The sequence below is a fragment of the Hyla sarda genome, chromosome 3, assembly GCF_029499605.1.
Source record: "Hyla sarda isolate aHylSar1 chromosome 3, aHylSar1.hap1, whole genome shotgun sequence".
Classification (NCBI taxonomy): Eukaryota; Metazoa; Chordata; class Amphibia; order Anura; family Hylidae; genus Hyla; species Hyla sarda.
Window position 1 is genome coordinate 27,499,545 of NC_079191.1, and position 1,123,625 is coordinate 28,623,169.

General features: G+C 43.7%; 13 protein-coding genes and 1 long non-coding RNA gene across 27 annotated transcripts; 4 read left to right on the plus strand and 10 right to left on the minus strand.

Annotated features, from left to right (window-relative positions):
- Positions 1-18,829: 18,829 nt before the first annotated feature.
- Positions 18,830-20,611, minus strand: LOC130360955 (protein kinase C delta type-like). The gene is made up of 2 exons (XM_056563511.1): positions 20,458-20,611; positions 18,830-20,100 (listed from the first exon to the last, which is right to left on the minus strand). The coding sequence occupies exons 1-2, from the start codon at positions 20,609-20,611 to the stop codon at positions 19,136-19,138; spliced, it is 1,119 nt and encodes a 372-aa protein (XP_056419486.1). The 3' UTR covers positions 18,830-19,135.
- A 6,782-nt stretch (positions 20,612-27,393) lies between these two features.
- On the minus strand, positions 27,394-28,366 carry LOC130361216 (uncharacterized). 2 transcript variants are annotated; one of them, XR_008890912.1, is made up of 3 exons: positions 27,829-28,296; positions 27,670-27,734; positions 27,394-27,568 (listed from the first exon to the last, which is right to left on the minus strand). It is a non-coding gene; the product is annotated as an uncharacterized LOC130361216 (long non-coding RNA). The 2 variants fall into 2 exon arrangements; XR_008890911.1 differs by having other exon boundaries at positions 27,670-28,366.
- Positions 28,367-42,188: 13,822 nt separating this feature from the next.
- On the minus strand, positions 42,189-131,316 carry LOC130360956 (cytochrome P450 2C5-like). The gene is made up of 9 exons (XM_056563512.1): positions 131,140-131,316; positions 130,528-130,684; positions 103,588-103,737; positions 75,982-76,142; positions 70,663-70,839; positions 48,346-48,487; positions 44,739-44,923; positions 42,520-42,661; positions 42,189-42,403 (listed from the first exon to the last, which is right to left on the minus strand). Exons 1-9 carry the CDS (start codon positions 131,314-131,316, stop codon positions 42,189-42,191), a joined length of 1,506 nt encoding a protein of 501 aa, XP_056419487.1.
- A 31,362-nt stretch (positions 131,317-162,678) lies between these two features.
- Positions 162,679-241,195, minus strand: LOC130360516 (cytochrome P450 2C5-like). Its single transcript, XM_056563017.1, has 9 exons — positions 241,019-241,195; positions 238,872-239,028; positions 224,103-224,252; positions 204,092-204,252; positions 195,686-195,862; positions 172,001-172,142; positions 170,159-170,343; positions 163,080-163,221; positions 162,679-162,963 (listed from the first exon to the last, which is right to left on the minus strand). Exons 1-9 carry the CDS (start codon positions 241,193-241,195, stop codon positions 162,785-162,787), a joined length of 1,470 nt encoding a protein of 489 aa, XP_056418992.1. The 3' UTR covers positions 162,679-162,784.
- Positions 241,196-265,309: 24,114 nt separating this feature from the next.
- Positions 265,310-486,572, minus strand: LOC130361218 (cytochrome P450 2K1-like). The gene is made up of 13 exons (XM_056563949.1): positions 486,458-486,572; positions 485,853-486,052; positions 484,582-484,744; positions 457,379-457,528; positions 456,055-456,215; positions 310,239-310,401; positions 307,661-307,810; positions 289,726-289,886; positions 284,682-284,858; positions 277,114-277,255; positions 268,868-269,052; positions 266,843-266,984; positions 265,310-265,489 (listed from the first exon to the last, which is right to left on the minus strand). Exons 2-13 carry the CDS (start codon positions 486,033-486,035, stop codon positions 265,311-265,313), a joined length of 1,956 nt encoding a protein of 651 aa, XP_056419924.1. The 5' UTR covers positions 486,036-486,052; positions 486,458-486,572; the 3' UTR covers position 265,310.
- LOC130361223 (cytochrome P450 2C31-like) lies at positions 349,683-372,115 on the minus strand. Of its 3 annotated transcripts, none has more exons than XM_056563965.1 (7): positions 371,803-372,115; positions 371,459-371,653; positions 362,539-362,715; positions 360,720-360,861; positions 356,335-356,519; positions 353,344-353,485; positions 349,683-350,142 (listed from the first exon to the last, which is right to left on the minus strand). In XM_056563965.1, exons 2-7 carry the CDS (start codon positions 371,639-371,641, stop codon positions 350,051-350,053), a joined length of 921 nt encoding a protein of 306 aa, XP_056419940.1. In that variant the 5' UTR covers positions 371,642-371,653; positions 371,803-372,115; the 3' UTR covers positions 349,683-350,050. The 3 variants fall into 3 exon arrangements, with proteins under 3 accessions (XP_056419940.1, XP_056419939.1, XP_056419941.1); XM_056563964.1 differs by having other exon boundaries at positions 349,683-350,204; XM_056563966.1 differs by lacking the exon at positions 353,344-353,485 and having other exon boundaries at positions 349,683-350,204.
- Positions 350,278-963,993, plus strand: LOC130361225 (serine/threonine-protein kinase SBK1-like). 8 transcript variants are annotated; one of them, XM_056563971.1, is made up of 8 exons: positions 350,291-350,387; positions 913,244-913,392; positions 923,384-923,561; positions 935,811-936,052; positions 942,604-942,806; positions 943,100-943,274; positions 963,572-963,709; positions 963,919-963,993. In XM_056563971.1, the coding sequence occupies exons 4-7, from the start codon at positions 936,043-936,045 to the stop codon at positions 963,583-963,585; spliced, it is 402 nt and encodes a 133-aa protein (XP_056419946.1). In that variant the 5' UTR covers positions 350,291-350,387; positions 913,244-913,392; positions 923,384-923,561; positions 935,811-936,042; the 3' UTR covers positions 963,586-963,709; positions 963,919-963,993. The 8 variants fall into 8 exon arrangements, with proteins under 8 accessions (XP_056419947.1, XP_056419946.1, XP_056419948.1 ...); XM_056563972.1 differs by lacking the exon at positions 913,244-913,392 and having other exon boundaries at positions 350,278-350,387; XM_056563973.1 differs by lacking the exons at positions 942,604-942,806; positions 943,100-943,274; positions 963,572-963,709; positions 963,919-963,993 and adding exons at positions 919,900-920,075; positions 921,132-921,165 and having other exon boundaries at positions 935,811-936,037.
- On the minus strand, positions 492,734-587,839 carry LOC130360957 (uncharacterized). Its single transcript, XM_056563513.1, has 20 exons — positions 587,719-587,839; positions 587,318-587,514; positions 583,400-583,562; positions 582,701-582,850; positions 579,272-579,432; positions 561,856-562,032; positions 559,123-559,264; positions 558,345-558,529; positions 553,468-553,609; positions 551,778-551,954; positions 538,140-538,259; positions 535,284-535,483; positions 532,132-532,294; positions 522,794-522,943; positions 517,535-517,695; positions 516,348-516,524; positions 513,163-513,304; positions 508,337-508,521; positions 506,878-507,019; positions 492,734-494,507 (listed from the first exon to the last, which is right to left on the minus strand). Exons 2-20 carry the CDS (start codon positions 587,498-587,500, stop codon positions 494,329-494,331), a joined length of 3,099 nt encoding a protein of 1,032 aa, XP_056419488.1. The 5' UTR covers positions 587,501-587,514; positions 587,719-587,839; the 3' UTR covers positions 492,734-494,328.
- On the minus strand, positions 522,506-535,923 carry LOC130361224 (cytochrome P450 2H2-like). Its single transcript, XM_056563967.1, has 4 exons — positions 535,841-535,923; positions 535,284-535,483; positions 532,132-532,294; positions 522,506-522,943 (listed from the first exon to the last, which is right to left on the minus strand). The coding sequence occupies exons 2-4, from the start codon at positions 535,464-535,466 to the stop codon at positions 522,786-522,788; spliced, it is 504 nt and encodes a 167-aa protein (XP_056419942.1). The 5' UTR covers positions 535,467-535,483; positions 535,841-535,923; the 3' UTR covers positions 522,506-522,785.
- LOC130361228 (cytochrome P450 2K6-like) lies at positions 631,998-723,649 on the minus strand. Its single transcript, XM_056563979.1, has 13 exons — positions 723,329-723,649; positions 722,893-723,089; positions 721,516-721,678; positions 719,633-719,782; positions 718,974-719,134; positions 653,550-653,712; positions 651,544-651,693; positions 647,109-647,269; positions 644,527-644,703; positions 643,245-643,386; positions 640,019-640,203; positions 637,908-638,049; positions 631,998-632,190 (listed from the first exon to the last, which is right to left on the minus strand). The coding sequence occupies exons 2-13, from the start codon at positions 723,064-723,066 to the stop codon at positions 632,012-632,014; spliced, it is 1,947 nt and encodes a 648-aa protein (XP_056419954.1). The 5' UTR covers positions 723,067-723,089; positions 723,329-723,649; the 3' UTR covers positions 631,998-632,011.
- Positions 733,309-778,559, minus strand: LOC130361219 (cytochrome P450 2B4-like). Of its 3 annotated transcripts, none has more exons than XM_056563952.1 (11): positions 778,497-778,559; positions 774,706-774,895; positions 770,687-770,874; positions 768,845-769,007; positions 754,909-755,058; positions 753,696-753,856; positions 752,305-752,481; positions 749,818-749,959; positions 749,184-749,368; positions 734,225-734,366; positions 733,309-733,573 (listed from the first exon to the last, which is right to left on the minus strand). In XM_056563952.1, exons 1-11 carry the CDS (start codon positions 778,542-778,544, stop codon positions 733,395-733,397), a joined length of 1,725 nt encoding a protein of 574 aa, XP_056419927.1. In that variant the 5' UTR covers positions 778,545-778,559; the 3' UTR covers positions 733,309-733,394. The 3 variants fall into 3 exon arrangements, with proteins under 3 accessions (XP_056419927.1, XP_056419925.1, XP_056419928.1); XM_056563950.1 differs by lacking the exon at positions 778,497-778,559 and adding an exon at positions 774,986-775,093; XM_056563953.1 differs by lacking the exon at positions 778,497-778,559 and adding an exon at positions 776,640-776,663 and having other exon boundaries at positions 733,310-733,573.
- LOC130360958 (uncharacterized) lies at positions 810,702-901,476 on the plus strand. The gene is made up of 20 exons (XM_056563514.1): positions 810,702-810,794; positions 813,732-813,919; positions 814,769-814,931; positions 817,736-817,885; positions 825,250-825,410; positions 832,280-832,456; positions 841,535-841,676; positions 843,767-843,951; positions 844,182-844,323; positions 845,802-845,969; positions 850,671-852,125; positions 865,355-865,542; positions 874,724-874,886; positions 876,225-876,374; positions 880,282-880,442; positions 882,610-882,786; positions 884,428-884,569; positions 884,921-885,105; positions 892,315-892,456; positions 901,232-901,476. The coding sequence occupies exons 2-20, from the start codon at positions 813,746-813,748 to the stop codon at positions 901,408-901,410; spliced, it is 4,404 nt and encodes a 1,467-aa protein (XP_056419489.1). The 5' UTR covers positions 810,702-810,794; positions 813,732-813,745; the 3' UTR covers positions 901,411-901,476.
- A 28,811-nt stretch (positions 963,994-992,804) lies between the features above and the next one.
- Positions 992,805-1,043,755, plus strand: LOC130361221 (cytochrome P450 2K4-like). Of its 2 annotated transcripts, none has more exons than XM_056563962.1 (10): positions 992,805-992,861; positions 1,005,216-1,005,403; positions 1,006,947-1,007,109; positions 1,010,138-1,010,287; positions 1,030,469-1,030,629; positions 1,031,340-1,031,516; positions 1,040,074-1,040,215; positions 1,040,585-1,040,769; positions 1,041,273-1,041,414; positions 1,043,471-1,043,755. In XM_056563962.1, exons 2-10 carry the CDS (start codon positions 1,005,230-1,005,232, stop codon positions 1,043,647-1,043,649), a joined length of 1,473 nt encoding a protein of 490 aa, XP_056419937.1. In that variant the 5' UTR covers positions 992,805-992,861; positions 1,005,216-1,005,229; the 3' UTR covers positions 1,043,650-1,043,755. The 2 variants fall into 2 exon arrangements, with proteins under 2 accessions (XP_056419937.1, XP_056419935.1); XM_056563960.1 differs by lacking the exon at positions 992,805-992,861 and adding an exon at positions 1,000,975-1,001,063.
- Positions 1,043,756-1,094,484: 50,729 nt separating this feature from the next.
- On the plus strand, positions 1,094,485-1,106,629 carry LOC130361222 (cytochrome P450 2K4-like). The gene is made up of 9 exons (XM_056563963.1): positions 1,094,485-1,094,658; positions 1,095,853-1,096,015; positions 1,099,369-1,099,518; positions 1,100,173-1,100,333; positions 1,101,001-1,101,178; positions 1,102,924-1,103,103; positions 1,103,472-1,103,656; positions 1,104,159-1,104,300; positions 1,106,451-1,106,629. The coding sequence occupies exons 1-9, from the start codon at positions 1,094,485-1,094,487 to the stop codon at positions 1,106,627-1,106,629; spliced, it is 1,512 nt and encodes a 503-aa protein (XP_056419938.1).
- Positions 1,106,630-1,123,625: the final 16,996 nt, after the last annotated feature.

Here is a 1,123,625-nt window from a genome sequence, read left to right on the forward strand (position 1 = left end):
ATACTACTACTCCTATGTCTGTCACCAGTATACTACTACTCCTATGTCAGTCACCAATATACTTCTACTCCTATGTCAGTCACCAGTATACTACTACTCCTATGTCAGTCACCAGTATACTACTACTCCTATGTCAGTCACCAGTATACTACTACTCCTATGTCAGTCTCCAGTATACTACTACTCCTATGTCAGTCACCAGTATACTACTACTCCTCTGTCAGTCACCAGTATACTACTACTCCTATGTCAGTCACCAGTATACTACTACTCCTATGTCTGTCACCAGTATACTACTACTCCTATGTCTGTCACCAGTATACTACTACTCCTATGTCAGTCACCAGTATACTACTACTCCTATGTCAGTCACCAGTATACTACTACTCCTATGTCAGTCACCAGTATACTACTACTCCTATGTCAGTCACCAGTATACTACTACTCCTATGTCAGTCTCCAGTATACTACTACTCCTATGTTAGTCACCAGTATACTACTACTCCTCTGTCAGTCACCAGTATACTACTACTCCTATGTCAGTCACCAGTATACTACTACTCCTATGTCTGTCACCAGTATACTACTACTCCTATGTCTGTCACCAGTATACTACTACTCCTATGTCAGTCACCAGTATACTACTACTACTATGTCTGTCACCAGCATACTACTACTCCTATGTCTGTCACCAGTATACTACTACTACTCCTATGTCAGTCACCAGTATACTACTACTCCTATGTCTGTCACCAGTATACTACTACTCCTATGTCTGTCACCAGTATACTACTACTCCTATGTCAGTCCCCAGTATACTACTACCCCTATGTCAGTCACCAGTATACTACTACTCCTATGTCAGTCACCAGTATACTACTACTCCTATGTCAGTCACCAGTATACTACTACTCCTATGTCTGTCACCAGTATACTACTACTCCTATGTCAGTCACCAGTATACTACTACTCCTCTGTCAGTCTCCAGTATACTACTACTCCTATGTCAGTCACCAGTATACTACTACTCCTATGTCAGTCACCAGTATACTACTACTCCTATGTCAGTCACCAGTATACTACTACTCCTATGTCTGTCACCAGTATACTACTACTCCTATGTCTGTCACCAGTATACTACTACTCCTATGTCAGTCACCAGTATACTACTACTCCTATGTCAGTCACCAGTATACTACTACTCCTATGTCTGTCACCAATATACTACGACTCCTATGTCAGTCACCAGTATACTACTACTCCTATGTCTGTCACCAGTATACTACTACTCCTATGTCAGTCACCAGTATACTACTACTCCTATGTCTGTCACCAGTATACTACTACTCCTATGTCAGTCACCAGTATACTACTACTCCTATGTCAGTCACCAGTATACTACTACTCCTATGTCAGTCACCAGTATACTACTACTCCTATGTCAGTCACCAGTATACTACTACTCCTATGTCAGTCTCCAGTATACTACTACTCCTATGTCAGTCACCAGTATACTACTACTCCTATGTCAATCACCAGTATACTACTAATCCTATGTCAGTCACCAGTATACTACTACTCCTATGTCAGTCATCAGTATACTACTATTCCTATGTCAGTCACCAGTATACTACTACTCCTCTGTCAGTCACCAGTATACTACTACTACTACTATGTCAGTCATCAGTATACTACTATTCCTATGTCAGTCTCCAGTATACTACTACTCCTATGTCAGTCACCAGTATACTACTACTCCTCTGTCAGTCACCAGTATACTACTACTCCTATGTCAGTCATCTGTATACTACTACTCCTATGTCAGTCACCAGTATACTACTACTTCTATGTCAGTCACTAGTATACTACTACTCCTATGTCAGTCACCAGTATATAACTACTCCTATGTCAGTCACCAGTATACTACTACTCCTATGTCAGTCACCAGTATACTAGTACTCCTATGTCAGTCCCCAGTATACTACTACTTCTATGTCAGTCATCAGTATATTACTACTCCTATGTCTGTCACCAGTATACTACTACTCCTATGTCAGTCACCAGTATACTACTACTCCTATGTCAGTCACCAGTATACTACTACTCCTATGTCTGTCACCAGTATACTACTACTCCTATGTCTGTCACCAGTATACTACTACTCCTATGTCTGTCACCAGTATACTACTACTCCTATGTCAGTCACCAGTATACTACTACTACTCCTATGTCAGTCACCAGTATACTACTACTTCTATGTCTGTCACCAGTATACTACTACTCCTATGTCTGTCACCAGTATACTACTACTCCTATGTCAGTCACCAGTATACTACTACTCCTATGTCAGTCACCAGTATTCTACTACTTCTATGTCAGTCACTAGTATACTACTACTCCTATGTCAGTCACCAGTATACTACTACTCCTATGTCAGTCACCAGAATACTACTAATCCTATGTCAGTCATGAAAGGAAAGAAGCAATCTGATTGGTTGCTATGGGCAACTGGACAACTTCTCCTCTACACAGGTTTTGATAAATCTCCCTCATTGTGTGCAATTTATACTGTCCCACTGTATCTGCTGCATTAAGCTACTGACTATAGCGCCATCTCACTGGTCTCTTGTGTCAGTCACCTAACAGTACAAGTCTTATGCCATGAACTAGTATACTACTACTACTCCTATCAGTCACCAGTATACTACTACTCCTATGTCAGTCACCAGTATACTACAACTCCTATATCAGTCACCAGTATACTACAACTCCTATGTCAGTCACCAGTATACTACAACTCCTATGTCAGTCACCAGTATACTACTACTCCTATGTCAGTCACCAGTATACTACTACTCCTATGTCAGTCACCAGTATACTACTATTCCTATGTCAGTCACCAGTATACTACTACTCCTATGTCAGTCGCCAGTATACTACTACTCCTATGTCAGTCACCAGTATACTACTACTCCTATGTCAGTCGCCAGTATACTACTACTCCTATGTCAGTCACCAGTATACTACTACTTCTATGTCAGTCATCATTATACTACTACTCCTATGTCAGTCACCAGTAAACTACTACTTCTATGTCAGTCACTAGTATACTCCTCCTCCTATGTTAGTCACCAGTATACTTCTACTCCTATGTCAGTCACCAGTATACTACTAATCCTATGTCAGTCACCAGTATACTACTACTCCTATGTTAGTCACCAGTATACTACTACTCCTATGTCAGTCACCAGTATACTACTACTACTCCTATGTCAGTCCCCAGTATACTTCTACTCCTATGTCAGTCACCAGTATACTACTAATCCTATGTCAGTCACCAGTATACTACTAATCCTATGTCAGTCACCAGTATACTACTAATCCTATGTCAGTCACCAGTATACTACTACTCCTATGTCAGTCACCAGTATACTACTACTCCTCTGTCAGTCACAGTATACTTCTACTCCTATGTCAGTCACCAGTATACTACTAATCCTATGTCTGTCACCAGTATACTACTACTCCTAGGTCAGTCATCAGTATACTACTACTCCTATGTCAGTCACCAGTATACTACTACTCCTATGTCTGTCACCAGTAAACTACTACTCCTATGTCAGTCACCAATATACTACTACTTCTATGTCAGTCACCAGTATGCTACTACTCCTATGTCAGTCACCAGTATACTACTACTCCTATGTCAGTCACCAGTATACTACTACTCCTATGTCAGTCACCAGTATACTACTACTCCTATGTCAGTCACCAATATACTACTACTCCTATGTCAGTCACCAGTATACTACTACTCCTATGTCAGTCACCAGTATATTACTACTCCTATATCAGTCACCAGTATACAACTACGGGACCCAACAAGGTTGAATCAAGGACCTGGCATCCTTCAGCTGCTTCCAGCACTTAATAAAGCAATGAGTTTTTGGAGACAGGGATCATTTTCTGTCCAACCCTTTGGGATTGTGATTCCACTTGCCCAGAACCTCTTCTTGAAGAGGACAGAGGTGCCATAGTGCCCACAGAACCTCATTTTTGGTTGTTGACATGTGCCCCAACATCTTTATCAGAGTTCTAGCTAATAATACTTTTTATGGCTTACCGACAAAGACTCTGCAACTCTTATAATGGTCTCAGTATATTAGGATCCAGTCTCTATAGGGATAAATGGAGAGTCATTTGTGCAGAGTCTTAGGTGGTTGCAGGCCCACAATTTTTTTTTTGGCCTTACCATAGATTTTGTGGTCAAATGAGTGATTTCATTACAAAGTACAATTTGAAATATTGGTAACGCTAAAATAAAAACCGTCCCAGTCATTAACACAAAAAAAACTCTGCGTTAATAAAGGGTAAAGGATGCCTTGAGAAGCCAATCACCCAGATGAGGGATGATCTCGAGACCTTAGATTTCTAGAGTTGTTACAACAGCCACCATTACTTTTGAGAAGGTTTGGGAGAAGATGATATTTCAAAGGGGAGTACAGCAAATAGCAAATGTTTGGCAACCCCTCTGACATAGACAGTGATTGGTAAGTACTTTCTGGGCTCTGGACACACAGCAACATGCAGATAGGCATTCTTCAGATACAGCGTCACCATGAAGTCTCTAGATCTAAGGATATTTATAACAGACTGAATGGTCTTCAGTGTTTTTTTTTTTATAAATCAGTTAAGATTGCACAGTTCTATAACCATCCTCCGGTCTCCCGAAGCCTTTGGCACAAGGAAAACTGGAGAATAACTGCTGATCCTCACCCTGCAGAAGGAACCTCTTCTAGAGCTTTCTCGAGAAGATACTTTAGGTTAGATGTCTCCAGAATGTTTTGCTTTTCAAGAGGGAGAAGGCTTTGTGATGTCCCAGTACGGGATAAGCATCCCAAAGTCCTTTAAGCTTGAGTCCCTGCACGTCCACAGGGTTCACCTGCAGTGTTCCCCCATAATATTTATAATTTTATATTATGTGTGAAGGACCTTTGATATGGTCACATGGTTATTGATCACATGATAATGGTTGTCACATGTTAAAGTCACATGTTTTGGTACCCAGAGAGCACCAGGTGACCAGATGACCCGCAGCTAGCCTATGGGCTTCTTCCTCAGCCCCCCTTCATAAGAGGGGGAGGTACAACAATCTCTCTCTTCCACCACACTTTCTGCTGAGGTCAAGTCCAGTCCAGACATCTCAGAGCCAATGTCCAGCATATCTGGAGGCCTCAAGCCTACATTGCAGCCACAAGTCAGTAAGTGAAGTCATCTCTGTCTGCTGTCACTACCTTCAGTCAAGTTAAGTCTATTATAGTCAGCGTGGCTGCCCTAATGTCTGTCAAAGTCACTGCAAGTCCCTTCAAGCTGCGAGGTCCCCTGTGTTACTGGTCACCTCTCTGGGATCCTGGCCTAGCTGTAAAGACTATACTATCTGTCTACCTCATGTCACGATTCGGCTGGCTGGAGGTGGATCCTCTGTGCCAGAGAGGGATTGGCGTGGACCGTGTCGGTGGACCGGTTCTAAGTTGCTACTGGTATTCACCAGAGCCCGCCGCAAAGCGGGATGGTCTTGCAGCGGCGGTAGCAACCAGGTCGTATCCACTCAACCTCTCTGACTGCTGAGATAAGCGCGGTACAAGGGAGTAGACAAGAGCAAGGTCGGACGTAGCAGAAGGTCAGGGCAGGCAGCAAGGATCGTATTCAGGGGCAACGGCAGGAGGTCTGGAACACAGGCTAGGAACACACAAGGAAACACTTTCACTGGCACATTGGCAACAAGATCCGGCGAGGGAGTGCAGGGGAAGTGAGGTATAAGTAGGGAAGTGCACAGGTGAAGGTACTGATTAAAACCTGATGCGCCAATCAGTGGCGCACCGGCCCTTTAAATCGCAAAGACTCGGTGCACGCACGCCCTAAGGAGCGGGGCCGCGCGCGCCGGGACAGCACAGACGGGGAACGGGTCTGGTAAGGGAATCGAGATGCGCATCGCGAGCGGGCACGTCCCGCATCGCGAATCGCATCCCGGCTGGGAACATTATCGCAGCGCACCCGGTCGGCAGGTCTGACCGGGGCGCTGTGAATAAGAGAACGCTGTGAGCGCTCCGGGGAGGAGCGGGGACCCGGAGCGCACGGCGTAACAGTACCCCCCCTTGGGTCTCCCCCTCTTCTTGGGCCCTGAGAACCTGAGGATGAGACTCTTGTCCAGGATGTTGTCCTCAGGTTCCCATGATCTCTCCTCTGGGCCGCAATTCTCCCAGTCAACCAAAAATAATTTTTTACCTCTGACCGTTTTGGATGCCAGAATCTCCTTCACCGAAAAAACGTCAGAGGACCCGGAAACTGGAGTGGGAGAAACAACTTTGGGAGAGAAGCGGTTAAGGATGAGTGGTTTAAGGAGAGAGACATGGAAGGCATTGGGGATACGGAGAGAAGGAGGAAGAAGGAGTTTGTAAGAGACAGGATTGATCTGGCACTTGACTTTGAAAGGACCAAGATAACGTGGTCCCAGTTTATAACTGGGGACACGAAAGCGGACATACTTGGCGGAGAGCCATACCTTGTCTCCGGGAGAAAAAATGGGGGGAATTCTTCTTTTCTTATCAACATATTTTTTCATCCGGGAAGAAGCCTGTAAAAGAGAATTTTGAGTCTCTTTCCATATGGTGGAGAAGTCCCGAGTCACTTCATCAACAGCGGGCAAACCAGAGGGCATGGGAGTGGGAAGGGGGGGAAGAGGGTGACGGCCGTACACCACGAAGAATGGGGATTTAGCAGAGGATTCGGAGACTCTGAAATTGTACGAGAATTCGGCCCATGGTAGAAGATCTGCCCAGTCATCCTGGCGGGAGGAAACAAAATGTTGCAAATAGTCACCCAGAACTTGATTGATTCTTTCCACTTGCCCATTAGATTGGGGATGATAAGAAGATGAGAAGTTTAATTTGATTTTGAGCTGATTACAGAGGGCCCTCCAGAATTTAGACACAAATTGAACGCCTCTATCCGAGACGATATGCGTGGGCAACCCGTGAAGGCGAAAAATATGTATAAAAAATTGCTTCGCCAACTGAGGCGCCGAAGGAAGATCTGGAAGAGGGATAAAATGTGCCATCTTGGAGAATCGATCAACGACCACCCAAACAACTGTGTTGCCATGGGATAAAGGTAAGTCAGTAATAAAGTCCATACCAATCTGAGACCAAGGTCGTTCAGGAACAGGCAGAGGATGGAGGAGACCAGCAGGCTTCTGGCGAGGGGTCTTGTCCCGGGCACAGACTGTACAAGCCCGCACAAAATCAACAAAATCAGTTTCCAGGGTAGGCCACCAATAAAATCGAGAGATGAGTTGGATGGATTTTTTGATGCCAGCATGGCCTGCGAGGTGAGAGGAGTGTCCCTACTTGAGAATCCTGAGGCGCTGGCGTGGAGAGGCGAAGGTCTTCCCTGGAGGAGTTTGTCTGATGGAAGCTGGAGAAGTGGAGATCAGACAGTCCGGAGGAATAATGTGTTGCGGGGAAGCTTCCACTTCAGAGGCATCTGATGAACGAGAGAGGGCATCAGCCCTAATGTTCTTGTCAGCAGGGCGAAAATGAATTTCAAAGTTAAAACGGGCAAAGAACAACGACCACCTAGCCTGGCGAGGGTTCAGTCGTTGGGCAGACTGAAGATACGAGAGATTCTTGTGGTCAGTGTATATAATAACTGGATATTTGGATCCCTCCAGCAGGTGCCTCCATTCCTCAAGCGACAATTTTATGGCCAGTAGTTCTCGATCACCAATGGAGTAGTTTTTCTCCGCCGGAGAGAAGGTCCTAGAAAAAAACCCACAAGTAACAGCATGCCCGGAAGAATTTTTTTGTAGGAGAACTGCTCCAGCTCCCACCGAGGAGGCGTCTACCTCCAATGAGAAGGGTTTAGATGGGTCAGGTCTGGTGAGTACAGGAGCAGAAGAAAAGGCAGTCTTGAGATGCTTGAATGCGTCTTCCGCTTGAGGAGGCCAGGACTTAGGGTTGGCGTTTTTCTTGGTTAGGGCCACGATAGGAGCCACAATAGTGGAAAAGTGTGGGATAAATTGTCTGTAATAATTGGCGAACCCCAAAAAACGTTGGATAGCACGGAGTCCGGAGGGGCATGGCCAATCCAATACGGCAGATAGTTTATCTGGGTCCATTTGTAGTCCCTGGCCAGAGACTAAGTATCCTAGGAAGGGAAGAGACTGACATTCAAAGAGACATTTTTCCATTTTGGCATATAATTGATTGTCCCGAAGTCGCTGAAGAACCATGCGGACATGCTGGCGGTGTTCTTCTAGGTTAGCAGAAAAAATCAGAATATCGTCTAGGTAAACCACAACACAGGTATATAGAAGATCACGAAAAATTTCATTTACAAAGTCTTGGAAGACGGCAGGGGCATTGCAAAGGCCAAAGGGCATAACCAAATATTCCAAGTGTCCATCTCTGGTGTTAAATGCAGTCTTCCACTCGTCCCCCTCCCTGATGCGGATGAGATTATAAGCACCTCTTAAGTCCAGCTTGGTAAAGATGTGGGCGCCTCGTAGGCGGTCAAAGAGTTCCGAGATAAGAGGTAGGGGATAGCGGTTTTTCACAGTGATTTTATTAAGTCCGCGGTAATCAATGCAAGGGCGTAGGGAGCCGTCTTTTTTGGAAACGAAAAAAAATCCAGCTCCGGCAGGGGAGGAGGACTTGCGGATAAACCCCTTTTTTAAATTCTCTTGGATGTACTCCGACATGTCTTGAGTTTCCGGAGCAGACAGAGGATAGATTCTGCCCCGGGGTGGAGTAGTCCCAGGGAGGAGGTCAATAGGACAGTCATAAGGCCTGTGAGGAGGCAAAGTCTCGGCTTGTTTTTTGCAAAAAACATCAGCATAGTCCAGATAGGCCTTGGGGAGGCCAGATAACGGAGGAACCACAGGGTCTTGACTGACAGTACAGGGGGAAGGCTTAAGACAGTCCTTGTGGCAAGAAGTACCCCAGTTCTTGATTTCCCCGGTGGTCCAATCAAGGGTTGGGGAATGGCGTTGAAGCCACGGTAATCCAAGAAGAATTTCTGAAGTGCAGTTAGAGAGGACCAGAAATTCAATTTTTTCATGATGGGGTCCGATGCACATTAAGAGGGGTTCCGTGCAGTAACGCACAGTACAGTCCAATCTTTCATTATTAACAGAGTCGATGTAGAGGGGTCTGGCGAGACTGGTCACCGGGATGTTGAACCTGTTGATGAAAGAGGCCAAAATAAATTTTTTCTGCAGATCCGGAATCCAAGAAGGCCATAGCTGAGAAGGAGAAGGTAGAAGAAGAAATCCACACAGACACAGTAAGACGTGGAGAAGCAGAATTCACATCAAGAGCTGTCTCACCTTTGTGCGGAGTCAGCGTGCGTCTTTCCTGGCGTGGAGGTCGGATAGGACAATCCTTCAAGAAATGTTCGGTACTGGCACAGTACAGGCAAAGGTTCTCCATGCGGCGTCGTGTCCTCTCTTGAGGTGTCAAGCAAGACCGGTCAACTTGCATAGCCTCCACGGCGGAAGGCACAGGAACGGATTGCAGTGGACCAGAGGAGAGAGGAACCGGGGAGAGAAACCGCCTCGTGCGAACAAAGTCCATATCCTGGTGGAGCTCCTGATGCCTTTCGGAAAAACGCATGTCAATGCGGGTGGCAAGATGAATAAGTTCATGCAGGTTAGCAGGGATTTCTTGTGCGGCCAGCACATCTTTAATGTTACTGGATAGGCCTTTTTTAAAGGTCGCGCAGAGGGCCTCGTTATTCCAGGACAATTCGGAGGCGAGAGTACGGAATTGGATGGCGTACTCGCCAACAGAAGAATTACCCTGGACCAGGTTCAGCAGGGCAGTCTCGGCAGAAGAGGCTCGGGCAGGTTCCTCAAAGACACTTCGAATCTCCGTGAAGAAAGAGTGTACTGAGGCAGTGACAGGATCATTGCGGTCCCAGAGCGGTGTGGCCCATGAGAGGGCTTTCCCAGACAGAAGGCTGACTACGAAAGCCACCTTTGACCTTTCAGTTGGAAACTGGTCCGACATCATCTCCAAATGCAGGGAACATTGCGAAAGAAAAACATGGCAAAATTTAGAGTCCCCATCAAATTTATCCGGCAAAGATAATCGGAGGCTGGATGCGGCCACTCGCTGCGGAGTGTCACGATTCGGCTTCCAGGTAGTGGATCCTCTGTGTCAGCAAGGGGTTGGCGTGGACCGTGCTAGTGGACCGGTTCTAAGAGGCTACTGGTTTTCACCAGAGCCCGCCGCAAAGCGGGATGGTCTTGCTGCGGCAGTAGCAACCAGGTCGTATCCACTAGCAACGGCTCTACCTCGCTGACTGCTGAGAAGGCGTGGGACAGAAGGACTAGGCAGAGGCAAGGTCAGACGTAGCAGAAGGTCGGGGGCAGGCGGCAAGGTTCGTAGTCAGGATGGGTAGCAGAAGTTCAGGTACACAGGCTTTGGACACACTAAACGCTTTCACTGGCACAAGGCAACAAGATCCGGCAAGGGAGTGCAAGGGAGGAGACCAGATATAGCCAGGGAGCAGGTGGAAGCCAATTAAGCTAATTGGGCCAGGCACCAATCATTGGTGCACTGGCCCTTTAAGTCTCAGAGAGCTGGCGCGCGCGCGCCCTAGAGAGCGGAGCCGCGCGCGCCAGCACATGACAGCAGGGGACCGGGACGGGTAAGTGACCTGGGATGCGATTCGCGAGCGGGCGCGTCCCGCTGTGCGAATCGCATCCCCAACGGCCATGACAGTGCGGCGCTCCCGGTCAGCGGGACTGACCGGGGCGCTGCAGGGAGAAAGACGCCGTGAGCGCTCCGGGGAGGAGCGGGGACCCGGAGCGCTAGGCGTAACACGGAGGAGGTGCAGGAGCTGGCGGAGGAGATGATTGTTGAAGCTGTGGTAGTAGCTGCTGTAGCATCACGGTCAGTTGAGACAGCTGGTGGCCTTGTTGCGCTATCTGTTGCGATTGCTGGGCGACCACTGTGGTGAGGTCGGCGACAACTGGCAGCGGGACCTCAGCGGCCGGATCTACTGTCACGATTCGACTGGCTGGAGGTGGATCCTCTGTGCCAGAGAGGGATTGGCGTGGACCGTGTCGGTGGACCGGTTCTAAGTTGCTACTGGTTTTCACCAGAGCCCGCCGCAAAGCGGGATGGTCTTGCAGCGGCGGTAGCAACCAGGTCGTATCCACCGGCAACGGCTCAACCTCTCTGACTGCTGAGATAAGCGCGGTACAAGGGAGTAGACAAGAGCAAGGTCGGACATAGCAGAAGGTCAGGGCAGGCAGCAAGGATCGTAGTCAGGGGCAACGGCAGGAGGTCTGGAACACAGGCTAGGAACACACAAGGAAACACTTTCACTGGCACAATGGCAACAAGATCCGGCAAGGGAGTGCAGGGGAAGTGAGGTATAAGTAGGGAAGTGCACAGGTGAAGGTACTCATTAAAACCTGATGCGCCAATCAGTGGCGCACTGGCCCTTTAAATCGCAAAGACCCGAAGCGCACGCCCTAAGGAGCGGGGCCGCGCGCGCCGGGACAGCACAGACGGGGAACGGGTCTGGTAAGGAAATCGAGATGCGCATCGCGAGCAGGCGTGTCCCGCATCGCGAATCGCATCCCGGCTGGGAACATTATCGCAGCGCACCCGGTCGGCAGGTCTGACCGGGGCGCTGTGAATAAGAGAACGCTGTGAGCGCTCCGGGGAGGAGTGGGCATCCTGAGCGCACGGTGTAACACCTCAGTAAAGCTACCGTTAACCCTGACCTGACCTTGGAGTCTTTTTTTCCCTGCCCAACTAGCACTAGCGGTGCTACCGTTCGGGTGGTTCTCAGTTAAAACCACGCCCTGGCGTCACGAACATTTAGGGGTTAACACCATCTGCCCCTGGGCTACAACATCTGCCCCATACACCTCATCACACCCTGTGGTTCGCCACAGCTTGTCTGTACAAATCTTTCTGGAGGTAAGGTGAGGAAATGGATGAAGAAATGTAAGGTAACAATGTTCAAGACCCAAGGATCCTGGATGGAGCTGGACGAGGTATCTTGAAAATGCTAAAGACAGCCACCCACTGGAATGTCTAGAGTTCCTACGCTTAGGAGACACCAAAACGGGAAAGAAAGCGTGCTTCGTAAACCTCAAGTCATAAATCCGTCTTCTCTTCGGTGCCCCAGGGTCACCTCGCACCCCTATGCCTCGCACCTGAGCTATGGAATCTCAACTGGGACTGGGAAGATCTTCATTCTGTAAAAAAAAAAAACACTTCTAATGTGATCATGGAGTAGAAGCAGAACAAAGGATACCAGCTTCCAGACAGAAACAAAAGCATCATAAGCATAAATATATCTTTATAATTACATATTCTAGTTGTATTCAAGGGTTAATGCATTCTAGTTAATATTTACAGCGATTATAAAAAGGGAAACTATGAAAGGCAGCAATAGGTGACTCGAGTTCTTGAGTGGAGCAGGCATTGTGTAATCCTGGTAGGGAAAGGTGAGTCGAGTTTTCTTTCTAAGAGGAGAAACCTGTTAATTTTATGTCAGAATGAACCGAGTTATTTCAGCGTAAGTGAATTATTGAAGATAATTCCTCCTCTGACTATTCAGACATAAATATTCATCTGCACTTAGATCTGAAGTTAATAAAAGGGGTTATCCTACAGTCAGAAGCAGAGGCATAGCTTGTAGCTTCTGGGCACCAATGCAAAATCTGCAAAAGGGCCATATATTAATACTAGGGGAACAAGTGTTCAGCATGTGCCTAAAACATAATTTTTAATAAATCACAATAAAAGTTATCAAACAATGTGATGTGTCCAAGTGGTAATGTGTATACAGACTCGGTCTTAGTTACAAATGTACAAGGCACAATCTGGATTTTGCAGGGACCAGCCAGCCCAGAAGTTCCCAAATTCAGGGGTGCAGGAATACCGCACCAGGTTTACATCCAGAGTATGTAGACGAAAATGAACCGCTGACACGTTTCTACCACCCAGTTTATGGCGGCGTCATCAGGGAGGTATATAATCATAGAGTATTCAGACCGACAATGCCAACGATGTCAGCAAAATGACAATAAAATACATAGCAATGTTTATAAAGTGACCATAGAGCCCTGCAAGAAAAGACTCCTCCTAGGTAGCCTGCAAAAGAATAAGTATACAGCTCAGTTTAGAGCAATCATGCAAAGAGCGAAGAGGCAAAACTGTTCCTAATGGTCACAAAATAATCCCACAAGATCAGGTCATATATATCCCCACAGAAAGGGCCATATAATGGTATCTAATGGGAAAGATGTGCTTTGGGGCCCCCTTAGGCATCAGGGCCCCAGTGCGAATGCTACCTCTGCTACCTCTGCAGCTGCGCCCCTGGTAAAAAGTTATCCGCTCTCTATAGGATTGAGGATAGCTAGCTGATCGGTGGAGGTCAAACCTCTGGGACATCCACTGATCAAGAGAGAGTGCTTCGTTCATTCTCTATGGGGATTCCAAACATTGCCAATGAAAATCTGCTGTGCAAGCAAAGTATGCAAGTGTGAGCATACCCTATGTGTGAACATACCCTTACAAAGTGTGTTTTTTATTCAGTAACAGGAAGATGGTTTTATTTAGTCCCTATGGGGGAGATTTATCAAATCCTATCCAGAGGAAAAGTTGCTGAGTTTTCCATAGCAACCAATCAAATCGCTAGTTTCATTTTTAACAAGGCCTTTGAAAAATGAAAGAAGCGATCTGATTTTGATAGATCTCCCCCTATGTGCTGGTAATATGTGGTCATGGTGGGGTGGTATTATTTAGTCAATATGTGCTGGTAATATGTGGTCATGGTGGGGTTGTATTATTTAGTCACTATGTGCTGGTGATATGTGGTCATGGTGTGGTGGTATCATTCAGTCGCTATGTGCTGGTAATATGTGGTCATGGTGGGGTTGTATTATTTAGTCACTATGTGCTGGTGATATGTGGTCATGGTGGGGTGGTATTATTCAGACACTATGTGCTGGTAATATGTGGTCATGGTGGGGTGGTATTATTCAGTCGCTATATGCTGGTAATATGTGGTCATGGTGGGGTGGTATTATTCAGTCGCTATATGCTGGTAATATGTGGTCATGGTGGGGTGGTATTATTCAGCCACTATGTGCTGGTAATATGTGGTCATAGTGGGGTGGTATTATTCAGTCGCTATATGCTGGTAATATGTGGTCATGGTGGGGTGGTATTATTCAGTCACTATGTGCTGGTAATATGTGGTCATGGTGTGGTGGTATTATTCAGTCACTATGTGCTGGTAATATGTGGTCATGGTGTTGTGGTATTATTCAGTCAATATGTGCTGGTAATATTTGGTCATGGTGTGGTGGTATTATTCAGTCACTATGTGTTGGTAATATGTGGTCATGGTGGGGGTGTATTATTCAGTCACTATGTGCTGGTAATATGTGGTCATGGTGGCGTGGTATTATTCAGTCACAATGTGCTGGTATTATGTGGTCATTGTGGGGTGGTATTATTTAGTCACTATGTGCTGGTAATATGTGGTCATGGTGTGGTGGTATTATTCAGTCACAATGTGCTGGTAATATGTGGTTATGGTGTGGTGGTATTGTATAGTGTGTTTTCTTCAGTGAGGGCCATTCACATGGCAGAATATCCGCCCAGAGACATTCCGGGCAAACATTCTGTGTAATGTGTATCCGAGCGGAATCCACCAAAATAATTTTTCCTTCTTTTTTCGGAATCCGGATTGAAGAATTTTCCGCTGCAGAAAATCTGTTGTGTGAATATGTCTGAGGAAATCCCATTCAGCACAATGTTAACTCCATGTACCGGGGTGGACTGATAACCCCGGTAGCAAGGGCTCCCTGAGATGCTCTGCCGCTGGTCACACGTCTGCCCCTATTCTACCCAAATCCTTCCACCATGCTTACACACAAAATAAACTACATTTTATATATAAGAAACACTTTAACGTAGGTAAAATAATTTTCCATGACCAATAATACCAGTATATAAGGAGTAAATATATACCACCACTCAATAACTGAATAATACCGCCATACTGTACTGAATAAAGCCACTATACACAGACCAGTATACTATACATGATCTGTATACTATATAAGTGATTATATACCGGACCATATGGCTGTAGATATCAGCTGTACACAGGATGTTTATACCATATAAATGATTATACACAGGACCATATGGCAGTATATATCAGCTGTACACAGGATCTGTACACAATATAAGTGATTTCATTTACATAAAGGGACTCAAAATTACGTATTTTCTGATCAGCGGCGTCCTCTTTCCTTTTCTTTTCCATCTGGATCAGACCGCCACGTGGATCTCATCTGCAGTACAAACATGTTAGATTCTGCATTTTTCCAGTGCTCTTCCCCTCCTCTACACAATCTTTCCATCTATAGGCCCACAAACTGTAATAATGCCCTCATTTGTGTACTGCACAGTAAAAGGGCAGGTAGGTAGGTAGCCAGGTAAATAGGCACTATTGTCCCCATATTAGCTAGGCAGGAACATAGTAGATAGTCCCTCACATTAGGTGTAGGCAACAGAGTTCCCTAACATTAGGTGTAGGCAGCAGTGTTCCCTCACATTAGGTGTAGGCAGCAGAGTTCCCCCACAGTAACTGTAGGCAGCGGGGTCCCCCCACAGTAGGTGTAGGCAACGGGGTCTCCCCACAGTAGAAGTAGGCAGCGGGGTCCCCCCACAGTAGGTGTAGGCAGCGGCATCCCCCCACAGTAGGTGTAGGCAGTGGCGTCCCCCCACAGTAGGTGTAGGCAGCGGGGTCCCCCCACTGTATGTGTAGGCAGCGGGTTCCCTCACAGTAGGTGTAGGCAACGGTGTCCCCCACAGTAGGTGTAGGCAGTGGGGTCCCCCCACAGTAGGTGTAGGCAGCGGGGTCCCCCCACAGTAGGTGTAGGCAACGGGGTCTCCCCACAGTAGAAGTAGGCAGCGGGGTCCCCCCACAGTAGGTGTAGGCAGCGGCATCCCCCCACAGTAGGTGTAGGCAGTGGCGTCCCCCCACAGTAGGTGTAGGCAGCGGGGTCCCCCCACTGTATGTGTAGGCAGCGGGTTCCCTCACAGTAGGTGTAGGCAACGGTGTCCCCCACAGTAGGTGTAGGCAGTGGGGTCCCCCCACAGTAGGTGTAGGCAGCGGAGTCCCCCCACAGTAGGTGTAGGCTGTGGGGTCCCCCCACAGTAGATATAGGCAGCGGGGTCCCCCACAGTACGTGTCGGCAACAGAGTTTTTCCCTCCCCCCCCCCCCCCAAATCCCAGGTTAAAAAAAAAAATTAAATATGCTCACCTGATGTCCCACACAGCAATTTCCTCGGAGCGCTACAGGGCCCGTGTCTCCCTACCTCCACAGTGCAGGCGTCGATGAGTGACGTCATCGGTGCCTGCACTGCGCAGTGAGGGTGGAGGCCACGTCTCCACATTGTAGGAGCAAACGCGGCTCACACAGAGGGGATGCCTTCTCCTTTATGTGGTGTACCGCACATACAGGAGAAGGCAGAGCTGTCTGCTGGGGATCTGTGACAAGTGTCCTGGATCCTCAGTAGCGGCGGCAGCTGCGGGCCCTTTACAAAGCCACACTAAGACTAAAACGAATTCCTGTAAACTAATTCCTACAGGAATTTGTATGATGCAGCTGTGTAACAACACGTGTACAACTCTCTGACACGCTTAATTTCCATATTACAGAAATTAAATGGGCGAGGACAGCAGTGGACTGACCGGCCGGTCAGTTCGGACATCGTCAGAGGGCCCGGCCGGGTTAAGGGTCTGTTGCCGCCACTGCTACTGGGGATCCGGGACACTCGTCCCAGATCCCAAGCAGACAGCGCTGCCTTCTCCGGTATGTGCAATACACGCACATGCAGGAGAAGGCGTCCACTCTGTGTGAGCCGCATCTGCAGCTTACACAGAGTAGATGTGACCTCTGCCCCCACGCTGCATGCAGTACAGGCACCGATGGCGCCACTGATGCCTATACCTATGGGGAAAGTGTAAAAGGGGATGGGGGGTAACTGCCTATACCTATGGGGAAGACGGGGGGTGTAACTCTGCCTATACCTATGGGGAAAGTGTGTGTGTGTGGGGGGGGGGGGGGGGGATAACTCTGCCTATACCTATGGGGAAAAGGGGGTTTAACTCTGCCTATACCTATGGGGAATAGTGGGGTTAACTCTGCCTATACCTACGGGGAAAGGTGGGGGGAATCTGCTGTCTATACCTAAGGAGAAAGGGGGGTTAACTCTGTTCCTAAGTCTATTGGGAAGGGTGGTTAACTCTGCTGCCTATACCTACGGGGATGGGGGGCTAACTCTGTTGCCTATACCTACAGGGAAGGGGGGCTATCTAACTTCATACCTGGATTCCTAACTACTTACCTACATACCAGGATAACTACCTACATATCCAGCTACCTAACTATGTACATAACTGGCCTTCATACATTGCTGCCTAACAACCTAGCTAGCCCTCTACCTACCTGGCTTGTCACCTACCTACATATCTGGCTTCCTGATCTACCTACCTAGTTACCAATTTACCTGGCTACCTACCTACCTTCCCTTTTACTGTGCAGGACACCAAGGAGAGCATTATTACAGTTTGTGGGCCAGTAGATGGAAAGATTGTGTAGAGGAGTGCACTGGAAAAATGCAGAGTCTGACATGTTAGTCCTGCAGATGTTAAGAGATCCACGTGGCGGTCTTATCCGGATGGAGAAGAAAAGGAAAGTGGACGCAGCTGATCAGAAAATACGTAATTGTGAGTCCCAAATGTAACTGTAATCACTTATTTGGTATACACATCCTGTGTACAGCTGTTATCTACCGCCATATGGTCCTGTATATAATCACTTATATTGTATACAGATCCTGTGTAGTATACTGGTCTGTGTGTAGTGGTTTTATTCAGTATAGTGGTTTTATTCAGTACAGTATGGGGGTATTATCCAGTTATTGTGTGGTGGTATATATTTACTCCTTGTATACCAGTATTATTGGTCATGGAAATTTACCTACGTTAAAGTGTTTCTTACATATATAAATTTTAGTTTATTGTGTGTGGGATTTGGGTGGAGTAGGGGCGTGACAGAAGATTGATGAGCTGCAGAGACTCTTGAGCATTTTTCCTTACAACACTGCATTGCACCATTCTCCTTCGATTCCTCCTGAGGATGTATGAAATAATTGACAACTGGATGTTACCATTTCTATTGTCAAAAGGTCACGGTCAGCTCTGATTGGACAGTTTTAGATTGTGTTGGGACATGACCCCTATGAGTTACAACCTATTGTTAGGTTGTTTGTACATTTCTAGAAGGAATAACAGTAATGGCAGAGCTCTAAAAATAGAAGCTCCATAATTGGTCTTTCATAAAGAATAGAAACATTTTCAACAAGACATATTAGGAGAGTTGAATAAAGGGACATCATACCTGTTAGAGTACCTATCATGAACTAAACTGTCCCTAATCCCCCCCCCCCAAATGTGTCCCTGACTCTACTAGACACTAATCCTGCATTTATTTTTTTTCTAAAATAAAACCCTTTGTACCTTTTCTCTTCTTCTCTTCTCTGCTCACTCTGCAGTCCGTGTGGAGGGAGGAAGGGGGCGTGGCCTAGTGGTCATATTTTAGAATGAAAAATAAATATATAAATAAACATTTTAGATAATGACATGCAATTAGAAAGTTGTTAGGGACACAATAATGAACAATATATTAAAAGTTTTTTTAATGATAGGTACTCTTTAATGTAAAATTGTCAAATCCTTGGATGTCCAGCACACCGATAACTGTATTGCCTTGCAGAGCATCATCTTCTTTTTCTCAGTGAGCTATTTGTCTTTCATGTCTCTGTCAGTAGCGGTATTGTCATCCTCATCCACAGGAGCTTCCAGAGAGATGATCCACTTCTCCCAGCCCTTGGACAGTCAAGTAAGTGCCTTGCAGCCTCCAAGATAATGGCCTCGTGCCGACCTGTTATTTTCCCTGTCGGCAGGCATAGAATGTCGATGTTTAGCTGGGCATTGATGGTTTTCCTGGTATGAACGGTGGTGGTCATTTCAGTTCTTCCAGTTTTGCCCAGTCAATATCTCTAAAAAAAAAGGGGTGCGATCGTATGCAGCCCTGATATCCCAGTCTTTCTTTTGGATCTTCATTCAGCAGCTCCTTTAAAATGGCTTCAACACTGCTGTCAAGTTGATATTTTGGCAGTGCAGAGATTGTACACTTGAAGCATTCTCTTCCTGTTGTTAACTGAAAAAGCACGACCCCAAAGGAGTACCAATCTGCTGCAGTGTTGTATATTTTTCCTGCTTTAACCTCCGGGGCTACATATCCACGGGTTCCGGTATATCCTCTGACACCCTCTGTCTGTTTTAGGGCAAGGCCAAAGTCGGTGATGCGTAAGTGGCCAGCGCTGTCTATGAGTATGTTTTCCGGTTTAATGTCCCTGTGAATAAAGCCTTTGCCGTGAAGAAATTGCAGGCCAGATGTAATTTCGGCTTCGTAGAATGTGGCTTCGGCAGTAGGGAGACATACTTTCTTTTTCAGGTGGCCATGTAGATCTCCCCCAGAGGCAAAGTCCATAAAAAAGTACCATTTTTTTTCAATTGGAAATGACAAATAAGAGTGAATTAAGAAAGGGCTACCTGCAGCAAGTTGTAAAACTTCTTTTTCTATATCAGTCCTTGTTCTTGCTGATGATGAGGAGCCTTCTTCCACAATTTTAACCGCTAGAGTCTTATTTAAGACTTTATCCTTGACTTTTAAAACGTGTACAAAGCCGCCCTTTCCGATGTAGGACTCATAGGTAAACCTCCACTTGTTGATGGGATCATTGCCTGCAGAGTAGTTACCGCTGGGTCCTGGTCTGGGCTCTTTGTTCTGTACTTCATCAGCCTTTGACCCACATTTTCGGATCTTCTGGGCTGGTCCATCCAAGCCGTTGTCTGGCCTTTTCCTCTTTATTCTGCCATCCTTTAAGTCCAGATGTGGCTTCTTTTTCAACTCATTTTGGTAATCTAAGTAAATAAAAAAATGTTGTTGCTCAAAAATAGCCTTTTTTATACCTGTATCCTGGTGTAAGCATTGATAAATTCCCTCAATAATAAGCTTATCATGACTGGGCTTCTGCATAAGCTTCAGTGTCCTATTCTGAAACCAATGGATATTGGGAGGATCAACAGCTTCTAAGTCAGTGGTCTCAAAATGTGGCCCTCTAGATGTTGCAAAACTTCAACCCCCAGCATGCCCGGACAGCCGTTGAAGTTTTGCAACGCCTGGAGGGCCACAGTCTGAGACCACTGATCTAAGTAAATGTCAGTATTACTGGTTATTACAGTATTACTAGTTACAGGCCAGGTCCGACAGTCACTGACTGGTAACCGGCATGCGCTCATCCATCAGCATCAGTGGGATCATCCATTGTACATTTCTCATATTGTCATGATTGGCCGGCACAGTCTGGCCAGTCACAACCCTCAGCGGCAAATATGAATCAACCAAGTAATAGATGTATACCAAACAGAACATATCGTCCTGTAACACCAAATGTTGTTGCATTTTTTTTGTTTTTTTTATTGCCAGAAAAACTGTGATTAGACATGCCTACATAAAACCAAGTAGTTAGTAGTAAATATCAGGGTAAAACATATACAAAATAACCTCACAACATAAAGTACACTATTACCTTTCTGCATACAACCTAACAGGGTTATTTACATAGCATGTATGAATCAAAAAAAAGCCCCTTCTTCTTAATGATAACATTATAGTTATTGCCCCAAGACTGTTGAGACCCAATTAGCTCCTAGCAGGCTATAACTACCCCTCCCCCTTATTACAATAATTAATTAAATAATAACTGACACAACAACAATTCAACTTTTCATAGGTGGAGATCGGCCACAGCTTTATTTATAAAATTACATATATAAATAACAATTTAACTGTAACAAAGACACCGATTGGCTTCTTACCAACCCGAGAGGTGCTGCCACACTGTCCTGTGTGGAGGTCTACCCCGGGTTGACCCGCTTTCACCGTCTTCTTACCGCCAAGCTGTGACTTACAACAAACAGAGATCCAAAAAGGGAGGGAGGGCAAAACTCCGGGTCCTGGGCAGATTGAGGGGGGAAGGGAGACACCAAAGCTATAAATACCCAGGGGAGGGCCCCTGAAAGCCCGGGAAACTATCACTCCCCTGATTGGTGTACTCCTTCCCCCCCACCCATGGGACATACCACTATAGTTACCGACAAGTCTTACAGGTGGGGGAGGGGGCTAAAAACCTTGCCTGTATATTTCTTAACCCCTTAACTGCTCACCAGTCAGGGGGCAAGCTAGTTATGCACAGCTTGCCGCTCCATATCGCTTGACATGAACAATCTGTAATGGTGCATTGGTGCCTCACTGTCCCTGCCCTATCTAAGCTTGCCCTATATTAGTATGCGAGTCACGTCCAACAGGTACACTCACCCCAGACAAGGGACTCACCCTGATTGTGTTTCACGTGATTCGGGCCTCTGTCCTAGAAAGGGCAACCTTAGTTTCTCTGGTACGTTCCCCCTAGCCTCAGATGTCCCTAAAATATAAAATGTTTAGAGATAAAGTGCTACAGGGGTTAAAGGGGTACTCAGGTGGAAAACATTTTTTGTTAAATCAACTGGCTTCAGAAAGTTAAAGAGGTTTGTAAATTACCTCTATTAAAAAATCTTAATCCTTCCAGTACTTATCAGCTGCTGTATACTACAGAGGAAGTTCTTTTTGAATTTATTTTCTGTCTGACCACAGTGCTCTCTGCTGACACCTCTGTCTGTTTCATAAACTCTCCAGAGTTTCTAACATGTTCCTCACATGGACAGAGGTGTCAGCAGAGAGCACTGTGGTCAGGCTGAAAAGAAATTCAAAAAAGAAAAGAACTTCCTCTGTAGTATACAGCAGATGATAAGTACTGAAAGGATTAAGATTTTTAAATAGAAGTAATTTAAAGATCTGTTAAACTTTCTGCAGCCAGTTAATTTAAATAAAATTGTTTTCCACCCGAGTACCCCTTTTATCCCTCTGGGTCACTCCCATGAGCAGTTTGCATATGCATAATAAATCGATTGTCACCTTTGCCAGTTTTTAAAGAATATAGGTGTTCTCTTTTGCGCTTATACAAGTTGAGTTTCGTTTTTCCGATGAAGAAAAAAAAAAACACATGATCATGTCAAATAATAAACAACATAGGTGGTACAGCGAGTTATGCATTGTTCTACATTTATCCATGTGTCCCCTAATCTAAATGACGATCTACCTAAATTATATTTACAAAAAGAGCAATTCTTACATGAATAGTTCCCATTCCCTACTCTGTGTAACCAAATTTTTTTTTCTCGTTCTTGCATTTCTGTTTTTTTCTCTTTTTATATAATCTCCTACTGTGCCTGGTCATATATATATATATATATATATATATATATATATATATATAATTGCACTATGGATTATTTCATTCATTGGAGTATGAATTGTACCTACTACCCCGGTACCAGCTAAATGGTACCAAAAATTCATAAACTCTATCATGCTAGGCCAAGGGTTGATCACACTGGCTATGGAAATGTTAGGTCCCACCCTATTCCCCAGGTGGGAATAGGGTGGGACAGGATCCTGTATTCAATGGTCAGGAGTCAAGATAAAGTTGAGAAGTTCCAGGGACCCCCATATTCTACCTCAGTTCCAGAAAAGTGGCCTGTTTTCCCAGCCATTTTTGCTGCTGGAGACTATACCTTCCATATTAACCCCTTAAGGACGCAGGACGTAAATGTACGTCCTGGTGAGGTGGTACTTAACGCACCAGGACGTACATTTACGTCCTAAGCATAACCGCGGGCATCGGAGCGATGCCCGTGTCATGCGCGGCTGATCCCGGCTGCTGATCGCAGCCAGGGACCCGCCGGCAATGGCCGACGCCCGCGATCTCGCGGGCGTCCGCCATTAACCCCTCAGGTGCCGGGATCAATACAGATCCCGGCATCTGCGGGAGTTCGCGATTAAAATGAACGATCGGATCGCCCGCAGCGCTGCTGCGGGGATCCGATCATTCATAACGCCGCACGGAGGTCCCCTCTCCTTCCTCCGTGCGGCTCCCGGCGTCTCCTGCTCTGGTCTGTGATCGAGCAGACCAGAGCAGGAGATGACCGATAATACTGATCTGTTCTATGTCCTATACATAGAACAGATCAGTATTAGCAATCATGGTATTGCTATGAATAGTCCCCTATGGGGACTATTCAAGTGTAAAAAAAAATGTAAAAAAATGTAAAAGTAAAAGTAAAAAAAAAGTGAAAAATCCCCTCCCCCAATAAAAAAGTAAAACGTCCGTTTTTTCCTATTTTACCCCCAAAAAGCGTAAAAAACATTTTTTATAGACATATTTGGTATCGCCGCGTGCGTAAATGTCCGAACTATTAAAATAAAATGTTAATGATCCCGTACGGTGAACGGCGTGAACGAAAAAAATTTTAAAAAGTCCAAAATTCCTACTTTTTTAATACATTTTATTAAAAAAAAATTATAAAAAATGTATTAAAAGTTTTTTATATACAAATGTGGTATCAAAAAAAAGTACAGATCATGGCGCATAAAATGAGCCCCCATACCGCTGCTTATAGGGAAAAATAAAAAAGTTATAGGTCATCAAAATAAAGGGATTATAAACGTACTAATTTGGTTAAAAAGTTTGTGATTTTTTTTAAGCGCAACAATAATATAAAAGTATATAATAATGGGTATCATTTTAATCGTATTGACCCTCAGAATAAAGAACACATGTCATTTTTACCAGAAATTGTACGGCGTGAAAACAAAACCTTCCAAAATTAGCAAAATTGCGTTTTTCGTTTTAATTTCCCCACAAAAATAGTGTTTTTTGGTTGCGCCATACATTTTATGATATAATGAGTGATGTCATTACAAAGGACAACTGGTCGCACAAAAAACAAGCCCTCATACTAGTCTGTGGATGAAAATATAAAAGAGTTATGATTTTTAGAAGGCGAGGAGGAAAAAATGAAAACGTAAAAATTAAATTGTCTGAGTCCTTAAGGCCAAAATGGGCTGAGTCCTTAAGGGGTTAAAAGGGGTACTCTGCTGCTCAGCGTTTGGAACAAACTGTTCCAAATGCTGGAGCCGAGAGCTTGTGATGTCATAACCCCGCCCCCATAAGGGACGGGGCTATGACGTCACAAGCTTATGGCGTCGGCTCCAGCGTTCAGAACAGTTTGTTCCAAACACTGAGCATCGGAGAACCCCACCCCATGAGGGGCAGGGCTATGATGTCACAAGCTCCCGATGCCGGCTCCAGCGTTCAGAACACTTTGTTCCAGACGCTGAGCAGCGGAGTACCCCACCCCATGAGGGGCAGGGCTATGACGTCATAAGCTCCCGATACCGGCTCCAGCGTTCAGAACAGTTTGTTGCAAACGCTGAGCATCGGAGAACCCCACCCCATGAGGGGAAGGCTATGACGTCATAAGCTCCCGACGCCGGCTCCAGCGTTCAGAACAGTTTGTTCCAGACGCTGAGCAGAGGAGAACCCCACCCCATGAAGGGCTGGGTTATGACGTCACAAGCTCCCAGCGCCGGCTCCAGCATTCGGAACAGTTTGTTCTAAACGTTGAGCAGCAGAGTACCCCTTTAAGGAAGAAGCAGACTGTCAGCTGCTCCATGATATCTGCAATACAGCACCAAAATCACCCCACATACTGGCTGGCAGACACTTAGGGTGCTCCCTTGTAGAAATTATCACCATCTACCCCCTTTTACTGTGTCAGCCCTTGGAGCATGGGGCAACCTCCTGGAAGCCTCTATACCTGTGTGATGGCATGTGTGACCGTAATTGAATGAGAGGCCCCAGTCACCCCACAGGTTCTCCCCTCCTGTTATCACTCCAAGATATAAAAAACAATGATATGCAGGTCTTTTCTGACAGAAAGAAATAAAAAGGATGGCACGCTCTGTAGCATTCTGTAGTATGTTCATAGCTGGGGGTAGTACGGGGCCTCTCAGACGATTTGCAGTGTACATGACCCCAAGGTGTTTATTCCAGTTATCACAAAAAGGACAAACATGAAAGATAGCGACAGGTGAGTCGAGTTCTTGAGTGGAGCGGACATTGTGCAATCCTTGTAGGGAAAGGTGTGCCCAGTTTTCTTTCTAAGAGGTGAAACCAGTTTATTGGTATCAGAAGGTGAACCGAGTTCTTTCAGTGTTTATTGTAGGGGAGTTCATAAAAAAAAAAAAAAACACTCCCAAATTTTTCCACTAATATGTCAACTTTTTGCATTTATGTCACTTTTCTTGTCATTTGTCACAAGTGATAATAAAGGAGGCAACAGTGTCTAAGAAGATGGGCTTAAATAGATTTAAAGGGGTATTCCAGGAAAAAAAACTTTTTTTATTTAGATCAACTGGCTCCAGAAAGTTAACCCCTTAAGGACACAGCCCTTTTTCACCTTAAGGACTGAACCCTTTTTCGCAATTATGACCACCGTCGCTTTATGAATTAATAACGCGAGAACGCTTTTACCGAAAATTCTGATTCTGAGATTGTTTTTTCGTGACATATTCTACTTTATTTTGGTGGTAAATTTCCGGCGTTACTTGCATCCTTTTTTGGTGAAAAATCCCAAAATGTCATGAAAATTTTGAAAATTTAGCATTTTTCTAATTTTGAAGCTCTCTACTTGTAAGCAAAATGGATATTCACAATAAATTGTATTTTTCTTCACAAATAAAATATGTCCACTTTATGTTGGCATCATAAAATGGACATATTTTTGCTTTTTGAAAAAATTAGAAGGCTTCAAAGTAGAGCAGCAATTTTCAAAAAATTCATGAAAATTGCGAAATCTGAAGGGACAGATGTTACAGAACTACAACTCCCAGCATGCCTGGGCAGTTCGGGCATGCTGAGAGTTGTAGTTTGGCAACATCTGGAGGGCTACCATTTGGGCACCACTGTAACTGTGGTCTCCAAACTGTGACCCTCCAGATGTTGCCAAACTACAACTCCCAGCATGCCCAAGACAGCCTTTGGCTGTCTGGGCATGCTGGGAGTTGCAGTTTGGCCTTCCTAGTGGTTGCCACAGTAAAGATCGTTTTACTTTCACTTTCAATCCCCCTCCCCCAACGATTCCCTATCTGAGCCAGGATCCAGCAGTCTCCAGCGAAGATCCCGGGTCCCCAGGCATCTTTTCCTGCAGGTACAGCCTCCATCTTCTTCCCACGATCCCCTCGACATTTAGGGGCGGGCAGAACGGGGGGTTGCCATGGCAGAATGGGGGGTTGCCATGGCAACCCCCTGTCCTGCGCTGCCATTTGTCAGAACTCCGTTCTGCTAATGGCAGGGGATAGGAGGAGATCGCAGCTCTGCGACCTCACTCCTATCCCTTAGGCTGATCGGGGCTTTCACTGAGAACTCCGATCAGCCCTATTTTCCGGCTGATCGGGTCTCCAGACCCGATCAGCCCGGAATTGGAGAAAATCGCATGTCTGAATTGACATGCGATTTTCTTCGATCGCCGACATGGGGGGGTCTCAGGACCCCCCTGGGCGATGTGCCGGGATGCCTGCTGAATGACTTCAGCAGGCATCCCGATCCGGTCCCCAACCGGCTAGCAGCGGGGACCGGAATTCCCATGGGCGTATCCATACGCTCTCAGTCCTTAAGGACTCAGGATGCAGGGCGTATGCTTATGCCCTGTGTCCTGAACAGGTTAAACAGATTTGTAAATTATTTCTATTAAAAAATCTTAATCCTTCCAATAGTTATCAGCTGCTGAAGTTGAGTTGTTCTTTTCTGTCTGACAAAAGTGCTCTCTGCTGACACCTCTGTCTGTCTCAGGAATTAATTGTCCAGAGCATAAGAGGTTTGCTATGGGGATTCGCTCCTACTCTGGACAAGTCCTGAGACAGGTGTCATCAGAGAGCAGTTAGAAAAAGGCTCGTGCACGGATTTTGCCGGGTGTCCTACGGTTGCCTCCCAGCATCAGCTGCCTCTCTCCGCACTGCATTGTGCAGATCGCGCAGGAAAGCAGCTTTAGACACCTAAAATAAAAATAAAAAACTCATGTCATCCATTTTGCTTACACTATTTTTCACACACAGAAATAAAATAAATGAATCAAACAAGTCAAAAATCAGTTTAAAAAAGGGGAACTTTATAATTTATTAAAATGTTTGTGTCGGGATTTTATGTAACCTCCCATCACTCACAAAGAGCGGACAGTAACTAACTCAGGACAGGAAAAACCTCCAGAGGGGAGGAAACCTGTAGGGAATCCATGGCTACTGTATTGCCTTTCCTCTGGGCATACTAAAGGAGGTTACCTCTAGAATTTGGGCAAAGTGTCTGTGTATGTGCGTGATTCGAGGGGCAGTGCCTTCATGCAACTTCTTGCTGTAAGTCCGGTAATGCGACTCCACATCCTGAAAATAGTGCATCTAAGATAGGAAAACAAAAGATAGATTATCTACATGTTTATTATAGAAATGCACATGGAACTGCACTAAAGACCTTTTGGACCCAACAAGGGGACACTTACCAGTCACAGTCATGTGTATGAATCTGCATTCTCAGGTCCCAACAGTGTCCAGCATTGGCCCCTCACTGATGAACAATGAGCAGGAGCCGTGTTATTTCTGCTCAGTGCTGCTCTCTGGTGGACAATGGTTATGACATCACATGTATGACACGCTGTTACCTCCTCATCAGTGCTGCTCCGGGAGGCTCAATGAGCATCGCTGGCTGCCGGGAAGTCTGACGAGTGACGCCCCTGACGTTGCTAGTTCAAGATCAGGCAGCATAGGCTGAGTTTGACATAGAACATCAGTGATCCCCTGTGGCTGTCCAGTTGTTGCAAATGGGCAGGGCATGCTGGTAGTTGTTGATTTGCAACAGCTGGACAGACATCTGTCAGAACGAGGGGGGGGGGGGGATGCCAAGGGTAAAGCAATGTGGGCTTTGAAAAGCGTCACACATAAGTTGTGTTTAATCCCAGCCCAAGCCTAGGAACAGACACAATGAGGCTTTTTTGGCCAAAAATAAAAAAACACCACAAAAAAACAGCTCCCTCCTTTTTTTTTTTCTCCCAAAGATGCCATCTTTGTGGCATTTTTGACAAAAACACCGGGGAAGATTTATCAAAACCTGTGAAGAGGAAAAGTTGCTAAGTTGCCCATGACAACCAATCAGATTGCTTCTTTCATATTTAAAAAGCCTCTGAAAAGTGAAAGAAGCGATCTGATTGGTTGCTAAGGGCAACTGGTCAACTTTTCCTCTTCACAGGTTTTAATACATCTTCTCCAATGTGTATTATTATAAAAAAAAATGTAATAAAAATGATTTCTCCCCTCGGCTTTTCTCAAGTCATGTGATCACAAGTCAGGTTTAACTGGCTTGCTTTACTGAGGTTGGAAAGATGGTACAATCCATTACAGCTCAGATTAGCATGAAGCATAGTTGATTGTGCTGTAGATGACTGACTTGACTTGTATGCAGCCCACGCTATACTGGAGTTACTTTGGACTTGACTAATTGCTGACTTGACTGGAATTGTACCCCCGGACTGTAGGCTTACTGCAAGGCTTTGACTTTAACCTGGGTAGTGGGGTTAACTGGTAGTTGATGTGTGGTTGCTGGACTAGGCCTCAGGCCTCCTTTCACATCCACCTCACAGACTTCACTCCTCCCCAAACCGTACCTCAGAACAAGACTGAACCCTGAACTCTAGCTACAGTATAGTATGTACTATATATATTCCCATTGGCCAGATAAGTCACATGTTCACCTCTGCATACTCCCCTTAACAACAAGGTCCTTAGCAACAAGAGATTTAAGGCAACAAGTGCATAGAAAATACAAATACATTAACCCTTATATAACAGAACATTATATAAGAAAATATAGAGAGTTCTAAGGGCAGTGGGCCCATGACTGACATTGAAGCCGCATCTGCTACACAGGATGGGCAGGAGTACAGAAGAGCACGTGATTCTGTACTGAGTCACCACATTAATAAAAATAAAAAAACATACCCTTGGTATCCCACAAATTTGATAGCCTAAAAATGCCATAAAAGGATGAAGAAAACCTCATTAGTGTATGGCGTTTCATATTACCCTATTTTTACAAACACGCCAAGTGTAATCCCAGCCTAAATGAATGTTTTCACAATAGTTTGGAACAGGCTGCAGGCTGTCTATATATTTGCATAGTCGTGACGTACAGCTGTGGCAGCTTTCCAATGGCATATATGGCTTTCCAAAGGATAGGGGAAAAGATGGCTGACCATGGAAGTCCTGCCGCTGTGACCCCCACGGTCTCCGTGCAGCTGGGTTGTAACGGCGTGGTCAACACGTCACCCCACGCTCCTTCCATTCATGTCTATGGGTGGTGGCGTGATGTCACGACCCCCACCATGGGAACCTAGCGCTCGTGTGCTTAGGGTCATTGGGGACTTGTGCAGAGGAGGAGTGGTGCATTTGCCTTTAGCAATCAATCAGATCACTTCTTTCATTTTTCACAGGTCTTTTTAAAATTGAAAGACGCAATCTGATTGGTTGCCATGGGCAACTGCACCATTCTTCCCATACACAGGTTTTGATTAATCACTCCCTTGTCTTGTTGATCAGGATTTCATTAAGAATTGCTCCTTTCTGCTTTCCCCTATCCCTGACTAGTCCCTGTCCCAACAGCATAATGCTGCCTCCACCATTCTTCACTGTAGGGGAGGTATTGGGCAGGTGAGGAACAGTGCCTGGTAGAATAGAGGCCATTACATTCAATTTTGTTTATCAGACTAAAGAATCTTTTTTCTCGAACCTTAGGGTGCTTTTTTGGAAACTCCAGGTGATTTCATGTGTCTTTTACAGAGGAGAGGCCTCTTTCTGGCTACTCTGCCATTAAAGGGGTACTCCAACTGATGCCAGAAAGATAAAAAGATTTGTAAATTACTTCTCTTAACAAATCTTAATCCTTACAGTAGTTATTAGTGGCTGTATACTACAGAGGAAATTCTTTTCTTTTTGGATTTCTTTTCTGTCTGACCACAGTGCTCTCTGCTGACACCTCTGTCCATGTCAGGAACTGTCCAGAGCATGAGAAAATCCCCATAGCTAATCTATCCTGCTCTGGACAGTTCCTAAAATGGACAGAGGTGTCAGCAGAGAGCACTTTAGTCATGACAGATAAGAAATCCCAAAAGAAAATAATTTTCTCTGTAGTATAGAGCCGCTAATAAGTACTGGAAGGATTAAGAATTTTTAATAGAAGTAATTTACAAATCTTTTTAACTTTCTGGCACCAGTTGATTTAAAAAAAAAAAAAAAGTTTCCCATTGGAGTACCCCTTTAAGCCCAGATTGTGGAGGCTGCACTGATGGTTGACCTTCTAAAAGTTTTTCTCATCTGCACACAGGATCTTTGGAGCTCAGCCAGAGTGACCATTGGGTTAATGGCCACTTTTCTTAGCATGGTTCTTCTCTTACGATTACTTAGTTTGATGTGGTGGCCAGCTCTAGAAAGATGCCTGTTGTTCGAAAGTTCTTCCATTGAAGAATTACGGAGGCCACCGTGTTACGTCACACCCCGCCCCCTCAATGCAAGTCTATGGGAGGGGGCGTGACTTGCATTGAGGGGGAGGGGTGTGATGTCACATGGGGGCGAAGTCGTGATGTCACGATACTCCGTCCCCGTGGACGGGAGGCATAACACTGGGAGGCTCTAGCGCTACCTGCAGTGCTCACAGGGGGGTGCTGCATGCTAGATTGCGGGGGTCCCCAGTGGCGGGACCCCGACATTCAGACATCTTATCCCCTATCCTTTGGATAGGGGATAAGATGTCTTTGGGCCGGAGTACCCCTTTAATAAAGTTTTTTTCCCCCTATTGATTTGGTTTTTGGTCTGATATACACTGTCACCTTATGTGGATGGGGCTTTGTTTTTCCAAATCCTGTCCAATCACTTGTAATTTCCCCAGGTGACTGTCAATTAAGATGAGGGAAAATGCGGCTTTGGCGCAATGGGGGGAAGATGATAAGTTGTCCTTATATGCCGATGACATCTTATACTCACCGTATAAAACTACCCCTCTACCTACGAGTTCCCTCACACTAGGTAGGCAGCATAGTTCCAGCTACATTAGGTTGTCAGCATAATTCCCCCCACATTAGGTTGTAAGCATAGTTCCCCCACATTAGGTTGTCAGCATAGTTCCCCCACATTAGGTTGGCAATATAGTTCCCCCCACATTAGGTTGGCAGTAAAGTTCCCCCCACATTAGGTTGGCAGTATAGTTCCCCCACATTAGGTTGGCAGTATAGTTCCCCCACATTAGGTTGGCTGTATAGTTCCCCCACATTAGGTTGGCAGTATAGTTCTCCCACATTAGGTTGGCAGTATAGTTCCCCCACATTAGGTTGTAGTTCCCCCACATTAGGTTGGCAGTATAGTTCCCCCACATTAGATTGGCAGTATATTTCTCCTACATTTGGTTGGCAGTATAGTTCCCCCACATTAGGTTGGCAGTATAGTTCCCCCACATTAGGTTGTAGTTCCCCACATTAGGATGGCAGTATAGTTCCCCCACATTAGGTTGGCAGTATAGTTCCCCCACATTAGGTTGGCAGTATAGTTCCCCCACATTAGGTTGTAGTTCCCCCACATTAGGTTGGCAGTATAGTTCCCCCACATTAGGTTGGCAGTATATTTCTCCCACATTAGGTCGGCAGTATAGTTTCCCCACATTAGGTTGGCAGTATAGTTCCCCCATATTAGGTTGACAGTATAGTTCCCCCACATTAGGTTGTAGTTCCCCCACATTAGGTTGGCAGTATAGGCCCACCCACATTAGGTTGTAGTTCCCTCACATTAGGTAGGCAGTGTCCCCCCACAGACATACAGCCTTCAGCCATACACAGTGTATGGCTGGAGGCTGTATGCCCTTGTACTGCCTCACCTCAGTGCTCCGACCACCGCTCCTCCGATCTGGGGTCACAATCTACTGCTATGGCCTAGGAGCGGTGGTCAGAGCACGGAAGATGACGTGCTGGTAAGTTACCATACCAACGGGTCCCCGCTGCTCCGCTCTGTCGTTTCTATGGGCACGCCCACGAGACGTCAGTGACGTTCCTTCGTACGCTCCCTTCCGGCGACACCTGCGTTTCTAGAGTTAACATGGGGCTGCAGAAAGGTGACTGGGACATGCTTGTCTCCAGAAAAGATATTTCGGGACACAGGGATGTCCCGAATGTGACAGGGGGGATATTAATCTCAGCCAGGATGCCCGGGGTATGGATAATACTTTCTGAATACATTATATATACAACATGAGTACCACAGGTCTGGTTTTCACAGCTTAGCGCTGCCTCTTAGAAGCCCATGAATTTGAGAGTATCATAGTGATAGTTTGACAAGATCATGAACATACAGCAACAACAATGCAATGTACAAGGGCCCCAATGTTGTATGTGATCTGGTGACACAGATCTGATCTAGAAACTGGTGATTACATTGCCTTTTGCCAGGGGAAAATAAGGTGGAGCAGCCTATGCTACATTAGATCCTGGGCAGTGCCAGCTTTGTCAAATAGAAACTAGGATACCCTGCATGGGAGTTTCTCTGGAGGATAATGCATAGATTTGGCTTTGGGGAGGAATTAATAAAAATGGTTAAATTATTGTACACCAACCTGGTAGCAAGAAGCTCAATAGATGGGGGAGCGTTTCTTACTCTCAAGGGGTACCAGGCAAGATTGTCCTCTCCTCCCCTTGCTTTTTGCCTTGGCCATCGAGCCTCTGGCTATTAAGATAAGAGAAAATGCATCTTTGGAGCAATGGTGGGAAGATGATAAGTTGTCCTTATATGCCCATGACATCTTATACTCACCGTATAAAACTACCCCTCTACCTACGAGTACCCTCACACTAGGTAGGCAGCATAGTTCCAGCTACATTAGGTTGTCAGCATAATTCCCCCTACATTAGGTTGCAAGCATAGTTCCCCCACATAAGGTTGTCAGCATAGTTCCCCCCACATTAGGAACTATACTGCCAACCTAATGTGGGGGAACTACAACCTAATGTGGGGGAACTATACTGCCAATCCAATGTGGGGGAACTATACTGCCAACCTAATGCGGGATAACTATAGTTCCCCCACATTAGGTTAGCAGTATAGTAGTTCTCCCACATTAGGTTGGCAGTATAGTTCCCCCACATTAGGTTGTAGTTCCCCCCCCACATTAGGTTAGCAGTATAGTTCTCCCACATTAGGTTGGCAGTATAGTTCCCCCACATTAGATTGGCAGTATAGCTCCCCCACATTAGGTTGTAGTTCCCCCCACATTAGGTTGGCAGTATAGTTTCCCCACATTAGGTTGGCAGTATAGTTTCCCCCACATTAGGTTGGCAGTATAGTTCACCCACATTAGGTTGCCAGTATATTTCTCCCACATTAGGTTGGCAGTATAGTTCCCCCACATTAGGTTGGCAGTATAGTTCCCACACATTAGGTTGTAGTTCCCCCACATTAGGTTGGCAGTATAGTTCCACCACATTGGGTTAGCAGTATAGTTCCCTCACATTAGGTTGGCAGTATAGTTCCCCCCCCACATTAGGTTGTAGTTCCCCCACATTAGGTAGGCAGTCCCCCCCCCCCACAGACATACAGCCTTCAGCCATACACAGTGTATGGCTGGAGGATGTATGCCCGTGTACTGCCTCACCTCAGTGCTCCGACCACCGCTCCTCCGATCTGGGGTCATAATCTACTGCTATAGCAGTAGGTCCAGGGACTGGAGGAGCGGTGGGCAGAGCACCGAAGATGATGTTCTGGTAACTTACAATACCCACACGTCCCTGCTGCTCCGCTTCTCTGCTGCACCGTTTCTATGGGCACGTCAGTGACGTTCCTGCGTGTGCTACCTTCCAGCAGCACCTGCGTTTCTAAAGTTAATGCGGGGCCGCAGAAAGGTAACTGGGACATCCTTGTGTCCCGAAAAGATATTTCGGAACACAGGGATGTCCCGAATGTGACAGGGGGGAAATTAATCTCAGCCGGGATGCCCGGTGTATGTATAATCAATACCCCGGGCGTCACGGCCGACTGCAGCACCCGGCGTATAAGACGATCCCCGACATTTGAGAACAATTTACCGGGTTTAAATGTCGTCTTATATGCCGGAATATACGGTAGTCAAAATATATTATGCTCCCTCTAGGACCAGGAGAGGTCATATCTAATCGTGGGGTGATGATACTGAGTAGAGAGGAAGAGTTTAACTACGTCAGTATTCAAATATCAGGAAAATAAATGACCATCATAATGTAAATTTGAAACCTCAGATAAGAAAGCTAAGGTGTGGAGCGAACTTAAGATATCATGATAAAATTGTGTTAATTAATCCCTTTACTCAACAGCCTGTTTTGACCTTAAAGGGGTACTCCGCCCCTAGATATCTTATCCCCTATCCAAAGGATAGGGGATAAGATGTCAGATCGCAGGGGTCCCGCTGCTGGGGACCCCCGGGATCGCCGATGTGGCACTGCGAGTTCGTTCTGCACGTAATGACAGGCAATACAGGGGCCGGAGCATCGTAACGTCACGGCTCCGCCACTCGTGACATCACGGTCCGTCCCCTCATTGGATGTTTATGGGAGGGAGCGTGGCGGTCGTCACGCGCCCTGCTATAGACTTGCATTATGGGGGCGGGCCGTGATGTCATGAGGGGCGGAGCCATGATGTCACGCTGCTCCGTCCCCTGTATCGCCCGTCATTACGCACAGAGCGAACTCGCTCTTTGCAGTAATGATAGCGCGGTGCCGCAGCGGCGATCGAAGGGGTCCCCAGCAGCAGGACCCCGGCGATCTGACATCTTATCCCCTATCCTTTGGATAGGGGATAAGATGTCTAGGGGCGGAGTACCCCTTTAATGACCAAGGCAAATTTTCTAAATCTGAAATGCGTCCACTTATTTGGTAATAACTTTGGAACGCTTTTACTTATGAAAGCGATTCTGAGAGTTTTTTCATAACATATTGTACTTTACATTAACGGTAAATTTTTATTGATATATTTAGCGGTTTTTGTAAAAAAAAATAGCAAAATAAAATGAAAAATTAGCATTTTTCTAGAATTGATATTTTCTGCTCGTACGATAAATAGTCATGCTGCACCAAATTATTCAAGAAATTAGCAAAATCAGATTTTTCAGGGACCAGTTCAGCTCTGAAGGGGAATTGAGGGGCCTGTATGTTAGATAGCCCCATAAATCACCCCATTTTATAAACTGCACCCCTTAAAGTAGTCAGAATGACATTAAAGAAGTTTATTAACCCTTTAGGTGTTTCACGAAAATAAAAGCAAAGTGGAGGAAGAATTAAAACATTTTTTTTTTTTTGTACATTTTTCATTTTAATCCATTTTTTTTCTGTAACACAGTAGGTGTTGACAAAGAAAAACAGCTCAATATTTATTCCCCGAATTCTGACATAGTTAGAAATATGCCATACGTGGCCTTTGCACGCTACATGTCTCTCACACAGGCCCCAGACATGAAGGCGTGCTGTGTGGATTCTGGGGCGTCCTTTTAGTTTAGGATATTTTGTTTGCATCATATAAAATTACAGGGGCCTTGGGGTGCAAAAATATTTTTGGGAGACAAGTTGACGCTTTCATTGGTACCATTCTGTGTGCATATGACACTGATCGTTTTTTATTACATTTTTTATGAGGTGGTATACATAAAATGTTTTTTCTTTTTAGGTTGTTCATTATCCAGCATAAATGACTTGTTAACGTTACACTGCAGGTTGATGTGATTACGGCGATACCAAATTTATTTACTTTAAAAAAACATTTTAGTTCATTTATGGCATAAAAACTTTTTTTTTTTTTTTTAAATCATGTTTGTAAGTCGCCGCATTCTGTGAGCTGTAACTTTTTTATTTTTTCACTGACACAATTGTGTGAGGACTCTTTATTTTGCGGGACATGTTCATGTATTTGGGGGGACTATTTTTGGGGGTGTATTATACACTTATATAAGTTATTTTATAATTTTTTATATTTTTTCACTTTTTTTCTATTTTTCACATTTTTTTATTTTAGTTTTTTTTTCAAAATGTTTTCACTTTTTTTATAGTTTCCACGTTTCTCACACTTATTATTATTTTTTTTTTACTATTATACACATAATTCAATGGAGTACACATCTGTACTCCATTGAATTATGCCTATGTCTGTCAGTACTGACAGGCATAGGATAGATCAGTCCCTACCTTAGGTAGGGATTGATCACTCATGTTGCCATGACAACAGAGGCCACTTTCAGTCCTCGGGTTGCCATGGCAACCATCGGCACTCTGCTTTCTCTTTGCAGAGCGCCAATCAGTGACAGAGGGAGCTCCCTCCCTCTGTTGCCCTAATAGATGCTGCGGTCTTAGTGACCACAACGTCTACATGGTTAACCCAGGATTGGAGCGCAGCTCCGATCCTGAGTGGCGGCGGGTGGCCTCCTCCAATGGTGCCCCCCTCATCACTGATCGCTTCACACAGTGAAGCCACGGAGGAGAAGGGGAAGGAGGAGACCTGCACCAGATCCCTGCTATTGGTCCATCTGTACTGACGGACTAATAGCAGCGATTGGTCCCTGGCTGGCTTCAGAAATGCTTGGCTGTGCAGCACAGCCGAGCTCAATAAACTGTCACAGCGCCCAGCGGCACTGTGGCAGTTTATTCTCATCAGGTACATGTATGTGGTGTTGTAGGAAGTCGTGCCTAATCACCACGTACATGTACCTGATTTTGTGGGAAGGGGTTAAAACTATTATACTCCCACTTTGCTTTATATTTTTGGTGCATCCCCCATTTGGTGTGAAAATAGTCTCTGTGAAAAATTATTCCCGAATAAAATTGGATTATTTATGTTTCCCACGTGAAAAAGGGGGATTAGCACTCCCAGATACAAAAACATACTTCTTAGCAGCGCAGATATATTTTATAAGTCAATGGAAAAAGTTTTCCTCCTTCGACTTTTTTATAAAGAGCGGTAGGGGGAATAATGTAGACATGTATCAAGTCTTGGAGTTGGGGCAACTTAGTGGAGAAAGGCGGAATGGAAACACAGTAGTTGAGAGCTTAGTTAGGGGTTTTGGGCACTCTAGATACTGTATCACTTTGGTGTCATTCACATTTTGTAGAGGTATTGAAATTGTCAGATATGAAAACACTGAGTATTGGATGTACGATGATAACAAATGTTTGGCAGGAAGGGCAATTTGTAGACTGGGGAGAAATTCAAGATTGAAGGGGTATAGGTGTTGGATCGTCGTTTGAATATATTAGGATAAAAAGTATTTTATTCACAATAGAAAAGGGATTAGTAATTTGTCCCCCATCTGAGTTTTTAACGCAGCTCTTTTTCACCTTAAGGAGTGAGCCCTTTTTCGGAATTCTGACCACCGTCGCTTTACGCATTAATAATTCTAAAACGCTTTTACCGAATATTCTGATTCTGAGATTGTTTTTTCGTGACATATTCTACTTTATTTTGGTGGTAAATTTTCGTCGTTGCTTGCATCCTTTTTTGGTGAAAAATCCCAAAATTTCATGAAAATTTTGAAAATTTTGCATCTTTCTAACTTTGAAGCTCTCTGCTTGTAAGGAAAATGGATATTCCAGATACATTTTATTTTTATTCACAAATACAATATGTCCACTTTATGTTGGCATCATAAAATAGACATATTTTTACATTTTGAAAAAATTAGAGGGCTTCAAAGTAGAGCAGCAATTTTCAAAAATGTAATGAAAATTGCTAAATCTGAAGGGACAAATGTTACAGTACTACAAATCCCAGCATGCCTGGGCAGTCTAGGCATGCTGAGAGTTGTAGTTTGGCAACATCTGGAGGGCTAGCATTTGGGCACCACTGTAACAGTGGTCTCCAAACTGTGACCCTCCAGATGTTACAAAACTACAACTCCCAGCAGGCCCAGACAGCCTTTGGCTTACTGGGCATGCTGGGAGTTGCAGTTTGGCACCCACTAGGAAGGGCAGCAGTAAATATTGCTTACTGCCCCCTTCCTTCCCCCCCCACCATCATTTCCCTACCTCCACCGTGATCTCCGCTGTCTCCAGGGACGATCGGCGGTCCCCACGCATCTTCTTTGTAGGTACCGGCCTCCATCTTCTCCCCCCGTTCTGCCCAACATCCAGGGGTGGGCAGAAAGGGGGTTGCCATGGCAACCCACTGTCCTGCACTGCCATTGGTCAGAATCATTTCTGACCAATGGCAGGGGATAGGAGGAGATCGCAGCACTGCGACCTCGCTCCTATCCCTCAGGATGATCGGGGCTGTCACTGACAGCTCCGATCATCGCTATTTTCCGGGTGATCGGGTCACCAGAGACCCGATCAGCCCGGAATAGCAGAAAATGGCATGTCTGAATCGACATGCGATTTTCTGCGATCGCCGACATGGGGGGGGGGTCTCAGGACCCCCCTCGGCGGTGTGCCGGGATGCCTGCTGAATGATTTCAGCAGGCATCTAGGTCCGGTCCCCAACCGGCTGGCAGCGGGGACTGGAATTCCCACGGGTGTAGGCATACGCCCCACGTCCTTAAGGACTCGGGATGCAGGGCGTATGCATACGCCCGGCGTCCTGAAGAGGTTAAGGAGATTGATAGATGGTCAGAAAATTGAAAGGATTTTGGCTCACATATTTAAGGCACCTAAACAAACTTTGAGACAGGACCTAATACATGGAATTACCCGAGTGTGGCAAGAAGATCTGTGACCTATGGACGATAGAAAGTGGGAAGGAATTCATAAAGGGTTCATAATAATAAAAATACAATTATACAGTTTAACATTGTTTATAGATTGTATTATACCTCTCATTTTTGTACAAAATAGGTAAAAGACAATATAGCAGCTGCCCTAAATGCAGAAGAGAAGAGGCAGGGTTTTTCCATATGCTTTGGGCTTGTGGCAATATTCAAGAATTCTGGACCCAAGTTTATTCTGAAATAGTGAAAAGGCTGAAAGTTAAAATCTCTCCTTCCCCCCGGCTTTGAATATTGTGGGATGACTCAGAAATAAAGCTAGTTGGGGCAAGAACAAAAGTTTTTATAGATTATTGTTTTGTGCTCATCTCATGATCGTTAGAAGGTGGATTTCCCCGACTCCTCCAAACATACACGAATGGCTGGAGGTAATAAAGAAGGATGATTAAATGTAGGAAATGTAATGTCAATTTCTGTGTTCTTGCATTTTTCAGTTTTCGGTCCTGTTTAGACTTTGTTTTTATGTCTGAACAGTTTCTGTGCAATTTCTTCTTTGGGTTGGAAGAGTTAATGCTCTCAGCCTATGACAGCTTGGGTGTGGTTTTAAAACCTGAGCTCTGCTGGTACTCTGGGATTGTGATTAGTTCAGCTCTGACTATTTTGTGATTTACCTTTGCTATATCTGTCTGTCTGAGTTTTTACCATGGTTGTTTCCTGTTATGATATAGATTTTAGCATGCTTGGTTTTAATACATCCGTCGGCTTTTAGTATTGTGTATGTCCGTTCTGCTTTAACCTTGTTATATCTAAGTCTGTGTTCACACTGTTAGTTCTTGTTCCCGTGCTCAGTATTTAGTATTCCTGTTTAGAATCCTGACCTGTATTCCTCCATGTTATGGAGTTTGGTTTTGTAATCTGTTTGTTATCTTGAACCGTATTCCTTCATGTTTTTGTGTTTGGATTTTGTGGAGTCTGTTCAGACTCATCCGGTTCTCAGTCCAGTGCTCCATGTATTATATTTCTGTTTATTCTGCCTTGTTTGTATATTGATATCTGTTCTGGTTTTTGTATTCCTGTTACGTTTTTGGCCTGTCCCCAACTATGTACTGTATTTTTTGTGTACCTTTATGCCAATTGCACTTTAGCGTAAGCTGGAAGTGGATCCTCCACCTGTGTGGCGGATGGCTCGGACCGCATCGGGGAGCGGAGTCTAAGGTGCCGCTGGTCTTCACCAGAGCCCGCTGCAAGGATGGGCTTGCTGCAGCAGGTGACACCCAGGTCACTACCCCCGATACGGCTTGACCACACAGGTAACTGGGCAAGGCAAGGAACCGAAGGATGAGGCTGTGGCGTAGTCAAACTTAGCAGAAGGTCTGGATACACAGGAATGACAAACAGGCAATAGGAACGCTTTCTCTAAGGCAAATTGCACTGAAGAATCGGCAGAGTAGTGGGGGAGGTGCAGAGACTTTAAAGAATAGTGTCAGGTATGAGTGATAATTTTGGGCACACTGGCCCTTTAAACTTTAAAGCTCCGGCACGCTTGCGCCCTATGGGATGGGGACGCGTGCTGGAGCTGAAACACACTAGCAGAGGAGTCAGAGGAATCATGTAAGTGATGGGCCGGGACTCGCACGCAGGTGCGTTCCGCAATGCGAATCCCGGCCCCGCCGGGAGCAGGGACAATACGCTCGCGGTCAACATGTGCGGACGGAGCGCAAACTGTAACAAGATCTTGGGTAGTTTCAGCATTGTCAAAACATGGTGCATCATCCTTACAACTATAAATCCTTATAAATCCTTACAACTGCAGTGTACCCCTGCAGATAGAAGATATGTGTCTAATCGTATGGGATCTGATTGCTGGGACCCCTTGCAATCACCTATGTGATGCCCCAGCTCTGCTCAGGGTAATGCATGTGTTTACCCCAGCACAAAGCTGTGACCAACACACCCCCTCCATGTGTCTATATGGGAGAACCGAAGATACACAAACCCGGCGGTCAGATCCCTCCGTGATCAAACACTTATCCCCTATGCTGCAAATAGGGGATACATTTTCTTACACTGGATAACTCCTTTAAGTCATTCTGATGATTGCATAGAGCTGCAGGTAGCTCATTTATTGTGGGACTTATCTGTATGTGATTATGGGTATATATTAAAGGGACGCTATATATCGGAAAACCTTCGGGACTTAAACTTTTTCACAATGTCCATTAACCCCTTAAGGACACAGCGTTTTTCAGTTTTTGCATTTTCGTTTTTTCCTTATCACCTTCTAAAAAGAATAACACTTTCAATTTTTCACCTAAAAAATCCATCCATATGATGGCTTATTCTTGCGCCACCAATTTTACTTTGTAATGACATCAATCATTTTACCCCAAAATCTACGGCAAAACGGAAAAAAAAAATCATTGTGCGACAAAAAAGGAAGAAAAAACGCCATTTTGTAAATTTTGGGGGCTTCCGTTTCTACGCCGTACATTTTTCTGTAAAAATGACACATTATCTTCATTCTGTAGGTCCATAAGGTTAAAATGATACCCTAATTATATAGGTTTGATTTTGAATTACTTCTGAAAAAAATCACAACTACATGCAGGAAAATTTTAATGTTTAAAATTGTCATATTCTCACCCCTATAACTTTTTTATTTTTCCACTTACGAGGCGGTATGAGGGCAAATCTTTTGCAACATGACCTGAAGTTTTTATTGGTACCAGTTTTGTTTTGATCAGACTTTTTGATCGCTTTTTATTCATTTTGTTATGGTATCATTTTTTTTATGATAAAAAGTTTTTTTTTTATTGGGGAAAAGGGGGGTGATTCAAACTTTTATTAGGGAAGGGGTTAAACTTTTTTTTTTCACTTTTTTTTCACTTTTTTTTTTCACTTTTTTTTTCACTTTTTTTTCGCAATGTTATAGCCCTCATAGGGGACTATAATATGCAGTACATTGATTCAAAACACTGATCACTGCCATTGCATTGCAATGGCAGGGAACAGTGTTATTGGCGGTTGTTTGCTCAAGCCTGGATTTCAGGCTTAGAGCAATCAATTGCCAATCGGACACGCAGAAGGCAGGTAAGGCACCCTCCTGTTCTAGCTGATTGGGACATCGCAATTTTACCGCCGGGAAGTTTTTACTTTCACTTTTGACGTGGCGATCAACTTTGATTGCCGTGTCTAAAGAGTTAATGCCAAACATCAGCCCGATCGGGACGCACTGGGTATGATGCGCGCTCACCTGCTGCGTCATTCCTCGGGAGCAGCTTATGGACGTTTATAAACGTCCATATGCTTTAGGGGTTTATTGCAAGGAATTGCACAGATCTCATGCTTCTGTGGGTGTAAGACTAAGCCAACGGCAGCGGTGAGATCCAACTTTGCTTCAGGAGGAGCCTTGAATGTGAAGTTCTGTAGCAGCTTAGTAAAGACGAGGAAAAGCTCCATTTTACCCAAGTTCTCCCCAACACAACTTCTCTTCCCTACAAAAAGGAGCAGAGAGAAAACATTAAAGTATTAGTCCATCACGGAGTGTGGTAGCAATTGGCCATTTTAAGTCGTTGAGGTGTTTACCTTCCTTTTCATTGATATAACTCACCTGTAGAAAATGGTATGCAGGCCTCATTTTTGACAAAATTTCCATCAGAGTCCAGAAAATGTTGAGGGTAAAATTCATCGGGTTTCTTGAAATATTTGGTGTCTCGTAAGACGGATGTCAGTGATGGAATGATGTGAGTTCCCTACAAAGATTGGGGAATTCATGAATGATTTTTCCTGCTAAAATCCAGCACAAGATCGGTAGTCTTTAGGGCAGGGCCATCATCTATTGTATCTTGGTCACATATGAGAAATGGTCAGCGCTCCTGAACTCCCTACTATGTTCCTCGACTGTCATCTTTTGCCCTATTGCATACACTTTAGGTGCACCTGATCTTTATCTAGCCTCCAAGGCTTATACTGTATGTTTAGTTGCACCATTCAAGAGGGAAGACAAAATAGTAATTGGATCCTTTGAATTTATTGAATTTACAGTTAGGTGAAAGCAAAAGCGCCATGATGGGAACTAGTCTGCCCATTATTACCTATCAAATAATACCCTTATATTTTATACTTTGTTTTTCTATATTTTTTCCCCTCAACCGCCTGTGCAGTACATAATTATACTAATGTACTGTTATTTTTTTACTAATAAGGCCTTCAGTAGCCCCAGATACCATGATGACTCAACAGCATCCCTAGAGGTGACTGAAGGCCCCTCCTGTGTAAATGTCTTACTGCCGCAGTCCCTATTGACTATGCCATCTAGGTGGTTAAATGTCTGGGAGTTGTCAGAGTTGTTTTTGGTTCAGGTTAATGTTGTTGGTGGGTAAACAACTAAAGGAATGGAGGGCTCAATCTAATATCTAGTATACAATTGGGTGCTACTCAGTCAAGAATCAAAACACATCCCATGAAGAAAAAGCTACACTGAGATATAATAGCACACCAAAAATATAATGTCAATAACAAATAATCTTTATTGCACAATTGTTTACATACACTTAAGAGTCACCGGCATAGAGGGTGTTAAAAACAATTAAAAACTGGCCCACAAGAGCCAAAAAGCTGATTGATTTCTCAAAACTCCTTTAAAGGGGTACTCCACTGGAAAACATTTAAATCAACTGGTGCCAGAAAGTTTAACGGATTTATAATTTACTTCTGTTTAAAAATATTAATCCATCCAGGACTTATCAGCTGTTATACACTCCACAGGAAGTTATTTTCTTTTTCTGTCTGGCCACAGTGCTCTTTGCTGACACCTTTGTCCATTTTAGGAACTGTCCAGAGTACAATCATGCTGCTTTTTACATTTCCTGACATGGACAGAGGTGTCAAGAGAGAGCACTGTGGTCAGACAAAGGAAATTCGAAAAGAAAAGAACTTCCTGTGGAGTATACAACAGCTGATAAATCCTGGATGGATTAAGATTTTTAAATAGAAATAAATACAAATCTGTTTAACTTTCTGGCACCAGTTGATTTTAATTTTTTTTTCCAGTGGAGTACCCCTTTAAGCTTCCACTTTTTAGTCGTATTTTCTCTACCTTGCCCTCCCAAACACCTTGGTGACCCGCGGCTAATACAGGACATCACAGATCGCGGTGATGCCCTGTATTAACCCTTCAGACGCGGCGATCAAAGCTGACCGCCGCGTCTGAAGTGAAAGTGACACTAACCCGGCTGTTCAGTCGGGCTGTTCGGGACCGCCGCGGTGAAATCCTGAACAGCCCAACTGAATAGCCGGGTTAGTGCTTACAGGACACCGGGAGGGACCTTACCTGTCTCCTCGGTGTCTTCTCCGTTCAGGGATCCCCTGTATGGCCGGCGCTCTCCTTCCTCGTCATCACGTCGTCGCGTACGTGCGTCGGCGTGCGTAACGACGTGATGGCGGCGACGGAGAGCGAGGATACCCGGCCGGCAGCAGAGACGTTCCGGAGCGACGGGGACGCAGCGACAGCGATGGAGCAACATCCAGGGCAGTGGTGACGGGTCCGGAGCGGCAGGGACACGTGAGTATTACCTCCTATGCAGTGGTCTTCAATCTGCGGACCTCCAGATGTTGCAAAACTACAACTCCCAGCATGCCCGGACAGCCAACGGCTGTCCGGGCATGCTGGGAGTTGTAGTTTTGCAACATATGGAGGTCCGCAGGTTGAAGACCACTATTGGGTTCAAAACCTTTATTGTTTTAGATTTTGCACCTATAAATTGGGTGTGTCTTATACGCCGATGCGTCCTATAGGACGAAAAATACGGTATATTTTTTAACTTTTACCTTTGGTAGGAAGAAGCCCTTCAGGGTGACATCTTGAGTAGTCATATGTGGCACATTAGTTGGCACAACATTGGCGAATCTCTGAATCTCATGGATAACAGCGTCCGTGTATGGCATTTGTGGGCGGTGCACCATCTGAGGCTCGGCTGAACCAATGACTTCTTTAATTTCTTTTTGAACATTTTCTTATATTGAAGTAAAAATATCCCTTAAATGGGCACTGACACATTCACAAAGTTTTCATATGTTGTACATATTGGCAAAACATTAAAGGGGTTTTACAGGAAAAAAACTTTTTTATTTATACATCAACTGGCTCCAGAAAGTTAAACATATTTGTAAATTTTTTCTATAAAAAATCTTAATCCTTTAAGTACTTATAAGCTGCTGAAGTTGAGTTTTTCTTTCCTGTCAAAGTGCTCTCTGATGACACCTGTCTCGGGAACTGTCCAGAGTAGAAGCAAATCCCCTTAGCAAACCTCTTCTACTCTGTGCAGTTCCCGAGACAAGCAGAGATGTCAGCAGAGAGCACTGTTGTCATACAGAAAAGAACAACTCAACTTCATCAGCTGATAATTATTGGAAGGATTAAGATTTTTCATTAGAAGTTATTTACAAATTTGTTTAACTTTCTGGAGCCAGTTGATATAAAAAAATAAAAAAAAAGGTTTTTCCTGGAATACCCCTTTAATATTTCTAAAATACTTCATAAGATTTGGAAATCATGGCTTATAAAAAACACCCCATACCACCAGAACACAATCCTGTCTGGAGCATCATCTTTGTCCTAGCTGAAGCACAGGCATGGACAAAGTCCAGTAAGTGATTGTGGGACTAGCACTCCTCTGTGCTCTCTCTCCTGTCCTTTCAGACTGCAGCATGAAAGGGGGTTACAGAGAAGCCTGCAGTGATTGAATGAAGAAACCCAGCACAGCACAGCAGACTCAGGGATGAAGATGAGTGATGCAGAGTGAGGGACATGCCCAAAAGCACAGAATGACAAAGCAAGTGAGCAACAGATAAAAGGTATTTGTAAGAGAAATATAGGTGCTTGACACATAAAAGGTACATGTTACAGTACATGATCAAGATTAGGTACTGAGAAACATATACTATAATTTTTTTGAGTAGAATATGACAGGTACGCTTTAATGTCCTCACATCTGAGCTAAAATAAGACAAAAATATTTCCAATATTCTATTACTGATAAATTCTATTAATAATCCAATCCAATATTTTTAAGACCCTCCCCCATACCAAAGACTGTGCGCCATTTATACTACAGATGTCTTCATAGGCCTTTGGGTCCCCTCAAGCACCAACTGTTATCTCTGCACCCCCTAAACCTACAGTTGCCCAACCCTTAATTATAAAATGTAGAATGACTCTTGGTCCAGTTAACCTTTTTGGTAGCCAGTGTGGTGCTTATGGGGTGGGAGTTCTGTCCAATTCTATATCACTGTACCTGAGCTGCCTCTTATCTCTGCTGCACCAAAGTCTGCATTTAAACCAAATACAACTCAAAATGTGCATTTCCTTAGTACATGGTGTATATAGCTGTAATATCCACCTTGGAACACCACATACTTTATGCTCCAGTGTTGTGCAATCATTATTTCATACTAAAGCTTTATAGGGGTCAGAACTCTATTTTTATATCTATCTATGTCATATCTATCTCATATCTATCTATCTCATATCTATCTATCTATCTCATATCTATCTATCTATCTATCTATCTATCTCATATCTATCTATCTATCTCATATCTATCTATCTCATATCTATCTATCTCATATCTATCTATCTATCTAGAATGTAGAAAAGCAGCACATCCACAGAAAAGCAGCAGTAACTTTAGGTGCACGCAGCCATAGGAGACTTGGTTAAGGACTCCGACTTCAAGATAAACATATATAACTGCAGCACACAAGGTGTCTTAGTGCAAAAAAAAATGTGGTTTTATTTTTGCTGAAGATGGAATAAAACCACATTTTTTTTTTTTTGCACCGAGACACCGTGTGTGCTGCGGTTATATGTTTTATCTATCAATCTATCCATCTATCTCATATCTATCTATCTAATATCTATATCTATCTCAAATCTATCACTTTATCTATCTCATATCTATCTCACATCTATCTCACATCTATCTATCTATCTGTCTGTCTGTCTGTCTGTCTATCTATCCCATATCTATCTCATATCTATCTATCTCATATCTATCTATCTATCTATCTATCTATCTATCTATCTATCTATCATCTCATATCTATCTATCTCATATCTATCTATCTCATATCTATCTATCTATCTATCTATCTATCTATCTATCTATCTATCTAACCAAAGAATAAGTTGGCCAGCACTATTAATTCCAAACTATTGTAAAAACCTGGCTTGCAGGTACAGGCTGCTGGGCTAAATACACAGCAACAGGAGAATACAGCAGCACACTGCTAGCACAAAGATATAGATGAAACATGAGTATATAGATAAAACATGATTATATAGATAGAACATGAAAATTATACAGCTGTAATGCAATAAATGAAGATATGAAACTATGAAATTATGCGTGGACCGTCCCACCACGGAAAGGTGACCTTATTCTGGGACGGACCCTACACTGTGAATATGCCTCTGTGTGAACAGTACAGCAGGCATGCAAGGTCTGAAACATCCAAGGCACCTTATATACACCTAATAGAGGTGGGTGCGGTGCAGGAGACAACATGGAGGTAGCCACTCCCCTGTGTGTGTAATACAACCAAAGAATAAGTTGGCCAGTACTATTAATTCCAAACTATTGTAAAAACCTGGCTTGCAGGTGCAGGCTGCTGGGCTAAATATACAGCAACAGGAGACTACAGCAGCACACTGCTAGCACAAAGATATAGATGAAACATGAGTATATAGATCAAACATGTTTTATCTATATACTCATGTTTCATCTATATCTTTGTGCTAGAAGTGTGCTGCTGTATTCTCCTGTTGTTGTATATTTAGCGCAGCAGCCTGCACCTGCAAGCCAGGTTTTTACAATAGTTTGGAATTAATAGTGCTGGCCAACTTATTCTTTGGTTGTATTACACACACGGGGGAGTGGCTACCTCCATGTTGTCTCTTGCACCCCACCCACCTCTATTAGGTGTATATAAGGTGCCTTGGATGTTTCAGACCTTGCATGCCTGCTGTACTGTTCACACAGAGGCATATTCACAGTGTAGGGCCCGTCCCAGAATGAGGTCACCTTACCGCGGTGGGACGGTCCACCCTATTTGGCGCCAAATTTGCAAGCTAAGTACCTCATAATTTCATAGTTTCATATCTTCATTTGTTGCATTACAGCTGTATAGCTTTTCATGTTCTATCTATTATATACTCATGTTTTATCTATATACTCATGTTTCATCTATATCTTTGTGCTAGCAGTGTGCTGCTGTATTCTCCTGTTGCTATCTATCTATCTATCTCATATCTATCTATCTATCTCATATCTATCTATCTATATGTCTATCTCATATCTATCTATCTCATATCAATCTATATATCTACTGTATCCATCTATCTGTCAAACAACAAACCATTGTAATATCCTCTTACTTTGAACTTCAGGATACTTCATCATTAATAGAAGGCTCCATCGCAACGTGGTAGAAGTCGTCTCCATTCCAGCAGTGAACAAGTCCACTACCAGAGAGGTTAGGTTTTCATCATGAAAGTATAACTCGGGATTAGGTTTCTCCTGAAATATGCACAATATTGTATACAGTGGTCACTCAACTTACAACGGCCTCACGTTACAATATATATTTTTCCTATTTTTTGATGATATTTTGGGGGTGGTGAGTGATGGTCTCAACATCCAATGGTTTCAACATACAATGGTCCTTCTGGAACCCATTAATATTGAGGGACCACTGTATATGTATTAGATAAAACTATGGACACATATGTTAAAAAGAACATTTATACTGGAACTCAGTAAATCATGTATTTTTTAGGCCTAAGATTATTTGCTGATTAATTTTTTAAATATAACTTTATTATGGTTTGAGGTTTATTTTGTTGATACGGAGCCCCAAATCCTTTGGGTAGACTCTTTCAAAAGGTAAGGAAGAGCGTTGGCAGGAGGAGCGCATCATCACGCACGATAGGGCTATTCCGAACCTTCTCCAGCTTTCTGTTTCTGCTCCCTGTTCTGTCTGTCTTATGCAATGAAGATGAAGATTAATGTCATGTAATTCTGCTATATTGTGAGTGTTTTCTTTATTCTACCATCTACTGTTCCATTGTGTCAATTTTCTGAGACTAAGCTACATCCGGAGCAGGCAATAAATGCAGATCTGGTGCAGTGTCTACCCACTCATCCTAGTGTGTTTTAAGACTTAAAGGGATACCCCAGTGAAAAATATGTTTTTATATAAACTGGTGACAGCTGCTGTATGCTGCAGAGAAATGTCTTTTCTTTTTGATTTTTTTTCCAGTCTGACCACAGTGCTCTCTTCTGACACCTCTGTCCATGTCAGGAACTGACCAGAGCAGGAAAGGTTTGCTATGGGGATTTGTTCCTACTCTGGACAGTTCCTGACATGGACAGAGGTGTCAGCAGAGAGCACTGTGGTCAGACAGAAAAGAAACTCAAAAGGATAAGAACTTCCCCTGGTGCATACAGCAGCTGATAAGTACTGGAAAGATTAAGATTTTTAAATAGAAGTAATTGACAAATCTGTTTAACTTTCTGGTACCAGTTGATTTAAAAAAAACATTATTTTCTACTGGAGTACCCATTTAAACTCCTAACCCCCCTCTCCCCTAAAGGTGGCTGCAGGTAACCAGCATACTGTCACGATGCCGGCTGGCAGGTAGTGGATCCTCTGTGCCAGAGAGGGATTGGCGTGGACCGTGCTAGTGGATCGGTTCTAAGTCACTACTGGTTTTCACCAGAGCCCGCCGCAAAGCGGGATGGTCTTGCTGCGGCGGTAGTGACCAGGTCGTATCCACTAGCAACGGCTCAACCTCTCTGGCTGCTGAAGATAGGCGCGGTACAAGGGAGTAGACAGAGGCAAGGTTGGACGTAGCAGAAGGTCGGGGCAGGCAGCAAGGATCGTAGTCAGGGGCAACGGCAGGAGGTCTGGAACACAGGCTAGGAACACACAAGGAAACGCTTTCACTGGCACGATGGCAACAAGATCCGGCAAGGAAGTGCAGGGGAAGTGAGGTGATATAGGGAAGTGCACAGGTGATAACACTAATTGGAACCACTGCGCCAATCAGCGGCGCAGTGGCCCTTTAAATCGCAAAGACCCGGCGCGCGCGCGCCCTAGGGAGCGGGGCCGCGCGCGCCGGGACAGGACTGACGGGGAGCGAGTCAGGTACGGGAGCCGGGGTGCGCATCGCGAGCGGGCGCTACCCGCATCGCGAATCGCATCCCGGCTGGAGGCGGTATCGCAGCGCCCCGGGTCAGTGGATCTGACCGGAGCGCTGCAGTGAGGAGAGTGTAGCGAGCGCTCCGGGGAGGAGCGGGGACCCGGAGCGCTCGGCGTAACAGTACCCCCCCCCTTGGGTCTCCCCCTCTTCTTAGAGCCTGAGAACCTGAGGAGCAGACTTTTGTCTAGGATATTGTCCTCAGGTTCCCAGGATCTCTCTTCTGGACCACAACCCTCCCAATCCACTAAAAAAAAGGTTTTTCCTCTGACCTTTTTGGATGCCAGAATCTCTTTGACGGAGAAGATGTCCGAGGAGCCGGAAACAGGAGTGGGAGGAACAGATTTGGGAGAGAAACGGTTAATGATAAGTGGTTTAAGAAGAGAAACGTGAAAGGCATTAGGAATACGAAGAGAAGGAGGAAGAAGAAGTTTGTAAGAGACAGGATTAATCTGGCACAAAATTTTGAAAGGACCAAGATAGCGTGGTCCCAACTTATAGCTAGGGACACGGAAGCGGACATATTTAGCGGAGAGCCATACCTTGTCTCCAGGGGAAAAAATGGGAGGAGCTCTTCTTTTCTTATCCGCGAACTTCTTCATGCGTGATGAAGCCTGTAAGAGAGAATTTTGGGTCTCTCTCCATATGATGGAAAGATCACGAGAAATTTCATCCACAGCGGGCAGACCAGAGGGCAAGGGGGTAGGGAGGGGGGGAAGAGGGTGACGGCCGTACACCACGAAAAATGGGGATTTGGAGGAAGATTCAGAGACTCTGAAGTTATACGAGAATTCGGCCCATGGTAGAAGATCTGCCCAGTCATCCTGGCGGGAGGAAACAAAATGTCGTAAATAATCACCCAAGACCTGGTTAATTCTTTCTACTTGTCCATTGGATTGAGGATGATATGCAGAAGAAAAATTTAATTTAATCTTGAGTTGTTTACAGAGAGCCCTCCAGAATTTAGACACGAATTGGACGCCTCTATCCGAGACGATCTGCGTGGGCAACCCGTGAAGACGAAAAATGTGTATAAAAAATTGTTTAGCCAACTGAGGCGCTGAAGGAAGACCAGGAAGAGGGATGAAATGTGCCATTTTGGAGAATCGATCAACGACCACCCAAATAACAGTGTTGCCATGGGATGGGGGTAAGTCTGTAATAAAATCCATACCAATCAGAGACCAAGGCTGTTCGGGGACAGGCAGAGGATGAAGAAAAGCAGCGGGCTTCTGGCGAGGAGTCTTATCCCGGGCACAGATAGTGCAGGCTCGCACAAAGTCCACAACATCCGTCTCCAGAGTCGGCCACCAATAGAAGCGAGAGATGAGTTGCACAGATTTCTTGATGCCCGCATGACCTGCGAGATGGGAGGAGTGACCCCATTTGAGGATTCCGAGGCGTTGGCGTGGAGAAACAAAGGTCTTTCCTGGAGGAGTTTGCCTGATGGAGGCTGGAGAAGTGGAAATCAGGCAGTCAGGAGGAATGATGTGTTGCGGAGAGAGTTCAACTTCAGAAGCATCCGAGGAACGAGAGAGAGCATCGGCCCTAATGTTCTTATCGGCAGGCCGAAAGTGAATTTCAAAATTAAATCGGGCAAAGAACAGAGACCACCTGGCCTGGCGAGGATTCAGCCGTTGGGCAGACTGGAGGTAGGAGAGGTTCTTGTGATCGGTGTAAATAATAACTGGAAATCTTGATCCCTCCAGCAGATGCCTCCATTCCTCAAGTGCTAATTTAATGGCTAGAAGCTCTCGATCCCCGATGGAGTAGTTCCTCTCCGCCGGAGAGAAGGTCCTAGAAAAAAAACCACAAGTAACAGCATGCCCGGAAGAATTTTTTTGTAGAAGGACAGCTCCAGCTCCCACAGAGGAGGCATCAACCTCCAATAGGAAGGGTTTAGATGGGTCAGGTCTGGAGAGCACGGGAGCCGAAGAAAAGGCAGACTTGAGCCGTTTAAAGGCGTCTTCCGCTTGAGGAGGCCAAGACTTGGGATCGGCATTTTTTTTGGTTAAAGCCACGATAGGAGCCACAACGGTAGAAAAATGTGGAATAAATTGTCTGTAATAATTGGCGAACCCCAAAAAACGTTGGATAGCACGGAGTCCGGAGGGGCGTGGCCAATCTAAGACGGCAGAGAGTTTGTCTGGATCCATTTGTAGTCCCTGGCCAGAGACCAAGTATCCTAGGAAAGGAAGAGATTGGCATTCAAACAGACATTTCTCTATTTTGGCATAGAGTTGATTGTCACGAAGTCTCTGAAGAACCATACGGACATGCTGGCGGTGTTCTTCTAGATTGGCAGAAAAAATCAGGATATCGTCCAGATATACAACAACACAGGAGTATAAGAGATCACGGAAAATTTCATTAACAAAGTCTTGGAAGACGGCAGGGGCGTTGCACAGGCCAAAGGGCATGACCAAATACTCAAAGTGTCCATCTCTGGTGTTAAATGCCGTTTTCCATTCATCCCCCTCTCTGATGCGGATGAGATTATAAGCACCTCTTAAGTCCAGTTTGGTAAAGATGTGGGCACCTTGGAGGCGATCAAAGAGTTCAGAGATGAGGGGTAGGGGGTAGCGGTTCTTAACCGTGATTTTATTAAGACCGCGGTAGTCAATGCAAGGGCGTAGAGAGCCATCTTTTTTGGACACAAAGAAAAATCCGGCTCCAGCAGGAGAGGAGGATTTACGGATAAAGCCCTTTTTTAAATTTTCCTGGACGTATTCAGACATGGCAAGAGTCTCTGGGGCGGACAGAGGATAAATTCTGCCCCGGGGTGGAGTAGTGCCCGGGAGGAGGTCGATAGGACAATCATAAGGCCTGTGAGGAGGTAGAGTCTCAGCTTGTTTTTTGCAAAAAACATCCGCAAAGTCCATATAGGCCTTAGGGAGACCGGTTACAGGAGGAAGCACAGAGTCACGGCAAGGGTTACTGGGAACCGGTTTTAGGCAGTCCTTGGAACAAGAGGGCCCCCAACTCTTGATCTCCCCAGTGGACCAATCCAGGGTTGGGGAATGAAGTTGAAGCCAGGGAAGTCCAAGGAGAATTTCAGAAGTGCAATTGGGGAGGACCAAAAGTTCAATCCTCTCGTGATGAGGTCCGATGCGCATTAGAAGGGGCTCCGTGCGGAAACGTATGGTACAGTCCAATCTTTCATTGTTTACACAATTGATGTAGAGGGGTCTGGCGAGACTGGTCACCGGGATGTTGAACCTGTTGACGAGTGAGGCCAAAATAAAATTTCCTGCAGATCCGGAGTCCAAGAAGGCCACAGCAGAGAAGGAGAAGGCAGAGGCAGACATCCGCACAGGCACAGTAAGACGTGGAGAAGCAGAGTAGACATCAAGGACTGTCTCACCTTTGTGCGGAGTCAGCGTACGTCTTTCCAGGCGGGGAGGACGGATAGGACAATCCTTCAGGAAGTGTTCGGTACTAGCACAGTACAGGCAGAGATTCTCCATGCGGCGTCATGTCCTCTCTTGAGGTGTCAGGCGAGACCGGTCGACCTGCATAGCCTCCACGGCGGGAGGCACAGGAACAGATTGCAGGGGACCAGAGGAGAGAGGAGCCGGGGAGAAGAAACGCCTCGTGCGAACAGAGTCCATATCCTGGCGGAGCTCCTGACGCCTTTCGGAAAAACGCATGTCAATGCGAGTGGCTAGGTGAATGAGTTCATGTAGATTAGCAGGGATTTCTCGTGCGGCCAGAACATCTTTAATGTTGCTGGATAGGCCTTTTTTAAAGGTCGCGCAGAGGGCCTCATTATTCCAGGATAATTCTGAAGCAAGAGTACGGAATTGTACGGCATACTCGCCAACGGAAGAATTACCCTGGACCAGGTTCAACAGGGCAGTCTCAGCAGAAGAGGCTCGGGCAGGTTCCTCAAAGACACTTCGAATTTCCGAGAAGAAGGAGTGTACAGAGGCAGTGACGGGGTCATTGCGGTCCCAGAGCGGTGTGGCCCAAGACAGGGCTTTTCCAGACAGAAGGCTGACTACGAAAGCCACCTTAGACCTTTCAGTGGGAAACTGGTCCGACATCATCTCCAGGTGCAGGGAACATTGGGAAAGAAAGCCACGGCAAAACTTAGAGTCCCCATCAAATTTATCCGGCAAGGATAGTCGTAGACCAGAAGCGGCCACTCGCTGCGGAGGAGGTGCAGGAGCTGGCGGAGGAGATGATTGCTGAAGCTGTGGTAGTAACTGCTGAAGCATAACGGTCAGTTGAGACAGCTGTTGGCCTTGTTGCGCTATCTGTTGCGACTGCTGGGCGACCACCGTGGTGAGGTCAGCGACAACTGGCAGAGGAACTTCAGCGGGATCCATGGCCGGATCTACTGTCACGATGCCGGCTGGCAGGTAGTGGATCCTCTGTGCCAGAGAGGGATTGGCGTGGACCGTGCTAGTGGATCGGTTCTAAGTCACTACTGGTTTTCACCAGAGCCCGCCGCAAAGCGGGATGGTCTTGCTGCGGCGGTAGTGACCAGGTCGTATCCACTAGCAACGGCTCAACCTCTCTGGCTGCTGAAGATAGGCGCGGTACAAGGGAGTAGACAGAGGCAAGGTCGGACGTAGCAGAAGGTCGGGGCAGGCAGCAAGGATCGTAGTCAGGGGCAACGGCAGGAGGTCTGGAACACAGGCTAGGAACACACAAGGAAACGCTTTCACTGGCACGATGGCAACAAGATCCGGCAAGGAAGTGCAGGGGAAGTGAGGTGATATAGGGAAGTGCACAGGTGATAACACTAATTGGAACCACTGCGCCAATCAGCGGCGCAGTGGCCCTTTAAATCGCAAAGACCCGGCGCGCGCGCGCCCTAGGGAGCGGGGCCGCGCGCGCCGGGACAGGACTGACGGGGAGCGAGTCAGGTACGGGAGCCGGGGTGCGCATCGCGAGCGGGCGCTACCCGCATCGCGAATCGCATCCCGGCTGGAGGCGGTATCGCAGCGCCCCGGGTCAGTGGATCTGACCGGAGCGCTGCAGTGAGGAGAGTGTAGCGAGCGCTCCGGGGAGGAGCGGGGACCCGGAGCGCTCGGCGTAACACATACTATTTACCGTATGGGGAGATTCATCAAAACTTGTGCAAAGGAAAATTTGACTAGTTGCCAATAGCAAACATTCAGATCGCTTCTTTCATTTTTGAAAAGACCTCTATAATAAAATAAGTGATCTGATTGGCTACTATGGGCAACTAGTCATATATGTACAAAATTATTTGGACACCCACACATTGCACACATGGAGTTGGTTTCCACCCACTATCCCCATGTAGTTATAACAGCTTCCACTCTTCTGGGAAAACATTCTACAATATAGAAACCTAGAAACATAGAATTTGTCAGCAGATAAGACCCGTTCGGCCCATCTAGTCAGCCCAATATTCTGAATACTATTAATAGTCCTTGGCTCTATCTTATATGAAAGATAGCTTTATTCCTATGCATGCTTAAACTCCTCTGTATTTGCAGCTACCACTTCTGCAGGAAGGCTATTTCATGCATCCACTACTCTCTCAGTAAAGAAGTGCTCATGGGTACACTCAATAATAGAGATGAGCAAATTTTTGAAAAATTAGATTCGGCTGATTCGTCAAATTTTCTGAAAAAAATTGGTTTGATCCAAATTTAATTGCAGCGAATCACTCAATAGGGGTGTAGAACACTTTGCCTTGTTGTAACACGCATAGGGAGTGTGCTGTGTTAGTGAAATAAAACTGTTATTCAGTATGACATGCAGATTACAGGGGTCATTATTAGAATCACTTCCGCACAGCGGCACAATGACAGAGCCTGGTAATTGGAATGAGCAAACTTTAAATCCTTTTTTGGGGACCCATTGGAGGGCAAGTCTGTTGCCAGCAGCCGCGGTAATTCCAGCTCGTATAGTGTATAATTGCTGCGGTGTAAAAGTTGCTGCAGTGAAAAAGCTTGTACTTGTATCCTAAAATCGAGCTGGCAGTCCGCCGCGAGGCCAGCTACCGCCTGTCCAGCCCCTGCCTCTCAGCGCACCCCCATGCTCATGACTGAGTCTCTCCTTGAAAAGGGAGGGACTGCAGCACCAGCAACTTGGACAGGAGCACATTCAGCTTCTGTGCTGTTGGATGAGTGGTTGCATACAGCTATAAGTTGCTGCAGTGAAAAAGCTCGTACTTGTATCTTAAAATTGAGCTGGCGGTCCACTGCAAGGCCAGGTACTACTTGTCCCAGCCCCTGCCTCACGGTGCCCCCCCCATCCCCCTTCCTCAGGGTGTCCCGGGTGCCCAAAGCATTTACTTTGAAAAAATGCTGTCAAACTACAAGATCAATATAACAAGGAGATCACATGGGGGCACAATGACAGAGCATAGAGCTCGCAGCAGCATGAGAAGACCATAGGGCGGCACTATGATAGAGCCTGGATGTGGCAGCAGTATGAGGAGACCAAATGGTGGCACAATGACACAGTTTGGAGGTGGTGGCAGCCTATGTAGGCCGCAGAACGGCACAATTTCAGAGTAGTGTGTCAGTTTCTACACCCTCTCAGTGGTGCAGGCCTGACCCAGGAGGGCGACTGGGTAGATCCTGCCAGTATGAAATGCTTGTAGAAAAGATCAAGCCATGCACGTGTAAGTAAACACAACTGGTACTGCAAAACTGCATATGAAACTTTGAATGATTCATTTAATCAGTTATGGTTTAATTTTCTCGCTCCAACCTGTTTCTTTGGATTCTTGTGGTAATTCCAGAGATAACATATGAGGACTAGTGATGATCGAATTTTATTAAAAAATTAATTTGTCCCATTAGCCGAATTTTCAGAAATAATTTAGTTTGATATGAATTAATTTGGGTCGAAGAGCTATAAAAAACTGACATAAGCCAGTGGATACCAAATGGCCGCAGAATGACACAGCCTGAAGGTGGCAGCAGCAGCCACGTTAATTCCAGCTCCAATAGTGTAACTACTACTACAAGATCAATATAACAAAGATATCACATGGTGGCACAATGACAGAGCCTAGAGGTGGCAGCAGCCTGACGAGACCATAGGGCCTCACCATTGAAAACTATTTTTTTTAAATGTAAATTGAAGATTTGAAATAGATGATGAACAGAAAAATGTAAATTAAATGTGCCAGCAGCAGCAGTTGGCGGAAGCATGAGTAGACCATATAGTGGCTAAATGACACAGCCTGGAGGTGGTGAAAGCATGAGGAGACCATATAGGGACTGAATGACACAGCCTGGAGGTGGCGGCAGCATAAGGAGACCATAAAGTGGCTGAATGACACAGCCTGGAGGTGGCGGAAGCGTGAGGAAACCATATAATGGCTGAATGACACAGCCTGGAGGTGGCGGAAGCATGAGGAGACCATATAGTGGCAGAATGACACAGCCTGGAGTTGGCGGAAGCATGAGGAGACCATATAGTTGCTGAATGACAAAGCCTGGAGGAGGCGACAGCATGAGAAGACCATATAGTGGCTGAATGACACAGCCTGGAGGTGGCGGAAGCATGAGGAGAACATATGGTGGCAGAATGACTTAGCCTGGAGGTGGCATCAGCATGAGGAGAACATATGGTGGCAGAATGATACAGCCTGGAGGTGGCGGCAGCAAGAAGAGAACATATGGTGGCATAATGACACAGGCTGGAGGTGGCATCAGCATGAGTAGAACATATAGTGGCTGAATGACCCAGCCTTGAGTTGGCGGAAGCATGAGACCATATAGTGGCTGAATGATAAAGTCTGGAGGAGGCGACAGCATGAGGAGATCATATAGTGGCTGAATGAAACAGCCTGGAGGTGGTGGAAGCATGGGGAGACCCTATAGTGGCTGTATGACACAGCCTGGAGGTTGCAGCAGCATGAGGAGAACATATGGTGCCATATGAGACCGCTTGGAGCTGGCATCAGCATGAGGAGAACATATGGTGGCAGAATGACTCAGCCTGGAGGTGGTGGCAGCATGAGGAGAACATATAGTGGCTGAATGACCCAGCTTGGAGTTGGCGGAAGCATGAGACCATATAGTGGCTGAATGATAAAGTCTGGAGGAGGCGACAGCATGAGGAGATCATATAATGGCTGAATGACACAGCCTGGAGGTGGTGGAAGCATGGGGAGACCCTATAGTGGCTGAATGAAGCAGCATGAGGAGAACATATGGGGCCATATGAGACCGCTTGGAGCTGGCATCAGCATGAGGAGAACATATGGTGGCAGAATGAATCAGCCTGGAGGTGGTGGCAGCATGAGGAGAACATATAGTGGCTGAATGACCCAGCCTGGAGTTGGCGGAAGCATGAGACCATATAGTGGCTGAATGACCCAGCCTGGAGTTGGCGGAAGCATGAGACCATATAGTGGCTGAATGACAAAGTCTGGAGGAGGCAGCAGCATGAGGAGACCATATAGTAGCTGAATGACACAGCCTGGAGGTGGCGGAAGCATGATGAGACCATGTAGTGGCTGAATTACAAAGTCTGGAGGTGGCAGCAGCAAGAGGAGAACATATGGTGGCAGAAGGACACAGCCTGGAGGTGGCATCAGTATAAGTAGTGCATATGGTAGCAGAAAGACACAGCCTTGAGGTGGCGGCAGCATGAGTAAACACTATAGTGGCAGAATGACACAGCCTGGAGGTGGCATCAGCATGAGCAGAACATATGGTGGCAGAATGGCACAACCTGGAAGTGGCGGCAGCAAGAGAACATATGGGGGCAGAATGACACAGCCTCGAGGAGGCATCAGCATGAGTAGAACATATGGTGGCAGAATGACACAGTCTGGAGGTGGCGGCAGCAAGAGGAGAACATATGGTGGCAGAATAACACAGCCTGGAGGTGGCTTCAGCATGAGGAGAACATATAGTGGCAGAATTACACAGCCTGAAGTTGGCGGCAGCATGACAAGACCATATAGTGGCTGAATGACACAGCCTGGAGGTGGCAGCAGCATGAGGAGAACATATGGTGGCAGAATGACACAGCCTGGAGGTGGCATCAGCATGAGTAGAACACTTGGTGGCAGAAAGACACCGCCGGGAGGCGGTGGCGGCAAGAAGTGAACATATGGTGGCAGAATGACACAGCCTGGAGGTGACATCAGCATGAGGAGAACATATGGTGGCAGGATGACACAGCCTGAAGGTGGCATCAGCATGAGTAGAACATATATACAAAAAATGTGAGAGCTCTGCGTAAAATAAAACAGACCTAAACTGAGGATACTGTGTTACACATACCCATGTGCCAAATAAATACTAATACAAAAAAGGAAAACAAAATGGCAGTCCTACTAGGCTCGGATGATAATTAGAATAAGTCAGAATATAAATAAGAAGAAAAGTAGTGTCTAAAGCATAGATATAAATAAGATTACATTTATTAAATGGTACTGTGAGGTCTGAGGCAGGGCCCTTGACGCAGACTACTCGCTATAATACAATATTAAAAGTTAGTTGCATAACATTTAAAAAATGATGGTAAAATGATATTGCACTTAGTGAATCGGACAATGGTAGGGGTCTGTGTTTCATTGCACGTGATAGAGCAGTTTTAATTGGACTCATCCGATGGAAAAGAAGTGTATGGGTTCTAGATAGGTGGATTGGTATGTCTAATAAACAGTTTTTGATAGCGCTTCTGGGCCCACTAAGATTACTTATGTGCGCAGTAGCACATACCCTGACGGCACAGGGACAAAGTACAAGAGGGTAATAGATGAAAGTCAGGCACTTAGTGCCTCTTACTGGCTCCGGCGAAAACAGTTATATGCGCATGGCAGTGCTTGTAGATATTCCGGATCGGTGCCTCTCTGCCCCAGCAGCACGGGGAAGGAGTGAGAGAGGTGAAGAGGTCCGACACTGTTGATTGATGCCGGGTCCGCTGAGAGGGTAGTGGTAATCTGTAGCGTGTGGCAGCACTGGAGGTCCCTAGTATTAGATCCCTCTCTACCCCGACGGCGCGGTGAGAAGATGAGAGGGCAGTGGAAGACCAATACTGTGGTGGCAAGATGTCCCAAATAGTCCCAACTTCTTTGGTCCAAGACTGCCTGTTGCACAACGCATTTCTGGGAGCCACGTCCCCTTTTTCAACGGTGGAGATGCAAAGACTGTGTGAACTGGGCTGGAAATTGCAGCCTTATATAACCATTTTTTTTAGATATGTCATTCTGGTAAGATACAAGAACTGGTCTTGGATCCTTACTGGTGAGTGTTAGGGCTAATTCAGCCTGATAAAGTTATTAAACACAATAGAAAAAAAGAAAAGCATGGAAAAAAGAAAGGAAAACATGTATAAATGAAAAGAAGAAAAGTATAGAAATAGAGATGGTGATTGTGAACTAGCGGTGTTGTATAGGAGTTGCGATTATATAACTGTACGAGATGTGAATAATTTAATGTTGCGATCCGGGTTTAACTTTGCACAATACATATTATACAATGTTGCAAATCAGATGTTCATGACGTGGTGTGAGATATGTTAAATCTTTTGTAGTAGATGTATTACAAGATGCGGGTGCAAAATATGGATCTGAATAAAATATGAAACCTATTGTGATGAAAACGAAAATATATGGTTTAGGTTAGTTTTAACTGAATATTCCGAAAAGGATGATAAAATAGAGAAATAAATGGTGGTGTCATGTATATATAAAAGGTTGGTGTGTAGCGAAATTGACAATGGAATGGGGCAAATAAAAATAAATATATAAAGATGAAGATGATAATGAAAAATAGAGAAATAGAAAATAACATAAAAGAGATAAAAAATAAACGAAAAAATAACTAAAAAATATGAAAATGGATGGAAAGAAATGTATGTTGGTTTAGTAGTCTAGGTACTTACACTCTAGTGTGAAGTTCAAGTTATAAAGTCTTGGAGGAGGGAAGAACACGGAAATGTACTAAATGTAGAAACAGATTGTGTATATGGATGCACAAAATTCACTAATGGGATCTAATATGTACTAAAATATATAAAAATATAGAAATATACCAAAAAAAATAAAATAAAAGAATATATTTGGATAGGGGATAAGATGTCTAAGCGCCGGAGTACACCTTTAAGGCCTTCTAGTTCAAGGCTACCAAACTCATAGATTTTTCTCGTTTCTGCTTGGGACATTTGTAGGACATAGTTACCCCCTCTCCAATTTCTTTTGACTGTCTGAATAGCTGCAAAGGTTAGATCTGATGGGTCTGAGTTGTGATACTTGTGGAAGTGGGCCAACAGGGGGTGTTTATCACTACTATATCTTATGTTACATACATAGTTAGTACGGTTGAAAAAAGACATACGTCCATCAAGTTCAACCATGTTGCATATATGCTCGGCGATACAAGTTTTTAGGGAGCATTTGGTCCTACCAATGTACTGTTTATGGCAGTTACATTTGATAATATAAATGACACCTTTGGAATTGCATGTTAAAAGCTGTTTGATCTCCCACTGGAAGGTAGAAATTAGTTTTTCAATTTTTTTAGGGAATTTCATGGCTTAAGAACAAGTGCCACATCGATGGAAGCCTCTAGTAGACAACCATGTGTTTAGCTTCCCCTCCCTTGTGTTGCATATGGTGTATATTAAGTATTTGGATACTTAAATTAGGTGCTCTTGTAAAAACAATAGGTGGTGCATTGGGTAAAGATGATCCTATGAGTTTATCTTGTAGCAATAAATGCCAATTCTTGGAGCAGATTTGTCTGAGTTTTTTGTAGTCTTGGTTGAACAGGAGAATCAAGTGGATTTTATTGTCAGTATTTGGTGATCGGGTATCTTTTAAAAAAAAAAATCCTTTCTGTAATTTTTCGACTTTTTCTTTTGAGGTTATGAGGGTTTTAGAGGGATAGTTTTTAGCTTCACATTTTTTTCAGGAGGTCTTGTGTCTCTAACTGGTACTGGCCCTCGTTAGTACAATTCCTTTTCAACCTCCTGTATTGATTGATGGGAATATTGAGTAGCCATCTAGGTAAGTGACAGCTTGAAAAATGTATTAAGCTGTTACGTGCTGTTGGTTTGATGAAGGTGCTACAGACTAATTTAGTTGGAGTGGAGGTGACTAGGAGGTCTAAAAATTCAATGCATGTGTTACTTGTGGCGGTATGTGGGATAAAATTTAAGTTCCAGGTATTAATATTAAAATTTCCAATAAATGAGTTGAGTTCTTCCATTAGATCCATTCCAAATAAATAAAACATTTGTCTGTATAACAACGCCAGAGTACCAGGCCCGCACCAAGCTTAGGGGTTATATTGCTCTGTTCCCAATGGGACATGAATAAGTTGGCATAGCTTGGTGCAAACCTGGTACCGCTGGCCGTGCCATTGGTTTGCAGGTAAAAGTCTCCCTCAAAATGAATATCTGTTCAGGTAAAACATTTGCTTTAAAAAGGTGGTGCTCAACTGCAGACAGCTCTAAGTTATGTTTGATGACCATATAAAGGGAGCTAACATCTAAAGTGGCTAACATGTATTTTGGGTCCGAGGGAAACTTTTCAATTAATTGTACAATCTGGGTTGTGTCCTTTAAATAATATGGGGTAGTTTGTACATGGGGTTGGAGGAACTTATCTATGTACTGGGACAAAGTGGATGTTAATGAACCTATACCAGATATAATCGATCGAACTGGGGTGTGTGTTGGGTTCTTGTGAATTTTGGGAATGCAGTAAAAAACTGGTAATCGCTCCTGAGTGCCCAAGATAAACCTGGCTTCTTTCTCTGTTAGGATCACTTTCTCTTGGGCACGGCAACAAATTATTTTAAGTTCACTGGAAAAAAGGGGTAGTGCTTAGCTTTCTATATGTATTGGGATCTGATAGTTGTTTTAAACATTCTGAGTTATAGTCGTATGTATTTAGTAACACTATTCCTCCCCCTTTGTCAGCTGGTCGGATGGTAATCTGTGCATTCTTTTGTAACTCAGAAATGGCTATTCTTTCTTTATATGTTAAATTAGATTTGTTTATCTGTCTGGTTGGGAGTTGAGATAATTTGCTTTCAACAGCATGTTTGAAGGAAATCAAAGCTGGGCAAGCTTCCTGCCTGGGATAAAAATTGGATTTAAGGGAGCAATCGGTATGTGTGTAGGGATCTATACCTGGTACTTTAGGTAGAAGGGGATGCTTAATAAAATATTTTTTAAGACATAATTGTCTGATATATTTATCGATCCCAATGTAAGCACTAAATTTATCCAATGGATGTGTTGGAGCAAATTTTAGGCCTTTGAGTAGAACATATGAAGTCAGAATGACACAGCCTGGATGCGGCAGCGGCAGCAAGAGGAGAACATATGGTGGAAGAATGAGACAGCCTTAAGCTGGCATCAGCATGAGGAGAACATATGGTGGCAGAATGAGACAGCCAGGAGGTGGCATCAGCATGAGGGGAACAGATGGTGGCAGAATGAGACAGCCTGGAGGTGGCAGCAGCAGCATCAAGAGTCCTGAAAGTGACCCAGTGACAGAGTGATGCGGTGGGTGGCAATACCAGTACCCGGTGACGAAGGTGATCAGAATAGTAGCTGAGGCAGATAGGAAGAAGAAAACAGTCTCTTTTGTAAAAGTGTTAGTGTGCACAAATAAGTATTGAGGATATGCAGTACGTAAAACTTAGCTTTTAATAATATGATCAGGATTAAAAATATATGGACTCAAATTTTTTTTTCTAAATCAAAGAAAAGGAAAGGTGTGCAAAAAACACTATGCGCCACCTCCACCACCAAGTATTGATGTGATGCAAAGACCTTTTAAAATATATGTGTCCAAATTTTTTGGGAAATCAAACAAAAGGAAACGTGTGCAAAAAACACCATGTGCCACCTACACCACTATGTATTGATGTGATGCAAAGACCTCTAAAAGGTGGAAGGGAACAACGTATGGTCCATTGTAACTGGTGGGGGTGAAAACCTCCCCTGTAAGGCCCTACTCTCGCATTATTAATTCCTTTCTTGGCAAGTTTTACTTGCCCCAAAAAGGGCGACCCCACACAGGAACCTCTCCCTATTTTCCACTACAATCACTGCCATTTCCCAGGGCTTTTAGGTGGAAATAAAGAGAGTTTCCTGTGTGAGGCCTGTGCGAGTAACACTTGTCAAGAAGGGAATTAATAATGAGAGAGTAAGGCCTTACAGGGGAAGTTTTTACCCCCACCGGTTACAATGGACCATACATTGTTCCATTCCACCTTTCAGAGGTCTTTCCATCACATCAATACTTGGTGGTGTAGGTGAAACTCGCTGTGTTACTCGCACAGGTGGGGGTAATTGCTATTGCCACCCACCGCACACCTTTCCTTTTGTTTGTTTAAAAAAAAAAATTGGGTACATATATTTTCTTTTTATCCTAAGAATATTATTAAAAGTTAAGCTTTACGTAATGCATATCATCAATACTTACTTGTGGTCTGATGCGGAGGAATGTCTGTAACTGGAGAGCAGCGCCTTAAATATGTTTAGCACTATCCATATTTGTGAAGTGTTGGTGTGGCACCATGGTCAATCTACTCTGATGAATCTGGCATTGGTGGGTGGAAATCCTGGCTGAGTCAAGCCAGATTCAACTTCACAAAGGTCAGTCTCTCCACATTTTTTGTGGACAGATGAGTTCTCATATGGGTTACTATGACCCCCGTCGCACTAAACACCCGCTCTGATGACACAATACTGGGCGGGCAAACAGCTTTTCCAGGCCAAACTCTGCTAGTTGTGGCCACAAATCAAGTTTGGCTGCCCAAAAACCCAGCGGATCTTCAAGGTTGGCATGGTGATGTCAAGGTATGCCACCACCTGCTGGTTCAGGTCCTGCTCCAGGTCTACCTGCTGCTAAAGAGTTGCTTCACTATGCGGGTGAAGAAATGTACTCATCAGCGACTGTAGACTCAGGCTGCTACTGATGGAGCTGGAATTCCTCCTGCCACCCCTCCCCAGCAGCCATGACATTGGAAGGTGAGTGCAATGGGCCCCCTGAGTCAGACCTGCAAGAGGATGGACATCGGCCAACTGACTATGTAGAATATCTATGTAGTAGGTCAGTTTGTCCTCCCTCTCAGTGAGTGTTAAAAAGTCCCCCATTTTGTGCTGGTAGCGAGGGTCCAATAAGGTGGAGAGCCAGAAGTCATCCCGCTGCCGAATGGTGACAGTTTGGCGGTCACTATTGGTGGACAATTTGGTGGTCACTACGCAAGCAAGTGAGCATGCATCATGCCATTTGTGCAAGTGACTCGGAGGAACTCCACTGCATACTACCATGGTGTGTCTGGATCCTCTGTCTAACCTTCCTCATAACCCCCTAGCTCCTCTTACTGCTCCTGCTCCTCGTCTCCTGTCAGATGACTAGAAAAACCACCCATTTCGCGAAACCTAAACTGTGCTCCACTGTGCTCCTACCCCTCCTCCTCCTCCAGTTCAGCCCCCACAGGGCTCATGTGGCCGTGAGATGTAGGCACCATGTCTCCAGTGCCCTGACCAACCATTGTTTCCAACACAAGTTGTAGTAGATGAAGCAGTGGAATGACGTTGTTCATCCCATAATCCTGGCGACTGACTAATAATGTGGCATCCTCAAAGGGCCTGAGCAAACGGCAGGTGTCACGTATGAGCTGCCACTGGTTCACATTGAAGTTACACAGGGGAGTCCCCCTATCCACTTGGATCATCAAGAAATTGGTGATGGCTTTTCTCTGTTAGTATAAGTCGGTCAAACATATGGATGCAAAGTTTCCTTCCCATTGTTATGATGTCTTGCAGATGGGGGGGGACACTTCAGGAAACGCTTGACTACCAAATTGAACACGTGTGCCGGTCTCAGGCTTCCTTGTCGCAGCTCAGACCAGATGTTTTTCCCGTTGTCGGTCACCATGGTTCCCATTTCCAGTTTTCGTGGCGTAAGCCTTGATTTGATTTCTTTATGAAGAACTTTTAGCAGTTCCTCCCCTGTGTGTCTCCGTTTGCCAAGGCAAACTATGTGAAGAACAGCATGACACTGCCGTGCCCTGCACACCTGGTATGCTGAAGGGTCACTGAGATTTGTCCGGCAGTGGAGGCTGAGGACACGCTGAGGAGGACGAGGCAGAGTCGCACACTGTCACAGAACCAACGGCCTAGCGTGGAGGTGGAAGCGGCGGGACCTGTCCAAGTTGCTGTTGTGGCTGTGCAGAAACCACATTGGGCCGTAAAGGACATGTATTGTCCCTGACCGTAGTTACAGCTCCACACGTCAGCACTGCCGTGCACTTTGGCACACCTGGAGAGGCTCAAGGACTGGCCCACCTTCTGTTCCACAAAATTTAGCATTGCTGGTACTGCCTTCTTCGCAAAGAAATGACTGCTCGGGACTCTCCACCTCGGATCAGTAAAGTCTATCAATTCTCTGAAAGGTGCAGACTCCACCACTTGAAAAGGGAGGGACTGCAGCTTCTGCGCCGTTGGATGAGTGGGCACACACTGTTGTCTCTTGAACATGGCTTTGTCGATGGACTGCTGGCGGAATGACTAACTCGAAATAGGAGGAGCCGGAGCATCTGGAGCAACAGAAGATGGGTATGACACACAGCTCCCTTTGGCAGGCTGAAACAGGGAGCGACCTGCCACTGGGTGATGAAGCAGGCAGTACCACCACTTCAGAGCCATGGTTCTCCCAGGCTGCTTTATGGTGATGCTGCATATGTTGATGCAGGGCCGTGGTGCCAACATTGGGACCCTTGCCACGCTTCACCTTCTGCCAACGTCTCTTGCATGTGGCCAGGTTAACATCCTCCGGATGCTTGATGAAAAACTGCCACACCGCCGAGTAGCTGATTTCCCCCCCAACAGTCTGCACTGATTGACTGCTACTGCCGCCAACTCCAGGAACCCCTGTTCCACTACCTCCCGGGAAGGTAGACTGCCGCGAAGAAGGCGATCTACCACAGGCACATTTGGTTTGCGACTTTCCATGTTTGCCACCACGCTGACTGCAAACCATGCTACCACCTTGCTGGCTCAGCTGCTGCCTCACAGGCAACCTGCAACCCTCTTCTGATGATGATGATGATGAAGCCCCTTCTGCACCCGGCTCCGAATTGCGATCGGCTTCATCATCATCGAGTTGTGTCTGCACGTCACTGATGTCCTCCTCAGGTTCCTCAACAGTGTCTGCTTCAGGAGCTCACAACACCACCTCCCACTCTCCTCATCACTACTTGCCCGCTTAGTGGAGAAATCAGCGAATGTCTCCTCCACTTCTTGGCTGGGCAGTAGCTGCTGACTGTCCTCTAGTAGATCGTCCTCACTAAATAGTTGAGCTGAGGGGTGACACTTGTTATGAAGTGGATGTCCGTGTTACCCAATCGATGACGGCAGATGGGTTGCTGGTCGAGACACGACCTCTAGCTAATACCGGGAGCTCAGGCCTCTTGCTATGACTGCCTCTTGCTATGGCTGCCACTGGCCCCTAGTCTGCTCTGACCTCTGCCTGATGAATTTAGGCCTCTGCCACTCCTCTGTGCACGTCCTCTCACTTCTCTGCCTGACATACTTGGTGAGTATATGAGGGGAGTACAATACGCTCCACAATGCTTAAAACAGTATTTGTCTACAACACCAGCGGCAGTGGTACACCACTTAGATGTACGTATGTGGTATGCACTTATGAGGGGAGGACAATGCGCTCCAGTACACTTAAAAAGTATTTGTCTACTACACCAGCAGATAGGTTCTTTTGGCTGGCCTTTCACAGTATCTAGGCCCTTAATAATTTTACAGGAACAAAATGGTATTCCACTTAGATGTTCGTATGTGGTATGCACTTATGAGGGGAGGACAATGCACTCCAGTACACTGAAAACAGTATTTGTCTACAACACCAGCAGGTGTGAACTTTTGGTTGGCCTTTCACAGTATCTAGGCACTTAAAACTTTAACAGGAACAAAATGGTACCCCACTTAGATGCACGTATCTGGTATGTACTTATGAGGGGAGGACAATGCACTCCAGTATGCTTAAAACAGTATTAGTCTACAACACCAGCAGGTGTGTACTTTTGGCTTGCCTTTCACAGTATCTAGGCCATTAAGATTTTAACAGGAACAAAATTGTACACCACTTAGATGTACGTATGTGGTATGCACTTATGAGGGGAGAACAGTGCGCTCCAGTATGCTTAAAACAGTATTTGTCTACTACACCAGCAGGTGTGTACTTTTGCCAGGCCTTTCACTTTATCTAGCCACTTGAGATTTTAACAGGAACAAAATTTTACACCGCTTAGATGTACATAATGTAGTATGCACTTATGAGAGAAGGACAATGCACTTCAGTATGCTTAAAACAGTATTTGTCTACAACACCAGCAGATGTGTACTTTTGGCTGGCCTTTCACAGTATCCAGGCCCTTAAAACTTTAACTGGAACAAAATGGTACACCACTTAGATGCATGCACAGGTTACACTTAATAGAGGGCAATATGCTTTTAGTGCTCTAACTGACTGGCTACTATTAGCTTTTCGGTTGTTGTACACACCAGTGCTGCATCACACAGTCGCCGTGTACTACATCCAAAATTTAACTTTTTCTCTCAAGCTTACTCCCTTCTCTATCAGTGCTTCTAGGCTGGATTTGGGCTTGAGGTGAATCGCTGCTGTAAAAATACTTTTCTGTGCTACACACACTGCTCTGTCCCTTACTCTCTCTCGCAATAGAACGCTGATGTGACTGGGAGGTGAATCGCTTCTATAAAAATGCTTTTCTGTGCAATACACACTGCTGTCTATCCCTCTCTCTCTCTCTCTCTCTCTCTCTCTCTCTCTCTCTCTTTGCAATAAAAGGCAAAGATGGCTGCCGATTATATAGAGCTGAGACTTCACAGAGGTGGCTGGCTGCTGATAGGCTGCATGCTGCATGTGATTCAGGGTCATCCTGCCGACCCTTGTCCCCGCCTTCCCAGGATTCCTTGCCCCATGTCCTCACATGTGGATCCACCATTTTAGATGCCCTGGAGCCTGGACCGCACTATATGGAGTTTAATGAAGTGATTACCCCGATCTATTAGTCATAGCAACAGATCAACACTATTTGCACCACAGTAAGGTAAGCTTTTTATCCTTGATAACACTGACTTTAAAGGGGTACTCCCGTGGAAAACGTTTTTTTTTTTAAATCAACTGGGGCCAGAAAGTTAAACAGATTTGTAAGTTACTTCTATTAAAAAAATCTTAATCCTTCCACTTTTTAGGGGCTGTGTACTACAGAGAAAATGCTTTACTTTTTAGATTTCTCTGATGTCATGACCACAGTGCTCTCTGCTGACCTCTGCTGTCCATTTTAGGAACTGTCCAGAGCAGCATATGTTTGCTATGGGGATTTTCTCCTGCTCTGGACAGTTCCTAAAATGGACAGCAGAGGTCAGCAGAGAGCACTGTGGTCATGACATCAGAGAAATCTAAAAAGTAAAGCATTTCCTCTGTAGTATATAGACCCTAAAAAGTACTGGAAGGACTAAGATTTTTTAATAGAAGTAATTTACAAATCTGGCAATGTAGAAGAAATGATGGCACTCACCCGAAAATGGACTTGCATGGATGACTTTTATATTGTGCTTGTTAACCGAAGTGCATGTGCATAGCAGCATTCAGCGTTCAGACAGGTAGGAGCGGGCAAGGACGCCGGGAGACCCAGCGAGCCGGTTGGGTCCTACCTGCCTGAACGCTGAACGCTGCTATGCACATGCACTTTTGTTGACAAGCAAGAAATAAAAGTCATCCATGCAAGTCCATTTTCGGGCGAGTGCCATCATTTCTTCTACATTGCCATATTGTAAGAATTCTTCTATTTTCTGCAAGATTGAGCACCACCCTTAGGACTATATCCACACTTGCACCTTAATTGTGGACTTACGTTCACTCCCTGTGCAGCAGTGCTGGATAGTGTTTCTATTTGGTTAATTTACAAATCTGTTTAACTTTCTGGCACCAGTTGATTTAAAGGCATTGTCCCTCATTTACTAACAGCATTCCAACTCTTTTTGTCGGGTTGTGCGCCTAAATTCTGTGTAAATTCTGTATGTGCGACAGAAAAAAAGCAGACAGAATCACAAACACTCAGAGTAAAAAATAAACCCTACAAAATGGGCGTGGTTTTCAGGAAAAGAGGCGTGTTCCCTACATTTCACCCAAAATCACTCGTCTTTTCGGAAAACCACTCTGAAAATTATCTTACTTTTCTGGGAAGAAAACCCTACACGTTAAAGCATGTATAAAGTTTCCAAAAACGGAGTAAGTTAGTAAACACCATGGAAAAAAAAGGTCGGAACAGCAAAAAACACGACAAAACCTACACTCCACTCTGAGTAAATCAGGGCCATTGTCTCAACGCAGCTCAAGTGAACTATAACATGAAGGGTGGATGCCCAAGCCTTGAGCACTCTTAGTCTACCCTTGCTCCATGCCCAGGAAAATTAACCCTCTCTTTATCCTTTCCAAACAACCACTATTGTCAGATGTCTATCAAATTACTTTACCTCTTTCTGTTTGACAAGAAAACAATCTATGAGATTCCTCTGGTCATTAACATCCAGTTCATCCCTTTGTTTTGTGAAGACCTCTCTAATAAATGAGCGTAATTCATCAATGTTTGATTTAATAGTATGGTGAATTCCTGGAATCCAGCGCATCAGGGATGGAAACGCGTTGTACAACTGTGGAGGAGAATATAATACATCATTATTGCTGATATATGCTTAGAAGGTCTGGGTGGCAGGGGAAAGATAGAGCTCTAAAACAAGACAAAACCATTAACCCAGATTTAGCTATCTGTCTAAGGACAAAATCTATCTGGTTTTGCCCTTTGTAACCAGTCAGAGTGCTGGTATTTGCCCATAGCAACCAATCATGTCTTAATGAACTCTGCTAATATGAAATCTCAGCTTTGATTGGTTGTTATGGTAAAAACCTGACAGTTTATGTGTTGTGTGTCCATGGTACTGAGATGACTTTTTAACCCTTAGAGGGCATGTGACATACATGTATGTCACTGTTCCCTGGTACTTAATGCACAGTGACATACATGTATGTTGTGAGGTTTTGCAATCATTGTGTCTTTGACAAAGCCGGCTGCTGTTATGAGCAGCCGGGACCTCATTTATAATGGCGGATATTAGTGATCACACCAATGTCCACCATTAGTTAACCCTCAATACCGATGAGGACATCTAAAGCATTAGGGGGGCTTTGTTAGACTCATCGGACCACCTACAGCATGATTTCGGGGTGGGATGAGTCAAGATGGTGGCCGGAGCTCTCCTTACCTGCTCCAAGCTGCTTTGCTGCCATCCGCTGGTATGGTATGCAGACTTTACAAGTGGATTACAGATTTTACTGATCAGTGTTATGCCTATGCATAGCAATGAACAGTACTAGCAATAAATAGATTGCTATAAATAGTTCGATGTGGGGACTTAAAAAATGTTTTAAAAAAGTAATACGTTTTTTTTTTTAAGTGAATAACCCCTCCCTCAATAAATAAGGAAATCACAAATTTTTGCCATTTTTCAAATAAAAATACCGTATTTATCGGCGTATAAAACGCATTTTTTAAACTAAAATTTTAAGCTAAAGTCTATCTGCACAGAAGCCGCTGTGGTTCAAAGATTTAAAGCGGCATTAAATAATGTAACTGCAGCAGCTTCTGCAGGGCCAAAGTCCCGCTGCCGCCCGATTCCCATGTCCCTCTCCATCCCCAGCTTTCATATTTACCTGTCCGCGTACTCCTGCAGGCTCAAATGGTTTTTAGCGCTGTCACTGCGCACTGACGAGTGACATCCTTAACGAATTAGCTCAGGACACCACCAAAGCCTGCAGGAGCGAACCGACAAGTAAATATGAAATCCAGGGAGGGACATGGGAATCAGGTGGCAGCGGTACTCTGGCCCCGCAGAAGCCGCTGCAGTTACAAAATTTAAAGTGGTCACTTTAAATCATTAAACCGCAGCGGCTTTTGTGGGGTCATTATACCATATGGAGAGTGGCGTAAATGTAAAAAAAATACCAAAGTTAAAATTCGCTGATTTTGCTCACATCACATACCAGAAAAAAATGAAATAAAAAGTGATCAAGTCAAATATACAAAAAAGGTGGCACCAATAAAAACTACAGATCACGCTGAATAAATTACCCTTAAAGTGTAGTGACATTTTTAATTTTACTTAATTTGTTAATGGAGAACTCCAAGATGTAACAACTAATCACCTATCCTACGGATAGGAGATGAGAGTCAGATCGCGGGGAGTCCAACCTCTGGGACCGCCCGAGATCTCTCGCACAGCAAACTAGCTCTTTGTAGGAAAAGAGCCATTTCGACCACAGCGCAAAGCTGTGGCTGACATGCCCCCTCTCAAGGCTGAGCCGGAGGTAGCCAAGGAAACATGTCAGTTTTGCAATAAAGGGCACTGTAAAAATGAACCCCCCAAAAGTTGAAAAATTGTAGCTCTCTTTTTAATTTCCTGCCACAAAAAATTATTTTTTTGGTCGTGTCTTACATTTAAGGCTATGTTCACACAATGGAATTTCATGGAGATTCCGCAGCAGCCGAGTCCCATTCATATCAATGGGATTTTGCAGCGCTGTTCACATAGCAGAATTTTTGCACCAGGAACATCTGGCGCAGAAATTCAAAATCCTTTGTCCGTAGAAAGAACAGATATGTCCATTCTTACTGCAGACTCCCCCCGTGTGAACATAGCCGTATGGTAAAATGAAAGGGGTCATGACAAAGTACAATTAGTGGTCCTCAGTAGTCCTCATATGGGTCTGTGGATGGAATAATAAGTGTTATGTATTGTAGAAAACGAAGAGGAAAAACTAAAAGGCAAAAATGAAAATTGGCCAAGGCCAAAATGGGCTGTGTCGTTAACCCCTTAAGGATGCAGGACGTAAATGTACGTCCTGGTGCTGTGTTACTTAACGCACCAGGACGTACATTTACGTCCTGTGCATAACCGCGGGCATCGGAGCGATGCCCGTGTCATGTGCGGCTGATCCCGGCTGCTGATCGCAGCCAGGGACCCGCCGGCAATGGCCGACGCCCGCGATCTCGCGGGCGTCCGCCATTAACCCCTCAGATGCTGGGATCAATACAGATCCCGGCATCTGCGGCAGTACGCGATTTCAATGAATGATCAGATCGCCCGCAGCACTGCTGCGGAGATCCGATCATTCAGAACGCCGCACGGAGGTCCCTTCACCTGCCTCTGTCCGGCTCCCGTCGTCTTCTGCTCTGGTCTGAGATCGAGCAGACCAGAGCAGAAGATAACCGATAACACTGATCTGTTCTGTGTCCTATACATAGAACAGATCAGTATTAGCAATCATGGTATTACTATGAATAGTCCCCTATGGGGACTATTCAAGTGTAAAAAAAATGTAAAAGTAAAAAAAAAGTGAAAAATCCCCTCCCCCAATAAAAAAGTAAAACGTCTGTTTTTTCCTATTTTACCCCCAAAAAGCGTAAAAAAAAATTAATTTAATAGACATATTTGGTATCGCCGTGTGCGTAAATGTCCGAACTATTAAAATAAAATGTTAATGATCCCGTACGGTGAATGGCGTGAACGTAAAAAAAAAAAATGTCCAAAATTGCTACTTTTTTAATACATTTTATTAAAAAAAAATTTTAAAAAATTATTAAAAGTTTTTTATACGCAAATGTGGTATATAAAATGTACAGATTATGGCGCAAAATGAGCCCTCATACTGCCGTTTATACGGAAAAATAAAAAAGGTCATCAAAATAAAGGGATTATAAACGTACTAATTTGGTTAAAAAGTTTGTGATTTTTTTTAAGCACAACAATAATATAAAAGTACGTAATAATGGGTATCATTTTAATTGTACTGACCCTCAGAATAAAGAACACACATAATTTTTACGTGAAAACCAAACCTTCCAAAATTAGCAAAATTGCGTTTTTTCTTTTTAATTTCCCCACAAAAATGGTGTTTTTTGGTTGCGCCATACATTTTATGATATAATGAGTTATGTCATTACAAAGTACAAATGGTCGCGCAAAAAACAAGCCCTTATACTAGTCTGTGGATGAAAATATAAAATAGTTATGATTTTTAGAAGGCGAGGAGGAAAAAATGAAAACTTAAAAATTAAATTGTCTGAGTCCTTAAGGCCAAAATGGGCTGAGTCCTTAAGGGGTTAAAGGGGTACTCCGCCCCTAAAATTCATATAAGATAAGATGTCTGATCGAGGGGGTCCGGCCACACCGCGGCCTTCTGAACATGGAGGGATGGAGCTTCTGAGTTCATGACATCACACCATCTCTCCTAGTACATAGCCGTCATGCCTTCTATGGACATGAATGGAGGAGGCATGACGGCTGTGGTTTGCCATCATCCGGCATGGAGTGGAGTTTTCCTCTTGTACCGGATGACTGGGATATCACGTCGGAGATCGCAGGGATCCCCTTTGGATAGATGTTACGATTTTTAGCGGCGGAATGCCTATTTAAGGGGTTATTGTTATGTAGAAAGAATTCAAACAGATAAACGAGACAATACGAGCTATTATCCTGAACGTGATCCCCAGCAACATACATTTAAAAAAAAAAAATGAAACTGGGGTAATTGACATAAGATATAAACCAGAGATTTTATTCTATATTTTAAAGACATACAGTACAGACCAAAAGTTTGGACACACCTTCTCATTCAGAGTTTTCTTTATTTTCATGACTATGAAATTGTAGATTCACACTGAAGGCATCAAAACTATGAATTAACACATGTGGCATTATATACATAACAAAAAAGTGTGAAACAACTGAAAATATGTCATATTCTAGGTTCTTCAAAGTAGCCACCTTTTGCTTTGATTACTGCTTTGCACACTCTTGGCATTCTCTTGTTGAGATTCAAGAGGTAGTCACCTGAAATGGTTTTCACTTCACAGGTGTGCTGGTGTGGAGGAGGAGGTGTGATGGTGTGGGGGTGCTGTGCTTCAAAATTGAAGGCATTCTGAACCAGCATGGCTACCACACCGTCTTGCAGCGGCATGCTATTCCATCCGGTTTGCGTTTAATTGGACCATCATTTATTTTTCAACAGGACAATGACCCCAAACATCTCCAGGCTGTGTAAGGGCTATTTGACCAAGAAGGAGAGTGATGGGGTGCTGCACCAGATGACCTGGCCTCCACAGTTACTGGACCTGAACCCAATCGAGATGGTTTGGGGTGAGCTGGACCGCAGAGTGAAGGCAAAAAGGGCCAACAAGTGCTAAGCATCTCTGGGAGCTCCTTCAAGACTGTTGGAAAACCATTTCAGGTGACTACCTCTTGAATCTCATCAAGAAAATGGCAAGAGTGTGCAAAGCAGTAATCAAAGTAAAAAGTGGCTAGAACCTAGAATATGACATATTTTCACACTTTTTTGTTATGTATATAATTCCACGTGTTAATTCATAGTTTTGATGCCTTCAGTGTGAATTTACAATTTTCATAGTCATGAAAATAAAGAAAACTCTGAATGAGATGGTGTGTCCAAACTTTTGGTCTGTACTGTATGTCGGCCTGTGTGGCAGCTTTGGGACATTTGGAGTTCGGAGACCCACTGGGGTTATTATGTTGGTAAGAACTTGTGCAGGGATGCGGCCTCCACGTGTGCAAACAATAGAGTGGAAAATGTACTAGAAAGGAGAACAATCAGAGTTTAGGGGTTTAATAGTGTCAGGCAGGTACTGGAGTACTATTACTGTCTCTTTAACCCATTCACCGACCAACTACTGAATCATTAACTATATTACAATTAAAATATTTTAAAAACAATCAACTTACCAAGGCCATTGAGCTATCACCAATCATCGTGGTATCCATCATTATGGTCAAAAGCCTATGAAGTTTTGGATCATCATAGTCAAATCGCTGGCCAAGTAATATGGAGGCAATGTTATTAGCGACAGCAGCGTTTATTATCATGGTGTTGTCAAAGGGTTCACCTGAAGGAAGAGCAAAATGTATATTGTCAAATATAATAAAACAAGGAAAAGGGGATTATAGTAATCATATTCTAATACTTAGGGGGTAGTATAATTGTAGTTATATTCTTGTATATAGGAGCAGTATTATAGTAGTTATATTCTTGTATATAGGAGGCAGTATTATAGTAGTTATATTCTTGTATATAGGAGGCAGTATTATAGTAGTTCTATTCTTGTATATAGGAGGCAGTATTATAGTAGTTCTATTCTTGTATATAGGAGGCAGTATTATAGTAGTTATATTCTTGTATATAGGAGGCAGTATTATAGTAGTTCTATTCTTGTACATAGGAGGCAGTATTATAGTAGTTATATTCTTGTATATAGGAGGCAGTATTATAGTAGTTGTTACGCCTAGCGCTCCGGGCCCCCGCTCCTCCCCGGAGCGCTCACGGCGTCTTTCCACCTGCAGCTCCCCGGTCAGTCCCGCTGACCGGGAGCGCTGCTCTGTCATGGCCGTTGGGGATGCGATTCGCACAGCGGGACGCGCCCGCTCGCGAATCGCATCCCAGGTCACTTACCCGTTCCCGTCCCCTGCTGTCATGTGCTGGCGCGCGCGGCTCCGCTCTCTAGGGCGCGCGCGCGCCAGCTCCCTGAGACTTAAAGGGCCAGTGCACCAATGATTGGTGCCTGGCCCAATTAGCTTAATTGGCTTCCACCTGGTCCCTGACTATATCTAACCTCCTCCCATGCACTTCCTGGCCGGATCTTGTTGCCCTTGTGCCTAGTGAAAGCGTTTTGTGTGTTGAAAGCCTGTGTACCAGAACTTCTGCTATCTCCCCTGACTACGAACCTTGCCGCCTGCCCCCGACCTTCTGCTACGTCCGACTTTGCTTCTGCCTACTCCCTTGTACCTCGCCTATCTTCAGCAGTCAGAGAGGTGACCCGTTGCTAGTGGATACGACCTGGTCACTACCGCCGCAGCAAGACCATCCCGCTTTGCGGCGGGCTCTGGTGAAAACCAGTAGTGGCTTAGAACCGGTCCACTAGCGCGGTCCTCGCCATCCCTCTCTGACACAGAGGATCCACTACCTGCCAGCCGGCATCGTGACAGTAGATCCGGCCATGGATCCCGCTGACGTCCCTCTGCCTTACATCTCTGATATCACCACGGTGGTCGCCCAGCAATCCCGACAGATCGCCCATCTAACCCACCAGCTGTCGGAAGTATTCACCATTGTGTCGCAACTTCAGCAGCAATCATCTCCTCCGCCAGCTCCTGCACCCCTTCCGCAGCGAGTGGCCACTCCTAGCCTCCGCCTGTCCTTGCCGGACAAATTTAATGGGGACTCTAAGTTTTGCCGTGGCTTCCTTTCGCAATGTTCTCTGCACTTGGAGATGATGTCGGACCAGTTTCCTACTGAAAGGTCTAAGGTGGCTTTCGTAGTCAGCCTTCTGTCTGGAAAAGCTCTGTCATGGGCCACACCGCTCTGGGACCGCAATGACCCCGTCACTGCCTCTGTACACTCCTTCTTCTCGGAAATTCGAAGTGTCTTTGAGGAACCTGCCCGAGCCTCTTCTGCTGAGACTGCCCTGCTGAACCTGGTCCAGGGTAATTCTTCCGTTGGCGAGTACGCCATACAATTCCGTACTCTTGCTTCTGAACTATCCTGGAATAATGAGGCTCTCTGCGCGACCTTTAAAAAAGGCCTATCCAGCAACATTAAAGATGTTCTGGCCGCACGAGAGACTCCTGCTAACCTGCATGAACTCATTCATCTAGCCACTCGCATTGACATGCGTTTTTCTGAGAGGCATCAAGAACTCCGCCAGGAAAAAGACTTACCGTATATACTCGAGTATAGGCCGAGTTTTTCAGCACGATTTTTCGTGCTGAAAACACCCCCCTCGGCTTATACTCGAGTGAACTCCCCCACCCGCAGTGGTCTTCAACCTGCGGACCTCCAGAGGTTTCAAAACTACAACTCCCAGCAAGCCCGGGCAGCCATCGGCTGTCCGGGCTTGCTGGGAGTTGTAGTTTTGAAACCTCCGGAGGTCCGCAGGTTGAAGACCACTGCGGCCTTCAACATCATCCAGCCCCCTCTCACCCCCTTTAGTTCTGAGTACTCACCTCCGCTCGGCGCTGGTTCGGTCCTGAAGGGCTGTCCGGTGAGGAGGTGGTCCGGTGAGGAGGTGGTCCGGGCTGCTATCTTCACCGGGGAGGCCTCTTCTAAGCGCTTCGGGCCCGGCCTCAGAATAGTCACGTTGCCTTGACAACGACGCAGATACGTCGTTGTTAAGGCAACGGCTCTATTCCGGGCCGGAAGCGCGGAGAAGAGGCGCCCCCGGTGAAGATAGCAGCCCGGACCACCTCCTCACCGGACCACCTCCTCACCGGACAGTCCTGCAGGACCGGACCAGCGCCGAGCGGAGGTGAGTACTCAGAACTAAAGGGGGTGAGAGGGGGCTGGATGATGTTGAAGGCCGCAGTGGTCTTCAACCTGCGGACCTCCGGAGGTTTCAAAACTACAACTCCCAGCAAGCCCGGACAGCCGATGGCTGCCCGGGCTTGCTGGGAGTTGTAGTTTTGAAACCTCTGGAGGTCCTCATGTTGAAGGCCGCAGTGGTCTTCAACCTGCGGACCTCCGGAGGTTTCAAAACTACAACTCCCAGCAAGCCCGGACAGCCGATGGCTGCCCGGGCTTGCTGGGAGTTGTAGTTTTGAAACCTCTGGAGGTCCGCATGTTGAAGGCCGCAGTGGTCTTCAACCTGCGGACCTCCGGAGGTTTCAAAACTACAACTCCCAGCAAGCCCGGACAGCCGATGGCTGCCCGGGCTTGCTGGGAGTTGTAGTTTTGAAACCTCTGGAGGTCCGCAGGTTGAAGACCACTGAGGGCGAATGATGAGAAGAGGATGATGAAGGGGGGGGGGTGTGGGGATGATGAAGGGGGGTGTGTGGGATGATTACAAGGGGATGATGAAGGGGGGATGTGTGGGATGATAAGGGGATGTGTGGGATGATGACAAGGGGATGATGAAGGGGGGATGTGTGGGATGATAAGGGGATGTGTGGGATGATGACAAGGGGATGATGAAGGGGGGATGTGTGGGATAAGGGGATGTGTGGGATGATGACAAGGGGATGATGAAGGGGGGATGTGTGGGATAAGGGGATGTGTGGGATGATGACAAGGGGATGATGAAGGGGGGATGTGTGGGATAAGGGGATGTGTGGGATGATGACAAGGGGATGATGAAGGGGGGATGTGTGGGATGATGATGAAGGGGGGATGTGTGGGATGATAAGGGGATGTGTGGGATGATGACAAGGGGATGATGAAGGGGGGATGTGTGGGATGATGACAAGGGGATGATGAGGATGTTAATGACGGGTCTGGATGATGACAGGGGGGGATGAGGTATTTCCCACCCTAGGCTTATACTCGAGTCAATAACTTTTCCTGGGATTTTGGGTTGAAATTAGGGGTCTCGGCTTATACTCGGGTCGGCTTATACTCGAGTATATACGGTAGATCTCTGGACACCTCTCCCACAGTCTCCACTGCAATCTGCGTCTAGGCCTCCCGCCGAGGAGGCCATGCAAGTGGATCGGTCTCGCCTGACCCTGGAAGAGAGGAATCGCCGTAAGGAAGAGAATCTTTGTCTGTACTGTGCCAGTACTGAACATTTTTTGGTGGATTGCCCAATCCGTCCTCCACGTCTGGGAAACGCACGCTCGCACCCAGCTCTCGTGGGTGTGGCGTCTCTTGATGCTAAGTCGGCTTCTCCACGTCTCACGGTGCCTGTTCGGATTTCTACTTCAGTCAGCTCTCCCCTCTCAGCTGTGGCCTGCCTGGACTCTGGAGCTTCTGGGAATTTTATTCGGGAGTCCTTAGTGAATAAATTCCGCATTCCGGTGACCCGTCTTGCCAAGCCACTCCACATTTCCGCGGTCAACGGAGCCAGGTTGGATTGCACCGTGCGTTACCGCACGGAACCCCTCCTAATGTGCATCGGACCTCATCACGAGGAAATTGTATTTTTTGTCCTTCCTAATTGCACTTCTGAAGTTCTCCTTGGTCTACCCTGGCTTCAACACCATTCCCCAACCCTGGATTGGTCCACTGGGGAGATCAAGAGTTGGGGTCCCTCTTGTTCCAAGGACTGCCTTCAACCGGTTCCCAGTACTCCCTGCCGTGATCCTGTGGTTCCTCCTGTATCCGGTCCCCTTAAGGTCATTAAGGACTCTGCCTGCCACAGGAAATGCCTCTCCCCCCCTCCCAGTCCCATCAGGCAAGCCTCTGTGTCCCCTCATGGCCCTCGTCCTGGTGTCACACTGCCCCGTGCCAGGTCTCGCCCTCTGCCCTCTCTCCCCATTTCTACTCCTGCTGTTCTGCCTGCCGTTGAGGAATCCCTCCATCCTTTCCCGGTGTCCTCATCCCAGGGGAGGCAGTTACCGGACAAAGAGAAGGGGAGACCTAAGGGGGGGGGGTACTGTTACGCCTAGCGCTCCGGGCCCCCGCTCCTCCCCGGAGCGCTCACGGCGTCTTTCCACCTGCAGCTCCCCGGTCAGTCCCGCTGACCGGGAGCGCTGCTCTGTCATGGCCGTTGGGGATGCGATTCGCACAGCGGGACGCGCCCGCTCGCGAATCGCATCCCAGGTCACTTACCCGTTCCCGTCCCCTGCTGTCATGTGCTGGCGCGCGCGGCTCCGCTCTCTAGGGCGCGCGCGCGCCAGCTCCCTGAGACTTAAAGGGCCAGTGCACCAATGATTGGTGCCTGGCCCAATTAGCTTAATTGGCTTCCACCTGGTCCCTGACTATATCTAACCTCCTCCCATGCACTTCCTGGCCGGATCTTGTTGCCCTTGTGCCTAGTGAAAGCGTTTTGTGTGTTTAAAGCCTGTGTACCAGAACTTCTGCTATCTCCCCTGACTACGAACCTTGCCGCCTGCCCCCGACCTTCTGCTACGTCCGACTTTGCTTCTGCCTACTCCCTTGTACCTCGCCTATCTTCAGCAGTCAGAGAGGTGACCCGTTGCTAGTGGATACGACCTGGTCACTACCGCCGCAGCAAGACCATCCCGCTTTGCGGCGGGCTCTGGTGAAAACCAGTAGTGGCTTAGAACCGGTCCACTAGCGCGGTCCTCGCCATCCCTCTCTGACACAGAGGATCCACTACCTGCCAGCCGGCATCGTGACAGTAGTTATATTCTTGTATATAGGAGGCAGTATTATAGTAGTTCTATTCTTATACATAGGAGCAGTATTATAGTAGTTCTATGTGATAGAAGATTGATAGATGAATCGCACTCACCGTCTGTAGTTGCAAAAATGAAGATTTATTTCCAAGGTGTACAACTGGAAAAAATAGGCATTAGGTGTGGAGGGTTCCGAGACAAACAACAAGTTTCACACCTGACGGTGCTTCCTCTGGTTTGAGAAAGACGCTGGGAAGAAAGGAGCTGGATTTAAACTCCCCGCGTCAGATGATGTAATCGGTCAACTGGTACTGTGTATGCCTAAAACTAGACTTATAAGTTAGTGTTATAAAATGTCTAATTATAAAGCAGAAAACAAGTATGAAAATAATAACAATGGTAAATAAGACAAGAAGTGGGGAAAAATAGAAAAAAGAGCAAAAAAATTAGTTCACTTGAAAAAACCGCAAACAGGGATTAGCGAGCGGAGGAAAAAACTAAAATCAGCGAGCAGAGGAAAAAACAAAAAACAGTGAGCGGAGGAAAAAACTAAAAACCGGAACTGGAATGAAGCACGGGTTATACAAAAACACTTAAGTTCTGTCGGTCATTCAGACCTAATTTGTTCATGGCTTCGGTGCGCATTATCCATTTTTCTTCACAGCAGAGCAATGTACGGTGACTGTCAATTCCCGGTGCGTGTTTTTTCTTTCTTTGAAGTCCAAAAAAGGTAAGGGATTCCCCTTTCCCTTGTCTCGGAACTCTCCACACCTCATGCCTATTTTTTCCAGTTGTACACCTTGGAAATAAATCTTCATTTTTGCAACTACAGAGGGTGAGTGTGATTAATCTATCAATCTTCTATCACATATTATTGTCTGCAAATTCACCAATGTATCTGCACCCCCTGGTATTGCTTTATTTTTGAACTGCCTCCCCTGAATCAGATACTCATCTTTCAAGTATTGCACCTATATGCTGTGTCACCATCTGTCTACTACTGTGTTATAGTAGTTCTATTCTTGTACATAGGAGCAGTATTATAGTAGTTATATTCTTGTATATAGGAGCAGTATTATAGTATTTATAATCTTGTATATAGGAATAGTATTATAGTAGTTATATTCTTGTATATAGGAATAGTATTATAGAAGTTATATTCTTGTATATAGGAACTGTATTATAGTAGTTATATTCTTGTATATAGGAGCAGTATTATAGTGGTTATATTCTTGTACATAGGAGGCAATATTATAGTAGTTATATTCTTGTATATAGGAGCAGTATTACAGTAGTTAGGAGTAGCCGTATTAGTCCAGATACTGCAACTACCGATGATTTTGCTTTTTGGAGCAGTATTACAGTAGTTATATTCTTGTATATAGGAGCAGTATTATAGTAGTTATATTCTTGTATATAGGAGCAGTATTATAGTAGTTATATTCTTGTATATAGGAGGCAGTATTATAGTAGTTATATTCTTGTACATAGGAGCAGTATTACAGTAGTTATATTCTTTTACATAGGAGCAATATTATAGTAGTTATATTCTTGTATATAGGTGCAGTATTATAGTAGTTATATTCTTGTATATAGGAGGCAGTATTATAGTACGTCCAAGGAGGAAGACAGCACTAGTCCCTGCTCTTATGCCCGTGACCATCCGGATAACCAGTCCAGACACAGAACATCCAATTGGTATAGGTCACAGCAAAAAGTATGCAGACTCCCAGTTTCAAAAAGGCTGTGGTCTTTATTTAGGTCATCAGCAATGCAACGTTTCGGCTATGGTGTAGCCTTTGTCAAGCATTATAGTAGTTATATTCTTGTAAATAGGAGCAGTATTATAGTGGGTATTTTACTTACCATAATTCTACTTTCCTCAAGTCCCGAAGCCAGCACAGAAGGGATTACCTTAGTTTCCCGAGCTCATCTCAGGACCGTCACGTAGAATAATATTAATAATGAATTAGTTAATTGCTGGGTTTGGCCAGTGGCCCTATAAAGGTACCCAACTACCAGATCACCTTGTGTAATAAAATAGACCGATTCAATGCAAAAAACAATTTTATTGAGTGGATATTGTGCTGCCTTTGGGACTCGAGGAAAGTATAATTACGGTAAGTAAAATACCCACTTTCCTCATCGTCCCTACAGCATCACAGAAGGGATCTAACATAGAACACAAAGGGGGGGATTAATTCTTGGTTACAGCCAACAACACTCCGGTACTGAAGGCTGAGTTCAAGGTCTGCAAATCCAGTCTGTAATGCCTGGCGAATGTAGAAGAAGAGAACCAAGAAGCGGCGTTGCATATTTCCACCAATGAGACCTGTTCTCTCTCCGCCCAAGATGTGGAAGTAGCGAAGATCTATAATGAGACGCCATTTGTGATCGGGTTTGGGGACGGGAAAAACGTGGGAGTATACTCCCTGAAACTCTTCCCCAGAAGGTACAGGTTCCAGAGCTCCCTTGAGGATAAATTCCGATAGCAGAGACAGAACCCTGCAATCCTGATCTTGATTGATGAGGAATCTGTCCCTTGGCTGATGAAGAAATTCCAGTGAATAACCTCTTTGGATTATGCGGAGGATTCATGGATCCGATGTGACTTTTTGCCATTGTGGAAAGAACTTTAATAATCTTGCTCCCACGGGATATATGCAGCTGGCATCAGAACTCGCCTTAGGATTTGAGGGACAGGATTGCTTCTTCTTCCCTTTATCCTGGTATCTCGACTGGAATTTTTTGTCTCTTTCTTGAAATTGACGTCTACGGCCACCACCTCTGAGCCTCTGGCTACGCCCGCTTCTGAAGGGTTTCCGAAAGGATTGTGGAAGGGAAAGCTCTTTATCCTTCTTATTTTGTTTGAGGACCTTATACAGCTTTTTCCCAATCAACTTTCCAGGCTCAAATGGAAGGGAACAAAAATTACCCTTTGAAGAAGCGTCTCCAGTCCAGGGCTTCAGCCAGATGGCTCTACGTGTGGAGTTGCCTACCGCCATATTCTTTGCTGCCACCTTCAAGACATCAACCAAAAAATCACAGACATAGTTGGCTGCTGACTTCATGGAAGCAAGATGACGAGTCAACTTCTTTCTTGAAACTCCCGATTTGATATCTTGAGAAAGTTTCCCAAGCCAGAGTCTCAAGGCCCTAGATACAGGAACGCATGACAGAGCAGCTTTGGCCAGCAGAGCCAGATTTAAGTGTGACCTGTTGAGGAAAGTGTCTGCCTTCCTATTCATGCTATCTCAGAGCAAGTTAGATTCATCTGCTGGAAAGAATGATTTTTTTGACAGCTTCGCCACAGCTTGATCCACAGTAGCGGGTTGATCCCAAGAAGCAGACACTGATGGGTCTAAGTGGTACATTAATTTGAATCTGGACCCAAGATCCAAATGCTTGTCTGGTCTACCCCATTCTCTCTCCATGATGCTCTTCAGGACATGATGACCAGGGAGACTTCTGGACTTCTTTTTTGGAAAGTAGAATAAACTACCTTTATCCTGTTTAGTGCGCTCATGACTCACAGATTCAACGCAGCGTTTGACCTTCTTTATTAATCCATCCGCTGTATCTTTTTTGAAAAGATAAAAATCCTCAGTGATGACCTCAGAATCTGAAGATGACTCAGAAGAAGAGTCTGAGGAAGAGGAAGAAGACTTCTTTCTGTGGCGCTTCTTTTTATCAGAAGAATCCGATGAGGATGAGGAGGAGGAAGATGAAGACTCTGAATCCGAGGAGTCAGACTGAATCACTGCTCTCCTTTGTCTTTTAACTGGCTGCACTGGCTCAGATGATTCAGAAGATGAAGAAACGGCCTTGCGCTTCTTTGTTCCCCCTAAGGTGAGGAGGACTAAAAAAAAACACAAGGTGATCTGGTAGTTGGGTACCTTCATAGGGCCACTGGCCCCACACAGCCATTAACTAATTAATTATTAGTATTATTCTAGGTGACGGTCCTGAGATGAGCACAGCAAAATAAGGTAATCCCTTCTGTGCTGCTGTAGGGACGATGAGAAAAGTAGTTATATTCTTTTACATAGGAGCAGTATTATAGTAGTTATATAGGGGCAGTATTATAGTAGTTCTATTCTTGTACATATGAGAGGACAGTGTGCTGGTGAGCTCCCTGTAGGGAGGAGGCATGACTTCTGAACCAGGAGAAGGGAAGCTGAGCAGCGGATTCTGGGAGAGGCCAGGGTCTGGAGCGCTGCCGGCAGCATGGATCTGGTGGTGGTGAAGATCTGGAGATGGTGGCTGGGGAGTCGTATGAATCTTGTAATGTTGCTGGTTTTAGCACAAACATGACAAATAAATGTTTATTTATGAAGGAAATGCAAATATGTTGGCTAAGAGAAGAAATTAAGAAAGAGACTGATCCAAAAGTAAAGCTGATGAAGTGTGAGAGGCTTGATGACTGCATGAGAGAGCTAGCCATACTGCAGAAGAGGCTGGAGAGACTTTGCATAGGGGATACGATGTCTTAGGGCCGGAGTACCCCTTTAAGCTGCAGTACAGTCTGGACTTATTCTGGAACATCTATAATAACACAAAAGGACATAAGATTTGGGGGAACCTGCAGGTGATCCAGCTGTCTAAGCCCCAGGTAGTAACCGTCACCATCTTGTTCCAGTCTGAGGTGGTGACTAGTGATGAGCGGCATATGCCATATTAGAATTCGCGATATTTCGCGAATATGAGGATGAATATTTGTCCCATATTCGTGAAATTCAAATATTCGTGATATTCGTGAGGTTTTTGTTTCATTGCGAAATTTCGCCATTGCGAAATTTCGCTCAACTGCGCATGCTCGCTATGACATCATGCGAGAACGGAGATCATTTCCTGGATCTTTGCCAGTTGCTTTTCGCGTCGCGATTTTCTGCTGCCCTGCGAAGCGAAGATGGTGGGGAGTAACTTTTCACCAAGTGAGGAAAAACTGCTGATTTGTGTAGGTAATTTCACCACTGTTATTTCACTATATTTAACTGCATTTTAGACTAGTTTAAAAGTTATGATACAAGATCAGATAGCAGTGTTTCCCAAACAGTGTGTCTCCAGCTGTTGCAAAACTACAACTTCCAGCATGCACTGGCAGACCATGCTGGGAGTTGTAGTTTTGCAACAGCTGGAGGCACACTGGTTGTGAAACACTGAGTTAGGTAACAAACCCTGCATGCAACTCTCTGCATCCCCCCCTCTCCCCCACTGTGTTATATGTGGTGTTACATAGGACTGCAGGTCACATCTACTACATTATCTGTAGTCAGAGAGTTATCACTGTGTTATCAGTTGTACTTCTTCTGCTTTTAAAAAAGCAATTGGTTGTCACAGGATACAAGGCACAAAGGACGCAAGCAAAAGCACAGAAACACTCTCCTCTCTAAACCACCATGTGAATCTGCAAAGGAATGCTGCTGGGGAGTGATGTTATATACTGTTCATGCCAGCAAGTTTCTATTGGCTGCTAGGGACGTTGCTAAACTCTGACAACTGTGCGTGCAGAAATCTCATTGGCTCACAAGCATAAGTAGGGCGGAATTTCAAAGAATATTCACATGCATAAACCTTTCACCTCACAGTCTCATCCCTGGGTCTTTAATGAAATGATACAAGCATTGCATTTATCAGTCGAAGGAGATCCCTACAATGTGTTCAGTTTTTAAAACAGTTTGAAGAAAAGGCGAATATTCGTAATAGCGAATTTTTTGCGCAAAATTCGTAATATTATCAAATTCGGGAATATACGATATTTGCTGTGAATATTCATAATGCGAATGTTCGTGAGCAACACTAGTGGTGACTGGCAGATCTGATGCTCTGGTTGAGCAGACAATGGGGGGGTGAAGAGACAACCAGCCAAGATATATATGATGAGGAGGATATATGGACTGGAGAATGCACTGTGAAGGTCCAACTCCTGCAGGAGAATAATATGATGAGACACCTGCCGCCTCAGAGCTGGGGATATGTTATTACCCTGGTCAGCCCTGTCTGTGCCATAGATGTGGGGGCCGACACCTGGCCATAAACTGCTCTTGGGTAAAGTGCTCTCTCTGTGGACAGTTCGGCCATTTAAAGGATGACTGTATGGCACCTGTGATCTGTAACTTGTGCTTATGACCAGGACATACATTCAGAGGGTGACCACATGCGGAGCACAATAAATGTTGAGAGACTGTCAACAGAGGCCATGAAGGAAGATCAGGAGGACATTACCACATGTGTGGATACAGCCCCAGAAGCTGCCCATCCCCCTGCAGATCTCCATCAGAGGGCTGGGAGAATGGTAGGAGGAAACCCTTATGCAGTTTCCTGCTAATTAAAAATGAGGTGGCCTTGACGTGGCAAATGGGCTTGTACTTTTTGATCAAAATGTATACTAACAACCTGTTAGTTTTTGAAATTATGCAGAGAAGCAAGTAGATCAAATAACAAATGGTGGATTTGTGGCTGGTGTTTCTCTTTTTGTGTTGTACATTTGTAGTCTCTCCCTTCTCCCATAGCCAGCACTCCGCCCCACCCATTTGGCCCAGGCATTTTTAATTAGCAGGAAACTGCATGAGGGTTTCCTCCTACCATTCTCTCAGCCCTCTGGCAGTGAGCACATGGTAGGTTTCATACTGGTGTGGTTCTCTGTGGCGGCCATTGCTTCTGTGATGCTTTGTCTGTGGGGTGGAGTGGCCCAGAGCCTGGGGCTTGGTTGGGCAGTAGTGGGGCTGCCTGGCCACTGGGTCGCTCCCCCATTTGGCATGGGGTCTCGGAGGCAGTGGTCGCCGCCGGGGGCTATGCCAGTGTTAGGTTATGGACCCACTCTAATGAGGAGGCCTTGACGTGGCCAGTGGGCTTGTACTTTTTGATCAAAATGTATAAAACAACCTGTTAGTTTTTGATAGGTCAAATACAAATGGTAGATGTGCGGCTGTGTTTCTCTTTTTGTGTTGCACAATTATAGTAGCTATATTCCTGTACATAGGAGCAGTATTATAGTAGTTATATTCTTGTATATAGGAGCAGTATTATAGTAGTTATATTATTGTATATAGGAGCAGTATTATAGTAGTTATATTCTTGTATATAGGAGCAGTATTATAGTAGTTATATCCGTGTACATAGGAGCAGTATTATAGCAGTTATATTCTTGTATATAGGAGGCAGTATTATAGTAGATATATTCTTGTATATAAGAGCAGTATTATAGTAGTTATATTCTTGTACAAAGGAGGCAGTATTATAGTAGTTATATTCTTGTATATAGGAGCAGCATTATAGTAGTTATATTCTTGTATATAGGAGCAGCATTATAGTAGTTATATTCTTGTACATAGGAGCAGTATTATAGTAGTTATATTCTTGTATATAGGAGCAGTATTATAGTAGTTATCAATGATAAAGAAATAACGGGGACGTCACTCACCGGGATGCAGTGTAAACTTCTTTATTTCAACAGTGCAGACATGCGGGCAGCACAGACATCCAGAGCCACAGCTGAACAGCCGTGAGCTGGATTACAGCTGTAACGCGTTTGTTCACACACTTCTTCAGACCCTACCTGTTCCGGTTACACGTCACCATTATAGCTATTCCTACCTGGTGACGTTTATGGAACAGGTGTACAATTAAAGACATAAAATACAAATTCTAAAAACAAATACAAAAAGCATTAGGCTGTAGCAATGCAACACAGATCTTTATAAAAATACACTATAATCCAGTCTTTCATTCAGTCCCAGGTTCCCCGCTGCATCCAATCTAATTATCCATTTGGCTTCTGTTTGAAGCAAAATTTTCTTTCTATCTTGATTTTTATTGCAGCGGACAACCTCCAGACCCTGAAAGACTAGAGTGTCATGATTACCTTTATGAACTTGATTCATATGTTCAATGAATCTAGGGACTCCTTTCCTGGATCTGATAGAGTAAACGTGTTCCCTGAAGCGAGTGTTCATCGCTCGCTTTGTACTCCCTACATAGAATCTCCCACAGGTACAGATCATTGCATAAGCTACCCACTGAGTTCTGCAGGTTATTAACATTTTAATAGGGATTTCTTCTCCTCCTACAAAGGCTGTTTTGCCTGTTTTAAGGTGTGGGCACCAAATGCAAGATTCGCACCTGTGGTTACCCACAGGGCCAGCTCCAGTTAACCAATCTTTCTTTACAGATTTTGAAGTAAAGTTGCTACTAGTGACAACTTCTTTAAAATTTTTGCAACGTCTGAATGTTACCAATGGTTTCTCATTTGGATCAGAAAAAACTAATTTGGTTTCGAATGCAGCAACATACAGATTTGCAAAGGTACAAACTGAATTTTGAATATGGATTCAGATGATTCCACAAGCAGTCTAATAGATAGATCGGACAGTGCAGTGGGAGCCGGACGGAAAGATGCCATCAGCTTTTTTAGTCAATGCAACACAAAAGATAAGCTACAAGTTATCAGTGTTAAAAATCTAGAATTTAAAGTGACATCTTTAGCCGAGAAAGAAACAAGGCTTTTTTGGACTGTGAATTCCCTGAGATTGTACAATGAGTGTGAATGTGTCCCTAGGGGACTGAGAACTACAAGGAACCCTCGCAGTTCGCAGACGATCCAGATTTTGTACAAACGTGGAAAAATATACACCAAGAATACTCCCTACAAATGCTCAGGGCCATCATTGATAAAAATGAACATGAATATTCAAAAACTAACGAGGACTTAATGAGAGCTAAAGCCGAACTTCGGGCACGTCTGACCGAAGACCAATATCAGTCTTTCACAAAGAAATTTGAGAAAAAGATTGTGGGATTGCAAGCTATATTAATTAAAGATCAAGATAAAGATCAAAAGAAAGATACATTTATTTGTGACAAACTTGATTACGATACAGACAGAGTGTTTCAAATGAGTAGTCAGAGGAGACAGTGGATAAGATGCAATCGCAACAATTATTTTAAACAAAAAGTAATGGACTATTGGACAACAGAGTCCGATTCTAGTGGAAATGATGAACAGCAGCCAAAGAGATCTGAAGAGAACGTTAATAATCAAGGAGTTACAACGAGATTTAAAAATAAAAACAAAAATGATGATAAACAACAAGCAGGATACCCTTTAGGAGGAAACCCCGGCGGGGATCAAGAAGAAAGAAGAGAGGAAAACCAACAAAAGAAGTCGAAAGTAAAGAAGGACAAGACGAAGGTGACATGGCACAAGTAGAGCGACATTCAAGTGATATGTGTGCAGTAATTAATTTAACAGATAAAATTTTGGACAGTGACACCATTACACTTTTGTCAAGAGGCCTTTATTTCTGCATGACAGAGAACTTTGACGTGGTGGACTTTGAAGTTGATCTTTTCAAATCCATTAAAAAGTTGAATCTTAAGAAAATGTATGCTAGTAAAAACACCCCTCAGAGTCAACTGGAGGGAGAAATTCCCGCAGTCATAGGACCGTTAGGTTTCAGCGTTTTGCAGAATGCCACCACTACAGAATTGGAATGTTTAGACAACTTAATTGATTTGCAGGAAGGACATGAGAACAACCCAGAGGGTGATGGGGGATGTTATAATGTTAGAGGAATTTAAGGGAGGGATAAAATCCACATTCTGTCCCCAGGTTACTCCCGGTAGCAATTTGGATATGTTCCATAACAGAATGTTAAATGATGTAAAATCACTGATTTACAAAAGATGTTTGCAATCTCGGATATGGTGAAAGGACTGCTCTTGAACTCCTTAAAAAAATGAATGATGTCGTGATTAAAAAATCCGACAAAGGCGGTAATGTAGTCGTAATGTCCAGTGAATATTATCAAAAAGAAGCTTTGCGCCAGCTGAGCGATCCCCTCACATATCAGAGATTGTAGACAAATCCCATCCCCAAAATTAAGACAAACTTACAAACTTTGTTAAGGAAAAATGTAGAAAAAGGGATTCTTTCAAAAAGGAGAGCAGAGAATCTTATACCATCTTTTCCATCCTACCCGCGATGGTACTTCTTGCAGAAGGTGCAAAAGACCTTGCAGAACTCCCCCCCCCCCCCGGGCGCCCCATTGGGGTTGGTCACAGAGCCACTCTCCAAATATTTGGAGTGGCTGCTGCAACCCCTTCTGCAAGAAGTGCCATCGCTGGTGAAGGATACAAATCAGTTCCTCGTATGCATTCAAGATTTACCCTGTTCTGAGAATATCATTTTAGCCTCGATCGATATAGAGAGCTTATATACTAGTATACCACAAAAAAGAGGGGTAGAATGCATACTTGAGATACTGAGACACACACGAATAAAACAGAAAGTACCATTGATTTCATATGTGAATCCCTTTCCTTTATTTTGGAGAACAACACATTCCAGTTTGATGAAGTGTGGTACAGGCAGATTGGGGGTGTGGCCATGGGCACCCCCTTCGCCTGTACCTTTGCAAATCTGTATGTTGCTGCATTCGAAAACAAATTTGTTTTTTCTGATCAGAATCCCTTCCTGAAGTCCGTCAGGTGCTATCTTAGGTTCGTTGACGACGTCTTCATAGCCTGGGATGGCACACTGGCGGACTTCGGGAAGTTTGTGGATTATTTAAGCACAAGCAATGACATGAATCTCAAATTTACTAGTAAGGCTGACAAAAAAGAAATGGAATTTTTAGATGTATTGGTGGAATTGAAAGATGGTAATATTTGCACCTCTGGATTTAGAAAGCCCACAGCCTCCAACTCCCTTCTTCAGTTCTCCAGCTATCATGCTAAACATGTAAAAACTTCATTGCCGTACGGGCAATTCTTGCACCTACGGAGAATTAATAATACTGATGACAAATTTTTCCAACAAGCTGGAGATCTGAAGAGGAGACTGGAGGCTAGTGGGTATCCTGAGAAATTGTTGAATGAAGCCCTCGAGAGAGCCTTCGCCCAGGATAGGAGAAATCTCTTTTTCAAAAAACGTAAAAAAGGTAGAATACAAAAAGAATTACCTCGCTTTTCTTTTTCATTTAAATTTAGCCTCCTTGAGAAAATCATCAGATCTGCTGTGCATAAGAACTGGCCACTTATTATGAATGATAATGATCTGTGTAAAATTATGAATGAGAAACCATTGGTAACATTCAGACATTGCAAAAATTTGAAAGATGTTGTTACTAGTAGCAACTTTACTTCAAAATCTGTAAAGAAAGATTGGTTGACTGGAGCTGGCCCTGTGGGTAACCACAGGTGCGGATCTTGCATTTGGTGCCCACACCTTAAGACAGGCAAAACAGCCTTTTGTAGGAGAAGGAATCCCTATTAACATGTTAATAACCTGCAGAACTCAGTGGGTAGCTTATGCAATGATCTGTACCTGTGAGAGATTCTATGTAGGGAGTACAAAGCGAGCGATGAACACTCGCTTCAGGGAACACGTTTACTCTATCAGATCCAGGAAAGGAGTCCCTAGATTCATTGAACATATGAATCTAGTTCATAAAGGTAATCATGACACTCTAGTCTTTCAGGGTCTGGAGGTTGTCCGCTGCAAAGAAAATCAAGATAGAAAGAAAATTTTGCTTCAAACAGAAGCCAAATGGATAATTAGATTGGATGCAGCGGGGAACCTGGGACTGAATGAAAGACTGGATTATAGTGCATTTTTATAAAGATCTGTGTTGCATTGCTACAGCCTAATGCTTTTTGTATTTATTTTTAGATTTTGTATTTTATGTCTTTAATTGTACACCTGTTCCATAAACATCACCAGGTAGGAATAGCTATAATGGTGACGTGTAACTGGAGCAGGTAGGGTCTGAAGAAGCATGTGAACACACGCAATACAGCTGTAACCCAGCTCACGGCTGTTCAGCTGTGGCTCTGGATGTCCGTGCTGCCCGCATGTCTGCACTGTTGAAATAATGAAGTTTACACTGCATCCCGGTAAGTGACGTCCCCGTTATTTCTTTATCATTGATGATTGAAAGTCTTGCTCCGAGGGACTGGGAACCCAGAGGATTGCAGTATTCATTGTTGCCTAAGACTGCTTTATAATTTAACTCCATGCGTGCCAGCTATAGGAGTTACCCATTTGAGAGGCTCTTTAGAGGTAGTAGTGCCGACCAATCTGTTTTCTTGCACCTGTATTATAGTAGTTATAGTTTTGCATATAGGGGCAGTATTATAGTAGTTATATTCTTGTATATAGGAGCAGTATTATAGTAGTTATATTCTTGTTTATAGGAGGCAGTATTATAGTAGTTGTAGTCTTGTATATAGGAGCAGTATTATAGTAGTTATATTCTTGTATATAGGAGGCAGTATTATAGTAGTTATATTCTTGTATATAGGGGCAGTATTATAGTAGTTATATTCTTGTATATAGGAGCAGTATTATAGTAGTTATATTCTTGTATATAGGAAGCAGTATTATAGTAGTTATAGTCATGTATATAGGAGCAGTATTATAGTAGTTATGTGGAGGGTAGATAGAGAGATAGGACCGCACCGCGGTCACCCACAATATCTGGGAGTGTATACACTGTGACGTCAGTGGTATTGTGCGGGGTGGTGCAAAAAAGTAGGAGAGAACAATGTCCAAAAATAGCAAAATGAGAAAAAGGTAGCTTCTGCACTCACCCTTCTTGCGCTGCTTCACTGTGTCACTGAGTTAGTCCATGCACGGCCGGCCGCTGTGCGGGAGATGATACGGAGAGATCGCTACAGCCGGAGCTGAGCGGTGACAGCTACGAGCTCGTTTCGCGGTTAAACCGCTTCTTCGGGCCTCACCTCGTGTCTGTCCGAGCGCATCCTTTATCTGGGCGCTCCTATGACGTCATCCTCGGTAGGAGGAGACTAGTGTTACCTGTTCAGGTACGTGATTGACATTCACAAAAATATTTTCAAAGTGAATAAAAACAATGAAGATGCAATATGAATATAGCAGTGTACAAGGGGGGAGTGAGATAAATGCAAAAAAAGGGGGAAATTTTATGTACACGGGATTGCAGAATTAGTTCATGTCAGTGTACGGGGCATCATACACTGGAGCTCACAGAAATACTGTAAGCTCATTGCGATCATTAAGCCCCAAAATGCCCATAGCATCGGTCTTAATGATCCAATGTGCCTCTCGCTGTCGGAGGACTTTCTCTCTGGCTGTTACCCCGGTGGCTATTTTTTCTAAGCCGCAGAAAATCAGTGTTTTTTCATCACTGTTGTGGTGAGCCTTCATATGCTCGATTAATCTGGCCGAGCCGATCCCTGTTTTTAGGGACCGTTTGTGCTCCCTGAATCTAGAAAAAAGGCAGCGTTTAGTAGACCCTATGTAGTCTCTTTTACAGGGACATAGGATCCCATATATGACCCATTCTGATCTGCTGAAAATAAAGTCATGTATAGAGATGTCACAGTTTTCCAATTTGATGTAGGCGCCTCTGTACATCTGGGGGCAGTGAATACATGTCCCACATTTGTAGTTTCCTTTTAATTCGTTTTTCGCCATCCAGTTCTCACCAGGTTTTTTGCTGGAGAAAGAGGAGGAGACTAATTGGTTTTTCAGACTTTCGCTCCTGCGGAAAGTGACCAGCGTTTTTTTCATTGCGGCTTTTTGTAAGACAGGATCTCTTTCGAGAATGTGCCAATTATTGAGAAGAGCTTTTCTGATGACAGTGGCAAGAGGATTGTATTGAAAGGAAAAAACGAATCTTTGCTCTTCAATGTTTTTATCCGTTTTTGCAGACGTGGCATGTTTATTATTTTTCTTATATTTTTTTGTTGATCAAGTCACTGCGGGGGATCTTTTTCACTCTCTCCAGAGCTTCTTTTAGTAACCTGGGAGGATAGCCTCTCTCTTGGAATCTGCTGGTAAGTTCATCAGCTTGTTTTATGAAACCATCTTCTGTACTGTTAATCTTCTTTATCCGGAGATATTGGCTGTATGGTAGTGCATTTTTTGTGTGCTGAGGATGATAACTTTGGTAGTGGAGATACAAGTTGGTGGCTGTCTCCTTTCTGTATCCTGTAGTTGTTACGTTGCCATCTCCAATGTGGATCTCTACGTCCAGAAATTCAATTTTTTCAGCTGAAAATTTACTGGTGAAGAACATGTTCATCCTGTTATGATTATTTAGGTACTGCACAAACTCATTGAATTCGGATTCTTCGCCTTCCCATGCAATAAAAACATCATCCACAAAACGACTGTACAATTATATATGCCTGATATAAGGATTTTGTGTACTGTGGATAATCCTCTGTTCAAGTGCTGCCAAAAAAAGGTTTGCGAAGTTACATGCGACCGGGGTTCCCATCGCCGTACCTGTACGCTGGGAGTACCAAACCCCATCAAATGTGAAGCAATTGTTGGTGAGAATTAACTCCAATCCTTCTTTCACAAAATTAGTGTAAGCTTCACTTTTTCTGGAATATAAAATTGTACAGTCGTTTTGTGGATGATGTTTTTATTGCATGGGAAGGCGAAGAATCCGAATTCAATGAGTTTGTGCAGTACCTAAATAATCATAACAGGATGAACATGTTCTTCACCAGTAAATTTTCAGCTGAAAAAATTGAATTTCTGGACGTAGAGATCCACATTGGAGATGGCAACGTAACAACTACAGGATACAGAAAGGAGACAGCCACCAACTTGTATCTCCACTACCAAAGTTATCATCCTCAGCACACAAAAAATGCACTACCATACAGCCAATATCTCCGGATAAAGAAGATTAACAGTACAGAAGATGGTTTCATAAAACAAGCTGATGAACTTACCAGCAGATTCCAAGAGAGAGGCTATCCTCCCAGGTTACTAAAAGAAGCTCTGGAGAGAGTGAAAAAGATCCCCCGCAGTGACTTGATCAACAAAAAATATAAGAAAAATAATAAACATGCCACGTCTGCAAAAACGGATAAAAACATTGAAGAGCAAAGATTCGTTTTTTCCTTTCAATACAATCCTCTTGCCACTGTCATCAGAAAAGCTCTTCTCAATAATTGGCACATTCTCGAAAGAGATCCTGTCTTACAAAAAGCCGCAATGAAAAAACCGCTGGTCACTTTCTGCAGGAGCGAAAGTCTGAAAAACCAATTAGTCTCCTCCTCTTTCTCCAGCAAAAAACCTGGTGAGAACTGGATGGCGAAAAACGAATTAAAAGGAAACTACAAATGTGGGACATGTATTCACTGCCCCCAGATGTACAGAGGCGCCTACATCAAATTGGGAAACTGTGACATCTCTATACATGACTTTATTTTCTGCAGATCAGAATGGGTCATATATGGGATCCTATGTCCCTGTAAAAAGTACTACATAGGGTCTACTAGACGCTGCCTTTTTTCTAGATTCAGGGAGCACAAACGGTCCCTAAAAACAGGGATCGTCTCGGCCAGATTAATCGAGCATATGAAGGCTCACCACAACAGTGATGAAAAAACACTGATTTTCTGCGGCTTAGAAAAAATAGCCACCGGGGGTACAGCCAGAGAGAAAGTCCTCCGACAGCGAGAGGCACATTGGCTCATTAAGACCGATGCTATGGGCATTTTGGGGCTTAATGATCGCAATGAGCTTACAGTATTTCTGTGAGCTCCAGTGTATGATGCCCCGTACACTCACATGAACTAATTCTGCAATCCCGTGTACATAAAATTTCCCCCAGACAGACACGAGGTGAGGCCCGAAGAAGCGGTTTTAACCGTGAAACGAGCTCGTAGCTGTCACCGCTCAGCTCCGGCTATAGCGATCTCTCTGTATCATCTCCCGCACAGCGGCCGGCCGTGCATGGACTAACTCAGTGACACAGTGAAGCAGCGCAAGAAGGGTGAGTGCAGAAGCTACCTTTTTCTCATTTTGCTATTATAGTAGTTATATTCTTGTATATAGGAGCAGTATTACAGTAGTTATATTCTTGTATATAGGAGCAGTATTACAGTAGTTATATTCTTTTATATAGGAGCAGTATTATAGTAGTTATATTCTTATGTATAGGAGCAGTATTATAGTAGTTATATTCTTGTATATAGGAGCAATATTATAATAGTTATTTCTCTATCTATCCATTGGGGGACACAGACCGTGGGTGTATGCTGCTGTCTCTAGGAGGTTTGACACTATGGCAACAAGAAAGTCGTCTCCTCCCAGCAGGATATACCCGCCTCCAGGCCCTAAGCTAATCAGTTTTAGTTTAGTGTCTGAAGGAGGTGGACATGGTCTGGATTTCTCCAGACCAGGTCTTATGTTTTATTATTTTCCTAGTTAGGGAATGTGTTGGTTTTTTATTCCGTTTTCTTTCATGTTTTCAGGTGGGGACTCAGGAACTGCAAAACTCACTGTTTCCCCATTGCGAGTAAGGGGGCACAGACATTGTGTATATGCGATGTTCACCCCCTCTCGCCAACGGTCAGCGCCTGGGGTTGTACCTCATGGGTCCGGGTCCCCCTATTCCCTGCTCGCCTCGCTCGCACATGGTATGGTGATGCAGGTAACAGAAAGCTGACTGAAGACCTCACAGAAGACTTCAAGAGGTAAGTTCTTCTGACTGAGGTGAGTATATATTCTTCTCCCTTTAGGTGCTGACTTGCAACATCTGGAGACCCTCATTTTGTGGCCCACCTTTCAGGGTCCAAGGGGCTGACCTGTGTTAGGGGCTCTATTTTTTATGCTAAAAAAGGGGGAGCAATGGCATATTGGGGAATGTAGGGTTTACTTTATTATGAACATGTGTGTGTGAGTGTGTGTTATACTATGCGGCTTACAGCCCCGGCGCTTATTATGCGGCTGACAGCCGCGGCGCTTGTACTGTTCGTATTAACCTATAGGTTCCCCTGGGGGAACCCCAAAAAATACCCTATTTTCCCATATATCTATTTTCTTTATGGTATTCCCACAAGCTTTATTAAATTAATGAAAAATGTGCATTAAAGAAAAACAGAACTTCACACCATTAAAAGTATGGCTCAGCTGCAGCTCGGTCTTACTACTATTTATGTTTGTTCTATATGTAGAGGCTTTATAACTTGTCCTCTATTGTTCGATGATCCCTGCCTAGTTTGCTGACCGTGCCTGCAGTGCACGTCTTACAAACAGAGCTGCTGCTGAGCTGTTGGCTAAAATCTTCCCTACTCTGCCCCCCTGTTTCGCTGCTCCCGCAGTTTTGTCAAGAGTTGGCGGGCATTTGAGCGCAGGCGTTCTAAGTGTCATATTTATAGACTCCCCTTACAAAGTTTGATGTCCTGCTGTCCAATCCTATGAGACTTTCTCCAATATCCATAATGTGATTGGATGTGACCCTGATTGGCATTCCATCTGCCCAATCCAACTGTGCGGTCTCATCATCCAATCATTTCTTATCACCCCTCGTATCCTAATTGGGTAAAGATGTTACTAAGTCACTTGCGTGATCTCATCTGCGCTGTGACTTATACTTTTCACATCACGACCTCTCGCGAGACTACGGACATGCGTAGAATCATCTGCGCTCTCAGTTAGTCTCAATTTCATTAATTTCTTCTATGACCTAACCCTCCTGGACCAGACGTCATCTGCGCCGACTCATATGCGCAGGGACTTAGACTCCAGAGCGTTTTCGTTCCCCTTTAGTACTCAGAGGGTTCAAGTGTGTTACCCATTCGCCAAGGACCTTGCCTCTAAGGTGGTTTCCCCTCTCTCGGTGGATCCACCAATTTCCCGCCTCTCTAGGCTACTACACTGCTGCTAGCAGATGTGGCTGCCTTCAAGGACTCGACAGACAAGAAGGTGGGGTCCTTGGCGAAGTTTGCCTCTGAAGCAGCAGGCTCTTCTCTGCTTCCCACCTTCGCCTCTGCATGGGGGTCCAAGGCCCTTTCGTGTGGTGCTCAAAACTCAGTCAGGGTATCCTGGCAGGATTCCCCCCCAGAGGATCTATTTTGCTTTGGTTCTCCAATGCTCTAAAGCTGCTGATTTTTTGTGCACAGCTTCCATGCAGTCAGTCCATTGTGCTACCTTTGCTGTGGGTCTCCTAGCAGCCCTCAGCCGCTCCATGTGGCTTAGGGCGTGGGATGCGGATGCCGCCTCCAAAAGGTCTCTTACCAAGTTTCCTTTTACTGGTACCCGTCTTTTTGACAAGTGCCTTCACGAGATTTTCTCTGAGGCGACGGGGGGTAAGAGTTACTTGTTGCCTCAAAATAAGGCTTGCTTTTCTTCCCAGGGGAAGTCCTCTTCCTTTCGGACCTTTCGGACCTTTGTCCCCAATAAGGGGTCTAGGCAGGTGCCTTCGTGGGACAAGAGGTCTCCCTCGTTCCGGGCGTGTCCGTCTTGGAAGTCGGACACCAACAGTTCCGGACGTTTTGCGGCCAAATCGGGTAACCACAATACCACTTCCACATGGAGTGAAGCCACCACCCGCAGGTTTTTCTCGGGTGGGAGGTCGTCTCTTACTTTTTCAAGACAGCTGGACCACACACATTCAGGAAGTCCCGAGCCCCCCGGTCTCCTTCTCTGGCGAGAAGTCCCTCCAGTCCCTGCCCAGGGAGTCATTGTCCGTTCCTCCAGGGGAATGTTTTCGGGGTTTTTTATTCCAATTTTTTGTGGTCCCCAAGGAAGGCGTTTCTGTGCGACCGATTCTGGACCTCAAGCGTCTCACCGTCATCTTCTCCGCCACTTCCAAGTGGAATCTCTCCGTTCGGTAGTGGCATCCATGGAACAAGGGGAGTTTCTTTCTTCGTTGGTCATCAAGGATGCCTACCTCCATGTTCCAACATTTCCCGGCCATCAGCGGTACCTCCGCTTTGCGGTTCCGGAGAGGCATTTTCAATTCATAGCCCTCCCCTTTGATCTGGCCTCGGCTCCTCGAGTCTTTACCAAGATCCTTGCGCCAGTAATGGCCCTGTTGCGGTCGAGAGTAGCCTCAATGATCCCTTACCTGGACGACCTTCTCATCAAGGTTCCCACCAGAGTCCAGACTCTAGAGAATGTGGATCTCACTCTCTAGACCCTGAATCGTTTCAGGTGGATGGTCAACCGGGACAAGTCTGTCCTCTCTCCAGCCCAGTCTCTGATTTTTCTTGGGACTTAAATTCAATTTGGCCTCTGCCCGGACTTGCCTTACGTCGGACAAACATCTGACGCTCCTGTCAGGAGTTCGCTCTCTTCGGGCCCAGGCCCCAGTTTTCATCCGCAATTGCATGGAAGTCTTGGGTCGGATGGTAGCGGCCATGGAAGCCGTACCCTTTGCCCAATTTCATTACCGTCCCCTTCAACTGGCGATTTTCTCTCGATGGGACAGATCTCCTCTGTCTCTCGATCGCAAGATTACTCTCCCTCGTCGGATCCGTCACTCTCTGCTCTGGTGGCTCCGCTCCCCCCTTCTTCTTCAAGGGCGATAATTTCTTCCCCTCCACTGGCAGGTAGTTACAACAGATGCCAGTCTGTCGGGCTGGGGCGATGTGTTCAGGGACTGGACGGTTCAAGGCCTCTGGTCTCCCCGGGAAGCCCTTCTTCCGATAAACTTCTTGGAACTGAGGGCGATTCTTCTTTGTCTTCTTCTTTGGGAGTCCCTGCTTCAGTCCCGCCCTGTCCGCGTCCAGTTGGACAACGCCACGGCCGTAGCGTACATAAATTGGCAAGGCGGCACTCGCTGCTCAGCAGCCATGGCCAAGGTGACAAAGGTTTTTCATCTGGGCGGAAAACAAGGTTCCGGCCATTTGGCGATTCACATTCCGGGTGTGCTCTTCTGGGAAGCCAACCCCGGAGAGTGGTCCCTGCATCCAGAGGTCTTCGCGCAGATCTGCGACCTCTGGGGCATTCCAGACGTGGACCTCTTCGCGTCGGCCCAATCGGAAGATCCTTACATTTGTGTCAAAGTTCCTGGACCCCCTGGCTCTAGCCGTGGACTCCCTAGTGATTCCTTGGGCGGGGTTTGCTTTGCCCTATCTGTTCCCTCCCCTTCCGATCCTTCCCAGGGTTCTGAGGAAGCTCAAAGCGGAGGTCGTTCCTGCCATACTGATAGCTCCAGTTTGTCCCCGTAGGTCGTGGTACGCCGACGTGGTCAGGCTCCTGGACGACACTCCACTGCGCCTTCCACTTCGTTCGGACCTGCTGTCACAGGGTCCTCTTTGCCACGCCATTTTACAGTTGCTGCATTTGACGGCGTGGCGGTGGTGGTTTTGAGAACCCGTGGTTTCTCTTCCCAAGTCATTCGTACCATGTTCAGGGCTCGCAAGCCCTCCTCAGCGAAAATTTACCACCGTACCTGGCGGTCTTATTTTCGTTGGTGTGAAGCTCAGGTCTTGTCTCCTGTTACCTTTTCTGTCCCCCGTCTTCTTGCAGCCGGGATTGGGACTGGGGTTGTCTTTCAGTTCCCTTAAGGGTCAGGTTTCGGCCTTTTCTATTCTTTTCCAGCGTCCTCTGGCTTCTAATTCTCATGTCCGGACCTTCCTTCAAGGAGTGGGGCATGCTGCCCCTCCTTATCGGTCACCTTCTCCCCCTTGGGACTTGAATCTGGCTCTGGGTGTCCTCCAAAGTGAACCTTTTGAACCCCTTAGGGAAGGTGTCCCTGCGCCTCTTTTCTTGGAAAGTGGCGTTTCTTGTTGCTATCATCTCCATTCAGAGGGTGTCTGAATTGGCAGCTCTCTTCTGCCGTTCTCCGTTTCTGGTGATTCACCAGGACAAGGTTGTCTTCCGACCAGATCCTTCCTTTTTGTCTAAGGTTGTTCTTCCGTCCTTTTGTCCCGCTCCTTCTCATCCTAAGGAGCATTTACTTCACAAACTGGATGTGGTTCGGGCTGTTAGGTATTACCTCTCTATCTCCTCTTCGTTTCGTCAGTGCGATTCCTTTTTTGTCCTCACGGAAGGTCGTCGTAAGGGACAACCTGCTTCCAAGGCCACCACTTCTCGGTGGATCTGGTCTGCCATTTCGGAAGCCTATCGCTGTAGGGGGAAGATTCCTCCCTTCAGGGTTGTGGCTCATTCTACCCGTTTCTGTTGGGGCATCCTGGGCTCTCCAGAACAAAGCCTCGGCCTCGCAGATTTGCAAGGCAGCTACTGGGTTGTCTTTGCACACTTTCTCGAGGTTCTACCGGGTTCATACCTTCGCATCGGCTGATGCTAGTCTGGGCCATAAACTGCTGCAGGCGGCAGTGGAACAGCCGTCTGCCTGACTGATTATCTGCCCACCCAAGGGACGGCTTTGGTACGTCCCACGGTCTGTGTCCCCCAATGGAGCCGATAGAGAAAAGGAGATTTTTTAACACTCACCGTAAAATCTCTTTCTCGGAGGATCCATTGGGGGACACAGCTCCCACCCTTTTGGGTTTCTCTTTGGTTCTCTGTCCGAGGGTGTGTTCAGTTATATCTTTTCTTCTGGTTCTCGGCCAGTTCGTGTTTTTTCCTTGACCTTTCGGTCCTCTCCTATTGCTCTGGTACTAAAACTGATTAGCTCAGGGCCTGGAGGCGGGTATATCCTGCTGGGAGGAGCCAACTTTCTTGTTGCCATAGTGTCACACCTCCTAGAGACAGCAGCATACACCCACGGTCTGTGTCCCCCAATGGATCCTTCGAGAAAGAGATTTTATGGTAAGTGTTAAAAAATCTCCTTATCCTTGTATATAGGAGCAGTATTATAATAGTTATATTCTTGTATATAGGAGACAGTATTATAGTAGTTATATTCTTGTATATAGGAGCAGTATTATAGTAGTTATATTCTTGTATATAGGAGCAGTATTATAATAGTTATATTCTTGTATATAGGAGGCAGTATTTTAGTAGTTATATTCTTGTATATAGGAACAGTATTATAGTAGTTATATTCTTGTATATAGGAGGCAGTATTATAGTAGTTATATTCTTGTATATAGGAGGCGGTATTATAGTAGTTATATTCTTGTACATAGGAGCAGTATTATAGTAGTTATATTCTTGTATATAGGAGGCAGTATTATAGTAGTTATATTCTTGTATATAGGAACAGTATTATAGTAGTTATATTCTTGTATATAGGAGGCAGTATTATAGTAGTTATATTCTTGTATATAGGAGGCAGGATTATAGTAGTTATATTCTTGTATATAGTAGCAGTATTATAGTAGTTATATTCTTGTATATAGGAGGCAGGATTATAGTAGTTATATTCTTGTATAAAGTAGCAGTGTTATAGTAGTTATTTTTCTGTACATAAGAGGCATGTGCGGCATATAGTTTCAGATCCGTAGTGTGCAGTGCCCATACCTGTTGCTCTGCTCACTTCTTTTATCTCACATGACTGGCTTATGAATTTATTAAAGCTCTGTACACACATAAGCTTCAGTTTAAGAAGAATATTTTCTTACCGTTATGGGATTTGAATGCCTGAACTAAACAACTGGATTCCTCATTGATCTTGTCTTCTGTGGTCCTTTTCCCCATACCGAACTCACGTAATGTAGAAAGAGAGAAACGTCTCATAGCTTTAGCGTTATGTCCACTTGAGAAGACAAGACCTGAAGAATATATGGACAGAGTAAAACCTGTGCTTTTCATCATCTGTTTATTCTGTATAAAACATTATTCTAAAGGGGCCACAATTAAATATATGATGATATTCTGGCATTGGAAAATATACACTATAATTGAAGGGGTGTCCCAATGTTTTAGCATCACGTATTAGAGATGAGCAAATTTTGATATGGCCGATTCGCCAAATTTTCCGAAAAAAATTGTTTCGATCCGAATTAATTTGCGGCTAATCGCTATTAAAAACGTCTATTCCCGGGCTACAGAGAGCCTCAATAGGGGTGTAGAACACTTTGCCTTGCCGTACCACGCATAGGGTGTGTGCTGTGTTAGTGAAATAATACTGTTATTCAGTATGAGATGCAGATTCTTTTGGAAATGTCCTTCATGCCATGAGAATGTAGGAGCAAGAGTTACTTTCCATTCTGGACTTCTTACCTGGCTTTTATCTATAGCAATTATTTATTTAAATGATATTAAATACTATTTTAAAATTTACAAGTCACTTTTCATAAATTATAAAACGTCTTTAGGGTACGTTCAGACGAGCGTATTTCCGCAGCGTATTTCGCTGCGGATCCGCTATGAGCAGACACACTGCAATGTGCAGCGCACATGCACAGTATACTCGCGCATCACGGCAGCTCTCGGCCTAGCTCATTGAGCAGGATGAGCGGCCGCGATGTGTGTGAGTACACCGCGCATGTGCAGCGCAATGTGTATGCTTGCAGCGGCGCATTGCCGCTCCGAACAGGCACATTTAAGGGCACCATACAGAGGGTCCTTCATTGGCGGATCTGCAGCATAAGATACGCTGTAAATCCGCATGAGTGAACCTACCCTTAAACAAAGTCTTCAAACTACTAAAGTTTTCGAAAACTGAAGCCTGAAGGAAACACAATAAAATGGTTTGGACACTTTCACATAATAAACAAAAACCTTACTTAGAGTCAAATCAGAACTTTAATTAAATTAATTAATGGCTATGGACACCTATGATGGCTTTGTAAGAATTTCTTCACATTAGTGTTACTTCTACAGCCCTTTTATCCAAGCTGTCCTACGAATCTTCCACATTCACACTACAATCCAGACAGTTGTGTAGCTTTTTATTTATGTAAATAAGTGTTTATCTATAGCTTATTAGATTGTTAAATTATGATTCTGAAATTTACAAGTCACTTCATCAATTATAAAATGTCTTTAACCTCTTAAGGACCAAGCGTTTTTCCATTTTTGCACTTTCGTTTTTTCCTCCTTTTAAAAATCATAACCCTTTCAATTTTGCACCAAAAAATCCATATTATGGCTTATTTTTTTGCACCACCAATTCTACTTTCTAATGACATCAGTCATTTTACCCAAAAATCTACAGCGAAACGGAAAAAAAAAAATCATTGTGCAACAAAATTGAAGAAAAAATGCCATTTTGTCATTTTGGGGGCTTCCGTTTCTTCACAGTACATTTTTCAGTGAAAATTACACCTTATATTTATTCTGTAGGTCAATACAATTAAAATGATACCTTACTTATATAGGTTTGATTTTGTCGTACTTCGGGAAAAAATCATGACTACATGCATAAAAATGTATACGTTTACAATTGTCATCTTCTTATCCCTATAACTTATTTATTTTTCCACATATGGGGCGATATGAGGGCTCATTTTTTATTGGAACCATTTTTGTTTTGATCTGACATTTTGATTGCCTTTTATTAATTTTTTATGGTATAAAAAGTGACCAAAAATACGCTATTTTGGACTTTGTAATTATTTTGCATGTACGCCATTGACCATGCGGTTTAATTAATTATATATATTTATGGTTTGGACATTTACACATGCGGCGACACCACATATGTTTGTTTTTATTCTTATCTACACACTTTTTTTTATGGGAAAAAGGGGGTGATTCTGATTTTTATTAGGAAAGGGGTTAAATCACATTCATTAACTTTTTTTTAATGCAGTGTTATAGCCCCCTCTAGTGGATATAAAACCGCATGCACTGATCTCTTACACAGTTCAATGCATTGCCATAGGAATGCATTGATCAGTGTTTTCTGCGCTAAATTGCTCAAGCCTGGATTTTAGGCTTGGAGCAATCAAACGCAGATCGGACAGCCGGGAGCAAGGTAAGACACCTCCCGCAGTCCTGTCAGCTGTTAGGGATGCCGCGATTTCACCGCGGCGATCCCGAACAGCTCCTCTGAGCTAACCGGCAGTGTATTCTCCCATTTAGACGCCACAATCAATTTTGATCGTGCCGTCTAAAGGGTTAATTCCGGACATCTGCCCTATCGGCGATGTCCGGTATTAGCCGCGGGTCCCGGTTGCTGATAGCAACTGGGACCCTGCAGATACTTAGCATACTCAGCTTCTGAGCGCACTTCACAGATCAGGAGCCGGCCACAGGATGTAAATATACGTCCGTGGTCATTAAGAGGTTAACAAAGTCTGCAGACTACAGGGCTCTTATAACAGCGATCAGAGAAGTGTGAAACATTGTTACGTGATGTGCATTACAGACAGAGCTATAGCTAGCTATTTTTGCTCCTAAGGCAAGAACAGAAAATTGCTCTCTCCCCATTTTGGCTTCAGGCACCACTTGGAAAAAAAAATTTGTGGACACCCGTACCGAATAATTTTTTAATATGTTTTTTTATGTAGATTACAGTACGGTTTTATGTAGCGACTCACAAATGACATTCACTGATCAGAGTCATTCTCTTTTCTTTTTTTTTTTTTTCCATCTTGCCCAGGACATCATGATAATCCATTCCAGACAAAAATCTTCAGGGGAGAATCTGCAACACAAACATATTAGTATTACGCTCTGCCCTTTCCCAGCATTACCCTGCACTTTTCCCCACAAATGACTCCAGCCACTTCCAAACACAATGCCACCAGCCTTCCCAAAACACACAAGGGGGAAAATTATCAATACCTATGCAGAGGAACAGTTGCCAAGTTGCCCATAACAACCAATCAGAAAGCTTCTTTGTTTTTAACAAGGCCTCTGCAAAATGAAATAAGCGATCTGATTGGTTGCTATTTTGATAAATTTCCCCCAAAGTTTCCTGCCACACTCAAATGCCTCCAGCCCCACCCCCCCCCAAGCACACACAATTCCTCCTGCCTTGCCTATTTTTTTCCAGCCTTCCCCACACATAATGCCTCCAGCCTTACTCCACACAGTGACAGAGGGGTGTACATGGGAGACAGGGTGTAGAGGGGTGTACATGGGTGACAGAGGGGCATACAGGGGTGACAGAGGGGTGTAGAGGGGTGACAGAGGGGTGTACGGAATAAAAGAGGGGTGTCCAGGGGTTACAGAGAGGTTACAAGGGGGTGACAGAGAGGTATAGTGGAGTGAAAGAAGGATGGGGGTGCACTACCTGAAGCTGAGTAGGCCTCTGTCAGCGCAGCCCTTGCTCCTTCCCTCCATCCACATAATTCTGCTGAGGGACCAGGGAGAAATCAGAGTCCAGAGCTGCTCCACAGGAGAGGGAGGATACACGAGGATTGGAACTGCAGCATCACCCGTCCCGGTGTGAGGTGGTTTTTTGCGCCCCCGTAGATCCATGCGTCCGCTCCTCCCCCAGCTCTCCGAACATTTCCGAAGCTAGAACTGGGGGAGGGCAGAGCAAGGGGAGAGAGAAGGTCCACGCACCCTCCCTCATCTCCCCTCCCTGAGCTCGGCTGGACGCAGATCTCTACGGCACGCCCCCTCCCTGAGGACATAGATCTCCACGGCAGGTCCCCTCCCTCATCTCCCCGAGCTGAGGACGTAAATCTCCACGGCAGGTCCCCTCCCCCATCTCCCCTCCCCGAGGACATAGAGCAGTGCTCCCAATGAGCTCTATGTGTAAAGGGGGACATACTGTATGGGCTGAAGGAGGACATACTGCATGGGCTAAAGAGCCCGTGCAGTATGTCCCCCTTTACACATAGAGCTCATTGGGAGCACTGCTCTATGTCCTCAGGGAGGGGAGATGAGGGAGGGGACCTGCCGTGGAGATCTATGTCCTCAGGGAGGGGACGTGCCGTGGAGATCTGCGTCCAGCCGAGCTCAGGGAGGGGGCGTGTACCTCCTTCCTCCCCTTGCCCTAGCTCTAGCTTCAGCTCTATGTTCGGAGAGCTGGGGGAGGAGCGGACGCATGGATCTATGGGGGCGCAAAAAAACACCTCACACCGGCACTACACACAGACTTCCCTCCCTCCTAGCCTGCACAGCTGTGACTCACAGGTGTGCAGGCCTGGGCAGGAAAATCGAAACATTTTTGTGCCATATTTCCCACCAGAGTGTCCTGGCACCCCGGTTGGAAATCAATGCGTCAGTGTAATGTGTGCTGGACCCCCTGTGCAAGCAGGTGCAGCGGCCAGGGCCAGTGCTGCTCCCCTCGCCTCATGGGAGCTACAGCCCTGATAACAGAACATGCAATTGCAAAAAATACAAACTTCAAAAAACACTGAAATCTGTGATAAAAGTGCTATAAAAAAGTGGTAGTATTATATGTGTTAAAGGGGTATTCCAGGCCAAAACTTTTTTTTTATATATCAACTGGCTGCAGAAAGTTAAACAGATTTGTAAATTACTTCTTTTAAAAAATCTTAATCCTTCCAATAGTTATTAGCTTCTGAAGTTGAGTTGTTGTTTTCTGTCTAACAGCTCTCTGATGACTCACGTCCCGGGAGCTGTGCAGTTCCTATGGGGATATTCTCCCATCATGCACAGCTCCCGGGACGTGACATAATCATTGAGCAGTTAGACTGAAAATTTCGGAAGCTAATAACTATTGGAAGGATTAAGATTTTTTAATAGTAGTAATTTACAAATCTGTTTAACTTTCCGGAGCCAGTTGATATATATAAAAAAAGGTTTTGCCTGGAATACCCCTTTAAGGTTATCAAGAGTGGATTTAAAAGGGGGGCGTTTTAAGTTGTAGAAATTTCTGCAACAGTCCGTTTCTTAAACCTGAGTGAGGTTGTTTAACAAGGGGAATTCTGAGATCAATTTTTTGCCACCGGTTGGTTTCAAAACAATTTTATCCAGATTTGTAATTTTCTTCTACTTTAAAAATCTTAAAGGGATTATCCAGGAAAAAAACAACTTTTTGTTACATATCAACTGGCTCCAGAAAGTTAAACAGATTTGTAAATTACTTCTAGAGATGAGAAAACTTTTCAAAAATTCGATTCGGCTGATTCACCGAATTTTCCGGAAAAGTTATTTTTGATCCGAATTTTTTCGCGGCAAATCTATATTAAAAAGGGCTATTTCTAGCCTATAACAGCCTCTATAGGGGTATAGAACACTATGCTGTGTTCTAAAATGCATATGGAGTGTGCTGGGTTAGAGAAATAATACTGTTATTCAGAATAACATGCAGATTACCGGCATCACTTTTAGAATCACTGCCGCAGAGCAGCACAATGACAGAGCCTGGTGGTGGCGTCAGTGTCAGGAGACCACATAGTGACTGGATGACAGCGTGGAGGTGTTGGCAGCATGAGGAGACCATTTAGTGGCTGAATGGCACAGCGTTGAGGTGTTCGCAGCATGAGGACACCATATAGTGGCTGAATGACACAGCTTGGATGAGGCTGAAGCATGAGGACACCATATAGTGGCTGAATGACACAGAGTGGAGGTGTTGGCAGCATGAGGAGACCATATAGTGGCTGAATGGCACAGTGTGGAGGTGTTGGCAGCATGAGGACACCATATAGTGGCTGAATGACACAGCTTGGATGAAGCTGAAGCATGAGGACACCATATAGTGGCTGAATGACACAGCATGGAGGTGTTGTCAGCATGAGGAGATCATATAGTGGCTTAATGACACAGCATGGACATGTTGGCAGCATGAGGAGACCATATAGTGGCTGAATGACACAGCATGGACATGTTGTCAACATGAGGACACCATATAGTGGCTGAATGACACAGCTTGGATGAGGCTGAAGCATGAGGACACCATATAGTGGCTGAATGACACAGCATGGAGGTGTTGGCAGCATGAGGACACCATATAGTGGATGAATGGCACAGCCCGGAGTTGCCAGCAGCATGAGTAGACACTAGGCCTTCACAATCCCTAAGATTAAAAGATGAATTAAGAAATTTAAACTGAAGATTTTGGATAGCGGGTGCTACCTATGAGAAAATGTGAAATTCCCAGATCCAGGCCCAACAGCAGCATCAGTAACCCATATATTGCCTGAATGACAAAGCCTGGAGTTGGTTGATGCACGAGTACACACCAGGTCCAGGGCTTCACAATCCTTCCAAAAAAACACCACAATTTTAGAAATTTTTGAGAAAGATTTTGGATAGCGTGTGCTACCTATGAGAAAATTATAAATTACCAGACCCAGGCCCCACAGCGGCATCAGTAACCCATATATTGCCTGAATGACAGCCTGGAGTTGGCTGATGCACAAGTACACACCAGGGCTTCACAAACCCTCAACAAAAAAAACACAATTTTAGAAATTTTTGAAAAAGATTTTGGATAGCGGGTGCTACCTATGAGAAAATTTGAAATTACCAGACCCAGGCCCAACAGCGGCATCAGTAACCCAAATATTGCCTCAATGACACAGCCTGGAGTTGGCTGATGCACGAGTACACACCAGGCCTTCACAATCCCTCCAAAAAAACACCTCAATTTTAGAATTTTTTTTAAAAGATTTTTGATAGCGGGTTCTACCTATGAGAAAATTTGAAATTACCAGACCCAGGCCCCACAGCGGCATCAGCAACCCATATATTGCCTGAATGACACAGCCTGAAGTTGGCTGATGCACGAGTACACACCAGGGCTTCACAATCCCGCCAGGAAAACACCACAATTTTAGAAATTTTTGAAAAAGATTTTGGATAGCGGGTGCTACCTATGAGAAAATTTGAAATTAACAGACCCAGGCCCCACAGCGGCATCAGCAACCCATATATTGCCTGAATGACACAGCCTGGAGTTGGCTGATACACGAGTACACACCAGAGCTTTACAATCCCTCCAAAAAAACACCACAATTTTAGAAATTTTTGAAAAAGATTTTGGATAGCGGGTACTACCCATGAGAAAATTTGAAATTAACAGACCCAGGCCCAGCAGCCTTTTTTATTTGAAATTTAAAACAACCTTTGCATGTCCCGGACCCCAGCGTGTGGGTACAAAGGACCAAATCCAACAAGCCCCCACAGGGCTCATGTGGCCGTGAGATTTAGGCAAAACGTCTCCATTGCCCTGACCGGCCATGGTTTCCAAGACTTCTCACCAAGGCAAACCATGTGAAGAACAGCGTGACACCGCCGTGACCTGCCCACATGGAAGGGCCACTGAGACTTGTCAGGGCAGTGGAGGCTTAAGACACAGAGGAGTGTGGTGTCCCAGTACTGCATTCTATACGGTACTTGTTTATTTATGAGTCCCCATAGCCAGAGTCCCTAGGACGTAGGGATTCCTATTAATCCAGTCTACCCCTAGTCGCCTCTATTCTAGTATATAATTAGTAATTTATGCATAGATTAATGTAAATAGCCTAAAATATGTAAATAAATGGTTAATTACTTGTTACTATGGCGTCGCAGGGCCTTCGGGTCATGTGATGCGTTCCAAGCCTCACTCTGGATGCGTTCCAGGCCTCACTTTGGTATTTCTAGCCTCGTTTTGATATTATTATGTGTATAGGAAGTCAGATGATCACCCAGAAGCCTGTGCGACGGTGAGTGACAGCTGACCTTGGACCTATCAAATTAGGCTCCGCCCCATGTCCATATAAGGGATGCGGCAGCCAATTTAGTTCTCTTGTTCCAGGGATAGCAAGCAAGCAAGACCTGTATAGCAGTAATCGCAGTGAGTTAGGCCTGAGCCCTGCGGCAACGGCTGATTGATCTAAATTATAGAGTGTGTCATCCGCTAAGCACTCTGCAGTATCACCGGACACAATATTTCCCCTAAATACGGACGGATCTGCACATCACTCCCTAAATTCAGACACTATAAGTTTAATGCAAGGTCCACAACTTCTGCCAGTCGCTAAGCAACCTAAGAACTGTTATATGAGACTGTTACTACGCATTGGATATTGCAAGCACTGCAGTAAAGTTGTTCAAGTTCGAGTTGGATCTGCTTGTGGACCTTCAGTCATTTCATTGCACCTATCGCTTCTGTGACGAGCGGCGATATGCCGGAACATAGATTCAGCATACCAGCCCTCACCCTGGCGTCACGAGTGACTGGGTTAATATTAACCCCTCATATACCAACATCATACCATCCCTACCATACACCCACCAAGGGCTACCACAGGAGGATGTGGAGGCGGAGTAGTACACTGTCGCAGGACCAACAGGCTGACTGAGTGTAGCAGGAAGCAGCATTGAGTACACACCAGGGCTTCAGAATCCCAAAGAAAAAAATTTTTAAAAAATAATTTAAAGAATATTTAGGACAGTGTGTGCTACCTATATGTTGCATGAATGACACACCCTGGAGTTGGCTGATGCATGAGTACAGACTAGGGCTTCACAATCCCTCAAAAATAACACAACAATTGTGGAAATTTATGAAGAAGACTTATGGATAGCGAGTGCTACCTATGAGAAAATTTGAAATTCCCAGACCCAGGCCCAGCAGCGCCATCAGTAAACCATATATTGCCTGAATGACACAGGCTGGAGTTGGCTGATGCATGAGTACGCACCAAAGCTTCACAATCCCTAATAAAAAAGACAAACATTTTTGCCGAAAAATTTTAACGAAAATTTAGGACAGCGAGTGCTCTCTATATGTTACCAGAATGACGCAGCCTGGAGTTGGCTGCAGCATGAGGAGACCATTGAAATGTGTGATTTTTTTATTTGAAATTTAAATCAAAATTTGTGTCCCGGACCCAGCCGTGTGGGTACAAAGGACCTAATCTCGCAAGCACCCACAGGGCTCATGTGGCCGTAAGATGTAGGCGCAACGTCTCCATAGCCCTGACCGGCCATTTTTGGTTTTTGTACCTTTGTTTAAGAACAAGCGCATATCCAAGAGTCCAGAAGACTCTATAATACAGGACGGTGGATCACCAAAAGAAATTCTTCTATTAAAGAATTTTTTTATGAAATAAAGAAGCAGAGTTCATACCTCTGCGAATTTATTTTTGAAAATGTTACTTAAAAAATCCCACGCAACAATCGTTCAATGGTGTAATGGTTATTATTGTGGAAAATTCAAGTTTATTACTGTGATAATTATCAGAAAATTTGAAAAAAGCACTACCCAAGAGTGTTTAATAACCCCATACATTGCACCATAAATGTTGAAATTTTAATTTAGCATGTATGTATGTATTTCAAAAATCCTAAAATTAAAGGCCCAAGCCCAGAAGCATCAGGAAGTCAAGTACATCCTGAAAGACACAGGAGCAGTCAGGAGTAGGCATCAGCAGTACCCAAGAGGCTTTAATAACCCCTTACATTGCACGATCACTCGTGAGATTGAGCAATAACAGGTGTGTTATGCCCTCAGATATCCGGGGCTGCACGCGCGCTACACTGAACGGACCAGCGTGTGTCTATCTTTCACAGACAGGTGCGGGTAACCCGCTGAACCCCCTTCGCGATAGGGATCAGGGATTGCAATTATTTGCCAGGAAAGAAGAATCACAACTAAGCGCCGGTCATAAGCTCGGATTCATTAAGTCCCTGCCCTTTGTACACACCGCATGTCTCTACTACCGATTGGATGGTTTAGTGAGGTCCTCGGATCGGCCCCGGTGGGGTAGGAGAAGGCCCTAGCAGAGTGCCGAGAATTTAAAGATCATTGTTGAAATTAGCATTAAGTATGTATTAGCTACTGCTAAACTTCCAAAAATTTAAGGCCCAAGGCCTGAGGCAGCAGGGAGGCAATTATTTCCTGAAAGACACAGAATGAGTCAGGAGCAGTCAGGAGCAGTACCCAAGAGGGTTTCATAACCAACCCCTTTCATTTAAAGATCAATGTTGAAATTTGCATTAAGCATGTATTTAGCTACTGCAAAACATCCAAAAATTGAAGGCCCAAGACCTGTAGTTCCCGAAAGACACAGAATGAGTCAGGAGCAGTCAGGAGCAGTACCCAAGAGGGTTTCATAACCATCCCCTTACATTTAAAAGTCTATGTTGAAATTTGCATTAAGCATGTATTTAGCTACTGCTAAACATCCAAAAATTGAAGGCCCAAGGCTTGAGGGCAGGGAGGCAAGTAGTTCCTGAAAGACACAGAATGAGTATGGAGCAGGCATTCGCAGTACCCAAGAGGGTTTCATAACCCCTTACATTTAAAGATCAATGTTGACATTTGCATTAAGCATATATTTAGCTACTGCTAAACATCCAAAAATTAAAGGCCCAAGGCCAGAAGCATCAGTGTCAGGATCTGGACAGGTATGCGAAGAGAATACGGGTGGTGGATCCTCTGTGTCAGTGAGGTGATGGCGTGGGCCGTACCAGGGGAACGGAATCTAAGAGGTTACTGGTTTTCACCAGAGCCCACCGCAAAGCGGGATGGACTTGCAGCGGCAGGAAACCCCCAGGTCGTTCCACCTGATAGCGACTCAACCTCACTGACAGCTGAGACAGGCGCGGTACACAAGGACAAGGCAAGAGCAAGGTCGTACGTAGCAGAAGATCTGAGCGGGCAGCAATGGTTCGTAGTCAGGGGCAACGGCAAGGGTCTGGATACACAGGCAATGGAACACACAAACACACAGAAACGCTTTCTCAGGGCACAAGGCAACAAGATCCGGCAGGGACAGGAAGGGGAAGTGGGTTTATAGTGTAGGGAGTGTTAGGAACTAATTGGGCCAGGCACCAATTAATGGTGCACTGGCCCGTTAAATCTGAGAGACCCGGCGCGCTCGCGCCCTAGAGAGCGGGGCCGCGGCGCACCTGGACTGAGCAGAAGGACGGGGCCGGTGAGTAACACGGGATGCGACCCGCGGGCATGCACGTCCCGCCACGGGGATCGCATCCCCGCCGAGGGACACAGAGCAGTTCTCCCGGTCAAACTTGCTGACCGGGGCGCTGCAAGCAGGGAAGTGACGCCGCGAGCGCTCCAGAGGGGAAGCGGGGCCCAGAGCTCTCAGCGTTACAGTACCCCCCCCTTTGGTCTCCCCCTCTTTTTGGAGCCAAGGAACCTATGGATGAGCTCCTTGTCGAGGATATTGTCCTAGGGCTCCTAAGACCTCTCTTCGGGGCCACAATTCCCCCAGTCAACAAGAATTTTTTTTTTTTTTTACCTCTGACGACCTTGGAGGCGAGGATTTCTTTTACCGAGATGACGTCAGAAGACGCAGTGACAGGAGCAGGAATGGTGACCTTGGAGGAAAAGCGGTTAAGAACGAGAGGTTTAAGAAGGGATGCATGAAAGAAGTTAGGAATACGAAGAGAAGGAGGAAGATGGAGCTTGTAGGAGACAGGGTTGATTTGACTTTTGACTCTAAATGGCCCGAGGTAACGAGGACCCAGCTTGTAGCTAGGGACACGAAACCGAATATATTTGGCAGAGAGCCACACTTTGTCACCAGGGGCAAAGACAGGAGGAGTTCTTCTCTTCTTATCCGCATGTTCCTTCATGCAAGAAGAGGCCAATAAGATTGACTTTTGAGTCTCCTTCCAGATAGTGGAGAAGTCCCTGGTCAATTCATCTATGGCAGGAACTCCAGATGAAGTGGGGATGGGAGGGGGGGAAGCGGGTGACGGCCGTACACCGCAAAGAATGGAGACTTGGTGGATGACTCAGAGTTTTTGAAATTGTACGAGAATTCGGCCCAGGGTAACAGGTCGACCCAATCATCTTGGCGGGAGGAGACAAAATGTAGCAGGTATTCACCAAGGATCTGGTTCCCTCTCTCCACTTGTCCATTGAACTGCGAGTGGTAGGAGGACGAGAAATTTAATTTGATCTTTAATTGATTACAGAAAGCTCTCCAAAACTTAGACACAAATTGAACCCCTCTATCCGAGACGATATGCGTGGGAAGCCCGCGAAGACAGAAAATCTGCAGAAAAAATTGTTTTGCCAACTGTGGCGCAGAAGGAAGGCCTGGAAGCGGAATAAAGTGAGCCATTTTGGAAAAACGATCAACGACCACCCAGATGACAGTGTTGCCATGGGATACAGGAAGATCAGTGATGAAGTCCATGGCTATGTTGGACCAAGGCTGTTCAGGCACCGGCAGCGGATGGAGAAGACCAGAAGGCTTCTGACGAGGGGTCTTGTCACGTGCACATACTGTACAGGCTCGTACCAAATCGTCACATCCTTTTCCAAGGAAGACCACCAATAGTGCCTGGCAATCAACTGTAAAGTCTTTTTGATTCCAGCGTGACCAGCCAGAAGGGAGGAATGGCCCCATTTGAGGATCCGGAGGCGAAGACGGGGAGGAACATAAGTCTTTCCTGGAGGGGTAGGCACCAGAGAAGCAGGAGCAGAAGAGATCAGACACTCAGGGGGAATGATGTGTGGAAGGGTCTCGGCTTCAGAGGCATCGGTGGTACGAGATAGAGCATCAGCTCTGACATTCTTGTCTGTGAGACGAAAATGGATCTGAAAGTTAAAACGGGCAAAAATCAACGACCACCTAGCCTGGCGAGGATTTAGCCGCTGGGCGGATTGGAGATAAGACAGATTTTTGTGATCAGTATAAATGGTGATGGGGTGAAGGGATCCTTCCAGAAGATGTCTCCACTCCTCAAGGGCCAACTTAATCGCCAATAGTTCACGATCTCCAATGGAATAGTTTTTTTCTGGAGGAGAAAAAGTTTTGGAGAAAAATCCGCAAGTGACATTTTTTCCTTTAGCGGATTTTTGAAGGAGAACAGCTCCGGCTCCAACAGAGGAGGCGTCAACCTCGAGGAAGAAGGGCTTCTGAGGATCTGGTCTGGACAAGACAGGAGCAGAGGAGAAGGTGGCTTTAAGGTGGTTAAAGGCTTTCTCTGCCTGTGGCTGCCAGGATTTCGGATTAGCATTTTTCTTAGTCAGTGCTACAATAGGAGCAACGATGGTGGAGAAGTGGGGAATGAATTGACGATAATAATTTGCAAATCCGAGAAATCTTTGGATTGCTCGCAGACCAGTCTCTCTCCATTGACGGATTAAATGAAGAGAGGTTTGACAAGACGGGTGACTGGAATGTTGAATCTGTTGACTAGGAAGGCTTCAATGGAACTCCCTGCTTAACCCGAGTCCAAGAAGGCCACAGCGGAGAAGGAAGTAGCATAAGCAGGTATAGCAATCCACACAGGTAAAGTCAATCGTGGAGAGGTAGAATTCACTCCTAGCAACGACTCTCCTACGTTGACTAGGTGAGTGGGTGCATTTCTCAGACGCGGAGGACGAATAGGACAGTCTTTTAGGAAATGTTCGGTGCTTGCACAGTATAGACACAGGTTTCCATTCCTACGGCGAGTCCTCTCTTGCTGGGTCAGGCGAGACCGATCCACTTGCATAGCCTCCTGGGCAGGAGGCACAGTAACAGATTGTAAAGGACATTGGAGGAGAGGAGCCTGGGAGGAAAACCGCCTGGTGTGAACAAGATCCTTTTCCTGACAAAGCTCCTGGCGTCTTTCCGAGAAACGCATGTAGATGCGGGTGGCCAAATGGATGAGTTCAGACAGGTTAGCAGGAATTTCTGGTGTGGCCAGGACATCTTTGATGTGACTGGATAAGCCTTTCTTCAAGGTCGCGCAGAGGGCCTCATTATTCCAGGAAAGCTCAAAGGCGAGGGTGCGGAACAGGATGGCGTATTCGCCCACTGAAGAACTCCCTTGGACAAGATTCAGCAAAGCAGTCTCGGCTGAGGAAGCCCAGGCTGGCTCCTTAAAGACACTACGTACTTCTGAGAAGAAGCACTGGATTGTAGCAGTGGCAGGATCGTTGCGGTCCCAAAGCGGTGTGGCCTATGGCAAGGCCTTTCCAGAAAGGAGGCTGACCACGAACGCCACCTTAGACCGTTCTGTAGGAAATTGGTCTGACATAATCTCCAGGTGTAGGGAACACTGGGACAGGAATCCAAGGCACAGTTTAGAGTCCCCATCAAACTTGTCTGGAAGAGACAGTCGGAAACTGGGAGCAGCCACTCGCTGCGGAGGAGATGCAGGAGCTGGCGGAGGAGTAGGTTGCTGTTGTTGCGACAGAAGCTGTTGCAGCATAGCGGTTAACTGAGTCAGCTGTTGTCCTTGTTGCGCGATCTGCTGTGATTGCTGGGCGACCACGGAGGTTAGGTCAGCGACATTGAGCAGCGGGACCTCAGCGGGATCCATGGCCGGATCTACTGTCAGGATCTGAACTGGTATGCGGAGAGGACACAGGTGGTGGATCCTCTGTGTCAGTGAGGTGATGGCGTAGGCCGTACCAGGGGAACGGAATCTAAGGGGTTACTGGTTTTCACCAGAGCCCGCCGCAAAGCGGGATGGACTTGCAGCGGCAGGTAACCCCCAGGTCGTTCCACCTGATAGCGACTCCACCTCACTGACAGCTGAGACAGGCGCGGTACACAAGGACAAGGCAAGAGCAAAATCGGACGTAGCAGAAGGTCTGGGCAGACAGCAATGGTTCGTAGTCAGGGGCAACGGCAAGGGTCTGGATACACAGGCAATGGAACACACAGAAACGCTTTCTCAGGGCACAAGGCAACAAAATCCGGCAGGGAAAGGAAGGGTAAGTGGGTTTATAGTGTAGGGAGTGTTAGGAACTAATTGGGCCAGGCACCAATTAATGGTGCACTGACCCTTTAAATCTGAGAGACCCGGCTCGCGCGCTCCCTAGAGAGCGGGGCCGCACTTGCCGGGACTGAGCAGAAGAACGGGGCCGGTGAGTGTCACGGGATGTGACCCACGGGCGGGCACGTCCCGCCACGGGCATCGCATCCCCGCCGAGGGACACAGATCAACGCTCCCGGTCAGAGTCGCTGACCGGGGCGCTGCAAGCAGGGAAGTGACGCCGCGAGCGCTCCGGAGGGGAAGCGGGGCCTGGAGCGCTCGGCGTTACAATCAGTGAGGCAAGTAGTTCCTGAAAGACACAGGATGAGCCAGGAGCAGGCAATCGCAATACCCAAGAGGGTTTCCTAACCAACCCCTTACATTTAAAGATGAATGTTGAAATTTGCATTAAGCATGTATTTAGCTACTGCTAAACATCCAAAAATTAAAGGCCCAAGGCCAGAAGCATTAGTGAGGCAAGTAGTTCCTGAAAGACACAGGATGAGCCAGGAGCAGGCAATCGCAGTACCAAAGAGGGTTCCATAACCCTAATTGATAACCCAAGAGGGTTTCATAACCAACCATAATTGGGAAATGTTGGTGTAGCAGCTTGGTCAATCTACTCTGAGGCATCTGGCATGGTGGATTGGGTGGCTGGGAAAGGATCCTGAAAAAAAAAAAAAAAAATCGGCGGTGATCCATCCCTGATTCATCTTGACAAACGTCAGTCTCTCCACATTTTTAGTGGACAGACAAGTTCGCCTTGGGGTGACTATGGCTCCGGCCGCACTAACCACCCGCTCTGATGGCACACTACTGGCCGGCAGGACAGCTTTTCCAGGGCAAACTCTGCTAGTTGCGGCCATAAATCAAGTTTGGCTGCCCAGAGGTCCAGCGGATCTTCAATAGTTGTTGGCATGGCCATTTCAAGGTATGCCACCACCTGCTGGTTCAGGTCCTGCTCCATGTCTACCTGCTGCTGATGAGTTGCTTCACTATGCGGGTGAAGAAAGCTACTCATCAGCGACTGTAGACTCAGGCTGTGGAAGGTGAGTGCAGAGGGCCCCCCGAGTCAGACCTGCGAGTGGATGGACCATGTGGCCGATAGGAATCAGCCAACTAACTACGTAGAATCTCTCTGTAGTAGGTCAGTTTGTCCTCCCTCTCAGTGGGTGTAAAAAAGGCCCCCATTTTGGGACGGTAGCGAGGGTGTAATAAGGTGGAGATCCAGAAGTCAGTGCGCTGACGAATTTTGACAAATCGGGGGTCACTACGCAAGCAACTGAGCATTCATCGTGCCATTTGCGCCAGTGACTCGGAGGGACTACCTGCCTCCATCTCCACTGCATATTGCCACAGTGTGTCTGGGTCCTCTGTCTCAACTTCCTCATAACCCTCCAGCTCCTCTGGCTGCTCCTGCTCCTCCTCTCCTGTCCGAAGACTAGAAACACCGGCCATCTCATCCAACCTAAACTGTGCTCCGCTCTGCCCCTCATCATCCTCCTCCTCCAGTTCAGCCCCCACAGGGCTCATGTAGCCTTTAGATGTAGGCGCAACGTCTCCATTGCCGAGACCAGCCATGGTTTCAATCATTTATTGTAGGAAATGTAGGAGTGGAATTACGTCGTTCATGGTGTGATCCAGGCGACTCACAAATAATGTGGCTTCCTCAAAGGGCCTCAGCAAACGGCAGGTGTCACGTATGAGCTGCCACTGGTTCACATAGAAGTTACACAGGGGCAAACCATGTGAAGAACAGCTTGACACCGCCGTGCCCTACACACATGTTACGATGAATGGCCACCGAGATTTGGACGTGTAGTGGAGGCCGAGGACACGGTGGAGCATGAGGAGGCGGCGTCGCACACTGTAACAGGACCAACTGCCTGGGAGCGAGAGTGTGGAGGAGGAAGCGGTGTGACCTGTCCAAGTTGCTGTTGTGGCTGTGACGGCTTGGGAAATGACGGCTTGGGACTCTCCACCTCGGCTCGGCACAAGCCATCAATTCTCTGAAAGGTGCAGAGTCCACCACTTGAAATGGGAGGGACTGCAACACCAGCAACTTGGACAGGAGCACATTCAACTTCTGCGCCGTTGGATGAGTGGGCGCATACAGTTTTTTTTTTTTTTTTAAACAGTAAAAGTTTATTGTAAATATTCAGTATAAACAGTACGAACACTGTGTAAGGCACATGTATAGTCTAACACACAGGGTAAGATAAGCAGGAAATACGTGCGTGCCAAGAACCGTAAAAATAATCCTAATCATATGTAATGAAATGAAAGCTCCACCGTAAAGGTAGCGAGGGACTGTCCCAGCTAGATCTCAACTGAGTAGGTATGGTGGAGCGCTGCATCAAAGAGTTAAAGAGGAGGACAGAAAGAAAAGGAAGGTGGGGTAGGAAGAAAGATAGACAAATGAGAAGAAAGCGAGAGTAGAAGGCAGCAGATGAGAGCGAAGAACAAAGGTATAGGAAGGAGAAGGCTTACCTCACAACAGGGTGCACAGGCCAAGACTCTCTGACATGGCGTGTCGATTTCAGGTAGGTATTAGATATTGAGGAAGGGCGTGAGTATCCCTCGAGTTTGCAGTTAACTTGGGGGGCCCGGATGTTCCAGGTTTATAGACCTATATTCAGGTGAGGACATGAAAGAGACCCAAGGTCTCCAGATCAGATGGTGTCTGTCCATTGATCGTCTGGAATCAGCTATTAACTCCTCCATCCTATGGAGAGGCGAGAGTTCTCGCAGCCACGATGAGAAAGAGGGTGGGGAAGTGGATTTCCACAGTCTAGGAATGACTGTCCTAGCCGCTAGTAGCATGATGGGCGCATACTGTTGTCTCTAGCACATTGCTTCGCCGATGGATTGTTGGCGGAATGGCTGACTAAAAGCGGGAGAAGCAGGAGCGACAGAAGGAGGGTTTGACACACAGCTCCCTTCGGCTGAGGTGGTGGAGCCTTGGCTGGATGAAGGAGGGAGTGGATTGCCACTGGGTGATGCAGCAGGCTGGACCACTACATCGAAGCAACGGTTCTCCCAGGCCGCTTTATGGTGACGAAGCATGTGTTGATGCAGGGCCGTGGTGCCGACATTGGGACCCTGGCCACACTTCACCTTCTGCCGACAGATCTTGCATGTAGCTACGTGAACCTCCTCCAGATGCCTTATGAAAAACTTCCACACCGCGGAGTAGCTGATTTTCCCACCCGCAGTCCGCACTGATTGACTGCTACTGGCGCCATCTCCAGGAACCCCTGTTCCACTACCTCCCGGAAAGGTAGGCTGCCGTGAAGCAGGTGGTCTCCCCCGGGCACGTTTGGCTCCTGAATTTCCACTACTGCCACCACGCTGACTGCCAACCGTGCTACCGCCTTGCTGCCTCAAGGGCAACCTGCAACTCTCTTCTCCTGATGATGATGAAGCCCCTTCTGCACCCGGCTCCCAATTGCGATCGGCTTCATCATCATCAACAGTTGTGTGCACGTCACTGATATCCTCCTCAGGTTCCCCAACAGTGTTTGCTTTAGGACCCTGAACACTTGCAACACCGCCTCCCACGTCACTCTCCGCATCACTACTTGGCCGCCTAGCGGAGCAAGCGGCACATGACTGTCCTCTATTAGATCATCCTCAGTAAATAGTGGAGCTGAACCCACAGCATAAGATACTTCTTTAGGAGAGGGAACAGCATAGGACAAAGGCAATAGGAGGACACAGACTGCTCCCGGGCCATGCCAACTGAGGGTTGTGTCTGAGGAACCCACCAACTGTTGACTGGGGGTGTCAGATGTCACTTGTGATGATGTGGATGAGCGTGTTAACCAATCGACGACGGCAGATGGGTTGCTGGTGGAGACACGACCGCTGGCTGATAACGGGAGCTCAGGCCTCTCGCTGCGACTCCTGCTGCCACTCGCCCCAAGTCTGCTGCCAACTCTGGCTGAAGTATTTAGGCCTCTGCCACTCCTCTGTCCACATCCTGGCATGTCTCTGCCTGACATACTTAATCCGTTTATGAGGGTATTACAATACGCTACACTACTCTTTAAACAGTATTTGTCTAGAACAGCAGCAGGTGATTACTTACGGCTGTCCTTGAACAGTATGTAGGCCCTTGACAGATTAACAGGTACTAGATGGTACAATACTTGGATGTACCTATGCGGTATGCACTGATGAGGGCAGTAATATGCCTAACTATTAGCAGAAAAAACTTTGTATTTTTGTAAAACACCAGCCGGTGGATACTATTGTTTGGACTTTGACGGTTTGGAGCACCTTGACAGATTAACAGGTACTAAATGGTACAATACTTGGATGTACGTATGCGGTATGCACTGATGAGGGCAGTAATATGCCTATTAGCAGAAAAAACTCTGTATTTTTGTAAAACACCAGCCGGTGGATACTATTGTTTGGACTTTGACGGTATGGAGCACCTTGACAGCTTAACAGGTACTAGATGGTACAATACTTGGATGTACCTATGCGGTATGCACTGATGAGGGCAGTAATATGCCTATTAGCAGAAAAAACTCTGTATTTTTGTAATACACCAGCCGGTGGATACTATTGTTTGGACTTTGACGGTTTGGAGCACCTTGACAGATTAACACGTACTAAATGGCACAATAAATGGATGCACATATGCGGTATGCACTGATGAGGGCAGTAATATGCCTAACTATTAGCAGAAAAACTCTGTATCTTTGTAAAACACCAGCCGGTGGATACTATTGTTTGGACTTTGACGGTTTGGAGCACCTTGACAGCTACTAAATGGTACAATACTTGGATGCGGTATGCACTGATGAGGAAACTCTATTTTTGTAATACACCAGCCGGTGGATACTATTGTTTGGACTTTAACGGTATGGAGCATCTTGACAGCTTAACAGGTACTAAACGGTACAATACTTGGATGTACGGATGAGGTATGCACTGATGAGGGCAGTAATATGCCTATTAGCAGAAAAAACTCTGTATTTTTGTAAAACACCAGCCGGTGGATACTATTGTTTGGACTTTGACGGTTTGGAGCACCTTGACAGTTTAACAGGTACTAAATGGTACAACACTTGGATGTACGTATGCGGTATGCACTGATGAGGGCAGTAATATGCCTATTAGCAGAAAAAGCTCTGTAAGTTTGTTAAACACCAGCCGGTGGATACTATTGTTTGGACTTTGACGGTATGGAGCACCTTGACAGCTTAACAGGTACTAAATGGTACAATACTTGGATGTACCTATGCGGTATGCACTGATGAGGGCCTATTAGCAGAAAAAACTCTGTATTTTTGTAGTACACCAGCCGGTGGATACTATTGTTTGGACTTTGACGGTATGGAGCACCTTGACAGCTTAATAGGTACTAAATGGTACAATACTTGCATGTACCTATGCGGTATGCACTGATGAGGGCAGTTATATATGCGTAACTATACGCAGAAAACACTGTTTAAAAAAAACAGCCGGTGAATACTATTGTTTGGACTTGCACAGTATGTAGCCAGCCCCTTGACAGATTAACAGGTACAAAATATTACAAATGCACTACAGTCCACTGAACAATCACGTATTTCTGAACAGCAGCAGGACCGAACAGTGCAGCACCACCAAAAAAATAAAAATCCAGGGATTAAACCCTAAATTGCACTCTGTCACACAATTCTGAGGAGCAGAAGTTTTGTGGAGCAAATAAAAGTAAACTCTATTGGGCTGAAAAATGAGGAGATAAGATGCCTCAGAAAGTTCAGGCAGCTTGGAGATCTGTATGAGGCAGCTGACAGCTATCTGCCCCTCTCTGCTGCAATGCTCAATAACGTGAATAGGAGGTTTAGCAATCAATGATCCTTCTCAGAGTAACAGCACAGCACTCTGCACTCCTGCCTTTCCCTAATGCTGATGTGACTAGCAGTTGCAGTGTAATGCTGTGGTATGAGCTATTCACACACACACAGTCTCGTCCTCTCCATCTGAGTGCATAGATTAAATGAAGAGAGGCAAGATGGCTGCCGATTATATAGGGGATGTGAAATCACAGGGGTCAGTGAACACTGATAGGCTGCATCTCACATGTGACTCAGGGTCAGCCCGCCTACCTTCATTCCCGCCGCTGTTTCCCGCCCTGCCATAATCCCCTGCCCCATGTACTCACATGTGGATCCGCCATCTTAGGTCCCCAATAGCCTGGAACGCTGTAAAATGGAATTTAATGAAGCGATTCGTGCGATAGAATTGCGGCAATATTCATATTCATTTGGATTCGCTCATCTCTAATTACTTCTATTAAAAAATAGAAGTAATTTACAAATCTGTTTAACTTTCTGGAGCCAGTGACATAAAATTTTTTTTTTTTTTCCTGGAATAACCCTTTAACACTTCCACCACTTGGAGCTGGAATTACCGCGGCTGCTGGCACCAGACCTGCCCTCCAATGGGTCCTCAAAAATAAAAAAATGTAATAAAAATTAAATAAAAAATCTCTTCAATTGTGCCGCCATATGGTCTTCCAACCCTGCTGCCACATCCAGACGCTCTGCAGCAGTGATTCTAATGGCAACACCTCTAATCCGCATGTGACTTGTAAATTTTTTAATAATATTTTATATAATTTAACAAATAATTGCTATACAACCCACTGAGTGTTGACTGGGGGTGTCAGATGTCACTTGGGATGAAGTGGATGACCGAGTTAACCAATCAATGACGGCAGATGGTTTGCTGGTTGAGACGCGACCGCTATCTGATACCGGGAGCTCAGGCCTCTCGCTGCGACTCGTGCTGGCATGCGCCCCTAATTTTCTGTGACCTCTGCCTGGGCCTGATGAATTTAGCCCTCTGCCTCTCCTCTGTGCACATCCTGACACTGTGTATACATTACACTTATTATAAGAAAAATCACCCAAGTACGATTACACCTGAATTAGGGATTGAAAGAAGGTGTGTAGGTATTCATGGCCTTTAACAAACACTGGCCCCAATGAGTTTAACAGCAAAAAATGTAAAAGCACTGAGTGCGTATATATTACACTTAGGATAGCAAAATACGCCCCAGTACGGTTACGCCTGAATTAGGCATTAAAAGCAGGTGACTAGGTCTTTAGTGCTCACACTAACTGTCCCCTATTAGCTTTAGAGTAATACACCCCAGTACACTTGCAACATTAAGTGTACCTCTCTCTCTCTCTCACTCTCTCTCTCTCTCTCTCTCTCTCTCTCAACTGTCCCTGCCTATCTGCCTGCCTGTAGTGAGGTGGGCTTCAGGTGAATTGATTCGCCGCTGTAAAGATCTTTTTTCTCAGTATCAAACACAGACAGACACTGTCTGCTCTCTCAGGAAAAAATCCCAGCAATGACTGTCTGAAGCGATGGCTGCTGAATATATAGGGCTGTGACATCCCAGGGCTGGCTGGCTGCTGATAGGCTGCATGCCGCATATGATTCAGGGTTATCCCGCCTACCCACCTTCCCAGAGTTCTTTGCCCCATGTCCTCACACGTGTAGCTACCATTTTAGATCCCCTGGAGCCTGGACCGCTCTAAATGGACCTAATGAAGCGATTAGTTTTATCCAATCGTGGTGATATTCAGATTCCTTACAAATTGAATTTTTCAGGAAATTCGTAACGAATTCGGATTCATTCTATTCACTCATCTCTATCACCTATTCACAGGTAGGAGACAAATACCTGATTGATAGGGGTTCGACCACTGGGACTCTCACCGATCAGAAGGATAGAGGTCTATTATCTCTTGAGTGAATGAAGTGGCAGTACGCATTATTGACTACTGTTCTATTCACTGACCATGGGACTGCAAAAGATTTCCTATGAATAGGAGATAACTGATAATCTTGAAATAACCCCTTAGTTATGGCAGATTTACTAATATTGTCTACAGTCTGGATTAGGCAGTTTCTCCTACGTTTGATGCATTGGTACGTAATAAGTTAAGTGGGAATGTATGGCACGGGCTCAGGAACTTAGGGGGGACATTTATCAAAATCTGTTTAGAGGAAGAGTTGGGCAGTTGCTCATAGCAACCAGTCAGATTGTAACATTTATTTAAAAAAAAAATGAAAGAAGCAAGCTGATTGGTTGCTATGGGCAACTGCACCACTCTTCCTCTACATAGGTTTTGATAAATCTTTCCCTTCCTGTCTAGTGGGTACCAGGTGTTATACGTATCTGATATCTGCCATCAGCGACCAGCACCATGACCTATGCCATTTAAGGGTGTATGGGGTGAGTTTGATAATGCAAATGAAAAAGGGATGATCTTATGGTGGTGCGGGCCGATGAAGGGGGTAGTATTGTGGTACAATATATGGATGAATGTAAAGAAGAAGCCACAAGACAATTGGCCGATTCTACCACATACACCCCCCTGTCGACCGAACCCACACCTAAGATCCTTAGTAATTTAAAGACACTTATGTAAATACGTGACTAAGGGAGTATTGTCTGAAAGTAATGCAGAAAAACTTTATCCTGAAAGTGTGAAACCCGCACGTATGTACCACCTACCCAAAGTGCATAAGTCGCTGAGCTGATTCCCGGGCAGACCAATCATCGCGGGGATCGGCTCAGCAACGGAATTTTTATCACAATATCTGGATTGGATTCTTAATCCAGTCCAGAGCTCAACATTATCCTATGTCAAGGACACCAAACTTTTGCTCCAGATTACGGAAGACATACACTGGGAGCAGGGATACAGTTTGTGTTCTGTTGATGTCATCAGCCTGTACACCCGCATTCCACACAATGCGGGTGTGCAGGCTGTAAAAGAATCCCTTTCGCACATGGGTACCCCCCAACTAGTTGTGGATTTTGTTACTGAAGGTCTTCTGTTTGTTCTCAATAATAATACTTTTCAGGTGGATGATAAATGGTACAAACAGGAGACGGAGACCCCCTATGGGGACCCCCGTCTCTTGCACCTATGCCAAAGTTTTTTTGGTCCACTTCGAAAACTATTATGTTTACAATGAGAGAAACCCCTTCTTAAAGTACATAAAAACATACCATCGTTATGTAGACGATATTTTGGTCATATGGTCTGGTTCACAAAACATGTTTGAGGACTTTGTCCTGTATCTAAACAGGAATACAGTCAACATGCAGTTTATGAGTCAATTTGGAGGTAACACTCTCGAATTCCTAGACATAAAACTCATAGCAGAACATGACAGAATAGTCACAGAAGGCTTTATTAAGTCAGTAGCCAGAAAAACGCTCTTGCATTATAACAGCTCACATAGGACAACTGTCAAACAAGGGATCCCATATGGACAATTTGTCCGTTTAAAACGAAATAACAGTAAAGAAACTACATACACACAGCAAGCAGATCAGCTAGAGAACAGATTAAGAGAGAGAGAGTGTACCCAGAGAGAGTAATAAGAAACGGTAGAGAAAAAGCAGATAAAATTAATAGAAGAGACCTATTAAATGATAAAGAACAGAGAAAAAAGGTTCACGTTTATCCTACAAAACTCACCAATGAATTCGACAGTGCAAAGGTGAACGAATTGACCACAAACTCCTCCGCGCTGAAACTCCCCCTCCTTCCCATGTTATCGGGTCACATGACCCGGATTCAGAGGAATGATTTGAAGCGCACCTTCACTTACCTGTATATAGTCACAGTCTAAGGTTTGGTTAACATGGCCGGAGGAAGCACGATCACCGTGCGAAACGGAGCTTGGTCGCCATCCTGTGTCCCCCCACTACCCTCTTCCCATAAAGATTTTGAACCCAATAGTGGTCTTCAACCTGCGGACCTCCAGATGTTGCAAAACTACAACTCCCAGCATGCCCGGACAGCCGTTGGCTGTCCGGGCATGCTGGGAGTTGTAGTTTTGCAACATCTGGAGGTCCGCAGATTGAAGACCACTGCATAGGAGGTAATACTCACGTGTCCCCGCCGCTCCGGACCCGTCACCGCTGCCCTGAATGTTGCTCCATCGCTGTCGCCGTGTCCCCGTCGCTCCGGAACATCTCTGCTGCCGGCCGGGTATCTTCGCTCTCCGTCGCCGCCATCACGTCGTTATGCACGCCGACGCACGTACGCGACGACGTGATGACGAGAAGAGCGCCGGCCATACAGGGGATCCCTGAACGGAGAAGACACCGAGGAGGCAGGTAAGGTCCCTCCCGGTGTCCTGTAAGCACTAACCCGGCTATTCATTTGATCGCCGCGTCTGAAGGGTTTATACAGGGCATCACCGCGATCGGTGATGTCCTGTATTAGCCGCGGGTCCCGGCCGTTGATGGCCGTAGGGACCGCCGCGATAGGGGTGTATTCGCCGTATAAGACGCACCGACTTTTTCCCCCCAGTTTAGGGGAGGAAAAAGTGCGTCTTATACGGTGAAAAATACGGTAGATCTGAGCAAGTTTCAAAGTGGGGTTAGTGCTGGAGTTAAAAATTAGTAAACTTTTCGAAAGTTTGGCTTGCTGGGCTTGCTGATCTTTCTTAAAGTGTTCACTGCGAACCGGCAATAAAAAAGAGTCAAGTTATGCTGCTGTGATGTGCAGCACAACCTAACTCTTGTCACAGTAAATCATTGATCAATTGCTCTCTAGTTCAGTGGAGCACTTTGCTGGGCTGAACACTATGCAATGGCCCAAAAAAGAAAGAGTTAACTAGCGCTGCTGAGCAGCACTAATTAACACATTGGTGGTGCAATGCAGTTACAGTGTAAAATACTATGGAAAACAGCGTATTTTCTTTCAAGAGTAAGGGAACATTACACGTGGGCGTTGTTGTATACAGTATGCTGCCTTGCCTGTATACTGAAGAAGATCCACTTATAAACCTTGTTCCTGCTGCGGACTCTTCTTCTGTGACCATGCCATTAAAGGACAAGTATCATGATTAAAAACGCATCCCCTATCCAACGGATAGGGGATAAGTTTTAGATCGGGGGGGGGGGGGGGTCCGAGTGCTGGGGCCCCGTGATTTTCTGTTTAGAGCCCGGGGTCTCCAGCACAGGAACGCGTCACGACCCCTGCCCAAAGTGGGAGCCCCCTCCATAAAGCTTTATGGGAGAGCCGACAATTGCCGAACGGTTCTCCCATAGAGCTGTATGGAGGGGGCATGGCAACTCCCGCTTCGGGCAGGGGTTGGGACACGCTCCTGTGCTGGAGACCCAGGGCTCTAAACAGGAGATCATGGGGGCTCCTGAACTCAGATCCACCGCGATCTAAAACTTATCCCCTATCCTTTGGATATAGGATGAGTTTTTAATCATGATACTTGTCCCTTAATTATGACATCACCAGAGGCGGAGCTACAGAAGAAAAAGGTCACAGACAGGAAAGAGGTTGATAATTGTGGGTTTGTTCACATTATGCATTTTTAGCATGCATTTTTGTTTTAAAAATATTAAATATGTATATAGTGAACAGATCCTTCCTGGCAGTGTGTTCCCAAACAGGGAGCCTCCAGTTGTTGCAAAACTACAACTCCAATCATTCCCAGACAACCAAAGGCTCTTTCCTTGCTAGGCCGGCACATAGAGCCCAACCCAGCAAGATGGTAAATGAGCAAACCTGGCAATGTTCAAAAGTCCAGTGAGCTGCATTTACCCTAATTTTGTGTTGAAACCAGGTTTGCCAGACACGGATTGCTCAACTCTAGCTGGAAAAAGATTGAGCAAAAATTTGTGACAATTTTAAATTGTCTTATTTGATAAATCAATTACCTCTTCAAAATTGAAAGCTTTTTTGACTTCAACCACAATACTTATTGAAAAAGAATTAACATCCAAAAACCAGGGTTAACACTAATAATGAATTCCCCCCAAAACTGTAAATTTAATAAATATAAATCAATAGCTTAAAAACACAGCATCGGATCTGCAGCTTGAAACCCACAGCGCATTAGGGACGTGTGATGTTCCCTTTGTCTTGGTAGAAAATAAGCATCATTTATGAAACTTAGAAACCAGCTCATCTGTCCTAATTATTTATGTGTGTAACCAGAAACGCTAAACTTTCCATCCTATAACATAGAAATATTACCATATCCTCTAGAATAGTCCATCAAAACAGGCACGAACGGTCTGTCAGAGAACTCCTCTGCATGAAGAGCTTCTTTCACGGTGTCATATCCCCACAGCACAACCATCTTCTGGACTCCTATCTTTATACTGAACACTGGGCCGTACTTCTTAGCAAGCTGCAAAATACAAGTCATAATAGGAGTATAAAGCTTCGGGCTGGATTCAGGTTGGTTGAGGCCCCTGGGGGAAATATCTAATATTTTATATTCAAAGTAGTAACCCTAGCTGCCATAGTTGTAAGGTAGCTTTTCCAAGCTGGATGTCTGCTGCTACTGCATTACAGGTTCACAATCCACAGTCTAGTGTAAACACTGTCACATGTCAGTCCGCAGTCTAGTGTAAACAGTCACAAGTCAGTCCGTAGTCTAGTGTAAACACTGTCACAAGTCAGTCTACAGTCTAGTGTTATAGTGTTATAATATTATATTCATGCTAGGAGGTCAAACAATGGTTGAAAATAGTCTCCCAATTACTAGACAGTCTAAAGCAGGAATAGCTCCAGCCTTGCAATCAATAACTCTATAAATGTATCAATAACTCTAAGGGTAGGTTATTCACCTTTGGATCTTACCTCTTTGAATGATAAGTAAGATTTTTGGGCGTTCAGGGGGAGAAAATTTCCGATTATCGGCCATGGCTTAGGACCAGGAGGATAATTCTCATGTACCTTCTCTTTGCGTAAAACAGTTGCCAAGAAAATACATGTTATGATGGACAAAAGAACTATGACTGGATCAAGGGGCAACATGTCTTCTGAGGAGCCTGTGGTGGAGAAAAGAGAGTCTAAATCATGGTCAAATGTTTATTGCTAAAGGTCATGAAACCCTCATACGATATGTGAATGTTGGATTTATATGGAAAGAGCAACAACCCTTAAGATACAAAGAATCATCACATTGCAAAAACACATTGGGGGAGATATCCAAAAACTATATATTAATGACACTTTTTTTTTCTCCTTACTTTTGAAAAGGTCTCTTGTGCAGCTGTGAAAATATGTGATAGTTCATTTTCGTGCCACTTTAGCTTTTTTTCGTGCCAAAATTGCCAAGTTTGGCATAAAAAAACATTTTGTTGCCACCATATTGGATTTTTTTGCGCCAATTTGGAGTTTGGTGCCAAATTTTACATTCAGGAAAATTCTGCCAGAAGCATTTCACGTAATATTCCATGATTACTAGTGCCCAGACAAGTGATAACTGTATAAATAAAACATTTCTAGGGCTAAAATGTAAGTTCAGGTGCAGTGACAATGAAGAAAAAAAAAAAAAAAAAACATTTTTAAATAACATTTTCCAATAATAATTATTTACTTTTTCAAAATTGATTAAAGAACACTTTTTTCCCAAAAAACTGAAGAAAAGAGAAAAAAAACTACAACAATTTCTGTGATATCAGAAAGCTGGTGTGATATTTTTGATGTAAAATGTCTTGTAAAAAGTGAAGTTTACATAGTCACTCCCACTTATACAAAACTGATGTGACTAGTGTAAACCTTGGATAATTCTAATGTAAAACACTTTGAATAACTGATATAAACTTTTTTGAATATGATCCCCATTGAGAATAGAATAGAATAGAAGGATAGAAGGATTAAGAAAATGATGTCTTACTTGTAGTCGTGCAGTGTCATCTGTACAGGGGACACTTTTCTCTTCTCCGCACTTGGTTGACTTTTATACCTGTGTAGCAGTCAACAATACCAAAGGGCTCAACCCCATTTTTAACCCTTTAACCCCATTTTTAACCCTTTGCAGGTCAGTCCCTAAGCTGGCAGTAGGGGGCAGTGTCAGGGCTCAGTACAGCTCCACTTTCTTTTCGGGGCTCTGCATTCAGCTACCCCTTTGCATAGTCTCCCAGCATTGTCCTACGAAGAGTAAAGGAAGCTCTCCTAAGACTCCGGCTGCTTCACACCACTGATAGGAGAAGAGGCTGCCGACTGCCCCAGGCTGCAGAAATGAGGATCAAATACAATAACAGGAGATGTTAGTGTTAATATGTGTCTGCTGTCACTATGCATATGTCTGAGGTGTGTGTACAGTGGGGAGAACAAGTATTTGATATACTGCTGATTTTTGCAGGTTTTCCTACTTACATAGCATGTAGAAGTCTGTATTTTTATTATAGGTACTCTTCAACTGTGAGACTGAATCTAAAACAAAAATACAGAAAATTATGTATGTTTTTTTTATTAATTTGCATTTTATTGCATGAGATAAGTATTTGATACATCATAAAAGCATAACATAATAATTTGTACAGAAACCTTTGTTTGCAATTACAGAGATCAAATGTTTCTTGTAGTTCTTGACCAGGTTTGCACACACTGCAGCAGGGATTTTGGCCCTATCCTCCAGACAGACTTTCACCAGATACTTCAGGTTTCGGGGCTGTCGTTGGGCAATAAGGTCTTTTAGCTCCCTCCAAAGATTTTCTATTGGGTTCAGGTCCAGAGACTGGCTAGGCCACTCCAGGACCTTGAGATGCTTCTTACAGAGCCACTCCTTAGCTGCCATGGCTGTGTGTTTCGGGTCGTTGTCATGCTGCAAGACCCAGCCACGATCCATCTTCACTGCTCTTACTGAGGGAAGGAGGTTGTTGGTCTAGATCTCGTAGTTCATGGCCCCATCCATCTTCCCATTAATACTTCCTGTCCCCTTTGCAGAAAAGAAGAAATTATGTTTCCACCTCCATGCTTCATGGTTGGAATGGTGTTCTTGGGGTTGTACTCATTCTTCTTCTTCCTCTAAACTCGGCAAGTGGAGTTTAGACCAAAAAGCTCTATTTTTTCTCATCAGACAACATGACCTTCTCCCATTCCTCCTCTGGATCATTCAGATGGTCACTGGCAAATAGAGATGAGCGAACTTTTCAAAAATTCGGTCCGGCCGATTCGCCGAATTTTCCGAAAAAGTTTGTTTCAATCCAAATTTAATTGCGGCAAATCTATATAAAAAAAGAAGTCTATTTCTAGCCTACAGAGAGCCTCAATAGGGGTGTAGAACACTTTGCTGTGTTCTAACACGCATATGGAGTGTGCTGGGGTAGTGAAATAATACTGGTATTCAGAATAACATGCAGATTACTGACATCACTTTTAGAATCACTGCACGCAGAGCGGCACAATGACAGGGCCTGGAGGTGACATCAGTATGAGGAGGGCCATATAGTGGCTGAATGACACAGCGTGGAGGTTTTGGCAGTATGAGGAGACCATATAGTGGCTGAATGAAACAGCGTGGAGGTGTTGGCAGCATGAGGAGACCATATAGTGGCTGAATGACACAGCATGGAGGTGTTGGCAGCATGAGGAGACCACATAGTGGGTGAATGACACAGCATGGAGGTGTTGGCAGTATGAGGAGACCATATAGTGACTGAATGACACAGCTTGGATGAGGCTGAAGCATGAGGACACCATATAATGGATGCATGACACAGTGTGGAGATGTTGGCAGCATGAGGAGACCATATAGTGGCTGAATGACACAGCATGGAGGTGTTGGCAGCATGAGGAGACCACATAGTGGGTGAATGACACAGCATGGAGGTGTTGGCAGTATGAGGAGACCATATAGTGACTGAATGACACAGCTTGGATGAGGCTGAAGCATGAGGACACCATATAATGGATGCATGACACAGTGTGGAGATGTTGGCAGTATGAGGAGACCATATAGTGACTGAATGACAGCTTGGATGAGGCTGAAGCATGAGGAGACCATATAGTGGCTTAATGACACAGTGTGGAGGTGTTGGCAGCATGAGGAGACCATATAGTGGCTGAATGACACAGCGTGAAGGTGTTGGCAGCATGAGGAGACCATATAGTGGTTGAATGACACAGCTTGGATGAGGCTGAAGCATGAGGGCACCATATAGTGGCTGAATGACACAGCATGGAGGTGTTGGCCGCATGAGGAGATCATATAGTGGCTGATTGACACAGCGTGGAGGTGGTGGCAGCATGAGGAGACCATATAGTGTCTGAATGACACAGCGTGGAGGTGTTGGCAGCATGAGGACACTATATAGTGGATGAATGGCACAGCGTGGAGGTGTTGGCAGCATGAGGAGACCATATAGTGGCTGAATGGCACAGCCAGAAGTTGCCAGCAGCATGAGTAGGCACTAGGCCTTCACAATCCCTAAGATTAAAAGATGAATTTAGAAATTTAAACTGAAGATTTTGGATAGCTGATGCTACCTACCATAACAAAATCTTTATTCCCAGACTCAGGCACAACAGCGGCATCAGTAAAGCATATATTGCCGGATGACACAGTCTGGAGTTGGCTGAAGCATGAGTACACACAAGAGGGCTTCACAATCCCCAAGAAAAAACACAAGACTTTTTGAATTTTAAATGAAGATTTTGCATAGCTGGTGCTACCTATCATAAAATTGTAATTCCCAGACCCAGGCTCAGCAGCGGCATCAGTAAACCATATATTGCCTAAATGACAGCCTGGAGCTGGCTGAAGCATGAGTACACACCAGGGCTTCACAATCCCTAAGAAAAAACACAAGAATTTTTGAAATTTTAAATGAAGATTTTGCATAGCTGGTGCTACCTATCATAAAATTCTAATTCCCAGACCCAGGCCCAGCAGCGGCATCAGTAAACCATATATTGCCTGAATGACACAGCCTGAAGTTGGGTGAAGCATGAGGAGACCATTGAAATGTCTGATTTTTTTATTTGAAATTTAATTCAAACTTTGAGTGTCCCGGACCCCGGCATGAAGGTGCAAAGGACCAAATCTAACAAGCCCCCACAGGGCTCATGTGGCCATTAAAAGGTGACCATTGAAATCTCTATTGAAGATGCATGTTAGGTAGTGCTACCATCCAAAATTTTAAGGCCCAAGCCCAGAAGCATCAGTAAGCTAAGTAACTCTTGAAACACACAGGAGCAGTCAGGACCAGGCATCAGCAGTACACCCGAGGGTTTCATAACCCCTTACATTTAAAGATCAATGTTGAAATTTGCATTAAGCATGTATTTAGCTACTGCTAAACATCCAAAAATTAAAGGCCCAAGGACCGAAGGTCCTGAAAGACACAGGATGAGTCAGGAGCAGGCATTCGCAGTACCCAAGAGGGTTTCATAACCCTAATTGATAACCCAAGAGGATTTATAACCATAATTGTGAAGTGTTGGTGTAGCAGCATGGTCAATCTACTCTGAGGCATCTGGCATTGGTGCCTGGAAATCCTGGCTGATCCATGCCTGATTCATCTTCACAAAGGTCAGTCTCTCCACATTTTTCGTGGACAGACGAGTTCGCCTTGGCGTGACTATGGCCCCGGCCCCACTAAACACCCACTCTGATGGCACCCTACTGGCCGGGCAGGACAGCTTTTCCAGGGCAAACTCTGCTAGTTGCGGCCATAAATTAAGTTTGGCTGCCCAGAAGTCCAGCGGATCTTCAAGGTTTGTTGGCAGGGTCATGTCAAGGTATGCCACCACCTGCTGGTTCAGGTCCTGCTCCATGTCTACCTGCTGCTGATGAGATGCTTCACTATGCGGGTGAAGAAAGCTACTCATCACCGACTATAGACTTCGGCTGTTGATAATGGAGCTGGTACTGCCCCTGCCACCCCTCCCCAGCAGCCATGGCAGTGGAAGGTGAGCGCAAAGGGCATCCCGAGTCAGATCTGCGAGTGGATGGACCATGTTGCCGATAGGCATCGGACAACTGACTATGTAGGATCTCTCTTTAGTAGTTCAGTTTGTCCTCCCTCTCAGTGGGTGTAAAAAAGACCCCCATTCTGTGATGGTAGCGAGGGTCCAATAAGGTGAAGAGCCAGAAGTCATCCCGCTGACGAATTTTGACAATTCGGGGGTCACTACGCAAGCAACTGAGCATGCATCGTGCCATTTCCGCCAGTGACTCGGTGGGACTACCTGCCTCCATCTCCACTGCATACTGCCAGGGTGTGTCTGGGTCCTCTGTCTCACCTTCTTCATAACCCTCTAGCTCCTCTGGCTGCTACTGCTTCTCCTCCTCTCCTCTCTGATGACTAGAAACACCGCCCATCTCATCTAACCTAAACTGTGCTCCACTCTGCCCCTCATCCTCCTCCTCCTGTTCAGCCCCCACATGACTCATGTAGCCGTGAGATGTAGACGCAACGTCTCCATTGCCGTGACCAGCCATCGTTTCAATCATTTGTTGTAGGCAATGTAGGAGTGGAATTACGTTGTTCATTGCATAATCCAGGCGACTTACAAATAATGTGGCTTCCTCAAAGGGCCTCAGCAAACGGCAGCTGTCACGTATGAGCTGCCACTGGTTCACATTGAAGTTACACACAGGAGTACCCCTTATCTGCTTGGATCATCAAGAAATAAATCGGTGATGGCTTTTCTTTGTTCATATAGTAGACTTGTGCACTGGAAAAATTTTCCTTTTGTTTTTTCATTTTTGAAAAATTTTTCGGTTCGGCAATATTTTCGGTTTTGATTTTTCGGATACATTCGGTATTCGGGTGGTCGGTTTGATTTTTTTTCCGGATACATTCAGTATTCTGGTACATTCGGTAAATCTTTTTATTCATTTTTGGACTTTAGCAAACCTAAGAAATTATGGAGATACCTTTTTTATTAAAATTTCGTAGGATACCATAAAAAAATCATAATAAAAAAGATACAGTAGTGATGGAAAAAATAGTATCAAAGGAAATGTACCTTTTTTATTATGAAATGTTCATTAGTTTTTAAACAGGGATCAATTTATGTGAGCGGGTAAAGGACTAAAAATGTAGCCGACAATAATAAAAAATGTATTGTGTGCGTGTTTATCACTTTTTTTTTTTTTTTTTTTACATTTTTTAGGTAGTACTACTACTCCCAGCATGGAACACACTCTTCCATGATGGGAGTAGTAGTTACCTGTACTAATTGACAGATCGCCGGGGTCCCTTGCGATCCTATTGTATAATGTATGGATGCGGCGGCAGCTCTTGTATGGTCCGCTGCACTCACGTATATATACATATTCATATTTCCCGCAGAGCTGTGATTGGCCAGATGGTTCCAGCCAATCACATCTCTCTGTGTGAAATAGGAATATGTGTATATATACGGCCGTGCAGGGGACCATAGGAGAGCGGCCGCCGCATCCATACATTATACTGGAGGATCACAGCGGCTGTCAGGAGTGATACCCGCAGTGATCATTCCTTTACTACAAGTACTACTACTCCCAACATGGAGTACACTCTGCTCCATGCTGGGAGCTGTAGTACCTGCATTAATAGACAAATCGCAGCGGGTGTCAGAAGTTATACTCGCTGCGATATGTCTATTAATGCAGGTACTACAGCTCCCAGCATGGAGCAGAGTGTGCTCCATGTTGGGAGTATTAGTAGCTGCAGTAAGGGACAGATCCCAGCGGATGTCACTCCTCCTGACACCTGCTGCAATCGTCCTTATGTGAATGTCGGGATCAGCTGTTCTCAGGGCTACAGAGCCGGGAGAACAGCTGATGCTGAGCCGTAGGTATACATCGTATATCTACTGCCCAGCAAGAACTTACAGTGAGCCTGCAATGTGTATACAGTATACACATTGCTGGCTCACTTAACCCCTTGCTGAGCTGTGCGCTATGCACAAGCCCAGCAAGGAAGGAGTTAACTTACACTGCTGGACAGTGTAGGTTAACCCTTTGGGCGGTATACACTATATACCGCTATCTATAGATTACTTCCCTCGAGTATCGGGCAGGTCTGTGTAGCTCCGCCCCCTAGTGATGACGTCATTAGGGGGCGGAGTTACAGAAGGGAACAAGGCTAGTTAATCTGAAGCTCTGTTCACATTGTCCGTTTTGTATAATGTGAACAGACCCTTGTGGCAGTGTCTACCCAGACAGGGAGACTCCAGCTGTTGCTAAACTACAACTCCCAGCATGCCCAGACAGCCAAAGGCTGTCGGCATGCTGGGAGTTTTAGTTTTGCACCCATTGGTGGCTCCCTGTTTGGGTAGACATTGCATCATCGGTGCTCTCCCCAGCGGACAGCGCCAAAAATGTCATAACCATTTTTTTGTGTTTTTTTTTCTTCTCGTTTCAGATCTGTGTATACAGAGGATTACTGCGGATTCGATGGATTACGGCAGATTTTATTTTTTTTTTTTATAAAATGGTTAATGAGGGCTGTGGGGGAGTGTTTTTTTTAAATACAAAAATTTTTCCAATGTGTTGTGTTTTTTTTTTTTTATTGAATTTTCAGGGTTAGTAGTGGAAGCTGGTCTTATTGACTGAATCCATTACTAAGCCAGGGCTTAGTGCTAGTCCCAAAAAAGGCTAGCGCTAACCCCCAATTATTACCCCGGTACCCACCGCCACAGGGATGTCGGGAAGAGACGGTACCAACAGGCCTGGAGCGTCAAAAATGGCGCTCCTGGGCCTAGGCGGTAGCAGGCTGGTGTTATTTAGGCTGGGGAGGGCCAGTAACAATGGTCCTCGCCCACCCTGGTAACGTCAGGCTGTTGCTGTTTCGTTGGTATCTGGCTGAGAATGAAAAAATTTAAATAAAAAATAAAAACGCATAGGGTTCCCCGTATTTTCATTCTCAGCACAATACCAACCAAACAGCAACAGCCTGACGTTACCAGGGTGGGCGAGGACCATTGTTACTGGCCCTCCCCAGCCTAAATAACACCAGCCTGTTATCGCCTAGGCCCAGGAGCTCCATTTTTGACGCTCCAGGCCTGTTGGTACCGGCTCTTCCCGGCACCCCTGTGGCGGTGGGTACCGGGGTAATAATTGGGGGTTAGCGCTAGCTGTTTTTGGGGCTAGCACTAAGCCCTGGCTTAGTAATGGATTCAGTCAATAAGACCAGCTTCCACTACTAACCCTGAAAATTAAATAAAAAAGAAAAAACACAACACATTGGAAAAATTATTTTATTTAAAAAAAACACTCCCCCACAGCCCTCGTTAACCATTTTATTAAAAGAAAAAAAACATAATCCGCCGTAATCCATCGAATCCGCAGTAATTCTCTGCATACACGGATCTGAAACGAGAAGAAAAAAAACACAAAAAATTGGTTATGACATTTTTGGCGCTGTCCGCTGGGGAGAGCACCCATGATGCAATGTCTACCCAAACAGGGAGCCACCAATTGGTGTAAAACTACAACTCCCAGCATGCCCAGACAGCCTTTGGCTGTCTGGGCATGCTGGGAGTTGTAGTTTAGCAACAGCTGGAGTCTCCCTGTCTGGGTAGACACTGCCAGATTATACAAAACGGACATACAAAACGGACAATGTGAACAGAGCTTCAGATTAACTAGCCTTGTTCCCTTCTGTAGCTCTGCCCCCTTATGACGTCATCGCTAGGTACTGCCCGGTACTCGAGGGAAGTGAGCGGACTTCGTCTTCTGTATACACTATATACCGCTATCTATAGATAGCGGTATATAGTGTATTCTGCCCAAAGGGTTAACCTACACTGTCCAGCAGTGTAAGTTAACTCTTCCCTTGCTGGGCTTGCGCATAGCGCACAGCTCAGCAAGGGGTTAAGTGAGCCAGCAATGTGCATACTGTATACACATTGCAGGCTCACTGTAAGTTCTTGCTGGGCAGTAGATATACGATGTATACCTAAGGCTCAGCGTCAGCTGTTCTCCCGGCTCTGTAGCCCTGAGAACAGCTGATCTCGACATTCACATCAGGACGATCGCAGCGGGTGTCAGGAGGAGTGACATCCCTGGGATCTGTCCCTTACTGCAGGTACTAATACTCCCAACATGGAGCACACTCTGCTTCATGCTGGGAGCTGTAGTACCTGCATTAATAGACATATCGCAGCGAGTATAACTTCTGACACCCGCTGCGATTTGTCTATTAATGCAGGTACTACAGCTCCCAGCATAGAGCAGAGTGTACTCCATGTTGGGAGTAGTAGTACTTGTAGTAAAGGAATGATCACTGCGGGTATCACTCCTGACAGCCGCTGTGATCCTCCAGTATAATGTATGGATGCGGCGGCCGCTCTCCTATGGTCCCCTGCACGGCCGTATATATACACATATTCCTATTTCACACAGAGAGATGTGATTGGCTGGAACCATCTGTCCAATCACAGCTCTGCGGGAAATATGAATATGTGTATATATACGTGAGTACAGCGGACCATAGAAGAGCGGCCGCCGCATCTATACATTATACAAGAGGATCGCAAGGACCCCGGAGATCTGTCAATTAGTACAGGTAACTACTACTCCCATCATGGAAGAGTGTGTTCCATGCTGGGAGTAGAAGTACTACCTAACAAATGTAAAAAAAAAAGTGAGAAAAACGCACACACTACATTTTTATTATTGTCGGCTACACTTTTAGTGCTTTACCCGCTCAAATAAATTGATCCCTGTTTAAAAATTTATAAACATTTCATTATAAAAAAAGATACATTTCGTTAGATACAATGTTTTCCATCACAACTGTATCTTTTTTTATTATTATTTTTTATGGTACCCTACAAAATTTTAATAAAAAAGGTATCTCCATAATTATTTAGGATCGCTAAAGTCCAAAAAAGAATAAAAAGATTTACCAAATGTACCCGAATACCGAATGTATCTGAAAAATCAAACTGCATCTGCATCCTTCTTACTATCTTTGAGGGGCATTTACTAATCTTTTACTATGTAGTCTGGTTTTTACCCTGTTTTTTTCTACTTCATTTTTGACTATGTGCGACAAATTTACTAAATTGTTGCACGGCGTTAATAAATTTGGCACACATAGGCAAAAGTGGGAAATTTACTTCATGTAGTAGAAAAAATAGGCTGTTCATTTTTCCTGCTTACTGAATAGGTTTGGCTGCTAGGTTTCCTTCTGGATCTTTTGTTTTTGAGTTTTTTTTTAGCTTTTTCACCACATCTAAATAATTCAATAACTAAATTGTAGTCATGGCTCAGAATAGTGGTAAACGGCGTTTTGTGTGTGTGTGTTTATTACATTTTTTTAACACTGTTTTTTCTTCCTAAATGTACTTACTCTTTTTTTTTTTTGTTACTTCTTCTTTCCATCCAAGTATCCTGTGGACTCCTTCGGATTCGGTGGACTACTTCGACGACCAGCGTTTTTCTTTGCTTGATTTTAATAAAATGGTTAACGAGGGCTTGTGGGGGAGTGTTTTTTTTTGTAATAAATTTTTTTTAAAACCTGTTGTGTTTTACTAGACTAGACAGGCTTAGTAGTGGAAGCTGTCTTACACACGGACGGAGTCCATTACTAAGCCGGGCTTAGCGTTAGCCACAAAAACAGCTAGTGCTAACCCCCAATTATTACCGTCAAGCTGTTACTGTTTGGTTGATATTTGGCTGAGAATAAAAATAGGGGGGACCCTATGTGTTTTTTTTTTAAATATTTGATTATTTATTTTAAAAAAAAGAACGCATAGGGTCCCCCCTATTTTCATTCTCAGCCAAATACCAACCAAACAGTAATAGCCTGATGTTACCAGGGTGGGCGAGGACCATTGTTGCTGGCCCTCCCCAGCCTAAATAACGCCAGCCTGTTACCGCCTAGGCCCAGGAGCACCATTTTTGACGCTCTAGGCCTGCTGGTACCGGCTCTTCCCAGAACCCCTGTGGCGTTGTGTACCGGGGTAATAATTGGGGGCTAGCGCTAGCTGTTTTTGTGGCTAACGCTAAGCCCAGCTTAGTAATGGACTCCGTTTATAAGAAAGCTTCCACTACTAAGCCTCTCTAGTAAAGTAAGGAAAAAACACAACAGGTTTTGAAAAAATTTTATTACAAAAAACACTCACCCACAAGCCCTCGTTAACCATTTTATTAAAATCAAACAAAGAAAAATGCTGGTCATCGAAGTAGTCCACCAAATCCGAAGGAGTCCACAGGATACACGGATCTGAAATGAGAAGAAAAAAAAATGGGTTTAGTACATTTATTATCACCTGCTCACACATCTCCTGCCCCACACGACTACAACTGCCAGCATGCCCTTACAGTAAGGACATGCTGGGAGTTGTAGTTGTGTGGTGCAGGAGATGTGTGGGCAAGTGACAAGCTTGTCCCCTGCCCCCAGCTGCAGGACTACAACTCCCAGCATGCCCTTACAGTAAGGTGGGGTGGAGGCCGGGCACAGTGTTTACCAACCTGGGAGTTGTAGTTTTGCAGCATCTGGAGGCACCCTGGTTGGGAAACACTGTTTTAGGCCAGTGTTTCCCAATCAGGGTGCCTCCAGATGTTGCAAAACTACAACTCCCAGCATGCCTGGACAGCCAAAGGCTTTCCAGGCATGCTGGGAGTTATAGTCTTGCAACATCTGGAGGCACCCTGGTTGGGAAACACTGTTTTAGGCCAGTGTTTCCCAACAAGGGTGCCTCCAGATGTTGCAAAACTACAACTCCCAGCATGACTGGACAGCCAAAGGCTGTCCAGGCATGCTGGGAGTTGTAGTCTTGCAACATCTGGAGGCACCCTGGTTGGGAAACACTGTTTTAGGGCTTGGGCAACTTACCGGCTTCCATAGGATCCAGCGCCGCACGACGATCTCCGTCACCGATCGTCGCTGGAGCCTCGGAAGGGTAAGTGAACGTCTTCGCCGGTCCCCTTCAGCTGTTTAGTTTTGCAACAGCTGGAGGACTACAGTTTACTGACCACAAACCAGTGGTCTGCAAACTGTGGCCCTCCAACTGTTGCAAAACTATAACACCCAACATGCCCTGACAGCCAAAGCCTTTGGCTCTCAGGGCAGGAGCCCGGGCTGACATTACAGTGCAGCCGCCCGGGCTCCTCATACTGCCTCCCCGCTACCCTCACTTATGGGGACACTGATATCCCCCCCCCCCTTGTCTCCCGCCTGCGCCACTCAGCTCCCGCTGCTACAAGACTACAACTCCCAGCGTGTCCTCACTGTAAGGGCATGCTGGGACTTGTAGTCTTGCAACAGTTAGCAGACAGATGGGAGTTGTGTGGCGCTGGCAGGTGAGAGGGGTGGGATGTAAATCACTGCAGTGTCCCTGTAGCGAAGTGAGGGTAGCGGGGAGAAAGTATGTCGGAGCCCGGGCGGCAGTAGCTTTTCCTGCTCCATGTTGGAGCTGGAGTAAATTTAGTAAATTTTTACGGCCATTGCGACAGTTTATTGTGCAACTGCGACTGTCTCAGTTAATAAATATCTGACCACTGCAAGTCAAAAATGAAAACTTGCGTAAATCTAGCGAGAAAATATTTGACTTTCTTGCTCTGGCTAGAGAAAGTTGCCCGAAAAATAGGTTAGGCGCAATTACGACAATTTTGCGCCAAAAATAGTCCGAAAAAAATGACTAAACCCCTTAGTAAATGCCCTTCTTTGTTATTAGAATGAATTCTTTACGGTCGTTTACGGAAAACGAATGCATTCATTATTTACCGCACGCATTCGGGAAATAACTAATGCATTCATTATTTTGCAATTCATATTATCGTGGCTATTCGGGAATGTTCAAAATATGTTTTCGTGCATTCGGATCGGTCCAAATGCCCGAAAACGGTAAAATTTGGTAAATTAGACATTCGTGCCGAACCGAATTGCACATGTCTATCATATAGTCTGTCCAACATGTGGAGGATGGATTTCCAACGTGTGGCAATGTAAAAATAAGATTATGTTGGGGGATACCGTTCTGACGCTGCAGCTCAAGGAGGGTGTGCTTTGCGGTGTACGAGTGGCTGAAGTGCATACGCAGTTTCCTCCCCATTGTAAGGATGTCTTGCAAATGGGGTGACAACCAAATTGAACACTTGTGCTATGCAGGGCGCATGTTTCACACTTGTCGGTCACCATGGTTTCCATTTCCAGATATCGTGGAGTAAGCCATTCTCAGATTTTTTGACGAATGAATTTTAGCAGTTCCTTCCCTGTGTGACTCCGTTCGCCAAGGCAAACCATGTGAAGAACAGCGTGACACCGCCGTGCCCTAAACAAATGGTATGATGAAGGGCCACTGAGATTTGTACGTGCAATGGAGGCCAAGGACACAGTGGAGGATGAGGAGGCGGAGTCGCACACTGTCACAGAACCAACTGCCTGCTGTTGTGGCTGTGCAGGAACCACATTTACCCAGTGGGCCGTAAAAGACAAGTATTGTCCCTGCCCGTAGTTACAGCTCCACACGTCGGCGCTGCCATGCACTTTTGAACACACCGACAGGCTCAAGGACTGGCCCACCTTCTCTTGTACAAACTTGTGCAGGGCTGGTACTGCCTTCTTTGCAAAGAAATTACAGCTTGGGACTCTCCACCTGGGCTCGGCACAAGCCATCAATTCTCTGAAAGGTGCAGAGTCCACCACTTGAAAAGGGAGGGACTGCAGCACCAGCAACTTAGACAGGAGCACATTCAACTTCTGCGCCGTTGGATGAGTGGTTGCATACTGTTTTCTCTTGGACATGGCTTCTCTGATGGATTGTTGGCGGAATGGCTGACTAAAAGTGGGAGAAGCACGAGCATCTGGAGCGTATGAAGGAAGGTTTGACACACAGCTCCCTTCGGCTGATGTGGTGGAGCCTTGGCTGGCTGAAGGAGAGAGTGGCTGGCCACTGGGAGATGCAGCAGGCGGGACCACTACATCGGAGCAACGGTTCTCCCAGGCACCTTTATGGTGGCGAAGCATGTGTTGATGCAGGGCCGTGGTGCCGACATTGGGACCCTCTGCTGCCAACTCTGCCTGAAGTATTTAGGCCTCTGCCACTCCTCTGTGCACGTCCTGGCACTTCTCTGCCTGACATGCTTAGTGGGTATATGAGGGTATTACAATACGCTACACTACTCTTTAAACAGTATTTGTCTAGAACAGCAGCAGGTGACTACTTATGGCTGTCCTTTCACAGTATGTATGCCCTTGACAGATTAACAGTTACAAAATGGTACACTAATTAGATGTACCTATGCGGTATGCACTGATGAGGGCAGAAAAATGTGCTAGAATGAGCATAAAAACTCTGTAATTTTTGTAAAACACCAGCCGGTGAGTACTATTGTTTGGACTTTCACAGTATGTAGGCCCTTAACAGATTAACAGGTACAAAATGGTACACTAATTAGAAGTACGTATGTGGTATGAACTGATGAGGGCAGAAAAATGCGCTACAATGAGCATAAAAATTCTGTATTTTTTGTAAAACACCAGCTGGTGAGTACTATTGTTTGGACTTTCACAATATGTAGGCCCTTGACAGATTAATAGGTACAAAATGGTACACTTATTAGATGTATGTATGTGGTATGCACGTAAGAGGGCAAAAAAATGTGCAACAATATACAAATAAAACTCTGTATTGTTGTTAAACAACAGCCAGGGATTACTTTTACTAGAACTTTCCCTGTATCTAGATTTGGTACAGATACAGAATAGTAGACTGCTTTGATGTAGGTATGTGGTATGCACATATGAGGGCAGATGAATGCACTACAGTCTTCTGAAAAAAACGTATCTTTGCACAGCAGCAGGACACAACAGTGCAGCACCACTAAAAAGAAAGCAGGGATTAAACCCTAAATTGCACTCTGTCACAGAGTGTCAAGAATGGTGTGAACTGGTTTTAATACAGTCTACACACAATTATAAGCAGCAGATGATTTCTGGTGAAAAAAAAGCACAAAATTGCGCTGAAAAATAAAGTAATAAGATGGTTCATAAAGTTCAGGCAGCTTGTTAATATGCATGAGGAAACGAAAAGGTATCTGCCCATCTCTGATGAAATGCTCAATAACGTGAATAGGAGGTTTACGGTGTAAAATCCTTCTCAGTGAGAAGAACAAGCAAAGCACTGCACTTCTGTCTGTCCGCAATGCTGACGTGACTAGCAGTTGCAATGGTATGCTGTGGTATAAGCAATAGTGTTGCTCGCGAATATTCGCAATTCGAATATTATTCGCGAATATCGCATATTCGCGAATTCGCGAATTTCGCGAATATAGCGCTATATATTCGTAATTACGAATATTCGTTTTTTATTTATTTTTTTCTTCACAGTACACATCACAGTGATCACCCTTCTCTGCTTCCAGCTTGTGTGGTGTAAAGAAGGCTGTAATACTTCTGTGTGAGACTGGCGTGCAAAAATTCGCATATGCGAAAATTCGCTACGCGAAAATTAGCATATGTTAATTTTCGCATATGCGAATTTTCACATATGTTAATTTTAGCATACGCGTATTTTCGCATACGCGAAAATAAAGCGAGGGTATAACGAATATGCGAATATTCGCGAATATATTACGAATATTCGTCCATATATTCGCGAATATTCGCGAATTCGAATATGGCCTATGCCGCTCAACACTAATAAGCAATTCACACATGCGCAGTCCGTCCTCTCTCTCTGAGTGCATGGATGAAATGAACAGCCGTAAGATGGCTGCCGATTATATAGGGCTGTGACATCACAGGGGTCCATGAATGCTGTTGGCTTCATCTCGCATGTGATTTAGGGTCATCCCGCCTACCTCCCTTCCCACCGTACTTTCCCGCCCTCCCATAATCCCCTGCGCCATGTAATGACATGTGGATCCGCCATTTTAGGTGGGAACGCTGTAAAATGGAATATGATGAAGCAATTTGCACAATAGAATCGCGGCGATATTCGCATTCATTGAAATCGAATATTTCATGAAATTCGTAAGTAATTTGGGTTTGTCAGCTTCGATTCGCTCATCTCTAGTAGCTAGTGCTACCATAAAAATTCGTAGGTAATTTCCCAGGCCCAGAAGCATCAGTAAACCATATAGTGACTGAATGACACAGCCTGCAGCTAGCGGCAGCGTGAGGAGACCATAGGGCCTCACAATACCTAAGATTAAAAGATGAATTTAAATTGAAGATTTATGGTAGCTAGTGCTACCATAAAATTTGTAGAAAATGTCCCAGGCACACAGCATCGATAAACCATATAGTGGCTGAATGACACAGCCTGCAGCTCACGGCAGCATGAGGAGACCATAGGGCCTCACAATCCCTAAGGTTAAAATTAATTTTAACATTTGAATTGAAGATTTATGGTAGCTAGTGCTACCATAAACATTTTTAGGTAATGTCCCAGCCTGGAGTTGGCGGCAGCATGAGTAGAACATGTAGTGGATGAATGGCACAGCCTGGAGTTGGCGGCCGATGAGGAGACAATATAGTGGCTGAATGGCACAGCCTGGAGTTGGAGGCAGCATGAGTAGAACATATAGTGGCTGAATGGCAAAGCCTGGAGTTGGCAGCATATGAGGAGACCATATGGTGGCTGAATGCCAAAGCCTTGAGTTGACTGAAGATGAGGAGAATATATAGTTGCTGAATGGCAAAGCCTGAAGTTGGCAGCAGCATGAGTAGAACATATAGTGGCTGAATGGCACAGCCTGGAGTTAGCGGCAGATGAGGAAACCATATAGTGGCTGAACGGCACAGCCTGGAGTTGGCGGCAGCATGAGTAGAACATATGGTGGCTGAATGGCACAGCCTGGAGTTGGCCGCATATGAGGAGACCATATAGTGGCTGAATGGCACAGCCTGGAGTTGGCCGCAGCACAAGACCATATAGTGGCTGAATGGCACAGCCTGGAGTTGGCAGCAGATGAGAAGACAAAAGGGCTTCACAAACCATAAGATTAAAAGATGAATTTTCAAATTTAAATAGAAAATTTATGGTATTTTATGGAGTAGAACATATAGTGGCTGATAGAGTTGAGCGGCATAGGTCATATTCAAATTTGCGATATTTCGCGAATTTATGAACGAATATTCGTCATATTTTAGCTAAATTAGCATATTCGTAATATTCACGTTTTATTTTCGCATATGCAAAAATTTGCATATGCGAAAATTTGCATATACAAATGTTCGCATCTGCGAAAATTCGCACGCCAGTCTCACACAGTAGTATTAGAGCCTTCTTTACACCACACAAGCTGGAAGCAGAGAGGGATGATCACTGTTATGTGTACTGTGAAAAAATAATTGCGAATATATAGTGCTATATTGACGAATATTCGTGAATTCGTGAATATGCGATATTTGCGAATAAAATTTGCATTGCGAATATAGTGGCTGAATGGCACAGCCTGGAGTTGGTGGCAGATGAGAAGACGATATAGTGGCTGAATGGCACAGTCTGGAGTTGGCGGCATATGAGGAGACCATATAGTGGCTGAATGGCACAGCCTGGAGTTGTCAGAAGCATATGGAGACCATAGGGTGGCAGAATGAGACAGCCTGGAGGTGGCAGCAGCGTCAGGAGACTTGAAAGTGACCCAGTGACAGAGTGGTGCGGTGGGTGGCAATACCAGTACCCATTGATGAAGGTGGGTGAAAAAAGGTCTGTTTATAACTGAGGAGCAGCGACTTAAATCTGTTTGGCACTATAAATATTTGTGAAGTGTTGGTGTGGCACCATGGTCAATCTACTCTAATGCATCAGGTATTGGTGGGTGGAAATCCTGGCTGATCCATGCCTGATTCATCTTCACAAAGGTCAGTCTCTCCACATTTTTCGTGGACGGACGAGTTCTCCTTGGGTGACTTTGGCCCCCACCGCACTAAACCCCCGCTCTGATGGCACACTACTGGCAAGGCAGGACAGCTTTTCCGGGGCAAACTCTGCTAGTTGCGGTCACAAATCAAGTTTGGCTGCCCAGAAGTCCAGCGGATCTTCGAGGTGTGTTGGCATGGGCATGTCAAGGTATGCCACCACCTGCTGGTTCAGGTCCTGCTCAAGGTCTACCTGCTGCTGATGCGTTGCTTCACTACAATTGTTACGCCGAGCGCTCCGGGTCCCCGCTCCTCCCCGGAGCGCTCACTGCGTTCTCTTATTCACAGCGCCCCAGTCAGACCTGCCGACCGGGTGCGCTGCGATAATGTTCCCAGCCGGGATACGATTCGCGATGCGGGACGCGCCCGCTCGCGATGCGCATCCCGATTCACTTACCAGACCCGTTCCCCGTCTGTGCTGTCCCGGCGCGCGCGGCCCCGCTCCTTAGGCCGCGCGCGCGCCGGGTCTTTGCGATTTAAAGGGCCGGTGCGCCACTGATTGGAGCATGAGGTTTTAATCAGCACCTTCACCTGTGCACTTCCATACTTATACCTCACTTCCTCTGCACTCCCTCGCCGGATCTTGTTGCCATTGTGCCAGTGAAAGCGTTTCCTTGTGTGTTCCTAGCCTGTGTTCCAGACCTCCTGCCGTTGCCCCTGACTACGATCCTTGCTGCCTGCCCTGACCTTCTGCTACGTCCGACCTTGCTCTTGTCTACTCCCTTGTACCGCGCTTATCTCAGCAGTCAGAGAGGTTGAGCCGTTGCCGGTGGATATGACCTGGTTGCTACCGCCGCTGCAAGACCATCCCGCTTTGCGGCGGGCTCTGGTGAATATCAGTAGCAACTTAGAACCGGTCCACCGACACGGTCCACACCAATCCCTCTCTGGCACAGAGGATCCACCTCCAGCCAGCCAAATCGTGACAGTAGATCCGGCCATGGATCCCGCTGAGGTCCCGCTGCCAGTTGTCGCCGACCTCACCACGGTGGTCGCCCAGCAGTCGCAACAGATAGCGCAACAAGGCCACCAGCTGTCTCAACTGACCGTGATGCTACAGCAGCTACTACCACAGCTTCAACAATCATCTCCTCCGCCAGCTCCTGCACCTCCTACGCAGCGAGTGGCCACATCCAGCCTCCGTTTAACTTTGCCAGACAAATTTGATGGGGACTCTAAATTTTGCCGTGGTTTTCTTTCGCAATGTTCCCTGCATTTGGAGATGATGTCGGACCAGTTTCCAACTGAAAGGTCAAAGGTGGCTTTCGTAGTCTGGGAAAGCCCTGTCATGGGCCACACCGCTCTGGGACCGCAATGATCCTGTCACTGCCTCTGTACACTCTTTCTTCACGGAGACTCGAAGTGTCTTTGAGGAACCTGCCCGAGCCTCTTCTGCCGAGACTGCCCTGCTGAACCTGGTCCAGGGTAATTCTTCTGTTGGCGAGTACGCCATCCAATTTCGTACTCTTGCCTCCGAATTGTCCTGGAATAACGAGGCCCTCTGCGCGACCTTTAAAAAAGGCCTATCCAGTAACATCAAAGATGTGCTGGCCGCACGAGAAATCCCTGCTAACCTGCATGAACTTATTCATCTTGCCACCCGCATTGACATGCGTTTTTCCGAAAGGCGTCAGAAGCTCCGCCAGGATATGGACTTTGTTCGCACGAGGCAGTTTCTCTCCCCGGCTCCTCTCTCCTCTGGTCCACTGCAATCCGTTCCTGTGGAGGCTATGCAAGTTGACCGGTCTCGCTTGACATCTCAAGAGAGGACACGACGCCGCATGGAGAACCTTTGCCTGTACTGTGCCAGTACCGAACATTTCTTGAAGGATTGTCCTATCCGACCTCCACGCCAGGAAAGACACACGCTGAGACAGCTCTTGATGTGAACTCTGCTTCTCCACGTCTTACTGTGCCTGTGCGGATTTCTTCTTCTACCTTCTCCTTCTCAGCTATGGCCTTCTTGGATTCCGGATCTGCAGGAAATTTTATTTTGGCCTCTTTCATCAACAGGTTCAACATCCCGGTGACCAGTCTCGCCAGACCCCTCTACATCGCCTCTGTTAATAATGAAAGATTGGACTGTACTGTGCGTTACCGCACGGAACCCCTCTTAATGTGCATCGGACCCCATCACGAAAAAATTTAATTTCTGGTCCTCTCTAACTGCACTTCAGAAATTCTTCTCGGATTACCGTGGCTTCAACGCCATTCCCCAACCCTTGATTGGACCACCGGGGAAATGAAGAACTGGGGTACTTCTTGCCACAAGGACTGTCTTAAGCCTGCTCCCTGTACTGTCAGTCAAGACCCTGTGATTCCCCCGTTATCTGGTCTTCCCAAGGCCTATCTGGATTATGCTGATGTTTTTTGCAAAAAACAAGCAGAGACTTTGCCTCCTCACAGGCCTTTTGACTGTCCTATTGACCTCCTCCCTGGTATTACTCCACCCCGGGGCAGAATCTATCCTCTGTCTGCTCCGGAAACTCAAGCCATGTCGGAGTACATCAAAGAGAATTTAAAAAAGGGGTTTATCCGCAAGTCCTCCTCCCCTGCCGGAGCTGGATTTTTTTTCGTTTCCAAAAAAGACGGCTCCCTACGCCCTTGCATTGATTACCGCGGACTTAATAAAATCACTGTAAAAAACCGCTATCCCCTACCTCTTATCTCGGAACTCTTTGACCGCCTACATCTTTACCAAGCTGGACTTAAGAGGTGCATATAATCTCATCCGCATCGGGGAGGGGGACGAGTGGAAGACCGCATTTAACACCAGAGATGGACACTTTGAATATCTGGTTATGCCCTTTGGCCTTTGCAACGCCCCTGCCGTCTTCCAAGACTTTGTAAATGACATTTTTAGTGATCTTCAATATACCTGTGTTGTGGTTTACCTAGACGATATTCTGATTTTTTCTGCTAACCTAGAAGAACACCGCCAGCATGTCCGCATGGTTCTTCAGAGACTTCGGGACAATCAATTATATGCCAAAATGGAAAAATGTCTCTTTGAATGTCAATCTCTTCCCTTCCTAGGATACTTAGTCTCTGGCCAGGGACTACAAATAGACCTATATAAACTATCAGCCGTATTGGATTGGCCACGCCCCCTCCGGACTCCGTGCTATCCAACGTTTTTTGGAGTTTGCCAATTATTACAGACAATTTATTCCGCACTTTTCCACTATTGTGGCTCCTATCGTGGCCCTAACCAAGAAAAACGCCAACCCTAAGTCCTGGCCTCCTCAAGCGGAAGACGCATTCAATCATCTCAAGACTGCCTTTTCTTCTGCTCCCGTACTCTCCAGACCTGATCCATCTAAACCCTTTTCATTGGAGGTAGACGCCTCCTCGGTGGGAGCTGGAGCAGTACTCCTACAAAAAAATTCTTCCGGGCATGCTGTTACTTGTGGTTTCTTTTCTAGGACCTTCTCTCCGGCGGAGAAAAACTACTCCATTGGTGATCGAGAACTACTGGCCATAAACTTGTCGCTTGAGGAATGGAGGCACCTGCTGGAGGGATCCAAATATCCAGTTATTATATACACTGATCACAAGAATCTCTCTTATCTTCAGTCTGCCCAACGGCTAGGTGGTCGTTGTTCTTTGCCCGTTTTAACTTTGAAATTCATTTTCGCCCTGCTGACAAGAACATTAGGGCTGATGCCCTCTCTCGTTCATCGGATGCCTCTGAAGTGGAAGCTTCCCCGCAACACGTTATTCCTCCGGACTGTTTGATCTCCACTTCTCCAGCTTCCATCAGACAAACTCCTCCAGGGAAGACCTTCGTCTCTCCACGCCAGTGCCTCAGGATTCTCAAGTGGGGACACTCCTCACACCTCGCAGGCAATGCTGGCATAAAAAAATCCATCCATCTCATCTCTCGATTTTATTGGTGGCCTACCCTGGAAGCTGATGTTGTTGATTTTGTGCGGGCTTGTACAGTCTGTGCCCGGGACAAGACCCCTCGCCAGAAGCCTGCTGGTCTCCTTCATCCTCTGCCTGTTCCTGAACAACAATGGTCTCAAATTGGTATGGACTTTATTACTGACTTACCTTTATCCCATGGCAACACAGTTGTTTGGGTGGTCGTTGATCGATTCTCCAAGATGGCACATTTTATCCCTCTTCCAGGTCTTCCTTCTGCGCCTCAGTTGGGGAAGCAATTTTTTATACACATTTTTCGCCTTCACGGGCTGCCCACGCATATCGTCTCGGATAGAGGCTTTCAATTTGTGTCTAAATTCTGGAGGGCCCTCTGTAATCAGCTCAAAATCAAATTAAACTGGCTCATCTTCTTATCATCCCCAATCCAATGGGCAAGTAGAAAGAATTAATCAGGTTCTGGGTGACTATTTGCGACATTTTGTTTCCTCCCGCCAGGATGACTGGGCAGATCTTCTACCATGGGCCGAATTCTCGTACAATTTCAGAGTCTCCGAATCCTCCGCTAAATCCCCATTCTTCGTGGTATACTGCCGTCACCCTCTTCCCCCCCTCCCCACTCCCATGCCCTCTGGTTTGCCCGCTGTTGATGAAGTGACTCGGGACCTCTCCACCATATGGAAAGAGACTCAAAATTCTCTCTTACAGGCTTCATCCCGGATGAAAAAACATGCCGATAGGAAAAGAAGAATTCCCCCCATTTTTTCTCCCGGAGACAAAGTATGGCTCTCCGCCAAATATGTCCGCTTTCATGTCCCCAGTTATAAACTGGGTCCACGTTATATTTGTCCTTTCAAAATCAAGTGCCAAATCAACCCTGTCTCTTACAAACTCCTTCTTCCTCCTTCTCTCCGTATTCCCAATGCTTTCCATGTCTCTCTCCTTAAACCACTCATCCTTAACCGCTTCTCTCCCAAAGTTGTTTCTCCCACTCCAGTTTCCGGGTCCTCTGACGTTTTTTCGGTGAAGGAAATTCTGGCATCCAAGACGGTCAGAGGTAAAAAATTATTTTTGGTTGATTGGGAGAATTGCGGCCCAGAGGAAAGATCATGGGAACCTGAGGACAACATCCTGTATAAGAGTCTTATCCTCAGGTTCCAAAAAGAGGGGGAGACCCAAGGGGGGGGTACTGTTACGCCGAGCGCTCCGGGTCCCCGCTCCTCCCCGGAGCGCTCACAGCGTTCTCTTATTCACAGCGCACTGGGTGCGCTGCGATAATGTTCCCAGCCGGGATGCGATTCGCGATGCGGGACGCGCCCGCTCGCGATGCGCATCCCGATTCACTTACCAGACCCGTTCCCCATCTGTGCTGTCCCGGCGCGCACGGCCCCCGCTCCTTAGGGCGCGCGCGTGCCGGGTCTTTGCAATTTAAAGGGCCACTGCGCCACTGATTGGCGCATGAGGTTTTAATCAGTACCTTCACCTGTGCACTTCCCTACTTATACCTCACTTCCCCTGCACTCCCTCACCGGATCTTGTTGCCACTGTGCCAGTGAAAGCGTTTCCTTGTGTGTTCCTAGCCTGTGTTCCAGACCTCCTGCCGTTGCCCCTGACTACGATCCTTGCTGCCTGCCCTGACCTTCTGCTACGTCCGACCTTGCTCTTGTCTACTCCCTTGTACCGCGCTTATCTCAGCAGTCAGAGAGGTTGAGCCGTTGCCGGTGGATACGACCTGGTCGCTACTTCCGCTGCAAGACCATCCCGCTTTGCGGCGGGCTCTGGTGAATACCAGTAGCAACTTAGAACCGGTCCACCGACACGGTCCACGCCAATCCCTCTCTGGCACAGAGGATCCACCTCCAGCCAGCTGAATCGTGACAACAATCAGCGACTGTAGACTCAGGCTGCTGCTGATTGAGCTGATTCTTCTCCTGCCACCCACCCCTCCCCAGCAGCCATGGCAGTGTAAGGTGAGCGCAGGGGGCCCCCTGAGTCAGACCTGCGAGAGGATGGACGATGGCGCCGATAGGCATCAGCCAACTGACTACGAAGGAAGTTTGTCCTTCCTCTCAGTGGGTGTAAAAAAGGCCCCTATTTTGTTGCGGGAGCGAGTGTCCAATAAGGTGTAGAGCCAGAAGACATCCCGCTGCCGAATGGTGACAATTCTGCGGTCCCTACGTAAGCAAGTGCAAGTGACTTGGAGGGACTCCCTGACTCCATCTCCACTGCATACTGCCACGGTGTGACTGGGTCCTCTGTCTCGCCTTCCTCATAACCCTCTAGCTACTCTGGCTCCTCCTGCTCCTCCTCTCCTGTCAGATGACTAGAAAAACTGCCCATTTCGGGAAACCTAAACTGTGCTCCACTAAGACTTGTCAGGGCAGTGGAGGCTGAGGACACGGTGGAGGATGAGGAGGAAGAATCGCACACTGTCACAGGACCAACAGCCTGATAGCGTGGAGGAGGAAGTGGCGTGACCTGTCCAAGTTGGTGTTGTGGCTGTGCAGGAACCACATTCACCAAGTGGGCCGTAAAGGACATGCATTGTCCCTCATCATAGTTACAGCTACAGACGTCAGCGCTGCCGTGCACTTTGGCTCAAGGACTTGCCCACCTTCTCTTCCACAAAATTGTGCAGGTCTGGTACTGCCTTCTTTGCAAAGAAATGATGGCTTGGCACTCTCCACCTCGGCTCGGCACAAGCCATCAGTTCTCTGAAAGGCGAACCACTTGAAAAGGGTGGGACTGCAGCACCAGCAACTTGGGCAGGAGCACATTCAGCTTCTGCACCGTTGGATGAGTGGGCGCATACTGATGGACATGGCTTCGCCAATGGATTGTTGGTGGAATGACTGACTAAAAGGAGGAGCAGCACCGCCCTCCCCCACCAGGTGATAACCACTATAAGGGCCAGATGGATCTGAGTATACCTCAGCACGATTAAGGCGACTAAGGATGCTGAAACGCGTCACTCTACTCCATGATCCATGTTGCTGTTCGCTGTGTGAATTCACAATAAATCATCTTCTTGCATCGTTCTTTTGTGCTGGACATTCTTCAATTTTCTACTTACCTGTCTTTGTGGTGTCCGCACGAGTCCGTGCACTGAGGCGGCGGTGGTGAGCTGGACGACTTCCCTTTATTTATCACATATCGGACTGTTCGTGCACCCATGGTACTGTCCCGGAGATACGTGTTCAGAAGCGAAATGGCTACAAGTGCCTGCCTGAAACCCGTGGACGATGACCGCCAAGCACGCATTGCAAAGATGTCCCTGATGTTCAACACGCAAGACACAGGTACGAAAGCAACAGTGGACCTTAAGATCCTCATGGAGGAATTGGAGAGGGCTCTTACCAATGAGGTTCGAATTTGGTGGGATGTTTCCAACTTGAAGAAGTATGTCGAAGACAACATGGTTCCTAGAGGACTACGAGGACTACGTTGTTTGGGGACCAATTTAAGGCCGAGTGGGAACGACTTATGACTGAATTGTCACTTAAATTTATGAACTTAATTATTGCCTATGAAGAGCAAGCTTTGTTGGAAGCTGGTGAAAACATCACAAAACTACAACTATCACTGCAACAATATGAGAATCATCCTGCTTTCGTGGAACATGATAGTAAGATCAAAGACAACATTGCCAAAGCCGAATCAGTCATCACAGAGGTCAAACAAAAAAAGTTCATAAGGGATTTGCAGGATTATCAAACCAGTGCGGTTTATCAGTGGCCAACAACGGACAACAGATCCAACCCCAAATCCATTTTAAAGAATGGGCGGGGATGCAAACATACCTCCAAGAATAAAGCATCTATTTCCATTAAAGATTTCAAAGTCAGTTTTACATGCATTGACGGTGATTCCATGGACTGGAGACCAAACAGATGTATCTGGACCTGTCACTCCGGCGGCTTCCTCCTCCCCCTTACCAACGTCATCTAAGGTACCGGCGAATCACTCTACGTCATCAAAAAACGCAGAGCGGGGAGGAAGCACCGGACGTCCAAGAAGGAGCCCACGGTCTTACAGGAGAAGGTGAGCACAATACCTGTTTTCATCCTATCGGCAAAGACTTTGTCTTCTTATGAACTGAGTGTCCTTTCAAAAGGGCTTACTTTTGCTCCTTCCTGCCGTTTCAACCTATTCAATACTCTATTGGACATAAACAAACTAGTAAGAGACATTACGATAAAAAACATTTTCTTAATATGTCCGATAGTCATGTCGATGTCGATACAAGTAGTAACCTGAATATAACTAATTTGCATGAAAATGTGGCTACGTCTGTTGATTGTATTACAGGTACAAGTGCGGCTCCTTCTAGGGACAATATTCGCCAGCATATGTATACATTCAGTGACCAGTGTATTGTTTCTGAATTACAACAACTGTATAATATGTCTTATGTTGGTGGGGTACCTGAATTTGCTACCTCTAACCCGGATTTCTATCCGGTTATGTCGAGGACTCCCGTTCTCTACTCCCACGAGTTGTTGACATTATCGAGTTGTTGATGTTATCGAAAAAGAAAAACAGAAAATTTGTTGGTGATTTATCCCCCCAGGAAAAGATAGCTCTGGACCATCTCAGTGAATCGGACGATATCATCGTCCGGCAAGCTGATAAAGGGGGGGCGGTCGTAGTCCTCGATAAAGGACTATACCGCAAATTGAATATGACCATGCTGCAAGATACCAACACCTACAAAACACTGTCTGGCGTTCCCACGTGTACTTTTAGACCGATGTTGGAAAACCTTGTGGACCTTGGGGTAGCCAATGGATTTATTGACCAGCGACAAGCTGAGTACATTAAAATTAAACATCCGGTTATTGCCATATTCCATTCGCTCCCCAAGGTCCATAAGGATGTGTTTCCCCCACCCATGAGACCAATTGTGGCAGGGATATCCTCCCTTAATGAAAGATTGTGCTCATGGGTGGATAACCTGCTACAACCATTGATTGGCCAAATTCCGGGTTATATTAAAGGGTACCTCTCATCAAATAAACTTTTGATATATTTTATATTAATGAATGTTGAATAACTTTCCAATTGCATGTTAATGAAAAATATGCTCCTTTCTATTGTATTTTTCCTGATCAGTCCTGTCAGCAAGCATTTCTGATTCATGCTGGAGTCCTAAACACTCAGAGCTGCCAGCCTGCTTTGTTCACAGCCAAACAGGCTGTGAACAAAGCAGGCTGGCAGCTCTGAGTGTTCTCCTTTGTGAACAAAGCAGACTGGCGGCTCGTAGTGTTTAGGACTCCAGCATGAGTCTGAAATATTTGCTGCCAGGACTGGTAGGGAGACCCCTAGTGGTTATTTCTTCAAAGTGGAAAATTAAATAGAAAGAAACATATTTTTTTAATAACATGCAATTGTGAAGTTATTCTGCATACATTAATCTATAATATATCAAAAGTTTTTTTGATGAGAGGTACCCTTTAAAGACACCGGACATATTTTGACTATGTGTGAGGACATAACCTGGCAGGATAATTATATATGGATAACTGCAGATGTCACCTCCCTTTATTCAGTTATACCTCACACATTAGCCAAACCCGCATTGAACTGGTTTTTGAATACATACTCACAATACTCTGCGGATTTATGTGAGTATATCATCCTAGTGGTAGAGTTCTTACTTACACATAATTTCTTTAAATTTGACCAGCATTTTTTCCTTCAAACAACTGGAGCATCGATGGGGGCGAAGTTCTCCCCCTCTCTCGCCAACATTTACATGTGTTGGTGGGAGAGGGAGATTATCTTCGCCCCCAGTAACCCTCATTCTTCCTCCATCCTATTGTATGGCCACTACATCGTTGATCTCATATTTATATGGGGCTCGGGTGTAGCGGCCTTGGAACAATTCTCAGATTATTTAAATGATAATGATTTCAATTTGAGATTTACCGTGTCATCTCATGTCCCCACTGTCTCCTTCCTGGACCTTTATTTGACTGGTGATATTATCACCAAAAAGATTGTAACGTCTACATACAGAAAGGAGACTAGTGTGAACTCCATCCTACGGGCTGACTCGTGTCATCCCGCCCACGTGACGAAAAACTTACCCGTGGGAGAGATGATACATGCCAGACGTAACTGTTCGAGACAGAAGGATTTCGATCGCGAGATCGGGGTCATTTCATCTCGATTGAGATCTAGGGGCTATCACGACCGACATATTCAGCGTGCGATTAATATTGCCCACGATCGTGATCGCACAGAACTTCTATCTGGTGGGTGGAAATATTCCCGTCCCACCAGTAATGAAGACATGGAGACTCAAGGGCATTGGGTTTAGATGTATACCTAAAAAAGCCAGAACCATCTCCAACAAGGTGTCTCCTAGCCTTTTCTTGAGCACCAAGAGTCACAAGACTAATTGGTTGCGACATCAAGGCTCGTTCGGATGTGGTCACAATAGGTTCACTTGCTGCTCTGTTATGTTCAATAGCACAACCTTTCTGTCAGCATCCAATGGAGAGCAATTCAACATGGCACACTTTGTAAATTGCAACACGCACCATGTTGTATACCTTATTACGTGCCGGGAGTGTAACATCTAAAATGTGGGGTGTACGACGGGTGCCCTGAAAGTGAGAGTTCGGAGGCACCTGTCGGACATCCCCTATTTCAACTCCCAGCACGTATCCATGGTGAGCCGACACTGTGCAGAGAAACACTCAGGTTCATTTCGTAGCCTGTATGTACAGGGCATAGAAAAAGTCACTGTACCTCTGCTAGGCGGAGACCACAGAAGAAAGTTACTTGACCGCGAGGTCTATTGGATCTTAAAACATGATACTAGGTCTCAGAAGGGTTTGAACAAGAGGCAGGACACTATGTTGTACTATTAGATACATATATGATAGAGTACAATAGCTAGTAGTTCATATCAATACTTGATTTGTTACATGGTGTCCTACTCTTGTTCCTACCCCCCTGTAGAGTACAGAAACATAGGTACTTCCCTCACGATAGAAATTATTTGCTCCTTATATAGTGTAGCATTTTTTGATGTTCCCACATGAAAGTAATAACAAATAATTCTTTGCCAAAGTTTTCCACAGTCAGTAGTCCTCTCTTCTTCTCATTTGGTATATTCCTCAGTCATATATCGACCTCAACATGTTTTTTAATTTAACAAAACAAGTTTACAATATCCCATAGTATGTGGTTTTTGATATATATATATATATATATTCTTTGGATTAGTGGCCCTCGTTTTTTCCTCATTGTGTTTTTTCTATAGAACCTACATTATTTCTCACGCGTTGTCCTGCATCCATTCAGATTTATCTTTATTATTTATATTTAGAATAACATCAGTATATGAATTCTCTTCCATTTTCTGTATGTTCAGATGTCGGTCCAATCCATGAGAATAGATTTTATTTTATATATTTTTTAGCATTTTTACCAGTGATTTGTATCAGGTTCTTTTTCCTCAATATATTAATGTCACACATAAGTACTTTGTGACCTGGCATAATTCCTTATCACTGCTGGTATTGGTTCTATGCTGTGTGCAGCATTGATAAACTAGAACATATAAAGGGTGTGACTGACATTGTATATTATTGTGTAAACTTAAGTTATTGAGTTATTACCATGTTTTTTACACAAACTTGTCTTTCTTTATCCCTGGTAAAATTTATTGTATTATGGCTCTTCTGCTCTTATGGCTCTTTTAGATTTTATCTATGATCAGTCTTGTCCATTGTGCTCTTTTTTGTCTAGTGTGAACACAAATGTAAATCTGTTCCTTGTGTGTGGAGATGCGCCGCCCTGGCCCACTCAGGTGTTTTCACCTGGTGGGGGAGGGCGGTGCTAACCACTATAAGGGCCAGACGGATCTGAGTATACCTCAGTACGACTAAGGCGACTATGGTTGCTGAAATGTGTCACTCTACTCCATGATCCATGTTGCTGTTTTCTGTGTGAATTCACAATAAATCATCTTCTTGCATCGTGCTTTCGTGCTGGATATTCTTCAATTTTCAACAATAGAAAAGGGATTAGTAATTTGTCCCCCATCTGAGTTTTTAAGGAGATTGATAGATGGTCAGAAAAATAAAAGGATTTTGGCTCACATATATAAGGCACCTAAACAAACTTTGAGACAGGACATGCTACATGGAAGTACCCGAGCGTGGCAAGAAGATCTGGGACCTATAGACGAAAGTGGGGAGGAATTCATAAAGGGTTCATAATAATAATCATAAAATTATACAGTTTAACATTGTTTATAGATTGTATTATAACTTTCATTTTTGTACAAAATAGGTAATAGGTAGCAGATGCCCTAAATGCGGAAGAGAAGAGGCAGGGTTTTTACATATGCTGTGGGCTTGTGGCAATATTCAAGAATTCTGGACCAAAGTTTATTCTGAAATATCGTTAGGAGGTGGACTCTTGAATTTTTCTTTTTTCGGTCTGGTTTAGACTTTGTTTTTATGTCTGAACTGTTTCTGTGCTAATTCTTTCTCTGGTTGGAAGAGTTAATGCTCTCAGCCTATGACAGCTTGGGTGTGGTTTTAAAACCCGAGCTCAGCTGGTACTCTGGGCTGGTGATTAGTTCAACTCTGACTATTTTGTTATTCACCTTTGATATATCTGTCTGTCTGAGTTTTTACCATGGTGGTTTCCTGTTATGATATAGATTTTAGCATGCTTGGTTTTAGTTCATTTGTCAGCTTTTAGTATTGTGTATGTCCGTTCTCCCTTAAACTTGTTATATCTTAGTCTATGTTCACACTGTTAGTCTTGTTCTTGTACCCGTGCTCAGTATTTAGTTTTCTTGTTTAGAGTCCTGACCTGTATTCCTCCATGTTATGGAATTTGGTTTTGTAATATTCCTGTTTGTTATCTTGATCCGTATTCCTCCATATTTTGGGGTTTGGTTTTGGTGGAGTCTCACCCGGTTCTCAGACCGATGTTCCATGTATTATATTTCAGTTTATTCTGCCTTGTTTGTATATTGATATCTGTTCTGGTTTTTGTATTCCCGTTACGTTTCTGGCCTGTCCCCGACTATGTACTGTATTTTCGGTGTACCTTTAAGCCTATTGCACATTAGCGTAGGAAGGGACCAGTGCCCAGTTTTCAATCCATCATTTTGGGTGGATGGGCAAGTAGGCAGGGAGAGTGTTTCTTGGCACAGCTTAGGACTCACTCTCCCTGTCCACTCCCGATCATGACAGGAAAAGTATTTTCGAGAACGAGGGAGAATAAAGCGAGAGTTTATTAGTATTAATAATGTATATTTATTAGATTTATGAATTATTGTTCAAAGGGGGAAAATTAGTTGGTATTATATAATTTTTTATATTTCTTTGGGGGGGGGGGGGTAGGAAAATAAACTGAATATATCATTGTTGTGATACTAAGGTGATTAAATAAAAGGGGGGGAGAAAAGAAACTATGATACCCAGAAAGGGACCCCTTGCGATCACCTATATGATGCCCCAGCTCTGCTCAGGGTAATGAGTGTGTTTACCATAGCACAAACTTCCATGGGTCTCTATTGGAGAACCGAAGATACACAAACCTGGCGGTCATACCCCCGTGATCAAACACTTATCCCCTATCCTGCAAATAGGGGATACATTTTCTTACACTGGATAACTCCTTTAAGTCATTCTGATGATTGCATAGAGCTGCAGGTATCTCATTTATTGTGGGTCTTATCTGTATGTTGGTAATGTGATTACTGGTATATGTTAAAGGTACACTATATATCGGAAACCTTCGGGACTTAAACCTTTTCACAATGTCCATTAATTGCAAGGAATTGCACAGATCTCATGCTTCTGTGGGTGTAAGACTAAGCCAACGGCAGCGGTGAGATCCAACTTTGCTTCAGGAGGAGCCTTGAATGTGAAGTTCTGTAGCAGCTTAGTAAAGACGAGGAAAAGCTCCATTTTACCCAAGTTCTCCCCAACACAACTTCTCTTCCCTACAAAAAGGAGCAGAGAGAAAACATTACAGTATTAGTTTATCACGGAGTGTGGTAGCAGGCGGCCATTTTAAGTCGTTGAGGTGTTTACCTTCCTTTTCATTGATATAACTCACCTGTAGAAAATGGTATGCAGGCCTCATTTTTGACAAAGTTTCCATCAGAGTCCAGAAAATGTTGAGGGTAAAATTCATCAGGTTTTTTGAAGTATTTGGTGTCTCGTAAGACTGATGTCAGTGATGGAATGATGTAAGTTCCCTGCAAAGATTGGGGAATTTATGAATGATTCTTCTTACTAAAATCCAGCACAAGATCAGTATTCTTTAGGGCAGGGCCATCATCTATTGTATCTTGGTGACATATGGGAAATGGTCAGGGCTCCTGAACTCCCTACTATGTTCATCAACTGTCATCTTATGCCCTATTGCATACACTTTGGGCGCACCTGATCTTTACTAGCCTCCAAGGCTTATACTGTATGTTTAGTTGCACCATTCAAGAGGGAAGACAAAATAGTAATTGGATCCTTTGAATTTACAGTTAGGTGAAAGCAAAAGCGCCATGATGGGAACTAGTCTTCCCATTATTACCTATGAAATAATACCCTGACATTTTATACTTTTTTTTCTATATTTTCTTCCTCAACCACCTGTACAGTACATAATTATACTAATGTACTGTTATTTTTTACTAATAAAGCCTCAACAGCATCCCTAGAGGTGACTGAAGGCCCCTCCTGTGTAAATGTCTAACTGCCGCGGTCCCTATTGACTATGCCATCTAGGTGGTTAAATGTCTGGGAGTTGTCAGAGTTGGTAATTTTGGCCCAAGCTAATGTTGTTGGGGGCTAAACAACTAAAGGAATGGGGGCTCAATCTAATATCTAGTATACAATTGGGTGCTACTCAGTGAAAGAATCACAACACATCCCATAAAGAAAAAGCTACACTGAGATATAATAGCACACCAGAAATATAATGTCAATAACACATAATCTTTATCACACAATTGTTTACATACACTGAAGAGTCACAGGCATGGAGGGTGTTAAAAACAATTAAAAACTGGCCCACAAGAGCCAAAGGCACTACTATATAATGGCTTCCAGTCCCCTTTACTGTGTAGTACGGGGCATGGATCAGCGAGGGTGCTGAATATCGTCAACTCACCAATTGATTTCCAGAAACTCCTTTAACCTCTTCAGGACCCATGACGTATGCATACGTCTTCACACCCTGGGTCTTAAGGACCCATGACGTATGCATATGTCATGTCTTTTCCTGGTCTCCGCCGCTCACCCGGCGGAGATCGGAAGCGGATCCCTGCTGAAATCCTTCAGCAGGGATCCAGGGCAAACGCCGAGGTGGGCCATGTATGCCCCCCATGTCGGCGATCGCCGCAAATCGCAAGGGAAATCGCCCTTGCGATCTGCGGCGATACCGGGCTGATCGGGTCTCTGGGACCCGACCGCCCGGTAATTTTGCATGATCCCGGCTGTCACAGACAGCCAGGATCATGCTGAAGACTAGGAGCGAGGTGGCAAACCTGCCACCTCCTCCTATTCCCTGCGATCTGTCGGTTAGTTAACCAACCAATCGCAGGAGGGGGGGCGGTTACTTCCTCCCGTCCTGCCCGGCCCATGAAAGTCCGGAGAGGACGGGAGGAAGACCGGAGGACGCGGCTGGGGACGGGGGAGTGCTGGGGACCGGCCACGGTACTTACCTCGTCCCTGAAGACCCGGATCCCGGCGAGGAAGATGGCGGCGGCGGCGACAGGTGAGTAGATCTTCAGCCGCGGTTGGGCCCTTTACAGCAATGCACGTCGCCGTAAAGCGACATGCATTGCTGTATTGGGACCCTATATACTACAACTCCCAGCATGCCCAGACAACCCTTGGCGTCTGGGCATGCTGGGAGTTGCAGTTTTGCAACATCTGGAGGTCCACAGTTTGGAGACCACTGTGCCCTTCCAGATGTTGCAAAACTACACATCCTCAGCATGCCCTTAGTGTCCAGGCATGCTGGGAGTTGTAGTTCTGTAACATCTGGCCCTTCAGATGTTGCAGAACTACAACTCCCAGCATGCCTGGACAGTTTTGGCATACTGGGAGTTGTAGTTTTGCAACATCTGGAAGGGCACAGATTGGGAACCACTGTATTAGTGGTCTGCAAACTGTAGTCCTCCAGATGTTGCAAACTACAACTCCAAGCATGCTGGGAGTTGTAGTTCGGCAACATCTGGCTCTAAAGATGTTGCCGAACTACTACTCCCAGCATGCCTGAGAATGTTTGGGAGTTATGGTTTTGCAACAACAGGAGGCACACTGGTTGGGAAACATTGTCTGTTTCCTAACTCAGTGTTTCCCAACCCGTGTGCCTCCAGCTGTTGCAAAACTATAACTACCAGCATGCACTGATAGACTGTGCATGCTGGGAGTTGTAGTTTTGCAACAGCTGGAGGTCCCCCCCTTGTGAATGTACAGGGTACATTCACATGGGCAGGGGGCTTACAGTGAGTACCAGGCTGCAGTTTGCGATGCAGCTAATTTTGCGCGGCAGCTCAAACTCGCAGCGGGAAAATCGCTGTAACCCCCCCGCCCGTGTGACTGTACCCTAAAAACACTACACTACACTAACACAAAATAAAATAAAAAGTAAAAAACAGTACATATACACATACCCCTACACAGCCCCCCTCCCCAATAAAAATGAAAAACGTCTGGTACGCCACTGTTTTCAAAATGGAGCCTCCAGCTGTTGCAAAACAACAACTCCCAGTATTGCCGGACAGCCGTTGACTGTCCAAGCATGCTGGGAGTTTTGCAACAGCTGGAGGAACCCTGTTTGGGAATCACTGGCGTAGAATACCCCTATGTCCACCCCAATGCAAATCCCTAATTCAGGCCTCAAATGCGCATGGCGCTCTCACTTTGGAGCCATGTCGTATTTCAAGGCAACAGTTTAGGGCCACATATGGGGTATCGCCGTACTCGGGAGAAATTGCCTTACAAATTTTGGGGGGCTTTTTCTCCTTTCACCCCTTATGAAAAGGTGAAATTGTGGTCTACACCAGCATGTTAGTGTAAAAAAATAATTTTTTTACACTAACATGCTGGTGTTGCCCCATACTTTTCATTTTGACAAGAGGTAAAAGGGAAAAAAGCCCCCCACAATTTGTAATGCAACTTCTCCCGACTACGGAGATACCCCATATGTGAGCGCAAAGTGCTCTGGGGGCGCACAACAAGGCTCAGATGGAAGAGTGCACCATGTACATTTGAGGTGATTTGCACAGGGGTGGCTGATTGTTACAGCGGTTTTGACAAACGCAAAAAAAAAAAAAAACACATGTGACCCCATTTCGGAAACTACATCCCTCATGGAATGTAATGAGGGGTGCAGTGAGAATTTACACCCCACTGGTGTCTGACAGATCTTTGGAACAGTGGGCTGCGCAAATTAAAAATGTTGTACAGCCCACTGTTCCAAAGATCTGACAGACACCAGTGGGGGGTAAATGCTCACTGTACCCCTTATTACATTCCTAAAGGGGTCTAGTTTCCAAAATGGTATGCCATGTGGGAGTTATTTTGCTGTCCTGGCACCATAGGGGCTTCCTAAATGCGACATGCCCCCCGAGCAAAATTTGCTCTCAAAAAGCCAAATATGACTCCTTCTCTTCTGAGCATTGTAGTTCGCCCGTAGTGCGCTTCAGGTCAACTTATGGGGTACCTCCATACTCGGAAGAGATGAGGTTACAAATTTTGGGGGGTATTTTCTGCTATTAACCCTTGCAAAAATGTGAAATTTGGGGGGGAAACACACATTTTAGTGAAAATTTTTTTTTTCTTCGTATGCAAAAGTCGTGAAACCCCTGTGGGGTATTAAGGCTCACTTTATTCCTTGTTAAGTTCCTCAAGGGGTCTAGTTTCCAAAATGGTATGGCATGTGGGTATTTTTTGTTGTCCTGGCACCATAGGGGCTTCCTAAATGCGACATGCCCACGAGCAAAATTTGCTCTCAAAAAGCCAAATATGACTCCTTCTCTTCTGAGCATTGTAGTTCGCCCATAGTTCACTTCATGTCAACTTATGGGGTACCTCAATACTCAGAAGAGATGGGGTTACAAATTTTGGGGGCTATTTTCTGCTATTAACCCTTGCAAAAATGTGAAATTTGGGGGGAAGCACACATTTTATTGAAATTTAAAAAAATTTTTTTTACATATGCAAAAGTTGTGAAACACCTGTGGGGTATTAAGGCTCACTTTATTCCTTGTTACATTCCTTAAGGGGTCTAGTTTCCAAAATGCAGTGCCATGTGTTTTTTTTTTTGCTTTTCTGGCACCATAGGGGCTTCCTAAATGCAACATGCTCCCCAAAAACCATTTCAGAAAAACGTACACTCCAAAATCCCCTTGTCGCTCCTTCCTTTCTGAGCCCTCTACTGCGCCCGCCGAACACTTTACATAGACATATGAGGTATGTGCTTAGTCGAGAGAAATTGGGCTACAAATAGAAGTATACATTTTTTCCTTTTAACCCTTGTAAAAATTCAAAAATTGGGTCTACAAGAACATGCGAGTGTAAAAAATGGAAATTGTGAATTTTCTCCTTCACTTTGCTGCTATTCCTGTGAAACACCTAAAGGGTTAAAATGCTGTCTGAATGTCATTTTGAATATTTTGGGGGGTGCAGTTTTTATAATGGGGTCATTTGTGGGGTATTTCTAAGATGAAGACCCTTCAAATCCACTTCAAACCTGAACTGGTCCCTGAAAAATTGTGAAAAATTGGAAAATTGCTGCTGAACTTTGAAGCCCTCTGATGTCTTCCAAAAGTAAAAACTCGTCAATTTTATGATGCAAATATAAAGTAGACATATTGTATATGTGAATAAAATAAAATAATATTTGGAATATCCATTTTCATTACAAGCAGAGAGCTTCAAAGTTAGTAAAATGCAAAATTTTCAAATATTTCATCAAATTTGGGGATTTTTCACCAAGAAAGGATGCAAGTTACCAAAAAATTTTACCACTAAGTTAAAGTAGAATATGTCACGAAAAAACAATCTTGGAATCAGAATGATAACTAAAAGCATTCCAGAGTTAGTAATGTTTAAAGTGACAGTGGTCAGATGTGCAAAAAATGGCCGGGTCCTAAGGTGTAAAATGGCTGGGTCCTTAACCCCTTAAGGACCAAGGACGTACCGGTACGTCCTTGGTCCTGCTCTTCTGATATAACGCGGGGTTACACAGTAACCCCGCGTCATATCATGGCGGGTCCGGCGTCATAGTGAAGCCGGGACCCGCCTCTAATAGCGCGCAGCGCCGATCGCGGCGCCGCGCGCTATTAACCCTTTAGCCGCGCGCTCAAAGCTGAGCCGCGCGGCTAAAAGTGAAAGTGAAAGTTCCCGGCTAGCTCAGTCGGGCTGTTCGGGATAGCCGCGGCTAATCGCGGCATCCCGAACAGCTGACAGGACAGCGGGAGGGCCCCTTCCTGCCTCCTCGCTGTCCGATCGCCGAATGACTGCTCAGTGCCTGAGATCCAGGCATGAGCAGTCATGCGGCAGAATCGCTGATCACTGGTTTCTTATGAGAAACCAGTGATCAACATAGAAGATCAGTGTGTGCAGTGTTATAGGTCCCTATGGGACCTATAACACTGCACAAAAAAAGTGAAAAAAAAAAGTGAATAAAGATCATTTAACTCCTCCCCTATTAAAAGTTTGAATCACCCCCCTTTTCCAATAAAAAAAAAAACACAGTGTAAATAAAAATTAAAATAAACATATGTGGTATCACCGCGTGCGGAAATGTCCGAATTATAAAAATATATCATTAATTAAACCGCTCGGTCAATGGCGTGCGCGCAAAAAAATTCCAAAGTCCAAAATAGTGCATTTTTGGTCACTTTTTATATCATTTAAAAATGAATAAAAAGTGATCAATAAGTCCTATCAATGCAAAAATGGTACCGTTAAAAACTTCAGATCACGGCGCAAAAAATGAGCCCTCATACCGCCCCATACACGGAAAAATAAAAAAGTTATAGGGGTCAAAAGATGACAATTTTAAACGTATTAATTTTCCTGCATGTAGTTATGATTTTTTCCAGAAGTCCGACAAAATCAAACCTATATAAGTAGGGGATCATTTTAATCATATGGACCTACAGAATACATATCAGGTGTCATTTTTACCGAAAAATGTACTACGTAGAAACGGAAGCCCCCAAAAGTTACAAAACAGCGTTTTTTTTTTCAATTTTGTCGCACAATGATTTTTTTTCCCGCTTCACCATAGATTTTTGGGCAAAATGACTGACGTCATTACAAAGTAGAATTGGTGGCGCAAAAAATAAGCCATCATATGGATTTTTAGGTGTAAATTTGAAAGAGTTATGATTTTTTAAAGGCAAGGAGCAAAAAACGAAAATGCAAAAACGGAAAAACCTCCGGTCCTTAAGGGGTTAAGGGGTTAAAGGGGTACTCTGGTGGAAAACTTTTTTTTTTTTTAAATGAACTGGTGCCAGAAAGTTACACAGATTTGTAAATTACTTCTATTAAAAAATCTTAATCCTTCCTGTACTTTTTAGCAGCTGTTTTCAACAGAGGAAAATCTTTATTTTTTGGATTTCTTTTTCATGTTGTCCACAGTGCTCTCTGCTGACACCTGATGCCCATATCAGGAACTATCCAGAGCAGGAGAAAATCCCCATAGCAAACCTATGCTGCTCTGGACAGTGCATATTAATTAAGTATTTAATATACCGTAATGTCCCCCTATATAATATATGTGCTTAGTGACCTCCCAAATACAATATGCATACAGAAGAAAAACTGGAGTCACTTGTTAATTTTTATAAGAAATATTAACTTTCTGGCACCAGTTCATTTAAAAATAAAAAAAGTTTTCCACCGTAGTACCCCTTTATGCTTTCACTTTTTAGTTGCATTTTCTCTACCTTGCCCCCCCCCCCAAACACCTTGGTAACACTCTCCACCACACATGTTTCGTGGACAAACAATAATTTCAATAGATGACTGCAATCTTTCAAATATAGACCAGCCCCGTTAATTGAGAGGTCTGACTAAGTGATATCTTCAATTATTGCTAAAGACTTCTATAGGTTTTATGGACCTCATTCTCCTAGAATCAAGACAATGCCAGGCAATACATTTTTTTACTTTTACCTTTGGTAGGAAGAAGCCCTTCAGGGTGACATCTTGAGTAGTCATATGTGCGACATTAGTTGGCACAACATTGGCGAATCTCTGAATCTCATGGATAACAGCGTCCGTGTATGGCATTTGTGGGCGGTGCACCATCTGAGGCTCGGCTGAACCGATGATTTCTTTAATTTCTTTTCGAACATTTTCTAATATTGAAGTAAAAATATCCCTTAAATGGGCACTGACACATTCACTAACTTTTTATATGTTGTACATATTAGCAAGACATTAACCTTTCTAAAATACTTCATGAGAAAAGTTTATTTACTTTTTTGGAAATCATAACTCATAAAAAAACACCCCTTACCATCCAGAACACAATCCTGTCTGGAGCATCATCTTTGTCCCAGCTGAAGCACAGGCATGGGCAAAATCCAGTAAGTGATTGTGGGACTAGCACTCCTCTGTGCTCTCTCTCCTGTCCTTTCAGACTGCAGCATGAAAGGGGGTTACAGAGAAGCCTGCAGTGATTGAATGAAGGGACCCAGCACAGCACAGCAGACTCAGGGAGGAAGATGAGTGATGCAGAGTGAGGGACATGCCCAAAAGCACAGAATGACAAAGCAAGTGAGCAACAGATAAAAGGTATTTGTAAGAGAAATATAGGTGCTTGACACATAAAAGGTACATGTTACAGTACCTGATCAAGATTAGGTACTGAGAAACATATACTGTAATTTTTTTTTTTGTGTAGAATATGACAGGTACGCTTTAATGTCTTCACATCTGAGCTAAAATAAGACAAAAATATTTCCAATATTCCATTACTGATAAATTATTTTAATAATCCAATCCAATATTTTTAAGACCCTCCCCCATACCAAAGACTGTGCGCCATTTATACTACAGGTGTCTTCATAGGCCTTTGGGTCCCCTCAAGCACCAAGACCCTGTTTCAACTGTTATCTCTGCACTTCCTAACCTACAGTTCCCCAACCCTTAATTATAAAATGTAGAATGACTCTTGGACCAGTTGACCTTTTTTGTAGACATTGTGGTGCTTATTGGGTGGGAGTTCTGTCCAATTCTATATCACCGTACCTGAGCTGCCTCTTGTCTCTGCTGCACCAAAGTCTGCATTTAAACCAAATACAACTCCAAATGTGCATTTCCTTAGTACATGGTGTATATAGCTGTAATATCCACCATGGAACACCGCATATTTTTAGCTCCAGTGTTGTGCAATCATTATTTCATACTAAAGCTTTATAGGGGTCAGAACTATTTTTCTTTCTTTCTTTCTATCTATCTATCTAGCTTGAGAAAGGCTGCAAGCAGGCAGCTGAAACGTCGATTTGATGTCAGGTCAATAAACTTTCTTCATGTTTACCTATACTGGAGTGCTGCGCGACCTTCTTTTGGTGTGGACATCTATCTATCAGTAGAGATGGTAGCACTCCTTATTGATTGTGAGAGGGTGCCTCCCGCTGTTGATCTTGGTCAGGGATCCAAGGAATATACTTGAAGAAAAGTCGGTGGCACTCCAAAATTGGTGAAGAAAAGTGATGTTTATTCACTCCCGAATGAAGCTACATTTCGGCAACCTCACGTTGCCATTTTCAAGCCTTTCAAGGCTTGAAAATGGCAACGTGAGGTTGCCGAAATGTAGCTTCATTGGGGAGTGAATAAACGTCCTTTTTTCTTCACCAATTTTGGAGTGCCACCGACTTTTCTTCAAGTATCTATCTCTTATCTATCTCATATCTATCTATCTATCTATCTATCTATCCATCTATCTCATATTTATCCATCTACTGTATCCATCTATCTGTCTAACAATAAGCCATTGTAATATCCTCTTACTTTGAACTTCAGGATACTTCATCATTAATAGAAGGCCCCAACTTAATGTGCTCGACGTTGTCTCCATTCCAGCACTGAACATGTCCGATACCAGAGAGGTTAAGTTTTCATCATGAAAGTATAACTCGGGATTAGGTTCCTCCTGAAATATGCACAATATTGTATACAGTGGTCACTCAACTTATAATGGCCTCAGGTTACAGTATTTATTTTCCCTATTTTTGGATGATATTTTGGGGTTTCAGAACCAATTACCAGGTTTGTATAGAGTGATAGTCTCAAGATACAATGGTTTCAATGGTTTTATATAACTTTATTATGGTTGCAGCCTTATTTTGTTGATACGGAGCCCCAAATTATCTGGGTAGACTATTCAGACTACTCAGAAGAGATAGGGTTAAAAATTTTGGGAGGCATTTTCTCCTATTACCCCTTGCAAAAATGTTTAGGGAAAACCCAGCATTTTAGTGAAAAAAACCCCCATTAATTTACACATCCAATTTTAATGAAAAGTCGTCAAACACCTGTGAAACGTTAAGGCTCACTGTACCCCTTGTTATGTTCCTTGAGGGCTGTAGTTTCCAAAATAGTATGCTATGTGGTTTTTTTTTTTCTTTTTTTTTGCTGTTCTGGCACCAGGGGCTTCCCAAAAAAAAACATTTCAGAAAAACTCACTCTCTAAAATCCCATTGTCGCTCCTTCCCTTCTGAGCCCTCTAGTGCACCCACAGAGCACTTAACATTCACATATGAGGTATTTCCTTACAAATTTTAGAAAGATTTATCCCCTTTTACCCCTTGTAAAAATTCAAAAACTGGGTCTACAAGAACATGCAAGTGTAAAAAATGAAGATTTAGAATTTTGTCCTTTACTTTGCTGCTATTCCTGTGAAACACCTAAAGGATTAACAAACTTTCTGAATATCATTTTGAATACTTTGATGGGTGCCGTTTTTATAATTGGGTCATTTATGGGGTATCTCTAATATGAAGGCCCCTCAAATCCACTTCAAAACTGAACTGGTCCCTGAAAAATTACGATTTTGACAATTTTGTGAAAATTTGGAAAATTGCTGCTGAACTTTGAAGCCCTCTGATGTTTTCCAAAAGTAAAAACATTCATGTCAACGTTATGATGCAAATATAAAGTAGACATACTGTATATGTGAATCAATATATCATTTATTTGGGATGTCCATTTTCCTTCTAAGCAGAGTCTTCAAAAGGGAAAAAAAATGCAAAATTTTCATCAAATTTCGACGAAAATTTTCCACTAACATAAAGTAGAATATGTAATGAAAAATCATTCTTGGAATCAGAATGAAAAGTAAAAGCATCCCAGAGTTATTAATGCTTAAAGTGACAGTGGTCAGATGTGCAAAAAAGCTCGGGTCCATAAGGCGAAAATGGGCTTGGTCCTTAAGGGGTTAAGCTCCTAACTCCCCTCTCCCCTAAAGCTAAGTTTTCTACTTGTTTTTTTGTCCTCATTCTTTGGTTTGAAAAAAACGCCTGAAAAAACGCCAGTGCAATTTCCTGCGTCTTTTTATTTTTATTTTTTTATTTGTGTGGAAATTGCATTTTTGGCCCCTTTGGCGTTTTTTTATTTTTTAATTTTTTTTGGTACCCAAAATTTGTTGGGTACCAAAAAAAATTTAATAAATGATGCAGTAGTGATGGAAATAAAACATTTTTTAACGAAAATTATATTTTTTATAACAAATTTTTTATTAATTTTTTATAAAGTGTGTGTTTCCCTTTTTTTCCTCTCTTTTTTGACATTTTTTTAGGTAGTACTACTCCCAGCATGGAACACACTATTCCATGATGGGAGTAGTAGTACCTGTACTAAAAGACATATCGCCCAATGCGATCGTCCATAATATAGTAGAGATGCGGAGTGGCTCTATACTGTCATATAATGTATGCACGAAGAAGATAAAGTAATAAACGTTATCTCTCAAAAATAAAAATATGAGGACCGCGGATACATTTTATTTAAACAAGTGAGATCCTCAGAGGCCGACACAATAAATACTTCTATTATTCGTCAATATTTGGAAGATAGGAATATCGTTGCACAAATAAGACCTCAACAATAAAATATGTAAAAAATAGATATACAATTTATTAAATAAAATATAGAAATATAAAATAAGATAAAATATGCAGATCAATATAATGTCATTATACCATACTAAGTCACAGTAATACCTACATTTGCCCACTAGATGGGAGTATACCGCCCTAGTTCACAATGGTATTCAAAATTGACCACCAGATGGCAGCATAGATATCAACAGTATATAGCATATATGCAGTTGGTATACATAAGAAATGAGTATATTAAATACAAGATATGTTAATACATGCAACAATGATTTTCCCGCTTAGAGATATTATGAATGAAACTTTACCTTGATAAATTATAACATATAAATTATTGATGGTTATGCAGAGGGGAATGTCCCTTACTAATTCTATAATTTGGAACTATTTCTTTTGGAAGATATGAAACACAAGTACAATTAAAATTATTATTCTGTTCAGATAGATGTCAGTGTCTGCAGATTCACCAAAGTTGTACCTGGACAGAAATCTATAAATTCATCCACAAGTTGTGGGTAGGAAGATATAAATTACCTTAAGTACGAACTCTCGCTGCTATAGAATAGCCAACAATCCAAATTGGATAGGATCAGCCTGTTCACTCAGCAGAAAAATAATTAGTGTTGCTCGCGAATATTCGCAATTCGAATATTATTCGCGAATATCGCATATTCGCGAATTTGCGAATTTCGCGAATATAGCGCTATATATTCGTAATTAGGAATATTCGTTTTTATTATTATTTTTTTTTTTTCTTCACAGTACACATCACAGTGATCACCCCTCTCTGCTTCCAGCTTGTGTGGTGTAAAGAAGGCTCTAATACTACTGTGTGAGACTGGCGTGCGAAAATTTGCATATGCGAAAATTAGCATATGCTAATTTTCGCATATGCTCATATTCACATATGTTAATTTTCGGATACGCGAGTATTCGCATATGCGAAAATAAAACGAGAATATAACGAATATGCGAATATTCGCGAATATATGACGAATATTCGTCCATATATTCGCGAATATTCGCGAATTCGAATATGGCCTATGCCGCTCAACACTAAAAATAATCCAGGATACTCTCCAAAGAAGGAACAAAGAATTGCCCATCCTCCCTTGCCACTACAGTTTAACACAAGGTTCCGTTATCTTGATCAGATAAGAAACTAACCAATCATATCTCTAGAACAAAAACATGCTAGGCCCTTGTCTTGCCCAGATGTAACTATTTCACTGACCAGAGAGGGCACTCTTGTCCATGAGTTGCTAAAATATTTTCTTAAAAATTTGCAGACATTACCTAAGATATAGATAAATCATGCCAAGTCATCTGTCCAACTAATGCCTAATAAATATAGTTAGCTGGATTAGATTTCGACATCTAGCATACGCACACAGCAGACATCTCGGGATTTCTCAAGTCTTCAATCTGAATCTGACATTAATGGTCCCTCCCAAGTTGAAACTAATGAATAGATCCTCAGTTCTGTCTATTCTTACAGTTATAAATCTATCAGATAAGAAATAACTGTAGACTCTATTCATGGAACGAAATGAGACCACCAGATTACATTCATACTAACTTATAGATGCAGGAAAACTAAATAGGTTATAAATGGTATACTGACCACATAACAGAAACATGCCACTAATAATAATCATAATAATAATGATAGATAATGCATATATAACTACTATCAAGAATATAAGGAAAAGTATTTCCTTATAAAGTGATTTGAATTCCAATGCCATAAAGTAGTTTATATAAACACAGACAAAGGGATGTTTCCCACTTGCAGACACCATGTGACATTCTGAAATTGAACACTGAGAATCAACTTTACACAACATGGAGTTTTTGGCTTCAACAATTAAAATGGATGCCACACAGTATGATTGTTTGAAATAATTCTGTCCCATATAGTCTGACAATACAGCGCTTGCATCTCTGCTCTGTACTCCAGCCAGTGATGTGAATAGAACATCACTCATTCACATTTTCCGCTCAGAGTGGAGATTGGCCGGATAGTTGTAGCCAATCACAGCTCTCAAAGGGAAATATGAATGAGTGATGTTCTATTCACATCACTGGTCGGAGTATTGTGCAGAGATGCGAGCGCTGTATAGAGCCGCTCTGCATCTCTGCAATAGATAGGACGATCACAGCGGATGTCAGGAGAGACACTCGCTGTGATCTGTCCATAACTGCAGGTACTACTTCTCCCATCATGGAACACACTCTGCTCCATGTTGGGATCTGTAGTACCTGCATTAATAGGCAGATTGCAGCGAGTGTAACTTCTGACACCTGTTGCGATCTGTCTATTAATGCAGGTACTATAGCTCCCAGCATGGAACAGAGTGTGCTACATGTTGGGAGCTGTAGTACCTGCAGTTAAGGACAGATCACAGCGGATGTCACTCCTGACACCCGCTGTGATCCTCCTGTATAATGTATAGATGCGGCCAGCCACTCTTCTATGGTCCCCTGCACTGCCGTGTATATACACCAATTCATATTTCCCACAGAGAGTTGTGATTGGCTGGAACTATCTGGCCAATCACAGCTCTCTGCAGGAAATATGAATAGGTGTATATATACGGCAGTGCAGGGGACTATAGAAGAGTGGCTGGCCGCATCTATAAATTATACAGGAATTATCCTCTGTGGGAATATCTGCTTATTCATCTAGAAGATCATTTGTGAGGTCAAACACTGTTGTTGTATGAGAAGGCCTGGCTTGTGATGTTAAAGGGGTACTCCGCCCCTAGACATCTTATCCCCTTTCCAAAGGATAGGGGATAAGATGTCAGATCGCCGCGTTGCCGCTGCTGGGGAGCCCCGGGATCCCCGCAGCGGCACTGCACTATCATAACAACACAGAGAGAGTTCGCTCTGCACGTAATGACACGCAATACAGGGGCCGGAGCATCGTTACGTCACGGCTCTGCCCCTCGTGACGTCACGGCCTGTCCCTTTCAATACAAGTCTATGGGAGGGGGCGCGGCGGTCATCCCGTCCCCTGCCATAGACTTGCATTAAGGGGACGGGCCGTGATGTCACGAGGGGCGGAGCCATGACGTCACGCAGCTCCGTCCCCTATATCGCCTGTCATTACGCACAGAGCGAACTCGCTCTGTGCTGTAATGATAGCGCAGTGCCGCACCGGGGATCCCGGGGCTCCCCAGCAGCGGCACTGCGGCGATCTGACATCTTATCCCCTATCCTTTGGATAGGGGATAAGATGTCTTGGGGCGGAGTACCCCTTTAAAGTGGCACTCCGCCCCTAGACATCTTATTTCCTATCCAAAGGATAGGGGATAAGATATCTGATCGTGGGGGTCCCGCCGCTGGGGACCCCCGCATTCTAGCATGCGGCACCCACCTGTAACGGCTTCCGGAACCGCTGGAGGCCCTCAGGCTAATACCATCCCAACCATGGGGACTGAAGATCGTGATGACATCACCGCCCGCCCCCTCAATGCAAGTCTATGGGAGGGGGCGTGACAGCTGGTACTGTGAAACTGTGAATGGAAGATTGAATGTTTCATTTAATCAGCTATGATAAAATTTTCTGGCTCAAACCTGTTTCTTTGGATACTTGTGGTAATTCCAGAGATAACATATAAGGACTAGCGATGATCAAATTTTATTAAAAATTTTATTTGTCCCTTTAGCAGAATTTTCAGAAAAAATTTAGTTCGATATGAATTTATTTGGGTTAACCCCTTAAGGACTGAGCCCTTTTTCACCTTAAGGACTCGTTTTTTGCAATTCTGACCACTGTAACTTTAAACATTAATAACTCTGGAATGCTTTTACTTATTCTGATTCCGAGATTGTTTTTTCGTGACATATTCTACTTTAACTTAGTGGTAAAATTTTATGGTAACTTGCATCCTTTCTTGGTGAAAAATCCCCAAATTTGATGAAAAAATTTAAAATTTTGCATTTTTCTAACTTTGAAGCTCTCTGCTTGTAAGGAAAATGGATATTCAAAATAAAAAACTATTTGGGTTCACATATGTTACTTTATGTTTGCATCATAAAATTTATGAATTTTTACTTTTGGAAGACACCAGAAGGCTTCAAAGTTCAGCAGCAATTTTCAAATTTTTCACAACATTTTCAAACTCGATATTTTTCAGGGACCAGTTCAGTTTTGAAGAGGATTTGAAGGGTCTTCATATTAGAAATACCCCACAAATGACCCCATTATAAAAACTGCACACCCCAAAGTATTCAAAATGACATTCAATCAGTGTTTTAACCCTTTAGGTGTTTCACAGGAATAGCAGCAAAGTGAAGGAGAAAATTCAAAATCTTCATTTTTTACACTCGTATGTTCTTGTAGACCCAATTTTAGAATTTTTGCATGTGGTAAAAGGAGAATATTTTTACTTGTACTTGTAGCCCAATTTTTCTCGAGTAAGCACATACCTCATATGTCTATGTAAAGTGTTCGGCGGGCGCAGTAGAGGGCTCAGAAGGGAAGGCGCGACAAGGGGATTTTGGAGAGAAGATTTTTCTGAAATGGTTTTTGGGGGCATGTCACCTTTAGGAAGCCCCTAGAATGTCAAAACAGCAAAAAAAAAAAAAAAAAAACACATGGCATACCATTTTGGAAACTAGACCCCTTGAGGAACGTAACAAGGAATTAAGTGAGCCTTAATACCCCACAGGTGTTTCATGACTTGCAAATGTAAAAAAAAAAAAAAAAAGTACCTAAAATGCTTGGTTTCCCAAAAATTTAACATTTTTACAAAGGGTCAAAGCACAAAATACCCCCCAAAATTTGAAGCCCAATTTCTCCCAATTCAGAAAACACCCCATATGGGGGTGAAAAGTGCTCTGCTGGCGCACTACAGGTCTCAAAAAGGGAAGTAGTCACATTTGGCTTTTTGGAAGCAAATTTTGCTCTGGAGGCATGCCGCATTTGGAAGCCCCTGTGGTGCCAGGACAGCAAAAAAAAAAAACACATGGCATACCATTTTGGAAACTAGAACCCTTGGGGAACGTAACAAGGGGTAAAGTGAACCTTAATACCCCACAGGGGTTTCACGACTTTTGCTTGTGTAAAAAAAAAAAAAAAAAAAAATTTTTACCTAAAATGTTTGGTTTCCCAAAATGTTTACATTTTTACAAAGGGTTAAAGCAGAAAATACCCCCCAAAATTTGAAGCCCAATTTCTCCTGATTCAGAAAACACTCCATATGGGGGTGAAAAGGGCTCTGCTGACGCACTACAGGTCTCAGAAGAGGAGTAGTCAGATTTGGAAGCAAATTTTGCTCTGGGGGCATGCCGCATTTAGGAAGCCCCTATAGTGCCAGGACAGCAAATAATAACCACATGGCATATCATTTTGAAAACTAGACCCATTGGGGAATGTAACAAGGGGTAAAGTGAACCTTAATACCCCACAGGGGTTTCACGACTTTTGCTTATGTAAAAAAAAAAAAAATGTACCTAAAATGCTTGGTTTCCCAAAAATTTCAAATTTTTACAAAGGGTTAAAGCAGAAAATACACCCCAAAATTTGAAGCCCAATTTCTCCCGATTCAGAAAACACCCCATATGGGGGTGAAAAGTGCTCTGCTGGCGCACTAGAGGGCTCATAAGAGGAGTAGTCACATTTGGCTTTTTGGAAGCAAATTTTGCTCTGGGGGCATGCCGCATTTAGGAAGCCCCTATGGTGCCAGGACAGCAAAAAAAAACACATGGCATTACATTTTGGAAACTAGACCCCTCGGGGAATGTAACAGTGTTACAGTGAGTACTTACACCTCACAGGTTTTTTGAACAGTGGGCAGTAAAAGTGAAATTTTTTTTTGAAAAATGGGCCATAAATTGAAAAATAAGATGTTTTTACACTAAAATGCTGGGGTTACCCAATTTTTTACATTTTCGCAAGGGGTAATATGAAATATTGGGTTACAAATTTTTGAGGGCTTTTCCCCCTGACTATAAAAATACATCCACATATGGGGTAATGTCCTGGACGGGCGCACAACAAGGCTCAGAAGTCATAGAGATCACTTTGTATTTGTGACCTATGGCATATCAGTAGCTGACGGTTACATACATTTCAAGGAAAATACAAAAATGAAACACCCAAATGTGACACCATTACAGAAAGTACCCACCCTGAGGAATGGGTATAGGGGTAAAAAGGACATTTCTAACGCACAGGTGTTTCTTAAATTTTTTTTCCAGGAATGGATGAAGGGTAGCTTTTGAAAATTGCAATTTTCAACCTATACTCTGCTTCATCTTTCTGGGAACAACTAACATGTGACTCCGAATTGTCGCCTGGAAATACGACAGAGCTCAGCAAGAACTCTTCATATTTGAGGCGGATGTTTGTTACGGACCTAACAGTTACATATATTCAGAGGAAAATACAAGAAAGGAACACCCACATGTGAGAATACTACAAACAGTACACCCCCTAGGGAAGGTGTATAGGGTGAAGTGGAGATTTGGAACAGACAGGTGTTCCCTTCATTTATTTTCCAGGAATGGATGAAGTGTACTACGGGGGGAAGAAAATTGCAATTTTAGTACTGATATGCCAATTATGCCAGAATGATGACCCAGAGTACAGCCAAAAGTAAAAAGGATGCCCGCCCCAAACCCTATACTCTGAATCATCATTCTGGGAAGGGGATGTGTGGGGCCGTCCCTATTCTGTTACCTCAAATGCGCAACCCACTCAGGTAGGGTATTTTGGTATAAAATTTGGAAGTCAATGTACCATGGACTGGTACATTGGAGCAGAATTCTGGGGAATGAAAATTAGGGCAAAGGATGGAAAATTTAGTACTCCATTCAAGTGTGATACTCCCTGAAGCAGCCTATGCAGAGGCCCGGATTATCTGGACAAGTGTCACACTGAATGGTGGTGTCCCTCCGTCTCCCCTTCTTGTGACACACTCTGCATTTCTTCTGGGTCCCGACCTTCTAGTGTTGGGGATCACACCAGGAAAGTGTTGGCCCGGGACGATCCGGGAACCTAAAGTTCCAGAGGTGCTCTGACCCGCTCCTTGGCGGTCACCAAAGATGAGGGCCCTTAGAACTACCTCTTGGAACTGCAGGTATGTCCCTGTGTTGCCAGCGTACTTGTACAGTATAAAAGAGTTGTACATGGTAACCTGTACCATGTAGACCGCAACCTTTTTATACCATACACGTGTTTTCCGCATGGCATTATATGGCTTGAGGACTTGATCAGAAAGATCAACTCCCCCCATATACCGATTGTAGTTCAGAATACAATCGGGCTTGAGGACCGGTCCCGCGGTACCTCACACAGGGACAGGGGTGCTGCCATTCCCATGAATTGTGGTGAGCATAAGAACATCCCTCTTGTCCTTATACCGGACCAACAACAGGTTCTCATGGGAAAAGGCACGGGACTCACCCCGGGGGATAGGAGCATGTAGGGGATGGGGCGGAAGGCCTCTTTGATTCTTCCGGACTGTCCCACAAGCGACCGTGGATCTGGCCGCGAGGGATGTGAAGAGAGGGATATTAGTATAAAAGTTATCCAAGTAAAGGTGGTAACCTAACCTTTATCTAGCAATGGGTGCAAAAGGCCCCAAACGATTTTCCCGCTGACACCCAGAGTGGGGGGACATTCTGGGGGTTCAAAACGGGAATCTCGTCCCTCATACACTATAAACTTGCAAGTGTACCCGGAGGTAGTTTATACATCTTCACGCCATACTGCGCTCGCTTGGTCGGGATGTATTGCCGGAAGCTGAGTCTCCACTTGAAGCTGATGAGCGACTCATCAATAGAGAACTCCCGCCCCGGGACATAGGCCTCCCAAAATCTGGCCCCGAAGTGATTGATGACCGGCCTGATTTTATACAGGCGGTCATACGCAGGATCAGTTTGGGGGGGACATGCTGCATTATCAGCATAATGCAAACATCTCCGAATGGCCTCGAACCGCGGACGTGTCATGGCCCTACTGTAGAGGATGTCTGGTAAAGGACGTCCCCACTCCAATATTGCCTGACACTGGGTTTTTTAACTAGACCCATATGCAGCACGAGGCCCAAAAAGGTCCTCATTTTGGCTGCATCGACTGGAGTCCAGCCGCCGGGTCTAGCTAAAAATGAGCCCGGGTTAGCGGCGACGAACTGTTGGCGTACAGATTCGTCTGTGTAACCATCAAATTAACAAAGTCGTCCCCAAACTGAACCCCCAAAAAAACGCTGATCAGTGATAAATCACCGACAGCGGTGGGACAGGCTGCACACACAGGTACGGTCCGTCCACACAGTACACGCCTGCTACTGGTGGCACGGAACGCCTATGGGTGCAAAAAAAGAACGCGGTAACCGAAAAAAGTGCCTTTACCACAAAAAAAACGCTGATCAGTGATAAATTAGGTCCGGCCACACAGTACACGCCTGCTACTGGTGGCACGGACCACCTATGGGTGCAAAAACACGCTAGAAAACCCTAAAAAAAGCGCCGGCACCACAAAAAAAACCGCTGATCAGTACTATGGGACTGATCAGCGGCGGGTGGGCTTTAACAAACGATGGTGGACCGCTCTTTTATAACTAAGAGGGTCCGCACACAAGCTTAGGAAAAAAAAATGATCTGCGCCCCAAAAAAACGCTGGCGGCAGACCGCAGCGACCCAGCAGGGCCGGGGTCACGCAGCTAAAGGTGCTACGGACCGACGGACACCCATTCCTGGGAATTTCTGTGCCAAGGGGCCACAGAAAGGGGGCAAGGGGCACTTTTTGAGGGGATGGTGGGCGGGGCTCCATCCTGCACACCAGATCTCTCTGAAATGGCGGGCAGAACGGAGCAACATGCTCCTAGCCCACCCAATCCCCTCCCATTACATTGTGATTGGTGTGGCCACTTTGGCCACCCAATCACAACTGTACTGAGGGGGGTGGCCACAATGCCAGCCCCCAGTACAGCATGGATGGTGATTGGTGGTGTATACTACACCACCAGTCACCATCTATATCCAGGTCACAGGGTCACACGTTACCCTGATGACCCGGAACCGCTGCAGAATGCCGGTAAGTAGTTACCGGTGTCCTGCAGCGATCGCCAGTATAGGAGGTCCTCCGGACCTCCTGCGGCACACTGCCGGGATGTCTGCTGATAGAAATCAGCAGACATCCGGCTCCGATCCCCGCCCGGCGAGCGGCGGGGAACGGAATCGCAGCGCATTGCTCGTCTGAATTGGCGAGCGATGCGCTGCGATCGCCGACATGGGGGGTCATCATGACCCCTCTGGGCGATATGCCGGGATGCCTGCTGAACGATTTCAGCAGGCATCCGGCTCCGGCGCACCTCCGGCTAGCGGCGGGGGGCCGGGATTTGACAGGACGTACTCAAACGTCCTGAGTCATTAAGGACTCGGAAAAGGGGCCGTTTGAGTACGTCCTGCGCCCTTAAGGGATTAAATAGCTATAGAAAACTGACATGAGCCAGTGGAGACCAAATGGTGGCAGAATGACACAGCTTGGAGGTGGCAGCAGCAGTTGCGGTAACTCCAGCTCCAATAGTGTATAAATTACTATAACAAGATCAATTTAACAGGGATATCATATGGTGGCACAATGACAGAGCCTAGAGGTGGCAGCAGCCTGACGAGACCATAGGGCCACACAATTGAAAAGGTTAAAGATATTTTTTTTTATGTAAATTGAAGATTTTAAATAGATGATGAACAGAAATTGTTTTATTCAATGTGCCAGCAGCATGAGGAAACCACATGGCAGCAGGACAAAGCATGGAGGTGGCAGAAGCACGAGGAGACCATAAAGTTGCTGATTTACACAGGCTGGAGGTGGCGGAAGCATGAGAAGACCACAGTGGCTGAATGAAACAGACTTGAGGTGTCAGAAGTATGAAGAGACCATATAGTGGCTGAATGACACAGGCTGGAGGTGGCTGAAGCATGAGGATACCGTATAGTGGCAGAATGACAAAGCCTGGAGGTGGCTGAAGCATGAGGATACCATATAGTGACAGAATGACACAGCCTGGAGGTGGCTGAAGCATGAGGAGAACATATAGTGGTTGAATGACAATGCCTGGAGGTGGCGGAAGCATGAGGAGACCATATAGTGGCAAAATGACACGGCCTGGAGTGGCAGCAGCAAGAGGAGAACATATGGTGGCAGAATGATACAGCCTGGAGGTGGCGGCAGCATGAGGAGAACATATGGTGGCAGAATGATACAGCCTGGAGGTGGCGGCAGCAAGAGGAGAACACATGGTGACAGAATGATACAGCTTGGAGGTGGCATCAGCACAAGTGGAACATATAGTGGCAGAATGACACAGTCTGGAGGTGGCGGCAGCAAGAGGAGAACATATGGTGGCAGAATAACACAGCCTGGAGGTGGCATCAGCATGTGTAGAACATATGGTGGCAGAATGAGACAGCCTGGAGGTGGCAGCAGCAAGAGGAGAATATATAATGGCAGAATGACAAAGCCTGGAGGTGGCAGGAGCAGCAAGAGGAGGACATATGGTGGAAGAATGGCACAGCCTGTAGGTGGCATAAGCAGCATCAGGAGTCCTGAAAGTGACCCGGTGACAGAGTGGTGCGGTAGGTGGTAATACCAGTAGCCTGTGACGAAGGTGGGTGAAAGAAGGAGAACTTGGCAACAGGCAGGATCAGAATAGTAGTAGAGGCAGGTAGGCAGAAGTAAACGGTCTCTTTTGTCAAAGTGTTGGTGTGCACAGGTAAGTATTGAGGATATGCATTACGTAAAACTTAACTTTTAATACTATTCTTAGGATAAAATATATGGACCCAAACATTTTTTTTTAATCAAACAAAAGGAAAGGTGTGCAAAAAACACCATGTGCCACCTACACCACCAAGTATTGATGTGATGCAAAGGCCTCAATAAGGTGGAAAAGAACAATGTATGGTCCGTTGTAACAGGTGGGGGTAAAAACTGCCCCTGTAAGGCCCTACTCTCGCATTATTAATTCCCTTCTTGGCAAGTGTTAGGGATGTAAGAAAAAAATCGATTCGCGCGATTATCGCAATTTTTTCATTTGGCGATACTGAATCGATTCAAAATATTTTTGAATCAATTCTTTTAGGGATGTGGAATTTGTATCTCCTGACGCCCGGAACAGCATGTCCCGGGCATCAGGAGATACAAGTTCCACATTTGTGGAGCCGGGCAGGCCGGATCTGATGCGGCGGCGCTCTGGGTGTATGGAGCGGGCTACGACTCGTGCACGCTCCGTACTCTGCAACCCCGGCTGATTTCAGTAGCCGGGGGCCGCTGATGCATCACCACCACTAGTATCCAGCATGCGATGCTCTGCATTGTGTATGGAGCGGGCTCCGGACTCGTGCCCGCTCCATACTTTGCAGCCCCCGGCTGTTCTCAGTAGCCGGGGGCCGCCGCTAATAGAAATACTATTAAAGGAGTACTCCGGCGCGCACTTTTCTCGTTTTATCCCGTCCGGGCTGCAAAATAAAAGAAAACGCACTCTCTCTTACCTGCCAACGAGCCCCTGGAGCTCCAATACAGGTGTTCGGTCCCCGGGCTGTATTCTTCTTACTTCCTGTTAGCCCGGCACGTCACACGGGGCTTCAGCCTATCACCGGCCGCAGCGATGTCCCGCCTCTGCTGGTGATAGGCTGAAGCTCCGTGTGACGTGCCGGGCTAACAGGAAGTAAGAAGAATACAGCCCGGGGACCGAACACCTGTACCGAAGTGTACCGGAGCTCCGGGGGCTCGTTGGCAGGTAAGAGAAAGTGCGTTTTCTTTTATTTTGCAGTCCGGACGGGATAAAATGAGAAAAGTGCGCGTTGGACTACTAGATCGCCGCTGTCAAAGCTGACAACGGCGTCTATTGAGATCTATGAATGATCCCAGGTGGGCGATGTATCCAGATATATCGTGATGTATCGTCACCTAGACGGTATCGCGATATATCGGGATATATTGAATCGCCACACTGGTATCGCGATTCGAATCGTATCGCCAAATTCTTGGCGATTCACACCCCTAGCAAGTGTTACTCACCCTAAAAAGGGTAGCCCAACACAGGAATCTCTCCCTTTTTCCATCTAAAAACCCTGGTAAATGGCAGTGTTTTTAGGTGGAAATAGGGAGAGGTCCTGTGTGGGGATGCCCTTTTTAGGGCAAGTAACACTTGCAATGATGGGAGTTAATAATGCGAGAGTAGGTCCTTACAAGGGAAGTTTTTACCTCCACCGGTTACAATGGACCAAACATTGTTCCCTTCCACCTTTTAGAGGTCTTTGTATCACATTAATACTTGGTGGTGTAGGTGGCATAAGGTGTTTTTTGCACACCTTTCCTTTTGTTAGATTTAAAAAAAAATTGGGCCCATATATTTTATCCTAAAAAAAGTTAAGTTTTAGCTAATGCATATCCTCAAAACTTACCTGTGGTCTGATGCAAATGAATGTCTGTAACTGCGGAGCAGCACCTTAAATATTTATTGCAGTATCCATATTTGTGAAGTGTTGGTGTGGCACCATGGTCAATCTACTCTGATACATCAGGAATTGGTGGGTGAAAATCCTGGCTGATCCATTACTGATTCATCTTGACAAACGTCAGTCTCTACACATTTTTTGTGGACAGGCAAGTTTTCCTTGGGGTTAATATGGCCCGCACCGCTCTAAACACCTGCTCTGATCGCACACTACTTGGCGGGCAGGACAGCTTTTCCAGGGCAAACTGCTAGTTGTGGCCACAAATCCAGTTTGGCTGCCCAGAAGTCCAGCAGATATTCAAGGTGTGTTGGCATGGTCATGTCAAGGTATGCCACCACCTGCTGGTTCAGGTCCTGCCCAAGGTCAACCTGCTGCTGATGAGTTGCTTCACTATGCGGGTGAAGAAAGCTACTCCTCAGCGACTGTAGACTCAGGCTGCTGATGGAGCTGGTACTACTCCTGCTACTCCACCCCTCCCCAGCAGCCTTGGCAGTGGAGTGTGGGCGCAGAGGGCCCCCCAGAGTAAGACCTGCTAGTGGATGGACGATGGCACAGATCTGACTACGTAGGATGTCTCTGTAGTAGGTCAGTTTGTCCTCCCTCTCAGTGGGTGTAAAACAGGCCCCCACTTTGCGCCAGTAGCGAGGGTCCAACAGGGAGGAGAGCCAGAAGTCATCTCGCTGCTGAATGGTGACAACTTGGTGGTCACTACGCAAGCAAGTGAGCATGCATCATGCCATTTGTGCAAGTGACTCAAAGGGACTTCCTGTAGCCATCTGCACTGCCTACTGCCACGGTGTGTCTGGGTCCTCTTTCTCGCCTTCCTCATAACCCTCTAGCTCCTCTGGCAGCTCCTGCTCATCTTCTCCCGTCAGATGACTATAAAAACCACCCCTTTTATTAAACATTGCCTGTGCTCCATGCCCCCCCCCACCCCATCTTCCTCCTGTTCCAGTTCAGCTAAAACAGGGCTCATGTGGCCGTGAGATGTAGGCGCCATGTCTCCAGTGCCCTGACCATCCATCGTTTCCACCATCTGTTGTAGGAAATTAAGCAGTGGAATGACGTAGTTCATTCTGTAATCCTGGCGAATGACTAATAATGTGGTTTCCTCAAAGGGCCTGAGCAAATGTCAGGTGTCACGTATGAGCTGCCACTGGTTTACATTGAAGTTACACATAGGAATCCCCTATCCGCTTGGATCATCGAGTAATCAGTGATGGCCTTTCTCTGTTCATAGAGTCGGTCCAACATATGGAGGGTGGAATTGTTGCATATCAGAGGTGTACGAGTGGCTGAAGTGCATGCAAAGTTTCCTTCCCATTGTTAGGATGTCTTGCAGATGGGGGGGAACACTTCAGGAACCACTTGACAACCAGATTGAACACGTGTGCCATGCAGGGCGCATGGCTCAGGCTTCCTTGACGCAGCGCAGACAAGATGTTTTCCCGTTGTTGGTCAACATGGTTTCCATTTCCGGTTTGATGGAGAAAGCCATGATTCGATTTCTTGACTAATCACTTTTAGCAGTTCCTCCCCTGTGTGACTCCGTTCGCCAAGGCAAACCATGTGAAGAACAGTGTGACACCACCATGCCCTGCACACATGGTATGCTGGAGGGGCACTGAGACTTGTTCGTGCAGTGGAGGCTGAGGACACGATGGAGGATGAGGAGGCAGAGTCGCACACTGTTGCAGGACCAACGGACTAAGAGTGTAGAGGCGAAAGCAGCATGACCTGTCCAAGTTGCTGGTGTGGCTGTGCAGGAACCACAATCACCCAGTGGGCCGTAAAGGACATGTATTGTCCCTGACCATAGTTACAGCTTCACACGTCGGCGATGCCGTGCACTTTAGTACCCACCAACAGGCTCAAGGACTGACCACATAATTGTGGTTGGCTGGTACTGCCTTTTTCACAAAGAAATTACTGCTTGGGACTCTCCACCTCGGCTCGACACAAGCCATCAGTTCTCTGAAAGGTGCAGAATCCATCATTTGAAAAAGGGAGGGACTGCAGCACCAGCAACATGGACAGGAGCATATTCAGCTTCTGCGCAGTTGGATGGGTTGAGTGGGTGCATACTGTTATCTCCTGGACATGGCTTCGCTGATGGATTGATGCCGGAATGACTGACTTGAAGTAGGAGCAGCAGAAGCATCTGGACCGACAGAAGAAGATGGCACACAGCTCCCTTCAGCTCAGCTGGTGGAGCCTTGGCTTGCTGAAACGGAGCGGCTTGCCACTGGGTGATGCAGCAGGCTGGACCACCGCATTGGAGCCATGGTTCTCCCAAGCCGCTTTATGGTAATGCTGCATATGTTGACACAGGGCAGTGGTGCCAACATTGGGACCCAGGCCACGCTTCACCTTCTGCCGACATATCTTGCATGTGGCCAGGTTAACATCCTCCGGATGCTAGATAAAAAAAACTGCCACACCGCCGAGTAGCTGATTTTCCCCCCAACAGTCCGCACTGACTGACTGCTACTGCCGCCGACTCCAGGATCCCCAGTTTAACTTCTTCCCAGGCATGTAGGCTGCTGAAAAGCAAGTGGTCTACCCCAGGCACGTTTGGCTCCAGACTTTCCATTTCTGCCACCATGCTGACTGCCAACCATGCTACCACCTTGCTGGCTCACCTGCTGCCTCATGGGCAACCTGCAACCCTCTTCTCCTGATGATGATGAAGCCCATTCTGTACCCAGCTCCCAATTGTGATCGGCTTCATCATCATCGAGTTGTGTCTGCACATCACTGATGTTCTCCTCCGATTCCTCAACTATGTCTGCTTCAGGAGCCTGAAGGCTAGCAACACCACCTCCCACACCACTTCTCCTCATCACTACTTGCCCGCCTAGCGGAGGAAGCGGCAGAGGTGGCTCCACTTCTTAGCTGGGCAGTAGTTGCTGACTGTTGTCTAGTAGATCGTCCCCACTAAGTAGTGGAGCTTCTGTGGGGGAGGGAACAGCATAGGAAATAGGCAATTGGATTACAGGGACTCCTCCCAGGCCATGCCAACTGATGGTTGTGTCTGAGGAACCCACTGACTGTTGACTGGGGGTGTCAGATGTCACTTGGGATGAAGTGGATGACCGAGTTAACCAATCAATGACGGCAGATGGGTTGCTGGTCGAGATACGACCGCTAGCTGATACCAGGAGCTCAGGTCTCTGCAGCAACTCCTGCTGCCACTCGCCCCTAGTCTTCTGCGACCTCTGCCTGCGCCTGATGAATTTAGACCTCTGCCACTCCTCTGTGAACATCCTGGCACTTCTTTGCATATATGTTACACTTATGAGGCGAGGACAATACACCCCACTACGCCTTAAGCTTTATTAGGCTACAAACACAAGTGTGTAGCTTTGGCTGGCCTTTCACTGTAACTGGCCAAAATTAGTTTAACAGGAAAAAAAAATCGTACACAACATAGATGTAGGTACAGTTTACACTTATGAGAGGTGGACAATACACTCCACTATATCTAAAACTGTATTAGGCTACAAAACCAAGAGTGTAGCTTTGGCTGGCCTTTCAAAATAACTGGCCAAATTTAGTTTAACAGGAAAAAAAAACATACACCATGTAGGTGTACTTACAGGTTACACTTATGAGAGGAGGACAATACACTCCAGTACGCCTAACACTGTATTAGGCTACAAAAACAAGCGTGTAGCTTTGGCTGGCCTTTCACAGTAACTGGCAAAAATTAGTTTAACAGGAACAAAAACATACACCACATACGTGTACGTACAGTTCACACTAATGAGAGGATGACAATGCACTCCACTACACAACCTGTATTAGGCACTAAAAGCATGTGACTACGGCTTTTAGTGCTCACCCTAACGTCCACCTATTAGCTTGAGAGTTGAAGCACACACCAGTGCTGCAGTACAGAGTCACTTTGTAGTACCGCCCAGTACAGTATTACTGTATTAAGCACTAAAAGCAGGTAACTATGTATTTTAGTGCTCACCCTAACTGGCCACTATAAGCTTTAGAGTTGTTGTACACCCCAGTGCAACAGTACAGAGTCACTGAGTAGTACAGCCAAAAGTGTACTCTCTCTCTCTTCCTTCCCTGTTACTGCTTTTCTGCAGTGATTTGGGCTGGTGGTGAATCACTGCTGTAAAGCTGTTTCTCTGTGGAACACACACACACTCTCTCTGTAATAAAATGATTGAATGACTTGCTGCAGCAATGGCTGCCAATTATATAGGGCTGTGACATCACAGGGTTGGCTGCTGATAGGCTGCATGTGATTCTTGGTGATCTCGCCTTGTCAGCGTTCCTTGCCCCATGTCCTCACACGTGGAGCCGCCATTTTAGATGCCCTGGAGCCTGGACCACACTAAATGGAGTTTTATCGAATCGCGATGATATTCGGATTCATTACTAATAAAATTTTTCAGGAAATTCGTAACGAAGTTGGATTCGTCAGATTCGATTCACTCATCTCTACTCAATAACATAAATAACATTGGTGGAACAGCAATTGGGAAACTGTTTTATTTTGAATTGTCCATCATCTGATGAATTAGAGAATGAATCCCCAATTTTAACATAATTGTAAGTACGGCAAGGTGATCTGCCACATTTGTACTAACCACGGCATCCCAACCACCTAATCGACTTGTGTGAATAATCACCAATCACACTGGGTGCAATGTAGTCACCCAATGAACTGGTCTTTTTGAATATAATCATGCAACCATTGGAAAGTATTTCAGCCAAAGTGGGATCTTGTTTTAACAGGTGTAAGTGTCTCATAACAATGTTCCGTGTGGTTTTAAACTGTTGGGAATATGCTAAGGCTAGTACTGTTTTTATTTTTTTATTTTATTTTTTACCCATATTATGTTTGTTCGCAGTTGTATATGAGAACTCATTTCTATTTTTTGCTACTAACTTACAGGTGGAGTGTACTTGAAAACGATTTCAGGGACTTAGGCCGCAAGCTTAAGGCAAGGACCTCCAAGGTAATATTTTCTGAAATATTACCTGTACCACGAGCCACACCAGAGAGGCAGCGGGAGATTAGGGAGGTAAACAAGTGGCTCAGAAGCTGGTGTAGGAAGGAGGGGTTTGGGTTCATGGAGAACTGGGCTGACTCAATGGGGAGGGTGCAGCTGTGCTTGGGGAGAAGATGGCTAGAAGGGGGGAGGAGTGTTTAATCTAGGGACTGGGGGGGGGAGGGAATCTACAACATAGAGGGGGAAGATAGTGTAGATAGAGAGGGGGGACTTATTAAAGTACCTGGGGGTGGAGTGGAGGGAAGGGTTAGAATAGTTAATAGGGATAGGCTTCAAAGGAAGAAAAAACATATGCCATTAAATTGCATGTTGACTAATGCCAGAAGTCTAAAAAAATAAAACTGATGAACTGGAGTGGTTGATGTCTGAGGAGGATTATGACATAGTGGGTATAACAGAGAATTGGTTGGATGATACCTGTGACTGGGCGGTTAACATACAGGGATATAGTCTATTCAGGAAGATTCAGACAAAACAGAAAGGGGGAGGAGTCTGTCTTTATGTAAAGTCCAGTCTGAAGGCCACACTGCGGGAGGATATATGGGAGGGAAACTATATTGTGGAGTCATTATGGGTAGAAATATATGGAGATAAAAATAATAAAATCCTGATAGGGCTTTACTATAAGCCACCAAACATAATGGAAGAGGCATAAGATCAATTAATGAGGCAAATAAACAAGGCAGCAAATTATAATGAGGTGATAATAATGGGGGACTTTAACTATCCTGATATAAATTGGGAGACTGAGACCTGTGAATCTCATAAAGGAAACAGGTTTCTGACTATAGCTAAAGCCAATTATCTGTCCCAAATGGTGCAGAGCCCGACCAGAGGGGGCGCCTTACTAGACTTAATATTAATCAACAGACCTGACAGAGTAACTAATGTGCAAGTTGAAGAACACCTAGGAAATAATGATCATAATATAATACATTATAACTTGTTCTTCAATAAGGGAATCTCTCGAGGGGCCACAAAAACAATGAACTTTAGGAAGGCAAAGTTTGACCAACTCAGAGAATCCCTTAACAATATAAAATGGGATAATGTCCTCAAAAACAAGAATACTGACACTAAATGGGAGACTTTTAAAAATATCTTAAAAACTCTCACTGTAATAAATATATACCTTATGGGAATACAAGGGTCAGAAATAGAAGAAAACCAATATGGATGAATACAAATGTTAAGGGGCAATAAATGACAAAAATAAAGCATTTAAACTAAAACAGGACATCAGTGAAGAAGCATTAAAAAGCTATAGAGAAAAAAGTAAAATATGTTAAAAAAAAAACAGATAAAAGCAGAAAAAATAAAGACAGAAAGACTCATTGCCAAAGAGAGTAAAACTAACCCCAAAATGTTTTTTAACTATATAAATAGCAAAAAGGAAAAAAATGAAAGTGTAGTGAAAATTATAAAAGGGGATCAGGAAAAAGCAAATATATTAAACAAATTCTTCTCCATTGTATTCACCGAGGAAAATGAAATGCCAGGTGAAATACAGCGAGATAAGGTAAACTCCCCTTTACAGGTCACCTGTCTAATCCAGGAAGAAGTACAGGGCCGCCTACAAAAAAACAAAACAGACAAATCACCAGGTCCAGATGGCATTCACCCCCGTGTTCTAAAGGAATTAAGTAGTGTAATAGACAGACCTCTATTTTTAATATTCATGGACTCTATAGTAACAGGGACTGTTCCCCAGGATTGGCGCATGGCAAATGTGGTGCCAATTTTTAAAAAGGGGACAAAAGGTAACCCCGTAAATTATAGGCCTGTTAGTTTAACCACGGTTGTATGTAAATTGTTTGAGGGTTTTCTAAGGGATACTATTTTGGAATATCTTGATACAAATAAATGTATGACCCCATATCAGCATGGATTTATGAGGGATCGGTCCTGTCAAACTAACCTGATCAGCTTTTATGAGGAGGTGAGCTCCAGACTGGACCAGGAGGAATCGCTGGATGTGATATATCTGGATTTTTTCAAAGCATTTGATACGATTCCACATAAACGGTTGGTGCATAAAATGAGAAGGATGGGGCTGGGGGAGAATGTGTGTAAGTGGGTAAGTAACTGGCTCAGTGATAGGAAACAGAGGGTGGTTTTTACTGGTACTTATTCTGATTGGGTGACTGTAACTAGTGGGGTACCACATGGGTCAGTATTGGGTCCTTTCCTATTTAATATATTCATTAATGACCTTGAAGAGGGGTTGAATAGTAAAGTAGCAATCTTTGCAGATGATACTAAACTCTGTAAAGCGGTAAACACAATAGAGGACAGTGCACTGTTACAAATGGATCTGGATAGGTTGGAGGCTTGGGCTGGGAAGTGGCAGATGAGGTTCAACACTGATAAATGTAAGGTAATGAACATGGGGAGGAAAAATCCGGCCTGTGATTATGTATTAAATGGGGGCAGACTAGGGACGACTGACATGGAAAAGGACATGATAGTTTTAGTTAACAGTAAATTTAGCTGTAGTGACCAGAGTCGGGCAGCTGCTGCCAAGGCAAATAAACTCATGGGGTGCATCAATAGTGGCATAGATGCCCACGACAAGGAAATCATTCTTCCGCTGTACAAATCACTAGTCAGACCACACATAGAATACTGTGTACAGAACTGGGCACCAGTGTACAAGAAAGATATATTGGAGCTGGAGAGGGTTCAAAGATGGGCAACCAGGGTAATACGAGGAATGGGAGGACTACAGTACCCAGAAAGATTATCAGAATTAGTGTTATTTAGTTTAAAAAAAAGACGTAGTGGAGACCTAATAACTATGTATAAATATATCAGGGGGCAGTACAGAGATCTCTCCTGTGATCTGTTTATACCCAGGTCTGTATCTATAACAAGGGGGCATTCTCTCCATTTAGAGGAAAGAAGGTTTCTACACCAGCACAGACGGGGGTTCTTTACTGTAAGAGCAGTGAGACTGTGGAATTCTCTGCCTGAGGAGGTGGTCATGGTGAACTCTGTAAAATAATTTAAAAGGGGTCTGGATGCATTTTTGGAGAGTAATAACATCGCTGGTTATGTATACTAGATTTATAGGGACAGAACGTTGATCCAGGAATTTATTCTGACTGCCATATTTGGAGTCGCGAAGGAGGTTTTTACCTCTAGTATGAGTTTTTTTTTTACTTCCTCTGGATAAACTCAGTAGGGTCTCATTAGGGATATAGGTTGAACGTGATGGACTCAAAGGTCCCTAACCTTCAATTAGCATGGACAGAGGTGTCAGCAGAGAGCACTGTGGTCAGACTAGAAAGAACTACACAACTTCCTCTGGAGCATACAGCAGCTGATAAGTACTGGAAGGTTTAAGATTTTTAAATAGAAGTCATTTACAAATCTGTTTAACTTTATGGCTCCAGTAGATTAGAAAACATTTGTTTTCCACCGGAGTACTCCTTTAAACCTGGTGCCCTCAGTCAGCGTGGAACTCCATTGCCATGCTTGATTAGCCCGTTACCTAGTAGGGTAACTAGCCCCACTGTCAGCAGGTCTATCAGCCATAACAACAGATCAACACTATTTGCACCAGAGTAAGGTTCTTTTTTTTTTTATCCTTGAGCCAATGCCTTAGCATATCACACGAGCCGATCCCCAGCACGTATTATGCTGCAGATCCGCCGCTGAAGGACCGCTGTATGTTGCCTTTACAGGTACTGAAGCGATGTGCAACACATCGTGGCCACTCCCCCTTCTCTATGAGCTGGGCCGAGAGCAGTAGCGATGTGCGAGTATATCGCACATAACAGTGTGTCTGCTCATAGCGGAGTATTGCCACTACGAGCAGGCACCTGTAAAGGCACATACAGCCGTCCGTCAGCGGCGGATCCGCAGGGTAATACGTGCTGGGGATCCGCTCATGTCATCCACTAAGGCATAGGCTCAACCTAGATCAAGTGAACTATAACATGAAGGTTGGATGCCCAAGCCTTGAGCACTCTTAGTCTACCCTTGCTCCATGCCCAGGAAAATTAACCCTCTCTTTATCCCTTCCAGACAACCACTATTGTCAGATGTCTATCCCATTACTTTACCTCTTTCTGTTTGACAAGAAAACGATCTATGAGATTCCTCTGGTCATTGACATCCAGTTCATCCCTTCGTTTTCTGAAAACCTCTCTAATAAATGAACGTAATTCATCACTGTTTGATTTAATAGTATGGTGAATTCCTGGAATCCAGCGCATCAGGGATGGAAACGCGTTGTACCACTGTGGAGGAGAATATAATACATCATTATTTCTGATATATGCTTCGAAGCTCTGGGTGGCAGGGGAAAGATAGAGCTCTAAAACAATACAAAACCATTAACCCAGATTTAGCTATCTGTCTGTCTGGTTTTGCCCATAGTAACCAGTCAGAGCGTTGGTATTTGCCCATAGCAACCAATCGCAGCTTAGTCTTTATATCTTAATGAACTCTGCTAATATGAAAGCTCAGCTGTGATTGGTTGTGATGGTAAAAACCCGACAGTTTATGTCTTGTGTGTCCATGGTACTGAGATGACTTTTTAACCCCTAGAGGGCATGTGACATACATGTACGTCACTGTTCCCTGGTACTTAATGCACAGTGACATACATGTATGTTGTGAGGTTTTGCTATCATTGTGTCTTCCGACAAAGCTGGCTGCTGTTATGAGCAGCTGGGACCTCATTTATAATGGCGGACATTAGTGATCACACCAATGTCCACCATTAACCCTCAATACTGATCAGGACATCTAAAGCATTAGGGCGGCTTTGTTAGACTCATCGGACCACCTACAGCATTATTTCGGGTTGGGGCGAGTCAAGATGGAGGCCGGAGCCCTCCTTACCTGCTCCAAGCTGCTTTGCTGCCATCCGCTGGTATGATATCAGACTTTACAAGTGGATTACAGATATTACTGATCAGTGTTATGCCTATGCATTGCAATGAACAGTAATAGCAATAAAGAAGTTTCTATAAAATGTTCAATGTGGGGACTTAAAATATGTTAAAAAAAAAGTAATACTTTTTTTTTTAAGTGAATAACCCCTCCCTCAATAAATAGTGAAATCACAAATTTTTCCCATTTTACAAATAAAAATACCGTATTTATTGGCGTATAACACACACTTTTTAAACAAAAATTTTAAGCTAAAGTCTAACTGAGTGGTATACGCCGATAAACTCTTTCTGGCCCCGCAGAAGCCGCTGTGGTTCAATGATTTAAAGCGGCCACTTTAAATCATGTAACTGCAGCGACTTCTGCGGGGCCAAAGTCCCGCCACTGGCCGAACCCCATGTCCCTCCCCATCCCCGGCTTTCATGTTTACCTGTCGGTGCGCTTCTGCAGGCTCCGGCGGCATCCTGCGCTGTCACTGCACACTGATGAGTGACATCCTCAACGCCAGAGCCTGCAGGAGCTCACCGACAGGTAAATATGAAATCCAGGAAGGGACATGGGAGTGGGATGGCGGCGGGACTCTGGCCCTGCAGAAGCCACTGCAGTTACATGATTTAAAGTGGGCACTTTAAATCATTGAACCACAGCGGCTTCTGGGGGGCCAGAAATATTTTTCGGGGTATACACGTACCCTCATTTTAACAAAGTTATTTGGGGAAAAAACTTTTTTTTAACCCAAATTTCCTTGACAAAATGAGGGTGCGTGTTATCCCCCATAAATATGGTAGGTAAGATAAATGAATACATAAACATACTGTATTTGGTATCACCTCATGTGGAAATGTCCTAACTATTAAAATATAATGTTAATTATACCGTGTGGAGAGCGGCGTAAATGTAAAAAAATACTAAAATTCAAATTCGCTGATTTATGGTCGCGTTACATCCCAGGAAAAAATGGAATAAAAAGTGATCAAGAAGTCAAATGTACGAAAAAGGTGGTACCAATAAAAACTACAGATCTCACTGAATAAATTACCCTTATATTTGTAGTGACATTTTTTGTTTTACTTAATTTGTTAAAGGAGAACTCAGAGATGTAACAACTAATCCCCTATGCTAAGGATAAGAGACAAGTGTTAGATTGCAGAAAGTCCCGCTGGGTTGACATGCCCCATTCATGCAGAGAGCCGGTGCATTGTGCGGGAGATTGGGGGGTCCCAGCGGTCAGACCCTTCGCGATCTGAAACTCATCCCCTATCCTTAGGATAGGGGATAAGTTGTTACATCCTAGAGTATCATTTTAATCACATTGACCCACAGATTAAAGGGAACATGTCAGTTTTACAGAAAGGCTAGGTTCAGACTATGGAATTTCCGCCTGCAATTCCGCTTTGAAATTTCAGGCGGAAATTCTGCTTGCTAAAATGTACTGTGTAGTGAATGGGTTTCCGTTCACAAATACACACTTCGGAATTTGTGAACGGAAAATCTGCTTGGAAATTTCTGCCTGAAGAATGGCAGTGCTCTTTCTTCAGGCAGAAATCCATGCGGAACACATTGCAGTCTATTGGAGACCGCAGTGTCCGCGCGGTCCTAGAGCTGACTTAGTCAGTGCTGGCCGCCCTCGGAATCTTCGGGCGGAAATTTTCTGCCCGGAGATTCCGTAGTCTGAACCTAGCCTAAAGGGCACTATGTAAAAATGAACCCCCCAAAAGTTGAAAATTGTAGTTCTCTTTTTAATTTCCTGCCACAAATAATTATTTTCTTGGTTGTGTCGTACAATTTGTTCACAGGATGGAATTTCCGTGTGGACTTCTGCATTGGAATTTTGCATGGAGATTCCGCAGCAGCAGCAGCAGCATTCATTTCAAAGGGATTTTGCAGCGCTTTTCACATCTGGTGCGGAAATTCAAAATCCTTTGTCAATAGAAAGAATAGATATGTCTATTCTTACTGCGGACTCCCCCGTGTGAACATAGCCTCATGGTAAAATGAAAGGAGTCATTACAAAGTACAATTAGTGGTGAAAAAAACACGTCCTCATAGGGGTCTGTGGATGGAATAATAAAAGTGTTATCTATTGTAGAAACCGAGGAGGAAAAACTAAAAAGCAAAAATGAAAATTGGCCAAAATGGTCTGTGTACTTAAAGGGGTACTCCACCCATAGACTTCTTATAAAATAAGATGCCTGATCACAGGGGTCAGGCCACTTGGACCCCCTGCAATCTCCCTGACAGCACCGTGGCCTTCTGAAAATGGAGAATTGGAGCTTCCGTGTTCGTGACATCACACCATCTCCCCTTTATTCATATGTATGGGAGGGGGCATGACGGCTAGTACATAGCCGTCACGCCTCCTTCCATAGACATGAATGGAGGGGGCATGACAGCTGTGGTTGCCCATCATCCGGCATGGAGTGGAGTTCGCCCCTTGCACCGGATGACTGGGATGCCGCACCGGAGATCGCGGGGATCCCCTTTAGATAGGGGATAAAATGTTTAGGGCGGAGTACCCATTTAAGGGGCAATGGTTATGTAGAAAGAATTCAAACAGATAAACGAGACAATACGAGCTATTATCCTGAACGTGATACATTAAAAAAAAAAATATTGAAACTGGAGCAATTGACATAATAGAAATAAACCATAGCTTTTATTATATATTTTAAAGACATATAGCCCCTTATCAAAATTATGTATACTGCCCTTGTGCATTACACAAACAGTAAGGACATAGAGGGAGATTTATCAAAACCTGTGCAGAGGAACTGCAAAGCTCCACAGGCAAAGATTATAAAGGGAAAGGGAAAAATGTGTGTGTTTTTTTATTTTTTTATTTTCTCCCCTCTTCTCTCCTTGGTTACCGTTTTTATTACACATGTTCAGAAAATGGCATGCCAGAAGAACAATCTAAGATAAAAGGATGAACACTAGGATAACAGTTTGGAATATAAGGGGTTTGGGGGACACTCACAAAAGGATAGCTATATTTGATATTATAAAAAAAACAGTTACCAGGAATTACCGTATATGTTTCTTGGAGACACACTTAACAAAGGACACTCAGGGTCGGGTTAAAAAGAAATATTTCTCACAATGTTATCATTATTTTTTTACTAATAACTCTAGGGGAGTGTCGGTTATGATCCATCAAAGGGTCGATTGGGAGTTATTAGACAAAGTTATAGACACAGAAGGGAGATTTGTAATACTTTATGGGCGATTAGGTAAATTTGTTTGTATGTTAGGTTTTGTGTATATACCACCACCATACTCATCCTTTGTTCTACAAATGGTATTGAGATTCTGGCACACCAAAGAGAAATGTCCATTATATATAACAGGGGATATGAACTGCGTATTTGATGAAAAAAAAGATCGTTTGAGGTTAGACAATAGAATGGTCGGAAATACCTATACCCCTCTTAGTAAATTCTGTGAGGAAACGGGCCTAATGGATATTTGGCGGGCTCGTAACCCAGATAGAAAAATATATTCCTGTTGGAATAAAACTAGTAAAACAATGTCTCGTATAGATTTGTGCCTGAGCGACGAGCTCGCCTGTAATAAAGTAAAAAGAATCTATTATGGCCCAAGATATATTTCTGACCACTCTCCACTTCATTTAGAAATAGATACTGGAAGGATCAATTATCCGAATCAGGGTAAAATTAATGCACACTGGTTAAAATTAATAGATAATATTATTAAGCAAAATTTAACAGAATTTTTTCAAAGAAACTGGGACTCAGCCCCTGATCATATAGTTTGGGATACTGCCAAAGCTTTTTTAAGAGGAGAAATTATGTATGCTATTGGGGAAAAAAAAAAAAAAAAAGAGTTTATAAAAAGGGAAAAAGAGTTAATAGAAGAAACGAATGGAGCAGAAAGTAAATTCATATATGAACAGAGTGAAGATAATAAGAAGGACTGGGAAGATAAGCAAACTAAATTAGAAAATTACCTAATTGAAAAGAGTCGTAATAAAGCATTTTTCAAAGGACAAGAAAGATACATGGAGGTGGGTAAGCCAAATAAAAGATGAATGGCTTTAATAAAAAATCAGCAGGGAAGTAAGTCTATCCAAGCAATAAAAAACCACAAGGGGAAAATTAAAAACGACCTGGAAGAGATACTAAGTGAATTTGAAGGCTACTTCAGTAAACTACATAGATCTGAATTAGTAGAGAACCAGGGTGAAATAGTTAATTATTTGAAGGATATAGAACTACCAAGTATCCCAGAACACGAACTAGGAATAATTAATGGCCAAAGAAATAACAACCAAATAAATATTTACAGCCTTGGATAGAATTAAAGGGAACACCTCACCAGGGCTAGACGGAATACCATTTGAAATATACCGAGTATATGGTGAAATTTTAATACCGGCCCTGGTAAGAGTAATTAATAGTTCATTGTTAAATGGCAAGCTGCCGGGTTCCATGAAGGAGGCCAAAATAATACTTATATTAAAACCGGATAAAAACAAATTAGATTTGGAATCATATAGACCCATATCATTATTAACAACTGACATTTAAGGGTACCTTTCATCCAAAAAAACGTTTGATACATTATAGATTAATGTATGCAAAATAACTTTCCAATAACATGTCATTAAAAAATATGCTTCTTTCTATTTAATTTTCCACTTTGAAAAAAATGACCACTAGGGGTCTCTCTACTAGTCCTCTTTTTATAGATTTCAGACTCATGCTGGAGTCCTAAATCTCAGACTGCAGCCGGGACACAGACAAGCTCAGCACTGCTCCCTGGCAGGGAGCAGTGCTGAGCTTGTCTGTGTCCCGGCTGCAGTCTGAGATTTAGGACTCCAGCATGAGTCTGAAATCTATCAAAAAGGCTTGCGGCCAGGACTGGTAGGTAGACCTCTAGTGGTCATTTTTTCAAAGTGGAAAATTAAATAGAAAGAAGCATATTTTTTAATAAAATGCAAATGGAAAGTTATTCTGCATACATTAATCTATAATATATCAAAAGTTTTTTTGATGAAAGGTACCCTTTAAGATAATAGCCAAGACCCTAGCCAATATATTAAAAAACATCATATCAGAGATCATACACATAGACCAATGTGGATTTATCCCGGATAGATCTACCAAACAAAATATACATAGAGTTAGATCCAACATTGAGTTGATTGAGGAGAGAGGGTCCCGCTCCATCCTGTCTTTGGACGTGTTCAGGCTTTCGACAGGGTGGAGTGGGAATACCTCTGGGAGTTGCTGAAAAAATTTGGAGTCGGGGGTGTAATGATTAAACTGATTAGATTAATGTATTCAGATGCTACTGCAAAGGTTAGTATAGATGGTTGTAACTCTGGCAGTTTTAACCTGTCAAGAGGAACAAGACAGGGTTGTCCCCCCTCCCCCCCTGCTGTTCGCAATGGCGGTAGAACCACTGGTCACGCGTATAAGAGGGGAGGATGCCGTAACCGGATTTGGTGCGGGGGGGAAAGGGGACAAAATTACTTTATATGCGGACGATATGCTGCTCTTCTTAGAAGACCCCTCAAAATCCCTCCCTATAATAATAGACATAATAAAAGAAAATGGTAAATTATCGGGACTAGCAATAAACTGGCAGAAGTCCGTGCTCATGCCGTTAGGTAATGACAAAATGGAACCACTTTATGGTTTAAGGATAGTAAAACCAGAAGAGGGTTTTAACTGCTTGGGAGTGGTGATCTCTGGAGATACAAATAGATTTAATCAGATAAATTCTTCAAAAGTACTTAGAGTTATGGAAAAAAAGGAAAAAATATGGAATGAGATGAATCTGGCAAGAACAGATAAGATAGTGCTGATTAAGTCAGTACTTATGCCAAAAATGATGTACTTCCTCAGCTCTGTATCTATCTGGTGTGAATTGAAGCTATTTAAAAAAGTCATAGCAATTTTTAAAGCCCTGCTCTGGGGCAGAAAGAGGGTCAGGATTAAATTGGATTATCTATGTCAATCTAGGGAAAAAGGTGGTATTGAATTACCGGATATATACAGATACTTCCTATCCAGTCAGATCTACTTATCAGAATGGAGGAAATTTCCCCTCTTTAGCTATTTGCTGTTGAACAGTGAGGGGGATTTTGAGGATTTATATCAATTGCTGGAATCCAGGAAATTGGAAGAAGGCATATGGAAAAAAAAATAACATGGTAAGGGGGGTAGTTAAAACATGGAAAATATTAAAAAAAGAATTGAATATAGTAGGTATGATAGGAGTCGTCCCACTGTTTGACAATAAGCTCAATAAAATCAATCTACTAAATAAACTGGGTACAATTGGCCCTAGAAATAATATTAGGATTAAGGAAATCTGGGAGAATGATAATATAATAGATTGGGGGGGTATTTAGAGAGAGACTAAAAGTAATAGAAGGTGGGTGGCTCAATTACAGGAGTCTACAAAAAATACTTATAGAATATAAAAAGAACGGAGGCAAGATACACACTGTATACCCCAACTTAATGGACAAGATATTAACTAAAGGGATAAAAAAAAAATCACATATCTAATATATATAAATTATTAATCTGTACAAAGAAGGGACTCAAGGTACATAGGTCAGAGTGGGATTTGGTGTTAAGAAATATTGGAAAATGCACAACTAACTTAAACCACAAGTTAATACAATTTAACATAGTCCATAGAACTTACTACACTCCTCTAATATTAGAAAAAATAGGATTAAGAAACTACAGCAATTGTAACCGATGTAAACAGGAGGGGGCTGGAGAGCTCCACATGTTTTGGGGATGCCCAGAACTGTCCAAATTCTGGAGAGAAGTTTATGAGGTAATTAACAAAGAAACAGGAGCCCAAATTGATTTTTCACCAAAAGTAGCAATACTAGGGGCTCTCCCGGAGAAATCTGGGGAAAAAAGGAAAGTATGTATGAGGATGCTCTTTTATGCAAGACTAATGATTGTTAGAAATTGGAAATCAGTAAAATGTCCTAGCAGTATAGAGTGGTATAGAAACATGTGTAAGGTCGAGTCATTTATAAGAAGAGAGGGGACCTAGGAAGGAGAGGGAGAAAAGAGGAGTAAGGTAAAGGAAATAGGTAATGGGGACATTTTTTTTTTTTTTTTTTTTTATCAGTAGTTGCTATTCCCTTTGAAGATTGTAAAAGGTTTTGGGAGGCTGGGGGACGGGCCACTCCAAATTTTAGGTATCTAGTTGGGTGCTGGATCATTGATGGCATGTCCGAGTGTTAGTAAACTTACAGAACTGGTATTTTTTTGGAGGGGGGTATTATATCTGGAGTACATCAATAGAGGATTAGAGATAGATAATGGCCTGGCACCCTCGCTTCCCATAACCTAAAGAAAGAGCTTGTTGTGCCTGTGGAGGAGGTGGGTGGAGTGGAGCAGGTGGGTGGATGGGAGGGGGGGGGGGGGCTAGAATATTTATGGAATTGTTGTATGTTTTTATCTGCTTATTAATTGTTTGTATGCAATAGATAAATAATAATAAAAAAAAAAACATTCACCGACCAACTACTGTATCATATTACAATTGAAATATTTTAAAAACAATCAACATACCAAGGCCATGGAGCTATCACCAACCCTCGTGGTATCCATCATTATTGTCAAAAGCCTATGAAGATTTGGATCATCATAGTCAAATCGATGGCCAAGTAATATGGAGGCAATGTTATTAGCGACAGCAGCGTTTATTATCATGGTGTTGTCAAAGGGTTCACCTGAAGGAAGAGCAAAATGTATATTGTCAAATATAATAAAACAAGAAAAATGGGATAAGAGTAATTAAATTCTTATATACATGGGGCAGTATAATTGTAATTATATTCTTGTACATAGGGGGCAGTATAATTGTAGTTGTATTCTTGTACATAGGGGGAAGTATTATAGTAGTTATATTCTTGTACATAGGAGGCAGTATTATAGTACTTATATTCTTCTATAAAGAAGGCAGTATTATAGTACTTATATTCTTGTATATAGGAGCAGTATTATAGTAGTTATATTCTTGTATATAGGAGCAGTGTTATAGTAGTTATATTCTTGTACATAGGGGGCAGTATTATAGTAATTGTATTCTTATACACAGGGGGCAGTATAATTGTAGTTATATTCTTGTATATAGCAGCAGTATTATAGTAGTTATATTCTTTTATATAGGAGCAGTATTATAGTAGTTTTATTCTTTTATATAGAAGCAGTATTATAGTAGTCATATTCTTGTATATAGGAGCAGTATTATAGTAGTTATATTCTTGTATATAGGAGCAGTATTATAGTAGTTATATAGTCCAACAAGATGAGTGGCACTATTGTGTGGTCTCCCTTAGTAACAGGTAAAGTTCTTAGCATACAATGCGAGGCTGTGCAGGTGGACTGATAATCCAGGCTAGACCTGGAGGTGCAGGTAACGGTATAGTATTCATATAAATCCAAAAAGGGAGTAAAGAAAGAAGTACCGCACTCACCCACTGTCAAAATCCGGGAACGGGAGAGGTTTATTTCAGATCATAAGATCGGAATAACAGGTGCAGGACGTGGAGGAGAGAAAAAAGCCACACACGACTAGTTTCACGCCGGACGGCGCTTTCTCTGGCTGACTTGGCTACATCCTGGATGTAGCCAAGTCAGCCAGAGAAAGCGCCGTCCGGCGTGAAACTAGTCGTGTGTGGCTTTTTTTTCTCCTCCAAGTCCTGCACCTGTTATTCCGATCTTATGATCTGAAATAAACCTCTCCCGTTCCCGGCTTTTGACAGTGGGTGAGTGCGGTACTTCTTTCTTTACTCGCTTTTTGGATTTATAGTAGTTATATTCTTGTACATAGGAGCAGTATCATAGTGGTTATGTTCTTTTATATAGGAGCAGTATTATAGTAGCTATATTTTTATACATAAGAGGTAGCATTATAGTAGTTACAGTATGAATTCGGGTAGAAAAACAGACATGGTGCACATCTACAATCTTGTATAATGATCTGATTGCTTCTCAGCATAATATCAAAAACTAACAGGTTGTTAGTATACATTTTTGATCAAAAAGTACAAGCCCACTCGCCACGTCAAGGCCACCTATTTAGAGTGGGTCCCTAACGTCCCTAGCATAAAATGGCGCAGCACCGGTCGGCGACCACCACCGCCGCGACACCAATGCCCACAGGGGGGGGAACGACCCACCGGCAGAGCGGCCCCAATTCCACTCAAACCAGTCTATGGACCGCACCCCCCCGCAGACACGGCGCCACGGCAGCAACGGACACCGCACAGCACCACACCAGTGTGAACAAGGTGTAATGGCTCACTTACCATGCTCTCCCAGTCAGACTGGGAGGCTGTTAAGAAAGAAATGACCCATGTGTAGCTAACTACTACTTATATAGGGTTGGGCTGAGGGGGTGGGGAAGAGTGCAGCACATGTTCAAACAAAAAAAAGAGGGGATAGAAATCACAGGGTGAATTCGGGTAGAAAAACAGACATGGTACACATCTACAATCTTGTATAATGATCTGATTGCTTCTCAGCATAATATCAAAAACTAACAGGTTATTAGTATACATTTTGAAGTAGTTAGTAGTTACAGTATATTCTTGTAAATAGGGGCAGTATTATAGTAGTTATATTGTTGTATAGGAGACAGTATTATAGTGGTTATATTCTTGTATATAGGAGCAGTATTATGGTAGTTATATTCTTGTATATAGGAGCAGTATTATAGTAGTTATATTCTTGTACATAGGAAACAGTATTTATAGTAGTTGTATTCTTGCACAATGGAGCAGTATTATAGTAGTTATATTCTTGTACATAGGAGCAGTATTAAAATAGTTATATTCTTGTACATAGGAGCAGTATTATAGTAGTTATATTCTTGTATATAGGAGCTGTATTATAATAGTTATATTCTTGTTTATAGGAGCAGTATTATAGTAGATATATTCTTGTATATAGGAGCAGTATTATAGTAGTTCTATTCTTGTACATAGGGACAGTATTATAGTAGTTATGTTCTTTTATATAGGAGCAGTATTATAGTAGCTATATTTTTATACAAAAGAGGTAGCATTATAGTAGTTATAGTATATTCTTGTATATAGGGGCAGTATTATAGTAGTCATATTCTTGTATATAGGAGCAGTATTATAGTAGTTATATTCTTGTATATAGGAGCAGTATTATAGTAGTTATATTCTTGTATATAGGAGGCAGTATTATAGTAGGTATATTCTTGTATATAGGAGCAGTATTATAGTAGTTATATTCTTGTATATAGGAACAGTATTATAGTAGTTATATTCTTGTATATAGGAGCAGTATTATAGTAGTTATATTCTTGTATATAGGAGCAGTATTATAGTAGTTATATTCTTGTACATAGGGGCAGTATTATAGTAGTTATGTTCTTGTACGGAGCAGTATTATCGTAGTTCTATTCTCGTACATAGGAGCAGTATTATAGTAGTTATATTCTTGTACATATGAGAGGATAGACGGGTGCTGGTGAGCTCCCTGTAGGGAGGAGGCATGGCTTCTGACCAAGGAGGAGGGAAGCTGGGCAGCGGATTCTGGGAGAGGCCAGGGTCTGGAGCGCGGTCGGCAGCATGGAGCTGGTGGTGGTGAAGATCTGGAGATGGTGGCTGGTGAGTCGTATGAATCTTGTAATCTTGCTGGATTTAGCACAAAAGTGACAAAGAAAGGTTTATTTATGAAGGAAATGCAAATATGTTAGCTAAGAGAAGAAATTAAGAAAGAGACTGATCCAAAAGTAAAGCTGATGAAGTGTGGGAGGCTTGATGACGTCATGAGAGAGCTAGCCATACTGCAGGAGAGGCTGTAGGGGGGCAAAAAGATGGTGCCCAAAGTGAAAAACTGGAGGATAGAGTGAAAGAGAGAGACCAGAGTGTGAGGAGGAGAGAAACCTTTGGAAACAAAGGTATTGACATTGTTAAAGGGGTACACCACTGGAAATGTTTTTTCTTACCAACTGGTGCCAGAACGTTAAACTGGTCTGAAAATTACTTTTATTAAAAAAATCTTAATCCTTCCAGTACTTGTGAGCTGCTGTATGATCCACAGGAAGTTCTTTTCTTTTTTAATTTCCTTTCTGTCTGACCCCAGTGCTCTCTGCTGACACCTCTGTCCAGAGCAGGATAGGTTTGCTATCGGGATTTGCTTCTACTCTGGACAGTCCATAAAATGGACAGAGGTGTCAGCAGAGAGCACTGTAGTCAGACAGAAAGGAAATTCAAAAAGAAAATAAATTCTTGCAGATCATACAGCAGCTAATAAGTACAGGAAGGATTAAGATTTTTTAATAAAGTAATTTACAAATGTGTTTAACTTTCTGGCACCAGTTGATTTAAAAAAAATGTTTTCCAGTAGAGTACCCAGGAAAAACCTGTAAGATATAGGGATGCAGATACTGAGGGATCACTGCACCCAGATACAGCTTGTTAGGGGTCTGAGAGCTCTGGTGACTCTGCAGAGGACTATGTGCCAGCCAACAAGGGGTTAACTTATATGGACTTTGATGTGAATGTAAATGGTACTACATCTACTTATATTGTGTATGATACCGCACTGGAACCAACTACACAGACTGCAGTAGACAGTATACAGAATTCTGAGCAGCCTGCAGTGAATAGAGTGCAGGGTGCAGAGCCGTCTGTAGTGTCAGTGAATGGCATACAAGGTGCAGAGCCGTCAGCAGTGAATGTAGAACAAGATGCAGAGCTGTCAGTAGTACACGCAGGTGCAGGATCTGCAGAACAACCAGGTGCAGCTGAGGAGATCCACAGGACTGTGCCCCCTGCTGACAGACCTCAGAACAGGAGACTGTTCTCTAGTGTCAGGGTCAGCCAACCCCACATCACAGAGGAAGAATACCGCTATACAGGCCCAGAAGAATCCATCTCCTCCGGACTGTTTATCTGGAAAGTTCTCCTTAAAGAGTTCATGCATTTGGAGGCCTCTGAGGTGTCCGTCCTGATCCATATCCCCTCCAGTCAGATCTATGACATCAGCTTTAAGCTGCATTACAGTCTGGACTTATTTTGGAACATTTATAATGACACCAAAGGACATAAGATCTGGGAGAACTGCAGGTGATCCAGCTGTCTAAGCCCCAGATAGTGACGGTAACCATCTTGTTCCAGTCTGAGGTGGAGGCTCTGGTGGATCTGACGATCTGATTGAACAGACAGTGTGAGGTGAAGAGACAACCAGAGAGTAATAGGGGATATACTATGAAGGTCCAACTCCTGCAGGAGAATAATATCACCAGACACTTGGCACACGCCTTCTACCTGGGCTCAGAACGGGGAATAGGTTATTACCCTGGTCATCCCCATCTGTGCCATAGATGTGGGGGCTGACGCCTCGCCAAAAACTGCTCTTGGGTTAAGTGCTCTCTATGTGGACAGTTCGGCCATTTAAAGGATGACTGCATGGGACCTGTCATCTGTAACCTGTGCTTAGGACCGGGACATACATTCAGAGGATGTCCACATACGGAGCATAATAAATGTGGAGAGACTGTCACAGAGGCCATGAAGGAAGACCAGGAGGACATTACCACATGTGTGGATACAGCCCCAGAAGCTGCCCATCCCCCTGCAGATCTCCATCAGAGTAACAGTGACCCTGCTGCAGAGCCAGATCTAATACCTACTGCACTAAAAGTACCAGCAGCCAGTGCAAATCCTAGTGTAACATCTTTGGTTACAGTTGAAGAAGAATCTCCAGTCACTAAAGAGACTGATGTACTACTGATGGAGGCTGCACTACATGTTCCAGCAGTCAGTGCAGAGTCTAATTTAACGCCTGTGAATACTGCACAACAGGTATCAGCAGCCACTGAAGAGACCAGTCATCAAACAGGTATAGGATCCATAATACCTGTCTCCAAATCTCCCAAAAAACAGCCAAGCCCCTCTCAGAACCAGAGGACCCGACTGCATGGACAAGTGTGGAGGAGAACAGGGTCCAGAGTGTAAAAAGGAAAATGACCAGAGGAGAACGTGTCGGAAAGTTTATTGCTGCAACTAAACCAGCTGAGTGGCCATCCCTGAAGATACCTTCTGGACAATACATTGTGATGGGAGAAGAGGTCCAGAGATACAGATGGAGCAAGTTCCCTCAAACTTCCCTGGTAATGACTCTCAAGAAGATGACCCAGAACTTTCAGTGTCCACTAAGAGATGGGGCACTACACATCACAGCAGTGCATAAAGGAAAAGGACTAAAAAGCCTAAATGACCTGGATGAGGCTGAAAACTAACAGTGTGAGGACTAGGAGGACACAATGCTACCCGGTCAAAAGAGGACACAATGCTGCCCGGTCATTATTAAAGAGAACACAATGCTGCCTGGTAGAGATGAGTGAATATTTAAAAAACTCGATTAGGCTGATTCGCTGAATTCTCCACCAAATTTGTTTTGGTCGGAATTTATTTGCGGCAAATTGCTATTAAAAATGGCTATTTCTGGCCTACAGAGCCTCAATAGGGGACTAGAACACTTTGCCATGCTGTAACAAGCATATGGAGTGTGCTGGGTTAGTGAAATAATACTGTAATTCAGTATGACATGCAGATCAGAGGTGTCGCTATTAGAATCACTATTGCAGAGCGGAACAATGACAGAGCCTGGAGGTGGCATCAGTATGAGGAGATCATATAGTGGCTGAATGACACAGCGTGGAGGTGGCAGCAGCATGAGGAGACCATATGGTGGCTGAATGACAGCGTGAAGGTGGTGGCAGCATAAGGAGACCATATAGTGGCTGAATGACACAGCGTGGAGGTGTCGGCAGCATGAAGAGAACATATAGTGCCTGAATGACACAGCCTGGAGTTGGCGTCAGCATGAGGAGACCACATAGTGATTGAATGACACAGCCTGGAGTTGGCAGCTGCATTTAGTTGCTAAATAACACCGCCTGGAGTTTGTGGCAGCATGAGTAGACCATATAGTGGCTGAATGACACAGCCTGGAGGTAGCTGAAGCATGAGGAGAACATATGGTGGCAGTATGAGACATCCTGGAGCTGGCATCAGCATGAGGAGAACATATGGTGGGAGAATGAGAAAGCCTGGAGGAGGATTCAGCATGAGGAGAACATATGGTGGCAGAATAAGACAACCTGGAGGTGGCATCAGCGTGAGCTGAACATATGTTGGCAGAATGAGACAGCCTGGAGGTGGTGGCAGCAGCAGCATCAGGAGTCCTGAAAGTAACCCGGTGACAGAGTGGTGCGGTAGGTGGCAATACCAGTACCTGGTAATAAAGGTGGGTGAAAAAAGGAGAACTTGGAATCAGATATGTGGCATCAAGCAGGTGGAAGGAACAGAATAGTAGCTGAGGCAGGTAGGCAGAAGAAAACATCCATTGTAACCGATGGGGGTAAAAACTTCCCCTGTAAGGCTCTACTCTCGAATTATTAATTCCCTTCTTGGCAAGTGTTACTCCCCCTAAAAAGGGTGGCCCCACACATGCACCTCTTCCTATTTCCACCTACAAACACTGCCATTTCCCACGGTTTTTAGGTGGAAATATGGATTGGTTCCTGTGTGGGACCGCCCTTTTTAAGACAAGTAACACTTTCCTCGAAAAGTTAAAAGGGAACAACGTATTGTCCATTGTAGCAGGTGGGGGTAAAAACTTACCCTGTAAGACCCTACTCTCGCCCTATTAATTCCCTACTTGGCAAGTGTTACTTACCTTAAAAAAGGGTGGCCCCACACAGGAAACTCTCTCTATTTCCACCTAAAAAACCCTGGGAAATGGCAGTGCTTTTAGGAGAAATAGGGAGAAGTTCCTGTGTGGGGCTGCCCTTTTTAGGGTGAGTAACACTTACCAAGAAGGGAATTAATAATGCAAGAGTAGGGCCTTACATGGGAAGTTTTAACCCCCACTAGTTACAATGGACCATACGTTTTTCCCTTCCACCTTTTAGAGGTCTTTGCATCACATCAATACATAGTGGTGTATGTGGCACATGGTGTTTTTTGCACACGTTTCCTTTTGTTTGGTTGCAAAAAAAAATTTGGACACATATATTTTATCCTAAGAATATTATTAAAAGGTAAGTTTTATGTAATGCATATCCTCAATACTTACCTGTGGTCTTATGTGGAGGAATGTATGTAACTGGGAAGCAGTGCCTTAAATATGTTTAGCACCATCCATATTTGTGAAGTGTTGGTGTGGCACCATGGTCAATCTACTCTGATGCATCAGGCATTGGTGGGTGGAAATCTTGCTGTTCCATGCCTGATTCATCTTGACAAAGGTCAGTTTCTCCACATTTTTCATGGACAGACGAGTTCACCTTGGGGTTACTATGGCCCCCGCCGCACTAAACACCGGCTCTGATGGCACACTACTGGCCGGGCAGGACAGCTTTTCCAGGGCAAACTCTGCTAGTTGTGGCCACAAATCAAGTTTGGCCTCCCAGTAGCCGAGCAGATTTTCAAGGTTTGTTGGCATGGTCATGTCAAGATATGCCTCCACCTGCTGGTTCAGGTCCTGCTCCAGGTCTACTTGCTGCTGATGAGTTGCTTCACTATGCGGGTGAAGAAAGCTACTTATCAGTGACTGTAGACTCAGGCTGCTGCTGATTGAGCTGGTTCTGCTCCTGCCACTCCACCCCTCCCAAGCAGCCATGGCAGTTGAAGGTGAGCGCAGAGGGCCCCCTGAGTCAGACCTGCGAGAGGATGGACGATGGCATCAGCCAACTGACTAAGTAAGATGTCTCTGTAGTAGGTCAGTTTGTCCTCCCCCTCAGTGGGTGTAAAAAAGGCACCCATTTTGTGCCAGTAGCTAGGGTCCAATAAGGTGGAGAGCCAGAAGTCATCCCGTGCCGAATGGTGACAATTCGGCAATCACTACACAAGCAAGTGAGCATGCATCGTGCCATTTGTGCAAGTGACTTGGAAAGACTCCCTGCCTCCATCTCCACTGCATACTGCCACGGTGTGTCTGGGTCTTGTGTCTCACCTTCCTCATAACCCTCTAGCTCTTCTAGCTGCTCCTGCTCCTCCTCTCCTGTCAGATGACTAGAAAAACTGCCCATCTCGGGAAACCTAAACTGTGCTTCACTGTCCCCCTCCTCCTCCTCCTCCTCCAGTTCAGCCCCCACAGGGATCATGTGGCCATGAGATGTAGGCACTAGTGTTGCTCACGAATATTCGCAATTCGAATATTATTCGCGAATATCGCATATTCGCGAATTCGCGAATTTCGCGAATATAGCGCTATATATTCGCAATTACGAATATTCGTTTTTTTTTTTGTTTTTTTTTTCACAGTACACATCACAGTGATCACCCCTCTCTGCTTCCAGCTTGTGTGGTGTAAAGAAGGCTGTAATACTACTGTGTGAGACTGGCGTACGAAAATTCGCATATGCTAATTTTCGCATATGCGCATTTTTGCGTATGCTAATTTTGTATATGCTAATATTCACATATGTTAATTTTCGCATGCGCGAATTTTCATATATGCGAAAATAAAACGAGAATATAACGAATATGCGAATATTCGCGAATATATGACGAATATTCGTCCATATATTCGCGAATATTCACGAATTCGAATATGGCCTATGCCGCTCAACACTAGTAGGCACCACATCTCCTGTGCCTTGACCAGCCATTGTTTCCAACTCATGTTGTAGTAGATGAAACAGTGGAATGACGATGTTCATCCCTTAATCCTGGAAGCTGACTAATAATGTGGCTTCCTCAAAGGGCCTGAGCAAACAGCAGGTGTCACGTATGAGCTGCCACTGGTTGACATTGAAGTTACACAGGGGAGTCTCCCTCTCCGCTTGGATCATCGAGAAATCGGTGATGACTTTTCTCTGTTCGTATAGTGGGTCCATGATATGGAGGGTGGAATTCCAATGTGTGGCAACTTCGCAAATCATTGTATGCCGTTCTTATGCTGCAGTGCGAGGAGGGTCTACTTTGCAGTGTACGAGTAGCTGAAGTGCATGCAACATTTCCTTCCCATTGTTAAGATGTCTCACAGATGGGGGGCGGGGGGGGGGGACACTTCAGGACCCGATTGACAACCAGATTGAACACTTGTGCCATGCAAGGTTCATGTCTCAGGCCTCCTTGTCAAAGCGCAGATAAGATGTTCTTCCCATTGTCGGTCACCATGGTTCCCATTTCTAGTTTTTGTGAAGTAAGCCATTATTCGATATCTTGATGAATTACTTTTAGCGGTTCCTCCACTGTGTGACTCCATTGCCAAGACAAACCCTGTGAAGAACAGCGTGACACATGGTATTCTGGAGGGTAACTGAGACTTGTTTGTGCAGTGGAGGCTGAGGACAGCCAGAGAAAGTGGAGGCGGAAGCAGCATGACCTGTCCAAGTTGCTGTTGTGGCTGTGCAGGAACCACATTCACCCAGTGGGCCATAAAGGACATGTATTATCCCTGACCGTGGTTACAGCTCCAGATGTTGGCACTGCTGTGCTCCTTGGTACACACCAACAGGCTCAAGGACTGGCCCACCTTCTGTTCCACAAAATTGTGCAGGGCTGATACTGCCTTCTTCGCAAAGAAATGACGGCTTGGGACTCTCCACCTCGGCTCGGCACAAGCCATCAGTTCTCTGAGTCCACCACTTGAAAAGGGAGGGACTGCAGCACCAGCAACATGGACAGGAGCACATTCAGCTTCTGCGCCGTTGGATGAGTGGGCACATACTGTTGTCTCTTGGACATGACTTCGCCGATGCATTGCTGGCGGAATGACTGACTCGAAGTAGGAGGAGAAGGAGCATTTGGAGCCACAGAAACAGGAAGCGGCGTGTTGCTGGGAGATGCAGGAGGCTGGACCACCATATCGGAGCCACGGTTCTCCCAGGCTGCTTTATGGTGACGCTGCATATGTTGACGCAGGGCTGTGGTGCCAACATTGGGACCCTGGCCACGCTTCCCCTTCTGCAAACACATCTTGCGTGTGGCCAGGTTAACATTCTCCGGATGCTCGATGAAAAACTGCTACACCGCCGAGTAGCTGATTTTCCCTCCAACAGTCCACACTGTTTTGACTGCTACTGCCGCCAACTCCAGGAACCCCTGTTCCACTACCTCCTTGGAAAGTATTCTGCTGCGAAGCAGGTGGTCTACCCCGGGCACGTTTGGCTCCAGACTTATGCCACCATGCTGACTGCCAATCATGCTACCACCTTGCTGGCTCAGCTGCAGCCTCACGGGCAACCTGCAACCCTATTCTCCTGATGATGATGAAACCCCTTCTGCACCCAGCTCCCAAGTGTGATCGGCTTCATCATCATCATCATCATCATCATCATCATCATTATCATCATCGAGTTGTGTCTGCACGTCACTGATGTTCTCCTCAGGTTCCTCAATAGTGTCTGCTTCGGGAGCCTGAACGCTCGCAACACCACCTCCCACGCCACACACCTCATCAATACTTGCCCGCCTAGCGGAGGAAGTGACGGATGTCTCCTCCACTTCTTGGCTGGGCAGTAGCTGCTGACTGTCCTTTAACAGATCGTCCTCACTAAATAGTGGAGCTGAACCCACAGCAGAAGATACTTCTGTGGGGGATGGAACAGCATAGGACAGAGGCAATGGGAGGACAGGGACTGCTCCCGGGTCATGACAACTGAGGGTTGTGTCTGAGGAGCCCACCGACTGTTGACTAGACGTGTCAGATGTCACTTGTGATGAAGAGGATGACCGTGTTAACCAATCAATGGCGGCAGATGGGTTGCTGGTCGCGACACCACTACTAGCTGATACCGGGAGCTCAGGCCTCTCATTGCAACTCCTGCTGCCACTTGCCCCTAGTCTGCTGTTACCGCTGCCTGATGAATTTAGGCCTCTGCCACTCCTCTGTGCACTTCCTGGCACTTATCTGCATGACATCCTTAGTGCGTATATGATGGGAGTACAATACGCTCCACTACGCTTAAAACAGTATTTGTCTACAACACCAGCAGGTGTGTACTTTTGCCTGACCTTTGTATCTAGGCCCTTAAGACTTTAACAGGAAGAAAATGTCACAACACTTAGAGGTACGCACAGGTTACACTTAATAGAGGACAATATGCTTTTAGTGCTCTGCTCACCCTAACTGACTGGCTACTATTAGCTTTTCAGTTGTTGTACACCAGTGCTGCAGCACACAGTCACTGTGTACTACACCCAAAATTGCACTTTCGCTTTCAATCTCACTCCCTTACCTATCATTGCTTCTAGGCTGGATTTGGGCTTGAGGTGAATCGCTGCTGTATAAAAGCTTTCCTGTGCAACACACTGCTCTCTGTCCCTCTCTGCAATAGAACGCTGATGTGACTGGGAGTTGAATCGCTGCTGTAAAAATGCTTTTCTGTGCAACACACACTGCTGTCTGTCCCTCTCTCTCTCTCTCTGCAATAAAAGGCTGAAGTGGCTGGCAGCAAGATGGCTGCTGATTATGTAGGGCTGTGACATCGCAGGGGTTGCTGGCTGCTGATAGGCTGCATGCTGCATATGATTCAGGGTCATCCCACCGACCCTTGTTCCCACCTTCCCAATATTCCTTGCCCAATGTCCTTACATGGGGATCCACCATTTTAGATGCCCTGGAGCCTGGACTTTTCATGACATTCGTAACGAATTTGGATTTGTCAGATTCGATTCCCTCATCCCTACTGCCCTGTCATTATTAAAGAGAACATCCCCTGGCATGAGAAAACTAGTAATGTGAACAGGAGGAAGATTGCTGTGTTCTGTTTTGTTTGTAATGTTAAAAAGTGTAGAAACTACATTTTCTTAATTTTTTTCCTATGGTTTTATTAGAAATATATATTGTATTATTTTGTTGCATGTTATTAAATAAAAAAAAAACATTATAGTAGTTACATTCTTGCATATAGGAGCAGTATTACAGTAGTTATATTCTTGTATATAGGAGCAGTACAGCTATTATAGTAGAAAGAAATGGGATTGTCCAGCGCAGGATATCAAGCAATGCGGTTTTTATTCAGCAGTAACAGTGGGTGATGACCAGGTGACGCGTTTCAGCCGCACTCAGCGGCCTTAGTCATACAAGACAATAGTGCAAGTGAGTTGCTTTTATGGAGGGGAAAATTGGGATCCGCCCTCATGGGAACCTTCCCAGGGCTTAACCCTTTATTCACCTCCACCTAGCATACATAGTAAAAACGCATATATAATGTGAACAACAGTCAAAAATATTAAAACACTTGATTCACAAGTGATAATATAGAAAAAGACATTAGTTCTTACTAAAAATACAAAAGCAAATTACAAAATGTCAGATTAAATATGGATATGTGCGATCTTGTTACAATAAAGTGAAATGGGCAACCTATGTTTAACTTAATACCACGTTATACATATCAAAATAGGTTTTGACAACCAATATGGTTGTATGTCCGTTCAAAAAACATCGGAAGTATCTAATAATCATACAATAGGATCGCACATAAACATATGGATGTATATGGGACAATTTAACTGTCTCAAATATCCCACATATAATATGCATATTATTCAATATTCTTTTGTATATATATATATATATTATTTATTGCATGTGGAGAAAAAAAATAGACTTCCTCCCCCAATCCAACTACCTATACAAAAACAGTACATTGGGAATGAAAAGTGACATCCTATGGGGAAACAATAAATTAATAATGGAGAATGACATCTTGTCTTAAGTTTAAACCAGAAGACTTCTCTGTCCAGTAATTTTTGTTTAATGTTACCTCCTCTAATATTTTGGGTGACCCTCTCAATCCCCTGAAGGCTAAGACCAGAAAAATCACCCTCATGCTTTTCGGCAAAATGCTTACTAACCATGGAAAGGTGTCGAAACTGGAAATGTGGAATGTCTGACAGGTGTTTTCTGGTCCTAGTCTTCAGGGGGTTGGAGGTGCACCCCACATACTGTAGTTGGCAGATATTGCATGTCATCAAATAAACTACATGGCTCGTATTACAGTTGATATATTCTGATATACCAAATGTTTCTCTAGTAACTGTGGACATGAAAGTTTTAGAATTCTTCATGATTTTACAACAGATACACTTTTAATGTCCACATTTAAAGTTACCCTTGGTATTGAGCCAAGTAGGTTTCTTTTCCATACCGGAACTGAATAAACTGGGGGAGACATATTGGCCAATAGTTTTAGCCCTCCGTGACACAAATTAATACCCATGTTCAAAAATTTTTATATATTGATTATATTGGCTACCATCGGTAGATATTTTTCAATTATTTTACATATTGGTTTGAAATCATGACTATAAGTTGTGGAAAAGACAAGGGGTTTAACCTCCCTGTCTCTCTTGGTAACCTGGGATGATGATTTTGTGCCATATATCAAATCAGACCTATTATTTCTCCTGGCAATATCCTTAGCTCGACCCAATGACCAAGTCCGATATCCTCTCTGTCTCAATCTTACTGATATGTCCTCCGCTTCATTTTCAAACAACTCCAATGTAGAGTTGTTCCTCCTAGCTCTGATCATTTCTCCCACCGGGAGGTTTTTGACCACGTGTGGTGGATGGCACGATCCTGCTTGCAGTATCGAATTTGTGGCCAGTTCCTTACGATAAGTAAAGGTGGTGACAATGAAATTCAATGGATCACACCTCAATTTCAGATCCAAAAAGCTAACCTCAGACTCATCACAATGTAGTGTGAATCTGAGGTTACAAGGATTCTGATTGAGGTATAGGCCAAACTGCTTTATGGTCGGCATAGACGACCCCCCGATAAACAGGAGGTCGTCTATGTAACGACCATACCACAGGATGTGCTCCCAAAGGGATTGTCATGTGAGAAAAGAAAATTATTTTTCCACCAGCACATGTAGATGTTTGCCAATGAAGGCGAGAATTTGGCACCCATAGATGCTCCGGTGATCTACAGAAAATAGTCACCATCAAACATAAGAAAAATTATGAGTGAGTAAATACTCTACCACCAAAATAATAAAATTCTGCAGATCACCGGAGTATGGGGCATAAATGGACAAAAACCACTTAAGGACAATTAACCCCTTAAGGACTCAGCCCATTTTGGCCTTAAGGACTCAGACAATTTAATTTTTACGTTTTCATTTTTTCCTCCTCGCCTTCTAAAAATCATAACTCTTTTATATTTTCATCCACAGACTAGTATGAGGGCTTGTTTTTTGCGTGACCAGTTGTCCTTTGTAATGACATAACTCATTATATCATAAAATGTATGGCGCAACCAAAAAACACTATTTTTGTGGGGAAATTAAAACGAAAAACGCAATTTTGCTAATTTTGGAAGGTTTTGTTTTCACGCCGTACAATTTATGGTAAAAGTGACATGTGTTCTTTATTATGAGGGTCAATACGATTAAAATGATACCCATTATTATATACTTTTATATTATTGTTGCGCTTAAAAAAAATCACAAACTTTTTAACCAAATTAGTACGTTTATAATCCCTTTATTTTGATGACCTCTAACTTTTTTATTTTTCCGTATAAGTGGCGGTATGGGGGCTCATTTTTTGCGCCATGATCTGTACTTTTTTTTATACCACATTTGCATATAAAAAACTTTTAATACATTTTTTATAATTTTTTTTAATAAAATGTATTAAAAAAGTAGGAATTTTGGACTTTTTTTATTTTTTTTCGTTCACGCCGTTCACCGTACGGGATCATTAACATTTTATTTTAATAGTTCGGACATTACATTTTTTTTTACACTTGAATAGTCCCCATAGGGGACTATTCATAGCAATACCATGATTGCTAATACTGATCTGTTCTATGTATAGGACATAGAACAGATCAGTATTATCGGTCATCTCCTGCTCTGGTCTGCTCGATCACAGACCAGAGCAGGAGACGCCGGGAGCCGCACGGAGGAAGGAGAGGGGACCTCCGTGCGGCGTTATGAATGATCGGATCCCCGCAGCAGCGCTGCGGGCGATCCGATCGTTCATTTAAATCGCGAACCGCCGCAGATGCCGGGATCTGTATTGATTCCGGCACCTGAGGGGTTAATGGCGGACGCCCGCGAGATCGCGGGCGTCGGCCATTGCCGGCGGGTCCCTGGCTGCGATTAGCAGCCGGGATCAGCTGCGCATGACACGGGCATCGCTCCGATGCCCGCGGTTATGCTTAGGACGTAAATGTACGTCCTGGTGCGTTAAGAACCACCTCACCAGGACGTACATTTACGTCCTGCGTCCTTAAGGGGTTAATGCCTCCTTATGTGGGATCACAGAGTATAGAGCAGTGACATTAGCCGTTATCCATCTCATCCCGGGCTCCCACCGGATGTTGTAAATGGCAACCAGGACATCCCTGGTATCTTGGAGGAAACCCGGGATGAGAGGGACTAACGGCTGAAGTCTGGAATCAACCCACTCACAGAGTCTCTCATTGAGAGAGCCAATTCCAGCCACAATGGGACGCATCTGAGGAGGGAATACGTTTTTGTGGACTTTAGGGAGCGAATGAAATATTGCCATAACTGGATTAGCTATTTTAATATAGTCTGCCTCTTTGGACATTAAATGGCCGTCATTCACTCCCAAGTCCGCCAAGCTGTATAATTTCTGTTTGAATTGAGGTGTTGGATTCACTTTTAACATTCTATACATTTTTGTATCAGATAAAATATCCATATTTAATTGTCTATAAAGTTTGGAATCCAACACCACAACTCCCCCGCCCTTGTCTGCTCCACGAATCACTATATCTCTAATTTCAGAAAGCTCTTTCAAGGCCATTTTCTCACATTTTGTTAAATTATATTTCACTGATGTAACATTTTGTGATAATTTGTATAAATCTCTTTTGACTAAATTCTGAAATTGTTTCAGTATAGGTGTGCGTGACATTATAGGATAAAATTCTGGGTTAGGGGTTAGGAAGGAGGGTTCTACCTGTTTTTTTAGATGTTGCTAATTGCTGTAACTCCGAGAGAGTGGAGAGGTCCCGGAAGGAGAATCCCTCCACTCTATCGGATGTCTCATGATCAGTGGTGTACTGGGATGCTGTGGAAGGAACATCATAACCAACAGTCATAGCAGGTGCAAATTCTGTATTCAAATCAAGAAAATCATCAGAAAAAAAACATAATCACCCGTGCCCAGACCCACACTACCTCCCCCCTCCCCAAGTCCTGTACAGGTTCTTGAGTGGATCTTTGCTCCTGAATTTTAGCAAAATGTTTCCGCACCGTGATGGAGCAAACAAAGCGATTAACGTCCAGCATTGTTTTGTAAAAATCAAAAGAACATGATGGAGAAAAGGACAGTCCTTTAGAAAGTACCTTTAGTTGCGGTTCGGACAGGATCCATGCAGAGAGATTGAAGACCGGGATGCAGGTTAGGTCTGTTTGGCTTGTTGTCTCCGGGTTCTCTTTACGGCCATGATGTTTACGGCCCCGGCGTCGTTTTTTGCAGACTTTGCTTTACGGGTCTGTGGAAGAGGAGAAGAAGCTGCTTCTGGAGTATGTGGAACGGACATCTCACCCGGCTCCATTCCTGACATGGAATCCACGTCCGTCTCACTGAAGCTGACCCTTGTTGGTTTGTTGTTTTTATTGTATTTTTTATAGTTCCTGTGATTTTTAAGGGTTAAGCCCTGGGAAGGTTCCCATGAGGGCGGATCCCAATTTTCCCCTCCATAAAAGCAACTCACTTGCACTATTGTTTTGTATGACTAAGGCCGCTGAGTGCGGCTGAAACGCGTCACCTTGTCATCAACCACTGTTACTGCTGAATAAAAACCGCATTGCTTGATATCCGACGCTGGACAATCCCATTTCTTTCCACGATTATATGGACTGAGGTCCGTTCCTGTCCGTAAGCGGGGGGGGGGGGGGGGGGGCGACCGAGTGAGCTGTGCCGCACCTGTTGCATCTACAGTTTTATAGTAGTTATATTCTTGTTTATAGCAGACAGTATTATAGTAGTTATATTCTTGTATATAGGAGCAGTATTATAGTAGTTATAATCTTGTATATAGGAGGCAGTATTATAGTAGTTATATTCTTGTATATAGGAGCAGTATTATAGTAGTTATAATCTTGTATATAGGTGGCAGTATTATAGTAGTTATATTCTTGTATATAGGGGCAGTATTATAGTAGTTATATTCTTGTACATAGGAGCAGTATTATAGTAGTTATAGTAGTTATATTCTTGTATATAGGAGCAGTATTATAGTAGTTATATTCTTGTATATAGGAGCAGTATTATAGTAGTTATATTCTTGTATATAGGAGCAGTATTATAGTAGTTATATTCTTGTATATAGGGGCAGTATTATAGTAGTTATATTCTTGTATATAGGAGGCAGTATTATAGTAGTTATATTCTTGTACATAGGAGACAGTATTATAGTAGTTATATTCTTGTATATAGGAACAGTATTATAGTAGTCATATTCTTGTACATAGGAGCAGCATCATAGTAGTTATATTCTTGTATATGGGAGCAGTATTATAGTAGTTATATTCCTGTATATAGGAGGCAGTATTATAGTAGTTACTGTCTTGTACATAGGAGCAGTATTACAGTAGTTATATTCTTGTATATAGGAGCAGTATAATAGTAGTTATATTTTTGTATATAGGAGCAATATTATAGTAGTTATATTCTTTTATATAGGAGCAGTATTATAGTAGTTATAGTGTTATATATAGGAGCAGTATTATAGTAGTTATATTCTTGCATATAGGAGCAGTATTATAGTAGTTATATTCTTGTATATAGGAGCAGTATTATAGTAGTTACATTCTTGTATATAGGAGCAGTATTATAGTAGCTATATTCCTGTATATAGGAGGCAGTATTATAGTAGTTATATTCTTGTATAAAGGAGCAGTATTATAGTAGTTACATTCTTGTATATAGGAGCAGTATTATAGTAGCTATATTCCTGTATATAGGAGGCAGTATTATAGTAGCTATATTCTTGTATATAGGAGCAGTATTATAGTAGTTATAGTCCTGTACATAGGAAAAGTATTATAGTAGTTATAGTCTTGTACATAGGAGCAGTATTATAGTAGCTATATTGTTGTAAAGAGGAGGCAGAAAGAAACTCGACACAGAAATCGGGGTAGGAACGAGCACTACTGCTGTTAAGGAAAGAAATCAGGATGCCACAGTAGCACAGGACAGTTTATGGAAGTTCAAGTTAAAGGACAATGCATTTTGGCACTAGCAAGTGCCTTTCTCAGGTCCACAAAACAATTAAAGCATAACGTCCTGTAGCCTGTGTAGTGCCAGGGGGGCATCCTGATTTCTTTCCTTATCAGCAGTAGCGCTCGTTCCTACCCCCATTTTTGCGTTCACTTTTCTTTCTGCCTCCATTATTTCCGTACCCTTGCGGATATGGATAGGGGAATTCGAGCTGCACAACTGCATTTACCGCTCTCCACACCGCACCCAACCCAAGTGAAGTGCTGTCTTTGCTGACCACCCCAGCAGGTCATCACATCACTCCAGGTGCAGTGGGTGCTTTGTTGTCCATCAGCTTTTTTTTATTCTACACGAGAGAGCACCCCTCCTTTTTGCTTTTTCCTCACACTTGTAAAGAGGAGGCAGTATTATAGTAGTTATATTCTTGTATATATGAGGCAGTATTATATTAGTTATATTCTTGTATATAGGAGCAGTATTACAGTAGTTATATTCTTGTATATAAGAGACAGTATTATAGTAGTTATATTCTTGTATACATGAGGCAGTATTATAGTAGTTATATTCTTGTATATAGGAGCAGTATCATAGTAGTTATATTCTTGTATATATGAGGCAGTATTATAGTTGTTATATTCTTGGAAATAGGAGCTGTATTATAGTGCTTATATTCTTATACATAGGAGCAGTATTATAGTAGTTATATTCTTGTACATAGGATCAGTATTATAGTAGTTATATTCCTGTACATAGTGGCAGTATAATATTAGTTATATTCTTGTGTATGGGAGGCAGTATTATAGTAATTATATTCTTGTACATATGGGGGCAGTGTTATAGTAATTATATTCTTGCACATAGAAGCAGTATTATAGTAGTTATATTCTTGTATATAGGAGCAGTATTATAGTAGTTATATTCTTGTATATAGGAGCAGTATTATAGTAGTTCTATTCTTGTACATAGAAGCAGTATTATAGTAGTTATATTCTTGTATGTAGGAACAGTATTATGGTAGTTATATTCTTGTACATAGGGGCAGATTTATAGCAGTTATGCTCTTGTATATACGAGCAGTATTATAATAGTTATATATCTTGTACATAGAAGTAAGTGTTATAGTAGGTCTATATATTTTTTTTTACATGGGAGGCAGCGTTATTGTATTTACTTTTCTGCACATAAGAGGCATGGGGGGGGGGGGGCGTATAGCTTCAGGAGTGGGGCATATAGCTTCAGATCCACAGTGTGCAGTGTCCATACCGGTTACTCTACTCACTTCTTTTATCTCACATGACTGGCTTATGAATTTATTACAGCTCTGTACACACATAAGTGTCAGTTTAATAAGAATATTTTCTTACCGTTATGGGATTTGAATGCCTGCACTAAACAACTGGATTCCTCATTGATCTTGTCTTCTATGGTTTTTTTCCCCATACCGAACTCACGTAATGTAGAAAGAGAGAAACGTCTCATGACTTTAGCGTTATGTCCACTAGAGAAAATAAGACCTGAAAAATATATGGAAAGAGTAAAACCTGTGCTTTTTATCATCTGTTTATTCTGTATAAAACAACATTATTCTAAAGGGGCCACAACACTAAAATTTGAGAATGTAGTGACAAGAGTTACCTTCCATTCTGGACTTCGTACCTGGCTTTTATGTAAAGCACTTAATTATTGAAATTATATAAAATATTATTTAAAAATTTAAAAGTCCCTTTTCATAAATTATAAAACGTCTTTAAACAAGTCTGCAAACTGCAAAAGTTCTTGAAAACTGAAGCCTGAATGAAACATGAAAATTTTTTTAGACACTTTCACATTATAAACACAAACCTTACTTAGAGTCAAATCAGCACTTTATTTAAATGCTTTAATAGCTATAAATACCTATGATGTTTTTCTAGGAATTTCTTCATTTTATTGTCACTTCTAAATCACTCTTCATATCCTATATACCCTACAAAGCTTTTTATTTATGTGAATAAGTGTTTATCTATAGCCTATTAGAATGTTAAATCATGATTGTGATTATGAAATTTACAAGTCCCTTTTCATAAATTGTAAAATGTCTGTAAACAAAGTCTGCAAACTACAAGGCTCTTATAACAGCGATCAGAGAAGTGCTAAACATTGTTACATGATGTGCATGACAGACAGAGCTGTAGCTTGCTCTTTTGCTCCTGAGGCAAGAAGAGAAAATTGCGCACTCCCCATTTTGGCTTGGGGCACCAGTTAGAAAATAAAAATTGCAGACACCCTTACCGAATATTTAAAAAATATATATGTTTCTTATGTAGATTGCAGAACGGTTTTATGCAGCGACTCACAAATGACATTCACTGATCAGAGTAATTCTCTTTTTCTTTTTTTTTATCCCCTTCTGGCCCAGGACATCATGATAATCTGTTCCAGACAAAACTTGTCAGGGCAGAACCGGCAACACAAACATATTAATATTAGGCTCTGCACTTTCCCAGCATTATCCTCCCCTTTTCCCCACAAATGACTCCAAGCTCTTCCAAACACAACGCACAAGGGGGGGAGATTTATCAAAACCTGTGCCGATGAAAAGTTGCCCAGTTACCTATAGCTTGCTTCTTTCATTTTTAACAAGGCCTCTGCAAAATGAAATAAGTAATCTGATTGGTTGCTATGGGCAACTTTTCCTTTGCACAGGTTTTGATAAATCTCCTCGAATGTTTACAGCCTCAGTCAAATGCCTCCAGCACCCCCCCCCCACAAGCACACACAATGCCTCCTGTCTTACCCATATTCCTCCAGCCTTCCCCACACACAATGCCTCCTACCTTACAACACACAGTGACAGAGGGGTGTACATGGGAGATAAGGGTGTAGAGGGGTGTACATTGGTGACAGAGGGGCATACAGGGGTGACAGGGGTGTAGGGGGGTTATAGAGGGGTATACGGAGTAACCATGGGGTGTACAGGGGTGACAGAGGGGTTTAAAGGCATGACAGAAGGGTATAGATGGGTGACAGAGGGGTGTACGGGTTAACAGAGGGGTGTCCAGGGGTTACAGAGAGGTTATGAGGGGTGACAGAGAGGTGTAGAGGAGTGAAAGAAGAAGGGTGGGGGTGCACTACCTGAAGCTGAGTAGGCCTCTGTCAGCGCCGCCCCTGCTCCTTCCCTACATCCACAGCATTCTGCTGAGGGATTAGGGAGAAATCAGAGTCCAGAGCTGCTCCACAGGAGAGGGAGGATACACGAGGATTGGAGCTGCAGCACCACCCGTCCCGACACTGCATACAGACTTCCCTCCCGCCTAGCCTGCATGCCTGTGACTTACAGGTGCGCAGGCCTGGGCAGGAAAAATAAAATAAAAATTGCACCATATTTCCCCAGTTGGCACCCGGTTGGGACTCAATGCTTCAGTGTATTGTGCACTGGACTCCCTGTGCAATCAGGTGCAGTGGCCAGGGCAAATTCAGCCCCAGCTGCTGCTCCCCCTTCAACAGGGCACTGGAGGCAATCACCTCACTCACCTCATGGAAGCTACAGCCCTGATTACAAAACATGCAAGAACAAAAAATACAAACTTCAAAAAAACACTAAATTCTGTGATAAAAGTGCTATAAAAAAAAAGAGGTAGTATTATATGTGACAAGGTCATCAAGGGTGGATTTAAATGGGGGCAATTTAAGTTGTAGAAATTTCTGCAACAGTCCATTCCATAAACCTGAGTGAGGTTGTTTAACAAGGAAAACTCTGAGATACCACCAGTTGGTTTCAAAACAATTTTTTCCAGATTTGTAATTGTCTTCTATTTAAAAATCTTAACACTTCCACTACTTGGAGCTGTAATTACTGTGGCTGCTGGCACCAGATATGCCCTCCAATGGGTCCTCATAAAAGGATTTAAAGAAATTAAATTAAAATTAAATTAAAAAAAACTCTTTAATCTCTTCAATTGTGACGCCAAATGATCTCCCGACCCTGCTGCCATATTCAGATGCTCTGCGGCAGTGATTCTAATAGAAACGCCTGTAATCTGCATGTGACTTGTACATTTTTAAATAATATTTAATATAATTTAACCCCTTGCCGCATATGGATGTTTATAAACATCCATAAGCAGCTCCTGAGGTATGACGCTCGCTCAGCAGGTGAGCGCGCATCATACTAGGTCGGTCCCCATAGCTATAAGCAACCAGGACCCACGGCTAATGCCGGACATCACCGATCGGGCTGATATCCAGCATTAACTCTTTGATCGCCACATCTAAAGTGAAAGTAAAAGCTTCCCGGCACCTCAATCAGGCTGATCGGGACCAACGCGATAAAACTGTGATGTCCCAATCAACTAGAACGCAACAGGAGAGTGTCTTACCTCTTTCCTGTATGTCCAATTGGAGATTGATTGCTCCAAGCCTGAAATCCAGGCTTGAGCAATCAACTGCCAATAAAACCGATCCCTGCCATTGCATTGCAATGGCAGTGATCATTGTATTGAATCAATGTACTGCATGTTATAGTCCCCTATGGGGGCTATAACATTGCAAAAAAAGTGAAAACAAAGTTAATAAAGATTATTTAAAGGGGTACTCCCGTGGAAAACATTTTTTTTTTTAAGATCAACTGGTGCCAGAAAGTTAAACAGACTTGTAAATGACTCAAAGTAGAGAAAGTAGTCAGCTCACTCGGCCACCGCACGGCAATGTAATACTCCAAGGATATGAAGAAAGTAGGTAGATGCCAGCGATTAAGATACTTCACCTTTATTGGAACCACGTAAAGTCTTCAACATGGAGAGACTTCAGTAAGACAAACATTTAAAATTCCAGGAATCAGCGCCAAGCATGACGCGTTTCAGGTCATGTGACCTTTCATCAGATGGATGGTGGGAAGCAGAGGGGTGAGGGAATAAATCCCAACCTACTAATTGAACAGGTGAGTAGAGTAATTTTAGCTCACGAGCCAGGGATTAACCCTATATGTTCCAAAAGTAGAAATACCCGTCTGCTAAACATAACAGGTACAAACTCATAAATCATTAAACACCTATAACATTAGTTACAAAATAAGTGCAAACAATATAAATGAAACCTGTATATTTTAAGGAGACACAAAATGTATGTTTAGAGGAACAAAGGTTGCCAAAACATTAAAAAATATAGTGAATAATAATATGTACAAAGCATCAATGGTAGCCTAAAATTAGTTAGTAGTGGAGAATGACATCAGATTTTAAATTTAACCCGTGTGGTTGAAACGTGCGCAAAGAGTAAATCCAAAAGATTTCCCTATTGCGTAATGATTTGATGCGGTTTCCACCTCTGTCATGTGAACAAACTATCTCAATACCTGAAAAAGAAAAATGGGCTACATTACCATCGTGAACATTTTTAAAGTGTTTGGAGACATTTGATGCGTTAGTGTAAGAACTGCTGCCGATAGCTCTAAGATGTTCCTGGATATGTTTTTTCAAAGTTCTTTTGGTGCTGCCAATGTAAGATACATTGCAGCTATTGCAGTCTATTTTATATATAACGTGAGTGGATTCACAATTGATAAATTGTTTAATCGGCACAGAATTCGAATCGGGAATTGAAATCGTAGAGGTCTTGGCAGCATGTACACACACAACGCATCTAGGTAAACCGCATTTAAAAAATCCATTTAACTTGATCCATGAACGAGAACCGGCAGTAGAAACAAGTGGCAAAGCACTCGGAGATAAAAGATTACCTAAATTAGGGGCCCGTCTACTCGAAAAATGTATGCCATTTTTTAAATATTTATTAAGTATAGTGTCCTGACATAGGATAGGTAAAAATTTGTTGATAATGGACTTAATGCTATTAAATTCTAAACTGTAAGTAGTGGTAAACGTAGGCTTCGATAACCTGTTCGAAAATGTTGGATTGGGTTTGGGTGTAAGAAGGCTGTCTCTAGATTTTTGTAAAACTTTCCGTTAGACTTGTAAATGACTTCTATTAAAAAATCTTAATCCTTCCAGTACTTTTTAGGGGCTGTATACTACAGAAGAAATGTTTTTCTTTTTGGATATCTCTTATGTCACGACCACGGTGCTCTCTGCTGACCTCTGCTGTCCATTTTAGGAACTGTCCAGAGCAGGAGAAAATCCCCATAGCAAACATATCCTGCTCTGGACAGTTCCTAAAATGGACAGCAGAGGTCAGCAGAGAGCACTGTGGTCATAACATAAGAGGAATCCAAAAAGAAAAACATTTCCTCTGTAGTATACAGCCCCTAAATACAGCAGCTGATAAGTACTGGAAGGATTAAGGTTTTTTAATAGAAGTAATTTACAGATCTGTTTAACTTTCTGGCACCGTTGATTAAAAAAAAGGTTTTCCACGGGAGTACCCCTTTAAGCTTTTCCCTAATAAAAATTTGAATCACCCCCCTTTTCCTATAAAAAAAAAATGTGTAAATAAAAATAAATATAAACATATATGGTGTACGTGTAACAAAATTCCAAAGTCCAAAATAGCGTAGTTTTGGTCACTTTTTATGCCATAACAGTTTTTTATAAAAAGCGATCAAAAAGTCCGATCAAAACAAGCATGGTACTGATAAAAACTTCAGATCATGGCGTATGAAATGAGCCCTCATACCTCCCCGTACATGGAAAAATTAAAAAGTTATAGGGGTCAAAAGAGGACAATTTAAACCTGTAAATTTTCCTGCATGTAGTTATGATTTTTTCAGAAGTAATACAAAATCAAACCTATTTAAGTAGGGTATCATTTTAATCGTATGGACCTACAGAATAAAGATAAGATGTAATTATTACCGAAAAATCGAGAAATGGAAGCCCCCAAAAATTACAAAATGGCATTTTTTTCTTCCATTTTGTCACACGATGATTTTTTTTTCCGTTTCACCTTAGATTTTTTGGTAAAATGACTGATGTCACTACATGGATTTTTAGGTGCAAAATTGAAAGGGTTATGATTTTTAAAGGTGATGAGGAAAAAACAAAAGTGCGAAAATGAAAAATCGCCAAAGAGGAAAGGGGTTAAACAAATAATTGCTATGCAACCCACCAACTGTTGAATGGGGGTGTCAGATGTCACTTGGGATGAAGTGGATGATCGAGTTAACCAATCAATGATGACAGATTGGTTGCTGGTCGAGACACGACCACTAGCTGATACTGGCAGCTCAGGCCTCTCGCTGCTGGCAAGCATCCCTAACTACTAAGCTCTGACTACTAACTGGTGAGCTCCCCTCATCCAGTTAAAACATGTGCCACCTGCAACCTGATTTCTCACAGTTCCCACTGTCACTTGGGCCACTCACAGCTCCTGCTGTGTGCTTCCAACAGAACCCGCTGTCTCCCCCCTTACATCGACCTACTGTTTCCAAGGGAGAGCCCAGATCAGACTGAATCTCTCCCTTATAAACACCTCCCTTCTCTGCTGCCTCATTCATTAGGCCACAGGTGAGGGTTGCTCCAGAGTGAGCAAATGAAATCCACCCTTTCCTTGCAACTATATCACATATCCCCCCCCCCTTTGCTCAGACCACTGGGATAGAGCACCTGTGCCTGAAAGGCAGAGTTCACCTGCCTTTCCTTCCTGTTGGACAACTCTTGTCCCACAGTCACAGAAGACCTTGACACTTTTCTTTCTCACTCTCACCAGCCACCACGTACACGTCTTGGCTTCAGGGGATTCACCACTGGGTTTCACCTCAGACTTCACATCAGAGGATTTCCCACATGGTTTCAGCTCAGTCTTAGCTTCAGGGGACTTCTCATACAGCTTCACCTCCATCTTAGCTTCAGAGGACTTTTACAAAACTTCACCTTAATCTTAGCTTCAGAGGACTTTTTACATGGCTTCACCTCAATCTTAGCTTCAGAGGACTTTTTACCGAGTTTCACCTCAATCTTAGCTTCAGAGGGCTTCTTACAGGGCTTTACCTCAATTTTAGCTTCAGAGGACTTTTTTACATTCAGAGAAATCATCCCTGTATCCAGTAACGTCTGCCCCAGAAGCCTTTCGTGAGCCAATTCCAACATAACTTGTTCTCTGGTCTCTTTTAGGACTTTCCGGTCCTCTTCAATTTTTTTTATATTTTCGCTGCTTACGCTGGAGCTTAACGGACTTCATCCTCTCACTATTAAGCAACTCTGTAAAGTCCCTGATAGTGTCTTCCGAAGACATCAATTGTTTCCTCAACTGCTCATTGTCTGCCAGCACAGACTCTTGCAAGTAGAGTTGCGCTCCCAGCAAAACCAAGGCAGCTACGTGGGACCTTCTGCACGTTTTGTTCTGCACTTCCAGGCTCTGCACATTGTGCATTTTCAACACTTTCTCTCCCTCCAGTTCCTCCATGGCAACCAGCCTAGCCTTTTAGTCACACCGTAGAGCATGATATGCACTGTGCAGAAGACTCACTTCTTCGGTCAGAAAGGTAACCTGCTTGGCCAGACTCTCCACTTTATTCTTCTGGCAGGTCACCAGACTCTGGAAGCGGGACAGTGCACCCTTCAGAGCCACAATGTCACTTTTGTGCAGCTCCGTGACTTTTTCCAGTTGAGGCTTCTGTTCCTGCTCATTCTGGAAGTCTGCAAGCACTTTGTCCCTTTCTTCTGTCATACATTGTACCTTTTCTTCGGTTTCTGACAGCTTCTTCCAGTTGACGCTTCTGTTCCTGCTCATTCTGGAAGTCTGCAAGCACTTTGTCCCTTTCTTCTGTCATACATTGTACCTTTTCTTCGGTTTCTGACAACTTCTGCCAGTTGACGCTTCTGTTCCTGCTCTTTCTGGAAGTCTGCAAGCACTTTGTCCCTTTCTTCTGTCATACACTGTACCTTTTCTTCGGTTTCTGACAACTTCATAGAAACCAACTGCAGTGTTTCGTCCAAAACCTGGATCTGCTCCAGTTCCTTCCCCATGCCAGCTCGTCGTTTCCGAGACCTTTTACGGACAGCGGTCTCCTCACTCTCGCCGTCGGGCCCTGAGTCATTCTCAGATCCTCTATCAGACACTTGAGGCGACTCTTCTCCATCTTGTTTACTTAGGTCCCCGTCTGTGACTGTAAATTCAGCTTCCAGCTCCACTGGACCTTTCTTCCACAACTTTGGCTTTTCCATAGCCCTCTCTGTAGCTTGACTTGCGGAGTGCTCTTCAGCTCCCCTAGTGGTCTGGCACACTCCCACCTGACATAAACCTAGGATTTGCTTAAACTCCCTGTCCTCAGCCTCTGCTGAGTTACTTTCCACTGCTGTGTGGTGCAAGTTAAGTGCTGTGAGCCTATCAGCTGTGCCTGCTCTAGTCACATGACTATCTTCCCACAACTGTCTGAAAAATGGAAAATCCTTCCCCAGTACTACTTCATACTCCATGGAAGGATCTATTGCAACCTTGTGAACTACAGAACCATAAGGAGAAGTAATACATACATCAACTTTTTATAACCCCAAATTCCAGCTTGTTAGAGACTTTAGCAGGGTATGGCTTTCTGCAGCTGGTCTTTACCAGACTTACACTTTTATGGTCTAACAAAACCATCACCTTGTTACCATCTATTGCCAGCTCAAACAGGTTTTCTTTTCTCCTGCTAGAGGTGGGAATATAATTTTTACCTCTGGACACATCATCATACATTTTTCTACAAAAACCTTATTATCATGCATAGGTACACAATATACGAGATCATTCACACAGTCCTGCAAAGACACCTCAGTCTTTACTACTTCCGGAATCATTGGGTGCAATATTTCTGGCGCACTCTCGGCCTCCCACAACTCCCAAAAGTATGGAAAGTCTCTGCCCAGAACAATTTTCCCCGTAAGTCCCACACAAACCTCTAACGACCTTACGACCATCCAAGTCCACCCACAGTGGGATTCTTCCCACCAACTCACGAGACCTGGCAACCACCGGTTGTGGCCCACATAGGTTGCCCCCCAGCAATGGCCTGCCAATGTCATCTCTTTTCCCCCAAAAAAATATTAATCTGTTGCCCCTAGCAACATTCCTCCACAGACTCTGTTCTGTGCTTGGACTCCTATGTTGGACTCATCCAATTTGCAATCTTGAAGGGGGTTGCTCCTAGCAACGGCTCCTCTTCAACTCGCCCATGGGTTGCCCTTGTCAACATGATATCCTTATCAACGTGATGTCCTTATCAGGGATAGCTCTGGGATCGTCCTGGTGACTTGCCAAGGGATAGGTTTCCTCACAATAACTCGCCAGACAACAGTTCAGCATACAAGCCTGACACCCCACCAGCTTTATTTACACTGGTTGCCAATAAAACAAAACGTAAATCAGGAACAAGACAAAGGCCTGGACCGTCTGGTCACTGACTACACATGTAAGCACGCCCTGACTACTAACTGGTGAGCTTCCCTCATCCAGTTAAAACATGTGCCACCTGCAACCTGATTTCTCACAGTTCCCATTGTCACTTGGGCCACTTACAGCTCCTGCTGTGTGCTTCCAACAGAGCCCTCTGTCTCCCCCTTACATCGACCTACTGTTTCCAAGGGAGAGCCCAGATCAGACTGAATCCCTCCCTTATAAACTCCTCCCTTCTCTGCTGCCTCATTCATTAGGCCGCAGGGGAGGGTTGCTCCAGAGTGAGCAAAGGAAATCCCCCCTTTCTGTGCCACTTTATCGCAGTAGGTATTTCTGGCCTTTATCACTAGCTGGCCCCTATGAGTTTAACAGGATAAAAAAAACAACGTACAACAGCTGAGTGAACTTATTATAGGAAAATAGGCCCCAGTACAGTTACTCCTGAATTAGACATTAAAAGCAGGTGTGTAGGTATTTATGACCTTTAACAAACACTGGCCCCTATGAGTTTAACAGGAAAAAACGTAAAAGCGCTGAGTGTGTATATATTACACTTAGGATAGCAAAATACGCCCAGTACGGTTATGCCTGAATTAGGCATTAAAAGCAAGTTACTAGGTCTTTTAGTGCTCACACTAACTGTCCCCTATTAGCTTTAGAGTAATACACCCCAGTACACTTGCAACATAAAGTGCACTCTCTCTCTCTCTCTACTGTCCCTGTCTATCTGCCTGCCTGCAGTGATGTGGACTTCAGGTGAATTGATTTTCTGCTGTAAAGATCTTTTTTCTTAGTAACACACACAGGCAGACACTGTCTGCACTCTCAGGAAAAAATCCCAGCAATGGCTGTCTGAAGCGATGGCTGCCAAATATATAGGTCTGTGACATAACAGGACTGGCTGGCTGCTGATAGGCTGCATGCCACATGTGATTCAGAGTAATCCTGCCTACCCAACTTCCCGCCTTCCCAGAGTTCCTTGCCCCATGTCCTCACACGTGTAGCCACCATTTTAGATACCCCCAAGCCTGGACTGCACTAAATGGAGTTTAATTCAGTAATCTGTTTTATTGAATCGCGGTGATATTCGGATTCATTACAAATCACATTTTTCAGGAAATTTGTAACAAATTTGGATTCATTCTATTCAATTCACTCATCTCTATCAAATACCTGATTGATAGGGGTTCGACCACTGGGACTCTCACCGATCAGGAGGATAGAGGTTCATCTTGAGTGAATGAAGGAGCAGCATGCATTATTGATTACTGCTCTAGTCACTGACTATAGGACTGCAGAAGATTTCCTATGAATAGGAGATAACTGATAATCTTGGAATAACCCCTTATGGCAGATTTACTAACATTGTCTACAGTCTGGATTAGGCAGTTTCTCCTACATTTGGTGCATTTGTATGTAATATGTTAAGTGGCAAGGTATGGCATGGGCTCAGGAACTTAGGGGGGGGCATTTATCAAAATCTGTGTAGAGGAAGAGTTGGGCAGTTGCTCATAACAACCAATCAGATTGTTACATTTGTTTTTTTTTTTTAAATGAAAAAATGAAAGAAGCAAGCTTATTGGTTGCTATGGGCAACTGCACCACTCTTCCTCTACACAGATTTGGATAAATCTTCCCCTTCCTGTCTGGTGGGTGCCAGGTGTTATACGCATCTGATATCTGCCATCAGCGACCAGCACCAGACATCACTCCGATACAACTAATTAATGACCTATGCCATTTAAGGGTGTATGGGGTGGGTTTGATAATGCAAATGAAAATGTTCCCTGTTGACTTTGTCTCATGTTGTCCCTGACAACCAGTCCTGCTTGGTGCAGGACCACTCTTCACTTTCCTCCCTGACCTATTTGGAGATGGGAGCACTGGGACAATCAGCAGAGGCATTCACACCTCCTGGCAGCAGCAGTTTTAAACTGGTCAGCTGCTCAGCTAACTGTGATTGCGAATTGATCCCTTCATTATTGTTTCTATACTCTGTGCTTTTCTGTGACCTGTTCTCCCCTCTCACCATCTAGTTTTGTACTTTGCTTGACCTTTGTTTGTTGTTGCTTCTGATTTTGTACTGTGCTGCCATTGTCGTTTTTTGGCCTTCTGGCTTGTCCCTATTTTGTACACACACAGTCTGCCTGTGTCTTGTGACTTGGACACTCTGACTTCCCTGAGCCCTTATTCAAGTGTAGGGTCCAAGGAACAGTGGTTTGTGGCATTCTCAGATCTGCACTGATTCCTGCCCTTATATGACTAATGATTACACTTCCTTACTCCAAGTAGAGAAGAAGCTCCTTTCTTCCCCCAAGTGGACCCCTGTTAAGTGCATGTACATGTCAATATAGTTACATAGTTTGTAAGGTTGAAAAATAGACAAGAGTCCATAAAGTTCAAACCAAACCCCCTACTGCTCGCAGTCATTTCTGGAACAATGCAGTTACAGTGTAAAATACAACAGAAAACAGCACAAATGTGTAAAACACATATTAAATAAGGCATTGTCTGTCTGACACACACACACAATCACGAGGTGTCAAGTATCATGGATGGTTCAACAGAATCCCATGAGAACAATGGGAGACTGCTGCACCATACTTTCCAAGCTGAAATATTCGGAGGAATTTTGCTCGGAAAATACGTAGCGTGATTGGGCCCTTAATGTCTCAGTTTTAATACAGGGCAAGCAGATAAAAAAATTAAGCCCCCCAAAACTGCAGGGTCACGGTTATTTTTTATTTCATCCTGCAAATCATTTTTTCACAGTACAGTAAAATAAAGGATGTCATGAAGAAGAATAACTGGTCCTACAAAAACCAAACTCCATTTCTGAAAAATGAAGGCTCTTGAAAGCAGACGGGGGAAAAAAAATGTAAATGAAGGAGTTAATATCTTCTTTTTTTTTTTTTTTTTTTTTGTGCTAAGACACATGATCACTTGAAACTTCAGTTAATAAGCCAGAGGCTTCGCTGCTGGGAGGATCTGATGATCCCATGGTTGATATTGGCAGGAAGTGCCAGGAGTCAGATGATTCCAGTATGACAGGGATTGTCGTTGATGAGAAACTTTTTAGATAATATTCAATTTATCATTGTTTGTGTAAATCAAGTTATTTTACCTGCCATTTCCTGGGCATATGTCATACGTACTACCATAAAATTTATCAAAAAAGATATCCATTCTCTTATAAATGACTTAGATCTAAGCAAGTTTCAAAGAGGGGTTAGGGCTGGAGTTAAAAATGAGTAAACTTTTCGAAAGTTTGGCTCACTGGGCTTGCTGATCTTTCAGAAAGTGTTCACCACAAATAGGCAATAAAAAAGAGTTAAGTTGTGCTGATGTGATGTGCAGCGCAACCTAACTCTTGTCACAGTAAATCATTGAACTAAATAGCTCTCTAGTTTAGTGTAGCACTTTGCTGGGTGAGTACTTTGTGGTGTCCCAACAAAGAAAGAGTTAACAAGCACTACTGAGCAGCACTAATTAACACCTTGGTGGTGCAATACAGTTACAGTGTAAAATACAATGGAAAACAGCATATTTTCTATCAAGAGGGATAAGAAGGGAACATTACACGTGGGTGTATACAGTATGCTGCCTTGCCTGTATACTGAAGAAGATCCACTTATAAACCTTGTTCCTGCTGTGGCCTTTCCTTCTGTAACCCTGCCATGAAAGGACAAGTATCATCAATAAAAAAGTATAAGCTTTAAATTGTGTGGGGGGGGTCCGAGCGCTGGGGCCCCCACGGTCTCCTGTTTGGTGCCCCGGGTCTCCAGTACAGGAGTGTGTCATGACCCCTGCCCGAAGCGGGAGCCACCATGCCCCCTCCATAAAGCTTTATGGGTGAGCCAAGGATTGCCGAATGGTTCTCCCATAGAGCTGTATGGAGGGGGTGTGACGGCTCCCGCATTAGGCGTTGGTCGGGACATCACTCCTGTGCTGGAGACCCGGGGCTCCAAACAGGAGATCACGGGGGACCCCTGTGCTCGGACCCAGCCACGATCTAGAAAACTTAAGTTTTTTATTATGATACTTGTCCTTTTATGATGATATCACCAGAGGCGGAGCTACAGAAGAAGAAGGAAAGAGGTTGGTAATTGTGGGTCTGTTCACATTATGCATTTTTAGCATGCATTTTTGTTTAAAAAATGTAAAAAATTTATAATGTGAACAGATTCTTTCTGGCAGTGTGTTCCCAAACAGGGAGGCTCCAGTTGTTGCAAAACTACAACTCCCATAATTCCGAGACAACCAAAGGCTCTTTCCTTGCTAGGCCGGCACATAGAGCCCAACCCAGGAAGATGGTAAGTTTGTGTGAGCAAACCTGACAATGTTCAAAAGTCCAGTGAGCTGCATTTTCCCTAATTTTGTGTTGAAACCAGATTTGCCGGATGCGGCTTGCTCAACTCTAGCTGGAAAAAGATTGAGCAAAAATGTGTGGCAATTTTAAATTGTCTTATTTGGTTAACCAATTACCTCTGCAAAAGTGACAGCTTTTTTTTACTTCAACCACAATATTTATTGAAAAAGAATGAACACCCAAAAACCAGGGTTAACACCAATAATGAATTCCCCCCAAATACTGTAAATTTAATAAATATAAATAAATAGCTTAAAGGGTAGCTCCCACCATCACTTTTTTTCTTTTTTCTGTCCCTGCCTATTACCCATGTATCCCTAACCCCCTCCCTGTCTTTATTTTTTTTTACATATTAAAAATGCCTTTCTGTCTGCCTGGTAGTGTGCTCACTACCAGGCAGACTTCCCCAGCAGGCACCACGTCACTGATGCCTGCTGGGGCCGACACTTCCGCCCGTAGTTCACCTATACAAGGCGCCTCCAGCTGTTTCCCCACTGCAACTCCCAGCTTGCCCTGACATCTATTGGCTGTCAGGGCATGCTGGGAGTTGTAGTGGGGAAACAACTGGAGGCATACTGTATAGGTGAACACCGTGATGGCCGCACATCCCGCTCCCCGCCGCGCAGCCCGAAATCCCCCCCCCCCCGGCCCCGTCGTGCCACTCAACTCACTCCCCCTCCCCCTTAGTTCACCTATTCAGTGTCCCTCCAGCTGTTTCCCCACTACAACTCCCAGCTTGCCCTGACATCTATTGGCTGTCAGGGCATGCTGGGAGTTGTAGTGGGGAAACAACTGGAGGCATACTGTACAGGTGAACACTGTGATGGCCACACATCCCGCTCCCGCCGTGCAGCCCGCAACCCCCCTGGCCCCACTGCGCCGCTAAACCCACTACCCCCCCTCCCCCCGCAAAAGCATAAGCATTGAGAACATTAATTTTACCGGGAGCCGGGGCCGGCGTGCGAGGCCAGGGAACCTGGGCACGTCCACTTCCTTCAAAGCACTTGCTCCCGCCTGTCTGATTGACAGGCGGGAGCGAGCACCGCAGTGAATGAATTCTGACTCATTGCCAGGCTTCAATGAGTTGAAATTCATTAGTGACGTCACTGCAGAATACATTCGGCCACTAGGAGGGCGACCCCTAATGGACGAATTTAAAAGTGATTTTAAACTGTTTTAAAATCACTTTTTTTTTATGAAAGTATATTAGAGATATGTTGTAGTACTTAAGTACTACAACATATCAATTTTTTGATTTCATGACAGTGCCCATTTAAAAACACAACATCAGATCGGCAGCTTGAAACCCACAGCGCATTAGGGACGTATGATGTTCCCTTTGTCTTGGTAGAAAATAAGCAAAATTTATGAAACTTAGAAACCAGCTCATCTGTCCTAATTATTTATGTGTGTAACCAGAAACGCTAAACTTTCCATCCTATAACAGAAATATTACCATATCCTCTAGAATAGTCCATCAAAACAGGCACAAACGGTCTGTCAGAGAACTCCTCTGCATGAAGAGCTTCTTTCACGGTGTCATATCCCCACAGCACAACCATCTTCTGGACTCCTATCTTTATACTGAACACTTGGCCGTACTTCTTAGCAAGCTGCAAAATACAAGTCATAATAGGAGTATAAAGCTCCGGGCTGGATTCAGGTTGGTTGAGGCCCCTGGGTGAAATATCTAATACTTTATATTCAAAGTAGTAACCCTAGCTGCCATAGTTGTAAGGTAGCTTTTCCAAGCTGGATGTCTGCTGCTACTGCATTACAGGTTCACAATCCATAGTCTAGTGTAAACACTGTCACATGTCAGTCCGCAGTCTAGTGTAAACAGTCACAAGTCAGTCCGCAGTCTAGTGTAAACACTGTCACAAGTCAGTCCACAGTCTAGTGTAAACACTGTCACAAGTCAGTCTACAGTCTAGTGTAAACACTCACAAGTCAGTCTACAGTCTAGTGTAAACACTGTCACAAGTCAGTCTACAGTCTAGTGTAAACACTGTCACAAGTCAGTCTACAGTCTAGTGTAAACACTACCCCCAGTCAGTTTGGGGCAGTTGGGGTAGATTTCTGGCTACATTGCCTGGGCTGCCACAGACATGGCACGACTGAATTTTACAATCATCTACATTCACTATGGCTATCTCCAGAAAGTCTGCTGGTCTGTGGGAGTAGTCTGTCCAATCTTGATGTTCCTGTTGGATGACCAGGGCAGTGCGTAAACCTGAGACTATGGCTAAATCCATCTAGGGCTGTAATATCAGTCAATACCGTGAGAGACACAGCCATATTAAGAGATTTGGTTCCTTCTCTAAGAAATAAGCCACACCTGTGGATTAAATGCATAATGGGGGTCCAGAGTTAGTTGGGTCTAGGGCACATCATTGACCAGTTAGTCACTTTTCATGTTAATCAGGAGGGTAGAGGAGGGCACAGCGCACAGAGGGGACTGACTAACTGGTGAAGAGACCGAACTGTGCTGGGCTCTAGAAATGCCCTGTGAGCTCCAAAGCCTAATTTGCATATTATTTTCAGAATTTAGAGAGGTGAATTAATAGAGGTAAATACAGATTCAATGTCAAACGCCCTATGCAGCTATGGGCTTACATTGCATCCTAAAAACCTGCTGACAGGTCCACTTTAACACATACAATCTGAAAAGATAAAAAGAAAACAGAGCTTCTCATAGGACAAAATTTTATGGACACTGGGCTTGTAGGCTGGGGAGGGGAACCCTCTAAGGGTAACTTGCTCACCTTGTGGGGTTGTGCAGAAAGACACAACCACTTAGCAGGCATTTATTAGACCGTGCGGCCTTCAAGGGATTGGCGTGGAGCATGCTGGCCAAAAGATACAAAAAGTCCGAAGCAGAAGAAAAAAATTTATTGGATTGGCGCGATCCACCAGACCATAGGTGGTGCGATAAAACGCAGTTAAACTTTATTCAGTAGCCAAATACATAACTTGTTACAGGGTTTTGGAACCCCTACGTCAGATGGACAGGCATGTTACATGCCTGTTCTTCTGATGAATGGGTTCCAACCCCCCCCCCCCCCTGAATCGCATTTGTATTTGGTTACCGAGTGAAGTTTTTTTTCTTTTACTTCGGACTTTAAAGGGGTACTCTGCTGCTCAGTGTTTGGAACAAACTGTTCCAAAAGCTGGAGCTGATTTCGGGAGCTCATGACCTCTTAGCCCCGCCCCTCAGGATGTCACACCTCGCCCACTCAATGCAAGTCTATGGGAGGGGGCGTGACGGCCGTCACGCCACTCCCATAGACTTGCATTGAGGGGCGGGGCATGACATAATGAGGGGGCGGGGCTATGAGGTCAAGAGCTCCCAACACCGGCTCCAGCGCTCGAAACAGTTTGTTCCAAATGCTGAGCAGCAGAGTACCCCTTTAATAACATGACCGATACAATTCAAGTATTATATTCATGCTAAGTGGTCAATGCTAAGTGGTCAAACAATGGTTGAAAATAGTCTCCCAATTACTAGACAGTCTAAAGCAGGAATAGCTCCAGCCTTGCAATCAATAACTCTATAAATTTATCAATAACTCTAAGGGTAGGTTATTCACCTTTGGATCTTACCTCTTTGAATGATAAGTAAGATTCTTGGCCGTTCAGGGGGAGAAAATTTCCGATTATGGGCCATGGCTTAGGACCAGGAGGATAATTCTTATGTTTCTTCTCTTTGCGTAAAACAGTTGCCAAGAAAATGCATGTTATGATGGACAAAAGAACTGTAACTGGATCGAGGGGCAACATGTCTTCTGAGGAGCCTGTGGTGGAGAAAAGAGAGTCTAAATTATGGTCAAATGTTTATTGCTAAAGGTCATGAAAACCTCATAGGATATGTGAATGTTGGATTTATATGGAAAGAGCAACAACCCTTAAAGGGGTATTCCGGCCAAAAACATCTTATCCCCTATCCAAAGAATAGGGGATATGATGTCTGATCGCAGGGTCCCCCGCGATCTCCATGCAACACCCACATTCTATGCGGGGCTGCGTCTCCAGTTTCGGAAACCTCCAGGTTTCCGGACTGGGGAAGTGATGTAATGCCACGCCCCCTCCATTCATGTCTATGGGATGGGGTGTGATGGCTGCCACGCCCCCTCCCATACACATGAATGGAGGGGGCGTGATATCACCCGGAGGTTTCCGAAACTGGAGACACAGCCCTGCATAGAATGCGCGTGCTGCAGGGAGATCGTGGGGGGTCCCAGCAGTGGGCCCCCATGACCAGACATGTTATTTCGGGGGTCCCGCCGCTGAGGAACCCCGCAATATAGCATGTAGCACCCACCTGTATCTGCTTCCGGCAGCGCTGGAGGTTCTGGCTCCCAACCACGGGAATGGAAGATCGTGACGTCACGACTCCGCCCCGTGTGATGTTAAGCCCCACTCCTTCAATTCAAGCATATGAGATGGGGTGTGACAGCTGTCACGCCCCCTCTCATAGGCTTGCATTGAGGGGCAGAGTGTGACGTCACACAGGGGCGGAGCCGTGCGTCACAATGCTCTGGGGTGCAGCGTGCAAGAACACGGGGGTCCCCAACGGCGGGACCCCTGCGATCAGGCATCTTATCCCCTATCGTTTGAATAGGGGATAAGATGTCTAAGCGACGGAGTACCCCTTTAACATACATATTTTCTAGCACATAGTCCATATGGGGCCTCTAGCTCCAAGTAAATAGTAAACCTTGTACTTTAATGAATCATCACATTGTAAAAACACATTGGGGAGATATTCAAAAACTACTGTAATTTCTGTTACAGTGATATTAATTATACTTTTTTTTTCTCCTTACTTTTTAAAAAGTCTCTTGTGCAGCTGTGAAAATATGAAAATATGTGATAGTTCATTTTCGTGCCGCCATTTTGGATTTTGTTGCCGCCATATTGGATTTTTTTGCGTCAAAATTGCCAAGTTTGGTGCCAAATTTTACATCCAGGTAAATTCTGGCAGAAGCATTTCACGTAATATTCCGTGACTACTAGTGCCCAGACAAGTGATAACTGTATAAATAAAACACTTCTAGGGCTAAAATGTGAGTTCAGGTGCAGTGACAATGGGAAAAAACAAATTTAGTTTTTTTTAAATAACATTTTCCAATAATAATTATTCACTTTTTCAAAAATGTGTTAAATAACACCTTTTTCCAAAAAAACAAAGAAAAATAAATAAATACAAACATTTCTGTGATTTCTACATCAAAAAGCTGGTGTGAAATTTCAGATGTAAAATAGACTCTCACCCCTTTGAAGATGTCATGTAAAACGTGAACTTTACATAGTCACTCCCACTTTTGCAAAACTGATGTGACTAGTGTAAACCTTGGATAATTCTCATGTAAAACACTTTGAATATCTGATATAAACTTTTTTTGAATATGACCCCCATTGACTGATAGAATAGAATAGAAGGATAGAAGGATTTAGAAAATGATGTCTTACTTGTAGTCCTGCAGTATCATCTGTACAGGGGACACTTTTCTGTACTCCGCACTTGGTTGACTTTTATACATGTGTAGCAGTCAACAACACCAGAGGCTCAACCCCATTTTTAACCCTTGGCATTGCAGGTCAGTCCCTAAGCTGCCAGTAGGGGCAGTGTCAGGGCTCAGTACAGCTCCACCTTTTTTCGGGGCTTTGCATTCAGCTACCCCTTTGCATTGTCTCCTAGCGTCGTCCTACGAAGAGTAAAGGAAGCTCTCCTAAGACTCCAGCTGCTTCCCATCACTCATAGGGGAAGAGGATGTCGACTACACCAGACATTAGAAATGAGGATCAAGCACAATAACAGGAGACTTTAGTGTTAATATATGTCTGCTGTCACTATGCATATGTCTGAGGGGTGTGTGTACAGTGGGGCGAACAAGTATTTGATATACTGCCGATATTTGCAGGTTTTCCTACTTACATAACATGTAGAGGTCTATAATTTTTATCATAGGTACTCTTACATAGTTACATAGTTAGTATGGTTGAAAAAGACATACGTCCATCAAGTCCAACCAAGGGATTGAAGGGAAGGATGTAAGGGGATAAGGGAAAGGGATGTAGTTTTATAATTCTGCATAAGCATTAATGTTATTTTGTTCCAGGAATGTATCTAACCCTGTTTTAAAGCTGTTAATTGTTCCTGCTGTGACCAGTTCCTGAGTTAGACCGTTCCATAAATTCACAGTCCTCACGGTAAAGAAGGCGTGCCGCCCCTTTAGACTAAACCTTTTCAACAGTGAAACTGAATCTAAAACAAAAATACAGAAAATATGTTGTTTTTTTAAATTCATTTGCATTTTGTTGCTTGGCATAAGTATCTGAAATTACAGAGATCAAATGTTTCCTGTAGTTCTTGATCAGTTTGCCCAGCAGGGATTTTGGCCCACTCCTTCATACAGACCTTCACCAGATCCTTCAGGTATCAGAGCTGTTCCTGGGCAATAAGGACTTTTAGCTCCCTCCAAATATTTTCTATTGGGTTCAGGTCTGGAGACTGGCTGGGCCACTCCAGGACCTGGAGATGCTTCTTACAGAGCCACTCCTTAGTTGCCCTGGCTGGTTGTTGTCATGCTGGAAGACCCAGCCATGATCCATCTTCAATGCTCTTACTGAGGTAAGGAGGTTGTTGGCCTAGATCTCAGGAAACATGGTCTCATCCATTTTCCCCTTAATTCATCCTGTCCCCTTTGCAGAAAAGAAGAAATTATGTTTCCACCTCCATGCTTCATGGTTTGGATGGTGTTCTTCGGGTTGTACTCATTCTTCTTCTTCCTCTAAACTAGGCAAGTGGAGTTTAGACCAAAAAGCTCTATTTTTTCTCATCAGACAACATGACCTTCTCCCATTCCTCCCCTGGATCATTCAGATGGTCACTGGCAAACTTCAGACAGGACTGGACATCCGCTGACTTGAGCAGGGGAACCTTGCGTGCGCTGCAGGATTTTAATCCATGATGGCGTAGTGTGTTACTTATGGTTTTCTTGGAGACTGTGGTCCCAGCTCTCTTCAAGTCATTGACCAGGTCCCTGCCATGTAGTTCTCGGTTGATCCCTCACATTCCTCATGATTATTGATGCCCCATGAGGTTAGATCTTGCACAGAGCCACATACCGAGGGAGATGGACCGTCATCTTGATCGTCTTACATTTTCTAATAATTGCACCAACATTTGTTGCCTTTTCACAAAGCTGCTTGCCTATTGTCCTGTAGCCTATCCCAGCCTTGTACAGGTCTACAATTTTATCCCTGATGTCCTTACATAGCTCTCTGGTCTTGGCCATTGTGGAGAGGTTGGAGTCTGTTAGATTGAGTGTGTGGACAGGTGTCTTTTATACAGGTAATGAGTTCAAAAAGATGCAGTTAATACAAGTAATGAGTGGAGAAAAGGAGGGCTTCTTAAAGAGAAAAAAATAACAGGTCTGTGAGAGACGGAATTCTTGATTAAATACTTATGTCATGGAATAAAATGAAAATTATTATTTTTTTTAATCATACCATGTGATTTCCTGGATTTTTGTCTTAGATTTCATCTGTCACAGTCGGAGAGTACCCACAAATCTTACATGCTTAGTAAGTAGAAAAACTGCAAAATCGGCAGTGTATCAAATACTTGTATTCTCCCCTCTGCAGTCCCTCCTAAATGCCGCAGCCAGACTTATCTTCCTCTTTAGACATTACACCGATTCCTCTCCACCCTGTGTCAGTCACTACACTGGTTACCCATTCAGTCCAGAATACAGTACAAAATCTTCAAACTCACCCACAGATCTCCCCAGTGCTGCACCTCCCTACATCTCCTCCCTCACCTCTGTCTACCATCCTACACGTGTTCTCCGCTCTGCTAATGATCTAAAACTAGCATCTTCTGTAATCTGGACCTCTCCTTCCTGTCTCCAAGACTTTGCTCATGCTGCACCAGTTCTCTGGAACCCTCAGACTTATACACCACATCCAAAAAATATATAAACCTATTGGTATCAGGGTAAAGTGTGAGTCATATGGAGCCTCAAAAAAACTGCATGTCCAATGCACATTAATTATAATAGATTCACACAGCACACCTTATCGTTCTCTTATGCAATTTTTAGCAGTTTCTTCAGCAAAGACATCCATAGTCCAATCGTTTTAAAAGAGTATAAAAAAAGGTACACAATTATGTTCACCCATGGTGCACAACTAGATGTACTCGACAGTCCTCAGTTACCTGATCATCTCTGCTGTGCTCTCTGCTGACACCTCTGTCCATGTCAGGAACTGTCCAGAGCAGGAGACGTTTGCTATGGAGACTTTTTCCTGCTCTGGACAGTTCCTGAAATGGACACAAATGTCAGCAGAGAGCACTGTGGTCTGATAGAAAAGAAATTCAAAAAGAAAAGAACTTCCTCTGTAGTATACAGCAGCTGATAAAGCTGCTGATAATACTGGAAAGATTAATTAGAAGTAATTTACAAATCGGTTTAACTTTCAGACACCAGTTGATTTAAAAAACCGGGCTCTATTTTTCGAATCAGACATGTGTCTCTTTAAATGGTAATAATTTTGGATTGCTTTTACTGAGTAAAGTGATTCTGAGACTGTTTGTTTTTTTTTGGACAAATTGTAATTTATATTAATGGTATTTTTGTTTTTTTTATTACTATTTTTATTTTGTTCAATATTAAAAGGAATTTTACATATAAATGGTCCACTTCAAACATATAAATCTGTCTGCCGACTACACAGAGGAGCACCAGTCTGCAGAAATGAGGATCAAGCACAATAACAGGAGATGTTAGTGTTAATATGTGTCTGCTGTCACTATGCCTATGTCTGAGGGGTGTGTGTACAGTGGGGAGAACAAGTATTTGATATACTGCCGATTTTTGCAGCTTTTCCTACTTATATAGCATGTAGAGGTCTGTAATTGTTATCATAGGGACTCTCCAACTGTGAGACTGAATCTAAAACAAAAATACAGAAAATGATGTATGATTTTTTTTCAATTAATTTGCATTTTATTGCATGACATAAGTATCTGAAATTACAGAGATTAAACATTTCCTGTGGTTCTTGACCTGTTTGCACACACTGCAGCAGGGATTTTGGCCCATTCCTTCATACAGACCTTCACCAGATCCTTCAGGTTTCAGAGCTGTCCCTGAGCAATAAGGACTTTTAGCTCCCTCCAAAGATTTTCTATTGGGTTCAGGTCTGGAGACTGGCTGGGCCACTCCAGGACCTGGAGACGCTTCTTACAGAGCCACTCCTTAGTTGCCCTGGCTGGTTGTTGTCATGCTGGAAGACCCAGCCATGATCCATCTTCAATGCTCTTACTGAGGTAAGGAGGTTGTTGGCCTAGATCTCAGGAAACAGACCTTCACCAGATCCTTCAGGTTTCAGAGCTGTCCCTGAGCAATAAGGACTTTTAGCTCCCTCCAAAGATTTTCTATTGAGTTCAGGTCTGGAGACTGGCTAGGCCACTCCAGGACCTTGAGATGCTTCTTACAGAGCCACTCCTTAGTTGCCCTGGCTGTGTGTTTCACTTCAAACATATAAATCCTCCAACCCTCCTCCCTTTACAATCACCTATTTTAGGCTTGGTACCATGTCCAACCACATGTCTCTCCAAATCACACCCTGAACTACCTATAACAATTAGGGTCAAATTACTTCCCTCTTTAACTTTTCCCCTCCCTTAAAGGGGTACTTCGGTGATAAACATCTTATCCGCTGGGGACCCCTGCGATCTCGGGGCCTGCAGCTGCGGCATTCCGGAACACAGAAGTTTGGAGTTCCCATGTTTGTCACATTACGCCATGCCCCCTCTATTCATGTATATGGGAGGGGGCGTGAAGGCTAGTACGTAGCCTTCACGCCTCCTCCTATAGACATGAATGGAAGAACGTAGTGGCTGTAGTCGTCAGTCATCCGGCATGAAGAGAGAGCTCATTCCATGCACAGATGACCGGGGTGCCGTGACAGAGATCGCGGGGATCCCCAGCCGCAGGACCCCTGCGATCAGACATCTTAAGATCTTTATTGCCGGAGTAACCAGAATAAAAGAGGGGGAGAAAGAAGAAATAAGAGAAAGAGAAAAAAAAAATCAAAATCTCCTTTTTCTTTTTCCTCTTCTACCTCCTACCCTTTTTTCTCATTTATTATTAATCTACTCATTATCAGAATCATTTATATTTGTGGTAATTGTTAAAAGTTTTAATATTTTTGCATTTTTTAAATAATTTTTTTAATGGTGTTCACTGCGCAGTAAAAATTTCATTATTTTTGTTCTGTGGGTCAGTACCAGAGATGAGTGAATTTTTGAAAAATTAGATGAGTCCGATTTGCCGAATTTTCCCCAATAATTTGGTTTGGTCCGAATTTATTTGCAGCGAATGACTATTAAAAACAGCTATTTCTGGCCTATAGAGAGCCTCAATAGGGGTGTAGAACACTTTTCTTTGTCCTAACATGCATAAAGAGTGTGCTGTGTTAGTGAAATAATACTGTTATTCAGTATGACATTCAGATTACAGGCATCACTATTACAATCACTGCCGCAGAGCGTCTGAATGTGGCAGATTTTTTATATCATTTTTACTTAATTTAATTTGACTTAATTTAAATTTGTTGAGGACCCATTCTGGTGAGCATCGAGCTGGCGGTGCGCCACGAGGCAAGCTACCACCTTCCAGCCTCCGCCTCCCAGGGCCCCCCTGACTCTGAAAGTGTGAATATTTCATTTAATTAGTTATGGTTCATTGTTATCGCTCCAAGCTGTTTCATTGGATTTACCCTGTAGTAGATAAAGTCTGTTAGTCCGTTACAGGGCTTTCTAACCAGGTAGTAAAGTTAAATGCCTGTGCAGGAGCTGTATGGGGGGGGTGCTTAATCAGAGAAAGCACACAGCGGTATATTCAAATGCACATAGATAGACAAAAGGATAGCACTCACCACCTCTGGAGATCGTTGAATATTTTCTTTATTACATGTGAATCATAAAGTGACGGCGTGCAGTGGAATACATGACTCGCAGTGGGCGAGATGATCTGAAGAAGTAGGAGTTTCCTACGTAACAGCTGTTATCAGTGCCTGGAGCGCCCCGGCATCCTCACCCGCTGCGAATCATGTCTTCCACTGCATGCCGTCACTTTATGTTTCACATGTAATAAAGAAAATATTCAACAATCTCCAGAGGTGGTGAGTGCTATCCTTTCATCTATCTATATGCATGTTTCATTGGCTTCTTGTGATAATTCCAAAGGTAATATGACGGTGATTACCAAAGGGCCTCAGTCTTGAAAAGATTACAATTTTTTTCCCAAGTTTAATGTCCCGATGTTTACTTTGAACTAATACTGTATGACCACAAAACAAGAAACCTAACAAGGAGTCACATGGCGGCACAATGAAAGAGCCTAGAGGTGGCAGTAGCATGAGGAGACCATTATCTGGCAGAATGACACAGCCTGAAATTGGTGGCAGCAAGAGGAGACCATATAGTGGCTGAATGACACAGCCTGCAGCTCGCGACAGCATGAGGAGACCATAGGGCCTCACAATCCCTAAGATTAAAAGATTAAATTTAACATATAAATTGAAAATTTATGGTAGCTAGTACTACCATAAAAATTTGTAGGTACTGTCCCAGGCCCAGCAGCATCAGTAAACCATTTAATGGCTGAATGACACAGCCTGCAGCTCGTGGCAGCATGAGAAGACCATTGGGCCTCACAATCCCTAAGATTAAAAGATTAATTTTAAAATTTAAATTGAAGATTTATGGTAGCTAGTGCTACCATGAAATTTGTAGATAATGTCCCAGGCCCAGCAGCATCAGTAAACCATATAGTGGCTGAACAACATAGCCTGCAGCTAGTGCCAGCATGAGGAGACCATAGGGCCTCACAATCCCTAAGATTAAGATGAATTTTAACATTTTAATTGAAGATTTATGGTAGCTAGTACTACATAAACATTTTTAGGTAATGTCCCAGGCCCAGCAGCATAAGCAAACCATATGGTGGCTGAATGGCACAGCCTGGAGTTGCCAGCAGATGAGGAGACCATATGGTGGCTGAATGGGACAGCCTGGAGTTGGTGGCAGCATGCGTAGAACATATAGTGACTGAATGGCACAGCCAGGAGTTAGTGGCAGATGAGGAGACGATATAGTGGCTGAATGGCACAGCCTGGAGTTGGCGGCAGAATTAGAAGAACATATAGTGGCTGAATGGCAATGCCTGGAGTTGGCGAAAGATGAGGAGAACATATAGTGGCTGAATGGCACAGCCTGGAGTTGACGGCAGCATAAGTAGAACATGTAGTGGCTGAATGGCACAGCCTGGAATTGGCCGCATGTGAGGAAGCCATATAGTGGCTGAATGGCACAGCCTGGAGTTGGCGGCAGATGAGGAGACCATATAGTGGCTGAACGGCACAGCCTGGAGTTGGCGGCAAATGAGGAGACAAAAGGACTTCACAAACTCTAAGATTAAAAGATGAATTTTCAAATTTAAAATGAATGGTAGCTAGTACTTTTTTTACATTACATTTTACATTTTTGGGTAATGTTCCAGGCCCAGTAGCATCAGTAAACAATATTGTGGCTGGATGGCACAGCCTGGAGTTGGCGGCAGATGAGGAGACCATATAGTGGCTGAATGGCACAGCCTGGAGTTGTCAGAAGCATGTGGAGACTAGTGTTGAGCGGCATAGGCCATATTCGAATTCGCGATATTTAGCGAATATATGGACGAATATTCGTCATATATTCGCTAAATTCGCTTATTCGTAATATTCGCGTTTATTTTCGCATATGCGAAAATTCACATATGTGAAAATTTGCATATGCGAAAATTAGCACATGTGAAAATTTGCATATGTGAAAATTAGCATAAGCGAAAATTCGCATATGCGAAAATTCGTATGCCAGCCTCACACAGTAGTATTAGAGCCTTCTTTACACCACACAAGCTGGAAGCAGAGAGGGAGGATCACTGTGATGTGTACTGTGAAAAAAAACAAAAAAAACGAATATTCGTAAATGCGAATATATAGCGCTATATTCATGAATATTCGTATTCGTGAATATGTGATATTCGCGAATAAAATTTGCATTGCAAATATTCGCGAGCAACACCATATAGTGGCAGAATGAGACAGCCTGGAGGTGGCAGAAGCAGCATCAGGAGTCCTGAAAGTGACCCAGTGACAGAGTGGTGCGGTGGGTGGCTACACCAGTACCCGGTGATGAAGGTGGGTGAAAAGAGGTCTGATGGGGAGGAATGTTTGTAACTGGGTAGCAGTGACTTAAATCTGTTTGGCGCTATACATATTTGTGAAGTGTTTGTGTGGCACCATGGTCAAGCTACTCATATGCATCAGGCAGTGGTGGGTGGAAATCCTGGTTGATCCATGCCTGATTCATCTTCACAAAGGTCAGTCTCTCCACATTTTTTCGTGGACAGACGAGTTCTCCTTGGGTGACTATGGCCTCCGCCGCACTAAACACCCGCTCTGATGGCACACTACTGGCCAGGCAGGGCAGCTTTTCCAGGGCAAACTCTGCTAGTTGCAGTCACAAATGAAGCTTGGCTGCTCAGAAGTCCAGCAGATTTTCAAGGTGTGTTGGCATGGGCATGTCAAGGTATGCCACCACCTGCTGGTTCATGTCCTGCTCCAGGTCTACCTGCTGCTGATGAGTTGCTTCACTACAGTCAGTGACTGTAGACTCAGGCTGCTGCTGATTGAGCTGATACTGGTCCTGCCACCCCTCCCCAGCAGCCATGGCTGTGGAAGGTGAACGCCGGGGGCCCCCTAAGTCATACCTGCGAGAGGATGGACAATGGCGCCGATAGGCATCAGCCAACTGACTACGTGGGATGTCTCTGTAGTGGGTCAGTTTTTCCTCCCTCTCAGTGGGTATAAGAAAGGCCCCCATTTTGTGGTGGTAGCGAGGGTCCAATAAGGTGGAGAGCCAGAAGTCATCCCACTGCCGAATGGTGACAATTCTGCGGTCACTACGCAAGCAAGTGAGCATGCATCATGCCATTTGTGCAAGTGACTTGGAGGGACTATCACTCCATCTCCACTGTATACTGCCACGGTGTGTCTCGGTCCTCAGTCTCGCCTTCCTCATAACCCTCTATCTCCTCTGGCTGATCCTGCTCCTCCTCTCCTGTCAGATGTCTAAAACAACTGCCCATTTCGCGAAACCTAAACTGTGCTCTCTGTGTCCCTCCCCTCCTCCTCCAGTTCAGCCCCCACAGGGTTCATGTGGCCGTGAGATGTAGGCACCATGTCTCCATTGCGCTGGCCAGCCATAGTTTGTAGGAAATGAAGCAGTGGAATGATGTCGTTCATCCTGTAATCCTGACTAATAATGTGGCTTCCTCAAAGGGCCTGAGCAAACGGCAGGTGTCACATATGAGCTGCCACTGGTTGACATTGAAGTTACACAGCCCCCCATCCACTTGGCTTTTTTCTGTTCGTATAGTCGGTCCAACATAGGGAGAGTGGAATTCCAACGTGTGGCAACATCGCAAATAAGAGTATGTTGAGGGATACCGTTCTGACGCTGCAGCTCAAGGAGGGTGTCCTTTACGGTGTACGTGTGGCTGAAGTGCATGCAAAGTTTCCTTCCCATTGTTAGGATTTCTTGCAAATGGGCGGAACATTTCAGGAACTGCTTGACAACCGGATTGAACATGTGTGCCATACAGGGCGCATAGCTCAGCCTTCCTAGTCGCAGCACAGACAAGATGTTCTTCCTGTTGTCAGTAACCATGGTTCCCTTTTCCAGTTTTTGTGGAGTATGCCAGGCACCGAATACTTTATGATTACTTTAAGTATTACTTTTAGCAGTTCCTCGCCTGTGTGACTCCCTTCGCCAAGGTGAAGAACAGTGTGACACTGCCGTGCCCTGCACACATGGTATGCTGAAGGGGCACTGAGACTTGTCTGGACAGTGGAGGACATGGTGGAGGATGAGGAGGCAGAGTAGCACACTGTCACAGGACCAATGGCCTGAGGAGGAGGCGGTCCGACCTGTCCAAGTTGGTGTTATGGCTGTGCAGGAACCACATTCACCCAGAGGGCTGTAAAGGACATGTATTGTCCCTGACCATAGTTACAGCTCCAGATGTCGGCACTGCCGTGCACTTTGGCTCAAGGACTGACCCACCTACTCTGTCATAAAATTTTGCAGAGCTGGTACTACCTTCATCGCAAAGAAATGATGGCTATGCACTCTCCACCTCGGCTCAGCACAAGCCATCAGTTCTCTGAAAGGTGCAGAGTCCACCACTTGAAAAGGGTGGAACTGCATACCAGCAACTTGGGCAGGAGCACATTCAGCTTCTGCGCTGTTGGATGTGTGGGCGCATACTGTTGTCTCTTGGACATGGCTTCACCAATGGATTGTTGGCGGAATGACTGACTAAAAGGAAGAGCAGGAGCATTTGGAGCGAAAGAAGGAGGGTATGACACACAGCTCCCTTCAGCTGAGGTGGTGAAGCCTTGGCTGGCTGAAAGAAGGAGCAGCGAGCCACTGGGTGATACCGTAGGCTGGACCACTACATCGGAGCCACGATTTTACCTGGCTGCTTTATGGTGATGCAGCATATGTTGATGTAGGGCCGTGGTGCCAACATTGAGACTAGAAATGAGCAAACTTTTGAAAAATTTGTTTTGGCCGATTTGCTGAATTTTTCAAAAAAATTTGGTTCGATCTGAATTTATTCGTGGCAAATCTAAATTAAAAATGACTATTTCTGACCTACAGAGAGCCTCAATAGGGGGTGTATAACACTTTGCTGTGTCCTAACACGCATATGTAGTGTGCTGGGGTAGTGAAATAGTGCTATTATTCAGTAGGACATTAAGTTCACAGGCATCGCTCTTAGAATCACTGCCACAGAGCGGGACAATGACAGAGCCTGGAGGTGGCATCAGTATGAGTAGACCATATAGTGGTTGAATGACACAGCGTGGAGGTGTTGGCAGCATGATGAGACAATATAGTGGCTGAATGACACAGCTAGGATGTGGCTGAAGCATGAGGAGACCATATATTGGCTGAATGACACAGCGTGGAGGTGTTGGCATCATAAGGAGACCATATAGTGGCTGAATTACACAGTGTGGAGGTGTTGGCAGCATGAGGAGACCATATAGTGGTTGAATGACACAGCGTGGAGGTGTTCGCAGTATGAGGAGACCATATAGGGGCTGAATGACACAGCCTTGAGCTGGCAGCAGCATTCACAATCCCTAAGATTAAATGATGAATTGTAATTTGAATGGAAGATTTATGGTAGCTAGTCCTCCCATAAAAAAATTTCAGGTACAGGCCCAGGCCCAGCAGCATCAGTAAACCATATATTGGCTGAATGACACAACCTGGAGGTGGCTGAAGAATGAGGAGACTGTATAGTGTCTGAATGACACAGCCTGGAGTTGGCAGCAGCATGAGTAAACACTAGGGCTACACAATCCCTAAGAATAAAATATTAATTTTGCAATTTAAATTCAAGATTTAGTGTAGCTAGTGCTACCATAAAACATTTTTAGGCCCAGACCCAGGCCCAGCAGCATCATTAAACCATATATTGGCTGAATGGCACAGCCTTGAGTTGGCAGCAGCAAGAGGATACACTAGGGCTTCACAATCCCTAGGATTAAAAGATGCATTTTGAAATTGTAATCGAAGATTAAGGGTAGATAGTGCTACCATAAAAAAAATTTAGGCCCAGACCCAGCAGCATCAGTAAACCATATATTGGCTGAATGACACAACCTGAAGTTGACTGAAGCATGAGGAGACCATATAGTGTCTGAATGGCACAGCCTGGAGTTGGCAGTAGCATGATAACACACTGGGGCTTCACAATTCCTAACATTAAAAGATTTATTCTGAAATTTAAACTGAAGATTTTGGGTAGCTAGTGCTACGATAACAAATGTTTTATTCCCAGACCCAGGCCCAGCAGCATCAGTAAATCACATATTGCCTGATGGTCACAGCCTGGAGTTGGCAGAAGCATGAAGAGACCATGGAAATTTATGATTTTTAAATTTAAGATTTTTAAATTGAAATTAAGGATTTTGAATTTGAAATGTCACTACTCTGCCTGACATACTTATTGTGTATATTAGGGGAGTACAATACGCTTCACTCCACTTAAACAGTATTTGTCTAGAACAGCAGCAGGTGTGTACTATTGGCTGTCCTTTCACAGTATATAGACCCTTGACAGATTAAAAGGTACAAAATAGTACACTACTTAGATGTAGGTATGTGGTGTGCACTGATGAGGGCAGAAAAATGTGCTACAGTACGCTTAAAAAAAACTTTTTTTTACCTGTGTCCCAGATCCCAAAATTCCTTTATAATTAGAAAATGTCAGAATACCACCTGATATTCAAAATAAGAAAATGAGAGCTACGTTCTCTGAAGAAAAGGATCCTTCATTAGATGACAATATGATTATTGTGTGTTCCAGTGACATTAGCTCATCGGAGGAACAGGAAAACATGATACAACTTAATTTTGCAACTGAAGAACCACAACAAAGAATGAACGACTTAAAGCCTACTGGAACTGATGAGCTTCAGAATAGTAAATCTACCACCTGGGATAGTCAGTCAATTCCAACAGCCGATTTTCAGTATCCACAGTTCCCTGTTTCTGCTAGTTCTTGGCAATATTCCTTTTATTACTGGTCTGGTATCAACATGGCAGTAATGCTGGGAGAGTAACTCAAGGATACCCATATGTTTCCTACAATACACAGTCAATATATGGAGCCCATAAATGGCGAATTTTGAAATTTCCATTGCAGATGTATGGTACCTAGTGCTACCATAAACATATATAGGTAATAGGTTCAGCAGCATCACTAAGCCATGTAGTTGCTGAATGACACAGACTGGAGTTGGCTGAAGCATCAGTAAAACATGTATTTGATTAATGGCACAGCCTGGAGGTGGCTGAAGCATGAGGATACCATATAGTGTCTGAATGGCACAGCCTGGAGTTGGCAGAAGCATGAGGAGACCATTGAAATTTAAGATTTTTACATTTAAATTTATGATTTTGAAATTGAAATTGAGGATTTGGAAATTGAAATTTTAACTCCCAAATTTTAGTGTCCCAGGCCCCGGTGTGTGGGTACAAAGGACCAAATCTAACATTGAATCACATGTCACATGGCAGCACTATGACAAAGCTTGGAGGTTGCATCAATATGAGGGACCATATAGTGGCTGAATGACTGCATGGAGTTTGTGGCAACATAGGGAGACCATATAGTGTCTGAATGGCACAGCCTGGAGGTGGTTGAAGAATGATGAGACCATATAGTGGCTGAATGGCACAGCCTGGAGGTGGCATTAGGAGTCCTGAAAGTGACCTAATGCAAGGAATTTCTGAAACTGGGGACCAACACCTTAATTATGTTTTGCAGTATCCATGGCAGCACAATTAGAGAGCCTGGAGGTGAGAGCATCAGCAAGAGGAGACCATAGAGCAGCAGAATGAGAGAGCCTGGAGGTGGCAGCATCAGCATGAGGAGACCATAGAGCAGCAGAATGAGAGAGCCTGGAGGTGGCAGCATCAGCATGAGGAGACCATATGGCGGAACAATGACAGATCCAGGAGGTGGAAGCATTAGCATGAGGAGACCATAGAGCAGCACAATGATAGAGCCTGGAGGTGATAGCATTAGCATGAGGAGACCGTAGAGCAGCACAGTGACAGAGCCTGGAGGTGGCTGCCGCAGCATGAGGAGACCATATGGCGGAACAATGACAGAGCCAGGAAGTGGTAGCATTAGCATGAGGAGACCATAGAGCAGCACAATGATAGAGCCTGGAGGTGATAGCATTAGCATGAGGAGACCATAGAGCCGCACAGTGACAGAGCCTGGAGGTGGCTGCAGCAGCATGAGGGCTATGCCAACTGAGGGTTGAGTATGAGGAACCCACCGACTGTTGACTGGGGGTGTCGGATGTCACTTGTGATGAAGTGGATTACCGAGTGAACTACTTAGACGTAGGTATGTAGTATGCACTTAAAAATGTGCTACAGTACACTTAAAAAACTATCACTACCACCAGCCGGTGAGTACTTTTGCCTGGACATTCACAGTATCTAGGCCCTTGACAGATTAACAGGTTTAAAATAGTACAATACTTAGATGTAGGTTTGTGGTGTGCACTTATGAGGGCAGAGAAATGCACTACTGTAAGCTTAATAAACGTATTGGAGTAAAACACCAATCGGTGATTACTTTTTGGCTGTCCTTTCACAGTATGTAAGCCCTTGACAGATTAACAGGTATAAAATAGTACACTACTTAGATGTACGTATGTGGTATGCACTTATGAGGGCAGAAAAATGCGGAACAGTATGCTTAAAAAAATGTATTTTAGTAAAACACCAGCCGGTGATTACTTTTGGCTGTCCTTTCACAGTATGTAGGCCCTTGACAGATTAACAGGTACAAAGTAGTACACTACTTAGATATACCTATGTGGTATGCACTTAAGAGGGCAGAAATATGCTATACAGTATGCTTAAAAAAAACATTTTTGCACAACACCAGCAGAACACAACAGTGCTGCAGCACAACAAAGCTGTGTACTAAACACAAAATTTCACTCTGTCAAAGACTATTAGGAATGTACTTCTGGGTATTATACCGTCTATAGACTAGTATAACCAGCTGATGAGTTTTTGTGAAACAAAGACACAGAATTGCGCTGAAACATTCTTCCTGCCTCCTCTGGTTTATGAAGTTGAGGCAGCTTGTTGAAACGTATGAGGCAACACACAGCTCTCTGCCCCTCTCTGTATTACAATGCTGAAGAAAGTAACTGGGAGGTTAAAGGGGTTATCCAGGAAAAAAACTTTTTTTTTAAGATATCAACTGGCTCCAGAAAGTTAAACAGATTTGTAAATTACTTCTATTAAAAAATCTTAATCCTTTCAGTACTTATGAGATTCTGAAGTTAAGGTTGTTCTTTTCTGTCTAAGTGATCTCTGATGACACGTGTCTCGGGAACCGCCCAGTTTAGAACAAAATCCCCATAGCAAACCTCTTCTAAACTGGGCTGTTCCTGAGGCACGTGTCATCAGAGAGCACTTAGACAGAAAAGAACAACCTTAACTTCAGAAGCTCATAAGTACTGAAAGGATTAAGATTTTTTTGATAGAAGTAATTTACAAATCTGTTTAACTTTCTGGAGCCAGTTGATATATTAAAAAAAAGTTTTTTCCTGGATAACCCCTTTAATGGCTACAGTAAAAAAAAAAAATGTCAGTGAAAAAAACACTGCTCTCTGTCCACCAGAATGCTGATGTGACTAGGAGGATGTGAAACACTGCTGGAATGAGCTTTTCTGTGTAACACACACACAAAGCTATGTCCATCTTATCTGTATGCAATGTAATGAATGATATGACAAGCAGCAAAATGGCTGCCGATTATATAGGGCTGTGACATCACAGGGGTGACTGGCTGCTGAGAGGCTGCATCCTGCATGTTATTCAGGGTCATCCCGCACACTTCTCTTCACGCCTTGCCTTCCCATCGTTCCTTGCCCCATGTACTTACATGTGGATCCACCATTTTAGATGCCATGGAGCCTGGACCGCAGTAAATGGAGTGTAATGAAGCGATTTGCGCAATAGAATCGCGGCAATATTCGCAGTGAATCGAATATTTCATGAAATTCGTAAAGAATATGAGTTTGTCAGCTTCATTTCGCTCATCTCTAATTGGGACCCTGGCCATGCTTCACCTTCTGCCGAAACATCTTGCATGTGGCCATGTTAACCTCCTCTGGATGTTTGATGAAAAACTGCCACATTGTTGAGTAGCTGATTTTCCCACCAACAGTCCGCACTAATTAGCTGCTACTGCTGCCGTCTCCAGCAACCCATTTTCCACTACCTTCCAAGAAGGTAGGCTGCCGCAAAGCAGGTGGTCTCCCCCGGGCACTTTTGGTTCCAGAATTTCCACTTCTGCCACCATGCTGACTGCCAACCATGCCGCCACCTTGCTGGCTCAGCTGCTGCCTCACGGGCATCCTGCAACCCTCTTCTCCTCATGATGAGGAAGCCCTTTCTGCACCGGCTCCCAATTGCAATCGACTTCATCATCATCAACACGTGTCTGCACGTCACTGATGTCCTCCTCAGGTTCCTCAACAATGTCTGCTTCTGGACCCTGAACGCTGGCAACACCGCCTCCCATGTCACTCTCCTCATCACTACTTGCCCGCCTAGCGGAGGAAGCGGCAGATGTCTCCTCCACTTCTTGGCTGGGCAGTAGCTGCTGACTGACCTCTATTAGATCGTCCTCACTAAATAGTGGAGCTGAACCCACAGCATAAGATACTTCTTTAGGGGAGGGAACAGGGCAGAGGCAATGGGAGGACAGGGACTGCTCCCGGGCCAGGCCAACTGAGGGTTGTGTCTGAGGAACCTATTGACTGGGGGTATCAGATGTCACTTGTGATTAAAGGAGTACTCCGGCGCACACTTTTCATGTTATCCCGTCCGGGCTGCAAAATAAAAGAAAACGCACTTTATCTTACCTGCCAACGAGCCCCCGGAGCTCCGGTACAGGTGTTCGGTCCCCGGGCTGTATTCTTCTTACTTCCTGTTAGCCCGGCACGTCACACAGAGCTTCAGCCTGTCACTGGCCGCAGCGATGTCCCGCCGCGGCCGGTGATAGGCTGACGCTCCGTGTGACGTGCCGGGCTAACCGGAAGTAAGAAGAATACAACCCGGGGACCGAACACCGGTACCGGAGCTCCGGGGGCTCATTGGCAGGTAAGATAAAGTGCGTTTTCTTTTATTTTGCAGCCCGGACGGGATAACATGGAAAAAGTGTGCACCGGAGTACTCCTTTAAGTGGATGACCGTGTTAACCAATCGATGATCTTCAATAGAAATTGCACTCAAACAACCAAATTTGTGTTGCAATCTCAATACTTTTACTTCACATGTTGGTCTTCATACGAACAACTTTCTCATACATGGAAACAGTTTACATGAACACAATTGATATTCACCCAGTGCTTTAGTCGCTGATTCGGATATGCAGCTTTGGTTCAACTTCTTATGCCCCAGCCGGAGCTCTGTGTTGGAATGTCCATAATAGCTGCACACCTGGCTTTACTCTGGAAACAGCGTCTGAGAGCTCACCGGCAGGTGAGCTTGATTGGCAACGTTTCAGGATCTCTCCCTTTCTCAAGCCAGGGGAGAGATCCTGAAATGTCGCCAATCAAGCTCACCTGCCGGTGAGCTCTCAGACACTGTTTCCAGAGTAAAGCAAGGTGTGCAAGGTGTGCAAGTGTACAAATTAGTATGCTACATAGATGTAGGTATGTGATATGCACTTATAAGGGCAAAAAAATGCTTTACAAAACGCTTAAAATAGTATTGAAATAAAACACCAGCCGGTGATTACTTTTGCCTGGACTTTCACAGTATGTAACGCTCACACCTAGGACATGTGGAAGAGGCTTCCCTAGGTGTGAATACTACCTCTCCACGATTAATTCCTGTTCAAGTCTTTACTTCTGCTAAGTCTTCATTCATCGTGTCAACATTTTTGGACTCTGGTTCTGCTGGCGACTTCACTGATGCTTCCTTGGTTCATAAACATCAACTTCCTGTGACTCGGCTTGCTAAGTCTTTGTATATTTCTTCTGTTAATGGACAAAATCTGGATGCAAGGTGCTATTCTGCACAGTGCCTCTTGACATGCAAGTAGGAGTCTTGAACAAGGAAAAGATTGAGTTCTATTTGCTTCCATATTATACTTTGGAGTTTCTTCTCGGTCTTTAATGGCTCCACAACTTGACTGGAAATTTTGTGAAATCATATGCTGGGGACAGTTTGTCAAAATCACTGTCTTATGCCAGTCCAGTTAAAGCCTGTCTCTTCTCTTCCTCTTTTGCCTGGTCTGCCTCTTCCATACCAAGACTATTCAGATTTATTCTGCGAAAAGCAGGCCGAGGCCTTACCACCACATCGTCCCTACGACTGCCCCTTTGATTTACTGTTACGATTCGGCAGGCTGGATGTGGATCCTCTGTGTCAGCGAGGGATTGGCGTGGACCGTGTCGGTGGACCGGTTTTAAGTTGCTACTGGTATTCACCAGAGCCCGCGCAAAGCGGGATGGTCTTGCTGCGGCGGTAGCAACCAGGTTGTATCCACCGGCAACGGCTCAACCTCGCTGACTGCTGAGAAGGCGTGGGACAGAAGGACTAGGCAGAGGCAAGGTCAGACGTAGCAGAAGGTCGGGGCAGGCGGCAAGGTTCGTAGTCAAATAGGAATAGCAGAAGGTCTGGAACACAGGCTTTGGACAACACTAAACGCTTTCACTGGCACAAGGCAACAAGATTCGGCAAGGAAGTGCAGGGGAAGTGAGGTAATATAGCCAGGGAGCAGGTGGAAGCTAATTAAGCTGATTGGGCCAGGCACCAATGATTGGTGCACTGGCCCTTTAAATCTCAGAGAGCTGGCGTGCGCGCCCTAGAGAGCGGAGCCGCGTGCGCCAGAACATGACAGCCGGGGACCGGGACGAGTAAGTGACTTGGGATGCGAATCGCATCCCCGCCGGCAATGTCAGTGCAGCGCTCCCGGTCAGCGGGTCTGACTGGGGCGCTGCAGAGAGAGAGACGCCGCGAGCGCTCCGGGGAGGAGCAGGGACCCGGAGCGCTCGGCGTAACAGTACCCCCCCCCTTAGGTCTCCCCCTCTTTTTGTCTCCTTGTCCATTCAAAAGAGACGAAAACATAGGAGACGCCTCTTGAGTCTCCTTCTGAAAAAAGAAGTCCTGGGTAGCTATACCAGCGGCAGGTAGTTCAGAAGAAGTGGGAATGGGGAGGGGGGGCAGAGTGTCACCAGGAGGCACGGCACAGTCCAGATAGGCCTTGGGGAGACCAGGCACAGGAGGAGACACTGAGGCCCGACAGACGGGACTGGGAGCAGATGTGAGGCATTTCTTACGGCAAGCAGAACCCCAATTCTTGATCTCCCCGGTGGTCCAGTCAAGGGTGGGAGAATGATGCTGGAGCCATGGCAGACCGAGGAGGACTTCAGAGGTGCAGGCTGTGTCTTTCAGCCTCTATATGCTGCCGTTAACTCCAGGCTGTGTCATTCAGCCACTATGAGGTCTCCTCATGCTTCCGCCAACTCCAGGCTGTGTCATTCAGCCACTATATGGTCTCCTCATACTGATGCCACCTTCAGGCTCTGTCATTGTGGGCTCTGTGACAATAATTCTATAGCGACGCCTTTGATCTGCATGTCATACTGAATAACAGTATTATTTCACTAAGCCAGCACACACCCTATGCGTATTACAGCAAGGCAAAGTGTTCTACAACCCTACTGAGGCTCCCTGCAGGCAAGAAATAGCCATTTTTAATAGCAATTTGCTGCAAATAAATTCGGACCAAACCAAATTTTTTATTAACCCCTTTTTAAACTTTTTTTTACACCATTTTATAGTCTCCATAGGGGACTATAACATTCAATCTGCATATTGCATACACTGCTCAATGCTATGCCATAGCATTGATCAGTGTTATCCATGCTCAATTGATCCAGGCTGCTGAGGCTAACTAGAGCATTGGAGCACCAATCACATGGCGAGAAGGCAGGTAAGGGTCCTCCCATTGTCCTCTCAGCTGAGCAGCTGGGAAGTGTTTTAAAAAAAAAAAAAATTAGAAGCTGTGTCTAAGGGTTTAACCCTTCTGGGGGCAATGGTCCCGGCAGCTATTGGCCACTGGGACCCATGTCTAATGCTAGACATCATCGATTGCTGTGATCTCCAGCATTGACGCCTTAATGCCATGATCAAAGTTGATTGCAGCATCTAAAATGTAAAAAAAAAGTCCCTGCATCTCATCGGAGGCGATCAGGACAATCGCTGTGAAATCACGATGTCCCAATCAGTTGAGGGGATTGTGGGAGGGTCCTTACCTGCCTCCTCGCCGTCCAATCGGTGGCCTGATGCTTCAGGAAGCCTTGGCAGCCTGGAGCAATCGAGCACCCATAACACTGATCAATGCTATGGTATTGCATAGCATTGAACACTGTATGCAATCTAATGATTGCATGTTATAGTCCCCTATGGGGACTGAAAAATAGTGTACATTTTTTTTAAATTTTAATAAATGTGATTTAATCCCTTCTTTAATAAAAGTTTGAATCACCCTCCCCCCTTTTTCCCATAAAAAAATAAAAATAATAAAAATAAACATAAATATATGTGGTATCGCCCCATGCTTAAATGTCCTAACTATAAAAATTTTAACATAACATTGTTTTCTAACCAAGGTGCCTCTTGCAATATAATCTCCCTTCCACCCAGCGGTCACTACACCCATTGAAGCAGACAGGCTCCCTCTGGACACCTTAATAGTGACGTAATGTCTCGGGCTGCACGGCAACCTGGGAAAACGTGAGACAACAGTAATTTTGAATGCTGTTAAAAATAAACATTGGGGCAAAAATCCCAAAAGAATTGCAAGACCACAATGAAACACAGATACAGACACTTTATTGTGAACTACAATAACTTTACAGCCTCTGTAGCATAGTCAGATAAAAAAAAAAACTGAATACCTCTTTAGAGGTGCAATATTACTATGTAGGGGCAGTAAGGGGGCACTGTTACTAAAAGGAGGGCACTCAGGGACCACTACTAATACAAGAAAGGCATTAGAATAGGGCTAAGCACTGTAGGAGCACAAAGCGGCTATTAATGTGTAGAGCGCTTTTACCATTTGGGACACTGCCTGTTTGGCATTGCTTTTCTGTCGATAACTTTAGTTATGTGGGTACCCGGGGCAGCAGCTGGCACAGTTTGCGAAGAAATGGTAGGATGGGACATTTGATTAGGGGGTTATCAAAAGGCAGAGAGGGTGCTGGACAAGTGAGGAGCCAAAGATGTTTAGATGAAAAACTCTGCAGAGACAAGTTGTGGCCACATGGTCTGGTTTAAACAGAGAAGAAGAGGAAATGATTCCATTCAAGGAAGACGTCACCTGTAGTCACTGGATGCCACTGTGTTGCATAAATGTATACATTCTGCAGATCATTTGGGTTTTACTTATTAGGATGGGTCTGCTGCAATGATGCAGCAATGCTTAGGGCCGGACTAACTATGGGCCCCATTAGATTTAATGAAACCAGGCAGCATCTTGACAGGGGGCAGCAATTTGCCACCCAAGAAATTTTTTATTTAATTATTTTTTTCTTTTTTATCCACGCCTGAACCCACCTTTGGCCACCACAGGCTCTTGCTTGATAATGGGGAATCTAACACAATTGCCCAGGATCCCCATGTGAGCAAATCTGAGTTCAGCTGTATGCACACATGCGCATACAGATGAGAGCTGCCTGTCAGCAAGGGAAGGTCATGACCTCTGCCCTGACATAGGTGCCGTTGATGTCACTCATCAATGCCTGTTCTGTGGAAGAGGAAAGGTCAAATTTAATTGTACTGTGCTGGACAAAGGTGAGTGATTATTTAATTACATTTTTTCTTTCATACTGGGGAACATATCTGGCTACTTAGTGGGGGAGGGGGGGATTTACTTACCTACCTAGCAACCCACCTAGTCAGCTACCAGGTTAACTACCTACCTCCATCTCTGGCTACCTACCTACCTTCTGGGCTACCTACCTAGCTACCTACCTGGATACCTACCTACCAAATGGGCTTCCTAGTTAACTACTCACCAACCTGGCTACCTACAAATTCAGCTAACTAACTGACTAACTACCCATCTATTTACCAAATTGGCTACATAGATAACTACCTGCATGGCTACCTAACTACCTGGCTACCTATCTACTTACCTGGCTATCTATCTACTAGGTTACCTACCTAGCTACCTAAAAACCTACCTATATAGATACAGTCCTACCTAGCTTCCTGGCTACCTGCCTAGCAAGCAACCTACCTACCTAGTTACCTACCACTCTATCAGTGGGGGTCTACCTATTTAAAGACATAACTGCCTATGAGTGACTATGTAATAATGGTACAATCTAACTACTGTGGGACATACCTACCTAATGCAAATATTACCTGCCCACTTTTACTGTGTGGGACACCAAAGGGGGCACTTAATATCTTTTGGGGGCCTATAGATGGGGAGTTTGTGTAAAGTTGACGTGAACACTGGAAAAATGTGGCGTCTAAAATGTTTGTACTGCAGATTCTGAAGAGATGATTTTTGTTTCAAAGAATACATCATGTTGGTCTGAGCCCGAGGGAAAATAAAAGGGAAAAGGATGACTGACGATTAGAGAAGACATCACCTGTGATGTTATTGTATTTTATAAGTAAAAGTATGTGCATTAGTCAGTCACAGTGTAATGCATAGAGTGTTCCTGATATGTTGGTATCATCCACAGTACATTCTGGTATTATTGTTATTGTATAGTGGTTTTTACTCAGTATAGTGATATTATCCGTCTTCAAAGTATGGTATACATTGTTCCATTTATAATAGCATTATTGGTCTCGGTATACAGTGTTTGGTCAGAAACAGCATGATAACAGTAATATGTATAGTGACAATATTCCTCCTTGTATATTGAAATTATTGGTAATATTGGACTTAATATACAGGATTTGGTCAGAAACAGTATGATGGTAATATGTTAGGTGATAATATAATATAGATAACAGAGATCCTTTGTAAAGATTTGAGAAACTTCCACAAGGTAGTCCAAAGACACAAGAAAGCCGCCTGTTGTTTGAAAAAAAATAAACTATAGTCTCAAATTTTTTTATATGTAAGTTGATGGACTACTGTATATGTTGAACCTTTGAAGAATTCAAAACTTTCCAGGCTGCAAATTAATTTTGAGGAATTGCACACATCTCATGCTCCTGTGGGTATGAGACAAAGCCAACTGCACCATTGAGATCCAGCTTGGCCCCAGGAGGAGCATCGAATGTAAAGTTCTGTAGCAGCTTTGTGAAGAAGAGGAAAATCTCCATTTTAGCCATGTTCTCTCCAACACAACTTCTCTTCCCTACAAAAAGGAGAAAAAGCAGAGAAAAAAGATTATAGTATTAGTCCCTCATGGAGTGTGACAGCAGGACCCAGTATTGTCTGAAAGACTAAAGCTCTTTGTTCATGCCTCTGTACTTAAGGAACCAATAGACTTCTTTGTATTCTTTGTCTGCTCAAATGTCCTTATTAGAGGTGCTTAATGTTTATCACTACTTAATGTATGCACATATTCAGAATCTACTAACCTTAAAGGAGTACTGCGGTGAAAATGATCTTATCCCCTTATGCGACCACTGTCAGTGAGGTATGTGTGTCGTCTACCGACACACACTCCATTCCTTTCTGTGGGAGCGCCAATAATGCCTGAGAGCTGTACACGGGTCTTTTCGGCACTCCCATAAAAAATTTATGAAGTGCATGCTGCAGCCGGCATGCACTCTATTCATTTTTTATGGGAATGCACAAAAAAGCCCCAAGGCCCGTTCTGGGGATCGCGGTGGGTCCCAGAGGTTGAACCCCCATGATCAGCTACTTATCTCCTATCTCCCTTAATGGTTTAACTTCATATTACAGTTATATTGTCTACACCCAAAGAACTTGTGTCTATAAATATGTGTGTGCCCTAATAAACGATTAAACACTTTCTAACATCACCTCATTGTAGTGTGACATTCATAAGCTCAAGTCGATTGCAAAATATTAAGTTTAGAATTCTTAATTAGTTAACACTTTCTCCGGACAACACCACTTGTAACACAAGAGCTACTCTATCAGGGGTCTGCTAGTAGTGTTGAGCGGCATAGGCCATATTCGAATTTGTGATATTTCATGAATATATGGACGAATATTCGTCATATATTCGCTAAATTCACATATTCAAATTCGCGATTATGCGATATTCGCGAATAAAATTCGCATTGCAAATATTCGCGAGCAACACTATCTGCTAGCAGACAGCCCCTTTAAGTTTTGGAGTTGTCCACCTATCTTTAGACAAGGGCTACACTAAGACTTTTTGTATTGCTACTGATTGCCTTTAGCTATTTAGTGACAACTACAGTCTACAATATAACATCCAACTCAAGGGATTACTTTTGGGATTGCTTTGCCATTTTAGCGCAATAGATTACAACATTCAGTAGCACTACAATAATTCTCATCCTAGCCCTAACCTTACTTTGAAGTTAGTAAATTAAATAAATAGTGTTTGCCACAGTAGTCAACAAGAGTACTCACAACAGTACGGAATTGGCTTTAGACCTCTGAAGCATTGACTTTAACTGGCACAAAGAGCAAACAAACAATGTCGCAAGTAAAGACGAAGAGTGGCACTCTTCATCTTTACTTGCAATATAATTTTGAAGTTACTCACCAGCAGAAAATGGTATAAAGGCCTCATTTTTAACAAAGTTTCCATCGGAGTCCAGAAAATGTTGAGGGTAAAACTCATCGGGTTTCTTGAAGTACTTGTTGTCTCGTAGGACAGATGTTAGTGATGGAATTACTTGAGTCCCCTGCAAAGATTTTTTACATTCATAAATTGTTCTCTATGCTGAGATCTACCAGAAAGTGGAGTCTTTAGGGCCGGTCCACCATCAATAATATCTGGGCCCCATATGGGCAAATACTCTATTATATTTATTAGTCTTCCATCTTGTACCCTATTGTGTGCATTTGTTGACCCTTGGGAGGAAAGTTCTTTTCAAGCATAATGAATGATCTACTAATTGATTTCTATTTCCCAATTTTTTTGGTGCCTGCCTAAAGGTGGTGGAGTCTTATCAGTGTACTTCCCAAATTAGATCAGCTGGCAGGCCTCCATAAGCCAGAAGCTATATTGAAATTGCTATGAGGTAAAAGTGATTTGACTTTTAATGACAATTAAAGTATTTTATGAAGATTCTAAGTCTTCGGCTATGTTCACATGTTGTGTTTTACTACACTACTGTTTTATTACACCATTGTTTTATTACACTACTGTTTTTACTTTAGAATTTTTACTGTGTTTTGGTCATCTCTTGTGATCTTCTATGATCTGCCTTTTTTGGCAGATCATAGATGTAGATTGCAGATATAACTTGCAAGTGCTATTTCTATTTGGACTATTTATAGCAATCATTAGATTGTTAAAAAGAGAGAAAAAAGTCCCTTGCTCTATTAAAATGAAATCATCCACTTTTCCCATTTTACACAAAAAAAAGTAAAATAACATGAACATATTTAATATGAGCGCATGCAGAAAGGTGCAATCTATTAAAATATATTATTAATGATTCTGTACGGTCAACAGTGTAAATGTAAAAAAAATACCAAAGTCCAATAACATCACATCACATCTCAGAAAAAAAGGAATACAAAGTGATCAGAGTCACAAATACACAAGTAGTAGTGATAAAAACTAAAGATCACAGCAGTCCTGCTTCAATACAAAACTTTGTTATCTGACAGAAGAAATAAAAACTCTCACTAGTGCCACCTAGAGTGATGTGATGTATTTAGAGAAAAGTATAGGTATACTATACAACTAAATATGAAAATCCCTACATCTCACAAACAGTAAGGCATAGCAACAAAATGAATAACAGTACTGAATCATGGCACCAGAGGCTATAAAACTATGAATTTTTTTATTTCATTTTTATTGGCCATATGTCCTCTTTAGCAGATTGATTCAACAACATGATTTTTGTGCTTACTTGGGTTATGTTTGTCTAATATTAAACTGGTCCCACTGGGCTCCAACAACTGGAGAGTCCAGAGCAAGCTCCTATCTAGCAGTTTAACCCTGTAGATGCTGTGGCCTATAGGGCTATAGGGTTCGCAGAAGGTGATGCCCTGTGGCCCACTGGAACCTCCATGAAGCGTTTGTGGAGTTTGCCCTGCCAGTCGGAGGCAAAACCATTGCCTCTGGGTCTGCCATGTATGTAAGCCTGTGAGACCTAGTAAAACTCCCAAGAAAGACAAAAAGAAGTTAAAAAAGGTAAAAAAAAAGAAAAAAAAAGTTTAAGAAAATAAAAGAAAAAAGTGAAAAGGGATTGCCCCTAAATTGCCATGCCTATACGAGGCAGCTGAAATCTAGCAAATATCCCAGCAACAAGCTCAAGTGTCATAAGAGCCCGGCTAAGCTGCAGCATGCATGCCTTCTCCTTCCCTTCCCCTCTTAGCTTCCAGTATTGAGCAATGTAAATATATAGGGCAGGGAGGAATGGGGAGGTAGGAGACGTGCATACTACAGCTCAGCCTCTATGACACTTGGGATTGGCAAAGTTTCCTAACATTCTAAACAGCCATTAGTTAAAAGACAGGTATAATTTGTTTTATTTCCCTATTATCTACATGCTCACATCTCTGCGCATGATATAGAGCTGACGTATTAACTTTAAATCAAGACACTTACTTTTGGTATGAAGAAGCCCTTCAGGGTGACATCTTGTTTAGTCTGATGCGGCAAATTGCTTGGCAGAATATTGGCAAATCTCTGAATCTCTTGAATAACAGCGTCCGTGTATGGCATTTGTTGGCGGTGCACCATACGAGGCTTGGCTGAACCGATAACCATTCCAATTTCTGTTTGAACTTTTTCTGTTATCAAAGCAAAAATTATCCATAATGTCTTTTCTGAAATCAAACATTGCTGTTTTTTTTTTTTTTTTTTGCTTGTATGGTGCAGTATGAGCTATTATGTGAAAATAATGTGGAGGCAGTTTTATGTTTCCACAATATGTGTGTATTGGTTTTAGTTGATGTGCCATTTTTCGGTTGTCTTCCATGTTGATTTCTTCTTGGCATATGATATGACTAGAGATGAGCGAAATTAGATTTGAGTGATTAGATTTGTCACAAACTTCTCGGCTCGGCAGTTGATGACTTTAGCCTGCATAAATTAGTTTAGCTTTCGGGTGCTCCAGTGGGCTGGAAAAGGTGGATACAGTCCTAGGAGACTCTCCCAGGACTGTATCCACCTTTTCCAGCCCACCAGATCACCTGAAAACTCAACTAATTTATGCAGGCCAAAGTCATCAACCGCCTAGCCGCAAAGTTTGTGACAAATCTAATCACTGTAACTTCGCTCATCTCTAGATATGGCCTTCCTAATATTGACTAACTTTCATCATATTCTGAGGGTTCTAAATACGCTGCCATCTTTTACCTTTCTCCTGTGCCACAACCACCTTGTATTAGTAGTCCTCCTCCCTTCTCATTGAGTGATATCCCTGACTTATTTCTGCCACAATATGCAGACATTTATTCATATATGTATAAGTAATAATATTGTGTGGCTCTGTGTATATTTCTCAGATAAATGGCCGCTCCCCGTTTGTGTTTTTCCTCCTATAGAACCCTGGGTATTAATATCCTTTTGTGTGCCGTGCCGAACTCTTGTTGGCTTAATAACATGGTATAACCCTGATCTCGTGGCATTATTATCATGGTATCGACATGGTGCATTTAATAAGATTTTATTACTTTTATCAGTGATTTAAAATATATATATATTTTTCCTTTTCTTTTTCTTTTATATATATATATTTATACTGTGTACAACTTAGGTTGTGGTTTGGTATAATCGATTATCACTGACAATGTGTTTTTTTTTTCTGTTTTTCACATAGGTAGATTAGAATATATAAGGAGATTTGTTAGATTCTATATATTTGTGTTGGTACAAGTTGTATTTAGTTATCAAGATTTATTTTGTATTACCACACCTTTCTCTGTCTCCGGCATTGTATTTCTTTGCAGTTATTTTTTGGTTTGCGATCAGTACTAATAAATGTGTTCGTTTTATCTAGTGGGAATCCGATTGTAAATCTGCCTCTTTGGTGTGGGGATGCACCGCCCTAGTCCACCTAGGTGCACGCACCTGGTGGGGGAGGGCGGGGCGGACCACTATAAGGGGCAGATGGATCTGGACATATCTCAGTACGACTAAGGCGACTAAGGTCGTTGAAACGCGTCACTTCATGATCCCTGTTGCCGTTTGCTGTGTGATTTTACAATAAACCATCTTTTGCATCATGCTTACAGTGCTTGACAATTTTGTTCTAATATAGACTATGTTACATTACACAGCATTAACTTTACTCTAATTTCAGCCAGTGATAGGTCAGTAACATAGAACTTGTGTCCCTTAAATCAAACATAAAGTCTCAGTGTTTTTCAATGAGGCGCAGATTCAGCCTGTCATGTGACATTTCCTATTTACCTCTTACAAGTAAAGGTGCAGGGGAGAACAGTGTAAAGCTGCATCTCTTTGGATACAGTATAGATGAAATGTCTAACCCTGCAGCCTATTAATATATCACTGCACTCCTGCTTCCTTAGATAAGACAGAAATAATATATTGAAAAACACAATATAAACGTAGGGATATGCAGATTAATAAATAGCATGGTGGAAAAAGAAGGCGTCTGAGCACTTTCACAGCTCCAAATCCCCATCTTCTCTTCATACAACTATAGAGGTAAACGGAGTTGCAGTCAAACTTATTCAACCCTCCATAACAAGTTAGGTTTATTTGTAAAATTTACAATCTTCCAGCTGTTTGGAAAAACAAATAAAAAGCAAACTGTAAATTACTCAACATAGCTAATATAAGGCGGCTTTCACACTATTAAAACACTTCCGTTACGAACGCCTGTTAGGAAATCGGCAGTTATACGGCCGGTACAAAATCACTAATGGCCGTTAGAAAATCCCATTATAGTCTATGGGATTTTTCTAATAGCCGCTTTAACTTGTTATCAACCATTATTAATAACGGCCGTTATTTTGTGACGAGCGAATGAACAGGAGAAATAGTGCATGTACTATTTCTCCCGTTACTATCACGCGTCACAAAATTACAGCCGTTATTAATAACGGGCGATAAATGGCCTTTAGGTTATTGATATTCTTATGCTTGTATGCTACAACCACCTTCTTTACATCTCGACAAAGTTTTTTATGGGGTTTAAGTCCAGAATCTCCCAGGATATCTTCTGAAACCAAGCCTTGAGGTATGCATGGGATCTTTGTTCTATTAGAAAGTCCAATGAAACAAAAGCTTAACCCCTTAAGGACCAAGGGTTTTTCCGTTTTTGCACTTTCGTTTTTTTCTCCTTACCTTTAAAAAATCATAACTCTTTCAATTTTGCAGCTAAAAATCTGTATAATGGCTTATTTTTTGCGCCAACAATTCTACTTTGTAATGACATCATTCATTTTACCCAAAAATGTACGGCGAAACGAAAAAAAATCATTGTGAGAAAAAATAGAAAAAAAAAAAAAGCCGTTTTGAAAATTTTGGGGGCTTCTGCTTCTACACCGTACATTTTCGGTAAAATTGACACCTTATCTTTTTTCTGTAGGTCCATACGATTAAAATGATACCCTACTTTTATAGGTTTGATTTTGGCGTACTTCTGAAAAAAATCATAACTACATGCAGGGAAATGTATACATTTAAAACTGTCATTTTCTGACCCCTATAACTTTTTAAATTTTCCGCATATGGGGCGGTATGAGGACTCATTTTTTGCGCCATGATCTGAAGTTTTTAGCGGTACCATTTTAGTAATGATCGGACTTGTTGATTGCTTTTTATTCATTTTTTCATTATGTAAAAAGTGACCAAAAATACGCAATCTTGGACTTTGGAATTTTTTTGCACGCACGCCATTGACTGTGCGGTTTAATTAACCCCTTCAGGACCAAGCCCATTTTGGCCTTAAGGACCGGAGCGTTTTTTGCACATCTGACCACTGTCACTTTAAACATTAATAACTCTGGAATACTTTTAGTTGTCATTCTGATTCCGAGATTGTTTTTTCGTGACATATTCTACTTTAACATAGTGGTAAAATTTTTTGGTAACTTGCATCCTTTCTTGGTGAAAAATCCGTAAATTTGATGAAAAATTTGAAAATTTTGCATTTTTCTAACTTTGAAGCTTTCTGCTTATGAGGAAAATGGATATTACAAATACATTTTTTTTGGTTCACATATACATTATGTCTACTTTATGTTTGCATCCTAAAATTGATGAGTTTTTACTTTTGGAAGACACCAGAGGGCTTCAAAGTTCAGCAGCAATTTTCCGATTTTTCGCAAAATTTTCAAACTCAATATTTTTCAGGGACCAGTTCAGGTTTGAAGTGGATTTGAAGGGTCTTCATATTAGAAATACCCCATAAATGACCCCATTATAAAAACTACACCCCCCAAAGTATTCAAAATGACAATCAATCAGCGTTTTAACCCTTTAGGTGTTTCACAGGAATAGCAGCAAAGTGAAGGAGAAAATTCACAATCTTCATTTTTTACACTCACATGTTCTTGTAGACCCAATTTTTGAATTTTTACAAGGGGTAAAAGGAGAAAATTTTTACTTGTATTTGTAGCCCAATTTCTCTCAAGTAAGCACACACCTCATATGTCTATGTAAATTGTTCGGTGGGCGCAGTAGAGGGCTCAGAATGGAAGGAGCGACAAGAGGATTTTGGAGAGTAAGTTTTTCTGAAATGGTTTTTGGGGGGCATGTTGCATTTAGGAAGCCCTTATGGTGCCAGAACAGCAAAAAAAAAAAACACATGGCATACCATTTTGGAAACTAGACCCCTTGGGGAATGTAACATGGGATAAAGTGAGCCTTTATACCCCACAGGTGTTTCACGACTTTTGCAAATGTAAAAAAAAAAATGCTTGTTTTCCCAAAAATTTTACATTTTTAAAAAGGGTAATAGCAGAAAATTCCCCTAAAAATTTGAAGCCCAATTTCTCCCGATTCAGAAAACACGCCATATGGGGGTTAAAAGTGCTCTGCTGGCGCACTACAGGTCTCAGAAGAGAAGGAGTCACATTTGGCTTTTTGAAAGCAAATTTTGCTCTGGGGGCATGCCGCATTTAGGAAGCCCCTATGGTGCCAGGACAGCAAAAAAAAAAACCCACATAGCATACCATTTTGGAAACTAGACCCCTCGGGGAACGTAACAAGGGGTTAAGTGAACCTTTATACCCCACAACTGTTTTACGACTTTTGCATATGTAAAAAAAATAAAAGAAATTTTACCTAAAATGCTTGTTTTGCCAAAAAATTTTCATTTTTTAAAAGGATAAAAGCAGAAAATACCCCCCACAATTTGTAACACAATTTCTCCCGAGTACGGCGATACCCCATATGTGACCCTTAACTGTTGCTTTGAAATATGACAGGGCTCCAAAGTGAGAGTGCCATGCGCATTTGAGGCCTAAATTAGGGACTTACATAGGGGTGGACATAGGGGAATTCTTCGCCAGTGATTCCAAACAGGGTGCCTCCAGCTGTTGCAAAACTCCCAGCATGCCTTGGAGTAGTTGTTTTTCAACAGCTGGAGGCTCCGTTTTGGAAACAGTGGCGTACCAGACGCTTTCATTTTATTGGGGAGGGGAGGGGGCTGTATAGGGGTATGTGTATATGTAGTGTTTTTTAAATTTTTATTTTATTTTGTGTTAGTGTAGTGTAGTGTTTTTAGGGTACAGTCGCACGTGCGGGGGTTCACAGTAGTTTCTCGCGGGCAGTTTGAGCTGCGGCAGAAAACTTGCCGCAGCTCAAACTTGCAGCCAGATACTTGCTGTAAACCTCCGCCCATGTGAGTTTACCCTGTACGTTCACAATGGGGGGGGGCATCCAGCTGTTGCAAAACTTCAACTCCCAGCATGCGCTGACAGACTGTACATGCTGAGAGTTTTAGTTTTGCAACAGCTGTTGGCACACTGGTTATGTATTACTGAGTTTGTGACCTAACTCGGTGTTTCACAACTAGTGTGCCTCCAGCTGTTGCAAAACTACAACTCCCATCATGTACGGTGCATGGAGTACATTGACTGCTGAGAGTTGGAGTTTGCAACAGCTGGAGGCACACCGGTCGTGAAACACTGAGTTAGGTAAAAAAAAAACTCTAAGTTTTACAACCAGTGTGCCTTCAGCTGTTGCAAAACTACAACTCTCAGCAGTCACCGACAGCCAACGGGCATGCTGGGAGTTGTAGTTATGCAACCAACAGATGCACCACTACAACTCCCAGCATGCACTTTAGCTGTTTGTGCAAGCTGGGAGTTGTAGTTATACAACAGCTGAAGGTACACTTTTCCATTGAAAAACTGTGCCTCCAGCTGTTGCAAAACATAAGTCCCAGCATGCCCATAAGGGAATGCTGGGAGTTGTGGTGGTCTGCCTCCTGCTGTTGCATAACTACGGCTCCCAGCATGCCCTTTTTGCATGCTGGGAGCTGTTGCTAAGCAACAGCAGGAGGCTGTCACTCACCTCCAATGATCCACGCCGCGCAGGTCAGTCCCTCGTCGTCGCCGCCGCTGCTCCTGGGGCCCCGATCCCAACAGGGACGCCGGGGATCGGGGTCCCCAGCACCCAGGGTGCACGTCCCGCACCTGCTCACGTCCTCCGGAAGAGGGGCGGAGCGGGTTGCGGGAGTGACACCCGCAGTAGGCGCCCTGATTGGTCGGCCGGTAATCCGGCCGACGAATCAGGGCGATCGTGAGGTGGCACCAGTGCCACCTCACCCCTGCAGGCTCTGGCTGTTCGGGGCCGTCTCTGACAGTAATTCCGGGTCTGAACGATTTCAGCAGGCATCCGGCTCCGGTCCCCAACCGGCTAGCGGTGGGGACCGGAATTCCACGGGCGTATGGATACGCCCTCGGTCCTTAAGGACTCGGAATGCAGGGCGTATCCATATGCCCTATGTCCTGAAGAGGTTAATGATATATTTTTATATTTTGGAAATTTCTGTACGCGCGATACCACATATGTTTATTTTTATAATTATTTACACAGTTTTTTTTTTTTATGGGAAAAGGGGGGTGATTCAAACTTTCATTAGGGGAGGTGTTAATTGATTTTTATTCACTTTTTTTTTCACTTTTTTTTTTGCAGTGTTATAGCTCTTTTTCATTGATCAGTGGTTTCTCATTGGAAACCAGTGATCAATGATTCTGCCCCTTGACTGCTCATGCCTGGATCTCAAGCACTGAGCAGTCATTCGGTGATCGGACACCAGGAGGCAGGAAGGGGCCCTCCTGCTGTGTCTCAGCTGTTTGGGATGCAGTGATTTCACCACGGCGATCCCGAACAGCCCCCTGAGCTAGCCGGCAACATTTTAGTTTCACTTTAGACGTGGCGTTCAAAGTTGAGAGTTAATGGCGCAGCACCGCGATCAGTGCCACGCACTATTAGCCACGGGTCCTGGCCGTTGTTAGAGGCCGGGCCCGACTCGCTATGACGGGGGGCCATGCCATGGCCCCGCGTTATAGAATGGGAGCAGACTCAGAACGTACCGGTACATCCTTGGTCCTTAAGAGGTTAAATGGGTACTCCACTGCTCAGCATTTAGAACAAACTGTTCCGAACGCTGGAGCCAGCACCGGTAGCTTGTGACGTCATAGCCCTACCCTTCATGATGTCATGCCCCACCCCCTCAATGCAAGTCTGAGGGAGGGGGTGTGATGGCTGTCATGCACCCTCGCATGGACTTGCATTGAGGGGGCAGGGCATGATGTCATGATGGGGCGGGGGTATGACGTCACGAGCTACCGGTGCTGGCTCCAGCGTTCGGAACAGTTTAACCCTTTCTCATTGACTTTAGAATGTTTTATTCTGTGATTTCCTTATACATGATTGAATCCATCTTGCCCTCCACACATTGCAGATTTTCTGTGCCAGAGGTAGCAACGCAGCCCCAGAGCATCGCTGAACCACCACCATGCTTCAGTGTAGGCATGATGTTCTTTAAAGTGTATGCATCCCTCCAGATATACTGTATGCATCCCTCCAGATATACTGATGGTATATTTGCTATTCATGTCAGGAACTGTTCAAAGACGGATACATTTGCTAGGGGGATTTGTTCCTGCTCTGGACAGTTCCTGACATGGACAGAACTTCCTCTGGAGCATACAGCAGCTAATAAGTACTGGAAGGATTAAGATTTTTAAATAGAAGTAATATACACATCTTTTTAACTTTCTAGCACCAGTTGATTTGAAAACATATGGGGGAGATTTATCAAAACCTGTCCAGACTAAAAGTTATTGAGTTGCCCATAGCAAGCAATCAGATTTCTTCTTTCATTTTTAACAAGGCCTATGCAAAATGAAAGAAGCCATCTGATTGGTTGCTATGGGCCACTCAGCAACTTTTCCTCTGGACAGGTTTTGATAAATCTCCCCCATATTCTCCTCATGCGTACCCCTTTAACTTAAAGGGGTACTCAGCTGCTCAGCGTTTGGAACAAACTATTCCAAAAGCTGGAGCTGGTGCCGGGAGCTCGTGACATCATAGACCCACCCCCTCCCATAGACTTGCACTGAGGGGACGGGGCGTAATGTCATGAGGGGGTGGGGCCATAAGGTCACAAGCTCCCGACTCCAGCGTTCGGTACAGTTTGTTCCAAACGCTGAGCAGCGCACTACCCCTTTAAGCACTATTGACTTAGGCTATGTTCCAAAAAAACAGATGAAATTTTGAGCTGTTTATTGAGCCTTTTTATGCTTCTGCTTTTTGACTTGCATAAACCCAATTTGCTAAGGGGGTCAAGTAACGTTGATTGGAATTGTGGTTCTAATGTTGGTTTTTATTTTATTTACTAACCACAAGTAGTGATACCCTCTTACTTTGAACTTCAGGATACTTCATCATTAATAGAAGGCCCCATCTCAACGTGGCAGAAGTCGTCTCCATTCCAGCAGCAAACAAGTCCGATACCAGAGAGGTTAGGTTTTCATCATGAAAGTATAACTCAGGATTTGGTTTCTCCTAAAATTACATAAATACAGAACATACTTTAGATATGGACACATCAGTAGAAAAATAACACTTTATTCTTCCACTAAAGGGTGAAAAAGGGCAACAATGAAAACACTCTGGGGTTTTGGGGTTTCATATTTCCCTTTTCACTCCCTGCTTAAATTTGGCTGCAGCATGTGTGACCTAAAAGCCTAAAAAACACCATGTGGCATGTCTAATGTTTTTTTTTCCAAAAACTTTGGCTCTGCATCAAGTCAGAACACTAAAAATTGTCAGAAATTAATCAAAACTGGTTAGTAAGGCACTGAAATGGTTCAAAGCAATTAGAGATGAGCGAATCGAAGCTGACGAACCCAAATTCGTTACGAATTTCATGAAATATTCGATTTGAAACGAATGCGAATATCGCCGCGATTCTATTGCACAAATCGCTTCATTAAATTCCATTTTACAGCGTTCCCGGCTAAAGGAGACCTAAAATGGCGGATCCACATGTGAGTACATGGGCCAGGGGATTATGGGAGAGCGGGAAGGTATGGCGGGAATGAAGGTAGGCGGGATGACCCAGAACCACATGTGAGATGCAGCCTATCAGTGTTCACTGTCCCCTGTGATGTCACAGCCCCTATATAATCGGCGGCCATCTTGCCTCTCTTCATTTCATCTATGTACTCAGATGGAGAGGACGGGACGGCGTGTGTGTGAATAGCTCATACCACAGCGTTACACTGCAACTGCTAGTCACATCAGCATTAGGGACAGACAGGAGTGCAGAGCTCTTTGGTGTTCTCACTGAGAAGGATCTTACGATATATAAACCCCTTATTCACGTTATTGAGCATTTCATCAGAGAGGGGTAGAAAGCTTTTCGTTGCTTCATACATATCAACAAGCTGCCTGAACTTTATGAACCATCTCATCACCTTATTTTTCAGCGTAATTCTGTGCTTTTTTTTGCTCCAGAAATCATCTGCTGCTTAGAATTGTATGTAGACGGTATAAAAACCAGTGCTCACCATTCCTAACACTCTGTGACATAGTGCAATTTAGGGTTTAATCCCTGTTTTTTTTTTTTGTGGTGCTGCACTGTTGTGTCCTGCTGCTGCTCACAAATACGTTTTGACTTTAGTGCATTTGTCTGCCCTCATACGTGCATACCACATACCTACATCAAAGCAGTCTACTATTCTGTATCTGTAACAAGTCTAGATACAGGGAAAGTCCAAGCAACAGTACTCACAGGCTGGTGTTTTACAAAAATACAGATTTTTTCTGCGTATTGTTGCACATTTTCTGCCCTCATCAGTGCATACCGCATACGTACATCCAAGTAGTGTGCCATTTTGTACCTGTTAATCTGTCAAGGGCCTACATACTGTGAAAGTCCAAACAATAGTACTCACCGGCTGATGTTTTACAAAAATTACAGAGTTTTTCTGAGTATTATTGCGCATTTTTTTGCCCTCATCAGTGCATACCGCATATGTGCATCCAATTAGTGTACAATTTTGTACCTGTTAATCTGTCAAGGGCCTATATACTGTGAAAGTCCAAACAATAGTACTCACCGCTAGGCGGCCAAGTAGTGATGTGGAGAGTGACGTGGGAGGCGGTGATGCAAGGGTTCAGGGTCCTGAAGCAGACACTGTTGGGGAACCTGAGGAGGACATCAGTGACGTGCAGACACCTGTTGATGATGATGAAGCCGATCGCAATTTGGAGCCGGGTGCTGAAGGGGCTTCATCATCATCAGGAGAAGAGAGTTGCAGGTTGCCCTTGAGGCAGCAGATGAGCCAGCAACGCGGTAGCACGGTTGGCAGTCAGCATGGTGGCAAGAGTGGAAATTCTGGAGCCAAACGTTGCCAGGGGAGACCACCTGCTTTGCGGCAGCCTACCTTTCCGGGAGTTAATGGAACAGGGGTTCCTGGAGACGGCGCCAGTAGCAGTCAATTAGTGCGGACTGTAGGTGGGAAAATCAGCTACTCGGTGGTGTGACAGTTTTTCATCAGGCATCCGGAAGAGGTTCACGTAGCCACATGCAAGATATGTCGGCAGAAGGTGAAGCGTGGCCAGGGTCCCAATGTCGGCACCACGGCCCTGCGTCAACACATGCTTTGCCACCATAAAGCGGCCTGGGAGAACCGTGGCGCCGATGTAGTGGTCCAGCCTGCTGCATCACCCAGTGGCCATCCGCTCCCTCCTTCATCCAGCCAAGGCTCCAGCACCTCAGCCGAAGGGAGCTGTGTGTCAAACCCTCCTTCTGTCACTCCAGATGCTCCTGCTTCTCCCGCTTTTAGTCAGCCATTCCGCCAACAATCCATCGGCGAAGCCATGTCCAAGAGACAACAGTATGCCCCCACTCATCCAACGGCGCAGAAGTTGAATGTGCTCCTGTCTAAGTTGCTGATGCTGCAGTCCCTCCCTTTTCAAGTGTTGGACTCCGCACCTTTCAGAGAATTGATGGCTTGTGCCGAGCCGAGGTGGAGAATCCAGAGCCGTCATTTATTTGCTAATAAGTTTGTACAAGCCCTGCATAAGTTTGTACAAGAGAAGGTGGGCCAGTCCATGAGCCTGTCGGTGTGTTCAAAAGTGCACGGCAGCGCCAACGTGTGGAGCTGTAACTACGGGCAGGGACAATACTTGTCTTTTATGGCTAACTGGGTAAATGTGGTTCCTGCAAAGCCACAAAAGCAACTTGGACAGGTCACACCGCTTCCTCCGCCATGCTCTCGCTCTCAGGCAGTTGGTCCTGTGACAGTGTGCGACTCTGCCTCCTCATCCTCCACCGTGTCCTCGGCCTCCACTGCACGTACAAATCTCGATGGCCCTTCATAGTACCATGTATGTTGGGCATGGTGGTGTCATGCTGTTCTTCACATGGTGGAACTGCTAAAATTCATTTGTCAAGAAATCCGAGTATGGCTTACTCCACGAAATCTGGAAATGGGAACCATAGTGACCGACAACGGGAAGAACATCATGTCCGCGCTGCGACATGGAAGTGTGAAACATGCCCCCTGCATGGCACACGTGTTGAATTTGGTTGTCAAGCACTTCCTGAAGTCTTCACCCCATTTGCAAAACATTCTGACAATGGCAAGGAAACTGTGCATGCACTTCAGCCACTCGTACACCACAAAGCACACCTTCCTTGAGCTGCAGTATCAGAACGGTATCCCACAACATAGTCTTATTTGTGACTTTGCCACATGTTGGAATTCCACCCTCCATATGTTTGACAGACTATACGAACAAAGAAAAGCCGTCACTGATTTCTTGATGATCCAAGCAGATAGGAGTACTCCCCTGTGTAACTTCAATGTGAACCAGTGGCAGCTCATACGGACACCTGCCGTTTGCTGAGGCCCTTTGAGGAAGCCACATTATTTGTGAGTAGCCTGGATTATGCCATGAATGATGTAATTCCACTCCTACATTTCCTACAATAAATGATTGAAACCATGGCTGGTCAAGGCCATGGAGATGTTGCGCCTACATCTCCAGGCTACATGGGCCCTGTGGGGGCTGAACTGGAGGAGGAGGATGAGGGGCAGAGTGGAGAACAGTTTAGGTTGGATGAAATGGCTGGGGTTTCTAGTCATCAGACAGGAGAGGAGGAGCAGGAGCAGCCAGAGGAGCTAGAGGGTTATGAGGAAGGGGATACAGAGGACCCAGACACACCATGGCAGTATGCAGTTGAGAGGGAGGCAGGTATTTCCTCCGAGCCACTGGTGCAAATGGCACGATGCATGCTCAGTTGATTGCGTAGTAACCCCCGAATTGTCAAAATTAATCAGCGGGATGACTTCTGGCTCTCCACCTTATTGGACCCTCGCTACCGTCCCAGAATGGGGGCCTTTTTTACACCCACAGAGAGGGAGGACCTACTACAGAGAGATCCTACGTAGTCAGTTGGCCGATGCCTATCGGTGACATGGTCCATCCACTCGCAGGTCTGACTCTGCACTCACCTTCCACTGCCATGGCTGCTTGGGAGGGGAGGGGTGGCAGGAGCAGTACCAGCTCCATCAGCAGCAGCCTGAGTCTACAGTCGCTGATGAGTAGCTTTCTTCACCCGCATAGTGAAGCAACTCATCAGCAGCAGGTAGACATGGAGCAGGACCTTAACCAGCAGGTGGTGGCATACCTTGACATGGCCATGCCAACAAACATTGAAGATCCACTGGACTTCTGGGCAGCCAAACTTGATTTATGGCCATAACTAGCAGAGTTAGCCCTGGAAAAGCTGTCCTGTCCGGCCAGTAGTGTGCCATCAGAGTGGGTGTTTAATGCGGCCGGGGCCATAGTCACCCCAAGGCGAACCTGTCTGTCCACGAAAAATGTGGAGAGACTGACCTTTGTGAAGATGAATCAGGGATGAATCAGCCAGGATTTCCTGCCACCAATGCCAGATGCCTCAGAGTAGATTGACCATGCTGCTACACCAACACTGCACAATTATTGTTATGAAACCCTCTTGGGTTATATATTAGGGTTATGAAACCCTCTTGGCTACTGCGAATGCCTGCTCCTGACTCATCCTGTGTCTCTTTCAGGAACTACTTGCCTCACTGATGCTTCAGGCCTTGGGCCTTTAATTTTTGGATGTTTAGCAGTAGCTAAATACATGCTTAATGCTAATTTCAACATTGATCTTGCAATATAAAGGGGTTGTGAAACCCTCGGGTGTGCTGCTGATGCCTGCACCTGTGTTTTTCAGGAATTACTTGGCTTACTGATGCTTCTGGGCTTGGGCCTTACATTTTTGGATGGTGGCACTACCTAACATGCATCTTCAATAGAGATTTCAAAGTTCACCTTTTAATTTTAGGGGTTGTGAACCCCTCTTGTGTACTCATGCTGCTTCCTACTCCACTCTGTCAGCCCGTTGGTCCTGTGACAGTGTGCGACTTCGCCTCCCCATCCTCCACTGTGTCCTAAGCCTCCACTGCCCGGACAAGTCTCAGTGGCCCTTCAGCATACCATGTATGCAGGGCACGGTGGTGTCACGCTGTTCTTCACATGGATTGCCTTGGCGAAATGTCTTGGAAACAATGGCCGGTCAGGGCAATGGAGACGTTGCGCCTACATCTCACGGCCACATGAGCCTTGTGGGGGCTTGTTCGATTTGGTCCTTTGTACCCACATGCTGGGGTCCAGGACACTCAAACTTTGATATGAATTTCAAATAAAGAAATCAGACATTTCAATGGTCTCCTCATGTATCAGCCAACTCCAGGCTGTGTCATTCAGGAAATATAAGGTTTACTGATGCCGCTGCTGGGCCTGGGTCTGGGAAATTAAATTTTTATCATAGGTAGCACCCGCTATCCTAAATCTTCTTCCTCAAAAATTTCAAAAATTGTTGTGTTTTTTTTTAGCGATTGTGAAGCCCTGGTGTGTACTCATGCATCAACCAACTCCAGGCTATGTCATTCAGGCAATATATGATTTACTGATGCCGCTGTTGGGCCTGGGTCTGGTAAATTAAAATGTTATCATAGGTAGAACCCGCTATCCAAAATCTTCGGTTTAAATTTCTAAATTCCTCTTTTAATCTTAGGGATTGTGAAGGCCTAGTGCCTACTCACGCTGTTGGCAACTCTGGGCTGTGCCATTCATCCACTTTATGGTCTTCTCATGCTGCCAACACCTCCAGGCTGTGCCATTCAGCCACTATATGGTGTTCTCATGCTGCCAACACCACCACGCTGTGCCATTCAGCCACTATATGGTGTCCTCATGCTGCCAACACCTCAACGCTTTGTCATTCAGCCACTATATGGTGTCCTCATGCTGCCAACACCTCCACATTGTGTCATTCAGTCACTATATGGTCTCCTCATGCTTCAGGCTCATCCAAGCTGTGTCATTCAGCCACTATATGGTCTCCTCATGCTTCAGCCTCATCCAAGCTGTGTCATTCAGTCACTGTATGGTCTCCTCATGCTGCCAACACCTCCACGCTGTGTCATGCAGCCACTATATGGTCTCCTCACACTGATGCCACCTCCAAGCTCTGTCATTGCGCCGCTCTGGGGCAGTGATTCTAAAAGCGATGCCGGTAATCTGCATGTTATTCTGAATAACAGTATTATTTCCCTACCCCAGCACACTACATATGCGTTTAAGAAAACAGCAAACTATTCTATACCCCTATTCAGGCTGTCTGTAGGCTAGAAATAGCCTTTTTTAATATAGATTCACCGTGAAAAAATTTGTATAGAAACAAACTTTCAGAAAATTCGTCGAATCGGCCGAATCGAATTTTTGAAAAGTTCGCTCATCTCTAAAAGCAATGATAAATATAGCAAAGTAAAAATGGCAATGAAAAATGGTGCAAATTACAAAATACAGGAGAAAGAACAATGCAAAATTCACCACAAAGACCTACAGAGTAATCCTATAGATATCAGCTGAAGGATGAAATCATTGCAAAATATGCAGTACATGTACTATCTGCCAGTGGATGGACCATCCAAGCTCTATGGCAGAGATCAAAGGCATTGGGCTTCATATACTGTTGGACTTCCCTTCAAATTTTAGTAAAAAAACAACACATAAGGAAATGGATTTCCTTCTATTTATTGTAAGCGTATGCCAAAGTTTAGCTATTTTTATTACCAATCTACTAATTCCTGCTCATTTCCAACATTTGGGAGTCGTTTTATTTTTTTATTTACAATCCAAATAATTTATACATTTTTAATTCTGTTTTTGGCGTCTTTTCATGCTTTTCACTTTAAACAGAGAGGTTCAAAACTTTAGGGCACTTTGGTGCGCCAAAGTTTAATGACATGTGGAACACTATTCATGATAATGATGAAAAACTAAATAAAAAGTCACTATAAAAAGCAAAATAAAAGGGGAAACATAGTAAATGAGGCCTACCGTCTTTATCGAGCTCCATTGTATGGGAACATTGAGATGGGTAAGGGCCCAATGACCATTATTGTCCAAGAACCTGGGCCACTTCCAGTTCTGTGCACAATTGAAGGGGCTATCCAGCTTAGAAAAATGTATTCCCTATCCAAAGGATAGGGGATAATTGTCAGATTGCAGGGGGTCCAACCTCTGGGACTCCCCTATCTCCTTCTTGCCACCTTAACTCTCCTCCTACATAGAGCAGGGGTTGGCTCGTGCCCTTCATTTATCTCTATGGGATAACTGAAGCAATGTACTTTGGTATCTCTGGCTCTCCTATAGAGATGCATGGAGGGGGCATGTTGACCACCACTTTGTGCCGTGGTCGTCACATCTCCATACAGGAGAAGAGCGAGGGCGCCGGACAGGAGATCGCAAGGTCCCATCGTTTGAGGCTACTGTGATCTGAAACTTATTATTTACTTTTTCGTAAGCTGGACTACTACTTTAACCCTCTCTGCCCCCCTCCCCCACCAAACAAGCACTAGCGTCAAATATCTCATTACTTTACCTCTTTCTGTTTGACCAGGAAACAATCTATGAGATTTCTCTGGTCATTGACATCCAGTTCATCCCTTTGTTTGGTGAAGACCTCTCTAATAAATGAATGTAATTCATCAACGTATGGTGGAATGGATTTGTGGCTTCCTGGAATCCAGCGCATCAAAGATGGAAATGCGTTGTACAACTATGGAGGAGAATACAAATTAAGTCATGACATATATAGCCTTGAGTAAATGTTTTAAATAGGTATGAAAAAAATGTTGCAAAATGAGAATGCTTTAAAAAACTGAAGAGTTTAACCTGTTAAGGAGGCAGGGCGTACCTGTACGGCCTGGTCCAATTACTGTGGTTTAAAGCGTTTTCACAAGCTGAGCGTGTTTCAAACCCAGTGGCTATCAGCAGCCAGGACCCAGAGTTAATGCTGGGCACTGCCAATCAGGCCTATGCCTGGCATTAACCCTTTAGACACTGTGATTAAAGTTTATAGCTGCATCTAAACTGAAAAGGGTACTCCACTGGTAAACATTTTTTTTTTAAATCAACTGGTTAACAGCTGATGTATGATCCACAGGAAGTTCTTTTCTTTTTGAATTTCCTTTCTGTCTGATCACAGTGCTCTCTGCTGACACTTCTGTCCATTTTAGGAACTGTCCACAGTAGGAGCAAATCCCCATAGAAAACCTATCCTACTCTTAACAGTTCCTAAAATGGACAAAGGTGTCAGCAGAGAGCACTGTGGTCAGACAGAAAGGAAATTCAAAAAGAAAAGAACTTCCTCTGGATCATAGCAGCTGATAAATACTGGCAGGATTAAGATTTTTTAATAGATGTAATTTACAAATCTGTTTGACTTTCTGGCACCAGTTGATAAAAAAAAAAAAAATGTTTTCCAGCGGAGTAGCCCTTGAAAATAAAATGATCCAGGCAGCTCAGCGGAGCTGATTGGTACCATTATGGTGAAAATGCGATCTCCCGATCAGCTGAAAGGATGGCGGGGGGGGGGGGGGGGACGACGACCCTTACCTGCCTTCTCGCTTCGCGATCGGTCCTCTGCTTCTCCCAGTCAGCCAGGCAAGCTGGAGAAGCAGAGCACCGATAACACTGATCACTGATCAGTGCCATGCTATGGCATAGCATTGAACAGTATATGCAGACAAAAGATTGCATGGTATAGCCCCCTATGGGGACTATAAAAAATATAAAAAATAAAGTGTTAAAAAAAGAAAGTTTATTAACCCCTTCCATAATAAAAGTGTGAATAACTCCCTTTTCCTATTTTTTTTATAAATTAATGTAATAATAAATAAAAATAGTCATATGTGGTACTGCCGCGTGTATAAATGTCAAAACTATTAATATACAGTGACCCCTCAACATACAATAGTTTCAACATACAATGGTCTTTTCTGGACCATTGTAGCTTGAAACCAGACTCCACATACAATGTTATGGACAGTCCAGATCTGTGAAACGTGTCAATTGCTGGAAGAACTGACCAATCTGAATAGGCATTTTACTGGTAAAACACCTGTATTACTGCACCTGTTTTACTGAAGTGCCTGCACTCACTGGTTATCTGGTAGCGCCTCCCTACAATACAGGGTGGTACTACATTTTTTGTACTATTCACCTGTGACAGGATTAGCTGCTCCTTTGGACACCAGGTAAGGGTGGCTCCATTTAACTTTTTTTTTACGACCCTGTGTGTACTTTACAGGACCCTGAAGAAGCTCCTGTCCTCTACATAGACAGTGATTACAGCTCCCAGCAGATCTTTCTTACTTTTATATGTAAGGATTTGCTTTATCTATATTAGTTGTCTACTTATTTTTCTTTAATCCTCACTTTTTCCTATTTTTTAATTACATTTTGGGGCTTCAGAACCAATTACCAGGTTTCCATAGAGTTATGGTGTCAACATACAATGGTTGTCCTGGAACAAATTAATATTGTAACTTGAGGGACCACTGTATACGTTTAGCTAAACCCTATCTATAAGCCTTGACAGAGGAATGGCTGTGGATATAGTGTTTCTGGATTTTGCCAAAGCGTTTGATACTGTCCCTCACAGACGTCTGACAGGTAAGTTAAGGTCTTTGGGCTTGGAAACTTTAGTTTGTAACTGGATTGAACACTGGCTCATGGATCGTACCCAGAGAGTGGTGGTCAATGATTCGTACTCTGATTGGTCCCCGGTAATTAGTGGTGTACCCCAAGGTTCAGTACTGGGCCCGCTGTTGTTTAATTTATTTATCAATGATATAGAGGATGGTATTAACAGCTCTGTTTCAATCTTTGCAGATGACACCAAGCTTTGTAGCACGGTACAGTCTATAGAGGATGTGCATAAGTTACAAGATGACTTGGATAGACTAAGTGTCTGGGCATCCACTTGGCAAATGAGGTTCAATGTGGATAAATGTAAAGTTATGCATCTGGGTACAAATAAAATGCATGCATTGTATGTCTTAGGGGGGATTAAACTGGCAGAGTCACTGGTAGAGAAGGATCTGGGTGTACTTGTAGATTACAGACTACAGAATAGCATGCAATGTCAGGCTGCTGCTTCCAAAGCCGGCAGGATATTGTCATGTATAAAAAGAGGAATGGACTCAAGGGACAGGGACATATTACTCTCCCTTTATAAAGCAATGGTACGGCCTCACCTGGAATATGCTGTTCAGTTTTGGTCGCCTGTCCATAAAAGGGACACTGTGGAGCTGGAGAGGGTGCAGAGACGCGCGACTAAACTAATATGGGGCATGGAACATCTTAGCTATGAGGAGCGATTAAAGGAGTTACAATTGTTTAGTCTTGAGAAGAGACGTTTAAGGGGGGATATGATAAACGTATATAAGTATATAAATGGCCCATACAAAAAATATGGAGAAAAACTGTTCCAGGTTAAACCCCCCCAAAGGCCGAGGAGGCACTCCCTCCGTCTGGAGAAGAAAAGGTTTAGTCTAAAGGGGTGACACGCCTTCTTTACCGTGAGGACTGTGAATTTATGGAACGGTCTACCTCAGGAACTGGTCACAGCAGGAACAATTAACAGCTTTAGGGTTAGATACATTCCTGGAACAAAATAACATTAATGCTTATGCAGAATTATAAAACTACATCCCTTCCCCTTATCCCCTTACACCCTTCACTTCAATACCCTGGTTGGACTTGATGGACGTATGTCTTTTTTCAACCATACTATGTAACTATGTAACCGCATGGTTGACGGCATACATGTTAAAAAAAATACCAAAGTCCCAAAAAATAATTTTTTTTATCACTTCATATACAAAAAGTTACAAAATGGCACTTTTTTGTTCAAATTTGACCCCAATTTTATTTTTAGTTTCGCCACAGATTATGTTATGAAATAAGCTGTTTTGGGGTCCTTGACTCTTGTCACTACAGAGCTGGGAAAAGAGTATGCACAGTAACTCATTTACAGAAGCAAAAGAACTTCCTCTACAGTGCCACCTGCTGGAAGTAACTTCCCTTTAAATCAGGGGTCTCAAACTCCCGGCCCGAAAGGAACGAAAGTTTGTGGCCCGCACCAGGTATGTGTAATTTGTATTGTCCGATGCCCGGACATGCATCACATATTTATTATTTGCGACTTTTGTCAAAAGTTGCTATTTTGTGCGCAGAGGTACTTTTTTTAGGTACAAAGCTACACCACCTACCAGTAGGCGTGATAATCACTTATACCTTTCCGCAATTCAACATTTAGCCTTTTGTGGATGACATCATTCCACTCCCCTTCTATGACACACGTTCAGGAGCTGAGCGCGGGTCATAGCGTGGTGGTCCTGGCGGCTATCTGCAGCCAGGACCCATCTCTAATGCCAGACATCACCGATCACTGTGATGCCCAGCTTTAACCCCTTAGACACCGCAATCAAATTTGATTGTAGCATCTAAAATGCAAGTAAAAATGTCCAGGCAGCTCTGTCAAAGTAAGTAAAAACACCTAACTTGCCAAATGCAGGACCCGGGAAAGTGTCTACTTCCCTCCCTCACAAGTGTCTAGAAAAAGTGTATGTGGTAGAGCTTTTCCCTCCACAGCAGAGCTGCGCAAAATTCATCATCCTACTGCACCTTCTTGATAAATAAAATGCACGCTAGTCAAACCCACCACCCAAATAAACGTGTTAAAATAGCTCTACCATAGACATTCTTTGATAAATCTGGGCCTGTATGCCTAAAATAGAAGTGTTAATAGTTAATTTTTATCAATAGATAAACGGTAAAGGGAATGAACAGAGGAGAAATCTAAATCAAGTCCATGTTTGGTGTGACCGCTCTTTGCCTTCAAAACAGCATCAGAACATTTAACCACACATGTATGATTGCTCGAATCTTTCTGTCTCTTCATGTAATACCAGGAAGACTCGATGATGTATTGTAGGCCATATAATCACTTCTGCTGTGTGGACTGGCTGGCTCTGCCAATCACTGGCCGCAGCAGTGTCCCATCTTAGCCAGTGATTGGCTGAGTGGGCAGGTCCTGCTCTGAGGATTCATCTCGGAAGCAGTAAGAAGATTTAAGGATTTGGTGAAGATGTAGGGAACCAGCAAGGTAGGCAAGTATGATTCACCCAAGCTACCCCCCTGCTCCAGCAACATATTGACTTTCAAGAAAGGCTGGAAATTCTATTTTAAGGCTATGTACAGATTGGTGGAATTTCTACAATTTCACACAATTTCCATCCCACAAAGGTTTCTGAATGGCATTGCTGAATTACAGGGGAATTTCTGCGGAATTTCCACGTAACCCAACACTTCTGGAGAATAAACAGTCCTGCTTGTAGAGATGTGGGTTTAGGGCACATTTATAACTGTGGATGTTGGGTGTAAGTCTGAGGGCATTTTTTTTTCCAGGGAACTGGTGCAGCACGAGCAAAGTCTTAGAGATGGGAGTGAAATGTTTGGATTATAGGAGATGTTAGTTTTAAATCATTACTATGGTGCCAGCACCTCAACCGCTGACCTCTGAATCGTGGACTACATTACAGTAAAAACATTATGAACAAAAAAAACAATAAACTTACCAAGGCCATGGGGGAACCCATAGTTCTGACAGCTTTAATTATTATGGTCAAAAGCCTATGAAGTTTTGGATCATCAAAGTCAAAGCGATGACCAAGTAATGTAGATACAATGATATTAGCGACGGCAGCGTTCACTATCATGGTGTTGTGAAAAGGTTTACCTAAAGGAAGAGCAAACAGCAAGATAAAGCTGTTTAGAAAATGAAAAGCTTGATTTATTATTCAGAATCATGAAGAAATACAGTCAATGCACTCAAACAAGGGGGTGATGGTAGTACTATAGTTATCTAAATAGGAGGCAGTATTGTACTAATTATATTCTTGTACAAATTATATTATAGTAGTTATATTCTTGTACATGGGAGCAGTATTATAGTAGTTATATTCTTGTACATGGGAGCAGTATTATAGTAGTTATATTCTTGTATATAGGAGGCAGTATTATAGTAGTTATATTCTTGTACATAGGAGCAGTATTATAGAAGTTATATCCTTGTATATAGGAGCAGTGTTATAGTAGTTATATTCTTGTACATAGGAGCAGTATTATAGAAGTTATATCCTTGTATATAGGAGCAGTATTATAGTAGTTATATTCTTGTATATAGGAGCAGTATCATAGTAGTTCTATTCTTGTATATAGGAGCGGTATTATAGTAGTTATATTCTTGTACATAGGAGCAGTATTATAGTAGTAATATTCTTGTATATAGGAGCAGTATTATAGTAGTTATATTCTTGTAGATAGGAGGAGTATTATAGTAGTTATATTCTTGTATATAGGAGGCAGGATTATAGTAGTTATGTTCTTGTATATAGGAGGCAGTATTATAGTAGTTATATTCTTGTAGATAGGAGGAGTATTATAGTAGTTATATTCTTGTATATAGGAGGCATGATTATAGTAGTTATATTCGTGTATATACGAGCAGTATTATAGTAGCTATATTCTTGTTTATAGGAGACAGTATTATAGTAGTTATATTCTGGTACATAGGAGGTAGTATTATAGTAGTTATATTCTTGTTATATAGGAGTAGAGATGAGCGAACTTTTCAAAAATTCGATTTGGCCGATTCGCCGAATTTTCCCGAAAAGTTAGTTTTGATCCGAATTTATTTGCGGCGAATCGATGTTAAAAAAAGGCTATTTCTAGCCTACATACAGCCTCTATAGGGGTATATAACACTTTGCTGTTTCCTAAAACGCATATGGAGTGTGCTGGGGTAGTGAAATAATACTGTTATTCAGAATAACATTCAGATTACCAGCATCGCTCTTAGAATCACTGCCGCACAGCAGCACAATGACAGAGCCTGGTGGTGGCATCAGTGTCAGGAGACCATATAGTGACTGAATGACATAGCGTGGACATGTTGGCAGCAAGAGGAGACCATTTAGTGGCTGAATGGCACAGCGTGGAGTTGGCTGATGCACTAGTACACTACACACCAGGGCTTCACAATCCCCCCCAAAAAAACAACACAATATATGAAATTTTTGACAAAAATTTCTCATTGGTAGCACCCACTATCCAAAAATTAGAAATTTCCAGACCCAGGCCCCACTACCGCTGCATCAGTAACCCATATATTGCCTGCAGGACACAGCCTGGAGTTGGATGCAAGAGTACACACCAGGGCTTCACAACCCCCCCCCAAAAAACAACACAATATATGACATTTTTGACAAAAATTTCTCATTGGTAGCACCCACTATCCAAAAATTAGAAATTTCCAGACCCAGGCCCCACTACCGCTGCATCAGTAACCCATATATTGCCTGCATGACACAGCCTGGAGTTGGCTTATGCAAGAGTACACATCAGGGCTTCACAATCCCCCCCCAATAAAATAACACAATATATGACATTTTTGTCAAACATTTCTCATTGGTAGCACCCGCTATCCAAAAATCTGAAATTTACAGACCCAGCCCCCTCCTCTGCGGCATCAGGAACCCATATATTGCTTGAAGGACACAGCCTGGAGTTGGCTGATGCACCAGTACACACCCGGGCTTCACAATCCCCTCCAAAAAACAACAACATTTTAGAAATGTTTTAAAGAAATACCTTTGTGTAAGAACAAGTGCATATCCAACAGTTCACAAGACTCTATAATGCAGGACGGTGGACCACCCAAAGACATTCTTCTCAAAAATAATAAAACCACACAATGTTTGAAATTTTTTTACTAAAACTAATTCAATATGTTTGTAAGCGCATCTGTCTCCAAAAGATCAGCTCACCAAAGGACTTTTTTCGCCCAAAATGATGAATCAGAGTTAATCCCTGTCCGTATTTATTTATTTTTTTTAATTTTCACTAAAAAATCACACGCAACAAGTGTTCCGATTCTGGAAAATTAAATTTTATTACTGATAAAATTATCAGTAAATAAAAAAAAAACACTACCCAAGAGTGTTTAATTACCCCATACATTGCACCAGGAGCAGTCAAGAGTAGGCCTCAGCAGTACCCAAGAGGCTTTAATAACCCCCTACCTTTGCACGATGAATTGCGAGATCGAGCAATGCCAGGTGTGTTATGCCCTATGACTTCCAGGGCCGCAGGCGCGCTCCACTGAACGGAATAGCGTGTCTCTATCTTTCATCGACCGGTGCTGGTAACCCGCTAACTCCCGGAAAGGTAAGCTGCCGCTAAGCAGGTGGTCTCCCCCGGGCACGTTTGGCTCCAGAATTTCCACTACTGCCACATCACGCTGACTGCCAACCGTGCTACCGCCTTGCTGACTCAAGGGCAACCTGCAACTCTCTTCTCCCGGTGATGAACCCCCTTCTCCTGAGATCGAGCAATAACAGGTGTGTTATGCCCTCAGATGTTCGGGGCCACAGGCGCGCTCCACTGAACGGATTAGGGTGTGTCCATCTTTTTTGTAGCACCCGCAATCCAAAAATGTTTAATTCCCAGACCCAGGCCCCACCTCTGCGGCATCAGGAACCCATTTATTGCCTGAAGGACACCTGGAGTTGGCTGATGCACCAGTACACACAGGGCTTCACAATCCGCCCCAAAATCAACAAAATTGTATACATTTTTTTTTTTATTTACAACTTTGTGTAAGCACAAGCGCATATCCAACATTTCAGAAGACTCTATAAGGCAGGACAGAGGACCACCCAAAGACTTTCTTCTCAAAAATTATGAACCACACAATTCTTGAATTTTTTTTTTTAAATTGAAATTCCTAGACCCAGGCCCCACCTCAGCTGCATCAGTAACCCATAGATTGCCTGAAAGACACAGCCTGGAGTTGACTGATGCACGAGTACACACCCGGGCTTCACAATCCACCCAAAAAAAACGCTTTTTTTTTTAAAATTGTTTGACAAAATACCTTTTTGTTAAAACAAGCGCATATACAGCAGTTCAGAAGACTCTATAATGCAGGACGGTGGACCACACAAAGACAGTCTTCTATAATATAATAAACCACACAATATGTTCAATTTTTTTTAAATAATTGAAATTCCAAGACCAAGGCCCCACCTCTGCTGCATCAGTAACCCATATATTGCCTAATGGACACAGACTGGAGTTGACTGATGCATGAGTACACACCCATCACCCGGGCTTCACAATCCACCCCAAAAAAATGCAAAATGTTAACGAAATTGTCGGACAAAATAACAAGCGCATATACAGCAGTTCAGAAGACTCTATAATGCAGGATGGTGGACCACCCAAAGACATTCTTCTCAAAAGTAATAAACCACACAATGTTTGAAATTTGGTTAAAAAAATGATTACATGTGTGTATGTGCATCTGTCTCCAAAAAATCAGATGGCAAAAGGATTCTATTCGCCAAAAATGATTAAGCAGAGTTAATCCCTCTCCATTAATTTTTTTTTCATTAAAAAATCACACGCAACAAGCGTTCCGTTGTATAACCGTTAGCATTCTGCAAAATTCAATTTTATTACTGATAAAATTGCGAGATCGAGCAATAACAGGTGTGTTATGGCCTCAGATGTCCTGGGCCGCACTAGCGCTCCACTGAACGGATTAGCGTCTCTCTATCTTTCAAGGACAGATGCGTGTTGCACGCTGAAACCAGTTTGTGATAGGGATCTGTGATTGCAATTATTTAATCTTAAAATGAGGAATTACCAGTAAATGAGGGTCATAAACTGGCGTTTATTAAGTCCCTGCCCTTCGTACACACAGCCCGTCGCTATAAGCGATTGGATTAGTTAGTGAGTTGGTTAGTGAGGTCCTCGGATCGGCCCAGGTGGGGTAGGAGAAGGCCCTGGCAGAGCACCGAGAATTTAACGATCATTGTTGAAATTAGCATTAAGCATGTGTTTAGCTTTTGCTAAACATCCAAAAATTTAAGGCTCAAGGCCAGAGGCACCAGGGAGGCAAGTAGTTTGTGAAAGACACAGAATGAGTGTGGAGCAGTCATTCGCAGTACCCAAGAGGGTTTCATAGCCCCTTACATTTAAAGATCAATGTTGACATTTGCATTAAGCATGTATTTAGCTACTGCTAAACTTCAAAAAATTATAGGCCCAAGGCCAGAAGCTTCAATTTTCCCCATATTAGGAGCATAGTTGTCCCCCAGATTAGGCAGCATAGATGTCCCCCAGATTAGTACCATAGTTGTCTCCCAGATTAGGCAGCATAGATGTCACCCAGATTAGGCAGCATAGATGTCACCCAGATTAGGCAGCATAGATGTCCCACAGATTAGGAGCATACTTGTCCCCCAGATTAGGCAGCATAGATGTCCCTCAGATTAGGCAGCATAGTTGTCCCCCAATCAGCGCGGGACGGTCAGAGCCAATCAAAGGGCCGAATGTGTCTAGCGGGCCGTACAATCCCCAGGTCTGCCCCAGAGGGTTTCATAACAAACCACAATAGATAAAATTTTGTTGTAGGAGCATGGTCAATCTACTCAGACCCATCTGTCATTGGTGGCTGGAAATCCTGGCTGATCCATCCCTGATTCATCTTGACAAACGTCAGTCTCGCCACATTTTTAGTGGACAGACGAGTTCGCCTTGGGGTGACTATGGCCCCGGCCGCACTAAACACCCGCTCTGATGGCACACTACTGGCCGGGCAGGACAGCTTTTCCAGGGCAAACTCCGCTAGTTGCGGCCATAAATCGAGTTTGGCTGCCCAGAAGTCCAGGGTCATGTCGAGGTAAGCAATCACCTGCTGGTTCAGGTCTTGCTCCATGTCCACCTGCTGCTGATGAGTAGCTTCACTATGCGGCTGAAGGAAGCTACTCATCAGTGACTGTAGACTTTGGCTGCTGCTGATTGAGCCGGTGCTGCTCCTGCCACCCCTCCCCTCCCCAGCAGCCATGGCAGAGGGCCCCCCGAGTCAGACCTGTGAGTGGATGGACCATGTGGCCAACCGACTACGTAGAAGCTCCCTGAATTAGGTCAGCTTGTCCTCCCTCTCAGTGGGTGTAAAAAAGGCTCCTGTCCAATGACCAGAAACACCGGCCATCTCATCCACCGTAAACTGTGCTCCGCTCTGCCCCTCATCATCCTCCTCCAGTTCATCCCCCACAGGACTCATGTAGCCTTCTGATGTAGGTGCAACATCTCCATTGCCGTGACCAGCCATGTTTTCAATAATTTTTTGGAGTAAATGTAGGAGTGGAATTACGTCGTTCATGGCGTAATTCGAGTGACTAACAAAAAATGTGGCATCCTCAAAGGGCCTCAGCAAACGGCAGGTGTCACGTATGAGCTGCCACTCATTCACATTGAAGTTACACAGGGGAGTACTCCTATCTGCTTGTATCATCAAAAAATCTGTGATGGCTTTTCTTTGTTCGTATAGTCTGTCCAACATATGGAGGGTGGAATTCCAACGTGTGGCAATGTCACAAATGAGACTATGTTGTGGGATACCGTTCTGACGCTGCAGCTCAAGCAAAGTGTGCTTGGCGGTGTATGAGTGGCTGAAGTGCATGCACAGTTTACTTGCCATTGTCAGGACGTCTTGCAAATGGGGTGAAGACTTGATGAACTTCTTGACAACCAGATTCAACACGTGTGCCATGCAGGGCCACAATGTTCTTCCCATTGTCGGTCACCATGGTTCCCATTTCCAGATTTCGTGGAGTAAGCCATACTCGGATTTCTTCCCTAATGAACTTCAGCAGTTCCTCCCCTGTGTGACTCCGTTCGCCAAGGCAAACCATGTGAAGGACGACTTGACACCGCTGTGCCCTACACACGTGGTACGATGAAGGGCCACCGAGATTTGGATGTGCAGTGGAGGCCGAGGACACAGGGGAGGAGGAGGAGTAGGCACACACTGTAAAAGGACCAACTGCCTGGGAGCGAGAGCGTGGAGGAGGAAGCGGTGTGACCTGTCCAAGTTGCTGTTGTGGCTGTGCAGGAACAACATTTACCCAGTGGGTCGTAAAAGACATGTATTGTCCCTGCCCGTAGTTACAGCTCCACACGTTGGCGCTGCCGTGCACTTTTGAACTCACCGACACTCTCAAGGACTGGCCCACCTTCTCTTGTACAAACTTATGCAGGGCTGGTACTGCCTTCTTCGCAAACAAATGACAGCTTGGGACTCTCCACCTCGGCTCGGCACAAGCCATCAATTCCCTGAAAGCTGCAGAGTCCACCAGTTGGAAAGGGAGGGACTGCAACACCAGCAACTTGGAAAGGAGCACATTCAACTTCTGCACCGTTGGATGAGTGGGTACTTACTGTTGTCTCTTGGATATGGCTTCGCCGATCGATTGTTGGCGGAATGACTGACTACGAGCGGAGGAAGCAGGAGCGCAAGAAGGATGGTTTGACACAATGCTCCCTTTGGCTGAGGTGGTGGAGCCTTGGCTGGATGACAGAGGGAGCGGATGGCCACTGGGTGATGCGGCAGGCTGGACCACTACCACAGAGCCACGGTTATCCCAGGCCGCTTTATGGTGGCGAATCATGTGTTGATGCAGGGCCATGGTGCCGAGATTGGGACCCTGGCCATGCTTCACTTTCTGCCGACAGATTTTGCATGTGACTACGCTAAGGTCCTCCGGATTCTTTATGAAGAACAACCACACCGCAGAGTAGCTGATTTTCCCACCTGTAGTTCACTCTATTTCACTGCTATTGGCGCCGTCTCCAGGAACCAATGTTCCACTACCTCCCTGAATGGTAGCTTGCCGCGAAGCAGGTGGTCTCCCCCTGGCACGTTTGGCTCCTGAATTTCCACTACTGCCACCACCACGCTGATTGCCAACCGTGCTACCGCCTTGCTGCCTCATAGACATAGAGCAAATCTCTTCTCCTGATGATGATGATGAAGCCCCGGCTTCTGCACCCGGCTCCCAATTGCGATCGGCTTCATCATCATCAAAAGATGTGTGCACGTCACTGATGTCCTCCTCGTGTTCCACTACAGTGTCTGCCTCAGGACCCTGAGCAATTGAAACACCGCCTCCCACGTCACTCTCCACATCACTACTTGGCCGCCTTGCGGAGCAAGGGACGCATGTCTCCTCACATTCTTGGCTGCCCATTAGATGCTGAATGTCCTCTATTACATCGTCCTCACTAAATAGTGGCGCTGAACCCAAAGCATGAGATACTTCTTGTGGAGAGGGAACAGCATAGAACAAAGGCAATGGGATTACAGGGACTGCTCCCGGGCCATGCCAACTGAGGGTTGTGTCTGAGGAATCCACCGACTCTTGACTGGGGTTGTCAGATGTCGCTTGTGATGATGGGGATGAGTGTGCAAACCAATTGACGAGGAGAGATGGGTCGACGACACGACCGCTGGGTGTTAACGGGAGCTCAGGCCTATTGCTGCGACTCCTGCTGCCACTCGCCCCAAGTCTGCTGCCAACGCTGCGTGACGTATGTAGGCCTCTGCCCCTTCTCTGTGCACGTCCTGGCACTTCCCTGCCTGACATACTTACTGCGTTTATGAGGGTATAGAACAGCAGCAGGCGATTACTTACGGCTGTCCTTTCAAAGTATATAGGCCCTAGACAGAATAACAGTTACTAAATAGTACACTCCTTTGTTGTATGTATGCCCTTTGCACTGATGAGCGCACTGTTAAGCGTATTTATACGCAGAAAAAAACTATTTTTTTGTTGTATACACCAGCCAGTGTATACTAATGCGTGGAGTAGCACTGAATAAAGCACCGAGACAGAAATACAGGTACTAAATAGTACACTACTTGGTTGTATGTAGGCCCTTTGCAATGATGAGCGCACTGTTAAGTGTATTTTTACGCAGGAAAACCTTTTTTTTTCTTTAATACACCGGCAAGTGTATAACGTGTGGTATAACACTGAATTTAGCACAGAGACAGAAAAAAAGGTGGTATATGGTACGCTATTTGCTTGTATTTAGGCCCTTTGCAATGATAAGGCCACTGAAAAAGCGTATTTGTACTCAGGAAAAAAAAAATTATTTAATACACCGGCAGGTGTATAACGTGTGGTATAACACTGAATTTAGCACAGAGACAAAGTAACAGGTGAAAAATGGTAAAAAGGCACTAAAGTCCACACTAACATGACTTATTTCTGAACAGCAGCAGGACCCAACAGTGCAGCACCACCCAAAAAAAATAATCCAGGGATTAAACCCTAAATTGCACTCTGTCACACAATTCTGAGCAGCAGAAGATTTGTGGAGCAAATAAAAATAAACTCAATTGGGCTGAGAAATGAGGAGATAAGATGGTTGATAAAGTTCAGGCAGCTTGGAGATCTGTATGAGGCAGCTGACAGCTATCTGCCCCTCTCTGCTGCAATGCTCAATAACGTGAATAGGAGGTTTAGCAATCAATGATCCTTCTCAGAGTAACAGCACAGCACTCTGCACTCCTGCCTTTCCCTAATGCTGATGTGACTAGCAGTTGCAGTGTAACGCTGTGGTATGAGCTATTCACACACACACGCAGTCCCGTCCTCTCCATCTGAGTGCATAGATGAAATGAAGTGAGACAAGATGGCCGCCGATTATAAAGGGGCTGTGACATCACAGGGGTCAGTGAACACTGATAGGCTGCATCTCACATGTGGTTCTGGGTCAGCCTGCCTACCTTCATTCCCGCCGCTTTTTCCCGCCCTCCCACAATCCCCTGCCCCATGTACTCACATGTGGATCCGCCATCTTAGCTCTACAATAGCCTGGAATGCTGTAAAATGGAGTTTAATGAAGCGATTCGTGCGATAGAATCACAATCACGGCGATATTTGTATTCGTTGTGAATCGAATTTTTCATGAAATTCCTAACGAATTCGGGTTCGTCAAGTTAGATTCGCTCATCTCTAATTGTGTGCAATCCTCTAGATGGCATTCATCAAAAAACTCCTTCACTTCCTCTCTACCTGTTTTGAAGAGGTTAATTTCAGTGTCTCCTGATCCTGAAGCCTCCATGTCCTCAATTTATTGGGGAATGGATTGAGGTCGGTACAGCTGCAAATGTATTACCTTTTTGATTCTGTAAATGTGCTCAACTCAAATAAATAGTCATGCAAGTAAACCAAACAGAAGGAGGAATGGCACTGTTATATGCAATCCCACCAGGTAATGGTATACAAGTATATGTGAGACCGGGCTATGGAGAGCTGGCTGTGTCCATGTGCAAATATTGGGAGGTGCTGGTATTAGAAAGTAAATTATAAGTCCATGGAGGTATCAGAAAAAACTGCAGTCACTCGCTGTAGATGCTGAAAACTTGTACTTTTATTCCATGATCTTCCATACGATCAGGGCAGGTGGGGGACGTGGAGGAGCAAATAAAGAGGATGCAACTAGTTTCGGGCCCTAAAGCGCTTTTTCAAACTAACACACTGCGCCTGGGAGGAGGGAGGAGGAATTTCACATATCCAGCGCTGCTGACATAACAAGTGCAAATTAGGTATGATTAAAACACATGAGTAAATGTCGAAAGCTTCTGAAAAAAATAACGAGAAAAAAATAAGAGAAAAAAGCAAGAAAAGGTTGAGAGAGAGAGAGAGAGAGAGAGAGAGAGAGAGAGAGAGAGAGAGAGAGAGAGAGAGAGAGGGAGAGAAGAAAAAGAGCAAAGAATAACAGCATATTTTTGTAATGGACATGTATTATATCACCACACAGAAAAAGAAAAGAACATTTTTTGGTAAATTTTTTCTGTCCCATTTTTACCCTTCATTCAGACCCAAGTCTTTGAGCGCTCGGATTATCCAACATTCTTCACAGCAAAACAGGGTTCTGTGGTGATCAAAGCCTGGTAGGTTTTCTTTCACTCTTTGTATTCCGGAGAATTGTAGGACTTCTACGTTACCTCCATGAACTGATCTAACATGTTCAATAAGATTCATGCATCCATGGCCAGTGTGAATGGATCGCCGATGCTCGCAGAAGATTTTTAAGGGGACGTATAATGAATCCAATAAAAAAGTTCTTACAGGGGCAGACTACCGCATAGACAACGTACTCTGTCCGACAGCAGACAAAATCTTTTACCTGGACATCAGTACCCCCAAGGGAATAGTATTTTTTGGGGGTATGAAGAACTTGCAGTGTGAACAGTGGCCGCATCTAAAATTGCCAACTGGGACAGAGGAGGACAGCCAGTGTGTTATGGTAATTTTTCATATGGTCTATTAATTTTGCCGAACTCAGTCCTGTTTTTAGTGATTGCTTATGTTCTCTAAATCTTTAAAAAAAAATACACTTTTTTGTAGAGCCAATATAGTTTTTAACTACTATAATATTGCCACCTGTGTAGAAGAATAAAGCTATTATAATACTGCTACTATGTACAAGAATATAACCAATATAATATTGCTCTCTATGTACAAGAATATAACTACTAGAATACTGCAAGAGTGAGTCCCTAACTTAACTCTGGCTTAACACCTCCGTGACACCAAGCCCCCAGCTCAGGGCCACACCACCCCAATGACAAAGTATCACAGCAACAATGGCCGCCACATAGAACCACACTAGTGGGAACACCTACCATGTGCTTCCTGCCAGAGGGCTAGGAGAATGCTAGGAGGAAACCCATAAGCATTCTGCTGCTAATTAAAAATGCCTCGCCCCTAGGCGAGTGGGCTTGTACTTTTTGATCAAAATGTATACTAACAATTTGTTAGTTTTTGAAATTATGCTGAGAAGCAAGTAGATCAAAATACAAATGGTGGATTTGCGGCTGTGTTTCTGTATCTCTATAACTACTGTCACGATTCGGCTGGCAGGAGGTGGATCCTCTGTGCCAGAGAGGTATTGGCGTGGACCGTGCTAGTGGACCGGTTCTAAGTTACTACTGGTATTCACCAGAGCCCGCCGCAAAGCGGGATGGTCTTGCAGCGGCGGTAGTAACCAGGTCGTATCCACTAGCAACGGCTCAACCTCTCTGACTGCTGAAGATAGGCGCGGTACAAGGGAGTAGACAAGAGCAAGGTCGGACGTAGCAGAAGGTCGGGGCAGGCAGCAAGGATCGTAGTCAGGGGCAACGGCAGGAGGTCTGGAACACAGGCTAGGAACACACAAGGAAACGCTTTCACTGGCACAATGGCAACAAGATCCGGCGAGGGAGTGCAGGGGAAGTGAGGTATACATAGGGAGTGCACAGGTGAACACACTAATTAGGCCAACTGCGCCAATCAGTGGCGCAGTGGCCCTTTAAATCGCAGAGACCCGGCGCGCGCGCGCCCTAGGGAGCGGGGCCGCGCGCGCCGGGACAGGACCGACAGAGAGCGAGTCAGGTACGGGAGCCGGGGTGCGCATCGCGAGCGGGCGCCACCCGCATTGCGAATCGCATCCCGGCTGGGGGCGGTATCGCAGCGCACCCGGTCAGTAGATCTGACCGGGGCGCTGCAGTTGTGAGGATGTTGCGAGCGCTCCGGGGAGGAGCGGGGACCCGGAGCGCTCGGCGTAACAGTACCCCCCCCTTGGGTCTCCCCCTCTTCTTGGAGCCTGAGAACCTGAGGACCAGACTTTTGTCTAAGATGTTGTCCTCAGGTTCCCAGGATCTCTCTTCAGGACCACAGCCCTCCCAATCAACCAAAAAATTTTTTTTCCCTCTGACCGTCTTGGAGGCCAGTATCTCCTTCACGGAGAAGATGTCAGAAGAACCGGAAACAGGAGTGGGAGAAACAAGTTTGGGAGAGAAACGGTTGATGATGAGTGGTTTAAGGAGAGAGACATGAAAGGCATTGGGAATACGAAGAGAAGGAGGAAGAAGAAGTTTGTAAGAGACAGGATTAATCTGGCACAAGACTTTGAAAGGACCAAGATAGCGTGGTCCCAGTTTGTAACTGGGGACACGAAAGCGGACATACCTTGTCTCCGGGAGCAAAAATGGGGGAAGCTCTCCTTTTCTTATCGACAAACCTTTTCATGCGAAATGAAGCCTGTAAAAGAGAATTTTGGGTCTCTTTCCATATGGTGGAAAGATCACGAGTCACTTCATCCACAGCGGGCAAACCAGAGGGCAAGGGAATAGGGAGGGGGGGAAGAGGGTGACGGCCGTACACCACGAAAAATGGGGATTTAGCAGAAGATTCAGAGACTCTGAAGTTGTACGAGAATTCGGCCCATGGTAGAAGATCTGCCCAGTCATCCTGGCGGGAGGAAACAAAATGCCGTAAATAGTCACCCAGGACCTGGTTAATTCTTTCTACTTGCCCATTGGATTGAGGATGATAAGCAGAAGAGAAGTTTAATTTAATCTTGAGTTGTTTACAGAGAGCCCTCCAGAATTTTGACACGAATTGGACGCCTCTATCCGAGAAGATCTGCGTGGGCAAACCGTGAAGACGAAAAATGTGTACAAAAAATTGTTTTGCCAACTGAGGCGCTGAAGGAAGACCAGGAAGAGGAATAAAATGTGCCATCTTGGAAAATCGATCAACGACCACCCAAACAACAGTGTTGCCACGGGATGGGGGTAGGTCTGTAATAAAGTCCATACCAATCAGAGACCAAGGCTGTTCGGGGACAGGCAGAGGATGAAGGAGACCAGCAGGCTTCTGGCGAGGAGTCTTATCCCGGGCACAGACAGTACAGGCCCGCACAAAATCAACGACATCCGTCTCCAGAGTCGGCCACCAATAGAAACGAGAGATGAGTTGCAAGGACTTTTTGATGCCCGCATGGCCTGCGAGGTGGGAGGAGTGACCCCATTTGAGAATCCCGAGACGTTGGCGTGGAGAAACGAAGGTCTTCCCTGGAGGAGTTTGCCTGATGGAGGCTGGAGAAGTGGAGATCAGACAGTCAGGAGGAATGATGTGTTGCGGAGAGACCTCTACTTCCGAGGCATCCGAGGAACGAGAGAGAGCATCGGCCCTAATGTTCTTGTCGGCAGGGCGAAAATGAATTTCAAAGTTAAAACGGGCAAAGAACAACGACCACCTGGCCTGGCGAGGATTCAGCCGTTGGGCAGACTGGAGATAGGAGAGATTCTTGTGATCGGTGTAAATGATAACTGGAAATTTTGATCCCTCCAGCAGATGCCTCCATTCCTCAAGTGCCAATTTAATGGCCAGTAGTTCTCGATCCCCGATGGAGTAGTTCCTCTCTGCCGGAGAGAAGGTCCTAGAAAAAAACCCACAAGTAACAGCATGCCCGGAAGAATTTTTTTGTAGAAGGACCGCTCCAGCTCCCACTGAGGAGGCATCAACCTCCAATAGGAAGGGTTTAGATGGGTCAGGTCTGGAGAGCACGGGAGCAGAAGAAAAGGCAGACTTGAGCCGTTTAAATGCGTCTTCCGCTTGGGGAGACCAGGACTTAGGATTGGCATTCTTCTTGGTTAAAGCCACGATAGGAGCCACAATAGTGGAAAAATGTGGAATAAATTGTCTGTAATAATTGGCGAACCCCAAAAAACGTTGGATAGCACGGAGTCCGGAGGGGCGTGGCCAATCTAAAACGGCAGAGAGTTTATCTGGGTCCATTTGTAGTCCCTGGCCAGAGACCAAGTATCCTAGGAAAGGAAGAGATTGACATTCAAACAGACATTTCTCCATTTTGCCATAAAGTTGATTGTCTCGAAGTCTCTGAAGAACCATGCGGACATGCTGGCGGTGTTCTTCTAAGTTGGCAGAAAAAATCAGAATATCGTCCAGATACACAACAACACAGGAATATAAGAGATCACGAAAAATTTCATTAACAAAGTCTTGGAAGACGGCAGGGGCGTTGCACAGGCCAAAGGGCATGACCAGATACTCAAAGTGTCCATCTCTGGTGTTAAATGCAGTTTTCCATTCGTCCCCCTCCCTGATGCGGATGAGATTATAAGCACCTCTTAAGTCCAGTTTGGTAAAGATGTGGGCACCTTGAAGGCGATCAAAGAGTTCTGAGATAAGAGGTAGGGGGTAGCGGTTCTTTACCGTGATTTTATTAAGTCCGCGGTAATCAATCAAAGGACGTAGGGAGCCATCTTTTTTGGACACAAAGAAAAATCCAGCTCCGGCAGGAGAGGAGGATTTGCGGATAAACCCCTTTTTTAAATTTTCCTGGATGTATTCAGACATAGCAAGAGTCTCTGGGGCGGACAGAGGATAAATTCTGCCCCGGGGTGGAGTAGTGCCCGGGAGGAGGTCAATAGGACAGTCATAAGGCCTGTGAGGAGGTAAAGTCTCAGCTTGCTTTTTGCAAAATACGTCAGCATAGTCCATATAAGCCTTAGGGAGACCGGTTACAGGGGGAACCACAGGGTCACGGCAGGGAGTACTGGGAACTGGTTTAAGACAGTCCTTGAAACAAGAAGTACCCCAGCTCTTGATCTCTTTTGTGGACCAATCAAGGGTTGGGGAATGGCGTTGAAGCCACGGTAGTCCAAGGAGAATTTCGGAAGTGCAATTGGAGAGGACCAAAAACTCAATTTTTTCGTGATGAGGTCCGATGCACATTAGGAGGGGTTCCGTGCGGTAACGCACGGTACAGTCCAATCTTTCATTGTTAACACAATTGATGTAGAGGGGTCTGGCGAGACTGGTCACCGGGATGTTGAACCTTTTGATGAGAGAGGCCAAAATAAAATTTCCTGCAGATCCGGAATCCAAGAAGGCCATAGTAGAGAAGGAGAAGGTAGAGGCAGATATCCGCACAGGCACAGTAAGGCGTGGAGAAGCAGAGTTGACATCAAGAACTGTCTCACCTTTGTGCGGAGTCAGCGTACGTCTTTCCAGGCGGGGAGGACGGATAGAAAAATCCTTCAGGAAGTGTTCGGTACCGGCACAGTACAGGAAAAGATTCTCCATGCGGCGTCGTGTCCTCTCTTGAGGTGTCAAGCGAGACCGGTCAACTTGCATAGCCTCCACGGCGGGAGGCACAGGAACGGATTGCAGAGGAGCAGAGGAGAGAGGAGCCGAGGAGAAAAAACGCCTCGTGCGAACAAAGTCCATATCCTGGCGGAGCTCCTGACGCCTTTCGGAAAAACGCATGTCAATGCGAGTGGCTAGATGAATGAGTTCATGCAGGTTAGCAGGAGTTTCTCGTGCGGCCAGAACATCTTTAATGTTGCTGGATAGGCCTTTTTTAAAGGTCGCGCAGAGGGCCTCATTATTCCAGGATAATTCAGAAGCAAGAGTACGGAATTGGATGGCGTACTCGCCAACGGAAGAATTACCCTGGACCAGGTTCAGCAGGGCAGTCTCAGCAGAAGAGGCTCGGGCAGGTTCCTCAAAGACACTTCGAATTTCCGAGAAGAAGGAGTGTACAGAGGCAGTGACGGGGTCATTGCGGTCCCAGAGCGGTGTGGCCCATGACAGAGCTTTCCCAGACAGAAGGCTGACTATGAAAGCCACCTTAGACCTTTCAGTAGGAAACTGGTCCGACATCATCTCCAAGTGCAGGGAACATTGTGAAAGAAAGCCACGGCAAAACTTAGAGTCCCCATCAAATTTATCCGGCAAGGATAGTCGTAGGCCGGAAGCGGCCACTCGCTGCGGAGGAGGTGCAGGAGCTGGCGGAGGAGATGATTGCTGAAGCTGTGGTAGTAGCTGCTGTAGCATCACGGTCAGTTGAGACAGCTGGTGGCCTTGTTGCGCTATCTGTTGCGACTGCTGGGCGACCACCGTGGTGAGGTCGGCGACAACTGGCAGTGGAACTTCAGCGGGATCCATGGCCGGATCTACTGTCACGATTCGGCTGGCAGGAGGTGGATCCTCTGTGCCAGAGAGGGATTGGCGTGGACCGTGCTAGTGGACCGGTTCTAAGTTACTACTGGTATTCACCAGAGCCCGCCGCAAAGCGGGATGGTCTTGCAGCGGCGGTAGTAACCAGGTCGTATCCACTAGCAACGGCTCAACCTCTCTGACTGCTGAAGATAGGCGCGGTACAAGGGAGTAGACAAGAGCAAGGTCGGACGTAGCAGAAGGTCGGGGCAGGCAGCAAGGATCGTAGTCAGGTGCAACGGCAGGAGGTCTGGAACACAGGCTAGGAACACACAAGGAAACGCTTTCACTGGCACAATGGCAACAAGATCCGGCGAGGGAGTGCAGGGGAAGTGAGGTATACATAGGGAGTGCACAGGTGAACACACTAATTAGGCCAACTGCGCCAATCAATGGCGCAGTGGCCCTTTAAATCGCAGAGACCCGGCGCGCGCGCGCCCTAGGGAGCGGGGCCGCGCGCAACGGGACAGGACCGACGGAGAGCGAGTCAGGTACGGGAGCCGGGGTGCGCATCGCGAGCGGGCGCCACCCGCATCGCGAATCGCATCCCGGCTGGGGGCGGTATCGCAGCGCACCCGGTCAGTAGATCTGACCGGGGCGCTGCAGTTGTGAGGATGTTGCGAGCGCTCCGGGGAGGAGCGGGGACCCGGAGCGCTCAGCGTAACAACTACTATATTATTGCTTTCTATGTACAAGAATACAACTATTATAATACTGCTCCTATTTACAACAATATAACCCCATAATTACCCCACAAATTCAAGATGATGTACTCCAACTAGTTTCTTTGTTCTTTTTGTTTCTTTTTTAACTTTTTTCTTTTTTGTTGTTCCAAACGCTGAGCAGCGAAGTGCCCCTTTAAAAGTCTTAGTCTTAGTCTCTTTTAGGTTCACAACTAAGACACATTCAGATAACTGACTAGTAAAAAATTATTTGAAAGGTAGATGTGGTAAATGTTTACACTGTGCCCACCTGCCGAAAGGTGCATTTCTTAGTTATATTCTTGTACATAGAGAGCAATATTATATTGGTTATATTCTTGTACATAGTAGCAGTATTATAATAGCTTTATTCTTCTACACAGGTGGCAATATTATAGTAGTTATGCTCTTGCACTGCAAATGCAGCTGCTATATATATAGGGTCCCAAGTAACAAGTAAGAAGTCCCATATTCCATAAGCTTAGATGCCACTCATTATGCATATCAGAAAAATAGTCATTAAAGGGGGATTCTGGTGAAAAAAATATTTTTTTTTCATCTCAACTGGCTCCAGAAAGTTAAACAGATTTGTAAATCACTTCTATTAAAAAATCGTAATCCTACCAGTACTCAGCTCAGTATCAGCTGCGGAAGTTGAGTTGTTCTTTTCTCTCTGACCACAGTGCTCTCTGCCGACACTTATGTCTGTCTCAGGAAATGTCCAGCGCAGGAGAGGTTTTCTATGGGGATTTGCTCCTACTCTGGACAGTTCCTGAGACAGACAGAGGTGTCAGTAGAGAGCACTGTTGTCAGACAGAAAAGAACAACTCAACTTCAGGAGCTGATAAGCACAGTTAATATGAAAAAAAAAAGTTTTTCACTGGAATACCCCTTTAAATAATCAAGTTTTTAATTTTTTTTCAAATGAATTAATAAATGTTATTTATTTTATGGAGATGATTATTATGGCCCTTTAGTCCTATAGGTGATATCTATATTGTATTGTTCAACGTGAGATGTCTTTGTATTTTGAGCCCCTCTTTGGAGTCTCTCATCAGTCTATATACATAAGCTGTAGTATAATAAGACTTGTTTCTTGCCTTTGTAGGATTTGAATGTCTCCACTAAAAAAATGGATTCCTCAGCAATTTTGTCTTCTATGGTTCTTTTGCCCATACCCAAATCGCGTAGTGTAGAAATACTGAAACGCCGCATGGTTTTCCAGCTTTGTCCAGAAGTAAAGATAACACCTGAGGAATAGACAGTGAATAAGTTCTCTGCTTTTCATCATGAAGCCAACCTAGATCCAAACTGGTTAAAATTACATTGTTTTAAAGACAACAAAATTAATTACAGTATATGATATATTAAATGGGCACTGTCAACATTTTAAGCTTTTTAAATGTTGTGCATCATGGCAAAACATTAAAGGGGTACTCCGCTGCTCAGTCTTTGGAAGAAACTGTTCCGAAGCTGGCACCGGGAGCTCATGACGTCATAGCCCCGCCCCCTCATGATGTCACACCCCGCGCCCTCAATGCAAGTCTATGGGAGGGGGCGTGACAGCCATCACACCTCCCATAGACTTGCATTGAAGGGGCGGGACATGAGGCTATGACTTCATGAGCTCCCAGTGCCAGCTCCAGTGTTCGGAACAGTTTGTTCCAAACGCGTAGCAGCGGAGTACCCCTTTAACCTTTCTAATATACTTAAAAAAAATGTATTTCCTTTTTATAGAAATCATGGCTTATAAAAAAAAAAAAAAAAAAAAAAGACCACTAGGTGTTTCCATACTCTCCAGAACATAATACTGTCCAGCTGCAGTATCATCTTTGTCCCAGCTGAAGCACAGGGGCAAAGTCCAGGAGGTGAGGGCGGGACTTGCTCTTCTCTGTGCTCACTCCTGTCCTATCAGATTACAGCATGAAAACAGAGAGGAGGAGGTTACAGAGCAGCTTGCAGTGATTAGATGAAGAGGCTGAGCACAACACAGCAGACACAGGGAGGAAGTGAATGCATTGTGAGTGATGGCGGGCTCAGTGCTTGTCTAGGACAGGCCCCTTCCTGAACAGTGGATGGCAGAATAAGTAAGCAGCAGAACAGAGGGCTTTGTGAGCCAAATACAGAAGATTGACACATAAAAAAGACACATAAAGCATGAGCATGACCTAGTGAGTAACATATAGAAGCATTTTTTTCTGTGATATCACTGGTACCTTTTAATCCAGGAGATTTGGTGGGAAATGTAAGCCCTGAATTATACAGCTAGCATTGTTCATATTAAATGAAATACTGTTTTTTTCCAAATTTCCAAACAGCTGTTTTTTCATGTTAACTATATTTGTAAATTTTGGCAATATTGTTTAAGAAAACACATACTGTAAGTTAGCATTTGCCTATTGATTTAAGTTAAAGGTGTTCCTTAGAACTTAAAGGAGTACTCCACTGCTCAGCGTTTGGAACAAACTGTTCCAAACGGTGGAGCCGTTGCCGGCAGCTCGTGACGTCCTAGCCCCGCCCCCTCATGATGTCACACACCCCCCTCAATGCAAGTCTATGAGAGGGGGCGTGACAGCCGTCACGCCCCCTCCCATAGACTTGCATTGAGGGTGCAGGGCGGGACATCATGAGGGGGCGGGGCTATGATGTCAGAAACTGCCAGCTCCAGCGTTTGGAACAGTTTGTTCCAAATGCTGAGCAGCGGAGTACCCCTTTAAATGATGAAGGTTTTTCATTACAATAGGCAGCAATATTTGATTGATGGGGATATAACCCCCAGGGACATTGTTGGTCAGGACAATGAGAAGACATGGCTCTCTTGTGGCTTTTGTGCCCCATTTGTCACTTACACAGGCCTATTGCCATGTTGATGGTGAGTGTCTGTGTCTGGTTCCACAGTTCCATCTCTTTCCCAGGTATGGGGTCCTGAAGGTTGTTCCTCCGCTGATGAAATATTTGTACCATGTCCTAAGGATATCCACTTTAGTGAAATGGAAAGCTTTTTTTTTTTTTCTAATGAAAGTACTGAATAATCAGTTTGCCCATTTTCTTTTTATTTGTTTTCTATGTAGTTTACTTTAAAAGGGAACATTTTTATTGTATTATTTTCCATTTGAAGAAGCAAGACACCTACCATAAACATCTGATCAACATTCTACAATGTGTTATTTGTATTCACCTTTCACATGATGTCCATGCATACAGTGTATTCAGAAATTTTTTAGGCCCTTTAATTTTTTCACATTTTGTTGTTGTGGCCAAAAAAAAAAAAAATTAATCTAGCTTAACCCATCATTCTGCTCTACCCCATAATGACAAATGTAAAACAGAATGTTACAAATATTCACTAACTTATTTAATAGAAAAAAATTATGTCTTAAATCGATATAAGTATTTATACCCTTTACTCTGGACAAAGTTGAAGGCATGAGGCCACAAGGTTTACACTCTTGAATTATTTTTTTTTCCCCTCCTTCTCATAAAAAAAAAAAAAAAAAATGCACCCAAAAGGTCTATTGTGATCTTATAAGGGGAGACACAATATGTAAAATAAAAAATGGAAAATAAAGGGACTAAAAAAGTAAAAATTAATGGACTGCACAGATCACATCCTTATTTATTAATTGTTTTCTGTATAACCTAATACATAACATTTTCTATCACATCATATATAATTACCATATCCTTTTGTTGCATCTAATAGAACAGGCAATGTGGGTCTGTCAGAGAACTCCTCTGCCTGGTTGACAAGAGCTTCTTTCACGGTGTCATATCCGCTCAGCACAACCATCTTCTGGACTCCTATCTTTATACTGAACACTGGGCCGTACTTCTTAGCAAGCTGCAAAATAAAATAACAAGTCAGTATGACCCTGAGGAGGTGGAAGTCAGTGTATGCAGTGCACCAGATGAAGGGCTGGACATGGACATGTCGTTTTTGGGGACCACAGGGTATTATCGTAGATTTGTCACAGACTATAGTAAATCATACACAAAGAAAAGTCCCCAAGGATTAGTGACCCAACACTAGATTAGCAAAACACCAAAAGAACAAATTAATTTATGTGGATCAAATATTCAAACTTTATTACAGCTAAATTGAGACAAAGAATAAACAAATCACTGTAAAAACTATTAAAATCATGACAACGAAAACGGTTAAAGCGATAAGCGGAACGTTGGGTCTGGCGGTTGGCTAGGATTACTTACCAGGTTGTATAGCGTATTTTTTATCATGCTGAAATATATGTTCTCCATAGCATGCATTACTAACTATTGTGCTCTAGGTCTCCTGTTGTATTTTACTATGCACTTGTTGAATGACTGCACTTTACTACTTATTTATTAACCTTTGGTAACTCATATGGAGACCAGTGTTATTTAATATGTACTGTTATTATTGCACTATATTTATCTATATTGTCTCCAACAAAGGAGCCCTTCCTTATACACTTTTTGATGATTGCACTTTACTATAGTGATCTGTAGCTCCCTGGTGCCCTATATGGAGATCAGTATTTGATCCATTTACCCTATACAATTACTTCCTTATCCTAGCCACCACCATTTGGTTCTTGTCCACTGGACTACTATTTTTGGAATATTTTTGCGGTCATAGAGAAGGAATGTCTAGCTGTGGTCTGGGCTTTGCAAAAATTACAGCCATACCTGTATGGCAGGGATTTTACTGTCGTAACTGATCAAAACCCTCTACATTGGTTGGACAGAGTGTCAGATAACAATGGCAAACTGCTTCGCTGGAGTCTTATCCTCCAACAATATAATTTCACTGTCCAACACAGGAAAGGAAGCCTGCATCAAAATTAAGATGGATTAATGCCTTATGGAGAAATAGACAGTTAATGGAGACAGATCTATCAGCCTGGAGAAGCAAGATCTCTATCTCCAGCTTAAGGGGGAGGTGTCAGGCCCAAGGCCTGATTATGGAATCATACATGAGTATTATAATTGTATTTGTGTATAATGTATAATCTAAGACATGGGTGAGGGTTCATTCGGACTGTGTTATACCTCCTTTGAAGTCAGGCACTCTGGTCATCATAAAACAAACTAAGATAAGGGACCAGGAAAGAGGGATGGCAGCTTGCCCCACCACCTTGTGGGGTCAGATGAATTCCCTTTTCCCTCCTAAAAAGCCACTATAAAACTGAGATGCTGGACAAAAGCTGACAAGACATCCTAAGAAACAGCTGGACTCTCACTCACAAGGACTGCTATACCATTATGCTGTAAGGACTTTCTTTTTGTTTTCTGAACTTGTCTTGCTGAACTCTTTTATATATGTTTCTACCTGTATGTCACTTGCTTATTTTTTACGTAGCACTGTGATACCTTTTTTCAGATTAAATGTTTAATTGGTCAGCTCTGGTTTTTTATTTCTAAATATAGGAGATTGTCTTTCTGAAGGAAGCTCTGGTGAAACACGTTTGTGAAAGGGTTAATTTGGTGACTTGCTGGGACTAGTATGGGATACCCAGAGGCACACTCTCTCTAGCGTCTTGGCTGGACTGATAGGGTGGGATCATGACAGTGTTCATATTCCATTATTTTGCAATGTGGAAAAGGTTCTGACTTAATACTGAACAGTTTGAGACTTTGTTCATATTATGCAAAATCAGAAGACTATAACAAAATACAGCATAGCTAGGAAGGGTTGGGAAAATATGACTATTATCTATAGCTAATCACACTCACCACTCTGATTCCCTTCCAGGTCAGTACATAAAGACTGATATCCGATTATATCCAATAAGTTACAATGCAGGAATGCACAGGGTGGAGTGATTTTCATACCAATACATAATATAATCTGCGTCGCTACATAACTCTGGTGAGAGCAAATGTGCTAAGTCTGTGGTCCTGGCCATGTATATAATTATACTGCTCAGGACATGTTGGAATTGCCCCTGACATCAACCATTAGGGCGATGATGGCTTACCAGCCAGCCCCTAATCTATGCCCTTTAATGAGGGGGAACAACTTGGTTTAAACATTTCCCACTGACTCACAATAACTCAAAAATGTTATTGTTGTTGAAAGTCAATAATAAATCATAGTGATATTTTCAGGTAAGGCCAGATTTTGGTTCCAAATGAAAATGGTGGACCTAACACAAGGCTGACAGTCATTACATGGAGTTCGTGGTTTACTTACCAAACTCTTTGCCTCTAAAGGTCTTAGCTGCTATGTTGTCTGCCAGGGCGTAGTTCGCTGTAATACCAGATGGTGCTTAGGTTGTACGCTCAGTGATTTTCAAATCTCTCGTGTTTTCTGCTGGTGCCAGTTATAGTAGATCACACTCGACACCTTGTAGAGTGTGGTGCCTTGCATTCCTGCCAATATTAAGTATTTTGGTTCCTTGTCTTTGTTAGCTTGTTAACCTTGCATATCCTGACATGTTTACCTGACCTAATACTGTTCTGTTTATTATTTTGACCATGTTGTCCCTGTACTTTAGTTCAAAGGTGGGACTGGCAATCAATTGTAGAGCCGCTGCTTAGGGCAGCTATGCAAGCAGGCAGGGGTTCTGGGTAAGCCCAGGACACATTCTTCCCTGCCCTACATGACATGACTATACCATTTTAATACATTACACCACATTTCCGTGTTGCAGACATTTGTGCCCAATTAATAAATTCAGAGGAAAAACTGTCAGCTTCAAAACAAAGAACTAAAGCAAAACCAGCATTACTTATAAATTCCCACCAATATGAAGTACAGTAGAACCATCTTGTAGATATTATAAGTAGATGGTCTTTGTCATAGATTTTTGAATCTTACCTCTTGAAATGATAAATGAGGCTTTTCCATATTCAAGCTGAGAATGTTTCCGATTATTGGCAATGGCTTTGGACCAGGAGGATAATTTTGATGAACATGTTCCTTCTCTTTGTATACAATAATAGCTAGGAAAATACATGTAAGGATATAGCAACAAACTGTGACTGGATCAAGGGGCAACATCTTCAGAAGAGCCTGTGGTGGAGAAAAGACAGCCTTAAATTCTAGAAAAATGTTTATACCTAAAGGGCATGTATCTTCTCTTAAAGGGGTACTCCGACCCTAGACATCTTATCCCCTATCCAAAGGGTAGGGGATAAGATGTCAGATCGCTGTGGTCCCACTGCTGGGGAGCCCCGGGATCGCTGCTGCGGCACCCCGCTATCATTACTGCGCAGAGCGAGTTCATTCTGCACGTAATGACGGGCAATACAGGGGCCGGAGCATCGTGACATCACGGCCCGCCCCCCTCAATACAAGTCTATGGGAGGGGGCGTGGCGGTCGTCACGCCCCCTGCCATAGACTTTCATTAAGGGGACGGGCCGTGATGTCATGAGGGGCGGAGCCACGACGTCACGCTGCTCCGTCCCCTGTATCGCCCGTCATTACGCACAGTGCCACAGCGGCGATCCCGGGGGTCCCTAGCAGGCGATCCCGGGGGTCCCTAGCAGGACCGCGGCGATCTGACATCTTATCCCCTATCCTTTGGATAGGGGATAAGATGTCTAGGGGCGGAGTACTCCTTTAACTGATGATCACATATTTTGTAGGTAGGATTGAGGATTGGCGATTCAGACATATCTTTCCTTCTACCAAAGTTTTGCACAAATTGTGGATCCCTGGGGACCGAGCAACAAGCATTTACATCAATATTTTTAAAAATCTTAAAAAAGTTCCAGCTAAATCTTGTTGTCTTTCAGTGAATGGAACACTTTAAAAACTAAATAAGCGTGGCTGTTTCTTGTACAGACCAAATGTTATCCGTTGCCAGCTATGTTATGAATAAGAGACTGTCTACTATTAAGAATGTTCTACATTTCAACATACATAGGGGTTTTATATTAGAAATAACTCAGCCTCAAGTTGCATTAGCATCATTACCTTAGCAATAGCCAACCTAAAATAACATCAGCATGGAGTTTGTATGTTCTCCCTATGTTATGGGGATTTTCCTCGGGATACTTTGGTTTCCTTCCACACTCCTAAACATACTGATAGGTTAATGTGGGGACAGTAAGTGATGACTAAATAATTTGTAAAGTGTTGTGGAATATGTCAGCCTTATATATTATTATTGATTACTAATAAATTGTAGTTTGTTTTATAGTCCAAATTATAGACAAACGTAATCTAAGTAAGCTAATAACTTATGAGTAAACATTCACAGTGCAGGGAGCAAAAGTAAATGAATTCAAACCATTCCTTCCTGCAAATGGGATGCCTCACATACACGGCCCTCTCAAAGTCCTGCCACAGCATCTCAATTCTAGGATCTTTTTTAATGGTTCTTTAGTTTAGTTGTGTGCTTGTGGACAGTGAATCGATGTAAACCAGACCTGCAACCTCATATCCTTAGTTGAAACACTTTTACTCTAAATATTAGCACAATGGTTTACTTACTTTTTCTTCCTGCACTGTGATTGTTTACTCAGTGTGTTCAGTAACAGACATGTACATAAATTGTAGCTGAAACTTACACCAGCTGCTGGCTAGTATAGATTTTATTCTGAAGCACACAAGTAGCCACAGATGCGCCTGTTTTATTAAGTGGCCTGTGCTTTAAAATACATTAGAAGCTAAGTTCTGGTCTGCTCATAATTTTGCCCCTGGTCAGTAAGAGTTACAGTCTTTGACCAGTTGGCAGCTAGGAGGGAATATTCATATAGGCCTATATTCATAATAGGCCTCATGAGCCTCTCATTAGTGCTGCTGATTTAAAGGGGTACTCCACTGAAAATATCTTATCCTCTATCCAAAGGATAGGGGATAAGATGTTAGATCGCGGGGGTCCCGCCGCTGGGGACTCCCGTGATCTCCGCTGCGGCACCCCTGTCATGCGGGACAGGAAGCAAAATCCACTCCGCCCGATGACTGGCGATGTCAGCCGCCACGCCTCCTTCATTCACATCTATGGGAGGAGGCGTGATGGCTATGTACTAGCTGTCACGCCCCCTCCCATAGACATGAATGGAGGGGGCGTGGTGTGACGTCACGAACGCGGAAGCGGCAAGCTGTATTGCAGGTGACAGGAGGTATCTCTGAGGTCAGCCCACTGAACAATGCTTTGCTCTGCTTGTAACATGATAGATTTTATGGGTTTGCTCACTGCTGGCTGGAATTTGTAGTGCATCAACTGTACAACACAGGACTGCCTGAGATCACTGTCTGAGGTCCACCCACTGAACATATGCTGTGCTCAGCTTGCTTTTGAATTTTAGATCTTTCTTTCTCTCTCCAAAATGGTAGCCACAGTGCAGTGCATAGGGCTTTATAAGCCTCTCAAACCTACTCCTATGCTGTGTTCTATTGGCCTGGAAGCTAAATGACTCATCAATGCAAGCAAATAGCTGCAAGGCACGCTTGGCTACCCTGATGCCATCTCAATGTTCCCAGTACTTCCTTCTTTTATTGGGCTTCAAAACACTATAAGGGAGATTCATCATTGTGGTCTTTTGAAAGTGTGTCTTCAATTAATTCATTTTTGCTTTGGTTTTGCTTCCATGCACCATTTAATTATAATACTATTACAAAGGGGTTGAAAATTTGGCGCACGTGAGCAAAAACAATATATCATTCAGAACACTACTTTGATTACTTCTTTTCTCTGCAACTTTTTTGCACAAAAAGTTGCAGTTATGGCTTTTTTTGTGACTTTTTAAAATTGCTCTCTAAAAAAAGTTTCATAGGCCAAGTCTGGACCGGTGTAGATTTGTGGTGTTTTGGAGGGATTTGTGACACAGCAGGACTTGCTACTTCACAAGATCAGGGAGCATTCAAGCTGCATAAATAGAGATCTCCAGCCTGCATGGTCCCTGATCTACTAACAGCTAATGCAGGAGCAGAGCAAGGAGTGACATGTGGCCTGGGAGCAGACAGGATGGAGGGAGGGGGGCATCATCATTATCTTACTAGAGTGCAGGAATGTCTCCCTTTCTTGATCTGTTTAGGAGAATGCTTAACCCCTAAATGATGCAGAACGTATATTTTCTGTACTTTCTGCGACAGCTCCCATAATAGAATTCGGGGTCACATGTACGCAGTACGCAGGGACAGTATTAACCCTTTAAAATTTAAAAAAGCATTCCCGGCAGCTCAGTCGGGCTGATCGGGACCACCAGGGTGAAACCGCGGTGTCCCAATCAGCTGCACAGACACGATGAGGGGCCCTATCTGCCTCTTCGTTGTCCGATCGCCAAATGACTGATCTGTGCTTGAGATCCAGGCAGGAGCAGTCGAGCGCTGAAAACACTGATCAACGCTATGCTATGGAATAGCATTGATCAGTGTGGGCAATCAGTGTAATGCGTGTTATAGTCCTTTATGGGGGCTATAACATTGCAAAAAAAAAAAAGGGGGGGGGAAGTCAATAAAGATGATTTAACCCCTTCCCTAACAAAATTTGGAATCCCCTCTCTTCCCGTTTAAAAAAACAAACTTAAATAATAAAAATAAATATAAACATATGTGGTATCGCCGCATGTGTAAATGTCCGAACTATAAAAATATATCGTTAATTAAACCACGCGATTTATGGCGTACATGTAAAAAATAATTCAAAAGTCCAAAACAGCATATTTTTGGTCACTTTTTATACCATAAAAAAATGAATAAAAAGTGATCAAAAAGTCAAATCAAAACAAAAATGGTACAGATAAAAACATCAGATCATGGCGCAAAAATGAGCCCTCCTACATCCCCATATGCAGAAAAATAAAAAAGTTAAAGGGGTCAGAAGAGGACATTTTTAACCTGTTAAGGACCCAGGGCGTACGGGTACGTCCTGACACCCTTGTACTTAAGAACCCAGGACATACCTGTACGCCCATGGAAATTTCGGTCCCCGCCATGTGCCGGACCGGGCTGACTGCTGATATCGATCAGCAGGCACCCCACGCAAATGCCCAGGGGGGGTCATTAGACCCCCCCCCCCATGTCGGTGAATTCACACCGGCGATTTGCGGCTTTTGCAGGTCATACGGTCTATGGTGACCCGGAAAATAAAGGGGATCAGGGTTGTCCAAGACACCCACCAATACCCTGAAGGGATGGGAGTGAGGTGGCAGGAGTGCCACCCCTCCTATGCCTGCTATTGGTCGTCTAGAAGCGATGACCAATGGCAGATCAGGGGCGGGGGGGTTAACTTTCAGTTTCTCCGATATGCCCACCCACAATAGGTGGGGCAGAACTGGAAAACCCACAGAGGACTGGTGCCGAAGTCCACATACCGAATGTGGTCAGTGAAAATTAATTTAAAATGAATTTAATTTTTCATTTGCACAGCCCACTGTTCCAAAGATCTGTCAAATGCCAGTAGGGTGTAAATACTCACTGCACCCCTTATAAAAATTATGTGAGGGGTGTAGTTTCTAAAATGGGGTCACATGTGGGGGGGGGGGGGCACGGTTCTGGCAGCATGAGGGACTTTGTAAATGCACATAGCACCTGACTTCCATTCCAAACAAATTTTCTTTCCAAAAGCTCAAAGGCACTCCTTCTCTTCTGAGCATTGTAGTGCACCAGCAGAGCACTTGACGTCCACACATGGGGTATATTCATAATCAGAAGAAATGGGGTTACAAATTTTGGGGGTCATTTTCTACTATTACCCCTTGTAGAATTGTAAAATTTGGGGAAAAAACTGCATTTTAGTGAAATTTTTTTCTCATTTAAACATCCAACTTTAAAGGGGTTATCCACCATAAGGTGATTTTAGTACATATCTGGCAGACAGTAATGGACATGTTTAGGAAGGATCTGCGCTTGTCTTGGGGCTAAATGGCTATGTTGTGAGATTGCCATAACACTGTGGCTAGCTGTTTGTGAACTAGTACTTCCTGTTTGACTTTTCTTTTTTTGACTACAAATCCCACAAAGTCATCTTCTTCACTCCCACACATCAGCCTCCCCACCCATTGAAACATAAATGATTTGCATCCATTCAAATCAGTGTGGTTTTCAAACAGGGTGCCTCCAGCTGTTGCATTAGTTGCAGATTGATCCCTCCACCCATTGAAGCAGACAGGCTCCCTGTCATCAGCTGACTAGTGAGTCAGGTCTCAGCTGCATTGCAAGCTGGGAAAAATCTTAGACAACCGTCATTTTGTATGCTTGTAAAAATAAATATTGAAGTGAAAATCGCAGAAGAATTGTGAGAAAACCGTCACACACAGGTACAGACACTATATTATGAACTACACTAACTTTACAGCCCATGTAGCATAGTCAAATAAAAAAAAAAATCTGGAATACCCCTTTAACAAAAAGTCGTCAAACACCTGTGAGGTATTAAGGCTCACTGTACCCCTTATTACATTCCTTGAGGGGTGTAGTTTCCAAAATAGTATGCCATGTTTTTTGTTTTGTTTTGTTTAGTTTAGTTTATTTTGCTGTTCTAGCACCATATGGGCTTCCTAAATGCAACAAATTTGCTTTCCAAATGCCAAACGTGACTCCTTCTTTTCTGATCATTGTAGTGTGCCAGCAAAGCACTTGACGTCCACACATGGGGTATTTCCATACTCAGAAGAGATGAGGTTACAAATTTTGGGGGCATTTTCTCCTATTACCCCTTGTAAAAAAAATAATTTGGGGGAAAACTAGCATTTTAGTGGAAAAAAAAATCATTTACACATCCGACTTTAACGAAAAGTCGGCAAACACCTGTGGAATGTTAAGGTACCCCTTGTTACATTCCTTTAGGGGTGTAGTTTCCAAAATAGTATGCCATGTGTTTTTTTTTTTTTTTTTTTTTTGCTGTTCTGGCACCATAGGGTCTTCCTAAATGTGACATGCCCCCAAAAAACCATTTCGGAAAAACTCACTCTCCAAAATCCCACTGTCACTCCTTCCCTTCTGAGCCCTGTAGTGCACCGCCGAACACTTGACATACACATATGAGGTATTTCCTTACTGAAGAGAAATTGGGTTAGACTTTTTAGGAAGATTTCTCTCCTTTTACCCCTTGTAAAAATTCAAAAACTGGGTCTACAAGAACATGCAAGTGTAAAAAATGAAGATTTTGAATTTTCTCCTTCAATTTGCTGCTATTCCTGTGAAACACCTAAAGGGTTAACAAACCTTATGAATGTCACTTTGGATACTTTGAGGGGTTCAGTTTTTATAATGGGGTCATTTATGGGGTATTTCTAATAAGAAGGCCCTTCAAATCCACTTCAAAACTGAACTGGTCCCTGAAAAATTTCGATTTTGAAAATATGATGCAAAATTGGCAAATTGCTGCCATACTTTGAAGCCCTCTGATGTTTTCCAGCAGCAAAAACATGTCAACTTTATGATGCCAACATAAAGTAGACATCTTGTTTATGTGAATCAATATATCAATTTATTTGGAATATTCATTTTCCTTAGAAGCAGTGAACTTCAAAGTAAAAAAAATGCTAAATTTTCAATTTTTTCATCAAATTTTGGAATTTTTCACCAAGAAATTATGCAAGTATCGACAACATTTTACCACTAACATAAAGTAGACTATGTCACGAAAAAACATTCTCGGAATCAGAATGAAAGGTAAAAGCATCCCAGAGTTATTAATGCTTAAAGTGACAGTGGTCAGATATGCAAAAAAAGGCCGGGTTCTACACTGAAAATTGGCTGGGTCCTTAAGGGGTTAAACATATACATTTTCGTGCATGTAGTTAATTCTTTTTTGTAGAAGTAAGACAAAATCAAACCTATATAAAGTAGGGTATAATTTTAATCGTATGGACCTACAGAATAAAGAGAAGGTGTAATTTTTACCAAAAAATGCACTGCGTAGAAACTGAAGCCCCCAAAATTTACAAAATGGCGCTTTTTTCCTTTCAACTTTTGTTTCGCCATAAATTTTTGGGTAAAATGACTGATGTCAATACAAAGTAGAATTGGTGGCACAAAAAAAAAGCCATCATATGAGTCTGTAGGTGCAAAATTGAAAGGGTTATGATTTTTTATTTGTGAGGAGGAAAAAACAAAAGTGCAGTAACGGAAAACCCTGAGTCCTTAAGGTGTAAAGGACCTGAGTCACATGACCCACATGTCCTTAAGCCCTGCTGCACAGGAAGAAAACAGAGTGGAGTAAGGTGTGTGTGCTATCACTATTCACCTCCAAAGCTAAAGCCAGTATTCTAATCTTACATAATGCCTGATCCTCCAGTCCCCTCCAGAGCTGCAGCCACTATTTTGCTGTTACATCATGTCTTCTCCTCCAGTCACCTACAGAGCTGCACTCACTATTCTGCACTTGCATCATTTCTTATACTCTAGTCTCTTCCAAAGCTGGACTAACTATTTTGCTGCCTTATACTGCAGTGGCCTCCAGAGCTGTGTCGGCTTGACTACAGGTGATAGGAGTGTGATTGCTGTAATCACACTCCTATCACTCTCAGGCGGAGCTGTCTACAATAACTTACACTTACAGCCTTTACTTATTGCTGTGCTGCCCACACTTGCAGCCATAACTCACTGCTGTGCTGCCCACACTTACTGGGGGAGGGGGGTGGTTGAGGAGTCAGTGCAGCCAAGCTTCAAGTATTGGAGGAAGTCTTCCTCTCCAGTGCCTGAAGCCTGGCTGCTCTGACTCCACCTTCCTCATCAGTGTAAATCAGTGAGAAAAGCAGTACCAGCATTGCAAATCCCTTCTGGACAAATACCGTTGCAATGATTCTATCCCAATGGGAACGTGGTAGCCTCATTTCTGTCACTGTCAGACATCAGCATGTACAGGCTTCCTAAGAGTGACAGGAATGTGATAGAAGCTGTAGGGTTAGACACATATCTCCTCTCCTGTGTATAGGGGATAAGAACTTATGTACCACAGTTTGCCTTTAAGACAGTGCTAGAAAATAATGGCGGCCACACAAAATATTGGCACTTTGGGCCCAATTTGGATATTTCCACTTAGGGCTGTACTCACTTTTGTTGCCATGGGTTAGACATTAATGACTGTGTGTTGAGTTATTTAAAAGCGACAACAACATTAAACACTGTTATACAGGCTGTTCACTCACTACTTTACATTGTAGCAGAAGGTCATTTCTTCAGTGCTGTCCCATGAAAATATAGAAAAAAATATTTATAAAATGTGAGGGAAATACTGTATATTTCAGGAATTTAGGTGCACTACTGTGGTAGATGTAAACAATGACATTGGATAACCCTCAACACTGATGTTAAAATTGAGACATTAGCCAGTATATCCTTGTATGAAGGACATACCTGAGTCCGCACACCAGCACCAAGGTTTCTCAAGTGGCACAGGACCTAGCACTAACCTACCTGTGCGTGATAAGCAAAACCAAGGGTCAGTGGGCAATTACAGCAGCATTAGGCCGACTCACAGCCTCTTACACATCCACACCGTCTATCTGTTGTAGGATCTTATTGAGGCACTTGTAGTCTGTTGCAGGCATCCCCCATTGTATGCATTTTTATGCTGGGGATCGGCCTTAGCAACAGACCACAAGTGCAGGATCTGCTCCCCCAGCATAAATGCACAACCACATTTGGCGTTGAACACCTCCAGCCAGGGCCGGATCATCATTGGCGCTCATGGAGCACCTGCTCCGGGCCCCGTGCCCGCAGGTGGCCCCGTCACATTCGGAACATCCCTGCGGGCTGCTCAGTAGCGGATCGGGCCCCCCGATAGCCCGGCCGCGGCCACTTTAAAACAGTGACCAGCGGAGGCTCCTGTGGGCCCGCCCCGGACTCCTCCTGATTTTTCTATATTTCATATTTCCTTACCGTGCTGCGCTCGGCAGGCTCAGGTGATGCGTCGGGTCATGTGGGCTGTGACGAGTGACGTCTCCTGCGGCTCCTGCGCCTGCACAGCCTCAGGGGCGTCACTCATCATTTCCTGCAGGGCACAGTTTTCTTCATTACACCCCAGCGCTGCAGGAAATGACGAGTGACATCCCTGACGCCGTGCAGAGGAGCCGCAGGAGACATCACTCTCACAGCCCACAAGACCTGACGCATCACCTGAGCCTGCCGAGCGTGGCCAGGTAAGGAAATATGAAATATAGAAAAAGGAGGAAGAGGGGGGAGCAATGATGGGGGGAATGATTGGCAGGGGGGAATGATGAGTGGGGGGGGGAATGATGAGCGGGGGCGGGGAAATGATGAGCGGGGGGGAATGATGAGCGGGGGGGGGTAAGGATGAGCAGGGGGGGTTAATGATGAGCAGTGGGGGTTAATGATGAGCAAGTGGGGAATGATGAGCAGGGGGGAGAATAATGAGCAGGGGTGGTAATGATGAGCAGGGGTGGTAATAATGAGCAGGGGGGGTAATGAGGAGCAGGGGGGGTAATGATGAGCAGGGGGGAGAATGATGAGCAGGGGGGAGAATGATGAGTAAGGGGGAGAATGATGAGCAGGAGGGCGGGGGAATGATGAGCAGGGGAAAACATGGGAAAGGAGACGGGGGGGGGGTTAAATATGGCACAGAGGCTGATAAAAGGGGGAGGAAGGAGGGGGGGAGAAACTGAGGATCAAGGGGAATCAAAGTTGGGGTGATGATGAGGCATATAGTGAGCTATAGTCATTTATTTTACATAAATTTTTTCCCCTCAAATTTTCCTGTGAAAATGAGGGTACGTGTTATATGCCAGTGCGTGTTTTACGCAGATAAATACTGTAATTCCCCCTCCCCCCTTCACATTCAGCAGGACATCCCTGTGTCTTGAAGGATTTTTTCGGGACACAAGGATGTCCCGGTTACCTTTCTGTGGCCCCGCAATAACTTTAAAAACGCAGGGAGGTAGCGCATGCAGGGACATCACTGACGTCCCGTGCGCACGCCCATAGGAGCGGAGCAACGAGGATGCACGCATGGTAAGCTACCTGCACATCATCTTCAGTGCTCCGACCACCGCTCCTCCGGTCCCGGGACCTACTGCTATGGCCCCTAGGCCATTGCAGTAGATCATCACCCCGGACCAGAGGGGCGGTGGTCGGAGCTCTGAAGTGGGGCAGTAAACAGACATACAGTTCTCCAGCCATATACTGTATATGATCGGAGGCTGTATGTCTGTGGGGGACACTGCCAATGTAATGTGGGGGGACTACAACCTAATGCGGGGGAACTGCAACCTACTCTGGGGGAACTACAACCTAATGTGGGGGAACTGGGGGTGGGGTTGGTGAAGAAAAGTGTAGTGAAGAAGGACCAGGAGGGCATGGGGGGCTGAAGTGAGGTTGTTTGGGGGGTGGGGGGTGAGGTAAGGTAAGTGTGGGTTTGGTAAAGGGGGCAGAGGAGTATGAAGGGGACTGAGGGGGGTAGGGGGTGCAGAAAAGTGGAATAGTGGAGAAGGACCAGGAGTGTTGAAGGGGGGGACTTAAAGGGGTACTCCACCCCTAGACATCTTATCCCCTATCCTTTGGATAGGGATAAGATGTCTAGGGGTGGAGTACCCCTTTAAGGACCAGGGGAGGACTAAGGCTAAGTTTCCAGAGAAGCAGAATTTCGCTTGTTTTCAATGGGATGCTGCTGCTCTGTGCACACTACGGAAGACATGTGTGGTAGTATTGTTTTTAGAGGGCATGATGTTTGGCAGTATAATATACAGAGTACACAGGGTTTGGCAGTATAATATACAGGGTACACAGGGTTTGGCAGTATTATATTTAGGAAGCACAGTCTCTTGAAGGGTTTGATTGGCTGGCAGAGTGAGGAACCAATGATGTCCAGGCGTCAAACTTTACAGAGGAAGATGGAGCTGGAAGAAGACCTGGTGTCTGGACCAGATGAAGAAGAAAAGGAAAGAAAACAGAGAAGACGTCTCCTGTGAGTGATTTTATGTTTGTGAATTCTCCTGACTGTCCCATTAGATCTCTTGTCACTTCTAAGTTTTGCAGTAATAATGGATGACACTGTATATGAGGCTCCAGCTGTTACAAAACTACAACTTCTAAAAGGCCTGAAGCTCTCCAGACATAATGGGTGTTGTAGCTTTGCAACAGCTGGAAAGAGTGACTTGAACTGAAGTGATTTTAGACCATGCAGCCCATTTTATTTTAACGGGGGCCTGACTCCTGTGACAACTACCAAAACAAAAAAAAGGGGACATAGTCTAATATACCCGGGCCTATTTTTGATCTCAGTCTGTTCCTTACTTGACAGGCCCGCAACAGGTCTCAGTGGAAGGGAAGGGGGACTATCAGGGGGGTGGGGGGCCCATCATAATGAAGTGCTCCGTCTTACAGGCAGTCTTAATCTGGCCCTGCCTCCAGTCATTTGAGACCACGTCTTTGTTGTTGTTTAACCCCTTAACGACGGAGGATGTAAATGCACGTCCTGGTGAGGTGGTACTTTACTCACCAGTACGTACATTTACGTCCTAAGCATAACCGCGAGCATCGGAGCGATGCTCGGGTCATGCGCGGCGGGTCCCTGCTGCTATCAGCAGCCAGGGACCCGCCCGTAATGGTGGACACCCGTGATCCCGTGGATGTCCACCATTAACCACTTAGATGCCGTGATCAATACAGATCATGGCACCTGCAGCATTGCGGTCACTAAAATGGATGATCGGATCGCCCGCAGCGCTGCCGCGGCGATCCGATCATCCAGCACGGCAGACGGAGGTCCCCTCACCTGGCTCCGTTGTCTCCCGGGCGTCTTCTGCTCTGATCTGCCTTCCCGCAGACCAGAGCAGAAGATGACCGATAACCCTGATCAGTGCTATGTCCTATACATAGCACTGAACAGTATTAGCAATCGAATGATTGCTATAAATAGTCCCCTATGGGGACTATTAAAGTGTAAAAATTAAAGTAAAAAAAGTAAAAAAATAAAATAAAACAATGTGAAAAAACCCCTCCCCCAATAAAAACGTAAATTGTCCCATTTTCTCTATTTCACCCCCAAAAAGCGTTAAAAAAATATTTTATATACATATTTGGTATCTCCGTGTGCGCAAATATCTGAACTATTAAAATAAAATGTTAATGATACCGTACAGTGAACGGCGTGAACGTAAAAATAAAAAAGGGCCAAAATTTATTCCCAAAAAAATTAATAAAAAATTGATTAAAAGTTCTATATAAGCAAATATGGTATCATTAAAAAGTACAGTTCACGGCGCAAAAAATTAGACCTTATACCTCCGCTTATATGGAAAAATGAAAAAGTTATAGGTCTTCAAAATAGGGGGATTTTAAACGTACTAATTTGGTTAAAAAGTTAGCGATTTTTTTTAAGCGCAATGGTTATAGAAAAGTATGTTATCATGGGTATCATTTTAATCATATTGACCCAAAGAATAAATAACGTAAATTGTACGGAGTGAAAACAAAACCTTCCAAAATTGGCAAAATTGCTGTTTTCTTTTTAATTTCCCCACACAAATAGTATTTTTTGGTTGTGCCATACATTTTATGGTAAAGTGAGTGATGTCATTACAACGGACAACTGGTCATGCAAAAAACAAGCCCTCATACTAGTCTGTGGATGAAAATATAAAAGAGTTATGATTTTTTTGAAGGCGAGGAGGAAAAAACGAAAACTTAAAAATTCAATTGTCTGCATCCTTAAGGCCCAAATGGGCTGCGTCCTTAAGGGGTTAAATTTTATACTTGGAGGTGTGTATACTCCATATTTAATGCACCTGGGACACTTTCTAGGCAGCATTAAGGTCCACTTGTGAGGCCAGCAACCATATCAGCCAACTTAGGTGGGGCTTGTATTCTGCCTCCCTCCTCCCATTGTATGTGTGCTCACACTGGAGGGTACCTGGGAGGACGCTGTGAGTCGGCCTAATACTGCTGTAATTTCCCACTGGCCCCTGGTTTTGTTTATCATGCACAGGTAGGTTAGTGTTAGGTCCTGTGCCATTTGAGAAACCTTGGCGTTGGTGTGCGGGCTCAGGTATGTCCTTCATATAAGGATATACTGGCGAATGTCTCAACTTTAACATCAGTGTTGAGGGTTATCCAATGTCATTGTATACATCTCCCACAGTAGTGCACCTATATTCTTGTATTATTCTAATTGTTACACATCCACACCGTCTATCTGGTATAGGATTCTATTGTGGCATTTGTAGTCTGTTGCAGGCATCCCCCATTGTATGCATTTTTATGCTGGGGATCGCCCCTAGCAACGGACTACAAGGGCAGGATCTGCTCCCCCAGTATAAATGCACAACTGCATTTGGGGTTGAGCACCTCCAGCCATTTGAGACCACGTTGGTGTTGTTGATAATACTGTATATATAAAGTAATGTGAGGGGTGGACTCACTTATAGGAGAAACTATATATACAGTAATGAGATGGGTGGACTCACTTATGGGATATACTGTATATACAATGTGAGGGGTGGACTCACTTATGGGATATACTGTATATATAATGTGAGGGGTGGAGTCACTTATGGGATATACTGTATATAATATGAGGGGTGGAGTCACTTATGGGATATACTGTATATATAATGTGAGGGGTGGACTCACTTATGGGATATACTGTATATAATGTGAGGGGTGGACTCACTTATGGGATATACTGTATATAATGTGAGGGGTGGAGTCACTTATGGGATATACTGTATATAATGTGAGGGGTGGAGTCACTTATGGGATATACTGTATATATAATGTGAGGGGTGGACTCACTTATGGGATATACTGTATATAATGTGAGGGGTGGAGTCACTTATGGGAGATACTGTATATATAATGTGAGGGGTGGACTCTCTTATATGAGATACTGTATATTTAATGTGAGGGGTGGACTCACTTATGTAAAATACTGTACCTGTAAATATTTTTACTCACTCTCAATATGTCTTTAAGTACTGTTATACCTTACCACCTGTGTTTAATATGTATTTCTACAGAATTGCTGGAACTTAACCTCCTTCTTTTGCCGTCTTTGCACAATTCTGCTGGATATAGCAGTTGTTTTATTTGCCATCTTAAGCCCTTTGGGTTACTGTGGCAATACATAGTGACTTTCTAAATGTTTAATATAGCATATTAAGCGTGCAAAAACAAAAAAGACAGGTGGTGGCTGGGTATGAAGTGTGCAAAAATTGTTTTTTAAATAAATCTTAATAATGCTTCTTTCATACTGCGGCTGCACCCCATCAAGAACGCCCGTCAAACTTTGTTTTTTTTTCAGAGTTTGGCAGCCGTCATTTTGACGGAGTGGAAGTGTCAACAGCTGATCTCGATGGATCCTTTTATATTCAATGGGGTCTGTCGGGCGCCGCTGTTTTTCAGTAGGAATAGTGGAAGAAAAAGTCGGCGCAAGCTGTATTTTTTTCTCCCGCTATTTTCCCCGATGGCCACCACACTACCGAAAAACAAGGGTCGTGTGGAAGAAGCCTAAAGTGATGTTTTAAAGTCCCTTGGTAATATCAGTCATGTTTTGTTAACTCTTCAGCATTAGTTCTATTCAGTGCTACACATCTAAATGCTGTTAAACCAGTTCAGGAAAGATGGCGGTCCATATTATGATATACAAATAAAGTGAAAAAAAAATAAAATAAAACTAAAAAAAATGTAATTACAATTAGAAAATATAAACAGATTAGAAAAAAAGAACAGGTTTCAGTATATGGTTCTAATCAGACAATGCATTCTCTTTAAAGGGGTAGTCCAGTGGTGAAAAACTTATCCCCTATCCTAAGGATAGGGGATAAGTTTGAGATCGCGGGGGGTCCGACCGCTGGGGCCCCCTGCGATCTCTCTGTACGGGGCCCCGGCTCTCCGCCGAGATAGCGGGTGTCGACCCCCGCACGAGGCGGCGGCCGACACGCCCCCTCAATACATCTCTATGGCAGAGCCGGAGATTGCCGAAGGCAGCGCTTCGGCTCTGCCATAGAGTTGTATTGAGGGGGCGTGTCGGACGCCGCCTCGTGCGGAGGTCGACACGCCCCCTTCCAGCGGGCTGTCGGGGCTCCGTACAGGAGATCGCGGGGGGCCCCAGGGGTCGTGACCCCCCACGATCTGCAACTTATCCCCTATCCTTAGGATAGGGGATAAGTTGCTCACCACTGAATCACCACTGGACTACTCCTTTAATGAATATATCCTAATCTGCTGCCCCCAGATGGTCCACAACCTACTTTTTTGGTTATAAAGAGTGAGCAGACAGGAAACATAACTGACCTGAGCCGTGGTCCCGATTCTCCAGTGTCTGAAGCTCTAATACGATGGATTGCTCAAGGGCGAATAGGAAGGAGGCAAGTTTACTTTGTACACAGACGCCTTACTGATTTAAGTTGACAAACCTGTCTGGTGTCCCAGGAATTCTTATATGAAGTAATAGTTGTTAAAACAGGTGGGTTTCTTTCTCATTAACACATTGATCACTTGCTCCTCCCCTTGCACTATATATATAAATGTTTGTGTATTTTATGCAATGCATCTTCATTATTTGTTTTTATTGTTCTGCTCAGTTATAGGAGGCGAACAATGAAAATAATGGCGGTCCTGGATCCAATATATGCTGGACACGGATGTCGCCCAACACACCCAGTAGACCTAAATAAGGTCCATCAGGATTTCATCTTGATGTCTAGTATTTTGAATAGAGCTGTGCTGCACTATACAGTGATCCCTCAACATACGATGGTAATCCGTTCCAAATGGACCATCGTTTGTTGAAACCATCGTATGTTGAGGAATCCGTGCAATGTAAAGTATAGGACAGTGATCTACAACCTGCGGACCTCCAGATGGTGCAAAACTACAACACTCAGCATGCCCGGACAGCCAAAGGCTGTCCGGGCATGCTGGGTGTTGTAGTTTTGCAACATCTGGAGGTCCGCAGGTTGAAGACCACTGGTAGAGGAAGTTGTACTCACCTGTCCCCACCGCTCCGGACCGTCACCGCTGCCCTGGATGTCGCCTTCCATCGCTGTCGCCGCATCCCCGAGGTGTCCCGGTAACACTCCGGTAAGGCTCCGGTAAGGCCTCTGCTTCCCCGGCATCCTCGCTCTCCGTCGCCGCCATCATGTTGCTGAGCACGCCGCTCCTATTGGAGGACGGGACGGCGTGCGCAGCGACGTGATGACGACGATGGAGAGCGCCGACGATGCGGGGGATCCCGAAGAGGACACGCCGAAGCCCAGAGGACAGGTAAGTGATCGTCAGCGGACCACACAGGGCACTGTAAACGGCTATCCGGTGGCAGCCGAAACAGTCTGCGCTGCCGGATAGCCATTTATGCAATGGAACCGACATACAAATAGCCCATAGCACAAATACAGCATCAGAGTCATGTTCCTGAAATGAATACAGCACTAGAATCATGTTCATATAATAAATATAGCACCAAAACCAAGCTCATAATGTAAGTGTTGTTGTTCAGTGCTGTCTGAGGACAGATGAAGTGTTGATAGCTTCATATTTGTAGCAGCTGTGTCAAACTTGCGCATGGTAAGTCTTCCTTTCGTTTGATTTTGTTCTGTCTTTCCCAACATGATGTCTTTCTCTAACAACTCTAAGAAAGCATAGCTCCCTGCCCAGGGGACTACTTAGGGGGCGTCAGGGAAGACTTACAAACGTTATATCCTTACCATCCCTGCGGGCAGAAACATCCCCCGGGGATGGTGAGGATGAAGATTTTACCATATATAACGCGTTGCCAATTGTTATACTGTGTATGGTAAAATCTAATGCTTGGTTCCCTTTAACATTTTAAATGGAATCTTTGAATGCTAAACACTAGGATAAGATATATGGCTTATAATTTCTGGAAAAAATGGAACCTTAAAGGGGTACTCCGCTGCTCAGTGTTTGTAACAAACTGTTAAATGTTATGATTGAGAGGGGTGCTGAGACTCCAGCCAATCAAAAGAACAAGCAGGGATAAATGCTCGGTAGCATGCTTTACTCCTCAACTCTTAGCGAACTTTGTCTCCCTGCCCCATGGATTTCTAATAGAGCTAAGTGCTGGGAGATAAAGTGCGCTACCAAGTGCTTATCCTCTCTTGTTCTCCTTACAGGTGGGGGTCTCAGCACCGATTAAATTTTTGACATATTTCTGTACAGGTCAACAAAAAAAATATTAAGTGACAGGTATTGTATATTTTAAAAGAAATGAGAATACTGTAATAATGACAATGTTCCTTCCTCTTCCAGTGGTTTGTAAAATCCTCAAATCCTCATTTACATATAGTTTTTCTATCAACAATTTTCTTTTTTTTTTTTTTTCATTTGGAATTTTTAGTACCGTATATACTCAAGTATAAGCCGACCCGAATATAAGCCGAGGTCCCTGATTTCACCCCAAAAACCGAGCAAAAGTTATTGACTCGACTATAAGCCTAGGGTGGGAAATACATCATCTCCCCCTGTCATCATCCAGACCCTGTCATCATCCAGACCCCCGTCATCATCACCCTGTCATCATCCAGACCCCCGTCATCATCACCCTGTCATCACCCCCCCCCCCCCCCCCATCATCACCGCCTGTCAATCCCTTCAATCAGTGGTGTTCAACCTGCGGACCTCCAGATGTCACAAAACTACAACTCCCAGCATGCCCGGACCGGGCATGCTGGGATTTGTAGTTTTTAAACATCTGGAGGTCTGCACGTTGAAGACCACTGTCGGGCCTTCGTCATCATCCAGACCCCCCCCCCTTTAGTTTTCTACTCACCTCCCCTCGGTGGGAAGGAAGGGTGAGCTGGTCCAGGCCATCTATGCTGCAGGGACCGTCCAGTGGGGAGGGTTAGTCGTTCCGGGCTGTCCATCTTTACCGGGAGGCCTTTTCTCCGCTCCAGGCCCGGCCCTGGACTAGTGACGTTGCCTTGACGGAGTGGGAGTTGAGGATGATATTAATGTGAAACCCTTTGTAGACTATAATTTGTTAAATATACTAATTCATTTGTAAACTAGTGCTTTCCCAACATGATCTGACAGTGGTGGACTGGTGGGATTTGTAGTAGCCAGAAGACAGCAGGCTGTGGTAGACTGGTGGGATGGGTAGTAGCCAGTGTACAACAGGCAGTGGTGGTTGGAACAGTGCAAGTTATTTTAGGCAGCAGAAAGCAGGAGTGGTTGTAGTACTGTCTTATCTGGCACATACGTTTTTAACTTCAAGCTGATCCATGCCTGAGTTTTTCTGTGTTGCTGCCAGACAATCTTGTTTGTTGATGAACACTCTCTTTGATGCTATACTGGAGAATGCATAAAGAATTCCTGATTGTTGGCAGAGGCCTGTCAGCGTTAAGGTGCACACAAAGATATCGGACGTCCCAATGGCTTTTTCCAATCGTTATAAAAATGATCTCTTTTTATAAGTTGCAACAGGATTTTGTCTCAAAATAGCAAAGAACTTTACGACAATAAAGAAATCGCTTTTGTAAATTTTTACATTTTGACAGTTTCTTCCCTTTTTTCCTCTCTCTTTCCTTGCTTCTACAACTTAGGCTTTAGGTGGGGAGTTTGGGGTTCATTGTCATTGTATATTTTGATGAGATAATTTTATATACAATGTATGTGATAAGAAAATGAAAGGAAAAAAATTGAAAATGTAAAAAAATATACAAAATTCCTCTTTTGGGAGTTAGAACAAGAACCTGTACACAATTAAGAATTATATAAAATGATCCCTTTAGGGGAGTTGAAATAGGACATTGAGGAACCAGTAGACAATAAAAAAAAGTTGCATTTATTTATTGATTTTTTTATTTTTTTTTGCATAAAAAAAAATATGAAAGAATTGGAATTCTCCCAACAAGAGAACAAGTTTGTACACACTGAAGAATTGGCTGTAATGCTGAAGAATAGATTGCTGGCCCTTAGCCTTAACTACTACTCCAAGTATCTACTGTAACATGTAGGAAAAACAAAGGATCCCGACACTCTTGAATATTTTGCTTCTTTTCTATTTTTATTCAGGCATTCAAATTACAGCAAATAAACGCAGCACGAGTTCCGGCCACAAGCCTTTGACACACACACGCACATGATATATAAGCCTCAGAGGCACATAATTAACATGTCATTAGTAACCTTGACAACAATATAAACAAAAACAACAGAAGATCTACACAAACTTTTTTAAGTACAAAAAAATGTGCCACATTTCCATGTCTTAGCTGCGCACAGTGTAGTAATGTGATGAAGAGTGTCAAAATCATACACCTAATACAGGTAAAAGTGATCCGGTGAAAGGCTGTTTCACGTGTAAGTCCAAAAATGTGATTAATCTTATTACCGTAAGTACCCATGCGGTCTCCTGTACGTTGGAGAGACTTCCTAATGTATAGGAGACCACATTATTAGGCATAAATCCACGATCCACTGAAATAACTTGTTTTCTGTATCTGCCCATTTAAAGACCATGGGACATAATATTGCACAAATGAAATATGAAGTTATAGAGGAAATCCTCCCCCACGAACAGGTGGGAATATTAAAAAACTCATTTTGAGGCCGGAAGCATCTTGGATTCATAAGCTTGATACCTTGGATCTTCGAGGAATGAATCGTGATTATGAAATTAGTCAGTTGGGTTATTCATAGATGTTCCTTATTTTAATGTGATTTATTGTGATTTTTTAATTTTATTTTTTATTACAGAGACAAACCTGAATAGATATGATCCTCAGGAGGGCTCAGGAGTGAGAGAGCACCATGGACATTTGAGATGCTTTGCACAGGGGTAGCTGAGAGTTAGGCTAAGTTTCCACTTGTTTTTTTCTGGCAGTTTTTGGAATACTGCCACTGCAGTTTTTGAGCCAAAGTCAGAAGTGGATCCATAAGGGAGGGGAAGTATAAGTCCTTCCATTATATGTCCTATTCCTTTTGAATACACTTCAGGTTCCCCGAAACTGGATTTTTTTCCCCAGGGCCGGTGCTTCCGTGACAGCTCCGTCTACAAGCTATCGGGACCTCACAGGAACAGGGCGGTGAGTGGCGCTGTGCACCAACAATATACAAGACTATTTTACAATTTTTTCTACATGCATAAAAGATACAGAAACTACCACTGTATCCCCATCGAGTATCCTCAACGAGTGTCTAACGAACTTTGTTGCTTTATACTAACTATATACTTTGTTGCATTATATACTAACTGTATATCGATTCACTATTGTACTAAGAAGATACCAGTACCAAATCTCATTATTTTATTTTATTTTACTTTATTTTATAAATAGCCTATACTGCCCCGAGCAAGGGCACTGCAGAGGGTGCAGCAAGCTAATAACCAATATTTTTATATTATATATATATATATATATATATATATATATATATATATATATATATATATATATATTTATAAATAAAGACTAAGTAATATATACAGACCGAATCCTATTGTATTATTATTATTTTTACATTTTTCATATATACATATTGTACATATATATACACATATTTCTTTAATATTTATTTTTGATATACAAGCTTTTATAAAATATACTATAATCAAGCCCAGCCTTGAGGAATACATATTCTATATACACATGATTGTGTATATACCTACCTATATTATTGTTTAGGTTGTACGGAATACACAACCTCCACGTTAGTCCCCGCCTGGCACCCATAAGTCATTATTTTGGTTTTAGAGCTACCCAAATCTTTATTTTTCTTCCATATAATTTATTTTGTATATCTATTTTCCTTACAAGCAGAGAACTTCAAAGTTAGAAAAATGAAAAAGTTAAAATTTTTTCCTCAAATTTTGGAATTTTTCACCAAGAAATGATGCAAGTATCGACAAAATGTACCACTAACATAAAAAAAACTATCTCGGAATTGCTTAAAGTGACAGTGGTCAGATGTGCAAAAAAAAAAATGGCCGGGTCCCACACTGAAAATTGGCTGGGTCCTTAAGCAGTTTAAAAAAAAGATTTCCACAGGAGTACCTCTTTAATGTTCACCTTCATTCAGACCCCCAACAATGTTACAAAGTGGTGGTTTACAAATGTCACTATAATTCAGGTGTTGACCCCTACATGGCCAAGGAGAACATTTAGTACTGGAACATAAATCTTCACATGTCATAAAGAATTTGGTATATTGTTCCAGCATAATGATAACCAATTCATCTATAAAATTAACTCTTCAGGTAGTCAGAATACATTACGCATTGTTGTTGCTTTACGCCAATCCTACTATTGAAAGGCAGGGAGCACCACATCCAATGAGGTGGAGATGGGCATGTGTAGGAGGGATACCCCAGATAGACACACCTAGAATGGGATATAGCTAGATGGCCAAATGAGGGGTGTACATAAAAATGTAACTAGAGAACATTGGTGACTGATGTAAGGGTCACCATACTGAAATGTATGTCACATAGGTGAGTGGTTTTCACCCAATGTTCCTCTGTTTAGCCACACACCTTTTCAAATAAAAACTATTCGCACACACAAAGCCCAGGAAGCCAGGGCTCAGGGTCCAGTAAAAGACAGCAATGCCCTTGTTCAGTTTTATCCTTGCTTAAAGGGGAACTCCGGTGGAAAGAAGTAGAAAACAAATGTTTTCAAATCAACTGGTGCCTGAAAGTTAAACAGATTTGTAAATTACTTCTATTAAAAAATCTTAATCCTTCCAGTACTTATTAGCTGCTGTATAAAACAGAGAAATGTGTGAGTTTCTTTCCAGTTTGACAACAGTGCTCTCTGCTGACACCTTTGTCCGTGTCAGAACTGTCCAGATTAGAATCATATCCCCATAGAAAACCTCTCCTACTGGACAGTTCCTGACACGGACAGAGGTGTCAGTAGAGAGCACTGTTGTCAGACTGGAAAGAACTTCACAAATTTCTCTGTAGTATATCTGTAGTATATAGAAGCTGATAAGTACTAGAAGGGTTAAGATTTTAAAATAAAAGTGATCTACAAATCTGTTTAACTTTCTTGCACCAGTTGATTTGAAAAAACTTTTTTCCCACCGGAGTTTCCCTTTAACAAAATCCCTCTTGGGGCAGAAATATGTAAATGAGAACAATCCTAGCAGTGAAGATGAAACAGGGTTCAGGAAGGACTTAGTTGATGACAGGGCAAGTGACATGCCGCCTAAGGCTCACTAAGATTAGTTCTCCTCTGGAGTAGCAGGGCTGAGGGACAGACATGTGGCTCTAGCTATGGCCAGACCAGAACTAAATACCGCAAGATTAGCTCCACCACCTATGGGGTAGAGTAAGGACCTGCTCCTCCATTCATTCATGATATTTAAAACATGCAACCAAAAAGTAGCTAAAGGTTTCATATATACAGGTTCTTCTAAAAAAAATTAGCATATTGTGCTAAAGTTCATTATTTTCCATAATGTAATGCTAAAAATTAAACTTTCATATATTTTAGATTCATTGCACACCAACTGAAATATTTCAGGTCTTTTATTGTTTTAATACTGATGATTTTGGCCTACAGCTCATGAAAACCCCAAATTCCTATCTCAAAAAATTTGCATATCATGAAAAGGTTCTCTAAACGAGCTATTAACCTAATCATCTGAATCAACTAATTAACTCTAAACACCTGCAAAAGATTCCTGAGGCTTTTAAAAACTCCAAACCGCACTCATGGGTAAGACTGTTGACCTGACTGCTGTCCAGAAGGCCATCATTGACACCCTCAAGCAAGAGGGTAAGACACAGAAAGACATTTTGGAACAAATAGGCTGTTCCCAAGGCACCTCAGTGGGAAGTCTGTGGGAAGGAAAAAATGTGGCAGAAAACGCTCCACAACGAGAAGAGGTGACCGGACCCTGAGGAAGATTGTGGAGAAGGACCGATTCCAGACCTTGGGGGTCCTGCGGAAGCAGTGGACTGAGTCTGGAGTAGAAACATCCAGAGCCCCCGTGCACAGGCGTGTGCAGGAAATGGGCTACAGGTGCCGCATTCCCCAGGTCAAGCCACTTTTGAACCAGAAACAGCGGCAGAAGCGCCTGACCTGGGCTACAGAGAAGCAGCACTGGACTGTTGCTCAGTGGTCCAAAGTACTTTTTTTCGGATGAAAGCAAATTTTGCATGTCATTCGGAAATCAAGGTGCCAGAGTCTGGAGGAAGACTGTGGAGAAGAAAATGCAAAATGCCTGAAGTCCAGTGTCAAGTACCCACAGTCAGTGATGGTCTGGGGTGCCATGTCAGCTGCTGGTGTTGGTCCACTGTGTTTTATCAAGGGCAGGGTCAATGCAGCTAGCTCTCGGGAGATTTGGGAGCACTTCATGCTTCCATCTGCTGAAAATCTTTATGGAGATGAAGATTTCATTTTTCAGCACAACCTGGCACCTGCTCACAGTGCCAAAACCACTGGTAAATGGTTTACTGACCATGGTATTACTGGGCTCAATTGGCCTGCCAACTCTCCTGACCTGAACCCCATAGAGAATCTGTGGGATATTGTGGAGAGAAAGTTGAGAGACGCAAGACCCAACACTCTGGATGAGCTTAACCCCTTAAGGACCCAGCCATTTTACACCTCAGGACCCGGCCATTTTTTGCACATCTGCCCACTGTCACTTTAAACATTAATAACTCTGGAATGCTTTTAGTTATTCTGATTCCGAGATTGTTTTTTCGTGACATATTCTTCTTTAACTTAGTGGTAAAATTTTTTGGTAACTTGCATCCTTTCTTGGTGAAAAATCCCCAAATTTGATGAAAAATTAGAAAATGTTGCATTTTTCTAACTTTGAAGCTCTCTGCTTGTAAGGAAAATGGATATTCCAAATATTATTTTTTTTATTCACATATACAATATGTCTACTTTATATTTGCATCATAAAATTGACAAGTTTTTACTTTTGGAAGACACCAGAGGGCTTCAAAGTTCAGCAGCAATTTTCCAATTTTTCACAAAATTTCCAAAATCACGATTTTTCAGGGACCAATTCAGGTTTGAAGTGGATTTGAAGGGTCTTCATCTTAGAAATGCCCCACAAATGACCCCATTATAAAAACTACACCCCCCAAAGTATTCAAAATGACATTCAGTCAGCATTTTAACCCTTTAGGTGTTTCACAGGAATATAAAACATAACGTTTAATCGTGCTATTTAAAACAACAGAATCCCCACTGACATACAAACAACAAGGAGATAGGTCAAAGAGGCCCAGAAGCCACAACTAGCGATGATAGTTGGAGTCAAACAGTTCAGCCCCTGATGAACCCATTAACTTGGGGGAAACGCGTTGGGCGGGCTATACATTTGTTCTAGTTTAGGGGCTGACCAAGGGATAGACCGGGGCAGGGGTCGTCCTTTCAAGGACGAGTGCCCCGACAGCTCCCTGAGCGAGCAGGGCTAGTGGGCACAAAATCTCCCCTGGCAGGGTATACTAGGGTCTTAGTCCCACCCCACCTGGTCTTTATAATTTTCCCGGTCACCCCAATTTTTGTCTCTACTCAGGCCACTGAACTGTTTGACTCCAACTATCATCGCTAGTTGTGGTTCTGGGCCTCTTTGACCTATCTCCTTGTTGTTTGTATGTCAGTGGGGATTCTGTTGTTTTAAATAGCATGATTAAACGTTATGTTTTATATGTCTTTACCCCTTCTGTGAACCGATATTTCTAGCAGGGTATTGATTTTGCTTCATCTGTGAAGTTTCACAGGAATAGCAGCAAAGTGAAGGAGAAAATTCACAATCTTCATTTTTTACACTCACATGTTCTTGTAGACCCAATTTTTGAATTTTTACAAGGGGTAAAAGGAGAAAATGTATACTTATATTTGTAGCCCAATTTCTCTCGAGTAAGCACATACCTCATATGTCTATGTAAAGTGTTCGGCGGGCGCAGTAGAGGGCTCAGAAGCGAAGGAGCGACATGGGATTTTGGAGAGTACGTTTTTCTGAAATGGTTTTTGGGGGGCATATTGCATTTAGGAAGCCCCTATGGTGCCAGAACAGCAAAATAACCCCACATGGCATACCATTTTGGAAACTAGACCCCTTGAGGAACGTAACAAGGAATTAAGTGAGCCTTAATACCCCACAGGGGTTTCACGACTTTTCCATATGTCAATTTTTTTTATTTTTTTTTCACTAAAATGTGTGTTTCCCCCCAAATTTCACATTTTTGCAAGGGTTAATAGCAGAAAATACCCCCCAAAATTTGTAACCCCATCTCTTCTGTGTATGGAGGTACCCCATAAGTGGACGTCAAGTGCACTGCAGGAGTGCCACAATGCTCAGAAGAGAAGGAGTCACATTTGCAAACATTGTTGAAATGGGGGGGACATGTCGCATTTGGGAAGCCCCTATGGTGCCAGGACAGCAAAAAAAAAACACATGGCATCACATTTTGGAAACTAGACCCCTTGAGGAACGTAACAAGGGGTAAAGTAAGCCTTAATACCCCACAGGGGTTTCACGACTTTTGCATATGTAAAATAAAAAAATTAAAATTTCACTAAAATGTGGGTTTTCCCCCAAATTTTACATTTTTACATGGGTTAATAGCAGAAAAGACACCCCAAAATTTGTAAATACATTTCTTTGGAATAAGGACATACCTTAATTTTTTATGATTTTTGCTCCGCGGGTGCACACCAGATCTTGGAGTGGGAAGTCAGTCAGGGGCCTTGAGCTTATCATAGCAGCCAGGATGTGGGATCCCCCCTCAAGAAGCATTAATGGGGGGGAGCACTGAGCCCTAAAATAGGGGAACACTATGGGGGACAACGGGCCGTAACTGGGGTAGACAGGTGGGGTACAGAGGTCCGTAATATGGGGTACAGTGGGCCAGAAAACTATAAATCATAAAATAATAAAACAGGATATGTTCCCAGAATGATGACCCAGAGCATAGCCAAAACTAAAAAAAATATGCCCGCCCCAAACCCTATGCTCTGAATCATCATTCTGGGAATGTGATGTGTGTGGCCGTCCCTAACCTGTTGCCTCAAATGCGCACCCCGCTCAGGTGGAGAGAGAGCGCTGCGCATTTGAGGCAACATAAAAAGTCCCCGATGATCGTAACACAGTGACCTATGACCCATTTTTGAAAAAATACCCCCAGAGGTCTTATCAGGTTTTTTTTTTTTTTTAGTTTTTTTGGGGCAATTTAGTGATTTATGGGGGTTATATTTTGGAATGTACTCTGGACTTGCTACATTGGTCAAATTATGGAAAATTCAAATGAAAAGGGAAAATTTAGGGCTCCATGGAAGTGTGATACTCCCTGAAGCAGCCTATGCAGAGGCCCGGATTATCTGGGCAAGTGTCACATTGGTACCTGGTGTCCCTCCGAATCCCCCTCCTGTAACACACTCTGCATTTTTTCTGGGATCGTCCCTTCTTTCCACTGTGGGGTATCTCACCTGGAAAGTGTTGGCCTGGGACGATCCTGGCGCCTATAACTCCAGACCCTTGGGAAGTCCGGCCTGCTCTTTCCCAGTCAGCAAAGATTAGGAACATTAGGACTTCTTCTTGGTACTGGAGGAATGTCCCTGTGTTGCCAGCGTACTGGGATGGTACAAAAGCGTTGTACATGGCAACCTGTACCAAGTAGACCGCAACTTTTTTGTACCATGCCCGTGTTTTCCGCATGGCATTATATGGCTTAAGGACTTGATCTGAGAGATCAACTCCCCCCATATACCGATTGTAGTCCAGAATACAATCGGGCTTGAGGACCAGTCCCGCGGTACCTCGCACAGGGACAGGGGTGCTGCCATTCCCATGAATAGTGGTGAGTATAAGGACATCCCTCTTATCCTTATACCTGACCAACAACAGGTTATCATGGGTCAGGGCACGGGACTCACCCTTGGGGATAGGCGTCTTAACAAAATTTAGAGGGAGGCCTCTCTGATTCTTCCGCACGGTCCCACAAGCGGACGTGGATCTGGCGGAAAGGGATTTGAACAGAGGGATGCTGGTATAAAAGTTGTCCAAGTATACGTGGAAACCCTTATCCAGCAATGGGTGCATAAGGTCCCAAACGATTTTCCCGCTAACACCCAGAGTGGGGGAACAATCTGGGGGTTCAATACGGGAATCTCGTCCCTCATATACTCTAAATCTGCAAGTGTACCCGGAGGTACTCTTGCAGAGTTTATAGAGCTTCACGCCATACCGCGCCTGCTTTGAGGGAATATACTGGCGGAAGATGAGTCTCCCCTTAAAACTGATGAGAGACTCATCTACCGAGAGGTCCCTGAGCGGTACATAGGCCTCCAAAAATTTGGCCTCAAAGTGATCGATGACCGGCCTCACTTTGTAAAGTCGGTCATGGGTGGGATCACCTCGGGGCGGACATGCCTCATTATCTGCATAATGCAGGCATTTCCGAATCGCCTTGTACCGCTTCCGTGTCATCGCCACACTGTAAAGCGGGGTCTGGTATAGGAAGTCCCCACTCCAGTAATGACGGACACTTGGTTTTTTGTCCAGGCCCATATGCAGCATGAGGCCCCAAAATGTCCTCATTTCCGCTGCATCAATGGCACGCCATTCATTGGACCTGGCCAAAAAGGAATCGGGGTGGTGGGTAATGAACTGCTTGGCGTACAAGTTCGTTTGCTCCACCATTAGATTGACCAGGCTGTCACTGAAAAAAAAACTTTAAAAAGTCCAGATCAGTGAACCCAGCCGTGTCAATCCGGATTCCTGAGTCGCCAACATACTCAGGAATCCCTGGCTGATAATCCTCTGGGGGGCTCCGCTGCACTTGTCTGGGGGGCCAGACTCCTATTACGAGCGGCATTGCCACTCGTACTAGTGTCGGCCACTGGGTCACTCTCATGGGGGGTGCGTGGCCTCGCCTGGCGGCGTCTCCGCCGCCGTACAGGGGACTCATCATCACTACTTGATGATGAGGAGGGCAATGAAGAACACAAAAAAGTTGGATCTTCATCGTCCTCACTGGCAGATTCGGAGTCGGAGGCTAAAAAAGCGTAAGCCTCCGCTACCGAAAATGCCCGGCGGGCCATCGCCTTTTTTCTACGTTGGCGGGAGGGGGGGGGGTCAGTGGCAGGGGGGAGGGGGTGTGTGCGGGGGTGGGGTGGGGAAGTATGTACTGTGTGGTGCTTGGTGTAAATAAGTGTAATAACAGTAATATTAAAATAAAAGCTGTGGCCAAAAAAAAAAAAATGGGGTGGCACACACAGCTCCCTGAACCCCTAATAGGACCCGGGGTAAGGGATCAGACCCTAATAGGACCCTGGGGGACCTATTAGGGGGTCAGGGGGGGGATTTTTTTAAATAAAAAAATAGCTGCGGCCAAAATAAAAAAGGGGGTGGCACACGCAGCTCCCTGAACCCCTAATAGGACCCGGGGTCCGGGATCACACCCTAATATTACCCTTGGGGACCTATTAGGGGGTTGGGGGGGGGAGTACTTTTTTAAAAACTTTTTTAAACTTTTTTTTAACTTTTATTACACTGTGTTACTTATTTGCTCCTACCTGTCCCTGCACTCAGCTTTCCCTATTCTACAGCTCCTGAGGGGCTCCGGAGCTCTGAGGGGGGATCAACGGTCCTCTTCCTGCTGCTGCACCCGCTGACTGAACGAAAACAGCGGGTCCAGCAGCGGGAAGGGACCGTTAACCCCTCCTCTGCTGCTCTGCTATTGGCCGGACGATCGCCAGCCAATAGCAGCGTTGCTGGGGCGGTGACAGTATTGTCACCGCTCCCCAGCAACTGCAGGTGATTGGTAGTGTAATTGTACACCGCTGATCACCATTTATTTCCAGGTCATCGGGTCACAAGTGACCCGAATGACCCGAATCGCCGAAGATCGCTTGCGTGATTTCGCAAGCGATCTCCAGCAATCGCCGACATGCGACATTTGCACGGCATGCCTGCTGAAGGATATCAGCAGACATGCCGTTCCGATCTCTGCCCGGCGAACGGCAGGGATCGGAAAACGCCAGGACTTACGGGGACGTCCTGGGTCCTTAAAGCCCAGGGTGCGATGACGTCCCCGTACGTCCTGGGTCCTTAAGAGGTTAAAGGGGTACTCCGGTGAAAACCTTTTTTCTTTTAAATCAACTGGTGGCAGAAAGTTAAACATATTTGTAAATTACTTCTATTAAAAAATCTTAATCCTTCCAGTACTTATTAGCTGGTGAATGCTAGGGAAATTCCTTTCTTTTTGGAACACTGATGACATCATGAGCACAGTGCTCTCTGCTGACATCTCTGTCCATTTTAGCAACCATGCATAGCAGATGCATAGCAGATGTATGCTAAGGGCAGCATGGTGGCTCAGTGGTTAGCACTGCTGCCTTGCAGTGCTGGGGACTTGGGTTCAAATCCCACTAAGGACAACAATAAATATAGCAATATTATTATTATTATAATAATGTTAGCAGAGAGAACTGTGCTCGTGATGTCATCAGAGAGCATTCCAAAAAGAAAAGAATTTCCTCTGTAGTATTCAGCAGCTAATAAGTACAGGAAGGATTAAGATTTTTTATTAGAAGTAATTTACAAATATGTTTAACTTTCTGCCACCAGTTGATTTAAAAGAAAAAAGGTTTTCACCGGAGTACCCCTTTAAGGCCGCTATCGAAGCATCCTGGGCCTCCATAACACCTCAGCAGTGCGACAGGCTGATTGCCTCCATGCCACGCCGCATTGAAGCAGTCATTTCTGCAAAAGGATTCCCGACCAAGTATTGAGTGCATAACTGAACATAATTATTTGAAGGTTGACTATTCTTGTATTAAAAACACTTTTCTTTTATTGGTAGGATGAAATATGCTAATTTTTCCCAGAATAAGGGGGTGTTCCAGGAAAAACACTTATTTTTTTTTTTTTTTTATCAACTGGCCTCAGAAATGTAAACATATTTGTAAATTACTTCTATTAAAAAAATATTAATCCTACCTGTACTTATCAGCTGCTGAAGTTGAGTTGTTCTTTTCTTTCTGACAATAGTGCTCTCTGCTGACACCTCTGCTTGTCTCAGGAACTGTCGGAAGCATTAAAGGTTTGCTATGGGGATTTGCTCCTACTCTGGACAGTTCCTGAGACAAGCAGAGGTGTCAGCAGAGAGCACTGTTGTCAGACAGAAAAGAACAACTCAACTTCAGCAGCTGATAAGTACTGGAAGGATCAATATTTTTAAATAGAAGTAATTTACAAATCTGTTTAACTTTCTGGAGCGAGTTGATATAAAAAAAAAGTTTTTTTCCTGGATAACCCCTTTAACAAGCAGACTACAACATTAGATGTAATATCATAATTCACATTTGTTTCTAAAGGAACCTCCAGGTACTGGAGATGACAATCAAACATATTACCTCTATATTAAAGGGGCACTTTAGTGGACAAATCTGATATGGTTTGCTATGGGTTCATCCCTGCTGTGTTCAATGTTTAACAATCTACCAGCATCATTTCTTATGTGTTTTGCCCATGTAGAATAGAGAACATGAGCGAGACCCTAAGTAGATCACACTTGTGGTCTTACAATTGGAAAAGTCTATGTTCAAGAAGACTCACCCTCCGATGCTCACCTGAAAAGTCTTTGACACTATGATATATTTGCACACACTGCATTGCCCACATTTATAAGTACCCACCACTTTCCTGTCAAAACAGCTCATTTGCATATTAGCAACATGGCTCCATCTCACTAACGGGACCACGAAAACATTGTTTTACTCATGATATTATACATGAAGGTTGCAGATTTTCAGCTAAGCACCCACCCAATTTTCAATCTATTCTGGCACCCTCACATGTACAGGAGAAGAACACCAATAATACCCTGCTGAACATGAAGGGGTGTTTCAGATGTGGTGGCAATCGTTGCGGTTTCTGTGCGTTTATAAAACAAACTAAAGAACTCAATAAAACTATTGCGGGTCCATCGTACATCATTTCTTCTTTCATAAATTGCAATACCACTTGGGCTCTTTATTCTATACATTGTACTATTTGCAATTTAGGTTATGTGGGCTGCACAAATAGACGTATTAAAGGGGTACTCCACCCCTAGACATCTTATCCCCTATCCAAAGGATAGGGGATAAGATGTCTGATCGCGTGGGTCCTGCCGCTGGGGACCCACGCAATATAGCACACTGCACCCACCTGTTACTGCTCTGGAAGCGCTGGAGGGTCTGGCTCCCGACCATGGGGATGGAAGATCGTGACGTCACGACTCCATCCCGTGTGACGTCACGCCCCGCCCCCTCAATGCAAGTCTAATTTTAGTTACTTCCAATAGGGGTGGAGCTGTATGCTCCTTAAAGGGGTTATCCAGGAAAAAACTTATATATATATATATATATATATATATATATATATATATATATATATATATATATATATATATATATCTCATTTGGCTCCAGAAAGTTAAACAGATTTGTAAATTACTTCTATTAAAAAATCTTAATCCTTTCAGTACTTATGAGCTTCTTAAGTTAAGGTTGTTCTTTTCTGTCTAAGTACTCTCTGATGACACGTGTCTCGGGAACCGCCCAGTTTAGAAGCAAATCCCCATAGAAAATCTCTTCTAAACTGGGCGGTTCCCAAGACACGTGTCATCAGAGAGCACTTAGACAGAAAAGAACAACCTTAACTTCAGAAACTCATTAAGGATTTAGGATTAAGATTTTTTAATAGAAGTAATTTACAAATCTGTTTAACTTTCTGGAGCCAGTTGAAATATAAAAAAAAGTTTTTTCACGGATAACCCCTTTAACCCTCTAAGGACCCAGACAATTTTCACTGTAGGACCCGGCCATTTTTTGAACATCTGACCACTGTCACTTTAAACATTAATAACTCTGGAATGCTTTTAGTTATCATTCTGATTCGAAGATTGTTTTTTCGTGACATTTTCTACTTTAACATAGTGGTAAAATTTTATGGTAACTTGCATCATTTCTTGGTAAAAAATCCCAAAATTTGATGAAAAATTTGAAAAAATTGCATTTTTCTAACTTTGAAGCTCTCTGCTTGTAAGGAAAATGGATATTCCAAATAAAAAAAATTTTGATTCACATATACAATATGTCTACTTTATGTTTGCATCATAAAATTGACAAGTTTTTACTTTTGGAAGACATCAGAGGGCTTCAAAGTTCAGCAGCAATTTTCCAATTTTTCACAAAATTTTCAAACTCACTATTTTTCAGGGACCAGTTCAGGTTTGAAGTTGATTTGAAGGGTCTTCATATTAGAAATACCCCACAAATGACCCCATTATAAAAACTGCACCCCCTAAAGTATTCAAAATGACATTCAGTAAGTGTTTTAACCCTTTAGGTATTTCACAGGAATAGCAGCAAAGTGAAGGAGAAAATTCACAATCTTCATTTTTTACACTCGCATGTTCTTGTAGACCCAATTTTGAATTTTTACAAGGGGTAAAAGGAGCAAATTTATACTTATGTTTGTAGCCCAATTTCACTCGAGTAAGCAAATACCTCATATGCCTATGTTAATTGTTCGGCGGGCGCAGTAGAGGGCTCAGAAGCGAAGGAGCGACAAGGGGATTTTGGAGAGTACGTTTTTCTGAAATAGTTTTTGGGGGGCATGTTGCCTTTAGGAAGCCCCTATGGTGCCAGAACAGCAAAAAAAAACACATGCTATACCATTTTGGAAACTAGACCCCTTGAGGAACGTAACAAGGAATAAAGTGAGCCTTATTACCCCACAGGTGTTTCACGACTTTTGCATATGTAAAAAAAATAAATAAAAAGTTTCACTAAAATGTGTGTTTCCCCCCAAATTTTACTTTTTTTGCAAGGGTTAATAGCAGAAAAGACCTCCCAATATTTGTAACCCCATCTCTTCTGAGTATGGAGGTACCCCATAAGTTGACCTGAAGTGCACTACGGGTGAACTACAATGCTCAGAAGAGAAGGAGTCATATTTGGCTTTTTGAGAGCAAATTTTGCTCGGGGGGCATGTCGCATTTAGGAAGCCCCTATGGTGCCAGAACAGCAATAAAACCCCACATGGCATACCATTTTGGAAACTAGACCCCTTGAGGAACGTAACAAGGAATAAAGTGAGCCTTAATACCCCACAGGGGTTTCACGACTTTTGCATATGTAAAAAAAAATAATAATAATTTTCACTAAAATGTGCGCTTCCCATTTCACATTTTTGCAAGGGTTAATAGCAGAAAAGACCCACCAAAATTTGTAACCCCATCTCTTCTGAATATGGAAACACCCCATGTGTGGACTTCAAGTGCTCTGCTTTCGCACTACAATGCTCAGAAGAGAAGGAGCGCCATTGAGCTTTTGGGAAAAAACATTTTTGGAATGGAAGTCAGGGGCCATGTGCGTTTACAAAGCCCCCCGTGGTGCCAGAACAGTGGACCCCCCCCCAAATGTGACCCTATTTTGGAAACTACACCCCTCACAGAATGTAATAAGGGGTGCAGTGAGTATTTACACCCCACTGGCATTTGACAGATCTTTAGAACAGTGGGCTGTGCAAATGAAAAATTAAATTTTTCATTTTCACGGACCACTGTTCCAAAAATCTGTCAGACACCTGTGGGGCGTAAATGCTCATTGTACCCCTTATTACATTCCGTGAGGGGTGTAGTTTCCAAAATGGGTCACATGTGGGTATTTATATTTTTGCGTTTATGTCAGAACCGCTGTAAAATCATCCACCCCTGTGCAAATCACCAATTTAGGCCTCAAATGTACATAGTGCGCTCTCACTCCTGAGCCTTGTTATGCGCCCACAGAGCATTTTACGCCCACATATGGGGTATTTCTGTACTCAGGAGAAATTGCGTTACAAATTTTGGGGGTCTTTTTTTCCTTTTAACGCTTGTGAAAATAAAAAGTATAGGGCAACACCAGCATGTTAGTGTAAATTTTTTTTTTTTTTTTACACTAACAAGCTGGTGTAGCCCCAACTTTTCATTTTCATAAGGTGTAAAAGGAGAAAAAGCCCCCCAATATTTGTAGTGCAATTTCTCCCGAGTTCGGAGATACCCCATATGTGGCCCTAAACTGTTTCCTTGAAATACGACAGGGCTCTGAAGTGAGAGAGCGCCATGCGCATTTGAGGACTAATTTAGGGATCGCATAGGGGTGGACATAGGGGTATTCTATGCCAGTGATTCCCAAACAGGGTGCCTCCAGCTGTTGCTAAATTCCCAGCATGCCTGGACAGTCAGTGGCTGTCCGGAAATGCTGGGAGTTGTTGTTTTGCAACAGCTGGAGGCTCCGTTTTGGAAACACTGCCATACAATACGGTTTTCATTTTTATTGGGGGGGGACAGTGTAAGGGGGTGTTTATGTAGTGTTTTACTCTTTATTACGTGGTAGTGTAGTGTAGTGTTTTTAGGGTACGTTCACACTGGCGTGTTACGGTGAGTTTCCCGCTAGGAGTTTGAGCTGCGGCGAAAAATTTGCCACTGCCCAAACTTGAAGCAGGAAACTTACTGTAAGCCTGCCCATGTGAATGTACCCTGTACATTCACATGGGGGGGGGGGGGGGGGCAAACCTCCAGCTGTTTCAAAACTACAACTCCCAGCATGTACTGACAGACCGTACATGCTGGGAGTTGTACTTTTGCAACAGCTGGAGGCACACTGGTTGGAAAACCTTCAGTTAGGTTCTGTTACCTAACTCAGCATTTTCTAACCAGTGTGCCTCCAGCTGTTGCAAAACTACAACTCCCAGCATGTACTGATCGCCGACGGGCACGCTGGGAGATGTAGTTATGCAATAGCTGGAGGTACGCAACTACAACTCCCAGCATGCCAAGACAGCTGATTGCTGTTTGGACATGCTGGGATTTGCAGTTTTGCAACATCTGGAGGGCTACAGTTTTAGAGAACACTGCAAAGTGATCTCCAAACTGTGGTCCTCCAGCTGTTGCAAAACTACAATTCCCAGCATGCCCTGACAGCAAACAGTTGTTTGGGAATGCTAGGAGTTGTAGTTTTGCAAGATCTGGAGGGCTACAGTTTAGGGACCACTATATAGTGGTCTCGAACTGTAGCCCTCCAGCTGTTGCAAAACTACATATTCCAGCATGCCCAAACAGCTGTCTGGGCATGCTGGGAGTTGTAGTTTTGCAACATCTGGAGGGCTACAGTTAGAGACCACTGTATAATGGTCTCAAACTGTACCCTCCAGATGTTGCTAGGCAACTCACCGGCTTCCGTCAGATCCAGCCGCACGTCATCGCCGCCCGCCGATCTCCGTCGCCCGCCCGGATTGGTAAGTGGATCTTCGGCGCCGGTCCCCGTCGTTTCCCCGTCCTGCCCCGCCTATTGTGGGAGGGCAGGACGTGCAAAACCAAAATAAACCCCCCGGTCCCCAATCTGCTATTGGTTGTCGCGTCTAAACCACCAATAGCAGGGATAGGAGGGGTGGCACCCGTGCCACCTCACTCCTATCGCTACAGGGGGATCGTGGGTGTCTTAGACACCCGCCATCCCCCTTACATTCCGGGTCACCGGGTCACTATAGACCCGTAATGACCCGGAATCGCGCAAATCGCAAGTGTGAATTCACTTGCGATTTGTCGCGATCGCCGACATGGGGGGGTCTAATGACCCCCCTGGGCATTTGCACGGGATGCCTGCTGAATGATTTCAGCAGCCATCCCGCTCCGATCCCCGCCCGGCGCATGGCGGGGACCGGAACTGCCCATGAGGTAGCTATACGTCATGGGTCCTTAAGACCCAGGGTGTCGGGACGTACCGTTACGTCATGGGTCCTGAACGGGTTAAATACCTGGCAGTATTATCCCTTGTATCTATGACTAAGGCCCGGTAGAGCAGAAACGCATCAGAGGGGGAGGTTTTTTTTACCTCGAACATGCCGGTTTGCACTTTTTTTGTATCCTGTCGATTTTAATGGAATTTCAGTAAGCGAATGGTTTTACCAGTGCTGGGAACTCTTGGACTTTGATTGTTTTACTCATGTTCACCTGCCCTATAACTCTGTGTATGGGGTATAGTGCGGGTGAACAAGATGTCAAATTCATGGGGAATAATAATAGATCAGAGAAAACAGAAATGCTGTGTGGAGATTGGAGAAACTTCCAGAAGGTCAGCCATCACTGCAGCACTCCACAATCTCCTCAGTGAAAAACACATGAAAGCCGCCTGAAGTTAGTTTGCAAAATAAATAAAATAAAAAAATAAACACTGTAAACCAATTTAAGTAAAACCAAGATGATCGTCTGATAAAACCAATATTTATCTTTTTGGCCTCTGGGGGTTTCAGAACCAATTAAAGTTTTCCAAAAAAGTTAAGGTCCCAACATACAATGCTGATCCCGGAACCCATTTTTGGTTTTCTAGTTTTTATTAAGGTTTTCAAAATACAAATTACAAACAAAACATAAAGGGGGAATTCTCCCCAGAGAAAAATGGATGACACTTGGCAACAGTCCAGTTAAAGTAAGTAATATTAAAACAAGTAGTAGGAAAACATTAGGAATTATGATCAAGGTATGGGTAATCAGCGCTCATGAATATGGACATACCTAGGGGCCCGGAAACCATTTTTATTGTAAGTTAAAGGACCAATGTATTATGTGGAAACTTTGATGAAATCAAAACTTTCCAAGCTGCACATTAATTTCGAGGAATTGCACAGATCTCATGCTCCTGTGGGTGTGAGATAAAGCCAACTGTACCGGTGAGATCCAGCTTGGCCCCAGGAGGAGCCTCGAATGTAAAGTTCTGTAGCAGCTTTGTAAAGAAGAGAAAAAGCTCCATTTTAGCCAAGTTCTCTCCAACACAACTTCTCTTCCCTACAAAAAGGAGCAGAGAGAAAAGATTATAGTAATAGTCCTTCATGGAGTAACCTAGTTCATAACATAGTAACATAGTTCATAAGGTTGAAAAAAGACCAGAGTCCATCAAGTTCAACCTATATCCCTAATGAGTCCCTACTGAGTTGATCCAGAGGAAGGCAAAAAATCCTCATACTAGAGGTAAAAATTCCTTCCCGACTCCAAATATGGCATCAGAATAAATCCCTGGATCAACGTTCTGTCACTATAAATCTAGAATCCATAACCTGTAATGTTATTATTCTCCAAAAATGCATCCAGACCCCTTTTTGAACTCTTTTACAGAGTTCCCCATGATCACCTCCTCAGGCAGAGAATTCCACAATCTCACTGCTCTTACAGTAAAGAACCCCCGTCTGTGCTGGTGTAGAAACCTTCTTTCCTCTAAAAGTGTGACAGTAGGACCCAGCATTGTCTGGAAGACTAAAGCTCTTTACTCATTCCTCTGTACTTCTCATTATAAGGAACCAACAGACTTCTTTGTATTCTTTGTCTGCTCAAATGTCCTTACTAGACGTGCTTAACGTTGAATTTACATATTTATCATTACGTAATCTATGCATATATTCAGAATCTACCAACCTGAATATATGCATACATTACTGGTATGTAATAAAGGGGTACTCCCGTGGAAAACTTTTTTTTTTTTTTTTTAATTAACTGGTGCCAGAAAGTGAAACAGATTTGTAAATGACTTCTATTAAAAGATTTTAATCCTTCCAATATTTTTTAAGGGCCGTATACTACAGAGGAAATGTTTTTTTTTTTTATTTCTCTGCTGACCTCTGCTGTTCATTTTAGGAACTGTCCATAGCAGGAGAAAATCCCCAAAGCAAACATATGCTGCTTTGGACAGTTCCTAAAATGGACTGCAGAGGTCAGCAGAGAGCACTGTGGTAGTGACAGAAGAGAAATCCAAAAAGAAAAGCATTTCCTCTGTAGTATACAGCCCCTAAAAAGTACTGGAAGGTTTAAGATTTTTTAATAGAAGTCATTTACAAATCTGTTTCATTTTCTGGCACCGGTTGAGTTAAAAAAAAAAAAGGTTTCCATGGGAGTACCCCTTTTAATGGTTTAACATCATATGACACTCATTATCTACACCCAAAGAACTTGTGTCTATAAATATGTGTTTACCCTTATAAACATTGAAGCACTTTCTAACATCATCTCATTGTAGAGTGACATTATTATGCTCCAGTTGACTGTAAAATACTTAGCTTAGAATTCTAAGTTAATTAAGACTCTCAGGAGAACACCAATTGTAAAACAAGAGTTAACCTATCAGAAATCTGCTAACACTCTTTTTGGCAATGCTACACTAAGGCTAGGATTCCGCTTGGTTTTTTTTCCAGCGTTTTTTTTTCACTGAAAAAAATGCCAGAAAAAACGCCAGTGCAATTTCTTGCGTCTGATGTTTTTCTGGTGTTTTTTTTCTGGCGTTTTGACATTGCATTTTTGGCCCCTTTTGGCGTTTCTTTTTTTTTTTTTTTAATCTGTTGGGTACCAAAAAAAAAAAATTTAAATAAAAAAAAAATGCAATAGGGATGGAAAAACATTTTTAATAAAGTGTGTATGTGTGTTTACATTTTTTTTTCTTTCTTTTTTTTTTTTTGTTACATTTTAGGTAGTACTACTACTCCCAGCATGGAACAGACTGTTCCATGATGGGAAAAGTAGTACCTGTACTAATAGACATATTGCCCCGGGTGTCAATCCTGACACCCGATGCGATTTTCCATAATATAGCAGAGATGTGGAGCCGCTCTATACAGCACTCACATCTCTGCTCTGTACTCCGGCCAGTGATGTGAATAGAACATCACTCATTCATATTTTCCGCCCAGAGTGGGGATTGGCCGGATGGTGGCAGCCAATCACAGCTCTCAGCGGGAAATGTGAATAGGTGTATCTGTACGTCAGTGGAAGGGACCATAGAAGAGCGGCCAGCCGCATCTATACATTATACAGAAGGATTGCAACGGACCTGGGGCGATCTGTCATTTAGTACATGTACTACTACTCCTATTATGGAACATTGTGTTCCATGCTGGGAGTAGTAGTACCACCTAAAAAAATTTGAAAAAAAGTGAAAAACACACACACTACATTTTTATTATTGACGGCTAGATTTTTTTAGTGCCCTGCCCGCACACATGAATTGATCCCTGTTTAAAAATTCTTAAATATTGTTTAAATACAATTTTTTTTCCATCACTTCTGTATCTTTTTTATTATTATTTTTTTTAATGTTACCCTATGAAATTATATTATAAAATGTATCTCCATCACTTTTTTGGTGCGCTAAAGTCCAAAAGAGAATAAGAACCGCCTGCAAAAGCACCAAAGTTAAAATCCACATGGCGTTTTTCTTGGCATTTTTTTTACCCAAATAGACTTCTATGGGAGAAAAATGCCATGATTTCAGGGAAAAAAACGCCATAGGCTCAACATGCTTCGATTTAGCAAAACCGCCAAGGAGCTGAAAAACGCCAAAAAAGAGTGAAAAAATGCCAAAAGGATTAAAAAAAACTCCAAACTGAAAAATGGCAAGTGGAAAAAGAATTTTGCAATTTCTCATTGATTTACAGCTAACATCTGGCCGCAGGGTTTTTTGGCCGAAGAAACACCATGCGACAGAATTGCTGTTTTTCTTGACTTTTAAAAAAAATAAATAAAACAAGTGGAATTCCAGCCTAAGACTTTTTTCTTATCACTACTGATTGATTCTAGCTATTGAGTGACAACTACAGTCCAAAAGATTACATCCAATTTAAGGGATTACCTTTGACTACTATGGTAGCTCAATAGTTAAAGGGGTACTCCACTGGCCAGCGTAAGGAAGTAAATGTCCCATGTTATTGCGCTGCGGAGGTCGGCAACGCCCCTCTTGACATCACTACCATGCCCCCTCAATGCAAGTCTATGGGGGGGGGGGGCGTGGTCGTGATGTTGCAAGGGGCGTGGCCGGACCAGTGAAAACAGCATTCGGAACATCTACTTCCAAACGCTGGCCAAGGGAGTACCCCTTTAAACATTTTCAGTAGCACTACAAAAATTCTCATCATAGCCCTAACCTTACTTTGAAGTTACTTACCAGCAGAAAATGGTATAAAGGCCTCATTTTTAACAAAGTTTCCATCAGAGTCAAGAAAATGTTGAGGGTAAAACTCATCGGGTTTCTTGAAGTACTTGTTGTCTCGTAGGACAGATGTCAGTGATGGAATTATTTGAGTTCCCTGCAAAGATTTATGAATTCATGGATAATTCTCTAGGCTGAGATCTACCAGAGAGTAGAGTCTTTTGGGCAGGTCCACCATCAATAATATCTGGGCCCCATAAGGGGCAAATGACCATGGCCCTAAACACCCTATTATATTCATTACCCTCCCTCTTGTACCCTGTTGTGTGCATCTGAAGAGCACTTGTGGAGAAGGGGCATCACATTCTTTTTAAGCTTCTCAGCCCATTCCATATATTTAGTGGGTTAATAGTGGAGGACAAAATATAAATTAAGACTTGTGCATTTAGGTACAAGCAATATGTTCAGCTTTAAGTTTGCTCCTTATTGTCTAGTATTCAGTCCCTTTTCCCCCCTTGTAACTCAAAGAGTAATTGTCATGTGCTTGATAAATTTTAAAATCCTCCCAGTTCACTCCCCCATCATAAAAAAACACTAATTGCCTTTATTTTTAATTATTTTTTAGGTATCTAACTTGCTAATGTTCTGTACCTTCTCCTCAGTCTCAATGAGCTCCACAGACTGGGACTGGGAAGGGATGTTTCCAACAGGTGTGACATCTGGAGCCCTGCTGGGGAGAAATTCCTCACTCACTGCGCTACATACAGCCAAGAGAAGTTCAGTGTGAGATGGGCAGTGATTGGGCTGAGACTGCACAAAGCTCTCAGCACTGAACTCTACAGTGTGTCAGCTCTGCCTAGCAGCTTGCAAAGGGTGCAGAAATATTCAGCACAATTTTCAGCACAATATTCAGCACTATGCACTGGAGGCATCACAAAATATTCAGCTCTATACACTCTTAACCCCTTAAGCCCATTATAACCTTAAGGACCAGAGCATTTTTGCACATCTGACCACTGTCACTTTAAGCATTAATAACTCTGGGATGTTTTTCCTAATCATTCCAATTTTGAGAATTTTTTTCCATTACATATTCTTCTTTATGATAGTGGTAAATTTTCGTCGATACTTGCATCCTTTCTTGGTGAAAAATTCCCAAATTTCATGAAAAATTTGAAAATGCATTTCTAACTTTGAAGCTCTCTGCTTGTAAGGAAAATAGACATTCCAAATAAATGTAATATTGATTCACATATACAATATGTCTACTTTATATTTGTATCATAAAGTTGACATGTTTTTACTTTTGGAAGACATCAGAGGGCTTCAAAGTTCAGCAGCAATTTTCAAATTTTTCACAGAATTTTCAAAATCGGAAATTTTTCAGGGACCAGTTCAGTTTTGAAGTGGATTTGAAGGGCCTTCATAATAGAAATACCCCATAAATAACCCCATTATAGAAACTTCCCCCACCCATAGACTTGCATTGAGGTTCCGGGCTATGACGTCATGAGCTCCCGGCGCCGGCTCCAGCGTTCGAAACTGTTTGTTCCAAACACTGAGCAGCAGAGTACCCCTTTAAGATCTCTTATATAGCATATCTGTTATTACCACACTTTACTAGTACCCTTTTGGATGCCTGTATCTTCCTCTCTGTATGTTGTCATCCCTGAATGCCTATATCCTCTGTTTTTTAAAAGTCTTTTAAATGTATGTACATTTATTATACTAAAGATTATTTTTGTTGCATTACCTAGTATTAGGCTGGGTTCATACTACGTTTTGTACTTACGGTTCCCATATACGGCTGGGTGGAGGGGGGGCAGGGCTTAATTGCGGCGCCCGCACTCAGCCGTATAGGGGAACCATATTTAATGCATGTCTATGAGCCAACCGCAGTGAACCACAGCCTCCGGTCAGCTGCATTTTTGGCCGTATGCGGTTTCCCGACCGCAGGCAAAAACGTGGTGGACCGTGATTTTGCCTACGGTCGGGAAAGCGCATACGGCCAAAAACGCAGCCGACCGGAGGCTGTGGTTCACTCCGGTCGGCTCATAGACATGCATTAAATATGGTTCCGTGATTAAGCCCCGCCCCCCTCCTCCCAGCCGTATACGGGAACCGTAAGTACAAAACGTAGTGTGAACCCAGCCTTATAGTGTTATACTGGTACCTTCTTTTTTGGTCATATATTGCTCATGTGTTCCAGTACATGGCTGATTCTGTTTGCCGTTAATTTATGTTAATTATTTAGGGATGGTTGTCCTGGCAATTGAGAACCAAACCATTACCTCTGGGTCTGCCATGAATGTAAGCCTGTGAGACCCAGTCAAACCCCCAATATGAATGAAAAATGTAAGTAAAAAAAGAGAAAAAGGTTTTAGAAAAAATAATTGACCCTAAATTTCCACACCGACATGGGGCAGCTAAAATTTAGCAAATTTCCCAGCAACGTGCTCAGGTTTCATAAGAACCGGGCTGAGCTTCAGCATGCATGCCTCCTCCCTCCCTCACCCTTCTCTTCTTGGCTTTGATTACTGAGCCATGTATATATGTAGGGCAGAGAGATGTGAGGAGGGAGGAGGCGTGCATGTTACAACTCAGCTTCTATGACACTGGGGCCATGTTTACACGGCAGAATTTCCGTGCCTGTTTGTGCCTTGGAATTCGGCACAGAGATTCTGCTGGAGCAGAGTCCTGTTGAATTCAACGGGATTCTGCTGCTTAGTGCACATGGTGGAATTGCTGTGCCAGATGTTTCCGGCATGAAAATTCCAGTTTCCATGTTCGCCCAAAGAAGTTCAATTTTTTGTGCGGAATCTGCAAGGAATGTATAGCCATCTATAAGATGGTGCATTCCTGTGCTGTCCTAGTGTCGGCTTTCCAAACAGCCATTAGCTAAGAGACAGGTATCATTTGTTTTATCTCCCTATCATCTATCTGCTATGTTTGCAACTCTGAGCATGATATAGAGCTGACAGATTACCATTAAATCAAGATACTTACTTTTGGTATGAAGAATCCCTTCAGGATGACATCTTGTTTAGTCTGATGTGGCACATTATTTGGCACAATATTGGCGAATCTCTGAATCTCCTGGATAACAGCTTCCATGTATGGCATTTGTTGGCGGTGCACCATCTGAGGCTCGGCTGAACCGATAACCATTCCAATTTCTTTTTTAACTTTTTCTGTTATTAAAGCAAAAATTTATTTAGTTTCAGAAATACAACATTAAAGAATTGCTGGGCATGTCTTTGCTTGTATGGTGCAGTATAAGCTATAATTTGAAAATAATGTTGAGGCAGTTTTATATTTCTCTCCTTATGTGTGTATTGGTTTTAGTTGATGTGCCATTTTTGAGTTGTCTTTTATGTTGATTTCTTCTTGGCATATGACATGGCTTTCCTAATGCATCACACATCATTAACTTACTGGGTACTCCTGTGGAAACTATTTTTTTTTTTAAATCAACTGGTGCCAGAAAGTTAAACAGATATGTGAATTACTTTTTAAAAATCTTACTCCTTCCAGTAGTTAACAGCTGCTGTATGCTCCAGAGGAAGTTCTTTTCTGTATGAATTTCTTTTCTGTCTGAACACAGTGCTCTCTGCTGACACCTCTGTTCATGTCAGGAACTGTGCAGAGCAGGAGCATATCCCCATAGCAAACCTACCCTGCTCTGGACAGTTCCTGACATGGACAGAGGTGTCAGCAGAGAGCACTGTGGTAAGACAGCAAATAAAATTCTGAAGGAAAATAACTTCCTGTGGAGCATACAGCAGCTGTTAAGTACTGGAAGGATTAAGATTTTTAAATAGAAGTAATTTACAAATCTGTTTAACTTTCTGACACCAGTTGATTTTAAAAAAGAAAAAAAAATCCACCAGAGTATCCCTTTAACTCTAATTCGTGCCAGTGATAGGTCAGTAACATAGAACTTCTGCCCTATAAATCAAACATAAAGTCTCAGTGTATTCCAATGAGATGCAGCTTCAGCCTGTCATGTGATCTTTCTCCTTTATCTTTTACAAGTAAGGTGCAGGGGAGAACAGCGTGAAGCTGCATCTCTTTGGATACCGTAGAGATGGAATTACTAACCCTGCAGCCTTACTATATCACTTACCATATCACTGCAACCCTGCTCCCTTAGATAAGACAGAAATAATATATTGAGAAGCACAATATACATGGAGAGATATGCCAATTAACAAGGAGCATGGTGAGAAAGGAAGGTATCTGAGCACTGCCACACTTCCAAATTACCATATTCTCTATATACAACTATAAAAGGTAATCCATCTTATGCAACCCTCTACTAAAAGTTAGGTTTATTCATACAATTTACTGTTGAAAAACAACAAAGTTACTGTAAAAAATATAAACAACTCGACACAGCTAATATAACAAGTGGCTACTCCAAATTCCACGCAAAAAGCTAGTTTTGTATTAGAATTATTGATTTCCTTGATAAAGCCAGAGATTCAGTGAAATGTTGGTGGCAGCGTTTGAATGGTTTTAAATGCATGCTCTATCTCATGGCACTCACACGTTCTATCGAGTACTGACTATTACTACACGGTTAGGTACATGGTACAGGATTAGCCTGTAACCCTTAAACCACAATATTAGACAGTGTCTTATCCTGAAAGCAAACGTGGGACTCTACCAGTTTGTGAGGATGTGGTTCCAATAATGGACGAACAGTGTACACTCACCAGCTGATGGAATAGCTGAGGGTTACAGTAGCCGGATCGTTTAATACCGATTCACTTATGTACGGTGTGCATAATGTAAAAATACCTTCTCCTGGTCACTTCATGAATTTGAAGTCTCGCATCAGTAGGCGGTATTCACACAGCTACTAAAAGAGATTTCCATAACTTCAAAATACATACACTTCTGTTTACTTATTTCACTATATTGAGTTACTGTTATTTTTGCTATACAGCTTGGGAGCCAACCATAGTGTGAAGTCACTGGGTTTACCTCACCCGGCTGATCAGAATCAGTAGATAACAGTGTCGACCATCTGTTATTACTATTGGACCAATGACTCTATGTCATTTGTCACACTGTTATATCAATCACTATTGAGGCCCAAGTGACCTTTAAATTGGACACTGTCTGGTCGTACAGTGGGGCAAAAAAGTATTTAGTCAGCCACCAATTGTGCAAGTTCTCCCACTTTAAAAGATGAGAAATGCCTTTAATTTTCATCATAGGTATACCTCAACTATGAGAGACAGAATGGTGGGGAAAAGAATAAAGGAAATCACATTGTAGAATTTCTAATGAATTAATTGGTAAATTACTCAGTAAAATAAGTATTTGGTCACCTACAAACAATCAACGAATGTTAGAACAACTAAGAATGTGCACAAAAATAAGGTATACCTAATACTTTTATTAGTTCTTTTAAAACTACCAAAATGAGTGTCAGTGTAAACCAACACCATTTAAAGTCATGTACAAAATGGTAATCACCACTAGCAACAATCAGTATTATTTGCGTTTATATATATCACCTACAAACAAGCAAGATTTCTGGCTCTCACAGACCTGTAACCTCTTCTTTAAGAGTCTCCTCTATCCTCCACTTGTTACCTGTATTAATGGCTCCTGTTTGAACTTGTTATCAGTATAAAAGACACCTGTCCACAACCTCAAACCGTCACACTCCAAACTCCACTATGGCCAAGACCAAAAAGCTGCCGAAGGACACCAGAAACAAAATTGTAGACCTGCACCAGGCTGGGAAGACTAAATCTGCAACAGGCAAGCAGCTTGGTGTGAAGAAATCAACTGTGGGAGCAATTAGAAAATGGAAGACATACAAGACCACTGATAATCTCCCTCGATCTGGGGCTCCATGCAAGATCTCAGCCTGTGGTGTTAAAATGATCACAAGAACGGTGAGCAAAAACCCCATAACCCATAATCCCATGACCTGCAGAGAGCTGAGACCAAAGTAACAAAGGCTACCATCAGTAACACACTACATCGCCAGGGACTCAAGTCATGCAGTGCCAGACGTGTCCCCCTGCTTAAGCCAGTACATGTCCGGGCGGGTCTGAAGTTTGCTAGAGAACATTTGCATGATCCAAAAGATGATTGGGAGAATGTCATATGGTCAGATGAAACCAAAGTAGAACTTTTTGGTAAAAACTCAACTCGTCGTGTTTGGAAGAGAAAGAATGCTGAGTTGTATCTAAAGAACACCCTATCTACTGTGAAGCATGGGGGTGGAAACATCATGCTTTAGGGCTGTTTTTCTGCCAAGGGAACAGGACGACTGATCCATGTAAAGGAAAGAATGAATGGGGCCCTGTATCATGAGATTTTGAGTGAAAACCTCCTTTCATCAGCAAGGGCATTGAAGATGAAACGTGGCTGAGTCTTTAAGTACGACAATGATCCAAAAAATACCTTCTGGGCAATGTAGGAGTGGCTTCGTAAGAAGCATTTTGGGTCCTTGGGTGGCCTAGCCAGTCTCCAGATCTGAACCACATAGAAAAAATTTGGAGGGAGTTGAAAGACCGTGTTGCCCAGTCACAGCCCCAAAACATCACTGCTCTAGAGGAGAGCTGCATGGAGGAATGGTCCAAAATACCAGCAACAGTGTGTGAAAACCTTGTGAGGACTTACAGAAAATGTTTGACCTCTGTCATTGCTAACAAATGGTATATAACAAAGCAATAAGATGAACTTTTGTTGTTGACCAAATACTTATTTTCCACCATAATTTGCAAAAAAAATTCTTTAAAAATCAGACAATTTTATTTCATTAATTTTTTTTTCTCATTTTGTCCCTCATAGTTGAGGTATACCTATGATGAAAATTACAGGACTCTCTCATGTTTTTAAGTGGGAAAACTTGCAAAATTGGTAGCTGACTAAATATTTTTTTGCCCCACTGTGTGCTATCTGGTTGTGAGCACGGGTGGGAGTACATTTAGTTATTCTTACATTAGGCTGAGATCCTTACTGATAGCCTATAACCACAGTGGTGGGATATGTCATGTGTCAGGGGGTCTCAGCTATAATATATGAGATATAGAGCATGCTTATTGTACACTTACTATATGCATACCTCACATTATTAGTTGGTATTTTGTAATTAATAAAGGTTAAGTTTTACACGCAAATCAAATATCTTTTGTCACTATTGTCACTGAAAAATTGGTCTCGCTTGTCTGTCAATACAGATGTGTTGTATATAATTATATTTGGAGAAACCACTTGTTATAGCTGTGTAGATATATTTTTGTTTATCTTAACAGCTGAAAGTTGGCAGACAAATGCAATTTGCAATAGGGGTCAATTGAAACAGTGGTTTTAATGGTGGTTTGTATTTTATTTACAAACCAAAAGTAGTAATACCCTCTTACTTTGAACTTCAGGATACTTTATCATTAATAGAAGGCCCCATCTTAATGTGGCAGAAGTCGTGTCCATTCCAGCAGCGAACAAGTCCGCAACTAGAGAGGTTAAGTTTCCATCATGGAAGTATACGTCAGGATTTGGCTTTTCCTAAAATGACATAAATATAGAACATACTTTAGATACGGACATTTATGTAGATACAAAAAAACTCTGTTCTGTCAGGGCTTCCACTTAAGGGTGAAAAAGCCAAAAAATAAAAACACAATGTGGGGGTTTGGGGTTTCATATTTCCCTATTGACTCCCTGCTAACATCTGGCCCAAAAAACACCATGTGGTGAGTATGATTTTTTTTTTCTTTTTTGCAAACAGTTTGCATCTGCATCAATCAAAATGCAAAAAACTGGTGAAGGAACAAATGGGCCCCAAAATGGTACAAAGCAATAATAAATATAGAAAAGCGAAGATGACCATGAAACATGGTGCAAATTACAAAACTAGAGGTGGAAGAACAATGCTAAATTCTATAGATCTCAACTGAAGGATCAAATCATTACAAAATATCCAGTATATGTACTATGTGCCAGTGGATGGACTGACCTTCTAAGTGACCATATGCCTATTTACTATTGTTTAACACAGGAGGTATATACAGTCTGCACAGTGAAATGGAGAACATCCGAAAGTCTGTGGGATGATGCACCTGTATTAGAAAGTATGGCTGGTGTCTCGGGGTGCTCTTGCTTGGAACAAAACCCTGGGGGACATGTCCAAGTGGATCATCCACGAAACGGGACCATCACCCACGAGCTCTCTGGAGCTCTCTCCTTCCCTTCCCTGCTGTGTGCATTCTCTCTGGTGCATGGAACAAAGAGTTCCTTCTTGTTCACCAACAACTGGGTGAGTGTGTTACTTTATTCAACTAAATCTTTGCTATTTACTATTGTGCTTCCCTTTAAATTTAAAAAACAATACATAGGTAAATGTATTTCCTTCAATTTATTAATGCTATATGCCAAAGTTCAGCTATTTTTCTTAACAATTCGCCAGTTCCTGCTTAAATCCTAAATTTGTTAGTGGTTTTCAATCCTTTCCAGAATGGGGGTCATTACGTTTTTATTTTTTTTTACCCTGTTTTTGGCGTCTTCATGGAATCTCTTACCCTTTTTTTTGTGTCCTTTCATGCTGTAAACTTTCACTTTCAACAGAGAGGTTCAAAGCTTTAAAGCGCTTTGGCACAAGTTCAATGACATGACAATGATGAAAAAGTAAATAAAAATTCACTATAAAAAGCGGAAAAATAGGAGAAACATAGTAAAAGAGTCCCACAGTCTTAATCCAGCAGAAGTGTAGGGCATCATGGGAATTAGTAAGGGCCCAATTAAAGGAGTACTGCAGCCTAATACAACTTATGTATGTGTCTGACCGCGGGGGATCAGAACGTCCAAACCCCCTGGGATCTCCTGTACAGGGCCCCGGCTCTGCTGCCGTCTCCCCGTGCAAAAGGGATGACGTCCACGGCGGACATGCCTCCTCCGTGTATCTCTATGGGAGAGGCGGAGATGCAGCGTTCGTGCATGCCCTACCCCCTTATAGAGCTGAATGGAGGAGGTGTGTCTGTCGCCCTCTTAGTGAGGTCGACCACTGGCACATTAGCCGTGGTAGAGGAGATTGTGGGGGTCCCAGTGGTCGGGCCCCTTGCAATCAGACATTTATCCCCTATCCTGCGGATAGGGGATAAGTTGTCTTTGGCTGCAGTACTCCTTTAACCCTCTCTGCCCCTCCTAGACAAACACTAGCATCAAATATTTACCTCATTACTTTACCTTTTTCTGTTTGACCAAAAAAAAATCTATGAGATTCCTCTGGTCATTGACATCCAGTTCATCCCTTCGTTTTATGAAGACCTCTCTAATAAATGAATGTAATTCATCAGCATTTGGTAAAATGGTTTTGTGACTTCCTGGAATCCAGTGCATCAGAGATGGAAATGCATTGTACAACTGTGGAGGAAAACATATAAAAGAAGTCATTACATATACAGCCTTGTAAAAACATGTGCAAACAGGTATGAAAAGATAATGCAGAGTAATAATGCTTTGAAAAACTGAAGGAAAACTCCAGAATATAAAAATTGTCCCCCATACTGCCGGCAGAAAAAAAATAAAGATGTACATACCTTCCTTCGTTCCCCCAGGGCCTCCGGTAACCGGCTTCGGTCTCTGCCACGATCCTCTTCCTGGTTGCCGGTGGTCAGCGAGTCAAACTACGCTCAGCCAATCCCCGGCTGCAGTGAAGTCCCGGCTCGGCCGGCGATAGGCTGAGCGGCAGTGTGAGAACGCTTCAAGACACACAATTCTTCACTACACCGGCACCTGCTGCCGGGCCGAAAACGTCACACTGCCGCTCAGCCTATCGCCGGCCGAGCCAGGACTCCACTGCGGCCGGGGATTGGCTGAGCGTAGTATGACTCGCCAACCACCAGCAACCAGGAAGAAAATGTGAAAAATCCCCTCCCCCAATAAAAATGTAAATTGTCCCTTTTTTTCATTTTACCCCCAAAAGTGTAAAAAAATTTAATTAAAAAAGTATAAACATATTTGGTATCACCACGTGCGCAAATATCTGAACTATTAAAATATAATGTTAATGATCCAGTAAGGTGAACAGCGTAAACTTAAAAAAAAAAAAAAAAAATTGCTGCTTTTTTTTGTAACATTTTATTCCAATTTTTTTAAATTTTTTATAAAAAATGTAATCAAAGTTTTATATATGCAAATGTGGCATCAAAAAAATAGCCCTCATACTGCCGCTTAGATGGAAAAGTGAAAAAGTTATGTCAGCAAATTAGAGGGATTTTAAACATATTCATTTGGTTAAAAAGTAAACATGTCATTTTTACCGTAAATTGTACAGCGTGAATACCCAAATAGTATATTTTTTTTTTGGTTGCGCCATACATGTTATGGTAAAATGAGTGATGTCATTACAAAGGACAACTGGTTGGGCAAAAAATAAGCCCTCATACTCACCTGTGGATGAAAATATTATGATTTTTAGAAGGCGAGGGGGAAAAAAACAAAAATGTAAAAATTAAATTTGAGTCCTTAAGGCCAAAATGGGCTGAGTCCCTAAGAGGATAAGACAGCGGTGGCTAATGGGAAGTGGCTTGCCGCGTGCAACATGTCAGAAAACGCCGGCTGGCTCTGTCTGGGAGTTATAGTTTTTCAACAGCTGGAGGCATCCTGCTTGGGAAACATACCTGGCTACTTAGCTACATACCTCTCTACCTTACTACCTACCCTCATACCTGACTACCTAACAAAAACACAGAGAAAAGCAGCACAGCACTTAATTGCCCAAATAAATAACAGAGGAGCACACAGGTTAGGTAAAAATACAGTAAAAGTTAGGTGAAAAATCCATAAATATCTGGATTTTCCACCTAAACTGTGTGCTGCTGGGAGATTCCTTGTGCTTACTACCTAACTAGCTATCTAAATACCTTCCTACCTAACTAACTACCTGGCTACTTACCCACTTGCCTACAAAACTGGGTACCTACATACCTCGCTACCTAACTACCTAGCTACCTACCTGACTACCTAGCTAGCTACCTACATACCTGGCTACCTACCTACCTGGCTAGTTACCTACCTAAAAAACCGGACTACTTAACTACCTAGTTAGCTACTAACCTGGCTGCCTACCTGCCTGCTTTTACTGAGCATAACACCAAGGAGTGATTGTGAAGAGCAGGGCACTGGGGAAAAAAATTCTAACATGTTTTTCCTGCAGATGCCAAAGAGATGAAGTTTTGGCTGGAGAAAGTCGTTATGATGGTCTGAGTCACATGGAGACAAAAAGGAAAGAGGATGCTGCCGATAAGAACATATGTCACCTGTGAGTCCCAAGATGGAAATTTATGAGTACGTTCACATGTGTATTTTATACTGCACATCTGCAGAATATATGCGGAAGAAAATACATACGTGTAAACATGCCTTTAATCACTTTTATGTTATACAGATCCTGTGCACAGCTGGTATCTACTTCTATATGGTAAATGTATGTGAGAATATTGGTCTTTTGTACAGTTGATTTTATTCAGTAACAATTTAGTGTTGTTAGTCAATGGTAGTGGTAGTATCATTTGTCCCTACTGGTAACACAAAATTAGCAGAGTGCATCTGTGCTGGTAGTAGGGAGTATATTTAAAGGGGTACTCCGGTGGAAAACAATAATTTTTAAATCAACTGGTGCCAGACAAAATAATTGTAAATTACTTCTATTAAAAAATCGTAATCTTTACAGTACTTTTTAGCTACTGAATACTCCACAGGAAGTTCTTTTCTTTTTTAATTTCTTTTCTGTCTGAACCCAGTGCTCTCTGCTGACACCTCTGTCCATGTCAGGAACTGTCCAGAGCAGGAGAGGTTTGCTATGGGGATTTGCTTCTGCTCTGGACAGTTCCTTACATGGACAGAGGTGTCAGCAGAGAGCGCTGTGGTCAGACAGAAAAGACATTCAAAAAGAAAAGTACTTCGTCTGGAGCATACAGCAGCTGATAAGTACTGGAAGGATTAAGATTTTTAAATAGAAGTAATTTACAAATCTGGCACCAGTTAATTTAAAAAAGAAAAAGGAGGCTGTGTGTGATTGGACGTGAATGAGGGTGTGGTTAGTGGCGTAACTTGGGATGTGGTTAGGGGCATGGCTTGGTCTATGAGCCCTAGCCCCCGTGTTCTTGAGACTTAGCAATGCCCCGTCTACCACACACTGTTTTCTCTGGGTTTGGCTGAATCCATCCCCTATACTCTTTTCCAGACCTGACATCCAGCCGAGACCTGACATCACTAGTCAGCTGATGACAGGGAGCCTGTCTGCTTCAATGAGTGGAGGGATCGCTTGGTGGGAGAGAGATCAATCTGCAACTAATGCAACAGCTGTAGGCACCCTGATTGAAAACCACAGGTGTTTTGAATGGATGCAGCTCATTTATGTTTCAATGGGTGGGGTGGCTGATGTGTGGGAGGGAGGAAAATGGAATTATGGGATTTGTAGGCAAAGAAGAAACTCAAACAGGAAATACCAGTTCACAAAAACCCAGCCACAGTGTTATGGTAATCTCACAACACAGCCATTTAGCCCCAAGACTAGCGCAGATTCTTCCTATGCATGTCCATTACTGTCTGGCAGGTACTTACTAAAATCACCTTATGGGGGAGAACACCTTTAAAGAGGCTAACAGGTTGTCCTGCAAAGTTGGTTTAAAAGCCTTATGGTAGGAAACAGTTTACTGTCCGATCCAGGGGCTTTCCCCATTTTCATATCTTTCAGGGTTTTTGTTGACTCTATTTCTGAGATGTGCTTCTCTAAGAGAGAAACAACATCCTCTGGGAGGCGAGAGAGATCTGCTTCTTCTAGATATTCCCACATTTTTTGTGTGTGACTACTAGAGAGGTTTTGATTAGGGGATTTCCCCAAATTGTATAGTGTGGACCAATGTGAACGGAATGCTTCACCAATTTTAGTGGGAAGAACATTTTTTTCTCCATCTTGTGTTTGCACCCCTGAGACAAATGAGTGTGAGCATTGCATAAGAAGGGCTTTAGCTATGGTCTTGCTGGGTTTGTTTCCAAAATCATAAAAGTTCCATCTACATTTTGCAATGGCAGCTTTGGCTTTCTCGAGAACCAAGTGTCGGAGCTTAAGTATTAAAGCCAACAACTCATCTCTCACTAAGATTACCAAAGAGAGTTTGTGTATAGTCTCCTCTATTTCCTAAATTTTAGTTGTCAGAGTGGTCACTTGTACCATACGTTCTCATTTCTTAAAGGAGGCGATTTTGATAAATGTGTCCCTATTGTATCGGTATGAACCTCCTGCAGCCTTGGTAGCTTCCAAAATAGACTTAAGCATCCTTCGCATTGCAAGGTTCCATCGCGAAAGATCTGTCAATTAGTTAATCCAATAACCTTCCAGTTCTATTGGACCTTGTTGAGTAGAACTGGGCTTCAATGCACGCAACATGGGCATGGGCTAACTTCTGCTGAGCTCTGCCAGTAGTGAAGCGCACCGACCAGGGCTGTTTTCAGAACTGCGCTGGCTCCACCAAGTTCCACAGAACTGGCCTGACCACCTGGTCTATGCTTTCAAGCTCTGCCTGCACTCGGCACAGTTTATCCACAGACACCTTCATCCAGACCTTCTCACTCCCCCCCCGCACCATTTAGATGCCAATTCACCCTGATTCCAGTGCTCTCTTTGGCACCCCCTCCAAGCGCTGAACAGACCCTCAGCAGCAGGATACTGGCTATTGTTCAGCTGCAGATTCAAGCCACCTGGAGCTCCATGCACAGCCTCCTTCAAGCCACCATCAGTTTATCACACCTTCCACCAGCATACACCAAGCCTCCCACGTATTATGTATAGTGGTTTTTAGATAATAACAGTATGATGGTATTAGTCACTGCAGTAGTTATGTCATCCTAGTCATTATTTTATGTTTCTAAACCCCAACCTGTGAGAAAATCCTGCGTGTGCCCCTGGTGAGCAGCAATGCATATACTATATGCAACCCCAGGCCGGGGGGGGGGGGGGAGGGATGCACAATATTCTACCTTGCCTGGGTGCTTCCATCCTTCATTGAGTTAGTGTTGAGTGTGGGGTGGGGGGAGGTTGGCACCAAAATAAACCTTCGCCTTTGTAGACAAAATTTTTGCACCATCCCAGGTCTCTTACCTTACTCCTCATCATCTGATCGGTGCTCCAAAGGTTCAGTCAGCTATGGCAGGCTGGAGCAATAGAGCACCGATAACACTGATCAATGCTGTTCTATGGAGCACCATTGGTCAGTGTATGCAATCTAGAGATCACATGCCATAGTCCCCTATGGGGAATAAAAAAACTGTATTAATATATAATGTTAATTAAACCGTGCGGCGTCAGGGCCAATCAGCAGCTGAGGAGGGGTATTGGATCCTCCTTAGTCTTCTGGCAAGTGTTTCTGTTTCACTTTTTATGTTTTAATTTCAGTTTCACTTCTGTCTGTGTCTGTTTACACATGTTAAAGGGGTATTTCAGGAAAAAAACTTTTTTTTTATATATCAACTGGCTCCACAAAGTTAAACAGATTTGTAAATTACTTCTATAAAAAAATCTTAATCCTTTCAGTACTAAGTAATCTCTGATGACACGTATCTCGGGAAATGCCCAGTTTAGAAGAGGTTTGCTATGGGGATTTGCTTCTAAACTGGGCGGTTCCCGTATCCTCAGAGATCACTTAGACAGAAAAGAACAACCTTAACTTCAGAAGCTCATAACTACTGAAAGGATTAAGATTTTTTAATAGAAGTAATTTACAAATCTGTTTAACTTTCTGGAGCCAGTTGTTATATAAAAAAAAGTTTTTTCTTGGATAAGCCCTTTAATTTGTTTTAGCCATGGCCTTTGTAGTTTTGACTTGTTTGTGTACCTATTAGCTTAGTCGTGTTAGTTATCTACTGTACTTGGTTACTTGTGAATCCTGATCTGTTTAGAATCTTGAACAGTATTCAGACCAGTTTGGATTTTGAATTCCTCTATGTTTAAAGTTTTGTTTTGATGTTAGTCATGTTTAATCCAGTACCTGTCTATCCTGAGCTAAAAAGTGTTTGACTCCAGTTTACCTGTCTATTCCCTTCATCCCCGGTTAATCTCCCCAATATATATATATATATATATATATATATATATATATATATATATATATTTCCAGTAATCCTTTTTTTGTTCATATTCTTATACCTGTCGTTTATTGCTTTGGTTTTTCTGAGGCTGTTGTCTGTATAATAGACATATATGTATATACCTCCTGCTATATTTCCTGATATTTTTGCACTACTTTGCATTCCTGCCGTTATTTAGTATGCTGGTTCCCTGTCTTAGATAGCTTGTTAACCTTGTATATCCTGAGCTGTATCCCCGACCTTATACTGTTATACTGTTTATTGTTTTGACCATGTCGTATAATGACTTGTTCCAGTTTTGTCCATAGGGTTAAAGGGGTTGTGCGCTGCCCTAATTTTCGGAGCTCCGCTCACAGCGTCCGGAAGTTCATTACTCCGAACGCGTGACGTCACGCCTGGCCCCTCGCCCGCCCCCTCGTGACGCCACGCCCGCCCCCTCTACCAAAGTCTATGGGAAGGGGGCATGACAGCGGCCGTGCCCCCTTCCCATAGACTTTCGTTGAGGGGGCGGGCGAGACATCACGAGGGGGCGGGCGAGACCTCGCGAGGGGCCGGGCGTGACGTCACGCCCAGCGGCTGCGAACACGGAAGCCCGCACACAGTGTTCAAAGTAATGAACTTCCGGACGCTGTGAGCGGAGCTCCGAAAATTAGGGCAGCGCACAACCCCTTTAAACCTTTCTAGTCTCTAGCTTAGCTTGTGTTGCTGTGGTTACACCCTGGCCTATTCATGGTTTTTTCTTATTGGCCAATTGGCCTGGTACCTTGTGTGACCACACCTGGTCAGCTGCTTATTTAATCCCATATTGACAAAGGACATAAATGTTCCTCCTTGTGCCCTGGTACGTAACGCTTCAGGACGTTCATTTGCTTCCTATACATGAAGCAAGCACTGGAGCGGTGCTTATACCATGCACAGCAGGTCCCAGCTGCTATCAGCAGCAAAGGAGCCAAGGACCTGCCACTAATGGCGGTCATCAGCAATAACGCCAATGTCTGCAATTAACCCTTCTGATGCAGTGATCAATACTGATCATGGAATCTGTGGCAATGCGTCACTTGGAATGGATGATCGGATCGCTCGCAGGATCCAATTATCCAAGATGGCGGACAGAGGTCCCCTCACCTGCCTCATCCGTCCTCTCTGTGTCTTCTTTTCTTGTTTGCCTTCCAGCAGATCAGAGAAGTAGATCGCCGATAATACTGATCAGTGCTATGTGGGGACATAAAAAGTGATCGGTGATGTCCAGCATTAGCCACGAGTCCTGCCGGCAGATACACCCTTTGTCCTCAAGAAGTTAAAAGCAGTAAAATAAATAAATATGGCATAATTTGAATTGTATTAACCCACAAAAATAAAGAAAACATGTAATTTTTACCGTAAAGTGTGCAGCATGAAAACAAAAACTTAAAAATTTGCTAAATTACTTTTTTTTTTCAATTTCCCCACACAAATATATATATTTTTTTGTTTTACCATACATTTCATGGTAAATTGAGTGATGCCATGACAAAGTACAATTGGTAGCACAAAAAACAAGCCATCAAATGGGTCTGTGGATGGAAATATAAAAGAGTTATGATATTTAGATATTTATGCAAAAATAAAATTGTCTGTGTCCTTAAGGCCAAAATGGGCTGTGTCCTTAAAGGAGATCTATAGTGCTCTGAACTTATCCCCTATCTGAAGGATAGGGGATAAGTTATAGATCGCAGTGGGTCCGAGCCCTGGGGCCCCCTGAGATCTCCTGTATGGGCCCGCGGCAATGTACAGGAAAGGGGCTGTTTCATCCCCGCATGATGCGGCAGCTGGCACGCCCCTCCATGCATCTCTATGGGATTCATGGAGGGGTGTGCTGGCTGCTGCGTCATGTGGGAACAGAACGCCCCTTTTCCTGTACATTGCCGCGGGCCCATACAGGAGATCTCAGGGGGCCCTAGCGCTCGGACCCGCACAATCTATAACTTATCCCTTATCCTTCAGATAGGGGATAAGTTCAGAGCACTGCAGATCTCCTTTAAGGAGTTAAACCTGGAGTGTGCTATTACACTTGTTAATGAAGTTACTTGTATCCTGTATTCTGACTTTGGCTGTGTTTTCTGGTTAACCCTTCGCTTATTGATTCAGCATTTGTCTATTCCTCTCAGTTCTGACCTCTGCTTGTTCACTCGGATTTATCTGTTGGTTTGTCTCTTTCTGTATTAGTTAGTGTGTTTGTATAACTTGGCTACTCCTGATTGTGTCACCTGACCCTTTACTGTGTTATTTAGTTTTTTTTTTATAGTAGTTTGTTATTTTGACTTGATGTCCCAGCACTTTATTTAGGAAGGGACCATCTTCATGAGTTGTGGATCCGTCGCTTAGGGCAGATATGCAATAGGTAAGGACAGGGGCTGCGGGTGAGTGCAGGATTTCACTGATCCCATGTCCATACTAGTGTTGAGCGTGAATATTCGAAATGAAAATTTTTACAGCGAATATCGGAACTTCGCGATTTCATGAATATTTAGAATATAGTGATATATATTCGTAATGACGAATATTTGTTATTTTTTTGCCGAATACATGAAAATACATGAATATATGCGAATATTGCCACTTCCAGTCAGAGGACATAGGAGAAATATTTGTCCATATATTCGCGAAATATCGCAAATTCAAATATGGCCCCTGCCGCTCATCACTAGTCCATGTCCAGTACATGTCGACCTTGCACTTTAGTTCAGCGGAGGGACAGAGGTTCTGGGTAAGGTTCTGGGTAAGCTCAGGGCACACTCTTCCCTGCCCTACCTGACGTGACCTTTCCAATACTTTGCACCAGTGTTGCCAACATTTTTGCCCCAGTAACAAATTCACAGGGAAAACTGTCGGCTTCAAAACAAAGAACTAAAGCAAAACCAGCATTATTAATACATTCCCACCAATATGAAGTACAGTAGAACCATCTTGTAGATATTATAAGCTTTAAAATATATCAATAGACCATCGGTCTTTGTCATCGATTATTGTCTCTTACCTCTTGAAATGATAAGTAAGGCTTTTTCATATTCAAGTTGAAAATGTTTCCAATTATTGGCAATGGCTTTGGACCGGGAGGATAATTCTTAGGTACATGTTCCTTATCTTTATAAAAAATAGCCGCTATGACAACACATGTAAGTATATACAGAAGAACTGTGACTGGATCAAGGGCCAACATCTTCAGAAGAACCTGTGGTGGAGAAAAGACAGCCTTAAATTCTAGAAAAATATTCATACCTGTTGCCAGCTACAGTATGTTACAAATAAGAGTATTTCTATTATAAGACTTTTCTACATTACAACATTCATAGAGGGATTATATTAGAAATCACTCATCACCAAGTTACAGCCAAACTAGGATAACATCAACATGGAGTTTGTGTGTTCTCCCTATGTTTGTGTGATTTTCCTCTGGATACTCCGGTTTCCTTCCAAACTCCTAAACGTACTGATAGGTTAATGCGGAATCTAGATTGTGGGGACAGTAAATAATGACAAAAAGCTTTGTAAAGTGATGTGGAATATGTCATTCTTATATAAATAAGGCAATTATTATTATCGATTACAAAGAAAATTTTGTCTTTTTTTTCAAAGTTATAGACAAGTGCACTCTAAGTAGACTTATTACTTATGAACAGTTTTAACATTTGTGTATTTTTGTTAAAGGGGTACTCCGCTGCTCAGCGTCTGGAACAAACTGTTCCGAACGCTGAAGCCGGCTCCGAGAGCTTGTGACATCATAGCCCTGCCCTTCTCATGATATCATGCCCCGCCCCCGCAATGCAACTCTATGGGAGGGGGCGTGACGGCTGTCACGCCCCCTCTCATAGACTTGCATTGAGGGGACAGGGAGTGATATCATGAGGGGGCGGGGCTATGACATCACAAGCTCCTGGCACCGGCTCCAGCGTTCGGAACAGTTTGTTCCAAACGCTGAGAAGAGGAGTACCCCTTTAAGTGCACTAAGTAAACAGTAAGTGCAGGGATAAAGTGAAGTCAAACCATTCCTTCCTGCAAATGTGTTATTATTTCTGAGATGCTTCACATGCACTGCCCTCTCAAAATCCTGTCACAGCATTTTAATTCTAGAATATTTTCCAATTTTTTTTTAGTTTATTTTGTTGTGTTCTTGTGGACAGTGAATCGATGTGAACCAGACCTGCAACCTCATATCCTTGGTTGAAACACTTTTTGTCCTAAACATTAACACAGAGGTTTACTTACTTTTTCCCCTGCACTGTCATTGTTTACTCAGTGTGCTCAGTAAAACACATGAACATAAAGTGTAGCTGAAATTTACACCAGCTGCTGTGCTTTTTAATAAATTTTGAATGACTTGTAACTGTTTTTAGAAAGTCTGAGCACCAAGGACCACTTTTTTTTTAGTTTGGAAAGTAAACATGTGGATAAGTGGTTCCCGAATAAGGGTAAAGTCACACGTAGCGCATTTGACGCTGCGGATGCGCTACTGACCGCCCCTAGAGTTAGCCTACCTTGCCTGTGTGTCCCGGTTTGTCTGCACATAGATAGCGATGAGTAAACATTTAAAAAATTCTATTCAGACGATTCGCCGAATTTTTCGAAAAAATTTGGTTTGATCCGAATTTATTCACGGTGAAACTATATTAAAAATGGCTATTTCTAGCCTACATACAGCCTCAATAGGGGTGTAGAACGCTTTGCTGTGTTCTAACACGCATATGGAGTGTGCTGGGGTAGTGAAATAATACTGTTATTCAGAATAACATGCAGAGAACAGGCATCGCTTTTAGAATCACTGCCACACAGCAGCGCAATTACAGAGCCTGGCGGTGACATCAGTGTCAGGAGACCATATAGTGACTGGATGACATAGCGTGGAGGTGTTGGCAGCATGAGGAGACCATATAGTGGCTGAATGACACAGCATGGAGGTATTGGCAGCATGAGGAGACCATATAGTGGCTGAATGACACAGCGTGAGGGTGTTGGCAGCATGAGGAGACCATATAGTGGCTGAATGACACAGCGTGGAGGTGTTGGCAGCATGAGGAGACCATTTAGTGGCTGAATGACACATCCTGGAGCTGGCAGCAGCATGAGTAGGCACTAGGGCTTTACAATCCCTAAGATTAACCTCTTAAGGACCCAGGGTGTACCTGTATGTCCTGAGTCCGCTCCCATTCTATAACGCGGGGCCAATAGTGTGCGGCAATGATTGCGTTGCCGAGCACTATTAACCCTTTAGACAAGGCATTCAAAATTGATCGCCGCGTCTAAAGTGAAACTAAACTACCCCAGCTAGCTAAAAAAAAGTGAATAAAGATCATTTAACCCCTTCCCTAATAAAAGTTTGAATCACCCCCCTTTTCCCATAAAAAAAACCTGTATAAATAAAAATAAACATATGTGGTATTGCCGCGTGTGGAAATGTCTGAATTATAAAATTATATCATTAATTAAACCGCACGGTCAATGACATACGCGCAAAAAAATTCCAAAGTCCAAAATAGTGTATTTTTGGTCACTTTTTATATCATGAAAAAATGAATCAAAAGCGATCAATACAAAAATGGTACCGCTAAATACTTCAGATCACAGCACAAAAAAAATGAGCCCTCATACCGCCCCAAAATAAAAATGTTATAGGGGTCAGAAGATGACAATTTTAAAACGTAGAAATTTTCCTGCATGTAGTTATGATTTTTTTCAGAAGTACGACAAAATCAAACCTATATAAGTAGGGTATCATTTTAATCATATGGAACTACAGAATAAAGAGAAGGTGTCATTTTTACCGAAAAATTTACTATGTAGAAACGGAAGCCCCAAAAGATACAAAATTGCGTTTTTTCTTCAAGTATGTCTCGCAATGATTTTTTTTCCTTTTCGCCGTAGATTTTTGGGAAAATGATGTCATTACAAAGTAGAATTGGTGGCACAAAAAATAAGCCAGCATATGGATTTTTAGGTGCAAAATTGAAAGAGTTATGATTTTTTAAAGGTAAGGAGGAAAAAAAACGAAAGTGCAAAGACGGAAAAACCCTGGATCCTTAAGGGGTTAAAAGATGAATTTTGAAATTACAATTGATGATTTATGGTAGCTAGTGCTACCATAAAACATTTTTAGGCCCAGACCAAGGCCCAGCAGCATCATTAAACCATATATTGCCTGAGTGACACAGCCTGTAGTTGGCATGAGGAGACCATATAGTTGGTGAATGACACAGCATGGAGGTGTTGGCAGCATGAGGAGACCATATAGTGTCTGAATGGCACAGCCTGGAGTTGGCAGCTGCATAAGTAGACCCTAGGACTTCACAATCCCTAAGATTAAAAGATGAATTCAGAAATTTAAACCAAATATTTTGGGTAGCTGGTGCTACCATAACAAAAGTTTTTATTCCCAGACCCAACAGCATCAGTAAACCATATATTGGCTGAATGACACAGCCTGGAGTTTGCTGAAGCATGAGGAGACCCCAAGGCTTCACAATCCCTAAGAAAACAAGACAAAGTTTGAAATTTAAACAGAAGATTTTGGGTAGTTAGTGCTACCATAACAAAAATGTTCTTCACAGACCCAGGCCCAGCAGCATCAGTAAACCATATATTGGCTGAGTGACACAGCCTGTAGTTGGCTGAAGCATGAAGAGACTATTGAAATTCAAGAATTTTAAATAGAAATTTAAGATTTTTAAATTGAAATTTAGGGTTTTGAAATTGAACTCTTAACTTCCAAGTTTTAGTGTCACGGGCCCTGGCGTGTGGGTACAAAGGACCTAATCGAACAAGAAGTCACATGTCACATGGCAGCACAATCACAGAGCCTGGAGGTGGCATCAGTAGGAGGAGACCATATAGTGTCTGAACGGCACAGCCTGGAGTTGGCGGCAGAGAAGGAGACAATAGGGCCTCACAATCTCTAAGAATAAAAGATTATTTTAAATTTCCATTGAAGATGCATGGTACCTAGTACTACCATAAACATATATAGGTAATGTCCCAGGCCCAGCAGCATCACTAAACCATGAATGACACAGACTGGAGCTGGCTGAAACATCAGTAAACCATATATTGGCTAAATGACACAGCCTGGAGGTGGTTGAAGCATGAGGAGACCATATAGTGGCTGAATGACACAGTGTGGAGGTGTTGGCAGCATGAGGAGACCATATAGTGGCTGAATGACACAGCCTGGAGCTGGCAGCAGCATGAGTAGACACTAGGCCTTCACAATCCCTAAGATGAAAAGATGAATTTTGAAATTTAAACTGAAGATTTTTGGTTAGCTAGTGCTGCAATAACAAAAGGTTTTATTTCCAGGCCCAGCAGCATCAGTAAACCATATATTGGTTGAATGACACACCCTGGAGTTGGCTGAAGCATGAGGCGACCCCAGGGCTTCACAATCCCTAAGAAAAAAAGCCAAAGTTTGAAATTTAAACTCAATATTTTGGGTAGCTAGTGCTACCATAACAAAAGTTTTATTCACAGACCCAGGCCCAACAGCATCAGTTAACCATATATTGCCTGAATTACACAGCATGGAGTTGGCTGAAGCATGAAGAGACCCAGGGCTTTACAATACCTAAGAAAAAAAGACAAAGTTTGAAATTTACGACATTGTCGGTCCCTCACCTTGAATTCCTGTAGGGGATCAATTCCCCCTGTCCCTCCTGGTTTCTATGCCCCTGAGTGAATACAGTGCCAGAACTAAACTCACCTCATAAATCAGAAACAAGCTCATTACATTCATGCACTATTAGAACCAAGCACAGGACAGAAATGCAATTCCAGAACCAAGTTTGTAACAAAGCAGGTAAGTTAAAAGATGGAAGTTAACCCTTATAATGAAATATTTGAATGCTTAAAGGGGTACTCCGCTGGAAAACATTTTCTTTTAAATCCACTGGTGCCAGAAAGTTAAACAGATTTGTAAATGACTTCCATAAAAAAATCCCAATCCTTCCAGTACTTATCAGCTGCTGTATACTACAGAGGAAGTTCTTTTCTTTTTGAATTTCCTTTCTGTCTGACCACAGTGCTCTCTGCTGAAACCTCTGTCCATGTCAGGAACTGTCCAGAGCAAGAGAGGTTTTCTATTCCGGCGGTTTGTAAAATCCTCAAATCGTCATTTTATAGAAACAATTTTCTGTTTTTTTTTATTTATTGTAGATTTATTGAGCTGCAGTTTTTATTTTATTTTATCCTAGACGAGTGCTTGGTGCAGGACCTGTCCGCTTAACCAATCACTGGGTGAGATTTAACACCACTGTGGCCAGCGATTGGCTGAGCCAACAAGTCCTGCAGCAGAGAGAAATAAGAAGATCGGGGGACTGGACAGAAGCAAAAGTAAGCTGTATGGGACCAGTAGGGGGCTGGGGGTAGGTAGATATAGGGTGTTTTTTTTTTATCTAGTTCTCCAGTCTCCACACAATATGACATAAAGAGGTTCTCCGCTCATAGACATCTTATCCCCTATCCAAAGGATAGTAAATAAGATGTCTGATCACAGGAGTTCAGTCACTGGGACCCCCCACGATCTCCATGTAGCACCCGGCATTCTAAATAGTATGTTTAGAATGCTGGGTTCCCGCGGTGGGAGACGTGACGCCTAGCCCCCCTTTATTCATGTCTATGGGAAGGGGCTTGATGGCGGCGTGACCCCCGTGATCAGACATCTTATCCCCTATCCATTGGATAGGGGATAAGAATAAGATGTCTGTAGGCAGAGTACCCCTTTAGGGAAAAAAAGGTTAAATATATGTTTTTGTAGTTCTTTTTCTAAATTGTTGTATTCTGGAGCTGTTTGAAAAGTCTGGGTTTGATTTATTTCCATTTCTATCTGTACACTGGTTTTATTAAAAACAGGCCTCTTCTACTCCAGCATTCTCAAGGAATTTTCTGTCAAGAGTCGCTGCCACCCTTTAATGAATTCAATATCTTCTTGGTGGGAGTCAGGGACGATATTAACATGTAACCCTTTGTAGACTATAATTTGGTAAATAAACATCTCTAAACTGATAATTTCCCAACATTATCTGATACAATGCTCAAAAAAATAAAGGGAACACTTAACCCATTAAGGACCAGGCCATTTTACACCTTAAGGACCAGAGCGTTTTTTGCACATCTGACCACTGTCACTTTAAACATTAATAACTCTGGAATGCTTTTAGTTATCATTCTGATTCCGATATAGTTTTTTTCGTGACATATTCTACTTTAACTTAGTGGTAAAATTTTATGGTAACTTGCATCCTTTCTTGGGGAAAATCCCAAAATTTGATGAAAAAAATAAAAATTTTGCATTTTTCTAATTTTGAAGCTCTCTGCTTGTAAGGAAAATGGATATTCAAAATATATTTTTTGGGGGTTCACATATAAAATATGTCTACTTTAGGTTTGCATCATAAAATTTATGAGTTTTTACTTTTGGAAGACACCAGAGGGCTTCAAAGTGCAGCAGCAATTTTGAAATTTTTCACAAAATTTTCAAACTCACTATTTTTCAGGGACCAGTTCAGTTTTGAAGTGAACTTGAAGGGTCTTCACATTAGAAATACCCCATAAAAGACCCCATTATAAAAACTGCACCCCCAAAGTATTCAAAATGACATTTAGTAAGTGTATTAACCCTTTAGGTGTTTCACAGGAATAGCAGCAAAGTGAAGGAGAAAATTCAAAATCTTCATTTTTTACACTCGCATGTTCTTGCAAGGGGTAAAAAGGAGAAAATTTTTACTTGTATTTGAAACCCAATTTCTCTCGAGTAAGCACATACCGCATATGTCTATGTTAATTGTTCAGCGGGCGCAGTAGAGGGCTCAGAAGGGAAGGAGCGGCAAATGGTTTTTGGGGGGCATGTCCCCTTTAGGAAGCCCCTATGGTGCCAGGACAGCAAAAAAACACACATGGCATACCATTTTGGAAACTAGACCCCTCAGGGAACGTAATAAGTGGTAAAGTGAACCTTAATACCCCACAGGTGATTCACGACTTTTGCATATGCAAAAAAAATATATATTTTTTACCTAAAATGCTTGGTTTCCCAAAAATTTTACATTTTTAAAAAGGGTAATAACAGAAAATACCAACCAAAATTTGAAGCCCAATTTCTCCCGATACAGAAAACACCCCATATGTGGGTGAAAAGTGCTCTGCTAGCGCACTACAGGTCTCAGAAGAGAAGGAGTCACATTTGGCTTTTTGAAAGCAAATTTTGCTCTGGGGGCATTTAGGAAGCCCCTATGGTGCCAGAACAGCAAAAAAAAAAAAACACATGGCATACCATTTTGGAAACTAGACCCCTCGGGGAACGTAACAAGGGGTAACATGAACCTTAATACCCTACAGGTGTTTCACGACTTTTGCATATGTAAAAAAAATATATATTTTTTTTTACCTAAAATGCTTGTTTTCCCAAACATTTTACATTTTTAAAAAGGGTAATAGCAGAAAATACCCCCCAAAATTTGTTAGGCAATTTCTCCCGAGTACTGCGATACCCCATATGTGGCCCTAAACTGTTGCCTTGAAATACGACAGGGCTCCAAAGTGAGAGCGCCATGCGCATTTGAGGCCTAAATTAGGGACTTGCATAGGGGTGGACATAGGGGTATTCTACGCCAGTGATTCCCAAACAGGGGGCCTCCAGCTGTTGTAAAACTCCCAGCATGCCTAGACAGTCAACAGCTATCTGGCAATACTGGGAGTAGTTGTTTTGCAACAGCTGGAGGCTCCGTTTTGGAAACAGTGGCATACCAGACGTTTTTCATTTTTATTGGGGAGGGGAGGGGGGTTGTATAGGGGTATGTGTATATGTAGTGTTTTTTACTTTTTATTTTATTTTGTGTTAGTGTAGTGTAGTGTTTTTAGGGTACAGTCACACGGGCGGGGGTTCACAGTAGTTTCTCGCTGGCAGTTTGAGCTGCGGCAGAAAATTTGACGCAGCTCAAACTTGCAGCCGGATACTTACTGTAATCCTCCGCCCATGTGAGTGTACCCTGTACGTTCACATTGGGGGGGGGGACATCCAGCTGTTGCAAAACTACAACTCCCAGCATGTACGGTCTATCAGTACATGCTGGGAGTTGTAGTTTTGCAACAGCTGGAGGCACACTGGTTGTGAAACACCGAGTTTGGTAACAAACTCAGTGTTTTGCAAGCAGTGTGCCTTCAGCTGTTGCAAAAGCTACAACCCCCAGCATGTGCGGACAGCGGAAGGGCATGCTGGGTCTTGTAGTTATGCAACAGCTGGAGGCATACTACTTTGGCTGGGGATGCTGGGGATTGTAGTTATGCAACAGCTGGAGACACACTGGTTTGCTACTTAACTCAGTGTGCCTTCAGCTGTTGCAAAACTACAACTCTCAGCAGTCACCGACAGCCAACGGGCATGCTGGGAGTTGTAGTTATGCAACCACCAGATGCACCACTACAACTCCCAGCATGCACTTTAGCTGATTGTGCAAGCTGGGAGTTGTAGTTATACAACAGCTGAAGGTACACTTTTCCATAGAAAGAATGTACCTCCAGCTGTTGCAAAACTACAAGTCCCAGCATGCCCATGTGGTGGTCTGCCTCCTGCTGTTGCATAACTACAGCTCCCAGCATGCCCTTTTTGAATGCTTGGAGCTGTTGCTAAGCAACAGCAGGAGGCTGTCACTCACCTCCAACGATCCAGCCGCATCAGGTCAGTCCCTCGTCGTCGCCGCCGCCGCTGCTCCTGGGGCCCCGATCCAAACAGGGACGCCGGGGATTGGGGTCCCCAGCCCCCGGGGTGCACGTCCCGCACCCGCTCACGTCCTCCGGAAGAGGGGCGGAGCGGGTTGCGGGAGTGACACCTGCAGCAGGCGCCCTGATTGGTCGGCCGGTAATCCGGCCGACGAATCAGGGCGATCGTGAGGTGGCACCAGTGCCACCTCACTCCTGCTGGCTATGGCTGTTCGGGGCCGTCTCTGACGGCCCCGATCAGCCAATAATTCCGGGTCACCGGGTCACTGGAGACCCGATTGACCCGGAATCCGCCGCAGATCGCTGGACTGAATTGTCCAGCGATCTGCGGCCATCGCCAACATGGGGGGTCATCATGGTGGCTCTACCAGGAGACAGGCTAGTACATCAGGAGATGTAAAGGAGGCCGTAGGGGGATAACAACCCAGCAGCAGGACCGCTACCTCTGCCTTTGTGCAAGGAGGAGCAAGAGGAGCACTGCCAGAGCCCTGCAAAATGACCTCCAGCAGGCCACAAATGTGCATACGTCCACTAAAATGGTCAGAAACAGACTCCATGAGGGTGGTATGAGGGCCCAATGTCCACAGGTGGGGGTTGTGCTAATAGCCCAACACCTTGCAGGTTGTTTGGCATTTGCCAGAGAACACCAAGCTTGGCAAATTCGATACTGGTGCCCTGTGCTCTTCACAGATGAAAGCAGGTTCACACTGAGCACATGTGTGGTAGGCCTCTGGGGTAGTGGTAGTGTAGTCAGGGTTTTGCTTCAGTACATCAGGAGTTAAGGTTAACCCTATAGTTCGTGACGCCAGGCTGAGGGCTAGTATGCTGAGATAATTCTCCGACCTATCGCCACCCTTCCCAGTAACGACAGGTGTATATGAATAATGACTGAAGGTCCACAAGATAGTTGAACTTGAACTTGGATAAACTTTACTTAAAGGCTTGCGATACATCCAATGAACAGTAACAGTCTCATCAATACAGTCTCTATACACTTCAGTGACTGGCAGTTGTTGCGGACCTTGATTTCCATTGATAATTTTTGTGTGATTTTGTTGTCAGCACATTCAACTATATAAAGACGAAAGTATTTCATATGATTAGTTCATTCATTCAGATCTAGGATGTCTTATCTTAGTGTTCCCTCTATTTATTTTTTAGCAGTGTATATACTGCTCATAGGTTTTGAATGCGGTGTTGATGTCATCTAAGTTTATTGGAAAACCTATGGTGGAGAGCCCATGGGCAGGGTTAGGGTTTAAAGAGACAAAACCTTCCATAAATTTAGAATTTCAATACCATTTGGTAAAAAAAATATATAGTGATTATTCCATACACCTATCATTTAGTTAAAATGTTGTTTATATATATATATATATATATATATATATATATATATATATATATTGTATGTGTATACAGTGGTCCCTCAACATATGATGGTAATCCTTTCCAAATGAACCATGGTTTGTTGAAACCATCGTATGTTGAGGAATCCGTGCAATGTAAAGTATAGGACAGTGGTCTCCAACCTGCGGACCTCCAAATGTTGCAAAACTACAACTCCCAGCATGCTTCTTCTCCAGCTGGAGCTGGATTTTTCTTTGTTGCTAAAAAAGATGGATCTCTACGCCCCTGTATTGACTACCGCGGTCTCAATAAAATTACTGTAAAAAATTGCTATCCTCTGCCTCTCATCTCCGAACTCTTTGACCGACTGCATGGAGCTAAGATTTTCACCAAACTTGATCTAAGGGGCGCATATAACCTCATCCGTATTCGAGCAGGTGATGAATGGAAAACCGCCTTCAATACCAGAGATGGTCACTTTGAATACCTAGTCATGCCCTTTGGTCTATGCAACGCCCCAGCAGTCTTTCAGGACTTTGTTAATGAGATTTTTCGGGACATGCTGTACTCCTGTGTGGTAGTCTACCTTGACGACATCCTAATTTTTTCCTCCAACCTAGAGAAACATCGCCTTCATGTCCGTCAAGTGGTCCAGCGACTAAGCCAAAATAAACTTTACGCCAAAATTGAGAAGTGTCTATTCGAACGCAGCAGTCTTCCCTTCCTGGGATACATTATGTCCGGTCAAGGTCTTCAAATGGACCCTGATAAACTATCTGCGGTAATGGATTGGCCTTGTTCCATTGGCCTACGAGCTATTCAAAGATTTCTCAGATTTGCAAATTATTATCGTCAATTTATTCCCCACTTCTCCACCATCGTTGCTCCTATTGTAGCACTGACTAAGAAAAATGCTTATCCGAAATCCTGGCCGCCACAGGCGGAGGAAGCCTTTAACCACCTCAAAGCCGCCTTCTCCTCTGCTCCAGTCTTGTCCAGACCAGATCCTCAGAAGCCCTTCTTTCTCGAGGTTGACGCCTCCTCCGTTGGAGCCGGAGCTGTTCTCCTACAAAAATCCGCTAAAGGAAAAAATGTCACTTGCGGATTTTTCTCCAAAACCTTTTCTCCTCCAGAAAAAAACTATTCCATTGGAGATCGTGAACTATTGGCCATCAAGTTGGCCCTTGAGGAGTGGAGACATCTTCTGGAAGGATCCCTTCATCCCATCACCATCTATACAGATCACAAAAATCTGTCTTATCTTCAATCCGCCCAGCAGCTTAATCCTCGCCAGGCCAGATGGTCGTTGTTTTTTGCCCGTTTCAACTTTCAAATCCATTTTCGTCCCGCAGACAAGAATGTCAGGGCTGATGCTCTATCTCGTACCACTGATGCCTCTGAAGCCAAGACCCTTCCTCAGCACATCATCCCCCCTGAGTGTCTGATCTCTTCTGCTCCTGCTTCTCTGGTGCCTATCCCTCCAGGTAAGACTTATGTTCCTCCCCGTCTTCGCCTCCGGATCCTCAAATGGGGCCATTCCTCCCTTGTGGCTGGTCACGCTGGAATCAAAAAGACTTTACAGTTGATTGCTAGACACTATTGGTGGTCCTCCCTGGAAAAGGATGTGACCGATTTCGTACGAGCCTGTACTGTGTGTGCACGTGACAAGAACCCTCACCAGAAGCCTTCAGGTCTTCTCCTTCCGCTGCCGGTGCCTGTACAGCCTTGGTCCCACATAGCCATGTACTTCATCACTGATCTTCCTTTATTCCATGGCAAAACTGTCATATGGGTGGTCGTTGATCGTTTTTCCAAAATGGCTCACTTTATTCCGCTTCCTGGCCTTCCTTCTGCGCCACAGTTGGCGAAGCAATTTTTTTCTGCAGATTTTTCATCTTCACGCGCTTCCCACGCATATCGCCTCGGATAGAGGCGTTCAATTTGTGTCAAAATTTTGGAGAGCTCTCTGTAATCAATTAAAGATCAAATTAAATTTCTCGTCCTCCAATCACCCCCAATCCAATGGACAAGTGGAAAGAGAGAACCAGATTCTTGGTGATTAGTTGCGACATTTTGTCTCCTCCCGCCAAGATGATTGGTTCGACCTTCTGCCCTGGGCTGAATTCTCGTACAATTTCAAAAATTCTGAGTCTTCCACCAAATCTCCATTTTTTGAGGTGTACGGCCGTCACCCGCTGCCCCCCCTCCCCATTCCCACTTCTTCTGGAGTTCCTGCCGTGAATGAAGTAACCCGGGACTTCACCGCTATCTGGAAGGAGACTCAAAAATCGCTCTTACTGGCCTCTTCTTGGATGAAGAGACATGCAGATAAAAAGAAGAACTTCTCCTGTCTTTGTCCCAGGTGACAAAGTGTGGCTCTCTGCCAAATATATATGGTTTTGTGTCCCTAGCTACAAGTTGGGTCCTCGTTACCTCGGGCCTTTTAAAATCAAGAATCAAATCAATTCTGTCTCTTACAAGCTTAATCTTCCCTCTTCTCTTCACATTCCTAACTCTTTCCATGTGTCTCTCTTTTTTGGGTAGATTGGGATAATTGTGGCCCTGAGGAGAGATCATGGGAACCCGAGGTCAATATTTTAGACAAAGATCTCATCCACAGATTCCTCGGTTCTAAAAAGAGGGGGAGACCCAAGGGGGGGGAGGTACTGTCACGCCGCGAGCACTCCGGGGAGGCAGCGGGACCCGGAGCGCTCACAGCGTGCCTCTACACGCAGCGCTCCGGTCGGCACCGCTGACCGCGAGCGCTGCTCCCTTGTCAACGTAGGGGATGCGATCCGATCGCGCCCCATGTCACTCACCTGCCCCGTCCTCCTTCTGTCCCGTCCCAGCGCGTGCGGCCCCGCTCTCTAGGGCGCGCGCGTGCCGGATCTCTGAAATTTAAAGGGCCAGTGCACCACTAATTGGTGCCTGGCCCAATCAGTGCAATCACCTCCCTACACTATATTAACCCACTTCCCCTTCCTGTCCCTGCTGGATCTTGTTGCCTTGTGCCAGTGAAAGCGTTCCCGTGTGTCCTTTGCCTGTGTATCCAGACCCTTGCCGTTGCCCTTGACTACGAACCGTTGCTGCCTGCCCTGACCTTCTGCTACATCTGACCTTGCCTTTTGCCTAGTCCTTCTGTACCGCGCCTGACTCAGCAGTCAGTGAGGTTGAGTCGCTATTGGTTGGAACGACCTGGGGGTTACCTGCAAGTCCATCCCGCTTTGCGGCGGGCTCTGGTGAAAACCAGTAACCCCTTAGATTCCGTTCCCCTGGTACGGCCCACACCATCACCTCACTGACATAGAGGATCCACTACCTGTGTCTACCCTGCATACCACTCCGGATCCTGACAACAGACTGTCCAGGAGTTGGCGGATGCTTTAGTCCAGGTTTGGGAGGACATCCCTTAGGAGACCATCACCTCATCAGGAGCATGCCCAGGCCTTGTAGGGAGGTCATACAGGCACGTAGAGGCCACACACACTACTGAGCCTCATTGTGATTTGTTTTAAGGACATTACATAAAGTTGGATCAGCCTGTAGTGGGGTTATTCACTTTGATCTTGAGTGTGACTCCATATCCAGACATCCAGGGGCTGATAAATTTGATTTCCATTGATAATTTTTGTGTGATTTTGTTGTCAGCACATTCAACTATATAAAGACGAAAGTATTTCATACGATTAGTTCATTCATTCTGAACTAGGATGTCTTATCTTAGTGTTCCCTTTATTTATTTTTTAGCAGTGTATATACTGCTCATAGGTTTTGAATGCGGTGTTGATGTCATCTAAGTTTATTGGAAAACCTATGGTGGAGAGCCCATGGGCAGGGTTAGGGTTTAAAGAGACAAAACCTTCCATAAATTTAGAATTTCATAACCATCTGCCATTTGGTAAAAAATATAGTGATTATTCCATACACCTATCATTTAGTTAAAATGTTGTTTTTATATATATATATATATATATATATATATATATATATATATATATATATATATATATATATATATATATATATTGTATGTGTATACAGTGGTCCCTCAACATATGATGGTAATCCTTTCCAAATGAACCATGGTTTGTTGAAACCATCGTATGTTGAGGAATCCGTGCAATGTAAAGTATAGGACAGTGGTCTCCAACCTGCGGACCTCCAAATGTTGCAAAACTACAACTCCCAGCATGCTGGGAGTTGTAGTTTTGCAACATCTGGGGGTCCGCAGATTGAAGACCACTGGTATTGGAGGTTATACTCACGTGTCCCCGCCGCTCCAGACGATCACCGCTGCCCTGGATGTCGCCCTCCATCGCTGTCACCACGTCCCCAGGTTGTCCCCGACGCTCCGGGAAGGTCTCTGCTGCCCGGGATCCTAGCTCTCCGTCGTCGCCATCATGTCGCTACGCACGCCGCTCCTATTGGATGACGGGATGGCGTGCGCGCGCGACGTGATGACGACGAAGGAGAGCGCCGACGATGCAGGGGATCCCGAAGAGGACCTTTCCGGAGCCCCGAGGACAGGTAAGTGATCAGCAGACCACACGGGGCACCGTAAACGGCTATCCGGTGGCAGCTGAAGCAGTCTGCGCTGCAGGATAGCCGTTTATGCGATGGCCCCGACATACAAAAGCATCATATGTTGATGCTGCCTTCATATATATCTATATATATAGATATCTATATATATATATATATATATATATATATATATATATATATATATTAGAGCACTAGGAGTATTATGTATAGTCACTATACTATATATGACTGTATAACACGGTTTTTATACTTTGTTTATATTTTGGTTTTTATTGTGATGTCACTGATTATGCTAATGTGTGATGATGTCATTAATTGGGGAAGTGTGTATTTAAACCCCTCTGTATCATTTGTATGCACTTGAAAATGGTGGTGAGAGATCGCCGAAACGTTGTTTTCTACATCATAGAATAAATTCACAGTTTTTGGATTACATTATCGTGGTGTGCTGCCTTTATCCATTGCATATTCAGTAAGAACCGGAGCACCGAGGTTCAATAGGCTTGCACCCATTCCACTATTCTGGATGTGCTGCTTTTTATGGACTTTCTCCATAGTGGTGAACAACCGTGCACTCTCAAGTCAATATGGAAGTCAACAATAGCAACCAATCTGGTATGTCATCACATTACAACTCCAATGATGTTTTTTCTTATACCAACCTGGACGCTGATCGCATCTTGGGGAGTTTGCCAATGGATGCAGCCTTCCTTCATAATCCCTCAAGCACAGATCTTCGTAGAATGTACGAAATAGAGACCAAGAGACTACTCAGCCTAGAATTGCATATTACAACGATGAGTGAGTACTACCGTAATCGTAGGATCCCTGTTACGCCGAGCGCTCCGGGTCCCCGCTCCTCCCCGGAGCGCTCGCTTCACTCTCCCCGCGGCAGCGCTCCGGTCACGTCCTCTGACCCGGGGCGCTGCGATTCCGCTGCCAGCCGGGATGCGATTCGTGATGCGGGTTGCGCCCGCTCGCGATGCGCACCCCGGCTCCCCTACCTGACTCGCTCTCCGTCTGTTCTGTCCCGGCGCGCGCGGCCCCGCTCCCTAGGGCGCGTGCGCGCCGGGTCTCTGCGATTTAAAGGGCCACTGCGCCGCTGATTGGCGCAGTGGTTCCAATCAGTGTGTTCACCTGTGCACTTCCCTATATCACCTCACTTCCCCTGCACTCCCTTGCCGGATCTTGTTGCCTTAGTGCCAGTGAAAGCGTTCCTTGTGTGTTCCTTGCCTGTGTTTCCAGACCTTCTGCCGTTGCCCCTGACTACGATCCTTGCTGCCTGCCCCGACCTTCTGCTACGTCCGACCTTGCTTTTGCCTACTCCCTTGTACCGCGCCTATCTTCAGCAGCCAGAGAGGTGAGCCGTTGCTAGTGGATACGACCTGGTCACTACCGCCGCAGCAAGACCATCCCGCTTTGCGGCGGGCTCTGGTGAAAACCAGTAGTGGCTTAGAACCGGTCCACTAGCACGGTCCACGCCAATCCCTCTCTGGCACAGAGGATCCACTACCTGCCAGCCGGCATCGTGACAGTAGATCCGGCCATGGATCCCGCTGAAGTTCCTCTGCCAGTTGTCGCTGACCTCACCACGGTGGTCGCCCAGCAGTCACAACAGATAGCGCAACAAGGCCAACAGCTGTCTCAACTGACCGTTATGCTACAACAGTTACTACCACAGCTTCAGCAGTCATCTCCTCCGCCAGCTCCTGCACCTCCTCCGCAGCGAGTGGCCGCTCCTGGGATACGCTTATCCTTGCCGGATAAATTTGATGGGGACTCTAAGTTTTGCCGTGGCTTTCTTTCCCAATGTTCCCTGCATCTGGAGATGATGTCGGACCTGTTTCCCACTGAAAGGTCTAAGGTGGCTTTCGTAGTCAGCCTTCTGTCCGGAAAAGCCCTGTCATGGGCCACACCGCTCTGGGACCGCAATGACCCCGTCACTGCCTCTGTACACTCCTTCTTCTCGGAAATCCGAAGTGTCTTTGAGGAACCTGCCCGAGCCTCTTCTGCTGAGACTGCCCTGTTGAACCTGGTCCAGGGTAATTCTTCCGTTGGCGAGTATGCCGTACAATTCCGTACTCTTGCTTCAGAATTGTCCTGGAATAATGAGGCCCTCTGCGCGACCTTCAAAAAAGGCCTATCCAGCAACATTAAAGATGTTCTGGCCGCACGAGAAATTCCTGCTAATCTACATGAACTTATTCACCTAGCCACTCGCATTGACATGCGTTTTTCCGAAAGACGTCAGGAACTCCGCCAAGATATGGACTCTGTTCGCACGAGGCGTTTCTTCTCCTCGGCTCCTCTCTCCTCTGGTCCCCTGCAATCTGTTCCTGTGCCTCCCGCCGTGGAGGCTATGCAGGTCGACCGGTCTCGCCTGACACCTCAAGAGAGGACACGACGCCGTATGGAGAACCTCTACCTGTACTGTGCTAGTACCGAACACTTCCTGAGAGATTGTCCTATCCGTCCTCCCCGCCTGGAAAGACGTACGCTGACTCCGCACAAAGGTGAGACGGTCCTTGATGTCTACTCTGCTTCTCCACGTCTTACTGTGCCTGTGCGGATGTCTGCCTCTGCCTTCTCCTTCTCTACAGTGGCCTTCTTGGACTCTGGATCTGCAGGAAATTTTATTTTGGCCTCTCTCGTCAACAGGTTCAACATCCCGGTGACCAGTCTCGCCAGACCCCTCTACATCAATTGTGTAAATAATGAAAGATTGGACTGTACCATACGTTTCCGCACGGAGCCCCTTCTTATGAGCATCGGATCTCATCATGAGAGGATTGAACTTTTGGTCCTCCCCAATTGCACCTCGGAAATTCTCCTTGGACTTCCCTGGCTTCAACTTCATTCCCCTACCCTGGATTGGTCCACTGGGGAGATCAAGAGTTGGGGGTCCTCTTGTTCCAAGAACTGTCTAAAACCGGTTCCCAGTAACCCTTGCCGTAACTCTGTGGTTCCTCCAGTAACCGGTCTCCCTAAGGCCTATATGGACTTCGCGGATGTTTTCTGCAAAAAACAAGCTGAGACTCTACCTCCTCACAGGCCTTATGATTGCCCTATCGACCTCCTCCCGGGCACTACTCCACCCCGGGGCAGAATTTATCCTCTCTCTGCCCCAGAGACTCTTGCCATGTCCGAATACGTCCAGGAGAATCTAAAGAAGGGCTTTATCCGTAAATCCTCCTCTCCTGCCGGAGCCGGATTTTTCTTTGTGTCCAAAAAAGATGGCTCCCTACGTCCTTGCATTGACTACCGCGGTCTTAATAAAATCACGGTTAAGAACCGCTACCCCTTACCCCTCATCTCTGAACTCTTTGATCGCCTCCAAGGTGCCCACATCTTCACTAAATTGGACTTAAGAGGCGCCTATAACCTCATCCGCATCAGAGAGGGGGACGAGTGGAAAACGGCATTTAACACCAGAGATGGACACTTTGAGTATCTGGTCATGCCCTTTGGACTGTGCAACGCCCCTGCCGTCTTCCAAGACTTTGTCAATGAAATTTTTCGTGATCTGTTATACTCCTGTGTTGTTGTATATCTGGACGATATCCTAATTTTTTCTGCCAATCTAGAAGAACACCGCCAGCATGTCCGTATGGTTCTTCAGAGACTTCGTGACAACCAACTCTATGCCAAAATTGAGAAATGTCTGTTTGAATGCCAATCTCTTCCTTTTCTAGGATATTTGGTCTCTGGCCAGGGACTACAGATGGATCCAGACAAACTCTCTGCCGTCTTAGATTGGCCACGCCCCTCCGGACTCCGTGCTATCCAACGCTTTTTGGGGTTCGCCAATTATTACAGGCAATTTATTCCACATTTTTCTACCATTGTGGCTCCTATCGTGGCTTTAACCAAAAAAAATGCTGATCCCAAGTCCTGGCCTCCTCAAGCAGAAGACGCCTTTAAACGACTCAAGTCTGCCTTTTCTTCGGCTCCCGTCCTCTCCAGACCTGACCCTTCCAAACCCTTCCTATTGGAGGTTGATGCCTCCTCAGTGGGAGCTGGAGCTGTTCTTCTACAAAAAAATTCTTCCGGGCATGCTGTCACTTGTGGTTTTTTCTCTAGGACCTTCTCTCCAGCGGAGAGGAACTACTCCATCGGGGATCGAGAGCTTCTAGCCATTAAATTAGCACTTGAGGAATGGAGGCATCTGCTGGAGGGATCAAGTTCTCCTGTTATTATCTACACCGACCACAAGAACCTCTCCTACCTCCAGTCTGCCCAACGGCTGAATCCTCGCCAGGCCCGGTGGTCTCTGTTCTTTTCCCGATTTAATTTTGAGATTCACTTTCGTCCTGCCGATAAGAACATTAGGGCCGATGCTCTCTCTCGTTCCTCGGATGCCTCAGAAGTTGAACTCTCTCCGCAACACATCATTCCACCTGACTGCCTGATCTCCACTTCTCCTGCCTCCATCAGGCAGACTCCTCCAGGAAAGACCTTTGTTTCTCCTCGCCAACGCCTCGGAATCCTCAAATGGGGTCACTCCTCCCATCTCGCAGGTCATGCGGGTATCAAGAAATCTGTGCAACTCATCTCCCGCTTCTATTGGTGGCCGACTCTGGAGACGGATGTTGTGGACTTTGTGCGAGCCTGCACTATCTGTGCCCGGGATAAGACTCCTCGCCAGAAGCCCGCTGGTTTTCTTCATCCTCTGCCTGTCCCCGAACAGCCTTGGTCTCTGATTGGTATGGATTTTATTACTGATTTACCCCCTTCCCGTGGCAACACTGTTATTTGGGTGGTCGTTGATCGATTCTCCAAAATGGCACATTTCATCCCTCTTCCTGGTCTTCCTTCTGCGCCTCAGTTGGCTAAACAATTTTTTGTACACATTTTTCGTCTTCACGGGTTGCCTACGCAGATTGTCTCGGATAGAGGCGTCCAATTCGTGTCTAAATTCTGGAGGGCTCTCTGTAAACAACTCAAGATTAAATTAAATTTTTCTTCTGCATATCATCCCCAGTCCAATGGACAAGTAGAAAGGATTAACCAGATCTTGGGTGATTATTTGCGACATTTTGTTTCCTCCCGCCAGGATGACTGGGCAGATCTCCTCCCATGGGCCGAATTCTCGTATAACTTCAGGGTCTCTGAGTCTTCCTCCAAATCCCCATTTTTCGTGGTGTACGGCCGTCACCCTCTTCCCCCCCTCCCTACTCCCTTGCCCTCTGGTCTGCCCGCTGTGGATGAAATTTCTCGTGACCTTTCCATCATATGGAGAGAGACCCAAAATTCTCTCTTACAGGCTTCATCACGCATGAAGAAGTTCGCGGATAAGAAAAGAAGAGCTCCCCCCGTTTTTTCCCCTGGAGACAAGGTATGGCTCTCCGCTAAATATGTCCGCTTCCGTGTCCCTAGCTACAAGTTGGGACCACGCTATCTTGGTCCTTTCAAAATTTTGTGTCAAATTAATCCTGTCTCTTATAAACTTCTTCTTCCTCCCTCTCTTCGTATCCCTAATGCCTTTCACGTCTCTCTTCTCAAACCACTCATCCTCAACCGTTTTTCTCCCAAATCTGTTCCTCCCACTCCTGTTTCCGGCTCCTCGGACATCTTCTCGGTCAAAGAAATTTTAGCTGCCAAAAAGGTCAGAGGAAAAAATTTTTTTTTAGTGGACTGGGAGGGTTGTGGTCCTGAAGAGAGATCCTGGGAACCTGAGGACAACATCCTAGACAAAAGTCTGCTCCTCAGGTTCTCAGGCTCTAAGAAGAGGGGGAGACCCAAGGGGGGGGGTACTGTTACGCCGAGCGCTCCGGGTCCCCGCTCCTCCCCGGAGCGCTCGCTTCACTCTCCCCGCGGCAGCGCTCCGGTCACGTCCTCTGACCCGGGGCGCTGCGATTCCGCTGCCAGCCGGGATGCGATTCGCGATGCGGGTTGCGCCCGCTCGCGATGCGCACCCCGGCTCCCCTACCTGACTCGCTCTCCGTCTGTTCTGTCCCGGCGCGCGCGGCCCCGCTCCCTAGGGCGCGCGCGCGCCGGGTCTCTGCGATTTAAAGGGCCACTGCGCCGCTGATTGGCGCAGTGGTTCCAATCAGTGTGTTCACCTGTGCACTTCCCTATATCACCTCACTTCCCCTGCACTCCCTTGCCGGATCTTGTTGCCTTAGTGCCAGTGAAAGCGTTCCTTGTGTGTTCCTTGCCTGTGTTTCCAGACCTTCTGCCGTTGCCCCTGACTACGATCCTTGCTGCCTGCCCCGACCTTCTGCTACGTCCGACCTTGCTTTTGCCTACTCCCTTGTACCGCGCCTATCTTCAGCAGCCAGAGAGGTGAGCCGTTGCTAGTGGATACGACCTGGTCACTACCGCCGCAGCAAGACCATCCCGCTTTGCGGCGGGCTCTGGTGAAAACCAGTAGTGGCTTAGAACCGGTCCACTAGCACGGTCCACGCCAATCCCTCTCTGGCACAGAGGATCCACTACCTGCCAGCCGGCATCGTGACAATCCCTAGAGGCATGAGAAGCCAACCTCGTGCCAATTCCTTTACAAATGATATGGATTATAGATCACGTTTTGAAGCTATCTCGAATAAATACGCTCTGGACTTAATTCTATTAAATATTGAATTTCTTCAGTGGGATTTGGGACTGGCACAGAATAAAGTATTAGAACTTGAGAACTCTATAAAACAAACCTTGATTAAAGAAGATCAAGAAAAATTATTTGACAAACAAAAGACTTTTCTTTCCAATCAGCGAACCTAATAGAGGAGACGAAACGTAGAAAGTGGTTCCGGGACAGTCAAGACTACAGTGGTGGCAGAGTATATATGTGGGATAGCATTACAGCCGCTGGGAGACGAGTATCTAAAAAAGGCAACATAGAGATGGATGGAAATGAAATGTCTGAATTTCTGAAGAAAAGTGGATATAAAATCAAGGAACAAGCTACATCATCATCTTTTTAGGGGCACATGCCTCTCCGAGAGACGGAGAAGGGGAGGCCAGAAACACTCCCGCCAGCGTAAAAGACAGACCACAGAGGAATACAAGATACCAAGGTCAAACACCCACTATACAGAAGAAGAAATGAACTCTATGGATGTACGAACTGTGGTAAATATTTCCTCCTGTTCTTTATCGAATGATCAATTATTATTATTATCCAAGGGCCTTAATTTTTGTCCTAATCAATTCAATGATTGGTTCCAACTAGAGTTGGATTTGGTACAGTTTTTGCGAAAAATTAAATTGAAAATGTGGTTTTCTCAACAGGTTGTACAGGAATCAGTGGTAACCGACATAGTTACATAGTTACATAGTTAGTACGGTTGAAAAAAGACATATGTCCATCAAGTTCAGCCAGGGAATTAAGGGGTGGGGGTGTGGCGCGATATTGGGGAAGGGATGGGATTTTATATTTCTTCATAAGCATTAATGTTATTTTGTTCCAGGAATGTATCTAATCCTGTTTTAAACCAGCAATATTGGTTTTGAGTTTAAAAAATTACAATTACAGATGTCCAGTGATTTCCAACCAATGGTGGAATCACATGCACTAACCACATTTGCTGATTGTGTCAGAAGGGAACTTACTCAGATTAGACAAGTACAAACACAACTCAAACATCCTAATCTTACCCATGGGGAACTCACTGCCATTCAAGAACTTGTCCATGACCACAACCTCATCGTCAAACCGGCTGATAAGGGTGGTGGGGTTGTGGTCATAGACAGGAGCACATATTTGAGGGAGGCTTATAGACAATTGAATGACCATAATGTATATAAGGTGTTACCTAGAGATCCTAGGAAGGACATGGAAAGGTCTCTACAAGAGATCATTAATAACGCATACGAACAGGGTCTGATTGCTAGAAAATTAAGTGAATTTTTACTTGTACAGTATCCAATTACGCCTCTTTTATACCTTCTGCCAAAGATACATAAGTGCCTGCAGAATCCACCAGGCAGGCCTATTGTGTCTGGCAGAAGTTCTTTGTCCAGTAATGTATCCATCTTTCTGGACAAAGTTTTAAGAACATTTGCAATAAATACTAAGTCATATCTTAGAGATACAAGTGATTTTCTATCTAAAATTTCCTCTGTGGTTCTTCCACCTGATGTAATTATAGCCAGCTTTTATATTGTTAGCCTCTACACTTCAATCCAGCATGAACGGGGTGTAGAGGCGGTCAGAAAATGTCTGGTGAACGCCAATTTTGATCCCCAGCAAGTGTCCTTTGTCTTGACATTGCTTATGTTTGTATTACAGAATAATTATTTCCTTTTTGATGAGAAATACTATGTGCAGCTGCGTGGGACCGCCATGGGCAGTAACATGGCGCCCACGTATGCTAACATAGTAATGGCGGATTTTGAGGAGACACACATCTATGTAGCCCACCACTCCAGGAAGATCCTGGGGTGGTGGCGCTACATAGATGATATTTTTTTGATTTGGAAGGGCACAGAAAGTGACCTTATGGATTTTCAATCTTACTTGAATGGTATAGATAGTAATTTACAATTTACCCTATCTCATTCTAGACAGAAAATACAATTTTTGGATACGGAAATTATAGTGGAGAGTGATAGGTTATCAACAGACCTATTTTGCAAACCTACTGATTGCAATACCTTGTTGAAATTTGATTCATGTCATCCTAGGGCAATGATTAAATCATTACCTTACAGTCAATTTTTACATGCAAATAGGATTGTAGACACTGAGGAAAAGTTGGACAAGGCCTTGGATAAAATGACATCTCAGTTTATCTCTAGAGGTTACCCTATAGGGATAGTAGAACAACAAAAACAGAAAGTACAGGAGGAGAGACAGGGCTTGAGACAGCCTAGGAGGAAAAAGGACCAGACATCCCGGATCCCGTTCATCTCTACGTATAACGAGGTCTCGGGGATGATTGCCCAAAAAATAAAAAAAACACTGGCATCTCATAAGCGGTGGTTACCCTAATATACCTGAGCTACAAAATGTTCCATTAATGTCTTATCGTAGGGCTAGAAATTTAAGGGACCGCCTGGTAAAATCTGATGTAGCTAAATCAAGATCAGGTCCGCAGAAATTTCTCACTGTGCAATCCAAGGGATGCTTTCCCTGTTGGAGATGCATAAATTGTAAATACATCCAGAAAGGGGAGGAGTTTGTGCACCCCAAGACGGGGAAGACATTCCCTATTAAACATTACCTAACATGTGATAGTGAATTTGTAATTTACATTTTGTGGTGCCCCTGCAACCTTATATACATAGGGGAGACAAAATGTGAATTTAAAACTAGACTCAATCAGCACCGCTGTACAATTAGAAAAAAAAGGATTGACCTTCCGGTATCCAAGCATTTCTTGGATGCAGGCCACTCTGAACGTGATCTAAAATGTATGGTGGTAGACCACATCCCGCCACTCAAGAGAGGTGGGGACAGGGTCACCATCCTACAAAAAAGAGAATTAAGATGGATCTTTGAATTGAACTCACTCAAACCAAATGGTCTAAATGTCGAATTTGGGGTCCCCCCAAAAATGGTTTGATGAAGGATTGCTGCACCATGGGGCATAGCCACTTGATGCTGACAGTGTCCAGGTTGTGATAAATATGTACAAGTGATAACGTATACGAATATTGATTATACATTTTTTTTTCCTTTTTTTAGATTTTCAAGACTTTTGTCATGGTGCCACAGGATCACTGAACAGCCAAATATTGCGCCTGGGTCCGCAGTTTTCTATATATGTACATCTTTTTATAAAAAATTCTGTAATATACAATTGTTTATTCTTTTTTGATCGGGGATGTTTATGTCAGTACAGTGTGGTGCCATGGTTTTATATAAAAAAAATCTTCTCTTCATTCTTCATTATTCACATTAGAGGTACTCCCTTACATAACTCTACAGATACCCCCAATGAATGGCATGTGGATGACAGGGAGCCTGGGGACACTGTCTCCCATATAACAATAGTGTCCTGGTAAGAGACTCTATGGACCATAGAGGGAGGGATTCACTCCCAGTGGATCAGGAGTACTGTGGTACAGGGGGTACTTAATTGTATCCTTTGTTACACAGCCAGGTGCACAAATTAATGGGGAGACTGCTGTGTTGCGGCCCCGCGACTGTATTATTGCAAGTGATAATTGTATGTATGTAGGGGTTTATTGGGAGTCACCTAGTGTTCCTATGTTCACCTTGCAAGTTAGAACATTGGAATCGGCCATTTACTAGTTTGCCAGTATCGGCACTTCTATATTGCCCTTTTCTAAAATGGCGCCCGCAGCCTTGAAATAACTAACGAACATGCGCAATAGAATGCCATTGATTGGCTCCATACTACGATACACTTTAGCTAGACGCCTCCTGTTGGAGCCTAGCAACCATGACACCACACTGTTATTGGTTAATATTCTCCTTACCCGGAAGTCCACATCCGGCGATGTTAGCCGGGGCTCCGAGGTTGCGGACAATGGCGGCGCACACGAGGTCAGTAGCGTGGTTGGCACCATGACAATTAATGTTTTTAATCTCATACACCTGTACACTGTCACTGTTGACACTTATGTTACACTTTTTATGTCGATCCATATAAGTGTGTTGGTAGATCGACACATATAATAACGTGCCAAATGCATGTTTTAGAGCACTAGGAGTATTATGTATAGTCACTATACTATATATGACTGTATAACACGGTTTTTATACTTTGTTTATATTTTGGTTTTTATTGTGATGTCACTGATTATGCTAATGTGTGATGATGTCATTAATTGGGGAAGTGTGTATTTAAACCCCTCTGTATCACTTGTATGCACTTGAAAATGGCGGTGAGAGATCGCCGAAACGTTGTTTTCTACATCATGGAATAAATTCACAGTTTTTGGATTACATTATCGTGGTGTGCTGCCTTTATCCATTGCATATTCAGTAAGAACCGGAGCACCGAGGTTCAATAGGCTTGCACCCATTCCACTATTCTGGATGTGCTGCTTTTTATGGACTTTCTATATATATATATATATATATATATATATATATATATATATATATATATATATATATATATATATATACACACAGTACAGACCAAAAGTTTAGACACACCTTCTCATTCAGTTTTCTTTATTTTCATGACTATGAAAATTGTAGATGCACACTGAAGGCATCAAAACTATGAATTATATACATAACAAAAAAGTGTGAAAATATGTCATATTCTAGGTTCTAGGCACCTTTTGCTTTGATTAGTGCTTTGCACACTCTTGGCATTCTCTTGATGAGCTTCAAGAGGTAGTCACCTGAAATGGTCTTCCAACGGTCTTGAAGGTGTTCCCAGAGATGCTTAGCACTTGTTGGCCCTTTTTGCCTTCACTCTGCGGTCCAGCTCACCCCAAACCATTTCGATTAGGTTCAGGTCCGGTGACTGTGGAGGCCAGGTCATCTGGCGCAGCACCCCATCACTCTCCTTCTTGGTCAAATAGCCCTTACACAGCCTGGAGGTGTGTTTGGGGTCATTGTCCTGTTGAAAAATAAATGATGGTCCAACTAAACGCAAATAGCAGCCGCTGCAAGATGCTGTGGTAGCCATGCTGGTTCAGTATGCCTTCAATTTTGAATAAATCCCCAACAGTGTCACCAGTAAAGCACCCCCACACCATCACACCTCCTCCTCCACACCAGCACATCTGTGAAGTGAAAACCATTTCAGGTGACTACCTCTTGAAGCTGAACAAGAGAATGCCAAGAGTGTGCAAAGCAGTAATCAAAGCAAAAGGTGGCTACTTTGAAGAACCTAGAATATGACATATTTTCAGTTGTTTCACACTTTTTTGTTATGTCTATAATTCCACATGTGATAATTCATAGTTTTGATGCCTTCAGTGTGAATCTACAATTTTCATAGTCATGAAAATAAACAAAACTCTGAATGAGAAGGTGTGTCCAAACTTTGGTCTGTACTGTATATTACATTTATTTTTTTTGTTACTATTCCTATAGCTGAAACAAAGATATGCTTAAAAATCAAGTTCCTCACTTTCACATTTTTAGCTGCTCATTTGCCTCCGAAAAGATCTTTTATATAGAACAGTGTTGAGTACTGAGTTCTTGTTGACACAATATCATGTGTTTGATTTTATGAAACTATAATTATCAACTGAACAATTTACACAAGACAGTACTTTAAAGTGTACTTGAAATACAAAATGTCAATACTATACTGCTTCATAAGCATCAGCTACTACCTGATATAACCCTTTCTGCGGGTGCTATATATCACTGATTATCGGCAGCTAGTTCTAAATCTACAGAGTATTTTCTTATGCAATATACCATTTATTTTTTTTAGTCTGTTGTTTTGTAAAGCACTCCTATGATTTACTATGCTGAAGTGAAAAAAATTGTGACACTCACCGATAGGCTACAAAACTTCTTTTTTTGAGGATCCCCGGCAGGTAGTGCAAACAGCAGGCGAGCTACAGCAGTGTTCTCATGGCTCTTCTTCTGGCTGTGTGACACACAATGCAGCAGAAGCCATACCTATATGGGCAGGAACAAAACACATCATGATCACAGGACATTGTGAACAACAAAAACTATTTAAAAACATTAACCCCTTGGGGACCAAGCCCATGTTGACCTTAAAGGGGTACTCTGGTGGAAAACTTTTTTTTTTTTTTTTTTTTTAATAAACTGGTTCCAGAAAGTTAAACAGATTTGTAAATTACTTCTATTAAAAAAATCTAATTTTTCCAGCACTTATTGGCTGCTGAATACTACAGATTAAATAATTTTCTTTTTGGAACACACTGCTCTCTGCTGACATCTCTGTCCATTTCAGGAACTCTTAAGAGCAGCATATATTTGCTATGGGGATTTTCTCCTACTCTGGACAGTTCCTAAAAGGGACAGAGATGTCAGCAGAGAGCACTGCGGTCATGATGTCAGCAAAGAGCTCTGTGTTCCAAAAAGAAAATAATTTCCTCTGTAGTATTCACCAGCTAATAGATACTGGAAGGATTAAGATTTTTTAATAGAAGTAATTTACAAATCTGTTTAACTTTCTGGCACCAGTTAATTAAAAAAAAAGTTTCCCACTGGAGTATCCCTTTAAGGATTGGGCCAATTTTCCTTTTTGCACTTTCGTTTTTTTTTTCTCCCCTTCTAAAAATCATAACGATTTCAATTTTGCACCTATAGACCCATATAAGGCTTGTTTTTTTGTGTCACCAATTGTATTTTGTAATGGCATCACTTATTTTATAACATAATCTGCAGCGATAAAAAAAAATATTTGTGGGGTGAAAAAAAAAAAACACGCCATTTGGTAACTATTGGGGGCTTCCATTTCTACGCAGGGCACTTTTCAGTTAAAAAGACATCTTATCTTTATTCTGTAGGTCCATACGGTTACAAGAACAATTTATATAGGTTTTATTTAATTTTACTACCTTAACCCCTTAAAGACGCAGGACGTATATTTACGTCCTGCGCCGGCTCCCGCGATATGAACCAGGATCGCTCCGCGATCCCGCATCATATCGCGTCGGTCCCGGCGCTCATCAACGGCCGGGACCCGCGGCTAATACCACACATCGTCGATCGCGGCGATGTGCGGTATTAACCCTTTAGAAGCGGCGGTCAAAGCTGACCGCCGCTTCTAAAGTGAAAGTGAAAGTGACCCGGCTGCACAGTCGGGCTGTTCGGGACCGCCGCGGTGAAATCGCGGCGTCCCGAACTGCTTGCAGGACACCGGGAGGGCCCTTACCTGCCTCCTCGGTGTCCGATCGGCGAATGACTGCTCCGTGCCTGAGATCCAGGCAGAAGCAGTCAAGCTCCGATAACACTGATCACAGGAGTGTTAATACACGCCTGTGATCAGGATGAGAGATCAGTATGCGCAGTGTTATAGGTCCCTATGGGAGCTATAACACTGCAAAAAAAAAGTTACAAAAAAGTGTTAATAAAGGTAATTTAACCCCTTCCCTAATAAAAGTTTGAATCACCCCCCTTTTCCCATAAAAAAAAATAAAACAGTGTAAAAAAAATGAATAAATAAACATATGTAGTATCGCCGCGTGCATAAATGTCCGAACTATAAAAATATATCATTAATTAAACCGCACGGTCAATGGCATATGCGCAAAAAAAATTCCAAAGTCAAAAAAGTGCATTTTGGTCACTTTTTATACCATTAAAAAATGAATAAAAAGTGATCAAAAAGTCCAATCAAAACAAAAATCATACTGATAAAAACTTCTGATCACGGCGCAAAAAATGAGCCCTCATACCACCCTGTACATGGAAAAATAAAAAGTTATAGGGGTCAGAAGATGACATTTTTAAACGTATACATTTTCCTGCATGTAGTTAGGATTTTTTCCAGAAGTGCGACAAAATCAAACCTATATAAGTAGGGTATAATTTTAACCGTATGGACCTACAGAATAATGATAAGGTGTAATTTTTACCGAAATATGCACTGTGTAGAAACGGAAGCCCCCAAAAGTTACAAAATGGCGTTTTTTCTTTGATTTTGTCGCACAATGATTTTTTTTTCCCGTTTCGCCGTGCATTTTTGGGTAAAATGACTAATGTCGCCACAAAGTAGAATTGGCAACGCAAAAAATAAGCCATAATATGGATTTTTAAGTGGAAAATTGAAAGGGTTATGATTTTTAAAAGGTAAGGAGGAAAAAACGAAAGTGCAAAAACTGAAATACAGTGAGTCCTTAACCACTTAAGGACTCAGGGTTTTTCCGTTTTTGCACTTTCGTTTTTTCCTCCTTACCTTTTAAAAATCATAACCCTTTCAATTTTCCACTTAAAAATCCATATTATGGCTTATTTTTTGCACCGCCAATTCTACTTTGCAGTGACATTAGTCATTTTACCCAAAAATGCACAGCGAAACGAAAAAAAAAATCATTGTGCGACAAAATCGAAGAAAAAGCGCCATTTTGTAACTTTTGGGGGCTTCCGTTTCTACACAGTGCATATTTCGGTAAAAATTACGCCTTATCATTATTCATTAGGTCCATACGGTTAAAATGATACCCTACTTATATAGGTTTGATTTTGTTGCACTTCTGGAAAAAATCATAACTACATGCAGGAAAATTTATACGTTTAAAAATGTCATCTTCTGACCCCTATAACTTTTTTATTTTTCCATGTACGGGGTGGTATGAGGACTAATTTTTTGCGCCGTGATCTGAAGTTTTTATAGGTATGATTTTTGTTTTGATCGGACTTTTTGATCACTTTTTATTCATTTTTTAATGGTATAAAAAGTGACCAAAATACGCTTTTTTGGACTTTGGAATTTTTTTGCGCGTACGCCATTGACCGTACGGTTTAATTAATGATATATTTTTATAGTTCAGACATTTACGCATGTGGTGATACCACATATGTTCATTTATTTTTTTTTTTACACTGTTTTATTTTTTTATGGGAAAAGGGGGGTGATTCAAACTTTTATTAGGGAAGGGGTTAAATGACCTTTATTAACACTTTTTTTTTTGCAGTTATAGCTCCCATAGGGACCTATAACACTGCACACACTGATCTTCTACACAGATCACAGGCATGTATTAACACGCCTGTGATCAGTGTTATGGGCGCTTGACTGCTCCTGCCTGGATCTCAGGCACGGATTAGTCATTCGCCGATCGGACACCGAGGAGGCAGGTAAGGGCCTCCCGGTGTCCGGTCAGCTGTTCGGGACGCCGCGATTTCACCGCGGCGGTCTCTAACAGCCCGACTGAGCAGCCGGGTCACTTTCACTTTCGCTTTAGAAGCGGCGGTCAGCTTTGACCGCCGCTTCTAAAGGGTTAATACCGCACATCGCCGCGATCGGCGATGTGTGGTATTAGCCACGGGTCCCGGCCGTTGATGAGCGCCAGGACCGACGCGATATGATGCAGGATCGCGGCGCGATCCCGCTTCATATCGCGGGAGCCGGCGCAGGACGTAAATATACGTCCTGCGTCGTTAAGGGGTTAAGGGGTTAAAAAATTTTATAACTACATGCACCAAAATTAGTATGTTTAAAAATTTTTAATTGTCATCTTCTAACCCCTATAACTTTTTATTTTTCCACATACGGGGATGTATGAGGGCTCATTTTTTGCATTGTGATCTTTAGTTTTAATTAACTCCTTGGGGACCGAGTCCATTATAACCCTAAGAACGGGAGCATTTTTTGCAATTCTGACCACTGGCACTTTAAGCATTAATAACTCTGGGATGCTTTTACTTTTCATTCTGATTTCGAGATTGTTTTTTCGTGACATATTCTACTTTATGTTAGTGGTAAATTTTTGTCAATACTTGCATCATTTCTTGGTGAAAAGTTCCAAAATTTGATGAAAAAATTGAAAATTTTGCATTTTTCTAACTTTGAAGCTCTCTGCTTGTAAGGAAAACAGACATTCCAAATAAATTATATATTGATTTACAAACACAATGTCTACTTTATATTTTCATCATAAAGTTGACATGTTTTTACTTTTGGAAAACATCAGAGGGCTTCAAAGTTCAGCAGCAATTTTCCAATTTTTCACAAAATTTTCAAAATCGGAATTTTTCAGAGACCAGTTCACTTTTGAAGTGGATTTGAAGGGCCTTCATATTAGAAATACCACATAAATGACACCATTATAAAAACTGCCCCCCTCAAAGTATTCAAAATTACATTTAGAAAGTTTGTTAACACTTTAGGTGTTTCACAGGAATTCAAAATCAAAATTTTTTACACTCACATGTTCTTGTAGACCCAGTTTTTGAATTTTTTCAAGGGGTAATAGGAGAAAAAGCCCCCCAAAATTTGTAACCCAATTTCTCTCGAGTAAGGAAATACCTCATATGTGTATGTCAAGTGTTCGGCGGGCGCAGTAGAGGGCTCAGAAGGGAAGGAGCAACAATGGGATTTTGGAGAGTTAATTTTGATGAAATGGTTTTTAGGGGGCATGTCACATTTAAGAAGCCCCTATGGTGCCAGAACAGCAGAAACCCCCACACATGGCATACCATTTTGGAATGTACACCCCTCAAGGCACGTAAAAAGGGGTCCAGTGAGCCTTAACACCCCAAAGGTGTTTAACGACTTTTCGTTAAAGTCAAATGTGTAAATGAAAAAAAAAATATTTCACTAAAGTGCAGTTTTTTTCCCAAATTTACAATTTTTACAAAAGGTAATGGGAGAAAATGCCCCCCAAAAGTTGTAACCCCACCTCTTCTGAGTATGGAAATACCCCATATTAGGGTGTAAAATGCTCTGCGGGCGAACTACAATGCTCAGAAGAGAAGGAGTAACATTTGGCTTTAGGAAAGCAAATTTTGCTGAAATGGTTTTTGGGGGGCATGTCGCATTTATAAAGCCCCATGATGCCAGAACAGTAAAAAAACAAACAAACAAACACATGGCATACTATTTTGGAAATTAAACCCCTCACAGAATATAATAAGTGGTGCAGTGAGCATTTACACCCCACTGGCATTTGACAGATCTTTGGAACAGTGGGCTGTGAAAATGAAAAATAAAATTTTTCCTTTTTACGGATGACTGTTCAAAAAATCTGTCAGACACCTGTGGGGTGTAAATACTCACTGTACCCCTTGTTACATTCTGTGAGGGGTGTCTTTCCAAAATGGGGTCACATGGGGAGGGGGTCCACTGTTCTGGCACCATGGGGGCTTTGTAAACACACACAGCCTTTAATTCCAGCCTAATTCTCTCTCAAAATGCCCATTGGCACTCCTTTTCTTCTGAGCATTGTAGTTCGCCCGCAGAGCACTTTACATCCACATATGGGGTATTTATACATTCAGAAGAAATGGGGTCACAAATTTTGGGGGGCTTTTTTCCTATTACCCCTTGTGAAAATGAAAAATTTGGGGTAACGCCAGCATTTCAGGGGGAAATTTTTATTTTTTTTATTTTCATGTCCATCTTTAACGAAAATTTGTCAAAGACTTGTGGGGTGCTAAGGCTCACTATAACCCTTGTTACATTCCGTGAGGGGTGTAGTTTCCAAATTGGGGTCACAAAAGGTTTTTTGTTTTTTTTGCGTTCATGTCAGAACCGCTGTAACGATCAGCCACCCCTGTGCCAATCACCAATTTAGGCCTCAAATGAACATGGCGCTCTCACTCCTGAGCCATGTAGTTCATCCGCAGAGCATTTTACTTACACACATGGGGTTTTTCCATACTGAGAAGAAATTGCGTTAGAAATTTTGGGAGTCTTTTTCTCCTTTGACCTCTTGTGAAAATGTAAAGTATGGGGCAACACCAGCATGTTAGTGTAATTTTTTTTTTTAAACTAACATACTGGTGTAAACCCCAACTTTACCTTTTCATAAGGGGTAAAAAGAGAAAAATCCCCCCTAGAGTACAGAAATACCCCAAATGTGGCCCTAAACTGTTGCCTTGAAATATGACAGGACTCTGATGTGAGAGAGCGCTATGCACATTTAGGCCTAAATAAGGAATTTGCAAAAGGGGCGGACCCGGTTACCTACAGTAAAACCCTACAGCAGTGTTTCCCAAACAGGGTGCCTCCAGCTGTAGTAAGACTCCCAGCCTGCCAGGACAGTCTATGGCTGTCCGGCAATACTGGTAGTTGTGGTTTTAAAACAGCTGGAGGCTCAGTTTAGGAAACGCTGCCGTATGAGACGTTTTTCATTTTTATTGGGGGGGGGGGGGCGTGTAAGGGGGGGTGTATATGTAGTGTTTTACTTTTTATTATTTGTTAGTGTAGTGTAGTGTTTTTAGGGTACATTCACAAAGTGACGGAAAATTTGCCGCAGCTCAAACTTGTAGAAGGAAACCTACTGTAAACCCGCCCGTGTGAATGTACATTCAGATGGGGGGGGGGTGCCCCAAACCTTCAGCTATGGCAAAACTACAACTTACAAAATGCACTGACAGACTGTGCATGCTGAGAGTTGTAGTTTTACAACAGCTGTAGGCACACTGGTGGGGAACCACTGGGTTAGAAAACAGACTCTAGCTCAGTGATTCCAACCTGTGTGCCTCCAGCTGTTGCAAAACTACAACTCTCATCATATACGGTCTGTCAGTGCATTCTGGGAGTTGTAGTTTTGCAACAGCTTGAGGCACACGGGATGAAATCACTGAGTTAGGAAACAGACTCTAGCTCAGTGTTTCCCAACCAGTGTGCCTACAGCTGTTGCAAAACTACAATTCCCAGCATGGCCAGGCAGTCAGGGATGCTGGGCATGTAGTTCTGCAATATCTGGCCCTTAAGATGTTGCAGAACTACAACTCCCAGCATGCCTGGACAGTCTGGGCATGCTAGGAGTTGTAGTTATGCAAAGAACAGTTTGGAGACCCCTAAGTAGTGGTCTCCAAACTGTAGCCCTCCAGATGTTGCAAAACTACAACTCCAAGCATGCCCAGACTGTCCAGGCCTACTGGGAGTTGTAGTTCTGCAACATATGATGGGCCAGATATTGCAGAACTACATGCCCAGCATCCCTGACTGTCTGGCCATGCTGGGAATTGTACTTTTGCAACATCTGGAGGTCTACAGTTTGGAGACCACCGTATAGTGGTCTCCAAACTGTGACCCTCCAGATATTGCAAAACTTCAACTCCCAGCATGCCCAGACATCCTTTGGCTGTGTGGGCATGCTGGGAGTTGTAGTTTTGCAGCTTTTAGAAGGCCACAGAGAAGATCACTTACCGCAATCTTCACTGCAGCCTTCTCCACGTCGCACTTTGCGGCCGCTCCTCCTGTGTCGATGCCGCCACCGCCGCTGCTCCAGGATGCCGCCTCCACCGGTCCGGGTAAGCCGGACCATGCTCCCCCCTCGCCGCCCGTGTCTCCCCCCGCTCTGCCCCGACTTCGATCAATGGGCAGAGCGGGGGAAATGAACTCTAACCCCCCCCCCCCCCCCACCCGCAACTGCCATTGATCGTCAGCCTGATCGATCAATGGCAGGGGATAGGAGGGGGTGGCAACACTGCCACCTCACTCCTATACTTTAGGATGGTCGGAGCTGTCTCTAACAGCTCCGATCATTCTTATTTTTCACTGGTAACCCGATCGGCCTGGATCGCGGCAAATCGCTGGTCTGAATTGATCTGCGATTTGCCGCGATCGCCGACATAGGGGTGTCTCAGAACCCCCTAGGCATTGCCACGGGATGCCTGCTGATAGATATCAGCCCCGGTCCGATCACCGCCCGGCAAGCTGCGGTGATCGGGAATACAGAGGGCGTATTTATATGCCCTCTGTCCTTAAGTGAAGGGATGCGAGGGCGTATGCATACGCCCTTCATCCCCAAGGACTTAATATGATTTTTGTTTGCCTGGGACTTTTTGAGCGCTTTTTATAAATTTTTTATGGCACATGAAGTGACCAAACATGCACAATTTTGGACTTTGGTATTTTTTACGTGTACGCCATCGACCGTGCAGTTTAGCTACCCTTATATTTTAGTGGTTCAGACATTTATTTAAAATAGGAAAAAGGGGAGGGGATTCAAACTTTTATTAGGAAGGGGTAAATTCACTTTTGTAAAAATCTTTTAAACACTTTATTTTATTATTTTTGCCCCATAATGGGCTTTACCATGCAATCTTTTGATTGCATATACTGTTCAATGCTAGGCCATAGCATAGCATCGATCAGTGTTATTGGTGCTATGCTGATCAAGCCTGCTATGCAGGCTGGGAGCAGAAGACCGGCCGGAGGGCGAGGAGGCAGGTACGGGACCTCCCACCGTCCTTTTAGCTGATTGGGACATTGTGGTTTCACCGCAATGGTCCTGATCAGCTCTGCTGAGCTGCCGGAATACTTTCAGTTTTCTTTTAGACGCTACAATCAACTTTGATCGCAACGTTTAAAGGGTTAATGCCGGGCATCAGCCCGATCGGCGGTGCTTGGCATTAACCCTGGGTCCTGGCTGCTTATAGCAGTTGGGACCCACCAGGTTTGAAGATTGCTCAGCTCTTGAAAATGCTTCAAACCCCGGTAACGGGACCAGGGTGTACATGTACGCCCTTGCTCCTTAAGTACCAGAACGCAAGGGTGTACCTGCACGTCCTTTTTCCCCAACAGGTTAAAGGAATCACTATTTTTATTTCTATCATTTAAACCAAAGGGACCACTAGCTTTAAAGTGAGATATTACCTGCACTTCTTACTGCAATCTTCCTTAGTGACCATCTTCCCTCTCCATGGGTTTAAACTCTTTTGAGTCCTGCAAACCTAAGACCTTTTGGGTGATCACTATATGCTTGCCTGATATGCTTTATTAATCTTGGTGTGCAAAATGTGCAAATTACGACCTCAATAAAGACCATCTACATCTTCTTTCTAGGACTTAATTTCAGCATTACTTTACCATATTAGTTTAACATATTCGTTCAGAAAATAGACCAAACATAGTCACTAGTTTACTATGTTGGTACAATAATTCCTTAAGGACACAGGCCATTTTGGCCTTAAAGGGGTACTCCGCCCCTAGGCGCCTTATCCCCTTTTTACAAGATAGTGAATAAGTGTCTAATTGCTGGGGGTCCAGCCACTGGGACCCCCGTGATCTCCTGCCTGGCACTCCGGGAAAGTGCATGCATGGAGCAATCTCTGCTCCATGACAGTTTACAGGCAAATACAACATGAAGCTATGGCCTACATGCCGACTCCTTAGACCTCTATAGAAGATACAGAGATACCCGAACGTTGTATCTCCGTCTCTCCCATAGACTTGAATTGGGGGGTGCGATGACCACAGCTGCCCGAAGCCTAGCACAGCCAGAGTTCAGAAGATAAATGTTCAGAATGCCAGGGGGCCAGGCCGGAAATCAGTGGGGGCCCAGCAGCGGGATTCCCACGATCAGACATCTTATTCTCTATCTTTTGGAAAGGGGATAAGATGTCTAGCAACAGAGACACAGGCAATTTTCAATTTTGCTATTTAATTTTTCCTCTTTGCCTTTTAAGACTCGTAACTCATAACTTTTTTCACAGAATTGTATAAGTTTATTTTTTGTTTTTTTTGCACAACCATTGTATGGTGGGGTATTTCCGCAGGGCCCTCTGACTGCTGAACTCTGTTTCCATTGTTTATTAGGCCGTTCGGTAAAGCTCCCATCCCCCTCAGTTCCCCTGTGGTCCATGTTACCTTGGATGGCCGGACGCTCTCAGGGTTGGGTGTTTAGGATATCCTGCCAATTAGGGTTTTTTGTAGTTTTCCTTCCCGTTTTCCCTCCCATTAGCATACCTTATATGTTTATTTCCTCGTCACTCTTTCAGCAAGTTTAGCTGAAATTTAAGCTTGTGTAAAAAAAGAAAGGTAAAGGCTGGCTGACTTGGCTTCTGGCTGAGCTCTGCTCTCCTCCACCTTCTTTGCTGGGTCGCATAATGCAGGAGGCTGGCGAACCGGCGTACTGACAGGATAAGCTCTCCCTCTGGCTCTATAGTCAGGGGAGGACAGAGTACACATGGTGTAGCTGCTCCCTCCATTCTTTTACCTGTAGTCCTGGCCCACTCTGCTCCCCTGCTGCCGCAGTTGCACCCTCCCGCACTCTTAACTGACATGGATGCTCAGGCCAGCAATGTCTCCCCACTGCCCTTGCCATTTCTTCTTCTGAATTTCTACCCGCTCTGGCCCCAGTCAGAAGTGCTGCCCACTGCTGTGCATAGCCTTGCCTTTGGGGGGGGGGGGGGCTGTCTCCTCTCCTGCTCCTTTATTTGATCCCTGTGAGGGACAGGGAACAGTCCTTTATGAGTGCTAGATCTCATCCCTCTGTCTCTTCGGGGAGTCGTAGACGTAGTCATCGCCATTCCTCTAGTTGGCTCATCACTCTAGATCTTCCAGGCGGAGATGGCAGTCTCGCTCATCCTGTTGGCGGTCCCCATCTTAGTCTTCATCAAACTCTCCTGCAGTGCATTCTTATTATCTGGTGGTTACTCCCTCTAGTGAAGTAGAAAATGTGGTTCTAACAGACCTCTACAGGCTGCTAGTCTGAGTGCTGCCCACACATTTGATGGTGGTGTTGCTGTGCTATCTCCTGCAGTCACTTCTACCTCTAAAGGAATTGGTGAGCATGTTTATTCTAGGGGTTGGGGGGAGCATTTGGGGTCAGGTTTGACCCCTGTCCTTAAGGCGTTGGTGGGTCAGCTGTCTCAGCCTTCTTCTGTGTATTACCCCAAGCCATCCACTGTTTCTGACATTCAGGCTGGTATTCATAAGGGTTAATTTTATTGTGGTATTATTTGTACTCTAATTCATATGAGGAGACCATTAATGAAATGTTGAATTTGTTGCAGGCTTTTAGTGTATTGGGTTTTGTCATGGGACATAAGCCTTTGGAGTTGTGTTCCAAGCTTCTTGTGTATTAGGACATTATTTACTCTTTTTATAAGTCTCATGGCAGCACCTCATGGTAGCGCTATGATGAAGAGTCCCGACATCGTTTGGTGATGCACCCAGAGATGAAGTGGGGGTGAATGACAGTTTTTTGCCCTTTGAAGCATGAAAGCTCTTCCTGTGGTGGAGCCCATGTAGCAATCAGGTGTCTCAGACATCCCCTAAAAATTCTGGGCAAGTCCTGAACACCAGGTGATCAGAAAGACCCTGGTGAGCAAAGCCGTGATGGGCCTGTGGTTAGACCAGCTCTCCTTGCACATGGATGCAGATGGAATGGTGGGTTTTGATGTGATTTCACATTATTGTGCAGGTCTGTGGCCTGAGTTGTAGAGGAGTGTGTAATTGTGCAAAAATTTGGCTGAAACTTTTTCCCATTGCAGCTGTTGAGATTTGAAACCAGACGTTCCTTAACTGTTTTTGGTCTGGCAACCTGAGTGTTGTTCAGTGTACTAATCGGCTGTAGGCCAACCCCCCTCCAGTTCTCAACTTGCTCTTCCATTTTGTCCTTCGTTGTTTGGAATGGAACATATGGTTCAGGGTGCAACATGTTCCAGGAGTTAATAACCAGGTGGCTGATGCTTTGTCCCATTTCCATTGCCAGGAATTTGAGAACTTCCAACCCTTGGTGAATCCCTCGCCTGAGTGCCCTGTGGGATATTGTGGGGACCAGCTCTAATGCAGTCCTTTGTAGCATCTGCATCATGGAATATGCATGGTAAGACATGGACTGAGTGGCTGCAGTTGGTGGGATGCTGGGGGTGCAAAAGGAGGATTTTGTAAGACTTCAGTTGTGCAGCTGAAGTTGGAAGGAGTTGCTTTCATTTTCTGTCATTGGACTGTCCAGATGTCTAAGAAGTCTAAGAAGTTTGTTCTTCATCAGACCTTAAAAGGCTTGAAGAAGAAGTAAGCATCTGGTGTTCAACTCTCTTTAATGCCTTTAGCCTTTGAATCTTGCATTTTTGGGCCTTTGTAGATCAGGGAGTTTGTCCCTCCTTTCAAGCTCAAGGACAGGGGTCTGCAGGGTACTGATGGTTTTGCCCGGGAGATTTCTGTGTATTTTCTAGATTCCAAAATGGATCATGAGGGTTGTTCCTGAGTCCCCTTTATCCTGTTGCTGGGGCAGTTTGACCAGTGAGTATTGGTCATCATGGGGAAATGTAGGTATTAGAAGAGTCAAATCAGAGGGGCAATATGAATCGAGATGTGGCAGACTGACCATGCATGTCACATCAACTATACAAGGCATGCTCAAGACACAAGGCATACAAAAGGCCCTCTACTTTGTTACTTAATAAAAGTCTATGGGGGAGATTTATCAAAACCTGTGCAAAGGAAAAGTTGTCCAGCTGCCCATAGAAACCAATCTGATTTCTTCTTTCATTTTGCAGTGGCCTTGCTAAATATGAAAGAAGAGATCTGATTGGTTGCTATGGGCAACTGAGCAACTTTTCCTCTGAACAGGTTTTGATAAATCTCCCCCTATGTCTTTTATCTTTATATACCCATTTAACCTGTTAAGGACCCAGGGCGTACCTGTACGCCCTGAGTCCGCTCCAGATCCATAACGCGGGGCCACGGCGTGGTCCCGCGTCATAGCGGGTCGGGCCCGGCCTCTAACAATGGCTGGGATCAGTGGCTAATAGCGCGTGGCATTGATCGCGCTGCCGTGCACTATTAACCCTAAAATGAAAGTGAAACCATGCCGCTTAGCTCAGGGAGCTGTTCGGGATAGCCGCGGTGAAATTGCAGCATCCCGAACAGCTTACAGGACAGCAGGAGGGTCCCTCCCTGCCTCCTCGCTGTCCGATCGCCGAATGACTGCTCAGTGCCTGAGATCCAGGCATGAGCAGTCAAGCGACAGAATCAGTTTGAATCACCCCCCTTTTCCCATAAAAAAAACTGTGTAAATAAAAATAAACATATGTGGTATCGCCACGTGCGGAAATGTCCGAATTATAAAAATTTAATTAAACCGCACGGTCAATGGCGTGCGCGCAAAAAAATTCCAAAGTCCAAAATAGTGCATTTTTGGTAACTTTTTATTTCATGAAAAAATGAATAAGTCCTATCAATACAAAAATGGTACCGTTAAAAACTTCAGATCATGGAGCAAAAAATGAGCCCTCATACCGCCCCATACGTGGAAAAATAAAAAAGTTATAGGGGTCAGAAGATGACAATTTTAAACGTATAAATTTTCCTCCACGTAGTTTTGATTTTTTCCAGAAGTACGACAAAATCAAACCTATATAAGTAGGGTATCATTTTAACCGTATGGACCTACAGAATAAAAAGTAGGTGTCATTCTTACCGAAAAATGTACTGTGCAGAAACGGAAGCCCCCAAAAGTTACAAAATGGCGTTTTTTTTTTCAATTTTGTCTCACATTGATTTTTTTTCCGTTTTGCTGTAGATTTTTGGGTAAAAGTACTGATGTCACTGCAAAGTAGAATTGGTGGCGCAAAAAATAAGCCATCATATGGAATTTTAGGTTAAAGATTGAAAGAGTTATGATTTTTTAAAGGTAAGGAGGAAAAAACGAAAATGCAAAAAACGGAAAAACCCCGTGTCCTTAAGGGGTTAAAGCTCATCCATCTGTGCAAGTAGAATGTCAATCAATGATGATAAAAATTCCACAAAATACTTTCAACTACTGTAACTATGTACCATAGGTAAATAAAATAAAAATAGACATGAAGTCACTGCATTATGCTTTATTTTATTTGTTGCTGAAATTCAGTACATAAATATAAAGCTACCCAAAGGGCTTTCCCATCCGAAAAAATTATCCCCTACCCACAAAATAGGGAATGGCTTTCTGATCATAAGGGGGGGGGGGGGGTTGGTCGATCGCTAGAGTGGAGTGGCAAGTTACGCATGAGCGCTGCGGCTCCATTAATTTTCTATGAAAGCTGCCAAAGATAGCTGACTGTAGTATACGGCTGTTTCATAGAGAATAAATAGATCAGTGGCATGCATGCTTGACTCATCACTGAGGGGAGGAAGACTTGGGTTCCAATTCTGGAGTTCACAGGGGCCCCCAATGGTTGGACCCCTCCATGATCAGATAGTTATCCCCTATTCTGTGTCATCAAACTTCACAGCAATCCCCCATCGGTCTGGTCCATTATGTTTTATACTGTACTGCTGTTGTTGTCAGTGCAGCCACCACTTCCCCTACAGCTACTAACACTACCCACAGAGCCCCATCTCCTGCATTCTCCATCATGTTCCAAATTGTACTGTTGCTGATGAGAGCCCTATCTATAACAAATTTGAAACATCCAAAAAAGGGAAGCTTGTATGGCGCAGGTTTGTGCAAATAACTTTTTGCAGATCAGGGCTGGTGCAGAGGGGTTGTGGTTTTGTGTGAAATGGGCGTGCCTGCTAGTAGGTGTAGACATTTGAGGGTGCCACATGGGTGTGTGCCCCCCTAGATAAATCTGGCACAATCCTACACATTTGAAACACCAATCTTAGTAAATTCCCCCTTTGCTACTTATGCTCTAATCCAACCAAGTCTTAAAAGATAGGTTTCTGGCTCTGTCTAGTAATTCAGCTGAGCCCACCACTCTCCTCTGCAATATAACAGTCTTATGGAGGTGCTGTGCACATACAAGCAAACTCCAATATGCAAATCCATAACAGCAAAGAAATGCCACACTCACCGATAGATGTATTCAACTTCTTCTATTGATGTGCAGAAGCTGCAGCAGGACAGTAAGACAGAAGCATAGCGGGGGTGTATTGGATAGGCGAGAGCACTTACGTGTCAGCCGGCACTTCCTCAGGCCTAGGTAGATGTCATTACTTGCATTCACTCTTAAAATCTACTTTGCTTCTCTTCGTAGCAGCAAGTTGTTACTCTCTCCTCCTCTTTTTGGAAATTTAAAGGGGTTATCCAGGAAAAAACTTTTTTATATATATCAACTGGCTCCAAAAAGTTAAACAGCTTTATAAATTACTTCTATTAAAAAATCTTAATCCTTTCAGTACTCATGAGCTGCTGAAGTTGAGTTTTTCTGTCTAAGTGCTCTCTGATGATACCTGTCTCGGGAACTGTCCAGAGTAGAAGCAAATCCCCATAGCAAACCTCTTCTACTCTGTGCAGTACCCGAGGCAAGCAGAGATGTCAGCAGAGAGCACTGTTGCCAGACAGAAAAGAACAACTCATCTTCAGCAGATGATAATTATTGGAAGGATTAATATATATAGATATATTTTTTATAGAAGTAATTTACAAATCTGTTTAACTTTCTGGAGCCAGTTGAAAGTTCCAAATTCCAAAGTCCAGAAATGCATGTTTTTGGTCACATCATATACTAGAAAAAAATAATTAAAACACGATCAAAAAGTCCTATGAAAACAAAAAGGCTCTTGATAAAAACTACACGTCTTGGCACAAAAAAATAAGCCCTCGTAGATCCCTGTATGCATAAAAATAAAAAAGTTATAGGGGTCAGAAGTGGACAATTTTATGAATACTAGTTTTCATACAAAAAGTATTTTTTTTTTTTTAAGTAATAAAATAAAACATAACCTGTATAAATTTGGTATCATTTAAATCATATGGACCTACAGAATAAAGATAATGGGCCTCATTTACTAAGAGTGTCGAGTTTTTACTAGTGGGAAATGTTGTTTCAGACTTGCAGGATTCCTGTCTATTGACTAAGGGGAAAAGTCAGGAACATTTTCTGACCAGCTTTTTCTAGGTGGAAATTTCCAGCCATTTATCTACAGGTGTTTTTGTGAATTCAATAGTAAATCGGTCGGGTTGTGAAACCACGCCCCTTTGTGATAGACCACGCCCCTTTTTAGGCTTTTCACAGTGCAATGTCGGGTTTGTCGGATTTTCCAGGGGCACACTGGCGCAGATTGGCGTAGACATGTCGCAGACACCCTGCGCCAAAATAACCAGACAATAACTGGTCGGTTTCAGCTTAATAAATGAGGCCCAATGTGTCATCATTACTAAAATGTGCACTGGGTAGAAACGGATGCCTCAAAAAGTTGCAAAATGGTGTTGTTGTTTTTTTTTTTTGCCATACAAAGAATTTTTTATTTATTTCACTGCACATTAGGAGGTAAAATGAGTGATGTCATGACAAAGTACAATTGGTGACGCAAAAAAAAAAAAAAACCTCAAATGTGTCTGGCAGTGTAAAAATAAGAGTTATGTCTATTAGATGGTGAGGAGAAAAAAAAAAAAAATGGCTCATACTAAAAGGGTTAACAGTACAGTGGGGATCAAAAGTTTGGGCACCCCAGGTAAAAATTTGTATTAATGTGCATAAAGAAGCCAAGAAAAGATGGAAAAACCTCCAAAATCATCAAATTACAGATTAGACATTCTTATAATATGTCAACAAAATTTAGATTTTATTTCCATCATATACACTTTCAAAATAACAGAAAACTAAAAAATGGCGTCTGCAAAAGTTTGGGCACCCTGCACAATTTATAGCATGCACTGCCCCCTTTGGCAAGTATCACAGCTTGTAAACGCTTTTTGTAGCCAGCCAAGAGTCTTTCAACTCTTGTTTGAGGTATCTTTGCCCATTCTTCCTTACAAAAGTCTTCCAGTTCTTTGAGATTTCTGGGCTGTCTGTCACGCACTGCTCTTTTAAGGTCTATCCATAGATTTTCAATTATGTTGAGGTCAGGAGATTTTGAAGGCCATGGCAAAATCTTCAGTTTACGCCTCATGATGTAATCCCCATGGATTTTGAGGTGTATTTAGGATCATTATCCATTTGTAGAAGCCATCCTCTCTTTAACTTTTTCACAGATGGCATCAAGTTAGCATCCAAAATTTGCTGAAATTTTATTGAATCAATTTTTCCTTCTACTTGTGAGATGTTCCATGTGCCACTGGCTGCAATACAACCCCAAAACATGATTGATCCTACCCCATGCTTAACAGTTGGACAGAGGTTCTTTTCATTAAATTCTGTTTCCCTTCTTCTCCAAACGTACCTTTGCTCATTCTGGCCAAAAAGATGGTTGCAGCATGCCGGAGTTCAAAGTCAAATTGAAACAGTTAATAGATTTGGAGAAACAGGAGTAGCGAAAACATTTTTTGAATTTGGTCATCAAGCTAGTGAACTACGCTGGTTGGTCATTGAAGAGATAGAAAGGGGTTCAGAGGAAAAATATAAAAAGAGGGTAGCTGCAAAGAGAAGTATACTGGATAGAAACTTTAAACTCGCTGAGCCTGATGGACTCAATGAGATTTGCTAATTTTCAGTGTTTTTTTATAAACTCTGTAATTGTTGGTAAGATCTGGTGTAATATTGCTGCTAAGAAATGTCATATTATGTCTTGGTTTTAAATGTGAAGCATATATTCACTTCGATTTTAATATGAGATCTCTCTTTCAGAATTAAGTTATCACGAGAGATGAATGGCTATGTATTTGGAGATAGGTGAACGATAGGATCACTTGAGAAAGGGAGCGTGTCCTCCGAAACGTCAGAAGTGTGCGGCATACACTCACCTGTCTATCCCTTCTTGAGAGGAAGGAAGGTCAGCTCCATTATGTCCATGGAAGGGTAAAGCTACACCGGCTGCTGAACCAGGACTGTCTGGCGTTATTAGTGAGCATTGTGGGTGAAGTAATTTTTGTATCTTCTAAAAAGTGGAGATTTCTCCTTGTTTGTACTAAGAAGTTTAACTACTAAAGCATTAACAAAAGCGCACCTAGTTGTAAAGTGGGATTTACTTCTTTTGCTGGTTACTATTGGAGATGGAATGGAGCCTCCTGACACAGCTTGGATGAGGCTGAAGCATGAGGAGAACATATAATTGTTGCGCACCGGGGGGCTATCACGAACTGGATGTGGATCCTTCACCTCTGTGGCTGATGATTCCAACCGTATCGGGGAGCAGAGTCTAAGGTGCCGCTGGTCTTTACCAGAGCCCACCGCAAATCAGGATGGATTTGCAGCGGCAGGCGACATTCAGGTCTCTACCCCCGACACGGCACGACCGCACAGGTAACTGGGCAAGGCGAGGTACAGGAGAATGAGGCAGTGGCGAGTCAACATAGCAGTAGGTCAAGGCAGGCGGCAAAGGTTCGGAGTTAGTAAACGTAGCAGCAAGGTCTGGAACACGAGTATGGCAAAATCAGGCTATGGAAATGCTTTGTCATAGGCAATTAGCACTGAAGGCTGAGAGGAAGTAGCAGGAGCGGGGCAAGGTAATGGACGGGCTGGGACTCGCATGCGGGCACGTCCCGCGATGTGAATCCCGGCCCCGCCGGGAGACGGGGATACAGGGACTCTGCGCTCCCGGCTCCCAGCGCAGAGTGTAACAATAATGGCTTATTGACACAGTGTGGAGGTGTTGGCAGCATGAGGAGACCATATAGTGGCTGAATGACAACGCTTGGATGAGGCGAAGCATGAGGAGACCTTATAGAGGCTGAATGACACAGCCTGGAGGTGTTGGCACCATTAGAAGACCATATAGTGGTTGAATGACACAGCTTGGATGAGGCTGAAGCATGAGGAGACCATATAGTGGCTTAATGACACAGCCTGGAGGTGTTGGCAGCATAAAGAGACCATATAGTGGCTGAATGACTCCGCTTGGATGAGGCTGAAGCATGAGGAGACCATATAGTGGCTGAATGACACAGCGTGGAGGTGTTGGCAGCATGAGGAGACCATATAGTGGCTGAATGACACAGCCTGGTGGTGTTGGCAGCATGAGGAGACCATATAGTGACTGAATGACACAGAATGGAGGTGTTGCCAGCATGAGGAGACCATATAGTGGCCGAATGACACAGATTGGAGGTGTTGGCAGCATGAAGAGACCATATAGTGGCTGAATGACACAGTGTGGAAGTGTTAGCAGCATGAGGAGACCATTTAGTGGCTGATTGGCACAGCCAGGAGTTGGCAGCAGAATGAGTAGACACTAGGCCTTCACAATCCCTAAGATTATAAAATGAATTCTGAAATTTTTCCCGAAAATTTTGGGCAGATAGTACTACCATAACAACATTTTTATTCCCAGACCAAGTCCCAGCAGCATCAGTAACCATATAGTGCCTGAATGGCACAGCCTAGAGTTGGCAGCAGCATGAGGAGACACCAGGGCTTCACAATCCCTAAAACGAAGTTTGAAATTTAATCCGAAGATTTTAGGTAGCTAGGGCTACGATAACAACATTTTTATTCCCTGACCCAGGCCCAGCAGCATAAGTAAACCATATATTGCCTGAATGACACAGCCTGGAGTTGGCAAAAGCATGAAGAGACCATTGAAATAGTCACATGTCTCATGGTAGAACAATGACAGAGCCTTGAGGTGGCATCAGTAGTAGGAGACCATATAGTGTCTGAATGGCATAACCTGGAGTTGGCTGAAGCATGAGGAGACCCCAGGTCTTCACAATCCCTAAGAAAAAAAGACGAAGTTTGAAATTAAAACCGAAGATTTTGGGTAGCTAGCACTACCATAACAAAAGTTTTTATTCCCAGGCCCAGCAGCATCAGTAAACCATATATTGGCTGAATGACAGAGCCTGGAGTTGGCTAAAGCATGAGGAGACCATATAGTGTCTGAATGGCAGAATTGGCAGCAGCATCAGGAGACCATTGAAATTTATGATTTTTTTATTTAATATTTTGAAATTGAAATTAAGGATTTTGAAATTGAAATTTTACTACTCTGCCTGACATACTTATTGTGTATATGAGGGGACTACAATACTCTTCATTCAGCTTAAAACAGTATTTGTCAAGAACAGCATCAGTTGTGTACTATTGGCTGTCCTTTCACAGTATATAGACCCTTGACAGATTAACAGGTACAAAATAGTACAGTACTTAGGTGCAGTTATGTGGCATGCACTAATGAGGGCAGAAAGATTTGCTACAGTATGCTTAAAAATACTTATTTTTACCTGTGTCCCAGATTCCAAAATTCCTTTATAATCAGAAATTGTCAGAATACCACCTGACATTCAAAATAATAAAATGATAGATACGTTCTCTGAAGAAAAGAATCCTTCATTAGATGACAATATGAGTATTGTGTGTTCCAGTGACATTAGCTCATCGGAGAAACAGGAAGACATGATACAACTTAATTCTGCAACTGAAGAATCACAACAAAGAATGAACGACTTAAAGCCTACTGGAACTGAGGAACTTCAAAATGGTAAATCTACCACCTGGGATAGTTAGTCAATTCCAACAGCCGGTGGTCAGTATCCACAGTTCCCTGTTTCTGCTAGTTCTTGGCAATATTCCTTTAATTACTGGTCTGCTATCAACATGGCAATAATGCTGGGAGAGTAAGTCAAGAATACCCACATGTTTCCTACAATACACAGTCAATATATGGAGACCATATAGTGGCTGAATGACACAGCCTGGAGGTGGCTGAAGCATGAGGAGACCATAAAGTGTCTGAATAACACAGCCGGGAGTTGGCGGCAGATGAGAAGACAATAAGTCCTCATAATCTCTAATAATAAAAGATGAATTTTGAAATTTTAATTGAAGATGTATGGTACCTAGTGCTACCATAAACATATATAGGTAATGTCCTAGGCCCAGCAGCATCACTAAACCATATAGTTGCTATATGACACATACAGGAGCCGGCAGCAGCATGAATAAGCAAGGGGGGTTTACAACCCTTAACATTAAAAGGTGAATGTTGAAATCTCTATTCATCTATTGAAGATGCATGTTAGTTAGTGCTACCATCCAAAAATTTAGGGCCCAAGCCCAGCAGCATCACTAAACCATTTAGTTGCTGAACGACACAGACAGGAGCAGTCAGCAGCAGGAGTACACAAGAGGGTTTCATAACCCCTAAGTTTGAAAGATCAATGTTGAAATCTTTATCGAAGAGGTATGTTACCTCATGATATCATCAAACAATTTAAGGCCCAAGCCCAGCAGCATCACTAAGCACAGTAGTTCCTTAAACACACAGCCTGGAGCAGGCATATGCATGAGTTTACAAGAGGGCTTCACAACCCCTAACATTAAATGTTAATGTTGAAATCTGTATAGAAGATGTATGTTAGCTAGTGCTAACATCAAAAAAAAATTAGGCACAGGCCCAGCAGCATCACTAAACCATATAGTTGCTGAAACACACAGCCTGGATCAGGCAGAAGCAGAAGTACACAAGGGGCCTAATAACCCCTAACATGAAAAGGTGAATATTGAAATCTGTATAGAAGATGTATAATAGCTAGTGCTAACATTAAAAAACTATTTAGGCACAGGCCCAGCAACATCAGTAAGCCAAGTAGTTCCTGAAACACACAGCCTGGATCAGGCGGCAGGATGCGTTCATAAGAGGGCTTCACAACCCCTAACATTAAAAGATCAATGTTAAAATCTCTATTGAGCATGTATGTTTGCTAGTGCTTCCTTTAAAAAATTGTAGGTAATATCCAAGGCAGTCTCCGCAGCATCAGAAAACAATATATTGGCTGAATGACACAGCCTGGAGGTGGGGAAAGCATAAGGAGCCCATACAGTGTCTGAATGGTACAGCCTGGAGGTGGCCGAAACATGAGGAGACCATATAGTGGCTGAATGGCACAGCTCGGAGTTTGCAGAAGCATAAGGAGAGAAAATAGTAGCTGAATGAAACAGCCTGGAGGTGGCAGCAGCATCAGGAGTCCTGAAAGTGACAGAGTGGTGCGGTGGGTGGCAATACCAGTACCCGGTGATGAAGGTGGCTGGAATGTTTGTAAATGGGGAGCAGTGCCTTAAATCTGTTTGGCACTATCCATATTTGTGAAGTGTTGGTGTAGCAGCATGGTCAATCTACTCTGATGCATCTGGCATTGGTGGGTAGAAATCCTGGCTGATCCATACCTGATTCAGCTTCACAAAGGTCAGTCTCTCCACATTTTTCGTGGACAGAAGAGTTCTCCTTGGGGTGACTATGGCCCCCGCAGCACTAAACACCTGCTCTGGTGGAATACTACTGGCCGGGCAGGACAGCTTTTCCAGGGCAAACTCTGCTAGTTGAGGCTATAAATCAAGTTTGGCTGCCCAGAAGTACAGCGGATCTTCAAGGTTTGTTGGCATGGTCATGTCAAGGTATGCCACCACCTACTGGTTCAGGTCCTGCTCTATGTCCACCTGCTGCTGCTCCATGTCTACTGTAGACTCAGGCTGCTGCTGATGGAGCTGGTACTCCTTCTGCCACCCCACCCCTCCCCAGCAGCCATGGCCGTGGAAGGTGAGCGCAGAGGGCCCCCTGAGTCAGACCTGCTAGTGGATGGACGATGGCGCCGATAGGCATCGGCCAACTGACTACAAATTATCTCTCTGTAGTATGTCAGTTTGTCCTCACTCTCAGTGGGTGTGATAAAGGCCCCCATTTTGTGCCGGTAGCGAGGGTCCAATAAAGGTGAGAGCCAGAAGTCATCCCGCTGCCGAATGTTGACAATTTGACAGTCACTATGCAAGCAACTGAGCATGCATTGCGCCATTTGTGCAAGTGACTCGAAGGGACTCCCTGCCTCCATCTCCACTGCATATTGCCATGGTGTGTCTGGGTCCTCTGTCTCGCTTTCCTCATAACCCTCTAGCTCCTCCACTTGATCATGCTCCTCCTTTCCTGTCAGATGACTAGAAACACCGCCCATCTCATGAAACCTAAACTGTGCTGCAATGTTCCCCTACTCCTCCTCCAGTTCAACCCCCATAGGGCTCATGTTGCCGTGAGATGTAGGTGCAACGTCTCCATTGCCCTGACCAGCCATCGTTTCCAACACTTACTGTAGGAAATGAAGCAGTGGAATAACATTGAAGTTACACAGGAGAGTACCCCTATCCGCTTGGATCATCAAGAAATCGGTGACTGCCTTTCTCTGTTCGTACAGTCGGTCCAACATATGGAGGGTAACATTCCAAAGTGTGGCAACATCACGAATTAGACTATGTTGGGGGATAGTGATGTCGCGAACATAAAATTTTCGGTTTGCGAACGCGAACTTCCGCAAAAGTTCATGAACCGGGCGAACTGCCATTGACTTCATTGGGCAGGCGAATTTTAAAACCCACAGGGTTTAGGCAGCACATAGAGCCCCCCTTTAGGCATCACATAGTTAGATCCCCCCTTTAGGCAGCACATAGATTCCCCCATGTTATGCAGCACATAGTTAGAGCTCCCCTTTAGGCAGCACATAAGATTCCCCCAAATTAGGCAGCACATAGTAAGAGCCTCCCTTTAAGCAGCACATAGTTAGATCTTCCCTTTAGGCAGCACATAGATTCCCCCATGTTAGGCAGCACATAGTTAGAGCTCCCCTTTAGGCAGCACATAAGATTCCCCCAAATTAGGCAGCACATAGTTAGAGCTCCCTTTTAGGCAGCACATAAGATTCCTCCATATTAGGCAGCACATAGTGGGATTTGAACCCAAGGCCCCAGCGCTGCAAGGCAGCAGTGCTAACCTCTGAGCCACCATGCTACCCTTAGCATACATCTAATATCCACGGTTGCTAAAATGGACAGAGAGGTCAGCAGAGAGTACCAGAAAAATTAGGCATGTACACTTGGATGAAAAATTGGGTATTGTAGCAGCGGGCAGAAAAATTGCAGCACCATAACAAGTGCAGGAGACGAGGCCAGAAAAATTAGGCATGTACACATGGATGAAAAATTAGGTATTGTCGCAGCCACAGGTGTGGCAGCAGCCAGAAAAATTGCAGCACCATAACAAGTGCAGCAGCAGAGGCCAGAAAAATTAGGCATGTACACATGGATGAAAAATTGGGTATTGTCGCGGCCGCATCTGTAGCAGAAGCCAGAAAAATTGCAGCACCAGAAAAAGTGCAGCAGCAGAGGCCAGAAAAATTAGGCAAGTACACATGGTAGAAAATTTGGTATTGTCGCAGCTGCTGCTGTAGCAGCGTCCAGAAACATTTCTGTTTCTTTTGCCATGCAGAAAGTGCCCTAAAACATTGCGGCTTGAACCCTACTTGGTGGCGGATAAGTCACGCAAGTCATCAGAGTTCAAATACAGCAGCGTGTGGACCATTTTTAGCCCAAGGCAGCTCATCTGATCAGGCCTTGTTCAGTCAAATGTATCGCCCAGTGTCAGTCCCTTCGGGATCCATCCCTCATTCATCTTAATAAAGGTGAGGTAACCCAGACTTTTTTGATCAAGGCGACTCCTCTTCTCAGTGACAATACCTCCTGCTGCACTGAAGGTCTTTTCTGACAGGACACTTGAAGCGGGACAGGCCAGAAGTTCGAGCGCACATTGGGATAGCTCAGGCCACAGGTCAAGTCGGCACACCCAGTAGTCAAGGGGTTCATCGCTCCTCAGAGTGTCAATATCTGCGGTTAAGGCCAGGTAGTCTGTCGGTCAAATCGTTCTCTGATGGTGGACCCCGAAGGGCTGTGGCGATGCGTAGGACTTAAAAAGCTCCGCACGTCCTCCATCAACAGCATGTCTGTACAGCATCCTGTCCTTGCCGGCGTGTTTGTGGGAGGAGGAGGAGGATTACTTTCACCTCTTCCCCTGTTAGATCCCTGTTGTGCTGTGACATGACCCTTATACGCTGTGTACAGCATACTTCTTAATTTATTTTGGACCTGCTGAATCCTTTCCGCCTTGCTGTAATGCGGTAACATGTCAGGCACTTTATGTTTATACCGGGGGTCTAGTAGCGTGGACACCCAGTACAGGTCGTTCTCCTTCATCCTTTTTATACGAGGGTCCCTCAACAGGCACGACAGCGTGAAAGACCCCATTTGCACAAGGACAGATGCCGAGCTACTCATGTCCCGTTCCTTGTCCTCAGTGATGTCAGGGAAGGTATAATCTTCTTCCCCCCCAGCCACGTACAACACCACGGGAACCAGATAGGTGACAAGGAGCACCCTGGGATGCCTGCTGTGGTTGGTCTTCCTCCTCCTCTTCAAAGCCACATTCCTCCTCTGACTCCTCTTCCTCACAATCCTCTTCCAGCGTTGCCGCAGGTCCAGCAAGCCATGCTGATAAGGCTGTTTCTGGTGGGGATGGTGTCCACAACTCTTCCTCTTCACGCTCATCTACTGCCTGATCCAGCACTCTTCGCAGGGCACGCTCCAGGAAGAAAACAAACGTTATGATGTCGCTGATCGTGCCTTCGGTGTGACCAGGTTTGTCACCTCCTCAAAAGGATGCATGAGCCTACAGGCATTGCGCATGAGCCTCCAGTAACGTGGCAAAAAAATTCCCAGCTCCACAGATGATGGCCTAGCACCCCGGTCATGCAAATATTCGTTGATGGCTTTTTCTTATAGGAGCAGGCGGTCGAACATTGGGAGTGTTGAATTCCAACATGTCGGGCTGTCGCAAATCAAGCGCCTCACTGGCATGTTGTTTCGCCGCTGGATATCTGACAAGTGCGCCATGGCCGTGTAGGAAAGCCTGAAATGGCCACACACCTTCCTGGACTGCTTCAGGACATCCTGTAAGCCTGGTGACTTGAGCACAAAGCGTTGTACAATCAGACTACACACATTTGCCATGCACGGTACATGTGTCAACTTGCCCAACCTCAATGCCGCCAACAAATTTGTTCCGTTGTAACAAACCCCCTTACCGATCTCCAGTTGGTGCGGAGTCAGCCACTGGTCCACCTGTGCGTTCAGGGCCGACAGGAGCGCTGGTGCGGTGTGACTCTCGGCTTTGAGGCAAGTCAACCCCAAGATGGCGTGACACTGCCGTATCCATGATGTGAAATAGCACCTGGGGAGCTGGGGGGGGGGAGGTGCCGATGATGTGGAGCAAGGCGCAGCAGGGGAATGGACTCGAACGAGGATGTTATGGAAGAGGATTGAGTAGCAGGAGTAGAGGAGGTGGCAGCAGGCCTGCCTGCAAGTTGTGGCGGTGTTATCAACTCCTCTGCAGAGCCACGCATTCCATGCTTGACAGCCATCACCAGGTTTACCCAATGCACAGTGTAGGTGATATACCTGCCCTGACCATGCTTTGCAGACCAGGTATCAGTGGTCAGATGGACGCTTGCCCCTACACTGTGTGCCAGACATGCCATAATTTCCTTTTACACAATGGAGTAAAGGTTGGGGATTGCCTTTTGTGCAAAAAAAATTCGTCCGGGTACCTTCCACTGCGGTGTCCCAATGGCTACAAATTTTTTAAAGGCCTCAGACTCCACCAGCTTGTATGGTAAAAGCTGGCAGGCTAGCAGTTCCAACAAGCCAGCTGTCAGACGCTGGGCTAGGGGGTGACTTTGAGACATTTGAAAAGAGCAAAAGAAGGAAAGACCGACGGAAAGGCGCCTAGATGCGCGCATATTACCTACTGTTCACCAATGATTTTATTTAGAGTTTTTGTAATAGCTCCATTCCATCAGGCTGTTCTATGTGTCAGAATAGGTTTTCATGATTTGCATGTCTATTTTGATGTATTTATCATGCCTTTACAGTATGTGCCCCTGTTTACTGTAGCCCCTCCCCCTTATGTTTGGCGCCCATTTTAAGTGTATATATACCATGTAAGCACCACCAGTTGTTATCACTGATCTGAAGAAGGGGGCGCTGTCCCCCGAAACGCGTTATCTAGCCTGTATCCCTGCTTGCTATGATTCTACACCAATAAAGAAGCTATATCTTGCAAAATACTTCTGCCTCGGACTTTTCATCTTAATCTCACCAGGACAACAGCAGCGCCCTTTGAAAAGTTTTTTTTTCTTCCTTACCACTTTGAGACATTGGCTTCTTGTGCACCTTGACAGACACCCTATTGTGGGCAGATGAGCAGGAACTGCTCAAGGCGAGAGACGGAGAGGCGGATGGTTGAGAGGGTGCAAGGAGAGCAGCAGTGGTTGACCTGGTTGAAGATGCTGGACCAGGAGGAGGATGACGTCTTTGACTTTGTGTGCTGCTTGTACTGACGTGTTGATCCCCTAGGCGTTTGTGATGTGACATCATGTGCCTTCGCAAGGCAGTTGTGCCTAGGTGGGTGTTGGACTTCCCACGACTCAGTTTATTCTGGCACAGGTTGCAAATTGCCTTGCTGTTGTCAGAGGTAGACACAACAAAAAAATGCCACACTGCTGAGCTCTGCGATGACGGCATTCTGGTGGCGGCAACAGCATGCGTTGATTGGCGTCCCGTCTGGCTGACCCCAGGTGCCGATGCATGCTGTCTGACTGTGCCACTAGCTCCTTGCGACGAACTCCCCCTGCTTCCAACTCGTCTCCTCCTCCTCTCTGTCTCCCCATCTGAACTTTCCCCCTCTTCTTCTCTTCGAGCGGGTACCCACGTGGCATCCACGGACACATCGTCATCATCAACAGCTTCACCGCTATCTGACACCTCAAGAAAGGAAGCAGCAGCGGGTACAACATCATCATCACACCGTACATCCATGTGTGTAATGCTGCTTGACTGAGACATATCCCTGTTAACTACATCCTCTGGCAATAATGGTTGCGCATCACTCATGTCTTCAAACTGTTGTGTAAATAACTCCTGTGATGGATCAAGTAAAGCTGCTGTGGTGCTAGTGTTGGTGGTGGTCGGCAGGCGGGCAAGTGGTAGCATGAGAGGTGCCCGAAGCTAAGCTAGAGGAGGAGAAGGATGGTGCGTCAAGGTTCCGAGCGGAAGCTGTAATAGATTGGGTGTCTTGTGATAGCCAGTCAACTAAGTCCTCAGAACTTTGGGGGTTCAGGGTACGTGGCCTCTGAACACTGGCCATTCTAGGTCCAAAGGGAGTCCCAGCACCACGACGGGCCCTGCGGGGTGGCCTTCCTCTGCCTGTCATTTTTTTGGTTAAATTTGCACAAGTGTCACACCAAATGTGATTTGCACTAAGGTGACACAATTTGCCCTGCAGGCAAAAAAAACTGGCAATTGTGACGTGAACTGACAGTGACTGATTTTATTTAACAGCCAAAAAAGGTATTTTTTTTTTAATTTGCACAACTGTCACACCAAATGTGATTTGCACTAGGGTGACACAATTGGCCCTACAGGCAAAAAAAAAAACTGGCAACTGTGACGTGAACTGACAGTGACTGGTTTTAATTAACAGCCAAAAAAGGTTTTTTTTTTTTTCATTTGCTCAACTGTCACACCAAATGTGATATGCACTAGGGTGACACAATTTGCCCTGCAGGCAAAAAAAAACTGGCAACTGTGACATGAACTGACAGTGACTGGTTTTATTTAACATCCAAAAAATGTATATTTTTTTTCATTAGCACAACTGTCGCACCAAATATGATTTGCACTAGTGTGACAATGAGCAAAAAAGCTTGCCAGCGGAGTTCCCCTTTTAAGCAGTGGTCCCCAACCAGGGTGCCTCCAGCTGTCGCAAAACACACGGACTGATATATTTCAGCCATTAGAATACTGTAGTAGTTAGTTGCTTTAAAGAAAAAAAGCTTGCCAGCGGAGTTCCCCTTTTAAGCAGTGGTCCCCAACCAGGTTGCCTCCAGCTGTTGCAAAACACATGGACTGATATCTTTCAGCCCTTTGAATACTGTAGTAGTTAGTTGCTTGAAGGAACTTAGGTTTTATACTGGAGTACCCCTTTTAACCAGCGGTTCCCTCCCAACCAGGATGCCTCCAGCTGTTGCAAGACACACGGACTGATATCTTTCAGCCCTTTGATTACTCTAGTAGTTAGTTGCTTGAAGGAACTTAGGTTTTATTCTGGAGTACCCCTTTTAACCAGCGGTTCCCTCCCAACCAGGGTGCCTCCAGCTGTTGCAAGACACACAGACTGATATTTGAGCGCTAAAAAGGGCTTTTTTTGGGTGCTGTCCTTAAAGCAGATGTTACACTAGTGCTTTAGGAGTAAACTGGACCCTAAATACACCACCTAGCAGCAACCTAGCTATTGCTTTCCCTATACAGCAGGAGCAGCTTCTCTGACCCTCCACTTCCTAAGCCTGCATCATTCCTAATAAGGGTAAAATGGTGTTTGTGCAAGAGGTAGGAAGGTCTGGAAGGGAGGGACTGCTGCTGATTGGCTGTAATGTGTCTGCTGACTCTGACTCACAGGGTCAAAAATTACCGCAATGTTAAAGTATAGGGGGCGGATCGAACTTCACATATGTTTGCCCGGCGAGGGGAACGCTTACATGCTAAATTCGCCGGGAACTGTTCGCCGGCGAACAATTTGCTACATCTCTATTGGGGGATAACATTCTTACGCTGCAGCTCAAGGAGGTGTGCTTTGTGGTATACAAGTGGCTGAAGTGCATGCAAAGTTTCCTTCCCATTGTTAGGATGTCTTGCAAATGGGGGGAACACTTCAGCAACTGCTTGATAACCAGATTTAACACGTGTGCCATGCAGGGCGCATGGATCACCCTTCCTTGTCGCAGCACGACCAAGATGTTCTTCCCATTGTTGGTCCCAATGGTTCCCATTTACAGTTTTTGGGGAGTAAACCATGCTTCGATTTCTTTATGAATTACTTTTAGCAGTTCCTCTCCTATGTGACTCTTTTCGCCACGGCAAACCTTGTGAAGAACAGCTTGACACCGCCGTGCCCTGCACACATGGTATGCTGAAGGGCCACTAAGACTTGTCTGCGCAGTGGAGGCTGAGGACACGGTGGAGGATGAGGAGGCGGAGTTGCACACTGTCACAGGACCAACGGGCTGACAGCGTTGAGGAGGAAGCAGCGTGACCTGTCCAAGTTGGGGTTGTGGCTGTGCAGGAACCACATTCACCCAGTGAGCCTTAAAGGACATATATTGTCCCTGACTGTAGTTACAGCTCCAGATGTCGGCGCTGCCGTGCACTTTGGTACACACCGACGGGCTCAAGGACTGGACCACCTTCTCTTCCACAAAATTGTGCAGGGCTGGTATTGCCTTCTTCGCAAATAAATGACGGCTTGGCACTCTCCACCTCGGCTCGGCACAAGCCATCAGTTCTCTGATAGGTGCAGAGTCCACCACTTGAAAAGGGAGAGACTGCAGCACCAGCAACTTAGACAGGAGAAAATTCAGCTTCTAGGTCGTTGGATGAGTGGACGCATACTGTTGTCTCTTGGACATAGCTTTGTGGATGTATTGTTGGCGGAATGGCTGACTAAAAGTGGGAGGAGCAGGAGCATCTGGAGCGACAGAAGGAGGGTATGACACACAGCTCCCTCCGGCTGAGGTGGTGGAGCCTTGGCTGGCTAAAAGAGGGAGCGGTGTGCCACTGAGTGATGCAGCAGGCTGGACCACTACATGGGGGCCACAGTTCTCCCAGGCCGCTTTATGGTGGCAAAGCAAATATTGATGCAGCGCCGTGGTGCCAACATTGGGAACCTGGCCACGCTTCACCTTCTGCCGACATATCTTCCATGTGGCTACGTGAACCTCCTCCGGATGCTTGATGAAAAACTGCCACACCGCCGAGTAGCTGATTTTCCCACCAACAGTCCGCACTACTTGACTGCTGCTGCCGACGTCTCCAGGAACCCCTGTTTCTCTACCTCCCGGGTAGGTAGGTTGCCGCGAAGCAGGTGGTCTCCCCGGGCACGTTTGTCTCCAGAACTTCCACTTCTGCCTCCACGCTGACTGCCAACCATGCTACCGCGCCTTGCTGCCTCAAGGGCAACCTGCAACTCTCTTCTCCGGATGATGATGAAGCCCCTTCTGCACCCAGCTCCCAATTGCGATTGGCTTCATCATCCTCAACAGTGTCTGCTTCAGGACACTGAACCCTGGCAACACCACCTCCCACGTCACTCTCCTCATCTCCTCATCCTCATGTCTCCTCCACTTCTTGGCTGGACAGTAGCTGCTGACTGTCCTCTATTAGATCGTCCTCAGTGAATAGTGGAGCTGAACCCACAGCATAAGATACTTCTGTAGGAGAGGCAAAAGCATAGGACAGGAACTGCTCCCGGGCCATGCCAACTGAGGGTTGTGTCTGAGGAACCAATCGACTGTTGACTGGGGGTGTCAGATGTCACTTGTGATGAAGTGGATGACCATGTTAACCAATCGACGACGGCAGATGGGTTGCTGGTCGAGACACGACCGCTAGCTGATAACGGGAACTCAGGCCTCTTGCTTCAACTCCTGCTGTCAGTCGCCCCAAGGCTGCTGCGACCTCTGCCTGAAGGATTTAGGCCTCTGCCACTCCTCTGTGCACGTTCTAGCACTTTTCTGCCTGACATACTTAGTGCGTATATAAGGGGAGTACAATATGCTTCACTACGCTTAAAACAGTATTGGTCTAGAACATCAGCAGGTGTGCACTTTTGGCTGATCTTTCACAGTATCTAGGCCCTTGACAGATTAACAGGAACAAAATTGTACACTACTTATATGTGGTATGTGGTATGCACTGATGTGGGCAGAAAAATGCTCTACAGTACACTTAAAAAAGTATCTGAGTACAACACCAGCTGATGAGTACTTTTGTCTGTCCTTTCACAGTATGTAGGCCCTTGACATATTAACAGGTATAAAATAGTACACTACTTAGGTGTACGTATGTGTTATTCACTGATGAGGGCAGAAAAATGCACTACAGTACCCTTAAAAAATATATATTTTTGTAAAACACCAGCAGTACACAACAGTGCTGCAGCCAAAAAAAAGCTGTGCACTAAACACAAAATTGCACTCTGTCACAGACTATTAGGAATGGACTGTTGGGTATTATACTATCTACAGACTAGTATAACAGCAGATATTTTTTTTTTTTTGTGGAACAAAGACACTGAAATGCGCTTAAAAATTATAAACTTCTGCTAAGGTTTATGAAGTTGAGGCAGTGTCAGCACCAGCAGGGTTAACAGGTGCTGACAAGGTGTTGTTGCAAGGTTGCCGGGTTACGCCCTGCTGTCTGAGTGTCTAGCTACTGATTGACCACATGTGCATCTCCCTATATTACCAGGCATCAGACACTGGGAAGATGCCTGTGAAAGCGGTCATTACCTGAGTAGCTAGCATTCCCTTATTTTCTTGTATTCCCGGCAACTTGACTCCTGGCTTCATATCTGACTTCTCTTTGGTTGTAGCGATTTGGCACCTATTCCCACTCCTGGCTTGACTCGGTTTGACTGACATCGACTTTATGTGTGTATGTTTAGTTTGTCTTTGTTAGTCTTGTTTCCCTGTTGCTCCTGACAACTGACAGGATTGTATTTTATTGTGTTGACATTTGACTCCCCTCACTTATTTGCCGGTCTATCATTTAGGATAGGCGGACAAGTAGGCAGGGACAGGGGCACGGGTGAGCGTAGGGAGCACTCCTTCCCTGCCCGTACATGACAGGCAGCTTGTTGAAATGTATGTGGCAACACACAGCTATCTGCTTGTCTCTGTAATACTATGCCGAGAAAAGTGACTGGGAGGTTAATGTCTGCAGTTGCAGTAAAAATCCTTTTCAGTGAAAAAAAACTATGCTCTCCGTCTACGAGAACGCTAATCTGACTAGGAGGATGTTAAACGCCGCTGGACTGCTCTTTTCTCTGCTGTAACACACACAGCGATGTCCGTCCTATCTCTCTGCAGTGTAATGAATGAAGTGGCTGACCGCAATATGACTGCCGATTATATAGGGCTGTGGCATCACAGGGGTGACTGGCTGCTGAAAGGCTGCATCCTGCATGTGATTCAAGGTCATCCCGTCTACTTCCTTTCCCGCCTTCCCAGCGTCCCTTGCCCCATGTACTGACATGAGGATCCACCATTTTAGATGCCCTGGAGCCTGGAACTCTGTAAAATGGAGTATAATGAAGCAATTCGCACAATAGAATTGCTGCGATATTCACATTCCTTGTGAATCGAATATTTCCTGAAATTCGTAACGAATTCAGGTTCATCAGCTTCGATTCGCTCATCTCTAATCAGAACCACTTACTGTAGCTTCCCTAGATTATATGCCAATTATTCATTTTTTAATAAAAATTGAAATCTAGGTGGAATTTTGTTTATTCCTATTACTACTACTACTAGCCCTTCACAACAATCCCTCACAGGTCTTGTCCATTCTGTTTTATACTGTACTGCTGTTGTTGTCAGTGCAACCACTACTTCCCCTGCTGCCACTAACACCACCCACAGAGCCACATCTCCTGCCTTGTCTATCATGTTCCAAACTATACTTCTGCTGCTATAACAAACCTGAAACATGCCAAAAAAGGGAAGCCTGTCTGGTGTAGATTTGTGCAAAAATTGTACAACTTTATGCAGATCAGGGCTGGTGCAGAGGGGTTGTGGTTTTGTGTGAAGAGGGCGTTTGCCTGCTAGTAGGTGTAGACTTCTGAGGCTGCCACATAGGTGTGCACCCCCCCCCCCCCCAGATAAATCCGGCATGATCCCGCACATATGAAACACCAGTCTTAGTATATTCCCCCTTACTTCACTTCCCTGGACAATCAGCTTCAAATCCAACCAAGGGCTTTATCTTTATGATCTCTGTATGGTCTCTCCTGGTTTTTACGAGAGCTTTCTTCCATACTCCAAAACAAGCTTCTCTTGATCTTCTGCTGCTCTATTCCACTCTATTGTTCACATCTTCCATTATTCTCCTCTATTATCCAAACACAGGATGCCAAGTTTGTCTACATATTGTTTACTTAATCTGCCATAAACTGCGAAATGTTGAAGGAAGAGTCAGTCCAGTGACCATTTATAGTTAGGCTGGTCATAACTGATGGCAAAATATTTGTCTCTCCTAAGGTGCATGGGTGTCAGGCCACTTGAAGTAGTGGTAAATAGAATAAAATAATTATAATAAATTTGATTGTATACTGTATATATTTAAATTTGGTAATTTAAAATCGCATTTTGCTTCTAAATTGTTTAAGTTAGGTGCCAACAGCATCTAGGTATTTTCTTAGTCTGGAGCCCTGGTTCATGGTAACAGTCCTTCATCTTTACAAATGTTGTTTTACCACAAACCTATCTACACATTTATTCAATTATACTTCATTATACACGCGGTAAAGCACATATCTTATGGGGCAATGGAGCAGCGGTGAGTCCAACTGTAGAGGTGAGGTCTAGTGTAGCCCCAAGAGGAGCCTTGAATGTGAAATTCTGCAGCAGTTTTATGAAAAACATGAACAGTTCCATTTTGGCCAAACTTTCTCCAGCACAACTTCTCTTACCTACGGCAATGAAATATAAAGTAAAGTGTTAAAAGTTGGTATTCTTACAATAAAAATCACAAAAGACGCAGCCTTTTTTTGCAATTCTGACCGCTGTCACTTTATGCATTAATAACTCTGGGATGCTTTTACCAATTATTCTGATTCTGAGATAGTTTTTTCGTGACATATTCTACTTTATGATAGTGGTAAATTTTCATTGTTACTTGCATCCTTTCTTGGTGAAAAATCCCCAAATTTCTCGAAAATGTTTTAAATTTTGCATTTTTCTAACTTTGAAACTCTCTGCTTGTAAGGAAAATTGATATTGCAAATAAATTATATATTGATTCACATATACAATATGTCTACTTTATATATGCATCATGAAGTTGACATGTTTTTACTTTTGGAAGACATCAGAGGGCTTCAAAGTTCAGCAGCAATTTTCCAATTAATTTTCAAAATTGGAATTTTTCAGGGACCAGTTCAGTTTTGAAGTGGATTTGAGGGGTCTTCTTATTAGATATACCCCATAAATGACCCCATTATAAAAACTGCATCCCCCAAAGTATTCAAAATGACATTCAGAAAGTATGTTAACCCTTTAGGTGTTTCACAGGAATATCAGCAAGGTAAAGGAGAAAATTCAAAATTTTCATTTTTTACACTCGCATGTTCTTGTAGACCCAAAAGGGGTAAAAGGAGAAAAAGCCCTCCAAAATTTGTAACCCAATTTCTCTCGAGTAAGGAAATACCTCATATGTGGATGTCAAGTGCTCTGTGGGTGCACTACAAGGCTCAGAAGGGAAGGAGCGACAATGGGATTTTGGAGAAGGAGTTTTTCTGAAATGGTTTTTGGGGGGCATGTAAAATTGAGGAAGCCCCTATGGTGCCAGAACAGCAGAAAACACCCCACATGGCATACTATTTTGGAAACTACACCCCCCGACGAATGTAACAAGGAGTCCGCTGAGCCTTAACACCCAACAGGACTTTTCGTTAAAGTCAGATGTGTAAATTAATTTTTTTTTCACATTAATGCTGGTTTTCCCACAAATTTTACATTTTTACAAGGGGTTATAGGAGAAAATGCCCCCCAAAATTTGTAACCCCATCTCTTCTGAGCATGGAAATACCCCATGTGTAGACGTCAAGTGCACTACAATGCTCAGGAGAGAAGAAGTCACAATTGGCTTTTGGAAAGCAAATTTAGCTGAAATTGTTTTTCGGGGGCATGTCGCATTTAGGAAGCCCCTATGGTGCCAGAACAGCAAAAAAAAAAAAAAAAAACACATGGCATTACTATTTTGGAAACTACACCCCCCAAGGAACCTAACAAGGCGTACAATGAGCCTTAACACCCCACAGGTGCTTGACAAATTTCTGCTAAAGTTGCAAAACTCCCAGCATGCCTTGACAGTCAGTGGCTGTCTGGCAATACTGTGAGTTGTTGTTTTTCAACAGCTGGAGGCTCCATTTTGGAAACAGTGCCGTACAAGATTTTTTTAATTTTTTTTTATATTGGGGGGGGGGGGTCTGTGTAGGGGTATGTGTATATGTAGTGTTTTACTTTTTATCTTGTGTAGTGTAGTGTTTTTAGGATACATTCACACGGGCGGAGGTTTACAGTGAGTTTCTCGCTGGCAGTTTGAGCTGCGGCGGAAAATTTGCCGCATCTCAAACTTGCAGCAGAACTCGCTGTAAACCCGCCCGTGTACATTCACATGGGGGGGGGGGGCAAACCTCCAGCTGTTGCAAAACTACAACTCCAAGCAGGCACTCGCAGACCATACATGCTGGGAGTTGTAGTTATGCGACAGCTGGAGGCACATTGGTTGCGAAACACTGAGAATTTGTTAATTAACTCAGTGTTTCACAACCAGTGTGCCTCCAGCTGTTGCAAAACTAGAACTCCTAGCATGTACAGTCTCTCAGTGCATGCTGGGAGTTGTATTTTTGCAACAGCTGGAGGCACACTGGTTGCAAAACACTGAGTTAGGTAACAAACTCTGTTTCACAACCAATGTGTCTCCAGCTGTTGCAATACTGCAACAATCAGCATGCGTTGACAGCCAAAGGACATGCTGAGAGTTGTAGTTTTCCAACAGCTGGAGGCACACTGCTACAACTCCCAGCATACCCTTTGGTAGTCTGTGCATGCTGGGAGTTGTAGTTATGCAACAGCTGGCTGCAAACTTTTTCATAGAAAAAAAGTGCCTCCAGCTGTTGCATAACTGCAACCCCCAGCATTCACAGACTTCCAAAGGGCATGCTGGAAGTTGTAGTTGGAACTCCAGCTGTTGCAAAACTACAACTCCCAGCATGCCCTTTGGCTTTGCATGTCAAGAGTTGCTGCTAAGCAACAGCAGGAAGAGGCCTTACCTCCTGCTGTATCCTGCCCCGGGACGCCACCACTGCTGCAGCCAATCCTGCTGCTCCTGATCCTGAGGGGTCCCCCGCCGGACCAAGGAAAGGTAGGAGACCCCCGCCGGCGCCAATATCCGCTCCGATCGCCGTCCCCAGCAGGTCCGTAATTGATCTGTCGTTCCGACCGATCAATCATGTGATCGCAAGGCGGCACCCGTGCCACCTCACTCCTGCTGAGTAAGGGTGAATGGGGCTGTCTCAGACAGCCCCATTTACCCTTTTTTCCGGGTCACAAGAGACCCGATTGACCCGGAATAAACGCAAATCGCATGTCTGAATGGGGGGACCTCAGGACCCCCCTGGGCTATATGCCGGGATGCCCGCTGAACGAAATCAGCAGGCATCCCGGTCCGGTCCCTGTCCGGCGAGCGGCAGGGGATGAAAGAACGCAGGGCGTATCCATACGCCCTGAGTCCTTAAGGACTCGGAAACGGGGGCGTATGCATACGCCCTGCGTCATTAAGGGGTTAAAGTTCCATGCTAATCAATGGGAAATGTATGTTCCCACATAACTTCCGTACGGCTGGAGATATTTCAATACCTGGTACACATATTACGGGTCGGGATAGGAAGTCGGAATAGGAGGTCGGGATATAAGGACGGGATAGGAGGACTGAATAGGAGGTCGGGATAGGAGGACATGTTAGGAGGACGGGATAGGAGGACCGTGATAGGAGGACGGGATAGGAGGTTGGGATAGGAGATCGGGACAGGAGGTCGAGATAGGAGGATGGGATATGAGGACAGACTAGGAGGTCGGGATAGGAGGTCAAGATAGGAGGTTGAGATAGGAGGTCGGGATAGGAGGTCGAGATATGAGGACGGGATAGGAGGACGGGATAGGAGGTGGAGATAGGAGGTCGAGATATGAGGACGGGATATGAGGTCAGGATAGGAGGTCAGGATAGGAGGTCGAGATAGGAGGACGGGATATGAGGACAGGATAGGAGGTCGCAATAGGAGGTTGGGATAGGAGGTCAAGATAGGAGGTCAGGATAGGAGATCGGGATAGGAGGTCAAGATAGGAGGTTGGGATAGATGGACTGGATAGGAGGACGGGATAGGAGGTCGGGATAGGAGGTCGGGGTAGAAGGTCGAGATAGGAGGTCGAGATAGGAGGTTGAGATAGGAGGATGGGATAGGAGGTCGAGATAGGAGGACGGGATAGGAGGTCAGGATAGGAGGTCGAGATAGGAGGTCAAGGTAGGAGGACGAGATATGAGGACGGGATAGGAGGTCGGGATAGGAGGTTGAGATAGGAGGACGGGATAGGAGGTTGGGATAGGAGGTCAGGATAGGAGGTCGGGATAGGAGGTCGAGATAGGAGGTCAGGATAGGAGGTTGAGATAGGAGGACGGGATAGGAGGATGGGATAGGAGGTCGGGATAGGAGGTCGAGATAGGAGGACAGGATAGAAGGTCGGGATAAGAGGTTGAGATAGAAGGTCAAGATAGGAGGACGGGATAGGAGGATGGGATAGGAGGTCTGGATAGGAGGTCGAGACAGGAAAACAGCATAGGAGGTCGGGATATGAGGACGGGATATGGGGTTGGAATATGTCAACAATATATGAGGACGGGATATGAAGTAAAAAGCTTCCTCTGTTGATTTTCCTCCACAACAAGAATTAGGAAGGAAAACCAGGCAACGCCGGGTACTCCGCTGGTATATATATATATATATATATATATATATATATATATACCAGCAGAGTACCCGGCGTTGCCCGGTTTTTCCTTTTTCCTTCCTAATTCTTGTTGTGGAGGAAAATCAACAGAGGAAGCTTTTTACTTCATATCCCGTCCTCATATATTGTTGACATATTCCAACCCCATATCCCGTATATATATATATATATATATATATATATATATATATATATATATACACACTTTACTGGAGAGCAGCACAACCACTATATTTGTCCGGGTGCAGGCTGTTGGAGCTTGGATTAGAGGCCCTCCAGTATATAAAAAATCAGCAGCACTCCTTTCTTCAGATGAATCAGTGTGTAGCTTTATTCATCTTGTGTTACCTGTATGGGTAGTAGCAGCAGCCAGGAGCCTGGTGTAGTAGTAGCAGCCGAAGCAAAAAAAAGTTCTAACTGCTGTCCAGGGTATGTGTGATTTCAGAGGATAGAAAACTTGTTAAAATGTAAAAAAAATTTCATGTTTGTTAAAATGAATCAGGTATGGATCAGTGAGGAATTTAAACCTCCTGTGCCAAATGCCCCTGATTAGACACTACTACAACCACCCCTGCTGTATGCTGGTTACTGCTATTCCCACCAGTCTGCCACCTTCTGCTGTATGCTGGTTACTAGGGAAACCACCAGTCCACCAACCTTGCTGCTGCTACTTCCAGCCAGGCATACACAACCCATGATTCCCAAAAAAGGGATATTTTTTACAGATTTTTATACAAAAGCTAATTCTTCTTTACTCTTTTAGGATACCATTTCTGTTGCACCTCCCAAAAAGGGATCCTTTTTGGAAGCCATGGTGTCTTCACTTGCCAGACTCAAAACTTGTTGCAACTTTTGATATCTCAGTGTGCATTTTAAAACCGGCAGACATCTAACAACGACCAGGAATATTTTATGCAGCTTTATGTTAGTGTTATTAAGCATACAAAATCTGCCAGTGCATTAAACAAGCTGCTAGTTACCACAGGTTACCGTATGTCTTTATAACTTAGCCTTAAAACCCTTTTACAACTACTTGAATACATGTCTAGCTGTGTTATACAGAGCTTAAAGAGTACCTGTCAGCTAAAAAAAACTTTTTATATGTTGTTAATTAATGTATTAGAAACAAGTTTCTAATACCATGTCTTAAAAAAAATTATATTTAGATATTTATTTTGACTTAAAAAACTGACCACTAGGGGTCTCCCTACATGACCCTGCTGCAAGTCTCTCATAGAGTTCAGACTCATGCAGTCCTAATTCTCATAGTACAGCCTGGACACTGACGAGCACAGCACTGCTCCCTGCCCGTCAATCAAACATACGGGAGGGAGCACGCTGCATGGCGCACCTCAGCTACATTGAATACTGAGCCCCTGAGGAAGGAGCGAAAGCGCGCTTGGGGTGTTAGGAGAGCACGGACTTTCACAACATGGGTAAGCATGGATTTACTTTAAGCAGTCAAAATTACTTTTCTGCACTTTATGATTGTAGGTAAATGTCAGGTGTCAGGGCCTATTATGGCTATAGAGTTTTTCTGACTTATCCTGTCTTGCTGCTTTATGTTTACAACTAGCTCTTAGTATAATATAGGTACAACTACTACATTATTTATAGCATTATCACTGCCCTTTGGTGTGTGGTTGTATACCCTCACATCATTATGTAATTATTAGTGGGCACTGGCTCCCTGAACTTTTTTGTGACTCAGTGCATTACCCTAGCTATTTTTCAGTCTGTACTTTTATCTGAGCACCTTTTCTATATTCATTTGTATTAATAAAGACATTGTTTTTAATACTTTATATGGATTATTGTGGTAGCACTTGGGGGGTGTTGGTAGTGGGGGTATTGTTTTGGTAAATGAGGGGTTAATGTTAACCCTATAGTTTGTGATGCCAGGCTGAGGGCTAGTATGCTGAGGAAATTCTCCGGCCTATCGCCGCCCTTCCCAGTAGCGATAGATGCATGTATAAAAATAACTGAAGGTCCACAAGGTAGTTGAATTTGAACTTGCATAAACTTTACTTAACGGCTTGTGGTACATCCACAGAGTAGTAATAGTTTCAATAAAACAGTCTTTCTATACTTCAGTGACTGACAGATGTTGCGGACCTTTACTTTAGACAATAGTCTCGGAATTCAGGGTATATTGCAAAGATCCGTCTGGATTTAGGGTATAGATAAGGTCCGCTGGTCTTGCAGAGTGTTTAGAGATTCATACACTCACAATTTGGAATAGAACAGCTGTCGCCGCAAGGCTAAGGCCAAGACTCATTGATGACAGCAGCGCAGATCCTTTCTTGTCAACAGCCAGGAACCAAGAGAGAGATTAATGGCCGCCGCGCCCTTATATGGGCAGGGGCGGGGCCATTTTGATTTGTCCAGCCATCTGTCACTCACCGTCACAAAGGAAATGAGTGCATTACGTCACAAGGACCTCCAAAGGTCCTCAAGCAGAAATACCATAGAGTTCGCCTGATCACGTGACCCAAAGGTCCTGCACCGCTTCTCACAGGTAATTAACTATTTATATACATTTTATACAGTTAAAATTCCACAAATAAGGAGCATATGACTAGAGCAACGACTATAGGGGTGAGAGGTGACTAGGGGTGGACTATACAAAAGGACCCCGACGTCCTAGGGACTCTGGCTATGGGGACCTATAAACAGGTGCCGTATAGGATGCGGTACCGGGACACCACATTATCAACTGGTGTTTTTTCTTCTGTATACAGTATATATGTTATACAAGTTCATAGAGGATGTATTTCCTCATGATTTGTCCATTACTGCAGATTTTGGGTCATGGTGTTAGGCGTAGAAGCCTGATGGAACTTTTGGTGTATATTGAATACTGCCTGCAGTGAGCAAGCTTTGAAAGAGGATTATGAAGGAAATACTGGGCGAAAATGAAAAAGAAAAACTGTGGGGGACAGGTAATGAAGAGGGCAACATACAAGCAGCATAATAGAAAGCAATGGAGATGGTGGCAGGCACTCTTTAACCTCTTAAGGACCCAGGACGTACAGGGACGTCCCCGCACCCTGGGCTTTAAGGACCCAGGACGTCCCCGTACGTCCTGGCGTTTTCCGGTCCCTGCCGCGCGCCGGGCAGAGATCGGAACCGGATGTCTGCTGAAATGCTTCAGCAGGCATCCAGGCCAAACGCCGAGGGGGGCCATGTAGGCCCCCCCATGTCGGCGATCGCCGCAAATCGCAAGGGAAATCGCACTTGCGATCTGAGGCAATACCGGGCTGATCGGGTCTCTGGGACCCGACCGCCCGGTAATTTTGCATGATCCCGGCTGTCACAGACAGCCAGGACCATGCTAACGTATAGGAGCGAGGTGGAAAGCCTGCCACCTCCTCCGATCCCCTGCGATTCTTTGGTTAACTAACCGACCAATCACAGGGGGGGGGGGGGGGGGCGGTTACTTCTTCCCGCCCTGCCCGGCCCCTTGAAGTCCGGAGAGGACGGGAGGAAGACCGGAGGACGCGGCGGGGGACGGGGGAGTGCTGGGGACCGGCCCCGATACTTAGCTCGTCACTAAAGACCCGGATCCCGGCGTGAAGACGGCGGCGGCGGCGACAGGTGAGTAGATCTTTAGCCGCGGTCGGGCCCTTTACAGCAATACACGTTGCCGTAAAGCGACATGCATTGCTGTATTGGGACCCTGTATACTACAACTCCCAGCATGCCCAGACAGCCCTTGGCGTCTGGGCATGCTGGGAGTTGCAGTTTTGCAACTTCTGGAGGTCCACAGTTTTGGGACCACTGTGCCCTTCCAGATGTTGCAAAACTACACATCCTCAGCATGCCGTTACTGTCCAGGCATGCTGGGAGTTTTAGTTCTGTAACATCTGGCCCTTCAGATGTTGCAGAGCTACAACTCCCAGCATGCCTGGACAGTTTTGACATACTGGGAGTTGTAGTTTTGCAACAACTGGAAGGGCACAAATTGGGAACCACTGTATTAGTGGTCTGCAAACTGTAGTCCTCCAGATGTTGCAAAACTACAACTCCAAGCATGCTGGGAGTTGTAGTTCGGCAACATCTGGCTCTAAAGATGTTGCCGAACTACTACTCCCAGCATGCCTGAGAATGTTTGGGAGTTGTGGTTTTGCAACAGCTGGAGGCACACTGGTTGGGAAACATTGTCTGTTTCCTAACTCAGTGTTTCCCAACCCGTGTGCCTCCAGCTGTTGCAAAACTATAACTACCAGAATGCACTGATAGACTGTGCATGCTGGGAGTTGTAGTTTTGCAACAGCTGGAGGTCCCCCCCCCCCCCCTGTGAATGTACAGGGTACATTCACATGGGCAGGGGGCTCACAGTGAGTATCAGGCTTCAAGTTTGCGATGCAGCAAATTTTGCGCGGCAGCTCAAACTCGCAGCGGGAAACTCGCTGTAATCCCCCGTCCGTGTGACTGTACCCTAAAAACACTACACTACACTACCACAAAATAAAATAAAAAGTAAAAAACACTACATATACACATACCCCTACACAGCCCCCCTCCCCTCCCCAATAAAAATGAAAAACATCTGGTACGCCACTGTTTCCAAAATGGAGCCTCCAGCTGTTGCAAAACAACAACTCCCAGTATTGCCGGACAGCCATTGACTGTCCAGGCATGCTGGGAGTTTTGCAACAGCTGAAGGCACCCTGTTTGGGAATCACTGGCGTAGAATACCCCTATGTCCACCCCTATGCAAATCCCTAATTCAGGCCTCAAATGCGCATGGTGCTCTCACTTTGGAGCCCTGTCGTATTTCAAGGCAACAGTATAGGGTCACATATGGGGTATAGCCGTACTCGGGAGAAATTGCCTAACAAATTTTGGGGGGCTTTTTCTCCTTTCACCCCTTATGAAAATGTGAAGTTGGGGTCTACACCAGCATGTTAGTGTAAAAAAATAAATTGTTTACACTAACATGCTGGTGTTGCCCTAAACTTTTCATTTGGACAAGAGGTAAAAGGGAAAAAAGCCCCCCAAAATTTGTAATGCAATTTCTCCCGACTACGGAGATACCCCAAATCTGGGCGCAAAGTGCTCTGGGGGCGCACAACAAGGCCCAGAAGGGAGAGTGCGCCATGTACATTTGAGGTGATTTGCACAGGAGTAGCTAATTGTTACAGCGGTTTTGACAAACGCAAAAAAAAAAAAAACACATGTGACCCCATTTCGGAAACTACACCCCTCACGGAATGCAATGAGGGGTGCAGTGAGAATTTACACCCCACTGGTGTCTGATAGGTCTTTGGAACAGTGGGCTGTGCAAATTAAAAATTTTGTACAGCCCACTGTTCCAAAGATCTGACAGACACCAGTGGGGGTAAATGCTCACCGTACCCCTTGTTACGTTCCTCAAGGGGTCTAGTTTCCAAAATGGTATGCCATGTGTTTTTTTTTTTTTGCTGTTCTGGCCCCATAGTGGCTTCCTAAATGCGACATGCCCCCCGAGCAAAATTTGCTCTCAAAAAGCCAAATATGACTCCTTTTCTTCTGAGCATTGTAGTTCGCCTGTAGTGCACTTCAGGTCAACTTATGGGGTAACTCCATACTCAGAAGAGATGGGGTTTCAAATTTTGGGGGGGTATTTTTTGCTATTAACCCTTGCAAAAATGTGAAATTTGGGGGGAAACACCGATTTTAGGGAATTTCTTTTTCTTTTGTTACGTATGCAAAAGTCGTGAAACCCCTGTGGGGTATTAAGGCTTACTTTATTCCTTGTTACGTTCCTCAAGGGGTCTAGTTTCCAAAATGGTATGCCATGTGGGTTTTTTTTTGCTCTCCTGGCACCATAGGGGCTTCCTAAATGCGACATGCCCCCGAGCAAAATTTGCTCTCAAAAAGCCAAATATTACTCCTTCTACACTGCACTACAGGCCAACTTATGGGGTACCTTCATACTCAGAAGAGATGGGGTTACAAATTTTGGGGGTATTTTTTGCTATTAACCCTTGCAAAAATGTGAAATTTGGGGGGAAACACACATTTAAGTGAAATTTAATTTAATTTTTTTACATATGCAAAAGTCGTGAAACACATGTGGGGTATTAAGGCTCACTTAATTCCTTGTTACGTTCCTCAAGACGCCTTGTTTCCAAAATTGTATGGCATGTGGGGTTTTTTTGCTGTTCTGGCACCATAGGGGCTTCCTAAATGCACCATGCCCCCCAAAAACCATTTCAGAAAAACATACTCTCCAAAATCCCCTTGTCGCTCCTTCGCTTCTGAGCCCTCTACTGCGCCCACCGAACACTTTACATAGACATATGAGGTATCTGCTTACTCGAGAGAAATTGGGCTACAAATATAAGTATACATTTTCTCCTTTTATCCCTCGTAAAAATTCAAAAATTGGGTCTACAAGAACATGCGAGTGTAAAAAATGAAGATTGTGAATTTTCTCCTTCACTTTCCTGCTATTCCTGTGAAACACCTAAAGGGTTAAATGGCTGACCGAATATCATTTTGAATACTTTGGGGAGTGCAGTTTTTATAATGGGGTCATTTGTGGGGTGTTTCTAAGATGAAGACCCTTCAAATCCACTTCAAACCTAAACTGGTCCCTGAAAAATAGTGAGTTTGGAAATTTTGTGAAAAATTGGAAAATTGCTGCTGAACTTTGAAGCCCTCTGGTGTCTTTCAAAAGTAAAAACTTGTCAATTTTATGATGCAAACATAAAGTAGACATATTGTATATGTGAAAAAAAAATATTTAAAATATCCATTTTCCTTACAAGCAGAGAGCTTCAAAGTTAGAAAAATGCTAAATTTTCAAATTTTTCATAAAATTTTCAAATTTTTCACCAAGAAAGGATGCAAGTTACAATTTTTTTTTTACCACTATGATAAAGTAGAATATGTCACGAAAAAACAAGCTCGGAATCAGAATGATAACTAAAATCATTCCAGAGTTATTAATGTTTAAAGTGACAGTGGTCAGATGTTCAAAAAATGGCCGGGTCCTAAGGTGTAAAATGGCTGGGTCCTTAAGAGGTTAACCAGTGTAATACATGTGTTTTGTGGCTTATTCCATTGCCTGTATGTTGCAAACTAGTTCAACCAGAACCAAACATTTCCTGAAAGTTAGGAGAGCCCAGCAAATACATTTTTCTAAAGTTGGCTCATTACCAGTCCTAACATATTTAAATTGATTTTAACATTGGGAAAAATAAGCTCAAGTCATTCTCGATGAAAGCCCTAAAAGAAAGCACCTGAAAGGGTTACTCACCGGCTGAAAATGGTAGGAATGCTTCTTTCCTTAGGAAATTTCCACTTGAATCCAGAAAGTGCTCTGGGTAAAACTCATCGGCTTTTACAAAATGATCCTTGTCATATAGTACGGAGGTCAGCAGCGGGATCACGTGTGTTCCCTGGAGGGTTTAACATTTGCTTAAGTCATATTAATGGTGGAACATAACTTTGTAAGTCATTATCTATATCTCTCTAAGGTTCAATGTAATTTGGCACATCCTCCTGTCAGTCTCAGGATATATGAAGAAAAAATAGCATCGCTTTCTCACCATGAGAACAGCAGAAACTATGATGAAAGCTGATAAACCCCACTACTGGTGGTATCTGTTGTGGAAAGGATAATACTACATATGTGTCCTTTCTTAAATAGGCACTGTCATAAAAAAAAAAGGTTCATACCCCGACTAATCAAGAGAAAGAGCTGGAAGAAATGCGTGTGTAGTGGCTTTGTGTCACATGACTATGACGAACTCTTAATTTAAGTCAATTGGGCCATCCAGGTCTCATAGACACAGAGTGAAGAGAGGAGCATGAAGCTGTTCTCGCCATTGGTCATAAGTTTTTTTGCAATCAGTGGGGAAGTTTATCAATCAGGTCATGGGACATTCTAGATTTATATTGAGCATAACATGTGAGACATTTTTATTATATTTTTTGCCAGAAAAAAATGACCCAGTCTGACACTGTAAACACTTTTCGATATGTGTCCAAAAATGGAGTGTGTCACCGTAGTGTCTATATTTAAGACAGTTATTATCCAGTATATACTTCACTCTGTCTTAAATTTTTGTCCCAAAGTGGACAATAATGAAAAGGGGAATCGATTGATTAACTGAATAATAATAATAAAATATGCCCAGAAAGCAAGCGCAAAGGCAGACAAAAATCTGTGGATACTCAGTGGTTGTTAAAGGGGTACTACACTGGCCAGCGTGAAACTAAATGTTCTAAAAGCTGATTTCACGCCACGCCCCCTCGTGACATCATGGCCACACACCTTCAATGCAAGTCTATGGGAGGGGGCATGATGGCTGCCACGCCCCCTCCCATAGACTTGAATTGATGGGGCGTGGTTGTGACATCACAAGTCGACATGACCAACCCCCGCAGCGCGAAAACAGCATTTCGGAACATTTCATTCCACGTTGGCCAGTGGAGTACCTCTTTAAGTAAATTAAGCCTTTTGTGTGCTCAGGTAACGTCATGATATTGTGTTGAATTAGTTTGTGTCCTTGACTACACTGAAGAGAAGGTTAGATTGGACACGTGTATGTCAATACTTGTACAGTAGGTTTGTGACTGTGTACATTCATCTAGTTCAGGATGGGATCTCAGACTCTTAAGTACACGGAGCTGAGAAGAATACATTTCTGGCCTTTCTATGTGCATGGAACAATATACTTATGTATGAGCTGTACAATGGGTCTATCCCATCATATTGTGGCTACATGAAGCGACATATACTCTTTGAAACACAATGAGAAGTATATGCCTATAGAAGTTTATAGGTACTTTGTTTGGAAGCTGTGTCAGTGATGGATTGCCTGGCTACCCAAACCAGTGCTTCTGTATTGCATGCCAAAACTCATCGGCGTCACCAGTTCCTTGGATTATTTGACTACCCTCCATAGCACCAGTACAGTACCACAAACCCAACCCTGCTTTATCATTGTTTCTGATTCTTTATGTTCTCTAATTCCCATTCCTGATCTGTGTGATTGGAGTTTTGTGGCTGTTATTTTTAGCAATCAAAGAGCCAACCTCTCAACCATTCATCCTGTTCTCCAGGTGCTATCGGTGACATTGCACTTCCCTACATTACAACCATTACAACTATTAAGACTAAGCTTCAATATTTGTATTTAGTTTTTTTTTTTTAACCTACTTTGGGCAGGAGATATCCTCTGAAGTTAACGTCTTGAGTTGTTGCATGTGGCAAGTTGGTTGGAACAATGTTTCCAAAACGTTGAATCTCATGGATGACGGCGTCGGTATAGGGCATATCTTTACGATGACTCACTTGAGGCTCAGCTGACCCAATAACTTTCTCAATCTCACTTTGGACCTTCCCTATTTACAGCAAAAATATAACCAATATGTAATGTAATATTGAGGAATTTGATGACATTATGTATACAATTTATTTATCACTTATTTCAAAGCGTACCTGTCATTTCAATAAACTTTGCATAGATCAATATTTCAAGCTATAGGAAACTTTGTAATATATCATATTATACAGAAACAGTACTTTCTCTTCTGTAATCAAGTTTTGTTTCCTTCTCTCCATCAAAATGTATCCCACTCTTAAAATCAGACAATATGTGTCCTCTGTCTCTGTCCTTGTACACTCGGTGTACAAGCCAATGGAAGGTTGGGGAGGAGGAAGATGGTAGGGGAATTGCCTATGAATATACATAAGCTGCAGCGAGACAGAAAGAGGCAGAACAGAAAACATTGTAAGACTTCTCACCGAGCGCTTTATGCACAGTTTAGACTGCTCCTACTTCATCTGCTGATATATAGGCTGTGCACAGAGACATAGAAGTGCAGGATCTAATGTGTGTACAGTGTATAGAAACATAGAAGTGTAGGATCTCCTCCTCTGTGTGTACAGTGTATAGAGATATAAAAGTGCAGGATCTCCTCCTCTGTGTGTACACTGTATAGAGACATAGAAGTGCAGGATCTCCTCCTCTGTGTACAGTGTACATAGACATAGAAGGGCAGGATCTCCTCCTCTGTATACAGTGTATATAGACATAGAAGTGCAGGATCTCCTCCTCTGTGTGTTCAGTGTACATAGACATAGAAGTGCAGGATCTCCTCCTCTGTATACAGTGTATATAGACATAGAAGTGCAGGATCTCCTCCTCTGTGGGTTCAGTGTATATAGATATAGAAGTGCAGGATCTCCTCCTCTGTGTGTACATTGTATATAGAAATATAAGTGCAGGATCTCCTCCTCTGTGTGTACAGTGTGTGGTAGCCCTTGGGCGGGTGTATGGTGGTGGTGGCATGGTATCGGTATATGAGGGGTTAATATTAACCCTGTCATTCATGACGCCAGGGTAAGGGCTGGTATTACTGAGGTATAGTTTTGGGCTATCGCCGCCCTTCCCAGAAACAACAGGCGTATGCAGGTAATGACTGAAGATCCACACTGGAGTTAAACTTGAACTGAAGTAACCTTTACTCTTGAACTTGCAATACATTCAGAATACAGTAACAGTCTCTGCAATACAATTCTACACTTCTATGGACTTCAATGACTGACAGTTGCTGCGGACCTTGCGTCTTTTTCAGGTTAATAGAATCAATGTAATTGGTGTGTGGATCCGTCCGTATTTAGGTGTAGATTAGGTCCAGTGGTCCCGCAGAGTGTTTGGGGATTGATACACTCTATATTTGCTAAGGATCGGCCGTTGCTGCGAGGCTTGTGCCTAACTCACGTTTTTTTTTAGCAGCGCAGGTTCTATAGAGAGATGTTGCTCGCTTGGCAACCCAGGAACAAAGAGGTAAAATGGCCGCCGTGTCCCTTATATGGACAGGGGGCGGGGCCTAATTTGATAGGTCCAAGGTCAGCTGTCACTCACCGTCACACAGGCTTCTGGGTGATCATATGACTTTCTATCCAGGTCCTATACACATAATAAAACCAAAACGAGGCTAGAAATACCAAAGTGAGGCCTGGAACGCATCCATAGTGAGGCTTGGAATGCATCACATGATCCGAAGGCCCTGCGACGCCATGGAAACAGGTAATTAACCATTTATTTACAAATTCTATCCTATTTACATTAACCCATGCATAAATTAGAGATTGATACACTAGAATAGAGGCGACTAGGGGTAGACTGGCTGACAGGGATCCCTAAGTCCTAGGGACTCTGGCTATGGGGACCCATAAATAAACAAGTACCGTATAGAATGCGGTACTGGGACACCAAAAACCCCCTTACTAAAGATAAGTCGGCCTCTACATCTGTCCCCTGAGACAGAGGCACTAGGACTAGAACAGGATGCTATAGAACAGGATGATTTGTACATTTGCTATACATCCTAAGTAGACTAAACACATTTTGATGCTATCTAGATATTTGAATACTATCTAGACATTTAAATACTATCTAGACATTTAAAGAAAGCTATCTATCCTTTAGTTTCTAGCTTCTTGTTCAACTCTATAAAACTTATGATACATTTTGAAGCTTACTAGGCAATTAGGTCGCTCTAGACAATTAGATACCTGCCTAAGACATTTTTATTAGCTTTCTATACATTTTGATGAGGCTAAAACTGAACATTAGCACAGACTTCTGTACATAAGGCTAGCTAAACATTAGTTCAGCTCTATTTACCTTTTGCATCAAGCTGACTAGACATTTGTATTATGTCACACATTCTATATGCCAAACATTAAGTTACCTGTTAGTTGGTACACGAAAGGTATACTGGCTAGCCGGAAGCTAGGTCACTGTAAGGGGGGCTACTAGGGTCTATCAACTACACGCTACTTACCCCTAAAGCACTTTCAAAACAACCTATCCAGGTTATTCTAAGAATTATGTGTTTATTTTCCGTATTAGCAAGAGCATCTACTGGTCAGGCAGAGCATCTCACACAGGCAATGAATAAAGAAGAGAAGAAGTGTACCTAACAGTGGCAGGAATTGGGTATAAATATGCTACAATTCCTTAAGTGTTTTCTGAAGTGAGATATTTATTTGATTTATGTACTAGATAAATTTTGAGGTAGTACATTAAGTGAGTAATCTAGGGTACTGAAAAGTGATCGGCAGAGCATTGAAGTGGGTTATTAAAGGTACTATGTGTGCAGGTACTAAATGTTAATCCTGGTACCTGATGGGTAATTTGCCCTGTGTAGTCCTTTGAGACCACCGCAACACCACCTCCGAGTCATCAGGAGTTCCTACACTTGAGGATTCTTCAAGAACTTCAGTCCCCGAGGGACCAGCTGAAGGGCTGGAAACAGGAGCAACTTCTTCGGTAGAACTGAGGGGTTCTCTTAAGACAAATGGAGGAGTGGCTTCAATGTCCGGAGCAGTCACTGGAGCAGGACTGAGGTTGGGTGTAGCGACCAATGGTGGTTGACATGGGGCAACAGCTACTGGCAACTGACTGGTGGGTGTGACCAGTGTTGGCTGACTGGATGGAGCTGGGAATGATATGCCCCAATACATGGTGGGCTGCTGAGATGGGAACAAAGGAACGTCCATAGTGGGATGAATTCCTTCACCCGGCACATACTCTCTCACAGGCCTTGTTGGAGGTGGAGTAGAAGTAGCAGGAGGATCAGAAGGAGTAGGAGGAGATGGGCCAAGCATATCTTCTTTCCGGCACACTTTTATCCTATTCCGGTGAACCACCTGTGACTCGAATCCATCTTTTTGTATCTCATACACGTCCGTTTCAGGGTAAGGAACTGCAGTGATGGTGTATGGCTCCGTTTCCCAATTTATGGGCTCTAGGAAATTTTCTGAGCCACACCTTATCTCCAAGCTGCAAGGGCTGAGCCGAAGCATGTCGATTATAGTCTTTCTGCTGGCGCTCATGAACTTCACCCATTTTCTTCTCAATGATGTCCTTGGCTTCCTCAATTCTTCGTCGGTGCTCTGACACCCAACCTTGGGAAACCTGAGGAGAATTGTTGAAAGGTGCCTGTAGCCCAAAGGTTCGATCCTTTGGCAATTGGCCGTGTCGGCCCATCATCAAGAAAAAGGGCGTATACCCCGTAGAGCAGTGAACAGTGTTGTAGATTTCCAGAAGTTCTGGCAGCAGCTGAGGCCACTCTTCGTGCTTCGAGACCGAGGCTGCTCTGAGCATCTGGATGAACACTTGATTGATCCTCTCACTGAGTCCATTCCCTTGGGGATGGTAGGTTGTTGTCCGGAGCTTCTTGCAATCATGCAGCCGGCAAAGTTCCTGGAACAACTGGGCTTCAAAGGCGATTCCCCGATCCGTGAGGACTGACTCGGGACACCCCAACGGTTGGATCCAATGCCGATAGAAGAGTTGAGCAGCAGTTTTGGCAGTAAGATCCTTGATGGGGACCACGACCAACCACTTGGAGTAATGATCCACCATTGTTAGGGCATGACAATAGCCTGATCGAGTGGGGGCCAGCTTCACATGGTCCAAGGCAACAATTTGATTCGGTCTTTCTGTACAGATGGGATGCAAAGGGGCTCTTGCGTCCCTCCGAGGGTTCTTTATCACGTTGCACATGGAGCACTCGGCACACCATTTCTGGATGCCTCCCCGCATCCCAATCCAGTAGAATCTTCTTCTGACTGTGATCTCCGTCTTATGGACCCCGAAGTGTCCAGATTGGTCATGATAAGCATTCAGAACCATGGCTGCATCCCTCCTGGGAACCACAATCTGGTATATGCGGTCTCCAGAGACTGGGTCCAGGGAATTTTGGTAGACCAACCACTTGTGCAGGGACAGGCGGTTTCTCTGCCACCACAGCCGCTTCAATTCGAAGTCTCCATGGGCCTTGCGCACCCGAGTAGGCACTTTCTTGTGGAGGCAATAGTCGAGGAGGTCCCCGATAACTCTGCTCTCATCCTGAAGTGTCTTCCAGGTAGACAGATCTTCAGAGACCTTGGGAGATTCAGGTCAGTCACTGGCCTGGGCAGTTAGAGCATTCTGGCTCACGAACCTTCGGTAGAAGGGAGGCATTTCTACATCTTCCCACCCAGCAGGAGGTGCTTCTCCCGGGGCCATGCGAGAAAGTACATCCGCATTGACATTGGTTTTTCCGCTGCGGTACTTGATGTTAAAGTCATAGTTGGCCAACCGAGAGGCCCAACGCTGTTCAAGAGCTCCCAACTTGGCAGTGTTCAAATGGGCCAAGGGGTTGTTATCAGTGTAGACCGTGAAGGGAGTAGCAGCCAGATAGTCTTTAAACTTCTCAGTAACAGCCCAAACCAGGGCTATGTGTTCCAGCTTGAAGGAGCTGTAGTTAGCATCATTCTTCTCAGCATCTCGAAGATGCCGGCTGGCATAGGCAATCCCCCTCTCCTTGCCATCTTGCACTCGAGATAAGACCACCCCCAGACCTTCAAAGCTAGCGTCTGTGTATAAACGGAACGGCAGGCTGTAATGAGGATACGCCAATATGAGGGGTTCTGTGAGGAGATACTTCAGGGCTTGAAAGGCATCTTCTTGTTCTTCAGCCCACTGGATGGGAAGCCTCCCATTATAATTATCCTAGGTCCTAGGGACTCTGGCTATGGGGACCCATAAATAAACAAGTACCGTATAGAATGCGGTACTGGGACACCACAAGTGTATAAAGACATAGAAGTGCAGGATCTCCTCCTCTGTGTGTACAGTGTATAGAGATATAGAAGTGCAGGATCTCCTCCTCTGTGTTTACAGTGTACAGTATAGATATATAGAAGTGCAGAATCTCCTCCTCTGTGTGTACAGTGTATAGAGACATGGAAGTACAGGATCTCCTCCTCTGTGTGTACAGTGTTTAGAGATACAGAAGTGCAGGATCTCCTCCTCTGTGTGTACAGTGTATAGAGACATAGAAGTGCAGGATCTCCTCCTCTGTGTGTACAGTGTATAAAGACACAGAAGTGCAGGATCTACTCCTCTGCGTGTACAGTGTATAGAGACATAGAAGTTCTGGATCTCCTCTTCTGTGTGTACAGTGTATAGATACATAGAAGTGCAGGATCTCCTCCTCTGTGTGTACAGTGTATAGGGACATAGAAGTGCAGGATCTCTTCCTCTGTGTACAGTGTATAGAGACATAGAAGTGCAGGATCTCCTCATCTGTGTGTACAGTGTATAGAGACATAGAAATGCAGGATCTCCTCATCTGTGTGTACAGTGTATAGAGACAAAGAAGTGCAGGATCTCCTCCTCTGTGTACAGTATATAGAGACATAGAAGTGCAGGATCCCCTCCTCTGTGTACAGTGTATGGAGATATAGAAGTGCAAGATCTTCTCCTCTTTGTGTACAATGTATAGAGACATACAAGTACAGGATCTCCTTCTCTCTGTGTACAGTGGGTAAAGACATAGAAGTGCAGGATCTCCTCCTCTGTGTACAGTGTATAGAGATATAGAAGTGCAGGAGCTCCTCCTCTGTGTGTACAGTGAATAGAGACATAGAAGTGTCAGAATAACTGGGTCAATCATACCTTGGTCAATCATATTGTGTAATAAATATATAAATATATATATATATATATATATATATATATATATATATAATAGTTATCAATATTATTCATTACTATTTTTTAAACAGTAAAATGCATATAAGCAGGTCTCTTACTTTGGATATTTGGATACTTCATCATCAGCAAAAGACCCCATCTGAGAGTGGTTGAAGTTGTCTCCATGCCAGCGGCAAAGAGATCTGTAACAAGCATTGTTAGGTTTTCATTGGTAAAGAATAATTCAGGATTTGGTTTTTCCTGAAATATGAAAATGAAAAAAATATAATATAAAAAGCATCAATCTATTTCTAGCTCTTATTTCTAGAAAGTATGTAGATGTGAACAGAGCTTTAAAAAAGTAAAAAATATCAAAAATCGAAATATTCTTTGAAGGTTTTTTCCTGGGGAAAAATACATTTTGTTATATGCTTCTCGGTGCACTGTAAATAAAAAAGCCTGCACACTCACCTCCCCGCTCCCCCACTGCTGCCACGACTCAAGACTTCCAGTCCCCGCTGTTGTCATCTTCTTCTTTCTCGTAGAAGAACGTACTCTAATTCTTTAATCCCAATGTCAGATTTGTTATATGTACTGTATACCAAAACCCCCTTCTTACTATTCATTGGTGGACACAAACAGGAGAGGGCCCCTGTGCAAAGAATGTGCCCGCCCCCCTATCATACGTCAATTGTTCAGGAACCCCCCCTTCATATGTCAATTATTCAGGTTTACCCCATATGTCACTTACTCAGGTAGACTCCATATGTCACTTGCTCAGGGGGGCCAAACCTATTTCAGTTGCTCAGGGGGACACCCCCTAATATCAGTTAATTTTTTATTATGCTGGAGCTCATTCAGACCCCCCATTTTTATGCTCTGAGACAGTGACAGACAGTCCCATCAGACCTCAGATGAGACTAAAAATGAATAAAACTTAACTCTTCTGCTACGCTGCTCTCCATGACATTAGGTAGCAGTTTCCCCACATTAGGTAGCATAGTTTCCCCACATTAGGTAGCATATTTTCCCCACATTAGGTAGCATAGATTCCCCACATTAGATAGCATAGTTTTCCCACATTATGTAACATAGATTCCCCATATTAGGTAGCAGTTTCCCCACATTAGGTAGCATAGATTCCCCACACTCGGTAGCAGTTTCCCCACATTAGGTAGCCGTTTCCCCACAATAGGTGGCATAGATTCCCTACATTTGGTAGCAGTTTCCCCACATTAGGTAGCAGTTTCCCCACATTAGGTAGCATAGCCCCCCCAACACACAGACAGGCACACACAGTCACACTCACACAGACACACACAGAGACACATACACACACACACACACAGAGACAAACACACAGACACACTTATCTGGCCTGCACAGAGCTTCTCCTCTCGGGTGGTGGCCTAACGAGTGATGTCACTTGTGCGACGTCCCTCATCAGACCCGGGTCGGCTGGCTGCAGACTCACTGTCTAAAGTGCTAGCTGCGCTGTTATGCGCCGAGGCCGTTTTAGAACAGTGAGCAGCGGCGGCGCAGCGGCAGGTTTGGTCTAACCATGAACCTACTAGGGATAAAAAAGAAAAGGGGCGCAGCAAAGTGCCGCCCGTAAAAAGTGCCGGCTGAATCCAATGGTCCCACCAGGTCACATGGTAGGGTCGGCCCTGGAAAGGGCGGCAGGCCACCTCACATGCTGGGCCCCTGTGCAGCTGAACCAACTGCACAGGCGATATGTCCACCCCTGGTGTTATTTATAAAACTGGTGCTTTCTTATGGGGAAAATAAATTAGACCCTGTAAAGGGAATTAGTCTTCTGCAGACACTGTTGCATTTCTGGAGCTGATGATGGTCTCCAAACTTATAGAAGTGGAGAAAAGCTGCATTAGTGCCATAGCCACCCACACTTCCTCGCTCACCCTCACCTCCCAGTTTGGCCCCACCATCATCTCCAGGAAAGGTGCAGTTTCCTTTATACTCAACATCATTGGATAAAATGTATCCATCCATGTCTGCAGCTATTAGCAGCAAATATAGCTGACAGATTCCCTTTAAGAAAATGTAAGTTTACCTGAAGCCCTATGTAAAGATCTTATAACACATGATGAGGTCCCCTACTGGGCTAAAATACAAACTCAACTACACTATATCGGTATAATTTTCAGTACCTCTTGTTGTTTCACTAGAAATGAGTCGATAAGATTCCTTTGGTCATTTACATCCAAATTTTTCCTCTGGTTGGTGAAGGTTTCCCGAATAAACGCATGCATTTCATCCACATTCTTGGCCACAGTTCTTTGGACTCTCGAGCACCATCTCATGACAGATGGAAATGCATTATAAAGCTGCAGGTGGGAAAAAAACATAGAATAGATGTAGAACACCTATAAATGAATTATCCTTGGCCACCTCTTTCTGAGACTCCTGGACTATAGAAAAAAGAAAATAAAGCAACCAATTCTACTAAGAAAGGTATGTCTGGCATGTGCATGTTAATGAGGCTATCAAACAAAATAAACACCCTGTGTATGGTGTCAAAAAGTATAATAAAACAACTTACTAATATTATATTATTAGCTATAGTGCAAGGATCTACCATGTCACCAGTGCTATTTTCTTTGTAACCTGTGATGTCATGTCACCGACTCTGAATGCAGAGAATTTTAATTGCTCCTCCTCAACTCCCCTCCAGTCAGCATGGGCTGAGACCAATGATATGAAGGAGGGAGCTGGTATTACTGCTCAGCAGTGTAGCCTGTTTTGATGGAAAATACTGTAACTGAGAGACTCCCTGCTGCCTTATCTAATGAGTCATAAATCGAATGAGCAATAATACTACCTCCCCCTCACACATCACTGGTCTTCTACCATGCTGACAGGAGAAGAGGGGGATGGATGGACGGGAGCTTTGCATTTAGTGCCTGTGATGTCACATCACCAGTAAAAAGGGAAAGAACACAGCTTATAACATGATATTAGTAAGTTGCTGTATTTTTTCTGGTTTTCGCAGTGATTCTCCAACAATCATGGAAAATATGGTCTTCTTTTACCATAATTGTGCAAATCACATATAAAATGTAAATTTTACTGTGATTTTAAAAATTTAAAATGTTTAAAAACTGCTAAAATGCAGTAAAAAAAATCAAACACAGCCTTAAGACTTATCTCCTCATAAAACACCATAATTGTAATTATAGGTCAAATCATAGGTAAAAACTGCCCATGATCTGAACCGACACTTACAGAAACATAAAATGTGTCGGCACATAAGAACCCTTTGGCCCATCTTATTTTCCCAATATTCTAAATACTATGAACTGTTCGTGTTCTTATCTTATATATAAGGAATTATGTAGTGAAACATAACTTGTCCTGCATCCAAATGATAGGGGGATAAGCTATAGATTGCAGGGGGGGGGGGTCTGACCGCTGGGACCCCCGCAATCTCCTGAACGGGACCCCGGCAGTTTGCTGGAAGGGGGCGTGCTGACCCTCCACACGTAGCGGTGACCAACATGCCCCCTCCATGTATCCCATAGAGATACATGGAAGGGCGTGTCGACCTCGGCTTCCTGCGCGGGCCTTGTTCTGGAGATTGCGGGGGTCCCAGTGGTCAGACCCCCGTTATCTATAACTTATCCTCTATCCTTTGGATAGGGTATAAGTTATATTTCACTGCACTACTCCTTTAAATTAGAGTTCGCCCCCTCTCTCTCTCTCTCTGCAAAACCAAAGGGTTTATAGCAAATGTACGCAGCATTGGGAAAACAGTTCAGTGATGGAATTGCAAGCCTGCCACATCAGATAAAACAAGTAAGCAAAAGACATACATAAGAACCTCTTCCTTACTCTCTTATAATAGCTTATGCTGCACTATAAAAGTAAACAAATCCCAGAGTGCTTCTTTAAGACCCCTTTAAATATAATATGGAGTTGAGCTGCTCACCATGGCCCCCGGGCCTCCAATCAATTGGACGTTTTCATTAACAATCTTCAACAGCCTTAATAGTGTAGGATCCTCATAATCGAATCGATTACTCAGTAAGATGGAGACTATTATGTTGGCTACTGCGGCATTTATTATCCTTATGTTATCAAAGGGCTCCCCTGGAAATACAATGAGAAGACAATCCAAGGGTCATAGTATATTCCACAAATCCTTTGAAGGCTATTGTACAAGTGTATTTGGTGCCAGTAGAAACAAGAAAATGAATGTAATACACACCCTATCATTTTTAAAGGGAAGATGTGCATTGTTCACAAATTTTTTGTCAACTTTTTGTGGACTATATGTGGAAATGAATGGATCATAAGGAAAAAGATGAGTTTACTGAGAAAAAAAAACCCTTTAATAAAAATTTATATTTGCACTTGGGGTGCAGGATTGGTCATATTTGTTTGTTAACTTATCATCACTATAAGAAAACTCTTACATGAATCCCTTCCCCAACTGGATGTCACTAATGAATTATTGAATGATATGATCATAAAAAGCCACCTAAAAATATTCCTGGATCAGGCCGGGATCTCATCCTTATTCAGTTGAAGGCATATTTATTTTTTTGCTAATTCTGAACAAGGAGAACATACAAACATCCTGCGCAGGTGGTCCTTGGCAGATAAAGTGAAAAAAAACAGTTCCATAAGGCAATACGGTAGTACTAGCCACTAAAATGAATCTTGAATGTAATACTAACAAGGTTAGACTAGTAGACCAGAGGACCTGATGATTGTCTAGTGGCCATAGGTACTTACATGACCAAAATCTAGTCATAACAGGGCCCATAACGTCTAGTAGAAGACAACCCCATCAAAATGTGACCATTGAGCAGATCCTGAAAAGGTCCCCAAGCTACGTGAAGGGTGGATTTAGGCTGTATGATTGATCTCCTGAATCACCTCCTCTGGTGGGCTTCTTGTACTCTAGTCCAACATTAAAGGGGTACTCCGCTGCTCAGCATTTGGAACAAACTGTTCCGAATGCTGGAGCCGTCGCCGGGAGCTCGTAACGTCATATCCCCATCCCCTCATGACTGCTGTCACACCCCCTCCCATAGACTTGCATTGATGGGTGGGGCGGGGTGGGATGGCATGAGGGGGCGGAGCTATAACGTCACAAGCTCCGGGTGCCGGCTCCAGCGTTCGGAACAGTTTGTCCCAAACGCTGAGCAGCGGAGTACCCTGTTAATTACCACTAATATTTATAGCGATTGTAATTTCAATTCAAGAAGCAACACACACAACAAAGTATGACAGAACCATTCACCAACCTTTGTAGGATCTGATCCTCTTTACTAGAAAATCACTTTCTTCAGAAATCTTGTTTTCAATAGCTCCTTTCCCCATTCCAAAATCTCTTAGTGTTGACAGAGTGAACCGTCTCATCATTTTCCAGTTTTCATCGTAAGCAAAAATGACTCCTGAGAACATAATGAAGGTACAAAAATATATTATATGAAAACCGAGTGGGGGGCTCCCCCAAATTACAAAACCGAGGTGCAACACAGTGTGACTTTATATTGAACTTAAAAGAACACATAGGGGGAGATTTATCAAAACCTGTGCAGAGGAAGAGTGGTACAGTTGCCCATAGCAACCAATCAGATTGCTTCTTTCATTTTCCACAGGCCTCTAAACCAACCTCTTTCACGTTTTGATCAACCCTCAATGAAAACACATCGCTTATGCAACCGTTTTATCTGTCCTGAAATATAATTAATACAATTTTTATACCTTACGTAAATGAAGCGAGTGCTGGACTTCATTTTTGATAGGATTGGTTCAGAATTTTTTCAAAAAAGTTACATTCCAGTTTCTTGGATTATGGGCTTTTTTTTTTAAACTGATCCCTCAGTGGCCCAATTGGTGCTGTCTCCTATAGTAGTATTATGGAGTTAATAAATAAATAATAATAAAGAAATAAAATCTACAATGTATATGGGAAGCTGGTGTAATCTATTAGATTTTTTTATCTGAGAATCTTAGTCTAGCATGTGACCTTTTAGCACAAAATTAGAGGAAATAATGACGAGCTAAAGGGGTACTCTGGCGCAAAACATCTTATCCCCTATCAAACGGATGGGGGATAAGATGTTAGATTGGGGGAATCCCGCCGCTGGGGACCCCCGTGATTGCCAAACCGGCACCCCGGTCATCTGTGCACGGAGCGAACTCCGCTCCGTGCCAGATGACTGGTGACTGCAGCTGCCATACCCCCTCCATACAAGTATCTGGGAGGAGGCGAAACGGCTACGTACTAGCTGTCACGCCCCCTCCCATGGAGGGGGCAGGGCGTGACGTCACAAACACGGAAGCTCCACGCTTCCGTGTTCCGGAAGCCGCTGCAGACGGCCTGGAGATAGGGGGGGGGGACCCCAGCAGCGGGCCCCCTGCGATCTAACATCTTATCCCCTATCCTTTTGATAGGGGATAAGATGTTTTGCATTGGAGTACCCATTTAAAGGTAGACAATTCTTCTAGCCCAAAATAAGTGAAACACATCTTCATCTGTACCATTTTCTATTCCTATCTACATTCCCACTACACAGATTCATTACCCTTTTTTTTCTTCATTTTTTACCTATTTAACTTTTATCCTTAAATTTTTTTATTTTCTTCATTTTTGTTTTTATTCTGTTATACCTTTTTTTTCCCCATTATATCTATATTAATTTCCCGTCCAAGGAGGAAGACAGCACTAGTCCCTGCTCTTATGCCCGTGACCATCCGGATAACCAGTCCAGATATAGAACATCCAATTGGTATAGGTCACAGCAAAAAGTATGCAGACTCCCAATTTCAAAAAAGGCTGTGGTCTTTATTTAGGTCATCAGCAATGCAACGTTTCGGCTATAGTGTAGCCTTTGTCAAGCATCGTGCATCATGCTTGACAAAGGCTACACTATAGCCGAAACGTTGCATTGCTGATGACCTAAATAAAGACCACAGCCTTTTTTGAAATTGGGAGTCTGCATACTTTTTGCTGTGACCTATACCAATTGTATATTAATTTCCCATTATAGTTGTATTAATATACAGGGTGGGCCATTTATATGGATACACCTTAATAAAAGGGGAATGGTTGGTGATATTTCCTTCCTGTTTGTGGCACATTAGTATATGTGAGGGGGGAAACTTTTCAAGATGGGTGGTGACCATGGCGGCCATTTTGAAGCCAACTTTTGGGTCATGTGACACATCAAACTTATTGGGATTTCACAAGAAAAACAATGATGTGCTTGGTTTTAACGTAACTTTATTCTTTAATGAGTTATTTACAAGTTTCCGACCTCTTATAAAATGTTTTCAATGTGCTGCCCATTGTGTTGGATTGTCAATGCAACCCTCTTCTCCCACTCTTCACACACTGATAGAAACACCGCAGGAGAAATGCTAGCACAGGCTTCCAGTATCCGTATACATTGCTATATACTACTATATACACCGCAGGAGAAATGCTAGCACAGGCTTCCAGTATCCGTAGTTTCAGGTGCTACACATCTCGTATCTTCACAGCATAAACAATTGCCTTCAGATGACCCCAAAGATAAAAGTCTATGGGGGTCAGATTGGGAGACCTTGGGGGCCATTCAACCAATCCACTTTCCAGGAAACTGTTCATCTAGGAATGCTCAGACCTGTGTGCTCATAATGTGGTAGTGCACCATCTTGCTGGAAAAACTCAGGGAACGTGCCAGCTTCAGTGCATAAAGAGGGAAACACATCATCATGTTGAAATTTCGCATATCCAGTGGCCTTGAGGTTTCCATTGATAAAGAATGGCCCCGCTAGCTTTGTACCCTATATACCACACCATACCATCAATTTTTGTGTTCCAACAGTCTTGGAGGGATCTATCCAATGTGGGTTAGTGTCAGACCAATAGCAGTGGTTTTGTTTGTTAACTTCACCATTCACATAAAAGTTTGTCTCATCGCTGAACAAAATATTCTGCATAAACTGAGGGTCCTGTCCCAATTTTTGTTTTGCCCATTCTGCAGCACCTGAAACTACAGATACTGGAAGCCTGTGCTAGCATCTCTCCTGCGGTGTATATAGTAGTATATAGCAGTGTATACGGATACTGGAAGGCTGTGCTAGCATTTCTCCTGCGGTGTTGCTATCAGTGTGTGAAAAGTGGGAGAAGAGGGTTGCATTGACAATCCAACACAATGGGCAGCACATTCAAGACATTTTATAAGTGATCAGAAACTTGTAAATAACTCATGAAAGAATAAAGTTACGTTAAAACCAAGCACATCATTGTTTTTCTTGTGAAATTCCCAATAATTTTGATGTGTCACACGACCCTTTTCCTATTGAAAAAACAAAAATTGGATTCAAAATGTCCTACTTCAAAATGGCCGACATGGTCACCACCCATCTTGAAAAGTTTCCCCCTCACATATACTAATGTGCCACAAACAGTTAATATCACCAACCATTCCCATTTTATTAAGGTGTATCTATATAAATGGCCCACTCTGTATAATCACAATACATCATAAATACTATTTTTGTACTCACGTTTAATTTATTACTCTGTATTCATATATGGTTCTTATAACCCCACAATCCTAGAGAACTAGTCTACCTTTAACAAATTTGCTTAAAGAAATCACTTTTTTCATCTTGCTGTCATCTTGTGACAACCATAGCATACTGCAACAAAAGGTAAAAATGGACACATTTATGGAAATTACCATAAAAGACTATAGATGAGGGAACCGAAATTGTCCAACCCGAGTTTGGTTCTAACTTTGCTAAAAAATTTATTTAGGCCAGAACTTGAACTTTGGGCGGTTTGGTCAAGTATGAAGTATCTGTATGCTATAATACATGATGGTCTGTATGGGTGACATATAGAGAATCAGTTGCCTTTCAGGAATGGATTTTCTTCTTTTTTTCTTATTAGCTTTTACTTCTATGTCTTTATTTGATATTTACCTCTATAACCTTACCCCATACTACCATGTTTTCCTTTGTCTGTTCTGTCTGTTTGATTGGTCTTTCAAGAAATGTAGTATCTGTTTGAAAAGTTGTGTAGGGTACTGTTCATAACAAGCGGTAATGCGGCACTGCGTTAAGCGATGGATCTCGGAACAAGTGCTGGATATAGATGTAGCAAAGGTGCTGGTAGCGGTGCTCTGATGTAAATAGTTATATTCATATACGTTCATGCAGAGAAAGAAGAAACATCGGCAACTCACCAGATTTCAGCAAGAAGTATCATCTTTATTGAAGCATACTCACATACACATATTGATCGGAAGAGGGTAGTGGGGGGACAGTGGTAGACGACCAAGCTCTGTTTCGCACGACTTGCGTGCTTCCTCCGGCCATACTAATTCCTACCTGTGCACAGTATATATACAGGTGAGTGCAAATTATCTGCCTATCACGTCACTGAACGGGGAATCACGTGTCTATGTGACGTGGGGGCAGATAGGCGTGATTAAAATTTAGAAGCATGCTGTTAACTCTGTCCTGTCATTCAACCCAATATTGCCTGTTGCGTTAGTCTTTATGATCCATAATGTTTCTATACGCAATAATTTTTGGTCTATACGTTCATATTTATTATTATAAACTTTTTCCAGACCTACAAAAACGCAGGACTTCTGGGTTGCCGTTGTGCTTTTCTTTTACATGGGACAGCAAACGTGCTGCTCCTGGTTTACCTGTGGGTATAGCATACATATGCTCTCTAATTCGCACTTGTAATTGGCGTTGTGTTTGTCCAATGAAAAAGAAGCCGCAAGGGCACAAAATGGCATCTATTACATTCTTAGTGCGGCATGTAATAAGATCTTGTATCAAATGTTGTACTGGTCCTAGTCTCACACTCTTAGATTTCCAGCTGTATTTACACTGGTTGCAGTTCCTGCATTTATAATTTCCTTTAGGTGTTACACCTTCAAGCCATGTCTCTTTTTTTATAGCTGTTTTCTTTTTATTGTTTTTATTAATAGTCTCCCCTATAGTCAAATCCTTTCTATATGTAATACAGGGTTTTGTTTGTGCTACATCTTTTAGATCCTCGTCAGCTTCTAATAGGAACCAGTTTCTTCTGATCGCTTGCTCTATTTTGGAATTCATGGGTGAGTTCTGAAATACAAATGTAAACCTTTATCTTCCTGTTCCACTTGTATTCCATAATTTTTTCTCTTTAAGTAGATCTTTCCTATCTATTTTTTCTGCTCTCTCTCTGCCACATTTAATTATTCTGTCTGGATAAGCTTGTTCTTTAAGTCTTCTTTCTAATTCATTAGCCTGTTTTATGTATGTGTTGTTATTGCTGTTATTACGTTTGAGACGAATAAACTGTCCATATGGAATATTATGTTTCACTGTTTGCTTGTGAGAACTGTTGTAATGTAGCAAAGTGTTCCTAGCTGCTTCCTTTCTGTAATTTTCTGTAATTATGGATCCCTTCTCATTTATTAATCTCAAGTCTAGAAATTCCAATTTCTTACCTCCATATTGGCTAGTAAAATGCATGTTCACAGAATTATTGTTTAAATATTGGATAAACTGTTCAAACAATATCTCTGTGCCTGTCCAGGTGACAATGATAATGTCTACATACCTATGGTATGTTTTAATATATTTAAGAAAAGCCACCATTTATCCTAATGCAGTTTCTAATCTCACAGCCTCAGAGTTACAAGCATTGAAAGAATTAGGAGAAAGGGATGACCTGACAGTGGTACGTGCTGACAAGGGGGGCAGTGTTGTAGTACAATACACAAAATAATACAAGGAAGAAGCAGCTAGGCAATTAGCCGATGCGACTACCTACACCCCTTTGTCAGCAGATCCCACTTTTAACATTGTCAAAAAACTTAAATCTTTTTTACATAAATATGTTAGCAAAAATGTGATATCTAAAAAGAATGCAGAAAGGTTATTACCTGAAAATGTTAAAACTGCGCGATGGCACTACCTTCCCAAAGTACTTAAGTCGCTGAGCCGACCCCCAGGTAGACCGATCGTAGCCGTGATCGGCTCAGCGACCAAGTTTTTGGCACAGTATCTTGATTGGATTCTGAGCCCCCTACAGACCTCGTTGATGTCCTATGTCAAAGACACTAAACATCTTCTCCAGATTATGGAGGAAATGCAAATGGAGTAACATTATAGTTTATGCTCGATTGATGTCACTAGTCTGTACACCCGCATTCCACATGGTGCGGGTGTGCAGGCTATCAAGAGTACCTTACAATATGCCAATACATCAGAAGAATTGATAGAGTTCATTACAGAAGGTCTTGCATTCGTTCTCAATAATAATACCTTTCTATCAGGAGAACAGTGGTATAAGCAGGAGACTGGGACCCCGATGGGTACCCCGGTCTCCTGTACTTATGCAAATCTGTTCTTAGGGTTTTTTGAAAATTCATACGTCTACAGTACTAAGAATCCTTTTCACATTTTGGTGAAAAATTCCAAAATTTGATGAAAAATCTAAAAATTTAGCATTTTTCTAACTTTGAAGCTCTCTGCTTGTAAGGAAAATGGATATTCCAAATAATTTTTTTTATTCACATATACAATATGTCTACTTTATGTTTGCATCATAAAATTGATGAGTTTTTACTTTTGGAAGACATCAGAGGGCTTCAAAGTTCAGCAGCAATTTTCCAATTTTCCACAAATTTCACAAACTCACAATTTTTCAGGGACCAGTTCAGTTTTGAAGTAGATTTGAAGGGTCTTCATATTAGAAATACCCCACAAATTACCCCATTATAAAAACTACACCCCCAAAGTATTCAAAATGACATTCAGTCAGCATTTTAACCCTTTAGGTGTTTCACAGGAATAGCAGCAAAGTGAAGGAGAAAATTCACAATCTTCATTTTTTACACTCGCATGTTCTTGTAGACCCAATTTTTGAATTTTTACAAGGGGTAAAATGAGAAAATGTATACTTATATTTGTAACCCAATTCCTCTCGAGTAAGCACATACCTCATATGTCTATGTAAAGTGTTCGGCAGGTGCAGTAGAGGGCTCAGAAGGGAAGGAGCGACAAGGGGATTTTGGAGAGTACGTTTTTCTGAAATGGTTTTTGGGGGGCATGTTGCATTTAGGAAGCCCCTATGGTGCCAGAACAGCAAACAAAAACCACATGGCATACCATTTTGGAAACTAGACCCCTTGGGGAACGTAACAAGAAATAAAGTGAGCCTTAATACCCCACAGGTGTTTCACGACTTTTGCATATGTAAAAAAATGTTTACATTATTTCACTAAAATGTGTGTTTCCCCCAAAATTCAATTTTTTGCAAGGGTTAATAGCAGAAAATACCCCCCCAAAATTTGTAACCCCATCTCTCCTGAGTATGGAGGTACCCCATAAGTTGACCTGAAGTGCACTACAGGCAAGCTACAATGCTCAGAAGAGAAGGAGTCATATTTTGGCTTTTTGAGAGCAAATTTTACTCTGGGGGCATGTCGCATTTAGGAAGCCCCTATGGTGCAGCACAGCAAAAAATACCCACATGGCCTACCATTTTGGAAACTAGACCCCTTGAGGAACGTAACAAGGAATAAAGTGAGCCTTAATACCCCACAGGGGTTTCGCGACTTTTGCATAGGTAAAAAAAACTTGAGGAATGTAACAAGGGGTACAGTGAGCATTTACCCCCCACTGGTGTCTGTCAGATCTTTGGAACAGTGGGCTGTACAAAATTTTTAATTTGCACAGCCCACTGTTCCAAAGATCTGTCAGACACCAGTGGGGTGTAAATCCTCACTGCACTCCTCATTACATTCCGTGAGGGGTGTAGTTTCCGATATGGGGTCACATGTGTTTTTATTTTTTATTTTTGGCATTTGTCAAAACCGCTGTAACAATCAGCCACCCCTGTGCAAATCACCTCAAATGTACATGGTGCACTCTCCCTTCTGGGCCTTGTTGTGCGCCCCCAGAGAACTTTGCGCCCACATATGGGGTATCTCCGTAGTCGGGAGAAACTGCATTACAAATTTTGGGGGGCTTTCTTCCCTTTTACCTCTTGTCAAAATGAAAAGTATAGGGCAACACCAGCATGTTAGTGTAAAAAAATTATTTTTTTACTCTAACATGCTGGTGTAGACCCCAACTTCACCTTTTCGTGAGGGGTGAAAGGAGAAAAAGCCCCCCAAAATTTGTTAGGCAATTTCTCCCGAGTACGGCGATACCCCATATGTGGCCCTAAACTGTTGCCTTGAAATACGACAGGGCTCCGAAGTGAGAGCGCCATGTGCATTTGAGGCCTGAATTAGGGATTTGCATAGGGGTGGACATAGGGGTATTCTATGCCAGTGATTCCCAAACAGGGTGCCTCCAGCTGTTGCAAAACTCCCAGCATGCTTGGACAGTCAACGGCGGTCCGGCAATACTGGGAGTTGTTGTTTTGCAACAGCTGGAGGCTCCATTTTGGAAACAGTGGCGTACCGGATGTTTTCCATTTTTATTGGGGAGGGGGGCTGTGTAGGGGTATATGTAGTGTTTTTTACTTTTTATTTTATTTTGTGTTAGTGTAGTGTAATGTGTTTAGGGTACAGTCACACGGGCGGGGGATTACAGCGAATTTTCCGCTGCGAGTTTGAGCTACCGCGCAAAATTTGCTGGGGGGGTACCTCCAGCTGTTGCAAAACTACCACTCCCAGCATGCACAGTCTATCAGTGCATGCTGGTAGTTTTAGTTTTGCAACAGCTGGAGGCACCGGGGTTGGGAAACACTGAGTTTGGAAACAGACAATGTTTCCCAACCAGTGCGCCTCCAGTTGTTGCAAATCCACAACTCCCAAACATTCTCAGGCATGCTGAAAGTAGTAGTTCGGCAACATCTTTAGAGTCAGATGTTGCCGAACTATTATTTCCAGCATGCTTGGAGTTGTAGTTTTGCAACATCTGAAGGACTACAGTTTGCAGACGACTAATACAGTGGTTCCCAATCTGTTCCCTTCCAGATGTTGCAAAACTACAACTCCCAGTATGCCAAAACTGTCCAGGCATGCTGCGAGTTATAGTTCTGCAACATCTGAAGGGCCAGATGTCACAGAACTAAAACTCCCAGCATGCCTGGACAGTAAGGGCATGCTGAGGATGTGTAGTTTTGCAACATCTGGAAGGGCACAGTGGTCCCAAAACTGCGGACCTCCAGATGTTGCAAAACTGCAACTCCCAGCATGCCCGGATGCCAAGGGCTGTCTAGGCATGCTGGGAGTTGTAGTGTAAGGGGACCAGATGGGGCAGTCCAGATCGCTTTGCGGCGGTCTGGACTGCTGCAAAGGTCCCGCACCGCCGCCGAAGATCCACTCACCTGTCACCGCTGCCGCCGTCTCCGCTGCCGGGATCCGGGTCTTAAGGGACAAGGTAAGTACCGGGGCCGGTCCCCAGCACTCCCCCATCCCCCGCCGCATCCTCCGGTCATCCTCCGTTCTCTCTGGACTTCCAGGGGCCGGGCAGGGCGGGAGGAAGTAACCGCTCCCCCCCCTGTGATTGGTCGGTTAGCTAACCGAGAAATCGCAGGGGATAGGAGGAGGTGGCAGGCTTGCCACCTCGCTCCTATACTTCAGCATGGTCCTGGCTGTCTGTGACAACCGGAATAATGCAAAATTACCGGGCGATCGGGTCCCAGAGACCCGATCAGCCCGGTATCGCCGCAGACCGCAGGGGTGATTTCCCTCGCGATTTGCGACGATCGCCGATATGGGGGGCCTACATGGCGCGCGGCAGGGACCGGAAAACGCCATGACGTACTCATACGTCATGGGTCCTTAAAGCCCAGAGTGCGGAGACGTATGCATACGTCAAGGGTCCTTAAGGGGTTAAAGGGAAAAAATTATGGAATACAAGTGGAACAGGAAGATAAAGGTTTACATTTGTATTTCAGAACTCACCCATGAATTCCAAAATAGAGCAAGCGATCAGAAGAAACTGGTTCCTATTAGAAGCTGACGAGGATCTAAAAGATGTAGCACAGTCAAAACCCTCGTATTACATATAGAAATATTTGACTATAGGGGAGACTATTAATAAAAACAAGAAAAAGAAAACAGCTACAAAAAAAGAGACATGGCTTTAAGGTCTAACACCTAAAGGAAATTATAAATGCAGGAACTGCAACCAGTGTAAATACAGCTGGGAATCTAAGAGTGTGAGACTAGGACCAGTACAACATTTGATACAAGATCTTATTACATGCCGCACTAAGAATGTAATAGATGCCATTTTGTGCCCTTGCGGCTTCTTTTACATTGGACAAACACAACGCCAATTACAAGTGCGAATTAGAGAGCATATGTATGCTATACCCACAGGTAAACCAGGAGCAGCACGTTTGCAGTCCCATGTAAAAGAAAAGCACAACGGCAACCCAGAAGTCCTGCATTTTTTAGGTCTGGAAAAAGTTTATAATAATAAATATGAACGTATAGACCAAAAATTATTGCGTATAGAAACATTATGGATCATAAAGACTAACGCAACAGGCAATATTGGGTTGAATGACAGGACAGAGTTAACAGCATGCTTCTAAATTTTAATCACGCCTATCTGCCCCCACGTCACATAGACACGTGATTCCCCATTAAGTGACGTGATAGGCAGATAATTTGCACTCACCTGTATATATACTGTGCACAGGTAGGAATTCATATGGCCGGAGGAAGCACGCAAGTCGTGCGAAACAGAGCTCGGTCGTCTACCACTATCCCCCCACTACCCTCTTCCGATCAATATGTGTATGTGAGTATGCTTCAATAAAGATGATACTTCTTGCTGAAATCTGGTGAGTTGCCGATGTGTCCCCCCCCCCTGACTTTTTTCATATTTTGGTACATTTCAGCCTTAAGTTCAAGGTTTTGTTAATCTGAATGTTATGTGATGGATCAAAACACAATAGTCTGTTTGTGAAGTGAAATGAGATAAATATATAGAAATAAAACTATTGTTTAGAAATAGAAAACAGAAAATTGGCATGTGCATATGTTTTCACCCCCTTTGTTAGGAAGCCCATAAAAACTCCAGTGCAACCAATTACCTTCAGAAATCACATAATTAGTGAAATGATATCCACCTGTGTGCAATCTAAGTGTCACATGATCTGTCATTACATATACACACCTTTTTTGAAAGTCCCCAGAGGCGACAACACCTAAGCAAGAGGCATCAGTAACCAAATACTGCCATGAAGACCAAGGAACTCTCCAAACAAGTAAGGGACAATATAGTTGAGAAGTACAAGTCAGGGTTATGTTTTAAAAAAATATCCAAATCTTTGATACCCAGGAGCACCATCAAATCTATCATAACCAAGTGGACAGAACATGGCACAACAGCAAACCTGCCAAGAGACGGCCGCCCACCAAAACTCACGGACCAGCAAGGAGAGCATTAATCAGAGAGGCAACACAGAGACGTAAGGTAACCCTGGAGGAGCTGCAGAGTTCCACAGAAGAGACTGGAGTATATGTACATTGGACGACAATAAGCCATACGCTCCATAGAGTTGGGCTTTATGGTAGAGTGGCCAGAAGGAAGCCATTACTTTCAGCTAAAAACAAAAAGGCACATTTTGAGTTTGCGAAAGGCATGTGGAAGACTCCAAAAATGTATGGAGGAAGGTGCTCTGGTCTGATGAGACTAAAATTTTACTTTTCAGCCATCAAAGAAAACACTATGTCTGGCACAAACCAAACACATCACATCACCCAAAGAACATCATCCCCACAGTGAAAGATGGTGGTGGCAGCATCATGCCATCTTGATAAAAATAAATGTATGACTCCATATCAGCATGGCTTTACGAGAGATTGGTCCTGTCAAACTAATCTGATCAGCTTTTATGAGGAGGTGAGCTCCAGACTGGACCTGGGGCAATCGCTGGATGTCTTATTTTTGGATTTTTCCAAAGCATTTGATACGGTGCCACATCAAAGGTTAGTGCATAAAATGAAGATGCTTGGATGGGGGGGAAATGTGTACAAGTGGATAAGTACCTGGCTCAGTGATAGGAAACAGAGGGTGGTTATTAATGGTACTTATTCTAATTGGGTGACTGTTACTAGTGGGGACCACAGGGGTCAGTCTTGGGTCCTGTAATATTTAATATATTCATTAATGACCTTGTAGAGGGGTTGAATAGTAAAGTAGCAATCTTTGCAGATGATACTAAACTCTGTAAAGCGGTAAACACTATAGAGGACAGTGCACTGTTACAAATGGATCTGGATAGGTTGGAGGTTTGGGCTGGGGAGTGGCAGATGAGGTTCAAGACAGATAAATGTAAGGTTATGGGGAGGAATAATCCAGGCTGGGATTATGTATTAAATGGGAGAACACTTGGGATGACTGACATGGGAAAGGACTTGGGAGTCTTAGTTAACAATAAATGTAGCTGTAGTGACCAGTGTCTGACAGCTGCTGCCAAGGCAAATAAAATCATGGGGGGGGGGGGGGCATCAATTGGGGCATAGATGCCAATGACAAGGAAATAAATCTACCATGGTACAAATCACTAGTCAGTCTACACATAGAATACTGTGTACAGTACTGGGCACCAGTGTACAAGAAAGATATAGTGGAGCTGGAGAGGGGTCAAAGACGGGTAACCAGAGTAATACGGGTAATGGGAGGACTACAGTACCCAGAAAGATTATCAGAATTAGGGTTATTTAGTTTAGAAAAAAGAAGGCTTAGGGGAGACATAATAACTATTTGTGGTCAGGTTAACATGTGTGGATGTGAGATGAGAATACCATATCCTACTGAATAAAGAATATCCCAACCTACAAGAGTAACAGTAATTAACAACTAACTAGGCCTGAGGTGTGCCCGGGAGGCCGTAAAGGTAGCTGTTACGCCGAGCGCTCCGGGTCCCCGCTCCTCCCCGGAGCGCTCGCTACACTCTCCTCACTGCAGCGCTCCGGTCAGATCCACTCACCCGGGGCGCTGCGATACCGCCTCCAGCCGGGATGCGATTCGCGATGCGGGTAGCGCCCGCTCGCGATGCGCACCCCGGCTCCCGTACCTTACTCGCTCTCCGTCAGTCCTGTCCCGGCGCGCGCGGCCCCGCTCCCTAGGGCGCGCGCGCGCCGGGTCTTTGCGATTTAAAGGGCCACTGCGCCGCTGATTGGCGCAGTGGTTCCAATTAGTGTTATCACCTGTGCACTTCCCTATATCACCTCTCTTCCCCTGCACTTCCTTGCCGGATCTTGTTGCCATCGTGCCAGTGAAAGCGTTTCCTTGTGTGTTCCTAGCCTGTGTTCCAGACCTCCTGCCGTTGCCCCTGACTACGATCCTTGCTGCCTGCCCCGACCTTCTGCTACGTCCGACCTTGCTTCTGTCTACTCCCTTGTACCGCGCCTATCTTCAGCAGCCAGAGAGGTTGAGCCGTTGCTAGTGGATACGACCTGGTCACTACCGCCGCAGCAAGACCATCCCGCTTTGCGGCGGGCTCTGGTGAAAACCAGTAGTGACTTAGAACCGATCCACTAGCACGGTCCACGCCAATCCCTCTCTGGCACAGAGGATCCACTACCTGCCAGCCGGCATCGTGACAGTAGATCCGGCCATGGATCCCGCTGAAGTTCCTCTGCCAGTTGTCGCTGACCTCACCACGGTGGTCGCCCAGCAGTCACAACAGATAGCGCAACAAGGCCAACAGCTGTCTCAACTGACCGTTATGCTACAGCAGTTACTACCACAGCTTCAGCAATCATCTCCTCCGCCAGCTCCTGCACCTCCTCCGCAGCAAGTGGCCGCTTCTGGACTACGACTATCCTTGCCGGATAAATTTGATGGGGACTCTAAGTTTTGCCGTGGCTTTCTTTCCCAATGTTCATTGCACTTGGAGATGATGTCGGACCAGTTTCCCACTGAAAGGTCTAAGGTGGCTTTCGTAGTCAGCCTTCTGTCTGGAAAAGCCCTGTCTTGGGCCACACCGCTCTGGGACCGCAATGACCCCGTCACTGCCTCTGTACACTCCTTCTTCTCGGAAATTCGAAGTGTCTTTGAGGAACCTGCCCGAGCCTCTTCTGCTGAGACTACCCTGTTGAACCTGGTCCAGGGTAATTCTTCCGTTGGCGAGTATGCCGTACAATTCCGTACTCTTGCTTCAGAATTATCCTGGAATAATGAGGCCCTCTGCGCGACCTTTAAAAAAGGCCTATCCAGCAACATTAAAGATGTTCTGGCCGCACGAGAAATCCCTGCTAATCTACATGAACTCATTCACCTAGCCACTCGCATTGACATGCGTTTTTCCGAAAGGCGTCAGGAGCTCCGCCAGGATATGGACTCTGTTCGCACGAGGCGTTTTTTCTCCCCGGCTCCTCTCTCCTCTGGTCCCCTGCAATCTGTTCCTGTGCCTCCCGCCGTGGAGGCTATGCAGGTCGACCGGTCTCGCCTGACACCTCAAGAGAGGACACGACGCCGCATGGAGAATCTCTGCCTGTACTGTGCTAGTACCGAACACTTCCTGAAGGATTGTCCTATCCGTCCTCCCCGCCTGGAAAGACGTACGCTGACTCTGCACAAAGGTGAGACAGTCCTTGATGTCTACTCTGCTTCTCCACGTCTTACTGTGCCTGTGCGGATATCTGCCTCTGCCTTCTCCTTCTCTACTATGGCCTTCTTGGACTCCGGATCTGCAGGAAATTTTATTTTGGCCTCTCTCGTCAACAGGTTCAACATCCCAGTGACCAGTCTCGCCAGACCCCTCTACATCAATTGTGTAAACAATGAAAGATTGGACTGTACCATACGTTTCCGCACGGAGCCCCTTCTAATGTGCATCGGATCTCATCACGAGAGGATTGAACTTTTGGTCCTCCCCAATTGCACTTCTGAAATTCTCCTTGGACTTCCCTGGCTTCAACTTCATTCCCCAACCCTGGATTGGTCCACTGGGGAGATCAAGAGTTGGGGGCCCTCTTGTTCCAAGGACTGCCTAAAACCGGTTTCCAGTAACCCTTGCCGTGACTCTGTGGTTCCCCCTGTAACCGGCCTCCCTAAGGCCTATATGGACTTTGCGGATGTTTTTTGCAAAAAACAAGCTGAGACTCTACCTCCTCACAGGCCTTATGATTGTCCTATCGACCTCCTCCCAGGCACTACTCCACCCCGGGGCAGAATCTATCCTCTGTCCGTCCCAGAGACTCTTGCCATGTCTGAATACGTCCAGGAAAATTTAAAAAAGGGCTTTATCCGTAAATCCTCCTCTCCTGCCGGAGCCGGATTTTTCTTTGTGTCCAAAAAAGATGGCTCTCTACGTTCTTGCATTGACTACCGCGGTCTTAATAAAATCACGGTTAAGAACCGCTACCCCCTACCCCTCATCTCTGAACTCTTTGATCGCCTCCAAGGTGCCCACATCTTTACCAAACTGGACTTAAGAGGTGCTTATAATCTCATCCGCATCAGAGAGGGGGATGATTGGAAAACGGCATTTAACACCAGAGATGGACACTTTGAGTATCTGGTCATGCCCTTTGGCCTGTGCAACGCCCCTGCCGTCTTCCAAGACTTTGTTAATGAAATTTTTCGTGATCTCCTATACTCCTGTGTTGTTGTATATCTGGACGATATCCTGATTTTTTCTGCCAATCTAGAAGAACACCGCCAGCATGTCCGTATGGTTCTTCAGAGACTTCGTGACAATCAACTCTATGCCAAAATAGAGAAATGTCTGTTTGAATGCCAATCTCTTCCTTTCCTAGGATACTTGGTCTCTGGCCAGGGACTACAAATGGATCCAGACAAACTCTCTGCCGTCTTAGATTGGCCACGCCCCTCCGGACTCCGTGCCATCCAACGTTTTTTGGGGTTCGCCAATTATTACAGGCAATTTATTCCACATTTTTCTACCGTTGTGGCTCCTATCGTGGCTTTAACCAAAAAAAATGCCGATCCCAAGTCTTGGCCTCCTCAAGCGGAAGACGCCTTTAAACGGCTCAAGTCTGCCTTTTCTTCGGCTCCCGTGCTCTCCAGACCTGACCCATCTAAACCCTTCCTATTGGAGGTTGATGCCTCCTCAGTGGGAGCTGGAGCTGTCCTTCTACAAAAAAATTCTTCCGGGCATGCTGTTACTTGTGGTTTTTTTTCTAGGACCTTCTCTCCGGCGGAGAGGAACTACTCCATCGGGGATCGAGAGCTTCTAGCCATTAAATTAGCACTTGAGGAATGGAGGCATCTGCTGGAGGGATCAAGATTTCCAGTTATTATTTACACCGATCACAAGAACCTCTCCTACCTCCAGTCTGCCCAACGGCTGAATCCTCGCCAGGCCAGGTGGTCTCTGTTCTTTGCCCGATTTAATTTTGAAATTCACTTTCGGCCTGCCGATAAGAACATTAGGGCCGATGCTCTCTCTCGTTCCTCAGATGCTTCTGAAGTTGAACTCTCTCCTCAACACATCATTCCTCCTGACTGCCTGATTTCCACTTCTCCAGCCTCCATCAGGCAAACTCCTCCAGGAAAGACCTTTGTTTCTCCACGCCAACGCCTCGGAATCCTCAAATGGGGTCACTCCTCCCATCTCGCAGGTCATGCGGGCATCAAGAAATCTGTGCAACTCATCTCTCGCTTCTATTGGTGGCCGACTCTAGAGACAGATGTGGTGGACTTTGTGCGAGCCTGCACTATCTGTGCCCGGGATAAGACTCCTCGCCAGAAGCCCGCTGGTTTTCTTCATCCTCTGCCTGTCCCCGAACAGCCTTGGTCTCTGATTGGTATGGATTTTATTACTGACTTACCCCCATCCCGTGGCAACACTGTTATTTGGGTGGTCGTTGATCGATTCTCCAAAATGGCACATTTCATCCCTCTTCCTGGTCTTCCTTCAGCGCCTCAGTTGGCTAAACAATTTTTTGTACACATTTTTCGTCTTCACGGGTTGCCTACGCAGATCGTCTCGGATAGAGGCGTCCAATTCGTGTCTAAATTCTGGAGGGCTCTCTGTAAACAACTCAAGATTAAATTAAATTTTTCTTCTGCATATCATCCTCAATCCAATGGACAAGTAGAAAGAATTAACCAGGTCTTGGGTGATTATTTACGACATTTTGTTTCCTCCCGCCAGGATGACTGGGCAGATCTTCTACCTTGGGCCGAATTCTCGTATAATTTCAGAGTCTCTGAATCTTCCTCCAAATCCCCATTTTTCGTGGTGTACGGCCGTCACCCTCTTCCCCCCCTCCCTACCTCCTTGCCCTCTGGTCTGCCCGCTGTGGATGAAATTTCTCGTGATCTTTCCATCATATGGAGAGAGACCCAAAATTCTCTCTTACAGGCTTCATCACGCATGAAGAAGTTCGCGGATAAGAAAAGAAGAGCCCCTCCCATTTTTTCCCCTGGAGACAAGGTATGGCTCTCCGCTAAATATGTCCGCTTCCGTGTCCCTAGCTATAAGTTGGGACCACGCTATCTTGGTCCTTTCAAAATTTTGTGCCAGATTAATCCTGTCTCTTACAAACTTCTTCTTCCTCCTTCTCTTCGTATTCCTAATTCCTTTCACGTTTCTCTTCTTAAACCACTTATCATTAATCGTTTCTCTCCCAAATCTGTTCCTCCCACTCCTGTTTCCGGCTCCTCGGACATCTTCTCCGTCAAAGAGATTTTGGCATCCAAAAAGGTCAGAGGGAAAACCTTTTTTTTAGTGGATTGGGAGGGTTGTGGTCCAGAAGAGAGATCCTGGGAACCTGAGGACAATATCCTAGACAAAAGTCTGCTCCTCAGGTTCTCAGGCTCTAAGAAGAGGGGGAGACCCAAGGGGGGGGGTACTGTTACGCCGAGCGCTCCGGGTCCCCGCTCCTCCCCGGAGCGCTCGCTACACTCTCCTCACTGCAGCGCTCCGGTCAGATCCACTGACCCGGGGCGCTGCGATACCGCCTCCAGCCGGGATGCGATTCGCGATGCGGGTAGCGCCCGCTCGCGATGCGCACCCCGGCTCCCGTACCTTACTCGCTCTCCGTCAGTCCTGTCCCGGCGCGCGCGGCCCCGCTCCCTAGGGCGCGCGCGCGCCGGGTCTTTGCGATTTAAAGGGCCACTGCGCCGCTGATTGGCGCAGTGGTTCCAATTAGTGTTATCACCTGTGCACTTCCCTATATCACCTCTCTTCCCCTGCACTTCCTTGCCGGATCTTGTTGCCATCGTGCCAGTGAAAGCGTTTCCTTGTGTGTTCCTAGCCTGTGTTCCAGACCTCCTGCCGTTGCCCCTGACTACGATCCTTGCTGCCTGCCCCGACCTTCTGCTACGTCCGACCTTGCTTCTGTCTACTCCCTTGTACCGCGCCTATCTTCAGCAGCCAGAGAGGTTGAGCCGTTGCTAGTGGATACGACCTGGTCACTACCGCCGCAGCAAGACCATCCCGCTTTGCGGCGGGCTCTGGTGAAAACCAGTAGTGACTTAGAACCGATCCACTAGCACGGTCCACGCCAATCCCTCTCTGGCACAGAGGATCCACTACCTGCCAGCCGGCATCGTGACAGTAGCCTGAAAGAAGAGGGCTACCCAGAGGATGGTAGTTAAAATGAAACTTAAGAAAAAAGGGGTTGGGAGGGTGGGGAAACACTGCGGTGCTGTAGCAGAGACCCAAGCCTCGGGGTCCCTGCTTATGTAACGCCCAGACCCCTCCCACAAATTAGGTTAACTGTTACCAGCTAACCTTTACTTGTGGTCAGGTTAACATTTGTGTTGCTCGCGAATATTCGCAATTCGAATATTATTCGCGAATATCGCATATTCGCGAATTCGCGAATTTCGCGAATATAGCGCTATATATTCGTAATTACGAATATTCGTTTTTTATTTTATTATTATTTTTTTTTCTTCACAGTACACATCACAGTGATCACCCCTCTCTGCTTCCAGCTTGTGTGGTGTAAAGAAGGCTGTAATACTACTGTGTGAGACTGGCGTGCAAAAATACGCATATGCGAACATTAGCATATGCTAATTTTCGCATATGCAAATTTCCGCGTATGCTAATTTGGTATATGCTAATTTTCGCATGTTAATTTTCGCATACGCGAATGTTCATATATGCGAAAATAAAACGAGAATATAACGAATATGCGAATATTCGCGAATATATGACGAATATTCGTCCATATATTCGCGAATATTCGCGAATTCGAATATGGCCTATGCCGCTCAACACTAGTTAACATGTGTGGATGTGAGATGAGAATACCATATCCTACTGAATAAAGAATATCCCAACCTACAAGAGTAACAGTAATTAACAACTAACTAGGCCTGAGGAGTGCCCGGGAGGCCGTAAAGGTAGCCTGAAAGAAGAGGGCAAAAACCAGATAGTAGAGAAAAATAAATTTATTTAAGCAATTCTTCAAACATTGGCCAATTGGCTAAAGGCTCTAGCCATCTCTACTTGTGGATCAGGAATGTACCTCTGGAAGCAGGGTGAGCTCCACCGACCTAGCTTCTTAATGATGTGTGAAGGTATGGCGTGCTTTGAGGCTGAAGATGCTGCCCCGATCTGGAAAGAATGACCAGACACAGTGGCTGGATCCATACCTGTGTGGCGAGCTAAAATGCGTATATGCCTCACGAAGTCCTTAGTAGTTAATGGGGAGACTGGGAAGGGGAGCAAAGGACAATCCGGAGATTTATTGGCTAGTAGTTTTAACAGTTGCTGGAGAACATTAACTGGACACCACTGGTTGTGAGTGGGATAGTAGCTGATTTCAACCTGTTTTAATTGTTGCGTTTTTGTGGGACCTAGTGCCAGCTTGAAGCCTGACCCGGCAGGTGATAAGTGTTGAACTTGGAGTGCATTGGAGTTGTATGATGTTTTGGTGAATTCGCCTGGTCTAAGGAATCCATAGAAGGCCAAATAAATAGCCGCCTTGATGACCAAGCTAGCGGAGTGACCGAAAGGAGCACCATCCAGGATAGAACTGAAAACCTGGAATTTGGCAGCGGATACCGGGACCCTGGAAGGTGGCTTCGGTCCCTGCGCTTTCTCAATACCCTTCAATGGGGCTTTAATCGGGTGTGAGCCAAGGATGGATGGAAGACCAGGGAAACTGAGAGAACGACGGTGTTGTATTCCGGCTAGGTATAGTCTGATGGAGCTATGAGATAATTTGAGGGAGGAGTGGCAAAATGATACAAACGCTAATAAGTATTGAATATCAAAAGGGGAGGTGGTAGGATATTTGAGTAAGAATTTTTGAAAGGCATTCCATGCGACCTTGTATGATCTTGCCGTGTTGGGGGCTAAGGACTGATTAATTAAATTTAAGGCCCCTAACCAGTGACCATTTAGTCCAACATCAATGAGCTGAGAGGGGGTGCTGATGTGGCCGCTCTGTCTGCTTCTGGCATGATGTGATGGAACACCTGGAAATTAAAGCGGGAGAGAGCGTCAGCAGCTGTGTTCCAACTTCCTTCGATGTAGACACATTCTATGTAGAAATCCCTCATGAGGTCTGTGTGCACCAGTCTACGCAAAAAGGACATGATAGTGAGAGACCTGGATCTTCCTTTGCAAATAATGTCCCGAGTGGCGATGTTATCCATTTGAAACACTACTGACTTACCCTGCCATAGATGACCCCATGTTAAGGCAGCTGCCACAATTGGAACTATTTCAAAAAGGGCTGACGTGGTGGTGAAGTCAGGAAGGGCGAGAAAATCAGGGGACCACTGTTCGGCCAGCCAATGCGTGCCACAAATGGCTGCATAACCCACTGATGCGGCGGCGTCAGTGATGACCACGGGCGAACATCTGTCAGCTAATGGGATGAACATTGACACCCCATTCCATCCTGCCAAGAACTGATCCCACATGATTAAGTCGGCTCTGGCTGCTTGGTCCAGGATTACTAAAGAATCCATCTCGGGAGCTGAAGGCAGCAGGGCAAGCAACCTGGAAACAAAGGACCTGCCCTGAGGAACAATCCTCATGACAAAGTTCAGCATGCCCAGGAGGCTCAGGAGCTGATGTCTGTCTGTTGCCGGGGAGCGAGTTATGCCGTGTATCACCTCCCGGATGCGCCCCAATTTCTCACTGGGTAACCTGGCCACCATGTCCACCGAGTCTAGAGTTACTCCCAAAAACGTGAGAGAAGTAGCGGGGCCCTCTAGTTTCCTCTCTGCTACTGGGATGTTGAGGCAGGAAAAGACTGACAACAAGGTCTGTAAATCTTTAGGTACCCCTCCCGGACTTTCTAACAGTAGAAAATCATCCAAGTAATGTAGAACGTTGGCACAGGACCAATGGTTTATCAAAGCCCATTCCAAAGCCGAGGCAAAGGTATCAAACAGCCGGGGGCTGCTCTTGGCACCAAAGGTAAGGCGAGTGGCGAAATAATACAGCCCCCCCATTTGATACCGTGCCACTGCCATAACTCAGGGTGAATCGGCAATAACTTGAAGGCATCGGAAATATCCGCCTTTGACAGCCAGGTACCAATTATGAAACCTTTAGCAATTTCGTTCCTTAAAAGCTCTTCCACTACTTCCGGGTTCCTGGCTGCTGATTGTAGATTCTGACACTCAAATGTTCCTTCCGGAAGACTGACTAGCCCGGTTTGAAAACCCTCATTGAAACCCCTGTAGAGAAATTCTACCAAAACCGGATCAGGATGGCCCTGTAGATAAGCCCTAAGAACCTGGGTGTTGACCCCGCCTAGTCATGCCTCTGACCCAGCTTTTTTAGGGCACTGAGTCTTGGGGTGTGCTCTGTGGCACAAACTGCACACATGCAGCAAGCGGCATTGGCTGAATCTGCAAGATGAATAATTAAAGTTGTTGCAAATTTGAGCGTTTCCCATAAAATGCACAGGTCTGCCAAGCTTGTCTACAGCCGGACCTGGTTGAGGCTTGGTAACCGAGCTGCCCTCGGCCGCAGAAGTAGTGGCTTGAGTGTTAGGGCACCAGTTGGTGGCGTGGGTAGATGACTGGCAGACAGCGCAAAGTGGTGCCCTAAGCCCAGCGAAATGCCGACAGAATAACTCTGTGTCAAGGACAGCCCAATTAGTAGCCTGCTGGAACTGGAACAAAGTGGCGGCAGCCTTTGCGGAAAAGGAACGATGGTAATCGTAGAATGAAAAACCTCCGTACTTGTATCCCAGGTCTACCAGTTTGTGAAGATACTGGTCCAGTTCTATGCGCCTGTTGGGGCTGACTGCGCAAATCACATCCCTAAAGAGTCCAAATGCCAGAACGAACTCCGGGATATTGAGTTTCCTGCTAAGCCTAGGGTCTCTAGCTCTAACAGTGACTGAAACCTCGCCACATGCAAAAGTCCTGTTGTCCAGAACATCTTGCGAAGCCACCAGGAGAGAAGCCAAGTTGACATCTTTCCCCTCAAGGATGTCTCTCCTGATGGCTTCGGGTATAAAATGCGCTGGAATGAGACTGACAGATGGTGATGACGTACCTGAGGAGGCTGACCCTGAGGTTTGTTCGGTAAAGGCTGCAACGTTCCCTGAGCCAGATGAGGCTGGGGCGGTCGTAGAAATTACCGGCGTGGCAGAAGTAGCTGGTGTAGGATTAGGGATGGAGCCTGCGGCACCAGTCGCCGTAACCGATGCCACTGGTGTGGCAAGTGCAGAGGATGCCGACGGAATTGCCGGTGCGGAGACAGAACCGCGAGCCTCCAGTGCAACCATTCTATCTTGCATCTCCTGCATGGAGGTGGATAGAGTGTTTAAGATTGTGTGAATCTGAACTAGGGATGGGGAGTCACGGCTCGAGTGCCCTTGTGGATCCGGGGTCCCCTGGGAATGCAAAATCTTAAACAGTTCGGCTTTCCTCGCCGAGGCAGGGAAAGGGATCCCCCAACGACGGAGTTCAGCCGTGATTTTTGGGATGGTCCAAGCTCTGAGCGACATCGTACTTCCCGCGGCTGATGATCTAGCGGGTGAAGAGGGAGCCGCTGCCCCTTCCATGCTCTCAGAGACGTGAGACATCCCCTAGAAACCAATGAAGTGCTATCAGGAATTAACCTTGTACCCTAGGATCCCGCTGCGACACGACAGAAGACAGACGTGAGGTGCGTGGATTGAAATTCAATCTGCCTCTAGAAGTGCATACAGACAAGACAGGTGAGCTATAAATATACATATGCATAAACCAGAATACAAGGCGCGAGGATTGACGAGGGCAATCCACCTCTACTGGTGTAGTGAGCCTACCCCTCCTACTTGACCGCACCCGAAAGATAATAGAAAAGAGGACTCGAGGATTGGCCCGGCAATCCGCCTCAAAAAGACGTAAGAAAGAGTGCATAAGACTATTGACTAATTACAGGCCTGTCAGCCATGTTACTTACGATTCACACTTGACACACTAAGGAAGGAAAAAATAATGCTCAAAAAGAACTGTTGTACCAACCCCGTCAAGTAAAACAAGTTAATAACCAAAATGCTACCTTGCAACCCCGAAGCCAAAAAGGACCTCTTGGGTAGAGAGCGGAGACAGGAAAACGAGACCTATAAGTGACAGAAATATGAGAACCTATAATGACCTATCCACCATGAAACCTCGGGTGATAAGCTCCTAAGTTAACCATGAATACATACTCAAGCAACCCTAAAATGTAGCTGAAAAGTGAGAATTGAGTCCCTCGTGACACAAGATACCGATCGGGAAAATCTGAAATAAAGATAAGCTGAGTGTATAATACCACGGCAAAATCAAAGACGTATGCTGCTGTTATGACAATGCTGTGTAAAAGTGACCCCATTCATCTTGATCCATGCCAGTGCCGATTCCCCCACCCCCTCCATGTTCCTGCCAGAACCCGAGCAGGACCCGGTGATATTACATTGTCCATGTGCGTGGAGCCCAAAGCCAGTGTGAATCTGACCCCCCCCCCTCTATGTGACTGCCCCCCCCCAGTGTCTCCTCTGCTCCGCCCCCTAACCCTGGGATACAGCAGCCATGAGATTCTTCCGTGCTTGTAATTAAATTAATGTGTGTTTTACGCTTTCTCACCAAAGATATGGCCAAAGCACAAGGATGCTACCCAAGACAAACTGTATGTATTGTTATGTAATAACTGATAAAACTGGCTTGAGCTGAGGATAAAGCACACTTGACGCGTCCCTGAGGCCACCATGTGTGTCCCGCACTGCTCCGTGCACGTGATGTAGACATCACCATGCGCACGGACGCAAACATGGCCGCCCCCCTTTTTTTTTTCTTTCCCGTACGGCCAGCGCGACAAATGCTCGTGTACCAGGGACTGGAAGGTGGCCGTGTGAACAGCGGCGAGCACGGCCGCGAATGAGGGAGGAAACATCAAGACCCGGACAGAGCGATGTCCCCGACATGCGAGGCCCAGCGCCGCGCACGCGATGTAACCACACCACGTGCACGACGCCGGCCCCCCCGTGCCCGGTACACCGAGCGCCCATGCCGAAAAGAAAATCCCCTCCCCTCCCCCTCCAAAACCGCAACTGTACAGTGCATCCCGGAAGTGGCATAGCGAGGTCATGACACCCCGGTGCCACGTCCCCATCCTACCCCCCGGCTTGCTACAGGTGAGACGCCCGGCGTCGTGTATGTATGTGTGCGGCCGCCGTCAGCCATATAGCGTCCCGTGTGCTCATGCTCGGGGTAAAGTATGGCCGTGTAACGAGCAGCAACGTGGGCTACCGAGCCCCGAACACGTAAGTTCAAAAACAATAGTAATCGATAGGAGGCTTGGAAGGACGGAGCCCTTACCTGATTTCCTGAAGATAGGAATGTGAACTGGAATTGGGCCAGGAACCGGAACCGGAAACACTGCGGTGCTGTAGCAGAGACCCAAGCCTCGGGGTCCCTGCTTATGTAACGCCCAGACCCCTCCCACAAATTAGATTAACTGTTACCAGCTAACCTTTACGTATAAATATATCAGGGGACTGTACAGAGATCTCTCCCATGATCTATTTATACCCAGGACTGTATCTATAACAAGGGGGCATCGTCTACTTTTAGAGGAAAGAAGGTTTCTACACCAGCACAGACAGGGGTTCTTTACTGTAAGAGCAGTAAGACTGTGGAATTATCTGCCTGAGGAGGTAGTCATGGTTAAGGCCGTATTCACACTACGATTTATGCATCAAGTCGAGTTTATACGTTTCTTTGCTTGAAAATTATATAGAAATGTACATATGGGCATATCCAGTGACAAATCGTATCCAATACATTTTTCTCCCGTATGTGGTTTTCCCACCGGACATAAAACCGTAGTACACTACGATTTTAGGTCTGGTGGGAAAAACTGCAGACGGGGTAAAAATGAGCCAAGCGGAGTCAGCGTTTCACTCCGGTCGGCTCATTGAAATGAATTACATAAGGGGCCGCATATGGCTGAGATACGGGAGCTCCCGGTTTTCGCTCCCTCCAGCCGTATACGGTCCCATATTGCTGAAAACGTAACGTGAACCAGCCTAACTTGGTAAAATTATTTAAAAGGGGTCTGGATGCATTTTAGAAGAAGAACAACATTGCTGGTTATGTATACTAGATCTATAGGGATAGAAGGCTGATCCAGGGATCTATTCTGATGTCATATTTGGAGTCAGGAAGGAATTTTTACCTCTAGTATGAGGGTTTTTTGCCTTCTTCTGGATCAACTCAGTAGGGACTCATTAGGGTTATAGGTTGAACTTGATGGACTCTGGTCTTTTTTCAACCTTATGAACTATGTTAATATGTTACTATACTTTGGGGATGTTTTTCAGCAGCCGGGACTGGGAAACTGGTCAGAGTTGAGGGAAAGATGGATGGTGCTAAATACAGGGATATTCTTGAGCAAAACCTGTGACACTGCATGATTTGAGGCTAGGTCGGAGGTTCACCTTCGAGCAGAGCAATGACCCAAAACACACTGCTAAAGCAACACTTGAGTGGTTTAAGGGGAAACAGGTAAATTTGTTAAAATGGCCTAGTCAAAGCCCAGATCGCAATCCAATTGAAAATCTGTGGTCAGACTTAAAGATTGCTGTTCACAAGCGCAAACCATCCAACTTGAAGGAGCTTGAGGAGTTTTGCCAGGAGGAATGGACAAAAATCCCAGTGGTAAGATGTGGCAAGCTCATAGAGACTTATCCAAAGCCACTTGGAGCTGTGATTGCTGCAAAAGGTGGCTCTACAAAAGTATTGACTTTAGGAAGGTGAATAGTTATGCATATTTACTTTTTCTGTTATTTTGTCCTATTTGTTGTTTGCTTCACAATAAATACATTTAAAAAAAAACATCTTCAAAGCTGTAAATATGTTCTGTAAATTAAATGATCAAAATTCTCAAACAATTCATGTTAATTCCAGGCTGTAAGGCACCAAAATATGAAAAAAGTCAAGGGGGGGGGGGGGTGAATCTTTTGAAAGGCACTGTACTAAATGAAAAATGTTAAAAGAGTTGGAGTTTTGACATTCTTTTTCTATTTGTATTTTTTTTTTGTGTTACAGATATGCAATTCAAAATCTGTCTATTTTAATGTTAAAATTAAATATATATTGAACTGTAAAAAGCCTATGCACATAACTTCAGCAGGCATGTTAGAAATAGCAAGTGTTAGGTGCAGATCTCTTTGAGGGACAGTGAGCAGTGAACAACACTGATAGTAGGAGGACCACACATATATAATAATTATAGTTAAGCAGTAGAAAGTGTCCTGCATCTGTTCTATTGGTGCAAAATTTGTTTAATTGGAAGTTAAGGGTGACAGGTTATTTTTTGTTTTACATTAATTGTGAAAAGCCGCATAGAGGATTCTGTGACACTTCTGTGCACGTTCTAGGATGTCTATCCTGTTGGCACACCCCAAAATGGAAACAATTTTTTTTTTTTGGTTCTTCTCTCTTAGGTACAAAACCTGTTGCTACTCACAAACAGGGGTCATTTTAGACCACTTAAAATAAGTCATTGCTTTTCCCAATACTTGATGTGTGAATTTAAACTTTGGCAATCCTCAAAAATTTGATCATTTTTGAACATTGGTTTTAAAAAGCATAAACAAGCATAAAAAAGCATAAACAATCTGCTATTTCAGGTTGTTTTTAATCAACCTATTAGTTTGTCATCGGGCACCATCCGACCATCTGACCCATAGCTATACATGTCGCTATAAGGCTAGGTTTCCAAACAGGTTTTTTTCTGGCAATTTTTGGAAAACTGCCACTGCAGTTTTTAAGCCAAATCCAGAAGTTCATCCAGAATTAATAGGAAATATAGAGGAAGGACTTCTACTTCTTTCTTATGGATCCACTTCTGACTTTTGGCTCAAGAACTGCAGTGGCAGATATCCAAAAACTGCCAGAAAAAAACTGTGTGGAAACCTAGCCTAACAGAGTTAGATGAATCGGCAGAACAGAACTTTCAAAAAATGTACTCATCTCTTTGTTTTCATTCTTTATCTTTGGCTTGAAAATGTATGTATTTTTTTTTAATTCAGAATATAAATAAACAAGCAATAAAAATCAATTCATCTGTCAATGTTAATAATATAATATTTACCATGTCCTTTTATTATTTCGTGAAAAAGGGGCACCTTTGGTCTTCCAGAAAATTCCTCAGCATGATTGACAAGGGCTTCCTTCACTGCATCGTATCCGCAAAGCACAACAACTTTCTCTTCTCCTAGTTTTATTGTGTACACTGGTCCATACTTCTTAGAGAGCTGTAAAGAAGGGTGAAACACTGTTATACAGTAAGGTATATATTTTAATGATTTTTCTCTGGGTTTCTATGGTCCACGTACTGTGTTCTAATAAAAGACACTGGAAACAGCATTTGTTAAAGTACAAAGAATTTTGGGGGCAGAGACTGACCGCAGACAGAAATGGCAGCACAATCTCTCAGCTCCAGTCGGCAGCTGATAATGGTCAAGATTGGAAGAGACAAAAGCAGAGATCCTCTTGGGACTCACAAGTTCCAGTAAAGTCAGCCAGCATTCGTATTAATTGCCGAAATAGAAGAAGACTCAGGGCCCTGCTCAGCAAGCTAAGACGGCACCATGAGGACAACTCTGACACTGAGAGACTTATACTCAAGCTGACTGTGAAGACTCTAATTCTACCCTGGTGCCTCGCTTCTACCCAACTTATATAAACTTAAGGCGGAAGTCCACCATATAGGATGGCATATGGAGCATATGAAAGGGAATGTAATTTGTAAACCATTAGAACATTCCTTGCACTCTCTTGGCCCAACACAGTTCGGATACTTCTCTTTGTTTAAGGCAATATTGGTCACTCTGTATACACCCATGCCTGTTTATATTCTTCTAACAGATTAAAGATAAAGGTCCCTTTTTGAATTTTTGGCACCACATTTGCTATGCACCAGTCGTGGGGAACAGACTCTGTAAGAGTTCTTTATTGTTAGATCTGGCAATATTTCTCTAAATAATACAATGCATCTGAACTGCACATAATGTGACATGACCCCCAACACACTGATGAATTAACCTGTGTAATCTCCAGAATCGGTAACCTAATTAGATGTCCAGCTAGAGTGATCGAACACATGACACTCAGCTAGAGGATTTATGGGAAATAAAGGCTGCATTACAGAATCCACATCATTGTACAAATGTAAACCAAAGTGGAGCCTATCCCTTGCCTGCCCCATTAGCAAAAAGTGATAGGTACAAGGCACACATAAAAACCTCTACATTATTCTCTAATAAAATCCTATACTGCACTATATAAGCAAAAATGCCTTCTATAGGACAGAACAGGAACCCTTTAGGATTAAATACCGTAGTTGTACAATCTGAGTGTTACCTGATGAAATGTATGATATGGTTTCTTCAGGTCTAGAATGTGCAGATTTCCAATGATCGGTAAGGGTCTTGGTCCAGGCGGCAGATTATAATGAACATTTCTTTTTCGTCCATATAAAAATATGGCAACAAAAAGGCATAAAATAATAGATATAACCAATGTGATGGGATCAGAGATGTTCATGGTGCCAGGAAACGTTTCTATGGAAAGACCAATATGAGAATGATTGTGTGTATACGGAGGAGCTGAGTTTATCATACGGTATAACCCACTATGACGTTATGTGTTATTTTGGTTCTACATATTATGCTACATATAGAACTACAAAGTGAGTTACTACAATAAATTAACAATAATTTAACATGACATGTTGAGCTCTGCTTCATCTGTATATGAAGCCATGCAGAAATCATTGTTGTTGGACGTGTTACTCCACAATTGTGCACGGTCTGTTTAGCTATTGGTGGACTGACATGTTCTTCAACAACAACAACAGCAACAACAACAACAACAACAGCAACAACTACCCATCAATATTTAGTTGCTGAACTATCACCCTCACATAGTACATTGAGGGTAATATCTATAAATCTATTTTATCTCACCTTAAATCCTGCAGTGGTCACAGTTATATTTTGCTTTTAGCTCCCAGGAATGCTCAGGATGATCCAAGTCTTCTGCCTGACACGCACTTGTGATTTACACTGCATGACCCTCTGTTACCTATGAACCGGCAACTAGATCCTTGTAAGCCAGCCAGATAGTTAACCCATAAGGACCTTAGAAGTGAAGGTGTGGCAATGTTGTGCTAAGAACCGCAAACAAGATTAATAAATGATCAATGGCCACAGATTGCTGATATATACATCAGAGTCAGGTGTCAGAGTCAGATATCAAAGTCAAATATGCAGAAGATTCAAAAGTTATCCTGTATAATGGTGTATCAATCAGACCAAGGTGTAGGTATCAGGTAGATTTATTAATAAGAACAATACGGTTTGACCCTGGACTAGGGTCTTCATCAGGTTAACCTGATGAAGACCCTAGTCAAGGTTCGAAACACGTTGTTTTTATTAATAAATCTACCTGATACCTACACCTTGGTCTTATTGATGAACCATTATACAGGATAACTTTTGAATCTTCTGCATAGCTATCGTACCGGACATGGTGATCCCCGGAGCGGGTTGATTCTGTGGCTGCTCATTGGATTTATTCTCTCCCCATGCTACTGTAGGTGTTGTGCTCTTAGCGCAACACCATTCGATAAGGGCCAATATTCATACCTCATCCTGCTCTGCTTATCTCTGACGGGCATCACTAGGGGCGCACCCAGGTCTCTCACCTTTTTTCTCTACATTTTACAGATATCAAAGTCAGCTAATAGAGTCAGAAATCACAGTCAAGTATAAGAGTCAGGAATCAAAGTCATCGGTCAGTGTCAGGTAAGATTATGACATCAATGGCCAGACGTAGGTATCAGTCAGGAGTCAGAATCAGGTAATAAAGTCAGGGATCAGAGTCAGGTATCAGCATCAGCTAACAGAGTCGGGAGTCAGTCTATGGAAGAAACCTGTTTTTTATCATATACAAATCATCTTGGGACATGGGAAGTGTGGGAGAGCAGATTAAGCAACAGAAACTAAAAAGATAATTGAAGTATTTTGCAAAATTTGCCTGGATTCTTTTTAGATATAGCAACTCTTGTAGTAGTGTTCAACATCTTTAAAACGATCTTCAGAAGCCGCAAATCTGGAAACAATACATATTTCTACTTTGATGTGTTTATCATTTCCAAAAAAGTTAATAATTACTCTACAGTAGTTAATAATTTATCTACAGTATTTGTTCAAGTTGCAAAAACAAACGAACAAGAGATAAAAATACAAAAGTCCACAAAAGTGAAACACGGTTAGTTTCAAAACATGTGGTCAGGTATATGGGGTGATCATGTGACAGTATTAGGTAGGCCGCCAGGTCTGCTCTGCCCCCTATGTCAGCTCTTCATTCCTACTCCCAGGGTGCCTGATGAATCTGACGGGCCAACCTCTCAGACTTTCTCAGACCACAAGGTCCATTGCGGAACGGCCCTTTGGCGGCAGGGAAGGTGGTCAGTGTTGTTCTGCCGACGTGGAATACGCCACTGATCCATGGTGTGGGAAACAATTAGATGAAGCTTAAAGGAGTACTCCGGTGAAAACCTTTTTACTTTTAAATCAACTGGTGCCAGAAAGTTAAACATATTTGTAAATTACTTCTATTAAAAAATCTTAATCCTTCCAGTACTTATTAGCTGCTGAATGGTACAGAGGAAATTCCTTTCTTTTTGGAACACTGATGACATCACGAGCACAGTGCTCTCTGCTGACATCTCTGTCCATTTTAGCAACCGTGCATAGCAGATGTATGCTGCATGGTGGGCAGCATGGTGGCTTAGTGATTAGCAGTGATTGCAGTGCTGGGGCCTTGGGTTCAAATCCCACTAAGGACAACAATAAATAAATAAAGACTTATTATTACTATTATTATAATAACATCAGCAGAGAGCACTGTGCTCGTGATGTCATCAGAGAGCATTCCAAAAAGAAAATAATTTCCTCTAGTAGTATTCAGCAGCTAATAAGTACAGGAAGGATTAAGATTTTTTAATAGAAGTAATGTAAAAATCTGTTTAACTTTCCAGAGCCAGTTGATTTAAAAGAAAAAAAGTTTTCACCGGGGTACCCCTTCAAGAATTCATCATTGTCTAACTCTATTTATAACTCTATTCAAAGATAATTCAGACTGTTGCACAAAATCTGAGGGCATTTTGAATAAATGCTCAATGGACCGCATCCTTCCATCTCTGGAACTCCTAGATTAGGGCAACTGAGATATCAAAACTGAGACTTCAGATTCATACTCAAAACAAAAAAAAAGAAGCAAATTTCTCTGCAATATGGAAGATAACATAAGAAACCAGGCCTATACATAGCATGATACCTCGAGACCAGAAGCTCCAAAACTATTACTCTCCTTGAAAAACCTAGGGGGTTGGTATGTATTTAATAGGGGGTAATCTAGTAAAAAGATGGCAGTTCAGACAGGATTTATTAAGACTGGATAAAATAGAATATATGTGCAAGAAAGTATAATCAGTTTGATAATTATATAATTAATAATAGAAATGTATTATAATACACAATACTGCAATACACCACAAGGCCCTTGAGGTTATAGAATAGTATGCATAAGATAAGTGAAAAGTAGTAATATATATTGGTACTGGCCACATAAAAACCGTATTCAGAAAGTATAATGAATAGAGTATACTCTTCTGGCACCGGTAGTTCCCAGCTTCCTCCTCTAAAGCTACGGAAGAGAGAGTTTAGATCATAGATCAGTGCTGACATCGGGACCCACCAGAAGATTCTCCGGTGGGACAGTTTGATGCTTCTTCTACCTCCCCCTTATTTTATTCAATGACCTTCTCCCCTTCAGGGCTTGTGCAAGGATTTTTGTCATGCTAGGCAAAAGCAAATTTTGCTGTCCCCTTGACTCCACCCATTGGCCCACCCTTTGACACTCCCCAATTTACTACTGGGGTTACACACTGTAGCAAGCCCCCCTTCTCATGTAATTAGCTTACTACTGGGGTGACACACTGTAACAAACCTGCTCCTCATGCTGCTGGCTGAGCAAGTGGTTCAGATGCTGGTTGTCTAACTTTATTGCAGCAGGCAGAGCAGCCCCCCCCCCCCATCAAGAGGGTGCTCTGGGCAGCTGCCTGTTTTGCCTATAGGCAGAGAAGGCCCTGACCCCCCCCCCCCCCCCCAGATTGTTCCAGCACTCCCCAGGGTCTGTATTGCTCACTTTGGGAAACACTTCTCTAACAAAATAATAGACCCCAAAAGTTGAGCAGAAAAGCAGAAGACAACCCCAATTAGAGTTGCACAATATTAACAGCAAAGATTACGATGTAGTGAAAAGTGAGTGCATACATGTTCTGTATATAAAAGGTAGACCCCCGGAGTCCCCTCAGCATAACACTTCATATACTGTATTCAGGGCTGTGCACCCTTTATTTAGCAGAGCTTCAGCCAGATCTGTTTTCATTATATCATCTTCATTTATAAAATAATTAAGATATAATGTACCTACCAACCTTGTAGACTTTACAGAACCACACCTTAAACTGAATCTCATCTCATAACAGGTGGATTTGGATTGAATCCAAGACATAATAGTAAAACAAATGGTCACCTTTTAGTGAACTAGGGCTTGTGTAACATGAAATTATGTCCTCATATTACACGGATTCTTTAGGGCTGAACAAATCTCCACTCATCGGTTTTAGATAATATTGTTCACGACACCTGGATTATATTAGTAATTTTAGTGGTGGATATTGTGATGCGGAAATTCTGCCTCCAAAAGAATGAGCTTACTACAAAAGGGTATGGAGGGGGTGGGGGTCTGAGCACCCCCAAATCCAAGTGATTGCACTGACCTTGGAATGTTGCGTCAGTCACAATATCTATATTCAATATTGTATCAATCAATAGTAGGTCCTGCAGCTGATTTTGCCCTTCCCGGTGATGAAGCAGGGTACAGCACCATAGAGAGGGCATTAGTTGTCTGATCATGGGGAGCCCGCCACTGGGACCCCCCTACCCCGCGATCTCTGTGCAGTACCCGCATTATATGCCGGGCTGCTGTTCCAATCCCGGAAACCTATGTGTTTCCGGGACTGGAGACATGATGTCACGCCACACCCCCTCCATTCATGTCTATGGGAGGGGACATGACGGCCGTCACGCCCCCTCCCATTGACATGAATGGAGGGGGCATGGCGTGACGTCACAACGGGGCTTGGGGTGACGTCATGTCTCCAGCCCTGGAAACACAGAGGTTTCTGAGACTGGAGCAGCAAAGCAAGCTCAAGGAAGGGGATCTCCCGGGTTTTGATGCTTTTGTCTGGGATGGTTTTATTCTTGTGCATATTCTCCATTCCAAAACGTTTAGGTGGATAAGGGTTCCAAGGTCTCCCTTTATCATGATGCTTTTATTTGGGGATAGAATGTTTCTCAGGGAATTTAGAGTTAAAGAGGTACTCCGCTGCTCAGCGTTTGGAACAAACTGTTCCGAACGCTGGAGTCGGTGCCGGGAGCTTGTGACATCATAGTCCTGCCCCCTCTTGATGTCATGTCCCGCCCCCTCAATGCAAGTCTATGGGAGGAGGAGTGACAGCTGCCAAGCCCCCTCCCATAGACTTGCATTGAGGGGGAGGGGCATGATGGCATGAAGGGGCAGGGCTCTGATGTCACGAGCTCCCGGCGCCGTCTCCAGCGTTCAGAACTGTTTTTTCCAAATGCTGAGCAGCAGAGTACCCCTTTAAGTTTTAGTATTAGCAGTCTGGTGAAGCACAGTGGGGTATTTCAGTTGGGCCCTCTTCCTGCTCAGCACTTTTTTCCCTGATCATTAGCCTATTTTTTAGAGCTCCCCTTCTTTCTCCCTCAGCTCCCCTGTGGTCTGTGGTACCTTGGGTTGTTTGGACTCTCCCAGGGGTGGGTATTTGGAATGTCCTGCCAATTAGAGGGATTTTGTAAAGGTACACCCTGGAGTGTTAAGGCCCACACGGCGAGCGCGTTCAGATATGCCCTATGTTGTCTAGGAGTTAAACCTAATGGGTCCATCAGAAGTAAGCTGTGGAATATGCTGGTAACCTGTTCTAATAAAAAAAATTGGAAAGTTTCTTACATTTGCTTGATTTATGCAGACTTTGCTCAATGTGTCATGACTATTTATAGAGGCATATGCGTTTTTTTTCCCATATAATGCTAAGTCACCTTTAGTATTCTAGCAGTGTATTTTTATTTTTTTTATCTTAGCTGAACTGCATCCATACATTTTATTATGGCAACTGAGTCCCTTAAAGGGATAGGGGATAAGATGTCTGATCTCCGGGGTCCTGCCCCTGGAACCCCCACAATCTCTGTGCAGCACCTAGTGTTTGTTTAGAATGATGGGTGCGGGCAGCGGGGGTCATGATGCCACAGCCACGCCCCTTGTGATGTGACAGCCACCACGCCCCCTTCCATAGACTTGCATTGAGGGGGTAAGGTGTGATGTCACGATGGGCATGTCTGTGACGTCATGACCCCTGCCACCCGCTACAAGCGTGTGGAACAAAATTGTTCCAAACGCTGGGGCAGCGGAGTACCCCTTTAACTACAACTCATAAAACTAGGCCAACTCAGGCCATCAGAAAACGACATGCTTTCATGTGTAACAGAAAATGGTCTGTTCTATGTGGCTGACCTCATGGGAACATCTTTTGTCAGACTACTCTTTTCTGTGTGCAAATTCTATATCGTATCCTATGAAGTGCAGTTTCACATAACTACTATGTGTGCAAGAGCTGACAGAGATAAAAGGGGACTGGCTGAAGCTATATCTCATCTGATACTCTATAGTGTTAGTGCACGGATGTTTGTTGGCACTGATCTGTCATTTGCTTCACATAGGGCACAGAGCAGGGGAAGTGATGAGTCTTCCCACAAGTCATCATGGGAAATGTAGGCATTAGGAGGGACATATGAGAGGGCAATACGAATCAAGATACTGCAAGCGAGAGAAGAGCCAGTGTTCTGAAAACAAGGCTTCAGAACACCACGCAGTAGATAGCGGGGGTTCCATCGGTGGGATCCACCACAGTCAGACACTTATCCCCTATCACGTGATAAGATGTAATGTACCGGAGTTCCCCTTTTAAGCTCATCCATCTGTTCTCCAAGTAGTATATCAATTAGGGATGATAAAAATACCACAAAATCCTTTCAACTACTGTAGCTGTATACCATAGGTAATTAAAATAAAACATACATGAATGCACTGCATTTTTCTTTATTTTATTTGTTGCTGAATTTTAATACAATTATACCACATTATTATACATTTCTTCATACTGTACATTAGTCAAGGTTTCCTGATGGAGAAGAATGCTGAAGCTCCACTAATTTGCCAGAGATAGCTAAGAGCAGTGGATGTCTGTCTCAAAGAGAATGAATGGACCGGTGGCACAACTCAACACATCACCAGTGTTCCCATTCTGAAGATCGCAGGGGGAACCAGCGATTGTACCCCCCATGATCAGAACCGCTATTCTGTGTCATAAAACTTACTGAATGTTCCTCTAGATTGTATGCCAATGAATTCATTTTTTAATTAAAATTGTAATCTCGGTGGAAATTTGTTTACTCCTTCTATTACTACTACTAGCCCTTCACACCAATCCCCCACCGGTCTGGTCTATAATGTTTTATGCTGTACTGCTGCTGTTGTCAGTGCAACCCTACATCCCTGCTGCCGCTAACACCATCCACAGAGCCACATCTCCTGCCTTGTCTATCATGTTCCAAACTATACTTCTGCTGCTATAACAAACCTGAAACTTGCCAAAAAAGGGAAGCCTGCTTGGTGTAGATTTGTGTAAAAATTGTACAACTTTATGCAGATTAGGGCTGGTGCAGAGGGGTTGTGGTTGTGTGTGAAGTGGGCATGCCTGGTAGTATTTGTAGACTTCTGAGGCTGCCACATGGGTGTTTGCCCCCCTAGATAAATCCGGCATGATCCCACACATATGAAACACCAGACTTAGTACATTCCCCCTTACTTCACTTTCCAGGACAATTGGGTTCAAATCCAACCAAGGGCTTTATCTTTATGGCCTCTGTATGGTCTTTCCTGGTTTTTACGAGAGAGTTGTTCCATACTTCAAAAAATGTTTCTCTCGATCTTCTGCTGCTCTATTCCATGCTCACATCCTCCATTATTATCCTCTACTATCCAAACACAGGATGCCAAGTTTGTGTACTTATTGTTTACTTAATCTGCCAATGACTGGGAAATGTTGAAGGAAGAGTCAGTCCAGTGATCATAGTGATCAGTCCAGGATTATAGTTAGGCCGACCATGGCTGATGGCCAAATATTTGTCTCTCCTAACCCCCCCCCCCCTCTCCCCATACACATACATGTGGTCAGGAAGGTGAGTGGGGATAAAGCTGCTGCCATACAGGTCGAGAAGGGGCTTATCACCCCGTTAGAAGGATTGGGCATGTTAAAATCCAACATGACTGACTGTTCTCGCCCCAACTCCTGCTGTAAGGGGGCAGTCAGGGGGCCTCCATATACAGGCCCCCACATATCTAATGCGTATAGCCAGCTGTAGGAGTAGTAGGTGCATGGGTGTCAGGTGGCTTGAAGTAGTGGTAAATAAAATAAAATTATTATAATTATTATAAATTTGATTGTATACTGCATATATTTAAATTTGGTAATTTAAAATCATATTTTGCTCCTAAATTGTTTAAGTTTGGGGCCAACAGCATCTAGGTATTTTCTTAGTCTGGAGCCCTGGTTCATGGTAACCGTCCTTCATCTTTAAAATTTTGTTTTACCACAAACTTATCTACACATTTATTCAATTATACTTCGTTATACACGCGGTAAAGCACATATCTTATGGGGCACTGGAGCAGCGGTGAGTCCAACTGTAGGGGTGAGGTCTAGTGTAGCCCCAGGAGGAACCTTGAATGTGAAATTCTGCAGCAGTTTTGTGAAAAACATGAACAGTTCCATTTTGGCCAAACTTTCTCCAGCACAACTTCTCTTACCTACGGCAATAAAATATGAAGTAAAGTGTTAAAAGATGGTATGCGTACAATAAAAAAAAAATCACAAAATCACAACCTGCGCTGTTTTAATGCATTGACGGTCCCAGTGTTATATTAACATCAGTGGGTCAGCCCAATCTACCATAAGTAGATTGACATAAGTGGGTCAGCCCAATCTAAACATTTTTGCAATATCAAAAATAGAAAAAAATTAAAAAAGCACATCCGCCCCTTGCACAGTTGCACCAATGGTGCCCGCCAAAGATATGCCTTAAGGGTACATTCAGACGAGCTGATTTACAGTGCGTATTTTGCTGCGGATCCGCCACTGAAGGACCTCTGTATGCTGCCTTTACATGTGCCTGCTCGGAGCGGTAATACGCCGCTACGAGCAGACACTCTGCGATGTGCGAGTCGCCGCGGGCATTCGCAATATACTCGCACATCGTGGCAGCTCTCGGCCTAGAGCAGAGGGAGTGGCCGCGATGTGTGCGAGTACACCGTGCATGCGCGTCGACTTGCACATCACTCCGAGCAGGCACATGTAAAAGCAGCATAGAGAGGTCCTTCAGTGGCGGATCTGCAGCGTAAAGTATGCTGTAAATCCGCTCGTCTGAACGTACCTGTCACGATGCCGGCTGGCAGGTAGTGGATCCTCTGTGCCAGAGAGGGATTGGCGTGGACCGTGCTAGAGGATCGGTTCTAAGTCACTACTGGTTTTCACCAGAGCCCGCCGCAAAGCGGGATGGTCTTGCTGCGGCGGTAGTGACCAGGTCGTATCCCCTAGCAACGGCTCAACCTCTCTGGCTGCTGAAGATAGGCGCGGTACAAGGGAGTAGACAGAAGCAAGGTCGGACGTAGCAGAAGGTCGGGGCAGGCAGCAAGGATCGTAGTCAGGGGCAACGGCAGGAGGTCTGGAACACAGGCTAGGAACACACAAGGAAACGCTTTCACTGGCACTAAGGCAACAAGATCCGGCGAGGGAGTGAAGGGGAAGTGAGGTGATATAGGGAAGTGCACAGGTGTAAACACTAATTGGAACCACTGCGCCAATCAGCGGCGCAGTGGCCCTTTAAATCGCAAAGACCCGGCGCGCGCGCGCCCTAGGGAGCGGGGCCGCGCGCGCCGGGACAGAACTGACGGAGAGCGAGTCAGGTACAGGAGCCGGGGTGCGCATCGCGAGCGGGCGCTACCCGCATCGCGAATCGCATCCCGGCCAGAGGCGGTATCGCAGCGCCCCGGGTCCGTGGAACCGAGCGGAGCGCTGCAGTGAGAGGAGTGTAGCGAGCGCTCCGGGGAGGAGCGGGGACCCGGAGCGCTCGGCGTAACAGTACCCCCCCCTTGGGTCTCCCCCTCTTCTTGGAGCCTGAGAACCTGAGGACCAGACTTTTGTCCAGGATATTGTCCTCAGGTTCCCAGGACCTCTCTTCTGGACCACAACCCTCCCAATCCACTAAAAAGAAGGTTTTCCCTCTGACCTTTTTAGATGCTAAAATTTCTTTGACGGAGAAGATGTCCGAGGAGCCGGAGACAGGAGTGGGGGGAACAGATTTGGGAGAGAAACGGTTAATGATAAGTGGTTTAAGAAGAGAAACATGAAAGGCATTAGGAATACGAAGAGAAGGAGGAAGAAGAAGTTTGTAAGAGACAGGATTAATCTGGCGCAAAACCTTGAAAGGACCAAGATAGCGTGGTCCCAACTTATAGCTAGGGACACGGAAGCGGACATATTTGGCGGAGAGCCATACCTTGTCTCCAGGGGAAAAAATGGGAGGAGCTCTTCTTTTCTTATCCGCGAATCTCTTCATGCGTGAAGAAGCCTGTAAGAGAGAATTTTGGGTCTCTCTCCATATGATGGAAAGATCACGAGAAATTTCATCCACAGCGGGCAGACCAGAGGGCAAGGGGGTAGGGAGGGGGGGAAGAGGGTGACGGCCGTACACCACGAAAAACGGGGATTTGGAGGAAGATTCAGAGATTCTGAAATTATACGAGAATTCGGCCCAAGGTAGAAGATCTGCCCAGTCATCCTGGCGGGAGGAAACAAAATGTCGTAAATAGTCACCCAAGATCTGGTTAATTCTTTCTACTTGTCCATTGGATTGAGGATGGTATGCAGAAGAAAAATTTAATTTAATCTTGAGTTGTTTACAGAGAGCCCTCCAGAATTTAGACACAAATTGGACGCCTCTATCCGAGACGATCTGCGTAGGCAACCCGTGAAGACGAAAAATGTGTACAAAAAATTGTTTAGCCAACTGAGGCGCTGAAGGAAGACCAGGAAGAGGGATGAAATGCGCCATTTTGGAGAATCGATCAACGACCACCCAAATAACAGTGTTGCCATGGGATGGGGGTAAGTCAGTAATAAAATCCATACCAATCAGAGACCAAGGTTGTTCGGGGACAGGCAGAGGAAGAAGAAAACCAGCGGGCTTCTGGCGAGGAGTCTTATCCCGGGCACAGATAGTGCAGGCTCGCACAAAGTCCACCACATCAGTCTCTAGAGTCGGCCACCAATAGAAGCGAGAGATGAGTTGCACAGATTTCTTGATGCCCGCATGACCTGCGAGATGGGAGGAGTGACCCCATTTGAGGATTCCGAGACGTTGGCGTGGAGAAACAAAGGTCTTTCCTGGAGGAGTTTGCCTGATGGAGGCTAGAGAAGTGGAAATCAGGCAGTCAGGAGGAATGATGTGTTGCGGAGAGAGTTCAATTTCAGAAGCATCCGAGGAACGAGAGAGAGCATCGGCCCTAATGTTCTTATCAGCAGGCCGAAAGTGAATTTCAAAATTAAATCGGGCAAAGAACAGAGACCACCTGGCCTGACGAGGATTCAGCCGTTGGGCAGACTGGAGGTAGGAGAGGTTCTTGTGATCGGTGTAAATAATAACTGGGAATCTTGATCCCTCCAGCAGATGTCTCCATTCCTCAAGTGCTAATTTAATGGCTAGAAGCTCTTGATCCCCGATGGAGTAGTTCCTCTCCGCCGGAGAGAAGGTCCTAGAAAAAAAACCACAAGTAACAGCATGCCCGGAAGAGTTTTTTTGTAGAAGGACAGCTCCAGCTCCCACTGAGGAGGCATCAACCTCCAATAGGAAGGGTTTAGATGGGTCAGGCCTGGAGAGCACGGGAGCCGAAGAGAAGGCAGACTTGAGTCGTTTAAAGGCGTCTTCCGCTTGAGGAGGCCAAGACTTGGGATCGGCATTTTTTTTGGTTAAAGCCACAATAGGAGCCACAATGGTAGAAAAATGTGGAATAAATTGCCTGTAATAATTGGCGAACCCCAAAAAACGTTGGATGGCACGGAGTCCGGAGGGGCGTGGCCAATCTAAGACGGCAGAAAGTTTATCTGGGTCCATTTGTAGTCCCTGGCCAGAGACCAAGTATCCTAGAAAAGGAAGAGATTGGCATTCAAACAGACATTTCTCAATTTTAGCATAGAGTTGATTGTCACGAAGTCTCTGAAGAACCATACGGACATGCTGGCGGTGTTCTTCTAGATTGGCCGAAAAAATTAGGATATCATCAAGATATACAACAACACAGGAGTATAACAGATCACGAAAAATTTCATTAACAAAGTCTTGGAAGACAGCAGGGGCGTTGCACAGGCCAAAGGGCATGACCAGATACTCAAAGTGTCCATCTCTGGTGTTAAATGCTGTTTTCCACTCATCCCCCTCTCTGATGCGGATGAGGTTATAGGCGCCTCTTAAGTCCAATTTAGTAAAGATGTGGGCACCTTGGAGGCGATCAAAGAGTTCAGAGATGAGGGGTAAGGGGTAGCGGTTCTTAACCGTGATTTTATTAAGTCCGCGGTAGTCAATGCAAGGACGTAGAGAGCCATCTTTTTTGGACACAAAGAAAAATCCGGCTCCGGCAGGAGAGGAGGATTTACGGATAAAGCCCTTTTTTAGATTCTCCTGGACGTATTCAGACATGGCAAGAGTCTCTGGGGCAGAGAGAGGATAAATTCTGCCCCGGGGTGGAGTAGTGCCCAGGAGGAGGTCGATAGGACAATCATAAGGCCTGTGAGGAGGTAGAGTCTCCGCTTGTTTTTTGCAGAAAACATCCGCGAAGTCCATATAGGCCTTAGGGAGACCGGTTACTGGAGGAAGCACAGAGTCACGGCAAGGGTTACTGGGAACCGGTTTTAGACAGTCCTTGGAACAAGAGGGCCCCCAACTCTTGATCTCCCCAGTGGACCAATCCAGGGTTGGGGAATGAAGTTGAAGCCAGGGAAGTCCAAGGAGAATTTCCGAGGAGCAATTGGGGAGGACCAAAAGTTCAATCCTCTCTTGATGAGATCCGATGCTCATTAGAAGGGGCTCCGTGCGGAAACGTATGGAACAGTCCAACCTTTCATTGTTTATACAATTGATGTAAAGGGGTCTGGTGAGACTGGTCACTGGGATGTTGAACCTGTTGACGAGAGAGGCCAAAATAAAGTTTCCTGCAGATCCAGAGTCCAATAAGGCCACAGAAGAGAAGGAGAAGGCAGAGGCAGACATCCGCACAGGCACAGTAAGACGTGGAGAAGCAGAGTAGACATCAAGGATTGTCTCACCTTTGTGCGGAGTCAGCGTACGTTTTTCCAGGCGGGGAGGGCGGATAGGACAATCCCTCAGGAAGTGTTCGGTACTAGCACAGTACAGGCAGAGGTTCTCCATGCGGCGTCGTGTCCTCTCTTGAGATGTCAGGCGAGACCGGTCGACCTGCATAGCCTCCACGGCGGGAGGCACAGGAACAGATTGCAGGGAACCAGAGGAGAGAGGAGCCGAGGAGAAGAAACGCCTCGTGCGAACAGAGTCCATATCTTGGCGGAGCTCCTGACGCCTTTCGGAAAAACGCATGTCAATGCGAGTGGCTAGGTGAATAAGTTCATGAAGATTAGCAGGCATTTCTCGTGCGGCCAGAACATCTTTAATGTTGCTGGATAGGCCTTTTTTAAAGGTCGCGCAGAGGGCCTCATTGTTCCAGGATAATTCAGAAGCAAGTGTACGGAATTGTACGGCATACTCGCCAACGGAAGAATTACCCTGGACCAGGTTCAACAGGGCAGTCTCAGCAGAAGAGGCTCGGGCAGGTTCCTCAAAGACACTTCGAATTTCCGAGAAGAAGGAGTGTACAGAGGCAGTGACGGGGTCATTGCGGTCCCAGAGCGGCGTGGCCCAAGCTAGGGCTTTTCCAGACAGCAGGCTGACTACGAAAGCCACCTTAGACCTTTCAGTGGGGAACTGGTCCGACATCATCTCCAAGTGTAATGAACATTGGGAAAGGAAGCCACGGCAAAACTTAGAGTCCCCATCAAATTTATCCGGCAAGGATAGTCGTAGTCCAGAAGCGGCCACTCGCTGCGGAGGAGGTACAGGAGCTGGCGGAGGAGATGATTGCTGGAGCTGTGGTAGTAACTGTTGTAGCATAACAGTCAGTTGAGACAGCTGTTGGCCTTGTTGCGCTATCTGTTGTGACTGCTGGGCGACCACCGTGGTGAGGTCAGCGACAACTGGCAGAGGAACTTCAGCGGGATCCATGGCCGGATCTACTGTCACGATGCCGGCTGGCAGGTAGTGGATCCTCTGTGCCAGAGAGGGATTGGCGTGGACCGTGCTAGAGGATCGGTTCTAAGTCACTACTGGTTTTCACCAGAGCCCGCCGCAAAGCGGGATGGTCTTGCTGCGGCGGTAGTGACCAGGTCGTATCCCCTAGCAACGGCTCAACCTCTCTGGCTGCTGAAGATAGGCGCGGTACAAGGGAGTAGACAGAAGCAAGGTCGGACGTAGCAGAAGGTCGGGGCAGGCAGCAAGGATCGTAGTCAGGGGCAACGGCAGGAGGTCTGGAACACAGGCTAGGAACACACAAGGAAACGCTTTCACTGGCACTAAGGCAACAAGATCCGGCGAGGGAGTGAAGGGGAAGTGAGGTGATATAGGGAAGTGCACAGGTGTAAACACTAATTGGAACCACTGCGCCAATCAGCGGCGCAGTGGCCCTTTAAATCGCAAAGACCCGGCGCGCGCGCGCCCTAGGGAGCGGGGCCGCGCGCGCCGGGACAGAACTGACGGAGAGCGAGTCAGGTACGGGAGCCGGGGTGCGCATCGCGAGCGGGCGCTACCCGCATCGCGAATCGCATCCCGGCCAGAGGCGGTATCGCAGCGCCCCGGGTCCGTGGAACCGAGCGGAGCGCTGCAGTGAGAGGAGTGTAGCGAGCGCTCCGGGGAGGAGCGGGGACCCGGAGCGCTCGGCGTAACAGTACCCTTAAAATGCCATATATAGATGCCCTCATACAGTTCCCTTTATGATCCTCAGGGTTCTTATCTCGGATATTCAGGGCTGGACTTATGCAACTTATGCAACTTTATGCAACTTTTACCCTATGGTTAACCCCTTAACGAAGAGCGCCCTAAATGTACGTCCTGGTGAGGTGGTACTTAACGCACCAGGACGTACATTTACGTCCTAAGCATAACCACGGGCATCGGAGCGATGCCCGGATCATGCGGGGCAGGTCCCGGCTGTAAATCGCAGCCAGGGACCCGCCGGTAATGGCGGACATTCGCGATCCCGCAGATGTCTGCCATTAACCCCTCAGATGCCGTGATCAATACAGATCACGGCATCTGCAGCATCACGGTCACTTAATTGGATGATCGGATCGCCCGCAGCGCTGCTGCGGCGATCCGATAATCCAGCACAGCAGACAGAGGTCCCCTCACCTGCCTCCGCTGTCTTCCGGGAGTCTTTTGCTCTGATCTGCCTTCCCGCAGACCTGAGCAGAAGATGACCGATAACCCTGATCAGTGCTGTGTCCTATACATAGCACTGAACAGGATTAGCAATCGAATGATTGCTATAAATAGTCCCCAATGGGGACTATTAAAGTGTAAAAATAAAAGCGAAAAAAAAAGAAAAAAACAAAGGAGAAAAACCCCCTCCCCCAATAAAAACGTAAATTGCCCCATTTTCCCTATTGCACCCCCAAAAAGTGTTACAAAAATATTTTATACACATATTTGGTATCACCTCGTGCGTAAATATCTGAACTATTAAAATAAAATGTTAATGATACTGTACGGTGAGCGGTGTGAACGTAAAAAAAAAAAAAAAGGCCAAAATAGCTGCTTTTTATAACATTTTATTCCAAAAATGTTTTATAAAAAATTTATTAAATCGTCAGCTTTGTACTTGTTGGAAGGAATTCTGTAGTTGTGAGTGCCCTACAGGGTAAGTTCTTCTTTTTTTTACTAGATCACTCTTTTTCTTCCTCACCATCTGAGGAGTCATCCTGCTGCTGCTGTTCTTCTTCTTCTTTTCCTCTTGTTTCTTGTCCTCCCCCTCTTCTTCTCTCTCTTTCTCCTCTTACCCTATGGTTCCCTCCATTTCTCCCTGGCCTTTTTCGGCCTTCACTTCCCCCTCTTCTCCCTTTCTTGCTGTCTTTCTGCTCTACAATACTATTCTCCCCCACCCCCCTTTCCTCCCATTCCCCTTACCCTATTTCCCTCCCCCTTCCAACTTCCCCCACCTCGCTCCCCTACCACCCCTTCTCCTAGCCCTGTCCCTGAGATGCTTCCTGCTCCCCCACCCCCTATCTCTCATATGTTCTCTGATGGATGTGCACTGAGGTGTGATTATGCGACTGTCATTTTTCACTTGTGTTGCAATCCCTAGCTGTGATGCTGCGACCCTGTCTTGGGTTGACCACTACCGTGGTCCTCTGACGCTTACTTCTTCTTTCTGTTTGTATACATATCTTGACGTGTCGCTGAGACCCTTGGCTTGTATTTTCGTACGATCAATGTTGTCTTCGGAATAGCAGCTGAAGCCCTTATTTTCATTTACGATTATATGAGAATGGGGATAGGGCCCTGTTTATTTACTGTTATGTGCTTGTACACATTATTTTTTTTGCATCTCTTTTGTATTGTTATTATTTGCAAAACCTCAATAAACCTTTACTTAAAAAAAAAATGTATTAAAATTTTTATATAAGCAAATATGGTATCAATAAAAAGTACAGATCACGGCGCAAAATTGAACCCTCATACCGCCACTTATATAGAAAAAATAAAAAATATAGGTCTTCAAAATAGGGGGATCTAGGGGGAACAAAAGTATTTAGTCAACGTTTGGAACAAACTATTCCAAATGCTGGAGCCGGCGCCGAGAGCTTGTGACGTCATAGCCCCCTCCCATAGACTTGCATTGAGGGGGCGGGGCATGATATCATGAGGGGGTGGGGCTAAGATGTCACAAGCTCTCGGCACCGGTTCCAGCATTTGGAACAGTTTGTTCCAAACGCTGAGCAGCGGAGTACCCCTTTAAGAAGATGAGAGAGGCCTGTAGTTTTCATCATAGATACAGTATACCTCAACTATAGGAGACATAATGAGAAAAAAAAAATCCATAAAATCACATTGTCTGATTTTTAACCCCTTAAGGATCGGGGGTTTTTCCGTTTTTGCATTTTCGTTTTTTTTTTTTTGCTCCTTGCCTTTAAAAAATCATAACTCTTTCAATTTTGCACCTAAAAATACATATGGTGGCTTATTTTTTGCGCCACTAATTCTACTTTGTAATGACATCAGTCATTTTGCCCAAAAATCTACGGTGAAACGGAAAAAAAATCATTGTGCGACAAAATTGAAAATAAACGCTGTTTTGTAACTTTTGGGGGCTTCCGTTTCTATGTAGTACATTTTTCGGTAAAAATGACACCTGATATTTATTCTGTAGGTCCATACAGTTAAAATGAGATCAATGCCGCGCGCTATTAGCCACTGGTCCCGGTCGTTGTTAGAGGCCGGGCCCGACCCGCTATGACGCGGGGCCACGCCGTGGCCCTGCGTTATAGATCGGGAGCAGACACATGACGTTCCAGTACGTCATGTGTCCTTAAGGGGTTAAAGAATTTACTTGCACATTATGGGGGGAAACAAGTATTTGGTCACCTACAAACAAGGTGAGAGAGGCCTGTAATTTCATCATAGGTATACCTCAACTATGAGAGACAGAATGCGGGGAAAATACAGTAAATCACATTGTAGGATTTTTTATGAATTAACTGGAAAATTCCTCAGTAAAATAAGTATTTGGTCATCTACAAGCAAGATTTCTGTCTCTCACAGACCTGTAACGTCTTCTTTAAGAGTCTCCTCTGTCCTCCACTCGTTACCTGTATTAATGGACCCTGTTTGAACTTGTTATCAGTATAAAAGTCCTGTCCACAACCTCAAACAGTCACACTCCAAACTCCACTATGGCCAAGACCAAAATGCTGTCAAAGAACACCAGAAACAAAATTGTAGACCTGCACCAGGCTGGGAAGTCTGAATCTGCAATAGGCAAGCAGCTTGGTGTGAAGAAATCAACTGTGGGAGCAATTATTAGAGAATTGAAGACATACAAGATCACTGATAATCTCCTTCGATCTGGAGCTCCACGTAAGATCTCACCCCGTGGTGTCAAAATAATCACAAGAATGGCGAGCAAAAATTCCAGAACAACACAGGCAGACCTAGTGAATGGCCTGCAGAGAGCTGGGACCAAAGTAACAAAAGCTACAAGCAGTAACATACTACGCCACCAGGGACTCAAGTCATGCAGTGCCAGACGTGTCCCCTTAAGCCAGTACATGTCCGGGCCTGTCTGAAGTTTGCTAGAGAGCATTTGGATGATCCAGAAGAGTATTGGGAGAATCTCATATGGTTAGATGAAACCAAAGTAGAACTTTTTGGTAAAAACTCAACTCGTCGTGTTTGGAGGAGAAAGAATGCTGAGTTGCATCCAAAGAACACCATACCTACTGTGAAGCATGGGGTGTAAACATCATGCTTTGGGCTGTTTTTCTGCTAAGGGACCAGGACAACTGATTCGTGTAAAGGAAAGAATGAACGGAGCCATGTATCATCAGATTTTGAGTGAAAACCTCCTTCCATCAGCCAGGGCATTGAAGAAGTAACGTGGCTGGATCTTTCAGCATGACAATGATCCCAAACACATCGCCCGAGCAACAAAGGAGTGGCTTCATAAGAAGCATTTCAAGGTCCTTGAGTGGCCTAGCCAGTCTCCAGATCTCAACCCATAGAAAACCTTTGGAGGAAGTTGAAAGTCTGTGTTGCCCAGCGACAGCCCCAAAACATCACTGCTCTAGAGGAGATCTGCATGGAGGAATGGGCCAAAATACCAGCAACAGTGTGTGAAAACCTTGTGAAGACTTACCAAAAATATTTGACCTCTGTCATTGCCAACAAAAGGTATATAACAAAGTATTAAGATGAACTTTTGTTATAGACCAAATACTTACTTTCCACCATAATTTGCAAATAAATTCTGATGTGATTTTATGGATTCTTTTTTCTCATTATGTCTCTCATAGTTGAGATATACCTATGATGAGAATTACAGGCCTCTCTCTTACATATTTTAATGTATTAGAAACAACTTTCTAATACCATGTCATAATATATATATATATATATATATATATATATATATATATATATATATATATATATTTGACTTGTAAAAACTGACCACTAGGGGTCTCCCTACATGTCCTGGCTGTAAGTCTCTATCAGAGTTCAGACTCATGCATGAGTCCTAACTCTCATAGTGCAGCCTGGACACTGATGAGCACATGGCTCAGCGACATTGAATACTGCCTGCAGTGAGCAAGCTTTGAAAGAGGATTATGAAGGAAATACTGGACAAAAGTGAAAAAGAAAAACTGCGGGGGGCAGGTAATGAAGAGGGCAACATACCAGCAGCATAATATAAAGTAATGGAAATGGTGGCAGGTACTCTTTAAAGCTCTTAGACAGTGTAATACATGTGTTTGATTCCATTGCCTGTATGTTGCAAACTAGTTCAACCAGAACCAAACATTTCCTGAAAGTTAGGCGAGCCCAGCAAAATGAATTTTTCTAAAGTTCACTCATCACCAGTCCTAACATATTTAAATTGATTTTAACCCCTTAAGGACCCCTTAACCCATTTGGACCTTAAGGACTAAGACAATTTTATTTTTACGTTTTCGTTTTTTCCTCCTCCCCTTCAAAAAATCATAACTCTTTCATATTTTCATCCACAGACTAGTATGAGGGCTTGTTTTTTGCGCGACCAGTTGTCTGTTGTAATGCCATCACTCTCTTTACCATAAAATGTATGGCGCAACCAAAAAAATATTATTTGTGTGGGGAAATTAAAAAGAAAACCGCAATTTTTTCAAATTTTGGAAGGTTTTGTTTTCACGCCGTACAATTTATGGTGAAAATGACATGTGTTTTTTATTCTCTGGGTCAATATGATTAAAATGATACCCATGATTATACACTTTTCTATTACTGTTGCGCTTAAAAAAAATCGCAAACTTTTTAACCAAATTAGTGCCTTTAAGATCCCCCTATTTTGAAGACCTATAACTTTTTCATTTTTCCGTATAAGCGGCAGTATGAGGGCTCATTTTTTGCGCCGTGATCTGTAATTATTATTAACACCATATTTGCTTATGCAAAACTTTTTATGAAATTTTTTATTAATGTTTTTTAGAATAAAATGTTATAAAAAATCAGCTATTTTGTACTTTTTTTTTTTTTTTACGTTCACGCCGTTCACCGTACGGGATCATTTACATTTTATTTTAATAGTTCGGATATTTATGCACGCGTCGATGCCAAATATGTATATAAAATAATTTTTTTACACTTTTTGAGGGTAAAATAGGGAAAATTAGACAATTTACGTTTTTATTGGGGGAGGGGTTTTTCACTTTTTTTTTTCCTTTTTTTTTTACACTCTTATAGTCCCCATAGGGGACTATTTATAGCAACCATTCAATTGCTAATGCTGTTCAGTGCTATGTATAGGACACAACACTGATCAGCATTATCGGTCATCTTCTGCTCTGGTCTGCGGGAAGGCAGATCAGAGCAGAAGACTCCCGGAAGGCAGCGGAGCCAGGTGAGGGGACCTCCGTCTGCCGTGCAGGATGATAGGATCACCGCGGCAGCGCTGCGGGCGATCCGATCATCCTGTTAAGTGACCGCGATGCTGCAGATGCCGTGATCTGTATTGATCACGGCATCTGAGGGGTTAGTGGCGGACATCCGTGGGATCGCGGGTGTCTGCCATTACGGGCGGGTCCCTGGCTGCGATCCACAGCCGGGACCTGCCGCGCATGATGCCGGCATCGCTCCGATGCCCGCGGTTAAGCTCAGGAACGTAAATGTATGTCCTGGTGCGTTAAGTACCACATCACCAGGACGTACATTTACGTCCTGCGTCGTTAAGGGGTTAACATTCGGAAAAATAAGCTCAAGTCATTCTCGATGAAAGCCCTAAAAGAAAGCACCTTGAAAGGGTTACTCACCGGCTGAAAAGGGCAGGAATGCTTCTTTCCTTAGGAAATTTCCACTTGAATCCAAAAAGTGCTCTGGGTAAAACTCATCGGCTTTTACAAAATGATCCTTGTCATATAGTACAGAGGTCAGCAGCGGGATCACGTGTGTTCCCTGGAGGGTTTAACATTTGCTTAAGTCATATTAAGGGTGGAACATAACTTTGTACCCCTTTAAGTCAATTGGGCCAACCAGGTCTCATAGACATAGAGTGAAGAGAGGAGCATTAAGCTGTTCTCGCCATTGGTCATAAGTTTTTTTGCAATCAGTGGGGAAGTTTATCAATCAGGTCGTGGGACATTCTAGATGGATATTGTGCATAACATGTGAGACATTTTAATTATATTTTTTTAGTGTCTATATTTAAGACAGTTATTATCCAGTATATGCTTCACTCTGTCTTAAATATTTTCCCTGAAATAGACAATAATGAAAATGGGAAATATGTCCAGAAAGCCAGCGCAAAGGCAGACAAAAATCTGTGGACGCCCAGTGTCTAAATGTTCTGAAAGCTGTTTTATGCGCTGTGGGGGTCAGCCACGCCCCCTTGTGACATCATGGCCACATACCTCAATGCAAGTCTATGGGATGGAGCGTGATAGCTGTCACGCCCCCTCCCATAGACTTGCATTGAGGGGGCGTGGTTGTAACATTACGAGTGGGCGTGGCCGACCCCCCACAGTGCGAAATCAGCGTTGGGAACATTTAGTTCTGAGCTGGCAAGTGGAGTACCCCTTTAAGTAAGGTAAACCTTTTGTGTGCTCAGATAACATCATGATATTGTGTTGAATTAGTTTGTGTCCTTGACTACACTGAAGAGAAGGTTAGATTGGACATATTTATGACAATACTTGTACAGTAGGTTTGTGACTGTGTAAATTCATCTAGTTCAGGATGGGATCTCAGACTCTTAAGTACACAGATCTAAGAGGAATACATTTATGGCCTTTCTATGTGCATGGAACCATATACTTATGTATGAGCTGCACAATGGGTCTATCCCATCATATTGTGGCTACATGAAGCGACATATACTCTTTGAAACACAATGAGAAGTATATGTTTATAGAAGTTTATAGGTACAGAGTTTGGAAGCTGTGTGAGTGATGGATTGCCTGACTACCCAAACCAGTACTTCTGTATTGCATGCCAAAACTCATCAGTGTCACCAGTTCCTTGGATTGTTTGACTACCCTCCTGAGCACCAGTACTGTACCACAAACCTGCTTTATCATTGTTTCTGATTCCTTATGTTCTCTAATTCCCATCCCTGATCTTTGTGATTGGAGTTTTGTTGTTCTTACTTTTAGCAATCATAAAGCCAACCTCTATCGCCGCTATCGGTGACATTGCACTTCCCTACATTACAACCATTACAACAACTATTAAGACTAAGCCTCAATATTTGTATTTAGTTTTTTTTTAACCTACTTTGGGCAGGAGATATCCTCTGAAGTTAACGTCTTGAGTTGTTGCATGTGGCAAGTTGTTTGGCACAATGTTTCCAAAACGTTGAATCTCATGGATGACGGCGTCGGTATAGGGCATATCTTTACGATGACTCACTTGAGGCTCAGCTGACCCAATAACTTTGTCAATCTCACTTTGGACCTTTTCTATGTCAAGCAAAAATATAACCAATATGTAAAAAATGTGTAAAGTTGAGTAATTTGATGACATTATGTGTACTTTTTATTTATCACTTATGTCAACGTGTACCTGTTATTTCAATAAATTTTGCATAGATCAATAGTTGCAGCTATAGGAAACTTTGTAATATATCTTATTAGACAAAAACTGTACTTTCTCTCCTTTAATCAAGTTTTTTTTCTTCTCTCCATCAGAATGTATCCAACTCTAAAAATCAATCTGTGTCCTCTGTTTCTGTCCTTGTACACTCAGGGACTACTGAATGGGTTCTTTAGTTCTGTATATACTAGGGAAGAAGGAGGAGCTGACATTGGACAGGTCAGTGCTGGTAACACATCATGTAATGTACTGAACTGGCTTAATGTAGAGATGGTACAAGGTGAGTTAAATAATATAAATGTAAGCAAATCTCCAGGGCCAGATGGATTGAACCCAAGAGTTCTTAGAGAGGTAAGTTCAGTAATATCTGTACCCCTGTTCATGATATTTAGAGATTCTCTGGTGTCTGGTATTGTGCCAAGGGACTGGCGCAAGGCGAATGTGGTGCCAATCTTCAAAAAGGGCTCTAGGTCTTCGCCAGGAAACTATAGACCGGTAAGTTTAACGTGCATTGTGGGTAAAATTTTTGAACGACTTAAAAGGGATTACACACAGGAATACATAGGGGATAATTGTATTATAAGTGATAGCCAGCATGGGTTTACTAAGGATAGAAGTTGTCAAACCAATCTAATTTGCTTTTATGAAGAGGTGAGTAGAAGCCTTGACAGAGGAATGGCTGTGGATATAGTGTTTCTGGATTTTGCTAAAGCATTTGATACTGTCCCTCATAGATGTCTGACAGGTAAGTTAAGGTCTTTGGGTTTGGAAATTTTAGTTTGTAACTGGATTGAACACTGGCTCATGGATCGTACCCAGAGAGTGGTGGTCAATGATTCCTACTCTGATTGGTCCCCGGTAATCAGTGGTGTACCCCAAGGTTCAGTACTGGGACCGCTGTTGTTTAATTTATTTATCAATGATATAGAGGATGGTATTAACAGCTCTGTTTCTATCTTTGCAGATGACACCAAGCTTTGTAGCATGGTACAGTCTATAGAGGATGTGCATAAGTTACAAGATGACTTGGATAGACTAAGTGTCTGGGCATCCACTTGGCAAATGAGGTTCAATGTGGATAAATGTAAAGTTATGCATCTGGGTACTAATAACCTGCATGCGTCGCATGTCTTAGGGGGGATTAAACTGGCAGAGTCACTGGTAGAGAAGGATCTGGGTGTACTTGTAGATCACAGACTTCAGAATAGCATGCAATGTCAGGCTGCTGCTTCCAAAGCCAGCAGGATATTGTCATGTATAAAAAGAGGCATGGACTCGAGGGACAGGGACATAATACTCCCCCTTTATAAAGCATTGGTACGGCCTCACCTGGAATATGCTGTTCAGTTTTGGTCGCCTGTACATAAGAGGGACACTGCGGAGTTGGAAAGGGTGCAGAGACGCGCGACTAAACTAATATGGGGCATGGAACATCTTAGCTATGAGGAGCGATTAAAGGAGTTACAATTGTTTAGTCTTGAGAAGAGACGTTTAAGGGGGGGATATGATAAATGTATATAAGTATATTAATGGCCCATACAAAAAATATGGAGAAAAACTGTTCCAGGTTAAACCCCCCCAAAGGACAAGGGGGCACTCCCTCCGTCTGGAAAAGAAAAAGTTTAGTCTCAAGGGGCGACACACCTTCTTTACCATGAGAACTGTGAACTTATGGAACAGTCTACCTCAGGAACTGGTCACAGCAGGAAAAATTAATAGCTTTAAAACAGGATTAGATACATTCCTGGAACAAAATAACATTAATGCTTATGAAGAAATATAAAATCCCATCCCTTCCCCAATATCGCGCCACACCCCTACCCTTTAATTCCCTGGTTGAACTTGATGGACATATGTCTTTTTTCGACTGTACTAACTATGTAACTATGTAACATTCCAAGCAATACAAGCCAATGGAAGGTTGGGGAGGAGGAAGATGGTTGGGGAAGTGCCTATGAATTTACACAAGATGCAGCAAGACAGAGAGAGGCAGCACAGAAAACATTGTAAGATTTCTCACCTAGGGCCTTATGCACAGTTTAGACTGCTCATACTTCATCTGCTGATGTTTAGGCTGTGCACAGAGACATTGAAGTGCAGGATCTCCTCTATGTGTACAGTGTATAGAGACATAGAAGTACAGGATCTCCTCCTCTGTGTGTACAGTGTATAGAGATATAGAAGTGCAGGATCTCCTCCTCTGGGTACAGTGTATAGAGATATAGAAGTGCAGGATCTCCTCCTCTGTGTATACAGTGTATAGAGACATAGAAATGCAGGATCTCCTCCTCTGTGTGTATAGTGTATAGAGATATAGAAGTGCAGGATCTCCTCCTCTGTGTATACAGTGTATAGAGGCAGAGAAATGCAGGATCTCCTCCTCTGTGTGTACAGTGTATAGAGATATAGAAGTGCAGGATCTCCTTCTCTGTGTGTACAGTGTATAGAGATATAGAAGTGCAGGATCTCCTCCTCTGTGTCTACAGTGTATAGAGATATAGAAGTACAGGATCTCCTCCTCTGTGTACAGTGTATAGAGATATAGAAGTGCAGGATCTCCTCCTCTGTGTGTATAGTGTATAGAGATATAGAAGTGCAGGATCTACTCATCTGTGTATACAGTGTATAGAGGCATAGAAATGCAGGATCTCCTCCTCTGTGTGTACAGTGTATAGAGATATAGAAGTGCAGGATCTCCTTCTCTGTGTGTACAGTGTATAGAGATATAGAAGGGCAGGATCTCCTCCTTTGTGTGTACAGTATATAGAGACATAAAAGTGCAGCATCTCCTCCTCTGTGTACAGTGTATAGAGACATAGAAGTGCAGGATCTCCTCCTCTGTGTGTACAGTGTATATAGACATATAAGTACAGGATCTCCTCCTCTGTGTGTACAGTGTATAGAGACATAGAAGTGCAGAATCTCCTCCTCTGTGTGTACAGTGTATAGAGACATAGAAGTACAGGATCTCCTCCTCTGTGTGTACAGTGTATAGAGACATAGAAGTTCAGGATCTACTCCTCTGTGTGTACAGTTTATAGAGATATAGAAGTGCAGGATCTACTCCTCTGTGTACAGTGTATAGAGACATAGAAGTGCAGGATCTACTCCTCTGTGTACAGTGTATAGAGACATAGAAGTGCAGGATCTCCTCCTCTGTGTGTACAGTGTATAGAGACATAGAAGTGCAGGATCTACTCCTCTGTGTACAGTGTATAGAGACATAGACGTGCAGGATCTACTCCTCTGTATGTACAGTGTATAGAGACATAGAAGTGCAGGATCTCCTCCTCTGTGTGTGTGCTCTGCTGCTGGGGACACGACTAAATGCCCCATGACTTTAGACATTCAAAAATAAGTGGCACTCCAATAAACATGATAGCGTTGTTTATTCAACCATCTTGTCAATAGTGCTACATTTTGGTCTTCTCAATGAGACCTTTCTCAACTTGAGAAAAGTCTCATTGAGAAGACCGAAACAGAGCACTATTGACAAGATTGGTGAATAACCACGCTATCACGTTTATTAAACTGCTTCTTTTTGGATGTCATATATATATATATATATATATATATATATATATATGCAGAGATATGATGGAACAGCACTCCTAGAATGATGAGGAGACAGGAGGGTGCAAGCAGATTAAAAAAAAAAAACGGTCCCAGGTATTGGATACAGCGTAGAAAAGGATTATGCAGCACTCCAGATCATGCAGTGAAAAAAACGAGGTTTATTCCATCAAACAAATGCGACGTTTCGGTCGCCAGTTGCGACCATTTTCAAGCATACAAATGTGGTATAGTGCCAGGTATAAATGGAGTGGCCAATTAAAGTGCAATTACAAAGGAATATAATTAAGTAGCCAAGATAAATACAATGCATGATATAAAAATACATGAACTGACACAATATAATGAGTCCCATTGGTCCTTGCACATTTCCGGCTCCAGCATCACACACCGGCACACGTGGGGTGTTTACCTTACTTACTGTACCGAGCCTGTTATTCCTATGTGATTGGTGAGTGTACCTTGCCCCCGCCCCACTTCTGGAGGATCCTACCCACCTAATTATGTGCACATGATTGCACTTATGGATTTTTACACTTTATATATATTTACATGGCTCTTTTATGTTTATTATATGTATCATGTTGTTAAACACATTATATTGTGTCAGTTCATATTTGTATATCATGCACTGTATTTATCTTGGCTACTTTATTATATTCCTTTGTAATTGCACTTTAATTGGCCACTCCATTTATACCTGGCACTATACCACATTTGTATGCTTGAAAATGGTCGCAACTGGCGACCGAAACGTCGCATTTGTTTGATGGAATTAACCTCATTTTTTTCACCGCATGATCTGGAGTGCTGCATAATCCTTTTCTACGCTATATATATATATATATATATATATATATATATATATATATATAGTAGTTATTATTAGTTATTTCATTTTTTTACAGTAAAATGCATATAAGCAGGTTTCTTACTTTGGATGTTTGGATATTTCATCATCAGCAAAAGACCCCATCTGAGAGTGGTTGAAGTTGTCTCCATGCCAGCGCCAAAGAGATCTGTAACAAGCATTGTTAGGTTTTCATTGGTGAAGTATAATTCAGGATTTGGTTTTTCCTGAAATATAAAAATGAAAATGGAAAATATATAATATACAAAGCATCAATCTATTTCTAGCTCTTATTTCTAGAAACTATGTAAATGTGAACAGAGCTTAAAAAAGTAAAAAATATTCAAAAATCTAAATATTCTTTAAAGGAAATCAGTCATCAGAATCACCCGCACTAAACCTGTTACACAGACTTGTAGTGCGGGTGATCCTGATTAAAACGCTCCTTACCTGGTTAAAAATGGTTCAGCGCTTCTTAAGATATCTTTATTTTTAGTTTTCTGTTATTCCCTGGCTTGGGACTCAGTGGGAGGTGTTATCATCTGGGACTCGGCCACACGTCATTCTAGCTGGGCGGAGCTGCCGCCCGGCTCATGAATATTCATGAACTTATCCTCCTGGTCTAATTCTTCTTTCTCGGTCTGTTTGTGAATAAATACACCCTCCGTCCCTCCCTTCCTCCCACCCCCGGCTTTTCACTTATGCAGCCCTTCTTCTTACTTGTATAGGGCCACAGCTTGAGTGAAGCCGGGGAGAGAACGCCGCTTCCGGGTGTACGGAACGCGGCGCATGCGCGGCCCTCCACACCAGACCGAGAAAGAAGAATTAGACCAGGAGGATAAGTTCATGAATATTCATGAGCCGGGCGGCAGCTCCGCCCAGCTAGAATGACGTGTGGCCGAGTCCGAGATGATAACACCTCCCACTGAGTCCCAAGCCAGGGAATAACAGAAAACTAAAAATATAGATATCTTAAGAAGCGCTGAACCATTTTTAACCATGTAAGGAGCGTTTTAATCAGGATCACCCGCACTACAAGCCTGTGTAACAGGTTTAGTGCGGGTGATTCTGATGACAGATTTACTTTAAAGGTTTTTTTCTGGGGAAAAATACATTTTGTTATATGCTTGTCGGTGCACTGTAAATAAAAAAGCCTGCACACTCACCTCCCCGCTCCCCCATTGCTGCCACAACTCAAGACTTCCAGTCCCCGTTGTTGTCATCTTCTTCTTTCTCGTACAAAAACGTACTCAAATTCTTTAATCCTAATGTCAGATTTGTTATATGTACTGTATACCACAACACCCTTCTTACTATTCATTGGTGGACACAGACAGCAGAGGGCCCCTGTGCAAAGAATGTCCCTGCCCCCCCCCCATCATACGTCAATTGTTCAGGAACCCCCCCCATTCATACGTCACTTTCTCAGGTGGACACCATATGTCACTTGCTCATTGGGGCACCACCTATTTCAGTTGCTCAGGAGGACCCCCCTAATACCAGTTGTTAATTATTTATTAAGGCCCCCATATGTTGCAGCTCATTCAGGCCCCCCATTTCGATGCTCTGAGACAGTGACAGACAGTCCCATGAGACCCCAGATCAGACTAAAAATGAATAATTAAAACTTACCTCTCCTGCTCCGCTGCTCTCTATGTCCACTAGGGTGTCCTGAAGTGAGCGCCTTCCCTGCTGGTCTCCAGCATCCCACACTGCAGAGTCAAGTGACCTAACTGCGTACAGCATCAGGTCACAGTGCGTGCTGTACGCAGTCAGTCTGGAGTAGACCAGGGAGGAGTCAGAAGCTGGAGGGGTTAGTAGAGCTAAAAAAAAGCACTATGCCATAAAATTGCACTGCAGCATTAGGTAGCATAGTTTCCCCACATTAGGTAGCATAGTTTCCCCACATTAGGTAGCATAGTTTCCACACATTAGGTAGCATAGTTTCCTCACATTAGGTAGCCTAGTTTCCCCACATTAGGTAGCCTAGTTTCCCCACATCAGGTAGCATAGTTTTCCCACATTAGGTTGCATAGTTTCCCCACATTAGGTATCATAGTTAGCATTGTTTTCCCTCATTAGGTAGCATAGATTCCCAACATTAGGTAGCATAGTTTCCCCACATTAGGTAGCCGTTTCCCCACATTAGGTAGCAGGTTCCCCACATTAGTTAGCATAGTTTCCCCACATTAGGTAGCATAATTTCCCCACATTAGGTAGCTGTTTCCCCACATTAGGTAGCATATTTTCCCCACATTAGGTAGAATAGATTCCCCACATTAGGTAGCATAGATTCCCCATGTTAGGTAGCATAGATTCTCAACATTAGGTTGCATACATTCCCCACATTAAGTTGCATACATTCCCCACATTAGGTAGCCTAGCCCCCCCCCAAAACACAGACAGACACACACACAGACACACACAGAGACACACAGAGACACACACACATACACACTAACCTGGCCTGCGTAGCTCTTCTCCTCTCTGGTGGCGGCCTGACAAATGACACCACTGACATCCTCCTGCGCAGGTCTGGGGAGCTATGTCCCTCATCAGACCCGGGTCGGTCGGCTGCAGACTCACTGTCTAAATGCCCACTGCGCTGTTATGCGCCACGGCCGCTTTAGAACAGTGTGTGGTGGCAGCACAGTGGCAGGGCCGGCCCTACCATGAACCCACCAGGGACAAAAAAAGGGGGGCAGCAAACTGCTGCCCCTGAAAAGTGGCACCAAAGATCAATGGTCCACCGGGTCCCATGGTAGGGCTGGCCCTGGAAAGGGCGGCGGGCCCCCTCACATGTTGGGCCCCTGTCCAGCTGAACTGGCTGCACAGGCGATATGTCCACCCCTGGTCCTATTTATAAAACTTGTGCTTTCTTATGGGGAAAATAAATTAGACTCTATAAAGGGAATTAGTCTTCTGCAGACACGGTTGTATTTTTGGAGCTGATGGTGGTCTCCAAACTTATAGAAGTGGAGAAAAGCTGCTTTAGGGCCACCCACACTTCCTCACTCACCCTCACCTCCCAGTTTGGCCACACCATCCTCTCCAGGAAAGGTGCTGTTTCCTTTATACTCAACATCATTGGATAAAATCTATCCATCCATGTCTGCAGCTATTAGCAGCAAATATAGCTGACAGATTCCCTTTAAGAAAATGTAAGTTTTACTGAAGCTCTATGTAAAGATCTTATAACACATGATGATGTCCCCCTACTGGGCTAAAATACAAACTCAGCTACACTATATCAGTATAAGAGTTCAGTACCTCTTGTTGTTTCACTAGAAATGAGTCGATAAGATTTCTTTGGTCGTTTACATCCAGATGTTTCCTCTGGTTGGTGAAGGTTTCTCGAACAAACGCATGCATTTCGTCGACATTCTTGGCCACAGTTCTTTGGACTCTTGAGCACCATCTCATGACAGATGGAAATGCATTATAAAGCTGCAGGTGGGGAAAAAAAACATAGAATAGATATAGAACACCTATGAATGAATTATCCTTGGCCACCTCTTTCTGAGACTCCTGGACTATAGAAAAAAGAAAATAATGCAAGCAATTCTACTAAGAAAGGTATGTCTGGCATGTGCATGTTAATGAGGCTATCAAACAAAATAAACACCCTGTGTACGGTGTCAAAAAGTATAATAAAACAACTTACTAATATTATATTATTAGCTATAGTGCAAGGATCTTCCATGTCACCAGTGCTATTCATATTCTCCTCATCACAGTTTTTCTCTAAAAAAACACAGTAAAAACTGCCCATGAGCAACCGACAATTATGGAAACATAAAATGTGTCGGGACATAAGAACCATTTGGCCCATCTTATCTTCCCAATATTCTAAATACTATGAACTGTCCTTGTTCTTATCTTATATATTAAATTAGTTCTGTAGTGAAACATAACTAAAGGATAGTGGGACAAGCTATAGATTGCGGGGGGTGGGGGGGGGGGATATGACCGCTGGGACTCCACAAATTCCTGAAGGAGACCCCAGCAGTCTGCTGGAAGGGAGCGTGCTGACCCCCATATGGAGCAGCGACCAACACGGCCCCTCCATGTATCCCATAGAGGTACATGGAGGGGAGTGTCAGCCTTGGCTTCCTGCGCGGGCCTCATTCTGGAGATTGCGGGGGTCCGAACGGTCGAACCCCCGCGATCTATAACTTATCCTCTGTCCTTTGGATAGGGTATAAATTATGTTTCACTGCACTACTCCTTTAAATTAGATGGCCATGTGCAGTAATAAGACTTCGCCCCCTCTCTCTCTCTGCGTAACCAAAGGATTCATAGCAAATGTACGCAGCATTATGAAAACAGTTAAGTGATGGAATTGCATCTAGTATGGTTATGATCTCAAGCTATGAACCTCTACCTTACTCTCTTATTATAGCTTAGAGTGCTTCTTTAAGACCCCTTTAAATATAATATGGAGTTGAGCTGCTCACCATGGCCCCCGAGCCTCCAATTAATTGGACGTTTTCATTATTAATCTTCAACAGCCTTAATAGTGTAGGATCCTCATAATCGAATCGATTACTCAGTAAGATGGAGACTATAATGTTAGCTACTGCGGCAGTTATTAACATGATGTTATCAAAGGGCTCCCCTGGAAATACAATGAGAAGACAATACAAGGGTCATAATATATTCCACAAATCATTTGAAGGCTATTGTAAGTGTATTCAGTGCCAGCATAAACAAGAAAATTAATTTAAAAGGGTATTCCAGGAAAAGATTTTGAATGTGTGTGTATATATATATATATATATATATATATATATATATATATATATTATTTTTTTTTTTTCATTTAAATGTATATAAAGTTTTTTCCTGGATAACCCCTTTAACAAGTTAAGGACCCATGCCGTAACGGTACGCCATGACGCCCTGGTACTTAAGGACCCTTGACGTACCGGCACGTGCGTGTGGCGGAGACCAGACCGAAATGACTGCTGATATCAATCAGCAGGCACCCCCGCACAAATGCCCAGGGGGCGCATCAGACCCCCCCCCCCCCCCCCCCATGTTGGCGATCACCGCAAATCACCGGTGAATTCACACCGGCGATTTGTGGCGATTCCTGTGATGCGGGTCACATGTGACCCGCTGACCCGGAGATACATGGTGATGGGTCCCCCAATCCCCTACTGTATCTATGGGGAGGTGGCGATTTCGTCACCCCTCCCAGGAGCGCTGCTATTGGCCGGATCGTCTGGCCAATAGCAGCCGGCAGGGGAGGAGTTAAAGGGGTATTCCAGGCAAAAAAAAAAATTTTATATATCAACTGGCTCCGGAAAGTTAAACAGATTTGTAAATTACTTCTATTAAAAAAATCTTAATCCTTTCAATAGTTATTAGCTTCTGAAGTTTTCTGTCTAACTGCTCAATGATGATGTCACGTCCCGGGAGCTGTGCATGCTGGGAGAATATCCCCATAGGAACTGCACAGCTCCCGGGACGTGAGTCGTCAGAAAGCAGTTAGACAGAAAAAAAAAACTCAACTTCAGAAGCTAATAACTATTGCAAGGATTAAGATTTTTTAATCGAAGTAATTTACAAATCTGTTTAACTTTTTGGAGCCAGTTGATATATAAAAAAAAAAGTTTTGGCCTGGTATACCCCTTTAATGACCTCTTCTTGCCGCTCTGCCAGCTTACTGAGTTCAGTCAGCGGGCAGAGCTGCAATATGGAGCCAGGGACCCCCCCCCCCCCTCAGCCGTGATTGGAGCCCCTCAGGGCAGAAGACATCTGTGCAGTGCAGAGAAAGAATACACTAAAGGGACAGGTAGGAATGTAAAAAAAAAAAAAAGTTAAAAAAAAAAAAAAATCCCCTTCGACCCCCTAATAGGTCGTCAAGGGTGCGCTACAACAGTTTTTTCACAATGACCCAGGCCCTATTAGGGGTTCAGGGCACTGCGATTTGCCCCCCCCCCCCTCTGTTTTTTTTGGGGGGCCGCAACGTTCCCCCCCCCCCATATAACGGTGTGTGATTTATAAGCCACACACACACATAAAGTTATAGGTGCCAGGATCGCCACAGGCCAACACTTTCGAGGTGAGGAAAGAAGGGATGATCCCAGAAAAGATTCAAGAATGTGTTACAAAAGGGGGATACGGAAGGATACCACCACTCAATGTGACACTTGCCAAGATCATCCGGGCCTCTGCATTAAAAACTGCTTCAGAGAGTATCACACTTCCATTCAGTACAACATTTTCCTTTTTCATTTTCATTTTCCATAACTTGACCCCAATGTACCAAGTCTAGAGTACATTCCAAATGTTAATCCCATAAAACCACTAAATTGCCCAAAAAACTCTTTTTTTTATAAGACCTCTGGGGGTATTTTTTCAAAAAATGGGTCATGGGTCATTGAGTCACTATAATCGGGGACTTTTTTATGTTGCCTCAAATGTGCAGCGCTCTCTTTCCACCTGAGGGGGGTACATATTTGAGGCAACAGGTTAGGGATGGCCACACACATCACGTTCCCAGAATGATGATTCAGAGCATAGGGTTTGGGGTGGGCATATTTTTTAGTTTTGGCTATGCTCTGGGTCATCATTCTGGGAACATAACTTTTTTATGATTTTACGTTCCACTGTACCCCACTTTAGTAACTTAGTGCACCCCATGTAACGCTCCTTGAGGGGGGTCCTACTGTTCAGGATCCATAGGTAGCTATGTAGAAGCTCAAGGCCCCTGACTGCGCTTCTGCTCTTCCGTGATCGGTGTGCACCCGCAGAGCTGTTTACGCCCAGACATGAGGTATGTCCTTACACCAAAGAAATGTACTTACAAATTTATGGTGACATTTTCTCCTAATACCACTTGTGAAAATGAAAAATTTGGGGTAACCCCAGCATTTTGGTGTAATTTTTTTTACACTTCTAGCACCATAGGGGCTTCCTAAATGTGATATCCCCCCCCCCCATTTCAGCAAAATTTGCAAATGTGACTCCTTCTCTTCTGAGCATTGTAGTGCGCCCGCAGTGCACTTGACGTCCACACATGGGGTATTTCCATACTCAGAAGAGACGGGGTAACACATTTTGGGGGGCATTTTCCCCTATTACCCCTTGTAAAAATGTAAAATTTGGGGAAAACCAGCATTTTAGTGAAAAAATAAAATAAAAAATAATTTACACATCCAAAGTCGTCAAACACCTTTGGGGTGTTAAGACTCACTGTACCCCTTGTTACGTTGAGGGGTGTAGTTTCCAAAATAGTATGCCATGTGTTGCTCTTTTTTTTTTTTTTCTGTTCTGGCACCATAGGGGCTTCCTAACTGCGACATGCACCCAAAAAAACATTTCTGCAAAATTTGCTTTCCAAAAGCCAAATGTGACTCATTTTCTTCTGAGCATTGCAGTGTGCCAGCAGAGCACTTGACGTCCACATATAGGGTATTTCCATACTCAGAAGAGATGGGGTTACAAATTTTGGGGGGCCTTTTCTCCTTTAACCCCTTGTAAAAATGTAAAATTTGGGGGGGGAATTTAGTGAAGAAAAATTTTTTATTTACACATCCAACTTTAACTAAAAGTCGTCAAATACCTGTGGGGTGTTAAGGTCCACTGTACTCCTTTTTACATTCCTTGAGGGGTGTAGTTTCCAAAATAATATGCCATGTGTTTTTTTTTGTTGTTGCTGTACTGGCACCATAGGGGCTTCTTAAATGTGACATGCCCCCCAAAAACAATTTCAGAAAAACTCACTCTCCAAAATCCTACTGTTGCTCCTTCCCTTCTGAGCCCTCTAGTGCACCCACAGAGCCCTTGACATACACATATGAGGTATTTCCTTACTCGAGAGAAATTGGGTTACACATTTTAGGAAGATTTCTCTCCTTTTACCCCTTATAAAAATTCAAAAACTGGGTCTACAAGAACATGCCAGTGTAAAAAATAAAGATTTTGAATTTTCTCCTTCAATTTGTTGCTATTCCTCTGAGAAACCTAAAGGGTTAACAAACATTTTGAATGTCATTTTGAATACTTTGAGGGGTGCGGTTTTTATAATGGGGTCATTTATGGGGTATTTCTAATAAGAAGGCCCTTCAAATCCACTTCAAAACTGAACTGGTCCCTGAAAAATTTCGATTTTGAAAATGTGGAAAATTGCTGCTATACTTTGAAGCCCTCTGATGTCTTCCAAAAGTAAAAACATGTCAACTGTATGATGCAACCATAAAGTAGACATATTGTATATGTGAATCAATATATAATTTATTTGGAATATCCATTTTCCTTATAAGCAGAGAGCGTAAGGAGTTAATACACACCCTGTAATTTTTGGATGAGGTGATTCAGGAGGTCAATCATACAGCCTAAATCCACCTTTCACGTAGCTTGGGTACCTTTTCAGGATCTGCTCAATGGTCACATTTTGATGGGGTTGTCTTCTACTAGACCTTATGGGCCCTGTTATGACTACATTTTGGTCATGTAAGTACCTATGGCCATTAGACAATCATCAGGTCCTCTAGTCTACTAGTCTAACCTTGTTAGTATTACATTTAGGATTCAGTTTAGTGGCTAGTACTACCGTATTGCCTTATGGAACTGTATTTTTTCACTTTATCTGCCAAGTACCACCTGGGCAGGATGTTTGTATGTTCTCCTTGTCCAGAATTAGCAAAAAAATAAATATGCCTTCAATTGAATAGGGATGAGATCCCGGCCTGATCCAGAAATATGTTGAGGTGACTTTTATGATAATATCATTCAATAATTCAATAGTGACATCCAGTTGGGGAAGGGATTTATATGAGAGTGCTCTTATAGTGATTATAAGTTAACAAACAAACAAATAAGACCAAACCTGCCCCCCAAGTGCAAATATTACTTTTTATTAAAGTTTTTTTTTTTCTCAGTAAGGGTACATTCCCACACGGCGTATTTGCTGCGTATTTGCTGCTGCGTATTTTATTTTCTCTGTTGAAGTCAATGGGTAGGAAAATACGCAGCACCAAATACGCAGCAAATATGCAGCAAAATATGCCGTGTGGGAACGTACCCTTAAGCCGTCTTTTTCCTTATGATCCATTCATTTCCATTTTGCCTGACCACCTGCTGCATTTTCAATGGGAAATAAATGACGTCACTTATCCACATAGTCCTCAAAAGTTGACAAAAAAATGTGTGAACAATGCACATCTTCCCTGACTGCTGTCATGCCCCCTGTAATAGACTTGCATTGTTGGGTCGGGGCGTGATGGCATGAGGGGGCGGGGCTATGACATCACAAGCTCTCCCGGCGCCAGCGTTCGGAACAGTTTGTTCCAAACGCTGAGCAGCAGAGTACACCTTAAATTACTACTAATATTTATAGTGATTGCAATTTCAATTCAAGAAGCAACACACACAACAGAGTATGTACAAACAAAGAGATACTGGTCCGGCACTGGTATATAGCATGGACGGGTAAACAGGTGCGGCAACACCTTGTATAATGAAAGCGCTAGGAGGTGTGTGTCCTGGTGCGGTTGGTGCTCATACAAAAGGTAAAGTCCAGCATGTAAATACAATTTAAGAAGAAAGAGACGGGAGCAACTCACCCAGGACCCGTGAGGATTCAGCAAAGATAGCTCTTTATTGCAGAAAGTGCAGGTGCATACCACGGGAGGCAAAGATGGTATAGTGGGGGAGCAGTAGACAGCGGCGGGCTACAACAACGTATGAAAGAACCATTCACCAACCTTTGTAGCATCTGATCCTCTTTACTAGAAAATCACTTTCTTCAGAAATCTTTCTTTCAATAGCTCCTTTCCCCATTCCGAAATCTCTTAGTGCTGACAGAGTGAACCGTCTCATCATTTTCCAGTTTTCATCATAAGCAAAAATAACTCCTGAGAACATAATGAAGGTACAAAAATATATTATATGAAAATCGAGGGGGCTCAGCCAAGTAACTAAACTGGGGTGCCACACAGTGTGAATTTACAGTAAACCTCAAAAGAACACATAGGGGGAGATTTATCAAAACCTGTCTAGAGGAAAAGTTGCTGAGTTGCCCATAGCAACCAATCAGATCGCTTTTTTCTTTTTTGAAAAGGCCTCTGGAATATGAAAGAAGCGATCTGATTGGTTGCTATGGGCAACTCAGCAACTTTTCCTCTTGACAGGTTTTGATAAATCTACCCCAAGTGTTCTTTTGATGGCACAAAAATAGACATACAATATAGTTACAAAGATTTCTTTTTTCTGTAGTTAAAGGGGTACTCCGGTGGAAAACTTTTTTTTTTTTTTTTTTTTTATTAACTGGTGCAAGAAAGTTAAACAGATTTGTAAATTACTTCTATTAAAAAATCTTTACCCTTCCAGTACTTTTTAGCAGTTGTATGCTACAGAGGAAATTCTGCTCTTTTTCAATTTCTTTTTTGTCTTGTCCACAGTGCTCTCTGCTGACACCTGATGTCCGTATCAGGAACTGTCCAGAGCAGGAGAAAATCCCCAAAGCAAACCTATGCTACTCTGGACAGTTTCCGACACAGGCAGAGCTGTCAGCAGAGAGTACTGTGGACAAGACAAAAAAGAAATTCAAAAAGAACAGAATTTCCTCAGTAGCATACAGCTGTTAAAAAGTACTGGAACAGTAAATATTTTTTAATAGAAGTAATTTACAAATCTGTTTAACTTTCTGGCACCAGTTTACTAATAAAGACCAAAATAAAAATGTTTTCCACCGGAGTACCCCTTTAAAGAGGTACTTCGCTGAAAAAATCTTATCCCCTATCCAAAGGATAGGGGATAAGATGTCTAAACCCGGGTCCCACCGCTGGGGACCCCTGCGATCTCCACTGCGGCACTCATCATCCGGTGCATGGAGCGGACTCTGCTCCATGCCTGATGACTGGCGATGCCAGCCACCATGACCCCTCCATTCACGTCTATGGGAAGAGGCGTGACGGCTATGTACCAGCCATCATGCCCCCTCCCATAGACATGAATGGGGGGGGCATGGTGTGACTTCACGAACTCAGCGGCGGGGCCCCCTGCAATCTAATGTCTTATCCTCTATCATTTGGATAGGGGATAAGATATTTCAAGCAGAGTACCCCTTTAATTCAGAGCATCCTACAGATCCAATACACAAAAATGTGCTTGCCAGAGGTATCCTGACTGCCATTAGGTACCAAGATGAAATCCTCAGACCCCTTGTGAGACCATATGCTGGTGCTGTTGGCCCTGGGTTCCTCCTAATGCAAGACAATGCTAGACCTCATGTGGCTGGAGTGTGTCAGCAGTTCCTGCAAGAGGAAGGCATTGATGCTATGGACTGGCCCGCCCGTTCCCCAGACCTGAATTTGATTGGGCACATCTGGGACATCATGTCTCTCTCCATCCACCAACGCCACATTGCACCACAGACTGTCCACGAGTTGGCAGATGCTTTAGTCCAGGTCTGGGAGGACATCCCTCAGGAGACCATCCACCACCTCATCAGGAGCATGCCCAGGTGTTGTAGGGAGGTCATACGGGCACGTGGAGGCCACACACACTACTGAGCCTCATTGTGACTGGTTTTATGGACATTACGTGAAAGTTGGATAAGCCTGTAGTGTGGTTTTCCACTTTGATTTTGAGTGTGACTCCATATCCAGACCTCCATGGGTTGATAAATCTGATTTCCATTGATAATTTTTGTGTAATTTTGTTGTCAGCACATTCAACTATGTAAAGACTAAAGTATTTCATACGATTAGTTAATTCATTCAGATCAAGGATCTGTTATCTTAGTGTTCCCTTTATTTTTTTCAGCAGTGTAAATAAAATGTTTATACCTGATGTTATGAAGCGGGTGCTGTACTTTATTTATGATGGGATTGGTTCCGAAATTTTTCAAAAAAGTTAAAAAATTACATTCCAGTTTGTCGGATTATGGGCTTTTTTTTAAAACTGATCCATCAGTGGTCCAGTTGGTGCTTTCTCCTATAGTAATATTATAGAGTTAAAAGAAGTAAAATCTACAATGTACATGGGAAGCTGATTTAATTTATCTGATTTTTTCTATCTGAGAATCTTAGTCTAGTATGTGACCTTTTCGCACAAAATTAGAGGAAATATTGACAAGTTAATGGGTTACTCCGGCGCAAAACATCTTATCCCCTATCAAACAGATATGGGATAAGATGTTAGATCGCGGGAGTCCCGCCTCTGGGGACCCCCGCGATCGCCAGCGCGGCACCCCGGTCATCTGTGCATGGAACAAACTCTGCTCCATGCCGGATGACTGGCGACTACAGCCGCCACGCCCCCTCCATTCAAGTCTATTGGAGGAGACATGACGGCTACGTACTACTTTCCGTGTTCCAGATGCCGCTGCAGCTGGCCCGGAGATCCCGGGGTCCCCAGCAGCGCCCCCTCGTGATCTAACATCTTATCCCCTATCCTTTTGAAAGGGGATAAGATGTTTTGCACTGGAGTACCCCTTTAAAGGTAGACAATTCCTCTAGCCCAAAACAAGTGAAACACATCTTTATCTGTACTATTTTCTATTTCTATGTACATTCCCAATACACAGATTCTTTACTTTTTTTTTCATTTTTTACCTATTTATTTTAACTTTTTATCCTTTATTTTTTTCTTTTCTTCCTTTTTGTTTTTATTCTCTGTTATACCTTATTTTTTGTCCCATTATATCTATATTAATTTCCCATTATAGTTATAATATTATATAATCAAAATACATCATAAATACTATTTTTTTACTCACTTTTAATTTATTCCTCTGTATTCATATATGCTGTATTCATATATGCATATATGCATATATAGCCCCACAATCCCAGAGAACTAGTCTACCTTTACCTTGCCATTAAAATCTACAAAGTCCCAAAGCAAATTTGCTTATAGAAACCACTTTTTTCATCTTGCCGTCATCTTGTGACAACCATAGCATACTGCAACAAAAGGTAAAAATGGACAGATTTATAGAAATAACCATAAAAGACTATAGATGAGGGAACCGGACCCGTCCAACCCGAGTTTGGTTCTAAATTTGCTAAACATGAATTTAGGCCAGAACTCAGATTTTGGACGGTTTGGTCAAGTATGAAGTTTCTGTATGCTTTAATAAAAGATGGTCTGTATGGGTGACATTTAGAGAATAAGTTGCCTTTCAGGAATGGATTTTCTTCTTTTTTTCTCATATTAGCTTTTACTTTTATGTCTTTATTTGATATTTAAAGGGGTACTCCGGCGCTAAGACATTTTATCCCCTTGGGGGCGAGGCCGTGACGTCACAATGCTCCGGCCCCGTGATCTTCAGTATTCAGACCCGGAGCGAACATGCTCCTGGGACTAGTTGTAACGGGGTGCTGCATGCAAGATCATGGGGTCCCCAGCGGCGGGACCCCCTGCAATCAGGCATTTTATCCCCTATCCTTTGGATAGGGGATAAGATGTCTTAGCGCCGGAGTACCCCTTTAACTCTATAACCTTGCCCCATACTATCATGTTTTCCTTTGTCTGTTCTGTCTGTTTGTCTTTCAAGAAATGTAGTATCTGTTTGAAAATGCTTTGCAAATTAAATATATACAGTGCTTTACAAAAATATTCACCCCCCTTGACTTTTTTCGTATTTTGGTACATTACAGCCTTAAGTTCAAGGTTTTGGTAATCTGAATTTTATGTGATGGCTCAGAACACAATAGTGTTTGTGAATTGAAATGAGAAAAATATATAAATAAAACTATTGTTTAGAAATAGAAAACAGAAAATTGGCATGTGCATATGTTTTCGTGTTGTTATGTTTTATGTTGTTAGGAAGCCCATAAAAAGCTCTGGTGCAACCAATTACCTTCAGAAGTCACATAATTAGTGAAATTATGTCCACTTGTGTGCAATCTAAGGGTCACATGATCTGTCATTACATATACAAACTTTAGAGGCTGCAACACCTAAGCAAGAGGCATCAATTACCAAACAATTTCATGAAGACCAAGGAACTCTCCAAACAAGTAAGGGTCAATATTGTTGAGAAGTACAGTTATAAAAAAAGTAGGTTATAAAAAAATATCCAAATAATTGATGATCCCCAGCAGCACCATCAAATCTATCATAACCAAATGGAAAGAACATGGCACAACAGCAAACCTGCCAAGAGATGGCCACCCACCAAAACTCACGGACCAGCAAGGAGAGCATTAATCAGAGAGGCAGCACAGAGACCTAAGGTAACCCTGGAGGAGCTGCAGAATTCCACAGCAGAAACTGGAGTATCTGTACATAGGACGACAATAAGCCATACACTCTATAGAGATGGGATTTATGGCAGAGTGGCAAGAAAAAAGCCATTACTTTCAGCTAAAAACAAAAAAGGCACTTTTTGAGTTTGCGAAAGGCATGTTGGGGACTCCCAAGATGTATGGAGGAAGGTACTCTGGTCTGATGAGACTAAAATTGAACTTTTCGGCCATCAAAGAAAACTCTGTCTGGCGAAAACCCAACACATCACATCACCCGAAGATCACCATCCCCACAGTGAAACATTGTGGTGGCAGCATCATGCCATCTTGATAAAAATAAATGTATGACTCCATATCAGCATGGCTTTATGAGGGATCGGTCCTGTCAAACTAACCTGATCAGCTTTTATGAGGAGATGAGCACAAGACTGGACCAGGGGCAATCGCTGGATGTCGTATATCTGGGTTTTTCCAAAGCATTTGATACAGTTCCACATAAAAGGTTGGCACATAAAATGACAATGCTTGGACTGAGGAAAACGTGTGCAAGTGGGTAAGTACCTGGCTCAGTGATAGGAAACAGAGGGTGGTTATTAATGGTACTTATTCTAATTGGGTGACTGTTACTAGTGGGAACCACATGGGTCAGTCTTGGGTCCTGTTTTATTTATTATATTAATTAATGACCTTGTAGAGGAGTTGAAAAGTAAAGTAGCAATCTTTGCAGATGATACTAAACTCTGTAAAGCGGTAAACACTATAGAGGAAAGTGCACTGTTACAAATGGATCTGGATAGGTTGGAGGTTTGGGCTGGGAATTGGCAGATTAGGTTCAACACTGATAAATATAAGGTAATGCACAAGGGGGAGAAAAATCCGGGCTGGGATTATGTATTAAATGGGAGAACACTTGGGATGACTGACATGGAAAAGGACTTGGGAGTCTTAGTTAATAGTAAATTTAGTTGTAGTGACCAGTGTCGGTCAGCTGCTGCCAAGGCAAATAAAATCATGGGGTGCATCAATAGGGGCATAGATGCCCATGATAAGGAAATAATTCTACCGCTGTACAAATTACCAGTCAGACCACACATAGAATACTGTGTACAGTACTGGGCACCAGTGTACAAGAAAGATATAGTGGAGCTGGAGAGGGTTCAAAGATGGGCAACCAGGGTAATACAGGGAATGGGAGTACTACAGTACCCAGAAAGATTATCAGAATTAGGGTTATTTAGTTTAGAAAAAAGAAGGCTTAGAGGAGCCCTAATAACTATGTATAAATATATCAGGGGACCGTACAGAGATCTCTCCCATGATCTATTTATACCCAGGACTGTATCTATAACAAGGGGACATCCTCCACATTTAGAGGAAAGAAGGTTTCTACACCAGCACAGATGGGGGTTCTTTACTGTAAGAGCAGTGAAATTGTTGAATTCTCTGCCTGAGGAGGTGGTCATGGTTAACGCGGTAAAATAATTTAAAAAGGGGTCTGGATGCATTTTTGGAGTATAACATGATAGGTTATGAATTCTAGATCTATAGGGACAGACGTTGATCCAGGATATATTCTGATGCCATATTTGGAGTCTGGAAGTAATTTTTACCTCGACTATGAGTTTTTTTTTGCCTTCCTCTGGATCAGCTCAGTAGGGACTCTGGTCTTTTTTCAACCTTATGAACTATGTTACTATGTATGTTACTATGCTGTGGGAATGTTTTTCAGCAGCCGGGTCTGGGAAACTGATCTGAGTTGAGGGAAAGATGGATGGTGCTTAATACAGGGATATTCTTGAGCAAAACCTGTACCACTCTGTGCATGATTTGAGGCTAGGTCGGAGGTTCACCTTCCAGCAGGACAATGACCCCAAACACACTGCTAAAGCAACACTTGAGTGGTTAAAAGGAAAACATGTAAATGTGTTAAAATGGCCTAGTCAAAGCCCAGATCTCAATCCAATTGATAATCTATGGTCAGACTTAAAGATTGCTGTTCACAAGCGCAAACCATCCAACTTGAAGGAGCTGGAGCAGTTTTTCAAGGACGAATGGGCAAAAATCCTAGTGGTAAGATGTGGCAAGCTCATAGAGACTTATCCAAAGCAACTTGGAGCTGTGATTGCCACAGAAGGTGGCTCTACAAAGTGCGGTATTGACTTTAGTGGGGTGAATAGTTATGCACGTTGATTTTTTCTGTTTTGTCCTATTTGTTGTTTGCTTCACAATAAATAAATAAATAAAAACATCATCAAAGTTGTGAATATGTTCTGTAAATTAAATGATCAAAATCCTCAAACAATCCATGTTAATTCCAGGTTGTGAGGCACCATAATATGAAAAAAATTAAGGGGGGTGAATCTTTTGCAAGGCACTGAACTAAATGAAAAATGTTAAGAGAGTTGGAGATTTGTCATTCTTTCTTTTTCTATTTATCTTTATTTTTTTGTGTTATAGATATGAAATTAAAATTTTCTCTATTTCAATGTTAAAATAAAATAAATATTGAACTGTAAAAAGCCTATGCACATAGCTTCAGCCATGTTAGTAATAGCAAGTGTTAGGTGCAGATCTCTTTGAGGGACAGTGAACAGTGAATAACAGTAGGAGGACCACACATATATAATATATATTTATATATATATATATATATATATATACTAATTGTAGTTAAGCAGCAGAAAGTGTTCTGCATCTGTTCTATCAGTGCAAAATGTGTTTAATTGGAAGTTATGAGTGACATTAATTAATTGGGAAAAAGCCGCATAGAGGGTTCTGTGTCACTTCTGTGCCCTTTCTAGGATGTCTATCCTGTTGGCACACCCCAAAATGGGAATAATTTTTTGGGGGGTTCTTCTCTCTTAGGCAAAAAACCTGTTACTACTCAAAAACAGGAATCATTTTAGACCACTTGAAATAAGTCATTGCTTTTCCCAATACATATGTGTATATTTAAACTTTGGCAATTCTCAAAAATTTTATCATTTTTGAACATTTGTTTTTAAAAGCATAAACAAGCATAAAAATCTGCTTTTGCAGGTTGTTTTTAACCCCTTAACGACAATGGACCTAAATGTACGTCATAGTGCCGTGGTACTTAACGCACCATGACGTACATTTATGCTCCGCCATGACCGCAAGCATCGGACCGGTGCTCGCATCATGTGCCGCAGGTCCATGCTGCTATCAGCAGCCAGGGACCCGCCGGTAAGGGCAGACATCCGCGATCACATGGATGTCCGCCATTAACCCCTCAAATGCCGTGATCAATACAGATCACGGCATCTGCGGCAGTGCAGTACTTTAAATATATGATTGGATCGCCCGCATCGCTGCCGCAGGGATTCAATCATCCAGCATTGCAGCCTGAGGTCCCCTCACCTGGCTCCAGCCGTCTCCTCTGGGGTCTTATGCTCTGGTCTGAGATTGAGCAGACCAGAGCAGAAGATCACCGATAATACTGATCAGTGCTATGTCCTATACATAGCACTGAACAGTATTCGCAATCAAATGATTGCTATGAATAGTCCTCTATGGGGACATAAAATTGTAAAAGAAAAAGTAAAAAAAATTAAAATAAAAAAGTAAAAAAATTGAAAAATCCCCTCCCCCAATAAAAAAGTAAAATGTCCGTTTTTCCCATTTTACCCCCAAAAAAGCATAAACAACAATAATTAATACACATATTTGGTATTGCCGCTTGTGTAAAAGTCTGAACTATTAAAATATATAGTTAATTATCCCGTACTGTGAACAGCATAAACGTAAAAAATATAAAATGTTTAAAATTGCTGCTTTTTTGTCACATTTTATTAAAAAAAAATGTTATAAAAATGTATAAAAAGTAAAACCTATGCATAAGTGGTACTGATATAAACTACAGATCATGGTGTAAAAAATTTAGCCCCATACTGCCCCATATACAGAAAAATTAGAAAGTTATAGTTGGTCAAAACAGGGCAATTTCAAACATACTAATTTTATTAAAATGGTTTGAGATTTTTTTTAAGCGGTACAATTATAGAAAAGCATATAACATGGGTATCATTTTAATCCTATTGACCCACAGAATATAGAAAACATGTAATTTTTACCAGAAAGTGTACAGCGAGAAAACAAAACCTTCCAAAAATTACTAAATTGCAGTTTTCTTTTCAATTTTCCCACATAAATAATATTTGTTTGGTTGTGCTGTACATTTTATGGTAAACTAAGTGATGTAATTACAAAGTACAATTGGTGATGCAAAAACAAGCCCTCATATGGGTATGTGGATGGAAATATAAAAGAGTTATGATTTTTAGAAGGCAAGGAGGTAAAGACGGAAATGCAAAAGTAAAATTGGTCTGGTCCTTAGGCCAAAATGGGCCTGGTCCTTAAGGTGTTAATCAACCTATTAGTTTGTCATCGGGTACCATCCAACCATCTGACCATACCCATACATGTCACCATAAGGCTAGGTTCCCACACAGGTTTATTCTGGCAGTTTTTGGAAAACTGCCACTGCAATTTTTGAGCCAAATCCAGAAGTTTATCCAGAATTAATAGGAAAAATAGAGGAAGGACTTCTCCTTCTTTCTTATTGATTCACTTCTGACTTTTGGCTCAAGAACTGCAGTGGCAGATATCCAAAAACTGCCAGAAAAAAAAAACTGCGTGGAAACCTAGCCTAACAGAACAGAACTTTCTAAAAGTTTACTCATCTCTTTGTTTTCATTGAAAGGCTTGAAAGGGACATTGGGGCTGAGAGTACTTTTTGTTGCTTTTATGTATTTTTTTATTCAGAATTGAAATAAACAAGCAATAAAAATCAATTCATCTGTCAATGTTAATAGTGTGATATTTACCATGTCCTTTTATTATTTCATGAAAAAGTGGCACCTTTGGTCTTCCAGAAAATTCCTCAGCATGATTGACAAGGGCTTCCTTCACTGCATCGTATCCGCAAAGCACAACAACTTTCTCTTCTCCTAGTTTTATTGTGTACACTGGTCCATACTTCTTAGAGAGCTGTAAAGAAGGGTAAAACTGTGTTATACAGTAAGGTATATGGTTTAATGTTTTTCTCTGGGTTTCTATGGTCAACATACTGTGTTCTAATAAAAGACACTGGAAACAGCATTTGTTAAAGTGCAAAGAATTTTGGGGGCAGAGACTGACCGCAGACAGGATAATGGTCAAGATTGGAAGAGACAACAGCAGAGATCCTCTTGGGACTCACTTGATCTAGTAAAGTCAGGCAGCAGTCGGGATAAATTCTCGAAATAGAAGACTCAAGGCCCTGCTCAGCAAGCTAAGATGGCACCATGAGGACAACTCTGACACTGAGAGACTTATACTTAAGCTGACAGTGAGGACTCTAATTCTGCCCTGGTGCCTCGCTTCTACCCAACTTATACCATCCAGCAGGCCCTGAAGCAAGCCTTAAGCCCAGAGAAATCTTGCTAAACTAAAGGCAGAAGTCCACCATATTGGATGGCATATGGAGCATATGAAAGGGAATGTCATTTGCAAACCAATAGAATATTCCTTGCACTCTCTTGGCACAACACAGTTCTGATACTTCTCTTTGTTTAAGGTAATATTGGTCACTCTGTATACACCCATGCCTGTTTATATTCTTCTAACAGATTAAAGATTACTTGAGAACACTAGAGGAACTGAGGACATTTGCCGAGGATCCCTTGATCATCACTTGTGACCTTAATCTTACCCTCGACCACTAAAGGGATTTGTGTTAATGACCCTCCTGAATTCCTCAAATAGTTCTCCATAAACTCAAGAAATGTCTTTATAAAATGGGTTAAGTTGATTTATAGAGAGTGTTTTACCCCTCCATCTACCACTTCACATTTTTCTCTGCACCGTAGGAGCCTCACCAAAGCTGTTGGCCATCTGGTTGGGTACACTTCTCCTGAAACTCTCCAAGCAGGCTTTTTTGAAAAATAGGGAAGGCAAACATAATACCATTAGAGTCCTTATTTCCATTTTGTATGCCTGCGATTCCTCCACTACTTTAATTCCTATTGGCACATATTCCAAGAAGGATTTTGATAGCTTGGCCTCGGACTACATGTCCCTTACTCTACAAAAGTTTAGCTTCCTTCACAACTGATTTTTGCCATCTTTATTCTGCATTAATCCCCAGCCAAATAGTAAGAGTAAATTGTATTTTTTCTTAATCATTACCCATAAAAATGGGGTGCCCACTTGTTCTCACCTCTTTTTATTTTGGCTATGGACCAATGCCATGGGTGCTTTTCCAAGATGACATCAAGAAAGGCTTCACGTTCGGTTCTCATACACATGTCGACTTTGCCAGTGATCTTCTCGTCATGATAACTTATCAACAAGCTCTCCCTCAGGTTCTCTCTAGAAACCCCTTTTAATTTTAAAGTATGTTATTCCAAGTCTGAATTCCTCAACATTATCCCCCCCCCCTTTGTCTCTTAGAGCCATCTGCTCTTTAGAGAGTCATCTGATACTTTGCTATACAATCACTCTACAAAGTCATCAATAAATATCTTAAAAAGATACCCCATTAGAAACAGTCACTCACACACATTCTCCCCCAGCCCAAACATTCTCATTTTATGTCCCAATCTTTTATGTGGCACCATATCAAATGCTGTGGAAAAATCAAGATATAAAACATCCAGCGATTTCTCCCCCCAGTCCAGAGTCCAGGGTCCAGTCTTGAGCTCAGCTCCTCATAAAACTGATCAGGTTAGTTTGATATGACCGATCCCCCAAAAACCCATGTGATATGGAGTTATACACTTATTTTTATTGGGATACACCGAATAAGCACTTTTTGGTCCCCTTTTGAATTTTTGCCACCACATTTGCTATGAGCCAGTATTGGGGAACAGACTCTGTAAGAGTTCTTTATTGTTAGATTTGGCTATATTTCTCTAAATTATACAATGCACCTAAACTGCACATAATTTGACATGTCCCACAACCCACTGATGAATTAACCTGTGTAATCTCCAGCACCAGTAGCCTAATTGTCACGATTCGGCTTACAGGTGGTGGATCCTCTGTGTCAGCGAGGGATTGGCGTGGACCGTGCTGGTGGACCGGTTCTAAGAGGCTACTGGTGTTCACCAGAGCCCGCCGCAAAGCGGGATGGTCTTGCTGCGGCAGTAGCAACCAGGTCGTATCCACTAGCAACGGCTCAACCTCGCTGACTGCTGAGAAGGCGTGGGACAGAAGGACTAGGCAGAGGCAAGGTCAGACGTAGCAGAAGGTCGGGGCAGGCGGCAAGGTTCGTAGTCAAGATGGATAGCAGGAGTTCAGGTAACACAGGCTTTGGACAACACTAAACGCTTTCACTGGCACAAGGCAACAAGATCCGGCAAGGGAGTGCAGGGGAAGTGATGTGATATAGCCAGGAAGCAGGTGGAAGCCAATTAAGCTAATTGGGCCAGGCACCAATCATTGGTGCACTGGCCCTTTAAGTCTCAGAGAGCTGGCGCGCGCGCGCCCTAGAGAGCGGAGCCGCGCGCGCCAGCACATGACAGCAGGGGACCGGGACGGGTAAGTGACTTGGGATGCGATTCGTGAGCGGGCGCGTCCCGCTGTGCGAATCGCATCCCCGACGGCCATATCAGTGCAGCGCTCCCGGTCAGCGGGACCGACCGGGGCGCTGCAGGGAGAGAGACGCCGTGAGCGCTCCGGGGAGGAGCAGGGACCCGGAGCGCTCGGCGTAACACTAATTAGATGACCAGCTAGAGTGATCGAACGCCTGACCCTCAGATTTATTTGATATAAAAGCTGCATTACAGAACCCATATCATTGTACATATGTAAATCAAAGTGGAGCATATCCCTTGCCTGCCACATTAGCAAAAAGAGATGGGCACAAGGCACACATAAAAACCTCTACATTAGTCTCTAATAATATCCTATTCTGCACTATATAAGCAAAAAAGGCCATCCATAGGACAGAACAGGAACCCTTTAGGATAAAATAGTTGTACAATCTGAGTGTTACCTGATGAAATGTATGATGTGGTTTCTTCAGGTCTAGAATGTGCAGATTTCCAATGATTGGTAATGGTCTTGGTCCAGGCGGCAGATTATAATGCACATTTCTTTTTCGTCCATATAAAAATAGGGCAACAAAAAGGCATAAAATAATAGATATAACCAATGTGATGGGATCAGGGATGTTCATGGTGCCAGGAAATGTTTCTATGGAAAGACCAATATGAGAATGATTGTATGTATACGGAGGAGCTGAGTTTATCATACTGTATAACCCACAATGACATTATGATGTGTTATTTTGGTTCTACATATTATGCTACATATAGCATTAACAATAATTTGACATTACATATTGAGCTCTGCTTCATCTGTATGTGAAGCCATGCAGAAACCATTGTTGTTGGACGTGTTACTCCACAATTTTGCACGGTCTGTTTAGCTATAGGTGGACTGGCGTTCTTCAGCAGCAGCAGCAACAACTACCCGTCAATATTTAGTTGCTGAACTATCACCCTCATATAGTACATTGAGGGTAATATCCATAGACCTATTTTATCTCACCTTAAATCCTGCAGTGGTCACAGTTATATTTTGTTTTTAGCTCCCACGAATGTTCAGGATGATCCAACTCTTCTGCACTTGTGATTTACACTGCATAAACCAATGCCCTCTGTTACCTATGAAACTGTAACTAGATCCTTGTAAGCCGGCCAGATAGTTAACCCATAAGGACCTTAGAAGTGAAGGTGTGGCATTGTTGTAACAAGAACTGCAAACAAGGTAAATAAATGATCAATGGCCACAGGTTGCTGATATAAAAATCCGTCAGGTGTCAGGTGTCAGAGTCAGATATCAAAGTCAAATATGCAGAAGATTCAAAATTTATCTTCTATAATGGTGCATCAATCAGGTAGATTTATTAATAAGAACAACATGTTTTGACCCTGCACCAGGGTCTTCATCAGGTTATCCTGATGAAGACCCTAGTCCAGGGTCGAAACGCGTTGTTTTTATTAATAAATCTACCTGTTACCTACACCTTGGTCTGATTGATGCACCATTATACAGGATAACTTTGGAATCTTCTGCATAGCTATCATACCGGACATGGTGATCCCCGGACCGGGTTGATTCTGTGGCTGCTCATCAGACGTATTCTCTCCACATTCTACTGTAGGTGTTGTGCTCTTAGCGCAATACCATTCGGTAAGGGCAATGATTTATACCTCATCCTGCTCTGCTTATCTCTGACAGGCTTCACTAGGGGTGCAGCGGGGTCTCTCTATTTTTTTCTCTCTACATTTTACAGATATTAAAGTCAGGTAATAGAGTCAGATATCAAAGTCAAGTATTAGAGTCAGGAATCAAAGTCTATGGTCAGTGTCAGGTAAGATTCTGACATCAGTGGCAAGACATAGGTATCAGTCAGGAGTCAGAGTCAAGTAATAAAGTCAGGGATCATAGTCAGGTATCAGCATCAGCTAACAGAGTCGGGAGTCAGTCTACGGAAGAAACCAGTTTTTTCTCCTATACAAATAATCTTGGGACATAAGAAGTGTGGGAGAGCAGATTAAGCAACAGAAACCAAAAAGATAAATTGAAGTATTTTGCAAAATTTGCCTGGATTTTGCCTGGAACTCTTGTAGTAGTGTTCAACAACTTTAAAACTGTCTTCAGAAGCCACAAATCTGGAAACAATACATATTTCTACTTTGATGTGTTTATAATTTCCAAAAAAAGGTTAATAATTACTCATTGCTTAAGGTAATATGCTTTATCTACAGTATTTGTTCAAGTTGCAAAGACAAACGAACAGGAGATAAAAAGACAAAAGTCCACAAAAGTGAAACACGGTTAGTTTCAAAACTTGTGGTCAGGTATATGGGGTGATCATGTGACAGCATTAGGTAGGCTGCCAGGTCTACTCTGCCCCCAACCTCTGCTTTCCATTACTACTCCCAGGGTGCCTGATGAATCTGACAGGCCTACCTCTAAGACTTTCTCAGACCACAAGGTCCATTGCGGAACGGCCCTTTAGCGGCAGTGAAGGTGGTCAGTGTTGTTGTGCTGATGTGGAATACACCGCTGATCCATGGTGTGGGAAACGATTCCATGAAGCTTAAGAATTAATCTTTGTCTAACTCTATTCAAAGATAATGCAGACTATTGCACAAAATCTGAGGGCATTTTGAATAAATGCTTGATGGACCGCATCCTTCCATCTCTGGAATTCTTAGATAAGGGCCACTGAGATATCAAAACTAAGACCAACAAGTCTGTGGCCCACTTCAGATTCAGACTCGAAACCAAAAAAAGAAGCAAATTTCTCTGCAATATGGAAGATAACATAAGAAACCAGGCCTATACATAGCACAATACCTCGAGACCAGAAGCCCCAAAACTATTGCTCCCCTTGAAAAACCTAGGGGGTTGGTATGTATTTAATAGGGGTAATCTAGTAAAAAGATGGCAGTTCAGACAGGATTTATTAAGACTGGGTAAAATAGAATATATGTGCAAGAAAGTATAATGAGTTTAATAATTATATAATTAATAATAGAAATTTACTATAATATACAATAATATACAATACTGCAATACACCACAAGGCCCTTGAGGTTATAGAATAGTATGCATAAGATAAGTTAAAAGTAGTAAAACATATCTGTACTGGCCGCCTAAAAACCTTATTCAGAAAGTATTATGTATACTCTGCTGGCACCGGTAGTTCCCGGCTTCCTCATCTAAAGCTACTGTAGTGAAGACAATGTGAAGAAAAAAAGAGAACAGAGCTTCCCATAGAGTAGTATTGCAATGTGAAAGGTGATGCAGACGATGATTCAATGAATAAGCTGCTCACCTTTGGTTGTTGAGTTTCCCAAGACACAACAAGTTATATAGGCATTGAGGTGTGTCCGTAATGGTGGTGCTGCCTCCCGGTTGTCAGCATCACGGGTTCCCCAGGCCAATAGATAGAACTCTGGTTGGAGGGAATCATTTTGGATCTTCAAATTATGCACTTTATTTCCGAATGGATTAAACAAAACCATTGAGAACACCCGCTGATGTAATAATTTTTTAACAATTTTATGCATTTTATTGATATTGTCTCTAGTTTTTACTCATTTTGTGTGTGTTTTTTAATTTACTGTATGCTATTTATTGGACAGTGCAATTTTTGAGGTTTACAGCTAGTGCACTCTTGCACCTTTATAAGGTGCACTTTTTTTGCTGTTTTGGGGTTAGCCATTGGTTAACCAAGGACAGCTCAGGGTTAATCTTTGTTATTTCCTGTTATTCCCCGATTGGATGATTGTCCTGAAAATGAGGGGTTAATCCTTTGTCTTTTGTGTTTGGTGTGTATATAAGTGCTTCCTGTTTCCCTGTCCACATGCCTGATGAAGCGCACATGCGCGAAATGAGCTGCATACTGGGAATAAATGTTTTACTGTCTCCACATTGTCTGGTCCTTCAGTGCCTGGAGTCCACTTTCCATGGAGGTTTTTGTCTTGCAATTGCCCCACTCATGTAATTAGCTTACTACTGGGGTGACACACTGTAACAAACCTGCTCCTCATGCTGCGGGCTGAGCAAGTGGTTCAGATGCTGGTTGTCTAACTTTCCTGCAGCAAGCAGAGCAGCCCCCCCCCCCCACCTATCAAGAGGGCGCTCTGGGCAGCTGCCTGTCTTGCCTATAGGCAGAGCAAGCCCTGGCACCCCCTAGATTGTTCCAGCACTCCCCAGGGTCGGTATTGCCCACTTTGGCAAACACTGCTCTAACAAAATAATAGACCCCAAAAGTTGAGCAGAAAAGCAGAAAACAACCCCAATTAGAGTTGTACAATATTAACAGCAAAGATTATAATGTAGTGAAAAGTGAGTGCATACATGTTCTGTATATAAAAGGTAGACCCCCAGAGTCCCTTCAGCCTAACACTTCATATACTGTATTCATGGCTGTCCACCCTTTACTTAGCAGAGCTTCAGCCAGATCTGTTTTCATTACATCATCTTCATTTATAAAATAACTAGCTGAGTACCCGGTGTTGCCCGGTTTTTCCTTCATAATACTTGATGTGGAGGAAAATCAACATAGGAAGCTTTTGACTTCATATCCCATCCTCATATATTGTTGTCATATCCCAACCCCATATCCTGACCTCATATGCAGACCTCCTATCCCGACCTCCTATCCCATCCTCCTATCCCGACCTCCTATCCTGACCTCCTATCTGGTCCTCCTATCCCGTCCTCCTATCCCGTCCTCCTATCTCGACCCCCTATCCCGACTTCCTATCCCGTACTCCTATCCCTTCCTCCTATCTCGACCTCCTATCTCGACCTTGTTACGCCGAGCGCTCCGGCTCCCCGCTCCTCCCCGGAGCGCTCGCAGCACCCTCTCATTCGCAGCGCCCCGGTCAGACCTGCTGACCGGGTGCGCTGCAATATCACTCTCAGCCGGGATGCGATTCGCGATGCGGTAGGCGCCCGCTCGCGATGCGCATCCCGGCTCCCGTACCTGACCCGTTCCCTGTCTGTCTTGTCCCGGCGCGCGCGGCCCCGCTCCTTAGGGCGCGCGCGCGCCGGGTCTCTGCAATTTAAAGGCCCGCTGCGCCACTGATTGGCGCAGCAGGCTTAATCAGTATGTTCACCTGTGCACTCCCTACTTATACCTCACTTCCCCTGCACTCCCTCGCCGGATCTTGTTGCCTTTGTGCCAGTGAAAGCATTTCCCTGTGTGTTCCTAGCCTGTGTTCCAGACCTCCTGCCGTTGCCCCTGACTACGATCCTTGCTGCCTGCCCTGACCTTCTGCTACGTCCGACCTTGCTCTTGTCTACTCCCTTGTACCGCGCCTATCTTCAGCAGTCAGAGAGGTTGAGCCGTTGCTGGTGGATACGACCTGGTTGCTACCGCCGCTGCAAGACCATCCCGCTTTGCGGTGGGCTCTGGTGAATACCAGTAGCAACTTAGAACCAGTCCACCAACACGGTCCACGTCAATCCCTCTCTGGCACAGAGGATCCACCTCCAGCCAGCCGAATCGTGACAGACCTCCTATTCTGACTTCCTATCCCATTCTCCTATCCCGTCCTCCTATCTCAACCTCCTATCCCGACCTTCTATCCCGTCCTTCTATCTCATCCTCCTATCCCAACCTTCTATCACGACCTCCTATCGCGACCTCCTATCCCGTTATGCAGTAACATATATTTCCCATGGGACTTTAAACAAAATCCCTAACCCTGGCAAATGGGGGTGAGTAAGGGTTAAATCACCTATCTTATGTTTGTTGTAGTAACATGTGGCCAAGTAACATGTGGCTAAGATTCATGTTAATATCTTTAGCCGTTTGGACGTGATGCTGGAACATACACACACACACACACACACATACACACATTTAGCTATATATATATATATATATATATATATATATATATATATATATATATATATATATAGATTAAGATATAATGTATCTACCAACCTTGTAGACTTTACAGAACCACACCTTAAACTGAATCTCATCTCATAACACATGGATTTGGATCGAATCCAAGACATAATAGTAAAACAAATGGTCACCTTTTAGTGAACTAGGGCTTGTGTAACATGAAATTATGTCCTCATATTACACGGATTCTTTAGTGCTGAACAAATCTCCACTCATCGGTTTTAGATAATATTGTTCACGACACCTGGATTATATTAGTCATTTTAGTGGCGGATATTGTGATGCGGAAATTCTGCCTCCAAAAGAATGAGCTTACTACAAAAGGGTATGGAGGGGGGGGAGGGGGAGGGCTGAGCACCCCCAAATCCAAGTGATTGTGCTGACCTTGGAATGTTGCGTCAGTCACAATATCTATATTCAATATTGTATCAATCAATAGTAGGTCCTGCAGCTGATTTTGCCCTTCCCGTTGATGAAGCAGGGTACAGCACCATAGAGAGGGGATAAGATGTCTAATCATGGGGGGCCCCCCGTGATCTCTGTGCAGTACCTGCATTATATGCCGGGCTGCTGCTCCAGTCTCGGAAACCTATGTGTTTCCGTGACTGGAGACTTGATGTCACACCACACCCCCTCCATTCGTGTATATGGGAGGGGGCATGATGGCCGTCACAACGGGGCGTGGGGTGACGTCATGTCTCCAGCCCCGGAAACACAAAGGTTTCTGAGACTGGAGTAGCAGCCCAGCATAGAGTGCCGGGTGCTGTACTTATCTCCTATCTTTAGGAAAGGGATAAGATGTCTATGGCCGAAATACCTCTTTAATGTGCAAGTTACAGATACATTGGCTGAATTGGCAATAAAAAGTTGACCACTTTTTTTTTTTATACTCTTAATTTTTTTTGTAATACTGGGTTTTACATTGGAAAATTTACAAGTAGAATATTAGTTTCCAAACACTCAGGTCATGACAAACTGACGTATCCCCCATGTAAACAATACTCTTAATTTACATACAGTCTCTACCACTTATCCCTCACTGACTTCTATCTTGATATTTGATTCTACGTGTAGTTCCATATAAATGCAGTTGTTCCCTATTGATATTTATATATATAATACACTCCCCCAGTTGGTAGGTTCAGGTTTACACATACTGCTTTGCCAAACGCAACTTTTTTTTTAGCCAAAAACAAGATCTTGTGTGTAGAAAACCTCCTGAGCCCCCACGAGTGCAGTTGATCTTTTTTTTTTAATGTTTAAATGTTTTTTTAAATGATCTGCTGTTGATCAGAGGACAAAGGATAACCTTGACAATCTTATGGCAAACCAATCTGCAGAAGAACCCGGAGGTTCAGAGTTACTAAGCTCCACTGAACAACAAAATTTAAGAGTGTTTTATCAGTTAAACATCAGAACTCTGCTATGACAAAATCTGCCTTCTTCCTGGTGCCCGAGCCTGTTACATCACACTGCCACCCTTTCCCAGGCTGAGGTGGGACATACCTGAGGCAGGCAATAAGCTGAGCGCAGTGTGATGTGTTGGGTATCAAAAGCAGGAAGACGGGTCACAAATTCCAGCCGCATCGGGGGAGTGGTGTAAAGTAAGTCAAGGTTTTTTAAATTTTTATTCTGGCAGCCCAGGCATATAGGAGAAAAAAAAATTTAAAGGGGTACTCCGCCCGTAGACATATTATCCCCAATCCCAAGTATAGGGGATAAGATGTCTGATTTTGGATGTCTGGACGCTGGGACCCCCGCAATCTCCATGCGGGCACCCCGACGTTCTGAACATTCTGTTCAGAATGCTAGGTTCGGGTGCCCGTGATCATGATGTCTTGCCACGCCCCTCTATGCACGTCTATGGGAGGGGGCATGATGGCTGTCCCGCCCCCACCCGTAGACATGAATTGAGGGGCCGTGACTTGACATCATGAGGGAGCGTGGCATAATGTCATGACCATGGCCGCCTGAACCCAGCATTCTGAACATAATGTTAAGAATGTTGGGGAGCCCTCACAAAGATCGTGGGGCTCTCAGCGTCCAGACCCCCGTGATCAGACACCTTATCCTCTATCCTTTAGATAGGGAATAAGATGTCTAAGGGTGGAGTACCCCTTTATGATAGGTTTGATGTCATTCAAAACCATAAAGGACCAAGGACCATGTTACCTGAAAAAGCTATTATCACCCTACATACAAGCTCCCCCCTTGGTTCTACACATCTGTCTCTTCTTTCAGTACCCAGATTACAAACAAAATCAGTCTCCAGCGCTTTCTGTCATACTGCTCCAACATTCTGGAACTCTCTACCACTGAAAATAATACAGGCCCCCTCTTTTCTCATAATCCTTTAGATAACTCTCACTTTCTCCCCTAGTTTGTATTTACCTGTAAAGCGCTTTAGATCCCACTGGGAGAGAAGTGCTTTATAAATGCCTGTTATTGTTGTTTTTGTTGCTGTTATAACTGTAAAGTTCAGTGGTATTACTCATACGAGGTCCTTACTGACTCTTTAGTCTTTAATTGACTAGTGATTGTGGCCGTAGGGGAAGCCTTGGCTGTCCACCTTCCGACAAGCTCCTATAGCTAAAAACTCAACTCGTCGTGTTTGGAGGGGAAATAATGTTGAGTTGCATCCAAAGAAAACCATACCTACTGTGAAGCATGGGGGTGGAAACATCAAGTTTTGGGGTTGTTTTTCAGCAAAGGGACCAGGACGACTAATCCGTGTAAAGAAAAGAATGAATGGGGCAATGTATCATTAGATTTTGAGTCATAACCTCCTTCCATTAGCAAGGGCATTGAAGATGAAACGTGGCTGGGTCTTTCAGCATGACAATGATTAATACCTATAAACAGTCAACCAACAGCCAAAGTAATACAAAAATTAAATAAACCTTATTGAATGCATGTAAAAAAACTAATAAATAAAATGATTCAGCAGCACACAGAAAAAATGGCACAGAGTATGGATAATATAAATATCACAGCTAGAGATGAGCGAATAGAAGTTGACGAACACAAATTCGTTACGAATTTCATGAAAAATTCGATTCGCAACGATTGCGAATATCGCCGCGATTCGATCGCGGGAATCGCTTAATTAAACTCCATTTTACAGCATTCCAGGCTATTGGAGACCGAAGATGGCGTATCCACATGTGAGTACATGGGGCGGGGGATTATGGGAGGGCGGGAAATATCGGCGGGAATGAAGGTAGGCGGGCTGACCCTGAATCACATGTGAGATGCAGCCTATCAGTGTTCACTGACCCCTGTGATGTCACAGCCCCTATATAATCGGCGGCCATCTTCCCTCTCTTCATTTCATCTATGCACTCAGATGGAGAGGATAGGACTGCGTGTGTGTGAATAGCTCATACCACAGCGTTACACTGCAACTGCTAGTCACATCAGCATTAGGGAAAGACAGGAGTGCAGAGTGCTGTGCTGTTACACTGAGAAGGATCATTGATCGCTAAACCTCCTATTCACGTTATTGAGCATTGCAGCAGAGAGGGGCAGATAGCTGTCAGCTGCCTCATACAGATCTCCAAGCTGCCTGAACTCTCTGAAGCATCTTATCTCCTCATTTATCAGCCCAATTGAGTTTTTTTTTTTGTTTTGCTCCACAAATCTTCTACTGCTCAGAATTGTGTGACAGGGTGCAATTTAGGGTTTAATCCCTGGATTTTTTTTTTTTTGTGGTGCTGCACTGTTGGGTCCTGCTGCTGTTCAGAAATATGTGATTCTTCAGTGGACTGTAGTGCATTTGTACCATTTAGTACCTGTTAAGCTGTCAAGGTGCTCCATACCGTCAAAGTCCAAACAATAGCATTCACCGGCTGGTGTTTTACAAAAATACAGAGTTTTTTCTGCGTATAGTTAGGCATATTACTACCCTCATCAGTGCATACCGCATACGTACATCCAAGTATTGTACCATTTAGTACCTGTTAAGCTGTCAAGGTGCTCCATACCGTCAAAGTCCAAACAGTAGTATCCACCGGCTAGAGTTTTACAAAAATACAGAGTATTTTCTGCGTATAGTTAGGCATATTACTGCCCTCATCAGTGCATACCGCATACGTACATCCAATTATTGTACCATTTAGTACCTGTTAAGCTGTCAAGGTGCTCCATACCGTCAAAGTGCAAACAATAGTATCCACCGGCTGGTGTTTTACAAAAATACAGAATTTTTTCTGCGTATAATTAGGCATATTACTGCCCTTATCAGTGCATACCGCATACGTACATCCAAGTATTGTACCATTTAGTACCTGTTAAGCTGTCAAGGTGCTCCATACCGTCAAAGTCCAAGCAATAGCATTCACCGACTGGTGTTTTACAAAAATACTGAGGTTTTCTGCGTATAGTTACACATATTACTGCCCTCATCAGTGTATACCGCATAGGTACATCCAAGTATTGTACCATTTAGTACCTGTTAATCTGTCAAGGTGCTCCAAACCGTCAAAGTGCAAACAATAGTATTCACCGGCTGGTGTTATACAAAAATACAGAGTTTTTTCTGCTTATAGTTAGGCCTATTACTGCCCTCATCAGTGCATACTGCATAGGTACATCCAAGTATTGTACCATTTAGTACCTGTTAATCTGTCAAAGGCCTGCATACTGTGAAAGGACAGCCGTAAGTAATCACCTGCTGCTGTAAGACAAATACTGTTTCAAGAGTAGTGTAGCATATTGTAATACCCTCATAAACGCGCTAAGTATGTTAGGCTGAGAAGTGATAGGACGTGCATGGAGGAGTGGCAGAGGCCTAAATACTTCAGGCAGAGTTGGCAGCAGACTTGGGGCGAGTGGCAACAGGAGTCGCAGCGAGAGGCCTGAGCTCCCGTTATCAGCCAGCGGTCGTGTCTCCACCAGTAACCCATCTGCCGTCGTCGATTGGTTAACACGCTCATCCACATGATCACTAGTGACATCTGACACCCCCCAGTCAACAGTCGGTGGGCTCCTCAGACACAACCCTCAGTTGGCATGGCCCAGGAGCAGTCCCTGTCCTCCCATTGCCTTTGTCCTATGCTGTCCCCTCTCCTAGAGAAGTATCTTATGCTATGGGTTCAGCTCCACTATTTACTGAGGACGATCTAATAGAGGACAGTCAGCAACTACTGGACAGCCAAGAAGGGGAGGAGACGTGCGCCGCTTGCTCCGCTAGGCGGCCAAGTAGTGATGCGGAGAGTGACGTGGGAGGCGGTGTTGCAAGTGTTCAGGGTCCTGAAGCAGACACTGTTGGGGAACCTGAGGAGGACATCAGTGACATGCACACACCTGTTGAGGATGATGAAGCCGATCGCAATTGGGAGCCGGGTGCAGAAGGGGCTTCATCATCATCAGGAGAAGAGAGTTGCAGGTTGCCCTTGAGGCAGCAAGGCAGTAGCACGGTTGGCAGTCAGCGTGGTGACAGGAGTGGAAATTCAGGAGCCAAACATGCTCGGGGGAGACCTCCTGCTTTGCGGCAGCCTACCTTTCCGGGAGGTAGTGGAACAGGAGTTCCTGGAGACGGCGCCAGTAGCAGTAAATTAGTGCGGACTGCGGGTGGGAAAATCAGCTACTCAGTGGTGTGGAAGTTTTACATGAGGCATCCGGAGGAAGTTCACGTAGCCACATGCAAGATCTGTCGGCAGAAGGTGAAGCGTGACCAGGATCCCAATGTCGGCACCACGGCCCTGCGTCAACACATGCTTTGCCACCATTAAGTGGCCTGGGAGAACCGTGGCTCCGATGTAGTGGTTCAGCCTGCTGCATCACCCAGTGGCCATCCGCTCCCTCCTTCATCCAGACAAGGCTCCACCACCTCAGCTGAAGGGAGCTGTGTGTCAAACCCTCCTTCTGTAGCTCCTGCTTCTCCCACTTTTAGTCAGCCATTCCGCCAACAATCCATCGGCGAAGCTATGTCCAAGAGACAACAGTATGCGCCCACTCATCCAACTGCGCAGAAGTTGAATGTGCTCCTGTCCAAGTTGCTGGTGTTGCAGTCCCTCCCTTTTCAAGTGGTGGACTCTGCACCTTTCAGAGAATTGATGGCTTGTGCCGAGCCGAGGTGGAGAGTCCCAAGCCGTCATTTCTTTGCGAAGAAGGCAGTACCAGCCCTGCATAAGTTTGTACAAGAGAAGGTGGGCCAGTCCTTGAGCCTGTCGGTGTGTTCAAAAGTGCACGGCAGCGCCGACGTGTGGAGCTGTAACTACGAGCAGGGACAATACATGTCTTTTACGGCCCACTGGGTAAATGTGGTTTTTGCACAGCCACAACAGCAACTTGGACAGGTCACACCGCTTCCTCCTCCACGCTCTCGCTCCCAGGCAGTTGGTCCTGTTACAGTGTGCGATGCCGCCTCCTCACCTCCACCGTGTCCTCGGCCTCCACTGCATGTCCAAATCTCGGTGGCCCTTCATCGTACCATGTGTGTAGGGCACAGCGGTGTCAAGCTGTTCTTCACATGGTTTGCCTTGGCGAACGGAGTCACACAGGGGAGGAACTGCTAAAGTTCATTCGTAAAGAAATCCAAGTATGGCTTTCTCCACGAAATCTGGAAATGGGAACCATGGTGACCAACAACGGGAAGAACACCGTGTCCACGCTGCGACAAGGAAGTGTGAAACATGTGCCCTGCATGGCACACGTGTTGAATCTGGTTGTCAAGCACTTCCTCAAGTCTTCACCCCATTTGCAAAACATCCTGAAAATGGCAAGAAAACTGTGCATGCACTTCAGCCACTCGTACACCGCCAAGCACACCTTCCTTGAGCTGCAGCATCAGAACGGTATCCCACAACATAGTCTTATTTGTGACGTTGCCACACGTTGGAATTCCACCCTCCATATGTTGGACTGACTATACGAACAAAGAAAAGCCATCACCGATTTCTTAATGATCCAAGCAGATAGGAGTACTCCCCTGTGTAACTTCAATGTGAACCAGTGGCAGCTCATACGTGACACCTGCCGTTTGCTGAGGCCCTTTGAGGAAGCCACATTATTTGTGAGTCGCCTGGATTAGGCCATGAACGACGTAGTTCCACTCCTACATTTCCTACAACAAATGATTGAAACCATGGCTGATTCTACGTAGTCATTTGTCTGATGCCTATCGGCCACATGGTCCATCCACTCGCAAGTCTGACTCGGGGGGCCCTCTGCGCTCACCTTCCACTGCCATGGCTGCTGGGGAGGGGAGGGGTGGCAGGAGCAGTACCAGCTCAATCAGCAACAGCATGAGTCTACAGTCGCTGATGAGTAGCCAGTAGTGTGCCATCAGAGTGGGTGTTTAGTGCGGCCGGGGCCATAGTCACCCCAAGGCGAACTCATCTGTCCACTATAAATGTGGAGAGACTGACGTTTGTGAAGATGAATCAAGGATGGATCAGACAGGATTTCCAGCCACCAATGCCAGATGCCTCAGAGTAGAGTGACCATGCTGCTATACCAACATTTCCCAATTATGATTGGTTATGAAACCATCTTGGGTTATCAATTAGGGTTATGAAACCCTCTTTGGTACTGTGATTGCCTGCTCCTGGCTCATCCTGTGTCTTTCAGGAACTACTTGCCTCACTGATGCTTCTGGCCTTGGGCCTTTAATTTTTGGATGTTTAGCAGTAGCTAAATAAATGCTTAATGCAAATGTCAACATTGATCATTAAATGTAAGGGGTTATGAAACCCTCTTGGGTACTGCGGATGCCTGCTGCTGACTCATTTTGTGTCTTTCAGGAACTACCTGCCTCCCTGATGCATCAGGCCTTGGGCCTTCAAGTTTTGGATGTTTAGCAGTAGCTAAATACATGCTTAATACAAATTTCAACATTGATCCTTAAATGTAAGGGGTTGGTTATGAAACCCTCTTGGGTACTGCAAATGAATGCTCCTGACTCATTCTGTGTCTTTCAGGATTTACTTGCCTCCCTGATGAATCAGGCCTTGGACCTTCAATTTTTGGATGTTTAGCAGTAGCTAAATACATGCTTAATGCAAATTTCAACATTGATCTTTAAATGTAAGGGGTTGATAATGAAATCCTTTTGGGTACTGCGAATGTCTGCTCCTGACTCATTCTGTCTCTTTCAGGAAATAATTGCCTCCCTGATGCCTCAGGCCTTGGGCCTTCAATTTTTGGAAGTTTAGCAGTAGCTAATACATGCTTAATGCAAATTTCAACAATGATCTTTAAATTCTCGGCACTCTGCCAGGGCCTTCTCCTACCCCGCCGGGGCCGATCCGAGGACCTCACTAAACCATCCAATCGGTAGTAGAGACATGCAGTGTGTACAAAGGGAAGGGACTTATTGAACCCGATCTTATGACCCTCGCTTAGTTGTGATTCTTCTTTCCTGGCAAATAATTGCAATCCCTGATCCCTATCGCGAAAGATAGACACATGCTGGTCCGTTCAGTGTAGCGCACGTGCAGCCCCGGACATCTGAGAGTATAACACACCTGTTAATGCTCAATCTCGCGAGTGATCGTGCAATGTAAGGGGTTATTAAAGCCTCTTGGGTACTGCTGATGCCTACTCCTGACTGCTCCTGTGTCTTTCAGGAACTACTTGACTTCATGATGCTTCTGGGCTTGGGCCTTTAATTTTAGGATTTTTGAAATACATACATACATGCTTAATTTAAATTTCAACATTTATGGTGCAATGTATGGGGTTATTAAACACTCTTGGGTAGTGTTTTTTTCAAATTTTCTGATAATTATCACAGTATTAAACTTGAATTTTCCACAATAATAACCATTATACCATTGAACGCTTGTTGCGTTTGATTTTTTAAGTAAAATGTTAAAAAAAAAATACGCAGAGGGATGATTTCTGCTTCTTTATTTCATAAAAAATTCTTATATAGAAGAATGTCTTTTGGTGGTCCACCGTCCTGCATTATAGAGTCTTCTGGACTCTTGGATATGCGCTTGTTCTTAAACAAAGGTACAAAAAACAAAAATGGCCGGTCAGGGCTATGGAGACGTTGCGCCTACATCTTACGGGCACATGAGCCTGTGGGTGCTTGTGAGATTAGGTCCTTTGTACCCACACGGCGGGGTCCGGGACACAAATTTTGATTTAAATTTCAAATAAAAAATTCACACATTTCAATGGTCTCCTCATGCTGCAGCCAACTCCAGGCTGCGTCATTCTGGTAATATATAGAGAGCACTCGCTTTCCTAAATTTTTGCTTTGGTGCGTACTCATGCATCAGCCAACTCCAGGCTGTTTTATTCAGGCAATATATGGTTTACTGATGCCACTGTGGGGCCTGGGTCTGGGAATTTAAAATTTTCTCATAGGTAGCACCCGCTATCCAAAATCTTTTTCAAAAATTTATAAAATGATTGTGTTTTTTGGGGGGGATTGTGAAGCCCTGGTGTGTACTCATGCATCAGCCAACTCCAGGCTGCGTCATTTAGGCAATATATGGTTTACTGCTACCGCTGCTTGGCCTGGGTCTGGGAATTTCAAATTTTCTCATAGGTAGCACCCGCTATCCAAAAGTCTTCTTCATAAATTTCTACAATTGTTGTGTTTTTTGGGGGGGATTGTGAAGCCCTGGTGTGTACTCATGCATCAGCCAACACCAGGCTGTGTCATTCAGGCAATATATAGGTAGCACCCGCTGTCCTAAATATTCTTAATTTTTTTTTAAATGGTTGCTTTTTCTTTGGGATTCTGAAGCCCTGGTGTGTACTCAATGCTGCTTCCTGCCCATTGGTCCTGTGACAGTGTGCTACTCCGCCTCCACAATGCCTTAAGCCTCTATTTTATGGGATGGCTGTCATATTTTTATTATCCATACTCTGTGCCATTTTTTCTGTGTGCTGCTGATTCATTTTATTGCTTTGTTTTTTAACATGCATTCAATAAAGTTTATGTAATTTTTTATTACTTTGACTGTTGGGTGACTGTTTATATGTGTTAATCATTGTCATGCTGAAAGACCCAGCCACGTTACTTTTCAATGCCCTGTGTTTATAGGTATTATTCGTTGCTCTTGGTGTCACTCTCTCTTTCCTTTGGATAGTGGTGTAATCCCCATAGTAATCCCCACATGCCCTTCTATCGGCTAATAGCATAACAATGATCCCAAACACACCAGGCAACGAAGGAGTGGCTTTGTAAGAAGCATTTCAAGGTCCTGGAGTGGCCTAGCCAGTCTCCAGATCTCAACCCCATAGAAAACCTTTGGAGGGAGTTGAAAGTCCGTGTTGCCCAGCAACATCCCCCAAACATCACTGCTCTAGAGGAGATCTGAATGGAGCATTGGGCCAAAATTCCAGCAACAGTGTGTGAAAACCTTGTGAAGATTTACAGAAAACGTTTGACCTCATTGCCTCATTGCCAACAAAGGGTAAATAACAAAGTATTGAGATGAACTTTTGTTATTGACCAAATACTTATTTGCCACCATAATTTGCAAATACATTCTTTAAAAATCAGACATTGTGATTTTATGGATTTTTTTCTCATTATGTCTCTCATAGTTGAGGTATACCTATGATGACAATTACAGCCTCTCATTTTTTTAAGTGGGAGAACTTGCACAATTGGTGGCTGACTAAATACTTTTTTTTCCCCTACTGTATATTCTAACAAACCTTATACTCTAAGAGATATTAATGAGATCAAGTTCACACATCGTGGGTTTATCAAATGCAACTATAATAGCCAAAAGATTATTCCAATTAGTCATCAAGTCCACATTATATAGTGGGCAAAAGTGGTAATGGCTGGGGGCCCGCCATATTTGAGAACCTTGCAGCACTTGAGACCAAGGCATGGGTAATTTAAAAAATGTTTTAGTGACCCTCCAACTATAAAAATGTTTTTAATTCTATCTATACTACTAATTGGAATACATTTGGTAGCCAAGCATCCATGATTGTTGCCACACACATCACAGCAGTGGTCAGGTGCTATGGACGGGACATTATCCTGCAGAGCTGTAAACAAGGACAGAAGACACCAGGGCCAGAAGACACCGGCCAACACCCACCGGATGTGGCCTTGTTAGTCACTATGATGTGGCACGGCACACATTTTATAGGTCATGGGAGCACTGGTGAACCCAACCACGGGGGTAAGGTTGACCTCAATGCCAGGAGGAGCCTGGTAAGAAAAGTTCTGCAACAGCTTAGTAAAGAAGAGGAACAGCTCGGCTTTAGCCAGAATTTCTCCTGTGCAACGTCTTTTACCTAGAATAGAAAGAAAAACTGTGGTCATGATATTTGTGTTCTTACATGTCTACAATAATACCTGATTTCTTCCTTACCTTAATTTTTTTTTTTTTAAACATTTTATTATTTTTCAAGACTGGGTGCAGAAATATATTGTTACGGAGAGCGCTCCATCTGCTCACACTGGCCGGGAGTGCTCTCTCCATCTGTCATCCGGCGGGACGCGCCCGCATGTGAATCTTAGGCTGTCACTCTCCTTTTTATTCTGCGGTTTCTTTCGTACTCTCTCATCATTGGCGCGTGCCTCCCCTCCTCCTATGGTGCTCTGAGATTTAAAGGGCCAGTGTGCCCTTGAATATTGTTTGCACCTGTCCCTTCTCTATAAGTATGGGCACCTCCCACAACCCCTCTTTGGGTGCCCAGTGCCTGAGTGAAAGCATTTATTGTGTCCTGCCTTACCGTGTTCCTGACCTACCTGCCGCCTGTCTTCTGACCCCTTGCTACCCTGTTTTCGCTACCGTGCCACCTGCCCATACCTTCTGCTATCCTAACTACGAGTTGTCATATTCCTCCTGTGGACAAGTCATGTCAGGTGTAGTGACCTGTGTGCCGTTTGCCGCAGGAAGCCCATCCCGCTTTGTGGCAGGCTCAGGTGAAAACCAGCGGCATCTTATACTCCACTCCCTGAAACGGCCCAAGCCATCATCCACACAGGCTCAGCGGATCTACTTCCTCCTTGCAGCTGACATATACTGTATATCTAGCAAATGTACATATGATCCATAAACATACATAAAAGAAATATAAAACAGGGTAAGATAGGAACCATCGGATCAAAGTACAATTCCTGTATCCCAGCCATTAAACAAATGAATACAAAACACAACTGAACCTTGAGAAATAAAACATAGGCTGCACTCAACATGGTCTCACTTGAAGTGTAATGTAAGGTGAAAAATTCTCAAGTTTGCTAAAGCATGACCAGTACAATATTGAAGCGTCACATGGCCCGGAAAAGCTTCATGATGCTCTTTTCCCCATCTGTCAATGCTGACCTGGTCTCTATATGTATCAGTCTAGTGTTCAACTGCATAAGTTCCTGAGAAGTTGTCACATCTGGAAGCAACCATTTTCCTTACCTTTTTTACATGGCTTAACAAATCCCAAAATGGGATCAATAGCTTAGAAAAAAAAAAAAAAAACATTGATACTCTGTTAAGATATGTATTTACTATACACTTATAAGTGGTCACCCAGTGGTTGTCCTGTTAATTGCAGCCTGCTAAGAATTTTTCTGCATTTCAGTTGTGCTAAATTTGTGTAATAGGAAATGGGAATATTTAACTAAATTCAAGCAAAGGTAAAGATAGACTCATCTGTACACTGTAGCTTAGGATATCTTTTACAATGACCCAACCACTGACTGGGAAACACCTTGTCACGTCTGGATCCATCAGGTTCCAAACTACATGGCACAAGCGCGGGGTGAGCCATGTCTTCCCACAATGCTTCAATCCGCATGCTTCAATACCTGCTGAGAAAGGCAGAAAAGCCTCATTTTTCACAAAGTTTCCATCAGAATCGAGAAAATTTTCTGGATAAAATTCATCCGTTTTTTTAAAGTAAGTTTTATCCTTTAATACAGAAGTCAATATTGGAAGAACATGAGTGCCCTGGAAATATAAAGGAGTAGAATAGATAAGATATGATAAATAATATTATTATTAATAATATATTCCTAAGCACTCTACAATAGAGAATGGAAAGAACACTAGTCAATTTCATTTCGGGGGTATTTCTCCTCCATTCTATGCGCAAACCAGGAGCGACTACTATACTAGACTGTGCACCAACAATGGGCAGCATTTACACTAGGCCGTGTGGGGACCAGGGATGGTGTGTACACTAGACTGTGCTGTGGATTAGGCACTTTTAGCTAACAATGAGCTCTACAATACAAAAATAAGGAATACGTTATATATATATATATATATATATATATATATATATATATATACACACACACACACACACACATATATACACATATATGCACACAGTATATTCATATACATTTACATGTAAAGCAGAACTTGTCCTAGTCTGTATAATAGTCTTAGGGTACGTTCACACGAGTAGATCCATAGCATATATTACGCTGTGGATCCACTGCTGAAGGACCGCTGTATGGTGCCTTTACATGTGCCTGCTCGGAGCGGCAATACGCCGCTATGAGCAGACACAGTGAAGCGATGCGCAAGTCGCCGCGCATGCGCAGTGTACTCTCACACATCGCGGACGCTCCCCCTGTTCTATGAGCTAGGCCGAGAGCTGCCGCAATGTGCGAGTATACTAGTGTCTTCCATCAGCCCACTGGCTTACAGGACTGCTTTAGGTCTCAGGTAAACCAATCTCCTTCTATGTACAGGCCTCTAACATAAGTCTAAGACTGAAGGGTTCACAAAGTCCTCACAGGCCCCCTATGGCTTCCTTCAAGCCTGAAGATGTCACACAGTTCCTCCCCTTATATAGCATTGTGGCTATCTGCATCATAGTGGGAATAGGTGCCTAACCTGCCCTTGTACCAGTAACCAGTAAGTGTGGCCTATTTCCTGTGATTTTTTAAAACACACACTTCACAAGACTTCCTTGAGCTGGATATCTCCCCATTACGAAGATGTCACACCTGGTGTCTCAGAACTGGCCCCTCATAGGACAAAGTTTCACACAGCCCAACACTACACAACTTCCCCCCTAATTGAGCTTTTGACTGCTCCTCTGTGACAGAACAATCTCCAATTAGCGCCAAATATTTCCCTTAAATGGGCACTGCCAGATTAAAAAACATTTTATATGTTGTACATCTTGGCAAAACATTAACCTTTCTAATATACTTCATAAGCAAATTGTATTTCCTTTTTATAGAAAACATGGCTTTGTCCAAGCTGAAGAACAGGCATGGATAAAGTCCAATAAGTAAGGGTGGGCTAGCACTCCTCTGTGCTCCCTCCTGTCTGATAGTACTCCTTTGTGCTCTCTACTGTCTGATAGTAGTCCTCTGTGCTCTCTCCTGTCTGATAGCACTCTTCCTTGTTCTCTCCTGTCTGATAGTACTCCTCTGTGCTCTCTCCTGTCTGATAGGATTCCTCTGTGATCTCTGCTGTCTGATAGGACTCCTTTGTGCTCTTTCCTGTCTGATAGTACTCCTTTGTGCTCTCTCCTGTCTGATAGCACTCCACTGTGCTCTCTCATGTCTGATAGAACTCCTCTGTGCTCTTTCCTGTCTGATAGAACTCCTCTGTGCTCTCTCCTGTCTGATAGTACTCCTTTGTGCTCTCTCCTGTCTGATAACACTCCTCTGTGCTCTCTCCTGTCTTATAGCACTCCTCTGTGCTCTCTCTCCTGTCTGATAGCACTCCTCTGTGCTCTCTCCTGTCTGATAGTACTCCTCTGTGCTCTTTTCTGTCTGGTAGCACATCTCTGTGCTCTCACCTGTATGATAGTACTCCTCTGTGCTCTCTCTCGTCTGATAGGATTCCTCTGTGATTTCTGCTGTCTGATAGTACTCTTTTGTGCTCTCTTCTGTCTGATAGCACTCTTCCGTGTTCTCTCCTGTCTGATAGTACTCCTCTGTGCTCTCTCCTGTCTGATAGGATTCCTCTGTGATCTCTGCTGTCTGATAGGGCTCATTTGTGCTCTTTTCTGTCTGATAGTACTCCTCTGTGCTCTCTCCTGTCTGATAGCACTTCTCTGTGCTCTCTCCTGTCTGATAGCACTTCTCTGTGCTCTCTCCTGTCTGATAACACTCATCTGTGCTCTCTCCTGTCTGATAGTACTCCTCTGTGCTCTCTCCTGTCTGATAGTACTCCTTTGTGCTCTCTCTTGTCTGATAGTACTCCTCTGTGCTCTCTCCTGTCTGATAGGATTCCTCTGTGATTTCTGCTGTCTGATAGTACTCTTTTGTGCTCTCTCCTGTCTGATAGCACTCCACTGTGCTCTCTCCTGTCTGATAGAACTCCTTTGTGCTCTCTCCTGTCTGATAGCACTCCACTGTGCTCTCTCATGTCTGATAGAACTCCTCTGTGCTCTCTCCTGTCTGATAGAACTCCTTTGTGCTCTCTCCTGTCTGATAGCACTCCTCTGTGCTCTCTCCTGTCTGATAGCACTCCTCTGTGCTCTCTCCTGTCTTATAGCACTCCTCTGTGCTCTCTCTCCTGTCTGATAGCACTCCTCTGTGCTCTCTCCTGTCTTATAGCACTCCTCTGTGCTCTTTTCTGTCTGGTAGCACATCTCTGTTCTCTCTCCTGTATGATAGTACTCCTCTGTGCTCTCTCCCGTCTGATAGGATTCCTTTGTGATTTCTGCTGTCTGATAGTACTCTTTTGTGCTCTCTCCTGTCTGATAGAACTCCTTTGTGCTCTCTCCTGTCTGATAGCACTCCTCTGTGCTCTCTCCTGTCTTATAGCACTCCTCTGTGCTCTCTCTCCTGTCTGATAGCACTCCTCTGTGCTCTCTCCTGTCTGATAGTACTCCTCTGTGCTCTTTTCTGTCTGGTAGCACATCTCTGTGCTCTCACCTGTATGATAGTACTCCTCGGTGCTCTCTCCCGTCTGATAGGATTCCTCTGTGATTTCTGCTGTCTGATAGTACTCTTTTGTGCTCTCTTCTGTCTGACAGGACTCCTCTGTGTACTCTCTCCTGTCTGATAGCACAGAGGAGTACTATCGGACAGCAGAGAGCACAGAGGAGTGCTATCAGACAGGAGAGAGTACACAGAGGAGTCCTATCAGACAGAAGAGAGCACAAAAGAGTACTATAAGACAGCAGAAATCACAGAGGAATCCTATAAGACGGGAGAGAGCACCGAGGAGTACTATCATACAGGTGAGAGCACAGAGATGTGCTACCAGACAGAAAAGAGCACAGAGGAGTACTATCAGACAGGAGAGAGCACAGAGGAGTGCTATCAGACAGGAGAGAGAGCACAGAGGCGTGCTATAAGACAGGAGAGAGCACAGAGGAGTGCTATCAGACAGGAGAGAGCACAAAGGAGTACTATCAGACAGGAGAGAGCACAGAGAAGTTCTATCAGACAGGAGAGAGCACAAAAGAGTACTATCAGACAGCAGAAATCACAAAGGAATCCTATCAGATGGGAGAGAGCACAGAGGAGTACTATCATACAGGAGAGAGCACAGAGATGTGCTACCAGACAGAAAAGAGCACAGAGGAGTGCTATAAGACAGGAGAGAGCACAGAGGAGTGCTATCAGACAGGAGAGAGAGAGCACAGAGGAGTGCTATAAGACAGGAGAGAGCACAGAGGAGTGCTATAAGACAGGAGAGAGCACAGAGGAGTGCTATCAGACAGGAGAGAGCACAAAGGAGTTCTATCAGACAGGAGAGAGCACAGAGGAGTTCTATCAGACATGAGAGAGCACAGTGGAGTGCTATCAGACAGGAGAGAGCACAAAGGAGTTCTATCAGACAGGAGAGAGCACAGAGGAGTACTATCAGACAGGAGAGAGCACAGAGGAGTGCTATCAGACAGGAGAGAGCACAGAGGATTGCTATCAGACAGGAGAGAGCACAGAGGAGTGTTATCAGACAGGAGAGGGCACAGAGGAGTACTATCGGACAGCAGAGAGCACCATGGAGTGCTATCAGAAAGGAGAGAGCACAAAGGAGTGCTATCAGACAGGAGAGAGCACAGAAGAGTGTTATCAGACAGGAGAGGGCACAGAGGAGTACTATCAGACAGCAGAGAGCACAGAGGAGTGCTATCAGACAGGAGAGAGCACAGAGGAGTGCTATCAGACAGGAGAGAGCACAGAGGAGTGCTATCAGACAGGAGAGAGCACAGAGGAGTGCTATCAGACAGGAGAGAGCACAGAGGAGTGTTATAAGACAGGAGAGATTACAGAGGAGTACTATCGGACAGCAGAGAGCACAGAGGAGTGCTCTCTCCTGTCTTATAACACTCCTCTGTGCTCTCTCCTGTCTGATAGCACTCCTCTGTGCTCTCTCCTGTCTGATAGCACTCCTCTGTGCTCTCTCCTGTCTGATAGCACTCCTCTGTGCTCTCTGCTGTCCGATAGTACTCCTCTGTGCCCTCTCCTGTCTGATAACACTCCTCTGTGCTCTCTCCTGTCTGATAGCACTCCTCTGTGCTCTCTCCTTTCTGATAGCACTCCTCTGTGCTCTCTCCTGTCTGATAGCACTCCTCTGTGCTGAGTGTTGAGCATTGTGGAAAACTATTTCAGCCCAACAACAATCTTACCCATGTTAGCATTAGGCATCAAATGTTTCATTTGCCTTCAGCACCACCACTGGTGAAGTGTAGCATTACAAGTTTTCTAAGCCTAACAATCCTTTAAATAATTTAGAAACCATGACATTTCCATCTTACTTTCGGAATGAAGTATCCTCTGAACTCCACATCTTGGGTTGTCGCATGTGGAGCAGAGGCGGGTATAATATTCCCAAATCTTTGGATCTCATGTATGACGGCGTCCGTGTACGGCATTTGTTTGCGATATTCTATCTGAGGCTGGCGTAGTCCAATGACTTGTTCAATTTCTTTTTGAACATTTTCTAAAACAAAATGTATACATAGGATAATGATTTATGTAATAGCTTAAGAAATAATAGACTATTGAAATTTAAAGTGTCCAGCGTTGGTCTACCTCACATTCTTCAAAGATCGTAGATCGCTGGTTTGTACAGTTGTCGAGATAATCATACAATGCCCAGTAGATTCCATGTGCAATGCCTAACAACATCCACTTAGATATTTTAAATATGATTTCCTAGCAGTTAGACATGTTTTATATGCAAGAATGTACGGACACACTCTCATTAAAGAAGCAGCATCACTTTCGCCCTAGGACACAATAGAATTGCATTTACCCATTTCCATATTTATTTGCCATAATATATAATGACAGCACATACATATCCAACTGACCACTACAAACCCAGTGACAAGAACCAATGATGGTAACTCGTGACCCTCATATGGGTTGACCACCACTGCCACATACAGTTTACACATGTTCAAACTAGTATGAAAGTGCACCCATATGTGATGGCCCAGGGATTCAGATGTTTAAAGATACCCCTGGGGGTTGGGGTATTATCTGCGCATATTATCATCAACATTAAAACATACCCTAAAGGTTCCTTACTTTGGATCTCTGGGTATTTCATCATTAGCAGGAGGCCCCATCTCAAAGTTGTAGAAGTCGTCTCCATTCCGGCAACAAGCAAATCAGACACAAGTGTTGTCAAGTTATCATTGTGAAAATACTGCGCCAATTGAGGATTATTCTGGAATATCAATGAAGATGTTAGTGAATAACGATATTGGTTTGTGTAAGATTATATGTACTTATATACAAAGACGTAGCATAGTGAAGCTTGTTTTATGAAGGCGAGCCAATATTTATTAGCAATGCAGTTGCATTTTTGCTCCTGTCCTTTTCGTGCACATTGGTCGGGTTAGTTTGTACCTTATCATTGCTGCATTGGTGCAGAGGTTGTTAGGTCAGTTCCATTGTCCTGGCCACCCTTTTAACTCCGACCATTATGCTTTCTGTTTTCACCAAAGAAGAGCAGGGTTCGTTGTTTTTTTTTTTTTTTTTTTGTGGTCTACAAGGTGTATCAAAGATTGAAACCCTTTGAAGACCTTCAATACGAAAACAGTGTTTAGTCACAATATATAGTCTAAGAATCTTTAAAAAAAAAGTGGCAAAAGCAAAAGCCTGGAAAAGGAGCTGGATGTCTGTAAGGTATTGTGTTGTTGCATGACTATGCCCACCCCAATACTGCTAACTTGGCCCTTCATACTATCGCCTGTTTACTCAACTCAAGGAGACATTAAAGGGGTACTCCGGCCCCAAGACATCGTATCCCCTATCCAGGATATGGGATAACATGTCTGATGCAATCTAGCATGCAGCACCCACCTGTAAACACTGCAGGAAGTGCTGGAGGCTCTCAGTGTTATACCTCCCGACCACAGGGACGGAGTATCGTGATGTCACGACTCCGCCCCTGTGTGACCTCACACCCCGCCCCCTCAATGCAAGCCTTTGGATAGAGGATAAGATGTCTTGGGGCCAGAGTACCCCTTTAAAGGGGTTGTGCAGTGAAAAATTAGTCTGATCATAATGGCACCCTTTGCGATCTCCTGAACGGGTCCCGGCTCTCTGAGAGGAGCACTTGCCAGTGTCAGCATGCACTCAATTCATTCTCTATGAGACCACCAAGAGACTTGAGTGCTGAACTCGGGCATTTCCGGCTCTCCCATAGAAATTAATGGTGTGCGTGCCCACCACACACTCCTCTTACACAGCCGAGGCCCATTCAAAGGGGGTCCCTGCGAATAAGTTACTTTTCGCTACACAACTCAATTAACCTCGGAACAATTACTGAAAAAGTGGTACGCATGTAACAGATGGCCCAGCCAAAATCTTTTTCTGAGGGCATAAAGAAGCTTGTGTAAAAATGAAAAAAAGTACATTGAAAAGCAAGGGGTCTAGGTTTTTCCACTTTTGTTGTAATAAAATCCATAGCTGTATTGTGGAAAATTATTGACTAACCCTTGTACAGACGTGGCCAGAAGTTTTGAGTTTGAGACAAATTTTTGTTTTGATGCTTTAACATTTTTAGATCTTTTAGTCAGATGTTTCTATGGGTTTTGAAGTACAATTTTAAGCATTTCATAAGTATTTACAATTTTTATTGGCAAAAACATTAAGTTTATGACAAGACTCAATATTTATAGTGTTGACCCTTCCTCTTTTTTAAGACTTCTGCAATTTGTCCTGGCATGCTGGATATCAGCTTATGGGCCACATCATGACCAATGACATTCCATTATTACCTATTCACTGCTTGGACTTCATCACAATTTATGTGTTTTTGTTGTCCATCCTCTTTTTAAAGATTGATCACAGGTTATGGTCACCAATCCCCTTAGTTATCACTTTTTGCCTTGTGACATGGTCTCCATTACACTGGAAAATGCCTTGTCCATCATAAGATTGTTCCTTGAGTGTTGGGAAAAAGGTGCTTTTGGAGGATTTTAGATACTCTTGAATTTTTGGCCATTTTCTTAGGTAAAGTTGTGAGTGAGCTCACTACCTTGGACAAAAAAAGTCACCCCACACATAAATCTCAGGATGCCTTTTTATTGGCATTATCAACAAATTGGGGGGACAACAACCAAGGGGTACCCTAAACTAGAACCCCCCCCCCAAACAAATATAGTAAAATATAACCTTTATTAAATACTTAAAAATAATGGTGAAAGACAAATGTAGTAATTCACCTAAGCACCACTAGGTGTCAATATCTGACAAGATATTTAAAAACACAGCTAGTCATGCATTTGTTTGTAGTTGCTGTTCATATTACTGCCAAATTATCGGTGTGCCACTATATCTTTTGGGCCACTCGAATGGCTGATAAGTAATCAATCTAGGGCTGACAGCAAACATTTCTGATAAAAATGTCACATAAGCCTAAGTCCTGACGTTTCGCTGGAGATCCAGCTTCATCAGAGGACTGGCGGCTACTGAGAACCGAAAATACAGAGAGATAATAAGGAGAGAATATGTCTGTTTGCGGGGGTCCTGCTGCTGGGATCCCTTGCGATCTCTCCTGTAGCACCCCAGACATCTGCTGCACGGAGCGAACTTCGCTCCGCACAACAGATGACACAGGGTGCTGCTCTTTGTTGCTTTACGTTATAGAATATAGCACCATTTTTTGTCAGGTACATGCATGTTCACAAAAAACCCTCTGTGTTCCTCTAAATTATTTCTGATGAATACTGAATTATACTATTAGAAAGAAGTATGCATTATGGCCCCTGAGGGTTTATTGTAACATCTCATATAGGAATTCCAGGTTACCTCCAGTTGCTTTATCAGGAAGGCATCTACGAGGTTCCCCTGGTGATTGACATCCAGCCGACTCTTCTGTCTGGTGAACGTTTCCACTATAAACTTTTGTAACTCTGAATTGTTCTTGAAAACCGTCCTATGACCTCCGGGTAACCAGCGAATTAAGTTTGGATACATATTGTACAACTTGAAGAGGTAAAAAAAAGAATAGGGTCAATCACTGGACCAACAAGAAAAAAACATCACAAGGAGAGAATTATGAAGATTTCCCTCTCTGTGCTGTCATCCACCTTTTATCATCATATCATTTGAAGGGACAACATTCTCTGCTGGTTAATTATTTTAATACATCTTGATAGCGATCAGAGATAATTTTTTTCACAGAAAGACCGGGCACTGGATAGACCCTATTCAAGTCAATGGGATCCGTAAGGACCCAGCGGTGTCAGTTATGCTCCAACCGTTCAAGGTTTTTTGGCAAATAACAAACTAAAAAAAAATTAACCCAGCTGAACGGACCCTGAATAGGTCACAGCACAATGGTAGTGTGAACCAAGCCTGACTTGGGAGTTTGGTATCAAAACAACTCAAACGATACACTACAAAAATGATAAGTGATGAATAATCATTTACTTTAAAAGGGTACTCCGCCCCTAGATATCTTATCCCCTACCCCTCCCATAGACTTGCATTGAGGGGGATTTACCATGACATCATATGCGAGGTGTGACCATATGACATCACGAGCCTCTGCCCTGCTTTGCCAGTCATCCGGCACGGAGCAAAGTTCGCTCCGTGCACGGGATGTCTGGGGTGCCGCAGCCGAGATCGCAGGGGTCCTTTGGATAGGGGATAAGATGTCTAGGGGAGGAGTACCCCTTTAAGGGTACCCTATCAAAGAGTGGATATGCTGCTGATTTGCAGCAGAAGAAATTCTGCAGTGATCCTGCCCCAAAATCCATAGCAAATCTGCAACTCCGAATTTTGAACACTTATATTTTGTTGATGTTATGGTGCAGAAACTCTTGTGGTGTCCCAGTACCGCATTTCATACGGTACTTATTTATCTATGGGTCCCCGTAGCCAGAATCCCTAGGACTTAGTAATATCTGTTAGTCAGTCCGCCCCTAGTCGCCTCTATTGTATAGTGTATAGATTCCTAATTTATCCATAGAATAATGTATATAGTATTAATATAGCACTATTTATGCATATAAATGGTTAATTACTTGTTTTCATGGTGTCGCAGGGCCTTCGGGTCATGTGATGCGTTCCAAGCCTCATTCTGGATGCGTTCCAGGCCTCACTTTGGTATCTCTAGCCTCATTTTGGGTTTTTGCAATGTATATAGATCCTGTGATGTAAGCAATCCCATGATACCATGTAAAGTGAGTGGCAGACGTTCGGACCAATCAAAATCGCTACGCCCCCTGCCCATACAAGGGAGCGGCGGCAATCTTAGCTCTCTCTTTCTCCTGGCTCTTGATGAGAGAAGACCTATATCTCAGTAATCGCAGTGAGTTAGGCCTGAGCCTTGCGTCAATGGCTGAATGATCTAAATTATAGAGCGTCATCCCCTAAGCACTCTGCAGCATCACCGGACTCAATATTTCCCCTAAATCCGGACGGATCTGCACATCATTCCCTAAATTCAGAGACTATAAGTTTCATGCAAGGTCCGCAACTTCTGCCAGTTGCAAAGCAACCTAAGAACTGTTATATGAGACTGTTACTACGCATTAGATATTGCAAGCACTGCAGTAAAGTTATTCAAGTAAAATCTGCTTGTGGACCTTCAGTCATTCCATTGCACCTATCGCTTCTGGGAAGGGCGGCGATAGGCCGGAACATAGATTCAGCATACCAGCCCTCACCCTGGCGTCACGAGTGACTGGGTTAATATTAACCCCTCATATACCAACATCATACCATCCCTACCATACACCCCCCAAGGGCTACCATAAAGCCTTTTTGGTGTTGCACGAACAGGATTCGGGTGTGTGCCTACCATTGCCACTAGTGTACTCCCCCCTAACAAGTGAACTTTATTAATGTACTGTGACTTATACTCTGGAGTAAGGGGTTGCGCGCACGGTGCTGTGTGGAGGAAGTGCGCATGTAAAGTAAGGGGGTAGGCGAACAGTGCCACAGAGTTACAAGTCAGCGCGGGACATACCAACGCACGTGATCCAGAGACCCCGCCCACCGAAGCCCTCAATGCCGCGGCGGCCATTTTGTCGGAGCCTAAGGCCAGAAACCAGCAAAGAGAGACAACCCAGCGCGGGAAAAGGCGCAGAGTGCGCGAACAGGCTAGAAGCTGCGAAGAACCGGAGCAGTACGGAACTCTGAGACATCAGATTACCAAATTGAAGTCCTGCATAGAAATCGCTCCAGCTGCCTATCAACGCACTCAAAGTACAATTAAAAGCTTTTGAGTTTCAGTTCACCGCTCTCAAGTTTGAAATCTACGCTCTCAAGTTCCAGATTGAAGAACAATTGCATATTTCCATGGGACCTAGGAATCCGAGGTCTATTTAAAGGGCCAGTACAACAAATACGAAAATGTCAGATGCTGCAGTCCCACAGTCCCCACCTGAACAGCAAGGGGGCGATGCTCCAGCGGCCCAGCCAACAGGGTCTCCACCCTCAGCTAGAAGAACATTGCCGCCCTCACCAGCATTCTCGACCTCCCAAGGGCGTGCCCTGCCTGTGATGCCGGCAAGACCTCCAACACCGGCAGAACAGGACCCAATCAGTCCACCCTCAGTCTCTCCCTATGTGTTTGGAGCTCCAGTTGCTGCACCTGTCTTTTTGGGGAATACTGTACTTCCCACCTATAATGGTGACCCTTTTACACTAAGAGACTTTAAAGAAAAATTCTACAGCTTCTTTGGATTTTATGCACTTCCCCCTCATCAACAGGCACAACTGCTTCTAGGACAACTCCAGGGACCCGCCTTGGAAGAACTTCGCACCTGGCCAGTGGCCTATAAGGCCACAGTGGGACATATTTTTGAAGGACTTTCTCAAGTGTTTGAATCTCACGCCCCCTCAGAGGTACACCTCCGACTCTATGAACGGCGCCAGGAGCCAGGTGAGACCCTCCGAGCATATGCAGTGGCTTTGCAGAGCGCATTAGAGGCGGTACAGAAGTTGGACGGCATCACGCCCGATCAGGGCAATCGAGTACTGATGGACCGTTTTATAGAGGGGGCGCTAAGCAAATGAGACAAGGCCCAACTTAGAATGCTGGCCGTACAGAATCCCCACATGGCCTTCCCAGCCTTTAAGATACTAGTGGTGAAAGTAATAGAATCGGGGCCTCCGACAGAAGTAATTAGTGTCCCTACTACCGACTCTCAGGGTCCTTCGCCCCAACCGCCTGTCCCTTCTCAATCTGACCTACCAACATCTAATCCTAGCCATTGGACAGCTGACTTAAAAGACATTAAACAGGACATTGAACAGTTAGCCAAGGCTTTCAAAGAAATGGCAGTACGGCCAAACCCTTCCAGATCTGCAACACCGCCACCTAAGAAGGCTGACCCTCGCCCTGTCACTCCACCTAGTGTTCCTCCTGTGAGACCACCTGGAAGCCAAAGACCCGTTTGCAGTTATTGTAACAAGAATGGACACTGGAAGAGCCAATGCTGGGCTTTAAACGGGCGTCCCCTGGGGTCGAGGACCGCACCCCGGGAGTAGAGACTGAAGGTCCAGAATCAACCAGTGACAAGAAAGGACTATGTATGTAGCTGCTTGTCCCTATGTACAGGTGATGCTTGAAGGTGTCACGTTACAAGCTCTGATAGATAAGGGGTCTCAGGTATCCACTATCCCACAGGGGTTTTTCTATAAATACTGGGGCCCAGAAAGGTTGTGTGACCCTCAGGAAGCGGACTTCAGAGTAATTGCAAGGAACGGGAAACCAGTACCCAGACATGGCTACTGGGAGCCCACGGTGCAGGTGGGGAGACATATGTTAGGAAGGCAGGGTGTGATTGTCACCAATGTCAGAGATGAGGGAGCGGCCGATTTCATTTTAGGCATGACTGTTATGAGGCACTGTTTTGATGATGTTGTCTGTGCCCTGCATGCATCTCTCCCTCACTTGTCACCCACAGGCCGGCGAGCTGTCCAACACCACCTCAAAACCCTTCAAGCAGAACAGAAGTTAGTGAATCATCATGGAGAAATCTACCGAGTAAGGACTCAAGATGTCCGAGCCATTAGCCTACAGCTACAGACAGAGACAGTTATTTGGTGCCGTGCCCGACCCGGGGTGAAAAATCAAGATTACCAAGCGCTCTTGGAGCCCCTTCTGCTGGAAGACTGTCCTTTGGTGCGAGCTGCTCGGAACCTTGTGACCGTACGGAATTGGAAGGTCCCAGTGAGGCTTATCAACCTCTCTCAAGTTGCTGTCCAGCTACCCAAATACGCCCCAGTGGCTATGTTACACCATCTAGACGTCAGAGATGTAGTCTCGAAGTCACAGGTTGTCCAACAAGGACCTGACCAGAGCCCTGCAGAACCTTGGTGGAACCAGCTGCAGATAGGGGACGAAGACACCCCCGACGAACAGGTGGAAGGAGTCATCCAGGTGGCTAAGAAACATCAAGAGGCTTTCAGCAAATTTCCCACAGACTTTGGCAGGACCGCTGTGATCAAACATAGGATCCTCACCGGAGACAATCCACCCATTAAAGAGAGGCATCGCCCTGTGGCTCCTGGGATGTATCAGACTATAAAGAAAATGTTGGTAGAGATGAAAGAGGCTGATGTCATCCAAGAAAGCCAGAGTCCGTGGGCTGCATCTTTGGTCTTGGTGAAAAAGAAAGATGGCCCCATCCGCTTCTGCATAGACTACCGGAAGCTAAACAACATAACTCATAAGGATGCCTATCCTCTCCCACGCATTGAAGAATCCTTGACGGCATTGGGGTCTGCCACCTACTTTTCCACACTGGCCCTGACGAGCGGCTACTGGCAAGTGCCAATGGCAGAAGAGGACAGAGAGAAGACCGCATGTGTGACTCCCATGGGTCTCTTCGAGTTCAAAAGTATGCCCTTTGGACTGCAATGCACCAGCTACATTCCAATGCCTAATGGAGCGATGCTTAGGGCACCTTAACTTCCAGAGTGTTCTATTGTATCTAGATGACGTCATAGTCTACTCCCGAACATATCAGGAGCACCTGGATCATCTGAAAGAAGTTTCCCAAGTTCTTATCCGACATGGACTCAAGGTTAAGCCTTCTAAATGCCACTTGCTAAAGCCTCACGTGCACTACTTAGGACATGTTGTCAGTGCCCAAGGAGTCCAGCCTGATATAGACTAAGTGAGTGCTGTGAAAGAGTGGCCTACACCCAGGACGGTGCGAGACGTCCGAAGTTTCCTGGGGTTTGCTGGATATTACCGGCGTTTCATCCCTCATTTTGCTCAAATTGCCGGACCCTTGACCCAATTACTGAGAGGGACTGCCCGGGATAATTATAATGGAAGGCTTCCCATCCAGTGGGACGAAGAACAAGAGGATGCCTTTCGAGCCCTGAAGTATCTCCTCACGGAACCCCCCATATTGGCGTATCCTGACTACAGCCTGCCATTCCGTTTATACACAGACACTAGCTTTGAAGGTCTGGAGGCGGTCTTATCTCAAGTGCAAGATGGCAAGGAGAGGGTGATTGCCTATGCCAGACGGCATCTTCGAGGTGCTGAGAAGAATGATGCTAACTACAGCTTCTTCAAGCTGGAACTCCTGGCCCTAGTTTGGGCTATTACTGAAAAGTTTAAAGACTATCTGGCTGCTACTCCCTTCACGGTCTACACTGATAACAACCCCTTGGCCCATTTGAACACTGCTAAGTTGGGAGCTCTTGAACAGCGTTGGGCCTCTCAGTTGGCCAACTATGACTTTAACATCAAGTACCGCAGCAGAAAAAACAATGTCAATGCGGATGTACTTTCTCGCATGGCCCCGGGAGAAGCACCTCCTGCTGAAGATGAGTGGGAAGATGTAGAAATGCCTCCCTTCTACCGAAGGTTCATGAGCCAGAATGCTCTAACTACCCAGGCAGGTGACGGACCTGAATCTCCCAAGGTCTCTGAAGATCTGTCTACCTGGAAGACACTTCAGGATGAGAGCAGAGTTATCGGGGCTCTCCTCGACTATTGGCTCCACAAGAAAGTGCCTACTCGGGTGCGCAAGGCTCATGGAGACTTCGAATTGAAGCGGCTGTGGTGGCACAGAAACCGTCTGTTCCTGCACAAGGGGTTGGTCTACCGAAATTCCCTGGACCCAGTCTCTGGAGACCGCATACACCATATTGTGGTTCCCAGGAGGGATGCAGCCATGGTTCTGAATGCTTATCATGACCAATCCGGACACTTTGGGGTCCATAAGACGGAGATCACAGTCAGAAGGAGATTCTACTGGATGAGGATGTGGGGAGACATCGAGAAATGGTGTGCCGAGTGCTTTGTGTGCAACGTGATAAAGAACCCCCGGAGGGACGCAAGAGCCCCTTTGCATCCCATCTGTACAGAAAGACCAAATCAAATTGTTGCCTTGGACCACGTGAAGCTGGCCCCCACTCTATCTGGCTTTTGTCATGCCCTAACAATGGTGGATCACTACTCCAAGTGGGTGGTTGTGGTCCCCGTCAAGGATCTTACTGCCAAGACTGCTGCTCAACTATTCTATGGGCATTGGATCCAAACGTTGGGGTGTCCCGAATCGGTCCTCACGGATCGGGGAACCGCCTTTGAAGCTCAATTGTTTCAGGAACTTTGCCGGCTACATGATTGCAAGAAGCACCGGACAACAGCCTACCATCCCCAAGGGAACGGACTCTGTGAGAGGATCAATCAAGTGTTCATCCAGATGCTCAGAGCAGCCTCTGTCTTGAAACACGAAGAGTGGCCTCAGCTCCTGCCAGAACTCCTGGAAATCTACAACAACACTGTTCACTGCTCTACCGGGTATACGCCCTTTTTCTTGATGATGGGCCGACACTGCCAATTGCCAAAGGATTGAACCTTTGGGCTACAGGCACCTTTCAACAATTCTCCTCAGGCTTCCCAAGGTTGGGTGTCAGAGCATCGACGAAGAATTGAGGAAGCAAGGATATCGTCGAGAAGAAAATGGGTGAAGTTCATGAGCGCCAGCAGAAAGACTATAATCGACATGCTTCGGCTCAGCCCTTGCAGCTTGGAGATAAAGTGTGGCTCAGAAAATTTCCTAGAACCCATAAATTGGACTCCTTGTGGGAAACGGAGCCATATACCATTACTGCAGTTCCTTACCCCCAAAACGGACGTATATAAGATACAAAAAAATGGGTTCGAGCCACAGGTGGTTCACCGGAATAGGATAAAAGTGTGCCGGAAAGAAGATACGTTTATCCCATCCTACTCCTCCTGATCCACCTGCTATTTCTACTCCACCTCCGACAAGGCCTGTGAGAGAGTATGTGCCGGAAGAAGGAATTCATCCCACTATGGACGTTCCTTTGTTCCCATCTCAGCAGCCTACCATGTATTGGGGCATACCGTTCCCAGCTCCATCCAGTCAGCCGACCCTGGTCGCACGAACCAATCAGTTGCCAGTAGCTGTTGCCCCATGTCAACCAGCATTGATTGCTACACCCAATCTCAGTCCTGTTCCAGTGACTGCTCTGGACATTGAAGCCACCAGTCCATCTGTCTTGAGAGAGACCCTCAGTTCTACCGAAGAAGTTGCTCCCGTTTCCAGCCCTCCAGCTGGTCCCTCGGGGACTGAAGCTCTTGAAGAATCCTCAAGTGAAGGAACTCCTGATGACTCGGAGGTGGTGTTGCGACGGTCTCAAAGGAATACACAGGGCAAACTTCCCATCAGGTACCAGGACTCACATTTAGTACCTGCACACATGGTACCTCTGATAACACACTTCAATGCTCTGCCAATTACATAGCAGTACCCTACATTACTCACTTAATGTACTACTTCAAAATTTCTCTAGTACATACACCAAAACAAATAAATATCTCACTTAAGAAAACACTTAAGGAATTGTAGAATATTGATACCCAATTCCTGCCACTGTCAGGTACACTTCTTCTTTTCTTTATTCATTGCATGTGTGAGATGCTCTGCCTGGCCAGTAGATGCTCTTGCTAGTACAAAAGTAAACACGTAATTTTCAGAATAACCTGGATAGGTTGTTGAGAAAGTGTTCTAGGGGTTAGTAGCGTGTAGTCGATAGACCCTAGCAGCCACCCTTACTGTGACCTAGCTTAGGGTTAGCCAGTATACTTTTCGTGTACTAACTAACAGGTAACTTATTGTTGGCATAAAATGTGTGAGATAACAAAATGTCTAGTCAGCTTGAAGCTAACAGTATAGAGAGCAGAACTAATGTCTAGTAAGCTTAAAAAATGTATAATAGGTTTTATAAAGTTATATAAGAAGCTAGAAACTAAAGTATAGATAGCTCCTTTAAGTGTCTAGATAGCATTCAAATGTCTAGATAGCATTCAAATGTCTTGATAGCATTCAAATGTTTAAGTAGGATGTCTAGCTTAAATATAAATCATCCTGTTCTATAGCATCTTGTTCTAATTCTTATCCTAGTCCCTCTGTCTCAGGGGACAGACGTCGAGGCCGACTTATGTTTAGTAAGGGGGTTTGTGGTGTCCCAGTACCGCATTTCATACGGTACTTATTTATCTATGGGTCCCCGTAGCCAGAGTCCCTAGGACTTAGTAATATCTGTTAGTCAGTCTGCCCCTAGTCGCCTCTATTATAGTGTATAGATTCCTAATTTATCCATAGAATAGTGTATATAGTATTAATATAGTACTATTTCTGCATATAAATGGTTTATTACCTGTTTCTATGGTGTCACAGGGCCTTCGGGTCATTTGATGCGTTCCAAGCCTCATTCTGGATGCGTTCCAGGCCTCACTTTGGTATCTCTAGCCTCATTTTGGGTTTTTGCAATGTATATAGATCCTGTGATGTAAGCAATCCCATGATACCATGTAAAGTGAGTGGCAGACGTTCGGACCAATCAAAATCGCCACGGCCCCTGCCAATATAAGGAAGCGGCGGCCATCTTATCGCTCTCTTTCTCCTGGCTCTTGATGAGAGAAGACCTATATCTCAGTAATCGCAGTGAGTTAGGCCTGAGCCTTGTGGCAACAGCTGAATGATCTAAATTATAGAGTGTATCATCCCCTAAGCACTTTGCAGTATCACCGAACTCAATATTTCCCCTAAATCCGTATGGATCTGCACATCATTCCCTAAATTCAGAGACTATAAGTTTCATGCAATGTCCGCAACTTCTGCCAGTCGCTAAGCAACCTAAGAACTGTTATATGAGACTGTTCCTATGCATTGGATATTGCAAGCACTGCCGTAAAGTTATTCAAGTTCAAGTTAAATCTGCTTGTGGACCTTCAGTCATTTCTTTGCACCTATCGCTTCTGGGAAGGGCGGCGATAGGCCGGAACATAGATTCAGCATACCAGCACTCACCCTGGCGTCACGAGTGACTGGGTTAATATTAACCCCTCATATACCAAGATCATACCATCCCTACCATACACCCCCCAAGGGCTACCACACACTGCAGATTTCTCTTGTTTCAGTTTTATCCGGTGCCGTGTACAGTTGCAGTAGTGATACCCTACTTGTATAGGTTTGAATTTGTATCACTTCCGAAAAAAATCATGAATACATGCAGGAAAATGTATACGTTTAAAATGGTCATCTTTTGACCCCTATAACTTTTTTATTTTTCTGTGTTCAGGGCGCTTTGAGGACTCATTTTTTGCGCCGTCATCTGAGGTTTTTAGCAGTACCATTTTTGTTCTGATCAGACTTTTTGATCACTTTTTATTCACTTTTTTGTGGTATAAAAAGTGATCAAAAATGCGCTATTTTGGACTTTGGAATTTTTTGCGCGTACGCCATTGAACGAGCAGTTTAAAAAGCAAAATATTTTTATAATTTGGACATTTCCGCACGCGGTGATACCACATAGGTTTATTTTTATTATTATTTACATAATGTTTTTTTTATTTTTGGAAATGCCGGTTGATTCAAACTTTTATTAGGGGAAGGAATAATTGAAAGGGTTAATTTTTTTACACTTTTCTTATGCAATATTATAGCTCCTATAGGGGGCTATAACATTGCATGTACTGATCTTTTACACTGATTGATCCATCTCCATAGGAATGGATCAATCAGTGTTTTCGGCGATTGAATGCTCAAGCCTGGATCTCAGGCTTGAAGCATTCATTCGGCGATCGGACAGCACAGGAGAAGGTAAAAAGACCTCCTCCTGTGCTACAGCTGTTCGGGATGCCGCGATTATACCGCGGCAATCCCGAACAGCTCCCTGAGCTAACCAGCAACTTTCACTTTCGTTTTTAGCCGCGCGGCTCAGCTTTGAGCGCGCGGCTAAAGGGTTAATAGCGCGCGGCACAGCGATCAGTGCCGCGCGCTATTAGAGGCGGGTCCCGGCTTCACTATGACGCGGGGCCCGCCGCGATATGATCCGTGTAACCCCGCGTTATATCGCAGGACCGGGACCCAGGACGTACCCAGACGTCCTGGGTCCTTAAGAGGTTAAGGAACTTGCCATTTTTTGAACATCTGACCACTGTCACTTCAAGCATTAATAACTCTGGGATGCTTTTACCTTTCATTCTGATTCCGAGACAGTTTTTTCGTGACATTTTCTACTTTATGTTTGTGGTAAAATTGTCGATACTTGCATCATTTCTTGGTGAAAAATTCCAAAATTTGATGAAAAAATTTAAAATTTTGCATTTTTTTTTACTTTGAAGCTCTCTATATGGATATTCCAAATAAATTATACATTGATTCACATATACAATATGTCTTCTTTATGTTTCCATCATAAAGTTGACGTGTTTTTACTTTTGGAAGACATCAGAGGGCTTCAAAGTTCAGCAGCAATTTTCCAATTTTTCACAAAATTTTCAAAATTGGAATTTTTCAGGGACCAGTTCAGTTTTGAAGTGGTTTTGAAGGGCCTTCATATTAGAAATACAACACAAATGACCCCATTATAAAAACTGCACCCCTCAACGTATTCAAAATGACATTCAGGAAGTGTGGTAACCCTTTAGGTGTTTCACAGGAATAGCAGCAAAGTGAAGGAGAAAATTCAAAATCTTCATTTTTTACACTCGCATGTTCTTGTAGACCCAGTTTTTGAATTTTACAAGTGTTAATAGGAGAAAAAGCCCCCAAAATTTGTAACCCAATTTTCTTCCTGTAAGGAAATACCTCATATGTGTATGTCAAGTGTTCGGCGGGCGCAGTAGAGGGCTCAGAAGGGAAGGAGCGACAATGGGATTTTGGAGAGTGGATTTTTCTGAAATGGTTTTTGGGGGGCATGTCACATTTAGAAAGCCCCTATGGTGCCAGAACAGCAGAAAACACCACATGGCATACCATTTTGGAAACTACACCCCTCAAGGCACGTAACAAGGGGTCCAGTTAGCCTTAAAACCCCACAGGTGTTTGACAACTTTTCGTTAAAATCGGATGTGTAAATGGAAAAAAATTTCAAGTGCAGTTTTTCCCCCAAATTTACCATTTTTACAAAGGGTAATGGGAGAAAATGCCCCCCCAAATTTGTAACCCATCTAACCCATGTTAGGACGTAAAATGCTTTGTGGGCGAACTACAATGCTCAGAAGAGAAGGAGTCACATTTGGCTTTTTGAAAGCAACTTTTGCTGAAATGGTTTTTTGGGGGCATGTCACATTTAGGAAGCCGCTGGGGTGCCGGAACAGCCAAAAATACCCACATGGCATACTATTTTGGAAACTACATCCCTCAAGGAATGTAACAAGGGGTCCGCTGAGCCTTAACACCCCACAGGTGTTTGACGACTTTCCGTTAAAGTTGGATGTGTAAGTGAAAAAAATTTTTTTTTTACTAAAATGCAGTTTTCCCTTAAATTTTACATTTTTACAAGGGGTAATAGGAGAAAATGACCCCCAAAATTTGTAACCCCATTTCTTCCAAGTATGGAAATACCCCATGTTAGGACGTAAAATGCTCTACTGGTGAACTACAATGCTCAGATGAGGAGGAGCACCATTGAGATTTTGGAAAGAGAATTCGTTTGGAATGGTAGTCAGGGGGCATGCGCGTTTACAAAGCCCCCTGTGGTGCCAGAACAGTGGACCCACACATGTGACCCCATTTTGCAAACTACACCCATCACAGAATTTAATAAGGGGTGCAGTGAGTATTTACACCCCACTGGTGTTTGACAGATCTTTGGAACAGTGGGCTGTGAAAATGATAAATTTAATTTTTCATTTTTACGGACCACTGTTCCAAAAATCTGTCAGACACCTGTGGGGCATAAATTCTCACTGTACCTCTTATTACATGACATGAGGGGTGTAGTTTCCAAAATGGGGTCACATGTGTCGTTGGTCCATTGTTCTGGCACTATGGGGGCTTTGTAAACACATGTGGCCTTCAATTCCGGACAAATTTTCTCTTCAAAATCCCAATGGCGCTCCTTCTCTTCTGAGCATTGTAGTTCGCCCGCAGAGCACTTTAAATTCACATATGGGGTATGATCTTACTCAGAAGAGATGGGGTTACAAATTTGGGGGGCCTTTTTTCCTATTTTCCCTTGTGAAAATGAAAAATTTAGGGTAACACCAGCATTTTAGTGAAAAAATATAATTTTTTTCATTTTCGCATCCAACTTTAATGAAAATTCGTCAAACACCTGTGGGGTGTTCAGGCTCACTATACCCCTTGTCACGTTCCGTGAGGGGGGTAGTTTCCAAAATGGGGTCACATGTGGGTATTTATTTTTTTTGCGTTTGTCAGAACCGCTGTAAAATCAGCCACTCCTGTGCAAATCACCAATTTAGGCCTCAAATGTACATGGTGCGCTCTCATTCCTGAGCCTTGTTGTGCGTCCGCAGAGCATTTTACGCCTACATCTGGGGTATTTCCGTACTCAGCAGAAATTGTTACAAATTTTGGGGGTCTTTTTTTCCTTTTACCGCTTGTGAAAATAAAAAGTATGGGGCAACACCAGCATGTTAGTGTAAATTTTTTTATTTTTTTACACTAACAGGCTGGTGTAGCCCCTAACTTTTCCTTTTCACAAGCGGTAAAAGGAAAAAAAGACCCCCAAAATTTGTAGTGCAATTTCTCCCGAGTACGGAGATACCCCATATGTGGCCCTAAACTGTTTCCTTGAAATATGACAGGGCTCCGAAGTGAGAGAGCGCCATGCGCATTTGAGGACTAAATTAGGGATTGCATAGGGGTGGACATAGGGGTATTCTACACCAGTGATTCCCAAACAGGGTGCCTCCAGCTGTTGCTAAACTCCCAGCATGCCTGGACAGTCAGTGGCTGTCCAGAAATGCTGTGAGTTGTCGTTTTGCAACAGCTGGAGGCTCCGTTTTGGAAACACTGCCGTACAAGACGTTTTTAATTTTTATTGGGAGGGACAGTGTAAGGGGGTGTATATGTAGTGTTTTACTCTTTATTATGTGTTAGTGTAGTGTAGTGTTTTTAGGGTACATTCGCACTGGCGTGTTATGGTGAATTTCCCGCTAGGAGTTTGCGCTGCGGAAAAAAATTTGCCGCAGCCCAAACTTGAAGCAGGAAATTTACTGTAAACCTGTCCATGTGAATGTACCCTGTACATTCACATGGGGGGGGCAAACCTCCAGCTGTTTCAAAACTCCCAGCATGTACTGACAGACCGTGCATGCTGGGAGTTGTTCTTTAGCAACAGCTGGAGGCACACTGGTTGGAAAACCATCAGTCAGGTTCTGTTACCTAACTCAGTATTTTCCAATCAGTGTGCCCCCAGCTGTTGCAAAACTACAACTCCCAGCATGTACTAATCACCGTAGGGCATGCTGGGAGATGTAGTTATGCAACAGCTGGAGGTACCCAACTACAACTCTCAGCATGCCGAGACAGCTGTTTGCTTTCTGGGCATGCTGGGATTTGCAGTTTTGCAACATCTGGAGAGCTACAGTTCTTAGACCAGTGCACAGTGATCTCCAAACTGTGGTCCTCCAGATGTTGAAAAACTATAACTCCCAGCATGCCCAGAAAACAAACAGCTATGTGGGCATGCTAGGAGTTGTAGTTTTGCAAGATCTGGAGGGATATAGTTTAGAGACCACTGTATAGTGGTCTCAAACTGCAGGCCTCCAGCTGTTGCAAAACTACATATTCCAGCATGCCCAAACAGCTGTCTGGGCATGCTGGGAGTTGTAGTTGTGCAACATCTGGAGGGCTACAGTTTAGAGACCACAGTCTCAGACTGTAGCCCTCCAGATCAACTTACCAGTTTCCGTAGGATCCCGGGAGCCCTCCTCTTCTGATGCACGTCGCACCGCCCGCCAATCACCGTCGGCGCAGCCTCCGGATCTGTAGGTGGACGTCGGCGCCCGGTCCCCTTCGGTTCCCCGTTCTGCCCCACCTGGGTGAGCAGGACGGGGAAAACGAAAGTTAACCCCCCTGCCCCTGGTCTGCTATTGGTCGTCGCCTCTGACAATCAAAGCAGACCAATAGCAGGGATAGGAGGGGTGGCACCCCTGCCACCTCACTCCTATGCCTACAGGGGGATCGTGGGTGTCTTAGACAACCGCGACCCCCCTTATATTCCTGGTCACCGAGTCACCATAGACCCGTATGACCCGGAATCGGCGCAAATCGCAAGTGTGAATTCACTTGCGATTTGCGCCGATCGCTGACGGGGGGGGGGGGGGGCTGGGTCTGATGACCCCTCTGGACATTTGCGCGGGGTACCTGCTGATTGATATCAGCAGTCACCCCGGTCCGCTCCCCGCCCGCCGTGCGGCGGGGACCGAAATTCCCACTGGCGTATGGATACGCCCTGGGTCCTTAAGTCAAGGACGTCAGGACGTCAAGTGCCAGACGTGTCCCCCTGCTTAAGCCAGTACATGTCTGGGCTTGTTTGAAGTTTGTTAGAGAGCATTTGGATGATTTAGAAGAGTATTGGGAGAATCTCATATGGTCAGATGAAACCAATGTAGAACATTTTGGTAAAAACTCAACTCGTCCTGTTTGTAGGAGAAAGAATGCTGAGTTGCATCCAAAGAACACCATACCTACTGTGAAGCATGGGGTGGAAACATCATGCTCTGGGGCTGTTTTTCAGCAGAGGGACGAGGACGACTGATCCGTGTAAAGGAATGAATGAATGGGGCCATGTATCATGAGATTTTGAGTAAAAACCTCCTTCCATCAGCAAGGGCCTTGAAGATGAAATGTGGCTGGGTCTTTCAGCATGACAATGATCCCAAACACACCGCCCGGGCAACAAAGGAGTGGCTTCTTAAGAAACATTTCAAGGTCAACCCATAGAAAACCTTTGGAGGGAGTTGGAAGTCTGTGTTGCCCAGCAACAGCCCAAAAACATCACTGCTCTAGAGGAGATCGGCATGGAGGAATAGGCCAAAATACCAGCAATAGTGTGTGAAAACCTTGTGAAGACTTACAGAAAACGTTTGACCTCTGTCATTGCCAATAAAGGGTATATAACAAAGTATTGAGATTTTTTTATTGGCCAAATACTTATTTCCCACCATAATTTGCAAATGCATTCTTTTAAAATCAGACAATGTGATTTTATGGATTTTTTTTCTCATTATGTCTCTCATAGTTGAGGTATACCTATGATCAAAATTACAGGACTCTCTCATCTTTTTAAGTGGGAGAACTTGCCCAATTGGTGGCTGACTAAATACTTTTTTTCCCCACTGTATGCCTATGGGTAGAAAGGGATTCTCATCATGATGATGGACATTTTTTCACCCCAATCTCCATAGTAATTTCTAGTGGCAAGATAAAGGCTTTAATGGTAAAATGTAAATGAGGCTCAGGTGCCCAGGGGGTGTTCCCCAGCACAGCAAGAGCCCACATTAGCTAGACTATCTCCTCCTATTCATCATTTCAGCACCCACTTGATAATGCCTTCCTTCCTTTGACAGAGGGCATGGAGGGGGTGTATAAGAGGAGACAGACTGGCTAACCCTGGGCTTTTTCTGTGCTGGAGCTAGAGCCTCATTTACTTATGTGAATAATACAAATTACATAAGAAAGTTATGCCCGGAATCCTTATGAAAAGTATCATACTATCTAGCCATTTCCCTGAGTTCAAAGACAAGCTCTGGATTTGTGGTGGAAGTATTAGGAGCTCTTGTTTTTATACTATGCTTTAATATTGGGCAGAGGGTACATGGCACTTTTGGCCACAGGGACACTGTGACTAAAAATCTTTGTCTCACTTTAATGATCATGCTGTGTTGGGGCTTGGATAACTGAGTAGGGTTGTGTTGCAACCCACAAGTGGGCATTACCAAGTGCCAATTACAAAAAGTCAAAACATAGAGATCTTCGGTAGCATGAACCCTCTCATGGCCATAATTGCCATGTAGCCCCAGCCTTCTTCAGATTTGTTTCAAGTTTCTCAGTAAGGCTATGTTAACACAGCGAAATGTCCACATGGAAAATGTCTGAGCAGACATTCTACAGACAGTGAGCACAGGCAGAACATGCCGACGCTAGGGCTTCTCGGAAATGCGCCGTCTATTAGAGGGCAATGCCTTTCGAAACAAAATCAGACCAATTCTAATATATATCTTACCCAATACTAATGAATCAGAATGATTTACGAAGTTTCGGAAGAAAGGAGAGACAAGACGGCACTCACCAATAAGTTGGGTACTTTATTCTTCAGTTGTGAACATACAGCGGCAGGTCATGGAGTCAGACAGACATCGGGAGATGCATCGGGATGACCGTTTCGTGCAAGATGACACTTCCTCTAGCCGACGCTAGAGCGTCGGCAAGAGAAAGTGCGTCATCACGCACGAAACGGTTGTCCCGTTCTTCCGTAACCTTACCTTTGCATTCATCGGACTGAGCACCATCTCTCAGTTGTGTTGCCGGTGAGGCATTTGCCACTCCAGTTGGAGCGTGGTATCCCACTTATATATTGCAAGCCACAACAGTGCCAGATAGCTGTTTTCTCCTCTAAACTATACTATTTATGGCATTTCACTCATCTCTTTTTACTATGTTGCGGGAAACACTATAAGAAAGGCAGTATTTTTGGTTAATTTATATAGCTGGGGTATTTCAGGAATGTTGGTCGAAACATCTGGGGGGGGCGGGGGGGGGTTGATTTTCTAGGCTGCTTTTGTGTAGCAATTGAAAGTGATTACCACTTATTCCAGGGAAAGAAGAGCATTGGGGAAATGACCTCGGGCTCATGTATGTTACCAAGGCCTAATGATACCAATGGTGGATTGTATTTACTGCTGAAATATGTCTTGGAACTCATAGTTTGATTCTTCTGCCACTAATGTAGAACTTACCATGATCATTGGGCTTCCCAAAAGCTTAAAATTTTCATCAACTAAACTCATGAGTTTAAGGATTGTAGGATCTCCATATTCGTATCGATGGCCAAGTAATATAGAAACTATGACGTTGGTGACAGCAGTGTTAAGGATGGTAGTGTTCTCAAACGGCTTTCCTAGAAGAAGAACAGAGGGTTTCACTGTAATATTGCACATTACATTTAGACAACATGGTGGCTCTTCTACCAACAAATGGATCACCAATAGGACCTCAGAAACATTGAAAGCAATATGGTTTAGCATAGAGACATCCATTGCCCAATCAACAGTACAGGCAAGAAAAAATTGGCAAATGTCATCCTTCGTGTAATGTTTCTCTTTGGAAGTAATGTTAGGCCTTTTCTTGGTAAATATTGTCTGGGATAGCATACAGCCATAAATAATGTGATGAAAATGTTTACAAAATTGACGGCATTATTTATATACACAGTGTTACGGAGAATGTTTCACGGGACACACGGGACACGCACATATGATGCTCACCTACTGTAGAAGCAATGCTTAACGTGGACAATACAGTAGCTCCATGAAACAATGCACATCCAATGGAACATTCGAAAATTTTTGTACACATCCTTGTAAATTCACAGAAAGACCTCATGGGCTGATATGAAGGCAGACTTTATGGACAGTTCATCTATCACATCAAATGCTGTATATCCAGTGGAAGGAGCAGAGCACCCCCCATAGTCATCCCAGAGAAAAAAAATAAACCATACCTACTGCTGGCCTTCATTAAAGGGGTACTCCCCTGAAAATATTTTTTTTTAAATCAACTGGAGCCAGAAAGTTAAACAGATTTGTTTAAAAATTGTAATCCTTCCAGTACTTATCAGCTCACGTATGCTACACAGGAAGTTCTTTTGTTTTTGTATTTCTTTTCTAACTGACCACAGTGCTCTCTGCTGACACCTCTGTCCATTTTAGGAACTGTCCAGAGCAGTATAGGTTTTCTATGTGGATTTGCTCCTACTCTGGACAGTTCCTAAAATGGACAGAGGTGTCAGCAGAGAGCACTGTGGTCAGTCAGAAAGGAAATTCAAAAAGAAAATAACTTCCTCTGGAACATACAGCAGCTGATAAGTACTGGAAGGGTTAAGATTTTTAAATATAAGTAAGTTACAAATCTAAAATAAGGTGCAGCTCACAACAGAAGGACCGAGGTAATTAAAGCTATAGCCGGACCCCACCGGCAGCAAAATAGAAATATAGTCAGAGTAATAGCTTATACCTCTAGGACCTCACCAACCTTGGTGCATAATGGTGGAGGTGGAAATAAATTTAAATATAACAGCGTTACTCATAGCAAATTTTAATTAAATATAAATAAAACAAATTTACACATTAAATTGGCACTCCGACCCCTTCCTCAGAAATGTGTAACATATACACATTTCTACTGAGGAAGAGGTCGGAGGATCACAATTCCCAGCACCCCGAAATGCGTTTAGGTGTTTGGCACTGTTCATACAGCTATTACCAGTGTCCGTCGGCAAACCCACAAGTCTCAGCAACAGAGGAGTTAGTCCAGCATGTTCAGTCTATTCCGCCCTGCCTGGCGGTAACCTCACCTCCAATTACCTATCACAGCCTACATCTCCCGCAGTCAAAGTTTCCACGTGGGACGCTATCCCCGGACTGTCCACCGCTCCCGAACGCACAGCTGCCTCTAGAACCACTTACGCTCCCGTGCTGACTGACACTCTTGTCGGAGTGTCAGACCAATACCATCAAGAGACAGCCGGTGAGCAAGTGCAGCCTACAGCACGGAACATCACATCGCGCTCCCCTGCCATCGGAGCCTGCGGCACAGACCAACATTTTGCGCCCCCCTGCCATCGGGGCTGCAAGGGAGACGTGAGACTGCCGTGCCCCCTGCCATCGGAGCACGAGAGGAGTACGGGACTGTGATATACAATAAAAGACCATCGAGCCGCCAGAAACAGTGGTGAGAAACAGTTTAACACCATTTACATGTTTTATCTGGAAATTGACTTTATTATTTTCGAAGTGACTTACGGGCTTTTTTTTCGTTCGCTAATAACAGACTTTTTCCTTTATACACACTGGAATACTAGAATATTGGACACTATCCATCTGATTTTTTGTCACTATCCATCTCAATATTTTTTCCAATAATTGTTTGATACCCCACTAGGGCCCAGTGGGATCATCATCTAACAGTGCCAATTTAATGTGTAAAATTGTTTTATTTATATTTTATTTAAATTTTATATGAGTAACGCTGTTATATTTAAATTTATTTCCACCTCCACCATTATGCACCAAGGTTGGTGAGGTCCTAGAGGTATAAGCTATTACTCTGATTATAAGTTACAAATCTGTTTAACTTTCTGGAACCAGTTTATTTAAAAAAAAAAAAATGTTTTCCAGTGGAGTATCCCTTTAATGGTCTACTCGTCTACTCGTGGCATCAAAGCCACTAGTCAAAGCCATTATGTTGTCTTGAGACCACTACATCCCTACACTAAATCAAAAGCTTTAGTATATCTAAATAGTGTTTTCTAAGAAGGCATGGTGCAGGCTGGGAGTTGTAGTTTTGCAACATCTGTTGAGCCACAGTTTGGAGATCAATGTTCTAGAACATAATATCTCCTTACATACTGTACCTGATATTGTGTCCATGGTATAGCTCCATACTAGTGATGAGCGGCAGGGGCCATATTCGAATTTGCGATGTTTCGCGAATATAAGGGCGAATATTCATCCTATGTTCGAGAAATTTGCATATTCGCAATGTTCGTTCTCTTTTTTTATTTCCATACGAAAATTTGCGATGAAATTCGCATAGTGCGCATGTGCAATTATATCTTTCACCTAAAATAAGGGATACGTGTCCAGTCTGAAAGTGCCGATATTCGCAAAAAAATCACATAAAAATTTGCATATAAATATGCATAAATTTGCATAAGAAAAAAAAAAACAGATGTTCATCATTACGAATATATATCGTAATACACTGAGGTTGTTGTAGAGAACAGGAGCAAAGAGTATGGTTAAATGTCCTTCACTGAAAAACCCACCGATCCTTGGGTTGTCCATGGCCCTTTCCAGAACTATTGATGACTTTGGCTGAGAACAGTAATGCTTGCAAAGAGGCTGTACAGTGATCTAACCCCTGTGCTCCAAATTTACAGGTAACCTACCATTTATAGTGTGTGTATTTTAGGACTACAACTCCTAGCATGCTCATGGTAGGGGTTGTAGTCCGACAACAGCTGAAAAATGCAGGGAAAAAAGTTTATTTGATAATATAGTTGACCGACAGATACTGCACACGTTGCAGATCTCCCCCCTGATAAAAAAATAACTCCGCCCCCTCCTCCCGCCAGATTTTGAAACATTGTACATGGACCATCTTACCTCCATATGATCTAAATGTTTCTACCAAGGAGTCGCATTCTTCATTTATCCGATCTTCTAAAGATCTCTTCCCCATCCCCAAGTCTCTCAGCTTTGACAGTGTAAATCGTCGCATCACTTTCCAGTTTTCACCATTAGAAAAGACAATACCTTGAAAAAGAACAGTTTTAGTTAATAGTCCGGGACTGTTGGAGGTCATGTCATGTTTAAGTGGTTTTATTTAAGTCATGTACAAAGATTATAAAGATTATAAAGTAATATGTAAAATACAAAAAAGTAAGTTAACCCCTTAAAGGGGTACTCCGCTGCTCTCAGCGTTTGGAACAAACTGTTCCAAACGCTGGAGCGGGGAGCTCATGATATCATAGCCTCGCCTCCTCATGAAGTCACACCCCACACCCTCAATGCAAGTCTATGGGAGGGGGCTATGCCATCATGAGCTCACTCCCCCTCCCATAGACATGAATGGAGGGGGCATGGCGTGACGTCACGTCCCCAGTCCCGGGTGCTGCAAGGAGATCGTGGGGGATGTCAGCAGCGCCAACCCCCACCCCCCCCACACACGATCAGACATCATATCCCCTATCCTTTGGATAGGGGATAAAATGTTTTTACCCGGAATACCCCTTTAATGTTTTCTTGATACTAGCCATAGGAATATGGTTGTCAATGTACAGTTTAACCGTTTGCCTGTTTTACCATGTCCCTTTGAGGTCTCTTGGAATATCGGTATGTCGGCTCTATCAGCAAATTCTTCAGCGTGGTTGACGAAAGCGTCCTTCACTGCATCATATCCACACAGAACCACCACCTTCTGCATCCCTAACTGCACGCAGAACACTGGGCCAAACTTGTTGCTTAACTGTGAAATAAAATGAAAACATTATACTGTACAATGCAATATAGCAGTTTTTTTTATATTTGCTGGATGCAGGTTGCGGGAATCTCTGGCGGGGGGGGGGGGGGTGGTCCCAAATCTGAATTGCGGTATTGGCGCATCACCGGGGTGTAGAAGTAGTTCTTGCAGACAATTTACTGTGAAAACTTTTTATTCACCAAAGTATATGTTATACAAAGGCAATATCAGTTACAAAAGATTGCTGGGTGCTCAGGACAATGCGTTTCGAGAGGGGATCCCTCTCTTCTCCTCTCCCACAGACCCGGGCCCTCGGGCAGTGCACGAATGCCCGACCTATCAGTCTGTTCCTGGTTTCCACCAGATATCCAAAGTGTGGATGCAAGCAAAGGAAAGGACCAGCTCCACTAAGTCCTCCTCAATACACAAAACAAAATCCAATGCAGCATTTCCATATAGTGAAAAAATCCAAAAATATTTTATTCCATTATTATGTGTAGAGATGAGCAAACTTCCAGTAATTCGATTCGTCAAGAACTTCTCGGCTCGGCGTTTGCGGCTTTAGCCTGCATAAATTAGTTCAGCTTTCAGGTGCTCCAGTGAGCTGGAAAAGGTGGATTCAGTCCTATGAGACTCTCTTCTAGGACTGTATCCACCTTTTCCAGCGCACTGGAGCACCTGAAAGCTGAACTAATTTATGCAGGCTAAAGCCGCAAACGCCAAGCCGAGAAGTTCGTGACGAATTGAATTACTGTAAGTTCGCTCATCTCTAATTATGTGTAAAGAAGCAACGTTTCGACCCACTCCTGAGCTTGAAAAAGGATTTAGGAGTGGGTCAAAACATCGCTTCTTTGCACATAAGGATGGAATACATTTTTTTTGCATTTTTTCACTTTATGGAAGTGCTGCTACATACAAAGCTGTTAGTGGCCAAACCCCTTAAGGGTAGGGTTACACGTAAAGCATCTGTAGCGTATTTGACACTGCATATGCGCTACTGATCATCCCTGGAGTGTGCCTCCTGCTTTGTCCTGTGTTGTATACTCGCAGCAGCAATCCTCTGCTACGAGCAGACACACAGGGTACACGAGCAGACACACGCAGTGTACTCACAGACATTGTGTTCACTCCTCCTGCTCCCTGAGCTAGGCCGAAAGCGGCCACGATGTCTGTGAGTAAACTGCGCATGCGCACACAACTCTCAGATCCCTGTGTGTCAGATCCCTGTGTGTCTGCTATTGGCAGATTGCTGCTAGAAGCAGACAACGCAGGGCACAGCAGAAGGCTCACTGTAGGGATGGTCAGTAGTGCATCCGCAGCATCACATACACTGCAGATGTGCTATGTGTGACCCTACCCTAAAGGATGATTCAATATTGACTATAATGGCTCAGATCAGTCATTTAATCTATGTATATAAAACTCAACGTGTGTGTGTGTGTGTATGTGTGTATGTATGTTCCACAAAAACTTCCAAACGGCTAAAGATATTAAAATGAAACTTGGCACACATGTTACCTATATGTCAACAACAAACATAGGATAGGTGATTTAACCCTTACTCACCCCCATTTGCCAGGGGCGGGGTTTATGTTTAAAGTCCCATACAAGTCAATGGGAAATATATGTTACTGCATAACTTCCAAACGGCTTGAGATATTTCGATAATACTTGGTCACATGTTACTTATATGTCCACTTAAAATATAGGATAGTTAATTTAACCCTTAACTACCCACATTTGTGAGGGTCAGGGTTTTTGTTTAAAGTCCCATGCAAATCAATGGGAAATGTATGTTTTCACATAACTTCTGTACGGCTGGAGATATTTCAATACCTGATACACATATTACAGGTCGGGATATGAGGATGGGATGGGAGGTCGAGATAGGAGGTCGAGATAGGAGGTCAAGATAGGAGGACGGGATGGTCGGGATATGAGGACGGGATATGAGGACCGGATAGGAGGTGGAGATAGGAGGTCGGGATAGGAGGGTGGGATAGGAGGTCGAGATAGGAGGACGGGATAGGAGGTCGGAATAGGAGGTCGGGGTATGAGGACGGGATATGGGGTTGGGATATGACAACGATATGTGGGGATGAGATTTGAAGTCAAAAGCTTCCTCCTTTGTTGATTTTCCTCCCCAACAAGGATGAGGAAGGAAAAACCGGGCAACACCGGGTACTCAGCTAGTATATATATATATATATATATATATATATATATATATATATATATATATATATATATATATATAAAACTCAACGTGTGTGTGTGTATGTATGTATGTATGTATGTTCCACAAAAACGTCCAAACGGCTAAAGATATTAACATGAAACTTGGCACACATGTTACTTATATGTCAACAACAAACATAGGATAGGTAATTTAACCCTTTCTCACCCCCATTTGCCAGGGGCGGGGTTTATCTTTAAAGCTCCATACATCTCTATGGGAAATATATGTTACTGCATAACTTCCAAACGGCTGGAGATATTTCGATAATACTTGATCACATGTTACTTATATGTCCACTTAAAATATAGGATAGTTAATTTAACCCTTAACCACCCCCATTTGTGAGGGTCGGGGTTTTAGTTTAAAGTCCCATGAAAATCAATGGGAAATGTATGTTCTCACATAACTTCTGTACAGCTGGAGATATTTCAATACCTGGTACACATATACGGGTCGGGATATGAGGACGAGATAGGAGGTCGAGATAGGTCGAGTTAGGAGGTAAAGATAGGAGGAGGGGATAGGAGGTTGGGATAGGAGGTCGGGATATGAGGACGGGATAAGAGGATGGGATAGGAGGTTGAGTTAGGAGGTCAGGATATGAGGACTGGATAGAAGGTGGAGATAGGAGGACGGGATAGGAGGACGGGATAGGAGGACGGGATAGCAGGTCGAGATAGGAGGACGGGATAGGAGGTCGGGATAGGAGGTCGGGGTATGAGGATGGGATAAGAGGACGGGATAGGAGGTGGAGATAGGAGGTCGAGATAGTAGGTCGGGATAGGAGGACAGGATAGGAGGACGGGATAGGAGGTTGAGATAGGAGGGCGAGATGGGAGGAGGGGATAGGAGGTTGGGATAGGAGGGTGGGATAGGAGGGTGGGATAGGAGGGTGGGATAGGAGGTCGAGTTAGGAGGTCAGGATATGAGGTGGAGATAAGAGGACGGGATAGGAAGACGGGATAGGAGGACGGTATAGGAGGTCAGATAGGAGGTCGGGATAGGAGGATGGGATAGGAGGTCGGGACAGGAGGTCGAGATAGGAGGACGGGATAGGAGGTCAGAGTATGAGGACGGGATATGGGGTTGGGATATGACAACAATATATGGGGATGGGATATGAAGTCAAAAGCTTCCTCCTCTGTTGATTTTCCTCCACAACAAGGATGAGGAAGGAAAAACCGGGCAAAGCTGGGTACTCAGCTAGTAAATATATAAATCATGAAAACAATTTCTGGCAAGCTATAATAACCAGGGCAGGTTTGGGGTATATGTGGGATTCTAGATATCATATCCTACCCTTGGTTTGGCAATTAAAATAGAATTTTAACTTCCACTAAGGCTAATATGTAAAAGTTTACTCTGAGTGAAGATGCTGGTCTTGATTATAGCAATAGTAATCCATTTATTGTACCAATAACTACAGAACAGGTCACAATCCCAATTTCACTGTATATCCCTAGTTTGTAACTATATGGCTGCTTCAGATTTTATATATTTCATGGAAACGGCAGATCCTTACCTCGGTGAATGTTTTGGAAGGGTTCTTCATGTCAAATATATGCATATTCCCAATAATTGGCAAACAGTCGGGCCCTGGAGGTAAATTCTTGCTCTCATTTTTCTTCCGATTATAAAATAATTTGGTCAAAAGATAGGAAATGATAATGAGGAAGCCAATCGTGGTAAGAGCCGAGCTGAGCATGATGTTGGTCGAATCTACATGGAGGAAATTAGACTTTTTATTTATTTATTTATTTATTTATTGAACACGATATCAACACATGAGACATGATATGACCACACCGGCACCATGTATGGATTTAATTGTATACATACTCTACTTCTTCATATTTCCCAACCTCACTCGGCAGGGTACAACATTCTCCCAACTAATACTAGACCCCTTTCACCCATTCTTACTTGGAAAGAAGCCTCAAATAGCATATTGTGTGACATTATTGGATTGGCATGCCTTGGGCCCACTAAAGTCCATATGATCAGTTCATAAATAACATGGACATTAAAGGGGTACTCCGCCAATGCATATCTTATCCCCTATCCACGTGATCTCGGCTGCGGCACCCCAGACATCGCTCTGTGCCGGATGACTGGAGATGCGGGCGGAGGCTCGTGAAGTCTCGGTCACATCCCACTTGTGATGTCATGGCAGTCACGTCCCCTCCCATAGACTTGCATTGAGGGGGCTTGGCTGTGACGTCATGAGCAGGGTGTGGCCATGACGTCATGAGCCTCTGGAGCTGCACCTGATACTCTAAACGAATGCTGGGGCAGCAGGGAGATTGCGGGGGCCCCAGTGGTACATTAGGTAACATACTAAACGAATGCTGGGCACCCCCCCCCCCCCTTCCTCACAAAAAGCAATAGTCCAAAAACCTTTTTTTTTAATTGGGTCATATCTCTGGCTGTTTACAGTGCAAAATATGTGCAGCAATATAGGTCAAAATATGGATGAATTTTAGCAATTATACCTCAACTTTTATTTAATCTTAGACACTGAGCGTCTGGCTGCTGAGACCACACTGATCATTAGAACAAAGGAACAAAAGAGTTTTCTCGGTTATATTTTCAGCCAAAATACTGTATGTGACCAAAGAAATTTTAAATATATATATATACAGGCACATTTAAATATAGATTATATTCATGCATCAGTGGATTAAAGGAGTAGTCCAGTGGTGATTCAGTGGTTTACAACTTATCCCCTATCTTAAGGATAGGGGATAAGTTGCAGATCGCGGGGGGTACGACCACTGGGGCCCCCTGCGATCTCCTGTACGGAGACCCGACAGCCCGCGGGAAGGGGGCGTGACGACCTCCGCACGAAGCGGCGGCCGACACGCCCCCTCAATACAACTCTATGGCAGAGCCGAAGCGCTGCCTTCGGCAATCTCCGGCTCTGCCATAGAGATGTATTGAGGCCGCCGCCTCGTGCGGGGGTCGACACCCGCTATCTCGGCGGAGAGCCGGGGCCCCGTACAGAGAGATCGCAGGGGGCCCCAGCGGTCGGACCTCCGCGATCTCAAACTTATCCCCTATCCTTAGGATAGGGGATAAGTTTTTCACCACTGGACTACCCCTTTAACTACTATAGACTGGGCTGTTAACAAAACAAAACCAGTATACTAACACCAACATTATCAATAATAATACTACACAAAGGACAAAAATTACCGCCACCTCATTATCATACAGTTTCCCCACACAGTGACCGAATAATGTTGTTGTCATATATTGATACTAAAAAAAAAAAAATCAGTATTACCCAAGACCAATATTACTAATGATCCCTCTATACAGGGGACAAATAATCGGTTACACCCTGATCACATATTCCTACCCTCAATGACTGAATAATGCTCTCATACAGTTACTGTATACAAACATTATATACAAACCAACATTATTCCCATACAGTGACCATATCGTGCAGTTACATCCAAGTGACATAAAGGTGACGTCTTCTCTGATTCGTTTACTTTTTTTTTCCTTCCGGCCAAGATGGCGACTTATTCCAGCTGTGACTTGTTTCCGCAGAATCTGTCAGATAAGCATTGTAGGCTCTGCACTTAATGTTACACCTATACAAACGTTCTATGGTAGTATTACCCTACACAATAAAAGTGCTTCTTTAAAAGTGTGCCCCGTCCCCATACAGTAGATTGCCCCCAATAGTGGCCACACACAGATGTCTGCCCCCAATATTGCCCCCTTCACTGTAGTTTCCCTCATAATAGTGCTCTTACACAGTAGTTTGCCCCCTAATAGTGCCCCCACACAGTAAAGAAAAATTAACAAATGGCAGGTTCTCAAGGACTGCTTGTAAATGCCGCCGTGAATGGAAATGAGTGCATGGATGGCTGATGCGGGACTAAACATGTCAGTCAGTGATTTGTGTCAGATGGATATGTAATGGTGTGAAAAAAATTAATAAATAAATTATTGTGTTAGCTGAGAAGAGACGGTGGACTATATATATATATATATATATATATATATATATATATATATATATATTAACTTGAGGCAAACGTGTGAGTGTGAGGTGGTTGAGAATTATATACTGATTGTGTCTGATGGTTGAATGAAAGGTTAGGAGGTCATGAATGTGAAAGAAAAAATGGGGAAAAAAAATTAATAGATAAAAATAACAAAAAAAATGGTTGTGTTAGCTGAGATAAAAAAATAAACAAAAAAAAGGGGGATAGAGAAAAATGCTAGATGTCCAAGGTACAAATGTAGTTTATTCTAAATGGTCAAATACAATTATAACATACAAAAACAGAGAGGATATAGGATCCTTGCACGCCTCCCTGATTAATGAATTAAAAATATATATAATCAAATAAAGAGTAGTAGTGAAATTATAACAGTTGCTGCACCACTAAGTAACCACTGTCTATTGGTATGAACCAGCTGGAGGTAGAGGTATTGGAGCACTGTTCGTTCTCAAGCGCTGCAGTCCCCCAATTTTTGGCCCACTGTGCCGGTACAATGGTTTGTAGCTCAAAGTCTCTGATAGTGAGCGCTGTTTAGGCTGGGTGGCTGTGACAGCAGTACAGCCTGGGACCATATCCTTGGCTTGGGAGTATCACCTTAGTAATTCGCTGCAATATTAACGGCTCGGCGGCTGCAACAGTATGAATGAAGCGCTGGTACTATGTACCGCTTACCCGTCCTGGCAAAGGTCTTGGGTGAGTGTCCTGTGCTGTTCTGATGTTCGTCGGCTTCGTCCTGGTGTAGGTGACGGAGTCTGCCTGCCGACAGACAGGTCACCCTCGGTGGAGATGCCGGTTTGCAGAGTGGTGTCCACAGGTATCTCGTAGGAGCGCGCGCTCTAGTGATGGAAGCAGCTTCTTTTGATGACAGCGTAACTTGCCGGTATTAGGGTCGTCTATCCAGTGGTTGTGTAGTGGTCTTTGGGTATAAGTGAATAAGATTAGACACGTTTCGTACCCTTTAGGTCCTTCCTGTGATGAGTGGCTTGCAAATGCTCATGCTTTATATATGGTGATATAAGAGTGATTAGCAAAACCTGACGTACCCTGGACATGGGCTGATGTAAATTTCAAAATCCAGATTGGATTTCTGTTATATAACAAATTTAAAAAAACCGGATTAGATTTCTGTTATATAAGAAATTTAAAAAACCTGGATTGGATTTCTGTTATCTAAGAAATTTAAAAAAACTGGATTGGATTTCTGTTATATAAAAATAAAATAAATAAAAAGAAACGGATTGGATTTCTGTTATATAAGAAATGTATTTTATTGCGTGGAAGATGTATTGATAAGTACCGTATATATGGACATTGGAGGATTAAGGAAAGAATAAGATGTAAAAAAAAAAATATATATATATATATATATATATATATATATATTTAAAATAAAATAATATAATTGGAACAATTAGGAAAAGTAGGGTATGTTTGAGTGTGTATAAATGTTATATGTTGCTCAAATATGATATATAATCCATTAAATGGGCACTGTCACCAACTTTATTTTTTGATATGTTGTAGTACTTATGTACTACAACATATCTATAATATACTTTTATAATTTTTTTTTTCCATTAAAAAGGTTTAATTTACATTTAAAAACCGGCTACTGAAAACTGACTGATTTTGGAGTGGCAATCAGTCCTTTTTCAGTTAGGCTGCACTCGATCCCTGCCTGTCAATCAGACAGGCGGGAGCGAGTGCATTGGCTCCCCGGCCACTCCTCCCGCACATCGCCGCCGCCGCCTTGTTGCCGCTGCTGTTCCTGCACGCCCGCTGCCGGACTCTGCAGTAACTGCAAGTGTAATGAGGGAGCGGGGTATGCAGGGCAGGGGGGGGGGGGGGCGGGCTTCGGAGGATGAGGAAGGAACGGGCTAGTGCCGTAGCGGGGGGGGGGGGGGAACGGGCTAGCAAAAAAAAAAATAGGATGGTGGGAGCTACCCTTTAATGGTATAGTTGTAAGCATTTGACATTTTTTTCCCCTTTTTTTCCTTTTTCAAAAATGTTTTCTTCTATAGAACAATGGAATACATAGAGTAAAATATATAAAAAATGTATGTAAAACATATTTATAATAATAATAATTTAATTAAACAAAAAATAAATAAAAATATAAATAATAAATAAATAAATAAATAAATAAAAAAAAAAAAAAAATGATTAAGAAAGAAAGCCAAAAATCTCCAATTCTGATAAGGTGCCAGTGTCTGAAATTCATAAATATTGCGACTTTCGATCCGGGACATTTTTGCTATATGATTGTCACCACGCCTATCTTTCTTTACTGATTATATGGCCGCAAAAGTCAAACAGGTGGGATCTTGATCATGGCATTCTTTAAAATGTGACGATAAGGAATGGTTCCCCAATTCTTGTTTTTAAACTCCTTTTAGTGAGGCCAATTTACTGTTTTTGACAAGGACATTGTGTAGATATTATTAGATTATAATGTAGATAACTGAAGTGCTGTCGCAGGTAAGTAGTTCATCAATGCTTTCTGTCTTCTTTGGGAATTTCGTCTGCGGACAGTTCTTGCATCTTCCGCACCCTAAAACACCTATCAAGGATAGCCAAGTTTGCTGTGGGTTGGTGGTTACATATTGGCTGGGTTGTTTTGTGGTAGGCGATATCTTGATTTCTAGGTTTGGCACCTTAGTATAAATAATTGTGGCTTTATCTGTTAATAACAGTGCTTGGGTTTTATATTGTTTGAGTAGAAGCCAGTGTTTGTTTATAATGTGTTCTACTGTCTTGAACTGGTTGTTGTATGGAAGAATTATCTTCATTGTACGTTTTCATTCTGTTTTTTGTTCTTCAAAATATGATTTTCTATCTTGTCGTCTTATTTTCTGGAGTGCTTTCGTTATTATATTTTCTGGATAATTTTTTTCTATAAAGTCCTAGGCTAATTCTTTCGCTTCTTCTTCACATTTTTCTTTGTTTATGCAATTTCTTTTTAATCTTCTAAATTGTCCCTGAGGGACATTTAGGAGCCATCTAGGCAAATGACAACTTTCACATAAAATGTATGAATTCCTTGCCATTGTTTTTTTAAAAGTTTGGCATACCAATTTTTCACCTGCTACCATTATTTTTAGATCTAAAAATTCAACATATGTGCTGCTGGTTAGGGGGGTAAATGTCAGATTAAAATAATTGATGTTAATAAAAGATAAAAATCGTTGTAAGTTTTCATTCGTCCCTCGCCATACCATTAAAATGTCATCGATATACCTCCGCCATAGGAAAAGATCTGCGCCCAAGCATTGGGTAACAAACATGTTTTCCCAATAGCCCATGAATAGATTTGCATAGCTTGGCGCAAATCTGGTCCCTAAGGCGGTACCTACTTTTTGACGATAAAATTGTTTGTCAAAATAGAAATAGTTGTGGTTTAAAATGAATTTGATGCTTTCTGTTAAAAAGCCAATTTGGGTTGGCGGGAGATCTCCTGCTTCAGATACAAAATAGTAAGCAGCTTTCATTCCCTGTTCCAGGTTAATGCATGTATACTGGGAGATGACGTCTAGGGTTTCCAGTATCTAGCCCTCTCGCCAATGTAAATTTCCCACCACGTAAATTGTGTCTGTTGTATACTTCAAGCAATATGGTATTTTTTCCACATAGGGTTGGAGGTATTTGTCCACATATTGTGACAAATTGAAAGTAAAGGATTGGATCCCTGAGACAATGGTTCTGCCGGGTGGTTCTGTTGGGTGCTTGTGGACTTTAGGTAAGCAATAAAACAATGGCAACCTTTTGTCAGTGTTTAATAAAAAATCAAATTCAGTCTTTGTTAAAAAAAAAATTCTTTAAGTGCGTTAGTGCATATTACTTCCAATTGTTTTGTGTATTCCAATGTCGGATCTTTTGATAGATGTTCATATGTCTCGCGGTCCTCTAGTTGTCTATAATATTCTTTTATGTAATTAGTTGTGTCCCATACTATGATTGATCCACTTTTATCAGCAGGATGGATGGTGATCTGGTTGTTTTCTTGGAGTTGTTTAATTGCTGCAATTTCTTTCCGTGTCAGATTACTTTTTGACTTGTTGGTGGAGGTTTTTAAATTTCTGATTTAATTTGCTACTGCAAATCTTAAAGCATTAATTTCTCCACTTACTTCCTGAGTAGGATAGAATGTTTATTTCTTCTTCAAGTCAGAGTGTATGTAGTGGCTTTCCATTGCTTCTTTTCTTTCTATCAGATTATTTATGAAAAATGTCTTCAGAATTAAATTCCTTATGAACTTTTCTATACCCACATAGATATCGAACTTGTTGGCTTACGTGTGGGGGCAAATTTGAGTCCTTTGTTTAATAATTTTTGTTGATCTTCTGTTAGTTCTATTGGACTTAATTTAATTATTGCTGTGTTTTGTATTCATTGTTCTTCTCCATCCTTTTCTTGCGAATTGGAGTCTCGTCTAAGTCTATTAGTTCGTCTCTGGTGTCTAGTTCTCTTTTTCTGTTTCCTCTTGTTATATTCATAGCTGATAGTGTGTTTATATTTGTTATTGTTTCTAATGTGTTTCTTATTTCTTCCCGGCCTGTCTGGTGGATCTGAGCTGATACAATGATCTATTTTTTTCTTCGTTCCTGGGAAGGTTTTGTTTTCTGTAGTGCTGTCCCTTGTTTCTGAGGTAGTAGTGGTTGTTTCACTGTCCCTTCTGTTCTTCTTTGTTTCTCTTCTTTTTGTTGGTAATGCTTGTGTATGGTTTGTCCTTTTGTCCCATTTCTTTGGTTTTGTTGATCCTGATATGAATTCGGTGGTCGTCCCTGATGGTATGTTCCATGTCCTAAAAAAATCACTCCTATGGGTTTGTGGTGTCTGTAAGAGTGGAGCATATCTATTGTTGGTAGGTATGGTATAATTTATAACTGGTTTAAAAAATGTTCTTTTGTGTTATATGTTGGTTGGTTTGTTTCCTGATCTTTTATCTATAATTTCTTGTCCCAGTTTGTTGAGCGAATGTATAATTGTGGATTGATATTTGTAGTATTCCTCATTTTTATCAAATTTTTCCAACTCTATTTTGAGGGTGGTTAGTTCCTTTTCTTGTTGATTTACAACTTTCTTCCTTCTTTCAATGATAAGTTCGACTAATTTGATTGATTTGTTATTGAATTTTTTTTTCCATATTTCTTCAAATTCTTCATCATGTATATCTCTTGCTAGTTGTTTATGGATCGTTAGTCCCTTTGGTATTATGTTGAGTTGAAGATAGTGTGTCAGGGATTTTATTTCCCATTGATGCTTTAAGGTTCTTCTTAATCAGTTCCGAGATAGGATTCCCAAAGAAGACAGAAATTATATCCTCAACCACCAACTCTTATCAACATAGAATTGATGAACTACTTACCTGCAACAGCACTTCAGTTATCTACATAATAACATGTCCTTGGCAAAAACAGTACATTGGCCGCACTAAAAGGAGTTTAAAAACAAGAATTGTTGAACATATATATATATATATATATATATATATATATATATATATATATATATATATAATATAAAAACCAGTTACATGAACCATTCCTTATCGTCACATTTTAAAGAATGCCATGATCAAGATCCCACCTGTATGACTATTGCGGCCATACAATCAGTAAAGAAAGATTGGTGTGGTGGCAACCATATAGCAAAAATGTCCCGGATCAAAAGTCGAAATATTTATTAATTTCAAACACTGGCACCTTATGGCCTAAATTCAGAATTGGAGATTTTTGGCTTTCTTTCTTAACCCCTTTACGTCCTCCGCCGGCTCCCGTGATATGCCGCGGGATCACGCGGATCGGGCCCGGCGGCCATCAACGGCCGGGACCCGCGGCTAATGCAGGACATCACCGATCATCCGATAAGATGCCAGGGACGGAGTACCCCTTTAAGGGGTTAATCCTTTTTATTATTATTTTTCTTTTTCTTTATTTTTTCTTTATTTATTATTTCTATTTTTTATTTATTTATTTTAATTATTATTAACATAAATATTATGTTTTACTTACTTTTTTATACATTTTATATATTTTACTCTATGATTTCCAAAAAATTTTGAAAAAGAAAAAGATAAGGGGAAAAAAACAAATCAAATGTCATATGTTTACAACTATACCTCATTGCACTATAACATAAATATAGATTATACATTGTATACTTTTCCTAATTGTTCCAATTATATAATTTTATTTAAAATATATATTTTTTTTTTTACTTCTTATTCTCTCCTTAATCCTCCAATTTCTATATATATATACTTATCAATACATCTTCCATGAAATATATTTTTTATATAACAGAAATCCAATCAGTTTTTTTATTTATTTTTTATTTTTTATTTCTTATATAACAGAAATCCTATCCAGGTTTTTTTAATTTCTTAGATAACAGAAATCCAATCTGGTTTTGAAATTTACATCAGCCCATGTCCAGGGTACGTCAGGTTTTGCTAATCACTCTTACATCACCATATATAAAGCATGAGCATTTGCAAGCCACTCATCACTGAGGAAGGACCTAGAGGGTCCGAAATGCATCTGATCTGCTTCACTTATACCCAAAGACCACTACACAACCACTGGATAGACGACCCTAATACCGGCAAGTTAGGCTGTCATCAAAAGAAGCTGCTTCCATCACTAGAGCGCGCGCTCCTACGAGATACCTGTGGACACCACTCTGAAAGCCGGCATCTCCACCGAGGGTGACCTGTCTGTCAGCAGGCAGACTCCGTCACCTACACCAGGACGAAGCCGACAAACATCAGAACAGCACAGGACACTCACCCGAGACCTTTGCCAGGACAGGTAATCGGTACATAGTACCAGCGCTTCATTCATTCATTCATTCTGTGGCGGCCGCCGAGCCAATAATATTGCAGCGAATTACTAACGTGATACTCCCAAGCCAAGGATATGGTCCCAGGCTGTACTGCTGTCACAGCCACCCAGCCTAAACAGCGCTCACATCAGAAACTTTGAGCTACAAACCATTGTACCGGCACAGTGGAATGAAAATTGGGGGACTGCAGCGCTTGAGAACGGACAGCGCACCAATACCTCTACCTCCAGCTGGTTCATACCAATAGACAGTGGTTACTTAGTGGTGCAGCAACTGTTATAATTTCACTACTACTCTTTCTTTGATTTTATATATTTTTTATTCATTAAAGGATCCTGCATCCTCTCTGCTTTTGTATGTTATAATTGTATTTGACCATTTACACAACCATTTTTTTTTATTTTTTTTATCTATTTATTTATTTATTTTTTATTTTCCCCATTTTTTGTTTCTCATTCATGACCACCTAACCTTTCATCCATCAGACACAACCAGTAGATAATTCCCAACCACCTCACACTCACACGTTTGCCTCAAGTGAATATATATATATATATATATATATATATATATATATATAGTCCCCCATTTCCTCTCAGCTAACACAATCATTTATTTCTTTATTATTTATTAATTTTTTCACACCATTACATATCCATCTGACACATGTCACTGACTGACATCTATAGTCCCACATCATCCATCCATGCACTCATTTCCATTAATGGCGGCATTTACAAGCAGTCCTTGAGAACCTGCCATTTGTAAATTTTTCTTTAGATTTTAGTATTGGGTGGTAGGAGGATACCACCAGAGCAGAGTTCTCGGACAATATATACATTGAGTGCCTCCAACTATCTGATTTTCTAATATCGGTATCAGTGCCGTTACTTGACATTTGCATGAGTACTTGTACACGTGAGAATGTCCCTGATACCTATTTCAATACCTGCCAGCGGAATGGAGGAAGAAGGCATGACGAGTTAGTGTGAAGGGCGGAGGCAGGGAGAGGGCACAGCTTCCATACTCAGTGACAAGTAGAGATGAGCGAACTTACAGTAAATTTGATTCGTCCCGAACTTCTCGGCTCGGCGGTTGCTGACTTTTCCTGCATAAATTAGTTCAGCTTTCCGGTGCTCCGGTGGGCTGGAAAAGGTGGATACAGTCCTAGGAACGAGTCTCCTAGGACTGTATCCACCTTTTCCAGCCCACCGTGGCACCGGAAAGCTGAACTAATTTATGCAGGAAAAGTCATCAGCTGCCGAGCCGAGAAGTTCGTGACGAATCGAATTTACTGTAAGTTCGCTCATCTCTAGTGACAAGTAGAGGGAGGACAAGCAGTCCATCACTTCTGGGGCTTCAGGAGACTGGGAAAGTTGGGTGATAGTACACAGTGCAGGGCTCAGATTACTTTCCTAGCTTTATGTACTGCCTGTCACCCAGCTTTCCTAGCCTCCTGAAGAGAACATATGTCTGGTGAAGCAGCTATTTTGGAGACATTAATTATCAGATGTCACACTAGTATTCTGCTATTCAGGAGTCTTATAAAGCTGGGGAAGTACTATAAGTCCTGCACTAAGACTCCTTTAAAGGGGTACTCCACTGGCCAGCATTCAGAACATTTAGTTCTGAACGTTGTGTGTTCGCTACGGGGGTCGGCCATGCCCCCTCCCATAGACTTGCATGCGTGGCCGACAGGCGCAGCGCGTGCACAGCGTTCAGAACTAAATGTTCCGAACGCTGGCCAGTGGAGTACCCCTTTAACCTCTTAAGGACCGGGGTTTTTTTCCGTTTTTGCACTTTCGTTTTTTGCTCCTTGCCTTTAAAAATTCATTACTCTTTCAATTTTGCACCTAAAAATCCTTATGATGGCTTATTTTTTGCGCCACCAATTCTGCAATTTGTAATGACATCAGTCATTTAGCCCAAAAATCTACGGTGAAACGGAAAAAAAAATCATTGTGAGACAAAATTGAAAAAAAAAACCGCTGTTTTGTAACTTTTGGGGGCTTCCGTTTCTACGTAGTACATTTTTCGGTAAACATGACACCTTCTCTTTATTTTGAAGGTTCATACGATTAAAATGATACCCTACTTACCGTATATATGTATATAGGTTTGATTTTGTCGTACTTCTGGAAAAAATCATAACTACATGCAGGAAAATTAATAAGTGTAAAATTGTCCTCTTCTGACCCCTATAACTTTTTTATTTTTCCGCCTATGGGGCGGTATGAGGGCTAATTTTTTGCGCAGTGATCTGACGGTGCCATTTTTGCATTGATAGGATTTATTGATCGCTTTTTATTCATTTTTTTCATGAAATAAAAAGTGACCAAAAATGCACTATTTTGGACTTTGGAATTTTTTTGCGCGTAAGCCATTGACCGTGCGGTTTAATTAATGATATATTTTCATAATTCGGACATTTCCGCATGCGGACATTTTTTTATGGGAAAAGGGGGGTGATTCAAACTTTTAATAGGGAAGGGGTTAAATGATCTTTATTCACTTTTTTTCACTTTTTTTTTTTTGCAGTGTTATAGCTCCCATAGGGACCTATAACACTGCACACACTGATCTTTCACATTGATCACTGGTTTCTCATAGGAAACCATTGATCAATGATTCTGCCGCTTGACTGCTCATGCCTGGATCTCAGGCACTGAGCAGTCATTTGGCGATCGGACAGCGAGGAGGCAGGAAGGGACCCTCCGGCTGTCCTGTAAGCTGTTCGGGATGCCGTGATTTCGCCGCAGCTATCCCGAACAGCCCACTGAGCTAACCGGCACTTTTTACTTTTAGGGTTAATAGCGCATGGCACCGCGATCAGTGCCGCGCTATTAACGGTGGGTCCAGGCTTCACTATGACGCCGGGCCTGCCGTGATATGATGCGGGGTCACCGTGGGACCCCGCGTTATATCACGGGAGCGGGACCAAGGACATACTCATACGTCCTTGGTCCTTAAGAGGTTAAAAGTGCAGGACTTACAGTACTTCCCCAGCTTTATAAGACTCCTGAATAGCAGAATACTAGTGTATATAATGGCATCTAGTACTAGTGCGACATCTGTTATTTCACTCCATGTCACCTCTCCAATATGGCTGCTTCACCAGACAGATATTCCCTTCAGAAGAGTGGGAAAGCTGGGTGACAGGCATTACATAAAGCTGGGGAAGTAGTGTGAGCCCTATACTGTATACTGCCTGTCACACTGCTTTCCCAGTCTCCTGAAGAGAGCCCCATATACCCATGTAGTGTCCCACACTGTGAATATACACATAAACCCATACATAGACAACAATTGCACAGATACAAACACATGCACACATTACATATATACATTAATAATGCTAACAGTTATACACACATGACTAGGCTCCGTATATATATATATATATATATATATATATATACACATATACACACACACCTACTTTTTTGGCAGGATTCAGCAGCTTTAGGGGTGTCCACACCTTGTGTGACTTTCAGTTTCAGTTTCACTTCAGTTCCAGGCTTCAGATTGTGCACCTCCTCCTGTTAGCACAAATCTGTCAGCTCACCTCCCGCAGCGACTCTGCACGGATCCGCCTGGACCAGGTGCACAACGTGATAAAGAAGATAATCCAGCAGAGTCTGAGTATATCGATTTATTGCAGGTAAAAGCAATACATCCACGGCAGTGGCAGAGTACTGGACGCGTTTCGGACGGATTACCGTCCTTTGTCACAGCTGTGCACCTCCTCCTGTTCCCTGACTGCTGAGCTGTATACAGCAAGAGACCTGGGTGGGAGAGGGGCAGCAGCAGGCCCCTATATATAAGGCTTCTGGTCCAAGCCCCTGACTGCAGTACTGCCTGTACTGCCCTGATGGTGGCCCAGTTAGGTAGCATAGATTCCCCACATTAGGTAGCAGTCCCCCCTCCCCCCCCACACACACACATAGACACATTAACTGGCTTGCGCAGCGCTCCCCGCCAGCGACCTGACGCACGACATCCTTCGTCAGACCCTGGTCGGCCAGCTGCAGACTCACTGTCTAAAGTGCCAGCTGTGCTATTATGCGCCACGGCCACTGTAGAACAAAAATCTAAATGGAATAAAACCTGGAGCGGCGCCAATAAAGTAGCATCCAGGGGAGAAAAAAAAAGAAAGAAAGCAGTAAAGAGTGACTCTTCACGACCACATCTGCAATGAAGCCAGATGTGCATCTTAGGCTGGGTTCACATCACGTTTTAGGCAATACGGGACTGCATATGGCTGAGGGGAGCTAAAACCGGGCGCTCCTGTATCCCTGCCATATGCGGCACGTATGTAATTTATTTCAATGAACCGACCAGAGTGAAACGCTGACTCTGGTCGGCTCATATTTGCCCCGTATGCGGTTTTCCCACTGGACCTAAAACTGTGGAACACTAATGTTTTAGGTCTGGTGGGAAAACCGTATACGGGGCAAAAATGAGCCGACCGGAGTCAGTGTTTCACTACGTTAGGCTTATTGAAATACATTACATACGGGCCGCATACGGCAGGTATATGGGAGCGCCCGATTTTTGCTCCGCCCAGCATATGCGGTCCTGTATTGCCTAAAACATGATGTGAACCCAGCCTTACATCAGGACCCCTGCAGTGTCTCTTAAGGGGGGCCACCATGAACAATAGCTGATGTCCTCGTGCATGACCTCAAGACTCCATAACCGGCCATCTAAGTGGGCAATGCTCTGGAGCATAGTGAAATGGTAAGAGCAATGTGGCTCTATGGACGCCTCGCACCAATCTGAAGTCCATGTACAAGCATGTTGTTCATGGGTATGGTAAAGAAAGAAGCTGAGGGGGGGGGGCATGGGGGGCGTTGAGCAATTTGATAGCCAAAGGGGGAGGGTGGTGGTGGTGGGGATTGACTTTTCCTGGCTGGAAGGGGAGTTGAGTTTTTGTCCAAAAACCCAGGCATGGAATGGCCACTTACTATTTTTACTAGCAGGAGCCGTCCACATGAGGTATTGGACAGATGGATGCCCGCTCAAATATTGCCACTGGCCAAACAGTCCAAAGGTCTAGTAAAATATTTGTGAATTTTTCCTTTATGTGTGAAATCAGACTCCATTCAGACTCCATTTTATTATCTGCTACTCTATACATATTCTACAAAGCCGTTGGCTGTCCAGGCATGCTGGGAGTTGAAGTTCTGCAACATCATGAGGGTCATAGTTTGAGACCACTGGTCTAGTTTCAGCTACGGAAGATAAGGTTATGTTGTGAACAACACACTTTTTTTTTTTTTTTTTTTACTATGCTACAGGTGCTGTAGTCCATAATATACTGTCTGTACCTGTGTTTCATAGTTGTCTTGCAATTCTTCTGTAATTTTTGGCCCAAGGTTTATTTTTAACAGCATACAAAATGAGGGTTGTCTCAGGTTTTCCTATGTTGCACATTACATCACTAGTCAGGTGATCAGAGGGAGCCTGTGTTTGCTTTGATGGGTGGAGCGACCACTGGGTGGGAGAAAGATCATTCTGTGTTTGCAACAGTTGGAGACACCCTGGTCAGAAAACACTGGTCTATTGCATGGAAGAGATCACAGGTGTGTTTCAATGGGTGGGGTGGCTGAAGAAAAGTGACCTTACACTTACAAACAAGGAATGATGGGGTTTGTTGTTTAAGGGAACAAACTCCAACAGGAAATAGCCAGTTTACAAAAAGATAGCCACAGTGTTATGGTTATCTCACAACATAGCCATTTAGCTCCAATCCTTCCTAAGCATGTCCATTAATGTCTGGTAGGTAAGTAAAATCACCTTATGGTGGATAACCCCTTTAATATAGCTGTGGTGGTGATGATTTTCTTAAGTTCAAGAACTAAAGAAAACAGGAGTCCTGTTTTTTTACTACTTATTTTTCCTGTCTCAGACTTGTTGTGTCTGGGACATGAGTCAAGCTAAGTATATTATTTATTATTACTAGTGCTTTATACTTTATTCAGTAGACTTTTACTTTTTCTCATAGACATTAAGGGGAGATTTATCAAAACCTGTGCAGAGGAAAAGTTGCCCAGTTGCTCATAGCAACCAATCAGATCGCTTCTTTCATTTTCCAGAGGCCTTTTTGAAAATGAAAGAAGTGATCTGATTGGTTGCTATGGGAAACTGGTCAACTTTTCCTCTGCACAGGTTTTGATAAATCTCCCCGTAAAGGATTTTAAAAATTGCTGTTAACCCCTTAAGGATCGACCTATTTTTTACCTCAATGATCAGGCTCTTTTTTTAAAATTTGTATCACTTTAAATGGTAATAATTTTAGAACACTTTTTCTGAGCAGAGCGATTCTGAGATAGTTTTTCGTGACATATTGTACTTTATATAAGTGGTACATTTTTGTTGACACATGCAGTATTTTTTGTGAAAAACTTCAAAATATTGTGAAAAACTGGAAAATTTCTGGCATTTTTTTCTTTATTCTGTGGGTCAGTATGATTATGGTGATACCCATTTTATATGGATTTCTATGTTCTTTTTCCTTTTCTGAGCAAAATTATTTTTCTGCCATTCATTTTCCAACAGCCGTAACTTTTTTATTTTTCGTCCAACGCCATTGAGTAAGGGCTTATTTTTTTTGCGGGATGAGCTGTACTTTTTATTGGTATCATTTTTATGCTACATGCTACCTTTTGATAATTTTTTATTCCACTATTTGCACTTTTTTTGATGTTTTTTTTTTTACGGCGTTCACCCTGCGGGATAATTTACATGATAGTTTTATAGTACGTGGCAATACCTATTATGTATATGATTTGTGTTTTTGATGTTTTTTTGGTGATAATTGGGAAAGGGGCATTTATTTTTTTTAATTTATTTTTTTTACACTTCATACTTTTATTGAAGAACTTTTTATTTTCTTTTTTACACTTTTTACAGATTATACTATGCTGCAATACATTTGTACTGCAGCACAGTATAACCTGATGAGCTGCACACACTACAGCCTTTGTGATCCAGCCTCTGGCTGGATCTCACAGGCTTCCGTAGCAGGCAGACAGGAGGTCATGATCTGACCTCCTGCTGCCAGAGCAACCAATGGTGACCCGCGATCGTATCGCGGCACTGCCGTTGATAAACAGGGGGAGAACGCTCGGCTCCGGCAGCAGCCGGGTCCCGTCGCCGATTAACAGCCGGGTCCCGTCGCCGATCTCCTGCGCTGCCCGCAGCAGTGCCGGAAATCGCTAGGATGTATGCATACGTCCAATTGTGCCAACGTGTCGGATGCTTAGACGTATCCATACGTCTTATAGCAGGAAGGGGTTAATGCTAGAAAAAGCACAGAATTAAGCCATTTGATATAAAAATGTGGCCAAAAGGTGAGTGGTACCGCAAATTGGAAACAACAAAGCTCATCACAGCCCATTTACATAGTAAGGATATGAAATATATGTTTTTTAACCCCTTCCTGACATTTGATTTAAGTATATCATACAGATGAGGCCTCTGTCAAACATATGCATACACATCGCTGGCCTCTTACACAGTAGTCTATGTGGTGCCTTAAAGGGGTTGTCCACTGCCCTGCCTTTCGGAGCTCCGCTCGCAGCGTCCAGAAGTTCATTACTCTGAACACTGTGTGCGGGCTTCTGTGTTTGAGGCCGCCCCCTCGTGTAGTCACGCCTGTCCACTGGACGAAAGTCTATGGGAAGGGGGCGTGACCGCTGTCACGCCCCCTTCCCATAGACTTTCGTTCAGGGTGCGGGCATGATGTCATGAGGGGGCGGGCGCTATGTCACGAGGGGGCGGACTCGAACACGGAAGCCCGCACACAGCATTCGGAGTAATGAACTTCCGGACGCTGTGAGCAGTGCTCCGGAAGGCAGGGCAGCGGACAACCCCTTTAAGTGATCAGAATAGAGTGCAATACATACTTCTTAAGTGCAGGGACTCCTGTCACAAATAAGGAGTCCCTGCTCCTCTACAGACCAATAAGCCTGCAATGCTTTATATATCACCGTCCAACTGCAGAACACAGTCTATGCAGCTATGCATCATTCTCTTACACTCTTTGCTGTACTACAGATTTTGAGACTCCTGTTTTTTTCAGTCCTGTTTCCATGGTGCCCTATGCTGTACACAGAGTACTTTAAAGGGGTACTCCACCCCTAGACATCTTATCCCCTATTTTTGGCAAGGCACCCCAACCATCCAGTGCATGGAGCGAACTCCACTCCATGCCCGATGACGAGTGACCACAGCTGTCACACCCCCTCCCATAGACATGAATGGAGGGGGTGTGGTGTCACATCACGGACCGGGAAGCTCACAGCTTCCCGGTTCATTATGCTGCGGCGCTGGCCTGGAGATCGCAGGGGGTCCTGGGGTCCCTGCCATCAGACATCTTAGGGCGTACCTGTAAGCTCTGCGCCCACACCTGTGCTATAACGCGGGGTCACTCGCTGACCCAGCATCATAGCGGGTCGGTCCCAGCACCTAACAACAGCTGGGACCCCTGACTAATACTGGACATCACTGATCGCGATCCGCAGGAGATCCCGCAGGAGCGGCGCTAGGACCAAGCGGACTGCATTGCTGCCCCCAAAGACAGCAATGCATTTCTGGGTGGATCTGCTCAGAAATGCATTGCCATCTATTGGGATGGTAATGCAGTCTGCGCAGTCCTAGTGCCGCGGGCTTCATCTCCAGCAGAAATTCTGCCCGAAAATTCCGCAGTGTGAACCCAGCCTTAGACTCCTATTGCAATTGCTGTGTAGCTGTACTAGGAGATCACAGAACTAACCTTACATTGCAATATGAGTGTTGCATTGCACTGCACAAAGGATTAAAAGATAGTGTAAAAAAAAAAAAATGCACCTTATGTGAGAATTGAATTTAGTTTAATTGTTCTTATTTATTTTTATATGACAAAAAAATACAAAAATGTAAAGCATTTTTTGTATTTTATGTGGTCAAATACTTAAACTATATAATTTTGTTATTATAATTATATTGACCTACAGAATAAATACATGTTAGTATTATCACAAGGAGAAAAAACAAATGCCCTATAAAATTGCACAGTATTGCAAAATTGTCACATAAAATAACATCTCATACAAATCTGTAGATCAAAAAAAATGTTATAAATAATTAAGGTAAGAAGTAAAAAAAAAAATGCTGCAGTTGGAATGGATTAACGGTGTTATTATGAGATTATGTAACAATTTAAACTGACTTGGCAAGATTTGTTATGACAAAAAAAAAAAAAATAATTTATTCCAGCTTCATTTGTGGCAAAAAAAAATAACAAACAAAAAAAAAACTTGCATACAATTCATAACCTGCAGTACATATATTTTGTGCCTTGCTTTACATTTTGGTTTGACACAACAGAAAATGAACATGGCTTTCAATTTAATTATTTGTACAAAAAAAAAAAAAGTGACTACAGATGAACCAAATTAAAGGGGTATTCCAGTCAAAAACAATTTTTTTTAATATCAACTGGCTCCAGAAAGTTAAACAGATTTGTAAATTACTTCTAATAAGAAATCTTAATCCTACCAGTACTTATCAGCTGCTGAAGTTGAGTTTTTCTGACCACAGTGCTCTCTGCTGACACCTCTGTCCATGTCAGGAACTGTCCATAGTAGGAGCAAATACCCATAGCAAACGTATCCTGTTCTGGACGTATCCTGTTCTGTATCCTGTTGAGACAGACAGAGATGTCAGCAGAGAGCAGATTGTTTTTGGCCCGAATACCCCTTTAACTCCTTAAGGACGCAGGGCGTATCTGTACATCCTGCGCCCGCTCATGCGATATAACGCAGGGTCACACGGTGACCCCGCATTATATCGGGTCGGTCCTGGCGGCTAACAGTAGCTGGGACCCTTGGCTAATAGCGGACCTCACCGATTGCGGTGACGGCCATTATTAACCATTTAGACGCAGCGATCAAAATTGATCGTCACGTCTAAAGAAAAAAAAAAAGCATTCCTGGCTGCTCAGTTGGGCTGATCGGGACCACAGCGGTGAAACCGAGCTGCCCCGATCAGCTAGGAAGCATCAGGAGGGTCCCTTACCTACCTCCTGCGTGTCTGATCAGCGATTGATTGCTCCAATCCTGAGATCCAGGCTTGAGCATTCGACTGCCGATAACACTGATCAATGCAATGCTATGGCATAGCATTGATCAGTGCTGGCAATCAATGTACTGCATGTTATAGTCCCCTATGGGGGCTATTACATTGGGGGGGGAAGTAAAGCAAAAAAGTCGATAAAGATGATTTAACCCCTTCCCTAATAAAAGTTTGAATCATCCCCCCTTTTCCCATTAAAAAACAAACAAAAAACTATGCAAATTAAAATAAATATAAACATATCTGGTATCGCCGCATGCGTAAATGTTCAAACTATAAAAATATATCATTAATGAAACCGCACGGTCAATGGCGTACACGTAAAAAAAATCCCAAAGTCCAAAATAGCTAATTTTTTGTCACTTTTTGTACAATAAAAAGCGATCAAAAAGTCCAATCACAACAAAAATAGTACCGATAAAAACTCCAGATCACGGCGCAAAAAATGAGCCATCATACCGGCCCGTATGCTGAAAAACAAAAAAGTTATAGGGGTCAGAAGAGGACATTTTAAATGTATAAATTTTCCTGCATGTAGTTATGATTTTTTCCAGAAGTACAACAAAATCAAACCTATATAAGTAGGGGATCATTTTTATCATTTGGACCTACAGAATAAAGATAAGGTGTCATTTTTACTGAAAATTTTTCTGCGTAGAAACGGAAGCCTCCAAAAGTTACAATTTTGTCGTAGATTTTTGGGTAAAATGGCTGATGTCATTGCAAAGTAGAATTGGTGATGCAAAAAAAAAAAAAAAAAGCCCTCATATGGATTTTTAGGTCGAAAATTGAAAGGGTCATGAATTTTTAAGGTAAGGAGGAAAAAACGAAAATGCAAAAACTGAAAAACGCTATGTCCTTGTAATGTAATGTAATATTGTGTGTTCAACAAATCTGCAGGAAAATCTACAGCGGATTATGTACATGTGAACATACTTTTATGGCACACATTTACACATCCGCATTTTGCTGCAGATCTTTTGAAGATGATTTTGCTAGCCATTGACTTCAACAGAGGAGATCCTGCTGGCGAAAATCTGCTGTGGGTAGCACACGGAGACCACGCACCTTTTCAAACTTGCAGCGGGAGATCCGCTGCTAGTTTGAAAAGAGATCCGCTTGCATGAATGAGCCCTAAGGGTATGTTCACACAACAGAATGTCCATACGGAATTCCGCAGGAATATTCTGCACATTTTGCTCAAGAATGCATTGTTGTCTATGACACAGGGCATTTCCAAGTGCTGTTAGCACCCACCGGGCTATTTAAATGTACACACATTTTACGCCATGTATACATGGCCTCAGGGTATGTTCCCATACCTGCTGCAGATTTGCTTCAGCATATTTTGCTGCCCACTGACTTCAATAGGTAGGAAAATATGCAGTACTTATCAGCTGCTGTATGCCTCACAGGAAGTTGCATTTCTTTCTAAAGTTTTTTCAGTCTGACCACAGTGCTCTCTGCTGACACCTCTGTCCATGTCAGGAACTGTCCAGAGCAGGAGAGGTTTTCTATGGGGATTTTCTTGTACTCTGGACAGTTCCTGACATGGACAGAGGTGTCAGCAGAGAGCACTGTGGTCTGACAGAAAAGAACCCCAGAAAAACATACAACTTCCTCTGGAACATACAGCAGCTGATAAGTACTGGAAGGGTTAAACTTTTTTAATAGAAGTATTCTATTCTAATTTACAAATCTGTTTAACTTTCTGGCACCAGTTGATTTTTAGAAAATTTGGGTTCCACCGGAGTACAATACACCTTTAAACAGTATTCATATCTCCTAATTTCAGCTTCCCAGCCCCTCCAGCCTGTTTGCAGTCACTGCGAATGCAGCTGAAGCGGGGAAGATATGTAATTTGCACAACTCACATTGACTTTAAAGGGGACCTCTCATCAAATAAACTTTTGATATATTTTAGATTAATGAATGTTGAATAACTTTCCAATTGGATGTTAATGAAAAATATGCTTCTTTCTATTGTATTTTTCCCGATCAGTCCTGGCAGCAAGCATTTCTGACTCATGCTGGAGTCCTAAACACTCAGAGCTGCCAGCCTGCTTTGTTCACAGCCAAACAGGCTGTGGACAAAGCAGGCTGGCAGCTCTGAGTGTTCCCCTTTGTGAACAAAGCAGACTGGCAGCTCGTAGTGTTTAGGACTCCAGCATGAGTCTGAAATGCTTGCTGCCAGGACTGGTAGGGAGACCCCTAGTGGTCATTTCTTCAAAGTGGAAAATTAAATAGAAAGAAGCATATTTTTTAATAACATGCAATTGTAAAGTTATTCTGCATACATTAATCTATAATATATCAAAAGTTTTTTTGATGAGAGGTACCCTTTAATGAGAATTGTGCAGGAGGCGGCCACTTACTGAATGGATTGTGTACTTGTAATTACACATCTGTACTTCAAGATACTAAACAAACAAGCAAAACACGTACAGCTGCCAACATTTCCTGCCTTTGCCGAATACCGATCAAACACGGCTAGTCATGTGGATCTATCACATATATAGCGTACTGTATATTATCTACTCATTCCATGGACACATAGGGTTAAACTAAGTGCTGAACATATAAAAACACTGAAAGAAACATTTTTGTCTACTAAATGATTTTAAAAAGTTTCTTATATTTGCTTGTACTATTCATCTATGTAAAGTTTGTTGAAGCAACACGGTGCCCATATAAGGTGAACTCACCAGCTCGTGGTGCCTGGATCTCAGGCTGTAGAACTCTATCTCATTCCGCTCAATCTGTGAGTTATTAAAGCTGAAAACAATCTTTTTCCACCACCTTGATCTGCCCTTATATAACCCCGAGTCCTGTCAGCTGTTCCTCCTTTATTCTGGCTTAACTGGTTTCTGCTGTTATCCCGAACTGAATTGCAGATTGATTCAGGGTCTTATTACAATGTAGAGTTTTTCTTTTTAATTAGTTTTTGTAGGAAAATTCGTTTTTTTTTTATATAGCATATTAAATACACTCTTTAACATATTGAATGTATATACAGTGATCCCCCAACATACAATGGAAATCCGTTCCAAACGGACCGTCGTTTGTTGAAACCATCGCATTTTGAAGGATCCGTGCAATGTAAAGTATAGGACAGTGGTCTTTGACCTGCGGACCTCCAGATGTTGCAAAACTACAACACCCTGCTGTCCGGGCTGTCCGGGCATGCTGGGTGTTGTAGTTTTGCAACATCTGGAGGTCCGCAGGATGAAGACCACTGGCATAAGAAGTTGTACTCACCTGTCCCCGCCGCTCTGGACCGTCACCGCTGCCCGGGATGTCGCCATCCATCGCTGTCGCCGCTTCCCCGAGGTGTCCCCGACGCTCCAGCAAGGCCTCTGCTTCCCCGGCATCCTCGCTCTCCGTCGACACCATCACGTCGCTACGCAAGCCGCTCCTATTGGATGACGGGACGGCATGCGCAGCGTCGTGATGACGACGATGGAGAGCGCCGACAATGCAGGGGATCCCGAAGAGGACGCGCCCGGAGTCCCGAGGACAGGTAAGTGATCATCACCGGACCACACGGGGCACGGTAAACGGCTATCCGGAGGCAGCTGAAGCAGTCTGCGTTGCCGGATAGCCATTTATGCGATGGCCCCGACATACAAAAGCATTGAATGTTGATGCTGCCTTCAACATGCGATGGCCTCTGAGAGGCCATCGTATGTTGAAATGATCGTATGTCGGGGCCATCGTAAGTCGAGGGGTCACTGTGTATATATATATATATATATATATATATATATAAAAATATATAAATAAATATATATATATATATATATATATATATATATATATATATGCAGTATATATTTATTTATTTGTGGCGTGAAATGGGGAAGGGGGACCACAATTCAAGGAAACGAGAAAAGTTTACCCTGAGGCATCAGCGTGTTACCGCAATCACGTGAATGTTGGCTATATCTGTATTTTGATTTTCTAGTGAGAGGTTTATATATGACTGGCTGGAAGCTCTGGTGCCACCTATCTTTAGAGAGGTGAATGATGGTCCAGGTAAATCTAACTGTGTTGTGACTAGAGATGAGCGAACTTACAGTAAATTCGATTCATCACAAACTTCTCAGCTCGGCAGTTGATGACTTTTCCTGCGTAAATTAGTTCAGCCTCCAGGTGCTCCGGTTGGCTGGAAAAGGTGGATACAGTCCTGGGAAAGAGTCTCCTAGGACTGTATCCACCTTTTCCAACCCATCGGAGCACCTGAAAGCTGAACTAATTTATGCAGGAAAAGTCATCAACTGCCGAGCCGAGAATTTTGTGACGAATCAAATTTACTGTAAGTTCCCTCATCTCTAGTTGTGACTGTCAGATTGCTGTCACACCTGCAAAACAGGGAAATAAAAACTAAAGAGTGATCCCTTGACCTCCCTTCAGCAGTGAACACATTCAGGTATTTTGGACCATCCTCCCTGTGAATATTTTTTGGAATGATTGCTTGCACAGCCCTGTATAGTTCAATTTTGCGTACACGATTCCCAAAATGAGCTTCTAAAAGTTAAATACAGTTAAAACAAATTTAAAACATGAAACACATTTCATCACATTACAAACATTTTTATTCAATAAAAAATGTAAAAATGTAAATGTCACAAATACACGTACGTTGAATCCTAAAACTGTAACAACCTGACTTATAAAACAACGGCAGACGTGCAGATTTTTTGCCTCCCAAAATGGAATAAAAGTCATCAAAAAGACTATGTACCCCATATTGATAACAATTCAGAATGTCAACTCATCCTATAAAAAAACAATCCAACAGACAGCTCTTTAAACCTTTTAGCGTTTTTCATTTTTTTGCACCTTCATTTTTTACTCCTACCTTTCTAAAAATCACAACGCTTTGAGATTTCTACCAACAGATATGATGGCTTGTTTAATACGCTACCAATTTTACTTTGTAATGACATCAGTCATTTCACCACAAAATCTGTGGCAAAACAAAAAGAAAAAAAATTTGTGGGACAAAATAAAAAAAAAAAACGCCATTTTGAAAATTTTAGTGTCTTCCGTTTCTACGCAATGCACTTTTCGTTAAAAAAAAGGACACCTTATCTTTATTCTGTTGGTCCATACGGTTACAAAGATACCCAATTTATGTAGGTTTTATTTTACTACTTAAATGGGTTCTCCGGTGCTTACACATCTTATCCCCTATCCAAAGGATAGGGGATAAGATGCCTGATCGCGGGAGTCCTGCAGCTGGGGACGCCCGTGATCATGCACGCGGCACCCCGTTTGTAATCAGTCCCCGGAGCGTCCCCTCCCGTAGGCTTGCATTGAGGGGCGGAGCGTGACGTCACACGGGAGCGGAGGCGTGACGTCACACGCCGCCGGCCCTGTAGTCGCCCATAATCAGATTACAAACGGGGTGCCGCGTGCATGATCACGCGTGTCCCCAGCTGCTGGACTCCCGTGATCAGGCATCTTATCCCCTATCCTTTAGATAGGGGATAAGATGTGTAAGCACCAGAGAACCCCTTTAAGAAAATTATAATTTCATGCACCAAAAATTATTAGCATGTTTAAAACTGTCATCTTCTGTCATCTTCTATAAGATTTTTATTTTTCCACATACGGGGAAGTATGAGGGCTCATTTTTTGCACCGTGGTCTGTAGTTTTTATCGGTACCATTGTTACCTTTTTTTAGGGTATACCAAATGACAAAAAAATGCAATTTTGGAATTTGGATTTTTTTTTACGTATACGCCTTTGACCGTACAGTTGAATTAACATTATATTTTTATAGTTCAGACATTTATGCATGTGGCGATACCACATATGTTTATGTTTATTTTTGTTTACTTTTTTTTTAATGGGAAAAGAGGGGTGATTCAAACTTTTATTAGGGAAGGGGTTAAATCACATTTATTTACTTTTTTTACACCATTTTTTTTTTCAACAATGTTTTATTGCGTTTCAACAAACCGTATACAATAAAATAAGATACATCTGCACGTGGTAAGATACATTATAGAAGTGACAACAATATGGTAAGAGTTAGTAATATCGACATCGCTCCAAAAGCGTATACTAGTCCCCATTTATCTGATCCTGTCCCCGTGAATACCCACGGTTATAACAGAGGACCAAAATCAGTAATAGCTCAAAATGACAATGGTTCTGGTCCTCTAACCAGGGTGATGGATAGGCCATATTCGGGTCATCCTGAGCGTTATCTGATAAGGTAGACGTCCGCATAAACTCACAGACACATGTAGTTCCTAATGAAACACATCTTTCTACAGTGTTGGTACACCCTCCTCCCCCTACAATGGTACCCGGTATTTGCAGACATAGAGACATGGATATCTTAACAATGAACCCATCAGTATATATATGGGGGCCTTTCCCCCCAGACAACATTGGGACTCTCACCACTTGTTCAGAAACTCCGGATTGTGCTGCCTACGAGGTAAGGCACATGAATGATAAGAACAGCAGATATAGGTAAGTATAGAAAGGAAAGAAAGAGAAAAGGAGTAGGGTCAGAAACAGGATAGAAAGCACAAGTAGAAAGATGAACATATAGACAAAGACAAAGAAGAAGAAAAAAGAAAAAAAAAAGAAAAGAAACCTCCCGCGCTGGATTCCCCCCCCCCCCTCCACTAATCAACTCTCAAAACACCCAGCGAGCCTGCTAGTGTTGAGCGGCATAGGCCATATTCGAATTCGCGAATATTCGCGAATATATGGACGAATATTTGTCATATATTCGCGAATATTCGCATATTCGTTATATCCTCGTTTTATTTTCGCACACGCGAAAATTCGCGTATGCGAACATTTACAGATGTGAAAATTAGCATATACAAAATTAGCATAAGGTAAAATTCGCATATACGAAAATTCGCATATGCTAATTTTCGCATATGCGAATTTGCGCACGCCAGTCTCACACAGTAGTATTAGAGCCTTCTTTACACCACACAAGCTGGAAGCAGAGAGGGGTGATCACTGTGATGTGTACTGTGAAGAAAAAAAAAAAAATAAAAAACGAATATTCGTAATTACGAATATATAGCGCTATATTCGCTAAATTCGCGAATTCGCGAATATGCGATATTCGCGAATAATATTCGAATTGCGAATATTCACGAGCAACACTAGAGCCTGCAAGACTGGCCGTACAATACCATGAGGAGTCAACAAACTCCTTCATCAATCTATGTAGCTCACTGGGTGCATATGCATATTCCATAAATCTCCTCCAGGTCTTAAAAAATCTTGTAGCTTTCTTCTCCGTATCACGTAGGGTATCCAATCGATCTATGAATAATAGGTCCTTCATGACCTCTACCACTTGCCCACATGTAGGAGGTTCCTTCTGTAACCACTGTCGCAACAAACTTTTGACCGTGGCTAGCAACATGAGATGTACACCCTTAGATGCCACTACTGGACCCTCCGCACCTCCCGATAGGGAAAGGGGAATATAGTGAAATATCATCGCCAATGGGGACAGAGGAACCTTCACACCCCAAATCGTCTTGATGAGAGATTGCACCTCACTCCATAGTGATTCCAATCTCGGGCATTTCCACAGTGCATGAAGTAAATCGGCCTTAGGGAGATCACACTTAGGGCAACTCCTAAGATAGTGTGCTGGGGCATCCGCATATGAGAAGTTAAATGCATACGTCGCTTTATGTAAAATACGAAAATGCATTTCCCTCCACCTTTCACTCACTATGGATTTTCTGACGTGTTGTAACCCCACCAATAATTTGGCCCTCGCATCATTAATGTCCAATTCCTCTCCCCATGAATTGAAAAGTGATTCTCCCAGTACATGTAGCGTCGCCTGTTTAAGAGTAAGATACAAATCAGATAGAGACAGTCTACCCCTAGCCGGACCCAAGTGAGTGGTGAAGACCGCCTCCCTGGAAAGATATTCTTTACTCCTGGGAAGGCCCCTAACATAGGATCGTGCTGTCATATAGTGCAAGAAATGCCCCGGGGGCAGATTAAATGTGTTACGTAAGGTATCCCATTCCCATATGGCCCTGTCTTCCCCAGAAAACAACTGATGCACACTATGCAGCCCCTTAGCCTTCCATAACTGAGCAAAGTGATTATCAGTTCCCCGTGGAAATAGCGTGGAGTTCCAGAGAGGTAAGAAGCTCGACAAGATATAAGGTAAGCCATAAATTTTCCTGGTCGCTTTCCATGCGGCTATTGTATCTTTCAACAATAGGTTACATTTAACATGGGACGGGAGTGACGCATAGGGCACATGCAGCAAGGCCTTTAGATCCCTAGGTTCCGCAAGCGCGTTTTCCAACATCGTATTAGAGAACCAGGTGGCATCTAGACACCAGTCCCTAGCATGTCGCATGAGAGCAGCAAGATTATACAGGCGTAAATCAGGTAATTGAATTCCTCCATCATGCAGAGGCAGGCACAATTTTTTAAAGGCAATCCGAGGTCTTCTGCCATTCCACAAGAAGGCCGTGAATGCCGATTGCAACGCGGCTACATCTGAATGACGGAGCAACAACGGTATCATCTGCAAAGGGTAGAGCAACCTACCAAAGCTTACCATTTTGAGGAGATGTGCCCTACTGAACAGAGATAGTTGTTACGCCGAGCGCTCCGGGTCCCCGCTCCTCCCCGGAGCGCTCGCTTCACTCCCTTCGCTGCAGCGCTCCGGTCACGTCCTCTGACCCGGGGCGCTGCGATCCTGCTGCCAGCCGGGATGCGATTCGCGATGCGGGTAGCGCCCGCTCGCGATGCGCACCCCGGCTCCCCTACCTGACCCGCTCCCCGTCTGTTCTGTCCCGGCGCGCGCGGCCCCGCTCCCTAGGGCGCGCGCGCGCCGGGTCTCTGCGATTTAAAGGGCCACTGCGCCGCTGATTGGCGCAGTGGTTCCAATTAGGGTTTTCACCTGTGCACTTCCCTATATTACCTCACTTCCCTTGCACTCCCTTGCCGGATCTTGTTGCCTTAGTGCCAGTGAAAGCGTTCCTTGTGTGTTCCTTGCCTGTGTTTCCAGACCTTCTGCCGTTGCCCCTGACTACGATCCTTGCTGCCTGCCCCGACCTTCTGCTACGTCCGACCTTGCTTCTGCCTACTCCCTTGTACCGCGCCTATCTTCAGCAGCCAGAGAGGTGAGCCGTTGCTAGTGGATACGACCTGGTCACTACCGCCGCAGCAAGACCATCCCGCTTTGCGGCGGGCTCTGGTGAAAACCAGTAGTGGCTTAGAACCGGTCCACTAGCACGGTCCACGCCAATCCCTCTCTGGCACAGAGGGTCCACTACCTGCCAGCCGGCATCGTGACAGTAGATCCGGCCATGGATCCCGCTGAAGTTCCTCTGCCAGTTGTCGCTGATCTCACCACGGTGGTCGCCCAGCAGTCACAACAGATTGCGCAACAAGGCCAACAGCTGTCTCAACTGACCGTTATGCTACAACAGTTGCTACCACAGCTTCAGCAGTCATCTCCTCCGCCAGCTCCTGCACCTCCTCCGCAGCGAGTGGCCGCTCCTGGGATACGCTTATCCTTGCCGGATAAATTTGATGGGGACTCTAAGTTTTGCCGTGGCTTCCTTTCCCAATGTTCCCTGCATCTGGAGATGATGTCGGACCTGTTTCCCACTGAAAGGTCTAAGGTGGCTTTCGTAGTCAGTCTTCTGTCCGGAAAAGCCCTGTCATGGGCCACACCGCTCTGGGACCGCAATGACCCCGTCACTGCCTCTGTACACTCCTTCTTCTCGGAAATCCGAAGTGTCTTTGAGGAACCTGCCCGAGCCTCTTCTGCTGAGACTGCCCTGTTGAACCTGGTCCAGGGTAATTCTTCCGTTGGCGAGTATGCCGTACAATTCCGTACACTTGCTTCAGAATTGTCCTGGAATAATGAGGCCCTCTGCGCGACCTTCAAAAAAGGCCTATCCAGCAACATTAAAGATGTTCTGGCCGCACGAGAAATTCCTGCTAATCTACATGAACTTATTCACCTAGCCACTCGCATTGACATGCGTTTTTCTGAAAGGCGTCAGGAACTCCGCCAAGATATGGACTCTGTTCGCACGAGGCGTTTCGTCTCCTCGGCTCCTCTCTCCTCTGGTCCCCTGCAATCTGTTCCTGTGCCTCCCGCCGTGGAGGCTATGCAGGTCGACCGGTCTCGCCTGACACCTCAAGAGAGGACACGACGCCGTATGGAGAACCTCTGCCTGTACTGTGCTAGTACCGAACACTTCCTGAGGGATTGTCCTATCCGTCCTCCCCGCCTGGAAAGACGTACGCTGACTCCGCACAAAGGTGAGACAGTCCTTGATGTCTACTCTGCTTCTCCACGTCTTACTGTGCCTGTGCGGATGTCTGCCTCTGCCTTCTCCTTCTCTACAGTGGCCTTCTTGGACTCTGGTTCTGCAGGAAATTTTATTTTGGCCTCTCTCGTCAACAGGTTCAACATCCCAGTGACCAGTCTCGCCAGACCCCTCTACATCAATTGCGTAAATAATGAAAGATTGGACTGTACCATACGTTTCCGCACGGAGCCCCTTCTTATGAGCATCGGATCTCATCATGAGAGGATTGAACTTTTGGTCCTCCCCAACTGCACCTCGGAGATTCTCCTTGGACTTCCCTGGCTTCAACTTCATTCCCCAACCCTGGATTGGTCCACTGGGGAGATCAAGAGTTGGGGGTCCTCTTGTTCCAGGAACTGTCTAAAACCGGTTCCCAGTAACCCTTGCCGTGACTCTGTGGTTCCTCCAGTAACCGGTCTCCCTAAGGCCTATATGGACTTCGCGGATGTTTTCTGCAAAAAACAAGCTGAGACTCTACCTCCTCACAGGCCTTATGATTGCCCTATCGACCTCCTCCCGGGTACTACTCCACCCCGGGGCAGAATTTATCCTCTCTCTGCCCCAGAGACTCTTGCCATGTCCGAATACGTCCAGGAGAATCTAAAAAAGGGCTTTATCCGTAAATCCTCCTCTCCTGCCGGAGCCGGATTTTTCTTTGTGTCCAAAAAAGATGGCTCCCTTCGTCCTTGCATTGACTACCGCGGTCTTAATAAAATCACGGTTAAGAACCGCTACCCCTTACCCCTCATCTCTGAACTCTTTGATCGCCTCCAAGGTGCCCACATCTTCACTAAATTGGACTTAAGAGGCGCCTATAACCTCATCCGCATCAGAGAGGGGGACGAGTGGAAAACGGCATTTAACACCAGAGATGGACACTTTGAGTATCTGGTCATGCCCTTTGGACTGTGCAATGCCCCTGCCGTCTTCCAAGACTTTGTCAATGAAATCTTTCGTGATCTATTATACTCCTGTGTTGTGGTATATCTGGACGATATCCTAATTTTTTCTGCCAATCTAGAAGAACACCGCCAGCATGTCCGTATGGTTCTTCAGAGACTTCGTGACAACCAACTCTATGCCAAAATTGAGAAATGTCTGTTTGAATGCCAATCTCTTCCTTTTCTAGGATATTTGGTCTCTGGCCAGGGACTACAGATGGATCCAGACAAACTCTCTGCCGTCTTAAATTGGCCACGCCCCTCCGGACTCCGTGCTATCCAACGCTTTTTGGGGTTCGCCAATTATTACAGGCAATTTATTCCACATTTTTCTACCATTGTGGCTCCTATCGTGGCTTTAACCAAGAAAAATGCTGATCCCAAGTCCTGGCCTCCTCAAGCAGAAGACTCCTTTAAACGACTCAAGTCTGCCTTTTCTTCGGCTCCCGTGCTCTCCAGACCTGACCCTTCCAAACCCTTCCTATTGGAGGTTGATGCCTCCTCAGTAGGAGCTGGAGCTGTCCTTCTACAAAAAAATCCTTCCGGGCATGCTGTCACTTGTGGTTTTTTCTCTAGGACCTTCTCTCCAGCGGAGAGGAACTACTCCATCGGGGATCGAGAGCTTCTAGCCATTAAATTAGCACTTGAGGAATGGAGGCATCTGCTGGAGGGATCAAGATTTCCTGTTATTATCTACACCGACCACAAGAACCTCTCCTACCTCCAGTCGGCCCAACGGCTGAATCCTCGCCAGGCCCGGTGGTCTCTGTTCTTTGCCCGATTTAATTTTGAGATTCACTTTCGTCCTGCCGATAAGAACATTAGGGCCGATGCTCTCTCTCGTTCCTCGGATGCCTCAGAAGTTGATCTCCCTCCGCAACACATCATTCCACCTGACTGCCTGATCTCCACTTCTCCTGCCTCCATCAGGCAGACCCCTCCAGGAAAGACCTTTGTTTCTCCACGCCAACGCCTCGGAATCCTCAAATGGGGTCACTCCTCCCATCTCGCAGGTCATGCGGGCATCAAGAAATCTGTGCAACTCATCTCCCGCTTCTATTGGTGGCCGACTCTGGAGACGGATGTTGGGGACTTTGTGCGAGCCTGCACTATCTGTGCCCGGGATAAGACTCCTCGCCAGAAGCCCGCTGGTTTTCTTCATCCTCTGCCTGTCCCCGAACAGCCTTGGTCCCTGATTGGTATGGATTTTATTACTGATTTACCCCCTTCCCGTGGCAACACCGTTATTTGGGTGGTCGTTGATCGATTCTCCAAAATGGCACATTTCATCCCTCTTCCTGGTCTTCCTTCTGCGCCTCAGTTGGCCAAACAATTTTTTCTACACATTTTTCGTCTTCACGGGTTGCCTACGCAGATTGTCTCGGATAGAGGGGTCCAATTCGTGTCTAAATTCTGGAGGGCTCTCTGTAAACAACTCAAGATTAAATTAAATTTTTCCTCTGCATATCATCCCCAGTCCAATGGACAAGTAGAAAGAATTAACCAGATCCTGGGTGATTATTTGCGACATTTTGTTTCCTCCCGCCAGGATGACTGGGCAGATCTCCTTCCATGGGCCGAATTTTCGTATAACTTCAGGGTCTCTGAATCTTCCTCCAAATCCCCATTTTTCGTGGTGTACGGCCGTCACCCTCTTCCCCCCCTCCCTACCCCCTTGCCCTCTGGTCTGCCCGCTGTGGATGAAATTTCTCGTGACCTTTCCATTATATGGAGAGAGACCCAAAATTCTCTCTTACAGGCTTCTTCACGCATGAAGAGGTTCGCGGATAAGAAAAGAAGAGCTCCTCCCGTTTTTTCCCCTGGAGACAAGGTATGGCTCTCCGCTAAATATGTCCGCTTCCGTGTCCCTAGCTACAAGTTGGGACCACGCTATCTTGGTCCTTTCAAAATTTTGTGTCAAATTAATCCTGTCTCTTATAAACTTCTTCTTCCTCCTTCTCTTCGTATCCCTAATGCCTTTCACGTCTCTCTTCTCAAACCACTCATCCTCAACCGTTTTTCTCCCAAATCTGTTCCTCTCACTCCTGTTTCCGGCTCCTCGGACGTCTTCTCGGTCAAGGAAATTTTGGCTGCCAAAAAGGTCAGAGGAAAAAATTTTTTTTTAGTAGACTGGGAGGGTTGTGGTCCTGAAGAGAGATCCTGGGAACCTGAGGACAACATCCTTGACAAAAGTCTGCTCCTCAGGTTCTCAGGCTCCAAGAAGAGGGGGAGACCCAAGGGGGGGGGTACTGTTACGCCGAGCGCTCCGGGTCCCCGCTCCTCCCCGGAGCGCTCGCTTCACTCCCTTCGCTGCAGCGCTCCGGTCACGTCCTCTGACCCGGGGCGCTGCGATCCTGCTGCCAGCCGGGATGCGATTCGCGATGCGGGTAGCGCCCGCTCGCGATGCGCACCCCGGCTCCCCTACCTGACCCGCTCCCCGTCTGTTCTGTCCCGGCGCGCGCGGCCCCGCTCCCTAGGGCGCGCGCGCGCCGGGTCTCTGCGATTTAAAGGGCCACTGCGCCGCTGATTGGCGCAGTGGTTCCAATTAGGGTTTTCACCTGTGCACTTCCCTATATTACCTCACTTCCCTTGCACTCCCTTGCCGGATCTTGTTGCCTTAGTGCCAGTGAAAGCGTTCCTTGTGTGTTCCTTGCCTGTGTTTCCAGACCTTCTGCCGTTGCCCCTGACTACGATCCTTGCTGCCTGCCCCGACCTTCTGCTACGTCCGACCTTGCTTCTGCCTACTCCCTTGTACCGCGCCTATCTTCAGCAGCCAGAGAGGTGAGCCGTTGCTAGTGGATACGACCTGGTCACTACCGCCGCAGCAAGACCATCCCGCTTTGCGGCGGGCTCTGGTGAAAACCAGTAGTGGCTTAGAACCGGTCCACTAGCACGGTCCACGCCAATCCCTCTCTGGCACAGAGGGTCCACTACCTGCCAGCCGGCATCGTGACAATAGTGGTAAAGCCTGCCACCTGGTCAGTTCCTGGGTGATACGTTTGAAGAGAGGAGCGTAATTCAGGGTGTACAAGGAAGAAGGTGTGGTGCCAACCTTGATCCCCAAGTAAGTGATGGACTTGGGCGCGACCCCCACCCCCAGCTCTTGAGAAGTGCAATGCGGTCCTTGGCTCAGATAGAGCAACTGACATTTAGAAGCATTCACCTTGTAACCTGAGTAGCGGCCAAAAGTAGTTAGAGCATCCAGGACATCATGTAATTGTGAATTAGGAGATCCCATAAACAATAGCATGTCGTCTGCAAAACACGCCAACTTCACCTCCACGCTACCTACCCCTATACCCCTATACAGTGATGACCTCTTTAAGTGAACTGCCAATGGTTCCAAAGCTAGATCAAATAATAGTGGGGAAAGAGGGCACCCCTGGCGGGTCCCCTTCTGCAGATTAATACTATCAGATAAAAAACCTGGCGTATATATTCTAGCTCTAGGGTCAGAGTATAAAGCAGTAAGGAACGTTCTAAAAGCACCCCTCACCCCAAACTTGTCAAGGACACTGTCCAGCCACGCCCAATTGACCTTATCAAATGCCTTTTCCGCATCAATGGCCAAAAGGCCGGACGGGTCTGGACAGTAACCCTTCCTGTGCATGATCTCCAATGCGGCCAACACCGTTCTAATGTTGATTACTCCAGAGCGCCCCCTAACAAAACCAGTCTGGTGCGGGCCTAGTAGAGAAGGTAGAAAAGTAGCCAGTCTATCCGCCATTATTTTTGCAAGTAGCTTGAGGTCCTGATTAATCAGAGAGATGGGCCTATACGATCCCGGGTCCTCTGGTGGCTTGCCCTCCTTATACAACACCTTAATATAGGCCGTGTTACTAGATGGCATAATAGGCTCTCCTCCCAACACACTATTAAACAGTGAAGTCAGCGGCTGCGCCAATTCCACCATCAAGGCCTTGTAAAATTCCCCTCCAAATCCATCAGGACCTGGCGCCTTTCCATTTTTCAGGGACTTAATTCCAGCCATCACCTCCTCCTGTGTTATGGGCGCATTGAGTGTATCTCTATCTTCACTGGTCAACTGAGGCAAGTCTATGTCTGTAAGAAATGCTCGCCCCCCCGCATCATCAGTGTTGTCCTTTGTATAGAGATCAGTATAAAATTGGTGCAATACAGAATTTATGTCTCTAGGTCTAGTGTGAGAAACACCCCACCTGTCCGTTAGGGAACAAATGAACTCCCCTTTCCCCCTTGGTCTGGCCAGTCTAGCCAGCAACTTCCCAGCCTTGTTGCCAAACTTGAATAAATCCACTGATTTTTGATCCCTGTACATTACGTCCCAAGCTTCTACACAGGCTTCAAAATCTCTTTTGGCCGCCACCCAGGTCTCCATATTGGTTTGTGTAGGCGCATGCGCGAACTGGGTATAAGCAGTCCTCACCTTATCTGTCCTTGTTGCAAAGTCAGCCCTGCACTTCCTCTTCTTAGCTGCCACATAAGCAATAATCCTCCCCCGTATGACTGCTTTTGCCGCATCCCAGTAAAGGGACGGCCTATCAAGAACGTCTGAGTTAGTCTCCGCATACTCCAACCACCACCCCTTGAGTCTTGCCATAAAGTCTGCATCAGACACCAAATAATTAGGGAAGCGCCACAGTATGTCTGTGCCCTTCTGATATGTCTCCCGTATGGTCAGACACACTGGGGCGTGATCTGAGATCACCAGATCCCCTATGTGTACGTCCTCCACCCTCGCTAGAAGTCCCTGTACCAGGAAGAAATAATCTATGCGCGACCAGGCCTGCTGCGCATGCGAGAAGTGCGTAAACTCCCTTCCCATAGGATTAAAATATCTCCATACATCCACTAGAGACGTGGAGGTCATCAAATATTGCAATACATGTACCTCTCTGGAACCCACGGATGACAAGCTCCTAGTACGCTGCCTATCTTCGGCCGTACAAGACACCACATTGAAATCTCCTCCTACTACAGTGGCAGTCGGATCCTCCTGTAATAGCTGAGCTTCTAGAGACGAGGAAAAAGGCACATTAGACACATTAGGGGCGTAAACATTATATATTGTCAATGTCCCCGCTGGTGAATCTACCACAACCTTCAGCATTCTCCCCTGATCATCACTCTCCTGAGAGCGTATATGGTATTGCAGTCTCCTATGGAACAACATTAACACCCCCGCCTTACCTTGCACTGCTGGCGATCCCAGCACCTCCCCTACCCAGAACTGCCTCATACGCGGGAAATCCAAGTCTGACAGGTGCGTTTCTTGCAACAATGCCACATCTACATCCAGCTTTTTAAGATGTTTCAAGACCATCCTGCGCTTAGCAGGGGACCTAAGTCCCTTCACATTCCACGAGACTAATCTCATAATTGAGTTGGAAAAACAGTAGATATAGTAGCGCATGTAAAACAGGAGTGGCGAGGGCCCCCAGCGCGAGAGGTAAGAGGGAACAGAGAGAAAGGAGAAAAGAGGAAAGCACGGAAAGCAGTGAAAGACGTATAATAGAAGGCAAAAACAGACATAGGTCCAAATACATCAATTATTAACAATAGTACCTGCTTCTGGTCAAAGAGTGCCAGAAGATAACACAACTCCCCTAACAACCTAGTGCTAAATCCTCGCCCCAGACTTCTCTTCTTCCGCGTACGGCGAGGGGCACACTCACTCCCCTCTGAGGACTACTCTAACTAGCCCAACTCCCTCCCACCCACTCCCGCCCCCACCAATGACCATGACAGATATGTGTCCCCGACTCAACCCCCCCCCCACCTTGTCTCGTAGAAATATTTCGAACTCTCCCCCCTCCCCCCAGTACTGTACCCAAGATCAATATACCTTAGGACTCCTTGGAGCCATAATATAGAGAAGAGAGGGGTAATAACTCAGGCAAACCCCGCTAAAATAGAACAAAACAGGTCATAAAGATAAAGTATGCAGGTAGACACCTGCAACACATGGCACACTGTCCTGTAACCGTCCGGTATAACACGCAGCATCGGTGTGCAATAGTGAATACAGAACAGTGAGAGCATAATAGCCGTAACATTAAAACTTTAGGTAATGCACTCAAACAGCGGATCCTTAGTCTCCTACCAAATTCTCAATCTCCACCTAGAAGAACAATAATGACATAGTCTGCCACACACTGTCCCATTCCGTCAGATAGGAGGCGCAGGTATTACGCCGTCTTTCTCCATTCTGCGCCTTTTCTGCTGAGATCTCGAACCGTCATCCTGTAGCTTTAGAGAAGCCATCTTTGCTGCTGCCGCTTCAGGAGTCAAGAAGCTTTCTGAGTTACCATTGGGAAAGAAAATCTTCAATTTCGCCGGGTATTGCAGAACAAAGCGTATTTGTTGCTGTACCAGGGAGGAGCAGACTGCTGCATAAGCCTCTTAGCCACCTCTATCGAGTAATCACCAAAGAGTAACACTTTCACTCCTCTGATCTTCAAGGGTGCTTGTGCTTTTTTAAAGGTGCGCAATATAAGTTCTTTATCAGCATAGTTCAAGTACTTAACAATAACTTGACGAGGCTTAATATCATCCGTTGGTGACTGCGTTGATAAGTGTAACGGCGGCCCAATCCTATGAGCCCTCTCCGCTACACAGGGACCCGACAGTCCCAGAGCTTCAGGTAGCTCCCTGGCACAGATCTGTAAAAGCTGATTAGCCATTATGGACTCAGGTAATCCTACAATTCTCAAGTTGCTCCTCCTGGAGCGGTTTTCCAAATCTTCCACCTTCTCTTTTAACAGGAGATTAGCTCTGGTCAGTGCTTGGACCGTTGTAGTACTCGTGCCGACCCCATCTTCTAGGCTGCTGACCCGCTGCTCCAAATCAGTGAGCCTCGAGGTATGCACATTCACCTCAGCCTGTATCTGCTGGATAGAACTAGCAAAGGCCGCCTCCACCGAGGCCCTTATCTCCGGCAGGAGAATGCGTGCCACCACTGCTGCCATGTCCGTATAAGGGATTCCCCCACTGGCCCCATTATCAGGTGGGGAGGTCTGCTCCTCCATCTCCATAGCCCCGTCTCCCTGTTTGCTGACCTGCGTGGTGGCCTGGGGGTCCCTTGCTTCCTCTGTCACCGCCGCCATTTTGAGGGCCGCCTGGTGTTGCGAGGTGCGGGGAGAAGGCGCGTCAGGTCCCGAGTCTCCGCTGCGGCGGAGGAATTTCTCCATACGATGCGGGAAGTAAAGCTGTACCAGCAGGTAGTTATTACCCTCAGCTGGCGTCGGTCTGGAGGCAGGACGGAGATGTATCGGTGGAAGCGAGAGCGGAGCTCCTTCACTCACGTCCGCTCATACGCGCGCCGGAACCGGAAGTCAGCTACACCATTTTATAGTTCCCATAGGGGACTATAACATATAAATTCTTTGATTACTGTTAGGTTCGACCCCAAAGGTCGAGTCGTCTTCTGTCAGTGGATTCCCAATTAGTGCGCTGAAGGCTTGTAAGGGGCTGCAGTCACCCTATCCTCCCCCAGCGTCACCCTGCCACTCAAATCAAGACACAGACACAACTGCTGTGACCAGGCCGAGGGCAGTAACAAGACTGACCCTCTTCTCAAGTGTATTTTCTTATATACATGATTTTCAATATGACATGCGCAGTAAACTTTAAATTGTAACAAAGACAGGAAACCGTGAATCATTTGCATAGTCAGCAGAAAGTTAAATGCAAATATACATAGCTAAGCTGAAATCTAACAAGCCATTGTTTCAAGGACACATCTGTGGTAACAAAAGATAAGAGTTCTGTATCCCGTGTCCTGTAGCCTTGAATATAAAACACCAATTGTCTCAAATCCAAAAGGTCAGGAGTTATGTAGAAAAACAAGAATGATAAAATACAGTCATTAAAAAAAAAAATAAAAAAAACACAAAATGGAGTCTCCTCTAGTCCTATCCTATCAATTGCATACACTGATAAATACTATCCCATAGCATAGCATTGATCAGAGTTATCTGTGCTCTGCTGCTCCAGCCTGCTGAGCAGGCATGGAGCAACAGATCACCGATCGGACGGCAAGGAGGCAGGAAGTGACCCTCCCCCTGTCCTCTCAGCTGTTCAGGACCCCGTAATTTCACCGCAGCGATCCAGAACAGCCTGAATGAGCTGCCGGGAGCGGATTAACTTTAGACACGGCGATCAACTTTGATTGCCGCTAGAGATGAGTTAAGTTACAGTAATACAATTTGTCATGACCCTCGCGGCTCGGCGGTTGCTCCGGTGGGCTGGAAAAGGAGGATACAGTCCTAGGAGATTCTCCTAGGACTGTATCCACCTTTTCCAGCCCACTAGAGCACCTGAAAGCTGAACTAATTTATGCAGGATAAAGTCAGCAACCACCAAGCCGCAAGGGTCGTGACAAATTCTAAATGTAACTTCACTCATCTCTAATCGCCGCATCTAAGGGGTTATTGCACGAGTCTTGGTGGCTAATAGCCGCCGGGACCTCCCGGCTAATATGCGGGGTCAGCTTGTGAGCTTGCGTCATAGCAGGGGAGCGGGCGCAGAGCATACAGGTATGCCCTGTGCCCTTAAGAGGTTAAAGAAAAAAAATGGCATAAAAGCAGCACAAAAGTAGGAACACACATTGCAGATACTTGCAGAAAATGTGCAAAGGGCAGAAGTGGATCCAACTAGAAGAGGAGAAGTAGAACACCAACCCAGCTGGATCCACTTCTGCCTTTGGCACATTTTCTGCTGCAGAGAATCTGCAAAGTATCTGCAATGTGTGTCCCTACCGCAAATGCTTAAAATGTACCTGTCGTTAATAAAACCTTATACATAATACCATTATATGTTTATTTGTAATATACATTGGTTAAAAAATGTGTATATTTTTGTCCCTACAGCTATTGTCTGTGTGTCTCTGTGTGGAGACCAAATACAGGAAGTGTGGGTGGACAACAGGGCTCTGTACACTAAGGGCAAGCAGGGCTCTGTGCACTGAGGACAATCAGGGCTCTGTGCCCCGAGGACAATCAGGGCTCTGTGCCCCGAGGATAATCAGGGCTCTGTGCCCCGAGGACAAGCAGGGCTCTGTGCCCCGAGGACAAGCAGGGCTCTGTGCCCCGAGGACAAGCAGGGCTCTGTGCCCCGAGGACAAGCAGGGCTCTGTGCCCCGAGGACAAGCAGAGATCTGTGCCCCGAGTACAAGCAGGGCTCTGTGCCCCGAGGACAAGCAGGGTTCTGTGCCCCGAGGACAAGCAGGGTTCTGTACACTGAGGACAAGCAGGGTTCTGTGCCCCGAGGACAAGTAGGGCTCTGTACACTGAGGACAAGCAGGGATCTGTATACTGAGGACAAGCAGGGCTCCATACACTGAGGAGAAGCAGGGCTCTGTACACTGAGGACAAGCAGGGTTCTGTGCAGTGAGACTCTGACAGGCTACCGGCTCACACAGCAGGATGAGTGACAAGCCAGGAGCCTGCACAGAGCCCTACTTGTCCTCAGTGTACCCAGTCCTGCTTGTCCTCAGTATACAGAGCCCTGCTTGTCCTCAGTGTACAGAGCCCTGCTTGTCCTCAGTGTACAGAGCCCTGCTTGTCCTCAGTGTACAGAGCCCTGCTTGTCCTCAGTGTACAGAGCCCTGCTTGTCCTCATTGCACAGAGCCCTGTTTGTCCTCCATATACAGAGCCCTGCTTGTCCTCGGTGTACAGAGCCCTGCTTGTCCTCAGTGTACAGAGCCCTGCTTGTCCTGATTGCACAGAGCCCTGCTTGTCCTCAGTGTACAGAGCCCTGCTTGTCCTCAGTGTACAGAGCCCTGCTTGTCCTCAGTGTACAGAGCCCTGCTTGTCCTCAGTGTAAAGAGCCCTGCTTGTCCTCAGTGTACAGAGCCCTGCTTGTCCTCAGTGTACAGAGCCCTGCTTGTCCTCAGTGTACAGAGCCCTGATTGTCCTTAGTGCACAGAGTCCTGCTTGTCCTCAGGGTATAGAGCCCTGCTTGTCCTCAGTGAACAGTGCCTGGCTTGTCCTCACTGCACAGAGTCCTGCTTGTCCTCAGTGTACAGAGGCCTGCTTTTCCTCATTGTACAGAGCCCTGCTTCTCCTCAGTGTACAGAGCCCTTCTTGTCCTCAGTGTAAAGAGTTCTGCTGCTTGTCCTCAGTGTAGAGAACCCTGCTTGTCCTCAGTGTACAGAGCCCTGCTTGTCCTCATTGAACAGAGCCCTGCTTGTCCTCAGTGTACAGAGCCCTGCTTGTCCTCAGTGCACAGAGCCCTGCTTTTCCTCAGTGTACACGGCCCTGCTTGTCCTCAGTGTACAGAGCCCTGCTTGTCCTCAGTGTACAGAGCCCTGCTTGTCCTCAGTGTACAGAGCCCTGCACACTCCAAAAATATATTTAAAAAACTTTAAATCATTGTATATTACAAATATACATAATAGAATATAGTTTTTAATAACAACAGGAACACTTTAAAATCTAGCAACACTTAAACTGTATGAGTTGAGTATCACTTTTATCATACTGACCCTCAGAATAAAGTTAACATGTAATTTATACTGCAGGGTCAATGAGGGACATTTATTTTCTGCTCCATGTTTGAGCTGGAGTAAATTTAGTAAATTTTTAACCCTGTTGTGACTTTTTTTTTGCGCAGTTGAGACTATGGCAGTTAATAAATACCTGACTGCCCGTAGTCCATTTTAAAATTATTACTACGTAGTTAATTTTTGGAAAACTTGCTTTTCTCGCTTTCCAGTCAAAATGTCACAGGAACAATCACGTAGTCGCAGTTGCGACAATTTTGCGACAATTATAGTAAAGAAAACCTGACTAAACCCGTTGATAAATGTCCATAAATGTCTTTAAAACAAGACCTAAAAAATATTCTGTATTGTTTTCTAATTCAACCTACCGAATTAAGAAAAGACATTAGTCTAAGGCTGGATTTCCACTTGGCCAAAGCTAGAAAAGAAACCATTAGAAATAAGTAGTAAAAGTCCTCCCTTTATGTTTCCCATTCCTTTTGAATACACTTCTGGCTTTAAGGAGAACTCCGGCAAAAAATAACTTACACCTAGCCACAGAACATAGGTGTACAGAACAGAGCAGGGGGCTGACTGCTGGGATTTCCCAAGATCTCCAGTACAGTACCTGGCTCTCTCAGTGAGGAGCACGTATCGTCTACCATTAGAGCTGGACCTGCGCATGCGCTCCATTCATTTTTGTGGGAGCGCAGATGATGCCTGAGTACAACACTCAGGCATCATCGGCGCTCCCATGGAATTGCATAAAGCACTAGATAGGGGATAAGTTAATTTTAAAAACTGCAGTGACAGTATTCCCAAAAACAACCAAGTGGAAACATAGCCGCATGATGGTAACACTCATCCCTATTGCAGGCTCCCAGTCTGTGCAGGGGCCACTCCTCCCAGCTGCCGCTGTCAAGCTCCTTCCTCTGCTGCAGTTCTGGCGCTGGCCTCTAGGGTATGCGCTCATGCTCTTGAAGGGCCAGTAAGCAAACACCTAATTCATACCCTACCTATCTCAGCAGTCCTGCATCAATTAAAGGGGTATTCCAGGATTTTTTTTATATGACTATGCTACAGGGGCTGTAAAGTTAGTGTAGTTCATAATATGGTGTCTGTACTTGTGTGTAACAGTTTTCTCAAAATTCTTCTGTGATTTTCACCCCAATACTTATTTTTAACAGCATACAAAATGATTGTTGTCTCAGATTTTTCCCAGGATGCAATGCGGCCGAGACCTGACTCACTAGTCAGCTGATGACAGGGAGCCTGTCTGCTTCAATGGGTGGAGGGATCGCTTGGTGGGAGAGAGATCATTATGCAACAGCTGCAGGCACCCTGGATGAAAAGCACAGGTCTTTTGAATGGATGAAGCTCATTTATGTTTCAATGGGTGGGGTGGCTGAGGTGTGGGAGGGAGGGAGGAAAATGGAATTATGGGATTTGTAGGCAAAGAAGAAAACTCAAACAGGAAATACCAGTTCACAAAAAGCTAGCCACAGTGTTATGGTAATCTTACAACATAGCCATTTATCCCCAAGACAAGCGCAGATCCTTCCTAAGCATGTCCATTACTGTCTGCCAGGTATGTACTAAAATCACCTTATGGTGGATAACCCCTTTAAGGCCTAAACATTGTTAGTTCCTTGTGTCCATTGCAGAGCTATGCTTCCCTGATCCCTCTATCCTGTGTTTCCTGACACGTGCTTATTTCTTGTATATCTGTTCTGCCTGATCCCTCCTGTATCGTATTGACCCTCTTGCTGCTGACCTGAACCTATGCTGCCTGTATTTGGCTACTTCATTGCCTCACCCCTGGCCTGGCTGGCCGATTATGTTTTCTGCCTTACCCCATGGTGCCATGCACCAATACCATTTAGTCCACTAGGCCAACCTGGTATAGTAGCAGAAGTAAAACATTAAGTAGCAGAAGTAAACGGTTAAGACCTAAAGCAGTGTTTTCCAAACAGTGTGTCTCCAGCTGTTGCAAAACTACAACTCAAAGCATGCCCGGACAGCCAAAGGCTGTCCGGGCATGCTGGGAGTTGTAGTTTTGCAACAACTGAAGACTCACTGTTTGAAAAACACAGACCTAAAGCGTACTTCTGCTCCCAGGCATGGCCCAAAGTCAAACTGGTTTGGAAGCGCACTGGGTCCACACCCATTGCTTGTTATAATTTGATGTACTCCAAATGGTGCCATTATAAATCTCCACCCCCCCCCCCCCCCCCCCCCCCGCCAAAAAAAAAAGTGTATGGGTATAAAATATAAAAAATATATATATAAAATAAAAAATAAAAAAAAAAGAAGAAATAAATTGCCCTCAATGCCTAATATGCTTTTAATGGCGTAGTAAATTGAGTTTTTACTTCTCCAACCCATAGCATTTGAAGGTAAAAAATGTGCACATGCTTTATTAGGTGGAACTCATGGCGCCATATATACAAACAGAAAACTGTAGAGAGAAAAGGTGGCATCAAAACACAATATAAATATGGTTCATGTGATATATAAAAGACAGCTCCGAGGTTAGCATCGTTGCCTTGCAGTGCTGGGGTCCTGGCTTTAAATCCAACTAAGGATAAAATATTATAGTTATTATAACAATATTACTAATTATTATTATTGTATCCAACTAAGGATAAAATATTATCATTATTATAACAATATTATTAATTATTACCGGTTATTGTATCCAACTAAGGTTAAAATATTATCATTATTATAACAATATTAGTAAATATTATTTTTTATTATAATATTATTATATTATTATTATTATCATTATTATTATTATTATTATTATTATTTCATCCAACCAAGGATAAAATATTATTGCTAATAATAATAATAATAATAATAATAATAATAATAATAATGTATTTATGTTATGATTATTATTAGTTATGATGATTATTATTGTTATGATTATTATGATGATGATGATTATTATTATTATAGTTATTAATAATAGTAATAATAATCACAATAATAATCATAATGATTATATTATTATTACTATTATTATTATTATTATTATTATTAATTACAATAATAATTATCATTGTCATAACAATAATAATCATCATAACTAATAATAATAACATAAATCAATTCTAATCATTATTATCATTATTGATAACAATAATATTTTATCCTTGGTGTGATGAAATAATAATAATAATAATAATAATAATAATTATTATTATTATTATTATTATTATCAGTATTAATAATTATAACAACAACAACATCAACAAATATGGTAAATAAACAGGCTTGGGGCTTCTCTATATATTTGTGCGTTTTTTAAATTATTATTTTTATTTGTAAAATTTCACGTGGTCATACATGAATATTATGCACATTCTATACATTATTATGAGTACAAAAATAAGAAAATAATAAGCTTTCTAGATCAACATAAAAAAAAAAAAACAATTCCCCAGCTCTGGTATAGCAGTAGTTGGTCTCATCTGCGAGGGATTGCACAGATTTCATAGGGTAAGGGGGCATTAGTGAACCCTTCAGCAGGATGAAGGTCCAGCTTTGCGCCTGGTGGGGCCTGGAAGGTGAAGTTCTGGAGTAGGGTTGTAAAGAACAGGAAGAGCTCCATTTTTGCCAGGTTTTCCCCAGCACAGCTTCTTTTACCTGGATAAAATAGGAACAGACAGTATTAAGGCAAGGCTTGACGAATATTATAACATATTATAAATGGGTCATGAAAGGTGGGGCCTGGTATTCTCCACTGCAGCGGGGAAAGTAGTATTACTGGGTAGCCAGTCAGATGAAGGACTTTCCATTTAAAGGAAAACTGTCACATATTTTCTCCCGCACTATACACAGGTATTGGTGGATAGTGCGGGAGACGCTGATTAAAACGAGCCCTACCTTGGTCTGATCCGTGCCGCCGTTTGCCCGCAATTGTAGTTTTAATCTCTGTGTATTTCCTGCTGTAACTGGCAAAGGCGGGGCTTCTGCGGGCTAACGGAGACTGACGTCAACGCCACTCATGAATATTCATCTCTCCTGTTCTCCCTCTCTTCGCCGCTCCTAACCAAAGGGAGGGATGAATATTCATGAGCGGCGCTGACGTCAGTGTCCGTTAGCCCGCAGAAGCCCCGCCTTTGCCAGTTACAGCAGGAAATACACAGAGATTAAAACTACAATTGCGGGCCAACGGCAGCACGGATCAGACCAAGGTAGGGCTCGTTTTAATCAGCGTCTCCCGCACTATCCACCAATTTCTGTGGATAGTGCGGTAGAAAATATGTGTCAGTTTTCCTTTAAAGGGGTACTCCGGTGGAAAACATTTTTTTTTTTTTAAATAAACTGGTGCCAGAAAGTTAAACAGATTTGTAAATTATTTCTATAAAAAAAAATATTTACCCTTCCATTATTTTTTAGCAGCTGTATACTACAGTGGAAATTATTTTCTCTTTGAATTTCTTTGTACTCTTGTCCACAGAGCTCTCTGCTGACCCCTGATGCCCATATCAGGAACTGTCCAGAGGAGGATAATATCCCCATTGCAAACCTATGCCGCTCTGGACTGAGGTGTCAGCAGAGAGCACTGTGGACAAGACAAAAAAGAAATTCAAAAATAATAGATTTCTCTGTAGCATTCAGCTGCTAAAAAGTACTGGAAGGGTAAAGATTTTTTAATAGAAGTCAGTTACAAAACTGTTTAACTTTCTGGCACCAGTTGATTTAAAAAAAAAATAATGTTTTCCACCGGAGTACCCCTTCAAGCTGTTAAGGACCCATGACATACCGATACATCATGAGTCCGCTCCCGGTCTGTATCGTGGTGCCGCACGCTATTAACCCTTTAGATGCAGCGTTCAAGTGAAAGTGAAACCATGCCGGTTAGCTCAGGGAACTGTTCGGGTTAACCGCTGCGAAATCGCTGCATCCCAAACAACTTACAGGACAGCTGGATGATCCCTACCTGCCTCCTTGCTGTCCAATCGCCGAATGACTGCTCAGTGACTGAGATCCAGGCATGAGCAGTCAAGCGGCAGAATCATCGATCAAAGGTTTCCTATGAGAACCCATTGAACGATGTAAAAGATCAGTATGTGCAGTGTTATAGGTCCCTATGGGACCTATAACACTGCAAAAAAAAAGTGCAAAAAAAAAGTTAATAAAGATCATTTAACCCCTTCTCTAATAAAAGTTTGAATCACCCCCCTTTTCCCATAAAAAAAAACAAAAAACAGTGTAAATAAAAATAAACATATGTGGTATTGCCGCGTGCGGAAATGTCTGAATTATAAAAATATATAATTAATTAAACTGCACAGTCAATGGCGTACGCGCCCAAAAATTCCAAAGTCCAAAATAGTGTCTTTTTGGTCACTTTTTATATCATGAAAAAATTAATAAAAAGAGATCAATAAGTCTGATCAAAAATGGCACCGCTAAAAACTTCAGATCACGGTGCAAAAAATGAGCCCGCATACCGCCCCATACGCGGAAAAATAAAAATGTTATAGGGGTCAGAAGATGCCAATTTTAAACGTATACATTTTCCTGCATGTAGTTATGATTTTTTCCAGAAGTACGACAAAATCAAACCTATATAAGTAGGGGATCATTTTAATCATATGAACCTACAGAATAAGGTGTCATTTTTACCAAAAAATGTACTGTGACGTCATTACAAATTAGAATTGGTGGCACAAAAAATAAGCCAGCATATGGATTTTTAGGTGCAAAATTGAAAGAGTTTTGATTTTTTAAAGGTAAGGAGGAAAAAATGATAATGCAAAAAAGGAAATACCCCGGGTCCTTAAGGGGTTAAGACCGGGTTCACATGGTCAGAAAATGTGCAGAATTTTTCTTGTGGACATTCTGCACATTTTACTAACCGACGGGCGCTAGGACCGCCCATAAATGGCAATGCATTTTCTTGTGGTATCCGCAGAAAGAATAGACAAAACTATTCTTTCTGCGGACGCCGGAATCTGCATTTCTGTGCCAGAAATTCTCTTGGTGCGGAAATTCCACCATGTTGAACAGAGCAGCAGAATCTCATTGAAATCAAAGGAACTCGGAATGTCCATGCGGAATATTTATGGAGAATTTTGCACAGACCTTCTGCCATATTAACATGGCCATTCTCGTCGAGTCAGTCAAAATGAGATTCACTCTTATAGACCTGTTCTTCATTTTGGCTCAAAGGGGTCCTTAGATGCCTTCTAACGGTGCATTCCCACCTGGCGTATACGCAGCATATTTGGCGCTGCGCAAAATTTGCAGCAGCAGCATGAAATATGCTGCGTATCCCTTGCTCACTTGACACACAGGGCTTTCTGGTAGCAGCCCTATGAGTGTAGCGAGTTTTGGAGGCGGGGCCGTGTGTCGGCATGACTATGACGCGCGGCTCCGCCTCCAAAACTCACTGCACATAGTGAATAGTGAGCGAGGAATACGCAGTGTGTCCTGCTGCTGCTGCAAATTTTATACGCCAGGTCGGAACGCACCCTTTGAGACAATGGGGGAGATTTATCAAAACCTGTCCAGAGGAAAAGTTGACCAGTTGACCAGTTGCCCATAGCAACCAATCAGATCGCTTCTTTCATTTCTGAAAAGGCCTCTGAAAAATGAAAGAAGTGATCTGATTGGTTGCTATGAGCAACTTTTCCTCTGGACAGGTTTTGATAATTCTTCCCCAATTGTTTTCAATATAAGAGATCAGAAGAACAGGGATCAGACCATAGACAATACGTGGATCTCCACCATGTACTTCCATGTTTACAATGGCAGATAGAAACATTAGTGATGGTCTAGGATGTACAATCCTGTACAACACATAATGGTTGAAGGGGTACTCCACTGGAAAAAACTTTTTTTAAATCAACTGGTGCCAGAAAGTTATACAGATTTGTAAATTACTTCTATTTAAAAATCTTAGTCCTTCCAGTACTTATCATCTGCTGTATACTACAGAGGAAGTTCTTTTCTTTTTGAATTTCCTTTCTGTCTGACCACAGTGCTCTATGCTGACGCGTCTGTCCATGTCAGGAACTCTCCAGAACAGGAGCAAATCCCCATAGCAAACCTATCCTGCTCTGGACAGTTCCTGACCTGGACAGAGGTGTCAGCAGAGAGCACTGTGGTCAGACAGAAAGGAAATTCAAAAAGAAAATAACTTCCTCTGTAGTATACAGCAGCTGATAAGTACTGGAAGGACTAAGATATTTAAATAGAAGTAATTTACAAATCTGTTTAACTTTCTGGCACCAGTTGATTTATAAAAATATATATATATATATATATATATATATATATATATATATATATATATATATGATTTTTTTTTTTTTTATCTTTTTTTCAGTAGAGTACCCCTTTAATGTGTACCCTCAAATCTGATCTCCCACCTATTTCCCAAATCAGATGTGGAAAGATTCAGGTCCTTCCTTAGGCAACCTTGTGCTGCGCCCAAGCCCGTTTGAAATTAATAAGACGTGCTCATGGTGCCCGCTGGGCGTTATCTAATTGCCTCAATAACCCAACCGTTCAGCATTGACCCGCATCTCTCCATGCTGATTCTGAAGAACGGACGGGAGATCAGCTTTACATATATGATTTAAAATAAATCTGTCATCCGAAAATGACCTATTAAAATCAAGTTTTTATGTTAAACATATTTTTTGAAGAATTTTTGGTGATGTTATTTTAAAATAATTTTGAAATCTCACAGTTTTCATTCTGGCCAGTAGGTTTAAAACTAAGCTGAGACTTCCTGTTTTGTACAGATTAATTTCTATCAGTTTCCTCCTTATAATCATAGACAGTAGTGAAAGGTGACACCAATATATACCTAACAGTGATACACATAACTGCTTCTCATAGATTAGCCTCCCCCTCCCTGTAAAATGACCTCTACAAAGGCCATCGAGCAGGCTTAGATGCTTTCCCATTCATTCCAATGTCCGTGGGGCTTACCATAAAGCACATCTCTAAATACTGTTAAAAATAGCTCTGGCATGATGTCTGCCCCATAATAATGTCCAAAAAAAAAAAGATTTAATAAAAAAATTACATCCCTAAAATGGAAATAGATTAGAAAAAAGAACAAGTTTCAGTTTCTGGCCATAATTAGTAAAAAAAAAAAAAAACATGCAATTCAGCAAAAATTCAGTTCAGCGAAGCCTGGGCTTATATTTTTGCAGAATGCGGAACGCAGAATTTCCACGGCGGTATGCCCACTGCAGAGATTGTGCTGTCTGAATGGGACTAAGAAATCTAATTTAAATGGGTACTCGGGTGGAAAACATTTTTTTTTAAAATCAACTGGTGCCAGAATGTTGAACAGATTTGTAAATTACTTCTAAATAAAATTCTTAAAGGGTACCTTTCATCAAAAAAACTTTTGATATATTATAGATTAATGTATGCAGAATTACTTTCCAATAGCATGTTGTTAAAAAATATGCTTCTTTCTATTTAATTTTCCACTTTGAAAAAATGACCACTAGGGGTCTCCCTACCAGTCCTTTTTTATAGATTTCAGATTCATGCTGGAGTCCTAAATATCAGACTGCAGCCGGGACACAGACAAGCTCAACACTGCTCCCTGGCAGTGAGCAGTGGTGAGTTTGTCTGTGTTCCGAATGCAGTCCGAGATTTAGGACTCCTGCATGAGTCTGAAATCTATAAAAAGGACTGGTAGGGAGACCCCTAGTGGTCATTTTTTCAAAGTGGAAAATTAAATAGAAAGAAGCATATTTTTTAATAACATGCTATTTGGAAAGTTATTCTGCATACATTAATCTGATATATCAAAAGTTTTTTTGATGAAAGGTACCCTTTAATCTTTCCAGTACTTATCAGCTGCTGTATACTACAGAGGAAGTTGTATTTCTTTCTGGAATTATTTTCAATCTGACCATAGTGCTCTCTGCTGACACTTCTGTCTGTATCAGGAACTGACCCGAGTACAAGCAAATCTCCATAGCAAACCTATCCTGTTCTGGACAGTTTCTGACATGGACAGAGGTGTCAGCTGAGAGCACTGTGGTCAGACAGAAAATAACTCCAGAAAGAAATACAACTTCCTGTGGAGCATAGAGCAGCTGATAAGTACTGGAAGGGCTAAGATTTTTAAATAGAAGTAATTTACAAATCTGTTTAATTTTGTGGCACCAGTTGAATTTAAAAAAAAATGTTTTCCACCGGAGTACCCCTTTAAATCAATAAACAGCAAATTCCGCCAAGTGAACATTTGCTAAGAAAAAATATATACACATTACCACACTATTGCCACATGGATCAATTCCACGTAATACACTAAGACAATTTAAATTTCATTGCTTAGATACAAATCTTAGATACAAATCTCTCCAGATCCCTCTTACCCAGTGAGAATGGGACAAAAGCTTCATTCTTTTTGAAATTTCCTTTCGAATCAAGGAAGTGTTCCGGATAAAACTCTTCTGGCTTCTTAAAGCAAGCTCTATCTCTAAGCACAGAGTGCAGCAGCGGGATAACAGTTGTGCCCTTGAATAACAATACAGTGAGTGAAGGCAAATATAGTAGAAGTCCATTGCTACAAAGAATATCTTTCATGCCAGTGCATTAAAGGGGTACTCCATTGCCCCAGCGTTTGGAACATTTTGTTTCAAACAATGGGTTCGGGCTGCGGGTATCGTGATGTCACAGCCATGCCCCTCATGACGCCATGCCCCCCTCAATGTAAGTCTATGGGAGGGGGCGTGGCAGCCGCCACGCCCCCTCCCATAGACTTGCATTGAGGGGCATGGTGAGACATCACGAAGGTAATGGCGTCACGACTCCGCAGCTCGCACCCAGAGTTCGAAACAAAATGTTCAGAATGCTGGGGCAGTGGAGTACCCCTTTAAATAGACTACCCATTGATTTTAAGGGTCAGCATGTAATGCTTCATTTCTCCAGTAGTGGGCACTGTGGGGAAATGAAACGCTTGCTGCTGGGTTCGACTATAAATTAAAGATGATCACTAAAGTCTAAGTAACTTATTTCCAGGGAACCTTATTGTAAAAAAAAAAAAAAGAAAAGTGAATGCATGTGACCGAGACAGTAACATTATGTAAGTCTATTGAACCATCTTGGTCACATAGACACAGAGCGTGGATAGAAGAGTGTGGTGTTTAAAACCTGCCCAATCACTATGAGCTGTGAGAAGTGGGTGCTAATAACTAAATGTGCATGGGCATGCTGTCCAATAAAGTACTCTTGTAAAGTGCAAGTGGGTTCAAGTGGGTAATTAACTGGCTCAGTGATAGGAAACAGAGGGTGGTTATTAATGGTACTTATTCTGGTTGGGTGACTGTTACTAGTGGGGTACCACAGGGGTCAGTCTTGGATCCTGTTCTATGTAATATATTTATTAATGACCTTGTAGAGGAGTTGAATAGTAAAGTAACAATCTTTGCAGATGATACTAAACTCTGTAAAGCGTTAAACACTATAGAGGACAGTGCACTGTTAAAAATGGATCTGGATAGGTTGGAGGTTTGGGCTGGGAAGTGGCAGATGAGGTTCAACACTGATAAATGTAAGGTAATGCACATGGGGAGGAACAATCCGGGCTGGGATTATGTATTAAATGGGAGAACACTTGGGACGACTGACGTGGAAAAGGACTTGGGAGTCTTAGTTTATAGTACTAGTGACCAGTGTCGGACAGCTGCTGCCAAGGCAAATAATATCATGGGGTGCATCAATAGGGGCATAGATGTCCACGACAAGGAAATAATTCTACCACTGTACAAATCACTAGTCAGACCACACATAGAATACTGTGTACAAATCACTAGTCAGACCACACATAGAATACTGTGTACAGTACTGGTCAGACCACACATAGAATACTGTGTACAGTACTGGGCACCAGTGTACAAGAAAAATATAGTGGATCTGGAGAGGGTTCAAAGACGGGCAACCAGAGTAATACAGGGAATGGGAGGACTACAGTACCCAGAAAGATTATCAGAATTGTGGTTATTTAGTTTGGAAAAAAGAAGGCTTAGGGGCGACCTAATAACTATGTATAAATATATCAGGGGGCCGTACAGAGATCTCTCCCATGATCTATTTATACCCAGGACTGTATCTATAACAAGGGGGCACCCTCTGCGTTTAGAGGAAAGAAGGTTTCTACACCAGCACAGACGGGGATTCTTTACTGTAAGAGCAGTGAGACTGTGGAATTCTCTGCCTGAGGAGGTGGTCATGGGGAACTCTGTTATAGAGTTCAAAAGGGGTCTGGATGCATTTTCGGAGAATAACAACATTGCTGATTATGTATAATAGATTTATAGGGACAGAACGTTGATCCAGGGATTTATTCTGATGCCATATTTGGAGTCAGGAAGGAATTGTTACCTCTAGTATGAGGGTTTTTTGCCTTCATCTGGATCAACTCAGTAGGGACTCATTAGGGTTATATTCATGAACTATGTTACTATGTTACTCTTTTTCATATTACCTTTGGGATCAAATAGCCTTTAAATGTGAGGTCTTTGATTGTTGCATGAGGAAGATTCACAGGTACAATATCACCAAATCTTTGGATTTCATGGATTACGGCGTCAGTATACGGCATTTGTTTTCTATGTTCTGTTTGTGGTTGAGCCGTTCCAATAACATTTTCAATCTCATTTTGAACTTTTTCTGTTGATTAAAAAAGAGATACAGTAGATATTGAATAATATTGTAGACTCCAACCCAACTTGTAATAACATTAAGAAATGGCTTCCCGATAAAACCATAGATATTTTGGGGTACCTGTGGCTGTAATACCCATCATGGTACCACAAAAGAAAGATATTACAAAAGTATTTACTTTTACTGTATATGCATCATAGTTATAAACCGTGTAAAAATATTTCACCTCTATGTCATAGGGATGACATGGACTTTTCATTCTTGTTATTAAGACTCCTTATCAATTATATCTTTGTTCTCTTTTGACTGCCTATTATCTGAGCAGGGCCCTTGCCACAGATATAGTACATACACTATATAATAAAACGTGGTATAATATAGTTGGATAAAATTATGATATGATACATACACAGAGAATGCCACCTAGTTTTGTGCCAATTTATAGGGTACCCGTCAAATCCAACAACATTTTTTTTTTATATATCACTCAGTACCTAACCTTTATTTATTTTTATGACACTTTTAATTTAGCTCACTAGTCTTAAAGGGAGGGGGCGTGTCCTCACTGTGCAGGTCTCCGCCCCCTCCCTCAGTATGCTGTCTGATCACATCTCCCCTAGCATTAGCAAAACTACAACTCCCAACTTGTCCTCACTGACAGTAGCGGGACACAAGCTGACAGTGGGAGGATTTTTCCTCCAGCTATGAGCCCTGCGCTCACAGCTGTCAATCAAGGAAGTGTGTCCATGACGTAGGTGATGATGCATGGACACAGCAGAACTAGTATGTGTCCAAGCAGGCAGGGGGAGCAGTTGTTTGATTGGCTTTTTCAGTATGAAATACTGAAAATTTTGTAATGAAAGCAATTGCAAAACCTATTTGTTATACATGCTTTACAACATATCAAAAGTTTTTGTATCTGACAGTGCCAATTTAAATGTCCAGTGTAATGTGCATGTATAGGTTTTTAAAATCTTTTTAAATCCGTAAGTTGGGATACACAGTGTGAATCAAGATGTGAGCGTTGCAGGTATGGCACGGGTATTCGCCTGCAAGTTAGATGAATACTGCGATGTGAAGATGATATCGCTGGGACTTGCAGTCTTCATGGATGGTTGCAGTGAGATACCGACTCAGCACGGACGTGCGTCTGGCTCAGTAGGTGAGAAGATTCCGGCAGTAGGGGTGATGTGCTCTCCTTAGCAGCGGCGTCCTCATGTAGTGATCTGTATTTTGGGCACGTATCACACCACAGTGGTCCCCAAAAAGGGGGACTGCAGCGCTTGCGAAAGTCAAAGTAAAACCAATGTGGTTGGTTATTGCACTTGCAGTCAATGAAATAGATGGTGGTATACTGGAAAACAGGTGGAAATAGAGATACAGGTGAGGCTCGATGTTTTTTTTTTTTTTTTGGGGGGGGTCCTATATCAATGGCTGTATGCAACTGTATACAGATTAAGGGTGAATTAACACGTACAGTATCCTGCGCAGATTTGATGCACAGGATTTAAACTACTATGCTGCAGGGTTTAAAGAAGTATTCTGGGATAGTTGTTTATTTGACTATCCTACAGGGGCTGTAAAGTTACTGTAGTTTACAGAGTCTGTACCTGTGTGTGATGGTGATCTCGCACTTCTTCTGTGATTTTTGCCCCAATATTTACTTATAACAGCATACAAAATGAATATTGTCACATGTTTTCCCAGGTTGCAGTGGGGCCCGAGACATTACATCACTATTCAGGTGATCAGAGGGAGCCTGTCTTTGTTTCAATGGGTGGAGCGACGACTGGGTGGGAGGTAGATAATTCTGCAGTGAACTTTAGTTTTGCAACAGCTAGAGGCACCCTGGTTAGAAAACACTGGTCTATTGCATGAAAAGGATCACAGATGTGTTTCAATGGGTGAGGTTGCTGATATGTTGGAGGAAGAAAAGTGACCTCACACTTACAAACAAGGAATTATGGGACTTGTACTGGAATGGACTCAAACGGGTAATAGCCAGTTCACAAAAAGCTAGCCACAGTGTTATGGTAATCTCACAAAAAAGCCATTTAGCCCCAAGCCAAGCACAGATCCTTCCTATGCATGTCCATTACTGTCTGCCAGGTATGTACTAAAATCCCCTTATGGTGGATAACCCTTTTTATATAAAAAAAAAAATACTGAACACAGCTTTAAATCTGCAGCTTCAAATTCTGTGCACCAAATATGCTCAGGATACTGTATGTATGTATAATCACTTAAACTGAAAGACGGTGAGACTTCTGACAACTCCATATACTCCTTGCTTTGGCTTCCTGAGATATGCAAAGCAGAAAAGAAGGGGCACAGTGCACACATTATTATAGTGATCAGAGTTGGTCTTAGCACCTCGACCCCCAAAGATGCTAACTCTTGAAATGTCACTGAGAAAGAAGCATTACTTGATAACAGGAGAAAGAAGCATTTCTTGTCCAATAAGATATATTACAAAGTTTCTATATTTTATATGCACTTTTAATCTATGAAGTTTGTTGAAATGACACAGTGTCTATTTAAGTTAAAATATATATATATATATATATATATATATATATATATATATATATATATATATGTATATATATATATGTATACTGTCCATAAATATTAATTCCACAAATTTTGTGTTTCACCCAATAGTTGCATTTGAACAATATTATAGGTCTTTGCCCCAATAAAATTGCGTTTTCTGTATTACATTGGGGTATATATTCGCAACCTGTCAAAAAGGAATGCCGACATGTGCAGCAATGTGTTCCTAATGGGATTTTTCACTGTTTTCTTGCATTAATAAAAAACAGGGTTTACCTCATTGTTCCCCATGATTGATCAGCTCTTTCTATGGGGAGATCTATCTCTCTATGGGGATATTACAGGGGATGAGATGCAGATTGCCTAATGGGCTGCCGCCTTATGAGAAAAAACACACCAAAAAGAAAGAAAAAACAAACCATATAGCATTCATTTATAGGTTTAGACTCAAGGGAAAACATTTCTTTGTTAAGAATCTGATATTTCCTTACTTTGTACTTCAGGATATTTAATCATTAATAGTAGTCCCCATCGCAGGGTGGTTGAGGTGGTCTCCATTCCAGCAGCAAACAGGTCCATCATCAATATGCACAGGTTTTTGTTGTGAAAATATAATTCAGATTCAGACTTTCCCTTAATAAAATAATTATTGAGGTTATTGATAAAAGATACAGATCAATGTTATACGATAATATTATTATAAGGATGCTAAAAAGCTGTAGCCTTCTACTTTCTAGAAGATCATTCATGGCCGTCATCAGTGCCACTCAATCCTCCTTTTGAAACCCTTAAATAATGCCTATTTGTACCCCTAAAGAAACCAGGGCACAGTAGAAACATGTCGGGTCATGTATATAGATCGGGCTACTTACAGAGTGATATTCTCCTTAGCCGATAAGTGATTAAAGAATGCACATTGAATCCTAGCTGCTATCAATAGCCGACACTCACCATCACTGACTAGCATTGGAGATTGTGAAGACGCTGGGCTTTTAACCCACTAGATGCTGCAGTCAACAGTGATTGTAATATCTAGGTGAATAATTGACCACTGGCAATCCTGTTAGGGTTCTGTTCGGCACCTCCTTGACACATTGTTGGATGTCATGCTGTCATGGCAGTATTGGTACTATTACTGTACTAGTAAATCACAGATCTGCCAGTACATTGCAATACAATCGTTTTACAGTGTACTGTAAAAGCAATGAAAAGTGTATACATTTTGAAATAAGCAAATAATTCAGTGATATAGCAGATCAGTTAACCAATCTGCAATTTCTAATTCCCCTAAAAGTGTTTAAACCCTAAAAATATTGAGCATGACCCTAGTACTAGTAATACAAACAGGGAAGAAGATCCAACTTTACAAGAAAGTAGTCCCAAAATATAAAAAATATTTATTCAAAGCATACAGGATACAAGAAAGTAAGCAATTCTAATAAAACAACTGACGTGTTTTGGATAACAGGTCCTTAGTCATAGTGACTATTGTGACCATGACTAAGAACATGTTGTCTGAAACAAGTCAGTCATTTTCTTAGAATTGTTTCCCTTTCTTTTATCCTGTATGCTTTAAATAAATATTTTTTTATATTTTAGGACTACTTTCTTGTGAAGCTGAATCTGCTTTCCTTCTCCGAAGTGCAGTAAACTGCAATTGCCTGCAGGTGCAGTGAGCTGAGGAGTTTTCCTTGTATGGACTTGTAGTATCAGTAATTGTTTTTACAATGAAAGGAGGTGAGTATGGCCCTTATACAACAATGAAACATGTACCTCTTGTTGTTTAGCCAGGAAAGCGTCAATGAAGCTCCTCTGATTGTTGACATCTAATTCTCCTCTCTGCTCCACAAATGTGGCCATCATAAAGTCCCCCATCTCTTTGTAATTTTTTGCCACTTTTCTATGGCTCCCAGGTAGCCAGCCGACCAGATTGGGATAACTGTTATACAGCTTAATGGAAAAACATTAGTATTTTAGTATAATCTGACAATAAAATCTAAGAAAACCTAATAAATCAATCAAATATAAATTTTACTGAACACAATATAATAAATCCAGCTATTGTAATTATATAAGGCTTTGTTTATGTTGGGTAAAAGAAGGTCCCATCTATTTCACAAGTTTAGAACATACTAAGAAAGATTGCAATTTGCCCCCCCCCCCCCCCCCCCTCACTCCTAAAAGTCTAATATAGTGGAATAGGAGGTGCTAGACTAGGTATCACTTTTACACTTAGAGACCCAAACTTTAAAGGGGAACTCCGCCCCTTGACATCTTATCCCCTATCCATAGGGGATAAGATGTCTGATCGCGGAGGTCCCGCAGCTGGGCATCTCTGTGCAGCACCCAGAGTTTATTCAGAACGCAAAGTGTGTGGGTCACGATGTCATGGCCACCTTTCCGTGACATCACTCCATGCCCCCTCAATGCAAGTCTATGGGAGGGGGCATGGCAGCCACCACGCCCCCTCCCATAGACTTGCATTGAGGGGGCATGACGTGACGCCACGAGGAGCGTGGTCATGGGGCAGCGGAGTATCCCTTTAACAGCCAAGAGAACAAGTTCAAATGTAGCACTCACCCTTTTCTTGAGTCCTAGAAGCTTTATTTGGAAGACTGCATTACTGTACACAGATCCACATCATGAATAGAGAACAGAGAAACACCTCCCCCACCCCGACCCCAGGGGAGCAGTGACGGCTCCGTTTCGCGGGTTTACCTCTTGGTCACGCCTATGCTGTTGTGAACTTGGCACCAGGAAAAATAACCACAAGTTGCCATGGGAAACAAAACACCTGAGGATTCACAAGGTGAGGGGTGGTACACTGTATTCAGTGATGTACCTGGGCTTAATAGCCTCCTATAGGATGAACAACAATGAGTATACAAGTATACAAAATGAGTATACAAAAAACAAATAATACTAAAAGTAGCAAAATAATATAAAATCATTAGGGATGGAAGGAAAAAACGGCAAAACAGGCAAAAGGTAAAAAATTAGACAAAGATACTCAGTTCATTTCTTTCATTCAGGTCGATCGGGCCCGTGGCTTGTAACTTTGAGATCCACTGTGCCTCTTTTCTGGAGGAGGTTTCTTTATGCCTTTGGTCCCGAAGCATCAGAGGACCTCTGGCGAGCCTCCATGTGATTAGCTTACATGCATTGTCACTCTTGGGACACCTTTTCCTAATCTAGTGAGCCGGATATGTTCTCTCAACCTTTTGAAGAGCGGTCTGATCGTTGAGCCAAAATAATAGAAACCGCAGGGACAGGTAAGACAGTACACAACATTTGGTGTATGTCATGTGATTAAATCTTTCACGATGATGTCCTCACTTCCAATATGATAGTTTTTGCCAGTACTATTGTACTTACAATGGGTACATCTGCCACATTTGTAATTTCCCTCAGGAAGGGTCTTGTTAAGCAGGGGTCTTTTTTTAGCAAGTGATGGTGACTTGACTTTACTGTGCACTAATGTGTTTTTATTTGTTGTATTGCGCCTGTATGAAATTAAAGGTTTATTAATGGCAACAGTGTTTAGAACGGGATCGGTGCCAGTGGCGGAATATCGCTTTCCAAATTTCTGACGCCAGGCTGCTATATTTGAAAGAAAAAGTAAAACACCTCTTCCTGGATTTTTTATTCAGAGCATTTATGGACACTTGTCTTGTTTTCTCAAGAGCAGTCTGTAAAATGTCTTCTGGGTAGCCTCTCCTCTTCAAATGATGGCATAATTCATCTGACTGAGTTTAAAAGTCAGACGAGTTGCTGTTTACTTTTTTCAAACAGAGGTGCTGGCTGTAGGGAATTGCCTCTTTTGTGTAAGGCGGATGGAATTAATCGTAGTGGAGGTATAGCAGGGGGGTAGACTGTTTCCTATAAGTACCCCTTTAACTCCTGTTCCGCTAGTTTTTGAATCTTCTGTTCTATATTGCGTGTGCTGGTTAGTTGTATCCCGTCTTTGCTGTTACACACCTCGAAGAAATCCTATAGGAGGCTATTAAGCCCAGGTAAGTCACTGAATACAGCGTACCGCCCCTCTCCTTGTGAATCCTCAGGTGTTTTGTTTCCCATGGCAACTGTGGTTATTTTACCTGGTGTCGTGTGTACAGCGGCATCGGCGTGACCAAGCGGTAAACCCGTGAAACGGAGCCTGCTCGCAAGGGGCCATTTCTCTGTTGTGGATCTGTGTACAGTAATGCAGTCTTCTAAATAAAGCTTCTACTACTCAAGAAAAGGTGCTACGTTTGAACTTGTTCTCTTGGCAGCATATATACTTTATATACTCTGCTCCATATTTTGGAGTAGCCCTTTAAAGCTACAAATCTCATATCTTCTTTGAAGAACCTTACCCTGACCATACCACTTTCCAGCATCCTGATATTTTCATTGAGTAAACTCATGAGCTTCAGTACTATTGGGTCATCATATTCAAACCTATGATCCAGCAGTATGGATACGATTATGTTGGCTACAGCCGTATTTATGACAGTTTGGTTATCGAAGGGTTTTCCTAGAAATAAAATAAAATTGTGATCAAATTTTGGCTTTCGTGCTGCCACCCACATTGTGACTACCTCGAGATAGCAATTACTCAGAAATAGATAAACTCCTTGTTGCCTTATTAAAAGGATACTCCAGAGAACTAAAAACATAGCGGGAGTCCCGCCGCTGCGGACCCCCGTGATCTTGCACACGGCACCCCGTTTGTAATCAGTCCCCGGAGCGTGTTCGCTCCGGGTCTGATTACCCGCGATTACAGGGTGGGTGACATGTGACGTCACGCCTTCGCCCCCGTGTGATGTCATGCTCCGCCCCTCAATGCAAGTCTATGGGAGGGGGCGTGACAGCTATCACGCCCCCTCCCGTAGGCTTGCATTGAGGTGCGTAGTGTGGCGTCACACGGGCGCGGAGGTGTGACGTCCCACGCCGCCCGCCCTGTAGTCGCAGGTAATCAGACCCGGAGCTCCGGGGACTGATTGCAAATGGGGTGCCGCGTCCAAGATCACAGTGGTCCCCAGCGGCGGGACTCCCGCGATCAGGCATCTTATCCCCTATCCTTTGGATGGGGGATAAGATGTCTAAGCATCGGAGTACCCCTTTAACCTATTCAATTGTCTAAATGTATCATTCATTAGCTATATAGAGCAGTTTCTCCTTTTTGGTTGTCACTTGCATGCAGGAAGTGAGGGAATGACATCATCCAGCCATTCACTTTGTCTCTGTCCATATCCCATTCTGAAAGCAGCCCCCACCTTCCTAAGAGACACGGACCATTTGGTTTCTGCCCTGCACTGATGAATCATACTCTCTTTAGTGCTGAGAACTGGAAGGTGTGTGCAACCTTAGCCAATCAGACACTGACTCTCTCTGCTGCTCAGAGCGGAGGGAGGAAGGACTGCTCTCAGAGAGTGAGCTGGCTGGCAAAGTAGAGATGCAATAATTGCTGGGAGATGTAGGCAAAAGGAGGGAAGGATGGCAAAGAATATGAAGCAGCCAGAGAAGACAACAGGGGTCACAGGAGTCATGCATATTAGTTTGGAACATGTTCAGGTAGTTTGGTGGCTTTTGACATATACAGTATATTTCCCTAGAGTACCCTTTTTGTCATTTAGGTTAAAACACATGTTGTGCACACAAATCCATAGAGACATAGAAACCAACACGTTTCAAACTTCACATAGTTCTTGAAGTTTTGCATGATTTTAAAACCCTTTTACAAACAATAAGTTTTAACCCCTTAAGCACTCAGGGTTTTTTCTGTTTTTGCACTTTCATTTTTTACTCCTCACCTTTTAAAAATCATAACCCTTTTAATTTTGCACCTACAGACTCATATGATGGCTTTTTTTTTTTGCGCCACCAATTCTACTTTGTAATGACATCAGTTATTTTACCCAAAATTCTACAGTGAAACAAAAAAAAAAAAAAACCATTGTGCGACAAAAAACAAAACAAAACATTTTGTAATTTTGGGGGCTTCCGTTTCTACGCAGTGCCATTTTCGGTAAAAATGAAAAGGGTGCACATCTAATATATTGCAATAAATATTATATTTTATTCAGTATAAACAAAACACGTAATTAAAACCACTTAAAAAAAGGGGGCCTAAAACAACACATTGACCACCCCCCCAGACAAGGACACCCGGGTGGTATCAACTATTAGTGTGCTCTCTCAAGACTCACAGCCCCTATAAAGGTATACAATAATTTGAAGAAAATATATAACTAGCAGCTATAGAATCATATGTAGATACATGCCTAGGTTTAAAGGGCAAATTCCAGAACAAAGTAAACATATACATACACATAGCAATGTAAAAATAGCATCTTTCAAGTTTACAAATATATACAAGAATTACACAGTCAAGGGGTCACGTGCCTCTGAGGAAGTCACTGATAGTGATGGAACGCGTGAGGACCTGTGTTTTTTGGGGGGAAACCCGTTCATGATGACAGCGTGATGTATTTAAAACATCTCTCTCGTGTCAATGTGGTGTTTTAGGCCCCCCTTTTTAAGTGGTTTTAATTGTGTTTTTTTATACTGAATAAAATACAATATTTATTGCAATATATTAGGTGTGCACCCTTTTCTGGTCTTGCTTTTTTCTTGATTTGTTTTCATATGTTGCAATAAGACATTGGAAGTACCCGTATACATATTTTCAGGTTGAGCCTGCTATTTTTTGGTGTAAATTTTCGGTAAAAATGACACCTTCTCTTTATTCTGTAGGTCCATATGATTAAAATGATACCCTACTTATAAAGGTTTGATTTTGCCATACTTCTGGAAAAAAATATCATATGCACGAAAATGAATATGTTTAAAAATGTCCTGCTCTGACCCCTATAACTTTTTTATTTTACTGCATATAGGGATTTGTTAGGGCTTATTTTATGCGCCGTTATCTGAAGTTTTTATTGGTTCGATTTTTGTTTTGATCGGACTCTATGATTGCTTTTTTTCCCCATATTTTTATGGTATAAAAAGTGACCAAAAATACGCTATTTTTGCCATTGGAATTTCTTTAAGTGTACGCCATTGTATGTGCGGTTTAATTAACTATATATTTTTATATACCACATATGTTTATGTTTATTTTTATTTACATATTTTTTTATTTATTAGGGAAGGGGTTAAAGGAGTTGTCCAGTGCTGCAAAACGTATCCCCTATCCTAAGGATAGGGGATAAGTTTCAGATCGCGGGCAATCCAACCACTGGGGATAAGTTTTTCACATTGGACTACTCCTTTAAATCACATTTATTAACTATTTGTTTTTGTTTTTTTTGCAATGTTTTAGCCCTCATAGGGGACTATAACATGCAGTACATTGATTGCAGACACTGTTGTCAGACCGAAAAGAACAACTCAACTTCAGCAGCTGATAGGTACTGATAGGATTATTATAATTTTTTTTTTTAATAGACGTAATTTACAAATCTTTTCAACTTTCTGGAACCAGTTGATATGGAAAAGAAAGTTTTTTTTATACCAAAGTACCCCTTTAAATGTGTCCTTTTTTGTTAATATCGATACAGATTTCTATGCACAAGATGCTATAACTTAGAAGGATTTCATTTATTTGTTGTGGGATTTTGCTTCTACTGCTCATTCTGTGTCTTTGTATTCTGAGAAATAGACTTTTTTTTCTTTACTTTTTTATGGCTTGATTTTATTTATAAATTTTTTTTGCACTTGAGTTGTAGTATTTATTGATACCACTTTGGGGTATCTAAAACTGAAATTTAGAATATTGATTTGTTGTTTTTTTTTTTTTTTTTGCCTTCTGTGAGGGTATAAAAATTGGGCATGCAAGTAATATTTATTTGCTTTCTTTTCAGGCTCTGTTCTTTGTGGTAAAAGAAAATTCATTTTTATTCTATGGGGCACTGAGACTGGTAATGGTCCAAAAAACATATTTTTTTCCATTTATTCTAAATGAATCATTTATTCTGGGGATTTTTTCCCCCTGTTATAAGGATCACTGGCGGTTCCAATGGTCAAACCTGCACTGAACATCTTGTTCTCTTCTATCCATTGGACAGGGGATCCCAACTTGAGAAACTTAAAGGGGTATTCCGCCCCTAGACATCTTATCCCCTATCCAAAGGACAGGGGATAAGATGTCAGATCGCCGCGGTCCCGCTGCTGGGGAGCCCTGGGATCCCCGCTGCGGCACCGCGCTATCATTACAGCACAGAGCGAGATCGCTCTGTGCGTAATGACGGGCGATACGAGGGACGGAGAAGCGTGACGTCATGGCTCCGCCCCTCGTGACATCATGGCCCGTCCCCTTAATGCAAGTCTATGGGAGGGGGCGGCGCCACGATGTAACGATGCTCCGGGCCTTGTACCGCCCATCATTACGTGCACAGCGAACTCGCTCTGTGCTGTAATGAGAGCACGGTGCCGCGGCGGGGATCCCAGGGCTCCCCAGCAGCGGGACCGCGGCGATCTGACATCTTATCCCCTATCCTTTGGATAGGGGATAAGATGTCTAGGGGCGGAATACCCGTTTAAAAGGGAATACCCTTTAGCGGATGAACTGACGGCAATCAGAAGAGTGAGCTTCCTGCTTCAGCCGTGTCGCTCTGTGTATCCGTCCATTGACACATCCGCAAAGTGAAATACGCTTTTCGCGTGACCCTGCCGTTAAAGAGATATTTACTTCTCAATGTACCAATGGTAGCTAAACTAACCAGCACCGCTACCTTTAAGGATATTAGCTTTTGTAGTCAATATTTTCTTTCCTTTCTTCCTTAGATGGTGGTATGACCTCACCTTCATAAGATCTTATTGCCTGGATCAAATGTTCACATTCCTCTGCGATCTTATTTTCTGTGGTCTTTTTTCCCATCCCAAAATCTCTTAATGTGGATAGCGTAAATTTTCTCATCGCTTTCCAGTTATCTCCATGAGAAAAGAGAACACCTGAATAAAGTAAGAACACTCAAGATCAGCATTCGAGGACCAATTCAGTCTTTAAAGACATCATATAGCAGGTATACTGAAGACAATCCTATCTTCAAAACTTCTCTCATGCTGCACCAATACCCTACAATGGTCAACCTTAATCTCAAGACAATATGGCTGGGTTCATACTTTGGTCAGTACACCAGAAGTAGAAGTGACACAGAGAAATACTATAACAGAAATATTTGCATTTTTTTCTTCGTTTTGAAACCGCTCAGTTTTAAGAAGAAATACTGATCAAAATGAACTCCAAAGGGCTTGAAATGAGCAGTTCATTGGATGAAACCCACCAATATTTTGTACGATGGGGCTAAAATTTCTCCAAGACAATGTCCAGGACTGATCAACACAATTACTAGAAATGTTCAGATGCAGTTATTGCTTTGCAAAGGGGTCATACTTAAAGGGGTTCTCCAGTGCTTAGACATCTTATCCCCTATCCAAAGGATAGGGGATAAGATGCCTGATCGCGGGAGTCCCGCAGCTGGGGACCCCCATGATCTTGCACGCGGCACCCCGTTTGTAATCAGTCCCCGGAGCGTGTTCGCTCCGGGTCTGATTACCGACAACCACAGGGCCAGCGGCGTGTGACTTCACGCCTCCACCCCCGTGTGACGTCACGCTCCGTCCCTCAATGCAAGCCTACGGGAGGGGGCGTGATAGCTGCCACGCCCCCTACCATAGGCTTGCATTGAGGGGCGGAGCGTGATGTCACATGGGGGCGGAGGCATGACGTCACACGCTGCCGGCCCTGTGGTCACCGGTAATCAGACCCGGAGCGAACACGCTCCGGGGAATGATTACAAACGGTGTGCCGCGTGCAAAATCCTTTGGATAGGGGATAAGATGTCTAAGCACCGGAGTACCCCTTTAAAGCAAAGGCTCACATACATACTGTATTGAATTATTCTCAATAGATACATAACCAAGTATAATATTTTTGGACTTCTGAAAATATGATGTCGTTTTATTCAGAAATATAGAGCATTCTTTTTATGCTATATCTGTAAAGCCTTATTTTCTTTTACACAGTTACACTGTTAACAGCTGGCAATGTATAATAAAGCAACTTACTAATATGATGTTATTAGCTATAGTGCAAAGATCGTCCATATCAGCTATGCTCTCTCCCTTGTAAGCTGTGATGTCCCATCACAGGCTCTAAATGCAGAGAGCTGCTGTCCCTTCTCTGTCCTCCCCTTCTGTCGGCACAGGATGAGACCAGTGATGTGTAGGGGGAGTTGCTATTACAGCGCATTAGATTTATGACTCCTTAGATAAAACAGCAGAGAGGCCGTTCTGATGGAAACTACTCTGAGAAAGGTTTCCTGCTACCTTATCTAATGAGTCATAAATTTAATGAACAGAAATATCAGCTCCCCCATCCCCTTTATATCTTTGGTCCATCTTGTGCTGACAGGAAGGGGGTGGGGGAGAGGTATGGGAGCTCTCTGCATTCGGAGCCTGTGACGTGATAGCACAGCTTACAAGAGAAAGAGAGAGAGACAACCATAATAAATACCTCTGCACTATGGCTAATAATATTATATTGGTTAGTTGGTTTATTATACTTTTTGACACAAAACACAGGTTGTTTTTTTCACTGGACATCCCTTTTAACCTCATCATTGACTCTTGTGTACACCACTGTGCAGTATAACTTCTGGTTCCACACTCATTTAAAAAGGGACATGTTTGCCCCTTATAACCAACCAAAACATCTAATGTTTAAAAAAAAAAATACAAAAAAGTGACAAGTTGATAACATTAAAAAGTGATGGGTTGATAACCAACTAAAGAAAAGAAATACTAACCATATCCAGCAGAAGTTATATTGAATATTGGTGATTTTGGCCTTCCAGAAATTTCCTCACCGTAATTCATCAGAGCATCTTTCACTGTCTCATAACCACACAGGATAACAAACTTCTCCTGTCCTATCTGGAGACTGAAAATTGTGCCATACTTCTTTGATATCTAAAAGTCAAAAACAAACTGCATGAAAAAAAGATAAAACTTGTATATCTCATAAATGATCTACTAGTAAAAGCTGATCTTATTTTATACTAACCATACACATTTTGGTAAGGAGCCAATGGTGGACATTAGAGTTGAGCTGGCTTTTCAAAAGTTTGGTTTGCTGAGTTCTCAGAATTTTTTTTATAAAGTTTGGTTTGAAGCAAATAAATTAACTGTGAAACAGCAATGCAATAACCCTTAAAATAAGTGTATAACACCCCAAAGAGCTCTAAAGCACTGTATAAAACTGCTAGGAATTTATTCAAGTAGTTTTAAAAGGGTTTTTTAGTCTATGTTAATGTCAGAATTACAATGACATGTGTATCCTATGGTAACTAATAGGTTGTTTAAAAAATGACTGCACTAGCAGATTTTGTAGGCTTTTTAACAATAAAATACCGATTCATGAAGTATCCCTGGTTGTTGCCTGCCGGTGTTCAAATGCACATTGAGGTATCGGAAGACACAATGGCCCTCATTTACAAAGACTGGAGTGTCGGTTAGGTTTTTTTTTCAGTGTACTCGTGTTTTTTTTCCTTGTGATTTACTAATCTGTCGCATGTGTCGTTTTTTTTTTTTTCGTGTCGCACGATATTAAATTCTGTTGCACGGGAATAAAAAGTGTTGCACTGGAAAAATAAGAATTAAACCAAATAAATGAAGTAAAGTTACTCTGCACAAGGATGTAACTTTACATTCATGATTGTTAATGGGTTAACAACCCAAAAGTTTTTAAAAATATATATATATTAAAAAATATATATATACAGTATTTTTCGCCCTATAGGACGCACCGGCGTATAAGACGCACCCAATTTGTAGGTGCAAAATAAAAAAAAATAAAGATTTTTAACCCAATAGTGGTCTTCAACCTGTGGACCTCCAGATGTTGCAAAACCACAACTCCCAGCATGCCCGGACAGCTGTTGGCTGTCCGGGCATGCTGGGAGTTGTAGTTTTGCAACATCTGGAGGTCCGCAGATGGAAGACCACTGCATAGGAGGTAATACTCACGTGTCCCCGCCGCTCCGGACCCGTCACCGCCGTCCTGGATGTTGCTCTATCGCTGTCGCCGTGTCCCCGTCGCTCCGGAACGTCTCTGCTGCCGGCCGGGTATCATCGCTCTCCGTCGCCGCCATCACGTCGTTACGCATGTCGACGCACGTACGCGACAACGTGATGACGAGGAAGGAGAGCGCCGTCCATACAGGGGATCCCTGAATGGAGAAGACACCGAGGAGGCAGGTAAGGTCCCTCCCGGTGTCCTGTAAGCACTAACCCGGCTATTCAGTCGGGCTGTTCGGGACCACCGCGGTGAAAACGCGGCGGTCCCGAACAGCCTGACTGAACAGCCGGGTTAGTGTCACTTTCCCTTCAGATGCGGCTGTCAGCTTTGATCGCCGCGTCTAAAGGGTTAATACAGGGCATCACCGCGATCGGTGATGTCCTATATTAGCCGCGGGTCTTGGCCGTTGATGGCCGCAGGGACCGCCACGATAGGGGTGTATTCGCCGTAGAAAAAGAAAAAGAAGAAGAAAAAGTGCGTCTTATACGGCAAAAAATATGGTATATAAATTTAAAAAATCTATTACATAATTTAATCATAAAAGCGTTGAGGGGTTAAAAATGCTTTTAACGTATAAAACAAGTAATTTAATCATGAACCACAATGGTCAGCTGTCCCTTCCTCAAAAACACTCAATTTTTCCATTTTCACTTGACCCCTGGGCTGTCGGTTTTTCAGAGTTGAGAAATCACACTTTTTTCAGAGTGATTTCACAATTACTCCGAGTGATTTTTCCATTTTGTCGGGTTAACGCCCATTTTTGAGTAAACCACGCCCATTTTGTAGGTTAAATTAAACTCTCCGAGTATTTTTGAAAATGTAGGTTGTGCGCCTAAATTTTGGGCGCAGATTTGGTCGCACGCGGGATGCGACCAAATTTTGGGTGCAGTAACAGAGAAAAACCATCGGTTCTCCTTTAGTAAATGAGGGCCAATGGCTTTTTCCAAGCCTTAAATTATTATCCCTTTTTGGGAATAGCAACAAGTTTTGAGTCTGACAAGTGAAGGTGCAATGGATTTTTCCAAACTGTCCAAATATTATCCTTTTTGGGAGTTGAAACAGAATTCATGCACACAATATGCTTGTCAGTGTCAGCAGACAGTAGTGGTAGCTGTAGCCAGTGGACAACAGGCAGTGGTGGACTAGTTGTAGCTATAGCCAGTGTTGGCAGGCAGTGGTGGACTAGTGATTGGTAGCTAAAAAAAAAAAAGTTAAAAAAAAATAATTTTATGGAATCACAACGGACTGAATTTATCAAGTGCGACTTTTGTGCGACAAGTCGCATCTGCCCAAAATACGCTGAAATGTCAGACCATGTTAGAGCAGGTCTAAATGCAGTTTAAGCTGTAGACCCTGAAGTCTGAGCACAGAATTTATCAAGGGCTGCGAGACCTTTGATAAATTAGGAGCACAATAGACAGGAGACTACCACATACGCTGGTCTGTAAGCATTCCCAGAATAGACTAGATTAGTAAATGTCCCCCTATGTCCTTATGTAGAGCCATAGTTCCTAATCCGAGCATATCTGGCCACAACTATATAAACTGGCCGCAGTGATGTCTCACTTTGGCCAGTGATTGGCTGAGCAGCAGTATAACCCTTTTGGTGACAATGGGTCCAAGTGTCATGCTTTTTAACAGGAAAAGGATTGACAGAGGCACTGTGGCAGCGCTGGGGGTAATTCAAGGTTATTTTGTAATAATGTAAAACAGCCAGCTTAAATGTTTTTGGCTTCCCTACCTTCTCTGACATCAAGCAGGCTGAAGGAGGCAGGGTAGCCCTCATTCCGAAAATAAAATATTAATTTAATTACCTCAAAAAATCCTATGTGGGGCTTTCTTAGATTGAGCAGGTTCATATTCCCAATGATCGGTAAGGGTTTAGGCCCTGGAGGAAAATTTCGGTACTTGTTATTTTTCTTTCTGTTGAAAACATTGACTAAAAATAAGAAGACAACGACAGACAGTAGAATCAAGACCAGGTCCATGGTAAAACCTAGGAAAGGGAAAAAAGACTTGTGTGAGAAAACAGGTTAAAGGGGTACTCCACCCCAAGACATCTTATCCCCTATGCCAGCGGCCAGACACCCCGAGATCAGACATCTTTTTTCCTATCCTTTGGATTAACCAAATATACCAAACAAGTCATGATAAAAATTATTTTCATAAATTGATACACAATCATTAATCACCACAGAAACCCTGCAATCTCCGGGACCCCGGCTTTCTCAGTGAGGAGCATGTGTTGTCTACCAGTAGACAGCACATGCTCTATTCATTTCTATTGAAGCACCAACGATTCCCGAGTGCTGTACTCGGGTCTTTTCAGCACTTTCATAGAAATGAATGAAGTGCATGCCGTTCCGGAGATTTGGGGGGGGGGGGGGGTGGGACCCCCTGGGATCAGCTACTTATCCCCTATCCTGTGGATAATTAATTCTGGCAGGCAAAGATTTCAAAGCAGTTGCACCAATCTATTGTTCGGAGAAGTCTGGCCAGAAGTAGTCTTCATGGTAGAATTTAATCCAAAAAGCCATAACCTTCGACATAAAAGCAAGGCTGAGTGCCTTAACTATGCACAAAAACATAGGAGCTGGGGTAAATCTCAATGCTGGGTAATACTGGCAGATATGTATCCATCATCCAATACCATGAGGGAGTTGAGTTGTAGTTCTCCAGGCTTGAAGAATTCTTCTAAAAAGTTTGGTTTGTGGCCACTAAATACTAAGCAAACCTGAAATACAATAACATTTAAAACTCATGTAAAGCACTGCCTAAAGAGCTCAAAAACCCTGTAAAACACTACTAGGATCATTCAAGTAGTTTTTAAGTAGTTTTAAGGCAAGGTGACTGTCAACGTTATGGGGACATGGTAACCCATGGCAACAAACAGCTTGTTTAAAACACACTACACTAGCAAATTTTGTATGCTATTTAACACTGAAATACAGTAAGATAACGTATCCTTTTTTTTGTTGGCAAATGCTTGCAGATGTTAAAATGCACAAGGAGGTATCGGAAGATGCAATGGCTTTTTCCAAGCATTCCAAAAATGATTTTTTAAGAGTTGTAACAGGATTGGTGTCTCAAAATAGTGAAGAAGAAATAGCTTATGTAAACATTGAAAAGTTGAAAAACATTATCTCTTTTTTTGGGATCGTGGCAGGTTGTGTATGTGTAGACCAGGCTGGTAGTACATCCATCTAGTGACCATTCATGTCAAGTTGGAATACTAGATGCAAAACTTTGTCATTAATTACTCCAATGTGAAAATGCTGCTGCTCCTGCCTATTGCACGAGTTGTGCTGGCACAGGGAGTGGAGGATTCACACAGCAGGGAGGGAAGACTGGACCCCTGTTTGGAAGGTGTTTGCTAGCGGAAAGCCATGGCAAGCGGGCTGTGTAGCTTGTTCCTATAAAAATTAAATTTAGCCTCCTTCTCGGAAGATGAAAAAATTATACTAAGGGTTTAAGAGTGTGGCCATCCAGTACTCATCTCTTTCCTTCATGTGCACAATACGGTGGTAAACTAGTGGTAGCTGTAGCCAGGCCTTGTGATGTTACTTCATGTGGTTAAGTAGAGTCCTAAATTCCTAAACTCCGTCCTTGGTCATTCCTTACTTTCTGTTTGCAGAGTTGCAACAGGATTGGTGTTTTAACATCTTAAGGACGTAGGGCGTACCTGTACCTACGTCTGGCTGGTCCCGGTGTTTAAAACGGGTCACAACGTGACCCCGCATCACACCGTGACCCCGCATCACACCGGGTCGGTCCCGGCTGCTATTCATAGCCGGGACCCTGGGCTAACAGCGCACGGCACAGATCATTGTGCCATGCACTATTAACCCTTCAGACGCGGCGATCAAAGTTGACCGTCGCGTCTGAAAGTGAAAGTAAACGCTTCCTGGCAGCTCATTCGGCTGATCAGGACATTGCGATAAAATTGCGAAGTCCCGATTCGCTAGGACGCGAGTGGAGGTCCCCTTACCTGTCTCTGCCGCGTCCGATCGGGGTTTGATTGCTCCAAGCCTGAGCTACAGTTTGAATCACACTCTTTTCCCATAAAAAAAACTGTGTAAATAAAAATAAACATATAGGGTATCGCTGCGTGTGTAAATGTCCAAAATATACAAATATATTGTTATTTAAATTGCACGGTCAATGGCGTACACACAAAAAAATTCCAAAGTCCAAAATAGCGTATTTTTGGTCACTTTTTATATCATGAAAAAATGAATAAAAAGCGAATAAAAAGTCCAATCAATACAAAAATGGTACCGATAAAATCTTCAGAACACGGCACAAAAAATTAGTCATCATACCGGCCCGTACACAGAAAAATAAAAAGTTATAGGGGTTAGATGAGAATTTTAAACATATACATTTTCCTGCATGTAGTTATGATTTTTTTCCGAAGTACGACAAAATCAAACCTACATAAGTAGGGTATCATTTTAACCATATGGACCTACAGAATAAAGATAAGGTGTTATTTTTACCGAAAAATGCACTGCGCAGAAACGGAAGCCCTTAAAAGTTACAAAATGAAATTTTTTCTTCAATTTTGTTGCACAATTAATTTTTCACGTTTTTCCGTGGATTTTTGGGTAAATGACTAATGTCACTGCAAAGTAGAATTGGTGGCGCAAAAAAATAAGCCATCATATGGAATTTTATGTGCAAAATTGAAAGCATTATGGTTTTTAGAAGGTGATGAGGAAAAAATGAAAATGCAAAAACGGAAAAACCCTGTGTCCTTAAGGGGTTAAAATAGTGAAGAAGAAATAGATTTAGTAAATACTGAAAAGTTATAAAAGTTATCAAAAAATCTCCCTTTTTGGAAGTTGCAACAGGGTTGGTGTCTTAAAGTGTCAGGAGGAAGAGTCTGATGATATTATGGGGAGTCAGTTTTCAGTGGATCATCTACTGTTACATTGCCCGGTGGAAATGTTCCATCATCTCTGTCTTTGCTTTCCCCCACTAGTGCTAAGCAGAAAGATAGCATTAGCCACAAGAAGGAGTTGTGCAAGGACAGTCCACCTTTGTATGTTGCTGAGGTGGTGGAAGCAGTGGGCGAGTATAGCACTAATGGGACTGGTGGTGGTAGCAGATGTGGTGAGTTTGTCAGGCACCATGGAGGATATGCTGAGGGGCAGCAAGGAGCCCAAGATCAGACATCAGAAGTTCATACTGAGAGGAGCGGTGGGGATGATGAGGAGGAGTTTGAGAATGTCAGAAAGCCTGTTGGTCTGATCAGCTCAGGAGCAAGTGACTGCAATGCTCCTGCATCTGCAGGCTTGAGAAAAAAGCCTTACAGCGAGGGGAATAGTCGGGTTGTGGTTTACCTATCTCTTTACGGTATCCTGCTGTGTGGAAATTCTTTACTATCTTAGCCAGATGCAGGAAACCAGGCACAATGCCTTATCTGCAGAGCGAGTTTAGGAATTAGGCCCTACGTAAGCACATGGAGCAGCATCACAAGGCCTGGCTAGTATCACTAGTCCACCACTGCTTGCTTTTGCCAGCCACTACCAAATACCACCAGTCCACCACCTGCTGCTACTACCAGCCAGGCCTTCACACACACAACCCATGAGCCACAAAAAAGGGAACATTTTTTCAGCTTTTCATACAAAAGCTATTTCTTCTTCATTATTTTTGAACACCAATCCTGTTGCAAATCCCAAGAAAAGAACTTTTGGAATGGTTGGAAAACTCCATTGCGTCTTTACTTGCCATACTGTTGCAACTCCCAAAAAGGAAGATTTTTTTTTTCAATTTTTCAGTGTGTACAAAAGGGATTTATTGGGTTACTGCATGTCACCATAACTTTAACATTAACTTAGCCTTAAAGGGGTACTCCCGTGGAAAACTTTTTTTTATAATCAACTAGTGCCAGAAAGTTAAACAGATTTGTAAATTACTTCTATTAAAAAATCTTAATCCTTCCAGTACTATTTTGGGGCTGTATACTACAGAGGAAATGCTTTTCCTTTTGAAGTCTCTTCAACACCCCAGTGCTCTCTGCTGTCAATTTTAGGAACTGTACAGAGCAGAAGAAAATCCCCATAGCAAACATATGCTGCTCTGAACAGTTCCTAAACTTGACAGCAGAGGTCAGCAGAGAGCACTGTGATCGTGACAGAAGAGAAATCTAAAAAGAAAAGCATTTCCGCTGTAGTATACAGCCCCTAAAAAGTACTGGAAGGATTAAGATTTTTTAATAGAAGTAATTTACAAATCTGTTTAACTTTCTGGCACCAGTTGATAAAAAAAAAAAAGTTTTACATCGAAGTACCCCTTTAACCCCTTAAGGACCACGGACGTATGAGTATGTCCCTGCGCCCTGGGTCTTAAGGACCAGTGACATACTCATACGTCCCAGAGAATTTCACATCCTGCCGGGCGGGTTGCGAAACCTGACGCCTGCTGAAATCATTCAGCAGGCATTCCAGGCAAACGCCGAGGGGGGTCCCGGGATCCCCACATGTCGACGATCGCCGCAGATCGTCCGCTAAATCGCGTGGGCGATCTGCGGTGATTCAGGTCATTCGGGTCAGTGACGACCCGATGACCTGGAAAGAAATGGTGATCGGCGGTGTACAATACACCGCCAATCACCTACCGTTGCTGGGGAGCGGTGACAATACTGTCACCGCCCCAGCAACGCTGCTATTGGCCGGCGATCGTCCAGCCAATAGCAGAGCGGCAGAGGAGGGGTGAGCTCCTTCCCACTGCTGTACCCGCTCTCTGGGTTCAGTCAGCGGGTGCCACAGTGAGGAGAAGCCGTGAATCCCCCCTCGGAGCCCCCTCAGGAGCCGTTACAATAGGGAGAGCAGTGTATAGGGACAGGTAGGAGTAATAAAGTTACAAAAGTGAAAAAAAGTAAAAAAAAAGAAGAAAAAAAAAAAAGTACCCCCCCCCCCCGACCTCCTAATAGGTCCACAAGGGTCCTATTAGGGTCTGATCCCTGACCCCGGGTCCTATTAGGGGTTCAGGGAGCTGCGTGTGCCACCCCCTTTTTTTTTTGCCCGCAGCATTTTTTTGGTTTTTTTTTTTAACCCCCCCCCCTGACCCCCTAATAGGTCCCCAGGGTCCTGCGTGTGCCACCCTTTTTTTTTTGGCTGCAGCGTTTTCCCCCACCCAATTAGCACACACCGTTATATAAAGTAGTACACCAAGCACCACATACACACTTCCCCCCCCCCCCCCCCCCGCTCACACACTCTTCCCCCCCCCCTGCCACCATAGAAAAAAGGCGATGGCCTTTTTCGGCAGCGGAGGCTTACGCTTTTTTAGCCTCCGACTCCGAATCTGCCAGTGAGGACGATGAAGATCCTACATTTTTGTGTTCTTCATCGCCCTCTTCATCATCTAGCAGTGATGATGAGTCCCCTGTACGGCGGCGGACACGCCGCCAGGTGAGGCCACGCACCCCCCATGAGAGTGACCCAGTGGCCGACACTAGTACGAGTGGCATTGCCGCTCGTAATAGGAGTCCGACCCCCCAGACAAGTGCACCGGAGCCCCCTTCCGATGACCCTGTCTGGAGCCCCCCCAGAGGATTATCAGCCACGGATTCCTGAGTTTGTTGGCGACTCAGGAATCCGGATTGACCATGCTGGCTTCACTGATCTGAACTTTTTAAAGTTTTTTTCCAGTGACAGCCTGGTCAATCTAATGGTGGAGAAAACAAACTTGTATGCCCAGCAGTTCATTGCCCACCACCCAGATTCCTTTTTGGCCAGGTCCAATGAATGGTACGCCATTGATGCAGCGGAAATGAGGATATTTTGGGGCTTCACGCTGCATATGGGCCTGGACAAAAAACCAAGTGCTCGTCATTACTGGAGCGGGGACACTCTCTACCAGACCCCGCTTTACAGTATGGCGATTTTACGGAGGCGGTTCGAGGCTATTCGGAAATGCCTGCATTATGCAGATAATGCGGCATGTCCGCCACAAGGTAATCCCGCCTATGACCGGCTTTACAAAGTGAGGCCGGTCATCGATCACTTTGGGGCCAAATTTTTGTAGGCCTACGTACCGCTCAGGGACCTCTCGGTAGATGAGTATCTCATCAGTTTTAAGGGGAGACTCATCTTCCGCCAGTATATTCCGTCGAAGCTGGCGCGGTATGGCGTGAAGCTCTATAAACTCTGCGAGAGTACCTCCGGGTACACTTGCAAGTTTAGAGTATATGAGGGACGAGATTCCTGTATTGAACCCCCCAGAATGTCCCCCCACTCTGGGTGTTAGCGGGAAACTCGTTTGGGACCTTGTGCACCCATTGCTGGATAAGGGTTTCCACGTATACGGGGATAACTTTTATACCAGCATCCCTCTGTTCACATCCCTTTCTGCCAGATCCACGTCCGCTTGTGGGACTGTGCGGAAAAACCAGAGAGGCCTCCCTCTAAATTTGGTCAAGACGCCTATTTCCAAGGGTGAGTCCCGTGCCCTGACCCATGATAACCTGTTGTTGGTGAAGTATAAGGATAAGTCCTTATCCTCACCACTATTCATGGGAATGGCAGCACCCCTGTCCCTGTGCGAGGTACCGCGGGACTGGTCCTCAAGCCCGATTGTATTCTGGACTACAATCGGTATATGGGGGGAATTGATCTCTCAGATCAAGTCCTCAAGCCATACAACGCAATGCGGAAAACACGGGCATGATACAAAAAGGTTGAGGTCTACATGGTACAGGTTGCCATGTACAACGCTTTTGTACTATCCCAGTATGCTGGCAACACAGGGACATTCCTCCAGTACCAAGAAGAAGTCCTAAGGTTCCTGATCTTAGATCAGGCCGGACTTCCAAAGGGTCTGGAGTCATAGGCGCTAGGATCGTCCCCGGACAGCACTTTCCAAGTGTGACCCCCCCCCCCCCCCCCACTGGAAAGAAGGGACGAACCCAGAAAAAATGCAGAGTGTGTTTCAGGAAGGGGATGCGCAAGGACACCACATATCAATGCGACACTTGCCCAGATAATCCGGGCCTCTGCATAGGCTGCATCAGGGAGTATCACACTTCCATGAAGCACTAAATTTTCCCTTTTCATTTGAATTTTCCATAATTTGACCAATGTACCAAGTCCAGAGTACATTCCAAAATTTAACCCCCATAAAATCACTAAATTGCCCAAAAAAACCTGCAAAAAAAAAAACCAAAACCTGATAAGACCTCTGGGGGTGTTTTTTCAGAAATGTGTCATAGGTCACTTAGTCACTATCATCGGGGACTTTTTATGTTGCCTCAAATGCGCAATGCTCTCTCTCCACCTGAGCGGGTGCGCATTTGAGGCAACAGGTTAGGGACGGCCACACACATCACATTCCCAGAATGATGACTCAGAGCATAGGGTTTGGGGTGGGTATATTTTTTTTAGTTTTGGCTATGCTCTGGGTCAACATTCTGGGAACATATCCTGTTTTATTATGTTTTATAATTTTCTGGCCCACTGTACCCCATATTACGGGCCTCTGTACCCTACCTGTCTACCCCAGTTACGGCCCATTGTCCCCCATAGTGTTCCCCTATTTAGGGCTCAGTGCTCCCCCCATTAGCGCTCCTTGAGGGGGGGTTCCACATCCTGGCTCCATATCAAGCTCAAGGTCCCTGACTGCGCTCCCACTCAAGCAAGACCTGCTGTGCACTCGCCAACCTAAATCATCAAAAAATAAGGTATGTCCGTACTCCAAAGAAATGTATTTACAAATTGTGGGGTGTCTTTTCTGCTATCAACCCTTGTAAAAATGTAAAATTTGGGGGGAAACACACACTTTAGTCAAATAAAATATATATTTTTTTACATATGCAAAAGTGATTAAACCCCCCGTGGGGTAATAAGGCTTACTTTACCCCTTGTTACATTCCTTAAGGGGTCTAGTTTCCAAAATGGTATGGCATGTGGGGGGTATTTTGCTGTTCTGGCACCATAGGGGCTTCCTAAATGCGACATGTCCCCCCCATTTCAGCAAAGTTTACAAATATGACTCCTCCTCATCTGAGCATTGTAGTTCGCCCGTAGTGCACTTCAGGTCAACTTATGGGGTACCTCCATACTCAGAAGAGATGGGGTTACAAATTTTGGGGGGTCTTTTCTACTATTAACCCATGCAAAAATTTGAAATTTGTGGGAAAACCCACATTTTAGTGAAAAAAAATATATATTTTTTTACATATTCAAAAGTCGTGAAATCCCTGTGAGGTATTAAGGTTCACTTTACCCCTTGTTACGTTCCCCAAGGGGTCTAGTTTCCAAAATTTAATGCCATGTGGTTTTTTTTTTTTTGCTGTCCTGGCACCATAGGGGCTTCCGAAATGCGGCATGCCCCAGAGCAAAATTTGCTTCCAAAAAGCCAAATGTGACTACTCCTCTTCTGAGACCTGTAGTGCGTCAGCAGAGCACTTTTCGCCCTCATATGGGGTGTTTTCTGAATCGGAATAAATTGGGCTTCAAATTTGGGGGGTATTTTCTGCTTTAACCCTTTGTAAAAATGTTAAATTTTTGGGAAAAAAAGCATTTAAGGTAATTTTTTTTTTTTACATATGCAAAAGTCGTGAAACCCCTCTGGGGTCTAAAGGTTCACTTTACCCCTTGTTATGTTCACCAAGGGGACTAGTTTCCAAAATGTGATGCCATGTGTTTTTTTTTGCTTTCCTGGCACCATAGGGGCTTCCTAAATGCGGCATGCCCCCAGAGCAAAATTTGCTTCCAAAAAGCCAAATGTGACTACTCCTCTTCTGAGACCTGTTGTGCGACAGCAGAGCACTTTTCACCCCATATGGTTTTTTCTGAATCGGGAGAAATTGGGCTTCAAATTGTGGGGGTTTTTTTCTGCTTTAACCCTTTGTAAAAATGTAAAATTTTTGGGAAACCAAGCATTTTCGACATTTTTTTATTTTTATTTACATATGCAAAAGTTGTGAAACCCCTGTGGGGTATTAAGGTTCACTTTACCCATTGTTACATTCCCAAGGGGTCTAGTTTCCAAAATGGTATGCCATGTGTTTTTTTTTTGCTGTCCTGGCACCATAGGGGCTTCCTAAATGCGGCATGCCCCCAGAGCAAAATTTGGTTTCAAAAGGCCAAATGTGACTACTCCTCTTCTGAGACCTGTAGTGGGCCAGCAGAGCACTTTTCACCCCCATATGGGGTGTTTTCTGAATCGGGAGAAATTAGGCTTCAAATTTTGGGGGGGTATTTTCTGCTTTAACCCTTTGTAAAAATTTTTAATTTTTGGGAAAACAAGCATTTTTTTTTTTACATTTGCAAAAGTCATGAAACACCTGTGGGGTATTAAGGCTCACTTAATTCCTTGTTACATTCCCCGAGGGGTCTAGTTTCCAAAATGGTATGCCATGTGTTTTATTTTTTTTATTTTTATTTTTTGCTGTTTGGCACCCTAAGGGCTTCCTAAAGGTGACATGCCCCCCAAAAACCATTTCAGAAAAATGTTCTCTCCAAAATCCCCTTGTCGCTCCTTCCCTTCTGAGCCCTCTACTGCGCCCGCTGAACAATTTACATGGACATATGAGGTATTTGCTTACTCGAGAGAAATTGGGCTACAAACACCAGTAAAAATTTTCTCCTTTTACCCCTTGCAAAAATAAAAAAATTGGGTGTACAAGAACATGCGAGTGTAAAAAAATTAAGATTTTGAATTTTCTCCTTCACTTTGCTGCTATTCCTATGAAACACCTAAAGGGTTAAAACACTTACTGAATGTCATTTTGAATACTTTGGGGGGTGTAGTTTTTATAATGGGGTCATTTATGGGGTATTTCTAATATGAAGACCCTTCAAATCCACTTCAAAACTGAACTGGTCACTGAAAAATAGTGAGTTTGAAAATTTTGTGAAAAATTTGAAAATTGCTGCTGAACTTTGAAGCCCACTGGTGTCTTCCAAAAGTCAAAACTCATCAATTTTATGATGCAAACATAAAGTAGACATATTGAATATGTGATCTCAAAAAAAAAATTATTTTGAATATCCATTTTCCTTACAAGCAGAGAGCTTCAAAGTTAGAAAAATGCAACATTTTCATTTTTTTCATCAAATTTTGGGATTTTTCACCATGAAAGGATGCAAGTTGCCACAAAATGTTACCACTATGTTAAAGTAAAATATGTCCCGAAAAAACATTCTCGGAATCAGAATGATAACTAAAAGCATTCCAGAGTTATTAATGTTTAAAGTGACAGTGGTCAGATGTGCAAAAAACGCTCTGGTCCTAATGTGTAAAATGGCTTGGTCCTTAAGGGGTTAAAACCATCAGTGTTATACAGGACTTTAGAGCTCTTAGGCAGTGTTATACACAGGTTTGGGGCTTTTTTTATTGTCGGTTTGCCAAGAACCTGTTTGCTCCAAACCAGACTTTTTTTTTAAAGTTCACTCAACTCTACTATCAATATATTTTCATTTATAAAACAGTCGACAATAGGTTTCATCGTCAGACAGATAATATTCAGTTATCACACTGTACAAATATGTATTAGGGTGCATTCACACCACGTTTTGGACATAAAGGTGCCAGATCCGGTGGGGGGAAGGGGCAAACCGGGCGCTCCCGTACCCCGGCCGGATCAGCCCGTGACTCCATTTACTTTAAAGGGTACCTTTCATCAAAAAAACTTTTGATATATTATAGATTAATGTATGCAGAATAACTTTCCAATAGCATGTTATTAAAAAAATATGTTTCTTTCTATTAAATTTTCCACTTTGAAAAAATGACCACTAGGGGTCTCCCTACCAGTCCTTTTTTTTATAGATTTCAGACTCATGAAGGAGTCCTAAATCTCAGACTGCAGCTGGAACACAGACAAACTCAGCACTGCTCACTGCCAGGGAGTTTGCCTGTGTCCCGGCTGCAGTCTGAGATTTAGGACTCCTACGTGGGTCTGAAATCTATACAAAAGGACTGGTAGGGAGACCCCTAGTGGTCATTTTTTCAAAGTGGAAAATTAAATAGAAAGAAGTGTATTTTTTAATAACATGCTATTGGAAAGTTATTCTGCATACATTAAACTATAATATATCAAATTTTTTTTTTGATGAAACGTACCCTTTAACCCCTTAACGACGCAGGACGTATATTTACGTCCTGCGCCGCGATCCCGCATCATATCGCATCGGTCCCGGCGCTAATTAACGGCCGGGTCCCGCGGCTAATACCACACATCGCCGATCACGGCGATGTGCGGTATTAACCCTTTAGAAGCAAGTGAAACTGAAAGTATCCCGGCTGCTCAGTCGGGCTGTTCGGGACCGCCGCGGTGAAATCGCGGCGTCCCGAACAGCTGATCGGACACCGGGAGGGCTCTTACCTGCCTCCTCGGTGTCCGATCGACGAATGACTGCTCCGTGCCTGAGATCCAGGCAGGAGCAGTCAAGCGCCAATAATGCTGATCACAGGCGTGTTAATACACGCCTGTGATCAGGATGAGAGATCAGTGTGTGCAGTGTTATAGGTCCCTATGGGACCTATAACACTGCAAAAAAAAAGTAAAAAAAAAGTGTTAATAAAGGCCATTTAACCCCTTCCCTAATAAAAGTTTGAATCACCCCCCTTTTCCCATAAAAAAAAGAAAACAGTGTAAAAAAAATTAAAATAAATAAACATATGTGGTATCGCCGCGTGCGTAAATGTCCGATCTATAAAAATATATCATTAATTAAGCCGTACGGTCAATGACGTACGCGCAAAAAAATTCCAAAGTCCAAAAAAGCGTATTTTGGTCATTTTTTATAACATTAAAAAATGAATAAAAAGTGATCAAAAAGTCCGATCAAAACAAAAATCATACCGATAAAAACTTCAGATCACGGCGCAAAAAATGAGTCCTCATACCGCCCCTTATGTGGAAAAATAAAAAAGTTATAGGGGTCAGAAGATTACATTTTTAAACGTATACATTTTCCTGCATGCAGTTATGATTTTTTCCAGAAGTGCGACAAAATCAAACCTATATAAGTAGGGGATCATTTTAACCGTATGGACCTACAGAATAATGATAAGGTGTAATTTTTACCGAAATATGCACTGCGTAGAAACGGAAGCCCCCAAAAGTTACAAAATGGCGTTTTTTTTTTCGATTTTGTCGCACAATGATTTTTTTTTCCGTTTTGCCGTGCATTTTTGGGTAAAATGACTAATTTCACTGAAAAGTAGAATTGGCGACGCAAAAAATAAGCCATAATAGGTGGAAAATTGAAAGGGTTATGATTTTTAAAAGGTAAGGAGGAAAAAACGAAAGTGCAAAAACGGAAAAACCCTGAGTCCTTAAGGGGTTAATGATCCGACCGGAGTCAAACGGTGACTGCGGTCGGCTCAGTTTTGAACCATATGCGGTTTTGAACCGGACCTAAAACCGTAGTATACTACGGTTTTAGGTCCGGTCAGGAAACCGCATACGGCTCAAAACTGAGCCGACCGCAGTCACCGTTTGACTCCGGTCGGATCATTAAAGTAAATGGAGTCACGGGCTTATCCGGCCGGGGTACGGGAGCACCCGGTTTGCCCCTCCCCCCGCCGGATCCGACACCCGTATGTACAAAACGTGATGTGAATGCAGCCTTAACTGGAAACATGTTCAGTGAAATCTACTGCCAGAGATTTGTCCTTGTAACCTAAATCATCTTACTCATAGATATTATACATAACTGTAGTTGGTTACTAATATGTGTATGGGAGTGTGTAAAAGTCCTGATGGTTTATAGTATAAAGGTACAGTAGTCCCTCAAGTTACAATATTAATTGGTTCCAGGACGACCATTGTATGTTGAAACCATTGTATGTTGAGACCATAATTCTATGGAAACCTGGTAATTGGTTCTGAAGCCACCAAAATGTCATCCAAAAATAGGAAAAAGTGAGGGTTAACGAAAAATAAGTAGATAACTAATATAGATAAAGCAAATCCTTACATATAAAAGTAAGAAAGATCTGCTGGGAGCTGTAATCACTGTCTACAGCAATCAGAATGGACATTTCATTGGTAAAACCCCTGTATTCCTAAAGTGCACGCACTGACTTTACCTTTTTTAGGACACTGCATGTTCTGTACAGGACCCTGAAGAAGCTCCTGTCCTCTACATAGACCAGTGTTTCCCATCCACGGTGCCTCCAGCTGTTGCAAAACTACAACTCCCAGCATGCCCGGACAGCCTTTGGCTGTCCGGGCATGCTGGGAGTTGTAGTTTTTCAACAGCTGGAGGTGCCCTCTTTGGGAAACACTGGTCTATGTAGAGGACAGGAGCTTCTTCAGGGTCCTGTACAGAACACGCAATGTCTTAAATAAAAAGTTAAATGGAGCCGCAGGAGCTACAGGTAAAGAGTACAGAACATGTAATACCTCCCTGTACTGTAGGGGGCGCTACCAGACACCAGTCAGTGCATACACTTCAATAATACAGGTAGAGTACAGAACATGTAATACCTCCCTGTACTGTAGGGGGCGCTACCAGACACCAGTCAGTGCGTGCAATTTAGGAATACACGGGTTTTACCAATGAAATGTCCATTCTGATTGGTCGGTTCTTCCAGCCATTGACACGATTCACAGATTCCATAGCGTTGTATGTTGAGTCTGGTTTCAAGTTTCAATGGATGGTCCAGAAAAGACCATTGTATGTTGAAACTATTGTATGTTGAGGCCATTGTAAGTTGAGGGATCACTGTATTTTTATGCCTCCAGCACTTGGGGACTGGGTGAGAATATTTCTGGCAGTGTGGTCCATAGGATATGTATGTATGTCAGGTAGGGATCCCCCCTCCACATTGAAAATGTGTTGGAGGGGTACTCCAGTGAAAAACTTTTTTTTTTTTTTTAAATCAACTGGCGCCAGAAAGTTAAACAGATTTGTAAATGACTTCTATTAAAAAAAAAAAAAATCTTAATCCTTCCTGTACTTATTAGCTGCTGAATACTACAGCGGAAATTCTTTTCTTTTTGGAACCCAGAGCTCTCGGCTGACATCACGAGCACAGTGCTCTCTGCTGACATCTCTGTCCATTTTAGGAACTGTCCAGAACAGCATATGTTTGCTATGGGGATTTCCTTTTCCTCTGGACAGTTCCTAAAATGGACAGAGATGTCAGCAGAGAGCACTGTGCTCATGATGTCAGCAGGCAGCTCTGTGTTTCAAACGGAAAAGAATTTCCACTGTAGTATTCAGCAGCTAATAAGTGCAGGAAGGATTAAGATTTTTTTTAATAGAAGTAATTTACAAATCTGTTTAACTTTCTGGCAACAGTTGATTTAAAAAAAAAAAAAAAAGTTTTTCACCGGAGTACCCCTGGATTACAAAGAGTCTAAAAATCGCTTACCAGAGTGTGTTGAGAGCCCAACTGGTTCACTCTTCTTTCTCTCGCTCTATGAACTGGTTCACTCTTCTTTCTCTCGCTCTATGAACTGGTTCACTCTTCTTTCTCTCGCTTTATGAACTGGTTCATTCTTCTTTCTCTCGCTCTATGAACTTGTTGCTATCAACACTAAGACAGTATTTAAACCTTTTGGTGACGTCACCTGTGAAATATGACTTGGAGAGATAACACATTGCATGTGATTACATCCTGTATATAGTATAATAGTAACACAGCAAGAAACCTGCATTGCAGGCTTTTTATGGTGAACACTTATTTTTCTGTCCATTGCATCAGTTATTACTATAGCCTTTTTCATACTCTTTCCATGGGCACACAGGGTATTTAATGGGGAGGGGGGGGGGGTCCTAATTATTGGCCTCAGCAGTCATGTCCCTTGTATACAGGCATCACTCCTGAGGCCAATGACTGAATGCAGCGATCCAATGCTGGTATGGCACATCATTGTTCCTCGCAAGTACAGAAAGACCAGCAAAAGACCCCTGGAGCATTACAGTCCATATGGGCATTGTCATTTGCAATAACATTTTAATATAATGTGATGAACATTAGTCAAAAATATATGTATATTATTTGGTGGAAAAAATGCTCTATACTTCTTACCACTAGGGGTCCCTTCACTGTCTAGAACAGGCATAGGCCACCTTCGGCACTGCAGATGTTTTGGACTTCATCTCCCATGATGCTCTTACAGCCAAAATGCTGCAAAAGCATCATGGGAGATGTAGTCCAAAAAATCTGCAGTGCCGAAGGTGGCCTATGCCTGGTCTAGAAAACTGTCTTGCCCCTGCAGCTATTGCCGGTGTGTCTGTGCTAAGACAAAATTCAGGAAGTATTGGTAGGAATAGCAGGGCTCTGTGCAGACACCTGGCTTGTGAAGCAGTCTGCTGTGTGATCCGGGGCATGTTACAGAGCCTCAGTTCACAGAGTAGCCAGTTGTCAGCTCTGAAAAGTGAGGTGAGAAGTTCCCATATGAGATGTAAGGGTAAGCAGAAAAAAAACTCCTCCTCAGTGAACTGCATGCAGTGTGAGAAACATAAACAAGGGAATCAGGAGCCATAAAAGGCTGAAAACCAGGATTAAGGCACAGGACAAGATCAGCAAGGGTTAACCCCTTGAGGACCAGGCCATATTTCATTTTTTGCACTTTTGTATTTTCCACCTACAGACCCATATGAGGGCTTCTTTTTTGCACCACCAATTTTACTTTGTAATTACATCATCATTTCACCACAAAATCTACAGCAAAACAAAAAAAAAAGTATTTGTGGGGCAAAATGTAAAAAAAAAACTAACAAAAAAAAATGCCAATTTGTAACTTTTGGGGGCTTCCGATTCTATGCTGTGCACTTTTTGGTAAAATTACCCCCTTTCTTTATTCTGTAGGTTCATACGAATGCAATTATACCCAACCTATATAGGTTTTATTTTGTTTTACACCTTTTAAAAAATTATAACTTTTGTACGCAAAGTAGCAATTGTTTAAAAATTTCCACTTCTGACCCCTATAACGTTTACATTTTTCCATATTTGGGGATGTGTGCAGGCTAATTTTTTGCGCTGTGATCTGTAGTTTTAATCGGTACCATGTTTTGATGGGCCTTTTTGATTGCTTGTTATACTTTTTTTATTTATTTATTTTTTTTGGTACACAAAGTGACCAAAAATACGCAATTCCAGACTTTGGTATTTTTTAAGTATACACCATTCACTGTGTGGTTTAATTAATGATATTTTTTTTTTAGTTCAGACATTTACACACGTGGCGATACCACATATGTTTATTTTTGTTTACATTTTTTTTAAATGGGAAAACCGCATTGATTCAAACTTTTGAAGGGGTTAAATCACTTTTAATAATTTGTTTTACACTATTTTATAGTCCCCATAGGGGACTATTACATACACTCTTCAGATTGAATACACTGTTCAATGATATGCCTTAGCATAGCACTGATCAGTGTTATCAGTGCTCCATTGCTCCAGCCGGCCATGGCTGACTGGAGCTGATTATCGATCGCATAGCGAGGAAGTAGGTAAGATCCCTCCCGCCATCCTTTCAGCTGATCGAGACACCATGGCTTCACCGTGGTGGTCCCGATCAGCCCCACTGAGCAGCCTGGAAGTGTTTTTTTTTAATACTTTGATTGCGGCATCTAAGGGGTTAATGCCGGGCATCACTGAGATCAGCGATTTCTGATATAAGCCACGGGTCCTGTTAGCCACCGGTACTACCCTGTTATGACCCGCGCTCAGCTTCTAAGCACGTCATAGAAGGGGAGCCGGACAAGGGCGTACAGGTGCGCCCTTAGTCCTTAAGAGGTTAAATAGTATGCCTGAAGCATTTCTTTCCAAATTACAGAGAGATACATGAGAGATGCATGTTTTTTTTCCCTAATGTTTCTGTCTAATGTTTTCTAATTTCTGCATTACTTCTTTAAACAAATCTTCCCCATCATCTCTAATGATAATTCCTCTAAGACTGGACAACACTATTATTGAGCTAGGCTGAACTATAAGGCAAAAGCCAGAAAGTCAACTCTGTTTAAAAGATGCACAGATGTGTCCTTTTGTTACTCATCACTACACTTAATATATTTAAAAATGTATGGTATAAGGCAACCAGCTTTTCATAGCAACATAAATTCATGACCTTCTGTCACTGAGTGTATATAATGTGCTTGACTATGTGTGTGCACCCAGTGATTGTTATATTAGTGTCCTGATAGTATGGCAACATTGCAATGTTTACCTAAACTAAAAGAAAGGTAATAGGAGGGGGACGCATCTGTAACACTCACTAATTATAATGAAATTTCACAATTAATACACAAAAAAGTACTTCCATTGGCAAAAGAAAAAAACACCCACCTGAGAAGACAAAAGAAAAATTAATAGAATGGACATATTTCCCAAAGTAAAAGAAAGGTTGGATATTGGAGATTTACAATTATTTTATATTTGATTACAATGGGTTAACAAATAGTTTATAAGCGTTCCAAGATGCATGAAGCGAGTAGGCTGATCTCTAAACCTATCCACTAAATGGGTATCCAATGATTTTTGTTTTTTTAAATGTAAGTGCAATGTTAGTCTAGTTACTAAAATTCCTCACTAAAATGTGTTTGGTGGCTTATATTGAATGTCTTTGTGTTTCTTTTTCCTGAAGATGCATTTTTTGCAGCCTACAAAATTATTGTTGTCTCAGACCTTTCCCAACTTGCTGTGTGGCCCGAGACAATACATCACAAGTCAGGTGCTGAAAGGGTGCCTGGCTGCTTCCTCTCTTTTGTGTGAAGCTGGCCCCCTGATGACGTTACTAGCGCACATGTGCGTGCATTCATCATCACAAAGATCCACAGCTTGTGTGTCAGGTGGTGTCAGGCAATTCATATGATGAAAAAAAGGCAATGTGGCTGTGCATCAATAGGTGGAGTGACCGATGAGTGGGAGGAAAATAAGTAATCTCCTACCTTGAAACAAAGGATCCTTGGGATTGTAGCCTGAGGAAAGCCACAAGTAGCCGGGTCCCAAACACAAGTCAGCAGCGTGATGGGGGACACAGGACGCGGCAATTTACCACTAACACAAGCACAGATCCATTGTAAACATTTCCATTACTGTAAGACACTTAGTTACTAAAGTCACCTTATGTTGGGTAACCCCATTAACAAGATGCCCGATAATAATGATTAAGATTTGGAACCAATACAATTCCCAATATTTCATGAACATACACTGCATTTCAAGATTTTCTGGGAAATTTGTTGGCCTAAGTAAAACCACGTACTTTACTTTTATCTTCATGACTTGAAGAACTTTATCTGGTACTGGGATAAATAGTGTTCTTCAGAAATTGAATTGTCCTTACATTAGTAGTGATTTATTTATATTTATTTTATTGTTAACCTTATATGACATGTTACTATAAAAGTATTATTTAGAGATAAGCTGGCTGCAGTAGTCCTGTCTGATATAGTTCGTCACTTTTACATAATTTTACAAGTTGCGTCTTTTCCTGTCTTTAGTGTTGTACCTTTCTTATCACTATAAATGCAAAGTACTAAGTATTTTGCCTTTACTACTGCAAAATACATTCACATGACTTAACTGACTGTAATAATTGTATCTAACCTTTCCTCTACATAGTGTATCTTTACCTCTCCTCCCTTTACTAGCTCACCTTTACTCTATTGCATAATACTGAATCCTCAACCACACCTGTCCTTGTTCTCAATTACATAATACTCTGTCATAAGGGATTTGCTACATGAGAATACAAATACACACAAAGAAATAATGATAATGCTCTCGGATCTGCAGGTAAGAGAAATTACAAGCCGGACTGTGTGGGAGTAGTAGGTCAAATGAAAAAAATGAGACCTCAGGTAGGGTCCGCAGAAGGCCAGATTGTGGATGGGTGCAGGAAATAGTAAGAGCAGCCATTCATCTGAAATATAGAGCTGTCGACTGGTCACAGAGTCACCAGGAACCATATAAATAATTTTCTCAAGGGCCACATTACATTGGAAGGTACGTTGGTCCAGTGATTATACAGTGATGTGTATAAAGTGAATAAATAACAGTGCTGTACAATCTCTAAATAATAACGCTAAATTATTAGTGGTTTGGGATGTCCCAATACCAGTTTTTAAGACAGAGAACAAGTACTGATACTTTTATTCAAGTACTCACCAATACCAACTACCAATTTTTAACGTCATGTGACAGCAGAAATGACTCTAGACTTTGTAAAGCCTTAGGAAAAAGCTGGACATGAGGCCCTCAGTGATACTCATAATTAAGATATGCCCCCATTAGGTAGGGAGAGAATCCCCCCTGTTAGATAGAAGCCTGCAGTGGATTGAAAATGTCCCCTATTAAGTAGACGCTCCCAGTAGGTAGAAAATTCCCCCCTATCAGGTAGAAGCCCCCAGTAGGTAGAGAAAAACCCTATTAGATAGAATCCCCCAGTAGGTAGAGAATCCCTCTATTAAGTAGAAGCCCCCCCGTAGGAAAAGATTTCCTCTTCTTAGGAAGAAGCCCCCAGCAGGTAGAGAATCTCCTTCATAAGGTAGAAGGTACAAAGGTGATGAAGAATTCATCACCCCTCCCCCCCACCCCTCTTATTTCAATTTCATCTACGTATTTTTGATTCCATGGTCACTTATCCCATTTTGGTCTATAGACATTGCTAACGGCATAATGTGTCTGCACATTGGTCATTCTGTATTTTCAATCAAAATTAAGTTATAAAGAAAATGAAATCACTTTAATACAGTTTTATATAAAAAAAAAATGTGTTAACATTTGAAACCATAACATAACTGCAAGGAATTATACACTAAAATATTACAAAATGACATTGCCTCTGTACATCCAAATATACTTACAGAGGTATTTAGTTGTTTATTTATTTGTTTTTTTGATGAGTGAATAACAAAAACTTTGCTTCTACAGTGTTTCACCAATAGGAACTTACTACTACTATATTACTACTACTCTTCCACTCTCACTCTACCACCATCCTACCACCACTTTACCACTTTGTATTTTCCTCATATTAGACCAGTGTTTCCAACCAATATGCCTCCAGCTATGGCAAAACATCAACTCCCAACATGACTGGACAGCCTTTGGCTTTTTGAGCATGCTGAGAGTTAGAGTTTGGACAAAGCTGGAGGCATATTGGTTGGGAAACAATGCATTTTAACAATGGAGGCTGAAATGAGGATCTTTTTTAAACTATTTTTACTTCTACTTTTGGCAAACTTGCCTGCTGGAAAAATATCAGTGAAAACTAATTTTGACAGATTTGCTTATCTCTATTCCCAATATTTATAGAAAAAGCCTTCAAACGGGAGGGCTGCTTAAAAGGAGCTTTCCAGTAATAGATAAACAGAGCAGATTTTCGCCAAAAACAGCACCGCCTCATGTCTCCAGGTTGTGTGTGGTATTGCAGCTCAGTTCAATTTAAGGGAATTAAGCCATGTTGTAATTCCACACACAACCTAAGGACAGGGATGGCACTGTTTTTATTATTATTATTTTTTTTATAATTGTTTTCCATTCTTGTATAACCTATCTTTATTTAACATTTAAAACAGGAGAAAAAAAAGGATTGGTGGTATCTCAAGGAGCGAAAATGAGTACTTAGATTCCAAAAATATGCAAAAGAATGCTTTATTATGTATCATAAACGCGTTTTCAGAGGTATAGTCCTCCTTTTTCAGATGACTAGACAAAAAATGAGCTCTAAACTGAGAACAAGAGGCCCATATATATACACACACAACACAACACATCACTCAATCAGCAAATTAAAAACAGTGACCAATAAAACAATCCAAAACCTCTAAAAGCATATAAATACCTAAATAATCCATAGGGGTAAAATGAGGAAACCAAGGGCAACTTACTCTATTTGCATGTGTAGTATGCTCAGTGTTCATACCAATAGGACACCATGTGGACACATGGTGGGGTATCTATCAAAGGATTTATGTTTTTTTTTTTACTTAACTTTGGCGCAATGCTTTGGCGCAGTGTCTTTTTGTGCCAAAGTTTGGCGCATTTTCTCCACTGTCATTTTTCCAACTTTATCAAAATCACATGGTCCTGTGCGTGATTTTAACTTTAGTCAGTAATTCATCATTTGTGCCAATCGATCTTTGGCGCAATTTTGCACCTTTAGGGGGTTTTTTTTTGGCGTAAATCACCGCCAAGAAATTTTGCACATGGAAAACACACTTAGCAATGTCAGAAAATGTAAAGGCGTCAAAATACATACAAATTTTTTTTTGTGAAAGCAGCGACGCCTCCAAGGCTGCTCAATTCTATCCTGCGACAAAGTTGTCTCTGAGGGACCTTCACCCTCCGTTGAGCCAGCATTGGACATGGCCGCACAGGTTCAGGAAAGGTAAGCACTAAAACAGTGGTCTCCAACCTGCGGACCTCCAGATGTTGCAAAACTACAACTCCCAGCATACTCTGAATTGTAGTTTTGCAACATCTGGAGGTCTGCAGGTTGAAGACCACTGCACTAAAGTAACGGAAAAAAAAACACTCAAGTTGAAAATAAAATCCATTTCGCATGGTGGCTATAAATCCCACAAAAGAAAATAACTCATGTCGCTTGCTGATATACTGCAGGAGGGACTCCGAAATGGCCGCTCTACAGGGTAAAATACACCGTCCTCTGTGGTGGTAAGTTCTGTGTAAAAGGCGCTGTGAACAGCTGATTTCAACATTTGAGCCAAAATTACTAACAACTTGCACCAAATGATAAATTTGATGCATGTCCACGAAAACCAAAGTGAAAAAAAAGGGTAAAAAGAAACTGTCAACAGGCAAAATTGACAAATACCCCCCATGGAGAGTAAAGCCGGATATACAATCACCTCCGGTATGCGTATCACCACCGCTGGGTATGTGCATTCCACACTCGCAATGAATGATTGATGCAGTGCTGTACAGGTAAAGCCCACGTCTATCCAAACTGTATGTGTGGACCGCAGCACTGAAGGAGGATTACTCTCTATCATATTGTTTAGTCCCCTAGGTGTAAGTGTGCTTAGCTTAAAAATCCAATAGTTCTCTCTACGCCGTAGAAGCTCATGTCTATTGAAAATACTGACAGGAATAAACTCAGTAGGGGTGACTCTAAAATTAGTAAAATTACACTCACGAGATGACTTGTGTTACGCCGAGCGCTCCGGGTCCCCGCTCCTCCCCGGAGCGCTCGCTTCACTCTCCCCGCGGCAGCGCTCCGGTCACGTCCTCTGACCCGGGGCGCTGCGATTCCGCTGCCAGCCGGGATGCGATTCGCGATGCGGGTAGCGCCCGCTCGCGATGCGCACCCCGGCTCCCCTACCTGACTCGCTCTCCGTCTGTTCTGTCCCGGCGCGCGCGGCCCCGCTCCCTAGGGCGCGCGCGCGCCGGGTCTCTGCGATTTAAAGGGCCACTGCGCCGCTGATTGGCGCAGTGGTTCCAATCAGTGTGTTCACCTGTGCACTTCCCTATATCACCTCACTTCCCCTGCACTCCCTTGCCGGATCTTGTTGCCTTAGTGCCAGTGAAAGCGTTCCTTGTGTGTTCCTTGCCTGTGTTTCCAGACCTTCTGCCGTTGCCCCTGACTACGATCCTTGCTGCCTGCCCCGACCTTCTGCTACGTCCGACCTTGCTTTTGCCTACTCCCTTGTACCGCGCCTATCTTCAGCAGCCAGAGAGGTGAGCCGTTGCTAGTGGATACGACCTGGTCACTACCGCCGCAGCAAGACCATCCCGCTTTGCGGCGGGCTCTGGTGAAAACCAGTAGTGGCTTAGAACCGGTCCACTAGCACGGTCCACGCCAATCCCTCTCTGGCACAGAGGATCCACTACCTGCCAGCCGGCATCGTGACAGTAGATCCGGCCATGGATCCCGCTGAAGTTCCTCTGCCAGTTGTCGCTGACCTCACCACGGTGGTCGCCCAGCAGTCACAACAGATAGCGCAACAAGGCCAACAGCTGTCTCAACTGACCGTTATGCTACAACAGTTACTACCACAGCTTCAGCAGTCATCTCCTCCGCCAGCTCCTGCACCTCCTCCGCAGCGAGTGGCCGCTCCTGGGATACGCTTATCCTTGCCGGATAAATTTGATGGGGACTCTAAGTTTTGCCGTGGCTTTCTTTCCCAATGTTCCCTGCATCTGGAGATGATGTCGGACCTGTTTCCCACTGAAAGGTCTAAGGTGGCTTTCGTAGTCAGCCTTCTGTCCGGAAAAGCCCTGTCATGGGCCACACCGCTCTGGGACCGCAATGACCCCGTCACTGCCTCTGTACACTCCTTCTTCTCGGAAATCCGAAGTGTCTTTGAGGAACCTGCCCGAGCCTCTTCTGCTGAGACTGCCCTGTTGAACCTGGTCCAGGGTAATTCTTCCGTTGGCGAGTATGCCGTACAATTCCGTACTCTTGCTTCAGAATTGTCCTGGAATAATGAGGCCCTCTGCGCGACCTTCAAAAAAGGCCTATCCAGCAACATTAAAGATGTTCTGGCCGCACGAGAAATTCCTGCTAATCTACATGAACTTATTCACCTAGCCACTCGCATTGACATGCGTTTTTCCGAAAGGCGTCAGGAACTCCGCCAAGATATGGACTCTGTTCGCACGAGGCGTTTCTTCTCCTCGGCTCCTCTCTCCTCTGGTTCCCTGCAATCTGTTCCTGTGCCTCCCGCCGTGGAGGCTATGCAGGTCGACCGGTCTCGCCTGACACCTCAAGAGAGGACACGACGCCGTATGGAGAACCTCTGCCTGTACTGTGCTAGTACCGAACACTTCCTGAGAGATTGTCCTATCCGTCCTCCCCGCCTGGAAAGACGTACGCTGACTCCGCACAAAGGTGAGACAGTCCTTGATGTCTACTCTGCTTCTCCACGTCTTACTGTGCCTGTGCGGTAGTGTTGCTCGTGAATATTCGCAATTCGAATATTATTCGCGAATATCGCATATTCGCGAATTCGCGAATTTCGCGAATATAGCGCTATATATTCGTAATTACGAATATTCGTTTTTATTTTTTTTATTTTTATTTTTTTCTTCACAGTACACATCACAGTGATCATCCCTCTCTGCTTCCAGCTTGTGTGGTGTAAAGAAGGCTGTAATACTACTGTGTGAGACCGGCGTGCGAAAATTCGCATATGTTAATTTTCGCATATTCGAATTTTCGTGCATGCTAATTTTGTATATGCTAATATTCACATATGTTAATTTTCGCATACGCGAATATTCGCATATGCGAAAATAAATCGAGAGTATAACGAATATGCGAATATTCGCGAATATATGACGAATATTCGTCCATATATTCGCGAATATTCGCGAATTCGAATATGGCCTATGCCGCTCAACACTACTGTGCGGATGTCTGCCTCTGCCTTCTCCTTCTCTACAGTGGCCTTCTTGGACTCTGGATCTGCAGGAAATTTTATTTTGGCCTCTCTCGTCAACAAGTTCAACATCCCGGTGACCAGTCTCGCCAGACCCCTCTACATCAATTGTGTAAATAATGAAAGATTGGACTGTACCATACGTTTCCGCACGGAGCCCCTTCTTATGAGCATCGGATCTCATCATGAGAGGATTGAACTTTTGGTCCTCCCCAATTGCACCTCGGAAATTCTCCTTGGACTTCCCTGGCTTCAACTTCATTCCCCTACCCTGGATTGGTCCACTGGGGAGATCAAGAGTTGGGGGTCCTCTTGTTCCAAGAACTGTCTAAAACCGGTTCCCAGTAACCCTTGCCGTAACTCTGTGGTTCCTCCAGTAACCGGTCTCCCTAAGGCCTATATGGACTTCGCGGATGTTTTCTGCAAAAAACAAGCTGAGACTCTACCTCCTCACAGGCCTTATGATTGCCCTATCGACCTCCTCCCGGGCACTACTCCACCCCGGGGCAGAATTTATCCTCTCTCTGCCCCAGAGACTCTTGCCATGTCCGAATACGTCCAGGAGAATCTAAAAAAGGGCTTTATCCGTAAATCCTCCTCTCCTGCCGGAGCCGGATTTTTCTTTGTGTCCAAAAAAGATGGCTCCCTACGTCCATGCATTGACTACCGCGGTCTTAATAAAATCACGGTTAAGAACCGCTACCCCTTACCCCTCATCTCTGAACTCTTTGATCGCCTCCAAGGTGCCCACATCTTCACTAAATTGGACTTAAGAGGCGCCTATAACCTCATCCGCATCAGAGAGGGGGACGAGTGGAAAACGGCATTTAACACCAGAGATGGACACTTTGAGTATCTGGTCATGCCCTTTGGACTGTGCAACGCCCCTGCCGTCTTCCAAGACTTTGTCAATGAAATTTTTCGTGATCTGTTATACTCCTGTGTTGTTGTATATCTGGACGATATCCTAATTTTTTCTGCCAATCTAGAAGAACACCGCCAGCATGTCCGTATGGTTCTTCAGAGACTTCGTGACAACCAACTCTATGCCAAAATTGAGAAATGTCTGTTTGAATGCCAATCTCTTCCTTTTTTAGGATATTTGGTCTCTGGCCAGGGACTACAGATGGATCCAGACAAACTCTCTGCCGTCTTAGATTGGCCACGCCCCTCCGGACTCCGTGCTATCCAACGCTTTTTGGGGTTCGCCAATTATTACAGGCAATTTATTCCACATTTTTCTACCATTGTGGCTCCTATCGTGGCTTTAACCAAAAAAAATGCTGATCCCAAGTCCTGGCCTCCTCAAGCAGAAGACGCCTTTAAACGACTCAAGTCTGCCTTTTCTTCGGCTCCCGTCCTCTCCAGACCTGACCCTTCCAAACCCTTCCTATTGGAGGTTGATGCCTCCTCAGTGGGAGCTGGAGCTGTTCTTCTACAAAAAAATTCTTCCGGGCATGCTGTCACTTGTGGTTTTTTCTCTAGGACCTTCTCTCCAGCGGAGAGGAACTACTCCATCGGGGATCGAGAGCTTCTAGCCATTAAATTAGCACTTGAGGAATGGAGGCATCTGCTGGAGGGATCAAGTTCTCCTGTTATTATCTACACCGACCACAAGAACCTCTCCTACCTCCAGTCTGCCCAACGGCTGAATCCTCGCCAGGCCCGGTGGTCTCTGTTCTTTGCCCGATTTAATTTTGAGATTCACTTTCGTCCTGCCGATAAGAACATTAGGGCCGATGCTCTCTCTCGTTCCTCGGATGCCTCAGAAGTTGAACTCTCTCCGCAACACATCATTCCACCTGACTGCCTGATCTCCACTTCTCCTGCCTCCATCAGGCAGACTCCTCCAGGAAAGACCTTTGTTTCTCCTCGCCAACGCCTCGGAATCCTCAAATGGGGTCACTCCTCCCATCTCGCAGGTCATGCGGGTATCAAGAAATCTGTGCAACTCATCTCCCGCTTCTATTGGTGGCCGACTCTGGAGACGGATGTTGTGGTCCTGAAGAGAGATCCTGGGAACCTGAGGACAACATCCTAGACAAAAGTCTGCTCCTCAGGTTCTCAGGCTCTAAGAAGAGGGGGAGACCCAAGGGGGGGGGTACTGTTACGCCGAGCGCTCCGGGTCCCCGCTCCTCCCCGGAGCGCTCGCTTCACTCTCCCCGCGGCAGCGCTCCGGTCACGTCCTCTGACCCGGGGCGCTGCGATTCCGCTGCCAGCCGGGATGCGATTCGCGATGCGGGTAGCGCCCGCTCGCGATGCGCACCCCGGCTCCCCTACCTGACTCGCTCTCCGTCTGTTCTGTCCCGGCGCGCGCGGCCCCGCTCCCTAGTGCGCGCGCGCGCCGGGTCTCTGCGATTTAAAGGGCCACTGCGCCGCTGATTGGCGCAGTGGTTCCAATCAGTGTGTTCACCTGTGCACTTCCCTATATCACCTCACTTCCCCTGCACTCCCTTGCCGGATCTTGTTGCCTTAGTGCCAGTGAAAGCGTTCCTTGTGTGTTCCTTGCCTGTGTTTCCAGACCTTCTGCCGTTGCCCCTGACTACGATCCTTGCTGCCTGCCCCGACCTTCTGCTACGTCCGACCTTGCTTTTGCCTACTCCCTTGTACCGCGCCTATCTTCAGCAGCCAGAGAGGTGAGCCGTTGCTAGTGGATACGACCTGGTCACTACCGCCGCAGCAAGACCATCCCGCTTTGCGGCGGGCTCTGGTGAAAACCAGTAGTGGCTTAGAACCGGTCCACTAGCACGGTCCACGCCAATCCCTCTCTGGCACAGAGGATCCACTACCTGCCAGCCGGCATCGTGACAACTTGTCGTGTCATGACACGCTATGAAGGTCGTAACCTCTGGTGACATTGGACCGGTGGTTGTTGATCCTAGTTCTTAGACACATAGAGGTACAACCTACTTATTGAAAGGGACAGGTAGATTCTATCATGTAAATGACACATGATGATCCACAATTCATAAAGTGCCGAACGCTAAAAACCTCACCAGATGTTAAACTCATAAAATATTTTTTGACACGATTCAAAACTTCACAACACTTACATCTTGTGATATTGCAGCGAAAAGCCCCACATATATTAATCGAGATCACTGGACCATTGGGGGTAGTTTGAGCCGACTAGGGGTTTTGATGCTCTTAATATTTCTGGCTCTATGATAAAATACTTTTGGTTTATTGGGTAATACCTCCCCTAGAAAGGGATCATTACATAGTATGGGCCAATAGTGAGTAAGTACATCTTGTATGACTCTAAATGAGGGATTATACATCATAATAAAGCACAAATTAAAGTAATTTAGATATTTAGATCTAATTCTGGGGACCAAAAATTAGTGTTGGGTGCTATACAATTACCCTGGGACATGTTCCCAGCCCTTTCCCGTGCCCCTTTGATCAAGTCGAGAGGGTAGCTTTTATCCCAGAAATGCTTGGCCATCAACGGTCTTTGTTTATTGTAATCTTTGATATGTGTACAGTTCCTTCTCAACCTTCGGAATTGTCGATCTCATTATTTTTGGTCCCTAGAATTAGATCTAAATATTTGACTAATATATTGCTGGTAAAGCTCTCTGCTTGTAAGGAAAATAGACATTAGACATAGACATTCCAAATAAATTATATATTGATTCACATATACAATATGTCTACTTTATATTTCCATCATAAAGTTGACATGTTTTTACTTTTGGAAGACATTAGAGGGCTTCAAAGTTCAGCAGCAATTTTCTAATTTTTCAAAAAAAAATTCTAAATCAGAATTTTTCAGGGACCAGTTCAGTTTTGAAGTGGATTTGAAGGGCCTTCATATTAGAAATACCCCATAAATGAACCCATTTTAAAAACTGCACCCATCAAAGTATTCAAAATGACATTCAGAAAGATTGTTAACCCTTTAGTTGTTTCAAAGGAATAGCAGCAAAGTGAAGGAGAAAATTCAAAATCTTAATTTTTTACACTCGCATGTTCTTGTAAACCCAGTTTTTTTATTTTTACAAGGGGTAATAGGAGAAAAAGCCCCCCTAAATTTGTAACACAATTTCTCTTGAGTAAGGAAATACCTCATATGTGTATGGAAAGTGTTCAGCGAGCGAAGTAGAGGGCTCAGAAGGGAAGGAACGACAATGGGATTTTGGAGAGTGAGTTTTTCTGAAATGGTTTTTGAGGGGCATGTCACATTTAGGAAGCCCCTATGGTGCCAGAACAGCAAAAAAAAAACACATGGCATACTATTTTGGAAACTACACCCCTCAAGGAACATAAAAAGGGGTACAGTGAGCAGGTGTTTGGCGACTTTTCGTTAAAGTCTGATGTGTAAATGAACAAAAATCTTTTTTCACTAAAGTGCAGTTTTTTCCCCCAAATTTACCATGTTTACAAAGGATAATGGGAGAAAATGCCTGCCAAAATTTGTAACCCCATCTCTTCTGAGTATGGAAATACCCCATGTTAGGACGTAAAATTCTCTGCAGGCGAACTACAATGCTCTGAAGAGAAGGAGTCACATTTAGCTTTTGGAAAGCAAATTTAGCTGAAATGGTTTTTGGGGGGCATGTCACATTTAGGAAGCCCCTATACTGCCAGAACAGCAAAAAAAAAAAACACATGGCATACTATTTTGGAAACTACACCACTCAAGGAACGTAAAAAGGGGAACAGTGAGCCTTAACACCCCACAGGTGTTTGTGGACTTTTTGTTAAAGTCGGATGTGTAAATGAAAAAAAAAAATTTCACTAAAATGCTGGTTTTTCCCCAAATTTTACATTTTTACAATGGGTAATAGGAGAAAATGCCCCCCAAAATTTGTAACCCCCTTTCTTCTGAGTAGGGAAATACCCCATGTGTGGACGTCAAGTGCTCTGCTGGCGCTTTTGGAGAGAGAATTTGTTTGTAATGGAAGTCAGCGGCCATGCGCATTTACAAAGCCCCCGTGCTGCCAGAACAGTGGACATCCCCACATGTGACCATATTTTGAAAACTACACCCCTCACAGAATTTAATAAGGGGTGCAGTGAGTATTTACACCCCACTGGCGTTTGACAGATCTTTGGAACAGTGGGCTGTGCAAATGAAAAATTACATTTTTCATTTTCCCATCCAACTTTAATGAACATTTGTCAAACACCTCTGGGGTGTTAGGGCTCACTATACCCCTTGTTATGTTCCGTGAGAGGTGCAGTTTCCAAAATGGGGTCACATGTGGGTATTTATTTTTCTGCGTTTATGTCAGAACCGCTGTAAAATCAGCCACCCCTGTGCAAATCACCAATTTAGGCTTCAAATGTACATAGTGCGCTCTCACTCCTGAGCCTTGTTGTGCGTCCACAGAGCATTTTACGCCCACATAAGGGGTATTTCCATACTCAAGAGAAATTGCTTTACAAATTTCAGGGGTCTTTTTTTTCCTTTTACCACTTGTGAAAATAAAAAGTATGGGGCAACACCAGCATGTTAGTGCAACATTTTTTATTTTTTTACACTTACAGGCTGGTGAAGCCCCCAACTTTTCCTTTTCATAAGGGGTAAAAGGAGAAAAAGCCCCCCAAATTTGTAGTGCAATTTCTCCCGAGTACGGAAATACCCCATATGTGGCCCTAAACTGTTTCCTTGAAATACGACAGGGCTGCGAGAGCGCCATGTGCATTTGAGGACTAAATTAGGGATTGCATAGGGGTGGACTTGGGGGTATTCTATGCCAGTGATTCCCAAACAGGAGGCCTCCAGCTGTTGCTAAACTCCCAGCATGCCTGGACAGTCAGTGGCTGTCCGGAAATGCTGGGAGTTGTTGTTTTGCAACAGCTGGAGGCTCCGTTTTGGAAACACTGCCGTACGATATGTTTTTCATTTTTATTGGGGGGAGGGGCAGTGTAAGGGGGTGTATATGTAGTGTTTTACCCTTTAATATGTAGAGACTCAAATATGTAAAAAGAGAAACAGAAAAGAAAAGCGCACTAATGTGCCATGATTCTGTTGAACAAAATGTATATAGATGTATAAGAGGTATTGCGCTCACCTGAGCGTGTTGTGTCCCAGGCACAACACCGTTAGCTGCTTTAATCCTCGATCTCTGGGGGACGTATGGCTGGGGAAGGGCTGCTGGCACTTTGCCGTCACGGGAACCGGTCCTGGACGTCTGGTTGATAGAAATAGGTTTGGGAATCTGTGAATCACAGATTCCCAAACCTATTTCTATCACCCTTTAATATGTGTTAGTGTAGCGTAGTGTTTTTAGGGTACATTCGCACTGGCGGGTTTAAGGTGAGTTTTCCGCTAGGAGTTTGCTCTGCGGCCCTAAATTTGCCGCAGCTGAAACTTCAAGCAGGAAACTTACTGTAAACCCTGCCCGTGTGAATGTACCCTGTACATTCACTTGGGGGGCAACCCTCCAACTGTTGCAAAACTACAACTCCCAGCATGTACTGACAGACTGAGCATGCTGGGAGTTGTACTTTTGCAACAGTTGGAGGCACACTGGTTGGAAAACCTTCAGTTAGGTTCTGTTACCTAATTCAGTATTTTTCAACCAGTGTGCCTCCAGCTGTTGCAAAACTACAACTCCCAGCATGTACTGATCGCTGAAGGGCATGCTGGGAGATGTAGTTATGCAACAGCTGGAGGAACGCAACTACAACTCCCAGCATGCCGAGACAGCTGTTTGGGCATGCTGGGAGTTATAGTTTTGCAAGATCTGAAGGGCCACAATTTAGAAACCACTGCACAGTTATCTCCAAACTGGGGCCTTCCAGATGTTGCAAAACTACAAATCCCAGCATGCCCAGACAGCAAACTGCTGTGTGTGAATGCTGGGAGTTGTAGTTTTGCAAAATCTGGAGGGCCACAGTTCAGAGACCACTGTACAATGATCTCAAACTGTAGCCCTCCATATGTTGCTAGGCAACTCACCAGCTTCCGTAGTCTGCACGTCATCGCCGCACCAGGGAGCCGCCTGTCATCGCCGCCCACTGCTGCCCACTGCCACCGCTGCCGATCTTCGCCTGTTGCCACCGATGGTAAGTGACCTCCGGCGCCGGTCACCGTCTGTGGGGGCGGTTCCTGCACTGATGCTCCAGCTGTCGGCTCCTGCTCTGGTGATGAGGTCGGTAGTGTCGGCTCCTACTCCGGTGGTGGGGTCTGTTGTGTTGGCTCCTGCTCCGGTGGCGGGGTGTGTGGTGTCAGCATCTGCACCGGTGGTGGGGTCTGATAAGTCGGTGGATATTGTGCATTTGGCAGATTCAGTGAAAGGTGAGGTGTATGTGTATGTGGTGGGGGAGAAGGCACCGTCGCATTTCTTCGGCCCTGTTTTGCTATTTAGAATCAGTGGGTGAGGCATACAGGGTTTATGGCAGTAATGCGTGGCTATGCTACGATGCACAGTTCCGTCAGAGGAAGGCAGTGTGTACGGCCTTACGCTGGGACCATAAGGACATCTGTCTATGGATGCGCCTTATGTTCGGTCCTTGGACCGGGAGTGGGCAGCAGCCCTTTCGTGAATGGGCCGGTGGTTCAGGGCTCGGGCTCCGGGCAGTCGGCAGGGGGTGGGAAGGCCTGTTGCTGGCAGTTTATGAAGGACAGTGCCATTTTGGAGCGGACTGCCGCTTCAAACATGAAAGCTCCAGCTGTGGAGAAGCTCACAGTTTGTCACGCTGCTTCAGGAGTGGTAAGGAAAAAGGGTCTGGAGAGGCTGACCAGAAGAGGGGCGACGCCAGTGAGGTTGGCAGAGATGCTGCCGTTCCTTGTGCGGTACCCAAATAGTCACGCGGCGGCATTACTGAGGGAGGGGTTTTTGTGTGGTTTCTGGATCCCTTGTGTTTCGGGTGGCCGTAAAGGGAGTGTGCTCAATTTGACTACGACTTTGGCTCACCCTAAGGTGGTGTTGGAGAAGCTGTTCAAGGAGGTGGCGCTGGACAGAATGGCGGGTCCGTTTGCTTCTCGACCTCTGCCGGATTTGTGTTTATCAGCTTTGGGTCTGGTGCCTAAGAAAGAACCGAATGAGTTGCGCCTCATCCACCCCCTCTCGCACCCTGAGGGGTTGTCGGTGAATGACGGCATTGATCCAGAATTTTGTGCAGAGTTGTTGTCGTTGGGCTGGGTGAGGAAGTATGGTAGGCAATAGAGATGAGCGGACTTTTGAAGAATTAGATTCGGCCAATTCGCCGAATTTTTTGAAAAAAGATTTGTATCAGACTGAATTTATTTGCGGCAAATCGCTATTAAAAACGGCTATTTCTGGCCTACAGAGAGCCTCAATAGGGGCGTAGAGCACTTAGCCTTGTCCTAACACTCATAGGGAGTGTGGTGTGTTAGTGAAATAAAACTGTTATACAGTATGACATACAGATTACAGGCATTGCTATTAGAATCACTGATGCAGAGCGTTGCTGTGTTAAAGAAATAAAACTGTTATACAGTATGACATGCAGATTACAGGCATTGCTATTAGAATCACTGATGCAGAGTGTTAATGTAGCAGCAGGGAGACCATATGGTGTCAAAATTGAAGAGAATAAAGAGATTTTTTAATGTAATTTAAATTTAATTTAATTTGAATTTATTTACATTGCTTGAGTACCCATTCTGGTGAGCATTAAGCTGGCGGTCCTCCGCCAGGCGAGATACCGCCTGTTCCAGCCCCTGCCTCTCAGCGCCCCCCTAACAATGAAAGTGTGAATGTTTCATTTAATCAGTTATGGTTCATTGTTATCCCTCCAAGATGTTTCATTCGATTCTTGTGATAATTCCACAGGTAGTTTGATGTAGATGACCATAGGGCCTCAGTCTTGAAAAGAGTACATTGATTTTTTTTTTTTTATTTAAATGTAAGGTTTATATTAGATTCCCAAGTTTAATGTCCCGGTGTTTACTTTGAACTAATACTGTATGACCACAAAACCCAATCTAACAAGGAGTCACATGGCGGCACAATGATAGAGCCTAGAGGTGGCAGCAGCATGAGGAGACCGTAATCTGGCAGAATGACACAGCCTGCACTATAGAAAAGATTAAAGATATTTCTGATATATTATAATGTTCAAAGTTTAATTTACAGTGCCAGCAGCATAAGGAGACCATATGGTGGCACAATGACACAGCCTGGAGCTGGCGGCAGCATGAGTAGACAATAGGGCTTCACAATCGCTAAGATTAAAAGATGAATTTTCAAACTTAAATTGAAGATTTATGGTAGCTAGTGCTACCATAAAATATTTTTAGGTAATGTCCCAGGCCTAGCAGCATCAGTAAAACATATAGTGGGTGAATGGCATAGCCTGGAGCTGGCGACAGCATGAGTAGACAATATGGCTTCACAATCCCTAAGATTAAAATTGAAATTAAAGATTTTGAAATTGAAATTTAAGAATACATTCCCAAGTTTTAATGTCCAGGGCCCCGGTGTGTGGTTACAAAGGGCCAAATCTAACAAGGAGACGCATGTAACATGGCGGCACAATGACAGAGCCTGGAGGTGGCATCAGTATGAAGAGACCATAGCGTGGCTGAATGGAACAGCCTGGAGTTGGCTGAAACATGAGGAGACCATATAGTGGCTGAATGAGACAGCCTGGAGGTGGCAGCAGCAGGAGTCCTGAAAGTGACCCAGTGACATAGTGGTGCGGTGGGTGGCAATACCAGTACCCAGTGACAAAGGTGGTTGAAAAAAGGTCTGATGCAGAGGAATGTTTGTAACTGGGGAACCGTGCCGTAAATCTGTGAAGTGTTGGTGTGGCACCATGGTCAATCTATTCTGATACATCAGACATTGGTGGGCGGAAATCCTGGCTGATCTATGCCTGATTTATCTATACAAAGGTCAGTCTCTCCCCATTTTTCGTGGACAGACGAGTTCTCCTTGGGCTGACTATGGCCCCCGCCACACTAAACACCCGCTCTGATGGCACACTACTGGCCGGGCAGGACAGCTTTTCCAGTGCAAACTCTGCTAGTTGCATCCACAAATCAAGTTTGGCTGCCCAGAAGTCCAGCGGATCTTTAAGGTGTGTTGGCATGGTCATGTCAAGGTGCCCCACCACCTGCTGGTTCAGGTCCTGCTACCACCTGCTGCTGATGAGTTGCTTCACTATGCGGGTGAAGAAAGCTACTCATCAGCGACTGTAGACTCGTGCTGCTGCTGACGGGGCTGGTACTGATCCTGCCACCCCACCCCTCCCCAGCAGCCATGGCAGTGGAAGGTGAGCGCAGATGGCCCCCCTAGTCATACCAGCGAGAGGATGGATGATGGCGTCAATAGGCATCGGTCAACTGACTACGCAGGATGTCTCTGTAGTAGGTCAGTTTGTCCTCCCTCTCAGTGGGTGTGATAAAGGCCCCCATTTTGTGCCAGTAGCGAGGGTCCGATTAGGTGGAGGGTCAGAAGTCATCCCGCTGCCGAATGGTGACAATTCGGCTGTCACTACGCAAGCGAGCATGCATCGTGCCATTTGTGCAAGTGACTCAGAGGGACTCCTTGCCTCCATCTACACTCCATTCTGCCACAGTGTGTCTGGTTCCTCTGTCTCGCCTTCCTCATAACCCTCTAGCTCCTCTGGCTGCTCCTGCTCCTCCTCTCCTGTCAGATGACTAGAAAAACCTCCCATTTGGTGAAACCTAAACTGTGCTCCACTGTGCCCCTCCCCATCCTCCTCCTCCTCCAGTTCAGCCCCCACAGGGCTCATGTGGCTGTGAGATGTAGGCACCACTTCTCCATTGGCGACTTACTAATAATGTGGCTTCCTCAAAGGGCCTAAGCAAACGGCAGGTGTCACTTATGAGCTGCCACTGTTTGACATTGAAGTTACACAGGGGAGTCCCCCATCTGCTTGGATCATCAAGAAATCGGTGATGTATTTTCTCTGTTAATATAGTCGGTCCAACATATGCAGGGTGGAATTCCAATGCGTGGCAACGTCGAAAATCAGACTATGTTGTGGGATACCGTTCTGATGCTGCAGCTCAAGGAGGGTGTGCTTTGCGGTGTACGAGGGGATGAAGTCCATGCAAAGTTTCCTTCCCATTGTTAGAATGTCTTGCAAATGGGGGGAACACTTCAGGTACCGCTTGACAACAAGATTGAACATGTGTGCCATGCAGGGCGCATGGCTCAGCCGTCGCAGTACAGACAATATGTTCTTTCCGTTGTCAGTCACCATGGTTCCTATGACTGGTGTGTGAAGGAGCCCTAAACATATTCATTCTTTGGATGGAATTCAGCAGCAGAATGCCATAGAAGTCAATGAGACTTGTATTTTTTTCAAAATCAGTTGTGTGAACAGAATAGAGGCGGAATTACAGCGGAAATTCCGGACGCAATTTCAGGACTGAATTTATTAAAACAGCTCACTGTAGTTTGTACTAGCCCACAAATCACCCATTGCAAAAGTGCCCGGAATATGCAGCTGCACTCCCGCCTCTCAGACACACATGTGCCATGGACCCACCGGCACCACCCCAGCTTCCATGAACAAATCCAACCAAAGAAAACTGTTGCCCAGCTCAAGGTGACCCGATTAAACTTGCCTTTATTGAAAATACACATAAATTCCACAAGACATAGGAACAGGAAACCTCTGACGTGTTTCACGCAATATAGCGCTTAGTCCATGACTAAGCGCTGATTTGCTTGAAACGCGTCAGAAGTTACCTGTTGAGCTGGACAACAGTTTTTTTGGACAAATCACCCATTCTCCACATCTTCCTTTCTTTTTGGAACACTGATGACATCACGAGCAAAGTGCTCTCTGCTGACATCTCTGTCCCTTTTAGCAACCGTGCATAGCAGATGTATGCTAAGGGCAGCATGGTGGCTCAGTGGTTAGCACTGCTGCCTTGCAGTGCTGGGGCCTTGGGTTCATATCCCACTAAGGACAACAATAAATAAATAAAGACTTGTTATTATTATTATAATAACGTCAGCAGAGAGAACTGTGCTCGTGATGTCATCAGAGAGAATTCCAAAAAGAAAAGAATTTCCTCTGTAGTATTCAGCAGCTAATAAGTACAGGAAGGATTAAGATTTTTTAATGGAAATAATGTAAAAATCTGTTTAACTTTCCGGAGCCAGTTGATTTAAAAGAAAAAAGGTTTTCACCGGAGTACCCCTTTAAAAGGGCAGTACTCTATTTTTTTCTTGGACAAAACCAAAATTCTGTACTGAATTGAAAAATGCACACATGTCTGAAGAGAGCGCCAGATTCAGTTCATAGCGCACGAACCCTAACAGTCCAAAGAATAAAGACAAAGAGGGAAATGTATTAGTGTGTGCTGTGTGGATGCTTTTTGGCGCTGTCTTTAGTTGCTGTGAATTTGATGCACTTGCCCAAAATATATCAAACAGGTGCAATATGTATGATAAATTTGGCGCAGCCCACAAAACACCCGGGAAAATGACTTGAAGGGCTATCCCGGGATTTTTTTTTTTTTTTTATTTGATTATGCTACAGGGTCTGTAAAATCAGTGTAGTTCGTAATATAGTGTCAGTACCTGTGTTTCATGGTGGTCTCACAATTCGTATGTGATTTTTACCCCAATAATTATTTTTAACAGCATTCAAAATTATGTCTCAGGTTTTCTGAGTATGTCCATTACTGTCTGTCAGGTACGCACTAAAATCCCCTTATGGGGGAGAACCCCTTTAACTACAACCATTTCTCAGTCACTTCTTTGTTGGTGAAAAGTTCCAGGTATCTGGCAAATTTTTTTGTCTTTTTTATAACAGTTTAACCCATTAAGGACAGAGGGTTTTTCAGTTTTTGCATTTTAATTTTTTTCCTCATCACCTTCTAAAAATAATAACACTTTCAATTTTGCACCTAAAAAATCCATATTATGGCTTATTTTTTGTGCCACCAATTCTACTTTGCAGTGACATCAGTCATTTTACCCCAAAATCTACGGCGAAATGGAAAAAAAAATCATTGTGCGACATAATAGAAGGAAAAACGCCATTTTGTAATTTTTGGGGGCTTCCGTTTCTACGTAGTACATTTTTCGGTAAAAATGACACCTTCTCTTTATTCTGTAGGTCCATACGATTAAAATGATCCCCTACTTATATAGGTTTGATTTTTTTATTACTTTTGAAAAAATCATAACTACATGCAGGGAAATTTATATGTTTAAAAATGTCATCTTCTGACCCCTATAACTTTTTTATTTTCCCATATTCGGGGTGGTATGAGGGCTAATTTCTTGTGCCGTGATCTGAAGTTTTTATTGGTACCATTTCTGTTTTGATGGAACTTTTTGATCGCTTTTTATTCATTTTTTTATGGTATAAAAAGGGACCAAAAATACACTATTTTGGACTTTGGAATTTTTTTGCACGTACGCCATTGACCATGTGGTTTAATTAACAATATATTTTTATAGTTTGGACATTTACACACTCGGCGATACCACATTTGTTTATTTTTATATACAGAGTTTTTTTTATAGGGAAAAGGGAGGTGATTCAAACTTTTATTAGGGAAGGGGTTAAATGATCTTTATTACCTTTTTTTTTTCCACTTTTTTTTTGCAAAGTTATAGCTCCCATTGATTCAATGCACTGATCTCTGCCATTGCAATGGCAGGGATCAGTGTTATCGGAGGTTGAATGCTCAAGCTTAGATTTCAGGCTCAAGCTTGGATTTGGAGCAATCAGTCGCCGATTGGACACGCAGGAGGCAGGTGAGGCACCCTCCTGATGTGTTCTAGCTGATCGGTACTTCGCGATTTTACCGCGATGGTCCCGATCAGCCCGACTGAGCTGCTGGGAAGCTTTTACTTTCACTTTAGACGCGGCGATCAACTTTGATCGCCGCGTCTAAAGTGAAAGTAAAAGCTTCCCAGCAGCTCAGTCGGGCTGATCGGGACCATCGCGGTAAAATCGTGAAGTACCGATCAGCTAGAACACATCAGGAGGGTGCCTCACCTGCCTCCTGCGCGTCCAATCGTCTAAAGTGAAAGTAAAATCAGCCCGATCGGCAATGTTCGGCATTAGCACGGGTCCTGGTTGCTTATAGCAACCGGGTCCCACCGGGTATGATGCACGCTCACCTGCTGAGCGTGCATAATACCTCAGGAGACGTTTATGGACATATATAAACGTCCATATGCGTTAAGGGGTTAAAGCCCTCCAGTACTCACCCATACCCAATTTCAACTTAAAGGGGTACTCCACTGGAAAAAAAAAATGTTATCAACTGGTACCAGAAAGTTAAACAGATTTGTAAATTAATATATAGAAAATAGGAGAGGCTCCTATCTGCTAGTCACCTTAATCTGAGCAACTCAAATGGCACCTATTCCCACGGTGTCGTAAAGTTAAAGTGAATAAAAGGAAAATTGAGGTTCAGGATATTGAATACTGGATAGACATTTATTAATTAATTGTTTAAAATATGTAATGTGCTCCGTGACGCACAGGGCCCTTGTGGGACAGCGGGGACACAAAATACAACTTAATAAATTTTAAAATTACATAGATAGCATAGAATACATTATATAAAAATACAATATTGATTGTATTTTATTATATATTTTATATTTTTATATTATAATGATTTCTATGCTATCTATGTAATTTTATCATTTATTAAATTGTATTTTGTGTCCCCGCTGTCCCACAAGGGCCCTGTGCGTCACGGAGCACATTACATATTTTAAACAATTAATTAATAAATGTCTATCCAGTATTCAAGATCCTGAACCTCAATTTTTCTTTTAATCATAGATTTGTAAATTACTTCTATTAAAAAAAATCTTAATCCTTCCATTACTTATCAGTCACTGTATGCTCCACAGGAAGTTCTTTTCATTTTGAATTTCCTTTGTGTCTGACCACAGTGCTCTCTGCTGACACCTCTGTCCATGTCAGGAACTGTTCAGAGCAGGATAGGTTTGCTATGGGGATTTGCTCCTACTCTGGACAGTTTATAAAATGGACAGAGGTGTCAGCAGAGAGCACTGTGGTCAGGCAGAAAGGAAATTCAAAAATAAAAAAACTTCCTGTGGAACATACAGCAGCTGATAAGTACTGGAAGAATTAAGATTTTTAAATAGAAGTAATTTACAAATCTGTTTAACTTTCTGGCATCAGTTGATTATTTTTTTTTCAGTAGAGTACCGCTTTAATAGGTAAAGGTTTTTTTTTTTTTTTACTTTATTGAGAACTACTTTATTTACATTAAACATCTACATTACAAAAAAAATAAAATAAATAAAAATAAAAAAAACAACAAAAAAGTGTAGGTAAAGAAGTGTCTGTTAAATAGACAAGTTTGTGAGTGTGGTCCTTGGGTGGTGCAGCTTTGCACAAACAGTTTGTCTCTTGTGCAATTATCATTATTTATTTTTTTAAAAGGTGCGGATTATTATTTTTTTCCCCACAAAATGTAAATTCATGAAAAAAAAAAAAAAGTGCATTTTAAAGGAGATAAGTTTCAGATCGTGGGCAGGGGGGTCCGATCGGCAGGACCCCCCTATGATCTACCGTCTGGCATCCCGACTCTTCTACTGAATGGGGCGTGTAAACTACCCCATGAAGTGATGGCCGACACTCCCCCTCAATGCATCTCTATGGGAGAGCCGGCGCATTGCACTCAGGAATCTCTAACTTTCCCATAGGGATACTTGGAGAGGGCGTGACGGCCAATGCTTCACAGTGGTCGGACCCCCCGCGATCTGACACATCCCCTTTCCATAGGATAAGGGATGCATTTTTCTATCCCGGACTACTCCTTTAAAAAGAAAAACTACAAAAAAAAAGAAAAAAAAACTACTAAAATGCAACCTACAACAAATATGCAACTTTTCACAACACAAAAAGATTTTCAAATCCGATGATAAATTCCTCCCAGTACTATTACTGCATGGTAAACATAAAACAAAAAAATAACAATGGTTAAAAGTTTAGGCATTATAAAGGAACATTTCTTTGTTGTTTGTCCTGGCAGACTCAGTATGGTAAGTGAAAGGTTGCAGACTTTTTGGTGTCTGCACACGGGGGGTATGGAGTGAAGGTGAGCAATGCTTTACCTCCAGAGGAAAGGTGATGGGAGTATTACTGGATGGAATAAGGTCACAGTGAGAAAACAAGTGTGTGAACAGTGGGAACGGAACTGATATGTAATGGACTGTAGTGTCTTATACAGTGGTCCCTCAACATACGATGGTAAACCGTTCCAAATGGACCATCGTTTGTTGAAACCATCGTATGTTGAGGGATCCGTGCAATGTAAAGTATAGGACAGTGCTCTACAACCTGCAGACCTCCACATGTTGCAAAACTACAAAACCCAGCATGCCCGGACAGCCAAAGGCTGTAATACAGGCCAAACAGGCCAATTGGAGTGCCCATGACGTCAGGAAGCTATGTCATTTGCAGAAGGAGTCAATATAAAAGTTATTTAGATTTTAAGGTGGTTGTAAACTCTCAAACCAAAATATAAATACATAATAAGAAAAAATTAATGAATAAATAACCATATAGTAGTATACTGGGTGTTCTATTGCAGCAAACAGTCCTGACACATCAGCTTCTCTTTTCACATGATAACTTGGTCACTGCGACCTTTATTTCTTCCTGTAATCCTCTCATCTCTTTTCCTCAAGAGCAGTGTTTCCTAACCAGGGTTCCTCCAGCTTTTGTAAGACTACAACTCCCAGCAAGCCCGGACATGTTGGGAAAATTGCAGATTTCTTGTCACTTTTCCACCATAAACAAAAAAATGTTTGGTTGCGCTGTACATTTTATGGTAAAATTCAAGCTGTAATTAAAAACGACGATTGGTCTTGCAAAAAACAAGCCCTTATATGGGTCTGTGGATGGAAAAATAGGAGCTATGGCCCTTAGAAGGAGAGAAGGAAAAGCCAAAAACGCAAAAATGAAAATTTCCTGCGTCCTCAGGGCCAAAATGGGCCGTTTCCTTGAAGGAGTAGTCTCATGGAATAAAAGTTATCCTTATCCCCTATCCTGTATGGAGCCTGTGGAGCGGCGTATTATGACCCCTGTCCAAAGCGGGGGCCGCAAACTCCCCTCCATATATCTCTATGGGAGAGCCGTAGCTCTCCCATAGTGATATATTGAGGGGGCATGGCAGCCCCTGTTTCGGGTGGGGGTCGTGATGCTCCGCTTCACAGGAGGGCCGTGGCTCCCTACAGGAGATAGTGGAGGCCCCAGTGCTCGAATCCCCTGTGATCTAAAACTTATCTTATATAAGTTTTATTCCATGAGATATCTCCTTAAAGAGGTTAAAAAAGTTGTGGATTGTAAAAAAAAGTCACAACTTCCAAAAAAAGCTTACTACAAATGTGGATGTTGAAAAGTAGTATGGTGTCCCGGTACAGGACTTTGTCCTGTCCCTGTCTAAAGTCCCCTCAGCTAGAGTCCCTCCATTTCCTAGGGCTCTCTTGCAGGGCTTACCCCTGGTCGCCTCATATAATTGTTCATATGTATATATTTAATAAATAGGAAATATAAATGTATAGGACCTTTCCCAGGTCATGTGATGTACAGTTGTGATGTATAATTGTTTAAGGACCTTCCTGGATCATGTGATGTACCCAGAGTTCTCTGGGTTCAGGACTTACAGGTTTGCTGGCCAATGAGCTTAGTCCAGCCTCCTTATTATATAAGGGGCTGTAGTCAATCAATTCTCCATCTTGTTCCTGCACTACAAAGCCAAGCACATATCAGCATCAATCTCAATTCATCTAGGCCAAAGCCTAAGAACTAGAGAAGAACTTACAGCAAATTTGATTCATCACGAACTTATCGGCTCGGCAGTTGATGACTTATCCTGCATAAATTAGTTCAGCTTTCAGGTGCTCCGGTGGGCTTGAAAAGGTGGATACAGTCCTAGGAAAGAGTCTCCTAGGACTGTATCCACCTTTTCCAGCCCACCGGAGCACCTGAAAGCTGAACTAATTTATGCAGGAAAAGTCATCAACTGCCGAGCCGAGAAGTTCGTGACGAATCAAATTTACTGTAAATTCGCTCATCTCTACTAAGAACCAGCAGCCACTAAAACCGTGAGTTACAAAGCTCAACCTACCAAATCCTGTGTGACTACTACCAGCTAAAATCTTATAATTAGTAGCACAGTGGCCTGCATCAAAGCTCATTATTTCAAGTCCGGCAAAGCCTGTGAGGAACCTGCATCCCGGTTCTCTCTTAAAAGACTGCATAATTGTGAAGACTGTTGCATATCAGTTAAACTAAAGTTCCCCAGTTACTTCATTAAATCTGCTGTGGACATTCCGTTTATTATCCCTGCCGTTTGTGGGCCGGTTGGCGGCAGGAACATTAATACTAAGCAAACCGCACCCTGGCGTCATGACGTTCAAGGGTTAATATCACCAGAACCTGCAATACCATTGCAACACCTCTACACTACAAGTCTCCACAGTAGCAAAAAATAAATAAATAAAAAATAACCTTCTAAAACACAATCTCTGACAAATATGGGACTTTTAAAAACTCGAAAAGTTGTCCAGAAAAAAACAACAACAAATGAAAATAAAAAACAATCAATAGTTAAAAGTTTACGCATAATAATGGAAAATGTCTTTGTTGTTTGTCCTGGCAGACACCGTGCGGTAAGTGTGGTGTCTGCACACGGGGGTAGGGAGTAAAGGTGAGCCAGGTCCTACCTCTAGAGCAAAGGTGATGGGAGAATAACTGGACACAATAAGGTCACAGTGAGAAAGCAAGTGTGTGAACAGTGGGAAGGGAACTGATATGTAAAGGACTGTACTGGCTTATATACTAGAGTAGAATATCCAGTATACAACAATATTCCTAGAGTAAATTATTTATTTAATTACTTATTTATATAGTTAATTACTTAGTAATCTATTTATTTATTTACCGTATTTTCCGCCCTATAGGACGCACCGGCGTATAAGACGCACCCAATTTATAGGTGCAAAATCTAAAAAAATAAAGATTTTGAACCCAATAGTGGTCTTCAACCTGCGGACCTCCAGATGTTGCAAAACTACAACTCCCAGCATGCCCGGACAGCCGTTGGCTGTCCGGGCATGCTGGGAGTTTTAGTTATGCAACATCTGGAGGTCCGCAGATTGAAGACCACTGCATAGGAGGTAATACTCACGTGTCCCCGCCGCTCCGGACCCGTCACCGCTGCCCTGGATGTCGCTCCATCGCTGTCGCCGTGTCCCCGTCGCTCCGGAACGTCTCTGCTGCCGGCCGGGTATCCTCGCTCTCCGTCGCCGCCATCACGTCGTTACGCACGCCGACGCACGTACGCGACGATGTGATGACGAGGAAGGAGAGCGCCGGCCATACAGGGGATCCCTGAACGGAGAAGACACCGAGGAGGCAGGTAAGGTCCCTCCCGGTGTCCTGTAAGCACTAACCCAGCTATTCAGTCGGGCTGTTCAGGATCGGTGCGGTGAAATCGCGTTGGTCCCGAACAGCCCGACTGAACAGCCGGGTTAGTGACACTTTCACTTCAGACGCGGCAGTCAGCTTTGATCGCCGCGTCTGAAGGGTTAATACAGAGCATCACCACGATCGGTGATGTCCTGTATTAGCCGGAGGTCCCGGCCATTGATGGCCGCAGAGACCGCCGTGATAGGGGTGTATTCGCCGTATAAGACGCACCAACTTTCCCCCCCCCCCCCAGGGGAAGAAAAAGTGCGTCTCATACGGTGAAAAATACGGTATCTATCTATCTAATTGACAAAGAATAAGTCAGCCAGCACTTTAGTTGATACCAAAGTGCTGGCTGACTTATTCTTTGTCTGTATTGCACATACGGGGGAGTGGCTACCTCCATGTTGGCCTTGCACCCCACCCACCTCTATCAGGTGTATATAAGGTGTCTTGGATGTTCCAGACCCTGCCATGCTTACTGAACTGTTCACACAGAGGCATATTCACAGTGTAGGGTCCGTCCCAAGGAGGCCACCTTATCGCGGTGGGATGGTCCAAGCTATTTGACCGCCGGCGGAGACAAATTTGCGAGCTAAGTGCCTCACTATTTCATAGTTTCACATTTGCATCTATCACACCATAGCTGTATAGCTCTTCATGTTTTAACTGCATATTCATGTTGTACCTATATCCTTGTGCTGGCAGTGTGCTGCTGCATTCTTCTGTTGCTGTATATCTATCTAATTGATTATTCTTGTATTTAATTATTTTTTTATATAAGTATTTATTTATTTATTTAGTAGGTTAATATTTTGTCTTGGCCATTTACAGTCAACGAACATCTAAACAACGTATATGATATTGACTCTTGCTTCCTACTCAATACAGAATATTATGAGGGCTCAGGCACTCTGAGCGATTGTCATACAGTACGGCATCATATTACAGTGAAAATCTAGCATGGTGTTTCCCAACCAGGGTGCTTCCAGCTGTTGCAAACCTACAAATTCCAGAATTCCCAGACAACCAATGGCCATCTGGGCATGCTGGGAATTGTAGTTTTACAATAGCTGGAGGTGCCCTGGTTGGGAAACACTGATCTAGCGCCTCTAGGTATAATCATATCTGCCAGCATCTCATCAAAAACAGGATGCCAACATATACCGTTAATGGGAAGAACGGACCCGATTCACCTCTATGGCGGAACATAGTCTCCTAGTGACTCCTTTCTGGACGCATGCGCTATTTCAAAAGCACAACAGACCCTGCTATTGAGTATGCTTAACATAGCGGATGCACCCTGAACTGAGTCACTAGGTGACTAACTCACTAAGTTCAGCCACAGAAGTGAATTGGGTCCACTGCTCCCATTAACAGTATACGCCGGCACCCGTTTTCGTTGGGATGCCACGGGATAAAATTAATAGGGGTAGGAATTTAGTGTGAACCAAGCCTTAGAATACGACCACAATAATTCTATCCATTGGCATTCCACCGAAGACGGGATACCAATGTATACTGTTAATAAGAGTAGCGGACCCCCCATTAACCTCTATGGCCAAACAGAGTCACCTAGTGACTCCATTTGGGAAGTATGCTCTATTTTAAAAGCACAACAGCCCCCTTCATTAGTCAGCTTAAAGGGAACAATCAACAGATTTTAGCATACATAACGCTTGACAACCCATTATATAGGTTAAAATTGTTATCTTCACTTTCTCCGGGCGACGTTTTTGCACCCAGGGATGGTAAAGTTATTAAGTCCTCCCCGACCAACATGCAAGTAGCCCCCTGGGTGGGGACTTTGGCCGTGGTCCCGTCCGCTCGTCTTGATTGACGGCTCGCGTCACCGCTCTGCTCCATCTGCTCCATCTGCTCAGGGAATACAGTGATGACGCAAGCTGTCAATCAAGACAGTGTGATGGGTGTTGGTAAGAACAAGTCCCTGCTCAGGGGACTACTTGCGGGGCAGCACCGGGGGGGGGGGGGGGGGGGGGGGCACTTTATAACTTAATATCTTCACCATCCCTGGGGGCAAAAACATCTCCCGGGGATGGTTAGGATAACGATTTTAGTATATATAACGCAATGTTAAGCATTATACATGCTAAAATCTGCTGATAGGTTCTCTTCAGATTGGTTCCCTTCAAAATTGAGTGGTTGCCCATTTTAATCAAAGAAGGATCTGTCAAGGTCTGATCTTCATAGCACATGTTGTACACATGGAAGTGTATCATGGCATCAGCAAAAGAGATTTCCAAGGACTGGAGAAGAAGAGTTAGTTCTTGATACTCATTAGGTTGGAAAAGGTGAAAAAAACATCTCTAAAGGGTTTGACTGCATGAAACCAAAATACAGCTTTTTGTTCTCTAGTATTTAGAGAAGGGAAAAAATACTGCATTCCAGCATAAAAACCTCATACCCGCTGTGAAACATGGCAGTGGTTGTATAAAGGTTTCAGCCTGTTTTCTGCACCTGGACCAGGACGGCTCGCCATCGTTGATAAAACAGTTTCAGAGCTGAATCTCAAGACAGCGTAGGTCATGCATCAAGGCAATGGCCCTGGACACACAAGTCGTTCTACCACAGAATGGTTAAAGAAGAATAAAGTTAAAGGGGTACTCCGCCCCTAGACATCTTATCCCCTATCCAAAGGATAGGGGATAAGATGTCTGATTGTGGGGGTCCTGCCGCTGGGAACCCCGCGATCTCGGCTGTGGCACCCCAGACATCCTGTGCACAGAGCGAACTTCGCTCCATGCCGGATGACTGCTGACGCGAGGCAGAGGCTTATGATGTCACGATCACGTCCATGCCCCATGGTTTAGTACACAGCGACTGTGTGCTGCTGCACTGTTGTGTACTGCTGGTGTTGTGCACAACAAATTCTCTAAACGTACTGTAGCGCATTTTTCTGCCCTCATAAGTGCATACCACATACATCAGTGTACTATTTTGTTCCTATTAAAGTCTCAAAGGCCTAGATAGTGTAAAAAGACAACCAAAAGTACTCACCGGCTGCTGTTGTACACAAATAATTATTTAAGCGTACTCTAGCGGATTTTCAGCCCTCATAAGTGCATGCCACATACCTACATCAAAGTGGTGTACTATTTTGTACCTGATAATCTGTCAAGGGCCTAGATACTGTGAAAGTTTAGGCAAAAGTAGACACCGGCTGGTGTTTTACTCAAATAATTTTGTAAGCATACTGTAGCGCATTTCCCTGCCCTCATAAGTACATACAACATACCTACAACTAAGTGGTGTACTATTTTGTACCTGTTAATCTGTCAATGGCCTTCATACTTTGAAAGTTTAGGCAAAAGTAATCACTGTCTGGTGTTTTACTCAAATAATTTTTTAAGCATACTGTAGCGCATTTTTCTGCCCTCGTTGGTGCATACCACATATTTACATCTAAGCGGTGTACTATTTTGTTCCTGTTCCTGTATCAAGGGCCTAGTTACTGTAAAAGGCAAGTGAAAAGTACACACCTGCTGCTGTTCTAGACAAATATTGTTTTAAAAGTAGTGAAGCATATTGTACTCCCCTCATATACGCACTAAGTATGTCAGGCAGAGAAGTGCCAGGATGTGCACAGAGGAGTGGTAGAGGCCTTAATTCATCAGGCAGAGGTTGCAGCTTACTAGGAGCGAGTGGTGGCAGGAGTCGCAGTGAGAGGCCTGATCTCCCAATATCAGCTAGCGGTTGTGTCTCGACCAGCAACCCATCTGCCGTCATCAATTGGTTAACACGGTAATCCACTTCATCACAAGTGACATTTCATATCCCAGTCAATAGTCGGTGGGTTCCTCAGACACAACACTCAGTTGGCATGGCCAGGGAGCAGTCCCTGTTCTCCTATTGCCTCTGTCCTATGCTGTTCCCTCTGCTACAGAAGTATCTTATATTGTGGGTTCAGCTCCACTATTCACTGAGGATGATCTAATAGAGGACAGCCAGCAGCTACTGCCCAGCCAAGAAGGAGAGGAGACATGCAACGCTTCCTCCTCTAGGAGGGCAAGTAGTGATAAGGAGAGTGACATGGGAGGTGGTGTTGCCAGCGTTCAGGGTCCTGAAACAGACACTGTTGAGGAACCTGAGGAGGACATCAGTGACGTGCAGACACTTGTTGATGATGATGAAGCCGATCGCTATTGGGAGCCGGGTGCAGAAGGGGCTTCATCATCATCAGGAGAAGTGGGTTGCAGGTTGCCCGTGAGGCAGCAGCTGAGCCAGCAAGGTGGTAGCATGGTTGGCAGTCTGCATGGTGGCAGGAGTGGAAATTCTGGAGCCAAACTTGCCCGGGGGAGACTACCTGCTTTGCGGCAGCCTACCTTCCCGGGAGGTAGTATGGCATGGGTTCCTGCAGACGGCTGCAGTAGCAGTCAATTAGTGTGGACTGTTGGTGGGAAAATCAGCTACTTGGCGGTGGGGCAGTTTTTCATCAAGTATCCGGAGGGGGTTAACATAGCCATATGCAAGACGTGTCGTCAGAAGGTGAAGTGTGGCCAGGGTCCCAATGTTGGCACCACAGCCCTGCTTCAGCATATGCTGCGCCACCATAAAGCGGCCTGGGACAACCGTGGCTCAGATATGGTGGTCCAGCCTGCTGCATCATCCAGTGGCACACCGATCCCTCTTTCAGCCAGCCAGCTCAAAATGCTCCTGCTCCTCCTATTTGAGTCAGTCATTCCAACAGCAATCTATCGGCGAAGCCATGTCCAAGAGACAACAGTATGCGCCCACTCATCCAATGGTGCAGAAGCGGAATGTGCTCCTGTCCAAGTTGCTGGTGCTGCAGTCCGTCCCTTTTCAAGTGGTGGACTCTGCACCTTTCAGAGAATTGATGGCTTGTGCCGAGCCGAGGTGGAGAGTCCCAAGCCGTCATTTCTTTGCAAAGAAAGCAGTACCAGCCCTGCACAGTTTTGTGGAAGAGAAGGTGGGCCTGTCCTTTAGACTGTCGTTGTGTACCAAAGTGCATGGCAGCACCGACGTCTGGAACTGTAACTATTGTCAGGGACAATACATGTCCTTTACCGCCCACTGGGTTAATGTGGTTCCTGCATAGGCACAACAGCAAATTGGACAGGTAACGCCGCGTAGTCCTCCACGCTCTCAGGCCGTTGGTCCTGTGACAGTGTGCGACTCCGCCTCCTCATCCTCCACTGCACGGACAAGTCTTAGTGCCCCTTCAGCATACAATGTGTGCAGGGCACGGCGGTGTCACGCAGTTCTTCACATGGTTTGCCTTGGTGAACGGAGTCACACAGGAAAGGAACTGCTAAAAGGCATTCACAAAGACAATGGAGCATGGCTTACTCCACGAAAACTGGAAATGGGAACCATGGTGACTGACAACGAGAATATTATCTTGTATGCGCTGCGGCATGGCACACGTGTTCAATCTGGTTGTCAAGCGATTCCTGAAGTGTTCTCCCCATTTGCAAGACATCCTAACAATGGGAAATCTAGAGAGAGGGAGGAAGGCGCCTCATGTGCGGGATCAGTAGATCTTGTTGGTGGGGTTAGGGGACGGTAATTCCCAAGCCGCTTACCAAAGTTGGTTGTGTGCCCACACACAACAAGGTAAAGTGCAGAAGAAGTAAAGAAGAAGGTCCACTGCAGCCCTTCTGGGTAAGAGTAAAATCAAAACCGAAAGACCAGGGAGTCAGGAGTTTGTCTGGCGCAGAGAGGAACCATCAGGCAGCCAAGTAAAATCAATGGATTTATTAGATGCAACCTTGCATGCACTTCAGCCACTCGTACACCGCAAAGCACACCGTCCTTGAGCTGCAGCATCAGAACGGTATCCCCCAACATAGTCTGATTTGCGAAGTTGCCACACGTTGGAATTCCACCCTCCATATGTTGGACCGACTATACGAAAAGCCATCACCAATTTCTTGATGATACAAGCGGATTGGGGACTCCCCTGTGTAACTTCAATGTCAACCAGTGGCAGCTCATACGTGACACCTGCCATTTGCTCAGGCCCTTTAAGGAAGCCACATTAGTGACAGTGTCAGTGGCCAGGATTACGGGATGAACAATGTCTTTCCACTGCTTCATTATCTACAACACATGTTGGAAATGATAGCTTATCAGGGCATTGGAGACTTGACGCCTACATCTCATGGCCACATGAGCCCTGTGGGGGCTGAACTGGAGGAGGAGGAGGGGCACAGTGGAGCACAGTTTAGGTTTCACCAAATGGGAAGTTTTTCTAGTCCTCTGACAGGAGAGGAGGAGCAGTTAGAGGAGCTAGAGGATTACGAGGAAGGTGAGACAGAGGGCCCAGACACACCATGGCAGTATGAAGTTGAGATGGAGGCAGGGAGTCCCTCCGAGTCACTTTCACAAATGGCACGATGCATGCTCACTTGCTTGCGTAGTGACCGCCAAATTGTCACCATTCGGCAGCGGGATGACTTCTAACTCTCCACTTTATTGGACCCTCGCTACCACCACAAAATACGGGCCACTGAGAGGGAGGATAAACTGACCTACTACAGAGACATTCTACATAGTCAGTTGGCCGAAGCCTATTGGCACCATCGTCCATCCTCTCGCAGGTCTTACTCGGAGGGCCCTCTGCGCTCACCTTCCACTGCCATGGCTGCTGGGGAGGGGTGGGGTAGCAATAGCAGTACCAGCTCCATCAGCAGCCTGAGTCTACAGTCGCTGATGAGTACCTTTCTTCACCCGCATAGTGAAGCAACTCATCAGCAGCTGGTAGACATGGAGCAGGACCTGTATGCCCATGCCAACAAACCTTGAAGATCCGCTGGACTTGGCTGGGCAGCCAAACTTGATTTGTGGCCGCAGCTAGCAGAGTTTGCCCTGGAAAATCTGTCCTGCCAGTAGTGTGCCATCAGATCGGGTGTTTAGTGCGGCGTGGGCCATAGTCACCTCAAGGAGAACTCGTCTGTACACAAAAAATGTTGAGAGACTGACCTTTTGTGGAGATGAATCAGGCATGGATCAGCCAGGATTTCCACCCACCAATGCCTGATACATCAGAGTAGATTGACCATGGTGCTACACCAACACTTCACAAATATGGATAGTGCCAAACAGAGTTAAGGTGCTGCCCCCCAGTTACAAACATTCCTCCGCTTCAGACCTTTTTTCACCCACCTTCGTCACCGGGTACTAGTATTGCCACCCACCGCACCACTCTGTCACCGGGTCACTTTCAGGACTCTTGATGCTGCTGCTGCCACCTCCAGGCTGCACCATTCTGCCACCATATGTTCTCCTCATGCTGCCGATAACTCCAGGCGGTGCCATACAGCCACTATATGGTCTTGTCATGCTTCAGCCAACTCCAGGCTGTGCCATTCAGCCACTATATGGTCTCCTCATGCTTCATCCAACTCCAGGCTGTGCCATTCAGTCACTATATGGTTTTCTCATGCTTCAGCCACCTCCAGGCTGTGCCATTCATCCACTATATGGTCTCCTCATGCTTCACCCAACTCCAGGCTGTGCCATTCAGCCACTATATGGTCTCCTCATGCTGAAAACACCTCCACGCTGTGTAATTTAGCACTATATGGTCTCCTCATGCTGCTGGTCCATTACCTAAAAAATGTTATGGTACCACTAACTACCATAAATTTTCATTTGAAATTTGAAAATGAATCTTTTAATCTTAGTAATGATGAGGCCCTATGGGTTCCTTATGCTACTGGGAAATCCCCTTTAATAATTTTATGGTAGCACTAGCTACCATAAATCTTCAATTTCAATTTTAAAATGTATCTTTTAATCATAGGGATGGCGAGGCTCTATGGTCTTCTCATGCTGCCACAAACTCCAGACTGTGTCATTCAGCCACTATATGGTTTACTCATGCTGTTGGGCCTTGGACATTACCTAAAAAATATTTTATGGTAGCACTAGCTACCATAAATCTTCAATTTAAATTTTTAAATTCATCGTTTAACCCCTTAACGACAAAGGATGTATATTTTCGTCCTCCCGCGGCTCCCGCGATATGCCGCGGGGTGACGCGGTGTCCTCGCGTCATATCGGGTCGGTCCCGGCGGCTATCAACGGCCGGGACCCGCGGCTAATACAGGACATCACCGATCGTGGTGATGCCCTGTATTAACCTTTCAGAGGCGGCGATCAAAGCTGACCACCGCGTCTGAAGTGAAAGTGAAAGCAACCCAGCTGCTCAGTCGGGCTGTTCGGGACCGCCGCGGTGAAATTGCGGCGTCCCGAACAGCTTACAGGACACCGGGAGGGCCCTTACCTGCCTCCTCTATGTCCGATCGACGAATGACTGCTCTGTGCCTGAGATCCAGGCAGGAGCAGTCAAGCACCGATAACACTGATCACAGCCATGTTAATGCACGCCAGTGATCAGCATAAGAGATCAGTGTGTGCAGTGTTATAGGTCCCTTTTTCCCATAAAAAAAACTGTGTAAATAAAAATAAACATATGGGGAATCACCGCATGCATAAATGTCCGAACTATAAAAATATATCATTAATTAAACCGCATGGTCAATGGCGTACACGTAAAAATATTCCAAAGTCCAAAAAAGCGTATTTTGGTCACTTTTTATACCATTAAAAAAATGAATAAAAAGTGATCAAAAAGTCTGATCAAAACAAAAATGGTACCGATAAAAATTTCTGATCAAGGCGCAAAAAATGAGTCCCCATACCGCCCTGTACGTGGAAAAATAAAAAAGTTATAGGGGTCAGAAGAGGACAATTTTAAACGTATACATTTTTCTGCATGTAGTTATGATTTTTTCCAGAAGTATGACAAAATGAAACCAATATAAGTAGGGTATCATTTTAACCTACAGAATAATGATAAGGTGTCATTTTTACCGAAATATGAACTGCATAGAAACGGAAGCCCCCAAAAGTTACAAAATGGCGTTTTTTCTTCGATTTTGTCGCACAATGATTTTTTTTCCGTTTTGCCGGGAATTTTGGGGTAAAATGACTAATGTCATTGCAAAAGTATAATTGGTGACGCAAAAAATAAGCCATAATATGGATTTTTAGGTGGAAAATTTAAAGGGTTATGATTTTTAAAAGGTAAGGAGGAAAAAACGAAAGTGCAAAAACTGAAAAACCCTGAGTACTTAAGGGGTTAATCTTAGAGATTGTGAAGCCCTATTGTCTACTCATGCTGCCGCCAACTCCAGGATGTGCAATTCAGCCACTATATAGTCTCCTCTTGCTGCTGCAAATTCCAGGCTGTGTCATTCTGACAGATTATGGTCTTCTTATGCTTCTGCCACCTCTAGGCTCTGTCATTGTGCCGCCATGAGACTCCTTGTTAAATTGGATTTTGTGGTCATACAGTGTTAGTTCAATGTAAACATTTGGACATTAAACTTGGGAATCTAATATAAATCTTAAATTTAAATTAAAATAAATCAATGTAATTTTTTCAAGACTGAGGCCCTATGGTCGTCAACATCATATTACCTGCGGAATTATCACAAGAATCCAATTGAAACAGCTTCTAGCTATAACAATGAACCATTACTGATTAAATGAAACATTTGCACTTTCATAGTCAGGGGGGCGCTGAGAGGCAGCGGCTGGAATAGGTGGTATCTCGCCTGGCGGAGGACCGCCAGCTCGATGCTCACCAGAATGGGTACTCAATAAATTTAAATACATTCAAATTAAATTAAATATAAATTATATAAAAAATCTCTTTATTCTCTTCAATTTTGACGACATATGGTCTCCCTGCTGCCACATTCAGATGCTCTGCGTCAGTGATTCTAATAGCAATGCCTGTAATCGGCATGTCATACTGAATACCAGTATTATTTCACTAACACATCACACTCCCCATGCGTGCTAGGACAAGGCAAAGTGTTGTACAACCCTATTGAGGCTCTCTGTAGGCCAGAAATAGCCGTTTTTAATAGTGCTTTGCCGCAATAAATTCAGACTGAAACTAATTTTTTAAGAAAATTTGTCAAATTGGTCAAATTGAATATTTCAAAAGTTCGCTCATCTCTAGTTCTAATGCATCTAGATCAATTAAATCAAGTTATTTCTTGCTTCTCCTATGCAAAAACTTTGTTTCCATTGCTACAAACTACAAACAAACCCTATGTTTAGTTTGATCCAGTAGCCACAATCCCTTCCTACTTCATCTATAATATTAGGATATAGGAGACAAATGGAAGTCAGTGTAAATGCAGGATAAGACTACACAGGGTTTGTTTGTAGTGTGTAACTATGGAGACACAAAAGAGGATAAGAGCTCACGAGGTTGCAGTCCAAAAAATATCAAACACACAAGTGTGTACAAACAAAAGGAGATTTTTATATCAAGATTATTTGCTTCATTTTAATTTTATAGTAATTACAACAATCCAAAATATTTTAAAGGTGCCATGTATTGTGTTCATCTCCCACTGGCATGCTGCTTCTCCTGACAGGCACTGCTTCCATGGCCTTCCCACGCCTTCCCACTTCCATACTTGTGCTACCAATCCTGCATTGCTCCTGGCTTTGCAAGTAAGGTGTGAGTGCACTCTCTTCTTCCCTCCTAAAGGGCTAGATTATGCACTTAAATTGTTCCCCATGTTGTTGACTTTTCCTTGTCCCTTCTAAACCCTTGCTGCCCACCCTGACCAGTTGCCTAACCTGTGACCATGAATGAACTCTGTACTCGCCAGTTCTTCGCCTGTGTTAAAGGAGTACTCCAGAATAGAAAAGTTGTCCTCCATACTGCCAGCAGTTAAAAAATATAGAAATACATACCTTCCTTCCCCTGGTGCCTCCAGGAACCCTCTCCGGTCTCCGCCACGATCCTCAGGTGACGGGGCCGAAAACATCACACTGCCGCTCAGCTTATCGCCGGCCGAGTCGGGACTTCGCTGCGACCGGTGATTGGCTGAGTGTAGCATGACTCGCCAACCACTGGCAACCAAGAAGAGGATCCAGAGTGCGTTACCGGAGGCACCGGGGGGGCCAAGGAAGGTATGTATCTCTTTATTTTTTTACTGTCGGCAGTATGGAGGACAATTTTTCTATTCTGGAGTACTCCATTAAGACTCCTCTGTCTGACCCCTTGGTGATTCCCACTGTGTCACTTGGCCTCCAAGATCAGCTGCCAATGATGTAGAAACAAACAACAAATAGATCCAACAATTGCAAGTAAAAATGTCCTTACTTTATTTATCGTGTCCATGCACTACAAAAAAATCATGTTGCAGTCGGAACACCGACACATTTCTGGGGCCTAGGCACCCGTCATCATATCCTAGGCGATACCAATGATACCAGGGCCACTCCTAAAGGTAGCAACTTATTGGTTTCCTGCAGCAAAGGACAAATCCTTGTAGAGGAAGTGGAGAGTAAAAACCGGGGGGGTCACCATGACAATGTCCTCAAGGGTTGCTCAAAGCCAAGCTGGTTAGGTAGCACAGTGGGGTCACACTCGCTGTTCTTTACATGGACATATCCTGTCAGAGTTTAATTTGTAGGAAAAGCACATAAAAAGTATTTTCTATTAAGTTTATTATACTGAATACAATAGTTACATAATAGTTTTATTACTTTTTATTTATTTAATTTTTTTACAATATTGTAAAGTGTTTTAAAATCATAAAGAAATATGAATTCAGTAAAGTAAACAGCACTCCTTAGATGCTTGTTACCTTAAGATTTGTACAGACAGATGGTCAGGCACTCTTCTGCGATGTTGATAGAAATAGAAGTTTACAGAAGGTAAAACCAACGCATTTCAGCTAGTAGCTATTCTTACTCATGGTCATGGATGCTCTGAGCCATCCTGAAAATAACCACCCTCAATAAAACTACTAAACCATTACATACTAAATAGCTTATATATTAAATACCTATTCTGTGTTTGTAAACTGTGTTTTGGTAATGATTTAATGGGGTGGATCTAATCTTCGGGGGGGGGGGGCACCCATGAACATGAGTAAGGGCAACTTATGGCCAAAACACGTTGGTTTTACTTTTTCTGTCTTCTGACCTGTTTTGCTGCTATGATGATGGTTGTACCTGATTGTATGGGTTAATTATTTTATTACTTCTATTTTACAGAAAATAGAAAGAAATATACTTTATTTCTGCACTATAGAGCACTAGATCATAGGTCTCCAAACTGTGGCCTTCCAGATGTTGTAAAACTACCACTCCCAGCATGCCCAGACAGCCTTTGTTCTAGATCAACACAAAAGGACATCGGTTCTAGATCAACACAGTAGGATTATAGGTTGGACTTGATGGAAATGTCCATCCTAGCTTATAAACTATATCAGTAGCATAAGATGTCACTGATGTCCAATTTTGCAAATAATCAAACGGATCCAACAGCTCTCAACTCTCCTGCAAACACCTCATGCTCAAAATAGCTGGCAGGACCCCAGGTAGTAGGATTTAAAGAAAGTATGTCAGTGCAATAGATGTAGTAAAAGCAGGAACTCTTTATTGGAACATCACATAAGATACATCAACTAAAACAGTAACGCTGACGTGTTTCTTAACCTCCCAGATCCTTAATCATGGCATGATCCCTTGTATACTATGTGATGTTCCGATAGAGCGTTCCTGCTTCTACTAAACCTATTGCACTGGACATACTTGCTTTCAATCCTTTGCAAACATTGTTATACCAATAATGTGCACAAAACCAGGCATACCATTCATGGAATGCCATCCAACAGCAACTGTAATAGATAGATGGATAGATATTTTACTACGATTTCTATTGTACATTGAAGGGAACCTGTCAACACCTTCATATTGCCTAAACCATGCATGCCTGGTGAATTCTCCACACCCACACATCCTTAATAAATAGATATAATCTTTTTTGGGTAAACGGAGAGATCTATCATTCTAAGGGGGCAAGGAGAAGCCACTGGGGAGCGACCCAATGGCTCAAAGTTAAGGCAGCAGGAAAGTGATGACAGGTTCCCCATTAACATTAGTTATCAGGGGTCTAGATGCAAGCCTAGTCCCTAGTGGTATGATGACAGTTTCTAGTACTGAGTTGAGGAAGTAGCAGAATTAATCAGGCAGATGCATGTCCTTATGAAAGTCATGTACTATCCAAGATTTCCAAAACTATTTTCCTACCAGTGCATGGCTGGGGGTTCATTTACTTTGGTGACAAATATGCAAAATGTCTCATCTGCGAGGAATGGCACAGATCTCATGGGGCAATGGGGCATTAGTAAATCCAGGGGCCGGGTTAAGATCCAGCTCTGCACCTGGTGGGGCCTGAAATGTGAAATTTTGCAGCAGGGTTGTAAAGAACAGGAACATTTCCATTTTTGCCAAGTTCTCTCCAGCACAACTTCTTTTACCTGGACAGAGTATAAAAGAATATAAGTAAAACAAGGGTTTTACAGGTTAACAAAAACAAGGCTGCCTTCCTCCTAAAACAGCACTACACATGTCCACAGGTTGTGTGTAGGATTACATCTTGGCCCTGTTTACTTCAATGAAGCCCAGTTGCAATTCTGTTCACAACCCATAGACAGATGTGGCATTGTTTCTAGAGGAAAACAGGCATATTTTTCTAATTCTGTACAATTAATGAGAATATCCAGTAGACACCTCTTTCCAACCAAGGCCTAACATATTCAAATTATTACAGGACTTTTCAATCCTACATAAATTTAGGTGCACTACTGTGGTAGATGTAGACAGTAACATATGACTAACCCTCGAAATGATGTTAAAATTGAGACATTAGCCAGTATTTCCTTATATGAAGGACATACCTGAGCCCGCACACCAATGCCAAGGACTTTTCTATCCCCTCCAGGCCACCTCTAACTTGCTGTTTAGAAGAGCATAATAAGGCTTATGTCTGGTGAAATCACTATAGGAACGTATGAGCTCTGGTAATTACTTGTCCCATAATTCCTTGCAACAAGAAAATTTTTGCCAAGATGTACATCATATAAAAAGTTTTTGATTCTGACATTTGTCCATTGAAGGGGTGTTACCTCTCATGCAGACACCTGGTGCATACCTCCCCACAAGTGTTTTTAATGCCATGTGTTGCAATTTGTATTCTAACCATAACTCAGGGTGCAGTATAGCACCAGGGAACTTGTTGGTTTTCTGGGGTGTCTGTGTACACACTATATGCAAGTGTTATTTTTATGAGTCTTCAATAAACTATCAATATCTATAGATAGTGGAAAAGTAAGCAGTTGTGGCTGGAAGAAACTGTCCTAGTGCACTGGGCAAAACGGACACACCAATCGGAGAAGACGTCACCTGGATGTAACTGCACTGTAACAATTTATATGGTCCTCAGAGACTGTGTAGAGCTGGTATCTACCACTGTATGGGCACTCTAAAGGGGAATATTCCTCCTATCTTTTATCACATTTTAGCAGCTTAACTGAAAATATACATTGTTTAGTTATATTCTCATATATGATATTCTTTTCATTATAACTTAAAGGAGATGCTTTACCTAATGAGAAGGGGATGAAGGCCTCATTCTTCTTAAACTTTCCATGTGAGTCAAGAAAATGTTCTGGATAAAACTCTTCAGGCTTCTCAAAGTAAGCTTTGTCTCTCAGAGCAGAGTGCAGCAATGGGATGATGGTTGTTCCCTAAGGAAAAAAATATATAATATAGAAAGATGAAGAAAGATCACCAGCCATGTGTAACATGGGCATGCTTGACTATGTTATTTTAAATAATTGTCCCTAAATATGAAGTATAAGGACCTTTGGGCCCCTTCATAATCTAGAGCCCAGATATGACTGCAATCACTGCACCCCCTATAGCTATACACCTATGCCTCCATTTAAAATCACATGCATATTATTGGTACAGTAGGGCCCTAAAATAATATTGTCTAATTGTCTTTATCATGTCTGGAGAAGAGTCCTTGATCCAGTCCTAACAACACTTTATTTTTGTGAAGCCCACATATAGCAGCATAGATGACATTTTTTTTAAACATTGTTTTATATGGTGGGCAGAGCTTAACTGTATCATAACTGCTTACATGTGCCTACTGATGTATTCATAGGAAGTAGTTGTGACACTATACTTATAGTTACTGAATAATGTAGAAACCATCCTATAACAGACAAGACAGGCACATAAAAGCCTTAACAAAATAATGTTAAAGGGGTACTCCACTGCCCCAGTGTTTGGAACATTTAGTTCTGAACTCCGGGCGCATGCTGCGGGGATCATGATGTCACGGCCATGCCCCTCGTTACATCATGCCACGCCCCCTCAATGCAAGTCTATGGGAGGGGCGTGGTAACAACTGATTCTTAATTGTTAACCAGTGTTCCAAGTACACGACTAATTCTCAGTAAAACCAACAAAAAAAAAACAAAGCAACTAATCTCACCTTTGGTATAAAATATCCCTTGAATGTGATGTCCTTAGTTGTTGAATGTGGGAGGCTTCCAGGTACAATGTCACCAAATCTTTGAATTTCATGAATGACAGCGTCAGTATATGGCATTTCCCTTCTATGTTCTACCTGAGGTTGAGCCGTTCCAATAATATTTTCAATTTCACAATGCACTTTTTCTACAAAAAAAAAAAAGATATATATACACATATATATATATATATATATATATATATATATATATATTAGGAGTTACAATTTAGGAAAGTAGAAATAATAGGGGTAGTTGTAATAATATTGTAAGTTAGAACATTGACTACAATAATTACAAAGCATTCAGAAAATAGATTTAGATTGAGACGGTGCTGTTCTATTATGGGGCATCTGTGGTTACCATGACTGTACCAAAAAGTATTAAATAGTAGCATTTTGCTATCTATTTAAAAATGAATGTAAACATTCATAAAGTTTTGAAAATATGTTGTTGTTTTGGTTCCACCATGATATAAAATCCAAGATCTTTAAAGTACATGACAATAAAAAAAAAAATTTAAAAAACTTTTTAGAAACTGGACATTCTGATTGTTCAATCTTTATCTTCGTAAAGATGAAGAATATATATTATGCATACATTGCAATGAAAAAAAAATAAATAAAAAATAATATATATATATATATATATATATATATATATTATATATGTGTGCACATTTTAAATATCTTTATATTTATAGGACAAGGTGGGATTTAGTAGACCAGGATCTCATATATATTGCTTACTTTGGATTTCAGGATATTTCATCATTAACAATAGACCCCATCGCAGAGTGGTTGAGGTGGTCTCCATTCCAGCAACGAATAGGTTGCTGACCAAGTTGCCAAGATTTTTATTATGGTAATACAATGTAGATTCTGATTTTCCCTTTAAAAGAAAAATGTGAAATCCTTTTATAGTATAGGCATTTATCTCGATAACCCATCTCAGAGTTTTAGAAAGTCAGAACAGTGTCTATAATTTTAGCCAATATTGTGACAATAGCCCTAAACTGCTTTTATGATTTATGTGATATTTGGGTTATTAATCACTGTAACAACTCTTAAAGCCCTATATAACACATATAGGTCACCTAACTGTGTATCTATGGACTTCTGAGCTGTTTTAAAGCAAAAATAATAACAAAGTCATGGTAATTAGTATGGCTATGGGTAAATGGATAGTATCTAAAATGTTGGTAACTAATAGGTGAAATCTAATAACAGTGCACTAGCGTACTTTGTAGGCTTTCTAAAATTAATGTCCAAAAATTATCAATTTTTGAAGGCAGGTGCCTGCTGGTGTTAATATGCACATGGAAGTATCAAAAGAAGTGATTTTTTCTTCCATGTGGTCCAAAAATTATCCCTTTTGTGCCTGGAAATTGAAGAAGCAGTGGCTTTTTACAAACTGTGAAAAAATAATTCCCATTGTGGGGCATAGTAACAGGACTGGCAAGAAGTGTGACAATAGTGACACAAAACCCTCTATGAATGGCTTTTTCACAAAAAATAGTGTAAAATAAATAAAAATTTGCACACTTAACATATTCTGCATTGATCAAACAGATACAGAACTGCTGCTGTTTTACTACAATTATTATACAGTATATGTGTGGTCCTAATCCTATCTGTGTTGTTCACTGATCACTGTCCCTCACAGAGATCATCACCAAACATCTGCTATCTCTAAGGCTACTTTCCCACTATTTGAAAGGCTCTGTTACAAACGGACATTAAGGGCCTTCCCCCCCCCCCCTTTGACCACCATTAACTTCCGTTATTGTAACGGAGCCTAATGGGAGGCATAACAGGTACAGAGGATCTCATTCACTTGAATGGGATTCTCTGATGTCCGTTATTGTTGCTGTTATTCCACCAGAAGATAGCGGGAGAAAAAAACGGCACAAGCACCAATTTTTCTTGCGCTACTTTCTAATGGACATCACAATGCCGGGCACAAACGATAGTGTGAAAGTAGCCTAAAATGGCTGCTTAAGCTACTGTATGTGCATAGGCTTTTATATTGGCTGTGACACCACCCCTATACTGCCTCCTGATTGGCTGGGAGAGTTGTTTGAAAAGCATTACTCCTTCATCATTCCTTCTCCTTTCTCGCATATGGGTTATGTTATTTTAGCAGGTTCTGCCAAACTGAACCACCCAAAACTCAATTTCTTGCTGCATCAAACTTTTTAGCAAAGTTCTGATTGAATCCGGGTTTTACAGTTGCAGTTCACTCATCTCTAACAGATAGATAGAGATAGATAGTAGGTTGGTTGCTTGAATGTAAGATAAAATAAAATGTGAATAATGAACCTCTTGTTGTTTAGCAAGGAAGGCATCGATAAGGTTCCTCTGATTGTTGACGTCCAGCTCTTTCTCTTTCCTTGTGAATGTGTCTCTTACAAAGCTCTGCATCTCTTCATGATTATTAAAAATCTTATTATGTGTTCCAGGTAGCCAGCCGACCAGCCAGGGAAAACTGTTGTACAGCTTAATGGAATAGAAATGACAATATGAAGGAAAATGCAACACAACTAGCAATTGTCACAAAATAAAATGCTTTTTGAAGCTGTAGCCTTCTGGGGTACAAATCCCATTTGAGGGTCAGTTTCCTCTCACTCTCTAAACAGACTGACTCTCAGCTATTCTTTTTGACCAATTTTGCTGATCTTGTTTCATCTAAAAACCTGGTGTGGCCTAGGAAGCAGAGTGGAGAGCCCCACTGCCAATCCTGCCTTTCATTCCATAAAGATCCAGGCCCAAATATAAGACTTACCAAAAGTTCCTAGCATGCTAATACTTTCCAGAAATGTAAACATTTCTGGAGTTTTCACATCTTGCGCAGCTTTGCCTGGATAGGATATTCACCTCCTGAAACCTAGTGTTCACATATGACCGATACCTTGGAGAAATATAGTGATCCCCGACCACCACTTCTGTTACTGTTTCATACATAGTGCAGGGAGTTTTCATGATGATAGTCACTTTAAGATTCTTCTGCCAGTGATCGAAGTCTACTTACCCTGATCATAGTGCTTCCTGAAATTCTGATGTTTTCATTGACTAATCTCATGAGCTTCAGTATTGTAGGATCATTATATTCATATCTATGATCCATCAGTATGGACACAATTATGTTGGCCACCGCAGCATTTATGATAGTTTGATTATCAAAGGGTTTTCCTGAAAATAGAACAAATATATAGTAAGGGTATGATATAGTCATGAACAAATCTATAGTAAGTCTATGATGAAGTCATAAACAAATCTATAGTAAGGGTATGATATAGCCATGAACATATATAGGTTGTTGTTCTGTTCAAGACTATAAGGTTTATTTGCTAACCACAAGAACAAGGACCCAAGTCTCCCGTTGGAATGGAGCTTGCTATCTCTGGCCACTCACGTAGAAAATAACCACAACAGCAGTATACATGTACAACCTGCTGCTCCATTCTGGTGGTGACAGGGACAGGATAAAGGGCACTCTCTCCTGTTGTCCACACCATGATCAGTTCTGATCGCAGTGCTTCAGGAGGTTGAATCCAGCAGTGTGGCTCTCATTCGTGGACCATTCATCGTACGGGAACTACATCCCACTGGTAGCGTATACGTATGTCATTGGGCTAAGAGCCCATGTGACACAATTCCTCCAGGATCCCAGAATATGAACCTACTTACCTCGATAAGATCTAAAGGTCTCCATTAAGGATTCACACTCTTCAGTGATCTTCTCTTCTATTCCTTTTTTCCCCATTCCATAATCTCGTAATGTTGACAGGGTAAATCTTCTCATCACTTTCCAGTTCTCTCCATTTGAAAATAGTATACCTGCATGAAAAGAGCTCAGGTTACTGCACAGAGATTATGTTTTTATATGTATATTTCTGAGTAACCAAAATTACAAGCAATGTAGATTTCCCTGTAATACCATAGCCCAGCCCTATTTCACCATATTGTTTGAATCCTCTCTACCCTTCAGCAACAGTTTTGTTTATAACTATGTTCAGTTTCTCTAAATGAGGACTCAAGATATCCTGGACAGACATATAGTTAAATGCCATCCTACTTTACACTAAGCCCCACCCACTTAGTGAGCGTATAGCAAAGTTGTAAAAAGGTGCAAATGTTTGCGCAAAACAAAATCAATTATACTTTTTAACAAGAGTTAGTTGTCAACAGCATCTACTGATATGTCCGTAGTATTGTACAATCCAAATATCCTAAGAACTGAAGCCCTAGTTCCAAAATATAAAAAGAGACCAAACAATTTGGGGATAGAAAAAAAAAATTATACTTACCCAGCCCCAGTCCCCTGCAGTTCCTGTTAGCTTTATTTGCAATTTTCTCTCTGATTGCTGCTTATGGAACCCTTTTGCCGTATCCTGACATTCAGGCAATCACTGGCCAAGACAGGACACCACATCAGACAGTGATTAGCTAAGCAAAAGATTCTGCACTTATGTCTTGAAAGCAGAAAGAAGAGAGAAGATCGGGGGGACCAGACAAAGCTTAACAGCAGCTCCGGGAATAGGTAAATATGTTGGCTTTTTATGTCTTTTGTTTTCAAGCAAACATTGGATTACCCCTTTAACTTCCATGTTTTGTTAAATGTCCATAAGAGTGAGGGCAGACAACTTACAGAGCTGTTAATGCTCAGACATCACATGTTAATGTAGATGTGGTTGTAAATCTTAAAGCTCATGGGCCCTGGTGGAAAACCTTTAACAGGTATTATGTGTACTTAAAGGGGTACTCCGGGGAACTAAACCCATAGCTCATCCTTTTCCTCTCACCAAACTACGTATTTGTCTAAATTTAATTCATTAGCTATATAAAGCAGTTCCCCTCTTTTAGCTGTCACAGGAAGGAAATGAGAGAAAAATGTAATTCTCAAATCCACCATGTCTTGGTGTAAACCCCCCACTGAGACTAGCCCCCACCCTTCATGACAACACCACCTGATTTCTGTTTGGTCTAGAGCTCTGGCTGTACAGCCACACCTCCCCTTCATGTGTGAGGAGCTTGTGAGCTGTGAGAGAAAAGCAGTGGAGATTCTTAGTCACAACTGAGCACATAGCTGCTGTTTTTCTGCTCAATATCTCATCACTGACTTCTGCTATTCAGAGCACTGCAAAATTAATTGCTGGAGGAAGGATAGTCTGTACAGTGTGTGTGAGCTGCAGTGTAAGCATGCACACATATAGTGAAAGCAGTTGGCTGGCAGCCATTACACAGAGCTGGACTGACTTCTGGGAGTTGTTGTGTGTGCTGCAAACAAGGAAAAAGTATTTAGGAGATATCAGGGGCCAAAGGAGCTGCCAAAACCACATGGATAACTACAGCAGAAACAGAACAGGTATTGTGGTGGCTTTGGGGAATTTTTAATTTTTCTTAACTTCCCTGAAGTACCCCTTTAATAGAGTTGGCATCTTTGGGGTCATCTAAGGCCCAAGGGCCCAGTTATACCTATCACCCTATACTGTCACAGTCGTGTGGGTTAGAACTCAATCTATAATGTTTTCAGGTCTTTATCACTTTTATTTAATGCATCAAATGCTTACCACATCCTTGGGATGTTCTAGCCCCCATTGGTGTAACTGGCCTTCCAGAAAATTCTTCAGCATAGTTGATAAGAGCTTCTTTAACTGTGTCATAACCACACAGGACAACAAACTTTTTTGTGGCTGACTGGATGCTAAATATTGTGCCGTACTTCTTTGACATCTGAAAGCAGAATGCACAAGATTATCCTCCTTTATAACACCATGTTGTGATAGGGTTGAAATATATCTTTATAGGGAATACAACTCCTATTTCAGGTGCAGAGTGGCATATAATCTGCATAGACACTGTTCAAAGTTAAAATTCTGGTTGCCTGCAGTCAACAATAGGTAGAGCTCAGGGGGCTCACTGCATACTAGTTTATTATTGACCTCAATGTATAAACAGTTTGTAGCCCATTTTTACATTCCCTTTAGTGTCACCTGCAGACAACCAGAATCCTATTATATAAAACTATATCTTAACAAGACATATGAAGCTCTGTTTTGTAAATGGGCACTCTGGTTTGCAAAAACTTTTTATATAATATAGATAAAATATTTTTGGGTGAAGAAATTCTCTATGCTTCTTACTACTAAGGGTCCCACCACTGTGCAGAACCCTTCTTGTCCCTGCAGCTATTGCCTGTGTGTCTGTGCTGAGACAAAATGACTCCTTAGATAAGGCCGCGGTAAACCTGTTCTGACAGAAACTACTGTGACTGAGAAAGGCTTCCTGTTGCCTTATTTATGAGCAATAATATAAGCTTCATTCTTCACATCACAGGTCTTATTTAGAGCAGACAGTGGGGGGAGAGGTGGAGCAGAGCTGAAAATGGAAGATCTGTTCACTATAACTAATAGCATTATATTAGTAAGTTGTTTTATTATACTTTTTGACAACATTCATGGGTTGTTTCTTTTGCCAAACAACCAAATTTGATCTTACTTATGTTCCCTATGGACTCCATTCAGTTTACATTGTAAAATTATGTACAAAGGAAGGAAATAAATGACCTGTGGATCATGCCACCCTTTTCTGATACATGGGATGGAGAATTGTGGGACCTGGTGAGGAATGCTGCCCTGGGGGTGCCAACAAATGCCTTGTCAACTCTTTTGCCTTGTCAATGATATTTATATACACAGCTTGGGCACCAGTCTGGATATTTGGCTGAGGTGTAGGAAAACCTAGCTAGGACTCTGTGCTGGGGTGTGGGCAAATAAGAAAAGGGGTCCATCTACCCAGTAATATGGAGATATAGAAATAGGGACCACAACCATTAGTCGGCACTGTACTCTATGTATGCCCAAGTCACACATTATCCTGTCGATCAGCCTAGAGTTTTCAACCCTCTCAAAGAACTATTACAAGACACATTTTTATGCTCTTTTTACCTCCATAAAGGATTTTTGAGGCTTCAGTGTATCGATCATGTGTATGTTCCCGATAATTGGTAAAGGTTTAGGCCCAGGAGGAAAATTCTCATACTTGTACTTTTTTTGATTCTTATATACACCAGCCAGAAACAGAATGACCACAACAGATAAAATAATCGAGACGGGTTCCATTGTCAATGTGCTCTATGTCAAACCTAGAAGAAAAGCACAAAACATGTAGAGTAACAACATAGAAAACAACTATCACAAGCAATGACGGGTGATCATCTATGGTTCCTCCTATGGATCAGTCCATATGGAAGAAAAAGACTCATAGTCACCCATGTCTCTTTTCCTACATTTAAGAGATAGGCCACGTTTCATGTTTTTCCTATCCGAGATGAATCTAATATACATCTTATGAAAGCTGAGGCCAAGGGTTATATTCACTAACCTGTTGTATTTAGCTTCTTAGAGTAGTTAGTGACGTTATCGACCAGTCTCCTGAGTATTCCTGATGCTGCAGGATGTTATTTATTCTCCTCACTCTCTTAACAATGTTGTCTTTTCTTAGCAACCAAACAAAGCATTCCCCTTCAGTATGCACCACACGTGATTCTTGGCAGTGAGTACAAGGCCTCCTACTCTCCGGAGCAAAGGGATAATCTGTCTCTGTTCCTAAGAAGCTGAAAAGACTTCAAAAAAGTATTGCAAAACTACAACTCCCAGCATTCCTGGGTTGCAGTTTAGCAAGAGCTGAAGGTTCCTTGTTAGGGAGTTTGGCATCACTATGCTTTATGCACTTTATGGGCGCTCTTCCCAGAGAGTGCAATCTCTTTGATACGTATTCAAAGCAGAGAACAATCACCACTGCAACATTAACATAGCAGAGTCCAATCACTTTTGCTACATTAACTCCTTAACGACAGAGGACGTAAATGTACAGATCACGGAATCTGCAACATCGCGGTCACTAAAATGGATGATCGGATCGCCCACAGCGCTGCCGCAGTGATCCGATCATACAGCACAGCAGACGGAGGTCCCCTCACCTGGCTCTGCTGCCTTCCCGGCGTCTTCTGCTCTGATCTGCCTTCCTGCAGACCAGAGCAGAAGATGACCGATAACCCTGATCAGTGCTATGTCCTATACATAGCACTGAACAGGATTAGCAATCGAGTGATAAGTGTAAAAATAAAAGTAAAAAAAAAATAAAGTAAAAAAAATTTGAAAAACCCCCTCCCCAATAAAAACGTAAATTGTCCCATTTTCTCTATTTCCCCCCCAAATACATATTTGGTATTGCCGCATGCATAAATATCTGAACTATTAAAATAAAATGTTAATGATACCATACGGTGAGAAACGGCGAGAAACGTAAAAATAAAAAAAAAATCCAAAATAGATGCTTTTTTATAACAATTTATTCCCCAAAAAATGTATAAAAAATTGATTAAAAGTTCTATATAAGCAAATATGGTATCAATAAAAAGTAAAAATCATGGCACAAAAAATCTGTGTTATCGGCGCTTGACTGCTCCTGCCTGGATTTCAGGCATGGAGCAGTCATTCGTCGATCGGACACCGAGGAGGCAGGTAAGGGCCCTCCCAGTGCCCTGTAAGCTGTTCGGGATGCCACGATTTCACCGCGGTGGTCCCGAACAGCCCGACTGACTAGCTGGGATAGTTTCACTTTCACTTTAGAAGCAGCGGTCAGCTTTGACCGCCGCTTCTAAAGGGTTAATACCGCACATTGCCGCGATCGGTGATGTGTGGTATTAGCCGCAGGTCCCGGCCGTTGATGAGCGCCGGGACTGATGCGATGTGATGCGCGACCCCGCTTTTTTATAACATTTTATTCCCCAAAAAATGTATAAAAAATTTATTAAAAGTTCTATATAACCAAATATGGTATCAATAAAAAGAACAAATCATGGCACAAAAAATGAGCCCTCATACCGCCGCTTATATGGAAAAATGAAAAAGTTATAGGTCTTCAAAATAGAGGGATTTTAAACGTACTAATTTGGTTAAAAAGTTAGCGATTTTTTTTTAGCGCAACAGTAATAGAAAAGTATATTATCATGGGTATCATTTTAATCATATTGACACAAAGAATAAAGAACACGTCATTTTTACCGTAAATTGTACGGCGTGAAAACAAAACCTTCCAAAATTAGCAAAATTGCGTTTTTTCTTTTTAATTTCACCACAGAAATAGTTTTTTTTGGTTGCACCATACATTTTATGGTAAAGTGAGTGATGGCATTACAACGGACAACTGGTCATGCAAAAAACAAGCCCTCATACTAGTCTGTGGATGAAAATATAAAAGAGTTATGATTTTTTTGAAGGCGAGGAGGAAAAAACGAAAAAGTAAAAATTTAATTGTCTGCGTCCTTAAGGCCCAAATAGGCTGCGTCCTTAAGGGGTTAAAGGGGTACTCCGCTGCTTAGCATATTATCCCCTATCCAAATATATGGAATAAGATGTCTTATTGCGAGGGTCCTGCTGCTGGGGCCCCCCGTGATCTCCTGCAGCACCCGGCATTCTAAGCAAATGCCGGGTTCCAGCGGCAATGGTTGTGACATCACAGCCACGCCCCTACATTCCTGCCTCCTTCCATAGACATGAATGGAGGGGACGTGACGTGACATCTTGATCACGGACTGCAGCTCTGAGCATTCTGAACAAAATGTTCAGAGCGCTGGAGCACCGGAGTACCTATTTAACCCCTTAAGGACTCAGGGTTTTTCAGTTTTTGCACTTTCGTTTTTTCCTCCTTACCTTTTAAAAATCATAACCCTTTCAATTTTCCACCTAAAAATCCATATTATGGCTTATTTGTTGGCGTCACCAATTCAAATTTGCAGTGACATTAGTCATTTTACCCAAAAATTCACTGCAAAACGGAAAAAAAATTTCGGTAAAAATGACACCATATCATTATTCTGTAGTTCCATATGGTTAAAATGATCCCTTACTCATATAGGTTTGATTTTGTCGTACTTCTGGAAAATACCATAACTACATGCAGGAAAATTTATACATTTAAAAATGTCATCTTCTGACCCCTATAACTTTTTTGTTTTTCCACGTACAGGGCGGTATGCGGACAAATTTTTTGCGCCTTGATCTGAAGTTTTTTCGGTATGATTTTTGTTTTGATCAGACTTTTTGATCACTTTTTATTCATTTTTTAATGGTATAAAAAGTGACCAAAAATAAGCTTTTTTGGACTTTGGAATTTTTTTGCGCGTACGCCATTGACCGTGCTGTTTAATTAATTATATATTTTTATAAGTCGGACATTTACGCACGCGGCGATACCACATGTTTTTTTTTAAATTTATACTATATTTTTTTTTTTTATGGGAAAAGGGGGGTGATTCAAACTTTTATTAGAGAAGGGGTTAAATGACCTTTATTAACACTTTTTTTTACATTTTTTTTTGCAGTTTTATAGCTCCCATAGGGACCTATAACACTGCACACACTGATCTCCTATGCTGATCACTGGCGTGTATTAACACGCCTGTGATCAGTGTTATCGGCGCTTGACTGTTCCTGCCTGGATCTCAGGCATGGAGCAGTCATTCATCGATCGGACACCGAGGAGGCAGGAAGGGGCCCTCCCAGTGTCCTGTAAGCTGTTCGGGATGCCGCGATTTCACCGCGGCGGTCCCGAACAGCCCGACTCACTAGCCGGGATAGTTTCACTTTCATTTTAGAAGCGGCGGTCAGCTTTGACCGCCGCTTCTAAAGGGTTAATACCGTACATTGCTGCGATCGGCGATGTGTGGTATTAGCCGCGGGTCCCGGCCGTTGATGAGCGCCGGGACTGATGCGATGGGATGCACGACCCCGCTTCATATCGCGGGAGCCGGCGCAGGGCGTAAATATACATCCTGCGTCGTTAAGGGGTTAATATAGCAGAGTCCAATCGCCTTTGCTACATTAAAGGGGTACTCCGGTGGTCAACGTGTTTTTCCATTTTTGACTTACCCTATTTGTTTTGTTTCATTTCTATTCTTGTTGTTTAGGCTACTCTATTTCTGTTTTTTGTTGTCTTTTTATCCCCCACTTTGTTTTCCTATATTTGCTTCTATTTCCTGTTTCTCGCTGTGCTGAAAACTACAAATCCCAGCATGCCACATGCCTTGCAGGTTCGGGGCGGCTCCTTTTTTTTTTTTTTGTTCCGCCCTTTACCCACCCTATTATTTTTCTGGGTCGGCCCCCAGCACACTAATATAATCAGCCTTGGTTGGGTTACACTGTCATACACACACAAAAGGGACTACAACTCCCAGCATGTGTCATTCAGGAGTCTTCAGTCTGTGGTATAACACCAGCATGCTGCCTCTGTAGTCTCCTGGGGGTTGTAGTTGACCACACCTCTATAGGGCATACACCAGTGTTTCCCAGCCAGGGTGCCTCCAGGTGTTGCAAAACTACTACTACCAGCATGCCCAGACAGCCAAAATCTGTCCGGGCATGCTGGGAGTTGTAGTTTTGATACAGCTGAAGAAACCCTGGTTGGGAAACAATGCACTTTGCTTGTAATATACTGAATAGGCTAGGCCAGTGTTTCCCAATCAGTGTGCCTCCAGCTATTGCAAAACTACAACTCCCAGCATGCCCAAAGTCTGTCCAGGCATGCTGGGAGTTGTAGTTTTGCAACAGCTAGAGGCACACTGGTTTGTAAACACTAGTATACACACATATAACAGGGACTACAACTCCCAGAATGTGTCATTCAGGAGTCCCCCCCCCCGCTTCACACATAGAAATTGAGATGAGGGGGCGTGGCTTATTTCTCTCATGCAGTTCTGAAAGAACAGAGAGAAAAAAAAGCCCTGACATGTTGTCCACAGCCTAATCCTAACATGTGGACAATAGTCAGAGATCCAACACAGAACTACAGAACTTCCTGGCCCACAAACAGGTAAGGAAAGAATACACATGCTACACAAACATATAATACATGTCAATTACAAAAAACATGAATATTAAAAGATGCAATATAGCCAAAAATTTTAACCACCGAAGTACTCCTTTAACATAGCAGAGCACAATTGCCACTGCTACATTAACATAGAAAAGCGCAGTCACCTCTGCTACATTAACATAGCAGAATGTAACTAGCCTGAAAAAAGTGTCTGTCAGTACCCTCCTCCCTCCTCTTCTCTGGTCTGGTGCCTCCTCCTGTGAGACTGTTGTATACTACACTCGTGCTCATGCTTTCCCTGAGGCTCTCCGTGAGGTAGAGACCGGTTTACTGAAGAAAACCGCTCCCAGAAGAGAAATCAGCATAGTCACTGTGATTGGCTGAGATTCGCACACCAGTACAGTCCACCAGTACAGTCTCCCTCTGCTCACTATTTTGCAGCCTTGGTATGGGGCGGGTGTGCGCCAATCCCAGTGGCTTTGCTGACTCAGCATTTCTCTTCAGGGAACAGTTTTCTTCAGTACATCGGCTGCACAAGATCAGTCGGACCGAGAGGGTGTTTAGAGGGTCAGCTGGTCCAAGAGGGTGTGGAGGTGTGTGCGACCCAAGGGAGGCGCTGTCAAGTCTAGTTAACCCATGAGTGACTAGCTCATAAAAGTGCTGCAGAAAGAAAGCCTAATGCTGTTGTAAAACGTCAGTGGTCCGTACATGCCGGAAGTTGTAGTTTTGCAGCTGCTGGAGACACATTGGCTAAGGAACACTGCTGTATGTGTTGCCTCCATTGCTCCTCTACAGAACTACTAAAACATTGATGATTGCCTTTCCTTAAAAATAAATAAAATGAAAATGTAATCTAGCAAAATTAATGATTTTATGTGTTTCCTAATAATTGTAGTCACTTAACATAGGTTTTTGTTATAACAAGTGGAAGCGCTCACCGTGCAGTGTGGAGGACGCGGCCGGATCGCTCCTTTCTCTTCTGTCCCTGTGCAATGAACTGCAGGTTGTCAGACACTGAGAGAATATTTAACCCCTGTGCTGACTCACATGATGAAACCTGAGTCCTGTACATCTATAAACATTACATTGCTAAAGTTACCCAGGGAACTATTGACCTATTATTAAGTCATTTCATCCAAAACCGCAGTTATAAAGTTGTTAAATAGATGATGTACAAACTTATTACTTTTATGGAGAATGGTTAAAGAGTAACTCTGCTTTGCTTTTTTTATTCTATTAGCTTATTTTTACATAACCCCAAAACTTACCGTATTTTTCGCCCTATAGGACGCACCGGCATAAAAGACGCATCCAATTTTAAAGGTGCAAAACCTAGAAAAAATAAAAGATTCTGAACCCAACAGTGATCTTCAACCTGCGGACCTCCAGATGTTGCAAAACTACAACTCCCAGCATGCCCGGACAGCCAACGGTTGTCCGGGCATGCTGGGAGTTGTAGTTTTGCAACATCTGGAGGTCCGCAGGTTGAAGACCACTGGTATAGGAGGTAATACTCACGTATCCCCGCCGCTCCGGACCAGTCACCGCTCGTCACAGCTGCCCTGGATGTCGCTCTGCCGCTCCCGCCGCGTCCTCGGGGTGTCCCCGTCGCTCCGAACGTCTTCTTCCCCGGGATCCACGCTCTCTGTCGCTGTCATCATGTCGCTACGCACGCCGCCCCTATTGGATGATGGGACGGCGTGCGCGACGACGTGATGACGACGAAGGAGAGCGCCGGCCATGCAGGGGATCCCGGCACAGAGCAGACACCGAGGAGGCAGGTTAGGTCCCTCCCGGTATCCGGTAAGCTGTTCGGGTCGCCGCGATTTCACCGTGGCGGTCCCGAACAGCCCGACTGAGCAGCCGGGTTAGTGTCACTTTCGCTTCAGATGCGGCGGTCAGTTTTGATCACCGCGTCTGAAGGGTTAATACAGGGCATCACCGCGATCGGTGATGTCCTGTATTAGCCGCAGGTCCCGGCCGTTGATGGCCGCAGCGACCGCCTCGATAGGTGTGTGTATTCGCCGTATAAGACGCACCAACTCCCCCGCCCCAGTTTTGGGGAAGAAAAAGTGCGTCTTATACGGCGAAAAATACGGTATATTGAACTTAGAGCATCTTTTTAAATATTGCACTAGTTGACTACCCTGCGTTGTCCGGTCTTCCTACCTTTAAATTGTGAAAGAGAAAAAGCAGCAATGGCGCTCTTGTCCTCATAGGCCATTCTTATTTCCTGTCCTTATATCCTGACCACTACGTTTGCTTTTTAAAAATTTATTTTTGCTACATTAAAGAAAATTAAGAAAGGCAATAAAAAAAATTACATTTATACACGTGACTAAAGTTTGCAAACACAGGAGCTTTATGGTTCCTTTTATCTGACTAGCAGAATGAGTTGTTTACATTCCTATTAGATATAACCTGCAGGCTTCACCTTTACTCTACCAGCACTATCCCTCACTTACTTCCTACAACAAATCTCGTCTCCTCTTTTCTCTATATGCAGAAGGATTTCACGTTTTACCCGATTGTTTTTATTACGTAACGCAGCAGCCCTCCGCCTCCACGTGACCGCTCTGTAGTGTAACAGTACTGCTGCACATTCTTTTTATACACTGCAGTGCACACTAAATGGTGAGAACATTTCTCTATTATTATATCTAGGACTTATCCACCAGTCTGTTTTTGAGCATATTCTCTAGGATATATATAAAAAATAAAAATAAAAAATAAAAAATATCTCCTATGCATTTCAGGGAATGCCCACTATCAATAATTTGTACTTGGTAGAAGGGTTTCTTGACCAAATGGTGCTGAAAAAATGTATCCTCCTAGCCAGTGCTTCCCATACAGGGTGCCTCTGTTATAAAATTTTAACTCCCAGCGTGCCAAGACAGCCAAAGGCTCTGTCAATAATATTAATCCTGATGTTGGTAGCATGCAGCTGCTGAGCGTGTTTCATGGACATGATGTCACTTACTATTTTTTCATATATTCAAAGGAAATCTGTCACCAGTGTCACCTTCACTAACCTATCTAGGCAATGTGGATATTGGGTGCCAGCAATAAAAAAATAGGGACTTTGTCCAGGCGCTTCCCCTCAAAATCGGGACAAAGTCCCTATTTTTTATTGCTGGCACGCAATATCCACATTGCCTACATAAATTTTGGTTTGACAACTGTCGCCCAAAAGGGACTCTGGAGCAGCTGACCTCAACATCAGAACGAGTTTACATGCCTGCAGAGGTGTTGTGCTCTTAGCGCAACCCTTTCTGATAAGCCTGAATTTACCTTTGTGGGCCAAAGTCTAGTTAACAATATTGCACTAGGAGCGCACCTGTTTTTCTTTTTCTTCTCCTCACCTGCACTAACCTGTTGGTACCGACAGGTAGTGCAGGTGACACTGATGACCTCTGCACTCAACTTGTCCCTTTCCGTGCAGGGGGATTTCCGATAATCTTCTCTGTTAACTTCAGATCTGGGCCCAGCTTGGGGCACGGGCGGAGCTTAGTGACGTTACCATTGCTGTTCTCTAGCAGCAGGACCCAGCAAAGAGCAACAGCAGTGACGTGACTAAGCTCTGCCCATGCCCCAAGCCACTGCTGCTCTCTGCATTGTCCCGCTGCTAGAGAACAGCAGCGGTGATGTTACTAAGCTCCACCCATGTTCCAAGCAGTCCTAGGAGATTACTGGAGATCCCCTGCACGTAACGGGACAAGGTTAGTACCATTGTCATTAGTGTCATCTGCACTGTTGGTACGGACAGGTTAGTGCAGCTGAAACTGATGACAGATTTCCTTTAAAATGCCACAATATTATAATTTTTTTTCTGCTTCAAGCTTTTATACTGCATCGCTATACTTCAGCCTGTGTCCAAATGACAATTTTTTTCCCCAATTTAATTTACATGTAAATTGTGGTGTTGATGGAGTGTTACTGCATACAACCTGTCTAAACTTGTAAGAGATTATTATATATATCTAGAATGCGAATTGGATTTAAGTATATCAGGTAAGGTGTATTTGTGTAATGAGAGATTGTGTTGTCTAAAGAGATGAAGGTCCTATATAAAGGCATTATTATTTACACAATTAATGCCATAAGGATGTTATGGATGTGACAAAAGTAGTGCCACCACAGTACAGAGTATATGGAAAACACATGTGCCTTTTCATTCACCAGTAAGGCTAGGTTCACATTGCCATTTGCATCCGACTCGTTCAAAGTAGGTTTGGATCATTTTTTTCCTCTTGAGCTGAATGGACCCTGAAATGGGTTGGGTGCAAATGACTACTGCCAGGTCCCGACAGACCCCATTCACCTGCATGGGGTCTGTTTATGATTCAGTAAGTTTCGCAGAGTAAAAAAATAAAATAAAAATAGTGCTTGCACCTTTTTTTTTTTTTTCTTTACTAAAAACTTGACTGGAACTGCAAACGGAGCTCTACATAATGGAGCCAGAAGGCAGTGTGAATGAGAGCCCTAAGAATGTAAGTGGACATTAGTGGCAGAAGCAACAGCAGTACCATTAATATTAAGATAGTGTTCACACGGCAGAATTTCTGCACTTAATTCTGCATGGGGGGGGGGGGGGGGAGCTAAAACCTTGCGCTCCCGTATGCAATTCATTTCAATGAGCCGGCCAGAGTGAAACGTTCGGTCCGCTCATTGAAATGAATTACATACAGAAGTGCTTACGAAAGCATACGGGAGCGCAAGGTTTTAGCTCCCCCCTGCCGTATGCGCTAAAGTATGGGAGAAAACGTGATGCGAACCCAGCCTAAGTCAAATCAGCACAAAATAAAAAAAAGAAGTATTTTTAATCAGGATATTGAGAATTTTTTTTTTACCCAGAAGATATTTTGATTTATTATTTCTTTATTTGAATTTTTTTTTTTAAATGCAATTTATAATCATTTAAAAACATTTTTTGTTTTTTACAAATACCAAAATGGCTGGATAGACAATAGTTCAACAATGTAAAGTACCAACGAAGATCACAGCAATTACTATATGCAAAATGACATATGCAAGGGGGGACTGAAGCAAGATAAAGTATATTTTGGTGACAACATTCATTTGATATTATGCAACAACAGGCCTGCAGATAGAGATTGATCAGGTGTCCAGATATAAGCCCGGCCTCTGGTTTTATAATGATCCTTTCCAGTACCGAGTTGGGAAAGGAGCAGAAAGAGCCACCATGACAGTTATGGGTGGCCTGAGAGATGTAAAAGTTTCCTCCAGTTGTGTGTTGCCTTAAAGGGGTACTCCGCTGCTCAGTTTTTGGAAAAAAACTGTCCCGAACGCTGGAGTCGGGAGCTTGTGACGTCATAGCCCTGCCCCTCGTGACGTCACACCCGCCCCCTCAATGCAAGTCTATGGGAGGAGGAGGGACAGCCGCCACGCCCCCTCCCATAGACTTGCATTGGGGGGGGCATGACATTAGGAGGGGCGGGGCTATGACATCACAAACTCCTGGCTCCAGCGTTCGGAACAGTTTGTTCCAAACACTGAGCAGCGGAGTACCCCTTTAAGTTGGCACATTTAGCTTAAATGGTAAAAAATTCTCTCATCTGCGAGGGATAGCACAGATTTCATGAGGTAATGGGGAATTAGTTAACCCTGGGGTGGAGTTAAGATCCAGCTCTGCACCTGGTGGGGCTTGGAATGTGAAGTTCTGTAGCAGGGTTGTGAAGAACAGGAACAATTCAATTTTTGCTAAATTCTCTCCAGCACAACTTCTTTTACCTGGATAAAAAAAAATAAAAAAATAAAAAAAATAAAAAAAAGGGTTATAATAATCAGGTACAAATAAAAAGTACTAAAGAGGTTGTATAGGATAGGAACAAAATGGCTGCCTTCACCCTAAAACAAGGCTTCAACCTTACACAGGCCAGCAGGGCATGAGCAGAGATCTCTTTAAATAAGTTCTTTGAGTTTACAAGACAGACAGCCAGCTCACTGAGGGATCATGTTAAATGCTGGTGCGAGCTATAGCCAATGTATACACATTATGTCAACTGGTAAACTGATCTAAGCTTTACTATAACTGTCTGGATAAGTTTTAAGTATAGTCAGTGTCGCCTTTATCAGCTTTAACTATCATGATCGATCTTGAAGACTTTAGATAGAAAACAGACACCAGCTACATGTGTGTCCTCCTTTACCTTTCATTGAATTTAGTTATGAATATATCATATAAAAATATGTATCATGAGAAATTGGAATCCCTATCTACTATATCAACCATGATTGAAAACTAATGTCAGCATAAGCACGAAGGAATATGTTGTAGCATATTTCAGCATCCGTAGCCAATTTACTGAAATAAAATGGTTCAAGTATATTCTGATATAGGATATAATTTCCATGACACTTTGTTAGGGATGTTTTTTTTACCCAATGAGAAGGGGATGAAGGCCTCATTCTTCTTGAACTTTCCTTGCAAATCAAGAAAGTGTTCTGGATAAAACTCTTCCGGCTTCTCAAAGTAAGATTTATCTCGCAGAGCAGAGTGCAGCAATGGGATGATTGTTGTTCCCTAAGGATAATATAGATAAAAAGAGAAGATCACAAATTTCAGCAGCCATCCCATAGAGTCTGTAGTGCCTGGAACTATAGGAACTCTGTGTGCTGCTATATGGTGCCTTCATACAAATTGGTATTATGAAGAACTTGTATTCATATGCAATACAACCAACAGACATCTGCATGCCCCTCTAGAAGTGTATCTTGGAACTTCTAGGCCCCAGTGCAAAGTCTAACAGGGCTCCTATAATGATAACATGCGTTTTGTAGTAATGGATTCTGCATATGGGCTAGAGGGACCCTTTGGACAACCTTAAGCTCAAGTACCAGGTGAGACCCCTCTGTACATTCATATAAAGCAGTATATGAATAGGTTATAACGGAACAGATAAACACAGCTAGTTGTTTCTAAAAACAGCACCATACCTGTCCCCAGGTGGTGTGTGTAGCATTACATATTGACTCTATTCACGTCAATGGAACTAATAGGTAATAACTAGAGATGAGCGAACTTTTCAAAAAATTTGTTTCGGACGATTCGCTGAATTTTCCCGAAAAGTTTGTTTCGATCCGAATTTGTTCGCGGCAAATCAATATAAAAAAAAAGGCTATTTCTAGCCTACATACAGCCTCTATAGGGGTATAGAACACTTTGCTGTGTCCTAAAACGCATATGGAGTGTGCTGGGGTAGTGAAATAATACTGTTATTCAGAATAACATGCAGATTACTGGCATCGCTCTTAGAATCACTGCCGCACAGCAGCACAATGACAGAGCCTGGTGGTGGCATCAGTGTCAGGAGACCATATAGTGACTGAATGACATAGCGTGGACATTTTGGCAGCAAGAGGAGACCATTTAGTGGCTGAATGACACAGCGTGGAGGTGTTGGCAGCATGAGGAGACCATATAGTGGCTGAATGACAGCGTGGACATGTTGGCAGCAAGAGGAGACCATTTAGTGGCTGAATGGCACAGTGTGGAGTTGGCTGATGCACTAGTACACTACACACCAGGGCTTCACAATCCTCCCCCAAAAAACACCACAATACATGAAACTTTTGACAAAGATTTCTCATAGGTAGCACCCGCTATCCAAAAATTAGAAATTTCCAGACCCAGGCCCCACCTCTGCGGCATCAGGAACCCATATATATTGCCTGAAGGACACAGCCTGGAATTGGCTGATGCACCAGTACACACCCGGGCTTCACAATCCCCTCCAAAAAACAACATTTTAGAAATGTTTTAAAGAAATACCTTTGTGTAAGAACAAGCGCATATCCAACAGTTCACAAGACTCTATAATGCAGGACGGTGGACCACCCAAAGATATTCTTCTCAAAAATAATAAACCACACAATGTTTGAAATTTGGTTAAAAAAAATTACTACTACATGTGTGTAAGCGCATCTGTCCCCAAAAGATCAGATCACAAAAGGATTCTAAATCGCCAAAAATGATTAAGCAGAGTTAATCCCTCTCCACAGATTTTATATATAATATATATAATATATATATATATATATATATATATATATATATATATATATATATATATATATATATATATATATATATATATAATATATATATATATATTTATATTTATATATATATATATATTTATATAATATATATTTATATAATATATATTTATATAATATATATTTATATAATATATATTTATATAATATATATTTATATAATATATATTTATTTATATAATATATATTTATTTATATAATATATATTTATTTATATAATATATATTTATTTATATAATATATATTTATTTATATAATATACATATATTTATATAATATACATATATTTATATAATATACATATATTTATATAATATACATATATTTATATAATATACATATATTTATATAATATACATATATTTATATAATATACAATATACATATATTTATATAATATACATATATTTATATAATATACATATATTTATATAATATACATATATTTATATAATATACATATATTTATATAATATACATATATTTATATAATATACATATATTTATATAATATACATACTTATATAATATACATACATACACATACATACACATACACATACATACACATACATACACATACATACACATACACATACACATACACATACACATACATATACATACACATATACATATACATACACTTTTTTTTTCTCATTAAAATTCACACGCAACAAGCGTTCCGTTGTGTAACGGTTAGCATTCTTCAAAATTCAATTTTATTACTGATACAATTATCAGTAAATTTAACAATAACACTACCCAAGAGTGTTTAATTACCCCATACATTGCCCCAGAGGGTTTCATAACCAACCACAATAGAGAAAATTTTGTTGTAGGAGCATGGTCAATCTACTCAGACCCATCTGTCATTGGTGGCTGGAAATCCTGGCTGATCCATCCCTGATTCAGTTTCTCCACATTTTTAGTGGACAGACGAGTTCGCCTTGGTGTGACCATGACCCCGGCCGCACTAAACACCCGCTCTGATGGCACTTTACTTCCCCCCCCCCCCGAGTCAGACCTGCGAGTGGATGGACCATGTGGCCGACTACATAAAAGCTCCCTGAAGTAGGTCAGTTTGTCCTCCCTCTCAGCGGGTGTAAAAAAGGCCCCCATTCTGGGTCAGTAGCGAGGGTCTAACAAGATGGAGATCCAGAAGTCATCGCGCTGACGAATTTTGACAATTCGGGGGTCACTACGCAAGCAACTCAGCATGCATCGTGCCATTTTTGACAGTGACTCACTGGGACTACCTGCCTCCATCTCCACTGCATACTGCCACGGTGTGTCTAGATCCTCTGTCTCGCCTCCCTCGTAATAACCCTCCAGCTCCTCTGGCTGCTCCTGCTCCTCCTGTCCAATGACCAGAAACACCGGCCATTTCATCCACCGTAAACTGTGCTCCACTCTGCCCCTCATCATCCTCCTCCAGTTCATCCCCCACAGGACTCATGTAGCCTTCTGATGTAGGCGCAACGTCTTCATTGCTGTGACCAGCCAGGTTTTCAATAATTTTTTGGAGTAAATGTAGGAGTGGAATTAAGTCGTTCATTGTGTAATTCGAGCGACTAACAAAAAATGTGGCTTCCTCAAAGGGCCTCAGCAAACGGCAGGTGTCACGTATGAGCTGCCACTCGTTCACATTAAGGTTACACAGGGGAGTACTCCTATCTGCTTGTATCATCAAAAAATCCTTGATGGCTTTTTTTGTTCGTATAGTCTGTCCAACATATGGAGGGTGGAATTCCAATGTGTGGCAACGCCACAAATGAGACTATGTTGTGGGATACCGTTCTGACGCTGCAGCTCAAGCAAAGTGTGCTTGGTGGTGTACGAGTGGCTGAAGTGCATGCACAGTTTCTTTGCCATTGTCAGGAAGTCTTGCAAATGGGGTGAAGACTTGATGAACTTCTTGAAAACCAGATTCAACACGTGTGCCATGCACTTCCTTGTCGCAGCGCGGACACGATGTTCTTCCCGTTGTCGGTCACCCTGGGTCCCATTTCCAGATTGTGGAGTAAGCCATACTCTGATTTCTTCCCTAATTGACTTTAGCAGTTCCTCCCGTGTGACTCCGTTCGCCAAGGCAAACCATGTGAAGGACGGCTTGACACCGCTGTGCCCTACACACGTGGTACGATGAAGGGCCACCGAGATTTAGACATGCAATGGAGGCCGAGGACACGGGGGAGGAGGAGGAGGACTCTCCACCTCAGCTCGGCACAAGCAATCAATTCCCTGAAAGCTGCAGAGTCCACCAGTTGGAAAGGGAGGGACTGCAACACCAGCAACTTGGACAGGAGCACATTCAACTTCTGCGCCGTTGGATGAGTGGGCGCATACTGTTGTCTCTTGGACATGGCTTCGCTGATCGATTGAAGCAGGAGCACAAGAAGGAGGGTTTGACACAATGCTCCCTTCGGCTGAGGTGGTGGAGCCTTGGCTGGATGACGGAGGGATGGCCACTGGGTGATGCGGCAGGCTGGACCACTACATCGGAGCCACGGTTATCCCAGGCCGCTTTATAGTGGTGAATCATGTGTTGACGCAGGGCCGTGGTGTCGAGACTGGGACCCTGGCCACACTTCACTTTCTGCCGACAGATTTTGCATGCGACTACGCTAAGGTCCTCCGTATTCTTTATGAAGAACACCCACACCACAGAATAGCTGATTTTCCCACCCGCAGTTTGCACTATTTCACTGCTATTGGCGCCGTCTCCAGGAACCCCTGTTCCACTAACTCCCTGAATGGTAGCTTGCCGCGAAGCAGGTGGTCTCCCCCTGGCACGTTTGGCTCCTGAATTTCCTCTACTGCCACCACCACGCTGATTGCCAACCATGCTACCGCCTTGCTGCCTCATAGACAAAGAGCAAATCTCTTCTCCCGATGATCATGAAGCCCCGGCTTCTGCACCCGGCTCCCAATTGCGATCGGCTTCATCATCTCAAAAGATGTGTGCACGTCACTGATGTCCTCCTCGTGTTCCACAACAGTGTCTGCCTCAGGTCCCTGAACAATTGAAACACCGCCTCCCACGTCACTCTCCACATCACTACTTGCCCGCCTTGCAGAGCAAGGGACGCATGTCTCCTCACATTCTTGGCTGCCCATTAGCTGCTGACTGTCCTCTATTGGATCGTCCTCAGTAAATAGTGGAGCTGAGCCAAAAGCATGAGATACTTTGGGAGAGGGAACAGCATAGGACAAAGGCAATGGGATTACGGGGACTGTTCCCGGGCTATGCCAACTGAGGGTTGTGTCTGAGGAACCCACCGACTCTTGACTGGGGTTGTCAGATGTCGCTTGTGATGATGAGGATGAGTGTGTAAACCAATTGACGAGGAGAGATGGGTCGACGACACGACATCTGGGTGTTAACGGGAGCTCAGGCCTAATGCTGCGATTCCTGCTGCCACCCGCCCCAAGTCTGCTGCCAACTCTGCCTGACGTATGTAGGCCTCTGCCCCTTCTCTGTGCATGTCCTGGCACTTCCCTGCCTGACATACTTAGTGCGTTTATGAGGGTATAGAACAGCAGCAGGCGATTACTTACGGATGTCCTTTCAAAGTATATAGGCCCTAGGCAGAATAACAGTTACGAAATAGTACACTCCTTTGTTGTATGTATGCCCTTTGCAATGATGACCGCACTGGTATGCATATTTCTACGCAGAAAAAACACTTTTTTTTTTTAAATACACCAGCAGGTGTATACTAATGTGTGGAATAGCACCGAATTTAGCACAGAGACAGAATAACAGGTAGTAAATAGTACATTACTTGGTTCTATGTATGCCCTTTGCAATGATGAGCGCACTGTTAAGCGTATTTATATGCAGAAAAAAATTTTTTTTGTTGTATACATCAGCCGGTGTATACTAATGTGTGGAATAGCACTGAATTTAGCACCGAGACAGAAATACAGGTACTAAATAGTACACTACTTGGTTGTATGCATGCCCTTTGCAATGATGACTGAAATAAAAAAGCACAAACTGATGCGCTCTGTAGTGTAACACCAAAGGTGAGTTGATAACGCTAAGTGTGAATTGCGCTTACCACATGAAGTTGTACTCCAACCAATTACAACAATGGAACAGGGAGTATCATCAAAGGGTCTCTGCAGCTTTGTCCCGCTGAAATAGAATCACAATAAAAACAAGCAATCTCCAGGTAGCAGAGCAGGATCAATGGAAGCGCTGAGACCAGATAAGAAGTTAAAAGGATTTATTTCCCATAATGCAACGCGTTTCACGGTCACCCGCATCCTCAGGCATGTCTAAGGAAGCGGTTGACAGTGAAATGCTTTGCATTATGGGAAATAAATCCTTTTAACTTCTTATCTGGTCTCAGCACTTCCATTGATCCCGCTCTGCTACCTGGAGATTGCTTCTTTGCAATGATGAGCGCACTGTTAACCCCTTAAGGACCAAGGGCGTACCTGTACCTATATCAGCAGGCACCCCGCGCAAATGCCCAGGGGGGGGTCATCAGACCCCCCCCCCCCCCCCCCCCATGTCGGCGATCGCCGCAAATCGCAAGTGAATTCACACTTGCGATTTGCGGCTATTCCGGGTCATACGGGTCTATAGTGACCCGGTGACCCGGAAAATAAAGGGGATCGCGGATGTCCTAGACACCCACAATCCCCCTGTAGCAATAGGAGTGAGGTGGCAGAGGTGCCACCCCTCCTCTCTGCTATTGGTGGTCTAGACGCGACCACCAATAGCAGATCGGGGGCAGAGGGGTTTACTTTCGGTTTCCCCGTTCTGCCCACCTACAATAGGCGGGGCAGGACGGGGAAACAGACAGGGACTGGCGCCGAAGATCCACTTACCCATCGGTGATGATCAGCGGGGGCAGCGGGCGGCGATCGGCTGAAGAAGAGGACGGCGACGCAGCTCCCTGGATCTGACGGAAGCCGGTGAGTTACTTAGCAACATCTGGAGGGCTACAGTCTGAGACCACTATAGTGGTCTCTAAACTGTAACCCTCCAGATGTTGCAAAACTACAACTCCCAGCATGCCCAGAGAGCTGTTTAGGCTTACTCGGAGTTGCAGTTTTGCAACAGCGGGAGGTCTACAGTTTGAGACCACTGCACAGTGATCTCTATACTGTGCACCTCCAGATCTTGTAAAACTACAACTCCCAGCATGCCCACACAGCAGTTTGCTGTCTGGGCATTATGGGAGTTTTAGTTTTGCAACATCTGGAGGTCCACAGTTAGGAGACCACTGTGCAGTGGTCTCTAAACTATAGCTCTCCAGATGTTGCAAAACTGCAACTCCCAGCATGCCTAAACAGCAAACAGCTGTCTCTGCATGCTGGGAGTTGTAGTTGTGTACCTCCAGCTGTTGCATAACTACATCTCCCAGCATGTCTTTCAGCGATCAGTACATGCTGGGAGTTGAAGTTTTGCAACAGCTGGAGGCACATTGGTTGGAAAATACTGAGTTAGGTAACAGAACCTAACTGAAGGTTTTCCAACCAGTGTGCCTCCAGCTGTTGCAAAAGTACAACTCCCAGCATGCACGGTCTGTCAGTACATGCTGGGAGTTGTAGTTTTGAAACAGCTGGAGGTTTGCCCCCCCATGTGAACGTACAGGGTACATTGACACTGGCGGGTTTACAGTAAGTTTTCTGCTTCAAGTATGAGCTGCGGCAAACTTTTCGCCGCAGCGCAAACTCCTAGCGGTAAATTCACTGTAAACCTCCGCCAGTGTGAACGTACCCTAAAAACACTATACTACACTACCACATAATAAAGGGTAAAAACACTACATATACACCCCCTTACACTGCCCCCCCAATAAAAATAAAAAACGTATTGTACGGCAGCGTTTCCAAAACGGAGCCTCCAGCTCTTGCAAAACAACAACTCACAGCATTTCCGGACAGCCAATGACTGTCCAGGCATGCTGGGAGTTTAGCAACAGCTGGAGGCACCCTGTTTGGGAATCACTGGCGTAGAATACCCCTATGTCCACCCCTGTGCAATCCCTAATTTAGTCCTCAAATGCGCATGGAGCTCTCTCACTTCGGAGCCCTGTTGTATTTCAAGGAAACAGTTTGGTGCCACATATGGGGTATCTCTGTACTCGGGAGAAATTGCACTACTAATTTTGGGGGCTTTTTTCCCCTTTTACCCCTTATGAAAAAGAAAAGTTGGGGTCTACACCAGCCTGTTAGTGTAAAAAAAAATTTTTTTACACTAATATTCTGGTGTTGTCCTTTACTTTTTATTTTCACGGGAGGTAAAAGGAAAAAAAGACCCCCAAAATTTGTAACGAAATTTCTCCTGAGTACGGAACTACCCCATTTGTGGGCGTAAAATGCTCTGCGGACGCACAACAAGGCTCAGGAGTAAGAGCGCACCATGTACATTTGAGGCCTAAATTGGTGATTTGCACAGGGGTGGCTGATTTTATAGCGGTTCTGACATAAACCCAAAAAAATAAATACCCACATGTGACCCCATTTTGGAAACGACACCCCTCACGGAACGTAACAAGGGGTATAGTGAGCCTGAACACCCCACAAATTTTCATTAAAGTTGGATGGGAAAAGGAAAAAAAAAAAATTTTTCCACTAAAATGCTGGTGTCACCCTAAATTTTTCATTTTCACAAGGGGAAATAAAAAAAAAAGCCCCTCAAAATTTGTAACCCCATTTCTTCTGAGTAAGAACATACCCCATATGTGGATGTAAAGAGCTCTATGGGTGCACTACAATGCTCAGAAGAGAAGGAGCGCCATTGGGATTTTGAAGAGAAAATTTGTCCGGAATTGAAGGCCACTTGTGTTTACAAAGCCCCCATGGTACCAGAACAATGGACCCCCCCCCCATATGTGACCCAATTTTGGAAGCTACACCCCTCATGTAATGTAATAAGGGGTACAGTGAGCATTTACGCCCTACAGGTGTCCAACAGATTTTTGGAACAGTGATCCGTGAAAATGAAAAATTTAATTTTCCATTTGCACAGCCCACTGTTCCAAAGATCTGTCAAACGCCAGTGGGGTGTAAATGCTCTCTGCACCACTTATTAAATTCTGTGAGGGGTGTAGTTTCCAAAATAGGGTCACATGTGGGGGGTCCACTGTTCTGGCACTACGGGGGGCTTTGTAAATGCACATGGCCCCTGACTACCATTCCAAACGAATTCTCTTTCCAAAAGCTCAATGGTGCTCCTCCTCGTCTGAGCATTGTAGTTCGCCCATAGTGCACTTCAGGTCAACTTATGGGGTACCTCCATACTCAGAAGAGATTGGGTTACAAATTTTGGGGGGTATTTTCTGCTATTAACCCTTGCAAAAATGTGAAATTTGGGGGGGGAAACACATTTTAGTGAGAACATTTTTTTTTTTTTTTTTTACATATGCAAAAGTCGTGAAACACCTGTGGGGTATTAAGGCTCACTTTATTCCTTGTTACGTTCCCCAAGGGGTCTAGTTTCCAAAATGGTATGCCATGTGTTTTTTTTTTTTTTGCTGTTCTGGCACCATAGGGGCTTCCTAAATGTAACATGCCCCCCAAAACCATTTCTGAAAAACGTACTCTCCAAAATTCCCTTGTTGCTCCTTCGCTTCTGAGCCCTCTACTGCGCCCGCCGAACAATTTACATAGACATATGAGGTATGTCCTTACTCTAGAGAAATTTGGCTACAAATATAAGTATACATTTTCTCCTTTTACCCCTTATAAAAATTAAAAAATTGGGTTTACAAGGACATGCAAGTAAAAAATGAAGATTGTGAATTTTCTCCTTCACTTTGCTGCTATTCCTGTGAAACACCTAAAGGGTTAAAACACTTACTGATTGTCATTTTGAATAGTGTTGAGCGGCATAGGCCATATTCGAATTCGCGAATATTCGCGAATATATGGACGAATATTCGTCATATATTCGCGAATATTCGCATATTCGTTATATTCTCGTTTTATTTTCGCATATGCGTAAATTCGCGTATGCGAAAATTCACATGCGAATATTAGCATATACAAAATTAACATACGCGTAAATTCGCATATGCGAATATTCTCATATGCTAATTTTCGCATATGCGAATTCTCGCGCGCCAGTCTCACACAATTGTATTACAGCCTTCTTTACACCACACAAGCTGGAAGCAGAGAGGGGTGATCACTGTGATGTGTACTGTGAAAAAAAAAAAAAAAAAAAAACGACGAATATTCGTAATTACGAATACATAGCGCTATATTCGCAAAATTCGCGAATTCGCGAATATGCGATATTCGCAAATAATATTCGAATTGCGAATATTCGTGAGCAACACTAATTTTGAATACTTTGGTGGGTGTAGTTTTTATAATGGGGTCATTTGTGGGATATTTCTAATATGAAGACCCTTCAAATCCACTTCAAACCTGAACTGGTCCCTGAAAAAAAGAGTTTCAAAATTTTTTGAAAAATTGGAAAATTGCTGCTGAACTTTGAAGCCCTCTGGTGTCTTCCAAAATTTTATGATGCAAACATATTGGAAATGTGAAGAAAATATTATTTGGAATATCCATTTTCCTTACAAGCAGAAAGCTTTAAAGTTAGAAAAATGCTAAATTTTCGAATTTTCCATCAAATTTTGGGATTTTTCACCAAGAAAGGATGCAAGTTACCACAAAATTTTACCACTGTGTTAAAGCAGAATATGTCGCGAAGAAACAATCTCGGAATCAGAATGATAACTAAAAGCATTCCAGAGTTATTAATGTTTAAAGTGACAGTGGTCAGTTGTGCAAAAAACGCTCTGGTCCTAAGGTGTAAAATGGCCTGGTCCTTAACCCCTTAAGGACTGAGCCCTTTTTCACCTTAAGGACTCGGCCATTTTTTGCAAATCTGACCACTGTCACTTTAAACATTAATAACTCTGGAATGCTTTTAGTTATCATTCTGATTCCGAGATTGTTTTTTCGTGACATATTCTACTTTAACGTAGTGGTAACATTTTTTGGTAACTTGCATCCTTTCTTGGTGAAAAATCCTAAAATTTGATGAAAAATTAGAAAATTTAGCATTTTTCTAACTTTAAAGCTTTCTGCTTGTAAGGAAAATGGATATTCCAAATAATTATTATTTTCTTTATTCACATTTCCAATATGTCTACTTTATGTTTGCATCATAAAATTGACGTGTTTTTACTTTTGGAAGACACCAGAGGGCTTCAAAGTTCCGCAGCAATTTTCCAATTTTTCACAAAATTTTTAAACTCGCTTTTTTTCACAGACCAGTTCAGGTTTGAAGTGGATTTGAAGGGTCTTCATATTAGAAATACCCCACAAATGACCCCATTATAAAAACTGCATCCCCAAAAGTATTCAAAATGACATTCAGTAAGCGTTTTAACCCTTTACGGGTTTCACAGGAATAGCAGCAAAGTGAAGGAGAAAATTCACAATCTTCATTTTTTACACTCGCATGTTCTTGTAGACCCAATTTTTGAATTTTTGCAAGGGGTAAAAAGGAGAAAATTTTTACTTGTATTTGAAACCCAATTTCTCTCGAGTAAGCACATACCTCATATGTCTATGTAAAGTGTTCGGCGGGCGCAGTAGAGGGCTCAGAAGGGAAGGAGCGTCAAATGGTTTTTGGGGGGCATGTCACCTTTAGGAAGCCCCTATGGTGCCAGAACAGCAAAAAAAAAAAAAAAACACATGGCATACCATTTTGGAAACTAGACCCCTTGGGGGAACGTAACAAGGGGTAATGTGAACCTTAATACCCCACAGGTGATTCACGACTTTTGCATATGTAAAAAATATATATATATTTTTGCCTAAAATTCTAGGTTTCCCTAAAGTTTTAAATTTTTAAAAAGGGTAATAGCAGAAAATACCCCCCAAAATTTGAAGCCCAATTTCTCCCGAGTACGGCGATACCCCATATGTGACCCTTAACTGTTGCCTTGAAATACGACAGGGCTCCAAAGTGAGAGCGCCATGCGCATTTGAGGCCTAAATTAGGGATTGCATATGGGTGGACATAGGGGTATTCTACGCCAGTGATTCCCAAACAGGGTGCCTCCAGCTGTTGCAACACTCCCAGCATGCCTGGACAGTCAACGGCTGTCCGACAATACTGGGAGTTGTTGTTTTGCAACAGCTGGAGGCTCCGTTTTGGAAACCGTGGCGTACCAGACGTTTTTCATTTTTATTGGGGAGGGGAGGGGGGCTGTGTAGGGGTATGTGTATATGTAGTGTTTTTTACTTTTTATTTTATGTTTTGTTAGTGTAGTGTAGTGTTTTTAGGGTACAGTCGCACCGGAGGGGGTTCACAGTAGTTTCTCGCTGGCAGTTTGAGCTGTTGCAGAAAATTTGCTGCAGCTCAAACTTGCAGCCCGATACTTACTGTAATCCTCCGCCCATGTGAGTGTACCCTGTACATTCACATTGGGGGGGGGGGGGGACGGGACATCCAGCTGTTGCAAAACTACAACTCCCAGCATGCGCTGACAGACTGTACATGCTGAGAGTTTTAGTTTTGCAGCAGCTGTAGGCACACTGGTTATGTATCACGGAGTTTGTGACCTTACTCAGTGTTTCAATACCAGTGTGCCTCCAGCTGTTGCAAAACTAAAACTCCCAGCATGTACGGTGCATGGTGTAAGGTGACTGCTGGGAGTTGTAGTTTGCAACAGCTGGAGGCACACCGGTCGTGAAACACTGAGTTAGGTAAAAAAAAAAAAAACTAAGTTTCACAACCAGTGTGCCTTCAGCTGTTGCAAAACTACAACTCTCAGCAATCACCGACAGCCAACGGGCATGCTGGGAGTTGTAGTTATGCAACCAGCAGATGCACCACTACAACTCCCAGCATGCACTTTAGCTGTTTGTGCAAGCTGGGAGTTGTAGTTATACAACAGCTGAAGGTACACTTTTCCATTGAAATGTGCCTCCAGCTGTTGCAAAACATAAGTCCCAGCATGCCCATAAGGGAATGCTGGGAGTTGTGGTGGTCTGCCTCCTGCTGTTGCATAACTACAGCTCCCAGCATGCCCTTTTTGCATGCTGGGAGCTGTTGCTAAGCAACAGCAGGAGGCTGTAACTCACCTCCTGCTGCTGCTCCATCGCAGGAAAGTCCCTCGCTGCCGCCGTCGCTCCTGGGGCCCCGATCCCAACATAGACGCCGGGGGATCGGGGTCCCCAGCACCCAGGGTAGTCTTCCCGCACCCGCTCACGCCCTCCGCCACCCACAGCAGGCTCCCTGATTGGTCGGCCGGTAATCCGGCCGACGAATCAGGGCGATCGTGAAGTGGCACCAGTGCCACCTCACCCCTGCAGGCTCTGGCTGTTCGGGGCCGTCAGAGACGGCCCCGAACAGCCAGTAATTCCGGGTCACTGGAGACCCGATTGACCCGGAATCGCCGCAGATCGCTGGACTGAATTGTCCGGCGATCGCCGACATGGGGGGGCATAAAGACCCCCCCTGGGCGATATGCCGGGATGCCTGCTGAACGATTTCAGCAGGCATCCGGCTCCAGTCCCCAACCGGCTAGCGGTGGGGACCGGAATTCCCACGGGCGTATGGATACGCCCTGCGTCCTTAAGGACTCGGAATGCAGGTCGTATCCATACGCCCTGCGTCCTTAAGAGGTTAAAGGGGGTTAAGCGTATTTGTACGCAGGAAAAACTTTTCTCTTCTTTAATACACCGGCAGGTGTATAGCGTGTGGTATAACACTGAATTTAGCACAGAGACAGAGCAACAGGTGAAAAATGGTAAAAAGGCACTAAAGTCCACACTAATATGACTTATTTCTGAACAGCAGCAGGACCCAACAGTGCAGCACCACAAAAAAAAATCCAGGGATTAAACCCTGAATTGCACTCTGTCACACAATTCTGAGCAGCAGAAGATTTGTGGAGCAAATAAAAATAAACTCAATTGGGCTGAAAATGAGGAGATAAGATGGTTGATAAAGTTCAGGCAGCTTGGAGATCTGTATGAGGCAGCTGACAGCTATCTGCCCCTCTCTGCTGCAATGCTCAATAACGTGAATAGGAGGTTTAGCAATCAATGATCCTTCTCTGTTAGCACAGCACTTTGCACTCCTGCCTTTCCCTAATGCTGATTTGACTAGCAGTTGCAGTGTAACGCTGTGGTATGAGCTATTCACACACACGCAGGCCCGTCCTCTCCATCTGAGTGCATAGATGAAATGAAGTGAGGCAAGATGGCCGCCGATTATATAGGGGATGTGACATCACAGGGGTCAGTGAACACTGATCGGCTGCATCTCACATGTGGTTCAGGGTCAGCCCGCCTACCTTCATTCCCGCCGCTGTTTCCCGCCCTCCCATAATCCCCTGCCCCATGTACCCACATGTGGATCCGCCATCTTAGGTCTCCAATAGCCTGGAACGCTGTAAAATGGAGTTTAATGAAGCAATTCGTGCGATAGAATCGCGACGATATTCGTATTCGTTGCAAATCAAATTTTTCATGAAATTTGTAACGAATTCGGGTTCATCAACTTTGATTCACTCATCTCTAGTAATAACACACACATACGACCTCAGGACAGGCGTGGCACTGTTTTGAAAGAAATTAGCTCTGTTTATCTGTTCCTGGATAACCCCTTTATTGGTACCGTAGGGCCCCCTAGACTTCCATTTGAGCTGTATTATGGCTCCATACAACTTCGAACTTGAATAGAAGTGTATTGAAAAAAGGAAAAACGGGCACCTGTTCACCCTCACTATAACCCGATACACCGGGTTATAGTGCTGGTGAACAGGAGACCAATGAGGGGTCTCGGACCACTATACCTACCTGCAGTCCGGAACCCCGACCCTCCAAAAAGGTCCCCCTTCTTCCTGCGGTCACTTGTGCTCTGAGGCGGTCCCGCCAGGTAGATTAAAATATTCATAAGCGCTGGTGCATCACTGGTCACATGAGCGCTCGTGCCAGTAAACCGGGACTTGTGAATATTTTAATCTAGCTGGCAGGACTGCCTCAGTGTGCAAGTGAGCACAGGAAGAAGGGGGACCTTTGGAGGGTCGGGGGTTACCGGACTGCAGGTAGGTATAGTAGTTCGAGACCCCACATCGGTCTCCTGTTCACCCGCACTATAACCCTGTGTATCTAGTTATAGTGTGGGTAAACAGGTGACCGTTTTCCTTTAAGCTCATGCACACAAAGTTCATCTAAAGTAAAAGCAGTAACCATTGATTTTTAACCATAGTGTCCAGATTGCTAAACCCAGACTACTAGACTAATGCTTGGTAAAGACAACTAAAAACAGAACAACTTATCCCACCTTTGGAATAACAAAGCCCCTAAATGTGATGTCACTAGTTGCTCCATGTGGAACGTTTCCAGGCACGATGTCACCAAATCTTTGAATTTCATGAATAACAGCGTCAGTATATGGCATTTCCTTCCTATGTTCTACCTGAGGTTGAGCAGATCCAATAACATTTTCAATCTCGTATTGCACTTTTTCTATAAGGTAAAATGAGACATATTAAGAGTTATTATAATTCGGTCAAGTGGTACTTAGAAGTAATGATAATGCTAGAACATGATCAATTTCAGAAAATAGATTTGGACTTTATAGGGTGTCTGTGGTGCCCATTACTGTACCTCAAACTACAGAATCATTTTAGTTTTAATACATTAAGCAATTTATGTAAAATATTACATAAGCTACATAATGGGAGGAGATTTATCAATCTATGGAGAGGAAAAGTCGACCAGTTGCCCATAGCAACCAGATTTCTTCTTTCATTTTTAAACAATCCTTTGAAAAATGAAAGAAGCAATCTGATTGGTTGCTATGTGCAACTGGTCAACTTTTCCTCTGAACATGTGTTGATTAAACTCCCCTGTGTAGAAATAGGACAGTTATGACAAGTTGGGTAGTAGACCAGGTTCTTATACATATTGCTTACTTTGTATTTCAGGATATTTCATCATTAACAAAAGGCCCCATCGTAGAGTGGTTGAGGTGGTCTCCATTCCTGCAGCGAATAGGTTGATGACCAGTATGTTTAGGTTTTTATTGTGGTAATACAAAGTAGACTCTGGTTTTCCCTTTATAATACGAATAGAAAAACACATTTTAAGAATAGGATTTCTCTGTATAACCCAGCCCAGAGCTATAGATGGTTAACCCCTTAAGGACCAGGGGTTTTTCCGTTTATTTTTGCACACATTTTTTCCTCCTTACCTTTAAAAAAAATCATAACTTTCAAATTCTACTCTGTAATGACATCAGTCATTTTACCCAAAAATCTATGACGGAAACTACTTCTACGCAGTACATTTTTTGGTAAAAATTACACCTCTATTCTGTAGGTCCATACGATTAAAATTATATAGGCATGATTTTGTGGTACTTCTGGAAAAAAAAAAATTATAACTACATGCAGGAAAATTTATACGTTTAAAATGGTCATCTTCTGACCCCTATAAATTTTATTTTTCTTCATATGGGGTGGTATGAGGGCTCAATTTTTTGCGCCGTGATCTGAAGTTTTTAGCGGTACCATTTTTGTATTGATCTGACTTATTGATCGCTTTTTTTATTATTTTTTTCATGAAATAAAAAGTGATCAAAAATAAAAATTTTTGGACTTTGGCGCGTAAATCATTGACCGTGCGGTTTAATTAACAATATATTTTTATAATTTGGACATTTCTGCACCCGGTGATTGAACGATTATTTTTACACTGGTTATTTTTTTTTAATGGGAAAAGGGGGGGGGGGCGATTCAAACTTTTATTAGGGAAAGGGTTTAATGATCTTTATTCACTTTTTAGGGGGCTATAACACTGCACACACTGATCTTTTACATTGATCAGTGGTTTCTCATAGGAAACCATTGATCAGGGATTCTGCCGCTTGACTGCTCATGCCTGGATCTAAGGCACTGAGCAGTCATTCAGCGATCGGACACCAGGAAACAAGGTAAGGGACCCTCCTGCTGTGTCACAGCTGTTCGGGATGCCGCGATTTCGCAGCGGCCATCCTGAACAGCCCCCTGAGCTAACCGGCATAGTTTTACTTTCACTTTAGACGCAGCATTCAACTTTGAACGCTGTATCTAAAGGCTTAATAGCGCGCGGCACCGCGATCAATGCTGCGCGCTATTAGCCACGGGTCCCGGCCGGGCCCAACTCGCTATGACCCGTGGCCGCGCGTTATAGAAAGGGAAAAGACTCAGGATGTACCGGTACGTACTTGGTCCTTAACAGGTTAAAAGGAGGACTGTGGGATATAAATTCTTATCCCCTATCTTAATGATAGTGGATGCGTGTCAGATTGCTGGGGGTCCGACTGCTGTGACCCCTGCGGCTCTCCTAAATGAAGCGTGCCAGCCACTGCACGATGCATGCATCTCTATGGAAGAGACAGATTCTCAAGTGCAGTGCTTCAGCTCTCCAATAGAGCTGCACGGAGGTGGCGTGTTGGCCACCACTTTCTGTGGAAATTGACACGCCCCATTTAAGAGGAAAGCTGGGCACCACACATGAGATCGCGGGAGGTCCCAGTGGTTGGATCACGTGTGATCTGACACTTCTACCCTATCCTTCTGATAGTGGATAAGTTTTTATATCCCAGAGTACTCCTTTAATAGACATGTGCAATTCGTTTTGAATTGAAAACCAGACGAATCTCCGGAAAATACGAAAGTTAGAGCATCCGATTTCCGACTCGCAATGTGTCCGAAATCATACGAAACCAGAACACATTTACGATTTTGAAACGTACGAAACTTACGATCGCAAACTAACTGATTTTAAAAACGATCGTGCGTTCGAACGACCAAAGACACGATTAAAACACGTGACTGCTTTCTATCCAATCACATGTATTTTTCAGCTGCTGGGGGTTGGATTGTGGGTTATCATGTGACTGCTCTTTGTGGGTTAGAGAAGTGAATAGAGAGAGAAGTGTTGTTCAGATCTGTGGTGAAAACTTAAATTTATCTTTGCCATCCTTAGTTTATTTTGTGTTTTTTTCATTTATCTTAGTTGTAGTGAGTGAGAGGATCTTATTTTGTTTATTATTTTCAGTTTTTAATGAATTCATAACTAAATTCGTTATAAACAGAAAAAAAAGAAATCCGAAATTATATGAAACATAACTAAAAATATTTTTTGCCAGTGTACATGCCTTTCCTTTAATACAATGCCTATACTTTCAGTCATTATTGTGTTCCAAAACTGCTAATTGAATTTCATGTCTTGCAATTGGGAAAATAAGAGAGACAGAAAATATGTAAAAATTACAAATTTTTTGTGCATGGATAAATACATGTACATATCATAATTGTGTAACACTATTGTTGCCTGAACTTGGACAGCCCCTTTGAGGATCTGTCTAGTATAAAGGCTGCTTACTTTTAGAGTAATATATATAGTAAATGCTGTACCTCTTGTTGTTTAGCAAGGAAGGCATCAATGAGGTTCCTCTGATTGTTTACATCCAGCTCTTTCTCCTTTCGTGTGAATGTCTCTCTTACAAAGTCCTTAAGCTCTTTGAGGTTTTCAATAGTCTTTCTATGTGCCCCAGGTAGCCAGCCGACCAGCCAAGGAAAACTGTCATACAGCTTGATGAAAATATAATAAAAAAAAATACAAATATTAAAAAATACTGTAGTCGTTAAATGGCAACAAGGATTCCAGGATTTTTGTCTAGACGATAAATAGCACTTATTTCAAAGAAAATGGGGCCTTGGACGACAAGATACAGTAAGTAGGACCCGTGCTACCTTTTGTCAAAATGAATTGTCGTCTAGGGTAGTAAAAGATTAAATCACAAATTCCCTAAGACAGGGAAGGGGCTCGTTTTATATCCACTAGTGGTCTAGGGCAAATAAAGAGTCAATAGTAAGTTTGTTGTGCTTTGGGGGAAGTGCTGTTTTTAAGGGACCCCTTATTGCATGAGGGCCTTGGACATTTATCCAGCTTGCAGCTTCCTTAATGTGTACTTATCAATCAGGAAACAAGCTTTATACATGTCCCGTGTTGGAGTGTTGAAAAATTGACCAATGATGAGAATGAGTGCTAAGAGAGGCATGCTCCTCTCCTCTCTCTCTCTCTCTCTCTGTCTGTCTGTCTACTAGCCCTTGACGACCCTATAGGCTTTATATTCTAAGTTGTTCCAGGTCATGGGGCATAGAGCCGGGAGAGAACTCACCAAGCTCAAACTTCCTTCAACTCATTCTCGTGAACAGTTGGCCGACTGATAAAACCTATTTGTATGACTCTACGCCTTTTTAATTTTTTACATTTTTTAAATTTTTTTTATAACAGGTAACATTTAAAACTGAGTTTCCCTTGTCAACTCTTGAAATCCCTGTTTTAGTAGTAAAAAAAAAAAAAAAAAAAAAGTCTCATGAAACAAAACTTGCATTGCACTGTACCTTTTGCTATTCCTTCTAGAAACCTGTGAATAAACTGATAACTAGCTACCATTCTCCTTGTCCAACACAGTATGACACTAACGTCTCAGCACTGAAGAGAGTGTAACCAAACGCCCTACTAAGAACCACAGTAGAAACGTCCATTTGTCAATTATATTATACATCTCTAGATAGAAATACATAGGGAAAAATGTAGAGTAGTACAGAAGAAATTACAGATCTGCCACATTACAATACAAAGAACAAATCAGTTGCCGGATTACTGTCGAGCAATTAAAAGTGACCTCACAGATAATTATGAGTCTGATTATTCAGCCTCATAATTAATTCTAAAATTTTGGGGCTTCTGTAGTTTCGCAATGAGGAATTCTAAGACTCCTCTGCTAGGGAATACTTACCCTGATCATAATACTTCCTGCAACCTTGATATTTTCATTGATTAATCTCATGAGCTTCAGTATTGTAGGATCATCATAGTCATATCTGTAATCCAGCAGTATGGACACGATTACATTGGCTACAGCCGTATTTATGAGGGCTAGATTATTGAAAGGTTTTCCTGAAAACAAAATATTTTACACGGTTTAATAAATATGCTGGGGCCGACTGCAGAGACTCTGGTTGCCATCTTAGCTGACCAGGACCCCGCGATCACCCTGCAAAGGTCCCAATCAGCCACCCTAATGCAAAGATTCAAAAGAGTTTATGGCGGACATTAGCATGATCGCTGATGTCCAGCATTAGCAGTAAGTCCTGGCTGATCACAGCAGCAGTTACACACCAGGTATGAAGCTTCATCCCAATATAGCCCAACCAGGTTGCAGACTTATGCCCTGTGCCAATAAGGAGTTGAAGTGCTGTTTTCAGCTTGCTTTTGTGTATTGAAAGTATCAACTTACCGCTGTAATGTCCATTTTTGGGTTTTTGCTTTTATTCTTTTTTGGTCCTGTTCAGACATTAGGTTTATGCTTGAACAGATTCTGTGTTATTCTCCCTTGTTTGAAAAGAGTTAATGGTTCCAGCCTATGGCATCTCAGGTGTGGTTATTGAGACCCGAAACCTGCTGGATCTCTCTGCTGGTAATTGAATCTGTACTATGCCCCTTAGCTTTTGTCTGTTTGAGCATGTCCCGAGTTTTAACCATGGTTATCTGTCCTGTTTGATATATAGATTTTAGCCTGCTTTGTTTTAGTACATTTGTCATGCTTTTGTATTTTTGTATGTTCATTCTGCAATTGCTTTGTGTAGCCTTAGTCTGCATTCACACTGTTCGTTATGTCAGTCCTGTTTTGACCCTGCTACTCTGAGGATAGAATCCTGTTCTGAGCCTTGAGCTAATCCGTTTATCTAGGAGTGGGTGTATCTTGTGCCTGTACCTGTGTTTGCTTGTATTTAGTATATCTGTTTCCTCCTAGGCCAGTATCTTGATCACTCTGGAGAGTGCCCAGATTTTACCTTTGTTGTTTCTCCTCCCCCCCCCCCCTTTTTTTTTTTTTTTTTTTAGATTCCTACCAACTGGGATTTTTTTTTTTTTTACCTAATTTATGAATCTAGGATGCATTAATGGAAAATTTTGGCACACCAATAAGAAGTGGTACATTGTGGACATACCTCCATAAGATCTAAAGGTCTCCATTAAGCATTCACATTCTTCAGTAATCTTGTCTTCTATACTCTTTTTCCCCATTCCATAATCTCGTAACGTCGACAGAGTAAATCTTCTCATCACTTTCCAGTTTTCTCCATTTGCAAATATAACACCTGGATAAAAAGAGGCTCAGGTTTTAGTACCAGTATTACATTTGTATTAAATATTTCAGGAGAACAACAAACTTTTACATGCAATGTAGGCTTCCTCATCATACCATCCTCCAGCAATGTTTCACCATCTTTTAATTTTATGTGTATCTCCAATCATGGAGAATATTGTTTTTAAACTGTATATAGGTTAAAAAATAAATAAATAAAACACACACACACACACACTTAAAACAGATTTTGCACAGAACATATGCAGAACACTCTGCAGCTTTTCTACAATTATTATATATGAGACTTACTCCTATCTGTGTAGTTCACTGCTCAGTATCCCTCAGAGATCTTCAACCAACACCTGTAAAATGACTGCTAAAGCTATCTGAATAGGCTTTTATAAAAAAGGTTTTGACATCACTGCTATACCACTTCTTGAATGGCTGGGAGAGCTGTTTGAAAGGCATTATGGGATTCCCTAAGGTCATGTGATCCTCCTTTCTGCCATGTGGCTTATCTTATTTTAGCAGGTTCTGTCGAATCAAACCACCCAAAGTCTAAGTTCAAGCCCAACCAAATGTTTAATAAAGTTCTGATTGAACTCAGGTTTTACAGGTTCGATTCGCTCCTCACTATATATTGTTTTCTTTTGTTCAATAGTTTTAGCAGTCATTTTACAGATGTTAGTTGAAGATCTCTGAGGGATACCGAGCAGTGAACTACACAGATAGGAGTAAGTCACATATGTAGAAAAGCTGCAGAGTGTTCTGTGCAAAATCTGGTTTAATTTTTTGTTGTTTTTTTAAAACCTATATACAAATTAAAAACAATATTTTCCATGATTGGAGATACACGTAAAATTAAAAGATTGTGAAACATTGCTGGAGGAGGGTATGATGAGGAAGCCTACATTGCACGTAAAAGTTTGTTACTGTCACGCCCCCTCCCATAGGCTTGCAATGAGGGGCGGAGCATGACGTCACACACCGCCCGCCCTGTGGTTGCCGGTAATCAGACCTGGAGCGAACATCCTCCAGGGACTGATTTTAACTGGGATGCTGTGTGCAAGATCACGGGGGTACCCAGCGGCGGGACCCCTGCGATCGGGGATAAGCGCCGGAGTACCCTTTTAAGAATTCAGGTGCTCCGGTAGGCTGGAAAAGGTGGATACAGTCCTAGGAGACTCAATACTGTATCCACGTTGTCCAGCCCACCGGAGCACCTGAAAGCTGAACTAATTTATGCAGGCTTAAGACCGCAACCGCCGAGCCGAGAAGTTTGTAATGAATCAAATCACTGTAACCTAGCTCATCCCTACAAATAATCCCATGTGTTAATCATGAGTAGTGTTGCTCACGAATATTCGCAATTCGAATATTATTCGCGAATATCGCATATTCGCGAATTCGCGAATTTCGCGAATATAGCGCTATATATTCGTAATTACGAATATTCGTTTTTTTTTTTTTTTTTTTTTCACAGTACACATCACAATGATCCCCCCTCTCTGCTTCCAGCTTGTGTGGTGTAAAGAAGGCTCTAATACTACTGTGTGAGACTGGCGCGCGAAAATTCGCATATGCGCAAATTCGCATATGCGAAAATTAGCACATGCGAATTTTCACATATGCGAATTTTCGCGTATGTTAATTTTGTATATGCTAATATGCACATATAGTTTTCGCATACGCGAATGTTCGCATATGCGAAAATAAAACGGGAATATAACGAATATGCGAATATTCGCGAATATATGACGAATATTCGTCCATATATTCGCGAATATTCGCGAATTCGAATATGGCCTATGCCGCTCAACACTAATCATGAGCACCTGTCCTTCCCATCAAACACATTCCCCAACAATACCATTAATATCATTCACCTTTTCGGGGGTCATGATGGAGAAGACCGGAAGGATCTTTAAATGGGCACTGTCCGATACAAAAACTGTTCATATGTTGTAAAGCATGCAAAACCAATAGGTTTTGCAATTGCTTTCATTAGAAAATTCTGAGTATTTCATACTGCAAAAGCCAGTCAAACAACTGCCCCCCCCCCCTTCCTGCTTGGACACACTAGTCCTGCTGTGTCCATGCGTCATCACCTATGTCATGGACACTTCCTTGATTGACAGCTGTGAGCGCAGGGCTAACAGCTGGAGGGAAAATCCTCCCACTGTCAGCTTGTGTCCCGCTACTGTCAGTGAGGACAAACTGGGAGTTGTAGTTTTGCTAATGCTAGGGGAGATGGGAGGTTGGGGGCAGAGACCTGCACAGTGATGCCACGCCCCCTCTCTGAGAGGAATTCAGACTAGTGAGCTAAATTAAAAGTGTAATAAAAAACATTAAGGTGCTAGACAAAAATTAGATGTCCATGGTCAGGATTAGGTACTGAGTGATATTAAAAACTAAATACATTTTTTGGGGGGGATCTGACAGGTACGTTTTAAGGGCTGGGATATTAGCGCGGGGGGGGGGGGGGGGGGGGGAGCTCCCTTGGCAAATCTTGCCAACAAGAAAGAGGGAAGCCTCAAAATGAGACAGTTTCAAATTGTCACGTTTAGCCAGCCAAGTATCATAAGACACCTTGGCAGTAACCCAGGATTGTTTAGTATGCTCATTCGGCGTGGCAACAAAAAACGTTTACGCTCGCTGTAATGATGAGCCCAGGGCTTTGAGTTGTGTTGCTATTTTCTTCTTAAGAGAGTTCATATATGCCATAATGCATCCCCTTAAGATTGTCTTAGCAGTGTCCCAAAAGAGATAGATATCGCTGACGTGAGCTGCATTGTCCCCAGAGTACTCTAGCCATCACCCTTTGAGCACAGCCTGAAATTGCTCGTCCCTTACCAAGCTGGAAGGAAACCTCCAAAGAAAGTCTGTGCCATGAGCAACAGTCTCAGTAAGATGGAGTATCAGGGGGCATGGTCAGAAATAACAATCTTCAAGGGAGATTAGAGTCAGAGGAGACCAAATCCAATTGGTAGGAGGGAGATTTATGGAATAGAATTAGTACCCCTGCTTTTTGTCTACTGCCGGGGATCCCTAAACCCTGCCCACCCACCATTTGCACATGCGGTTAAAATCTTCTGCTTCAAGATGGGTCTCCTGTCTGGGAAGAGACGCCAAAAGGGGTACTCTACTGGGTACATAAGAGCAAACCGAGTCCCTTTATTGTGCAAGACAGAGCATATTGAGTCAAATAACTTGCGGCAGCCGGTCACCTACTGAAGTGTCCCCTAAGATAAGCAGTTTTGCACAGTCAATGACAAGGTCCTTGGGCCTGAGCTGAAAAACGAGCAAAATAGCTGACTTGTCTTGAAAGTCCAGATATTTGGTGATAACCTGGCGGGATGATTACGGGGAGACGGGCCAGCCGGAGCGCCCCGCTCAGAACCCCTCCAGAGATCTGTGCCCAGATGGTGACCTCACTCCACCTTACAAGGTAGTGGCAGGCCCAGTAGTTTAGGAATGAGGAACTCACATAGGTGGAACAGATCCGTGGCAGGGACAGATTCTGATACTCCGACAACATGGAGATGACTTAGTCGGTACCTGTTCTCCAGGTCCTCGACCCTGTCCCATAGACTATTACAGTCAGATTCTAAAGTGGCAATGCGGGAGCTTGCATCTTCACCTGCCTCCTCACTTGAGTTGCCCTCACTCGGTCCTCCACTGCTGAGAGGCGCTTCTCATGCTGAGACATCATTTGCTGGAGGTCCTGTAGCGTGGATTGTATAGTTGCTACGAGAGTCTCTCACCTGTTCAGCAATGCAGTCAGCCACCACCGCTGCCAGGGTGTCGTGAATAGATATTTGGGGGTTCTGAGTAGTCATCGCCACCGCCAAGCTGGAGAGTGAAGGAGCCAGAGACGCGGCCCTGCTGGAGGCCGGAGAACGACTGCTCCTACCACAAGGTGTGTGCCCGTGGTCTTTAGGTCCTTTTTTCTAGCTCATAGGGATAAGCAGGGCTCTGAATGTGGTGGAGGGTCGGGAGCTGGTGTGTCGTGCGACCTTAACTCCAAGTAAAAGACAGCTCACCCAGATCAGGCCAATACCTGTGCAAGGGCCCGCCGATCCCGCCTCTGGCTTCACGCACAGCAGAATCAAGAAAAGGAAATGTCCAGCATCCAGGTGAAGTCCAACAGGGTATATCTTTATTAAGAGGCTTGCAAATACACGTTAACACTGACGCATTTCACGCTTTCGCGCTTAAAGACATGACTAAGCGTAAAAGCGTGAAATGCGTCAGTTTTAACGTGTATTTGCAAGCCTCTTAATAAAGATATACCCTGTTGGACTTCACCTGGATGCTGGACATTTCCTTTTCTTGGTCGTGCGACCTTACTTCATGGCGCCGGAACCGGAAGGCTGCATTTTTTCACCCAAAAGTGTCCTGCAGTAACAAATGCTTTTCCTGGACGCATTGGATGCCACATTGAAGTATCATCGCTTCCTTCCATAAAAAAGGTTCTACATATAGGGCTGTTTAAATATAATATCAGTATAAACAACATTTAACCCCTTGGGGACGGAGCCCATTATAACCCTAAGGACGGGAGCATTTTTTGCAAATCTGACCACCGTCACTTTAAGCATTAATAACTCTGGGATGCTTTTACTTATAAATTTGATTCAGAGATTGTTTTTTCGTGACATTCCACTTTAGGTTAGTGGTAAATTTGTCGATACTTGTATCATTTCTTGGTGAAAAATTCAAACATTTCATTAAAAATTTTGCATTTTTCTAACTTTGAAGCTCTCTGCTTATAAGGAATATGGATATTCCAAATAAATTATATATTGATTCACATATACAATATGTCTACTTTATGTTTGCATCATAAAGTTAACATGTTTTTACTTTTGGAAAACATCAGAGAGCTTCAAAGTTCAGCAGCAATTTTCCAATGTTTCGCAATATTTTCAAAATCGAAATTTTTCAGGGACCAGTACAGGTTTGAAGTGGATTTGAAGGGTCTTCTGGTTAAAATTACCCCATATATGACCCCATTATAAAAACTGCACGCCTCAAAGTATTCAAAATGACATTCAGTAAGTGTGCTAACCCTTTAGGTGTTTCACAGGAATAGCAGCAAAGTGAAGGAGAAAATGCTAAATCTTCATTTTTTATTTTTTTTTAATTTTTTTTTACACTCGCATGTTGTTGTAGACCCAGTTTTTGAATTGTTACAAGGGGTAAAAGGAAAAAAATACTCTCAAAATTTGTAACCCAATTTCTCTCGAGTAACAAAATACCTCATATGTGTAGGTCAAGTGTTCGGCGGGTGCACTAGAGGGCTCAGAAGCGAAGGAGCAACAATTGGATTTAGGAGAGCGAGTTTTTCTGAAATGGTTTTTGGGGGGCATGTCCCATTTAGGAAGCCCCTATGGTGCCAGGACATCAACCCCCCCCCCCACATCGCACACTGTTATGGAAACTACACCCCCAAGGAATGTAACAAGGGGTACGGTGAGCCTTAACACCCCACAGGTGCTTGACAACTTTTTGTTAAAGTCGGATGTGTATTTATTTATATGCCAAAGGGGAACAAATATAAACGATTAAAACTAAAATCCTACATGGCTGACAAATGATGTTAAAAGAGCAACAAACAACAACAAAAATTGCCTTAAAAATATTCAAATCTGATGGGTCAGCTATAGCATTTAAACAGTACAAGGAGCTTAATAAAATCTGGAAAAATGTAATAAAAACAGCAAAAATTCTAAACGAGAGACAGGATTAGTTTAGCTTTCTTTGGCCACCTAAATATTTTTTTAGATATATAAATACAAAAAAAAAAAAAAAAAGGACAGAGCATGTAGGACCCCTTAATAATGATAATGGTGAGGTTGTCACGGGCGATCAAGAGAAGGCGGAGCTACTGAATGGGTTCTTTAGTTCTGTATATACTATGGAAGAAGGAGCTGACATTGGCCAGGTCAGTGCTGGTAACACATCATGTAATGTACTGAACTGGCTTAATGTAGAGATGATACAAGGTAAGTTAAGTAAAGTAAATGTAAGCAAATCTCCAGGGCCGGATGGACTACACCCAAGAGTTCTTAGAGAGGTAAGTTCAGTAATATCTGTACCCTTGTTCATGATATTTAGAGATTCTCTGGTGTCTGGTATTGTGCCAAGGGACTGGCACAAGGTGAATGTGGTGCCAATCTTCAAAAAGGGCTCTAGGTCTTCCCCAGGAAACTATAGACCGGTAAGTTTAACGTACTGTCCCTCATAGACGTCTGACAGGTAAGTTAAGGTCTTTAGGCTTGGAAACTTTAGTTTGTAACTGGATTGAACACTGGCTCATGGATCGTACCCAGAGTGTGGTGGTCAATGATTTGTACTCTGATTGGTCCCCGGTAATTAGTGGTGTACCCCAAGGTTCAGTACTGGGCCCGCTGTTTAATTTATTTATCAATGATATAGAGGATGGCATTAACAGCTCTGTTTCTATCTTTGCAGATGACACCAAGCTTTGTAGCACGGTACAGTCTATAGAGGATGTGCATAAGTTACAAGATGACTTGGATAGACTAAGTGTCTGGGCATCCACTTGACAAATGAGGTTCAATGTGGATAAATGTAAAGTTATGCATCTGGGTACTAATAACCTGCATGCATCGTATGTCTTAGGGGGGATTAAACTGGCAGAGTCACTGGTAGAGAAGGATCTGGGTGTACTTGTAGATCACAGACTACAGAATAGCATGCAATGTCAGGCTGCTGCTTCCAAAGCCAGCAGGATATTGTCATGTATAAAAAGAGGCATGGACTCGAGGGACAGGGACATAATACTCCCCCTTTATAAAGCATTGGTACGGCCTCACCTGGAATATGCTGTTCAGTGTTGGTCGCCTGTTCATAAAAGGGACACTGCAGAGTTGGAAAGGGTGCAGAGACGCGCGACTAAACTAATATGGGGCATGGAACATCTTAGCTATGAGGAGCGATTAAAGGAGTTACAATTGTTTAGTCTTGAGAAGAGGCGTTTAAAGGGGTACTCCGGTGAACACCTTTTTTCTTTTAAATCAACTGGTGGCAGAAAGTTAAACATATTTGTAAATTACTTCTATTAACCTCTTAAGGACCCAGGACGTATGGGTACGTCCTGGGTCCCGGTCCTGCGATATAACGCGGGGGTCACACGGTGACCCCGCATCATATCGCGGCGGGCCCGGCGTCATAGTGAAGCCGGGACCCGCCTCTAATAGCGCGCCACGTGCTATTAACCCTTTAGCTGCACGCTCAAAGCTGAGCCGCGTGGCTAAAAACGAAAGTGAAAGTTGCCAGTTAGCTCAGGGAGATGTTCGGGATCGCCGCGGTATAATCGCAGCATCCCGAACAGCTGTAGCACAAGAGGAGGTCTTCTTACCTTCTCCTGTGCTGTCCGATCACCGAATGAGATCCAGGCTTGAGCATTCAATCGCCGAAAACACTGATTGATCCATTCCTATGGAGATGGATCAATCAGTGTAAAAGACCAGTTAATGCAATGTTATAGCTCCCCCTATAGGAGCTATAATATTGCATAAGAAAAGTGTAAAAAAAATCATTAACCCTTTCAATTATCCCTTCCCCTAATAAAAGTTTGAATCACCCGGCATTTCCAAGAATAAAAAAAAAAAACAGTGTAAATAATAAAAATAAACATATGTGGTATCACCGCATGCGGAAATGTCCGAATCATAAAAATATACTGCTTTTTAAACCACTCGTTCAATGGCGTACGCGCAAAAAAAGTCCAAAATAGCGCATTTTTTATCACTTTTTATACCACAAAAAAGTGAATAAAAAGTGATCAAAAAGTCTGATCAGAACAAAACTGCTAAAAACTTCAGATGACGACGCAAAAAATGAGCCCTCATAGCACCCTGAACACAGAAAAATAAAAAAGTTGTAGGGGTCAGAAGATTACCATTTTAAATGTATAAATTTTCCTGCATGTATTCATGATTTTTTTCTGAAATGATACAAAATCAAACGTATACAAGTAGGGTATCATTCTAACTGTATGGACCTAGAGAATAAAGATAAGGTATCATTTTTGCCGAAAAATGTACTGCGTAAAAACGGAAGCCCCCAAAACTTACAATATATAGTGTTTTTTCATCAATTTTGTCGCACATTGATTTTTTTTTTCCCGTTTCACTGTAGATTTTTGGGTAAAATGACTAATGTCATTACAAATAAATCCAAAGAAAGGGCAAAATAATACCAATATATTTAAAGTCGAGTGTGTTAATGACTAACAATAAATCCTATATACACACACTAGAACACCAATTTTATACATAAATAGTAAACTTTATTGAGAACATCATTTGATAAAAACAGTTAAAAGGGACAGTTTAGCCAGACAAAAAGGAGTTGGTAAGGCAGGTAGTATATTGTTGGTTAGTATAAATGCGAAGATGCAAAACATGACAGTTATTCCTAACTACAGAGTAGGGCCACCAGTATAACAGTAATTATAAGTTACACATGACAGTCATGTAAAAAATTGCACCAAAAAACAAAGCTAACCTAAATAAGGAGGTCACTGCATGAATAGCCTCCAGCGAGTGGTCAGGAGAAAGGGGAAAGGCAAGTAATGGTGTGCAATTGGAGCACAAAATCTCAGCATTACCATAAGGCTTCCCCACTCACAAAGCACAGGCTGGGAGACATAGACAGTGTACCTACCTACACAACACCAGTACCCCAACGTCGTTTCGCCGTTTGGCTTCCTCAGGGAGTATGACCAAGTCTAGTTTGTGGGGATATATATACACAACATACCAGCCAATAGGGATTTATGAGTAAATAATTCATATACAATTCACCTGGTTCGGTGACATGGTCCCGGTACCTGGCGCCATCTTGGTGCGCATCGCGCATGCGCGATGACGTGGTGCGTCCACCATCGACATCCCGCGAGACAGAGTGAGTAATCCGCGCGTGCGCGGTGCGCACCAAGGATCGAGATATTAACATCAGAAAATACACGAGCGGATATCATAGCATATCCTACCCAGGATAATCAGGTAATAATAAATGCAAGAAAAGAGCGCCATTGAGAATAGAAGAAACAGGAGATAAAAGAAAGTAAAATGAAGAGAACAGAACACAGAAGAAAACGCACCGCACATCTATGAATGTGTCAGGCTACAAAATATATCCAAAAATATGTGTAAATATGTGTAAAAAATAAGTGTATAATGGATTATACACTTATTATATTTTTTACACATGCTAATCACTCACCATACACTAGAACCAACTACCCATGATTAATTTTCACCTTATATATGAATTGTTATCACACATACCACATACCCCTCTTTCTTTCTTTTTCGTTTTGTATTAGCGAGGGTTTCAGCCAGGAAAATAGCAATAATATGCTCATTATTTTGATTGTGTCACCTTTTTTGCACTATTTTTCACATTTTTTTATGCATGTTTCACCTATACTCACCTGCACCTTTAGTGGCACGTCTCACTATTTAATTGTAACAAAGAGAAAATATAAAAAAACTTTTGCTCCTGGAACGGGGTTTGAACCCCCAACGGGGTGTGCCTGGCCGTTACACTGCCTCTACTCTATGAATGGCCTGGATATATTTTGTAGCCTGACACATTCATAGATGTGCGGTGCGTTTTCTTCTGTGTTCTGTTCTCTTCATTTTACTTTCTTTTATCTCCTGTTTCTTCTATTCTCAATGGCGCTCTTTTCTTGCATTTATTATTACCCGATTATCCTGGGTAGGATATGCTATGATATCCGCTCGTGTATTTTCTGATGTTAATATCTCGATCCTTGGTGCGCACCGCGCACGCGCGGATTACTCACTCTGTCTCGCGGGATGTCGATGGTGGACGCACCACGTCATCGCGCATGCGCGATGCGCACCAAGATGGCGCCAGGTACCGGGACCATGTCACCGAACCAGGTGAATTGTATATGAATTATTTACTCATAAATCCCTATTGGCTGGTATGTTGTGTATATATATCCCCACAAACTAGACTTGGTCATACTCCCTGAGGAAGCCAAACGGCGAAACGACGTTGGGGTACTGGTGTTGTGTAGGTAGGTACACTGTCTATGTCTCCCAGCCTGTGCTTTGTGAGTGGGGAAGCCTTATGGTAATGCTGAGATTTTGTGCTCCAATTGCACACCATTACTTGCCTTTCCCCTTTCTCCTGACCACTCGCTGGAGGCTATTCATGCAGTGACCTCCTTATTTAGGTTAGCTTTGTTTTTTGGTGCAATTTTTTACATGACTATTATGTGTAACTTATAATTACTGTTATACTGGTGGCCCTACTCTGTAGTTAGGAATAACTATGTCATGTTTTGCATCTTCGCATTTATACTAACCAACAATATACTACCTGCCTTACCAACTCCTTTTTGTCTGGCTATACTGTCCCTTTTAACTGTTTTTATCAAATGATGTTCTCAATAAAGTTTACTATTTATGTATAAAATTGGTGTTCTAGTGTGTATATAGGATTTAATGTCATTACAAAGTAGAATTAGTGACGCAAAAAATAAATCATATAGAATTTTAGGTGAAAATTTTTAAGAGTTATGATTTTTTTAAAGTTAAGGAGGAAAAATTGAAAATGAAAAAACGGAAAAAGCCCGGGTTTTAAGGGATTAAAAAATCTTAATCCTTCCTGTACTTATTAGCTGCTGAATACTACAGAGGAAATTCATTTCTTTTTGGAATGCTCTCTGATGACATCACGAGCACAGTTCTCTCTGCTGACGTTATTATAATAAGAACGCTTAATTTATTGTTGTCCTTAGTGGGATTTGAACCTAAGTCTCAGGAGAAATTGGGTTACAAATTTTGGGGGTCTTTTTTCCCCTTTTACCTCTTGTGAAAATAAGAAGTAAAGGACAACACCAGCATGTTAGTGTAAAATGTGAAATTTTTTTTTTTTTTACACTGACAGGCTGGTGTAGCCCCCAACTTTTCCTTTTCATAAGGGGTAAAAGGAGAAAAAGCCCCCCGAAATTTGTAACGCAATTTCTCCTGAGTACAGATATGTGGCCTCAAACTGTTTCCTTGAAATACGACAGGGCTCTGAAGTGAGAGAGCGCCATGCGTATTTGAGGACTAAATTAGGGATTGCATAGGGGTGGACATAGGGGTATTCTACGCCAGTGATTCCCAAACAGGGCGTCTCCAGCTGTTGCTAAACTCCCAGCATGCCTGGACAGTCAGTGGCTGTCCGGAAATGCTGGGAGTTGTTGTTTTGCAAGAGCTGGAGGCTCCGTTTTGGAAACACTGCCGTACAAATATGTTTTACATTTTTATTTGGGGGGGGGGGGGGGGAGAGTGTAAGGGGGTGTATATGTAGTGTTTTACTCTTTATTAGATGTTAGTGTAGTGTTTTTAGGGTACATTCGCACTGGCGGGTTACGGTGAGTTTCCCGCTAGGAATTTGCACTGCAGCGAAAAATTTGCCGCAGCTCATACTTGAAGCAGGAAACTTGCTGTAAACCTGCCCGTGTGAATGTACCCTGTACGTTCACAGGGGGGGGGGGGGGGGCAAACCTCCAGCGGTTTCAAAACTACAACTCCCAGCATGAACTGACAGACCGTGCATGCTGGGAGTTGTAGTTTTGCAACAGCTGGAGGCACACAGGTAACAGAACCTAACTGGAGGTTTTCCAACCAAACTCCGTATTTTCCAACCAGTGTGCCTCCAGCTGTTGCAAAACTACAATTCCCAGCATATACTGATCACAGAAGGGCATGCTGGGAAATGTAGTTGCGTACCTCCAGCTGTTGCATAACTACAACTCCCAGAATGCCGCGGCAGCTGTTTGCTGTTCGGGCATGCTGCGATTTGCAGTTTTGCAACATCTGGAGTGATACAATTTAGAGACCACTGAACAGTTATTTCCAAACTGTTGACCTCCAGATGTTGCAAAACTACAACTCCCAGCATTCCTAGACAGCAAACAGCTGTGTGGGCATGCTAGGAGTTGTAGTTTTGCAAGATCTAGAGGGCAGTATAGAGATCACTGTGCAGTGGTCTCTAAACTGTAGACCTCCAGCTGTTACAAGACTACAAATTCCAGCATGCCCACACAGCAAACAGCTGTCTGGGCATGCTGGTAGTTGTAGTTTTGCAACATTTGGAGGGCTACAGTCTAGCGACCACTATCGTGGTCTCAGACTGTAGCCCTCTAGATGTTGCTAGGCAACTCACCGGCTTCAGTCGCATCCAGGGAGCCGTCCTCTTCAGTCGCACACCGCCCGCAGATCTCCGTCGCCGCCCGCCGTCGCTCCACTGCCTCCGGACGGGTAAGTCGGTCTTCGGCGCCGCTCCTCTTAATTTTCCCCGTTCTGGCCCACCTATTGTGGGTGGGCAGGACGGGGAAAACTAAAGTAAACCCGCCCGCCCCGGATCTGCTATTGGTGGTCGCGTCTAGACCACCAATAGCAGGGATAGGAGGGGTGGCACCCGTGCCACCTCACTCCTATCTCTTCAGGGGGATTGTGGGTGTCTTAGACACCCGCAATCCCCCTTAATATTCCGGGTCACCGGGTCACCATAGACCCGTAATGACCCGGAATCGGCGCAAATCACAAGTGTGAATTCACTTGCGATTTGCGCCGATCGCCGACATGGGGGGGGGGGGGGGGTCTAATGACCCCCCTGGGCATTTGCACGGGGTGCCTGCTGATAGATATCAGCAGTCAACACGGTCCGGTCTCCGCCCGGCGGGGACCGAAATTCCCATGGGCGTATGGATACGCATTTCGTCCTTAAGTACCAGGACGCAAGGGCGTATGCATACGCCCTTTGTCCCCAACAAGTTAAAGGGGGTTATCCAGGAATTTTTTTTTTTTTTTATTTAAATATCAACTGGCTCCAAAAGTTAGATTTGTAAATTACATCTATTAAAAAAAAAATCTTAATCCTTTCAGTACTTATGAGCTTCTGAAGTGGAGTTGTTCTTTTCTGTCTAAGTGCTCTATGATGACACGTCTCTTGGGAAGCGCCCAGTTTAGAAGAGGTTTGCTATGGGGATTTGCTTCTAAACTGGGTGGTTCCCCAGACACGTGTCATCAGAGAGCACTTAAACAGATTTGTATCAGTACTTTATGAGCTTCTGAAGTTGAGTTGTTCTTTTCTGTCTAACTTTCCGGAGCCAGTTGAATTTGAATGAATGAATATATATATTTTTCCTGGATAACCCTTTAAGTAAAATAGGTAAGTATGTAAGAAAAAGGACATAGGATACCTCCCAGCGAGGGCACCCGTGTAGCATGAAAAACAGATATACTTTGTATATTCTACAGCAGTACTGTCACCCAAAAACTAAGAAAAAAAGAAGAACAGAACATAAGATGCTATGCATAGGGATAGCATACAGATGCGAAATTGGAATATACTTCTATCAAACAGAGTGGGGTAAATGTTCATACCGTGGCCTAAGGTGTAATAAGGCATAGCAACCAGGATTGAGCAAGAATAGAGACTTGCACCACAGTACGGACAGAGCCGCTTGTCATACCAGCAGTCAAGTGGTTGTAGATCAGTTGATGCAGAGTTTGTTAGGTGGAGCAGTATTGGAGTCCTCCAGTGAGGGGGATCAAAATATATTGATTTCCTAATAATTTTTAATGAGGTTGGACCTACACAGGATTGTGGGCCTTATTTTTTGTTCACTTAGTTTTCCGAGCTTCAGACCTGTTCCTTTCAGCCCTTTATGGCTCAAAGAAACAGCCCAATATACAGTGTGTGAACATAGCCTGAAAGGATGAAACACCTACCATATCCCTCGGAAGTTTTCGAAGTCATTGCTGTGCGTGGCCTTCCAGAGAATTCTTCAGCGTGGTTGATAAGGGCATCTTTAATTGTGTCGTAACCACACAGGATAACAAACTTCTGTGTGCCAAGATGGACGCTGAATACTGTCCCATACTTCTTTGATAACTGAAAGCAGAATTTACAAAAGACCCAACTTTATAAAAGGCCATGTTGTGTTGACTGCAGGTTAAAGGAATACTGTAGTAGAATATAGCTTTATCCCCCAGCCTCCATTATTTTCAGTACAAGCACTATTTTTTCTCTGGCTATGCTCGATCCTAAAAAATAAAAAAATAAAAAAATAAAAAATTAATTAATAAAAAAACAGGCTTCACACTGCCGGAGAACACCGGCAGGTGTTCTCCGGCAGTGTGAAGTCTGTTTTTTTTTTTAGGATCGAGCATAGCCGGAGAAAAGTTAATGGATTTCCATATACTTATTTCAAAATGGATTTTAGGTCACAAAGAATAGAGAATATCAGGTATGGGCGCCAATCAACTGAAGGTTCCATTTACATTTATTCCAACGCTATTATTGTGGTACACAACGGAAAAACCAGCTGATCGGTATACAAATGTATACCGCCACATAACACGCCAGATCCACTGAATGCAGAGTAAGACTATGTTCACACTGCGGAATATCTGTGCAGAATTCTGACGCAGTTTTCTGCGCAGACAATCCATTTCAGCGGAGTCCTATTGATTTCAATAGGATTCTGCCACACTTAACATGGTGGGATTTCTGTAGCAGATGTTTCTGCCGTGGAAATCCCGATTCCTGCATCCACAGAAAGACTAGACATGTTGGAAATGCATTGCTGTCTTTGAAATGGCACATTTCCAAGTGATGTATTTCCCACCCTAGGCTTATACTTGAGTCAATAACTTTTCCTGGGATTTTGGGGTGAAATTAGGGGCCTCGGCTTATATTTTGGTCGGCTTATACGGTATGCTGAATGTCCGCCCATGTTTGCCAGGTGGACATTTCGCACATTTTTCCTGACGTGAACATACCCTAAGCGTACGTTCACACGCACGGATTTTTTTTGCGGGTTTTCCACTGCGTATTTGAAAGTGGGCGGGCTCTTCTTCGCTGTCCGTAGCAGATTTTCCGCGTTGGAATTTACGCTGCGGAAAATCTGCCACAGTCCCTACTGACGTCAATGGGGCTTGCGGCGGATTTTCCGCAGTGTACATTCCGCCGCGGAAAATCGGCTACGGACAGCCAAGAAGAGCGCGCCCATTTTCAAATACGCAGCGGAAAACCCGCTAAAAAATCTGCGCGTGTGAACGTACCCTAAGGGTGCGTTAATACGTGCGTATTGTTGCTACAGAAGATTTTGTTGTCCATTGACTTCAATGAGGAGAAAAATCTGCTACAGCAAATCTGCAGCAGAAAATATGCATGTGTGAACGCGCCCCAAGACTATATTCATATGGCAGAATTTTTTTGTGGAATCTGCTGAAAAAAAGTTCAGCTTTGAAATTCTGTAAAACTTACTGAACATTGGGGGAGATTTATCAAAACCTGTTCAGAGGTAAAGTGGTGAAGTTGCCCATAGCAACCAGTCAGATCGCTTCTTTCAAGAGGCCTGTGGAAAATGAAAGCAGTGATCTGATTGGTTGCTATGGACAACTACTCCACTTTCCTTTTGCACAGGTTTTGATAAATCTCCCCCATTGCGATCATAACCATAAGTGAGACCCCTTTTTGATATTTGCTAAGGGGGGTACACTGTATGCTATGGAGTCACACAGAAGTTTAAAGATCAGAACCTTCCTAAATGACCAAGTTCTTTTTACCTCCATGAATGATTTTTGAGGTTTCCGTGTATCGATCATGTGCAGGTTTCCAATAATCGGTAAAGGTTTGGGCCCAGGAGGAAGATTGGCATATTTGTTCTTCTTCTGACTCTTATATACACTGGCCACAAATAGGATGACCACAACAGACAGAAGAACCAAGATGGCTTCCATTGTGTAGGTCAAACCTAGAAGTAAAATATAAGATGTACAGGATGAGCAAACAAAGCAGCTAACACTTTACTCCTATCTATTAGTTCATCTGGAAATAAAAACAAACTTTGTAAATGGGAAGGATCTCCAAGTAACTGTTTTATTAATTACTAAGTTGTCATGTTATGATTTACTGTAAGTGCCCATGCACACTGTAGAAATCCAGTCAGGCAGCCTGCTATTATTTTCAATGGGGTTCTGCTGCACCATGCACACTGTAGAATTTCAGCAGAGGAAAAATCCACTGTGGGAATTTAAATTCCAGACTCCCCCCAAAAAAAATGAGCAGGTTTATTCTTTCAACGGAAATGTATTGCAATAAATGAAGATGGAGCATGTCCGAGCGGTCCTAGTGCTCACTGATTCTCTGGGCAAATATTCTCTAGTGTGCATGGATCTAAAACACATGGGTATATTTTTAGTAATTGCTGTTCTTTCTGCTTCTGGAGCCAAACATGTCACACTGCGCTCAGCTTATTGACGACCACAACAATGTCCCACCTCTGCTGGTGACAGGCTAAGCGGCAGTGTCAGGTGTATATCATTTTATTTATTTTCATTATTTTTTTATTAGTATTTTTTTTATATTACTTTAACAGTATATACACATACACACACACAGTGATCCCCCGACATACGATCATTTCAACATACAATGGCCTTTTAGAGGCCATCACATGTTAAAGGCAGCATCAACATGCGATGCTTTTATATGTCGGGGCCATCGCATAATCGGCTATCCGGCAGCGCTGACTGCTTCAGCTGCCACTGGATAGCCATTTACGGTGCCCCGTGTGCTGCGGTGACCATCACTTACATGTCCCCGATGTTCTGAGAGGCCATCGTATGTTGAAATTATCGTATGTCGGGGCCATCGTAGGTCGGGGTGGGGGGGGTCACTGTACACACAGTCATGGCTGTAAATGTTGGCACCCTTGAAATTTCTCAAGAAAATGAAGTATTTCTCACAGAAAAGGATTGCAGTTGTTACGCCGAGCGCTCCGGGTCCCCGCTCCTCCCCGGAGCGCTCGCTACACTCTCGCTACTGCAGCGCTCCGGTCAGATCCACTGACCCGGTGCGCTGCGATACCGCCTCCAGCCGGGATGCGATTCGCGATGCGGGTGGCGCCCGCTCGCGATGCGCATCCCGGCTCCCGTACCTGACTCGCTCTCCGTCGGTCCTGTCCCGGCGCGCTCGGCCCCGCTCCCTAGGGCGCGCGCGCGCGCCGGGTCTCTGCGATTTAAAGGGCCACTGCGCCGCTGATTGGCGCAAGTGGTTCTAATCAGTGTGTTCACCTGTGCACTCCCTATGTATACCCTGCACTCCCTCGCCGGATCTTGTTGCCATTGTGCCAGTGAAAGCGTTTCCTTGTGTGTTCCTAGCCTGTGTTCCAGACCTCCTGCCGTTGCCCCTGACTACGATCCTTGCTGCCTGCCCCGACCTTCTGCTACGTCCGACCTTGCTTCTGTCTACTCCCTTGTACCGCGCCTATCTTCAGCAGTCAGAGAGGTTGAGCCGTTGCTAGTGGATACGACCTGGTCACTACCGCCGCAGCAAGACCATCCCGCTTTGCGGCGGGCTCTGGTGAAAACCAGTAGTGACTTAGAACCGGTCCACTAGCACGGTCCACGCCAATCCCTCTCTGGCACAGAGGATCCACCTCCTGCCAGCCGGCATCGTGACAGCAGTAACACATGTTTTGCTATACACGTGTTTTTCCCTTTCTGTATATTGGGGAAAAATAAAAAATAAAAAGCAAATTGGACATGTCACACCAAACTCTGGGCTGGGCAAAATTATTGGCACCCTTAACTTAACCCCTTAAAAGGGCTCAGCGTTTTTCCGTTTTTTTGCATTTTCATTTTTTCCTCATCACCTTCTAAAAATCAAAAAAACAACGCTTTCAATTTTGCACATAAAATTCCAAATGATTGCTTGTTTTTTTGCGCCACCAATTCTACTTTGCAGTGGCATTAGTCATTTTACAAAAAAAAATTCATGGCGAAACGGAAAAAAAATTCATTGTGCGACAAAATTGAAGAAAAAAATGCCATTTTGTAATTTTGGGGGCTTCCGTTTCTACGTAGTGCATTTTTTCGGTGAAAATGACACCTTATCTTAATTCTGTAGGTCCATACGGTTAAAATGATACCCTACTTATATAAGTTTGATTTTGTCGTACTTCTGGAATAAAAAATTAAAATCATAACTACATGCAGGAAGATTTATACGTTAAAAAGTCTCATTCTGACCCCTATAACTTTCTGACACTGATGCTCCCTGAGTCTGCAGGACAGCTTGAATATCTTTGGAACTTGTTTGGGGTTGCTTATCCACCATCCGGACAATCCTGCTTTGACACCTTAAATTTTTCTCTTCCATCCACGCCCAGGGAGATTAGCTACAGTGCCATGGGTTGCACTTCTTGATAATGTTGCGCACTGTGGACAAAGGCAAATCTAGATCTCTGGAGATGGACTTGTAACCTTGAGATTGTTGATATTTTTCCACAATTTTGGTTCTCAAGTCCTCAGACAGTTCTCTTCTCTTTCTGTTGTCCATGCTTAGTGTGGCGCAAACAGACACACAATGCAAAGATTAAAGTGAACTTCTCTCATTTTTATCTGCTTTCTGGTGTGATTTTTTTATTGCCCACACCTGTTACTTGCCCCAGGTGAGTTTAAAGGAGCATCACATGCTTGAAACAATCTTATTTATCCACAATTTTGAAAGGGTGCAAATCATTTTGTCCAGACCATTTTTGGAGTGACATTATGTCAAATTTCCTTTTTTTTTTTTTTACCTCCCTACTTTTTGTTTAGTTCCAATACATAAATGGAATAAACACGTGTATAGTAAAACATGTGCATGTCACTGGAAGCCTTTTCAGTGAGAAACACTTCATTTTCTTAAAAAAAATTTGAAGTGTGTGTGTGTGCGTGTGCGTGTGCATGTGCGTGTGCGTGTATTCCCCCCCATTTAATTCTAAATGTAAACATATTTATATACCCCCCCTTTTTATTACACCAAGCCCCACATTAGTGTGAACAGATAACTAAACTCACCTCTCCATATGCTCCCTGCCAACAGACTGGGATAACTTGGGAATTAACTCTTAGCCTCCTGCTAATCAAAAACACCTGGACTAATTGGGACAAAACTCCCCCCAAAAACGAAAACACGATGCCAACGTATACTGTAATAGTGAGCAACGGGTGGCATTCATTTTAATAGTTGACTCTTTAAGCCGTATAGGCCATTTTAAAGCATAGTCAAAAGCATGGATTTGTGCTTTGTCCAGTCTGGCTTAAAATAGCATCTAAATGGCTCGGCATCCACTGCTCGCCGCCACGCTATACGTTGGTATCCCATTTTCTGCGACACCTGTGACAGAAGCACTAAACTGAGTGTGACCCTAGCTCAGTGTATGCTAACCAGGGTGCCTCCAGCTGTTGCAAAACTACAATTCCTAGCATGCCCAGACAGCCTTTGGCTGTCTGGGCATGCTGGGAATTGTAGTTTTGCAACAGCTGGAGGCACCCTGGTTTGGAAATACTGGCTTAGCTTAGTATAAATGTACTATAAAAGTTATAAAAAATAAATAAAAGTGCCCACACATCTACTTTATATATTGATTCATTTCATGATTTTTAAAGTAAACATCATTATATATATATATATATATATATATATATATATATATATATATATATATAATGATTTTACATTAGTCATAATATTTTGGAGTAATTTCAAGTAACTTATTTTTTTAGATTATTTTTGGTTCCAAACTAAGGTCGCTTACCGTGGAGGACGCGGCCAGATCCTTCCACTCTCTTCTGTCCCTGTGCGATGAACTGCAGGTTCTCGACCACTGAGAGAATATTTAACCCTTGTGTTGGTCCCGCCTGTTGAAATTGGACTCCAGTCTCTCTATAAACAATATACAGCTGCTCCGCAACCTCTGACCTATTATTGAGCATTTTCTTCTGGATCTACAATTATTAAGCAGTTACATAAGTGATGTGCAAACTTTTAGGTAGAAGGAAAGTAAAAGAGTAACTCCGCTTTGTTTTGTATCTTACATAGAATACTGAGCTACCGCTCGGTTTATACTGCAGAGCTGCATTCACAGTTCTGCTCATTGGTTAGAATTAGAGATGAGCGAACTTACAGTAAATTTGATTCGTCACGAACTTCTCGGCTCGGCAGTTGATGTCTTATCCTGCATAAATGAGTTCAGCTTTCAGGTGCTCCCGTGGGCTGGAAAAGGTGGATACAGTCCTAGGAGACTCTTTGCTAGGATTGTATCCCCCTTTTCCAGCCCACCGGAGCACCTGAAAGCTGAACTAATTTATGCAGGCAAAGTCATCAACTGCCGAGCCGAGAAGTTTGTGACGAATCGAATTTACTGTAAGTTCGCTCATCTCTAGTTACAATACTTATTCCCAGTTCAGAGGATAGGGGATCATTTTCACATCACCGGGGATCTGATCGCTGGGGCCCACAGCCTTAGAGGGAGATTTATCAAGACCCGTGTAGATGAAGAGTGGTGCAGTTGCCCATAGCAACCAATCAGATTGCTTCTTTCATTTTCCAGAGGCCTTATTATAAATAAAAGCATCGATCTGATTGGTTGCTATGGGCAACTGCATCTCTATTCCTCTACACAGATTATGATAAATCTCCTCCTTAGTTTTGAATGGAACGGCGAGTTGCGCACGTGTTGCCGTTCCATTCATTGTCTATAGAGCTGCTGGGGAAACAATACAGCCAAGAACAGCATTCAACTATCACTAGCAGCATTTTAAAGGGGTACTCCGGTGAAAACCTTTTTTCTTTTAAATCAACTGGTGGCAGAAAGTTAAACATATTTGTAAATTACTTCTATTAAAAAAATCTTAATCCTTCCAGTACTTATTAGCTGCTGAATGCTACAGAGGAAATTCCTTTCTTTTTGGAACACTGATGACATCACGAGCACAGTGCTCTCTGCTGACATCTCTGTCCATTTTAGCAACCATGCATAGCAGATGTATGCTAAGGGCAGCATGGTGGCTAAGTGGTTAGCGCTGCTGCCTTGCAGTGCTGGGGACTTGGGTTCAAATCCTACTAATAAATAAATAAATAATAAATCTTCCCAATAAATAAAGAGTTATTATTATAATAACATCAGCAGAGAGAACTGTGCTCCTGATGTCATCAGAGAGCATTCCAAAATGAAAAGAATTTCCTCTGTAGTATTCAGCAGCTAATAAGTACAGGAAGGATTAAGATTTTTTAATAGAAGTAATTTACAAATATGTTTAACTTTCTGCCACCAGTTGATTTAAAAGAAAAAAGGTTTTCACCGGAGTACCCCTTTAAGAAAAGTGTGCAGTCCCATCGGTCGGAGGCCCTATTATCTGATACATCTCCCCTATCCCATAAAAAAGTAATGGGGGAGATTTATCAAAACCTGTGCAGAGGAAAAGTTGCCCAGTTGCCCATAGCAACCAATCAGATTGTTTCTTTAATTTTTAACAAGGCCTCTGCAAAATGAAAGAAGCAATCTGATTGGTTGCTATGGGCAACTTTTCCTTTGCACAGGTTTTGATAAATCTCTCCCAATGTGCTTTAAATTTCAGCTGAATTTCCAGTGGAATTCTTCCACAGATTTCTGCATAGAAAATCCGCCATGTGAACATAGCCTAAGTGTGGTATTAAAAAAAAATAATTATGGGGGAGATTGATCAAAACCTGTCCAGAGGAAAAGTTGCTGAGTTTCCCATAGCAACCAATCAGATCGCTTCTTTCATTTTTGAAAAGGCCTCTGGAAAATGAAAGAAGCGATCTGATTGGTTACTATGGACAACTCAGCAACTTTTGCTTTGGGACCTAGAACACTGCAAAAAAATGTAAAAAAAAAGTGTTAATAAAGGACATTTAACCCCTTCCCTAATAAAAGTTTGAATCACCCCCCTTTTCCCATAAAAAAAATAAAACAGTGTAAAAAAAAATAAAAATAAACATATGTGGTATCGCCGCCTGCGTCAATGTCCGAACTATAAAAATATTTCATTAATTAAACCGTACGGTCAATGGCGTACGCTCAAAAAAATTCCAAAGTCAAAAAAAGCGCATTTTTGGTCACTTTTTATACCATTAAAAAATGAATAAAAAGTGATCAAAAAGTCCGATCAAAACAAAAATCATACCGATAAAAACTTCAGATCACGGCGCAAAAAATGAGTCCTCATACCGCCCTGTACGTGGAAAAATAAAAAAGTTATAGGGGTCAGAAGATGACATTTTTAAACGTATAAATTTTCCTGCATGTAGTTATGATTTTTTCCAGAAGTGCGACAAAATCAAACCTATAAAAGTAGGGTATCATTTTAACCGTATGGACCTACAGAATAATGATAAGGTGTAATTTTATCGAAATATGCACTGCGTAGAAACGGAAGCCCCCAAAAGTTACAAAATGGTGTTTTTTCTTCGATTTTGTCGCACAATGATTTTTTTTTCCATTTCGCCGTGCATTTTTTGGTAAAATGACTAATGTCACTGCAAAGTAGAATTGGCGGTGCAAAAAATAAGCCATAATATGGATTTTTAGGTGGAAAATTTAAAGGGTTATGATTTTTAAAAGGTAAGGAGGAAAAAACGAAAGTGCAAAAACGGAAAAACCCTGAGTCCTTAAGGGTTAAGTTTTCCCTGAGTTTTGTGAATCTTAGTCAGTATTTACATTATGCCTGTATATCAGTCCTGTTTGAACTTATTGGATCCTGGATCTCCTAGGATTGAATCCTGTGCTAATCCATCTATCTAGGAGTATGTTGGAGTCTGTGCCCATGTTTCATGTATTTTTATTCATTTCCTCCTTGGCTGGTATCCGTTCCACACTGTTGAGTGTGCCGCTAGCAAGGAGTCCATTTGGAGTTATTATTGCTGTCCACTCCTTTTATGGAGTAGGGTGTCTAGTGTGAATTGTGCTCCTGTTATTCTGTCCTGTTTTAGTTCATTATATCCTGCCTTCCTGTATTATCTGTTTGTTGCTTTGTAGCATACCTGTTATGTTCCTGACTTGTTCCCCAACATGTAAATATCTATTTGTTTTGTTTGACTTTATGCCCAGTCACTTTAGCTCAGTATAGGGACTGTCTTTGTGGTTGTCGATCCGTAGCATAGGGTGGATGGGCAATAGGAAGGGCCAACGGTTTTAGAGACAGTTGGGGTTCACTAATTCCATGCCCCCCCCTTCCATGACAGGTTTTTTTCTTTCTTTCTTTTGTGGTATCCCAGCACCAAATGCTGTCCTGGGGGCTAAAGATTGCCTTGGGCATCCCTGCTTTCTCTGTGTTGGGCCCACTGCTCCATAGTGTAAATTATTAAATTAGTGTCATTACTGTAAATTAAATTGTTCCCCAGACAATGCTAAGCAATAAAGTTCTATAATGCTATTGTTTTTTTTTGTATCCTTTTCCTTACTGTATTTGATCCGAACTTGTTTCCTGACCCCTTACCTCCTGCTGTTCTTAACCTCTCTCTGGACTTGTGTCTGACTTTTCCTTGTCCCTGACCTATATTATCCACCCTGACCAGTTGCCTTACCTGTGACCGTGAATGAACTCTGCACTCCCAATTCTTCGTCTTTTTCATGACTCCTCTCTGTCTGACCACTTGGTGCTTCACACTGGTGTCCCATGGACTCTAAGGTCAGCTGCCATTGATGTAGAAACAAACAACAAGTGAATCCAACAGGTGCAGTTTAAAAATGTCTTACTTTATTTATAGTGTCTATGCATTACAAAAAAAAAAAATGCTTAGCAGTCGGAACACCAGCGCTTTTCTGGTGCCTGGGCACCCGTCATCATTGCCTAGGCACTGCCATTGATGCCAGGGTCATTTCTAGAGGTAGTGACTTGGTGTTCCCTTGCAGCAAGGGCCAAATCCTTGTAGAGGAAGTGGAGAGTAAAAACCTGGGGGTCACTAGGACAATGCCCTTTTGGGTTGCCCAAAGTTAATCTGGTTAGATGGCACAGGGTGGTCACACCCACTGTTTCTTATATAAAACATATTTAACATTGTTTAATATACTGAATTCAGGCTCTGATTAATAGGATTATGGAAATAAGTGTAATGGATAATAACATATTGTAAGTAGCTTCCAGAAAATCTGGACAAAATTGGATGAATACATGGAGGTCCGAAATTCCACCTAATTGAAACTTTGGGGGCCGCGCAGGTACATTATCTTGTCTATTCTATCTGGTTTTCTCTTTCAAAGCTTTTTTCTCATCTACTTCTACTTACCTCTTCTTCTTTTTCCTTTATTATTAGGTGGCCAAGCACTTAAAACATGAATGACCGAGCATAAGGATGTAATCCTACTACACTCTACCCTGTGCTAGGTATAATAACCAAAAGGAGAGAGAGTCCCAATGCAATGCAAAAATAATAACAAAGAAATCCATCAATATAAAGTTAAAGAATACATACAAACAATAAGTAACAACTGATTCTTAATTTTTAACCATTGTTCCCAGTACATGACTAATTCTTAGTAAAACCGACAAAAACAAAACAATGTGTTTCACCTTTGGAATAAAATAGCCTCTAAATGTGAAGTGTGGTTGAGCAGATGTCATGTGAGGTTAAGGCGATCTAATAACATTTTCAATCTCGCAATGTACTTTTTCTACAAAAAAAAAAAAAGAAACTATATAAAAAGTAGGAGTTATAATTTAGTAAAGTGGAAATAATAGTGGTAATAGTAATAATAATGTAAGGTAAAACATTGACTATAATAACTGCAAAGCATTCAGAAAATAGATTAAGACGGAGACTGTGCTGCACAATTATGGGGCATCTGTAGTGCCCATGACTGTACCACAAACTATTACATAGTAGCATACAGATGTATCCAATAATTATCCCTCCTGTGCCCGGAAAGTGAAGAAGCAATGGCTTATTACAAGCTGTGAAAAAAATATTCCCATTTTGAGGTGAAACAGGATTTTTGAGGTGCCCAAAAGTGACAGAACAGATGCGGAGCACTCTCTTTTTCTTTTCTACAATTATATATATATATATATATATATATATAAATGAAGAAAGCAAACTCCAGCTCGGCTCAGGTAAGTGCGGCTTTATTCACATCAACGAGGCAACAGATACAGAGAGGAAGTGACGCGTTTCGGCCAGGTGCTGGCCTTAGTCGTACGTGGTACGTAGTGGTACGACTAAGGCCAGCACCTGGCTGAAACGCATCACTTCCTCTCTGTACCTGTTGCCTCGTTGATGTGAATAAAGCCGCACTTACCTGAGCCGAGCTGGAGTTTGCTTTCTTCATTTCCATTGTTCTGGGTGAGGTCCACACCCTCTCCTTGCTTGGGATCCAGACCAGGGATAGAGCCGGAAACTTTCTCTACTTTCACATATATATACATATATATATATATATATATATATATATATATATATATATATATATATGGCTCCTAGTCCTATCTGTGTTACCGTGTTGGTCACTTATTGTCCCTCAGAGATCTTCACCTAACATATGCTATCTCTAAAAGGACTGCTGAAGCTATGTGCATGGGCTTTTATACTGGCTGTAACCCCATAAACTGCCTTCAGATTGGCTAGAAGACATGTTTGAAAGGAATTATGGAATTATTTTTGGTTATGTTATCCTTGTTCTTTCTGCCATGTGGCTGATGTTATTTTATTAGGTTCTGCCAAACTGAACAGCCTGCCGCTCGAGTTCTAGCTGCACCAAACTTTTAGCAATGTTCTTATCGAATTCAGGTTCTACAGGTGCAGTTCACTCATCTCTAACAGGTATGAGATAGATAGTTGAGGCATAGATAAATGTGAATACTGTACCTCTTGTTGTTTAGCAAGGAAGGCATCCATAAGGTTCCTCTGATTGTTGACGTCCAGCTCTTTCTCTTTCCTTGTTAATGTGTCTCTTACAAAATTCTGCATCTCTTTGTGATTGTTCAAAAGGTAGCCAGCCGACCAGCCAGGGAAAACTGTTGTACAGCTTAATGGACTAGAAATGATAGTATGAAGGAATATACAACAATAAAAGGTTTAAAATGCAAAAAGGATCCCAGTTTTAGTCTAAAAGATGTCCAGGCCTTGTTTCATAGAAAATAAACCCTGGGCAATACGGTTAGCTGAGTACACCTTTTGCTTTTTAATGTCAGTTTTATGGTCATTTCAAAGTTCCTGCTGGTCTAGGGTATTGAAAGTCATTGGAACGTCCCTGGGGGTCTATAATAGTGAATGGGTTAATTTTGCATTTCCTGGTGGACTAGGGCAAATACTTATTTTCCCAAATACTTGTATTCTCAATAAAAAGATCATTCTGGATCATCTTTTCTTAGAACAATTGCATTATTTTGTTATCTCTTCTGGAAATGTATGAACAAAAAGATAGATGGCAGCTACCATTCCCTTTGTCAATAGGGTATTTACCTTAACTACATAGTCTGACACTATCAGCAATGATTGTACAGGGTCGATGAGGAAGAGAACACCCTACTAACAAATGGTAACACCTATTGGTCAATTTATTATATTTCCACTTAAAATAATCGAGGAGCTGCAAAATGTGGATTTCTAAGAAGAGTTTCTCCAACATTGTCAGTCACTTTCAGTAGATTTCCCTTGAACCAGTTGCAACTTGTATATAGGGAATCTGTCACCAACCATGATCCAGGAATCCAGACCAAATTATTAGCCAAACTTCCTATTGCAAAAAGAAGACACAGTTCAAACAATTAAAGCTTCAATTGTAGTTGTCCAGCTTGCACAAACAAAATGAGGAAAATTATTCTTCTGATGCTGACTCCCGTATCTCCAAAATTGCTGTTGAGCTCCACTCCCTGGACATGCATAGATATGACTTGCAGCTCCTTATATAGTTTTTTCAGATGATCAGGATTTAAATGGGAAAATAATATATATATATATATATATATATATATATATATATCAATAATAAGCAGCACATCAAGTAAAAAAAAAGTCCCAGGGGTGCACGCCAATTGGATCTCGGTGCTCCGATCCCACTTTAGATAGAGATGATAATAGGCAGCACACCAAAATTAGTGCAAAAGAAAGTGTTCTTTATTCCATATACGAGACAAAGTTTCAGCGATCTCTCATCGCCATTTTGAAAATGGCGAAGAGAGATCACTGAAACGTTATCTCGCATATGGAATAAAGAACACTTTCTTTTGCACTAATTTTGGTGTGCTGCCTATTATCATCTCTATCTCTCTCTCTCTCTCTCTCTCTCTCTCTCTCTCTCTCTCTCTCTCTCTCTCTCTCTCTCTCTCTCTCTCTATATATATATATATATATATTATTATAATTTTTTTAATTTTTTTGTTTTATGTAGCTACTGCTACATAAATGTTTCCCTTTGGTTGAATCCACATGGGTCAGAACTGCAGAAAAATTTACCTGCAGATTTGCAGCCAAGTCACTCATTATGTTGTGAATTGGTGATTGATTTTAAAGGGGTACTCCGGTGCTTAAACATCTTATCCCCTATCCAAAGAATAGGGGATAAGATGCCTGATCGTGGGAGTCCCGCCGCAGGGGACCCCCGGGATCATGCACGCGGCACCCCGTTTGTAATCAGTGCCCAGAGCGTGTTCGCTCCGGGTCTGATTATGATCGACTGCAGGGCGGGCGGCGTTTGACGCCATGCCTCCGCCCCCATGTGACGTCACGCTCCGCCCCTATATGCAAGCCTACGGGAGGGGGCGTGATAGCTATCATGCCCCCTCCTGTTGGCTTGCATTGAGGGGCAGAGCGTGACGTCACACGGGGGTGGAGGTGTGATGTCACACGCCGCCGGCCCTGCGGTCGCCGGTAATCAGTCCTGGAGCGAACACGCTCCGGGCACTGATTACAAACGGGGTGCCGCGTGCATGATCCCGGGGGTCCCCAGCAGCGGGACTCCCGCGATCAGGCATCTTGTCCCCTATCCTTTGGATAGGGGATAAGATGTTTAAGCACCGGAGTACCCCTTTAAGGCAAGACAAGATGCTTTGCGTTATGTTATAAACTTCTTTTACTGAACTCTGCAGCAAATAGATATTGTAAATATTAAAGAAAAAAATTTAACATGTAAGGTGTATATAAACATATTGGCCCTCATTTACTATTCTAAACCCGACCTCTTTTGTCGGGTTTTTTTGTCGCATCTTTGTCTGCGCCATGTCGCAGACATTGTGTGCCAGTCTGCGACAGGATGCGACATTTTTTTCCGACAGACTCGATGTGGATTCTCCCAAACCCGAAAAAGGGGCGTAACCCGACATTTCTGAGCTTTCCCACATATTTATAAAGATTTCCAACCCGAATTTGTTGAATTGTTGTGGATTTTTTCCCGACAGCTCAGAGGAGTTGGAAACCAAAACCAACAAAACCCACGTGTGACAAACAAGATGCAACATAATAATAAATATCAGGGGAAAAAAGCAATCGGGTTAGAAAGCAACATAGGCCCTCATTTACTAAGAAAATCAGGTTGTAAGTCTATGTTGCTTTCTTACCCGACTGCTTTTTTCCCCTGGTATTTATTATTATGTCGCATCCTGTTTGTCGCACTGGGTTTTGTTGGTTTTGGTTTCCAACTCCTCTGAGCTGTCGGGAAAAAATCCACAACAATTCAACAAATTCGAGTTGGAAACCTTAATAAATATGTGGGAAAGCTCAGAAATGTCGGGTTACGCCCCTTTTTCGGGTTTGGGAGAATCCACATCAGGTCCGTCGGGAAAAAATGTTGCATCGTGTCACAGACTGGCGCACGATGTCTGCGACATGGCGCAGACAAAGCTGCGCCAAAAAAACCCGACAAAAGAGGTCAGGTTTGGAATAGTAAATGAGGGCCATAGACTTACAACCCGATTTTCTTAGTAAATGAGGGCCATAGTCTAGGGTGAAACCTAGTGTGATATCCATAGCAGCAACCAATCAGGTAACAGTATAGGTGATATCAGTAACTGATGAACAGGTAACTTCCTTCTTCTTTGCTGCTCAGCAGAGTGTCTAGATGAGTACAGTTTTTCTCTCATATAAACCATTATTTATATATTAATGAATCTATATATATATATATATATATATATATATATATATATATTATTTTATATTTATTTATGAATTAATCCCCTTATTAAATCATATTTATTTACATTTATTTACAATTATATTTAATTTAATTAAATTTTTCTTCTTATTTATATTTCTCCTCCCTTATTGCGAATTTATCCCTTTCTTTTTGGCAAGATTTTTCCTCTATGATCATATCTATTAGTGAAATATTGTCCTATTTCACTATTCTGATTCATCCAATCCTATTCTGACTTACCCGTCTCTTTCCAGCTCTCCCCGACTTTTTTCTTCTTTATTTTCTTTCTATATCCCTATCTCTTTTCCAGCGTCATTAAATGCCATCTTCTCATCTCGAGCGCTCGTCTGCTGCGCTCGCGATATCTCTGACAGTGAGGTGATCTCCTGTCAGCTCTTTGCGGGCTTCAGACATTCACCTCAGAGTGTCAAAAGCCGGCGGACGCATTGCACTGTTACTGTGTTACATATCCTTCTACCAATATCTTCTGTCTCACATTTTTAAGTGTTATTTTCAATTTCTTAGCCTGTACTGCCACCCGGTGGCTATATATGTTTATATATATTTTATTTCCCTTAACTATTTTACACAGTATCTTATACTATCTTCCTACAGTATTCCCATATTATTTAAGGTTTGTCATGACAAGTTTATAGACCTCTTAGGACTCCTCACTAAAATCCTTGACTTGGCAGAGGAGGCCACTAATTCTAATACCTTAATTGACACAGCAACCCTCAGAGGCTGGGCTCAACGAGCCATTTGCCTTTTCGGAAACGCTAACTCTTTCCTACGAAACGAAAACGATCAATTTTGATTAAAATTGATCCTCAATTAACCAATTTAGCCACCGCAGAACCCCCTAACTCTACTAAGGGAATGCTATTCGGGGAAGACTTAAATAAAAGAAAGAATTAAATAAATATGTTGGCTTATTTTCATCCTTGAGCAAAGCTCAGGATTCTATGAAAAGAGTCTTTACACAGAAAATTTTTAGGAAGGCCGGAAGAGGAAGGAGCCGCTTTTCCGGCCGCTCCTCACAACCCAGATATCAGTTCAGAGGCTCCTTCCCCCATTCTCAAACAAAATTTGCAGGACCCTCCTCCATACCCCCTACCTTTTTTCCATACAGGGGCAGATTGTGGCGCGCACGAGGACAAAGAGGGTACCCCCGCTCCAGACCTCCATTAGATAAGTCTAACTTGGTCTTCTTCCCCACACATTCCATTAGGAGGCAGACTCCAAAATTTTTCCCAAAATTGGAAGATGATCACATCCTATTCATTGATTCTAAATACAGTCAATGGTTATTAGATAGAATTGTCTCCCCTCCTGTCCAACTCTATCTACCTCACCCAATACAATTTTCCCTAATAGACATAAATTTGATAAATCAAGAAATCAAGGAACTCATTTCCAAAAAGGCGATTATTCCTGTTCCTATCCATTCTCCAGGATTCTTAAGCAACCTATTCCTGGTAAAAAAAAGAAGGATGGAGGTCACAGACCAGTAATCAATTTGAGAAACCTAAACAACCTTGGGGTTTACCGACAATTCAAAATGGAGGGCATACAGCTATTGAGAGACATTCTTTTAAAACACGACTGGCTAATAAAAATAGACCTAAAAGACGCATACCTAACAATCCCAATTCACCCTTCATCTTAAACCTTCTTTCAATTTCACTGGAACGGTCAAAAATGGCAATTCCCATGTCTCCCATTTGGCCTCTCATCAGCACCTTGTTGCTTTACAAAACTACTGAAACCAGTAGTGGCCTCTCTCCGAAGTCGCGGGTTCCTACTTATAATTTACCTCGACGACATTCTTCTTATGGCCCAATCAAGAGACTTACTTTTAATCAACATGGATTGGACATTATCTCTCCTAACTTACTTGGGTTCATCATCAACTTCAAGAAATCCATTCTGATTCCGTCTCAAGAACTAGAATTTCTGGGCTTGATGATCAATACTCAATTGACCACTTTGAGCCTTCCTACCCAGAAAGTAAAAAATCATTCGGAAGGAGATTCTTCAAATTCTCTGCAAAGATCTAATATCTTTACGGATGATAGCTTGAGTTATGGGTCTACTTTCAGCTAGTGTTTAGCGGCATAGGCCATATTCGAATTCGCGAATATTCGTGAATATATGGACGAATATTCGTCATATATTCGCGAATATTCGTAATATTCTCGTTTTATTTTCGCATATTCGCAAATTTGCGTATGCGAAAATTATCATATGCGAAAATTAACATATACAAAAATTAGCATAAGTGAAAATTCGCATGTGCGAAAATTAGCATATGCTAATTTTCGCATATGCGAAAATGTGCACACCAGTCTCACACAGTAGTATTAGAGCCTTCTTTACACCACACAAGCTGGAAGCAGAGAGGGGTGATCACTGTGATGTGTACTGTGGAAAAAAAAACGAAAGAAAAACGAATATTACGATTACGAATAAATTACGAATATATAGTGCTATATTTGCGAATATTCACGAATTCGCGAATATGCGATATTCGTGAATAAAATTTGCATTGCGAATATTCGCGAGCAACACTACTTTCAGCTTCTATTCAGGCCATATTTCCCGCTCCTCTGCACTACAGAGCCCTCCAACGTTTGAAGATTCGCCATCTCAGGGTCGGTTATTCCATTGAAATTCCCCTCTCTTCAGAAGCCAAAGAAGAACTTCTTTGGTGGCTCGACCACATAGAATCCTGGAATGGGAAAGCAATCTTTCACCCAAATCCAGACATTGTTATAGAATCAGATGCGAGCCTTTCCGGATGGGGCGCTCATTGCGGTTCCCTTTCCACCGTAGGGAAATGGTCTCCATCATAATCTCATCTTCACATAAATTGCCTAGAATTACTAGCGGGATTATTTGCCTTAAAGAGTTTTGCAAAAAATTCCTCCCACTGTTGTATCCTCCTTCGCATGAACAACAACTCCGCTGTACAATACATCAATCATTTGGGAGGTAGGAATTCCAAACTTCTTGCAGACTTTGTCAAAGAATTTTTTGCATTTCTATCTAAACAGGAATATTGTCCTGAAAGACGAATACCTTCCAGGAATTTCCAATTCTATAGCAGATTGGTACTCTGGTTATCTAACAGAAACATCACCTTCCAACCTTTCAATCAATCAACCAACTATGGGGTCCTCTACATTTAGACCTCTTTGCTTCTCGACTCAACTGTTAACTCCCTCTTTTTCTCATCTGGTGTCCAAATCCAGAAGCTTTGGGTGTGGATGCCTTCCTTCAATTCTGGCCACAGAAGACTCTACACGCTTTTCCACCTTTCAATCTTATTCCATGGGTTCTTTTTCAGATTTCAATTCAGAAATCCACTATGGTTCTCATAACCCCACTATGGCCAACTCAACCTCGGTTTCTCCAAATCTTACACCTCCTTATAGATCTGCCACGCCTTCTTCTTTCTGTTCCGAATCTTCTTCTAGATCCTCTGGGGAATTATCATTCTTTAATTCTATCCAACCAATTACCTCTAGTCGCTTGGTTGATCTCAGGTCAAAAATAATTGACCATCAATTTTCTAAATCAACTTAAGACATCCTTTCAGATTATACAAAAAAAGGAAGGTTGCAGCAGCACACTTGGTCAAAAAATGGAGGCTCTTAGCGCACTTTTTGATCAAAACATGTCCCCCCATCCACCACACGGAGGTGGCCTCATTTCGGATAGGTCCCTAACATATATTATGAGTCTAAAACTCATAACACTCACCTCTGCTGTGCATATAGCCTCCTACTGGGTGATATGCTGGATCCATTATCAATTTAAAATACCTCCTGTGAAAAAGGGGAGGGGTGCACGGCTACAGAGGGTGCCATTCCCCCTAAGTTGCACAAAACAAAACAAACAAAAAAACACACAAATAACCAGCACAACTACCTGATACACAGGTGCACGCTGCTGTGGCAAATACAGAGTATACAAAAAAAGGAAGGTTGCATGTATCTGAAAGGAATGTATCCTTTCAGATACATGGGCCCCGGGTACCAAATCAGCTTACCGATCAGCCTGGGGACTTTGGCTTCTTTGGTGCGATCAATGGGATTTGGATCCCTTACAAGCACCTATATCTCATATCTTAAACTTCCTCTCAGCCTCTTTTTGATGCTGGTAAGGCCTATAGGACCATTTATTTCTATCATTCTGCTATTTCCTCAAAACACTTTCCTATCGGTAAACATTCTTTAGTTTACCAATTACTTAAAGGCATTCGTTTCCGTAGACCTCCTTTACCTAAATATACTTCCACTTGGAACGTAAATATTATTTTAGATATCTTCAATAGCAGAAGAGGTATGAAAAGAATCGCACTCACCACGAAGGAGGTCCCAGAAGTAATAACTTTAATTCATAAAGCAGGATGAAGCAGCAAACATAGGAATAAGCAATTCCAGACTAGCGGGGAAAAAGAGCAGCCGCTCTCAGGACACAGGGGCACACAGGGGCAGTGGCAACTAGTTTCACATCAGCCAACGCTTCCCCTGCGTCCTGAGAGCGGCTGCTCTCTCTCCCCGCTTGTCTGAAATTGCTTATTCCTATGTTTGCTGCTTCATCCTGCTTTATGGATTAAAGTTATTACTTCTGGCACCTCCTTCGTGGTGAGTGCGATTCTTTTCATGCCTCTTCTGCTATTGAAGTTACCTTTGTTGTTCGTTTGCACATGTCGTGCTGAAGCCGCACCTCCACCCACTATCCCTCCTGTCAGCAGCAGGTGTCCGATAATCAGACTTTCGCTTTTGAGACCATATTTACTCAGCAGTGCCTGGTAGCATTCTTTTTCTGCTTGTACACTTGTGGATTATTTTAGAGATGTTTATTTCCTGGGATGATAATGATTTATTATCATTGAAATTTCGCTCTTTCAAACTTACTAATCTCTATTCTTTATTTCAGTCAAACATTTTTCAGATGTCAGATCTCTTGGCATTTCTCGCAGACAATTTACTCCCCTAAGAGTTGTTTTTTCTGTCTATCGTCGTACTAAAACAAACCTTCACTCCATTTTCTATCCTTCTTTCCCACACCACAAAAAACTCTATGTGGTTCGTTGCCTTCGTTCTTATGAATCCAGAACAGAATCTTTCAGGATTCCTTCTTCCTCACAATTATTAATTTCCTTCTGCAAACCTCACGCTCCTGTCTCTTCACCTACTTTTGCTAGATGTGTTAGACAAACCATGCATCTAGCTGGCATTGATATCTCTAAATTTGGTGCCCATTCTACCAGGGGTGCTGTTTCCACCAAACTTTTTCAATCAGGGGCATCACTTTCAGACCTATTGAAAGCAGCTAATTGGTCTTCTGATTCTACTTTTGAAACCTTTTATTTTAGACCAGAATCTCATGTTTCTTTGCTATTGTTATAACCTCACATTTTATCTATTCTATATTGTCAATTAAATGTTATATTTATATGACTAGCTTTAAACTAGCATAATACAAAGTGTCTTGTCTTGCCTTAAAATTGGGAATTTTCCTATCATAGATGACGGAAAATTTAGATTTTAATAAATACAAGAAGTGAGTATTATCCCTCCCTGAACCCATCCCTGTAATTATTTATTTTTTCTTTACAGTTCAACAATGATCATCTCCTCTCAACTCCCTCTACCAATCCTTTATCGATGGGATGTCATGCATTATCTTCTCTCCACTTTTCTCATAAGTTCTTATCTACGGTTATTTAGTTCCGGTTGATCCTTTTCATCTGATATTTCATCGCAAAGAAGAAGGAAGTTACATGTTCGTCAGTTACTGATATCACTTATACTGTTACCTAATGGGTTGCTGCTACGGACATCACACTAGGCTGCACCCTAGGCTATATGTTTTTATATACATCTTACATGTTAAAAATATTTTCTTTACTACTTACAATATCTATTTGCTGCTGAGTTCAGTAAAAGAAGTTTATAGTATAATACTCGCGTCTTGTCTTAATTAAAATCTAAATTTTCCATCACCTAGGATAGGAAAATTCCCAATTTTTACCACATTCTATGTATAGAGGGAACTCCACTGTGAATTTACAATAAATTCAACATGCTAGTTGCTAGTTGTTTTCTACAAATCTGCATAAAAAATATTCTGAGACGGGGGCGTGGCCTGGAACGCTCGAGATGAGACGCAGGGACTGAGAGCTCCTGCCTGACCGCTGCCTTAGGAGCCAGATCTACTGCTATGGGAGGCAGATCCCATAAAAAAAAAGAAAAGGAATCGCCCTCAAGCACCCTGTGACGACCTTAAACCCATCACCGCTTACTTTCATCCCCGGGACCCTACAATCCCAGACCCGCGGCCTACCTCTCCTTCCTCGCCGCAGCCTGCGCCCGCTGCCAGGGACCCACGTAGCTGTGCTTCCGGCCCCGACAGTGAGAGCGTGCGTCCGGAGACCTTGCGCTCAGTGATAATGGCGACCACCTCATCCTCCTCACAGCCGGTGTCGCCAGGAACTCCAGCGTCTCTGACATCCTCCACCCTGCAAGCGCTACCACAGCGCAGGGGAGACCGAGACCGGAGCACTGCGCTCCTAAAGACAACGGGGAGCGAGGCCTCCTCCCTGGTCACTGATATGGCTGGTGGGAGTAGAGGCTCCCCCACGACGCTGGAGGGGACATCTAAAGGAGGGACAGGTATATCCTCACTGAAGGTACACCTTAACCAATTGCCCCCTCCGTCCAGCTCCATTACTCACCCGGATATGGACACCAGCTTTCCCCAAACTGAACATCAGCATCCCACCTGCGGCTCTGCATCTCCTCATGCAGGTACAGTAGACACAGCATGCCCCAGTCTCATGCCCCCTTCTGCTGACTTAAAGGGGGGAAATGGACACTCTAATACTCCAACACAAGTACCTACAATAAAGAGGTCCCATAATGCAGCACCTCGTTCTCAACCAACTGTGCCCACCATCCCTAGGGTTCACACACAGACCAATGACTTTAATGCGCATCATCCCTCACAACCAGAACAGGGTCCCCCAGCCCTTAATGTTGTTGATTGGACTGATGATATGGACTCGGATATATCACACTCTGAGGACGACTCACATGACTCTGCAGGGGAAAGTGACACACCCGAATACTGGGGAGCGAGTCCTCCTGCCAAAAAAAGACTGTTTAAAACCCCGCTGAAAACGCCACCAACCGCAACTGCGACATGTGACTATTCCTCGTTGGAAGAAACCCTAATTGACAAGGGCCATAATCTGAGGAGCACCCGAATTATTGACCGCTCACCTCACATGACCTCTCCCAGAGTGGATACCGCACTGACGACACCTGAAATGGCCTCTAACACTCTTAAGAATCATCCTGAACTACAGGCACTACTTGCTTTATTACCAACTAAATCTGATATCCAAGCTATGGCGACTGAACTGCGCCTAGCATGGAAGAAGGACTTGAGACCGGTACAGAAAGAAGTTACCCAATTAAAGGAGAGGGTGCAGTCTCTGAAAGAGTTCCGTGCTTCTTCTAAATCTCAGTTACAGTCACTACAGGAAGCCACTAAAAACCTGTCCTTACACCAGATGGCGGGAATAGACCACCTTGATGACTTAGACAACCGAAACCGTTGCAACAATATTAGAGTCAAGGGTCTGCCCGAGACTGTCCAACCGCAAGATATCCCAGCTACACTGCAAAAGATCTTTAACAAAATACTACAAAGACCTTTGGATACTACAATTGAACTAGACAGGGCCCACAGAGCTCTTAGAGCAAAAAACCCGGATCCAACTAAGCCAAGAGATATCATCTGTAGGGTGCATCACTTCATCCTAAAAGAAAAGATAATGAAGAAAGCTAGACCTCTCAAGCATCTCACCTATAATGGTCACAACATCTCACTGTTTCCAGATTTGTCTCTCCGAACCCTTAGATTACGAGCCTCACTGAAACCTCTGCTGCAAGTTCTCAATAATGCACAAATCTCCTATAGATGGGGCTTTCCGTTCTCCCTGATTGCTAAGCACGGGACTACTACTGCGACACTGAGACACCCTGTGGACCTACGCAATTTCTTGTTCACATTTCGACTACCTCAGATCCACCTACCGGATTGGGACAGACTTTTTCAACTTACCTCATTCCCACCGCAGACGCAACCCTCCTTGAGACGCAACGCATCTCCTCAGTCGAATGCCAGATGCCCCTGCAATCGACACCGATGAGACACAAGACCTGAACACAGAGCGGTCGATAGCTTCTCCCTGGCCCACCCATCCTGGGCTACCAACTGAAGTCTATCTACCCTGATGAATCAAACACTTGATGTCCTACAGCGGGGACCCTGTTGTATTTTATTTGACTTTGTTTGTTTTGTCCCTGCCTGATATATGGACGCTAGTGTAATCATTCTCAACCTCCCGCTGTTGTTATCTGTTTTGTAGCTATCTTATCGTTGAAATCCTCACTCAGCGGGTGTTACGCCGAGCGCTCCGGGTCCCCGCTCCTCCCCGGAGCGCTCGCTTCACTCTCGCTACCGCAGCGCTCCGGGCAGCTCCACTGACCCGGTGCGCTGCGATACCGTCTCCAGCCGGGATGCGATTCGCGATGCGGGTGGCGGCCGCTCGCGATGCGCGTCCCGGCTCCCGTACCTGACTCGCTCTCCGTCTGTCCTGTCCCGGCGCGCGCGGCCCCGCTCCCTAGGGCGCGCGCGCGCCGGGTCTCTGCGATTTAAAGGGCCACTGCGCCGCTGATTGGCGCAGTGGTTCCAATTAGTGTGTTCACCTGTGCACTCCCTATTTATACCTCACTTCCCCTTCACTCCCTCGCCGGATCTTGTTGCCATTGTGCCAGTGAAAGCGTTTCCTTGTGTGTTCCTAGCCTGTGTTCCAGACCTCCTGCCATTGCCCCTGACTACGATCCTTGCTGCCTGCCCCGACCTTCTGCTACGTCCGACCTTGCTTCTGTCTACTCCCTTGTACCGCGCCTATCTTCAGCAGCCAGAGAGGTTGAGCCGTTGCTAGTGGATACGACCTGGTCACTACCGCCGCAGCAAGACCATCCCGCTTTGCGGCGGGCTCTGGTGAAAACCAGTAGTGACTTAGAACCGGTCCACTAGCACGGTCCACGCCAATCCCTCTCTGGCACAGAGGATCCACCTCCTGCCAGCCGGCATCGTGACAGCGGGACTGGTATTTCAGTGGTTCATACTTGTACCCTTATACAGTCATTGTCACAGTACTAATTTCTGCCTCCCATATGCCTTTACCATTTGAGGACGCCTCTAAGGTGTCCTCTTAGTAGCCCATAGCTCCACTTCCTTATGACATGGGCACTTTGGACCACTCTGGAGTGCCTGCCTTTTACTGTCCAAGCGGTCAAGGTTTGACCCTCTTTAGTTCCACCTGAGGCCTCACTCTGGAGTACCTTTCACGTTACCCCATTAGCGTTACTATTGGACTGGTTCCAATACTTCCACTGGCCCTTATGGCCCTATCTCTCAGACCCCGTGTATTCATTCCCTTATGGATACTTTTCCTGCTCTACCCTATGTTTTCACCTTACTTACCCTCTTTCTTTACTTCTTCTTCTCCCTACAGGACCAAGTGTCTTCACCACATCGTGCGACAACCACGCGATCTGGACTGCTGGACGCCCCTCTCCTCTATGGGTAAGCGGAGTTCAACACATCTATCTGACCATGTCAACTGACTTGAAAGTAGTTTCCCTAAACATACAAGGGTTTAATACACCTGAGAAGAGAGCCCAAGTGCTCTACTCTTTACATAGACAAAGGGTTCATGTCACACTACTACAGGAGACACACTTTAAGACTGGACATGTTCCAAAGTTGAATACTCAATACTATCATAATTGGCTCCATAGTACTAACCCAGACTCCCGTACGAAAGGAACATCAATAGCATTTCACAAATCCCTCCCAATAAAAAATAATATCCTCCATGATTGACCCTGACGCACGGTACATATTTGCTAAACTGTGATATACTAGGACAGAAATACACATTGGCAAATATATACGCCCCGAACAGGAACCAAGTCGCCTTCCTGATCAAAATTCTGGATGAGCTATCCACGTTCGCGTCGGGCCCGATATTACTAGGTGGAGATTTTAATCTGTCCCTCTTCCCTCAAACAGACACCTCTACTGGAAAGTCAGTTATCTCTCACAACAAACTTAGAGCCCTGAGGAAAAAACTACACTCCCTTCAACTCAGTGACGCATGGAGGGCCTTGCATCCTCAGGAGAAAGATTTTACTTTCTTTTCCCACGCTAGGAACACATACAGTAGAATTGACTATGTTTTCTGCCCACACCATCTCCTTAGCTCTGTCTCCGGAGTTTTGATTGGTACGATGACGCTGTCGGACCACGCACCAGTGTTTTGCTCGTTCGTTTTGCCCTCCTTCACCAAGCCTCATGCCACGTGGCGACTCAACGAGACCCTCCTGTTAGACGAACCGTGTCTCCACGACCTTAAAGTTGCCATTTCAGACTTTGAGGCGGACCACGTTTCTGACGAGACGTCCCCGACTAATCGATGGGAAACATTGAAATGTGTCTTACGTGGTATCCTCATGAGACATGGGGCGCGGCTGAAGAGAGAGGCTGCTGCGAAATTCCTGGCGCTGTCGTCACAGTTGCAGACTCTTGAGCTATTGCACAAACGTACCCAACAAGATTTGGTCTATAGGGACCTCATTAAAACTCGCACCGAGTTACTCTCGCTCATGAATACCAAATACAGACAATACAAACAGATGATCAGGAAAACATTTTTATGAATGGGGTAACAAGGCTGGTAAACTCCTAGCCAGAGCTCTCAAACTTAAAAAGACATCCCTCTTTGTCCCAGCTATTAAATCACACAACGATATCCCATCATACCTGACTTCGGACATCCTAGACTCCTTTCGACAATACTATCATACGTTGTATAATCTTCCCAAACAAAACGCATCCCAGATGACTTTTAATCAAATGCCTTCTCTACAACAATTCATCTCTGACACAGCTTTGCCCAACTTACCAGGAGAGGCGATACAAGAAATGGAGACGCCCTTTTCGCAGGGAGAACTGTTATCAGCTATTAAGAGTTTGCCCTCGGGAAAGAGCCCAGGCCCTGATGGGTATACGGCCAAATTTTACAAAGTTCTCCAGGCGGAAATTGCTCCTTCGTTATTGGCAGCCTTCAATAATATTTCAGCTTCTCCCCCTCCTCCTACCTCCTTTTTGAGGGCTTTTATAACTGTGATCCCTAAAGAGGGAAAGGATCCCCTTCTTTGTCCAAGTTATAGACCAATCTCCCTATTGAACACAGACACCAAGTTATTTGCTAAATTAATCACCAATAGACTGTCCCCCTTCATGGGATCCCTAGTCCACCCGGACCAAGTTGGTTTTATCCAAGGCAGAGAAGCTAGAGATAACACCCTACGTACGTTCTCCATAATCCACCATGCACACAAAAGGAAATCTCCCATCTTTCTGTTTTCACTAGATGCGGAGAAGGCTTTTGACCGGGTGGACTGGGAGTTCATGAGGGCCACCCTGTCCCAGATAGGCAAAGGCTCCGTCATGCTTTCACACATAATGGCCCTCTATACATACCCACAGGCACAGATAAGGGTCAATGGTCGCTTATCCACACCGCTTGACATACGAAATGGCACAAGACAGGGATGTCCACTGTCTCCCTTGTTGTATGTCCTCTGTATGGAACATCTCTTAATTGCAATCCGACAAAACCCGGATATCAAGGGACTGTCCCTGCCTTTGGGCCATAGTAAGTGTGCAGCGTTTGCGGACGACTTGTTGCTTTATTTATCCTCACCACACACCTCACTCCCATCCTTGTTAGCCACGATACAGCAATTTTCATTTTTCAGCAACTATAAATTGAACATGGCTAAATGCGAGGCCCTAAATATTACACTACACCAGACAACAGTACAACACCTTAAGGACAACTACCCGTTTAAATGGCAACCCCAATCTCTTAAATACTTAGGTATACAGGTCCCTGCTGCACTCTCGGACATATATCAAAGTAATTTCCCCCCACTGCTACAAACACTTAAATCTGACCTATCTAAATGGGAAAGGAAAGACTTTTCCTGGCTGGGCAGGATTAATATTCTTAAAATGAATATCCTCCCCCGCATCTTGTACTTATTTACTATCACTCCTGTTATTCTCCCCCGAACTTTCCTCAAAGAACTGACTTCCTTACAGTCCAGGTTTGTCTGGGCGCAAAAACACCCTAGAATTGCGAGACACATCCTCATCAGACGAAAGAACGAGGGGGGTCTGGCACTGCCCGATCTCCAATCTTATTACCTAGCGGCCACGATGACTCGCGTTCTGGACTGTTTCCATCACCCTGTAGACAAACAATGGATTTGATTGGAACAGGATGCCCTAGGATTCGATCCGAGGACGTTACTATGGTGCCAAAAAGCCCCCCTTTCACCACCTAGAATCAGTCACTTACCCCCAATCGTAGCTTCTATTTACGTTTCCCTTAAAACTTACACCGCTAAAACCCCCATATTCACCAGGGATGGGCCCCTAACTCCGCTGTTCCACAATCCAGCATTCCCCCCAGCTCAATATACTGGCGATTATCTCTCACACAGCGACAAGACTTATACCACGTTTCAATCTCTCCTCTCTGCCAATGATATAAGACCCCTCTCAGACATTCTGGAAGGGAAACCACCCACCACTATTCAACATCTCCAATACGCTCAACTGAAACACTTTTATAAGATGTCCCGTAACACCTTGAAACTACATCGACCGTTGTCAGACTTTGAGCAACTATGCATAGCCGGACGGCCCGTTCAACACACGGTGAGCGCCCTCTACCCGCTACTGCTGGCATCGTCCATCAAAACACCCTTGTCTTATAGGGTTAGCTGGGAGAAAGATGTGGCACATTCCTTCTCCGACTCTAACTGGTCTCAAGCACTCCACAACTGTCACAAAACATCTATCTCCTGTAAGGCACAAGAAACAAACTACAAAATCCTAACTAGATGGTAGAGAGTCCCGGCGCTTCTGGCCAGCATGTATCCGGGGGCCTCAGATGTGTGTTGGAGGTGTCGTCAGGCAAAGGGTGACATGACCCATATTTGGCTCACATGCCCTAAACTCACGGCCTTCTGGTCTAGAGTGATAGACATTAACCACTGCGTGACGATGGTGACCCTCCGGCGCACACCTGATGTTATGTTACTCTCGATCTTTGAAGACCAGTTACCCAGGCCCACCCAGAGGTTGATTTCCTATATGCTGCTAGCAGCAAGATCAGTGATACCGCGGCTATGGAAATCACCTGTCCCCCCTACTGTCTCTAATTGGCTCTCAGAAGTGTCAAAAATTCATAAAATGGAAGAACTACTAGCAGACAACCCGAAACGACTCACGAAATATAGCGCCATCTGGTTGCCATGGCTGACCTTCATGGCCTCGTCAGAATATGACACCCTACACCTTGAACACTACACTACACACATTGTGTCCCCCACGAACCCCTAGCTGTACCTTTATCCCTATGCCCTCCAGATGGGCGAGTCCAGCGACATCCAGATCACTTGGTAAGTAGAACTCTTTTGACACTTGGTCCCTTGCTGTTTGTAATGAGCCACTACCTTCCTCGTCCTCATCCTGCTTTCTTCCCCTCTCCTCCTCCTCTCCTCTCTCTTCCTCTCCTCTTCTTCTTCCAAATTCTCGCCCAGTCTTCGCCTCTCCCATAGATATGTACAGAGGGGGCATATTTCGACCAGCTTACACTCTGGGAGCAAAACCTCATCACTGCAACAGAGCGGGGAGCAAGCTGTGGCACCGTATGGGAGATTGTGGGGTCCCAGCGGTTGGACCCCCCCCCGTGATCAGACACTTATCCTGTGGAAATGGGATGGTATTTTCTCCTGGACATCTTCTTTAATAACTTTATTGAGAGTATGCCAAGGCGTATCAATGTTTGTGTCTGACGCTCTTTCTTGACACTGAATAAACAGAGATGTTTTGAATATTTTTTCCATTTATTTATCTGTTACATATCATTGACATGTCTATAAATCCTGTGATTTCCAGAATTTCCCCACTCCCTTATAAAAGTTATGTACATGACGACTCCGCCCTCGTATGATGTCATGCCCCGTCCCCACTATGCAAGTCTATGGGAGGGGGCGTGACTGCCGTTACGCCCCCTCCCATAGTCTTGCATAGCCGGGGCGGGGCGTGACATCACACGGAGGCGGAGTCGTGGCTTCACGATACTCCGACCCCATGGTCGTCACACAGCCGATTCTGAGCTAGCAGCGCGGCGTGCAGCTCCCCCGAGGTGGGTGCTGAATGCAAAATTGCGGGGGACCCCAGTGGCTGGGCCCTCGCGGTCAGACATCTTATCCCCTATCCTTTAAATAGGCCAGAGTACCCCTTTAAAATTATGGAATTGCAATTTCATGGTTGAGGATGGTATATACATTTCTTATATGTCCCTTATCAATTTTATAAAGATATCCTATAAACCAAACAGTGAAAAAAATACAATTGTGGAATTATTTTCTCTATGCCCACAAGTTCACCCACCTTCCAAAAAAAAAAAAAGGAAGTTAATCATACATTTTATGTATTCCAAAGTGGTTATAGAAAAAAAAAAGGGGTATTGTCCTGCAAAAAAAAAAGCCATCATCTGGCTACATACAAAGATAAACTTTACGGCTGGAGAAATGAGAAAACATAAAACCAATTGTTTCCATAAAATGTGTTCTTATTATGCAAAAGTATTAAAACAAAAAAACATAAACATATTTGTATGTCCTGTGAAATGATACTATTGGGAAAAAATACAACTCATCCGGCATGTTACTGGTATAGGTGGCTATGATTTAAAAAACAGTCCCACTCAATATAGCTTGTTTTTGACATTTACACCAAGACCAAGCACAGTCTGTATAGTCAGCATTCTGTATATATTCGTAGTGAAAGAACTAGCTTCACCTTCTTATATCAGTTTAACTGGTTCTGTCTCTTACAAAGGAAACTCACCTCACCTTTACCCACTAGGATTACACAATGACCGACTTCACTAAAGAACTCAAGTCAACTATTGCTTGCTTTTATTACTAGTGGAATTACAGTATCTCCCATAAGTGAGTCCACCCCTCACATTATATATACAGTATCTCCCATAAGTGAGTACACCCCTCACATTATATACAGTATCTCACATAAGTGACTCCACCCCTCACATTATATACAGTATCTCCCATAAGTGAGTCCACCCCTCACATTATATATACAGTATATCCCATAAGTGAGTCCACCCCTCACATTATATATACAGTATCTCCCATAAGTGAGTCCACCCCTCACATTATATACAGTATCTCCCATAAGTGACTCCACCCCTCACATTATATATACAGTATATCCCATAAGTGAGTCCACCCCTCACATTATATATACAGTATATCCCATAAGTGAGTCCACCCCTCACATTATATATACAGTATATCCCATAAGTGAGTCCACCCCTCACATTATATATACAGTATCTCCCATAAGTGAGTCCACCCCTCACATTATATATGTAGTATCTCCCATAAGTGAGTCCACCCCTCACATTATATATACAGTATATCCCATAAGTGAGTCCACCCCTCACATTATATATGTAGTATCTCCCATAAGTGAGTCCACCCCTCACATTATATATACAGTATATCCCATAAGTGAGTCCACCCCTCACATTATATATTCAGTATCTCCCATAAGTGAGTCCACCCCTCACATTATATATACAGTATCTCCCATAAGTGAGTTCACCCCTCACATTATATATACAGTATCTCCCATAAGTGAGTCCACCCCTCACATTATATATACAGTATCTCCCATAAGTGAGTCCACCCCTCACATTATATATACAGTATATCCCATAAGTGACTCCACCCCTCACATTATATATACAGTATATCACATAAGTGAGTCCACCCCTCACATTATATATACAGTATATCCCATAAGTGAGTCCACCACTCACATTATATATACAGTATATCCCATAAATGACTCCACCCCTCACATTATATATTCAGTATCTCCCATAAGTGAGTCCACCCCTCACATTATATATACAGTATCTCCCATAAGTGACTCCACCCCTCACATTATATATACAGTATCTCCCATAAGTGAGTCCACCCCTCACATTATATATACAGTATCTCCCATAAGTGAGTCCACCCCTCACATTATATATACAGTATATCCCATAAGTGAGTCCACCACTCACATTATGTATACAGTATCTCCCATAAGTGAGTCCACCCCTCACATTATATACAGTATATCCCATAAGTGAGTCCACCCCTCACATTATATATACAATATCTACCATAAGAGAGTCCACCTCTCACATTATATATACAGTATCTCCCATAAGTGAGTCCACCCCTCACATTATATATACAGTATCTCCCATAACTGAGTCCACCCCTCACATTATATACAGTATCTCCCATAACTGAGTCCACCCCTCACATTATATACAGTATCTCCCATAAGTGAGTCCACCCCTCACATTATATATACAGTATCTCCCATAAGTGAGTCCACCCCTCACATTATATATACAGTATCTCCCATAAGTAAGTCCACCCCTCACATTATATATATATATATAGTATCTCCCATAAGTGAGTCCACCCCTCACATTATATATACAGTATCTCCCATAAGTGACTCCATCCCTCACATTATATACAGTATCTCCCATAAGTGAGTCCACTTCTCACATTATATACAGTATATCCCATAAGTGAGTCCACCCCTCACATTATATATACAGTATCTCCCATAAGTGAGTCCACCCCTCACATTAAATGTACAGTATATCCCATAAGTGAGTCCACCCCTCACATTATATATACAGTATCTCCCATAAGTGAGTCCACCCCTCACATTATATACAGTATATCCCGTAAGTGAGTCCATTCCTCACATTATATACAGTATCTCCCATAAGTGAGTCCACCCCTCACATTATATATACAGTATCTCCCATAAGTGAGTCCACCCCTCACATTATATATACAGTATCTCCCATAAGTGAGTCCACCCCTCACATTATATATACAGTATATCCCATAAGTGAGTCCACCCCTCACATTATATATACAGTATCTCCCATAAGTGAGTCCACCCCTCACATTATATACAGTATATCCCGTAAGTGAGTCCATTCCTCACATTATATACAGTATCTCCCATAATTGAGTCCACCCCTCACATTATATATACAGTATCTCCCATAAGTGAGTCCACCCCTCACATTATATACAGTATATCCCGTAAGTGAGTCCATTCCTCACATTATATACAGTATCTCCCATAAGTGAGTCCACCCCTCACATTATATATACAGTATCTCCCATAAGTGAGTCCACCCCTCACATTATATATACAGTATCTCCCATAAGTGAGTCCACCCCTCACATTATATATACAGTATATCCCATAAGTGAGTCCACCCCTCACATTATATATACAGTATCTCCCATAAGTGAGTCCACCCCTCACATTATATACAGTATATCCCGTAAGTGAGTCCATTCCTCACATTATATACAGTATCTCCCATAATTGAGTCCACCCCTCACATTATATATACAGTATCTCCCATAAGTGAGTCCACCCCTCACATTTTTGTAAATATTTTATTCTATCTTTTCATGTGCCAACACTGAAGAAATGACCCTCTGCTCCAATGTAAAGTAGTGACTGCACAGCCTGTATAACAGTGTGTAATGTTGTGTCTCCCCAGAATAACTCAATATACATCCATTAAAGGACAACTGCACCGGAATTACACTTATCTCCTATCCCCAGGATAGGGGATAAGTGTTTGATCGCGGGGGGTCTGACCGCTGGGACCCCTCTCGATCTCCCGTTAGATGGCATTAGCGCCCATGGTGACGCCCCATCTCCTCCCCGTCCCCATACAGTTCTATGGGGGATGCGGGGAGGCACGAATGCTGCCTCCCCGCCTCTACCATAGAGATGTATGGAGGAGGCGTGCCTGCCGGAACGTCATGCTGCGACTGGCACGCCCCCTGCACGGGAGAACCACGGCCCCGTACAGGAGATCGCCGGGGGCCCCAGCGTTCGGTCCTCCCGCAATCAAACACTTATCCCCTATCTTGAGGATAGGGGATAAGTGTTTGCACCGCTGCAGATGTCCTTTAATGTCTAAACTATGGCACCAAAGTAAGTACATCCCTAAGTGAAAATGTCCAAATAGGGCCCAAAGTTTCAATATTTTGTGTTGCCACCATTATTTTCATGCATTAAGTCTCTTGGTCATAGAGGTCACTAGAGCTTTACATGTTGTCTCTGGAGTCCTATTCCACTCCTCCATGATGACATCACAGAGCTCATGGATTTTATAGACCTTCCATATAAGGATGCCCCAGAGATGCTCAATAAAGTAAAAGGGGTACTCCGGCGAAAACCTTTTTTCTTTTAAATCAACTGGTGGCAGAAAGTTAAACATATTTTTAAATTACTTCTATTACAAAATGTTAATCCTTCCAGTACTTATTAGCTGCTGAATGCTACAGAGGAAATTCCTTTCTTTTTGGATCACTGATGACATCACGAGCAGAGTGCTCTCTGCTGACATCTCTGTCCATTTTAGCAGATGTATGCTAAGGGCAGCATGGTGGCTCAGTGGTTAGCCCTGCAGTGCTGTGGACTTGGGTTCAAATCCCACTAAGGACTACAATAAATAAAGCATTGTTATTATTATTATAATAACGTCAGCAGAGAGAACTGTGGTCGTGATGTCATCAGAGAGCATTCCAAAAAAAAAAGAATTTCCTCTGTAGTATTCAGCAGCTAAAAGTTCAGGAAGGATTAAGATTTTTTAATAGAAGTAATTTACAAATATGTTTAACTTCCTGCCACCAGTTAATTTAAAAGAAAAAAGGTTTTCACCGGAGTACCCCTTTAATGTCTGAATACATGCTTGGCCAGTCCATCACTTTTTTCTTAACTTTTTTGGTAAGGTAGTGGTGGTCATGGAGGTGTATGTGGTTGTTATCATGTGAATACTGACCTGCGGCCCAGTATCCGATGGAAGGGTTCATGCTCTGATTCAGTAGGTCACAGTACATGTTGGTATTCATGGTTTCTGTAATGAACTGTAGCTCCCCAGTGCCTGCAGCATTCATGCAGGCCCACACCATGACATTCCCACTAACATGCTTGACTGTAGGCAAGACACAATTGCCTTGATACTCCTCACCTAGTTGCCAACACACACGCTTGACACCATCTGAACCAAATAAGTTTATCTTAGTCTCATTGGATCAAAGGACATGGTTCCAGTAACGTCCTTGGTCTGTTTATCTTCACCAAACTGTTTGCAGGCTTTATTGTGCATCATGGAGCACATCATAGAGTATGTTTATTTCTTAAAGACAAATCTGGACAACTCTCGATATGACACTGAGCAAGTGCACTCAATTCCTTTGGTCAACCATAGCAAGGCCTTTTCTAAGTAATCTGTTTATCCACTGTATAGTGTTGAGAAGACTTGGTTCAGTTGGAAAGCTCGAACGGAGAGGTAAAAACGGGTTTTCCTAGGGGCGCACACCGTTACGGTAGGTTAAAACTGCGGACATCAATAGTAAAATAATAAAACCGCTTTAATGAGATATAGATGGCGCGTTTCTAGAGCGCATTTCTGTATGTCATTAAAGCACATCTCTCGAAACGTGTTGTCTATATGTCATTAGAGCCGATTTATTATTTTACTATTCATGACAGATTGCGGGGGTCCCCAGCGGTGACACCCCTGCGATCAGACATCGTATCCCTATCCTTTGGATAGAGGATAAGATGTATTAGGGCCGGAGTACCTCTTTAAAGCCTGGGTTGGGAACAACGGCCTTAGATGCTATAGTCAATAGAGGCCACAGCATCTAGATCGCTAGCCTGAAGAATGTCCCTCCAATATCAAAAAAGCCATCAATATTTCACCTTGGCATTGCTATATGCCTAAAAGACAGTGACAAAGACATGACCTAATAGGTATCCTGTCAGTTCATTATTCATTATCAATGATCAGAAGTATCATAATGCATCTAAAAAACATATTAAACTATATAAGAAAAATCCATAAATGTCATGCAATAATGCATGTATTGTATCTCTGCAACTGCTAAGCAGCTTCTGCTGTTATAGGGCTTCCCGGCCACCCTCGATGGCTGCAAAGAGGCTGAAGGGGGTCAGGAAGCCTAAATTACTAAATGGGCATACCCCTTTAATTTACACTACCCACTGAAAAAACTTGGCTCTCCCTGCTATATATTAGTCTAACTTGTTTCAATTCTAACAAAGAAACTCGTCTCACCTTTTCCCAGTATGGTACAATATCCGCCTTTACTGAAGAACTCGAGTCACCTATTGCTGCCTTTTACAATCAGTGAAGATAACATTATGAGTTATATATCCTCTATAAATGCTTATTTTCTTTGAGCCATCAAATACCCCTCCCCCCCCCCCCAAATGTCTGGGTAATAATGCAATAATTATTTATCAGGGGTTCTGTAAACATGGCAAAAAGATCTCCATATGCTTCTCTATAAAAGACACAAAAAAGGTAAAGCATGGACCCGTAAATCTCTGCGGGTGCCATATTACATGGATGGTACTATGTTGAAGGGGTACTCCGCCCTTAGACATCTTATCCCCTATCCAAAGGATCGAGGATAAGATGTCTGATCGTGGGGCTCCTGCCGCTGGGAACCCCAGTGTTCTTGGCTCCGGCACCCCAGACATCCGGTGCACAATGCGAGCTTTGGGGAGGAGTCTCGTGATGTCACCGCCACGCCCCCTCCCATAGACTTGCTCTAAATGAATGCCTGGTGCAGCAGGGAGATCGCAGGGGTCCCCAGGGGCGGGGCCCCCGTAATCACACATCTTATCCCCTATGCTTTGGATAGGGGATATGATGTCTAGGGACAGAGTACCCCTTTAAAGAGCTTTTCTAGGAAGTGATGAAATTGCACTGAATTTGTATCATGATAAAGTGGAGTCTTTAATTAAATGTAATATTATAATAAGATGTAAAAATAATATAATAGCAAAAAGAGATAATTTCGGCTCCCCTCGTATGCTGATAACGCCACCCGTGGAATTATTCCTCCTTTCTTTCATATTAAAACACTGGAAACTGGCGCAGTCATCCATATGCAAAATTCCTTTTTTTCTCTTACAAAAATATGAAATCAGGCAAAATGGTCTCCACCAAAAAGATGGAGAAAAAAAAGTCTGCAACAGAGAAACGACCATCACCTTTCAGACTACTTATTGTAAAATGTCTTACTAGTCAGGAACGTCTTGGTAGTTTCTTGTGTCAGACTTTCTAAAATATGCTTTTTTGCACTTCACATTTTTTTTTCTAACGGATGATGGAGATAGTGAAGTGTAGACACATCTGCATATTCCATGTTAAATGAACCGAAGGACAGGTGATTCATCCCTTGAAATAAAACTTCAGCTTTTATTCAGAATATTAATATTAAAGGATACAACACACTGTTGGTGCCCACAGGTCACATGCCGTTCTGGATGGGTTTCAAGTGTGGTTGCACAGAACATATGCCATGTTGTAAGGAGCACACCTGAAGAGTCTGTGTATTTTGCTCTCTGGTCAGGGAATAGTCTTGGACCAATAAGCAGCTAGGAGGAGATTTTTCAGACCTCTAGAGCCTTTCAGCCTTTGCTGCTGATTTTCACTTAGGCTTTTACCTTGCACTCTTGTCTGTGCACACATGTACTTTCTGTTTAGAATTTAACTTCTTGTGTTTCTCTAATTATTTGTCTGTAATGGTCGGTTTTATCCTGGCTAGTTTGTTATCTGTTTAGTGTCTTGTATTTTGGCTTGTTTTCATATCCATTTTTGTGTTATCCTGTATCTTGACCCGTGTTCAGATCTGTTTTGCATTTTGTATTCCTCCATGTTTGGAGTTTGGTTTTGAAATTATTCATGTTCCTCCTATGGTTAGTTCCGTTCTTGAGTTTCTCTATGTTCTTAACCTTGGAGTCTGTTTTGTCTGTGTTAGGACCTGTTGGTCTTTGTGCGTTTTTGTATCTGTTCTTGTTATCCAGTATTTTCCTTTCCTTGTTCTATATAGTGTCTGACTTCAGTTTGCCTGTTTATCCCTTGCATTCCTGGTTATTCTCCTGGTTATAATTCCTAGTATCCTGTCTCGTTCATATTTTCATATCTGCTGTCTATTTTGCTTTGGTCATTATGCTATATACCCGGCACCATTAATCCCTGATCTCTGTTTGTATTTACTTTGCATTCCTACCATTATTTGATCTTCTGGTTCCCTGTTTGTTGGTTATAGTTTATTAACCTTTTGTATCATGACTTGTGTCTCCGACCTTGTACAGCTCCTGTTTAATGTTTTGACCATGACATCCCTGCACTTTAGTTAGCATATGGACTGTCTTCAAGTTGTAGAGCCACTATTTAGGGTGGCTATGCAAGTAGGCAGGGAAAGTAGCCTTGGATTCCTGTTTGTCTCAAGTGGATCTGATGCATGCACCTTCTTGGCAAGTCCAGGACTTTGCGGAGGTGAAGATGTTATTTAGCTCCTGTACCAAGCACCTGTGTCCAGCTGGCCATTATACACTACTTTTGTGCTATGGTGTCACCTTTCACAAATACCAATCAGTTTCCTTTGATCTTAGGTAAGAGGAAACAAACTATTGGCATCAACAGTAGTGCCATCTCCCTCTTAGATGATGTCATCTGGGACAAAGTTTTTGGATGCCATTTTGCAGGAAGAGGAGGATTCAGATAGTGTGAACTATTGTCTTGGTGCCCTGCACTGCCTTGATGGAGAATGTTGCAGCACTGAGAGCATTGGGTGATGCCATTTGTAGGTGGGGTTAATGTTCATCCATGAAAATGTGTGTTTGGTGGCAATAGAATGAGTGAGGCAGATGGCAAGTAAAAACCTCGTGCAGTGTTCCCTGGCCAGGGTCATTGTATACAAGAGGCAGATACATGCAGGCAAAGCATGCATGGACAGGACAGGTGTCTGAAAACCACAGTATAAAGACAAAAAGAAAAAAAATGCATGTAGATCACCTATATGCAATTGAAAAAGGGTAATATAATTCCGGAAACGTGTCTTGCTTTCTGTTGTACCATTTTAATCAATTAATAAGCTTTTATTGATGAATTAGCCTCTTGCCTCTGACCTTCTTTGGATAGCGCCACACCAGAGCATTTTTTTCTTTTTCTCTTTTTCTTTTTTTATTTATGCTGATTTCAATGCTTTGGATACCAGTCAAGCCCCGGATGGCCTGCAATACTACTTGAGTTCACCATGTTTAGGGGTGATATGCATAACCTCAAGATTTACCTCAGCTGAGAGTCCAGCATACAGACCCTCACCACTTTCACCCTTTCATCCACAGAATTATATGAGACGCTGCCCTCACTTTTTTGTACCTTCTTTCTCCCTACTGAAACCCATAGTGGCACAGTTGGGCAAGGTGAGAGGTTTCAGCCATCTTGTCACAGCCCAACCTCTTGGGAAACTAGTGGTGTGGTGCAGCATCCTAAATCTAAAACCTGAAGCTGATGTTCTAAAACCATTTACTTACTTCAAATTATGCTTTGTACTTCACTCAAAGGGACAGAAACTTTTAAGATTGTTGTGTCTCTATGTGAAAAAAGTAAAGTGATTGTTTTTTTACATTCCAGAAGGGTTGTCAGACACCTCTTTACAAGTTTTTAAATAGAACAGGGTAAGTCCCGGGGGGCAGTTCTGCCACCACTTGCATTTAGTTAGTACTTTGTATTTGTTGCATGTTGTTTGTGATGGATTTTGCACTGTTCTATACTCAGCGATACTGTGCAGTGAACTCCACTGACTTCTTACAGCCATAATATATAATCTTGTACAGGTGGGGCCAGATTGGACTCTTTCCAAGTCACCTAGAAGATAAACACAATACAAACATGTGAAGGTGAACTGAGTTTTTCTTGACACAAGACATGACAGGTATCAATATGTTATAATAGTATATGAGGTAATGTAACAATAAAGTATTATTCAAGAAAAATATTTACTGTGCACAAAGAATTGTTTGCACTGATAGGAATAGAGAATAAATAATTTAGAAAAATGGGATGGAGGCCCCAAAACCTTCTGTTGGCGTTAAAGGGGCTGTCACGCTCCCATAGACATGATTGGAGAGGCGTGGCGTGACATCACGTCCCTGTCTCGGAGGCAGCGCCAGACACAGAATGCTGGGGGCTGCACCGAGATTGCGGGGATCCCCAGCGGCGGAATACCCCTTTAAGAAGAACTTGAAGGGGACCTCAGTTATTATTTATTAATCTTTAGTTTATTCCTGATTTATTTCTGATCCTTCTCTCGATTCATATCTTTTATGTCTCCTGCTGCATACAGAAGAATAGCTAAGTGAGGGGTTGAAATTGTGTTTTAAGCCAACATCCAGTAAAGAAATAGAGGTCGTCGTACATACCCAGTGATTTAGAATTGATATTCATTAGAATGCGTCAACGAGTGTCTTGCAGGTGAAGGAACAATTGACTAGTAAATTGGACCAATTCCAAACATGAGGCCTGGCTGCTCTTTTAGGGATAAGATACAAATAATTTACAAATCTGTTAAACTTTTTGGCACCAGCTGATTTTTAAAAATGTGTATTTTCTAATTTTACTTTACTTTTATTTTATAATAAGACTGAAATCTTGCAATTTTCATTTTGGCCATTAAGTATTCTTGATCTGTCTCTGCTGATAAGTAGGAGGCTAGTGAAAAGTGATCTGTACAGAATTACAACAAAAGGTGACACCAGTAGATTGATAAGACAGGATCTTAATAATAGATGAATCTCAGAGCTCAGCCTCCCCCTCCCTGTGCAATGTATATATTGTATATATTATCTGCTTAGCTCCTTCTGCTCTATAACATGATCCATACAGATTGTACTGTATTGTATATATCATCTGCCCAGCTCCTCCTGCTCTATAACATGATACCTCCAGATTGTACTGTATTGTATATATCATCTGTTCAGCTCCTCCTGCTCTATAACATGATACCTGCATATTGTACTGTATATATATATATATATATATATATATATATATATATATATATCATCTGCTCAGCTTCTCTGGCTCTTTAGCATGATGCCTGCAGATTGTACTGTATTGTATACATCATCTGTTCAGCTCTCCTGTTCTATAACATGATACCTGCAGATTGTACTGTATTGTATATATCATCTGCTCAGCTCCTCCTGCTCTATAACATGATACCTGCATATTGTACTGTAATATATATATATATATATATATATATATATATATATATATATATCATCTGCTCAGCTTCTCTGGCTCTTTAGCATGATGCCTGCAGATTGTACTGTATTGTACATATCATCTGCTCCGCGCCTCCTGTTCTATAGCATGTTACCTGCAGATTGTACTGTATTGTATATATCATCTGTTCAGCTCTCCTGTTCTATAACATGATACCTGCAGATTGTACTGTATTGTATATATCATCTGCACAGCTCCTCCTGCTCTATAACATAATACCTGCAGATTGTCCTGTGTTGTATATATCATCTGCTCAGCTCCTCCTGCTCTATAACATGATACCTGCAGATTGTACTGTACTGTATATATCATCTGCTCAGCTCCTCCCGCTCTATAACATGATACCTGCAGATTGTACTGTATTGTATATATCATCTGCTCAGCTCCTCCTGCACTATAACATGATCCCTACAGATTGTACTATATTGTATATATCATCTGCTCAGCTCCTCCTGCTCTATAACATGTTACCTCCAGATTGTACTGTATTGTATATATCATCTGCTCAGCTCCTCCTGCTCTATAACATGATACCTGCAGATTGTACTGTATTGTATATATCATCTGCTCAGCTCCTCCTGCTCTATAACATGATACCTGCAGATTGTTCCGTATTGTATATATGATTTGCTTAGCTCCTCCTGCTCTATAACATTATACCTGCGGATTGTACTGTCTTTTTATGTGACAGGTTCTCTTTAAGCATTTCTGGTGAAGGTAACTATTGGTTTGCTTTGATTATAGCACATATACTGCTGCTCTGCTTATTAGTCTGGAGGCTCCAGGAGAAGAGGGTGCAGGTTTACAGATTGAGGGAGGAATGTTTAGAGTTTCCTTTCTTTATATTATGTATTGGTATTATACATTTAGGAAGCCTTAAATTGATTACATAAAGATGTATCACAATACACAAAATAACTAAATATATAACACAATCAGCTCTGCTATACTGTATTACATCTGTAAAAGGAGGACATGAACTTCTCGACTAGGCAACTGTAAACATGTAAAGGCTAGTTATATTCCCCTGGCAGGTTTTACACTTAATTATGGACTCTTTTATTGTGCCAAGTTGGTGGAAGTGGATTTTGCTCCTCTCTTTAATGGGCTGTCAGAAAAATATAAAGAAGGGTTAATGGTAGGGTGGAGCTACTGGTGTTGTAATTCTTTCTATGCCTGAGTATATAAGTCAAGCGAGTGCAGAAGAAGAGAGGAGACGGGATCAGTGCGTTGTGCCCCTTGTACAGTCCACACTACAGGAGGAAAAGTAAGACAAGACTTTATTATACTTTCCTTAGGGTTAAACACATGATGAAGACGAGTTGAGGTTGTGGTGGGTTTGGCCTAATGCAGGTAATTCTTCTGAAGTGCTGCTGCCAGCTTCTGCTATTGAGCCATGAAGACGTCTTGACAGTCAGAGGCATCAGACCTGTATACATGTAATCCTCATCTAACATGAGAAGCTGATGATACAGTTGTGTCCTGGCTATGCACTATTCATAGGGGAAAAGTTATCAAAAACTATTAATGTTAATACTATTAATTTAGACTAGATATTGTGCCAGTGTTGCAGGCTATTTAAAAATCTGGGTCATCTTTAAAGGGAGTCTATGACCGATCTATGACATCATTAAAGAAAATCGAAGACCGACCTAATAAAGTGCTTTCATGGGTTAATAGGGCAGGTTCCAGTGAACAGAATGATACCTTTACTTCTGGTATCCGATCTTGGGTTGTCCAGTAATTGGAATGAAAATTAAAGAGGGCGCTCCCTGGGGCAAACTGCAGAGATCAATGGGCTAAATCAACCAACCACCATAAGTGCACTGACCGTTTAGAGTTGTGCAAGGAATAGGTGTATCACTATAGCAAGTACTAGCAAATCTATCATGGTCACTCCTCCCAGTATTATCTCTTGTCCCTCTGCCAGAGGACAGGGAATCAGGGTACTGCTGTGGTGTCCCGGTACCGTACCTTGTACTGTACCTTGTGTGCTAAGTCCCCAAAGTCAGAGTTCCTATGTACCGGTAGGATCCTCCTAGTGGGATAACCCCTAGTCACCTCTTCCTTCATTAATTCTATTGTGTTTGATGTATATAAAGTGTATATGTTTTATTAAATGTATAGTACTTCCAGGACCTTAGGTCACATGACTACTAAGTCTAAGGTTAAGTTAAGCTTAAGGACCTTGCAGGGCACGTGATGTGGTCACATGATGTACCATAATGCTTTGTGAAAGGACTGACAGCTGGTGGGAACCAACAAGCTCTAAGCCTGCCACCCTCTATATAAAGGTGCTGTCTCCAATGATTGCTCTCTTTCTCCTGATCATCTCTAGAGAAAGCATCACTCTGTACAATTCTACTAGAGGACTTAGGCCTGAAGCCTACCAATTCAGCAGCTTACTAACCGTGAGTCTACCAAATCTAAATCCTGTTAATCCTGCGTGACTGCTGGACCTAAATAATTCCCCTAAATCCAGCCGAACAGTTTAATTCCAGACTCAGAGATTATATACTACAAGGTCCCAACCAACTGTGAGGAACTTACAGACTACTCTGCTGTATTGTCGTTATCAACCTGCATAACAGCTGCAGTAAAGTTATCTACAGTTTACTAAACCTCCGGTTGTGGACAATCCTTTATTCCTCCCTATCATTCCTGGGACTGGTGGCGGTAGGATATATATATATATATATATATATATATATATACACTGAGGAAGAACCCGCACACTGGCGTCATGACAGTTAAGGGTTAACCCTTTAATCACTGCACAGCTACACCACCTACACCCTACACCCCCAAGCTACCACACTGCAGTAGGTTCAAACCAGGAGCAAGTTGTAGAGATTCTGGGACCAATTGGGCATATGTGGAATCCAAGGGCTATTAAAGAGATTATCTGGTAGGAGGGGGGGGGGGTTCAAAGCTATGCCCATTGGGTTCCTCCGTTGTCTCCCGGACAGAAGCCCGGGCCTCTGGTGTTCTACTCCGGTTCCTGAGTTGAAGCATGATTGTCGGGCCTTATCTCCAGCACTCCCACTGGATCTTCAGTGTCCTGCTTTGGTCCCCCAGTGTGATTGTCTTCCTGAGATGCAGTGTGACTGTCAGGCCCATACTGTCAGTATTGGCCAGTGATTAACTGATTGGCAGTATTACACATTACGTCTAAGTGCTTCCCGGGCCCGACAGTCACACTGCATCTCAGGAAGACATTCACACCAGTGGACGGAAGCAGGATGCTGGAGGTCCAATGGGAGTGCTGGAGATAAGTAGAGGTATAGTTTTTATATCCCACACAGTGGGCATAGTTTAAATCCCCCACCGTCCGCCGAATAACCCCTTTAATGTCTATTTCATGTGCTTTGCAAATACCACCATTCAATGATCACTAGTTAAAAGGTATTTTGCTGCCCAGGATATACTGACAGTAGAGTGGCTGCTTACATGTACAATCTGGATCTACTTGGACCAGTCATCGTATTTGTGGCCTTTATCTGCATTTGTTTAACTCTTTCTACCTTTGCTTGTTTTATATGCATGCACACCATTGTTTGGTGAAAATAGATTTTGCATAATTGAAAAATGTAAATAAAATGTGTTTCTCAAAAGCAAAACTATTTTTGGAAACTGTAAGAATAAAAAATGCAACGCTTTTTGGTACCAGGTTCAAATCTCACCGAGGAGAACATCTGCAAGAGAGCCTGCACACGCTAATCATGTTTATATGGCTGATAAGTGCAGTGCAATAGATGTTATCTGATTAATTTGGCACTAAACGAAGTATAAAATAATAATATTGTGCTTAATATGACAATCATCCAAGATAAGCGACAGTGACAACGATCAAATAAGTATATTACTGAAATATCTTGTAAAGAATATAAAGTATATATATATATATATATATATATATATATATATATATATATATATATCTTGTGGAAGTAAGGGGATCAGAATAGAGTGTGCAATCTGATTACACAGTCTGTGTTCACTTAATTTGGTAGGCATTTTTTAGCCCAAACCAGGAGATTATCCCTTATAGCTTGTTTCTGTTGTGGATCCACTCCTGTTTTTGGCTACAAAATTGTGATCAAAATAATATGGGAGAACCCAGCCTCAATGTCCCTTCATCTTCAATGATGACCAATTATTGTACTCTAACCATTCTTCATTATCTTATTTTTACATTTTATAGTACTTGCCTTCACCATGGACCTGGTGACAATTTTCCTCTCAATCATCGTTGTCCTATTTTTGGTCAACGCGTTCATGAACCAGAAGCAAGCAAATCCCAAAAATTTCCCACCTGGACCAAGACCTTTACCGATCATTGGAAATATTCACATAATGGACATACGAAAACCCCATAAAACATTTATGGAGGTAATATATATAAAAGACCACAAGGTTTTTAGTGTATTATGTACAGTAGGAGGAATCGGTTCTGAACTTTCCTTCATGACTAGTTTAATGTTATTGACATTGTCATATTACATTGTGTTCACATTCGTGCTGGAGTCCCGGTTAATAGGGTGGACACCACATACTCTGTAAGAAGCCATTGGGTTCCTTGTACACTGGTGATATCTATTATATAATGGATCCGACCGAACACGGTGGATAGAAGCACCAACACGTGTGAACAAAGCCTTGCATGGTATACAGTCCATGTGTAGTAGTCATTGTGTAGTAGGTGTCCTGTAAGTTGAAATCTAACAATTTTTGTATTGTTTGTAACTGACTATAAATGACCTAGTATTGATATATATGAAGCCTGATTCACTTCTCACAAATTGAACCTCAAACGTTTTCAGGAAGACCATGTGGATTTTGACGCAGAAAAGGTTTTTCTCTTGTGAACAAGCCTTTTCTCTTGTATTAAACAGTCATCTATACAGGTCTACATGGGCATTAAATAAGTTAAAGGGGTGCTCCGCTGCTCAGTGTTTGGAACAAACTGTTCCGAATGCTGGAGCCGGGAGCTCGGGATGTCATAGCCCTGCCCCCTCATGACGTCACACCCCACCTCCTCAATGCAAGTCTATGGGAGGGGGCGTCACACGCCCCCTCCCATAGACTTGCATTGAGGGGGGGTGACGTCATGAGGGAGCAGGGCTATGACGTCACAAGCACCCGTCTCCAGCGTTTGAAACAGTTTGTTTCAAATGCTCAGCAGCGGTGTACCCCTTTAAGTGGAATTTGGTAACCATAAACACATTCATGTATTCACAGTTGTCTAAACAGTATGGCTCAGTCTTCAGTGTCCAGATAGGAATGTCAAAGTCGATCATCCTATGTGGTTATGAAACTCTTAAAGATGCCCTACTCAACCATGCAGAAATATTTTCGGATAGACCACATACACCATTGTTTTCAGAGACATCAAAAGGCCACGGTAAGTCTTCACATTGATTCTAACAGTCTTCTTTTTTATTAAAGGGGTCACTCTTTGGGGGGGGGGGGGGTTCTTTAGCCATCTATTAGCAGAAAAGAAGAGCCACTAAAAAGAATATATTTGCTTTGAGACATTACACACATCCTTGTATTACATGAAAAGGCAATTGATAAGGCAGAGTGTAATACTTCTTTTTTCCTGTAGTAGTGCTGCAGAGTATTTTAGAGACCAGCCAATTGTGTGTAGACTTGGAGTCACTTTTTAATGTAACTTTGCTCATAGAGTCTCATAGAGTTACACTGGCAATACTTCCGCTCTTTCACATTATATTGTGAAAATGGAGTACCAGGTAAGAGAGGGAGCAGGGCAGTCGTTTACCTTCACCATGCTTATGTTGGGAGGGGAAAATAGTATTGTGCTGGAATGTCGCTTTAGTGGTGGCTTAGAGAGCAGTTCTAGACCATGGAGGAGTCATGGGTGGTGGGGTTAGGCCTTGCCTATGAAACATTTCAGTATTAGAGGAGCTTGATGAGTGATCCTAGTGTATACCAGAAGTGTTACATAGGGCTCCTGCACCCCAGTGTAAAATCTGTAACATGGCCTTGCACCTGCCATGTCCCATCCACTATACAAGTGTATTCTTATGTAGCAGAGAGGATTTTGGGATCACTCAGACACTAGAGCTTTGGTCCAACATCTACCTCTACACCTCCTATAGCTAATTCTCTGAACTTAAAAGGGTATTCCAAGTTAAAATACTTATCCACCTAGCCACATGATATGGGATAAGTGTCCATTCACGGGAGGACTGACCACTAGGAACCGCCAAATCACCACTCCATTAAGCTCCATTAAATAATATATATATATATATATATATATATATATATATATTGTGAGAAGGTGAAAGGCATCGTGGTGGATGGGCGAAATGTGTCACCAAGGCTCCTGGCCTTGGTGAAGTAAGAGCCGGTATTTATTCAGTGTCTGTGCTGTGATGCAGACTGACACTATGGCCGTAGCATGGCTGGAAGGCTAATCCGGGATGGCTCTTATTGGGAATGATCAAATGTACGGTGGGGGTCATTCCCCACAATCCAGGCCGCCTTTTGTTGGCCTTAAAGGCAGCCTGCTTCACCAGCTGAGGGGGATTTGCTAGTTGCAGCTCACACTGCCAGAGAGAGCTGAATGTGGAGTTCTTCCCTGCATTTGCTCCAAGTTTGGAAGCTGGTGAACAGGCTGCCTGGAGGCCTTGAAAAGACTTGCTTGATGCCGTATGGCATAGACTCAGGTGTGAACAAACATCTAAGGAATACAGGTGGACCATTGTTACGTTTTCCTTTGTTCTGCATTTAAAGACTGTTTTCTGTGTGCCAAGTGTGAATAAAACACTGAACTTTGATTTGAAAAGTATTGTTTCCTTGTCTCTATATTGCAACCACACCTATCTGCAAAAGCGAGTCATTACAATATATATATATATATATATATATATATATATATATATATATATAGCTGCTAAAGATAGAAAAGTTCCATAGACAATGAATAGAATGGTCCATGGCAGTACATGTATAGACATAGTCCCAATATTTAGCCAGAGAACAAGTAGACACATGCAAATAATGGGTTCTCAACTTAACACATATAAATATATTAAATATATCCAGTATACGTACACCAAATAGAGAGAGTGAGTGGCACTCACCAGTAGTTGAATGCACCAAAGCTTCGTTATTGAAATGCCATGGAAACAGCAAGTGAAGAACGACACAAAGAGGAAGCCAGGAGCGAAAGAGTAACAGCCATTTCATCACTACAGTGGTCTGCCGACGTGCGTGTATCGTGTGAAACGGCTGTAACCTGTTGGCTTCATAGAAGATGTCACATCCTTAACTTGCTGTTTCTATGGCTTTTCAATAAAGAAGCTTTGATACATTTAACTGCTTTGGTGAGTACCACTCACTTTCTCTCTATTTGGTGAATAAATGAAACAACATTCTAAAACAAGACCCCATTCTTGAGATCGCAGGGAGTCCCATCAGTTGGATGCCCCATGATCTGACACTTATCCCATATGTTGTGGATAAGGGAAACGTGTTTTAACTTGGAATATCCTATTAAATATTGGATAAAATTTGGGGGGAAAATTGCAAATTAAGAAAGTTAACTCATTAAAAAAAGATTTTTAGATTATAAAGTTAAATGGGCACTGTCATTAAAACTAATTCATGCTATTGCACTCCTTATGGTAAATAAAAAAATCTTCCTAATTTAAAAAAAAACTGCCACTAGGTGTCTCCCTACTTGTTCAGAGCACATTTCCCCCCGATCTCTTGCACAGATTTTGGACTCTTGCTGGCCTGGCAGAAGTCCAAAATCAGGAAATGCTGAGGGGGGGGGGGGGGGGTTACTGCAGCCTTATCCAGTCATAGCTCACCTCACACTGAACTGCTTTAGGCTGTGTGTAGCAGAGTAAAAAATAAAAGCAGGGGGTGGTTTATCATGTGAAAATTTAACAAGATCATGAGAGATACTCTTTAAAGATTAAATACTTTTTCTTGCAATTTTAGCCTGTGTCTTACAATTATTTATTGCCGAGATGATACTACCGTATAGTGTATAGTTCATATGCTACTACCATATAGAGCTCAAGCAAAATGCAGTATCTAAATAATTCTACATTAAAGTAGTTTGGTTTCTGTCCGTTAGTAAATGGAGCTCTGCCAGCCTCTCAAAATCAATTTTACTACACCATTCCTGTAGACACCAAACATCACATAACGCACATTCATCCCATTCAGGCATTGTTTTTGCCACCGGAGAAAACTGGAAAGTGATGAGAAGATTTTCACTCTCAACTTTACGAGATTATGGAATGGGGAAGAGAACAATAGAAGACAAGATCATTGAGGAATCTGACTGCTTAGTACAGAAGTTAAGGTCATATGAAGGTGAGTGGTAATACATTATTTCAAGAGTAAAGCAACACCCTTTAAAATATAATACTCTTACTGAATCTATCCACTGCAGGTTCCTATTGTAAGAACAGGGGTCCCTCTGCCCTTGTGGGGAGAGAAAAAAGCAGTAGGGCTCCTCATTGGAGTTTTTTTTATTTTTTTTATAGCAATGTATGTAACTCCTTACAGTGAGCTGCTTACCTTTAAGTGTTGTGTCACAAAAACTATATCAGTATTAACCCCTTAAGGACGCAAGGTGTACCTTTACGCCCTTTCTATAACGCAGGGCCACGCTGCTATTAACCCTTTAGACGCGGCGTTCAAAGTTGATCACCACTTCTAAAGTGAAAGTAAACTGCTCCCGGCTAGCTCAGTCGGCCCAAACAGCTGCTGGACACAAGGAGGGCCCTTACCTTCCTCCTGTGTGTCCAATTGCCAAATGACTGCTCAGTGCCTGAGATCCAGGCATGAGCAGTCAAGCAGCAGAATCATCGATCAATGTTATCCTATGAGATAACAAAGATCGATGTAAAAGATCAGTTAGTGCAGTATTATAGCCACTAGAGGGGGCTATAACACTGCAAAACAAAAGTGAAAAAAAGTTAATAAAGAGAATTTAACGCCTTCCCTTATAAAAGTTTGAATCACCCCCCTTTTCCCATTTAAAAAAAAAAACAGTGTAAATAAAAATAAACATATGTAGTATCAACTTATGCGGAAATGTCCAAATTATAAAAATATATAATTAATTAAACTGTAGAGTCAATGAAGTACACGCAAAAAAAATTCCAACATCCATAGCGTATTTTTGTATCATGAAAAAATAAATTAAAAGCGATCAAAAAGTCCGATCAATACAAAAATGGTACCGCTAAAAACTTCAGATCACTGCGAAAAAAATCAGGGTCAGAAGATGACAATTTTAAACGAATAAATTTCCGTGCATGAAGTTATGATTTTTTCCAGAAGAACGACAATATCAAACCTATATAAGTAGGGTATCATTTTAATCATATGGACCTACATAATAAAGAGAATGTGTAATTTTTACCAAAAAATTTACTGCATTGAAACGGAAGCCCCCAAAATTACAAAATGGCGTTTTTTCTTCAATTTTGTCGCACAATTATTATTTTTTTCCGTTTTGCCGTAGATTTTTGGGTAAATTGACTGATTTCATTACAAAGTAGAATTGGTGACACAAAAATAAGCCATCATAAGGATTTTAAGGTGCAAAATTTAAAGAATTATGATTTTTTTTAAGGTAAGGAGGAAAAAACTAAAAGTGCAAAAACGGAAAAACGCTCAGTCCTTAAGGGGTTAATGTAGTTGTTTCCATGGTGCAGCCTCCAGGAATCGAAAGGGATAGCCTTATCCACTGCTGTTCCTAATGTACTTCATTAAATAAAGGAGAAGTAGCTGATGTCTGGAGGCAACATAACGGCCAGCTTAGAGGATATACATACTACTCCCCCTCTCAATGTTCCTATACCGGCATAGACTGGATCTTAGCCCATTCTTCTCTGTTGCCGAGACTACTCTATGCTAGACACCTACAATTGGCTTGGTACTTCCATGATATAGTGCAGGTGGTTTTTAATTTGGTGGATCGTGCTACGGTCCCCTTTAGATGGACCCTCAATGAGTCCCTACTTACTATGCCATGAGTTAAGTCACAATTGGAGGCTGACCTGTCATCTTATTTTTCTACTTATGCTTGCCCTGATAGTGCCCCTAGTTGGGTGTGGTTGGTGCATAAATCTTTTACGAGGGGTCGTATCATCTCTATTGCTTCAGGGATTAAGAGGGACCGCAAGGCCACTAGGACCACTCCTTGAGACCAAGTTGGCTAGACTGATGTTTGTACACCAGCAGTCTCCCTCTCTATATCTCTATAAGTCTCTCAGTGACACCAGGGCGCAGCCGGATGCACTCCTTTCACATTCAGTGGAAAAAGCGGTGCGTTGGACGAATGCTACCTATTATTGCTATGCCAACAAGCCGGATTGCCTATTGGCATCCATGCTATGTGACACAGCATCCTTTAATAAGGTGCACACTCCCAAGCTCCACCCTGGTGTACGCACCACTAACCCCGATAAAGTCTATGATGCTTTTCATTCTTTTTATTCTGCCCTGTATTCTGCTCCTTCCCACCCCCCCTCGCTTTCGACTACCCTTTCTTCTTTCCTTTCTACCACACTTCCCATGCTTGGACCTGATGCCTTGAAAGTACTTAATGCCTCTATTACCCCAGACCAGGTGGAATGGGAAATTTCCCCGCCTGGTTGGGCTCACAGCAGCCTACTACAAGAAACTTGCCCCAATATTAATACCCCACTTTACTACTCTTTTTAACTCCATTCGCTCCTCTGATGCTCTCCCCTATGATTTTCTAAATGCTCATATTACAGTTATTCCTAAGCCCAATAGAGACCATCTCCATCCAGCTAATTATAGACCGATATCCTTACTCAACATTGACACTAAACTGCTAACTTCTATTCTAGCCTTTTGTCTTAATCGCTTTCTTCCTTCTTTAGTATATGCTGACAATGTGCGCAAGATTGTGAATCTGATCCAGTGGTCCAACACACCTAACACTCCTATGGTTGCTTTGGCGTTGGACATAGAGAAAGCTTTTGATAGCGTATCCTGGCCTTATATGTTTGCTGTTCTATGTAAATTTGGCTTTTGAGGCTCAATCATTAGCATTCTACGAAACCTGTACTCCTCCCCAAAAGCTTTTCTTAAATTACCTTCTACCAAGCCTCACCCTCTCTCTATACTTTAGGACACCTGTCATGGATTCCCACTCTCACCGGCCCTGTTTGCCCTTATGATGGAGCCGCTAGCGGCACAGATTCAGAATTCTCTGGATATCCAGGGGGTGAGAATGGGCGAGAATGACTACAAATGCAGTTTATTTGCTGATGACTTTCTACTCACTTTAACGACACTACTTACCACTTTACCCAATCTTGCGCACGTATTGGATGTCTTTGCAGAGGTCTCAGGACTTCGCAATCTGAAGCCATGTACTTCAATGTCCCCACTTCGGTTCAGCACCTTATTTCTTTAAACTTTGGTTTTCGAGATTCCTCCTCTGGCCTCTCCTACCTTGGGGTGAAACTCACCACCACCCTCCCAACTCTATATTCTGCTAATTACACTCCATTATATCGCACCCTGAGAGCTGACTTACTGAAATGGCATTTTTCGTACCTGTCCTGGATTGGGAGAATTAATGTAGTCAAAATGGTGTTATTACCCGCCTCTTATATTTATTTGCTCCCTTCCAATACCAGTTATAAAAAAAGACCTTCTTTCTTTGCAGAAGGAAATTTTTTTGCCTACATATGGTCTTATAAAAGGCCCAGGATAGGTAGAGCTGTCATGTACTATCACAAACGGATGGGGGGCCTGTCAATCCCCAATCTACTCAAATGTTATTATGATGTTTGCATTGCAAAGCTCTCTTTGATTAATTGTCGGAGGGGAACCCCAAGGAGGGTGGGTCTAGAGGAATCCTTGGTCTCTCCATATTCTCTTCTCGCCCTTATGTGGACGGCTTCTTCTATCTCCACTCTTCTTCCCTCTCCCGCACATGTCACTTTATATGCTCTCTCTCTTTTTGGCATCAGGTTCACTTTAAGTTTTCTTTGCAATCTTTACCCTCCCCTTTACTGCCCTTTCTATGTAATCCCTCTTTCACTCCTGGTATAACTGTCTTCTCTTAACGCTGGTGGCGAACGACTGGCCTACTTTGTCTACTTTGTTGACTTTTTAGAAGGAAAGACCTTGGTTTCCTTGGGGAATTTAATGTCTCGTCATACCATCCCTGTGGGAGAATTGTTTAGAGCCCGTCAAATTATGTCCTATTACACCTCTCTAGTACCTCCTGCAACTCAGGTTGCCATGACTCCTTATGAAAGGCACATGCTGTATTCTCCAGCCATGCAAGGGTTACTTTCTTTTTTTAAAGCTTCCTTTAACCTCTTAAGGACGCAGGGCGTATGGATACGCCCTGCATTCCGAGTCCTTAAGGACGCCCGTGGGAATTCCGGTCCCCACCGCTAGCCGGTTGGGGACCGGAGCCGGATGCCTGCTGAAATCATTCAGCAGGCACCCTGGCACATCGCCCAGGGGGGTCCTGAGACCCCCCCATGTCGGCGATCGGAGAAAATCGCATGTCAATTCAGACATGCGATTTTCTCCAATTCCGAGCTGATCGGGTCTCTGGTGACCCGATCACCCGGAAAATAGGGCTGATCGGAGTTGTCAGCAACAACCCCGATCAGCCTAAAGGATTGGAGTGAGATCGCAAAGCTGCGATCTACTCCTATCCCCTGCCATTACTCAGAACGGAGTTCTGACCAATGGCAGCGCAGGACAGGGGGTTGCCATGGCAACCCCCCGTTCTGCCCGCCCCTGGATGTCGAGGGGCTCTGGGAAGAAGATGGAGGCCGTACCTGCAGGAGAAGATGCCTGGGGACCTGGGATCTTCGCTGAAGCCTGCAGGATCCTGATCAGGTAGGGAATCGACAGTGGGGGGGGGGGGGGATTGAAAGTGAAAGTAAATCGATCTTTACTGTGGCAACCACTAGGGGGGCCAAACTGCAACTCCCAGCATGCCCAGAGAGCCAAAGGCTCTCTGGGCACGCTGGGAGTTGTAGTTTTGCAACATCTGGAGGGTCACAGTTTGGAGACCACTGTTACAGTGGTGCCCAAACAGTAGCCCTCCAGATGTTGCCAAACTACAACTCTCAGCATGCCTCGACTGCCCAGGCATGCTGGGAGTTGTAGTTCTGTAACATCTGTCCCTTCAGATTTAGCAATTTTCATGAAATTTTTGAAAATTGCTGCTCTACTTTGAAGCCTACTAATTTTTTCAAAAAGCAAAAGTATGTCCATTTTATGATGCCAACATAAAGTGGACATATTGTGTTTGTGAAGAAAAATAAAATTTATTTGGAATATCCATTTTCCTTACAAGTAGAGAGCTTCAAAGTTAGAAAAATGCAAAATTTTCAAAATTTTCATGAAATTTGGGGATTTTTCACCAAAAAAGGATGCAATTAACGTCAAAAATTTATCACCAAAATAAAGTAGAATATGTCACTAAAAACAATCTCAGAATCAGAATATTCTGCAAAAGCGTTTTCGCGTTATTAATTTGTAAAGTGACGGTGGTCAGAATTGCGAAAAAGGGCTCAGTCCTTAAGGTGAAAAAGGGCTGCGTCCTTAAGGGGTTAATGCACCTCCAGTGGATACTAAGCTTCCATTTATGTTGACCTGGGAGGGAGATTTGCGCTCCACACTCACCCTATGTCAATGGAGGGAATGTTGCACTATGGTTAGTAGAGGTGGTTGGCAGGTTTCCCTAATTGAGACCTCATTGCGAGTACTACATAGATCTAATAGGATGCCTGCCCTTCACCACAATATTTTCCCTACTGTTTCACCTCTTTGTTTTCGTGGATGTGAAGCGAGGGGAACTATGTATCATACATGGTGGAGCTGTCCGGTGGTAGTCACCTTCTACAGACAGGTGCTAGATATGCTCTCCACGATTCTACCTTTCCCTATACCAAGACTTCCCTCCTATTGCTTACTAGGACATAAACCTGCTAGAATGCCTTATTGAGTTTTTAAGTTGTTCCAGTTTATGTTAGCATCCCGTACCACATAGCTTCTAAGTGGAGAAAGCCTGAATTGCACCTGCAGAGAGTGATAGACTGAATTAATGTCATTATGTTGAACGAAAAACTGTCTGCCATAAGGGTAGACCAAGTGGACCGTTTTAACTTGGTTTGGGAACCATGGCTCCTGTCGACCTATTGTCTTGATATGCGCCATTGTTTCTCTTTATACTGATTATGCTTCCATACATGTATTTAGCCCTGGATGTGTAGATTATTTATTACTTCAATATTGTATGTAGCCTTCATTGACTATGTGATGCCGCACCAAATTTTGTATTTTATCTATGCTGTGTCTCTGTGAGTTAACTTATGTCTTTTGCCCGGTTGTACCTGGTTGTTCAGTTCCACCTGGGTCAATAGACCTTGTTTGGATATTCACTATGCATATTTTGTATGTGATTTGCTTTGCTTTTACAATAAAGCTTCTTTGTTTGATGGTTAAAAAAAGGAAAAAATTGAAGAGACCTAGATCCACAGCACAAACCACTAGTAGTCAATCTTATAGATATAATTTATTGGCATGAATAATTGCTGTGATTGGTAATAACGCGTTTCTAGGCCAAGCATTGCCTTGTCTTCAAATGAGATATTGCATTCAGCATTGTTTTATCTCTGTGAGTTCTGTTGGCTTACCTAAACCACTACTGAGTCAGGCCCTATGAAAAGAGAAATAAAGTAATATGCACGTCTATTAGCTGAGGTTATTTTGTGGATACACAAATCATTTAATAAAGAAACCAATAAGGTGTTTTAAACATATAGCAGTAAAACCTTAAAGGGTAACTATAACTTTGTTGAAGAAGGACACTTGTTTAAATGCTCCACAACTCCATAGCCTACTAAAGGTTGCAGTCTATGGAATTGCTGGAAGTTCTATAGGCTTGTATTTCATAGCAAACATATGCTGCTCAGCAACAGAGGTCAGCAGAGAGCACTGTGGTCATGACAGAAGAGAAATCCAAAAAGAAAAGCCTTTTCTCTGTAGTATACATTAGGATTTTTGTTATAGAAATAATTTACAAATCTGTTTAAAGGAGTTCTTCGTTGCTTAAACATCTTATCCCCTATCCAAAGGATAGGGGATAAGATGCCTGATCGCGGGAGTGCCGCAGCTGGGGACCCTCGGGATCATGCATGCGGCACCCCGTTTGAAATCAATCCCCGGAGCGTGTTCGCTCCGGGTCTGATTACGGGCGACTACAGGGCGGGCGGCTTGTGACATCACGCCTGCGCCGGCGTGCGACGTCACGCTCCGCCACTCAATGCAAGCCTACGGGAGGGGGCGTGATAGCTATCACGCCCCCTCCCATAGGCTTGCATTGAGGGGTGGAGCGTGACATCGCACGGGGGCGCAGGCGTGACGTCACACGCCGCCCGCCCTGTAGTCGCCCGTAATCAGACCCGGAGCGAACACGCTCCGGGGACTGATTATAAACGGGGTGCCGCGTGCATGATCCCGCGATCAGGCATCTTATCCCCTATCCTTTGGATAGGGGATAAGATGTTTAAGCACCGGAGAACCCCTTTATCTTTCTGGCACCAGTTGATAAAAAAAAAAAAAAAGTTTTCCACAGCAGCAGACTATGGAGTTGTATCCTGCCCAAAAAAATATTTAAAAAATAACCTTTCTTTTTGTTTGTTTCCTTTTTTCAGGAAAGCCCTTTGATAATGTCACCAGTATTTATGCTGCTGTAACCAATATAATTGTGTCTATACTGCTAAGTAAAAGATTCGATTATGATGATCCGACTATACTGAGGCTTATGGGCTTAACTAATGAAAATATAAAACTTCTAAGCAGCCCCTGGGTCTTTGTAAGTGACTATTATTATTATTATTATCATCATGATATTTTTATGGACAATATTTGTTGTTACTATTATTGTTATTTTTATTATTATTATTATTATTATTATTATTATTATTATTATTATATAATTATCTCCTATCTATCTATCTATCTATCTATCTATCATCTAGCATACGCATTTAATTTAAACAAATGAACATTTTTTTAAGTAGGTGGCTAGTATCTTGAAACACATTTTCTGATTCTTCAATTCATTGTGTAACAGTAATGTATTTTTGAAAAGTAGAGGAATGTCCAGCACAAAGCGCGATGCAAGATGGAAATTTATTGAAGATACACACAGCAAACAGCAACACGGATCATAGAGTAAAGTGACGCGTTTCAGCAACCTTGGTCGCCTTAGTCATACAATGGTATACTCAGATCAGTTCGGCTCTTATAGTAGGCGGCACCGCCCACCTCACCAGGTGAAAACACCTGAGTGGGACGGGGCGGCGCACACCCACACACAAGGGCCAGACTGACGTCTGCGTTCACACTAAACAAAAAAAGGGGGGAGGAAAAGAACACTAAATAGAATGTACATAGCTCACATATGAAATTAGCTGTGAAATATCATAAACGAAAAATAATAATGTACATAATCAAAATTTCCAGGGATAGGGACTAACCAACATATATGAAAGACATGATAATAAATCGAAAGTTTAAAACCACATGGTAATATAAACTGTCAGTCACATCCTAGGTGTGCTCAGATTTGTCAGTGTAAAACACAGTATAGAACCAATACCATAATCATTTTTGAGATATCAAAAACAAGTCACTTCAAGTATGGTAAATAATATTAATGTATTAGAAAAAGAAAGAAGGACTTGGTACAAATGTACTAAAAAATATAACATTAAATAAATTAAGATCCAATCCCCTGGATATATCCCACATCCGAAAGCAATAGCCACAGAAATAACAAAAAATAGAAATAGGCTAATATAGATATGATATAAACATTAGCTATCTGTATAGGTGGGTGTGGGACAATCCATAGGAAGATATCTAGGTTCTATAGAAGAAACAAAATGGAGGAAGGGAGAAGGGTCACACACCCAAAGTCTATAACACCACATATAATTGAATATGGTATATGTGAAAAATAAAAACATATATATAAAAACATATATAGTGGTAGATGTAGACCTATGGGAAATGTCAGCCAATGGGACAGGAAGACTAGACCAAGTTGTATGATATACTGTACGGGAAGGGGAATATGAAATAACTATATTATATATTAAGTTATAACAACCCTATACAAGTAGGTTTAGTACGGGGGTAGGGACAAAGGCAGGACATCAAGGAAGTTCGAAAAATAAAACGAACTAACAGGAAGTATATTACATTGTATACCAATCTAATAATATAACATGGTGTCTTGCCTTTTGTTCAAACCCCTAGGAGCCCTAGTATCAAGTTTCAAAATCCAAAACACCTCACGGTCAAGTAACTTTTTTCTATGGTCTCCACCGCGCAAAGGCATAGTCACTTTCTCTATGCCCTGAACATATAAGCTGCGAGTAGATCCAGAATGTTTCTCTGCACAATGTCGACTCACCATGGACACGTGCCGGGAGTTAAAATGGGGGATGTCCGACAGGTGCCTGCGAACTCTCACCTTCAGTGCACCCGTCGTGCATCCCACATATTGGATGTTACATTCCCAGCACGTGATGAGATAAACGACATGGTGTGTGCTACAATTGACAAATTGTGTCATGTTGAATTGTTCACCATTGGATGCTGACACGAAGCTCGTGCTGTTAAGCATAATAGAACAGCAAGTGCATCTGCTATGACCACATCTAAACGAGCCCCGGTGTTGCAACCAATTAGTCTTATGACATCTAGTGTTCAAAAAGAGACTGGGAGACACTTTATTAGATATAGTTTTGGCTTTCTTAGAAATACATCTGAAGCCGCCACTGAATATTTCAGAAAAAGACGGATCACCTGAAATCATAGGAATATATTTCTGTACTATATTGCGGATAGCATGAAAGTCATCACTATACTGGGTCACGAACGTAATGGGGTGATGTCTTTGCATCCCCGCGCTTTGTGCTGGACATTCCTCTACTTTTCTATTGTTCGTCTTCGTGGTGTCCGCACGAGTCCGTGCACTGAGGCGGCGGTGGAGAGCTGGATGACCTTTCTATTTCTACAATCTACCGGACTATCCGTGCACCCACCATATTATCCCGGAGATACGTGTTCAGGAGCGAAAATGGCTACAAGTGCCTGCCTGAAACCCGTGGATGACGACCGCCAAGCACGCATCGCAAAGATGTCTCTGATGTTCAACATGCAAGACACAGGTACGAAAGCAACAGTGGATCTTAAGATTTTAATGGAGGAATTGGAGAGGGCTCTTACCAAGGAGACCCGTATTTGGTGGGATGTTTCCACCCTCAAAAAATACGTTGAAAATAACATGGTTCCTAGAGGACTACGACTTAGAAAGTTTCCTACCACTGTGTTTGGGGAGCAGTTCAAAGCTGATTGGGAACAACTTATGACAGAATCATCACTTAAATTTATGAAGTTAATTATTGCATATGAAGAACAAGCTCTGTTGGAAGCTGATGAGAATATTACAAAATTGCAACTGTCATTACAACAATATGAAAATCACCCCGCTTTCATGGAGCAAGACAGTAAAATTAAAGAAAATATCGCTAAAGCTGAGTCAACCATCACAGAGATCAAACAGAAAAAGTTCATGAGGGATCTGCAGGATTATCAAACCAGTACAGTTTACCAGTGGCCAACAATGGATAACAGACCCATCCCCAAATCCATCCTAAAAAAGAGTCGCGGGCGCAAGCATACCTCTAAGAATAAGAATCCTGTTTCTGCTAAGGACTCTAGAGTCAGTTTTACATGCACGGATGGCGACTCTATAGATTCCGGAGATCAGACCAACGCCTCTGGACCTGTCACTCCGGCGGCTTCCTCCTCCCCGTTACCCACGTCATCCCAGGTATCGGTGAGTCGCTCTACGTCATCAAAAAACGCCGAGCGGGGAGGAAGCACCGGTCGTCCAAGAAGAAGCCCGCGGTCTTACAGGAGGAGGTGAGCTCAATACCCGTTTTCAACCTATCGGCAAAGATACTATCTTCTTATGAACTGAGTGTTCTCTCAAAAGGACTTACCTTTGCACCTTCTTGTCGTTTCAACTTATTCAACACTCTGTTGGACATTAACAAGTTAGTGAGAGACATTACGATCAAGAAGCACTTTCATAATATGTCTGATAGCTATGTTGATGCCGATACAAATAGTGATTTCAATACAAGTAATTTGCATGAAAATGTGGTCATGTCTGATAACTATGTTACAGATATTAGTACGTTCCCTCCCAGGTCTAATGTCAACCAACATACATACACTTTTAGTGATCAATGTATTGCCTCTGAGTTACAACAACTGTACAATATGTCTTACACTGATGGGGTACCTGAATTTGCTGTGTCCAACCCGGATTTTTATCCGATAATGTCAAGGACTCCCGTCCTTGATCACTTTCAAGAAGTGGTGGAACGGGAGTTGTTGATGCTATCCAAAAGGAAAAATTGCAAATTAGCTGGTAATCTATCCCCCCAGGAAAAGGTAGCGCTTGACCACCTCAGCAAGTCGGACGATATTATCGTCCGGCAAGCTGACAAAGGGGGGGCAGTTGTAGTCCTTGACAAAGGACTTTATCACAAATTGAATATGATTATGTTGCAAGATACTACCACCTACAAAGTATTATCTGGTGACCCCACCAGTTTCTTTAGACTCATTTTGGATAACCTTGTGGATCTTGGGGTAGCCAATGGATTCATTGACCAGCGTCAAGCTGAATATATTAAAATCAAACACCCTACGATTGCCATATTCCATTCGCTCCCCAAGATCCACAAGGGTGTATTTCCCCCACCTATGAGACCTATTGTGGCAGGGATATCTTCCCTTAATGAAAGAATGTGCTCATGGGTTGATAACCTGCTTCAACCTCTGATCGGTCAAATTCCGGGATATATCAAAGATACCGGACATATTTTGACTATGTGTGAGGATATAACCTGGCAAGATAATTATATATGGATAACTGCTGATGTCACCTCCCTTTATTCAGTTATACCTCACGCATTAGTCAGACCTGCTTTGAATTGGTTTCTGAAAACATATTCGCAGTATTCGGCTGATCTCTGCGAATATGTTATCTTAGTGGTAGAGTTTTTACTAACACATAATTTTTTCAAATTTGACCAACATTTCTTTTTACAAACGACTGGGGCGTCGATGGGGGCGAAGTTCTCCCCCTCTCTCGCCAACATTTATATGTGTTGGTGGGAGAGAGAGACTATCTTCGCCCCCACTAACCCTCACTCCTCATCCATTTTATTTTACGGCCGATACATCGATGACCTTATATTTATATGGAATTCGGATGTGGCGGCCGTTGATTTATTTTCAGATTATTTGAATGATAATGCTCTTAATTTGAAATTTACTACATTATCTCATGTCCCCACTGTCTCCTTCCTGGACCTCTATCTGACTGGTGATATTATCACCGGAAAGATAGTGACGTCCACATATAGGAAGGAGACCGATGTGAACTCTATCCTACGAGCCGACTCGTGCCACCCCACCCACGTGACAAAAAATTTGCCCGTGGGTGAGATGATTCGTGCGAGACGTAATTGTTCTAGAGAGGAGGACTTTGATCGTGAGATCGGAGTCATCTCATCTCGTTTGAAATCAAGAGGCTACCACGATCGGCACATTCAACGGGCGATAAATATTGCCCGCGACCGTGATCGCCTAAAACTTCTATCTGGTGGGAAGCGATTGTCCTGTCCCACCAATGACAACATTGCGGGGATGCAAAGACATCACCCCATTACGTTCGTGACCCAGTATAGTGATGACTTTCATGCTATCCGCAATATAGTACAGAAATATATTCCTATGATTTCAGGTGATCCGTCTTTTTCTGAAATATTCAGTGGCGGCTTCAGATGTATTTCTAAGAAAGCCAAAACTATATCTAATAAAGTGTCTCCCAGTCTCTTTTTGAACACTAGATGTCATAAGACTAATTGGTTGCAACACCGGGGCTCGTTTAGATGTGGTCATAGCAGATGCACTTGCTGTTCTATTATGCTTAACAGCACGAGCTTCGTGTCAGCATCCAATGGTGAACAATTCAACATGACACAATTTGTCAATTGTAGCACACACCATGTCGTTTATCTCATCACGTGCCGGGAATGTAACATCCAATATGTGGGATGCACGACGGGTGCACTGAAGGTGAGAGTTCGCAGGCACCTGTCGGACATCCCCCATTTTAACTCCCGGCACGTGTCCATGGTGAGTCGACATTGTGCAGAGAAACATTCTGGATCTACTCGCAGCTTATATGTTCAGGGCATAGAGAAAGTGACTATGCCTTTGCGCGGTGGAGACCATAGAAAAAAGTTACTTGACCGTGAGGTGTTTTGGATTTTGAAACTTGATACTAGGGCTCCTAGGGGTTTGAACAAAAGGCAAGACACCATGTTATATTATTAGATTGGTATACAATGTAATATACTTCCTGTTAGTTCGTTTTATTTTTCGAACTTCCTTGATGTCCTGCCTTTGTCCCTACCCCCGTACTAAACCTACTTGTATAGGGTTGTTATAACTTAATATATAATATAGTTATTTCATATTCCCCTTCCCGTACAGTATATCATACAACTTGGTCTAGTCTTCCTGTCCCATTGGCTGACATTTCCCATAGGTCTACATCTACCACTATATATGTTTTTATATATATGTTTTTATTTTTCACATATACCATATTCAATTATATGTGGTGTTATAGACTTTGGGTGTGTGACCCTTCTCCCTTCCTCCATTTTGTTTCTTCTATAGAACCTAGATATCTTCCTATGGATTGTCCCACACCCACCTATACAGATAGCTAATGTTTATATCATATCTATATTAGCCTATTTCTATTTTTTGTTATTTCTGTGGCTATTGCTTTCGGATGTGGGATATATCCAGGGGATTGGATCTTAATTTATTTAATGTTATATTTTTTAGTACATTTGTACCAAGTCCTTCTTTCTTTTTCTAATACATTAATATTATTTACCATACTTGAAGTGACTTGTTTTTGATATCTCAAAAATGATTATGGTATTGGTTCTATACTGTGTTTTACACTGACAAATCTGAGCACACCTAGGATGTGACTGACAGTTTATATTACCATGTGGTTTTAAACTTTCGATTTATTATCATGTCTTTCATATATGTTGGTTAGTCCCTATCCCTGGAAATTTTGATTATGTACATTATTATTTTTCGTTTATGATATTTCACAGCTAATTTCATATGTGAGCTATGTACATTCTATTTAGTGTTCTTTTCCTCCCCCCTTTTTTTGTTTAGTGTGAACGCAGACGTCAGTCTGGCCCTTGTGTGTGGGTGTGCGCCGCCCCGTCCCACTCAGGTGTTTTCACCTGGTGAGGTGGGCGGTGCCGCCTACTATAAGAGCCGAACTGATCTGAGTATACCATTGTATGACTAAGGCGACCAAGGTTGCTGAAACGCGTCACTTTACTCTATGATCCGTGTTGCTGTTTGCTGTGTGTATCTTCAATAAATTTCCATCTTGCATCGCGCTTTGTGCTGGACATTCCTCTACTTTTCTATTGTTCGTCTTCGTGGTGTCCGCACGAGTCCGTGCACTGAGGCGGCGGTGGAGAGCTGGATGACCTTTCTATTTCTACAGTAATGTATTTTTGTATTATTTCACCTATGCTGTAGCTATACAATACTTATCCATTTCTTGCAAAATGGCTGCCGGGAGCCCACAACAAAATTTTTGAAAATGTTAAGGAGTTTCTGGATTTTATAAGAAGAATCTTTACACAATATAAGAAGGAACTGGATGTAAATGACCAGAGGAACCTCATTGATGCCTTCTTAACAAAACAACAAGAGGTAGAATGAACATTTTATTTAATATTTAACGAAACAACATAATTAAATATTATATACAAAAAAATTCTAAAAAATTTATAAAATAATAGGGAACCTGTTATCACTGACCTAGAGAATTTTTCAGAGGTGGTAAATGTGACAAATTGGCTTGCTCTCCTTTTGTATCAATACATGAATACATCATATGGTTTACAAATGGCTATCCTCCCTCAAAATAAAATAAATAAATAAATAAATAAATAAATAAGCAAATAAATAAATAATGTATACACAATAGTTCTGACTGGGTATGGACCTATTTTTGTCAAAACTGTGCCTATATCATGTGTGTCCCTTCCCAGAATACCCTATTGCAATGTGCATGTATCTCTGTAATAACAGGTATACCAAGAAAAAAAGAAGAGGTTAACCTTGTATTTAGAACAATAAAAAAACAATGCTTTATTTATATTCCGTTAAAACATATGTACGCATACTTTTGGGTCTTTAGATTGCAACAATCCCAGTACATTTAAAGTGCATGAAGGGAGAGGGGTACACGTCACTGCATCATATATCTAGTACAAAACTTCAGTGCATATCACATATAAGATGGAATAACCATAATACTCCGTACAATAATGTACACTAGGGATGGGGAACAAATTGCTCGTTGTGGGGACCCTAATCCCTAAATTGTTTATTCATCTATCACAAATATGTACAACCATATGCAAAGTTCTGCCTACCCATTTCTAATGCAGTAAACTCCAGCACCTCCCCCGACCTCAACGCACGTTGTTGCAGTCTTTTTCAAGAGGTCATGCTATATGCGTGTCCCCCCGGGGCTTATATACTGTTACGCCGAGCGCTCCGGGTCCCCGCTCCTCCCCGGAGCGCTCGCTACACTCTCGTTTCTGCAGCGCCCCGGTCAGATCCACTGACCGGGTGCGCTGCGATACCGCCTCCAGCCGGGATGCGATTCGCGATGCGGGTGGCGCCCGCTCGCGATGCGCACCCCGGCTCCCGTACCTGACTCGCTCTCCGTCGGTCCTGTCCCGGCGCGCGCGGCCCCGCTCCCTAGGGCGCGCGCGCGCCGGGTCTCTGCGATTTAAAGGGCCACTGCGCCGCTGATTGGCGCAGTGGTTCTAATCAGTGTGTTCACCTGTGCACTCCCTATGTATACCTCACTTCCCCTGCACTTCCTTGCCGGATCTTGTTGCCATTGTGCCAGTGAAAGCGTTCCCTTGTGTGTTCCTAGCCTGTGTTCCAGACCTCCTGCCGTTGCCCCTGACTACGATCCTTGCTGCCTGCCCCGACCTTCTGCTACGTCCGACCTTGCTTCTGTCTACTCCCTTGTACCGCGCCTATCTTCAGCAGCCAGAGAGGTTGAGCCGTTGCTAGTGGATACGACCTGGTCACTACCGCCGCAGCAAGACCATCCCGCTTTGCGGCGGGCTCTGGTGAAAACCAGTAGTGACTTAGAACCGGTCCACTAGCACGGTCCACGCCAATCCCTCTCTGGCACAGAGGATCCACCTCCTGCCAGCCGGCATCGTGACAGTCCACTAGCACGGTCCACGCCAATCCCTCTCTGGCACAGAGGATCCACCTCCTGCCAGCCGGCATCGTGACAGTAGATCCGGCCATGGATCCCGCTGAAGTACCTCTGCCAGATGTCGCTGACCTCACTACGGTGGTCGCCCAGCACTCACAACAGATAGCGCAACAAGGCCACGAGCTGTCTCAACTGACCGTGATGCTACAGCAGCTACTACCACAGCTTCAGCAATCATCTCCTCCGCCAGCTCCTGCACCTCCTCCACAGCGAGTGGCCGCCTCAGGCATACGACTATCCTTGCCGGATAAATTTGATGGGGACTCTAAGTTTTGCCGTGGCTTCCTTTCTCAATGTTCCCTGCACTTGGAGATGATGTCGGACCAGTTTCCTACTGAAAGGTCTAAGGTGGCTTTCGTAGTCAGCCTTCTGTCTGGAAAAGCTCTGTCATGGGCCACACCGCTCTGGGACCGCAATGACCCTGTCACTGCCTCTGTACACTCCTTCTCGGAATTTCGTAGTGTCTTTGAGGAACCTGCCCGAGCCTCTTCTGCTGAGACTGCCCTGTTGAACCTGGTCCAGGGTAATTCTTCCGTTGGCGAGTACGCCGTACAATTCCGTACTCTTGCTTCAGAACTATCCTGGAATAATGAGGCCCTCTGCGCGACCTTTAAAAAAGGCCTATCCAGCAACATTAAAGATGTTCTGGCCGCACGAGAAATCCCTGCTAATCTACATGAACTCATTCATCTTGCCACTCGCATTGACATGCGTTTTTCCGAAAGGCGTCAGGAGCTCCGCCAGGATATGGACTTTGTTCGCACGAGGCGTTTTTTCTCCTCGGCTCCTCTCTCCTCTGGTCCTCTGCAATCCGTTCCTGGGCCTCCCGCCGTGGAGGCTATGCAAGTTGACCGGTCTCGCCTGACACCTCAAGAGAGGACACGACGCCGCATGGAGAATCTCTGCCTGTACTGTGCCAGTACCGAACACTTCCTGAAGGATTGTCCTATCCGTCCTCCCCGCCTGGAAAGACGTACGCTGACTCCGCACAAAGGTGAAACAGTCCTTGAAGTCAACTCCGCTTCTCCACGTCTTACTGTGCCTGTGCGGATATCTGCCTCTACCTTCTCCTTCTCCACTAAGGCCTTCTTGGACTCCGGATCTGCAGGAAACTTTATTTTGGCCTCTCTCATCAACAGGTTCAACATCCCAGTGACCAGTCTCGCCAGACCTCTCTACATCAATTGCGTTAACAATGAAAGATTGGACTGTGCCGTGCGTTACCGCACGGAACCCCTCCTAATGTGCATTGGACCTCACCACGAAAAAATTGAGTTTTTGGTCCTCTCCAATTGCACTTCCGAAATTCTCCTTGGACTACCCTGGCTTCAACACCATTCCCCAACCCTGGATTGGTCCACTGGGGAGATCAAGAGTTGGGGCCCCTCTTGTTCCAAGGACTGCCTTAAACCGGTTCCCAGTACTCCTTGCCGTGACCCTGTGGTTCCCCCTGTAACCGGTCTCCCTAAGGCCTATATGGACTTTGCGGATGTTTTTTGCAAAAAACAAGCTGAGACTTTACCTCCTCACAGGCCTTATGACTGTCCTATTGACCTCCTCCCGGGCACTACTCCACCCCGGGGCAGAATTTATCCTCTCTCTGTCCCAGAGACTCTTGCTATGTCTGAGTATATCCAGGAAAATTTAAAGAAGGGCTTTATCCGCAAATCCTCCTCTCCTGCCGGAGCCGGATTTTTCTTTGTGTCCAAAAAAGATGGCTCCCTACGTCCTTGCATTGACTACCGCGGTCTTAATAAAATCACTGTAAAAAACCGCTACCCCCTACCTCTCATCTCTGAACTCTTTGATCGCCTCCAAGGTGCCCACATCTTTACCAAACTGGACTTAAGAGGTGCCTATAATCTCATCCGCATCAGAGAGGGGGATGAATGGAAAACGGCATTTAACACTAGAGATGGACACTTTGAGTATCTGGTCATGCCCTTTGGCCTGTGCAACGCCCCTGCCGTCTTCCAAGACTTTGTTAATGAAATTTTTCGTGATCTCTTATATTCCTGTGTTGTTGTATATCTGGACGATATCCTGATTTTTTCTGCCAACTTAGAAGAACACCGCCAGCATGTCCGCATGGTTCTTCAGAGACTTCGTGACAATCAACTTTATGCCAAAATGGAGAAATGTCTCTTTGAATGTCAATCTCTTCCTTTCCTAGGATACTTGGTCTCTGGCCAGGGACTACAAATGGATCCAGACAAACTCTCTGCCGTCTTAGATTGGCCACGCCCCTCCGGACTCCGTGCTATCCAACGTTTTTTGGGGTTCGCCAATTATTACAGACAATTTATTCCACATTTTTCCACCATTGTGGCTTCTATTGTGGCTTTAACCAAAAAGAATGCCAATCCTAAGTCATGGCCTCCTCAAGCGGAAGACGCCTTTAAACAGCTCAAGTCTGCCTTTTCTTCGGCTCCCGTGCTCTCCAGACCTGACCCATCTAAACCCTTCCTATTGGAGGTTGATGCCTCCTCTGTAGGAGCTGGAGCGGTCCTTCTACAAAAAAATTCTTCCGGGCATGCTGTTACTTGTGGGTTTTTTTCTAGGACCTTCTCTCCGGCTGAGAGGAACTACTCCATCGGGGACCGAGAGCTTCTAGCCATTAAATTAGCACTTGAGGAATGGAGGCATCTGTTGGAGGGATCAAGATTTCCCGTTATTATTTACACCGATCACAAGAACCTCTCCTATCTCCAGTCTGCCCAACGGCTGAATCCTCGCCAGGCCAGGTGGTCTCTGTTCTTTGCCCGATTTAATTTTGAAATTCACTTTCGGCCTGCCGATAAGAACATTAGGGCCGATGCTCTCTCTCGTTCCTCGGATACCTCGGAAGTAGAGCTCTCTCCGCAACACATCATTCCCCCTGACTGCCTGATCTCCACTTCTCCAGCTTCCATCAGGCAAACTCCTCCAGGGAAGACCTTCGTTTCTCCACGCCAACGCCTCGGAATCCTCAAATGGGGTCACTCCTCCCATCTCGCAGGTCATGCGGGTATCAAGAAATCCGTGCAACTCATCTCTCGTTTCTATTGGTGGCCGACTCTGGAGACGGATGTTGTGGATTTTGTGCGAGCCTGCACTGTCTGTGCCCGGGATAAGACTCCTCGCCAGAAGCCCGCTGGCCTTCTTCATCCTCTGCCTGTCCCCGAACAGCCTTGGTCTCTGATTGGTATGGACTTTATTACAGACTTACCTCCATCCCGTGGCAACACTGTTGTTTGGGTGGTCGTTGATCGATTCTCCAAGATGGCACATTTCATTCCTCTTCCTGGTCTTCCTTCAGCGCCTCAGTTGGCAAAACAATTTTTTGTACACATTTTTCGTCTTCACGGCTTGCCCACGCAGATCGTCTCGGATAGAGGCGTCCAATTCGTGTCAAAATTCTGGAGGGCTCTCTGTAAACAACTCAAGATTAAATTAAACTTTTCCTCTGCATATCATCCTCAATCCAATGGGCAAGTGGAAAGAATTAACCAGGTCCTGGGTGATTATTTACGCCATTTTGTTTCCTCCCGCCAGGATGACTGGGCAGATCTTCTACCATGGGCCGAATTCTCGTATAACTTCAGAGTCTCTGAATCTTCCTCCAAATCCCCATTTTTTGTGGTGTACGGCCGTCACCCTCTTCCCCCCCTCCCTACTCCCTTGCCCTCTGGTTTGCCCGCTGTAGATGAAGTGACTCGTGATCTTTCCACCATATGGAAAGAGACCCAAAATTCTCTTTTACAGGCTTCATCTCGCATGAAAAAGTTTGCCGATAAGAAGAGAAGAGCTCCCCCCATTTTTGCTCCCGGAGACAAGGTATGGCTCTCCGCTAAATATGTCCGCTTTCGTGTCCCCAGTTACAAACTGGGACCACGCTATCTTGGTCCTTTCAAAGTCTTGTGCCAAATTAATCCTGTCTCTTACAAACTTCTTCTTCCTCCTTCTCTTCGTATTCCTAATGCCTTTCATGTCTCTCTTCTTAAACCTCTCATCATCAACCGTTTCTTTACCAAGTTTGTTTCTCCCACTCCTGTCTCCGGTTCTTCTGACGTCTTCTCAGTGAAAGAGATACTGGCCTCCAAGACGGTCAGAGGAAAAAGGTTCTTTTTGGTGGATTGGGAGGGCTGTGGACCTGAAGAGAGATCCTGGGAACCTGAGGACAACATCCTAGACAAAAGTCTGCTCCTCAGGTTCCCAGGCTCTAAGAAGAGGGGGAGACCCAAGGGGGGGGGGGTACTGTTACGCCGAGCGCTCCGGGTCCCCGCTCCTCCCCGGAGCGCTCGCTACACTCTCGTTTCTGCAGCGCCCCGGTCAGATCCACTGACCGGGTGCGCTGCGATACCGCCTCCAGCCGGGATGCGATTCGCGATGCGGGTGGCGCCCGCTCGCGATGCGCACCCCGGCTCCCGTACCTGACTCGCTCTCCGTCGGTCCTGTCCCGGCGCGCGCGGCCCCGCTCCCTAGGGCGCGCGCGCGCCGGGTCTCTGCGATTTAAAGGGCCACTGCGCCGCTGATTGGCGCAGTGGTTCTAATCAGTGTGTTCACCTGTGCACTCCCTATTTATACCTCACTTCCCCTGCACTCCCTCGCCGGATCTTGTTGCCATTGTGCCAGTGAAAGCGTTCCCTTGTGTGTTCCTAGCCTGTGTTCCAGACCTCCTGCCGTTGCCCCTGACTACGATCCTTGCTGCCTGCCCCGACCTTCTGCTACGTCCGACCTTGCTTCTGTCTACTCCCTTGTACCGCGCCTATCTTCAGCAGCCAGAGAGGTTGAGCCGTTGCTAGTGGATACGACCTGGTCACTACCGCCGCAGCAAGACCATCCCGCTTTGCGGCGGGCTCTGGTGAAAACCAGTAGTGACTTAGAACCGGTCCACTAGCACGGTCCACGCCAATCCCTCTCTGGCACAGAGGATCCACCTCCTGCCAGCCGGCATCGTGACAGTCCACTAGCACGGTCCACGCCAATCCCTCTCTGGCACAGAGGATCCACCTCCTGCCAGCCGGCATCGTGACATATACCTTTACTAATGAGCCTTACCAGGTGCGGAGTATCGGCGCGTGCGCAAGTATTTCCGGGTGTGACATCACGTCATGTTTTCGCACCGCATTGCTTATGCGCATGCCGGGGGTCGGCATATTCCAGACATGCGCATCGCGATTTTTCGGCATTTCAGCATGAGCTGTCAATCAACCCAATCTTGCGCATGCGCTCCTCCTCTCTGGTTCGGGAATGTAAGTATCTCAGCCACTATGAAACTATCTATATCGGAAATAGATTACAGGTATCCTCTCTTTTAAGAAACCTGCAATAAACTATTATACGGGGTATCGTGATACCATTCAGCCATTATTGCATATCAATACCACACTTTTAACATAGTATAAAATAATTTGCATAGAAGTGAACATAATATTGTGCCTATGAATACATAGAATACATTTATAATTAAAGTGTGTATTAATGGAAAAATCATTATTATAAAGTGCACGTGCTACATAGTTATATCTTTGCATATATTAATACATCATTTCATATATAATGTGCATAATGAAATCCAGAACCTCATATATTTATCAAATTATAGTTCCGGTAAAATGAAAAAGTGCATACATAAGCCTCCACCCCATAATACAAATCACCTATTTCATGTGCGACACACTAAAAATACCACATATAAAAAAATAATAATAATACTATATAAAATATATAATTTAGTAGAAATTAATCACCCCAGTGTAGCTACTCTAGTATCTGATCCCATCCATTTATATCCTATGTTGTTTATATATATATATATATATATATATATATATATATATATATATATACATATATATATTTCTTTTACAAGGTACTTCTCTTTTCCCATACATTAGATCTTGTGGCTTTACTTTTTCCAGGGGACAACATTTGTTTCCATCTTTTTCTGGTGATGTCATTATGCATATCAAGAAGAAATATCTAAAATCTCAAAAAAATAAAAACAAGAAAACATTAAAAATCATAGTAGAATAATCAACTCATAAATTGGGGGCAAAACTGAGATGTTCATTTAAACCTCTTGGGGTCATTGTGCCCAGGGTTACAATCCAGAGCGTTTCTTTTTGCGCCAATATATGTTTTATGTTGCCTCCTCTGATTCCACATTGTACCTGCTCAATGCCCTTTACCATAAATCCTGTTGGCTCACACTGGTGGTATATTTTGAAGTGACGAGGGATTGTTTTTAGACCTGCTATGTCCTGTATCTCTCTAGCCGCCGGTATATCTCTCACATGCTCTTGGACTCTTATTTTCAATTTTCTGGAGGTCAGTCCAATATAGATTTTATTGCACCCACAGGTTGCATAATAGATAACATTTGAGCTTGTGCAAGAGATATACTGGCGGATAGAGAGCTCCCGGGAGCCATCGGATGTTTTAAAGAATTTGTCACGGCTGATGTTTTTGCATGCGATGCAGTCACCGCATGGGCAGCACCCTGTTCTTGCAGACGTCATTCCAAAGTAGTTTGGTGTTTGTGCCACATAGTGACTCCTCACTAAGATGTCCTTTAAAATCCTACCCTGGCTAGCTGTCATGGGGAGTCTCTCAGGAAGTATAGGTCCCAGTGCTGGATCTACACATAACACATCCAAATGTTTTTCAATTGCCTCTGTCATATTTTTCCACTGATTATTAAATGTAGATATGTATCTAGGGCACCTATCATATTCTTGGGCATTTTTTAGTTTAAAGGGGTTCTCCGCTGCCCTGCCTTCCGGAGCTCCGCTCGCAGCGTCTGGAAGTTTATTACTCCGAACGCTGTGTGCGGGCTTCCGTGTTCGAGGCCGCCCCCTCATGACTTCACGCCCGCCTCCTCAACGAAAGTCTATGGGAAGGGGCTGAGACCGCGGAAGGGGGCGTAACGTCACGAGGGGGCGGCCACGAACACGGAAGCCCGTACACAGCGTTCAGAGTAATAAACTTCCGGACGCTGCGAGCGGAGCTCCGGAAGGCAGGGCAGCGGAGAACCCCTTTAACTTGTAGCAATTCTTTTCTTGGTGTATTATTTGCCCATCTGTATGCTTTTTATGTTCCTCCTACTATATCCACTTTCTAAAAATGTCTCAGTAAGCTCCTTACTTTGTTCCTCAAAAACGTTCTCTAATGAACAAATAAGTTTAATTAGTAAGAACTGACCTGCGGGCACAGCTTTTATTGTTGACTCCAAATGTGCAGATGTAGAATGAAGTAGAGAGTTAGTGGCCGTTTTGTTTTAATGGAATATAAATAAAGCTTTGTTTTTTTATTGTTCAAAATACATGGTTAAGCTCTTCTTCTTTTTTTCTTGGTAGATAAATAAATAAACCTAAATATTATAAATATTATTAATAAACATTCAATGAAAGAAAGTAAATATTATAAGTAGTTGGTATACTTTTTTGACACTTCACAATTTTTTAGGTTAAAGTATAATTTTGCTTTTGTTTTTCCAGGGAAAACCAGAGTCCACTGCGTATTTCCATGATGAAAATCTGACTGCTCTGGTTGCAGATTTGTTCGGTGCTGGAATGGAGACCACATCAACCACCCTGAGATGGGCCATTCTGCTCATGATGAAATACCCAGAGATTCAACGTAAGACATATAATTGAAAACAAATATACAGCTGTGCAATATAAGTTTCTCCAACTTCACATTGGTCCCCCAAGTTACAATATTAATTGGTTCCGAGATGACCATTGTATGTTAAAGGATTACTCCAGTGGAATTTTTCATTTATTTTTATTTTTTTAAATCAACTGTCCAGAGCAGAAGTAAATCCCCATAGCAAACCTCTCCTGCTCTGGACTGTTCATAACATGGACAAATGTGTCAGCAGAGAGCACTGTGGTCAGACTGGAAAGAACTACACAACTTCCTCTGGAGCATACAGCAGCTATGTTTTTAGGTCTGGTCAGAAAATCGGATACGGGTCAAAAATGAGCCGGCCGGAGTAAAACGGTGACACTGATTGGCTTATTAAAGTCAATGGATTTCAGCGCCGGTCCGGCTGGGGTATGGGAGTGCACGGTTTTCCCCTCCCACAGCCTGATCCGGCACCCGTACAGTGAAAACGTGGTGTGCATGCACCCCTACCACCCTGTACTGTAGGGGGCACTACCAGACACCAGTTGGTGCATGCACATCAGAAGTGGTCAGGGGTAAGGGGTAACTGGGGATGCTCGGTCCAGAGGGTACACTGATTGGTAACATTTCTATTTTTCTTCCGCTCTTCTTGAAGAACGTCTCTAAGAACTTTCTGGCCATATAAACCTTATGACATCATTGTGATATATAGAAGATAGCATGTATGAACATTCTCCCCCTTTCTCGAAATATTTTCTTAGACAAATGGACCCACAACATGTTAGAGTGAGGGGAGTCCTGTTGATGTTGATAGCTCCTCCTGTTGATGTTGATGGCTCCTCTTAATAATGTTGATGACTCCTCCTGTTGATGTTGATGACTCCTCCTGTTGATGTTGATAGCTCCTCCGGTTGATGTTGTTGACTCCCCCTGTTGATGTGGATGGCTACTCCTGTTGATGTTGATAGCTCTTCTTGTTGATGGCTCCTCCTGTTGAGGTTGATGGCTCCTCTTAATGATGTTGATGGCTCTTCTTGTTGATGTTGATGGCTACTCCTGTTGATGTTGATAGCTCCTCCTGTTGATGTTGATGACTCCTCCTGTTGATGTGGATGGCTACTCCGGTTGATGTTGATAGCTCTTCTTGTTGATGGCTCCTCCTGTTGATGTTGATGGCTCCTCTTAATGATGTTGATGGCTCTTCTTGTTGATGTTGATGGCTACTCCTGTTGATGTTGATGGCTCCTCCTGTTGATGTTGATGGCTCTTCTTGCTGATAGCTCCTTCTGCTGATGTTGATGGCTCCTCCTGTTGATGTTGATGGCTCTTCATGTTGATGGCTCCTCCTGTTGATGTTGATGGCTCCTCCTGTTGAAGTTGATGACTCCTCCTGTTGATGTTGATGGCACCTCCTGTTGATGTTGATGGCTCCTCCTATTGATGTTGATGGCTCCTCCAGCTCTTATTATTTTAGCTATTGGTTTAAGTGTAACCATACCCTTTCACATGTTGTTTCTATAGCTCCTCCAGCTCTATAACATGATTGCTGCAGGAAAGACTGTATTTTTTATGTGAAAAGTGTCCTTTAACTCCCTGGTCTTCTCTTAGCCATTGCGTTGCTGTTATTAAAGAGGACCTGTGTTAAAAACTAAAATATTGTTGTTTCTTTTTAGTCATTTGTATTTAGGGTTAGGGGGCTATGAATACAGGCCTTTTTATGGTCCCTTGCTTCCATGATATGGGGGGGTTTATTTTGTTTATACCGGTAGACTGTAAATCGGTCAGATGGGTGGCAATCTTATTAGAATACTGAGCGGCATCCAAGGTGTGGGTGGGCTTATTGTGACTTGGGCATCTATAGCACATACAATGTGGGAGTATACCATAGTACAGGTCATGCCATTTCGTGAAAGATGCCCCATGACTACTACGGTTGCAGCACAGGAACAAATCTCTTTGGCTATACTACACAGACTCTGCTCAAAAGGCGCTATCTTTGAAAGAGACATTTTCTAGGCTGGTTGCAACCATATTTTAAAAGACAAGGCAACTCCTTTTACCCCTCAAATTTATTTGTTTCTATATCCCTTTCCTAACAGAAAAAGTGCAAAATGAAATTGAACAAGTGGTCGGCTCAGCCCAACCTCAAATGGAGCATAGAAAACAGATGCCGTATACAGATGCCGTCATCCATGAAATCCTGAGGTTTGGAGATATCGCACCGGTTGGTCTTCCACATGCAACTACTCAAGATATCACATTCAGAGGGTATTTTATTCCCAAGGTAATTCTGCCATCTAGTATGTTGAAAAATCTTATTTTATAGTGATATTATAACGTCTGGAGCAACATTCCACCTCCAGAAATCTACTACTTATCCAGGCCTCACTTTGAACTTGTTCAATAAATCAGAACATTTGAGGGCAGAGATTTCCAAAGTCACTCTTCTCTTACAGTAAAGAATGCCAATCTGCGATGATAAGTATCTTATATATAGCCTATTATTTATTCCAGGGAGCAACTATAATCACATTGGTGCATTCAGCTCTCAGAGATAAAGATTACTTCGAGAAACCATATGAGTTTTATCCAGAACATTTCCTCGACTCTGCTGGAAACTTCAAGAAGAATGAAGCCTTCATCCCGTTCTCTCTAGGTAACATAAATGATAAATGGCTTTTTTTTAAGGAAACAGTTCAGTTTATTACAAATAACTCATCTCGTAAACTTTTCTTAAAGGGTACTCCGCCCCTAGACATCTTAGCCCCTATCCAAAGGCTTGTGGTGTCACGCCATGCCCCCTCCATTCATGAATATGGGAGGGGGCGGGACAGCACAACCCCTGCTGTGGGAAGCCAGCATTCTTAAAATGCTTTGGATAGGTGGTAAGATGTCTAGGGGTGTAGTATCCCTTTAAATTTTAAAATGTGTTCGCTCTCCCCATCCAGTATTTTGTTAACTACTTACCTTGCATATTATCAAGTGCAACTCCAGTTTTTGTTATCAAGTGTAAATCCAAAGTCACGTAGTTAGTAACTGATTAGTGACCCTGGTTGGCTGAGTGGGTCACTCCCTGTAGCGTTGGGACATCACAGAAACCAGGAGATAGCAATGACCATTAGGGGACCAGAGGAGGTAAGTATAACTTGATTATTATTTTTACACCACCTCCAGCTTTGGGCAAATTTTTTGCTTTCCCCCAGACAACCTCTTTAAATTAATAAACTGATTTATTTCTTTATCTATTTTTTTTTATTCATGCCGTTACGCCCCCTCCAATAGACATGAATGGAGGGGGCATGGCGTGATGAAACAAGGGGGCGCGGTGTGATGTCACAACCCCTGCCATGGGAACCCAGTGTTCTATACATACTGTTTAGAATGCCAGGTGCTGCACAGAGGATGCAGGGGTCCCAGCTGTGGGACCCCTGCAATCTGACATCTTATCCCCTATCCTTTGGATAGGGAATAAGATGTCTAGGGGTGGAGTTTCCCTTCAAATCCATGGTAGGGCGTGGCCATGACATCATGACCCCTACTGTCCACTCCAAGTGTTCGGAACAAAATGTTACAAACGCTGGAGCAGCAGAGTACTCCCCATCCAGTATTTTGCTAACTACTTACCTTGCTTGTTATCAAGTGTCATTCCAATTTAGGGATTGAATTATGTGATGTACAGTTTTGATTCTTTTTTTTTAGCTTACAGGGGTTGTCCAGGGGAAACTAAAAATTATTTATAGCTCGAGGAGATGTAAAATTAATAAAAAGCTTACTGTATACTCACCTCCTCCAACCCCACAGCTTCATCAGAGAAGCATTTTGCCCTCCTCTGATTTCTGCATCTTTATGATAACTGTAAAGTCCTAACCCCACAGGAACTTCCTCACTTAGATAGTAACTGATAGAGGTGGCCACTGGTTGGCTGAGTGGATCACTTCCTGTAGGGTTGGGATATCACGGAAACCAGGAAATAGCTGTGACCAGTAGGGGACCAGAGGAGGTGAGTATAACCAGCTTATTATTTTTACACCACCCCCAGCTATGGGCACATTTTTTTTCCCTTTCCCAAGACAACCTCTTTAAATTAGTAAAGTGATTTATTATTTATTATTTATTTATTATTTTACTTTCTAGGGAAAAGAAGTTGTGCTGGTGAGACTTTGGCTAAAATGGAGATATTTTTGTTCTTTACATCACTATTACAAAACTTCACATTCCAAGCACCACCTGGAACAAAACTGGACCTTACTCCATCCCTGGCATCTACAAATGCCCCAAAACCTCATGAAATATGTGCCATATATCGGAGATAGACTATGAAAACCGTCAAAAGTCTCAATGTGAATTATATTTCATTTTATAGAAAAAAATGGTTGCAAATGTCTTGATAAACGAATCATAGTTCTAAGGCAGATGTGAAGACACTTTTCTCAGTTTGGGGTCTTCTTGTTGGGGGTAATGACTGCAGTGATCTGTTATGGTAGCAGGGACAAGTACATTGCTGCTTTTATTTTCTTGTATATAACTTCAACAGAAGTTCCAGTTCCTTCATAATGTTCATAGCAGCCATGTTGGCCGTATTTAGTCTTACCCCACAGTCATGCCTTCTTGTTATATGTCTATGATGCTCCTTTCCTCTGCCCTCTTCTGGTCTGTAATAGCTTACATGGAGTGTAAGGCACAAAGATATAAGCTCGAGATACTACCATCATGAATGAGATATATGATCACAGATGCACCCAAAAAAATAAGCTTTTGAGAAGACAATTCTTCTACTGTTGTGTCAAAACCAGCAGGTCAACAGTCCAAGATCTCTTGGTCCTTATTCCAAAGACTCCAATAAAAACTAGATTTACTGTTTGGCTCCAACTTATGGTTTTATTGGTGTTATTGAACAGAGACCACAGAATGTTCTTAAAGGGAACGTGTCACCATTAAAAGGCTCTCTAATCTATTGGCATCATGTCAAAGAGCAGGAAGAGCTGATCAGAATAATATACATCTTATTGGGAAAAGATTCTGTATAACTTGTCATTTATTCATTGAAATCCCTCTTTTTTTGTCCTAGGAGTCTAGTGGACAGTGTCAGTCAACGATAGGACCACCACCCACTGGACTCCTTAGAAAGGAAATATTAGATCTCCCTCTCTATCTCTCACTCATACATATATCTAATAAATATATATACACATATACATACCCTAATAGTACTTTCATTATGACAGGTTCCTGACAATTAAACCTATTTCGATTGTCTAATAAATAACATACATTGGTGAATAAAGTTATTTTGCTACTGTCCTGTTGTCTTTCATGCTTTCCTTCCTGAAGTTCTGAGAGTCTCCACACGACCCACCACCGATAAACACCTCCGTGGGATGGACGAGCTCCGGAGGTGTGGGAGAAACAAGAATAGGGGAACGCTTAAATGTTGTCGCTCTTGGGGACTGAACATATTAACCGTAGGACACGGACTTGAAAATAAAAAAAGGTTTATTAAGGGTTAATCAGACAATGTGTTTCAAGTTACACATTTTTTGTCAGGTCCATCTGACCTGATGAAGAGTTTGTAACTCGAAATGCATTGTTCCCCTCATGCCCCCAAAGCTTGCCCGTCCCACGGAGGTGTTTACAGGCGGTGGATTGTGTTGAGATTCTCAGAACTGCATATCAAGATGCAACCTCCTCTGGATTTTGCTGTCTGAATGCTGCAGCTGAACCCTGGCTCTCGGTGGACACACCAGTTATTGTGTCAATGCCTATTACGGTAAGGTGAGCAGGACACATTTGTTTTATCTTTTCATGTTTAATATCCTCTGGATTAACGGCATGTACAGCACTTCTTTTCCCTTTTTGTTTTTTTCTTTTTAACCCTGATGCTTTTCTTCCTGTCCAATTTCCTGTCTGGTATAATTCCTGTAATGTTCTTCCTGTTCCTGTGTACACTCTAGCCAGGAATTCAGCCAACTCTATTCCCCCCCTTTATGTGGGAGGGGTTATAGTCCAGAAGGTGTAGCCATAGGGAGATAGAGTAACCTGAACTTCCAGCTAGAGTGTACACAGGAACAGGAAGTCTATTACAAGATGCTTCCCAGACAGGAAATGTGACTTATGAAGACAACAAAACAGGCAGTGTGCATTAAAAGAAGAAGGAAAGTACAAAATACCATGGGAAGATAGTAAAATAACTTTATTTACCAACATATGTTACTTTATGAGAAAATGTAAGGGTTAATTGATGGACAACTATTTTAAGTATGAGATACATGTTCCATCTTTTCAAGCAGCCTCACAGGATTATATCTAGGGCTGGGCAGTGTAGCAAACTTTTGAATGGTCCTTCTCCCAAGCATTCACCAAATTCATATAAAAAAAACTAAAGTCCAAGTCATAGTAAAAAAAATACAATACTTCTGAAAGATCAACAAGAGCAAGCTGTAACAATGGTAATATGGGGGAATTCAAGATGGGAACCCCATGCCAGATCCAAAATTTTTATCCAGACCCAAGAGCTGATGCCAAAATCAACATAGACCCCAGATCTTGCCAATGTTTAGTAAGTTGTGAAAGAAAATGTTGTAAATATTCTGTAGAATACATTTCTGATGACAATACTTACTTACTATTGGGCTTGTTTTGTATGGAAATAAATATGATGCATTTGAGAATGTGGGGGATGGGGAGGTTAATGTTACTGTCTGTGTGGAGAGATGAAGTTCTAGGGTTGAGGAATTTTGGTAAAATCACAGCAAAATTCAGAAAGAAACTGCACTGTGTGAATGCAGCCTTTTGTGGCAGAGGAGCTATTGAGCAGGTTCCCAGTAAGACAGCTGCCTCTGCTCCCTTAAGCTAGTTATTTGGGATGATATTTTTCACATATTATTTCCCCCTATATTAGTGTGCTCCAAACTGTGGACTTTCAGATGTTGCAATACTACAATTCCCAACATGCCCGGACAGCCAATGGCATGTTGTGAGTTGTAGTTTTGCAACATCCGGAGGTCCACAGTTTGGAGACCACTACCCCATTGTAACGGAGCTGGATGTAAATCCACTGACCTGTAAGGCAGATGACTTGGTCCGTATCGGGGAGCATAGTCTAAGGTGCCGCTGGTCTTCACCAGAGCCCGCCGCAAGGTAGGATGGATTTGTTGCAGCAGGCAGCACCCAGGTCGCTACCCCTGATATAACTCAACCACACAGGTAGCTGGGCGAAGCGAGGTACAGAAGGATGAAGCAGAGACGTAGTCAGACTTAGCAGAAGGTCAGGGCAGGTGGCAAGGTGGCGTAGTCAAGAAACGTAGCAGAAGGGTCTAATACAAGGGCAAACAACAGACTTGGGAATGCTTAATCTCAGGCTATGGGGCACTGAAGATCCGGCAGGGAAGTGTGGGAGGTGCAGGGACTTATAATGTGGTGTCAGGTGCAAACACTAATTATGGGAGCACTGGCCCTGTAAATTTCAGAGCTCCTGCGTATTTGACAGTATTATAATGATTATTGTTTTTATTTAGAGAAGCAAGATCTGCTGACAAAGTGAGGAATCAATGATGTCCGGGTGTCAGCCTCTGCAGAGAAGATGGAACTGGAAGAAGACCTAACATCTGGACCAGGTGTAGAAAAGAAAAGGAAAGAAAAGACATCACTCAGGTCACTGATATTATTGTGTATACTTCTGACTGTCCCATCAGAGCTGTAGTAACTTTTAGGTTCTGCAGTGTTGATGGGTAAAACTGTACCCCAATCTGTGGCTCTCTAGGCATGTTGGAAGTTGTAGCTTTGCAACAACTGGAGGGCTACTTGAACCAATGGGATTTTAGACTATACAGCCCATTTTATCTTGGCAGGGTCCCACTGTTGAGACCCCCACCCAAAAAATGGGCTGCATAGTCTAATATGTTGGGGCTTATTTTTAGTCCCAGTCCGGCCCTGTGTATAGGTGTCGAACTAGAAGAGGCCAGAGCAGCGCAGGACCTGGGATGGGAAGCCTAATTTTCAAGGTGAACAGTCATTCCCCCACCTGTGACTCTCCAGATGTTACAGAACTACAACTCCCATCATGGCTGTCTGTCTGTGCATGATGGGAGTTGTAGTTTGCAGAAGCTGAAGAGTCACAGCGGCATAGTTTATGTGGTAGCACAGTGACATCATGTATTCTAGGGGCACAGTGACATTATGTATTCTGGGGGCACAGTGACATTATGTATTCTGGAGGCACAGTGACATTATGTATTCTGGGGGCACAGTAACATCATGTATTCTAGGGGCACAGTGACATTATGTATTCTGGTGCGGTCTGGAATAATGTGAACCAACAGCCTAGGACACATAAAAGGAGGACTGGGTTCCGGGCGCTTCCCCTCCTAATAGAATTCTTAGTCTTAGGCAGGCAGTTCCACAGATTAAATAAAGGTTTATTTGCAACAATAGTTTCGAGTCTTGTGCCAGACTCTTTTTCAGGCATACGGCAAGGGGTTCAAACACATACATTTAAAATACCCGGGACCCAAAGTGGTGGTGGTGGGGATGAATGCAATGTGGGATGTCTAGTCCCCTTTCTGAAGAGCAGAAAATCCCACGAGGAAGAGGACCCGATAAAACTTATCAGCAATGAGGAGTGTCCAGGCGATCCCTTTGATGATACCCATAAGTCTCCTATCTCATTGCTCCTCCAAGAAATTGAGGAATAACATGGCCTGGCCAAGTCCAAAAATCCACCTCTCAATTCCATCATGCGCTCCCTGGATTTTTGTGTGGCATGTCCACAGAGGACTACGAAAATACCGGGCATGTTTACGAACAACAGGAGCAAAAAAAAAAATAGAAGAAGTAGAGGGAGGAGAGGAGGAGGAAAGAAAAGGAAAAGACGAACAAGTTTGTCAGCATCTGCAGCAGAACTAGCATCTAACAATGAACCAACAAATAGCAATACCACTACTATTAAAATTTTCAATATATCTGAGAACACATTAAATCCTCATGAAATGTCCTTACTCCACAAAGGCCTCTCCTTCTGTCCAACATCAAAAGGTGATGATTTCCAGCTTTTCCTGAACTTTAATCGTTTTATAAGGAAATTAACCCTTCAACGTTTCTTCGCTTTAAAAACAGAATCAAATAAACATTTGGATACCCATCATACTTCGGGACCTCCTACAGATGAAGTGAAACATCAAGATGTGAAAGCCCCTTCTAATTTTTACCCAATACATGCACAAGGGCCACATATACGGGTCTTTCAAGATCTGGTATTTGAGGAATTTAAATCAATGGGGAAAACTAAGACAAGAAACAAAAATAACTTGTCCTTCAAGGAGAGAGAAGCATTGGCAGGTTGGAAGAAGAATAATGACCTGGTGATTTGCCTGGCGGAAAAAGGAGGTGGGGTGGTCATCATGAGCCTGGAATATTATGAGGAAGAGTCCCTCCATATACTGTCGGATAAAAACTTTTACAGACAGATTGCAAAAGATCCATACAAAAGGATCTCAGAAGAATACAATAAACTTATAAACAGTGGTCTCTCAGATGGAATTCTAAATAAACAGGAGCACAAATTCTTACAGTACAACAATGACAATAAACCTTATTTCTATTTCTTGACAAAGATCCATAAGTCAATCACCAGACCACTGGGACGTCCGATCATATCTAACACAAATTGTCTGACCAGTAACTTGTCACATTACATTGATCTATATCTACAAAAACATGTTATATCATTATCCAGTTATCTCCGTGACTCGACCCAGCTCATAGAACAGCTGCTTACCATCGGATGGGAACCAGGGGTTTACCTGATAACCTGTGATGTCATGTCGCTATATACCAACATTGGCCATGAGATTGGGGTCCAATGTGTGGAAGAATTCTTGGAGAGTGATCCTGACATTACTGAAGATCATAGGAATTTCATCTTTAAAGGCCTTAAATTCATATTGGAGAATAATTACTTTATATACAATAAACAGGTTTACCATCAATGTAACGGTATGGCTATGGGGTCAAAGGTTGCCCCGGCCTATGCCAACCTATTTATGGGGGCATTCGAGAAAAAATTAATCCCTGGATCACTGGAATTTTCTACGTATACACAACTTTTTCGCCGCTATATCGACGATCTTTTTTTCTTATGGAGGGGTCCGGTGGAATCCATAGGGGTATTTATGGCCCACTTAAACTCCAATGATAGGGGGATTAAATTCACTATTGAGTACAATGAGGACAACATCAATTTCTTGGTCTTGAATATCGCACACAAAGGTACCAACTATATTACGTCTACTTACTTTAAGAAGGTAGACATCAATAGTTACCTGGAATACAACAGTGCTCACCAAAAACAATGGCTGAAAAATGTGCCATATGGACAGTTCAAGAGAATTAGGAAAAACTGTATGGAAGATAACACCTTTGCCATACAAGCAAAGATTCTATCTAAAAGATTTATAGAAAAGAGTACCCCAAATCCATTGTTCGCGACGCCTATAATAGAGTAAAGGATCAGACACAAGGAGACTGTATTAAACCAGGTAATACCAAGAATACGAGTGATATACAGAGGTTAAATTTTATCACTACTTTTTGTGATTCCGCAAGCATAATTAAGAAAACTAAACAAACATTGGCACATTTTGTAAAGTGATGCCACCCTCAGTGCAATTCTTCCCACCAAACCACCCATCACCTATCGAAGGGCACTCACCCTTAAAAATATACTGGCACCCAGTATTATAAAGCAGCACAAATCTATCACTAGAAAACCCACTTTGCCAATGGGGTCGTATAGGTGCAATGCCAAGAGATGCTTGTGAAATTCAAAACAAGCAGACGGAATTTGTATCCAATACCACCCAAGAAAGATTTAACATCAAATATAGACTTACATGTGATTCCTCTTATGTTATATATCTCCTGGAATGTAAGTGCCATTTGCGATATGTGGGTCGGACCATACAACCCCTCAGAAACCGTTTTAACAAGCACAGACAGAATGTCAAGAAAAAGTTTCTGCTCCATGGGGTCTCAAGACACTGTGCCCTGACTCACCCAGAAGAACAGGACGTTTACACGGTCACTCCAATTGACCATATTCCGGTGGAATGTGTTAACTGTTTTGACACCTTAAAGAAAAAAGAAATTTATTGGATGTACAAATTGTCAACGGTTGCACCAAAGGGGTTAAATGAGATAGTTGAAACAGTCTTATAATTTCGGGTGTCAATCACTTACCTCTGTCACCTAAATTCTGCTGGTCATTCAACTTGGTCACTTCCATCCCTGTATCTGCTATACCGGTCCATTTATACTCTTTTATATATTCCCCTTATTATAACAAAATCTTCCCATATTGTCATATACCATTATCACTAATTTCCAGGACAATTGTCCTGTTATATAATTTTATATTATCACTCATTAGTTCAATGTGGACTGTTGCATACGGTTCCCTGTAGCGTAACAACTGGTTATTTTTTTACAATTGTATGTCTATATAACCTGCACTGTGGGACTGGTTGTTATTAATTATAATAATCACCATTTGTCACCACAATTATAATATAGGTTTCAACTGTACATTATGAACTATCAATATTATACTGATGATTATCACCATTGGTTACCTTCAATACCAATTTATTTTCCAATTGTACATTACAATTGGCATATTGATATATCTCCCAATTGCATAATATGTCATAATTTAGCACAATATAGTCCCATAATTTATAGCCCCTCTACTTATGTTCCAATTGTATATTATAATTGGTCACAGCCCCATAATGTACCACTCTATATATCAGTCATGGTTTTATATATATACCTTCCCTCCTATATATATTCACATATGGCTTCAGATACACATTTTCCTTTTTATATTCTTTTTTTTATATTCATGGTTTCATTTACCTACCCTCCCTCTTATTGCATGATACCTGCCGTCCAGTCCCTCTTACTTAATGAGACCTTCTAGTCTTTTCCTTTATATGACCCTATACAGCGGAGCCCATACAGAATCAGATGCTCCTACTCCTAAATACCTCGGACAGACACCTCTATCACCATCAGGGTAATGTTCTTCATACACTCCTATTGACATCAGGGGATTGCCCTTTACTGAGAACGGTGAACTTACAGTGTCCCTGTGCATCAGGATAACATATAAGTTTTATACCAGACTCTGTCTAATTTTAAGTTAATCTTTTACATATGTATAATTTTTTATTATTTTATCACTTTTAATGTTGTATGTTATATTTTGTAATTCAAGTGTAATGTCATTGTGACCTTTCACCCGGAACCACTTTGGGTCCCGGGTATTTTAAATGTATGTGTTTGAACCCCTTGTCATATGCCTGAAGAAGAGTCTGGCACAAGACTCGAAACTATTGTTGCGAATAAACCTTTTTTTAATCTATGGAACTGCCTGCCTAAGACTAAGAATTATATCAGGAGGGGAAGCGCCGGAACCCAGTCCTCCTTTTATGTGTCCTAGGCTGTTGGTTCACATTATTCCAGACCGCATCAGAAATGCTGAGTGACTAGCTCACTCAGAGGGGACTTCGGAGCTGCTGACCTCATCTTCACCGAGCGATACTACTTGCAGATATAGGTGTTGTGCCCTTAGCACGACCATTTCTGGTAAGCCTACATAATTATCCTAAGGGGCTCACCTGTCTGAACCATCCGCACTAGGAGCGCACCTCTCTTTTGTCTTTTTCTCTATATTATGTATTCTCCGGACACAGTGACATCATGTATTCTAGGGGCACAGTGGCATCATGTATTCTGGGGGCACAGTGGCATCATGTATTCTGTGGGCACAGTGGCATCATGTATTCTGTGGGCACATTGGCATCTTGTATTCTGGAAGCACAGTGGCATCATGTATTCTGTGGGCACAGTGGCATCTTGTATTCTAGGGGCACAGTGGCATCATGTATTTTGGGAGCACAGTGGCATCATGTATTCTGGGAGCACAGTGGCATCATATATTCTGTTGGCACAGTGGCATCATGTATTTTGGGAGCACAGTGGCATCATGTATTTTGGGAGCACAGTGGCATCATGTATTTTGGGAGCACAGTGGCATAATGTATTCTAGGAGCACAGTGGCATCATGTATTCTGTGGGCACAGTGACATCATGTATTTTGGGGGCACAGTGGCATCATGTATTCTGGGGGCACAGCGGCATCATTTATTATGTGGGACAAAATGTGTGGCAGTAATATACCAGGGACATTGCATGTGGCAGTAATATACCAGGAATATAGCATGTGGCAGTAATATACCAGGGGTATACCAAGTAGCAGTACTACACCAGGGGCATACAGTGTGGTAGTAATATACAAGGAGGCACAACGTGTGGCAGGAATATACCAGGGGCACAGTGTGTGGTAGTAGTCAGGGCATGCTGATATGTGTAGTCAGTGACCAGACGGTCTAGGACTTTGGTTTGTTCCTGAGTTATGTTTTGTTTTACCTGCAACCTGTCTAAATAAAGCTGGCAAGGTGCCAGGCGTGCATGAATAACCGTTGTCTGCGGGTTTATTGAGTGGAAACGTGTCCCGTGGCAGTGTCCAGGACGATCCCGGAGCTAATCCCCAAGGAGCAATCCTTACAATATATATATATGTATATAATGACAGTCAGGGGCATAGCGTGTGGTAGTGATATATTCAGGGGCATAGTGTGTGGCAATAATATATTCAGGAGCATAGCGTGTGGCAGTAATATATTCAGGGGAATAGTGTGCGGTAGTAATATACCAGGAGCACAGCGTGCTGCAATAATATATTCAGGGTTATAGTATGTGGCAGTATTATATTCAAGGGGTATAGTGTGTGGCAGTAATATAGTCAGGGGCACAGTGTGCAGCAGTAATATAATCAGAAGCACACCATGTGGCAGTATGATATTCAGGGGTACAGCATGCGGCAGTATTATATTCAGGGGTACAGCATGTGGCCGTATGATATTCAGGGGTACAGCATGTGGCAGTATTATATTCAAGGGTACAGCATGTGGCAGTATTATATTCAAGGGTGCAGCATGTGGCAGTATTATATTTAGGGGTACAGCATGTGGCACTATTATATTTAGGGGTACAGCATGTGGCAGTATTATATTTAGGGGTACAGCATATGGCAATATTGTACTCAGGGGTACAGCATGTGGCAGTATTATATTCAGGGGTACAGAATGTGGCAGTATTATATTTAGGGGTACAGCATGTGGCAGTATTATATTCAGGGATACATAATGCAGCAGTATTTTATTCAGGAGTACAGTATGTGGCAGTATTATTTTCAGGGGTACAGTCTCTGGCAGTAATCAGAAAATACCTGAAACTTTAGGTTTACATCCTCCAGACTCCAGTTGTTTTCTTTCCTTCATGGCACTGCGGCCACTAAGTGTGAACAAGGCCTCAGAGCTTTGCTCGGACCTTTACCAATGGCAGACCTGGATAAGCGGACTCTCACTAAAAATAGATGAGTACCCCTGAGTACCACTCATATCAAGAACCTGGTGAAACTGTTCCGTATTGTATTTTGCTCCTAAAGAGTATTGGAAGGTGGAAGTCTATGTGTGCAAAAGGAAGGAGACCAACTAAAGCTTGACTCCTCTCCAGAGACTCCATAGCAGTTACATAGTCTGCCTCTATGGTATGTATGATATGATAGATACACTGATGTGATTGAGACTGTTAGAATATAATGGTTATTTGAAAACACATCAATCAATGACAATTTATAGTAAACAGAAGAAACAAAGAGATAAAGGCAGTAACAGGTGACAGCATTCCTGAGGACTGAGGTAACATGACATCATCTCTATATAAAGAGGTGAGCTCAGCTTTATTGTAGGAGGTGATCTCACGGAACTGGTAACTTTTGTGAACCATGGACTGCTGCAGTGTTTTTACTATATCTCTCTCATATCTATTTATCTATCTAAAAAGCTGTAGTTAGCAGCCCAACTCAACAATGCAGAGGTAAAAAAATGGGTGCCGACAGAGCCGACCCGGTTACGGTCTGTCCAGATAATGCATACACAGAAAATTCCGCAGCACTGGGACATGCGGTGAGTGTAGGACGTTCTCCATCTTCTGCTTCATCTGTAAATAAGAATAGACAATTATTAGACATCAAAGCATTTTTGCAAGGCAGGCCATGGCGAAAAAGACCTCAGATGCAAAATTTTTGACCATATACCAGTGCTAAAGAAAGGAGGAGACAGAATTAGTCTACTCAAAAAGCAAAAAGTTATTGGATTTATAAATTGGGGACATTGAAACCTAGGGGTCTAAACGTAGATTTTACCATTACTCCGGGTGTGAGTAAACTGAGATTATTTCTTTGTAAAAATATTGAATATGCTACTATTGTATATAGGTCCCCTTTAAATATGCCTTCTAGTTCTACAATACCTTACAATAGAGTATAGCTAAATGTGATGAAGTGTCTAATAATTGTCTATTCTTATTTATAGATCAAGCAGAAGATGGAGAACGTCCTACACTCACCGCGTGTCCCATGTGAAAATTGAACAATGAACAATACAGAGGTGGTTTGTTATCCCATGCAGAAAAAAGTGATACAACGTTTCACCGGTCTCTCACCGGCTTTCTCAAGCATACAATCAGTTAGAAGTGCCACATATTTATCTGGGAAAAAAAGCATTCAATTTAACAATCAAGTGTTACAATAATTAAGATAAAAACATTACAAGAAAGAGATAGTAGTGCAATAAAGTACAATTTATATAAGGTGCATTATGCTGTGCTCAATATGAACTACCATAACGAAAGTGCTGATCTTCATATGAAAAAAATTTGTACATGTGCAAAATTCGTAATACAGTGTGATTACATAATCGGTGTCATCTGGTATAGTGGTTAAAAACAATTAAAAGAAGAGGAGGGACGTCACACTCACCGCTGTTCGCCACCATTACGGCGTCTCCATGCATGCCTAACACTGTGTTGGCTTGGAAACCTGTGTGGCCAATGGCACGTCCACTCCCCAAACCACGTGATCGGCGCAAAATGGCACGGTGCTCGCAGCGGCCATCTTGGTGAAGGGAAAGAAGCGCCCACAACCCACAGCTACATTATAAGGAGGAATTTTAAACAAATGTACATGCGGGCATTATAATATGAAGAGAACAATGTAGTAAATGAATGTATTTGTAGATATTCAATTTTCACATGGGACATGGGGTGAATGTAGGACGTTCTCCATCTTCTGCTTGAACTGTAAATAAGAATAGACAATTATTAGACACTTCATCACATTTAACTATACTCTATTGTGAGTTATTGTAGAACTAGAAGGCATATTTAAAGTGGACCTATATACAATAGTAGCATATTCAATATTTTTACAAAGAAATGATCTCAGTTTACTCACACCCGGAGTAATGGTAAAATCTACGTTTAGACCCCTAGGTTTCAATGTCCCCAATTCATAAATCCAATAAAGTTCTCGTTTTTTGAGTAGACTAATTCTGTCTCCTCCTTTCTTTAGCACTGGTATATGGTCAATAATTTTGCATCTGAGGTCTTTTTCGCCATGGCCTGCCTTGCAAAAATGCTTTGATGTCTAATAGTTGTCTATTCTTATTTACAGATGAAGCAGAAGATTGAGAATGTCCTACACTCACCGCATATCCCATGTGAAAATTGAATATCTACAAATACATTCATTTACTACATTGTTCTCTTCATATTACAATGTCCGTATGTCATTTTGTTTAAAATTTCTCCTTATAATATAGCTGTGGCTTGTGGGCACTTCTTTCCCTTCACCAAGATGGCCGCCGCAAGCGCCATGCCGTTTTGCGCATACGTGTTTGCGTCGATCACGTGCTGTGGGGAGTGGATGCGCCATTGGCCACACAGGTTTCCAAGCCAGCACACAGTGCTAGGCATGCATGGAGACGCTGTAATGGTGGCGAACAGCAGTGAGTGATGTCCCTCCTCTTTTAATTGTTTTTAACCACTATACCAGATGACAACGATTATGTAATCACACTGTATTATGAATTTTGAACATCTACAAAGTTTTTATATGAAGATCGGCACTTTGGTTATGGTAGTTCATATGGAGCACAGCACAATGCACCTTATATAAATTGTACTGTATTGCACTACTATGTCTTTCTTGTAATGTTTTTATCTTAATTATTGTAACACTTGATTGTTAAATTGAATGCTTTTTTTTCCACATAAATATGTGGCACTTCTAACTGATTGTATGCTTGAGAAAGCCGGTGAGAGACCGGTGAAACGTTGTATCACTTTTTTCTGCATGGGATAATGAACCAAATTTGAATTGTTCTTGGAGTGCTGCGGAATTTTCTGTTTATCTATCTCATATCTATCTATCTATCTCTATCTCATATCTATCTATCTATCTATCTATCTATCTATCAATCTATCTATCTCATATCTATATATCTATCTATCTCCTATCTATCTATCTATCTATCTATCTCATATCTATCTATCTATCTCATATCTATTTATCTATCTATCTAAAAGAAGAAGAAGGTAGCAGCACTCCAGGAAAGTATTCAAAGTAGGTGGGTGCAAGTCAAAGCTGAATTCCTAGGTTACAGGTTTCCAAAAATAGATAGAAGCAGAAGATCACTGCAGCACTCCAACATAGTGAAAAGGGGATAGTGTTTATTCTATCAAGCATCACATGACAACGTTTCAGCTGCTACAATGCAGCCTTTCTCAAGCAAAGTACATAGTGCAAGTGATTCAATTTATATGATCAAGGAAGTGATGTCATCAGTTAATTAGACATAGGAGTGTAATTTACATACAGACCACAACAAAGGTTAACACAAATTATACAGCGATCATATAGTGAGCATAAGAATCAGACTAACAAAAATAATTTTCTCTGATGTGCGCAACTTCAATAGTGTGCAAGTGAATATGAAATACATTACTGTACAGTGATAAAATTATAAAAAAAATAACTTACAGAGGCGGGGACAAGGGCGGGCTCTGCATGCCGATGTAAACAGAATACGTCAGCGGTGGCTGCGTGGTGTATAGACGCCACACGCTGACCGGAAGCAGCGGGGATGCATTGCGTGCCTGGAAAGCGTGGATGAACGCGCGATAGGTGTGCGCAGGCACACATCAGGGATGTACGTTGTGCGGCCATATTAAGTCCGGGCAAAGAGTAAAAAGCAAGGTGCGCATGCGTCTAGATTCCCACGCAAGCACACTAATGTTATGCAATAATGCCAGGAAATAAATTAATGTAAAAGATAATTTTATGGGCAGCACATATAGAGGCCAGAACCTGATAGGTAATGCCTACTCTTAAAGGTCCTCACCCACACAGCACAGCTATACATCGGACAGAGTGATTACATTAACCCCTCGGGTCCTTGTTCCCTGCTCTGGAGACATCTCCGGAAAGATAATAGTGGTGCATCGGTATGTATCTCCAAGACTGGAGAGCAAACCGGGGACCACCTTATGGACCAGCTCATAGGGGAAGGGTCTGCTCAGCCCCTCCCCCTATGAGCTGGTCTCAGGATTAGTTACGCCAGTATTTGCACCCCCATAGAAGGTGTAGCCCTAGGTGTTTTTAAGGAGTTGTGGGGTTACTATACCATTACTTCAGTAAAGAGGTGTGTATGTATTAGTTGTTGGGTGGAGCAGAATACTATGCAAGGTAAATACCTGTTCCTCTGGTAAGGCGGTGCTTTCTATTGTCACTTAATCTATATAAGCGTTAGTTGTGGGGTGAGGCAGAATGCTATGTATGCAGGTTAAATATTAACCGGGGACTTAGTAAAAGCAGAAGACTTTCTGAGAGACATAAGAGACAAGAGAGAAGACTGGACAGGCGTGTTGTATCCCCACTGCTGTCCCAGCTAAAGAACCTCACGTGAGAACAAAGGGGGGATTTTTTAGATTTACAAATGGTGTTTTGTGCAAATTTGTCACAAATTTACAAGCAATTACTTCCTTGTCTTTAAAAAAATGCCACTTTTAGTTTCTTTACAAATAGTTACAAATGCTGAAGTAGGTGCCCCATATGTAAGTATTTTTCTTTTTGCTTTTAGAATCATTGCAAATTTTTGTGCAACCTAATGTCAGCTTTACGCTAGTGTTGCTCGCGAATATTCGCAATCCAATTTTTTTTACGTATATCGCATATTCGCGAATATTCGCTAATATAGCACTATATATTCGAAATTACGAATATTCGCTTTTTTTTTCACAGTACACATCACAGTGATCATCCCTCTCTGCTCCCAGCTTGTGTGGTCTAAAGAAGGCTCTAATACTACTGTGTGAGACCTCCGGGCGAATATGCGAATATTCGTGAATATTGATCCCTCCCTTCTTTTAGCTTGTGGGCCAATGAGAATGATGCAAATACAGTTGTCGGAGATTAGCAGCATACATATAAAATTCATAAATTTTCACATATGCAAATTTTCACATATGCGAATTTTCGCCTATGTGGAAAAAAACACGATTATTACGAATATCCGAATTTAGCAAATATATGACGAATATTCCTCCATATATTCGCGTAATATCACAAATTCGAATTTGGCCTATGCTGCTCAACACTACTTTACACACCAATAGAAATTCACACACTTGTTGCTCCTATAGGCTCTGACTTAGATACTACCACCAATTCACTAAACGTTTTTGATACATTTGTGGACTTAAATACATTACAATACTTACAAGCATGAGAACAACAAAGGCAAATAATAAATTCCTCCCATTGTTCTTAATGTTTTTAAGTAGTGTTGCTCGCGAATATTCACGATGCCAATTTTTTCGCGAATATTGCATATCCACGAATTTGCGAATATTCGCGAATATGGCACTATATATTCGCAATTACGAATATTCAGTATTTTCTTCACAGTACAGATCACAGTGATCACCCCTCTCTGCTTCCAGCTTGTGTGGTGTAAAGAAGGCTCTAATACTACTGTGCGAGACCGCCGGGCGAATTTTCGTATATGCGAACATCTGCATATGCGAATTTTTGCATATGCAAATTTTCGCTTATATGCTAATTTTTTATATGCTAATTTTCACATATGCAAATTTTCGCATACGCGAAACATACATCTCTAAATACATTTGACCTTGTCTAAAAGTTGGAAAATTTGCTTTGTTTTGTAGGGTTTCTGTCTAAAAAAAAAAGTGTACATAACTTGGGGTCTCCATTCAATTTTTACTTCTCTTTTTAAATTGAAACAGTCACAAGAAAATTACACTTACATGTTCCCTGTGTATTGTTTTATCGGGTTTTGCAGCTAAATTGTGTCACACAAAAAAATCAAAAAAACTAGACACACACTCCACTTTTCCACTGTGTGTTTTGTCAGACCTGTTTTGACCTTGTTTGATCCTGCTATTCCCGAGGATAGAATCCTGTTCTGAGCCTTGTACTATTCCGTCTATCTAGGAGTTAGTGAGTCTTGCACCCGTGTTTGCTTGTATTTAGGATTTTTGTTTCCTCCTTGGCCAGTATCCCAATCACTCGGTGAAGAGTGCCCACTGGCTAGGAGTCTATTCAGCTTTAGTATTGATGTCCCTTCATTCTAGGAGTGGGGTGTCTAGTGTGTTCCTTGTTCTGAGTCCAGTGTGAACAGTGCTCTTGATTTCCTGACCTGTTTAGAGTTCTGACATTCAGTTAACCTGTTCATCCCCTGCATCTCCTGGTTTTGTCTGCTGTAAACTTATCCCCATAACTAGTCTTGTTCATATTATCATATCTGGCATTAATCTTGATTGCGGTTTCTGAACTGTATGTTATTATTCTATATCTTGCCTTATTTGTATTTATATATCTGTTTGTTGGTTCAGTTATGTTCCTGACTTGTTTCCTGACTTTGAACAGTTCTGTTTGTTTTGTTTGACTCGTACACCCATGCACTTTAGCGCAGGGAGGGGCCAGCTCCAAGTAGTCGATCCGTCATTTAGGGCGGATGGGCAAGTAGGCAGGATGAATGGTCTTAGGGACAGCTTAGGGCTTACTTCTACCTGCTCTCCCCCTAAATCGTGACACCAACAGATCAGAACAGTTGTAAAAAAATAAAAAAAATAAGAAAAGCGTAAGAAAAGAATTACTAGATACTGTGGAAAAATAGTTGTAAGGGGAAAAAAAATCCACAAAGAAAACTCCACTCGACTCTTAGTAAATCAAGCCCAATACATTGGACACATTTGGCACATTGTGAATTGTAACTTTTTCAACAAGTGTAATCTACTTTGTATATGTGTGCCAAAGTTCTTAATCCCTTAAAGGGGGGGGGGGGTTGCTATATTCCTTTGTCATATATGAAACGATAGGGAGAGTTTTATCAAAATCAAGCTGTTAAGTTGCCCATAGCATTCAATCAGATCGCTTCTTTCATTTTTGAAAAGGCCTCTGAAAAATGAAAGAAGCGATTTGATTGGTTGCTATGGGCAACTCAATATATTTTGCTTTGGGGAACAATGCTATGCAAAGTTGGGCTAAGCCACAAGAGGACCAGATGTGATAACAAATTGATAGCTCATATACAACTTGACCCAAGGTATGAGCAATTGACCTCTCCAGTTTGTTCACAATGTCTTTTCATGTAAGACTACCACTGTATAGACCTTACGTTATAGTCCTTTTTGGATGGATAGTCCCTGCTTTGTCACCCAGATTCTTCTGCCCTCTGCATTTTCACATTGCTGCAAAAAGTCTGTATTTTTTTTTCTTCCTACATAATAGCTTTCACTTTACATATGATTGCGTAATTTATTGCTGTTTCATGCTTATCAGCTATAGAACATGAAACAAGTCTATACTTTGTACAATGAACTATACGACAAGGTTCACACAGGTCAGATTCAATACAATACAATACAATAATGTTTGGAAATGTACCTGTCATATATTAGAAAAAAAATATTGCTTATATTTGTTACTCACTAGATAATGCAGATTATTTTCATGTTTTTTATGTGTCTATCTTCTGTATTTGGCTCACAAATCGCTATGTTCTGCTGCTCACTCATTCTGACATGCACTGCTCATGAAGGGGTGTGTCCGAGGCAAGCACTGAGCCCGCCCTCAATCACCATGCATTCACTTCCTCCCTGAGTCTGCTGTTCTGTGCTGGGTCTCTTTATCCAGTCACTGCAGGCTGCTCTGTAACCCCCTCCTTTCTGTTTTCATGCTGCAGTCTGATAGGACAGGAGTGAACACAGAGAAGTGCTAGTCCTTCCCTCCCTTTTTGGGCTTTGTCCCAGCATGTGCTTTAGCTTAAACTAAGCTTAACAGGACTATGTTCGGGATGGTATGGGGACCCCTAGTGATCTTTTTTTATAAGCCATGATTTCTATAAAAAAAAGAGCTGAAGTATATTGGCAAGGTTAATGTTTTGCCAAGATTTACAACATCTAAAAAGTTTTGGATTCTGACAGTGCCTATTTAAGGCCTTTTTTGGGACGACATTCATTTAAAAGGAAGGCTACCACCAGTAATTGACATTTTAGTGCAAGTTCTTTCCTTCGGGAGGAGACCTATATAGCATTATTTATTTCCATAGAGCATTACATGCCTTGTATTACAATAAACACAAGAAAAAATGCACTTTGGGAGCGGTCTCTAGTTCAAAGCATATATGATGAAGACTCCAATTGATTTACTAGCAAAAGAACTTACACTTTGTGAGTGGCCAAAGGAAAAATGACCACTCACTGTTATAATCAAGCGTATCTCACTGGAGGTTATTGCGTATCCGCTTGTCTTTCTCCTGGGGAATCCACAGAATTCACCAGCTGGCAAAACTACAAAGAAAAAGAAAAAACTCCGACAGCGGACACACCTCCCTATTCAAACTTCCCTCCAGGACAATTCACGCATCAGCGTGTTCACACTTACTTCACCGAGGGGAGTTTTCCCTTTGTTTAGAACTCCCCTCGTGCCGGCAAGCTTGTCGTCCCACTCTGAGGTTCCAGCAGTTGCAAAGCAGGTAAGTTCTCTCTGTATATCCACCGTCCACCGACTGTAACAACTTTCCGCTACTGTCTAATACTTAAACAAACTGCAATCTCTCACAAGTTAAAAATAAGAGATTACATTTATTTTGGACAAGACATAAAAACAATAAAAGATCCGACGCGTTGCGGAGGGGCTCCTCCTTCCTCAGGGATTTGAAGTTTGAATAGGGAGGTGTGTCCGCTGTCGGAGTTTTTTCTTTTTCTTTGTACTTATGCCTTGTTTTACGCCATTTTCTAGTTTGCAAGTCTCCTCAAGGAGGAATACTGCTCCCTCAGTTAAAGGGGTATTCCAGCTTTGTACATCTTATCCCCTATCCTTTGGATAGGGGGTAAGATGTATAAAGCCGGAATACCCCTTTAAACAATGTCTCCCAATTGTTCCTTCTTTTTGCCAGATTGTAACATTGGGAATTCAAATTCAAACAAACAAGTGGAAAGGCAGATGGCGTGGAAGGGAGAGTGTTTTGTCAGTAGTCTGCAGAAGAGCTGAATACAAAAAGCATTAGGATGGTTTTAATTCAAGACGATTTGCATGGCTGCTTCTTTTATATTTTAGATGTGTTAAAGAAATTGTTTCAAAAGTCTATTGATTCTTATATATCAAAGTATTTTATGTGTTGTCTTCCTATATTATACAGATTATTTATCCTTCATGGATCTGGTCACTGTTCTCCTGTCCATCGTTGTCATCCTCTTTTTGACCAATGTCTTCAGAAATCAAAAACAAGGGAAATACAAAAAATTCCCTCCTGGGCCGAAGCCTTTACCAATCCTTGGAAATCTCCTAATGATCGACATGTCAAAGCCATATAAAACGTTTTATCAGGTAAGGAAACTTTTAAAGGGAACATATACTATTACTACAATCTATCTAAAGAAGTAACAATGTTTTAAATCCTTATTGGAATCATCTTACTCCCTTAAGGACCCTTGACGTACGCGTACGTCATGGAGAATTCAGGCCCCTGCCGCGCCGGGCGGGGATTGGACCAGGATGCCTGCTGAAATCATTCAGCAGGCATCACGTGCAAATGCCCAGGGGTGTCATCAGACCCCCCCATGTCGGTGATCGCGGCAAATTGCAAGTGAATTCACACTTGCGATTTGCGCGATTCCGGGTCATTATGGGTCTATGGTGACCCGGTGACCAGGAATATAAGGGGGATCGTGGTTGTCTAAGACACCCACGATCCCCCTGAAGGGATAGGAGTGAGGTGGCAGGAGTGCCAACCCTCCTATCCCTGCTATTGGTCGTCCAGACGCGACCACCAATAGCAGATCAGGCGCGGGGGGGGGAGTTTAACTTTCTTTTTCCCCATCCTGCCCACACACAATAGGCGGGGCAGAACGGGGAAATGACCGGCGCTGAAGATCCACTTACCGATACGGAGGCAGCGGGCGATGGAGATCGGCGGGCGACGATGACGTGCGGCTGGATCCTACGGAAGCCATGAGTTGCCTAGCAACATCTGGAGGGTACAGTTTGAGACCACTGTACAGTGGTCTCTAACTGTTGCCCTCCAGTTGTTGCAAGACTACAACTCCCAGCATGCCCAGACAGCTGTTTGGGCAGGCTGGAATATGTAGTTTTGCAACAGCTGGAGGGCTACAGTTTGAGACCACTATACAGTGGTCTCTAAACTGTATACCTCCAGATCTTGCAAAACTACAACTCCTAACATGCCCAAACAGCTGTTTGCTGTCTGGGCATGCTGGGATTTGTAGTTTTGCAACATCTGGAGGGCCACAGTTTGGAGATCACTGTGGCCCTCCAGATGTTGCAAAACTGCAAATCCCAGCATGCCCAAACAGCAAACAGCTGTCTCGGCATGCTGGGAGTTGTAGTTGCGTTCCTCCAGCTGCTGCATAACTACATCTCCCATCATGCCCTTCGGTGATCAGTACATGCTGGGAGTTGTAGTTTTGCAACAGCTGGAGGCACACTGGTTGGAAAATACTGAGTTAGGTAACAGAACCTAACTGAAGATTTTCCAACCAGTGTGCCTCCAGCTTATCCAAAAGTACAACTCCCAGCATGCAAAGTCTGCCCCCCCCCCCCCCCCCCATGTGAATGTACAGGGTACATTCACACAGGCAGGTTTACAGTAAGTTTCCTGCTTCATGTCTGGGCTGCGGCAAATTTTTCGCCGCAGCACAAACTCCTAGCGGGAAACTCACCGTAACACGCCAGTGCAAATGTACCCTAAAAACACTACACTACACTAACACATAATAAAGGGTAAAACACTACATAAACACTTACACTAACATGCTGGTGTTGCCCCATACTTTTTATTTTCACAAGCGTTAAAAGGAAAAAAAAGACCCAAAAAATTTGTAACATTTGAAACTACACCCCTCACGGAACATAACAAGGGGTGTAGTGAGCCTTTACACCCCACAGGTGTTTAATGAAAATTCTTCAAAGTTGGATGGAAAAATGGAAAAAAAATAAACATTTTCACTAAAATGCTGGTGTTACCCTAAATTTTTCATTTTCACAAGGCAAAATAGGAAAAAAGCCCCCCAAAATGTGTAACCCCATTTCTTCTGAGTAAGAATATACCCCATATGTGGATGTAAAGTGCTCTGCGAGCGAACTACAATGCTCAGAAGAGAAGGAGCGCCATTGGGCTTTTGAAGAGAAAATTTGTCCAGAATTGAAAGCCACGTGTGTTTATAAAGCCCCCATAGAGCCAGAACAATGGAACCCCCCCCCCCCCCCACATGTGACCCCATTTTCGAAACTATACCCCTCAGGTAATGTAATAAGGGGTACAGTGAGCATTTACGCCCCACAGCTGTCTGAGAGATTTTTGGAACAGTGGTCCGTGAAATTGAAAAATCTAATTTTTCATTTGCATAGCCCACTGTTCCAAAGATCTGTCAAATGCCAGTGGGGTGTAAATACTCACTGCACCCCTTATTACATTCTGTGAGGGGTGTAGTTTCCAAAATAGGGTCACATGTGGGGGGGGGGGGGTCCACTGTACTGGCAGCACGGGGGACTTTGTAAACGTACATGGCCCCTGACTTCCATTCCAATCAATTTTTTTCCCCAAAAGCTCAATGGCGCGCCTTCTCTTCTGAGCATTGTAGTGCGCCAGCAGAGCACTTGACATCCACACATGGGGTATTTCCATACTCAGAAGAGATGGGGTCACACATTTTAGGGGGCATTTTGTCCTATTATCCCTTGTAAAAAAATTATTTGAGAGAAAACTAGCATTTTAGGGGGAAAAAATCATTTACACATCCAACTTTAACAAAAAGTTGTCAAACACGTGTGGGGTGTTAAGGCTCACTGTTCCCCTTGTTACGTTTCTTGAGGGGTGTAGTTTCCAAAATAGTATGCCATGTGTTTTTTTGTTGTTGCTGTCCTGGCACCATAGGGGCTTCCTAAATGGGATATGACTCCCAAAAACCATTTCAGCTAAATTTGATTTGCAAAAGCCAAATGTGACTCCTTCTCTTGTAGTATTGTAGCTTTGTAGCATTGTAGCATTGTAGTGCGCTAGCAGTGCACTTGATGTCCACATATGTGGTGTTTCCATACTCATAAGAGATGGGGTTACAAATGTTGGGGAGCATTTTCTCCTATTACCCCTTGTAAAAATGTAAAATTTGGGGGAAAACTAGCATTTTTGTGAAAAAAAATAAAAATCATTTACACATCCAACTTTAACGAAAAATCATGAAACACCTGTGGGGTGTTAAGGCTCACTGTACCCCTTGTTACGTGCCTTGAGGGGTGTAGTTTCCAAAATGGTATGCCATGTGGGGTTTTCTGCTGTTCTGGCACCATATGGGCTTCCTAAATGTGACATGCCCTTCAAAAACCATTTCAGAAAAACTCACTCTCTAAAATCCCACTGTCGCTCCTTCCCTTCTGAGCCCTCTACTGCGCCCGCCGAACACTTGACATACACATATGAGGTATTTCCTTACTTGAGTGAAATTGGGTTACAAATATTAGGGGGATTTCTCTCCTTTTACCCCTTGTAAAAATTCTAAAACTGGGTCTACAAGAACATGCCAGTGTAAAAAATAAAGATTTTGAATTTTCTCATTCAATTTGCTGCTATTCCTGTGAAACACCTAAAGGGTTAACAAATATTTTGAATGTCATTTTGAATACTTTGCGGGGTGAAGTTTTTATAATGGGGTCATTTTTGGGTATTTCTAATATGAAGGCCCTTCAAATCCACTTCAAAACAGTACTGGCCGATTTAGAAAATGTTGTGAGAAATTCGAAAATTGCTGCTATACTTTGAAGCCCTCTGATGTCTTCCAAAAGTAAAAACATGTCAACTTCCTGATGCAAACATAAAGTAGACATGTTGTATATGTGAATCAATATAACATTTATTTGGAATATTAATTTTCCTTATAAGCAGAGAGCGTCAAAATAAAAAAAAATGCAAAATTTCATCAATTTTTTAAATTTTTCTCCAAGAAATGATGCAAGTATCGACAACATTTTACCACTAGCATAAAGTAGAATATGTCACGAAAAAACAATCTTGGAATCAGAATGAAAGGTAAAAGCATCCCAGAGTTATTAATGCTTAAAGTGAAAGTGGTCAGATGTGCAAAAAATGGCCGAGTCCTACATTGAAAATTGGCTGGGTCCTTAAAGGTTAAAGAGGCACTCCGGTGGAAAAAAAAATGTTTTAAATGAACTGGTGCCAGAAAGTTAAACAGATTTGTAAATTACTTCTATTTAAAAATTGTAATCCTTTCAGAACTTATTAGAAACTGTATGCTACAGAGAAAATTATTTTCTTTTTGAATTTATTTTTTTGTCTTGTCCACAGTGCTCTCTGCTGACACCTCTGTCCATGTCATGAACTGTCCAGAGCAGCATAGATTTGCAATGGGGATTTTCACCTGCTCTCAACAGTTCCTGATACGGGCATCAGGTGTCAGCAGAGAGCACTGTGGACAAGACAAAAAAGAAATTCCAAAAGAAAATAGTTTCCTCTGTAGCATACAGCTACTAATAAGTTCTGATGTCTTCTCACTGGGCAAATAAACATCCTTACTTTTTGCATGTCTCATTGGCATAATGGGATCTATGTGCTCCTTTTATCTGTCCGAGGGGTGCGTGCTCCTCCCTATCCCTATGCACAAAGTTACCAGTATTGATACTTTACCCTTTGTTCCCCTAGCTCTACACCCAACCCAACAATTCTCTGGTCATTTAACCTTAATGTTTAAAGATTGGCACCCACCTACACACATTGGCTAGGCCGGGCACTCTGCTCTCAGGCCACTGAATGTTAACTAATTGACGAGGCATACAGTGCATTCCTCCATTCCGGGCACTCTACACCCAGTCCACTGTATACAATGTAAACCTACCTTCTCATTGGACACAGAGTCTCCTGAGGGGTTCATGAAGGAGCCCACAACTGTGTAAGCACACACAGAAGACAGAGGTAGGAAAAAAATAGATTCCATAGGGACAATAAGACTCGCAAAAAGTAAGGACTTTTGCTGCAGTTTTACATTGTCCTGCTAGGAGCAGTCACAGATGACTGTTACTAGTTCCCTGGGGAATCTTTTAGGTTCTACAATTCCTTAAAGGGGTACTTTCCTGGAAAACATTTGTTTTTAAATCAACTGTTGCCAGAAAGTTAAACATATTTGTAAATTACTTCTTTTTAAAAATATTAACACTTCCAGGACTTATATGCTGCTGTATGTTCCACGGGTAGTTATTTTCTTTTTGAATGTCCTTCTTTGTCTGACCACAGTGCTCTCTGCTGACACCTCTGTCAATTTAGGAACTGTCTGGAGCAGGATAGGTTTGCTATGGGGATTTGCTCCTACTCTGGATAGTTCCTGACATGGATAGAGGTGTCAGCAGAGAGCACTGTGGTCAGACTGGAAAGAACTACACAACTTCCTCTGGAGCATACAGCAGCTGATAAATACTGGAAGGATTAAGATTTTCATATAGCAGTAATTTACAAATCTGTTTAACTTTCTGGCACCAGAATATAAAAAAAAAAATGTTTTCCAGTGGAGTACCCCTTTAACCCCTTGAGGACAGAGCCTTATGACAGAGCATTATGACCCTAAGGACGGGAGCATTTTTTGCAAATCTGACCACTGTCGCTTTAAGCATTAATAACTCTGGGATGCTTTTACTTATAAATGTGATTCTGAGATAGTTTTTTGTGACATATTCTTCTTTATGGTAGTGGTAAATTTTTATTGATACTTGCATCATTTCTAACTTTGAAGCTCTCTGCTTGTAAGGAAAATAGACATTTCAAATAAATTATATATAATTTCACATATACAATATGTCTAATTTTTATTTCATCATAAAGTTGACATGTTTTTACTTTTGGAAGACATCAGAGGGCTTCAAAATTCAGCAGCAATTTTCCAATTTTTCACATAATTTTCAAAATCGGAATTTTTCAGGGAACAGTTCAGTTTTGAAGTGGATTTGAAGGGTCTTCCTATTAGAAATACCCCACAAATGTCCCCATTATAAAAACTGCACCCCTCCAAGTATCCAAAATGACATTCAGTAAGTGTTAGGTGTTTCACAGGAATAGCAGCAAAGTGAAGGAGAAAATTCTAAATCTTCATTTTTTACACATGCATGTTCTTGTAGACCCAGTTTTTGAATTTTTACAAATGGTAATAGGAGAAAAAGCTCCCCAAAATGTGTAACCCAATTTCTCTTGAGTAAAGAAATACCTCATATGTGTAGGTCAAGTGTTCGGCGAGCGCAGTAGAGGACTCAGAAGGGAAGGAGCAACAATGGGATTTTGGAGAGTGAATTTTGCTGAAATGGTTTTTGGGGGGGCATGTCACATTTAGAAAGCCCCTATGGTGCCAGAACAGCAGAAAACCCCACATGGCATACCATTTTGGAAACTACACCCTTCAAGGCACCTAAAAAGGGGTCCAGTTGGCCTTAACAACCCACAGGTGTTTGATGACTTTTCGTTAAAATCGGATGTGTAAATAAAAAAATTTTTTTTTTCACTAAAATGCAGTTTTCCCCCCAAATTTACCATTTTAACAAAGGGTAGTGGGAGAAAATGCCCCCCAAAATTTGTAATCCCATCTCTTCTGAGTATGGAAATACCCCATGTTAGGACGTAAAATGCTCTGCGGCAATGCTCAGAAGAGAAGGAGCGCCATTGAGCTTTTGGAAAGAGAATTTGTTTGGTATGGAAGTCAGGGGCCATGTGCGTTTACAAAGCCCCCCGTGGTGCCAGAACAGTGGACCCACCCACATGTGACCCCATTTTGGAAACTATACCCCTCACAGAATTTAATAAGGGGTGCAGTGAGTATTTACACCCCACTGGCGTTTGACAGATCTTTGGAACAGTTGGCTGTGCAAATGAAAAATTTAATTTTTCATTTTCACGGACCACTGTTCCAAAAATCTGTCAGCCAAACCTGTGTGGTGTAAATGCTCACTGTACCCCTTAATACATTACATGAGGGGTGTAGTTTCCAAAATGGGGTCACATGTGTGTGGGGGGGGGTCCATTGTTCTTGCACTATGGGGGCTTTGTAAACACACGTGGCCTTCAATTCCGGACAAATTTTCTCTTCAAAATCTCAATGGCGCCCCTTCTCTTCTGAGCATTGTAGTTCGCCCGCAGAGCACTTTACATCCACATATGGGGTATTATCTTACTCAGAAGAAATGGGGTTACAAATTTTGGGGGGATTTTTTCCTATTTCCCCTTGTGAAAAGGAAAAATTTAGGGTAACACCAGCATTTTAGTGAAAAAATATTTTTTTTTCATTTTCCCATCCAAATTTAATGAAAATTCGTCAAACCCTGTGGGGTGTTAAGGCTCACTATACCCCTAAAATTTGTAGTGCAATTTCTCCTGAGTACACACAAGGCACACAACAAGGCTCATGAGTGAGAGCGCACTATGTACATTTGAGGCCTAAATTGGTGATTTGCACAGGGGTGGCTGATTTTACAGCGGTTCTGACATAAACACAAAAAAATAAATACCCACATGTGACCCCATTTTGGAAACTACACTCCTCACGGAATGTGACAAGGGGTATAGTGAGCCTTAACACCCCACAGGTGTTTGACAAATTTTCATAAAATTTGGATGGGAAAATGAAGAAAACATTTTTTTTCACTAAAATGCTGATGTTACCCTAAAATGCTGGTGTTACCCTAAACTCCCAGCATGCCTGGATAGTCAGTGGCTGTCCAGAAATGCTGGGAGTTGTTGTTTTGCAACAGCTGGAGGCTCAGTTTTGGAAACACTGCCGTACAATATTTTTTTCATTTTTATTGAGGGGGACAATGTAATGGGGTGTTTATGTAGTGTTTTACCCTTTATTTTGTGTTAGTGTAGTGTAGGGTTTTTAGGGTACATTCACACTGGCTGGTTACGGTGAGTTTCACGCGAAAAATTTGCTGCAGCCCAAACTTGAAGCAGGAAAATCCCTGTAAACGTGCCTGTGTGAATGTACCATGTACATTCACATGGGGGGGGTGGCAAACCTCCAGCCGTTTCAAAACTACAACTTCCAGCATATACTGACAGACCGTGCATGCTGGGAGTTGTAGTTTTGCAACAGCTGGAGGCCCACTGGTTGGAAAACCTTCAGTTAGGTTCTGTTACCTAACTCAGTATTTTCCGACCAGTGTGCCTCCAGCTGTTGCAAAACTACAACTCCCAGCATGTACTGATCGCCGAAGGGAGATGTAGTTATGCAACAGCTGGAGGAACGCAACTACAAATCCCAGCATGCCGAGACAGCTGTTTGCTGTTTGGGCATGCTGGGATTTGCAGTTTTGCAACATCTGGAGTGCTACAGTTTATAGACCACTGCACAGTGATCTCCAAACTGTGACCCTCCAGATGCTGCAAAACTACAAATCCCAGCATGCCCAGACAGCAAACAGCTGTTTGGGCATGCTAGGAGTTGTAGTTTTGCAAGATCTGGAGGGATACAGTTTAGAGACCACTGTATAGTGGTCTCAAACTGTAGCCCTCCAGATGTTGCTAGGCAACTTACTGGCTTCCATAGGATCCGGGGAGCTGTCCTCTTCTTCTGCACCACATCGCCGCCCGCCGATCACCATTGCCCGCTGCCTCCGGATGGTAAGAGGACTTCGGCGCCCAGTCCCTGTGTGTTTCCCTATCCTGCCCCACCTATTGTGGGTGGGCAGGTCCGGGAAAACGAAAGTTAACACCCCCCCGCCCCCGATCTGCTATTGGTCGTCGCTTTTGATGACGAATAGCAGGGATAGGAGGGGTGGCACCCCTGCCACCTCACTCCTATCCCTTCAGGGGGATCATAGGTGTCTTAGACAACCGCGATCCCCCTTATATTCCGGTTCACCGGGTCACCATAGATCCCGTATGATCTGGAATCGGTACAAATCACAAGTGTGAATTCATTTGCACAGGGTGCCTGCTGATCGATATCGCCCGGCGCGGCGGGGACCGAAATTCCCACGGGCGTATGCATACGCCCTTCGTCCCCAACAGGTTAAGGTAAGATCTTGGTGCCGATTCTTACATGCTGCACATCCATTGCTGTGTTTAGTGCAGGAAAGATAAAATGTCTGCTCCCATTCATCAGTGACAGGTAGGAGAATGTCTATATTTCTTATCTCTCATGTATATCCTCTATCTCCAATCTATCTATCTTTCTCATATATTTCTTTCTTTCTATATTATATGTATCTATGGAAAAGTTTGGGATACCTAAGTACAGCACTCAGGTACCTCTGGCTCACCCATAGAGAATGCATGGAGCATGTGCTGACACACACGATGAACGATTCTCCAAAATCTGGATTTGGGTGAATCTGTATTTTTGGGAATATTAGAATCAAATTACTCAACAATAGTATTGGTGCCAATAGAGTATGATGACCCTAACCTACGTTGCATGCAACGGAAGGAGTAAGTCAGGTGAAATTAAATAACTAAAACAAAAAAATAATGATTCTGGCTGATTCTTCCATTTTTTTTTTGCAGCTGTCTAAGCAGTATGGGTCAATCTTTAGTGTCCAGATGGGTAGGACAAAAATGGTGATCCTATGTGGTTATGACACCATTAAAGATGCTCTGATCAACAATGCTGAAGTCTTCTCTGACCGACCCCGTAATCCTTTATTCACAGATTCAAGGAAGGACCATGGTAACTGCTTTATTTTTCTCATTGCTTTAAATTTTTGATGTACTGTAGAAAATATACTAGACGGCCAAAGTATGTGGACAGATGACCATCACACCTATATTAGCTTGTTGGACATCCTTTTCCAAAACTAAATTATTGGTGTTAATATGAAAAAGGAAACTTTAAGTAGCTGTAAAATCCTCTTTATTTCTGAAGCCCCTTTCACACTGCCGTTGTGCCCCATCGAAGATCGTCCGTCAGGACATTTATTTTGTGTGCCTTTATTGGCCGTTAATCCGGACGGGGCACAATGGACAACAACGGATCCCAAACGGCTCCCATTTACTATTATGGGGTCCATTGGGCGCAGTTGTTTTCTGACGAGAGTTGCGGGAGAAAAATTAGTTTTCTCCCGCTTTTCTTCCCCGGGTTTCCCGACAGACGTCGCACTGCCTTTTCACAACGGCAGTGTGAAAGAAGCCTAAGAAGGTTTCAGTGGGATTTAGTGACCATTCAGGCATAAAAAGAATTTTTGAGCATGTTGAATTAAATGGGTAGATCAGGTAAATGCCTCTTTATTTAATGTTTTTTCATCCCTTTCTAAAAAAAAAAAAAAAACCCTCTACTCATCTACCTCTACTGCCCTGGTGCCTCCGGTATTGCTGCCCCAGCCTTGGCTGTAATCCTCTTCCCAATGCCATGGCTCGGCATGTCAGACTGTGGCAGTGTGACATATTGTGTGACATATTGAGCCCAGGAACCGGTCTTCATCCTGGTGCCAAGGCCTAATATGTCACAGTTGAGTTGCAGTTTGAAATGTCGTCCTTCGGCAATAGGAAGAGGATTGCATCAGAGGCCAGAGCAGCGAAGCAGGAGCCACAAGAGGAGCGGTAGGAGGTAAGTAAAGGTTTTGTATTTTTTTTTACAGCCTGGACAGGATTGGGAAAAAACTTTCAAACTCATATTTCGGCCACACACAAAATGGATTGCTAATCAAAAGAAGGACAATATATAGACTGTAATAGGTCACCCTGGGCAAAACCAGGCAGTTTTGGTTGGGAAAAGATTAATAAATCTGAACAATTGTATTGTTTAGCAGCTGTTTTGTCAGACATCTTTTATAAGGGTAAAATTACTGCATGTGAACATGGCCTGAAGGGTCACATACTTTTGCCGCTTAGAGACATGTAATGTCTGTATAATTTTTCTCAGTAAATAAATGACCAAGTTTTATTTGCTTGATTTAGTTCTCTTTATCTACTTTTAGGGCTTGTGTTAAAAAAGGGTTTAAAAACTTTTCAGCACTACTATAGTTATTTTTTTTTTTTTTTTATTAGAAATATTATTTCTTCTACTTAGGTATTCTTTTTGCTAATGGAGAGAACTGGAAAGTGATGAGAAGATTTACACTTTCAACACTACGAGATTATGGAATGGGAAAGAAAACCATTGAAAACAAGATCACAGAGGAGGCCGAGTGTTTAGTGCAGAAGTTGAGATCATATGAAGGTGAATGGTAGATAACACAATAAAGGACAGTGCACTGTTACAAATGGATTTGGATAGGTTGGTGGTTTGGGCTGGGAAGTGGCAGATGAGGTTCAACACTGATAAATTTAAGGTTGAGCACATGGGGAGGAAAAATCCAGGCTGGGAAAATGTATTAAATAGGAAAACACTGGGGACGACTGACATGTAAAAGGACTCAGGAGTCTTAGTTAATAGTAAATTTAGCTGTAGTGATCAGTGTCAGGCAACTGCTGCAAGGGCACATAAAATCATGGGGTGCATCAATAGGGGCATAGATGGCCACGACAAGGAAATAATTCTACCACTGGACAAATCACTAGTCAGACCACACATGGAATACTGGGTACAGTACTGGGCACCAGTGTACAAGAAAGCTATAGTGGAGCTGAAGAGGGTTCAAAGACAGGCAACCAGAGTAATCCGGGGAATGGAAGGACTACAGTACCCAGAAAGATTATCAAAATTAGGATTATTTAGTTTAGAAAGCAGTCGGTTCAGGGGCGGCCAAATAACTATGTATACAGGTGAAATTAGAAACATTTTAATATGGTGTAAAAGTTCATTTATTTCAGTTATGCCACTCGTCTGTGGAAGGAAACAGGAAGTGCTCCAAAATCTCCTGGTAGACGGATGCGTTGACCCTGGACTTAATGAAGTACATTGGACCAGCACCAGCAGATGACATGGTTCCCCAAATCATATAATATATTGGGGATTTGGGGTTTTTATGAGCTTTAAGCCATAATCATCAGAATTTTGGCAAATCACGGCTTGAACTATCTTGCTTTGCATGCAAGGAGTCTCTCTCATATATTATGAATTCAAATAGAGAAAACAGACATGGTCACACATCCACAACATGCACCTTGATCTAATGTTTCTCAGCAACATTTATTAAACTAACAGGTTGTTAGTGTACTTTATGATCATGAAGTGCAAGCCCGCTAGCCATGTCACGGCAACCTGTAAGTAGCGGGTCCCTCCTAACATCCCTAGCATAAAATGCACTTAGTGCCAACCACCACTGCCACAACACCAGTGCCCATAGGGGGAACGACCCACTGGCAGAGCAGCCCCAGCAGTCCCTGTGCCGCGCCTCCCCACAGACATGGCGCCGTGGCAGCAATGGACGCCACACAGCACCGCACCAGTGTGAACAGGTGTAAAAGCTCACTTACCATGTGCTCTCAGTCAAAGACAAGGAGACTGCCAGAAAGAATGGGGCCCTATGCAAATCCCTGCCAATTTATATAGGCCTGGGCCGAGGGGAAGGGGCAGAAAACACAATGCGAATTAAAATAGAGAAAACAGACAAGGTCGCACATACACAACATGCACCTTGATCTAATGCTTCTCAACACTCTGCACCACCCCCTCAGTCCAGGCCTATATATATTGGCAGGAAGCTCCATTGAGCCCTATTCTTTTTGGTAGCTTCCCAGTCTCTGACTGGGAGCATATGGTAAGTGAGCTTTTACACCTGTTCACACTGGTGCGGTGCTGTGCAGCGTCCATTGCTGCATGGCGCCGTGTCTGTGGGGAGGCGTAGCCCAGGGACTGGTTTAAGTGGCATTGGGGCTGCTCTGCCAGTGGGCCGTTCCCCCTGTGGGCACTGGGGTTGCGGCAGTGGTGGTCGCCACTCAGTGCTGCACCATTTTATGCTAGGGATATTAGGGACCCGCAACTTACAGGTGGCCGGGAGATGACTAGCTGGCTTGCACTTCATGATCATAAAGTACACTAATGACCTGTTAGTTTAACCCCTTAAGGACCGGAGGTTTTTCAGTTTTTGCATTTTCGTTTTTTGCTCCTTGCCTTTAAAAAATCATAACTCTTTCAAATTTACACCCAAAAATCCATATGATGGCTTATTTTTTGCGCCACCAATTCTACTTTGTAATGACGTCAGTCATTTTGCCCAAAAATTTATGGTGAAGCGGGAAAAAAAATCATTGTGCGACAAAATTGAAAAAAAAACGCTGTTTTGTAACTTTTGGGGGCTTCCGTTTCTACGTAGTACATTTTTCGGTAAAAATGACACCTTCTCTTTATTCTGTAGGTCCATACGATTAAAATGATATCCTACTTATATAGGTTTGATTTTGTCGGACTTCTGGAAAAAATCATAACTACATGCAGGAAAATTAATACGTTTAAAATTGTCATCTTCTGACCCCTATAACTTTTTTATTTTTCAGTGTATGGGGCGGTATGAGGGCTCATTTTTTGCGCCATGATCTGAAGTTTTTAACGGTACCATTTTTGCATTGATAGGACTTATTGATCGCTTTTTATTCATTTTTAAATTATATAAAAAGTGACCAAAAATGCACTATTTTGGACTTTGGAATTTTTTTGCGCGCACGCCATTGACCGAGCGGTTTAATTAATGATATATTTTTATAATTCGGACATTTCCGCACGCGGTGATACCACATATGTTTATTTTTATTTTTATTTACACTGTGTTTTTTTTTTTATTGGAAAAGGGGGGTGATTCAAACTTTTAATAGGGGAGGAGTTAAATGATATTTATTCACTTTTTTTTTTCACTTTTTTTTTGCAGTGTTATAGGTCCCATAGGGACCTATAACACTGCACACACTGATCTTCTATGTTGATCACTGGTTTCTCATAAGAAACCAGTGATCAACGATTCTGCCGCATGACTGCTCATGCCTGGATCTCAGGCACTGAGCAGTCATTCGGCGATCGGACAGCGAGGAGGCAGGAAGGGGCCCTCCCGCTGTCCTGTCAGCTGTTCGGGATGCCGCGATTAGCCGCGGCTATCCCGAACAGCCCGACTGAGCTAGCCGGGAACTTTCACTTTCACTTTTAGCCGTGCGGCTCAGCTCTGAGCGCGCGGCTAAAGGGTTAATAGCGCGCGGCGCCGCGATCGGCGCTGCGCGCTATTAGAGGCGGGTCCCGGCTTCACTATGACGCCGGGCCCGCCATGATATGACGCGGGGTTACTGTGTAACCCCGCGTTATATCAGAAGAGCAGGACCAAGGACGTACCGGTACGTCCTTGGTCCTTAAGGGGTTAATAAATGTTGCTGAGAAGCATTAGGTGCATGTTGTGGATGTGCGACCATGTCTGTTTTCTCTATATGAATTCACATCCCTCATATATTAGTTTCACCTTTTAAGTTGCATTACTGAAAGAAATTAACTTTTGCAAGAAGTTCTAATTTTTCGAGTTTCACCTATAAATACATCAGGGGGTAGTACAGAGATCTCTCCCATGACCTATTTATACCCAGAACTATACCAATAAAAAGGGGCATCATCTACATCTAGCGAAAGAAGGTTTCTACACAGAACGGATGGGGGTTCTTTACTGTAAGAGCAGTGAGACTATGGAACACTCTCCCAGATGAAGTGGTCATGGTGAACACAAGAGATCAGAAGGGGCCTGGATACATTTCTGGAGAGTAATAACATTGCTGGTTATGTATACTAGATTTATAGGGACAGAACATTCATCCAGGGATTCATTTTGATGCCATGTTGGAGTCATATGGGGCAATTGGTATGAGTTTCATGAGGGTTTTTTGCCTTCCAGTCGATCATTTCTGTAGGGCTACAACAGGGATATAGGTTAAACTTTATAGACTTTTTTTTAACCTTATGAATGATGTAATTATGTAACTAGAACAATAGTGTACTTCATATTTTTATCTGAACAAAAACATCTGAAAAAACAACAACCCTATTCTGACAAGGGAGTTCTGACAAGGGAGTTATTCTTAAACATATATATATATATATATATATATATATATATATATATATATATATATATTGTACCTGCAATCATTTTTATATTTATTTGTAATTTACTTTTATTACAAAATGTGATTTATTATTTTTTTTTTTTTTTAAGGAAAGCCCTTTGGTGATTTCTCATGTATAGGAGCTGCTGTCACCAATATTATTGTGGCCATACTGCTCAGTAAAAGATATGACTATGAGGATCAGACCATCTTGAGGCTTATAGCCTTAGTCACTGAGAATTTAAGACTCATAGGAAGCCCGTGGGTCAGAGTAAGTCAGAACATAAGAAATTTATTTTCCAAACAAGTAATAAGTGCCATTTTTTAAATAAATCTTGTAACAAAACTTTTTGAATTAAAAAAAAAATGTATTTCATAGTTTTTGGGGAAATCCGTTGCATCTGTTGTCTAGCTGAAATAACATTTATGAAGGGTTTTAGAACTTGGTTAGGTGTTTCTTCATCAAAATAATCACAATTTACATTCGGAAATTTTATACCGTTTCTTATCTCTACACATGAAAAACATAGCAAATAGTTTCTACATACATTCATTCCTAAACCAAAATAGAACAAAGATTCTTCACTGTAAGAGCAGTGAGATTGCTTTCCGCCAGGAGACATTGCTATTGGGAAGTCACTTAAGGAGTTCAAAAACAGCCTGGACACAGGCTGAGTCAACACTGCAGAATGATGAATGAACTGGATGAACAAGTCTTTTTTAGCATTACAAACAATGTTATCAAGTATTAATAGTAAGTGTGTATTTATTAGCTTGGACATTTTGAAGGTAAATGTTTTGGGGTTACTATATTCTTTGTGCCAGTTCTCTTTGCGGGGATCCAGTTGATAGGGAACATTTACAGTGGGGATCAAAAGTTTGGGCACCCCAGGTAAAAATTTGTATTAATGTGCATAAAGAAGCCAAGGAAAGATGAAAAAAAATCACCTAAAGGCATCAAATTACAGATTAGACATTCTTATAATATGTCAACAAAAGTTAGATTTTATTTCCATCATTTACACTTTCAAAATAACAGAAAACTAAGAAAATAGTGTCTGCAAAAGTTTGGGCACCCTGCAGAATTTATAGCAAACACTGCCCCCTTTGCAAAGATGAGACCTGCCAGTGTCATGGATTGTTCTCAATCATCATCTGGGAAGACCAGGTGATGTCAATCTCAAAGGTTTTAAATGCCCAGACTCATCTGACCTTGCCTAAACAATCAGCACCATGGGTTATTATAAGCAGTTGTCTAGAAATCTGAAGCTGAAAATAGTTGACGCTCACAAAGCTGGAGAAGGCTATAAGAAGATAGCAAAACATTTTCAGATGTCAATATCCTCTGTTTGGAATGTAATTAAGAAATGGCAGTCATCAGGAACAGTGGAAGTTAAAGCAAGATCTGGAAGACCAAGAAAAATATCAGACAGAACAGCTCGTAGAATTGTGAGAAAAACAATTCAAAACCCACGTTTGACTGCACAATCCCTCCAGAAAGATCTGGCAGACACTGGAGTTGTGGTACACTATTGCACTATAAAGAGATACTTGTACAAATATGGTCTTCATGGAAGAGTCATCAGAAGAAAACCTCTTCTATGTCCTCACCACAAAAATCAACATTTGAACATATAGACAAGCCTGATGCATTTTGGAAACAAGTTCTGTGGACCAATGAGGTTAAAATTTAACTTTTTGGCCGGAATGAGCAAAGGTACATTTGGAGAAGAAGGGGAACAGAATTTAATGAAAAGAACCTCTGTCCAACTGTTAAGCATGGGGGTGGATCAATCATGCTTTTGGTTGTATTGCAGCCAGTGGCACAGGGAACATCTCACGAGTAGAAGGAAAAATGGATTCAATAAAATTTCAGCAAATTTTGGATGCTAACTTGATGCCATCTGTAAAAAAGCTGAAGTTAAAGAGAGGATGGCTTCTACAAATGGATAATGATCCTAAACACACCTCGAAATCCACGGGGGATTACATCAAGAGGCGTAAACTGAAGGTTTTGCCATGGCCTTCACAATCTCCTGACCTCAACATAATTTTAAAAAAAAATAGTTTTCTGTTATTTTGAAAGTGTAAATGATGGAAATAAAATCTAACTTTTGTTGACATATTATAAGAATGTCTAATCTGTAATTTGATGCCTTTTGGAGATTTTTCCATCTTTCCTTGGCTTCTTTTAGCACATTAATAGAAATCTTTACCTGAGGTGCCCAAACTTTTGATCCCCACTGTAAAGGAAACGTATACAGTATACTTTTTCTTTCCTCCTGCAGTTATTTTGCATGAATTGCATAATAGCATTTTACAAGTTTTGTCAAAGTTTTTTAAAATATTTTTTTTTTGTAATCTATTTAAAATAGGTTATTAAATTTACATCAAATGATCCAATTGTTTAGTTCAATGTTTTATTTATTTATTTCAAGCTGTACAACATCTTTCCAGCCCTGATGGACCGGTTGCCAGGACCTCACAGGACAGTTTTTAAAAATCTCAGAGAGTTTCATAGTTTTATCAGAGCGACCTTTACAAAATATAAGAAAGACCTTGATATCAATGACCAGAGGAACCTTATTGATGCTTTCTTAGCAAAGCAAAAAGAGGTAAAATGAACTATTCATTATGAGTTTGGTATTTAAAATACATTGTGATTTCTAAGGTCACATGAAATTACAAAAAAAAACTAACATATAAATTTAGATACATAGTACAATTACATTGTGTACATGGCTACATATAGATTGTGAGAGGATTGAGAGAAGAAGCTTTTGGACCTACAACTTAACCCCACTAATCAGGACCATGTAGTATCATATTCGTTGTTTTTATTTTAAATACATAAGTAAAATTTTTCTTTGCCATATTCTGACCCTTATAATTTTTGTTTCTGTCTACAGAGATTTGGGATGGTTTCTTTTTTTTGTTTGCGTGATGAATTTTAGCTTTTATTTGAACCACTTTGGGGTAGACAGGACACTGTGCGGGATTAATAACTTTACATTTTATTAGTTCAGGCATTTTTGCATGCAGTAATACCAATTATGATAATTTTGGGTGTGTTTAAAGGGGTACTCCGGCGTTTAGACTTCTAATCCACTATCCAAAGGGGATAAGATGCCTGATCGCGGGGGTCCCGCCACTGGGGACCCCCGTGATCATGCACGCAGCACCCCAGTTAAAATCAGTCCCTGGAGCATGTTCACTCCGGGTCTGATTACCGGCGACCACGGGGCAGGCGGCATGTGATTTCATGCCTCCGCCCCGTGTGACGTCACGCCCCGCCCCATGTGATGTCACGCTCCGCCCCTCAATGCAAGCCTATGGGAGGGGGCGTGACAGCTGTCACGCCCCCTCCCATAGGCTTGCATTGAGGGGAGGAGCGTGACGTCACACGGGGGCGGAGGCGTGATGTCACACGCCGCCTGCACCGTAGTCCCCGGTAATCAGACCCGGAGCGAACATGCTCCGGGGACTGATTTTAACTGGGGTGCTGCGTGCAAGATCACGGGGGTCCCCAGCGGCAGGACCCCCACGTTCAGGCATCTTATCCCCTATCCTTTGGATAGGAGATAAGAAGTCTAAACGCCGGAGTACCCCTTTAAGCCTTTTTGTTCTTCAAAAATTGGAAAAAGGAGGGGATTTCAACATTTATCATAGGATATATATATATATTATTATTTTTTTTTTTTTTTTTTTTTTTTACATTTTTTTATTACTTTTGACCCTCTTCCCCAGTGGATTCTACCATGCAGTGGTTTCATCACTTGTGGAGTTCACTGCAAGACTGATGTATTGCAGTGTACAGACATTTTACTGTTCTGCTATTACAACTTGCCTCTTGCAGGCTGCAATATAAATCCTGTCATGAAGCCTCAGAGTCCTTAAGAGAGTCCCTGTCTGCCTTTGCAACTTACTAACACTCTTGGACTGCATTGTGGGGTTGCTAATCAAATTGCTAATCAGGGGTAGCATTTGGCATGTAACCTCTTAGATGCTGTGGTCCCTTTTGACCATGGCTTCTAGGGGGTTACTTCCTTCCTGACCACTAATGGCTGGTGCTATCTGCCAACAGCAGCTGGCACCCTATGGGTATGGGGCAAACTCCGTTCTTGAGCTTGATCTATGCTTTGATAATGCCTTATATTATATATGCCTTACACATGTAGTAGAGGACAGACCTATATATTTAGATGTGTTTAATTATTTATGTATTTATTTATTTATATAACATTTATTTTGAACAGGAAAAGCAGGAATCCACTCAGTATTACCACAATGAGAACCTGACTGTGCTCGTGGGAGATCTGTTTGGTGCTGGAATGGAGACCACATCAACCACATTGAGATGGAGTATTCTTCTGATGATGAAATATCATGAGATTCAAGGTAAGACTTAAAAAAAAATCAAAATTATAGGGGATGTCTCTTCCCGCTATGGTAGATGCACCCTATCCATGCATTGTGTGGTCAACCATTCATTTTATCAACATGTACTGTTAGCATTTGCTGTCATAGTTGAAATGTATAGACAGACAGAGCCCCCCCCTCCTCCTAGGACTATCTCCAACATATCTCCTACCATATATATTAAAAGTATCTTTCCCTCATTGCGTCCCTATTTAATCAAATGTAACCGCAATACCAGGAATAGCCTATTGACAAGAGTGGTGCTGTTTACTTTTTTGATCTAAGTGATAGATGCTCATTAATTGTTATCTTTATATTTTGTCCTGTCAGAAAAAGTGCAAAATGAAATTGAAAGAGTGATCGGATCGGCCCAACCTCAAATGGAACATAGGAAAGAAATGCCATATACTGATGCCGTCGTACATGAAATTCAAAGATTTGGGGACATTGCACCAACTACTGTGCCACATTTAGCTTCTCAAGATGTTACATTTAGAGGATATTTTATTCCAAAGGTGAGAACAACCAGCAATAATACTGGCAGCAAAAAAAAAAAACAGTATAGAGCAAAAGTAAGGATACATGTACACTAGAGATGAGCAGATCGGATCGGATGAAGTCGAATTAGTTTAGAATTACATTTTACAATTACAATTTCTTCATTAGCGACACCTGCTGCAATCGTCCTGTATAATGTATTGAGGCGAGCAGCTTTCTCCTGCGCTTACATCTCTGCAATAGATAGAACAATCGCAGCGGGTGTCAGGAGTGACATCCGCTGTGATCTGTCCTTAACTGCAGGGACTACTGCTCCCAACATGGAGCACACTCCACTCTATGCTGGGAGCTGTAGTACCTGCATTAATAGACAGATCGCAGCTGGTGTTACTTCTGACAAATTTAGCAAATAGTCTATTAATGCAGGTACTGCAGCTCCCAAAATGGAGCAGAGTGTGCTCCATGTTGGGAGCAGTAGTACCTGCAGGTAAGGAAAGATCACAGTGGGTGTCACTTCTATAATGTATAGATGCGGCCTGCCGCTCTTCTCTGGTCCCACTGTAGTATGAGTATATGTCGTATACATACCTATTACTCATATTTCCAGCAGAGAGCTGTGATTGGCTGGAACCATCTGGCCAATCACAGCTCTCTGTGGGAAATAGGAATAAGTGATGTGAATTATATTCACATCACTGGCTGGCCGGAGTATAGTGCAGACATGCGGGCGCAGGAGAAAGCCGCTCCATCTCTGCAATAGATAGAATGATCGCATCAGGTGTCAGGAGTGACACCCGGGGCAATCTGTCTATTAGTACAGGTAATACAGCTCCCATCATGGAACAGTCTGTTCCATGCTGGGAGTAGTAAGTACTACCTAAAAAATGTAAAAAATAGAGGAAAAAAAGTGAAACAAACACACACACACAAACTTTATTAAACATAAGATTAAAATACATTAATAATAAAAAAAATTATTATAAAAAAATACATAATTTTTACATTTAAATGGCCCCTTTCTACATTTTTTATTATTGTTGGCAAATTTTTAGGTCCCTGCCCGCCCACATAAATTGATTAACATAAAAAAAAAATGTGTCTTTTTTTTGTCTTTCAATTTTCGGGAGAGGGCAGGGACCAAAAAAATCAGCGTTCAATATTAATTATGAATGAGGAGTGCATTTCATTTTTTTTTTCTATTTTTTGTTCTAAATCATGATTTCTTTTATTTTCACTTTACTTTTTTAGCCCCGTTTATAAAAATTTTCGGGCATTTAGATGTGCTGCCATGAATAATTGCGGGGGTCAGAGAGGAGCCGAGGACAGGGACATCAGTAATATGTATAATACAGTAGGCAAAAAAAGGCTGAGTTTCCCTAATTTACAAAAAATCCATAAATTTACAGATGTCTTCTATCAGAAATCAAAGATTCTTCAAATTGTAATTTGCGGGGGCAGATGGCCGGGACAATATTGCATGTATGTATTTCATGTAATTGTGAAGGATGATGTAATTGTAATTATACAGTATGAGCTGGTTCTTCTTCTTGTAATTCCAATGTCTCTGCATATGCAAGAAGACATGGATGGCAGCTATAATTTCAGTAGGATGGAAAGGACTTTTTCGTTGCTGTAAGCTGTAGAAGGGAATATGTAACCATGAAGGTGAGATGTCGGATTACCTTTTAATATTTGTGAAAAATCCTTTATTTTTTATGTGGGGGATGATGGGATTTGTAATTCTTGTATTCCAGTTGTCCCCATTTGCAATCACAGTGGTTGCAGCGGGGACCAGCAGAGTCACTGGGAAATTATGATTTAGAATGAAAACAAGAAAAAAAAATTTGAAATGCACTCCTCATTCATTTTTTAATACTGAGCGCTGAATTTTCTGAATTTTTGCTCCCAAAAATTGAAAGACAAAAAAAAAAAAAAAAGTTATGTAAATTTTTAAACAGGGATCAATTTATGTGGGCAGGCAGGGACCTAAAAATGTAGCCAACAATAATAAAAATGTAGAAAGGGGCCATTTAAATGTAAAAATAATATATTTTTTAGAATTAATTTTTAATTTTTTTATTAGTAATGTATTAAAATATTGTGTTTAATAAAGTGTGTGTATGTGTGTTTCACATTTTTTTCTAAATTTTTTAAATTTTTTAAGTAGTACTACTATTCCCAGCATGGAACAGACTGTTCCATGACGGGAGCTGTAGTACCTGTACTAATAGACAGATCACCCCGGGTGTCACTCCTGACACCCGATGCGATTGTCCTTTCTATTGCAGAGATGGAGCGGCTTTCTCCTGTGCTCGCATCTTTTCACTATACTCCGGCCAGCCAGTGATGGGAATAGAATTCACATCACTTATTTTTTTTTCCGCAGAGAGCTGTGATTGGCCAGATGGTTCCAGCCAATCACAGCTCTCTGCGGGAAATATGAATATTAGGTATATATATACGGCATATACTCATACTACAGTGGGACCAGAGAAGAACGGCCACCCACCCACATCTATACATTATACAGGACGATTGTCAGGAATGACACCCACTGTGATCTTTCCTTACCTGCAGGTACTACTGCTCCCATCATGGAGCACACTCTGCTCCATTCTGGGTGCTGTAGAGCCTGCATTAATAGACAGATCACAACAGGTGTCAGAAGTGAAACCCGCTGCGATCTGTCTATTAATGCAGGTACTACAGCTCCCAGCATGGAGCAGAGTGTGCTCCATGTTGGCAGCAGTAGTACCTGCAGTTGAGGACAGCAGGAGTTGAGGACACACAGCTGGTGTGACTCCTGATACCTGATGCAATCGTCCTTTCTATAGGAGTAATGTGAAAAAGTCGCCTGCATCTATACATTGTACTGAACGATCGCAGCGGGTGTCAGGAGTGACACCCGGGGCGATCTGTCTATTAGCACAGGTACTACTACTCCCATCATGGAACAGTCTGTTCCATGCTGGGAGTAGTAGTATTACTACCTAAAAAATGTAAAAAATAGAGAGAAAAAAAGTGAAACACACACACACTTTATTAAACACATTATTAAAATACATCACTAATAAAAAATTGCCGCACATTTATTCGGATCTAATCAATTTTTTTGGAAAACTTCAGAGAATTGGCCAAATTAAATTTTTCAAAAATTTGCTCATCTCTAATGTACCGTATATACTCGAGTATAGGCCGAGTTTTTCAGCACGATTTTTCGTGCTGAAAACACCCCCCTCGGCTTATACTCGAGTGAACTCCCCCACCCGCAGTGGTCTTCAACCTGCGGACCTCCAGTGGTTTCAAAACTACAACTCCCAGCAAGCCCGGGCAGCCATCGGCTGTCCGGGCTTGCTGGGAGTTGTAGTTTTGAAACCTCCGGAGGTCCGCAGGTTGAAGACCACTGCGGCCTTCAACATCATCCAGCCCCCTCTCACCCCCTTTAGTTCTGAGTACTCACCTCCGCTCGGCGCTGGTCCGGTCCTGCAGGACTGTCCGGTGAGGAGGTGGTCCGGTGGGATACTGGTTCCGGGCTGCTATCTTCACCGGGGAGGCCTCTTCTAAGCGCTTCGGGCCCGGCCTCAGAATAGTCACGTTGCCGTGACAACGACGCAGAGGTGCGTTCATTGCCAACGTACTTCTGCGTCATTGTCAAGGCAACGCCTCTATTCCGGGCCGGAAGCGCGGAGAAGAGGCGCCCCCGGTGAAGATAGCAGCCCGGACCACCTCCCCACCGGACAGCCCTGCAGGACCGGACCAGCGCCGAACGGAGGTGAGTACTCAGAACTAAAGGGGGTGAGAGGGGGGCTGGATGATGTTGAAGGCCGCAGTGGTCTTCAACCTGCGGACCTCCGGAGGTTTCAAAACTACAACTCCCAGCAAGCCCGGACAGCCGATGGCTGCCCGGGCTTGCTGGGAGTTGTAGTTTTGAAACCTCTGGAGGTCCGCAGGTTGAAGACCACTGAGGGCGAATGATGAGAAGAGGATGATGAAGGGGGGGTGTGGGGATGATGAAGGGGGGTGGGGATGATGAAGGGGGGGGGGTGGGATGATAAGGGGATGATGAAGGGGGGATGTGCGGGATGATAAGGGGATGATGAAGGGGGGATGTGTGGGATGATAAGGGGATGATGAAGGGGGGATGTGCGGGATGATAAGGGGATGATGAAGGGGGGGATGTGTGGGATGATGACAAGGGGATGATGAAGGGGGATGTGTGGGATGATAAGGGGATGATGAAGGGGGGATGTGTGGGATGATAAGGGGATGATGAAGGGGGGATGTGTGGGATGATGACAAGGGGATGATGATGAGGATGTTAATGACGGGTCTGGATGATGACAGGGGGGGATGAGGTATTTCCCACCCTAGGCTTATACTCGAGTCAATAACTTTTCCTGGGATTTTGGGTTGAAATTAGGGGTCTCGGCTTATACTCGGGTCGGCTTATACTCGAGTATATACGGTACACTACAGAATTCCACTCAGGAGCTCTGATGCAGCAGCCTTCTATTGTTTTATGGTTTTCAATGGAATTCTGCTGCATTGTTCACATCACAAAAACTTCAGACTCCGTACCCCCAATAGAATAAGCATGTTTTATTTTTAAGCAGAAATCTGCACAGAATGCATGCCTCTCAATGGTGAAGGCACAAGTCTGTGCTAAATTTAGCAGTGCCCATACTGTAGCAGACGGAAACTCCCCCCCCCCCCCCCCCAGAATATCTCTGGGCAGATATTCTATAGTGTAAACATAACCATAAAAACTGATCAGCTAAAAATTCCATATGATGGCTTATTTTTTGCGCCACCAATTCTACTTTGCAGTGACATTAATCATTTTACCAAAAAGAAATTCATTGTGCAACCAAATTGAAGAAAAAATTTCATTTTGTAACTTTGTTGCTTCTGTTTCTACGCAGCAGTGCATTGATTTTGTCACACTTCTGAAAAAAATCATAACTACATTTACGTTTAAAATTGTCATCTTCTGACCCCTATACATTTTTTTATTTTTCCGTGTACGGGCCGGTATGAGGGCTAATTTTTTGTGCCGTGTTCTGAAGTTTTTATCGGTACCATTTTTGCATTGATCAAACTTTTTGATAGCTTTTTATTCATTTTTTTATAATATAAAAAGTCACCAAAAATATGCTATGTTGGACTTTGGAATTTTTCTTGTGCGTATGCCATTGACCGTGTGGTTTAATTAACAATATATTGTTATGGTTCGGACATTTACGCACGCGTCGATACCACATATGTTTATTTTTATTTACACATTTTTTTTATGGGAAAGGGGGTGATTCAAACTTTTATTAGGGAAGGGGTTAAATGACCTTTGTTAACTTTTTTTTTGCAGTGTTATAGCTCCCATAGGGACCTATAACACTGCACACACTGATCTTTTACCCTGATCCCTGCAAAGCCATAGCTTTGCATGGATCAGCGAGATAGGGTCTCGATTGCTCAAGCCTGTAGCTCAGGCTTGGAGCAATCAAACGCCGATCGGACGCGACGGAGCAAGGTAAGGGGGGTCTCCGCTCGCGTCCTAGCTGATCGGAACATCGCGATTTTATCGCGATGTCCCGATCAGCCCGACTGAGTTGCTGGGAAGCATTTACTTTCACTATCAGACGCAGCGGTCAACTTTAATCGCCGCGTCTGAAGGGTTAATAGCACGCGGCACAACGATTGGTGCCGCGCGCTAATAGTCCAGGGTCCCGGCCATTCATAGCCGGGACCGACCCGGTGTGATGCAGGGTCACGGTGTGACCCCGTTTTAAACACCGGGACCGGGTTCAGGGCGTACAGGTACGCCCTGAATCCTGAAGAGGTTAAGTCCCCTAACAGTCCAGGATTTGCATTTTTCCCTATTCATTTCCAATGGAGTAACTGAAAAAGCCCAAAATGTTGGTGGCCTTAAAGGGGTACTCTGCCCCTAGACATCTTAGACAAGATGTCTGATCATCCTTAGGGTCCCCAGTGGCGGGACCCCTGCGATCTTGACTGCCGCACCCCAGACATCCGATGCACAGAGTGAACTTTGCTCCGTGCCAGATGACTGGTGATGTTGGTTGCATGATGGCTGTCACAGCCCTCCCATAGACTTGCATTGAGGGGGCAGGGCCGTGATGTTACGGACAGCGCGTGGCCGTGATGTCACAAGCCTTGCGTGCTCTAAATGAACACCGGGTGCCACAGGGAAATCACAGGGGTCCCCAGCGGCGGGCCCCCCGGCAATCAGACATCTAATCCCCTATCCTTTGGATAGGGGATAAGATGTCTAGGGACGGAGTAAATCACTGTCTATGTAGAGGACATGAGCTTCTTCAGGGTCCTGTACAGTGCACACAGTGTCCCAAAAAAGTAACATGGAGCTGCCTCCACCTGGTGTGCACCGAAGCAGCTATTTATGTGTCAAGAACCTTTATATCACTACCAAATAGCATTTGCTCACTTGCCTTTTGTTCTTGCCTTATGGAGGGGCGTGTCCATCTCTTTCCCTCACTGTGATGACTCATCTGCTCTGAGTCTGGGAGCAGCCTGGCAGTCTGTAAATCACTGCACAGTAGTTTTTATGATTACATTTTCTATTTGTTCCCAGTAAAGCTGGATGCTAATCAACATAGCCCTTACTATAAGTGTCATTGAGCTTTTACAGACTCCTGAATGTCTGATCAGTTTCTTTGTCATTCAGGAGTCAAAGATAGCTTTGGCTGTTCAAGCATGCTGGGAGTTGTAGTTTTGCCACAGCTGGAGCTGCAGTGTTTATAAAGCACTGTATTAGAGCAGTGTTGCCATTAGCTGTTGCAAAACTACAACAACCAGCATGCCCACATATCCTTTGTCTGTAGTTTTGCTAGAGCTGGAGGCACACAGCTGGAGAATATACAGCTCGAACACAGATTGTACCCCCAGCTGTTGCAAAACTACAACTCCCATCATGGGAGTTGTAGTATAGGAACAGGTGAAGGCTGTAGTGGTGCAATGGTGATCTCCTATACTGGATACCAACACACTTTACGGCCAGTATCCAGTATGTTGAAAAATAGGGAGTAGTCTATCTGCATAAAGAGATGACCCCTAGTGGCAGCTATTTTCATTTTAGATTTTTTGGTAAAATTGACATTGACAAATGTATATTTAAAAAAGTCACCTTATCAGTAGTAATAGAAAATACAAAAAGTTTTTTTTTACAATGACAGTGCCTCTTTAACCCCTAGGGAACTATTATCCTCCCTGTGCTTCATTCTTTACACAAAGACAAAGAATACTTTAAGAAACCGGATGAGTTTTATCCAGAACATTTTCTTGACTCAGAAGGAAATTTCAAAAAGAATGAGGCCTTCATCCCCTTCTCAATAGGTAACACTCTTAATGAAAACATCTATTGTAGGAGTCATAAGGTTATGAATGGACAATAGATTTCTGAAATTAATTCTCTATACAAGACCTTTCTATTTTACCCAGAATTGGGAGCTACAACTAAGTGGTCTCTCGCTCTGGAAAATGTGTAATGGTGTAATGCCAAATTTGGAGGCACTGCAGAGATATTGAACATTTGCCGTCCGGTTGTCCAGTTGATTACAGCTGAGGACCCCCAGTTACAAGCTTTTCATCATGATCATCTAACAGAAAGAGATTGTCCATAGAGTGGACACTCCCTTTCTAACTCTTTTAGGCTGCATTAACATCACAATTCTTACATACGGGGACCGGATCTGGCTGGGAGATGTGAAAACCGGGTGCTCCTGTATCCCTCATTTTATTCATTTTAATGAGCCGACCGGAGACAGATGGTGACTCAGGTCGGCTCATTTTTGCCCCGTATCCGGTTTTGTGACCGGACTAAAAACTGTGGTATGCTACAATTTTAAGTCTGGTCACAAAACCGGATATGGGGCAAAAATTTGCCAACCGGAGTCACTATCTGACTCCAGTACGCTCATTCAAATGAATGAGATGGGGTTCGGCTGGGATATGGGAGCGCCCAGTTTTCACATCTCCCAGCCGGATCCGGTCCCCGTATGTAAGAATCGTGATGTGAATGCAGCCTAATTAGATGCTAGTCTGAACCATGATGTAATGGGTAGTAGATGGGGCTCAAAAACACAACCCAGAAGGTTTACTCTGTGCAGTTCCCGAGACAAGCAGAGATGTCAGCAGAGAGCACTGTTGCCAGACAGAAAAGAACAACTCAACTTCAGCAGCTGATAATTATTGGAAGGATAAAGATTTTTTAATAGAATTAATTTACAAATCTGTTTAACTTTCTGGAGCCAGATGACATATAAAAAAAAAAGTATTTTCCTGGAATACCCCTTTAAACAGATTTGTAAATTACTTCTTGTTAAAAATCTTAATCCTTCCAGTACTTCTCAGCTTCTATATGCTCCAGAGGAAGATCTTTTCTTTTTGAATTTCTTTTCAGTCTGACCACAGTGCTCTCTGCTGACACCTCTGTCCATGTCAGGAACTATCCAGAGCAGAAGCAAATCCCCATAGCAAACCTCTCCTGCTCTGGACAGTTCCAGACATGAACAGATTGCGGAAATGTTAATTTTACCAAGAATTTTGTTAAAGAATATATTTGTACTGTGTTAGCCTTTAGATAACAATTGTGTTGAGTTCTCATTAGTTGATACCTTTTAATGGTGAAGAGGGGAGCAAACAGCTATGGCTGTAAATTAAATTATAGACCAAATAAATAAATAACTAAATAAATGAATATTGCACCAAGAAGTTTTTGGAATAGAATGGAACATTCTACAGTATGTGTGGATGTAATGATGATCTATGTAAGTGATTACAATATTAGACTGAAAAGATATGTTTATTATGGAACACTGTACTGTGGGCCCCATCTACCTTAGATACAAGGTAAGATACAGTATGGATATATGGAGGTGTACAAGTTCCATATGGCATCCTGCAGCACATTTGCCCATAGATGTTACAGCTGGGCCTGTAGATCCTGCACCCCCATAGGTTGATGAAGCTGTCAGGCAACTATACTGTATGTGGGTGAGCATTATTGTGCTGAAAATGCCAGCGGGAAGCCATGAGAGGTGACTCATTTGGCCGCAGGATGTTCTGCACATTTCGCTGAGCTGTAAGTGTCGCTCATATCACTACTAGGGGTGACCAACCATCGTATGAGATGGCTCTGCAGATCATCACACCGGCAGTTAGGGCACCTTGTGGCTCCACTACAAAGGCAGGATTATAGCACTCAACACAGGACGTTCAAACTTGAGCCCAACCATTGTAGGATCCCAAACAGAACCTGGATCCATGTTTAAGACAATATGGTTCCAGTTCGTAGCAGTCCAGGTTTCTGGTTCACATCACTGCTGAAAACAAAGGCAATGGTTGCTGGCTGTAAATGGCAGGACCCCTGAAAATGGTCCGGGCAGAGTCAGGTTATGAAATGAAGGTGCCACCAGTGTCTGGATGGTGGCCAAGTAAACTGTGGGAGCAACTTGTGATTGTCAATTACCAAATGATTCTTTCTATGGGTGACATCACTTGGGATGGGCCTTAAACCCGGAGTCAAGATCCAGCCAAGCCTCCTGAGACTGCATAAGATCATGTTGTCACGATGCCGGCTGGCAGGTAGTGGATCCTCTGTGCCAGAGAGGGATTGGCGTGGACCGTGCTAGAGGATCGGTTCTAAGTCACTACTGGTTTTCACCAGAGCCCGCCGCAAAGCGGGATGGTCTTGCTGCGGCGGTAGTGACCAGGTCGTATCCCCTAGCAACGGCTCAACCTCTCTGGCTGCTGAAGATAGGCGCGGTACAAGGGAGTAGACAGAAGCAAGGTCGGACGTAGCAGAAGGTCGGGGCAGGCAGCAAGGATCGTAGTCAGGGGCAACGGCAGAAGGTCTGGAATCACAGGCAAGGAACACACAAGGAACGCTTTCACTGGCACTAGGGCAACAAGATCCGGCGAGGGAGTGAAGGGGAAGTGAGGTGATATAGGGAAGTGCACAGGTGTAAACACTAATTGGAACCACTGCACCAATCAGCGGTGCAGTGGCCCTTTAAATCGCAAAGACCCGGCGCGCGCGCGCCCTAGGGAGCGGGGCCGCGCGCGCCGGGACAGAACTGACGGGGAGCGAGTAAGGTACGGGAGCCGGGGTGCGCATCGCGAGCGGGCGCTACCCGCATCGCGAATCGCATCCCGGCCGGAGGTGGTAACGCAGCGCCCCGGGTCCGTGGAACCGACCGGGGCGCTGCAGTGAGGGAAGTGTAGCGAGCGCTCCGGGGAGGAGCGGGGACCCGGAGCGCTCGGCGTAACAGTACCCCCCCCCTTGGGTCTCCCCCTCTTCTTGGGGCCTGAGAACCTGAGGATCAGACTTTTGTCCAGGATATTGTCCTCAGGTTCCCAGGACCTCTCTTCTGGACCACAACCCTCCCAATCCACTAAAAAAAAAGTTCTTCCCCTGACCTTTTTAGAGGCCAAAATCTCTTTGACAGAGAAGATGTCCGAGGAGCCGGAAACAGGAGTGGGAGGAACAGATTTAGGAGAAAAACGGTTGAGGATGAGAGGTTTAAGAAGAGAGACGTGAAAGGCATTAGGGATACGAAGAGAAGGAGGAAGAAGAAGTTTGTAAGAGACAGGATTAATTTGACACAAAACTTTAAAAGGACCAAGATAGCGTGGTCCCAACTTATAGCTCGGGACACGGAAACGGACATATTTAGCGGAGAGCCATACCTTGTCTCCAGGGGAAAAAATGGGAGGAGCTCTTCTTTTCTTATCTGCGAATCTCTTCATGCGAGAAGAAGCCTGTAAGAGAGAATTTTGGGTCTCTTTCCATATGGTGGAAAGATCACGAGAAATTTCATCCACAGCGGGCAGACCAGAGGGCAAGGGGGTAGGGAGGGGGGGAAGAGGGTGACGGCCGTACACCACGAAAAACGGAGATTTGGAGGAAGATTCAGAGATTCTGAAATTATACGAGAATTCGGCCCAAGGTAGAAGATCTGCCCAGTCATCCTGGCGGGAGGAAACAAAATGTCGTAAATAGTCACCCAAGATCTGGTTAATTCTCTCTACTTGTCCATTGGATTGAGGATGGTATGCAGAAGAAAAATTTAATTTAATCTTGAGTTGTTTACAGAGAGCCCTCCAGAATTTAGACACAAATTGGACGCCTCTATCCGAGACGATCTGTGTAGGCAACCCGTGAAGACGAAAAATGTGTACAAAAAATTGTTTAGCCAACTGAGGCGCTGAAGGAAGACCAGGAAGAGGGATGAAATGTGCCATTTTGGAGAATCGATCAACGACCACCCAAATAACAGTGTTGCCATGGGATGGGGGTAAGTCAGTAATAAAATCCATACCAATCAGAGACCAAGGTTGTTCGGGGACAGGTAGAGGATGAAGAAAACCAGCGGGCTTCTGGCGAGGAGTCTTATCCCGGGCACAGATAGTGCAGGCTCGCACAAAGTCCACCACATCAGTCTCTAGAGTCGGCCACCAATAGAAGCGAGAGATGAGTTGCACAGATTTCTTGATGCCCGCATGACCTGCGAGATGGGAGGAGTGACCCCATTTGAGGATCCCAAGGCGTTGGCGTGGAGAAACAAAGGTCTTTCCTGGAGGAGTTTGCCTGATGGAGGCTGGAGAAGTGGAAATCAGGCAGTCAGGAGGAATGATGTGTTGAGGAGAGAGTTCAATTTCAGAGGCATCTGAGGAACGAGAGAGAGCATCGGCCCTAATGTTTTTATCAGCAGGCCGAAAGTGAATTTCAAAATTAAATCGGGCAAAGAACAGAGACCACCTGGCCTGACGAGGATTCAGCCGTTGGGCAGACTGGAGGTAGGAGAGGTTCTTGTGATCGGTGTAAATAATAACTGGAAATCTTGATCCCTCCAGCAGATGCCTCCATTCCTCAAGTGCTAATTTAATGGCTAGAAGCTCTCGATCCCCGATGGAGTAGTTCCTCTCCGCCGGAGAGAAGGTCCTGGAAAAAAAACCACAAGTAACAGCATGCCCGGAAGAGTTTTTTTGTAGAAGGACAGCTCCAGCTCCCACTGAGGAGGCATCAACCTCCAATAGGAAGGGTTTAGATGGGTCAGGTCTGGAGAGCACGGGAGCCGAAGAAAAGGCAGACTTGAGTCGTTTAAAGGCGTCTTCCGCTTGAGGAGGCCAAGACTTGGGATCGGCATTTTTTTTTGTTAAAGCCACAATAGGAGCCACAATGGTAGAAAAATGTGGAATAAATTGCCTGTAATAATTGGCGAACCCCAAAAAACGTTGGATGGCACGGAGTCCGGAGGGGCGTGGCCAATCTAAGACGGCAGAGAGTTTATCTGGGTCCATTTGTAGTCCCTGGCCAGAGACCAAGTATCCTAGAAAAGGAAGAGATTGGCATTCAAACAGACATTTCTCTATTTTGGCATAGAGTTGATTATCACGAAGTCTCTGAAGAACCATACGGACATGCTGGCGGTGTTCTTCAAGATTGGCAGAAAAAATCAGGATATCGTCCAGATATACAACAACACAGGAGTATAGTAGATCACGAAAAATTTCATTAACAAAGTCTTGGAAGACGGCAGGGGCGTTGCATAGACCAAAGGGCATGACCAGATACTCAAAGTGTCCATCTCTGGTGTTAAATGCCGTTTTCCATTCATCCCCCTCTCTGATGCGGATGAGATTATAAGCACCTCTTAAGTCCAGTTTGGTAAAAATATGGGCACCTTGGAGACGATCAAAGAGTTCAGAGATGAGGGGTAGGGGGTAGCGGTTCTTAACCGTGATTTTATTAAGACCGCGGTAGTCAATGCAAGGACGTAGAGAGCCATCTTTTTTGGACACAAAGAAAAATCCGGCTCCGGCAGGAGAGGAGGATTTACGGATAAAGCCCTTTTTTAAATTTTCTTGGACGTATTCAGACATGGCAAGAGTCTCTGGGACGGACAGAGGATAGATTCTGCCCCGGGGTGGAGTAGTGCCCGGGAGGAGGTCAATGGGACAATCATAAGGCCTGTGAGGAGGTAGAGTCTCAGCTTGTTTTTTGCAAAAAACGTCCGCAAAGTCCATATAGGCCTTAGGGAGACCGGTTACATGAGGAAGCACAGGGACACGGCAAGGTTTACTGGGAACCGGTTTTAAGCAGTCCTTGGAACAAGAGGGCCCCCAACTCTTGATCTCCCCAGTGGACCAATCCAGGATTGGGGAATGGAGTTGAAGCCAGGGAAGTCCAAGAAGGATTTCAGAAGTGCAATTGGGGAGGACCAACAGTTCAATCCTCTCGTGATGAGATCCGATGCACATTAGAAGGGGCTCCGTGCGGAAACGTATAGTACAGTCCAATCTTTCATTGTTTACACAATTGATGTAGAGGGGTCTGGCGAGACTGGTCACCGGGATGTTGAACCTGTTGACGAGAGAGGCTAAGATGAAATTTCCTGCAGATCCAGAGTCCAAGAAGGCCACAGCAGAGAAGGAGAAGGCAGAGGCAGACATCCGCACAGGCACAGTAAGACGTGGAGAAGCAGAGTAGACATCAAGGACTGTCTCACTTTTGTGCGGAGTCAGCGGACGTCTTTCCAGGCGGGGAGGACGGATAGGACAATCCTTCAGGAAGTGTTCGGTACTAGCACAGTACAGGCAGAGATTCTCCATGCGGCGTCGTGTCCTCTCTTGGGGTGTCAGGCGAGACCGGTCGACCTGCATAGCCTCCACGGCGGGAGGCACAGGAACAGATTGCAGGGGACCAGAGGAGAGAGGAGCCGGGGAGAAGAAACGCCTCGTGCGAACAGAGTCCATATCCTGGCGGAGCTCCTGACGCCGTTCGGAAAAACGCATGTCAATGCGAGTGGCAAGATGGATGAGTTCATGTAGGTTAGCAGGGATTTCTCGTGCGGCCAGAACATCTTTAATGTTGCTGGATAGGCCTTTTTTAAAGGTCGCGCAGAGTGCCTCATTATTCCAGGATAATTCTGAAGCAAGGGTACGGAACTGTACGGCATACTCGCCAACGGAAGAATTACCCTGGACCAGGTTCAACAGGGCAGTCTCAGCAGAAGAGGCTCGGGCAGGTTCCTCAAAGACACTTCGAATTTCCGAGAAGAAGGAGTGTACAGAGGCAGTGACGGGGTCATTGCGGTCCCAGAGCGGTGTGGCCCAAGCCAGGGCTTTTCCAGACAGCAGGCTGACTACGAAAGCCACCTTAGACCTTTCAGTGGGGAACTGGTCCGACATCATCTCCAAGTGTAATGAACATTGGGAAAGAAAGCCACGGCAAAACTTAGAGTCCCCATCAAATTTATCCGGCAAGGATAGTCGTATTCCAGAAGCGGCCACTCGCTGCGGAGGAGGTACAGGAGCTGGCGGAGGAGATGATTGCTGGAGCTGTGGTAGTAACTGTTGTAGCATAACAGTCAGTTGAGACAGCTGTTGGCCTTGTTGCGCAATCTGTTGTGACTGCTGGGCGACCACCGTGGTGAGGTCAGCGACAACTGGCAGAGGAACTTCAGCGGGATCCATGGCCGGATCTACTGTCACGATGCCGGCTGGCAGGTAGTGGATCCTCTGTGCCAGAGAGGGATTGGCGTGGACCGTGCTAGAGGATCGGTTCTAAGTCACTACTGGTTTTCACCAGAGCCCGCCGCAAAGCGGGATGGTCTTGCTGCGGCGGTAGTGACCAGGTCGTATCCCCTAGCAACGGCTCAACCTCTCTGGCTGCTGAAGATAGGCGCGGTACAAGGGAGTAGACAGAAGCAAGGTCGGACGTAGCAGAAGGTCGGGGCAGGCAGCAAGGATCGTAGTCAGGGGCAACGGCAGAAGGTCTGGAATCACAGGCAAGGAACACACAAGGAACGCTTTCACTGGCACTAGGGCAACAAGATCCGGCGAGGGAGTGAAGGGGAAGTGAGGTGATATAGGGAAGTGCACAGGTGTAAACACTAATTGGAACCACTGCACCAATCAGCGGTGCAGTGGCCCTTTAAATCGCAAAGACCCGGCGCGCGCGCGCCCTAGGGAGCGGGGCCGCGCGCGCCGGGACAGAACTGACGGGGAGCGAGTAAGGTACGGGAGCCGGGGTGCGCATCGCGAGCGGGCGCTACCCGCATCGCGAATCGCATCCCGGCCGGAGGTGGTAACGCAGCGCCCCGGGTCCGTGGAACCGACCGGGGCGCTGCAGTGAGGGAAGTGTAGCGAGCGCTCCGGGGAGGAGCGGGGACCCGGAGCGCTCGGCGTAACACATGTGTTGTCTCGGGAGAGAAGGAGGAGGCCGGGTAGATGCTGAGACAATACTATATTTAAAAAAAAAAGGCTACACAACTTCCTGACAGGAGTAAGTCAAGCATAAGTATGCCGAAGCCAGTACAATTTGTGATAACAGTATACTAGTAATGTATATGCCCTGGGGTGATAATTTTATTGAAATGCAATTTTTTATACTGGAATAACCCTTTAAAGGGGTACTCCGCCCCTAGACATCTTCTCCCCTATCCAAAGAAGAGGGCACAAGGTGTCTGACCCCCACGATCTCGGCTGTGGCACCCCAGACATGCATGGAGCGAACTTTGCTCCGTGCAGGATGACTGGTGATGTGGGGAGGAAGCTCGTGACGTCATGGTCACGCCCCACTTGTGATGTCATGGCCATGCCCCCTCAATGCAAGTCTATGGGAGGCGGTGTTATGCCCCCTACCATCGAGTTGCATTGAGGGTGTGCGGCTGTGACGTCATGTGCAGGGTATGGCCGTGACGTCATGAGCATCCGGCGCTGCACCCAGCACTCTAAACGAACACATGGTGCAGCAGGGAGATGGTGGGGGTCCCCAGCGGTGGGATCCCCGCGAGCAGACATCTTATCCCCTATCCTTTGGATAAGGGATAAGATGTCTAGGGGTGGATTACCCCTTTAAACATGCTGGAGCATTTGTTTTTCTCTGACGCCTGATGAAGAGTCCTAGATAGTCTCAGAAGCATGCTATTTGCTACCTTCTTTTCCAGATAGCTTTAAAGAGGTATTATTACTGAGAAACATAAATTGTACCATGTTACCAAGCAGCAGCACTATGAGTGATTAACATTAAACGTTTTTTTTTTTTTACTAGATGCATTCACTAAAATATTATGTTTTTGTTTTGTTTTTTATTATAATTTTTAGGTAAGAGAAGTTGCGCTGGTGAGACCTTGGCTAAAATGGAGCTTTTTTTGTTTTTCACGACACTTTTACAAAATTTTACATTCAAGGCTCCACTGGGAGCTAAATTAGACCTTACTCCTGCATTGGGGTCTACGAATTCCCCCAAACCTTTTGAAGTCTGTGCCGTACCTCGCAGTTAGGATATGGAGGGTGGACCTATTTCTTTCCTGGCTTTACTGGGTCACATTAAAATTAAAATGTTTCAACTTCTTGGTATTATGGTATGTTTGGTATTATGTGTTTTTTTTTTTTATATAGTAAAATTTACCTAAAAACATATTTTCAGATATTTATTTGAATACTCTCTGTAGGATGCATACTTCAATGTGTAAATGCTATTTCTGTGCATTTTTTTTTTTTTTTTTTTTACTTAATTCACTTGCAGGTTGGATACACCATTAACTTTATTTGTAAGGGGCTGTGTAGGAGGAAACTTGTCTTACTGCAGTCATTTACTTTCTCCCTGCCAATGTCAACTACATGGATAGATAGATAAATATAAGATAGATAGATAGATAAATATAAGATAGGTAGATAGATAGTAGAGATGAGTGAATCGAAGCTGACGAACCCAAATTCGTTAAGAATTTCATGAAATATTCGAATCACAACAAATGTGAATATCTCCGTGATTCTATTGTGCAAATCGCTTCATTAAACTCCATTTACTGCGGTCCAGGCTCCAGGGCATCTAAAATGGTGGATCCACATGTCAGTACATGGGGCAAGGAATTCTGGGAAGGCAAGGGGGGAAGGGAAGTAGGTGGGATGACCCTGAATCACATGCAGGATGCAGCCTATCAGCAGCCAGTCACCCCTGAGAAGTCACAGCCCTATATATTTGGCAGCCATTTTGTGACTCGTCATATCCTTCATTACACTGCATAGAGATAGGATGGACATCGCTGTCTGTGTGTTACACAGAAAAGCTCATTCCAGCAGCGTTTCACCGCTTAGCCACCTCAAACTTCCGTAGGACACAGAGCACAGCATATTTGCACAGAAATTAATTCTTTCTGCAGCGATTAACCCCTCAGTCACTGTGAACAGCATTGAATTACAGAGAGGGGCAGAGAGCTGTGTGTAGCCGAAACGTTTTGACAGGAGGGAGAAATAATTTTTTAGGTACTTGTCTGCTGATTATACTAGTCTGTAGACGGTATAATCTATATCCAGCAGTCCATTCCTAATAGTATTTGAGAGAAAGTCTTTTTGCAATTTTTGGTTTAGTATACAGTGACTGTGTTGTGTGTACTGCTGGTGCTGTGGGCAAATATAATTTTTTTTTTTTGCGTACTGTAGCACATTTTTCTGGCCTCATAAGTGCATATCACATTCCTACATCTAAGTGGTGTACTATTTTGTACCTCTTAATCTGTCAAGGGCCTAGATACTGTGAACGGACAGCCAAAAGTAATCACCGGCTGGTGTTTTACTCTAATACTTTTTTTTTTTAAGCGTACCATAGTGCATTTTTCTACCCTGCTTGTTCCACCACAAATGGTCTGCTGGTTATACTAGTCTATAGACTGTATAATACATACCCAGCAGTCCATTCCTAATAGTCTTTTAAAGAGTGCAATCTTTGAAAGAGTGCAATTTTGTGTTTAGTACACAGCGACTGTGTGCTGCAGCACTGTTGCGTTGTGCAAAAATAAGTTTTTTAAGCATACTGAAGTGCATTTTTCTTCCCTCAAAAGTGCATACCACATACCTACATCTAAGTAGTGTACTATTTTGTACCTTTTACAAACTTGGGAATTGTAGTTTTGCAACAGCTGGAGGGCCACAGTTTGAAGACCACTGGCGACGATACTGTGAAAATCCAGGCAAAAATTCTCACCGGCTGGTGTTTTTACTCAGATACTTTTTTAAGTGTATGGTAACGCATTTTTCTGCCCTCTTAAGTGCATACCACATACGTACTTTTAAGTAGCATGCTATTGTGTACTTGTTAATCAGTCAAGGGCCTAGATCAATGTTTCCCAAACGCGGTCCTCAAGCACCCCCAACGGATCATGTTTTCTAGATTTCCTTGTAACACTCACGTTTCTGAAGACAGGAACTCCGGTGTATGTGGATCCGCTGGACCTGTGTGGCAGATGACTCGGACCGTGCCAGGGAACGGAGTCTAAGGTGCCGCTGGTCTTCACCAGAGCCCGCCGCAAAGCTGGATGGGCTTGCTGCTGCAGGCGACACCCAGGTCGTAACCCCCGGCAACGACTCGACCACACAGGCGGCCGAGGAGATGCGAAGCACAGAAGGGATGAGACAACTCATAGTCAGGATAGCTGTAGATAAGGGCAGGCAGCACAGTAGCGTAGTCGGGATGTAGCAGAAGTTCAGTAGGCAGGCGGCAGAGAAGCAAGGTCAAGGTCACAAGAGCAGGAGATCTGGTACACGGCAAGGCAATACAAAGGAACGCTTTCTCTAGGGCACAAGGCAACAAAGATCCGGCAGAGAACTGAGGAGGGTGGAGGAATTTATCAACAAGACACAGGTGGTTACATTAATGAGTGTACTGGCCCTTTAAATCTTAAAGCTCCGGCGCGTGCACGCCCTAAGGGACGGGAACACTCGCGCCGGAGCAGAGAGGCGGAAGCAGAGGCAGGGGAAACACCCGGAGAGTGACGGACTGGGGCTCACATGCGGGTGAGTCCCGCAATGCAATTCCCAGCCCCGTTGGCAGCAGAAGGTAAGGGGACCATGCTCTCACGGCCAGCGTGTGAGGCAGGAGCGCATAGCGTAACATTCCTTAGTCTTTCACAGGTGATATAACTGTGGTGATTCCTGATTCACTGTCCATAATTATATCACTTGTGAAAGACTAATTTACTCCAGAAAAAATGAACTGTTGGTGGTGCTTGAAGACCACATTTGGGAAACACTGGTCTAGATACTGTGAAAGTCCAGGCAAAAGTAATCACTGGCTGGTGTTTTACTAAAATAAGTTTTTTTAAGCATGATGTACTGCATTTTTCTGCCCTCATAAGCAGGCCCGTTGCTACAAGATAGGCAAACCAAGCTATTTCTTGGGGCCCCGAGCTGGCCCGGGGCCCCGAGCAGAGCCGGTGCTTGCCCGTCCTGTAGCGACAGGGAAATTCCCCCCATCACTATTAAGGACATCCCTGTGTCCCGAAAGATGTTTTCGGGACACAGGGATGCCCCCGTTAACTCTCTGCGGTCCCGCGTTAAGTTTAAAAACGTAGGGGCCGCCGGGAGATAGCGCACGCCGGGATGTCACTGACGTTCCGTGCGTGCGCCCGTAGCAACGAAGGCACAGAAGACCGGAGCATCGAGGGGGAGGAAGACATGCGCTGGCCAGCTTGGTAAGTGACCAGCGGGACGTCATCTTCGGTGCTCCGACCACCGCTTCTCTGGTCCCAGGAACTAATGCTATGGCCGGACCGGAGGAGCGGTGGTTGGAGCACTGAAGTGGGGCAGTACACCGGCATACAGCTTCCAGCCATAAACAGTATATGGCTGGAGGCTGTATGTCTGTGGGGGAACACTGCCAGCCCAATGTGGGGGAACACTGCCAGCCCAATGTGGGGGAACACTGCCAGCCCAATGTGGGGGGAACACTGCCAACCCAATGTGGGGGGAACACTGCCAGCCTAATGTGGGGGGAACACTGCCAGCCTAATGTGGGGGGAACACTGCCAGCCTAATGTGGGGGGAACACTGCTGTTGTCCAGCGACATAAGTTCAGAGTTAAAATACTTGTATTTATTGTTTTCATACACTTTCTGCACCCGGTCGACTTTCTGTGCACAATACACATTTTTGCACATGGTCTACCTTTTGCACACTGTCCACCTCCTTTACACAATACACCTTTTGCACATGGTTCACATTATGCACACGGTCCACTTTGGCACACGGTTCACCTTTTGTACAATACACTTATTCTACACATGCTTCTCCTTTTTGATGACAAGCCCCAGCAGATCACAGGCAATATCCCCAGGCAGAACTAGAGATTATTGTATCCTTGTACCCAAAGAACCAGGCAACACCAGTCTTCAGGTATAAAATCAGAACTCTTTATTGTGGAACAAGTGTCTTATTTTATAGGAAGGACATCACAGGGGGAAGGGTCAGTAAAGACAATACAGGTGACAGCGAGTCTGGAAGATAATCCAATAAAGTTGATTAGCTCTACCTATACAGTGCCTTGAGTGCAAAAGGTGGTGGTGTGCAGAAGTTGGACTGTGTGCAAAAAGAAGAAGCATGTGTAGAATAAGTGTATTGTACAAAAGGTGAACCGTGTGCAAAAGGTGTATTGTGTAAAGGAGGTGGACAGTGTGCAAAATGTAGACCATGTGCAAAAAGGTGTATTGTGCACAGAAAGTGGACCGTGTGCAGAAAGTGTATGAAAACAGTAAATAAAAGTATTTTAACTCTGAACTTTATGTCACTGGACAATATCAACTTAGGGGTACAAATAGTGATGTCCTAAAGTCCATCCAGGTAGATAGGGTGACGCTAGGATCCATCACAACTGCCTACCTAATGTGGGGGGAACACTGCCTACCTAATGTGGGGGAACACTGCATACCTAATGTGGGGGGGAACACTGCCAACCTAATGTGGGGGAAACACTGCCAACCTAATGTGAGGGGGAACACTGCCTACCTAATGTGGGGGGGGGGACACTGCCTACCTAATGTGGGGGGGAACACTGCCAGCCTAATGTGAGGGGAAAACTGCCTATCTAATGTGGGGGGAACACTGCCAGCCTAATGTGGGGGAACACTTCCAGCCTAATGTGGGGGGAACACTGCCAGCCTAATGTGGGGGGAACACTGCCTACCTAATGTTGGGGGAACACTGCCCACCTAATGTGGGGGGGGCACTGCCTACCTAATGTGGTGGGGGGGGGCACTGCCTACCTAATGTGGGGGGAACACTGCCAACCTAATGTGGAGGAACACTGCCAACCTAATGTGGAGGAAAACTGCCAACCTAATGTGGAGGAAAACTGCCAGCCTAATGTGGGGGTAACACTGCCAGCCTAATGTGGGGGTAACACTGCCAGCCTATTGTGGGGGGAACACTGCCAGCCTATTGTGGGGGGAACACTGCCTAGCTAATGTGAGGGAAGACTTCCTAGCTAATTTGGGGGGGAACACTGCAAACCTAATGTGGGGGGAACTATGCTGCACCTAATGTGGGGGGGAACTTTGCTGCACCTAATGTGGGGGGAACTCTGCTGCACCTAATGTGGGGGCCCCATTTCGACGTTCGCTCACATCGTGCTCCCAGAATTCAAGGGTCGGCTTTACTACGTCCTTACGCCGGCCCTAGAGCGTGACGTGCATGAACATCAAGGGGGGGCTCCATGTCCATTTTGCTTCGGGCCCCCAAATTCCTTCAAACGGCCCTGGCTGCAGGGTATGCTGCATTTCTTTAACATTGGCAAAATCTGTGTAAAGTATGTCAGTTTTTTTGTGTAGTACACTCGGGAAAAAGAGTTTTGTGTCACATTTGCACACATTTGTTTAACCCCTTATTTATTAATTTTTTTAATCAGCTAGTGCCAAAAAGTTAAACAGATTTGTAAATTCCTTTAAATCTTAACCCTTCCAGTACTTATCAGCTGCTTTATGCTCCAGAGAAAGTTCCTTTCTTTTTGAATTTATTTTCTGTCTGACCACAGTGCTCTCTGCTGCCACCTCTGTCCATGTCAGGAACTGTCCAGAGTAGGATAAGTTTGCTATGGGGATTTGCTCCTGCTCTGGACAGTCCCTGACATGGACAGAGATGGCAGCGAAAAGCACTTTGGTCAAACAGAAAATAAATGTAAAAAGTAAAGAACTTCCTCTGCAGCATACAGTAGGTGATAAGTACTGGAAAGATTAAAATTTTTAACCCATTAAGGACCACAGTTTTTTTCATTTTTGCACTATTGTATTTTACATGCTTTGAATTTTGCATTTGGAGAACCATATGAGGGCTTGTTTTTGCACCACCAATTGTACTTTCTAAAGACATTAATCATTTCACCACAAAATTTATGGCAGGTGTCCTCAAACTTGTTAAACGGGGGGCCAGTTCACAGTCCCTCAGACCGTTGGAGGGCCGGACTATAGATAAAAAAAAACATGATTAAATTCCTATGCACATATATATCTTATTAGTGGACTACCCACTTAAGTACGCAACACAGTTCCCCCCACATTAGGTAGGCAGTATAGATCACCTCACATTAGGTTGTAGTTCCCACACATTAGGGTTGGCAGTACAGTTCCCCCACATTAGGTGCGGTAGTTCCCCCACATTAGGTGCAGTACAGTTCCCCCACATTCGGTGCCATTAGGTTGGCAGTACAATTCCCCCACATTAGGTGCAGTACAATTCCCTCACATTAGGTGCAGTACAATTCCCCCACATTAGGTGCAGTACAATTCCCCCAAATTAGGTGCAGCACAATTCCCCCACATTAGGTGCAGTACAATTCCCCCACATTAGGTGCAGTACAATTCCCCCACATTAGGTGCAGTACAATTCCCCCACATTAGGTGCAATATGTTCCCCCACATTAGGTGCAGTATAGTTCCCCCACATTAGGTGCAGTATAGTTCCCTCACATTAGGTGCAGTATAGTTCACCCACATTAGGTGCAGTATAGCTCCCCACATTAGGTGCAGTATAGTTCCCCCACATTGGGTGCAGTATATTCCCCCACATTAGGTGCAGTATAGCTCCCCACATTAGGTGCAGTATGTTCCTCCACAGACATACAGCTTCCAGCCATACAGTGTATGGCTGGAGGCTGTATGCCTGTGTTCTGCCCCACTTCAGTGCTCCGACCACCGGTCCTCCGGTCCGGACATAGCATTAAGTCCCGGGACCGAAGGAGAGGTGGTCAGAGCACCGAAGCTGACGTGCCGCTGGTAACACTTACCAAGCTGGCCAGCACACGTCCTCATCGCTGCTCCGCTCCTCCGCGCTCCGTTGCTATGGGCGCACGGGACTCCCTGCGTCAGTGACGTCCCTGCGTGCGCCACCTTCCCGGCGGCCCCTGCGTTTTAAAAGTAAACTCGGGGCCGCCGAGAGCGCATCCCTGTGTCCCGAAAACGTCTTTAGGGACACAGGGATGTCCTTAGGCAGCGGCCGGCAGGATAAATGTCCTCGGCGGGCCACATGTGGCCCGCGGACCGTAGTTTGAGGACCCCTCATTTATGGCTTCTGATTCTACGCAGTGCACTTTCCGGTAGTATTGGGGCGCAAATATTCGCATTTCAAATTTTTAGCACGAATATCGCAAATTTGCGAATATTGCAAATGTATTCGCTATATATTCGAAATTACGAATATTCACTTTTTTCCACACATGCGCATATTCGCATATGCACGTTTTCGCATATGTGAGTATTCGCATATTCGCATATGTGAATATTTGAAAATTCCTTCTTTTCACTTGTGGGCCAATTAGAATGATGCAAATACACTTGTTAGCGGTTATCAACAACATCCCTAGCAACCAATAGTAAAGTTGCCCACCCACTCACGGTTTTCTTCCTCAAATATGTGAATATAATGAATACTCGAAATTCGCGAATATTGGACGAATATTCGTCTATATATTCACGAAATATCGCAAATTTGAATATGGGCAATGCCGCTCATCACTACTTTTCGGTAAAAATGACACCATATCTTAAAAGGGTTATCCAGCATAAGGTGATTTTAGTACGTACCTGGCAGACAGTAATGGACATGCTTAGGAAGGATCTGCGCTTGTCTTGGGGATAAATGGCTATGCTGTGAGATTACCAGAACACTGTGGCTAGCTTTCTGTGAACTTGTATTTTCTGTTTTCAGTTTTCTTGTTTGCCTACAAATCCCATGATACCATTTTCCTCCTTTCCACACATCAGCCACCCCACCCTTTGAAACATAAATGAGCTGCAGACCTGTTGTTTTCAATCAGGGTGCCTCCATCTGTTGCATTACTTGCAGATTACTTGTCATCAGCTGACTAGTGAGTCAGGTTTCGAACCGCATTGCAAGCTGGGAAAAATCCGAGACAGCAGTCTATTGGGGTTAAAATCACATAAGAATTGTGTGAAAACCGTCACACACAGGTACAGACACTATATTATGAACTATACTAACTTTACAGCCCCTGTAGCATAGTCAAATAAAAAAAATTCCTGGAATACCCCTTTATCCTGTAGGTTCAAATGGTTACAAGGATACCTAATTTATATAGGTTTTATTCTATTTTACTTCCTAAGAAAATTATAACTACGTGCACCAAAATTTGAATGCTTAAATTGTCATCTTCTGACCCCTATAAGTTTTTTATTTTTCTGCGTATGTGAATGTATGAGGGCTCATTTTTTATCGGTACCATTTTTGTTTTGATCTGACTTTCTGATCACTTTTTATTCATTTTTTTAGGGTATACAAAGTAACCAAAATCTCACAATTTTGGACTTTGGAATTTTTTTTTACGTGTACGTCATTGACTGTGCAGTTTAATTAACATTATATTTTTATAGTTCAGACATTTATGCATGTGAAGATACCACATATGTTTATTTTTATTTACATATATATATTTTTTTTAAATGAGAAAAGGGGGGTGATTTAAACTTTTGATTACTGAAGGGGTTAAATCACATTTATTAACTTTTTTTTTTTACAGCTTTTTTTTTAGTCCCCATAGGGAACTATTACATGCAATTCTTAGATCACATACACTGATCAATCCTATGCCGTAGCATAGCATTGATCAGTGTTATCGGTGCTCTGCTGTGACAGGCTTAGAACAATAGAACACAGATCAGATTTCAAGGAGGAAGGTAAACGCACTCCTGCTGTCCTCTCAGCTGTTCGGGATGCTGTGATTTTACAGTGGCTGTCCCGAACAGCCCGCTGAGCTAACCAGCAAGTGTTTTTCCCATTTTAGATGCCGCAATCAAGGCACTGTGATCAAAGAGGACTCACTTGCCTCTGCTCCCCTGCTATCATGGTATCTCGTTCCGCTCCTCCGTCAACGTCTCTTTTAATTTTTGCAAAAATAAATTTTTGCATTTTCACAGACTGCTGTTCCAAAAATCTGTCAGACACCTGTGGGGTGTAAATGCTCACTGTACCCCCTATAACATTTCTTGAGGGGTGTAGTTTCCAAATCACATGTGGGGGGGGGTTCGCTGTTCTGGCACCATGGGGGCTTTGTAAACGCACATGGCCTTCAAGTCCAGCCAAATTCTCTCTCCAAAAGCCCAATGGCGCCCTCTCTCTTCTGAGCCATGCAGTGTGCAGTTTACATCCATATATGGGGTGTTTATATACTCAAAAGAAATGGTGTTACAAATTTTGGGGGGGCTTTTTTCCTATTACCCCTTGTAAAAAAAAAAGGATACATTTGGGATAACACCAGAATTTTTGTGAAAAAAAAGAATTTAATTTTCAACGAAAATTCTTCAAACTACTGTAAGTAGTTAAGGCTCACCATACCCCTTGTTACGTTCCTTAAGGGGTTTAGATTCCAAAATGGGGTCACATGTGAGTGTTTTTTTTTGTGTGTTTATGTCAGAACCATTGTAACGATCAGCCACCCCTGTGCCAATCACCTCAAATGCACATGGCGCTCTCACTCATGTGCCTTGTTGTGCGCCCGCAGTGCATTTTACGCCCACATATGGGGTATTTCCGTACTTAGGAGAAGTTGCGTTACAAATTTTGTGGGTCTTTTTTTCCTTTTAACTCTTGTGAAAATAAATAGTATGGGGCAACACCAGCAAGTTAGTGTAAAAAATTAAATTTTTTTACAATAGCATGCAGGAGTAGTCCCCAACTTTACCTTTTCATAAGGGGTAAAAGGAGAGAAAGCTCCCAAAATTTGTTAGGCAATTTCTCCCGAGTACGGAAATACCCCATATGTGGCCCTAAACTGTTGCTTTGAAATACGACAGGGCTCCGAAGTGAGAGAGCGCCATGCACATTTGAAGCCTAAATTAGGGATTTGCATAGGGGTGGACATAGGAGTATTATACGCCAGTGATTCCCATACAGGGTGCCTCCAGCTGTTGCAAAACTCCCAGCATGCCTGGACAGTCAGTGGCTGTCCGGCAATACTGGGAGTTGTTGTTTTGCAACATCTGAATGTTTTTCATTGGGGGGGGGGGGGGGGGGTGTACATGTAGTGTTTCACTTTTCATTTTGTGTAGTTTAGTGTAGTGTTTTTAGGGTACATTCACACGGGGCGAGGGTTTGCAGCGAGTTTCCCGCTGGCGGTTTGAGCTGCAGCGGAATTTTTGCTGCATCTCAAACTTGTAGCGAGAAACCCTCTGTAAACCCTCGCCCATGTGAATATATCCTGTACATTCACATGGGGGGGCAAACCTCTAGCTTTTGCAAAAGTACAACTCTCAGCATGCAGTGACAGCAGAAGGGCATGCTGAGACTTGTAGTTATGCAACAGCTGGAGGCATGCTACTACAACTTCCAGCATGCCCTGTCCGTACATGCTGGGGGTTGTAGTTATGCAACAGCTGGAGGCACACTGGTTGGGAAACATTGTCTGTTTCCTTACTCAGTGTTTCCGAACCCGTGTGCCTCCAGCTGTTGCAAAACTATAACTCCCAGCATGCACTGACAGACCATGTATGCTGAGGGTTGTAGTTATGCAACAAATGGAGGCACACTGGTTGCAAAACACTGAGAGTTTGTTACTTAACTCAATGTTTCCCAACCTCTGTGCTTCCAGCTGTTGCAAAACTACAACTCCCAGCATGCCCAGACTGCCCAGGCATGCTGGGAGTTGTAGTTCGGCAACATCTGAAGGGCTAGATGCTACAGAACTACAACTTCCAGCATTCCTGGACTGTCTGGGCATGTTGAAAGTTGTAGTTTTGCAACATCTGGAAGAGCACAGATTGCAGACCACTGCACAGTGGTCTCCAAACTGTGGCCCTCCAGATGTTGCAAAACTAAAACTGCCAACATGACCGGGCAGCCAAAGGCTGTCTGGGCATGCTGGGAGTTGTAGTTTTGAAACTCCTAGAAGCAGCAGTGAAGATCACTTTACAGCGATCTTCAGTGCTGCTTTTGATGACGACATCATCGCTGCCTCCTCCACTTGCTTGCCGCCAGTCCCCACTGTTTGCGCCGGTCCTGCGGTATGTCCCCACTGCAGCTCTCGGGGTCATCTTCCCCGCTCTGCCCAGACTTCTGGATACAATTAACTTTCACCCCCCCAAATCAGCTGAGACACTGTGGTTGGTCCACAGGGACCAATCACAGTGATCGCTGACCAGGACCATTCACAGATGGTCCTGGGGGACTTGCAGAAGTTGTCTCCCGCTAGTAACAGCGGGACATCTGCCGGTTAACCTGTGCAATGCCGCGCATCGCTGGGTTAACTGAATTACTTATATAAACGTCATGATGCGCGAACTACCAGCATAACATGATGTTTATATAAGTCATTCTGCGGGAAGGGGTTAATGGAGATTTATCAAAACCTGTCAAGAGGAAAAGTTCCTGAGTTGCCCATAGCCTTGTTAAAAATGAAAGAAGTGATCTGATTGGTTGCTATGGGCAACTTAGCAACTTTTCCTCTGGACAGGTTTTGATGAATCTCCCCCTAATTAGTAACATAGTAACATAGGGGGAGATTTATCCAAACCTGTGCAGAGTAAGAGTGGTGCAGTTGCCCATAGCAACCAATCAGATTGCTTCTTTCATTTTCCACAGGCCTCTTTAGAGGACAAGCAGAGGCCTCTTTAGAGGCCTGTGGAAAATGAAAGAAGCAATCTGATTGGTTGCTATGGGCAACTGCACCACTCTTCCTCTGCACAGGTTTGGATAAATCTCCCCCACAGTTCACAAGGTTAAAAAAAAAAAAAACGGAGTCCATCAAGTTCAACCTATAACCCTAATGAGTCCCTACTGAGTTGATCCAGCGGAAGGCAAAAAACCCTCATACTAGAGGTAAAAACCCTCATACTAGAGGTAACAATTCCTTCCCGACTCCAAATATGGCAATTAAATTGCTATGTTGCCCTGGTGGATAGTGGGTGGAGTAGTAACTAATAAGAGGTGATATATTGCAGCCTGCTTGCTCCCTGTAAACAGAGCATTCACCCGCAGCAGTACCGGAGGTGAGAGGAAAAACTTTAGTATGCAAACAATTGGGGACATTAATCGAGCTTTTTACAGTGCTTTTTTATGTAAATTTGTCGCACTTGCACAAAAAAAAAAAAGTGTGCAACTTTTTGCTAAAGGGATTTTTACTAAAATGTATTAAGTACACACTATAGGGGAGATTTAGGCCTCGATCCGTCAAGTTTAGCGGGGAAAAAATGGTGCAAACACCATTTTTTTTCTCTGCAAAAATCCTGTAAAACTTCTGGCTCACTGACTGACCCCATGCAAGTGAATGGGGCCGTTGGGACCTGGCAATAGCCGTTTGCATCCGACCCATTTCAGGGTCCGATCGGCTCAAAAAAATAAAAATAAACAAAGCCAATCAGATGCGAGCGGCTGTGTGAACCTAGCCTTATCAAAGTCAGTGTGGATGCGCGGATGTTATACACAGGTTTTGATGGTGTAGTTGGAGTCTACGTGCACCAGATCTATTAAATGGTGCAGGGCCTGGGATAAATATGGGTCTAGTATTTTTGTGAAATTTTACTTCAGTGCCACCACTATGTATGATTGCCTTTCAGCAACTTTTATTGTGACTTTTTTTTAATTTTTATTTTTTTTACCTATATAACTTTCTAAAGCAAGTTTTGTAATCCAGGTCTGAGCTGGTGTACGTTTTGTGGTGTATTTGAGGGCTGTGCGACAGATTTGCGACTTTTTTTTTTTGTAGAAAAGTCGCGTGTCATTTCTTTCCGCTGCAAAGTGAAAATGCAAAAGTGTGTACCAGTCATTTTAGCCAAAATCCCTTGGGCAAAAGGGTTTTTGCACTTTAATTTTTGCCTCCTCACCTTCCAAAAATCATAACGCTCTGTTTTCCACCTACAGACCTCTGAGGGCTAATTTTATACACTATCAATTTTACTTTGTAATGACATGCGTCAATTCACCACACACAAAAAAAAAACTAAAAAAAAAAATTGTGGGAGAAAATTGAAGTGCACTTTCCGGTATAAAAGACACCTTCTCTTTATTCTAATGGTCCATGTGGTTACACAAGGATTCACAATTTATATAACTACGGTACATGCACGAAAATTTGTGTTTAAAATTGTCATTCTGACACCTATAACTTTTTTTTATTTTTATGCATATGTGGTGACTAGGTGGTGCAGGTAATAGTGTAGGGTATGTTGGTATTAACCCTATGTTGTCGTGACGCCAGGATGAAGTTTCCTTAGATTAATGGTCCTACCGCCAACTGTCCCAGAAACGGTAGAGAGAAATAATTGAATGTCCAAAGCAGATATTTGATGAAACCGGAATAAACTTTACTGCATATTTTATGCAACTACAGTTAACAAAACCAGTCTTTGCATAGAGGACCATAGTTCAGGCTCCTCACAGGTTTGCTGGGACTTCAGAATACAATGAGCTTTGGTTTGCTAGCCACTGTGCTACTGATTTGAAGATAATTGAGTTGCAGTAGTCACACAGGATTTTAGTAGTTTTGAGCTGGATAACTCACGGTTTAGTGGCTGCTGAAGATAAGGCTTCAGGCCTAGCTTGAATTGGTGATTTGTGCTGAGATGTGCTTTCTCTGATAATCCGGAACTAAGAGAATGAATTTAGTGGCAGCAGCCCCTTATATATTAAGAGGCTCATTGGTCAGCCAAACCTGTCAGTTCTGACCTAAGGAACTATGGGTATTGTCACATGACCCAAAGGTCCTTAAACCATAGCATAACCTAAATTAAAGGCACGTGACCTCTAAGGTCCTATACATAGGTATCCTAGACTAATTACATATATAATTGTATACATTGAATATTACATATTAACCCCTTAAGGACGCAGGGTTTTTCAGTTTTTGCATTTTCGTTTTTACCTCCTTACCTTTTAAAAATCATAACCCTTTAAATTTTCCACATAAAGATCCATATTATGTCTTATTTATTGCATCACCAATTCTACTTTGCAGTGACATAAGTCATTTTACCCGAAAATCCACGGTGAAACGGAGAAAAAAATAATTGTGCAAACTTTTTGGGGGCTTCCGATTCTACGCAGTGCATATTTCGGTAAAAATTACACCTTATCATTATTCTGTAGGTCCATACGGTTAAAATGATTCCCTACTTATATAGGTTTAATTTTGTCGCACTTCTGGAAAAAATCATAACTACATGCAGGAAAATGTATACGTTTAAAATTGTCATCTTCTGACCCCTATAACTTTATTTTTCCACATATAGGGCGGTATGAGTGCTAATTTTTTGCCCCGGGATCTGAAGTTTTTAGCAGTATCATTTTTGTTTTGATCGAACTTTTTGATCACTTTTTATTCATTTTTTTAATGGTATAAAAAGTGACCAAAAATACACTTTTTTGGACTTTGGATTTTTTTTACGTTTACGCCATTGACTGGGCGGTTTAATTAACAATATCTTTTTATAGTTCGGACACTTATGCACGCGGCGATACCACATATGTTTATTTTTATTTACACTGTTTTATTTTTTCAATGGGAAAAGGGGGGTGATTCAAACTTTTATTAGGGGAGGGGTTAAATGATCTTTATTAACACTTTTTTATTTTTTTAACTTTTTTTTGCAGTGTTATAGCTCCCATAGGGGTCTATAACATTACATACACTGATCTTTTACACAGATCATTGGCATGTATTAACATGCCTGTGATCAGTGTTATCGGCGCTTGACTGCTCCTGCCTGGATCTCAGGCACGGAGCAGTCATTCGCCGATCGGACACCAAGGAGGCAGGTAGGGTCCCTCCTGGTGTCCTGTAAGATTTCACGGCGGCGGTCCCGAACAGCCCGACTGAGCAGCGGGGATAGTTTCACTTTCGCTTCAGAGGCGGCGGTCAGCTTTGATCGCTGCATCTGAAGGGTTAATACAGGGCATCACCGCGATCGTATTAGCCGCGGGTCCCAGCCGTTGATGGCCGATGGGACAGCCGCAATATGAGGCATATCACGGGAGCCGGCGCAGGAATATAAATATACGTCCTTCGTCGTTAAGAGACCTTCAGGAGAGCTCATTATCATAGAGGGACTCTGGCTGAGGGGACTCCAGGCAAAAGGGACAGGACATGTCCTGTACCGGGACACCACACATATGGGCCCATTTTTTGTGCCGTGATCTGAAGTTTACCATTTATGTTTGATGGGACCTTTTGATCGCTTTTTATAAAAAAATTTAGGGTATCCAAAATGACCAAAAATAAGCAATTTTTTTTTTTTTTTATGCATACACCATCATTGACCATGCGGTTTAGTTAATGTTATTTTATAGTTCGTACATTTACGGACGTGGCAATACCACATATGTATGTTTATTTTTGTTTACATACTTATTTTTTTAATTGGAAAAGGGGGGTGACTTTAACTTTTAGTATGGAAGGGGTTAATTCATTTATGAACTTTTTTTTTTTTACTATCTTTACACCTTTTTTTAGTCCCCATAGTTGACTATTACATGCAATCCTTTGATTTCATACACTGTTCAATGCTATGCCATAGGATAGCATTGATTAGTGTTATCTGTGCGCGACTCCTCTAGCCTGCTGAGGCTGCCTGCAGCATCGAGGAACAGATTGGATGGCGAGGAGGCAGGTAAAGGCCCTCCCGACGTCTTTTCAGCTTATCGGGACACTGCGGTTTAACCGTGGTGGTTCCGATCAGCTCTGCTGAGCTGCTGGGAATGCCTTTAAAAAAAAAATAAAAAAATTTAGATGCCGCAATCAACTTTGATCACGTTCTCTAATGGGTTAATTCTGGCCCTGCGTCCTTAACAGGTTTAAAAGCTTTGATAAATCTCCCCCTTTTGCATTTTCACTTTGCAGTGGTCACAGATTTGTTGCATAGCCCTCACTTACACTACAAACATATGCCAGCCAAGACCTGTCTTTCAAAACTAGCTGTAGAAAATGTCTTGGGTGAAAAAATGTCTCAAAAGTCACAAAAAATCAGTTATACAAAGTTGTGTTCTGAAATAAAATTTGACAAAAATGTGAACTAGTCCCATATTTATCACTGGCCCTGCACCATTTAACCCCTTAAGGACGCAGGACGTAAATGTACGTCCTGGTGCGGTGGTACGTAATGCACCAGGACGTACATTTACGTCCTAAGCAGAACCGCGGGCATCGGAGCGATGCCTGTGTCATGCGCGGCTGATCCCGGCTGCGGGCGTCCACCATTAACCCCTCAGGTGCCGGGATCAATACAGATCCCGGCATCTGCGGCAGTTTGCGATTTAAATGAACGATCGGATCGCCCGCAGCGCTGCTGTGGGGATCCGATCATTCAGAACGCCGGACGGAGGTCCCCTCTCCTTCCTCCGTCCGGCTCCTGGCATCTCCTGCTCTGGTCTGTGATCGAGCAGACCAGAGCAGGAGATGACCGATAATACTGATCTGTTCTATGTCCTATACATAGAACAGATCAGTATTAGCAATCATGGTATTGCTATGAATAGTCCCCTATGGGGACTATTCAAGTGTAAAAAAAAATGTTACAAAATGTAAAAGTAAAAAAAAAGTGAAAAATCCCCTCCCCCAATAAAAAAGTAAAACGTCCGTTTTTTCCAATTTTACCCCCAAAAAGCGTAAAAAACATTTTTTATAGACATATTTGGTATCGCCGCGTGCGTAAATGTCCGAACTATTAAAATAAAATGTTAATGATCCCGTACGGTGAACGGCGTGAACGAAAAAAAAAAGTCAAAAATTTCTACTTTTTTAATACATTTTATTAAAAAAAAAATTATAAAAAATGTATTAAAAGTTTTTTATATGCAAATGTGGTATCAAAAAAAAGTACAGATCATGGCGCAAAAAATGAGCCCCCATACCGCCACTTATACGGAAAAATAAAAAGTTAGAGGTCATCAAAATAAAGGGATTATAAACGTACTAATTTGGTTAAAAAGTTTGTGATTTTTTTTAAGCGCAACAATAATATAAAAATATATAATAATGGGTATCATTTTAATCATATTGACCCTCAGAATAAAGAACACATGTCATTTTTACCATAAATTGTACGGCGTGAAAACAAAACCTTCCAAAATCAGCAAAATTGCGTTTTTGGTTTTAATTTCCCCACAAAAATAGTGTTTTTTGGTTGTGCCATACATTTTATGATATAATGAGTGATGTCATTACAAAGGACAACTGGTCGCGCAAAAAACAAGCCCTCATACTAGTCTGTGGATGAAAATATAAAAGAGTTATGATTTTTAGAAGGCGAGGAGGAAAAAATGAAAACGTAAAAATTTAATTGTCTGAGTTCTTAAGGCCAAAATAGTCTGAGTCCTTAAGGGGTTAAAGGGGTACTCCAGTGGAAATTTTTTTTTTACAAATCCGCTGGTGCCAGAAAGTTAAACAGATTTGTAAATACAGTTCCTGACACAGACAGAGGTGGCAGCAGAGAGCACTGTGGTCAGACTGGAAAGAACTACACAACTTCCTCTGTAGTATACAGCAGCTTATAAGTACTACCCCCATTTGGGAGGGTCGGGGTTTTTGTTTAAAGTCCCATGCAAATCAATGGGAAATGTATGTTGCCACATAACTTCCGTACGGCTGGACATATTTCAATACCTGGTACACACATTACGGGTGGGGATAGGAGGACGGGGATAGGAGGACGGGGATTTGGAAACAATATATGAGGATGGGTTATGAAGTCAAAAGCTTCTTCCTTTGTTTCTTTTCCTCCCCAACAAGGATTAGGAAGGAAAAACTGGGCAACGCCGGGTACTCAGCTAGTGTATAAATATATTCTGTGTCCCAGTACCATGAGAAGCTTCCATTCATTAGAACTTTGCTTTCTTGTTTGTTTAATGTATATCATATTACCTGTGCAAGAAGATGTTTATTACTTGTAGCGCTTTCATTATATTTTTGCATAAATGTATTAAATGATATAAAATTATGAAGAATATAACGTTAAAAAAAATATTCACCGCAAAAGTCATTGCTTGTGAGAAAAAAAACACACAAGCCCATAAATAAATCAGATACATTTTATGGAATTGTCCATCTAAGAGTAGGATCACATGTCTTATTTTGCTGCATATTTTCTGCAGCTAATTTTGCTGCCCATTGACGTCAGAGTAGGAAAATAAGCAGCAGCAAAATATGGCAAGTGTGACTCTCTCCTAAAAAAAAGTAACTATACTTATTTGATTCTTAGTTTTTCTCATTCTTTTTCTTTATTTTTATATTATAACGTTTTAGAAATTTGGAGCTTTTTTTTAATCTCACGGTGTAAAAGGTAACAGGGATTTATTTATTTACAGAACTGTTCTTTCCAGAAACTAGTGGTGGCCCAAGATATGAGATGTCACAATGGGATATTTTTACATGTATCAATCACCATTGTAACAAGATATCCCTATTTAGGTTTATTATTAGAAGGCTCATTCTCTGCAAAGTGTTTGAGTTTTTTTTTGTACTTATCCTTTATAATGTCTTCTAATCAGGCATCATTTTTGCCCAGAAACTGAGGAAGGTCAAACAAAGTGTGAAGACTTGCTCTATGAGCGTTTTGTTTTAATCTATCTATTAAGCTGCTGAGGCATCATCTTTAGTCATTTGTTTGACTTTGTGGACCACTACGTTCTGAACCAGGATTCGGCTTCTGCAGGATCACTCAACTCTCTCATGGAGCCTGGTGTAAGTATTTCTAAATACAATATTTATACATTACTGGGTTTTTATGGCTAAAAATGTAAATATCCTATCTGAAGGATAGTGGTCAGGAATGGTGGTCAGCTCTAGGCTGAACTGAACTCAACAGGAACTAGCACTGAACTCAACTGGGGCAGCTCCTCCCCCACGACTCTATATAGCTTACAATTTAGGGGTTCCCATTGGGCAGGCAGAGTCACATGGGTTTACACTGCTCCTCACTCTTAAAGGTATAACACGTATAAATAACCTATCACACAGTGGTTATGAAAAATATAATAAACATTTGATAAAGTGCTTGAACCATTGATACACAGCAGTCAGTCACTTCGGGGGCCCAACACCCATGCTACAGGTCTGCCCGAGGAAGTCCGCAGCCCACAGGACAGCCTTTGGTGCTGGGATACCACATTTAGCTTTAAAAATGCATTTGAAGGATAGTGGTCAGGAATGGTGGTGTTTGTTTTTACAGATATTTTATATTCTCATTGCTTTCCAACCTATGGCTTTCTAGCTGTTCCAAAACTAGTTTGTTATACAACAACTAGACTGCCGATGGCTCAAGGCTAACTATACATTTGCTACTAATATATATATATATATATATATATATATATATATATATATATATATATATATATACACTTATTTTCTGGTCCAGATAAAACAAATATTTACAGCGATATTCTGGCCTTACACATTGTATCCCCTATCCAGTGGCGGTACCCCCCGCGATCTTGGTGCAGCCCCCAGCATTCTGTGCCAGGCGTTGCCTCCGAGACGTCACAGCCATACCCCCTTGTCACTTCACACCCCCTCCATTCAGGTCTATAGGAGGGGGTGTGGCATGATGTCATATTTTGGTCTCAGAGGCAGCGTCCAGCACAGAATATCGGGGGCGGCACAGAGATTGCATGGGTCCCAATGGCGGGACACCTGCGATTAGGCATCTTATCCCCTATCCTTTGGATAAGGGATAAGATGTATAAGGCAGGAATACCCCTTTTTAAGGATCTTTTTTTTTTTTTTTTTTTTTTCCAGATTGGAGTTACAGAAGTTATGGTAAACCGTAGACGTAAGGAGAGCCGTTTTACAGTATGTTGAATCCTCTCATTCCTGGAGGAAAGACAAGAAACCTTTTTCTCCAATTTGCAGGTTTCAGCAAGGGGAAAAGGGCTTCCAAAAGTTCTATTGCAAGATGGATCTGCATGGCAATCTCAGAAGCTTATTCAGGAATAGAGATGTTGTGAATTGTTCGCCGGCGAACGGTTCCCGGCGAACTTCGCTTGTTCGCCTCGGTGGGTGAACATATGTGAAGTTCGATTCGCCCCCTATTCAATAACATTGCGGTAAACTTTGACCCTCTGTGCCCAGTCAGCAGACACATTACAGCCAATCACTAGCAGACCCTCCCTTCCGGACCCTCCTACCTCCTGCACGGACGCCATTTTACTTTCATTCGGCATGCTGTAGGCTTAGAGAGAGGAAGGAAAGTGAAGCTGCTCTTGCTGTAATAGGGAAAGTGATAGCTAGGTGGTTCATTCAGGGTCCACTACACTCCTAAACCACTAATATAACATCTGCTTTAAGGACAGCATCCAAAAAAGCCCTTTTTAGGGCTCAAATATCAGTCCGTGTGTCTTGCAACAGCTGGAGGCACCCTGGTTGGGAGGGAACCACAGGTTAAAAGGGGTACTCCTGTTGAAAACTTGTTTTCTTTCAAGCAGCTACAGTATTAGAAGGGCTCAAAGATCAGTCCGTGTGTTTTGCAACAGCTGGAGGCACCCTGGTTGGGTAACCACTATTTTAAAGGGGTACTCCGCTGGCAAACTTTTTTTTTCTTTCCAGCAACTAGTGCAAATCATCTTTGGGGTGACCTTAGTGTAAATTTGAAAAAAATAAATACCTTTTATGGCTGTAAAATAAAATCAGTCACTTCACTTCACACTTGGGAGTCTTTTGGCCTTCAGGGCTCATTGTCACACTAGTGCAAACCATCTTTGGGGTGACCGTAGTGCAAATTTGAAAAAAATATATCTTTTGTGCTGCCTAAAGGGGGGATCTAACTATGTGCTGCCTAAAGGGAGGCTCTAACTATGTGCTGCCTAAAGGGGGGCTCTAACTATGTGCTGCCTAATATGGGGGAATCTATGTGCTGCGAAACTCAGCAGCCGCTCCTGGCAACACGAAGTGAAGCAAAGACAGATCCCTCCAGGACAGCACAGGATAGATCTGGCACACAAGCCTTCAAGGTAAAAACAGATTTATTTTACCCGGCATGCAACGCGTTTCGCTGGATATACAGCTTCATCAGGCATGTGTGACATGCCTGATTAAGCTGGATATCCAGCAAAACGCGTTGCATGCCGGGTAAAAAAAATCTGTTTTTACCTTGAAGTCTTGTGCGCCAGCTCTATCCTGTGCTGTCCTGGAGGGATCTGTCTTTGCTGTTACCTAATTCGGTCTTTCCCCACCAGGGTGCCTCCAGCTGTGGCAAAACTACAAGCCCCAGCATGTACGGTGTGTAAGTGCATGCTGGGAGTTGTAGTTTTGCAACAGCTGGAGGTTTGCGCACCCCATAAAGTGCACTGTATAAAAACCAAACCCGGCAAAATTTGTGATATTTCCAAAATCTCCACCTGCAAATACTTTTTTTCGTTGCAGCGGACATTTTATGGTAAAATGAAAGATGTCATTACAAAGTGAAATTGTTTGCGCAAAAATCAAGCCCTCCCATTAGTCTGTAAGGCTGCAATGTTTATTACTTGTAGCTCTTTCAGTATATTTTTGTATGTATGCATGAAATAAGAAATAATGAAGAAAAAACGAAAATAAAAATTCATTGCTTGTCAATCAGAGATACATTTTATGGAATCATCAGTCTAAAAGTAGGATCACATGTGCCGTATTTTGCTGCATATTTTCTGCAGCTGATTTTGCCACCCATTGACTTCAATGGGTAGGAAAACATGCAGCAGCAAAATGACACGTGTGATACTTGTGTTTTTCTTTTTCTTTCTTTTTTTTATTTTTCTTGAATTTTTGAGTATTTTTTTTTTGTAACTGGGACTTATCTATTCACATAGCTATTCTTTCCAGAAACTAGTGGTGGCCCAAGATATGTCACAATGGAATATTTACATGTAACTATCACCATTGCAACAAGATATCCCTATTTATGTTTATTATTGGAAGGCTCATTCTCTGCAGTGTTTGAGGTTTTTTTTTTTTTTTTTTTTTTTTTTGTACTTGCCCTTTATAATGTCTTCTAATCAGGTATCATTGTTGCCCAGAAACCGAGGAAGGTCGAACAAAGTGTGAAGACTTGCTCTATGAGCGTTTTGTTTTAATCTACCTATCAAGCTGCGGAGGCATAGCCTTTAGTCAATTGTTTGACTCTGTGGACCACTACGTTCTGAACCGGAATTTGGCTTCTGCAGGATCACTCAACTCTCTCTCATGGAGCCTGGTGTAAGTATTTCTAAATACAATATTTATACATTAAATTTGTGGGGGTGTTTATGTGGTACCACGGGTGGTGTGAGGAAATACCTGATCCCTTCGTGACGTCAGGGCACCATTAGCCTATACACGGTCTGAGGTTGGAGACAGTTTCTCCTGGGCCAGACACAGGGAGTAAAGAGACACACCGACGTTGGGTTACGGATAACTGTCTTTGACTGAGCAGGGTGTATATGTTATTACACTCACACAGTAAGGTGGAGAGGATGCAGTGTTACCCATTTACCCATTGGGAGCCCTGTTGCCTCGTTGGGACTTATGGTGCTTTTCACCCAATTGATTAATACTGACTTTATGAGACTGAAGATTTTCCAGGCCTCTAGGGTTCTGACAAGGTCCTGTAGCTTTCTCTGCCAGGCTTGAATCTTCTCTGTGTGGGGGATCCTTGTAGAGTGACTGCAGATGACTTGAGAAAAGATTTGTTCAGGACTTTCCTCAGAGCTTCTCCACACACAAATCACTAATTTACCCCACTAGAGCTCAGAACACAGCTCTAGGCTGAACTGGGCTCAACAGTAACTAGCATTGAACTCAACTGGAGCAGCTCATCCCCCACTACTCTATATAGCTTACAATTTAGGGGTTCCCATTGGGCAGGCAGAGTCACATGGGTTTGCACTGCCTCTCACTCTTAAAGGGGTACTACCATGGAAAACTATATATTTTTTTAATCAACTGGTGCCAGAAAGTTACAGATTTGTAAATTATTCCTATTAAAAAATCTTTATCCTTCAAGTACTTTTTAGGGGCTGTATACTGAAGAGGAAATGTTTATCTTTTTGGATTTCTCTTATTTCACGACCACAGTGCTGACCTCTGCTGTCCATTTTAGGAACTGTCCAGAGCAGCATATGTTTGCTATGGGGATTTTCTCCTGCTCTGGACAGTTCCTAAAAAGAACAGCAGAGGTCAGCAGAGAGCACCGTGGTCGTGAAGAGAAATTCAAAAAGAGAAACATTTCCTCTGTAGTATACAGCCCCTAAAAAGTACTGGAAGAATTATGATTTTTTTTTTTCAACTGTAAATTTTTATATTTGCACAGAAAAATACAAACAAGTAGGCATAAATGGGGTGACATACCCCATAGAATCAAAGAAGTGTTAACAAGTGATAATCTAAAACATTACATGCATGCCAGGTAATCACAGCTGTGATACATTAAAATAATAAACAACAAACTGCACATTCGGATCAATTAGTCTTGGACAAGAGGGGGGAAGGGTAGGGGGGGATGACAATGACAACAACAACAAACAGCAGGGCAAGGAAACATAAAAGGAAATGTACAGAAAAGGAAAGAAGGGGGGGGTGAGAGAAGCAAGAAGAGAAGAAAAGGTCCAAGAGAAGTGTAGAGATCAAGGAGGTTGCCGAATCGGTCCCAAGAGTCCCATACGGAAATAAATTGTGGGATGGTGTTATGCAAAGAGGCAGTAATAGATTCCATAGAGCTAATTTCACAGACCCGGGCCATTAGTTCACCCTCAGATGGGGGGGGGGGGGATCGTTTCCAATATTTCGCAATGAGAGTTTTTGCTGCTAGAACAATATGTAGAAACAACTTAAATGGCCGTCCAGTAAAAGCCTTAGTAGACAAATGTTAAAGATAGACTAAGGGGTCTAAGGGCACTCTAACTCCAAATACGTCATAGATAAACCGCTGTACCATCATCCAATATGGAATGATCAGTGGGCAGGACCAGAATATATGGTAAGTGTCCCCCAATCCTACACCACATCTCCAGCATTGTGCCGGAATATCGGGATTCAATTTATTGAGGAGGACAGGGGTGTGGTACCAACCCATGAGCAATTTGTATTGTCTCTTTATAAGCTGTACATATTGAGGCCCGAGAAGCCCTGTCCCAAACTACCCGCCACTGAGGAATCGAAATAGAAGTGTTAAGGGCTTCCTCCCAGCGCCCCATATATCGGTGAGAGGGGTGGGCCCCGTCCACAGGGGAGATCAAAAGGGAGTAAATACTGGAGAGCAATCCCTTCGTCTGTGGCCCACTCCTACACAACCCCTCAAAGCTTGTAGGGAGCGACACCATCAGCGAGCCCCGCTGCGAGGACAGGCAATGTCGGTGCTGCGTATAGTGAGTGAGTGTTACGCCGAGCGCTCCGGCTCCTCCTCCTCCTCCGGAGCGCTCGCGGCGTCTTCTGCCCTGCAGCGCTCCGGTCGGCAGTGCTGACCTGAGACGCTGCTCTGTTGTGCCCGGTGGAGATGCGATCCACCTAGCGGGACGTGCCCGCTCACAGATCGCACCCCGTTCCACTCACTTGTCCCGATCTCCTGCTGGGTCCCGATGCGTGCGGCTCTGCTCTCTAGGGCGCGCGTGCGCCGGGGCTCTCAGATTTAAAGGGCCAGCGCACCGCTAATTGGTGCCTGGCCCAATCTTCCTAATTAGCTCCCACCTGCTCCTTGTGAATAAATACCCACTTCCCCTTCCTGTCCTTCCTGTCCTTCCCCTTCCTGTCTTGTTGCCTTAGTGCCCTGTGAAAGCGTTTAGTGTGTTCCCAAGCCTGTGTACCCAGACCTTCTGCTGTTGCCTCTGACTACGACTCTTGTTGCCTGCCCTGACCTTCTGCTATGTCCGACCTTGCTCTTGCCTTGTCCCTGTGTACCGCGCCGGGATGAGTTGCTATCGGGTGGAACGACCTGGGGGTTACCTGCCGCTGCAAGTCCATCCCGCTTTGCGGCGTGCTCTGGGGAAAACCAGTAACCCCTTAGACTCCGTTCCCTTGGTACGGCCCATGCCATCACCCTACTGACACAGAGGATCCACCTCCAGTGTCCTCGCTGCATATCACTCCGGATCCTAACAGTGAGTTCAGAGGAAGGGAGTTCCCAACGAGACTTCAAAAGGTAGAAGAGTCGGAGTGACAGGGTTCACCCCATCAGCCCAACAGAATAAACCTCTCGAGCCCCATTCCCAGACCATTTGTGAGGTGCCTCCCGGAGGAAAGTCAGGGTGATAGAGAAAAGACTGCATTGGGGAGAAATAGGAGAGGAGTCTGAATCGTCTGGGACAATAAGTCCAGACGTATCGCGTGAAAGACATAGGGCCTAAAAGCGTGTGCGTAGGGGACGGAAGCGGGAAGGACCACAGGAAAGAGTTAGGGGGGACGGGTGCCAACCATAGCTTTTCAAGCTCCATCCATTTACTATAAGCAAGGTGAGTAGACCACGCAGCTAGGTGACGAAGATGCGCCGCCCAATAATATTTCGTAACATCTGGAAATAGAAGTAATTTACAAATCTGTTTAACTTTCTGGCACCAGTTGATTTAAAAAAAAAAAAATTCGGAGGTAGTACACACATAAATAACATATAACAGAGTGCTTATGAAAAATATAATAAACATTTGATAAAATGCTTGAACCATTGATACGCAGCAGTCAGTCACTTCAGGGGCCTGACACCCGTGCCGCAGGTCTGCCTGAAGTCCACAGCCCACAGGACAGCCTTTGGTGCTGGGACACCACATTTAGCCATAAAAATGCATTTGAAGGATAGTGGTCAGGAATGGTGGTGTTTGTTTTTACAGATATTTTATATTCTCATTGCTTTCCAACCTATGGCTTTCTAGCTGTTCCAAAACAAGTTTTAGTTATACAACAACTAGACTGCCGAAGGTTGGCGATCACTGTTCAAGACTAAACATTTGTTACTAATATATACATATATATTTAGTAGCTAATGTATAGTTAGTCTTGAACAGTGATCGCCAACCTGTTTAAGGATCATTTATTTTATTTTTTTCCCCAGCCCAGATTGGAATTCCAGAAGTTATGGTAAAGCGTTGTGTGGTACGGTTGACCAAAGCACAGTAATGTATTACTGATGGACAAGTAATGCCGCCTAATCAAACTGAGCATCTTTGGAATGACACAGGTCGCAGATAGCCTTGTTCCAGCTGTGTCACCTATGATACCTCACATGTCTTTGGATCTTTGTGAACTGAAACGGCACTAATCTCTAGTCTCGGATACTAGTGTTGATATTTGGGCCTTTGGTGTACTTCTTTTTGTAGCATTCACTGATTATTTTTCATGAAAAAGAGCTACTGAAGAAGATCAACGATTCCAAGTATTTGTCAACTGGTAAAGCTTTGTAGACTATGTTCCAGCCCAAAGACGTTAGCAAACTTTTTTATGTCCTGCTTTCCTAAGATTAAGCCCTTGCTCCTGCTTTCTGTCTGAAATTACATATGTCATGTTCATTGTTGCCCTGTTTGTATTATGTATTTTGACCTTTATCAAATGTAAAGTGCCCTGGAACCAAGAGTGCTGTATAAATTAAATCAATAAAATTAATGATCCCATACCTGCTGTCCTGAACAATATTCGGGGACATTTATCATTGTTACTTTGGTAAGTGAGTTCTGTAGGCATTTTTTTCTTGCTTTTGGTTTTGCTTATGTCTGCCATATTTGTCATACTATCACAGGGGGTTGATAAATTTGGCTTGCATAAGCAAAAAACAATAAATCGCTTTTGCATACCATTTATTTATCACACATAAGCAAAAACTATTAAAGGGCTACTCCACTGGAAAACATTTTTTTTTAAATCAACTGGTGCCAGAAAGTTAAACAGATTTGTAAATTTACTTTCATAAAAAAAATCTTAATCCTTCCAGTATTTATCAGCTGCTATGAGCCACAGGAAGTTATTTTCTTTTTGAATTACCTCTCTGCCTGACCACAGTGCTCTCTGTTGACACCTCTCTCCATTTTAGGAACTGTACATAGCAAGATAGGTTTTCTATGGGGATTTGCTCCTACTCTGGACAGTTCCTAAAATGGACAGAGGTGTCAGCAATGAGCATTGTAGTCAGGCAGAAAGGAAATTCAAAAAGAAAAGAACTTCCTGTGTATCATACAGCAGCTGAAGGATTAAGATTTTTTAATAGTAATTTACAAATCTGTTTCTTTCTGGCACCAATTGATTAGATTTTTTCTTTTTCCAGTGGAGTACCCCTTTAAATGACTTCAGAACAACACTTTAACAACACCTCCTCTCTGACTTTTCTGCTTTAAAATCAGTTGTGAAAAAAATTTGTGAAATATAAAAAAAATTTAACCCCCTTTTGGACACAGGTTTTTATTTTTGCACTTTCGTTTTTTTTCTCCTCACCTTCTAAAAATCATAACACCACCTTACATAAAAAGACTTGTTTTTTGCACCAACAATTTTACTTTGTAATGACACTTATAATTTCACCACAAGATATACTTGTATTGGATAATAGCAGGAGGAACAATACATCATGCAACGTTTTTTCCTCCCATTACTCCTGTCAAAAAACATCACCCGACAGACCCCATATTAGTGAATGGCATCTGTTGGGACCCTTTGTTTCCTGTTGAGCCCGGTCGAAAATAACGTCCGTTAAGGCACATAAACAGTGGCTGACGTTTGCGGCAGTGTGAAATGGGCCTTATATAGGTTTCATTTTGTTAAGCTTTTTCCTCTTCTGACCCCTCTAACTTTTTTAAATTTTTCTATATACAGGGATGTGGGAGGGCTCATTTTTTCATCATGGGAGTTGTAGTTTAGAAACATCGAGACTCCAGATGTTGCTAAATTACAACTTGTATCTTTCCCAGACAGCCAAAGGCTGTTTGAAAATGATGAGGTTGTAGCTTAGCAACAGCTGGAGGCTCCCTGTTAGGGAAAAGGCCCATAAACAGCTTTTCCTAAGGGAGGGCACTATAAATGTACTAACCAATTTTCTGTGTTTTCAGGATTTCAGATCCGTGTATGCAATAGACTTCTTTGGATTGGGTGAACTACGTCGATGCCCAACTTTTTTTTAGTTTTGTTTAGTATTAATAAAATGGTTAATGAGGGCTTGTTGGGGGAGTGTTTTTTTGGCATCAGTTTTTAAAAAGTGTTGTTTTTTTTGTTTTGATTAAACTTGCTTTACAGGCTTAGTAATGGAAGCTGTCTTATAGACTGAATCCATTACTAAACCGGGGCTTAGCATTATCCACAAAAACCTAGCACTAACCCCCAATTATTACTCTGGTACCCACCGCCACAGAGGTGCCGGAAAGAGCTAGTACCAACAGGCCTGGAGGGTAAAAAAAAATAGCGCACCGGGCCTAGGCAGTGACGGGTTGGTGTTATTTAAGCTGGGGAGGGCCAGTAACAATGGTCCTTGCCCACCCTGATAACGTCAGGCTGTTGCTGCTTGGTTGGTATGTGGCTGAGAATGAAAAAAAGAATAACCCCCACATGTTTTTTTGCATAAAGAAAAAACATGTGGGGTTCCCCCTATTTTCATTCTCAGCCAGATTCCAACTAAATAGCAACAGCCTGACGTTACCAGGGTGTGCAATGAGCATTGTTACTGGCCCTCCCCAGCCTAAATAATGCCAGCCTGTTACCGCCTAGGCCCAGGAACGCCATTTTTGATGCTCTGGGCGTGTTGGTACTGGCTCTTCCCAGCACCCCTGTGGCGGTGGGTACCGGGGTAGTAATTGGGGGTTAGTGCTAGCTGTTTTTGTTGCTAGCGCAAAGCCCTGGCTTAGTACTGGATTCTGTCTATAAGGCAGCTTCCATTACTAAGCCTGTAAAATGTAAACAAAAAAACCCACAGCACTTTTTAAAAACTTTTATTCCAAAAAACACTCCCCTATACCGAATCCGAAGAAGTCCTCTGCATACACAGATCTGAAATTATAAGAAAAAAACATGAAAGATAGGTTAGTACATTTATAGTGCCCATAAACCAGCATTTCCTAACAGAGAGCCTCCAGCTGTTTCTAAACTACAACCCTATTTATTTCCAGACAGCCTTTGGTTGTCTAGAAAAGATATAAGTTGTAATTTAGCAACAGCTGTAGGCACCCCGTTCCTAAACTACAACTTCCGTCATGGAAGTTGTAGTTTAGCAACAGCGGGATAAACCGGCTGCTAGCTGTTGCAAGACTACAACTCCCAGCATGCTCCGCCTGCTTATTGCTAACACCCCTCTCCCCGGCCACTCTCCCCTCGTGTGTGTAACGTCCACCTCACCGCCCCCTACCTTTGCCTCGCCACCGCCGCTCGCAGCAGCCCCCGCTCCAGATCTCCCACCCACCGGCTAGCCATTGCAGGACTAAACTCCCAGCATGCCCTGTCAGTGAGGACATGCTGGGAGCTGTAGTTGCAACAGCTGGTAATTGTAGGTGGGTGGCCAGGGAGCGGCGCTGGCCGGCTGCACGGAATATGAAACTACACTGTGATTTCAGATTTCCCAGCCTGAGCTGTAATTGGCTGGTCGAGTTCAGCTACCACAGCACGAGGATGACTTTTGCTGTGATAGCCGAAGCACTGCTGCTGCAATGTTATTCGCGCTGAGGCTGTAATGTAATTAATGCCCCGCTATGGGGACCATGTGCCTGCAGGAGTCATCTCATACAGATCCCCCTGCGGGCGCACGGTCCCCATAGCGGGGAATTAATTACATTACAGCTGAGACAGCATATTTGTGATCATATGACACGTGCACTTGCCCCAGCCCCCCCCCCCCCAGGAACCAATGGTAGGGGGCGGGGTGTGCGCATGTCAGCCAATGGAGCTGTCTTAGTCCAGCACTGGAAAGTGCTGAGTCATGTAACGCATTCCACGGCAAAACACAAGATATGGCACTACACAGGCTCAGTTTGTTGCCGAACAGAATCGGAGATAAAGATCCTCAATGGAGCCTCTGATGCAGATGTAAAATGCCAAAGGCTGCCTGGGCTTGCTGGGAGTTGTAGTTTTGCAAAAGTCAGATGCACCCTGGTTGGGAAACCCTAGGCTATGGAGTGGCACACAGACATAACGTGTAACGTTAAATTATCCTAATAAAATACACTTTTTGTAACAGTCATCTTTGTACATTTCTCAACAGATGGATTGTCCTGCCATTGACCACTGCATTCGGCATGATTTTGCTCACATGTGATCAGGGTTTAAAGGGGTACTCCGCCCCTAGACATCTTATCCCCTATACAATGGATAGGGGATAAGATGTCTGATCGCTGGGGACCCCCCGTGATCTCGGCTGAGGGACACCACTGTCATCACTGCACAGAGCAAAGTCGCCACGACGACCCCTGTATCGCTCGTCATTATGCACAGTGCGAGTTTGCTCTGTGCAGTCATGACAGCGGGGTGCCGCAGCCGAGATCACTGGGGTCCCCAGCAGCGGAACCCCCGCAGTCAGACATCTTATACCCTATCCTTTGGATAGGGGATAAGATGTCTAGGGGTGGAGTACCCCTTTAAGTCCTGGAGAAAAAGATTACCACTCAAGGGCTGGTCCTACAGGACTTATAATACTGAGAACAGTGGAGATTTATCAAAACTTGTCCAGAGGAAAAGTTGCTTAGTTGCCCATAGCAACCAATTAGATCTCCACTTTCATTTTTCAGAGGCCTTGTTAAAAATGAGAGGCAATCTGGTTGCTATGGGCAACTTTTTCTCTGGACAGGTTTTGATAAATCTCCCCCAGTGTTCCTGCTGTGGAAAAAGTGCAGAATCTCTATTCCCTTGCATTCCTGCAGGACTTTAGCCATGATTTATGATCATAATGAAGTACCTGCCCCCATGTTGACACTGACACAGAAGTGGAGATTTGGGGAGCGAGGGAGGCTAATACCTTACCTTCTCCCCAGATACCCACCCTGCCTGCTTATCAAAATAATAGCTTGTCTTCTGCCCAGTGTTCCCTTAATCCTTAGTAGGGGTCTTATTCATACTTCTCACTTACCTCAAACTCAATTATTTGTACCTATTTTTCTACCGTTGCATTGTGCTCTAGGAAGCCTTTAACTATGGTTAACCCTTGTCCCCAACCTACTGAACCGGCCAACATCTATTTCTCCTAACTTGCTATAAAAATGCATATTTTGCTTGGACGAGTGCGTATGTTTATTTAAATGGACAAAGGTAATCTCCCCACTGCCAGGGATCATCCATAGCAGCAACTTGGACCAAAGGATCAAACATATTAAAATCAAAATTCTCAATCAGGAGGTGCTTCATCGGGGACCCTGTTGGGCAATTCCACTTGGAGCCAGGAATGAAAAAAAAATGTAATATCATATTCTACTTCTGGTGAATCCCATCAGAAGTAGTATAAGTAACCCATGTATCTTTAGGTTTTGAATAATTTGTGTTTGTGATCATCTGTCTATGACCCATTGTTTTAAACAAACAGAAAACCCCTTAGGGGAGATTTATCAAAATCTATCCAGAGGAAAAGTTTATAAGTCTCCCATAGCAACCAATCAGATCACTTCTTTCATTTTTTCTAAGTTTTTTTTTAAATTTAAATAAAGGAAAGAAGTGATCTGATCAGTTGCTATGAGCAACTCAGCAACTTTTTCGCTGGAAAGGTTTTGAAAAATGCTTCCCCCCACCCTCCATTGTGTTCAAAAGGGGTTTTCTGTTTTAGGCAACATTTACAGAAGGGGAGGGGAGGAAGGCGGGGCTGGTTGTGGATAATAGAATTACCAAATATATTACATTAACAATGTACTTACAATACAGAGGTGGGCACCTCCCTGATACCCATAAGGATTGACCAGCTCCTGGTAGAGAGTCCAGTCCAGTAATTGAATAACAATAGAGTGTACATGAATGGTCATGGTTTAGGTCATATCTTTATTTGCAATTACATAAAGATTTGTTGACATCCATTAGCAATGGAAGGAAAGTGACTTAACTCATTGTAGCTTCTTCTCTACACAACATGGTGGTGAATCATGGATTTTATTGATTTAATAATGGGTGTACACATGGACCTTTTGTTAACAATTATGAAAAACAATGCCAAGTGTGTTTTTATTGATTTTTTTTCACCCAGTTAATGGCGTTTTCCTCCCATGAATTAGAATTTTTTTTTTCTCTGCTTGGTTCAAAAAACACAAATTAAAGGGGTTATCAAGGAAAAAACTTTTTTTTTTTTTTATATATATATCAACTGGCTCCAGAAAGTTAAACAGATTTGTAAATTAAATATAAATATAATAGGAGCACACACTGGGAAATAGCTGGGAGAAATGACAATAGATAAAAAACAGAAATGGTGTCCTACCTTAAGATACATAGGTTTCTGAAATATGGATGAGGATTGAAAAAAATGAATGGAGGACAATGATATAGTGCAATAAGTAAATGGTATGGTATATGCTAGTTGGATACCTGGAAATGTTGAATGAATAGTATGGCAGCCAAGAATAAAATAGATCCTTCCGTGGTGGGCCCGTTAATGGGTTACTCCAGCGCTGCAAAATGTAGTGTAATGGTATCTGCACTTCCTTAACAGAGATGTGATATAATTTCCTGATGTGATTAAGTACCTGGAGTCTGTAGATGGTGGAACAATCCCCTTCCAGGATAGAGGTCTTTATCCTGGAAGGTGATTGTTCTGACCATCTACAGACTCCAAGTACTTAATCACATCAGGAAATTATATCTCTGTTAAGGTAGTGCAGATACCATTACACTACATTTTGCAGCGCTGGAGCAACCCATTAAAGTACTGAAAGGATTAAGATTTTTTAATAGAAGTAATTTACAAATCTGTTTAACTTTCTGGAGCCAGTTGATATATAAAAAAAAGTTGTTGTTTTTTTCCTGGATAATCCCCTTTAAATATTTTAAAAAATCCATGTTCAATAAAAAATAGTATATATAAATGTTATTGGCAAATAACATCAAATATATCAAAATTCAAATTCCCTTTACCCCTAAGATCTACTGTGGGAGTTAATCAGGACATGGTTCTTCAGGGGACTTTGTCTGTGTGATCACCTGTATATGACCCATTCGTCAAACAAGCTAAAAAAGCCCTAGAATGAAAACCAGAAGGAGCCACAACTTATACGTATCAGGTTTCAGATCTATAGCACAGGAAGGAAAATTTATTGTATTGAAAATACAAAGGAACAATACAAAAACAAGTATGGAAAAGGACATGCAGAATGGTGCAAAACAGCATTAAAATAAAAAGGGGAAAACAGAAAAGTCGTATACTTAACAGTGGTTTGGGTCTTGATCTGTCCAGAGACATGGAAGAAAATAAGGCTCCACAAGTCTGATTCGACTGGAGTTCCACCTTTAGTCACAGATTTTGGAGCTGGGCCATGATTTTTATACCTTTCATCAGGGAGTGGGTTGGAAGAAGTGTCCACCTCCTTGTTGTTCAGCCTACAGGGAGGGCACTGTTTTATTCTGGCCTGATGTCACCCTCCCCCCCCCCTTCCTCCACAGAGTGTTCCATTTCATAAAACATTTCCCGCATCGCACATGGAAGGTATTACACAGATGGGAGTCCTTTTACTTATGTCTAGGTGAACATTTTGAGCAGGAAATATGAGGGGTTTTGAGTAACATGAAGGCAGGTGAACAAACTACTATCTATAGGTAAAACTGGGCCATGTTTGTACTCTATAGAAAATCTAATATAATGTCCCCTTCTGGTGATTACATAAATATGACTCTGAAGGGGAACCACGAAAAACACATTTTTTAAATAAAATACATTTTGTTCATTTGTTCAAACTAGGATCAGACAGGATATCCCTGACAACATGTATACAACACGATTAACACAAGGGATAGCTGTCTGGGTGCCTATTCACAGTATACTACTAACCCCTAGTAGTGGTCTTACTCATTCTTCACTTCCCTCCAACTCAACTTTCTTAACCTATTTTTTTACAGTAACATTGTGCTCTAGGCAGCCATTAACCCTGTCTACCCCTTGTCCCCACCCTACTTCTATTTCCCCTGACATGCTATAAAAGTGCATATTTAGTTTGAACAAGTGTGTACATTTATTTTAATGGGCAAAGGTAAAATTTTGTATGCCAGGGATCACTCCTTGCTGCAACTTGGACCAAAGGATAAAATATCTTATAGTCCAACATACCCCTGAGGGAGGAAATCAGGACGTGGTTCTTCGGGTGAGTTATTGGCTAATCCTCCTGAGATACAGTAATTAACAAATTATATCATAGTCTACTTTTAGGGAATGCTATTAGAAGTAGTTAAAGTAACCCATAAATTAGACTGCAGGTATCTATTTTACTGAAGAAGGTATCTATGGAGGTTCCGAAACGCGTCTAATATAGATTTAGCATGGACACCACTTTGGTACTACTATACTACATTTTATCTTATATCGCTCTCTGCTAGTTTTTCTTTCTTTTGAAGTCCAGACCCGGCGCGCAGACTTTACACAAGGCAGACGCCGGCTCGCAGACTTCATCTGCCATACTTGCACGCTGCCATATGTGCCGTCCAGCGCAAGAAGAACTACACAGCCAGTACCGTGGACCCAGCGAGATACCCCCGCTTCACCACATCCAGGTCTGCATACTAAGAGGGCTCGTAGAACTCCGCTAGCAGCCGCTCTCCCTGCAAGAACCAGGGAGGACTCGCTTAAATGGCTAAGGGTGAGCAGTACCGTGTACCAGTATCTATTACAGGATCATCTCTTATTTCATTTGCGCATTATTGATGAACATTGTTAACAATCGCCACAATCTTCGCATACATACCATATGATTTAAATCATTCCGCATTATGCACAGGACTCATCTCCCCCCTTCATATTGGAACATTATTATCATCATTGTTTTCACTGAAGTTGAGTGGTGCCCACCACCCTCTTTTTTTCCCCCAGCTTTTTAAGGTTTTATATATTTTTTTATACTGCTATCCTTATTTGTTTATTATTTTATATATATATAGCAGTCCAAATATAATAGAATAAGATAGGCTGGTCCAAAAAGTTTGAAAGAATGAGAAATGGCGTATTGGCAACTCCAAAAAAGGTTTAAATAAACATAGAGCGATCTGGGCAGAGTGGGAAAAGTAGAACAGTGGATAGGGAAATTCTGTAATGTACTTTTTTTTTTTTTCCCTTGCGACGGGAGGGGGGGGGGGGGGTGACGGGGGGCGGACGGTTGTATAATGTTTATGGGATAACATGATATTTTGTCTTGCATTTATATGTGCAATTTGTAATAAAAATGTATCATAATAAAACAAAAAAAATTAAAAATAAATATATATATATATCATCTTTTCATTTTTTTTCATTGCATCATTTGTACATTTATCTTACCATAACCACCCACAAGGGCCCTGTGGGTGGACTGTGTATATGCATTTGACTACTTCTTTTATTTAAAACAATAAATTAATCGTTTTTTAACTCATCGTTATCCATATATTTTTTAGACCTTGAGCTCCAAATTCCTTTCTCGTATTTCTGTTTATCTTATTGTACCTAGGGTATTGGTGCAACATTTGGCCAGCTCGGTCTATCTCTAATCTTGGTCTTGATCTGTGAGCTATCCCATTTATTCTTCTTTTTAACCCATAAATTATTTGTCTTTGTGATCATCTGCCTATGACCCATTGTTCTGAACAAACTAAAAAAGGGCAAAAACTGTTGGCGCGCTCAAGTTCTCGCATTCCAGAGATTATTTAAAGGGGTACTCTGCTGCTCATCGTTTGGAACAAACTGTTCCGAACGCTGGAGCTGGCGCCAGGAGCTTTTGACGTCATAGCCCCACCCCCTCATGACATCACACTCTGCCCCCTCAATGTTCCAAACACTGAGCAGCAGAGTACCCCTTTGATGTCTTTGTATTAAAAAGCAGACAGAGAAAACTTCCAAAATGCACTGCACAAATTATCTGAAGACCCTGCTGAAGCTAGTTGTTATCCATTAAAATTTGCCGATACACATTAGATGACTCATTCGGCCGACAGCTATTTCCCTCCAAATACTGATCTACCGTATATACTTGAGTATAAGCCGAGTTTTTCAGCACAATTTTTTGTACTGAAAACGCCCCCCTCGGCTTATACTCGAGTGAACTCTCCGCCTGTCAATCCCTTCTCAGTGGTCTTCAACCTGCGGACCTCCAGATGTTGCAAAACTACAACTCTCAGCATGCCCGGACAGCCATCGGCTGTCCGGGCATGCTGAGTGTTGTAGTTTTGAAACCTCTGGAGGTCCACAGGTTGAAGACTACTGTGGCCTTCATCATCATCCAGAACCCCCCCCCCCCAGTCCCCCCAGTGAAAAAAATGGACAGTCCGCAATGACTAACCTTCCCCACCGGATGGTCCCTGTAGCATCGATGGCCCGGACCAGCTCACCCGCCGAGGGGAGGTGAGTGCAAAACAAAAGGGGAGGGGGCTGGATGATGAAGAAGGCCGCAGTGGTCTTCAACCTTCGGACCTCCAGAGGTTTCAAAACTATAACTCCCAGCATGCCTGGACAGCCGATGGCTGTCCGGGCATGCTGGGAGTTGTAGCTTTGCGACATCTGGAGGTCCGCAGGTTGAAGACCACTGATGAAGGGATTGACAAGTGGTCATGATGAAGGGGGGGATGATGAAGGGGGTCTGGATGATGACATGGGGGGGGGATGATGTATTTCCCACCCTAGGCTTATAGTCGAGTCAATAACCTTTCCTGGGTTTTTGGGGTGAAATTAGGGGCCTCGGCTTATATTCGGGTCGGCTTATACTCGAGTATATACGGTAGATAATTTAATACATTTAAAAAAAAAAGTTAATCTCTAAGAAAACATTTGCACGTGGGGCAAATAAAGATAAATTATTGCTTAGAGCATAATTTACTATTAGAAATTGGCTGGATAGGTTTAGAGCTCTCATCAAAAGGCGTTTTCTGTTTAGGCAACATCAAAAGAAGGGGTGGGGAAGAAGTTGGGACCTGACTGTGGGTGATAGGATTTTGAAATATATTACATTAACGATTTACTAACATTACAGACAATACAAAGGTGGGAACCTCCCCAATGCCCCTAAGGATTGACCAGCTCCTTGTAGATAATTGAATAACAATAGATTCTTCATGAAATGGTCACGTTCTAGGTGATGCCTTTTATTTGTGATTACGTAAAGATTTGTTGACATCCATTAGCAATGGAAGGAAAGTGACTCGACTCATTGTAGCTTCTTCTCTACACAACATGGCGGTAACTCATGGTTTTATTGGTTGAGGTTTACACATGGTGACTTTCCGAAGAAACAATTAAGGAAAACAATGCCAAGTGTGTTTTTTGTTGTTGTTGTTGTTGTTTATTGAGCCAAAAACCCACCATGCTCTAAATGTGACCCTTTTTTCACCCAGTAAATGGTGTCTTCCTCTCAGAGATTGACATTATAATTTTTCTGATTAATTAAAAAACACGAATTAATGAAAAATAAAAAAATAGGATGAATTAATTAGAAAAGGTTTTTGGTACTCATCTATATTAAAAATTCACTTTATAACATCCATTAAAAAAATAAAAAATAAAATAAAACTTGCTGCCGGCAGTACAGCTATGGAACTGTTTTGTGGTCTTAGGCTGGGTTCACACTACGGTTTGTAACTACGGTTCCCGTATACGGCTTGGAGGAGGGGTGGGCGGGGCTTAATCGCGGCGCCTGCAATCAGCCGTATTCGGGAACCGTAGTTAATGCATGTCTATGAGCCGACCGGAGTGAACCGCAGCCTCCTGTCGGCTGCGTTTTCGGCTGTATGCGGTTTCCCGACCGCAGGCAAAAACGTGGTCGACCACATTTTTGCCTGCGGTCAGGATACCGCATACGGCCGAAAAAGCAGCCGACCGGAGGCTGTGGTTCACTCCGGTTGGCTCATAGACATACATTAACTACGGTTCCCGAATACGGCTGCTTGCAGGCGAGGCGATTAAGCCCCGCCCACCCCTCCTCCCAGCCGTATACGGGAACCGTAGTTACAAACCGTAGTGTGAACCCAGCCTTACACTTCCTCTGGTCTCCCTAAAAAATAGGATATTCTTAATTATTCATCTCACAAATATTCCCTGAAAACAACCACTCTTCAGACTGTAGATGTGAAGCATAGTAACTTACATTACTCCTATGCTTACTAGAAATGTAAGTATGAGTGTTCCTTAGTGTATGCAGACTGTTGCTTTAAAGGGGTACTCCGGTGGAATTATTATTATTTTTTTAATCAACTGGTGCCAGAAAGTTAAACAGATTAGTAAATGACTTCAATTAAAAAATCTTAATCCTTCCAGTACTTATTAGCTGCTGAATACTACAGAGGACATTATTTTCTTTTTGGAACACAGAGCTGTCTGCTGACATCACGAGAACAGTGCTCTCTGCTGACAACTCTGTCCCTTTTAGGAACTGTCCAGAGCAGTTTGCGTTTGCTATGGGGATTTTCTTCTACTCTGGACAGTTATTAAAATAAACATTGATGTCAGCAGAGAGCACTGTGTTCCAAAAAGAAAAGAATGTCCTCTGTAGTTTTCAGCAGCTAATGAGTACTGGAAAGTTTAAGATTTTTTTTTTTATAGAAATCATTTACTCATCTGTTAAACTTTCTGGCACCAGTTGATTTAAAAAAAAAAAGTTTTCCAACGGAGTACCCCTTTAACTTCGCCTGCACATTTGTCTATCTTCATTGTATTAATGGAGGTGCTGATTATTTCATTTTTTTTTTTTTTTTTTTTGTAGAAGAATTAAATATATCAATGAAGAAAAAATGAATAAATCAATAAAAATAAATTCCTACATATACAGTATCTCCCATAAGTGAGTCCACCCCTCACATTATATACAGTATATCCCATAAGTGAGTCCACCCCTCACATTATATACAGTATCTCCCATAAGTGAGTCCACCCCTCACATAATATACAGTATCCCCCATAAGTGAGTCCACCCCTCACATTATATATACAGTATTTCCCATAAGTGAGTCCACCCCTTCACATTATATATACAGTATATCCTATAAGTGAGTCCACCCCTCACATTATATATACAGTATCTCCCATAAGAGAGTCCACCCCTCACATTATATATACAGTATTTCCCATAAGTGAGTCCACCCCTCACATTATATACAGTATCTCCCATAAGTGAGTCCACCCCTCACATTATATACAGTATATCCCATAAGTGAGTCCACCCCTCACATTATATACAGTATCTCCCATAAGTGAGTCCACCCCTCACATTATATACAGTATCTACTATTAGTGAGTCCACCCCTCACATTATATATACAGTATATCCCATAAGTGAGTCCGCCCCTCACATTATATATACAGTATATCCCATAAGTGACTCCACCCCTCACATTATATATACAGTATCTCCCATAAGTGAGTCCACCCCTCACATTATATATACAGTATCACCCATAAGTGAGTCCACCCCTCACATTATATATACAGCAGTATCTCCCATAAGTGAGTCCACCCCTCACATTATATATACAGTATCTACTATTAGTGAGTCCACCCCTCACATTATATACAGTATCTCCCATAAGTGAGTCCACCCCTCACATTATATACAGTATCTCCCATAAGTGAGTCCACCCCTCACATTATATATACAGTATCTCCTATAAGTGAGTCCACCCCTCACATTATATATACAGTATCTCCCATAAGTGAGTCCACACCTCACATTATATACAGTATCTCCCATAAGTGAGTACAACCCTCACATTATATACTGTATCTCCCATAAGTGAGTCCACCCCTCACATTATATATACAGTATCTCCCATAAGTGAGTATAATATATATGTGCAATGGCATCCAACACACCTTTGGTGTGAGTACAATGTAAACAGGTATTGCAAAGTATACATAAAAGATCACAGTACAAGTGTAAAATGTATTAAGACAAACAAACATAAGCAACCCCCGGAAGAAGGAACTATAAACGCTCCAACCTAAGGTGTGTTGGATACCATTGCACATATATTTAGAATTTTTTTTACTCTGCACATCCTCAGTAGACCCTATTTTTCAGTTGCTACCATCTCTTATACTGTATATACCATTTATGTGTGAATATATATATATATATATATATATATATATATATATATATATATTTGGAATTTTTATATTTAGGTTTATACAATGTAAAGTAGTGAGTCTGAGTCTGTATAACAGTGTTTAATTTTGTGTCTCCTCAAAGTAACTCAACACACAGGCCTTAATGTCTAAACTTGACAACCAAAGTTATATAGAGTATGTAATTGTTTAAAAACATTCAAATCTCTTGGATAAATTACACAAAACAACTAGCAAGCACTAAGGACAATAGAGCACAGACTCCTCCCTGGTATCCTTTATGACCTGAGCTACTGACATATTAACATACTGTCCAGTCACAATAGAGTCTTTATGTAAGGTCAAGTTTTAGGTGAGATCTTCATTTCCATATGACAAGATGGTCATTTACACTTCATTATCTATATAAGTGGGAGGGATCTCGAGCTCTTGGCCATGTTCTACTTATAAAAGACCACTGGACCTCTCATTGCAGTCACTTCTTGGGTGTCTTTGAACCCCTAGAGAACTGACCTCTCTGCTTTTAGGGCTGAAGCTCCTGTTATCTACAGGAACAAATTCATCTTATAGGGAACCAAGTAAATGTTCATTGGCCATTGTGTTCATAGATTAGGAAAATATTTTTAAAGCTACAATGGAATCCGTTAGAGAAGTTAACATCCAGACTGTCGATTCAAAGGATTTCCAACTGCTTAAGAATTTGGGCAAGGGGACCTATGGTCAAGTTTTCATGGCTCGAGAGAAGAAAACAGGTAAGTCCACATAAAAACAAAATACCATATAGAGAAACTTTTTATTACTTATGTTTTTGAAGTTTCAATACTTTGGAATTTTGAGTCATGTTTATGGCTTTAATGGTGTAAAATGTTAAATGTGCATCCGTAGTAATGCACATAGGGATTGAATTATCTTCATAGCCATTAAGTTCAGAAACTAGTGGTGGCCCGAGACATGAGATGTCACCAATAGAATCCTTTCACTTGTATCTATGACCATCACAACTATATTTCCCTATTTACAGTATGTTTAATATTAGAAGTAAGTCTCCTTTCTTGCCATGTGTTTGTTTTTTGTGTGTATTAACCCTATGTTATATCTCCTCATCAGGTAAAATTGTCGCCCAAAAACTAATGAAGAAAGACAGAACAAAGTTGGATGATTACCTTCATGAGCTTTTCATTTCAATCTACCTATCCAGCCATGAAGTCATCATCTTTAGTTATCCCCTCTTTATTGAATCTGTGGACCATTACATTTTGACCCAGGATTTGGCTCCTGCCGGATCACTCCATTCTATCATAGAGCCTCGTGTAAGTATTTTTAAATACATATTTCATGTAAGTATTTTTAAATATATGTTCCATATTTGGGGGTATTCAGACATAAAATGTAGTAAATATTACTGTAGATATCTGAAGGGATGCAGTCAGGTATAGTGTTTTTTGCCTTTACTGATGTTTTTTTAATCCCGAATCATTTGGCTCTCCAGTAGTTGCATTGGTTGGTGACCACTGTTTAAGACTAACTCCACATTTGCCTATATTGTACACATATTTTTGATCCAGATAAATCAAATATTTAAGTTTTTTTTCCATTTTTCCAGGTTGGGATTCCAGAAGTAATAGTGAAGCGTTGTGCATTACAGTTGACAAACGCCCTAGAATACATGCACAGTAAAGGACTGGTGCATAGAGACTTGAAACCAGACAATGTTTTACTAATGGACAAGGAATGCCACCAAATCAAGCTGAGCGATTTTGGCATGACACAGGTCGCAGGTAGCCTTGCTCCAGTTATGTCAACTCTTATACCTTACATGTCTCCTGAGCTTTGTGAACTGAAACGCCATGAAACTCTAGTCTTGGATCCTAGTGTTGACATTTGGGCCTTTGGTGTACTTCTTTATGTGGCATTTACTGGATATTTTCCATGGAAAAGAGCTTCGGAAAATGATCAACTATTCCAAGAATTTGTTAACTGGCAAAACTTTGGAGACCATGTTCCACCACCAAAACATTGGAACAAATTTAACACAAAGATTCAGGCTTTGTTTCATGCCCTGCTTTCTCAAGATCCAAAGAGCAGGAATCCCATAACTTCTGTCCTAAACTATCTTGACTGTACTTGGGGAATAGAGGATATTCCAGAAGAGACCATAGAGATTGTTATTGAAGAAGATGATGTTCAGATGAGTAACCATGAGCATGAGGTCATTGTCATTGAAGGAGAAGAGGAGTTTATTGTGGTGGAGAACCATGGAGATCTGGATTGCATAATTTTTTGTGAAACCACAGATGAATCTCTTTCTGGATCCAGTGACCCCACAATGCTCTTTTTGATCGATAGCACTGACCTTGCATTGGGATCTGAAGTAGAGATCATTCAGACCTCACAAGTTGAAATGGTAACTTAAAAATCTCCCTGGTTGAACATACAATGTAGAGGCCAGTACACACTAACTAGTAAGTATATAGCTGCTTCCAAGTGAAAATTGTGAAAATGCTCATTGGATTTGAGGTTTTCATACAACTGTGGATGTGAGAAGTGGCGGAAGGGTCTGGACATCTGAAGTGACTACACAGATAAAACCCCCCTACCCAATTCAGTTTTTTTTCTTCGTGTGAATAATAACCATGAAGTGGAAAATTGGAAAGGGTAGAGGAAGTTATTTTCACCATAGTCATCAGCAGTACTTTTAATATTTGATCTCCAGGGGGTGCCTGTGTGGTGGCTTAAAGAGTACCTGTCATGATCTTGTTACATTTTATAATCCTCCCAGTTCACTGTGCCTATCATGATAAACCACCCCCTGCCCTTATCTGTTTTATTTTTTATTTTTCTACTTTGAAATTGCTCTGTATTTTCTGCTCCGTCTCAGTCAGATTCACAGACTGGGAAGGGGCGTTCCCCAGCAGGTGTGATATCATCTGAAGCCCTACAGGGGATAACTTCCTCCCTTGCTCTGCTACACACAGCCCAGAGCAGTTCAGTTTGAGATGAGCTATGATTGGCTAAGGCTGCACACCCCCCCCAGCACTCCAGACTGCATTTCCTGATTTTGGACTTCTGCCAGGCCAGCAGGAGTCCAATGTCTGTGCAAGAGATGGGGGAAAATGTGCTCTGGACCAATAGGGAGACACCTAGTGGCAGCTTTTTTAAACACCAATAAAACATAGAAAACCTATTACTTTTTTTTTTTTTTTTAAACAAACAAAGTACATTAGAAAGATGTTTTATTAATCATAAGGAGTGCAATAGCAAAAATTTGATTTAATGACAGTGCCCATTTAAGCAGACATCAAAGCACATACAGGTCTCCCTAAATTTTTGAAGGGACTTCTTGTTTAGAGGCTTGGGGAATAAGTTCAGGACCTTTATCTTTGCAAGGTTTATCTATTAAGTGTTTAGTTTTTTGGCACAGGATGATAAAATTTATTGGGGGACCTCCATCCATCATTTTAGGCGATTGTGATTATGCAATCAGCCCCTAATGGACCGGGCACTATATTTTAAAAATTTTCAACATTGATCATAGCATCTAAATTAACCCAAATTTACCAAATTACTGGAATTAGCAGTGAGTCCCAGCTACTGATAGCAGCTTTTACTCAAAGGATATAAACCATACTAAGTTAATGAGCAAACTTTATATACCAGAATCTCAATAAAATTATTTCAAATTTCATGATTTTGCTAATTTAATTATTTTGAAATCGATTTTAATTATTTTGAAATTCATTTAGATTTAATTTTTTTATTTTTATTTTATTTTTTATGATTTTGATGAAATTTTTTTCCAGTTTTGATGATTTTAATTATCTTTTTGATAATTTAGATTTTCATAATTTCAATTTAAATTTTGATGATTTCGAATTCCATTATAATTTTGATGATTTTGAGTAAGATGATTGTGATTTTCATGATTTTCATTTTGATTTAAATGCTTTTGTTTTGTGATATAAATTCTGATTTTTTATTCATTTCTATTTGGATTATCTCAATTTTTATTTTGATAATTTAAATTTGAGCTTTGCTTTTGATTTAATTTTGATGATTTTTATAATGATTATTTCAATTTTCTTTTTGATTATTTTGATTTCAATGGTTTTAAGTTTGTTTAAAATTTTGATGATTTTAATATAACTTTTTTGATGATTTTCATTTTTATTTTGATTTAGCTGACTTTGATTAATTCCATTTTCATTTTATTTTCAATTTTGATAATATTAATTTAGAATTTTATTTATTTATTTATTTTAGTTTTGATTATTTTGATTTTGAACGAGATGATTTTATTTTATTTTGATGATTTAGATTATTTCAATTATTTCAATTTGCATTTTCTTTTTGATGATTTTGATCAGCTTTTTCACAATTTTGATGTTTCGAATGTTTAAGTTATAGTATTGATGATTTTGAGTTCATTGATTTTAATTTATACTTATATTTTAATTATTTTAATTTCATTTTGATCATTTTGATTTTGTTTTAATTTTGATGATTTATATTTTCATTTTGATTTTAATCATTTCAATTATTTTGATTATCCTATTTTCATTTTCACTTTGATAATTTTGATTTGAATGCTTTTGATTTCGATTTTGATTATAATATTGTTGATTTTTATTTTATTTTTTATTATTTTGAGGATTTTGATTTTAATGATTTTGAAGATTTTTCATGATTTCTATTTTAAGGATTTTTATGATTTTAATTTTCACTTTGATTATTTAGATTTTAATGATTTCTTTTTTTTTTACATTTTATTTTATTATTCCTTTATATCTCAATTACAAACATTTTTACTTCATCATTTAGTTACAACCAGTATTATCATTAATGTCTTCACACATTATTAAAGAACTTAACCCCCCCTTTGCAATTTCCATTTTTGGGTCCAGTGCCCTGGCCAACCCATATCACCCACATTCATATTAATAGGCTCCCCTATTTCTCTTCCCTCTTTTTCCTTCATTTCCTTCCCTTAATTAAAGGGGTACTCTCGGGGCATGGCCTGGCTGCCGTGGTAAATGGCCGCTTGAGAGGAGAGCTCCGTATCCACAGCTCCTACTAACGTCTCATCCTAGCAGTTACCGCCATTAGAATCTGCCAGCAACTCTCCTGCATCTCCCTGAACCCTCACCAAAGATGTCAGTGCGGAGAAAGAATGCCACCAGACAGGAGAAACTCTCTAAATTCTACTTTTCTTGTGTGGCCCGGAGCTCCCAAGATGGCGCTGACTACCCTGATCGCCCTCAATCTCCTGCTACACAGCCTGCCGGGGCTCGCAGACCGTCGCAGCTTACCTCCCAGCTGCCGTGCCGCTCCACTTCAGACCCGGAGCTCCACAGAAGGACGGCTGATGAATATGGAGATCCCTGCTCCCTGGCTGCCTTTGTGTCCCCAGCGAGAAGCGCGAGTGCACTGCAGCAAGCCCAGCACTCTCCATTACCTCCTTCCGCAGCTTGGGACTCCCCTGCTGGGACTCCTCTGTACAGCCCTGCTAAACAGAAACCTCAGATGACGGAATCCGCAAGCTCTCTGAAGGTATGTGACTGGGGCTTACAAGAACCTTCTGACACACAGGGGGTGGAGGAGCTAGCCACCATATCAGTATCTGATAAGTCCCTAACAGATCCCACTATGAAAGAGATGCTACTAGTGCTCTATAAGGCATCCCTCGCTGACTTTGCTGAATCCCATAATACCCTCATTAATGCCACGAATGATACGTCTAACAATGTGGTGGCTCTTAAAGCAAAAGTTGCATATCTGGAAGACAGGAGCCGTCACAATAATATTAAGTTACGGGTGGGTACCAGAAACTGTCCTCCCTGATATCCCCAACTATGTGAGATCCCTCCTGAAAGCTACTTTACCCTCTTGCTCTGATCAGGAACTAGAAGTGGACAGGGGACATAGAATCCTGAAGCCACGGAATATGGATGACTCTGTACCCCGGAACATTCTGGCTGGGATCCACTTTTTTACTATTAAGTAAAAGGTGATGGAGTTCTCCAGAAAAAATAACGGATTACCTGCACCCTTCCATAGAATTTCCATCTATTCTGATCTATTGGCTGCCACACTACAAGCCAGAAGAGATCTCCAACCAATTACTATGGCACTCTAAGATTGCATATCGTTGGGGTTCCCTGTTCGCCTCTTAGTTAAGAGGGGTGAAACTATTCATGTTATCAGCTCCCTTGCAGAAGGACAGCAGATCTTATTCTCCTGGAACATCCCCATGCAATCGGACTCTGACCAACTGAATACATATTCCCGCTTTCGTCCTCACAAACCCTGACTGCCTTACCTATTGCCTTATACTTATACCTTATCTTTTTTAACATCCCGTCCAACAGTTATCCCCAAATACTTAAATGTTTCTCCCTCTCCTATTATTTTCAATTTTTTTGTGAGATATTTGTCAATCTAGTGGCATCAATACAGTTTTGTTCCAGTTAATACTTAATCCTGATTTTTCTCCAAACTCCTCTATTTCTTCTATAACACCTTCCAATGCCTGTTGCATATTTCGAATATATAACAAGATGTCATCTGCGAATAATTATATTCTGTCCCCTGCCCCCTGACATCCAAACCCCTCCATTGTCTCCATAGTTCTTATTCTCATTGCTAATGGTCCGATATAGAGGGTAAAGACATGGGGGACAGGGGACAGCCCTGTCTTGCTCCCCTTGTTAATTGAAATCCCTCTGACTGAACCCCATTAACCAGGACCGCTGCCCTTGAAGAGACATATCAAATTCCCAACCACTTCATAAACCCTTCTCCAAACCCATATCCCTTCATAACAGTCCAAAGGAAAGACCACTCCACCCTTTCAAAGGCCTTAACTGCATCCAATGACAGGATGGAGCAGTCCCCCCCTTCCCTTCCACCTGCAGATTACCGAATAGTCTCCTCACATTATCTGCCGTTGTCCTATTGCTCATAAATCCACATTGATCATTTGATATTAGTAAAGGCATTACCTTCACCAGTCTCACTACTAAGATTTTTGCCAGTACCTTCATATCTGTGTTTAGCAGCGACATTGGCCTATATGCATCAGGTTCATGTTCATCCTTCCCAGGCTTCAAGATGAGCATTATCACTGCCTCTCTCATTGAGGGGGGCAGAGTTCCACTCCTAAAAATATCTATAAACAGTTGCAGTAATCTTGGAACAAGAATGCCACCATATTTTTTATATAATTTGTATGGCAACCCTTCTGGGCCTGGGTCTCTTAATCTAGATGCTTCTCTGACCACCTTCCACACCTCACTTTCCAGGATTTCACTGTCTAGTGTTTCTGTGACTTTCTTTGTTAATTTTGGTAACTCCCATTTTCCACATATCTTTGCATTTCCTCCTGTTCTATTGTCAATTGTGAGGTATATAAGTTTTTATAAGAAGTAAGAAAAGACCTTGATAATTTCTTCCTGTTCTCTTACTATCCGTCCCTCTTTATCTTTGACAGCTGCTATTAACATTTTATCTTTTACTTCTTTTGTCAACTTGACTAACCATCTTCCCGGCTTTCCTCCTTCTAAGTACCTTATCTGTTCAGACTGGAATATTACCTTTTTTGCCTTTGCTGCCAATAACTCTTAATACCTTTTTATTGCCTCCTCCCACTCTCTTCAGTTTTTTTTCAAGTCTTGTTTCTATGAAATTAAGTTCTGCTTTCTCCACTTCCCTTCTCAACTCTTCTTCTATTTTTGCTTTTTTCTTCATTTTCACATTTTTTTCTTTTCAAATACCTCACAGTACCGCCTTAAAGGCATCGCAGACAATCCCCTCTGAGGCTGATCCATTATTAATCTCAAAGTATGCCTGTATTTTATCAATTATTTCACTATCTTCTCCCCATACCTCTACCCAAAAGGGGTCTATTCTCGTATTTATCTGCCTTATTTTTTTAGTTATCATTTGTAACATCAATTCATATTTTATATCTTTTATCCATAGCATGATCTCCTTATCTCCCACAACCATATCTATAAAGGATAATGTTTTCTTGGATTTATTATAACATGAATATACCTTAAATTCTGGGTTTCTCTCCCTCCAGTAATCTACACATCCTAATTCTTTCACCATTTCCTTGAGACCTGTTGTTCCACCATTAAAACTCTGTTTCCCTAACCTTAACCTATCCTTTTCTTTACTCATTGATGCATTGATATCACCACCAATCACCATAATATGAATACCTCCTTTATCTTTAGCACACCCACACAATTCCTTAAATACTCCTGGTGAGAAAGGGGGTGGCACATAGATTAAGGTGAACAGCAGTCTTCTTCCATCCCAATTCAATACCAGAAATACATATCTGCCTTCTTTATCTAGTTTTGAATTCAACACCTCTACCTCTAACCCTTTATGTATTAACACTCTTACTCCTCTTGAGTAGCAAGTGTGTGTTGAGTGAAATTGCTTCACGATCCATTTTCTCTGTAAGATCTGAGTTTTTCCAACCGTTAAATGTGTCTCCAATAAACAGATGATACCTGGTAAGTGTTTGTCTATTATTTTATAGACCACCGTCCGTATCACCCTATCTGCCAACCCCCTCACATTCCATATTAATACTCTCATTCAAGTAGTAGGAGAGAGAGAAAGAGAAAGAAAAAAAGAGAGAACCCCCAACTCCCTTCTGCCATCCCACCCCCCCCTTTGAAATTGTCAAAACCATTTTCCAACAATTCCTCTATCTTGAGCCCCTGACCCGGCCAGCCAGCTTATTCCTTCCTACATATCAACTTCACTACATGTCATTATTTATTTAGAAGGAGAAAATTGGAAACTTCTCATGTTTACTTGATCCCTTATTTTTCCAACCATTCATTTACCACCTCTGCTGAGGTGAAAAAAACATGACTTCTCTTTAATATCACTCTGAGTTGGCCAGAAATAATAGTGGATACCTAATATTTGCTTCTCTTAACCTTTTTTTTTTTTTACTTGTAAAAAATTTAACCTAGCCTGCTACGTTGACCTTGGAAAATCTGGATACAGCATTATTTTATTGCCATCTCTCTCTTTATCCACTCCTCTGGCTGGCCTCAAAATCAAATCTCTGTCTACCGCCGATAACAACCTGACTAGAATTGTTCTTGGGTGAGCACCTGGTGGGGGAGACTTTGAAGGGACCTTGTGTGCCCTCTCTACTTCAAATAAAGTGGAGAGGCATTGTTTGTCAAAAATTTTTAATATTCATTTTTTTTACAAATTCCCGACAATAATTACCTTCCATTTTTCTGGAATCCCAACTTTTCTTATATTTGGTCGTCTCTTTCTATCTTTTAGGTTCCACACTTTAGCGCACATTTCCTGACACATCCTTGTTAGCTTACCCCCCTTTTTCTTTGTCTCGCCCATTTTTTGTTCCATCCCTTTAGCTTTTTCTTCCACCTCAGTCAGCCTTTCTCTAATTTTTTAAAATCCTGTCTTAATATTACAGTATCCTGTCTTACCTCTCCTATGTGACTTTGTACCTCCCTTATTGCTTCATTTGTTTTTCCTACGTCCTCCAGTATTCTATTTAACATTACTTTTGTCCCTTCTTCTTCCTGATTATCTTCTTCTATCTCATCCTCAGAGTATTCCACTATTTTCTTTTTTTCCCCCATCTCTTATTGGCTCGCCTTTCCACCTTTTAATCCCTGGGGATCTAAAAAAAAATTCCATTGAGCTTCCACCCACCACTCCATCTCCCTTCTCCTTTTGATGAGTAGATGTCCAACCTCCTGACATAAGGTTGGGTGCCGAGTCATCTTTCCCTGCATTCTTTTTGCCCCCCATTACTCTGCTCTCCACAACCAGTTGTTATTAAAAAGTTGATTTTATGGCACCAAAGTCTAGTATTAGATATTAGAGCGTGGAATAAAAATGTAGTTGTTAAGAATTAGAACACAGCAGTTCCAAGGTTAGTAGATGACTGAGGCACTTAAATAAGTATTTGATATTATATTATAGCCAAGTAATAACAGATGGATGTTTGGACATAAGAGTCTGATATTATATATTAGGTATTAACCCCTTAAGGACCCAGCCAATTTTCACTGTAGGACCCGGCCATTCTTTGCACATCTGACCACTGTCACCTTAAACATTAATAACTCTGGGATGCTTTTACCTTTCATTCTGATTCCGAGACAGTTTTTTCGTGACATATTCTACTTTATGTTAGTGGTAAAATTTTGTCGATACTTGCATCATTTCTTGGTGAAAAATTCCAAATTTTTTTTTACTTTGAAGCTCTCTCCTTATAAGTAGAGATGAGGGAACTTTTAAAAAATTTGATTTGGCCGATTCGCCGAATTTTCCGACAAAGTTAGTTTTGATCCGAATTTCGTCGCAGAAAATCTATATTAAAAAAGGCTATTTCTAGCCTACATACAGTCTCTATAGGGGTATAGAACACTTTGCTGTGTTCTAAAATGCATATGGAGTGTGCTGGGGTAGTGAAATAATACTGTTATTCAGAATAACATGCAGATTACCGGCATTGCTTTTAGAATCACTGCCGCACAGCAGCACAATGACAGAGCCTGGTGGTGGCATCAGTGTCAGGAGACCATTATAGTGACTGAATAACATTAGTCTGGAGGTGTTGGCAGCATGAGGAGACCATTTAGTGGCTGAATGACACAGCATGGACATGTTGTCAGCATGAGGAGACCATATAGTAGCTGAATGACACAGTGTGGAGGTGTTGGCAGCATGAGGACACCATATAGTGGCTGAATGACACAGCTTGAATGAGGCTGAAGCATGAGGATACCATATAGTGGCTGAATGACACAGAATGTAGGTGTTGGCAGCATGAGGACACCATATAGTGGCTGAATGACACAGCTTGGATGAGGCTGAAGCATGAGGACACCATATAGTGGCTGAATGACACAGCATGGACATGTTGTCAGCATGAGGAAACCATATAGTGGCTGAATGACACAGCGTGGAGGTGTTGGCAGCATGAGGACATCATATAGTGGCTGAATGACACAGCATAGACATGTTGTCAGCATGAGGAGACCATATAGTGGCTGATTAGCACAGCGTGGAGGTGTTGGCAGCATGAGGAAACCATATAGAGGCTGAATGACACGGCTTGGATGAGGCTGAAGCATGAGGACACCATTTAGTGGCTGAATGACACAGAATGGAGGTGTTGGCAGCATGAGGACACCATATAGTGGCTGAATGACACAGCATGGACGTGTTGTCAGCATGAGGAGACTATATAGTGGCTGAATGGCACAGCGTGGAGGTGTTGGCAGCATGAGGAGACCATATAGTGGATGAATGGCACAGCCCAGAGTTGCCAGCAGCATGAGTAGGCACTGGACCTTCACAATCCCTAAGATTAAAAGATGAATTAAGAAATTTAAACCAAAGATTTTAGATAGAGGGTGCTACCTATGAGAAAATTTGAAATTACCAGTCCCAGGCCCCACAGCGCCATCAGTAACCCATATATTCCCTGAATGACACAGCCTGGAGTTGGCTGATGCACAAGTTCACACCAGGGCTTCACAATCCACCCCAAAAAACACCACAATTTTAGAAATTTTTGAAAAATATTTTGGATAGCGGGTGCTACCTATGAGAAAATGTGAAATTACCAGACCCAGGCCCCACAGCGGCATCAGTAATCCATATATTGCCTGAATGACACAGCCTGGAGTTGGCTGATGCACAAGTTCACACCAGGGCTTCACAATCCACCCCACAAAAAAAACATAATTTTAGAATTTTTTTAAAAAAGATTTTGGATAGTGGGTGCTACCCATGAGAAAATTTGAAATTCCCAGACCCAAGCCCAGCAGCGCCATCATTTTTTGATTTGAAATTTAAAACAACCTTTGCGTGTCCCGGACCCCAGCGTGTGGGTACGAAGGACCAAATCCAACAAGCCCCCACAGGGCTCATGGGGCCGTGAGATTTAGGCAAAACGTCTCCATTGCTCTGACCGGCCATTGTTTCCAAGACTTCTCGCCAAGGCAAACCATGTGAAGAACAGCGTGACACCGCCGTGACCTGCACACAAGGGCCATTTCTTTCCTAGCAGCCTCCCAGTCTGACTGGGAGAGCAAGGTAAGTGAGAGTTTGCATCCTGTTCACACTGGTGTGGTGCTGTGCGGTGTCTGTTGCTGCCGTGGCGCCGTGTCTGTGGGGGGGGATGCGACCCATAGACTGGTTTGAGTGGAATTGGGGCCGCTCTGCCAGTGGGTCATTCCCCCCCGTGGGCACTGGTGTCGCGGCGGTGGTGGTCGCCGCCCAGTGCTACGCCATTTTATGCTAGGGACGTTAGGGACCCACTCTAAATAGGTGGCCTTGACGTGGCGAGTGGGCATGGTACTTTTTCTGATATTATGCTGAGAAGCAATTAGATCATCATACAAGATTGTAGATGTGCAACCATGTCTGTTTCTTCTACCTGACTGCACACATGGTTTGCTGAAGGGCCACACTGTCGCAGGACCAATGGGCTGACAGAGTGTAGCAGTAAGCAGCATTGAGTACACACCAGGGCTTCAGAATCCCAAAGTAAAAACAAGGATTTTTAAAATAATTTTAAGAATATTTAAGACAGCGGGTGCTACCTATATGTTGCATGAATGACACACCCTGGAGTTGGCTGATGCATGAGTACACACTAGGGCTTCACAATCCCTCCAAAAAAACACAACTATTGTAGAAATTTAAGAAGACTTATGGATGCTACCTATGAGAAAATTTGAAATTCCCAGACCCAGGCCCAGCAGCGCCATCAGTAAACCATATATTGCCTGAATGACACAGGCTAGACTTGGCTGATGCATGAGTACGCACCAAAGCTTCACAATCCCTAATACAAAAGACAAAAAATTTTTACGAAAAATTTTAACGAAAATTTAGGACAGCGAGTGCTCTCTATATATTGCCAGAATGACGCAGCCTGGAGTTGGCTGCAGAATGAGGAGACCATTGAAATGTGTTATTTTTTTATTTGAAATTTAAATCAAAATTTGTGTCCCGGACCCCGCCGTGTGGGTACAAAGGACCTAATCTCACAAGCACCAAGATCAGATCACCAAAGGAGTTTTTTCGCCAAAAAGTATTAAGCAGAGTTAATCCCTCTCCGTATTTTTTTTATTTTATTTTCATTAAAAAATCACACGCAACAAGCGTTCCGTTGTGTAACGGTTAGCATTCTGCAAAATTCAATTTTATTACTGATAAAATTATCAGTAAATTTAAAAATAACACTACCCAAGAGTGTTTAATTACCCCATACATTGCACCAGGAACAGTCAGGAGTAGACCTCAGCAGTACCCAAGAGGCTTTAATAACCCCTTACATTGCACAATCAATTGCGAGATCGAGCAATAACAGGTGTGTTATGGCCTCAGATGTCTGGGCCGCACTAGCGCTCCACTGAACGGATTAGCGTGTCTCTATCTTTCACCGACAGGTGCAGGTAACCCACTACCTCTCTGAAAGGTAAGCTGCCTCGAAGCAGGTGGTCTCCCCCGGGCACGTTTGTCTCCTGAATTTCCACTATTGCCACACCACGCTGACTGCCAACCATGCTACCGCCTTGCTGACTCAAGGGCAACCTGCAACTCTCTTCTCCTGATGATGATTAAGCCCCTTGTACACCTGGCTCCCATTGGCGATAGGGATCATTTTTGCCAGGAAAGAAGAATCACAACTAAGTGCGGGTCATAAGCTAGGGTTCATTAAAACCCTGCCCCTTGTACACACCGCATGTCTCTACTAACAATTGGATGGTTTAGTGAGGTCCTCGGATCGGCCCCCTGCGGGGTAGGAGAAGGCCCTGGCAGAGCGCCGAGAATTTAACGATCATTGTTGAAATTTGCATTAAGCATGTATTTAGCTACCGCTAAACTTCAAAAAATTATAGGCCCAAGACCTGAGGCACCAGGGAGGCAAGTAGATCCTGAAAGACACAGAATGATTCTGGAGCAGTCATTCGCAGTACCCAAGAGGGTTTCATAACCCCTTACATTTAAAGATCAATGTTGACATTTGCATTAAGTATGTATTTAGCTACTGCTAAACTTCAAAAAATTATAGGCCCAAGGCCTGAGGCACCAGGGAGGCAAGTAGTTCCTGAAAGACACAGAATGATTCTGGAGCAGTCATTCACAGTACCCAAGAGGGTTTCATAACCCCTTACATTTAAAGATCAATGTTGACATTTGCATTAAGCATGTATTTAGCTACTGCTAAACTTCAAAAAATTATAGGCCCAAGGCCAGAAGCATCAGTTTCCCCCATATTAGGAGCATAATTGTCCCCCAGATTAGGAGCATAGCTGTCCCCCAGATTAGGAGCATAGTTGTCCCCCAGATAAAGCAGCATAGATGTCCCCCAGATTAGGCAGCATAGATGTCCCCCAGATTAGGAGCATATTTGTCCCCCAGATTAGGCAGCATAGTTGTCCCCCAGATTAGGAACATAGCTGTCCCCTAGATTAGGAGCATCGTTGTCCCCCAGATTAGGCAGCATCAATGTACCACAGATTAGGAGCATAGTTGTCCCCCAGATTTGGAGCATAGTTGTCCCCCAGATTAGGCAGCATAGATGTCCCCCAGATTAGGCAGCATAGTTGTCCCCCAGTCAGCGCGGGCCGGTCAGAGCCAATAAAAGGGCCGTAAATGGCAAGCGGGCCATACAATGCCCAGGTCTGCCCAAGAGGGTTTCATAACCAACCATAATTGAGAAATTTTTGTTGTAGAAGCATGGTCAATCTACTCCGAGCCATCTGGCATTGGTGGCTGTAAATCCTGGCTGATCCATCCCTGATTCATCTTGACAAACGTCAGTGTCTCCACATTTTTAGTGGACAGACGAGTTCGCCTTGGGGTGACTATGGCCCCGGCCGCACTAAACACCCGCTCTGATGGCACACTACTGGCCGTGCAGGACAGCTTTTCCAGGGCAAACTCTGCTAGTTGTGGCCATAAATCAAGTTTGGCTGCCCAAAAGTCCAGCGGATCTTCAATGGTTGTTGGCATGGCCATGTCAAGGTATGTCATCACCTGCTGGTTCAGGTCCTGCTCCATGTCTACCTGCTGCTGATGAGTTGCTTCACTATGCAGGTGAAGAAAGCTATTCATCAGCGACTGTAGACTCAGGCTGCTGCTGATTGAGCTGGTACTGCTCTTCCCACCCCTCCCCTCCCCAGCAGCCATGGTAGTGGAAGGTGAGCGCAGAGGGCCTCCCGAGTCAGACCTGCGAGTGGATGGACCATGTGGCCGATAGGCATCAGCCAACTGACTACGTAGAATCTCTCTGTAGTAGGTCAGTTTGTCCTCCCTCTCAGTGGGTGTAAAAAAGGCCCCCATTTTGGGACGGTAGCGAGGGTATAATAATGTGGAGATCCAGAAGTCCTCCCACTGACGATTTTTGACAATTCGGGGTCACTACACAAGCAACTGAGCATGCATCGTGCCATTTGCGCCAGTGACTCGGAGGGACTACCTGCCTCCATCTCCACTGCATACTGCCACGGTGTGTCTGGGTCCTCTGTCTCAACTTCCTCATAACCCTCCAGCTCCTCTGGCTGCTCCTGCTCCTCCTCTCCTGTCCGAAGACTAGAAACACCGGCCATCTCATCCAACCTACACTGTGCTCCGCTCTGCCCCTCATCATCCTCCTCCTCCAGTTCAGCCCCCACAGGGCTCATGTAGCCTTAAGATATAGGCGCAACATCTCCATTGCCGTGACCAGCCATGGTTTCAATCATTTGTTGTAGGAAATGTAGAAGTGGAATTACGTCGTTCATGGCGTAATCCAGGCGACTCACAAATAATGTGGCTTCCTCAAAGGGCCTCAGCAAACGGCAGGTGTCACGTAGCGGCCACTGGTTCACATTGAAGTTACACAGGGGAGTACTCCTATCTGCTTGGATCATCAAGAAATCGATGATGGCTTTTCTTTGTTCGTATAGTCTGTCCAACATATGGAGGGTGGAATTCCAACGTGTGGCAACGTCACAAATAAGACTATATTGTGGGATACCGTTCTGACGCTGCAGATCAAGGAAGGTGTGCTTGGCGGTGTACGAGTGGCTGAAGTGCATGCACAGTTTCCTTGCCATTTTCAGGATGTTTTGCAAATGGGGTGAAGACTTGAGGAAGTGCTTGCAACCAGATTCAACACTTGTGTCATGCAGGGAGCATGTTTCACACTTCCTTGTCGCAGCGCGGACACAATGTTCTTCCCGTTGTCGGTTACCATGGTTCCCATTTCCAGATTTCGTGGAGTAAGATATACTCGGATTTCTTTACGAATGAACTTTAGCAGTTCCTCCCCTGTGTGACTCCGTTCGCCAAGGAAAACCATGTGAAGAACAGCATGACACCGCCGTGCCCTACACACATGGTACGATGATGGGCCACCGAGATTTGGACATGCAGTGGAGGCCGAGGACACGGTGGAGGATAAGGAGGCGGCGTCGCACACTGTAACAGGACCAACTGCCTGTGAGCGAGAGAGTGGAGGAGGAAGCGGTGTGACCTTTCCAAGTTGCTGTTGTGGCTGTGCAGGAACCACATTTACCCAGTGAGCCGTAAAAGACAAGTATTGTCCCTGCCCGTAGTTACAGCTCCACACGTCGGCGCTGCCGTGCACTTTTGAACACACCGACAGGCTCAAGGACTGGCCCACCTTCTCTTGCACAAACATATGCAGTGCTGATACTGCCTCCTTCGCAAAGAAATGACGGCTTGGGACTCTCCACCTCGGCTCGGCACAAGCCATCAATTCTCTGAAAGGTGCAGAGTCCACCACTTGAAAAGGGAGGGACTGCAACACCAGCAACTTGGAAAGGAGCACATTCAACTTCTGCGCCGTTGGATGAGTGGGCGCATACTGTTGTCTCTTGGACATGGCTTCGCCGATGGATTGTTGGCGGAATGGCTGACTAAAAGCGGGAGAAGCAGGAGCGACAGAAGGTGGGTTTGACACACAGCTCCCTTCGGCTGAGTTGGTGGAGCCTTGGCTGGATGAAGGAGGGAGCGGATGGCCACTGGGTGATGCAGCAGGCTGGACCACTACATCGGAGCCACGGTTCTCCCAGGCCGCTTTATGGTGGCGAAGCATGTGTTGATGCAGGGCTGCGTGCCCACATTGGGACCCTGGCCACGCTTCACCTTCTGCCGACAGATCTTGCATGTGGCTACGTGAACCTCCTCCGGATGCCTTATGAAAAACTTCCACACCGCCGAGTAGCTGATTTTCCCACCCGCAGTCCGCACTAATGGACTGCTACTGGCGCCGTCACCAGGAACCCCTGTTCCACTACCTATCCGGAAAGGTAGGCTGGTGGTCTCCCCCGGGCCCGTTTGGCTCCTGAATTTCCACTACTGCCACCATGCTGACTGCCAACCGTGCTAACGCTTGCTGTCTCAAGGGCAACCTGCAACTCTCTTCTCCTGATGATGATGAAGCCCCTTCTGCACCCGGCTCCCAATTGCGATCGGCTTCATCATCATCAACAGTTGTGTGCACGTCACTGATGTTCTCCTCAGGTTCCCCAACAGTGTCTGCTTCAGGACCCTGAACACTTGCAACACCGCCTCCCACGTCACTCTCCGCATCACTACTTGGCCGCCTAGCGGAGCAAGCGGCACATGTCTCCTCCCCTTCTTGGTTGTCCAGTAGCTGCTGACTGTCCTCTATTGACTGGGGGTGTCAGATGTCACTTGTGATGATGTGGATGAGCGTGTTAACCAATCCACGATGGCAGATGGGTTGCTGGTGGAGACACGACCGCTGGCTGATAAAGGGAGCTCAGGCCTCTCGCTGCGACTCCTCCTGCCACTCGCTCCAAGTCTGCTGCCAACTCTGCTTGAAGTATTTAGGCCTCTGCCACTCCTCTGTGCACATCCTGGAACTCCTCTGCCTGACATACTTAGTGCATTTATGAGGGTATTACAATACGCTACACTTCTCTTTAAACAGTATTTGTCTAGAACAGCAGCAGGTGATTACTTATGGCTGTCCTAACAGTATGTAGGCCCTTGACAGATTAACAGGTACCAGATGGTACAATACTTGGATGTACCTATGCGCTATGCACTGATGAGGGCAGTAATATGCCTAACTATTAGCAGAAAAAACTCTGTGTTTTTGTAAAACACCAGCCGGTGGATACTACGGTTTGGACTTTGACGGTGTGGAGCACCTTGACAGCTTAACAGGTACTAAATGGTACAATACTTGCATGTACCTATGCGGTATGCACTGATGAGGGCAGTAATATGCTTAACTATACGCAGAAAAAGCTATTTAAAAAAAAAAAACAGCCAGTGAATAGTATTGATTGGACTTGCACAGTATGTAGCCAGCCCCTTGACAGATTAACAGGTACAAAATGGTACAAATGCACTACAGTCCACTGAACAATCACGTATTTCTGAACAGCAGCAGGACCCAACAGTGCAGCACCACAAAAAAAAAAAATCCAGGGATTAAACTCTAAATTGCACTCTGTCACCACAATTCTGAGCTGCAGAAGATTTGTGGAGCAAATAAAAATAAACTCAATTGGGCTGAAAAATGAGGAGATAAGATGCTTCAGAAAGTTCAGGCAGCTTGGAGATCTGTATGAGGCAGCTGACAGCTATCTGCCCCTCTCTGCTGCAATGCTCAATAACGTGAATAGGAGGTTTAGCTATCAATGATCCTTCTCAGTGTAACAGCACAGCACTCTGCACTCCTGCCTTTCCCTAATGATGATGTGACTAGCAGTTGCAGTGTAACGCTGTGGTATAAGCTATTCACACACGCAGTCCCGTCCTCTCCATCTGAGTGCATAGATGAAATGAAGAGAGGCAAGATGGGCGCCGATTTTATAGGGCCTGTGACTTCACAGGGGTCAGTGAACACTGATAAGCTGCATCTCACATGGGATTCAGGGTCAGCCCGCCTACCTTCATTCCCAACGCTGTTTCCCGCCCTCCCATAATCCCCTGCCCCATGTACTCACATGTGGATCCGCCATCTTAGGTCTCCAATAGCCTGGAACGCTGTAAAATGGAGTTTAATGAAGTGATTTGCGCAATCAAATCTCAGCGATATTCGCATTCGTTGCGAATCGAATTTTTCATGAAATTCGTAACCAATTCGAGTTCGTCAACTTCGATTCACTCATCTCTATTCATATTTCTCCAGAAATTCGTATTTCTCCAGGTAACAAATGTATAGTTAGTTGCTGTAAATAAGATGCTAGCTGCGAGCCTGGAATAGATTCATGTATACCCCGAAATTTAACGTTATTTCTGCAGTTACGGTCCTCAAAGTCAACCATCTTGGCACGCAGGGTAACCACTTCATCATCAAGAGCATTATGAGAATTAACCTATTCGTTATGAGATGCAGCAAAGGAAGCCATTTTAACTTCAACATGTGTCATCTTTTTCTCTAATGTATGCACCAAAGATTGCAGGGGATGTACAAGTCTGGAGAAGTCAGATTGTAGAGATATCCGTAGAAGCAGGAGCATATCTTTCAAAGTGGTGTCTGACACCATTCTATCAAATGTCTGGTTATCTGCAAAAATATCAGTTTCTTCACTGGGAAGAGTATTAGACAAATCATTATTAGGCTGCCGAGGGTCCGTTTCATGTAAATGTGGCTTCTGTTTCAACAGGCAGGTCTGCGGGTAGTCAGGAGTAGAGGTTAAGCCAGCCACATTTCCTGTAGAGGGCTGAAGAGAAGTAGCTGGTGTGTCACCCTCACTATCCGCCATGTTAGGCAAGGACTAACCTCCAGCAGCTGGCGAGATCGGAGTGCTCCAGTGCAGTGGAACATTGAAATACAGAGACTGCTTGCAACGTGGATCACATTTAGTCTGGGCTCCTGTAGAGCTGTGCTGCGGCATTCTCTGATCACGATCCCGCATATGCTGTTTGCAGGCAGCAGTAGCCTGTGGAGTGCGTGCACGCCGCCATTTTAAGAAGGCTTGAGGGCCGCGGGTCCAGCAGGGAAAAATTGCTGTAATGGCTTGTATCCCCCGCATTTGGCATTTCGCTTCCTGCCCATGGTCGCCATGAAAGTAACTGTTGCACACAGTGTGTCTTTGAAGTCGCAGGCAGGAAATAAGACTGCTAATAAGCGGTGTTAGAGCAGGAGCTTGTCTCTCAAGCGGCCATACTGCATGGCAGCCAAATCATGCCCCCCCTAGTTTTGATTATTTCGATTTTGAATGAGAACTTTTATTTTGATAATTTTGACTATTTCAATTTGCATTTTCTTTTTGATGATTTTGATTAGCATTTTCATAATTTTGATGTTTCAAATGTTTAATTTATAGTATTGATGATTTTGAGTTTATTGATTTAAATTTATATTTATATTTTGATTATTTTAATTTCATTTCGATAATTTTGATTTTATTTGTTTTAATTTTGATGATTTTTCTTTTCATTTTAATCATTTCGATTATGATTTCGATTATTCTATTTTCATTTTAATGATTTTGATTTGAATGCTTTTTATTATGATTTATATTTTTAATATTGTTCATTTTTTTTTTTTTTTTTTTATTTTGATTGATATTTTGAGGATTTAGATTTTAATGATTTTGAAGATTTTTCATGATTTCTATTTTAAGGATTTTTATTAAAATGTTCGTGATTTTAAAACACACAATTTTAAAAATGCCACAAAAGCTGAATCAAAAACCACATGGATAGCCCGATGGCGGATCCACCGATAGCCCATGTCTGGGGAGATTGGTCGGTGATGATGGCTTTTCCAATGCCTGAATTTTTTATTCAGAATACAGTACATGCCAAACCAAAGTGTGTATGTTTATGTAATGATCTGCAGAGATACCTATTAGCTGCATGATTGTTCAGCTGACAGTTATCTAAAATATATGATCAACTTTATTCTCTGAAAAATGCGTAGAGCTGGCGGACGGGATCTCGCTGATCGTACCATAAGAAAAAGACATTATTCAATTTGTTGGAGCTGGATCTGACATAAAAAAAATAAAAGTTAGCCTGTTTTTATTGGTTACAATTGCTTCTGAAAAATTGGTCTGCAATTAACCAGTCTAAATGTTTTTACCAAGCTTTTCCCAAACTAGCAGATCATTCTAAATATGACAAATTTCCAATTCATGTAGACTTTTTTGGGGTGTGGGCTTTTTAAGTCGAGGACTACTAGTCAATGTTTATGGCACTGATATCCATGCCCTCTTGAGTTGATCTATAAATACTTCAGCACTTGCTCCTTCTACCTTATTATCCTTGTTTATTATCCAGTTCTCTTGTTCTCCTGACTACCCCTTTACTGACTACAACTTTCCAATCTGGTGTAGGCAGCAATAACGTGTGATGTCACCACCTCTGCCAGGGAAGAGGTCATGCTCTGCTCCAGGTGTAGGCCACAATCTTAGACTGACTTTAGGCTGTGTTCTACATCATCACTGACCAGGAGATCTGGGACAAGTGTTGTTATAATAAAAGATTAAAATGTGGGCCATTTTAATGTCTGCTCAGTCAAGTGGATTGGGGAAACTTGGAGGAAAAAAATCAAAGTTATACAAACATCTCACAAGTACTAGTAACAATAGAGTATAGACTGCTCCTTGACATCAATTCTGACCTTAGCTATTAATGTACTGTCCAGCCACAATAGAATCTTTATATTGGGTCAAGTTATAGGTAAAATCTTTTTCCATATGACAAGAGGGTCATTTACACTCCAGAAGCTATGGAAGTGGGAGGAATTTCAGGCTCTTGGACATGTTCTCCTTATAAAAGACAACTGGACCTCTTGCATACTAGTCACTTCTTGAGTTTTTTTTAGAATTCCTGGAGAGCAGCCTTCTCTGCTTGTAAAGCTGAATCTTTACAAGCTGTCATCTATAGGAACAAATTCACCTTAAAGAAATCCAAGTCAATTTTCAGTGCTTAGGCATGTTTCAATATTCCTTTGTAAAATGTTGCAATTCTCTGCCAATCTACGTGATTGGTGTTGTCTCCTACAGTCTCCTATTAATGACTCATTTCCTTTTTGTTCTTTTATTAGGAAAATATTTTTGAAGCTACAATGGAAAATTTTAGAGAAGTTAATATCCAGATGATCAATGAAATGATTTCCAAGTACTTATGAATTTAGGCAAGGGGACCTATGGTCAAGTTTTCATGGCTCATGGGAAGAAAACAGGTAAGTCCATAATACAAAACTGTCAGCAATATGTATTGTCTGAAAGTGACAATACTTATATTTTCATAAAGAAGTCTTTTTTATTTAAGTTTCAATGCATTTGGAATCGTAACACATTTTCATATGATTAGGGGCATCAGTAACCTGCATATAGATACTGAGCTATCTACACAGCCATTTATTCCCAAAAAATCCTGCTCTTTCTCTAGATCCAAAGAACAGGAATCCCATAACTTCTGTCCTAAACTATCTTAACTGTACTTGGGGAGTAAAGGACATTATAGAAGAGACCATTGAGATTGTTATTGAAGAAGATGATGTTCAGATGAGTTACCATGAGTATGAGGTCATTGTCATTGAAGGAGAAGAGGAGTTTATCTTGCTGGAGAACCATGGGGATTTGGACTGCATCATTTTTTGTGAAACCACAGATGAATCTCTGTCTGGATCCAGTGACCCCACAATGCTCTTTTTGATCGATAGCACTGACCTCGCATTGGGATCTGAAGTAGAGATCATTCAGACCTCAAAAGTTTAAATGGTGACTTAAAAATCGCCCTGGTGGAGCATACAATCTAGAGGCCAGTACACACTCACTAGTAAGTTTATAGCTGCTTCCAAGTGAAAATTGTAAATATGCCCATTGGAATTGAGTTTTTACAAAATTGTGGATGCGAAAAGTGGTGGGAAGGTTTGGACATCTGTAGTGATTACACAAAAAAAAAAACATTTCCTTACCCATTTAAATTTGTTTTCTTCATTTGAACAATGACCATGAGGTGGAAAATTGGAAAGGGTAGCAAAGGTTATCTTCACCATAATTGTCATCACTTTATCAGGTGACGAGCTCCATTGAATACATGTGTGGTGGCTTACTAGAACAAAATGGAAAAGCGCTCCATACCATAAAACCACCAATAGGTAATCCACCAATGTAACTAAGAACTCTTACCATAGGAGGTTGTGTGGACTCATACACAACAATGGTCAGCATGAATGGGCAATAAGCCCGGTCTGCAGCCTCCCGGACCAAACAAACAATAGCAAATGAAGACTTCCATGGGAGGAGTGGGGTTCAACGGCGCTGACCAGGAGCAAGCACATTAGGTGAAATAAGAAGGTTTATTGGATAAAAGATTATTTTATCCAATAAACCTTATTCCACCTGATGTGCTTGCTCCTGGTCAGCGCCGTTGAACGCTACGCCTCCCTTGGAAGTCTTCACTTGCTATTGTGTAATGGCTTCAGCAGATTTTCCATAACCTTTGAAGGGAATTCATGTTTAGAGGGTTGGGGAATAAGCTGGGGACCTTTATCTGAAGGTAGCATCCTAGTGAGTGTATGGGGGGAAAAGCAAAATCTGATCACCGTGGCTTGACCACAGGGATCAGATCAGACAAGATGGTGGCCAGAGGTCTACTGCCATAATCATGGGGTAAAATAGACCAGAGGAGTAGATGGTAGATAACACCGATCAGTGCTATGCCTATGCATATCACTGATCATTATCTGCAATCTAAAAATTGCAAAAAAAATTGTCTCTGGTGGAGACATAAAAAGTGTAAAAAAATAAAAAGTTAAGAAAGTTTTGATAAAAGTGAATAAGTCCCTAACCCCAATAATAAAATAGAATTTCCATCTTTTGACATTTTCAAAAAAAAAAAAAAAAAAAAAGTAAAAAGTAAATATAAATCAATATTTGGTATCACCGCATGCTGAAATGTCAGATCTATTAAGATATCATGTCGGTGATCACATACGATGAGTTCAAAGTCAAAAATTGCTGATTTAATGTCACATTACAGCCCAGAAAAATATAAAAAGTGATCAAAAAGTCACATATACACAAATGTAGTACTGGTTAAAACTACAGATCACAACAACAACAACAAATTTGCTCTCATACAGCCCAGTATAAAAAAAAATAAAAAAATAAAAAAAGTTATAGGGGTCAGAAAAGGACAATTTCAAAGATACTAATTTTGTTAAGAAAGTGTGAGTTTAAAAAAAAAAAAAGTAGTGCAATAATAGAAACATGTGTAAAGATGTGTATCATTTTAGTTGTATTGACCCACAGAATAAAAAGAAAATATCAGTTTTACCATAAAGTTCACTGCGTAAAAACAAAAAACCCCAGAATTTGCAAAATTGCAGTTTTTTTTATCATTTTCCCATCATAAATAATGAAAAAAAGGCAGAGCTTCCCATGGGACAGTACGTCTGATAAAGGTTGTGACTGAGAAAAAGTGGTGAGGAGTATACTCACCTTTTCGGGTTGTGTTGGCAGACGCAACCACTGTGTGTAGCTTTTTAACCCCTTAAGAACAAGGGGGTTTTACGTTTTTGCATTTTCGTTTTTTGCTCCTTGCCTTTAAAAAATCATAACTCTTTCAATTTTGCACCTAAAAATCCATATGATTGCTTATTTTTTGCGCCACCAATTCTACTTTGTAATGACATCAGTAATTTTGCCCAAAAATCTACGGTGAAACAGAAAAAAAAATCATTGTGCGACAAAATTGAAAAAAGAACGCAGTTTTGTAACTTTTGGGGGCTTCTGTTTCTACGTAGTACATTTTTCGGTAAAAATGACACCTTATCTTTATTCTGTAGGTCCATACAATTAAAATGATACCCTACTTATATAGGTTTGATTTTGTCGTACTTCTGGAAAAAATCATAACTACATGCAGGAAAATTAATATGTTTAAAATTGTCATCTGACCCCTATAACTTTTTTATTTTTCCGTGTATGGGGCTGTATGAGGGCTCATTTTTTGCGCCGTGATCTGAAGTTTTTAACGGTACCATTTTTGCATTGATAGGACTTATTGATCATTCACTTTTTATTCATTTTTAAATGATGGAAAAAGTGACCAAAAATGCACTATTTTGGAATTTGGAATTTCTTTGCGCGCACGCCATTGACCGAGCGGTTTAATTAATGATATATTTTTATAAATCGGACATTTCCGCACGCGGTGATACCATATATGTTTATTTTTATTTACACTGTGTTTTTTTTATGGGAAAAGGGGGGTGATTCAAACTTTTAATAGGGGAGGGGTTAAATGATATTCATTCACTTTTTTTTTTCACTTTTTTTTGCAGTGTTATAGCTCCCATAGGGACCTATAACACTGCACACACTGATCTTTATCATTGATCACTGGTTTCTCATAGGATGCAGATAGGGGCCCTCCCGCTGTCCTGTAAGTTGTTCGGGATGCCGCGATTTCGCCGCAGCTATCCCGAACAGCCCACTGAGTTAACCGGCATGGTTTCACTTTCCCTTTTAGCCACGCGGCTCAGCTCTGAGCGCGCGGCTAAAGGGTTAATAGCACGCGGCGCAGCGATCGGCGCTGCGTGCTATTAGCGGCGGGTCCCGGCTTCACTATGACGCCGGGCCTGCCGTGATATGATGCAGGGTTACCGTTTAACCCCACATTATATCACGGGAGCAGGACCAAGGACGTACCGGTACGTCCTTGGTCCTTAAGGGGTTAACGTTATACGTTTTGCGGTGCAGCCACCCGGGAATCAGTTTCTGGAAGCTCCAGCTGATGGTAGTAGGTAAGAGCGGGGTTAGCGGTGCTATCTTGAAAAATGCCGGGGTACGAGGCGCAATCCGCTTGGATGGAGACCAATACAAGTTGAGTATTGTGCAAGGTTTCTTTATTGAGCCAATGTCCTCAAGTCCAAAATAGTCTGTGTCGTAAAATATATTGGAAACACCTGTCTAGAGCTGCCTGCCCCATCAGACTAAGTAATCGTAAGAGCTGGGCTTTGGTAAGAGATATGACCAAGAACGCTATGGTCACTCTGGCTGAGCTTCAAAGATCCTGTGTGCAGATGGGCGAAGCATCCAGAAGGCTCCACAATCTGGGCTTTATGGTAAAATTTACAAAAAAGAAGCCTCTCCTCAGTACAAGACAAACAAACACCCATCTGGATTTAAAGCACCTAAACAACTCTCAGGCAGTGAGAAACAAGACCATTTGGTCTGGTGAAACTAAGTTTAAACTGTCAATTCTAAGTATAATATCTGAAGGAAACCAGGCACTGCCCATCACCTGCGCAATATCTTCACTACTGTGACCATGGTGGTGGGCAGCATCATGTCTGGAGGAAACCAGGCACTGCCCATCACCTGCCCAATACTATGCCTAGAGTAAAGCATGGTGGGCGCAGCATCATGTCTGGGGGAAACCAGGCACTGCCCATCACCTGCCCAATATCATCACTACAGTGACCATGGTGGTGGGCAGCATCATGTCTGGAGGAAACCAGGCACTGCCCATCACCTGCCCAATACTATGCCTAGAGTAAAGCATGGTGGGCGCAGCATCATGTCTGGAGGAAACCAGGCACTGCCCATCACCTGCCCAATATCATCCCTACAGTGAAGCATGGTGGGGGCAGCATCATGGAGGAAACCAGGCACTGCCCATCACCAGCCCAATACCATCCCTACAGTGAAGCATGGTGGGAGCAGCATCATGTCTAGAAGAAACCAGGCACTCCCCATCACCTGCCCAATACCATCCCTACAGTGATCATGGTGGGGGCAGCATTATGTCTGGGGGAAACTAGGCACTGCCCATCACCTGCCCAATTCCATCCCTACAGTGATCATGGTGGGGGCATCATCATGTCTGGAGGAAACCAGGCACTGCTCATTACCAGCCCAATACCATCCCTACAATTAAGCATGGTGGGGGCAGCATCATGTATAGAAGAAACCAGTCAATGTCCAATACCATTCCTACAGTGAAAGCATGGTGGGCGCTGCATTATGTCTGGGCGAAATCAGGCACTGCCCATCACCTGCCCAATACCATGTCTACAGTGATGCAGGGGCAGCATCATTCTGTGAGGACAGGATGACAGGTGAGGGTTTAAGGAAGCTGAATGGAGCCAAGTGCACAGATATTCCTAATGAAAACTTGATCAAGAGCACTTTGGACCTCAGACTGGGCTGAAGCTTCACCTTCCAACAAGACAACGACCCTAAGTACACAGCCAAGACAACACAGGAGTGGCTTAGGGAAAACTGCCAGAATGTCATTGAGTGTCTCAGCCAGAACCCCAAACCAAGGGAACATCCCTGGAGAGACCTAAAAATGTCTTCCACCAATGGTCCCCATCCAACCTGACAGAGGCGGAGAAGATCTGCAGAGAAGAATGAGAATAAATCCCCAAATCCAGAGGTGTAAAACTTGTGGCCTCATTCCCAAGAAGACTGGAGGCTGTAATCACTGCCAAAGGGGCTTCAACTAAGTCTGGAGTAAAGGGTATAAATACTTATGTCCACAACTGGTTATATTTTATTTTTATTTTTATTTCCTGGATGAACTGGGCTTCTTATCACAGGGACATGTGTTGGAAGAGTTTTTGTTGTTGACATATGTTGTTTTAGTATCTGTGAGATCAATACAATGGGGGAGATTTATCAAAGTTGTCTATGTCCCGCATCAATATAGACCAAACTACAGAGGGTTAGTCTGGTCTATTGTGCACCGAATTTATCAAATGGCGCACAGCTCTTGATAAATTCTGTGCACAGACTGCATGATCTATGCTTTAGTCTATATTTAAACCTGCTCCAATATGGTCTGACATTTCGGCATACTTTCAGCCTATGCGACTTGTCGCTGAAAAGTCGCACTTGATAAATTCAGCACCAATGCATTTTTCAATGCATTTCAGTCTAAAATAGACTTGCATGCATCATGTTCTAAAAATCCTCTAGAGCAAAAGTCGCAGAAAAGTTGCACAGATTTAGACTGCGACTTTCTGCGCGACAAATTTAGACAAGAAAAAACAGTCTAAATCCTTTGATAAATCTCCCCCAATAATTTTTTTCATATATGAGCTGTGATATTTCTTGTATAACCTGCATGCTGAAAGGATAAACTTTATACAAGGAGATGTGCTGCCAAGATGGAGGGCGCATGTGCTGAGATACGCCATCTCCAGCAACAGTCAACTTAACAGACAAGTCCTCAGCACATGCGCCCTCTATTTCTTCTATAACGCACACCAAGATCTCTGAGGGGGACATTTATCAAGGGGTTTAGTCAGGTTTTCTTTACTATAATTGTTGCAAAATTGTTGCAACTGCTTAGTGCTTACGTAGTAAATTTTTCAAAATGGATTTGCTTTAGTCAGGTATTTATTAACTGCGACAGTCGCAGCTGCGCAATAAACTGTTGCAACGGCCGTAAAAAATTTACTATATTTACTCCAGCTCCAACATGGAGCAGGAAAAGCTACTGCCGCCCGGGCTCCGACATACTTTCTCCCCTCTACCCTCACTTCGCTACCGGGACACTGCAGTGATTTACATCCCCCCCCCTCTCACCTGCTAGCACCACACAACTCCCATCTGTCTGCTAACTGTGGCAAGACTACAAGTCCCAGCATGCCCTTACAGTGAGGACACGCTGGGAGTTGTAGTCTTGTAGCAGCGGGAGCTGAGCGGCGCGGGCGGGAGACAAGGGGGGATGTATATCAGTGTCCCCATCATTATTAAGTGACGGTAGCGGGGAGGCGGTATAGCATATACCGGCGCCGCAGACTCCAAAATCCCCTGCTGTCATTTCACATTTCCCGCTGGGTCCTGTGATTGGCCAGGACCAGCAGCCACTCACAGGACCCGACCGTAACATTGACATAACATTAGGGGATATAGGAGTCTGTCGGGGGGGGGGGGGGGGTCCGTCAGCACGAACCCTCCCCCGGCTTTCACCTCCGCTGGGCCTGTCCGTAACACCCAAATTCCCCGGCCTTCACCTGCACTGTGCCCGGCCTCCGCTCCCACATCTTCGGTTGCGCTGGCCTGACGTCCCTCCGTCAGTGGCGCCACTCGCAGGGCGCCCGGAGAGAAGGAGCGCTGCACAGGATGGGTGAGTGTGTGTGTCTGTCTCTCTGTCTGTGTGTCTCTGTCTGTGTGTAACTGTTTGTGTGTGACTGTGTGTGTGTGACTCTGTCTGTGTGTGACTATGTATGTGTGACTCTGTGTTTGCGTGTGTGACTATGTGTGTGTGACTCCATGTGTGTGTGTGTGACTGTGTGACTCTGTGTGTGTGGCTGTTTGTGACTGTGTGTGTGTCTTTGTATCTGTCTGTGAGTGTGTTGTGTGTCTCTCTGACTGTGTGTGTGTTTGTGTGTGTGTCTCTCTGTGAGTCTCTCTTTGCAGGACTACAACTCCCAGCATGCCCTTACTGTAAGGACATGCTCGGAGTTGTAGTTGTACAGTGCAGGCGAATGACAAGCTTGTCCCCTGCCCCCAGCTGCAGGACTACAACTCCCAGCATGTCCTTACTGTAAGAGCATGCTGGGAGTTGTAGTCCTGCAGCTGGGAGCAGGGGACAAGCTTGTCACTTGCCCACACATCTCCTGCACCACACAACTACAACTCCCAGCATGTCCTTACTGTAAGGGCATGCTGAGAGTTGTATTCGTGCGGTGCGGGAGATGTGCGAGCAGGTGATAATAAATGTACTAACCCATTTTTTGTGTTTTTTTTTTTTCTCTTCTTATTTCAGATCCGTGTATCCTGTGAACTCCTTCGGATTTGGTGGACTACTTCGATGACCAGCGTTTTTCTTTGTTTGATTTTAATAAAATGGTTAATGAAGGCTTGTGGGGGAGTGTTTTTTGTAATAAATTTTTTTTTAAACCTGTTGTGTTTTTTCCTTACTTTACTTGACAGGCTTAGTAGTGGAAGCTGTCTTATAGATGGAGTCCATTACTAACCCGGGCTTAGCTTTAGCCACAAAAACAGCTAGCGCTAACCCCCAATTATTATCCCGGTACCCAACGCCACAGGGGTGCCAGGAAGAGCCGGTACCAACAGGCCCGGAGCATCAAAAATGGCGCTCCTGGGCCTAGGCGGTAACAGGCTGGCGTTATTTAGGCTGGGGAGGGCCAGTAACAATGGTCCTCGCCCAACCTGGTAACGTCAGGCTGTTGCTGTTTGGTTGGTATTTGGTTGGCATAGGGGACCCTATGCGTTTTTTTTTTTTTATAAATAATTTAATATAAAAATAAAAAAAACGCGTAGGGTCCCCCCTATTTTTATTCTCAGCCAAATACCAACCAAACAGCAACAGCCTGACGTTACCAGGGTGGGCGAGGACCATTGTTACTGGCCCTCCCCAGCCTAAATTTCTTTGCGAAGAAGGCAGTACCAGCCCTGCATAAGTTTGTACAAGAGTGTAAATACCACTTACTCATTTGAGAAAGTAATAGCATTGGGATCGGGCAGGTATCAATCTTTTGCAGATAGATGGCAGAGTTGGTCCGCCTCTCCTAATAGTGTTGATATTTAAACGCTCTAGAGCTCCCCCTTGTCCCTGGTATTTGTTCTGAAAGAGGTGTGGTACACTTTTTCTCCCCACATAAGTTTTCATAGTGGTGATGTGTCTGAGGTATGTTACCGCATATAACATACCCAATTTCTGGAGCAATTCAGACCAGAGCATACATTGGATAATAAAGAAAAAGATACTCTTTTGATTTAACACCTGACAAGGTAGGCAATGAAACACAGACCTACAGTGTTGAATTTCCGAGCTTTAATTGTCAACTTTATTGAGATGTCCAGAGATCAAACAATCATTATTGTTGTTACTTTTCTTTTGTTTGTTTTTGTCATCTGGCGCTATGTTCAGCGCTAATTGTCCTGTACTGTATTGTTGTTATACGATAAAATTTCAATAAAAACATTGAACGGAAGTTTGTACAAGAGAAGGTTGGCCAGTCCTTGAGCCTGTCGGTGTGTTCAAAAGTGCACGGTAGCACCGACGTGTGGAGCTGTAACTACGGGCAGGGACAATACTTGTCTTTTACGGCTCACTGGGTAAATGTGGTTCCTGCACAGCCACAACAGCAACTTGGACAGGTCACACCGCTTCCTCCTCCACGCTTTCTCTCCCAGGCAGTTGGTCCTGTTACAGCGTGTGACGCAGCCTCCTCATCCTCCACCGTATCCTCAGCCTCCACTGCACGTCCAAATCTCGGTGGCCCTTCATCGTATCATGTGTGTAGGGCACGGCGGTGTCAAGCTGTTCTTCACATGGTTTGCCTTGGCGAACGGAGTCACACAGGGGAGGAACTGCTAAAGTTCATTCGTAAAGAAATCCGAGTATGTCTTACTCCACGAAATCTGGAAATGGCAACCAAGGTGACCGACAATGGGAAGAACATCGTGTCCGTGCTGCGACAAGGAAGTGTGAAACATGCGCCCTGCATGGCACACGTGTTGAATCTGGTTGTCAAGCACTTCCTCAAGTCTTCACCCCATTTGCAAAACATCCTGAAAATGGCAAGGAAACTGTGCATGCACTTCAGCCACTCGTACACCGCCAAGCACACCTTCCTTGAGCTGCAGCGTCAGAACGGTATCCCACAACATAGTCTTATTTGTAACGTTGCCACACGTTGGATTCCACTCTCCATATGTTGGACAGACTATACGAACAAAGAAAAGCCATCACCGATTTCTTGATGATCCAAGCAGATAGGAGTACTCCCCTGTGTAACTTCAATGTGAACCAGTGGCAGCTCATACGTGACACCTGCCGTTTGCTGAGGCCCTTTGAGGAAGCCACATTATTTGTGAGTCGCCTGGATTACGCCATGAACGATGTAATTGTACTCCTACATTTCCTACAACAAATGATTGAAACCATGGCTGGTCACGGCAATGGAGACGTTGCACCTACATCTCAAGGCTACATGAGTGCTGTGGGGGCTGAACTGGAGGAGGAGGATGATGAGGGGCAGAGCGGAGCACAGTTTAGGTTGGATGAGATGGCCGGTGTTTCTAGTCTTTGGACTGGAGAGGAGGAGCAGGAGCAGCCAGAGGAGCTGGAGGGTTATGAGGAAGTTGAGACAGAGGACCCAGACATACTGTGGCAGTATGCAGTGGAGATAGAGGCAGGTAGTCCCTCCGAGTCACTAGCGCAAATGGCACGATGCATGCTCAGTTGCTTGCGTAGTGACCGAATTGTCAAAATTCGTCAGCAGGATGACTTCTGGATCTCCACCTTATTAGACCCTTGCTACCGTCCCAACATGGGGGCCTTTTTTACACCCACTGAGAGGGAGGACAAACTGACCTACTACAGAGAAATTCTACGTAGTCAGTTGGCTGATGCTTATCGGCCACATGGTCCATCCACTCGCAGGTCTGACTCGGGTGGCCCTCTGCGCTCACCTTCCACTGCCATGGCTGCTGGGGAGGGGAGGGGTGGGAGGAGCAGTACCAGCTCAATCAGCAGCAGCTTGAGTCTACAGTCGCTGATGAGTAGCTTTCTTCACCTGCATAGTGAAGCAACTCATCAGCAGCAGGTAGACATGGAGCAGGACCTGAACCAGCAGGTGATGGCATACCTTGACATGGCCATGCCAACAACCATTGAAGATCCGCTGGACTTCTGGTCAGCCAAACTTGATTTATGGCCACATAGCAGAGTTTGCCCTGGAAAAGCTGTCCTGCCCGGCCAGTAGTGTGCCATCAGAGCGGGTGTTTAGTGGCCGGGGCCATAGTCACCCCAAGGCGAACTCGTCTGTCCACTAAAAATGTGGAGAGACTGACGTTTGTCAAGATGAATCAGGGATGGATCAGCCAGGATTTCCAGCCACCAACGCCAGATGGCTCGAAGTAGATTGACCATGCTCCTACAACAAAAATTATTTATGGTTGGTTATGAAACCCTCTGGGGCAGACCTGGGCATTTTAAGGCCCGCTTGCCATATACGGCCCTTTGATTGGCTCTGACCGGCCCGCGCTGACTGGGGGACAACTATGCTGCCTAATCTGGGGGACATCTATGCTGCCTAATCTGGGGGACAACTATGCTCCTAATCTTGGGGACAACTATGCTCCTAATCTGGGGGACAACTATGCTCCCAATCTGGGGGACATCTATGCTGCCTAATCTGTGGGACATCTATGCTGCCTAATCTGGGGGACAACTATGCTCCTAATCTGGGGGACAACTATGCTCCTAATCTGATGGACATCTATGCTGCCTAATCTGTGGGACATCTATTCTGCCTAATCTGGGGGACAAGTATGCTCCTAATCTGGGGGACATCTATGCTGCATAATCTGGGGGACAACTATGCTCCTAATCTGGGTACAGCTATGCTCCTAATCTGGGGGACAACTATGCTGCCTAATCTGGGGGACAAGTATGCTCCTAATCTGGGGGACATCTATGCTGCCTAATCTGGGGGACATCTATGCTGCCTAATCTGGGGGACAACTATGCTTCTAATCTGGGGGACAGCTATGCTCATTATCTGGGGGACAACTATGCTCCTAATATGGGGGAAACTGATGCTTCTGGCCTTGGGCCTATAATTTTTTGAAGTTTAGCAGTAGCTAAATACATGCTTAATGCAAATGTCAACATTGATCTTTAAATGTAAGGGGTTATGAAACCCTCTTGGGTACTGCGAATGACTGCTCCAGACTCATTCTGTGTCTTTCAGGAACTACTTGCCTCCCTGGTGCCTCAGGCCTTGGGACTATCATTTTTTGAAGTTTAGCAGTAGCTAAATACATGCTTAATGCAAATTTCAACAATGATCGTTAAATTTTTTTTCAATTTTTTTGTCATTTTTGGCAAAAAAAAACTCCTATGGTGATCTGATCTTTTGGAGACAGATGCGCTTACACACATATGTCATAATTTTTTTTTTATTTCAAACATTGTGTGGTTTATTATTTTTGAGAAGAAAGTCTTTATAGAGTCTTCTGAACTGTTGTATATGCGCTTATTTTTACACAGAGGTATACATTTCTTAAAAAAATTTATACAATTTTGTTGATTTGGGGGGGGGGGGTGTGGATTGTGAAGCCCGGGTGACGGGTGTGTGCTCGTGCATCAGTCAACTCCAGTCTGTGTTCTTTAGGCAATATATGATGCAGCAGAGGTGGGGCATGGGTCTTGGAATTTCAATTTTTAAAAAAAAAAATTCACAAATTGTGTCGTTTATTATTTTTGGGAAGAATGTCTTTTGGTGGTCCACGGTCCTGCATTATAGAGTCTTCTGGACTCTTGGATATGCGCTTGTTCTTAAACAAAGGTACAAAAACCAAAAATGGCCGGTTAGGGATATGGAGACGTTGCGCCTACATCTTACGGCCACATGAGCCCTGTGGGTGCTTGTGAGATTAGGTCCTTTGTACCCACACGGCGGGGTCCGGGACACAAATTTTGATTTAAATTTCAAATAAAAAAATAACACATTTCAATGGTCTCCTCATGCTGTAGCCAACTCCAGGCTGCGTCATTCTAGCAATATATAGAGAGCACTCGCTGTCCTAAATTTTCGTTAAAATTTTTAATCAAAAATGTTTGTCTTTTTTACTAGGGATTGTGAAGCCCTAGTGTGTATGCATCAGCCAACTCCAGGGTGTGTCAGTCATGCAACATATAGGCAGGGCTCAAGTCCTGCAGGAACTCATGGGAACGGAGTTCCTGCACTTTTTCCACAGCAGGAACGCAGTTCCCATTAGCAGGATACCTGCAGGAGTCCCTCGTTTTCAAGCTTGTTATAAAGTGTATGTTATTACTTTCTCTTTCTAAAATTAGCTCTAGGTTTAAAATTCGGGGCACTCCGCCCCTAGACATCTTATCCCCTATCCAAAGGATAGGGAATAAGATGTCTAATCGCGGGGGTCCCCAGGAGCAGTGGCACCCCAGACATCCGGTGCATGGAGTGAACTTTGTGCCGAATGACTGGCGAAGGGGGGCAGAGGCTTGTGACATCACAGCCATGCCCCTCAATGCAAATCTATGGGAGGGGGCGTGATGGCCGTCATGCCCCCTCCCATAGACTTGCATTGAGGGGCTGTGGCCGTGACATCACGAGCCTCTGGCGCTGCACTCAATGCTCTAAACGAATGCTGGGTGCAGCAGGGAGAATGCGGGGGTCCCCAGCGGCGGGCCCCCTGCAATCAGACATCTAATCCCCTATCCTTTGGATAGGGGATAAGATGTCTAGGGGTAGAGTACCCCTATAAGTGGAAATCTTGGGTGAGTTCCCACACTTTTTTCCCCAGGACTTGACCCCTGCATATAGGTAGCACCCGCTGTCCTAAATATTCTTAAAATTATTTTAAAAATCCTTGTTTTTACTTTGGGATTCTGAAGCCCTGGTGTGTACTCAATGCTGCTTCCTGCTACACTCTGTCAGCCCGTTGGTCCTGTGACAGTGTGCTACTCCGCCTCCACATCCTCCACTGTGTCTTAAGCCTCCACTGCCCGGACAAGTCTCAGTGGCCCTTCAGCATACCATGTGTGCAGGTCACGGTGGTGTCTTGCTGTTCTTCACATGGTTTGCCTTGGCGAGAAGTCTTGGAAACAATGGCCGGTCAGGGCAATGGAGACGTTTCGCCTAAATCTCACGGCCACATGAGCCCTGTGGGGGCTTGTTGGATTTGGTCCTTCGTAGCCACATGCTGGGGACCGGGACACGCAAAGGTTGTTTTAAATTTCAAATCAAAAAATGATGACGCTGCATGGCCTGCGTCTGGGAAATTCAAATTTCCTCATGGGTAGCACCCGCTATCCAAAATCTTTTTCTAAAATTTCTAAAATTGTTGTGTTTTTTGGGGTGAATTGTGAAGCCCTGGTGTGAACTCGTGCATCAGCCAGCTCCAGGCTGTGTCATTCAGGCAATATATGGGTTACTAATGCCGCTGTGGGGCCTGGGTCTGGTAATTTCAAATTTTCTCATATGTAGCACCAGCTATCCAAAATCTTTTTCAAAAATTTCTAAAATTGTGGTGTTTTTTGGGGGGATTGTGAAGCCCTGGTGTGAACTCGTGCATCAGCCAACTCCAGGCTGTGTCATTCAGGCAATATATGGGTTACTGATGCCGCTGTGGGGCCTGGGTCTGGTAATTTCAAATTTTCTCATAGGTAGCACCCGCTATCTAAAATCTTTGGTTTAAATTTCTTAATTCATCTTTAAATCTTAGGGATTGTGAGGGCCTAGTGCCTACTCATGCTGCTGGCAACTCCGGGCTGTGCCATTCATCCACTACATGGTCTCATGCTGCCAACACCTCCACGCTGTGCCATTCAGCCACTATATGGTCTCCTCATGCTGACAACATGTCCATGCTGTGTCATTCAGCCACTATATGGTGTCCTCATGCTGCCAACACCTCCAGACTATGTTATTCAGTCACTATATGGTCTCCTGACACTGATGCCACCACCAGGCTCTGACATTGTGCTGCTGTGCAGCAGTGATTCTAAAAGCAATGCCGGTAATCTGCATGTTATTCTGAATAACAGTATTATTTCACTACCCCAGCACACTCCATATGCATTTTAGAACACAGCAAAGTGTTCTATACCCCTATAGAGGCTGTATGTAGGCTAGAAATAGCCTTTTTTAATGTAGACTTGCCGCAAAAAAATTTGGATCAAAACAAACTTTTTCGGAAAATTCGGCGAATCGGCCGAATCGAATTTTTGAAAAGTTCGCTCATCTCTAGTAATAATCAATAATAGATTAGTGATGAGCGGCAGGGTCCATATAAGAATTCGGGATATTTTGCAAATATATTGATGATTATTCGTCCTATGTTCGTGAAATTGGCATATTCGCTTTGTTCGTTAATTTTTTTGTTCCATCCGAAAACTCACATAAAAATGTGCATAAAAATTTGCATGTGAAAAAAAACAAACAAAAAAAAACTATATTCTAAATGTTCGCGAAATTGCGAAGTGCTGATATTTGCAATAAAAATTTGCATTACGAATATTTGTGCTTAACACTATGATAGATACATTCACAATTTAAACCAAAAGTTGGTCAAAAGATACGCTAAGGCACCCATGCCCACTTAGCCTACTAAACACGCCCTCTGACACACACAGTGGAAATAGCATGGGTAGAAAGTTGCATAATAGATGTCTACATTGCCCATTTGTGCTATGTTTACAGATGCACACGCATTAGCAAATGTCCCCATAGTTGCCCCATATAAGCACGCATATACTTTGAACAATTTTGATTGACACTCTTTCAAAAGCACCCTTTAGGTTGTGCAATGGATTTGTGTAACTGTATTTTTACATTGATTTGCTAAATTTGCCACAGCCTTAGATGGCATCACTGGATTGTTTAATGACAGTTCCCTTCTATCATTATTGGCAGCACATTTCTACAATCCCAACGATTAGCCACAAGAAGAGTGTTTGCCTGATCATTGGCGGATTGCTGAACATTTTGCATCGTTATACAGTGAAACAACAATGTGGGTACATGTTTTTTTAAACAACATATTCCTACAAGTGTGCATAAAAAAATTTCAAAACTATTAAAATATAATGTTAATGATCGCGTACGGTAAACGACATAAACATTAAAAAAAGCCCAAAATTGCTACTTTTAGTCACATAACATCCCAGAAAAAAAAAAAAGTGTTTGCAAATGTACCATTAAAATCTACAGATCAAAGTGCAAAGAAAAAAAGCCCTCAATCAGCTCCATATATGGAAAAATTAGAAAATTATAGGGGTCAGAATAGGGCATTTTTAAGCACACTGAGTTGTTTTTTTTTTTTTTTTTTTTTTAAGTAGTACAATAATAGTAAAGCAAATAAACATGGGGGTCATTTTAGTCATATTGACCCACAGAATAAATAAATAAAACATGAAGTGTACTGTGTAAAAACAAAACCTTCTGTAAGTTGCAAAATTATCAATTTTTTTTCAAAATTTCTTTTAAATGAAAGGTGTCATTACAAAGTACAATTGGTCGCCCCAAAATCACACCCTTATATGGGTCTGAAAATGGAAAATTAAAAGAGTTTTGCCTTAAAAAATGAGGAGCTAACTACAATAGGTAACTACAAAATCTATGCATATGAACGTACCCTTGCATAAGGTTGGGTTATCATAACAAAGCGAATTAAGTATCCCTGATTGTTTGGTAGATGCCTGCCGGTGTTAAAATGCACATAGAGGTATTAGAAGACATAACAGATTTTTCCAAGAGTTCCAAAAATGATCCCTTTTTTGGGAGTAGCAATAGGTTTTGCGCTGTCAATTGGCGAAGCAATGGCAGGAATTCTGGAGCAGCAGAGTTCAATTGTATTCAATGGAATTCTGCTGCTCTGTGCGAACGGTGGAAATTAGATTTACCAAGTCCGCAGAAAGAATGAATCTGTTCATTCTTTCTGCGGACTCCACACAGAATACATTGCCGTCTATGAGACTGTGCATTCCCGTGCGGTCTTAGCGTCTACATGTTATGTCTGCGTCCGCAGTCTCCAGAATGTCCACACAGAGATTTTCCATGTGGACATTCCGGAAGTATGAACATAGCCTTAGGGTCAGTTCATACGTCCATATATTCCGTGAGTATATTAACTTCAATGGGTAGCAAAACCTACTACAGTAAATCTGCGGCGGGAAATACGCACGTGTGAACAGACCCTCAAATTCATGTTCATGTTTACATGAAATATAATGGTGAGAAAGACAAATATCTGCTTTATGCACTGCTACATCTTTTCATGTAAAGTGTTTTATTTTTCAGAGCTTCTATACAATTTTACATTGTTTCCTGTAAAACCTTTTCCCTAATTATGTATATATTCCATATGTAAAGTGACCTTAATCAAGGGTGCTATGTAAATAGATAATTATAACAGTCCCCAATGCAGACAATTTCTGAGGTTTAAAGGGGTACTCCACTGCCTCAGCATTCGGAACATTTGGTTTAAAGAATAGGGGATAAGATGTCTGATCCTGGGGGTCTTGCTTCTGGGACCCACACTCTTCCTCTTGCCATATTTGGGCCGACACCCCAGCGTTCATATTCAGAACGCCAGGTTCAGGCAGCCATGGTCGTGATGCCATGCCACACACCCTCCATTCATGTCTATGGGAAGGGGGTGTGATGAGCGACCGCAGCCGTCACCCCACTCCCATAGACATGGATGGAGTTGGCGTGACGTGACATCCCTACCATGGCAGCTCATACCCAGCATTCTGAACCTGAATGATCAGAACGCTTGGGTGTCGGCCTGGATATTGCGTGGGTTCCCAGTAGCAGGATCCCCACAATCATTCATCTTATTCCCTATCCAGGGGACTAAGTACCCCTTTAAAGGTTTCATTAAGAATGTCTACTTGAAATGTTGATATTGTTGCTAAAGATGTTGAGATTTCTGGCATGAAATCATTGACTGAGAACCATGATGACGTTAAATGTGCCATTCTGAGTGGAATATAGAGATGCTATATGGATGGTCTAAGTGAATGTATTATCATGTAATTTTACTAAGGTTTTAAATATGTACTCTTCAATTACAGTACATTCTTAGATTTATTTTCTACAAATTTTAAGATTATTTAAGTCAATGTTGTGCATGGCAGAAACAATGGATCCATACCTGGCTTTTGCTCTGGTATGGTGTTGAGGTGTTGCTCCTGTTCCTCAGCCTATTTAAAGGAGTACTCTGCTGCTCAGCATTTGGAACAAACTGCTCCAAAAGTTGGAGCCGACGCCAAGATCTCGTGACCTCATAGCCCCACCCCCTCATGATGTCACACTCCGCCCCCTCAATGCAAGTCTATGGGACGGGGCGTGACTGTTGTCACGCCCCCTCCCATAGACTTGCATTGAAGGGGCGGGGTGTGACATCATGAGGGGGCGGGGTTATGATGTCACAAGCTCCCAGCGCCAGCATTCGGAACAGTTTGTTCCAAACGCTGAACAGCGGAGTACTCCTTTTAGGTTCCACTTTTCAGGTGTGGTTTATAGTTTTTCTGCTGCCATGTGATCTGCATTTATATGTTTTGCATTTCAGATTGGTGTTGGAAAGTTCTCTGGTAGAATTCTGAGTAATTGCTTATTGTGTTCTCCGGCCATGGTTGTCAGGATCCGGGTACTGTGAGGATACTGGTGGTGGATCCTCTGTGTCAGTGGGGTGATGACGTGGGCCGTACCAGGGGAACGGAGTCTAAGGGGTTACTGGTATTCACCAGAGCCCGCCACAAAGCGGGATGGACTTGCTGCGGCAGGTAACCCCCAGGTCGTTCCACCCGATAGCGACTCAACCCCGACTGACAGCAGAGATAGGCGCGGTACAAGGGATTAGGCAAGAGCAAGGTCGGACGTAGCAGAAGGTCAGGGCAGGCAGCAAGGATCGTAGTCAGGGGCAACGGCAGAAGGTCTGGAACACTGGCTTGGGACATACAAGGAACGCTTTCACTGGCACAATGGTAACAAGATTCGGCGATGCTGGGAAGGGGAAGTGAGGTAATATAGGCTAGGGCACAGGTGAAAGTACTAATTGGGCCAGGCGCCAATCAGCGGCGCACTGGCCCTTTAAATCGCAGAGAGCCGGCGCGCGCGCGCCCTAGGGAGCGGGGCCGCGCGCGCCAGGACTGAACAAACAGGGAACAGGTCGGGTAAGAAGGCTGGGATGCGAACCGCGATCGGGCACGTCCCGCATCGCGGGTTGCATCCCCGCCAGAGATACTAGCGCAGCGCTCCCGGTCAGCAGGTCTGACCGGGACGCTGCGACAAGGTAAACGCTGTGAGCGCTCCGGGGAGGAGCGAGGACCCGGAGCGCTCGACGTAACAATGGTGCTTGTTTACCTTTAAGTTACTATTGCCTCTGTTTCTTTTTCTTCCACCCGCTGTAATTTGTATTCCATCTGAGCCATCTTGTAGACCATGGGTTCCCAACCTTTCAGTGTGGGGTGTCCCTACCGAATAACTTGGAGCACAAAAAAACAAAATGGCTAAACAGAGGCAATGCACAATACGTATATATATCTGCTGGCTATATAGATTACAGTGCTGCTATATGCAGGGACTCGCAGATGATGTCTTCTCCTATCGAAGTCGTTCACTTTTCTTCATCTGGCCCGGGCCATCACAACTATTTCTTCCAGCCACGAGTCTTCACCATAGAACCTGCAAAAAGGCTCAATACTTTTCCAGGATCCTTCTCCCCATCAAATAGCGGAGTCCAACGGCAATGTGAACGAGGCCTTAAAGGGGTACTCCGCTGCTCAGCATTTGGAACAAACTGTTCTGAACGCTGGAGCCAGGAGCTTGTGACATCATAGCCCCGACCCCTCATGATGTCACGCCCCGCACCCTCAATACAAGTCTATGGGAGGGGGCGTGACTGCTGCCACGCCCCTCCCATAGACTTGCATTGAGGGGGTGGGACATGATGTCATGATGGGGCGGGCTATGACATCACAAGCTCCTGGCTCCAGTGTTAGGAACAGTTTGTTCCAAACGCTGAGCAGTGGAGTACCCCTTTAAGGCCTCGTTCACATTGCCATCAGACTCCACTATTCGAAGTTACATCGGTAATCCGGCCAGAAAGATGAGAGTTTTTCTCTGCTAAATTCATGTAAAATCATCAGATCACCGACAGACCCCATGCAAGTGAATGGGTTCCGTCAGGACCCGATAGTAGCCTTTTGCATCTGACCCATTTTAGGGTCCAATCGGCTAAAAATAAAAAAAATTAAAAGATAGGACCCTTAACGGGTCAGATGCAAATGACAATGTGAACCTAGCCTTATTTACAGAGTAATTAGGTTTTAAAGGGATAGCCAAACCATGGAGTCCTTCTTCTAGGAAGCAACCCTGTGTTATACCCATCAGAGTAGAAGGTAAAGGACGGATTCTGGGTTTATGTGTTGGATCCAGAAGGGTCATTCAGACTCATAAGCCATCCAGAATCCTTCCAGTAGACAAATTGCTAGACAGTACTGTATGTTTCACTAATCCATGGCTCAAAAAATCTAAATTTTGCCCCTATGGGATACAAACAGTGTTGTAATTAAATTGACTTTGATCATTCTATGTTAGAAGGTTAGCCAGGAGGTCCAGCACTACAATAATATGCAGCTTTATTCAAGTAGACAACACACGGTAAAAGCAACAGGCAGACACGTTTCGAGCGCATGCGCTCGAAACGTGTCTGACTATTGCTTTTATCGTGTGTTTTCTACTTTAATAAAGCTGCATATTATCGTAGTGCTGTACCTCCTGCCTATTCTTCAGCATTGTTGGGTGCCTAGCCGGGCACCGTTCCGAGCACCGAGCACGGAGAGGTGAGCTGGACTTTGTCTTATATATTAGAAGGTCTCTGTTCTGGAGCAGTTTGTTTAGCAAATATTTAGTTTTTGTTTTTTAAACATGTGTTGAAATGGCTTAGGCTAGGTTCACATTCTTTATGGTCAATGTTTTATCACTCACTTACTTTTTTATAGCTTTATGTCACTTTAGTATCTTTCTGCTACTCTTTTACAGATATTCACCAATTTTAAGTGTTTTTTTCTCTTCGGCAGCTATTAAGTCATCACTTGCATGGCACAAAATAGACTTTTTGACTGAAGTGGCGGCTTTCACAAGAGCCAAATTGGGTCTTAGTGCCAACAAGATGTCAGAGGTTATGTGCACTACCTAGAATGTACAACAGGCTGTTAGCTAACTTTTTCTGGATATACACAGCAGACTAAAGCTGATGGAGAGAGCCTTGGTCATAAATGTACCTGCTTGGGAGTATTGGCTCTTTAAAGGGGTACTCTGCTGCTCAGCATTCGGAACAAAATATTCTGAATGCTTAGATCCGGCGCCGGAGACTTGTGACGTTACGTCCCTACCCCCTTTTGATGTCAAACCCCGCCTCCTCAATGCAAGTCTATGGGAGGGGATGTGGCGGCCACCACGCCCCCTCCCATAGACTTGCATTGAAGGGGTGGGGCATGACGTCAAGAGGGGGCTAGGAAGTGATTGGGCAGTCCTCGGCTCTGGCTCTAAGCGTTCAGAACATTTTGTTCCGAATGCTGAGCAGCGGAGCACCCCTTTAATCTACTAGCAAATGCATATATGGTTCTTATGGGGAATACCCAAAAGCTTCTAAGAATAAATGTGTTTTAAACAGAAAACACTGAATCGACTCTGCTTCTATTGAGTGTATATTATCTAGATAGTGTATCATTTAAATGCAATACATGGTCTAACTCTCTTAGGTTTTTATGACCAGAAAACACTAAATGGTGGTGCCAGTGTCAGACCCCTCCCAGCGGGTCATCCACACATGGCATCTCCATCAGCGAAGGATGAAAGGCCAAAACCGTTATGAAGGCTTTATGAAACGCAAAAAGACTAAAAAATGCATGCAAATAGTGTAACATTATAGCCTCTACAGTGAAGTATACCATCGCTGCTCTTTGCACCCACAAAATAGTTCTAAAAGATTCACTCCACTATGTAAAATTTCAGAAGCGCTCAAAACGCATCCATTCAAGCTGATTTCCATATATCACAGTGGTGTGTTGTCTTTACGATGGGATTTTTTTTTAAAGAAGCATAGCAATAAACTTCAACCTTTTAGCAGTGCCGGATCAGGATTTTTTACCTTACCGTTTGCTATATTCCTCACTGGGTCAAGTCATGAGCTGAAGATTTTACTTTCTATGTTACTATTAATAAGACGTTTACCATGAATAAACATTCTGCAAGGAATTGTAGTTCATCAGTCTGCAAGGAATTGGAGTTTTGCAACAGCTGGAAGCACCCTGGTTAGAAAACACTGGTCTATTGCAATGAAGGGATCACAGGTGTGTTTCAATGGGAGGGTGGCTGATGTTTGGGTGGGAGGAAAGTGACCTCACACTTACAAACAAGTAATTAAGGAACTTTGAGGGAACGAACTCCAACAGGAAATATCCAGTTCAAAAAAAGCTAGCCACAGTGTTATGGTAATCTCACAACATAGCCATTTAGCCCCAAAGAAAGCATGGATCCTTCCTAAGTATGTCCATTACTTTCTGCCAGGTACGTACTAAAATCACCTCATTGTGGATAACCCCTTTGAAAAGAGGATCCAAAAGCCTCAGTCTACTACCCTAGTGAAAAAAAATTAAAGGGGTACACCTCTGGAAAACTTTTTTTTTTTTTTTTTAATCAACTGGCGCAAGAAAGTTAAACAAATTTGTAAATTACTTCTATTTAATAATCTTAATCCTTCCAGTACTTATCAGCTGCTGTATACTAAAGAGGAAGTTTTTTTTCTTTTTGAATTTCCTTTGTCTCTGACCACAGTGCTCTCTGCTGACACCTCTGTCCGTGTCAGGAACTATCCAGAGTAGGAGCAAATCTCCATAGTAAACCTATCCTGCTCTGGACAGTTCCTGACATGGACAGAGGTGTCAGCAGAGAGCACTGTAGTCAGACAGAAAACAACAACTATACTTCATCTGTAGTATACAGCAGCTGATAAGTACTGGAAGGGTTAATATTTTTAAATAGAAAGATTTACAAATCTTTTCAACTTTCTGACATCAGTTGATTATTATTTTTTTTTTTCCAGTGGAGTACCCCTTTAAACCCTATATAAGAAACCTACTCTGGTTGTGAAGCACTTTTTGGACTTTCATAGAGGTAGGAGTCTGGATAGTTTACATTTTTTCTTTTTTTTTTTTTTTGGGGGGGGGGAGGGGGGAATGTAACAGATGTACAAGGGGGTAATCCTGTTACTGAACGGAGAACTGGTTTCTATAAACAATGAATCAATACTGGAAAAATAATATTGTAAAGAGAGAAAAAATATATATTTATTGAGAAAATGTATATTGTTACCATGACCAGAAATGTTCTATTCATCACACGATCATACACCCTTTTAGTGACCGAATGTTCTTTAGAACTAGTCTATTGTATTTCTTTTCCAGCAATTTCTAAAATTAGTTAAGTGGTAAATGAGTCAGCATTAAATGGATCCGTTTCAATGGAATCAAGGAGACATAGGACTATTTAGAAATTGCCTTTATAATTGCACATTTTAGGCTTGTCAGTAAAAGCGAAGAGTGGGGGCGGGGGGGGGGTGAGAATATATCACTATGGTACTCGGTGGGGACCCCTGCAATCTTGCATTCGGCACCCACCTTTTTAAGCTGCATGGCACGCTGCCAGCACACAAACTGCCGGGTGCCGACAACGGGGCTGGAGTATTGTGACGTCACGACTCTGCCCCCGTGTGACATCACGCCTTACCCCCACTATGAAAGTCTATGGGAGGGGGAGTGACAGTTGTCATGCCCCCTCCCATAGACTTGCATAGCAGGGGCGGGCATGATATCACATGGTGATGTCACGATACTCCGGCCCTGTGGTCGGCACCCCGCAGTTTGTGAGCTGGCAGTGCAGCGTGCAGCTCAGAGGTGGGTGCCTAATGCAAAATTGCGGGGGTCCCTAGCAGTGGGTCATACATCTTATCCCCTATTCATTGGATAGGGGATAAGATGTCTTAGGGATGGAGTACCCCTTTAAGGGCAATTATTCTGTGCCAGTACTAAATTGACAGGTTAGCTATTGCACACAATGTGGGATGATATGTCTCTTACTTTGTTGTATAAGTGCAGATTGGTGAAAGGCTGTAGTTACTCCAGGGTGGACTTATTTGTGTGTAATGTTGTCGGATTTTGTATAACCACTTATGTCTTGTATACAATAATTTTTTGGTTTGTGTATTCTATTTGTTTAATAAAGCTTTAAAACTTTGCACTATTGTCTTGTTTGTTTTTTTCTATGTTGGGATTCTATGTCCATGAGGTGAGGTGGGATGTGGGATGTGAACCTGAGTTTCAGACATGGCAGGATATGTACGCTACCACTACAGGTCAGGGGCATTGCACCATACTGACTAGAACAAGCTAAGCAGATTCATTCACTTTTTACCAGAGCATAGACTAATATGGACCCCCCCGAAAAGGCCACTGGGACCCCACTGCTCTGTGCCTGCTGACGGGCAACCAGAGTTGTCATTCCCCTTCCATTCATGTCTATGGTAGGGGACGTGACGGCTGTGTAATTCTGCTCCACAGCATTCACGACCCCTCTCATGAACGGGGGGACGTGCCATGACGTCATGATCAGATAGATGTTAAGAATGCTGTGGATAAGATGTCTAATCGTGGGGGGGGGGGGGGTCTGGTCATTGGGACCCCAGCGATCTCTGGGCTGGCATGAGCAACCGCAGCCATCACACCCCCTCCATGGATGCTAAATGTTCAGAACTCCGGGTGTAGTAGTAGCAAATAGATTCCCCCATGTTAGGCAGTACATAGTTAGAGCCCCCTTTAGGCAGCACATAGTGGGATTTGAACCCAAGGCCCCAGCTCTGCAAGGCAGCAGTGCTAACCTCTGAGCCACCATGCTACCCTTACATACATCTAATATGCACGGTTGCTAAAATGGACAGAGATGTCAGCAGAGAGTACCAAAAAAATTAGGCATGTACACATGGCTCAAAAATTTGGTATTGTTGCATCCGCAGCTGTAGCAGCGCCCAGGAAAATTGCGGCAGAATAAAAAGTGCAGAACCAGAGGCCAGAAAAATTAGGCATGTACACATGGCTGAAAAATAAGAACAAGTGCATATCCAAGAGTCCAGAAGACTCTATACTGCAGGACGGAGAAACAGACAAAAAAATTATTTTCTAAATAAAAATTTTCATCAAATAAAGAAACAGAGTTCTTCCCTGTCTGTATTTTATTTTTGAAAATTGAAGTTAAAAAATCACACGCGACAAGCGTTCCTTGGTGTAATGGTTAGTACTCTTGAAAATTCAAGTTTAAATTATCAGAAAGTCCAGAAGACTCTATAATGCAGGATGGTGAAAATCAGAGAAATCCTTTTCCAAATAACATTTTTCATCAAATCAAGATGAAAGAAGCAGCCAGAAAAATTGCAGCAGCAGAAAAAGTGCAGCACCAGAGGCCAGAAAAATTAGGCATGTACACATGGCTGAAATATAAGAACAAGCGCATATCCAAGAGTCCAGAAGACTCTATGATGCAGGACGGAGAAACACACAAAGGAATCCTTTTCCAAATAAAATCTTTCATCAAATAAAGATGAAAGCAGCTGCCAGAAAAATTGCAGCACCAGAAAAAGTGCAGCACCAGAGGCAAGAAAAGTTAGGCATGTACACATGCCTGAAAATGTTTGTATTGTTGCAGCCGCTGCTGTAGCAGTGGCCAGAAAAGCTTCTGTTTGTTTCGCCAGGCAGAAAGTGCCCTAAAACATTGCGGCTTGAATCGTAGTTGGTGGCGGATAAGTCACGCAAGTCATCCGGCATTCAGAGGTATAATACAGCAGCGTGTGGACCATTTTTAGCCCAAGGCAGGTCATCTGATGAGGCCTTGTTCAGTCAAATGTATCGCCCAGTGTCAGTCCCTTCAGGATCCATCCCTCATTCATCTTAATAAAGGTGAGGTAATCTAGACTTTTTTGACCTAGGCGACTTCTCTTCTCAGTGACAATACCTCCTGCTGCACTGAAGGTCCTTTCTGATAGGACACTTGAAGCGGGACAGGCCAGAAGTTCGAGCGCAAATTGGGATAGCTCAGGCCACAGGTCAAGCCGGCACACCCAGTAGTCAAGGGGTTCATCGCTCCTCAAAGTGTCGATATCTGCGGTTAAGGCCAGGTAGTCTGCTACTTGTCGGTCAAGTCGTTCTCTGATGTTGGACCCCGAAGGGTTGTGGCGATGTGTAGGACTTAAAAAGCTCCGCATGTCCTTCATCAACAGCATGTATGCAAAAGCATCCTGTCCTTGCCGCCGTGTTCTTGGGAGGAGGAGGATTACTTTCACCTCTTCCCCTGTTAGATTCCTGGTGTGCTGTGACATGACCCTATACGCATACTTCTTAATTTATTTTGGACCTGCTGAATCCTTTCCACCTTGCACTGATCCACCTGTGCCGACAGGAGCGCTGGTGCGGTGTGATGCTCAATTTGAGGCAAGTCAACCCCAAGATGGCATGACACTGCCGTATCCAGGATGTGGAATAGCACCTGGTGAGCTGGGGGGGTGCCGGTGATGTGGAGCAAGACGCAGCAGTGGAAGAGGACTCAGCCGAGGAGGTTATGGAAGAGGATGGAGTAGGAGGAGTAGAGGAGGTGGCAGCAGGCCTGCCTGCAAGTCGTGGCAGTGTCACCAACTCCTCTGCAGAGCCACGCATTCCATGCTTGGCAGCCATCACCAGGTTTACCCAATGTGCAGTGTAGGTGATATACCTGCCCTGACCATGCTTTGCAGACCAGGTATCAGTGGTCAGATGGACCCTTGCCCCTACACTGTGTGCCAGACATGCCATAATTTCCTTTTGCACAATGGAGTAAAGGTAAGGGATTGCCTTTTGTGCAACAAAAATTTCGGCCAGGTACCTTCCACTGCGGTGTCCCAATGGCTACAAATGGCCTCAGACTCCACCAGCTTGTATGGTAAAAGCTGGCGGGCTAGCAGTTCAGACAAGCCAGCTTTCAGATGCCGGGCTAGGGGGTGACTTTGAGACATTGGCTTCTTGCGCTCAAACATCTCCTTGACAGACACCTGACTGTGGGCAGATGAGCAGGAACTGCTCAAGGCGAGAGACGGAGAGGCGGATGGTTGAGAGGGGGAAAGGAGGGCAGCAGTGGTTGACCTGGCTGAAGATGCTGGACCAGGAGGAGGATGGTGGCTTTGACTTTGTGTGCTGCTTGTACTGACGTGTTGATCCCATAGGCGTTTGTGATGTGACATCATGTGCCTTCGCAAAGCAGTTGTGCCTAGGTGGGTGTTGACTTCCCACGACTCAGTTTCTTCAGGCACAGGTAGCAAATGGCCTCAATGTTGTCAGAGGCAGACACAACAAAAAAATGCCACACTGCTGAACTCTGTGATGATGGCATTCTGGTGGTGGCAACAGCATGCGTTGATTGGCGTCCCGTCTGGCTAACCGCGGGTGCCGATGCATGCTGTCTGACTGTGCCACTAGCTCCTTGTGATGACCTCCCCCTGCTTCCAACTCGTCTCCTCCTCCTCTCTGTCTCCCCATCTGAACTTTCCCCCTGTTCTTCTTCTCTTCTAGCGGGCACCCACGTGGCATCCACGGACACATCGTCATCATCAACACCTTCACCGCTATCTAACACCTCAAGAAAGGAAGCAGCAGCGGGTACAACATCATCATCACACCGTACATCCATGTGTGTAATGCTGCCTGACTGAGACATATCCCTGTTAAATACATCCTCTGACAATAATGGTTGCGCATCACTCATGTCTTCAAACTGATGTGTAAATAACTCCTCGGACGGATCAAGTAAAGCTGCTGTGGTGCTAGTGTTAGCCCGAAGCTAAGCTAGAGGAGAAGGATGTTGCGTCAAGGTTCAGAGCGGAAGCTGTAGAAAATTGGGTATCTTGTGATAGCCATTCAACTTTTTCCTCAGAACTTTGGGGATTCAGGGTACGTGGTCTCTTAACACTGGCCATTATTCTAGGGCCAAAGGGAATCCCAGCACCACGTACCCTGGCCTGCCTCTGCCTGTCATTTTTTTTTTCGTTAAATTTGCACAAGTGTCACACCAAATATGATTTGCACTAGGGTGACACCATTAGCCCTGCAAGCAAAAAAAACTCACAACTGTGACGTGAACTGACTGGTTTTATTTCACAGCCAAAAAAGGTATTTTTTTATTTTTTATTTGAACAACTGGCACACCAAATGTGATTTGCACGAGTGTGACAATGAGCAAAAAAGGTTGCCAGCGGAGTTCCCCTTTTATGCAGAGGTCCCCAACCAGGGTGCCTCTAGCAGTTGCAAGACACACGGACTGAACTTATAGCCCTTTTAATACTGTAGTTAGTTGCTTGAAGGAAATTAAGTTTTACACCAGAGTACCCCTTTTAACCAGCGTTTCCCTCCCAACCAGGATGCCTTCAGCTGTTGCAAGACACACAGACTGAACTTATAGCCCTTTTAATACTGTAGTTAGTTGCTTGAAGGAACTTAAGTTTTACACTGGAGTACCCCATTTAACCAGCGGTCCCCTCCCAACCAGGGTGCCTCCAGCTGTTGCAAGACACATAGACTAAACTTATAGCCCTTTTAATACTGTAGTTAGTTGCTTGAAGGAACTTAAGTTTTACACTGGAGTACCACTTTTAACCAGTGGTTCCCTCCCAACCAGGGTGCCTCCAGCTGTTGCAAGACACATGGACTGATATTTGAGCCCTAAAAAGGGCTTTTTTTGGGTGCTGTCCTTAAAGCAGATGTTAGACTAGTGCTTTAGGAGTAAAGTGGACCCTGAATACACCACCTAGCAGCAACCTAGCTATCGCTTTCCCTATTACAGCAGGAGCAGCTTCTCTGTCCCTCCACTTTCTAAGCCTGCAGCATGCCGAATGAAGGTAAAATGGCGTCCGTGCAGGAGGTAGGAGGGTCTGGAAGGGAGGGACTGCTGATTGGCTGTAATGTGTCTGCTGACTCTGACTCACAGGGTCAAAGTTTACTGCAATGTTAAAGTATAGGGGGCGGATCGAACTTCACATATGTTCGCCCGGCAATGCAAACGTGGACATGCTAAATTCGCCGGGAACTGTTCGCCGGCGAACAATTCGCGACATCTATAGTAGGGATCAAACTTATCAGCCAGTACTGCTGGTTAATGCAGGGGGGGAGCAAGCTGACAGTTTTCCTTTAAGCGACTCTGAACATGGAATAGTTGTTAGTGCCAGACTGGCTCCTCTGAGTATTTCACAAACTGCTGATCTACTGGCATGTTCACACACAACCATGTCTAAGGTTTACAGAGACCGGTCTGAAAAAAAAAAAGGAAATATCCAGTGTGTGGCAATTATGTGGACAAAAATGCCTTCTTGATGTTAGAGGAGAATGGACAAACTGGTTTGAGATGACAGAATGGCAACACTTACTCAAATAACCACTTCTTTACAACTAAAGTATGCAAAATACCATTTCTGAAATTTAACCTGGTAGCAGATGGGCTACAGCAGTAGAAGACCACATTGGTACTAGCAAGGTGTACCTAATAAGGTGGCCAGTGAGTCCATGTGCCCCAGGATTCTGTATATTACACAGTGGAATATTACTGTTCAGTGCTGGCTTGTATTCCCTAGTCTATGAAATGGTTAATTGTGGGAGTACAATACAATCCAGGTTAATGATCAACTTCTGAACCAAAATAAAATTCACTGTGCAAGAACTGGAGAGAGAACTGTTCTGTCCTAGATAAGGAACCTCAAGGAAGAACAAGGGGGACATTTATCATCGTTGCTTTGGTAAGCGAGTGCTGTAGGCATTTTTTTTTTTGCTTTGGGTTTGCATATGTGTGACATTTATCATACTATCAAAGGGGGTTGATAAATTTGGCTCACATATGCAAAAACCAATAAAATCACTTTGGAATACCATTTTCTTAGCACACATAAGCGAAACAAATGTATGTGTTTTATTAAAATTTTTTTTACCACTTCCCCCCCCCCCCTAAATGTACTAACCCATTTTTTTTCTTTCTTTTCATTTCATATCAGTCTATCCTGTGGGCTACTTCAGATTTGGTGGACGATGACCAGCATTTTTTGTTTTAATATTAACAACTTTTTGTAACGAGGGCTTGTAGGGGAGTGTTTCTTTGAATAAAAGTTTTTTAAATGTGTTTATTTTTTATTTTTATTTACTTTACAGGCTTTGTAGTGGAAGCTGTCTTATAAACGGAATCCATTACTAAGCCAGGGCTTAATGTTAGCCCCAAAAACAGCTAACGCTAACCCCCGATTATTACCCCGGTACCCACAGCCACAGGGTTGTCTGGAAGAGCCGGCACTAACAGGCCCGGAGCATCAAAAATGGCGCTCCTGGGCCTAGGCAGTAACAGGTTGGCATTATTTAGGCTGGGGAGGGCCAGTAACAATGGTCCTCTCCCACCCTGGGAACGTCAGCCTGTTGCTGCTTGGTTGGTATCTGGCTGAGAATAAATATACGGGGAACCCTATGCGTTTTTCTTTTATTATTCAATTGTTTATGAAAAAAAGAAACAAATAGGGTTCCCCATATTTTCATTCTCAGCTAAATACCAACCAAGCAGCAACAGCCTGACGTTACCAGGGTGGGTGAGGACCATTGTTAATGGCCCTACCCAGCCTAAATAAAGCCTGTTGGTAGCAGCTCTTCCCGACACCCCTGGGGCGGTGGGTTATAATTGGGGTTTAGCTCTAACTGTTTTTGGTGCTAATGCTAAGCCCTGGCTTAGCAATGGATTCTGTCTATAAGAAAGCCTCTACTACTAAGCCTGTAAAGTAAATACATAAAAACAAAAAAAAACATGTTTAAAAAACTTTTATTACAAAAAATACTCCACCACAAGCCCTTGTTAACCGTTTTATTAACATAAAAAAAAATTACAATGGTCATCATCGTAGTCCAGAGGATCCAAAATGAGAAGGGAAAAAACCTTAAGTTAAGAAAAATAGGTTAGTACATTTATTGTAACCCATCCGCACATTTCCCTCCTGCACTGTATAAATCCTGGACCACTGCAAAGTAAAAACTGAAAATTGCTTAGGTAGGACTGACTGGTATTTTTTGCTTACCCACAAAAGTCGCACAAATTGCTTGGGCGCACGTGTGACTTTTTGTGTGACTTTTATATGAAAAAAAACCTGCTTAACCCCTTAAGGACGCAGGACGTAAATGTACGTCCTGGTGAGGTGGTACTTAACGCACCAGGACGTACATTTACGTCCTGTGCATAACCGCGGGCATCGGAGCGATGCCCGTGTCATGCGCGGCTGATCCCGGCTGCTGATCGCAGCCAGGGACCCGCCGGCAATGGCCGACGCCCGCGATCTCGCGGGCGTCCGCCATTAACCCCTCAGGTGCCGGGATCAATACAGATCCCGGCATCTGCGGGAGTTCACGATTTAAATGAACGATCGGATCGCCCGCAGCGCTGCTGCGGGGATCCGATCATTCATAATGCCGCACGGAGGTCCCCTCTCCTTCCTCCGTGCGGCTCCCGGCGTCTCCTGCTCTGGTCTGTGATCGAGCAGACCAGAGCAGGAGATGACCGATAATACTGATCTGTTCTATGTCCTATACATAGAACAGATCAGTATTAGCAATCATGGTATTGCTATGAATAGTCCCCTATGGGGGCTATTCAAGTGTAAAAAAAAATGTAAAAAATGTAAAAGTAAAAGTAAAAAAAAAGTGAAAAATCCCCTCCCCCAATAAAAAAGTAAAACGTCCGTTTTTTCCTATTTTACCCCCAAAAAGCGTAAAAAACATTTTTTATAGACATATTTGGTATCGCCGTGTGCGTAAATGTCCGAACTATTAAAATAAAATGTTAATGATCCCGTACGGTGAACGGCGTGAACGAAAAAAAATAAAAAAAAGTCCAAAATTCCTACTTTTTTTATACATTTTATTAAAAAAAAAATTATAAAAAGTGTATTAAAAGTTTTTTATATGCAAATGTGGTATCAAAAAAAAGTACAGATCATGGCGCAAAAAATGAGCCCCCATACCGCCGCTTATACGGAAAAATAAAAAAGTTAGAGGTCATCAAAATAAAGGGATTATAAACGTACTAATTTGGTTAAAAAGTTTGTGATTTTTTTTAAGCGCAACAATAATATAAAAGTATATAATAATGGGTATCATTTTAATCGTATTGACCCTCAGAATAAAGAACACTTGTCATTTTTACCATAAATTGTACGGCGTGAAAACAAAACCTTCCAAAATTAGCAAAATTGCGTTTTTCGTTTTAATTTCCCCACAAAAATGGTGTTTTTTGGTTGCGCCATACATTTTATGATATAATGAGTTAAGTCATTACAAAGGACAACTGGTCACACAAAAAATAAGCCCTCACACTAGTCTGTGGATGAAAATATAAAAGAGTTATGATTTTTAGAAGGCGAGGAGGAAAAAATGAAAACGTAAAAATTAAATTGTCTGAGTCCTTAAGGCCAAAATGGGCTGAGTCCTTAAGGGGTTAAATCCCTTGATAAATCTCCGTCAAGATTCTTCATCTTTTTATGAAACTTGATAATGCTGCAAAACAGTAAAATAGTGACTGCAAAGTTATTAAACAAGGGGTGGGCGGCATGCTCCACTCCCCTGCGATGTATGATGTATTTTTACTTTAATTTTTAAATTCACCGCCGGGAGCCCTGAATGGCCACTATGGAGGAGCCATTCAGGGCTCCCGACTGGGTTTTTAAACTTAGTGTGCTTTACTGTATAATCACATCCCCCCTGACTTAAGTATATTCATTTTATTCCTCCCATGTGTATATGTATGATTTCCTCCCTGCCTGCTGCCCGGTCATCTGGCGCTGTCACAGTGCACAGCATGGACATGCCATTCCATTCCCTGCTGCTCATCTCTGTACTTGACAGAGATGAGCAGCGGAGAATGGAAGGACCTGTCACCTTTGTGCGCTGCTTCATTCATTCACCGCCACTGCCGCCGGTTCCTGACATGTCCCCGCTGCTGCCCTGCTCCATGCACAATCAGAGCGCACAGCGGGGACATGTCAGTCTATTCCCCACTGCTCATCTCCGTATCCGATAGAGATGAGCAGTATACTTAAGTTAGGGATGATGGGATTATACAGTAATGCACACTGTAAGTTTAAAAACTCCGCCTGGAGCCCTGAATGGCTCCTCCATTCAGGGCTCCCGGTGGGAATTTAAAAATGAAAGTAAAAATACATCGTACATCTCAGGGTTGCGGACCATGCCGCCTACTCCCCTGTTTAATAACTTCTGATCGCATCAGCTCTCAGAAGTGAGACCCGGTGCGATTAATCCCTCAGCCCCTGTACTACAACCCCATCATAGAACAGAGTCTGTTCCATGATAGGGGTAGTAGTACAAACACTTATGTAGCCTCCCCAGCCACCGGCAGACTCCCACAGCAAGGTAACTACTACTCCCATCATGGAAAGAAGTCTCTTCCATGATGGGAGTAGTAGTAGTCCTGGCTTCAGGATTCTGCTGACGGCTGATACCAACGGATGAAAAACTGATGCAAATGGATGCCACTAAATGGCATCTATTTGTATCAGTTTGCATCCTTTATTAGAATGGTCCATTTAAAAGGCAATAACGGAGAAAATGTGAACTTTAGCGATACAAAAAGTGATGGTGATACATTTTTTTAAATAAAATGTTGTAGGGTACCATTAAAAAAAAGTATTAAAAAATATATAATAGTGATGGAAAAAATTGTATTTAGCGTAATCTATCTTTATTATAACTAAATTTTAATTAATTTTAAACAGGGATACATTTATGTGGGCAGGCAGGGCACTAAAAATGTAGTTGAAAATAATAAAAATGTAGTGTGTGTGTATTTTTCGCTTTTTTTTTCTTTTTTAGGTATTACTACTACTCCCAGCATGGAACACACTGTTTTATGATGGGAGTAGTAGTACCTGTACTAATTGACAGATCGCCCATGTCACGTCTGACACCCGTTGCAATTCTCCTTTAAAATGTATAGATGCGGCCGGCCGCTCTTCTATAGTCCCCTGCACTGCCATATTTATACACCTATTCATATTTCCCACAGAGAGCTGTGATTGGCCAGATGGTTCCAGCCACTCACAGCTCTCTGCGGGAAATATAAGTAATAATGAAGATAATAACGATGAAGCTGATCATATAATGGTGGAACTTCTGAAGGAGCGCAGACCTCTGAGTTTCTTGGATAAAATTATTTTTATTAAAAATGGTGCAACGCAAAATTAGTAAAGCGTTTCTAGCCCGTACCGGGCTCTTCTTCATGCAATAATAAACTGTTACAAACACGTGTATATTTAACGCTGTGCAGCGGTTTACTTCCGGGTTCGGAATCATAAGGGCCGAACCGGAACCGAAGGCTAACACATACATGGAGAAGATGATTAAAAGGACATATAGACATAAAATATTTAAAATAAAATAAAGAATGTAAATGTTGGTGGTAAAAAACGTATATAATGTTATAAATATAAATACCATGAGATAGAAGTAGAAGGTAATATTATGGTGGAGTGAAGGGATAATTGCGCAGGCGCAAAGAAGAGTGTTAGGAACGGCAGGAAGTCAGATGTTAGGAACAGCTGTTCCGGATGTGCAGGCGCAAGATTACCATAGAGGAGTGCCATCGAGATGCCGTAGTCCCATTGGATGAATGCGCAAGCGCATTACAGATGGTTGTCGGAGGATGAATCGAATGGAAGAAGAATTGACAGAGGAGGTGCGAGTATCGATTACACAATCATTTTTTTAACTTCATTTGGACCATGGGGGGATAAAGTTCGCAACTTGAACATCTAGAACATTTCTAAACGATAAAATCGCTTCCGCCAAAAACACTACCCGGAAAAAGTGCTCAACAATGCCTCTAACCGAACGAAACAACTGTCCCAGATGGAGTGTCGTTCAAAAAAACAACATAACACCTTATCTGATGATTCTGATACAAAAAAGAAAAATTATTTTACCTCCAACTTGATCACCACCTACAGCAAAGACTCTGCAAAAATTAAAGCCATACTTTCCAGACACTGGCATATCCTACTAGCGGATCCTTTTTTTGGCCCCTACCATACTTTCACAACCACGATGCACGTATAGAAGAGCAGCATCACTTAAAACTATTTTGGCTCCCAGCCAAATAAGACGACAACAAAAGAAACGTCTCACTTCCACAGATCTGTTTGGCTCATTCCTTAAAAAAGGGCAGTTTTAAGTGCAGAAAAGAAAGATGTCTTTGCTGCACCCAGATATGCCATGGTCCTACAGAATTTAAGTCCTCGTCTACAGTTGACAAATTCGAAATAAAATACCATCTCACCTGGTGCACGGATCATGTTATTTACATGACAGAATACACTCACTGCAATATATAGGCCGGACTACCAGACCTCTGCATTTAAGACTCAATCAGCACAGGATGAACATCAAGAGAAAATTCCTATTACATGGAATTTCAAAACACATTACCCTCACACATCCAGAACTGGATCCCCAGATCACCATTACTTCAATTGACTTTGTACCCGCAACAGTTAACAACTGGTTCGAACAACTAAAAAGATTAGAAATGTTCTGGATGTTCAAGTTGCGGACTTTATCCCCCCATGGTCTAAATGAAGTTAAAGAAATGATTGTGTAATCGGTACTCGCACCTCCTCTGTCAGTTTTTCATCCATTTGATCAATCCTTCTATAACCATCTGTAATGCGCTTGCGCATTCATCTAATGGGACTACGGCATCTCGATGGTACTCCTCTATGGTAATCTTGCACCTGCGCATCTGGAACAGCTGTTCCTAACATCTGACTTCCAGCCATTCCTAACACTCTTCTTTGTGCCTGCACAATTATCCCTTCACTACACCATAATATTACCTTCTACTTCTATCTCACGGTATTTATATTTATAACATTATATATGTTTTTTTACCACCAACATTTACATTCTTTATTTTATTTTAAATATTTATGTATATATGTTCTTTTTATCATTTTATCCATGTATGTGTTAGCCTTCGGTTCCGGTTTGGCCCTCATGATACTGAACCCGGAAGTAAACTGCTGCACAGCGTTAAATATACACGTGTTTGTAACAGTTTATTATTGCCTGAAGAAGAGCCCAGTACGGGCTGGAAACGCTTTACCAATTTTGCGTTGCACCATTTTTAATAAAAATAATTTTATCCAAGAAACTCAAAGGTCTGCGCTCCTTCCGATGTTCCACCATTATATGATCAGCTTGATCGGTTTTATCTTCACTTGATGCACTGGATTTCCCAGCAGAAATGCCAGAGGAACCAGGACACTGCGACCCATATACTACAAGCGACGATAGGTGTTATGCTCTTAGCATAACACCCTGACGTAAGGATCCATCCTGCTGGCCCTATATTTAATCCTTTCCTTTCATTGTACTCCTGGTTTACCTGCACAAGGTGCACACCGGCCCTTTTTCTCTTTTGTGTATTTAAGTAATAGGTATATATATATATGACATATACTCATACTACAGTGGGACCAGAGAAGAGCGGCCGGCCGCCCGCATGTATACATTATACAGGACGATCGAATCGGGTGTCAGAAGTGACAACCGCTGCGATCTTTCTATTAATACAGGTACTACAGCTCTCAACATGGAGCAGAGTGTTCTCCATGTTAAGAGCAGTAGTACCTGCAGTTAAGGACAGATCACAGCAGGTGTCACTCCTGACACCCGCTGCGATCGTCCTATCTGTTGCAGAGATGTGAGCGCAGGAGAAAGCCGCTCACATCTATAAATTATACAGGACGATTGCAGGGGTGTCGCTAATGAAAAAAATTGTTATTTAGAATCGAGTCGAAGTTCGGATTCAGTCCGATTAGAATTTTTCATGAAATTCGCAACAAATTCAACTTCGTCAGATTTGATTTGCTAATTTCTAATTATTATAATCATTAATAATAATAACAATAAAATATTGTATTTACCGTATATAGTTTACAGTAAAAAAAAACACTATAACCCTGTGTGGTCGAGGCGACCTTTCTAATGCTCTTACTTTAAAACGAATAAACTACAAATTGTAAGAGGGACTAAATAAAAGAGACAAAGAGTAGCATAGGGAACATTATATAATCTTATTGTAAGGGGTGAACTAAGTTTATTGACTCCTCGGTTTACTGCAGGGAGGAGGCAGGATCCAGCTGACTCTGGGAGGGTAGGTGTAGAATACAGACAGGTGAGCCGAGTTTTCTGTTCTTTGAGTTGTTGTTGGACTGTCATAACTAGTGTTGCTCGCGAATATTCGCAATTCGAATATTATTCGCGAATATCGCATATTCGCGAATTCGCGAATTTCGCGAATATAGCGCTATATATTCGTAATTACGAATATTCGTTTTTTTTTTTTTTTTTTTTCTTCACAGTACACATCACAGTGATCATCCCTCTCTGCTTCCAGCTTGTGTGGTGTAAAGAAGGCTGTAATACTACTGTGTGAGACTGACGTGCGAAAATTCGCATATACGGAAATTCGCATATGCGAAAATTAGCATATGCTAATTTTCGCATATGCGAATTTACGCGCGTGTTAATTTTGTATGCCAATATTCACATGTTAATTTTCGCATACGCGAATATTCGCATATGCGAAAATAAAACGAGAATATAACGAATATGCGAATATTCGCGAATATATGACGAATATTCGTCCATATATTCGCGAATATTCGCGAATTCGAATATGGCCTATGCCGCTCAACACTAGTCATAACCATTCTTATGATAAAAAGGTGCTGAATTGTGTTCCTTAATGTATGTGAAGGGTTAACTGTGGGGTGGAGCAGAATGTGAAGCTGAGTATATATTAACTCCTGAACGTGGAAAAACTATAGAGTCACTGTGCAAGAAGAGAAGAGAGAAGAGCGGACAGTGTGTTTGGTGCGGTCCCTGCTGAGGGTCCCCATGTAAGTACAAAGACTCACATTAACTTATTCCTGTGTAGGAAAGCAGATATGAGAAATGCTGTGCATATGTAATGTTTTCGGGAATTCCTCTAAATAAATGTGTCTATACCTTGGAGATCACGCCACCATCTAGATCAGTGTTTATCAAGCACAGTCCTCAAGAATCCACCAGGTCATGTTTTCAGGATTTCCTAAGTCTTTCACAGGTTATATAGATGTGGTGATGCCTGATGCACTGATCATAATTATATCACCTGTGAAAGACTAAGGAAATCCAAAAAAACATGACCTGTTGGGGGGACTTGAGGACCGCGCTTGATAAACACTGATCTAGAGACAATTTTTTTTGTGCCCTTAATGTCCGTTATCTGGACGGGGCACAATGGGCAACAACGGGTCCCAACAGATCCCATTTACTATTATGGGGTCCGTTGGGTGCCGTTGTTTTTGACGGGAGTAGCGGGAGAAAAAGGTGTTGCATGATGCATTTTTTCTCCCACTATTCTTCCCCTGTTTCCTGATGTCTGTTGCACTGCCATGTCACAGCAGTGGGAAAGAAGCCTTACTGGTTACTGACACCTATTACCATTATGTTGCAGACCAGCAACAATGCTATATGTGGGAGGTTGCACAGGTACAAAATACTAATAAACAACCACGTCTACTACTCATGAGAGGGGTAGTTGCTTGGTATTATAGCTGCACACAGATAAGGCATATACAGGTGCCAGTTAAATGATAATGTGTAGTGCACCATGTCACAATTCGGCAGGCTGGAGGTGGATCCTCTGTGTCAGAGAGGGATTGGCGTGGACCGTGTCGGTGGACCGGTTCTAAGTTGCTACTGGTTTTCACCAGAGCCCGCCGCAAAGCAGGATGGTCTTGCAGCGGCGGTAGCAACCAGGTCGTATCCACCGGCAACGGCTCAACCTCTCTGACTGCTGAGATAGGCATGGTACAAGGGATAAGGCAAGAGCAAGGTCGGACGTAGCAGAAGGTCAGGGCAGGCAGCAAGGATCGTAGTCAGGGGCAACGGCAGGAGGTCTGGAACACAGGCAAGGAACACTCAAGGAAAGGCTTTCACTGGCACAAGGGCAACAAGATCCAGCAAGGGAGTGCAGGGGAAGTGAGGTATAAGTAGGGAGTGCACAGGTGGAAACTAATCAGGGTGATTGGGCCAGGCACCAATCATTGGTGCACTGGCCCTTTAAATCTCAGAGAGCTGGCGCGCGCGCCCTAGAGAGCGGAGCCGCGCGCGCCAGAGCATGACAGCCGGGGACCGGGACAGGTGAGAGACTTGGGATGCGATTCGCGAGCGGGCGCGTCCCGCTATGCGAATCGCATCCCCGCCGGCAATGACAGTGCAGCGCTCCCGGTCTGACTGGGGCGCTGCAGAGAGAGGGACGCCGCGAGCGCTCCGGGGAGGAGCAGGGACCCGGAGCGCTCGGCGTAACAGTACCCCCCCCCCCCCTTGGGTCTCCCCCTCTTTTTGGGACCTGAAAATTCTTTAATCCGGAAGACATCTGAGGACCCGGAGACAGGAGTAGCTTCCTCTAGGCACTTCACTTCAAAGGGTCCAAGATAACGTGGTCCCAGATAAAAAACTGGGGACACGGAAGCGGATATACTTGGCGGAGAGCCACACAAAAACAGGAGGAGCTCTTCTTTTTTTGTCGGCCTGCTTCTTCACCCGGGATGAGGCTAGTATGAGGGATTTTTGAGTCTTTTTCCAGACAGTGGCGAAGCCCCGGGAAACCTCATCAACAGCGGGCAAACAAGAAGGCGTGGGAGTGGGGAGGGAGGGAAGAGGGTGAAGCTTGGCACGGGGCAGAGTGTTAACAGGATGGGGGCTGTGAGGAGGAGACACAGCATAGTCCAGATAGGCCTTGGGGAGACCAGGTAAAGGAGGAGACACAGAGGTTTGACTGACGGGACTGGGAGCAGACATGAGGCATTTTCTGTGGCAAGAAGCACCTCAGCTCTTGATCTCCCCGGTGGTCCAGACAAGGGTAGAAGAGTGGCGTTGGAGCCATGGCAGACTGAGGAGGACTTCAGAGGAGCATTTGGGCAAAACAAAAAGTTCAATTTTTTCGAGATGCAGTTCCATGCTCATGAGCAGGGGTTCTGTGCGGTAACGCACAGTGCAGTATAGACGTAAATCTTTCTTTCTGCGGCGAGTCCTCTCTTCAGGGGTCAGGCGAGACCGATCCACTTGCATAGCCTCCTCGGCGGGAGGCACAGGGGTAGATTGCAAAGGATACTGTGAGAGAGGTGCTCCGAGCGGTGTGGCCCATGGCAGGGCCTTCCCAGGCAGGAGACCACGGCAGAGTCTAGAGTCCCCATCAAATTTGTCCGGCAGGGACAAACGGGGGTTGGGAGCGGCCGCTCGCTGCGGAGGAGTTGCAGGAGCCGGCGGAGGAGATGGTTGTTGCTGTTGCAGCTGCTGTGTCTGTGACTGAAGTTGCTGTATCTGCGGTAGCAGCTGCTGTATCTGTGACTGAAGTTGCTGTGTCACGGTGGTCAAGTACGACAGCTGGTGATTTCGTTGGGTGATCATTAGGGATTGCTGGGCGATCACCGTGGAAATGTCGGCAAGACTTGACAGCGGCACCTCAGCGGAATCCATGGCAGGATCTACTGTCACGATTCGGCAGGCTGGAGGTGGATCCTCTGTGTCAGAGAGGGATTGGCGTGGACCGTGTCGGTGGACCGGTTCTAAGTTGCTACTGGTTTTCACCAGAGCCCGCCGCAAAGCAGGATGGTCTTGCAGCGGCGGTAGCAACCAGGTCGTATCCACCGGCAACGGCTCAACCTCTGCTGAGATAGGCATGGTACAAGGGATAAGGCAAGAGCAAGGTCGGACGTAGCAGAAGGTCAGGGCAGGCAGCAAGGATCGTAGTCAGGGGCAACGGCAGGAGGTCTGGAACACAGGCTAGGAACACTCAAGGAAAGGCTTTCACTGGCACAAGGGCAACAAGATCCGGCAAGGGAGTGCAGGGGAAGTGAGGTATAAGTAGGGAGTGCACAGGTGGAAACTAATCAGGGTGATTGGGCCAGGCACCAATCATTGGTGCACTGGCCCTTTAAATCTCAGAGAGCTGGCGCGCGCGCGCCCTAGAGAGCGGAGCCGCGCGCGCCAGAGCATGACAGCAGGGGACCGAGACAGGTGAGAGACTTGGGATGCGATTCGCGAGCGGGCGCGTCCCGCTATGCGAATCGCATCCCCGCCGGCAATGACAGTGCAGCGCTCCCGGTCAGCGGGTCTGACTGGGGCGCTGCAGAGAGAGGGATGCCGCGAGCGCTCTGGGGAGGAGCAGGGACCCAGAGCGCACGGCGTAACACACCATGCTGGTTTACAACCTATTAGTGACAAAGATACTATTCAATCAGGCGAGGAGCCCAGTATCTTCTATGTGCACCACACAACGCACTGACACCCAGGGCTCCCCCAGCATCACAAGGCCAGACCACTTTACAGTATAACTGTGTATATACATATATATATATATATATATATATATATATATATATATACTCCATATGATAAACATGAGGAATTATCTGCAAGTTCGCAATCTGTCTCAAGGTTCCTCAGTCTCTTGTTACCACCATGGACAAATGACAACATCTGAACCAAATAAGTTTATCTTGCTCATATCGGACCACAGGACATGGTTCCAGTAATCCATGTGCTTAGTCTGCTTGTCTTCTGCAAAATGTTTGCAGGCTTTCTTGTGCTTCATCTTTAGAAGAGGCTTCCTTCTGGATTGACAGCAATGCTGACCAATTTGATAGAGTGTACGGTGTATAGTCTGAGCACTGGCAGGTTGATCCCCACCCTTTCAACCACTACAGCAATGCTGGCAGCAATTATACCTCTATTTCCCAAAGCCAACCTCTGGATAGGATGCTGTGCATGTCCATTTAACTTCTTTGATTCACCATAACAAGGCATATTAGGAGTGGAACCTCTCCTGTATAACTGCTGTATGTTCTTTTTTTTTTTTTTTTTCCACCATGGTGCAGCTCATTTTAAGGGTCTTGGCAATGTTCCTGAAATACTGTGTGTGTGTGTGTGTGTGTATTAATATTTATTTTTATTAATTTTTTTCAAAGTTTTCATGTGTTGTCTTCCTTCTCCATATTCTGCAGAACTCCCCTTTACCATGGATCTGGTCACTGTTCTCCTGTCCATCGTTGTCATCCTCTTTTTGGCCAATGTTTTCAGAAATCAAAAACAAGGGAAATACAAAAATTTTCCACCTGGGCCAAAGCCTTTACCAATCCTTGGAAATATCCTCATGTTGGACATGTCAAAACCTCATAATACATTTTATCAGGTATTGAAAATATTATAGGTGTTATCAAAATGTAACGTGACCCAAATATAGTAAAATAACAAAAAAAAAAAAAAATGTAGTCACCTGTCCAATCCTGTGTCAATCCAGTGCACAAACTCTGGTGGTTGACACGTCGAGTGTTGTATAACTGGCATCAACGCTCAGTTATGGGAGCTATGATGCCAGTAGTATGACACATGACCATTGAAGCCACTGGCTGCAGTCGTCACATGTTGGCTGCGATTAAACATAGCCCACCGGAGCTTCTGTAATAGATAGCCATGGGATCGGACATAAGAGGAAATGTTTTTAAGTAATTTTATGACATTTGAAATGTTTTTCAATATTTTATCAATGGGTACATAACATATAATCTGAAAATGACTTATGCCCAGGTTCAGGATTTTTGTGTCTCTGTGTACCTTGGCATCTATACTCCTTCATTCTGATCCCGGGTAATTTTTAACAATATATTTACTATACCTTTTTTCCAAGTTTTATGTATGTATTTAATGTATTAATGTTTCTAATCTGGTATGTCCTCACTTCACTGTTTCCATCAAAGTCATTGAAAGAGTCAGTAAATGGAAAACAAATTACAAATAGAGGAATTGTCCAAGATCATAAAAACACTGGTTATCCAACCTGTCCATGGGTTGTGTCTGCCAATGTAGCTCCGCTCCATTAAAAGAAAACGGTCATCTGTTCACCTACACTAAACCCAATACACTGGGTTATAGTGTGGGTGAACAGGAGACTGATAAGGGGTTATGGGGTTAAACACGTACCTGCACTCTGGAAATCTGTCCCTGAGAAGACCTTCTTCCATCTTCAGTGAATTGCACGCTGGAGGTGGACCCGCCGGCTCAATATTAATATTCATTGCTGCGGGTCATGTAAGCGATGCGCTGACTGAGCGCTCATGTGACCTGCAATAATGAATATTCAAATTGAGCCAGCTGGTCCGCCTCCAGCGCACAATTCTCTGAAGATAGAAAAATATCTTTGGAGGGACAGATCTCTGGAGTGCAGTACATATTTAACCCATTAACCCCTCAATGGTCTCCTGTTCACCCACACTATAATCCAGTGTGTTGGGTTTAGTGTGGGTGAACAGATGACTGTTTTCCTTTAAAATGAATGTAGCCAGGTTGCCATAGAACACACAGCCTGTGAAAAATTGTGGCACTGTTTTTTTTTATAGTAATCCTGGTGAACCCCTGAATAAAATGCATAGAAAAGTATGTGTGTGTGTGTGTGTATATATATATATATATATATATATATATATATATGTATATGTATTTTAGCAAAACCTACTCTGTGGGTCTTTCAGGTCCCCCAATTTCCTGTCTTCTTCCTGCTTCTGAGATGAGCGCTTAGATCAGGACCTGCCCGCTCATCCAGTCATTGGCCAAGACGGAACACTCGTCTTGAAAGCAGGAAGAATACAGGAGAGCAAAAGGAGACAAACTGGAGCTGTGGGAGACCAGGGGTTATAAAAATTCAATTATTTAGGCTAATATTTCTACCTTTTTTGCAGCTGTCTAAGGAGTATGGTTCAATCTTCAGTATACATATTGGCATGACAAAAATGGTGATCCTATGTGGTTACGACACCATAAAAGACGCTTTGATCAACAATGCTGAAGTCTTCTCTGAAAGACCCCATAGTCCTCTGTTTGCCAAGACGTCAAAGGGCCATGGTAACTGCTTTACTTAGTTTATTTTCTTTTTTGTATTACGTTAAACGTAATACTGATATATGTTCTCACCAATTCATTGTAGATACAGATTTGTCCACCTTTACCTTTTCAATTTCCCATGATACAAGTACAATACAATATCAAAACATGAGAGCAAAACCCTCACCAGCTTGTAATTCACATCACAACCACTAGATGACTGGAATGTCCAGACATTCCGGAGACTGAGGGCGCTGGCATAATACACCGGTGCTAAGACTGCACGGGGATGGGCCATCTCATAGACAGGTTCATTCTTTCTGTGGACACAGAAATCAGAATTTTCGTTCCAGAAACATCTGGTGCGAAAATTCCGCTGTGTGCACAGCGCAGCAGAATCCTATTGAATACAATGGGACTCTGCTACTCCGGAATCTCTGGCGGAATTCCAATGAAATTCGGAACGTGTGAACATGGCCTAAGAGGATTACTATGTTCTTGGTTCTTATAGGTTTAAGTACCGTATATTTTATTTTATGCTACCTGAAAATTGTGGTTGTGTACTGGGACATCTGCTTTGCTCACCATGTTCTTTAGTCATACCTTGTGTTATGGGCCTTTGTTTACATACATAATGAAGGAAATTCATCAAAACCTGTGCAGAGGAAAGGTTGACCAGTTGCCCATAGCAACCAATCAGATCGCTTCTTTCATTTTTTTTAAAAAGGCCTCTGAAAAATAAAAAATAAGTGATTTCATTGATTGCTATGGGCAACTGGTCAACTTTTCCTCAGCCCAGGTCTTGATGAATCTCCCCAATGTGATTACATTATAAGGTTGGGTTCAGACTACAGAAATTTGTGTGTCAATAGGATTCCACTGCACAGTGCAAACTACAGAATTTCAGCAGTGGAACTTCTGCCACTGAAATTCTGCTGTCGAAAGAATGATTTTTGCTCATTATTTTTATGAAATATTGCACAGAATACATTTCGGGCTATGGGGATCGGCAATGTCTGATTCAGTCACGACAGGTGTGCCCCAGAAATCTCTAGCCAAAGTATTTCAGGCCAAAAATTCATCAGTCTGAACCTTGCCTTAAAGAGTACCTGTCACCAAATAAACTTTTCTAAACTAACTTAGGCTATGTTCCTTAACTACTTCTAACACCCCTCCCACCATAAAAAAAAAAAATTCAGAGCTTTAAAAATCTGTATATCTTAAGTTTATTCTTGCTCACATTCTCAGTGCAGAGAAACACTTCCTGAGTGCAGACTTCTGCCAGCCCGGGAGGAGACCAAACTCACTGTATTAATTGTGGCAGGGAACAGAACAGAGCCACCTAGCGGCTGATTTTTCTATTACATTTTAAACACATTTATGCTGATAATTTTAAAAGCAAGAGAATGGAAAAGTGTTTGCCAATTACACAAAGAACACTATATTAAAGGTTTTATTTGGTGACAGGTACTCTTTAATGTCAGTCTTGCTTTTATGGTGAACTAAAGTTCCCAAACTTTTGAGAAGTCGATTGATAACTTGCTGTGATTGATAAAACCTATTGTTCCTCCTCTGTCAATCAGTGGTAGCCATTGGAAGGTTCCTCCCAGACCCTGACTGTCCTGGCCAATGAGATATCCATCTTAGTCGGGATGTTTTGGAGGGTCACCCTGTGCCCAAGATTTGATAACCGGTTTGTAACCAAAGCTAGAGGATGCCATATTGATGCTTTATAGCTGTACCTGAAGCTAAGTCACTGCACCATATCTGGTCACTGTAAGGCTATATTCACACGTCGGAATGTCTGCACGGAGAATCTCCATGTGGACACTCTGGACATTGCGGGGCGCCGGTTCTGGGACTGCATGGGAATGCACTGTCTCGTAGATGGCTAGCCTCCGAGGTGTAACAAGCCACTGTGTCTCTCAACTCCACATATTTGTGCTAATTATTCCTCTGCCACGAGAGATTCTGGAGATGATGAACCTGACTTTGCTGGGTCAAGGGATACACTACTGGTACGTTGATAAGGGAGCACTTCCTCACTTGTTGACAGCAACTTTGTGAGGACATTCTTGCTCAAGGATCGCAGCCTTGCCCAGGAAACTGAGTTGCCAAGAGATGGCTTAAATGACAGGCTAATTGTCGAGATTGGCCAACATCAGTTGCTAGAGTGGAGTCTGTGTACAACCATTCAAGTCCTGTGCTTCCCTGCTGGGAATAATTGTTACTATTATTATTTCTCATCTGGACTTCTTGTCAGATTGCCAAAGTCTTGGGTTCTTGCAAAGCAACTGTGTACATGTGTGCCCCGTTCTGAGAGTTTGCATAGTCTACAGCTTCATGGCTGAGCTGTTGCTGCTCCTAGATTAGTGGTCTCAAAGTGTGGCTCTTCAGATTTTGCAAAACTTCAACTCCCAGCATACCCGGACAGCCAACAGCTGTCGGGGCATACTGGGAGTTGAAGTTTTGCAAGATATGAAAGAGCCACAGTTGGGGATCATTGTTCTAGATGCTTCCACTTAAAAATAATAGCCCTTGGTGATAGGGTAGAATCAAGCATATCAGAAAAATGCACAACCTGACATGTGGCAAAGGTGGCTTCCTATGACAGCTCAGTATGGCCCAAAACCCGACCAGGGCCGACTCCACCTATAGGCAAAAAAGGCAGCCACCTAGAGTGACCTCCGCAAGAAAGTTTTTTCTCCAGGCCCCGAGAGCCACAAAACTGTCACCCCAGTAGTGAGGAGATTATGAGGAGGGAGTTTGTTACTGTGTGTCAACCCAGTAGTAAGGTGGGGTGGGAAATTGGGAGGAGTCAAGGGGACGGGAAAATTAGCTTTTGCCTAGGGTTGCAAAAATCCTTGCACCAGTCCTGACCCCGACCCTATGTCTGTGTGTGGTGTTTGTATGGCTGTATGCTTGTTTAATGCCCCTCTGTGCAATAGATGGATGTCTACATACTTTTGGTCCCATCTCATGACATTTAGGCAATCATCAGACATCTAGACGTTCTTCACCTTTAGAATGTATTACTTCCATTACTTAGGTATTGTTTTTGCCAATGGAGAGAACTGGAAAGTGATGAGAAGATTTACGCTCTCGACGCTGCGAGATTATGGAATGGGGAAGAAAAGCATCGAGAACAAGATCACCGAGGAGGCCGAGTGTTTGGTGCAGAAGCTGAGATCCTATGAAGGTGAGGGGGGACATCTATATTGTAAATTTTTGGCATGATATCCCTAGTCTTGTTCTGTTTATATATTTACAGCTGCTCAAATCTTCTGGTAGGCTACAAGGACCAAGATTTGCTAATACTGTCTTATTCTTTTCACAGTGCAAAGTGCATCTTTAGATATTAACCCCTTAAGGACTCAGCCCATTTGGGCCTTAAGGACTCAGACAATTACATTTTTACGTTTTCATTTTTTCCTCCTCGCCTTCTAAAAATCATAACTCTTTTATATTTTCATCCACAGACTAGTATGAGGGCTTGTTTTTTGCGAGACCAGTTTTCCTTTGTAATGACATCACTCATTATATCATAAAATGTATGGCGCAACCAAAAAACACTATTTTTGTGGGGAAATTAAAACGAAAAACGCAATTTTGCTAATTTTGGAAGGTTTTGTTTTCACGCCGTACAATTTATGGTAAAAATGACATGTGTTCTTTATTCTGAGGTTCAATATGATTAAAATGATACCCATTATTATATACTTTTATATTATTGTTGCGCTTAAAAAAAATCACAAACTTTTTAACCAAATTAGTACGTTTATAATCCCTTTATTTTGATGACCTCTAACTTTTTTATTTTTCCGTATAAGTGGCGGTATGGGGGCTCATTTTTTGCGCCATGATCTTTACTTTTTTTTGATACCACATTTGCATATAAAAAACTTTTAATACATTTTTTATAATTTTTTTTAATAAAATGTATTAAAAAAGTAGGAATTTTGGACTTTTTTTTTTTTTTTCGTTCACGCCGTTCACCGTACGGGATCATTAACATTTTATTTTAATAGTTCGGACATTTACGGACGCGGCGATACCAAATATGTCTATAAAAATGTTTTTTACGCTTTTTGGGGGTAAAATAGTAAAAAACGGACGTTTTACTTTTTTATTGGGGGAGGGGATTTTTCACTTTTTTTTTACTTTTACTTTTACATTTATTTACATTTTTTTTACTCTTAAATAGTCCCCATAGGGGACTATTCATAGCAATACCATGATTGCTAATACTGATCTGTTCTATGTATAGGACATAGAACAGATCAGTATTATCGGTCATCTCCTGCTCTGGTCTGCTCGATCACAGACCAGAGCAGGAGACACCGGGAGCTGGACGGAGGAAGGAGAGAGGACCTCCGTCCGGCGTTCTGAATGATCGGATCCCCGCAGCAGCGCTGCGGGCGATCCGATCGTTCATTTAAATCGCGAACTGCCGCAGATGCCGGGATCTGTATTGATCCCGGCACCTGAGGGGTTAATGGCGGACGCCCGCGAGATCGCGGGCGTCGGCCATTGCCGGCGGGTCCCTGGCTGCGATCAGCAGCCGGGATCAGCCGCGCATGACACGGGCATCGCTCCGATGCCCGCGGTTATGCACAGGACGTAAATGTACGTCCTGGTGCGTTAAGTACCACCTCACCAGGACGTACATTTACGTCCTGCGTCCTTAAGGGGTTAAAGGGGGTACTCCACTGGAAAACATTTTTTTTTTTAAATGAACTGGTGCCAGAAAGTTAAACAGATTTGTAAAGTACAAAAAGGAGTATTGAAGAGGCTCTAATCAGGCTAGCAACCTATAGACCTGAGCTGCCCAAATGACACCTATACTCACGGTATCAGATAATTGGCTAAATGAGAAGAAGAAATTGGGGCTCAGGGTCGTGAATATTGGAACAATGATATTTTATTAATAGTAATAAAAATAAAATGTGCGTTGTGTTCTGTGACTCACAGGGCCCTTGTGGGTCAGCAGGGACACAAGATGGCATACAATGTGATGCAATTACAATAAATGAGATAGCAAAAAGGTATTAATAATAATAATAATAAAATAGTCCTTTAAAATAGATAAATGAGAAAAATGATGGTACAAAAAGAATATTAAAAATAGGTAAAAAATTTGTAAAAAAAATGTGACCACACCCTTGTAATGGGTCTGACCTGGATGTGATACTGTACAGTTTTAGATTCAGCGGTTACTCTTTTTATCACTGTTCCTTATGCTATATAATCCAGGTATTTATACAGTCTGCGGCTCCCCGATCTGGGAATATAAGATACAGCACTAGCTCCGTAGAATGATAGTTTGTATGTGCACTGAGATAGTCTGTATCTATTATATCAATAGGTATGTCATACCTTGCTGTGTGCGCTGCACTGATCGCTGTCCACGTCCTGACTCTCTGGGCAGAGAGAACGCTACTGGAGACTCGGCCGTCTTGCAGGTTCGCAGCGCGGGTGATGGTGGGCTCCGGTTAGGTGGACTGCAGTGCTTCTCCTGTGCTCGGCAGTTGCAGATACCATCAGCGTCCTTGTGTCAGGATGGCGCGTCATAGGCTGATTGACAGGTTCGGTAAGTTTTTGCAGAGATATTCCGATATTGTGCTGTATCCTATTGTAAGAATTGGTGGCGGACGCAATTGTATTATGGCTGGTCCCCCATAGGACCTTTCTTCAGCAGGTAAACATACATGTTTTGGGGGTCAATGAAGTATATATATATATATATATATATATATATATATATATATCTTAGACTCCTCCTCCTAGTGAAGGACATCACATCCAGTTTGGAAAAAAAAAATATTAAAATGTGAAAATGTGAAAAATGTACCAACAGTGTGCAGGCTTGGGGAGCTGATAGTGACATAAATTTATATCTAATTATAGAGATTATGATACTTTCAAAAATGGATACAAAGATTAATTATATGAATAATTTCAATGCATCAGAGAATAATGACAAGACATTATATATGTATGTATATTGGATATGCATATAACAATATTCATGTAATAATATTGATGACTCAGATCGTTCTTTTGCCTACATACCTATATAGTGCAATACTGTTTAAGGCAAGGAATAGTATGTTACATTGGTATAGAATAAAAGCCAGATTTATGTAATAGAATAAAATGAGCAATTGATGACATCTTAAATTACATAAAATTACATAATATTACATAAAAAATTTACTGAAACCAGCAGTTGGGATAGTAACTGTAAATCTTGATCGGTGCTTGGGTCATATCGGTGTAGAATCGAGGGGAGGTCCCAACCAAGGGCTTGTCAGAATGCTGGGAACACAGCCTAACGCCGACGAGCAATTAAAAGGCAAAACACCCTAGTCCAGGAAACCGAATACTTCCAACTCACTGTTTAATCCTTTGGGTGCCAGGGAGCCGAATTTGAATATCTTCCTAGACTGGACATTTTGCTCATATAGTTGTGTGGTGATCGCCTTGAGGGTGTAAGTGGTGGTCGGGATGTTGTTGTGTGTGTTATAAAGGGTGTTATTAACCCTTGTCAGTCATGACGCCAGGGTGAGGGTTAAATGCTGAGTGTATTGGCCTATCGCCACCCTTCCCAAGGACAATAGGTGCTTGTAGAATAAACTATTGTCCACAACCAGAGCATCACTGAAAACTTGCATAAACTTTACTGAAGATTTTCTGTAGCATGCAAACATAAGAACAGTCTTTGTAACAGAGTCTATTAACAGCTTGGCTGAGATTGACCGTTGGTTGGGACTTTTAGTAAGTTCTTCAACTTGTAGGAATTTAGTATGCGCAGATCCGCTGGTTTTAGGGATATATTAAGGTCCAGGGTCCTTGCGAATAATTGCGGAGAATTTAGAATAACTCACTGTGCTATTCAGCCGAGGCCGCAAGGCTTTGGCCTAAGAATTGTCGTTGAAAGTTGCAGAGGTCCTACCTCGTTCAGTGAAAGCAACCCAAGAGAGAGAATAATGGCCGCAGCTCCCTTATATAGGCAGGGGCTGGCCATTCTAGGATTGGTCCATGCCATATGTCAATCAGCCTCACAAAGCATTGTGGGTATCACATGGCCTATGAACCTCCAAAGGTCCTTTGCATTAACCATAGAGACTAAACCTCGTCACGTGAACTGCAGGTCCTGCGACGCTAGCGCAAGGTAAGTACACTTTTATATACATTTATACACATTTACCTTTACAATATACTCACTATCTAGGGGGTGACTGTCCCACTGAGTCCAAACCAGCTCAAACTACTCAATAAAGGCCTCAAGTTTGCACCCAGCCAACTACTGGACACATTCAGAGTCTTTATTGGAATAGAAAACTTATTTTAAATTTGAAACAGATTATTATTTACAAATCAATGGAACCACCATGGGCACTAAATTCGCCCCCAGCTATGCCAATTTGTTCATGGCAAATTGGGAGAGCACCACCATTAATCCACAGCTGGGCGGTGATCTGGTTTCATGGCACCGTTATATAGATGATATCTTTTTTATATGATGTGGCACAAAATCCAACCTAGACAATATTATAGAATCTATTAACGGTAATAATTTTAACCTTAAATTCACCCCCAATATTAGCTCAACATCCGTTAAATTTTTAGATTTACTAATCATGACCAACATGGACAAACTCATATGTAGTACATACCACAAGTCTGTGGCCAAAAATAGATTCATACTCCACTCAAGCTGTCATCTCCCTCAATGGCTAGAGAACAGTCCCAATAGTCAATTCTGTAGACTAAAAAGGAAATGTACTAATAATGATCATTTTGAAATTGTATCAACTTACCAATATATTACAAAAGTACACAACCTAGACAGATCCAAATTTTTTACCCCTAAAGAATCAAATACACCAACGGAAGTAGACAAAGATCATCAAAAACTAATCATTCCTTTCAATACACAGCACCACAAAATAGAAGCCATTATCAAGAAATATTGGCCGTTGCTCTGCGAAGATAAAACACTGAGTGAATTCCTTCCAGACAAACCTTCCATTATTTACACCAGGGCCCCAAACTTGGGCATCAGAATAGCACCCACAGTTTGTACAACAAACTCTAACACTAAACTCTCATCTACCTTAGTTGATTTTAAAGGATTTTTCAGAAGTGGACAATGTCCCAATTGTAAAGTTACACAATTCGATAAGAGAACCCTTGAAGTCAAATGCACTGTAAATAATTTTCTACATGAAATCAATGATTTCCTAAACTGTGCAAGTAAGGGGGTAATTTACATAATCCAACGCCCCTGAAACAAACAATATACAGGTTGAACCTCACGAGCCCTCAAAACTCTAATAGCACAGATTCAACATTAACCCCTTACACAGTTTTTTTTTTTATGGGAAAAGGGCGATGATTCAAACTTTTATGAGGGAAGGGGTGAAATGACCTTTGTTAACTGTTTTTTTTTTTTCACTTATTTTTTTTTTGCAGTGCTATAGCTCCCCATAGGGAGCTATAACACAGCACACACTGATCTTTTACCCTGATCCCTGCAAAGCCATAGCTTTGCATGGATCAATGAGATAGGGGCTCGATTTCTCAAGCCTGTAGCTCAGGCTTGGAGCAATCAAACGCCGATTGGACACGACGAAGCATGGTAAGGGGGTCTCTGCTCGTGTCCGAGCTGATCGGGACATCATGCTTTTATCACGATAGTCCCGATCAGCCCGACTGAGCTGCCAGGAGGCATTTACTTTCATTTTTAGACGCGGCGATCAACTTTGATCGCCACGTCTAAAGGGTTAATAGCGCTCAGCACAACGATCGGTGCCACACGCTATTAGCTTAGGGTCCCGGCTATCATTAGCAGCCGGGACTGACCGGTGTGACCCCGTTTTAAACACCGGGACCAGGCGAGGGGCGTACAGGTATGCCCTTTGTCCTGAAGGAGTTAAAAAACTAAATGGAAATTTCATGCATGGGCAGGGAAGGAGTACTCGCTAGCTCACCCGCACCCCTGTCCCTGCCTACTTGTCCGCCTATCCTAAACGATAGGCCGGCAACTGGTCGACAATCCGTTCCAAAATAAGTCAAATGTCAACAGAATAAAATACAATCCTGTCCGTAGTCAGGAGCAACAGGGATACACGCAACTAACAAAGACAAACTAAAAATGCACACATAAAGTCGATGTCAGTCAAACCGTGTCAAGCCAGGAGTGGGAAGAGGTGCCGGATCGCTATAACCAAAGAGAAGTAAGATATGAAGCCAGAAGTCAAGTTGCCGGGTATACAATGCAATAAGGGATTGCTAGCTACTCAGGTAATGAACAAATTTCACAGGCATCCTCCCAGTGTCTGAAACCTGGTAATATAGGGAGATGCACATGTGTTCAATCAGTAGCCAGCGTAACCCGGCAACCTAGCAAACAACACATTGTCAGCACCTATTAACCCCGCTGGTGCTGACAGAAAAACACCCACTATTGGCACATTTAAAAAATGTCATCAAGGGAACCCCAACAACCATAGATACACAGCATTCCAGTTGGTCCAACAAGATTGGCGAGGAGGCAACTATATAAGCAAAATGTCCAGGACCGAATATAGGAAGATATTCGAATTTGGCTCCCTGGCACCCAAAGGATTAAACAGTGAATTGGAAGTATTCAGTTTCCTGGCCTAGGGGGGTGGTCCTGTAGGCTGTGTTCCCAGCACTCAGACGAGCCCTTGGTTGGGAACTCTCCTCGATTCCTCACCGATATGACCCAAGCACCGATCAAGATTTACAGTTAGTATCCCAACTGCAGTTTTCAGTTTCAGTAGATTTTATGTAATTTTATGTAATTTAAGATGTCATCAATTGTTCATTTTATTCTATTGCATAAATCTGGCTATCCACTAAATATTCATCTGTAGCATCTCAATCCTAGGTGTTATCTCTCATGCCCATTATTACATACACACAGACATGTGATATACACTATGTACCCTATGTTTATAAATGTATGTAAATTTATATAAATTTCTCTATACCGATTTAGCATACTGTTCCTTGCCTTAAACAGTACTGCACTATATAGGTATGTAGGCAAAAGAACAATCTGAGTCATGAATATTATTACATTAATATTATTATATGCATATCAAATATGCATACATATATAATGTCTTGTCATTATTCCCTGATGCATTGAAATTATTAATATAATTAATCTTTGTATCCATTTTTGAAAGTATACTCATCTCTATAATTACTTAGCACTGCTTGACAAAGGCCTTGTGAGAAGGCTGAAACGTCGCAACCTCTGATGTTTTGGTGAATAAAGCCACACATTAGTCACTTATATCCTGGAGTGCTGCTGTCTTTCTACATATACTTTTGGGACTTGGGACCGAGTCAATCAGCTAGCAACACAGTTAACCCGGTTGTGCTGCCCGCTTTTCTTTCCTCGTCTCTATAATTAGATATAAATGTATGTCACTATCAGCTCCCCAAGCCTGCACACCGTTGGTAAATTTTTTAAATTTTCACTTTTTTTTTTTAAACTGGATGTGGCATCCTTCACAAAGAGGAGGAGTCTAAGATATATATACTTCATTGAATGACTCCCAAAACATGCATGTTTAGCTGCTGAAGAAAGGTTCTATGGGGGACCTGAAACGCGCCCAGCCATAATACAAGTGCGACTACCACCAATTCTAACAATAGGATACAGCACGATATCAGACTATATCTGCCAAAACTTACCGAACCTGTCAATCAGCCTATGACACTGTCCACCATCCTGACACAAGGACGCTGCTGGTATCTGCAACTGCCGAGCACAGGAGAAACACTGCAGTCCTCCTAACTGGAGCCCACCATCACCTGCGCTGCGAACCTGCGAGACGGCCGAGTCTCCAGTAGCGCTCTCTCTGCCCAGAGAGCCAGGACGTGGACAGCGTTCAGCGTAGCGCACACAGCAAGGTATGACATACCTATTGATATAATAGATACAGACTATCTCAGTGCACATACAAACTATCATTGTACGGAGCTAGTGCTGTATCTTATATCCCCAGATCAGGGAGCCGCAGACTGTATAAATATCTGGATTATATAGCATAAGGAACACTGATAAAAAGAGTAACCGCTGAATCTAAAACTGTACAGTATCACATCCAGGTCAGACCCATTACAAGGGTGTGGTCACATTTTTTACAAATTTTTTATCTATTTTTAAAGGGGTACTCCGGTGGAAAACTTAGATTTTTTTAAATCAACTGGTGCCAGAAAGTTAAATAGATTTGTAAATTACTTCTATTAAAAAAATCTTAATCCTTCCAGTACTTATTAGCTGCTGAATACTACAGAGGAAATTCTTTTCTTTTTGGAACACAGAGCTCTCTGCTGAATCACGAGCACAGTGCTCTCTGCTGACATCACGAGCACAGTGCTCTCTGCTGACATCTCTGTCCATTTTAAGAACTGTCCAGAGTAGGAGAAAATCCCCATAGAAAACATATGCTGCTCTGGACAGTTCCTAAAATGGACAGATATGTCAGTAGAGAGCTCTATGCTCGTGATTCAGCAGAGCGCTCTGTGTTCCAAAAAGAAAAACATTTCCTCTGTAGTATTCAGCAGCTAATAAGTACTGGAAGGATTAAGATTTTTTAATAGAAGTAATATACAAATCTGTTTAACTTTCTGGCACCAGTACCATCATTTTTCTCATTTATCTATTACGTCCGTGGCCGGCTCCCGCGATGTAAAGCGGGGTCACGCCCGGCATATAACGGCATGTAACTGAAGCCGGGACCTGGGGTTAATAGCGCACAGCAGCGATCGCGGTGCCGCATGCTATGAACCCTTTAGACGCTGCATATCTAAAACGAAAGTAAAAGCTTCCCAGCTGCTCAGTGGGGCTGATCGGGACCAGCGCAATGAAAATGCAGTGTCCCGATAAGCTAGGATGCGAGCGGAGGGTCACTCACCTTCCTCCGGCGCGTCCAATCAGCGCTTGATTGCTCCAAGCCTGAGAATCAGGCTTGAGCAATCGACCGCCGATAACACTGATCAATGCAAAGCTATGGCTTTGCAGTGAACAGTGCTGGCAATCAGTGTACGCAATTGTATGTTCAATGATGTACGCGCCAAAAAATTCCAAAGTCCAAAATAGCGTATTTATATCATGAAAAAATAAATAAAAAGCAATAAAAAGTCCGATCAATACAAAAAATTGTACCAATAAAAACTTCAGAACACGGCGCAAAAAATGTGTCCTCATACCGCCCCATACGCAGAAAAATTAAAAAGTTATAGGGGTCAGAAGATGCCAATTTTAAATGTATACATTTTCCTGCATGTAGTTATGATTTTTTCCAGAAGTGCGACAAAATCAAACCTATATAAATAGGGGATCATTTTAATCGTATGGACCTACAGAATAAAGATAAGGTGTCATTTATACTGAAAAATGTACTGTGTAGAAACGGAAGCCCCCAAAAGTTAAAAAATTGCGTTTTTTCTTCAATTTTGTCGCACAATGATTTTCTTTCTTTCTACAGTCCACAGGAAGTTCTTTTTGTTTTTGAATTTCCTTTCTGTCTCACCACAGTGCTTTCTGCTGACACCTCTGTCCATTTTAGGAACTGTCCAGAGTAGGATAGGTTTGCTTTGGGGATTTACTCCTACTCTGGACAGTTCATAAAATGGACAGAGGTGTCAGCAGGGAGCACGATGGTCAGACATAAAGGAAATTCAAATGAAAAGAACTTCCTGTAGATCAATCAGCAGCTGATAAGTACTGAAAGTATTAAGATTTTTTAATAGAAGCAATATACAAATCTGTTTAACTTTCTAACACCAGTTGATTTAAAAAAAAATGTTTTCCACCTGCCACACTTATTTGCTGACTGCATGTTATACAGAGCTACCAAGCTCAGGGCTGTATAGTTGTACAAAAAGAACACACCAATATAGGGAATGGATCATCCCAACCAGAGTATATCTATAACCTACAATCTATGAGCTACATAAACACCCCCACATAACCCTTGTTAGCCAATTTATTAAAAAAATATATTAAAGGGGTATTCCAGGATTTTTTTTATTTGACTATGCTACAGGGGCTGTAAAGTTAGTGTATTTCACAATATAGTGTCTGTACCTGTGTGTGACGGTTTTCTCACAATTCTTATGGGATTTTCACCCCAATATTTATTTTCACCAGCATACAAAATGACTGTTGTCTCAGATTTTTCCCAGGTTGCAATGCGGCCGAGACCTGACATCACTAGTCAGCTGATGACAGGGAGCCTGTCTGCTTCAATGGGCGGAGCGATCGCTTGGTGGGAGAGATATTAATCTGCAACTAATGCAACAGCTGTAGGCTCCCTGATTGAAAACCACAGGTCTTTTGAATGGATGCAGCTCATTTATATTTCAATGTGTGGTGTGGCTGATGTGTGGGAGGGAGGAAAATGTAATTATGGGATTTGTAGGCAAAAGAAGGAAACTCAAACAGGAAATGTCAGTTCACAAAAAGCTAGTCACAATGTTATGGTAATCTCACAACATAGCCATTTAGCCCCAAGACAAGCGCAGATCCTTCCTAAGCATGTCCATTACTGTCTGCCAGGTACGTACTAAAATCACCTTATGGTGGAGAACCCCTTTAATGCTGATCATCAGTGTATTCCACAGGATACATGTATCTGAAATGACAAAAAAAGGAGAAAACACACACAAAAAAATGCTGTGTGGGAACACATCTTTACTTAACCATCCTGGTTCCTGGATGTACTGTATCTTCTTCTGTTGTTCTTCTTCTAGGAATCATGGTGTCATCCCCAGAGGCGGAGCTACAAAAGAAGAACCAGGCAAAAACCTGGACCGATTAGTGACTGTATGCCCACTGTACATAGTAAACAGCCATATCTTTAGCTCAAGGCGTTAAAGGAGAAATCAGGTGGAAGAGATTTTTTTTTTTTTCAAATCAACTAGTGTCAGAAAGTTATACAGATGTGTAAATGACTTCTATGTAAAAATCTTAATCCTTCAGGGGTCTGGAAATAAAAAATAAAAAAAAAATACTTGTCCAAGGGGCTAAAGTGGAACACAATCTACTTGTCCCTCAAGAAAATCCTCTTGTCCTGGTAGATAAAATAATTTCAACCAACATAGTACGATCCCCCCCACTAGACCACCAGGGATGGATATGAGATCCTTTAGACACTGCTGTCAATTTAGACAGCGATGATCTAATGGTTTAATAGCGGCCACGGAGATCGCAGTATGCCAGGATATTAGCGGAGGGAGAGCTGTAGCTCCTCTTACACCCGAGCCAAGACCAGATAAGTCTAGATGTAACTTTCTGATCACCTTATAAAACATTTCTCATATAAAATGACCAAAAATGAACAATTCTGGACAATTTTTTTACATTTACACCGTTCACCGTTCGATTTAATTAACATTATATTTTAATAGTCTGGACATTTCCACATGCAGCGATACCACTTATGTTTATTTTTGTACATTATTTTTATTTAAAGAAAATTGGAAACTTTTATTAGGAAAGGGGCTTATTCACATGTATACGCACTTTTTAAAATATTTTAATCACTATTTTTCAGTCTTCATAGGGACTTATATATGGAGTCTTTTGATTGGAAACCACTGAACATCGCTGTGTTACTGGGGGGGAGGGGGGTGTTCTGCTTCTCCAGTTTATATGGTGCATTTTATTTACTCTAATTTATGTGTCATTACGTTGCATTTAGTTAGTAGATAACTACAACACCCAGCATGCCCTGATACAGTCTATGGTTGTGTGGGTGTTGCAGCATGTTGCACTGTATAGTAGTACAGTTAAGGTTATTGTGTAACATGTTGGGAGTTGTAGTTTTGGTTCGTGTCAGCTGCAGAGCCATAGGCTGTCAAGGAATACTGGGTATTGCAGTTAGTAACTACAACACCCAGCATGCCCTGATGCAGCCTATGGCTCTGCAGCTGACCCGAACCAAAACTGCAACTCCCAGCATGTTACACTTTATAGTTCTACAGTTTAGGTTATAGTGTAACATGCTGGGAGTTGTAGTTTTGGCTCCGACGTGTTTGCGTGCATCCGTGGGGCTCTTGGTCGTCGGGCGAGTATGAAGGGGGCGGGATTCTGGGGGTGCAATTTAGTGTGGGTGTCAGTAGCCACTAAAAAAATAAATAATTAGATAGCACAACTGGCAGCAGCGCGCCCCCCCCCCTAATGCTTAACGTGTCAGTCCACCCCTATACAAAACATACATACACATATCATACATGCACCGGCCACTGCCCCCATATCATACACACACACACACACACCCCTGCCACTGCCCCCCCATATCATACATTACATATACACATCACACATACATAGACATCATACACACATCACACATACACTCACACTATACATACATACATACATACACACACACACACACCATACATTACATACATACACACATCACACATACACACATCATACACAGACATCATACACACATCACACATACACTCACACCATACATATACACACACCATACATTACATACATACACACATCACACATACACTCACACTATACATACATACATACATACACACACCATACATACATACATACACACATCACACATACACACATCATACACAGACATCATACACACATCACACATACACTCACACCATACATACACACACACCATACATTACATACATACACACATCACACATACACACATCATACACAGACATCATACACACATCACACATACACTCACACCATACATATACACACACCATACATTACATACATACACACATCACACATACACTCACACTATACATACATACATACATACACACACCATACATACATACATACACACATCACACATACACACATCATACACAGACATCATACACACATCACACATACATACACACCATACATACACACACACCATACATTACATACATACACACATCACACATACACACATCATACACAGACATCATACACACATCACACATACACTCACACCATACATATACACACACCATACATTACATACATACACACATCACACATACAGACATCATACACACATCACACATACACAGACATCATACACAGACATCATACACACATCACACATATACTCACACCATACATACACACATCACACATACACAGACATCATACACAGACATCATACACACATCACACATACACTCACACCATACATACACACATCACACATACACAGACATCATACACACATCACACATACACTCACACCATACATACATATACACACACCATACATTACATACATATACACATCACACATACACAGACATAATACACACATCACACATACATTCACACCATACATACATATACACATCACACATCACACATACACTCACACCATACATACATATACACATCACACATACACTCACACCATACATATACACCCAGGGCCATTTGAAGGAATTTGGGGGCCCCAAGCAAAATGGACATGGAGGCCCCCCCTTTGATGATCACGCCGGCGTTACTATGTCCTGACGCCGGCCCTTGAATTCTGGGAGCGCAACGTGAGTGAACGTCGATACGACGCACATTAGGTGCAGCAGAGTTCCCCCCACATTAGGTGCAGTAGAGTTCCCCCCACATTAGGTGCAGCAGTGTTCCCTACCCATACCCCCTGTCCAGACCCCCAACCCAGGGCCATTTTTTTGGTGGGAGTTTGACTGCTGAGACCCCCACCGATCACCTCGGTTAAAGTGGTTCTCCAGCTGTTGGAAAGCTACAACTCCCATCATGTCTGAGTCTCTGGCAATGAGAATTGTAGTTTTGTAACAGCTGGAGAGACACAGATTGGACACAGTTTTACCCATCATCACTGCAGAACTTACAAGTGACTACAGCTCTGATGGGACAGTCAGGAGAATACACAATGATATCAGTGACCTGAGTGACGCCTTCTGACTTGAGTGATATCTTCTCTGTTATCTTTTCTTCTTCATCTGGTCCAGAGACCAGGTCTTCCTCCAGCTCCATCTTCTCTGCAGAGTCTGACATCCAGACATCATTGGCTCCTCACCAGATCCTCATCCTCTGCATGAAGACAGTAATCATTATAACCTTGCCAGAAAGTGTACTCTAAATAATATACTGCCCCACACTGTACCCTGAATATAATGCTGCCACACACTGTACCCTGAATATAATGCTGCCACACAATGTACCCTGAATATAATCCTGCCACACACTGTACCCTAAATATAATACTGCTATACACAGTACCCACTAAATATAATACTACCACACACTGTACCCACTAAATATAATACTGCCATACACTGCACCCACTAACTATAATCCTGCTATTCACTGTACCCACTAAATATAATACTGCTATACACTGTACCCTAAATATAATACTGCTATACACTGTACCCTAAATATAATACTGCCCGACACTGTACCCTAAATAAAATACTGGCTCACACTGTACCCTGAATATAATACTGCTCCACACTGTATCCACTGAATACAATACTGCCACACATGCATGCACATCCTATATACATAAGCACCCCTCTTATACTGTGTCCTCATCACCCCCATAACCCCCCGCCAAACCTCTCCTCATCATTACAATAACTCCCCCCCCACCTCTCCTCATCACTATTATAACCGGGGGGGGGGGGGGGGGTTATGGGGGGGGGTGATGACGAGAGGTGCAGGGGGGGGCACCTCTCCTCACTCCCATAACACCCCCCCCTGCACCTCTCATGACCCCCATTACACCCCGCCTGCACCTCTCATGACCCCCATAACACCCCCGCCTGCACCTCTCATGACCCCCATAACACCCCCGCCTGCACCTCTCATGACCCCCATAACACCCCCGCCTGCACCTCTCATGACCCCCATAACACCCCCGCCTGCACCTCTCATGACCCTCATAACACCCTAGCCTGCACCTCTCATGACCCCCATAACACCCCGCCTGCACCTCTCATGACCCCCATAACACCCCCCCTGCACCTCTCATGACTCCCATAACAACCCCCCCTGCATCTCTCATGACCCCCATAACACCCCCCGTGCATCTCTCATGACCCCTATAACACCCCCCCTGCATCTCTCATGACCCCTATAACACCCCCCCTGCATCTCTCATGACCCCCATAACACCCCCCCTGCATCTCTCATGACCCCCATAACACACCCCCCTGCATCTCTCATGACCCCCATAACACCCCCTGCATCTCTCATGACCCCCATAACACCCCCCTGCATCTCTCATGACCCCCATAACACCCCCCCTGCATCTATCATGACCCCCATAACACCCCCCCTGCATCTCTCATGACCCCCATAACACCCCTGCATCTCTCATGACCCCCATACCACCCCCCCCCCCCACACACACACACACACACCTCTCATCACCATTGCAGTCCCCTAACCACCATACAATCCCCCACCCCCCGGGCCCCCCGCGCCAGTTTACTTACCCTGCCAGGGATCATTGCAGCGGCTTGAGTCTGCTGCTGCTCCTGTCACTGCACGGAGGATGCTGGAGGTTTGCGTGGGGATGTAGGCAGGGACAGGTCAGGTGATTGGCGTAGACGTGCGTGCCTGCGCGGGGAACGTGACGTCTCTACTCCAATCAGCCCCTGACCTGTCCGGTGCCGGCCCTGCTATGTTTCTTAAGGGGCCCGCGCCCTACAAAAAGGTAATTGAAATGTGCGGGCCCCCCGAAGTGCCCCGTCGCTACAGGACGGGCAAGCACCGGCTCTACTCGGGGCCCCCCAGCAATTGCTTGGTTTGCCGGTCCGGTAGCGACGGGCCTGTATACACCATACATACATACACAGATCACACATACACTCACACCATACATACATACACACATCACACATACACAGACATCATACACACATCACACATACACTCACACTATACATACATACATACAGCCAGCAGTGGTGAGGTGGCACGATCGCCCTGATTCAGTTTCCCGGCCGACCAATCAGGGTGCCTGCTGCGGGTGTCACTCCCGCAACCCGCTCCGCCCCTCTTCCGGAGGACGTGAGCGGGTGCGGGAAGAAGACCCCGGGAGCTGGGGACCCCGATCCCCGCGTCCCTGTTGGGATCGGGGCCCCAGGAGCGACGGCGGCGGCGGGACTGACCTGCGTGGCGTGGAGCAGCAGCAGCAGTAGGAGGTGAGTGACAGCCTCCTGCTGTTGCTTAGCAACAGCTCCCAGCATGCAAAAAGGGCATGCTGGGAGCTGTAGTTATGCAACAGCAGGAGGCAGACCACCACGACTCCCAGCATTCCCTTATGGGCATGCTGGGACTTATAGTTTTGCCACAGCTGGAGGCACATTTTTTCTATGGAAAAGTGTACCTTCAGCTGTTGTATAACTACAACTCCCAGCTTGCACAATCAGCTAAAGTGCATGCTGGGAGTTGTAGTGGTGCATCTGCTGGTTGCAAAACTACAACTCCCAGCATGCCCGTTGGCTGTCGGTGACTGCTGAGAGTTGTAGTTTTGCAACAGCTGAAGGCACACTGAGTTAAGTAGCAAACCAGTGTGTCTCCAGCTGTTGCATAACTATAATCCCCAGCATCCCCAGCCAAAGTAGTATGTCTCCAGCTGTTGCATAACTACAAGACCCAGCATGCCCTTCCGCTGTCCGTACATGCTGGGGGTTGTAGCTTTTGCAACAGCTGAAGGCACACTGGTTGCAAAACACTGAATTTGTTACCAAACTCGGTGTTTCACAACCAGTGTGCCTCCAGCTGTTTCAAAACTACAACTCCCAGCATGCACTGATAGACCGTACATGCTGGGAGTTGTAGTTTTGCAACAGCTGGATGTTCCCCCCCCCCCAATGTGAACGTACAGGGTACACTCACATGGGCGGAGGTTTACAGTAAGTATCCGGCTGCAAGTTTGAACTGCGGCAAATTTTCTGCTGCAGCTCAAACTGCCAGCGATAAACTACTGTGAACCCCCGCCCGTGTGACTGTACCCTAAAAACACTACACTACACTAACACACAATAAAATAAAAAGTAAAAAACACTACATATACACATACCCCTACACAGCCCCCCTCCCCTCCTCAATAAAAATGAAAAACTTCTGGTACGCCACTGTTTCCAAAATGGAGCCTCCAGTGGTTGCAAAACTACAACTCCCAGCATGCACTGATAGACCGTACATGCTGGGAGTTGTAGTTTTGCAACAGCTGGATGTTCCCCCCCCCCCCCCAATGTGAACGTACAGGGTACACTCACATGGGCGGAGGATTACAGTAAGTATCCGGCTGCAAGTTTGAGCTGCGGCAAATTTTCTGCCGCAGCTCAAACTGCCAGCGAGAAACTACTGTCAACCCCCGCCTGTGTGACTGTACCCTAAAAACACTACACTAACACACAATAAAATAAAAAGTAAAAAACACTACATATACACATACCCCTATACAGCCCCCCTCCCCAATAAAAATGAAAAATGTCTGGTACGCCACTGTTTCCAAAACAGAGCCTCCAGCTGTTGCAAAACAACTACTCCCAGTATTGCCAGATAGCCACTGACTGTCTAGGCATGCTGGGAGTTTTACAACAGCTGGAGGCACCCTGTTTGGGAATCACTGGCGTAGAATACCCCTATGTCCACCCCTATGCAAGTCCCTAATTTAGGCCTCAAATGCACATGGCGCTATCACTTTGGAGCCCTGTCGTGTTTCAAGGCAACAGTTTAGGGTCACATATGGGGTATCGCCGTACTCGGGAGAAATTGTGTTACAAATTTTGGGGGTATTTTCTGCTATTACCCTTTTTAAAAATGTAAAATTTTGGGGAAAACAAGCATTTTAGGTAAAAAATTTTTTTTTTTTTTTTTACATATACAAAAGTCGTGAAACACCTGTAGGGTATTAAGGTTCACATTACCCCTTGTTACATTCCCCGAGGGGTCTAGTTTCCAAAATGGTATGCCATGTGTTTTTTTGCTGTTCTGGCACCATAGGGGCTTCCTAAATGCGGCATGCCCCCAGAGAAAAATTTGCTTTCAAAAAGCCAAATGTGACTCCTTCTCTTCTGAGACCTGTAGTGCGCCAGCAGAGCACTTTTCACCCCCATATGGGGTATTTTCTGAATCAGGAGAAATTGGTCTTCAAATTTTGGGGGGTATTTTCTGCTATTACCCTTTTCAAAAATGTAAAATTTTTGGGAAACCAAGCATTTTAGGTAAAACATTTTTTTTCTTTACATATGCAAAAGTCGTGAATCATCTGTGGGGTATTAAGGTTCACTTTACCCCTTGTTATGTTCCCTGAGGGGTCTAGTTTCCAAAATAGTATGCCATGTGGTTTTTTTTGCTGTCCTGGCACCATAGGGGCTTCCTAAAGGTGACATGCCCCCCAAAAATCATTTGTCGCTCCTTCCCTTCTGAGCCCTCTACTGCGCCCGCCGAACACTTTACATAGACATATGAGGTATGTGCTTACTCGAGAGAAATTGGGTTTCAAATACAAGTAAAAATTTTCTCCTTTTTACCCCTTGCAAAAATTGAAAAATTGGGTCTACAAGAACATGCGAGTGTAAAAATTTTGTGAAAAATTGAAAAATTGCTGCTGAACTTTGAAGCCTCTGGTGTCTTCCAAAAGTAAAAACTCATAAATTTTATGATGCAAACATAAAGTAGACATATTGTATATGTGAACCCAAAAAAAATATATTTTGAATATCCATTTTCCTTACAAGCAGAGAGCTTCAAAGTTAGAAAAATGCAAAATTTTCATTTTTTTTCATCAAATTTGGGGATTTTTCACCAAGAAAGGATGCAAGTTACCACAAAATGTTACCACTAAGTTAAAGTAGAATATGTCACGAAAAAACAATCTCGGAATCAGAATGATAACTAAAAGCATTCCAGAGTTATTAATGTTTAAAGTGACAGTGGTCAGATTTGCAAAAAACAATCTTGTCCTTAAGGTGTAAAATGGCCTGGTCCTTAAGGGGTTAAAGAAAAAAAGCTTGCCAGCGGAGTTCCCCTTTTATGCAGTGGTGCCCACCTAGGGGGTCCTCCAGCTGTTGCAAAACCCACGGACTGATAGATTTCAGCCATTTGAATACTGTAGTATTTAGTTGCTTTAAAGAAAAAAAGCTTGCCAGTGGAGTTCCCCTTTTAAGCAGTGGTCCCTAACCAGGGTGCCTCCAGCTGTTGCAAAACACATGGACTGATATATTTCAGCCATTTGAATACTGTAGTAGTTAGTTGCTTTAAAGAAAAAAAGCTTGTCAGCGGAGTTCCCCTTTTATGCAGTGGTCCCCAACCAGGGTGCCTCCAGCTGTTGCAAAACACACGGACTGATATATTTCAGCCCTTTGAATACTGTAGTAGTTAGTTGCTTGAAGGAACTTAAGTTTGATTCTGGAGTAACCCCTTTTAACCAGCGGTTTCCTCCTAACCAGGGTGCCTCCAGCTGTTGCAAAACCCACGGACTGATAGATTTCAGCCATTTGAATATTGTAGTATTTAGTTGCTTTAAAGAAAAAAAGCTTGCCAGCGGAGTTCCCCTTTTAAGCAGTGGTCCCTAACCAGGGTGCCTCCAGCTGTTGCAAAACACACGGACTGATATATTTCAGCCATTTGAATACTGTAGTAGTTAGTTGCTTTAAAGAAAAAAAGCTTGCCAGCGGAGTTCCCCTTTTATGCAGTGGTCCCCAACCAGGGTGCCTCCAGCTGTTGCAAAACACAAGGACTGATATTTTTCAGCCCTTTGAATACTGTAGTAGTTAGTTGCTTGAAGGAACTTAAGTTTGATTCTGGAGTACCCCTTTTAACCAGCGGTTTCCTCCTAACCAGGGTGCCTGCTGACTGACTCACAGGGTCAAAATTTACTGCAATGTTAAAGTATAGGGGGCGGATCGAACTTCACATATGTTCGCCCGGCGATGCGAACACGAACATGCAAAATTCGCCGGGAACTGTTTGCCGGCGAACAATTCGTGACATCTCTAGTCAGGAACTGTCCAGAGCAGCATAAGTTTGCAATGGGGATTTTCTCCTGCTCTGGACAGTTCCTGACATGGGCATCAGGTAACAGCAGAGAGCACTGTGGACAAGACAAAAAATGAATTCAAAAGAATGAATTTTCTCTGTAGCATACAGCTGCTAATAAGTTCTGGAAGGATAAAGATTTTTAATAGAAGTAATTTACAAATCTGCTTAACTTTCTGGAACCAGTTCATAAAAAAAAAAATAATAATAATTCTACCGGAGTACCCATTTAATATAATTTACTATAATTTTTTAATTAGCATTTTCCCATTCTAGGAAAGCCCTTTGGCGACTTCACCAGTATAATTGGTGCTGTGACCAATATCATTGTGGCCATACTGCTCAGTAAAAGATATGACTACGAAGATCCGACCATACTGAGGCTTATGCACTTAGTCAATGAGAATGTAAAACTTTTAGGAAGCCCGTGGGTCAGGGTAAGTCGGAAAATCATTTTATTTTATTTTAGTTTTTGCTTCAACCCTGTGTTTTTGTGTGTTTATCCAGGAATAGAAAAACAGAGCAAATTTCTTTCAAAAGCAGCTCTCCGTCTGTCCCCAGGTTGTGTGTGGTATGACAACCTGGCTCCATTCATTTCAACTGAACTGAAATGCAGAACCCCACCCAACCTGGAGACAGACGGGGAGAATTTTATGAAATAAATTAGCTCTGTTTTTCTATTCCTGGATAACCCCTTTATAACAATTCTATGGAAGTTTTGTGGTTACTATTTTACTACAGTTTTTTGCCAATTCTCTTCGAAGATACTTCTTGGCAGCCTTTAAGACAGTGTTTCCTAACCAGAGTGTCTAAAGTTGTTGCAAAACTACAACTCCCAGCAAGCCCAGACAGCCTATGACTGTCCGGGCATGCTGGGAGTTGTCGTTTTTCAACAGCTGGAGGCACCCTGGTTAGGAAAACATTGCTTTAAGTTAATGCTTTCTGGGGGGGAGAACGCATAACATATTCTTCCTTTTATTTTGGGGGGGGAGGGGGTGGTGATTTTGCATGATTTTTTTTTTTACAGAATTTTTGAAACTTTAAAATAAGTTACAATATATTATCATATTTCTTGGATGCACTAAAGATAAATAAATAAATAAATAAATAAATAAATAAAACTAAGCTTTTTTTCTATTTATTTAAGCTGTACAACAGTTTTCCAGGCCTGATGGATCGGCTTCCTGGACCTCACAAGACAATTTTTAAAAACACTGAAGAATATCAAGGTTTTATCAGAAGGACCTTTACAAAATATAAGACAGAGCTAGATGTGAATGACCAGAGGAACCTTATCGATACCTTCTTATTCAAACAACAAGAGGTACCATTCATTTTTCACTGACTAATATGAACTTCAAGAAATTTTGGGAAATTACATGAATCTGTGCATTTACATAAGTAGAATAAAATGTATCCTACATAAAGTCTATAAGAAGTTTAAGAGAAACACAGATGTGTCCAGCCATTATCCATCATAAGGTGATTTTAGTACTTACCTGCAGGACAGTAATGGACATGCTTACAAAGGATCCGTGCCTGTCTTGGAGCTAATTGCCAGTGTCCTGAGTCCCCCATAACTCTGCTGCTTTTATTTTGTAAAATTTTATTTCTTCTTGGAGTTCCCTCCCTCCAACTACAAGTCCCAGGATCCCTTGTTTTTAAGTGTGATGTCACTTTTCTCCCTCCCACACATCAGCCAATCCACCTATTGAAGCACACCTATGAAAATTCCCTGAAGCCCTGTGGAGAATGATCTCCTCCATACCCGGCACTCTCTCTGTCCATTGAAGCAGACAGGCTCCCTTTAAACACCTGACTGGTGATGTAATGTCTCAGACTGCACTGCAACCTGGGAAAACCGGATACAACATTAATTTTGCATGCTGTTAAAAATAAACATTGGGGCACAGATTACGAAGGCTCCGTGCCTGTCTTGGGGCTAATTGGCAGTGTCCTGAGTCCCCCATAACTCTGCTGCTTTTATTTTGTAAAATTTTATTTCTTCTTGGAGTTCCCTCCCTCCAACTACAAGTCCCAGGATCCCTTGTTTTTAAGTGTGATGTCACTTTTCTCCCTCCCACACATCAGCCAAGCCACCTATTGAAGCACACCTAGGAAAATTCCCTGCAGCCCTGTGGAGAATGATATCCTCCACACCCAGCACTCTCTCTGTCCATTGAAGCAGATAGGCTCCCTTTCAACACCTGACTGATGATGTAATGTCTCAGACTGCACTGCAACCTGGGAAAACCGGAGACAACACTCATTTTGCATACTGTTAAAAATAAATATTGGGGCACATATTACATAAGAATTGTGAGACCACCATGAAACACAGGTACAGACACTATATTATAAACTAAGCTAACTTTAAAGGGGTACTCCACTGGAAAACATTTATTTTTTTATCCAACTGGTGCCAGAAAGTTAAACAGATTTGTAAATTACTTCTATTTTAAATTGTTAACCCTTCCAGTACTTATCACCTGCTGTATGCTCCACAGGAAGTTCTTTTCTTTTGAATTTCCTTTCTGTCTGACCACAGTGCTCTCTGTCCATTTTAGGAACTGTGGTCAGACAGAAAGTAAATTCAAAAAGAAAAGAACTTCCCGTGGAGCATACAGAAGCTGATAAGTACAGGAAGGATTAAGATTTTTTTAATAAAAGTAATTGACAAATCTGTTTAACTTTGATTTAAAAAAAAGTTTACCAGGGGAGTACCCCTTTAAAACCTCTGTAGCTTAGTCAAATAAAAACAATTCCTGGAATATCCCTATAAATAATTGTGACATGCAAGCAAAACTGGTTGCAGTTCACATAAAAACTACTGGGTGACCATGATTAAACACATAGCAGGGAATTTATTAAAGGGGTACTCCAGTGGAATTTTTTTTATTTTTTTTTATGAACTGGTGACAGAAAGTTAAACTGATTTGTAAATCACTTCTATTAAAAAATCTTAATCCTTCCAGTACTTATCAGCTGCTGTATCATATAGAGGAAGTTCATTTCTTTTCAGTCTGACCACAGTGCTCTCTGCTGACACCTATGTCCATGTCAGGAACTGTCCAGAGCAGGATAGGTTTGCTATGGGGATTTATTTCTGCTCTGGATAGTTCCTGACATGGACAGAGGTGTCAGCTGGGAGCACTAAATTCAAAAAAATTTACTTCCTCTTTGTTATACAGCAGCTGATAAGTACTGGAAGGATTAAGATTTTTAACCTCTTAAGGACATAGGGGGACATGTATCATTGCATTTAGACCATTTTTCCCGTCTACAAATTTTGCGCAATTGCGCTTTTTTTGCATAGAGCTGCGTTTTTTTTGGTGGACAGTTTTCTAAAGTTGTCACCAGTTTGGTCTACAGTACACCAACTAATCCAGTGGACTGGTATTTATCAATTGCGCAAAAAAAAAGTAGATGGTTTTTTTTGCGCAATTGCGCTTTTTTGCAAGAAAAGTAGTCTAAACCTAAGAGTGCTAGCAAGGACTCGTAGAAAATGGCAGACGGTGGAAGATGCAGGTGGGGGATGCAGGAGCCGTCTCTCAGCACTGCAGTACTACAACTACTCCCATCATGGGACAGAATCTGTCCCATAATGGGAGTAGTTGTAGTACCGGAGCGCTGAGAGACGTACATCCCTTGTCTGCGGGACTCTATTGTGACTGTTAGGACTACTACTCCCATCATGGACAGACTCTGTCCATGATGGGAGTTGTAGTCCTGGGACTGAAGGACAGATCGCAGCAGGTCATTCTCCAGAGACCCGCTGCGATCTGCATTTATTAACTTAAAAACCCGGCGGTATATGCGGCTCCACTGCGCTGCCGCCGGCTCCCGTATACAGATGTCACGATTCATAATCCCCGCCTCCGGGAGAGCTCCTGTCTTCTGGCGGGGATTATGGATTGTGACAGGTCTATACAGGGGAGCGAGTGGAGCCGCTTCTACAGTACTGTATATAATTGTTATGTGTACTGCCCCCCCCCCCAGACTAATAGTGACCCCTTCTACAGTATATAATTGTTATGTGTACTGCCCCCCCCCCCAGACTAATACTGACCCCTTCTACAGTATATAATTGTTATGTGTACTGTACCCCCCCCCCAGACTAATAGTGACCCCTTCTACAGTATATAATTGTTATGTGTACTGTACCCCCCCCCCCAGACTAATACTGACCCCTTCTACAGTATATAATTGTTATGTGTACTGTACCCCCCCCCCCCCAGACTAATACTGACCCCTTCTACAGTATATAATTGTTATGTGTACTGTACCCCCCCCCCCCCAGACTAATACTGACCCCTTCTATAGTGAGCGCTGGGACCACTGTGTGATTGACAGGTCCCCAGCGCTAGTGTCCGGCCCCACTGACCTTGTTATAAATCTTTATGATACACACTGCCCGTCCTCCTCTTCATTCTTCTCATACCGGAGACGCGCGGCTTCTGCTTTCACTATAGTCAGAGCGCCCCCTGCCGTTGTCTGGCCCCAGCCCTGTGCAGTGTGGAGGCCGGGAGGGGGCGCTCTGTCTATAGACTATGATACAGAAGCTGCGCGTCTCCGGTATCAGAAGAATGAAGAGGAGGACGGGCAGTGTGTATCATAAAGATTTATAACATATAAAGGTCAGGGGGGCCGGACACTTGCGCTGGGGACCTGTCAATCACACAGCGGTCCGAGCGCTCACTATAGAAGGGGTCAGTATTAGTCTGGGGGGGGGGGGGGGGGGGTACAATACACATAACAATTATATACAGTACTGTAGAAGCGGCTCCACTCGCTCCCCTGTATAGACCTGTCACAATTCATAATCCCCACCAGAAGACAGGAGCTCTGATTGGTGTATAGTGGTGAATAGCTTTCCACCAATCAGAGCTCCCCTCTCCCGGTAGCGGGGATTATGAATCGTGACATCTGTATACAGGAGGAGGGGGGAGGGGAGTGCAGCGTTGCCGCCGGCTTTTTAAGTTAATAAATGCAGATCGCAGCGGGTCTCTGGAGAATGACCTGCTGCGATCTGTCCTTCAGCCCGAGGACTACAACTCCCATCATGGACAGAGTCTGTCCATGATGGGAGTAGTAGTCCTAACAGTCACAATACAGTTTTGCAGCTGGGGGATGTGTAAGAGCCATCCCTCAGCACTGCAGTACTACAACTACTCCCATCATGGGACACAAAATTTCCCATGATGGGAGTAGTAGTCCAAGGGCAGACTGACGGATCTCAGGGGTCTCACTCTTGAGACCCCTTGCAACTTCTCCGCCCCTGCCCCCTAGTGATGACATCATTAGGGGGCGGAGCTTCACAGTCCAGGCCTGAAGCCAGGGTGGTAAGTATGGCTCTGTTCTCATTATGCGTTTTGCATAATGGGAACAGAGCTTTTTTGGCAGTGTGTTCCCAAACAGGGAGACTCCAGCTGTTGTTTACCTACAGCCCCCATGATGGGAGTTGTAGTTTAGCAACAATTGGAGGCTCCCTCTTTAGGAACACACTGCATTATGTGCGCTCTACCCAGGGGAGAGCGCCAAAAATGTCATTTCAGATAAGTGAATGCAGAGGACTACCTGAGATTCGGTGGAGTGTGACGATGACTAGCATTTTTTTAATGTCAATAAAAGGGTTAACGAGGGCTGTGGGGGAGTGTTTTTTTAAATCCATTTTTTATTTCATGTGTTGTGTTTTTTATCATTGAAATTTCAGGCTTAGTAGTGGAAGCCGTCTTGTAGACGGAATCTATTACTAAGCTGGGCTTAGCGTTAGCCCCGAAAACAGCTAGCGCTAACCCCCAATTATTACCCCGGTACTAACCGCCACAGGGGTGCCGGGAAGAGCCGTTACCAACAGGCCCGGAGCATCAAAAATAGCGCTCCTTGGCCTAGGCGGTAACAGGCTGGGGTTATTTAGGCTGGGGAGGGCCAGTAACAATGGTCCTCGCCCATCCTGGTAATGTCAGGCTGTTGCTGATTGGTTGGTGTCTGATTGACACTGAAAATAGGGGGAAGCCTATGTGTTGTTTTTTTTTGTAATAAAAAAAAGTGTGTGGTTCCCCATATTTTCAGTGTCAGTCAGATACCAACCAATCAGCAACAGCCTGACGTTACCAGGGTGGGCGAGGACCATTGTTACTGGCCCTCCCCAACCTAAATAACCCCAGCCAGGAGCGCTATTTTTGACACTCCAGGCCTGTTGGTACTGGCTCTTCCCGGCAACCCTGTGGCGGTGGGTAACGGGGTAATAATTGGGGGTTAGCGCTAGCTGTTTTTGTGGCTAACGCTAAGCCCGGCATTGAAAAAAAAATGTATTTAAAAAAAAAAAAAACACTCCCCACACAGCCCTCATTAAACCTTTTATTGACATAAAAAAAAGCTGGTAATCATCGCAATACACTGAATCTGACGTAGTCCTCCCCAGTCACGTATCTGAAATGAGAAAAAAAAAAGGTTAGGACATCATTTGCGATCTCACCTGGTGAGTGCGCCCATACTGCAGTGTGTAACAGGGGGCCTCCAATTGTTCTTGTCTGCCTACTGTATCCTGTATATACAGTCATCTATAGATGGCGGTATATACAGGAGAGCGCACAAAGATTTAACTCAGAACTGCAGTGTGGGTTAACTCTTTCCTTGCTGGGCTCCTGTATAATATACATGGATACACTATGCCCCCTGTATACTATACAGCGGGCGGAGGTAAGTAGTGATGCTCTGCACCCTGTATATGTATATGCTATACATCACTCCTTACCTCCTTACACTCCGTAGGGCGGGCGCTCTGCATCCTGTATATGTATATGCTATACATCACTCCTTACCTTCTTACACTCCGTGGGGCTGGCGCTCTGCATCCGACCCATGGAGTAGTACCTGCAGTGAAAAAAATGCACACAGGGTACAAAAATGTTTGTTTCCGCACACCAGCAAAAATGCAAGAAAAAACACAAGGGGGGAGATTAATCAAAACCTATGTAGAGAAAGAGCGGTGCAGTTGCCCATAGCAACCTATCAGATTGCTCCTTTCATTTTTGTAAAGAAGCAATCTGATTGGTTGCCATGGGCAACTGCACTACTCTTCCTCTGTACAGTTTTTGATAAATCTCCCCCAAGAAAAATTACCAAAATGCAGGAAAAGCTGGGACCGTTTTTCAGGCGTTTTTGCTGGTGGACAAAAAAAAAACCTCAGTGGAATCCTGAAAAACAATAGAACAAAATCCCAGCGTCCAGGATACACCACTATTCCTGTGAGGTGTAGAACAGGTCTACAAATAGAACTTTGTGGAGATTTAGACCATTGCACGAAATTTATCATGGGGCTTGCACAAGTTTGATAAATTTGGAGAAATTGCTCCAAATTTAGACCAAACAAAATGATCTACAAAAAACGTCTACCAAAAACAACATTGATACATCTCCCCCATAGTGTTTTTCCGTTTTTGCACTTTCGTTTTTTCTTCCTTACTTTTAAAAAATCATAACCCTTTCAATTTTGCACCTAAAAATCCATATTATGGCTTATTTTTTGCGCCACCAATTTTACTTTGTAATGACATCAGTCATTTTCCCAAAAATCTACAGCAAAATGGAAAAACAACAAAATGCAACAAAATGGAAGAAAGTGCAACAAAATGGAAGAAAAAACGCCATTGTGTAAATTTTAGGGGCTTTCGTTTCTACGCAGTACATTTTTCCGTTTAAATGACATCTTATCTTTATTCTGTAGGTCCATGCGATTAAAGTGATCCAAAGTGATGCACTTTGGAATTTTTTTGCGCGTACGCCATTGAACGTGCGGCTTAATTACCAATATATTTTCATAGTTCAGATATACCACATATGTTTATTTTTATTTACACAGTTTTTTTTTCCATGGGAAAAGGGGGGGGTGATTCAAACTTTTATTAGGGAAGGGGTTAAATCATCTTTATTAACTTTTTTTTTTTTCACTTTTTTTCTTTGCAATGTTATAGCCCCCATAACATTGATTCAATACACTGATCTCAGCCATTGCATTACAATGCATTGATCAGTGTTATCGGTGGTTGATTGCTCAAGCCTGGATTTCAGGCATGGAGCAATCAATTGCCGATCAGACGTGCAGGAGGCAGGTAAGGCACCCTCCTGATGCGTTCCAGCTGATCGGGACATTGCGGTTTTAGCGCGTTGGTCCAGATCAGCCTGACTGAGCTGCCAGGAAGCTTTCCATTTCCCTTTAGACGTGGCAATCAATTTTTTTAGCCGCGTCTAAAGAGTTAATGCTGGACATCTGCCTGAACGGTGATGTCCAGCATTAGCCATGGGTCTTCGCTGGTGATAGTAGCCGGGACCATGCGGGTATGATGCGAGCTCAGCTCCTAAGCTCGCTTCATAACCCTCGCGCACTGCAGCACCGTTTAGAAATGACGTTTTGCAGCAAGGGGTTAAATAGAAGTAATTTACAAATCTGTTTAACTTTCTGGCACCAGTTGATTTAAAAAAAATATATAATAATTCCTCCGGAGTACCGCTTTAAGGTCGGCACCTGCCATCGACGCAATGCAATCCTACACTGGTGGGGGTTTACTTAGATCGTGAAGTGCCAGTTATATTTAATTCCCCCTGCAGCATATGCTTATCCCAAAAGTGTATCATGGAATCATGCTAATCTAGCCATCATGCACCACACATTGTGGGATGTGTTCAGCCATAAGATAAAGTAGGACACAACTATAGGTCTTAGATATTCCTCTTGACCCTCCTTAAAGGGGTAGTCTGGGGAACTAAACTTATTCCCTTTCCACAAGATAAGGTGTAAGTGTCTGATCAGGCCCCGTACAGGAGATGACAGAGGGGCCCCTCCTGTACAGAGACCCACTACTTACCCATCCTCTGTGCACTTTGACCCCCACCTTCCTGGATGTGGGCAAATGACAGTCTACTCAGCCAATCACCGGCTGAGGTGGGACATCACTGCAGCTGGTAAATGGCTGAGCGGGTCGTCACGTTCCAATGTCCAGGAAGGTAGGGGCTGGAGTGAGCCGAGGATGGGCAAGTAGTGGGGCCCCGTACAGGAGGGCGAGGAGTGCCCCAGCGATCAGACCCCTATGATCAGAAACGTATCCCCTATCCTGAGAATAGAGGATAAGTTATTTTCATTTCCCTGGACTATCCCTTTAATGGGGTTCTCCACCATAAGGTGATTTTAGTACGTACCTGGCAGACAGTAATGGACATGCTTAGGAAGGATCTGCACTTGTCTTGGGGCTAAATGGCTATGTTGTCAGATTACCATAACACTGTGGCTATCTTTTTGTGAACTGGTATTTCCTGTTTGAGTTTTCTTCTTTTGCCTAAAAATCCCATAATTCCATTTTCCTCCCTCCCACACATCAGCCACCCTACCCAATGAAACATAAATGAGCTACATCCATTCAAAAGACCTGTGGTTTTCAATCAGGGTGCCTACAGCTGTTGCATTAGTTGCAGATTGATCTCTCTCCCACAAAGCGATCCCTCCACCCATTGAAGCAGACAGGCTCCCTGTCATCAGCTGACTAGTGAGTCAGGTCTAGGCCGCATTGCAACCTGAGAAAAATCTGAGACAACAGTCATTTTGTATGCTGTTAAAAATAAATATTGGGGTTAAAATCATAGAAGAATTGTAAGAAACCCATCACACACAGGTACAGACACTATATTATGAACTACACTAACTTTACAGCCCCTGTAGCTTAGTCAAAAAAGGGGTATTCCTGGAATTTTTTTTAACAGTCTCAAAGCTATGATATGGTCTCCATAGGTTGCAATGGATCTAGCTTGTTCCTAGCTTTCACTTTGATATTGTACTTAAAAATATTGTCATTATACTCTCACTCGTAAACTTCTATTTTTCACAGGGAAAGCAGGAATCCACTCTGTATTACCACAATGACAACCTGACTGTGCTCGTGGGAGATCTGTTTGGTGCTGGAATGGAGACCACGTCCACCACATTGAGATGGAGTATTCTGCTGATGATGAAATATCCCAAAATTCAAAGTGAGATATGTACTTAAAAAAGACAATGAATTATAGGGATGGCCCAAGGTGCAGCTCGCGCCCCAGTGGATCCACCCCATTCATGCATTGTATGGCCACCCATTCATCTGAATAGTCAGTCTGTAATACTATATTTGGCCACTTAAGTGGAAATGCACGGACAGATAGTGTCCTCCTTGCACTGAGGACTCTTTGCCCTAGAAATAGTGTCACAATTTTCGTGACTGAACTGCAGTACCAGCTATGGTCTATAGACAAGAGTGGCGCTGTTTCTGAGAGAAAAAGCCTAATCTTTTTTTGACTTTCAGGCCATTCTTTTTAAGGCTTATATTTGCTCATTTACTGTAATCTATATATCTGTCTTAACAGCAAAAGTACAAAATGAAATTGATAAAGTGATTGGATCGGCTCAAGTTCAAATGGAGCATAGGAAACAATTGCCGTATACTGACGCCGTTGTTCATGAGATTCAGCGGTTTGGGGACATTGCACCGAATACTGTTCCACATGTAGCTTCACAAGATGTTACATTCAAAGGATATTTTATTCCAAAGGTAAGCGCTGCCAGTAGTTGACTCTGCCATAGTCCATTGGTAATATATAAGCTTTTTTTGTCATTATGCAAATGAAGTTCAAGTGCCCAGGGGGTATTACCCTGCATGGTAAGAGCCCAGACAAGTCCAGCCCATCTCTTCTTAATCAACCCTCTCCATACCCTGTTTGACTGACAGCCATAGGCTGGACTTATCTGGGCTCTTGCCATGTTGGGTTACACCCCCTAGACACTTAAGAGACATTTGCATAATAGCAATAAGGCTTATATCTTTTTTTACCCTATGCTGTTAATCAATTTTTCAGTATACTTTTTATTAATGTAATTTTACTGACCTGGAGAATAAAATGAACAAGTCATTTTTGTAATCCTGAAAACCACACCACAAAAATTGTCAGAATTATTTTTTTCCTCGGTTTAAGACTGAAGAAAAGTAAAAACTAGATATAAACTTATACATCACGCTGGGTATAAGACCAAATGTCTACTTTCTCCCACCTCCAGGGAACTACTATCCTCCCGGTGTTACATTCTATACATATGGACGAAGAATACTTTGAGAAACCGAAGGAGTTTTATCCAGAACACTTTCTAGACTCAGAAGGAAAATTCAAAAAGAATGAGGCCTTCATCCCCTTCTCAATAGGTAACATTCATAATCACATCTGTCGTAGAAGGCATTAGGATATAAATGGAGAATACAGTTCTGAGGCTAGTCCTCCATACTGGACCTTATTTGTTATCCAGAAATTGAGTTATTACTAGGTGACCTTTTACCTTAAAAGACTTGGTAAGTCCATGCTTATTATTTTTAAAGGGGTACTCTGCACCAGACATCTTATCCCCTATCCGAAGGATATCTGATCGCGGGGGTCCTCTGCAGCACCATCCCACCGTCATCACTACAGAGCACAATGGCTCTATGCGTGATGACGGGGTGATGCAGTGGATGGCGCATCGTGACGTCCCTCCCACTCAATACAAGTCTATGGAAGGGGGTGTAGTGATCATCACGCCCCCTCCCATGGAATTGTAATAAGGGGGCAGGGCGGGACATCATGGGGGCGGAGTCGTGATGTCACGATGCTCCATCCCCTGCATCGACCCGTCATCACGCACAGAGCCTGTGTGCTCTGTAGTGATGACAGCAGGGTGGCGCTGCAGAGATCGCAGGGGTCCCCAGCGGCGGGGCCCCCGCGATCAGACACGATCAGACATCTTAGGGAATAAGATGTCTGGTGCGGAGTGCCCATTTAATACAAAGTGGTGAAATGCAGAATTTTCTCAGTGGAGGCACTGCTGAGATGTTGAACAGTTACAGTCAGGACCGCCAATAGAGTACAACTGTGGTATACTCTGCATTGAGCTTTTCATTAGACAACTCTTCTAACAAAATGTGAATGTTCTAAGTGTACTATGCCTTTAAATTCCTAAAATGAATTCCTTTCAATCTGAACCATGAGGTGGTGCTTTAAGGGGTATTTCGGCCTTATACATCTTATCCCCTATCCAAAGGATAGGGGATAAGATGTCTGATCACAGGGCTCCCACCACTGGGAACCCCGTGACTTCGGTGCAGCCCCAGGCATTCTGTGCTGCGCGCTGACTCCAAGACGTAACGTCACGGCCTCTCCCCCTCCATTCATATCTATGGGAGTTGGCGTGACGGCAGTCATGACATCACTCCACACCCCCTCCATTCACGTCTATGGGAGGGGGCATGATGGCCATCACGCCCCCTCCCATAGACTTGGAGGGGGCGTGGTGTGACCTCACAAGGGGGCGTTGCTGTGAAATCATGCCTCAGTCTCGGAGGCAGCACCCAGCACAAAATGCCGAGGGCAGCACAGAGATCACTCAAGGGTCCAAGCGGTGGGACCCCTGCGATCAGACATCTTATCCCCTATCCAAAGGATAGGGGATAAGATGTATAAGGCTGGAATACCCCTTTAATTCCCCTACACATTTTTCTATGGAGAGGAATGTCAGGGGTGGAAAGAGGTGGGTGAGATGAAAACTATAGTGCAGTCTGCACTCATACTTTTGTTTTTTCTCCTCTACATGGTATCGGAAGACTAGGGGCAAGTGCTGTACCTAGTATTTCAGGAATAGGGGTAAAGTCAGTGGCATTTGGGCTACTTTACATTTCAATGCCCTGCCAAGCAGCGTAACTAGAGGGTACAAAAAATGTAGTCCCATCCTGGAGTCTGAGGCTATGTTTATATGGCAGAATTACTATAATTCCACACAATTTGCTGAATGGAATATTCAGCAAAGCGTGAAGTGTAGCAGAATTTCTCGGAACACAGAATTTGTCCGGAATTCTAGCCTCCATGACTGGTGTTAAATTTTTGCAAACAGCGGAATTTTCGTGGTGGAATGGCCGCCATAGAAATTCTGCTGTCTGAATGGGACTGTGGAATCCCATTGAAATCAAAGAGAAGTAAATTTCGGCAGAATTTCAGCACAGAAATTCCACTGTGTGAACATGGCCTAAGGAGGACTATAAGGTTCCTCAGCTCTATATTAAAGTACTAATTTAGGGGGCAGATGAGCTCCAGGTTTACTCACCGATTCTCCTCGTTGCTATTACTGATTGGGAACAAGGTTACTTCACTGTGACTAGTGCACAGAAGTATTTCTATAGGGGGCTAAGTGAAAATAAGGATTCTTATCAGTTTTTTCTTTAATTTTCTTTTTAGGTAAACGAAGTTGCGCTGGCGAGACCTTGGCTAAAATGGAGATGTTTCTGTTTTTCACGACACTTGTGCAGCATTTCACATTCAAGGCCCCACCAGGAGCTATACTGGACCTTACTCCTGCATTTGGGTCTACAAACTCCCCCAAACCTTATGAAGTCTGTGCAGTACCCCGTAGCTAGGATATGGGGTCTTTTAATTCTTTATTGGAAAATTCTCTCTTTTTTTTTTTATTATTATTTTTTACTAGGTTGCAATGGAATAAAAAGTAAAATGATTTTATCACTCATATGGACTAAATGAACAGTATGGCACATGTTTAACCTACACTCCTTCTTCTGCTCCAATTCTCTGCTCCTTTAAGGGGTACTCTGGTGGAAAATCAACTGGTGCCAGAAAGTTAAACAGATTTGTAAATGACTTCTATTAAAAAAAAAATCTTTACCCTTCAAGTACTTTTTAGCAGCTGTATGCTACAGAGGAAATTCTTTTCTTTTTGAATTTCTTTTTTATCTTGTCCACAGTGCTCTCTACTGACATCTCTGTCCGTGTTAGGAACTGTCCAGAGCAGAATAAGTTTTCTATGGGGATTTTCTCCTGCTCTTGACAGTTCCTGATATGGGCATCAGGTGTAGTGATGAGCGGCATTGCCCATATTCGAATTTGCGATATTTCGCGAATATTCGTTCTATATTCATTATATTGGCATATACAAGGAAAAAAAACAGTGAGGGGGTGGGCAACTTTACTATTGGTTGCTAGGGATGTTGTTGATAACCCCTGACGATTGTATTTGCATCATTCTAATTGGCCCACAAGTGAAAGAAGAAACATGCAAATATTCACATATGCGAATATGCGCATATGTGGAAAAAAGTGAATATTCGTCATTTCGAATGTATAGCGAATATATTAGCAATATTTGTGAATTCACGAATTTGCGATATTCGCGATAAAATTTGAAATGCGAATATTCGCGCCCAACACTAATCAGGTGTCAGCAGAGAGCACTGTGGACAAGACAAAAATAGAAATGAAAAAATAAAAGAATTTCCTCTGTAGCATACAGCTGCTAAAAAAAGTACTGGAAGGGTAAAGATTTTTTAATAGAAGTAATTTACACATATGTTTAACTTTCTGGCACCAGTTGATTTAAAAAATAATAATTTTTAAATAAAATTACTAAAAATCACAAAATGCAACATTATTATAAATTATAGATAGCGCTATATAAACACTATTCAAATAGGATGTGGGCCTCGTTCCTTCAATCCAGGTTACATATGAACTTTGTAGCAGCCATGTTATTCACACACTGACAGCTGAATGAATGAAAGAAGAAGTTTAACCCCTTAAGGACCCGGGCTTTTTCCGTTTTTTCATTTTCAATTTTTCCTCCTTAACTTTAAAAAATCATAACTCTTAAAAATTTTCACCTAAAATTATATATAATGGCTTAATTTTTGCGTCACTAATTCTACTTTGTAATGACATTAGTCATTTTACCCAAAAATCTACGGTGAAACGGGAAAAAAAATCAATGTGCGACAAAATTGATGAAAAAACACAATTTTGTAAGTTTTGGGGGCTTCTGTTTTTACGCAGTACATTTTTTGTCAAACATGATACCTTATCTTTATTCTGTAGGTTCATACGGTTAAAATAATACCCTACTTGTATAGGTTTGAATTTGTATCACTTCCGAAAAAAATCATGAATACATGCAGGAAAATGTATACGTTTAAAATGGTAATTTTTTGACCCCTATAACTTTTTTATTTTTCTGTGTTCAGGGCGCTCTGAGGACTCATTTTTTGCGCCGTCATCTGAAGTTTTTAGAGGTACCATTTTTGTTCTGATCAGACTTTTTAATCACTTTTTATTCACTTTTTTGTGGTATAAAAAGTGATCAAAAATGCACTATTTTGGACTTTGGAATTTTTTTGCGCGTACGCCATTAAACGAGCGTTTTAAAAAGCGGTATATTTTTATAATTCGGACATTTCCGCACACGGCGATACCACATATGTTTATTTTTATTATTATTTACATTATTTACGTTTTTTTTATTTTTGGAAATGCCGGGTGATTCAAACTTTTATTAGGGGAAGGGATAATTGAAAGGGTTAATGATTTTTTTACACTTTTCTTATGCAATATTATAGCTCCTATAGGGGGCTATAACATTGCATGTACTGATCTTTTACACTGATTGATCCATCTCCATAGGAATGGATCAATCAGTGTTTTCGGCGATTGAATGCTCAAGCCTGGATCTCAGGCTTGAAGCATTCATTCGGCGATCGGACAGCACAGGAGAAGGTAAGAAGACCTCCTCCTGTGCTACAGCTGTTCGGGATGCCGCGATTATACCGCGGCGATCCCGAACAGCTCCCTGAGCTAGCCGGGCACTTTTACTTTCGTTTTTAGCCGCTCAGTGCCGCGCACTATTAGAGGCGGGTCCTGGCTTCACTATGACGCCGGACCCGCCGCGATATGATGCGGGGTCATCGTGTGACCCCGCGTTATATCGCAGGACCGGGACTCATGACGTACGCATACGTCATGGGTCCTTAACTCCTTGGGGACGAAGGGCGTATGCATACGCCCTCGCGTCCCGTCACTTAAGGACGGAGGGCGTATCCATACGCCCTCCGTATTTCCGATCACTGCCGCTCGCCGGGCGGTGATCGGACCGGGATGCCTGCTGATATCTATCAGCAGGCATCCCGTGGCAATGCCTAGGGGGGTCCTGGGACCCCCCCATATCGGCGATCGCAGCAAATCGCAGGTCAATTCAGACCTGCGATTTGCCGCGATCCGGCCAAATCGGGTCACTGGTGACCCGATCTCCCGAAAAATAAGACTGATCGGAGCTGTCAGAGACAGCTCCGACCAGCCTAAAGCATAGGAGCGAGGTGGCAATGTTGCCACCCCCTCCAATCCCCTGCCATTGGTCGGTCAGGCTGACCACCAATGGCAGGAGGGGGGCGGGGGGTTACAGTTCATTTCCCCCCGCTCGGTACAGAGCGGGGGGGAACATGGCCCGGCTTACCCGGACCGGCATCAGCGGCGGAGGCGGCGGCATCCCGGAGCAGCGGCAGCAGGAACAAGCAGCGGCAGGAGGAAGAGCTGCGGCGGTAAGTGATCTTCACTGTGGCCTTCTAAAAGCTGCAAAACTACAACTCCCAGCATGCCCAGACAGCCAAAGGCTGTCTGGGCATGCTGGGAGTTGTAGTTTTGCAACATCTGGAGGGTCACAGTTTGGAGAGCACTGTGCAGTGGTCTCTAAACTGTGATCCTCCAGATGTTGCAAAACTACAACTCCCAGCAGGCATTGACTGTCTGGGCATGCTGGGAGTTGTAGTTTTGCAACATCTGAAGTGGCAGTTTGGAGACCACTATATGGTGGTCTCCAAACTGTAGCCCTCCAGATGTTGCAAAACTACAACTCCCAGCATGCCCAGACAGTCAGAGATGCTGGGCGTGTAGTTCTGCAATATCTGGCCCTTCAGATGTTGCAGAACTACAACTCCCAGCATGCCTGGACAGTCTGGGCATGCTTGGAGTTGTAGTTTTGCAACATCTGGAGGGCTACAGTTTGGAGGCCACTGTTCTTCCCCAGTTGTTGCATAACTACAACTCCTAGCATGCCCAGACTGTCCAGGCATGCTGGGAGTTGTAGTTCTGCAACATCTGAAGGGCCAGATATTGCAGAACTACACGCCCAGCATCCCTGATTGTCTGGCCGTGCTGAGAATTGTAGTTTTGCAACAGCTGTAGGCACACTGGTTGGGAAACACTGAGCTAGAGTCTGTTTCCTAACTCAGTGATTCCAACCCGTGTGTCTCCAGCTGTTGCAAAACTTCAACTCCCAGAGTGCACTGACAGACCGTACATGCTGGCAGTTGTAGTCTTGCAACAGCTGGAGGCACATGGGTTGGAATCACTGAGCTAGAGTCTGTTTTCTAACTCAGTTGTTCCCCACCAGTGTGCCTACAGCTGTTGTAAAACTACAAGTCCCAGCATGTACGGTCTGTCAGTGCATTCTGGGAGTTGTCATTTTGCCACAGCTGAAGGTTTGGGCCCCCCCTCCCTCATGTGAATGTACAGGGTACATTCACACGGGCGGGTTTACAGTGGGTTTCCTTCAAGGAAACTTACTGTGAACCCCTGCCTGTGTGAATGTACCCTAAAAACACTACACTAACAAATAATAAAAAGTAAAACACTACACATACATCCCCTTACACGTCGCCCCCCCCCCCCCCCAATAAAAATGAAAAACGTCTCATACAGCAGTGTTTCCTAAACGGTGCCTCCAGCTGTGGCAAAACCACAACTCTCTCACTTCAGAGCCCTGTCGTATTTCAAGGCAACAGTTTAGGGCCACATATGGGGAATTTCCGTACTCGGGAGAAATTGCGTTACAAAGTTTGGGGGGATTTTTCTCCCATTACCCTTTGTAGAAATGGTACATTTGGGGGAAAAAACTGCACTTTAGTGAAAATTTACACATCCGAATATAACGAAAAGCCGTCTAACACCTGTGGGGTGTTAAGGCTCACCGGACCCCTTGTTACGTGCCTTGAGGGGTGTAGTTTCTAAAATAGTATACCATGTGTTTTTTTTTTCTGCTGTTCTGGCACCATAGGGGCTTCCTAAATGCGACATGCCCCCAAAAACCATTTCAGCAAAACTCACTCTCCAAAATCCCATTGTCGCTCCTTCCCTTCTGAGCCCTCTACTGCGCCTGCCGAACACTTGACATACACATATGAGGTATTTCCTTACTCAAGAGAAATTGGGTTACAAATTTTGGGGGGCTTTTTCTCCTTTTACCCCTTGTAAAATTTAAAAACTGGGTCTACAAGAACATGCGAGTGTAAAAAATTAAGATTTTGAATTTTCTCCTTCACTTTGCTGCTATTCCTGTGAAACACCTAAAGGGTTAACAAACTTACTGAATGTCATTTTGAATACTTTGAGGGGTGCAGTTTTTATAATGGGGTGATTTATTTGGTATTTCTAATATAAAGGCCCCTAAAATCCACTTCAAAACTGAACTGGCCCCTAAAAAATTCCGATTTTGAAAATTTTGTGAAAAATTGGAAAATTGCTTCTGAACTTTTAAGCCCTCTGGTGTCTTCCAAAAGTCAAAACTTGTCAACGTTATGATGCAAATATATAGTAGACATATTGTATATGTGAATCAAAATATTATTTATTTAGGATGTTTATTTTCCTTACAAGCAGAGAGCTTCAAAGTTAGAAAAATGCAAAATTTTCAATTTTTTCATCAAATTTTGGAATTTTTCACCAAGAAACGATACAAGTATCGACAAAAATTTACCACTAACATAAAGTAGAATATGTCACGAAAAAACAATCTCGGAATCAGAATGAAAAGTAAAAGCATCCCAGAGTTATTAATGCTTAAAATGACAGTGGTTAGAATTGCAAAAAATGCTCCTGTCCTTAGGGTTATAATGGGCTCCGTCCCCAAGGAGTTAAGAGGTTAAAGGGGTACTCTGGTGAAAACCTTTTTTTCTTTTAAATCAACTGGTGGCAGAAAGTTAAACATATTTGTAAATTACTTCTATTATAAAATCTTAATCCTTCAAGTACTTATTAGCTGCTGAATGCTACAAAGGAAATTCCTTTCTTTTTGGAACACTGATGACATCACGAGCACAGTGCTCTCTGCTGACATCACTGTCCATTTTAGCAACCATGCATGGCAGATGTATCCTAAGGGCAGCATGGTGGCTCAGTGGTTAGCACTGCTGCCTTGCAGTGCTGGGGACTTGGGTTCAAATCCCACTAAGGACAACAATAAATAAAGCATTAATAATATTATAATAACGTCAGCAGAGAGAACTGTGCTCGTGATGTCATCAGAGAGCATTCCAAAAAGAAAATAATTTCCTCTGTAGTATTCAGCAGCTAATAAGTACAGAAAGGATTAAGATTTTTTTTATAGAAGTAATTTACAAATATGTTTAACTTTCTGCCACCAGTTGATTTAAAAGAAAAAAGGTTTTTACCGGAGTACTCCTTTAACAAGCAGAAAATCCCCTTAATTGAATAATGTGACCACAGACTAATTAGGTCAATGAGAAGCAATCAAGCTTCAAAGAATCTAGGTCAGTGTGTCAATTGTCTCTCTGACCTAATTAGTCTGTCGTCTCATTATTCCATTATTCAATTAAAGGGATTCCCTGCTTGTTTAGTTAAGTCAGAGAGAACGGCCTCCTGCCCTAATGCAGGCACTGGCCACATCGGGATACCTGCTCTGCCTCCGATAGGAGTAGTAGTAGGTAAGAAAATGAAAGTAAAGTGAAAGTGAAAAATAGATATCATATATATAAAAGAGAAGGCCTGACTCACTGACTCATCAATGCCAAGCCTAAACCCTTCGACATAGAAACCTGAATTTTTGCACAGGTGTTGTTTTTAAGACGTAGACAAGGAATACGAAAGGATTTTTCGAAATTTCACCCTTAGGCTGGAATTCCACTGAGGTTTTTTTTGCAAAAACGCCATAAAAAACGCCAATTTTCCCGCTTCCAGATGTTAGCTGCAAGTCAATGGTAAACTGCAAAATGCCAGATTCACTTGGCGTTTTTCAGTTTGGCGTTTTTTTTAATCCTTTTAGCGTTTTTCAGCAATTTCGGGCTCAGAGGCTGGATTTTCAAAACGCCTGCCAAAACCTAGTTTGGCATTTTTTGCCCCAAAAACGCCAAGAAAAACGCCATGTTGGTTTTAAATTTTGTGTTTTTGCAGGAGGTTTTTATTCTTTTTTGGACTTTAGTGATCCAAAAAAATTATGGAGATACCTTTTTTATTAAAATTTCGTAGGGTACCATAAAAAAAAAAATCATAAAAAGATACAGTAGTGATGGAAAAAATTGTACCTAACGAAATGTATCTTTTTTTATTATGAAATGTTTATTAATTTTTAAACAGGGATCAATTTATGTGAGCGGGTAAAGCGCTAAAAATGTAGCCGACAATAATAAAAATGTAGTGTGTGCGTGTTTTTTTGTATTTTTTAGGTAGTACTACTACTCCCAGCATGGAACACACTGGTCCATGATGGGAGTAGTAGTTACCTGTACTTATTGACAGATCACCAGGGTTCGTTGCGATCCTCCTGTATAATGTATAGATGCGGCGGTCGCTCTTCTATGGTCCCCTGCACTGATGTATATATACACATATTCATATTTCCCGCAGAGCTGTTATTGGCCAGATGGTTCCAGCCAATCACAGCTCTCTGTGAGAAATCAAAATGTGTATATATGCGGCGTGCAGGGGACTATAGGAGAGCGGCCGCCGCATCAATACATTATTGATTCATTCATTCATTCATCTTTTCCTCAGAGCTGTGATTGGCTGAAACCATCCGGCCAATCACAGCTCTGGGCGGAAAATATGAATAGTGATGTGAATAGTGCAGAGATGCGAGCGCTGTATAGAGCCACATCACTGCTATATTTTGGACGATCGCATCGGGTGTCAGACTGACACCCGGGGCGATATGTCTATTAGTACAGGTACTACTACTCCCATCATGGAACAGTCTTTTTCCATGCTAGGAGTAGTAGTACTACATAAAAAATGTGAAAAAAAAGAGAAAAAAAAAGTTAAACACACACACACTTTATATAAAAAAATTTTTTTTTAAATTTGTTATAAAAAATAAACATTTAGTTAAATACATTTTTACATCCCTACTGCATCCTTTTTTTTTTTTAACTATTTTGTAAAAAAAAACGCAAAAGGGGCCAAAAACGGCAAATACCACACAAAGGTAAAAACGCCAGAAACAACGCCAAAACGCAGGAAAACTGTGGCAGTTTTTCTGGCGTTTTTTCTGGCGTTTTTATGCCACAAAAATCTCAGTGAAGTCCTAGCCTTAGGGAAATAAATCTTACTGCATAACTTCCAAACGGCTGGAGATATTTCGATAATACCTGGTCATATGTTACTGATATGTCCACTTAAAATATAGGATAGTTAATTTAACCCTTAACAGCCCCCATTTGAGGGTCGGGGTTTTTGTTTAAAGTCCCATGCAAATCAATGGGAAATGTAAGTTCCCACATAACTTCCGTACGGCTGGAGATATTTCAATACCTGGTACACATATTACGGGTCGGGATAGGAGGTCAGGATATGAGGTCAGGATATGAGGTTGGGATAGCAGGTCGAAATAGGAGGTCGAGATAGGAGGATGGGATGATTGGGATAGGAGGTCGTGATAGGAGGTTGGGATGGGAGGTCAAGATAGGAGGTCGAGTTAGAAGGATGAGATATGAGGTCGAGATAGGAGGACAGGATAGGAGGTCAGGATAGGAGGTAGAGATATTAGGACGGGATGGGAGGTCAGGATAGAAGGTCGGGATAGGAGGTCAGGATAGGAGGACGGGATAGGAGGTTGGGATAGGAGGACGGGATAGGAGGACGGGATATGAGAACGGGATAGGAGGTCGGGATAGGAGGTCTGGATAGGAGTTAGAGATAGGAGGTCAGGATAGAAGGTCAGGATAGGAGGACGGGATAGGAGGACGGGATAGGAGAACGGGATAGGAGGTCGGGATAGGAGGTAGAGATAGGAGGACGGGATAGGAGGTCGGGATAGGAGGTTGGGATTGGAGGTCGAGATAGGAGGTCGAGATAGGAGGTCGAGATAGGAGGAAGGGATAGGAGGTCAGGTTAGGAGGATGGGATAGGAGGATGGGATAGAAGGTTGGGATAGGAGGACAGGATAGGAGGTCGGGATAGGAGGTCGGGATATGAGGACGGGATAGGAGGTCGGGATAGGAGGATGGTATAGGAGGTCGGGATAGGAGGTAAAGATAGAAGGTCGGGATAGAAGGAAGGGATAGGAGGACGGGATAGGAGGTTGAGATAGGAGGAAGGGATAGGAGGACGAGATAGTAGGACGGGATAGGGGGTCGAGATAGGAGGTTGAGATAGGAGGATGGGATAGGAGGTCAGGATAGGAGGGATAGGAGGACAGGATATGAGTACAGGATAGAAGGTCGGGATAGGAGGTTGGGATAGGAGGTCGGGATAGGAGGTCGGGATAGGAGATCGGGATAGGAGGATGGGATAGGAGGTCAGGATAGGAGGGATAGGAGGACAGGATATGAGGACGGGATAGAAGGTCGGGATGGGAGGTCGGGATAGGAGGTAAAGATAGGAGGTCGGGATAGAAGGAAGGGATAGGAGGACGGGATAGGAGGTAGGGATAGGAGGTCGGGTTAGGAGGTGGGGTTAGGAGGTCAAGATAGGAGGATGGAATAGGAGGACGGGATATGAGGACGGGATAGGAGGACGAGATAGGAGGATGGGATAGGAGGACGGGATATGAGGACGGGATAGGAGGTTGAGATAGGAGGAAGGGATAGGAGGACGGGATAGTAGGATGGGATAGGAGGTCGAGATAGGAGGTTGAGATAGGAGGAGGGGATAGGAGGTCAGGATAGGAGGGATAGGAGGACGGGATAGAAGGACGGGATAGAAGGTCGGGATAGGAGGTTGGGATAGGAGGTTGGGATAGGAGGACTGTTGGCAGTATATAAGCAGCGTGAGAAGGCGGGTTCCCCTGCGCGCAGACTTGTTAAAAGTCCTCAAAGGATGTCGATCTTCAATTCCATGAAATTGCAGATGTAATGTTTCGGGTTGTTTGGATGCCCGTAGACTTTACCCAGAGCGGCCTCATTACTGTAGGATCGTAAAAAGTAAATCTATGTTACTCCAAATTTAAGAGAATAATAACAGCACGGAGGAACTCTGACTGACGACACAAGGTACAGGACCATGTCCAGTACCGGGATACCACAATGGTATATGTGGTGGAAAAAGAACACTGTACACCACCAAAATCTCATCCCAACTGTGAAGAATGATGGAGGGAGCATCATGGTTTGGGGCTGCTTTGCTGCCTGAGGGCCTAAACACCTTGTGATCATTGAGGGAACAATGAATCCAGAGATATATCAATACATTGTACATGAAAATGTAAGGGCCGCAACCTGTGACCTCATGTTGAGGTAATGTTTGACATGTAAATGACACAAAAGCACACTAATAAATCAACTAAAGGTTGATAAAGAGAAAGATTGGTGTAATGGAATGGCCAAATCAGAATCCTTAACCTATCAAATTGCTCTAGCGCAGTGTTTCCCAACCAGTGTGCCTCCAGCTGTTGCATGCTGGGAGTTGTAGTTTTGCAACAGCTGGAGGCACACTAGTTGGGAAACACTGCTCTATCGTGAACTAATAAGGGCTATGTATGGAAGGCTTCCCAGAAATAGTGATAAACTAATTAAATTTGCAAAGATGAAATGATTAAATATTTCTCCTCAACATTGTGCATATTGTTTTTCCAGCTACAGCTTAAGAGATCTGCAGGCTATTAAATTCTAGGATTCACATACTTTTCCTCCCTACACTGTGGATGTTTTATTATATTAAAAAAAAATCATATTCCTATTTAACATTAATATTAGGGATAAGCAAATCGAAGCTGACAAACCTGAATTCCTTACGAATTTCATGAAATTTTCGATTCGCAACTAATCGCGATTCTATCTCGCAAATCGCTTCATTAAATTCCATTTTACAGCGTTCCCGGCTAAAGGAGACCAAAAATGGCGGATCCACGTGTGAGTACATGGGGAAGGGGATTATGGGAGGGCGGGAATGAAGGTAGGCTGACCCTGAATCACATGTGAGATGCAGCCTATCAGTGTTCACTGTCCCCTGTGATGTCACAGCCCCTATATAATCGGCGGCCATCTTGTCTCTTCATTTCATCTATGCACTCAGATGGGGAGGATGGGACTGTGTGTGTGTGAATAGCTCATACCACAGCGTTACACTGCAACTGCTAGTCACATCATCATTAGGGAAAGGCAGGAGTGCAGAGTGCTGTGCTGTTACTCTGAGAAGGATCATTGATTGCTAAACCTCCTATTCACGTTATTGAGCATTGCAGCAGAGAGGGGCAGATAGCTGTCAGCTGCCTCATACAGATCTCCAAGCTGCCTGAACTTTATCAACCATCTTACCAACTCATTTTTCAGCACAATTCACTGCTTTTTTTGCTCCACAAATAATAGAAACCAGTGCACACCATTCTGAACACTCTGTGACAGAGTGCAATTTAGGGTTTAATCCCTGTTTTCTTTTTATTTTTATTTTTTGTGGTGCTGCACTGTTGGGTCCTGCTGCTGTTCACAAATACATTTTTTCAGCGGACTGTAGTGCATTTGTCTGCCCTCATACGTGCATAACACATGCCTACATCAAAGAAGTCTACTATTCTGTATCTGTAACAAGTCTAGATACAGGGAAAGTCCTGACTCCTGGCAATAGAATTCACCAGCTGGTGTTTTACAAAAATACAGATTTTTTTTCTGCGTATTGTTGCTAATTTTTCTGCCCTCATCAGTGCATACCGCATACATACAACCAAGAAGTGTACCATTTTGTACCTGTTATTCTGTCAAGGGCCTACATACTGTGAAAGTCTAAACAATAGTACTCACAGGCTGGTGTTGTACAAAAATTACAGAGTTTTTAAGCTCATTATAGCACATTTTTCTGCCCTCATCAGTGCATACCGCATACGTACATCCAAGTGGAGTACCATTTTGTACCTGTTAATCTGTCAAGGGCCTACATACTGTGAAAGTCCAAACAAAATTACTCACCGGCTGGTGTTTTACAAAAATTACAGAGTTTTTAGGCTCATTGTAGCGCATTTTTCTGCCCTCATCAGTGAATACCGCATACGTACATTCAAGTAGTGTATCATTTTGTACCTGTTAATCTGTCAAGGGTCTACATACTGTGAAAGTCCAAAGAATTGTACTCACCGGCTGGTGTTTTACAAAAATAAAAAAACATTTTGGCGTATTTGTAAGGATCCGGACTGGTAGCAGGAAGCGGTACTGGAAGTGGATCCCCTGTGTCAGTGAGGGAATGGCGTGGACCGTACCGGATCTAAGTAGTTACTGGTTTTCACCAGAGCCCGCCGCAAAGCGGGATGGTCTTGCTGTGGCAGTAACTACAAGGTCGTGTCCTCCGGTAGCGGCTCAACCTCACTAACTGCTGAGACAGGCGTAGTACAGAAGGGACAGGCAGAGGCAAAGTCAGACATATCAAATGGTCAGGGCAGGCAGCAAAGATTCAGAGGCGGTAGTCGTTAGCAACGGGTTCGGCAACAGGCAAGGAATACACAGTAAACACAGTAACATCTCTTGGGCACTGAGGCAACAAAGATCCGCAAGGACAGGAAGAGGCAGGATACATTTATAGGGACAGCTTTATTATTGGATTGGGCCAGGCACCAATCAATGGTGCACTGGCCCTTAAAATTTTACACAGCCGGCGCGCGCGCGCTCTATAGTGCAGGGACGTGCGCGTCGGGAACCACGTGATCGGGGAGCAGAGGAGAGAGTCGGAGCGGGTGCGGGTAAGTGAGGATTGGCCACGGGACATCCCGCAGCGCGGACCGCGTCCCCGCCGGTGACAGAAACGGAGTGTCCCCGGTCAGTGAGTCTGACCGGGGCACTCTGCGGGGACAAACGCAGTGATCTCTCCGGTCCAGGAGCAGGGTCCGGAGTGCTCAGCGTTACAGTACCCCCCCCCCCCTTTGGTCTCCCCTTGGTACCCAGAAACCTGATGATGAGATTGCGATCCAAGATGTTCTCTTCTGGCTCCCACGATCTCTCCTCAGGACCGCAATCCTCCCAGTCAACCAGAAAAAATCTTCTCCCTCTGACCAACTTAGAGGCCAGTATCTCCCGAATGGAGAAGACATCCGAGGTACCGGATACAGGTGTGGGAGGATGATTCTTGGGGGAGAAGCGATTGAACACTGTTGGCTTGAGGAGGGAGACGTGAAAACAGTTTGGAATTCTAAGGGAGGAAGGGAGGTGGAGCTGGTAGCACACTGGGTTGATCCTCTTCTTGACTCTGTAGGGTCCCAAGTAGCGAGGACCTAGCTTATAACTAGGGACCCTGAAGCGGATGTACCTTGACGAAAGCCAAACTCTGTCCCCGGGAACCAGGACAGGAGGGGACCGTTGTTTTTTGTCTGCTTGGACCTTCATGCGGGAAGAGGCCTATAGTAGGGAGAGACACGTCTCGCGCTAGATGGTAGCAAAGTCCTGCACCAGATTATCCACAGCAGGTACACCGGAGGAGGAGGACAAGGGTAGAGGCGGCTGAGGATGATGGCCATAAACCACGAAGAAGGGAGACCTGTTGGAGGAAGAAGAGTGCTTGTGGTTATAGGAGAATTCCGCCCACGGGAGGAGGTCGACCCAGTCATCCTGGCGGGAGGAGACGAAGTGACGAAGATAGTTTTACCGTGAGATGGTGACAGGTCCGTAACAAAGTCCATAGCGATATTGGACCATGGGGACTCCGGTACTGGAAGGGGCTGGAGAAAACCAGCGGGTCTCTGAGGAGGGGTCATGTTTTTAGCGCATACTGAACAGGCCTGCACAAATTCTGAGATGTCCTTTTCAAAGGATAGCCACCAGTATCTTCTGGAGATAAGTTGTACCGTTTTCCGGACTCCAGGATGTCCTGCGAGCAAGGAAGAATGCCCCCACTTAAGGACTTTCAGGCGTAGACGGGGAGAAACATAGGTCTTCCCTGGAGGGAGATTGCGCAGGTCAACAGGAGCTACGGTAACCAAACGTTCCGGCGGTACAATGTGCTGTGGCTTGACTTCATCTCCTGAGACATCTGGCGAGAGGGAAAGAGCGTTGGCTCTGATGTTCTTACTGCAGGACGAAAGTGGATCAGGAAATTCAATCTGGCAAAAAATAGAGACCAGCGAGCTTGGCGGGGGTTAAGTCTCTCAGCAGACTGGAGGTAGGATAGATTTTTATGGTCAGTAAAGATGTTCACTGGGTGTACTGATCCTTCAAGTAAGTGTCTCCACTCCTCCAGAGCCAACTTGATGGTGAGCAGTTCTTTGTCTCCTATGGAATAATTTCTCTCTGCAGGAGAGAAGTTTTTTGAGAAAAATCCACAGGTAACAGACTTGCCTCTCGGAGTCTTTTGCGTGAGTACGGCACCAGCACCCACGGAGGAGGCGTCTACCTCCAGGTAGAAAGCCTTAGAAGGATCAGGCCTGGACAGGACTGGAGCAGTGGCAAAGGCAGACTTGAGAGCGCAGAAGGCCTCCTCGGCCTGAGGAGGCCAAGACTTTGGATTTGCCCCCTTCTTGGTCAAGGCCACAATGGGTGCCACAACGGTAGAGTAATGCGGGATGAACTGTCTATAATAATTAGCGAATCCGAGAAACCGCTGTATGGCTTTAAGGCCAGAGGGACGAGGCCAGTCCAGGACTGCAGAAAGCTTGGCAGGATCCATTTGTATTCCTTTGGCGGCACTTCTCGAATTTAGCATAGAGACGGTTCTTCCATAGACGGGAGAGTACAAGGCGAACATGTGCACGATGTTGATCTAAATTTGAGGAGAAAATGAGGATATCATCCAGATAAACTACTACATAGGTATAGAGCAGGTCTCTGAAGATGTCGTTAACAAACTCCTGGAAGACAGCTGGAGCGTTACAGAGTCCGAAAGGGATGACTAAGTACTCAAAATGACCGTCTCGGATATTAAAAGCCGTCTTCCACTCATCACCCTTTCGGATACGAATGAGGTTATAGGCCCCCCTGAGATCCAACTTGGTGAAGTACTTGGCGCCTTGTAGACGTCAAAGAACTCTGAGATCAAAGGAAGAAAATAACGATTCTTGACGGTAATCTTGTTTAGACCTCAGTAATCTATGCAAGGACGGAGGGAGCCGTCCTTCTTGGTAACAAAGAAAAATCCGTCCCCAGTGGGGGAGGAAGATTTCCTTATGAAGCCTCTCTGCAGATTTTCACGAATGTACTCCGACATGGCGAGAGTCTCTGGTGGTGAGAGTTGGTAGATTCTACCCCGGGATGGAGTAGTACCGGGCACCAAGTCGATAGGACAATCGTAAGGTCTATGAGGTGGAAGAACTTCGACCTGCTTCTTACACAAATCGTCAAAAAGTGGTAAGGCTCCGGGAGAGCAGGTGGTGGAGGAATGACGGGGTCCCGTTTGACAAGAACAGACTTGAGACAACGACCGGAGCAGGAGGGACCCCACCTCAGGATCTCTCCGGAGGACCAATCCAGGATGGGACTGTGACGCTGAAGCCATGGCAAGCCCAAGAGGAGTTCTGGGGAGCAGAAGGGAAGGACCAAAAACTCCAGCATTTCAGAATGCAGAAATCCGATGCCCATCTGTAATGGCAAGGTGCGGTACTGCACAGTGGCAGAAAGTCTCTCCCCGGGGGGTGTGGTCTGGACGCTGACCGGGATGGCCGCTTGTTGATCCGGCTCCTGCTCCGTGGGCCTGTAATTTGCTCTAGAACCATCCCAGTGACCCTGCTCTCCCATGGGGAGGAATTCCCGACGGGCTAATCACCCCTCCACATCAACCCGGCTGCCCTCCCCTGCCCCGGGCGGCATCCGGAGGTACTTACTGGAGCCTCCGGCCTCTGCACCCTCATCTCTGGCCGCCATTGCTGGGCCTGCTTTGGGACTATGCTCCCGGTCCAGCAGCTGTCCTTCCCTGTGGACCGCTGTCACCGCGGCCTGCCCTCCGCTGCTGTCCGTGCCTGCTGGAAGCCCTCCGGGACTGCTGCCTGCCTCAGCTGCTGTTGCTGGGACCGGGGCCTTGCATATTCTGTCCCCGAGTCACGCTGGTGCGCGCACACAAGGACCAGGACCTGCTGCTGCCTCCTCACAGACGCAGCCTGTGGTGAGTCACGGCCCCCTGCTGCTGCTGCACTCTGCTGCTCCTGTCTCTGCTGCCCTGCTGCCCTTGCAAACAGTGTCCCAGGCCCCTGGGTCAGTGGCTTGGCCTTCTGGATCCCCATCAGTGACGGACTGGGCTGTTTCCTCTCCCTCACCCCAGTGCTCAGCTGTTCCGCACTGCTTGGCCTCCCCCTCACCTGTGCCTCCTAATGAAGGTGCTGGACTTCACCCATCCAAATTGTCCCCACGTAGTGGCCCTACTCCTGTGGGTCATATTGGGCCCTCACCCGCTCCCCTGGACCCCCTGGCTGCTGATACATACCGCCTCCTATCTCCCAGCCCTTGCCGCAGAGGGGCAAGCTGCCTACTATGCTGTCGCAGGAGATCTCCAACATGTCTCCGCGGGGGGCCCCTCACTCTACCTCTGGGGGGCCCCCGTGTCAACGCCAGTCTCCAACTCCTGGGACGCCCTTTCTGAGATGGATGTCCCCTGCTCGGGCTTGCCTTTGCCCTCATCAGCTTTTGCCGACCTGAGCCAGCTTATTTCCTGGATGCCTACGAAGGATGAATTCCGTGCACTAGTTGATGAAGTTAAGGAGGCTTGCAGGGCTGAGATTGCAGAAATGCGTCGGGATCTCCAGCATGTCTCCGACCGAGTGGGTGACTTGGAAGATGCCCATGATGCTACCAGGGGCTATATTGCTCAACTCCATTCTACAATTGCCTCCCAACGGGACTTTCTATGTGATCTTAATGATCATGTCGAAGATTTGGACAATCGTGGAAGGCAGAATAACATCAGGGTCCTGGGATTGCCGGAAGCTGCCCAGGATGAGGATTTACCAGCTACCTTGGAAACTATCTTCAACCTCATACTTGGTGAACCGTCCTCTCACAAGATCAAGTTGGACAGGGCTCACAGGGCTCTCCGTCCTAAGTCTGTCTCTGGTGCTCCGCGGAATGTGATTTGCTGTGTACATGACTTCCAACTTAAAGAAACTATCATGTCCAAAGCGCGCTCCTTGAGGAATTTTGTTTTTGATGGGGCCCCTATTCAGCTTTACCAAGACCTGTCGTGGCTGACCCTCCGGAAGAGACGTTTGCTTCAACCTCTCCTTGCCGTCCTCCGCTCTCATCAGGTGCCTTACAGATGGACTTTTCCGTTTGGGTTGCATGCCCGTAGGGATGGACGCTCTGCAGTTCTGCGTACCTACTCAGACCTTCCAGACTTCTGCTCCACGTTCAACCTGCCGACACCTCAGCTGGCGGGCCGGGGGAGGGTCCTCCCAGAGCTTCCCACTGACTTGACGAGAGTGGCCAGGGTTTTTTTTTTTTTACTGTGATGTGCCTCCTCTGATCCCTTTGCCTCCCTGGCTGCTGGGGATCCCTCACCTCCCTTTACTGTTGGTGCTCTTAGATTTATTATTATATGCTGTTGTTTACTCTGTTATTGCATTTTTCGGTCACTGATGCTTTTAGTCTTTATACTTTGTTTTGCTATGGCCTCGGAGCGGGGTCTTGGTCTTCTTTGTTACACTCTATTGGTGGTGTCTCCCATTTCCCCTCTTGAGGTCATGGCAATGGTGTGCCCATGCTTAGGTCTAGGGCCTACTGCTGTGGTCGTGGCCTCCGCATTGCCTTTTCAGTCAATGGTTCCTTTTTTTGCTATTTTTTTTTTTTTTATTGTTTCTTGTTGTCTTGTTGGTCTGTGGTCTGTGTCCCTCCCCTTATGTTCTTCCCTTTCCATTCTCCTTCCTTCTTCCTTTGCTACAGGTTTCTTCTCTTGGAGAATTGATTCTGGGATGCTGAGCCCATTAATGCCTCTCCACTGTTCTACACTGATCCCTCTGGATGCTTTTGCAAGTATAAATCCCTATAGGCTATTAATTTCTCCTTTCAATCCACAATGGTTAAGTGCGTCTCTTTGAATGTTAAGGGGCTCAATTCCCCTACTAAATGGCGCTTGTTGCCGAGGGAGCTCATTGGGCTTCGAGCAGATATAGTTTTCCTTCAGGAGACGCACTTCGACTGTTCTGGATCTTTCCAATTTCTTCAGCACCTCTACCCGCAGGTATACTCTGCTGTATCTAGTAGGACATTTGCTGGGGTGGCTATATTGGTCTCTAGGACTTGCCCCTTCCAAGTTACCTCTTCCCTTCTAGATCCTCAGGGGCGTTATGTGGTGGTGGAGGGTGTCCTGGGTGGTGTCCCGCTGTTGCTTTGTAATGTATATGCCCCTAATACCTCTCAGATCCCCTTTCTACGTAGAGTTGTTGCTAAGTCCGCATGCTTTCAGGTGCTTCCCTTGATCCTATCTCCTGGTCGGATCACTGTCCTGTCCTCCTGTCCTTCCTTTCCACACCTTCCTCTCTTCGATCTTGACACTGGCGATTGAATGATTCTCTCCTCAAATCGCTGCCTTTCTGGGAGTCGATTCAGAAAAGCATCGCTGACTATTTTGCTACCAATGAGGGCTCAGTCACTTCTCAGGCTTTCCTCTGGGAGGCACATAAAGCTGTGGTCAGAGGGCATTGTATTGCCCTTGGCGCTAAACTTAAACGTGATGCTGTGACTCGCTCCAAGGAACTCCACACGGATATCTCTCGCCTGGAGGCCCCCTTGCTGTCTGCACCTTCTTTGACGACTCTACGGAGCTTGGTGGCCGCGCAGGCCCAACTGGGTGACCTGGCTCTTCATAAGGTTGAACGTCAGTTGCTATTTGCTAAACAACGTTTTTATGAGAAGGGCAATAAAGCTCATACTATGCTAGCCAGGCGCCTGCGGGACCGAGTGGTTGCTCAATCCCCTTCTGCTTTAAAGGATTCTTCTGGGGTTCGCCATTACCATCCTGCTACTATTTCTCGCCTTTTTGTGGACTATTATACGAAACTTTACTCTCTACCCTCACAATTGCCGTCTGATCCGGTGGAGCGGGCTGCTGCCCTTGAATCTAATCTCTCCCGTTGTGGCCTGCCCTCACTGACGGAGGCCGATCGGGGTGTTTTGAATGCACCTATAGCGGGGGAGGAACTCCTTTATGTGCTTAAGTCTCTACCTGCGGGTCATTCCCCCGGCCCAGATGGCTTCACATACCTTTATTATAAAACCTTCTCCTCCACCCTGATCCCTAAGCTTGTTCCACTCTTTAACTACTTTATGGAAGGTGAGCCGATCCCCCAGTCCTTTTTGCACTCTCTTATCACTCTGATACCCAAGCCGGGTAAAGACCCACACGATTGCTCTAGTTACCATCCTATTGCCCTTCTCAATTCCGACTTGAAATTATTTTCCAAGGTGTTGGCGACCAGACTTTGCTCTTTTCTCTCCTCCCTCATACACAAGGATCAAGTTGGGTTTATCCCATGCCGTCAGGGAGGGGACAACACCAGGAGGGTAATAGATCTCGTTGACTTAGTCAATCGAAGGTCTGAGCAAGCGCTACTTCTTAGTTTTGATGCTGAGAAGGCTTTTGATAGACTTGGATGGCCTTTCCTTTTTGCTTCCCTTCAGAAATTTGGGATCACGGGTAACTTTTTAACTGCTTTGATGGGTCTATACTCCTTCCCCACTGCCTCTCTTAAGCTTCCTCATGCTCCTTCTCCTGTCTTTCCCCTGTCTAATGGAACCCGTCATGGATGCCCGCTGTCCCCTCTGGTTTTTGCATTGTGTATTGAGCCCCTGGCGGCCATGATCAGGAGGGACCCGGACATTACTGGTGTTTCTTTACATGATAAGGACTTTAAGATATGCCTGTTTGCTGGCCCTTCCGCTAAACCTTCCTTTATCTCTTTCTAACCAGCTACGCTCTAACTACTCTTTTCGGTGGTCTTCCTCTGCTATTAGATATTTGGGGGTTCATATTACTTCTCACTACTCCTCTCTTTATTCAACTAACTATCTCCCTCTCTTTCCGGAACTCCGGGCCCTGCTAGATAAGTTGCGCTCGCAGTATATTTCTTTTTTTGGCCGTATTGCGGCGGTGAAAATGACTATCCTCCCGAAATTGCTCTATTTTTTTGAGACATTGCCGGTGCTGGTTCCGCTATCTGCCCTACTCGCCTTTCAATCGGCTATTTTTCGTTTCATATGGGATGGGAAGAGATATCGGCTCCCGATGTCGGTTATGATGGCTAGTCGGGAGTTGGGTGGTTTAGCTGTACCGGATCTAGTTAAATACTATTGGGCTGCCCACCTGCGGCATCTTGCGTCTTGGTCCTCCTATCATGCTTACAGCCGCTGGATGCAAATTGAACGCCTATGGCTAGCGCCTTATCACCCTAATGCTCTTCTGTGGTCCCATCCGGCATCAACTACTATTATATCTCCTTTCCTAGGCCCCATGGCTTTCACAAAATATGTCTGGGGCTACTGCTCTCTGAAGTTTTGTTTGTCCTCTTTTCCTTCCCCTCTTATATCCTTTCTCTACCACCCTGACTTTCCTTCTGGTTTGACATCTGTGATGGTACGGGAATGGGGGTCTCTGGGACTTTTTTGTTGGGCTGATGTTGTGGATCCTCTTACGCGTTCTCTCTTGCCGTTTGAGCAGTTGATGTTTCCCTGGGATTTCCCTTAGTCTGACCTGCAATTGAGGCACTTTATGTCGACTGTGATGTGCTCCACGTCGGTATCTTTGCCGACTGGATTTGAAAGACTTTGCAGGAGTGGGCCTCAGATGAGGGGCCTCCTCTCTGACATTTACTCTCTCCTCCTCCAACCTCCCGAGGGTGTTCCGGTGTCACATAATTATATGAGGCGCTGGGAGACCGCTCTCAATACTACTATCTCCCTCCCTCAGTGGAAGGTTATCTGGAAAAGGGCTTCTAAGGCCTCTATTTGTACTGCCTACAAAGAAACCCAGTACAAGCTGCTTATGGGTTGGTATCATACTCCGGAGTTATTGAGTAGATTGAATCCTGCTATCCCTCCTCAGTGCTGGTGCTGTGGAGTGGGGCTGGGTAAGGTGGAGCATATATTCTGGTCATGTCCTCTCATAGGGCCATACTGGACTATGGTACAGAGACTGGTTTGTGAGTCTTTTGGAGTGTTGGTTCCTTTGGACCCTCTGGTCTATCTTCTTCACCTTTCTTACCCTGTCCTGGCTAAGAAACCTTTTAAGCTATTTATGCATATGGTGTTGGCTGCTAAAACCCTTATTGCTAGGTGTTGGAAAAAACCTCTTCCTCCCTCGGAGTCTGAAAAAAAAAAACGGTCTCCCCGTTGACCGTAGAAATGAAAAATGGCTTGGGCAGACGGACCACAGGGATTTGATGCTTGTCAACCAAGGAGGCATGGATGAAATTGCCAGCAGATCCAGAATCCAAGAAGGCGGTGGCAGTGAAGGTAGACTTGGAGGAAACGGAAAGCTGCACTGATACCATGAGACGTGGAGAGGAAGTATTAACACCTAGCAACGCCTCTCCAACGTTGACTAGGTGCGGGTGTTTCCCTGACGCGGTGGACGAAGAGGACAGTCCTTTAGGAAGTGCTCAGTACTAGCACAGTACAAGCAGAGGTTCTCGTCTCTACGGCGGTTCCTTTCTTGAGTGGTCAGGCGAGACCGATCCACCTGCATGGCTTCCTCGACGGGAGGCCCAGGTGGTTGCGGTGGCTGCTGGAAGATAGGAGCCAGACGAGGACATCGTCTGGGGCGAGCACTTCCCTTTTCCTGTAGCAGTTCCTCTCGTCTCTCAGCAAAACGCAGGTCAATCCTGGTGGCCAAATGGATGAGGTCACTCAGGTTGGTAGGCACTTCTCGTGCGGCCAGGACATCCTTTATGGCGCTGGACAAGCCTTTCATAAAAGTAGCACAGGGCGCCTCGTTATTCCAGAAGAATTCCGAAGCAAGGGTACGGAAACGAATAGCATAGTCTCCCACAGAAGAACTCCCCTGGGACAAGTTCAATAACGCAGTCTCTGCTGAGGAAGCCCGAGCTGGCTCCTCAAAGACACTCCGGAATTCCTGGAAGAAACTCTGGACACTTGCAGTGGCTGCATCGTTGCGGTCCCAAAGCGGTGTAGCCCAGGCCAGGGCCTTCCCAGAAAGAAGGCTAATGACAAATGCCACCTTGGTTCGCTCCGAGGGGAACTGGTCAGCCAACATCTCAAGATGAAGAGAGCATTGGGACAGGAATCCGCGGCACAACTTGGGATCACCGTCATACTTGGCCATCATGGACAAACGGACTCTAGAAGTGGCGGCGGCCACAGGCTGCGGTGGTTAAGCTGGTGCAGGCTGAGGTAGCGGCTGCTGCTGCGCTGGAAGAAGTTGCTGCAGCATGGCGGTCAACTGTGCCAGCTGTTGACCTTGCTGGGCGATCTGCTGCGACTGCTGGGCGACAATCGTGGTAAGGTCTGCGACACTAGGCAGGGGCACCTCAGAGGGATCCATAGCTGGATCTTGCTGTAAGGATCCGGACTGGTAGCAGGAAGTGGTACTGGAAGTGGATCCCCTGTGTCAGTGAGGGAATGGCGTGGACCGTACCGGAGGATCGGTTCTAAGTAGTTACTGGTTTTCACCTGAGCCCACCGCAAGCGGGATGGTCTTGCTGCGGCGGTAACTACCAGGTTGTGTCCTCCGTTAGCTGCTCAACCTCACTAACTGCTGAGACAGGCGTAGTACAGAAGGGACAGGCAGAGGCGTAGTCAGACATAGCAAAAGGTCAGGGCAGGCAGCACAAATTCAGAGGCGGTAGTCCTTAGCAACGGGTTCGGCAACAGACAAGGAATACACAGTAAATGCTTTCTCCTGGGCACTGAGGCAACAAAGATATGGCAAGGGCAGGAAGGGGCAGGATACATTTATAGGGACAGCTTTATTATTGAATTGGGCCAGGCACCAATCAATGGTGCACTGGCCCTTTAAATTTTACACAGCCGGTGCGTGCGCGCGCCCTATAATGCAGGGACCTGCGCGCCGGGAACCACGTGACCGCGGAGAAGAGGAGAGAGTTGGAGCGGGTAAGGGAGGATGGGACGTGGAACACGCGCGGGGACATCCCGCAGCGCGGACCTTGTCCCCGCCGGTGACAGAAACGGATTGTCCCCGGTCAGTGAGTCTGACCGGGGCACTCTGCGGGGACAAACACAGTGAGCGCTCCGGTCCAGGAGCAGGGGCCGGAGCTCTCAGCGTTACAGTATTGTTGTGCATTTTTCTGCCCTCATCAGTGCATACCTCATACGTACATCCAAGTAGTGTACCATTTTGTACCTGTTAATCTGTCAAGAGCCTACATACTGTGAAAGTCCAAACAATAATCCTCACCGGCTGGTGTTTTACAAAAATACAGAGTTTTTCTGCGTATTTTTGTGCATTTTTCTGCACTCATCAGTGCATACCCGCATACGTACATCTAATTAGTGTACCATTTTGTACCTGTTAATCTGTCAAGGGACTACATACTGTGAAAGGACAGCCAAAAGTAATCACCTGCTGCTGTTCTAGACAAATAATGTTTAAAGAGTAATGAAGTGTAATGTAATACCCTCATATACGCACTAAGTATGTCAGGCAGAGAAGTGCCAGGACGTGCACAGAGGAGTGGCAGAGGCCTAAATACTTCAGGCAGGGTTGGCAGCAGACTAGGGGAGAGTGGCAGCAAGAGTCACAGCGAGAGGCCTGAGCTCCCGTTTTCAGCCAGCGTTCGTGTCTCGACCATCAACCCATCTGCCGTCGTCGATTGGTTAACACGCTCATCCACTTCATCACAAGTAACATCTGACACCCCCAGTCAACAGTTGGTGGGTTCCTCAGACACAACCCTCAGTTGGCATGGCCCGGGAGCAGTCCCTGTCCTCCCATTGCCTTTGTCCTATGCTGTTCCCTTTCCTAGAGAAGTATCTTATGCTGTGGGTTCAGCTCCACTATTCACTGAGGACGATCTAATAGAGGACAGTCAGCAGCTACTGCCCAGCCAAGAAGGGGAGGAGACATGCGCCACTTTCTCTGCTAGGCGGCCAAGTAGTGATGCGGAGAGTGACGTGGGAGGCGGTGTTGCCAGGGTTCAGGGTCCTGAAGCAGACACTGTTGGGGAACCTGAGGAGGACATCATTGACATGCAGACACCTGTTGATGAGGATAAAGCCGATCGCAATTGGGAGCCGGGTGCAGAAGGGGCTCCATCATCATCAGGAGAAGAGAGTTGAAGGTTGCCCTTGAGGCAGCTGAGCCAGAAAAGCGGTAGCACGGTTTGCAGTCAGCATGGAGGCAGGAGCGGAAGTTCTGGAGCCAAACATTGCCAGGGGAGACCACCTGCTTCGCTGCAGCGTACCTTTCCAGGAGGTAGTGGAACAGGGGTTCCTGGAGACGGCGCCAGTAGCAGTCAATTAGTGCGGACTGTAGGTTGGAAAATCAGCTACTCGCCGGTGTGACAGTTTTTCATCAGGCATCCAGAGGAGGTTCACGTAGCCACATGCAAGATATATCGGCAGAAGGTGAAGCGTGGCCAGGATCCCAATGACAGCACCACAGCCCCCGTCAACACATGCTTCGCCACCATAAAGCGGCCTGGGAGAACCGTGGCTCCGATGTAGTTGTCCAGCCTGCTGCGTCACCCTGTGGCCATCCGCTTCCTCCTTCATCCAGCCAAGGCTCCACCACCTCAGCTGAAAAGAGCTGTGTGTCAAACCCTCCTTCTGTCGCTCCTGCTTCTCCTGCTTTTAGTCAGCCATTCCGCCAACAATCCATCGGCGAAGCCATGTCCAAGAGACAAAAGTATGCGCCCACTCATCCAACGGCGCAGAAGTTGAATGTGCTTCTGTCCAAGTTTCTGGTGCTGCAGTCCCTCCCTTTTCAAGTGGTTGACTCTGCACCTTTCAGAGATTTGATGGCTTATGCTGAGCCGAGGTGGAGAGTCCGAAGCCGTAATTTCTTTGCGAATAAGGCAGTACCAGCCCTGCATAAGTTTGTACAAGAGAAGGTGGGCCAGTCCTTGAGTCTGTCGGTGTGTTTAAAGTGCACGGCAGCGCCAACGTGTGGAGCTGTAACTACGGGCAGGGACAATACTTGTCTTTTACGGCCCACTGGGTAAATGTGGTTCCTGCACAGCCACAACAGCAACTTGGACAGGTCACACCGCTTCCTTCTCCACGCTCTCGCTCTCAGGCAGTTGGTCCTGTGACAGTGTGCGACTCCGCCTCCTCATCCTCCACCGTGTCCTCGGCCTCCACTGCACGTACAATTCTCGGTGGCCTTTCATCGTACCATGTGTGTAGGGCAAGGCGGTGTCAAGCTGTTCTTCACATGGTTTGCCTTGGCGAACGGAGTCACACAGGCGTGGAACTGCTAAAATTCACTCTAAGAAATCCAAGTGCGGCTTACTCCACGAAATCTGGAAATGGGAACCATGGTGACCGACAATGTGAAGAACATTGTGTCCACGCTGCGACAAGGAAGTGTGAAACATGTGCCCTGCATGGCAAACATGTTGAATCTGGTTGTCAAGCACTTCCTGAAGTCTTCACCCCATTTGCAAAACATCCTGACAATGGCAAGGAAACTGTGCATGCACTTCAGCTCGTACACCGCCAAGCACACCCTCCTTGAGCTGCGGCATCAGAACGGTATCCCACAACATAGTCTTATTTGTGACGTTGCCACACTTTGAAATTCCACCATCCATATGTTGGACAGACTATACGAACAAAGAAAAGCCATCACCGATTTCTTGAGGATCCAACCAGATAGGAGTACTCCCCTGTGTAACTTCAATGTCAACCAGTGGCAGCTCATACATGACACCTGCCGTTTGCTGAGGCCCTTTGAGGAAGCCACATTATTTGTAAATCGCCTGGATTACAGCATGAACAATATAATTCCACTCCTACATTTCCTACAACAAATGATTGAAACGATGGCTGGTCGCAGCAATGGAAACATTGCGCCTACATCTCAAGGCTACATGAGCCCTATGGGGGCTGAACTGGAGGAGGAGGATGAGGGGCAGAGTGGAGCACAGTTTAGGTTGGATTAGATTGCTGGTGTTTCTAGTCATCAGAAAGGAGAGGAGGAGCAGGAGCAGCCAGAGTAGCTAGAGGGTTATGAGGAAGGCGAGACAGCGGACCTAGACACACCGTGGCAGTATGCAGTGGAGAATGAGGCAGGTAGTCCCTCCTTGTCACTGGCGCAAATGGCACGATGCATGCTCAGTTGCTTGCACAGTGACCCCCGAATTGTCAAAATTCGTCAGCGGGATGACTTCTGGATCTCCACCTTATTGAACCCTCGCTACTGTCCCAGAATGGGGGCCTTTTTTACACCCACTGAGAGGGAGGACAAACTGACTTACTACAGAGAGATCCTACGTAGTCAGTTGGCCAATGCCTATCGGTGACATGGTCCATCCACTCGCAGGTCTGACTCGGGGGGCCCTCTGCGCTCACCTTCCACTGCCATGGCAGCTGGGGAGGGGTGGCAGGAGCAGTACCAGCTCCATCAACAGCAGCCTGAGTCTACAGTCGCTGATGAGTAGCTTTTTTCACCTGCATAGTGAAGCAACTCATCAGCAGCAGGTAGACATGGAGCAGGACCTGAGCCAGCAGGTGGTGGCATACCTTGACATGGCCATGCCAACAAACATTCAAGATCCGCTGGACTTATGGGCAGCCAAACTTGATTTATGGCCGCAACTAGCAGAGTTTGCCCTCGAAAAGCTGTCCTGCCCTGCCAGTAGTGTGTCATCACAGCGGTCGTTTAGTGCGGCCGGGGCCATAGTCACCCCAAGGCGAACTCGTCTGTCCACGAAAAATGTGGAGAGACTGACCTTTGTGAAGATGAATCAGGGATGGATCAGCCAGGATTTCCAGCCACCAATGCCAGATGCCTCAGAGTAGATTGACCATGATTCTACACAAACACTTCACAGTCATAGTTATGAAACCCTCTTGGGTTATCAATTAGGGTTATGAAAACCTCTTGGCTACTGCGAATGCCTGCTTCTGACTCATCCTGTGTCTTTCAGAAACTACTTGCCTCACGGATGCTTCGAGCCTTGGGCCTTTAATTTTTGGATGTTTAGCAGTAGCTAAATACATGCTTAATGCAAATTTCAACATTGATCTTTAAATGTAAGGGGTTATGAAACCCTCTTGGGTACTGCGAATGCTTGCTCCTGACTCATTCTGTGTCTCTTTCAGGAACTACTTGCCTCACTGATGCTTCGGGCCTTGGGCCTTTAATTTTTGGATGTTTAGCAGTAGCTAAATACATGCTTAATGCAAATTTCAACATCGATCTTTAAATGTTAGAGGTTATGAAACCCTCTTGGGTACTGCGAATGCCTGCTCCTGACTCATCCTGTGTCTCTTTCAAGAACTACTTGCCTCACTGAGGCTTTGGGCCTTTAATTTTTGGATGTTTAGCAGTAGCTAAATACATGCTTAATGCAAATTTCAACATTGATTTTGCAATGTACTGCTGATGCCTGCTCCTGTATTTTTCATGAATTACTTGGCTTACTGATGCTTCTGGGCTTGGGCCTTACATTTTTGGATGGTGGCACTACCTAACATGCATCTTTAATAGAGAATTCAAAGTCTGACCTTTTAATTTTAGGGGTTGTGAACCCCTCTTGTGTACTCACGCTGCTTCCTGCTCCACTCTTTCAGCCCGTTGGTCCTGTGACAGTGTGCGTCTCCGCCTCCACATCCTCCACTGTGTCCTAAGCCTCCACTGCCCGGACAGTGGCCCTTCAGCATACCATGTGTGCAGGGCTTGGCGGTGTCAGGCTGTTCTTCACATGGTTTGCCTTGGCGAAAAGTCTTGGAAACAATGGTCAGGGAAATGGAGACATTGCGCCTACATCTCATGGCCACATGAGCCCTGTGGGGGCTTGTTTGATTTGGTCCTTTGAACCCACATGCTGGGGTCCGGGACACTCAAACTTTGATTTAAATTTCAAATAAAAAAATCAAACATTTCAATGGTCTCCTCATGCATCAGCCAACTCCAGGCTGTGTAATTCAGGCAAAATATGGTTTACTGATGCCGCTGCTGGGCCTGGGAAATTCAAATTTTATCATAGGTCGCACCCGCTATCCAAAATCTTTTTCAAAAATTTCAAAAATTGTTGTGTGTTTTTTTTAGGGATTGTGAAGCCCTGTTGTAAACTCATGCATCAGCCAACTCCAGGCTGTGTCATTCAGGCAATATATGTTTACTGATGCCTCTGCTGGGCCTGGGTCTGGGAATTCAATTTTTTTCACAGGTAGCACCTGCTATCCAAAATCTTCTTAAAAAAATTCTAAAATTGTTGTGGTTTTTTTTAGGGATTGTGAAGCCCTGGTGTGTACTCATGCATCAGCCAACTCCAGGCTGTGTCATTCAGGCAATATAGGGTTTACTGATGCCGCTGCTGGTTCTGGGTCTGGGAAATAGCACCCGCTATCCAAAATCTTTGGTTTAAATTTCTAAATTCAGCTTTTAATCTTAGGGAATGTGAAGGCCTAGTGCCTACTCATGCTGCCAACACCTCCATGCTGTGTCATTCAGCCACTATATGGTCTCCACATACTGCCAACACCTCCACGCTGTGCCATTCAGCCACTATATGGTCTCCTCATGCTGCCAACACCTCCACGCTGTGTCATTCAGCCACTATATTGTGTCCTCATGCTGCCAACACCTCCACGCTTTGTCATTCAGCCACTATATGGTCTCCTCATGCTGCCAACACCTCAACGCTGTGTCATTCAGCCATTATATGGTCTCCTCATGCTGCCTACACTTCCACGCTGTGCCATAAAGCCACTATATGATCTCCTCATGCTGCCAACACCTCCACGCTGTGCCATTCAGCCACTATATGGTGTCCTCATGCTGCCAACACCTCCACGCTGTGCCATTCAGCCACTATATGGTGTCCTCATGCTGCCAACACCTCCACGCTGTGTCATTCAGCCACTACATGGTGTCCTCGTGCTGCCAACACCTCCACACTGTGTCATTCAGCCACTATATGGTCTCCTCACACTGATGCCACCAAGAGCCTCTGTCATTGTGCTGCTCTGCGGCAGTGATTCTAAAAGCGATGCCGGTAATCTGCATGTTATTCTGAATAACAGTATTATTTCATTACCCCAGCACACTCCATATGCGTTTTAGAACACATCAAAGTGTTCTATACCCCTATTGAGGCTGTATGTAGGCTAGAAATAGACTTTTTTTAAATATAGATTCGCCATGAAAAAATTTGGATCGAAACAAACTTTTTCGGAAAATTCGGCGAATCGTCCGAATCGAATTTTTGGAAAGTTCGCTCATCTCTAATTAATATATATATATATATATATATATATATATATATATATATTTTCTCAAAATCAATGCGCAGCACTCAATGGCGCAGCACTCAAAAAATGCAGAAAATTACAATTAATTTATTCCATCATGTCTAACAAAACAGCAACATTTTAGCTCCTCAATGGAGCTTTTTCAAGCAGCTTGAAAAAAGCTCCATTGAGGAGCTGAAACGTTGCTGTTTTGTTGGACATGAAGGAATGAATTCACCGTTATTTTTTGCATTTTTTGAGTGCTACGACATTCTTCATATATATATATATATATATATATATATATATATATATATATATATATATATATATATACCGTATATACTCGAGTATAAGCCGACCCGAGTATAAGCCGAGACCCCTAATTTCAACCCAAAATCCCAGGAAAAGTTATTGACTCGAGTATAAGCCTAGGGTGGGAAATACCTCATCCCCCCCTGTCATCATCCAGACCCGTCATTAACATCCTCATCATCATCCCCTTGTCATCATCCCACACATCCCCCCTTCATCATCCCCTTGTCATCATCCCACACATCCCCTTATCATCCCACACATCCCCCCTTCATCATCCCCTTGTCATCATCCCACACATCCCCTTATCATCCCACACATCCCCCCTTCATCATCCCTTGTCATCATCCCACACATCCCCCCTTCATCATCCCCTTGTCATCATCCCACACATCCCCTTATCCCACACATCCCCCCCTTCATCATCCCCTTGTCATCATCCCACACATCCCCTTATCCCACACATCCCCCCTTCATCATCCCCTTGTCATCATCCCACACATCCCCCCTTCATCATCCCCTTGTCATCATCCCACACATCCCCTTATCATCCCACACATCCCCCCTTCATCATCCCCTTGTCATCATCCCACACATCCCCTTATCATCCCACACATCCCCCCTTCATCATCCCCTTGTAATCATCCCACACCCCCCCCTTCATCATCCCCACCCCCCTTCATCATCCCCACACCCCCCCCCCCTTCATCATCCTCTTCTCATCATTCGCCCTCAGTGGTCTTCAACCTGCGGACCTCCAGAGGTTTCAAAACTACAACTCCCAGCAAGCCCGGGCAGCCATCGGCTGTCCGGGCTTGCTGGGAGTTGTAGTTTTGAAACCTCCGGAGGTCCGCAGGTTGAAGACCACTGCGGCCTTCAACATGCGGACCTCCAGAGGTTTCAAAACTACAACTCCCAGCAAGCCCGGGCAGCCATCGGCTGTCCGGGCTTGCTGGGAGTTGTAGTTTTGAAACCTCCGGAGGTCCGCAGGTTGAAGACCACTGCGGCCTTCAACATGCGGACCTCCAGAGGTTTCAAAACTACAACTCCCAGCAAGCCCGGGCAGCCATCGGCTGTCCGGGCTTGCTGGAAGTTGTAGTTTTGAAACCTCCGGAGGTCCGCAGGTTGAAGACCACTGCGGCCTTCAACATCATCCAGCCCCCTCTCACCCCCCTTTAGTTCTGTACAGTACTCACCTCCGCTCGGCGCTGGTCCGGTCCTGCAGGGCTGTCCGGTAAGGAGGTGGTCCGGTGAGGAGGTGGTCCGGGCTGCTATCTTCACCGGGGGCGCCTCTTCTCCGCGCTTCCGGCCCGGAATAGAGCCGTTGCCTAGACAACGACGCATCTGCGTCGTTGTCAAGGCAACGTGACTATTCTGAGGCCGGGCCCGAAGCGCTTAGAAGAGGCCTCCCCGGTGAAGATAGCAGCCCGGACCACCTCCTCACCGGACCACCTCCTTACCGGACAGCCCTGCAGGACCGGACCAGCGCCGAGCGGAGGTGAGTACTGTACAGAACTAAAGGGGGGTGAGAGGGGGCTGGATGATGTTGAAGGCCGCAGTGGTCTTCAACCTGCGGACCTCCGGAGGTTTCAAAACTACAACTCCCAGCAAGCCCGGACAGCCGATGGCTGCCCTGGCTTGCTGGGAGTTGTAGTTTTGAAAACTCTGGAAGTCCGCAGGTTGAAGACCACTGCGGGTGGGGGAGTTCACTCGAGTATAAGCCGAGGGGGGTGTTTTCAGCATGAAAAATCGTGCTGAAAAACTCGGCTTATACTCGAGTATATACGATATATATATATATATATATATATATATATATATATATATATATATATATATATATATATATATATATATATATATATATATAAACACTCAATGTGTTTATGTATGGCATGTGTGTATGTGTGTGTATGTAACATCACGTCCAAACGGCTAAATATATTAACATGAAACTTGCCACACGTGTTACTTATATGTCAACAACAAACATAGGATAGGTGATTTAACCCTTACTAACCCCCCCATTTGCCAGGGTCGGGGTTTTTGTTTAAAGTTCCATACAAGTCAAAGGGATATATATGTTACTGTCTAACTTCCAAACGTCTAGAGATATTTCGATAATACTTGGTCACATGTTACTTATATGTCCACTTAAAATATAGGATAGTTAATTTAACCTTTAACTACCCCCATTTGTGAGGGTCAGGGTTTTTGTTTAAAGTCCAATGCAAATCAATGGGAAATGTATGTTCCCACATAACTTCCGTACAGCTGGAGATATTTCAATAATACCTGGTACACATATTATTACTTATATTTCAAATAAACAGATATGATTATGGTTAACTACACCCTTACATAAAAGATGGGTTTTTGTTTATAGTCCCATGCAAGTATATGGTACTTTTAGTACCTTACTCCACAAGCTCCGCTCTGCATCTTCTGGTGAATGTGTCAATCTGGCTTGCAAGCTACACCCCATCTCACAAAGACACACCCACATTTTAAGCCCCACCCCTTTTATTATCTACCCTTTTTGTGCACCAGTCTGGCTTGCAAATTACTCCCAGTCCCACAAAGCCACGCCCCCTTCTATTTTCAGCCTACAATATCTTCATCACATATCAGTCCCACCCGAGGACAAGATATGAGAATGGAACATAAGGACGGAATATGAGGTCGGGATATGGGGACGGGAGATGAGGATGGGATATAAGGACGGGACATGAGGTCGGGACATGAGGTTGGGACATGAGGTCGGGACATTAGGTTGGGACAGGAGGACAAGATATAAGGTCGAGATAGGAGGATGGGATATGAGGTCAAGATATGAGGACAGAATATGGGGTTGGGATATGGGGTTGGGATATGGGGTTGGGATATGGGGACAGGCTATGAGGGCGGGATATGAGGACGGGATATGGGGTCGGGATATTATAATGGGATATGAGGATGGGATATGAAGACTGGATATGAAGACGGGATATGAGGACGGAATATGAGGTCGACATAGGAGGACGGGATAGGAGGCCGAGATAGGAGGTCGAGATAGGAGGTCGGGATAGGAGGACGGGATAGGAGGATGGGATATGAGGACGGGATATGAGGTTGAGATATGAGGACGGGATAAGAAGTCGGGATAGGAGGTTGCGATATGAGAACGGGATATGGAGTTGGGATATGAAGTCAGAAGCTTCCTCCTTTGTTGATTCTCTTCCCCAACAAGGATTGGAAAGGAAAAACCGGGCAACACCGGGTACTCAGCTAGTATAAATATATTTATTAAATAATATTAACCCCTTAAGGACCCGGGGTTTTTCAGTTTTTGCATTTTCGTTTTTTCCTCATTACCTTTAAAAAATCATAACTCTTTCAATTTTGCACCTAAAAATCCATATTAAGGCTTATTTTTTGCGCCACCAATTCTACTTTGTAATGACATTAGTCATTTAACCCAAACATCTACGGAGAAACAGGAAAAAAATCATTGTGAGACAAAATTGGAAAAAAAACGCCATTTTGTAACTTTTGGGGGCTTCCGTTTCTACACAGTACATTTTTCGGTAAAAAGAACACCTTATCTTTATTCTGTAGGTCCATACAATTAAAATGATACCATACTTATATAGGTTGTATTTTGTGGTACTTCTGGAAAAAATCATAACTACATGCAGGAAAATGTATACGTTTAAAATTGTCCTCTTCTGACCCCTATAACTTTTTTATTTTTCCGCGTATGGGGCGTATGAGGGCTCATTTTTTGCGCTGTGATCTGAAGTTTTTAGCGGTACCATTTTTGCATTGATAAGACTTATTGATCGCTTTTATTCATTTTTTCATGATATAAAAAGTGACCAAAAATGCACTATTTTGGACTTTGGAAATTTTTTGCACGTACACCATTTACCGTGCGGTTTAATTAATGATATATTTTTATAATTCGGACACTTCCGCACGCAGAGATACCACATATGTTTATTTTTATTTACACAGTTTTTCTTTTTTATGGGAAAAGGGGGGTGATTCAAACTTTTATTAGTGGAGGGGTTAAATGATCTTTATTCACTTTTTTTTTCCACTTTTTTTTTGCAGTGTTATAGGTCCCATAGGGAGCTATAACACTGCACACACTGATCTTTTACATTGTTCAGTGGTTTCTCATAAGAAACCAGTGATCAATGATTCTGCCGCTTGACTGCTCATGCCTGGATCTCAAGCACTGAGCAGTCATTCGGTGATTGGACACCTGGAGGCAAGATAGAAGACCCTCGTGTCCGGCAGCTGTTCGGGATGCCGCGATTTCACCGCGATGATCCTGAACAGCTCCCTGAGCTAACCGGCATGGTTTCACTTTAGACGCGGCGTTCAACTTTGAACGCCGCGTCTAAAGGGTTGATAGCGCGCCGCACTGCCATCAGTGCCGCGCGCTATTAGCCACGGGTCCCGGCCGTTTTTAGCTGTGGCCCCGCATTGTAGATCGGGAGCACCGTGGCCCCGCATTGTAGATCGGGAGCAGACTCATGACGTACATGTACATTATGGGTCCTTAAAGGGGTTCTCAGGTGCTTACACATCTTTTCCCCTATCCAAAGATGCATGATCGCGGGATCTTGCACGCGGCACCCCGTTTGTAATCAGTCCCCGGAGCGTGTTCGCTCCTGGTATGATTACAGGCGACCACCAGGCCGGCGGCATATGACCTCACGCCTCCGCCCCTGTGTGACGTCACGCTCCGCAGAGGCGGGACGTGACACAGGGGCGGAGGCATGACGTCACACGCCGCCCCTCCCTGTGGTCGCCGGTAATCAGTCCCGGAGCGAACACGCTTCAGGGAACTGATTACAAACAGGGTGCCACGTGCAAGATCCCGGGGGTCCCCAGGGGCGGGACTCCCGCGACCAGGCATCCTATCCCTTATCCTTTGGATAGGGGAAAAGATGTATAAGCACCGGAGAACCCCTTTAAGGGGTTAAAAATAATAGGAAAATCAAAAATTTATACTATCATTACTAGAGATGAGAGAATCGAAGCTGACGAACCCAAATTTGTTAAAAATTTCAGGAAATATTCGATTTGCAACGAATGTGAATATCGCCACGATTCTATTGCGCAAATCGCGTCATTAAACTCCATTTACTGCTGTGCAGGCTCCAGGGCATCTATAATGGCGCATCCACAAGTCAGTACATGGGGCAAGGAACGCTGGGAAGGTGGGAAGGCAAGGCGGGAAGGTAAGTAGGCGGGATGAGCCAGGATTCCGGCTACTCACTTCTTTACAATACACTGCAAAAGGATCATAGGATGCAGATCATGTGTGTGTGTGTGTGTGTTACAGCAGAGAAAAGCGCAGTCTACCAGCTTTTAACATTCTCCTAGTCACATCAGCGTTCTCGTGGACGGAGAGCATTGTTTTTTCTTCACTGAAAAGGATTTTTACTGCAGCTTCAGTCATTAACCTCCCAGTCACTTTCTTCAGCATTGTATTACAGAGAGGGGCAGATAGTTGTGTGTTGCCTCATACATTTCAACAAGCTGCATCAACTTCATAAACCTTAGCAGAGGAGGCAGGAATAATTTTTCAGTGCAATTCTGTGGCACAGGGGGACATGTATCATTGCCTTTAGACTACTTTTCAAGTCTACAAATTTTGAGCAATTGCACTGCACAAATGCAATTTTTTGCATTTGTGCTGCATTTTTTTTGTGGATGATTTTCTAAAGTTGTCACCTGTTTGGTGTACCATACACCACTTTATCCAGTGGATTGGTATGTATCATTTGCGCCTAAAAAAATTGGATGTTTTTTTTTTTTTTTTTTTGCAAAAATCGACTACAAGTCTACGAGTGGTAGCAAGGACATGTAGAAAAGTGTCGCAAGATGCAGGAGCCAGCCCTCAGCACTGCAATACTACAACTACTCCCATCATGGACAGACTCCATCCATGATGGGAGTTGTAGTCCTGGGGCTGAGGTGCAGATCACAGCAGGTCATTCTCTAGAGATCCACTGCGCTGCCGCCGGCTCCTGTATACACTGTCATAATTCATAATCCCCGCTGCCGGAACACGGGAGCTCTCATTGGTTAATAGTTATTATGAAATCCGGCGTTATGAAATGTGACAGTGTATTGAAGCCGCATGTACCGCTGGCATTTTAAGTTAATAGATACGGATCGCAGTGGGTCTCTAGAGAATAACCTGCTGCGACCTGCACCACAGCCCCTGGACTACAACTCCCATCATGGACGGAGTCTATCCATGATGGGAGAAGTAGTCCTAACAGTCCCAATAGAGTCCCGCAGCCCTGAGAGTGCTGCGGTGCTACAACTACTCCCATCATGGGGCACAGAATGTCCCATGATGGGAGTAGTAGTCCAAGGGACAGATCGCACTGGGTCTCACTCCTGAGCCCCCCTGCGACATTTACTACTAGGCCCCCTAGTGATGACATCATTAGGGGGCGGAGCTACGCAGTCCAGGCCTGAAGCCAGGGTGGTAAGTATGGCTCTGTTCTCATCATGCGTTTTACATAATGGGAACAGCCTTTCTGCCAGTGTGTTCCCAAACAGGGTGACTCCAGCTGTTGTTTAACTACAGCCCCCCTAATGGGAGTTGTAGTTTAGCAACAATTGTAGGCTCCCTGTCTAGGAATACACTGTATTATGTGTGCTCTCCCAAGGGGAGAGCGCAAAAAAAAATACTAACCCTTTTTTCGTGGTTTTCTATTTTTCTCATTTCAAATACGTGAATCCGGAGGACTACATTAGATTCGGTGGACTGTGACGATGAACAGCGTTTTTTAATGTCAATAAAATGGTTAAAGAGGGCTGTGGGGGAGTGTTTTTTTTTAAATACATTTTTTTTTCAATTTGTCGTGTTTTTTATTATTGAATTTTCAGGCTTAATAGTGGAAGCTATCTTGTAGACAGAATCCATTACTAAGCCAGGGCTTAGCGTTAGCACCAAAAACAGCTAGCGCTAATCCCCAATTATTACCCTGGTACCAACCGCCACAGGGGTGCCGGTAAGAGCCGGTACCAACAGGCCCGGAGCATCAACTATGGCGCTCCTGGGCCTAGGTGGTAACAGGCTGGCGTTATTTAGGCTGGGGAGGGCCAGTAACAATGGTCCTCGCCCACCCTGGTAACGTCAGGCTGTTGCTGCTTGGTTGGTATCTGACTGAGAATTAAAATACTGGGAACCCTATGCGTTTAAAAAAAAAAAAAAAAACATGCAGTTTTATTTATGTGTGCTGGTTTTTTATTTACGGTATATACATTTATCTATCCATATACATATATATATATAAAAAAAAACTAAAGAAAATACTCTTTTGTGTTAGTTTTCCAGTCATAATTATTCATCGATCTAACTAATCCTTTCACTCTAGCGACTCATTCGTTCATTCTAGTTTCCTATGAGTATGGACGCCAAGCCTGATGATAAGTCAAGTCACTTAGTATGTTATACTTTGATTGATATCTAATTAGGTACACTTACGCATTGCTATGGGCATAGCAAAATGCAAATATTGCTACACATTGGTTACGGGACTTATCAACCAGTTAACCAAGTTCAGTAGCCATATTCACCATGGAATGTGTCAAGCCTCGTTTTGATCTTCTGATTGAAACGCATCATGGTGCGTTCAGAGCCTCGGTTTCACGTTTGTACCTTGTACAGAGGATGCCCTTATCCACTGTGAGAAAAGATACCAAGCCTAGTTTTCTTTCCCCCTTTGAGACGATGTACGATGCGTTTAGAGCCTCGATCCAATACAATTCACCGAGCCTCGCTTTCATTCCACGCGACGCTTGTATTTATCACGTGATACCCGATGCTTACGGCAATTCAGTTTTGGTGGCGCGGACAGCACAGGACCACACAGAATAATTACATACAGGTAATTTACAGATGTTTGAAATCAATAAGGTACAAAATGTAGATTAAGAGAGCCATAATTCACTCCTGAGGAAGCCTCCGTTGCTGGAGGCGGAACGCGTGGGGTTAGCTTACCCCCGTACAGAGATTTAGGCAGCCTTGGCATCTATACAGACACAGCTTGGGCCCCAAGCGACTATTCTCTTGCACATGGACCTTACTGGCCTGAAGCGCATGATATCTTATATATATTCACACTTTCACTCTTTATATTTATTTGTGATCATTATAGTAGTATTATGTGGTGTTTCGCTTCATGTATTGTGATTATTGGATAAATATCCTAGAGCAGTGATGGCGAACCTATGGCACGCGTGCCACAGGTGGCACGCTGAGCCCCCTCTGTGGGCACGCGGCCACAGGCCCCCATAACATTCCGGACATCCATGTGTCCCGAAAGGTCATTTCGGGACACAAGGATGTCCCGGTTACCTCTCTGCGGTCCCGTGTTAGCTTTAAAAATGCAGGGACCGCCGGGAGGTAGAGCACGCAGGGATGTCACGTCACAGACGTCGCATGCGTGCGCCCGTAAAGCAGAGCAGAGCGGAGCATCGTGGAGGACCGAGGATGACGCACGCATGGTAAGTGACAAGCGGGACGTCATCTTCGGTGTTCTGACACAGACTTACAGCCTCCAGCCATGCACTGTATATGGCTGGAGGCTGTATGTCTGTGGGGGGACACTGCCTGTCTAATGTGGGGGAACTCTGTCTGCCCAATGTGGGGGAACACTGCCTGTCTAATGTGGTGTAACACTGCCTGTCTAATGTGGGGTAACACTGCCTGCCTAATGTGGGGTAACACTGCCTGTCTAATGTGGGGTAACACTGCCTGCCTAATGTGGGGTAACACTGCCTGTCTAATGTGGGGTAACATTGCCTGCCTAATGTGGGGGAACACTGCCTGCCTAATGTGGGGGAACTCTGTCTGTCTAATGTGGGGGAACTCTGCCTGCCTAATGTGGGGGAACTCTGCCTGCCTAATGTGGGGGAACACTGCCTGCCTAATGTGGGGGAACACTGCCTGCCTAATGTGGGGGAACACTGCCTGCCTAATGTGGGGAAACTCTGTCTGCCTAATGTGGGGGAACACTGCCTGCTTAATGTGGGGGAACACTGCCTGCCTAATGTGGGGGAACACTGCCTGCCTAATGTGGGGGAACACTGCCTGCCTAATGTTGGGGAACACTGTCTGCCTAATGTGGGGGAACTCTTTCTGCCTAATGTGGGGGAACTTTGCCTGCCTAATGTGGCGGAACACTGCCTGTCTAATGTGGGGGAACACTGCCTGTCTAATGTGGGGGAACACTGCCTGTCTAATGTGGGGGAACACTGCCTGTCTAATGTGGGGGAACACTGCTTGCCTAATGTGGGGGAACTCTTTCTGCCTAATGTGGGGGAACTTTGCCTGCCTAATGTGGTGGAACACTGCCTGTCTAATGTGGGGGAACACTGCCTGTCTAATGTGGGGGAACACTGCCTGTCTAATGTGGGGGAACACTGCTTTCCTAATGTGGGGGAACTCTGTCTGCCTAATGTGGGGGAACTCTGTCTGCCTAATGTAGGGGAACTCTGTCTGCCTAATGTGGGGGACACTGACAACCTAATGTGGGGGGAACTATACTGCCAACTTTGTGGGGGGGGGGGGGAGAATTAAACTGCCAACCTTGTGGGGGGGAATTAAACTGCCAACCTTGTGGGGGGGAGAATTAAACTGCCAACCTTGTGGGGGGGAATTATACTGCCAACCTTGTGGGGGGGGGGAATTATACTGCCAACCTTGTGGGGGGGAATTATACTGCGAACCTTGTGGGGGGGGGGGGATTATACTGCCAACCTTGTGTGTGTGTGTGTGGGGGGGAATTATACTGCCAACCTCGTGGGGGGGAATTATACTGCCAACCTTGTGGGGGGGGAAGTATACTGCCAACCTTGTGGGGGGAACTATACTGCCAACCTAATGTGGAGGAACTATACTGCCAACCCTAATGTGCGGGGAACTATACTGCCAACCTAATGTGGGGGGAACTATACTGCCAATCAAATGTGGGGAACTACGCTGCCAACCCTAATGTGGGGGAACTATACTGCCAACCCTAATGTGGGGAACTATACTGCCAACCTAATGTGGGGGAACTATACTGCACCTAATGTGGGGGAACTATACTGCCAACCTAATGTGGGGGAACTATACTGCCAAGCTAATGTGTATTCTGATTTAATTGGTGTGCTGGCACTTTGAGGGGAAAAAAGTTGGTGTGCATTACGGTTCGGGCTCAAAATGGTTCACCATCACTGTTGTAGAGTATCTAGGTTTATTGCTGTGTTGATGCACATATCTGGGTACAGGTCTGCTTAGGTTGATATTCTGTGGGGCCTCACGTGATACATTTTTTCTATTATATTGTTTTTAGCTTGGGACAGCTTCCATCTTCTTTTTGGGATATTATCCCTAGTACGGGGTGGGGGGCGTTGCAAGACTATACTCCTCCGCCAGATCATTGTGTTTTTCAATGGTTTTTATTGTCTGTACCCTCTCTCTTTTTTGTATGTCTAAATTTGTGAATAAAGATACTTGTTTCAACTCATATATTATTATTCTTGGAGTGCATCATTTTATAGTTGCCAGCTTGTTCTTCCTTTCTTTTCTGTTTAATGTCATGATAGCAACTGGTTGCGCCCAGTAAGTGTTTATGTTTGTAGGCGGTGCCCGTCTTTGCATGCATTTAACTCTTTCATCCTCTTCAAAAGTAGATAATAACATTTGTTTACAGGAAAGTAAACACAATGGAAGTGCATTAAGTCCAGATGTTCATAACCAAATTTGAGACAATGTTCTGTCTACAGTATTTTACAAAACAATGACAAAATAATCAAATACTGGGGGATCTCTCAATCTCAACACAATAGCCCTGGAGTTACCAACACTGAGAAACAATGAAGTTTATATGATCCCATTATCCCTGGAAGTGTTAACACCAATCCAATGTGCAAATATGGCAGAGGGGAAATACAGGTTCATACCTGATCTCTGTAGCATTAATATGCTACATTGCCCTATTGTAACGATGTTGGTGTGTGTATATATAACTGATAGATACCGTATTTTTCGCCCTATAGGACGCACCGGCATATAAGACACACCCAATTTTAAAGGTGAAAAATCTAGAAAAAAAAGTTTCTGAACCCAACAGTGATCTTCAACCTGCGGACCTCCAGATGTTGCAAAACTACAACTCCCAGCATGCTCGGACAGCCGTTGGCTGTCCGGGCATGCTGGGAGTTGTAGTTTTGCAACATCTGGAGGTCCGCAGGTTGAAGACCACTGGTATAGGAGGTAATACTCACGTGTCCCCGCCGCTCCGGACCCGTCACCGCTACCCTGGATGTCGCTCCATCGCTGTCTTTGCATCCCAGTGGTCTCCCCAACGCTCCGGACGTCTTCTTCCCCGGAACCCACACTCTCCGTCGCCGTCATCACGTCGCCGTCATCACGTCGCTACGCACGCCGCTCCTATAGGATGACGGGACGGTGTGCGCGACGACGTAATGATGTCGAAGGAGAGCGCTGGCCAAGCAGGGGATCCCGGCACAGAGCAGACACTGAGGAGGCAGGTAAGGTCCTTCCCGGTGTCCTGTAAGCTGTTCGGTACGCCGCAATTTCACCGCGGCGGTCCCGAACAGCCTGACTGAGCAGCCAGGTTAGTGTCACTTTCGCTTCAGACGTGGCGGTCAGCTTTGATCCCCGCATCTGAAGGGTTAATACAGGGCATCACCGCCGTTGGCTGTCCGGGCAAGCTGGGAGTTGTAGTTTTGCAACATCTGGAGGTCCGCAGGTTGAAGACCACTGGTATAGGAGGTAATACTCACGTGTCCCCGCCGCTCCGGACCTGTCACCGCTGCCCTGGATGTCGCTCCATCGTTGTCTCCGCGTCCCCGTGGTGTCCCCGACGCTCCGGACGTCTTCTTCCCCAGAACCCACGCTCTCCGTCGCCGTTATCACGTCGCCGTCATCACGTCGCTATGCACGCCGCTCCTATAGGATGACGGGACGGTGTGAGCGACGACGTAATGATGTCGAAGGAGAGCGCCGGCCAAGCAGGGGATCCCGGCACAGAGCAGACACTGAGGAGGCAGGTAAGGTCCTTCCCGGTGTCCTGTAAGCTGTTCGGTACGCCGCAATTTCACCGCGGCGGTCCCGAACAGCCTGACTGAGCAGCCGGGTTAGTGTCACTTTCGCTTCAGACGTGGCGGTCAGCTTTGATCTCCGCATCTGAAGGGTTAATACAGGGCATCACCGCCGTTGGCTGTCCGGGCATGCTGGGAGTTGTAGTTTTGCAACATCTGGAGGTCCGCAGGTTGAAGACCACTGGTATAGGAGGTAATACTCACGTGTCCCCGCCGCTCCGGACCTGTCACCGCTGCCCTGGATGTCGCTCCATCGTTGTCTCCGCGTCCCCGTGGTGTCCCCGACGCTCCGGACGTCTTCTTACCCAGAACCCACGCTCTCCGTCGCCGTTATCACGTCGCCGTCATCCCGTCGCTATGCACGCCGCTCCTATAGGATGATGGTGTGCGCGACGACGTAATGATGTCGAAGGAGAGCGCCGGCCAAGCAGGGGATCCCGGCACGGAGCAGACACCGAGGCAGGTAAGGTCCCTCCCGGTGTCCTGTAAGCTGTTCGGTACGCCGCAATTTCACCGCGGCGGTCCCGAACAGCCCGACTGAACAGCCGGGTTAGTGTCACTTTCGCTTCAGACGCGGCGGTCAGCTTTGAACGCCACATCTGAAGGGTTAATACAGGGCATCACCGCGATCGGTGATGTCCTGTATTAGCCACGGGTCCTGGCCGTTGATGGCCGCAGGGACCGCCGCGATAGGGGTGTATTCGCCATATAAGACTCAACAACTTCCCCCCCCCCCCAAAGTGCGTCTTATACGGCGAAAAAATATGGTAGTTATGGCATTATAAGGGTTATTCGTGTTATGTATAGATAGCTAAATGCTGTGTTAAATTGTCTAAATAATGTTTGGGGTTTCCAATCTTATAATTTGAGTTGCCTGATCAGGAATAATATTATCTTAGGTTAGATGGGCCAGGATATCATATTATATAATCGTAGATATAAGCAGATATATCTGAATAATACATTTTATATACTTTTTTATAGTAGCATCCACCAGTAGTGTTATGATATATCACAGTATAAAATTTAGTTATGATGACCATACAAATGTTATATATAATTTAGGCATATTAAGATATTGGCCATACAGATTGAAAACACATGTGGATACCACATTTAATACATAATATCCATCTATTTCCAGTCATTTATTCAAGATTTAGATATGTGGATATTATTCTCATCTAATTGGACAGGAACATCAAATAGTTATATTAAAAATATTGCATAAATATTATAGTCACATGACATACCTATACCCAAATTATGGAAAATGTAGCTGTTCTTAAAGTCAATACCCTGTCACAGACTGCCCCCTATGGTTAACCCTAGGAATAGCACAAGTGAAATTGTAAGTTTAATTACAAAGTCCCACCCACCGGATGACATCATATTTGGTGAAGGTGGGCTTTAGATAAAGAAAGGTTTAAACACCTCAATAGGAGAGAGCTCAGGGGAAGCCTGAGGGAGCCTATCAATCAGACATCACATCAGAGAGACCAGACTTGATCCAAAGAGCTGACCTTCCTAGAGACCCTGCATATTGTCTGCATTCCTGAACATACTAGGCCCAGATATCTGGTAAAGTATAACTTTGATTACCTGTAGAAAGGCTTATAATTAACTGGCTTGATACTTATTTTGATTGCCATTATATACTTCCTGCCGTATACAGGGTGGCTCTGCTTCCCCCTTGTGTTTTAAGGTGATAGAGACAGTTTTGTTATGGTAGAGCCAATTTGTGGCCGAAATTGTGTACTGCATGCTATTGTGTATTATTGGGTTTTGTATTGATTAGTTTGATTTTATTTTAATTTATTGTATATTAAACCATTTATATATTTTGCATAGACGTTTGTACACTGTTTTACTAATTGCACAAAATAATTACCTATCCTTGAATTCTTTTTGAGGTGTTATTATGTCCACCTCGTAGGGTCAATCATATTCATAATTTTTCTTTGATCCTTATTTTTGTGTATAAAGCACTTTGCTTTATCCCCGACAATAATCACCTTCCCCCTGACTTAAGAATATTCATTTTATTCCCCAATGTGTATATGTATGATTCCCCCCCCCCCCCCCCACCCCCTGCCTGCTGCCCGGTCACCTAGCACTGTCACAGCGCACAGCAGACACATGCCATTCCATTCCCTGCTGCTCATCTCCGTACTTGATAGAGATGAGCAGCGGAGAATGGAGGGACCTGTCCCCCCTGTGCGCTGCTTCATTCATTCACCGCTGCTGCTGCCGGTTCCCGACTGCTGCTGCCCTGCTCCAAGCACAATCCGAACGCACAGCGGGGACATGTCAGTCTATTCCCCACTGCTCATCTCCGTACCCGACAGAGATGAACAGTATACTTAAGTTAGGGGGAATGTGATTATACAGTAAGGCACACTATAAGTTTAAAATCCCTGCCAGGAGCCTTGAATGGCTCCTCAGTACCTGCCATTCAGGGCTCCCGGCGGGGAATTTAAAAACGAAAGTAAAAATACATCTTACATCGCAGGGGAGTGGAGCATGCTGCCTGCTCCCCTGTTTAATAACTTCAGATCGCATCGGGTCTAAGAAGTGAGACCAAGTGCGATCAATCCCTCAGCCTATTTACTACAACCCCCATCATGGAACAGAGTCTGTAAATGGGGTCCCAACAGATCCTATTTACTATTATGGGGTCCGTCGGGCGTTGTTGTGTTTGATGGGAGTAGCGGGAGAAAAAGATGTTGCATGATGTATTTTTTCTCCTGCTATTCTTCCTGTGTTTCCTGATGTCTGTTGCACTGCCATGTCACAACGGCAATGTGAAATAAGCCTTACTGGTTACTGATACAAGGGCAGGTTAGGCACCTATTACCATTATGTTGCAGATCAGCCACATATGTGGGAGGTCGCACAGGTGCAGAATACTAATAAACAACCATGTCTACGACTCATGAGGGGGGTAGTTGTTTGGTATTATAGTTGCACACAGATAAGGCATTAGTAACACTGATATCACGTTAAATTTGGGGTAGCATAGATCTACGTTTTACAATCCTATAGAGGGGCATTTACTAAGGGGTTTAGTCATTTTTTTCTGACTATTTTTGGCGCTAAATTGTCGCAATTGCACCTATCCTATTTTTCGTGCGACTTTCTCTAGCAAGAGCTAGAAAGTCAAATTTTTTTTCCCGCTTGATTTACGCTAGTTTGCATTTTTGACTTGCAGTGGTCAGGTATTTATTAACTGCGACAGTCGCAGCTGCGCAATAAACTGTTGCAACGGCCGTAAAAATTGACTAAATTTACTCCAGCTCCAACATGGAGCAGGAAAAGCTACTGCCGCCCGGGCTTCGACATACTTTCTCCCCGCTACCCTCACTGCGCTACCGGGACACTGCAGTGATTTACATCCCCCCCATCTCACCTGCCAGCGCCACACAACTCCCATCTGTCTGCTAACTGTTGCAAGACTACAAGTCCCAGCATGCCCTTACAGTGAGGACACGCTGGGAGTTGTAGTCTTGTAGCAGCGGGAGCTGAGCGGCGCGGGCGGGAGACAAGGGGGGGATGTATATCAGTGTCCCCATAAGTGAGGGTAGCGGGGAGGCAGTATGAGGAGCCCGGGCGGCTGCACTGTAATGTCAGCCCGGGCTCCTGCCCTGACAGCCAAAGGCTTTGGCTGTCAGGGCATGCTGGGTGTTGTAGTTTTGCAACAGCTGGAGGGCCACAGTTTGCAGACCACTGGTTTGTGGTCTGTAAACTGTAGTCCTCCAGCTGTTGCAAAACTAAACAGCTGAAGGGGACCGGCGAAGAAGTTCACTTACTCTTACGAGGCTCCAGCGACGATCGGTGATGGAGATCGTCGGGCGGCACTGTCGCGCAGCAATGTTGTGCGGCGCTGGATCCTACGGAAGCCGGTAAGTTGCCCAAGCCCTAAAACAGTGTTTCCCAACTAGGGTGCCTCCAGATGTTGCAAGACTACAACTCCCAGCATGCCTGAACAGCCTTTGGCTGTCCAGGCATCCTGGGAGTTGTAGTTTTGCAACATCTGGAGGCACCCTGGTTAGGAAACACTGGCCTAAAACAGTGTTTCCCAACCAGGGTGCCTCCAGATGTTGCAAAACTACAACTCCCAGGTTGGGAAACACTGTGCCCGGCCTCCACTCCACCTTACGGTAAGGGCATGCTGGGAGTTGTAGTCCTGCAGCTGTGGGCAGGGGACAAGCTTGTCACTTGCCCACACATCTCCTGCACCACACAACTACAACTCCCAGCATGTCCTTACTGTAAGGGCATGCTGGCAGTTGTAGTCGTGCGGGGCGGGAGATGTGTGAGCAGGTGATAATAAATGTACTAACTCATTTTTATTTATTTTCTTTCTTCTCATTTCAGATCCGTGTATCCTGTGGACTCCTTCGGATTCGGTGGACTACTTCGATGACCAGCGTTTTTCTTTGTTTGATTTTAATTAAATGGTTAACGAGGGCTTGTGGGGGAGTGTTTTTTGTAATAAAAATTTTTTAAAACCTCTTGTGTTTTTTCCTTACTTTACTTGACAGGCTTAGTAGTGAAGGCTGTCTTATAGACAGAGTCCATTACTAAGCTGGGCTTAGCGTTAGCCACAAAAACAGCTAGCGCTAACCCCCAATTATTACCCCGGTACCCAACCTAGGCCCAAGAGCGCCATTTTTGACACTCCGGGCCTGTTGGTACCGGCTCTTCCCGGCACCCCTGTGGCGTTGGGTACCGGGGTAATAATTGGGGGTTAGCGCTAGCTGTTTTTGTGGCTAATGCTAAGCCCAGCTTAGTAATGGACTCTGTCTGTAAGACAGCTTCCACTACTAAGCCTGTCCAGTAAAGTAAAACACAACAGGTTTAAAAAGAATTTTATTACAAAAAAACACCCCCCACCCCACCACCCTAACAATTTTATTAACATCAAGCAAAGAAAAACGCTGGTCGTCGAAGTAGTCCACCGAATCCGAAGGAGTCCACAGGATACACGGATCTGTAGAAGAAGTAACAAAAAAAAAAGAGTAAGTACATTTAGGGAGAAAAAACAGTGTTAAAAAAATTTAATAAACACACACACACACGCACACACTAAATGCTGTTTACCACTATTCTGAGCCATGACTACAATTTAGTTATTGAATTATTTAGATGTGGTGAAAAAGCTAAAAAAAAAAACTTAAAAACAAAAGATCCAGAAGGAAACCTAGCAGCCAAACCTATTCAGACAGCAGGAAAAAGGAACAGCCTATTTTTTTCTACTACATGAAGTAAATTTCCCACTTTTGCCTATGTGTGCCAAATTTATTAACGCCGTGCAACAATTTAGTAAATTTGTCGCACATGGTCAAAAATGAAGTAGAAAAAAACAGGGTAAAAACCAGACTACATAGTAAAAGATTAGTAAATGTCCCTCATAGTAATTAGGCCGCTCTGGGTAAAGTCTACGGGCATCCAAACAACCCGAATTCCTTCAACTTTGATCGCCGCGCCCGGTTTTTCCTTCCTAATCCTTGTTGGGGAGAAAAAGCAACAAAGGAGGAAGCTTTTGACTTCATATCCCGTCCTCATATATTGTTGTCATATCCCAACCCCATATTCCGACCTCCTATCCCATCCTCCTATCCCGTCCTCCTATCCCGTCCTCCTATCCCGTCCTCCTATCTCAACCTCTTATCCCGACCTCTTCTCCCAATCTCCCATCCTGTCCTCATATCCCGTCCTCCTTTCTCTACCTCCTATCTCTATCCCAACCTCCTATCCTGTCCTATCTCGACCTCCTATCTCGACCTCCTATCCCGACCTCCTATCCCGACCTCCTATCCCGACCTCCTATCCCATCCTCCTATCCCGTCCTCCTATCACGACCTCTTATGCCGTCCTCCTTTCCCATTCTCCTATTTCAACCTCCTATCCCGTCCTCCCATCCCATCCTGCTATCTCGACCTCCTATTTTGACCTGCTATCCCGACCTCCTATCCCGTCCTCCTATCCCGACCTCCTATCCTGTCCTCATATCCCATCCTCATATCCTGTCCTCCTGTCTCAAACTCCTATCCCGACCTCCTATCCCGACATCCTATCCCGTCCTCATATCCCGTCCTCCTATCTCGACCTCCTATCTCGACCTCCTATCCCAACCTCTTATCCCGACCACCTATCCTGACCTCCTATCCCAACCTGATATCCTGTCCTCCTATCCCGTCCTCCTATCTCGACCTCTAATCCCAACCTTCCTATCCCGACATCCTATACTGATTTCCTATCCCGACCTCATATCTCGACCTCCTATCCCGACCTCCTTTCCCATCCTCCTATTTCGACCTCCTATCCCGTCCTGATATCCTGTCCTCCTATCCCGTCCTCCTATCTCGACCTTGTATTTTGACCTCTTATCCCAACCTCCTATCCCAACGTCCTATCCTGATTTCCTATCTCGACCTACTATCCCGACCTCCTTTCCCATCCTCCTATCCTGACCTCCTATCTCAACCTTCTATCCCGACCTCCTATCCCGTCCTCCTATCCCATCCTCCTATCTTGACCTCCTATCCTGACCTCCTATCTTGTCCTCATATCCCATCCTCATATCCCATCCTCATATCCCGTCCTCCTATCTCGACCTCCTATCCCATCATCCTATCCCGTCCTCCTATCTCGTCCTCCTATTTTGACCTCCTATCTCAACCTCCTATCCCGACCTCCTATCCCGTCCTCATATCTCAACCTCCTATCCCGTCCTGATTTTCTGTCCTTCTATCCCGTCCTCCTATCTCGACCTCCTATCTCGACCTCCTATCCCGACCTCCTATCCCGATTTCATATCCCGACCTCCTTTCCCATCCTCCTATTTCGATCTCCTATCCCGACCTCCTATCCCGTCCTCCTATCCCATCCTCCTATCTTGACCTCCTATCCTGACCTCCTATCTTGTCCTCATATCCCATCCTCATATCCCGTCCTCCTATCTCGACCACCTATCCCGACCTCTCTCTCTCTCTCTCTCTCTCTCTCTCTCTCTCTCTCTCTCTCTCTCTCTCTCTCTCTCTCTCTCTCTCTCTCTCTCTCTCTCTCTCTCTCTCTATATATATATATATATATATATATATATATATATCCAGCACTTTAGTTGATACCAAACTATTATATGGACCTGGCCTACAGGTGCACGCTACTAGGCTAGATATACAGCAACAGAAGAATGCAGCAGCACACTGCCAGCACAAAGATATAGGTGAAACATGAATATGCAGTTAAAACGTGGAGAGCTATACAGCTATGGTGTAATAGATGCAAATGTGAAACTATGAAATAGTTAGGCACTTAGCTCGCAAATTTGTCTCCGCCGGCGGTCAAATAGCTTGGACCGTCCCACCGCGATAAGGTAGCCTCCTTGGGAAGGACCCTACACTGTGAATATGCCTCTGTGTGAACAGTTCAGTAAGCATGGCAGGATCTGGAACATCCAAGACACCTTATATACACACCTGATAGAGGTGGGTGGGGTGCAAGGCCAACATGGAGGTAGCCACTCCCCCGTATGTGCAATACAGACAAAGAATAAGTCAGCCAGCACTTTAGTTGATACCAAACTATTATACGGACCTGGCCTGCAGGTGCACGCTACTAGGCTAGATATACAGCAACAGAAGAATGCAGCAGCACACTGCCAGCACAAAGATATAGGTGAAACATGAATATGCAGTTAAAACGTGGAGAGCTATACAGCTATGGTGTAATAGATGCAAATGTGAAACTATGAAATAGTTAGGCACTTAGCTCGCAAATTTGTCTCCGCCGGCGGTCAAATAGCTTGGACCGTCCCACCGCGATAAGGTAGCCTCCTTGGGAAGGACCCTACACTGTGAATATGCCTCTGTGTGAACAGTTCAGTAAGCATGGCAGGATCTGGAACATCCAAGACACCTTATATACACACCTGATAGAGGTGGGTGGGGTGCAAGGCCAACATGGAGGTAGCCACTCCCCCGTATGTGCAATACAGACAAAGAATAAGTCAGCCAGCACTTTAGTTGATACCAAACTATTATACGGACCTGGCCTGCAGGTGCACGCTACTAGGCTAGATATACAGCAACAGAAGAATGCAGCAGCACACTGCCAGCACAAGGATATAGATGAAACATGAAAATGCAGTTAAAACATGGAGAGCTATACAGCTATGGTGTAATAGATGCAAATGTGAAACTATGAAATAGTGAGGCACTTAGCTCGCAAATTTGTCTCCGCCGGCGGTCAAATAGCTTGGACCGTCCTACCGCGATAAGGTAGTCTCCTTGGGACGGACCCTACACTGTGAATATGCCTCTGTGTGAACAGTTCAGTAAGCATGGCAGGATCTGGAACATCCAAGACACCTTATATACACACCTCTTTGTCTGTATTGCACATACGGGGGAGTGGCTACCTCCATGTTGGCCTTGCACCCCACCCACCTCTATCAGGTGTGTATATAAGGTGTCTTGGATGTTCCAGATCCTGCCATGCTTACTGAACTGTTCACACAGAGGCATATTCACAGTGTAGGGTCCGTCCCAAGGAGGCCACCTTATCGCGGTGGGACGGTCCAAGCTATTTGACCGCCGGCGGAGACAAATTTGCGAGCTAAGTGCCTCACTATTTCATAGTTTCACATTTGCATCTATTACACCATAGCTGTATAGCTCTCCATGTTTTAACTGCATTTTCATGTTTCACCTATATCCTTGTGCTGGCAGTGTGCTGCTGCATTCTTCTGTTGTTGTTATATATATATATATATATATATATAACAACGTGTGTGTGTATATATATATATATATATATATATATATATATATATATATATATACTCCATATGATAAACATGAGGAATTATCTGCAAGTTCGCAATCTATGTGAAGGTTCCTCAGTCTCTTGTTACCACCATGCACAAATGACACCATCTGAACCAAATGAGTTTATCTTTGTCACATCGGATCACAGGACATGGTTCAAGTAATCCATGTGCTTATTCTGCTTATTTTCAGCAAAATGTTTGCAGGCTTTCTTGTGCTTCATCTTTAGAAGAGGCTTAATTCTGGATTGACAGCAATGCTGACCAATTTTATAGAGTGTATGGTGTATAGTCTGAGCACTGGCAGGTTGATCCCCACCCTTTCAAACACTACAGCAATGCTGGCAGCAATCATACCTCTATTTTCCAAAACCAACCTCTGGATAGGACGCTGAGCATGTGCACTAAACTTCATTGATTGACCATAACAAGGTCTATTAGGAGTGTAACCTCTGCTGTACGACCACTGTATGCTTTTTTTTTTCCACCATGATGCAACTCATTTTTAGGGTCTTGGCAATCTTCCTGAAATACTGTGTGTGCGTGTGTGTTATATATATATATTTATTTATTTTTTATTCATATTTTTTAAAGTCTTCATGTGTTGTCTTCCTTCTCCATATTCTGCAGAACTCCCCTTTACCATGGATCTGGTCACTGTTCTCCTGTCCATCGTTGTCATCCTCTTTTTGGCCAATGTTTTCAGAAATCAAAAACAAGGGAAATACAAAAATTTCCCATCTGGTCCAAAGCCTTTACCAATCTTTGGAAATATCCTCATGTTGGACATGTCAAAACCTCATAATACATTTTTTCAGGTAATGAAAGTATTATATGTGTTATCAAAATTTAAAGTGACCCAAATATAGTGAAATAACAAAAAAAATAATTATCACCTGTCCAATCCTGTGTCGGTGCAGTGCACAAACTGGGGGCTGACACGTGACTGCTGCAGCCAATCGGCACCCTCAATGGTCAAGTGTTGTACAACCGGCATCATTGCTCAGTTATGGGAGCTATGATGCCAGTAGTATGACCATTGAAGCCACTGATTGGCTGCTGTCGTCACATGTTGGCTGCTAGTAAACACAGCCCACCGGAGCTTCTGTGATGGATAGCCATGGGATCAGACACAAGAGGAATGTAATTTTATGACATTTGGAATGTTTTTCATAATTTTATCAATGAGTACATAGCCTATAGTCTGAAAATGACTTATGACCAGGTTCAGGATTTGTGTGTCTCTGTGTACCTTGGCATCTATACTCCTTCATTCTGATCCCGGGTAAATTTTGACAATATATTTACTATACCTTTTACGTTTGTTTTTAATGTATTAATGTTTCCATCAAAGTCATTGAACGAGTCAGTAAATGGAAAGCAAATCACAAATAGAGGAATTGTCCAAGATCAGAAAAACACTGGTTATCCATCCTGTCCATGGGTTGTGTCTGCCAATGTAGCTCAGCTCCATTAAAAGAAAACGATCATTTGTTCACCCACACTAAACCCAATACACTGGATTATAGTGTGGATGAACAGGAGACCGATGAGGGGTTATGGGGTTAAACACGTACCTGCCCTCTGGAGATCTGTCCCTGAGAAGATCTTTTCCCATCTTCAGTAAATTGCACTCTGGAGGCGGAACCGCAGACTCTATATGAATATTCATTGCTGCGTGTCATGTAAGTGATGCGCAGACTGAGTGCTCATGTGACCCACGACAATGAATATTAAAATTGAGCCGACGAGTCCACCTCTAGCGCACAATTCACTGAAGATGGAAAAGATCTTTGGAGGGACAGATCTTGGGAGTGCAGGTACGTATTTAACCCATTAACCCCTCAATGGTCTCCTGTTCACCCACTGCATAAAATGCATAAAAAAGATTATGTATGTGTGCATACTCTGCAGGGCTTTCAGGAGAGCAAAAGGAGACATACTGGAGCTGTGGGAGACCGGGGGTTAAAGAAAATCAATAATTTAGGCTGATTTTTCTACCTTTTTTACAGCTGTCTAAGGAGTATGGTTCAATCTTCACTATTCATATAGGCATGACAAAAATGCTGATCCTATGTGGTTACGACACCATTAAAGACGCTTTGGTCAACAATGCTGAAGTCTTCTCTGAAAGACCCCATAGTCCTCTGTTTGCCAAGACATCAAAGGGCCATGGTAACTGCTTTACTTTGTTTTTTTAACTTTTTTGTATTACGTTAAACATTTTTTCTAGAATACTCATATATGTCTTCACCAATTTATTGTAGATACAGATTTGTCCAAACATGAGAGCAAAACCCTCACAGCTTGTCAATCACATCACAACCACTGGATGACCGGAATGTCTGGACATTCCGGAGACTGCACGGGAATGTGCCATCTCATATACGCCTATACATTCTGTGTGGCATCCACAGAAAGAATAGACAGGTTCATTCTTTTTGTGGACACGGAAATTGGAATTTCCGTGCCAGAAACATCTAGCGCGAAAATTCCGCCATGTGCGCAGCAGAATCCTATTGAATACAACGGGACTCTGCTGCTCCGGAATCTCTGGTGGAATTCCAATGAAATTTGTAACATGTGAACATGACCTTAGAGAATTACTATGTTCTTGGTTCTTATAGGTTTAAGTATATTTTATTTTATGCTACCTGAAGAATGTGGTTGTGTACTGGGACATCTGCATTGAAGTAATACCACAAATATCCTTATCAGGGAAGGCAATAAATGCAAAAAACCAAATGCCATCCAGGCACAAAAAAGCCGGTATACCCCTAAAAATAAAACGTAACTTTTATTAATTCCAACTAAATATAGACGTGAATTAAAATATACCTATATTGTCACGGTATAAATCATCAATAAATATCCCACTGTGAAATTGTGTTGAAAAGTATTTATAACCAACACTGGGGCCAATGCCCCTTCACGGGGATAAAACACATATATACTTTTAGCCCAAGGCTGCAGTCCCTGAGCACTAGTACCGTGACAACAAAGAATTTTAAAAGCAAGCAGACACTGCCGTGACAATATAGGTATATTTTAATTCACGTCTTTATTTAGTTAGAATTAATAAAAGTTAAGTTTTATTATCAGGGGTATACCAGCTTTTTTGTGCCTGGATGGCACTTGGGTTTTGACATCTGCATTGCTCACCATGTTCTTTAGTCATACCTTGTGTTATGGGCCTTTGTTTAAATACATAACGTGGGAACCAATCAGATCGCTTCTTTCATTTAAGAAAAAAAAAGGACTCTGAAAAATAAAAAATAAGTGATTTGATTGGTTGCTATGGGGAACTTGTCAATTTTTCCTCAGCCCAGGTCTTGATGAATTACATTATAAGGTTGGGTCCAGACTACAGAATTTCCAAGAGTAATTCCGCTTAGAAATTTGTGTCAATAGGATTCCACAGCACAGCGCACACTACAGAATTTTAGCAATGGAACTTCTGCCACTGAAATTCTGCTGTCGAAAGAATGATTTTTGCACATTATTTTGATGAAATATTGCACAGAATACATTTCGGGCTATGGGGATCGGCAATGTCTTATTCAGTCACGACTGGTGTGCCCCAGAAATCTCTAGCCGAAGGATTTCAGGCCAAAAATTCATCAGTCTGAACCTTGCCTTAAAGAGTACCTGTCACCAAATAAACTTTTCTAAACTAACTCAGGCTATGTTCCCTAACTACTTCTGACACCCCTCCCACCGTTAAAAAAAATTTCAGAGCTTTAAAAAGCTGTGTATCTTAAAGGGGTATTCCAGGCCAAAACTTATTTTTATTTATCAACTGGCTCCGGAAAGTTAAACAGATTTGTAAATTACTTCTATAAAAAAATCTTAATCCTTCCAATAGTTATTAGCTTCTGAAGTTGAGTTGTTGTTTTCTGTCTAACTGCTCTCTGATGATTCACGTCTCGGGAGCCGTGCAGTTCCTATGGGGATATTCTCCCATCATGCACAGCTCCCGGGACGTGACATCATCATTGAGCAGTTAGACAGAAAACTTCAGAAGCTAATAACTATTGGAAGGATTAAGATTTTTTAATAGAAGTAATTTACAAATCTGTTTAACTTTCCGGAGCCAGTTGATATATATATATATAAACAAAGGTTTTGCCTGGAATACCCCTTTAACTTTATTCTTGCTCACATAGTGCTATCTCCCAGCATGAGAAATTAAGTGTTTCCCAGCAGGCATGACATCACTGAAGCCTGCTGGGGTCCACTTCCGTGCGGACACGGAAAATGGAATTTCCATGCTGGAAAACATCTGGCACAGAAATTCCACCATGTGCACAGCGCAGCAGAACCCTGTTGAATTCAACAGGACTCTGCTGCAGTGGAATCTCCATGCCAGACTCCAATGCGGAAGACAACACGGAAATTCTGCCATGTGAACAAAGCCTCCGAGGTGTAACAAGCCACTGTGTCTCTCAAGCCCACATATCTGTGCCAAGTATTCCTCTGCCACGAGAGATTCTAGAGATAATGAACCTGACTTTGCTGGGTCAAGGGATACACTACTGGTACGTTGATAAGGGAGCACTTCCTCACTTGTAGGCAGCAGCTTTGTGAGGACATTCTTGCTCAAGGATCGCATCCTTGCCCAGGAAACTGATTTGCCAAGAGATGGCTGAAACGAAAGGCTAATTGTTGAGATTGGCCAACATCAGTGGCTAGAGTGGAGTCTGTGTACAACCATTTGTCCTGTGCTTCCCTGCTGGGAATAATTGTTACTATTATTATTTCTCATCTGGACTTATTGTCAGATTGCCAAAGTCTTGAGTTCCTGCAAAACAACTCTGTACATGTGTGCCCCGTTCTGAGAGTTTGCATAGTCTACAGCTTCATGGCTGAGCTGTTGCTGCTCCTAGATTAGTGGTCTCAAAGTGTGGCTCTTCAGATTTTGCAAAACTTCAACTCCCAGCATGCCGTTGGCTGTCTGGGCATGCTGGGAGTTGAAGTTTTGCAACATCTGAAAGGGCCACAGTTTGAGACCATTGTCCTAGATGCTTCCACTTCACAATAATAGCCCTTGGTGACAGGGTAGAATCTAGCAGATAAGAAAAATTCACAAGCTGACATGTGGCAAAGGTGGCTTCCTATGACAGCTCAGTATGGCCCCCAACCCTGACCAGGGCCGACTCCACCTATAGGCAAAAAAGGCAGCCACCTAGAGTGCCCTCCGCAAGAAAGTTTTTTCTCCAGGCCATGAGAGCCACAAAACTGTCACCCCAGTAGTGAGATTACATGAGGTGGGGGTTTGTTACTGTGTGTCAACCCAGTAGTAAGGTGGGGCGTGTCATTGGGAGGAGTCAATGGGGCAGGAAAATTGGCTTTTGCCTAGGGTGGCAAAAATCCTTGCACCAGCCCTGACCCCAACCTTATGCCTGTGTAATGCCCCTCTGTGCAATAGATGGGCGTCCACATACTTTTGGTCCCATCTCATGACATTTAGGCAATCATCAGACATCTAGACGTTCTTCACCTTAGAATGTTTTTCTTCCATTACTTAGGTCTTGTTTTTGCCAATGGAGAGAACTGGAAAGTGATGAGAAGATTTACACTCTCGACGCTGCGAGATTATGGAATGGGGAAGAAAACCATCGAGAACAGGATCACCGAGGAGGCCGAGTGTTTGGTACAGAAGCTGAGATCCTATGAAGGTGAGGGGGGGACTATATTGTCCATTTTTGGCATGATATCCCTAGTCTTGTTCTGCTCAAATCTTCTGGTAGGCTACAAGGACCCAAATTTACTAATACTGTCTTATTCTTTTCACAGTGCAAAGTGCTTCTTTAGATATTAAAGGGGTACTCCACTGGAATTATTATTATTTTTTTAAATGAACTGGTGCCAGAAAGTTAAACAGATTTGTAAATTACTTCTATTTAATCTATCTTAATCCTTCCAGTATTTGTATACTACAGAGGAAGTTCTTTTCTTTTTGAATTTATTTTCTTTCATGACCACAGTGCTCTCTGCTGACACCTCTGTCCATGTCAGGAACTGTCCAGAGCAAGAGAGGTTTGCTATGGGGATTTCAACAGTTCCTGACACAGACAGGGGTGGCAGCAGAGAGCACTGTGGTCAGAATGGAAAGAACTACACAACTTTCTCTGCAGCATACAGCAGCTGAGAAGTACTAGGAGGCTTAAGTTTTTTAAATAGAAGTAAATTACAAATCTGTATAACTGTCTTTAGTAATTCCTTTAAGAATACTGCCTGCATATTTACACACATGCACAAAAACAACAACAAAAAATCCCCTTATTAATATAATTTACTATAATTTTTAAATTAGCATTTTCCCATTCTAGGAAAGCCCTTTGGTGACTTCACCAGTATAAATGGTGCTGTGACCAATATAATTGTGGCCATACTGCTCAGTAAAAGATACGACTACGAAGATCCGACCATCCTGAGGCTTATGCACTTAGTCACTGAGAATGTAAAACTTTTCGGAAGCCCATGGATCAGGGTAAGTCAGAAAATAATTTTATTTAATTTTATTTTTTGCTTCAACCCTGTGTTTTTTTGTCTGTGTCACTATATACTTAGAGGGGTTATCCAGGAATAAAAAAAACAGAGCTAATTTCTTTCAAAAACAAGAAATTTCTGTCCCCAGGTTGTGTGTGGTATTACAACCTGGCTCCATTCATTTCAACGGAACTGAAATGCAGAACCACACCCAACCTGGAGACAGACAGGGAGCGGTTTTTGAAAAAAAATTACCTCTGTTTTTCTATTCCTGGATAACCCCTTTATAGCAATTCTATGGAAGTTTTGTGGTTACTATTTTCCTACAGTTTTTGTTTTGCCTATTCTCGCCTTTAAGACAGTGCTTCCTAACCAGAGTGTCTCCAGTTGTTGCAAAACTACAACTCCCAGCATGCCCATTGCTTTTTGGGGAAAAAATTGCATAACATTTTCTTCATTTTATTTTGGGGTGATTTTGTATGATTTTTATTTATTTTTTTACATAATTTTTAAAACTTTAAAATAAGTTATTTAATTTACACTACATTATCATATTTCTTGGATGCACTAAAAAAATTATATATATATATATATATATATATATATATATATATATATATATATTAATAAAGAAAACTAAAACTTTTTTTTTTTTCAATTTTTTTAAGCTGTACCACAGTTTTCCAGGCCTAATGGATCGGCTTCCAGGACCTCACAAGACAATTTTTAAAAATACTGAAGAATATCAAGGTTTTATCAGAAGGACCTTTACAAAATATAAGACAGAGCTAGATGTGAATGACCAGAGGAACCTTATTGATACCTTCTTATTCAAACAACAAGAGGTACCATTCATTTTTCACCAATGAATATGAACTGCAAGAAATTTTGGGCAATTACATGAATCTGTGCATTTACAGAAGTAGAATAAAATGTATCCTACATAAAGTCTATAAGAAGTTTAAGAGAAATACAGATGTGTCCAGACGTTATCCATCATAAGGTCATTTTAGTACTTACCTGCAGGACAGTAATGGACATGCTTACGAAGGATCCGTGCCTGTCTTGGGGCTAATTGGCAGTGTCCTGAGTCCCCCTTAACTCTGCTACTTTTATTTTGTAAAATTGTATTTCTTCTTTGAGTTCCCTCCCTCCAACTACAAGTCCCAGGATCCCTTGTCTGTAAGCGTGATGTCACTTTTCTCCCTCCCACACATCAGCCAATCCACATATTGAAACACACCTAGGAAAATTCCCTGCAGCCCTATGGAGAATGATCTCCTCCACATCCAGCACTCTCTCTGTCCATTGAAGCAGATAGGCTCCCTTTCAACACCTGACTGGTGATGTAATGTCTCAGACTGCACTGCAACCTGGGAAAACCCACCATGAAACACAGGTACAGACACTATATTATAAACTACACTAACTTTAAAGGGGTACTCCAATGGAAAACATTTTTTTTTAAACCAACTGGTGCCAGAAAGTTAAACAGATTTGTAATGTACTTCTATTTAAAAATATTAACCCTTCCAGTACTTATCACCTGCTGTATGCTCCACAGGAAGTTCTTTTTGAATTTCCTTTCTGTCTGACCACAGTGCTCTCTGCGCTGATTTTTAAATAGAAGTAATTTACAAATCTGTTTAACTTTCTGGCACCAGTTGATTTTATAAAAAAAGTTTTCCACTGGAGTATTGCTTTAAGGTTGGCATCTCCCATTGATGCACCAAAAGCAAAAAATTCTTCTGAAAACCACTTGCATTGTCTGACATGGAGAAGTGTGGCTTTGCGTGAAGGTGGTGCGGCTGCTCCACACACCAAATTTACTTAAATTGACGCCTGTTTAATCCAATGCAATCCTACACTGGTGGGGGTTTACTTACATTGTGGAGCGCCAGTTATATTTAATTCCCCCTACAGCATATGCTTATCCAAAAAGTGTATCATGGAATCATGCTAATCTAGCCATCATGCACCACACATTGTGGGATGTGTTCAGCCATAAGATAAAGTAGGACACAACTATAGCTCTTAGATATTCCTCTTGACCCTCCTTAAAGGGGTAGTCTGGGGAACAAAACTTATTCCTTTTCCACAAGATAAGTTGTAAGTGTCTGATCAGGCCCCATACAGGGGATAACAGGGGGGCCCCAGATGCCAGAACCCTGCGTTCTCCTGTACAGGGACCCACTACTTACCCATCCTCTGTGCACTTTGACCCCCACCTTTCTGGATGTGGGCAAATGGCAGCTTACTCAGCCAATCACCGGCTGAGGTGGGACATCACTGGGGCTGGTAAATGGCTGAGCGGGTCGTCACGTGCTAACATCCAGAAAGGTAGGGGCTGGAGTGAGCCAAGGATAGGCAAGTAGTGGGGCCCCATACAGGAGGTCGAGGAGGGCTTCAGCGATCAGACCCCTATGATCAGAAGCTTATCCCCTATCCTGAGAATAGAGGATATGTTATTTTCATTTCCCAGGACAACCCCTTTAACAGTCTCAAAACTGTGATATGGTCTCCATATGGTGCAATCAATCTAGCTTGTTCCTAGCTTTCACTTTAATATTGTACTTAAAAATATCGTCATTATACTCTCACTCGTAAACTAAACTTCTATTTTTCACAGGGAAAGCAGGAATCCACTCAGTATTACCACAATGACAACCTGACTGTGCTCGTGGGAGATCTGTTTGGTGCTGGAATGGAGACCACGTCCACCGCATTGAGATGGAGTATTCTGCTGATGATGAAATATCCCAAAATTCAAAGTGAGATATGTACTTGAAAAAACAATGAATTATAGGGATGACCCAGGGTACAGCCCCCGCCCCAGAGGATCCACCCCATCCATGCATTGTATGGCCACCCATTCATCTGAATAGTCAGTCTGTAATACTATATTTGGCCACTTCATTGGAAATGCATGGACAGATAGTGTCCTCCCTACACTGAGATTCTCTCTTTGCACTAGAAATAGTGTCACAATTTGTGTGACTAAACTGCAGTACCAGATATGGTCTATAGACAAACGTGGCGCTGTTTCTGAGAGAAAAATCCTTATATTTTTAAGGCTTATTTGATGCTTGGGTGATAAATATTTGCTTATTTACTGTAATCTATATCTCCGTCTTGACAGCAAAAGTACAAAATGAAATTGATAAAGTGATTGGATCGGCTCAAGTTCAAATGGAGCATAGGAAACAATTGCCGTATACTGATGCCGTTGTTCATGAGATTCAGCGGTTTGGGGACATTGCACCGAATACTATTCCACATGTAGCTTCACAAGATGTTACATTCAAAGGATATTTTATTCCAAAGGTAAGCGCTGCCAGTAGTTGACTCTGCCATAGTACATTTGTAAGATATAAGCTTTTTTGTCATTATGCAAATGAGGTTCAAGTGCCCAGGGGGTAATACCCTGCATGGTAATAGCCCAGACAAGTCCAGCCCATCTCTTCTTTATCACCCCTCCCCATAACCTGTTTGACTGACAGCCATAGGCTGGACTTATCTGGGCTCTTGCCATGTTGGGTTACGCCCCTGGACACTTAAGACTCATTTGCATAGTAGCAATAAGGCTTATATCTTTTTAACCCTATGCTGTTAATCAATTTTTCAGTATATTTTTATTAATGTAATTTTACTGACCTGGAGAATAAAATGAACAAGTCATTTTTGTCATCCTGAAAACCAGACCACCAAAAATTGTCAGAATTTTTTTTTTATTCCTCGGTTTAAAACTGAAGAAAAAAAAAACTGGGTATAAACTTATAAATCATGCTGGGTATAAGACCAAATGTCTACTTTCTCCCACCTCCAGGGAACTATTATCCTCCCGGTGTTACATTCTATACACATGGACGAAGAATACTTTGAGAAACCGAAGGAGTTTTATCCAGAACACTTTCTAGACTCAGAAGGAAAATTCAAAAAGAATGAGGCCTTCATCCCCTTCTCAATAGGTAACATTCATAATCACATCTGTTGTAGGAAGCATTAAGATATAAATGGAGAATACAGTTCTGAGGCTAGTCCTCCAAACCTGACCTTATCTGTCATCCAGAAATTGAGTTATTACTAGGTGACCTTTCACCTTAAAAGACTTGGTAAGTCCATGCTTATTCATTTTAAAGGGGTACTCCGCCCCAGACATCTTATCCACTATCCAAAGTGATGCAGTGCCACCCCGCCATCCTCACTACAGAGCACACTGGTTCTATGCATGATGACGGGGCGATGCAGGGGACGAAGCATCATGACGTCACGACTCCGTCCCCCGTGACATCACGTACCACCCACTCAATACAAGTCTATGGCAAGGAGTGTGGTGATCATCATGCCCCCTCCCATAGACTTGTATTAAGGGGGCATGGCTGGACATCACATGGCGTAGCAGTGACGTCACGATGCTCCATCCCCTGCATCGCCCTGTCATCAGAGCCAGTGTGCTCTATAGTGATGACGGTGGGGTGGTGCTGCAGAGATCGCAGGGGTCCCCAGTGGCGGGACCCCTGTGATCAGACATCTTATCCCCTATCTTTTGGATAGGGTATATGATGTTTGGGGGGGAGTACCCCTTTAATACAAAGTGGTGTAATGCAGAATTTTCTCACTGGAGGCACTGCTGAGATGTTGAACAGTTACAGTCAGGGCCGCCAATAGAGTACAACTGTGGTATACTCTGCAATGAACTTTTCATTGGGCAACACTTCTAGCAAAAAGTAAATTTTATAAGTGTACTATCCCTTTAAATTCCTAAAATGAATACCTTCCAATCTGAACCATGAGGTGGGGCTTAAAGGGGTATTTTGGCCTTATACATCTTATCCCATATCCTTTGGATATGGGATAAGATGTCTGATCACAGGGCTCCCACCGCTGGGACCCCCGTGACTTCGGTGCAGCCCCAGGAATTCTGTGCTGCCCGCTGCCTCCAAGACATGATGTCACGGCCTCTCCCCCTCCATTCATGTCTATGGGAGGTGGCGTGACGGCTGTCATGAAATCACTCCACACCCCCTCCATTCATGTCTATGCGAGTGGGCATGGCGGCCATCACGCCCCCTCCCATAGACAAGAATGGAGGGGGCGTGGTGTGACCTCATAAAGGGGCGTTGCTGTGACATCATGTCTCTGTCTCGGAGGCAGCGCCCAGCACAGAATGCTGGGGCAGCACAGGGATCGCTCAAGGGTCCAAACGGTGGGACCCCTGCGATCAGACATCTTATCCCCTATCCTTTGGATAGAGGATAAGATGTATAAGGCTGGAATACCCCTTTAATTCCCCTACACATTTTTCTATGGAGAGGAATGTCAGGGGTGGAAAGAGGTGGGTGATGTCAGAGGTGAAAACTATAGTGTAGTCTGCACTCATACTTTTGTTGTTTCTCCTCTACATGGTAACGGAAGACTAAGGGCAAGTGCTGTACCTAGTATTTCAGGAACAAGGGTAAAGTAGGTGGCATTTGGGCTACTTTACATTTCAATGCCCTGCCAAGCAGCGTAACTAGAAGGTACAAAAATGTAGTCCCACCCTGGAGTCTGAGGCTATGTTTACATGGCAGAATTATTATAATTCCACACAAATTCCATACAGCAAAGTGTGAAGTGTGGCGGAATTTCTCGGAACGCAGAATTTGGCCAGAATTCTAGCCTCCATGATTTTAATGGGACTGGTCTTATATTTTTGCAAAAGCTGAATTTTCGTGGTGGAATGGCTGACATGGAATTTCTGCTGTCTGAATGGGACTGTGGAATCCCATTGAAATCAAAGAGAAGTAAATTTTGGCAGAATTTCAGCACAGAAATTCTACTGTGTGAACATGGCCTAAGGAGGACTATAAGGTTCCTCAGCTTTATATTAAAGTACTAATTTAGGGGGCGGATGAGCTCCAGGTTTACTCACCGATTCTCCTCATTGCTATTACTGATTGGGAACAAGGTTACTTCACTGTGACTAGTGCACAGAAGTATTTTTATAGGGGGCTAAGTGAAAAAAAGGATTCTTTCCACCGTTACCCAAAGATTGCTGAAATATATTGAATGGTCAGTTTACCACGCAGCAATACTATTGTTTATTTTTTCACTATCGTTTTTTTTTTTTTCTTTTTAGGTAAACGAAGTTGCGCTGGCGAGACCTTGGCTAAAATGGAGATTTTTCTGTTTTTCACAACACTTGTGCAGCATTTCACATTCAAGGCCCCACCAGGAGCTATACTGGACCTTAATCCTGCATTTGGGTCTACAAACTCCCCCAAACCTTATGAAGTCTGTGCAGTACCCCGTAGCTAGGATATGGGGTCTATTAATTCTTTAATGGAAAATTTGGTCTTTTTTTTTTACTTTTATTTTAATTTTTACGAGGTTGCAATAGAATAAAAAGTAAAATGATTTTATCATTCATATGGACTACAATGAACAATATGGCACATGTTTAACCTGCTCTCCTTCTTCTGCTCCCATTCTCAGCTCCTTTAAAGGGGTACTCTGGTGGAAAATCAACTGGTGCCAGAAAGTTAAACAGATTTGTAAATTACTTCTATTAAAAAATCTTTACCCTTCCAGTATTTTTTAGCAGCTGTATGCTACTGAGGAAATTATTTTATTTTTGAATTTCTTTTTTTGTTTTATCCACAATGAACTGTCCAGAGCAGCATAGGTTTTCTATGGGGATTTACTCCTGCTCTGGACAGTTCCTGATACGGGCATCAGGTGTCAACAGAGAGCACTGTGGACAAGACAAAAAAGAAATTCAAAAAGAAAATAATTTCCTCTGTAGTATACAGCTTCTAAAAAGTACTGGAGGGGTAAAGATTTTTTAATAGAAGTAATTTACACATCTGTTTAACTTTCTGGAAACAGTTGATTTAAAAAAAAAAATTGTTTTCCAATAATTGCGGCGGGACCCCCGTGATCAGGCATCTTATCCCCTATCCTTTGGATAGGGGATAAGATGTCTTAGCGCTGGAGTACCCATTTAATTCTGCAACTGAAGAACCACAACAAAGAATGAACGACTTAAAGCCTACTGGAACTGAGGAACTTCAAAATGGTAAAGCTACCACCTGGGATAGTCAGTCAATTCCAACAGCTGTTGGTCAGTATTCACAGTTCCCTGTTTCTGCTAGTCCTTGGGAATATTCCTTTTATTACTGGTCTGGTATCAACATAGCAATAATACTGAGAGAGTAACTCAAGGATACCGACATATTTCCTACAATACACAGTCAATATATGAAGACCATATAGTGGCTGAATGACACAGCCTGGAGGTGTCTGAAGCATGAGGAGACCATATAGGAAATTGTAATTGAGGATTTTAAACTTGAACTTTTAACTCCCAAGTTTTAGTGTCCTGGGCCTCTGCGTGTGGGCACAAAGGACCAAATCTAACAAGGAGTCATATGTCACATGGCAGCACAATGACAGAGGCTGGAGGTGGCATCAGTATGAGGAGACCATATAGTGGCTGAATGACTGCCTGGAGTTTTTGGCAGCATAGGGAGATCATATAGTGTCTGAATGGCACAGCCTGGAGGTGGCTGAAGCATTAGGATACCTTAAAGTGGCTGAATGGCACAGCCTGGAGATGGCATCAGGAGTCCTGAAAGTGACCCCAATGCATAGGAATTTCTGAAACTGGGGACCAGCACCTAAATTATGTTTTGCAGTATCCATGGCAGCACAATAAGAGAGCCTGGAGGTGGTAGCATCAGCATGAGGAGACCATAGAGCGGCACAGTTAGAGAGCCTGGAGGTGGCAGCATCAGCATGAGGAGACCATATGGCGGCACAATGACAGAACCTGGAGGTGGTAGCATTAGCATGAGGAGATCATAGAGCAGCACAATGACAGAGCCTTGAGGTGGCAGCTGCAGCAGCATGAGGGCCATGCCAACTCTGAGGAACCCGCCGACTGTTGACTCGGGGTGTCGGATGTCACTTGGGATGAAGTGGATGACTGAGTGAACCGATCAATCACGGCTGCTGGGTTGCTGGTCGCAACACGACTGCTAGCTGACACCAGGAGCACAGACCTATTTCTGCGACTCCGGCTACAACACACCCCTACTCTGCTGCGACCTCTGCCTGCGCCTGATGAATTTATTCCTCTGTCTCTCCTCTGTGCACATTCTGGCACTACTCTGCCTGACATACATATTGCGTATATGAGAGGCATACCATATTCTTCACTACGCTTAAAACAGTATTTGTCCAGCAGCAGGTGTGTACTATTGGCTGTCCTTTCACAGTATCTAGGCCCTTGACAGATTAACAAGTACAAAATAGTACACTACTTAGATGTACGTATGTGGTATGCACTTATGAGGGCAGAAAAATGCGCTACAGTACCTTTAAAAAATATATATTTTTTGTAAAGCACCAGCAGTACACAACAGTGCTGCAGCCAAAAAAAAGCTGTGTACTTAACACAAAATTGCACTCTGTCAGAGACTATTAGGAATGGACTGCTGGGTATTATACCGTTTACAGACTAGTATAACCAGTAGATGATTTTATGTGGAACAAAGACACAGAATTGCATTGAAAAATTCTTCCTGCCTCCTCTGCTAAGGTTTATGAAGTTGATGCAGCTTGTTGAAATGTATGAGGCAACACACAGCTCTCTGCCCCTCTCTGTAATACAATGCTGAAGAAAGTGACTGGGAGGTTAATGCCTGCAGCTGCAGTAAAAATCATTTTCAGTGAAAAAAACAATGCTCTCCATCCACGAGAACGCTGATGTGACTCGGAGGATGTTAAACGCTGCTGGACTGCGTCCTATGATCCTTCTGCAGTGTATTGTAATGAAGTGACGAGCCGGAATTATGGCTGCCGATTATATAGGGCTGTGACATCACAGGGGTGACTGGCTGCTGATAGGCTGCATCCTGCATGTGATTCATGGTCATCCCGCCTACTTCCCTTCCCGCCTTGCCTTCCCACCTTCCCAGCGTTCCTTGCCCCATGTACTGACATGTGGATCCGCCATTATAGATGCCCTGGAGCCTGTAAATGGAGTTCAATTAAGCCATTCGCGCAATAGAATTGCTGCGATATTCACATTCGTTGCGAATAGAACATTTCCTGAAATTCATAACAAATTCGGGTTCGTCAGCTTCGATTCGCTCATCTCTAGTGACCACAGACTAATTTGGTCAATGAGAAGCAATTAAACTTCAAAGAATCTAGGTCAGTGTGTCACTTGTTTCTCATTGACCTAATTAGTCTGTGGTCTCATTATTCAATTAAGGGGATTCCCTGCTTGTTTAGGTATGTCAGGTGAACGGCTTGGGCTGAATCAAAAGCAATTCTGTGCACGGCATCCTGATGGGAGCCCTGCCCTAATGCAGGCACTGGCCACATGGGGATACCTGCTCTGCCTCTGATAGGAGTGGTAGTAGGTAAGAAAATGAAAGTAAAGTTAGGGTTAAAAAAAATATATATATATTATGTATAAATATGTATATTTGTAAAGACTGTTTGCACAAGAAGTTAAGCAAAAGTTCCACTTATCTCATAAATCCTGCTGTGGACATTCCGTTTATTATCCTGCCGTTTTTGGGCCGGTTGTCGGCAGGGCCTTCTATACAGAATAACCGCATCCTGGCGCTGGTGTAACAACAAACCAAGGCTTAATACCACCAGACCCTGTAGCATCATTGTAACACCCCGACTCTACAAATAGTATTTATCTATTCTATCAGTCTGATTCACTGTACATAGCACCTAACAGTATTATATCCATTGTTATAAGACAACCCTTTTAATTCATGCTTTGCAATGTTAATATCGGCTGTCTAGGTCTGTCAGTTCCCATCCCCGCTCACAAAAATTGTTCCCTGATTCCCAATAAAAAATAATTTCATTTTCAAACATATCAAATTTGTTCCCTACAATTTATTCCAACGCTACTGTCTTTTCTTTTTCTTTTTTTTTCTTCTAATGGTAACCTATGAAATGTAATTAAAAAAAATCGACTCCATCCCTTTTTTGGATCGCTAAAGTAAAAAAAAAAGCATAAAAACTGATGTAAAAACACTAATGTTAAAACCCACATGGCTTTCTTTTTGAAATTTTTTTCACTCCCATAGACTTCTATGGGAAAAAAAATGGCAAGATTTTCCTGAAAAGATGCCTCAACAAAGTCTCAACAAAAGGTCGTTTTTGAAAAACTGCCAAGGAGCACAAAATAGCTGAAAACCACCAAAAGGATATGGCATTTTGCAGTTCCCTGTTGATTTGCTTGTCAACATTGGGAAATATAAACATTGAATTATATTATATGACAGCTCTGTCCGTGTGAGGAAATGCCTAGAGTAGGAGCAAATCACCATGGCAAAATGTTCCTGGACAGTTCCTGACACGGACAGAGGTGTCAGCAGAGAGCACTGTGCTCAGGCTGGAAAGAGCTACACAACTTCCTCTAGAGCATACGGCAGCTGATAAGTACTGGAAGAATTAAGATTTTTAAATCGAAGTCATTTACAAATTTGTTTTATTTTCTGGCACCAGTTGATTTGAGAACAATTATTTTTGAGTACCCCTTAAATATTCGGCCTAGTGTACGAACTGAAAAATGCAAGATTTCAGGATTATTTTTTGATATAGACAGCAAAATGTAAAATTAAAAAAAAAAATCTAAAAAAAAATTCTGTTTAACAGAAAACTGTTATGTAGGTAATTTTGTGTAGGTCATTTCCGAGGACACATTCCATCTCATTATTTTTCCACCAGAGGAAATCCTCAGCTCACCTCACCTTACCTGATCTATGTGCCTACAGCATTCAAGCTGAACTCTCACTGTTTATACCATACATGGAGAGGCCTAATAGCCAAAACCAACAAGGGAACTGTGAATGCAAATATTTGTCTCCTATATGTTAGTATCATGTGCTGTACAATTTACTGACAAAATAACCTCTTCCCTCTTCTTAGTCAATAGCAGAGGGTTAGACTAGGATAAAATACATAAACAGCGGTGCACCATAGGGTGAGTACATCCCAGTAGTAAGGCAAACCAAGCAGGTGAATCAAAGTGGTTCACCTATATAAGTGGTTCAATGTGCATGGACATGGACTTGCTTACCAAGGATCCGAGCTTTTGTTGGTGGTAAATGGCCGTATGCTGTGTACCCAATCACGCTGTTGGCTTGTTTGGTGAACTGGTTACTTCCTGTTTCTGTGCCCTCCCTCCAACTACAATCCCCAGGATCCCAGATGGGAGGTGACTTATCTCCCTCCCACATATCATCTACCCCACCCATTACAGCACAGCTAGGCTCCCTACCCTGCTGTACTGTGCTTGAAATTACAATTCCCTTCAGCCCTGTGAAGAATCATCTCCTTCCCACGACAGACCCCCTTTCAACACCTTACCAGTGATGCATTTTCTTGGGCTGCACTGCAACATGGGAAAGGCCTGAGACAACATTCATTTTCTATGCTGCCACATCCGTGGCAAAGATCACATTGTGAGACCAGCCATCAAACACAGGTACAGACACTATATTATTAACTACACTAATTTTACAGCCCCTGTGGCATAGTCAATAAAAAACAGAAACCCCAGAATATCTTGTTAAGTCTTCCAGTACTTATCGGCTGCTGTATGGCATGAAATCTGACCACAGTGCTCTCTGTTCATGTCAGGAACTGCCCATAGCAAAAGTAAATCCCCATAGCAAACCTTTCATTATCTGGACAGGTCCTGACATAGACAGAGGTGGCAGCAGAGAGCACTGGGCAAGACTGGAAAGAACTACACAACTTCCTCTGGAGCATACAGCAACTGATAAGTTCTGGAAGGATTAAGATTTGTAAATAGAAATCATTTACAAATCTATTTAACTTTCTGGCACCAGTTGATTTGAAAACATTTTTCCCCCTCCGGAGTACCTCTTTATTGCCATGGCAGCATTATTAATGGCAAAATGACAGTAACGCATGGACACTGTCTGATTATTTATGCTTTTGAAAATTGAAAAACACACACACACATACACACACACACAAACACACACACATACACACACAAACACACACACACAAACACACACACAAACACACACACATACACACACAAACACACACACACACACACACACACACACACACACTGATACTGGAAGAAGCAATAGCTTCAAGCTATCCAAAGCCATTGCATTGGGAGTGGTACCAGGTTTTAAAAAATATATAAAGTTGATATTACTATCCACCACTTTCATAAAGTATCCCTAGCTTTCTGTATGTAAGCTGATTTGACCGAAACAAACCACCTGAGGTTTTTTCAGTCCTACCTGATAGATTACTTTGGTACTTAGTAAAAATGATACTCAACATACGATAGTAATCTGTTCCAAATGGACCATCGTTTGTTGAAACCATCGTATGTTGAGGGATCCGTGCAATGTAAAGTATAGTACAGTGGTCTACAACCTGCGGACCTCCAGATGTTGCAAAACTACAACACCCAGCATGCCCGGACAGCCAACGGCTGTCCGGGCATGCTGGGAGTTGTAGTTTTGCAACATCTGGAGGTCCGCAGGTTGAAGACCACTGGTATTGGAGGTTGTACTCACGTGTCCCCGCCGCTCCGGACCGTCACCGCTTCCCTGGATGTCGCTTTCCATCGCTGTCGCCGCATCCCCGGGGTGTCCCCGACGCTCTGGCAAGGCCTCTGCTTCCCCAGCATCCTCGCTCTCCGTCGCCGCCATCACGTCACTACGCATGCCGCTCCTATTGGATGACGGGACGGCATGCCTAGTGACGTGATGACGATGGAGAGCGCCGACGATGCAGGGGATCCCGAAGAGGACGCGCCGGAGCCCAGAGGACAGGTAAGTGATCGTCAGCGGACCACACGGGTCACCGTAAACGGTTATCCGGAGGCAGCTGAAGAAGTCTGCGCTGCCAGATAGCCGTTTATTCGATGGCCCCAACATACAAAAGCATCCTATGTTGATGCTGCCTTCAACATGCGATGGCCTCTGAGAGACCACCGCATGTTGAAATGATCGTGTGTCGGTGCCATCGTAGGTCGGGGGGTCACTGTACTATATTCCTACTGGGTTGGATTTAACTGCATGAAACTCATCCTGGTTTCTAATTTCCTACAATAATTCGCACCTCTTAATGGCACCGATTAATGTTGAACGCTCAGTGAAATTAGTATTTAAAGGGGTACTCCACCGCAAGACATATTATCCTCTATTCAAAGAGGGACCCCCACAATCACTGCACAGCACCCAGCGTTCTGAACAAATGCTGGGTTCTGGTGGCAGTGGTCGTGACGCCACGCCACACCACGCCCCCTCTATGCATGTCTATATGAGGGGGTGTGGCTTGACGTCAAGACCACTGCCGCCAGTGAAAGTGCTGTGGTCAGATGAGACCAAAATTGAGCTCTTTGGCATCAACTCAACGTGCCGTGTTTGGAGGAGGAGGTATGCTGCCTATAGCCCCCCCCCCCCAAAAAAAAAAAAAAAAAAAAACATCCTCACAGTAAAACAGGGAAGTGGAAACAATATGCTTTGGGGATGATGGACAACTTCACCGCATCAAAGGGATGATGGAGGGGGCCATGTACTGCCAAATCTTGGGTGAGAACCTCCTTCCCTCAGCCAGGGAATAAAAAATGGGTTATGGATGGGTATTCCAGCATGACAATGACCTGACAACACACAACCAAGCAACAAAGGAGTGACTCAAGAAGAGACACATTAAGGTCCTGGAGTGGCTAATCCAGTCTACAGACCTTAAAGGGGTACTCCGGTGGAAAACAATTTTATTTTTATTTTTTTAAATCAACCGGTGCCAGAAAGTTAAACAGATTTGTAAATTATGCAAAAATAGCCCAAACCTTAATATATATATATATATATATATATATATATATTTTTTTTTTTTTTTTTTAACTACTATCCCTGAGGTTTGGGCTATTTTTGCACAACATATTTAGATTATTTCATCACTTTGGGTATAAGTGATTTCCCCGATACCTCGGACAGTAGTAAATTGTGAGCAGCACCAACCCCTTTTTTTTCTTTTCTTCTTAGATTTGTAAATTACTTCCACTTAAAAATATTAATCCTTCCAATACTTATCACCTGCTGTACGCTCCAGAGAAAGTTGCATAGTTCTTTTCTGTCTGACCACAGTGCTCTCTGCTGGCACCTCTGTTCATGTCAGGAACTGTCCAGAATAGGAGCAAATGCCCAGAGCAAATCTCACCTGCTTTGGACAGTTCTTGACATGGACAGAGGTGTCAGCAGAGAGCACTGTGGTCAGACAGAAAAGAAATTCAAAAAGAAAATAACTTCCTTACAAATCTGTTTCACTTTCTGGCACCAGTTTATTTAAAAAAAATGTTTTGCACTGGAGTACCCCTTTAATCCCGTAGAAAGTCTGTGGAGGGAGTGGAAGGTTCAAGTTGCTATGGATATGCAAAGAGGAAGAGTGTGCAAACATGGTGGTCAACTACAATAAACATCTGTCCTCCTCCATCCAAGGGTTTTGCCACCAAGTACCTATTTTTACTGAGTAAAATGCAAATGCAATTCATAAATTATGATTTATTTTTGTCTATCACTGTTCGGGAAAAAAAAAAAAACACCAACCTGGTCTGCAGTAAAAAAGACCCTCAGAAAGGAAAACGTTATGTTATTAAAGACAACCAACCAAGAGATTCCTGTAGACCACTGGAGTAAGTGCCTAATGTAGCCAAAAACCAAGACAAAGCAAATAAGACCAACCCATGAGGAATAATAGAATACAAGGAAGGACACTCAGACATAGTTAGGTGTCCATACTGTCTTACCCATATGGCCACAACTCATCTGCTGTCTAGTCGGGGATAAGAGGTAGAAGAGGTCTCAATAAGATGTCCCAGCATTCATGTAGATTTTCATTAAAGGGGTACTCTGGTGGAAAACATTTTTTTTTTAAATCAACTGGTGCCAGAAAGTTAAACAGATTTGTAAATTACTTCTATAAAAAAAAAATATTTAGCCTTCCAGTACTTTTTAGCAGCTGTATGCTACAGAGCAAATTCTTTTCCTTTTGAATTTCTTTTTTGTATTGTCCACAGTGCTCTCTGCTAACACCTGATGCCCGTATCAGGAGGAAACCCCCATTGCAAACCTATGCTGCTCTGGTCAGTTCCTGACACGGACAGAGGTGTCAGCAGAGAGCACTTCCTGTGGAACACAGCAGCTGTTGGGTGTGTCTGACGTCCAGAGTTTTCCAGAGAGAGAGGATTGAAGCAGTGTTTCCTACAGCCTTTTCCCCAGGAGGGTGGCAGCTTCCTTGGGAGGGCCTCCTGCTATGGAGCCCCAGACTTCCCCCCCTCGAACTAGGCCGGAGGGGGGTGGGAGTGAGAGAGCTACGGCCGATTCCCAGGACAGGGTGAGAAGATCCAGCAGGCTCCGCAGTAATGTGGAGCCCACTCCCCCGTCCTTCGCTGGAAACCGCAAGGCGTCTGGTAAGAAGCTTATGGTTATGTCTTCGGGGACTGTGTCTGATACTATGGAACCCCAGCAATGGGGGGTGAAGGGTCCCAGGGAGTCGCTAGCTACTTTCGGTTCCCGCATGCAGGCAAATCTTGTAGAATATGAGCAGCTGGGGAAAAAGCTGAAAATCATAAGGGAAGACCTGAAGTTTGCCCGCTACCAAACAGATAACTCTGCCAAGGCTATGAGGGCTAAGTTTGCTGCCAGGGTGTGTGAGCTGAAGGCAGAGGAGCAGGAGGTGGTGAGAGCCCGAATGCTGATTGTAGAGGAAGCAGGCATGTTTAAAGAAAAATTAAAGAATGAAGACCGCTATAAAACCATGCGGACCCCTGTGAAGGAGGAAGAGGATAGTCAGGGGGAGGAAGAGTGCTTGTGTGTTACGGAGGAGAAGATGGAGGAAGATGGTGAGGGAGATAGCGGCAGTGAGGGTGATGAGAGTGAGGGGGATGTGTGTGATACCCCGTGTACCCCTAAGACCTCTGTCACCCCGAGTGCGGATTACATCAACCCTGACCAAGTCGCCTTACCAGCCACCTCTGAGGAAAGTGACAGTAATGATGGCGGTGACGGTGGACTGGTCTGTGGGGGGCTCCTGCGGGCCATAGTGATGCAGGAGTCACCCACCCGTCTGGAAAATTTCAGTTTTGGCCAGGACCTGGGCCCTGAGGAGAGGAAGAGGAAGAAAAAGAAGAAGAAGAAAAAGGCTGAGGAGCAGATAAAGTTTGTTTTCTCTCCTATCCAGCAGTCTGGGCCACCTGAAAAGTTGGTTCAGGCTGCTGGGCCCCCCACCCTGCCAGATCCCGCTTCTGCTGTGGAACGGGACCAGCACGGTGGGTACAGTGCTGCATCCAACATGGCCGCGGGTGCTACAGTCACGCGTCCTGCTGGTAGGGAAGAGCAGGACGGGCTAATAGTGGACAATAGTTATGCGGCAGTTTGCAAGGGGAGCGGTTCCCAGAGTATTGTGGGCAATGTTACTAGCCCTGCGGGGCACTTCCCTGAGAGGGGGGGGAATGTCCAGGTGCCTGAGGTGTGTGGTGAGATCTTCTGCTCGGGGGGCGGTCCCCTGGGCGCTGCTAGTAGTGTCGGTGCTGCGGGGCACTCCCCTGAGAGGGGGGGGAGCATCCAGGTGTCAGAACCTGCTGCTGAGCCCGTGCGGTTGGGCGCAGTGTGTGGCGCAGGCACTGCAGGGATCTTCCATGTGAGAGAGGGAAGTCCCTGCACATCAGTGGCAGGAGGAGGGGTGGAGGTGTGCACCTGGAGGGGCAGCCTCAGCTTCGGGAGGTGATGTCGGCGGTGACATCTCGAATGGAGGAGGAGTCAGCGTCGCCGACAATGGCAGCCGCCGGTGACCTGAGAATGTACAAAAAGGCCAAGCTAAAGCATGTCCAGGCCAGCCCAGAGGTAGTGGGTGAAGCAGCTGCTGATCCCAAAAATACTGTCAATAGAAGCAATGTTAATACAAGGTGTGTGAAAGATGGGAGTGGTAGTGCTGTGGATGAGAGGGGTGTATGTGGCAGTGGTAGTGGTGCAGATGAGAGGAGTGGTAGTGGTGTGAATGAGAGTGGTGATAGTGGAGTGAATGAGAGGAGTGGTAGTGGTGCAGATGGGAGGAGTGGTAGTGGAATGATCGGGAGGAGTGGCAGTGAAGTGATTAAGAGTGGTGATAGTGGAGTGAATAGGAGGGGTGGTAGTGGTGTAAATGAGAGGAGTGGTAGTGGTGCAGATGGGAGGAGTAGTGGTGTGAATGAGAGTAGTAGTAGTGGTGTGGATGGTAGGAATAATAGTGGCTTTTGTGGCAGTACAGGTGGCCTAAGCGGGAATGTAGGGACAGTGTCTGGTCCAGCTGCCCCCCCGGTCGTCAGGAGTTATGCAAGTGTGGTGGCTGGGGGTTCAGTAGGATCTTTACCTCCTGCATCTGGTGAAGGTCAGTTGCAACGGCGCCTCCTGGAGGCACTAAAGAGAGGAGAAAGGACGCTCCAGGTAGAGGGAAAGGAGATGGACCTGTCTTTTTGGGTGGAGAGACATGGTCTGGGAGCGTTCCAAGAGAGGAATGGGGAGACCGTATGGTCCCTCCAGACACCCGGGCAGGAGGTAGGTCGCAGGAATGTGGCCCGTTTGGTCTGGAAAGGCGAAGATGCGTGCCCCCAAAGGGGCAAGGTGGTGGAGCTTCTTTTCCAGATGGGTTTCAGGGCTGGGGACATTTTTGCCCTGATTCACCCCTTCGGCTCCTCCGAGTTTGACGTCAGCTTTGCTAGGCCGGAAGGACTAGATCCCTTTTGGTCTAATTATGAGCTGATGAAAAACGAGCCCGGATGGCGAGATTTAGCTGTAAAAGCGGTATCTCGCCAGAGTATGGTAAAGAAAGTGACCGTTTTGACCCGTAACGAGTCATTTTCTTGTTATGACATTATGACCTGGCTGGGCAGGTACGGGGAGGTGACGGACGTCCCCCGGAAGAACTTTGACGAGCACAATATATGGTCTGGGGCCTGGACGTTTTCCGTTCGTCTCAGGCGTTTAGGGAACACGGTCACCCACATCCCTTCGGCCGCCTTTCTGGGACGCGACAGGATTCAGATCTTCTACCAGGGGCAGCCGAGGCTGTGTCACAGGTGTGGTGACCCAAACCACTTTAGTGCCAACTGCACTCAGCAGATATGCGCCCTCTGCTGTGGGGTGGGTCATCTGGCGGCCACCTGTGGGCAGATTCGGTGTAACTTGTGTGGTGACTTAGGTCACCCGTTCAGCCGGTGTCCACGCTCGTTCTCCAACACTGTGACTGCCCCGGTTGGGGAGAGCCTAACGGTTGCCTCAGCGGGGGAGGGGACTAGTGGAGGAGAGGGGGCACCAAAACCAGTGAAGGAAAAACATAAGACCCCCTCTATGCGGGGGCAGAGGCGAGAAGCGCAGGTTGGAGAGGGGCCTTGAGAATGCCCAGGTGCCAGGGGTAGCTCGGGGTCCCACTCCAGACACTGGCTCAGAAGGAGGTCAGAATAACTCTGAGGCTTTGAGTGGGGCCGAACTGGATGAGGAGATAGGGAGACTGCGTAGGGAAGAAGGTCAAGATGCTCCTTCCTCCAGTCATGCCTCTGAATCCGAAACTGTGGATGAGGAGGAGAAGGAGGGGCAGACAGTAAATGGTGGCCAGGAAAAGAAGAAGAGGAGGAAGAAGGGTAAGAGTAAGGCAGTGCCGTCCTCCTCTTCAGTTGTAGCTTCAGACCATAGAAGGAACAACTCAGTCTCTGACCCTCTGATCGTCCTTTCAAATCGATATGAGGCCCTTGGGGATACCATCTCCCCTCCTCTTATCGAAGGTCCGGAGGCAGTGCGGCCTCCAGGAGGTGCCGAGCCTCCTTCCTCTGGGGCAGTTTCCTCAGGGGGAGAGGTAACACCAGATGCTGGAGGTAAAGATCCTGGGATGGATATATCCCTGAGTTTAAAAAGAGGCAAAGGGTCTTCCTCCGATTCAGATGGGGGTGGAGGGAAGGAGAGGAAGAAGGTTTAAGGGGTGAGGCCATCTAACTCAATCACCCAGGATGGCGGCACTCACCTCACTGACGCTGGCATCTATTAACTGTGCCAGCATAAAGTCTGATACGGCTAGATTCGCAGCCTTTAATTTTCTCGGCCGTGTTGAAGACGACATTTTGTATCTGCAAGAGACCAGGTTGTCAGATCTAGCCTCCCTGGTAAAAGCCAGAAGAGAGTGGAGGCGCGGTCCCTCCCACTGGTCTCTTGCGGCTGAGCCGTATAGGGGGGTGGCGGTCCTTTTTACCGCTCCTGTTGAATGCAGACGGGTTATTGAGTTAGAAATGGGGAGGTGCCTGATCTTAGATGTCTTCATGAAGGGACAAGATCTCTGGCTCATTAACATCTACGCCCCGCAAACTAAGCGGGGCCGTAAAGATCTCTTTATGAGGATTAAGCCCTTTCTTTTTACAAGTCGGCAAGTGATCTTTGGAGGGGACTTCAATAATGTCACGAGGTCCCAAGATAGGAGAGGCTCCAATGGTCCGCTGACTTGAGATAGTGTGGCACTGATTAGCATAGCTAGAGAAGCTCGCCTAGAGGACGCCCACATCCGGAGCCCCTCAGGCCACACGGGTTTCACCTATCATCAAGGTAGTCGCAGGTCTAGGATAGATAGGTTTTATTTAAAGGAGGAAACCGTCTCTTCCGCAGTGTCCGTGGTTGAGGTGGAGTTCTCCGACCACTGTATGATTTTGTTTTCCCTGAATGTTTCAGAGACCCCCCGGATGGGAAAAGGTTATTGGAAGCTGAATTCGTCCCTCCTGGAGGAAGCGGAGATAAGACAGTCCTTTGAGTATTTTCTTCAGAGTCAGGTACCTTTACTGGGCCTATGTAGTAGTAAGTCAGAGTGGTGGGAGATATTCAAGAAGTGGGTTGCGGGGTTCTTCCGCCAGCTCTCGAGCCTCAGGTCCCTGAACAGGTATCGCCTGTATCAGGGTCTGAGGAGGAAACTCAAGCTCCTTGTCTCGACTGGAGGTAGCCGAGAGGATATCTCCAGAGTGAAATCCTTGCTGATGAGGTGTCAGTACGATAGGCACGCATCTTTGGTTTTTGAGAGGGATTTCGGGAAGTACCGCTCGCCCGACCCTTACAGAAACTGTAAGATGTCAGTGAGTAGTAAAGTCATTTCAGGACTGATTGATAGTACAGGATCTCTGAATCGGTCCAGATCAGGGATCTTGGAGGTCGTCAGATCCTTCTACTCGCACCTCTTGGGGAGGAAGGATCTAGATCGAGACAAGATGTCGGCTTTCCTGGCTGAAACCATTCCTGAGCCAGGAGTAGACCCCTCTCTTGATGTTTTGGCAGAGGAAATCAGGGAAGAGGAAGTGAGACTGGCGATCGAGGGGCTCGCCCCTAAGAAGTCGCCAGGCCCGGATGGCTTAACATCCGAGTGGTACAGGACCTTTAAGGAGTCTTTAGCTCCCCTCTTGACTGAGGTATTCAATGAGTGTCTCTCCTCGAGCACTCTGCCGAAGTCAATGAGGAGGTCAGCCCTGATTCTTCTATCAAAGGGTAAAGATCCCAGCCATATTGAGAATTGGAGGCCCATAGCTCTTCTCAATACGGCCAGGAAGCTTCTGGCCAAGATACTGTTTAATCGGCTGGTGAAGTTTGCACCCCGGCTCCTTTCGGGAGCTCAGCACTGCTCTGTTCCAGGCCGAAGCACCTTAAGTGCGGTCCTTAGTGTCAGGGAGGCAGTGGAGAGGAGTAGTGCGGGTTTCTGGAAGGGGTACTTGCTGTCCCTAGATCAGGCCAAAGCATTTGATCGGGTGAACCACGAGTACCTCTGGTCCGTCCTCTTGAGATATGGCTTACCGAGTACTTTTGTTAATTGGCTTAAGATCTTGTATGCAGGGGCAGAGAGTTTCCCACTGGTGAACGGTTGGTCTGGCCGCTCTTTTGAGGTGGGGTCCGGAGTCCGTCAGGGTTGTCCTTTGAGCCCGCTTTTATACGTGTTCGCAATCGATCCCTTCGTCCGGAGGGTAGATTGTGGGCCGTTGGCGGGAGTCGGGATGAGCCTGGCGGAGCTGGATGTCGCCCAGAGAGTGGTGGCGTACGCTGACGATGTCACCATTTTCGTGTCCTCGCGAGAGGAGGTCGATGTGGTGATGTCGGAAGTGGACCGCTACTCGGAGGCATCCGGGTCTAAGATCAACCGGGATAAATGTGAGAGTCTCTGGCTGGGAGGGGGAGATCCCATGTTTGATCTCCCAGACACCCTTCCAGGGCCCCAAGAGTCAGCAAAAGTGTTGGGCATCATATTCGGCCAGGATGATTATCCCACCAAAAACTGGGATGGTAAGCTCCAGGATGCCGCTCAGAAGGTGGACCAGTGGAAGGGTTGGTCTATGACCCTCAGGGAAAGGGTACACCTGATCAAATCGTACCTGCTCCCCTTGTTTATCTATCTGGGCAGCGTATGTATCCTGCCAGAGGCTTACTACACTAGGGTCTACAGCCTGTTTTTCCAACTGTTATGGGGAAACAGGATGAACCTAGTCAAGAGGGAGGTTACATACCGCACGAGGAGACTAGGGGGTTTATCTATGGTAAACCCTGTGGTGTTCTTAACGAACACCTTCTTGAAAGCTAACATCTCGAACCTCTGGTCAGAGAGGGCTCCTCCGTGGGTACTCTCCTGCAGGGAATGGTTTCGGCCTTTCTTCCAGGAATGGGAGACAGGAGGGCAAGTGAAGGACCTCCGTACGCCCCATGGATATCTTCCGGCTTACGCTACCCCGACTCTGAAGGCGATACGTCGGTGGGGTCTGGGAGTGTGGGAGATCAGGACCCAGTCAAGGCAGTTCCTTGACAAACGGGTTCTGTTGACCCACTTCCAGAATCCTCTGGCGCTCAGGGACTGCCCAGGTCGGGATCTGAGGGTGGGGTTGTATCTTTTAAACATGAAAAGGATCCCCCAGAAGTTTTGGGACTTGGCCTGGCGCTGCCTTCAGGGGAAGCTATATGTGAGGGACAATTTGAAGTGTAGGAGCTCTGATGACCGGGGATGTCCCCGAGAAGAGTGCGGGGACATGCTGGAAAGCATGGACCATTTCCTGCTTCATTGTCCCTTTAATATAGGAGTTTACAATAGGGTGGGTGCTTCCATCGGCTGGAGTCAACTTGCCGGCCTTACCTATCAGGAGTGGGCTTATGGGGCATTCAGGAACCTGGGTGGCTGAGATCGGGGCACTTTATTCTTAGTCAGTTTAGTGGTTAGGTACTACACGTGGAATGCACGGTGTTTAGTGTCGACCCAACAGAAAATCCTCTCTGAGGTGGAGGTCTGTAGGAACATCACCGGTGACCTTGGGAAGATCAGGTCTTTGGAGCATGGCAGTCTTGGTACCAGTAGGGCTTCTCTCCTATGGAGAGGGTTTTCCTTTGATGTGCCCTAGGTACTAGACCTTTTAGGTAGAGTGCCTTTATTTTGGTTAGGGACAGTGTCAGAGGGACAGAGATAGGATGAGAACAGGGTTAGTTTGAATGAAGGGATAGGATTAGGGAGAATTGTAGGGGGAGTTAGGGAAAGAGTTTAAAATCATTTTGAATGTATCAAGTCTGCCATCCTTCTCCCTGGTGGTGGGCTAATGCATGTGTACGCTAGTTTTTTGTTTTGTTTTTAAGCTGATATGGTATGAAGGGCTTACAGGCGACCAAACTTGGGCCTAAAGTGGGTTGTGGTTCAGTGTGTATAAGTTTGTGTATAAGTTGGTTGGGAGGAGGTGGGGAGGGTGTGCTTGTGGGTGGTGGTGTTCATCTTTGGGGGACCTGACATGGGTCAGTTAAGGACTGGACTTTGTGAACTGTAAGAACGGTATGGACTCTGACCCATGTACAGGAGGGGTGGTGTGGGTGAGGGTACAGTTTTAGTGTAGGGTTTTTCCTAGGGTTTTCTATTGATTTTGTAGGTGTTTTCTGTAGTGCATATATTTTGTTTATATTTTATTTTATTTATATTATATTTTATTTATATAGTATATTTAGTAATTTTGTACCTATATTGTGTTATATCTATATTATTTCATATTGTTTCAGCGTTATGGTAGCCGGACCAGTTGCTGTGTTGATATGTGGTTTATTTCGTTTATTTCAGTTATTTGGTCTGTTTTATGTTTTCATTGTATTTTCATTAGTCCCGGATAGAGGATCCAGTTAATCTAGACGTTTTGTAAGTGAATGTATGTGTGATATGATTATTTTGATGATTATTATTATTATTACTATTATTATTTTTATAT

Coding starts and splice junctions, on each gene's coding strand:
- LOC130361218 (XM_056563949.1), bottom strand. CDS start 486,035: ATGAACATCTCTGATCCCATCACATTGGTTATATCTATTATTTTATGC. Junction 456,216..457,378: donor GAGGATCAGATCCTACAAAG/GTTGGTGAATGG, acceptor TTGTATTTCCAG/GGGAGCCCTTTGATAACATA. Junction 284,859..289,725: donor TGGGTTCCCCCATGGCCTTG/GTAAGTTTATTG, acceptor TCTCCTCCATAG/TTGTACAACGCATTTCCATC.
- LOC130361223 (XM_056563964.1), bottom strand. CDS start 371,641: ATGTTGGCCCTTGATCCAGTCACAGTTCTTCTGTATATACTTACATGT. Junction 356,520..360,719: donor AAAGTATCCTGAAGTTCAAA/GTAAGAGGGTAT, acceptor CTTTAATAACAG/AAAAAGTTAAAAAAGAAATT. Junction 353,486..356,334: donor AGGGATTCTTCATACCAAAA/GTAAGTATCTTG, acceptor AAATCTTTGCAG/GGAACTCAAATAATTCCATC.
- LOC130361224 (XM_056563967.1), bottom strand. CDS start 535,466: ATGAACATCCCTGATCCCATCACATTGGTTATATCTATTATTTTATGC. Junction 532,295..535,283: donor CACATCATACATTTCATCAG/GTAACACTCAGA, acceptor CCTTCTTTACAG/CTCTCTAAGAAGTATGGACC. Junction 522,944..532,131: donor TGAAATAATAAAAGGACATG/GTAAATATCACA, acceptor TTATGTTCTCAG/GAGTTATTTTTGCTTATGAT.
- LOC130361228 (XM_056563979.1), bottom strand. CDS start 723,066: ATGGAACCCGTCTCGATTATTTTATCTGTTGTGGTCATTCTGTTTCTG. Junction 651,694..653,549: donor TATAACTTCTGCTGGATATG/GTTAGTATTTCT, acceptor TACTTTATTCAG/GTGTTCTCTTTTCTCATGGA. Junction 632,191..637,907: donor TTTTGTCCCATTCTCACTGG/GTAAGAGGGATC, acceptor TATTTTATCCAG/GTAAAAGAAGCTGTGCTGGG.
- LOC130360958 (XM_056563514.1), top strand. CDS start 813,746: ATGGACCTGGTGACAATTTTCCTCTCAATCATCGTTGTCCTATTTTTG. Junction 880,443..882,609: donor TAGGAAGCCCGTGGGTCAGA/GTAAGTCAGAAC, acceptor ATTTATTTCAAG/CTGTACAACATCTTTCCAGC. Junction 892,457..901,231: donor CTTCATCCCCTTCTCAATAG/GTAACACTCTTA, acceptor TATAATTTTTAG/GTAAGAGAAGTTGCGCTGGT.
- LOC130361225 (XM_056563968.1), top strand. CDS start 934,902: ATGGAAGGTATTACACAGATGGGA. Junction 934,926..942,175: donor AAGGTATTACACAGATGGGA/GTCCTTTTACTT, acceptor GTCGATTCAAAG/GATTTCCAACTGCTTAAGAA. Junction 942,807..943,099: donor ATTCTATCATAGAGCCTCGT/GTAAGTATTTTT, acceptor CCATTTTTCCAG/GTTGGGATTCCAGAAGTAAT.
- LOC130360957 (XM_056563513.1), bottom strand. CDS start 587,500: ATGCTCAGCTCGGCTCTTACCACGATTGGCTTCCTCATTATCATTTCC. Junction 583,563..587,317: donor CTTCCAAAACATTCACCGAG/GTAAGGATCTGC, acceptor TTTATTTCACAG/TTAAGCAACAAGTTTGGCCC. Junction 558,530..559,122: donor GAAATACCCAGAGATCCAAA/GTAAGGAACCTT, acceptor ATTTTGTTTTAG/AAAATGTTCAAAAAGAAATT.
- LOC130361222 (XM_056563963.1), top strand. CDS start 1,094,485: ATGGATCTGGTCACTGTTCTCCTGTCCATCGTTGTCATCCTCTTTTTG. Junction 1,096,016..1,099,368: donor CAAGACATCAAAGGGCCATG/GTAACTGCTTTA, acceptor TCCATTACTTAG/GTCTTGTTTTTGCCAATGGA. Junction 1,100,334..1,101,000: donor TCGGAAGCCCATGGATCAGG/GTAAGTCAGAAA, acceptor AATTTTTTTAAG/CTGTACCACAGTTTTCCAGG.
- LOC130360956 (XM_056563512.1), bottom strand. CDS start 131,316: ATGTTGCCCCTTGATCCAGTCATAGTTCTTTTGTCCATCATAACATGT. Junction 103,738..130,527: donor GGACTATTCTAGAGGATATG/GTAATATTTCTA, acceptor TATATTCTTCAG/GTCTTGTCTTCTCAAGTGGA. Junction 42,662..44,738: donor AGGGCTTCTTCCTACCAAAG/GTAAAAGTTAAA, acceptor CAATCTTTGTAG/GGAACTCACATCATTCCATC.
- LOC130361219 (XM_056563950.1), bottom strand. CDS start 775,045: ATGAGCAGAACTGTGAATGCAGCTCTGCAGTATAAACCGAGCGGTAGC. Junction 752,482..753,695: donor CAGGAAGTATTATGATCAGG/GTAAGTATTCCC, acceptor ATTTTCATCAAG/CTGTATGACAGTTTTCCTTG. Junction 749,960..752,304: donor TCCTTGCTAAACAACAAGAG/GTACAGCATTTA, acceptor CGTATTATAAAG/GGAAAACCAGAGTCTACTTT.
- LOC130361221 (XM_056563962.1), top strand. CDS start 1,005,230: ATGGATCTGGTCACTGTTCTCCTGTCCATCGTTGTCATCCTCTTTTTG. Junction 1,010,288..1,030,468: donor GAAGCTGAGATCCTATGAAG/GTGAGGGGGGAC, acceptor TTCCCATTCTAG/GAAAGCCCTTTGGCGACTTC. Junction 1,041,415..1,043,470: donor CTTCATCCCCTTCTCAATAG/GTAACATTCATA, acceptor TTTTCTTTTTAG/GTAAACGAAGTTGCGCTGGC.
- LOC130360516 (XM_056563017.1), bottom strand. CDS start 241,195: ATGTTGCCCCTCGATCCAGTTACAGTTCTTTTGTCCATCATAACATGC. Junction 224,253..238,871: donor GGACTATTCTAGAGGATATG/GTAATATTTCTG, acceptor TATATTTTTCAG/GTCTTATTTTCTCTAGTGGA. Junction 172,143..195,685: donor TTCTTGTCAAACAGAAAGAG/GTAAAGTAATGG, acceptor TGCATATTTCAG/GAGGAACCTAATCCCGAGTT.
- LOC130360955 (XM_056563511.1), bottom strand. CDS start 20,611: ATGTTCTGTTTGGTATACATCTATTACTTGGTTGATTCATATTTGCCG. Junction 20,101..20,457: donor TGAGCGCATGCCGGTTACCA/GTCAGTGACTGT, acceptor TTATTTACTTAG/ATTACCAAAATGAGTTGAAA.